General features: G+C 44.8%; 3 protein-coding genes, 1 long non-coding RNA gene, 5 other non-coding genes and 1 pseudogene across 12 annotated transcripts; 2 read left to right on the forward strand and 8 right to left on the reverse strand.

The window, feature by feature from the left end:
• Positions 1–41,662: 41,662 nt before the first annotated feature.
• TRIM66 (tripartite motif containing 66) lies at positions 41,663–785,030 on the reverse strand. 3 transcript variants are annotated; one of them, XM_085648127.1, is made up of 19 exons: positions 784,661–785,030; positions 348,888–348,991; positions 341,331–341,478; positions 289,269–289,401; positions 265,096–265,212; positions 264,337–264,451; positions 254,744–254,890; positions 251,850–251,967; positions 245,250–246,145; positions 229,916–230,086; positions 188,600–188,854; positions 188,219–188,429; positions 159,458–159,521; positions 117,644–117,818; positions 108,543–108,889; positions 106,619–106,751; positions 93,234–93,296; positions 80,143–80,295; positions 41,663–42,597 (listed from the first exon to the last, which is right to left on the reverse strand). In XM_085648127.1, exons 1-19 carry the CDS (start codon positions 784,962–784,964, stop codon positions 42,343–42,345), a joined length of 3,909 nt encoding a protein of 1,302 aa, XP_085504253.1. In that variant the 5' UTR covers positions 784,965–785,030; the 3' UTR covers positions 41,663–42,342. The 3 variants fall into 3 exon arrangements, with proteins under 3 accessions (XP_085504253.1, XP_085504252.1, XP_085504254.1); XM_085648126.1 differs by having other exon boundaries at positions 93,222–93,296; positions 784,661–785,029; XM_085648128.1 differs by lacking the exon at positions 784,661–785,030 and adding an exon at positions 452,555–453,077 and having other exon boundaries at positions 93,222–93,296.
• Positions 416,853–617,335, forward strand: LOC146857574 (uncharacterized). The gene is made up of 3 exons (XR_014979925.1): positions 416,853–416,921; positions 612,775–612,815; positions 617,209–617,335. It is a non-coding gene; the product is annotated as an uncharacterized LOC146857574 (long non-coding RNA).
• Positions 785,031–885,249: 100,219 nt separating the features above from the next.
• On the reverse strand, positions 885,250–896,941 carry RPL27A (ribosomal protein L27a). Of its 2 annotated transcripts, none has more exons than XM_085648130.1 (5): positions 896,629–896,941; positions 893,106–893,169; positions 889,206–889,281; positions 887,138–887,312; positions 885,250–885,426 (listed from the first exon to the last, which is right to left on the reverse strand). In XM_085648130.1, exons 1-5 carry the CDS (start codon positions 896,629–896,631, stop codon positions 885,298–885,300), a joined length of 447 nt encoding a protein of 148 aa, XP_085504256.1. In that variant the 5' UTR covers positions 896,632–896,941; the 3' UTR covers positions 885,250–885,297. The 2 variants fall into 2 exon arrangements, with proteins under 2 accessions (XP_085504256.1, XP_085504255.1); XM_085648129.1 differs by lacking the exon at positions 896,629–896,941 and adding an exon at positions 896,364–896,614.
• On the reverse strand, positions 886,887–887,020 carry LOC146857576 (small nucleolar RNA SNORA3/SNORA45 family). Its single transcript, XR_014980360.1, has one exon. It is a non-coding gene; the product is annotated as a small nucleolar RNA SNORA3/SNORA45 family (small nucleolar RNA).
• Positions 888,231–888,364, reverse strand: LOC146857577 (small nucleolar RNA SNORA3/SNORA45 family). The gene has a single exon (XR_014980361.1). It is a non-coding gene; the product is annotated as a small nucleolar RNA SNORA3/SNORA45 family (small nucleolar RNA).
• LOC146857578 (small nucleolar RNA SNORA3/SNORA45 family) lies at positions 890,420–890,549 on the reverse strand. Its single transcript, XR_014980358.1, has one exon. It is a non-coding gene; the product is annotated as a small nucleolar RNA SNORA3/SNORA45 family (small nucleolar RNA).
• LOC146857579 (small nucleolar RNA SNORA3/SNORA45 family) lies at positions 893,266–893,397 on the reverse strand. The gene has a single exon (XR_014980357.1). It is a non-coding gene; the product is annotated as a small nucleolar RNA SNORA3/SNORA45 family (small nucleolar RNA).
• A 24,425-nt stretch (positions 896,942–921,366) lies between the features above and the next one.
• Positions 921,367–922,266, reverse strand: LOC146857580 (zinc finger MYM-type protein 1-like). Its single transcript, XM_085647054.1, has one exon. The coding sequence runs from the start codon at positions 922,264–922,266 to the stop codon at positions 921,367–921,369; it is 900 nt and encodes a 299-aa protein (XP_085503180.1).
• Positions 922,267–943,822: 21,556 nt separating this feature from the next.
• LOC146857581 (small nucleolar RNA SNORA3/SNORA45 family) lies at positions 943,823–943,952 on the forward strand. Its single transcript, XR_014980362.1, has one exon. It is a non-coding gene; the product is annotated as a small nucleolar RNA SNORA3/SNORA45 family (small nucleolar RNA).
• Positions 943,953–1,033,174: 89,222 nt separating this feature from the next.
• LOC146857582 (general transcription factor II-I repeat domain-containing protein 2 pseudogene) lies at positions 1,033,175–1,034,987 on the reverse strand (annotated as a pseudogene).
• Between the last annotated feature and the right edge of the window lie 83,872 nt (positions 1,034,988–1,118,859).

Genomic DNA, 1,118,859 nt, shown 5'->3' on the forward strand with positions numbered 1-1,118,859 from the left:
AGAAATTACAGGAGGAGCAGAAGGCAAAGGAGAGCTAAGATCAGGAGATGAAGGTTAAGAAGTTGAGACTAATGGTGAAACCGGCAAGGGCGGTAGTACTGGAGGAGGCAAATGCTGAAGAGCCGGAACCGGCGGAGGGACTACCAGCATCTGAGCAGGCTGTAACGGCTGAGGCACATTGGTATTTTGCGCATAAGGCGGAGGCAACCTTAATAAATGAGACATTAGGGATCTTCTTCTATATCTTTCTTATTATCAGAAGGAGAAACAGGCAACACCGGATAGCATTTATCTATCGCCATACGATGTTGTCTTTCTGAGATTTCAGTCGCATTGTCAATTTCATCATTCTTGAACTGTTGGGCAGCTTGTATAATCGTCATACCCTGTGCTTTCCCAGCTCGTTTTGCTTGTTTAATTTCTTTCTGTTTGGCTTCCTTACGCCAAAGGCGAAGAGAGTCAAACATTGCCGGCCGGGCTTTTCTTTTGAACAAAACTGTCTCTAAATTATCTAGCACATCAGGATCAAAACTACCATTTTCTGGCCATCTAAGAACACCATCTTTCTTCGTGTATCGAGTCCATGTCTCGTTAAAGGCAATGGGGCCGATACCATGTTTCGAGTAGAGCTCATATGTGGGAGTTCCAACCGAAGGAATCGGACAAGAGTCCTCAAGTCGGGAGTCCCCATTACAACCAAGACAACAAATTCTTCCAAACTTAGTCAGACCAGGCATTTCACAATGTCTCTGGACTGTTCACAAACTTCAAGGGAGTACAACTCAGTTTACGCAGCACAAATGCACTTACCCTCGGCTTTAGTCTTTGCAAAAACTAAATCTAAGATACCTAAGGACATCAAACAAAGAACCAAGATTTGTGGGCGCGACCCACGAAAATACTTAACTTAACTAAGGACGTCTTCTTCCACCAACAGAGGCCCGTCTATCGTCTCGCTTTACCATACATCACCAAAGGAATGGGCCAAAGCAGGGCAGCAGTCAGGGCAGCGGTCACCAGTAGCCGTCAGGAAGGAGTAACCGCGCTGCAAAAGACCTTCGGACCACTTTCGACATACAGGGGTCGCTTAGTGTGGCTCGCGAACCCTCCGGAATTTTCTTGCGAGGTTCCTCACGACCTTCGAGCAGAACCGGTACCACTGAAGCCGCCCCACGCTGGGCGCCAATTGAAGAACCAGAACCTTTTGGACCTGGCGGCGCAGGGTACGCCCTCCGTCTTCTGGGTTCACCTGCTTCGTTACACAGAGACACGGGACACTCTGTCGGCGTTAGAAGATTGGATTTATTTAGCTGCAGCTAGTACAGTTATCCTAGAAGTACAAAAAGTAGGTTCTCAGGAGACTGCCACTTCACTCTGTGGCGCATCAGATTAAATACTATACAATACAGAATTATTAACAAAACACACGCCCCAAGCAAAGAAGAAAAGAGCCAATAGGGTAAGTGGAAAACAAAGCAGAACCAGTAAGAAGGGTTCGAAAACAAAAAGATCAGATGACTCGAAGAGTCCTCTCCTCCAACTGTGTTTGTTATCCCACCCCCAAACTAATACATTAACAGAATACAACTGACTTGCAGATGGTGAGATACGTTTGTGTGTATTGGAGGACGGGCATGACACAAGAGAATGCTAGAAGGAGACAGTGAAGGCCAGTTGATAAGATATGATCAGGAAAGAATGGTGTGAGCCTACAGATGGTTGGAACAGGGATTAGGAAAGCCAAACACGGATTAGTGTACTCAGCTAGTCCAAACACCAGCCTCGCAAACAAGGCAGAGGACGTATTTTGACACCAAGCTACGGGAAAGGCAGAATAAACTTCGTTCGCCGTGCTGCCTGAGTGATGGCAACACAAAATGGCAGCGGGTTACAAAATGGCGGGTCGATTCGATCGTTATCGAAAATCAAAGTCCCTCAAGTGATGGATAACCACCATATTACTTCTCTACTAAATTTTGTACAGCCTGTGTCCAGCTAACAGGCGTAAGTGTTTATAAAACACATGTGCTCATAATGCATCAAAGGTGTGTAAGGCTACTAAACATGTTATAAATATTTGAATGGAAGAGTAACTCTGTGTGCAGATAACAGTTAACGACTTGTGTCTAGTATGCTCCACACATAATGTTTTGTTCTGCAGAAAAAGTTTCTAACAGCACAAACATTTTACGTGGTCAACACTAAGTATTTTAAGCAGCCTTGAGTTATTAAACAGAATCGTTTCAGCATGACAATTCCTACATAACATAGAAGACTGTGTGCACAGTGTACTAACCTATGTGCTTCTTTTGCTTCAGAAGATGGGCTTCCTGTAAAGTTTTAACCATAGTATGAAAGTTGTAGGTAGTATATTATTTAGCACCTTCAGACCTTGGTTATATTAAGCGAATAATTACTTTTTTGGCAGATGTTGCATAGAGTGTATACTGTTCTTAGAAGATACTTTTCAAGGCTCTGTGGTGTATTTCTCATGGGAGTTTCAATGTTTGCAAACAGTGTGGTACAGAGTAAACTCTCTCCATAAAGTAAACACTGTTAACAGTACCCACTTTTCGACTTATATCAACTTCATTTCTCAATGTAGGTTCGCAGACTGGGAGGGGTGTGATACAGATAAAATCTGTCCGTAGTAGGGCATTCATTTTGGAATAGACATTGAGCATCTTGAGGGACTTGGCTTTCTCTGAGCTGTTGTATACATATTGAACGCCATGTGTAATGAGGGTTCCCCATATGTCTGTGGTTGATTGATAATGTGGACTAGGCTTCGGGTGAAGTGTATAGTATATGGTCAATGCTGCACATAATACATGCCTGCTACACCTAAGGGAGTTGTAGCTGTGATTGCATCAATGATGCTTCATATTACTCTGAGCCTTTGAGGCCATACTAGTTTACAGAGTAATGTGTACAAAAGAAACTTGGATGCTGTCATCAGTGATTTCATAAATGATGTCATAGAACATGTCATATGTGATGTAATATGTAAGGTCATAAGCAGTGCATAGTGGGGGCACAAGTTATATTTAGCTCTGAAAACTATAACTGGTGAATGGCTGGTGTTTTTTTGAGTTCAAAACATTAATGCTGTCACTGATATACTCACCTAACTATAACGTTACTTAAAGTTTTATTTTTTTCAGTGAATATATAAGTTTTTTTTTTTTAAATAAATCTTTTCATGACATCCAACTATAACATTACTTTAACCTTTGTTTTTTTTCAGTGAATTTCCAGAGCTTTTTTAAAGTAAAATAATGTTTGTCACCATACGCAATGCCAACACCCCGCTGCGAACAACCTTCGGCTGTGTGCAGTTGGAGGTTGGCAAGAGGGCCTGGCCTGTGGCAGCTAACCTGACACTGCACACAGCAATGGCATACACAGCATGGAGTTGGCAAAGGTGTTTGGCCTGTGGCCCCAGGGACCCATCGCCTTGGGCCATGTTTTATTTTTAAAGGGGAGAGAGAATGTGGCACCCTTACCCAAGCCTCCTTAGGCACTGGGGGGGATGAGTATTTTCTTTAAAGGGAAGGGGGCCGCATACCCCCCCTCCTCAGCTTCATTAGGCCCTGAGGACCCCATCCCCAAGCTTATTATGGCCCAGGATACCCCATCTCCTAGGATGGGAAACGGGAGGCATGGCCCTTCTCTCCAAGCCATTTTTGGCCACGGAGACCCCATTCCCTAAGGCCCAATCTGTTAATTAAGGGGGGGCAGCTGCACAGACCCCCTCCCGTGCCTTAAAAAGGCACTGGGCATCCCATCCCCCAGGCTGTTTCTTTCATTTTAAAGGGGAAGGGGGCCATGTGCCCCCCCCCTCGAGCTTATTATAGTCCTGTGGACCCCATCCCCCAAGGCCATGTATGTTTATTGAAAGGGAAGGTGGGCAACACACTGCTCCTCTCCCCAAACCATATTTGGCCCCTGGTACCCCCATCTCCGGTGTCCGATTCAATTAAAGGTGGCACTCACCATACACTCATTGAAAGCTGCAGGGGATGCCCAAGGGCCCCCGCATCCCCAGCCGGCGCCCTGCATGCTGTGTGAGCCGGCCTTGCACCCTCCCTCCGGGCAGGAGCAATATCTTGATCTGTTTCCCTGCTCATCTCAAGTCTGTTCCTAGTTGGGGGGAGCATTTTCAAAGCTCCAGCCCTCTGGAGCAGACTTTGCTTTTGCTCCAGTTTGGCAGGAGTTTTGAAAATGCATCCGCCATGCTGGAGCAAGCACAAGTTGCCCTGCCTGCGCCAATGTGGACAGAGAAACTGCTGTGTCCTGGGGATGGGCTCCGCTGGACACAGCATATGAGCCAGCCCCGTGGGATGGGGTCCCCAGGGCTAATAATGACTCAGGGAGAGGGGCTGTCCTCCTGTTTTTGTCACACTTTTGCCCTGGGGTGTGCTCCTTTGGCCTACAATGGCACAGAGAGAGGGGATGCATAGTCCCCTTCCCTTTTTGGCATATTTTGGCCCCGCGGGTGTGTTAAATGGTAGCGGCAGTTTCAGTCGATAACCTTTCAAGTATTTGCCCGGCGGTAATCGCCTCTCATACCACTCGATAATTTACCAATAAAAGAGGCAGGCGCCGGAGACTGGAAGGCAGGAAACAAAGTTTTATTCCGTCGGAGCAGAACACATCAGATCAGACAGCAAGGTATCGTCACGAGGTGCTCTAACTGCATCTCTGAGACCTGGTCTCTTATACACTGGTTTATTGCTTTATTACACACAGTACATTCTTGAGATTCCCTTGATGTATGGGGGAATATCCCCTGAAGCCCTGGTTCAGATCCGATCCCACACATAGATACAGTAGAAGTTCCCACCCCACCCACAGTAGGAGATGGCTATTGCGCAGCAGGGTATTCCGCCAATTCCTGGGGGTGTGTGTGACCGGTCGGGTCTCAGGGAGTAGGGGCTTTGATCTACTGTAATCCCTTTGATGTGGGGTGTTTCCCTTACAGTAGGGGCAATAAACTGCATCCGCAGGGCTAGGTGATGGCCTGGGACCAGTTCAGACAATGGGGCGCAGAGGAAGGGGGTTATCAAAGGAGAGGCATGACCATGTATGGGATGTCGGTCGGATGTGGTTCCGTAGCAGGGTCACGCAGAAGGAGAGGGTTTATGACCCGTGTATGAGAGAGCGGGGGTGGCCGGCGCGCGGGGGGATGTTCGCAGCGCCAGGGGGAAGCGCTGGTGATCGAGAATGAGCGGGGAGAGAGTGGGGTGCCTAAAATGGCGGCCGTGCATTCGCTGTGCGTGGCGCTGGGGAGAGGCAAGATGACGCAGATAATGTTCAGTTTGCAAGCTAAATTTCCACAGTCCTCCCTTTTAACATATCTCGCCAGCTTGCCTAGTTTGGATCTATCCCCATAATACCCCGTACCTCCACCTCATTCAGAGCTTTCATTCGCTCTGTTTTAAAGTCCAAAGTCTTAGGGCAGATGCAGTTCATAAAAAGCGAACATAAAGGTGGCAGACACTGAATCCCCAAGCAACATCCACATAGTATCACGATTGGTATGAGGATAAATGAAAACAGCCTCCATCCCCAACCTTTAATAGTGTCCCAAAACCAACTCCCCAGTGACCATTCTTCTTGCTCTTGATGGACCTCTGTGGACAGTCTGTGGAGGTGTTCAATTGCTTTGTAGACTGAGGGTGAGTTATCCGGTACGTAGGTACAACAGCTGGACCCAATGATGCGGCATGCTCCTCCACGATCAGCCAGAACCACATCTAGAACAAGGCGGTTCTGAAGAGCCACCAGGCGGACGGCCTGAAGCTCAGCGGTGTTGCTGGCGAGGGCGCCAGCTGTAATGTTCATTGCTGTTTCGACTGCCTGGGTTAAGTGGCGGATGGCACGGCTGTTTGCCATCGGACCCCAGAGCGGAACAAGACCTTTTACTGCGTCCATGAACTGTGCTCCGGCGGAGTCGGCTTGTACAATGTCTTTGGCACGTTTCTGTCGGTGATGGTTTGCTGGAGCCACATATGTCGGGGGAAGGACGAAGGCGATGTAGCAGGTGCCTCCCCAACCTTTCGGGAGCCAGGTGTAGGCCTTAGTACCACAGATGAAGTACATATTCGGGGAGGCAACAAAGGAGGGTGGGTCAACTGAGTCCAATGTTCGGGTGATGAGGCAGGAGCTGTGGCCCACCAGCTGTGCCCCCAGGCCTTCGAGGCATACAGATCCAGTGATGTTGATGACGGACAGGGCCACTGTTAGGGTGGCGGCCGCCCGCTTTCGGAGGTAAGAGAAGGTGGGTCTGGCTGGATTGTTGAACACTTGCATTTCAACTCGTTCTTTGGCGGGGATGTCCATGTGAAAGGAAGTGTTCGATCTCAGAGGGCAGAAGAGGGCGGAAGTTCTACCAGTTTTGTTCAGCCAGAACCCATGGTAGAAGTGTGACATGGTTCTGCCGGAAGTGGCATTGTCCTTGTAGCTCTCCTGTAGGAGGATCAGCCAGGCGAGGCAGGAACCATGGACAGAAAAAGGTGAAGGGATGAAAGGGATTGAGTGCCCAGTGGCATGTGGTAGCAATCCACAGATCCAGCAGTTAGTGGCGTTGGTGGCAAGATTGTGTTGGTGGAGCAACTGCACAAAAGAGTTATTCCAGAACTCCTTACGCCTTTCTCGGAGTTGGGGTGAAAGTGAGATCAGATGGTGTTCTTTCGTGGTGGTAGGTTGAACGGTGGTCAGCAATGTCTTATGAGCGGGTGTGCTCTCCTCCATGATCCAGAAGGTGACCACGAGGAGAAGGCAAAAGAGAAGGGTAATAAAAAGTGCTATTGTCTTAAAGCTGTGCGTTCGGTCAGTCTTTGGGTTTTTGTAGTGGATCTTCGGACGTCCGGTTGCTTCCATCATCTTCATGTCGGGCGCTTCCATCACCTTCAAGAGACTCGGTAGCGGGCAGAACCACAGACTTTGTTTTAGTTTCTCTCCTGGTGGCCTTTGAGGTGACTAGGCTACCGCTCTGAGATTTCCACTCAGCCTGTGGTCTGCTTAGCCGAAGTTCTCTCCTTTCGTCGCAAGTTATACCCTTCTTTGGATGGCACAGTGGGATCGGGATATTCAATCAATTCAAGTGTCTCTGTATCCGGGCAGCGGCTCAGGGATGGTCGGTCTTTGTCCAGAAGTTCCTCTTGGGCGGTGATGTTGTCCGTGGTTGTCAGGGTCGGTGATACCTTCTTGCAGTGGTGTGCATGCAGCCAATTGCGTTTCCCCTCCACTCGAAGAGCTGTTCGGGTGGTGATCAGGACTTGCAGGGGGCCCGTCCACCGGGGCTCCAGACTCTTGGTGCGCTGGAAGTTACACACTAAGACGAAGTCACCGGGTTGGATGTCGTGTCCCGGGCCCCTGGAAACATCGGGAATGGCGTGCAGCACCTGCTGATGGATAACAGACAACGTCTTAGTTAGGTTATACAAATAGTCAGACATGAGGACGTCCGGGACGTCGTGGATGGATGTTGGTTTTGGTGCAGTCCAAAGGTTCATGGGCCGCCCAAAGACGACCTCGTAGGGGGTTAAGTGGTGTTTGGTGGGGGTGGAACGCATTGATAGCAATGCTAGTGGGAGAGCGTCTGGCCATCTTAGTCCTGTGGTGGCGACTATTTTTGCTATCTTAAGCTTCAATGTGGCATTGTGTCGCTCAACCAGGCCTGCAGATTGGGGATGGAAGACCGCATGGAATTTCTGTTTTACACCCAACCCCTTTAAGATGAGTTGGATAACTTCGGCTACGAAGTGGGGGCCGTTGTCGCTCCACAAAATTCGACAAAGGCCGTATCGGGGGAAGAATTCCTTCAGTAGTACTTTTGCGGTAGTCATAGCGGTGTTGTCATGGGTTGGGTAGGCTTCCACCCACTTGCTGAAGGCACACACAACGACAAGTACATACTTTAAACCTTGGCACCTTTCTAGCTGGACATAGTCCATTTGTAGGACTTCAAAGGGGTGATTGGGGACCCCAAACCCTCCCCGGGGTACAGCAGTTCCTTTCCCAGGGTTGTGTTGGAGGCATACTAGGCATTGTTGGACCAGACGTTTGGCTGAGTCTGGTATTCTGTCGTTGTGCCAGACTTTGGAGATGAGTTCGATCATGGGGGCAGACCCTATGTGTGCGGGGGAGTGTGCCATGGTCAGCATGGGGATCAAGTATGAGTCGGGTAGCAACCATTTGTTTGAGTCTTTAGTTCGCCAACAACCGTCATCGTCCTTCAATCCCACCCGGGCCCATTCAGTTAATTCGTGTGGTGTGCTGGCTAGTTGGATATCCCTAATCGTTTCCCTAGCATCCTTCCATTTCTCAGTTTGTGACCTGGTCACGTACATGCGGGTCGTGGACCTATTCTCGGCTGTGGTTCGGGCAGTAATGTCAGCTAGTGCATTTCCCTGTCCTATAATGTCTGTCACCTTCTTGTGTGCCTGGCATTTGATCACAGCTAACCGTGTGGGGAGGAGGACTGCTTCGGTCAGGGCAGAGACTAGATCTCCATGCAGGATGGGTGTGCCATGAGAAGTCAAGAATCCCCTCTCTTTCCATAAGAGCCCAAAGTGGTGAACTACCCCAAAGGCGTACTGACTGTCTGTGTAAATGTTTGCGGTTGTCCCTGCTGCCAGGATGCAGGCTCGTGTGAGGGCAATTAGTTCCGCCGCCTGTGCGGATCGCTGTGTGATGCGGGCTGTCTCAACAACTGTTCGAGCTGTGGTGACTGCATAGGCAGCTGAGGTGGTGCCATCGGGGAGCTTGATGCATGAGCCATCCACCCACAGTTCTCCGTCAGGGTCCGGGAAGGCAGTATCCCGGAGGTCAACCCTACTCTTGGTTTGTTCGTCGGTGAGGGTCACGCAATCATGTATAGGGGATGCATTGGGGTCAGCGTCAGGGAGAGGTAGTAGAGTAGCTGGATTCAGAGTGGTGCATCGTTTCAATGTGATGTGGGGTGCAAGCAGAGTCAGTTCATAACCAGTCAGTCGTGCGCTAGTCAGGTGTTGAGTCTTGGTTTGGTTCAAGAGGGTATCAACAGCATGGGGTACCAATACTGTGAGGGGGTTCGAGAGCACGATCCCCTCACTTTGCCGGATAGAGACAGCAGCGGCGGCTACTGCTCGAAGGCAGGCGGGCAAAGCTCTGGCTACGGGGTCAAGAGTGGCAGAGAAGTAGGCACAAGGGCGTTGCTTAGGGCCTATGGACTGGGTTAGGACAGACAACGCACATCCCTCCCTTTCGTGGGTGTAGAGGGAGAAAGGTTTAGTGTAGTCTGGGGTTCCTAGGACTGGGGCCGAGCAGAGGGCGTCTCGTAATTCTTTGAAGGAGGATTGACATTCGGGTGTCCAGGGGAGGGGGAAGGGGGTATCTTTAGCCAGCAGGGAAAGCAGAGGTTTTACGATAAGACTGAAATTTGGCAACCACTGTCGACAAAAGGAGGTGAGGCCCACTAGGGACCGCACTTGCTTCTGAGTTTTGGGAACAGGGGTTTCTAGAATGGTCTGAATTCGGTCAGGGGTAAGTTTCCTCCCGTCCCTGGATAGTAGGTGGCCTAGATACGTTACTTGGGGCTGGCAGAATTGCAATTTCTTTCTGGAGACCTTGTGACCGTTCTCCGCAAGGAAGCGGAGGAGGTGAATGGTGGCTGTGATGGCAAGTGGAGTGGTGTCGGCCGCCAAAAGAATGTCATCGACGTACTGTATCAACACCACTCCATCGGGTAGTTGGACTGCATCTAGCTGTCTCTTGAGGGCTTGGCTATAAATGCTGGGACTCTCAGTGTAGCCTTGGGGTGCCCTACAGAATCTGTATGAACAAGCTTTTAGGGTGAAGCCGAAGAGGTAACGGCTGTCTGGGTGGATGGGGATGGAGAAGAAGGCGTTTTTGAGATCAATAACAGTAAAGGTGGTGGCAGTGGATGGAATCAGGGTGAGGATGGTGGTGATGTCTGAGACCACGGGGTACTGGGGTACAACTACTTTGTTAACCTCTCGTAAATCAACAATGAAACGGTAGGCTTTCTCATCTCCCTCGCCTTGCTTCTTTACAATGGGTAGGATAGGGCTGTTGCAAACATTACTGACTACTTCTTCTACCACTCCTGCCTCGACTAGGGACTCGATGATTTCCACCAATGCCTTCTCGCCTTCGGGTGATATCCGATACTGTGGAAGCTTTGGGAGTACTGCGTCTGGTCGGACGGTTATATGTACTGGGTCAATCACCATGCGCCCTACATCTGAGTCGGTTTTAGCCCATAGATGTGAAGGTAATGTGTCGAGTAGGGACATGTCAGCATCGGTTATAGAGAGCATACGCCGTGTGTGACAGGGTCTGGACAGATCTGGGTTATCGTGTAGGATGACTCGAACTCCGTCTGGGGAGCATCTGATGGTAGCTCGAAAATGTTTTAGCAAATCAAGTCCCATAATAGCATCGGGGGTGTTGGAGGAGAGCAGAAAGGTCGTGTCAGTGGTGTTATCTTCTAAGTCAAAGGAGATTGGTGCTGATAAGGGGTTAGTGGAGGGCGTTCCATCGAAGCCTATTGAGGTTACATGTGAGCCAGACAAGGGTGCCCTAGGGATCAGTCGTTTGGATAACGCACTACGTGTCGCCCCAGTGTCTACCAGGAATGGAGATTTTGTGCCCAAGACCTTAGCAGTGACGTAAGGGCCTTGCTGGTCAACACGGAGTTCGACTGGATCCCTCCCTTGCCCCTGGCGGTCCTATGCGAAGTCATGGGTGCTTTCATAGTCGGACTGCTGACACTGGTTTTGTCGGGGGCGGTCAAAGGTGTTTGGTTTGCCTGGCCTGACGTTGGTTGCGTCGTTCGTGTGCCCTCGTCCCTGTCCTCTGTTTCTGGGGTCATATGCTGTGTCTCTGGGATCCCTATTTTTCTTTAGTTCCAGAAGGACCGGGCACTGGGATTTCCAGTGTCCGAACCCTCTACAGAACGCACATTGGTTCCCATCTAAGTCTCTCCGTCCGTTGTAGGGTGCAGGTGTATGGTCTCTAGGGGGTAGCTTTCTAGGGGCGGTTGGGTGGTAATTCTCTTTCGGGGGTTCCCTTCCTATGGTCACCCCTTGCAACTGTGCTATCATTACCCTCTCCTTCAGTTCCTTTTTCTTCTTCTCTGATGCCCTATCGTTCTCGTTTTTCTGATTTTCGTAGTATTGGGCCATCTGGAGAATTGCTGCGGGTTTGGAGGCTGCCCAACTACTCTCGCTGGTCTGTAGTTTCTGGGAAATTTCTTGTGACAGACCCTTCACATAATTCTGGACAAAGAGGTGATGTCCGGTTGCGGTGGTCATGTCTTGGCCACTGTAATCGGAAAACACAGTCTCGAATCGGGAGAAGTATTCAGACACATCCTCCTGGGGTTTCTGGCGGCAAGCCGTTACTATCGACCAGTCTACCTTTCTTTCTGGGATTAGAGTCTTCAGTTTTAGTACAATCTTGTCTGGGAGCTCTAATATGGCTTTTGGGGGTTTCTGTCCTGGTTCTCGCTGCTTATCTATGGTATCGAGTTGTACCCAGGTATATCCGAACGGCTCAGCGTGGTCAACTTTCCGGATTTGTTTCCACACATCAGCCGGCAGACATAGCCCAAAGAACAAGTCGATATCTGCTAAAGTCATAATCGTAGAACCTAAGGCTGTACCCAGTTCAGTGTAGAAGGCAGTCGGGTTCTTTCTCAAGTCGGGTAGAGTTTTTCTAAAGGTCAAAATATCTTGCCGGTCCCACGGCTGGTAGACCCAGTTATATACAACCCTCCCCTTCGCATCTTGGTGGTTGATGTCGTCATGCGTTCCCTGACCTCGTGGGGGGACCCAGTAGGGGGCAGCTTCTTTGATGGGCATCATGGCCTCAGCCCTTCCTTCCTGGGGCTTAGTCGCTATGGGGGTTTCTGCTTTGGTGGTCTGCCTATGTTCTCTAAGGTGTCGGTAGACCTCGAGTGTACGAGTAAAGAGGTTCGTCACGTCGCCCTCTCTTTCTTCTCCGATGTCTACCTTCCTATATAGGGCCGCTAAGCCTTCGGGACCTTCATCGTGGTATCTATCCTCATATGCATTCAGGGCGTGATAACAGAGCCGTACGACAAAGTGTCGTCTGCGGCTGTCGGCATACGAGTTGTACACGTCTGTTATATACTCCTCACTTTCCTTTCGCTCCACCAGTGTCCCTACTATCTTATCAATTCCTGCTCGTTCATCCTTCGTTAATCGATTCATTCTGGTGGACTCTTTCTTTCTCATCTCTAGGTCGTCTAACGTTATAGCCGACGTTGTGTTCAGCGCAGGAGGCTCGGCCGGCGCGGAGGCCGTGAGGGCCGAGGCCCCTGTACTGCTTTCGCTCGTGTTCGGGGGTTGTGGGTGTTGCACTACTGACTGGGAGGGTGCATATGGAGGGGGCATGTAAATGATCGGGGGACCTAACAGTAATTCGTCATTCGTTCGCTGCTTGGAGGACAACTCAGGGTAGAGCAAAGAAGGGGTCCTAACAGCGTACTGTCCTGATGTTTCGGGCTCCTGTCTTAATTTAGTTTCCCTTCTCTCCTTTATTTCTTCTTCTAACTTTCTAGCGGCAAGGTGAGCTGCCTTTCGTAATTCCTTTTCTGCTTTTACTTCTTCCCTCTTTTTCCGTTGCGTTGCTTCTTTGCGCCACATGCCAATACTGTCAAGCATAGTAGGCGTGGTCTTATTGCTACGCAGGGCTATTTCTAGCACTTCTATCTTATGGTCGTCGAAGGATCCCATCAGTGGCCACTGACTCTCGGGGTCCTTCTTTGTATATTTATGCCATAGCTTGGTATAAGCTACGGCGACTAGTCCATATTTAGTGAACATGTCCTTATTAGGGGTGCCCTCCAGTGGAGCCGGATGGTTCACCTCTAATAAGCGGTCCGGGCAGAACCAACTACCAATCAGTGGGGAGAAGATAGGCATGACGGGTTTCAACGGGGACAAAAGTCAGCACTACCTATCTTTTCACTGCTTGCAAAGACTAGACAGAATATCTCTATTCTTCGTTATTTGTAAGCAGAGAATACCTCCAAAGAACCAATATCGAACAACTAGTGTTCGGACAATCAATCAATCAATCAATCAATGGGAGATAAAGATAGGCATGACGGGTTTCAACGGGGACAAAAGTCAGCATTACCTACCCTTCACTATTTGCAAAGACTAGACAGAATATTTCTATTCTACGTTATTTGCAAACAGAGAATATCTCAAAGAGCACTATTCTTCAAAACAATCAATGTTCGGACAATCAATCAGTGGGGAGATAAAGATAGGCACGACGGGTTTCAACGGGGACAAAAGTCTGCGTTACCTACCCTTCACTATCTGCAAAGGGAGAGAGAGAGAGTATTTCTACTCCTCCCCGTTTGTAGACAGCGAATATCTCAAAGAGAACAATCAATGAGCACAATCAATGAGCAATACTAGTATTCAAAAAGTTTCGGACAATCAATCAATTATTTCGCCATTTGTCGTGTATCACGACCTTACCCGGACCGCGTGGACAGTTTCTCGTCTTCCGCCTCCAGCGCCCGATCGTCCTCTACTCTCCGTATTTGCCGCGGCACTCCTGATGGTTCCCAGTCAGGACCGTAGATCACTCGAGAGAGGTCTGCTCGGAACCAGTGAAGTTCGGATGATCGGCTGCCAGACGAGGGTCTATTGGGCAGGAGCTCTCCCGATCGTTGCAGTCGTTCACTCTGTCGTCGGGACCTCTCCCACTGGATCCACGTGTCGCTGATGGGCCCCACGTTTGGGACGCCAATTGTTAAATGGTAGCGGCAGTTTCAGTCGATAACCTTTCAAGTATTTGCCCGGCGGTAATCGCCTCTCATACCACTCGATAATTTACCAATAAAAGAGGCAGGCGCCGGAGACTGGAAGGCAGGAAACAAAGTTTTATTCCGTCGGAGCAGAACACATCAGATCAGACAGCAAGGTATCGTCACGAGGTGCTCTAACTGCATCTCTGAGACCTGGTCTCTTATACACTGGTTTATTGCTTTATTACACATAGTACATTCTTGAGATTCCCTTGATGTATGGGGGAATATCCCCTGAAGCCCTGGTTCAGATCCGATCCCACACATAGATACAGTAGAAGTTCCCACCCCACCCACAGTAGGAGATGGCTATTGCGCAGCAGGGTATTCCGCCAATTCCTGGGGGTGTGTGTGACCGGTCGGGTCTCAGGGAGTAGGGGCTTTGATCTACTGTAATCCCTTTGATGTGGGGTGTTTCCCTTACAGTAGGGGCAATAAACTGCATCCGCAGGGCTAGGTGATGGCCTGGGACCAGTTCAGACAATGGGGCGCAGAGGAAGGGGGTTATCAAAGGAGAGGCATGACCATGTATGGGATGTCGGTCGGATGTGGTTCCGTAGCAGGGTCGCGCAGAAGGAGAGGGTTTATGACCCGTGTATGAGAGAGCGGGGGTGGCCGGCGCGCGGGGGGATGTTCGCAGCGCCAGGGGGAAGCGCTGGTGATCGAGAATGAGCGGGGAGAGAGTGGGGTGCCTAAAATGGCGGCCGTGCATTCGCTGTGCGTGGCGCTGGGGAGAGGCAAGATGGCGCAGATAATGTTCAGTTTGCAAGCTAAATTTCCACAGGTGGGCTCCCCAGGGCCTCTAATGGATCCTGGAGGAGGCTCACAGCCCCCCTCCCCTGATTTATTAAATTGGGCCCCACGGGATGAGGTCCCCGGGGCTGGAAGCGGTCTGGGGAAGGGCCCTTGCCCCCTCTCATATACTTTGAGTCCCTGGGCATGGGGACCCTAGGGCCCATAATTGCCTGGGGCCTATGATTGAAAAATGCAGCCTGACTGGCAATCGTTTTTTGATCCCTCGGGAGTTCAGTGGGATTGTGGCAAAAATTGCCAATTCTTTATGTATTTTGGCCCTCTGGGTCTCCACATGGGCCTAGGGGAGGAGGGTATCCATACCCTTCCGCCTTTTATCACTATTCACCTTCTATCACTTTTTGTTGACTAAGTCCCTGAGTCCTGTAATGGCTGGCAGCAATATTTTCCTGATGTTGCTGGCAGGCAGGCAGGCAGAGCACTCGCTCCCAATTAACCCAAGGGAAATAAAGCTCCCATGGACAGTCAGAACGCTCTGTTTTCAGATTGGCACTCCTGTGACCCAACTGTCAAGATATACAAATATTTTTTACCCTTAATTTAAAAAAAACTACTGAACGGATTTACACCAAATCACAAAAAGCTCATCTACGGACCAAGATCTAGCTTCCTGCAAAAGTTGGTGTAATTCCATTCAGCAGTTTTTGCTGTAGTACTGCCTAAAAAAGTCTCTGAAAAATGCATGTGGATTTTGCGTTTTGGGACCCCCCCCTTTTTTCTCATCTCCCGCTTGATGGATCACCCTTTCCATGCACAAACTAGTCCAAAAGTAGCACCTTTTTAGAAAGCTTCATGGAGATTCGTCAAACGAGGCTAAAGTTGTTACCAACACAAAAAAGCTTTTCCTGTGGAACAGCTGATCTAACTATAATTACCCAGGGTCAACGCCACTAGGGAATATTCTCAGTGCCCACACAAATGCTACTGAGTCTTTCTCTACAGAAAGTTTAAAGTGTTCTAATGGCTAATCTAATTGATTTCCTACCTGCTCTCTTGCCTTGATCACTTCAGCGTAGCTTAATTGTTCCCATTTTCAGATGTTTTAAAATAATTTTTAAAGTCAAATTTGGAATTCAGACAATTGAATATAATATGGATTCAAAATTTTCTCTAGAAAGGACTCTTGCACAAGAATCCTTACTTGGCAGTGCAGGAGGAGACAGGAACTACATAGGAAGAAGCTCTGGTATAGTGAATGGGATGTTTTAACTGTCTGACCTTTCATAGTCTGATTCACGTTGCAATGTACAAAATAGGATGCATAATAAGAATGAATACAGTGGTTCTTTAATATATTGATGATAGAGATTGCTGATGGTCAAACCACTGTCAGAAGATTGGCAAAAGGCAGATACTTAAAGAACGCATACTATTAACAATATTGCACATAGTTGAGGAATATTATTTTATACTTATGGACCAGAAAGACTGCTTTTAGGTCTGAAATTATCTGATTTTAAATGAATCACTGGAAAACACTAAAAATGTAAGTTCACAAAAGTTTCTTGGTTTACAGATTTGCAGTTTTACATACATTTAATGTAACTCAAGCTAAACAAAGTACGTAAATTGGATGTCAGAAATAAATAAAATGGTTTTGTAAGTGTGAAAGAGGAGTGGCTAAACATAAAGGAGCAGTAAGGGGGCAACTGTCAGTAAATGTAGTCTACCATAGTTTTATTTTTTGAGCTAATAAACTATTGCACTATTTTACCTAAAATATGACAACATGTATCTGTCTTTAGAAATTTAAAATGCACTTTTATCAGGACAAAAAAATGAAATTACATTTAGGAGTCATGATTTGTCAACATGAACAGCTTTATAAAATGGAAAACTCATGAAGTGGGTGACAAAGCATATTGAGATTATGCCTAGGAGCCCATGGAACATGAACAAAACAATGTTTCTCCAAAAGTGATGTTAAATATCAAAAGTGCTTAGCAAGAACGTGATGGTTTCTTCGGGGGAGGTACTCCAACTTGGCTCCAAGTACTAATTCCTCCACCCGCCCCCCCCCCCCGGTTAAAAATACAGTTTACCATGGTTCTCTACACCACTCCAGAAACTCAAGGTTACTGCCTGTCCATGGCGGGTTGTGGGCTTCCTCACAAGACCAGACTCTGAATGATGATTACCGACCTGGTGCAATTAAATTGGTTCTGTCATGCATGCGTGCCCAACTAATTACTTGTAAAGATTTTGTTGTTAAAAGAACTGCTGTAAGTGACCTAAAGGCATACACTGCAAACCATGTAACACTGTTTATTTATGTTACTGCTGAACTAAAATCATAAAATCAATAAAAAGATTTAATAAAAAAAAAAGAACATGATGGTTTCTTTTAAAAGAAATGTGTGTCAATAGACTCGGGAGTTACAATTATCAGCTATTCCTGTTGGTTCAGAAGAGAGTCCTGTTGAAGGAGTGCTATCATAAGCGCAGGCCAGGTTGCTCGAGGGGAGCACTTGAGTGAGTGAAGAAGCCTAAATTTGCTGAAGACAAAGCCACAAAAGGCATGACAAGTTATTGTTGGAGGATAATTAGAGAGTGGGAGGTTCACTAGGTGTTTCACAAATGTCCACTTAAATATTTGAGCAAACTCAAGTAAACAAAGCACGAAAGAGGTGTAAAATAACCACAATTACAATATTAAGGTCTGTTAAGAGGATTTTCAATGTTCCACAGGTTGAGGATTGCATTGAACAGTTAACTAATGTACCAAACAGAATTCATGTACAACGAGAGGAAGTAAATATAACCTTTGGACGGCTGGTAATCACATGAAAGTGAGAAGGTTTATTTTTTTTGATTTTGGAATTGAATAATAATGACTTTGATCAGACACTTCACCTCTTTGTTCAAACAGAAACAAGACAATGTGTTGTATTTAGATCTATTTTGGCAATGGTCTGATGCTGACAAAAAATGTATTGTGTGAGTTTTCTGTAAAAAATGTACACTGGATGGTTTTGTCAAGCTTGACCGGTGAGCATTTGACTGAGGTTTGTTTGTACGAATGTTAATGTGTCAGGTTGAAGATCTTGGATTTTCCGTTGCTGTGGCAAGTACAATTCATAGATTCGTCTCGTTGCATATATGACATGAGTAGTTGTTTAACAGCACTATTAGTACTGTGCCCACAAGTAGTGTCTCCCAACACTGGGCACACAACATGCTACTGTGAAGCCTAACAGACTGAGGTAGGCATAGGAAAGTCACGACCAGAGAGCAGGTGTTTGCAATGAAGATATGTAACCAAAATACAAGAACACCACCTCAGATTTATTGCTTTAGGTTACAACTATTTTAATTTTGACAAATGTAAGAAATAAACCTAAATGGCTCATTAGGAGCATGGGTATCAATTCACTAAAAAGCTAGTAGTAGTGGACGTCAAATCACATACCCTTTGACCCCTAGATGTGGATGAGGAGAGAATGTGGCATAACAGTTAGAACGGTCGACCTCGAAGCTGGTGAACCGGGTTCGAGTCTTGGCAGGGACGCTCAACATCCTGTGATTCTGGGCAAATCACTCAGATGCATATTATCTAGTAATGGCGATAATGATCGCCAACCCCAAGTTTCGGCATTTTTTATATCGCATCCTTTCCAGGATAGTTTTCGCATTGTTTTCGACGTATTATCAACACATTGGTAACATGCGATACTGTCTGGGAAAGGACGCGCAAACGATCGCAAACCGGCGATAAGTATTCCTGTGATACCTTTGCTTCAGCGGAAATGGATGCGTTAGCGGCATTTATATTGCAGCTAATGCATCTTTTGACCCATGGAGTGCATGCAAACCCGGGTGGCCGCGTGACAAAATCATCACGTACTGCTGTCCACATGCACAGGACATATAGTGGGCACTAACTGCAATGTTAGACGAGTACCTCCTGCTGTCACACAGGGAGGTAAACAATCTGTCACAATCATGTCTGTGATTAAGTTGAAGGAATCACGCCAACTCCAGTGACTTGGACACACTGACGTTGTGACTTTGTGCACCTCTTTGATGATTGTGGGTCTCCTGATGGAGATCTTGGCTACTTTGCCTTATGTACCTCCATGTATCAGCACCTTTAGTCAGGTTTCTAGCAGGTGTAAAAATCCTGCGTTCATCGGTGTTTAGCGCAAATTTTCTTATTGCGGGTCCTGTTAGATAATACAGCGAAGTGGTGTTAGCGACTGTTACCGTGAAATTTAGGTGAGTAATGCCTACCTTGCATGTCATTAGCGATAATTATCGCTGGCATGCAAGGCGATAGAAAAACTGTCAGCTGACGCCGAAAACCTTGCGCTAACGCATGTTAGCGCAGGCTTGCTAATGGGGCAATAAAAATATTGCCGCTTTATCGGCAGAAAGTGCAGCTAAAGCGGCGATAATGCCCTTGATAATATGCCCCTTAATCTCCCCGTGCCTAATAAAATGAATGTGTCCGTCTGTAACTCAACTGGTGCTCATGTAAAGCACTCTGATACCTTCGGGTCGAGTGCGGGCTATGTAAAACTCCAGAAAAAACAAACAAAAAAAAACATGAAAGGATTAACTCCATGTCTCCCCTAATATGCCCCTCAACTGCTACACAGAAGACGTTAAAGTCATAGAACAATGGCCAGGAGTAAAGAATACAAAAGAAATGAGCCATCTCCAAAGGAAGTCACTCAGGCATCATACATAATGTCTCAAAATGTCCTGCAAGGCATTAAAAGGATCAATGTGGCCTTGAGTTAGAGGAACATGTCATCAACCTCTCCTGCGAGACCGCCTCCTTCCCCGACGACTGGAATCACGCCGAGATCAACCCTCTCCTAAAAAACCCTCAGCGGACCCCACTGACCTCAAGAATTTCAGACCAATCTTCCTACTTTCTTATCTGGCCAAAGTCATGGAAAAGGCTGTCAACAGCCAACTCGCCCTCTTCATTGAAGCAAACAACATCCTCAACTCCTCCCAATCAGGCTTCAGGAGGAACCACAGCACCAAAACCACACTCCTCACAGCAACAGACGACATCTACGCCCTCCTTGACAGAGGCGAGACCGTGGCCTTCATCCTTGTTGACTTCTCCGCGGCCTTTTAGCCCACACTGCGACTAGGTTTACAGTGCGAGGAGGTTCCCGATGATGAAGCATGCCACCTACGGGTGGGTGAGGGAATTCGTCCTATAAAAGGGACTGCCCTGCACTCCGCTGTTACAATTCTGGCTTGTTTGTGTTGCCATACCTGAAATTACCAGGGGCAAGAAAATGGAGCCCAGTTTTACTGGGGGCAAAACCACATCCAGTAAAACACGACTTCAGGGAGGCAGAGGGCAGAGAAGAAGCCCATTGCCAACTTGACCAGCTCCTACACCATGAGGAGAGCATTCAATGCTACATCCAGCAGTCATTGAGCATGCGCCACTTACCAACCTCACAGCAACTTGCAGTGATCTCTAAAATTCACATTTGCCCACCCACAAACCCCACATTAACATGCAGTGCCCTCTAAAATTCACATTTGCCGACCCACAACCCCATAATAACTCACAGTGCCCTCTAAAATTCACATTTGCCACCTAGTTAGATCAGGTGGTAAATGTGAGTGTAAAAGTCCCCAGAATCTGGAAAACCTGCATTTTTTAACTCAATAATTTCAGGTCTGCCGTGTTATTCCCCATTCTGCTGACTTTAATTTGTGATGGTCAGCATTAGGGGTGAAAACACTGGCTGCAATCGGTATCTCTGTTTACGGTACTTCCACCCTTTACTTCCGGTAATCTTATTTTGAGGGTTTAATAAGCGTATATGAACCGTTATTCACCATGATTTATTAGGCTTATAATCCTCTCAAAGTAAAATATTGGAAAATTGAAAAATTCCCGCCAGATGCAGATTGCATTGCACCTGACAAAAATGCATTATCCCTAGACCAACTCCTATAGAAAACTGATAGGAATGCATTGAAAAGTTTCCAGAATTCAAGCACATCAACATGGAGATCAGAACAAGTAAATTTGCTTAGGCCTCTTGCAACACCCAATTGCTTACAGTCTACCAGTAAATGTAACAACGTCTTGTGTTGCTTTTGTAGTCTGCTTGAAAGGTTCTCAGATATATTTCATTATAAGATCCTATTCCAGGGATATTCAAAGAAGGTACAGGATGGCCAAATCCAAGCCAGCCGTTCAGAATAACCAAAGGACAGGTATATGTTCCATTTAGATTCATTGGAGTCAATTCACAAAAGCATTTATAAGTACAGGAAGTAGCATTTGTGGGCTATTCTTGCATGCCTCCGTGAATCGGCCTTTAAACGTCAGACCCCCTATTTGGAAAAGTACAAAGAGGACAGTGTCCGAATATTCTGTGAATTTTAACATTTTATTTCCATTTTAGATGTTTTGGAGCCAGTTCACAAAGGATGCCGTTGTGAATTGGCGTCCTGGTATGTAAATGTATCCAATGTGGCTAACCCGAGAACCTGACATGATGCAACCTGCCTGGACCTACGCTGGACACCCCTCTCCTAATGGAATCCTGGAATTGATCATAGCTGCTGCCATGGACTAACCCTAGATAAAAATAGTTCTCCTACTCCTAACCTGACATCATATACATTGCAGCATCTATCTTCAAAGGTCAGGAAACTATTGAAACGATTGAAGTTGAAGAATCCTTTGTAGTAATAGGTGGAGTGACAGCTCAGTATCGAAAAAGTTGGTGGGAAATAACTGAACACATGGAGGAGGGTACACCAAGTTCCATGCTGTTCTTCTCAAATCTGTTGAAAAAGAATTCTGAGTGAACAAAATGTACTTTCTGTCTTGGCTGCCTTTGGGGAATGCCATTCACTGAGTGTTACCTCATCTTCTTTGCATAGCTGCTGCTTTGCTCTCCAGTGAGTGGTACTCAGAACCATGTGTTTCTGTTGTGATGGCCTGCACGTTCACTCTATTTACAGCTGCCATGGAAACTTTGGTGTATTTAATCATGGACTGGCAAGTATGCAGTTAAAATGTATCTTATGAAAAAGGTGCACCATTAAAATGCATAATATTTGCAGTTGGATAGATTCTTGTACTAGTCACAGTGTAACTTTAAAAGTGCGTTTTGAAAACATAAGTTTACATTTCCTTCCACTGCCAAACCTTATATTTGTATTGAGAAGGTAGTCCATGTGTGCACAGATCCAGATAAGAACATGAGTAATTTTTTTTTTTATATAACTCTTTTTATTAAAGAAACATCGACTAAAGACCATGAGTAATTTAACCACTAAATGAATTAAGAGCATATGTTTTTGGATGTTGTGTGATATCTTTAATTTAGACCTTTTAAGAAGGTAAAGAAGCATTTGTATGGAACATCCACATTGGATTTGGTATTTATGATATCCATTACAAAATTTGATTTTGTGAAGGGTTAAATTGTAACTTAACTTCATCTAATTAAAGCACACTTTCCCTGTGGCTGAAGAAAATCTAAGCTCAGCAGATGAGGCATCTAGGCGCAATGAACTGCACTTCTCCTCTGCTGCGGACCTACCAACAGGCCACTGGCAGCAAGCACAGTCGGTGGACCCCGCTTTTCTTTAGAATCTTAGCAGAATCTCCCCATGTCCTAACAGAGCAGAAAAGAGAGAACATCCACAGGAAAAAAGTCAACAGCCATTTGTAAACCTTAGAAGCTGTTTTAAATTCGAGGCTTTACAGCCTGAAAATTGATATATTTTGAGACTTAGGGCCTTATTACGACACTGGCAGTCGCGTAGAAGGCAGCTACGCTAGAGCCTCACTGCGAGCCCACCAAAGCTGTCTGCACACCACCCGCCAGATTAGGAGTTTAATCCTGGTCTGGCGTTCCCTCAGCGGTGCGTTTCTAAGGCTCACATCTGAGCCATAGAAAGCCACCACAATGGGAATGTCAAAGAACGTTCCTGCACGGCATGGACTGCACAAAGTTGTGCAGTCCATGCCATGCAGGAAGGGTTAATGCATACAGGGCAAGGGCATAATATGCACCTTGCATGCCCCCTTCATTTCCTCACCACATCCTTTTCATGGCGGGCTCACCGCCATGAAAAGGAGGTCGGTGAGGAAACACGTAATATGCTTGGTGGTGCCGGAGAGGCACCACCAGCATATTGCGGCTTCACACTGCTGAAACACTGCCGAGGGATCACGGATCCCCGGCGGTTGCAGTGGTCCTTTGGCAGTCTGACCTCCAAACTCGTAATAGGATGTTCAGACCACCGGTGCGGTGGTGCCCTCACCGCCATTGCGGCTATGGCGGTTCATAGGACCGCCATAGTTGTAATAAGCCCTTAATCAGATACTGCTCTGAGAATGTCTCCACGAATGGGAACTGGCCTCCAAGAAAACCTCTAAGTGACAATGTAATATTTTACACTGGGTTAAGACATTTTTTTTTCATGAGTTTTCAGTGGTATTTAGTTAACACTTTTGTACCATATTCTTAGACTTGATTTGGACCTTCTCGCACTCCGGGTAACTGCATTTTCCTAAGAGTAAGTCTGCAGTTCAGCCCAAGATATGAAAGGAGGGAGAAAATACTTCAAGAAATGTTTGACTTGTATCTGTAGTGCTTTTCTGGTAAGTGTGTTGTGGGAGCATAGTTGGAGAACTTAAAGAAGTCTCCAGCTGTTTTCCACTCTACCCTATTAAGGGGAATTCTGTCACAGCCTGAGAAGCCAAACAGGGCAGAAGATTTCTCTAGGATAGTGTAAAACAACCTCAACCGTTTTATTAAGACCCTTTTTAAGCACCACTGGGCTCCAAATAAGTCTTTCCAACATCTTAATCAGGCCCTTAGTTTTGTTAGCCTCTTGGCAGCCATCAACACAGATAAGCATGAACGCTGAATTGAATACCTCCAGAGTCCCCGCTATTGTGGACTCCCTGGGTTAGCTCAGATAATTTCTTAGCAGGTGACAACAGTTAGAGGCATTGCAATAATTGCCTTATCATCATTAATCACCTGTGTAGAGCTCCTAGAAACTCTCCTATCCTGGTTATTATTGAAGCTCACACACTGCTCTGCCAACAGACCCAATTCTGATGATCAGTATCCTTTATGAGTCCAGTAGAGAGCACACAGTCCTGCCAGTGTGCCTACAAACATGGCTGCATCTTGCCGTGCTGGAGCACACACACAGCTAGGCCGCTGTGCCTCAATCCTGACCAAGAGAACTTTGTGCTACTCCACATACTTGGGGGTTTGTGTAAACCTCTGTGAAGACACCCCGGTTGCTAACTACAACAACCCTTGCTATTTGAAGAAGGTTAACCTCTCAGAGAGCTCTGTTATATACATGACGAGTACATGTACTCTCTTTACCGCCAGCACTCTTATGAAACATTCTAGCTATTAAAGTACTAGGACATCAAACAAAGTATTATTAGTGCACTTCGGCCCTGGATCGGCAGTACTATTTCAGCACTGGAACATCACATCAGGATCGTCATGGTACCTCAATCCTGAAACAACCTTTGGTTCAGCCAATACCTTTAAATCCTACTATTCCACTATGAAGACCTCTTCTAGCTAAGACAATCACATCTGAACTACAGGGAGTGTGTCTTTGTTCCAGAATTTGGCTCCAGGCACAGCTTTGCCATAGCATGCCAGGTCTAATCTATTTTATCCGCCTGCAATTCCTTCTAGCTGGTGGCTGATGCAAATGCTTTACAGGGTATCTATGTGAAAAGGAGATTCATTACTAGTGGGACAGAAAGGAGATCCTACATTGGGGAATTTAGGGAGGGATTTCCAAAGAAGGAGATAGTCTACTGACAGAGAAATCCTGCACTGAGTGTACCTTGGTTCTGCACTTCCAGAAGGGATTGGAGGGGAAAATCTCTACACTACTGTGTTTAGTGGGACAAAGATCATGCATCATCAGAGCAAACTGAGAGAGAACAATTCACGTTTTGGTGAGTTGGTTTCCATTATTTTTTAAGTTTTTATACAACTTGAAATTTCTGAGATAAACGTTGAAAAATGTTTTTCTGCCATATGAATCATATGACAAAATTAATTAATTTTAACATGGACTTGTTGCACCAAAATGTAAGGCAAAAACATAGAGGAATAAGTGAATGAATTTGATTGACCTTTAAAAAGTTCAAGTGCGTGCTTTTTCAATGGAATATAGCATGATACAAACCATGCAAATACATCGTATGCTATTAAAACGCGATCATTACAATGACCGTGTTGTTAGTACGCAATAGCTTTACATCGCAAGTCATTACAACGACTTGCTGTAGGAGGCACGCTGGATTTAGGAATAGTATTATTTACTATTCCTACTCCAGCTTGCACAACAGCAGGGAAAGTGTTGGATTTTAAATCCAATACCTTTACGCCCCCTACAGCAAGTCATTATAATGACTTGCGATGTAAAGGTATTGCGTACTAACAATGCGGTCGTTGTAACGGCCGCGTTGTAATAGCACTGCGTTGTGGAAACAGCGTTGTAAGCGCTGTTTCCTAACCATTCTTTCATTTTTAGTGAGTGATGTAAAGCTTCCCAACACCATGCAAGCCTATATGCCATGAAGCATCAAACCAGGGCCCCAGTTTTCAGGATCTCTCCACAGCAACTGGTCAGTCTGCTTATCCTGCCTCAATTACTAGAATGTTTTATACCCTTTTTGTTTATTAGACTTTATAGAGCAAGTGGTGGCCTCTTGCACTCAGATCCTCCATTTTTACACAGGACAGAACACAAACAATGGGTTAATTTATTAAGAAACATACAGAGGTACTGTGTTGTGTTTTATTAATTCCATCAGCATGGAACTAGCACAAGGTCAACCTTGAAGCAGATTTTCTAGTTACCGTTAAAGGTTACAGTGGATGGCAAAATCATTCTTTGCTTATTACAATGCAAGCAGCAATAATACTTAAACATGTAGCACAGGCAGGGGGGAGTGGTGGGATGTGCACTTAAGTTTCAAAGTGTGGATATCACTTTGGCCGGCTGTCTTGTGATGGCCAACCAGACATGCACGTTTTAAACCTCTTTAAACCAGCTGTCTTAGACAGCTGTATTAGAGAAAGCCCACGCCTCCAGTGCCCTTGAGAGCGCTGAGAAAGGCCACTCTCTCTAAATTCTGTTGCCTCTCTCATGCTGGTTACTAGCATGAGAGAAGCACCAGGATTGTTTAGGGGAGGCTTGGTTAGGGGAGTTTGCTGGAGCCTGGAGATGACAGAGAAGAAGAACAGAAGAACAACAGACCAAAGCGAGGAGAACGTGTCATGTAGCAAGCAAGGTAGGTGACTATTCCTTTTTTTAAAAAATTCATATATAGTTGCCTTACATGCATGCACCCACACACCACCCATTTGCCCGTTTCACCACTCTCTGTGGTTGCCAGCTGCCACTGCTGAGAAGTCCACATTAATGAAAGTCTTTATTTTAGGACTAGCATTCTGCCATATGCTCAAATCCATTCAGTGTATAAATCAAGAACATATTAACAGCCACCAAGCCTATGACGTAATATTATCAAACACATAGACGGAATGTATCACACACAACCCTAGATCAGAATCTCACAAGGAAGTCATGCAGCAATCACGAAGCACAAGATAACATCTGCAGTCAGAGAACAGATTCTGCCATATTCACTTCACTAAATTGAAGAATCTGCTGAGGCAGCTGCCTAGTTGACTCAGTGTTAGATAATTGTCCGTCTCAGGCTTTCAAGGACATCCCACTCAGCATAAATGCTATCAACCAGACAAGAACCATCATCAACAATCTCAGGCATTTTCCCCTGACAGCTGACATCTATCTCGGCTTTAGAAAGTTAGTCAGGAGATGGCTCTTCCCACATGACAGCTAAAGTCACAATACAGCAGTGTACAACAAATGTATACTCAAACATGACAAACTATGCGTCTCACAGCATGGAGATGAGGTTGTTGTCATACTTGTCATTGTACATTGAAATATACTTCCTATTATCAATGGATACATTTGCATAACAGGAACATTATATAACACAACACACAAGACATATCTATCAGACCATGTCGTAATTGCTGATTCTATGCACATATTGGTGCATATATAAAGAGCTTTATGCCAGCTATTAAAACATTGAGAAATGCCATGTGTATATTTGTATGTATAAGTTATTTTCAGTTTTGTTATATGAAAAATACTCCCTTCAACCTTTGTTTCATCACTTCTCTCTCTCTCACTCATCCAAACCTTTCTGACTACTTTGAACTCCCAAACATCCTTCTCAAACTTCAGCCTCCTTTTTAGCCATGTCACCCAACTAACAGGCACACACGACCAATACTTACAAAACAACTTACTACATCACCTTTTCAAATCCATTCCCATCATTCTATCCCCACTTTAATCTCTACTAAACTCACAAGAAAATGCTAACTATTAACTCTAATCTCAGGTTCCAGAGTACTGTGCTACAGTGCTAAGCTCTTCAATGCCTCGTCAGGGCTAGTAAGTGCTATATAAATACAATTTACAATTACAACTACAACAAACACATAGCCTCAAGCCATTCATAAAGAAGATCCAACAGATGCCGGCAGCTATTATCTGGTCAATAAGGGTAAGTTCTTTTGAAAGCTTATTGTAGGCTCTTTTCTGGAATAAATCAATTTACTTTTCAATCGCTTCTGTCCTTGCAGAGTAGCTACACCCACCATAGTCTTCATCTAGGATGGTCTGCTTGTGCAGCTACAATCCATCACACCTCCCAAGTAGTGAGTCTAGATGATCTTGGCATGCTGAAACCCACCATATCGAGCAGCAAAACTGAAAATTTACAGACGTTTATATGCAAAAATACTGCAAGGTTTTACTTGGTCACATTTCAACAGAAAATGTGTGGAAAATGTATTATCACCTACATTGTTATCTCCTTTTGGGCGCATACTCCTGTTCAGGGGCCGCTTCTCCACTAAAGCGGAGGAGCGTCACCCGACTACTCTCAGAGTAGGAAAAATAAAATGATAATAACCTCATTATTATCATTTTATTTCTCTTAGGTTTGGGGCTGGCATTGGGCGGGGCGGGCGGGCGGGGCTGGTGGCACGGGGTGAGTGGTTTTAGCCAGCCGTCTTGGGCTGGCCAAACAGTCATGCACACTTTGCATGTTCCTCACCAGAATGTAATACACAGTCTGGTGAGGAACATGCACATTACCCATCTGAGCACTGAACCACAGTTCTTTAGTCTTTAACAGCTAGAATATTAGGCTTTGGTGGCAATTGGGTAAAACACCTGTTTGGAGTACAAAGGACAGTAAATAAACAGCCAAGCAGCTCTCTACGAATGGTCACTCCTTATGAAGCCTTTTGACATCCATAAACCTTTGGCTGGTTTACAGGACCTGAACGAAACCAGGGCACAACAGAGTAATGTCAATATAAAGAAGAACGCCACTGGGGAAGTAAAAAGTGTCACGGCAAGACCTGTCTGGATCCCTAAATTTGGGGATCTGGTCAGAAAAAAAATAGCGGACAAAAAAGAATTTGGGCCATCATACAGAAAGCCTGTACTTGTCCCGGCAGTTGAAGGAACAAGAACAGTACTTCTGCCACCTCTTGCCGGTAAAAAGGAGAAAAGATTTGTTTCAATTGACCTAATCAAACCACACTATGTGGCTGATACTGAATAGTAGGCCGTGTGGATTCTGAAGTAACAGACACCCTCCTCTCACAACTCTACAAGAAGTTCAAACAGAAAGACTCATCACGTTTGAAGGGTCACCTACACGGAATAAAGGACTAAGCAAAAATGCAATGAAACTCATTCCTCTTGAAACTGAAGTTGAAAATGAGAACTCAACTGAAAGATAAATTTCAATTTGACCAAACACGGATATGTACGTCAACATGCCCCAACAAGAGCAAGCTACAGTTTCCACAAAACCTACAGAAATCCCGAAAAGTGATCGAACTGCATCTGGCTATTTTATTGACTTTGACACCTTTTCATTAGATACATGCGAACCCGAAACACTCGTCTACAGCGATTTAAAGATTTTCTGAACTTTCTGAAAAAGACTTACCTGGTATCACCTTGGGTGGAGTTCTGGGTATCTACAGGAATATGTTTCTTTCTTTTCTGGATAGGCCTAGTAATTGTTTTAGTATGCTCATTAATGAAACTTATCTACGAGAAAGCTCTGCGGCACAAAAAATGAATGTGATCCTGACACCGCACCTATCATCACATTGTGAAAGAAGAGACCTGTCATCAGTGAACATTACAGCAGTTCCTATACCTGATGGTATAGTATGGGACAATGTTGATTTCCATATATATATATGGTCGAATATATTTGGCCCAACTGAACTTTTAAAAATACCACATTTATTTAAAATATCATTGAGCGATATCATTACCTCAAATACATATTCCAAATGATTGGGATCACGAAACTGTAAACAATATGCTGTCTGATTTAGAGAAATCTCCTGCTTTTTCTCATGATGAAATTGTTAGAAGACACGTCAGACTTTGAAAAAATGTATTGCTATCAACATTATGGTCATAAATCTGCTAACCCTAGGAATGTTTTTACATATCACCAATGGGAACATTGCCCAACACCACCAAAATGCAGTTCTAAAACATTTGTACAAAAATGTCTATATTTCTCAGGGTTTAACACGTCAGACCCAGCCTCATATTACTATAAGGTTGCACCTACACCAGCACAGAAAAATATGTTGACAAACACCAAACAGATCTATTCTGCTTCCTTTATTGCCCAATTGTCAGAACAGGGGTTCGACCTATGGAAAGACACGAAAGACTTAAAATCAGTCTGGGGTACTAGAGACTGGCAGGTCCAGGGAACAGAGGCACTATTTAGAGCATGTCTTATTCCTCAAAAAAATAATGTTCTTGAATGAAACAGTGCAACAAACAACTAGTCTTGGTTTAGACAAGACTAAAGATCTGTATACACCTCAGGTGCCAGCACCATCACACACTGAGGAGAATGCAACATCACAACAATTGGTTACAGTAGATGACATCTTGCAAGGCAATGGAACAGACCCCCATTGAAAGGAATGGTTGGTTTGGCCCATGGACACCAATAACTGTCAAGAAAGATTATTGGGTTAAACTAAAGTATTTAGTATTAATAGGCCAGATTCACATTATGTGCAAAGACAACACCCAGGGGTAGTGACATTGTACACTGTTGGGATGTTATGCCTTGATTGGCTACAGACCTCAACACTCACACATGTGAAACAACACTTATCCTTACTTACAGGGGATGTGGACCTGTGGGATTTTTTATTAGGTCCTAGGAAATCACGTCAAAAACGTTTCTTATGGGGAGGAGCCTAGCGCTTGACCAAGATGGCCGCGTGAGCTTAGAGCTCCCGAGACCCTCGTGCCCTCCGTCGACTATCCTGTCTCTAATCCTGATGGTATGCATGGCATCGTGTTGCTGAGTTGTCAGGGAGGCGATTGATGCTACCCGCGGTCGGATCGCCTATCGAGAACCGGACCTACGCCTGGCGGAAGATCGCGGCCTATCTCCCGGGGATGCCAGGGGCTAGAGTTGGCAGGATGCCCGGCTCCTAGTTGATCAACAGCGGACAGGCGAGGTGTGAACTGTCGGACGGGGGTCCCCGCGCTTTCACTTTCGATCTCGTTCCCTTTGTCTGCCCGGACACTGGAGAGCTCTGGGTGGCTTTATTACCCCAAGGACGCTCGGCGAGCTACTCTGGCAGCTTAAGACAGAACTGCTCACTTCTTATTCCTCTCTCTGAGAGGGACCAGTCTTAACTACACTGGACGGACTGGAGTCCATTATGTCGGGCAAACCAGAAGGGGATCGGCTGAAGATTAAGTCTACCAGGCTGGGAACGTATACCCAAGTCAACAGCATGGACCGCTACGCTCTCCAGAAAGTATCACCGAGTGGATCGAGCCAGGCGCCGGATGCCCAGAAGGAGGACTCGCCTGTGGCACCGGAGCTCTCCCTACAGGATGTCATGGGTGCGCTCGACGGGATGCAGACCTCGATGGGGAGACAGTTCGAGGCCCTGGCGCATAAGGTGGACGCCATCCTGGTGGATGTCAATCTGATCCGCTCGGACCTGGGCAAGACGAACGAACGCGTTAAGAACCTGGACCTCAGGACCACGGGCCTCACTGATGATGTTGCGGAACTGCAGACCGAGGTCCGTAAGCTGAGGGCCGAGAGTGACCTCGTCGCCCGCCGGCTGGAGGACTTCGAGAGCCGGGCCAGGCGCAACAACGTGCGCGTCATCGGGGTCCCGGAGTCCTCGGATGAGGCTTCGGCGGACCTGCTTGTTGAGGATTTGGTCCTTAATCATCTGAAGCCTAGGGGCCTTGGAAAGTTTTTTGCGGTGGAAAGGGCCCATAGGGTGCCGGGCGGGCGGCCCAAGGCGGGTGCCCCGCCGCGGCCGATTGTCGCCCGGCTCTTTCATTTTCGAGATCGGGATGCCATCCTGCAAGCATCGAGGGTGACGGGCCCAGTTCCCTTCCAGAATGCGTCGGTGAATTTTTATCCGGACTTCACCCAGCAGGTGCAGAGACAGAGACAGAGCTTCCTGGGGGTGAAGCGGAGGCTTCGGGAACTGGATCTGAAGTATGCCATGCTTTTCCCTGCCAGACTACGGGTGGTGCACGAAGACCGAACATTCTTTTTTGACTCTCCTGTTATGGCCGACGAATGGCTGGACGCTTTGCCCCGGCGACGGACGGGGGACGACACAGCCGAGCATGGAGACAATGGCCGGGATGGACAGGGCTGATATCTCAGAGACGGCCTGACTTGATCTGACTATACTTGAGAAATTGAACAGAATGCAGTAACTGTGGAGGGTTGCGGGAGGACGAGGGGTGCTCTTTTCCTCCCTTAGGGTACTTTTTGTAGACTTTTGGTTTTTTAGGGCGACAGGCACACTGCAAGTTGGGGGGGCTTTGTAAGCTGCAGCAGGGGTGCAGGGTGGGGGGAGTTTCGGGGATTTGGACTTTGTTGTTGTGGGGTTTATTTCTGCAAGGCATGATGATTATCCTCAGGGCTGTTCCATGGTGGCTCCTCGGGTGTGGGGTGGGCCTCTTTCCGTTTGAGGATGGGGGGTAGAGGCTTAAGTGTTATAAGCTGGAATGTTAATGGTATGGGGGATCGCATCAAGAGGGGGATTGTTCTGCAATTTTTGAAACGCTCAATGCCAGATGTTGCCCTGCTGCAGGAAACGCATCTCATAGGTAATACGTGCTATGCCCTGAATAGGAAGGGGTATAAATTCATTGCACACTCTGGATTCTCTTCTGGGTCCAGGGGTGTGGGCATCCTAGTTAGAGCATCGTTGCCTCTTGAGGTGGACTCCACCATTGTTGACGATAGGGGGAGGTTTGTGGCGGTGGCGGGGCGGTGGGAAGGAAGGACTTTGGTTTTGGTTTCGGTTTATGTCCCGCCGGCCCTGCAGGCCTCCACATTTGCTGATCTGGGCAGGGCTTTGTTGACTCTCCCGGGGGGTATGCTGGTAGTGGGAGGGGATTTCAACGCTGTGGGCTCCGGACTGTTGGATAGATACCCGCCCAGGGACACAGGGGGGGCTCAGAAATGGCTTCCAGATTTCCTAGACACGTTTGGTCTGGTAGACTGCTGGAGACTCCGGCACCCCACACAGAGTCAATACACGTTCCACTCCGGGGCGCATGGTAGCCTCTCTAGGATTGACTACCTGCTCACTCTGGCCGCACATGCCTCGTTGGTATCCGAGGCGAGGCACATGGCACGCGGTATCTCTGACCACTCGCCAGTGTGGATCCGGCTGGATCTAGGTCGGGAGGGAGGGTGGCCCCCATCAACCCATGGTATTTCCGAGACCCCAAGATGCGCAGCGCCCTGGTAAAGAAGGTAGATAATTACTTCGAGGACAATCTGGGAACTGTGGACTCGGCGGTGTCGCTGTGGGAAGCTTTTAAAACCGTGCTTCGGGGGGAAGCCCTCTCCCTGGTGGTGGCTGCCAAGAATCGGAGGGATGGCGAGGTACGGCAGGTAGAGGAGGAGATCGCGGACTTGAGGGGGCTATGGAGGAGGGGGTTACAGAGTCCTCACTGCATGAGCTTTGCTTGAAGCAGACGGAGTATAGGGACCTGGTTACGAACGCCGCTAAGACCCTCAGTAGGGAACAACAGGGCCGCCTGTATGATGTTGGAGATAAGGCAGGGAAACTCCTGGCGTGGTTGGACAGGAAAGAACGGGTCAATAGAGTGGTGCCAGAGTTGACGGGAGAGAGGGGAGAGGCGATTGCGGAACCTGAGGGGATTGTGAAGTGTTTCGCGGAGTATTTTCATAGGGTTTATTCCTCTGTGTCGGACAGGCCGCCCGAGGACTCGTCGGATCTCCTCCGTGATATCGAGTTGCCCTGCCTCTCTGACATAGATAGGGACGATTTGGATGGTGACATAACGGTTGACGAGGTGGCGGGGGCTATTCGCGCGTTAAACTCGGGTAAGGCCTCTGGACCGAACGGATTGCCGATCGATCTGTACAAGTTGTTCCCGGATAGGGTCGCCCCTCACCTGCGCGCCATGTTTTTGGAGGCGCGGGGGGATGGGATCCTTCCGTTGGACCAGCGGCTGGCGTCGATCGTGGTCATACATAAAGAGGGTAAACCCCGAGATAGGTGCGCCTCCTATCGGCCCATTTCACTCCTCAACGCTGAGCCGAAAATTCTGGCTAAACTCCTGGCGACCCGTTTGATTAGGGTACTTGGCGACTTGGTTCACCCGGATCAATCCGGATTCATCCCGCACCGAAACACAGCATTAAACCTTAGGCGTCTTCATGGCGTCATCGCCAGGGCGGGCACGCTGCGTGAACCGGCTATTGTGGCGTCTCTTGATGCCACGATGGCCTTTGACACGGTGGAGTGGGCATACTTATGGGCCGTGCTGGCCAAGTTTGGTTTTGGTCGCGGTTTCGTGAGTTGGGTTAGGTTGCTGTACGAGGGGCCGCTAGCGAATGTTGTGGTGAATGGTCGGGCCTCTACTCCGTTTCGACTTGGTAGGGGTACTCGGCAGGGTTGCCCCCTGTCACCTCTGTTGTTCGCCCTCGCCCTTGAGCCGTTGGCTGCGTGGATACGTTGGCACCCGGATATACGGGGCCTTCGGTGGTCGCCTGATCACGAGGACCATATCTCGCTTTATGCCGATGATATCCTGTTGTATCTTGCCTCACCTAAGAAGTCACTTATAGTGGTCTGTGACGTACTAGCGTCGTTCGGTAGGAACTCGGGGCTCGTTATTAATTGGGGCAAATCGTACTTGTACGTTCTTAGTGGCGAGGTCCCACCGATCCCTAGAACATGTTCGATACAGGTCGCCCGACAGGGGTTCGTGTATTTGGGGATCTTTATATCCATGGACCCTGCTGTGCGCTACGAGAAGAATCTGCTCCCCCCCGGCACGTTTGAGGCGAGATGTTGAAGGTTGGCGGAAGTTGCCGCTCTCCCTTGTTGGGCGTGCGGCCCTGTTCAAAATGATGTCTCTTCCCCGCTTCCTCTACGCCCTCCAGAACACTTTGGACTGGGTCCCGGCCAAATACTTTCGGGAGGTCGAAGGCCTCCAACGGACGTTGCTGTGGGATGGGCGGCCGCGAATAGCTATTGCAAAGTTGGCGCTCCCGTGGTACGATGGGGGCATTGCGCTTCCAGACATCCGACGGTACTATTGGGCCACGCAGCTGAGCGCGATCAACCATGGGTTTTATGGCCCCGCCCTCAGCCCTGGGTATGCCATGGACAGGTGGTTGCTGCGTGGTGGCAACTACTACAGGGCGTTGTATTCGCGGTCTCTAGACTCGTCCCTCACGGGGCCCACAGGTGTGGCGGTGCGTGTGTGGAAGATGGCGACTGACTCGTTGGGCTGGAAGGATAGGCTCACCCTCGCTACCCCATTGTTTGAATCGGAGAGATTGGGAAGGCTCTGGCATACGAAGGGCTTTGATAAGTGGGACCTGATAGGTATATCCAAGGTGGGAGATGTGCTGCATAAGGGGAGAGTGAAGTCCTTCGAGGAGTTGCAGACAGAGTATGAGCTGGGGCCCTCCGAGTATTTCAGGTATATCCAGCTGCGCCACGCCCTCCGATCAGTCCTCGTGGAGGGTGAGAGGGTGCCGGAGTCCTCTCCCCTTGAGGACCGGGTCCTTGATGGTCATATGCCCGAGAGCACGATCTCGCTCATATATAAGAAATTGATTAACGTCCGGGCAGACATGCTTTTGGGGCTGAGAGAACAGTGGACTAGGGATGGCCTTGAGTTGGATAATGAGGACTGGCAGTCTGCGGTTTCTTCTCCTAAGGAGGTTGCGATCCCGTCGCGTCTGAGGCTGGTGCAACTTAAAATACTGCACCGGGTGTATGTGACGGGGCCAAGGCTGGTCCACATGGGATTCTCGGAGGATGGCCTGTGCAGGAGGGGATGTGGTATGATGGGCACTTTCCTGCACATCATTTGGGAATGTGGTGTCATTGTGGAGTTCTGGAGGAGAGTCCATGCAGTTATGGGGGAGGTGACGGGCATTGCTGTGCAGCCGGAGGCGCGGTGTTGCCTCCTGAACGTCTGGGGGCCCACTGACCTTGATGAGGCGCAGACCCAATGGGTGACTCTGGGTAACATGGTCGCTAAAAGGGATATCGCGCGATTGTGGGGCTCCTCGGGACCCCCTACACTGACCGCGTGGAAAGAGAACATGGACTGGAGCATGTTTAGGGAGAAGACGGTCTATTGCTCCAGAGGTCGCCCCCGGAAGTGGCATGCCATCTGGGGGCGGTGGAACCAATACAGGGGGGGAATATGTCTTGCCCCGGATCTGGAACCTCCCGAGGAACAGCTTTCCCCCTGACCTTCTTTCCGGCACAGTTGGGTTTTAGGAACTGTTTTGGGCCTCTGCTGCCCCCCTTCTTCCTCCGTACACCGTCTTGTAACTAGTAGATGAGTGGGGTCCGGCCTCCCCTGGGGGCTCTCACCATGGGCTTTCAATGTTCTTGCCTTGCTGGGGTTTGTTGTGGTTTTTTGTGTTTACCTAAAATTGGACCTTTGCACTACTCTTTGTACTGTACTGGGGACACGTCACTGTATCTAATTCTCAATGCTGCCGAACCTTCGGGCTGTCGGCTGAATAGCTGTGTCCTGATTTTTGAAATAAAGGTTTTCCAAAAAAAAACAAAAAAAAAAAAAAAAAAAAACGTTTCTTATGTGCTGTCTATAATGAAATCTGGAAAATCTCTCAACAAGAGGCTGCGGAAAGATCACGAGAAATTGATCGTCTAAATCTAGAGAAAGCTCTATCAGTGGTAGATAATGGGTTAACAACCTTAACATCCAGGATATATTTTCACTGGGCAACATTGTATCTTCTGCTATTGATATACTAGAACAAGACTTGTCCATGCTACAACACGGGCAATCGCAATTGCGTTCTATTATGTTGTTAAGCTGGACGCTGCAATTTTTGCGTGCAGGCTATATGCCATGGCATTTTATAAACAGCACGTCTCTGTTCTCCTCATAGAATCTAACAGAGCAAACAGACAGAAATGGCTCAGAGGGGAGCAAAGTATACAATGCTGTGCATTAAAAAACTGTACAGATTAATATTTACAGTGGCAGAATCATCGTCCACAGAATGGTTAATCCATGGCCACATAACTGTCCCAGTCACAACTTTTCAATTGCATTATTGCCCAGAACAAATACAGGCAGGCAGTTATGAGGAAATGGGTAAGGAATTCATCAAGGAATCTTGGATATTGCCGTGCAGGTTTTGATGCCGGAGTGGGGAAAAAGTAGTGTTTCTTAGCGGTACTAACTGTGAGAATACATTAAGTGGATCACTTATATGCCAAGATATAATGCTTCATGGGGCCTGTAATGGTTCAGTAGCAAACTTGTCCTGTCACTTAGAAAGGGCTCCAGCTGCCCTGATCACTCCAGTATTCAAATGGGAGTTACTTGATGCTGAACGATCAAGGTTGCTGTGGGATGCATCCTGGAATCGCATATCTGGTATCTGTTACTTCCAGGGTTACTTGCAGTATCCAAGTATTGTTTCCCGAAACACGCAAAGTCAGGGAGGCACCACTATAGCCTTCATTAAATATTTCACTAATACGGTTTGATACTTTGAGGAGAATGAAAGCCATTCTTACACAGAAATCTGTGCCCTTAACCTCCGCTCGAGAGACTTCTGATCTCCAAGTAGCAAGGTCTTCAGCAGAGATACAGGCACTTATACGTACCAACTTCCCTTTCCATACACTCCGTATTGGGAAGCATTTTTGGAGGACTGCCTCTGATCCTGTTTCTAATAGCAGGCATCCTGATTGTCGTGTTTCTGCTGTGCAATGGACGTCCCAGTCACCAAGGAGATGGAAACAGTACTCCTGGAGAGAAAATACCGTGATCGCATGGTACAACTTCTAGGCACACCTCGCCTAAGGGAACTTCTTGGTTCTTATCGTTAAGACCAGTTTGGATAGACTGCATCTTACCTGTCCTCCGATGCCTGTTTTGTGGAGAATAATGCGTGCTGGATCTCTGTCTGACACTCCCATCATGTGTGGGACCGGCCGTTGAAGCTTTACTGGACCAGATAACGGCCCATGTTTTGCATTGTCTCTATCGTATTCCCATGTTGATGTTGGCATTCTTAGAGCCACCGCAGGTAATATCAGCACCTGTTGGTACAGACACCGGCTCCTTCTCTGACACTCAGGCCTTGAATGGTGCACAGGCCACTATACTGTCTAAAGGTTGTTGCCACACATCTATTTTACACCAGAATAACAACTGTTCAATAAATGATTATTGAAAACGCCCAGCTTGTTTTATTAGGTGTATCTCTCTGAGATAGACTAAGTAAGCACGAGTGACTGATCAAAAGGTGGTATATTGTTTCCATGGTCCTGAGGGATCAGGGTTGTCATGTTCTGAGGTTGCCAGAAACTATTCTCTCCTTGGTAAAAGGAGATTATAGTGGCACTGTGAGCTAGCTGTTACAGACAGGCTAACATACCAGGTGGGGGTGCACGGAATCAGTCTGCCACCAGTCCCACAGTTTATGTTATCCAAACTCGCAGATCCTGTATATTTTCTATAGGAACTACACAACAGTGTGTTAACCACAGCATGTATGAATTTTGTGTAGGCACCTTGTTAATCATTGGCGTGCTCTCTGGTAACCTTTCAATTGTCAAGATTATTCACCTAACCTTTTTCTGATGTTGAGTTCCAAACCCCAACCATTGTGTATTATAGTGTGACTTCTGCTTTTGTGTGATGGGAAGCATGTCTTTTGACCCAAAAAGTCTAATTTACAAAAGTAATTATGAGTAACAGATGTACTCTTTTATGTACTCATGCCTTTGGGATTGGCTCCAAAACATCCAAATCGCTATTACAGTCCTTTCTGTCTACGAACTCCATCTGCATTCACTTTATATCAGTATTGCACCTGTATTCCCATTTTAAATGTTTTGGGGTCATTTCACAATGGTTTGTGAGAGTATGTAAAATATTACTACAGAAGCGCTGCTTTATCTAATTCATAAAGTTGTCATGCAAAGGGCTTATATAATTCGGTTATTGGATGCACTCTGTATTCGGCATAACACATTTTCAACCATGCTTGCCCAATGTAAATTTGCCTAAGAGTGCACTATTAAAGGCTTTCCAACATCTGCAGCATATGAGCCTGGACATCCAATTCACTCAGGGGCTCATTTATGAGCCCCATGCACCACCAGAATGTCACTTTTAATGCTTTTCTGTCGGCGTACACTGCATATTTACGAGGCCATGTAAAGTCACCCTGCGTGGCTTTTCATGGCCTCGTAGGTATGGTGTAAGGCAACGCAGAACAAGTCACTGCGTTGCCTCACACTGCGATGGGGGAGACGTGCCATGGGTGTTACAGTGGGTGTTCCCAAGTAACTCCCATAGCATTTGACAGATACCCAAATTTACAATATGCTGTTAACCTGGGAATGCGTCAGAAGCCTCCACAGGGGTAGTGTAAGTTTGGTTTTTGCAAAGGAATATGTCCCTTCCCCCACAAAACCAACCTGATTTCAACGCAGATAGCCTTGCACAATGGTGCAAGGGTACCTGCGTTGGTGCTAGATGCCATTTGTGCATCAGCGCAGTAGAAGAGGACAGGAATGTGCCGTATCTTTGAGCTACATCGCATTTCTGCCCTTTTCTTTTGACGTAGGGCAGTGCAGTAGGAAGGCTTGCGGCGCTGCCCTATGCCATACATTAGTAAATAAGGGCCTCAATTTGTAATGATTTTGACTTTTCACTTCAATATTCAGACTGGTGGCCTTTGAAGAGGAAAGGAAACAAAAAAAAGCACACATCTATGTGGATGCACACAGATGCTCACACAAAGATTACAGAAAACATTTACAAATGCTAAAAGTAACTTACAATATGCCAATAATGGTTAGACTAGGGGCAGCAGGGGCATAACATTAAAAACATATCAAGAAGAACAGCGCTATGAAGTGACATTGGTACCACTTTTGCAACCTGATTCTTTTTAGGTCGACTCTAGGAAGCGCATACGCTGCTCTGCTAGGCATGCTGTATTGAGGTACGGCATAGAAGCTTCGCCCATTTCCTGACCATCTTTTCAAATGGCTCCTGTTACTGTCCCTGAGAAATCGCTGCTTTTATTTGTGAATAGGCTTAGTAGTCCCTCATTGGTACCGCCTTGTCTGCATTTGTAACCTCCCATAACGACTGGACTTTTTACTTGTGTTGTTACACTGTCTGCTTTATAAGTCGGTGAGCACTATTTTCTTTAATGATCTTCCCCTATTCCACCCACGACATCGCAGCAGGCTGCCTTCTTTTATTTTATTTGTTTTTAATTAATAGCGCGGTCAGCTTTAACTATAGCGGCCGCGTCTAATTAATTATTTAACTTACAGCACGGGCCGCTTTTAGTTTAGCGGTCGCGCTAGGGAGCCCTTTAAATGAATACATGTTTTTGTGCTTTGGGTGAAATTGTACCATACGTACTTTAATGTTGGTTGCGCCCCTTACTGTAGACGCTGCTCGTTGTAACCTGAATAGGGCGAGCAGCATCTAAAGAAAGGGGCGCGGCCACCATTAGAGTGGTCTTGCATTTGCGGGAGATTGAGCTATTGGCATTAAAAATGACAATGCCTTTTATATATGTGTTGCTTTAAAAACACATGAATAAAAGGTATTGTCTTGTACAATGCCAATAGCTTAAACTCTTGCAAATGCAAGTCCTATTGCAGTGAAAATGCTTGTTTCATCGGGTCATCGATTCCTGCAGAAGGAGTCCCTCATTTCCTGTCTTCTTTCTAGCCCTCCAAAGAATAAATTGTGCAGTGACTAACTGTCACTTTCTGATTTTGTGATGCAACCTATGTAGTGAAGGTTGTGTCATAAAATCTCTAGTTTCAGAGGTGGCAGAACAACCTGATTAATGAATAATAAATACACAGATTGCTATTTGCAACCCCTGTGAGTGGTTACAAACATAGGGATGGTGGACTGCAAGGAACAGCAGACCACCGTCCCTTGTTTGCACTCCCTTGAAGGAATAATTTTTTTAAGTAGTCAGTGTTCCTTAAAGGCACCAGAGCTACAGTAGAAAAATATGTCTCCTGTTGGAACACTTTGAATGGAGCAGGCAGTGGTCTAGCGGTCACAAACCCTGTTTTGTTTTGTTTTTTAGAGTTTAATATAGCGTGAACTAGACCCGAGACATCGGGTATCAGAGCGCTTTACATAAGCACCAGTTTCGTTACATGAGGACACATTCATTTTTTGTTAGGCACGGGGAGATTAAGCGATTTTCCCAGAATCATAGGATGTTGAGTGTTGTCACTGAGACTCGAACCCGGTTCCCCAGTTTTGAGGTCGACCGCTCTAGCCGTAAGGCTACCTCCTCTCCCAATCACAGGGTGATTTACGAATTAGAGGGTTTGTGACCACAAGATAGTTTTTACATCTGGTCCAAAGTTCTACTCTTATCGAGACACAAAAAAAAACGTGGGTTACAGTTTGGAGGGAAGCAGATAAACACAGAAGTGTTTATGTTTTTGGCTGATTATGATTTGTCCCCTGTGCTGTTTCTAAATGTAATTTTTATGACAATGGAAGATCTCCAACTACTCTGTCCTATTGTGTCCGCTAAGCTGAAACATTCACAACCAAAGACTCTGCAGTCTTAAGTAGAATTCCACATGCGTTGGAAATCTTCAAATCTTTCGACCTTGCGGCAGCGCTAACCCTGGGCTACTTTAAGGGCCCAATTTTTAGTCTGGTGGTCAAAGACTTTCAGACTCGTGGAGGAACATCAGTGGTGGTCCTGTGGCCCTCCTATTATGAGGTGACCATTGTGACCGTCCACCGCTGTGCCGGCTGCGTCAGGGAACCACCATTCTCTGGCAGAAGCACAGTGCATAGGGCTATATAATATGTAAGGCTTGAACATTTTTGCACTTCCAATGCACAATGTCACAATGTAATGCAAACTTCGGTTGGCCTAAGTGGGGATGATAAAGGCACATGAAGTTTTTGACAGATTCCAGGTTTGGCAGACTCTATGTTTGAGGGAGGTTGAAAGCTTTCCCTTTATCACTACTTCTGCCAAACTCCTTGGGCTCCTGTGCTTTGCATCTCAATTCCCCCTTTTATTCCAAATGCTCCTCCAGGTCATTGGGTTCCTATACAGCTTTTTGCAGTCTTTGATGCTGCAGAGAGGGTGCTGCTACCCCACTCCCTAACAGAAGAGATGCATTGAGGGATGCCACAGCAAGCAGCACGGATCTAACTGTACGCTTGTGTGAAGATGTGTGTGACGGCTACATGCACACTTCTTTTCTTATCCGTGCCTTCGCCACATGCATTTGCTTCATCTTAATCAAGGGCTTCTCAAAGTGTTTTATTGGGTCTTTTAATATTTTGATACAGCAAAACAAAGCACATTTTTATATAAATATGAACTTACCCCTGAAATGTCTATGTATGTAAAACATTACCCAATATTACTCCAATTCTTCTGTGTAATCCCTAAGCCTTTTATGTTAAAAGGATGTCCATTGTGTCCTTTGAGGCTTGCATGTCATCTCCTCAGTCCAATGACTTTACAATAATCATATATTAAAAGAAAAACAAAACAACTCCAATTGGGGTCCGTTGTCTATCTACACAAAGTTTGATAACCTTGTGTCCACATAATTTCATCCTGCAGTAATATATTTAAGCAATTACAAAGATACAAAGAGAAGTTGATATTGCATAACTTACTATCAGACTAGATAGTAACATTATACTGACTATTAAGGTAAGGTAACAAAGAATAATCAAACTACTTATATCTATATGCATGAAACCATGTTTGTGTTTCCATAGACAAGTCTTCAATGCTCAGAGTCCGATATATACTGATCGCTTCTCTGACCTAGTATAGGATGCCAAACAGTTCCGAAAAAAAATGTCGTGGTTTGGTTAAAATTACTAAACTGAGATTGCAAATCCTGAATTCTTAGGCTGTCATTTTTGGAGCCCTGAGTCGCCATTTTGTTTTTTAAATTGTCCCAGCGGAGGAGTGCAGCCCATTAGATTGGATCAGGTTCCTTTGTTCTAAAGCTGACAGTGTGACGCCGTCTTCTTTTAGGCTGTGTTCCTTCTTGTTCAAACGGAGGCCAATGAAAGCCTCTGGTGTAGAAGCTGCTTTGACCACCGCCTATTTCTTCTGAGTCTGAATCTTCTTGCAGCGGGAATGAGAATATCTTATCTGGGTACACTTCACTTAGCTTCTCTTCAAAGAACATTTGCAGGTTTCTTCCAGCTTCTGCAACCTCCGAATCTGGCTGTAGTAAAAAGAGTAGCATGTGAGTGAGTTGTATGGGATCAATAAACAACAAAAATATATTTGGACCTCTATTTCATGGTTGCATGTAAGAACCTAACATAAAAGTTAGACCCGAAATTGTTGAGGTTAAAATGTGGTATGTTTCAATTATAAATACAGGAATTATATCTCAGCTCTTAGTAGCAATCCAATTATATCATTGTTTCATTTCCAATCTTAAATTCAATTTATAATTTAATCAGTATTAAAAACATAAAAGCAGATCATAAATTAGATACGAAACAATTCATCAACAGATACATAACATATATAAAACAAGATGCAACATTGCAAACAATCATAACAATAGATACATGTAAGTTCACGGAATTCACATATCCTTCTTGTTCCTGATCTCGCAGCTGACATAATGCTCTTTACACACAAGCACATCGAAGGATTTTCCAGTAGTTATAAAAACTAAAAAGCAGGTCTACACTGAATAAAGGTAGCACATAAAAGCACTGGGATACGAAATGTTATTCTAGGTGCCACACAAAACTTGCAAAAAAAGACAAAGTGCATTAAAGTTTGTAAAGAGATGAAATCTCAGGGATGTGGATTTAGAATATCAGAAGCCGACCTCCCCTTTGTGAATGTAAAAGGAAAATGCAAAATACCAATTCTAAAAAATGTTAGGAGGGAGTTACACCATGAATTCTGGGCATTAATTAAATGTGGTCCATAAAGTCCTGTGCTTAGATCAAAAACAATAATTTTGCAGTAGGCTTCAACATTGTTAAGGGCCTCTCTTTGGAATTTCTTTTTTTTCTATAAAAATATTTGCAGCCCATTTTCTGAACGTTTTGGTAATATTCTTGGGACTAGCAAAAAGAACAAGTCTGCATAAATCTTGACAAAGTGATTTAGCTTAGCCCTTTAGAGTTAAAGTGAAAATCCCGGGCTTCGCAGTTCTTGATTACCCATCTATTTAAGCCTACCCTTGGATTAGACCAGATAGATGACAATACCAAGAGCAGGGCAAACTGAATTCTGTCCTGTAAATAGGAAAGACCCAGCATTATATGAATAATGCGCACTGCTCTGCAGGACTGCAAGTGACCCCCCTGCAAAATCGGTTTCTGTCGGCCTGTAAGACTCAGGAGTCAGCAAAGCCCAATCCACAACATGGGAAGGAGACACACTTAGGTGCCAATTCCGATTTGGTAAAAACCCGGTACGAACCGTCGGACGGAGCCTTTTCTCCGTCCGACTCGTACCCGGTGCGAAATCCATCCGAAAATGCAAGTACGATTCCTACGGAAACACCATTTCCGTACGAATCGAACAAAACACCGACCGAACAGAATCGAAACACAATTCCGATCCTGAAAAGCGCCGACCTGACGTCGGTACGCATCCAGCCTACGTTTCACAAACCAGGAAGTACGATTCGAACCGACGTCATCCCGCACGGAAAATATTTACCGGCTGCCAAAAACTGCCGGGAAATCAGGACGACACACGCAAGGAGCAGCTGGACGCGACGAACAGACATGGACCCGAACCTACGTGCCATCCCTGCCCTCCTAGAAGTCCACCTGGCGTACAGGAACCGACGCAGACGCCGCAGAAGGTCAGCACAACAACCAGGGGCAAAGGGGGGGGCAGGGGCAGGACACACAACACCAACACATGGTACCAAATCACACATGGCCTGGACATACCTGACCATCAGGGCCTGGTCACTTCCAGGGGGTGGGGGCGAGGCCAGCAACGCAAGCGTCCGTCACAACGGAAGTGGATGGTCACGCGAACCGGTACGTACCCTACCCAGGCCGCAAGAGCGTGGGTACGGAACGTACCACGCGTCCCCCTACGTCACTCCATCAATGGCGGTACGGCCCGTACCCACGTCAGAAAGGCCTTGGTACGGCTCGTACCAGCATTGCTGGGGTCATGTAGGGGTACGCGTGGTACGACCCGTAGCCACGCCCCCAAGGCCTGTGTACGGTGCGGACCCCATGGCACCGCAACAATGGGGGGACGCACCGTACCCACCCACCAAAGGCATGGGTACGGGCCGTACCCAGGCACGCAGAGCGTGGGTAGGGGTATGTACGGACCGTACCCCCACCCGTGGAAGTACGGCCCGTACCCCCACCCGTGTATGTACGCCCCGATCCCCCACCCCAGCAGTGTATGTACGCCCCGACCCCCCACCCATGTATGTACGCACCGAACCCCCACCCCAGCAGTGTATGTACGCCCTGAACCCCCACCCGTGTATGTACGCACCGAACCACCACCCGTGTATGTATGCCCCGAACCCCCACCCCAGCAGTGTATGTACGCCCCGACCCCCCACCCGTGTATGTATGCACCGAACCCCCACCCCAGCAGTGTATGTACGCCCCGAACCCCCACCCGTGTATGTACGCACCGAACCACCACCCGTGTATGTACGCCTCGAACCCCCACCCCAGCAGTGTATGTACGCCCCGACCCCCCACCCGTGTATGTACGCACCGAACCCCCACCCCAGCAGTGTATGTACGCCCCGAACCCCCACCCGTGTATGTACGCACTGAACCCCCACCCCAGCAGTGTATGTACGCCCCGAACCCCCACCCGTGTATGTACGCACCGAACCCCCACCCCAGCAGTGTATGTACGCCCCGAACCCCCACCCGTGTATGTACGCACTGAACCCCCACCCCAGCAGTGTATGTACGCCCCGAACCCCCACCCGTGTATGTACGCCCCGAACCCCCACCCGTGTATGTACGCACCGAACCCCCACCCCAGCAGTGTATGTACGCCCCGAACCCCCACCCGTGTATGTACGCACCGAACCACCACCCGTGTATGTACGCCCCGAACCCCCACCCCAGCAGTGTATGTACGCCCCGAACCCCCACCCGTGTATGTACGCACCGAACCCCCACCCCAGCAGTGTATGTACGCCCCGAACCCCCACCCGTGTATGTACGCACCGAACCACCACCCGTGTATGTGCGCCCCGAACCCCCACCCCAGCAGTGTATGTACGCCCCGAACCCCCACCCGTGTATGTACGCACCTAACCTGCAATAAGAATGGTGTGTGCCTAACACCCCATGCAGTGCCCAGACATAGGAGGGGTGGGTGCAGAGTCCTCCCAGCAGTGCCCAGACACAGGAGGGGTGTGAGTAGAGTCCTCCCAGCAGTGGCCAGACGCAGGAGGGGTGGGTGCAGAGTCCTCCCAGCAGTGCCCAGACACAGGAGGGGTGGGTGCAGAGTCCTCCCAGCAGTAACCAGACACATGAGGGGTGTATGCAGAGTCCTCCCAACAGTGGCCAGACACAGGAGGGGTGTGTGTAGAGTCCTCCCAGCAGTGGCCAGACGCAGGAGGGGTGGGGGCAGAGTCCTCCCAGCAGTGCCCAGACACAGGAGGGGTGGGTGCAGAGTCCTCCCAGCAGTGCCCAGAGACAGGAGGGGTGTGTGTAGAGTCCTCCCAGCAGTGCCCAGACACAGGAGGGGTGGGTGCAGAGTCCTCCCAGCAGTGCCCAGAGACAGGAGGGGTGGGTGCCTAACACTCCCAGCAGTGCCCAGAGACAGGAGGGGTGGGTGCAGAGTCCTCCCAGCAGTGCCCTGAGACAGGAGGGGTGGGTGCAGAGTCCTCCCAGCAGTGCCCAGAGACAGGAGGGGTAGGTGCAGAGTCCTCCCAGCAGTGCCCAGACACAGGAGGGGTGGGTGCAGAGTCCTCCCAGCAGTGCCCAGAGACAGGAGGGGTGGGTGCCTAACACTCCCAGCAGTGCCCAGAGACAGGAGGGGTGGGTGCAGAGTCCTCCCAGCAGTGCCCAGACACAGGAGGGGTGGGTGCAGAGTCCTCCCAGCAGTGCCCAGAGACAGGAGGGGTGGGTGCAGAGTCCTCCCAGCAGTGCCCAGACACAGGAGGGGTGGGTGCAGAGTCCTCCCAGCAGTGCCCAGACATAGGACAATATACCCCATCAACAAGTTCAGTGACCAACAAGGGTGATACCCCAGATGCAGGTGGAGCCATCGCTGAGCCAGCATGGCTATATTGAAAGGCAACCCTCACACATCCAGGAAATGTAGACACAGCACAGCACAGCATTTGGGAGACACCCTGCAGGGAAAATGGCCTGCTCCACAGAGGATGGAACACACCTTGGGACAATGTCACCATACAGTGAGAGCAAACATGACCAAATACCATTGGCAGAGACCTTTGTGATGGCACGCAGATGGCAGGGTACACCCCATGAGCAGCACACTCCAACATTTCACAGACCCCTAACACATTATCACCACCCCAACTCAGGGAGCACCAGCACCAACAGCAAGTCCAGGAAAGCATCAGTGTGCAAAACCAAAAGAAAATGCTTTATTCAGCAGGAAAATATCTCTGAGAAAATGTCCACTATGTACAAGGGCCATGGGCCAGGCCAGCAGCAAAGTCCGGGAGGGGTACACATCGGGACGTGTCCCCCCTAGCTTGCCTGCACAGTTCACATGTCCATTTCATCCACAGAAGAGGGGGCATCAGGGGGGAGGGTGGAAACAGGCACCGCAGGGACAGGAGGGGCAAGGGTAGGTGTTGTGGGTGCAGGGAGGGATGATTCTGCCACAGGGGGGGTGCCAGCGCCAAAGGTGGAGGACAGAATGGCGCTGCACACGTCGGCAAGTTCCCCCAGCGACTCCCCCGCACCCAATCGAACCACAGGCCCCAAGGAGGGGGGGGGGCAGAGGGATGGGTCGCAGCGCCACTGGGGGAGGGTGTGGACAGGGTGGGGGACTCAACTCCCCTGGCCGGGTCCCGCCTCCACCGCTTGCGGGGTGGTGTCATCCTGGGGCTGGGGGGCACACTTGCAGTGGATGATGCTGTCACCGACTGTTGGCCAGGAGAGCTAAGGGGAGTGGATTTGGAGGGAGTGGGTTGTGTGGACTGCGGACTCCCACTGTGGCTGCATGTTGTACGTTTCCCCCCCGACCCAGTGGGTGTGCCTTCCTCACCCTGTGTGTGCGTGACAGGAGGTGTGCGCTTCGACTTCCCTGGTGGTGTGGTGCCTGTGTCTGTTGGGGTGCGTGCACGCTGACGTCTGGATGTGCGTGGGACAGGCACGGGAGTGGGAATTGTGGATGGTGCAGGGGTAGGGGGGGTAGGCAGCGCTGCAGGAGATCCAGTGCTGCAGTCAGTGTGGAGTCTATGGACCTCAGCAACTGCCGTTGGTCAGACTGCGCAGCCGACATGCCCTCCATGTATGCCTCCATCTGGGTCAGCACCTGGGTGTGGGCATGGAGGACATTTAGCATCGCAGTCTGACCAACCTGCAACTGCCTCAGGATGTCCACAGACTCCGCACTCACCGCAGCAGTGGTGACAGGGGCAGGGGGTGCGGTGCCTGGCAGGAAGGAGACATGTGGGGACCGAGCACGGAGGGAAGGGCCACGAGCACGTGGGAGGCCGGTGATGGAAACTGAGGTGGCGGGGGGATGTGGAGGGCTGCCTTCAGCTGGGTGGGCAGACTCCGCCACCTCTGGGAGCTCAGCCTCGGACCCGTCTGCGTCATAGTCTGTGTTGGCAGTCAACAGGTCCTCTGCCTCACTCCCCTCGGCCTCCGTGCCACTCCATGTGCCAGACAGGACAGCACTGCTGGCACTGGTGCTCAATCCCTCCTCCCGGTCCGTGCTAGTGTCTCCTTCCGTGTCCCCCGGCGATGCTGTGGGCAAGGTGAAGAGACAGGAGATAATCAGACACCTGTACACATATGTCACATGAGTCAAATATACATAGGTCACATTGCATAGCCTGAAAAGCAACAGGAGTTACACCTACAAAACCATGTACACATGTAGGCCATGGAACACACAGTTTGTCGACCCACCATGCCACTGAGAAACAATGGAGAGCATGACACAACAGCAAATCACTTCACTTCAAATTTTACAGAGGAGCCAGCCTCTGGGGACAAATGTGCACAGCATCTGCACCACACTGCGTCGTCAAAAAGGGATGAGCAGGAATCATATCCATTTACTCTTGGCACATGCTGCAAAGGCAATACATGAAACCATGCCAAACATGACTGGGTCACTGCACCTTGAGCGCATGTCCAGTCAAACATCACACACAGGCCAAACCCAGCAAGGAGGATGGAGCTTTTGACATGTAGGCCTTGTACGCACAAACCACCCACACCTGAGACAATCTCATTGAGACGGAGAAAGTATGTACACCTCTTACTCTGGGATGAAAACACATGGCCTCCACTAATTCATGACTGTACACACACTGCCCCTGGTGCGCCTGTCCACACATCATTGACAAGCAAACATCATCAGATTGTCTTAACAACACACACAGGTAATGCCCACTGTGAGTATGCACAAGCAAAATGGGTCCCCCTGTACAGTGGACACATGTAGCAACCTGTAGGTCATAACAGTTGAGCCCAGGGTACAATGCCACCCTACCCAACCCCTGGCGAAGACACAGTGAATGTCCATATTGTTGGATGACGCACATGATACCTAGGAAGAGGTGCCCCAGGGCACAGTAGTGCCCACACTCCTCCATGGTCCAGGATGGACATGACTGCAAATTAAGCAACCGTCCCTGCACTTAGCAGGCCTCCCACTCAGGCACATCATGTCAGAGGGCACACAATTGGACATGAATGCTGGAAGGCTGTACACTTTGGAGACACACCCCTATGTCGTGATTCACAAACATTGCCAAGTGACATGGACCCCACAATGACTGAAATTGGCCATGGCACACGCAAGGTCCCCAGACCTGTGACACATCACCCCCACACATGATGCGGCTAGCATTGGGCACCAGCATAAACTGCCTGCCTAAATAACCTTGTGCAAGAGTGGCTACACACAGACCAGGGAACACATGGCAAGGAGGGGAAGGGAGGGAGTGAGAACAGCACCGGGCTACTTTGGGGACAAGTTGACGCACTGCACAATCAAACCCTGGCAGTGTATCCATGCAACTGCGCACTTACATTGGCTGGGGACACACAACTGACACACATGTACCTACCCCCTTCCTGCTGCTGCTTCTCCTGTAGGCGCCTGTCCATATCGGGGAAGACCACCGCCAGCACACGCTTCTGGATGTGGGTCAGACGACGGCACCCACGGTTCTTACGGCTCTCAGGTGAGTCCCCCAGCAGGAGCCGTGCAATCCTCCTCGTCCAGCACCGGATGTCCTGCCAGCGTTTCCTCACCTGAGACAGGCTCCGCCTCCGACCCTCTGTACCCCTCACGGCACTGACGGCTTCCCTCCAGATCTCCCCCTTGGCAATGGCGCCTACCTGTGAGGATGCAAAAGTGAGAATACATTAATCCACATGAGCAAAGACACAGAGACACACATATAGAACAATCCTCTTTATGAACAGGCCATGGTATGCATGCAACTAATTGCACCTTTGTCATAGGGACATTATCCACTGTGGAAGGCCAAATGCACTACGTGCCATTGAAAGTACACGGGTGGCATGAGGGGTACCACACACTCACTGACCAGGGATCACACTGTGCCTCACAGGCTACACCAGGATTATGTACAGCACCTCACAGCAGTCACCTGCCCCAGCACACTGATGCTACCTCAGCAGAGTACACAGACACACACAGGTACAGGACAATCACATGGCATTGCCAACTGCGGGTACACACCTCACTCTGCCCATGTGCCAGTAGACGGGGGGTGTCACAGGTGTGGGGCTGGCTCAGCACGGCATGCACACAGCACTGCTCCCTGCTCACATCGGATGGCCAGGCTATATCCATCCCTCATGCTGCTTGTGTGCAACACTCCCCATATGCACTCACCCACATGACAGGGGACTTACACACACACCAATGTGCAGGGGACGAACACGGCCTTTGGACACTCACAGCACAGGTACACTGAACAAACACACATCCATGGGTACTGACACCTGTCACACTGGGGGGAACACAGGATCACATCAGGACTGTGGAAACAACATCCCCAGGAGGAGTATGCAGGCAGAATGTGGCATGCACCATGCATTCATTGTCACAGTAGGCACTATGCAAGTGAGGAGTGCACACAGGAAACACAGCATGCTCTGCATGGGTGACATGAGGCCTTCCACACCCTGGGACCCACTCTAAACAACAGTGCATGTCTGTCACACATGGACACAATGCCAGAAGTCACTGTCACACAAAAGGGGCACAGTCTAAGCTAGTGGAGTCTGCACTCACCTGAACCCCTGGTCGACCATACAGGCTCTGGAACTGTGGGAGGATCACATCTATCAGGGCAAGGTTCTCCTCCTGGGTGAATGGCTGTGACCTCTCCACAGTCCTGGACATGGTGCCAGAGGAATCACTATCAGCAGCAGTGGTCATGGATGAATGGATGTGCAGGCAAGTGCTCTCTCATGGGACCTGGCTGCCTTATATATGCCTGGCTGGCCTGTTCATGTACAGGAGTACAGATTGATTGGTCAGTCACATTTGCATCCTACGTTTCATCCAATCCCTTCAAACCTACCCCAGTGTGTGGCTTTGCATGGTTTCAGTTTTGATGATGATGTCAAGTCAACATCCACTTTGCAACAATGTAGATTCTTTCAAACTGACTTCTGCTGGGCACCTGGTGCTCAAATTCAAAAATCTAACTCAGTCTCCATGGCAACCATCATGCATTTAGGCCCTTATACTTGTCCCTCATGTGTCCCCTATGTGTTTTCATACATTTACACACAGGTACGGTGCGTTCCACGCCCTAGGGCACCCCACAAGCAGTGATATGGACCGTACACGCGCTTGTACGGTCCGGATCACAATATGGGCGCTGGCGTATGCGTACGCCACAGTAGTACGGACTGTACACGCGCTTGTACGGTCCGGATCACAATATGGGCGCTGGCGTATGCGTACGCCACAGTAGTACGGACTGTACACGCGCTTGTACGGTCCGGATCACAACATGGGCGCTGGCGTATGCGTACGCCACAGTAGTACGGACTGTACACGCGCTTGTACGGTCCGGATCACAATATGGGCGCTGGCGTATGCGTACGCCACAGTAGTACGGACTGTACACGCGCTTGTACGGTCCGGATCACAACATGGGCGCTGGCGTATGCGTACGCCACAGTAGTACGGACCGTACAAGCGCTTGTACGGTCCGTACTACTGTGGCGTACGCATACGCCAGCGCCCATGTTGTGATCCGGACCGTACAAGCGCGTGTACAGTCCGTACTACTGTGGCGTACGCATACGCCAGCGCCCATATTGTGATCCGGACCGTACAAGCGCGTGTACAGTCCGTACTACTGTGGCGTACGCATACGCCAGCGCCCAAATTGGCCCAGGGACCCTATACACGCACTCAGAGCGTATGTACGGTGCGTTTCACACCTGTCAGTGGTGACAGGCGGCACACAGACAGGAATGGAGCGGTCAGATTTTGCCATGGGTGGACACCAATGCATTGTCTGTGCAATACCACATGTGTGTGACACAGGTGTGTCAGGATGTGATGTGGCACTTTACCCCTGAGGTGTGGGCAAAGCATATGTACGGTGAGCTGTGTACACATGTCGTGTGTGATGGTGCGCATTGTACCACACATCCCCTGCACTCCTTTGACATGTGTGCATGTCGTACACACTAGTGGAGCCATGAGTCACTTGCATGTCCCAGTCACGGACACCCGCACCTGTCCCCTGATGCCAGGTACACGGAATATTACACATGACATGTGTATGGCTGCGTTGCACGCTGCAACCATGTCATGTGTGTGGCATGTGTTTCCATGATTTTGCTGTAGGTGTGTGGTCCAATGTTGCTGCTACCAACATGTGTCTGTGTATAGATGGCCATGGCACACTGTTCCGCACACCAGCCCACATATGTGATCTGCCATGAGGTGTGTATGTATGCAACTACACGGAGTATCAAAACAAGTACATATCCACATGCTCTCTATGTATGTTCTGTCTCGACATGTACTCCTCCAAGGCAATGTGTGTGGCCTGTCCTTTTCCTATGACATGTGACCAGTGCATATCGCATCCACCAACCTGTCTGTACCATACGCATACTACTTCTGCACATGTGTGGATGTCTGTGAATCCTGTGATGCGTGTGCATGTTCACTTACACTGGCCCACAGCTAGTCTCATGCCATGTCATCGTGAGCTTGCCCCACTCCGTTAGTGGCTGTCCCTTGGTAGGAGTGTCACCTGACTGGCGTACGTGTCCAGGAAATGTGGCACAGACCTGACTCAGAATGTGGCATTTGTGTATTGGCTGTGTAACATGTGCTCAGTGCATTGACAATGTCGTTGTACAGTGCTCACTCTTCGGTGTTCCTTCCATTTCACTGCAGGGCTCCGCCTCTCCCTCGACGTATGCCAGACATGGCTGCCCTGCATGAACGGGACTGTATACGCCGCTACAGATTCAGCCAACGGTTGATTGATGAGTTGACTGGCCGGCTGGAAGCACATCTCCTCCCGCGCCACAGGTATCCCAGTGCACTGACACCCAAGTTGAAGGTGATGGCAGCCCTACATTTCCTTGCCACGGGTACGTTCCAACATACCATTGCTGACGTCGGGGGCATGTCCCAGACGATGTTCAGCCGTGTTCTGCATGATTTCTTAGAGGCCATGTTGGTTCACCTGGATGAGTACATTAAATTCCCAATTCGTGAGCAGTTGACAGATGTCAAGCGTGAGTTCTATGCCCTGGGAGGGATGCCCCATGTCATTGGGTCCATAGATGGGACACATGTTGCGTTGGTACCACCACAGGCACAGGAGGTGGTGTATAGGAATCGCAAACATTATCACTCCATTAATGCCCTTGTGGTGTGTCTGTCCAACATGGTGATTTCACATGTCTGTGTTCGCTTTCCAGGATCAGCATACGATGCCTTCATCATGAGGCGTAGCAGGCTGCCTGAAATGATGCAGCAGCTGCGGAACGAGCGAGCATGTATTGTTGGTGGGTAGACTCTGGCAGTTCAGTGTTTGGCGTCATCTTCCAATCTCACTGCCTGTGCTGACACACTTCTGTCCATGATGTTTCCTTGTAGGGGACGCTGGCTATCCCAACATGCCATGGCTGATGACGCCTGTCCGCAACCCCAGCACGGCTGCCGAGCACCGCTACAACAACGCCCATGGGCGGACCAGGAGAGTCATTGAGAGGACGTTTGGACTTCTGAAGAGCCGATTCCGGTGCCTCCACAAGACCGGCGGAGCACTCCCATATGCCCCGGTGAAGGTGTGCAAGATCATCATCGTCTGCTGCATGCTGCACAACATGGCAGTGGAGGAAGCTGTTCCACTCATACTGGATCAAGATGACCAGGACCATCCACCCGTGGAGGATGAAGGCCTTGGTGACGGGGCAAGTGATGTGGAGGAGGAGGAGGCTGTGAAGGACATGCGGAGCCGGCTCATACGCAACTTCTTTGCTTAGTGGTGAGTTCCAGTGTCTGAGTGTGCACGCATTGGGCTGTGTGTGGCATGTGTTGCAATGTGTGTGTCCATCTGCATGTCTGCCAAGTGAGTCAGTGGTGTGTATTGAAGTGTCACTCGAGTGATGGCGCAATGGAAGGATGTTGTCAGAGAGTCATCATTGTCACCTGTCATGTTGACAACATGATACGTGTTGAGTACATGCTTGCGGATGTGCTCCTTTGGGCTGACTCCTTGTGTGTCTCTCTTCCACAGGTCCATGGGCATGCTGTCTGCTGGTGGCATTGTTGTGCTCCTGCTACTCCTCATGAACACAGCAACATGTGCTGATTCTGCGTCACATGCACGGGCAAGTTTGGAAATCTCCTTAGGGTTAGGGATGCCTCACGGCGTTTTGGGTGTGTAAATTGTTTGTAGTCTGTGTGCACTTCTCCGGTTCATGTGTGGTCAATTTGCATACATGTGGATCCTACATGGGGAACATGACATGGGGCAGGCTTCACCTGGAGCCATGGTCAGACTTGGTGACTGTCATGTGTCAGGGGATTGGGGATTGTGATGAGGCCATCAATGTGTGTAACACTGGCCTCGGAAACATACAGGTTGCACCGGGTTGACATGGTGTGTGATTGCTCCATCAGGGCCTCAATGGTGTATAGCAGCCTCTCCGTGGCAGCAGGGGGTGTTTAGCTGTTATCCGTCACTTGTGTGCCAGTTCAATGGAATACCAGCATCTGTGTTGCAATGGGGGGTGCCAGTGTTGCTCCCACATGTTCATCCACATGACCTGTGTATGTGTTGACAGAGTATCATTGTCATTCCAACACACATGACTAATAAATTTGTCCCTCTGTCTCCAAGGTGCCTCTTCCCTGTCAATGGTGGCCTGTTGCCACTGTGCGTGCGGCATGTCTGGCATAGTTTTCAGAGGTGGTGCATATGTGTCTATGTGTAGAGTGACAAGATGCTAGCGGTTTGTCAGGGAGTGGAAACTGTCTTATGCACAAGATGCACAGTTCCATCCACCTCAAGGCAAGAGAGACCATCCCCCAGGGCAACTACAACATCCGTGTCGAATCCTACCCTGCAGTCTACGGACATGTGCCTTACGACTCCCATGATACTTGTCCATATCCGGAGTGCATCTGCACAGCTCTGCTACTGCATCGGGCAACCAGGCCACATCAACGTCCAAACGGGATGGGGGGAATGATTCACAGCCAGCTGCAGGATGACCTTCTCGATCCACGCCCACACTCATGATGCAGCACACAACCCCAACACAACCATGTGGCACTGTGATCCAAAACTGCATTCTGGCATCTCCATGCATCCAACCTTCGCCTAGCCACCATTCTCAACATCCGCCTGACGCAAGCATGCAGGACATGGTAGGGACACATGTCTAGACATACCTGGGAGCGGCAAGCCAGGTCACTCCACATGATCCCTGACCTCTGCGCATGACTGTTGCTCCCCTGAATGTGTCTGTAGCCACAGTTGTGCGGGAACCACTCAGCTGGTTGGGCCCAGCACAGGTGAGTATGGTACTCCATGTCTGTATCAGATGATACATTGGGACCCATGTGTGTCCTGGGCAAGACTGAGACCCCACGGTTTGGATGGTTGGCGTTAATTCTGAGATCAGGCATGCTTTGACTTTACGACACACACATGTATTGTAATAATGCAGAATCACGGCATCATCTTGTAAGTGTGATTAATTTATTTGTGGTGGGGTACGGGTTTGTGGGGATGACAAGAGGTGCACAGCGGGAGTGTAGAATCCAAAGTTCACTGGGGGAGTTGGTATCCTTGCCGTAGCAAAATGTCAGAGTCCATGCCACAGTCTTCGTCAACATAGGTCAGACAGTGACCAGCAAGTCCATGTGGCAGAGGATGTCATGTGCTGCTATTGGGCCAGAGGGCCAGGTGCCAGGCCAGGTGACCTGGGAGATGGTGATGTTCTGCTGACTCTCACAGTCTTTTTCGTGGACGACCCACCTTCCTGCGGGGACCCTCGGAAGCAGGCCGTGACGATGTCTGTGACGCTCCGTCAGATGAATCCTCCTCCTCCTGATCCCTCCCTGTGTCTGGTAATGGCCTTCGCCTGGTGCCACAGGGAGGGTTGCCCATGTTGTCGGCAATCCGACGGAGTACACCGGTCATTTGGGTTTGCACCGCCACGAGCTCAGCCTGTCTATCCTCCATCCTTCCTTGGTGTTGCAGTTGACAGGCATGTTGCTGGGCTTGCAGGGTCTTCATCTCCTGGAGGGTCCCCTTGATGTCATTGAGGGTGGACGCAATCTGGTCCATGCCCCTGGTGTCACGCCGGTATGTATCCAGGATGTTGCTGACCTGGGACACTACCGGGTCCTGAGCTCCCTGGTCAGGTTCGCGCCTCCGCCGTCCTCCACTCCCGCCACCCCTGCCCACGTGCACCTGGCCTGCCGTTGTGGGCGCATCGGGTCTCCGGGACCCCTGAGGGATGGCATCTGCGTTGCCGCCTGCCTCCTCCTGGGTGCCCGGAGGACCGTGTCCCTCCTGGGCAGACTGGCTGTGTGGTCGTGTGCGGGCAGGGCTCCTGGACGTCTCCTGGGATGTGGCAGGAATGGGGGTGGTGGTTGGCACAGTTGTACCTGACGCAGGTGCTGCAGGTGGTTGGACACCAGAGGGGCCAGGTTGGTCTGGGTCATCCACGGAGTGGTGAGAGTCGTTGCTGGCGGTGGGGTCCTCATCCCGCAGAGCCTGGTCCTGTGAGACTTCCCCCCCAGTGTTGGGGGGTGATCGTCGACGTTGACCTGTGTGTGAGAGAGACAATGTTAACAGTGTTACATGTGGCATCCATGTTTCATGCATTTCTGATTTGGCACTCTTCCTCTGGGTAGTTGGATCTGTCTTGCATTCCTCTCACAGTGCACTTGTGCATGGGTATGTCCCTTGGCCACAGCTGTCAGGGCTTTACGCATGTGTGACACAATCTTAGTTGATGCATCTATTTGGGTACACAGTCAGCAGTGTGGTGTGCGGGCGTAGCGAGCCATGCAGAGGCGCCTTACGTGTTGCACTGTACGTGGCCAAATGGTGTTTTGCCAAGGCAATTTGATGTTGCAGGTAGGTGACTGAAGCATTTGTGACAGGGTTCTTACCGACACAGTGGGTGGGTATACTGGGTGTGTGGTTAGGTCTGTGCCTGCAGCACGGATGGACTCGTGCACAGATTGACACATGGACCGGTCTTCATCTACGGTAGGGGGGGGTTGAGGCACTGCCAGACCTTGTCTGCATGCACACAGTCCACCGGCTGACGAGTGGACATGGCCACACCACCCAAGGGTGATTTGGTCTCCCTGTGTCTCCCTTCCTCCCTCCCTCTGTCACCCTCCTCCCTCTGTCGGTCTCCCTCTGTCACCCTACTCCCTCCCTCTGTCTGTCTCCCTGTGTCCCCCTCTGTCTCCTTCCCTCTCATTCCCCCTCTCCCTCCCTCTATTTGTCACCCTCTGTCACCTCAGGCCAGCTTCCTGGGCACACACGGTTAGCCGGTCTTTGAATGGCCATTGGCTTGTTCATGTGAGTTAGTTCCTGTTCTCCGGGCACCCATTGGGCAGTGTGTCTGAGTGTAGGCTGCTGCTGTGGCGGTGTGTGCTGAGACTCTATCAGAGCGATGCATCTTCATTGTCTGCTGTTATGTGCAAATTGTGCCTTCAGACCCATGTCATCCTGCATGGCAGCCACCATTTGCAGGCAAGACAGTACTGTGTGGGTACACACAGTTTGTATGGCTGTGCCCTGGGCCATATGGGCTGAGGGCATTGTTGTGTGCTTGTGAGTTGCTCAATGTTAGTTTTGATGCCCCCACTCCCAGCATCGGCCACATCCTGTGTTGTGTTGGTGTTTTGTGTGGCCTGTGACTTGGCATGGCCCTGATTGATGCATGGGGCATGGAGGCGCTAGTGGCATGTGTGTGTTTGTGGAGTGTTGTTGTGTCCGGTGGTGGCTTGGGGGGGGTGGCATGCATGATTGATTGTGTATGGCATCCCCCCCATGTGAGGTGAGTTGTTTGTGTACTCACCAGGGTCTGGGAGTCCTGGTAGTCCGTGTAGTCCCTCCACCGCCAGCGTGGACATCACCTTCTCCTCCCAGGGATGGTATTGTACCGGTCTGGGGGGCGGCCCTCCTCCAGTGATGTTCCCCTGGTTGTGATTGTCAGTCATCTTCCTCTTGACCGTCCTCCGCAGATCGTACCACCTGGATTGGCACTCGTGCCTGGTCCTTCTGGTGGTCCCAACAGCATTCACAGAATCGACAATCCTCTGCCACATGGCCGTTTTTTCGGATATGCTGGTCTGTCTGACCAATGTCCCAAAGAGCTGTGGCTCGACTCTGAGGATTTCGTCGACAAGGATCTCCAGCTCCTCCTTTGTGAACTTTGGATTCTTGGTGGTGGACATGGCGTGGGGTGTGGGTGTGGATGGTTGTGGGGGTGTGGGTGTGGATGGTTGTGGGTGTGTGGGTGTGGTAGTGGAGGTGTGTGTGTGAATGTGATGAGGGGGTGTATGTGTAGGTGGTTGTGTGAAGGTATGCAAGTGTGAGGTTCAAGTATGGTGGTGTGGGTCGTCTGTGGGCTCTGGCAGCAGTGGGTCTGTTGCAAAGGCTCATGGTTTGTGTGTGTGGTCCATTTTTATTGGTCCATTTGTGGGTGTGGCTGTGTTTGAAATTTGTGTGGGTGTGTTATGAGGAGTGATTGAGTTTTGGGCCTCTGTTTGGCAGTTTGGCAGTTGCAGGTCAGTGTATGTGATGTTTGTGGGGTTGTTGGGCATGTTTGGTGGTGTGGGGAAACTCTAATTGACTCTCCTTGTGTAAATATGGTTTGTCCTGGTTCAGTACGTGTGTTTTTGGCGTCAGTACGGTACGTACATGCACTGGTGGGGGTACGGTCCGTACATTCCCTGGTGGGGTTTGGGTACGGCCGTACTTCCACGGGTGGTGGTTCGTTGCGTACATACACGGCTGGGGGTTAGGTGCGTACATACACGGCTGGGGGTTAGGTGCGTACATACACGGGTGGGGTGGGGGTTCGGTGCGTACATACACGGGTGGTGGTTGGGTGCGTACATACACGGGTGGGGTGGGGGTTCGGTGCGTACATACACGGCTGGGGGGGGTTCGGTGCGTACATACACGGGTGGGGGTTTGGGGCGTACATACACGGGTGGGGTGGGGGTTCGGTGCGTACATACACGGCTGGGGGGGGTTCGGTGCGTACATACACGGGTGGGGGTTCGGGGTGTACATACACTGCTGGGGTGGGGGTTCGGGGCGTACATACACTGCTGGGGTGGGGGTACGGGCCGTACTTCCACGGGTGTGGGTACGGTCCGTACATACACGGGTGGGGGTTCGGGGCGTACATACATGGCTGGGGGGGGTTCGGGGCGTACATACACGGCTGGGGGGGGGTTCGGTGCGTACATACACGGGTGGTGGTTCGGTGCGTACATACACTGCTGGGGTGGGGGTTCGGTGCGTACATACACGGGTGGGGGTTCGGTGCGTACTTACACGGGTGGGGGTTTGGGGCGTACATACACTGCTGGGGTGGGGGTTCGGGGCGTACATACACTGCTGGGGTGGGGGTACGGGCCATAATTCCACGGGTGTGGGTACGGTCCGTACATACACGGGTGGGGGTTCGGTGCGTACATACACGGGTGGGGGTTCGGTGCGTACATACACGGGTGGGGGTTCGGGGCGTACATACACTGCTGGGGTGGGGGTTCGGGGCGTACATACACTGCTGGGGTGGGGGTACGGGCCGTACTTCCATGGGTGTGGGTACGGTCCGTACATACACGGGTGGTGGTTCGGTGCGTACATACACTGCTGGGGTGGGGGTTCGGTGCGTACATACACGGGTGGTGGTTTGGTGCGTACATACACGGGTGGGGTGGGGGTTCGGTGCGTACATACACGGCTGGGGGGGGTTTGGTGCGTACATACACGGGTGGGGATTCGGGGCGTACATACACTGCTGGGGTGGGGGTTCGGGGCGTACATACACTGCTGGGGTGGGGGTACGGGCCGTACTTCCACGGGTGTGGGTACGGTCCGTACATACACGGGTGGGGGTTCGGTGCGTACATACACTGGTGGTGGTTCGGTGCGTACATACACTGCTGGGGTGGGGGTTCGGTGCGTACATACACGGCTGGGGGGGTACGGTGCGTACAAACACGGGTGGGGGTTCGGGGCATACATACACGGGTGGGGTGGGGGTTCGGTGCGTACATACACGGCTGGGGGGGTTCGGTGCGTACATACACGGGTGGGGGTTCGGGGCGTACATACACGGGTGGGGTGGGGGTTCGGTGCGTACATACACGGCTGGGGGGGTTCGGTGCGTACATACACGGGTGGGGGTTCGGGGCGTACATACACTGCTGGGGTGGGGGTTCGGGGCGTACATACACTGCTGGGGTGGGGGTACGGGCCGTACTTCCACGAGTGTGGGTACGGTCCGTACATACACGGGTGGGGGTTCAGGGCGTACATGCACTGCTGGGGTGGGGGTTCGGTGCGTACATACGCGGGCGGGGGGTGGTGGGGTGTTCGGCGCGTATGCGGGCACATGTCTCCATGGTTGCTATGGGAGTTCGGTTCGGACGGTGTTTTTTGCGTACGGTTGTGAAATGGGGAGGACGGGAGGGATCGTACTTGCGCTGTCGGACTTTATTTTTCCGCACGGTGGGTTTTTCGACCGGGGACGTGTCGGTGACTTTTCCCGACCCGAGGACGTGTGGGGAAATCTTCCCAATGCGATTCGTATGGACTTTTTTCCGTTCGAATCGTACTTGGCAGTTTGTACGCTACTTTGACGATTCGGACGGAAAAAAATCCGGATACGAGTCGGACGGGGAATTTTTTTACCGGATCGGAATTGCCACCTTAATGTTGCATATCATATCCAACTGTGGTTGAGATTTTCTGTGTAGTATAGAGGCAAAATCAAAAAAGTTAGACTGAAGAGAAACAAACTTTCTTCATGAGGACAAGTTTTGGGACAAAAGGGTAATGTTGTCAAAGATGACCCCTTGACACGAGAAGACCTGAACTGTCCCAAAATATGGCTTAGGCAGAAAAGGTGTGTCTTGGTAAGCTTGAGGCCCAATAACATGACACAAGGTTTTGCATAGTTTGAACTCACGTCTTGTCCATCCATAAATGATAGGAAACCTTTAATAAGACTGTTAAGGTTTTCAGACTGCCATCGGAATGATATTGTCTACATACATAGGAATGAGTTTGGATCCCACCTGAGAAATGTCCTGGCTGATGTTTTGGAGGTGGATTCAGGATCATTAATATATATAAACAAACAGGATCAGAGGCATCACACAATCGTGCCAGACACTCAGTAACAACCACTACAACAACAAAACATAAGTGAGTGGTAGAGACAGAAGCAGGCTTGATACCAGGGCATACCCTGGCAGACATGTCACAGTGTAAATGCTGTAGAAAAGTCACAATGCCAGTGTCCGTTTCACTCCTAGCTTAATGTTTGTGCAGGTAAAGAACCTTGGTTTCTTTCACGTACTGAAATTGAAAAATGTATCCGACTATTGCTACACACTTTTGTTCTTATCCTGCTACAATTGCTAATAACTAGAGTTAATAAAACCCAATAAAGTTTGTTTAATCATCACCAGTGTCAACCAACCACCATGTCGACAAGCAGTGCCCAAAGTTTGGGTCTATTAATGCTATGTAAAGCTGATTTTAGGTGGATGAAAGACAGGTGAAAGGAATTTGTTTATCAATTTATGATTATCTATAATGAGTGGTAAAATCCCCTAGGCCAGCCTTAAAGCCATTTAGCACAGAGGACAAATATTGTTCTCCTCTGCCCAGGCTAATAGTCATTCCAGCACCACTGATTGAATTAGGAGGTTGGAGGATAGTGGGGGGGGGGGGGGAGATGGGGTTCATCTATCTCGTTTAAAATACATACAAAAGGTAGTCGGGGGGTCTGAGGGAACGTTTTTGAGACCAGCGCGGATATATTCCCCAAATATAACTTTAAACAAACAAAATATCCACGTGTCTACCAGACATGTGAAAGGTCTGAGACCAAATCGCACAAGTAGAGACCTTTAAATGTATTTAAAGGGAATCCTTTAAAAAGGACGGAAGCCCATCACTCACCGAAGTGACATGCTTCATCATCTGGGATCTCCTCTTGGTTGCTTAGCCTACTGCAACCAAGGACTACAACCCCCTCACTGAGAGGGAAGAGCTCAGGAATGTTTTCAGAGTATATGTTGGTTGGTAGGATCTCCTAAAATCCATCAGGTGTGAAGAGTTTGGAATTAATAAGAGTGATGGGCGCAGTGCATGTGTGTAAACAGTGAAGTGAAAGCTAAGATGGGCTACCAGGAGAAAAATGTTTTATTCATTATCTCCTGATGTCCAGATTAAAAACAGTGCACATGCATTTGTGAAATAATGACTGCATATGTCCAGAAACAAGGTCTACATGTTTCAGCCATTGTGATTCATATGGAATCGCGGACTTCTTCAGGACCTAGATGTAGTTATGCTACTGCGTAATGGTGAATAAGTGGAAAAAAGGAATATTAATCACAAAACAAGGGGTGAAACGAATACAACCTGATCTCTAGATTCTCCTTGGATTCCAGAGTGCTGTTGGCACCCGTAATTCACGAGAAAGCAGCCTCACCTCACCTGGCTACAGCTCACGAAAAGAGGCCACGCTCTGTCCGTCGGTACCTCGAACCTGTTCTGAGCTGAATTTGGAGGTGAGTGATGGGATTCCGTCCTTTTTAAAGGATTCCCTTTAAATACATTTAAAGGTCTCTACTTGTGCGATATTTTCATCTTGTTTACCCTTTTTAAAATGGGAATAACGATACACTGGGGTCAAGAGAAATGGACAGTAAAACTATTTGCAGCTTTAAGTATTCCAGTGACTATGGGGGCCAACAATCAATATTGTTCTTGAAAAGATCTATGGGCACCCCATCAGGGGCAGTGGCTTCGGCTGACAGGCTCTCAGTGATAGCCAGCCTAACCTCAGGATAAGAATAGACAAAACCATGAGGCACAGGCCAGCAAGAAGGAACAGAACTATGAGGACCTAAGACTATGGTAGTCAGCTAATTAAAAATATCTGTAAATTACTAACCTGTTTATCAGGGAGAATAGCTGAATCAAGTGTGGCGCTTAAATTAATGCTGAGAAAGGAGGAACTTATAGTTTTCCTGAAAGGGCCACTGTCTTTATTATGACCAGCCTCAATAATGTCATTCATCCGCAATAAGGTCATCCCAGTCTTTATTCCTGATTAACGTTTGGTGAGTGCTTTCTAATAAAGGAGTCAGCAATGCACCTTCTCTTACTTGTCCCTGGGTCATTTCTACAGGGCCAGACTTAGATTACGAATGATTTGAAAGCATGAATGGACAACAGAACTACTACTAACCTTAAATGCATTATCAATGGGAACACATGAGGGAAAATCCATGCATCGGATTAAACACCAGTTTCAAAACATTATATATAATTTGAACTGACATTCATAAAATGCTTTAGAAAAGTTTCAGGAATAACATGCTCTCCTTTTCATCTAAGAACCCAAGCCCTTGCGGTAAACATCGTTTATACGGCATGCAACACAACGCATGCCATTACAACGCGGTCATTACAGCGACTGCGTTGCTACAACGCATGCCATTATAATGCAAGTCAGAGCAATGACTTGCTGTAGGGGTCAGAAGGTGTTGGATTTCAAATCCATCACCTTCCCTACTGTTGCACAGACTGGAGTTGGAATAGTAAATTACACTATTCCAACATCCAGCGCCCCCCCTAGAGCAGGTCGTTGTTCTGACTTGCGTTGTAATGGAATGCGGTGTAATGACAGCGTTGTAATGGCATACGTTAAAAAAGCATGCGATGTAACGTGGCATATTCGACCTTGCAACTAAATTCTGTTGGATCACCTGAATGGATGTATCAATTAACTGGGGGATAGAAAAAGAAAGACGCAGGCTATTGGGGTCCCTGTAACCCATTGGATTACAGAAAATGGTAGCATGATAAATTAAATTGTAAGAGACTAAAATGTAGTCATTAACATTATAACAACCCCTAACTGTAAAGGTAGGGGATGACAGTTGTCCAGGCAAGATGCCCAATGTACATTTATCATATTCTTGCAGGAGATCAATTTTAGTAAATAAAGTCCTTCAATCTCCTGTTTGCCACTATTAACAGCATTTCGACATCATATCTCTCCGCATTTAAGACAGCTTCTTTGGCTGCCAGTGGCGAAACAGATAGCGTTTAAAGCCCTAACAGTAGCCTTTCGAGCTCTTATGGGAAACTGTCCTAGCTATCTTAAGCGATTCATATGCCCCTACCAACAAAAACGATCACTTAGATCTAACTACCAGAGTCTGCTCTGTGTACCCCGATACGCTAAGGCACGCATCTGTGGTAAAGCATTCACAGCGGTAATGACCAGACTATGGAACTCTTTACCTATCAAACTACGCCTGATTCAATCTGAAATGGAGTTCAGAAAAACACTGAAGACCTGGCTATTTAGCCAGAGCTAGATCCCTGGTAATCCCCTCTAACTCTGCTTACCCTGCTATAGCGCCGGGACACCTCTGTTTGAGGTAGCTGCCTCGCTTTGTAAACTAAATGAAGTAAATTAAAAATTAACAGTGACTTCCATTTAGTTGGCACACACATCCTGGAACAATCATCAAATGTTGTCCCAATTTAACATTGAAATCACCAGCTACAATTATAGAACAAGTTGGGGTAGAAGAATGAATGTAGGATTCCGAAAGGCAGTCCAAATAATTAAACAGACCACAGAAGTGGTTAAAATTGCTTAGGGCAAAATGATAATTCAAAAAGTTAACAAACAAATGTTGTGTAGACCTAGCCCTCATTAATTCAAACTGAAAATTATGAACATGAACATGAGTTGTATTTTAAAAAAGTAGTCACCCAGGTGTATAAGCCCCTATTAGGACTCCCACCAGGGTAAGGGATGGCTGGAACAACAAATAAAGCAATTACAGCCACATCTTCCACTTCAGTGGACCATGTCTAATGTAATAAATGTGGCCAAAAGTCAGTCAAGAAAGTAATACTGTTTATGTACCCCTTAAGAAATAATTTTAAAACTTCATCAAGCTCACAGAATGACACAAATGTGGGGGAGTGTTGGGGAAAGTGGACACACATGCAGGATTGTGTGGAAAATACAAATAAATAAAATCAAAGTATATAATGGTGAAGCCTCGAAATCAGCCATCCATCTGTAAACGTTGTGCGTAGTCTTAGCGCATCATTTAAACCATATTCCTATTGCTGTACGTAGTCTCAGCGTGTCCAAAAAAAAGTGTTCCAATGGAATGTAGAATGACATGTTCAGTTAAGAGTAAATTGAACGAAGCACTGAGACTACGCATGGCGCTTACAGTTGGATGGGCGATTTTGAGGCATCACCATTATATACTTAAGTTTGACATTTGCCCTGAATACGTCTAATGTTTTTGCCGAAACCCGTTGGCTGTTTTCTGCTGCACGTATAGCCTTTATGTGAATGTGACTAAATAAAAGAGTCATGAGTAAGAGGGAGGAGCAGGATTCTTCATTATACTCAGAGAACAGCTGTTTCTGCCACAGCAATCGTGTGATTTTCTCATGTTCTTTAATCAGGACCTGTGGCGACCAGACATTGCCGCTTTGTACACCCCAAAATGTAAAAAATCTTTAGAGTGGAGAAATTAAGGGGGTAGCACAGCATATATTTTAGTGTACATGAGTCAACTGAATGTAGTGTCAAAGCTGTGTTGTATCTAGAGCAATTCAGAAAAATACTTAAGTCGGCCATCCATAATCATGTTATGTATGTATGTTATGTATGATTAAGACATTTTTGTCAACCAAATCCTGCCAGAGAAACTGCCAGTTCCCAATTCTGAAGTTCTGCATTGTTCCTTACTGATGCACCAGCATGCAACAGCCTATACATGTTGAGTTTCCTGTTGGCTGAGGCAGCCCACATGTTCCACGAATAGTATATCACTTGATTGGAAGTTTATAGGGGGGCACTTCATATGCAGTGTAGCAAGATGGAGTGTCTAGTGAGCTGCCCGATGTTCCAGCAGAAGCCTGTGTGGCTGGGACTTTGCAGGAGCCTTTAAGTGCTGCAGTTGTGATATTTGGTTGGTGATGTAGTAAAGTTCCATGTTGAGGTGTCTAAAGCCTCAGGTAAACTTGGTCCCATTCAATATAGTTGCTTTAACACAAGGCTTGTGATCCACCCAGGCAAAAAGCTTTGTAGTCCTTTTAAACTCTTGCAAGAGAGTCTCCAGCATGGGCATGGATGGCATACCAAAGAAATACTTAAAGCAAGGTGCCTTGACCATTTTAACCACTTTTAGTACAAAAAGAATTGGAGCCAGGGCCATCATTCATAATCAGCAATAGATTTTGCTGTAAATGCACCAAAGAAGTCTTTCATTCTGGTTTTTTTTGGTAAATGTTTTAACTAAGTTTTAAAATACAATTACACATAGTATAGTGCAGCTCATTCAAAGGTTACTTCAAAGTGCGACTAGTAAACTCAGCCAGTACCAAAAACAGCAGTGAAAGAAAACACATAGGCTGCAAGGGCAGCAGTATAGTAGAGACACTGTGTGTCATCCTCAAAACAGTATCAGTGTCCTTACAAACAGAGTCTGATCAATATTTTCTCACTGGTCCCCTCTGGCTACCAGGTCATGTTTAGTCTCGCAGGATTCGGGGAAATCTGACCCTTCATCAAAGTTGTCCTCAGCAGTCTGGGCTAGGTAAGTGCGCAAAGGGACACATATGTCTCTTGGGCAGGAAGTGGCAGTTGTAATTCTATATAGACTTCACTTGGCGTATTGCAGAGGGTTAAGTCCGTAAGCCAGACTTGAACATTGGGTGATTGAGTGTTTACCCAATACACAACATTTCTCCTGCGAGCTAGCAGCAGGGCAAGAGCAGTCAGCCTGCGTGACCCCTGTGGCATGTCTTTAACATATCCAAGAAGAGACATGAGAGGGTGGGGTCCCAGGATATGATCTAGTATAACTGATAGTGTGTCTCCCACCTCCTTCCAGAAGGTGTATATTGTCAGGCATGCCCAGGCTTAGAAAATGTGCATAGTCATGACTGCACATGAAGGTCTTGTGTTGTCAATCTTAGCCAGTTGGGCCAGGGTGGAATAGGCACTGTGCAAGTATATAAAGTGTAAGAGTTTGTGCTGATGGTTTAATGACACAGACTTCGTCTGCATGCAGCAGTAGTGCCACTGAGCCTGTGTGATAGAAGCACCAATATCTCTCTCCCAGTCCCAAGCACACCTAGAACATCTGAATGGGATGGTTTAAGTGATGCACAAGTTAGGTAAAGTCTAGAGACCCATCGGGTCACGTCCGAGGTCTGTATCTGGAGTGTCCACTGGTGCCTCAGGAAACTCAGGCATACACTCTCAGACCATCCATCATAACCTGGCATAGAAAAATAGATCGAATGGAATCAGTCTGTGAGTCGATGTTACATGGTTAGTGGATATAAATGTCCCCTGAATGTACATGGTGCCCAATTCATGCATCCCCAGCTCTGCAGGTTAATGGCACACCAATGCTTTCACAGCGAGCGGCAGCAGAGGATTCTGTGGTAATGGCAGGGCCAGAGAATGGAGAAATGAGCCACTGAGGTTCCTGGCTAATTAACTCCAAGACCAGGAGATCGTGGAGACAGACTCTATTTATTTTCCTATGGTCAACAGGGATACCCTTGGGGAGGAGGCCCTGAGTGGGACCCCATCCGTATGTGCGCGCCCGGGTTTAAGAATGGGGAGTCAAGCATCCTGGGTGGAGCCAGTGCCACGTGTATTGAACCTGTGTGACCAAATAGTATAATTCAGTCTGTACTTCCAGTCCCCACTTCCAATTTGGGAGAGTGAGAATGCACCACCTAATCCTAGGGTGTTTACCAGCCCACACCAGTTTGAGCAATGCGTTACTAAGTGTCTCGAAGAGGGGATGCATAAGTGGGATAGGTATATTAACAAAGAGGTACAGAAGGCGAAGGAGCAGCACCATTTTCAGGATTTCAATCCTCCCAGCAAGGGACAAGGGTAGTCTGATCCAGAAATCTATCTCCACCTCCAGCCTCTCTAAAAGTGGGCCATAGTTGATACGGATAGTCGTTTCCCTATCTCTATGGAGCTCCAATCTCAGATATTTAACCAAGTCCATCATCCAACAGATAAGGAATTCCAGGTCCACAGGGGAAGTTTACTCCGTAGAGGGAAATAGTTCAGATTTGGACCACTTGATAAATAATCTGAAGTATCATCCAAATTGAAATATTTCACGGGCTATGAGTTTATGTTCTCTTCCAGGTTTTTGACAAATAGTAGGATATCATCAGCATACATGGATAGCAGAAGGTGACTAGTGGAGAACGTGATCCTACGATGGAGGTGTTGCTTCAGCAAGACACTCACTAGGGGTTCCATTGCAAGGATAAATAATAATAATAAGGAGGAGGGGACATCCCTGCCTGGTGCCATGACATATAGAGAATGGGTCTGATATAAGCCCACTAACCTAAACCCTAGCCACAGTCTGAGAGTATAACAGCTGGACTAATCTGATGAATACCTGAGGCAGCAAAACGTTAGGCAAAACCTCCATGAGCAACGGCCACTCCAGCAAATTGAATGCTTTTCAGCATCCAATAGTACTGCTGTGACTTCTAGAGTGGAGTTGAGCTGGTTCAGAACTGCAAAAACAGAGCGAAGATTAGTGGCCGTCGTTTGATGGGGCATGGAGCCAGACTGAGCCAGGGAAATCAGCTTTTCTAATAATACTAATTGTCTTGTGGCTATTACTTTTGCAAGTAGTTTATTATCGACGTTCATGAGCGACAGGGGCCGATACAAGGAGCAGGTGTGTGGTCTTTGCCTGGTTTAGGCAGCAGCGTGATTACTACTTCTTGAAGGGACTATGGTAAGATCTTGTTGTAAAAACCCTTAAGGTAGACCTCAAGTAAATGGGGGGGATCAACACTTGTCGTTAGGTTTTATAAAATTCCCCATTGAGGCCGTCATCACCAGGGGCTTTATGGACCGACAGGCTTTCAATGGCAACCAGGATCTCTTCCTTAGTTATGGAGCAGGCCAAAAATTGGCAGGGGCCTCCTCGAACCACACAAATGTAATATAATAAAGAAAAGCGCGAATGGCAGGTGCAGCCACCATCAACTGCAAGGTATATAGTTGGGTATAATATAGGACAAATCCAAGGGTGATGTCATCATCAGTAATCAATGTCTCCCCAGTTGGTGTGAGTAACTGGAGTACATGATGTTTATGTCTATTCCCTCTAAGCAGTGAGGCCAATGTCCTCCCATGGCGTTCACCCTTAACATACCGTCGGACTAGGGCGTACCTGCCCAAATATTTTATTTCCCTAACTGCCCAGTCCCTGTAAGTGTTAAGTACACAATGCCACTCCAGGAGGTAAGAGGCTTAATCTAACTGTGGGGTATTATTGTCCAAATGGTTTAGGGCTTTTCCTGTCTGCTCTACCTGGCTCCGGATGGCCTTTAGCACCCCCGCACATTTGGCTATGGCCATACCCTGGATATAAGCCTCCCTGATCTCGGAGCGAAAAGCCATGTCATCCAATGCGTCGCTTGGAAAGTGCTGGCATGGCCTGGACCATTAGGAGGTCAGAAGTGTGAGAGCTAGAAGGACCGGGGAGTGGTCTAAGAGTGTGCACGACAGGAGAGTTATATTAGAGACCTGTGGTGCTGCAATTTACGAGATGAGCCAATAGTCTATACGGGATAACGTTCCATGCAGAGTGGAGTATTAGGTGGATTCCCGTCTATTTCCATTATGGGCGTGCCAAATATACAACAAACTGTATCTGTCCATTACGTCCAGCAGTAGCCACAGGAAGTGGGTGGAGATTCTAGGGCTAGAGCAATCCAGGCTTCTATCAAGGCCAGATTCAAGTCCCAGCTCCTCAGGATGACACCCACTGACGCTTGTGTGAGGATTAATAGTGGGAGTATCAATGTTAGGAGCATAGGTAGTAATGATAGCTACACTGTGGTCTTCTATGCGACCAACTGGGAAAAAATAGTGTCCTTACAAGCTAAAATGTTGATGCTACAGTTTGAAGTGGACCCTTTTATGGACCAGTTTACAGATCCCTCTTGCGTAGGAGCTATAGGAGATAAAGTACGTATGGTGTCTCCATTTGGTAGCATATGTAGTGGCCCCAGTTGGTGGGAAGTGTGTTTCTTGAAGATAAGTGACTTCCAACCCATGTCGGTCAAGATATGTCAATATATGTTTACTTTTACTGGGATTGTTGATGCCTGCACATTTCATGTGAGAAAGTGCAATTGTCTAGATTTATGAGGTGCTGCATGACTCAAAGTGAAACTTAATTTCTAACATGAAAACGTGATCTAAGGTACAATAGCTGGTCATAGCTATGCGGACCGCAATGTGGAACAAAACGCCTTGTGTGTCGGGCATTCCCCCACCCACACTGAAGCCCCCTACATTCATTAGTATCCATCCTCAACTTTTTTAAAGCAATGATTATGGTGGTACATGTCCTAGGGTGGTGGCAACACTCTACTAACCGTTCCGCCGGTAAAGTAACAGTGTAACCAAATCGTGATATTGCATTAGCAACAGATGAGGCCGGCCAGAGCGACATACCCAACACGTGTACAATAGCCTCCAAACCAATGTCCAAATGTGGTAAGGGATCTAGGGGGAGCCAATAGGCAATCATTCAGTTTTCTGCATCAGAGGAAGGCAATACAAATGGTGGGAGGTCCCTCCCAGTTTAAGAAGTTTCTTACAGTATGCTTTGGCATCTGCAGGAGTGGTGAACACATGAGATTTGCCATCAAATTCGCTGGATATAAAATTCCATAATGGACTCCCCATCCCGGTGCTGCTTTTTAACCTCTGAGAATTTTTTGGCATGCCTACTGAACCACTTGGGTATGGTCAGGAAAGATCAATAACTTTGACCCCTGGTAGTGTAGTGGGCCGCGCTCTCAGGCACTCACACGGCAGTCTCATGGTCTAGATAGCTAGGTAGGTGGGTGATCAAGGGCCTCAGCAGAGCCCCGGGGGGGGGGGGGGGTAGCATGGGTGTCAAAGACCTGTGCGCCCTCTCCAGCAGAAAGACGTCCGAGAAACTGGACTGCCTGAAGAGGTCAGACAGCAAGGTTTCAACAAAGGCATCCGGCCTCCCCATGTTCTTGGCTTTGGGCACGCCAGCAATGCTAATGTTGTTGCTCCGTAATCTGGCCTACAATTCTTAATTTTTACCACTGATGCGGCAAGCTGTTTTCCCATTTTGGCAGCCTTATCTGTCACAGTGGTGGCATTGTCCTCAAGGTCAGAAATGAACTGTTCCACGCCGTCCAGCCTTGCAGCATGTCTGTCCAGAATCTTAGTTAACCTCTCCAGCCTAGTGGACTTAGAGTCAATTTTAGCATCAATCACCTGGAGGCCGGTTTTGAGATTAAGCAATATGGTGTCTTTTCCCGAGTGTGCCTCCTAAGGGATATCTGATGTCGCCCCGTGCCAGGTGGCAATGGCGCTCGCCAGGCCGTCTTGTGGGGGTCAATGTAATTTGCTCTATCTCTGGTCCCCCTCCTCTATAGTAGCCAGTAATTGTAACAAGTGGTGCCTAGGCAACCTCCAAGGTGGCAGTCCAGTTCTGCGTGCCCCACAGCCACTCATTGACCCAAGGAAACACCAGACCAGTGGGCACCAAAGCAGAAATAGCAGGAAGAGGGACCCCTAGACACCCAGCAGCAGAGCAATGAAATGGAGGTACAGCTATGGGGAGACCAAGCGGGTAGAAGCGGCGGTGACCGAAGAAGAAGCCTGACAAGGCCCACCTGGGGCCTATTCATGTGCTAGACAGCTGCTGGAGTACAAGGAAGGAGCAGGCCAGACCCAGCTCCAATGCATGGGCTCCGAAGACCCAAGAGGCAAAATCCAGTTCACGTAGAGTGTAGGCGGTGGGGCCGCAATCTGTCTTTGGTGCCCATCACATCATGGCAGGGGGCCAACTGCTGCAGCCACAGGCTCATTAGTGGGCCACAGCACCACACGAGCCGCGCAGAGTTGCAGTCTGAAGCAGGCTCAGCTGCACCAGCAGCCTCTAGGCTTACCCAGAGCCCACCATCTGCTTTCCAGTGACAACGTGGTTCCCCGCTGCAACTGCGGTACAAGTCGCAGAGCTCAATGTTAGGCAGTGATCGTGGTGCTGGCATGGCCACACCCCATCTTCCATTATGTGAATGAGCCCCTGCTAAGCAATATACCCAGTTAGGTGATGTTGCACTGGACCCAGCTGAATTAACCATCAGCTACTGCTGCCCTGGTTGATCAGATCATTATCAACAGGGCTTCACCTCTGGTTCAGTTTGAAAAAAATTCTGTTATGTCCACTAGGCAGGACGCTGATCGTCGAGGTTTTGCCCAGGTCAGCGGGATGTAATTCACATAAAACATTATTTTAAATTTACCACCAGTTTAGTATTACATTGTTAGAGCTGGATTGCCTGATGAAGGCCACCAATGCCTCAAGCACAAAAAGGAAGCGAAGCAAAGAAAGTAAAAAGCATTAAAAACTACAGAAATAGAAGATTTCTCTTCATAGGGTCAGTTTCTGTGTCAGATGTTTAAGTGAGCCCTTATCAGTGGTGTATGGGATAAACATGCCACTTAATCAATACTTCTATCTGCAACCGGAAGCCATTTTAGCATGATGAAAATGTGAGTGAGTTGGTCAAACTGTTCACTCCCTGTGACTAGCCTGGCTGCAGCATGGTGGGTCGCCTTGAGGAATCTATCGTGTACCTCTCAAAAGAGAGGTTTCTTTTGTCTAGTGTGGAAAGATTTCAGACTATACAGTTATTTGAAATCAGATTAAGGTTCATTCTCATTGGCCTCAGATTTCGATGAATTGTTGTGAACATAATCTTCAGAAATATCATATTAGAGAAGTAGCAGTGTTGTGCTTCTCTTCACATATCCATCCCTACCTAATGGTTATGGCTAAGAATTATGCAATCAGCTAATAGCGCTATGACTTAACACTGTTAGATATGTTCCCTAGGTGACAAAGTCTTTTAAGTATATTACTACTGATTTCTATCTTATTGACCTATAAAAGTTATGTCATATGGTTGACATGTAACAAATGTCTCACTATTTTGAAAATACTTTTTATTGGCATTTAAGAATATAAGTATACATACATCATCTTCCGTGAAAATGGGTACGTTACAAGAGTAGGCAATTAGACCAACATCAATATAGAGAGAACGTATATGTTTTGTTCCAGGTGGAAGTGGTCCGTATGGTAGCAGATCATTGCCTGTATAAAGAACTGGGGAGGAGAACCAAACTGGGGGATGCCATGGAGTTCTGAGGGACGAGGTCTAGGCTATGTCCCAATTCTGCCATTGCCTATTCGGCTATATATCTGCCTCCCATCTAGGAGGGGGTGGGCGTGTGCACAGTCCGGGATGAGGAGCCATGGGGTGTATCAAATAAGCAGGGGGGGGAACTCAGCTGGCCCAGGGGTGGTGCGGGGGGACATTGGGGGGATCCCCCGTCGTGGAGATCCGGACCGCGTTAGGCGGTGCGGCGTCGGGGGTATTCCTGTCGGCTACCGGTGCAGTTGGGGTCTGAGATTGTCTGAATTGGTGTAGTAGGAGCGCCCATTCTAAAGATATAGGGGTTTTACGGGTACCTTTGGCCTCCTCCACAAATGTCTCACTAATGTAATAATAAGTTCCATATACTAATTCTCAAATGTTTTTGCCATGTTTGTACTGTTTACCAATGGAAATTGGAATAAAAAGTTTTAAAGAGGTAGCAGAAAAATCTATGCAAGTGAGGTTGTTTGTTCTTGCGTGGTAAGGTGTGAGAAATTGGGTTGTTAGTTGACTAGGGTGTGAGACATGGTCAAACAGTGTAGGAATGTGGATTATTATTAGTTGAAGGTAGGGACCGACCACTTGTAATAAGGTCACAATCCCAATATAAGGTCCAGTCAAGGTCTCAATAAATGGTTCCCTTGCTCATCCCTTGGTAGCTGGCTGCGAGTAGGCAGGCTAAACTTAGGTTGTGTAAAGCATGTAAAAACACCAATACATTAAATAAGTAAGGCACAACACACAATAAAAATCCAAAACCAATTTATACAAATAGGGCATATTTTTATGATTAAAATGACACCAAAACAACAAACATCCAATGTAGAGAACCGGAGATATTAATTTTTAAAGAATACATTCTTTCAAGTGCCTCAAAGCCAAAAGCGCCATTTTTGGGACATCTGGTCGTGCTTGACCGGGACAAAGTCAAAGTTTCAAGTCGATCGCATTTGAGCGCGTGGTGGATCACTTAGCTGTGGGGCCCGGTCAAGTTTTTAACTTCTGACTTAGTCACTTTTTTGGAGCTTTTTCTTCCATCGTCGAGTGAGGCTCATCGTTAGGCCATGTTTTTAGTCGATGACAATGGCTTGGTTCAGCGTGGGACCTCTGTGAAATCCTGGAAGTTTTGAGCTCCAGAGCTTTCAGCGGGACGGATCAGAATTCTCGACCGGGTTGCGGTTCGACGTTGACTCTCATATACAAGTCGGTAACCTTATGGAGCTTTTTACCAAAAATTCTCCAATCTTTTCCAAACTTCTGGATTTTATTCCAGAAGATCCTTTTGGGGTCATTTACAAAACACCAATCCAAGGTTCCCAATGCTCTGAGTTGCTCCTTGAGATGTTGGGACTACATGTCCCACAATGCACCTGACCAAATCCTTTAAAGTCCAACTGAAGGCAGTCAGCTGGTTTCTTCTTGCTGGAGATGATGTTGGAGCTCTTTTAACCTGTTGCTCGTAGGGAGTCTGCTCATTCTCATTTTAAAGCAAGGCCAAGTCCTTGGGGCTGTAGTTCCCAAAGTGTGCAGCAGGTGCAATCATTCAGAGTGCAGGCCTCTTGGTGCAGGCCAGAGTTCTAACAGGACAGTCCTTCTTCTTCTTGTAGTTTCAGTCAAGGATCTGAGTTGCTGTGCTGCTCTCCCATAATTAACCAGTGTCCCTGGGCGACAAGCAGGTGGCACCCCTGACCAACTGGGTACAAGGTGATATCGAGAGTTATCACAACTTCGTCCAAAGTGTGACATATTCTTGTCTCAGAAAGTACTATGCCAAATCCAAAAAGGAGACACTCTCTCCAGGCGGTTAGAATCTGGCTAAGCCAACCAACTGTTTCCCTAACACTCCCCTTCCAGCCCATCTGCTAGTTCAATTACTGGGGCTCCTATCTGGCTGCGGGTGCAGGGATTGGGGATGAGCATGTGTCCTGTTCTAACTGTTACTCCCTCTATGAAGACCAGTTTGGCTACTCTGCTGCCTTTCCTGCCTTGCAGCTCTCCTCCCGCGAGATGTCCTTTGTCTCTATGCAGGCCACTTCACACCTCATCAGAGTAGTTTAGTTCAGCCTGCCAAAGGCTGGCCAATCATGAGAGGCTGCTGGAAGGCTGGATTTTGGCTAATCAAAAAAGCAAGTTCTGTAACTTATTTTCTGTGATAGTTATAATAGATCTAACCTTAGCAAGTTGTTGGATGTATTCTATCATTTTAAGTCTTTGAATTACATTTTTAGCTGGCTCCTGTCAATATGTATACTTTAATAAAGTATTCCCATTGTGCTAAAATGGGGGAAATGTAATTTCCTTTACAAAACATCCTTTACAATGTCCCTGCATATAATGACAATTATAAAATGTAATAAGGTAATTCCAATGTTATCCTATGGGAGAGTGGCATAGTGAAAAACGAATGTAACAGTTTTTCACTAACCAGACATGTAAAACTTAAAAGTACATGTCCAACTATTTAACTACACTGCACCCTGCCCTCTGGGCTGTCCAAGGTCTACCATAGGAGTGACTTATATGTATTAAAAAGGAAGGTTGGAGACTGGCAAGAGGTTTACTTGACCAGGTCGGAATAGCAGTTTAAAGCAGCACACGCACAGGCTGCAGTGACAGGCCAGAGACATGTTTAAAGTGCTACTTTAAGTGGGTGGCACAATCAGTGCTGCAGGCCCACTAATAACATGCAATTGACAGAGCCTGGGCACAAGTAGTGCCACCTTACTAGGGACTTTCAAGTAAATTAAATATGCCAATTGGGTGTAAGTCAATTTCACCATGTTTCTAAGGGAGAGCACAAGCACTTTAGCACTGGTTAGCCTTGGTAAAGTGTGCAGAGTCCTAAGGAAAAACTAAGTCAGTGCAAACAGAAGGTCTGAAGGCAAAATTTTAGGGGAAAACCACGCCAGGCCTCACATAAGGTTTTTAGAAGTAGAGTTTTCTAAGAATTATTTTGATTTCTTTTAGAGTTAGAATTGTAAATGGGGTATAGGGCTTACCTTGGTGAGGGGCGGATTTTTAATCTCTGTAAGGACCAAGGGGCATGTCATCAAGAACGGCGTTAAAATTATTGCCACTTTAGCGGCAGGAAACTGCTGCTAAAGCGGCGATAATGGGCTTGATAATATGCCCTGGAGAATTCCAATAGTAGCCCAGGTTCACATCAGAACATGAGCTTCTATTGGAATTCTCAAGGGCATATTATCAAGCCCATTATTGCCGCTGTAGTGGCAGTTTCCTGCCGCTAAAGCGGCGATGATTTTAACGCCGTTCTTGATAATAGGCCCCCATATAATTTAATTTTAAGACTGGAAACATCCAGGTTAGAGAAAGTTGTGTCAACCGATGATTGGCAATAGGAGAGTATAATTTACGATTGTTGAGGTGGTGTTTTATGAAGGGAAATGTATGCTGAAATTGGGGCAAGAGATGAGGAACATGGTATTCAAGAGATGTTTTGAGTAGTGATTTTTAACTGGGTAATTAGAGTTTAGAGTGCAAGATGGGTATAAGATATTGTCACATTGTTGACAAAGCTGTAAATGTACAGCTGAGGGTCACATGGTTCAGAGTGGAGGATTGTGGTATAGGGTTAGCAGAGTTTGATGATCCAGCTGAGATCGCACATCATGCTACATAAGAAGGAGTGTAAGGAGAGCAGGTTGAATGTACAATAGCATATGAAAGTAGAAATCAAATATGCTCAGACTAATATTCAAAGCCTGAACTATAATTTTTTGCATTATTGTAGAAAGATATACAGTTAGGTCTCAAAGGCAACAGAAGCAGACAAAATATGTTTGTGTCCATACAGAGTTTTTGAGTTGAAAGCAACAGAACAAAAGAAAAAAGAGGAGGCCGTTTTAGATTTCCCTTTCTGTAAACAAAAGTAATTGTCTCATATAATTGTCTCTGAGTGTTCCCAAAGTGTTCTGTGTTACAATTCTTAGCTAAATTCTTGGGTGGGAGGGAAAACTATTCTGAAAGAGTGTGAACACCTTTTCTTAAGGTGGGAGAGGAGAACTGCCATGATAGAAGCAGAGTACCCAGTACAAAATCTTGAAGTGCCAACAAAGGCACAGATACCTGTATCAGGCTGAACATGGAAAACACAACAAAGAGTAGTGTCTGGGTTAAGTGTTTTTCCAGGGTCCTACGACATGACCACATGTAGGATTGTATAATCCGCTGGGGAGACCTTTCACACCTCATTTGTAGAGGTGGTAAAATTGATGAGTGTCCCGTCTGCCTAAGTCTTGGTTTTACATTTAGTGGTGCAGGAACCTCTAGCTCTGCCGGCTGCCAGGGTTTCGGAAGTCCCACCCTATTTAAGGGGCTTCCAAAGCCATACCAGCCATGTTTTTTAACTTCCAGTGATGTTCATATGCAGGAAAAGGCCATATATTTGTTCCACATGCTGGGAGAAAATGAATACAACTTCAAGTAAGGGAGTTTTTGATAAAACATTTGGGAGTTTATTTTTTTTTAAACTCAGACTATCCCAAAATACCACGATGGCATGGCAGGTTGCATTGAGCATTTTAACAGATGCACGGAACAGGAGGGAAATTATAAATTGGAGGAGTCCGTTTACACTATGCCAGCAGATATGGTGCCTCTGCTACCCCAGCAACTTGGCAGCCTGCCCATTAAAATATGAATTGAGGCCTTAGTGCCTGATTGCAAGTTTGGTGCAATGGCGCCGGCTCAACGTCAGCTCCGCTGTGCCAAACCCACGCAAGGACCGCCGAACATATCATGAGTTGTACTTGTGTTACACGAGTTCAACTCGTGATACGGTCAGCAGTCCTTTGCCTTTCCCATGGCGGTGCCTGGAAAATAGGCTCTGCAACCGGAACTGACAAAAAGTTCTAGCACGGCTTGGTCGTGGACGTCAATGCTGTGCTGGAACTTTGTGGGAATAGAGACAGGAGGGCACATGTTGTGCCCCCCTGAATGCATCCCCATGGCGGGTGGCCATGGAGGCCCTGTAAGGCCCCCTTTGTTCCTCTACTCCAGCCATGAAATGCTGGGGGTGGACGAACTTGTAATATGCTGAGTGGGACTGAGCCATTCCCCGCTCAGCATATTGCGTTATGGCGCAGCTGCACCACCGTCAGGGAATGACTGCTCCCTGGCGCAGCTGGTGGTCTACTGCCGGTAGGACTTTAACAGTCATAATATGGCAGATGGTGGACTGCCTGCACGAGTCTGGCAGTTGCAAGACCGCCAGACTCGTAATCGGCCCTTAGTCTGTTGTTATTTAACACAGTTTTTGAGTAGTAAACTATATGCCAATTCTTTGACTTATTGATGCTATTGGAAGACAAAGGAGTAGACTATTGAATAAAAGTTGGGTCTACCCAATTGTGTTCCTCAAAGGGGGAGTCTGGTAATTTGACCTTCTGTCTTAAATGTATTAGTGTGATTGGTCAGTCCTTTTTGGTAGTAAGTTGTCCTACAAAAGATGGCACAAGCAGTGTGATCTGTGAGTTTGGAGTTAGTCCTAAAGGATGGTCCAGAAGAGGTTATGGAATGGCCTTGCAACTTTTCTATGAACCTGTGTGTGCTAGCTAGGATAATCTGTGGTTTAACCATGGTTTCATTACAAACTTGTTTCTAACCAGCATGTGTTATATCTTTACCGCTGTATAGCTTCTAAAGTCTCAGACTACATGTTTTAGTTTCTACAGTGGCGTAGCTATACCTTTGGCCGCCCATAGCGTGGCCCCAGTGTTTGCCGCAAGTGGGAGCGGGGGGAGGGGGTGCTGGTGGATTCACGCGAGCGGCTGTAGATAAGGAGGGCCTGGCGATTCCCGTGCGTCTCACACCCAGCGACGGCTGCAGGTACGAGCGGGGGGCCGGCCGCTGCCCTCAAAACTCATGTCACCTGGGGCGGTCCTCCCCCCTGCCCTCCCTTGCTACACCACTGAGTTTCTACCAGCACACCTAGGTTTATATTTCTTCCCCCTTCTGCAGGTCTCTTTGTCCCAGCCTTTCCATTCAAGTTCCTTCATGCTGTGTGTCATCTGTCCACGATCATGTGGCCATGCCTTTGTACATGTGTTCACTTATCAGACTATTAAGTGGGAAAGGAGTGCACTAGGCTGAGGAGGGCATGAGGAGATAGAGGTAAGAGAGAAAGAATGGGGAAGTGCAAGAGAAGAAGGCAGGTCAGGAGGGATAGAAGGGCTGAAAACAAAGAGCAGGAGACCTATCAACATGCAGGAAGTGAGGATGCAAGACAGAGCAGCAAGTGAACCTTAGAAGAGGGGAGCAGGAGTGGAGGGGGAAAGGGCAGGAAGCAGAGAGGGAGATAGGGGATAGCAGTCTTGTAGTAGAAGCCACAGCAATAATCAGAGTTGTGTTAATTGATCCCATAAAGATGGTGATGTTGTGTAGCAGTAGAAGAAACACATTTCAAAAACGTACCACACAAGAACTGTTAAACAGTAGCATACAACTTGAGGTGAAAATGTAGTTACTCACATAATTGAATTTTGCACAGTTCCAAAACATAAGACGCACATCAAATACCAGCTCCTCAAGTGTTGCATAGTGGGGGTTATTTGTTTTTTGAAGTTTCCCACGAATGATTGACAGATCCATAGGTTTTTTTATAATCTGGTAATAGTGGCGTGCCTGCAATAAAAAAAAGTATCAAAAGAAGAAAATGTTTTTCATTGATTAGAGAATATCGCATGTTAACATGCATTTTAAATGTATTTCCATCATGTATTTCAGTGCTGCACATTGCACATGTAGGCTGGCTGCTCGGGTAAGCGCAGCCTTGTTTTGAATCTGGCATAGGCAATTGAGAAGCTGCAGATTTTTGTGAAGTCATCTTTCTGCCGGACCTCACTGTATCTCCTTCACAAGGACTTGTCGCGTTCTTGCCACAAGTAGAGCTAGGCACCTGCTTGTTGGCAGCTATCTTGAGTTTCTGTTTAATCATTATTTCTGTCCTCTGCATCCTACATTATAGAAATTGGCAAAAAAAAAAGGTGGAAAAATAAAGCAAATGTAGCTTTTCGTCTTCCAACAGCTCAGACGACTTATCGCTGGCTCATTAATATTGCTAATTTGCACTTTGAATATTTTTGCTTCTTGCAATATTTTTGACATTAAACATGTATTAGGCTTCGTGGACTTATCCAAGAGTGTTTTCTTTCATATGTTGGCTGGTACTGTATCTTCTATCTGCTGCCTGACATTGGGGGTCTTGGTTGGGAAGCATTCCTCCACAAATGTGCATCTCTCGTTGAAGTTGATGCATTGGGAGCTGTTGTGCATTTATGCAGTGTTTGATCGTTTTCAAGAGACTCTTTCGACCTATCGGAGGCTCAATTTAGGGAGGAGGTGGAGTATGTAGTCTTGTTTTTCATGATGAACTGTCTGTTGGTGATGAGGAGACCTGACAAAGATAGCAGGTTTTCTGGTAACTTGTACTGATTCCTATTTTTATGTTGCCACTATTGGCACATTGAAGTTGAGGTGCTTGGTATGCTTTGGTGGCACAAAGTGAGGACTGGCTGTCTTTGAGTGACTCGGGTAGCAGGAAGGTTGAGCAGTTACTGTTCGGCTGGAAGTGCCTTCTGGGTGACTTTGCTGCTCTCGCAGCGAAGTTGCTAGATGGACCATGGATGTATTAAGACTTCAAAGGGTACTGATTCAATTCAAATAGACAGAGTAGGATATCGTTTTCAAATTAGAACTAATTATCACTTTGTTTAAAAAGGCAATAAATAAAGAAAATGGGTGTTATGGAACTCGCCTTCAAAATACGTAAATGCAAATGCTCCTCAATGTCATGGTGGGAACCACCAATTTACTGTAGAGTTCAGTGACAACAATTGTGTCACTGGGGCAGCTCTATGGCCTTGGGGGCGATAGGCCTAATCATGAAGGTGGCGGGGATAGAGAATAAAATGCCCTTGAGTATTTTACAGAATGTCAAAAGTGGGGTATGGAACATTGCACAAGCAAAGTCTCACCTAGGTTCCAGTTAGTAGCTGACCTGTAGTTTATGGAGTGTTCCCCTTATGCATAGATTTTCCCTGCTCCCTAGCAATATTTCCTCTAGAGTGCTAGATGGTGATGAAAATGAATGTGTTGTTTTCTTGCAAGTTAATTTTAAAAACATTTTCCTCTCGATTTTGACACTGTGAGTCTCATTATGATGAAACCTGGAAAGTGTCCGACCGTAGGTTGGAGGCTTTCCGGGTCTCATTGCGGGTTTCAGTTTCGACGGCCGCATTACGATGCAGGCGGTTGAAAGTGAAACCGGCCTGTCATTCCAGATGGATTCCGATGGGCTAAAGGAGTCCGTTGGCCAATTCAGAAACCTGCCCGTAATTCCTATGGATGGCATTTCCGCCGTAGGGATTACGCTGTCGGTTTCCGACAGGCTTTCCATGTCAGGCTTTCCAACATGGAAGGCCTGCCGGAAAGCGACATTGGGGGGCCCTAGCAGGGCTCCCTTTAACCTGCGGCCTCCCGTTGGGGAGGCCGCAGGTTGGAGGGAGCAAGGGTCCCCCTGTTCATACCTGCACTCCACGGTGCCTGCCACGCGGTGCAGGAATGAACAGTTCCTCCCATTTGTCTATGAGAGCTTCTGCTACGGCCGGTTTACAGTCGCAGCACAAGGTCCCATAGACAAATGCAATCGCACCATGTGCGGTCGCATTGTAATTCTGCAGTCGGGACCACTGACCGGAGTTCGGTCGGTCCCGATTCCGCAACAGTGTCGCCGCCCGACATCGTAATAATGGCCTAAGTGTGAAAGCTTTTTTTTAGCAAAACACTTCAGAACCTGCAAATCCGCATGCAGAAAACTTCACAAACGAATAGTGAACATAGCATTAGTGAGAAGTAAAGAAAAATTGCAAGACAAAAGAACATAAAAATTGCAATTAACATTAGAAGACTAGAATAACGAAACTGGTAGATCGAAATAATTTATCACAAAATTAATTTCTGCCATTTTCCAAAACTACCTTCCCCTGCAGTTGCTCTCTTGGCTCTGCCCTACCCTTAACCCTTAATACCCTTGGCATTGACTCTTACCCTAACTCATAATTTTATCAATATCCCGCTTGCTAACTCCTGTGCTAATTCTTTTGCCATTTTTACTACTGTATTTTAATGTCTCCCGAGCCTGAACAATATTTCATAAAAATGAACTGCAGCACCTTACTTATAGCTTTATTTACAATGTTTTCTATTGCGGCTTCTTTGCATTGACATGACCCTGTTCCCTGTAATTGGGGCAAAAGGAAATAATGTATAATTTTTGTTTTCTTTTATCCTTGTCTTGGAGATCTGCGGCATCATATGGTTCGTCCTGTAGGTGTTGCAAATGTGGCCCAAGACAGAGATATTTTTGGTCTGGATTCTGAGCTCAAGGGGCGCTCAGTCCACACAGAATAAAGACTGACATGGGTGGAAAGTGCGTTGATGCGCTGGTATGCAAGAAGATCAGAACTTCCCCATGAGTGTACCCCAGTCCTAGCTGGTAACTGCACACTAGGTAAACATCAATGCTGCGGAATGGGTTTTTTCACCAGTTGCATGATTATTACAGCATTCCCGAGTTTTGGACTTCAGAAGGGGAATAACATTAATGTTACAAACTATGCCTATTACGAGGCGTGCCCACTCACAGCCTGCATTGCTTGCATGCACTATTTGCATTCGGTTTTACCTGGCGAGCATCCCTCCTGCGTACACATGCAGGGTCTGCAATTAACACACCAGTTACAAACCTGATTCTGCACAAATGGGAGTTTGTAAAAGAATCAGAATTTGGGGTAACTCGGAATGAGAACCTTATTGGGGTTCAGATGAGCATGAGTTAGGACTAGCGGCTGCTCCATCTATGATGGATGCACCCCACACACAAATGGGTAAACTGTATGACTCATTTTACTGTTTGTTTACCTTTACCCTTGCTACCTCACATCAATCGGTTCCTTTTTATGTGTGATAAAATTAATGTTCTTTAACATACAATGAAACAAATGTGCTTATCTAAAAAGAGCACTCTGAAGCCCATTAGTTCTCGTCGGTGCTATATAAAATTGCTAAATAAATTAGTGTTTCCCACTAGTCAACGTGCTTCATGAACACAAAGTCTAATTCCTCAAACCTATGTATAGTGTGCTACACAACTAGGTCTCTAGATAAGACCTCGTCAGTACACGCGCCCTCGCCTCCACGGACTACATCCTCCTCGGTGACCTGAACTTCCACCTCGAGAACAACAAGACACCAACTCCACCACCCTGATTGAGAACCTAGCCAACCTCAGACTCAGACAACTCGTCACAGCACCCACCCACTCCGCCGGACACACGCTTGATCCCATCTTCTCCGTAAGCCCCCACATCTCTTTCAACCACACCACCGAACTCCACTGGACCGACCATCGCTGCATTCACTTCACCTTCAAGAAGTCCACCACGCACCACCGCACCCAACAGATGCCCCGCCGCTGCTGGAGCAAAGTCACCGAAAGACCAGCTAACCACCTCCCTAGCCCAGAGCCCGCCCGCCGACCCCACTGACCCAGACACCGCCGCCCACAGCCTCAGACAATGGATCGACGACTGCGCCAACTCCCTCGCCCCGCTCAAGAGACCCCCCAACAGTCGCACCAGCAAGAAAGCCAGCTGGTTCACTGAAGACCTCCAGGCCTCCAAGCAAACTTGACGAAAACTGGAAAAGAACTGGCTCCGTGAACAAACACCGGACAGCTACGCAGCCCACAAAAACGCCACCCGCAGACACCATCACCTCATCAGATACGCCAAAAGGGCCTCCTTCAAAGACAGCCTAGACAACAACGCACAAAACAGCAAAGAGCTCTTCAACATCATGAAGAAACTCTCCAACCCCAGCTCCAACACCAATGACGTCCCACCTTCGCAAGACCTGTGCGACTCGCTGGCCACCTTCTTCCACCGCAAGGTCACAGACATTCACAACAGCTTCAACGCCACGACTGCCCTGACAACCACCGAGACCCCCGCCCCCACGACCACCATCCGCACCAGCCGCCTGCTCACCTGGACCAACATCACCGACGATGACACCATCAAGATCATGATCAGATCCATGCCTACACCATATCTTCAACAAAGCCAGCACAGCCATCGCACCCCATCTCCAGAAAGTCATCAACATCTCCTTCGAGACAGCAACCTTCCCGGAGAGCTGGAAGCACGTCGAGATCAACGCCTTACTCAAGAAACCCAAGGCGGACCCCAAGAACTTCTGGCCCATCTCCCTGCTCCCGTTCCCGGCGAAGGTCATCGAGAAGACCGTCAACAAACAACTGACCCACTAACTCGAGGAGAACTGCATCCTGGACCCTTCCCAGTCCGGGTTCCGAAGCAACCAAAGCACCAATGACATCAGGACCCTGCTAGACAACGGAGAAACAGCGGCCCTCATCCTTCTAGACCTGTCAGCCGCCTTCGACACGTTCTGCCACCACACACTACGAACACGCCTCCACGATGCCGGGATCCAAGAGCAGGCCCTGGACTGAACCACCTCCTTCCTCTGCGGCACAACACAGAGCGTCCGCCTTCCACCCTTCCGCTCCGAAGCCACCAAGATCACATGCAGCGTACCCCAGGGCTCATCCCTCAGCCCAACGCTGTTCAACATCTACATGGCACCACTCACCCACGTCGCCCGACTGCACGACCTCAACATCATCTCCTATGCAGACGACACCCAGCTGATCCTCTCCCTCACCAAAGACCCCCACACCGCCAAAACCAACCTCCACGAAGGAATGAAGGCCGTCGCCGAATGGATGAGGAACAGCGGACTGAAGCTGAACTCGGACAAGACGGAGGTCCTCATCTTCGGATCCACCCCCTCGGCCTGGGATGACTCCTGGTGGCCGACCGCACTGGGAACAGCCCCAACACCCACCGACCACACACGCAACCTAGGGGTCATCCTCGACTCCACCCTCTCCATGACTAAACAGGTCAACGCCATCTCTTCCTCATTCTTCAACACCCTCCGCATGCTTCGCAGGATCTACAAGTGGATCCCCACCGAAACGAGAAGAACGGTCACCCAGGCTCTCGTCAGCAGCAGACTGGACTACGGAAACACCCTCTACGCAGGAGCCTCGGCCAAACTCCTGAGACGGCTGCAACGCATCCAGAACACCTCTGCACGCCTGATCTTCGACATCCCTCGCTGCAGCCACATCACACCCCACCTGAAACACCTGCACTGGCTCCCCATCAACAAAAGGATAACCTTCAAGCTCCTCACCCACGCACCCAAAGCACTCCACAACACCGAACCAACGTACCTCAACAGACGACTCAGCTTCTACACCCCCACCCGCCAGCTCCGCTCCGCCGACCTCGCCACAGTCCCCCACATCCGAAGAGCGACCTCCAGTGGCAGATCGTTCTCCCACCTCACCGCCAAGACCTGGAACACCCTCCCCGCCCACCTACGGCAGAAGACTCCTCAAGACCTGGCTATTCGAGCAGTAACGACATCCCCAACCCCCAGCGCCTTGAGACCCTCACGGGTGTGTAGTGCACTTTACAAATGTCATGATTGATTGATTGATAACATAGGTACAAAAAAACACTGTAAACAGATTAACATACGATCATCAAAAATTGTGAACATGTTTCATATAATCAAATGTACTGCTATTACCTTCCGTCTTCAGATCTCCAAAGGAAGGTACATTCCGAAAGGTACAATCTAATTGAGGTTAAAAGCAATGGTGTTTCTGGAAGCTCGCAAGGTCCCTCTGATGGAACCACCTGCACTGTGATTCATGGGTGTTATGCACATAAATTACTCGCCAGTTCGTCCCATTACTGCAGTCAAAAGGTCCATAATCCATCCACAGGGTTATGGTGGAAAGGTGCAATACCTTTTTTGTTGTGTCTTGCACTGGAACTACGCACAAAACACACAGCCTGTCCCAGCAAACCAGCATGGGCCATAGAGAAGACTGCAAGAAATATTACGACACTAGAGTCTGCTTCCTTGATTGAACCCACCACTTACAGATGTCGTCTGCGACCGACAACCCCTACAGCACCAATAGGCCAAGTAATTAGTGGATGCTGCGCTATACAAAAAAATCACATAGCTCAATATGACATGCCTTGGCTGAGTGAAAACAGCGGTGTTGTGGGAGCTAAAAAAAGGAGTTCTGGAAAATGTGTTTCTTCCCCCTACTGTCGCAAATGAGTGTAGTGAGTGGGTCCAACCATCCCTAGTAGGTGTTTGGAGGTGAATTTATGTCTAATGTTTGCTTGAAAATGTATATTTCCTCAGGGGCGTTTGCCAGACTGGTTAGCTGACTATCCTTACACTCATCCAGCCCTAAAAGCAGCCCCCTCCCCAGCCTGCCAAGTAGCCAGCCCTGCGCTGGGTAGACTGAGCATGTTGTAAAATGGAAGGGCTTATTCTCACAAGAACTAGAATGTAGTGCCCTGTAGGACACATCATGCAGCAGCCCCTCCCTAGGGGCCATCCTAATTACTACTCACCCCACACCCATCCCACAAAGGTGTCCCTTGTCAGGTCACCCTGTTAATAAAAGGCCCCAGGTGCATGTGCTCATGGCCAGTTGTGCACACATAGCAATGATGCCCATGTCGTTCCTTCCCTAAACATGTGGGCCTGGAGCCCACAATATTACATCAGTGATGAGGTGGTCTGAGCCCACCTGCCGCAATGCCAGGAGCATAGCATTTCCTTGGAGGGAAGGCGTAGATAGAGACCGGAGCACCTTAGTCATGTTTTCTAGCAGGCGCAGCCCCCGAGATGGTAATGCTGCTGTATGTGGTAGTGAAGCGGGAAGGAAAGCCTCCACTGTTGAAGACTGCAGCAATCATCATTTTCAAACCCGCAGCCACCCACATTTAAGGATCCAACCTGCAGCCTAAAACACTGATCTGGCCAAGACGAACCAAATACTGGCAGTGAAGCCCCTCCAAGAGCATTCAGGTATGGTCCGACACCATCAAGAGAAGGCGCCGGGTGGGGCGGCCATAGGTGAGGCTGAGGGATGTGGCTTAGTGGCTAAAGCGACTGACTTTGAAGCTGGGGAACCAGGTTTGAATGTGGCAGGAGACTCAAACATCCTGTGCTTCTGGTCAAATCACTTAATCTCCCCGTACCTAGAAATGAATGTGTCCATCTGTAATGCAACTGGGGCTCTTGTAAAGCGCTCCGATACCTTGGGGTCGAGTTCACACTATATAAAACTGCAACAAAAAAAGCAAGCATTTGCAATGTAATAGGTCTCTCATTTACAAGAGTTTGAGCTATTGGCATTGTAAATCGCAATGTCTTTTATTTATGTGTTTTGAAAACCTGGATGCGGAGCATAAACACGCACTTTGTACTTATAGTACTTGCTTACGAGAAGCAAGGCTGGCAGCAAAAGCGCTACAGTTACTGCCAGCCTTTCTTCTCTTAAGCAACTACTATAAGTAAGAAGTGCGTTTTTATGCACAGCTTGCAGGTTTTCAAAACACATGAATAAAAGGTTTTGTTATTTACAATGCCAATAGCTCAAACTCTTCCAAATGCGAGAACTATTGCATTGCAAATGCTTGTTGAGCTCTGAGACTGTGGCGGCAGCTGCCATAGGAAGGCAGGGACCTTGATGCCAGGCCGTGCGTTTCGAAAGCAAGACGGAGGGGGAAGCAGCTGCAGCAAAACATCCCTCGGTCTTCGAATGCACAGCAAATGTGGCAGGATAAGAGCAAGATTTACAACCCTGTTTACAACAGAACTCTCTAAACCACGACCATCGGTTTCGACTGCTCCAGCTTAAAGAAAGAAATAGTGCTCATAAGCTCTGAGTAACAACACAAGGAACAGGGGCAGTCAGTCCTTGCAAATGGGTGGAGCTTTTAAAGCCCATATCCTGAATACAGCATATCTCGCAGAGACAGCGCAAGCGCTGCCTAGGCAAAACCTAAAAAAGGAGACACTCCAGGGCAAACCAGACGCTGAAGTACGCCTCTCAGTGAGAAGTGTCCTTTCAACACTGCAGTGCTCCCAAAACGCCAACAGAGGGCACCAGAGCTACACAGCAGCAATGTACTGCACCAACAAGTTTCGCATCTTTATCCGGTTTGGCAAGGTGCCCTGCTCAGTACCCAAGTGCAGTTCACAAGAAACACAAAGGGGCTGATTCACAGAACTAATCTGAGATAAAATCCTAAACTTACTACTTTTGGTATTCACAGAAGGCATTTAGTAGTAGTAAAGTTAGGACTCCTAACTTTAGCACTACTAAACTGAGACAAAATCCTAACTTTACAAATTTCGGTATTCACATAAGGCATTTCGTAGTAGTATAGTTAGGAATCCTGATACGGTACCACAATAAAACTTCCCACCCTGGAAAAGAGAGGGATCCCTATGTCCTGTGTGTGTTGAGTTCGGGGAAGGAGGTCTGCCCGCAGAGCCAGCAATGCCTCAACAGGGTCAGAGGAGCAGGCTATGGCCAACACCAAGGCCTGGATGTGCAGCATGCAACTGGGCACAGAGCCCACTGAGAAAGTGTGGCAGCATAGAAAAAAAACATTGCACAAAACGAGAAGACAAGCCTTGTTGAGGGCAGCACACAATGAAGTAAAGTATACATTGCCAAGGGGCACCAGGGAATAACCTCCTAAATAAAATAGCGACTCAAGGCACCAACACCCACTGGCACAGAAGAACAGGAGATAGAAGGTTGATGTTGTCGCCCATCAGCCCCAGAACTCACAATCACTCAACACTGGACCAGTTTTGTTCATTTGTTTAAAAGGGAAGAAGAGACCATTTTTTCTCCTACAGTTACCTAACTGTGAGACAAAGGAAGCTGAGGCAACTGCAGCTGGGGAATCATCCGAGCATTTCACACTCTTGTGTAGAGACAGCTCAAGCCTGGAAGGGAGTTGCACCACCAAGAAAGAAAAGTTGCAGGACAGCCAGTGCTTGAAGTCCTGACACTGCTACACCTACCCATTGGTGCAGCGGGACTGAATAAGACTCCGCAGGACAGAGGAGCATTCTCAAACACAGAAATCATGTGTGCCCTAAAAAGAAAAAGGTGAAGCCAGTCCTGCTACCCTAGAAATACCCAAGCGGAAGCCTGTTGCAGCCACAGGGAGAAGAAGAGACCATATGATTTCTGTGGCAACCCGGCAAAACAAACCAGCAAGATCAGGGAAGTACAGCACCAAGTGCAATCGGCGCTGCCTCTTGAACACAGCCCATCAAGAAGTAAGAAGCCATGCTTACTCCACCCGAACAACCCCAAGTATATTAGAGGCAGGCAGCAGCCCCCTGCCACCCTCAGTGTCACTGAGACTAAGTGAAGTCATGGTGGGGGTGAGGAGCACTGCGCACCCCTGTGGGCTGCCTGATAACCTCACAGGCACAGCAAAGGCAAATACCCAACACAAGGGGCACAAAGCACCACACAGAGCAGCGCAGGTAACGCCCAGAAAAATAAGACTGCCAACAGCTTAAAGCCCACAAACTTATTAGATTACACAGACCATCAAGGCAAAAAGATGCAGCATCAAATAATACTCCTAATAGCAGTGGCACTGCACCAAGCCACCACCTGCCAACACAGCCAAAGAAAGACAACACAAGCAAATTATGGTGGCAAAGCCTATATGCCACCCCCACCAAGAGCTGACAGCAGCAGTCAGCACCAGCGGTAACCTGGTGCAGTCTGCTGAAACAGGAGAGACTGCTACTGCATTGTGGCATCACCAGAGAGCTGGCTCCAGAGATGAAGCAGACAGGAGCCTGTTGCCGCAGCGAGGACTGGAGGAGACAAGTAGCGAAAGGACAGTGAACCCTCCAACCCAACCCCTGCCCAACGAAGGAGGGGAGGCATCAGAGGAAGACACTTGGATCACGAGGTGCAACCCACCCAGTGCCTTACACCAAAGAGACTATGCCTATGTACCCCGGAGCCACCACCATAGCCATCTGCACCTGCCAGATAGACATGACCCCATGACAAGGAAAAGCCCAAGGAAAGCAGGGCTGGGTGAGCAGAAGCACTCAATGACACAACTGTGGTTCAAATATTAGGACCACATCATCTTGCACCCTCAAGGCACACCGTGCCACACCCCACCAACCATGCTTGATGGCAGCGATGCCTCAAGATGCAAGCCTTGAGCCACCCAGAGAAAGTGGGTCAAAACAACAGTTCCCTATTGCCTGTGGAAGAAGGCCCCAGAGGAGGGAGCACCCCGGAGTAGGAGCTTCAATAAGGTCACTGAGGGGGGAATGTGCGACATGTGGCATGACACCACACTGACTCAGAGAAGAAGAGGGTCTGGCAGCGGGAACAACCTTGAAGCAGAGGTCCAGCCACACATATCGATTACGGAGAAGAAGCTCCAAGAAGGTCCCTGAAAAGGGAACCTCACACACTTAGCCGGACGCCACACCGTACTCAAGAAGAAAAGGAGAACCATATCAGTGACTGCCTTGATGATAATTAAGTCGGAGCTCAACACCCGAGGCCTGTGGCTGGACTAAAAAGACAGTTAACCACTGAGAGGCCATGTTGTCCGGTCTGGAAGAAAATGCATGCCACTACACCCAGAAGGAGAATAGACGCAAGCGACTAGAAGTCCCACCAACATAGTCCTGAAGCTGCTCCCGGAAGAGACACGAGCAATAAAAAGTCCTGCCAGCATAAGTGGCAAAAAGATGCATGTTGAAGCACCAAGGAGTAAGAGCAGAAAGAAGTGTGACCTGCTGCTTCACACTCAGAAAGCCGACAACCAACCGAGCCCACGAGAGAAGATAAAGAGAGGCCCGACGTGAAAGGCACGACTGAGAACACTGGAGCTGTTGACGGACTGCATCTAGACAAATGAGCAGCAAGTCACCGAAGGGGAATGAGGGCGACCTGGTGACAGCACAGCGGGAGAACTGAGAGTAAGCCGCAAGCACACACAAACGTACTCTCTGCCCCACACTTTCCAGCAAATCCATCTAAACACAGTCACCAAAGGCCTGGCCACCATCACTCCTAGTTGTCGATGACCCAAGACAGAAGGCCTGCAATCATCAATGAAAGTTGTCACTACCTTTAGTACAGGTTCAACACATGAGTGGCAGCCCCATCATGTCAGCCACTGTCTAATGAATCATCACTACTATTGATGTAATAAACAAGATCCCAAGTGAAGTCCAACACCTCTATCCCAACAACAGGCAAGAAGAGCCAGTAACACTCGGAAAGTCAGTCAACCAGAGGTTGTCCGCTCACCCTGCTTGCAACCTGATCCCAGTGGCGAGAGCGAGTTTTGACAAAGACCCATCTACCCCTGCTATTGCACAAGTGACTAGGCAGTGGTTCCTCAGCAGTTTTGCAGCGGCCGAAACACAGCACATATGCAGCCACAGCGTAGACCACATGCAGTCCTGTGGCAACCCATTGAAAAGGCCTCCACAAACATGAGAGAAGAACATGACACTGCCACACCATCGGATACCAGGTGGCAAACAGGCTTTGGAGAGGGGACCTAAACTGGTTGCAGCATGACGAGACGGTCTCCAGTAGGCCATTCAATGTCACCAAAGTATGCTTCATGATCGATGTTTTGCGATGGACTCCGACAATGCTCCTGATACACCCTGTTTTGAATTATTACCACCAACCATCCAGAGCGTCAGAAGAGTAGAGCAACTCCACACAATGGACATGACTCCAGCCGGCATGTGGCCAGAAGATTTTGGACTTCTCTGAGTCAGTGTTTGTGCCCTAAATCACTCAGGTTAAATTTTGAATGCGAGAGGTGATGTCCTGTTGCAGCCAGCTTCCCTGCATCCACTGCTGTCCTGCTGATTGGCTCTAGAGACTGATGGACCATGTGGAATCTACTTTATTTGTGTTTGCTTCCACAGTTTGGATTTTTGATTGTTTTTCTTTTGGATTTTGGGAGGAATGTAGTGCCCTGCAGGACATGTCATGCAGCAGTCCCTCCCTAGGGACAGTACTACCACTCACCCCACACCCATCAGGGCCGGATTGGGAACCAAAACCAGCCCTGGCAAAATGCTCGGCCGGCCCCCCCTGTGGGGTTGGGGGTGCCGCCAAGCTCTTTGCCATGGCCGGTTTTCGGCCGATTTCGTTACAGGGCCGATTTTGCAGCAATGCTGCAAAAACTGCCCCCAGGGCACCAAAACCGGCCCTCACCCCGTGCGGCCCACCGAGGTATTGCCCGGTGCCCACTACGGCCAGACCGGCCCTGACACCCATCCAACACAGACGTCAACGGTCATGTGACCCTGTTGATAAAAGTGCCCGAGTGCATATGCTCATGGCCAATTATGCACACATAGCAATGTTGCCCAAGTGATTCCTTCACTAACAATGTGGGCCTCAAGCCCACAACATTATAGAGACCTAAAATCGGCTAATTTAGGAAATAAATAACTAGGGTTCAATTGAAAAAATATTCTGCATAAACTATCCTAGCACAGAATATTAATATTCATTGCTTATTAAACATCTAAATGCTCACCATAGGGCTTACCGGCTCCTGGAACGGAAGACTGAGGCTACTGCAGTAGAGAGACAGCACCAGCTTTTCACACTTCTGTAAAATACAAACATTGCTTATTTCAGGTAGGAACAGAAATAGTTATGCCTAAACGTGTAAATGCTGTTGGAAGCCTATCATTGCTTTGCACAAGTCAATTGCATATGAGGCAGGAAGAGCGCACTGAATACTTGCAACGTGAGACTTTAAAATAAAACCAAATTAGTTGCGACTTGGAAAATCGGGGTGCGGCTGAGGGTTTATACCGCTAATGAACACGTTAACATGTCTTATTAAAATGAACCCTCTCAGACAATTTCTCAGGACCGCCCTGAATTTTATTTTCAGGGCATTTGAAGCAATATTATAAACACAGGATCTTACGTCCATTTATCAACATTTATTCCTGGGAACAATTTTAATGAAAGAATCATAAATATATCAGTACTCCCATACATACTAAGGAGAAATAATAGAAACTCATCGACAGTAGTATGTCAGTAAACCATGACTATGACCGTGAGACCTAGAACAGTCAGTGCATTATTTCACAATCATTGTGATATAGCGCCACATAGTGGACAGGAGTATGTAGTACTCCTACAGCGAACGAAGATTCGAAACACAGGGCATACTAGGAACTTTCCGTGTTCGAAGCATGCCTTTCACAGTAGTGTTTATTTTATTGTTAATATTTAGCACAGACTCGACCGAAGGTATTGGAGCACTTTACATGAGTACCAGTTATTTTGCTTCAAGAGAGCGTTACATAGGTGGTACATGGGTGTTCCCATGCAACCACCCATGCCGTTTGACTCAAACCCCTATCTACTAACATTAGTAGACAGGGTTTTGCGTCAAAAAATTCCTCTGTGGAAGGAGAATGTTACATTTCCCAACTTTGCATGTGTGCTGTAGCACACATTAAAAGTAGGAAAAGTTTTAAACATTGTCTAATCATAGTATTTTGTACTGGAAGGGTACACTCACAATAAAAAACCTATGCTAGACTCAGGCAAACCCCCTCACAATATAGCGCAAAGGTGTGTGTGTTCTCTGCAGCAAAACTCTGCCCTGACACTAGGGAGAGAGGAGGAGAGTGGCATATCTCTGTAGATATGACACTCTCTCCCTGTCGCGCAATGCAGCGCAATACTTTTGGGTGCTGCACTGCGTTGTGTGACACCTTTGTAAACCGAGCCAAAGTGTTGTGGTGGTGTTTGCAATCCAACCCATTGTGTTGGATTGTAACCAAAACTGCACCTTGCCTTTGCATCTGTCTGCCTCAAGGGGGAGTTCCATGGGTGGTACAAGGGTGTTTCCATATCACCACCCATGGGTTTTTACAAAAATACCTCTCCACAAAGAATTGTGGATAGATTTGTACCAAAATCCTGCACACCCTGGAGGCAGGCATAATCATGAGAATTTGTTTTCTTATTTATCCCTCTTTGCATATGAGCTGCATTGTGCAGCACACTTACAAAGTGGGAAACGCCTCAAAGTATAGTTTTTTACTGGAAGGGACACCTTCCAGCTCAAACCCTAAGCTTCCTGCAACACAGATAATCTTACATATGGTGCGATGGTAGCTTCATTCGCACACAGCAACCAAAAGCGTGCCAGTGTATGGACAGAGCACAACAGCTTCATATCTTAGTAGATATGGCGATGTTCTGCTCTCTCCCTTTCATGCAATGCAGTGCAGCAACTTTATAAGCTGTGCTGCGTTGCATTAGTTAAAAGTAAATCTGGGCCCCATGGGCCGCAAGCAGTCCTATATGCTGTTATTTCTCCCCTAGCCATGCACGGTCGTCAGGGTGCGTGTGAAGTGGGGGTCCACTCCTTGCAGGGGCCGAGTGGTTCACTACACATGGCTCATTCCAAAACATAGGAGAGGATAAGTTAAACTAAAGATCAATTGTTTTTGATAAATGTTTACAATTGTTTTTAGTAAATAAAAAGGAACACATAGTATCAAGTTAGTGGATCAATGATTGCAGTGTAGTGTTCTTACCTGGCAGAGAGGACAGCCATAGGCATACAATCATGGGACCCTCCGGGTTACAAGAGTTATGGGTCCCACCAATAACTCATGATAAACGTCGGAGATTTGAGTTTCACATTATTTACTTACTGAATATGTGCGAGGCTTATTCATGTATTGCAAGACACCTGATAGCAACCAAGCACTATAAAGTTCAAGGAAGAATATTTACTTTTCTAGTTGAAAAGCTGCCCTTTTTGAATGCACCAAGCATGTGTAAATCAGGTTTTAAACTTTACATTTTGACTCATTCATAAGGTCAACTTCTGTTGAAAATATGCATGTGAAACACATTAATTGTACTTTTCACATTTATATTTGGGATAATATCTAGGTTATTTTTTATATTGCTCAGTCAGGAGGCCATTTCAGTGCACCACTGAAAACAAACTATGATCATAAACCTCTTAGATCCCTGCATGTGGTATACATATGAAAATATGCATTGTGAACTGATAAATATATGCATGTATTATACGCATTGCTAAGATTTTACCTCACCAAGGAGGGTGCAATAGGGTTATAACGGCTCTTCTTTTTATAAAGAGACAGTGATTCACAATGCCACTTTTGACAAGTACCAATTTCAGATTTTATTTAGAAGCACTGCATAATTTATGACATATTTTTGGAATAGTTTTTATTAACCATGTAATAAAGTTTAGTTGCGTTGACTACTAATTTTTCACCACCTATTTTTATTTGGGTTTGGTCCCTGCTTTCGGGGTTCAAGACGGTAATCGTGGACATTCAGCAGTGGTTGCCTGGTGCCACAAAAAGTGAATAAGCTGTTTACGTAACGCTCTTGAGTAAGGATGAGTTTGTACATTTCATGGTCTTTTCATGAGACTATCATGCATGTAAGGCCTCCTGCGGGGTATGCCCATTATCTTGAGTCTGCTTGGAGCTGCTCATATGCAATGGGCCTCACCAGTAATTTGGTGAACATGGCCTGTATGCACTCCAGGGTGGAGTTGTTCACCAATGGCCCATTTCCGGTTGTGGGAGCTAACTGCACATAGCTTCTCAGCAATACTACATTAATGGTGACCTATCTCTGGTTGCTGATTGTATTCAAACCATCAGTTTCTGGACAAGAGGTAATGTACTTTATCTGAATATGACTCGTTACAACGCAAGTCATCACAACGCGTGCCACAACAATGCGACATTACTACGCAAGTCACTACATCGACTTGCAGCAGATGGCGTGCTGACATTAGAAATGTATAATTTACTATTCCAACTCCAGCCTACGTAACAGTAGGGAGGGTGTTGGAATAGTAAACTATACTATTTCTAATGTTAGCACGCCATCTACTGCAAGTCGATGTAATGACTTGCGTAGTATTGGCAGTGTGTGGTTACAACGCGGTCGTTGTAACAGCCGCGTTGTAAGGGCGATACCAAAGGGGATGATGGGCATCGCGATGTGATGCCCGCGTTGTAGTGGCTGTTTCCCACTTTAACGCAACATTTCAAACCTTAAATTTGGCTTTATATTAAACACCCAGCTGTGTCACACCCCATAGCACCATTCATGTAGTGAAAACTTAACCCTGTAACCACAGTGTACCTTTTGATCGTGACCTCCTCTTAGCACCACAGTTTTCTTGGGACACCTCTTCTTCCACCTCTAATGAAAAATCTCAACGCTTTCCTTAACCCATTCGTGCACCATGCTAGCTGGCTTGGATACTGTAATGGACTGACAAATCCAAAGCCCTCAACAAACGTCAGAATGTACAGAATCTCGAGGGACTCACTCACTCCAGGCTGCTGTTAGCACACATTTGTCAATATTTCCACCAGCGACAGGTACAACTTCATAACCACCTGCTTCATGCATAAGTCACTTCATGGCATCATGAAGAGTACCTAATAAACAAATGGCATGTAAAGCACGCATGCTGCACTTCCTCATCCTCCCTCTCCACCAGGATTTCTTTTTTTTTTTTTTTTGTAAACCTTTATTGGTACATAATGCAGTTACAAACCCGGGCCTGAAACCATCACAGTCGGCCAGTAGTACAGAGTCGATCAAAGCAAATCAGTCAATCCACAAGAGTACAACAACCCGCCTCCCAAATGCCCCGTCGTAACTCAGGATAGTATCGGTACCATATCGGCACCAGGATGAAAGAGGTTTCTTTTAGAGTTTTAAGAAAGAACAGGATCTAATGCCGCACAATCCAATAATACAAAGGACAGGGGTTACCACAGCTCAGGATATTCACAGGCGGACTACTGTAGGCAGGACGTTGGCGGTGACGCACCTTAAACAGGATAGACAATGAGCTATACAATTCGCCCACCAATACAGATTCATGCCCGCTGCAATATAAAAACGTTAAAGAAACATCCACCCCTGTAATCTGTAATACCAGGACGTATAGAGAGGAACCTGTGAGACAGTTCCCAAAAGAAATAAAAAAGAAAGAGGAGAAGTAAGAGAAAGCCAAGAGAGACAAAGAATAAGAAAGAGGCCCTAGGAACATAAAAGGAAAGAACAGTAGTACCCCTCCCCCCTAACCCCCCACCCTGCACCTCTGCCAATGGCTACGGCCTCCCCCTTAACAGCGTGCCTGTCGCCCGGTGTACGGAACCCGAAATATAGAAGAAAGGAGAAATATAAAAGAAGGAAATATAAAAGAGAAAGATATATTGGGGGGTTCACCAGTACAGGCCCCCGGCCCCTCCGCGTAACTTACAGGTATATCCGTTCCGCTGCAGGACAGCCGAGGAACCCATCGACTCAGAATAGCAGTCGCCCCGCCAGCCCCCCCAGTTACCCCCCTGTCAGCATCTGAGGGAAACAATCACTATTTCGTAACCCAGCCCCACCCGGCCATTATCAGAAACATGTCCCAGTCCACACAAAACGTAGCCAACAAAGCACCAAGAGTACAATAGACAAGGATATCCAAAGAAGAGTAGGAGTTCTTCCAATACGCCAGGACACAACACATTTCACAGCCGTTCACAGCCCACAACCGCCTCCCACGCAGCAAGACATAGTCCGGTTCAGGAAGAGTAGGCAGTTCAATTTAAATGGGTTGCGCGACGATGTCTGCCACAAGGGAGAGGGCAATAAAGGAGTCCCCACAGTCTCACATCCGATGGAATCCCCGAACACTCCATTAGTCCATGGACCAAGTTCCATTCCGACGATGCCCTTTGTAGCGATCAAGTAGACCCCAGTCACCAACGTCCACTCATCAGCAACGTATAGGGTCCCGTAGAGATACCCATCCGGGACATACCACAGATCGTAGAGGGAGTCACCAGGCAAAGGCACACAGTAAAAATACCGCATCAGGCTCTCTCATACTTCCACTTATGCCGGGGACTAATCGCCATGCGAACCAAACCCACTCGCTGTGCTTCCAAAACACGGGAAGGGGCTTCCGAACTCCACACTCCTTTTGAAATGCGCATCGCCATCGACTCGGGCGGGCAGGGTTCCATGAGGGTATCACTACCAAATGGGGCGCACAGCATTAAAGCCACCAGAGTTCACACTAGAGCCTCCATCATTTGTGCCATCCGGACGTCTCCCCGGTGGCACCCGTTATGATAGCCATCGCAACTGCCCCCCAGAGGTCTCATCTGCGCCATCCAGTGTGTCCGAACGACTCCAAATCGCCATGCAGCAATCGGCCCCGATCCGCCGAATCGCGGGATACAGGCAGCAGCTAGCGGGTCGTACCAGTCTCCAGCAGAGAGACACAGAGCAGCGTCACACGTCCACATTTAGCGAGGCAGCGTTCGGGTGGGTGGGGGGGGGGGCCCGTCCGGCATAAGGGGACGGCACTCAGCAATGGGCGCTAGGATGTTGTTCAGGGCGGGTTCGAGCGCCCCCGCGGGTGACCGTGTTTTCCCGGCCGTTGTTGTTCCACTCACCACCGGCTACAGTATCACGTGAGGTCCCGGCTCCGGGACCCGCGTAGGCCACACCGACCGGGAAGCATATCTTCGTCCCTGAAGCTCGGAGAGCCGCCGGAGCGACTCTCGGTGAAATCGGTCCTTCTCCAACATCCAGGAGAGTGTCGGCAGAGCTGCCCCGACAGCTAGGTCCAGCAGCAAAAAGAGAGAGTCGACGGAGCCGGGAGCCCGGGCGGCCATCTTGGCCGCCGGCCTGGCTCCGCCCTCCACCAGGATTTCTTGATTTATGGTCTCATGCATTCAGTACTTTCACTCACTTTTCAAACGATTTCCCATGTGACTTTTTCAAATTATAGCCAATCTTTTTACTATCGCTTTCAAGCATCACAATGTGTTGACGCCATTTCCCTTCTTCTCTTTCTTGAAACTTATGAAAGCCCTCTTATATCACTTTCATAAATTAGTTTCCATTTTCACCACTTATAAAACAAACATTAGCAAAACCAATAGGTCTAATTTTTGGGGCCTAATAGATGTGCCAATGGTTTTTAGAAATGCTGTACAGTGTCGCGGTGCTGTGCAGCATGACTAACGAGGAAATAAAAAAAAGGCACTATGACGCGTTCATGTCATTTTTGTAGGCGAATGCACCACACATGCATTTACCTACAAAATGATATGGGCACTTTTTAAAATGTACTGATCTAAGTTGGACCAGTAAATTAAAAAAAGGTAGCACAAAAAAGGTATTTTTTTTAAGCCAGTCCAGGAATCAACACAAAGGTCACAGATAGTGGGATGTGACACAGATTGTGGGGGGAAGCAACAGAGTGGGGTGGAAGCCGCACAGAGTGCATGGGTGAGAAGCACCAACACTGAGGGTGTGGGTGGGGGAAGCAGCATGGAGGTTGGGGGCCCAAAGCAACATGGAGGGTGGTGAGAGAAGTACATGATAAGTGAGAGAGTGCAACATGGAATGCAGGGGAAGAGAAGCACACAGGTAAGAGAGATCAAGGTAGAGCTGGGGGGATAAGCACACTGGGGCAAGTACAACACGGAGGGGGCAGAGGAAGAACACATGGACGAGAGAGACCAACACAGAGCATGGAGGGCTACATGTTGAGTTCTTAACAAAAAGAAAATAATAGTGCCTGATAAGTGATCTGTGGAAGGACACGATTAATGAGGCTGTGCTCTATGGGAGGGACAAACACAAGAGGAGGAAGGAAAGCCCACACAATCCAACAAATACAAAGCAAGCTCATAAGAGTGACAATAAAATACACCAGTGGTAAGCAACAGATTGGATCTAAACCCACTGTAAGCTGATAATAGGTCTAGCACTGTCTCTTATGTGAGACCTAAAAAGGCTGCAGAATTGTGCCACTATACTGCTTGGTTGCATTACTCTTGTAACATTGAATCGCTACTGTACAAATGATCAAAAGGTGTGCTGGCAATTCAATTAACAAGGCAAAAAAAGTTTAACTCATACTGTGATTGTAAAATATTGTGGTTGAGGAGGTGCATGTCCTACTCAAACACAATCCTTGTCAGGGTGAGCCACAAAAAGTCATCAAATTAACCTGTGATGAACCCTAAGGTAGCCTGGCACAAAGTATGTCAGGTTTAACTTAGAGGCAATGTGTTAGAACTGGGGGTCTCTAGTTGGCTAAGGTAGGTACCTTAGTCCAAATAGCAACCCTTGCTTCTAGTCAGGGTAAGGAGGGACACACCTTTAGATAACCCCTGCTCACCCCTTGGTAGCTTGGCATAGGCAGCGAGGCTTATCTCCAAGGCAATGTGTAAAGTATTTGCAACCACACTCCCAGTAACAAAGTGATAACACCACAAATGGACATCACACTGGTTTCATAAAAATAACAGTATCTTTATAAAAAGGAATTCGATGAGACCAAACGATAGAAAACCAACTTATGCGTATTCATAATAATTCACTTGGCCGGTTACTTGGCCAGCAATCACTTGTAGGTTCTTGCGGTAATAATGAGCAATTTACGATCTCCAATGCAGCCCTAATGCAATGCTATGCAGTTCGTAATGTAATAATAGGACAGTCCTTAATGCAAGAATCAGGCAGTTTGTAATGCAATAATAATGCGATTTTTAATGCAAGAATCAGGCAGTTCGTAATGTAATAATAATGCGGTTCGTGATGCACGAATCAGGCAGTTCGTAATGCAATAATAATGCAATTTGCGATGCAAGAATCAGGCAGTTCGCAATGCAATAATAATGCGTTTCGTAATGCAAAAATCAGGTAGTTCGTAATACAATAATAATGCGGTTCGGATGCAATCTGCACGGTCAACTCGGGCCCCCACTAGGCCCCAACAGCAGAGAAAACGGTCATAGACTTACAGGGGCGGCCACGGTCCCGCAGGGCAGGTCCGGGCCGCTCGGGGACTCAGAGCGTCTAATGTGGTGCAGCGGGAGAGAGCTCTGAGCACTACGGTACTCCTCCTGCACGCCTCCCCAGACCATACATGCTTGCGGCACCCGACTGGAGTCCAAGCCTTACCTGGGGGGGTGCACTGCCTCGCTCTCTCTCTCCGCTTGTCAACGTCCTGCTGGGCGATCATGATCACGTTGCGGCTCTGTTGCCAGGCGGCGCTGTAGCTGGACAGGTTACGGAGCTGCCTTCTCCGCCACTGATGATCTTGGGCAGATTCCTTTCGACAAACAACGATGACGATCCCTTTCACCTTGTAGCTTCCTTAAGTTGAAGCAATCCTTTAGCACGTTGCGGCTCGGGCCGGCAGCAGTGATCCTCACTCACAGCCTCAGTTATGATGAAGGCTTGGGCCACAAACAGCAATACAGCAGTGTGGACGATGTTTCACGCTGCGGGGGCAGTGCGATCCTGGGACACCTCGTAAACAGTACCAAGGACCACACTGCAGTCTCAGGCGTGCAAGAGCACCACACACACAGCGTCGCTGAGACACAGTCCTTAGTTCCAAGTACCCCGTTAACACGTTACGGCTCGGGCCGGCGGCGGCGATCTTTACTCGCAGCCTCAGTTATGATGACGGCTTGGGCCACAAACAACAATACAGCAGCGTGGACGATATTTCACGCTGCAGGGGCGATGCGATCCCGGGCACCTCATGACCACGGACCAGACAGCAGTCTCAGTCGTGCAAGAGCACCACGCACACAGCGTCTTAGTTTCAAACAGTCCTTGGGCATGTTGCGGTTCGGGCCGGCTGCGGCGATCTTTACTCACTGCCTCAGGTACGATGACGGCTCGGGCCACAACAGCAAGGCAGCAGCGTGGACGATGTTTCACGCTGCAGGGGCAATGCGATCACGGGGCACCTCGTAAACAGTACCACGGACCACACAGCAGTCTCAGGCGTGCAAGAGCACCACGCACACAGCGTCGATGAGACACGGTTGGAAACTTTTGTGTTCCTGAGTTTCCACAGCAGGGGACCAGCTCTCCTCTGGCCCTTGGAGAGATGCTACTTCAGGACCCAGCGCACAGCAAGGTCCTCACAAGCAGGGGGACACAGCACACAGCAAAGTCCCTTGTCCTCTCCTTAGTCAAACCAGCAAACTGCAGGCCAGCCCCAGAACACACAGCAAGGGCAGTCCTCCTATTCAGTCTCTTCAGCTGTTCTTCCTTGGCAGAGGTTCCTCTTGATCACAAAGTAGGTTCAATCCTTTTCAGTATGGATTGCAGTTTTGAGTTCAGGGGCTTCAGCTCTTACATTTATAACCCTAAATGACTTTGAAGTCTTTGTGTTCAGGGGGCTTAGAGCCCAGTCCAAACCAGTTCTGGGTGTCTTCCTACCAGGGCACACCTTCCTTTGATAGTGGGGGTCTGGGGCCCAAAGGCTCAGCAGGAGGTGGAGCCATCCTTTTGTGGCAGCAACACAGCCCTCTTCACATCCAGGGGGCTACTCCTCCCCCCTACATCAAATGCAGACCCAGGCTTTTGCTGTCTCACCTTCTCCTTCCTGGGGTCAGGACACTTCCCAGACCCTGTCACATCTAAACCCAGGCAGGCAATATACAACCAGGCAGAGGCACACAAGATGGTTTAAAAAAAGAAACCAGCCACTTTTAAAAACGTGTTTTCTAAGCACACAATTTAAAAACCATCTTCACAAAAAGATGTATTAAATTCTGAGTTCAGGCACACTAAACGCCATCTCTCCATCTTATGCCTATGGGAAGATATGCTGGAACCATGGGACACAGTATTCCCCATTCTGTCCTATGGGCAAGAAAGCCTTGCAAAAGTGAAACACGAATTTGGCAGTCTTTCACTGTCAGGACATGGTACACACCTCAGTACATGTCCTACCTTTCACATACACTGTACCCTGCCCAGGGGGGTACCTTGGGCCTATCATAGGGGTGTCTGATGTGCATGAAAAGAGAAGGTAAGGCCTGGCAAGTGGGTGCACTTGCCAGGACAACAAGGCAGTTAACAAACTGCGCGCAGGCACTGCAGTGGCAGGCCTGAGATCTCTCTTTAGGGCTACTTGTGTGGGTGGCACAATTAGTGCTGCAGGCCCACTAGTAGTATTTGCATTACCAGCCCTGGCACACATAGTGCACTTTACTAGGGACTTTACTAGTAAGGCAAACATACCAATTATGGACAATCATTTACCATAACACTTTATACAGGGAACACTTGCACTTTGACACTGATCAGCAGTGCCAAAGTGCCCAAAGCATCTAAGCCAGTAAAAAGAAATCCATCACAGCATCAAAAATAGGGGAGGTAGAGGCAAAAAGTTAGGGGTAACCACGCCAAGAAATGCCAAGTCTAACACAATGTGTAAAGTATTTATGCTGCACACAAACAGTAATACAGTGACAATGCAGCACAGGAAAAAAAAACATACCAATTCAGATACACAGAGTCAGTCTTAATAAATAAAACAATACCAGAATGACAAAAATCCAATTAGTAGAACCAGAGATATGTAGTTTCAAAGGTTTAGTGAAAAATAGTGCCTATAAGCACAAAGCACCATTCGCGGTCATCTGGTTGCACTAGACTGGGGGAAAGTCGCAAGTTAAGGTCGACTGCAATAGAGCCCAGGTCAGAGACCAGGTTAGTCCATTTGAAGAGTTACCTTTTGAATTCAGCGCAAAGTGGTCCACTTGCAGTGGAGGAGGCAGCGAAGAGCAGGGAGAACATCGTAGATGGTTGTCCGTGTAGTGCGTAGAGCAGGCCTGGCGTAGTGTGAAGTTGCGTTTCACGGGCTGTCATTGCTGGACCTTCGTGCTAATGTCCCAGCGGACTGTTGTTGCTGTAGCATGGAGTGCAGAACTCATAATGCTGGTCGTTGCTGGTGGTCACTGTAGCATGAAAAGCAGGTCTCAGCGGAGCTTCACATTGGCGGTCATTGCGGGTGGCAGAGTCTCAGCACGAAGGGTCCTGTTCACGGTTGTGAAGAACCCAAACTTCAGGATTCCATGGTTTATTCTTTGGAGGAGCTCAAACTGATGCCAGTGAAGAGCCCAAGATCTGGGGGCACCTCTTCAGGATCAGGAACTCACTCAGGCAGAGGCCAGCATGGCTCAGGGAGGTCCAGTTGCATGTCTAGGCAGGTCCTGTGCAGCAGGTTCGCGGAGCAGTTGCAGGGAGGCCTCTGAAGCTTATTATGTCCCTGTAGCTCACACAGGAATTCAGTCAACTGACCCTTGGAGTCACTCAGGTTAGCCTGGGGATGAAGGTAAGCAAGTCCAGTCTTCCTTCTCAGACAGCAAGGCTGTCCTCAGCAGCAGGGCAGTCCCCTGGCACTAGGGCAGTCTTTCTTTTTTAATGTATACAGGTCCAGAAGTGTTCTGAAGAGTGGCTATGAAGGTCCAATATTTATACCTGGTGCTAGCATTTGTGTGGGGGGACTCCCCCTCCTACTTCCATATCTGGTTCTAGAAAGTTTGTCCCCTGTCAAGTCTCCAAACTGTCTGGGTGACAAAATACAGGGCAGGCCTGATGTCAGATTCCTTTGTGTTTGCAGGAGGCAAAGCCCTTTGAAATGTGAGTGGAGCTGGGTACAGCTCCTCCTACTCATCTTGCCAGGATCGCCCATCATGTTCACACCTCAGCACCATTTGTGTTACTGTCTGGAAGCAATACACAAATCCCCAAATCAGAGTCATTCACAGTCATGTGACACAGAATACTGGCAGAGGCACACATGGGTAGGGCAAGAAAATACCACATTTCTAAAAATCAAAATACACAGCCGTGGTTCCAGTTAAAAAAGTATCAAGACGTTATTTTGCAAAGTAACAAGTAAAAAATTAAACAACAGAAAACACATTGCGAGTAAAAAAACTAAATAAAGTACCAACACAACAGTATTTAATCAAGGAACACAATATATTAATATTGTTTCAGCAAACAAAAAATCAAAATACTGGTAAAAATACTAAAGTGCTCAGTGCTCAAGTGATCATGCAGTGCGTGCAAATTACAAGGTTCATAATGTGTTAAGAACAGAAACAGACAATGAGATATTTAGCTTTTTGACAAATGTATAAGTGGTTTGTTGTTTCTGTAAAATGGTGAACTCTGGATAACGCCAAGGTACCTGGTTTATCTAAAGTGATATCCCCTATATGGTGATGTCTTGTCTGATAAAGGAAAAGCACTGACAGGACAATCGTTTATTGAGTGTTATTATTGCGTGCCAGCGGATGGTAACTGCTAGCCCATACCACCTCCCCTGAGTAGGCCTTGGACTGATCTGCTACACTACCCTGGGAGAGTCAAGCGCTATAATGGGTGCTTTTTCCAGTAAGGAAAAATTGTGAACCTATTATTTGCCGAAGCCTCACATACTGCACAACCAATTTCATACAGCACACATTTGTGAGCACCTCATGCCCTGGAATAACCCAGAGATTTACTCCCGACAAAGAAAAGAGTAAATTCCTTTTGAGAGAAGGGAGCAAATGAAAGAACAGACAAAACCGGTGGGGTTGTAATGGAAGACATTTCTCCAAAAGGAAAAATATTTTCACTGTGGAGAAGAAAAGCAAAAACGCTAGAAAGTGTGTTTGAACTTGCTTTTTTACATGCAATTTTTTTTGTAAATACACATGTATATTTTTGACAAAAAAATGAATTTTACTAACTTTTCCAGGATTATGCCTGGAAAGCTCTGACTGGCTCAAATTGCCAAGCATACTGTGCAAAGGTCTTGCGAATTACAAAAATTCATAAATTTGCACCTATGCAAGGAAATGTATGTGTGGCAAATGACTCCAACACTGCACTAAATGCATCAGTCTGAAGCAGATTTATCACACTATTGACAGTGGAATGACATCTTCCGCAGCTTCTTTTTTTACTTCACAAATGCACACATTTAAAAATTTACACCCCCTTCCTGTTCTACAAAGACAGAAATCTTATCATTTGAGTGTGAAATAAAAGCTGTGTACGTACCCTCTGGTCATACACATTGAGGCCGGTCTGGTCATCTTCGTTTGTATTCTCTTGGCTATAGCGAACGTTGTCACAGTCATATTCCATCTCTGGAGACATCAGGTTCCGGCAGAGGGTGCACACCCATTCACCCCTGCAATTTAACACATAGCATTTTACTCTTTTCCATACTAGTATTTCAGGGCAGGTATGCATTAAAAACTGCTTGTATGCCTGCCTGTTTTCCGGTCTATTTACTAGGCCTGGGCAGTAAATTCCATTCCGCTTGCTGAATTTGCGGAATTTGGGTAATTTCGCGTTCCACGGAGAACGCGGAATTGGCCAAAATTCCGCGATCTGCGCCATCGCAGAATTTGTTACTTGTTCGCGCTTTCAAAATGCGTGTTCACAGAGCACGCAAACAGCATTCGCGAACAGGAAAAAAGCATCGCGAGCGGACGGAAGAAGCAATTTCGCGTGTTCGTGGAACTCTGCGTGCTCGCAGAGATTTTTCACTGTTTCGCGGAGCTTTGCGTAGCGTGACTACGCAAATTCCACCCACCCCTACTATTTACCTCTGTCTATTTGTCCAATTTCAAGATTCACTTTGCACATAAGTAGTGGATCCGCATGCACCAAATCTTAGACACAGCAGGAAACTGTGGCAATCAGCTATGATTTTAACTCTCTTTAGAAACGGGCATGCTGAGTCGACGATCTAAAAGTAATGCCTTCCCTGCCTCCACATAGGCACCTTGAGCATAGCGTAATTGAAGATATTCAAAAAATTGTGGTTTTTGACATCTCGTGTTTCTCACTTAGCAGGGAGAAGGACAACAAGGAATTTCCTACCAATATCCCCCTTAAACAGGATATACCAATTAGGTGGCAATTTTTAAATCAGGAAAATTTGGTGACCTCTTTTACAATTCCCTACACAAGAAATAGTTTCCCCGAATATTTACCCATTCCATCCTATCTCACTGTGGGCCCTTTTCCCACTCTTTAATACTTCGACTGTCGGAGTCAGAAAATGGACTGTCAAATAAACCTCATACAGATTATGTATATATCCTTTTTAGCCAGTTCTAAATCTGCCCTTTTATACTCTGCCTTAAAGATCCATTAATTAAATACCGCCATTCGCACCACCCAATAATAATCCGCCCGTTGGGTAAGGAGGTACATCCATCATATATTCCTTTATCCAAGGTTTGCATTGAGGCCCTTGGTGTGCCACGTTCCCATATGAAACCTCATAAGATATCATCTGCCATTTTATAGAACGTTTTCAGGGAAACCAGAAGGGGACACTGTGAAAAATAAAAACAAACCAAGGGAGTTCAATCATTTTATATAGTGCTGTCCGTCCTAAAAGGGATAACAGGAGAGTCCCCTAGTAGACCACTTCCATCTAGAAACACTCAAAAAGTGGCTCAAAGTTTTTTTCATAAAACCACGTATCCACAAATATTTAAAGCATGCCACTTATTTATTATAGGATTGACAATTCCCAAGTAATCCTAAAGCCAGATATACTGGACCATTAACAGTCCTTAACAGGAATTGAATTTGATCATTTGCCTCCATCATGTTATTTTCTGAATGCATATATGTTTTGAACTAAGTCTGCAATCCAGGGGTCTGTCCTGTGCTGTGTGGCTTCCACAACTAACAACTAGATATTGTCGAATAGGATAGTTCAAAGGGCAGGAAAGAGTAGAGAGATGAACAGGGGTCTGTGTTGGTATCTAGATGTCATTACCTGTTACCTGTTGGCTGACCTGAAGCGTTAGGAATAGGCTCATTACGGATATAAGCAGATGCCTTTTATTAAACCATGTGATACCTGTACTAACCAGCAGAATAAGTGAGGGCTGAGTGATGTGGTTTAACACCCTGTCGCTGTGCATCAATTAGAGATCACACTGATGGAACCACTTACACTGGAAAGCTATGAAGGGCTGGAACATGGCACGAGAGGTGGAAAACCTTAGGGCAGTGATCGCAGCATAGCATTTCTCCTCCATTCAAACAAACGGCACAAAAATCCTCATTTTCAATGGTGTTGGCTTCGTCGTGGCAGTGAGACTTTTTCAGGCAGGGGACGCTGTTCACTTGTTTGTAGTCTCCAGTGGACGGAAGAGCAGGAGCATGAGGCAACCCAGTGAAGATTCCCTCCTCTTGTGGACTCTCAGGTTTGACATTCAGTAGAGCTGGTACTGGGGATTGCTCTGGTGATGCCGGTGGTAGGAGTGATGGTGACAAAGATGGGTTATTTTCTGGGTGAACCTGTAAATTAGAGATAAGTAAAGTGAAAAACAAAGAGGTCCAAAACTCTCATGACATCAGAGAGCAATTATCTGCCAGAGTCTTAACTTATCTGACACAAGGTACAACTATTGATCTAAGTGCAAAATGGAAAATGGCTGAGCTTTATAAAATATTACTCTATGCCAATGAAGGTAAATATAATGAAGGTAAATATACATCTCCATTTTCTGTCAGCTCTCCCTGACAAAAGATGGGTAAAATTTTCAAATGTATTTGCACATCAGACCTGCAAATAGCTGGGAGCAAGATGGCGGCCGTGTGAGTCGGCCGTAGGTGGCTCCCGAAGGTGGCGGTATCAATCTGAATTGTGGACGATGCGGTGATAAATATGCAAAACTCTCAACAAGTCATTAGATCCCTGGAACCCACTAGGATCTTATCTTGGGTCGCAGTCTTAGTGGAGCAGTCAGAGCGACTGAGCAGACACTTGTTGCTGCATCTGGACAATACGACGTGGATAATTCATTGGCCGTGATGGGGCCGAGGTCGGGCAAGAGAGGGAGAAGAGCTCTACAGAAAGTGGGCGCCCAAGCATCCCCTCAGATGAACACGACGGAGGTAGAAGCGGCTCCAGCGACGGGGCAAGTCGGACGGAATCAAAAGGTCCGGACTGAGAATCTGCCAGACGGGAAGGGGAGGAGTGTAGCTCCCCAGCCCCAGCGGGCCGGTGCTTTTGTACTGGATATGCTCAGAGGAGCTGGGAACAGCTCTACCACACTGGACGCGGAACATGGGATCCAGACTCCGGTACAAGGAAGCGGTCTGTGCTCTTCACAGACCGGTAAGTCTCTGATGGGCTTAGGGGTGTCGGAGGGCCCCGCGGAGGTGGAGTTACTCGGTGGGCGAATGACTGGAAAGCCGGCAGAACAGGAGCAAGGGTCCCAGGAAGCTCCCATTTTGGGACATTTTCAGCTCACACAGCAGACACTGCAGGAAGAGGGGAGAAATCCAATACAGAACACAGAGTTGTAGTTAGGAGTGCAGAATGATAGTGGGGCTGATGGAGGCAGTGGGGCAGATGCAGGATCTGCCGGGCAAGAACAACAGGCTGGCAGGAGTCAGTTCAAAATAACCAAGTGCAAGAGCAAGCTGATCGAACCGTGAAGAATCCAGGAGCAAAGAAAAATGTGTCTGTAGCGGGTCGAGGGAAGAATCCCTCTAAAATAAGTAGCCAAAATCCGGGGGGGAATGCAAGAAACCTCAGAACCCCACATGCTAGGAGCGAACGGGAAATGGACTCAGAGACTAATGACATTGATTTCTTCTCAATGTCAGATGCCACATGGTCAGATGAAGGGTCTGGGACAGGGTCTAATTCCGAGCAGAGTGAGACAGATAGTGTACCTGATACCTGTGGCATAGATTCAATCACTACAGCCAGGAAGAATTCAAGAGCGGGAAGGGTAGATAAACAAAAGCAAAGGGAACTGAGGTGGGATTACTCTATGGGAAGTCAACTGACTGGAAGTACCACTAAAACTTCTGGCAACGACCAACCCTCAATACCCCCTACACTGGAGTCCATTTTGCAATGTGCTGTGGCGCATCGAGAGGAAGCCCGACAAGAAAGTAGACAATCACAGGCAGCAGCGCGTAAATTACAGGGAGCAGTTAGGAAAATTGCTAAAACCTATAATACCATCAGTGACCGGTTGGCGGATTTGGAGACTAGAACAACCTCCCTGGAAATGGACATTGCAGGTTCTAAAGGTCAGGTGGAAGCACATGAAAACCAGCTAGTAGACATCCAATGGAAACTAGAAGAGAGTGAAAATCGTCAGAGACAAAATATTTTACGTTTTCTGGGAATCCCAGAAGGGAAAGAGGGGTCCGACCCACAAATGTACATGGTACAACTTTTGCAAAAATCATTTCCGGAAATGGAAGGCTGGGGCTGGTCCCATGAAATTCAAAGGGCACATCGAGTCCCGTTTACTATCCATCAACCAGTTAGCTCAAACACTGAGCCCCGGGCGTTTCTGAGAGAAATGGTGTTTGGAAAATCTAGACCAGAAGCCCAATGTGCAGCGGAAGGATTTTCATTTTTCACAAGACCGGATTTTTGTCATTTTACAGTCAAGCGCCACTGGTGCCTGCGTCAAATGATCAAACCCTTCCAGGAGAAAGGGGCACAAGTCTTCCTCTTAAATCGAGCACGGCTGAAAGTGATTTGGAATGAGCGTGCTAAATTTTTTACTTCAGAAATTAAAGCCAAAGAGTGCTTAAATGCAGGAGGGGTATGACTCAGAGACTTTGACTTTGAATTAATGATGACCTGGTGTCAAAAGGTCTCAGCTAGAATAATGAACGGTTGTCTTCCTCCTTAACATTTCATTATGGGATTATTTCCGGATTTGGAATCTAAGGGATTTAATTAGAATAAGAGGGTTTGATGGCTTCACTTGGGGGTGTTGTGAGAAAACAAAGTCACCAATACGGAAAATATATGCCACCATTAGGGAGAATCACCATTCATCCAACACAGACCGAGATAGGTCTGTTGCTTCACAGTTCGGGGTGGGGGCGTAGGGAATCGGCGGGGGGCATGCTCAAGTGGGAGTGGGGGAGGGAAGCTTGGGTGGGGTGGGGGTAAGGAGGGGAGAAAACTCAGGAAAGCAACAAACCAGTGTAACTTAAGAAGTAAGACAGGAAGGATTAGGAGGGAATGGTACAACAATCAAGTCGGGTGTTTCAAGAATCTTTGGGATGGGTAGACTGTCTATTTGTTCTATAAATATTGGGGGCCTAAATGACAGGGGGAAAGAGATAGGGCAAATCAGATATTACGTACCTTGGGGGCGGATATCATTTGCCAACAAGAAACGCACATTCCATGGCAAATGAGAGGGTTTAATGTGATCAAAGGATTCACACAGGTGATCTGCTCATCTCAGTCCACCACGACTAGAGGTGTCTCAATTCATGTTTCCAATCGAATGCCACAATTTGAACGACAAATGGGGCCGGTGGGCTATCACTTCAATAGCAAGGGGACTAACACTCTGTACGATCTACGGGTCAAATTTTGATGACCCTGATTTACTGAAAGAGCTTGAGCGAGAACTAGCTTCTTGGCCATCCCCCCTTGTCATCTGCGGAGATTTTAATATCCATTTGGATGTAGATAAGCCATTTACGAAAAAATATCAAGGTTGTAAGCCACAGGTTTTTAAGGCACTAAAAGCCATGGTGGCAAGTCATGGGTTAGTTGATATGTGGTCTCTTAGAAAGCCTGGGGATGTAGGATACACTTATTACTCGTGCCCCCATAAAAAATATGTTAGATTGGACTATTTTTATATTTCCGCCTCTCTTATAGAGGGTACTAATATCAGGAAATTACCTAAAGAATTGTCGGATCATAATCCCTTAATGTTGGAAATACCGATACAAGGATTCAATCGGTTAACCACTAAATGGACATTAGACAGGAAATTTCTGGTTACCAAAGGGTTCATAGAACACATCAGACCCAACAGAACTTTGATATAAACAGGTATAGCACGTCAAGAAAAATGGTATGGGATGCTTTTAAGGCAGGGTTAAGGGGGGAGATTGTTAGTTTTGTAGGTTTCCGTAGGAGGCAGCAGAGGATAGAAATGCAACAATTAATGGAAGAGCTGTCCAAATGCGAGGAAGAGCATACAGTAGCTATCGCGCAAAAACAAGAGGAGCGAATAACCCAATTTAGTAAATCCGTGGCCGAAGTTTATCAAGTTTATCAAACTCATGCTTGAGATATTTATGAGTACGTTGAGGCCACAGGAAAACATCTGGCACTACGTCTTAGACAAAGGGCAGCGGCAAATAATATCGCGAGGCTCAAAGGTAAGAACGGGATCGTGGCTACTGAACCTCAAGAAGTTCTTAAAATCTTTGCATCTATAGGGAGCTGTATCGATCCAGGCATAATATACCGACGGCGACACAGCTGGAAACTGAGGCAAACTCCCCCCTTCTCATGCAGGAACTAGAGGAAGACATGAAAATAGGGGAAGTTAAAGATGCTCTTCAAGGGATGGCTTCAGGAAAGGTAGCAGGTCCAGATGGAATCCCTATGGAAATCTATAAGGTTTTACAGACGGAGCTTGCCCCCCTTCTTTTGGACCTGTTTATCGCTGTTCAGAAGAAGGGAGTCCCGCCTCAGTCTTGGCAAGAGACTAATATCGTCCTCTTTTTAAAGGAAGGGAAAATGACAGATGACCCGTCTTCATATAGACCAATAACCCTGATAAATGCCGATGAAAAGTTATATTCCAAAATTATCACGTGTAGACTGGCTAGAATTATTACCCCTTTGGTAAGTCCGAGGCAGCGCGGCTTTATACCAGGGAGAGGGACCATGGATCACATTCGCCAGGCAACATCATTGTTTGATATAGCGGCAGCTTCAGGGGAGCAGATGTCCTTTATTTTTCTCAATGCACAAAAAGCTTTCGATCAGGTTGAACGAGCATACCTTTGGGACAATCTTCGAAATAAGGGTTTTAATCCATGCATATTAACAGCTATAAAAGCTATGTATATACAATCCTCTGCAAGGATTCAATTGATGGGTAGGGAAATACAAAATATTCCGATAGCCCATGGAACAAGACAGGGCTGTCCTTGCTCCCCAATCCTCTTCGCATTATATATCGACCCCTTTATAAATGCAATCATACAAGATCGAGATATCACACCTTTTGTGGTCAGGGGGTTTAAAACCAAGGTGTTAGCATATGCTGACGATATAGCTGTCATCACCTCTGACCCAAAAGGTGCAGTAGCAAGGATTGAAGAGTTGGCCTTAGAATTTTGCAGAGAGTCTGGGTATGGATTGAATACAAACAAGACTAGGATAGCGTGCACCAAAAATACGGTTTGTTAGGATCCACGTAAGACTGAGGCCGCTACCTACCTCGGGATAGAAATTTCGGCTGAGGTCGGTTCCATCTGGGATATCAATGCGGCACCTCTTATAGAGAAGTTAGGTAGAGCTCTAAGGAGAATAGGTAACTTACATTTATCTATTATAGGAAGAAGCAACGTGATAAAAATGACGATGTTCCCTAAGGTCTTTTACTTACTCCGATGTAACCCACTGGAACCAGCAAATAGTTTTTTAAAGAATATAAATGGGATGTTTTCACAATTTATATAGAACGATAGAAAGATCAGGAGATCCATGACATATATGACATTACCGCAAGATAGGGGTGGGGTTGGCAGTTTCTAACCTTCTATACTATTATTGGGCCATAATGTTGCAGCAAATGGGTATATTGTTTATATACAAGGTAGAAACAACCCTGTGAGGGCAAGATTAAACCCCTCCATCTATCTTCGAATTGCCCATTGGTGGTGCAGCACCAGGGATCCTTTTGAGGCAGCTGGAGGGGAGCTATATAAAAAAAACATGGTTTAAACCTCTTAGAGCGGCCTGGAATGTTTGGCACAAGGTGTGTAAACATTTAGAAATCCCAAAGATACAAAGATACATATCTTTGTGGCGGTCACCAATCTTTCCTGCTCCATTATACAATGTAATGGGGAAAAGATGGGAACAGGCAGGAATCAATAGTATAGGAGACATGCTTGATATGAATGGGGTCATTTCATTCACAGAACTCCAGGAGAGATATGGGGTGGAATCTATATCTCTTTTTAAATATGCCCAAATTAGGGAGACAAACAGACCTGTAGTGCTACAGGTTATAAATAAGGGCAGAATACAGCTGTTAGATCGTCTAGTTTATAAACAGACGACTATTAAGGATTTATATTCCATCATGCTTGGGGCCAATGTGGATGACTTACCTAAAATTGAAACTGCATAGGCAAACAAACTGGGGAACTCGGATATTGACCTAAGTAGATCACTTTTGTTGTCTAAAACGGTGTTTATATTAGCTAATCTAAAAGCACAACACTTTAAAACAGTCTTCAGTTTATATTTTACACCGGCAAAACAATTCGCCTGGGGGAAAAGGGAAAATGACCACTGTCCAAGGTGCGCAAAAGGTCCAGCAGATATGGTGCACATGTTTTCTGAGTGTACCAAACGTAATGAATTAAAATAGGGGGTCGAAACAGTTTTGTTTAAAACTATTTTACGGACAGTCCCATTATCTCCAACTTTGATGTTATTAGGCTGTGATGAAACTTTACAGATGGAACCAAAACAAGTATGTTTTTGTTTTATGGTAACTGCAATACTCCGTATAATGATTGCAACAAAATGAAAGGATGTGGATCCCCCATCATATCAAGCTTGGTATGCCAGATTGTTTTATGTATTTAATTTTGAGATGGGGTTATATAAATGTAAAGGCCAGAGGGCGAAGAAAAGGGGCCTACAAGTGTGGAGCCCGCTTATCGAACAACAGAATAGGTAGATTCTCCTATACCTTGTATTATATGTTTAAACGTCTACGATAATTATTGTCTGTTTTTGGTTTATTGTATTTTATGCTTTCCTGAGAATTAATAAAACATAAAAAAAATAAAAAAATAACTGTACTGAGGTGCACCAAAGCTTTCATTTACGAGTATAAACCCAAGTGTGTTCATAGCATGTGAATTTTTTCAGACATAAAATGAACCCTGTATGGCATAATTGTATGTGTATACAAATCTGCTCACAAGAATAGTGAGTTTGTGTTCCAGGGTGGGGACGCACGGCTAAGTACGTGAACACCCACAAACCTGAGAGAATCTTTAGGTATGTGGGTTTGCTGGCATTGACACACATTTGGTAGGCTTAGTCTCATCCTAGATGCAGTCAGATTTTCTCCTCTTATAAACAGGGTGGCAATAAATGAGAGAACACCCTCAAAAATGTTTAAGTATAGTGCAAAGGGTTTCTCTGGGGAGGAGTGAAGAAATTCCCAGGGGGAAATAAAAATGTTGCCAAGTGCGAGTGCACTTGTGAATTATATTTAATTGTGCGTAAATTACGTGTGAATATTCTTTTCAGTACCTCCTGGAAAGTTGCTTCAGTTACAGAGTCCCAAGTTTCAAAAAGGCAGAAATGTACTCCAAATTGAAGTGAGAGCCTACATGAGTACATTACCATTTTTCTTTGTGAAACCTGACCAATGACCTTAAAGGATTTATGTGAAAATGTAATAAAAAATGCCACACCCAGTTCCCTTTTGATGAGTGAAACAGATAGCAATTTAAATATTCTCTGGAGGTTAAAGTAACAAATGTGTAATCCTCTGAAACATCAAAACTACTAATGGATGTATTTTATTCCTTTGTAACTGGTAACAAATGCAAATTATTTGCAACAGAGGAATCAACCTACTGGCTGCTGATGTTTGTGTGCTTTACTCAGTCACCCTCATTTACCATGCTAATCATCAATTCACTTCAACTCCTTAAGTCCTGTTTAATTAGGATTGTAGGCCGAGTAAGAAAGGTTATGGGTGATGTAAAATATGATAATTACACGTGAGCTCCACATTGTGTGGAGGAGGAAACAAGAGCTAGCAGCCTCCAACAATAAATGTTAACCACAATAAGCTTCTCCTAGTGTAGGGACCACTGTGAAATTATGGTTGAATTGTGAGTGCAGGCATCTCACAAAAAGTGACGGACTGGTCTCACACACCACCTGGTGTCATGCATCATCATTGACCAGTCCTCGCCCTCTAAAACCTTGGTTTGATAGAGGGCGAGCATACACCTGACGACTTCCCTGTCGTCAGGTGTATGCCCGCCCTCTATCAAACCAAGGTTTTAGAGGGGGAGGACTGGTCAATGATGATGCATGACACCAGGTGGTGTGTGAGACCAGTCCGTCACTTTTTGTGAGATGTCTTCACTCACAATATAACCCAAACCCCAGAGTGGTCACTACACTAGGAGCAGCTTATTGTGGTTAACAAAATGTAAATTATGAACATACAGTAGAAAATGTGAAAAAAATAAATCCTAGTGCAACGGCAAATCCAAGCAGAAAGCGCACAGCTGTATGTAGTTAACGGCCAGAGTATGCCAAAATCTTGTGCTAACAAGAGGAAGGTTAGGAGTTCACTTGATGACACAAAGGAATAGGTAACTTGAAAGGATTTCAGTTAAAGGCCAACTCATGTTTAATTAGCTTTGAGCACACGAAGGTCTTAGGCGCACAATGGTAAGATCACACACTCTACTAAAATTGTATTTACTGTGAGTAAACATGCGCTCACGTACAAGAATGGCTTCGCTTGTTAAGACCTGTTAGAAACTAAAATAAAGGATATATATTAAATTAGGCTAAAGTTAAGGGTCACAGGTGATTTCATGTTTCTTACGATGCCCATGTATTAATCTGATACTGATGTAATAATCCACTGCTGAACTTTTGTAACCCTCATTGTCCAGTTTTGTATAAAAGAAGCTGTTTGTGATGTATCAAATTGAGACCAGCTGCCTGCCTGTGTGGGTGGACAGTCTGTCTCCCTGTCACAACAGTAAGGAGCTGTCTTTGTATTGCCAAAAGGAGTCTCTGTCTTTTTAATTTCTTAAAGGTTTCAATCACCCTGCAACAGAATACAGACATAGCACCTCTGCTCGCTTCAGTTTTTAAGATTCTTCAGCGTGTTTTTATAATAGTTTGAAGCATTAACAATGCATCTCTGAATCTGAATTCAAAAACAAACTTAAAAAAGGGAGGTTTGTGCTTAGATGCAGTTATTAAGAATACAAAGTTGGAGTGAAAATGTGGAGTGAGAAGAGATTTACCTTTATTGACATAGACGTCGATTGTGCACCGTACTCGATGAGCAGTGTGAGGGAACCCTCTGGTTCACTGTTCTGCGGCTGCACCTTGAAGACTGGAAGCTCGCCAGTGTCAGGGGCACATATTTTTAAACGTTCTACCCGCACATACGGAATCTTCTGTTCTTTATTTTCTGCTCTACATGAAATAGGAAGAGAAAAGTGTAGAATTGAAGTCATGCACACACTTAAATGTTAGTGGTTCAATGTTCTTACAGTTTTATTTGACCATGCACAATTAAACATTCTGTTCTTGCTAACAGGCCTACTCTTAGTGTGATGCCAAAATGTTATTACGTTTTATTTCAGCATTAATGGCAAGTGTCTCAAAATTATCTGGGTCACACCCATTAGATATTCTTAGCCCTAAAAATAATCTATGATCTTTTTGGCGAAAATTAAACTAGCAGGCAGCCGCGGTCAGTGCAGGTAACAGCGGTGAGGCGGTGGGGCCGGGTAATGGGGGATTTCGGGGGACGATGCCGAGGGAAAATTAAATCAATAAATAATTTTCCCACTGCATCGTCCCTCCGAATGCCCCCTTACCTGGCCCCACTGCTCATACCTGCACGGACCACGGCTGCTAGCAGGTGTCTCTCACCCACCCACTGAATTATTCTCGGAATAGGAGGTAAACAAACATGTCAGGAAAACTTTACTCTGCATGAGATACAGTGGAGCCCCCTAACTCACACCCTGAAATCAACACGCACAAATAAAAGGGTAATTTACTATCATCTAATATTTATTGTGTGCTATTCTTCTACCAATGAAGTGAGTAAAAACATCCTATCCAGCATCCTACAGTTAAAAGCACGAGTTCCATGGGTACCTAGAATTAGCATTAACTTCTCCCAGGGTCATCAGTACAACCCACTGGAAGACATATGGTGCTAATCTGAAAGAGGAATGAGGGCTCCTTTGGGAGAGGACCTATCTTCTGTCCAGCGCCGGATGTTCTACTCAGCCCAGGGTCATCTTTAGCAGCACACCACAACCCTCAAGGCACAGTAGTCTTCCTGCTTCCACTCTCCAGGTCCCACGGCCTCATGCGGCTGCATGCATGGCACTCGTGTTATCAGGAGTCAAGACCTCCCTGTGATGAAGGCTAACCTTCTACAGTCCCCATTCTCATCAGTTTCTGGAGAACCCTTCTCCTCCAGGGTACATAAGGGAGCACATTCATGCTTTAGTAAAAATCACATGATGAGGAAAGATTTCCATCGACAAAAGGTGAAATGCATTAGGTATTGGATTTGGGGATAATTCATCAGAAGGGTTAAAATGTTGGAATCATGTAATACACATTTTAACAGTGCAGATGAGTAGAATATGACTGCAACAATAAAGAAAGCACAAATTACATTTTTTTAATTGAATGAGGACCAACCTATCGTGCATCAAGTTGTGCATCCAAGGGACTATCTTTAAGAGGTAGCAGGTTCTTGATCAATTTTGGCAGCTTGGGACAGAGGGTGTCCATTGTGAACAAGCAAACGGTTGATAATGATCAATTTAGGATAAACAATAGGAGTGCAGCGGAAGAACAATATTATTCTTGTGAATCTATCGAGTACTGTCCAGTCAAGGTTGAGCCAAAACTCTAGAAAAAGGTCCGCTCTCCTTCAGTGTCCTGCAAAATGAATCTTCTCTCTCTCTTCCTTCGTCCTGTGCTGAGGCTTTGAATAGAGAGTGGAATGTTCCAGACGGTAGGCACCTCTCCCCAAATCCTATGATAACACCTTTATCACTCCACCCCTGCCCCAAATCTTCTGCACAGCATTTTGTGACATACCAACATGGCGACTTGAAGTGGTTTGTTAAAATATCTCTCTGAAAACCTGAAACCACAACCTTAGCTTCCACAATTGCCTGATTCCTTCCCTCCAAAACATCGAAGGAGAAGCCTCCCTCGGAGTGGCTCCAGAGGTTTGGTCTTCTCCCAGTTGATCTACTTGGGATGAGCCTCCCAGGCCTGGTACAGTGTATAAAGTAATTAACACATGCATATTCTGTCACCACCCTTTCCACTTGCCAGAAACAGACCCAGTCATTGTCAAATTTACCTATTTTTGGGGAGGCCTTTGATCCTTCTGATGACTAACAGAGTGATTAACTTGGCCCAGAAAGGCGAACAAAAGCCAGAATCTAATTAGGAACTGAGCCAGAGAAATATGATAAATCTTCAAGTGCCAGGAGTGCAGATATGACAAAATTAACCTTAAATGTGTGCTTGTGATCTTTGGCCTAGAGACTAGGGTGATGCACCATAAGGTTGGTGTGTCACCCTAATTACTAGGCTAAAGAATGGCGACTGTCCTTTCATGCAGATTTCACATGTGTTTTCCACAGGATTAATTATCTGCCAAAGCTGGTTAATAGCACACGTCGAAATAATAGATTCCAATACAATTCTTTTTTTTTTTTTTTTTTTTTTTTGAAAAACCTTTATTTACATTTCAAGCAATAACAAGTATGGGCCTACAACCCCCCGGGGCCGGCCGCTAAGCAATCAGAGCAATAAAGATCAAATGTGAACACAGGCGGCACCTCGGAGAGCAGAATCTTCATGCTAACATAGTCCGACCAGTGAGCAGCGCAGGTAGGACACCAGGAGAAAAGAAGGTTTTTCATTTTATAATGGAACAAGACAGTAGGATCAGGTGCCAGACAATTTCCCAACAGCGATAAAAGGCAGGCAGAATAATAGACGTAAGCAATAAACAGCAATCTATTGGATCAATGGCGCTGACACAGGAAATTCAGGATGGGGAAGAATATCATAAACAGTTGCGCCTGCAGGCCCCCGCCCTAACGCCCAGAGAACACCCCGGAAACTGTGGCACACATGAAAAGGCAACGATTCACAACAAAGGAGGTGTACTACGCTGATCCCAGAAAAGAACAAACAAGAAGAAGCGGAGAAGAAAAAGGAGGCCATGGAAAAAGAGATGAGAGACTAAAGAGTCCCCTCCCCCAACCCCCCACCCTGCACCTCTGCAAATGAGTACGGCCCCACCCCCCAGCAGTGTGCCTGTCGCCCTGGAACTAGACCCGAAATATAGAAGAAACAGGGAAAAAGGAGTAAGAAAAGAGCCCCACCAGACGGGGGGGTAGAGAAAGTATAATAAACTGGAGGAGGGCCTTCAAAACATACCCCCGGCTTCTCCCTCCCGCACGGTGAGGTCTCCCCACAGCAAACAATAAGCAGCACAAAATCGACCATATCAAAAAGGGGATGGGGAGCATTATTCACCTAATATGCTAATAGCTATGTCATGAGAGTACGCAACCCCTGAGTCCGCCCGTCCACTAGATGACCACCCCCGAAGGATCAGCCTTATCCTTGACCACTCTTTACAATTCTGCCCATGCCTACCCCTCGACCCAGCGCCATGTCCGATGTTCCAAGGTAAAGGAGTGTCCAAAAACGACCGGGAAGCGACGCACACAGGTGGGGTGGAAGTCTCTGAGTACCAACACAGTCCGCATCATGGAGGGACGTCTTTCCCAGTGCTGCCCCAGGATCTGCACTGCACACAAGGTCCAGGAAGGCGGAATCAGCCAAAGTAGACAACTGTTGCTGGAATTGTCCCTGAGTCGCCAGAGGCCGTGCACGGGACGAGGCCACCACCTTCCACTCAGGTCCAATACCTCCGGAACAGATCAAACCCTCAGCTAGCCGATCACACGGTAGCATACTGTCCGGAGTGTCCAGCTGTGCACTAATCGCAGGGGTGGCCGCGACATTGTCCTCCTGTGTGCAGTGTGGGAAGTCCCTGTGTACCTGTGGACAGGCAGGCCGCCACTGTCCCAACGCTGATGCCACACCATCGAGCTTACTCCCCAAGACCCCGACGCCACGAGCCAAGGAGAAATGAAGGGCACCAAGGGCCTCTAGGAGGTCGCCGTACCCCAGCACAGCTCTCTGCGGTCGCTCCGCCACACTCCCAAAAGTCACACACTCCCAATCCTGCTGCGACCCAGTGGACAGGATGGTAGGCTGCATCGCAACAAGATGGCCGCCGGGGAGGCCCGACCCGTATTGGGGCCGGGACCCAGGGACAAGCGCCTCGAGGTCCACGTCGCTGGAGACAGGGTTCCGGGGGCAGGCAAAAAATGTATCCGTTGCGTGGTCACGGGCAACAGTCGTCCCCACCACGGACCAGCTCCTGCGAAAATCCGGGAGCAGCCCGCAAGGATCAGGGCGAGCCACGGGCGGCGTCCGGGCAGCTCACAGTCAAAGGCAGGGGCAAGCACCGGAGAATCTGAGAATTGCACCCCCGGGCATGCCCTCAGTCCGCTACGCTTAGCAGTGGGAGCGACCACGGCGAAATGCAGGCCGAGGTTAGCACCGCTCCAGTGGACCGACTCCACCCAGTCACCACAGGCCGCTGTTGTTGGACTGCCACCCGGCCAAGGCGTCCACTCGAGGTCCCGGCTCCAGGACTACATGGGCCGCAAAGTTCAAATGCACATTTCTCCGGCGGTACCGCAGCCAGAAACCTCGGAGTCACACGATCGGTTGCCACTCTCATTCACAAACACGATCGCATAGCGCAGACTAAGGATCTCGTGCAGGATATCCGTGCGGGATGCGGAGGTTCACGGAGCCGGGAGTCTACGCTGCCGTCCCGGTCGCCATCTTGGCTCCTCCCCCTCCAATACAATTCTTGATGTTTTTTTTTTAAAGTTTGCGATCACACCCTAATAATTTATAGGATCTTTTATTCACTAGTAAGTACAAGTGCAATTAAATAGCTTAAAATAGCTGTTTATGTTTTGGTGGGTGTAAGCTTTGTCTTTCATTTGAGAGGATTATTTTCTGTATACTGACACTGCTCATACAACAGTCCAAAAGGGGAAATGCAGTTTCACACATTTTTTTTACTAGAGGGCTCTCTCAAGCCAGATACAAGTGGGTGAAATGTCATTCCCAATCCTGTTTGGAGGGGCATAGCTTAAACCTAAAAATATGCATATACACTCCAGCTATTCTAATGATGTGCTCATATTCAGTAGGATAAATAAATATACCAAAGCTGGTTTATAGTGAGGAATGTACATTTTAAAATGTGCAATAAACGTCTTGAGAGTTATGAAAATAGTTGATGTAACCCTACTATACATAGGGACTATCAGCCATTAAGATGTGCAAGTGCTTAACAGTTTCTATTTAAGGAGAACAATCGTCTAGGTGTATTTATACATGTGCAAGTGAAAAATGCAGTCACTCAAAAGTGAAAGCATCCAATGGCTGGAGTGGGATGGTCTATTGAGTTCTACCTTCTCCTGGGGTGAGAGGAAGTATGATTTAAGTGACATATCAAGAGACAAATCTTGAAAGTGTGTTCATTGAGGAGTGCCCCTATAAATGTATGTATTTTTGTATGCCATTTTTTGGAAAGCATGCAGCTAGCAAGACAGCTAAAACTGACCTAAAAAGCACACACTTTCTGGGCCAAGATCTAGCTTTTTGTCAAATTTGGTTTGAATCCGTTTAGCAGTTTTTGTGATATTGCTGTTAAATTTTCCGATGGAAAAGTTAATTAGGAAAACATGTTTTGCCCCCCTTTTTTTGCCTTCCCTTGATGGATCACCCAAAACTTTCCAGGTAGGACTAAGGTGGATGAAACTTTTTTGGGGGAGAGTTTCTTTAAGATTTGTTAAGGGCAAGATGGCGGCCGGTGCCTCGGTCGAGTGAGTCGGACCTGTACTCCCCGCGGTGATCCCCCCCATTGACAGGGCCACGAAGATGCCGTCAGCACAGAAGTCTTGATTGCAAGACGTGATACCGCAACCATCAACCTGTAGCCTGTGACAGAAGAGAGAGGAGGTGTCTGTTTGTAGCTGGGTTTCCCTCCGGTGATGAGCATACTTACGGCGGCGTCCGCAGTGAACTGGGCGCGTGGAGGAGGTTGGCGTTTCTGTCCTCTGTACCGGGGAAGCTGGCGCTCGCTCCTTGCTCTGGCCTTGACAGTCGGTGGGCCCCCTCAGGCTACTGCAGGAATGCCGCCGAAGGTAGCTTCCAAGGTTTTAAATAAGAATCCAAAACCCCGAGGCGGAAAGCAAGCAGTGGATTCTTCAGCCGGTGGTCAGATGAAGGTAACGGCGGTGGCGGGCATCGGGTTAAACGATGGCTTGGGCTCAGGTTCTCCGTCCCGCTTTAAGACCCCTTCGGGTAAATCTTCTTCTCCTATTCCGCCTGCCTCCAGACAAACAGCTCCTTTGTTCAATAAACGAGCAACCAAAGATACGATACAGCCTGTGACTAGATCGGTTGACGGTGGGATACAACAGACTTTGGACGCAGCTCTTCGTGTCATTCCGGAGGGAGATAACTTGGCGGACAAGATGGGAGCAACATCGGTGAGCCTTAGTAATCAGTGTAATCACTCAGCGATAGGAAACGCTCCAGTTGTGGATGTTGAGTTTTCAAATGTGTTGGATGGCTCAACAGGATGCATGCTGGGAGTTGAAGTTCTTTCTTCTAAACCCAAGGATTTATTAAAAACAGTGGCAGCTCAAGATGGTCCAGGTATTGAGCAGGTTGGGTCTAACCCCGATAGTGACCTAGTTGATAACTTTTTCTCTTTATCAGATGGGTCTTCCTCATCGGAGGATGATGTGACCAGCAAGGATTGGGCGGAGTACGAGCAGGGAGAAATAGATGATTGTATATCAGGCGGATATATGAATTTGGGCCCCGGTGGTACCGTTCGGAAAAATAATAACAAGATTTTTAGTGGAGAGGGGAAGGGTCTAGGGACCACTCTACTGGATAACATTCCTAATGCTGCTTCAGGGGAAAACTTGGCTTGGGATTATTCATTCTCCACCGCAAAGCTACCTACTTTAGACCATGACGGTTCTGGGAATCCTCCTATGCTCAACTCATCCGACTCTCCCGAACCTATCACGCTGGAAATGATTCACGAGACGATGATCTCACATAGAGCAGAGACTAGGCTTGAGAATGCCAGAACACAGAGCGCCTGTCGCAAATTACAAAACGCCATCAGACGTATAAGCAAATCAAGCACTGAGATAGGTATTAGAGTTAACGAAACCGAAAACCGTATCTCAGCCCTGGAGGATGAACTATCAACGCAGAAAGATATGGTGTCTACACTAAAAAAGCAAAAAGATGATGTTACATGGAAACTATCCGATCTTGAAAATCAAATGCGACGGAACAATTTACGCGTTTTGGGTATTCCGGAGGGGACAGAGCGAGATGATCCGAGACAATTTATTATTCAATTATTTACAGAGGCCTTTCCTGAGCTTTCCCAGTGGGACTGGGGGATAGAGATTCAGAGAGCCCACCGATTCCCCATCCACAGAAAACAACAAGCTACACACTCAGGATCGGAATCTGTATATCCTCGTGCTATCTTGATCTCAGTCAATAATTTCTTAGCAAGAGAAGCTGTCTATGATCTGGCGCGCCCTAACCGTAAGAGATTGGCTAAAGGGATTCATTTTTTTGTAAGACCAGACTTTGCGCATGAAACTGTGTCCCGCAGATGGCACCTTCGCCAACTAATACCTATGTTTCAAGCGAAAGGTGCACAGGTGTTCTTAATGAACCCCGCAAAGTTAAAGGTTGTGGTTCAGGGCCGAAACAGTTTCTTTTTCTCAGAAGTATCGGCCAAGGAATATTTGCAACAGCTGGCGCCTGTGAGCGGAGCGGAAGATACTAATGTGGCTTAGAGGTGGCAATTGTGTCTTAGTTATGCTTTTTTTTTTTTTTGGGTCTGGGATACCGCGGGTGAGTCGTTCCGCTCCCCATCACCAGGACCTTGGTCCTATTGCCTCACTATTGGGAGGGTGGGGTGGGTGGGGGGCGTGCAGTGGGTGGGGTGGTGGGGGTTGGTTGGGTGTGGTGGGGGAGGGGAGGTACAAAAAGAAAAAATATGTTCCACAATTGTTTGATTTTTTTTCTGTGCTATTTTTTTCTGTGTGATGTACTTATGAGTGGGCTCCGAAATTTTGAATTTAATGGCTAATTTGAATTTAAAAATTGTAACTTACAACGTTTGCGGCCTCAATAATTTTGAGAAACGAAGGAAGATGCAAATGGAACTAAACCTAATTAACCCTGATATTGTTTGTATTCAGGAAACACATATTTCGTGGTCGGTACGCCAGAAGTTAGATGATTTGGGATATGTTACTCTGGTAGCCTCTAAACAATTAGATACAAAGCGGGGGGTGGCCATACTGGCCCGCCCCTCGTTAGTTAAAACTGAGAGGTTTTTGGCAGATATACACGGCCGATGGGCTATTCTTGATTGTTTAGTCAAAGATATACGGTTTACTCTTTGTAATATATACGGATCTAACCTTGATGAGGCTAATGTTTTTGATTTTTTAAATGGTGAGCTTGCTTCATGGCCCGCACCTATTGTGTGTTGTGGAGATCTTAATATCCATTTGGATAGTGATTGTGATTGGACAAGCCCTACTTCCTGGATATATAGGGGTCGTAAACCTAAAGTTTTTCAGGCTTTAAAGAACCTGATGGCTGATCATGGCCTGGTCGATGGGTGGAATTTTTTATACCCACAGACACCTGGCTATACTTTTTTTTCTTCACCACACACCAAATTATTTCGGTTGGATTATTTCATTATTCCTGTTGCCTGGGCTGCCTGTAGCCAAATTCAAATTCATCCTAGGCTTCTATCCGACCATGCTCCTGTTGCTATCTCTTTTTCTAACGTGGCTATTTCAAGACAGAGCAAGACTTTCACCTTTGATAGGAAATTACTACATGATATCTTATTTGTGAAGCATATGAAAAAGTGGATCCCGGACTTTTTCCATCTTAACCGTGGTTCAGCTGAACCCGCGGTAGTCTGGGATTCCTTTAAGGCATGTTTTAGAGGTGAGGTTCTTAGTTATGCCCTACATGCACAAAGACTACGCAAACAAAATTTGATGCAGCTATTTAATCATTTACGGAATGCTGAATTGGATCTTATAGCTCAATTACAGGTAGATGACGATCCTAAGGATAGCCTAGATAGATTAGCTTGCTGTAAAGCTAAGATCAATCTTGTATGGGCCCAGGAGATTTCGCTTAAATATCACCTCTATAGGAAACAGTTATATGAGTTTGGGGAATCTGCAGGGAGATGTTTAGCTCAAAGGATTCGGGCAAAAAAACAAATATCTAAAATAGATTCTATTTACAATGATCAACAGGTATTAGTCTATGAACCCCTGGCCATCATGAAAGTATTTCATCAATTTTACACTGATTTGTATAGCCAATCGGATGATGGTAACCTTCCACCCGATTTGGGACTACCTGTATTAGATTGGGATAGGCTTGATTCTGTGGCGGCAGCAAGACTGGATCTGCCTTTTACCGCTAAAGAAATTGAAGGTGCATTATTTAAACTTTCTTCGGGTAAGGCAGCCGGGCCAGACTCTCTTCCATCAGAGATTTATAAGACCTTTTATCAAGAGCTTCGTGAGGATTTATTGATCACTTTCCAAGCAGCTAGATTGGGATCTCCCCCCCAGTCATGGGATGCTGCCCATGTAGTTATATTTCCAAAGAAGGGGAAACCTCCTGATCAACCAGGGTCATACCGCCCAATATCGCTGGTTAATTGTGACGGTAAATTGTATGCTAAATTATTGGCAAACCGTATGGCTCCGCTAGTTGCGGGCTTGGTATCGCCACAGCAACATGGTTTTGTGCCAGGGCGGGGGACGGTCGATCACATTAACCGGGTCATAGCACTTCTCGACGCCGCGCAGGTTGACTCCAGATTTCTGGGTCTCGTCCTGCTCGACGCCGAGAAGGCTTTTGACCGCGTGTCATGGAGTTTCTTATGGGAGGTTATGGTACGCTCAGGGTTTAACCCAGGCTTTCTTCGGGCTCTTCAAATTTTTTATCGGTCCCCTACCGCAAGGATATGTGCTATGGGTCTTAAATCGGAAGAGGTTCAGATCCATAGAGGGACCCGGCAAGGCTGCCCCTGTTCCCCTATTCTTTTTGCTTTTTATATTAATCCCTTCATTAGAATGCTCGATCTTAATTCACAAATTCCCCCCTATATTGCTCACGGCACGAAGTATAGTGTTCTCGCTTACGCCGATGATATAGCTGTCATCACGTCTGATTTAAATACTGCTATACCTACTATAGAGCAATTAGCGGACTGTTTTGGCAGATATTCTGGATATAAACTTAACAAAGCTAAGACCCAATGCTTATGTACGGACCAAACGGTAGCTTCTGATAGTAGGATCGTGGAAGAAGTGGTTTACTTGGGCATTAAAATCAGGCCTAAGTTGGAGGATCTTATCAATGTTAATTGGATTGATATACTAGATAAAACCAAACATGCACTGGAGTCATGGCAGAGTCTCCATTTAACTCTGGTTGGTAGAGCTAATTTACTTAAAATGATCATACTTCCCAGAGTACTCTATTTTTTTCGTGCTGTTCCCCTTTTGATACCTGGATGTCAGATTCGCCAATTACAATCGGTCTGTGAAAAATACCTCTGGGCCCCAGGGAAAATTCGTAGAGCTTCTCGCTTTATGACACTGCCACCTGCTCGTGGGGGGTGGGGTGTTCCGGATTTTGCTCTTTATCAGATCTCATGTTTACTTCTAAGGATGCGTATCCTCCTGACCGGAGAGGAATTGTCTAATGTGGCAGAAACACCGTCAATTTATCAAATTACGCTGGGCTCAATTGCAAAAAAATGTTTGATCTCTAATATTGATGGTAGCTATTATAAGCGTACCCGGTTTAAAACTATTATTTCGGCTTACAATGTGTGGAGATCTGTTCGTAAAATGTGTAACATACCCAAATTTCTGATATATACTCCCCTTAGGGCACCTTATCTACTACCGTCTATTTTTGGTGATTCAGTCGCACGAGGCTGGTACTCTAAGGGGATTACATGTCTAGGTGATTTTGTTTCTGACGAGGGTGCTCTTCTTTCTTTTGATACATTAAGACAGCAATTTGATTTATCCAATACTCAATTCTTTAAATATTTACAGATACGCGATTTTCTTTCTAAACACACCACGTCCCTGTCTTCAATCCGTATCATAGATGTTATTAGATTGCAAGCACCTATCGGAATTATTTATAAGGAGCTTATAGCACATCGTAAAGATGATATCCACACAACTAACGCGAAATGGTCATCTCGGCTTCTATCCACATCTATTAATATACAAGAATCTATAAAAATGGCCCATATGGTGTTGTACTCTGCGTCATTGAAGGCTCAGTTATATAAAACTATTTTTAATTTATACCGCACTCCTGCGGTGATGATGAAATGGGGTAGCTCTTCTCTATACTCTAACTCCGGCGAATGTTTTCGCTGTAAAGCTAGTAAAGCTGACATAGTACATGTGTTTTATACTTGTCCCTCTTTAACACCTTTTTTTAATCAAATTTCCAGATTTTTGGGGTATGTGCTTGGTAAATCGGTATCACTGTCATCGAATTTAATCTTATTGGGTATTGGGGAAGAAGCTACCCAAGGACACCCCCTGTATGAGTTTCGTTTTTTTCTTTTCATTATAGCCGCTATGATACGTTTATCAATAGCAACAGCATGGTTACAACCACAACCCCCGAGCTTTGATAGATGGCGCTCTAAATTACTTAATATGTATAACCTGGAAACTAGTCTGTATATGTTGAAAAAACCACGTAAGAGACGATTTGGTCTTATTATTTGGCGCCCGCTAAAAGATTATTTTGATTTGTAAATAACGGTGTTTGGCTCCGCTATATATCATAACCATGTGTAACTATTTTTTTTCGGTTTTCATGATTGTTTGTTAATTGTTAATGTATGATTTTTGTGGAACAATAAAATAAAAAAAAAAAAATAAAAAAAAAAAAGATTTGTTAAGCAGTGGCAAAGTTAAAACGAAACAAAAAAATATATTATACAACATAAGTTTTGATCCAAATGACATGGTAGCATGCCTTTGTTAATCATTATCGAAACACCTTTGGTTGTTGCACACTCTTATAAACATTTATAATAGGAACAGACAACCATGCACTATTGACTACATTTGGCAAAAAGTGGTGGCATTCTGATATCAAAAGGATCAGTAGCTGGACACTTTAAATAAAAGAGGCTGCAGTGAAACTATAAGGGAACAAACTGATACCTTAGTTAGGATGCAGATTTTTTCTAAGTTCACCATTCCAGGTAGGAAAACACGAAAGAGTTTGCTGATGTGCAGGAAGAAGCCTCATGGGTTCTGAGGGACATATCATTTTTACAGTACCAGAAAGAAATGCATGCTTGGGGGCAGGGATGGCTTCAGTGCTGGTGGTACCTGGTACAACAATCTTTTTTGCGCCACCCCACCCATGACCTTCTTTACAATGGATTTCCTCCCTACCACCCTCCAACAGTGCTACTCGTTTCTACATTGTCCCTATCTCATATGCAATTCATTTTTTATAGGGTTACTCATACTAGTGTAGGGTGTAAGAGCAGTTTACATCTCACACAATTATAGACAGACAATGAAATATAAATGTGCAAATCAGTCTATGGGAAATATTCTGCAACATAATGAATTATAAGGTGTGGCAGTCAGCATATTTTAAGAGTGCTTGACCTGGAGAAGCTCAAACACAGGATTTAAAATACACCTCAGTGATTGTGGTTGTCTCTACTAAAAAGAATCTATTTCTACCGAAACAAACTCTTTTTTAGCAACATTAGGATCATAAAAGAGAGGGAAAAATCACATAACATCCAACCTTCACCATGCAGTTTGCACGCAGCTCTTTGATGATAGTTGATGCACTGTAAGTACCAAAATGATTTTTGTGACAAAAGCAGTAACCCACTGAGCTATCAATATAAAATGCTGTTCTGAGATCTGCATAATACATGTTCTTTGCAGCAGGCACATTAACCCACTACGCTACTTTATGATGAGTCAAAGTTCCCACTAGACAAACCTCCGACCTCTATCCAGCAGAAACATTAATAACCAGCGTTATCTTGACGTTGTTGTTGCCTGAAAACTGCTGGGCACACAAGGAGCTCTGCAAGAGGTGCTTTTAAACGTATGTTATTTCTAAGCAAACTGCCCACAAGGACAGCGTCAGGTGCAGCTGCACCGGTCGCACCACCCTAACACAGGATTTAAAATACACCTCAGTGATTGTGGTTGTCTCTACTAAAAAAAATCTATTTCTACCGAAACAAACTCTTTTTTAGCAACATTAGGATCATAAAAGAGAGGGAAAAATCACATAACATCCAACCTTCACCATGCAGTTTGCACGCAGCTCTTTGATGATAGTTGATGCACTGTAAGTACCAAAATGATTTTTGTGACAAAAGCAGTAACCCACTGAGCTATCAATATAAAATGCTGTTCTGAGATCTGCATAATACATGTTCTTTGCAGCAGGCACATTAACCCACTACGCTACTTTATGATGAGTCAAAGTTCCCACTAGACAAACCTCCGACCTCTATCCAGCAGAAACATTAATAACCAGCGTTATCTTGACGTTGTTGTTGCCTGAAAACTGCTGGGCACACAAGGAGCAAGAGGTGCTTTTAAACGTATGTTATTTCTAAGCAAACTGCCCACAAGGACAGCGTCAGGTGCAGCTGCACCGGTCGCACCACCCTAACGCTGGCCCTGCCTGGAAGGTTTCTTTCTGCCGAACAGAACGGAACATGCTGAGTGGGCTGCCAGGACACTGCGACCTGCCAGGCATGCAATTTTGCAAAAAGTACACCTGCTTACCAGAACGAGGCCTGTCAAGCTAGAGAGGACGTCCTACCTTGTTGGACAGTTCTGCAACAGGAGGATGAGGCAGGTTCTTTGCCACACATCGGTTGTCTGGTGAGCCATCTGCTGAATGCTAAATGTGCCCGTTAGGAGCACATTTAGAATTTGACCGAACCGGAGAGCCACATCAAATCAGTGATTCTTCTGTTGCCCCGTACAGCAGTTCCTGACCCTCATTCAGAAATGGAGACCCTTAGAATGCCCTCCTGTCAGAAGCCTCTGACCACAAGTCCATCTATTATGGGTCGACCATCTTTGGGACATTTCAAGATTGGCCGTATCTAGGGTGGGCTTTGTCACACATATGTGCCCTTCCATAAACCGTAAATACTTAGGCAGGCATAACCGTGAATGGCGTCCAAAAGCAGGGGCCATCAATTTTTTTGTGTAGGAGAAATAACTCCATACTTTAGGGTGGGTGCTATGTTTCTGCAAAACAAATAAAAAATCCTAGAGGGCTGCCTTAACATGGCAGCCCACACAACATTACATTTTTGGCAACTGTGATCATGTTATGTTAGCAGGAGCACTTTTGTAAATAATAAAATCATCCACAAAGCAGCAGGGAACTATAAACACAGCAGGTGTGCTGCTGGGAGTCAATCTCAGACACCCACGCTGTTTGAGGGCCTAGCAGCCAAACCTTAGCCTGCTCCTTAAACTTTTTCGACTCCATCTCCCTCGTTTCCTCAGCTTCCTCTGCTATCTTCCTATCCACAACCACTGGGTCCATGGCCTGCCGGCAGGACATTTGCAGAGAGAGTATGGAGGATGCGCAGGAAATTAAAAGAAGTTTGACGGGAATCAATTCTCACCGTATCAATGAACTAATTGTGGGAAATGGAGTAGAGGTATCTGGAACGGTACAGGATGGTGGAGGGTGTCTGAGGCGAGATTAAAAAAGACGTCAATGAGAGTTGGGAAAGAGTAGCAGCATCTACCTCGGGTTCACCTGTTTTGCCCCTGAAATTGTCTGTGCTGCACCAGGACACCGGGATAATGATTGCAGTGACAGGAACACAAAAGTAAATGGCGCTCTAAAATGCAAATGAACTTTCTGTAGTTCCCCTCGTTACCCTTCCACTTGCTCCTCGATAGTAATTAGAAGTCTATAGAGGAACCAGAGTAGGGAGAAGGTGTCAATCCTGTGCACTCATTGGCTGCCGAACTTGTGTGATGCCCCTTTTGCTACTGAAGGTGTTTGGAATGGATGAATGGTTTTCATTGGAGACTTACCTGCGTCAAGGACCAGTGGGGAGATGTGGGGGCATTTCAGAACAACAGAAATGTTTTGGGACAACTAGGAGAGAAGGTAACTTAATAGAACATGAAACTATCCAGGGTAAACATTTTGGGAGTCAAGGTTAACCTTCAGCAAATATTGGCTGTGTGAGTTAAGCCCATGTGCAGGCCTGCTTCGGCAAGATTTAATTCCTAATTCTTCCCCACTGCTGACTGTCACTATAAGCACTGTAAATAACGTTGATTATACGTCTGGCATCGTTACTAAGGTCATCAGTTTTTTATTAGGGGGTTTAGTGTAAAACGTTTAGCATTTCGAATATGTTTGGCCACCATTTCCGCACGGAGTTTTAAGTCTGAAACGTATTTTAATACAATAACATTTTTACTTAATTATCTGTTATGTAAATAATCCATTGCAAGTTTCTGACGTTCTGAACAAAAAACTCAAAATGCACATACTTCACTTCGCTCTGTCTGGCAGTCTCGGCGCTGCGGCCTAATGCCATGCCAGCGTCACTAGAGAGGAATATTTTATGTTTCAGTCACAATATTTAAGTAAACAAGGGAAAAAGACAGTATATTTTTTGCCATAGCTGTACTTTCGAAACAGCTCTCATTTAGTACTACAGAAGCCGAATCAAATTCAGGTCATTAATATTCCTTATAGATATTAATGTTGCCCAACAGTGATAGTGTACCTATAGTTTAATTTGTATCTGTGCACACGGTGCACAGCAGAGCGAAACTGGCAATCCCCCGAGGAACAGAGCAAATTAACTGGTAATTGGTTAACTGGGCCAGCTAAATATAGCAGCTGCCCCAGGAAAGGTTAGCATTCGTCTTGTGTTGTTTCTGCTCAAGAGGAAACTCACCTGAGCGCGATTAAAACACGCTGCCCCAGCGACATATGGAACAGCTACATCAACGTGCACCGTTTAACTGCCGATCGATAGTATTTACCACCAATAAACCATCGCCTATGTGTTTAAAATAAACCATATTACACGTTGTATCTGCCCTTTGATCTAGCAAACAGATGCATGCATTTTTTACAGGGCATTTATTTTGTTTTGTCGCTGCAAGCAGTGCCTAGTGTATTGATAGATTTTTCAGATATAATATTCTTGTGGACCGATGTATTTATTTATCTTATTTATCTGCAGTCTTATATAGCGTGATCAAGACACGGGGGTGTCAGAGGGCTTTACAGAGCTTAACAGATCAGTACATGGAGTTACAATGGAATATCAACTAACAATAAATTATTAAAGTCTGAATTAATTGAGAGGCATGCATCATTATATGTAGCAAACACACCAAGATGATAGACAGAATGCTGAAACTTTTCAAACACTCACCCCTAGTCAAGAGATTTGGGTTAAATCCATCATTTTTTTTCATACATGCCACCCTAGTTTGGACTCAGTCATATGCAATCAGTCTTGACCCTGCTTCCGATGGGAACAGTCCGGTCCACTCTGCCAGGCCAGGTCCTCCCTGGACCAGAATCAAGCATCCTGGGACCGGCCTAAGGGTATCACCTCTCATTACTATGTGCAGCATTCCGTCCATCATCTTCTTGTGTTGCTATAGTTGCCCTAAGTGGGAAGAGTGTGCCCAGAGGTTGCTCCCGTGCTCGCTATGCCACTGGATTAAAGCTAATCTGGCAGATGAGGGTTGATACCCCGAAACTGGTCCCTGGATGTTTGTTTTATGGTCCAGGGAGGACCTGGCCTGGCAGTTCGGCTCGGACTGTTCCCATGCTGAGCAGGCTCCAGCCATACTCTCCGGCCGGATGAAGTGTAATCAATGGGCCGGAATTTTTTTTTTACAAAAAGGAACATTAAGGAACGTGTGATAAATGGTAGGGAAGGTCATGAAAATCAGTTTGAGGAGGGAAAAGTGTGTGGCCGGACACTACATCATATTCCAAAAAAGTTTGCTCCTTTACATCATGGCACATGCAGTCCATGATTTGCGCATGTCCTGATGTTTCCTCTTGCTTTCTGTTTACAAAGGGCACACCTGCACTCTTTTTCTGGCTCCTCCAGCATTCATCTATCCGTCTAAAGAAGAGAATAAGGTGCTTATCTGTAATTGTAGTTCTCCAGTATTGGAATCTTTCATAGATTCCCCTGCTTGAAGCATACCCCGTTGTTGAGCTGGGAGTCTCGCAGTATCTTATAATAGCAATACAATGTTAAACATAGACTAGAAAGGCTCTAGGCCCTTCAGCTTTGTAACATATCATAGTAATTAAAAAAAAAAGAGATCAAACTAATTGCCCTGCCCTCTAGAACACTCCTGTGAGAAGCTACAGTCCCTCAGATTTTCAAAGCACGAGCATAGGAGATAGACCCAAAGAGAAAAAGAGAGGGAGAAGGTGAGCTTCCCAGGGGAGGAGGTTGGATCGCATGTGAATCTCTGAAAGATTGCAATATTGGGGAACTACAGTTACAGGTAAGTAATTTATTTTCTTACTCCAGTATTGGAACTTTCAAAGATTCACATGCTTGAATCAGATTACATAGCAGTGATGAAGCACATTTTAACGTAAATGGAATGCATACACTTGTAAACCTGTATATATAGTGAATGTGAGCTACATCCTTCTTCCCACCAATCTCTTACTTGTTACGCACATTTTTAGGTCTCGAAGACCTAGCGCTAGAGCGCACATGCGCTATCGCTCTGCGAGGCTTATTGTCGTTGATACAATTTAGGAAGGGGACTTGAAGCCCCGCCCACCTTTTTGATTCGCTGGTGTCATCCTCCATGCTAAACTCTGGCTCACGATTGAAAAAAAGGGCTTCTTAGTCCCTCCTGGTTACCGCCCTGTCTCCTTCTGGCCCCACTCACCCGGACTGGATAGTTTCTTGGAGTTACACGGTCTCCTTTAAAACTCGGTAAGCACTCTTTCTTTCTTTTCACCGTTTTGGTCCGTTGGCACTCATAGTGACCACACCGTCATCCGCTTCAGTCAACACGCATACACAGACATCACCCAAAGATTGCACTGACACTTTATTTGTGGGTGAAGAACTGCTGCAGGTTTATTTCATACAACACAGTATGATAATAAAATTGGGTTATCTTACGGGCGATCCAGGGCAGGCAGCCCCTTGCTGCCCGCCCGCCTGGTGAGCCAGCACACACGGTGGGTCGATGCCCGGCAGTGTGGCACATAAATATTTGCAGATCATCCACTGGGTCACGTGATCTGCCTCCTACTCCCGCCCCTTCTGACAGGGGCGGAGCGTGTTGTGGCCACCCCCGGTTGGTCAGGCCCCCCAACCGCCCGAAGGACTAACGGGGCGCCGTCGCGGTCTTCCCAGAACCCCCTTCGGCTCCTGGACCTTGGCTCGGGCACCCTTACTGTGCCGGACAGGGGTACCCTTACTGTACCGCCTGTCGCAGAGGTACCCTTACTGTACCAGTCTGCATCCAGATCGCCCTGTAACTCCGCCTGCAACGCAAAAAAGAAAAATTAAACATTCCAATAACGCGCTGAGCCTGACACGCGGGGTAAGAGGAAAGGGTGGGTGAACGCGTGTCCAGGCTGGTGCGGCGCGCAGGAGACAGAGGAGGAACTGGGCGAGGGAGCCCACTAAGTAGGGAGTAAGCCGCACCCCCCGCCCCCCCCCAGCCCGCCTCCAGCTCCACGCGATAGGTGGTTTTTTCCAAGTGGGCGTAGGCCTCGCGCGCGAGGCAGCAAGGGGGGGGAAGGCTCCAACGGGCGGCCACTAGAATGCTGCCCTGCTGATGTCCCACTGCTTGGGACGCGGGCAGCGGCATAGTGACCACACCGTCATCCGCTTCAGTCAACACGCATACACAGACATCACCCAAAGATTGCACTGACACTTTATTTGTGGGTGAAGAACTGCTGCAGGTTTATTTCATACAACACAGTATGATAATAAAATTGGGTTATCTTACGGGCGATCCAGGGCAGGCAGCCCCTTGCTGCCCGCCCGCCTGGTGAGCCAGCACACACGGTGGGTCGATGCCCGGCAGTGTGGCACATAAATATTTGCAGATCATCCACTGGGTCACGTGATCTGCCTCCTACTCCCGCCCCTTCTGACAGGGGCGGAGCGTGTTGTGGCCACCCCCGGTTGGTCAGGCCCCCCAACCGCCCGAAGGACTAACGGGGCGCCGTCGCGGTCTTCCCAGAACCCCCTTCGGCTCCTGGACCTTGGCTCGGGCACCCTTACTGTGCCGGACAGGGGTACCCTTACTGTACCGCCTGTCGCAGAGGTACCCTTACTGTACCAGTCTGCATCCAGATCGCCCTGTAACTCCGCCACAGCTCTGGGGAGGCTACCGTCGCTGCCAGAGCCCCCCTCTCCTACCAAGTGCTAATGATGTCCCTTGCCAGCCAATGCCTCTAGTACGTCCAGGAGGAACATGTCCAAGCCTACCCTAGACAGGTGCACCCCGTCAGCCTCATAATACCCCTCAACCCTTTCTTGGATCAAAGCATGTCTGATGAAGCCCATGCCCCTGCGCTCCAAGAATTTCTGCATGGACCTATTAAGCCTCCTACGGGACCGCTCTACCGCAGCCGGGGACCTGGCCCCTCTCCAAACCCTGCGGGGGACGATTTCAGACCACCAAACCTCACATGACCCCACGGCTTGGCTGATGGCCTGTAAGTCAGATTGCATTGACAGTAGCAGGGCCCTCCTCCCCCTGGCCACCAGGTCATTACCCCCCAAGTGCAAGATGATAACATTGGGCTGGACCCCTGCAACTGCCAGGCGCTGCTCAATCATGCCGCGAGCTTCACTCCATTTCATGCCCGGGGAACCCAACCACACAAGCTGTGTATTGGCAAAGTTCTGCGACCAGTTCCTGTGGGCTGCCCAGCGTTCCATCCTCGAGATGTAGGAATGGCCTACCAACCATACCCGGGAACCTGCCAATAAAGCGATGAAACGGCCTTTAGGTAAGCTTATCTTTATTGCACACACAAAACGATGCTTCATGACAATGGACAGAACAAAAATTTTGAGCGGGAACAACGCTCCGGGTTGTGCCACAGCATTACGGACGGACATACTTCTTGAAACAGTCCGATTCCCAGCGGCCTACCCCTTTTACTCCCGCAGGGCCCAAGCCGGCCTTGGCCGCGGAAGTAGCAGCACCAATCCTAAAGGAGTGCGAGGAAAACCTGTGCCCGCACCCCGCTAGACCGGCTCTTGCCAGTGAAGCTCCCAGCAGACGCTCAAACTGAAATTTAGTGAGGGGGGACCCGTCCGCGTGAATCAGAAAGGGACCCGGGGATTCTGGACGCAAGGCAAGGTATTCCCTGACCCAGTGAACTGGGCAATACCTGTTATCCCCCAAGGTCTGCAACACCACTGTCTTCCCCCTCCCCAACTGGTCTGTTTTGGATCTGCGGATACGTAGCTCCAGTGCTGTGTTGAGGGTCACATCCGCAATCCCCAGGGCGCAATTGGACCGGTCTTCCTTAGATTTGGCCACCAGCTCGCTGACCCTGAAAGCGCCAAAGAATGCCAAGCAAAAGGCTGTGGAAAACAAGCTGGCCTCAAACGGTGAGAAAGTCACCAGGGGCAACACATCTAAGAGGAGTTGGAGGTCGCTGTATTCAATGGGTGCCCTAGTGTCTGGTTGTCTGACCTCCTCCCTGGCCCAGCCCTTCAAGGCCGCCCTGATCTTGGATGATCCCGCGGGGTCGCCCCTACCATCTAGCTTAGCTTCGTGGCGCACCGCCGCCAAGTGACCGCTGACCCAAGAATGCGATCTGCCGGTCTCCCTGGCCCATACCACAAAGGCCTCCACCTGATCTTCCGCCCCTAAGGCTGAGGCACCCAGCGCCTCTCTCACAGCTCTGAAAGTTGCTAGCTGCGCGTCGTATTTCCGCCGTGTCGCCGGCGCCAGGGACCTCTCCCCCATCTTCCTCAGTCTTTCTCCCACTGAAGCAAGCGCCAGAGGTGGTCCGGGAATGGTGTCATCTCCGCCCTCGCCCGCGGCCAGGCCTCCCGGAACCGGAGCCACTGAAAGCGAGAAAGAGCATCAGCTGCCACATTCCGCACCCCCGCGATGTGCCGTGCCCTACACTCGACATTGCTGCGCAGGCCCTCCCTGACTAATTCCCTCAGTAGGCTAAGGACCAGTGGGCAAGAGGCAGTCGAGCCGTTGATGACGTGGACAACCGCCATGTTGTCCGACCAGAAGACAACCTTCCTATTGCTCAGCGCCGCCCGCTAGAGGTGCAGTGCTACCACAATTGGGAAGAGCTCCAACACTGCCACATTCTGCGTCACCTTCTTCTTACGCCAAGCATTGGGCCATCGCATCGCGCACCATTCGTCCCCCAGAATCACACCAAAACCTTCCCTTCCAGACGCATCCGAAAACAAGCAGAGCTCCTGACTGGCTATCCAAGGGGCCCTCCAGATCACCGTCCCGTTAAAGTCCCTAAGAAATTCCGCCCACATGGCGAGATCAGCCTTCACACCTGCGGTCAATCTTACAAAGTGGTGCTTCCTGGTCACCTTAGCCGTGGCCCCTGCCAGTCTCCTTGAAAACACTCTGCCAGCTGGAATCACTCTCGCTGCAAAATTCAACTTGCCGATCAAGCTCTGGACAGCCCCAAGGGTCGCTTTGTCCTTGCCCTGCAGCGCCTGGATGTCCTGTAACAAGCCCAGTACCTTCTCAGCGGGGAGCCTCGATTCGCCCTTTACCGTATCCAGCTCCACTCCGAGGAAGGTCAGTACCTGCGCAGGGCCCTCGGTCTTACCTGGGGCAAGGGGAACACCCAGGAAATCTGCCAGCTCCTCAAACCGACTCAGACCCACTGCACACTCATCCGACCCACTCGCGCCAAAAAATAGGAAGTCATCCAGATAGTGGGTCACCTGCGTGATCCCGTGTAGTTCCCCCAAGGCCCACTGGAGGAACGAGCTGAAGGCTTCGAAGTAGGCGCAGGATACGGCACAGCCCATCGGCATGCAGCGGTCATAAAAGAACTGCCCTGCCCACTTGAAGCCTAGCAGATGTTGACTAGCTGGATGAACCGGCAGCAAGCGGAATGCGGATTCAATGTCCGCCTTCGCCAGCCACGCCCCCTGCCCCACTCTCCTGACCATGTCAATGGCCATGTCCAGGGAGCAGTATACTACAGAACAAAGACCCTCGTCCAGCCAGTGGTTCACCGAATTTCCTTCAGGGTAGGACAAGTGGTGGATCAAACGGTATGAGCCCGGTTGTTTTTTCGGCACCACCCCCAGGGGGGACACTAAAAAGTTGGCGAGGGGCGGGCTGCTGAAAGGACCCGCTATCCTACCCGCCAGCAACTCCTTCTCCACCTTTTGGTCCACCACTCCGGGCAAATCCCTAGCTGATTTAAGGTTCCTAGCATCCCTAGACTCCATCGGCCCCTTGTAGGGAATCCTGAAACCATCGATAAACCCCCCCGCCAGGAGCGGTCTGTCCCTGAGCAGTGGATACCTCCTAATGAGTGGAAGGATATTTTCCAGGATGATGGGTGAAGGACCTTTGACAGGGGCCATGTCGCTCTGTGGTGAGCCTTGGAAAGCGGGGTGCATGACTGGTGTGGGAGGGCGGGGTGCTATCGGGGAGGGGGAGGGCCCGGGTGTGGTCTCAGATGCGGGCGTCATTCCTGGGTGCTGCTGTGGGCTGTGGGGCGCTCTGGCTGGAGGAGCAGGAAGAAGCGGGGTGCTGCGCGCCGCACTTGCTGCAGCTGTGTGTGAACTTACATGACCTGCCCCAGGTGCAATTGCCCCCATTGTAAAGGCGGCACGTCCCAGAATTGAATCTCTTGCCCTGCCGCTGGCCCCGCCCCCTGCCACCCCGAAAAGGCTGCCTAAAGGAGCGCTTGGGGGAGTAGTCTTTCCTTTTGTCAGCTGCCTCACCCTGCCCTTTATATCCCTGGTCCTTCTTCTCCCTGGTGGGGCGGCACATGTGTTCTACCCAAAGCTGAATTTCTTTCTGGTCCCACCCCAAGTCTGGGCATAAGGCCATTCTTTTCCTGAAATCTTGGTCATAGTAGAACCACCCCAACCCCCCCGAGAGCCTCGCCTCCTCTTGTATGGTGCTGGCGTACTGCATTAGGGCCTCACTCTGCTCGGGGAATTTCTGTACTATAACCGCTGCCAATATATTGAATGCAGATGTCCAGTTTTCGATGGTCTTGTCCGGCCACCGCTGGTACCTGACCCTCTCCTCCTCCTTGCGGCCCATCATCCTCGTGTCCGCCCCAGCTGACCCATGCATAATTAATGTTAGGATGTCTATATATTCCCTCCTCCAGATCCCTTCCTTTGCGGCCTGCGGCACCAACCACGCCAGGGAGCAACGGCCTGATGCCAGCGGTGCCTGTGTAACTAGGGGCTTCTGGACTTGGGTTACACCCTCCCCTCCGGAGGCCGCCACAACTGTAGGTGCAACGGGCACAGGCTCCGCGGCAGCGGGGGCGGGTGGTATGGTAACCGCCTGTGCGAGCGGGGGGGGGGGTGCCGCAGCACCTGCCGGGGGGGTGCTTGCCGCCGTGTTTGCGGAAGGGCCGGCCTCCCCTGGTGTTAACAACCCCAACGCTCCCCCCCGCTCACCAATGCTCCGTTCAGTGGTTGAGCTCTGGCCAGCCCAAACCTGTAGTACGGGCGCCTGAGCCGGTGAGGGGGCCGGTGCTGGTGGTGCGGCCAGTGCGTCGAGGCGGCTCTGAAAAACAGCCATGAGGCCAAGCATCTGGTCCATGGCTTTACCCATCTGGGCCAAGTCAGTTAGTCCTGTGGCCGACTCGTGTAGCGGTGTTGGTGCGACCACCGGGGGGCCGGAGCGTGGTGCGGTCGCCTGCCGTTTCCTGGCCGGCTGGGCCTCCGGCATGTCCTTTGATGTGGGCTTGCGCACCCGGGTGGATCTCCAAGGCTCAGACCCGGATAGGCCTGGGGCGCCCTCGGGGGGGGTTACGACAACGCCCGAATCCTCCGCCCTGCGACCCTCCAGAAAACCTTGGGCCCAAGCCGTGCCCTTCTCTCGGGCGAACGCCATAAAGTCCGCCCAAACCCCTTCCTGTGGTGCGCTCGACTGAGTCTCCTCGACCGACGTGTCCTGGGAGAACAGTGGACCCGGTGTCCCGATGTTCTCCATGGCGATGCTCCGACAGTACAGCTACGTGCGTCCTTTTAGCGCCTTTGCCTCGTTCCTAGCCCTACCGCGCGGGCGTTCCCTCACCGATCTGTAATTGGAAAAGGAACGGTGATTAGTACAATGGCCAGCATCAAGCGTACACACAGCAACGTAGCAGCTACCAGCCCTGGAAGGAGGAGAAGTAGTCAAGCCTGGACCCCTTTCGCAAGCACCCAGTGCGCCGGCTTTGCCCTGGCGGGGGCAGCCCTAGCAATTGCGGCAGAGATGGGCCTAGCGCCTCGGCCCTACCACCCAAGAACGAAGGGGGGGGGGGGGGGGCAGATCCCGTTCCTGGGACTCAACGTGGAAGTGCGCCCGTGCGCCCCCGCGCCATCGCTATTTCGTATTCCTTAGTGCATCCCCCGCTGCCCCCCCCGCTGTGCAAGCCCGGCCCTCCATGCCGGACCCCGTGGTACACGAAACCCGCCTCAAGAACGACCACCCGGCCAAGCGATGAGGCAGCCCTTCACTCGCGTGCGCCTCGTTACACCGGAAGCATGAAACAGGGGACACGAGGGCAACCCGGTTTATGAAAATTGCCCCGCTGCCAGGAGGTGCTGCTGGGTGGCTGGACGCGTTACCCGGCCCAGGCACCATGCTATATACTCGCAGCGCTTTACACAGCACTAGTTGCGTTATTTACGTGAGGACACGCTCGATCGGATATGCTTGGGGGGGGGGGGGGAGGGGGGGGTTGCGTGAATTGGCCAGGATCACAGGATGTTAAGCGTCATGGCCGCCTCAGCCGTTGGGCCCACTGCTCTCGCCCGCAAACTGCGGCCCTGCTAAATGGATTCCCCAGCCAGCGCCGGGGGTCGCCTCGAACCCTGCCCCCCAGCTCCAAAGCCGAATACAGCTGCAGTCAGGTTACGCTATCCACGCCGAGAAAGCGGCACAGGAGGGCTTCCGAATCGAACCCGTGCCCGCGTGCCCCACAAGGAACCCTCTTACCCTCGAAGGCAGCAGCTGGTCCTCGCTCCCTAGGCTCTCATCCTACACCCCACCGCGACGCTTGACCCCCAATTCCGCCGCACCTACGCCGATGCGCCGCCCGCTCCCCACATTCGCTCTGCTCGCAATGCTTCTAAACGTGAGGGAACTACACTTTGGCAAAATTACGGAGTTTCATTTAACGCGAACATGACCCGGTGTGGGGTATCAGGGCACTATTAACGCACCAGTAATGTTACATGAGGGCGCATTCCTCCTTTTTGTTCGGCACGGGATGATTAAGTGATTTGCCAAGAATCACAGGATGTTCAGCGCCATTGCCGAGGCTCGAACCCGGTCCCCCAGGTTCGAGCGACCGCCCTAGCCGTTAGGCCAACTCCTCTCCCCAGGTGTTCGTAAAACCCCGACTGCTTGCGCCCAGTAACCAAAAATGGCATGCACCGCAGCGGCACCTACTTATAGCCCAGAGAGGAGCGAGGCAGCGCTCAGCGAACCCCCAGCCGCAGTTGTATCAAGGTGAGTGAGTCTGCTCGGGCAGCACTTGTGCCGCGCGGCCACCTAACACGGTGGTCCACACTACCGCGAACCAACCCATTCGAGGGGGGGGGGGGGGGCACCCGGCGGCCTCAATCACGAAATCCCAACTTTGCTCGCCTGCGTTCTGTGAGCGTTCAACGCGTAGAGGTACGATCATGCGTTTCCCGCCAAGATATCCCGCGCATGCCACGGGGCGGGGGGAGGCGGCACCCACACCATCGCCGGGCGACGCGACGGCACCGGAGCCACGTGTTCAGCCCCGGCGCAACACTCGCAACATTCCGCATGGCCCGGTCCCCGAGTGACCCCCCACTCGCTCTGCCACCCCGCAATCGCACCCTGACACCCAACTCATCCCCGTATTGCCCGCAGGGACACGGGCCACTGCTTGCGCCCCCCACACCCATGGCCATCCGGGCCACAGGGCCCCGTCAACCTGGTCATGCCCAGGGACAGGGCCGGGGTGGGAGAGGTTAGCAAGACTTACCGGCGTAAAGATCTCCCGGAAGGCACGACGACGCGAGGAGGTGGGGGGCCGATCCGAGTACCGACGTGAACGCGTGTCCAGGCTGGTGCGGCGCGCAGGAGACAGAGGAGGAACTGGGCGAGGGAGCCCACTAAGTAGGGAGTAAGCCGCACCCCCCGCCCCCCCCCAGCCCGCCTCCAGCTCCACGCGATAGGTGGTTTTTTCCAAGTGGGCGTAGGCCTCGCGCGCGAGGCAGCAAGGGGGGGGAAGGCTCCGACGGGCGGCCACTAGAATGCTGCCCTGCTGATGTCCCACTGCTTGGGACGCGGGCAGCGGCATTCTTCATTTCACAATTTATTTATCTCCACGTAACTAAAACTGTGAGAATCTGGGCTTCATCTCCCTGGGCTCAAATTAAAATATGTGTAGTGCCATACAATTACGGGTGATGTGTAGATATGAGTGATGCAAAAATGAACGGTGCCATTTAGCTCTGTTCTAATTAAATGTTTCCATCCGACCCCCATCCCGTTCTGGATGCTGTTGTCCGACTCCACGGGAGCACCACAACAACACAGTTCTGTGTACACCGACTCAGTCCGACTCCACGGGAGCACCACGACAACACAGTTCTGTGTACACCGACTCAGTCCGACTCCACGGGAGCACCACGACAACACAGTTCTGTGTACACCGACTCAGTCCGACTCCATGGGAGCACCACAACAAAACAGTTCTGTGTACACCTACTCAATTTTAAATGCTCCAGTTCAAATTAACACAGTCTAGTTAATACGTTCAAAGAGTCAGGGACCTAGGTTCGTGCTGTCGAATAACGCAGAATAAGAAAATATATAAACTAGCGAGAACTATCCGCTACACCAGACCACATCGAGTATATCAAAGTTAATTCGAAGTACTAATCATAACAAATAAAACAATTTAAATTAGAGCAGGTTTATCACAAAACAGCAACCCCGGTCCCCCACAACACATTTCCCCTCCCAAAAAATCTCTCCCCCGCCTGTGTTAGATTGTGTGTGTGGATAGTAAATTAACATCAGCGCAATGTTTTCTTCCTTGCAGATATTTCACTATTTTGATTCTGGTCTTCAGAAGCTGGGTGTTGTAAAGGGTGGGCCTCCTTTCCAGTCACAAGAAACGTACTTTTATGGTGTGTGTTCACATGTGTGTGACTTAGGAACACGGCCTGCATTGTGCATGTCAGGTGCAGTTGTATGTCTGTCCTCGGGCCTTTTACAGCTCACTGGAAGTATGTCGCAGGCAGTGTTGCCAGATTTTTACCCACCAACTCTACATGTTGTTAACCCATCTTCCCCCCCCACCACTCGGTTCTTGCTTGCACATGGACTTGCCCCCGTCCAATGTCTTTTTATTGGTGCTTACCCCGTAGTGAAGACCAGCGGGGTAGCACTGTAGGGCTGTGTGCGAGGAGAACTTTGTGCACAGCCGAAATGCCAGTGCACACACATGATTTGAACACAGAAGCAGAGAAGAGTGCAAGTAAGGGAAGAATATTGCACAAATGCTGTGAAGCATGCACGCATGTGTGAAATTGTGTGTGTTGGAGTAAACGTGTGTTTTAATGGACAAATCGTGCTCACACGCGTGAACACATAACACTGGCAGCCACTTGCACAAGAAGAAAAAAAGAGCATTTAAGGAACTGGGGGCAAAGGTGACAAGCAGAGAAAGGTGCTTTGCACAAAAGTTGGTGCACATTGTAGGGGAAGCTGCACACTTTAGCCCATTTCGTGGGTATAAGGGGAGAACCTGTATCTGATTTGATCATCCACCACCACCAGGATCACCACACAAACTGCCACAACCAGTCCCACTACCAGCTTCCTTGTGCCTTACGCTAATCTTATCACACTCCTTTTTTTTATATCTCATGGTGCTCTTCTCCTTACTCTCTCCACCCATGTGCCTCATACTGTTCTCCTTCACACTCACCATCCTTCTGCCTCACAATGCTCTTCCCCTTCTCACTCTCCTACCATCTCCCTCACACTGTTCTTCCACACCTCTCTACTTCCTTATACCTAATGCTGCTCTCTTCACTCTCCTTCCTTTTGCATCACACTACTCTTCTGCTCATCACTCTCCTTTCATGTCCCTAATCCTACTCTTATCCTTCTCTCTCCTTCCTTATTCCTCATACTGCTCCCCTCACTCTCCTTCCTTCTAGCTCATGCTAATCTCCTCCTCACTCTCTTCCTTCTCCCTCATACTGCTCTCGTCACTCGCCTTTCTTCTGCCTCATGCTACTCTCCTCCTCATATTCCTTCTTTGTCCCTCATGCTGTTCTTCTCCTCCTCACTCTCCTTCCTAAATCATAAACACTGCTCTTATTCTCCTAACTCTATGCTTCATACTGCTACACAGCTAACAATTACAATTCAAAACACATAATGCCACAACACATCACATACATACACTCAATAACACATGGCTAAAATACAATACCATTAGCAAAACCAAACACTCTAAATTAAACAAATGTGAGACCTATTGCATTTCCAATGCTTGTTCCCTTTGTACTAGTGGATAAGAGTAGATATATTTATGTGTGATTACGTACATCGCTGATCAAGTATGTATACGTAGATATGTCTTATACGTCTTAGTACTGCTTGACCCACTGCTGCGTCGCTGTGACCTGCATATTTCAAGCAGCAATGCTTTGTAAAGATGTGCCTATTTTGCCACGTAGCTGCCCGGCAAATTGTCTTGCAGCGACACACCAGCAAACAGCACCGTTGAAGCAGATAACATTCTTGAGGAGTGTTTGTGCACCAACGTCAGCCCGCTGCTTGATGGCAGAAGTGAATTGTGCTGTATATCCACCTAACAATGCTCTGTTTGAGAGAGGATACCCATTTCGTGGCAAGCTCTAATCCACAAACAATTGAGTAGACTTGCGAAAATGTTTTGTTTTGTCTACACAGAATTTCAAACAGCTTTTGATATCTGAAGAATGCAGTACAATTTTGGCGGGCTTTGAAGCATCTGGAAAAAAGTTTTAAGGATGACAGGTTCATTGCGGTGAAAGTCCGAAGAGACTTTAGGAATTAATTTAGGGTTTGTATGAAGCATCACTCTATTATGCCTAAATGGCAAGAAAGGATCCTGTATGGTGAGGGCTTGAATCTCGCTGACACGCCTGGCAGAGGTTAAAGCTATAAGGAGAGCTACCTTCCAGGAAAATAATTTAACATCCGCCCTATGAATGGGTTCAAACGGATGCTTCATAAGCTGTGAGAGCACAACGTTCAGCTGCCAGAGCGGAGTCGGAGGTCTAACTGGTGAACAAATTCTTAATAATCCTGTGAGAAAATGTTTCAATATTCTGGCAGACCATAATGATGGTGACATGGGTGATCGCCTGAAGGTGGGAAATGGCAGCCAAATGAACTGCGATAGATGCATGAGCCAATCCTGAGCGCGCTAAGTGGAGAAGATATGGAAGGACCACATCAGGTGCTGAAGAATGTGGATGTACGCCTGTTGGCACCATATGCAAAAACATTTCCACTTAAGGTGATAGGTTTGGTTTGTACTTTCTGCGCAGGCTCTGGACAGTAGTTCTATGCAATCTGGTGATGTTTAGATGGGTGAAATCATTGTACTCATGAGCCATGCTAATAAGTGAGGAGACCCAGATCTGGATGCAACAATTGACCCTGGTTCATCGTTAGTAGAGAAGGTGTTGTCTTCAACTGGATGTGTGTTTTCCCTGAGAGGAGAAGCAGTTCCATAAACCAAGGCTGGTGTGGCCATCTGGGGGTTATGAGAATTATTCTGCATTATTCAGCCTTCATATTCATTAGGACTCTCATGAGGAGTGGTATAGGAGGAAAGGCGTAAGCATAGATTCCAGGCTATGCCATCGAAAATGCATTCTTCCATGATCCCCAATGATGATGCCAGCTTGCGAAGAACCAGCATTTCTGGTTCTGGGAGGTTGCAAAGAGGTCAAGATCCAGTTTGTCCCACTGGGAGAAGATGTTGTAGAGTATTTCCTGGTTCATCTCCCACTGGTGGCAAGCGGACCTGAGCCTGCTGAGAGTGTCCACTATTGTGTTCTGCTTTCCCGGGACATGATCTTCTCGTACATGCACTCCATGGTGGAAGTACCATCCCCAGATGCTTTATGCCTTCTGTGAGAGGAGATGTGAACTTGTACTGCCCTGCTTGCTGATGTAGTGCATCATGGTCATATTGTTAGTCTACATGAGTAACCCGCAGTTTCTTATCCTTGGAAGGAAAGCCTGCAAGGCTAGGAGCACTACTTTGAGCTCAAACAGATTGATATGGAAATACCGATGAGACATTTGCCAGCTGCCGCTGACCTGTAGATCTTAAAGGTACGCTAACCCATCCGTTTAGTGAGGCATCAGTAGGGATAACTAGTGGAGAAGCTGAACTTAAGAAAGAAAGGCTGACTGACAGATTTGCTTGACGCATCCACCAGGATAGGGCTTTGAACATGGAGGAGTGACTTTGATGAGGTCGTCGAAAGACCCCGTTGCCTGAATCCACTGCCCGTTGAGTTCTTCCTGGGGCCGATGCATTTGTAGACGGCATAATGGAACCAGAGGGAGGCATGATGATATCATCCCTATGAGGGACTTATAAAGGCAAAACAAGAGACCCATTTTTTGGTACCACTTTTGCTAATGACATTAGCTTTAATTGCCTCTCTGACATGAGGTACGCTTTACAAAGAGAGTTGCTCCCAAGAACTTTATGCTTCTTGATGGGTAGAGAACTGACTTAAGTGGATTTAGAATGAGGCCCATCTCGCTGAATAGGGTTGTGCATGCAGTTGTTGATTTCTGTGCAGCATGTTTGGAAGGTGCTTTGACTGACCAATTGTCTAAATAAGGGAATACCTGGGGCTTGTTTTCCTCTAGCCTTCCACAGGAGTCAGTTTGTGAATATTCGAGGGGCAGACATTAGGCAAAAAAGAGGAACCCTGGACTGGTAATGACTGCCAGCTACTTTGAATCTTAGGAATTTACTGTGCAACTGGTGAATGGGGATGTGAAAATACGCATCCTGGAGGTCAAGCGTAGACATATAATCTACCTTGTTTAGTAGCAGAATATAGTCCAATGTTACCATGCGTAACAACTGCTTTTTGAGATAGGTGTTGAGGCTTCTCAGGTCTAGAATTTGTTGCCACTCCTTTAACTTCTTGTGGACCAAGAAAAAACAGGAATAGAATCCCTTTCTCTGTTGTGAAGCAGGAGCTCGTTCAATCTCCCCCTTCTTGAGCAGGGTTTTGACCTCCAACTTGAGAAGGCGTAGATGTTTCGGAATGGAGGTTTTGAATTAGGGTTGGCAACTAAGTCAAAATGTATTGCCGAATTGAACAAAGTATTTTTTTTCCTTACAAAACATTTATTTAAATGTGAACCACAATCATAAAGGTGCCTCGCATCGCACATTGTCATAGCTGAAAAAAAATAGAACAAACCCAAATACGCTCCCAAACTACAAGCACCTCAAATGCCTCCAAAGCGCTGCCTGCTTGCAAGCAGCCAGACAGAAACTATCCAGATAGACCATAGTGATCCCACCATTTCTGCCATACTTTTGTGAATTTTCTAGGACATCCCCATGCCACATATATTAATTCCTCAAGTTTGCCACACCAGTCCATGCCCTTCCTCCATGCCTCGACAGGTGGTGCCAACACGGCATTTGAGTGACAGGCAATGTCTCTCTTGGCTATCTCCGTGCTGAGACCCATCAGTGTTCTGTCCCCTCTGAGTCCACCCATATCCTCCAGAATACTTTAAATAGCTATCTGGGGCTAGGGCTATACATGATCCCCGACCACAGCAGAAAGGATAGAAAAGAGAGTCTCCAGTAAGATTGAAAGGCTGAGCTTGCCCAGATTACATGGAAGAAATTTCCAGGAGAGTATTGGCATCAGGGGCATGGGGGGAGTTGCAGAGGCCATCTCTCCACATCTGCAAAGGTGTCTTGTATGCTTGGTACAAGTATTTAAATTGTATCAGCCGAAGCCTAGCTGAGATTGCCAGAGTCCGAGGAGCTATGCACGCATCATGCCAATCGGCCTTGCCGAGTTCTCCAACCCAAGTCTCCCATTTGGTTCTCAGGGTATCTAGTTTCATAGGGAAATGTAGTACTAGGGATCGATACATTTGTGACACCCCTCCCTTGCCTAAGTGGCCCATAAGAAGCTTACACTCCAGGGGACTCCTTTCGGGACATCAGTCCGGCTGTCCTGATACTGGGAAAGGGTATTGGCGGAGCTCAAGATAGCAAAAGAATTTGCAACAGCACTGTAGGGCCCTGGTTACAGAGGAGGCTAAAACGCGGGTGCAGGCGACCCTCCATAGACTTTATGATGTGGGAGACAAATCTGGCAAGCTCCTGGCATGGTTTAGTCGCAGGGAGGCGGAAGCCCGGTGGGTAGACTATGTGGTGGACCACCAGGGGCGGGAGTATAGAGGGGATGCGCAGATAGTACGGACGTTCGCCGACTATTTTAGAGTTTTTTACGAAGCCCGGGAATTGGGTACATCGGCAGAGGTATCAGCGTACCTAGACACTATCCAGACCCCGAGACTAGATGATATTGAGAGAGAGACGCTGGAAGCGGATATAAAGATGGACGAACTGAAAGACGCAATCACTAAATTGTGCCCAGGAAAAGCCCTAGGTCGGAACGGATTCCCAGCGGAATTTTATAAGAAAGGGGCAGACCTCCTGGCAGTACATTTCTTAGCACTGTTCCGAGACGCGGCGCAGGAGGGCATCCTTCCCCTGGATCTCAGGATGGCCATGATCATTCCCATTCATAAACCGGGAAAACCCCCGGAAGAGTGCACCCACCGCCCAATCTCACTCCTCAACATAGAGACCAAACTCCTGGCGACCATCTTGGCCCTCCGTCTGCGCCAAGTAATTTCTGACTGCGACCAGACGGGTTTCCTGCCAGAGCGGGCGACCAGACAGAACTTGCGGAGGGCCCATAATTGGCTCATGGCGGTGAAGGACCGTGATGATCCCCATATGTTTCTCTCCCTAGACGCTGAAAAAGCATTTGACGCTGTACATTGGCCATTTTTAGAGGCCGCTCTGGTCAAATTTGGGATTGGACCCAAATTCTGAAAGTGGGTCGGACTTCTTTATACGGACCCCCGAGCGCAGGTTAAGGTGAATGGACTGTTGTCGGATGACTTCCCCATCTGACGGGGAACCAGACAGGGATGCCCGTTGTCCCCCCCTACTATTTGACCTCACAATCGAAATAGTGGCATACGAGATCAGACAGAACGGGGAGATACGGGGGTTTCAGATCACACCGTCCGACAGGGGGAGGAAAAAATCTCATTATATGCAGACGATATATTGCTATATGTCACTCGACCGGAGGAAACGGTCCCCGCCCTGTTTGAACTCCTGGACAGATATGGGTCCTTCTCGGGCTACGCCATCAACTGGCACAAATCGGTCATATACAGCCCAAAAGACAGGGAGGCGTGGCCCCCCCTTCCTGGGGCACTGCAGATAGCGCAGATGGGGTTTAAGTATCTGGGGGTATTTTTAACCACAGATAGACACATGTCATACCAAAACAATATTCAACGGGTCGTAGCGAATTTCGCGAATGATGCCCAACGATGGTAGGCCCTCCCCCTTACGATCCTCAGTCGTGCTGCGATGTTCAAAATGATCACCTTACCCCGCTTCCTCTATGGTCTCCAAAATGAGTACTTCCCACTCCCCGGGCGGACGTTCCGCGCGATTGATGCGGAACTACGCTCCCTGTTGTGGTTAGGGAAGCATCTCCGGATCACCCTGAGTACGCTACAGCGGAACCAGTACAACGGATATCGAGGCCTATTATTGGGCGGAGCATTTGACGCCGGTGAATGATTGGATCCATGTACCGGCGTATCATCCTGCCTACAGGCTGAAGAGAAGCACTTTGGCGCACAGTTCATGCCTGTACTTTCTTTATGGAGGGCGTGGGATAGGACGTCTACTCCCGGCCACGCAAATTACATTGGCAGTCTGGGACGGGGCGATGAAGGTACTGGGCTGGGCGCTCAAGCCCACTTAACAGGCCCCAAATTTGGCACTGTACCTGGCTGAAGGAACTCCACAAACTGCGGGGCTTTGGGGGCTGGGATGATATAGGCATTTCCAACTTAGGCGACGTAGTGGTGCGGGTGGACTCAAACCCTTTAGGACACTTGCAACGGAGTTTGGTCTACACACTACTCGATTTCTCAAATATGCGCAATTGAGGCATGCCTGGATGGCCGAGAGTTCCCTCTCCTCTTCCCTGCCAGAATATGCCCCGCTAGAGGGTCGCCTGTTGCAGGAAAGGATACATAATAAAGCAGTCTCTCTAACGTACAGGAATCTGAATAATAATATGCCTGACAGACTAGGGAAACTTAGAGCAGCATGGGAACGGGACCTGGGCATACTAGAAACAGTGGACTGGGAGGTGGCCCTAATGCACCATAGAGAAGTAGCGATAAAATCTCGCCTGCGACTCATCCAATACAAAATATTACACAGGGTGTACTACGATAGGGTACGTCTGCACCGTATGAGCCGAGCCAGCGACCCCCACTGCTTATGCTGCGGACAGCCACAGGGGGACTTCTATCATATTCTCTGGGACTGCCCTGTTATACAAGTATATTGGTCCCACGTATTGGGTGAGTTGAGTAAAGTGCTGGAGGAAACGTTGCCTGTAGATCCCAAATTTGTGTTTCTGGGCATACCGGAGATGTAGACTTGGGGCGCCCGCAACTTATCTTTGCGCTAGCGAAAAGGGATGTGGCCCGTATGCGGGGGGCGTCGCTGCCTCCCCAACTGGGAGACTGGAGGAGAGCAATGGACATGTATATGGCGGCGGAGAGGGTTACATACAAAGCAAGAGGGTGCCTGTGGAAGTTCCGTAAGGTGTGGGGAAAATGGAGAAGATATCATGTGATGGATGGAGGGCTGGGAGTGGCATAGCGCAACACGGCTCTCGGAGCAAACTGTGTTCTAGATGGGGGGACCACTGGGCCTACATCTCCGAACATTGGGGGAGACAAGGTGGTTGGGGAGTATGATGTTAATACAGTGCCTGGTGTGGAGACCACTTATCTCACCGGTCTCTGGGTTGTGGGGAATGAGGTGTTTTTTGATGTGGATAACCTGCAGTTGCTTTGACGCGGTTGTGCTAAACTGTGACACGCTATTTGTTCTGTATTGGTTTAAAAATACAAATAAAAAAATTAAAAAAATAAAAAGATAGCAAAAGAATTGGGAGGATGGTATTTTACATTCTGACGCCAACTCCTGAAAGGACTTCAGCATCCCACCCTTTCAAACGTCTCCAAGTCAGGAAATGCCTATATTATCCCAACCTCTGAATCCCCTAAGGGAGGCCACCTGCACGAGCAATGTACCCTCCCACAACAGAGTCTCCAGAGTGAGCCTATAGTCCCACTAAATCCAGCGGAGTGCCAGCCTCCAAGTGTGAATAACTACTTGGGTGATTTCAGGCAACTGTGGGGGGATAGGGGCACCATATAGGATACCCATTATTCTATCAAGCCCCAGCAGGGCCAGCTGCCTCTGTATGCAGAATCATCCCAACCCTGTGCAACCAATCATTCTGTGGGAGAAGTTGAGTAGGCCAGTAATAGAACTTAATGTCAGCCAATACCCTTTCGTAAGATGCCCATGTGCATTTCCCCCAAGCAACTCGGGAAGGGCCACCCGTTCAAATGAATCGGCTTCCTATGGCCCTAATAGCATCAAACCATGTCCGAGGCACGAGCAAGGGATAATTTTGCAGCACATATAGTAATTTCGGAAGAACCATCATTTTATAAAGGGCGATACAACCCAAGACGTTGACAGGAAGATTGTGCCACCGCTTCAGATCTTCACGGACCCTGCGTGTCACAGGATTCGAATTGAGGCTTCGCGTGGAGTCCAGTTCTATAGAAATATACACTCCCAGGTATGGAAAGCTGAGCCGACGGATCGTAATATGAGATTGCCAGGAATCAGTAACATGGGCACCCTGCAAAGGGACCAACAAGGACTTAGGCTAATTGGCATGCAGCTCGACGCTTCACTGAAAAGTCATAGGATATGAAGAACCCTGGGTCCATTTCTGCTGGCCTGGCTATAAAAAGCAGCATACAAAGCGATGCGGTCGTCCGTGGCGATGCCCCAGTCAAACCCCCATACCTGCGCATCTCATGTTACCCATGTGGCCAGGGGCTCCATAATGAGGGCACAAAGAAGCGGAGACAGGGGGCATTAATGCACACTGAGGCAAAGGGGCTGGTGTATAAAACCTTCATGTACACCCTTAACCAAGGCCCAAGAACAAGGTTTAAGGCCCATTGGTATGTTGTTATACATTGCCAGCATCGAATATAGTTAGATATTCTTCCTCCTAGTCTGAAAAGGGAGAAAAGAGGAGTAGCCTGAGCCTGTAGGTGGTCATTGGCATCGGCCAGTGTCCTTTCCCTGACGTCATGCTCCACCTCTTGGTGCTGGCCTACTGTAGGCTGTTTGTGGTGATTGCCTTTGTGAGAACTGGGGACGAAACTGCTGACAGGCAGATGAATATGAGGGGTAACGATATTGTTGGCAACCCCCTCTGTACGAGACAAGTTCTCTTCCCCTAGCACCTCAAACGCCAATTTCCAATATTGAAGTATGCCCAATGACTTAGTTGTTTCTGTGTATGTTTTATTGGCCTGTAAGGGTTCGTCAATATGCCTGCTGAAAAAGGCTTCGGCATCTAAGGGTAGATCCAAAATCTTGTTTTGGACCTCCAGTCTAAAAGAGGTATCTTTGAGCCAGCCCTGTCTCCTTAACACAGCAGCTCTTGCAAGGTGTCTAAATGCAGTAGTGGTAATGTCCAAGGCACAATCTATCACTTCCGATGATGTGTGCTCACCTACCTGTACAGCTTTTTTTGGCCTCTGCTTTAATGTCCTCTGGGAGCTGGTCCGGATATGGGGCAATACTGGACCACATTTGGAGATCATCTTTCCCAAGAACCACCAGGGAATTCACCATCCTTACAGTAAGTGCTGACATGGATGAAAAATGCTTATCGATATTATCACGGCGCATACCTTCATTGTCCAGAGGTGCTGCAATTGGAGATGAGGAGTTTTTAGATTTGTGCTGGGCTGACTGTGTGATGACTTAAATCAGGCTTAGTTTGACTAGTGAGACATGCAGGAGCATTCTCTGTAGCTTTGTATTTTTTATCCACGTGTGATACAACAGCAGTCACCATGGCTGAATTTTTAATTACTTTTAGGCCCTCATCCCATATGTAACTCACAATGGGCACAGCTCTTACACCCTTCCGAAAAGGCTCCTTGAAATCATCCAGAAAGCAGTCAGTGTGCATAGTGGGCATGAGCAGGTCATACCTCTTTGCTGCTCTTTCTAGCAGGTTATGGATTCTCCCAAAGTCTTCAGGTGAGGAACCCACTGGAGTTGGCGACGGGAATGATGGTGCAGGCAATAGATAACCATCCCTCTCCATGTGGGTGTAGCGGAGCTCCCCTTCTTGTCTGTCGTAATTGGAAGTTGCTGGGTCCTGGAGGAGAGCTGTTTGAGAAGTAAGCCTTACAGACATAGGCAGTAACAATGGTCTGTGCTGTGGAGTATATGGCTGCCCAGATGGAGATTTTACAAGTGAGAAACTTTGTGCAGTAGTAGATTAAGTTGGTGGAAAACGTTTTCTTTAATCTGAGAGCACAAAATTCAGGTTTGTAACTAGTGAGGAAGGCAGACACACCATTTCCTCTTGGCATTGGTGAGGATATTGATCTTGAGGTGCCTAATATCCTTGCTCTTCATAATCACCCTCAGCATAGTTGTCCTCCTGGCACTTGACATGCAGCTCAGATGGGCTATGTGCAACCCCAAACGGCCCCTCCTCATCTGAATCTTCTTCATCCAAGAGATGGACTGGTAACAATGGTGACTCCTTGCATGGAGAAGTATGTGAGGAAGTTAACTGTTTTATTTTTTCTTGTTTTTGCATTTTTTCTCTCGTCAACGGGGTCATCGACGAGGATGGCAGCAACGATGTGGAGAGAGCAGTGTGTTCCATTAATTTGAGTGAAATCATAGTTGTCGGCGGGAAACTGTCATCGTCGATGGAGGAACTATCTTCACTGTCGTCGATGACGAGGTCAGTGTGATCTTCAGCATCAACGGTCTAGGAGTATGAGGCATCAACGAGGAGTTAGTCATCAAGAAACACAATGCCATAGTTAGAGTGAAGACAGTGGTCGGGGTCGCTGTTATAGATGCCGCCGTGCATGTCTTTGTCGTCGGCGAGGATGACAGCAGCGATCTTGAGAGAGCAGTGTGTTCCATTGACAGGAGTGACGTCATCACTGTTATAACGGGGAACCGTCATCGTCAATGGAAGAACCATCTTCACTGTCGTCAACAACGTCAGTGTGATCTTCAGCATTGACGGTCTAAGCATATGAGGCGTCAACGAGGATGTCGTCGTCAAGAAACACAATGCCGTAGTTAGAGTGGAGACAGTGGTAGGGGTCGCTGTTATAGATGCCGCCGTGTATGTCTTTGTCATCGACCACAAGATTTTCATCGATGGAGAGATGCTCGTCAACTTTCTGTCAGCAGATGGTGCAGATGGCGGTTTCTTGAAGGAGTGAGAGACTTAAGGAGGTGCTGTAGGAGGCTCAGACCTAGCTTTTTCAGGTCTTTTTGAAGAGACAGATGATTGTTTTTTTCTCCTTTCAATTGAAAGAAACCTCACCCTCCTGAAGAGAGTTTGAAGGACTGCATCCTCTGTAAGACTCATAAGTGGTCTTTTTTTAGGCTTTTTTAGGCTGCTCCAGAGAAGAGTGAGAATGAGATTATCTCTCCTTCTTCTGCGATTTTCTTGAGGGGGTTGAAGAGTCCTCACAGTGGTCATCAGACATCAGGCTCCTTCCTGACCTTAGATTTTTGGAGCAATATCAGCAACCGCGGTCATCAGAGTCTTAGTAGAAAAGGTATGACATTACATTCTTTGGTGGGTATGTGCTGGGTAAAGGCAATATATACAGTCCTATGAGGGTCATCCGGATAAAGCCTTTACTTTCCATAGGCTGAACAGGCCCTGAAAAGACTCTTCTTTGCTTTATCAGACATTATGAAGCCAGAATCGAAGTTAAGAAATACAGACAAGTTGGTTTTAAGGATAATCTGTATAAATCTGAGAAAAATCAGAAGGTTTGGAATTGTTTAGGATAGTTGAGAACAGGTATAACTGAGCAGAGCTCAGTGGAGACTTCCTCGCAAAACTTGCAGTAGAAAATCTGAGGGACTGGAGCTTCTCAGAGGAGTGTTCTCGAGGGCAGGGCAATATGACTGGTTGAAACCTAAGTTTGGTCTCTTTTTTAAAAATGACTATGATGTATTACAAAGCTGGAGGGACTAGGGCCTTTTTTAGTCTCTCCTTAACATTTTATTGCTATTATAAGGTACCGTGGGACTCCCATGTTGACAACGGGGAATGATTCAAGCATGTGAATATATGAAAGTTCCAGTACTGGAGTAATTCAAATTTTCAAGATTGCCACAGTATTGTGCAACATCATGTTGCATAACTGACACTGCATCATGCAAAGCCGCAAACATTATTTTTAAAATGTCCATATTGTGTCTCTCTATGATGCAGCAGAGAATGTGGCAGTCATCTTGAAAATGATGTAAAACTCAATATACTTTAAAGATGGCTGGTCGTTGGTATTTGTGCTATTGGAGCATTTGAAAAGCATCCAGCATTGGCAAAGCCAAATGCGGGGACCACAATATCATCTGAGAGGAAGGGAGAATACACACTATTCTGTTTTGACAATGATTAAAGCCCACACATTGCAGTACCTTTAACTCTAACCTGTCAGGCAAAAAATAGGACCTTTATATTAAACTCAGTAAGAACCATTAAAATCAATAGGACTGGGGTCAGTCTGGGTACCACTGCATAGTCACTTCCTTCTCACTTCCAACTCTCACCTATCTGAACACATGGCAATTCCTTTCAACTGCTGCATTTAGCTTGGCGAGGTGGCACAATGAAGCCTCTTGGCCTATGTTGTTTAGTTCCCTCTTGATTGTCTGTAGTCTCTACCTCTGTCTCCTAGTCCCTTGACTGCACTCATGGAAGATCAATATTTACCCATCAGCCAAAGTGATTAAGATATTCTTGCAAGATCCTCTAATAATCTTGAGAATGGCCCACCTCAGTCATCACTGTGCCTCTTGTCTCTTTGTCCCCCTTTGTGCGCTTGTTTAACAGCCTACATTCCTTCTCAGAATCACCAATCATCAATATCGATGAGATATGAGCTGAAATTAGCTCTTTATCAAGCATGCACTGGCGATGCGCTTGCATAGGTACACCCTCATCAGAAAGAGATGAGAACCCTTGTACAGATATGCAGGCAATCCTCCAGATTTTGAAATTGGGACAAAAACAAACTGCTTCGCCCTGGCACCTTTTTCTGCCACAGGCATTTTGGAAGCATGTTCCCCTGTGTTTCCATGCCGGAGGCTCCAGCAAGTCTCCTCCTGCTAGATTCATCAGACCAACAGGGCCTATTCTATCCAAAGCCCATGGAGTAGACGATGCTACGTGAGGGACAAGGGTTCCCAGGAGCACAGTGAATCTCTTGGTTTTCATTGCTCACAGTAGCTGCAGGGTACCTTTGTGTCTCCAGGACCACAACATTCTTCTAGGCCATTCTCGGCTCCAACTCCTCCACATCAGACCCCAAAAGATGTAGCCACGCCACATCCTCAAGGCCAGTGGCGGCTGCTACCAGATGGGAGTAGGGGAGGCTGGAGCTAATGAGGGGGAGGAATGAAGAAAAAAAAACCTTACCTGGGCAGGCTGCCGTCTCCTTCCTCCGTCATCTTCTTCCTGTCTACGTCGGCAACAGAAAGCACCTGAGCTCCCAGGCTTCCCATAGCCAATCACAATGCTGCAATGCAGCGTTGTGATTGGTCTGAACACCGTGGATCGGCGCTCAGACGAGGAATGGGAAGTTTTGTATGTTCCTCACCAGGATGTGTAAAGCAAGCCTGGTGGTGAGATGCAAAATGCGCGGACTGTTTGTCCGACCGGAGAGGGTAGGCCAAGCAGTCATGTGCACTTAAATCACTCCACTCCCAGATTTGGCCAGCCCCGCCCTGTCCCAAGGGCCACTGACTCCATAGGAAAAATAAAATAATAATAACGAAATGTTATTATCATTTTATTTTTCCTTTTGAGCAGATCCTCTGCCTTACCGGAGGAGCCACCACTGCTCCCTGCACTCAGTTTACCCTGTCCCCGTGACACTCTCTTTTAAAAAAATATTGCACTTTTGATAACGCATCGAGCTTTCAACATATCTACTAAAGTATATGCATTAAAGTGTAATATATTGTAAATATTTCAGTACTACAATTGACGAGATTTAATTTTCTTACCAGGGAATTTTTACCTGATCATGCTCTCATTGCTTTTTATTTCCATTGTAACTTCTGTTTGTAAACTGTAACTGGAATCTAAAGATAATGCAATACGAACATTTGAAAACAATTGACATCTCATATATTCTACATTTAAATGGCAAAATGCAATGAAATATAAATTATGCCATAGAAAACATTAATTTTGTGCAACAAAATATAGACTATGTCACTGAAAAATGTTAAGTCAATGCAAGAAATGCAGCTATTTTACAGGAAAAGTTAATTCAATGTTATAAAATATAGGGTCAGAACAGACACACATGGATCCAATGTAATGAAGCACATGATAAATCGTAAAAAACACTAGTTCATTGCAATGAAATATACGATATATCAAAGGAAACCACAAATTCACAGCAGTGTAACATGGTCTATATGAATTAAAAGCATTAATCTGATGCAATCATATATAGGCTATATTAAAGAAACACACTGATTAAATGCAATTAAATATTTCATATGACACACTTAAAAACTGATTACAAAATATACAATGTGTCATAGAAAATACTAATTCAATGTCAATAAATATAAGATAAGCCTTATAAGAACACTAGTTTAATGCAATGGAATATAAGCTATGCCACAGTAAAACTCTAGTTGAATGTACTGATATAAACACGTCACAATAAAACACAAATTTAATGCAGTTGAATATAGAAAAGGCCACAGAAAAACACTAACTGAATTTGATAGGATACATAATTTACTGTAGAAAAACATGAATTAAATGCTAATGAATATGATAGATCATAATACAACTCAGATTCATGAACTGAAGTAAACAGTATGCCAACGCTAAACTCAGATTCAATATACTGAAGTAAACAATATACCAAAGAGAATGACTGATTGAGTTCAATGTTATACAGAGTGTATTGTGGAAAACACTAATTAAATGTACTCAAATATGATGTCTGGCTTCGGCAGTCAAGATGGCGGCTGCTATCTAGAGCGGCTCCATCAGACCCCGTGATCATACTCCAACATCAGCCATCCGATACCGCCGTTTTTTGCTTCCCCTACTGCGTTCAGTGGTGGGGAAGATCTGAGGATCCGAGCCAGGCTACTGAGAGCTGTTCTCTGGGACAGAGGTGCAGTGACCGCTAAGATGGCGGGCTGCAACTGAGTAGCGGGTCCAGTGAGAGAAGTCATCACCCGCAGTACCCTGTGGGCTGGGAGAGAGCTTCACCTGGGACTCTGGGGGAGTCTGTTCCGGGGCTGGTAGGGAGTGCCGCTGCTCGAGGCTGCGATGTGGTTGGGTGCGGGTCCCTTGATTTGGAGACCGTGGACCCGCGAGGAAGATTGGAGGTGGTAGATGCTGTGGCAAGCGGTGTGCCTTTGAGTCCGGGTTGGCACAGGAGAGGGTGCCGAGACCCAGTGCTTGGCGCCAAACACACTTAAAGAGGTAGCGGAGGCCGGTCCTGGGGGAGCATCTTTGGGGGGCCCCCCTCTCTCTTGGCTGTGCTCTGGCCTGAGCAAAGCGTTTCATAAACCCAGGCCCTTGTGCTGGGCCCCCCTTGACTCTGCCATTACTTTCTGGAGTGGTGGTGGGAGACCGGTTGATTGCAGGAGCTACTGCCTGTGACCTAAGGAAGGGCTCCCACACCTCTCTGTGACACATTGGTGGGGTACTGGAAGCCTGCTGTGGCCTCTGTTCGGACTGGCAGGGGGGGGAGTGTCTGAGGATTGGGGTCCATCCCCCCTCCTAACCATGGCTGAGACTGCTGAGTGGCAGCTGCAGGAGATATGCCTACTCCTGAAGGGCTGATTCATTGTACACACACACCCTTTCAAGCCTGCACTGCTGGCACCCCCCCTGTTTTTCTCCTCCCTCCTCCTGCTTTGGATTGTTGTCTTGAGGGGCCTGGGGCTGGGCCTGATGATAACTATGCTCTTCTTGGGCCCTGCGTGCCATTGAGGTGGATGCTACAGATAGAGGATGCCCGGCTGATGGTAGACATCCCACCTAGCCCAGTGCCACCCCTGTCAGATTCCTCTGACTCGCTGGTGGATTCTCGGCTATCCTGGCTGCTCATGCTGCCCCACCGGGGTAAGCGAGCCACAGGGGAGTGACCTGCATTCCTCCCAGATACACGTGCAAACTGCCAGAGAGGACAGAACAGGCCTCCCCGCACCAGCACAGATGAAGATTGATCAATACACCAAACCTGCTTCTGGTGCAAACTGGCCTTCCGGGGGCCCTCTTCCTGTGTGTTCGCCCACCATGCAGGCAGACCTAGCGGTCATCCTCAAGGTGATCCAGAACTCAAGAAAGGCGGTCGAAATAAGGTGGGTGAGGTCCGAATAGATGTGGCCCTGCTATAACAGGACCTCTGGAATGTCGCCGGTTGGATAATGTAAAGTTGAGACTAGAGTATCTTCAATGAAGGATGATGTGGCCACCCTCACGCTACAAGTATCCAGGCTCCTTTCTACAACGGCGTCACTGGAGGAGCAAGCCAAAGATGCAGTAAACTGGTTGCGTAGAAAAAATCTCTCATTTGTATGCTTCCCAGAAGGTGTGGAGACATCTGGCGAGGTCGGCTGCTGGAATACTGGCTGAAGTCATGGATCCCCGCTTACAGACTAGCCCAGTGGTTTGTGGTGGAGAGGGCTCACCGGTCTCTGACCCATCGACCTCCTCTGGGCCCCCCAGACCGCTAATAGCAAATATTCTAACCCATCAAGACTGTGACATTATCCTCCATGAGGCCAGGTTACACCAAGACCTGAGCTTCCAGAATGCTATGATTATGATCTTCCCGGAATATACGCAGCAGTTCAACAGCGCAGACATTCCTTTGAGGATGTAAAGCAGAAGCTCTGGGCATTCAACTTGCAATACATGCTCTCCTTGGGGCTGGCACCCCCCTTGTCTTTTCCCCCTGTTAAAGCTGGTTAAGATCCTATCATTGAATGTAAACAGCCTGCTGAATCACATTAAACAGTGGCCCATCCTCAAGAGATTTCAACCTGCAGTGCTCATGCTTCAAGAAACCCATCTGTTGGGCATGCACTGTCCCTTTCTGGGTCGGTTTGGCTATGATAGAGTGTTCTCCCGGAGCTCCCAAAGAGTAGCTATCTTACTGCACAACGGATTCCAGTTGGTAGTTTCAGTCTCCCATGAAGATCCTCAAGGACGATATGTGGGGATTGAGGGTTGACTAGAGGGCAGACATTGCAATTTCTTATCGATCTATGTTCCCCAGCAGCAATTCCAATCCACTCTGCAGACACTCCTGGCTCCTCTGCCAACCCTTCCTCACAGGGTCACACTGATAGGAGGTGATTTGAACTGCTGTTCCTTACCCCTGATATGATATCTCTGACCCTCCTCGACCGGGGCGTCAAGCATGTTTCCGGCAGATTACCCTCTGGGCAGACTGGATGGGGATCTGCAAAGCAGGCAAATGTGGAAACCCCACGATCCTGAATACACCCCCATATCGTTGGCACACAAGACCCTGTCATGCATTGATCAGGTCTGGCTCCCGGCATCGAATATCCTCTAACTCACAGAGATTGGGATCCTTCCCCAGAGCATATGAGATCATGCCTCCCCTACTTAGGACAAGGTCCCCCATAGCGAGCCTGTGACCAAGCGGGCGCATTAATGCCTGGTATCTCACTGACCAAGGAAGCTGCACTGACTGTGAAGCAAGGGGGGTGGCGGGCGGACTGCCGCAGGTGGCATGAGTTTTGGGGGTGGGGGCCTCCACCTCCCTGCTCTTACATGCGGCCACTGAGGGAGGCAATGCAGAAACTGAAAGCACCCCCGCTCTTTCATGCGGCTGCCACAGGAGGCAAAAGCAGTGACCGCTACGGGCGGCACAAGGGCTAGGTATGCCACTGTCCACTCATAAATTGGGATGACTCAGGGCACAGTGGCCTCAGCCAGAACTCTCTTGCTGGCAAGTAAACCTACCCTCAAGGGGCTGCTTAAGGAGTATGTCTGGGGTAAGGAGACACACAAACTAGTGAAAACGATTGCCCTAGAGATGCAGATGCTCTCCCTGGAGCGATGGGTGACCTGGACTATAAATTGGCGCAGGCATGTTCTAACCTATGACAGATTTCCCTGGAAGAGGTCAGACAGTGTTGGAGGGGATTGGTGTAATGTGTGTAGGAGCAGGGGGATAAATCCGAGGAAGCTCCTGTACTGGCTGGCCACTAGGGATGTTTTCTCTAGAGTGGTGCCCTCGATTTGCCATGCAGAGGGCTGCCTCCATGAGCAGGCTCCAGAGGTGACACAGGTCTTTGCGGATTACTATTGTGTGCTATATGTGGAGACCGATGCAAAAACAACAGTTGAGGGACAGAATGCAGAACAATGTCATACATTCACCCCAGTACAGAGATCTGGGCCTAAATCCATCGTTTTTATGCTCACCATGCCGTTCCAGTTTGAACCCAGCCATATGCAAATCAGTCTTGACCCTGTGCCTCATGGGTACAGTCCAGCCCGAACTGCCAAGCCAGGTCCTCCCTGGACTGGAAACAAGCATCCAAGGACCGGTTTCGGGGTTTCACCCCTCTTCAGCCAGGATAGCTTGATTCCAGTGGCATGGAGAGCACGGACCCACGTCTGGGCATATCCTTCCCACTCGGGGTGACAAATTCAAAAACAACAGTTGATGGACAGAATGCAGAACAACGTCATACATTCACCCCAGTGCAGAGATCTGGGCCTAAATCCCTCGTTTATTTGCTCACCATGCCGTTCCAGTTTGAACCCGGCCATATGCAAATCAGTCTTGACCCTGTGCCTCATGAGTACAGTCCAGCCCGAATTGCCAAGCCAGGTCCTCCCTGGACTAGAAACAAGCATCCTAAGACCAGTTTCGGGGTTTCTCCCCTCTTCAGCCAGGATAGCTTGATTCCAGTGGCATGTAGAGCACGGGACCCCCTTCCCACTCGGGTGACAAATGCAAAAACAACAGTTTATGGACAGAATGCAGAACAATGTCATACATTCACCCCAGTACAGAGATCTGGGCCTAAATCCATCGTTTTTTTGCTCACCATGCCATTCCAGTTTGAACCCAGCCATATGCAAATCAGTCTTGACCCTGTGCCTCATGGGTACAGTCCAGCCCGAACTGCCAAGCCAGGTCCTCCCTGGACTGGAAACAAGCATCCTAGGATCGGTTTCGATGTTTCACCCCTCTTCAGCCAGGATAGCTTCATTCCAGTGGCATGGAGAGCACGGGACCCACATCTGGGCATACCCTTCCCACTCAGGGTGACAAATGCAAAAACAACAGTTGATGGACAGAATGCAGAACAATGTCATACATTCACCCCAGTACAGAGATCTGGGCCTAAATCCATCGTTTTTTTGCTCACCATGCCGTTCCAGTTTGATCCCAGCCATATGCAAATCAGTCTTGACCCTGTGCCTCATGGGTACAGTCCAGCTCGAACTGCCAAGCCAGGTCCTCCCTGGACTGTAAACAAGCATCCTAGGACCGGTTTCGGGGTTTCACACCTCTTCAGCCAGTATAGCTTGATTCCAGTGGCATGGAGAGCACAGGACCCACGTCTGGGCATACCCTTCCTACTTGGGGTGACAAATGCAAAAAAAACAGTTGATGGACAGAATGCAGAACAATGTCATACATTCACCCCAGTAAAGATACCGGCCCTAGGATGCTTGATTCCGGTCCAGGGAAGACATGGCTTGGCAGTTCGGGCTGGACTGTTCTCATGAGGCACAGGGTCAAGACTGATTTGCATATGGCCATGTCTGAACTGGGGTGGCGTGGTGAGCAAAATAACGATGGATTAAACCCAGATCTGTGACTGGGGGTGACATTTTGCCAATGTGCAACATTCCGTCCATCATCTAGTGTGTTTTGCTGTTTGCGCTATGTGGGAAGGGTATGCCCAGACGTGGGTCCCGTGCTCACTATGCCACTGGAGTCAAGCTATCCTAGCTGAAGAGGGGTGAAACCCCGAAACCGGTCCTGGGATGCCTGATTCCGGTCCAGGGAAGACATGGCTTGGCAGTTCGGGCTGGACTGTTCCCATGAGGCACAGGGTCAAGACTGATTTGCATATGGCCATGTCTGAACTGGGGTGGTGTGGTGAGCAAAATAACAATGGATTCACCCCCAGTCACAGATCTGTGACTGGGGGTGAATGTTTTGCCAATGTGCAACATTCCGTCCATCATTTTGTGTGTTTTGCTGTTGGCCCTATGTGGGAAGGGTATGCCCAGACGTGGGTCTCGTGCTCACTACACCACTGGAGTCAAGCTATTCAGGCTGAAGAGGGGTGAAACCCCGAAACCGGTCCTAGGATGCTTGATTCCGGTCCAGAGAAGACATGGCTTGGCAGTTCGGGCTGGACTGTTCCCATGAGGCACAGGGTCAAGACTGATTTGCATATGGCCATGTCTGAACTGGGGTGGTGTGGTGAGCAAAATAACGATGGATTAAACCCAGATCTGTGACTGAGGGTGAATGTTTTCCTAATGTGCAACATTCCGTCCATCATCTTGTGTGTTTTGCTGTTGGCCCTATGTGGGAAGGGTATGCCCAGACGTGGGTCCCGTGCTCACTATGCCACTGGAGTCAATCTATCCTGGCTGAAGAGGGGTGAAACCCCGATACCGGTCCTAGGATACTTGATTCCGGTCCAGGGAAGACATAGCTTGGCAGTTCCGGCTGGACTGTTCCCATGAGGCACAGGGTCACGACTGATTTGCATATGGCTATGTCTGAACTGGGGTGGCGTGGTGAGCAAAATAACGAAGGATTAAACCCAAATCTGTGACTGGTGTGAATGTTTTGCCAATGTGCAACATTCCGTCCATCATCTTGTGTGTTTTGCTATATGTGGAGACCCCCCAGGCCTCTGCAAGACGTCGCGCACCTGGTTTTAAAGGATATTCCTTTGCCCTCGATCCCCCATTTCTAGCAGAGGATCTTGATTAACCGATTGCAGTTGATGAGATCAGGGAGGCATTGTCCGCCATGGCCCCGGGGAAAACTCTAGATCCTAAAGGATTATTGATTGCGTTTCTCAAGCGATTTAGACCACTCCTGCTCCCCCACTTTCTGATGCTCTACACCAAGGCGGCAGAACGGGGGTATTTTCCCTGGAGTTGGACATAGCAACAATTGTTGTGATTTCTAAACCTGGTCAGCCACTGGATTGATTTTTTTTGTACAGACCTATCGCTCTCATTAATGCTGACGATAAGGTATTCGCAAAACTCTTGGCTAATTGGCTCAGCTGTACCCTTCCTTACTTGGTTCACCCGGACCAGTGTGGATTTAATGCCACACAGGAGCACTAAACTCTGTATCCGTGGGGTCCAGATGGCCCTCTCTCAGGCCCACTGCCTCCATAGAGACTTCAAGAAGGCCTTCAACAGCGTTGACTGGTCATTCTTAGAGGCGGTGCTATGGAGGGAGGGACTGGGACCTCTTTTCTATAATCTCATTGATCTTCTTTATGCCAGCTCAACCACCAGGTTCGGGTTAATGGGAACCTTTCACAACCCTTTCCGATTTGCAGAGGCACGCGCATGGCAGTCCCCTCTACCCCCTTTTATTTGCTCTAGTGATTGAGCCCTTGGCATACCTCATTCGATGCGAGCTCGGGTGCAGGTGCTGTCCTGAGATGGGGGACCAGAGGAGCATACAGCATTTTATGCTGATGACATCCTGGTGTTCCTGGGGAACCCACTGCCCTCAGGACCATGCTGTCTGGAAATCCTGTGTTTAAACAAGGAGGTCTCTGGAGTCTGTGTTAATTAATCTAAATCCTTTGTGGTACCTATTGGTGGAAATGAGAGTTGCAAGCCGTCTGTCCTTTAAATTTCCAAGCATCTATGCTTCCCACCTCACGGATGAATGGACATTTACACAGGTGGAGCCATCTGCCGCTGAATGCCTTGGGACAAGTGGTCCTTTTTATAACGATGATCCTACTATGCTTTCTATATGTTTTTCTCAAATTTTCCCCACCCGATCCCTAGGAAATAGTTCTAGATGCTAGCTTCGAAAAGTTAGCACCTTTCTTCGAGTTTGTGTCCATCCACGTGTGACTTTTGTTAAGGGTCGTCACTACCCATATGATGGCAACTAGTAAGCTACACAACTGGTTAGGGTTAATGAGGGATGGGATGATCCGACTTCTTGGGTAGAACTGACCTTGCTGGGCCTAGATGGGCTGATCGGCTTGCTTTAAGGGGCCCGATTCCCCCGGGTCCTCCCTGACTGTATGCAAGTAGCACTACTGTGCTGGATGGCAGCAGTCCGATTTATTGGCTGGGAGCACAAGCTCACCGGGCTGACCCCTCTGTGGCAGGAGGAATGGCTACATCACATAGCCGAGCTGCAGGAATTTGCGAGTTGGGACAGGATAGGCATTACCCATTTTGGGGATGTGTGGCATGGTGATGGATTACAGACAAATTAGGAAATACAGAAGCATTACCAGCTCCACTGATGCTGCAATTGAGTTATGCCTTGTTAGCTAATATTCCTCCTGGTACACAAGTCCCAGAATTCAACCCCCTTGAGGCCAAGATCTTGATGGGGAGTCTGGGCAAGGGAGCCATCTTCCAGATCTTTCGATCGCTCATTATTAATGCTCCAGATCATTTCGCTAGTTTGCACGAATGGTGGGAAACCTGGGTGGGCAAACTTGAAGATGACAACTGGCGTGAGGCCAGATTAGCCCTCAGAGAAGTGACTATTTCTGCATGACTCCGAATGGTCCAGATTAACTATTTTCACCTTACGTACATGACTCCTCAGTAGCTCCAACGAGCTGGCAGGGCCTCCCAAGCCTGATGAACCTGTTGTTCTGCTTCAGAGGTGGACTTCTTCCATATGGTCTGGGCATGTCTGAGACTGGTCCCCTTCTGGGAGGAGATTGACGGGGAGCTCTCTGTGATTCTTGGCTGCCAGATTGACCTCACCCCCAAGGTTGCTCTGTTGGGGCTGTTGGAGGGACATACAATGCAGCGCACTTTCGTCTGGGTGGCAACACTGGTGTCCAAGTGTGACATTTTTCACAAGTAGAAATCCCGAAGCCCCCCATCTGTGGCAGAGTGAAGGCGGGAGTGGACTGGTGTGCTCAGCCGGAACGGCCTATTTATGAAGCGAGGGGCTGCCCCCGCAAACAAGAGAAAATCTGTGGCAGGTGGTGGAATTATCATGGACTGGGCGTGGAAATGTAATGATTACACTTACGTAGTGTAGCTATTGTGTCGATGAGCGGATATTGGTCATATTGTACATTGTTGTTGTTGGAAAAAAACAATAAAATTGTTTATCAAAACAATTTACTGACATATAGGAAATATGAAAAAAAAATGTCAATGCAATGTCAACAGGATATATGTGCTAGACAAATACATATTCACGTAATATAAAATAGGGTATGCCACACAAAAAGACAAATTCAATGCAAAAATAACATAGATGATACAGTTAAATGCTATTCATGATATATTTGACAGATCGTGCCATACCCCTAACTCTATGCAATAAAATATAAACTGTGCCCTAGAAACCCTCTAATTCAATGCAACTAAATGAAGTATACGGCATAGAAAAGCACACATTCAGTGCAACTTAACATTGAACAAATCAGAGAGAACACTGATCAAATGCATGGAAAGAAATATCTTTGAAAATACTATTTGAATAGAATGCAGTGCAGACTATACAATAGAAAAAAATGTAATTAAATGTATGTAAAAATGTGGCTCTATCATAGACAAGCACTAGTTCAATGCAATCAAAATCTTGGTATAATATAGCGTCAACGTGACAAAGCTTTGAATAATGTGTGGCTAAGGTTTCCACCTAAACTCAAAAAATTAGGAATGCACGATAAGGGTTTAAAAAATATATAATTTACTGGAGATACATTAGCAGTAAATTTTAAGAAGACGAATGCACTGATAAAGACATCATGCAAAATCTCAGGTGACATCACGTATGATATCACTAGTGATATCTCCGATTACATTAATGAAACAATGTCTAATATAATTATTGATACCTTATCATCAATTAACATACAGCCACTTTAAACTTAGGGCCTTAGTACGAGTTTGGCGGTCTGAGCGACTGAATGTCGCGGACTCTAGAAGACTGCAGTTTCGGCAAGTCTTCAGAACGCCATGTTACGAGTAGGCCTGGCGGTAAATTCCGTTCCGCTCGCGGAATTTGCGGAATTTGGGTAATTTCGTGTTCGCAGAGAATTTAGAATTGCCAACAATTCCGCGATCCGCGGTTTCGCAAAATTTTTGCTTGTTCCCGCTTTCAAAATGTGTGTTCGCAAGATATTTCTCCCCGAGCACGCAAACAGCATTCGCACACAGGAAAAAGCATTGTGAACGGGTAGTTCGCGGAACTTTTGCATGCTCGTGGAGATTTGTTAGCATTTCGCGGAGCTTTGCATAGCGCGACTATGCAAATTCTGACCACCTCTAGTTACGACTTGACCAAGGAGCCCGCAGTGTGGCTGCGTCAGTCTTCCGGAGGTGGAGACTGGATTTCCATATATAACTATGCCTGCACGAGCATCTCAACTACATATGTGTCGAATGTACACATATGCATGATACATATGGAAAAATATCACCTACCCATTGCCGGTCTCTGGCCCAAATGTGGTTCCACATCAAACTCTGCCTGTAAGAACAGGAAGAGGGTGAGTAGGTACCCCAAATCCTTTCTTTCCGCCGACTTAAAGCTGGCAGTCCCACCTCCGTGGTCGGCTTGTCAGAAAGCCAACTCATAATTTGGACGAAAGTGAAACTCCTCTCTACCGCCCTATGGCAGCAGCCTTTCCCCGACCCCGGCGGTCTGCGAATGTTAGCAATCGGCACAACTCGTAATACGGCAGTCGGACTGCTGAGCTCGCTGTAGTCGGACCACGTGTATGGCGGTTCATGGACCGCCAAACTCATAATAAGGCCCTTAATATTGTACTAGCTATTTGTTTATTTTGTGAGGAAGTCAATGACAGAATGGAGGTGAAAGAAAACTTAGAGTCTTACAGACCTCTGATTGAGGTTCCAAAATACATTGATTTTAGTTATTCCAAGATTTTCAGTATTGGTAAATATATTATAATGTTTAGAAACATAAATTATGTTTAAAAAAATTGTTTGTTCAAAATTACTATACAACACATTTAAAATGTTATAATAACAAATAAATTGTTGTTAATAAAAAATATTACAGAAACGTGTAAATATTGTAAAACATAATATACAGTAAAAAAGTACACATTAAAAGAGATGGTTAGAAAATGTACATAAAAATATAACAAATATTGTACTTCACCAAAATATATTATCAAGAAACAATTTATGCTATAATGTACTATAACTTTTTAAGGTGGAATACAAAAAATTAATAACACTTTATGTATATTTATTAATTTGTTATTTTTGCTGAAAACTTAACCACATGGGAGAAAGAACTGCACTTTGGAGAAGGTCTAATCTACCATTCCCACTCCAAATGTTTTTAATTTATATTTTATTTTGTATTTATTGAAGTTTGCAGGAATGAGTTACAACACATTAACACGATAATATGCATTTGCAAATCATGTACATAATAGAGCTGTTCAACTGGATACACCCACATCTCCTACCCAATCTTTAGTACAATGAAGTATCACACCTCACTTGAAGGGAGCAGGAACCACATCCCTCATTGACAGGGCTGCGTAGGCATGCTCTCAGGCAACTGGGAATGTTGGAGAGTTACCACATTTGTGGGCTCAGTGTTGCAAATTCTAAGATAGGTCACCAAATGATCTCCCAATATGCATCCAGCACCTCCAAACAGGAAGCAGTATCACAAAGCCACTCATCCTTGCTGGGTGCCTGCCGCCTAGCTGCCCCAGTGCATTAACACCCTGCATTTAGCCAGCAGCAAGAGTATCAACGTCAGCCGACGGGCGTCTGGGGAACTTCTCTAACATAGCCCAAGAACTCAACAAGTGGAGAGGGTTCAGGGAGGTGGCCAGTGATAGTCGCTATGCCGGTGAACACCTCTGTCCAAAAATCCTATACCTCAATTCAGTCCCAGAAAGAAGGTGCTGAAAGTAGGTCCACAGTGCAGCGCATGAATGTGCATCCGCCACAAGTCCTAATCGCAGCAGCTGGGCTGGCGGGTGGTATATTCTGTATAAGTATTTAAAGTGTATCAGGTGCACCCTGTAGTTTTGGCATAAAACCTTGGAATGGGAGCAGCAAAACGTCAATTGTTCATCGCTAATCACCACATTGAGGTCATCCAATCAGATCTGCTGGGCAGAGGGCATGCAGACCAGGGCAGTCGCCTGCATACCAGCATAAATGTGCATGATAAACTTATGGAGGAAGGGTTAGTAAGCATTTCCTCCAGCACCTCAAATGTGGGGGGTTGCTGCCAGGAAAGTGTCATGAAGCCATCGCAGGGAAGCGTGGAGCTGATAACAGGTCATAGTTTCTAGCACTGTGACAGCAGAGTCCCTAAATCCCTGCTTGGGGGCAACAAAGCTGCTCTCTGGGTATGCCGCGCTAAAGGAAGTCAGCTGCAGCTGGCAGAGTCGCACCCAGATCCCCTCATCAGTTGCAAGCGGCAGCAGCGGGTGTCCCGGAATCAGAACCAATGGTGCAAAGAAGTAGGCACCGCACACCTTTTTCTGCAACTTGTTCTGAGCCCACACTGCACAGGCCAATGTGTCCTCCTTATGCCACACTCACCTGACAGGGCCATAGAGGCCATCTGCAGTGGGCACGGAGCCGCATGGTCACTCTCCGGTGGTATGTGGGGCTGATGTTGGAGCATTTATATACAGCCTCAAAATAAAATATAACATTCTCAAACAATACACACAGTCCTCTGAGGTCAGGGCTCTATTGTTTCAATGGTGGGTCCGTGAGTTCCCCTCTCTTCAAGCTAGTGATAGTGGTTCTTTCCCATTCACTATAGGCAACATTCAGGTTAAGTCCCACTAGTAGTCCAAGTCTCAGGAGTCCTGCTCTGACTCTTTATTAAAGTCAAAAGTGTTCTAGCACCGCAGCTCTATCTGGCAAGCATGTATCCCAAGGGCTGCATAGCCCAAAATGAGTCTTATCCACACCAGCATGATCCAAGGGATCAAAGACTCTAAGCATGCCCCTTTGCGGGTGATGGAGGTGAAACAACTGTCTCTGGTAAGTCTTTCTCATGTAGCCCAGGTTGTCCTAGTTACCTAACATGTCCTACAGCAGCCGTGGTTGGGGGTTCGTGCAGATCCTCCAAGCTGGATAAGTACTGCACTTCTTCACACAGTTAGTTGGGAGATGTGACCATCCTGGTGCTGGTCCTCTGTTACAGCTCAGGCTGCTAGGGTCACCACAGTGGCGTCTCTCCTACGATGATGATGATACTGACCAGACCCACTTTTCGCTAGGTCCTGGTGGCTCCCTCTGGTATACGGGGCCACCATCCCACCACTACACACAAGCTGCAGCCCGGTGGGTACAGTGGCAGTCTTCTCTGTGGCACCCCTGACATACGGGGTTACTGACTTAACACTGCACATGGGTTGCGTCCCGCACAGCAGCACTCTTCACGGTGGCCGCACCTAGCATACCAGGTTGCGGATGTAATACTGCATACAAGCGATGACACATTCAGTGCAACAATAACAGCTCAGTTCATGTGAGGCATGTGGGGATCACTGACTTTCCCTGCACGTGGGCAATGACCAAATTGGTGCAGCAGCAGTTTCCTCGCACCTCACTAAGGGATTCCACTCGCTAGGATTACATACTGGTCTCGCTCCCTCCAAAGCTCTCCTCTCCCTCACAGGGCAGACTGGTCTTGGCAAGCAGGCAAGTTCTTGTGCTCCAGGCTCCAGGGCAGGTGGTCTTGGATTCCCTGGGTGATGTCCCCTCACCCAGCTGGGAGACTGTAGGACTTGGCCTTTTTGGCTAAAGTTCCCTAAACCTTTTGCTTTCCCCCTAGACCGTTTTCCTGACATAAAGTTGCCAATTTAGATGCTTTGGGTACTTTGCCACAGCTGATCAGTGTCAAAGTACAAGTGTTCCCTGTGTAAAGTGTAATTGTAATTGGTTGGCCTTGATTGGTATGTTTGCCTTACTAGTAAAGTCCCTAGTGATGTGCACTGTGTGTGCCAGGGCTAGTTATGCAAAGGTGCGCTGAGAAGGGAACTCAGGCCTGCAGTGTAGGGCCTGCGCGCGCAGTTCGCTAAGTTAGCATGTTGTCCTGACAAGTGCAACTACTTGTCAGGCCTTACTTTCCCTTTTGCGTACACAGTGGGCACCCCTGTGGTAGGTGCAGTGTAAGTAAAAGGAAGGACATATACTGAGGTGTGCTATGTCCTGACAGTGAAAAACACTCCATTTCGTTTTTTACTGGTGAAAGGCCATCTGCCCATAGGACAGAATGGGGAGGCTGGGTAATGTGTTTGTTAGCCTAGTTTCCCATAGGTTTAAAATGGAGAGGTGAAGTTTAGTATGTATGAACTCACAGTGTCATAACACATCTTTCTATGAAAGTGGTTTTGCCACTGTGTGTTTAGAAGCCACTCCTTTAGAAAGTGGGAGAGGAGCTGGGGGAGGTCTTGACCGAGGGAGGGGTTGAGATGGCACCAGGCTGACCGGCATCTGGAGAGTAGGGGGAGGAGAAGCCCAGGAGGTGAAGAGGCCTGGGTTGCTGCTATAAAACAATTGACCTGTCTCCTGCTGAGTGATTAAGGATGCAGACCCCCAGTATCAAAGGGAGAAAGGTGACACTGGGAGGGAGACACCCAGAACTGATTTAGGCAGGGGTCAGGGACCCCAGAGCACAACGAACGTCAAAGACATTTATGGGTATAACTATGAGAGCTGAGACCCCTAAACGTTGGAACAGAAATGGATTGAGACTGAAAAGGCTTGGACCCATTCCATGGTCAAGAGGAACCTCTGCTAAGGAAGGAACAACTGAAGAGACTGCTGGGAAAGACCGACCCTTGCTTCGTGATTTGGGGCTGGTCTGCAGTTTGCTGTTTTAACCAAGGAAGAGGCTGTTGGGACTGTGCTTTGTGCGCTGGGTCCCCCTGCTTGAAGAAGATTGTGCTTTGTGCTGTGTCTTGTTACACCAAGGGTCCGAGGTGAGCTGGCTCCCTGTTTGGAAACACAGGAACTTAAAAGTTTTCGGAGAAGTTTCATGCGACGCGGTGGGTGCGTGTTGTGGCAGCTTGAGACCCTCGGAAGGTGTGCCCTGTGATCTTGGACACACGGAGGAGGAGTGAGACTCGGACGCGCTGGGTGTGTGTCATTGTGCACAGGAGGCATTGGTGAAGAGCGCCTTGTCAACGTGTGCATCAAAGGTGAAGTGAGTCTCGGACGTGCAAGGTGCATGTCGTGGTGCACAGGAGGCATTGGTGAAGAGCGCCTAGTCAACGTGTGCATCGAAGGTGAAGTGAGTCTCGGACGTGCAGGGTGCATGTCGTGGTGCACCGCAGGCGTTGGTGAGGAGCGCCTGGTCAGCGTGTGCATCGGAGGTGAAGTGAGACTCAGATGTGCAGGGTGTGTGTCGTGGTGCACCGCAGGCGCTGGTGAAGAGCGCCTGGTCAGTGTCTGCATCAGAGGTGAAGGGAGTCTCGGATGCGCTGGGTGCGTGTTGTGGTGCCCAGGAGGCATTGGTGAGGAGCGCCTGGTCAACGTGTGCATCGGAAGTGGAGTGAGTCTCGGATGTGCAGGGTGCGTGTTGGGGTGCACCGGAGGCGCTGGTGAAGAGCGCCTGGTCATCAAGTGCACCGGAGGAGAAGTGAGGCTCGGACACGGTGAACGTGCTGTGGCGCCGCTGAAGGCATTGGTGAAGAGTGCCTGGATATCGGGGCACCGGAGTTGGAGTAAGTCTCAGTAAAGCAGTGTGCGTGCTTTCGTACAACCTGGGACTGTGGAGGTGATCGGCTGATCATCGTGTGCACCGGAAGAAAGTGAGTCTCTGCAGCACGGTGTGCATGTCTGGGTGCCAACTGAGACCGCAGGAAGGAGTGCCTGGTGAACGTGCACTCGGAGTCGACGTGAAGTCCCATCAGCGTTTTGTGTGTGGCTTCGTGCCAGAGGAGACCCAGAGGGTACTGTGGCGAGCGTGCACCCAGAGTAACCCAATCTCAAAGGCGTGGAGTACGCTTGCCCTGCGGCCACCTGAGACCTTCCTGACAGTCGCGGTCCGGCAGCCCCGGAGGAGCTGAGCTGCCAGGCCAAGCCGGTGAGGCCCATTGAGAAAGTTCTCCAAGGAAGGTCCAGCTCGCTGAAGGAGGAGAGGAGAGTAGGGTTGCGCCCCCAGGTAACGTGGATCACTACCTGGGCGGGTTGCGGGCTCAGAGGGACACTCTCTCTGCCTCTCAATCCTTCTGGCGACGTGAGCCTTTGCTTTGGCTCAGATTGGGGCCTGTACTGACCAAAGGAGTGGCCGTACTGGGGCCAGAGTGAGAAGCTGTACTTTATATCATCGTTGATACGTGTGGGGGGCAACCCGTGCTTAATTTGTGCCGGTGCTTTCCGGGGCTTAGCCACGGGACTTATTTCTCAGGGCCGGGTCTACATATTGTCTCACTTAATTTCACATGGGTGACCGTCTTCCCGGTGAACCCCGTAAAATATTTCAAATTGAATGCCGCATGGACGCATGCCTTATTATGAGGCACTTTTCCGCCTCTCTGGGGAGGGACTGCCCGAGAGCACTGTAGTATGCGTCTTCCAGAAGTAAAGATCATAAAGGACTCCAGGAACACAGGAAGACGTTAAAATGTTAAGAGGTTTAATCCAAGTACAGCAGACCCACGACGTGCTCTATTCGCAACCAAGTCTTCATCTGGATGTCACACACCGACATTCCAGAATCATACTAAGTCACACAGAACACTCACATGAATTCCACATCTTAAAGCAACAACAACCATTATAAATGAATTACATTAAATACACACTTACTACACATCCTCCCCTTTAACAAAATAGAAACAGATATCAACTAAAAGAACATAACCATAAAAGATAATCCATACAGAGAACAAAAATAACAAAATAAATAAGCTAAGTCATAACATAATCACGGAAACGAAGAGGAGCTGACCTAACCCTTGAACTAACAGAAAAGCCAGGAACTGACCTTACACCACTACCATCACCTTCTCCTTTTTGAGGTGAAGAAGAAGGAGAGATTTGATGAGATAAAGTGAAATTAGAATCACCTCTATCCGATGGACCTGAATCTCCAGATGAAAGAGCCCGTGAACGAGTACCAATATCGTCACAAACACCAAACCAATCAGAATTCAAATTTTCAGTCACCTGAGTGTTAAGCGTATTACTACGAATAATGTCAGCTTGTTTACAGGTTATTTTAATCAGAGCATTTCTATTCCACCAGCCCCGATCTTGCAAAAGAACACACATACGAGAAACTTTTAGAACCTGCACAGGAGATGAAAATTTAGAATTGCCTTTAGAAACTCTAATTGGTTTCCGAATCAAAACCCAATCACCAGGATATAAAGGTTGATCAGTAACATGCATACGTTTATCATAATCATGCTTATAGTTCTCTTGTTTCTTAATTACATTCTCTCTGATTTTGTTTACATCAAGTGGAACATTAGAAGTTTTCTCCAATAACCATGACGGATTAAGTTTAGAGGTAGGTATGCGACCTCTCAACAACATGAATGGTGAAACACCAGTGGTAGTGTGTGGTGTGGTATTATAGTTCCATACTCTCTGAAACAAGAAAGAAGGAATGTTTAAACCATTACTAGCAGCTGTTTGTACAGCATCTTTCAAGACCCTGTTAGCACGCTCAACCAGACCATTAGTAGCTGGGCTGTACAAAGGAGCTAATGTATGCTTAACATCAAAGTTTTTTAAGAACAAGTTAAAATCATTAGCAGTAAAATGAGAACCATTATCCGTAACCACATCATCAGGTGTTCCTTCAGTGTAAAACAATCGTTGCAAAAATAAAATGGCCGTACCAGAATCCGCATTTTTAACAAAAGAAAAATAAATCCACTTCGAAAAATAATCAACAGCGACAATAAGATACTTTTTATCTGAATTGAAAATAGAAAATGGACCAGAATAATCTAACCCAATTTTCTTCCACGCTGCAGAAGGCCATTGAACAGGACACAGGGGAGAATTTGCAGACTTCCAATGTTTGTCAGAACAAAGACATTGAGGACATTGATTAATATGAGTTTTTACTTGATTGTCAATACCAGGCCACCAGTACATTTGCTTAATTTTGTTAACTGTAGCAGTGATACCAGGATGTCCCTCATGTGCAAGCAGAATAATCTTGTCCCGAATACCCCTAGGAGGAACAAATTTATCCTGTCGTAACAAAATATCACTAGAAAAGGACAATTCAGAAGCAATTTGTGAAAAATGTCTTTCCTCCACAGAAAGACTCCTGTCCGAAGGCCAACCCTTAACTAAAAACTTTTTAACATTCTGCAAGCAATCATCACACTCAAAACTTTTTATCCAATCCTCCTGTGTGATTTTGTAACTTTGAATAACATCTTCAACTAAAAAGACACATTCAAGCTCATCCTCAGAATCAATGTTTGTTTGACAGTGAGGAAGAGGAATGCGTGAGAGACAATCGGCCCTAACATTTTTGCCCCCAGGAATATATTTGATCTCAAAGTTAAACTCCTGAAGTTTAGCTAACAACCTCACCAACCGTGAAGATGCTTTGTTGGAAGAACTGTCACCAAGCATGTACATTAACGGTTTATGATCAGTAAAAAGCTGAAACCTAGTTCCCCAAATATACATGCGAAACTTTTCCACTGACCAAGTACAAGCCAATGCCTCACGCTCAATGGTGCTATAGTTGAGTTCAGCAGAGGTCAACGTACGCGAAGCAAAAGCTATCGTGGACTCTTGACCATTCACAATCTGACTCAAAACAGCTCCAAGACCTTTTGCACTAGCATCAACAGTTATGATACTTTGAACTCCATATGTGAATGGTTTAATAGCAGGTGCATTGAGAATTAATCTTTTAACTGATGTGAAGGCTTCATCAACATCTGAAGACCAGTCAAACTTTGCATGTTTTTTTAACAAACTCCTAAGGGGTTGCACAACGAGAGCATACCCTTGTACAAAACGAGCATAATACTCACTTAACCCAAGAAATGCTCGTAAGGAATCCTTATCAGCAGGAGCTGGTGCATTTTTTATAGCATCTAATAATGAATTTTTAGGCTTGATACCCTCACTAGATAGATTGTGACCCAAGTAATCCACATTTTGAGCAAGAAAATTACACTTCTTCATGTTGACAGTCATGCCATGTGTTTGTAACCCCTTAAACACCTTTTCAATTAAAATGTAATGTTGCTCTAAAGACTCAGAATGCACTAATATATCATCCTGGAACGCCTGAATACCAGGACAGTTACCAAAAATTGTATCCATCAACCTCTGGAATATACTAGCAGCTGAAGCTAACCCAAATGGAAGTCTCTTATACATATAAACCCCAAAAGGAGTAACAAAAGTAGTTAAAGGCTGAGATTTAACTGACAACGGAATCTGGTGATACGCGGAGCGCAAATCAATAGTAGAAAAAAATTTACTGCGACCCAACTTTGCAAGCATGTCATGAATTTTAGGTAAAGGATGCGCATCAACCACAATGTTGCGATTGAGAACCCTCAAATCCGCACACAGACGAATATCGCCAGAGGGCTTACGTGCCACAACCGCAGCCGAAACCCACTCAGACGACTCCACAGGACAAATAATATCTTGGGAACACAGCTCATCAAGATGTTTCTTGAGATCATCTCTAACCGAGAGTGGGACAGGACGTACCTTTTGAATGACGGGACAGACCTGCTCCTTCAATTTTATGGTGTGTTCAAAGTTTTTAACTAAGCCAATTTCTGAACTAAACACAGACCTGTATTTTTCAATCAATCCACTCAGAATAGAATCCTGTGTTGTATTATCATCAACAAATAGAACAGGAAAATCACCCAGAACAACAGGTTCAGGATGACCAGGTTTCAAAAATATACCTAACCCTGCTTGGTCACGCCAACCCAAGATGTCCCTTCCATCCAAAGCTACATAAATTTTTGTGTCAATAACCCGTCCTTTAAAATTAATGGTGTCATTAAAGTACCCGCGCATGATGATATCGTATTCACCAAACGCTTTGGGATTCACATCAGTAAAAATCAAATCAGTATTTGGCCACAACCTGTAAAATGTCTTCTCATCTAGAATGGTGATTGGCGAACCCGAATCAGCCATTACATCAATATCAATTTGACCTATCAAAACCTTGCAATTGGGACCTTTAACTTTTTTATCATCTAGTGAATTAATATGTACCAATAAAGAAGAAACATTTAAGGCTTCGCAAATTTCATCCTCTGTGTACACATAATTCACTGTGTTTTTGTCTTTAGGTGCCCTACACATAGTAAAAAAATGACCAATTTTTTTACAATTATTGCATCTTTTGCCTTGAGCTGGGCAATTAGGAAAATTACCCACATGAAATTTTGAACCACACCTGTAACAAAAAATGTTAGGTCTACGCTCATACACTTTTTTATCTTTAAAACGATTTTTTACAGCATTAATCTCCATTTGGTTACTATTGTCAGACGATAAACTCATAACATTGGTGTTATTTGGTGCACAAGCAGTCTCCGATAAAATTCTTTGTGATGTAACAGAGCACTCAATACTTTTTGCAATAACCACAACTTCATCCAAGGTTGGGTTTTTACAAGTCAAAATGCGCTCCTGTATTTTTTTGTTGAAACAGTTAAATACTAATTGATCCCTGAGTGCAGTATCTAAATAGGAGCCAAAATCACATTTTGTAGCCAAAACCCTTAACGTTGCCAAATAATCCCCTATAGATTCTTCTGATGACTGCTTTCGTTTAAAAAAAACATGTCTCTCAACCATTATGGAGGGCTCATCTTTGAATTGATTACCCATGCGAGCTAAAGCTTCCGAATATACATTCCAAGAGTCATCAGAGGTCGGATGTTGAACAGAAGGTAGGCTATCAAATAATTGTTGGCCGGCATCACCAAGATGATTAAATAAAATAGCTCTTTTCCTTGAAGAAGAGTACTCAAGTGCATCAATTGCTTCCAAATAATTAGTGAACACTCTTAACCACTTGTGCCAAGGTGTAGGTGGCTTACCTGCAACCTTCAAAAAAGCTGGTGGAGCCACAATGCTCTCATTGGAATTAGGCATTGTGAAAATTAAAGGTTTCTTTTTTTTTTTTTTTAAACTGTTCTTTCACAGACTGTGTCCGGAAATATGCAGAGAAAGAAAAAAAAACGAGAAGAAAAAAAAAACGATCGAAAAGTATGACGTGGCTCCAATGCTTTCCAATACAAACTATCCCAATCCAACAAAATGGCCGCCCAAACGTGATGATGTAATCACGCGTTGCCGTGTCACTGACGTTCGACGTGAAGCAGGAAAGCAGGCTTTCGAACAATCAGCTGGAATTAGAATACCAGCGCAGACCACGCAGCAGCATGCGCACAGAATCCAGGGAGCAATTCAAATCATGCCCAATCAACCAACCGGCACGAAGTAAGCCGTTGAATTGAAAAGACGGGTGAGTGAAATAATCGTACTCACAAGTGCCAAGTTGCATTAAATGCCAAAACACACAGGATGCATCGGTCGGTGGGTCTTTTTTCCTCTTCTTTGTCAATTTGGGTGTGAAAATCGGTTAAACGCTTCCTTAAATCGACAGCGTTCTTGCCAAATGAATCCCAATCCTAGCGTCGCCAAAATATGTAGTATGCGTCTTCCAGAAGTAAAGATCATAAAGGACTCCAGGAACACAGGAAGACGTTAAAATGTTAAGAGGTTTAATCCAAGTACAGCAGACCCACGACGTGCTCTATTCGCAACCAAGTCTTCATCTGGATGTCACACACCGACATTCCAGAATCATACTAAGTCACACAGAACACTCACATGAATTCCACATCTTAAAGCAACAACAACCATTATAAATGAATTACATTAAATACACACTTACTACAAGCACACAGCGGAGCAGTGCCTGCCCATGATCCTGCCTACGGGTGAAAATGATCGTTCTCCCTGTCTGTAATCACGTCCCTTCCGCCTAAAAAAAAGCAGCGCAGCCTCCAGGGCAGATCAGCCTTCCCGACAGGCACCTTCCCCACTCTCTAACGTCCGTCGCCTCTCCGCTTTCGCTTCCTGTACCTGCCATGGATCTGACGTCACTCGAATAGTTTCAAAAGGCGAGCATTTTCTTTTCTATAGGTAACATTTGAAACTAAATAATACAGTAGCTCATGGCCTGCTCCACCTGAACCTCTCAGGTAATGTGAACTTTCTAATAAATTTAATTTCTGCTCTGGGGCCCTGCTCATGTCGGGTGTAATATGTTTTCTGCCTAACAAACGGTCTTAATACTCATATCAGGCAAATCGGAATTAATCATATTTTACAGGGATATTTTGGTTGTTTATAATTTAAAGATATCTTATTAGAGTGTTATAAATTTGACTTTTACTGGGCTGGGGTTCTGTTTTTGAAACTGTGTATGGGGCTACGAGCCAATGGTGCAGAGCACGCGTAAAGCAAGAAGGGCTATGTACAGCAAGGATGGTTGCAATTGAAGAATAAATACTGGCTCCAGCCTCTGCCCGCAAGACACCTGTTTGGCAAATTTTGTCTGCAACACACTTATCTTAAATTAGAAATCCGGCAGGGCTGACACAGCCCTTCATCCCGCTAATCATAATAAAGGAATCCTATTTAGCTGGTAAGAATGCAGCCTCTTCTGTGTGCCGTACAAATGGTCAGTACCCTGGAGGGCTGTAGAGCTCAACCACCCGTGGTTTTCATAACTCCCAGAGACCCAGCTGCCTTTAGAATACCGCAGATTAGCACTTATGGAAAATGCAGTTCATTTTATATGCTTAAAGTCCACCTCATGCATTGCGGGCTGCCGTGTTCTCATTTGGCGCTCTCACCGTACATCTGTGTTAAAGGCACACACCTGAGAAAAATCAACCAATAAGAAATGTACTCCCCACCCAACTCTGTCCTATATTAGTTTTATAGCACTAAATACACTCGCCACAATTCTGATCTCTCTCAATGTGCACCCGTACAATAATTACATTACTGCTCGCTGTGGGTTATTTTTACAAAAAGCTATAAAATTGTTCTCTACCTAAAGTTTATTTCAATTTTTTTTTTTTTTTACAGTAGTGCACTCCCTCCACAGGTTATTACATACATGCATGCTTGCAGGTACTTCCTTTCATGCGGTGGGAAAACCTTCCACATATTCTGCACTTGCAGTTCTTCTGCGTGGCCCTAAACTATAGGTTTTTTTTTTACAGCAAAAAATAGATCTTCCGTTTTTGGATGCGATATCTGTCCTTCAATTCAAGTGCATGTTTATCACTAATAACATGTTTACTTATAAGCTGCATCTCTAGACATACATCCTTAACTGAGGTCAACCAGTCAATAAATTCAGACTATTAGACCTCACCAATTTTTACCAAATATCGCAAATCTGTAGTCTTCCCACAGTACACGCCTTTTGTGTTTGTCATATTCTCAACACTGACTCGCTTATTTATGCGACTGTTTTGTAAACAGCTGCCTTCTGCCATTTTTAGGCAGTTATTAGTAGGGATGTGGGTGGCAGATGTTTTTGCTTTACCTCCGTCATCCCCGCTCTCTTTGTCAAGCTAGTGTAATCGTTAATCCATTATTGCCCAACATCCTGTGATTCAGGGAAAATCACGCCATCCGCCTGTGCGCATCAAGCAAATGAGTGCTCATATAAACCGCTATAATAATCTGCAAAGAAAAAAGGGCGAAGACGAGATGGAGAGTAAAGGTGCAGTGAGTAGCCTGGGCCTCCCGGGCCATAATCCAGGGAAGAAAATTACCTCCCAAGTAGTCAGCAGAGCCAGTAGAAGATATGGGTGGAGCAACTAGAGTAAGTGGGTGGAGCCACTGGTGGAAGTGGGTGGAGCCGAGGGAAGTGGGTGTGGGCTCCTAAAAATAATTGAGCAACTGCACTTCATATTTTACAAATTAAGCACTGGGGGCAACTGCTATCGAAGAGGCTGATTGTCGTAATACACATTACCAATATTGCTGCTAACGCTCTGCTGGACTGTCTTATGACGCCTGACATTATTTCTGCATAACAAAGTACACAATTGTAGCGCGACGCATTGCATTATTTCTCCATTGCAAAGTACCGGATTGTAGCAGCCCACATTGCATTATTCCTTCATTGCAAAGTACATGATTGTAGCGGTGCGCATTGCATTATTTCTTCATTGCAAAGTCCGTGATTGGGGTGTGAAGCATTGCATTATTCCTTCGTTGTGCAGTACATGATTGTAGCGGTACGCATTGCATTATTTCTCCCATTGCAAGGTACCGGGGTGTATCATTACGTATTGTATTATTTCTCCTTTGCCAAGCACAGGATTGTATCGTTACGCAGTGCACTATTGTTTGTTCATTGCAATGTGTGTGATTCTAGCATTATGACCAGCTTAGCATTTGGAAAGCGGTGGTTGGGATTTGAACCTACCAGCCAGCCGGAACGAATATTACCCTTTATTATATGTTGGCTTTTGTATCATGTGGTCTGATCGTATATCTTTTTATATAAAGTTTATACTCGTTTTATCAAACTCGTGTGGAGTCCATTTGTGATGTCACCAGTGGGTTGCTGTGAGTGTGGTTGCACATACTGTACGCTCGTACCATGGAGATAGGCCTGGCTGCTCGTGCCAAGCTACTAAGGGGGTGAACAGGGCTATCTCAAACGGTGTCCTTACTTGGCCTAACGTTGAGTGAGGAGTACCGGGACTCGCATTCGGTGACAGCGGGCGGGACTGGGACTCCGGCTTCCAACAGAGACTAGCAGGCCTTGGCCTCCAGTCCTGGTCACAGGCAGAGGTCTTGAAGAGCTACCCCTTCTCACACAGCCCGACTGGCTGCTTGATAGTTGACAGTTTTTGAGTTCTCAAGCTTTGCTTCTTATATTCCATTTCCAGACACCATATGTGATTGAGAATCTGAGTCTTTGAAGTTTATGTTAGGGGTCTGCTTCCTTTTGAAGTGCCCACTCCTCTGTTATCTCTTCTTCCAGAAAACAGTCTGTTGCAGCAGGACTGACTCCAAATCTGATAGCCCCACAACACGGGGCATGAAGGGACTAATGGTTCACACTTGGATGTCAGCCACAGTGATATGTGTATCATAAGGTTATCTCAGGGCCTCAGCCCTATTCTTTATGTTTCTCTTATTAGCCCCATCTCCTTCCTGAGGTGTACCCAGCCACTTCCTTGTGACATCCCTCTGAATCAAAGAGCACCCGTTGAAGTGTACTTCAGAGCATGGCTCTCCTTTCCTCCAGTGTATCCCACTCAGCGTACAGGAATGCAACACTACACAAATCTGTCTGGTTGATTCCTCTACCTCCTCTGCTCATGTTTCTCCATCCAGCCCTGGGTCTCCCAAAATGGAATGCATAGTCTTCCTTCACCGGCATTCATACACCCATATAGCATACATGCACTGCACAGCACTACACCTTTCACGTACTGTTCCGTTCAAGGACACACATACACCCAGCACATGCATATAATATACATGCATTGCATAGCACTACATCCTTCATGTTTTGTACCTCTCGCAGGCACACATACAGCGAGCACATGCAGACACTATACATGTACTGTGCAGTACTGCATTATCCCTGTGTTGTACCATTCACTGGCACACATACACCCAGCACATGGATACCACATATGCACAGCACAGCACTAAACACTGAACCGATGTAGGTCAAGGTGAGTTAGGCACACAGCAGCAAAACTTTAAAGGAGTAAGGCTCACTCCAATGACACAGGTAAAAAGGATCTGATCACTCCTACTGATCACTACACGGTATGCTGTCACCACTGCCACTTGACCTAATGGACAACCCTTACCAGAAACTACACAGTGGCAATCATGCAGACCATCCACTTGGGCCACCATAGACCTATGCACCCACTACATCTAAAACCTGGGAACATCACCAACCAGCACCATCCTGACCCACATCATCAACACCTCCATCTTGTCTGCCACTTTTCCGGATGAAAGAAATTTGCATAAATCAACACCACCCTCAAGAAACCCACGGCTGATCCGAATCAGCTGAGCAACTGCCAACCCATCTCCCAGCTCCCCTATCCAGCCAAAGTGATTGAGAAGGCCATCAACAAGTAACTCACAACCCACCTTGAACCTCACCATCTTCTAGACAACACTCAATCAGGATTCAGAAAGAACCACAGCACTGAAACAGCACTCATCGCATCCACTGGTGATATTTGAATAATCCTGGACTGAGAGGAAACAGCAGCCCTCATCCTGCTTGACCTCACCACGGCTTTGACACTGTCTCCCAAAACACCATCATCAGAAGACTCCACAAGATCGGCATATAAGGATCCGCTCTCAAATTGATCTGTTCCTTCCTCACAGGAAGAACCCAAAGGGTCAAGCTGGCACCCTTCACACCAGAGACCAAGAGTTTGATATGTGGAGTCCTAGAGGGATTGTCTCTCAGTGCCACCCTTTTCGAAATATGCATGACACCGCTCATCAACATCATCCGATAACAAAACAACTACCACCAGGACCAACTGCACTAACTGCATGACCATGGTAGCAGACTGGATGCGAACCGACTGCCTGCAGCTCAACTTCGATAAGACAGAAGTGCTTGTCTTTGACAACAAAACCTCCCCATGGAACTCCACCTGGTGGCTATTGGAGCTAGGACAAATACCCACACCCACAGACCACGCAGGAAATCTAGGGATCATCCTAGACGACAAGCTCAACATGACAGTTCAAGTCAACGCAGTGTGCACCTCCTGCTTCCACATTCTATGCATGCTTTGAAAGATCTTCTAATGGTTGTCTCAGAACACCAGATGGATCGTCATGCAAGCACCCATCAAGAACAGGCTGGACTACAGCAACACTCTCAATGATCAAATCTCCAAACAACTCCAACACAGACACCAGACCATCTAGAACATAGCTGCAAGACTCATACTCGACCTCCCACACCGCACCCACATCACACTGCACCTCAAGAAGCTTCACTGGCTCCGCATTCACAAGCGCAGCCAATTCAAACTACTTACACACACATACAAAGCCCTACACAGCACAGGCCCAGAATAGCTGCACAGCTGCATACACTTTCAGCAACCCACCCGACACATTCTGCCCCAATCTCAATCATTCCCTGCATCCGCGAAAACAAAACTGGAGGTCGCTCTTTCTCCTACATCGTACCCAAGACTTGGAACGATCTCCCTCAACACATCAGAGTTTCCTTCTCACTTCTTGAGTTTTGCAAAAAGCGGAAAACCTGGCTCTTCGTTTAAGCACCTTGGGGATCACACACCTACACACTTGCTCAAGCACCTGGATACCCTGTTGGCTGATTAGTGAGCTACACAAATCAATATAACATAACGGTGCATAACACCACACTTGTGCTGCTTAACTCCTGGTAAACGCAGTAGCCTTTCACCACTATCAGAGTCTTTCTTTGGGCGCCCCTACCAGCCCAACAAGACCGCATCCATGAGACAGGCATACTATGGCATAGTGCACATGCATGATCTGTATTTGCCCATGACAAGACAAATCAGCATTAGGGATCCAGACACAATTACAGTAGGGGCAGTTAGGGCAGGGTGCACATCCATCACCATGCGAGGGACTTTTCCATCCCAACAGGCAGAATAATTTGGAATCCATGCTGGATTTTACCTTGACTTCAACATTTCAGAGCAGGGCTATTTGACAGCAATTTGTAATATATTCCAAAGCACAATGGGCTTTCTGCTTGCCTTTGACCATGTTCGGTGCTCTACCAATTTTTGGCTAAGTTAGTTCCATAGAAATACAATATACATACAGAAATACTTCTATTCTTTGTCAGCTGGATTGAAACCACAACCCTCTTTTCCATTGTTACTGAACAGACCAGGCGGTAGTACTGAATATGAGATACCGCTGACATAGATTTGTTAGCAACCAGATATGTGGAGAACAAAGGTTTTGCACCTATCCAAACACACCTATGAGTCATGTATTGTGTTATGAGCATTATAAGTTTACTTACGTGGTTCAATATTATTGAAGATGGATTCTAGGAAGAAGGTTTGACTGTACTACAACAAAGCAACGCATTTATCAAAACAATGTTTTATAGCATCACACAAATGTAACACATAAATAATACACCCCAATAAAGCACCTGCTTGCCTCTGTCTCGTATGCAGATGTAATACCCACGACTCTGCCTACCTGGGTGACAAGCTCACCACCCCTGGTGACTAAAGGCACACCCGCAGCCTGACATCATCAGACTCAAAATGAAGGAGTGCAGAAAAGGAAAAGCAAAGCAACAATTCTTCTCTGTCTCTACGCTTCGGATCTGGAACGAGAACGAGGCCCCAATGCCACATGCATGCGGACACACAAACACACCGCGCTGCAACGACTCAACTGGCCCTGTCTGCCTTCGAAAAAAATGATAAAAAAATAAAAAAAATTAAATGAACAAGCAGATCAATTTTCCATTAGTTATCTATACCTGATTCATCCTTAAGGTCCTTGATAGTAGTGGACTGTATGTAAGATGTGTTTATAGTGGGGGACGAGTCAGGCTGGAGACACTTCCTGACTGACAGGTTGATGGGCTCGTCGAACATGCTTTGCATCGGCAGAACGAGTTCATTAATAGCCTTTACAGTGGCAGCAACTGCCTCATGTCCGAAGGCTTCGTCATAATCCTCATTTTCGATCTAAAAATAAAAAAGCAGTGGTATATTTGCAATTTATCTTCCCAAAGCAGATTCGCCAGTGCACACATGCCAGAGCTGCCAATGTGGGAATGCGTGCCTATCCGACAACAACGCACAGCTGCTCTAACTTGGCTCTCATCGGTGCTCCCCACGGCCCCACCAGATCTTACCTTGCACTTCGCCTCCCCCAGCAGGGCGTCCCCGGTTGCTAGGCTACCACAGGTCCCAGCGTGCAGGCCGTCCATGGCGCTGATTATTGCTGTGCTGCAGCTGGGCGCCGTCTCTGGCAGCGGCTCCGGGGACTGGGCATCTTGTTGGCAGGCACCAGCTTGCATTTCTGGATCGGCCGGCATAGATAACCTTGCTGGCGACAGTTCCACCTCCGACGGGTCTGGGAAGACCACCAGGCTCACCGAAGCTGAACGCTGAAAAACAAACAATTTGATAGTCAGCTTTGGACAAAAAAAAGTTAAACACTGCAGCACTTTCAGAACAGTGAAGAGATGCTGTATCTCATTACAGCTAATGAAGAAGCTATTTCTCTAGGGGCCCGGAGTATCCGCTGAACAGTAACATTAGTAATTTAACCAAATGTTTTCCTAATAGACTGGGATGAAACTGAAGGTTATGAGCCATATTCCACGGTGCCTCGTGCATGACCTAAATGCCTGCTTTTCTTTCCGTTTAATATATGTTTACTGTGAACTATAGATTCCCATTGCATTAACCAGTTTGGAACAACTGGAACCTGATGTTTGCTTTTCATTTTATAAGGGTGTTTCCTATGACCGTAAGTCTTTGTTTTAGGCATTCGGACGAGGTGGTGGCCTTTGCGTTGAAAAATATATTTACGAACACATAAAAAAAAAAAGAAAAATGAAGACGTTTAGAAAGAGGACGAAGAGAAAAAGAAGTGAGTGGTCTGGAGACAACAGGAAAGGCATTTTAAAGGCAGGTGAAAAAAAACGAGTATTGTAGCGTTAAATCATTTTTTTTAGGGCTGTTCAAACCATTCATCTTGAGTGTCTTTGTCTGAGCAATTAGTACTGTTGGTGAGAGTTTTTCCTCTGTTGTGGTCTGGTCAGTGGTGTATTCTTGATCTACAGGTCCTCTTTGCCCCTCATTCTTAATGCTCTCGGTGCCACTGCTGCCCCTTCTGGATCTCGAGCCAGCAAGAGACGAGTCACCTTAGCGTTATTATTTTCAGACCCAAATGAAGAAAGTGGTTTGTGATTGTCCCAGTTTGTAGATGGCTGAGTATTATCACATAAATATTGGATACAAGGATTTACTGGTCTGGTTAGCTACAAAAAAAGACTAGGGCCTAATTAGGATGTTGGTCGAAAAGCCTTGACCTAGATCCTTGGTTTGACTTCCGACTACCGTATTATGATTACAGCGGTAGGAAGTCAAACAGTCCGGTCATTCCGGCTGGCTTTCGAGGGGCTCAAGGAGCCCGTCGGACAGTCGGAAACCGCAACATAATCCCTTGCGGAAGGCGTTTCCGCCGTCGGGGTTATGATGTCAGTTTCAGACAGGCTTTCCATGTTGGGCTTTCCGACTGGAAAGCCTGTAAGAAAGTGACTTAGGGGGCTCCTAGCAGGGCCCCCATCCAGCAGAGGACTCCGGTTGGGTGCCTGTCTGTCTGTCTGTCTATCTATCTATCTATCTTTGCAACTCTGTGTCTGTCTGTCTGTCTGTCTATCTACACAATCCTCTCTTTTTTTCTTTACATGCTTTACTATATACTTATATATGTTTTCAACCTGTCTCTAACTATTTAAAAGAAAGATGTATAAAAACATCACAAAAAAAAGTATTAGCGAAGGTAAGAGGCTGGTAGCCAATACCTAACTGATTGACTTTTTTAGGGCTGGTGTTAACCAGGACCTTTTGACTTTACTAAATGTATGTGTAAAACATAGTTAGTTATAGGGGTTTTCTGTCAGACTTCATCCATTCGTCTGTTTTTGTGCCATTCATGTTTTTCTTTACGTACTCCAGCATGCATCACAGGGCAATGGTAAGCCCACTTCAGCCACTGGCTTACTTCATTGTGAGTTATGGCATGCTGCCCTCTCAGAAGTAGCACTTCCACAAACAAAGGAGTTTACTTGACTACCAGGTTCTAATATGGTAATGTGTGTTTCTGTATAGGCCCAAAAATATTTTCGGCTTTAGCCATTTTTTTTTTATTCAGATCAATGAGGTTCCAGTAGCTTCCCCAACAAAAATAATTTGAAAAAACTATGATGGATAAAAACAAGAATTGCCAAACCCAAGAGTCTGGTGGCCAATGTCAGAACTATTGGCTTTGCCAGTGCTTGTTTTAGACAGAGCTGTGCTTGCAGAATGTATTAGGGATAGGGATTGATACACATTAGATCAAAACCTGCATGCCTCTGAAAAATGGCTTTGCTGCTTTTGCTCTGACAAACTGTGTATTGATGCCTTTTAGATGAAGCAGGATTGCCTTGGCAGCCTGCTTACCATAGATTTTGTGTGTATGGAAAGAACACAAAAAGAATGGGTAAGGAGTTGACAGCCTTCCTTTGAACGATATACAAGGTCAACACTTCTCTGATGCCTATATTGCGTAGAGCCTAGTGTGCCTCTGCATTCATGTGTTCTGGTGAAGTAGTAGAAAGTATGAGGAAATTATAAATACATTTATGTAAAAATAGGTGTGTACTCTGAGCACAAACCTGCTAACAATTGGAACACGAAAATACTTGGAACTTGCAATGAGAGCAGAACTGCTGATAAGTTAAAAACAATCTTTCAGGTGGCCAGAAATAATCCACAAGTTGTCATGTTCCAGGGTCATCTTAAAAAACACAAAGCTTACACAATGTGAAAATCAGCCTGACGGTATGGATAGCATCTCGATGCATACAGATTTGGGGCAACGTCTGAAATGTATCTGGCTACTTACTTTGAGTAAAAAAATCTGGAACCTTTCTGAGGAACACATTAAGGGTGGAAATACATAGAACAGATTTCAAAGTGTTTCTGTATTGAGATACAAAAGCACAATTGTACACAGGCTCGTGTAATTTGTCTGCCTCTTTCTGTTCCTCCAATGTCTGTGCCCCATTTTTTTATGTCCACATATTGAACAGCAAGAATACGATCATAGTCTTAAGACATTTAAACTACAGTCAATACATTAAGCTTTTAATCTTTGGTTTAGTTATTTATTTCTATTTAGTGCTGACCTAACTTAGTTTGGCTTTGGAACATTGTACTTAATATAAGACAGAAGACAACGAATACAAAGTATATAAAATATTGGCACTTGTGTAATTGTAACAGGTTTTCACATTGCTAAAAGAAGACAGTGTTGCAGGAGTGTGCTAACTGCTGAATTTGTGAACAGAATATTGAATGGATTCTTTCTTCAAAACACACATATTATTAGCCAGAGTGTCTATAAATACATTGCAAATAATTCAAAGACACTAACAATAGGAATTCCAATCCTACAACATAAGAGGCATGTTTGTCCTGTGAGCAAACTTTACTTGTAGTTATGGGCATGTAGAGTAGCACAGAAGTTGATCCTATTGTTTGTGAAAAGAACATTCCCTTGAAATTAGCCCATGAACATAGGGCCTATTCACTAACTGCAAGTTTGTATGTTTAGTAGTACTACAATAGTTGTATTTGCATACTGCAAAATGATATTCACTAACCTAGGTTTTTCCCTTCACCTCTTCTGTCTTTTCTGTGTGGAGATCACTGTCTCAAATGTGTACATACATTTTTGTAGGAAATGTGGGAAGGATGGACAAGTGGCTGGGCAATAGGGAATACGTATAACTAAATGGGAGGGGTTTTAGGAGGAGTAAGGAGTGCTTAAGGGAGTGCTGGGGGGGGGGTGCTTAAGGAGGGACATGCACCCACCCACAAAACAATAAGCCCATTTCTACTCACAAACTCCACTACTAAAGTTAGCACACCCAAAAGGGTTGTAACTGTACTCCATCTCAGACCTGAAGTAAGTTCAGTACCACACATTGCCAACCACAGCTACTGCAAGAAGTTCACCATGACAAAAAAAAAATACATTTGCATTTGACTTGAGAAGGATACCAAGTAACAACTAGAGTAACTGCAGTTTCATGAAAGAGTTTCAATGCTTTTGCATTTGACTTAAGAAGGAATTCTAGTAATGTTTTGAGGAACTGCAGCTCTGGGGAAGAAGTTTGAAGATTTAGCATTTGACTCAAGAGGACCTCTAGTAAAGTTATGAAGGGATGCAGTCTTAAAGACTTCACACAGTTTTTCTCACTCAAAAAGGACATCTAGTAATTACTGGAGGTGACTGTAGCTATGAGAAAGGCCAGACAGATTAGCTTTGCCATTGCTTGTTTATTTTGTTCTACATTTAAAATTTAAATTAATATTTAACATAAAATCATTTTTGCTAACGAAAATGTTGAGTTTGTTAAACTTTTTTGTACTTTTCTCTAACCTTTACCATAGGTAGATCTCCACTCCGTCGTGGAGACCTCTGCCAAAGTATGAAAAGTTACTAGCAGGAACTTTACTGTCATAAATTTGGCTCCATATCCTTATTTCAAAGGGGAAGGCACATATAAGTCTACACTGTGTAGTAAATCTGCATTTGTAAATGGTGTATGTTAGAATTGGGGGTCTAGTTGGCAGTGGTAGGTACCTTTGTCCAAATAGGCACCCTTGCTTCTAGTCAGGGTAAGGGGGATACACTCCTAAAATAACCCCTGCTCAGCTCCTTGGTAGCTTGGCACGAGCAGACAGGCTTATCTCAGAGGCAGTGTGCAAAGCATTTGTGAACACATACAGTAATACAGAGAAAACACTACAAATGGACACCACACCAGTTTAGAAAAATAAGTAATCTTTATCTAAACCAAAACAAGATGAATCAACACAAATACACAATACAGTAATAAAAATATGACTTTCAGATGGTATAAATAGTTCATTTCAAACCAAATTGCAGATGCAGCACTTTTCACACAAAATACCTGGGATGAGTCACGCAAACAAACAAAACGGGCCGCAGGGAAGGTGATGCATCGGTTCCTTACACTCAGGGAAGGTGATGTGTCCGTTCCTTGCTTTGGGGGACGTGATGTGTCGGTTCCTTACAGCTGCACAGGGGAGGTGATGCATCTGTTCCTTACCGGAGAGGAGGTGATGCGTCGGTTTCTTTCTGCGTGGGGCGGTGATGTGTTGGTTTCTTACTGCGTCCCTCAACGATGCGACAAACTTGGCACCTCGATGCGATGCGACGATTCAGGATGATGCGTGGATTCTTCCAGCTCCCAGCAAAAAACAGTCTCTAGAGGTCCAAAACAACAGCAGGCACCACTTTGCAGGTCAGAACTCCCAGCAAGGAAGTTCAGGGGAGCTGGCGGTGAAGTCTTTCTGTCCCTGAGACTTCAAAACAGGAGGCAAGTTCAGTTTCAAGCTCTTGGAGATCTTCCTCAAGCAGGGGACACAGCAAACAGCAAATTCCTTTTCTCCTTTCCTTGGCAGCAAGTAGCCACTGCAGACCAACCCCAGACAGCAAACAGCACAGGGGCAGTATTCCTCCCCAGCTTCTCCGACTCTTTTCCTTGGCAAAGGTTCCTTTTGATTTCCCAGAAGTGATCTAAAAGTCTGGGGTCTGGGCCTTTCTTTTTATACCCCAAAATCCTTTGTTCTCTGAAGGCAGAGAGTGTCTGTAACCAGACACAAACCAGTTCTGTGGGACACTTTGCAAATGCACAACAACATCCATTGTCAGTGTGATCCCTGGCTCCAGACACACCACAGGGGGGCATAGCCGTCATTGTGTAAAGCAGGCACAGCCCTATTCTGGTGCAGGTGCTACTCCTCCCATCACTCCAAATGCAGACCAGGCCTATTCAGCTCAGCCCTGACTCATCAGACTTCTGGAGATGCTGCCCCTTTCCAGCCCCTGTCATCCAAAAGCCAGACATGCAATACACAAACCTAGCAGAGGCACACTGGATGGTTAGGCAAGAAAATACCTACTTTCTAAAAGTGGTATTTTCAAACACAGAATGTGAAAATCACCCTCACTAAAAGATGCATTGTAACATTCTGAGTTCAGGCATCCTAAACTTTATTTTTCCACCTTGTTTCCAGGGCAAGTTATGTTTACAAGATGTTTTAAACAAATTCCCCATTCTGTCCTATGGGAACAGGTAGCGTTGCAATAGTGAAAAAACGAAATTGGCAGTATTTCACTATTAGGACATGCCACACACATCAGGACATATCCTACCGTTCATATACAATGCACCCTGCCCACAGGGGTACCTTGGGCCTACCTTAGGGGTGAATAATATGTAGAAAATTGAAGGTTTAGGGACTGGCAAGTGTGTGCACTTGCCAAGTCGACATGTCAGTCCCAGACTGCACACAATATTTGCAATGGCAGGCCTGAGTCACATTTTACAAGCTGCTTCTGAGGGTGGCACAGTCAGTGCTGAAAGTCCACCAGCAGCGTTTGATTTACAGGCCCTGGGCACACATAGTGCACTGTATTAGGATCTGACTATTAAATCAAATATGCCAATAATGGAATCACTAATCCATAACAACAATTTACAGGGAGAGCATATGTACTTCAGCACTGATCAGTAGTAGTAAAGTGCCCAGAGTCAGTAAACCACCAACAACAGGTCAGAAAAAATACAGGAGGAAGGCAAAAAGTCCTTGGATGACCCTGCAAAAAGGGCCAAGTCCAACAGTGAACAGGCTAAAGTGGCACATTTCCTACAAAGTGTAAGTGTAAATTTCCATTTGTAGATTTACCCATGTGTACATTTACATTTGTGAATAGGTCACTTGCTTTGGGAGTGCGGAATCAGTAAATGCTTGACAGCCCTTCAAGTAATATAACATTTCTGGTGTTAGTACTCGAGAATTATCCTATTTAGATCATAATGTTCTCATAATTTATTAATATTTTTTTCATAAAGGTTTTTTTTCATGTGTCTTAAATGGTTTTAAGGTGGATGCTTTCCTAAAGTATGTTACCATTAGTGCATTACCTGAGAAATATCTGGTTAGGGTATGTTTTTCTTGAAGAAAAGAGTATAATGGTAGAGTTTATGTTTGTGCCTGAGTGTCTAGAACCACTTGTGATTATCACTTTTTTTGTGCTATGCATTTTGAAGTGTTTCTGGGAAGGGCTCTCTACATAGGGCACATTGTTTAGAGAGAGCATCAGGCTTCGATGACAGAAAATCAAGAGAGGTGAGGGTCTAAGGCTGGATTTATTAGTGTTCATCAGTAAACAGGCTTTGCATGTAAAACCACTTTCAGTAGCATACTAATTATTAGGGAGGTCAATAATGTTAATAAACCAATCGGGATATGGATAATGTCTCCACTGCCGATTCAAGGTCTTAATAGTAGAAAATGTGCATTAGATTTCCAATTTTATGTAGAAGGCATATTATGCCTTAACAATGGGATGGACATGGCCACTGAGGCAAAGATTTTCATAGAGCATAAATTTGACTGATAGGCTGTCCAGTGAGTACTTTCTACACTGTTGAGCAGTGGTGTTTAAGCTTGTTTACTGAACTTATTTTGTTTAGATGTCAGGAAGAGAAATTCAGTCTTTACAGTTACTTGTTCCTTTAATTCTCAAATATCATTTAGAAGGGTTTGTTGATTAACAGATTCTTGTGAGTCCAATGTAAAATGTTAAGAAACAGCTACATAGCATTTGTGAAGAGGAAGTCAAGATCAATGGGTAATTCACTAATGGGTTACAAGTACAGCAATGATCTCTTGGGTACGCGGCATGCCATTTTATTCTTAAGAATAGGGACAGACAATTTTAATGATTGAGTGAATATGCGAAAGAAATAGAAAATTCTATGTCCATGTTATTTTTTCTCAAAGAAGAATGGAGAAAAACCAGCACATTTTGATTTGTCAGAATCGGTGGATGTTGACATTAGAATTTGGGTTTGATGATTTATAATTTTGAAGAGTTGTTTTATGTGTATTATGTTTATTTTTATTATTGTTAACATGTAAATTGAGACATAATATTATGGCTTTAGGAATGCGGTGTTTGTACTTTTTGCTTCTCAGTTTCTAACAATTGTGAAAGAGGAGGTATTTTAATCTTCTCAAAAGCTCTTTCTGCCCTACTCAGTATTTGCTGTTCATAGCTGCTCAAGTCCAGAGAGAGTTGTTTGATTGATATGTTCATAGTGACCATATTTCTAGCCAGGGGCTATCTCATTGACTGTTTTTTTTAGCATGGAGTTATAATTCCTGACCAAGGTGTATATGAGTCTAGGAGCATAGGGGGATGAAATCTTAAAGATAGTACCTCGTAGTCAATCTCTATTGAGATGAGCTTTTCACAGTGATGAATGATAGGCGATGAAAAAAGGCACAAGACTGTGATCACATCCGTCAATTAAGTTGGGTCCTTGGGTTACACTAGGTCTTGTTTTGCAATTATGAGATCTGAAGTGGATTCTTTAGAGGGAGTGGATTTTTAGCAAAGTTTCATCAGTACATCCGCAGCCAATATGGGGACAAAGACAAAGGTCTTATTTAAATAGGTATTATATTTAATATTGATCTCACTTAGGAAAATGGAATTTGCAGAACACAAAAGGCATGACCATTAAGTTCATAGAGTTTGTTAATGAAAGTGGAGTTATTTACTTGAGTATGATAGATGGTGATGAGTCTCACGTTCCCTAACGGTGAGATGTTGACCTCAATTTGGAAGAGTTAAAAGGACAAAGTGTTGTGCAGAGTTTATGGGTATATGATGTGATTATTATGGAGGATGACTATTCTTCGTCCAGGTTTATTAGGTTGGTCTTCCCTGATGGTGGAATACTAGTGAGAGGTTGAGCAATTGTGAGCTATAGCTGAATGAATTTTCTGTTAAACTGAGCAAATTGGGATTATAATCAACGATAGTGGCTGAAATAATGGTGCAATCAGAGGCTGCATATCTACAACAGCACCTTCTATGCATGTTGGTAGTGAGTGTTGAGGGGACGCGGGAGAGGCATTAGAGATTTACTGAAATTAAGTTTGAGTTGCAGGCCTTCTTCATATTTGATATGTAATCACCATACCTCTTTGTTAAATTATCATCAGTAATTTCATTTGTAAATGCTTATGAGGCACCAGCCTGCCCGACCGCACACTGCTCGCTGCTGTCATGCAGATTATATAAGGGATAGGGCATTCACAGTTACTAATCAAAAATAGTGTATTTTTTCTATTTTAAATATTTTTTTTCTTTCTTTTCCGATAAAGTATTTCCTGATGGTTTCACATTTTGTGTCTTGTTACAGACAATACACGCTTTGTGCAATGCACGTTTTATGCCATGCAATACAACTCTCCAATGGACAATTAAGTGCTGCTGAAATTTTAAAGGGCCGGTTTGTCTCCTCTCAGTGAAACTCAAATTCATATAGGGTGTGGAATATCTAGCCTATTATTTCTTATCCAATTAGGATTTTTTGTTTTCAGCGCCACCAGTGACTTCATGACATGAAGTGGTATGACATGCAATAAATGTCGAGCAGTGGAGGACACCAGTCCAGCTTATCTATCTTTCAGAGTCAGTATTGATGTAATATCCTTGAATCCTGGATGTTGATTTTTGGAGGGATGTTCTTTGCTACGCAGGGGAACTTAAAGGCACAAGAGTGACTTGCTGAATCAGTTTGCATTGGAACAAACTGATTCATTGATTGTCTCTGACCATTGCTTACTGAGGACACTCTAGTGTTACAGATGATGAGTAGGAGAAATGTGGGTCTCACCATCCACTGAGAAGCTAAGTACCTGTTAGCATCATCATAGTTAATATTTTCAGGAGGAAATTATGTGCTAATGGGAAATCAACATAATGGCTGTAAGGTATTCGGTAGACAGTGTATTCCTTGCTCCTCCTGGTGCTAACGAGCACAGCAAAATGTTAAAAATGAAGAACACAGGTGCACGACTACATGAGCAGCCAAGCGTAGCAAAGCAGCAGAGAAATTGGCATGCCCTAAGGAAGCAGAACACGAATAGCTGCACAGTATTACACGTCTGTAAACATTAAATACAATCTTTTAATCCCAAAAAGATACATGTGTGTCTGTGTGGTTTGTTCAGAGAATAATTTTGAATGATCACAACACGCAGTTGTTATAAAAGCACTCAGCCTTAATTTACAAACGTTCAAATCGTTGGGCCTCAATTTTTAATCCACTGGGCATGCTTCATTTTTGTAAACTATGTAATAGCTATTTATAGTTCTTTAATTTTCCCTTTCTAGCCAGTAGACTCCCTCCTTTTACTACACTTCCTGTATTCCTGTGTCCAAAGTGAGGTCGGAGTTTGTGAATAGGTAGGACTCCTTTTTGGAATGTAACTTGTAAATGAGCCGGTGAGTCAAGGTATATTTAGTGTTCTATTGAAAATGGTCATGTTTTGCCTCTTTCTCTAAATTATTAAAGGCTTCCTATTTTAACCTTTCCTTTTATACTTGACCCTGTCTTCTAGTTATATTTATTTATAGGGCAAAGACACTCATCCAGTGATCAAGCGACATTCTAATATAACATAGCATAACATATATCTATCAATCCTACAGGAGGTGAGTACAGAATTGAATTGTATACTGAAGCATGGGCACTTATTCCCCTGAAACCAAGTCAGATGTTGGAATGGTGGACACAATGAATTAAAATATGTACACATAATGAGTAAGAACATTTGATAGACAATCCTGTACTCACCTCCTTCATGATTAATAGATATTTGTAATATTTGTAAGACAAATTGCACTGGGGGGACTGGTGTTAGGAGGACTTTAGGAACAGAATACATGATCTTGTACCCAAAGCCCTTTTCACTGGATTAATAGCATAACATAACCTGGAAATTAACTCCTTGAGATCCCTGGAACTGGACAAGATCTATAATCTCGTTTCTCGTGGCTACTCACCATACTGAAGTAAAGATGTGTCGAGCTTTGAAAACATGCCTTTTGTAATCATTGCACAAGTGTGCACCTTTGAGCACACTTGTGCTATGAAAGCATGGCTTTCCTGCAATGGACAGCTATCGAAGGAATGGTGAACACGTGTTTTTCTATTCCAACACCAGCGCCGGCTGGGTAACCAAAAGCAGGGCTGGCAAAAATGCTCAAACCAGCCCCGGTCTCTTCCTCTCCTTCCGCCAGTTCTCTTTTTCCACCCAACTCCTCTCTCCCTCTCTCTCTCTTATTGTCTCCCTTGAAACCTCTCTTATTGTGATTACCCTGGGGAGCTGGGGAAGGTGACAGAGACACGAGGAGCTGCCTTGGGCTTCAAACCCAGCCTCCAAGGGCTCGGCCCACTCGGGGAATGCCCGATGGAATACTGTCCGGCCTCGTTTGACCTTCTTTCAGAGGGGCCACTAAGTCCTTCGGTACCACCGCAATGTGGCATTACTCAAAATCACTTTGGAAAGCAGAAATGTGTGAGAATCTGATTCACACACATCTACCTTTTCCGGTCATCTCCAACAAAGGCATGCACATTTACACTAATACGATGCGAAATCCTCAGTGTAATAAATATAATAGTCGAATATGTTTTTGTGATTTATTGCTGCCTCTTCTCTCTTTTTACTAATCGCCCAATGGCCCAAAATGTCTTTATTCGACAGCAATTTATAAGGGATTGAAGAAATGTTATATGTGGTTAGATGCTCACTGCGTGAAACCTTACATCAGGGGGCTTTGTAGGTGGAGATAATATATTTTAACGATTCATCTGTCAGATTATGCAGCGTTCTTCTTAAACTGCCCCAAATCCTTCCAGTGCAACAGCAGCGTGAGCGACATGGTTTGAAGTTACCACGGATTGACCTGGTGCGCTCACTCGTGCTCACGTGCCAAAAGTGATAGAAATATAAATAACTCCAAACAGGGGCGTGGCTCGCTCAGTTAGATTGGGGGGTGCGGGCTTCAGAGTACCAACAATCGCGCTGGTTAAAATACATTATATGAGAAACAGGGCAGCAGAGGGTCTTAAGGAGCAGGAGGAAGGGAGTCGAGTGAGGATTTTGAGGGGTACTTAAAACTCAATATTTTGTAAAATAACAATTTTTTAAGACCTTTAAAACAGAGACGAGAGTGTGCGTGCGTTTTAAATCTGAATGTGTATAAATCCCAAGTGAAACTACACAAACACCTCACTATATCCAAATTAAAGCACCTGTACCCAAATATGAACAACAGAATATATTAATTAGGGGGGTGTAACACCGCAAACATCCTCCCTGAAGTTACGACCATTCCTCAAAACATAATAAAACACGTGGTCGCCCAGTGCAGGAAGCCAGGGGTTCACAGAAATCAAGGATGCTCACACAAGGCGTCGGTGGCCTTGTATTCATTTACAGCCTTGCTGAATACCACGTATTCGTCTTCGAGTACTGTATACTTTGTTAAATTAGAACAAGTAGTTTTCTGCTTTTTCAAAAAATTATTTATGGCACCAATGTTGTGATCTATCCAGGAATATTTATTGTTCTTTCGGCTGAGTTTTTCCTTTGTTATCAGTGCTAACAGGTGCAATGGAAATTACTTAGCTAATTTACATTACTAAGATAAGCATGTATTGTATAACCTCCTCCCCCCAGGAAATCCATTTCAATTAGTTAAAATAAAGTAGAAGTTCAATATAGGAGAAAGGCTATGAAGGGCAGAATGTAGAAGTAACATGGACAAACTTAGGAAAGAAAATATGACCTCGCTTGCAACGCCTTCATGTTTACTACGTAACACGTTAAACTGGAACGCTCCATAGATGCTGCAAAGCCCAAATCATTATTATATTTTGAAGACTGTCATAGAGCTCTCATTGCTGGAAGTTGTTTCACAGTGAAGGGAAGATTTGGTGGAACTTTGTGGCTTCAGTAGGGGCAAGTGAAGAGAGAGTAGTGTAGTGGTGCAGGAGCATTGGGAGTGATTGCACGGATAAGGGTTCCTCCAATTAGGGGGTCATGACCTCAGAAGCAACTTTGATAACCCTGAATGTAGAAGTTTCTGGATTTTAAGTCCAAGCTGAAAAACGAAATCGTTTTCACTCAACTTGCATATTGTCTAGTGGTAGTGAAATTTATGTGACAGATGTCACGTATGTGATCTCAACAATGATATTTTGCAGAACTCCAATCAATTTTATAACCAGCATATTGTACAACATCTCTGTGAGAAAGTGGGTTGTTGGTTGAGGGGAATGTGAGCTCCTCTCAAGAAACTGCTGCAATCCTTGTCAGAATGAACTACAAAAGTCCCTAAATTAACCTGGGCATAATCCTCTGGTAGCTTGGCAAAAAAGCAGTCAAGCTTAATTTAGAGGCAAAGGCCCAATGTATCAAGCGTTTTCTTGTTCTCAAATGGGCTGATTCACCGAATCGGCCCGTTTGCCAACAGGAAAAAGCCTTTTGGGATGTATCATCCCAAAAGGCAGTCGCAAAATAGGGAATCGCAATTTTTGCAATTACCTATTTTGCAAAATGCATTTAAGAAATCACAATTTGCGATTCCTTAAATGCAATGCAGGACGAAAAAAAATTTGCGACCTGGCTTTCAGGAATCGCAAATGACCACCAACTTCAAGTTGGTGATAATTTGCGTATTACAAGAAAATGTTACTTTTTGGCATTTTTCTAGGTGCCATGTGGCGTACATACATGCCCTTAGGGCATGTGTTTACGCCACATGTGCACACATGCATATTTCAGGGGTGCAACAGGGTGTCCTTTTGGTACCCTTGAAAGTGCATGCGCAATTTGCGAGTACCAATTGGGTACTCGCAAATTTCACATACAATTCCCATTCATTTCTATGGGCCTATAGGCCCATAGAAATGAATGGGAAGCTGTTCCTTATTTGCGACTCGCAATTTGCTATTATGGAATTGCAAAATCCAATATTGATACATCTGGGCCAAAGTGTAAATTATTTATGCAGCACACAAACAGTAACAAAGTGAAAACACAACACAAGTAAAATACTACACCAACTTAAAAATAGGCTAAAATATAATAAATTATTTGAGCTATATATTCTCTATAGGTCCCTGAGAGAAAATGAAAAGGAAACCAAGACATAAATAAAAAAGACAATCTCTGAGGGGTGTGGCCAACAACATGGCAGAGTAGCAGCTTGGAACGAGAGCTCCGCCAGCTTACCAACATATCCAGCAGAGATCCTCATCTCCCAGACTCATCCAGAGAGTCAGACCAAGGTGGAAACCGGGCACTAATTTATGATGCCCGTTCGTCAAAATAACTGCTTCAAACGGAGCCTGAGGCCTGTGGCCTTAGAGTGAAGGCTGGGCCCAGATGCCTTTGGGGTCATCTCAGTGAGTATGAGAGACAAGACGGGTGACTGACCAAAGTTGTTGAACACCCCAGTCCGGGGGGGGGGGGGGGGAGTACAGGGGTGGCCCAAGGCAGACAGACGATGGGATCTGGATCCCAGAGCACTGAGTGTTTTGTGGACTGAGGCTCCCACCGAAGTCACCAGACAGAGAGCACTTTCTAGGCCCCCTTCCGACTCGGATAAAAGCCGTCATTGCTGCCTACAGGCCACTCCCAGCACACCATTTTGGCTCAAACTTACGCCGACATGGGACCCTGTGGATCGTTCCCCCCTCCCACGTAACTCGGAGTCCTACCCGGACGCAGCCTTTGAGTGTCCGGAGGCCTTGAGCTGGACGTCTTGCCTAGGCGCCACTCTTGGCTCGCCTGCGCCTTCCCCCTGCTTTCTTTCTGAGTCCGCATTTCTCTAACTGGCTGCTGTGTTGGTAATCTCGGTGAAGACAGGACTTCCTTGAAGCCCCCGGATCCTGAAGAGTAAGGCTCGGAGGCAGCAGCGGAGTCAGTTACGATGTGCGGTGCGAGTAGGGGAGCACTGAGGCAGACGGAGGAGGACGGACAAACCTCTGTGTACGGGGATGAGCCTGAGGACAGTAAGGTGAGTGGGCTGTGGGGGGGAGCGAGGCTAGCGCCGCGGTGTCTTCCGTCTGAGCGGTAGCGGCTGGCATTAGGCCGGTGTGGCTAGTGCAGGCAGTGGGAGCCACTCCTGTCCCATGCTCAGCTTGTGGCCCTTGCCTCTCAATTCCTGTTACCCCTCAGGTTCAAGTGGGAAGCAACTGCCCGTTTCTGTGTCCAGTGCTCGAGGGTGTTTCCCTGGGGGCGGCAGCGGGCACTGGGCCGTGATCGGGCCCTGCAGCGCCCGCCCACTCCAGAGGCCAGGGGAAATTGCTGAAGGTCTGAATCTCCTGCCATCCTACCCCGGGATCTGAGTGAGGACCCGGGGCCAAGGCACGCTGAGGTGGTGGCAACCTCGAGACCTGCAACGAGTGACCGGAGCTGAGTGGTAGACGGCTGGGGCACCGATTGGACCGGTGTGGCCCTCCCCTGCCTGACAAACTAACGGACGTCCCCCCCCCCCCCAAAAGGGATAAATGAGCAGCCCTAAGACCAACAGGGGTGGGGAGAGACCCAAGCTGCAATAAGAATCTCACCCCTCCACCTGCATAAACCTGGAAAGTAGAAAGCCTTGGAAGTGACGTAAGCTACATGGAAGGTGAAAGATTGTAGACTTTCCACCTCACAGCCCAGCAGAAACCAAGGTGAGCCAAGTGAAGAGGGGTCAGCAATAACACTATTAATAGGCCCTGTGGGGACAAGACAGAGACCAACAGAGGCGTTAAGTCCCTGGGGAGGCGGAGGAGGCTTGAAGGAGGGCACGCCCTGGTACAACGGCTCTCCCCACAGTGACTCTGACTCGGACCACCGAGCCCCAGGTGCATTAGCCCCTATAGTAAGAAGACAGCTGCCCCCCCCCCCCCCCCCAATGACAAGGAGGACAAAGAAGAACTAAGCAGAACAGGACCCAACTGAATCTAGTGACCAATGCACCCTGGACTGGCTTGAGTGAGAGGAGCAGAAGACGAGAGAAACCCAAGGAAGAGTACTCATTGAAGCTGAAAGAAGACACAGCTACCCATAAACGCTCTGACCTGATAAAGAAAATAGAAGATCCTCCGTGGCCAGCTGGCATCAGACATCGGAGTCCAGGCAACAGCGGATGGATAAGCGGCGCAGAGGATCCCAGGTACTAACGAAGCGATGGAAATCCACACCGCTCCGGGGGGGGAAACTACTTCAAGAACTAGAATGTCTGCAGACACGAGAAGAACTCTCTGCAGCCAAGAACCCAATACACCAAGGTCGGTGCTGAAGATGAAAACAAAACAGAAGATCCACGCTTGGGCAACTCGACGACCTCAGATCTAGAACACCCACTGATGACGACGATAATGAACCTGGAAAACCCATCTGAAGAAATTCTAGCTCAAAATGATAAGCTGGACTCTGCAGACGGAGGACATTGACACTAGCCACGGTAGGCTGGAAAGAGACAAGTAAGACACACAATTCGATTTATATTGTAGAACAGGAACAGTAAGGAGCCAGGACCCCCAATTTTATATTTTGTGTGTGGTTGTTGTTGTTATGTAGAACTGTTTTTGGGTGCACCAATAGTGAGAACAAAAGGGAATTAAGAGGGTGGGGTGGGCGACAGACATAAACCAAATAAAGCGCAAACAGACTGCAGCTCTTATTGCCCCATCTCCCTACTGAAAATAGAGACAAAAATTCTAGCCACAATTCTGGCAAATAGATTAGTACAAGTCGTAACCACTTTAATCAATATGGACCAAATTGGCTTCATGGGAAAAGGTAGACCTGCCTCTATCTTCATCGCCTTAACAACTGGCTAGAGGCCACTCGACGTTGAGATACACCATATGTAATAGTATCCCTAGACGTCAAAAAAGCGTTTGTCGCCATTCATTGGCCCTTCGTGAAACAGGTACTCAAGAGATATGGTTTATGGTCCCACTACTGAGCCTAGATTGAGTTACTATACACAAAACCATGCGCCATAGTATGGGTGAACGGTGCAATTTTGGAGGAATTTCCAATTGGAAGGGGCACAAGACAGGGCTGCCAGCTATCTCCACTATTAGTCATGTTAACACTCGAACCACTCGCAGGCATAGTGCGTGTACATCCTGATATTACAGGTTTCCGTGAGAAGGAGGCGATGTCTGATGAGAAGATATCCCTTTATGCGGATGACATCCTTTTATACGTTACAAACCCGCGGCAAACTCTCCCCTGCATATTTGAAACCTTTGAGACGTAGATGACCCACACGGGATACAGGATAAACTGGGAGAAATCCAGTTTATACACATCAGGACATGAGGTAGATCAGGAAGACATCCCTGGAAACCTGAAAACAACTCAAAACGGTTTTACATACTTGGGCATGTATATTACCCTAGATAAAGAAAGAGGTTTGCAGCATAACATTTACAAGGTAATGGAAGACTACGAAAAACGATATAGACAGTTGGAAATCACTCCCAATGACACTCCTAGGCAGAGCAGCCATGTACAAGATGATAATGCTACCAACACTTATATACACACTCCAAAACGTACCAGAAACCGCCGGATGAGTTCCGCTAGGAGGAAAAAACCCAGAGAGTAGTGCTCCGTATATTGCAAAGAAATCAATACAACAAAGGTATATCCCTTCCCAACATCAGAGCCTAATTCCGGGCAGCACATCTCATTGTCCTTAATGACTGGGAACACGCCCCAAATAACCACCCCACAAATGCTCCAGAACAAACCCAATTTAGTTCCCAATCCTCAGTGGGGGGGAAGGACACTAAAAGACTATTCCTGGCTACACAAGTGGTGATAGAGACCTGGAAAAAAAGCAGAAAGAGAAATGATCTGGGATGCAGTGGTGACACGGGAGACCCCACTATGGGTAGGAACGTGGCTAAAGAAATTGGCAAAACACTGGGATATGCTGGGGATCTCGAAAGTAGGAAACATTATGGAGGAAAGGGCCCTAGCTTCGTTCGACTTTCTACAGAAATAATTCGACCTATCTCAAACACAAGAATACAAATTCAGACGAGTTACTCATGCCTGGAAATCACTGCAGATCGAAATTGAGACATTGCCTGAATACTCGCCGTTAGAGGGAAGACTACTCATGGGAGAAATAGGTGAAAAGGCAATCTCCTGGACATATAAAACACTGATCAATGATCAACCAGACACTCTAGTAACCTAAGGGCAAAATGGGAGAGAGAACTAGGGCCCCTTGATGATATAGACTGGGAGGCAGCGTTGATGCACCCCAGGGAGATAGCAATAAAAGCACGGCTCCGACTGATACAATTTAAAATCCTGCATAGAACATACTATGACAGGGCACAGCTGCATAAATTTGGGAGGGCACCTACACCAAAATGCCTTAGATGCCACACATAAATGGTGATATACCTACACACATTATGGCCATGTAGAAAAATCACTGCATAGTGGGCCACCCTCACCCAAGAACTTAGCTCCATACTAGAGGCACCAATACCAATGGACCCCAAATACCTACTACTGGGAGTATACACAGAAATATATCTACCCAGAATTAAGCTACTAGCTCCAAACCTGGGAATAGTGGTGGGAAAAAGGGACACAGCAAAACACCGGGGGGCCACAACCTCACCCACGTTGCAGGAGTGGAAAAAGGGGATGAATCTGTACATGACAGCAGAAAAAATAACACACAAGGCACAAGGATGTCCAAGGAACTTTGATAAAATATGGTGCTCATGGCAGGAATACTATGGAATTATGACCACGGGAGTAATTCTCAACCTCAAACTAATATAAGTATGACGGCACAAGGGGGAACGCAAGTCATCCATTGACAAGCAGACTACCTATACCAATTAATATATACGGAAACTTGTTTAACAACCTGTAATCAGATGTGATGTATATATAATAATGATATACTTCTGTAAGCTGCACCATCAGTTATGTCTGTGTGAATTGTTCAATGGTTATATAAGAGAAAATAATAAAATATATTAAATAAAAAATAAAAAAAAGACAATCTCTGTTTTTAGGATGAAAACACCCACTCACTCAAAGGTGTCATGCTTCATCATCGGGTTCCTCCTCACACATCTCACAGATGAGTTAGTGGTGTGGCCACAAATTTTGAGATGCGTTCTTGGTAACTGGAGGGATACACCAATATGAGCTGTATGGTGTAGGTAATGGTTGGCAGAGTATCAGAGGGAACATCAATAACTATCTGCCTGTGAGACAAGATCCGACTAAGAAGTAATAGAAGAGGATACATGATTTTGTAGAGGAAGCAAAGGACCCCAAATGGATCACTGTGAGAGAGGCTGAATTCCCCCTTGTGGAGAACCCTTGAATTCCACACTTCTATACATTACCAAAATGTAGCAAACCTCAATACCCTCCTTCTGGCAGACTGATTGTTTTGGGCATTGGGTCTTTCCTTGAGCCTCTGTCTCAATTTACTGACTTTTTCTGAGACCCCTAGTTGTTAAGATACCATCCTAACTCCAGGATACTAAACATATGCTTAAAGTACTTCAGGAGCTTCACTTTGATACAGATCATGCTGATGAGCCTGAATGTAGAATCCCTCTCTACCTGCATTCATTTAGGACTGTTAAGATGTTGTTGAATGAAGATCAACCAGACTCCTGTACCCCATCTCATTCATCATGAAATGTACTCAAATAGCAATGAAGGAGAACCATTTTCAATTTCAGGAATATCTCCAGGTGTCCGGAACGTCTAAGGGCAGTACATTTGCCCCTAGTTTGGCAAATTTATATATGCACCATTATGAACATATTTACATCTACTCCATTTAGAACCCTTATCACAAACATTTGATACTCTGAAAACTGTATATTGATAACATGCTTGTCATCCGGACAGGGTCTGTGGAGGTTATCACTAACTTAATACAGTGGCTTAATGAGAGGAACCATTTTTTAAGATTCACTAGTGAGTACAGCACAGAACAACTACCATTTCTGGAACTCTTACTCCACTCCAAGGATTTACAGATACAATCTGAACTGTATTAAAAACCAATGTCAAGGAATTCCTTATTACATTATGACAGTAACCATCCCAGGTCCATGCGTGACAATCAACCTGTCGGGAAGTTTTTTTGAATCAGGCAAAATTGTTCTGAATTGACCAACCTCAAGAAGCATGCTGCATCTTTAAGAAGCAAACTGATGGACGGACATTATCCTACCCACGTAATGAGAGGGGCTGCCAAGCCGGCACGCAATAATAACGGAGATGCCCTCTTAGAAGACCCTCAAAAGGAATATCTGATCTGTGTGAGTACTTTCAAAGTTTTTCTTTGGCCATCCAAATTGTTTTTTGACAGCATTGGAAAATATTGAACACAGGGCCTTTGGACCTGGCCCCTCGGGTGTTTGCATTTCATTGGGGCCCGAATTTTAAAAACTATTGGGTACACACAAGACCACCCATCAAGAGTCCAAGTGCACAAGAAATCATGTGGTCTCTGCCAAAAGTAAAAGTAATTTTCCTTGTGGGTCCTGTGTTGTTTGCCAGTTCGCCAAAAAAATTAAAGAACTTGATTTGGAGTTGTAGACCTCCTGGAAACTCAAGCATTTATGCAATTGTAACAGTAGAGGCCTGGAGTATATGATTGCATGTGCCTGTGGTCTTTGATACATTGGCATGACGATGCACAAAGTAGGGATCAGGATCTCTGAACATGGGGTACCATCCGTTCTAAATATAATACAAAATGGACTCAACACTATTGAAGCTGGCAATAGCGACAGCGACCTTTTCTGTTGTGTGTTGGATAACTCACAATGATTGGCTGCAGGGTTGAATGGACAGAATTTCTTATATCACAAGGAACAACGGTGGGTGTTCAGGTTGAAGACCCAGGTGATAGGTTTGAATGATGATATACCACAGACATTCTTGACCTGAGTGTTCTATTGCTGTTTATAGTGCCTGGGCCTGTTGGTTTTGGTCCTCCAGTCATCTGTTATTCTTAGCTAAGAGCTTTTCTTTATTCAACTCTTAGGCAATACCTCAAAGGTATGTGACAAGTCGAGCGTACCTTGTCGACCACATTTGCCTGTATGTCACAATGTGGACTGTAGATTATGGAGTCATAATCCACTAATAGTTATTGATCTCGCTGCTAGGCTAGTTAAATCTCTTTTTTCGCTCGCTACCCTCCATGCTTTTATTTTTAAATATCGGTTTCGTCTTGGCTTTTGACGCATGTGCAGATTAATTTTCAGGAGATACAAGTTCAGTTTAAGATTTCTTTAAAACACAATAGATATAAAGTGTTCTTTTAATTTTTTAATAAACTGTGACATGTGCCTGGGAATGTCACTCTCAGTTCAAGTGCCTGATACAAGGTGGTGTGTCTGAAATAAGTTTGTGTTTTGTATGGTTTCCATTAAGAAATCGCTGATATACGCTGGAGACTACGTTTCCCAGCAGTCCAAATGCCGTCCAGTGTAGTTGACGTCATCTGGCGTCTTGGTTTGCCGTGCTTGAAATACAGACGAAATCAGAACGGGGCCACTCTTAGCTGCAGACAGACTGGCTCAGACCAGGGCCGGACTGGGACCCAAAAACGGCCCTGGCAAAGTGCTTGGCCAGTACTCCAGGGATTTGGGGGTGTGGCCGAGCTGTTTACCAGGGCCGGTTTCTGCCGATTTCGTTACAGCGGCCGATATTGCAGCTATGCTGCAAAAACAGCCCTGTAACAAATCAGCCCCCATGGGCCCAAAACCGGCCCCCAACCCTGGCGGCCCACCAGGGAAATGCCCGGTGCCTGCTATGGCCAGTCCGGCCCTGGGTCAGACGGCAGTGGACCCAGAGTGAGTAAATTTACAATCCCATACTCATTACAGAATCTATGCATACTTTCCTCCTGTGTGTAAAAAGCTGCTTGCAGTCTATTGCTGTTTGTGAAAATGCAAGATGAGCGTGCAAATTGTAGGCATGCTAAGTTCTCACTGAATTATTAGGTCACATGCAGAGATGGAGGTGTTTTTGTACACTAGATGTATCTCTGTTTATTGAAATAAATACACACTTACATGGGGTTTTAGGTATTTTAGTTCTGCCCATGTCTGTTTTTTAGATGTAGGCGAGTTGAGACTATTATACAAGGATACTGTGAGTCAGTTTTGGACTCTGTCCATATGTCACAGTGGGGTGTTGCTGGTTCTGGCTTCACTTTTTGGGGTTGTGTGGTAGCACATATGATTTTCTATGATATATATTGTTTAAAAATCATGTGTGCATTGGTTTTTAGGATGAGTCCTTATTATGAATTTTTGTTCTCTGTTTTTTCAGATATTGACTATCTTGGTCAAGTAGCAGATTTTGTAGACGAAGCGTTTGTAACTGTCACATAGTTATTGTTTGCAGAGTGATGAGATTTTCAATATAGGTTCTGACGAATGCCATACACCTTGTTGCAGGGTTATTAGGAAACACGTTGACCCCATTATCACTGCAAGGGTGAAGTGGCATTCCCAGCTCTGCTTTTTAGCTATACTTATCAGGGACAGTGATTTTTTGATAATCAAATTTATTGACGTTTATAATAAATAAAGGCAGTATTAGCTTATACACTGTATCAAAGTCCATCGACAGTAGACATCGGTACATTGGACCCAGGAACAAGGACCCCAAAGGGGCTACCTCATGGATATAGCATACCTGGAGAGAAACTCGCATAATAATCAGAACAACAAATGTAGCCACTTGCCCCACTCCTTTTCGAACTTCTCTGGACATTCACTAGCCTCGATGAGGGGTTACTCTTGGGCCTCACACCAATCCACCCCTCCCCGCCATTTACGCCGAGTAGGAGGTTTGGACTGGGACCAAGCCGCCGTAATGTCCCGTTTAGCCACCGCAATCGCAGTGCCCAAGAAGCGTTTGTCTGCTCTGGAGCCGTGGAGACCATCAAAAACTCGCAGAAGGAGACGCAGGGGGTCATGGGAACCAACCATCCCAGTGTCTGCGTGAGCTCTAACTCAACACCCGCCCAAAATCAGGGACAGTGATTAAAATCGAATAACGTCCACAGTGAGGCATTTTTAATTAACTTTTTAAAAAACTTTATTTATCATTTTGGCAAAAGACAAAATAGTGCTGAGTCACATGGTCACTGTTGGACTTGGCCCTTTTTGGCAGGTTCACCCCTAAACTTTTTGACTTTCCCTGACATGGTATTGGTGGTTTTAGGCCTCTGGGCACTTTAGCACTGTGGTCCAGTGTAAAGTGCGTGCACTCTCTGTGTTACATTTGGTGAAGTTGGCCTGCCCTGCCATAGGAATGCATTGGGGATAAGTGTGTCCATGGTAATTCCTGGTATGAGAGAACGCAGGGTCGAGTTTAGTATGTATGAACTCGTGAGAATACATTCTGCGCAATGGTGTGCACAGATTTATGATGATTGGTGGAGAAGTGCTGTAGGAAGGTGGAATCTGACTATATGGTTGCCCCCACTTTTTGTTTTGGTGTTTTGCTGGTTTATGACTTAGTTGGACTGGGATCCTGCTATTCAGGGCCCCAGTCTATCTGCTTTCTCTGTAAAATGGTTTCTTCCTACATTAGGTACATATCTAATTGGATTCTGGAGTGCCTTATAACCCCTAGTATATGGTATATTATGTACCTAGGGCATAGGTACCTCAGAGGCCTACCAGGGGCTGGAGCATGTATTATGCCACCCCTGGGAAGCACTCCAGAATGACACCACAGGTCTGCTACTGCAGCCTGGGTAAGGTGGTGCTTGCACCCCTTACAGTGGTATAGGCTACCTATATCACTACCATTGCACACACATATAAAACCTATAAGTCACTCCTATGACAGCCCTTAACAATCCTGAAGTGCTTGGTTTTTATGTGAGAGGGTGCCCCTGCATGAGCAGAGCCCCTCTGCAGCGTCCGGAGTACCTCCTCTGATGCTGTTTGTGGTGCAGCCGGACCATATATTCTTAAGTGCATTATAACCTCGCGGTAAATGCTAACTTTGGGATGGCTGCACAGAAACATGTCGTGTTTGGTGTCAAATGCTTTGGAATACTATCCCCCCGCCAGTTCTGGCGGCGGGGGTAGCATTCCACCCTTCTAGAGGGAGAGGCATGTTCACACTGGTCTAACCCAGTAGGACTTTCCAAAGCCCTGGCATCACAAAATGGATGCCTCTGCCACAGACACGGGTCTGGCCTCCTGCTGCTGACTGAAATTCCGGCAGGGGAGGCCTGGACAATAGGTTTCCTGTCGCAGGGAGGTGTAACCACCTCCCCAGGCAGGCAGATGTGTATTGGAGCTGGGCGGGAGCACTCTCTGGTGCTTTGAAATCCTTCACTGGGGGCACACTTGGTGTCCCTGTGCATAGTCCAGTTCAAACCGGTTGCAGGGCCTACCTGCCCCTGCTCCGGTGCAAAACTGGACAAAGGAAATGGGTGTAACCACCCCTCTTTCCAAACCCTCCTATCGGTGGGTCCCTAGAGTATGTCCAACCCCCAAACTTAGTACAAGTATGGGAACTCAGTCCTTGAGACTTTAGATTACCCTGGACGAAACTCTGCAACATATATCATGGATCTTCAACTTTCTATTTCAACTAGAAGATGGAAGAAATCTCCCTGGGGGTCAAGGAGTGACTCCCCTGCTTGGCAAGCACCAAAGAAGCAACTGTCCGGTCTGCAATTCCAAAGCTCCCGCTGAACGCCGATGTCTCTGCATCACCAGAGGGCAATTTCCTGACTTCCCCGAGGCTACCCTGAGTCCACAGCAAAGCTGAGGCCTGTGGCTATCGTGGGTGACGAGGAACCATGACCCCTGTGCACCGCGTACTATTACTGGTACATCAACTTCCTGTTTATCCTTGAAGTTCTGCTTTGGGCTCTGAGTAGCCCCAGCCTTGAGCATTGACTGCACCGAAGATCTCTGGCCTCCACTCCATGAGTGACCCGTGGGCCGGGTTCCAGTGCGACCGCTTGAGGCTCCTTCGCGATTGCTAGCCCGTTGCCTAGTGGGTCCCCAAAAAGGCAACTCCTCTTGTACTTGGGCTTCCCTGGTTGCTCCAGATGTGCCCTGACTTACCCTCACTGGGTGAGTCCCTCAGACCTTGCTGGTCTGCACCGACGTCCTTCTTCTTTTTCCACGAGACTTGCCGTTGCCAAGGCTTGTTGGGTCCAATCTGGTCACCGATACCGCAGCACTCGACAGACTTTGTGGGACAGCTCGAATCTGGCTCATGGACTTCATCGACGCCTCCTGGACCTCGTGGCTGAAGAGTCAAGACACCCATCAACTCACATGAAGCACCCAACATCTGTGGGCATTGGTCCATCCTGCCCTCGGTCACTGGCAAGTGACCCAGGCTCTGTCCCCTCTGCTTTCAGGTTCCTTCTATCCTAGATCCAGGCTTGGATCTCTTCGGACACTTCTCCTCTTCACGGCAGCAGCAGTTCTTCGCCAGCTTCGATTGTAATCGACGACGCGACCCGACACCAAAAGACACCTATGCATCCGGCTTCTCTGGGTGAGGTAACTCGAGTACTCCAGTGCTCCCGTGGGTGCTAGCCCTAGAACTTCTTAAGTCCAAAAGGGTTTGGTCCTAACTCGATTCTAAGTGTCCCTAATCTTTAAATTTCCAACCGCGACATTGTCCGTAGCAGATAATGGGAACCCGCGGTTGTGTTTACACACTGCACATAGTCCCCGTGGATCCCCTGTGTCACTACCTTGGGTGGTTCCTTGGGGTCCCAGCAATTCTACAGGCTCTAGGCCTTGTGTCTAGTTCAGTCGTGGTTCTTATACCACTTTTTTGGTATATGGTTTGGTACACCCCTAGGGCCCAAACTTGTATTAGTGCTATTACTGTTGATTGCTAACTTGCAAATTACGTACTTTAAACTCCAGTCTCATAAAGAGACTAGAGGGGTGTGTTCTATCTTAAATACATATATTTTGAATATATACCTGGTGTGGTTGTCCTTTCATTTGATCATTCAAGAGATTATAGACTGGTAAAACAAGCTGCTTTACATTCCTTCAAGACTTAGCCTGAAGGCTGCTCTCCATAGCTACCACTAGGATAGCTTTCAATAAAGGTTGTCTTTAACCAATCACCATAAGGGGTTATTTGGACTGATACAAGGTGCCCACTAGAATTAGTGGACAGCATATATCAGGCCATCTTCTCACAAGTGCCACTTTTGAAGTTGGCATTTCTGTGTGCTATGTGTCTGCCTGCCTGATGTGGATTGCGTGTCAGGCTTGTGAGTGACAGGGTCTGAGAGGTGTGTGTGGCTCCAGAGGGGCAGGGTGAGTCAGCGCTGGGCTGAATAGGACATCTGAGCGGGGAGTTGTGGGAGGGATAATCCCCAGACTCTGAATAAGTTGGTGTCTTCCCTGGTGAATGCTGGCTACGCCCTCCTGTGGTGTGTCTGATCACATAGCCCCCACCTGACAAAGGAGAAGAGGAGCTTGCAAACCAAAGTGCTCCAAATCCCCCCTGAACCAGTTGCATCTGGTTCCCCCATGCCCTGCACTGCAGACAAAGAATTATGTAGTATAAATATAGGGGTTGTGACCCCATGATGTTGTTCAGTTCCTGTTCCGGTGTGCTGTTCCTGACGGAGGGGGCTTGCTGCTGCTGCTGGGGCCCAGGAGGAACCGCCATGGAGGCTGCCTCCCTGCTGGAGGGCCCTGTGTGCTGGCCTCCCTGGACCCAGCTATGCCCCTGAAACTCTCTTGGACTTTTTGATAAGGAGCTGTGGCTCCTAGCCCCTGTGAGCGCTATCTTTGAGTTTTGCCTCTAGCGCCCGGGAGCGCTATCTTTTAATTGCCCATCTAATAAGGTGCGTGGGCTTCGCTGCGTGTAGCTGCAGCCCTTTTAGAGGGAATCCCCAGCGTAGGGATAACCCCCGCTCACAAGTGTGTTTTTGTGGCGGGTGCCCACCCCGCATCATTTGCCGTCTGTGGAGTTCACCGCCACGGCCCGAGCTGCAAATGGAAGTGAGGCGCGTCCACCTGCCTGTGGGCGGGGCCCCACGGACGGATGGAGGCGGAGGGGGCCCAAGGCACATTGTCGGTGCCTGCCCCCGCCGCACGAGTGGAAGCGCCGCCGAAGCCTCCCCAGCGAGGGGGATGACCAGAGTGTGAGCCCGACGTGGCACCTTGTGGAGCCGGTCCTGCAGCATGAGGAGAGCCTCCCCAGACCGATCTCGGCACCGTGATGGTGTTGGTGCTGAGCGGACTGCTCCAACAATGGGGGCATATGGCTGGTGAGGGCCCAGAGGGGCCCGTGTCCCCCTACATGTCGAGGCACAATATCGGTGCCATTTTCCTGAGCGGCCCCCGCCTGATAGGGGGCCGCTCCAACGTTGGGGGCCATTGGTAGTCAGTATCATCATAGTAAAACAATAGGCATCAATGGAGAAAGCAGTTAGGAAAAGCGTCACATCAGTAACACAATCTGGACATGTTATAGGCTATGTGTTCTCAGCTGGATAATATCATATAGAACAGAACAGACCGTCCTCCAGGCAGACCCACTCCCCAGTGTCCAACCAGCCAACATTGAGCGGCTAAGATCTAAACTCATTCAAATGTCCACCCATGTATCACACCCTGGAGTCTGCATAAGGGACATCCTGTGAGGAGAAAGTAAAACAAAGAATACAGGTGAGGTGTGAGGCCAATCACTTCAGCCTACGCCCTCAGGGACTATGCTGTGTTGTAGCGGCCCCCAAATGTCTTTAGGACGCGAAGTCCCAGGCAGGAGACCGGCCTATACCTCGTAATTCGTATTACAATAAGCCAGGCTGCGCAGCCAGCCTGCCAAGGTGGGAGCGGTTCTGCGACCCCATAATAGAGCAATTTCCCATTAAGCTAAAAGCAAACTGAGGGATGTAAAGTGTCTGACATTTTTGGGAAAGTTCACCGTGTATCCCAGCAGCGCTACTTCCGGTATGGGGGTAAGGGTCAGCTTCATCATGGCTCCTTGTGTGTTGTGTACTTCCTCTCAGTATGTGTGGAGCTTCGGGCAAGTCCATGTAAGGTGGGCAGAATCAGCATGTGGGGCTGCGCACTTGCGGCACGTGTGCGGCCTGCTTGGGTCTATTCTGTGTGCTTTGGCTGGGGTGAAATACATGCGGCGCAGAAACTTGTAATGCAGCAGCTTATGTCTACTGTTTAGTGAGACGTCCAGTGTTATTGCGCAGCACTTAGCCCACTGATTGTCCTTGATGGGATGGCCCAGATCTATCTCCCAATCCATGCGGATCTCATCGTCATGGACGGGACGCAAGGATGTGCAGGCTTTATATAATTTAGAGATGAGTTGTGTCCCAGTAGGGCTTTCTATTATTAGTGTTAGGGGCAGGAATGATTCTGGCTCTAGGGGGAAACCAGGCAGCGCAGCGCAGAGCGGATCCGATTGAGTACAAAGCTGTCCATAAAGGTGACGGCATGGAAGCGGATATCTTCCGATGGGGAGAAAATGTGCCCCTCAGGGTATAGATCCCAAAAGGCAGTGATGTCAAATTTGGCTAAGGTGCGCTGGATCAACTTTTCTCCGGTGATTGGAAGCCAACGAGCATTTGGGACAGGTAGGGCGGAGGAGTACAGTGTGGGAGCAGCAGTGACCCAACGTAGCTTTTCCCTGGCCCAGCAGGTGGTGGAGACTCTGTGCATGTCAGTAGGATCTCTGGGAACTCCCTTGGGCAGTATGGTCGACAACTAGTCGGGAAGGGCAAAATCTGACTCCTGATGAAGATAGGGGATCCGTGCGTCCGGGTGAAACCATGCGTAGGCATAGCAGCATTGGGCTATTAAATAATACAGTTGGAAATCTGGTACGCCGTATCCGCCTAGGGTAAGAATTTGCCAGCGAAAGCGAGCCTGTTTGCCCCCCATACCAGCCTAACAAGAAGCTTACGCAATTGCAGAAAGAACCCATTTGTGAGGGGGATAGGAATATTATTGAAAAAATACAAAAATGTGGGCAGTACTATCATCTTAAGAATTGAGACCCAACCAGCAATGGACAAGGGCAAGTGCAACCATAGCTCAATGTGAGATTCAAGAGTGGTGATTGCTTGACCATAATTGAGGCGAAGTATCTGGTCAGTGTTTAGATGTATATGAATGCCTGAATATTTGACAGATTCAGTGCACCATTCCAGAGGGAATTCACACTCCCAGGGGATTGTACTGGGGGTTAACGGGAAGATCACTGACTTATGCCAGTTGATACCTAAACCGGAGAAGAGACCAAACCAGAGTATTTCTCTGATGAGGGGCTCTAGGTTAACCCGAGGATCCCTCACGTAGAGGATGGTATCATCCGCATATAGGGAAATTAGGAGGGGGCCAGAGTTAAATTGTAAGCCTCTTTGTAGATGCCGTTCCTGAAAGTGACAGACCAGAGGGTCCATGGCCAATATAAATAGCAGGGGCGAAAGAGGACAGCTCTGTCGTGTGCTGCGGGAGAGGGAGATTAGACGGGACAGGGTTCCGTTGATGCGGAGCCAAGCTGTAGGACGGCTGTATAGTAGGGCAATGGTGGCTACAAAGCCAATTGGCATGCCCATGCCATGCATTATCGAGAGAAAGAAGGGCCATTCTAAAGAATCAAAAACCTTCTCTGTGTCCAATAGGATGGCAGCTGCCGGGACCGCAGGACTGATTCTATGGAGGACTGAGAAGAGTGTCCTTAGGTTCAAGGAAATGGAGCGGTGAGAAACGAAGCCAGATTGGGCCGGTGATATGATGAATTCCATCAACTGGGAGACGCGATTTGCAATGATTTTAGCTAATATTTTGTAGTCTAAGTTTAAAAGAGATAGGGGCCTGTAGGAACCACATAACGTTGAATCTTTTCCAGGTTTGGCGAGAAGGATCACCACCACTTCCCTTAGCGTGGGGGCAGTATTTGCTTCTCTAGGGCTTCCGCATAAACCTCAATCAGCTGCGAGGCCAGCAGATCTTTATACGTCTTATAAAAGTCTCCCATGAAGCCATCTAAACCTGGGGCGGAGGAGCATCGGAGGGTGGCTATGGCCCCAAGCACCTCGGTTTCAGTTATTGGTTCAGCGAGGAAGTCTTGCATGTCCTTTTCCAAATATACCAATGCAATTTCCGACAAATAAGCGTCCTGTGCCGAAGGTGGAGTACAAGGCCGTGAAATAATCTAGGAACTCCTCGCAGATCTCTGAAGTGGCAGTGAGTGAGTGAGTGTCTGAGCCGAAGAAGAGTGTACCTCAGTGATGCAAGCTTTACTGTATGGAGGCCACAGCATCTGTGCCAAACCCCTGCCCGGTTGTTCACCCTCTCCGTACCGCCTAGCTGTTTGATATTTACCTAAGTAAAGGATCTCACGGTCCGCGGCGTCACGAAATTCGATCAGAAGAGCTGGTCGACGATCTGTTGGGGTGAAGACTGAGGAGTGCAATATAGCGTCATCCAAGTCAGCGAGTTTGCGTTCAATACGGGAGTTTCGGGTGCGAAGACTTTTCAGCACACCAGAGTGCTTTGCGATACACACGCCCCTTATGTATGCCTTAAAGCCTTCCCAAAGGACCCCCCACGAGTCCACTGACCCAGTGCTTATAGTGAAGTAATCTTCTATTGCTTCGCGCACTTCTTCTTTAAAAAGATCATCCTGGAGCGCACGGCTAGGGACGCGCCATTGGCATTCAAATCTCTCTGGACGGGGGATCTTCAGACGGAGCTGAACCGGAGAGTGGTCAGAGTAAGTTCTGGGAAGCATCTCAAGAGCCTGGAAACAAGTTGGAAATAGCCGGGGAAACTAGCCAAAAGTCAATTCTTGTCCAGGTGTTATGTTGACCCGCATAATGTGTATAGTCAGTGCGTGAGTGATTGCACTGGTGCCAGATGTCTATTAGGGAAAGCTGCTCACAGAGGGCCATGAGAGCGCGTCGAGAACGTGGTTTGGTGTCCGGGGTGGAGGCTGTGCTATCTAATGCAGGATTGAGGAGTAAATTGAAATCCCCCCATCAAGAGCAGGCAGGGATCCAGTTTTAGTAGCTGGGCCTGTAGTGCGTGATAGAATTCAGGTGAATCAGTGTTTGGGGTGTAAACACACACCAATGCCACCCTATGTCCCATGAGAGATCCCGTGACAATAACGTACCTGCCTTCCCTGTCCCTGACAACTGAGCCTAAGCTAAAGGGGACTTGTTTGTGTATGAGTATGGCTGTACCCCTGGCATAGTTGCTAAAGTTGGCAAAGTACCGGTGTGTGCCCAAACTGGCAGCAAATTGGATTGAATTAGTCTGAGGTATGTGCGTTTCTTGTATATAAGCCACATCCACATTATGTCTGATGAAATAATGAAGAGCATGCCTCCTTTTATGGTTGTTGTTTAGGCCCCTGACGTTTCAATCCCGAAGGACTGTCTACATTACCCATCTGTGTCATTGGGAGTGTATTTTAAACATGTAATGTAAATGCAACAATGAAAACAATAATATTGCGACAGTGAGCATGCCTGCATCCAAATATGAATGACTGTGCTAAAGTCCCGGGATCTACCATGTAACAGATCAGCGGTACCCCCTCCACCTCCTACCCAGCCTCTTCTATAAGGGAAAGAGGCATACCCCCAGTCGTCTTAAGACGTATATTAATATACCAATCAACTTTGTACTAAAATGGTAGAAACCCTAACGAGTTATATGCAAGTCCCAAGAGAAAAAAAAAACAAAGGTGTACACCACGGGGGTGGGGTTGGTGGCAACACCACACCAGTTAAGCAGACATTAGAAACATACTGATGAACTGAACATTACTATCCCTATTTATGAATGTTATTAGACAGTCTCCTGCAGGGTGGTGCGATCAGCCAGTGCCCACACTGGAAGAGTTCCATGCTGGCATTGGAGCACTTACCCAAGGGCGAGTGGGCATTATTCTGCTTGTAGGTGCGGCAGAACTCCTGTATCTCCGTCAGAGTGTCGAAAATGTGTGAGCGGCCGTTAATGTCGACCCTCAACCTCGCTGGGTAGAGCATGCCATACCTCATGCCTAAGTTCCGGAGAGTGGCCTTGACCCCGTTGAACTTGCTGCGGGCTTCCTGGACCAAGAGCTTGAAGTCTGGATAGAGCGCAATTATGGAGCCCTGCCAATCGGTGTCACCCTTTTCCTTGGCGAGGCGCAGAGCAGTGTCTCGGTCGCGGAAGTTCATTATGCAGGCAATGATGGGCCGTGGGGTAAGGCCTGGATTTGGCCTGGGGCCCAAAGAGCGGTGGGCACGTTCTATCACGAAACCTGGAGTGAAGGACTGCCTGCCAAACATGTCTGCAAGCAGAGTCTCGACAAAGAGATCTAGGCGGCCCATTGACGCAGATTCTAGGACCCCTAGGATGCGAATGTTATTGCGCTGACTGCGCGCCTCGAGGTCTTCGTTCTTCATGACCATGTCTTTAAGAATGCATTCCATTCGTTCCAGCCGTTTAAGGGATTGCCCCGTTCCGTCCTCGATGTCGGAGATCCGTGCCTCCGCCACGTCAAGGCGCCGATCATGTACTTGGAGTTTGGCCCCCATGTCTTCCAGGCGTTTATCCAGTGCGTTAAAAGGTCCATCAAGCGCAGGGAATCCTGCTTTCATTTCCAGGAGCAGCATAGATGTCTGCGCACTTAGGGCATCTGTTCCGTCTGCACCCAAGCTATTCTCTGCCATGGTGGGTTCATCGCCACGTCCTTGTTCTACAATTTTTTCAAACTGCAGGGTCTTTTGCTTAGGCACCTTATGGCTCATGCCGCCGCAGGGTCCAGTTGTGGAGGCTATAGTGTCACTAGGCGGTCCCTCATGCGTTGATTAGGCTTGAGTGAAAGGGCACCAGTGTGGGATGATATTGAAGTCCGCTGGGCCAGAGGCAAGACCACTTTTAGTGGCTGGCCTGTACCGATGAAGAAGCAAATGGTGGGGGAGTGTTTGCTGACAGAGCGGGCCCAGCGGAGCCGCTGCGGCGCCGATGCGCCTGGAGCAGTAGTGCAGTAGGGAAAGCAGGTTCTACCACCCCCCCCCCTGTGCATCAGCGTCCACAGGCCAAGGAGATATGCAGGCAAGCTGGAGCGGGGCTAGGCCAAGAAAGCAGGCCGCGTCAGCGCTGCTGACCGAGGAACTGGGGCGACGTGCAGGGCGCCGTACTTCAAGGCGCAACGCGGCTGATCCAGTGCGGTGTTACATCACCAGCAGCAGACTTAATGAGGGGAGCACGCTATCAAAGTGGCGCCGCTGCCACTGTCCATCAACTCTTCACCAGTGACACAGCGTAGCAGAAGGCAGTCCGAAGAAGGCAGGTACTGACGGGGAGATTTCAATGGCGGCGCCGGGGGGATGGCAAAGGCCCAGGCTGCTCCCGCAATTGCAAGGCCTCAGGTCGGCCAGCCGCCCTCCTGTGCTGGGGAGTCGCCAGGCAGCAGAAGTGGCCACTCCGCCCGCACCCTCCTAAAGCGCGGTCGTTTCTGCCCAGGCTCACCGCAGGCCCTGACTCCACGGGCTGATTAACATGAGGGTCAGAGGGTGCAGGCCCACTCAGCCGAACCGGCTGGGATGCGGCGGCGGATAGACGGACCCACGAGGGGGGAGGGAGATACCAACCACCCCACGCGCCCAGCGGACTCACCTCCCGCCACAGCAGAAGCACAGCCCAGGCATCCAGCCCCAACGGGCGTCTCTGTTTCGGGCAGGCCGTGATGGGACAGCAGGGTCTCCGGCGTGGGCGCGCTCCTTCTACCGGCACCTGAGTCGATCGGAGCCATGCCGCGCTTGAAGTAAATCACCATCTGCGCATATTTACATGGACCCCGCACGGTAGGGCACCAATCGGAGCCAAGTGTAGCAGCGGATGTGCATTTAAGAGCGGGATATCGTCACCGGTCTGCATGCAACTGGCAGAGCTTCAACACCGCACGGCCATATTGGTCGGCGGCTGGGCCACGCCCCCATTTTTTATTAACTTTTACTCACTTCCTTCATTACACCCTGCTAACCATCACCTAAACCATACAGCTAACACTGAGATATTCCTTCAGTTGCCACCTAAGAGCTCCTCTCAAAAATTTGTGAGAGTTGTAGCCCACACCACTAACTCACCTGTTAATGGTGTAAGGAAGAACCCAATGATGAAGCATGCCTCCTTTGGGTGGGTGAGGGGTTTCGTCCTAAAAACAGATTTTGTTTTTTATTTTTCTCTTTGTATCTTTATTTTCTTTTTATTCTCTCTCAAAGTGGGAAAGTGGGAGAGGTGTGGCGCAGCGAGTGGGAGAGGTGTGGTGCAGTGGCCAGAGCGGCTGACTCCTGGAGCACAGGGTTCACGGTTCGATCCCCGGCACCAGTGGCAGCTCAGCTCAGATTCATGTGACTGAGCAATGTCTCACTTAATCTCCCCGACAGCCCCCAGCTCCATGAAACCCTCAAGGGGGTTATATGTTCGCGTTTTACAAATGGGAATTGTTATTATTATTATTATTATTATCTCAGAGGCATATAGAGTATTGAGGTGTTCTTGTGAAGTATTGCCACATATAGACCCACTGTGTATTTTGTGTGTTGTGTTATTGTTGGGAGTTACACAGTTGGGGTCTTTAAGTGCTCCCTTGTGATCCATTTTGTGAGAGCAAAAGGCTTTTTGACAGGCTGAAATGGCAGTTTAATGCTGCACACACAGGCACGATGGCAGGCCTGAGACATGTTTAAAAGGCTACCTGAGTGGGTGGCCCAATGAGCACTGCAGGCCCACTAGTAGCGTTCAATTTACAGGCCCTGGGTACATGTAGTATCACTTTACCGGGGACTTACCAGTAAATTCTGTGTGCTAATTGGGTGTAAGCCAATTTTAATGTTTAAAGGAGAGAGCACAAGCACTTTAGCACGGGTAAACTGCGCAGAGTCCTGACATCCAACAAAAACGGATTTAGAGAACAAGAGGGGTGAATTCAAAATGTTTGGGGTTGACCCTGCAGAGAGGGCCAAGTCCAACAATCTCCGACGATCAACACCCTAAAAATAACTCCATGGATGGTATGTGTTTTTATTAACTACGTGATAAACGGTGACATATAGAGTAACAGTTAACAAAAAAAGGGGGGAATTAGAGGTTTAGGAGTTTAGGTTCACCCTCCATTTTGTACATAGATCAAAAAACAACCTGAACGAACAGGTAAAAAGAACCTAACCTGAGGGCGTCGGAAAAACAATTGGATTCCGAAAGTCACCAGAACAAGGAAGAAAGGGGCAAAACTTTTCCTTTCTTGAGTCCCCTCACTCACCAGGGTTTCCCCACGGTGACATGCTTCATCATTGGGGTCCTCTCAGTCCTCTACGGGCTGAGGCGTGCTGCAACTTGCGGATTACGTAGGAGCACTTAACTGTTCGTTCAGGTTGTTTTTTGATCTATATAGAGTAACAGCTCATGACATCTGTACATATTAAGCTGGTATCACAGCTCAGTGCAGTAATGTAGGTCATGTGTTGTAATAGAAATGTTGTGGAATTCAACTCTACAAAGGCTGGCTCAACCTCTAAAACATTCAAGATCTGGATAGTGACTACATTCAAGTCTAGAACACCTACTCTCAGCCGCAATTCATTTTGCGCCAATATAATATGCTAAGCAACTGTGCATAAACAATATTATGATGAAGCATTAAGTCATTATAACTCCTCACTTCTGAAAATAAAATATGTTATACTCTATAAATTTGTCTTGAAAGCCGTAGTATGTCTTGCACCGGGTACAAGACAAAGACATCACGGTGAATAAAATGCAATAGAAATAGTGATGCTAATTTTGTACAGTGGTGAGTCGACCCCAGGTATTTGAAGCTACATTTATGGTAATAGCAGCTGGGATATGTTTTAATGTCTATGTCTTTCTATTGGGCTGTCTGTCTGGAGTAGATAAACATTATACAAGCGGGCAAGTTATTGAAAAGAGATGCATTAATGCACACTTTAGTCAAACGGTCTCCTTCAGATTCCTCTGAGCACCAACATATGGTGGGAGAGCAGCTGTCTCAATGCCTGGCGAGATTTCAACCCATCTGTGCTGAGTCTAAAGAAGTTATGTATAGAAACACATTCCCAGGGGGACTTCATGATTAATCAGCAGTGCCTCCTTGGGCGTACTTCAGGAGTGAGGAATGTGAAGCAAAGCTCTCACTTGAGTCCCAAAGGATCACACTTCTCGGCAAAGCTGGACTCAGTGAACAGACTCTGACATTTTACTTTCATATTCGATATGCAGAAAATGTACTTGGAGATGATCATAAAGTATATAAGTGCAACTTTATTTTGAAGTCCTAAAATGGAAGATGCTGAAGACCCTCCACTTCAAGAAACAACTCAGCAAAAGTACCCACATAGATTGCTTCTGCACAAGGACTGAAGTAAACTTAAAAGTGATGGATGGAATGCTTGGATTAATCTCAGCCAATGGTAATTCTCCCGGGCTGCATCCCAGTGCATCGTTTTCTTTGCTGACAATGCCACCCCAAATTAGACCCAGCTATATGTCAATCAGCCTTGACCCTGATCCAAAAGGAAAAGTCCAGCTTGAATTGCCAAGCCAGGTCCTCTTTGCACCAGAACACAAGCAACCCAAACCTGGCTTTGCCCCAGCTGGGACGCTTTAGTCGGGTGCGGCTTGGTTCTAGTGGTAAAGTGAGCACAGGACCCACATCTAGGCGTACCTGTTGCATTTAAGGCATCACACTGAAGTAAACAAAAAAGTAACTGGGGATGCTTGAATTAATCTCAGTCTATGGTAATTACTCAAGGCTGCATGCCAATTCATCGTTTTTTTGCCCACAATGCCACATCAGATTAGACCCAGTTAGATGCTAATCAGCCTTGACTCTGCTTCAATAGGAACAGTCTAGCCTGAACTGCCAAGACAGGTCCTCTCTGAACCGGAACACAAGCACCCCAAGACCGGTTTCCCCCTAGTTGGGGCTCTTCAGGTGAATGTGGCTTGGTTCTAGTGGCAAAGTGAGGACAGGACCTGGACACACCCTGAGATTGGTATGTCTAGACTTGAGTCCTGTGCATGCTGTATCACTGGAAGTAAGCTATACCTGGCTGATGAGCCCTAACTAGGGTGTAACCAGTTCTAGTTTGAATGTGTTCCGGCTAGAGAGAACCTGGCTTCGCAGTCCGGGTTAGAATCTTCCCTTTGGAGCAGGGTCAATACTGATTTGCATGTAGCTGGGTCCAAACTGAGGTGGCATGGTGAGCAAAATAAAGATTGATTGGGAGACGGCCCAAATAACTACCAGTGGCTGAGTTTAATTCAAGCATTCTGTCCATCACTTTTTTAATATATTAATATTATTATTATATTAATATATTGCCACAAGGACGGCAGAGAGGAGAACCCTTATGGTTGTAAGCATTCCTCATTTATCCAGGCATGTAGCTCCTCCCTTTATTTGCACAAGTCTCTGTCGCTCTATTAGGCACTATATAAATACCTATACTTACATACATGGGACAACAAAGCAATGCAAACGTCGACTGAAAAGTGGAGAAAATTAACTACAGAACTCCAGGATAATATATGGAGATTATTAGGTGAAATTATGTGTTATTGATCTGGTTAAAACAATTCAGCAACAAAGATAATCCTTTGATGGTGCTGCTGAACAAAAAGATAGAAAGACCACATCGCTCAAACCGACTGAAATGAAAACTAGTAAGCGTAGGAAAGACAAGCTTATATGGAATCAATAGATTGGTAGCAGATAAATCCCCTTTAGACATATGCAGGGTCTGCATGGGTTAGACCCAGGCAAGGGCAGCAAAAAGAAAAGTGGCACACATTCATGAATTGCAAGGTGGGCCTTTTTGTAATAGTTTTGGTAGTAACTGAGGGCACATTTTAGTGAATATCTGTGGCAAGTTGTGCACTTGAAAGCACATTGGGCCACTGTCATTGTGCAAAAAGCAGGTATGAGTTTAAGACACCTCTACAGAAGCGGTGGAGATTAGTCACTGTTCAGAATTTTGGAGGTGAAACCAGCCCACCTAAGCCAGACATCCGGCACGCATAGACCCAGAAAACCACCCCACACAGGCGTTTGGTCCAGCCCTGCTGGGATTGCCCTATCGTGAAGAAGGCGAACAGGGAAAAGGGAAACCAATTAACTGTACAATTCACATGACAAAAGTCAACTTCGAGTGAAAGCAGTAAAATTGTTATGAACCAGAGAATGTGACAAGCTGCTATAAATTAAGGTTGGTGCTTACATTTTGGAAAGGGGACAAGGAATATGAGTAAGATTTGAAAGGGGCGTTATGAGCTCTTCACAGGGTTCGCCAAGGGGCAATGCACTGCCTGGTAAGTATATTTCTGTGTACAGCATAGCTAATGATGCGACATATTCATAGGATATGCATTAGCAGGTTCGTGCAGTCTTTTACCGAGAGTAACTATGTAGGAAGCACGTGTACTTCCTGTGGCGTTTCATTTGTGATCGAGTGCTGTGCATCACCATAGCGATCATACGCAGGACACCCCTGCCCAACCAGCTGCGAGCAGTGTGAGGCTTCGGTATGGATCCGAAGTGCTATGCAGATGCTGCAGTATTGTCCATTACAATGTGTGCGACTTGCACATTCATGGGATGTACGTGTTTTGCGCTCTCCTATATGTATCATGTCAGAGAATGGTATGACGGTCCATGGCTGCAAGCTATGAAGCCACCATCATGTGAGAAACAGGCCCGGGCCGGCCACAGAGGGCAGTTCTCATGAAGTGCAGTTGTACACCAGGTTCTGCAAGGTGTGAGCTCTGCGGTATGACTCGCACGGTTGCTTCTGACAGATGTGTGTGGTAGGGCGCAGACAGTGGTTTTCGTGATATACCAGCTGCTTCCGCAGGTGCTCTTGCTGAAACAGAAGACAGCCAGTGCACTGCAGGGCGTCGCTGCAAGGTGCTCAGGCCCTAGGAATCAAAGAGCCAGCAGAATCCTGCCGCTGCTTACTCAGACATTAGTGCTTCCATTTCAGGCCCGTGTGAGTTTGGGATGAGCTTACCTCATGTACACAAATAATTCTTTCAAGCAAGCAAGCAAGCTACAGGTGGGAGCCTGGTCAATGCACCAGCACCTCTGAGGGAAGTGCGGGGCCAGCAATGTTTACAGAAGGCAGGCGCCATCCCTACGATATCACCTGGAGCGTGACCCAAGAAAGGTGCCACTTCCTCCTTACCAGTGGTGGCATACGAGTGCCCCCTTTAGGAGATTTTACGCAGTATGTCATCCATCTGGTCACAATTTACTTAAAGATCAGCCCTGCTGGGGAATTATTACTTAATCAGCAGAGAGACACAGGGGATCTTTTCTTCAATACCAGTATGCCTCCTCTAAAAGCACACAGGGCATTAGATGCCATTATTTGTCTGTAACTTTGAAATTGGCAAAGGATGCAATGTTAATGATCATTATTTTTAACAATAGTAAACTTAATAGCAGTGGCGGCTCGCCGAGGGAGTGCTGCAGGGCGGTGAGGAGGGGCGGGGAACGGGCAGGGTCGGTGTAGTGAACTCCGGACTACAGCGGAACGGAGTCAAGTAAATAAATAGATAAATAAAACAATTTACATTGTGCGCGCTGCATCGCCAAGTATTTTTGGTCCATAATCCCCCTAACAGACCTCTGTATTTTCTACCAATAGGTGCAGCTTTGCACCAGCTGCTCTTCAAAATAACATACAAATTCATTAAATGCACAGAACCAAGAATTGAATTGCCTGGCACTCGGCCTTTCCCTCATTATTTTAGCTTTTAACCTGAAAGAACTGCAGCATTGTAAGAAATGGGTTATTTGTGGAAGGGCGGTAGAAGCCCCACTATAGTAACAACAACAATCCTTGTCAGGGTGAACCACAAAAACCACTAACTTAACTTGTGCTTAACCCTCTGGTTAAAAGTCATGTTTAACTTAGAGGCAATATGTAAAGTATTTATGCAGAACACAAATCGTTATAAAGTGAAAAAGCAACACCAGGAAAATTCCAAACCAATTTAGAAAAATAGGGTAAATGCTAATAAATAAAATATCAGAGTGCCAAAAATCAGTAGACCCAGAGATATCAAATTTTAAAGTTTTTAATGAAAATAGTGCCATGAAGCATAGATCACCAATCGTGGTAATCTTGTCATGCTGGACCAGGAAAAAGTCACAACTGAGGCTTACTACGATGGAAAACTGGTCAAATGCAGGGACCATGTTACTCCTAGTGAAGAGTTACCTTCTCAAGTCCGGCATGAAGATTTCCATTCACATTGGACGAGGCCATGAGGAGGAAGTTTTCAGGGCGAAGAGCTGGCAGGTTGAGTGTCATGGGCGGTAATTGCTGTAGTTTGAAGTGCTTGTTACTGCAGCTTCGTGTTGGTGATTGCAGAGGGCTGTAGCTGCTGTAGCGCAAAGTGAAAGTCTTTTGTTGCCAGTCATCCCGGACGGTGTTTGTTGACACAAAGAGTAGGTCCTGCTGGAACTCTGTGCTGACGGTAACCGAAGGTAGTCTATCTGCAGTGCAGAGAGGTCACTTTGTGGGATGGGTGCGATGAGCTCAAACGTCATGATTTTCAACTTTTCTTCTGGACGAGGTCTCACTGATGCCAGCCAAGGGTGAGGGCACCTCTTGGGGATCAGGACTCACTCAGCAGAGCCAGCAGAAGGGATCTGGTCAGTTTGGCAGCTGCATGGAGGCCTCTGAAAGCTTGTTATGTCCTTGTAGCTCAAACGAGAGGTCAGCCAATTGAACCTTTGAGCCACTCTGGGTAACCTGGTATCAAGCCAAATGGGTCCAATCTTCCTTCTTCAGACAGCAAGGCAGTTGTTCCAGCAGCAATGCAGTGCTTTTGGTTGCAGGGCAGTCCATCTGAATCTTACACAGGTCCAGGAGTGTTCTGATGAGTGGTTCTGAGGTTGCACCTTTCATACATGGTGTCATACGTTCTATGAGGGAATCCATGGCCTAACCCCAAAACTGGTCCTGGTCAGTTCTTCCTTTGTTATCAGAGCATGGTACAGCTCCTCCGTAGCCATCCTGCCAGGAAGACCCTCTCCCAGCTACACCCATGTCTCATTATTTAGTGTCTCGGCCCCATAACCATTCTTGATGGGGGAATCATTAGCAGGCAGCCTTGAACTCCCAGATAGGCCTCAGAAACTTTGGAGCAGGAAAATGGCAACTTTCTAAAAGTGCCATTTTCAAAATTATAATCTAAAATTCAACTTTCCCATTAAAGTTGATTTTAAATTGCAATTCATTTAAGTGTAAACATCATATGTCTAACAGCTCTTTTCATAAGCAGATAGGTGCGAGGGACCCCAATGAAGGCAGGTCCTTGACATTATTAAGCAATGGAGCATCTTAATTATGAAGATCCTGTTTGTCAAGGCAGAATGCGCACAAATCCTACCTTTCTCGCTTGATTGGGAGAGAGCAACGGAACGTCTCTGTCCATGGACTCGATCACAGTTGTGTCTCCTTCACCAAAGGTTTGGGAAAGTGAGAGGGAAGAAATCACACTGTTGGTCTCAGGAAGTATGGTAGTCGTTTGGCCTTCAGCCGTAGCAGAGTCCTCAAAAACCTGCAGAGGATAGCAAATTAGAGTTAGGAGACATGAAACATGAGATGGATAACTTAACTGTGAAAACCTAGAGTTTTCCTAAGACAACTGCAGAGTCTGGCCTTGAATCAGCAGTCACTGGTGATAGTGCCCATTGCCATGTATGGTTCAGAAATAAGGAGACGGGCCTGTGTATGGGCCCCTGCAGCCATGTATGGTTAAAAAATAAAATGCCCCCCCTGTTTTTTGCCATTAAGAACATGCACTGGAATAATGTGTTGGCTCTACTCAGCTCCAGTTTATATAAACCGCAGAGTAAAGTATGTTTGTGATTGGGGGTTGGAACGTTATGTTACTGTAAGGATATACACCGCCAAAATCTGAACATTCACATCAACATTATTACAGAAAGTGTGTTATCATTCCACATTAAGCCACTGGTAGTAATTACAATTGGGATTTTCACTAATTTGAATGATGATAGGGGGGACTGTAAAGAGGAAGAAGAAAAGGAGTAAGTGTGAGCTGGACATCACAGCCTGACTCAGAGAGGAGGAGTTATGCTGTTTCACCAGCATATAATGGACCTGACCTAAAAAAATAAACTTAGAAAAACATGTGCATTTACTCCTCACCAAAAATAATAATAATAATTACTGGCAGTACACCTGGCAAGCTTCACCAGGCACAGGTTTCCATAGTACTACTGGGAATGTCAGGTGACGTGTCCCACAGGCTCCTGTCTCACTATGTGGAATTCATGTTTATTATTCTCCATGCCTGTACTACCCGAATGGCCATAAATAATCCAAACGCACACGAATGGGAAATATACAGTAGGTTTCACTGGTGTGGCAACAGGGCTAGTACAGAGTACAGTTCATGCGTGGATGAGTACTGGCTGGCAATCAGTCTAACATATCAGGCAAAGGAGAGAGTCATGAACACATAACATAGGCTTATAAACTGCGGGCTGGAAGGTGGAACATATTCATCAAGAATGCATCCCGCCAGTGCGAGAAGCAGAACTAGTCAAAAAAGCACAGGGCAATGATGCCGTCAGTCTAGACAATTGTGACGGGAGACCTGAAATGTCAAAGGAGACCAAGAACATTACCTGACCCCTACCCGGAAACCAAATTCTCCTACCAGCAGGAAAGGCAAAAGCAATACTGCCATCTCTGCCAGCCCTAACATCAGACATGCCGAATGCATTTGTTTCTCCGTTGCCTCAAATGCTCTCTTTCTTTTGATCCCATTGAAAAGCAATGTGATAAGAATTAGAACCATAACAACTGTCTTGACTATAAAGACTCTTGCCTCAGAAGGCTCCAGTTCGAACTCTGATGCTTTTATTTGGTACAAAATGTTGCAGCTAGTCTATTTGATGAAAAAAATTAGACTAATCACCAGCCGTGGTCCATGCAGGTAACAGCGGTGGGGCTGCTTAAGGGGAGATTTCAAGGGACCATGCCGAAGAAAAATTAAATAAATAATTTTCCCTCGGCATCGTCCCTCGAAATACCCCCATACCTGGCCCCACCTCCCCACCGCTGTTACCTGCACGGACCGCGGCTGCTAATCACCCTTCCCAAAGGTATGACATTGGCTACCTCTGAATGGTCTTCTTTACTATCCACTTCCTCATTCACACATACATTAATTGAAACATAGCTAAATCCCTCAGCATCCGACTCGAGCACTGGGCTGCTAGATGCACCATAAAACTTACCATACATCTGCATACTATGCTGTCACTCTTAAAACGGGCACAATTATTGATTATACTCCACACTGAGATTTGTACTAGGACAAAATGCCGAATTTCCCCCCAAAAAGCATATGTTGTCTAAACTGTGTGTCTGCCCTCCTTGAATTAAGAAGCATTAGGTGCAGTTCATTGTACCAGATATGCTACCCCATCCATTCATCCATCCACCAGTTATTTATTCAACTAATGTATTAATGTATTCAGAGTGTTTTTTAACACAGCACGAGTTGTAAATGCAAGGACACTATTATAATCTCAACTGTGTGTTGTTACTATACACCCTAGTGGCAATCCCAATATTTCATGGCTATGACACATTCATGAACATGCACCGAAATACACAGAGGCGCACAATTCAAGGTGTGTACTTACTCTACTAAATCCAGGTCACCTGGATACTGGTGCATGTTGTTCAGATAAACCTAAACAATTGTGTGCTAACTCATTTCAGAATTATTCAATGTGAGAAATGGGTTCCATCCCATTTAAATCCCCCTGCCAGATTTTTTGCTTTTTGGACTACCTTGTTTGTGCACTTGTGTTGTGAGTGAATCTCACTTCCTGAGTCTCACTATTGGGAATCTCTAAGGGATCAGGAGTACTTATTGTCAGTGTCTTCCTTTTCAAAATAAAGTCCACTGCTGCAGAGCTGGGGTAAGTGTCTCTGTACTGGTTGCATGTGAACATGTGTGCACATGTTTGCTGGCTGATGGTGTGAGACCACTGTCTAACTCAGCCAGGTATCTGCACACAGGTAGTCTGTTGCAGAGGGGAGCCTTCATGGACTGGTGCTGACTTGAGCAGGCCTTGTAATATGAAAAAGCATTAATAGTGTGACTATGTACAACTGTAGTGCTACACTGAAGTATGCAGAATGCTTTCCTGTGTTATACACTATGGTGAATTTTGCACACAATTGTTAGAGCTTGAGACTCTGTTCACACATCTATATTATGGCAAATCAGGATACTGAATGCAGATCCAACATTAATTTCCATATATCTGCATTCCTACAGGCTGCTCAAGATTTGTATTTTTTCTCTTACTCTGATCCAAATTAGATTCAGGCCTTTGAATCATCCAGCTCGCCAGGCCCTGCGACCAACACCTTGCTGGCAGCCAACCCTATGCAGAGCACAGCCTTCAGCAATGAGTGATGTGCGGTTGGCCACGGGCCAGTCTCTGTGCCCACACCTCGCTCGTGCCCAACCCCACCCATTGCGCACAAGTTATGTGCAGCGGGAGGTTGGCTTCAGGTCCTGGCACCCAAACTCTTGCGGACGCACGTGGCTGAATAACAGGGGTCATTTTCGGAAACGCAGAGCTACTGACTTTGTCAAAATCAGAAAACCAAAATATAAAAAGTGGGCATACTGGCTGTATGAAGGAGTCAGAATTTCAGCATATATAAAACACATGTATTGTATTTGTCAGGAAAAGACCAATAATTATAATGAAATGTATATTCCATTAATTCACACAGTTCAATATTTAATAAGTGATTCTCATTTAAAAAAATGAATAACGCTTTGTAAGACTTGGCATCTTTTGGCATCATTTTCCCTAACTTTTTGCTTTCTGAAATTCTGTTTTTGACTTTGTTTTTGCTGGTTTTAGGACTCTGAGCACTTCACCACTGCTCACCAGTGCTAAAGTGCAGGTGCTCTTATCTAAAATGTGATGACAAGTGGTTTAGCCACGATTGGTATATTTGGTTCACTTGTAAGTCCCTAGTAAAGTGGTATACCATATACCAAGGCCTGGAAACCAAATGCTACTAGTGGGCCTGCAGCACTGATTGTGCCACCAACAGAAGTAGCCTTTCAAACCTGAATCAGGCCTGCCACTGCAGTGCCCATGGGCGCAGTTTACTGCCACCTTGACTTGGCATTTCCAACTACTTGCCAAGGTTTATACTCCCTTTTTATTATGTATCAATCACCACTAAGGTAGGCCCTAAGTAGCCTAGGAGCAGGGTGCTGTGTAAGTAAAAGGTAGGCCATGTATCTTTTTGTTTTACATGTCCTGGTAGTGGCAACCACCCAAGTTCGTTTTCACTTCTGTGAGGCTCGCTCCTCTAATAGGTTAACATTGGGAATTCCTTAAATACCCTTTTTATGTGTAATTCCTGATTCCAGAGGAGTAGTTGCTTTATGTTTTATATCATTGGATTGGGAATCTCTGCTCTTAGCTCCCCTGTGTGCCTTACAGCCTGTCTCCAATACACGTCTGGGGTGGGGTGATAGCTACACTTTGTGCATTCCCTCTAGACAGCCACAAGTACAGGACACTCAGCTGCGTCTGCATTCATCTGCATACTGATGGAGGGGAGAAGCCGACACGCATATCTGAATAGGTAGTGGTGTGGCCTCACACAAAACACTGATTTACCCCTCACAGATAGGCTGGCAGATAGAGCTGGGCTGAAAGGCGACTTGTGCACCACAAAGGCTTTGCTTTTTAGTCACCTCCACTTCAAGGACATATTTGGGTATAAGTATTAGGTCTATGACCCCCCCTCCCACTAGTTCACTTTGCTGTCCTAAGGACACTCTGCCAAGAAGAGGAGCTGTGCTACAGGAGGGACTGCTGCTTTGCTATCTGCTTTTCTGTGTTGACCTGCTGCCTCTGACCTGGGTGGTGAATTGGACTGGACCTGTTCTCTACAACCGTTTGCAATCAAAGTAATTTCAAGGGCTTGTAGGCTTGCCTCGTGTGAAGGAAATCTTTGGGCCATCAACGATTTCATTTGTACTAATGACCACTGCTCTTCTAATCTGGAGTCTAACTCTGCCTGACTTGCCCTCAACTAGTCTTGGGCTTTCCCAGAGTGTTGGCAGCTGATTTTGGGCACCCACATGTATCAGCACGGTGCACCGATCAAGTACCTCTCTATCTGCCTGTTTGAGCGCAGACCATTGTGTTTGTCCACTTCGACGAATCCGCAGTGCGCAAATGCAGTCTTGAGTGACCCAGGGCAGTTTGCTTGAATCAAGGAAAGGCGGGTTTCTGCCTTCTATGACTGCAAACACTTCATCGTATCCAGCAAGGGTAGTCTCCAACAATTCGGGTCCGGTTCCCGATAGGAAATGTGCACTCCAAAACTTATGAGGTCCCTGCCACTCACCAGCGCTCTTGTGGGCGGCCTCGAACAGAGTGAGTAGCTCAATCTCCCACAAACATGACATTGCATTTTAACTGTGATAACTTTGGAAGCATTGCTTTGTGCTGACCCTAGGAGAAAGTCTGTTCCCAATCCACAGTATGGATCGCTGTCATTTCCCCAGCATAACCATAAAGAACCTACTGAAAGCGCAAGTGCTCTTTCAGCATTGTACATTCTTGAAGTAGTCATAACTTGAGATTATTTAATTGGATTCTTATCGCTTTTATCTTGTTTTGAAGAGTAAGAGATACTATTTTCATACCTCATTGTGGAGTCTTTTTTGTGATGTTTTTACTGTGTTCCTATATCGATGTATGCACAACTGCTTTACACATCGGTTCTTATGTTAAGCGTGACTGCTCTGTGCCAAGCTACCAGAGGGTCAGCACTCGCTGATTTAGGTGTATGACTTGCTTACCCTGACTAGAATTGTGGTCCCTACTTGGACAGGGTGCACACCACTGCCAAGTACAAACCCGATTTTTAACAAGCTTTATTAAAAGAAATCAACATGTCTCTGAGTCTTTAAAAAAATGTTTTTCAAGTTCCAAAGTACAGCCATAGAACCACCCACAAGAGGGCTCTGCTCTCTAGCTGAAGGACACAGAGCTCAAGTTAGGAATGCTTTAAAAAACATATGGTAAGCTCTCCAGGGGTCATGGATTCAATGACCCAGGAGACTTACTGTTTCATTTTACATTTTACTGGGGGGTGGGGGTATGCTGCTGTACTCTTTACAGCCTCCACCTCCACAATATTTAGAAAATGTTTGGTAGTGCCCTACCCCTTTTACAGGGAACAGAAAGCATGAAAATATATTATGTTAAAATGCCCTAGCTCCTACTGCTCATTTATTATTAATTTCTTTTTTTAAATACACGTGGGTGTCCTGATGCTCACCCGGGACACCACTATGTTTTTTACTGGGGGTGGCAAGGGAAACCCCATGGCTCCCATCCCTCCATCGGCCACCCTGCCTCTGAACCTGCAACCCCGCTACCCAAGCATTTACAGGCTCAGGAACCCCATCCCCTGGGGGCGTATTGTTTTTTTAAGGGCAGAGGACACCAAATACTTATATATATTGAAACGTGGACCCTGTCCCACCCTGGGGTCCTATTAATTAAAAAACATGTGGCCGCAATTTTCTTTTTGCCGTGATCCCATGGGATTGCAGGTATAAATCAATATTGTTTCTCATCACAAGGGCTTGAATGAGCCGTAAAGGGGTAATACATTTCAAGTTGTTCTAAATAAGGGAGCCCTAAATATATATAGCCCCAGGCCCGACAAAAACCTTAAGATGTCTCTGAGGGTGGGAGGAACATTCCAACTACTTCCATCCTCCCTCCAGCACCTACAGAGAAAATGAACCTGAAGCTGGGGATTGGAAGGAGAGCTTGTTTTTAGTACCTCTTCTTCCAATTCCCTGACTCAGTTTCACACAGTTCCTTCATCTTTCCTCGAGAAGCACAGTGAGGTGAATGAGCTGTGTGTCTGTGTTCCAGCAATGAACCAGACACTGTTTGCATATTTTTTTGCCTACGAAAAAATCCAAACATTGTCAGATTACTTTCTGGGGCACAGCAATGAGCGAGACACTGTTTTCATGTTGTTTAGTCTTTGCTCAATTCCTCTCTGGAAAAAGAACAATTGATAGACAGAATGCAGAACAATGTCATACATTCACCCCAGTACAGAGATCTGTGCCGAAATCCATCGTTTTTTTGCTCCCCATGCCATTCCAGTTTGAGCCCAGCCCTATGCAAATCAGCCTTGACCCTGCACCCAGTGGGAACAGTCCAACCTGAACTGCCAGGCCAGGTCCACCCTGGACTGGAAACAAGCATCCTAGGTCTGGTCTCAGGGTTTTACACCTCAACAGCCAGGATAGCTTGATTCCAGTGGCATGGACCCCTGGCAGATTCCTCTCTGCATGCTGTTTAGTCTAATAAATATCTTAATGGTGTCTGCCTCCTTTCTAGGGCACAGCTATGCCATTCTGTGCTCCAGCAAGGAGTCAGAAGGCGGCTTATTTTATTCTATGCCTTAGCAAAAATTGTAATATTGCCTGGTTACTTTCTGGGGTACAAATGTGCGACCCCACTAGGAATTAAACTCACAAGAGAGGGTGGTGTTCTATAAATATATCTTGTATTCCCACACTAAGTAGATCCAAGAGACATTGATATGGGTCAGGCCTTTCCATGAATATGTTCCTCTGCAAATAAACCTGGAAACAATTTTTATAGTTTAGAAACAATCCTAAAAATCAGACAAATGTCATGTTCAGCGCATTCTCCTGGCCAGGCAGTCAGGGCGAGGGAAGTTTGGAATCCAGCAATCGAAAGTTTAGGATGTGTAGACAATGAAAATATATAGTTGTAATAGGTTTTCACAGAAACCATGCATGTTACCTATGACCAAAAGATAGGTACTCTAAACCAACATTTTACTTTTTATTTCCTTCAAAATTTCCCATAATGCAGGGCAACCATTCATCACCTGCTGGCACCTGGAGTCTTAGAAAAACTACACATGTGTAATACCCCCTTGCTCAGAAGAGTACAGGAACACAGATGTTGGTCAAGGTGGGGCAGGGATGATTTCCTGCAGATGGGAAACTGGAGGTAAAACCCATATTTTTTAATAAAATTGCTAAAGTTCTAATATGAACATCATGTTCATCGTGTTCTCCTGACTAGCAAAGAACAGTGTACCATAAACAATGATTTCATTACAAGACCGAAGGCTACCTTATGCAGTAACTTTTATTTGCTGCCTAGACATGCAGCCCTTTAAAGTGTAACCATTACATCATAAATAAAAACATTCCAAGTAACAAAACAAAGCACCATAGCAACCAGCTATCATCCTCTTTTATTCGCTGCTCATGGACAGATAAGTACAACTTCTTCTTAGCTCCTATGATTTTCATGTTATAGACTCTATTTATGCCTTTTTTAAACGCTTTTGGCATTTATATCTCTATTTATATAGTAACATAACAATCTTAGAGTTGTTTTCTTAGTTGTATGTGTTTTAATTTTTGTGACAGTTTCTTGGTTTTAATTCATTTATTTGGCTTAATTAGATCGAGTCCCTTACAGGTAAGTCTTCCTACCTCCTTAGCATCCCCTTCCAATTTATGGTTGGGCCCTCTCGCGCTAGTACCCTTTTTTAGCTCTTGCACTCATAAATTCACACATGTAACGTTTTCTTTATCGAACAAGTAAGTTATGATTCTCTTTACAAAGAATGTGATTCATATATACCGAAGTGAAGCTCCGACATACCCAAAGCTTTTGCCGGTCGGAATCCTCGCCGTTTAACTTCGAACGCGGGAAGCGGGATATAAGCCTCCTTCGCTCGAGGCAAGAACATTGCCGGTCCTTTCCTCGCTGTTTAGCTTCAAACGCGGGATGCAGAATATAAGCCTCCCTTGCTCGACGTAAGAGCATTGTCGGTCCTTTCCCTTCCAGATCGGGACCTCTACAGAAGACCCACCTGGCAAAAATTAGGAGAAAAATGAGATCCTCAGAGCACAATACACGCTCTCAGGGCCCGATCCTGACTTGCGCTGTTGCGTTTCCATGGAGATGCACCGCGCGAACCCAACGGACCAAGTCAGCTGTTTACCCTCGGATCACCGGCTTCTCATTACTAAATACCATTAACAAGTTCCTTTAAAAAAAGAAAAAAGGGAGTCATTTATTTATACTTAAAGATGTCTCAAAGTGAGTCTCAGACCAATGCCTCTATTGAAACTCCCCTCACCGAAAATTCACTAATGAACCTCTTTGAAAGGCAATTAAAAACTTCTTTAAAGGAAGCTGTGGAGGCAGCACACATCAAGAGAAAGAGAATTATTCCTGAGGATGACATCACTTTCTTCTGGTGAGGAGGATCCACTCCCCAGTAAAAGCGGTAAGGACCTAAAAAATACAAAACATATTGAACCTCGGGGTAAACTACGCGCTACAAAGAACAGGATTTTATCGATTGGCAATCCTGTGCGCTACAAATGACCTGGGTGCCCCGAGCGGCAGAAAAAGAACGAGCGCCCCTAATGGCGCAAAAAGCATGGGTGTCCTTCACGGCACAAAGAGACCGGGTGCCCTTTGCGGCACATTAGGCCTCATCGAAGATGACGATGATTACCTGTCCCCAATTGATATTGAAGATGAGGCCGATGAATATATCTTCGACCCCAAAGAATAATTCGATGATGACCTCCTTGATGAGGATTTAGCACAATCTTCTAACAATTCAAACTCTATTAAAGACCCATCAGGGTCTGAGATGTTTAATCCCTCCAAGATTACCCATCCTGTAGGTTCCGACTGGTGGCCTTTAGATCATGTGGCAACATTTATTACGGCTTGGATTCGAAAACCACTCGAACGAGATTCTCGGAACCTCATGAGGTCCGAGTGTCCAAGACCTTTTTTAGACAACAACCTCGACCCCGAACTACTCACCTTCCTATTTAAAACCGGGAGAGACCCTCGCAAGGGCCTGGAACGCTGCCTCAAACAGTCCCAGGATAAGCTTCTTAACATTCTTGGCCCTCTTGTTAGAATCCTGGATGTAGCCGAGAAATCCTCCATGAGCGGTGTTCTGGTAGATACCGAACTCCTTCGTGGTTGGAGCCAACGAGCAATCTGCCTCCTCGGGAACGCAAATGCCAACCTGACCTCCGAGAGACGTAGAGCCATCCTTATGCGCATGAATCCCAAATTGGGGAATCTGGCAAACAAAGACATCCAAGGAGACCCAAATGGCCTTCTCTTTGGAGAGACCTTTATAAAGTCTCTAGGTAAATACGTCTCGACATTCTCAGCCTTTAACAAGGCACAATACAACATGAGGAGAATGTTCGGAGGAAGAATTTTTGGAAGGGCTGACAGGGGAGGACCGGCTGCCAGCCGTGGTTTCAACAGGTCCTCATACCAAAATCAACGCGGTTATTCGAGATTCTACCGGGAAACAATAATTTCTACCCCCAGAGAGGCCGCAACAATCGAACACGAGGCGGAAACAGCCGAGGAGGAAGATTTCAAGGACAAGGACAACAAGGTAAGATCTTCTCTTCCTGGTTCTTCCCCCCCAAAGGAAGGGGGAAGACTTTCTCTTTTCAGACACAATTGGTCATCCATAACAAACGATGCCTGGGTCCTACAGACGGTAAAAGGTTTCAGAATAGAGTTTATTACTACTCCATACCAGACCAAACAACCCAGGGAACTTACCCTAGATCAAGAAAAATCCGAATTGGTAGACGCGGAGGTGAACCAAATGCTAGCCAAAGGAGCGATTCTTATCGTCTCCAACACGGTCCAGGGTTTGTGAGCACAATCTTTCTCGTGAAAAAGAAAGAGAAGGGTTGGCGTCCTGTTATAAATCTAAAGGATTTGAATTCCTTCCTCGTATACAGACACTTCAAAATGGAAGGGATTCATCTTCTGAGAGATATCCTTCAAGAGAAGGACTGGCTCATAAAACTAGACCTGAAGGATGCTTACTTTACACTTCCCATGATCCAGACTCTCAGAAATACCTAAGAATTGTATGGAGAATTATAACCTATCAATTTCGATGTCTTCCCTTCGGACTATCCTCAGCTCCTTGGTGTTTCACCAAGATCCTGAGACCAGTGGTCTCCTCCTTGAGGAGAAGAGGAGTTCGGCTTATTATTACTTAGACTACATTTAACTTATGTCCCAAAGCAAGGAGGAATTACTGATTCACATGAAATGGACTGTAGATCTCCTAGAGAGCCTGTGTTTCATCATCAATGTAGAGAAATCAATTATGACCCCTTCTCAGAACCTGGAGTTCCTTGGTTTCCAGGTGAACACACCTTTAGCTCAGTTACAAGTTCCCCAGAAGAAATTATCAAAGATAAAGAAGGAAGTTTCTTATGTCCTATCCAAGGACTCAGTCAGCCTGAGAGAACTTGCAAGAATAGTAGGTCTTTTATCTTCATCCATTCAGGCAATTTCACCGGGACCCTTACACTAGAGGGCCTTACAGAGACTAAAATTTTCGGGTCTGAAGAAAGGTCTTTGGTATTCAGATGTTGTTCCCCTGTCCCTGGAAGCTCGAGAGGTCCTCCTATGGTGGCACAACAACTTAAGCAGTTGGAATGGAAAAGCAATTTTCGGGAACACGCCAGACCACACAATGGAATCCGACGCGAGCAACCTAGGCTGGGGTGCCAGACTAGGGAAGTTAGAAACCGGGGTGAAATGATCCCAAAAGTAACTCTCCTTACATATAAATTGCCTGGAAATGTTAGCCAGCCTGAACACCCTAATGAGCTTCAAGTCAGTCCTGAAAAACAGTGTAGTTCTTATCAAATTAGACAACTTTATAGCCGTATCCTACATCAACCGCTTAGGGGGAGCAAGGTCAAAGCTTCTAGCAGATCTAGCCAAGAAGATTTGGTATTTCTGGTGGAATCAAAAATAATCCTGAGAGCAGAATTTATCCCAGGACATCTAAACACAATAGCAGATTTGAACTCAAGGTTCCTAAAAGACTCGAGCGACTGGAAACTGAACCCTTTAGTCTTCCAGAGAATTCAAAATCTTTGGGGCCCCTTCGAAATAGATCTTTTTGCCAGCAGGCTGACTTTCCGCTTTTTCAGCTGGAGACCAGACCCTCTAGCAATTGCAGTGGACGCTCTTCTCCAACAATGGGACATTCAAAATTGTTATGCCTTCCCTCCTTTCGCACTAATCCAGAGAGTTCTCTTGAAAGTTCGAATGGAGCGTTGCCGCATTGTTCTAATTACCCCCTTTTGAAGCTCTCAGATATGGTTCCCAAGCGTGATGGAGTTAGCAATAGAAATTCCACGCTTTATCCCAGGGAATTTAGACCTCCTTCATGGCCCAGAGGGAGAGGTACACCATCTTCTCTTAGAAGAAAAAATGAACCTTCTTGCCTGGAAGATTTCAGGGGTTCAAGAAGATACTCTGGCCTTTTGGGAGAGGCTAAAAACCTTTTGGACGAATCTTGGGCTCCAGAAACAAGGAGAAGATACACCGGGGCATGGAAAAAATGGTGTAGTTGGTGCCTGGAACGGAATATGGATCCCGTGGACGCACCTGTAGTTGAAGTGGCAAACTACTTAGCAGATCTTTTTAAATCAGGTCTTTGCTATAGAACTGTTAATTGTTACAGATCTGCAATTTCTGCAGGGCATTCCTTGTTAAATGAATTCTCTATCGGTACTGACCCCTTAATATGTAGAGTGATGAAAGGAATAAGACTCCAAAGTCCACCTAAGGCCAAATATGATTCATTATGGAATGTGAATCTTGTCTTTGAACTTTTTTCTTCTTGGCCTGATAATTCTTCTCTTTCAAGAAAACAACTTTCCATTAAGTTAGCTACCTTACTTTGCCTTATTTCTTTCAGACGGGTGTCTGATGTTAAAGCCTTGGAAATATCTAATAGAATTTATTCTCCTGATGGTGTATTATTTGAAATTTGGAAAAGAACCAAAACCATGTCTGAGAATTTTTTCTACCCTTTCTTTTTTGACTTTCCCAAACTTTGTGTGGCAAGTTGCATGAAGGTATACGAGCTAAAAATGAGTGTTTTAGACCCATGAATGAAAAACAGTTATTGATTTCCTTTGTTAAACCTACAAGGCAGTCTCTTCTGCTACTATCTCCAGATGGGTAAGAATGGTGATGCTGGAAGCAGGGATAGACCTATCCAAATTTGGTGCTCATTCTCCCCGTGGGGCTATGGCCAGCAAGGTTTTCTGGAGTGGAGGTTCACTTTCGGATATATTTAAAGCAGCAGACTGGTCTAATGCTTCCACTTTTGTTAAATTTTATCTCTAGCCTGTAGAACATGTAAGCAATGTAGCATTGCAAAGCTTGCAACTTGCATAATGTAGCCTCCGGTCTTGTAATGAAATGACGATTCTCCAATTATCATACAGAGAGAATCTTGATTTCGTTAAAGACAACGGAGGCTGACATTATCCCTCCCACCACTCCCTGGTGGATGTATGATCTAATGTTCTTTGATTATTCTTTTTTGTACTTGTTTTAACATATGTGAAAAATTGTTCTACCAGTATTCTTTTCCTTTTCAGACTCCACTTCTTTGTAAATTCAGAACGTCGTTTAACATGGAAGAAGTTGTCCTAACCTTTCGCAGCTCTAAGAGGAAGATAGCTGGTTGCTATGGTGCTTTGTTATGTTACTTGGAATGTTTTTATTTATGATGTAATGGTTACACTTTAAAGGGCTGCATGTATAGGCAGCAAATAAAAGTTACTGCATAATGTCAGCCTCCGTTATCTTTAATGAAATCAAGATTCTCTCTGTATGATAATTGGAGAATCGTCATTCTGCCACAATGTTTTGCTTCTATTACATAATTGATTGTACACACTACATTCTGTAGGAAAAACACACATATATTTTGCATAGCCAGACCCTAGGCATGTGAGTCACCATTTTTTGATTAGTGTTCCATGATTTAGATTTGTTAATCTGAGAAATGCAACAAAACAGTGAGCACATTTATTAAAAATGAAAATATATTCACATTTTGCAGTATATCTTCAGGCAACAATAAGATATGGATGGATGTATCTGAGCACCAAAAACCTCAGAGGTCTATTCACAAACTGCATTTTGTAGTATGTTTTGTAGTACTACAAGAGTCCTACTAAAGTACTACAAACTGCTATTCACTAACCCACAAGCAGAGGTCAGCATCTCTGCCTCTTCTGTCTTTTATGTGCTGTGATCTCCTTCCCGACTAAGCGACAGTGGCTGAAAATTGGGGAATATTTATGACTTAATGGGAGGAGTTTAGGAAGGACTAAGGAGGGATTAGGGGAGGGCAAAGGAGGGCTTAAAGGAGGGACATGCACTCACCCACTAAAGAGTATGACCATTAGTATTGTTAAATTGCATTTCTAAAGTTACTACAGCGAAAAAGGACTAAATATAGTAGTACATTTACTCCAGCTCAGACCTGGAGAAAGCCCAACACCAACCTTGACATTTAAAAAAAATAATAATAAAAAAAAAAAAAAATATATATATATATATATATATATATATATATTTATATATATATATATATATATATATATATAATGATGTTAGTGTTAAAAAATAATTATAATTATAAATACATGTATTCTATTTTAAAACTTAAATTACCTATTTCAAGTTTTATAAATAATTTGTCTTAACCATGTATAAATTAAATTCATTTTATGTTATGTTTAGTAAGTTTTATATATGTAATAAATAAATATAAACATTTTTCTTCAAGTTTTTTAAAATCTTAAACAAATAATGTTCTTTTATTTCAAATATCTAAATGTATGTAAAAAGTAATTCAAAATGTTGATATTAGTGCAGTAACAGTTTTGTTAAATTATTGTATATTTAAAATCCATATATAAAATGAATTACCATTAACATACAAAGGTTATAATTGTTTAACTTTAATAAGCTTTTATTAATTTCTCTGTGCTCTACCATAGAGTGATCTCTAGATTAGTAACTTGATGGCAGTATTTGATGTTTGAACTAACTGCAGCCCCTTTTTCGGGGAGGTGGGGGCATTTGGTATACACTTTTACGTAACTGTGCACTTGGTGAATAGCCAAAAGTAGGATAGTTACCCAAAATTGTAAGACTAACTGTACAAGTGTAGACTTACTCATCTGTAAAGTTTCTTTTCTGAACAGCTCCCGTAGCTTATATGGCTGAACAAACGTACAGAAACCCTGAAACTGATTTTTATAAAAAAAATTCAGTACTGTGGTGCGCAAACACCATGCCAGTAAAAAGGGTTAAATACATTCAAATAAAATCTGCCCAAAATAAAAATATTGGGTGCTAGAAGTGTTTGCTTCGTGGCATTGTTGCAAAACTATTAAGCATATTTCCTGCAGCGATTTCCTGAGCAATGATGACCACACAAATTAAAATTGTAAAGTGTTCACATTTTTACCACTGCTCTGTGCAGGAAATGTCTTATTTTACAAATATTTTCTCTGCTGCTCTAAAGAGCACACTGATGGACATGGACACTATAAAGCCCAGATACATCAAAGCAGCACAAGGACTGATGACAGTGAATTGTGTCCTTGGTAGCCCTTGGTTAACCACTCTGCAGTGTGACAAATCCTCTCTCACAAATGAAGATGTATACTGTTAAACCACTACAAATGGCAGGCACCAGTTGTTAATACTTACTTGTTGCACCTCTTCATGGCTTTGTGGCTGAACCGGTGCAGGCTGCCTCACGATGTAGTTTATCTGCCCAACAATAGTCTGTTGAACATGCTGTGGTTGTTTGGACGGGTTCATCTGCAAGCTCTGAGGCTGGCTCTGCAAGAGAAGCTCCAGTCCTTTTTGCATTTGTTCCAATTCAAATTGCTGGTGAATTATGTCCAGACTTTGCTGCATGACTTGCTCATGGCTGTTCTCATTTTGAACAGAAGTTTGCGGTTGTTGTTGCTGCTGTTGCTGCTGTTCGTGGTGTTGTTGCAGTTGCAAATGATTGACATTGAGCTTTTGGAGATGGCCGAGCTCCATCTGCACAGAGGGAGCTTCCAAAGATGACTGCATGTTCATTAGTTGTGAGTGGCCTGTTTGTGTGTGCTGAATGTCTTGTGGTGGGACGATACACACTGGATACGTGTTCTGCTGCATCTGTTGTCTCATCTGTTGCTTACCTATCCAAATTGACGAACGATCATGCTCGGGTGGTGGCTGGTGTGCTGTCCATGGCTGAATCATTCTTAAAGGGTGAGGCATGCACCTCTGTGTTTTCATACCCTGCTGCATGTTGTACTGCATTGCCAGATGCTGTTGCTGAATTGCTGGTGTTTGTCTATAATTTTGATGGTGGTTTATGCCATGGTGCATAAGTGGACTCTTTTTCATTGGAGGTGTGTTGTTGGTATGGCAGTGGGAACAACATACTGGAGTAGGACACTGAACTGGGGGTTGGTACTTTGTCTCTACTGGAGATGTGGCTGGTGGTGGTGGATGTTGTCCTCGATAATAGGATGCCTGCATCTCTTGCATATTACCATAACTAGAGACGTCTGTTTGAGGAACCTGGCCATTGTCTGTCACGATGCAACCTGCAAGGGCAACAGCGGTAATACTTTTAGAATATATGCATCCAGTATCTATCTATCTCATGTATAACATGCATAATGTACCGCACATGCATGTAACCACCGACACTGGCACAGATGACACATACCTGCAAGCATGCAGACAGCAAAATACCTACAGACATCCATGAACAAACAGACTAGCAATAGAGCCAATCACGTACACAGACCAGCACACAAACAGACACTGGTGCCTGAGAGAGAGGACAGACCAGGGAACATGTCAGTTCGACACCCCAGCAGACCGTGCACAAGTCCCAACATGAACTACTGTTATGGTGTTAGGTTATGCCAAGTTTTTGGAGGGAATTTAAAATCGCGCAGTTTTTTCAACCATAGTTTTTCAATTAATATTGAGTGGAATGGTGTCTATCAAAATTAATTCTGCTTTACTTTGCACCTGGCTGCAACAGACTGTCATTTTTTTGTTTGGACTTAATGTGAGCTGCTCATTTTTACTTCCATATGTTTACATAGTGTGAGGTCTGTCCCGTATTACCCTTTCTGAGGCAGGCTTGTATCTCTCCCTCTACACTCATCTCTTTGCTGCAGGACCTCTTATGAACTATATGAGTATTTTTAGACCTATGAACTACACACATTATCAGGTGCCTTCACTCTAACTTTTAACATTTAACCTTCTCCTGCCAAGGCGCCCAGTCCGGGAATCAAGGTAAAAGGTGGATAGGTTAAGGGCTTAAAAGGTGGATAGGTTAAGGGCGACTTCCTTGTGGCTACTTCCCTGTTTGGCCATGGTAAAGACAGGAAGGACCTAGGGCTATGGCAAGAATCTCTACCCTGTTTCACTTCCTTACATCTGTCTTGTCCCCACACATCCTCTGTCCCCGCTTGTTGTTTTACCTAAATGTATTCCATTTACAAAATCTTATGACACCCTTTTCCTTTGGCTGCCTTAATATCGCCCATACCATGTGAATGGCCTACCTCCATTTATGCAAAAATGTAATAACTTGACTGGAAATATGTCCGGCCCTAGGAGTTGCTCCATGCCTCTCTTGCATAGACTCCATATAGCATTCATTGGTTGCTTAACTCTATTCCAGGGGTCATATTTCTCTTTCTCCTTGATGTTCTCCATATATCATTGTCTTCAGGGGTTTAGAAGTCTATTGCTCTTTGGTGGACTGGTCCTCAACCCCTCTACCCCGGACAACAATAGGCTAATCTGTCACGATTATGTGGAAAACTGATTGCAAGAGCTGTCATACCCCCAGACCTTCCAAATTACTGAAAAGAATGATCAGTGTCTTAAACAGGATCTCCTGTGTACATCACACTCCACCACTGATGGAGGAGAGGCGGTTACCAGTGCCACCAACAGGCTGTCCTGCTGTCGCTTCTAGGTGAACACCATTGATTTACAGTTTTTCAGTCCCTTCGACTTGACCCTCTGTCACATCTGGATGCATGCCACACAGCACTCTTTTTGGGAGTTAAGCAAGGCCCCCCGAGGACTGCCCACCTGTCACTTGTGGGTGACATCCAGCACTCCTTTGAGGGGTTCAAAAGGGTCTCCAATAGATTCTGGAGGACTGACATATAACACTTCCTTTGGGGTTAAACAGTGTCCTTAAAGGGTTATCACCTTGTCACTTCTGGATAAATGCTACCTGGCCATCCTTGGTGGATTTAAGGTGTCTCCAAATGGTCTGGATCTTCTGATGCTACTGGAGGAGCTCCACATACCATTAGGTCCATAGATGCATGTGAATAATGGCATTTGAATTGCCCGTGTTTCTCAGCTCAACAGAACGGTAGCAGTCTTGTAGACTGTGATGTCAGCCAGTGGATTTCTGTGCATGTTTGCATGTATGTGCATGCACTCATATACTCATATCCATGCAGGCAAAACCAATGCATGTGTGTACGTCACAACTGAGTAATATGCAGCATGATAAATTCTAATGCTATGTGCACGGCAAAGTGTCTTGTGTTGTAAGCATCTCACAGAGTAGAGTGCCATCCATCCACCAAGCACTTTCGTACGTTCTATATAAACACCACTACAATACAATACAGTACAGAAGTGCACAGACCTACAGGTGCCCATGTCAGAAGATCGCCTGGGAGGAAGTCTCTTATATACACAGCCTAGGAGACATGTTATGTTATGTTGGCTTCTTGCACAGTGGGTTGTGATGTTGTGAGGACCTTCTAAAAGGTGCTGGATTAGATAGTGAGTTGAAAGATGACAACAAGAGATGGAATGAGGACAGAGCCTTGTGTACGGATCATTTTCATTAAAAGGGAATTGTAGTTAGTAGCTGACCTAGGGCATCTGGTAAAGAACCAGGAGAAGAAAATAAGCTGAAGGAGAGTGAAGAAGAGAATGAAAGAGGGTAGCAGATAAGCCAAGTAAGGGGGAAGGAGATGAGAAGAATCAAAGCCTGAAGAAGAGTTAGGAAGGGTAGACTGCGAGGTCATGCCATTGAAAGGCAGGTACCTATGTCTATGAGCCAAGACACAGCGGGTTCATTCACATAGACCATCAAAATACAGACCCATATAAAATCCCAAAATTATAGATATGTTCATGCAGCACAAAACCAAATGCCCATAGAGGAAAAAGAGGAAGAATGAACAGAAAAAAGATAAGGTTGCAGGTTACAAGACTACCTAATACTTTATCTGTTGATGACATCAAATTTGAGGTAGGGGAAAGACTGGTGTCAACACCTAATTAGTCACTCAGTCATTAATCACTCAGTCATTGGCTTCTCCTTAGATCGCTCCCTTTTGAATTGTGATTGAGGCCGAGTGGTTCAGTGGCTTGAATTGTTGCCACTGAAACATGCACTGGTCTTCAGGGCACAAAGTTGAATCAAGGGAAGCCTGATTCTGCCTTCCAACCTTCAAAGGGGGTATATTGAATACCATAAATTGGGCAATAGTATCACCAGGTGTGCACAACACTGAGACATGGCAGAAGTGGAATAAGAAGCACTAAATAAAAAAACAAATCATAATTATTATCTGGTCTCTCTGCCCTTTCAATTACTGGCCTCTTCGAATAAACCAATGTCTGTCAAAATGTAGTGCTCACTACAGGCACAGACAACTCTTTGCCTATTTGTGGTAGCACCGCAATTCAGTACTTTCATTTCTTCAACACATTTTTATTTTACAACATTGCTCAAAACTAGCTAAAATTTACTTTTTTGTATTCCTGACATTAAATGCGGAAGATATTTCACAATATGGCAAACTGCAAGGCAAAACTATGAATTCATTTGAGTTCCATTACTTGGCTAAGCATTTCTTTGATGATATCTTATTTTCATGTTCATGCTGTCACATGAGTTAAATGTTGTTTCCTTTCGCAATTACGTCCTAAAATATTGTTCAGTTTTGTAAAATTCCTAGCTTTCTGCATCTTTTTACTTAACTTGCTGACAACTGCTTGCAAGCAATTAATTACTAATTTCATGATGAAGCGCTGTTCTAAACGAGAAGGCATGTTAGCAGACGCCAGTGTGGCATTCTCCCTTGTGAAGTCTAAATATCATTTTGGGGAATCGTACAAATAAACAAGTTCACCACCCTCTCACATAAAGACTTATTATGGTTTTAAGGCCCGATTTTGATAATTGACGGAAGGAGTAATCTCCGTAGACCGGGTGCAGGACTTTACGTCTGCCCGGCTGAGACAACTCACCTGCCAAATTTAAACATGGCCGCCAGCATTGGCAGGATCCACGATCATGGCGGTTCCTGTCAATGCATTTTCCTGTTTGGTGCAGGACTCCATCAGCGGGACAGAGCAATACACCAAACAGTTTACTTTCTGTATTTTCAAAAAGAAAAAACCGAAACGGGATTTTTGAAAATAAAATGCTCCCTTTGCCATGGGAGTCCGCTCCAGTGGTGAGGGTAGCATTTAGCAGTTTTCCCTGCCCCTTGCCACCAGGGTTTTCTTGGTCGGTGACAGGAAGTGGAAACTGAGCTGTAATTCTACCCATCTAAATTCGGTGGGTGGGATGTCAGGTCAGCCTCCAACGGCCCTTACAATCAGAGGGGATTCATCATGGTCGAGACGGAGTAGTCTCTGCCTTGATTAATCCTAAGGTACACCCGCATTTAAATTTGGCAGGCGGACCACATTCTTGGAGGTAAGGATACTCCGTCACCATTGCGATGGAGTAGCCATACCGCCAAGACATAAATCTGCCCCTTGGTCTGAAAAACTCCATCTTCACTGATTTCAAGATAGGTCTCTCATTTTTCATACAACTTCTCAGGACAACAAATAGGTATTTATCTATACAAAAGAAACGTTTACAATTTATTTCACCCTTTAACATATCTTTGCTCTGCATTATTCATCTAGTCAAAATTAAGTAGAGCCTATTACTAATATCAGCATTAACTCAACAAACAACTCCTGGTACTACTGCAACAAATAGTATAGTGGAAGTTTGGCTTTTTTAACATGATGACTATCATGGGACCTATCCAGGGATTCAACAGCTTCACTGGACCTTTTGTAGATCAGTTCACAAACAGAACGAAGTATGACACCAGGAACGGAAGGACAAACACTAGTATGTCAGAAGATAGCAGGAGCCCGGACTCGGCTCTTTTCAACCTTTACTCGGCAGCAACCAGGCGATCCAGCAGACAAGCGGAGGCTCTAGAATGCCATGATCACCATAACCAGAGCAGAAGACAACAATAAAATGCATCGCTTTCAATGAAATGAACGCCTTCACAGGAAAAACGTTCACTCGCCTTACATTTCCACAGTTTAGTTGTGTGTATTCCTTCCACGCTGGTCACACTGTGGCTTTGTCCAGTGATCCATTGCTATTATTACTTTGTCTGGACATTTGATTACTTACAATTTCAGTATCAAATGTGCTATGCTGTATCTTTCATCCCTTACCATGCCTTGTAGGTTTTCAACAAAATAGTGAGGATGAGGTGTGATATCGATTCGTTCATCCCTTCACATGAACCACTGTACCCGGACACAGTCAGTGTTCAATAACAGAGATATACCTCCTTACTCTCCCACTTCCGCTACACTACACACTGTGACTTTTTCACAGACGGCGATCACAGACCCGGTCCCTTGAACAAACTTGGTCATTACACTGGTTTTACAAAGGATCAACTCAGTTTTAAAGTCCAAGGTAAAGGTAAAATTAAAAATATCCGCATTAATCTGTGGATTTTCTTCTTGATTTCTAACATTTCAGGTATATATGTTTTGCTTTCTTTTGATTTTATAGCGCCTTGGCGTAATTCATTGACACTCATTTAGCATTGAGTGCTTTGGTTAGGATACTAAAGCTATCAAATCACACCTTCTGTAATCAAGCACTAACAAATTATGAGGAGACAAAATACCAAATAAATCTGATAGATTAGACTTTAGGAATTTAGGAAAATATCATTTGAAAATAAATTTATAGGAAATGTTTCAAATGTGGTATCAATGCCTTTGCGTAGCGTTGTTTATAGCTAGCATAAATGTAGTACATTAACAAAGATTATTTCTATGAAGTAATCGTGCTTTAGAAAATAGTTACATTGAAGCAGAACATTTAACACATACAAATACTATAACTTTTCAACTTTATAAAAAATAACATGCCTTTTGCTGTCACTTGATAAAAGTTAATTGGCTGAGGAAACGTTTCCTTACCTAAGTGAGATAGTTGCTTTGTCCAGAGAGAAGGTTCCCAGCTAAACCTAATTTTCGAAGTAGGTGGGACATCAGTGTTGCATCTTGTTTCCAAAAGGCGTTGCATTTGGTACACAATCTTATCAAAGAACAAATGGTAATTAATTAACTAATTAGAGTTCATTGTTTTGCATTGCACTCAACCGAGTCACAAAAGCCCCTTCACAGCAATTGCAACATGCCTAAAATTGATCGTAATGATTAGGAAGGAGGGAGGTAGCAAATGGGTCAGTAGAATATTTCAACTCACTTAAGGTACCTGAATGTGTCAAACCGGCCTGGTGTTAGCACTTAAGGTATGTCTGAACCTGTGCATTGTGATGTTGTTCTTGAAATGTATGCATTTTGTAATATTTTAATGTCTGGTGTAAAGACTGCTATACAGTAGCTTCCAGAAATGGTTTCTTCCCAGTGTCATCTGTTTGATGAATGGAATGTGTCATTGGGGGAGAGTGCCAACATGGCAAAACATGATTAACAATAGTCTATCTTGGCCTGTATTACAAATAGGGCACATCGCCATGGTTTGCACTACAGTGCACCTTTAAATGGCACCGCCTGTAATATGACACTAGTACAAAAGCAAATAATTCCTGCACTTGAATGGAACTACGCCCCCATGCAAATGAGGCGATGCCCCCTTGAGATCTTGCTGTTGTTGATGCACATTTAGTGTCAGTGCAATCTGTCTTATAGAGGGGCCCTGCAAGCTTTGGCTATGGCGTCCTCTGTGATACCAACGTTCCCCATGGGCGCAACAAGCAGATGTACATGCCTGTTGTGCTCCTGGGCACTTTCTACAATATGGACCCAGGTTTTTCTCAGTATATTGTTGTAATTTTCACATGCAGATGAGTTCTTATGAAGGTTTGAGAATTCATCTTTCATTTTTGTGTGGAAAGGATGCGATTCTGTCTTGCTTGAAGGATGATGGAAGTGACACCTATTTCAGGACCTCCTCCTGTGTCAACACACTGAAGCTGGAAGCATGGCTAAACATTTGAATAAATCTTCTAGAGATATTCAGACATTTTAACTGCTCTTTTGAAAGACAAACTGTTCAGCATGGTTCCTTATTGTAGCGCTTTCCAAGGACGTACCATCCCAGGTGTTTATGGATACAATTCTGGAAGGTTCTGCAGAGACGCTGCATAAAGCTTCATGCTATGGCAGTCAGATAACCCAGTGGAGGTTACTCGAGAAAGCAAGGGTGAAACCAAATCCAGCCAGTTTAACTGAGTGATTTTGGACCATGTGGAGATGGCTCAGTAGAAAATCAGTCATGCCTAAAGGGCGTGGCTACAATCAGACAGGATTCCGTCTAAGCTGCCATGCTTTCATCTCCTCAGTTAAATAACGCAACATTTGGCATAGACTTCAATAATGAAAAGAGGATGTTGAAACTACTGAGGAGAGCAGTAGGTAGAATTGCAGAGATCTACACTTTCCTTGCCACTAATAATGCACCTCCCCCCACACTCTGGCCCTCAACTGGCTTTAGCAAATCTCATCAACTGGGACAGCCTTCCTCCCCATTTCCTAAATGAGCTGTGTGCCATCAACACAGGCGCGAAATTCACGGCCACACATAGCAGGATAAACATTAGAAAGCTTCAGACTTCTTGGCACAAATTCCCCTCGCTACCCCTGTTAAAGATGCAGGTGTGCCAGGCTACTGAGAAGGACATGAGACGCGCCAATGTCTGCTCTCTAAAGTATATTTAGATAAGAATCAGATCGGCACAGCGCTCCCCTTCTCCACCCCTACAAGAGGCGAAAGTATCCCCATAACCAATGCACACTGAGGAAAAAACACAATCAACTGAGCTTTACTAGGGTGTACAATACCATCCATATCACACTCATCCCTTGCTCAGAAATAAGAACAAAGTACAACTCCTTATGCCAACCCTACAGCAAGGAACACAGAAGTACATGCCACTGGCCCCTGCAAAATTGTTCGCCTTATTGCCCTACTGCACAGCAGTGGCCATGGAGCTGCCTATCCCTCCCTGTGCCAAGAGACAGCGACGGTCACCAAGCCAAGGTATTTCCCATGGACTACAGTCCTCTTTGGATTATGACAGAATGTCAGCTCAGACTAGCACTCACCACAATTGTCCCACAGTAACCAAAGGGTGGCAAAGTGTGGGTTACAGAACCTATGCACACACATTATAGGTGGCAATTGTTAACATGCAATTGCTACTAGGCTTTGGCTGAATCAGAAAATGAAATGTAGTTAAAACTTACACATACGACTTATGAACACCACTGGGAATTAAAAGATTTATGTGTAGGGGGAGGTTGAGAAAGTGCTTCATGCACTTCACAACACAAAAAAAGGACAATCAAGGCATACGATTTGCCAAGACCTTTTAAAAAGATTGTTTTGTATTGATGCGTTTAACATCTCTCCACTCTTCAACTGTGCTGAGACAGTGCAGCGGCCTCCGTTGCTGTTATAGGTGTTGCTTTAGGTGGTTGTCTTGTTTTGAAATATTTTGAAATGTTATTTCTCAAACTCTAAATGTAGGAATGAGTTTTCTTGTTCTTAAATGCATCTTTTTTATTTGACCTGCATGGGTTTCTTTATCGAGTGGTTACTAATTTAATGAAACGCTGCTGTATTTTGGGCTCTCATTCGGTTTGCATAAACATTTTACAAGTCAAATTATTTACAGGATAATGTTAAGAGGAAAGGTGGTTCCGAGCAAGCTACAGGAATAGTTCTAATGCAGAAGGCACACAGTTGGAAACATTAGAAAGATTCGTGCACATGAAGCATACAATATATCTGTATTCCCAGGGTGCACAGCGCCATGATGCTCTTCGTCTGTCCATTGGCCGCTTACCATCTCCTTGCTGTAGAGGAACGGAAGGCTGTTTTTACTGCACACCGCCCAGCTGATGAAGTTCTGCACATGCTCCAGCTGTCTGTTCAAAACGATGATGGCCTGCAGCTGCTGCTCAAATCTGTGCCTCCTCTCACTGGTTATCCTCTGAAAAGAAAAGGACGTGATGAGGATGTATCTTCAGGCCATGAAACCTCGATTTAAGGGAAAGCCTCGCAGCAAAATACCTGGCAAGTTCAATGCAGTGACAGAACACGGTTAATGGCAACAAACAGGATTGAAATATTGTAGGACAGGGCTGAAGCCCTGGCTGCAGGGAACCTCACTGGAATCCCTTCCTTTCTGATCCCACCTAAAGAGCCACCCTGGTAAGGTGCAGAGTGAGAACCAGCAACAGTGCTAGAAATGATTTCCAGATTCTGGGCGCCCCCCTTCAGAAGACATGGACTCTGAGCGGTGATGTAAAGGCATAGGGCAGGAGGATTGTAGATGAACCTCTGGCCATTAAATTCTGTTCTCGTGATTTATGGAAGGAAGGTCAGCACTATTTGTAACCAGTACCTAAAGAGTGATGCCCCGATTACTTACCGGTAATCTTCATTACTCCGAGTATAGTCTTCCTCGCCACATGACTAACAAAGTGAGCTTCAGCTCCACAACAGAACCCTCCAAAGCAAAGCAAAAAAAAAGTCAGCATCCCATGCCTCCCATCCCTTCCCAATATGGCCGACCCAGTCACCCATGACCCCTATAAGAGGCCGGCCGGCCCAACCCAACAGCCTGAAACTACCAAGCAAAACATGAAGCTGAAAGCCAGACAGGGAGGGAGGGATGGGAAGTCATGTGGCGAGGAAGACTATACTCGGAGTAATGAAGATTACCGGTAAGTAATCGGGGCAATACCTCCTCGTTAGTCTTCCTCGCCACATGACTAACAAAGTGAGCACATACCAAAGCCAAACGGCTTCATGGAAACTCACAAGACCCCAACAGCCCAGAGGGCAAAACCCAACAGGCCCGAACGAGCGGAAGGACCACCCAGGGGAGAGGCCACCACGAGCAGGAAAAACCAGCCCGGGACCTAACGACACCGGGAAAAACAAAAACCCGGACCCCAGAGACACGAGGCGCAGGCAGGAACCAGCCGCAGAAAAGGTCAAAGGGGGACAGAGAAAAGCCCCGGACCAGACGCCACAGAAAACAGAGCCCAGACAGGACGCCGGACCCACACACCAGGAACGGCCAACGGAGATCCCGAAAGGGGGCATCAAACCCCCCTCAGGAAAAAGTAAAACCGAAGGAACAGAGGGCAACCCCGTCACAGCGACACAACAGACAAGGCACATCAGAAAGGGAGACGCAGTGCGACAAACACAGCCACCCCGCAAGGGAGAACACCACCCGCGAGAGAGCCGAAACCACCAGAGGAACGGGGCAGCTGAACCAGTCGGAAGCAACCCGGCAAGAGCCGCATTAAAAGAAGAGAGCGACAGCACGCCAACAAATGACACTGACAGCGCAGGCGAGACTCGAACCCTCAACCTGTGAGAACCATTCCGACCACAGGCACAAGACTCACCACTAAAAGAAGAGTTTGAAAAAAGCCAACTTACGTCACATAGACAGCGTTCGTGGGACTTGAACCCCAGTCCAGCGAGAGCCACGAAAACCAGAGGCACAAGACTCACCATTGAGCTAAAGCCACATGGCAACAAGGAAAAGGGGCGCCGAAGAGAAACAGAAAGGGAAAAAAACCCAGACACACAAAAGACCCCCCGGAAGGGACCGCGACCCCAAGGAGAGAACCCAGGCCGGAACAAGGGAACAAAAAAGACCCAGGAAGGTGCCGGAAACGACACCAAAGAGACCCGGCCACCAAGGGAACTCAACCAGGCCACCGCAGAAAGTGGAGAACCCGAAAGACCACCCAAGCACAGAAGGCAGGGAAAAAAAGGCAGCGCCACGGACCGAACCCGCCCCGCAAAGGAACCAAGCGAGCCGCCGAAGCGAGCACCCACCAAAGGCGAGAGGGACAGGAGGGCAGGGTGAAATCGAACCCGAGCCTCGTCAAAACCCCCAGAGAGCCACCAGAGCCAACAGACCCCGGAACCCCAAACCCAGGAACAAAAGATGAGGAAACAGTCAAACCGGAAGCGCACAGGCCCGCCAGGGAGCAGAGAACCGGGGGCACCAGCACCCCCAGACACCCCTGCAGGAGACGCATTAGGCCAGAAAGCCACCAGAGCTCGATCCCCCCAGCCGAACCAGGACAGAAGCGGGAAGAGCCCGGGCCAAACCGAACCAAGGAAGGACCAGAGTCACCGGCAGAAGAAAAACAGCCAGGCAACAAGACTGCATGGAACGCCACACGAAAGTGCGAGTAACCCCTGCGCCGGGACCATGCCAAACGCCACAGAAACGCACCAGGCGGAGAAAACGTGTAGCCGTAGTGAGCAACACAAAAACGAGGAAGGAGCGGCTAAGCCGCAGACTCGAACAAGACAGGGTGAGTCCAAGAAGGACCCCATAGTCCACAGCACCCGGAAGTCCCAGGTGGCACCCCATCCGGGCACCAACCAGACCCGACCCAGCACAACCGCAGAAAGCAGACTAGGCCAGGTGCAGACAGGGAGGCAATGCCGAAAGCCCCACAGCCCCATGAAAACCCCGGAGGACGGTCAGCAACAGACAGGGACAGACCCTGCACAACAACCGCGGGAATAGTCAAACACAACTCCCAACCTTACCGAAAGAAAGTCCATTGCCTACATGTGAGACAGATCACCCACTGACATTGAAAGACCATGGAATGAACACCCAAACATCAGGGTAAGAGTCTAAGACCCGAACCTTTAAGGCCAGAGTGACACAAACAGAGTGGACACAGTCGGCAAGCCGAAAGGCAAATAAAGGCCGCGAAGGGGCAAGGAGCCACAACAGAGGGGGCTGAGTGACCCACACGCACACCGGTACAGAGAAGCCCACAGCCGCCCCCAAAGAGAGGGGGAGTCAAACAACAAACCCCAAACCCCAGAGCCCGCTAGAGCAGGGCATCAAGCACAAGGCGGCGGGGGAGGGGGGAGCGCAGGGCAGGGCCGCGAGGGCCAGAAGGAGGGGGAACGAGAAAGTGAGCCCGACAAGGCGGGGCCACCACCCGGGACACCCGCAACCAAACGGGGTAGAGTAGAAGGCAACAAACTGCCTGAGCGCAGGAAGATGACAGCGGAACAACACAGAACCGGAGGAGGAAGAGCAAGCACCCAGCCAGCACCCCCAACCACCAGGACAGAACATGCTGACCAGCAAAGAGAAGCAAGCCATGGAAACCGAGAAGTCCCAGAAGCAGGACAAAACAACAACTACAACACCCACAGAGGGACGAAACAAAGTAAGTCCAGGGAGAGCCGCAGCGCGAAAAGGCAAGCAGCGAGGCCAGCACCCAACAAACACCACCCTGAAGCGAAGAGCAAGAAAGGCAGCAAAACAACGACACCCAGCAGCAAATGCGCGAATACAAGATGACAATGAAAGTATTTCAACCAAAGACCCGCTGACAGCAACTGCGGGACTCAAACCCAGCACCGGAGAGTCGAAACAACCCAAGGCACCGGACGTAACAACGAGAAACCGCACCAGGTCGGACCCAGAAGAGTGCGAAGGATGCCAAAAAACGTCAAAGTGCATGTGGGACCTGAAAAACCAGAGGAACAAGACTATGGTAGCAAACCCCCCCCCCCCCCGATTGGGCAGTCAAGGAGCGGGGGAGGCGGGAACCACAGGGACCAGTCGCGAGCACCATGGCAAAACCAACAGTGCGGGCCAGCGCAGCAAGCGCCTAGGCGAAGTGGAGACACGAAGCGCACACTGTACAAGGTGAGGTGTAGCACGACAGGAAACACAAAAACACCGCCATAATGGCAGTCAGCGAGCACAGCAAGCTGGCCCAACAGGACACCCTCGGCGTAGAACACACGGCACTGGAGTGCAACAAACGATATCACAGGTGTCGGCCAAAAAAAAATGGGACACGAACCCCAAAACGAATCACGTCCCGGTTGCGCAGCAGCCAAGGGAGCCGGCTTAGCGGCAGGTGACAGGACGCCACACCCGGGACTGGGGCGGAGAGTAGCGCGCCCGCAGCCCCCACACCCGACTGCGACCCCACGGAACAGGAGCACCACGACAGGGGCAATCGCGCCTGTCACAATAAGGCAGGTCAGTGAACACACACTCGAGTCTCAGAGCCTCGGACATCAACTGCTTCAGAGGTAACTACCAAGGGCATCATACAAGCAGGAGCCGTTTCAAAAAAACAAAATCACAGGACGAACTGCGTATATACCAAGGAGGCCACCAGGGACCGTTACATAGCGTACAGCTACAGAGGAGTTGTAACAACAGCATGCAGCTAGAGGGCCGCATACAAAGTCATACAAGCAGGAGTCTATTTACACCGGTAAATAACAACGCGCGAACCCAGACCCCTGCAGTAAAGCAGCCATTATGTGAAATGAGCAAAATCGATTTATAAAAGCCTGCAGATGCAGGGCTGTCCAAAAATCGCCCAGCAGGGCTGCCCGAGCACGGGGACCCAGCACGAGTACGAGACTGATGCAAAGAATGCACAAGACCCCTGTGTGGAGTCCCCATGCAACGAGAAACACAGGACACAGGTCCGCCGCCGTCCCGGGGGACGAAGGCAGCAGAGAAGAAAACCTCCGGCGTACAAGGAAGGCGGGAGAAACACCCCGCGGAATACAACAACGAAGCCCCGCCCCCGGGACCCCGAGCCGGCCTACAGCCGCGAGGAACAACAGCGCGCACACAGCAACGCCGGCGACCCCGGAGCGAAGCAAGACGGAGGGAGATCCATCAGAAAGGGAGTCGCTGGACGCAGGTATGCAAGCGACTCACAACGCCGACACGGACGAGCCCAACCCCCTTGCACAGCGGCCCTAGACGGACCGAGCTCCGTAGAGCCGCCGCCACCCCCAACGCCAGGAAGGCAGGCGGGCAGGCGAATACGCGGCTCGGGGAAGGGAGACGATCACAGGGCATAATTAAAAAAGCACCCGTTCGCTACCCTCGGGACACAGTCCCAATGAAAGGAGGCATCCAGCAGGGAAACCGGAGACGCACAGCAGCCGCCCGTAGATGAAAACGACGGGCGGTGAAGGGAAACAAAGGAGAGACTGTTCCCAGCGCAAATTCCCCCCCCTTACCTGACAACCCAGGGCTCGCTAAGGCAGAGCCTCAACGGTATCAGCACAGCAACAACGCCACACACCCCGGGGGCAACAAGCAGGGGTACAAACCAGGGCCAGGCTCCAAGGGTCCGCTAGAGCAGGACCTCCAACCCAGGACCCAAGTACCTGCTACAGCAGGCACCACTCACCTGAAGCGCTCTGGAGAGAGTGCAGAACAAAAAAAACAGGCTGTTGGGTTGGGCCGGCCCGCCTCTTATAGGGGTCATGGGTGACTGGGTCGGCCATATTGGGAAGGGATGGGAGGCATGGGATGCTGACTTTTTTTTTGCTTTGCTTTGGAGGGTTCTGTTGTGGAGCTGAAGCTCACTTTGTTAGTCATGTGGCGAGGAAGACTAACGAGGAGGTAATGTTCTATCAAGGGCTTCTGGGATTTCACCTGGACCCTTACATGGAGCGATTACACCGAGGGAAGGGGGAGTGTATGGTGTTGCAACAATTGTTCAAGGACGTTCACTATTTGATGTATCTAGTTATAAGGGTCGTGCAATGCTCATCTACGGGGCAGTTTGCGGTCATTTTAAGGCATGCCCATGAGAAACATGAACAAATCCAGATGGCGCTGCTTCTCTCATCCATTGGATGGACTCAGAAATCCCTGCTCCATCCAACGACTGGACCGATGAGGTTATCATTACACCGGTCAGATACTACATTGACCCAGCAACCATTGCCTCGGTAATTCACTGAACAGACCAGGTTATCATTTCTTAAGTAAAACGACTTCACAGTCTCAGCCATCAGCGCTTCTGTAATCCACTGGACAGACACAGCTATCAGAGCTTCAGTAACTCATTTGACATGAATGAGCAATCACTGCTGCAGCAATCTGCTGGACACAGGGCAAAGGGCAATCAGTGGACAGACAGAGCACCCAGAGCTTCATTAATTGACCAGATAAACAAAACAACCAGAGCTTCAGTGATCCACCTGACGAACCGAGCAATCATAGCTTCAGTAATCCAGTGGACGGACACTGCTACCAGAGATTCCGTAACCCACTCAACAGACATAGCTGCCAGAGATTGAGAAATACACTGAACAGACACAGCTATCAGAGATTCGGTAATCCTTTGGACAGACATAACTACCAGAGCTTCAGTAATCCATTGGACAGACATGGCTATGAGAAATTGAGAAATTCACTGAACAGACATAGCTATCAGAGATTCAGTAATCCACTGAACACACATAGCTATACATTCTGATGGCTGAATTTCAAAATGTGAAACTAGATAACCTGGACTCAATGCCAGCTTCCCTACTTATACAAATTGTGCGAGCCTAGGCAAACATTTAATTTTATATAGCCTCCTTTTCTTTATTATCACATATGAAAGCAAATTTAAATATTTCCTTTCAGAATGTGCACTGTACAAGCACCTCTTTTGTTTGATTTAATAGACTATAATCTTGCTACTTCTATAATGAGAATCTATGGCATGTTTAGGGTTTACATGACCACTGACGTTCTTCTTAGTACACTAATGGCATTGTCATTGGGGAGGGAGAGAGCCATTACAGTTTCTCAGTTAATGTTTAAAAACATCACTTTTAATAAATGTATGTCTATGCAGTGATATCATCTGATGTATTAAGGTGAAAGACATTCACATGTTAAAGAAAAACACTTTTTTAAATTTTGAAGAAACTGTCATATTTTTACATTATGTTTGTTGCACGATATGCTGGGTAACTGTGGATTGGCTAGTGCACAGAGTCTTAGAGCCAAGACAGACCCTCGGCTCAGCTCAGGCTCGACTCTGCCTATTAATTTGCTTGCGCTCCCAGTTCTTTTTTGTGACTCGCGCTTAGTACATGGGGCTGTCAGTCACTTCATAAAATAAATTGTAAAGTGCAAGGAATAGAAACATAGATCCTTTTCTACATGTGATTTGACAACTCTGCTATCAAAGCTTATTGTAGCAACGATGAAGAAGTGTAAGAGTATTTAAATTAAGTGAACCCAGGGCAGGGACTCCAAGGCTGTTGTGTTGTATAAAACTGTAGTCATGAGTTTCCAGGGAGAACTACCAGGCCCAGGTGGGACGGGCAGAGGAGTAGTTTTAGAGAGGTGCCTAGGGTGTGACACCCTCCAAATACATTCTTTGCTTGGTAGTTGGGTCAGGGGACCCTGAGCTGGGTCTGCTATCTGTGTCAGTTTTTCTCATTGTTCTCATTTCACTAAAAGCTTTTAACTTAACATGTTTTTTTTTGGATGGGAAACATAAATATATATAGTGACCAGTTTACCAAAAAAGGAGTAAATCTGCACCCATAGAAGCACTTCTTGAATGGGTGCAAATTCAATACTTTTAATTCACAAACACTGGCAGTAGAAGGCTTGGAAACCTGTGTCAGTCTTAGGCATACTATTTGCAATCAAACACCCAAAAGGTGATGGGATGAAAGTTTGCAAATACTCTAACCAGTGGTAATCGCTGAAGGTAGCATTTCAGTCCATTGTTTTTTGCCCATTGTGCCACTCGAGACATAGGCCTATCTAATGCAAATCAGTATTGACCCTGTTCCTCATGGAAACAGTTAATCCTGAACCTTGGTCATCTCATCCCTGCACCCTGCAGCTCACTGATTTCTTCATTGGGAAATTTGAGAGTCCCTCCCCTCGACTCAATGACTAGGCTACACCCCTGTGTTGAATCACAAAATATGCAAACAAGGTTTTTTATCTCACAAGTGGCTCCCGTCATGTGACACCTTGAGCCAATCCAATATTTCTAGCTAACAGAACTTTTCCTGTTGAAACGCTTAAACCTATATTGGGAAAAGTAAAACAAAAAAACCATAACACAAAATACTGTTAGCTAAATATTCAGAAATAACTGGTGTAACATGGAGCCACTAACAATCGGAGGGTTTACCTTTGGTTTTACATACAGACTGTCACCAATAATTGACATTTTTAGTTTTGGATTTTCTGTTTTTTGTGGGGAATAACAGGTCAAGTTGCAGCGAATGTAGAGGTTATCTTTCGAGAGCATCAATTTTCTTACGGGAAGGCATGCAAGCCTATTTAAAGCAATGGGGCATGCTTATAAGCAGTTTTTCTCTACACAATGAGAGCACCAATAATAGAATCTTCTCTCATTAGAAACACAATTAGAGCCCCGAGGGGTTGGCATCTATGATAATGCCGCATATAATACAAACCCCCCTGCATTCCCACTCGTCCTGTGTTAATGTCAACAACAGATGTATATGTATCAGCAGAGACATGGCCACAACTGATGTGCTTGCATTCCCGTGTTTTCACAGGTTGCAGCAGCAGCACCACTGTGCCTTAAGGGCCGGACTGGCCATAGCGGGCACCGGGTGTTTCCCCTGTAGGCCGCTAGGTTGGAGGCCGCTTTGGGACCCCAGGGGGCCGGTTTTGTAACTGGGCCCACAATATCGGCCCCTGGTAACCAAATCGGGCAAAATCAGGCTTAGCAACCAGCTCAGCCCTCCCCCAGAGGGGCTGACCGAGCTGTTTGCCGGGGCCGGTTTCGGTTCCCAGTCCGGCCCTGTGTGCCTTGCACTCTCCATCAAACAGAGGCAACACAGGTTGAGCTGGTGTCCAAGGGCCGCCTGTGAGTTTAACGTAGGACCTGATTTTGAGGACAGCAATAATGGTGAGTCAGACCAAAAATAGCACAATCTCTGTCTGCACCTCTCACAGCCAAAGTGGCCCATTTGATGTTCTTTCAATGATGGCTGTCCTTCTGACAGAACTTTCCCTGGCTCCGCCTTCAGGCCCGCCTACACACAGTGGGACCCCTGCCAGAAATGATGATGGAAAAGACACCAAACCAATGGTGACTGATGTACGTCAATGTTTGGTGAAATTACATCTTTGAAAGATGGCCATGGAGAATGTAGCATTAAAAGTAAAGTATGGTGTCCCAAACATGCTTGGACCAAGCTCCAGCATGTTAGGGAGAGTAGATATGGGGGACATTTCCAGGTTCCCATAGTCGCTGGCAACAATACCATCATCCACCACTTTACAACAAACAGAGGCTTCTGCAATGGAAAAAAAGAGCCCCTGTGACGAAGAAGCAACACTTCCATGTTGGAGAACTCACAATATGATGACATTTCTAACACTGGTATGATGGGGCACGCCCATCCACCGTATTGGTAGATGAAACGTCTGCAAAAACTCAAAATCATCCGGATAACCATAAGCATTTCATTCTGCTCTATCGAAAATGTGTTATCTAGAACTAGACAATAAAGAAAACCAGTAAGACAGAAGATATAAAAATGGAAGTAACGCTAAAGATCTGATCATAGGAATGAGGCCGTTGCTAGGCCGGGCGCACTTACTTCAAGTTGTTCCAGAAGAGTGTTTGTCCGTTTATTCAGTTCATTAATAAGCACCATCTTCGCCATCTTGATCTGGTTCTCCACTTTTCTGTGGGTGTGCTTCACTTCAAACAACCTGTGCAAAGAGATCATAGCATGAAAGCAGCTTGTCACAAGATGTGTACACGGTGGACACACGGCTACAGTGGCGCCTACTTGGCCAACTTTATCAACACCAGCGGATTCTATGTGATTTTAGTAACCTGCTGTAAGCTTTCCACTTACCAATGCTAGATTGTTCACATCAATACAATTACTTTTCCTCATAAATGGTGCCAACCATTCAGCCCTGTATTGGTTTACCGATGTAATAATTTATATTTTGACTAGTTTCTTGGTGTACTAATACGATGAAAGGCATTTTGAACCTGAGCTCAGGTGCGTTCTACTTTCAGCCATGCATCAGCTTGGCAATTTTTGTCTCTCTCTCACACACACACACCCTCACACTCACGCACACACTCTCTCACACACACTCTCCATCCCCCTCATCCCCGGTGTTTAGAGCTGGGACGCAGCAATGGACAGACAAATAAAGATCTGAGCATCACTTTGATTCGCACCTTTGTAGTGCATTAATTTATTTTTTGTCACTCTATCTGTGTCTTCTGAAACTGGACTCAAACGGTGAGTGTGCAAGGCCCTGAGTGAAGGGTTTGCCATCCTCTTCGTGCAATTGTGTGGTAGTCCACGCAGTGAACATAATGAACAATGACGTACCTCTCCTCCAGCTGTTTCGCCGCTGCCTGCATGCCAATTTTCTTTTCCTGAGCCTTGGATGTTATGGTCTCTAAAACAAGCCTCTGGTTTTGTAACACCTCATCCAGATGTCGAAACCTTAAAAATACATTATTGGTTGAAACACTGGTTTTAGCTTTGCGTTTGAATGAGCTTTATTACTCCATACATTTCATGGCGAGTAAACACGTCATATATTTGATTGGAATTGTCAAGCTACGTGAATAGCAATAGCAATAGCATCATCATCCATTGTGTTTGGCAAATAAAGCAATGAGAATTTTCAATAGATGTGGGACTGCATATTAAATCCTAGAGTCAGGACACATTTAAGAGAATAACTGGTTTATTTTTCACAAATCTTTGACTACATGCATTTTAAGTAGGGTGGTCAGATTTTTAAAACTAAAAACCGTGATATTTTACAAAAAAGGAAGCAAGACTACAATGACATATCCACCCAGGGGCACAGGATGACCTCAAAGAAAGCACTGACCATTGTACCAAACGGACACGAGGAGGCACTAAGGGGAATACATTATAGACAGTCATATTAATTACATTGATTTCAGAAGAGGCTGGCACCTAATTCTGCACTGGAACACGCAAAAACGTGACCCTCTCTAAAAAACCTGGGTTGAATTTGGTGAAATCCGCAGGGGACAAGAGGCCAACAAACGTGAATGTCCCGACATCAACTAATCACTGACTTTGTAAAAATTTACCAAGTGTGAATATTTAGGCTTTAGTGCTTGCATAAAATAAAGTGTGGAAAACAGAAAACATTTTGGGGCTTATTCACAAGAAACCGATGCATCGCTGCGTTAAAGCAACGATAAGCTAGTTTCCCTGCGCATACGAGAGAAACCCTTGAGCCACCATGGACGCGACGTATTTACAATACAGCGCACCATGGTGCAAGGATTGACAGAGGCATTAGAAATTCTAACGTATCTGTCGGAGCAAAACCCACGCATTGCTGGAGTTGTGTCGTAAGCCTGACACAACTCCAGCAATGTATGGGGGAGGCCGATTTTCATTGCACTGCGTCACTCCTTACGCCTTCTCCAAGCAGGCAAAGGTTTTGACGCAGTGGCATCCTAAATGTGGTGCAGTGAAATCTTGTACATTTCCCTGCATTACTTCTACGAGGCTTTCTGGCATGGGAACGCCCACCCTGCATACATTATACCTGATGCAGGTATAATGTGGTGCTGGGGTTTACAAGGCGACGCATCAGCCTAGATGCGTCACTTTGTAAATAGGGCGCAACCTGGCACATTGTTTACGCCGCTGCTGCATCGCAAAAAGTGACACAACGGCAGCGCAAACGTGTTGCAAGGGGCTTGTAAATAAGCCCCATGGAGTGCAAAATATATTTTTGTTCAACTGAAATTACGTTCCACCAAAAATACAAAGAAACCCATGTAGTAAGTAACACTTGTGCAGATTTAATTTACAGAGAGTAACTCCAACCATTTTATTTGCATCAGAATGGATGCCACAGGCTTGGCCAGTAAGAGAAGAAACAAAAACTCTCAATCTCAACAGTTTCCGACCTTTGTAGCAAGTAAACTTTTTAAAATAAATATTGCATTCCATTTCATTCAACTCGGAAAATCATCTTCCACGTCATCTGCAGGATTCATGGGCAGAGTACAGAAGAAAATGCTGGTGTTCTCATCACCTTATCCGTTTGCAAACACAAACATCATTCTCCACAAAGACTTAAGCCTCTCAAGAAACTCATGCAAAAAAAAGCAAAAGACACCTTCCTCAACCTTCTCAATATGCTCAACATGGTACAACATATCACTGAACCATCGCACACCGAAGGCCACATTTTTGTCCTAGATATATCAACCTCATCAACTATCCACTTTAATCCACCCATACCCTGGACTGGACCAACCCCTTGCCATCCTGATCCTCCTTCTACATGCGCAAACCATGTACCAAGGTCATCCTAAGAGACAACAAACCTTCTGCTGCTTTAAAAAAATCTTGATTGACAAGCAACAACATAAACGTATCTGTTTCTCCACCATCATCATCCTAACATCTGATATCAATACACTTCTCAGTAACTTCAACACATTCTTGGAAAACTACATACACAGCCATGTTCCACTGAAAGCACAAAAATGCAAACCAAAACCATCAGCACCCTGGAATTCCACAGACCTCGCTCATAGCAAGTACCTCATTCTTAAACATGGAAATATTTAGAAAAATAATCGATTCCCCTTATGATATCATACTTTCACAATTGTTCTGCTTAACACACAAACCCGTTTTTACATCCCACAAAGCCAAACACTATATCAACACAATCAATGAAGCATCCAACAGAAGCAGAGTGCTCTTCAAGATAATTAAGCACTGTGTCATTTCCTTCTCAAGCCCACCATTACATGCTCAACCGATAAGTGCAAGGGAATCCTTCATCTTAGGCTAATAAAAGATACAGTAAATCTGATAGCATGGAGAGCATCAAGTTGATACTTCTCCCACCGCCTATCCTGCCACGTAACACCCCTCGCTGTTCATCTTTGCACTGCTTCCCACTCACAGATCTCACTGACATCCTCATCTCCCTCTAAGGCCCCAAAACAGATATTCTACCCTCATCCTTCATCAAGGTCCTCTCTCAACCAAGGCACTTTTTTGGAAGCCTTCAAGGCTCGGCAAATTCTCTCACTCTTGAAGAACCCTCTCTTGACCATGATGACTTTGCCAATTACAAGCTATCAACAACCTACTTTCGTCGTCAAAATACCTGAACAAGCTGCCTGCACTGAACTCCAAGAACTCATCAAGGCCAGCAACTTGTCAAGACATGACTCAATGACATGAATTGGATGGCTTTAACCCGTAATGCCAGATTCACTCTCAAAACTAACCTATCCCTGAAGGAACGCAGTGCCAAGAAGACAAAGATGGCATGATACCAACTATCCCCTTAGAAAAATGTGAAACATTCCTCAACCAATGGGATTTCAGAACGGCTGTCCAAGCTTTCATATTCTCACAGCTGCCTCCCAGTAAGCACACTGGTGTCCCTGAAAGGCATCTAGCATGCACGAGTGCACCTCATAAAGGGTAGAGGAAATTGAACCATTATCTTGATAGAACACCCCAACTCGCCGTTCATGTCTGTATCATCTTCAAATCCAGCTGCATCATCTCTAAGGGCAGTATGAAGAGTTCTCCCGCCTATCTGGCCAACCAACTAACCATCTCTGGTGGATCACGACACACACCGAGCCAGTACACCACTAGACTGAAGATTCAAAAGCACAACAAAGGGAAAAATAGGAAACATCCATTCAATGTATGCATCCAAGATCTGAGTCTCCTTAACCAGAATTACCCTACCCTCCTCCATCAGACGAAAGTCGAAGATTCTCCTCTTCAAAAATCATTTCACCTAAACACCTTACTGACGGCTGCAGCCCACACTTAACTTTGTAAATGATCTTGGATTGCATTCTTAGCCTGTGTACAGCAAAAATAACCTTACTGCAATTTTCATCAAATTTAACATTTTATGAAGGACAAATCTTATCTGCCACTAAAAAACATACTAAAGCCTAAAATACTGATTAAAAATTACAAACATGGGGGGGGGGGCGTGGCCAGCAGCCGAACTCACTGGCCGCACTTTAGGGAAGCTCCGAGGAGAGACGCGGGATCCCTGACAAATCCGACCATTAATCTGTACAACTATTGTGCCTCAGAGACTCCACCAACAAGCGCCACGCTGGGAGCACCGATTGCGCCGCTTTGTGTCTGGCAGGGGCACGACTGATACCGAGGGAAAGGCACGGCGGAGTGCGGCCTGGTGGCCCGACGGAAGCCGGGGAGTAGCGTAGGCCGCGAGCGGCCGGAAGTGCCGGTCTTTCAGGAGGCGGCAGAAGGTACAGTGAGCAGCCGCGATACTGGCGAGCGCTGCGGCAGAATTGCGGCTCATATCGGCGCGCGCTCCCGGTGAATGATCCCGTGCCCCCCCCTCCATCCGGGGCCTGCACAAAGTGCTGGCAGTACCGGTGCGTGCCTGGAAAGTGGAGGTGGAGGCGAGGAGTGAACTAAGACCCAGCCGGCACCGACACGGTACAGTTGAGCAGCGAGGAGCAGGAGTGCTCCATTCCATAAACTCCGGGGGCTGTTGGAGCGGGAAGAAGCTCGAGGGGCGTCCTATGCAGCGCTGGATGTCTGTGGCCTGCGGGGCATACTACCACTAACTCTGCACACCTTTGGACGGGGGACTGATAGAGGCATCGGGGCGGCGTGACTGGGCTGAGAGGCCCCCCCGCTTCCCAGGAGTGACTGGGGGGCATTCTGGCCCGGTAGCCCAGACTGAAAGGGAGTACGGCAAGGATTTAAGGCGCCACCTCCCTCATCGGCGAAGTTCACGACTGGCGCACCGGGTGGCTGTCAGAGGGCAAACCAAGGCTGGGTGGTGATGTGCCCCTGATGCCGCGAAGTTTCTTTCCTGGTCCAGTTGAGGTGCTATAGAGCCCCACCTGCACAGGGTAAACGGCAAGGCGGGAAAACCAACAGGCCGCGCGCGGAGGGCACTCCTGCGGCAGGTGGCGGCGACTACCAGTCGGAGCTGCATCCCTGTGGCAGAGATGGGGGGAAGGGGCCAACGCACGAACTCACAGGCCAAATTGGACAAATACGCCTATAATAAGAATGCTCCTGCGGGGCCTGCTCGCGGGGACAGCCCTCATAAAGACCCTGAGCCGCCGGGGGTGACGAAAGTGACGCTGGAAGATATTATGGTGGCCCTCACCAGTGTGCAATCGACGGTGGACACCATCTCCACTGATGTTTCCTTCCTAAGAGCGGACTTCCAGAAAATGACCGCCAGAGTCACCGAGGTGGAGCAGCTGACGAAATCACTATCACAAGATACCGCCGCTCTACTCAGTAGGGTCACCCATCTAGAGGCAGAAAATCGGAATATGGCAGAGAAGCTGGACGACCAGGAAGGGCGCTCACGACGTAACAACATACGAATTACGGGCATTCCTGAAAGTGAAAGACATCCAGCTATGGATCTTTATGTCGAGGAGCTCATAAAAGCCAAACTTCAGCCCAGAGGACTCTCACATTTCTTCTCTGTGGAAAGAGCACACAGGGTGCCAGGGGGCAGGCCCAAGCCCGGAGCTCCCCACAGGCCGGTTCTGGCTCGCATTTTCAACCATCGCGACTGAGATGTAATACTTCAAACGGCGAGGGTGGCCCCTCCACTGCGAGTTCAGAACGCGGTGGTGTCCTTCTTTCCGGACTATACGGCAGCGGTGTCAAAACGACGCAGGAGCTTCCTTGAAGTAAAGAAAGAACTTAGGCGCAGAGATCTATCTTATTCCATGCTGTTTACGGCAAAACTGCGAGTGGTGGTGGATGGCAAAACTTGGTTTTTTGACTCTCCAGAGGAGGCCCACGACTGGCTCGAGGGATGGCGGCGAGCAGAGGGATCCCGGCGGAGGGAGAGGCGACAGCGGCGACGCCGACGGCTCCGTGGAACATAGCCCGGGACGTGAAGAGGCCAGTGAGGAGGCCGGTGCGCACCGGACGGAAGAGGAGGGCTGAAGGGCGGCGGTGTCCTCAGGTCAAGAGATGCAATGCCGGAGCGCGGCTGACCCGACCTAGCCATAAGTGTGAGAGGAATTGAGTTCCTGGCCGCAATGCACATGCTGTACTCACCCTCCCGCTCGGAGGGGCTGGGCTCTGACCCAAGGTGGTGGCCCGACCACGGAAACGTGGCATACTACGACTACCAGACTGTCTCTGAGGAGGGGATGAACTGCAGTATCTCACGGACTTCTCTTCCCCCCCACACGCAAGTACTGTTGACGGGGTTGAAGCACTCTGCTATGTTGGGGTGGCGGATAGTTGGGGATCCGTCTGGCAGGGAGGCAGGGAGGGGGGTGGGTAAGAAGGGTAGTTTAATGTTCTGGATTATGAATGGTTTCTATCTTATTTTGCTGATTATCATAGCTGACAAGAGTGTGCAAGCACAGATACATGGGAAAGAGATTTGTCTCTGCCTAGTACTGGGGGTGCCGTGTGAGAGGCAAGTAACTTCTGTGCATTTTTTTGAATATCTTAGAGTGTATCTAACACCAGACTTTGATGATCTTACAATCATAACTCGTTCTTTGATAAGGAATGATCCGGGGTTAGGGAGGAGGGAGGAACAGGAAACATTGGTATTTGTCGTTCGGCAGGGGGGTAGGGTTTGGGGAGGTAGGGGTGAATATGTTCTGTTGGGTATGGTTATATTTTGTGATTGATTTTAAGGAAGCTTCTAGGCGGAGGGTACTTTTCCACGATATCAAGCAGCGGCAGCGCATGAATGACTCTTTAATCTCACATACACCTAGCATCATATATGGCAGCACAAAGTCAGACTACCTCTGAACCTGAAACATACCCTGTGACACCGGTGACACCACTGTCCCTGATTACCTGGAATGTCCATGGTCTTGGCGATAAAATAAAGAGGGGATTGGTTCTGCAGTGCTTAAAATACTGCTCCCCAACGGTGGCCCTGCTTCAGGAAACGCACTTTACTAGCGTAGCATGTAAGGCAATGGACAGATGGGGGTTTACCATGGTAGCGCATTCTGAATTCTCCACGGGCTCTAGGGGCGTGGGTATCCTAGTTAAAAAACAATCACCACTGATAGTGCACCATACTAAAACGGATGACCACGGCTGTTTTGCGGCCATAATAGGTCAGTGGGAGGGACGGTCTATAAATATAGTATCAGTCTACATTCCCCCTGCGCTCCACACAGTGACACTCCCGGCTCTTAGTGAATTCCTGGTAGGTCTCCCAGAGGGGGAACTCTTGATTGGGGGGGACTTCAATGCCACTGTAAATGACACCCTAGACCGCCATCCGGCGAGAGCACCCGGGTCGAGCACGTCCCGCCTTGGGAGCTTTTTTGGAGGCGATGGGGCTTTCGGATGTATGGAGGTGGCACCATCCCATGACACAGCAATTTACCTTCCACTCTGGTGTGCACCGCAGTTTATCCAGATTAGACTACTTCTTGGCTCCAATGGATTGCATGAAATACGTTGATAATATCGTGATAAGACCCAGAGGGATATCTGACCACTCCCCGGTGCAGATGACGTACACATACCACCATACAGCTAGGCGACGTACCTATCCAATTTATCCTGGATACTTGCAGGTCCCAGAGATCAAGAAAGCTGTGACTGTGGCGACAAAGCACTATTTACGGGAGAATGTTCAGACGGTAGACTCCCCGACAATTCTGTGGGAGGCATACAAGACTGTCCTTCGGGGACAGGCCAAAGTTTCGATCGCTGGGCAAAAACGGGAGAAGCAGCGGGAACTACATGATATAGAGCTGGAGTTGCATGACGCTGAGACCCAGCACACCAGCGACCCGACGCCAGATACAGCCCAGAAATTACATCTTAAACAGCAACAGTACAGGGGATACCTTGAAGGTATGACCCGGTCATGTCTAACGGCCACGCAACATAAGATATATGAAATTGGAGATAAAGCCGGGAAACTTCTGGCGTGGCTGGATGGGCGGGAACGGGGTAGCAAATGGATAGCGAGGATCCGGACGAGGTAGGGACAAATCACAACGGATCCACACACAATAGTGAACACCCTGGCGCACCATTTCCAGCAGGTGTATGAATCATCTTCAGAGATGACGCCAGAAGTAGCGCTGTCGCATATACAGGATATTGACATGCCCAGGCTTACTCCGGAGGCGGCCCTTACGCTGGAGAAGGACCTCACGGTGGAGGAGCTGCAGATGGCGATTGGGTCATTGCAATCCGGCAAAGCAATGGGACCGAATGGCATACCAGTTGAGCTCTATAAAAAGGTAGCGGGGACCATAGCCCCACACTTGCTGCATATGTACACCGACTGCTTGACGAAGGGCGAGCTTCCACTGGACCAGCGAACAGCCACAATAGTGGCCATACCCAAACCAGGCAAACCTACCAAAGATTGCACCTCGTATCGCCCGATTTCATTATTAATGCAGAGGCAACAATTTTGGCAAAGCTATTGGCAACTAGGCTAACGCCGCACCTGGTAACCCTGGTCCACCCGGATCAGTCCGGCTTTATGCCAGGTAGAAGTACGGCATTAAACTTGCTGCGCCTGCACGGAGTAATGGCTCGTATTCCTTTTCTGCAGGAACCGGCGGTAATACTCTCCCTAGACGCCAGGATGGCGTTTGACATGGTCGAGTGGCCATTTCTGTTCGCAGTTCTTCGTCACATGGGCTTCCGCCCTAAATTTTGTGCATGGGTCCGCCTTTTGTACACCAAGCCAGTAGCACACGTGACGGCTAATGGGCACATCTCTAATGACTTTCCTTTAACAAGGGGCACACGTCAAGGCTGCCCCCTGTCCCCGCTGCTCTTTGCCCTGGTATTGGAGCCGTTGGCGGCATGGATCAGGTGGGAGCCAATGATACGAGGACTCAGGTGGACAGAAGGATGGGAGGACCGCATTTCTCTGTATGCGGACGACATCTTAGTATATATGGCCTCCCCTAGGCGTTCCATAATGGTTCTCCTCAATATATGCGAGCTCTTCGGACGGGTGTCTGGGTACACCATTAACTGGTCCAAGTCCACCTTATATGTACTACACGGCCCCCAGCCACAACTGCCTACAGGTTGCCCGCTCCAGATTACGGTCGGTGCGTTTAAGTATCTGGGTATCTATGTCACGGCTGACACTGATGACTTCGTCAAACGAAACCTGATGCCCCCACTGGAGTGCCTAAAAAGGGACGCAGCACACTGGGGGTTGTTGCCGCTGACTCTTCTGGGGAGAGCAGCGCTTTTTAAAATGATGGCGCTTCTTCGATTCCTATATGTGCTTGAAAACGCCCCGTTCCCGGTACATCACTGTTATTTTAAGGCAATTGCAGCCCAGGTCTCCAACTTACTGTGGGGAAACAAACCGGCACGTATAGCACAGGTCAAGCTAGTAAGGGGGTGGTACGATGAGGGGATAGCTCTCCCAAATATACAACTAGATTACTGGGCGGCGCAATTGAAGGTGATTAATCAATGGGTGCACGTACCACAAACGAACCCTGCATTTAAGGCTGACAGATTTTAATTAGGAACAGGAAGTATGCTGTCCCCCCTCTATAATAAGAAGCACACTCGTTCATTAATAGGACCCACGAATCACACAGTTACCATATGGCACGAAGCACAGGCAAAACTGGGCTGGCAAGGGGTCATAACCCAACTCACTCCTCTATGGGCCATGGGGAAACTGGGACGACTTAGGAATAGTAAGGGCTTTGATCGGTGGGATGCCATCGGCATATCCACGGTGGGGAACTTGTGGCATAAGGGGGGAGTGGCCACATTCGAGCGCCTCCAGCAACAGTACAAATTGGCACCCACTGAAATCTACCGGTACACACAGATAAAGCATGCACTGACGACGGCCCTCCTGCCTGGTACTGCAGTCCCGGAGGCCTCCCCTATGGAGGATAGGTTATTAACAGACTACATGCATAAGCGGGCCACGTCCTTTACTTACCGCAAGTTAGTAAACAACCTACCGGACCCTACGACGCCACTCAGGGATCAATGGATCCGCGACGTGGGTGACCTGGACGACACAGCATGGCAGGAGGCGCTGTCCTCCCCAAGGGAAGTGGGTATACCCTCAAGACTCAAATTGGTGCAGCTATAAACTTTGCACCGAACCTACTACACCAGATGCCTCATGTTTAAGATGGGTAGATCATCGCACCATATTGTCTTAGGCGATGTGGGGAGGAGGGCACCTTTTATCATACCATATGGCAATGCCCGAAGATTAGGGTCTATTGGGTGAAAGTGATGAGGACGATTTCGCAGGCAGAGGGAGTGTCCCTCTTGCCGGAGCCAAGGAGCTGTTTACTAAATGTTTGGGAACCAAATGATTTAACACAGTTGGCACAAGAGTCACTGGACGGGGCGGACGCTTGCCTTTCACTTCGTTCTTGGATACTGAATCGGGTATCCCACGATAAGACAAATTTGTTCTTATTATTGGAGGAACTAACGTTTACACCCACCATTCGACTATGGCTTGTGATTGATGACTTTGGAACACCATTTCTGAACATTCATATTCCAATTAGTATTTTCCATTTCCTCTTCCATACAGGACTGTGTTCTCACACTAAGAATATACCGTATCGGACTTGTTTGTGTTAGACTTGTTAATTGAGCCAACCAGAACAATATGTGCTGATTTTTCAACCTACGATTTTAGCCCTGAAGAAGTCCATTGTTGGACGAAACGCGTCGGCTGCGTGTGCTGTTGTCAAAAAATTCACATTTTAAATTGAACAATAAAGAAGAATCCTTTGGAATACGTACTACTTTGAAGATTTGGACTTATTTATATTATATGAATTGAGTGGTGCATTTGGTGCTGTGTTTTTGTCATTTGTATATTCCAAGTATTGGAACGGCATTGTGCTGGCGGGTGCTAACCAATAGTGCACACTCCTGGTGAATAAATAATTTTTTCACCTTATTATTATATTGAGCCACTTTTAAATCCGGTGCTGTCTTAGTGGGATTCCGCTAGCCCTGTGGTTTTTACTTACAGTTGGCACAAGACTGGGTGACATTGGGGGTCATGATGGCTAAGCGCAACGTAGCACAGAAGTGGGGAGCGGAGGCGGTGCCGTCGCTTAGCGCATGGTGTAGCGATATGGACACGGCAATGGTGGCAGAAAGAACAGTGTTCGTTAACCGCGGCTGCCCTCAAAAATGGAACAAGCTATGGGGGAGGTGGAACAAATATAGAGGTAACATCTGTGACCCACCAAAAGAGCAAGCGGATGAGAGCATTGATGGGGACCACTAGAGCGGGTGGAAGATGTTTAGGATATGCTAAGGGGGATGAATTTAATGTACTGCGCTTTGTCGCTGCGAAGTGTTGGAATTGTGAACTGCTGCAGAATATTGTATATATCCAACAGATGGAAAACCTCTGCCTTAACGTTGTTATATTTGACAAAATAAAAAAGAATTAAAAAAAAAAATTACAAACATGGACAGTTTTCCAAAATGCATTGATAAGACACAATCGACATATAAAAATAATCCTCGAGTTTCCTCATAGTAAGATCATTTACAACACTCCCACTTGCAATCTGCACTTTATTACTCACAGAGGCCTGCTATGTTGTCCCTTGTATACTAATCATCTTACAATATAGTAAACATGCGTAATACCCTACAGCCTGGCTCACTGTGCTCCCAAAAGCATGCCCAACTAAGGAAATGCTTGGACCTTTACAGCAATGCACATTCAAGTGAATCTTACTATGAGTACTAAAGTTTGTGATACTTGGAACACATAAAAGACCTTCGTATTTAATGTGATAGAAATTCTTTTCCAGATAGCCTGCTACACACGTTGTTGGTTCTACCAGTAACCTAGGATGAAGTTTCTGTCCCCATTACAGATGAAGAGGGGTATACGTAATTGTAGTAAACACACAAAAGGAGATGGGAGGATGCTTGCAATGAGTCTAACCACTGGCAATAACTCGGGGTAGCAATCCAACCCATCATTCTTTAGCCCACCATGCAAATCACCGTCTTAAACCTGCTCTAATGGGAGCAGCCAAGCACAAACTGCCCGATAGCCATTGGTTAGACTTATTGCAAGCATCCTTCCATCTCCTTCTGTATTTTAAAATAAGTAATTGTAGACTACTTTTAGTGTTTTTGTTTACTTTAAATTGCCATTGGAATATTTGTCGATGGTTTCTAACTTCCTCAGAGCAGTGGCAAGGCTTAAGGAGTATATGGATTAGCTCAAGGAAAGAATAATCAATGACTGGCAAACTTGAAGCCTCTGTTAGAATTATGACATTTTGTAAAAACTATCATTGAATTATGTACTTTTTACATTATTTAAAATGCAGTAGAATCGTTTGTATTGTCTGTTTCAATGATGTTACATGAATGAAATAAATAATTTTGATTAGACTGTAACCTTTATGGTATTTTTTTTTATTGTGTTATATGGTGGTTATCTGTTATTGCACACACAATTTATCACCTCATATTTGCTGGCATTAGGACTCTGCTAACCAGTGCTAAAGTCCTTGTGCTTCCCTAAACATGGTCATATTGGTTCAACCCCAGTTGGAATGTTTTAGTAACGTGGTACCCTTGGTACCATGGCCTGTAAATTAAATGCTACTTGTGGACCTGCAGCGCTGATTGTGCCACCCACTTAGGTTGACGTTTAAGCATGTCTCAGGCCTGCCACTGCAGAGTCTATGTTTGTAGTTTACACTGCCATGTCGACATGGTAAAGCAACCCTTTTGCCAGGCACTAACCATCCCTTTTTATATATATAATTCACCCCTAAGGTACGCCCTTAATAACCTACAGGGAAGGGTGCAGTGGATTTAAAAGGCAGGACATGTACTTTTAAGTTTTAGATGTCTTGGTAGTGGAAAAACTCCCAAGTAGTTTTTCACTATTGGAAGGCCTATCTCTCCCAAAGGATAACATTGGAATGACCACATTATATTTTATAAGCGTAATGTCCGATTGGGAAGAGATAAGACCTCCAAGTATGGTGTCTCTGGAATTAAAATTTAAAATCACAACTTATGGTAAAGTCGTATTTTAAATTGCAATTCTGAAAATGCCACTTTTAGAAAGTTGGCATTTTCTTACTTTAGCCCTTTAGTGTCTGCTGCCTGTCTCTGTTCAGTCTGGGGTGGGTGACAGCTGGGCTTTGTTTTTTTTCCCACAGACAGCTACGTACAATGAGGGCTTAGGTGTGACTTGATGGGAGGAGCTGCAACCAGCCTCACTTACACCTGAACAGGCTATTTCCTGTCCCCACTCAAAGAGCTCAATGCCCCCCTGTAATGAGTCTGGAGCCAGGACAGGAAGGGAGGACCTCTGTGCACTTCAAAGCACTGTCTTTGAAGTCTCCCCCACTTCAAAGCCCAACTGAGTATAAGCACTGGACCTCTAACACCATGACCTCAGTGCACTTTCTGGACCTGTGACCATTCTGCCAGGAAGAAGAACTTCTGTGCTACTGGAAGAACTGCAACTCTGCTGGACTGCTGTTTTGTGGATTCCTACCTTGCTGTGTTGGTCTGCTGCTCACTCTTGCCTGGGTGAGAAGGACTTGATCTGCATCACTTGATCCCAGAATGACTCCAAGGGTTGGAATCCTGATCTGAAGTCTCAGGGACATAAAAGACTCCCAACCATCCTGCTCCTAAACCTGGCCTCTGCAATCTGTCAGTCTACCCTGCCAAATGGTGCCACCCCAGTCCCGGACCCTTGGAAGTGAGCCTAAGGTGTTTGCTCCATTGGAACCAATGCATCCTCTGCTGTGAGAGGAGAATCAAAGTATTGCCACTGTTGCGGAAACAGGACCGCTGCATTGCCTTTAGAACCACTGCATCGCTGTGGACAAGATCAATGCATCACCTCTACTGTGTGGAGAAACCCAGCACATCACATCTGGAACCATCGCATCTTGGAACAGGTGCATCGCCCTCGCAACCGACACATCGCCGCAGTTGCATGAAGAAAATCATCACATCTCCTCTGCTTGGGGAACGACACAGACGCATCACTTGGCTGCACCCCACCATCGACGTAACCAGGATTATGGTACTTTTGTTCAGCGGGCCTCACTGGGTCCCTGTATCCGGCCTGCGCTCCATCACGTTCAGTCAGAACTTTTCACTTTATCCCGGTCCAGCGTGATCTAATATCCCAAGTAAGCTCTGTTAAAAACTGGGTCTCTAGTTGGCAGAGTTTTGCACCATGTCCATGTAGGGACCACAATACGAATCAAGGTAAGTCTGATACACAACCTAATCTACCTCAGGAAGGCCCATGAGCCTGTGGATGGGCCATCAGGATGCAAATGTCACACCCCAGCTCCCTTGGTGTGTGACTGTGTTGAGGGAATGCACAAAGCCCAGCTGTCACCCAACCCAGACGTATATTCAGAGACAGGCAGAGGCACAGAATGGTTAAAGTAAGAAAATGTCAACTTTCTAAAAGTGAAATTTTCAGACTTACAAATTAAAATCCAACTTCACCATAATTTGTGATTTTAAATTTTGAGTCCTGAGACACCACACCCGAAATCTCTATCTTTTGCCAATAGGAAATTACACTAAAAAGCTGTTTTAAGGTAATCGCAATGTTAACCTATGGGGGAGATAGGCCTTATAGTAGTGACAAACAAATTTATCAGTTTTTCACTACCAGGGCATGTAAGACTCCAAAGTGCATGCCCTACCTTTTAAATACAGTGCACCCTGCCAATATGGCTGCCTAGGTCCTACCTTAGGGGTGACTTATATGTAATAAAAGAGAAGGTTTGGGGTGGGCTGGACAGAGAGCTCAAAGCAGCCCTTGCAATTTTGTCAGACTGGCCCTCACACTGGGTGGAGGGGGGCCAGAGTGAAGCACAGCTGCTTAACAAAACTGTCTCCCAGCACTGCTGCTTTTGTTACTGGGGGCCAATATTGCAGTATTGCTGCAAAACCTACCCCCAGTAACAAAAGCAGCCCCCACAGCTCCAAAACTGCCCCCACCCTTCCAGCCTCTCTGGAAAATGCCCGATGCCCACTACAGCCTGGGTTTGGGCCTGGCAAGTAGGTTAACTTGTGAGGTTAAGTTGGCAGTTTAAACTGCACACACAGGCTCTGCAGTGGCAGGCCTGAGACATGTTTAAAGGGCTACGGAGCGGGTGGCACAGTCAGTGCTGAAGGCTCACAGGTGACAGTTAATTTACAGTCCCTGGGCACATATGAGGCACTTTACTAGGGACTTTTAAGTAAATTAAATATGCCAATTGTAGTACGCCAATGTTACCATGTTTTGAGTACAGAACATATGCACTTTAGGACTGGTTAGCAGTGGTGAAGTGCCCAGAATCCTAAATCCAGCAAAAATGAAGTCAGCAAAACAGGAGTCCAGAAGGCAAAAAGTCAGGGGAAACCACGCCAAGGATGCCAGGTCTAACAAGCAATTATTGCTTCTAAGCGCTATTTTACAGTTTATTCTTTGAAAATTCATATCTCAAGTTCTACTTATCGGATTTTTGTCTATTTGGTCTTGTTTTATTTATTAAACTAAGTTCTGTTTTTCTAACCTGGTGTGGTATCTTTTTGAGTGGTGTGTTCACTGTGTTACTATTTTGAGTGTTGCACAAATACTCTACACACTGCCTCTAAATTAAGCCTGACTGCTCTGTGCCCAAGCAACCAGAGGGTGTCTGACCCTTACCCTGACTAGGATTGTGGTTGCTGGTTGACTAAGGTTCCCAAGCCAATCAAACTCAATTTCTGACATTTATGTTATATTAGATTAATTTTCTAAAGGATAACATACAACACTGGTAAAAACCGTATTGTATACATTGGATCCGGGACTGGAGAAAGCCAAAACTTCATACATGCTTAGTGTTATTTAGTAGGAGGATTTTGAATTGAATGAGGAATGCATTCAATTTTTCAAATACCCATGATACCAACAGAGGCAAATAATGGAGCTAAACCCCAGGTGTGCGATCTGAATTTACAACCAATAAATCTATAATCTACTTCTAAGCATGGTCTGTACTGCATAACCTATTTAATGTTAAATAAATGTATAGGGCATAGCTATCACCAGTGAAGCACGCAGTGGCACCTGTTCCCAGGGCTGTGAGCGGCCCACGTCGCCTCAATTAGTAGCTATTTTTGTGTTCCGAGCTTACATGGCGACCTTCCTATGCCACTAATAAGTACCCAATTATTATTAAAACATAACGTCTACTTTTTTTTTTTTTTTTTGAAACCGTTTATTACAGAATCCAAAAAATATACAAGGATGGGCCTACAACCTTCAGGCCGGCCGCTAGCAAACAGAAGGAGCATGTAATACAGACAATAAAACGCACGCTGCGGCAAAAGGGAATTCACAGGAGTTGAAAGAGGCGTTGGCAGCCACCCCATCCGGACCCCACACGACGGTTTCATTTTTATATAAATAACAACAAAAAACAAATCCACAAGGCAACCCACAGTCGGAAACTACAGCATGTGCTCCCCTAGGGGGGGACCTCACCGATTCATAGGAATATCGAGGGGGGGAATAGGTCAGGACGGGGACTAAGTAAACTCATTGCCCAGAACCGGGATGACAAACAGGCTAAGGAGACGGGGCCGGTGACGGATCAGGCAGTAGCGGCGGGGTACAGATTCCCCCACGGTAAGCGTTCCAGGGGCCCCATACTTTCACCCATGTCCCAGGCTTACCTCTCGCAACATACACCACCTTTTCCCGAAACATACACCAATCCATGTTGTCCTTCCACGCCGAGACAGTCGGCGACCTCTGGGAACCCCACAGTTGCGCAATGTCACGTTTGGCCACCATATATCCCAGAGTCGCCCACCACGTCTGCGGCACTGAGTAGTCGGTTGGCTCCCATACATTCAAAAGACATCTCCTCGCCTCAGGCAACAGCGGCACACGCGTAACTACCTGCAAAACCTCATGCACACCACGCCAGAATCGCACCACCTCCGGGCATTCCCACAGAATATGGAGAAAGGTCCCCAAAGAACCACACCCACGCTTACACAACCCGTCCACAGCATAGCCCATACGCATCAGCCTCGGCCCCGTAACATAGACCCTATGGAGTATCTTGAGCTGGACGAAGCGAAGGCGGGCCGGTATTGCCACCTCTTTCGGGGAGGCCACCGCAGACACCCAGTCCTCGTCATCCAGCTCCAATCCATCAGTCCCCCACGCCTCACGAAGGCCGGTCAGCAGTCCCGAACGGTCATTGATGAGCTTTTTGTAAATTAATGAAATCGTGCCGTCCGGGACATGCCCATCTAGCACTCTATCCTCCAGAGGGGAGTACTCCGGGATGGAGGCAACGTCCGGAAATACGGAGCACAACGCATGACGGATTTGCATATAGCGAAAGTACTCCCTGTCCTGCAGCTGGAATTCTGTCTGCAGCACATCGAACGTTTTGAATCCCCCCCTCGTCCAGAGATCGCCCACCCTGCTGATGCCTATCATGTCCCACTTCTCAAAGCCCTTCGAGGTCCACAGGGAGCCCAGCCGCTCAGATGCGTATAGTGGCGTCGCCCGGGTCAAGCGATCCTTCCACCCCATCGCCACGTTAGCCGTGTGCCACACCCGTACCATGACCCTCGTGGGGCCCGTCAGTCGCGTGTCATGCGAGCTAGAATAAAGCGCCCGATTATAGTCACCACCCGGCAGTAACATTTTATCCATCTCAAAGGCCGGGTTTAGGGCGGGCCCGTAAAGGCCGTGATTGATCGCAGCCAGCTGGGAGGCCCAGTAATATCGCTTGATATCTGGGAGGGCAACCCCCCCGTCATACCACGGGAGCGTCAGCTTCGCCAGGGCGATACGCGGCCTACCCTCCCAGAACAGTCGGCGCTGCAAACTCTCCACCTCGCGAAAGTAGCGCGCCGGGACAACGTCCATTGTATTCTGCAAAGCATACAGGAAACGTGGCAGCGACATCATCTTAAACAATGCCGCCCGGCCGAGCGGCGAGAGCGGCAAGCGCCTCCAACGCGCGACGTCCTCCTTCAGGCGCTGGAGGGGGGGAAGCAAGTTCTGGTTATATCGGGCCTCCGCGTCCAGGGTAATGAAGACACCCAGGTACCTAAATCACCGCGGGGCGATCCGGATAGGACAACCCCGCGGAAGGATAGGATCCTCCCCAGAGAGGACATACACACACGATTTAGCCCAGTTGATGACCAGGCCGGAGTTGAGGCCAAATGAGTGCCATACATCAACCAGTACTATCAGTGATTTACGTGGGGAAGCCAGGTACAGAAGAATATCATCAGCGTAAAGAGATACGCGGTCCTCATACTCGGGGGTCCATCGGAGACCACGAATAGAAGGTTCCCACCGCAGCCACTCTGCCAGGGGCTCCAGGGCAAGCGCGAAGAGGAGCGGTGATAATGGGCAGCCCTGCCGCGTGCCCCTGCCCAGCTCAAACGGAGCCGACACTCTACCGTTCACAACCACCTGCGCCAGCGGTCCCGAGTACAACAATTTCACCCAACCGATGAATCCCGGGCCAAACCCAAACTTCGCCAGTGTCGCCCAGATATATGGCCACTCAAGTGTGTCAAACGCCATAGTGGCGTCCAGGGATGCCAAAATGGCCGTTCCCGTATAAACGGGACACGCGCGAGCACCCCATGCAAGCGCCGCAGGTTAAGCGCAGTGTTGCGATGGGGGATAAAGCCGGACTGATCCTGGTGAATCAAATCGCACACCACGCCAACCAGCCGATTGGCCAACACCTTGGCGAGAATTTTGGGCTCCGCATTCAGCAGCGAAATAGGCCGGTAGGACGTGACCCGGTCCCGCGGCCTCCCCTCCTTGTGAATGACCACGATAGTAGCCAGACGCTGGTCTAGCGGGAGGGAACCCGCCGAACGGGCCGCGAGGAACATCGCACGGAGATGCGGCGCCAGCGTATCCGGTCGCAGCTTGTACAATTCGATGGGAAGACCATTAGGACCCATGGCCTTGCCGGAAGCGACCGAGCGTATGGCGAGGGCAATTTCTTCAGAGGTTGGGGCGGCGTCCAACGACACTCTGTCCTCCTCCGAAAGGGAAGGCAGCGCGATATCCCTAAGCAGGGCATGGGAATCCTCTTCCGCGCGGGAGGACACCGGGGAATACACCCCACGGAAATATTCTGCAAAGCAATCGACTATTTCTTCCGGTTCCGTGACACACACACCATCCAGTTTCTCAATCGACGGGACAACTCGACTCGCTCTCTCCTTTTTATCCAGCCACGCAATCAATTTCCCAGCCTTATCACCCACATCATACAGTCTCCCCTGTTGCTCTCTACTGAGGCCCCTAGCCGCCTCCGTGATGAGGGCCTTATAGGCCGCCTGCTTGAGTCCGAGAACATGTAATTTGTCATCCGTCACCCCACATTCGAGGTCGCCCTCCAGCTCAGTTATTTCAGTTTCAACACGGGTCACCTCCTCCCGCTCGCGCCTCCGGGAATGGGAAATAAGGGACAGGGCATCCCCCCGAATCACCGTCTTAAATGCCTCCCATAGCGAGACCGCAGATGACACTGACCCCACATTATCATCAAAATATCGCTTAAGGGACTTAACCAACTCTGCGCGAATGGTGGGGTCACGCAGGTACCAGGGATTAATCGGGGCCACCCTACCCTCTCCCCTCGGGAGAATATCGAAGTGCAATAAGAGCGGGGAATGGTCTGAGATACCCCGCGCCAAATGGCGCACCTCCCCGATCCTCCCCGCATGCGCCGCCGGCACCAGGACATAGTCTAGTCTTGATAGACTGCCGTGGGCCCCGGAATGAAAAGTGTACTGTTTCTGCGTAGGATGTTTCAAACGCCAACAATCCACCAGCCCCAGGGCATCCAATAGGCCAGACAACCACGCCTGGGCACGGGGGAGATCCCTAGGGGGGTGACGGTCCTCAATTCCGGAAACCACAGCGTTAAAATCCCCCCCAACCACCAGGATCCCCTCCGGAAGGCCAAGGAGGAGGCGCCCCAGATCCGCAAAGGTGGTCGTCTGCAACCCTGGCGGGACATAGACAGAAACAAAAATAATCACTCTACCCTCCATTCTACCCACCAGAACCGTGTAACGTCCCCTGTCATCATGGAATAACTCATCAACTTCCAACGGGAGCGAGGTCTTGGCCATGATGCCCACACCCCTTCAACCCGACATGAAGCCCGAATGGGCCAGAAGGCGGTAGCCCCGCCGGTTCATAGCACGAAAGGAGTTGCCAATGAGGTGCGTCTCCTGCAGAAAAACTATGTCAGGGGATATTCGTTTCAGGAACTGCAGGACCACACCTCGTTTTATCCTGTCCCCCAGTCCATTAACGTTCTAGGACAAAAGACTCAGTCCCCTACCCCCCATCATAAACGAAAGCAATCACTCGTCCCCCCGAGGGCACTTTGGGAATAGCACAACAATACTTTTGCCTTGTGGTACAAATGAACAACACCCCACCCCAACCCAACCGCCCCAACAAAACTCCCCCCTCCCTGCACCCCTGCATGAGCCCAAACAGCCCCCCCAACTTGCAGTGTGCCTGTCGCCCCTATATAGATGAAACTAGGTAAACCCCCTAGAGGAGGAAAGAGTACCCCTTCGAGACCCCGCACCACCTACAAAAGAGGGAGAACGAATACAAAAAACCGAGAGACCCTAAGCTTGGCCGAAAGCGGCAGCATCTGCGTCCATAGTGAGTCCCAGTATCAGCACCTCAGTCCCGGTCCAGTGGGCCTTCTCCTCCCGCAGCCCCCCCCCCGCCATCCTGATCCCGACCCCCAGACAAAGTGTCCAGCCAGTCCCCGGCCGCTTCAGGACGGTCAAAAAAGTGAGTGCGACCATCCCCCTCCACCCGCAGCCTGGCCGGGAAGAGCATGGCGTATTTTAAGTTCATGTCCCGAAGCCGCCGCTTGACGCCCAAGAAGCTCAGTCTCTGCTTCTGGACCGCTTGGGTGAAGTCAGGATAGAAGTTCACCTCCATGTTCTCCAACTTAATCGGCCCTTGCAGTCTGGAGGCTTGCAGAATTGCATCCCTGTCCCGAAAATTAAAGATACGGGCAATAAGAGGCCGCGGAGGGGCTCCGACCTTCGGCCGTCCCCCGGGAACTCTATGAGCCCTCTCCACAGCAAAAAATTTACTCAGTCCCCGAGGCTGGAGATGGGTAGTGATCAGGTCCTCCACAAAAAGATCCGCCGCCGACTCCTCCCGTCCCTCAGGTACTCCGATGATGCGGATATTATTCCTCCGGGCCCGGCTTTCGGAATCCTCCAGGCGCCGATCCATGAGCGCACTCGCCTGACGAAGCCGGTGTACCTCCGTCTGAAGGGCCGCCACCTCAGTCGTGAGGCCCGACGCGGTGTGGGCCAAAGAATCGACCCGATCGTTGGTCTTCGAGAGATCAGCTCTCACCAGGTTGACATCAACAAGAACCGCGTCGATTTTATACGCTAACGTGTCAAACCGCTGGCCCACCATGGCCTTCATCTCAGCAATGGCGCCCATGACGTCTTGCAGAGTCAGATCTGTGGGCAAGTCCGGGGCATCCGGGGGGCACTCAGAGGACTTGTGCGGTCCACCGGGAGATCCCTTCGGGAGGGTGTAGCGGTCCATGATGTTGGCCTGATGTGCGGCGCCACGCCGGGTCGACTTGGCCTTCAACCGATCTCCATCTTGTTTAGTGGCCATCGTCGCGGGTCTCACACCCTCACCAGCCACGCAGTAGAAAGCGAGCAATCAAGGCCACGAGCTCCGGGGGGCCACCCCAGGACTGCGGAGCGGGCCACAGCAGGCAGGCAGGCAGGGTCTCCCAGCGAGGCCACCCCAACACCAAGAGCGCCGCGATCCCACTTGCGAAGACAGCAAGGGGCCGCGAAAGTGAAAGTGAAAGTGCGGGGTACGCGACTCGCCAGGCCCAGCCCGCCGTTGTTTTTCACTTTGTCACCGGGTCGCCCCCAAACGCGAATCCGGGGTCAGGAGAGAGGTAGGCCGCAAACTTCAATCAGTGCTCACTCCGGCACCCGAGGTCCGATTCGAAAACGGGAAACGGGTACCACCTCGGCTCAGGCTCACCGACACAGTTCCCTCAACCGATGCAGGATGAAGTCAGGATAGACGTAGGAGGTTGCGGAGGTCCTCGGGAGCCTCGCACCTACGCGGCCATCTTGGTTACGCGCTAGGCTCCTCCTCAACGTCTACTTTTTAATAAAAATCCTAGCTGTCACTTAAATGTCAGCTGACGTTTGCTAGCAGGTCCAGAGTCTGTGCTGTGAAGTGTGAATGACAATTAAAGGAAAATACGATTTATTGAAGTAGTAGGTTCGATGACTGCCTTAACATCACTGCCACACTGCAACCTTCCACCATTTAAATTCTACGTATTAGAACTCAGTTCTTGTGCCACTACTTGCACCTCTTTCTAATTTTTGCTCTACCTTGCTCCACCACTCACACATGCCCCACCTACCTTGCAGTGGCAGCTGCCACCAATTGAAACTGGTAGGGCAGAGAGGGGACGATGTTAAGAAATAAAATTTTAAATCACTTACCTGCTGCTTCGCTCTCGCTGCCGGCTGCCTCATTGCTCTTCTCCTACTCCAGAAGTGGATGGGCCTGAAAGCACTGGCTCCCCACTGAATCCAGATGCTGCTCTCATAGCATGAAAGCAGCGCCAGGATGGGTCTGAGTGGCCTTGTTTGCCACTCAGACAGTGCCTGGGAGCCTGTGACGTTTCTCCAACCCGCAGCCGGGTTGGAGAAACATAAGTGTGCATGTCAGTTTGGCCGGTCTAAGACAGCCAGCCAAACTGACGTGCACTTATAAGTGCACAAAACTCCTCCCTGCCATGGCCCGCCCCTCCCACTACCAAGTAAGCAGCGCAGACAGAGTTAAATAAGCAATAATAACATTTTTTTACTATAATTTTATTTATCATCTGCTGGCAGTGGGGCGATACTCCTCTGTCATTATGGTGGAGAAACCCCTTGGTGCCAGAGGGTGAACTTTCACCCCGGCACAGAAATAAGTCATGGTCATTACCAGGGCAATATAAAGTCAGCTGTCTGACAGCATTGTACTTCAAAGAATGCATAAAAATTGGAATATTGATGAAATGTTGGTTTATTCACAGTCTTTCTGACTTTTAATGGTATTTCCAGCACTGGGGGACACATGTTGTTTTGTGAAGAAAGCCCTTCCTTGCTCAAAGACAGTAAAATAAAGTAAAGCTTATGTGGTGAAATGACTGCGTAAAGGGGCGTCATAGTGTGCTTTTACTGGACTGAATCTTATATGTTGACTACAGAAAACCCTACTACACACTATGTTGGAAGACATTTTTGGAGGGGCAGTGGTTCATGGGTTCAGGGCTCTCTAACGCCCTTCCCAAACACCTTCAGTTTCCTGTTAAAATACTACAGCAGCACTCTCCTTAAATTGATTACTTTAATATAATGTAAGGTGAATGTTGAATAAAGAATGTGAAAAGGAAAGAAATACCCTCCCTCAAGAGCGCATTGTAGGACTCAGATCTCTGGCCACTGCCGAGAAGATAGCCGGACACCTGTCCGTAATAGCAATGTTCTTGCTTGGCTTATGTTATGCTGATAAAGTATTACTTCAGGCCATAGACTTCAAATTAATTTACCTATTACATTCCTTCTAATCCTACCAAAAACTCACTGGTCCTTAGGAGTTGGGGGGCCAAGATGGAAAAGGACCATGGTTGGCCTTGGTACGCTATTAGCCAAACAGGACATAGCCCACAATTGGACCTCTTCTGTGGCCCCTTCGGTCGAGGTCTGGACCAAGGGGATTGACTGGTGTGGTAAACTGGAAGAAATTATCTACATAGCCGGGGAATGCCCGGGTAAATAAGATAAAATCTGGAAAAAGTGTGAGACTACCATGGATTATCAAACTAGATGTCACACAAGGAAACTGTTACAAGTATAGGGGGCTACCATGCTGTACCTGCTCCATATACATGAGCTATTGATGACACCTTGTGTATTGTCCTTCCTCTTGAGCAAGGCAAATGGTTGGATGTTAACCTGTGAAATATCAATAAAATGTTTCTTAAAATAAAAAAAACACTCGCAGGGCCCTACTAGAAAGACTCTTGTGAACGTGGCAAGAACCATGCATACTAGCAGTGAGAAAACAACTCAAGAGTTATCTATTACCCCAAGCAAGTAAAGTACTTGGTTCCACCAATGTGGTTCTGTGCTGTATGAACGAAGTAAACATAATATTCAGAATAATTTATGAAATGCATCAGTGCTGATTTATTTTTCTTCATTTAGTTTAGTTGTTAGACTTTGTTCTAACACTGAAATCTGAGGAACAGAAGAGGGCTGCAGTGCCAGCTTTCACCATGGCATCAAAACATTACGCAATCATTGATACAAAGTGGTAAAAAAATGTTAAACTCCCCCTGCACTCTCATGCATTTTTCAGATATTGGTTTAGATATTTTCAGTACCTGTGTTCCTTGTGCTCTAAAAGAAGGCAGTTCCGGCAAGTTAGGACATCACATGTCTCACAGAACAACTTCATGGCTTCCTGTTGGTGAAGTGGACAGAACACGCAAAAGCCACTGGACATGCTCTCGCTTCCTGTAGGAGACAGTGATAAGGTTGCATTACACAGCCCGTTTTCATTGGAGCTTACAGAATACCATATCAACGTGTAAAGGGCACTACATTCAGACAAAGCAATGCAAATGATTCTGATATGTCCGTGGCCAGTGACTGCAACAAGCGACCAACTTGCCAGGATGTCAGATTTAATACAGTGATTTACCGGAAAAAACACATACTTCTTTTATGAGACCAAAGTGCATAAAAAATGAATTGTTCATTTCACTTACAACTGTCACTGTGTATGTGCCACTCTCCTATTAGTGGGGAGCACTTGTACAATCGGCGGGATTGATGAATCCCAAGCACTTGGTGTCCTTTCCCGCCTCCACTTGCCCCTCGCACCCATAATTGTCAAGGCCCAATTTATCCCAAGGCAACATCTAAGCCACCTCCTTGTCTATGTGCCTGCAGCTGATCACATGAGCTCATGGTCCCTCCCTCACAGGTCAGTTCTTCCAGGACCCTGAGCATCCAGTCATCCTCGGCTCGTCCTTGACTCAGTTGAGACTCTCAAACAGGGTCACAATTGTAGCCAATGACGGCAATCACAGCTCACGTAACTATAAAAAAGGGACATCCCTATTATTCATCTAGAAACCAAGGGTAATCAGCTGTATTAGAACAATGTTTCATAAGAACAGTAAATCAAAATCAAAACAATGACTGTAACAACATACAAAAACAGAAACACAATCATGATAAACATGGTTTCATGCAGACTGGAAAAGAGTGAACAAAACAAGCTCAGTGATCAAGTGATTCACACAATTTGGCAGAGAAGTCTCTTTGGGCCAGAAAGTCTCCAGGTTTTGCTCTCTCCACTCTGGTCCTTCCCAGAACCTCTTCCATACCAGCCAGAGGTTAATTTGCTAAAAAATAAGTGCTGCAGCTCTGATTAGGAGGCAGCTTGCACCAGCCCATTTCTCCTGTTAGCACAGCCTAAAACAGAACCACCTACTATTCATAAAAGCGGGGAGAGGATGTGGCGTAACGGTCAGAGCTGTTGACTTCAATGCTGAGGAACCAGGTTTGAGTCTCAGCGTTGACTCAACAACCTATGATTCCGGGCAAATCACCTAATCTCCCCATGCCTACTACAAATGAATATGTCTTTAACTAGTGCTCCTGAAAAGCGCCGGTGTTAATGATTAAGTGCCGGTGCTGAGCACGGGAAACCACCGGCTCAAATTAAGCACTGATGTCAGTCCTCCTATTTCCACAACTAAACACATTCATCCTGAAGGATTTCAGGCCTTTTTTAGGACGTAGCCTACCAGACAGCGCCTTTCTCTGGTTTGCTAAGGACATCTTGAGGTCATTCAGAAACCTTCTCAGGGAATGCATTCTAACCATGGCTTACCATTGGATTTGTGTTTTGTGCCTCACATTTGTTTGCTTTCTATTTGCTGGTAATATATGTTTAGGCTGTCCAGCCTGAGTTCCTCCCTTCCCTTGCCCAAGCCCTAATTACTGTATTCTTTCACCAGTACTGAATTTCTGTAAACAGGCCCTTAAGTCGTGTTCTTATCTTGTCACATTTGCTGTGCATTCAAAGATAGAGGTCAAATGTCCGGCTCTGTCTTCCAGGGAGCTTGTTGTTTACTTTTCTTTCTCTGACTTAAAAATGAGAGGATTTATATGCCAATCCTGAGGGGTACCCATGTGAGTCAGAACGGCTGTAGGATGTTATTTAGTCTAGGTGGCTATTCGGGGTGTGCTGTATGATGTTATTTATTTTACTGGCACAAAACGAAATTTAAATGTCTGTAAATTAACTATACGTTTATATACGCCCGACTCCAGCACCCTCCACGCACTCAATGACAGACGATCACGAACCTGCTGCCTAGCCGCCGCGAAGCACACCCATGGACCCTGTTCCCCTGCTGGAACTGCAGCTTCACCAGCATCCGGCCCGCCAAACCACCTACCAAAGAACCCAACTACCTCAGATGCATCCTCCTCAACACCCGCTCTGCACGCAAATATGCTGTAGAACTCTGGGACCTACTGGACTCCAACACCCCAGACGTCGCCTTCATGACGGAGACCTGGCTGAACCTCTCCTCGGCACCCGACATCGCCATAGCCATCCTGGAAGGCTACAAGATCACCCGCAAGGACCGCACCAACGGAGTAGGAGGAGGAATTGCCATTGTCCACAGGAACACTCTCAAAGTCTCGACAATCACCGATGACACCCTCAGCACAGCCGAACACCTGCACTTCCAGATTCACACTGATCCCAACACCACCCTCAGAGGAACCCTCGTCTACAGACCCCCCGGACCCCGACCACAGTTCAGCGACCCCATCACCGACTTCATCAGCACACACGCCCTCGCCTCCACGGACTACATCCTCCTCGGGGACCTGAACTTCCACCTTGAGAACAACAACGACAACAACTCCACCACCCTGATCGACAACCTCACCAACCCCGGACTCAGACAACTCATCACAACACCCACCCACTCCGCAGGCCACACGCTTGACTCCATCTTCTCCGCAAGCCCCCACGTCTCCTTCAACCACACCACCGAGCTCCACTGGACCGACCATCGTTGCATCCACTTCACCTTCCAGAAACCCACCACGCACCACCGCACCCAACAGAGGCCGCGCCGCTGCTGGAGCAAAATCACCGAAGACCAGCTTTGCACCTCCCTCGCCCGGAGCCCTCCCGCAGACCCGACCGACCCCGCCGCCGCTCGCAACCTCAGTCAATGGATCAACGACTGCGCCAACACCCTCGCCCCGCTCAAGAAGCCCTCCAAGAGCCACACCTGCAAGAAAGCCAGCTGGTACACCGAAGACCTCCAGGCCTCCAAGCAAACCTGCCTAAAGCTGGAAAAGAACTGGATCCGCGAACGTACACCGGAAAGCTACACAGCCCACAAGAATGCCACCCGCAGACACCACCACCTCATCAGATCCGCCAAAAGGGCTTCCTTCAAAGACCACCTAGACAACAACGCACATAACAGCAAAGAGCTCTTCAACATCGTGAAGGAACTCTCCAACCCCAGCTCCAACACCAACGACATCCCACCCTCGCAAGACCTGTGCGACTCGCTGGCCATCATCTTCCATCGCAAGATCGCAGACATCCATGACAGCTTCAACGCCGTGACCACCCCGGCAACCACTGAGAGCCCCGCTTCCACGACCAGCACCCGTACCAACCGCCTGCTCTCCTGGACCAACATCAACTACGACGACACCATCAAGATTATGAACACCGTCCACTCCGGATCCCTGGCAGACCCCTGCCCACACCACATCTTCAACAAAGCCAGCAGCACCATCGCACCCCATCTTCGGAAAGCCATCAACATCTCCTTCAAGACTGCGACCTTCCCGGAGAGCTGGAAGCACGCAGAGATCAACGCCTTACTCAAGAAACCCAAGGCGGACCCCAAGGACCTCAATAACTTCCGACCCATCTCCCTACTCCCGTTCCCGGCGAAGGTCATCGGAAAGGCCGTCAACAAACAACTGACCAGCTTCCTCGAGAAGAACAGCATCCTGGACCCGTCCCAGTCCGGGTTCCGCAGCAACCACAGGACCGAAACTGCCCTCATCGCCACCACCGATGACATCAGGACCCTGCTAGACAATGGAGAAACCGCGGCCCTCATCCTCCTGGACCTGTCATCCGCCTTCGACACGGTCTGCCACCGCACACTACGAACACGCCTCTACGATGCCGGAATCCGGGGAGAGGAGTTGGCCTAAAGGCTAGGGCGCTCGACCTCGGACCTGGGGAACTGGGTTCGAGTCTCGGTAATGATGCTGAACATCCTGTGATTCTGGGCAAATCACTTAATCTCCCCGTGCCTAACAAAAAATGAATGTGTGTCCTCATGTAACGTAAGTGGTGCTATGTAAAGCGCTCTGATACCTGATTGGATTCGGGTCAAATTCGCGCTATATAAAACTCTGCAAAAAAAAAAGCGTCCGTCTCCCCCCCTTCCGCACCGATACCACCGGGATCATCTGCGGCGTACCCCAAGGCTCATCCCTCAGCCCAACGCTGTTCAACGTCTACATGGCACCGCTCACCCACGTCGCACGACGGCACGACCTCAACATCATCTCCTACGCCGATGACACCCAGCTGATCCTCTCCCTCACCAAGAACCCCCACACCGCCAAAACCAACCTCCACGAAGGAATGAAGGCCGTCGCCAACTGGATGAGGAACAGCCGACTGAAGCTGAACTCGGACAAGATGGAGGTCCTCATCCTCGGATCCACCCCCTTGGCCTGGGACGACTCCTGGTGGCCGACTGCACTAGGAACACCCCCAACACCCACCAACCACGCATGCAACCTAGGGGTCATCCTCGACTCTACCCTCTCCATGACAAAGCAGGTCAACACCGCCTCCTCCTCCTGCTTCAACACCCTCCGTATGCTTTGCAGGATCTTCAAGTGGATCCCCACCGAAACTAGAAGGACGGTCACCCAGGCCCTCGTCAGCAGTAGACTGGACTACGGAAACGCCCTCTAAGCAGGAGCCTCGGCCAAACTGCTGAAACGGCTCCAACGCATCCACAATGCCTCCGCACGTCTGATCCTCGGCATCCCTCGCCGCAGCCACATCACACCCCACCTGAGAGAACTGCACTGGCTCCCTGTCAACAAGAGGAAAACCTTCAAACTCCTCACCCACGCACACAAGGCACTCCAGAATACCGGACCAGCGTAGCTCAACAGCCGACTCAGCCTCTACACCCCCACCCGCCAGCTCCGCTCCGCAGACCGTGCCCTCGGCACCGTCCCCCACATCCGAAGAGTGACCCCCGGAAGCAGAATATTCTCCCACCTCGCCGCCAAGACATGGAACACCCTCCCCATCCGCCTACGGCAGACCGAAGAACTTCTGACCTTCAGAAAACTTCTCAAGACCAGGCTCTTCGAACAGTAGCAGCTTTCCCCCCCCCCTCCCAGCACCTTGAGACCCTCACGGGTATGTAGTGCGCTTTACAAATGCCATGATTAATTGATTGATTTCAGAATATGGATAACATAGATGAAGCACATTTTTAGGTAGTTCTGGAGTGTGGTGGAAACAAATATTTTAATTCGACCAAAACAAATCAATACACTAGGTGATGACATTACCACATTGTAAGGAAAGGCCTCTTTTTGCATGTTCACCCCTGCGTTTTTGGACTGATGCTGCTGGTTTATCGACTCAGAGTGCGCTGAGGCCTGCTAAGCTGACCTCAGTTACAGTGTTCTAACCCATTACACAGTGTATGTCGAACTAGCTATCACCAATTGGCAATGATTGACTTACTTATAAGTCCCAAGTATATGTTTCCAAGGGCATGTAAGGATGAGTGTCCATCCAGGGATGCAGCACTGCTTGTGCCACCCTGTGTGTGTCAATGTACAAAATGGCTCCCAGCCTACCACTGCAGACTGCAAAGGCAGTGGTGACACTGCCATTACGACTTTGTCAATTTAAATTAATGGCAAAGTCCCCACCTCACTCAGCAATATATGTAAGTCTCCCCTTAGAAAGGCATATTGAGACCTAAGGCAGGGAGCTGTATATTATTAAGTAGGACATGTATTTTTGTATATGTATTAACAGCAAAACCCACATTTACAAGACTCACACTGTGCCTGTGACTCCTGGCTCGGGTAAAAGTCATGCCCCAGACCAAAGGAGTGACTCAAAGGAACAATGGACTTACTCCCCTGGAACCCACACCATAAATTGTCGTTTTGCTGGGAAAGGCCTAGTAGCCTCACTGGCTAACACAGGGTTACCAGGTGACTCCTCAGCTCGGCTAACTTCTTAATGGGACTACATAGCTGGGTATTGTGAGATATCAAATTAATCGTGGCATTAAACCTGACGTTATGCTCAGGTCAAATGTAATGTCACTCTTAAAGAAATGCAACTTTTAGAAAGTTACCACTTTGTGACCCAGTTTGCCCAGTGGCCTCACACAGTCACTGGCCACAGACAGCATTCTGCCTTCTTGGCGAGTCATGTGAAGGACTTCTAGGCTTAGATACAATAGCAACCTGCTACAGGACACGGTGTTACCTTCCCTTTGCAGGAAGCCACTCAGTTTGTTAGCTCAAAAGGCGAGCTTCAAAGGCAAAGCCATCTTAGGTGGGCAAAGGGTGTTCATACTCTTGAGGGGCTACCCTTTGTTCAGGTAGAAGACAGGGACTGAGAGGGAAGACCAGTGCCCAAACCGGTAGCCCACAGGTAGCCACACCTCTAGGGTGGGTTACCAGACTCCTGACATCCGAGGAAGGGTCTTAACATCTTGGGAGATGACAGAATAGTGCACTCTGGGATTGCAAGATGCCACACATAGCCAGAAAGTCTTCACCAAGGGGGGGACCTGGTAGCCCATTGGCTAGTAACCGCATCATCTCCCCAGAGCACTTTGCTGGGAATAAACAGAGCACCCCTGACACCCTGCCCCTCAAGATCATGTTGGAACTGAAACAAGGATGACCAAAGAAGGCTGCCCTACTGTCCCTTGGACTGCACAAAGAGAGGCTACCTTGTCTAGTGGACTGCACCTGCTGCACCTTGGCTAGCAAAGAGAGGACTGTGGCTCCTGGCTCGGGGAAAAGCCATGCCCCAAACCAAAGGAGTGAATCAAATGAATAGTGGACTTACCCCCCTGGAACCCACACCAGGGTCAGAACAACCGAAGTAGCCCACATCGGCAAGTTCATAGCCACTAAGGAAGATTCGCTACCAGCTGTGGCTGGCCACCCCAAGAGGTCGATCCTCAATGGCCAAAAGTTGCACCTGAGTCAGACGGATTCGGGTGGGCTGTCTGAGTCCAGATTGGATACCAGCCCCACCAAAGGATACTGCTGAGACCTCTGTGGACCAAGACTGGTAGTACAGCCACTGCTGTACTTCTATGGTCTCAAAAAGAACTTCGTGGGACCCCCAACCTCTGTGTCCAAAGTCGCCTCACGTGACCCGTGGAAAAGGGAATAACTGCAAAGGCATCCCAGCACAGCACAGCACCTGGAGCAAAATTGAGCATCTTCATCTCCTGCATCCACAGCATCAGGACTACTCCATTGAAGTCTGGGGCCGCCGTTCTGTAAAGTTTGGAACTGGACTGAAAAATGCTCTGGTAGTCAGGTAACTGTCAAAATCTACCCCACTGGCCCCTCACACCTTCTCCCTGCCGGATTTGGTCACCCAAGCCAGGCAGGAGTAGCCAAACTAACTTTTACAAACTTTTCAAAAGTTTTCAAACTTTACAGTTCCCAATGCCTCTTTGCTGTTGAATACCTTTAAAAATCTGCATCACTAGAACCTTTTGGTAGAATTTGCCTTTAAATTTTATTTTATTTGTATGACTTTAAAAATTCATACAAATAAAATCTATTTTTGTAAATTGGTGTTGTATTTCTTTCGAGTTGTTTGGCTTTCATATTTCGTTTTCTGGTGCTGCTAAATGCTTTACACTAGTTCCTTTGTTCAAGCCTTGCTGCTCGAAGCCATAGCTATCCAGGGTTGAGCTTAAGGTTATGCAAACAAACCTGACTGGACCCAATACAGTTTTTATACACCCAAATCCTCACACACACATTATAATTTGTACACTGTATACTTTTTTCAGTAAAACTGTATGTTTGTGTAAATGTAATGGCAATTTCAATTGAAGATGTGTTGCCTGAAATGGCAGTGCACTAACACATCATGCATACTCCACTTTACCCCACTCCAATCTGCTTTGCACCCTGCACTCTATGACACTTTACTCTATTCCACTGCACTCTACTGCACTCAACTCTACTCCACTCCTCTCCACTCTGTAACAATTTTCTCTATGCCACTTCACTCCACTCTGTGGTATTCCACTCTACACCACTCCACTCTATGCCACTGCAATCTATCCTGCTCCACTCCACTTCACTTTACTCCACTGCACTCTATGCCACTCTACTCTACGCTGCAGCACTCTGCACCAATGCACTCTATGGTAATGCACTCTACCCTGCTTCACTCAAAAACCAATACAGTTTATGCCACCATAGTCTACTCTACAACACTCTATGCCACTCCACACCATTGCTCTCTACATCACTTTACTCTGCACCACTCTATGCCACTATACTCTACACCAATGCACTTTACGGACTCTACACCAGTGCACTCTATGGCACTCTACTCTGCAACACTGTACTCTCTGCCACTGAACTCTGTGCCACTCTACTAAGAGCAACTCTAAACTGCGCCACTGCACTCTACTGTGCACCACTCTACTCTATGCCACTCTACGTCAATGCACTCTACACCACTATAATCTATATCACTATGCTCTACATCAATCCGTTCTATGCCACTCTAATCTACTGGTCAACACTGCACTCTATGGCACTGCACTCTATGCCTCTCTACTCTACTCTGTACCACTCTACTCTAAGCGAGTGCCATCTACCCCATTCTACTATGCACCACGGTACTCTTCGCCAGTGCACCACTGTACTCTACACCACTCTACTCTATGGCAATGCACTCTATGCCAATGTACTCAACGCCAATTCACTCTATGTCACTGCACTCTATGACACTATACTCTACAAGACTGCACTCTCCGGCACTGAACTCAATGGCACTCTACTCTATGACACTCTATCCTATGCCACTGCACCTTATGCCAGTGCACTCTACTCTGCACCACCCAACTTTATGCCACTCTACACTAATGCACTCTATGCCACTACACTCTACGCCACTCTACTCTGTATCACTAAACTCTACGCAACTCTAATCTTTTCTGCACCACAGCACTCCATCCCACTGTACTCTACACCATTCCACTCTCCGCCTCTCTACCCTAAAGATCTGCATGCTACCACTCCACTCTATGCCACTTCACTTTACTCTGAAACAATCTACTGTACATTCCTGGACTCCAAGCCACAGCACTCTAAGCCACTCTACTCCACTCTGCGCCACTCCACTCTATCCATTTCACTCTACACCACTGCAATCTACTTTGCACCACTCTACTCTACGTGACTGCACTTTATGCCAATAGACTTTACCCCACCTTACTCAAGCCACTGCACTCTACTACAATCTACTCTTCACCACTATACTTTATGCCACTTCACTGCAGTGCACTCTACGACACTCCACGATACTACCAGTATATGATATGCTACTCCATTAAACTTTACTCCACTCTATGACACTCTACTCCAGTCTACAACACTACTCCACTTTAGGAGGCTTTAAAGAAACTTCTCTATGCCACTATACTCCAATCTATTCTACGACACATTACTCCACTCTCCTCCACTCCACTGCTCCATTCTACAGCACTCCAAGCCACTCTATGCCACTCCACTCTACTGTACACCACTCTATTCTATGGCACTCTACTTCACTCTGCCATTTCACTCTCTTACACTACTCCACTCTATGCCACTCCACTCTCCAACGATCTACTCTGCCCTCCTTCATTCCACTCTTCAACCCTCTACTCCACTCTACACAACACCCTCCATGTCACTCCACTTTCCTTTACACTACTCCACAACACTCTATGCCACTCCACTTTACAACACTCTATTCCACTCTCACTCTAAGCCACTCAACTCCAAGCACTCCATGCCACTCCACTTCACTTCACTCCACACCAGTCAACTCTATTCTACAACACTCCGACACTCCAGGACTCTCTACGCCCCTCCTTAACACTCCACTCTTCTAAACTTTACTACGCTCTACTCCACTCTTCCCTGCTAACTTTTAGCCATGAGGAACAGCAACCACACTGTACAACTTGACTAAAACATATTGGCAAAGCCAATAGATCTTGCACAGGAGAGACATATTGCCTTTGCAATACTTGTTGTGTTCTTTGTTGGGAAAACGGCTAATCTGCCAACCTAGCAGATGCCAGCCGGTGTATTTAAAGTTCCTCCCAGTATTGATAGTGAAACTTTGGAAACCTCAAGCCACAATCATGGCAGGCGCGCTTTCGGCAAAAATGTAAACCCTGCCCTGCTGCCAGATCATTGCAGGTATGTCAGCATATGTTTTTTTTGTTCATGAGGTTTCTCTCAGCATGTTGGGGGCATCAGCTTTTGTGGCAGTTGTGAATAGGACAAGCATTGGCATAGCCAATAGGTCTCGCCTTTGGGACCTTATAAGTGTTTAGCCATGCAACAGTTGCATAACTAAATACTTATAAGGTCCCAAAAGCGAGACCTATTGGCTATGCCAATGCTTGTTTCTGTTTATTATTGCTCTGTAGTAATGGTGGCACCAGTGCTTTAGCTTAAACATCTTAGGCTAAAGTCGGGTGCCGAGATTGCTTCAAAAGTAAAGAATTGTCTATTTCTTTACTTTTGAAGCAATCTCAGCATCCGACTTTAGCCTAACATGTTTAAACTAAAGCACGGGTGCCGCCATTCCTACAAAAAAGTAATAATAAACAGAAAAAAAAGCAAGTGCTCGCTTCGAGAAATGACTGCCTTGGCGGGGGAAAAATGCTACCGCCGGCCACAGCTTGCAGTGCATGTGCGCGAGTGGTGCGCGCGCAGCAGTAATCACGCCATATGGCGCCTCTGCTCAAGGGCGAGCCGGCGCACATGCACTGCAAGCTGTGGCCGGCAGTAGCATTTTTTTAAGCCCTTACTTTAAGTCTCGCCAGACCAGCGCAAGCGCTGGGTCGGGCGAGACCTAAAAAACCAGCATTGAAATGCCCACTCATGATATAGAGGAACTGGTTGATGCTCTGCGTGCAGAAACAAAGTGGTTCATCCACCACTAAAATAGACGCAAAAATCACGAGTAGGAGGGTGAGGCATTCACTTGTTTTTGGAACATGATATGTTTCCTTGGGGGGGACAGGGGAGATGTGTGTGTGTGTGTGTGTGTGTGTGTGTGTGTGTGTGTGTGCGTGCGTGCGTGCGTGCGGGCGAGTGTGTGATCTGCGAGTCAGGCGAGAAACTGAAATATCCTTTGGTGCTTTGAATAATGGCTTTTATCGCTGCCCAAGAAAACCGTACATTTTATGAAAAGATTGAGCTGTCACTGCCTCAGTTGAAACCCGAGACTTATCTGTAATTTGTAGGTCACTTTGGTAGCTTTATTAACAAACTGAACTATGTCATCACTGGGCAGGCATAGGAAGAACAGGTCAGGCATATTGACTACTTATATAAAGCGCAACGCCCAAAACTAAGCTATAGAATTAGGTAAAGGTGTGCGAGCCGCTGAAGGCTCGAGCCTAAAGCCACAATCTGGCTAGCTAGAGGTTTTGTTGGAACCTCGAGCCTATGACGAGGCGAGTCTTAACGTGGCTTCCGCCTTCGGTGGGCGGAATTTGCGTAATCGCGTTACGCAAATCTCCGCGAAACAGTAAAAAATCTCCACGAACACGCAGAAATTCCGCGAACACGCGGAATTGCTTGTTCGCGATGCTTTTTTCCTGTTCACAATCGCTGTTTGCGTGCTCGGGGAGAAATATCTCGCGAACACGAATTTTGAGAACACGAACAAGCAAAAATTTCGCGAAGTCGCGGAAAGCGGAATTTTGGGCAATTTTGCGTTCTCCGCAGAACGCGAAATTACCCAAATTCTGCAAATTCCGCGAACGGAACGGAATTTACCGCCCAGGCCTACTCGCTGTTCTACCTTGCCGGAAAGAGGTAAAAACAAAGATTTTTTACATTTGAGGTAAAAAGGAGAGACATAATAGATACAGATTTAATGGATGATTTGTAAAAAGAAAACCTTTATTAATCAGAGCTTCTCTGCTTAACCAAATCGTGTGATCTTAGGCATTTAGAATTTATTTTACCAATACTCCTGTTTCTTCACTATGACAAATGAAACACACCCGTGTTCCGAATACCTGTTGTAAAAAAACATATTGTGTTTAATTTATTACACTATAATGTTGCTCTATCTATAAGAATCTCCTTTATGTACAGGGTTCACGTGACAACTGCTCTGCCTAGTAGATCGATAATGGCCCGGTCATCCCGGTGGGGGTTTTATTAAGTGCTTCCCAGTGCTGTGATTTAATGGACGCATTAATGTGAACGCTTCCACATGTGAAAGAAATACGCTTCTTTTTAAATTGTGATTTAACTTCATCATATTTTATGCGATGTTTGTTGTAAAATTTACATGGCAATCATTTTCAGGGCTCGGCTCGTGCACGGCGTCTCAGAGCCAAATCAGACCCTTGGCTTGCCTCTTGCTAGGCTCGCCCTGTTCAATGGTTGGCTCGCCCTCCTCTAGTATTAGGGTTGACAAACTAGTACAACGGTAGCAGTGGGGTAGGAGTCGCATATCCAGAGAAGGTATGGCTAAATTATTGAACCAGTACAGGTAAGAGGGAATGTCAAACACTACACAACCTATGGGTGTTACATGAATAACAGGACAAAGCCGTCAATCACGAATAATCACAACAAAACATCAAACTGATGGGAGCCCATCAATACAGTAACATTGGGGTAGCTCCTAATTGATGTCCCAAAAATAATGGTAAATGTTCATTACTGGGTGTATTTGCTATTGGTTGCAATGGGCCAGGGATAAGAAACGAATGTCAATAACATCGGAACATGTTTTATCCAGTGAGATCTTAATATTTTGTGGGGCCCCTCGCGCAAAATATAGTTTGGATCCCGGTGTATAGAACATCTCATATTACTCATTTTCGGCTCAATCAAGCCCTCGTGATGGTAAACAACATCCAATTATATGTTAAACTTTCAAAATAGCACCAAAAAGAAGCTTGAACAAGCATTAATAGAGCACTCTTTCTTTGTTTGGATTTAGATTTTATTACTTGGAGAGGGGAAAGGTCATGAGAGAAGTTGGGAGATGCAGTTGAGTGAGGCGTATTAACAAAGGTGAGGTAGAAAGTAGAAAGAGCTGACCGAGAGGATGACGGTGCACAGAGAAGTAGCAATAGAGTGTTTAGGAGAGCGTGTTCAGGTACAAGAGGGTGGGTGAAGCAAGGAGCTGAAATTACACTGAATGATTATTTTTCAATTTCATTGCCACCAACTTTCTGAAAATGTAAAGGTAAAGGCTGGGCAGGCCAGATATGCACACTAAGGGGCAGATGTATTATTTATTTGCACAGGGCAGCAACTAAGCTTGCTGCCCTACCTCTGGGGGGTGGGGGGTGAAAGTAGCACAGATAAATATTTATTGAGAAGACCTTGTTGTTGCTTACTACCCTTATGCTGGAGCACAAACACTCAACTAGTGCCACACACAACCTTTGCTCCATGGGGAAGAGTTCTGTTTGTGCTGTCTAGTGCAGAATATGTATACCCTTCCAGTACAAAATCTACTGCCTAGACACATTCTTAAACATTCCACACATTGAATGTGTGCTGTACAGTGCAGTACACATGCAATGTGTGGAATGTTTGTAGAAACGAGAGCATTTCTTCATATTAGTGCCTACTTCAAGGAGGCAGGGTTTTTTTTTTTACACAAAGCCTGGTTGGACTGTCTTACTCTATCAAGCTTTGCATCAAAATCTGAATACCTGAGCTAATCTGCTCAAGTCACACCTAAGTAAGGCCCATTTGACACCAAGTGTAGTGCAAAGCAGCAGAAGGAGCCATTTGTGCTGAGAAAAGTTTTCTTCCAGGTCAAATACCCTGTACGCGGGGAAATATATAGCTTTGCAATAGTTTGCACAGGATTTTGTGACTTTACCCGGGTGCACTGCAAACCCTTAGTAAATCTGGCCCTAGGGTCCGGTTAAGCATGCCCGGTAGTCAAATAAGAAAAAGAAGCTGGTTTTAACGAGCAACGTTCCTATGGCAGGAATTTTGACTGTCCCACTCACTTTACTAGAGGACCCATTGGAAGATGGGAGCCCTGGCTAATTGCCCACTTTGCCCATGCCTTAAAAGGTCTTTGGTTTCACCTAAAAAATACTTTTTAAATGCAGTAAAATTGGTAACTATAGTATATGCTCATACCACTTTGTTACTAAATAATAGCAAGCATTGGCAAAGCCAACAGGTCTTGGCAATGCCCGAGCTATTGGCCTCGTCAATGTGAATATCTATGAGCCATATTGTCTAGCAGCACATCTACTGTTCTGCATAGCTGAAAGTCACTGAAACTCTAGAATCACAAGATGTTGAGCCAATGATGAGTCTCTTCACCCTCTACGTTGAGTTTATTGTCCAGACTAGCAAAAAGTTCTATGACGTAGCCTGCGCTGGCCACATCAATAGTACTTTTTTCAGTGACTTTCAGCCACTCGCTCTCAGATCAACACTGGACCATGATGGAATAAAAACAAGAGTCCACAATAAGATAACGGATAAAAACAGTCTCCTCATGTTTGAAAGCTTCCACCTTAAGGCACTCAGACAGAACCTCCCCGTAGGCTAGTTCCTTCGCATCAGGAGAAACTGCTTCTCCCTGGACGTCTATGATACACAAGCACAAACTTTGGAGGACAAATTGGTCACACGCTACTACCCTAAAAAACTAGTGACAAGAGCGAGGAAAAGAGCTGCGAATAATAACCGGGATGCCCTGCTTGAGAACCATGAAAAACAAGACAACGACAGAATGGTGTGTGTCACAACATACACCCACATGTCCAACAGGGTCCAAACTATTGTGCGGAAAAATTGGCACATTTTAAATGGAGCAGAGAAACAATGGTCTCAACATTTATTCACGTTCAAAAGGAACACGAATATCCGCGATGAACTGGTCCACGCACAAACACCACCACCACATATCCAGACCCAGGCAACCCTATGGGAACACCAGAGGTCAGTGGGCCACTATCCCTGTGGGGATTGCGTGGCTTGCCAACACACACGACCCACTAAAGAGGTGGACATAAAAACAGGGAAAAAACCATGGATTTTGAAGGACTTCACGATCTGTAATAGTGAAAACGCTGTTTACCTCATTAAGTGCCCGTGTGACCTTTTCTACATAGGCATGACCCCCAGGAAAATAAAAATGAGAATCAATGAGCACCGAAGTACGATTAGGTGTAAAAGAAACAACACCAAACTGACACGTCACTACTTAGAAAAAGGTCATCAGGATGGGGACCTGAAATGGGTGGTCCTTGAAAAAATGAGTACAATTAGCCCAAACATACAAAGAAGACTCCACACCCGTGAAAAACGCTGGCAGTATCCTTTAAGAACATGGGAATCCTGTCTCAACGACGACATCCCATGGCTTCAGATCGGATAATACATTCACAATAGCGCAGACTTTTTGCTATGAATACTCGTTAAATACATCTCCATTAACATACATCATTGCTAATAGATCTACCCTCTGAAATATGCCCCTACGCATCCTCTTCTCTCCCCTAAACAGGCCTCTACTCCTCACCCTGTTCCGCATCATTGATGCTGTGAAATGGTTTCCGGGAATGATATTATTTTGGTTTGGAGAAATATTATAAAAAATTTGATAAAGACATTTGGTCCCGCCTGCACTTTGTTTTATCATGTTACGATTAATAGTGCTGCTCCCCGCATCATTGATGCTGTGAAACAGATACTGAGATTTATATTATTTTGGTTTGGAGATAAATTATGAAGAATAAACAATTTTTGATAAAACATTCTGTCCCCCCCTGCACTTTGTTTTATCATGTTACGATTAATAGTGCCGCGTCCCGCATCATTGATGTTGTGAAACAGATACTGAGATTGATATTATTTAGGTTTGGAGAAAAATTATGAACAATTTTCAATAAGACATTCTGTCCCCTCTGCACTTTGCTTCCCCTTTTTAACTTTGAAATAGTACACAAGGCAGCAATAGTGTACAGCTGCCTCATCTATTTCATACGGGTCGCCAGCTGATGCGGCTGTGTGACTGTACGCACGCATGGCAGAGGCCATGCCCCCACGTTTCCTCAGCACATGCCTGATACAGATGGACCAGACCCGCGTCCACCCGTCAGCTTACCGCAATGACGCGGTCCCCAGGCAACCCAGTTTGGGACACCGGATACTTGGTATCAAAGGTATATTCACCTGGCGGTGACCTCACCCGCTACTGCCGGGTCCCCAACTGGCTAAGCAATTAGACCTCTGGTATTAATTAAACGCAACGTCCAGGCAGCGCGCCCGTACACCGGATCCTGGGCCATCCAATTACTCACCAGGTGCTGCTAATTAACCAATTTAAGTAATTACTTAGTATCTGTTGCGATCCTCAGGCGGAGATGGGATTCGGGGTTGTCTACTCATTCCTCCCCTGGTGGCGCGGGCATGTACAAGCTCCGGGAGAACAAGGCAGCAGGGAACAGAGCACTGGTCACAACAAACTACAAGGCCCAGAATGCCAAGGGGCAGCGACCCGCACGTCTCAGCAGGAGCCACCTGGTCATGTGCAGGCTATAAAGCCCCACCTCTTCCTACATACGGGGTTTGACAAACTTCCCGGTTTTCCCTGTTCATTGGCAAACGCTCAGTGGACGGTATTCCCTGCAGGAGTTTGAGCGTGTTTACATCCACGGAAGCAAAAGCCGTTTTCCTGCAACTTTCAGAACCCTGAGTTTCACGGACCTCGGTTTCTTCGCCTGCGTTACGGCGTTCAGGTATTTAGGTTCGCGTGGAGCGTGGTAGCGTTTCCCGTTTCTCCCGCACATTTTGCCTCATTTCCCCTCCCCTGTCTTCCCGACTCTGAAAGGACCACGAGTCGCGGGAGTTCCTTGGGGTCCTTGGGTTCGCTGTGAAGTAACAGCGATTACGGCAACCGGCAGGAGCGAGTGCCGGCTTTCCCTTTGACTCCTCTCTCTCGCCTGCATTTCCCTGATGCCATCAATAGGAAGGCGCTGTGATAACCAACACGCCTCTCCTTTTCTCCTGAACACTGCAGCAGGGTGTTACTTATTCTGCTCCCCTCCAGTAACCCGGTACTACGTTTAGTACCCAGGGATTCTTCATTCAAGGGACCCTCTGCGGTTGTAACAGTAAGGAAAGGAATCGTTTGGGGTTTATAAGTAAAGGGAGGATTACTGTATAACTAGTGTTGTTGCCATTGTCCACCTTACATGAATGTCCTTGTTGTTTCTTCCCCATATAGCTCTCTCATGAGGGATCCTAACTAGATGCTGGACTGCTCTTACTACTAGTCGCAATCCAGAAGCATTGGCAAACCGCAGTGTTTGTTATTTTCTCCACTTCCCTTTTTTCCCCAGGGTGCTTGCTTACGCAGTGGTATTTGAGTTCCTCTTGGATGGGGAGGAAGAGGGGCTTTCTGCACGGCATCGTCCCTGCTGGCCGTCATTTAAAGTTAGTGGCCTTTCCCATGTTGTGCTGCTAACGTCCTGACAGTACCTATAAAAACAGCAGGCCCTTGCTCATTCCACCACCAGCGGGGAAGAGAAGAGGACACTTTTAGGAGAATGGCGAGGGACCCACCTTGAGGCAGTAAGAGTGTGTATGGGTGTATGTTTGAGAAACCAGAGGCTTCGCACTTCTGAGCCCCTTGTTAGAGAAAGTGTACACATTGCATCCGTTATTATTTACCTTACATTATTTTATTTTAACCTTAGAGTGTGACTACAGGGGTCCCTCAGTCCCTCTTCCCATGGGCAAACTAAGATCCTTACTTGGGGTAAGAATGTGAGCTGGTCTCACAATACTTTGGGATTTCTACTATTTTTGTGCGCTACGTTTGCAGTGACATGTGTTCCACGTCCACATGTGTAATTTTATTAATATGCATGTTGTATTTGTTATTTCTGATTCTTTAAAAACGCCTGACCATCAGCCCCTTTGACACAATGTTAACCTTTATTTTACAGGTTTCAAGAAACCCTGACTTTAGGTAGAGGTTGATACACATCACCCTACAAGGTGGTAGTATCTTAACCGGAAGAGGGTAGATAGGAGCCGTAGCTATTTCGTCCTGATGAATGCCACGGACTCATCAGGCCAATATGGCAGAAACATGTTGATGATACTGGTGGTGATGGAGTACTAGCTCCCCAAATACCCACTCTTGATTTTTAATATCAAGTAAATACCTAACAATTAAATTAATTTTGGTATTTACATTGGTTTTTAACCTTTCACTTTATCACGGGCCCCCACTTAGCCTTTAGAAGTGCCTAACTGTCTCCATGTGTAGGCCCGCTCTCTACCAAATGCAGTTTCTAGAGAGCGAGGGCTGCCAATGATCAAGCATGACACCTGGTGGTGTGTGAGGACAGTCATGCACATTTTTTGAGATGCCCAGCACCCCACTTAATCAAGTGTAGAGTGCTTGCCTTTGTGTATAGAATCAGAGATTTATTCAGGGTAGCTTCTTTTGTGTGTGCATATTAGGTTTGGAGGCCAGCTCACCCTGAAAACCCTGTAGCCTCTAGTTCCCTCTCCTAGAAAGCTCTAGGGGTCTGTGTGTGAATTTGACATCAAGACTTAGCCTAGCTCCTTTGAAAAGAATTCAAGTTAAGCAAAAAAAGCAAAGAAACACTTCACCGATGAATGTGGAAAAAATAAGAAAGGGAGAAATTTGAAGAAATAGAATCTCACCCTATGAAATGGGAAGCAACAGAGTGAAATACAAACAGTTCAGAAATGTGGCTCTGCAATTGCAGCAGAAAAGACAGGTCTGATTTTCCAGCTACAAACATCATTGACAAACGACCACATATAGTGTAAACACACACATACACATAGTGCCCACTCATGCGGCAAATAAACAAACACTACATGTGTGCCAAATAATAGCAGCCGTCCACACATGCTCCAATCAACACATCAGCTATACACTAACAGGACATTTAAAGGCATAAAAACACCACTCACTAGAATGAAACAGACAACAATGGGGGTTTAAAGAAGTGACAGGGTCGGGGAGGGGGTAATTTGCAGATGGGGCATGCACCGAGAGGTGCAAGGAAGCAAGCAGAAATGGGAGGGAGGAGGTGGGGGAAACGGAAAGCAACAACAAAGGGAAAAGCAGTGACGGGGAGGGGGTGATCTATGGACAGGGCATGAGGGAGGGTGGGAGGAGATGGAGCTGGTAAAAGCACTGTGTAGCATACTGAAAAAGAAAGAAAAAAGTAGGTCCTAAATTGATCGTAGAAGGAGAAGCAGAGGATGTTTACAAGTACTTTGTTCATGCTCTGCCGGTGCTAAACATAAGAAGAAACATGACTGTGCATGCCAGGATAGATGGTGACAAAGAACATGAGATAGACGATGAAGCAAGTAAATTGGAAGCCTTTGGGCGAGCTGAAGCCCACAGATTAAATACAACATGTCTCTTCGAAACAGTGCATGTGCTGTCTAGCCGAGACCTAAAAATTACACTAGAAGGAATGATTATTATCTAGAGAGCGGAGACTGAAGCACCAGAAATTGAATTTTCTGTCCTCACACAAATATAACGGTGCGATAAATGAGTTAGTGGTGGACTTTGAGGTTGTGTAAATTGTAAATTACATGCAATATTATGAAAAAGGAAAAATATAAGTGTGACAAGTGAATCATTATTACCCTGAGGTATTCAGAACAGTGAGGAGTGTACCAAAGCAGTCCTAGTATTTGCATTTCACACTCTTGCTATTTGTTTGTATCTAGTATCATCAATGGGAGAACATTTGTATACTCAGGGGATAAGAGGGCATTACAAATTGGCTGACTTTATCTGCTAAAAATGTTCTTCCAGGGAGCAAGAGATACCGGAGTGAATCCAACAGCCCATTCCAGGGAGAAATACCATGCAGTCTCAAAGTTTGCATACTCGATTACTGTAGTTTTTCCTGCATTTTAACATTTTTCACTGTACAAATATTCCCAGATTTTTCGTTGCAAACGCTGTGTTGGGATTAATGATCCATTTGCACCACATTCTAAATTATCCGACAATTTGGAATTAGAGCCTAATTGGGTACTTTTGCTGATATCATTACCAACTGTTCAAATAATCTAACTGGCCTCCTTTCTATTTCTTTAAAATTAGAAACAAGTCCTGGTTAAATTTTGCTTTTATTTTATACAGTGTTTGTTGAATATAATATATTATTTGTGTAACCTCATGAACTGTACATAGTGCCACTGCTTTCCTTGCAGTCCCGTTTTAAGATGGCAATTAACTCACTTCAAGAGCATCACTACAACAATTGTTTTCTTAGTAATTACTTTATACCGATTACATAAAGAGAATTGTGAGCATATGTCTTCTAATTTGAAGTCCTCCAACACAATTTGCCACTGAGCAGATGATGATCCAAGGTCAGGGAGAACTTCTCAAATGGGACGTGCAATCCACTAATAAGGCAAGGTACTTTGCTCGAAACAACTAACGATTTGGAATCTGTTTCTCCAGCTTCTACCTTCAGAAGAAGACTCTTCTCCTACCTGGGTTTTTCTTTACAAAAATCAGTGTTTGCCAAGGACTCTTGTTGAACTTACCTAATTCTGTGGTACCTAGGAATGAGGTACACAACTGTTATCTGGTCACAAGTCCTGTGATCCCAATGCCACAGGCTAATCATCAAGTCCCATTGTACAAGGTACCTTGTGAGTTGTTTTTCTGATTTGCAAAGTACACTTCAGAAGGTCAAGCGAGTGTGAAACGGGTCTCCATCTCCACCTTCTGATTCATTACGCAATGAATCCATGTATCACAACCACAGCTATGGTTGCAAACTGTTGACAGGTGATTGCACTGTCAAAGCAGGTGGTACTGATTTACAGCGTCAAACCTGCATATTATTGGCAATGTGTACTCTGTAAATCAATGTCGGGGACATTGAGAGGCCTGCTGCTCCCTCCTCCTCCATGCCGTTCAGAGAATTTATTTTTTGCTTCCAGATTTTATGGTTTAAATCCTTTTATTGATTTTGAGAAGACAAGCATTACATTAGCTGCCACCTACATCCACTGGCCGGAGGGGAACATTCGTATGAACTAGGAATAAAGGTACAAAAAAGAAAAGAGTAGGAAAAAGAAGAGAGGGTAAAGAGGTCTATCCCCTATACATGTGTGTGAAGCAACAGGCAGGAGTCACCTAGATGTTCTGGGCTGGGTGGCCATCAGCTATCCTTAATCATTTGGAGGGGGCATTAGTGAGATGGAGCACTCTAAAATACTTCGGGCAAGTAAGATCAGTAAACTCGTTGGACAAGAATTCTATAGTGGTACCCCATGTTTTATCGAATTTAGGGAGGGAACGTGTGAGGCCCCCTGTTATCTTTTTCATCCCCAGTATTTCCCATATCTTATATAGCCAATCCAGACGAGTGGGAATTTCCGCTGTGCTCCATCGAACCAGAAGTGCTGCCCCCAATGCCAATGTAATTGCTCTACCCCGGCTAGATCTAAGAGGCTACATCAGGGCATTCGGGAGTCCTAAAAGTATGTATATGGGGAATTTAGGTAAATCAGTGTGATATATATCATCTATATCCTGGAGAATCACCTCCCAGTAGCCCTGTATCTTCGGGCATGACCACAATATATGAGTGAGCGTGCCCTGCAGACTGCACTGCCTCCAGCATTGTCCATTCCCACCCGGTTTCCACTTGATAATTCTCGCTGGTGTATAATACCAATAATATGCAATTTTCAAAAACATCTCCTTGCCTCCTGTGCTTCATGAGGTAGTCCTGGCCCTATGTATGATGTCATGCCATTCCTTGGGAGAGAACTTGCGTTCCAATTCAGATTCTTACCTGTGCTGCGCCGGGGATTTATTAGTCTGTCTGGGTGTGTATAAGAAAGCATAAATGTCGGCCAGCAACCGTTCATCTGACGTTCTGGTAACATACCACTTCTCAAATTTTGTTGAAAAACGACCTGCATGGGGTCTTATCTGTGGTTGGGTGACCCAGTGGCGAAGAGGCAGGTATTGCCAATATGCCTTTCGAGGGACCCCAAAACCTTCGATGAGGCCTGTGAAGTCAATTACACCGTGTTCATCAAAGGTCCCCAATGCGTTGACAGTTGGCCTCTTGCCAATGGAGATATCCCTCCCCTGTGTGGGCCGGTGGGAAGTTGGGGTTGACTATAAATGGGGTCAGAGGGGACACAGGGGTCGAGAGGCCATATGGTACTTGTACCCGATCCCACACAGCCAAGGTGGCCCTTGAGACCAGTAACACATATACCCCACTGGGCCGGTGTTTCCTGGGAAGCCATGGGACCTCCCAAATGTGCATTTCTGCTATAGAGCAGTCTATAAAACACCAGTGCTTCTCTGACTCTAACTTATACCACTCTAGCACGAATCTGCACTGCCTGAAAATAACGTTCCAAACATGGTACACCCAAACCCCCGTCTTTCTACTTCAGATTTGTCAAGTTGCGGGATAGCCTTGCTTTCTTACCTCCCCAAAGTTATTGATAAGGTGTTGCATCTGTGACACCATATTGGGCGGTGGTCTGAGCTGCAACGTCTGCATCACATAGAGGATTCACGGAGAGTAGTCATTTTAACTGGTGCCAGTCTACCCAGCCAGGATAGGAGGTGTCTCTTCCAATTGGAGAGCTCATTCCTAACCCCGGCCAAGAGAGTGGCATAGTTCACTTGGGCCGTCTTGACCAGGCTAGGGAACAGCTGCAAACCCAGGTACTGGACGCCGTCTGTAGCCCACTTAAATGGGAACTGTACCCTTAGGGCCTGTTCTGCTTGGAAGAGAATCAGGCTCATAACTTGAGTTTTATTGATGTTAACCTTAAAGCCCGATGCTCAACTGAAAAGATCCAGTTCCTCCATTAAAGGGGGTATCGAGGTTGCTGGTTGGGTCAAAAATAATATTACATCGTCTGCATACAATTACATTCTATGCTTCCTATCTCCCATTCAGATCCCAGATATTCTCGAGTTCTGGCGAATTTTCTCTGCAAAGGGCTCTATATACAAAGCAAAGAGCAGGGGCGACAGAGGGCAACCCTGTTGCGTACCCCTCTGAGTTCCAAACAGATGAGATGTTACCCTGTTAACCCTAATACGTGCCTGAGGGTCCCTATAGATGCAGTCCACCCATTCATGAAGCGGTCACCAGCACCGAATTTACAGATTGTCTGTTGCAGATACAGTCAGTGACCGGATCGAATGCCTTCTCGGCATTGATCGAAAGAAGCACCGTGGGAGTCTGAGTACGTTGGGTCTTATCGAGCAAGTGGCACATTTAACGGGCTCCATCACTACAGTTGCTTTACGCGATACATCCTGACTGGTTGGGGTCGATCAACCCCTGCATTTGAGGCGCTAACCGGGCAGCCAGGATGCTTGTGAAAATCTTGAGGTCCATGTTCAGTAATGAAATGGGACGATAGGAGGCACAATACCTCGGGTCGTTACCGGGCTTAAGGATCACTACTACTTCAGCCATGGTCATAGTTGGGGTCACTTTACTAGAGTTGCTAAAGGAGTTAAATAAATAAACCAGGATGGGGGCCAAGTCTTGGGCAAAGGATTTGTAAAAATCGGTCGAGAAACCATCCTCCCCGCTATAGCTTTAAGAACCTCCTCCGTCCGAATATCTGCATCTAGATTTGTTGCATCCAGGTGAGAAAGGGGCGCCATCGGGTCTTCTTTCACATATTGTTTGGCCGCTTCCAAATCTAGATTGTCTGCACCGTATAATTCTGTATAAAAGGATTCAAACCTGACTGCTATGTCCCTGTCTGAACGTAAGATCTCACCCTGAGTACGTCTAATATCCTCAATGCGTCTAGCAGTTGTCTGAGCTCGAAGAAGAGATGCCAGGAGTTTCCCTGCCTTGTTGCCACCAGCGTAGTAATGCTGCTTGGTTTGCAGGAGCGAATATTCCGCCCGGTCATAGTCAAGGGCCTTCAGCTGCTGTCTAGCTGCATAAAGTTGCCGCCGAATCTGAACGTTGCCCGTCCTCTGATGAACCCCCTCCAATTACTTTACTTGTGATTCGAGGTGCTCCCTCTTTTCTTTCCTATCCATAATGACCCCTGCTGCCATTGCTATGCAGCGCTTTCGGATGACGGCTTTTAGGGCGTTCAATAGAATGGCGAGTGAGGTCCCTCCAACATCGTTAATTTCAAGATACGTCTTAATGGTGTCCCTTATTTCTTTAATGTTGGCGTCATATTCAAGCAGTTTATGATTAAGCCTCCACTGTTTGTGACCCTGGGGGTCCCCTTGGACTCAATTCAAGCCCAATTAGGGAATCTCAATCATCTGATATTTAGCGGCCCCTATCGAGGCCACCCTCGTGGCCTTAGTAACTCTCGGGATGTTAAGAACCAGTCAATACGGGCATACGGCTGATGTGCCACTGAGAAGCATGTGTATTCCCTAGCTGTAGGGTTTCTTGACTTCCACACGTCAGAGAGTCCTAATCCTAACAATTTCTGTTTCATAGAGTCTGAAAGCAGCCCGGTGTGTCCTTGACTTTGGACTCTGTCATTTTTAAGAAAAGGGGCTGGAATGAAAGTAGGCATAGTGTAAGGGTGATGGTCCGATAGAGGGCTGCTGTACCTTTCAGCCTCCCCCCCTGTATTTGCATACAAGTGATACAGCCTCCGGCTTATTATTGACACTGATCTTTTTTCAATTCTTTGCAAATGGGGATTTTACACTAGGACTGATTTATATATCAGCTCTAGTAGGAGACTGAAGTCGGGTCACAAAGCAGTTGCTGTGTGAACCTAACTATTTGCATCATGATCTTTGTGTATCAGGCCCCTAAAGCGAACCCTATATGTGTCTGACTAGAGTTACCTGTCCTTTATTATAGCACCACCCTCCTTGCAAATTCAGATATGCGCGAAGCTACCAGATATCTGGTACCCAATTGACTTGGGCTCAGGGATCAGGTTCACTGAAACAGAAAATTCTAACAACAGGTTCTCCAAAGCTGATGTTTACTTACAGAAATTCTTACCTTTTTCTTGATGCAAGATAAGGGTGTCCTGTGAACTAATCAAATGACCACTCTGATGTGAAAGGTGTGCATGTGGCACAGGTAAGGAGGTTAACCACTGATTAGGAAAGAGGCTTGAAAATCTCAATCATCAAGTAATTGTATTTCCCTTTATAAAGTCAAACTGCCCCTGTTTCTGTTGAAGTGCTGTCTTGCTTGAAAAGAGTCCCCGCAGTGCTAAGCTGACCTCGTCTGTCAGGTCACCCGAAATCATCCAGTTGTTTGTTTGCCACTGAAGTCATAAGACTGTCGGAAATCGGAGCCACTTCTACCCGAGTAAAGTGAAGAGCTGTGATTGGTTGCCCAGACCCTTTAAGTCACAAAGTAAACAGAAAAATATTGGCTGAACTTCAAGAATTTGTAGAAGAGGGAAGATTAAAATCTTCTAGAAGTCCAAAGCCACGTTAGCATCTAGAAACATCTACAAGATGACACTGACCCCATGCATGCTGTAAAATGTAGTCTACTGGAGTCTGTCACTTAGAGACACTCATTCTCTTGTGTTACATCCTCTGGTGATATCTCACCTAAGAAAGCTTAAGACATAAGTAGGAAAATAAGTGGATATAATAATAAAAGAGGTTCCAGTACACACTACTTGAGATCTTAAGTTTACTCAAAATTATTTTCAGGATAGCTGAAAATGCTCAGGCAACATCGGAGTACATAGGTGTGGTGCATCTCGTTGGTCGAGTTCAGCATTGTATGTGCTCTGTGAGGAATGTAAACACACCTTTGCAGTGAAAAATCAGAAAGAAGCACTTATAGAAGGCAATTCAATGTAATCAACTTATAGAAAGTAATTCAAGGTAATCTAGCACGTCATGAACAACTGATGCTGGGATTTTGTTGCCTGTCTCTTTGGTGTTGTGTTTTGTAATGAACTGCATGCGTACATTAGTCCCTTTCGTACTCTCTAGGTAACTCAGAGAGTCATGAGGAAGTTCCTCGTTCCTCAGTCCTTCGGCTACCTGTCTTGGTGGTCAAGGTCGAATGCCTATCAGTTTTTTTTGGGATGTGGAGGTGGAAGAGATACCAAAGCTATCAGCCATCTTAACAGTAGGAAGCTACTATGAAGGCTTGCTGCCAGGTATAGGCTTCCTTGTGAACTTGTGGAAGTCTAGCCTAGGGCCATCTCAAACCACACGGTGTTAGCCTTCCTAGTGGGAATACTGTTGATCATGTTGGGTCCCACCCTGAAGCAAAAGTGAAAATGTACTCCTCTGTATGCCTGTGAGTGAAGATTTAACTTTGCAAACCAAGTTTCCTACTTTACCTAACTTTGTCACAGGTGAAATTAAATGGGCTCGTTGCAGCTGAAAGACAAGATTTCCTATCACAGGATGTCCCAGTGGGCAGGATATTCTGTGGCAGGAAATTCTGTGGCATTACTCATTGACATCTGAAACCCTCCCTCAGGTCATGTGGTGTGGTGATGAGGGGCAGAAATATGTAGCGCGGAATGTAGAGAGGTGTCATTCAAGGCAACTCGGGCTGTGGGGTGGCAGTGCATCAAAACTGAAAGTGGATGGATGGCCAGGAAGGACTTGGGGCGCAGATGGGGTGTAGCCCGGGAGTGAGGGTTGTGCCAGTGGCAGCCAAGAGGCACAACTCTACTTACTGTCACGTGTAGGCCCTCCGGGGTTCCCACTGCCATAGTTAGCTGCTAAAGCTGAACCCATGTTTTTAAACTTTGCGAGCTTCACAATTTACTATTTATTTACAAAGTTGTAATTCTGCCCATTATTATTTGTCTTGATGTTTGTAGAACATTTCATACGCTTAGGAACTCTCAGAGAAACTGCTGGCGAGTACTAGTAGAAAGCTAAAACATTTATAGCTTCTCAAGAGTAGTCGCAGAATCATTTTAGGAATACAACTTTACTCAAACATCCAATCGTTTTTTGCATGTATTAATTTAACTTAAGCATATGTAAATGTCCTGCCCAAGTACCACGGCGCCTGCTAATGCTTGCATCATTTATCCTCAAGGTAAAATCCATTAATCTGACTTCTGACCTGTTTTGAAGTCGATCCCTCCTACTGCCAGCGTTCATAAAGATTTTCTTCCTATTCGTCACATAAGGAAATCATTGATGATGTCCAGAGAGTTCAAATGCACCTATCATATATGCTTATCACTATCCACAAACGCAAAGGTTTCCAAACATAGAATGCACACAAAAGCTGTTTGGAGAAGACGTGTTCACACTGTGAGCTATTCCAGTTACGACTGTAAATTCTCATTATACTTATTATTGACGATATTGGCATACCCAAGTTCAATTTAAGTCTGCAAATGACTGTTTCAATCAGTCTGAGTAATTTCCAGAGAAAATGATAGCTAATGTAAAGAAAGGATTTAAGGTTCTTTTACTGTATATGGACATCTACAGGATCACTGCAGCATTGTGATTTGTTGTACAGAGTTGTGCAGCATCTGAAGTCCTGGCAAGGGCTGCCAGCCATTTGAGCTTAAGCAACCTGTCAGAGGTGACTCATGCATGAAACCACACGCTCATCTTAAAAGATGCACCAAAGACTGTGAAAGGTGTGGATGCTATATGGTCTGATTAGGCAGTCAAATGCGATTGAGCTGTGACTTGACAGATAGGATTCCAGAAGGAGATGCAGGCACTCCTTTAGTGGTTGCTGGAGCAATTGACAACTTATGGGATTATGAACAGTCCACTTATACCACCAGCCTAAGAACCACCGGCCCACCAGATTTCAGTAGGGAACATTAAAATGCTTGGAGGACTTTTGGCTAAATTGCACAATGTCACCCAGCCTTCCATGTAACAGTGATTTGGCACTTTGGTTGGCATTTTTTGTTTGTTTAACAGATACCAATCCCTAAAATGGGGTTTAATTTTTGAAAAACCAAAACAGAGAGGCTTTTTCAGCAGATCAGGGGCAGTGTTCTCTTTTTTTTCCTGCCTAGACGGTCATGCTTTGCAAGTTGACCCTGGGCCAGAAAGAAACATTAATATCCCCAACCTAGATAGGGTGAACCTTCCAACACTGTGAAGCTGGCAGATCTCTGGTGGCAGGCTCACTGAGAAGGTGTTTTTGATGGCTGAGGCTATGGAATCAAAAACCTAATGCTTTCCACAACTGTAAATGATACAGGAGTCCCAAGAACAAGCTCGATAGGGCAGCCGCTGATTTATAGCAGATGTTTCACTACCACCCTCCTGTGAATAATGCCCAAGTTACATATCAACTGCCTTCTACTGTGAGCAAGCCTTGAACAGAGTCTAATGGCTACTCTCTTGAGGATGGAAAATGAGTAAGCTCTCTGCCACAATAGTCTCCCTGGGGGCAGCAGGACTTCAGAATGAGAAGTCCTAAACAATCCCTCTCTGTCACATCTAATTGTAAAAGCTGTGCACCAATCCTGCTTGATTTGTATGCAGCTTTCAATACAACTGTTTACAAGATAATTTTTTCACATTTTAAGTCCTCCTTTGGGTTAAGAGGTACCATCATCCAAATTTTCGTGTTCTTCTTAGCCAACACCTCCCACTCTGTGAAACACAGGTCGTTCTCATCTATGTACCATGGTAATGGCGTCCTCCAAGGATCTTCCTTCTTTCTTGCTCCCTTCAAAACATACCTGGCCACCCTCATTGGTATAGCCAACAACTACATCAAGTACCGTGTGTACGCTGAAGACATAAGATTCTCTTCAAAATCCCTAGAAATACAGAAAATCTTTAAAAAGTCCCTGACCTCCTCGAAATGTACAAGTTGGATAACAATGGCTCCAAGGGGGAGGAGCCTAGCGCGCAACCAAGATGGCCGCGTAGGTGCGAGGCTCCCGAGGACCTCCACAACCTCCTACGTTTATCCTGTCTTCATCCTGAATTGGTTGAGGGGACTGTGTCGGTGAACCTGAACCGAGGTGGTACCCGTTTTCCGTTTTTGAATCGGACCCCGGGTGCCGGGATGAGCATCGACTGCAGTTTGAGGCCTACTTCTCTCCTGACCCCGGACTCGAGTTTGGGGATGATCCAGTGGAAAAGTGAATAACAACGGCGGGACGAGCCTGGCGAGTCGCGTACCCCACACTTTCACTTTCGCTTTTGAGTCCCCTTGCCGTCATCGCGAGTGGGATTACGGCGCTTCTTTGTGTGGTGGTGGCCTCGCTGGGGGACCCTGCCTGCCTGACTGCGGGGACCTGATCCGCCTTCCTGAGGTGACCTCCGGGGTTCTCGGCCTCGATTGCTTGCTCTCCACTGCGTGTCTAGTGAGGGTGCGAGATACACGACGATGGCCACGAAGCAGGATGGAGATCGGCTGAAGGCCAAATCGACCCGGCGTGGCACCGCACTTCAAGTCAACATTATGGATCGCTACACCCTCCCGAAGGGGTCTCCCGGCGGGTCGCATAAGTCTTCCGAGTGCCCCCCGGATGCCCCGGATTTGCCTACGGATCTGACTTTGCAGGACGTCATGGGCGCCATTGCTGAGATGAAGACCTCGGTGGGCCAACAATTCGACACCTTGGCGCACAAACTCGATGCGGTCCTCATCGATGTCAACCTTGTTAGAGCGGATCTATCTAAGACAAATGACCGGGTTGACTCTTTGGCCCATACCGCCTCGGGCCTCACGACTGAGGTAGCGGCCCTCCAGACGGAGGTGCGCCGGCTCTGGCAGGCAAGTGCGCTCATGGATCGGCGCCTGGAGGACTCCGAAAGCAGGGCCCGGAGGAATAATGTTCGCATTATCGGAGTGCCTGAGGGACTGGAGGATTCGGCGGCGGATCTCTTTGTGGAGGACCTGATTTCTACCCATCTCCAGCCTCGAGGACTGAGTAAATTCTTTGCGGTGGAGAGGGCCCATAGAGTTCCTGGCGGCAGACCGAAGGTCGGAGCTCCCCCGCGGCCTCTTATTGCCCGTATCTTCAACTTTCGGGACAGGGATGCGATTTTACAAGCTTCCAGACTGCGAGGGCCGCTTAAGCTGGAGAACATGGAGGTGAACTTTTATCCTGATTTCACGCAGGCGGTCCAGAAGCAGAGACTGATTTTCATGGGCGTCAAGCGGCGGCTTCGAGACATGAACTTAAAATACGCAATGCTTTTCCCGGCCAGGCTGCGTGTGGAGGCTGATGGTCGCACTCACTTTTTTGACCGTCCTGAGATGGCCGGGGACTGGTTGGACACTTTGTCTGGGGGACATGATCGGGATGGGATGGGGGCAGCGGGAGGAGAGTGCCCACCGGACCGGGTATGAGGTATTGACACTGGGGCTCATTCCTGATGATGCCACCTTTCGGCCAAGCTTAGGGTCTCTTGACTGTTGTGTCTTGTTCCCCCTCCATTGGAGGTTGTGCTGTGTCTCGAGGGGGTTCTCTTTCCTCCTCTAGGGGGTCTTTGTAGTTTAGTTTACACAGGGGCGACAGGCACTGCAAGTTGGGGGGGCTGTCTGGGCTCATGCAGGGGTGCAGGGAGGGGGGAGTTTTGTTTGGGATGTTGGGTTGGGGTTGGGTATTGTTTATTTGTACCACAAGGCAGAAGTATTGTTGTGCCATCTCTAAAGTGCTCTCTGGGGGGGAGACTGATCGGTTTTGGCTATGATGGGGGGTAGGGGACTGAGGCTTTTGTCCTGGAATGTTAATGGACTGGGGGACAGGATAAAACGGGGGGTGGTCCTGCAGTTCTTAAAACGGATTTCACCCCATATAGTATTTCTGCAGGAAACACACCTCATTGGAAATTCCTTTCGTGCCATGAATAGACGGGGCTATCGCCTTGTAGCTCACTCGGGCTTCACATCTGGTTCGAGGGGTGTGGGCATTATGGTTAAAACCTCGCTCCCGTTGGAGGTTGATGAGGTGCTCCATGATGATAGGGGACGGTATACGGCTCTGGTGGGTAGACTGGAGGGTAAAGTGATTGTTTTGGTTTCTGTTTATGTCCCGCCAGGGTTGCAGACGACTACTTTCGCTGATTTGGGGCGCCTTCTTCTTGGCCTGCCGGAGGGGATTTTAGTGGTTGGGGGGGATTTTAACGCTGTAATTTCCGGAACTGAGGATCGTCACCCACCCAGGGATCCCCCCCGAGCCCAAGCTTGGTTATCTGGCCTCTTGGATACCCTGGGGCTGGTGGATTGTTGGCGGCTGAAACACCCTACGCAGATACAATACACCTTTCATTCCGGGGCTCATGGCAGTCTTTCGAGGCTTGACTATGTTCTGATGCCAGCAGCACAGGCGGGGAGGGTTGGGGAGGTGCGACATCTGGCTCGGGGTATTTCAGACCACTCCCCGCTCCTGTTGCACTTCGACATTGTCCCGAGGGGGGAGGGGAGGGTGGTCCCGATCAACCCCTGGTACCTGCGTGACCCCACAATTCGCGCAGATTTGGTTAAATCTCTTGAGCGATATTTTGAAGACAATGTGGGGTCTGTGTCGTCTGCTGTTTCTTTGTGGGAGGCGTTCAAGACGGTACTTCGGGGGGAGGCCCTATCCCTCATTTCCCATTCCCGGAGGCGCGAGCGGGAGGAGGTGACCCGTATCGAATCTGAGATAACTGAGTTGGAGGGTGATCTGGAGTGTGGGGTCACGGACGATAAACTGCATGCTCTCAGACTCAAACAGGCGGACTACAAGGCCCTAGTCACGGAGGCAGCCAGGGGCCTGAGTAGAGAGCAACAGGGGCGACTGTATGATGTGGGTAATAAGGCTGGTAAACTGATTGCGTGGCTGGATAAAAAGGAGAGAGCGAGTCGAGTTGTCCCATCGATCGAGAGACTGGATGGTGTGTGTGTCACGGAGCCGGAGGAAATTGTTGATTGTTTCGCTGAGTATTTCCGTGGGGTGTATTCCCTGGTATCTTCCCGCTCGGAAGAGGATTCCCATGACCTGCTTAAAGACATTGCGCTGCCTTCCCTTTCGGAGGTGGATAAATTGTTGTTGGACGCGGCTCCGACGTCTGAGGAGATTGCCCTCGCCATACGTTCGGTCGCCTCTGGCAAGGCCATGGGTCCTAATGGCCTTCCCATCGAATTGTACAAATTACGGCCGGATACACTGGCTCCGCATCTCCGTGATATGTTCCTCGCGGCCCCGTTGGCGGGTTTCCTCCCGCTGGACCAACGTCTTGCGACTATTGTGGTTATTCATAAGGAGGGGAGGCCGCGGGATCGGGTCACGTCTTACAGGCCCATTTCGCTGCTGAATGCGGAGCCGAAAATTCTCGCCAAGGTGCTGGCTAATCGGCTGGTTAGCATGGTGTGCGATCTGATCCATCAAGACCAGTCCGGCTTTATCCCTCATCGCAACACCGCGCTCAACCTGCGGCGTCTGCATGGGGTGCTCGCGAGGGTCCCATTCATACGAGAGCCAGCCATTTTGGCGTCCTTGGACGCCACTATGGCGTTCGACACGCTTGAGTGGCCATATATTTGGGCGACGCTGGCTAAGTTTGGGTTTGGCCCGGGATTCATTGGCTGGGTGAAATTGTTGTATTCCGGACCGCTGGCGCAGGTGGTGGTGAATGGTAGAGTATCGGCTCCTTTTGAATTGGGCAGGGGCACGCGGCAGGGCTGCCCGCTGTCGCCGCTCCTCTTTGCGCTTGCCTTGGAGCCCCTGGCGGAGTGGCTGCGGTGGCACCCTTCGATTCGTGGTCTCCGATGGACCCCCGAGTATGAGGATCGCGTCTCCCTTTACGCGGACGATATTCTTTTGTACCTTGCTTCCCCGCGTGAATAATTGATTGTGTTAGTGGATGTATTGCGTTCATTTGGCCGCAACTCCGGCTTAGTCAACAACTGGGCTAAATCCTGTGTGTATGTCCTCTCGGGGGAGGCTCCTATCCTTCCGCGGGGTTGTCCTATCCAGGTTGCTCCGCAGGGATTTAAGTACCTGGGTATCTTTATTACCCTGGACGCTGCGGCTCGATATAAACAGAATTTACTCCCCCCCCCCCCCCCCCTCCAGCGCCTGAAGGAGGACGTGGCGCGTTGGAGGCGCTTGCCGCTCTCGCCGCTCGGCCGTGCGGCACTGTTTAAGATGATGTCGTTGCCGCGTTTCTTATACGCTCTACAAAACACGATGGACGTCGTCCCGGCGCGCTATTTTCGGGAGGTGGAGGGTCTGCAGCGCCACCTGTTTTGGGATGGGAGGCCGCGTATCGCCCTCGCGAAGCTGACGCTCCCGTGGTATGACGGGGGGGTTGCCCTCCCAGACATCAAACGGTATTACTGGGCCTCCCAGCTGGCTGCGATAAACCATGGCCTGTATGGGCCCGCCCTTAACCCGGCTTTTGAAATGGACAAATTGTTGCTGCCGGGTGGCGACTATAATCGTGCGCTCTACTCTAGATCGCTCGACGCACGTCTGACGGGTCCTACGCGGGTCGCGGTACAGGTGTGGCACGCGGCAAACTTGGCGATGGGGTGGAAGGATCGGTTGACCCGGGCAACGCCACTGTATGCATCTGAGCGATTGGGCTGCTTGTGGACCTCGAAAGGCTTTGAGAAGTGGGACACGATAGGCATCAGCAGAGTGGGCGATCTCTGGACGAGGGGGGGATTCAAAACGTTCGATGTGCTGCAGACGGAATTCCAGTTGCAGGACAGGGAGTACTTCCGGTATTTACAGGTTGGTCATGCGCTGTGTTCTGTATTCCCGGATGTGGCGTCCATCCCGGAGTGCTCCCCTCTGGAAGATAGAGTGCTAGATGGGCATGTACCGGATGGCACTATCTCATTGATTTATAAAAAGCTCATCAACGATCGCTCGGGACTGCTGACTGGCCTTCGTGAGGCGTGGGTTGCCGATGGATTGGAGCTGGATGACGAGGACTGGGTATCTGCGGTGGCCTCCCCGAAAGAGGTGGCCATACCGGCCCGCCTTCGTTTCGTCCAGCTCAAAATACTCCACAGGGTCTACGTTACGGGGCCGGGTCTGATGCGTATGGGATATGCCGTGGATGGGATGTGTAAGCGTGGGTGTGGTTTGTCGGGGACTTTCTTCCATACTTTGTGGGAATGCCCGGAGGTGGCGCGCTTCTGGCGTGGTGTACATGCGGTGTTGCAAGCGGTCACGCATGTGACGCTGTTTCCCGAGGCTAGGAGATGTCTGCTGAATGTGTGGGAGCCGACTGATTACACGGTGCTGCAAACGTGGTGGGTGACACTGGGATATATGGTGGCCAAGCGTGACATAGCGCAATTGTGGGGCTCCCAGAGGTCACCAACGGTCTTGGTGTGGAAGGACAACATGGATTGGTGTATGTTTCGGGAGAAGGTAGTGTATGTGGCGAGAGGTAAGCCTGGGAAATGGGTGGAAGTGTGGGGCCCCTGGAACTCCTATCGTGGCGGCATTTGTACCCCGCTGCTGACGCCTGATTTGGCAGTGGCCCAGTCTCCCTAGTCTGCTTGTTACCTTGGTTCTGTGTATCGTGTTCACTTTGTTTCTGTCCCGGCCCGTCCCCCCCCCCCCCCCCCTATTCCTGTGGATCGGTAGGGTCCTCCCCAGGGGAGCTCATAATGCTGCTTTGACTTTTGCTGCCTTGTGGATTTGTTTGTACTTTCTCATAAAAAATGGAACCGCCATTTGGGGGGTCCGGACGGTTTGGCCGCCAACGCTTTCTTCGACTCCTGGAACCTTTATCACTTGCCGCTTGTGTTTCATAACTGTGTTTTATGCTCCCACTGCTTGCTAGCGGCCGGCCTGAAGGTTGTAGGCCCATCTTTGTATATCTTTTGCATTCTGTAATAAAGGTTTAAAAAAAAAAAAAAAAACAATGGCTCCAAAACTGAGGTCCTCCTCCTGGCCCAATAAATAGCATACTTTTTTCAGTATCTGGCCTCAAAATCCTTAGCCCTCACTCTAATCCCTCTAAATCTGTAAGTAACTTAAAAATGGTCTTAAACAACGATCTTCCGTTCTCAGGTCAATGCTGTTACCTAGAGTATCTTCTACAAACTCCATCACCAATGCGGGATCCTCCCATTTGTGCAGATCCAGGAGCATGTTTCCCTAATTTTAGCCGATGCTCTTTCTAGTATCAACTATTGCAATGGAATCTACATCTGCCGTCTGACTAAAAACATGATCACATTATAAAGAGCTTAAAACTATGTGACTCATTTTATCTACAACCCGAAGGGCTCTGATGATATTACCCTAGCCCTAAAATCCCTCCATTGGCGGCCTGTCAAATAAAGAATTACATTTAAAACCCATTGCCTGATTCAAAAGGCCTTGCAGTCCGAAGTCTACGTCATTAACATTTTAAACGTAATGCCATGAACCAGAAGCTGAAGGTGATTCTTGCAACATCGTCAGTCAAAGATAGCACCAAAACTGAAATTGGTTGGAGGAATAGCACTGCACCAGCAAGGCTTCCCCCTCCCTCAGCAATGTTCATCTTCACCAGGACACTAACTGTTACCATTTTGCAAACACTTGAAAATCAGCCTCTACACCAACCTAATGAATTTGACTGGATTTCATACCCCGCATTCCAGTATTACCACCGCTCTACAGCTTCCTCTGCTCGCATGTGTGCAGTCATAATGAATCAATAAATTCTGGGTTTGCTGAATGTTGTGGTGGATGAACATGAGATTCACCAACTAGATGTCACTGCCTGGATGGTGTACAATGGCGTTTATATCAGTCAATGAGATGGGATTTTTGCGAGCTGGACCTATTTGTCTCATGCTTAAGGGTTAAACAGTTTAAGTTTTCTATTTCACGTAAACAGTAGGAAGGCAGCAGGGGGGATGTTTATTTCAGGACCAAGGAGGCATCAACCTCTTTTCCCCTTTTACATGCTAACAATCCCTTCTTTATTAAAGGAGCCCTGGATGAAGGCTCATTTAGTTTCGTTAGCACACTCCAGTGAGAACAAGTTAATTTGTAGTGGCTCTGGAATTGCCTAATGAGTTTCCCGTTCTGCTGAGGTTTCCAAATGTGTGGTGAGGCTCTAAGACACTTGCCTGCTTTGGCTATGTTGTGCTTGGGCACTCACTGGTGTTGGGGATTTGCAAGAATCCACAGGCGTAACAGTTTGTTTAGGAGATGTTTGAAACCTTATTGGCAACCTGGGCACCAATTACTAGAGGTGTGCAATCCATTCAAGGCTCCAGCCTGACTTGAGCCAAATGTCGGCTCAGCCTCAGCCCTTGCCCCATGGCTCCAAAAAAGAGAAAGGACAAACATCCCATGCACTACCCCATCCTCTCTCTAGTACTGCTTGATCTAAAAACAGAACATGTAAAATAATGTCTGTTTCCAGCCAAAAGTATAAAGTGTCTTGTATTCCCTTTCCCTTAACTTTGTACTTTTTCTAGAATTTAACTTGATGTTTGCACCAACATAGGGCCAGATGTACGAATAACTGGTCGCAAAATGATGGTGTTGGCTGGTGGTTGTGTTATTTTATGTTCTGCTTTTTATCTTAGTATTAACGTAGTAAAAGATTCATACATAGAAACTTGCTGAAATGATGCAGCCCATACTTTGTGATTCTCCCTACTTTTATTGGATATCTACATGTGCTTATTGTAACGTTTTTCCTATAAATTATGCAATGAATTGAACAACACTGGTCGTACATACAGTTAACAAGACTGACTAACGTATTTTTTTTTTATCTAACTCATGGTAGCGTCGTCATGGCATAGTTTATGCTTATAAAAAAGTATTTTCGATATATGCCACTGGATGCACTGATATAATCGAATCCATTGAACTGAAACACTTGGAACATTTGAAAAAGTTGAAAAAACAGCCATTATTTAAACATTATGTGATCATATTTTTACATGACTTTAGTTGTGTGATACACATGGCAATTTTTATGATGGCTTGGCTCCTGTTTTGTCTCTCAAGGCCAAGCCAGGTTTAAGGATCAGTTCTGGCATGGCTTTCTATGAATTTACTGGCTTATCCACATCTACCAATTACCAGTAGCAGCTTGTCCATAGAGGCATTAGGGCATTGCCTTCTCTCTGCCAGCCACCACATCCTGCACCCATTTAATTGTTGTTTTGTGCTTTTGTTCAATAGAAATAATGCTTCCCACTGATTTTCCCTTTTGTCAAGGACTCTATGTTCTCATATAGGATACGGTAGTGAAGTTAAAGGCATGACCAATCATGATTGGCAGGGAAGTGAAGTGAAGTTTGTTTGGCTGACCGCTTTCTTGATATGCCCAGTCTGAGATGCGTTTTACAGCCTTCAGATACCCACACTGTGTCAGGGAGCTGGAGGAAAAAGACACAACCTAAAAGACTCCCAGTTGCCTGACAACCAATCCTGATGCTGCTATCATGCAATTTATTGCAACAGGAGCATGACAGCAGCGTCAGGATTGGCTGGATTAGGTGGGCTTTGATGATAAACAACTTCTGGGGCCCAGGCACAATGAAAGGCAGCCAGCATAAGGGTGGTAGGATTACCAGAACATGGCACAGAACTGTGGTTTTATTTGAAGCTACATGGGATTTGGCCATGTTTCTGGCCTTCTGTTTGGTGTACTGTCTGCCCCTTTTCACAAAGCGCCTCCGTCAGCACTGGTTGTGAGGTTGCTATGTTTGCCACTTGAAGAGTTTTATACTGGTGAGACCAGTATTTTAATGTCCCTGCCGGTACCAAATTTAGGAAACTCAAGTAAAGCCGGCATTTGTTCCTCTTATCAGAACATACTTTAAACTGAAATGTAAGAAGAAAACACTTTAAACATGTTCTACAGCTGCCTTAATGACCCTTATTAATAAATAAAGACAGAACTACACAGGTGGAGAATGAGTGTTCTTCTCAGAACCTGCAGTAGATAACCATGAGCCCAGTGTGATCTGGTGGGGTTTAGATCTAATTGCAGAGCACTCTGTGCACATGGAGCTCTGTTACATTTTGCTGTTTTGTAGACTCAGAAACTCTATAAGGTCATGCACTGGGTTAGCAACAGTAATCAATGTCTATTTCACTCCGCACAGTATCCTTTTTTAAAAATATTTACTGCTGCAGAAACGAGGGCACTGTGAAGTTTCTTAATATTTCAAGAGATATTTAGAAATGGCTTGTAAACCTATCATTTTTTTTCTTTTTTCTTTTTTTTCTTTTACCAAACTCCTTAATAAGATTTGCTGTAAAATGCACCATTCAGCTCTCTATTTTTCAGAAATGTTTCAGGGACAGAGCCCTGAATCTCCTCTTATGTCAGCTGGGCTCGCTCACTTCACTGGCTCCTGACCTCTTACTCCTCACCACTTTCAAGAAGTCACCAGCTCGCACGTCTGCTACTTCCCTGCTCTTTAAACCTGTTGCTGCTCCTTCATGCCCACATTGTCACTTATTCATATCCTTGTCGTCAGTCTCTTCATATTTTCTCAACAAGGCGTGTGGATGAATAAAATAAACGAGCCCTCCTCTGCTGACCTTCTTTTTTACCTACAGGCTATAACCTCCTGGCTGCAAGGATATTGGGTCAAATACAACCAATTTAAAATTGAGGTTCACCTGTGCCATTTGTTGCAGCTCTGAACCAGAAAAATCCAACGATGTGAAATGGTCTTTTACCTTAATAATGTGATTCCCATCGTAACTTTCACTTCCTGACTCTTTAGCGTCCTTGGTTCTCTCATTGATAATGCTTCCTATCCCTGGAATTAAACTTGGAAGACCTGTGGCTAATCTTTTTTTATCTTTCCCTCACTGATATTCCATCAATGACCGATCACAGGTCAGGGCAGAGCATGCATAGATTTCCACCTGCTTAGAGCAGGTGCTAAATGTATGCATTAACAAGGCACACGTCAAAAAACGACAGGAGTGAGAGGACTAAGGCAGCATGCAAGTGACATCACAGCATGTGACATCACACTGCATGACATCACACGTGGCATCAAAAGGAAGTGGCATCACAACTCATTACCTCATGGGAAGTGACATCACAAGAAGTGAAATCAGATCTTAAGACCTCACATATATGTTTAGTAGGTCTATCATGAATACATTTGAGTGTGCTATGAGATTTAACAATTGAAAGCTATTCAACACTTACTTAAGCCTGTGACTTGAGTTGCCCCTTTGAAGGACTTAAGAGCCCAAATATGCTGGTTTCATCTGGGCCTCTGGAACTGGGAATGCTGGGAAAACTCAAAGGGTGGATGCTCTGCTCTGTGTGTGATCCTTACAGCAGTGTCGGAACTGGAAAAACTTTACTCTGGGAACCCATACATTGGGGGTCTAGGTGTGGCACTGGAAAGGATGTGGAGCCACAAGGGGCGAGGTTGTGAAAAGCAGTCTGCAATTAGGGCCTAGATTTACAAATATTTCACGCAATGCAGTGCAGCAAGTAAAGTAACTGTGCTGCAATGCGTAAAGGGGTGAGGGCAGACCCGTGCCATATATTCAAAGACACAGCACAGTTCTGCTCTTTCCTAACGCTGACGTACTTTTAGCAGCCTAGTGTCAATGCAGGCCCCCTTTGCCATGGTGCAAGGGTGCCTGAGTTGTGGTCAGAATAGTTTTCCTGCACAAAACTATCCTTTGAAGCTATTTCCTCTTTGCATGTGTGCTGGGTGCAGCATACATGCAAAGAGAGTAGAAATAAACATATTTCTCCTTGTTATGCCAACCTGTGATAGGTGAACTATTTTGTCACAAACCCATGTTTACAAGTCTTTGTAAATATGGGTTTGTGTCAAAATACACGAGTCAATGCATGGGGAGGCCCATGCACCACCCATGTAATGCCTACCTGATACAAGGTGGCACAAGGCTACCCTATACACTGTATTACATTACTTTTTTATTTATAAGCCACGCAAATCAGTAATTTGCTTGGCTTAGTAAATCCCAAAATAGATTTTGCAATGATCTATGACAAAAAAGGTTTGCAACCCATATGCAATATCTTAATAAATCTAGGCCTCAATTTTTTAAACTCTGCTACAAATAAATTGGCAACAAGAAGAAATGCGACCGTAAATTTGCTGGGCTTAATTGGTTGCAAAGGCTGCATTTTAAAATATCTTATTGGGTTAAGGCACTTACTGCAGAGATCTTTGTGTGCCCAGTAAATCTTAGGGAATATTAATAATGGTAAGATGACTCTGATGGTTAATGCATTTGCTGGAGAGATCTGTGTTTGTCTAGTCACAGTTTTGACTCAAAGAAGCATAGAGTGTTAATGTGTCTCCTGCAAAGGATTAATGAGTCTCCAGCAAAGCACTTTGGGTAACATCCAGATGACAGATTTTTATTTTATGTAGATAGGTAAGTGGGTTAATGCTTTTAACACGGAGATCCTTTGTTACTTGCAGTTCATAAATTGCAATTATTCTAAAGCGAATTCTAAACTTTATAACCCCTATTGGCTTTTGTTAATTGATTTATACACTTGAAATATTTATTAGCAATGTCTAATGTGTGCATATGATGTATAGCGAGTTGACATCTTGCACTGGGATGAGTAGTGCTATAAAGGAAATAAAAACAATTCTCAGAGACTGATAAAATGTGCAATTCTGACGATCTTACAGTGCATGACTATTTCTTGTATGCAGGGTTTGAATAAAGTCAAAGGCTTCCCCCCAAATCTTAGTTTCTTTTAGGTACCTGCGGAAAGAAAAAGTGATAACAAGCTGTGCTCCTTTGTTTCCCTTCCATTCCATTGGCATCTATGGGGGAGGCACAGATAGCTCCCAGCCAGGATCATGCAGGGACAAACGGAGTGCTGATGGCCCCTTAACTTAGGCCTTTGTTTTGGGCCCAGCCAGCCACACAGCAGGAATCTAAAATGTAAAAGCCTGCCGCCTGCACTTACTGTTCTGAAAGGAAAGCAGACAACATACAGGTGCTGCTGAATATGTCCTGGTGTGGGAAAATGACACCCGGACAAATCCAACTTATTTATTTTATGTCGGCCCAACTTTTTGGCAGGGAGGTCAGCATCCACCTTGTGAAAATAGTGGGTGGCAGTGGCGTATCTAGAGCTTTTGCCACCTGTGAGCGGTCCCTGAGTTTGCTGCCCAGTGACGGCCGGTGCAGGTAAGAATGGGTGCGGGGGTAGAGAGTTGACAAATGACGAATAAAATGGAAAAAAAGAAAACTTACCTTGTGCTCAACGCCGCGAGCTAAAAAGTTCCCGCCCGCGGCAGACCGCCCCTGTTTCCCCTACACCACTGGTGGGTGGACACTGTCTACCTGCGTGTACACCTGACGTGTGCCCTGTGCATTATGCTCTATGGAACTGGGAAATCTATTTGGCCTTAGGACCACAGAAATCGGCCCCACAAAGTAATTTCTAATTTCGCGAAGTTTAACTTGCAATTGGGCAGTCCTGGGGCAGATTTCCCATACAGTAATGTATACAAATATAGTGTTACCATAGTACCGTCTAATTTGTAATCAGGGCCAAGTGTGTGGTATTTTTTTTGAGGTATCAGTTGAGATATTCACATTTGTTAGATTTAACTCAGCCCTTAAAATAAAGTAAAGGCTCTACACAACCTATGTCGCCTTTGTTGTCTAGAAATAAAATTGTTCACTCATATCGGGTGTATTTTTCCTGTAGCTGAAGATCCCTGAACTAGATTCCTGAAAAGAGATCTAAATAATAATCTAATTCATAAAGTTGCCCAAGCAGTTGAATGTAATGTTGCTTATTTTACTAATCCTGGGAACTGGCCAGTATAAAATCGTCTTTAGTTATTTAATGTGTGACACCAACTTTATTTTTCGATGATTAATTTTTTTTAAAGTTCTGTTGATGCAGTGGTCGAAGAGGAGTGGAGCTTGTTTGTGCAAAACATTTTTATTGGAGCAAAATGAAGCAAATAAGACATCTGTCATTAATTTGGCTAACGGCAGCAGTGCCACAGTGACACATCGTTATCAAATCATACTGATGGCAATACCGATTCTGCAGAGAAGGAAGCCTGTGATGGACAAATATAACAGATTGCAAAACTTGACCCATTTTTTCCAACCAATAACCCAACACACTCTCCTCTTCTCCCAATTTTCAAGGGGAGAAACCACAACAACAATATATGAACAGTTCATAAAAAAGCCTCGCTACGTACAGGAGACCATGCACCCAAAATCGTAATCGAATGGTCAGTTCATCTCATCTTCAAAAGAGTGCCCTCTATCTAACCTCTCAGTAAAAAACTCAAAGACTTCCAGCAGGGCGGGAGTACAGTATGGGAGAGGCTGCCACTCATGATGCTATAGAGGTTTCTGTTATATCCACAGTTTCCATTGGGCCTCAAAGTATAGATGAGCACCATTGTGTAATCAGCAGGGCTCGCTGTTCTTCGAATTGGGAGCAATCGTCACTTTAGTGGCGCTCAAGCACTGAAGCACCATGTGCCAATCAGGTTGTCCATTGCAGTTACAGCGCTTAAATCCAGGGAGCATCGTCTCCAGGTTAAAGGGTATCGGATAGCCGAGGCCTCCCCATAGTGTATCAGCTGCCGTTTGCCAAAAAGCCTGACTGCTGGAAGCGCCACCAGATGTGAAGGTCATCACCGACCTCTCTACAGCCTCTCCAACATAGAGGATTTGCGGTGGGATACATACGTTGTTTTAGAGTGTGGGTGTCATGCCAGCCATACCAGGCTTTATAGTGCATTTCCCTCCCTAGTGCTGACATAGATGATGAATGAAATGTCTACTTAGCCTTTCCCACCTCCTTTGTGTAACTGGACCACAGAGCAAACCTTCTCAAGTTTCATTATTTTTGCATGTGGAGGGCAGTAACTGCACCTGTGAGGCATGATAAAGATTTGATATAGTTCCCTTGAAACCCACTAGCTTGGGTAAGAGTAGCTCAAGCAGGGTTTTGTTCTGTGAACGCACAGGGTAATGTGGGATTAGTGACCCAATGCCCGATTTTCCTATAATGTAATGGCTTTCTTTCCGACAGACGAAACTCAGATCGGCACTGCAGGAAGGATTTAGGATTAAAGGCAGTATACATGTCAGAGATTATTCAGCAACCCCCCTCTCTCCAGGAGCGAAAGGCCTGTTCCTCTAGTACTGGAGTAAATTTTTCAATGTGGTGTACTGGAGTCTAGGGGGATGGATATGTCACCAATCGTGCCGCCGTCACAAAGGCATCACAGACCCTCAGCACGGTACTAGCCGGAGTGTTCAGATATGCGTTAAGGGTCTTTGTTGTTTAAGCAGCCAGACCAGATCCCACAGGGATATGCGGACAAAGGCATAGCCCATGTGTCTCAAGTTCTTCTCTGATTCGAGTCCAGACCAGTCCACTGCAATCCCCAATTGGGCGGCTGTGTAGAACTGAGGCATACTGAGGAGAGATGTGCCCCGCCTTTCTGGGCTGCATCAAACGTTTCTGAGGAACTCGGGGTGATCTAGCTCTCAAGACAAATTTCAGGAGGAGCCGATGGATGTGCTTCAGGTAGCGCTTGTCAATCCAGACAGGCAGGGCTTGGAACATATACAGGAGTCTAGGTAATACATTCATTTTCATAGTGTTGATTCTGCCTGTACAGGAGATAAAGAGTTTACCCCAGGCTTTACAGTTGTATTTTATTATTGCTAACAGAGGGGGATAATTTGCGTTGAATATGCTTCTAGGCCCAGCCAAAAGGTAGTGCTTGGCTAAATAGGGCAAACTCTTCTTTCAGAAGGGTTAGATTCAGAGCCTCAGTTTTATCATGATTAAGTTTGTATCTGGAAACAAATGCAAAGGTCTCAAGAAGGACCCTGACTACTATAAAAGAAGAGTGAAGAGAGTCCAATGAAAGCTAAGCGTTGTCTGCATATAGAAACATTTTATATTCCTGGGTCCCGAATTTAATGCTGACTACTGAGTCCATCTGCTAGACCAAACAAGTAAGGAGTTCAATAAATAAGGCAAATAAGAGGAGAGAAGAGGGACAGCCCAGCCTGGTGCCTCTATGCGACTGAAAAGGCTCCGATGTGAGTCTATTGAGGGCGACCCTAGCCATTGGGAGGCATAGCACACAAATGTGATGTTCAAAAATTGCGGACCAAAGCCCATCTAGTAGAGTCCACCAGTTTGAATGACTTCTTTGTATCTTAGGATCAAAGGACTCCGAGAAGCCTTTTTGATCTGACATTATCATGCGCCTGGCGTTCACAGACAAACCCACTCTGGCCAGGGTGAAGAAGAAAAGGAAGTACTTCTTCAAGGCGAGTGGCCAAGATGTTTGTATATCATTTTGAATCAATATTTAGTAGGGCTATTTGACAATAGGAGGCACAAAGATGGACATCATTCCCTGCTATACGAGTAACTGAAATAACCACCCCTCCCATGGATGCTCTGGTAGCACCAGTGCAGGCACAGTAATTAAACAGGAGTGTAAGCAGGGGTGCAATAGTTCAAAAAACAATACATAAAATTGGGATGTAAACCCTTCATATCTGGGACCCTTATTCTGTTTACAAATTGTAATAGTTTACAAAACTACTTATATTTGTATGGGTTATTCTTAGGTTCCTTTATGCAACTTTGCCAGCTTAAGGAGTTGTATCCCATCAAGTAAGGACTCCAGACAAGGAGCAAGCATCCCCCAAGTACAATTTGGCATAAAAGCTGTGAAATTCAACCAGTTTATTCTAATTTTTAATAAGCTTATCAACAGTATGAGCCAGGATTTCTCTAACACAGTGTCGCTCCGGTTGGGGATGCTTCCCATGTGTGTGTCCTCTGCACTTGGTGCCACTTCTCGATCAAATATGCCCTAAGGCACACAACACATGCCGCCAGGTCCACCTCCTCACAGTATCCATCAAGGTCGCAGGCCAGTAGACTGTGTATGCAATGCAGCACCCAGGGGAACCCCATGCATGGGCATCAGTGCACCAAAGAAGATTGCCAGATGAATACCGAGGTTGCGTTCCAGAGGACCTGGATGCCAACAGCCCACCGCAGAGGGCCTCACCCGTGCTGAAGAGGTAGCCCCCTCCACTGCCCAAGTAGTTCCATGCAGCCGTAGGGGCGATCTCTAAGGAACCATCCTCAGGGGCCCGCTGGAACCTGCAGCCACTGTCATCTGTGTCAGGCAGAGCCCCATCTTCCAGTTCAAGCGCCCTGTGCGCCTGCAGGAGTCACTTCTCCTCCCCAGTAGCATAGACTCAAATGCTGCTCCGTCCAGGCCAAGCACACGCTAGTTCCTCTCGGACAACCTCGCAGGACACGCCACTCCAGGACCACCATCGGTGGGAGACTGTCAATGGAGAAGCCTAAAGCAGACATTCAAAAGGCAGCTGTCATCACACCTTCTCCCCATGGCTCCTCAGCTTTTGTCTATAACGAGAAAACACGGTTCCTGTGGAATAGTATATGTATACATCTGGATATACTGATGCGCAATCGTATTGAAAGGGTTATATTGATGTCAGCAAAAGAGGAATCAAAAACACAGAAGGTTGAATGCATATGTATGTATAATTCACAAAGTATACAGATATTATACAAAAGAGAAAAAAGTAATAGTGCAAAGTGTCCCAAGTGTTACATGAACCTAACAGTTGAGTGACAAAGTGTGGCAATATATACAAGGTTTCAATGATTTCTTCCAAGGAAAACAACCATTTCGGAAATAATCACAATTTTTCAGCAACTTTAGACAATAATAAGTGCTGTATCAGTGGTTCGCTTTCATCAATACTGTCAACGGCGTTTCGGCATCAATATAACCCTTTTATTGCGATTGCGCATCAGTATATCCAGACGTATACATATTCTATTCCACAGGAACCGTTGTTTTCTTGTTATAACCAATTACCCTCGTTCCATAGTGAGTAGGGTTCCCTTGTTCTCCCTTTTCGTCCTCAGCTTTTGTCGGCACGCATCCTAGGGTCCAGAGGAGGTCGCCACCCACACCACCCTCAGGGCTCCGCCAGGCCCGGGGGGCACAAACTACCCATTCTCGAAATTGATGTTGAGACCTCCGGGGACATAGATGGGAGCAGATTTACTCTGGTCATGCCGGGAGCATTGGCAGAGATGGACTTACTACTCCAACATATTGGCCACGCCCCATGGTTTTAGTGTATTTTAGTTAAGCATTAATAAGTGTTTTGAGTATAAACTGAATTTTTTTGATTTTATGTTTGGATTTCTGTAGTGTGGTTAATACTTGCTTAAGTCCTTTTTTTGTTTAACTCAATGCAATTATGGATGGTCTGAATACGATTCTGATAAGACATGGTTGCCGCATTTTTGTCACTGGAACTATATAAAGAACTATTTTTTTACTGTGCAGAACAAAGATTTAGAAATGATTTCTGTAATTCTCTGTTTTAGTTGTCTAGAAATCCAGAGGTACGATTGTTGCAAAGAAAGCGAGAGATTCGACCATCGTCAGAAGGTGTGAATAATGCGCTGAAGCACCAGCAGAGCAGCCCTGCGGGTCTATGGCGCGAGAAAACCTCAACTCATCTCGGGCCAAAATGTGTGAAAACGGTGGCAAAGCCTCAGGCTAGCAACTGTTAGTAGCGAGTGTGAATGGTAACCACAACAATCAAGAGTAATTAAAAACACTCCATAAACAAAGAAAATCTGCATCATTATGAACACTTTAATTTATGTTGAGATCTGTTGAGGAATGTTAATTCAGTTCTCTGGCTCAAAAACACCCTAGTCTTCGGCCTAGTTCTAATAAACTAAAACAGGCAACACGAAGACCAGTCACCGCACTGGTGTAATCCCACTGTACGCATGCTGTCTGTTTGCCACTAATGGGAGAAGAAGAATGTGTCCTCACCGGTAGCATGATTTCATGTATTAGATGCTGTTTATTGTTTATTGCACTTGTGGAAGTAGTGATTTGTTCCAGAGCGCTTGTGCAGCAGAGATTTGAAGGGAAGGAAAGAAGTAACATCAAACTCAGAGTGAATTGAGAGTCTATGGCTCACAGAACGGGCAGGTGTTAAGTCATTTACAGTAATTTCAAGTTGCAGTTTAGCTTGTTAATTTCTTTAAGTGCAGACACACGCCAGGATTTAGCTCAGCTTCTAGGTGCCAATCATGGTTAACACACTAACACAGGTGACAGGTATGCCGCAAGGCGCAGAGGATAAGATAGAGGTTAGTGAGAGCATGAGCCATCTCTCAAACTGTGTGTAGATTAATTGGGGTGGATGGTATTTATTTGAGCAACGCTTTCTAAAACCCTGGTTGCTTTTTAGGACCTTGTAGTCAGGGCAGATGAGTCTGGCTTTCTTCCTTTACTTAACGGGTAGGGAGTGAAATTGCACCACTGTTAGAGAGATGTGTTCAGATCCTTTTAGGCTCAAAATAAGGCAAGCATCAATATTCTAAGCTTGTCTTCTTCAGTGTCTTGTCTGGGAGACCCTGAAGACTCCCCAGCAGCATTTGATGCTTGAGTGTACCACTGCTGTGACAAAGGTGATGTGGTGTAAACAAAGACAGTAGAAAATACCCAAATAAATCAGCTATCACTAAGGCAGGGTTGCATAAGGCAGCAAGGGATGGTGAGAAAGCAAGATAGAGAGAGACATCAATGTCCATCGCCATACAAGCTCATGATGACAGAATCCACCCAATGTATTGGTGCATGATTCCCTAAGTGCAGACTCCTGTTCCTTTTAATGGATCCTTCTTAGCATCTCCCAATGGCTCCTTTCTCCAGGCAGCATCTCATACATCCTTGTAGCTATTGCTGCTTGCATCCACAGCATATCCCTACTTGCACCCTTCTGATCTGTAGGCAAAGAATACCACTAATAATCAGTTCAAGTCTCCAAAGTGCAGAAAGATAATCTCAAATGTATATGGTTAGTGTAGAGTCCACGGTTACTAACAAACAATAACCAGTATTTAACTCACGTATTTAAACGGTCAGATTTTTAATTGTTTCCTAAAGACCAGGTATTCTGATATAATTCTCATTTTAATTGGAAGAGAGTGCCAAGCCTTTATCGCCAGGAAGGTAAAAGATCTGCCGCATGGTACATGTTCCGGATCTCTGGAATTTAAAAAAAGAAGGCGAAATAGGCTCCTAAGGTTCTTTTGGGAGAGCACCAAGAGGACTAATGGTGGATGAACATCGTATCAGAGTAGTGCATGGCTTTAAAGCAAAGACACAAAATAAAAATAATAGGTTTGGTATGTCTGGGAAGTGTGAACAGGAACTGTGCTGCCGCATTCTGGACCAAGTGCAGCTGCTGAATGGAATAGGCCAGTAATCCTGAGTAGAAAGCATTGGCATAATCCAATCAAGACCCTATTTTAGCCTGTAAAAATAGCATTAAATGCACTGACAACCACTTTCAACATATATCGCTGGTTTTGTTATAGCTTACCACCTATTCTAACTGACCCTAAAGTTGTATGTCCATGAATGACTAAATACACCAAATATCAGTACATAACTATTCTAAATGTTTCGCAATAATGGCCTATCTATATAAAATAATTGTCCCTTGATAGGTCTGGCTTGAAAGCGCAAATGTCTGTAGGATATATTTTTAGCAATTCTTTAAAATATGTATTGAGTGGCCTTCAGCATGGCTCCAGGAGTATTACTCTCTCAACTCATGCTATCAGCAAGCTCCTATCATTTCACCTTCCAGGAAGTGCTCCCATTAGAGTGCACAAGGAATTACTGAAAATCTGAAAAATAAACTCAACTATGCTGTTTGTCACATTCAGTTCTTTTTCTCTAGATGCATTCTATGAAATGAAATGAAGTAAACCGATAGAAGCGCACGAATACCCAAAGGTGTGAAGGCGCTAAAGACAGTGCTAGACCAGATGATAGGAACAGACTCTCGCAAGATGACATTTAAGGGTCTGCATTTTATAAAGTGAAGAGCGAAGTTTTAAGGGCTTTTCTTAAAGCCCTGTGGCTTCTCAGACTCATAACATAATGGGTGAGGGAATTCAATAATTTGGTAGTGGCCAGCAAGATGAATCGCTTTTTGAACTTTGGGGACCACCACAAGAATCTGAGTCACCGATCGAAGAAGTCTGGTTGGTTCATACCAGTGAAACAGCGCTCTGACTGCCCTAGGCCCAGAGTTATGTAAGATCTTGCGTGCCATGCACAAGGCCTTAAACATGATGCATTTTTTCATTGGAAGCCAGTGAAGCTTAATTACTTCTGACAAGATTGATTGAAGTTTGGGAATATCCAAAATCAATCTCGCTGCTGTATTCTGAACAGTTTGCAGCTTGGTCAAAGATGACCTTTTGATATTCAGATAAAGTGTGTTGTAATAGTCAAGTCGTGAGGAAATCAGAGCCAGAACCACTACTTGCAAGCTGATATTGGGATATAAGGGAAAACTTTCCGGAGGATCCTGATGATCTTAAAACATGTGGAAACTGTACAGTTAACCTGCAGATCAAAAGCAAGATGTTGGTCCACAATACCACCCATATCTTTTGCTGAATTGGTTGGCACAGGCATATCTGGCCACCAGCTATTATTCCATATGAACGGTTGGCTTCCAAAAATAATGACTTCTGTTTTGTTTGCATTTCATTTTAGACAATTAGTTCTCATCCAATTGATAACTGCTTTTATGCAGTTGTTAAAATTGAAGGATATAGAATGTCTGTCATCTGTGACGGACACAATTATTTGTGTGTCATTTGTGTATGAGAGTGTCTGTAACCCAAAAGATTGAATCAGTTTAGCGACCGGGGATACAAATAGATTAAACAGTGTTGGGGTCAGGGAAGATCCCTGAGGCACCCCACATGGCAGAGCAAAAGAGGCAGACTTAAATTGGTTGTGGGTCACAATTTGAGAACTCTCTGTAAGGAAAGATTTTAAGAGTTTCAGGGCTGAGTCTTTTATACCTAGTTGTAATAGTCCATCTGTCAGAAGGGTCAGGGTGTTGAATCAAAAGCTGTGAGAAGATCCAATGGGATCAGTGCCGCAGCCTGACCCACATCAACTAATGTTCTAATGCTGTCTACAGCTGAGACCAAGACAGTTTCCATGCCATGGCGGCTCCTGTATTCAAATTGAGAAGTTTCCAGCAGTTCCTGTTCCTCAATATAGGACATGAGTTGGACATTTAGATGGTTTTCTAACATTTTTGGCAGTATAGGGACCAAAGATATGAGACACTAGTTTTTTAAGTCATCGGGGTCTAGGTTAGGTTTTTATCAACAAACTGCAGCTTCTTTCCATAAGTGTGGAGAGTATGCTGTGATGATGGCCCTGTTCGTGATTGAGGTCAAGGGGGTGGCAATTGTGCTGGCTACTAGTTGGATAACTTTGGGAGGTCATGACTCAAACGGGGACCCAGACTTTATGTTAAGAAGATGGGACTCTGTGGTTAGATGCAGGCTCCCTCTGCCCAGGATAACCCTTCTGTCTACTCAACTGCCTACCCATGTGAAATGCTCATGCACTCCACTTTGTTTTCCCCCTCCAAGTTGAAATTCCCTAAATTTACTAGTGTCTAATAGATGCAATGTGAACCTGACTCAGCAAACTATATGAGACTAAAAGCTTTAGGATAATAGAGGCTCACTATTAGAATATAATCCTCGTTACTTGCATTTAATTACATTGCAATTTATATGCCTATTGAACTGAATTATTGTGTAATGCAACATTGATTAATTGAAAAACCTAATACAAATATTTGAAATGAGGTAGATGGGACTAGTGATCCTGGCAACACTACATCAATCCACAGACCTGCCAACCCAGTCCCTTCAGGCACCTGACATAACAGCCAACACCGCGCATGCGACCCTCACTCATAGACCACATTTCCGCAACCGATCATGCGCCACAAGCTAAACGATACTACTTTGATGCACTTGCGCATTATAACCTTATGGCAATGGCAGTGCTAAGGGGCACCCTCGGAGGCATAAATACAGCATTCTACATACTCCAACCTACGTGAGCATTCCAACCCTACTCCAAGTTCAACACCCCATATACACAGTTATTGCCACATGAACAGCTTAACCAATCTATCTGCATCGAATTGACTATTAAACATAACCTGCTCCGCAACATGTGCAAATACACAAGATGTGTTGGTTGTGGAAAATACTGTACTATAAGCAACCGTATGTTAAAATATTGTGTCGAAAACAGCTATTGAAACCTCACTGTTGTATTAAATGTATATTGAAGTCCAGTGACGCACATCATCTAATGTCGCTACACACTGCAAAAAAGATGAAACAACTGCTCATGTACTTGTTTACTAAATGCCAATAAAAACAGATTTAAATAAATAAATAAATGAAGTAGATGGGACTCTTTGTTCTTCTGTAATGAGAGGTGTGGCACAGCGGTCAGAGTGGCTGACTCTGGAGCACGGAGGTCACGGCTTGAACCCCAGCTCTGGCTGCAGCTCAGCTCAGCATCATATGACTCTGGGCAATAGCTCACTTAATCTCTCCGACAGCCACCAGTGCCTTGAAACCTTTAAGGATGATATGTTTACGCTTTACATATATGGATTATAATTTGTATTACGGAAGAGAGGACGACTTCATGCTCTTTATTCCCATCTCTGCAAGATTTAGATTTCTACACAAAAAGCTATTTTTTTGATACTTTTTTCCCAGCAATGTCTAAGCCAGTTTGGATTCAAAACAACATTTGTGCATACAATGGATGCACACAGCATGTGTGCAGTGGGATAGATGGGGGTTGGGTTCGCTCTGGGAGGCACTCTCCCCAGCCCCGAGAACAAGTCAGTTGTCAGCCGCAATTGGAAGAAGTCATCAGTCAGCCGCCACCTCCCCCCCTGCTCTTACCTGCACAGGGTGGCAAACCTAGGGGCCACCCGAGTGGCAGTACGTCTAGCTACGCCACTGCATGTGTGAATGCCTGTGTTTACATTTGTTGGTACATGAAAGCCATACCTATTGGTTTTGGCAGCACTTATCTTAAAAGATTTTACCTGTATATGGAGGGTGGGGTGTTCTGGGTACAGCCTGTTCTTCTGCACAATGTAGCCTTTTTAAACATTTTACAATATTACATTCTTCCTACCTGAAGATCCCATCTGGGGCACCGACAGGAAGTGGCTGCCAATTTCCTTTCCATGTCTATGCTCTTCGGTACAAGAACAGCATAGCCACCGGTTACAGTTGGTGCACAGAGTATAAGCCGGTTTCTTTTCTTTGCACTCAAAGCAGCTCTGCAAAAGAAAGCACAATTAATATTATGCAAATTTCTTATTAATCGTGGAATGATCATGGAAGATCATGTATGCTAAACATTTGGCAATCCGTGTTTCACAAACAGTACAGTGGGCACAAAATACCTCTCCAAGATGATGATTATTAGAAGGCACCTCCTGATGAGAGGCAATGTTTGGGAGTCAGGCTTCTAAATATCTCTGTGCCATTGGGGCAACAATATTACCACGTCTTGTGACATACACCTCTGATGGAGCAACAGAGAAAGGCAGTCTGAGGTTTAGCCATTTTACTGCCTTCCTGATTTAGAGAGGGCAATAAAATGTCGAGTTTTCACTAACCATCACCACCGGGGGCAGTGAAAACTTGTAAAGATTGGCCTACGCCATGGAAATAAATCTAGCTTTGGGATTTTGTTTTTGAAATTAAATAAAAGGGAATATTTTACCATACAGCTCCATCATGTTGACGTGGCTCATCAAACTTTCAATGCATTGACAGGTGCTGCAGCAGCAGCCAGTTCCTGCATGTGCAAGAGATGTGGCAATCTATAGAGTCAACAGCTGGGTACTCCCTTCAGGTGATGGAGTAATCATGAAGGTGTGCGTACCGGATAAAGATGAGACCAGGTTGGTCCTGCTGGAAAAGTTACCTGTTCAAAGTCCAGATTGAATAGTCTAGTTCCTTGATGATCTTCTCTGTGGTGCGAGGAGTTGCGGATGGCCTTCGCTGTAGCACAAACATCCTATCAGGTGTCCTGGACTGTTGTTCCTGAAGCTTCACGTTGGCAGTCACCGTGGACTGTCGATTCTGTAGAGTGAAGTGCAGATCTCGCGTTGCCAGTCGTCGCTGGCAGTCACGGTGGCGCAAAGAGTCATGTTCACCGGAGCTTTGCTTTGGCGGCCTGCATGGGCAGTGAGATCTTGGTGGGATTGAGCCTGTTCGCAATCACAAAGAGCCCAAAACTTCAGGAGAAGCATAGCTCATGCCAGCCAAGGCCCCACGACCTTGTGAGGTGCCTCTTTAGGATCAAGAACTCACTCCAGCAGGGACCAGCAGGGCTCAGACAGGTACAGTTTCAGGTCCAGTGCAGCAGGTAAGCTGGGCAGTTGCAGGGAGGTCTCTGGAGCTTGTTATGTCCCTATAGCTCAGGCCAGGAAGTCAGTCAGCAGACCCTTGGAGTAACTCAGCCTGGGATGGAGGGAGCAGGTCCAGTCTTCCTTCTCAGCAAGCAGGGTAGGCCTAAAGCAGCAAGGCAGCAGGGCAGCAGGGCATCAGGGCGTCCTCTTTCTGTATTATCCACAGGTCCAGGAGAGTACTAAAGAGTGGGACTGAGGGTCCTTTTTTATACCTGGTGCTCTCTTTGAAGTAGAATACGTTTTTGGAGTTTTCCCTCTTTAGATGTGTCTGAATTTCCTGCCTTTCTGCCCTGGTCCCAGTCTGTCTGGGGGCATAATAGGCTAGTGTGAAGTACTTTGTGAGTGTGCTATGCCAGTGGCATTGAAGTGCAAGTGTAGTAGATAACAGATCTGCACCCGTCAAGCCCGGATGTCCCATCCTGCCAACCCGAGACCCTCTATTGTGATACTGTCTGCGAGTAATACACAATGGCCAACTACACCTAGTCATGTGACCAAGGAACAGACTGCAGGCGCCAAATGGTTATGCCACTTAAATGCCAACTTTCTAAAAGTTACATTTTTCAGAATTGTGACTTCAAATCCAACTTTAAAGAGGGATTTAAATTACAATTCCTCAGACAGCAAAAAATGAACAAACCTGCTCCCTATCAAACGTAATCACCTATTAAATGTAATATGGTGACCCAATGTTATTGTATTGGAGAGGGAGGCCTTACAATAGTGAGAAACAAATGTAAGAGTTTTTCACTACCAGGACAGGTAAAACTTAAAAGTACATTTCCAACTTTTCAAATACAATGCACTCTGCCCTATGGGCATTTTAGGGCTGGGTGACACATTTACTAAAAATAAAGGTCTAGGCCTGGCATAAGGTTTAGTTTACCAGGTCAAAATGGCACTTTAAACCTGCACACACAGGCTGCAATGGCAGGCCTGAGGCATGTTTTAAAGTGCTACTTAAGTGAGTGGTTGTCAGTTCCACCGTCAGAGTGACCGCCTGGCCCGTGGGTGTGCCAAGAAATGGATTTGCAGGGGCATAGAGTGTAATGTGTTTAGTAAAATATAATCTGCAGTGAAAACAACAATATGCCACGCGCAGTAGTATGGGGCGAGGCTGGGGAGTTGTGGTGCATGGAACAGGCAGAACATAGTTGGTTGCCAAGCCACAGGTGCTCCATTAATAATGAGAGGTGGGTCTGATAGGGTAGGAACGAATGAGAATAAGCAGGATATCGCCCAATTCACGTGTAAGCCCGACAGGTATGCAAACTTGTAAAAGATGTGGGGTATCACGTTACGAAAAGAGTGGGTATCTCTGACATCTGCATACAGTGAAATGGCATGTGTCCCATCACTGCTTGTGTTTGCATAGCAAGGGCCAATGGCTCTATTGCAAGTGACAAAAGTAGTGGGGATAGGGGACAGTCCTGTCTAGTACCTCTGCTATCCGTACTAGTTCAGAGATGAAGTTCCCTGTCTTGACCCTCGATGGCAGCCGTTTGTAAAGGAGTTTTACCAAATGAAGAGTACCAGGGCCCGATACCATAGCGTGGGAGGACCTCAAATAGAAAGGCCCATTTAAGGGCGTCAAATGCCTTTTCAAAATCTAGTACTAGGCTTCCCGAACGTGGCCAGGTGGGTAGGGCATAGTGTAGGAGACTAAAGAAACGTTGTAGGTTGAAGGAGGTGGTGCAGGCCGGGACAAACCCATTTTGATCTGCATGTATCAGGGAAGGCACCAAAGGTGCCAATCTCTCCAGCAAGATTTTAGCCAAAATCTTGTAATCTGTGTTTATTAACGCAATAAGTACGTGGCAATGTCGGTGGGAGCCCAGCACCGTCGGGTCCCTTTCGGGTTTTGGGAGGGAGATAAGCATGGTCTCGGAAAGGAATTCGGAAAGGTGGGAGGACATAAGTGCCTCTTCATACCTATGATGTAAGCGAGGAACCAAGAGTTCCACATAGGTCAGATTGGCCTTATAAAATTAGTCCAACAGACCATCCGGTCCTGGCAATTTCCCAGTATCAAGCGCCCAGATGGCTTCTCTAACTTCGGCTGGGGTGATGGGGCTATCTAGATCCGATCACTGTTCCAGGTCCAGGAAGCGAGATGTGAAATTTCACAGGCCAGAAAGAAGATATCTCCAACTATAAAGAGATAGTGGAAGCACCATAGGTACCTTCCAATAGTCGGCCTCTGGTATGGCAGAGGACACACATTCGTATATGTGTCAAGCGCACATCCCGTCAGTGCTAATGTAACTATCAACAGTAGGTCATGCAGCTGCTAAAAAACAAACTAGCATACATATTTAAGGCAGAGTGTAAGCACGTATTAACAGAGAAAGCATTCAATGTTCTGATGTACACATGCATTAGCGAAAGGCACGACTGATCCATAAACAGTGGGTTAGTCATATGTCATTTGATGTCTGAGGGGTAATGGCAGGTGGAGTTATCAAATTAGTCTCAGACAGACACACAACAGAGGAAACGTCGTTATCTGAGGACCATGCAGACTCATCTTCTTGATCAGTGCTCATTGCAGAGTCACAGATCCACACTGCTTCCTGGTTATCTTGTCACCTTTCCGATATAATTTGCTTCAGGTTGGGGGCAGCTGTGGGAATGGGGAAGAGGTGCTTTTGACGCTGGCAATGTTGTCGTCCTGGGTTCTTAGTGGTGCGGAGTTCCTGGTCCACTCCCGTGACAATGGCGGGACGGGTGCCAGATCAGAAGCCTCTAGCCAGTCCCGGGCATCCTGTAGCGTCTGAAAAAATCATGTCTTACCTTCAGCCACCACACAGAGCCTGGCAAGGAGTATTTCAGGTCCAGTTCCCGAAGGTGCCGCTTCACAGCTAGGAAGGAGCTACAATGTTGCTGCATTACTACAGGGCAGTCTAGGAAGGACATTACTCTTGTGTTCTCCACTCTGATGCCCAGAAATTTCCGAGTCTCTTGCAATATTGACTCTCTGCCCCTGTAATATAATAGTCTGAATATGAGTGGTTTGGACCAGCACCAGGAGCAGGTTTATGAGCAGGAATACTGTGTGCTCTCTCAATGGTGAAATATCATGAGAGAGATGACACCGGCAATAGTTCCCTGAGCCATCGCTTGATGTACAAAACAGCGTCTTGGCCCTCCGCTCCCTTAGGAAGACCAATAAGGTGAACATTGTTTCGCCTAGACCGACCTTCTGCATTCTCCACCCTTGACTCCAGAGTCCGGATCCTGGTGCTGTGTTCCTGTAGTTACAGCTCCATTTGACGAGTGATCGCTTGGATCTCTTAAAAGGACTGCTCCGTAGCATTCACACGGTCAACATGTTTGCAGTGATCAGTGTGTAGTAGCGTGAGATCAGCTACTACGATATGCTGGACTTTTCTATGGCTGCTAATACCATATCAAATCAGTCTCCAGTGGGAGGGCGATGTTCAATGAGGTCCAATGGGGTGCCTTTGACTGAAAAAGAGCGTGGTGAGGATCTGGAGTTGATTTTCCGCAGTCGGCTCATTTCAGGCACCTTCGACATCAGAGGGATTGGTACGACAAAGGTGATCAGAGACTGGCAAGGGCCGGCTTGCAGGAGTGGGAGCCTACGTCTCAACACCGTATCACGATCACCCGAAGAGTCATCACTGAGGATCAGTAGCAGACGATGTCCCTTATCCGCATTGGCATAGACACAGGTCAGTGAATCCCCCCTTATAGCTCACACAGACGCTACACAGAGGGGGTCGATGACGTAAGACTGTGATCAAGAGGCCGCCAAAGGTGGGCTCGGTCTCAATGTGATTTGGTAGTGGCCAGTCCCAGGTACAGTCAAGGCTTCACATTCAGGGCATGGTCCCTTTGCTGAGATCGGCTACGGGGTCAGCAACTGAGTGTCTCTAGTCCAAAAGGGAGTTCAGTCCGCTGCCAGGGCACCCAGGCTAACCTGAATGGCCAGGTGCTTCCTGCTGGACTAACACATGACATGTGTCAACCAGGCAGTGCTGCAGCCAGGCGGTATTGGAAGGAATTGAGGGTGTGATCCCCACCCTATGAGCAGATAGTCAGGGAGTGTCCCTAGTACTGGTCGAATTATGCCTCAATGTGCTGTGAGTGAGCTGCAGTGAGCCGAGGAGGGCAGCAGGGTCACCACGGAAAACCACTCAGGCCACACCCTCAGTGCGCTCGGAGCATCTACAGCGTACATGGTTGGCCGAGCGGTCTTACCGTCCACGGCCTATGCTTCCATGTAAGGGGCACCAGGCACCCCCTTTTCTGCCCAGTGCCCTTCTGGTCTATAGGTGCCATGCAGCACATTAGGCCAGTGCAGCACTTGCCCAGCCCGAGTCCAGATAACCACCATCCCCACACACTTTTCCTGCTAGGCTGCGATTCCGTTATGGCGATCCACGGGTGGCTTCGGTTTCAGAGCAGCCTGGCAGGGGAAGCGTCAACATGACAAGACCAATCAGATTCATAGATGCTGCTCAGGGGGCCAGATAATTGCCGGTAAGAGGGATGAATAGCGGAGCCACGTTAGGACGCGTCTGCCATCTTGGCCTCCCAATCCACGTCCCAACTGCTAATTATTCCATAAGGGTAACTTTGTACAATATGCTTAAATGATGTGGGTTTGATTTTAGATATATCAACAATACAATTGAATATTTTATGTATTGACTGTGTTAGTTATCAAATAGCACTCTAAGAAACTTACCTCATGGCTTAACCTATCAAATGGATCTGGGTAAGGGCACATGGTCATATTTACTTAACCTCCTCAATCTAGAATAAGCAGAGTTATTCTTGAGATTATGGATGGGTTTATTTGCCACTCCATACATGAGAGGGATTCAGATAGAGCGTCTATGGCGGGAAAATATATACCAGTGTAACAATCATGCTGTTGCTACTCTGTTGCGTATTGCCCTTGTGTATCTGATATTGTCACTCTTAAGAGCTTACATGATTGTAATAAAAGACTACTTAGAGGATATTAAAATGTTGTATTTTATAAGTCTTGTGGTAATACAATTACATCTATAAAGTGATGTACATCGATTTGTTATTGTGTATAGTGAATTTTGTAAATTTGACTAAGCTATACAATAACTTTATTTCGACAGACAGAGAACAAAGGATTTACAGAAAAAAATGTTATTTGTTTTTCTACATTGTAAATGTATTATAAAGGAAAATGCACAATGCAAACAAAAGTAGCAGCAGCAAAAAAATACAGGCTTTCTAATACCAATGTAGTGACACCTATTAGTCGAAAGTGCCTCTCTGGCTTGTGAGATAGAGCAGCATCACGAATCACGTCTGTCTTTCAACCTATAAGCTGTAAAATATATTCTTCATAAACTACTATGGAATACATTATTTAAAGTATTTCCATAAAGTTATTTAATTCTTCGTACACAATGCCCAATAACTGCAAATTAGTATGCTATGTTACAAAATGTGCAGACATTCGGAATTGTTCTGGGAAGGGCCAGAACCTACCCATACAGGACTTTCCCATTTAGTTGCAGGACCAAATTCTAAAGTGAAATGAGGGACTAACTGACCTCTTTTCCTTTATCACCATGTCACTTTCCCTAAGAGAAGCCAAAGGCAATTGCCTCCAAAACCAATGTGCTTAATTTATACTAAACACAGTTGCCTCCAGAGTCCATAATTCAAACTGAGTAATGTCTTCAATGTAAATTGTTCGAAACATGATTTTTGCACATAATTCATGATCAATGTCTCCTTATTGCCCAGTTGCTCTCAATTGCTTGCTAAACTTTGTGTTGTTGGGACTGTACTTAATGTAAATAGTATGATAAAATCTAGTTCATTACAAAAAAACTTCCCCAGACCCGGAATTAGTAAAAAAAAGACTTTTGAAGAAATAAAATGTTGCTTTCTTTCCTGCTGTATATAAGATGTGGTCTGCGGAAAAGATTATTAAATTGTATGGGTTTGAAATTCGGAGTATTGCCTACTTTCTGGAAGCAATGAAGTCCACCTAAATAATACAATCGACGGTATGTGCATGTCAAGTATGCGTGACACATTAGTTGTATTCTCTGTTTCACCGAGGCTCACAAAGCATTAACTTGCACAGTTATTTTCAACTTTATTCTTTTCTGCAGCTGCACTTTTTAATGTATATGAGAAAGAATTGTATCACAGCCTGAAAATACTGCAGAATTCATATTGAAAGACCTAGCCACAAAATCAATAAATGTTTAATTGTAAAATAGAAGCATTTAGGGCACACTTACCCTAGCCATGGCAGAGTTTACTTTTGCAAAGTCCTTGTGAAAAAAGTTTTCAACAACATCCCTCGTGATGCAGGTTTGTTTGCACACAGGACAGGATATAAGACCTGGGGGGAAATATATGTCAACACAATAGATCAGGAAATGAAGCAACCACAAGTGAGTTTTGAATGTTTGTGGATTTCCTTAGTTTATTAAAAACTAAGCTGAGACATGATATTCAGCGGCGTAGCTTAGTCAGTAAGATTGCGGTTGGGGGGGTGGTACAGATTTTCCAACAATCGCTGCTAAATACATTATATGACAAGCAGGGTGTATGAGAATGGCTTAAGGGGAAGTGGAAAGGGAGAGGAATATAGATTAGTAGAGGAACTATGTAAGAGAAAACACAATATTTTCTAAAATAAATATTTTTGAAGATTTTCAAAACAGAGAAAGAGTGTGTGTATGTTTTTGTTTGTGTGATTAAAATTATGACAGGCACCTCACATACCCGATGTATATCACCTGTACACAATAATTTACCAGAAAATACATTTATTGGGGGGTGTGACACCCCAAGCACCCCCGCTGAAGCTACGCCCCTGATGATATTGGAAAAAGCACATAAATACAAATAGCACATTTTACATAGCTGGATCCAATGTATGGAATCAATGAACACCAGAAGCCTTACTTGAAACTCATTACCCATCTCATAATTGCTATTTTCTTTTTAACAGTGTTTCAATCAAGTAATGGGCTCCTCTTCAGGATAAAGATGTGCACTACTACACTGCCCCCCCGGGATTTTGTGGATTTGGGTGGCAAATTTTGCGGCCCAGAAAAGCAGAATTTGGGACCCAAAACCTCAATATTCGCATTATTTTTGTGGTGGGCAAAAAATGTGCCTGTCACAAAAATACTGCAGACTTGTACCCTGTCACTGGTGGAGACTGTGCAATGTCACAGTCTGTAACGTTGCAGGGTTTCCAGCAGCACAGCACCTGGAATCGGAGGGTTTCTGGGGGAGCCGAGGGAGAGAAGTGCAGTGGAAGGTGGGGGACAGGAGAGCCTTTCAAATGGCCTGCAGGGGGCACACAAAGGTGTGAGGCGGCCTGCAGGCTAATTGCTCAAAAGGGAGCAAGCTGCATTTCAAAGGCAGGCGACAGAGGAATGTATCAACTCTGCTGCCTGCCTGTTGCTCTCCCTCCCTTTACTAATTCAGTGGCAGCACAGAGCCAGTGAAAAGAGGGTGTACGTCAGGTTTTTTTTAAACATATTTTGTGGGCACTTTTGAAAAAAACGTGGCATTTTTACAAAAGTGATGATTTTGCGATTTTTTTTGCAAATCACGAAATCTTGGTGGGTCTGGCTACACAGGGTCACAGGGTTCGGATTTAAATATACTCGACAGAAGACCATTTTTTTGCGTAATGAAAAATCCCTCCTCCACTAACACACTTTTCACAATAACCTATTTAGATTTCACCTGCACAGCGCTTGCACTGTGCTTGTGAAATCTATTGTATTAAATATACCTTAAAAGGGGCTTACAACCGGCCCCTTGCTTTCCTGGCTTTTCATTGGTTCCCGTGTCTGCCACCTACCTTTCCTCCATTTCTATTGGCTATTGCATACTGTTTCCTGTTGTTCCTGTGTCGTTCCTTGTGTGCTTCTCTTATCAGTTTCCCTGCTGGCAAAGTAATGTTTTCAGCGACTTTTGTGGAACGATTTTTTAAAGGTTATGCATGCACAGCACTTGTTCTATTTTGCTTTCTGTTCAGGAACTTTTTTTTAAATTACATCTCTTCACAATTGCAACTGCATGCCTTTATCTTGTGGTATTTTTGTAATGTCCTAATGTCTCTTTGTGCATTAATGCCCTCTGCCTCTCATCTGCCGCCTGGCTGTAATGCCTTGCAGTGCGCATGGCCCCTCACTGTTTGTCCCTCTGTCTCTGTCCATATTTGGGGGCACTGTGGGGCGATCATCGCATGTCCACTGGAGGTGGTGAAGACCAGCCTGCAGGCCTCGTAGCACAGCCTGCGGCCTCTCTGCTTCCATGATTTCACCTCCAAACAGTGGCTGGTGGCAACTTCACCACAACCTGGGTCTACACCTTGGAGTTCTCCAGCTCCTGAGGCAAGTGGTGGGAATGGCAGCTGGGTCCCAGGCCAGCCAGCCTGTTACTGATCCCCGACACCCAGGACCAGCACCAACCCCTGTTTCTTCCATCACAGGAGCTGGTGCCACTGCGTTCCGTGTCCCCCTAACAGCATGCTGGCAGCAGCCAGGCCTACTCCACCAAGGACTCCAGTCTGGCGTCGCCCACCATGTCGGAGGCAGATCTTCCAGTGGATGAAGGAGTCTCGTCAGAATCCCAAACCGAAAATCAGCAGCTCCAGTTCAGGTAACGGCAGCTTATCTCTTCATGAAAAAACTTACACTCTTCTGTCGGCCACTTGTAAGACTTCTCACTAGTGCTCGACGCATGTTTGCTTCCACTCACATGCAGGCTGTGTGAGGTGTGTAACTGTTAGCTGAAGTTTAAAGGTGAGTGTAAGACATATGGATGCATGTCTCTTTGTGATGTGCTTGCATCTCCGTATTTTGAGGGTGTAGGTTATCTGGCCCTCGTAAATGCAGCGCCAGGTTACAGCTTTTGCATATTGTTGCTCACCAAAGAAGTTCCGTACAGGATCTAAAATATGTCAGAACGTTTTATGTGAGGATTAATTTATGCACATCTGTGCATTTCTGTGCAACAGCATAAGTGACAAGCTAATTGCTTGTGGTAAAATTTGCTGTTGGAAACTTTCATGGATACACATTTTAAGTTGTGGCTGTGACTAGTAATAAATATATTATTTCTAGCGGGAGGATTTTCTTGGCATTCTTTTACATTCATCTTTGATAGTTGCATGAATCCTAGGTGTTATTGATAGCTCTATTATGCTATCAGCGCTGCTGTATATTATCCACCTCTCCACTGCAATAGCGGCACAGTATTTTTTCTCACAAACAGATCTTGCAAAATGGTGCCACTAAGGTTTCTAACACTGTTACAGTTACATCCAATTCAAATGTGGTCAAAGATTCCTCACATTCTGTATATTAATGTATGCCACCATCCCTGAATCATATCCAATGCCTGCACTTCTCAGTACAGGTACGATATTTTAATGGCCGAATACAGACACTTCTCAGTAGCAAACAGTATTCTGGGATAGTGAGTACCTAAACTTCTACATTTATATCAAAAGCACTGCAATTGTTTTTGTGCCATTCCCATGAGAAATCTATCAATAGAGGAGTGTACTTTCTGTTAATCCACTGTCATTCACCAAAGTCATTCCAGCGTGCAACAAATGCCCAGTGGGGATTTCTGCACATGGGTAAATCTGATCAGCAATTAAAACATGTGCATTAATGACATGTGGAGCAGAAATCTCACGGTAAACTCTCCTTGCCAAAGTACCATTAACCTCATTTTCCGCTCAAGACGTAGGATCTTTTCCACCGTGTTATGACCAAGAGGACATCTACATAAACATGAGCATATCAAATGCAAATAAATATTTAAGTCAATAATGAGAGTGGCGAGTAGTTTAAAGGGATTTATTTTCCAATCAAAATTTAAGTTTCTCTGACTCATTATTCATCAGTCAGATATCAATCACGTTACAGAATTGATCATAGAAAAATAGGATCAATGCAGAGCATTTCATAAATTTCATACAGCGCTTTCCATAAAGGAAGGAATCCCTATTCTAAGGAAAAATTAGGCATAAATGATGTCAGTCAGAACGCATCAGATCTCTCTCTCTCTCTGTCTCTCCCCCCCCCTCTCTCTCTCTCTCTTTCCCCTGCCCCCCCCCAGATGCTGCCCACAGCACCTCCTCTCTCTGCATAACTCAAAATCCTTCTAAAAAGAACCAAAAAAGCCCCCAACTCTCAACTAGGAACACGTATTTAGTTCAGCAAAAATGTTTCAAAACATGTGACATTAGTCTTCATTCTCCATCCAAATGAAGTGTAGAAAAACATCGACACCCTCGGCTGACTGCTCACGTCATCAATCAGGCGAGTTCGTGTTACAAATTTGAATTTTGCTCTAAATCATTTAATCTCCTAACTTCCTGCTATAGAAACAATTTATTTTTCAACTAAAAAGAAAACTTTTATTCCAACAAGAAATTATTATTTTAGGCCGGAGACAGTAAATACATGTTACAATAATAAGAAGACAAATGTGAGCTTTCCAGTTACTCTAGCTATGAAATGAATGAGGCTTTGTTTAAAACAACTAAATACTGACCAAAAAGCAAGTTACAGTCTGTAAATTAGAAGAAGCTTCTTTCTTTCACAGACAAAAAGGGAGGCAAACATTCAAGTCTCATTGGTGTAGCTTCTCAAAGCAAAATGAGCTGTATTACTACTTTTCTCTACACTTTAAAATGCATGTTAATTCAGTACAAATATATGCTACTTTGATAGTTCAAAACACATTTTGCAAATTAAATCTACATTCTATAGTGAGGTCAAATCTAAACTAAACACATTTAAATCAACCATGAATTAATTGTGCATGGTATTACATTATTCACTAAACTGAAAGCATTTGACCAGGCCTCATGTTTCCATTTTTCCAGCACCAAATGTCTGCGTGCCTCTTTTTAAATGCAGTTTTATGTTTGAAGCTCAAGGCAGCTTTGGTCATTAGAAATGCTTAAATCTATAGGAGATATCTACACGCTCACACATCTAAAACTGCTACTTTTCTGTATTAGAAGACACTGTCAGAGCAATCTCTGCTTTGCAATTTGCGTGCACACATTAACTGACCTGATTTAGACATCTACAATTTTAATATGCAGTGAGCTGTAACCACATAAGCATTTAAATGACCCGCAGGTTTAAGTACGGCTGTTCTCTTCATTGCTGATGTCACTTTCACTTTGTAAGATTCTAGGCTCTCATTACTCGAACGAGAGGATGCTCCAGTGTACGAGTGAAGCTTTACACTGCATGGCAGCCGTCTTAGTGTCAGGCAAAGCACCTTACAGTTTTTAGGTTTCTTCTGCGCAGCGCTTGCGGCCTATCTGCTTCCGCGAGTTTCACTTCCAAACAGTGACTGGCAGCAACTTCACTCCAGCCCGAATCTACACCACCGGGGTCCACCAGCTCCTGAGGTAACGGCTGAGGATGGCAGTACTGTCTCTCATTTTACGTGTATTTATAGACGCAGATATCACATCTATTCTCAGGCTACACAGCTGTTACAAACTCCAGCTTCAGGAAGCAGAGTGATGCCCCAGGGTATACAGCACCTCACTCCCCCATTTCAGCAGAGCTATCCCCCAAGTTGCACAGAGCAAACATGCACAGTTCTCGGATAACTCTACTTTGGGTTTCACAAGCTTAACAGGCTCAGCGGTTATACAGCAGAGCTATCTCTCAGGTTACACAGGCCCCCGGCAGTAAACTATTCGAGTACAGGGAGTTTACATACTGGGATCTGGGCAGGACTATTTTACAGGTTCAAAGGACTTTACAGGCTCAGGACACAGATGGCACAGGCATAGACCAGGCACTGTGCAACATGGTGGGAGGGTGACCCGATGGCACCAAATGGGACATAAAGACCTAAGACACTCCCTCTCTGGTTATCTGTGCAAAAGTTTGACGATGTACCAGTGTGCTGACCGCCTCAGGGGCTCACCTGCCGCACAGCTGCCAGCTGGCTTCATGTCACATGCGTCATCACTTGCCGTTCACCATTAGTGGCATCGGAGCATCCTGGAATTATAGGCCATAGTTGTATGGATACATGTGACACTTCCAATTCCAGAACACACGTGCGCTTTGACTAAAAACCCCCGGGAAAAAAAAAGATCTGTCTAAAGGAGCTACAGACAACGCATTCTTTCTCTCCATGAGTTTCATATAGGGTACCCTAAGATCTCCAATGATTGCTCAGGGAATGGGCTCTCCAGTCACGTGGTTACAGTTGAGGCCTTCTAAACGCTTGGAGGGGCTATTTACCTACAAATGCTTCTGTGAATCATGCACGCCTTTCAATGTATTCTACCTCATTCAGATCCCATCTTTCCCTCAACCTACGCTCAGACACTACTCACCTTGCACACTCACCCACCATTTACTCTGCACAGTTACCCTAACACTGCACTGGCAGTCAAATGCTGCTCACACAGTGCTGACTCTGCACGCACACACCACTGGAATACCACTCACCCTCCACCCACACCTCTCACCTTGAACACAAACCACTCATCCTGCACCCATACTATTGACATACCGCTCACCCTATACTCGCGTACCTCTTACTTTGTACAGGGTAACTTCTCTCACTCTGTACACTCACACAATTCTCATTCTGCATTGAACACACATCAATCATTGAGGCACTTTCACCCTGCACTCAGACACTTATCAACCTTTCATTCATGCACCACTCACCCTGCACAGAGAGCACTCACAGTATTCTCTCTGCAGTCATACTCTGCTCCCACACCTCTTAATTTAGTAATAATCCCTGCAGTCCTCGTAGCCAGCCTCACAGAAGTTGAAAGTAAGCTGGGTGTGCTGGAACAGACAGCAGTAGATGGGGTGACACACGCAGAGGAGCTACATGAAGCACGTATGCGGTACGCGGAATTGCTTGAAGAGCTCAGAGTAGTGGATTACCGCCTGTACACAAAAAAACAACATTCTGAGGCGTATAGGGAAGGCCCACTCCTTGCCAGGATTATTAGAAATGCACCGACGATGACCCCCATATTAGAAGTCAATACACAGGAAGGAAACACGATCCACACACAACTAGAAATTTATAAGGCCTTCAAGTCCTATTATGAGACACTATACGCGGCTCCACCTGAATCGAATGACAATGAATATGAGGTATTTTTTGAGGGGCTACAACTGCCACAATTATTGGCAGATCAAAAAGAAGAGCTAGATAAACCAATAATGGACGCAGAAATTAACGCAGCAATTAAGGCTCTACCCAGAAATAAAACACCGGGGATGGATGGTTTGCCAGTAGAATTTTATGCAAAATATGAGCCATTACTAGTCCCACACCTCAAACAGCTATACTGTGCATCATTGGAATCCGGTTCACTGCCCGACTCTATTCTACAGGCGTTGGTGGTTTCTCTCCTTAAACCAGGTCGGGACAGTACAGAATTGTCGGGTTACAGACCCCTCTCATTACTGAATACGGACTACAAGATATTAAGTAAATTATTGGCTGACCGGATTCAACAGCTTATATCAAAATTGATACATGCTGATCAATGTGGGTTTGTACCAGGCAGGAGCACTGCCCTCAACATCCGTAAACTACATCAACTGATGACACGACCACATCCAAACAAGCTGTATATCGCTGGATCTGAGACAGGCTTTTGATTCACTACAGTGGAGCTACATGCTTTACACTCTACCGGAATTTGGTATTCCAGATACTTACACCAAATGGGTGACTTTATTATATACTAACGCCACGGCACAAAAACGTACAGGCACGCATATATCTGAGCAATATGTAGTGAACAGGGGTACAAGACAGGGGTGCCCACTATCACCCTCAATATTTATTCACACATTGGAACCACTTCTCGCTAAAATACGTACTCAAGCGGGGCAGCATGGCATACATGTGAGGGCGGAATCGCATATTATATCATCTTATGCGGATGATATTATCCTCTATTTTGGAAATTTGGGAATGATCACTCATCAATATCAGACATGTTTTATAGGTTCCAACACTTGTCGGTTCTCGCTATTAATGACTCCAAGTCCAATGCATACTCATTCACAGACCGCACACAACTCGCCCCCCTACAATTTGGGCAGTGGACATTCCAGATGGCGCCAGTTACTTTTAAATATCTCGGGATCCACATATACAGGGAGAAGGAGGACATAGTACATGGCAACATAACGTGGGCAATTAACACACTTAGAAGAACACAGATAAAATTCTGGACATCCCTACCCCTATCAGTGGTGGGCAGGGTCGCTATCTCCAAGATGATGATGCTCCCCAGGCTGCTATATTATTTCACGAATTTGCCGATAGTGCTACCTATGCAGGTTTTTCAAACGCTTGATACGCTTCTGATAGAATTGATCTGGGGAAACGGGAGACGGAGAATTGGATTGGCAAAGCGTCAATTAGATACTAGACATGGCGGGCTGGGCGCCCCAGATTTTAGAACATATTACTATGCAGGACCACTACAGGTTTTGGCCTACTGGATTGCGGGGCGTAATTTATATGAGATAGATATGTCACGACGTACTTGGGAAAGAGGTGCGCTACTTACCCTTTTGCTGACACATAGCAAAATATCCAAAACTGCGCCTCCATTATTATAGTGGCGTTACAATACTGGAAACCGGTGCTGCAATACACTAAGGGCCAGACTCCCTATTCCCCTAATATACCACTTCTGGGTCTGCCTTTGCATCTAGAAACAGTAACACAAAGACATATACATACATGGTTGGAAGCGGGAGTGGACTCAATAGGGATGCTGTTTGCAGATGGTGTGCTAATGAATCATGACACCTTTGTAAGGGAGCAAGGGGTACCGGACACCCAGTTTCTTTCATATGCCAAAATAGTGAGATACATATGCTCTACGTGGACACCAGAAGGTGCAGAACCCCAAACACACAAATTAGTACGTATGCAATATTTAATGGGGAACGGATCCCATTTGACTAAATGGTTGTCACATGGAATCAGAGCACACACGGCAATCCCACTGCAATCACTCAGAGATACATGGAATACAGATATAGGAAGGCAATTAACTGATAAGGAATGGGGTATCATATTTGAACACCCGAGGAAAGTATCACGCAATCCGAAATTTAAATTTATCAAGCTGATGATATTACACTGTGCATACTTGACCCCGCACAGATTAAGTAAGATATTCCCAGACACAACTGATGCATGTCCAAGATGTTAGGAAACCGCAGCAGGATTATTACATATGATATGGACCTGTCCCAGACTGAGACCCTATTGGTCAACAATAACTACCATGCTAAATACAGTGGCCCCAGAACGAAAGGAGATTACGCTAGAACGATACATTCTAGGACTTAGTCCTCAGCCAAAAAGTGAAAATCCCACATATAGATTTGTTAATTTGGCACTGATACTAGCAAAGCGGACAATAACCATGAGATGGAAGGCGAGGACAGCACCAGCAGCGTAAGACTGGTTTAATGAGATGGGTAGATGAGGCAGAGCGACAAGCATAGAGTTACAAAGAGAGGAAAATAGAGGTCTGCGAAAAAAACCTATCTCAATGGAGTGGAATGTGATGTTAGAAGAGCTTATAGCAAATGAGATACCTATAGTTTAAAGTATTGGAAGAATCCAGTGCGAGGCATGGCAATGTATTGGGCAGGTTGCACAACACCAGAGGTTGTGGAAGACATGTAAAGCAGTCAACTCTACCTGTAGACAAAGTGATGGTTGTAAAATAACCAGATAAAGGGAGGACACACAAATAAGGAGTTATGATAATTTTCTCATAGTTTGTCTGAGTGCGCAGGGTGAAGGGAGGGGGGAGTTATGTTTATTGTAATGTTTGATATTAAAACAGAATGGATCAATGTACCATACAGTGAAGTTGCACCAAGATAGCTGTAGTCCAGAAATGAACATGGACATCAGCCAACAGGTCACAAATGTAATGTGGGAAGGTATAACCCTGCACTATTGTATACAAGTTATTGTAATAGGTACTGCAAACCAATAGCTAATGGTAAATAATCAAACTTGGACCTGTATGTATATATACCTGTATGACAGCAACTGTATAGAACAGAAAATTAATCAAATTTGTTATAAAAAAAAAAACTTAGTATGAATCCCTGGCAAAACCTAATGCATTTAACAATGCTTGCTTGCTCATCCCCATAACGGTACATAGGAAAAGGCTCACAAGACGCTATTGTCCCTCTATGTCCACCAATGCCTACTCCCTCTGCTCTCCTTAATACTAACCAGTGGCATCTTCTCCGATAGGAAGTTCCTGTTGCCCAGTTATACATGGTATTTACTGGATTCAGTAATTGGACATGCACTGAACGGCTAGGAAGACAGCCCCAATGACTTTCCGTTGCCTCTTGATACTGGCTACTAATGTCTCATTGTGCCTATCGGTATTTTCATTGAATCATGGAATTCCCATTGGTCTTTCCAGTGGACAGCATGCATCTAATGTTTATAAATCGGTACACTGAAACTGGATGGAGTAGAAACCATTTTTACTTCGTTATCTGTCATTTCAACTAGGTTTGTGATAAAATGTAAGTTTCTCTGCCTACCATCAGAGATTAGTAACAATGTAAAGAGTAAAAGTGATGTAAAATGGAACTTACACATTTTAAAAACATTGGACAGAAAACGTTGTTTTTTACCCATCTTTTACAGTATTTTGACCCTTTAAATTAAACATTTAATTCTGACATTTGTGTATGATCTTGAAAGGCCAACTCAGCCTTTCATCAAATTTCAACAAATTAATATAATTAAATCGGATAATTGTTAACACAGGTTACTTGTAGAGCTTAGAAACTGCAAAACCGTGGTATTAAGTGTTGTATAAAAAACTATTATCATGTATGGCACTGCTATTTACGACCACTACTGAGGGACCATGGCTCACAAGAGGTGAACCGCCTTCTGTCCCCTCACAGAGTTCATTCTGGCTGCATTGGGATTGGACACAAGGCATGGACAAAGAAAGGCCTCTGCACATAACAGCTACACACAGACTTTGGTCATACACTGTGGGCTCTGGAGACATAATAATTGGGTGTGTAATATGGTCAAAGGCCAAGTACTCTTGCCTATACGCACTGTGCATGGCCGAGGGTTGTGTACTGCAGCTTCATGTAGTATCAGGAGATCACTCTCATTGCAAATTGTACATAAAAATCAAAGTGTGTTTCATACCTATCAACTCTTAGGGGTATATTCACAAGAACGTGTGATAACTACCGCAAGAGTAGCGTAACGCAACTTGCAATATCGCAGCCCATTGCAGGAAAATAACCCCGTTTTAGCGTGGAATTCACAACAAGGCAGTACCATGCGATAGTCCACCGACACCGTGGACAATGTCTGCGATACAACCACCCCGACGGAGATAAAAACACAAACCACAAAACCAGAAAACTTGCGATGAGCCCTTCCGCGATGAGGAAAGCAGGGATAAACACCGCCAGGACCGCGCAACACACGGCTGGCGGGAATAAGCACAACAAAAGCCTGAAAAAGTAAGGCAGACCAAACAGAAAACAACAGCCAACCACAATGGAGGCAACCCGAGCCAGCAGACAACCTTACCAAACCCATTGGCAACAAAACATTGTACATGGCAGGCCAACTTGGACAAGATGAATGTGGCCTGAGAGCGGAAGACGACAATGGCACAAAACCAGAACTCCAGCAATGATGCGAAAAGCACAAACAAGCAGAAACACGCCAACAACAAAAAGGCAGCAATGCACACCGAGGTGGGAGTCCAGCACCACGCCAGGAGCTGGATGACATGGAGGAAATGGTCTCCACCACATCAGCCTGGAGATGGTGGCAGGACTCGGGGACGGGAAACTGCACCAAACAACAGACACAAAGCAACAGGGAGAGGAACCAGCAGGGACTGGGGGACGGGGGGAGACATGCACAATGGCACACATGCACAACTAAGCACAGCACAACTGCAGACAAACCATGTCCAAGAGTAACAACACCAACCAGGTGCACAAGTCACACAACTCGGCAATGTCACACCACTGAATAGGCACAGAAGTGAACACAACACCGCCTGAAAGGGAGAAGGGTGAGCCAAATCAGAGCTGAAGGGACATCTCACACACAATGCAGCACACACACATAGGAAGCAGAGCACACCAACATCCAACACAATGTGATACAAACACCAACTTGTGCACAACCAAACACAGGACACAAGTGCACCCGCCTGTGGACGGTAAACGGCCATACGCATCTGGCAAAGCACGAAACAGGGACATGAGAATGCACAAGTACAAGCACACAGTCCTGATGCGGTAGCAATGCACGGATGGCAGGGAGCCAGAGAGTTTGTGACACACATAGGCATACAAATCAAGACACAACACAGTTGGAGACAAGTGAAAGTGCGGAACCTTTATCAGCAAGTGTGAGTCAGTACGGCCAAGAGAAGTGCCAAGATATGCAGACCAATGCAGCAGCATGTCTGAATGAGGAACGTAGGAAAGCGCCCATGTCCACCTCGGGGGAGTCCCTCACCAACACAAGTCAGTGCCAACCCGCGTTGGTTGTCAGCGCCTGGAACATGAGTCCTGGCCAATGCAGCCATGTCCACGGTCGTCTCGGGACTTGTGACCATATCCGCAACATGCAACCATGTGTCGTGACAAGTGCAATGGCTCACATCCAGTTGTGGCTGCAGGTACCTTGTCACTCATCCATGAACGCGAGTGCAGCTGCATAGGCCAACATCTCCAATGAGCGATCGTCGTCCACCACATCTGACATGTCGTCGGCGTAATCCATCAGCTGACCAGAACAGATGTGCTGACTCCAACCAGTGGACCCAATGTGCACCAAAACCCAATCGGGTAGTGGCTCAATGTGCTTACTGCACACGAAGACTTGTGCAATCTCCCAGGTCCAGTTTCCAGCCTGCATGCCGAACATCCATGCATGCCATAAGCGGTCATCCAGGTGACACTCCTTGTCATGGTCCAACAGGGGGCGCACACACACGTCAAAATCCAGGTCAGGTATCGTTACGTTGGAGAGGCAGACATCCATGGACCACTCGAAGATGCACCAGCGACAATGCAACACAGGCTGCACGCAGGTGACGTGCGCAAGGCAGAAGCCCACCTGGTAACTGATCCGCAGCACTGCCAACGGCAGTGCCCCCCAGTACATGCAGTAGACGTGCACGGTACAGCTCCACGTGACTGGAGTAGACCATGTTTCCGGGATGGTCTGCCATTGCATCAGTAGCTCTGCTTGAAGCGGCACTGGCTTGCTCTGAGACAGTCCTGTGGATGAAATGGGACAGCTTGGTGCAATGAGCAGTGTCTGTGTGCAACGGGTGCAGGCCTTGGGTGGGGTAGGAGTATGTGTGAAGGCCATATCATGTACGCCAACTACGACCAAGGACCACTGCATGTGGGATGTGTACACACCGGTCTCACGCCGGGCAGTGTGTAGTGTGGGAGTCGCAAGCAAATGTTCTCGTACCTGTCAGGAGGTGCTGGGCACATGCAAGTTCCTGTTCGGAGCTGCAGATGTTCTACCGCCTGATAGTACAGACAAAGGACCTTTCATCCCTACAGTAACTTCAGCAGCTGCATGCATACAGGAGACATACAGAGGCCGGTCGTGGCTGTGGTGGGATGTCTGCGACCCTGGGAATCATGGATGACATGCCCAGCACGATGCACATGGGCGGACTCACTGAGTGTCACGTCGCCACACAGCTGCGCATCCCTGCCCGGGCACCCATACTTGTGTGCGCTGCATGGTTGCTTCACGTATACTCCTACGGGACACCATTCTAATGCCTGTCCACGCATGTCCAGTGCCATGCCAACGACACGCGATGCTGGCCTGCTAAGGTGTGCGCCCACCTGGTGTAGGCCAATGGTCCGGACAGGGCGGACACAGGTGTCCAGGATCCCGCTGCGAATGAGGCCAGGCAGCCGACTCATGTATCCGCAATACTGATACACATCACACCTGGCATGCATGTGCCAAGACCCCGAGCGTCCTAGCGCTCCTACATGTCCCTGTACCTGCAGGCCCGCCCTCCTGGTACATGCCACATTGCAACATCGGGTGCCACCGCTGCACATCATCGAAATGTAGCTGGGATCTATCATGCCCTGCAGATCTTCATCATGGCATTGCCGCCACGAGGCGTGGCGCTGATGAATGCTGCTGCCCCCACACCATCCACATCTCTGCCCCCTGGTGTGTCAGTGCCTCCCAGTGCGGCAGGCGTATCCACTCAGGCACCTGATGTGTCAGTGGCACACAGTGCTGCAGCCAGTACTGCAACACCCACAGGTGGGGCAGGGCACACATCCAGGGACGAGGATGTGGATGGGTTTGTGATCCGAAGGAGGCACTAGCATTCATTTCTGCCACCTGGCCTGTTTCTGCTTGGTCCCGCACATGGCCTCATGACCTTTCACTGACCCCCGATACACTTCAATGCACTCACCTTGGACAGTGACATGGACTGACACATCCTGTTTGACGACCAATGACACGGCGGACAGACTGCGGACTGTACCCTTCCTCTTCTGGAGTACATGTCATACCCTGATGGCCTCTGGCTGGCCCTCCACGGGCCCATATTGTGTAGTGTGCTTGGCATTCCCCTGTACCGCTCCAGCTGCATAACTGCACTGGATATGCAAATAAACATCCAGTGACGCACTGCTGTGTCATGTCTTACATCATTCAGGTGTGAATGTGTGGTTGAATGTGGGGACAGTGCCTTCCCTTGCGTCAATGACGTTCATCCTGTGGGATGCCAGTCAGAGGGTGCGACATTGCATTTTGTGTACCGGGTCCCGTGGACACTAAAACGGGCACACACATCAGTCAACTCCTTGTCCGGACATGGACTTGACCACGGCCCGAGCCCACGAGTCATTGTTGGCAGACCAGACCACTCTGCTAACACTCCGAGGGGGGGCCCTCATTGCTAACCGTCACCGGCGTACTCACTGGTGGTGTGCAGGTCACTGGTCTAGTTGTCAGCATGTCACAGCCACTCCCTGAGGGCACACACCACACCCATACGGCACAGGCCATGTGACTCCGCCAACATAAGGGGCCGACGACCTCACATTCCCCTCTTCCTGTGGTGACTGGATGACGGCCGCTCCACGCTTCACATTCATAAAGGGCCCATGAGTTGTTGTGCACACGGATGGTTGCATCTGAGCCATGGCTCACGACACGGGCCTACCGCCACATGGCGCTGACTGGGGTTGCAGAGGGTTAGTGGCATCCGAGACCTTGCAGACAGCACAAGCACCCCACCACGGGGCGGTGACTTTGGGTGCACTGAGTCAGTGGCACCTTAAGCTGCTGAGCGGGTGTGCAGCCTGCGATGATGCCCCGTCTCGGGAGTCTGGACAGCTCAGGTTTAGTGTGCCCTTCTGGACCACATTGTAGGCCAGAGCCAGCTGGCAGCGTGGGCCTACCGCCACGTGGCGTCACTTCCGGGACTCTAGAGTTAGTGGCACACATTGGGCTGAGCGAGTGTGCAGCCTGCGATGGTGCCGGGTGCACTGGTATGTCCTCTGCCATGGAGTAATCAAGACCCAGCACCAAACGTGAGACCTGTTGGCCTGCGGAGCGTGGCTGCATGGTGTGGAGGGTGCCATGTCCACAGGCCCCAGGCTTGTGGCTTGCAGTGGCACGTGGTGAGACCACCTGCCTACGCGCCGGTGGTGGAAGGTGAGCAGTGAAGCCTGGGTGTGCATGGGCGGGCATGCTCTGATGGGCGGCGGGAGGGGTTGGGGTGCCTCTGCCTGGGTGTGCATGGGCGGGCAGGCGATGTTGTCTTACAGGTCCTGTGGCACGGGGATGGGGCTTTTTCAGCCGTATTCATTTGGAGCCCCTATGAGCAACAGCAACAACAAACTGAGCACAAGCGAAGGCCGGAGAATTTGCAAAAAATAATAAAAATAAAATTGCCCGACCACCTCACTACTGGTAACAAAACGTTTAATAGATTTACATTGACTTACACTGAACAAGCTATCCCGACTCTCATTCTGCTCTTATTTAGCTGCACTGAAAAGACCTGAGCAGCCCTAAGAATTACTGGTTACTTACTTGTGAGTCATGAGGTCGGGCAGAGTAAGAAAAGCTCTAGTAAAACCAAAATTAAATTCAGGATCACAACTTAAACCAACAGAACGGAAGGGCGAGAGAATCTCCAGGAGAGAACTCAAGGGCAGCAGCCCACAGGACCATGACCTGGGAAGTCTAAAGTTACAACGCGAGAAATTTGATGACATACAATATAGTTTAATTGAAGAAAAGGAAGAAAAGGCAGACAGTCACCTGAGCGGTCTGCATCCCAAAGCTCATAACAGTAGTATCTCAGTGCCCCCGGAAGGCAGCACAACAGAAGAAATAAAAGAAACAAAAGAAACAAGGCTCACAGAAGCCATAGCAAGTATATGTTCGGAAGAGCAGGTCTTAATCAAGGTAGAAAGAACGACCCCAAGGAGAAATCCCTGTTTATTCCAGCCACAAATATACACGAAGTTCTCATTTTTGAAAGATCCTGGAACAGCAATATTTTCTAAGAGTGCCAGCATAGAAGGGCTGCAATCCCCCCTTTTACCACTTGCTTCAAATAGCTTAGACCAAAATCTGCTGGTAGTGAAGGAAACTTCAATACAAACTCATCCTAAAGACTCACTTCAATCAAACGCACAAATTCATACTAAGGACCAACCTGGAGTTAGCCAAGAAATTGAAGACACAATGACTTCACGAACAAACAAGGCAAACAATGCAGATAACTGTGAACAATTAGGCCTTTTGTTTTCCCAACAAAATCACCAAGAGGTTAGTACTTACAACAAATCTAGCCCACCACAACATAGCTCTGAGGGAAGCTTGCTTACAGCTCAAACTGGTACTCCAATTCTTCAACAACCCAGGTCAACAACTGGGGGGCCACAGAAGGCATCTTCAACACCTGACTGGCAATTGGGCATAAGACACCGCTCAGAATTACAGAAAGTTCAACTCCCTAGTCACACTGCTGTGAATACTCCGGGCCGAAGATCTAGCCTTATCGTTCAACAAACGAAGCTAGACACTGGATCAGTTTTAAAGTCTCATCAATATTCACCATCCGTTTCAGACAAACTGGATGATTTAACTTTAAGGACACCATCACAACCAAATTACCACCCTCCACAGACTACACCACCTACATAAATCACCAGTTTGGACGACATACTCCTCCTTGTAGACCTACCCACCTTCTACAAATCAAAGGGATCCACGCAATCAGTGCAAGGACAACAGCCACAAATCAACGTCCACTCTGATAGCAACTGTGACATGTCCTTCCTAGCCTCCCAAGAGTGGGAAGACCTAGTCGCTTCCTATACACATGAGCCTGGCTGCCGTTCAAAAGATCCGCAACCAGTAAGAAGCAGTATAGGCCATAACAATAAAACTTTAATTTTGGATTCACTCTTAAGTACCATGCAATACTCGACTGCGGCCTTGCAATACCAATCCCACAAAATGGACCTTCAGCTAACAGTACTGCAGTCTCTTGCCGATTTCACTTCGGGGATTGATAAAAAGCTGGGTGAGCTGAATGGACTAATAAAGAGAGGCCAGGCAGCGGCCCTGTGCAACAAGAATGCTTATGTGCCCCGATTGTGGACAAATTACAAATACTACCCACAATACTGACCGACAAATTGTCGACTCTGAAACCAATAACAGCATCACAGAAATCAGAAAACAAAGGAACTTCAAGGGACGAAGCGATATCATCGAGCGCACAGACACTAGCACCAACATCATTAAATAGTGGCTCTTTATTAGAAGGTAGCAGTCCCCTCCGACGATCAAATAAAACACACTCTCACGGCAGCAAAAACCTAACAACAAGAATAGGACGCAAGCAAAAAAGGAAAGGCAGAAACAAGAAACCCATAGCCCTGGCTCATTATCCTACCAATTCTATTTCGGCAGGTTCACCTAAAATAGAACTAGAAAATGATAAAATACCACATGAAGAAGAGCTAGGTTTGGTAAACAGCACGAAGATCCTGATTACAAGCCCCAAAACATTAAAGCAACAGCAAAATATGACAAGCTGCCCACCAAAATCCAGCAACATGCAAGCGGATAAGAGCCTACAGACAGGGCCTCCACCCGAAATGATACAGCCTCCAATTACCTCCGTTAAGGAGAAGCACCAAACGAGCATACACACAAGGCAAGAGGCGTTAACAGCCTCACCTCGTAGAAAGGTGCAATTCAAAGGAACACATCAAACAATAATATCACTCGGCCATGCCGCTTGGGAGGATCAAATTAGGCCCCAACAAACTCTGTGTCGTAGCCACGACAATGACATCATAGTGCACGCCACTGATAATGTTTTATCCAATCACACAGAACACTTAAATTGTAGCCACATTTCTGGAGTTCTCAAAGCAAACCACTCGGATCATGGGCTCCTTCATGATAGCATAAATAATAAAACATGGCGGCCATTCCAAAATATAGAAACTTCTAGTCACAGAGTGACTTTTAATAATAGCCCAGAGACACAAGATCAGCCCATAGTAACGGCCGAAGGGTCAAGTATCATAGTATTCCATCCACAATACAAATCTAGAGGTCGTATGGACACACTGAACAGAGGGAATATTCTACGGCTTCTACACTCCATTACACCTCTAGCAAACATTGAATTCCTTGACCTACTGTCAGTGGAATTTCTACCATCTAACAAAAAACAGAATACAGAAGTAACTAGAACAACCTGGCGAACTGCAGAGGTCGCAGGTAGAATCCTACAGGAAAGGGTAAGCTTTATAAATTGGAGGATAGGCCTGAAAACTATCCCCAAACCCTTATACCCAGCTCCTTTCCTTAAAGCAGTAGCAAACAACTCAAGTCTGACGACTTTTTCAGTTTTGAAAGGAGCAAGAAACAGCGCACCAGGTACAACAATCGAAGCTAATCTGGAAATTGCACTGCAATCATCTCAAGGTCCTTCAGTCTCGCAGTCCACTTCAACGTTTAGCAACTGGACTGATACAAATCACCAAATTGCCCACTATGACAGGCAACTGACTTAGCACAGCCTACACAGATAGAACGCGATGGAATCGCCATATGTGTCTGGAATGTAAATGACCTAGCCTCAAAAATGCATGATCAAGAGTTCACAAATTATCTGACTACTTTTGACATTATTTTGCTTCAAGAAACCTGGGAAGATAAGTCTCTAGACCTGCAAGGATATACCACCTACTCATTGCCGGCAGCAAAGATATCAGCCTTTGGTCGTCGCTTGGGGGGCATCCAGCTTTTTGCCTCAATAACTAAAATTGGTGAGCTCCTCCCTGTTGCCATACACTTAACCCCACCTAGCAGCATTCAAGGAATAAAGGCAACTTTTTCGCTAAATCATCTCAAACAGGAAATCATAATAATAAACGTCTATGTTCATCCGAAACAAAAATCAAAGGCAGCAAAAGACCTGTTACTAGAGCTACAGAGAGTAATGGAAGAAGAATCAACGGACCTCATAGTCCTGGATGACGATTTCAATATGCACCACTTAGGGACTACCAAGGAAAAGGATTCAACTCAGGACCTCTCGAGAGCATGGGGAATACCAACACAATGCCAAATACAGCCCACTAAGCCACCAAGTGTAGCAACAAATTTACTTAGGGGCCTAGAACACTTAAATATGAGAGCCCTGAATGGACGGTTTAAAGACGATATTCCACCAGCAGCTACATACCACTCTACTGTTACATCATCACATCTAGACTTCACCTTTATGACATTGTCCCTGTTTAATAAAATAGCCACCTTTAAGATCGGTAACAGTAATTTTAGTGATCATCTTCCACAAGAGTTGAATCTTTTAGCAATAGCTTGCCAAAGCCCAGAAACCAGTAATTCCATCTTGACGGAGGAAACGATCAACTTAAGAAGAATACGATGCAACTCTAATAATATAGACAAAATAGCAGCAGATGCCCAAGCCCTTTATAATCAATGTCAAGCCAACTCAATTCATCCAACAGTAAGCTGGGAATCATTTACCAAATCTATAGGAGAAAAATATTCACAACGTAACAGCCAGAAACAAGGGAAAGTGATAGCTGCTACAATTGACGTATATAACAGTCCTGTCTCAAAAAAACCTAAACAAACTAAACAAACTATAAATCAAACATTTAAGCATTTGCGTAAAACCCCAAACAATCGGACATTGCAAGGCACACTCCGGGAGTTAAGGACAACTCTAAAAAGAAGGAGATGGGTGAACAAGAGAGCAAAAGATAATGATCTCTGGGCAAAACTTATGTTTGACGCAAATCAGAAAAATAGTGCTAAATTCTGGAAAACGGTTAACAACTTGCAGCAACCCTATCATCAAGGTATTAGTTCCAATATCCCCGAAGCTACCTGGGTAGACTACTTAACTAAGCATTTCAATGACCAAGAACCTGAAACAACAGTCCCGCTGGGTATTCTGAGTCACGCCGTCAAAAAAAGAAAAGAACACTCGGGAGGCCAGAAGCCAAAAGCACCTATGTGACGTGGGCACTGGACCACCGATCCTGCCACAGCAGGAGGTAGCTCCTCTGCCAACTCACGACTGTGATAACTGTATAGAAGACCTGCAAAAAGAATCCTTGGTCAAAGACATATGCAAACAAATTTCTAGAGGCAGACGGGCAGGAGCACCGGGCCCAAATGGCATACCACCGATGCTATATAAGCAGGACCCAGACTTCTGGAGCAACGCACTAGTTCCAGTAATAGGACACGCCCTAAGAACAACAGAAATTCCAGAGTCATGGCGAGGCTCTATTATTAGTCCTATATTCAAACAAGGAATGAGATGCGACCCAAATAACTACCGCCTGATAGCCCTGATTGACACTGAAGCTAAATATTATGCAGGCATAGTCCTTAAATATCTGGTCGCTTGGTATACAAGAAACAACATTATACCAATGACCCAAACGGGTTTTCGTCAAGGGCAAGGAACCACTACAAATATTATGGCCTTAACCATGCTCATGGATGCAGCGAAGCAAGGTAAATATCCCCTATACCTTTGCTACTCCGCGGCCTTCGATCACGTAGATCTTTCCAAACTTTGGTTAAAGCTGAAAGAATGGGGGATTCCGCTAACCCTTCTAGATCAACTCGTACAGTTGCACACCGACACATGGCTCAGAATTAAATTAGGCGCTGGAAGGCACCTCTCAAGAAAAATCACTACAGGGAAGGGCTTAAAGCAAGGATGCGTTTTGGCCCCTTTGCTCTTCAGCCTCTTCCTGGCGGACCTGCCAGCAGCACTGGATGCCTGCTCCTCACACTCCCCGAAGTTAGGAGCATCGGCATTGACAAATCTACTTTACGCTGATGACTTAGTGCTGATCAGCAGAACTCCGATAGGACTTCAGCACTTGTTAGATGTCACCCACAGTTTTTCACATCGGAACGTATTAAAAATAAATTTAAAAAAATCAAAAGTTATGAGCGTAAACCACCGCAAGAAGTCAAACTTTAGTTGGTATATGGAAGGCAAACGCCTGGACCAACTAACTACCTACAAATAACTGGGCGTACTCCTAGACAAAACAACTCCTTCAAACCACAACTTGAATCTTTACGAAGGAAGGGAGTAATTACGTGTTTGGCATTAAAGCCCCTAAAGAAATTGTTGCCAGATTTAACACTTGACCCCCTTTTAAAAATTCTACGAGCAAAATTACAACCAGTAATCACCTACGGGATCGAATCCATGAAAGGAAGAGATGCGGCTACCCTGGACTGCATAATCGCAACCTCCTACCGGGTGATATTTCAGCTCCCCAGATATGTTTCACCAGCCCAAATAAGGCTGGAATTTGGAATCCAGAGACAAGAAACAGAAAGGCAGGGAGCTTTCTTAAAGAGTTGGCACAAAATCAGAGCTGGTGAAAGAGGGTCCTTGAACAACCAACTCTGGCTAGAGTTGTGCCGCACTGGAAAACAATCAGTTAATGTCTACCTACAGAACTCTATGCAGGCCCTTGGCCTGGCAGATGCCTGGAGCACCCCAATAGGCCATTTGACTTTTACAAAAATTGTAACAAAAACGACAAGGCTCATATCGGCTATAGAGGACAAGAAATCGGTATCCAAGAGAGCTCACGGTTGGGCCGTGCTTAACAACTATGATGCTCTAAAACCCCAGCCTTACCTTAAGGTCAGAATCAAGCTTGAGACCAAAGAAACATTTCTAAAGTTGCGGCTGGGAGTCGGACCGATCAATCCGTTCCTGCCACCGTGGGAAAGAAGAGGGCCCGATCACTTGTGCCGCCTGTGTGCGAATGATACTGAGACTTTGATCCATATAATATGCACTTGCAAGAAGTTAGACGACATACGGAAAAGCTTGTTAAGACCACTATTCAAGCTGCACGGAGTAAGGTCCTGCAGACAGGCAGTGATGATGTGTTTTAATCCCTCCTTAGTGCAGCTAAACTGTCGCCTTACAAAATATTTTGATCTGACAGCACAGAGACTGAAAAAGCCCGTGCTGCCAACAGTAGAGACATACTAACGACTATAGCAGACTCTGAACTGGTTCGCTCTACAGGTTTAAAAAAAATATATAATGTTTTTAAATGGGCCAGCAATATTGTATCAGCAGTGTTTCTATTTGCGGAACAGTTTTATGTCTTTTAAATTCTAATATAAAGGTTCCTTTTAATTTTGTACTCTCTATTAACAGTTTTTTATAATGTAACCTTTTTTTGATATTAACATACAATGTACTGAATGCAACGATTTTAATTAATCATGCATAATAAAATTTACTTACTTATGCAGGTGTGTGTACTGTGCCAGTCATGTATCTGTACTCTGTTTCAGCTGACGGCTCTGACTCAGATGTGTGACCTGGTGAACTGCAATACATACTGGCACGTGGTTAGAGACACACCGGTTGCAGCAGGTGAGCAGTGTGACCTCTCTCTCTCTTCTTCTCTCTCGCTCTCTCTCTCTCTCTCTCTCTCTCTCTCTCTCTCTCTCTTCTTCTCTCTCTCTCTCTCTCCCTCTCTTCTTCTCTTTCTCCCCCTCTCTTCTTCTCCCCCTCTCTTCTCCTCTCTCTCTCTCTCTCTCTCTCTCCCCCTCTTTTCTTCTCTCTCTCGCTCTCTCTCCCCCTCTCTTCTTCTCTCTCTCTCTCTCCCCCCCTCTCTTCCTCTCTCTCCCCTTTGCTCTCTCTCTGTCCTTTGATGTGCGCAGGATACACCTTCTCATCATGATTTTTGTCTTACAGGCTGGGACCTACGGATTGTCCCAAGGGGAACGGCCATGTGTCTTCATTTCATTTCAGTGTTCATTTTAATACAGTTTCATTTGTTGCTTAGAAAGTGAATGTCTGCTGCTCTTTTCTGCGTTGACTCATGCATGTCACTAGTTGTGATTGTGCGACGTCAGGCGGATTATTTTGTGCATGTTTGGGTGTAGCTGATGTGGCATGTCTTTGGTCGGGGGGTGCCAGGGAGAGGTGCTCCTGGGGGTGGTGTTGGTGGGTGTTGTGGCCCTCATGGTTGTCCAGGCCGCATGATGGGTGGCTCCATGGCTTCTGTTGCCCTTCGGGTGTGGCCCTGGGCTGGTCTCCCTTTTGTGGTGCAGGCTGCTGTCGGACTTTACACCAGGTCAGGGGAGGTGTAGATTTCCTGGTGCTGACGCGCCTTATTGCCTGTTTTGTGTTTTTATCGCCGATGTGGCTGGTCGTTGTGAATGTTGTGGTGTGATGTTGTCATGGCTTTTGGCACGGGAACGCCCACTCTGCATCTCATTAGCGATAGTTGCGCGGGTCCTCTGTGGCGATGTTTTTTGCGGCTGCTATCGCGGGTAAACTGGTGCTGTGAGTTGTTAACACTAGCCTGTGAATGGGGCGATGGATTTATCGCAACTTTGGCTGCGATAAAGTGCCGTTGACTCGGCGATAGTTTCTTGTGAATATGCCCCTTAGTGTAAACCAGTGAATTGACATTAATCTTGCATTACATCAAATACAAGGCCATCTAAAAAGAACGTCTTATTACAAAGAGTATGTTAAACAGCATAGAATCTATGTAGGCAAACTAAGGCATGACTTGCTTTTATAAAAAAAAAAATTACAACTCACTAAATTATTTACCCAGCCCTCAAAAAACTGAATTCCTGTTGCATCATCCACAAATTTCATCAATTCTGAATGTCAAACATTGCTGTCAATTAAATCACTCCCTTGTATTCTCCCTCGCTGAACCACTTCAAGAAGGAACTCAAGACAGAGCAGCACCTGGATAACCCCTGGGGTTATTAGCCACGCTATTCAAATAATTGATTGATTGATTGATTGATTGAACAACCAAACGCAGAAACCCAAACAAAAGAAATATTGCAAATCATTTTTTTACCATTTTGCATTTTTCGCATTACTAATTTGCTGACGTGGGTTTTTCTTAAAACAACAGATCCGTAATTCTTGGAATGATGCACAAATATTCACTTAAGATGATATAATCAGAGTAGGGAAAGAGAAGCTGTGATCCGACCGTCTTCCGGCTAGTCATAGATAATCAAAGGAGGAGGGATCACTAGTTACTGGCACCAGGGTTCAGGTGGTTGTCTCTGGTATAGGTAAAAAACCCTCAATCACGTCAAGAGTATGTTGGGGCGGTATATCTTGATTCTCCGCCGTTAAATACGTGATAGCATCATCATTGGGTTGATTCCATGCATCCTCCGCCCGGAGGGAACCACTGAGTTTTCCAGCAGTGATCAGGGAAAAAAATGATAAAATAAGAAAGTGAGGAGTGCTCAAGTGAGTGATAAAAAGGAGTTGTTCCTCATGCTACCTATAAAAAACTTTATTCTGATAGGTGCTGGGGAGACGTTAAAAAGAGATAAAGTTGCAGGTAGGATGAGTTATGGACCCTCTGCAACTTTAAACGTGGTGATTGGTCGACATGTTTCAGCTCATTCAAAGCCCAAAGGTCAGGGAGCTTTCTTCAGGACCACAGGTGAATAATGTGAATTGAGGAAGTACATCAATTAGAAGTTCCAAGGTAGATTCAGATGGACTTCAACAGGACTAATACCTATATACAGAGAAAAAACCTTAATGAGGGTAGATAAGGTGCCAAAATGGAGTTTTTTTAAAAAAGGGAAGAATATAAAAGCAAATATAAATGGCAAGTCTTTATATACTTATTGGTATACATTTTGATCTGCAAGTGAGGTTGCGAACCATCGCTCTTACTTAAGAGAATAAACAGCAAAGCCCCTAGGAGACAACGACTTGTGAAAGATAATTCAAACATACAACAATTCTTCAGACATACATGTAGAATCAATATATATATAGCGAAGGTGGTGAAGACTGCTCGTAATGTACGTGTGTTCAATTCGCAAGTAAACTGTTTAGCCATATCTATTGGGAGTTCCTTCGGTCTAACATTTGAAGTTGTAAACATGCGAGAGAATTTAGATAGGGCGCGCTATTTGAAGAAATGTATCAATTGTGCCTCTAATATAGAGATAGCGTGCAATATTCACTGAAAAATACCTGAATGTTTCAAAGTACGAACTCCGTACGAAGATACAAGGCTGCGTTAATACTAGACAGTGAAAGAAAAGAAAAACAAACATTACAAGGGGGAAACCCCAGGTTAACGTTACGTGTCTTCCAAAGGCTGCAGAGGTGGAGGTCTCCGTACCGCATGGTCCGCTACGACTTGTGCTGACTCTAGTTTCCTGTATGCGTGCGTAGGCATAGGGGTGTGTCTTAAATAGTTGGTAACATAGAGACAGTGAAAGGACTATAGAGGGCCGGTTTGTAGCCTAGAAAACTTTATTAGGTTGTTGTCTACGGTTGCCGTGACCAGAGTACTAATCAGCGTATCAGCTCGATTTCGTCTGTTGCGTGGTTTAGGGTGAAGTTTCTTGACAGATAAGGGGGCAAGGTTGTTCCAATGCCAAAGTGGTGGTTACTAAGAGCTGGTGTGCCCTACATAGTTAATAATCTAGAAAAGGGACTGGAGCGGGCCATCGCCTGGAAAGATTTTTATTTAGCCATAAATAGAGTGTAAGCACTAAGTAGCGCATACGATTCATTTCGTCTGTTGCTGGCTTATGTGCGAGGTGTCTTGACAGATAAGGAAGGTACAGTTGTTGGCATGCCAAAATGGTGATTGGTAAAAGCTGAGGTGTCAATGAGGAGCTAGATGGTGTCACATTAAGGAGACAAATATGGCTGGTGGAGATTTCTGTCTACACGTTCAACCATGGGACATCATCATTCAGTCCTATGGTGTTGGTCTTGAGGCGATGGACCCATCGCTGTTCTTTCTGGAAGAGTAATTTTTCTGCATTTGATGTTTTTAATACCAGTGTTTCAAGGACTATCCAGCTGAGCTCTTTGACTGTGTGTGGATGTTCAATGTAGTGTGAGCTCAATTTGGTAGTTCCTCTACCACATTTGATGTTACTGCGATGTTCGCATATTCTTTGCTTAATCTTCCGGCAGGTCATTCCAATGTATCGGAGATGACATGGGCAGGTAATCATGTAGATTACATGTGTCGTGTTGCAGTTAGAATGTTGTCTCATCGTCCAGGTCAGTTTGGGTGATAGGATCACACTCTTAGTGATTGCAGTCAGGGAACACACAGAGCAATTGCCACATGGGAAGTGGCCTGTTACTGGGGGTAGGGACCACAGAGTGCTCTGACTTGGATTCAGTTTTACGTCAGGTGGACGTGTGTGTACCAGGATATCTTTGTAGTTTCGAGTTCGTCTATTGGCAAACATGGGTTTTGGCCAAGTGAGATTTCCAGACGTAATGATGCGCCAATTTTTGTTGATAATTTTCTTTACAGAGTTTGTAACAGGACTGTAGGTGGTGACACATGTCAGTTTTTCTGTAGATTTGATTTGTGGTGTTGGTTCCAAGAGGCTTTCTCTAGGCTGGTTCCGGGCTCGTTTCTGACATTTTTTGATAATTTTTTCTGGATAGTTCCTTTTCTTGAGTTTGTTTGAAAGGTCTTGAGCTTGTTGTTTATACTCACTTAGTTCACTACAATTCCTTTTAAGGCGAAGGAATTGGCTGTAGGGCAAATTCTCTCGTAGAGGACGCGGATGGAAGCTATTGAAAGAAAGCAGGCTATTCTTAGCTGTTGTCTTGAAGAAAGTCTTAGTTTTAATGGTGTCATTTTCAACGTAGATGGTAAGGTCTAGGAAGTCCAAATGATCATTATGTGCCTCAAAAGTAAACCTTAGACAGGGGTCTTTGGTGTTCATCCAGTCATGAAATGTTTGTAAATTGGTTTTGGTACCTTCCCAGAGCATGATGACATCATCTATATACCTTTTCCAGAAAAGGATTCTTGGAAGGAAGGGATTGGTATCATTAAGGATGTATGTACTCTCAAAATTGCTCACATAGAGCCCTGCCACACTGGGAGCAAAGGTACTTCCCATGGAAGTACCGTGGCATTGTTGGTATAGAGTATCCTCGTATTCAAAAAAGTTCTCAGTTAGGGCCAGTCTGCAGCATTCTAGGACGAAGTGTCTAGGCGTATGGTATGGCCATTCGTCTCGAAACAGTAGATCTTCTAGAGTGTCTAAGGTGGCTTGTTGAGGTAGGCTCGTATAAAGACTTTCAATATCGAGTCCTACCAACAGCATAGTTTCACTGGAGAAACTTCTGTCCGTGAGATGATTCAGAAGATCGCGTGTATCTTTAAGGTAGGTGGGTGTCTTTTGAACCATAGGTTTGAGAAATTGGTCAGCAAACTGGGAGAGGGGTTCCAGAACATTTTGGCACCTTATCTACCCTCATTAAGGTTTTTTCTCTGTATATAGGTATTAGTCCTGTTGAAGTCCATCTGAATCTACCTTGGAACTTCTAATTGATGTACTTCCTCAATTCACATTATTCACCTGTGGTCCTGAAGAAAGCTCCCTGACCTTTGGGCTTTGAATGAGCTGAAACATGTCGACCAATCACCACGTTTAAAGTTGCAGAGGGTCCATAACTCATCCTACCTGCAACTTTATCTCTTTTTAACGTCTCCCCAGCACCTATCAGAATAAAGTTTTTTATAGGTAGCATGAGGAACAACTCCTTTTTATCACTCACTTGAGCACTCCTCACTTTCTTATTTTATCATTTTTTTCCCTGATCACTGCTGGAAAACTCAGTGGTTCCCTCCGGGCGGAGGATGCATGGAATCAACCCAATGATGATGCTATCACGTATTTAACGGCGGAGAATCAAGATATACCGCCCCAACATACTCTTGACGTGATTGAGGGTTTTTTACCTATACCAGAGACAACCACCTGAACCCTGGTGCCAGTAACTAGTGATCCCTCCTCCTTTGATTATCTACAAATATTCACTTATTCAAAAAACGAAACAATAATGTGTCCTTTATACAGGGTAATTAACTTCCAAATAAATCTACTCGCATACATATAAAGAGATTTAGCCAACTACATATTTAAAAACCTATACATTGTGGTTTGAATGTAGTAAGAGTACACAAACACGGAAGATACTTTAGAAACATGGCATGTGCTGAGGATAACCAGCTTTCTATTATTTGGCTTGACACTAAGAAGGATCTAACTTCTACCTCTTAAGGAACATTTTCCTTTTGAGAATGGTTTATATTCTAGGCAAGAGCATCCAACAAAGAGGCACTCTCAACAGTTTGCTATGTGCAGTATATAAAACCACTAGCAGAGAAATTCTGTGTGTGTGTCTAATCACCTGTAATCAATGGAAAATAATGATTTCTATAAAGAAATGTACAACTAAGGTTCATTTGTTTGTTTTCTTTGCTATACCATGGTAAACATGTTGAGGTTGTGTTATTGCTACACAGTTGATATTTTCAGTACAGACACCTCTTGCTGGCTAGACTTCAGTAAGAGTTGGACTTCTCGAAAGTCTTCTACATCTGACAGTCTGAAACTGATCTTTCCACACCACAGAGAACCTGAAATCAATCAAGCTGCTTGGTTCATTTTATGGTAGAGGTCTCCCAGCCAAATCATGTCCATTGCTCAGCTTATGCATAAATAAGATATCGCAAGTGAAGGCCATGTTGGTGGGAAACAAGACACTCCACCGCAGTGTCCCTGGATAACTTTGCATATTTTTTCAGTCATATCATCCATCAAGACACTCAAGAACATCTCCCCGCATATATCAACTTGCAAAGACTCACACAAGTTTCAGAGAGTACTGGATACTCACATCATCAGTTCTCCTTAGAATTAGAAAATGCACCAGACCACTCTAGCTCTGTCTCTGATACCTCCAATTCAGTGCCACTGCTTAACTTGTTTTGTTAACTTATTACTTTTCTTTCCTCATTCCAGATGGTCGATGCCTATAACTTGTCAGGACTCCTGTATTAATTGTATATTGTGAGAAATGTTTTCCATCATCTTTACACACCTAAGGTGGCCATCTGGGATAATTTCAATGGGACAAGGAAACCTCTCTCATTTCATGTATACTCTAGCAAAGATGCTCAAAAACCATGACAAGGCTGCACCGTTGTGTGTGCCTTGCAACATCTCCTCGTGTGAAGGTCTCCGGGGCAGCCAGCAGTAGCATCTCTACAATAACAATTCAGTAAATAAATAGGAAAATCAGAAGCAATGAGTGAGCGTTCGGAGCTGGGCCCAGGGAAAGCAGGAAACAACTTTGGGACCACTGCCATCTCCGGCATGTCAACTACTGCCTCACGCATACATTGGACATGAATGCCACACCACAACCCACTACCTCGCTACAAACAGTGGACAAGTAGTAACAATCTAATGTTTTGGTCTGTATGAACAGCTTCTCTAGCTGCCAGGAGGGGACTATCGATGTTTTTTTTATTGAAAGAGTCACAATGTTAACACAGAGATTTGCAATTGAATTGTAAGACGCTCCCTCCTTTAGCAAATTGCAAAATACTACTCTTCATTCACAAAAGGCTGCTCAGCTTATGTAGAAATAAGATATCACAAGTGAAGGAGGTCATGTTGGTGGGAAACAACACACTGCACCGCAGTGTCCCTGGATAACTTTGCATATTTTTTCAGTCATATCATCCATCAAGACACTCGAGAACATCTCCCCGCATATATCAACTTGCAAAGACTCACACAAGTTTCAGAGAGTACTGGATACTCACATCATCAGTTCTCCTTAGAATTAGAAAATGCTCCAGACCACTCTAGCTCTGTCTCTGATCCCTCACAATTCAGTGCCACCGCTTAACTTGTTTTGTTAATTTATTACTTTTCTTTCCTCATTCCAGATGTTCGATGCCTATAACTTGTCTGGACTCCTGTATTAATTGTATATTGTGAGAAATGTTTCCATCATCTTTACACACCTAAGGTCGCCATCTGGGATAATTCCAATGGGACAAGGAAACCTCTCTCATTTCATGTATGCTCTATCAAAGATGCTCAAGAACCATGACAAGGCTGCACCGTTGTGTGTGCCTTGCAACATCTCCTCGTGTGAAGGCTTCCGGGGCAGCCAGTAGTAGCATCTCTACAATAACAATTCAGTAAATAAATAGGAAAATCAGAAGCAATGAGTGTGCGTTCGGAGATGGGCCCAGGGAAAGCAGGAAACAACTTTAGGACCACTGCCATCTCCAGGATGTCAACTACTACCTCACACATACATTGGACATGAATGCCACACCACAACCCACTACCTCGCTACAAACAGTGGACAAGTAGTAACAATGTAATGTTTTGGTCTGTATGAACAGCTTCTCTAGTTGCCAGGAGGGGACTATCGATGTTTTATTTATTGAAAGAGTCACAATGTTAACACAGAGATTTGCAATTGAATTTTAAGACGCTCCTTCCTTTAGCAAATTGCAAAATACTACTCTTCATTCACAAAAGGCTGTCAAATTAACGCAGTGCTGGCTTTAAGAAACAAACACGCTTGTACCGCTGAACCATTTTGTTTTGGTTCATCTTTTGTTGCAGTAGAAGCCCCTTTCAAATGGAAAGAATAAGGCATTCAAACGAACAACACGTTTTCAAAGACCTAAAAGTATTTAGATGTGTGGTGAAACTTATTTTGTGGAAACCACCTACCTGCTCTTACTCACTACACTCTTTTGTATCACAATCCACTCTTCCTGAATATTTACAGAATCCCTTTCCAGAACCTAGCATGAGCATGGTCCCAAACCCTTGCTTTAGTATTCCAGTTCCACCCGGAGATGGGGCGGGATGGGAATTGCTTCATTTGTGTTTTGCTTACTGCTTATATATGTAGTTCACCGTTCCCAATAACCTCGCATTTACTGCATTCTCAGTGATGACTCCTGCAGCTGACAATGCTTGTTAAATCTTTGTCTCTCACACTTCTCCTGTTAAATATGTTCTGCTACGTACACGGTATGATACTTCATGGATTGTTTCTGAATGAATTTTGCCATTTCAAACGTGTTTCTTTTCAATATTGGCACCCACTCAATCATTGATAATAACTCATTAATTTTCAATGCACTTACTGATGCACTCAGATATTCCTGCAACAGCTCGTCCATATAACCTTCGGGCCCTTCTCGCATTCACCCACATTCATCCACCCCCCCCCCACACACAGCCATGCACACAAACTCAATCAATGAGGAAGCATTTTCACATATAAAATATCCAGATCTGTTACCATTGCTACATCTTTATTTCCATCCTATTAGGTCTTCCTATATGAATATCACTCACTTTATTATTTTCATGATCTTTTTTTTCCAATTCAAATTGGAACACAGATGGGCTCACATTCTGAACTGAACATGCAGCATTACTTACCGTGGAACAGGCCAACCGAACTAGTTATTTGCACTCAACTTTTTTATGAATTGAGGCTACAAGGGGGTGGGGGATTAAGGACCATGGTAATTCAACTCCATGGTCAGTAATATTAGTAGAAGATTAATGTACCAATGTCCTCATTGCCACTACCTCGCCATCATGCAGTGAGCATCCTCACTGAAAATGGACCGTCACTTCGAATGGCACATTTGTGCCCATTATAACAAGAGGGAAAGAGGAGGCACAGCTCCAGCATAAACATTTAGGGCCTGATTCACAAAGGGCCTCCTCACTCATATCAGGAGCCCTGCAGTCATGGCGGGGGCTCACACTTGTGTCGGGACCTCCACACTGCAGTTACTCATTGAGGAGTTACTGCCACAAGTGTGGGGCCCCGCCACGAATGTGCAGGCCCTTTGTGAATCGACCTCGTAAAGTATAACATTGCTATTTTGTGCTTTCTTTCCATCAGCTTTTATGGGAAAATGAAAACATATTTATTTAATACTATTTACCCACGGGTGATGGTGGTGTGTGTGCACAGTGGTGTTCTCATGGCCTACAGTGATATTGCAACACATGAAAATAAAGGTATTTCTTACAAAAGGTTTTCATTCTGTCTCAAAAGCCTCCATAATACTTATAAACCCGCACAAAAACTGACTGACTTAAAACTTCCAACTCTCGATTCTCTTTTTTCTTTCAAATGACTCTCTCCTTCCTTTCCATCCTCTGAATGCCTCCACTCTCTGAGTACAGCCCACTCTAAATCGCATGCATGTTTGCCTTAACTCTTACTATTGTATCACTGCAAGTTGCTAACTCCTTGTTTCAAAGATCACAACCTCTTCTTTAAAAGTAATTCCCCGAACCCTATCAGTACATAATTTCCAGTAGCACAGTTATTAATACCACAAACCAAAGTATGCAATTCCCACACCCCTTACACTAAAGATCATGCCTAATTCCTACTAATGTAATCTACCACATAGAAACTGGAGTAAATGCATGGAATGGTTCCTTTAGAGCACAAGACTAATCCAAATAACTAACAATAAGTACCCAAACAAAACACTAACCCCATCAGGGGCAGTAAGAGCTATATAATGCAATTACAATACATTACATAACCCACACTGAAATGAATACCAGAACAGTCAGGAGCCAGACTGTCAACTGTAGTTCATACAGGCTGCTTAATTATACCCTTTTACTGCCTGCCACTTTTACACTCACATAAGACAAAACCGCTAATGGTCATATCCATCACTCAGTACTATATCAGTCCACAGCAGTAAACCACCCATCACCAATTGAACACGTACAGAATAACTGAACAGATCTATCATCTACTGCTGGCTAATGAAGGACTTTAATTTAGTCCAATACAGCAGGTCTGGGCTATCAACATACTTTGACCACTTCTTGGCATCTCACACAGACAATAAGATTCAGGATCATACTAACAAAGTCCCATCCCAGCAGATGTCTCCACCACTCCCCCCTTTAACCTATACCTGCTCAGGACCATAAACTTTAAACACAACAACTCCGAATGGACGAACCAGTAGAACTTATATTCTTGGTCCACAGCTATGTGGACAAAGAATATAAGAAATGCCAAAAAAGGGACCTAGTCACAGCTGCCAGCTTACTGAAAACCTTAAACTGGGCGCATATCTCTGACACTCCTCCATCCATCACATTGCTAAGTGCTGAGTCCCATAAGATGATAACCGCACCTCGGTGGTCATCACGCACAACATGGAAGCACTTTCCACATAGGATCAAAATAAAGACAATACTATTTCCACCACACACCCTACACTGTATAGCGAGCCGCCCATGTAGGAAAGTGCATAACAGCCCGCAAAGGGGTAAGTAAGCGTTATATAAATTTTGGGAGGAGAATGATATCACTGTCTTGTGGTAAATAATTTAATTACCGGGACTTAATTTGATACAGAAACATAATAAAATAGCTCAGTAAATAAGAGGCAGAATCCGTGGTATTAGAGGTTCGGAATGGGCTTTATTCCAATGGTCGATTATAATCGGTTGCTCCAAGTTCCGTCACCACGAAGGTTCAGGAAGTGAAGTACATACGTTATTGACAATCAATTACTTTTATACAATAGACATTACAGTGAAGCAAATACAAGAGGCGTAACAATTGATAGCAAAGATAACAATTCACATGCGTAACCGGAAATGGGCGTAATGAGGAGTAAAAAGGAACATAATTGGTTATGACATCATATATAGGTGGATCTATAAGATTATACTTGGCATAGATGCGCGCGCAGCAGCATGACGTGTGATTGGCGTGCAACTAGGGGGTGAAGGGGACTTGACATTTAGCTCTACATGTGGCGACAGAAGTCTGGAGGGTCAAGTCAACCTAATCCCAAATCATATCTAACATCCTATGTTTAAAGAACTAAGTTATCCAAGAGAGAGGTCTCTTCGAGTAGAATCTTATTCTATACTGACTGTACTAACCATTAGTGCGTGTACAAGCGTCTAAGTGTCTACACTAGATGCGAGGGGGTAGGAATATTCCATGGTAACAGGGCTATGAATTACTTGCATAAAGACAGAGAAGCCGAGCCTTTGCTCGGTAGCTGGAAGAATGTTTACTTAAACTGCTAGACAGGAATGCATCGGGCAGGGAACGGAGCAGATAATTTCGAAGGTGAAATACAGTTTTTGGCAAGCAGCAGGCTGATGTCAGGCTTCGTGAGCCGCGCAGAGAATGAGACAAAGTTCATGGTCACAGATGCAGGCTCAGACTGGAGTTTTCAGAGGCAGAAGGCAAGAAGAGTTCGATGACAGAATCAGGGCCTACTTGCCTGGACTGTAAAATGGCATAAGTGAACCATATAAAGCCGGTGGCCTTTCATACTTAGGAATGGAATATCCGGCCTATTCATGGCGGATCTGACAGAGGACATGTTGACGGGGGACGCACATGTACTTGCGTCTTCATAACTGGAACTGGAGGGAACATACATGTACTTATGATTCATACATGAAACCGTTGGGGTCCAAGATAGGGGACATAACTGATCAGAAAAATCCATATTTCCACATTCCCTCCTTGTCCCCTACTTGCCCGTTAAGAGATATCAATCTTCATCAATTCATTGATCTGTTCATATAACATCATTTGTTCTTCTTTCTTCTTCCGTGACGAATGAAATCTTGGTGGTGGAATACACGATGTGGCACACAGACCACAGATCGCTGGTCCACATTGTAGACATAGACAGCAACTGAATAGTATGAGAAAGCCAATACCTAGGAAAGATAGGACCTTCCATCCAAAGGTAGATAATACACTCCAAAACCAACCGGACCAAGTCCAGGTGCCTGGGTTCTGGTGTATCTGGCTTACAATCTTATGAAGGCGAGTTATGGCTTTATATACAGATGGCGAATTTTCTGGTATGAAAATGCAACAGCTTGATCCGATGACCCTACAAGCTCCGCCCCTATCGGCCAGGATGACGTCAAGGACAAGACGATTTTGAAGCACAACAATCCGCATAGCAGACTGCTCTTCTGTTAAATTGCCTAAGGCGGAAATAGTTTCATTCACTACTGCTTCAAGGGTTCTAGTTAATCTACGTATCAGTTTACTATTAGTAACGGTACCTATATAGGGGAAGAGACCTTTATTGAAATCTGTGTATTTTTCCCATGCTGTTTCAGTGTAATCGACTATCGGGAGATCTCTCCTTACTCTATTATTTACTAAATGAGTGTTTCTGTGATAATCAGGAGGAGCTAGAAAAACAGGTGGCAAAAGGAATCCAATATAGCAAGTACCATCCCAATCTAGAGGCAAACGTACATATGCCGTCTGACCACATATGAAATAAGAATGGCGGAAAGCTCTAAATGTAGACTTGCCTTGATCACTAAATTCTACTACAGTGGTGCATTTACTATGGCCCATATGTATGGAACCATTCTTTCTTACACACAATTCACCCTTTACTGGAAATATTGACATAGCGGGCAAAATTGGAGTAGCTTCGGATTCGACATTTAGGATCATAAGATTAAGTGTAAAATTACCTAATCCATACACTTCGTTTTCTAGATCAGTTCCTGTTCTCTGGGGAAGTCCCTCCTTGTTAGGGTAGCAGACCTTAAGCAAAACTAAGTTCAAATTTCCCCATACCCAGTTATCTTGATAAACTGCAGAATTCGAATCTAGAGAATTAATTAAACTAAACCATGCTCCACAGGAGCCGTTGTGTGTGAACGGGTATGGAAAGAGAGGTAGAATTCCTTTATAATTCTGATAGGGAGGGAGTCGGCCACATATCCAGCAATTTGTAGCATTGCTAACCTGATGGGAATGATGTAACATACTTATAAACGTGTTATTGCGCAGCGCAAATCTATAAGACAACTCAAGCGGAGATAATTCACTAAAAGAATGTTCAGCAGTAACATTGTAAACATGTCTAGAAATAGGGTAATATATGTGCAACAATATACTTGCAGTAATTATTAAAAGACTGAAGAAAAACAAGATTAATAATGTCACTATGCAATGACTCCGCAGTGATTTACAGTACGCCTGTCGTTTCAACATTTTCCGGGTGTTTTCTCTACTCAGGTCCAAGGGATACATGTCAGAGACAATTCAACCGCTTCACCTTGGAGAGGACTTAAACAATCAAATTGCTTGACTGATTGGGCCTAAGCTTTAGTTTATAGTGTTCGGAATTACTTTGTTCAACAAAAGGAAGTTTTGAGTCAATGGGTGAAGTCACACAAGGTATGGTATTCACATCTGCTGGTAGTCCATGAAATTTCTTGATATGACTTGAATGAATCCAGCCTTTCCTGCCCTCGATCTTCACGGCTGTCCTTGTGGTGAGCAACACCAGCTGAGGTGACCTCCACCTAGGTTCCAGCTGAGTCTTTCGATCAAAGTTCCTCACGAGGACCAAGTCTCCCGGAACCACGTCATGGGGTTTCACCTCAGTGTTGTCAGGAAAAGCTGCAGCTACCTGTGAACGACAAGATTGTAGTGCAGACATCAAGGAAGCCAAGTAATCTGTCAGCATATTACAGTCAATATCAGTGATTTTGCGTGGTATAGGCGTCCCCCACATATTTGGTGGTCTACCGAAGATCACCTCGTACGGGGATAGCCCTGTTCGAGAATGTGCTACCATTCTCATGTAAAAGAGTGCAACGGGTAACGCTACTACCCAGTCGACACCTTTCTCTCTGCATATTTTGGACAATCTGATTTTCAGTGTTTGATTATGTCTTTCTACGAGACCTGCTGCCTCGGGGTGTCGGACACAGTGGAACTTCCACTGATAGCCTAACAGAAGTGAAACATGTTTCATTAATTCGGATGAGAACGGCTGGCCGTTATCTGAGTGAACAACACGTGGTAAACCGTATCGTGGGAAGAATTCTCGAACCAACTGTTTGGCAGTAGTCGGGGCAGTGTAATCTGAAACCGGGTATGCCTCCGTCCAACGGGAAAGAGCACAAACAACTACGAGAACATATTTGAATCCTCGACATCGTTCCATCTGGATATAATCCATCTGGAGGACTTCAAAAGGGTGATCAGGAGGATGAAATCCACCCTGTTCTACGGGAACGCTTTTTCCTGGGTTGAATTGGCAACAGATCATACAGGTACGAACTTTTTGTTTGGCTGCTGCTCGCAAATGTTTATTGAACCAAATGTGTTGAATGCTGTCTAGCATAGCTTTTTCTCCTAGATGTGCTGGACTATGTATAGTGTTAATTATAACTTGGACCATTGAATCAGGAAGGAACCACACAGACTTTTCCTTCATCATCCATCCTTGGTCCGTTTGGATCCCTCCTAATTCAGTCCATTTCTTTATTTCGTCTGGTGTAGCATGTGTCTGTATGTCAATTACGTCAAGAGTAGGATCTTTAACTGTCATACAATGTGTCAGCGTCGGAACTATTGTCTTTGTCATGTCGGATGTTTGAGTTTGAGCAGTCTGTTTAGCTGTTCTGTCGGCTAAATCATTGCCTTGAGAAATGACATCAGTAACTTTCGTATGAGCCTTACATTTCATAATTGAGATTGCAGTGGGTAGATGTATCGCATCTAATAAGGCATGGATGAGGGGTCCGTGCTGAATGTGGGCACCGTGGGAAGTTAAATAACCTCTCTCTCGCCACAGCACGCCGAAGTCATGTACAACTCCGAATGCATAACGTGAATCAGTGTATATGTTGACTTTTTTATTTGTGGCTTGAATACAGGCTTGTGTCAGAGCGATGAGCTCTGCGGCTTGAGCTGACAAGGTATTTATGCGATTAGTTTCAATGACTTCAGTATCTGTTGTGACTGCGTAAGCGGCCACTAACTCTCCTGTACTAGTTCTCATACATGAACCATCTACATACAATGTCAGGTCTGGGTCTGACAATGGAACATCGGTTAAGTCTTGTCTGGGTTTCGTCGTTATTGTAATAACTTCAATACAGTCATGGGCTAGTGGGTCTGTTCCAATCACAGGTAAAAGTGTGGTAGGATTCAATGTGTTACAACGTCTGATTTCTATATGTGGTTGAAACAATGTTAATTCATACCCAGTGAGTCGCGCAATAGTCAAGTGTTGTGTTTGTGTTCTATTCACAAGAACCTCTGCTGCATGTGGTACTTGAACTGTCAATGGATGTCCTAACACTATGGCATCGCTTTGTCTTATTGCTAAAGCTGTCGCTGCCACTGATTTCAGACACGCAGGCAAAGCCTGAGCTACGGGATCTAATGTACTAGAAAAATAAGCACATGGTTTGTGTGCTCCTGCTTGTTCCTGTGTGAGTACTGACAAGGCAGTACCTTCGCGTTCTGTAACAAAGAGTGTAAACTGTTTACTGTAACATGGTGTTGCTAAAACAGGTGCTTGACATAAAGCTTTCTTTAAGCTTTCAAAAGCTTGTGTATGTTCCTGAGTCCAAGGGAGAACAGTCGATGTGGCTGCCTCCTGTGTTGTCAACTGAATGAGTGGTTTTGCTAGAAATGCATACTGAGGGATCCACTGTCTACAATATGAAGTGAGGCCTATGAAAGCTCGTACCTCCTTTTGTGTCCTGGGTATTGGCATGTTAGCTATTAACTGAATGCGGTCGGGTGTAAGCTGCCTTCCCTCCTTGGACAGCGAGTGTCCAAGATAAACAACTCGCTGGACACAGAATTGCAGCTTAGAAGGGGACACCTTGTGCCCCTTTTCGGCTAGAAATTGTAAAACTGTCAGTGATGCTTTCTCACATTCGGGTTCGCTTCTCGCGGTGATCAGCAGATCATCGACATATTGAAGCAGAGCAGTGTTGACTGGCATGTGGATACTGTCGAGTTCTCGTTTCAGTGCTTGGCTATAGATGCTGGGGCTTTCTGTAAATCCTTGAGGTGCGCGTGAGAATTTAAAGCTACGTCCATTTAAACTAAATCCGAACAAATATTGGCTTTCCGGATCTATTGGGACGCTGAAAAAGGCATTCTTGAGATCAATTACAGTAAAGAATGTTGCTTCGGAATCAATAGCTGTCAGCAATGACGAGATATCTGGGACCACAGGGAATTGTGGCACAATGCATTTGTTTAATTCGCGCAGATCAATAACCAATCGATATACTGGCGGTGCCTTTGGATCTGTTCGTTTAAGAATCGGAATTATCGGTGAATTACATACATTGGAGTCTGTTTCCACAACCACTCCTTGGGCAATGAGCTCGTCAATGATTTGTAGTAAAGCCACTACAGCATCTGGTGGTAACTTGTATTGTCGCATTCGTGGTAGTACCACTCCTGCCTTTAGTGTGACTCGATATGGTGTAATATTCATGCAACCAACATCCGTAGGGCCTTGTGCCCATAGACGTGTAGGTAAAGTCTGCAGTCGGGGATCCATGTCTCTAGACACATAGTGACCTTTAAAATCACGTAAAAACAATCTTACTCCTTCCGGAGAACAACATATTATAGCTCCTAGAGCTTTCAGTGTTTTTATTCCTAACAAGTTTTCTGGACATGATTTAGTAAGCAATAAATCTGTAGTTCTGGTCAAAGGTCCTATCGTAAGTGGAAGAGGCTGTGACACTTCATTAACAATAGGTTTTCCTGAAAAACCAAGGGAAATATTCTGTGAGCCTGAGAGGGGTGCCCCTGGAACTTCACTACGTTTTATGGTTGTTCGACTTGCCCCTGTATCGAGTAAAAATTTTCTGTCTTGGCCTAATAATTCACTATGTACATAAGGTCCTTCTTGATCTACAGGGATCTCGATAAGGGGTAAGTCAACTTCCCTCTCTAGGCTGGTTCATGCGTATCGCTGGTAATCAGGATAGTCGTACTGTGCGGTCTGGTACAGTTGTCGTGTCGTGGTTTGTGTGGCAGCAACGGGCAGCGCTGGTGCAGCCGGCACAAACTGTATAGACTGTGGTGGAGCTGGCATGGACTGTGCATGCTGCGGGGCTCCTTGTTCATTCTGATCCTGTCTAGGTGGCCGCGGTCTTTCTTTTGTATTACCTATGGCGATATTATGTTTCAAAACTGGACAATCGTGTACGTAATGGCCTGGCTTTTTACAATAATTGCATGTCCCTTTAACAGGTCCTGTTGAATCACTGGAATGTGTCGTACCCTTTTTATGTCCTTCAGCTGGAACTGTCTGGGAAACTAGCATTTTCATTTTCGTGTCTTTCATACGTCTATGTTCATGTTCTTGTTCCTCTCTAATTCTATTGTGATGGTACTGTAACATTTGTAACATTTGTGATGGGGTGTTACCTTGCCAGGTACTCTCGAATTTTAATACTCTGTTCTTCACTTGGGGCAGGGCATTTTCTACTAATTTTGTCACAAACAGATGTGGGTATGATTCGCTACTTGCTTTTATGCCACTATTTATACCAAAACATTTTTCAAATCGGGCATAGTAATCACTAGTGTCTTCATCTTGCTTCTGTTTACAGGCTGAAATTGTACCCCAGTCTTCCTTTTTCGTAGTTAATAAACGTGGCAGTACCTGTACTAATAAACCTGGTAGTGCTTTAGTTTTGTCCCCAAGTCCTGCTCCTGCAGTTCGGGCCTTTTCTTCTGCTTCTAATACTGACCATTCTATCTTTTGGTCTCCTACCTCCCACTCTTTTTCCCTGAGTTTCTCATAAATGCCAGCAGGCATTAATACCTTTAATATTGTCATAATGTCGGGATAGGTATACTCTCCTATGAGTAACATGTCTTTAATTTCTCGGTGAAAACCCGCTGGATCTTTGTCATGACTGGGTACCACTTTCTTCATTTCTAACAATTCTATTTTCGATATGGGCGTATATACAAACACGCGTTTAAACTCATTGTCCTCGCCTTTTATTGGGTGCACTTCTCGTAATGGATACTGTCTATCCATGTAATACGTGGTTCTTTCCTTGATGGGCAATGAGACATGTTCTGAACATACAAAAAGAATATACTGCTTTCTTGATTCTAGAATTTCTTTAATTAATTTAGTACCTGAACCTCTCCATCTATTCATGAGCAATTCAGTCAATATGTCAGGCAAGGGACCAGGGTCCGAATGCTGACTCTGATGTAGTATAAGGAGTTGTTGAATCATATAAATCCCAGCTAAACGCTGTTCATCTGGGGTGAGATTCAAAAATGTGCGTGCTACTGTATCATCACTATACTTTCCGGGACTGTCAACCCAATGGACAGCTGACCTGGCTAAATCTTGTTCATCCATAGAATCGAGAAAATGATAACCCCTTCGTTCTCGGAGTAATTTGTCAGCTGCTTGGAATGAATGCTCGTTAGACCTTATATTAATTATAGGTGTTTGGAAATTCCTGTTATTATCTGGACATATCGGACGTATCGGGTCAATAAGACATCTATTACTATTACAAGACCTTCCTCTACCTACATAGGCTATGGTGTCTGACTGGCCTGTGGACAGTCCTGATCCTTCCTCCTCGCTTTGTTCGAACTGGTCTACCGCTAATCTTTCTTCGTGTAGGCGTTCTATTTCTTTACGGATCTTTCGGCACATGGCTATTATACAATTTTGCTTATCATGTCTCCCTTCTGATATATTCTGGCTCCATCTGGTAAGAATTTGCATTGCTTCCGGGTCTACCCCCGGTCGGTCTTGATTTCTGACCACACAATTTATGAGGAAACGTAACAGTTCCCCCTGTATCTCCACTTTCTGGTATTCCATAGCTCTGTTAATACTTTCAGAATCTCGCCCTGTTTGAACAAAATGATATATATTATCTAGATGCGCAGTCATTCCTGGTAACTTCCCTAAATACACTGCGGCTCGTCTGATACGCAATGATGCCATGATCATTTCGTCCTCTTTGCCGGGCACAGGGTCATATCTACAATCTACAAGAAGTTCCTTAAGCGAACGGGCATTTATGAGTTTGGGGGTACGTGAATGTGCTGACTCTTGAAAGGTCAGTTTATTTATTCTGGGTGGCGTTGAAAAAATGTTGCTAGTACCTCCCGTAGCCCCGTCTGGGGCATCGGGTGTGAAAGGGTTCGTTGAACGTGATACAGCAACTATAGGTGTGGACACAGCTATAGAAGTAGCTGTAGGAACAGATGGAGAAACAGATGTGCTTGCCGGAATTTGTTGCTGTAGAGATACGGGTACTGGATCTTGGCGTTGAACCTCCCTGGCAGGCGGTCTATGTGGGGCGGAATTAGCATACTCGGGAGCTGCGTCATCTAAATATGAGGAAAGAAAAACATCTTCTGCGGTTCTAGGATGCCCCTTAGGATGTACCTTTATTGGAAATAATGGGGTTGGCAAGTCTTTTGGTATCTCTGGAGTAGCCTTAGGTAATCCTTCGGCCAGAAGGGGATACATACCATTCATAAGGGCATTTCTTTGTCTGTCTACTTGTTCTGATTTCACTCGGATACCTTCTTCAATTAATAGATTTTCTCGAACTTTATTTGAATTCTCTCTATTTCTCTCTTCCTGTCGGAGTGCTTTTTCTGTACGTCTATGAGATTCTTTACGCCATAACTCAACGGCGTCTTTCTGTGACTGTCTGACTTTCCTTTTCCATAACTCTTCCTCGACTTTCATGATGCACTCTGCATCCCAGGTCCCCGCTGTGGGCCACCTCTGACTTTCTGGTAATTCCTTGGTGTAGTCTACCCATAAATCAAGAAATAATATAGCGTCTAAGCCATGTTTATGATACATGAAGTACCCTGGAGTGTCCCTAGGAGGAATAGGAACGGCTTCTTCGAGTACCCCTTTCCTTGTTGTGATCTGTCTTAATTTTGAAAAGAGCGGCATATTGAGAACTGATCTGATACTTGGTTTTAAACAAACTTAATACAGTAAACACGATAATGAACAGTCATTCACACCACAATATGCAGAACGTACTTAAAACATTTAACATTTAACATTTACCTGAACAATCAATAATGATGACGATCTAGGGAAAACTTAATCACTAAACATAATACTCGACATTAACTGAATCATTCTGAATTATATACTTGATATACTAGATATACTGCTAAACAGTACAGATACACTGCTAAAACAGTGCAGACCGGATTTGTGTACCCAAACCCGTCTTGACCGGCACAAACTATGTGCACGTCAGAAAGCCTCCCCAGTAATGGTACTCACCGGGTAGCTCGGAAACGGAAGGCCTCGGAAACTGAACTGAACTTGAACCGGACTGGACTCGACTCGAACACTGCGGAGACTGGACTCGACTTGGGACTTCGGAAACTGGTGGGCCTCTGTATACCTCGGATCTTGCTCTCTCAGCTAGGCTCTGGTCGGGATACTTCGCACTTCTCACCGCCTCGTCTGGGTGTTGATCGCAGCCTCAGTCGCCCCCGCTTGACCGGAGGGAGATACAGGAAATCCTGCTGGTACGCGTTATTGTCCGTCCAGCTGTGGCAGGAGACCGGGCCTGCAACTCACCGCCGGCGCGTGAGATGAGAAAGTGTCCCTGTTCGGGCGCCATTCATGTGGTAAATAATTTAATTACCGGGACTTAATTTGATACAGAAACATAATAAAATAGCTCAGTAAATAAGAGGCAGAATCCGTGGTATTAGAGGTTCGGAATGGGCTTTATTCCAATGGTCGATTATAATCGGTTGCTCCAAGTTCCGTCACCACGAAGGTTCAGGAAGTGAAGTACATACGTTATTGACAATCAATTACTTTTATACAATAGACATTACAGTGAAGCAAATACAAGAGGCGTAACAATTGATAGCAAAGATAACAATTCACATGCGTAACCGGAAATGGGCGTAATGAGGAGTAAAAAGGAACATAATTGGTTATGACATCATATATAGGTGGATCTATAAGATTATACTTGGCATAGATGCGCGCGCAGCAGCATGACGTGTGATTGACGTGCAACTAGGGGGTGAAGGGGACTTGACATTTAGCTCTACATGTGGCGACAGAAGTCTGGAGGGTCAAGTCAACCTAATCCCAAATCATATCTAACATCCTATGTTTAAAGAACTAAGTTATCCAAGAGAGAGGTCTCTTCGAGTAGAATCTTATTCTATACTGACTATACTAACCATTAGTGCGTGTACAAGCGTCTAAGTGTCTACACTAGATGCGAGGGGGTAGGAATATTCCATGGTAACAGGGCTATGAATTACTTGCATAAAGACAGAGAAGCCGAGCCTTTGCTCGGTAGCTGGAAGAATGTTTACTTAAACTGCTAGACAGGAATGCATCGGGCAGGGAACGGAGCAGATAATTTCGAAGGTGAAATACAGTTTTTGGCAAGCAGCAGGCTGATGTCAGGCTTCGTGAGCCGCGCAGAGAATGAGACAAAGTTCATGGTCACAGATGCAGGCTCAGACTGGAGTTTTCAGAGGCAGAAGGCAAGAAGAGTTCGATGACAGAATCAGGGCCTACTTGCCTGGACTGTAAAATGGCATAAGTGAACCATATAAAGCCGGTGGCCTTTCATACTTAGGAATGGAATATCCGGCCTATTCATGGCGGATCTGACAGAGGACATGTTGACGGGGGACGCACATGTATTTGCGTCTTCATAACTGGAACTGGAGGGAACATACATGTACTTATGATTCATACATGAAACCGTTGGGGTCCAAGATAGGGGACATAACTGATCAGAAAAATCCATATTTCCACAGTCTTTTAAAGTTCTTCTCAATATTATGCCTCTGAAAACATGCCTGTTTGAATTTCTTTTCTTAATTTGGGATATTTTACTTGTTTTAACTTGTGTAAACCTTTATACAATCAGTGCAAAAGAAAGGTGCAGGCATGGAAAGTTAAAAAGAAGGGACCGCTGATCATTCATTACCCAATGCAAGGTAAGAACCTGCTTCACGCAGGCCTAAAAGCGACCATTTTATAACACATTTCGATAGAAGACCTGCGGAAACACTTTGTAAATATTTAACTTAAAATTCGACTATCTGATCTTTTTCACAGTTATCTAAAAAACATGCATCTTCACTTAATCAGCTGAACAGAACTTGAGAAACTGTGTTCAAGATTAACTAAAAATAATGCTTACCATTCATACACAAATTGTGTGTACCACATGCTTATGGTTCGGCATAGGCATTTTGGTGTGTGCATAAACTATGTCCTTGAGTGCATGTACAGTAGAGGTGGGGGGAAGTCTTATTGATACTGTTGATGAATAAGAGAGCCAGGAGCCAGACGCAGGAGCATTCCTATCTGCCACTCATCTCCACTTTGCAGCCCTCACCTGACTGGTATCCCCTTCAGAGAATGGCAGAAAAACAGAAAAGAATACCTTGCAGACTTCAGAGCAAGGGTGTACTATGTCAGTTTGTGAGGGGGAGCTCTTTTCAACTTCCTGGCTTGTAGGCTAAGCCAAATCTCATTTTTTACATCTGGTTAGAGGCCAGAGCTCATGTCAACACAGCAACACCAAACAGAACAACCATCTGGACCTCTCTAAAACAAGCTTTGGCATAGCCAATAGGTCTCGCTTTTGGGACGTTATAAGTATTTACGTATCTAGCACAATATCCTTGGTGCAACAACATCAACTGTTGCATGGCTAAACACTTATAAGATCCCAAAGGAGAGACCTATTGGCTATGCCAATGCTTGTTTCACTTCTAGGGAGGCCCTGGGCTCTTTGCCAAAGCTCAGTACCAGTGCTTGTTGTAGGTGAGTAGGATCTGCACTTATGTTGCCCCCACTTTTTTTCTGATGTATACACTGGTTTCTGGCCTAGTTTGGCTGGGTCCCTGCTAATCAGGGCCCCAGTCTCTCTGTTCTCTCTAAACAACTTGGTGTGCATATTAGATGCACTAGTGATTGGATACTGTGGTACCTTATGAGCCCCTAGTATATGGTACCTTAGGTACCTAGGGCATTGGTACTTCACAGGTCTACCAGGGGCTGCAGCATGTATTATGCCACCCCTGGGAAGCATTCTCAATCTGACACCACAGGCCTGCTACTGCAGCCTGTGTGAGGTAGTGTTAGCACTCCTCACTGAGGTATAGGTTTCTATATCTCACCATACACACACATATAAACCTATCAGCCACCCCTATGGCAGGCCCTATCAATCCTGAGGGCAGGGTGCTTGGTTTACCATGTGAGGGGGTGCCTCTGCATGAGCAGGACCCCTCTGCAGCTACCAGAGTCTATTCTCTATAGCTGTTTGTGGATGCGGTTAAACCATATACTCTTAAGTGCATTATAACCTCCCGGTAAATGCTAACTTTGGAATGACTGCATCAACACATGTCGTGTTTGGTGTCAAACAACTTGGAATCATACCCCCACACCAGTAACTGGTGTGGGAGTATGATCCCACCCTTCTAGAGGGGCTGGCATGTACCCACTGTACTAAACGACAGAAATCCTATAGAGCCCTGGCATCACAAAATGGATGCCACCAGCACAGACACTGGGCTGCCCTCCTGCTGCTGACTGAAACTCGCAGTGTAGGAGGCCCAACAAAAGGTACCCTGTCACAGGGAGGTGTCACCACCTTCCAGACAGGATTTAGTGTATTGGAGCTGAGTGGGTGCACTCCTAGAGTGCTTTGAAGTCCTGCACTGGGGATGCAGTAGGCTTCTCTGTGTGTATGCCAGCTCAAACCGGTTCAGGGGCTACCTGTCCCTGCTCTGGCACGAAACTGGACAAAGGGAGGTGGGTGTAACTACCCCCTCCCCTGACCCTCCTAGAGGAGTGGTCATAGAGCTAGTCCCTCCCCTATCTTCACTATAAGATAGCAAGCATTGCCAATGCAATTCAGATTACCCTGGACGACGCTCTACAAAGAAGAATCCTGGCCCTTCGATGTTCCACTACCTTTGGAAGACAGAAGAATCTCCCTTGGAGTCAAGGAGTGACTCCCCTACTTGGCAGGCACCAAAAACCTTAATCAATGGTTGCAAACGTTCCCGCTCCCGCCGGAGTTCGAAGTCCCTGCTGCCCCAGAAGTAGATTTCCTGACTTCTCGACGACCATTGTGAGTTCCCAGCAGAGCTGTGGCGAGTGGACCCCACGAGTGACGAGGAACAGCAATACCCGGGGACCGTGCACTATTGTCAAGTGCAAACCCTAAACAACGTTCTATGAACTTGTGCATTGGACCATCTGTGGCCGAAGCCTCCAGCAGGTCTTGCACCAAAAATCAGCTGCATACCCCATCCCGAGTGACCGTGGGCTCCTGTGAAGCATTTCCTGAGGCGGCGTCTTTGCGATCAATTGCCCGCTGGCTAGTGGGTCCCCCGAACACTTTCTCATCGGCTCAAAGGGCTCTTCTGGTTGCTCTAGGCCTGCCCTCATTTACCCTTGCTGGGTAAGTCCATCAGACCTTGCTGGTCTGCACCATCGACTTTCTTCAGTCTACACAAGACTTGCAGTTGCCAAGGCTTGTTGCCTCCAATCCGGTTGCTGACACCGCCATCAGCTAAAAACGTTGTGGGACACTCCAAATCCAGCTGCTGGTCATCGTCAATCCCTCCTAGACCTCGTGAGCAAAGAGTCAAAACACCATCGACGACCTGAATCGATGCGACATCTGTGGTCATCCATCTGGCTGCCCACCGGTCACTGGCAAGTGACTTTGAACACTGTCCCTTCAATTTTCAGGTCTTCAGCATCTTGAATCCACCTTCGGATTCCACCGGACACTTTTTCAGTCAACGCAAGCAGCAAGTCTTCTTTGGTCTCCATAGAAAACAGCGACGCGACCCGACACCAAAAGACACCTATGCACCCGGCTTCCCTGGGTGAGGTAACTCGTGCACTCCGGTGCCCTAGTGTGTGCTGGCCCTCAAAGTACTTACCTTGTAAGTGGCTTGCTTGTAGTCCTCCTCGAAGTACCCTAGAACTTTAAAAATTAAACCGCGACTTGCACCATAATAATCAATAGGGAACCCGCGGCTGTGTTCACACACTGCACGCTTCTCCCGTGGGCCTGTTACTTACCTGTTAACACTGCAGTAGTGAAGTCCCAGCGATTCTCCAGGCCCCAGGCCTTGTCATTGTGCAAGTCGACATCCTTATACCACTTTCTTAGTATATGGTCTGGTACGCCCCTAGTACTCCAGCCATATTTGTGCTTAATTTATTGTGAAACGTTGACATTTGAATGTGTACCTGGTCTCTAATCTCATAAAGAGATGAGTAGAGTGTGTCTAGTAATAAATACATATGTATTTGATATATATACCTGTGTGGTGTCCTTTCATTTGGTAATTCAAGAGATTATAAGGTAAAACAAGCTGCTTTACATTCCTCTGAGACTTAGCCTGAAGGCTGCTCTCCACAGCTACCACTAGGATAGCTATCTTTAAAAAGTTGTCTTAAACCTATCTACCATAAGAGTCAAATTGGACTGGTGCAAGGTGGCTACTATAACTAGTGACCTGCATATGCCAGACCAACTTCTCACACTTGTCTTATTGATTCACCTGGTGTACTGGTGGAAGAATACAGTAAATAGGGTTTGAGCAACTAAGGGACGAACTCAAGCTGGACAGCCTAAAACAAGCAGAGCCAGCAAATAGAAAGCAAGCAAATGTAAGTTACAACCCACAAAGCCATTGGTAAGCAATGGGCATAATGCATTCCCTGGGAAGCTTTCGTTAGCAAATCAGACCCCGCCTAAAAAGCATTCGACCTGAGATGAAAGTGTGTGTCCTTGGACAGAAGAATTTTTAAGCCCTTTATCTGGTGTGACCCCAGGCAAATGTCTGGCTCTGCCTGGATATCAGGCCTGCCTGTGCATGGTCAATGTCTTACAAAAGATTCATCAGTGGAAGCGAGATCTGCAAACCCCTCAGGTCCATCTATCCAGAGACCGATACTGCAGCTGGGCCAGACTGACTACACTCAGTCAACAAGGATGTACCTTTTCTCCCATTTCAGTTCTTATTGTCTGTATCTTACGATTTTCTTTCATTGAAAAAGTCTTGCAGAATAAAGAACATCTTTAGCCAGGCTACTGAAAAGTTACAGTGTAGTTCACACTGGAGTCAAACAACAATTTATGCTGATAAAATGCAGAAGACAACTAGCTCTAGTTGGACCCCATTCATCTGTGTGTGTCTGTCTTGTCTGTCTGTCTGTCTGTCTGGGGATGGGTGATAGTGAAATACTGCTGCTGGGCTCCCCGCCCACTGAGATTGCAGGGAGTGCGCAGTGTGTGTAGGGCTGGGCAGCCCTGTGACACCAGCTCTAACAGCTGTGCAGGTTACTGTAGGTATTGTAAACATTTGACTCCTCCTCGTCCCACAGCCAACCACAATACAGCACATTTATGTGCCTCAGCGCACACAGCTCGCACACGTTCGCGTTGGTGCCTGGTTGCTCTGAAGAACACGTTTGATTGATGGACTACAGATGCCTCTTGAAAGGTCAAACTCAGTTGTATTTGCCATGTGTACATTTATTAGCCTGAAAAGTGCACACTATAGATCTAATTTGCTGAGAGGCGCTATTGACATTTATCGCGTTGCACTGGTGAAGAATGTCACTGGTGCAAATAAACTGTTTACGTTAATGCTCTTTCTATAGATCTCCATGTTAGTTATGTAAATAACAAATTCCACTGTTATCCAATTTAACACAAATTCATAAATATATATATATATATATATATATATATATATATATATATATATATATATATATATATATATCTTCCGCCAAACTTTCACAACAAAAGTAATTGACGCCGTGTCTGTGCGCAAAATAAATGTTTAATGCCAGCTGAAAATGCTAATGTAGAAGGATGAGTGTTGCACTGGTCTTCGTATTTGTGAATCAGGTCACCCTATGTGTCAGCTTACTTAATACTACACAGAAGCAAATATTTCAGAGGGGACAGCTAAGGGAGAGAGGGGTTGTACTCTTAAGGAAGGAAGAGGGGAGAGATAAAGAGAGAATGGGGGACTAGATTGCTCGTCAGTTTGGCAAAGGGATAAATAACCTTTCACCCCTAAGCTGTCACATCGTGGTCAACAGTTAAATGCCAAGTGTACTAGAAATCTACACCACTGCACGTGTATAGACACGTCAATAAGAACCATAGAGGCGATGATTTTAGTTCTAACTGAGCGCATTAGCAATGGCGGGGGAGGGGGAGGCGGAATGGCTCGGACAGCGGAGGGCGTGCTTTGGGAAAATGTTTCCCTTGCGGGAGCGAGCATCAACGTGCAATAATTGCTGACACATGGCGCCACTGGTCGCTCCCGCAAGGGGATCGCCAAACGTGCACATGTTGCCATTGAAAGCAATGCAACGCGTGCACGTTTTGGGGCCAAAAGCTAATTGATTTCAAGAAGTCTCATCCTATGCAGCGCATGCGCGCTGCGTAGGCAAGACCTAAAAACACAGAAATGCAGAGCGCCTGTGCCGGGTTTTGTAGTCCCCCATCCCACTCTCTCAGATGCATCAATAGTCAGTACTACTCTTTAACACATCGGCTTAAACACTCACGTCAAGCCCTGTTCCCATCACGGATGAGCGAGCGGGGTAGAACTAAAGATTGGCAGACATCTTTGTGTCTTGTGTGTAGCCATCTTTATTCACTTTCTTCGTCTCTTCTCTAGGGTGAGAAAACCGTGCTTCAGCACACAGTTCGTTTGCAATTAGGCCCCCCTGACCCTCCCACCGAGCTATTCAACGTGTGTTGTTTTCCCCAGTGTTATCATCACTTTGCTGTTCGCTTAAACAGATTAACACAAAAATGCTTCACTTGGCAGTATATTCAGAATGCAACATAAACAAACAATCATAGCACAAAGTACCGTTGTATTGTTAATCCTATGATATTTGGAGATAGACTGTTTGCCCCTACAGGCACTCCCTCACTTGTGCTTCTGTGCACTGCCACTGAGTATGCAGCCTCCTGTACTTCGCCTCCTACTACTCCAGAAGGCAGTGGGCCGGCCCACACCAGAAGGCAGTGGGTCGGCCCACACCTCTAGCTGCTCACTTCTCCCCAGCCACCGGTCCTGCACTGAGACCAGTGCCAAGACTGGCTGGGCACAGTTGCTTCTTCTCCAGCGAGCGGGCACACGGAACACCAAGCCGATCCCCCCTACCCGGCGCCCCTCTGCAGCCCGTCATACCTCATCTCCTCAATTGCCGCAATCATGACCTGTTACTACAAAGATTCACACCATGGGCCCCTGGAGCTACAAAAACGTGTGAATTACGATGTACCCAGATTTCTCCATTGACGTTCAGTGATGCAGGGATTCTTACTTCCAAATTCAAGCGACACCTCCAAGAGTTGGAATTCAAATATGCTCTTCTGTTTCCAGCGAAGCTCAGAGTGATCGATGGCGATAAGAGTCACAAATTTCATTCACCAGACAATGCATGGACCCGGCTTCATGCTAAAGACTCGATGCACAACCCTCCTGAGGAACTGAACACCAGAGGCTGGCTCGTACCCAAACCAAGAAGGCGCAAAACGCCAATCCCTCAAGACAAAACCCACAAAGGATCAGGTAGCAAAGGAGCTTCCCTCCATAGTAACAACCCCTTCACTCCTCTATGCTCTGAGTATCTATCGGAGTTGGGATCAGACTCAAGTGGCTCGCTTTCATTGAATACTGGAGTCCATCGGGGGCCGAAGATTGGCGGATGGCTTGTAACGTGGGTCCTCCAGCCTGTGAGGTGACTGACCTGTTGTGGGTGGAATTCTCTTGAGTTCGCTACCCTCCTGAAGGAAAATGGCACTGTTCAGGGAGCTGGATGGCGTACCACCTGACATGGGCCTACAGCACGGACACAGTGAACACTGGCACTCTCATGCTGGTGTTTGGACAAGTCCTACACCACAGCGCCACGTCCTGCCAGTGCTCCTACGTGGACTTACATGTTGGTTGTTTTGTTTTCTCACATTTTTTTTGTTTCAAAGTTTGAGATTCTTGAACGGGATCTGACAGGGCATCTGTCCCGGGGGGAACAGGTTCTTGTTTGTTGTTATTGTTTATCAAGATGCTCTGACTATGTTTACTGACGGGTCTGTTCTTTTTGCACATGCTCAACAAGTGCACCTGAAATTGAGTTAGGCGGTTGCACTCACAGGTAAATAAGGTTGATCAGGTCGTTTCCGTGTAAATGTTTAGGTGCTGGTGAGACCACCTCCTAATCGAAGAGGTGTGGATAAACTTGAAAAAATACGCGTCTCTGGGAAAGACGTCCTCACAATAGCACTCAATAGCGGACGAGCCGCTGTAAGAAAGTGATGCGAGCGATATTTCTTGATTTTATGCTTTTTAATTCATATTGAGTTCATATGATCATTTTCGTTGTATTTTGTAGTTCATACTGACATTATAGTGGATTCAGACCACAAGAGGATTACAGTATATCCATCAAGTAATGTTGAGCCAATTATTTACAGATATCCCCGATGCATTTCGGGACATGCCCTTCTTCAGGGGGAATTCGGTAAGGTAGTACCGAGGTTATCTGTGCGGTACGGACCGGTCACCCTGACATGCCGTCCAATTTCCGGAAAACAAAAAGTCGCTTCCGCCCTGGCCAGACACCCAATGGCAATGTCTGCCATTGGGTGTCTGGCCAGGGCGGAAGCGACTTTTTGTTTTCCGGAAATTGGACGGCATGTCAGGGTGACCGGTCCGTACCGCACAGATAACCTCGGTACTACCTTACCGAATTCCCCCTGAAGAAGGGCATGTCCCGAAATGCATCGGGGATATCTGTAAATAATTGGCTCAACATTACTTGATGGATATACTGTAATCCTCTTGTGGTCTGAATCCACTATAATGTCAGTATGAACTACAAAATACAACGAAAATGATCATATGAACTCAATATGAATTAAAAAGCATAAAATCAAGAAATATCGCTCGCATCACTTTCTTACAGCGGCTCGTCCGCTATTGAGTGCTATTGTGAGGACGTCTTTCCCAGAGACGCGTATTTTTTCAATTTTAACAAGTGCACCTGACCACACTGGGGAGGGTCTCCCCGAACTTCTTGGGCCAACAGCAGGGTACACAAGGGGGCCTCACATCATTTGCCCTTGACCTAACCACTGAACCCTATGGCAGGAGTGACACTTTCCCCAATATCATATCCTTATCTGGAACATGTGTGGCATGGCTGCTCTGACCAATTGATACTGTATCCAAGTCTATCTTAAACGATGACATGTACACATTTCAATGCTCGAGGAAACACATCTCATTACCTCAGAGTTACACAGGGTTTGCGTGAAATGAAGGGAAGAGGAGTACAGCACATCCCCATCGACCTTCGCTCATGGGGTTCTTATCTGGATCGCCCCGGAGGTGCCTTACGTCATGGACATGCAGAAGGTGGATGCTGAGGCATGCTATGTGCTCCTGGAGGGCCACCTAGACGGAACACCTCTCACATTGACAGCGCTCTATGCTCCAAACACACATCAGGTGTGATTTCTAGACACACTCACACCAGCGCTCTTCAGGGATCCGTCATCCCATGCTACGTACTAGATGTAAGCCTTGATCTCTCCACTCCCCCGTGAACGTGGCTACCAATTATTGCACTGCTCAGCACCTCAGCCAATGGCTCTAATGGCTGCTTCTCCATGATGCATGGTGACTGGAACACCCACTGATGCACGAATATTCTTTTCACTCTCAGGTGCACGATGTGCACACCAGGAACAACCTCTTACTATGCACTGACAGCCTGGTGCCCAGCTGGCCGTGGTGTAATGCCTGGCACGCACCCTGTACTGCACTGGGGACAAACGCTCCCAGTTATACCAACTTGGCGACTGCAGGTCGATCTCAGTCTGACCCTCCATTTTGTGCAGACCTGGTGCAGTGTATTGAATTTTTTTTTTTTTAGATAAATGGTGATACAGCATTACCCTGAGCCATGGAGTGGGATGCACATATGGTGGTGGTGCAGGGCCATAGGCTGTCGGCCTCCAGGGGGATATTCCTGTTTTTGAATGAGGAACTATCAACTATCGAGCGAGATCTCCGAACCTTGGAAACACATGTTACCAATCGGGTGGCTCGAGCTGAGCAGATTCAGCAACTACGCAAACAGCAAAATGAGGCTGGGTCGCTCTTGAGTAGACATGATTATAGGCAGCGGATAGCCCTGCAGCATGCTGAGGGAGACTGCTTGGGAACGCTGCTGGCATGGCTTTTTCATGAAGACCATCAGCGAGCCCCTATAGGTGCGCTCCATCTGGCTGACGGCAGACTGGTTACCTTCCAGTTGATCATCAATGAGGCCTTTCAAGGCTACTACAATGCTCTATGCCTTCCCCTTCCCCCGGCCCCTAAGTGCACGCAGAGTTCTTCAGCGGTCTGCGGCTGGTGCATCTGAACCCACTGCAGCAGACTGAGATGGATAAACGTCTACCACTGGCGGAAATCCAGGCAGCTATCTCCTAGATTTGCTGTAACAAGACCCCGGGCACGGACAGTTTACCAATTGAGGATTACACTACTTTCACTGCTCATACTGCCCACCACTTCCTTGACATGTTCAATGAAGCCAGGGAACGGGGATGACTCCCAGATCTGCTACATGAAGCCCTAATAGTGGTTCTTCACAAACCAGGTAGAGACCCGCTGGACGTTCGCTCCTACCGTCCCTTTCATTGCTTAATTTAGATTGCAAGATTCTGGGCAAAATACTGACAAACTGCCTCCTCCCCATCATACACTCGCTCATCCACACTGATCAATCTGGCTTCATTTCGGGGAGTCGCAGCACATTTCTGAACATAAGCTGTCTCTTTCGCCTACTGCACAACACGCTAGCTGTCGCCCTTACTCACACTGTGGTGTCATTAGATATTAAAGAAGGCGTTTACACCCTGAGCTGGGAATTCCTCATATTAGCCCTCACCAACATAAAGTTTGAACGGGGGTTCCTTGGCTGGGTCCGCACCTGTTACACCAACCTAACGGCGTGGGAAAAAACAGAGCAGCTAAATCTCCAATAGCTTTAGTATCAGTAGAAGCACTGCCCTTTTGGTGCTCACTGCCCCTGTCCCCACTGGGCCGCGTGGCAATTTCCAAAATGCTGGTTGTTCCCCGTACTTCTTCGCAGATCTTCCGACTGTGCTCCCCAGAAGTTTCTTTTGCGAACTCCATGACTTATTACTGGAGCTGATATGGAGATTTGGCCAGCTCCGTGCCTGCTATCAGAGTGAAGGCTCAGGGCACCTAATCTCAAGCTTTACTACTGTGCGGCACAACAGCAGTGGCTGATGGCATGGTTATGCGTGCTGCGCTGCGCTGCCCACAATCATTGTTTGTGCGTGCAGTGCTGAGTGATGAGGGCACCTGCACATGGCCCTCTGATGTGCAGTTCTGAAAGTGATGTGCCAGGTTAATCCAGACTAGATGGGCGAAGGATTGATCTTCTCCAGTGGCGGTGATGTATTGGTTCTGAAGCAGTGGTTCTGAATGTGATGCGGCTGTTTCTAGTGCGATGCACCAGTTCTACTCCCCCAACAGGGTTGATGCGCCGGTTCTGCAACACACAGACTGGAGATGCGTCAATTTCTTTGATGTAAGTATCGGGGTCCACTTCTAGTGAACTTGGCACAGGAGCTGTGATAGAGACTTTGATAGCCCCGAGTCTCAAACAGCAGGAGACAAGCCAACAAGTCCTTGGGGAACACTTTGGTTGCAAGGCAGAGTCCAACTCTCCTCTGTGTGGTTAGAGAGCAGCAGGACAGTACAGCACAGCAGAAAAGCAAGCCTTCCAGGTCAGCAGTTCAGCAGAGTGTCAGTCCTTGATGCAGCACAGCAGTTTTCTGATGGAGTTCATTTGTAGGTCCAGAGTTGTCTGATTCGATGGGGCCAGAGCCCCAGTACGTATACCCAGTTGTGTCTTTGAAGTGGGGGTGACTTCAAAGAAGTGTCTTTGAAGTGAATAGAAGCCCTTCCTTCCTATCACTGTCTCCAGACTATCAGTAAGGGGTAATAAACCCTTTGTGTGGGAACAGGGAACTGCCTATTCAGGTATACGTGTCAGTCTCTTCCTTCCTCCCTCTCAGCCCAGGAAGAGCCATCAGAATGCAAATGAGTACTCAGATGCACTTAACCTTCCTGTGTTTGTGGCTGTCTAGAGGGAATGCACAAAGTAGAGCTATCACCTATCCGAGAGCAGAGAAATCTCCACTTTCTAAAAGTGGTATTTCTAAAATAGTAATGTTAAATCCAACTTACCAGTAAAGAGGATTTATCATTACCATTCCAAAGATATTAAACAACACACAGCTATTCCTCTCTAATCAGGAATTACAGCTTAAAAGTGTATAAAGGAATTCCCAATTTTAATTTATGAGAGGAGTAGGCCTCACTGTAGTGAAAAATGAATTTAAGTGTTTTTCACTACCAGGACATGCAAAACTGAATAGTACGTGTCCTACCTTTTACTTGCACAGCACACTGCATTATGGGCTACCTAGGGCCTACCTTAGGGGTGACTCATGTAATAAAAGGGGAGTTTCAGGCTTAGCATAGGGTTTGAAGTCGAAGTCGAAGTGGCAGCAAACTGCACACACACAGGCACTGCAGTGGCAGGCCTGAAACAGGTTTAAAAGGCTACTTGTGTAAGTGGCGCAATCAGTGTTGCAGGGCCACTAGTAGTATTTAATTTACAGGCCCTGGGTATAGGGTATACTTGTTTACAAGTGACTTATAAGTAAACTAAATATGCCAATTGTGTACACCAATCATACGAGGCATAGGGGAGAAGCACATGCACTTCAGCACTGCTCAGCAGTGGTAAAGTCCTCAGAGTCCTAAGGCTAACACAAAGAATCAGCAAAAAGAGTAGGTAAGCAGGTAAAACGTTTGGGGAAAGACCCCCTAAGGATGACAGGTCTAACACAAGCTCTCCTGCAGTCATAGATTCAATGACCCAAGAGACTTACTGTGATTCTTTTTTATGTTGTTGGGGTCTGCAGCACTCACATTAAGTGTGGCTGGGGCACCGACAACATGTACATTGTTGGCGACCATGGAGGAGACTTTGGCCCCCATGGTGACTGCCAGCTATCCATCATGTGTGCTAGTGGGAGGTGGCTCTGTTGCATTGCTCACATCCAGGCGGGAGCAGCTGTTTCCAATTTTTTTCTGCTCCTGCCAGGCAAAAACAAAGCTGTGTTTTCTACCCAGGAGAGTGTGGGCAGGGATTTATATTTATTTTCCCTGCCCACACTTTCCCGGTTCTGGGACAAGACAATGTCCTGGGGGATGGGGTCCCTGGTACACCTTCTATCTGTGGGCCCTGGGTATGGAGTCCTCGGGGCAACTGGATGGCTCAGGGAGGGGCCCCATTGGTGCCCTAACTGATAACTACAGATTGGCCTCTGGCAATGGGGTACCTGGGGCCGTACTGCAGCTCTGGAAAGAGGCTACATGTTTGCCTCCCCATATAAATTGCTTCACCATGGGGGATGTGGTCCATCAGGGCATTCCTGTGGCTCGGGGAGAGGTCCATATACCTCCATCCCAAAAGATAATCACTCCACCAATACCCGAGCCCTAGCTCACCCACAGGGGACGTTTACTTAAAAAGGACTCCCTTTCTTAAAAAAAATGTTTTACCATGAGTCCACAGATACTCCGTGGATCTACTGTACCATTTTAAAAAAGATTTTTGGGCCCCATGGGTCCTCTTTGAACTCCTGCCATAAAGTAACCATAACTCGTGCCCTCGTCATGCACTGCTTAGGACCTCACATCACTTTTGACATGTTCTCTGACATCACTAATGACATGACTGCACCATATGAAATTGCTAGAAAATATTGGGATGATCCATCAAAAGGGCCCAAGAAAAAGATGGTTCCTAAAGTGTGTTTTAAATAAGGCAGAAAGCTACATAATGATCCACAAAGCATTGTTCATTGGTTTGGTGTAAATCCGTTTAGTCTTTTTTGAGAAATTAAGGTGTACATGTATGTATATGTAGTGGCACAGTACTTTCAGAATACTGCTGTATCACAAGCTGAAAACACACAATCTATTTGGCTGGCTGTAATCTGAAGAAAACGTTGCAGCCGCCACTTTATGACTTGAGGACTCGGTCATGGTGTCATAGGAAATAAGAAAAAAAAGGAAAAATAAGACCCCGGGGGTCAAATTAAAGCCATGCACCCAACCCCATGTTGCTCACATAGCCAAAGGCCGTGCTCGGCACAGAGTTGGCCAGCTGCAGGGGGGTTAGGTGCAGGGCCCTGCCACCATGTGCAGTTGGTATAGTAAGTTATGGTAATCAAATATTACTGTATGTCAAAAAAACAGACATTCAGTAAAAACAAAGGTTGAAGTGAAATTATAGTTTAGTTTAATAATAATAATTATAATCTGATTTGTAAAGCACATGGTTACGCCCAAGGGCATGTCCCCGCACTGGAATAGAATCCAGGACCCTACAGCTCAACAGCCTTCACCTATAAGTAGATACGACAGCAGCGAACTACCTCCATCCAACCTTACCCAACATGACCTTGTTCCAAGGCAAATTGAAACAGGCATGTTTTATGCTTCTTACGAAAGTCCTTTTCCGAAGGTTCCATTGTCAGCTGTAAAGGCAGAGAATTCCCCAACTTCGCCACTCGGAAATCAAAAGAACAACTGCCCATTCTGGTCCCCTTCACCCAAGGGACAACCGCAATATTGGTACCCGATGACCAGAGACTTCGACTTGACATATGGCATTTCATCAATGATGCCAAGTATCGTGACACCTACCATTAAAAATTCTATGGCAGAAGCCCAAAGCTTTAAACGAGGTTCTCTAACTGAGTGGCGGCCAGTGCCAGGTAGGAAGAGCTGGTGCACGTCTAGGAAGAATTAAAACAAGGTGTGCCGTTACATTTTGAATCCTCTGCAATTTCTGCAGTCTCCCCTTTGTTGCCCCCAAATAGAGGACATTATATTTATCTAACTGTGCGGTCACCATTGCATGCACAATGGTTTTCCTAGCAATTAAAGGGAGGAGGTCCATGATCTTTCTTAACATTTTAAGAATATTATAACATTTTCCTGCGACACAGGCTATCTGGTGCTCAAAAGACAAATTAGAGTCAAACCAGACTCCCAGGTTCTTAACCTTTTCCGTAGGAGCTGGGACCGAGCCTAATACATCAGGTAACCAGGCCGTTGTCTATATGGAGGGGGACTTACCGACAATGAGGACCTCGGTTTTGCTGGCATTCAATCTGAGGCAACTGCTGGTCATCCAGTCAGTCACCTCCGCCAGACACAACTTAAACTGGGCAGCCACACCTTCCACCTCCTGGGACAGAGTGACAATCAGTTGAGTGTCATTGGCAGAAGACACATGGTCACATTTTGTGGCTCGATGATCTCTGCTAGGGGGCGCATGCATAGGTTGAAAAGCATAGGGCTCAACATGGAGCCCTGTGCTACCCCCTGTGACAGAGTCAACAGATCTGAGGAGAAAGGCTTTTGTACAACTTGGAAGGTGCAGCCTTGCAGAAAGGATGCCAGCCACCTCAGAGCACGGTCCCCAACAAGGCATTTCCCTGATCTGATCTAAAAGAAGGCCACTAGACATGGTGTTGAATGCCGCGCACAGGTCCAACATTATTAGACTGCCGTCTGTCCTCCATCGGCACAACTTCTAAGGGGTTCAGAGGCCAGCAATAAAGCTGACTCCATGGAATGATATGCTTGGGTGCCTTACTGAGACAGGTGTAACCGGTTCTTGGCCTCTATGAACTTAGTTAATTGGCTGTTTACAAGTGTTTCCGACACTTTAGTGTACCGTCCCCCTGGCCCCTCGAGTGCCTTTTTGAAAAGTCTTGATGAAATCATTGTGCCGCGTGCTCTTCGCTTCCAACACTTCCTTCTGCTGGGTGACTTTAATATTCATCTGGATTGTCCGGGCTCTCAGGGCTCTAATGAACTCAATGACTTGCTCGATCTAGCGCATCTAACTCAGTAGCTGGAAATGCCTACACACTCAGGCGGTCATACAATTGATTTGGTGTGCTCCAACTTTGGACTATCCATAGAGAGCCCCATCCAGGTACCCTGGTCTGACCATTATTTGGTCTATTTTTCTTGGCCACGGGAATCACTAATGCCTCCCAGTACTTTTAACCTTTGTAAACCCCCCCCCGAAAATTGAAATTCCCGCCCTCTCTACTGCTCTTTCACTATCCCGCCCGGCGCTCTTCAACGATCTGGATACGGCAGTTGGCAATTTTACTGCCTGGATCAAGCAAGGGGTTGCCTTTATTTCACACCCTAATCGCAAAAAGCAGTCATCCCTCTCTCCTTCCTGCCCCTGGTATTCTGGCGCTTTAAGAGAGCTCAAACTAGGGTGTAAGAAACTGGAACGCCTTTGGCGTCTTGAGTATTCCCCATCGGCAAAAGCTGCTCTGCAGAAAGCTCAAAACATCTATTATTCAGCAATCAAATTGGCTAAGAGTAGCTTTTTTGCTGAACGTATTGCCAAAGCTAAAAACAATGGCAGAGAGATTTTCTCCATTGTAAGAAGCTTTCTAGCTCCCTGCGCTGAACTTGTAGCTGCCCCCTCTTCATCCCAATGGTGTGAGGAGCTCTCCTATTCTTTCATCGGGAAAATACAAGCTATCCAGGACAGCCTGCCGATGGGTTCTCGGGAATCCGAAAGGCTGTTCCATAGGCTCTACTCTCTCCAGCCGTCTAGACCATCTATCTGCCACAGCTTCTCTCATGCTATGGGCTCAGATATATTGACCATTCTTAACACTCTCAAGTCGGGCTCCCCTTCGGACCCCTGTCCTGCCAGAGTACTGGCCGGAGTAGCCGAGGTTATTTATCCGGAAGTTACCTCAATCATTAATCTGTCTCTGAGCACAGCACGGGTCCCTCTGCACTGGAAACAGGCCAGACTTCTGCCACTCTTAAAGAAGCCTTCTCTGGGTCCACTATCAGTGGCCAGCTATCGACCTATTTCTCTTCTGCCAGCCCTGTCTAAAGTTTGCGAAAAAATCGTCTTCCGACAGTTGGACCTTTTCGTTGAGAACTCCGATGCCCTCCATCCGGCCCAATCCGGATTTAGGAAAAGCTATAGTGCCGAATTGGCTTTAGTGGAAATGGCTGAATCCATTAGAGAGTGGCAGGACGCAGGCGGCAGAGCGGCTCTGGTTTTACTGGATCTCTCTGCTGCCTTTGACACGGTACCTCATCATCTCCTACTTTCTCGTCTGGATGGCATCGGCATCACCGGCTCTGCTTTGGAATGGCTGAAATCCTTTTTGGAAGACCTTTCCCAGCAGGTCTGGTCACCTCCCTTCTCCTCTACTGTTAGGAATGTGGCTACTGGTGTTCCTCAAGGTTCTACCTTGAGTCCATTACTTTTTAACATCTATCTGACACCCCTCATTTACTTGGCAGAGGAGTTGGGGGAGAAAGTAATTGCCTATGCCGATGATACCCAGTTGTTATTCACCTGGAATGATGGGGACCTGTCTACCTTTCAAGCGCAGAACTGCCTCTCCTCTGTGTTTCAGTGGTTGGCACGCGCCCAATTGAAATGTAACGAGGATAAGTCTGAGGTCCTGTTATATGGCTCCTTTCCACCGGGCTTTTATGAAAATCTGTGGCCAAATGACTTCCCTTGTCCAAAGACTGTGGGTGCGTCTGCTAAAAACCTGGGAATATGGTTTGGCACCGATCTCCGTTTTACGGTTCAAATTAGGAAACTCACCGGTGCCTGCTTTGGTATACTTAAATCTCTTAGAAGATTTTTTTCTCTTCTTCCTAGCCAAGCAAAGGAAACAGTTGCCCGGGCACTCATTCTTTCTCGCTTAGTCTATGCTAATACTCTCTATTGTGGCATTCCTGGCTATCCGTTGAGTAAATTGCAAATAATTCAAAACGCCACCGTTAGACTTCTTTTCAACATCTCTAGAAGGTCCAATGTGAGGAAGCATCTACGTGATCTGCATTGGCTTCCTGTGGCGCAAAGAGTGCAATTTAAAGCTCTTATGGTGGCCCATAGAGCACTGCATGGTCTGGGTCCTGCGTATATTAGGAAGAGGTTCAGCTTTTATGTTCCCAATCGAGCCTTAGGTTCAGCCTCCCAACGCTTGATGATCATTCCTCGTTTTCGCAGATCTCGGCTGGGAGGTCAGTCCATTTCAGTCAAAACAGCGTCGCTTTGGAATTCGCTCCCGCTGACTATTCAGAGCATTCAGGAGCTTAGCCCTTTTAAGAAACAACTCAAAACCTTTCTTTTTAATTAACTTACTCAAACTCCCCGTCTCTCAGGTTCTCTGATAACTGCTCGCGCCAGGATACTCTCGAGTAAAACCTTTTATAACATAACATATAACATAACATAACAATTTAGAAAAAAAGGGCAGCAGCCAGATAGGCCTTACATTTTCCAGCTGTGACAGATTTAAAGATGTTTTTTTCAGCAGGGACACAACAATACCATGTTTCCATTTCAAAGGCACTTGGCCCAGACTAAAATACATGGGGATCAGATTGCTCAAATGGAAGGGATCGCTTACATTCCCTGCCTCAAGATTTTAGAGGGGGCCGGGTCCTAAAGAGACCCTGACTTAACTTTACCCAAAAAAAGTCCCACAACTCATCCAGAGAAGGAACAGTAAAACTAAGAGGAGGAGCATCAAACCAAGCTTCAGAAACAAAAACCTCTGACTTCCAGAGGAAAGGAGTCACAGATGTTAGACACTTTATTCGCAAAGAAGTATGCACATTCAGTGCAACTCTCGATTGAAGGACTGCAGACTGCTGCTCACTCCAGGGAGGACAGGGCATTAACTATAGAAAAAAGATTTCTTCGCCGCTTTAAACTTAAAATCACTTTTGGTGCTGTACTGCTTCCGCCATATCCACTCCAGGCATTTACAGGACTTCTTTAGTTGGTAGTGCCCGTGTCGCCCGGATCTGGACAATAGGTGCCAATGTATCCAGGGCTACAGTGATCCAGCTCTCAACATCAGAGTTGACCTCATCCACGTCTTCGCCTGCCTCAGGTTCGGATTGCAAAAGTACATTCCGCAGAGCCTCAGGTGTAATTTGGCCCATTTTCGAGATTCAAAGGATAAAATGCCTAAAGACACAGTAGCAGGCTTTGATAGAAGTACCTGGAAAGGTATGACAGAATGGTCTGACCAAATGACCAGAATGGGATCATTCGCAGTGATTAAGGCTGAGTTTTAGAAAACCAGGTCCAAAGTATGCCCCAATCGATGTGTAGGGCCAAGAACTAGCTGTATCAATTGCAATGTCTCCAAATCCTCAATCAGAGATTTAGCCATACTACACGCTTTATCATCAAAGTGCAAGTTCAAATCACCTAGCACTAATAAGTGTTTATATCGTAGTGAAAAGGACGGTAACAAATTCGCCAGTGCTGAAATAAAATTTGAGGCTGGTCTGAGAGAGTGATATACTAAAAAAAACCTAGTATAAAATTACAAGACTGGGAAATAGTAAAAAAGGCAGTTTCACAGTTGGCTATGGCCATATCCATAAATAAACATTGAAAAGACTATTAAAAATATTTGTGATTCTGTCACCTCTTTGGGAGGCATGGTCACGTCCAACTATCCCATACCCAATGCGAATAGAATCTAAAATATCAGGTGCTGAAGTATTGGAGAGCCAAGTTTCTGTTAAAAATAACACGTCAGGTATCTGATCAGAGGAGATCAAAGATCTCCATCTTGTGTTTAGGCAGCAAGCAGCAATTAATTGCCAAACAATGCAGCGATTGTGCTACCCGCCTGTTTACTCCTTCAATTGAGAGCCCTATAGGTAGTCCCTTCAGACTAAAAATGCATTTACTATCATTGATAGTATGGGAATGATATCTTACTATAGCCTTATAGCCCGCCGTGGCGGGCTATACCAGCTAGTGAAGGCCCGCTCCAGTGTTAAAGGCCCGAGGCGAGGGACTTCAACAAGGGAGCGGGACTTTAATAGCCAGTATAGCCCAGCTACGAAGAGCTATAATGCTATTAGAATATTCTGTCACTAGAGGGCAGAATGTATCAACAAATAAAACAAAGGCCTCTTGGAGTTCGAGGGGTTTAACCCCTTCCCCGCTCATGACGGAACCGTTCCGTCATGAGCCACGGTTGCCGTGTGCTCATGACGGAACGGTTCCGTCATGCCACGACCGTTGGCGGCCGCTCCGCCCATGCGGCGCTGTTTCCCCGCCTGTGCGGGGGGACAACGCAACTGGGCGGAGTCATGACGGAACCGTTCCGTCATGAGCACAGCTCAACCGTGGCTCATGACGGAGCGGCTCCGTCATGAGCACAGCGCCACCGCGCTGCCCCCCCGCAACCCCCAGCGCCGCGGCGGAATTCCCGCCGCGGCGAAGGGGTTAAATTCCCTCGGGCTCCGAGAGGCCTTTGAAAACAACATTGGAATGTTGCTTTGCGGGCCTTTACCGGACCGTAAAAGCATGGAGCACTCCATTGTCTACAATGGAGCTCCCAACATTCCAATGTTCTAATTTACATTAAAAAAGCGTAGCGATTCAGTGCAAAAAAAACAAAGGTTCAATAAACCTAACTTTTTAAACTCTAAAAACCAATGAAATTCCCCAGTTAGAGTAAACTCAAGAAATTATAACATGCGTCCTCTCCATGCACTTGTTATGACCGCACGTATTACATAATTTATGAAATATTCTATGACATCATTGACAACAACACTATTTACATCTGAAATGACATCATTGATGAGACATTGTGCATGGCAGGGACGAAAGTTATAGTTTTTCAGTTAATTATAAGTGATGAACTTCAGTGGTTTTTAGAGTTTAAAACGTTACGTGAATAAACAGAAAGCACTGGAAATGGAGTGCTGGAAAGAAGCAGGGGAGCGAGAACCCAAGGAAACACATCCACTCGCACAGAGTACTGCTAGAAAAAGGAAAAAAAAGATTCCACAGGGTAGTAGTGAAAGAACGCAACTCATACAATCAGAATACTGTGAGACTGAAATGCTCCTAGGTGGGACAATCAAAAGAAAAAGGAGTAAATACATCGAATCAAGAGCAGACATCAGAGAAAGACAACAAAGCCAACCAATCATGACCACGTTGCTGAGCCAAAGCCTACTCTAAGTATACGATATGTACCGGAAACAACAGGTCTGCTACAGACAACTAAAGCGATTTGTAGCTGAGACCTAAAAAGGGAGGGTGTTAAGTGAACAGAGTAAGGGAGGTAATACTTAGGTGGAGAGGCCCTCCTCTAAATTGAGTCTTAAGCCTCACATAATGAGAAAAACAACATCCCCTCCCCCATAAAAATCATCGCATTTTAAATACTTGGTGTTGAAACATCATGTCTCCGCGTCTACTGCGCCCCTGAGCAGAGGCTATTGGAACACTTTTGAGTGTACTCACATCATTTACGATTAAACGCAGGCTCGGAGATAAGTGGTATTATGGCTATTGTTAATTGACACAACCCAGGAGAAAATGAAAACAATCCAATATTGCAATGGTGAGATATCAAGACCATTTGCGTTTTTGATAGTATTTACTGGGCCCTCTAAATGTTGCTGTAGCCAGTGTTATCGAGACACGTCTTTCATCGTGGTACTCATAAAAGAAACAGGCTGTGCAAAAACAGCTCAAAAGCATGCCTGGCGCTGCCGCGGCCGAGTCCAAACCATTGACCGACTTGACAAATTAACTCACCCTTAGCTAACGTGACCCCGCCCCATCTCTATTATTTGCACAGGCGTCTTGTGGATGGGTGAACCACGGTGTTTGTGCAAGCAGTTAAATGCGTGCCACAAATTTTCAAACATCTCTCGGGGGAACACTGCTGTCAGCCTGGTCTGCATTGGGCATGCGAATCTCTCGAAGTTATTCAGAATAAATGGGTCCCATTATACCTCAGTCGAACTAATAAAGTTAATATTCATAGCCATTTTAACATTTGCAGGCACCAATATCCATTTTTATTATGAAATCACATTACTATATATCATCGCGCACAACGACTGCCATTACTGTGGATATTGTATGCCTCGGTCTTTAATGAAATTTATGATTTGGGGGAAGTATGTTGCAGAGAACTAAGTATGCAATGCTCACACATTACTGGCAAGATACATTATCTGCTCATAAAGCCTTCAAGGGATACAGATGCATAGTTTTATGGCATTGATTTCTTAAATATGAGACTAAATAATGCTCCATAAAGTTAGAGCTGTGCCAATGTTCATGTTATTCATGAGAGCCTTATTTTATTGTGAGTTAGTATGGCTTTGCTCCTGCTGTGAGTTAATGGTGGGTCCCAGTATTAATCATGTGCACTCTAAGCTGTAGGACACTTATTCATCGTCCAATCACTTTCACGTATAAATACATGTTTCCCATTTCCATCGGACATTGACTCTGTCTCCGGAGGTTGGGAATGTTTCCCTGATTATATTTACAAATATATGGACAGACTGACCAGGCGTGGCTTATGGGGATGTTTGCACAGGTCAATGGTGATGCTTTGGGTCAGCGTCTCGTTATGTGGGCCTCCATGGGCGTCAGCAGGGGGGCAAAGGGGGTGCTTGCCCCCACCCATGGGATTTTTCACTAGTCCAATAATAGTGACATCTTACCACTACAATTCGGGCATTATGCAAAAGAAACTCGATTGGTTGATCGTGTGCAGAATAGAAGAGAACGCAAAAGATAAGCCCTCCTTATCAGACTGCGGCATCTCCCTCAGTCCTATGCTGCATAATCAGTTTCAGTTCTGCAGTATGTTTCATTTAGGCCTAGGCAGAATTCACAGAGTTCCTCTTTGCGGAACTCAGTGAAGTGCCCAAAAAGCTCTGCTGTGCTCCACGGAGTTCCACCAGCAGCGGAGTCCATCAAGTCACGCTGCTCGCACTGATTTTAAGAGCCTGGAGTTTGTCCTGTGCTGTAAATTCAGTGTGAAAAGCACTTTGTGTCATGTCGAAGGGCGCTACTGCCTTCTGTCGCTCGAGTAGGCATTCTACTTGAGCTGTCCTCAACGGGAGCACCAGATTTCTCAACACGAGCGGTAGCAACCTGCTGCGACCGTTCAAGTTGAGGAATCACGCCGGAATGAGGTATATTGTTCAATTTTAACTCATGAGAGCTCGCCAACTTAATGTTGGTGAGCCACGCGAGAGAAAAAACTCTGCTCCACATCACATCGCGGAGTTATGCGAACTCCACACTCTGTGCTGAGTGGGCATAACTCTGCAAACTCCACCGGCAGAGCGGACTTCTTTGCCCACCCCTAGTTTCATTCACTTGCTGAGAAGCCACGCCTACTCAATCAACCCCCTCTTTATATTGAAACCAACATAAAGATACCAAGGCATCTGGTCCTGCCCATCACTATTGTGCCTCTCCTGAATAACGAATAAGCGTGCAGCGTTGAGCTTTAATGCTTGCCTAGGCGACGGCTTTAGGTAGAGGGTGACAGCCTGGGTGCGCGCTTGAGGTTTGGAGTGCGGGGCATGCGTGGACAGTGCGCGATACTGAGGCACTAGTTGCACCCCTGACAGACGGGCAAGAGACTGGTGGGGTAGTGCAGGCCTTCTGACATGGACCCGCTGAAATTATTGCAGCCGACTCGACCATTTCAAATTAATAATAAAAAACAGCATCATTCAGACTTCAGCTGCCCCGCCGAGCTGCCAAGCTACTGGGGTGTCGGAGGATCTGTCACGCTGACCCTGCAGCCATGTGCCGAATTTAGACTTCATCTATCACGTAAGTACTTCTGTCATACAAATTTCTCTGTGCCCCCAAACTACTGTGCCAGGACGGTCACGATAGAGATTCAGTTGGCTTTTTCACGAGACCCCCAGAGCGAAGGAGGTTTCAGGCAGGGCCTTGTTTAGTTCACGGTATTCAGCCAGTGTTCCAAACACACCGGGACTTTTCTACCAGGGCGTGCTTTCTTTTGCAGTTTATTATAGGGTGCGAACTCGACCCGATGTAATTGGAGCGCTTTACTTGCACCACAGTTACATTACAAAGATACATTCATTTTTTTTTTCCTTGGGCACTGGAAATTAATTAATTTGCCCAGAATCACAGGACATTGCTCAGAGTCGATATCGCCGAGACTCGAACCTGGTTCCCAGTGCACTTTTACACGGCCAGCACCACCAGGTTCTGCATCGTGGATGCAGGAAAAACAACAGCAGATTTGGTTTGTCTTCTTATTTAATGCCATGCCAAGTTGCAGCAGCTGATGCTCCACACCCCTCCTGCAAGGCTTGCTTATATGACAGTGGCGCTACTGTAGATTCAGCATCGAACACACAGAGAGGTACACAGCCTCTGAATGAGGAGGGGTGGGATCGGGCGATGAGAGGTTGGCAGATTACATCCACATCAGTTTTCGGTGGGTGTCCCATTACATGCCACCTCTAAATGACGGCTTTCTGCTGTTGGATTCCAAACAGCAGACAAGCAATCACCGGTCAGTTCATTGGAGCTCCTCACATACCACTTCAGGTTAAAAGGGCGCTAGGATAGTGCCTTTCCATTTCTGGTACTTTGCAGAAGTTAACGTCTTAGAGTTTCTCATTGCTCAAATGGTTGTAATTTAAGATATTTATGTGTCCCTTGTCTTCATTGCTTGATTTTGCTCGCGAGAAAGTGTCACTCACAGTCATTGAAATGTCACACATTATAACACATAAATTATGAAAATGTCACACATAGCAGTCTGAAACCTTGGCAGCTATGCTGCTACATACAAGCATGGCGTGGCCCGGGTCAGTGCGAGGTGCCTACAGCAGCATCATCACCATCATTCAATTTGTGTTGCCACCGGAAAACCAGCCAGCCCGGAGACGCACCTTCCTCAAAGCTCCATGCTCCGGCAGCGGGATGTGACGTCCCCTCTGGCGCCCGCACGTAGCAGATAACCTGACTATGCCCGGCAGTCTAGTCCCTTATTCTCGACGTCCGGCTGCCAGCCGCGCCGCGAGGGAATGATCACAATAATTTTGAATGTTAATACATTTGTAGTACTAGTGCCAGCACTGCCATACCTCACTGTGCGAGCACCAAGCCAGTGGAAGCGCATCGCACCGAGCGCAGCGCATGACACTGACGGCGCGCTGCCAGCTGCCACAATTGGCGCTTTCAGTGACAGTTGAGACTGACACAAGTCTCAACAGATATGCGTGACAATGCATTTCAGTGCGGTAATGTGGATTACCACACGGAAATGCGTTAGTGTCACGCACGATGCATGATGCTTGGCAGAACTGCATTGGGAGCTTTCATACTAGCATGGGTGGCTAGGGAAAATGTCATTAAATGGAAGAAAGCCCTGCAATGTACATTTGGTAGGGCATATCGTATATCTGAAGTAAGTTGCATATATAGGGGAAATTTCCACACAGTTGAAAACAATGCCATTCAGTGGGGTACAGATAAGTACTACATGACGTTAAAATTATTCCCCCCTCTGAAAAAATTTCAGCGTACGCCCATGTGGCCATCTGACATAAACAAACACGACTCGAGTACCATATGAGTTCCCGTATTTAAAGATGACCATTTTGAAAAACAGTGACCTGCTGTGTCAACACTAACTGGTCATGTCATCTCTAATTCAAACGCATCTATCAGGAGGCAGGAATCTTTTTTAATTCTCATCATTATGCCCACCCTAGGGACACGTCCCGATTTGAACAGATTTCAACTCAGCTCTGGACACTGAGTGAAGGAACCCCCTTGTTTTGGAGATTTTCATTCAACCCGTGGGACGTTATGCTCCTTCAAAAATTATCAGAAATGATTGAAGGCACTTTTCTATTAATACGTAATATTGATATGGCTATGACTAAGTACCACTTAGTTTTAACCAGACACAGTATTGTTCCGTTGGGGACAGGAATACAGAGTGTACCTATGAGGGGATTTATGAATGGGCCAGGCCTACCCAATCCATTAGAACACAGACACTTCGGTTGCTGGTACGGTCTCTGAACCACAAGAACCAGGTTCAGGTCCCTTTTATTAATTTCTCAGTTGCCGGCCACTCCCACTTCTGGCCTCTACCACCTCTTACTATGAGAGGGTGCTGACAGTGGCACACCCTTTGTACATCAGCAAAGTGGGGTAGCCCACCAAATATAAAAAGTATGTTTTTTTTCCCAGCCACTGGTCCTCTCATAAATTGTCATATTTGTTTTTAAACCAAATTGGTTTTTAATACCCATTCCACTGACATGCACCATTAAGCAAAAAATGGTTTTCTCGGCTCGTACATCATGACTGGAACCAGCAAGTGATTCCACTCACAGCCGCCATCTTGAAAAGATAAGCGGTCTAGTCTTCCAGCACCAGGATGCGGTGCAACAAGGAGGCACGGCCTGCATTCCTTCTTGCTACTCACAAGGTATTGTAGTTGCACTCGAGAAACAGAACGGTAATATTCAGGCCTCGGTGACATTCCTTAGGTTAACAGGCCAAGGAGACACTCTGGAGTAGTGAGTATGGCCTAGGCGCTACAGTGCCAGCAACTGAACATTTCTCTCCCTGGTTGTGAAACAATAATGTTTACGATGCGATTGGGCACGCTTTCTTTTGCTCCATAGAATGTGACTACAAGCACGCCTTGCCATGGGAGGATTCATAAAGCTAAACTTTGCCATATATGTGTATATTGTGTTTTGTGCCACATGTACTTTTATGTTTATTGTGCTCTGTGTTATGTCTGAAGGGCCATTGCTTCACTAGATGTGTTCACCTCAGTGAGTGCTATTTTGTAGTTCACATGATTAGGTGATGCGTTGAAAGTATAGTATGAGTTCATACAGCACGTGGAAGTAAAATTAATGGCATAAGCGTGTTGGTGTTTTTCACATGTACTACCATAATACATCTCCCATTATATGTTGCAGATATCAAGCAGTAACACCAAGTAGGTGCAATGAAACTATATTATTAATGCATGCAGAGTCATTGGAACCTCTGGCGCAGCAGCTGTGTCAGGAGGCACCGGAGTGGGGAATTCACGTTGGTCCCACAATCCAGGAAATGTCACTCCATGTGGATGATATAATATTATATATTAAAAACCTCCATGACAGTCTGCAATTTGATAGCCCAAATCTTTTCGCTCTTTGAGCACATTTCTGGATTGACAGTAAATGTGGACAAGTAGCATGCTTTCTTTTTAAGAACGACTCACGGATTCAGACAATTGCCTTCGGAGATCAAGTACTCCAGTCGCGCCCAGAACCTTCAAATATTTAGGGACCAGGGATATAGGGCCACCCAAGGTCTGTTAGAAGGAAATCTTCAAAAGGTGATATCTTCATTGGGCTCACAGGTATCCTTCTGGACATCTCTTCCCCTCTCCTTGGCGGGGTGCCTTGCGATATTGAAAATGGTCATGCTCCAGCGAGTATTATATTACTTCACCAACCTACCTATAGTGCTCCTGATGCACTTCTTCCAAGTACTGAACACACTCCTGATGAAACTTCTCTGGGGGAACGGCCGAAGACGGGTGGGACTAGCAAAACTACAGTTACCGTCCGACAGTGGGGGTTTGGGAGCGCCAGATTTTAAATCATATTACCTTGCGGGCCACTTGCAATGGCTGGCATACTGGCTGGCTGGTCACAACCTTCATGAGATTGCCTGTACGCTCCGCATGCTCATCCAAGGTATATCACACAAACTGCTGTGCCCCCAGGAACAGACCCCAGCTACAGCTCCATTACTGCTGAAAATTGTCATCACATACTGGAAACTGGCCCTTAAGTATACTGCTCGGATTGTTCCGTTTGCCACTAGCATACCACTCCTGGGTCTCCCCATTCCAACGGGTACATTGACACGACGCCGACTGCACACTTGGGAGCAGGCAGGAGTGACAACGGTAGGGGTGCTATTTGGAGATGGTATGTTGTTGATGAAATACACAGGCTTTGTACATGAACAGCGCCTTTCAGACTCTCTGTTCCTTACGCATGCAAATATAACACACTACATCAAATTACACTGGGCTCCAGATGGCACAGGGTGGCGGCGGAGTGACCTGGGTAAGGTGATACAGGACAAGGAATGGAATGCTCTTTTAGCATTTCCTAAGAAAGTCTCACAAAATTCCAGATTTAAATCTCATACAATACATAGTACTACACAGGGCCTACCTTACACCACACAGATTATATACTATGTTTTCGGAGGTATCGGCAGCATGCCCCAGATGCTGGAACGGGATGCAGACTTGATCCACATGTTACCGGCTTGCTCCACTCTCTCATCCTACTGGGCACAAATCGCAACAGCGCTCGAGGAGGTAGTGGGAATGACTAACTGGAATACAGCAGAAAGCTGCTTGTTTGGGCTGTACCCTCAACCTAAAAATTACAAGGTACAGGCAAAATTTGCAAACTTGGCGCTCCTTCTTGCGAAATGCCTGATAACTGAAAGATGGTAGTCGGCATCCCCTCCGGGAATATTGACTTGGCAAGAAGATGTTTTACAATGGGGGGAAGGCAGAAAGTGGTGTGCTCTGTAGAGAAGAATACAGGGAATTACAGAAAACACAGATAGAGATGGAGTGTAACACCCTGCTAGAATCCTTTAAAACCCTAGACATACCGAACACCTGAACACCACTAACATTGCCCTTGAGTCAGCTGTGTACTACATGGCCAACAGAAGGACACTGACTGATGATGTAATACCCAAATAACATGTAATAGATGTTGAACGCATATATTGTTTTTACACAAAGGGTACTGCCCTGGATATTTCTATATACTATGCTATATTAAGATTACTGGCCCTGTATGAATCCACCAGGAGGGTACTGTTAATATAACTGAGTTCGCCCATGACCCGACCTTGAAAGTAGGTAATCGACAATGGGGGGAAAGGTGGGTAGGAGTTTGAAGTGTATCACACTTAGGTTTAAAAATATTATGTATACAAGCTTTGCTTGGCACATTTGGAGGCACTTTTCTATTAATACTGAATTCTGTACTGGCTAAATGTTTGCTATAGACCTGCATTCAATGTTACGCAAGATATATGTAAATAATGAAATATGTGGTCCGACTTGATGTGCAGAACTGCAATAATATCGCCTATTGTATTTATTATGAAAACCAATAAAGTTTGTGAAAAAAAATAATAGCATGTGGAGCGTGTGATGTTACTTTGCTTAAGCACTACTGTAGGAGTGGAATCAGGGAGTTAGATCTGTGGTCCTGATGAAAAGACATGAGGATTGGCCTGAAACATGTAGACACTAGGGGGCCGATTCACAGAACTAATCTGAGATAAAATTCTAAACGTACTACTTTTGGTATTCACAGAATGCATTTAGTGGTAGTAAAGTTAGGACTCCTAACTTTACTACTACTAAACTGAGACAAAATTCTAACTTTACGACTTTCGGTATTCACAAGAGGCATTTAGTGGTAGTAAACTAACTGGTCATGCCTTCTCCAATTCAAAGGCATCAATCACGCTATTTACTACAGCCTTCGACAATAAGGCTCATCTGTATCCAGTCCTAAGGAGAGCCTGAATTAGTCGCTGCTCTTTCAGGCAAGCACGGTGGGACGGAGCAGGGGGGGGATATTGACAGACGACAGAATAGGCTTTAATTATTTTTTACTTTTCCCTATTCCGTCGTCTATCGACATCTCCCCACCCCACCGCGCTTACTGGCAGGAGCTGCGAAGGGCCTTAATTGAACTAGGGTTGAAACTTGTAGACACCACTATCCAGGGGTATTAATAGAAATGGTTTCCTGTTTAAGCTATTGGAAAGGACAACTATAATCAAGCACAGCTTCCACCAAAAATATCTCCAGTATCCCCTGTATAACTCTTTTTCCAAAGTAGTGTACTAAATAATCAAACTAGGAAATCGACTGCACCTCCTTTATTGAACTAATAGAACAGCAATTTACTTTTAAGATTTTCTGATTTAGCAGTTTTGTTTTTGCTTGTTATCACTAATTAGTAACAGAGCACAAATATTGTTGCACCTCTATACTTTATATTTTGACAAAACACACTAAATTTGATAATTTTTTTATTGTAATGATGTATGTGATATCAATACTTACGCATGTCTTTCTAGATCATTTTCAAAGAATTGTTGGATGAAATAATATAAGGGAAATAATGGACTGATGAATGGACTACTAGATTTGTTCATTTTCTGAGTCATGATTTTAAGTATTAATCACGTGTGGTATTTTCTTGTTTGTATTTCATCCGCCTAAAGGTAGTCATTTGATATGCAGTCCACTGTTTGCCATGCAGTGAACACCATGACCTCTTGTGCTAAAGATCAGGCCGAGGGCTTCATCATACCCTCTTGTTTCTATAAGGATCACAAGAAAACAAGAATAGTGCCTGGAAAAAGGATCCGAATAGGTGGCTAAGTAGACCAGCCAGGAGTAGAAAGCAGGAGCGTCGTGAACCTGAAGAACCAGTAGTGAAACACATGCCAAGAACAGCATCCAAAGAAGAAAACTGCAGAGTACGAAAAGCTCTTCCTTTCATGGTGCAGCGGCATGAGTTGCTCGTAAGGGAAAAGAAGGCACATTGGATCGGGATATGCCTTGCGATGACAGAGGATATCCATCACTTAGGTGATGTGCACTATGCTTATTCTCATTGCAAAACCTAGATTGAAGGAAGACTCCTATGAGGCGCGCTAAAATGGGGAAAGGAAGAACAGCCTCAGACGGCCTCATGCGGGCTTTAGGGAGTGAAATAAAATGTCAGGCATTGTCAGGAGACAAGAGGGTAACAGGGAAAGCAAAGGCCATAGTCCCATTATGGCATCACACCCCACCCTTACCACAACAGAGTATGCATATATAAATAAATACACAACACAACTTTTGTTTGGGAAAATATTGCTGCAGGTTTATTCTATACAAAAGTATGTAATATGGTGAGTTATCTTACGGGCGATCCAAGGGCAGGCAGCTGTACCAGACGGCGTGTCCGGCGCAAAGAGGACGCCAAGATGGCCGGGGGAAGCATAAATACCTCCCCCTCCTCTACGTGCCGGAAGTGACACGTCTGATAAGGGGACTCCTCCTAGAGTCCCCCATTATTAGTGGGGGTGGGGAAATGCCCAAATGGGACTAAGGGGGGCCGCGGGCAGCCGCAGAAGACTGTCCACCAAACACATGAATCCTCAAGTGCACAGCATCAGAATCACAATGCCCTCCTTCCTCCAGCAGCTCATAACACTCTTCGAGGCCTTAGGGATCAATTCTTCGCAGGGATTATAACATCTTTTTAGATCCGCTCAATAACTGCTCACCCACAAAGGGGCAATTAACATTTCTTTATACACTGAAGCTAATTCACACATACAAAGGCATTTCACGTGCTCATAAATGACTCTGTGAATCGGCCCCATAGTTTATACTACAGACAAGCATGAAAACATTGTTTTTTATATGTGCCAAAAGCATGGAAAGTAAAAAAGAAGTCACCAAAACCGAAATAATAATTTAGGGTAAGTTAAAAGATTATGGATATAATGAGTATGTAAGAGTAATACTTCACAGACAGAAATTCCTTGGTGGATTAACCTCCATAGGATTTAATTAATTGTTATCCAATGTTCTGTTTTTTGTAATTTATCCCACTGGAACAATGTCATAAATTGTTATGTTTACTGTTTTACCGTTTTTCATGATTCTTTGTCAGGACCAGAGGCGAGGATTATGCTTTATAAATTTTACTTCGCTTTTAATAAATTGAAACAGCAGCCATTTCAACATTACCTTCCGTACAAAAAACGAACATTCCCAAAAGTCCATGGGTTACTACAACAATAGCAACCAATCATGTTACAGCAGTCCCAACATAGTCCGTCATCAATGACCATGCTGCCTCATTTCTCCACTGCTCAGCAGCCACAGATATGTGTTTGTCACTTCTCTGATGTTATGTGGCTTTTAAGTTGCTTTTTGCTCTTATTCCTGCATTCTGATGCCTTTAAACGTGTTGCGGGAGTATTCCCTTGATTATATTATCAAATTGTTGCTTTTATTGCAGGGTTTTCGCTTTAAGCTGCAGAAGCCCTCCTGCACTCCTTACACTGCAGTGTACATTGTTTCAGGAGGGCGGGGCCTCGGACGCAGTGCAGCCCTCTGACTGCTAGGTGGCACTGTTGTGCACAACTAGAGTGGCCCCCTCGGCTCCACGATGCACGTCTGTCAGTTTCCTTTGAAATGGGAGGAGCATATTGGAGACCTCCGGTCTCCCCAAAACCTAATGGGCACACTAGTGACACATTAGACAGTCCTCCTGTCACCAATATTGCGCCCCTACCTTGGAGCCTATGCAGTCATCAGAGTGTGTTTATGTAGAGAAGGCGCTGTCCTTCCTTCATTGGGACAATGACTTTTAGGGCAGTTGCAGAAGCTATGGCCCCCATTGAACAATGCCTGTACAGACAGGTGCTAGAAGACTATGCAAATATGGCTCATTCACAGGCTACACCAGAGCTGGGGTCCAAATGCCCAAAATGGAAGCTTACTGAGGTGAATCAGGATGCCTTTGAGCGCCTTAAGGGGGCCTTCCTAGCCCAGGCCCCGCTGAGTCCCTTTCACAGGCTAACATTGGGGAGGGTGACGAGACTCGGATGAGCAGGCAGGCTGCTTCAGGTATTGGTGCCCTCCCGCCGTCACTGACACCTCTGAACAGCCCCCTCCCGAAGCAGCTTCAGACATGCTGGGCCCTGATGAAATTGTCCACCCATGCTCAGCGGCAATGGCTCCAGTGGCCAAATTGATGCAGTATGTCACAGGCTGCCTGTGCAATCCCCTTGAAAAGGAGGTACGCAGTCGCCTGTGTGTAGATGCCCCAGGCCAGAATGGCCACCTGCTTGGCTAAAGTCAGGGGATTGATTGGTTCTAGTGCTCGTGCCACGACAAACTCCTGGATGTGGTGGGTCCGGTGACCAAACTTTTGGACATGGCGGAGAAGGCCAAGGTCTGCTCTGGCTGGGCACAGAGGGCCATCATATTTTTAGGGAACGCTAACTGTGCACTTTCCCCAGAACGTCGCAGCTCTCTGCTAATTAAAGTCAACCCTAAATTGGGGGACCTGGCGTCTTCAGAGGTGGTGACAGCGGCCCAGTGGGACCTCTTCAGCTACCCCTTCATCAAGGAGCTGGTGAAGTTTGTGGTGACCTTCTCATCCCTCAACAAGGCCAAAACTTTTATCAAGAGGATTTTTAATTGGGTTTTCCCTGGGGTCAGCTGTGGCAGGAGCTGCTCGGCCAGCCGCTTCACCTCTCAAAACTCCCCTCCTGGGGAACAGGCCCCAGACACGGGCAGTATTAAGATCAGTCTCGCTTTGTGACCTTAGACCCCACCAGAGGCAAGCAATTCCACAGTATAGGCAGCTCCAGAGGACACACCTCCAATTCCTCCAATAATGGTGAGTGTTTGCCCTTCTTCCCAACTAGGATTAGGGGCCTGCCTACCAAATTGTTTCCACAGGTGAGTGTCTCTCACGAAGGACGCATAGAGTTCAATGGGTCACCACAGCAGGTGGTGCCTGCTCGACCGATAACTTTTTCCCGGATGGAGAACGATCTTCTAGACAAGGAGGTCAAGGCCCTTCTAGAAAAAGGGGCCATCTGCTCGACTATATCAAACCCCAATAGGTTCATAAGCAACATCTTCTTGGTCGACAAACGAGACAGAGGCCAACGACCCTTGAATAACCTCGATGAGTTCAATGAATGGCTGATGTACCGCCACTTCCAGATGGAGGGGATTAATCTCCTGCAGGATGTGCTCCAGCCTTTCGATTGGATAGTGCGTCTCGACCTGAAGGACGCTTACCTGACTGTTCCAATCTTTCCACCCCACCAAAACATCCTCCATTTCTTATGGTGGGACCAGGTGTTAAAATTCACCACGCTTGGGCCGAATCACCATAGCAAAGATGGTGGTACTACCAACATTTCTTTATCTATTTATAAACATTCCCACTCCGATCACACAGGCCTTCTTCAAACGACTCAGGTCCAATCTCAACTCAGGTCCAATCTCATTGCACTGGTCTGCGTAGGACAACAGCCTTGGGTTAAATATGAATTGCTGACCTTGCCGCGAACTCAGGGAGGGTTAGGTGCACCTGATCTACAACTGTTCGTGCTATGCGCTCAGGCACACTTCTTACATTACTGGACACATCCATCACCATTTCAACCGCATGCTGTAGTACAAATAGACGCGGTTTCATCATGGGTGCTCTCGACAGCCCTGTTTACTCCATATAAACAGCCCGTGTCTGAATTAGACACTTCACAATGCATGAGGTGGGCATGGGCTGGGCTGGCGAGACGCGCAGGTGTTCCCCTCCTTTACGCCCCATCAATCCCGATAACAAAACATCCACAAATACCCCCTCGCGGACAGGCTCAATATGCACACCATCGCAGACCTTTTTCCAGGAGATCAATTCCGCCGCCCTCAGACTCCGCAGCATGCATCCAGCGTGCCACTAGACACATTTTTATATTAGGAACTGCGAGCGACATGCCGAGAATTATTCAAAATGTTTCCAGCGCCCTGGCAACCCTTTCCGCCCTAGAATATATATACACCGCCACCTCATCTCAGAAATTTATCATGTCACTGTACCAAAGTATGCAAAGCACCTCGCCCGCAGCGCATACACCAGCCCAAGAAGCCTGGGGGGAGGACCTCGCCCTTCCACTTACAGATGCACAATGGGCATTTTGCTGCGGCCAGCTTCAGGTATTGTCCCCGAACTACAGGTTGCGCCTCATTCACTTTAACTTTTTACATCACACCTACCGCACTCCAGTATTATTACATTGAATGGGTATATCTCCAGATTCTCAATGTATACGATGCCATGCCGCTTCAGCGGATTTCATTCATCTCGCCTGGCAATGCCCTGCAGTTGCAGCATACTGGGTAGAGGTTTTTGAAGTAACAGGGAAAATCATACAACTACAGTTGTTCCCCACTCCCTTAACCGTACTGCTAAGCCACGTGGCAGAGATAACCAGTGGCTCTCGCAAACTCACCACCCTACTGCTCCTCCTTGCCAAACGTAGGGTTGCAATGTGCTGGGGTGGCACTCTGGCGCCCAAAATAGGAGACTGGCTAAAGGACATTGCTTACTGCCATGAACAATTTTCTAATTATTGGGACTTAATGCCTCCGAGATCGCGGCCCGAGACATTTGGAAGCCCTTTATCAGTTATATTCGTCAACAAGAACCAACCTCCAACCCATGAGGCCCTTTGGCTACTTGATCCTGAGAATAAATGTTTTTGTCTATAAGTTCATGATGTTTATTGTGATGTCAAACATAAGGGCACCAATTGTGTAATTGCCAAGCCATTATGAATGATACGTATTAACGCACATGATTGCCAACAATTATAAATAAAGTTTAAAAAAATAAAATAATAATTCACCACACTTCCCTTCAACCTGTCTTCAGCACCTTGGTGTTTCACAAATGTCCTCAAACCGGTGGTGGAGCATCTGCGCGCTCAGGGGATGAGGATCATAACTTACCTGGACAACATGCTCATTATGAGTCAGTGTCCCAGGACATTATCTATGCAACTGCAGACAATGGTAAACCTCTTGAAGGGTCTGGGGTTTGTGATCAATAAGAGCAAGTCCCTCTTGAACCCTTCGCAGACAACAGAGTTCCTGGGGTTTGTGACTCCTCAATGACCACCTTGCGTCTCCTGTCTCTGAAGAAGGCAAAGATTTGGCACAAACTGAAGCATGCCCTCTCCAGACCATACCCTCCCTATGACAACTTGCATGTCTGGTGGGGCTCCTGTCATCTTCCATTCTGGCGATCTTTCCGGGTCCTCTGTATTATTGCACACTGCAACACCTCAGGGCCCACCACTTGTGGAAAGGTCTGACATATTCCCAGTTGGTGTCTTTGTCAGAAAAGGAAAGAGATGAGTTTCAATGGTGGTTCTCCCACATGGCGACCTGGAATGGAAGAGCGATCTTCGGGTCCTGCCCAGACCTGGTCTAGACAACCTCCAAGACTGGTCTCAGGAGAGGTTGTTTGCATTCCCCCTGTTCTCAATGATCACAAGGGTTTCGGGCAAAGTGCAGATGGCACCTAGCGGAATTGGTCTTAGTGACTTCCTATTGAAGGTCGCAAGTTTGGTTCTCAGTTCTGATAGAACGTTCTTAGGATTCCCCAATCCTCTCTCTTTTTCAGATCTCCTCCTTGAACCAAACCAAGTGCCACATCGGCTGGTGATGGACGGTTCTGTCTGTCTACTGGCGTGGCAGGTTATAGGTAAAGGTGGAACATCCCAGGACTTTCGCAACAGGCTGAGATCCCCTTGTCCCAGGCCTGCGTGGGCAGCACAGTCAAAAGATATAGATCGGCCTGGACGAGATAGTTGGACTGGTGTATTCGATGGGAATTGGATCCTGTGGCTGCAGATATAGTCCAGATACTCAACTTCTCATCTGACTTGTCGTCTGAGGGTCTGACCTATCGATCTATTAAAGCCTTTCGCTCTGCCATATCGGCAGGTCATGTGAAGATCAATGGTTCCCCAGTGGGCGAACATCCTTTTGTAAGGAGGTTGTTGCGGGGCATCTGGGTATCCTTGTTACTGGAACCTCGATCAGCCGCGGTCGGTAGTAGGAGTAACTGCAGGGCGGTGACGTGGGGAGGGGGAGGGGCAGGGTGGGGGTAGTAAACTATTAGGTAAGTTAACATATAAATTAATAAAACGAATTTCATTGCGTGCCCTGCATCCCCAAATGCGATGCAGTGCACGCAACGAAATTCATTTTTGAAAACTAGAAATACTATAAATAAACCAGAGGTAAAATTTGGAAAGCATACCAAAGTTACTCATACTCAAATTTCATTAAGATTTTACACCTGAAAATGGACTCAGATTGACTGCCAGCAGCTACATATTATTTTACCTTCCTACGTTCGAGCTGAAAATCTTTGGGTTCATTAAAGTTAGGAAACCGAAGAAGCCCTCAAAAATGTGTTGACCGAATACATTTTAGTTTCTACGATATGTTCATTATTTCTCCCCCAGAAGTGCTAAACGTCCAAGGAAACCGAACAACAGCATGCTTTTATGAAATTTTGATCCCCTGAAAAATATAAAGCAGCCTATTTTATTACATTTCTCTTTATTCAAATAATTAATGTGCTATAAACCTAGCCCAAATGCAGAAGGGCATTTCACAATAACATATTTTTCAGGGGCGGCTGGCAGTGGCAGTCCGTGCAGGTAAGCGAGGTGGGGCAGGGCGAGAGGGGAGTAAATCAACAGACAATGGAATAGGGAACAAATAAAAAAATAAAAAAATTAATAAATCCTATACCCTTGTCTGTTGACATACCCCTGCCCTGCCTCACCGCGCTTACCTACATGGACCGATGCTGGCGGCTGGTAGCCTTAGAAACTGGTTGGGTGAGCGAAATGCCCCACTGCTTCCCAAAAACCCTCCCTCCAAAAGTAAAAAACAACAAAACTCTCCCTCCAAAAGCCCAAATAAAACCAAACCCTCCACCCAAAACCCCTCACAAAACATAACCACTAATTTAATCACTACACTTACATGCATGACAAATTTCTAATAAATAAAATTGTACTTACCCGCGGGATCCACATCCTCCTCTGTGTTCCTCTGCAGTCTGATGCCCTAAGGATGATCCCCTAACCAATCCAGACGCTGCTCTCATGCTGGTAACCAGCATGAGAGAAGTGCCTGGATTGCATGAAGCGGGTGGTTGGATGCTCCTTCAGACCCTGTAGGACTCTGCTTGTTCTGCACTCAGATGTTTAAGACAGCTGGGTGCAGATGTTCAAAGTCCAAATGTAACTTTTTCCTTCACAAGACAGCTGACCAAAGTGATGTGCACTTTGGAGCATCCACTCAAGCCACTGCTCCAGTCCTCTGCTACGAATTAGCAGCAAAGGACACGCCCCCATTTTTTCCTGACTCGGGGGCAGGCTGCGGCGCTTCATAGCGAAAAATAAAATGGCAATGAAATCATTTAATTGGCATTTTATTTTTCGTGTTTATCGAGGCTCACCGTGGGCAGGGGTGACGGCACTAATGAAGAAACTGCTGCTGATATTTTTACAAGAAAAGAGTTACAACAACCCTTAAACCCGACAATTTGTTGTGAAATAAATATAATAGGCAGCACAAGCATAATTCTACTGCAATGGAACATACACAATACAAAACCTAATCCTCAAAGAGAACACCCCCACCAATCTAAAATTAAGAGGTTAAGAGTTTGAATTATAGCAAGGCCGACTTAGCTTCTCATCATTCTAAAGCCAGTAAAATGAGTCCCATTATGTATGATAATGGTAAGACCTGTTATTTACAGCACTAAAACATGGCAACAGTGCAATATAAAACAATGTTTTCTTATTACAATCATTGTTTTCAATGTAATTATTAACAATTGAATAAATATAAACCAACCCGAATGCAAATATCTTTCGTTCAGTCTTGTGTAAAATCTCTCAAAGATTCAAGTACAGTTCCACAATGGTCATATAACCCATAGAACCCATTTATTATTTAGCAGACATGGTCAATTGTTATTTGTCTAGGACACGCCACTATCAAGTTTCCCTTTAACTCCTGTAGGATCCTCGGTGTCAAGTATGTCTGCTAAAGATACACCATAGTGAATTTAATCTATCATCACTTGACTATACTTTCATACACGTCACTCTTAAATCTAGTGCAACCTTTAGGTTCATCTATATTCCTGTTTTAAATAATTTAGTAACTCTCACTTTTCTCCACTATTATTGTATGTGTGCATATGTACACTAATGCAGAAGTTAGGAGACAATACACAATCCTATAGACTGACTTGGTCCTGTACATTGAGAGAGGATTTACACATTTTGAATTACATATTTACATTACACTTTACATTTGCATTACATTTCACGCATTTCAATTTTTAGCCACAGGGAGATTAAGGCATTTGTCCCGAACCACACAATTTACAGTCGAGTGTGCAAGTCAGGATTAGAACTCACAGTTGCAAATACTAACGTCCGCAATTCAGCCACACGTCTCAATGTAGTCATCATATTGTTTTCCTCTTAAACTCTCAGGAAGATATGGTACCAAAATATCATAACCGAAATATCAGCTGATCGAAGTATAGAGTTGTAGCCAGAGACTTCACTACGGACACTACCTGTCCCAGGAATAAACCTGTCTGTAAACAGGGGCGGGAGGAGAAGTCCTGTGACACCAGCGGTGCTAAATAGTGCATTACAAACTACCACTGCGCAGGACCCCAGAGTCTTCACGACGGGGACTACCTGTCCCAGGAATCAACTTGTCTTTAATGAGGGGTGGGTGGAGAAGCCCCATGACACTAGTGTTGCTATATAGCACACTACAAATGTCTGCTGCACGGGATGCGCACGGGGCGCGTCCGGGGCTGTTAGCTCCAGGAAGAGGCAGGGCAGGGCCACCTCCCTTGGCACTGCAATTGGTGCTGTTTGTTGCTTTGCTTGTCAAGGGTTACTTTCTGCCACTTTTTAGGTCTCGCCTAGGCAGCGTTAGCACTGTCTCTTTGAGACATGCTGTATTCAGGTATGGACTTTAAGCTCTGTCCATTTCCACCCATCTTTTCAATTGGCTCCTCTTCCTGTCCTTTGTAAATGCTGACTTTTTATTCGTGAATAGGCTTAGTAGTTCCTCCTTTTAGAATTTTGTATCCTCCCATGACGACTGCCCCGCTACATATGTTCTTACTTTCACTGTTATTTATGGTTCTCTGGGGGCACTCTTTTATTATTAGGTCTCACCTACTTCAGTGGCTTGCTGCTGCTTGTTTTCTTTCATGACAACAACACGCTTCCACTTATTACACAGCATGGCAGTTTCTGCATGGCACCGCTTTCACTTTACATTTAATGAGCAGCATAGCAGTGCTGCTTTCAAATGAAAATGAAATGTAACGACTGCGCTTTATCACACAGCATGGCCTCGCCACTTTATTCATTTGTGAACAGTGCCGCTTTCCCTTTAAGCGCGCTTTTAATTGTTTGTGAACAGTGCGCTTTCACTTTAAGCGCGTTTTTAATTGTTTGCGCCGCCTTCCTCTACAAACCACTACCGCATATTTCTTTTTCTCCTCTCTAACAAGCGACCGTCTTCTCCAGACAATCTTAATTTTAACTCAGTAATTGGTAGTAATAATGTCTTTGTCTCTCTCCTCTCTACACAAGAGGGCAAACTAGCACACACAAGCCACTTTCAATACATAACAAATGGCTCCACGAAGAAAGTGCGTTACAGCCGAAAACATGGCGATCATACAAAATCATACGCAGTAAGTGGGAGAATGTTTGCTGTTTTAAGTAGGGCTTGTTTATCGACAATGAAGTGCTTGTAAAGCTGATAAGATCCCAGCCGCTAGTCTAAAGGCATCAATTCACTTCAAAGTGCTTGTTGACCACTTGTTGCCAATGTTTCCATATCTTGTAAAGCCACAACAAATGTACTTGAAAACAGGGTCCTGTCTCTGTGGGCAGTTTAACATTTACTATTACCACATTTAAGGATGAAGCCTCACATACTCATCCGTGCACCTACCCACTCACCCATTCACTTCACATTTGCTTAAACATTCACTAAAACACATTTATTTACGCAATCACTCTTCAAATATACATCAATAACACCATACAATATTTCCCCCACTCACGCTCTATATACTGAAGGCAGCATGCATTTGATTTATGTCATGCTAACAAACTCACAAATGAAACACATTTCATTTATAAAAGACAAAAACAGTAACAGAAAGTTTACATATAACATTTGAAATTAATTTTTATATGTTACCTTGCAGTATTGTAATTTACAACAATTAGCACATTTTAACCAACAGTGTATTTTCTAAGTGGCAAACATTCAGCTCACTGAGCCACTTTTATTTTTTTAAAGGGGGATGGAAAGGTCTCTTCCCTGTTCATTCATCTAGGGTGTATGGCCCTAGGCTCTACAAGTAAGTCATTGGATACATATCATTTCATACAGGCTTTGTTGAGGCGCTACCGTTCCAAGTGTGTAACAGCGTACAGCGTATAAAGAATACCAAACAAAAAATATAAAATAAACGTAAACACTTGCATAGGTGCGCAAACATGAACGGATAGACACTGGGGTCCCCTCTACAAGCTAATTTGTTGGGAGAAGCAGATATCTTGAGACGCGCATAACACAGAGGGCCTGGGCACGTTAACTCGCTCTTTACGGGTTATTTTGGAAAAGCGCATCTACATATACTTCTGTCACTTCGCAGCTTATATGTGAAGACATAATAGAAATTAATCTGTGCAAAACTTCACCCTGCCTGTAACTGCTTCCCACTTAATCTTTAAAATAATAATATAGCTGCACACTTTTGCAGATCGTTTATCCTTCACATCATGCATAATAGTGCTTCACCCACATTTACATCACTAACAACCTTGTCTGGTATTAGACTATATCACAACTACTATCTTAAGCACATACCTCCTTCTTTTGAAAGTCTCAGAAGGTAATTTACTGTTAGCGTCACTTTAACATATGTTAATTCACAGTACTTTACACTGTTCCCAAGCTATTCTCTGTCCAATCCTTAGTCTCTTTTAGGAAACCTAATAACATCTCTTCACAGAAAAAAACTGGTGACATTGTATCACTTGTAAACAAATGCTTCATTTTCTCAAAATCTTTGTTACGAGCACTGAATTACTTGGGCTCTAACTCTTTGGAGGTTAAAAAACAAAAAGCATTAAATTGATCATTCACATTGGTTCTTAAATACTTATTGTTTGCTTCTATATTTGTGTTATTTGCATAGGCATCTTACTGTTTGCCTATATCTTGTAATTGCCCCCTACATAATTCCACACTAAACAACATATTTCAAAAACATATCAAAATTAAAGAACACACCCTATGCTTACAATACTCAACACATACTTCCACATCATACCACAAATGTTAACACCACACCCCATACATAAAATACACAACATACCACTAGACAACAGACACTACTATTCACCATTGTTACACATAATTAACTACACATAACACACATTTTCACTGTACATAACTCCCATACACTAAATACAATTTAATTAGTATCCACACAATACGTCAACAAACAAATCCAATAAAACACAACTATCGCCAACTCCACCTCTCTTCTCTTACTCTCACACTACCACTACCCAGACCCTCACATTACCTATCTTGCTCTGAATACTACTTACTAACATATACAACCTTCCTATACCATCTCACGCTCTACATTATTCCATCTCTCCCTTCCCCCAATACCTCCATATACCACTTCAACTTATCCCCTATCTCCCTCTTCCACTCTATCCCACTAATCGATCTCCCTCGCTCATACACTATTCACACATCACTATGATTAAATTCACATCTTCACACAATTTCTTTTAAGTCCCTTTTCAAAATTTCTTCTCTCAAACACACGCTAACCTCCTCTTCTTACCATTTCCTCTACATGCACAAAAGCTCCTTCTTTAGGTATCTAGAACATCCTCTCCCCTTCTTTCTCACACAATATTTCTGTTCCTCTTTCGCAATATCAAAAACAACTACATCAAAAAATTAACTTTCCCTATCATTCTTCCTTTCTATGTATTCTCTACAACTTTCGCTGCTATCTATTCACCAAAACACATGATTCTACTACACAAATACAGTAAACAACCCAATTCCACACAACACAAATAAACAACTAATAATTCCAATACAACACACATGTATAAATTACAAACCACACACATCCACTACACCTCAAAACAAAACACATAGGTAAAAAACATTATCATTTACAACGCCAAAAGCTCCAACACTCACAAATGCGAGACCTAGTGCATTGCAAATGCTTGTTAAGGTACTACTTTCATTTACCTATTCGACCATCCTCTTCTTGTGTTTACTGACTTTCTGGGAAGCTTTCCGGCTGTGGCGAGTTTGCCAATGATCTCTTGCTGTGCTTAAGCTCAGCACTGTTTGTACCATTCCACTTTGCACGGCCTTGAGGGCCATGTTAGGTAGTATGCCTTTCTCGTAGCACGGAACTCCAGCCTGTTGTGCTGCGGACGCCTATGATTACCTGTTGTGTTGGTGCCAAAGACTGCAGGAGTTTTTATTTATTGTGGTACTTACAATTTTGCATAATTTATTTTAGTATTATTGTTAATTTTCCCCCTGAACTGTATGCGTTATTCTGTCTCGAATTACCTTTTTTTTTTTTTTACAGAGTTTTATATAGCGCAACCTTGGCCCGAATTGGGTATCAGAGCGCTTTACACAGCGCCAGTTGCATTACATGAGGACACATTCATTTTTGTTAGGCACGGGGAGATGAAGTGATTTGCCCAGAATCACAGGATGTTCAGCTTCATTGCCAAGACTCGAACCCAGCTCCCCAGATTCGAGGTCGACCGCCCTGGCCGTTACCTTAGGGGTTATATTAGTCTGCAAATCGTCCATTGGTGCTCTTGCTAAGATAGCAGGGATTTTAGTTGCGGTACTTGCTTAGCAATATCAGTCATTCCTCTCAGACCTGCAGCTATTAGTCTGCCCTGAGCAGCTTGAGGGCTAATGATATTCTGATGTGTTAGCTCAAGCTGCAGTGGAAGGCTACTTTAGGTAGGCTACTCCCGTTTACAATTATTGCATGCAGCAATTTTATTTTGTTTTAATTCTTGTTGGTGTCCCTTAGGGATTCTACTTAAGGTATTTGTGTGATACTATTGGTTGTTAGAGCAGTAAATATGGGTAAACAGAGCACAGGTGATAATGCAGGGGGCTGCGAAGGCCAAGAAACAAGAGAAGCATGCAGCGTACAACTGTACCCAGATGATATTGAGGAATGAATTGAGGAAGTGGAGGGTCTTCTGAATGGGAAAGATAAGGGGGTTGGTCCTCCATGGACCAAGTTCCACCCTAAAGACATAAAGTCCTACTTATCTCATAGGTCAGCAGCAATTGCTAGGAAACACAAAACATCAGTTAATAAAGCTGTTTCCCCACCGGTTGAGGTAAAAAGAGCGGTGGCTTTGGGTGGTTAACACTAAGGGGCTGAAATCTGGGGCTCAGTGGATTCCTCAAGACTGGAAATCACAGAAAATAAATTTGTAAGAACAATATTTAATGTCCCAGTTATTACATCTGTAATTACCTTACGATGGGACTTGAATCTTAAGGGAATTGACCACATTGCACGTCTCAAAATCCTGAGCTATTGGGCTACAATATGAACAACTCTGGAGTTGGTTCCTTAAAAAGAAGCTTTGCAAGAACAAATGTTTTTTGATAAAACCTGCAATACACCATGACTGAGAGCCGTGAAATCTTTATGTACCCAGTTAAATATGGCTGCCATGTGGGAGAACCAAAATAAGATGGACAAAAATTCAGCCAGTAATATTAAAGGCAATATACTGGGAATATTCCCTGCAGAAGATATGGCATAATGAAAGGCAAGTTGATACATTTTTATCCCATAAATGTACCCCGCATTTTGAAATACACCTTGATAGAGTTCCTCTCCTGAGGCTAAGTCCCTGTATATACGGTTTTCAAATTGCATATTGCTACTGAGGTCCTTCACATCAAAGTGGAAGTAGGATGATACAGGCTCAGGGATTACCCATACTGGCGTAACATGGTGGAAACTGGGTGCATTTTTTGCTGATATGCCAGAGTTGCAAATCCCTGCGCTCAAGATGGATCTTTCCATTATGTCATAACTTAGGGGTTAAATATTGTGCGGTAGTCTTACCTGTATTAAAAAGTGACACAGCTCAACCAAGTGTACTTGCTCTTATGCGATATCTAAAATGGGCACGGCCACTTCGTGCTACTGCAGGGAAGGCCGGACCATGAGACACTATCTAACCTTAAGCCATCTTCTCTCTAATACCATTATGGAGACATAGAAAACTTTCCTTGCCTAGACAGATAGTTCACTTTTATTGATTAGGGAGAAAGAGATACAAACTTTCTATGTCCCTCTACCCAAAGACTCTGTCTTTAGGTCATTGTACACATATAATTGGAAACAATTGTGTAATAGTATTATGTACCTTGAGCATGTCTAATCTTTGGTTGATTTGTAATATGCTTTTTATTTTTTTATTTTTTCCTGAATTTAGGGAATATGCATATTATATTATGTTAAAGTGAAATGGGCACTCAGCACTTTAGTGGTGTATTACTTTGGCATTTCAGGGAATGTGTGTACATGTTGGAAATAATTGTAATAATCTTCGTATATCTGAGTAACAAAGAAGTGAATAACAGTGGAACGTGAACTCTGAATTTATGAAACAAACTTGTGAAAATGGTTGATTCCTATTTTATGCATACTTGGCCAACCTTAAAATGGACAATCTTTGCACAAAGAATCTAAAGGGGATCCTGATTACAATTTGATCTTTTTTGCAGGTGTTACTTTACCTGCAATTGTTATTAAGAGTTATTGAACTGCTTAATCTTTTTTTATCAATGTATTCTTATGTTTTTTTATGATGATGTAGGAATATTATTAATGATGATGCTATGTACTTTTATGTTTGTTACAAATGAAATAAAGTAAATGATGATGAATGTATAGAGTTGCAAATATTATTTAGAAAAATATCACCTCATTGTAGTTAATAATGGAAAATCAATGGCCAATGGAACAATATTTTTGTAAACAATATTAAGGACAAATTGGGCCCGATTCACAGAGGTAAATTTACATGAGTAGGTTTACTCATATGTAAATTTACATTTGCGGGTAACTTTACTAATGTTTGCTATCCACGATTTTCAAGTGTAAAACTACTAGTGGGTGTAGACTTATATAACTCCAACCCCTCGATTTAGTTAGTATAGTTGAATAAACCAAATCTGAAACTGTAAAGTTACTACTAGTAACTGTACAACCGTATTTTACACTGCACACACTTGGCTCTGGAATTAGGCAGGAAACCTCCACAACAAGAGTGGAGACCTTCACATCCAGGAAGGAGATCTCTGCATGGAAGGGTAATAGGGGAATTACTTACACCTGAACCAAATTACACATGCCTGACACACATTCCCTTCCAACATAAATACCGCTCACATCATAGGCTCTGCTTTTTTACACTTTGTCATTTAGCTACTGCACCCACCATATACTTCTGCAATAATGCATACCACTAGTTTGAAGAGGAAAAGAAACTTCACCAATGAGGAGACAATCCTTGTAGTTAAATGTATGGTAAAACACTACAAACAAGTACATGGATCCTCTCCATTCTGTTCCATTCGGTGACAGACTCTGTCAACGTATTGGGGAAGTAGACATGCAGCATGGTAGATATTAAACAGAAGCGGCAAGATAAGAGGGAGGAAGATGAAGAATTTCTCTATTATTCAACTGGCACAGGTTATGATAGAGGAGCACCTAGATCTCGTTCCATTTATGTCTCAGTCCCCTTGAGAAGGCTAACCTCACCACAAAGCACCCACACCTGCTTTATGGACTGTCTCTTTTGGACAACAATATTGTAGTGCAAGGTAATATTCAAAACTACTCTCTCTCTCACTAAAAACAAAATAAAAATTACTAACCCATCTCTGTTCTTCCCCCATACCCACATTGTTAGGCACTCATCTCATACATACCTCTCAAAAACACCCTCTAACACAACCCTATGAATACATGAATGTTCTGATTACATTTCTGTTGTATTCTTTTCATAGAACCACTCTTTCAAGTAGTTTTCTCAACCACTGGTGAGAATCGGGTATCTCCCATTCATCATTCTCACCCCAAAAACCGCTCAGAGGGCACCCCTCTCTATTGTGGTTAACATCCTGGCCATTTCAGGTGGACACACATGCAAGAGAAGGGAGTTGTCATGGTCTAATCATGCTCTTGATGTGCAGTGCTTAATTTGTAAAAGTGCTGGGACCCAAAGTTTTGCCCAGAAGCCCATGGATGGCACTACAGAATGTCGAGGGTGCCAAATACCAAGCTGCCTAGCATTGCATAATTTTACCAAGACATTTCAAAGGTGCAACTTTTAACTTTAGGGCAAGAGAGTGCAAGGCAACATGCTTTGACAGTATAGATGTTAGAGACAATGAGCTAAACATGCCAATATAATCGCCAATGCATGCACAATATTCTCCTGCTAACTTAACACCTCTGTCACTACCTCAACCTTCACCATAACCAGCTCAACCATAAACAAGGCAAGCACATTCTCAAACAATCTCCTCACCAGTATTTAGTAGGCAGAGTAGTAGGATAATACCCATAAAATAAGTTTTGTTTTGTTAAATTGTATACTACTTGTAGGAATCTGGCTCTGTTTATACTATACAAAAGTGAGGTATAGAGTGCACAGAGTTCAGGGAGTCCCCAGAGGTATAGCAGAGGCTAAATTAGGTAAGTACTATTAACATCTCTCTTTGTGGTAGTGTGGGCGAGCAGTTAGGCTTATCCAGAGGGTGTGTTAAGCATTTAATGTATTCACTCAATCAAGGCTGATGGCACACACTCAGAGACAGAATCCAAACAAATTGGGTAAGTATAAAAAAGGTATACTTATATTTTATTTCTAGAACCAAGCAGGACTTGGTACAGGTAGGTAAAATATACTTTCATTTGTAAACCTCTACACAGAAATACAATGTCGGATGGATTTGCAACTGTTAGAGGTTGGTATATTGTCAAAAAGCAGCTTAAATTACAGAGTAATTACTTTTAGAATACTTTTTGATTACTTTTTGATTAATTTGAATACTGGGGGTGGTATGCCTAGATAACACGCCAAGGGATCTCACATTACAAGGTAATTAAGGCGTTTCTTGGTTTAAGTTATACTGGCATTTTTCTCCATACAAAACAACAGTTAAACACAGAACATTTTAGGCCCAAACTCATAACATTTGATTTGATTTGAAGATTTGTAAAGAGCAACTGTCACTCCGGAGAGAGCATCCTGGCGATATGCGGGGAAGGTAAGGGGACACAGGAAGACATAAGAAAGAATGACGTGTCTCAGTTAAATTAGTGAGAGGCAGAATGGATCGGTGGACCCAAAGATCCAGGTCTTCAGGGCTTTCCTAAAATGAGTTTCTGATTCTAGCAGCCTCAGTTGAATTGGCATGAGGTTCCATGCACGGGTTCCTAGAACTGCCAGTGTTTTACCTCCTTTTCTTTTATACCTGTAGGTAGGGGGCTTGAGGAAGTTGACTGAGGAGGATCTAAGAGTCCTGACAGTGTTGTAAGGGGAGAATCTGGCTGATAGGTATTTTGTTCTCGAGTTTCTAAAAGCTCTGAAAGTGATTAATAGTACCTTAAACAGGATCCTTTTATGAACGGGCAGCCAATGTAAGGTTTTAAGGGCTGTAGAGGCCGATGATTTACGAGGCAGTTTTAGCACTAGCCGCGCTGCTGCATGTTGCACAATCTGCAGATTATTTAATACTTGTTTTTGGTTCCTGCAAGTAGGCTGTTGAAGTAGTCTAATCTGGATAGTATAAGAGCTACAGCCACTGTCTTCCTCGCAGAGAACGGAATGTAGTCAAAGAGTTTTCTAAGAGTTTTAATAAGGCTAAAGCACATCCATGCAACTGCGAGAGTTTGAGGCTAAAATGAAATGGAGGTATTACATTTTACCCACAGGTTCTTAGCCACTTCCACTTTGTTAGGAGGGCCTGGTGCGTCATCTTGCCACCACTGGATTGGCTGAAAGTGATCGTCTTTCCCTATTAGCAAGATCTCAGTTTTATCAGTGTTGCATTTAAGATGATTGTCCTTCATCCAACTAATAACCTCTGTGAGGCATAACTTAAAGTTAACCTCAGCTTTATTATAACATGGGTCCCAATGGGAGAAAAATGGTTTTCGGTTTCACAGGTAAGTAAAGATGTCACAAGTGGGAGTTTTGGGGGTTAGGACTAAGGTTCCTCAAGGTCTAGGTAGGCACTCAAACTGTACCACCAGCGGTACTGGGGCGGCCAGGTGCAGAGTGGCGGGAGCCCAATGTTAGCCAATGGGGCTAAGGGGGGCTTTGGTTAGGGACTGCTTACGAGCAGGCCACTCGGATGTGGGAGCAAAGCTCCTGAGGTTAAATCAGCACTGTAGGGGCCAACAATTAGCACAGCAGCTGCACCACTAGCGGCACTGGGGCGGAAGGGTGCAGGGTGCCAAGAAGACATTGGGAACCCAGTGTTTCTCAATGGAGACCTTCGGATCGGCAAAGTTGCTGCAGACTCGAGCAGGGAGACTTCCTGAAGGTGACCACCGGCTGGAGAGGTAAGTTGAGTTCTTGGGGGAGGCCTGGACACCGTCGGTTGGGCCATCCAAGGCCCTGGGGAGTTGGGTGCAGGTTTTTTTTTTAGCATCGGAATCTTTTGGCAGTTCCGGGCGCGGTCAGGGGGACCCTTCAGGTTGAGGCTGCAAGCGTCGTCTTGAAGCTTGCAGGAAGTTGGGGCTCACCAGATCCCAGGTCAGGTTCACTAGGGAGACCTCCTTGTGGTGTTGGGCTACTCGAACTCATGCCCGTGGGAGTCGGGTGCAGAGTGGTGCAGAATCGCGGAGTGGCCGGAATCTGTATTCTGGTCTTGAAGTCTTTGTTGAGCAAATCCTGTGCTCAGTCTGTAAGGTGAGTGCAGGACACTGGGGGGCTGCTGTCTGCTGGACACGCCAGTTTCTTTGCTGTAGGCAGGTCATAGTCTGAACCAGTTGGTAGGGCTGAGGTCAAAGCAGTAGGTGTCCTCTTCATCCTGGGTCAGCACAGCTCTTCGGTCCTTCTTCGTTCTTCCTTGAATCTCAGGAGGCAAGGTTCAGGGTTGCCACTAAATACTAAATTTCTAAAAGGGTTTGCAGGTTGGGACCAATGGGTCCCTTCCTTGGGGTGGGTACACCACCTATTATGCTACCCTCCAGTGGGGGGGACATAAGCCTCTCCCTAATTGGCTGGTCCCCTCATCTTCAGAATGGAGGGGACTGAGATGTGTGTTTCACCTCACCTCCCCCACCTGAGGGGTGGGGTTGGTAAAGATGGGCACAACTCACTACCTAGCTTGATTTTCGTGCTGATTCTCCCACCCAAAGTGGGGACCAGAACCGGTGGGAGACAGTTGCTGGGGGCAGCAATAGGCAGGGACATCTTCCAAAAGGCAGCAGGCCTTTGAAGATGCCCCTTTGTGGGCCCAGCCCATTCTGTGGGAGGACGCCTGGCACCTCTGCCCAGGATGGGCTTTTTTTCTGAGCTCAGAGAGCGGAGGCTTTCTACCCAGCTTTCCAGAAACCTGTCTGGTGGTGGCAAATGGCGGCCACTCATTCAGGAACCACGCCAGGGCTGGTCGATTTTCAGGGGGCATCTTTAAGATGCCCTGTGAGTGCATTTTACATTAAATCCCACACTGGCATCAGTGTGGGTTTAACGTGCTCAGCAGATTGTTACCAAACTTTCCAGTTGTTAGAAAAACCATAATGGTGCTGTGGAGTTCATAATGACCAACGTCCATACTCTTTATGGCTTTACTACACTTACAATGTCTAAGAATGCACTTAGACACTGTAGGGGTACAGGGCTCATGCCACTGTACCCTCTCCTGAGGACTAGTGCACCCTGCTAGAGGGGTGACTTACCTAGGCCTCAGGCAGTTGGTTGCTGGCGTGGCACACAGGGATGTGTGCAATGTCAACTCTTTACTTTTCTCTGCACCAAAACACGCAACTTGAAATGGCAGTGTGTGGGTGTTAAGATACAGGGCCTCCGAGGGTGGGACAATAGATGCTGCAGCCCTTAGAGGTCTTACCTGGTCACAGTGCCCTTGGTACCCATGGTACCTTTTACAAGGGGTGTATCTGTGGCCATTGATATGCCAATTGAGGGTACAAAGCTACAGTCTTGGGGAAAACACAGGCCCTGGTAACTGGATTGGCAGGGACCCAGGGCACATCAAGTTAGGTTGCATCAGATTTCAGGCAAAAAGTGGGGGTAACCACACTAACTGAAAACTTTTTCACAAAAAAAAATACTGCACACTTTTTTTTATAAAACAAAAACCCTCCATCTTCCATCTGTGTTGAATGTTTGATGTAGAAGTTCTTGTTTTGGGGGAAAACGTCCCTTGCCATCCTCTGTCTCACACTTCACCACAAGAGTGTTAAAGTCCTCCTCTGACTCAACTGTGGTAGGACCAGACATCCCACAGGAAGAAGGAAACACAGGGTTGGCGGACGAAACACCTATGACAGACAAACTTGCGGATGGGACAACAGGAGGTGGGACATTAAACTGGTGCACTCTTTTGTTGATTCATCTCAGTGGCTGATGCAAGCATCAAGACTGGCTCGCCTGTGAGATAACAAATTGTCAAAGCTGACCCTCAGGAAAGATCCATTGACCATGAATCAAGTGCAGTCAGTATTTTGACATGGGCAGGGATAGCTTGGGAGAAGATTGTATGTAAATGAAGCTCCTGCTCAAAGTCCACAACCATGTCAAGTATCACAAGTCAGAAACAGTCTCTGGTAATTACTGCTTCCTTGGACATCCCAAAGATTGTGATAACATGCAAGTAAACCAACTCTTTCCTCCTCAAATAAGTATTGATAAAAATGAAGGGGAAAGCAACAAAAACATTCACCAACATAATGAAGACAGAAAATGTTGTTTGGTTTACAAGTTAATTTCCTATATACTCAGCCTAAATGCGATTGGTTGGTGTGGAAATGTGTTTACACACAGAAGCGTGGTGAAGTTCAGAACAATTACTCCTTGCATTACCAGTTGTGTTGCAAGTGTTGTAAACATTGCCTTTAAAATTCAACAGGATTAGATTTAAAGAAAAAAGAATTTTCGATGTAAAAAAAAACTTGTAATATCGTTACTCACATTTACTTAAAAGTTTACTAAATTATTGAATCTGAAAATACAAAATTAATGTTGCTTTATTTTTCAATATATTTAGATTGTTAATTGGTGGCCCCAATGTTTTCAATGGGAGTGTTTCAGTAACTATGGTTGCCCATGTTTGGTTATGATCTTACTCCAAGGCTGAACTTGAGTATATTTACTACCGTTTTGGATCCTTTGTGGCTGTCATAAATTTACAATTGCAGTTTGTGAATAGCAATGGGCTTACTCTCTTGTAGGTGGGTGTTTGTCCCTCCCTAAACCACTTCTTACCCATCACTAAACCCCTCATATTTAAAAGTAAGTATGCCCCATTTCCCAGTCACTTCCCCGTCCCTCTCATATTTACTATACAAATGTATGTGAAATGTGCGGAGAACTAAGCAACTGGGGCGGAGATCTTGGCATAGAAAAGATAGGAGTGGGAGAGGTGGAGGTCTACGCACATAGGTTAGTGAATAGAAGTTTGTAGTTTGTGAGTAGCACTACTAGATGCACTACAAACAGCAGTTTGTGAATAGGATGCAATATTTCTGTCAGGTGATATTTTTACTTGCAATATTCTGGCATAAAACATTCAGACAGTCGTATCTTGCACCCCAGGCTGTATGAAACACCATAATATATGTAAGAAAGGCACTGCTTCCTCAATTCCATTTAGCTGTGACTTTAGGTTACCCCATAAACCCACTCTCCAAGCAAAGATTCCCAATCTCTTACATCCTCTGTACCCATGGTGCTTTTGTTCCTTGTGCTCTATAAAATCAGTTTCCACACAGTGAAATGTCCCACGCGTAGGCACAACTTTATCTTTAGCCCAATAGCACTCCTATTTGTCCTACATGTTTCAGTAATTCTCTTTTTTCCTTCAGCAATGCATGCATCAGAGATGGAGGCTTCACCAATACACATATCAAATTTGTGACTCGATTCCTGTTTTTTTTACCACTCACCCAATTAAATGAATTTTATAAGAGTTAAGCATGATACTATGTTGTAAAGTTAGAGACGTTGAAAAAACCTTATACAAACAGACACTGTATCCCTTCGCTTTTAGCACTTTTCATAGTGTCTAAACATTCCGTTACAGTTACAGCAACCCCCTAACTCATTTTAAAGTAATTTTTCTCAGACCACGAGTCCGGGAAAAACGGTCAGCACCAGAGTGTCCAAGAAAGCATCCGAGGGGCACTCCCAAAAGGGTGGTCAGAGTTCCCACCAGAAGAAGGAGGAGGGAGACAGAGTTCTCTAAATGCCCCCAAACCAACTCACAGGGGAAAGGGCCTGGTTCTCATTTCCAATCTGGCCACCGATAGAAAAATGACTCTGACAAAAGTCGGCAGCCCAAGTCTAATAAGTGCTGTGAGTGCTCCAAATATAAACACTACAACAGGGATTTCAAGTGTACAAGAAGCAAAAAGATTGCGCCGTCTAGAATTAGAACAGTGTCCCCACTAGGCACGTGAAGATCAGTCAAAAATGATTTGAATACTGTGCACGTTGTCTGAAGTATTTATTTAACTCATCATATTGGTATCACCAATTTTTCATGTTCAATAGTTACACATTTTTGGCGTAAATCACAATGAGTCATAAATTAACTCAATCCCAATGCATTTTAGGACCATGCCCTTCGTCAGGGGATTTTTCCTATAAGTTAAAAAGGCATGAGATCAGACATCCAAGCAATACGTAACAGTCAATGAAACGTGTACAGAAAATAAAAGAAAAGAGAAAAGTCCACCAAGGTCTGGTCCATGCTTAAAAGTTCATGCTGCGCAGTAGAGCTGTGTAAAAGTGCTGAAAGTAAAAAAAAACGCGTAGAAAAACGGGTATCACTGAAAATGGTCCATGCTCAAAAGCTCATGCTGTGCAGTGGCGCTGTGTAAAAGTGCTCAAAGTCAACAAAAACACGTAGAAAGACGGGTATCACTGAAAAGGAAAATCCGTAGGAGGAAACGTGCCGCATCTTATAAAAAACACGAGATGCAATACGGGTGTTTTTTGATCAATAGCGTAGTAAAAGTGAGGAGAGAGATCCAATATTATTTGATACGACAGCTCACCCACAGTGCCGGTATGAACTATGTGAACAAACGTGAACAACAATCAATGAATACTACAACAGTGTACGGATAGACCACGTAAGCTCTTACCATTCCTATCTGATCCAGCTGAATTTGTGTGACCCCGTAGTGGCATTCAGACGCGTAACTATCACCGCCGTATTATCGGTGTGAAGTCAGAATAACCCAGAAGTGTATTAGGTGAAACAGGAAGTGAAAATGGACTACAAAGAAAGCTCAATCAAATGTAAACGCTCATGACCGCCATATTAGAGCGGTTAAAAAAACGTGTAGGTGCAAGCTATAGAATGTGTACAAGGAGGAAAGAAAAGTTGAAAAGAGGCGAAAATGTTGACCGCACTATAAACAAACGAGGCGTAAATGTTGACCGCACTATAAACAAAAGAGATAATAAACATACAGGTGCCTCTGTAGATCAAAAGAGAAAAATAAATCAAATGACAAGACCAATGAGCTTATATCAAACTCTAATGAGATACAGTGTAAAGGGAAATACATCATACATGCAAGTTATAAATAGCAGCTTAAATCCAATCTTTCATTTAACCCTTTCGGGTGACATCTGTCAAGTTTCTTAATCCCAAATGCTTCACGTCGGAGTAACAATTTTTGGTTGTTTCTTCCTTCAAGAATAGACACTGATTCAAGGACCATAAAACGTAGATGACTAAAGTTATGTTTCTGATTAGACAACTGTACTGCAACATGTGATTTTCCATAATGGTTCCGAATGTTGCTTTTATGTTCGGTTATACACACTTTAACCTTGCGCTCAGTCTTTCCCACATAGGCTAGGCTACATGGGCATTTGAACATATACACCACGTTTTTGAGTCACATGTTGCTGTAGTGTAAATTTTAATGGGTGTTCCTTGGGTGGGGTGCATAAGAGTATTTCCTTTAATGACGTTGTTGCAGTGTCCACAGTTCAAACATGGTATAGTACCCTTATGGATCGGCAATGTGATTGTGTTCGCTGTGCTTAACCCTTTTACCGCGGCAGAAAATCCGCCGTGGTGTGGCCGAAATAAACAGTGGGCGTGGTTCGGACGGCACCCGGCTGACCTCCGCACACGCCCACCGTGATGTCGGCCGGCCGGGGCCGTCCAAAGCATCGAACGGGTTAAACATTCTTTAAAGATTTTTGGACCTTTGATAGGCAAACAAAGGTGGAAGTTGAAATATTCCTCTGAAGTCAACCTCAGATTGTAACATAGACCAGTGTTTCAATACCATTTTTCTGATAGAATAACTACGGGTTGAAAATTTAGAAACAAAAGCCATTCTTTCGTTTTTTTTACTGTGTTTTGCAGGGATAGTAACTGATTCCTGTCTTTTGTTTTGGCTCTGTTCATAGCTGTTTCAATGGTATTTCTTGGGTATCCTCTTTGTTTGAATTTCTCAGCAATATTTTAACAATTAGTGTTATAATTTTCTTCATTGGTAGAAATCCTTTTAACTCTCAACAGTTGTCAGTATGGCAGATGCTGTTTTTGGCGCCAACTTTGATAGTGTAACAAATTGTTCCGATCTGTTGGCTTAATGAAAACATCGGTGATCAATTTATTTCCATGTATAGTGACAGCTACATCCAAAAATGTTATTTGCCTATTGCTGATGGTATTGGTGAAACTGATGCGTGCATCAATGGTGTTGAGATCATGAATGGCACTTACGAGTTGAGATTCTTTGCCTCTCCATATTAAAAATATATCATCGATATATCTCCAAAAGGCGATTACATTTTGAGACCATTCCTTGTTTTGAAAAATATAATCAATTTCGAATCTGTGCATGAACAGATTCGCGTAGCACGGAGCTGCGCAATTTCTCATAGATGTTCCAGATGAAGTAACTGTGGTAAAGGGTAAAGTGCAGCATCTCTAATATGAAAATGTTCAAATTGTCATCGATGTTGTGTTCTAGCAAAAAAGATTCCACTGCTTGTATGCCTTTGTCATGCGGAATTGACGTGTATAATGAACGTACATCGATGGTACATAAGATCGGAGTAGTGTCAGCATTGAATTGTTTGGAGTTAATCTTGTTAAGGAAGTGAGTGGTATCCTTTAGGTAGGTTGACATGTCTTGAACAATGGGTTGAAGATGTTGGTCCAAAGATTTCCCAATGGGTTCATGGATTGAAGTGCGAGTTGACACAATAGGACGAAATGGTGGCCTTTCCAAACTTTTGTAAATCTTCGGCAACATGTACATGTAAGGAACACAAGGAAAATCTTGAATCAAATATATTTTCTCAACTTCCGTAATCGTTCCTACATTAACTGCCTGGTCTAAAATGGTTACCAAAATCTTGAGAAATAAATCTGTTGGATTTACGCCAAGTTTCATGTGTATGGAGGTATCTTGCACATGTTCATCCACACTTTTAAGAGAATACTCTGAGTTAAGAATAACTATAGCTCCTCCTTTATCAGCTTTGCAACACATGAGGGTTGGATTGTTGGCAACTTGGGTAATCGCAGTGTGTTCTTTTTTTGTTAAATTGGAAACCTTAGAAATAGGTTTTTTGAAAATTCCATGGATGTCTTTAAGAACAACGGCTTCAAAAGAATCCTAAAGTTTATTGCTTGTAGGAGCTAAAAAAGTACTCTTTTTTCTTAGACCCATGAGTGATCTGTCATCTTTTTTGGGACGTGGCTCAGTGATGTTATCGAAAAAATGTCTGAGACGCAATTTTCACATGAATTTAAAGACACTGGCTATGCAAATCTGTTCATGCAAGAGTACTTGGAAGTTTTTTTTAAAAACCTATTACCCAGGGCTGGAAACTTAAATGCTTCTAGTTGGCCTGCAGTACTTATTGTAACACTCATATAAGTAGCCCTTTGAAAATATGTCATGTGCCTGCCATTGCAGCTTGCTTGTGCAGTTTTAAACTGTCATTTCCACCTGACAAAATAAAGCTTTTGCCAGGCCTAAACCTTCATTTTAATACATATGTCACCTCTAGGGAAGGTCCTAGATTGCCCATATGGCAGGGTGCAACATATTTCAATAGTTGGACATGTACTTTTAGGTTTTACATGTCCTTGTGGTGAAGAATTCACATATTTGTTTTCTACTACTGTGAGGCCCACCTCTCCCAAAGGATAACGTTGGGTTACCTTATTACATTTAATAAATGATAACTTTTGCTTGGGAGCAGGTGGGAATATCATGTTTGGTGTTTTAGGAATTGAAATGTAAAACCTTCTTTAATGGTAAATTTGGATTTTAAGTCACAATTCTGAAAATGCCACTGTTAGAAAGTTAACTTTTTCTTGTCCTAAACATTTGGTGCCTGTAACCTGTTTCCAAGGTTACTGACCAGGTGTAGTTGGCAATTGGCCTCTGTGTGTTCCTCCCGGAGAGCTACACAATAGAGGGTCTGGGTTTTGGCATGATGGGCTATCCTGATTTGATGATAGGGGCAGAGTGGTCACCTGCTGTCTGGGAAGGAAGACTGGACCTGCACCCTTCATCCCAGGCTACCTGAGTGACTCCAAGGCTAGTTAGTTGCCTTCCTGTTCTGAGCTACAGGGACACAACAAGCTTCTATGGGAAAGTAAATCTTTCTAGCAAGGTTTAAAGCATACTTACCAGCCTGCAAACCATGAAAATGAGCTAAATCAGAGTGGTACAAATTTTATTTCAAAATAACAGAACTGATCAGATAGTACCTAGTGGGACCAATTCACAAAGGTAAATTTGGTGGTAAGATTTACGACCCGTCGTACCTTGTTTACCTCTGCCAGGAATCCAAAAAGGAATTTCTGGTAAGCATAAATGCGTATGTGCTTTTCTCTGCCATGAGTGTGCAGAAATTGTTACTTGTTAATCCCAACTGAAGAGATGGGAAGTGCAGTTTCCAAAGCGTGGTTTGCTTTGGAAGTTTGGAAACACCCACATTTGTGGGAGTTTCCCAAACGCCTCTCTGACACTGCTTAATTTGAGCCGGTGGTTTCCAGTGCTCGGCACCCGCGCATAACTCTGCCCCATGGTGGTGCTGTTTGAGCAATTTAGACATGGGCACAACAGTTGTTCATGAATTCAATGTACATCAAAAACAACTAATAAATGCCGCTGAAGACAGTCTCGTAGTTGTTGAGGCCTGGAACAGTCTGAATTGTCACAAATGTAGGAGTGTAATGAGTAGTAGTTGTGTTGATAGTCATTGGCAGCGCTGGCAGGGCAATGGGTGGTGCAAGCTTCAATGGCCCACAGACGAGAGCCCTGGCACTTATGATTTTACCAATTAAGCACTGCACTCTGATCTCTTTACAACTTGGAAATAGTCAGAGTTTTACTCCAGCAAAGGGCTGCACTAAGTCACCTTCCAGGGTGGAAAGGGAAAACGGATCACTCCCACATTATGTGAGGCTTAGGTAAGGGCTTTCGCCACCTGGAAAAATCTTTTCCACATGTACGGACTTCTTTGCCATGAAGAACTCTGTAGAGTGGGAATATTAGCTCTTGCGAAGAGTTACGCCACGTGGCATTCTCAGAAGAATGCCTAGAAACCTGCGCTTGGCGAAGGTTTCCACGCGTACTTTAAGTAATATTAGTGAATTAATGTAGTAAATCTTCACCATCAGATAAGATAGATGTTAATGCCTGGGTACTCCAAAATGTGCGTGTCACCACCTCTCACACTCTAAGAGCTATCCCTGCACATGAGTATATCATTGTGAGACAAAAAGCTTTACAGAAACTGCCAGGGTCACTTGCATGGAGAATAGTTAAATGTTCTCTGTATTTTTCATAGTTCACTGGTTTCTCTGGTATTTTTCATAGTCCACTGACTGCACTACAATGCAATAAAGGAGACCTAAATCACACCCAGCTTTCAAGGAAATCGGCGATGCTTCAAAATGCAGCCGCCTCAGAAGGACGGGCCATCGGGACCTCTCCACTTGGGATTTGTACCTCAGCGTCACCTGGCAGGCTAAAGAATAAAAAGGCTAGAGTGTATTCTGTGTACGAAGCGTTGCAGATCGTGGTGATAGTCTTTACCGTGAGAAAGTATGCGTGAACGGTAAAGCGTCCTTCACAGAAAACATTTTAACCGGGTGGTGTCACAGCAACAGTGAAGTGAAAACAGGCAAAGCCAACACCACCGCACTAACTTGTAGAAACTGTTCGAAGAACACTTGACAGACACCTCTAACATGGGTGCATAAAGATCGTGATGCAAAAAAACAAACGGTTACATTTCCAGAGTATACAGTAAGTTGGCATGAAGGGCTAATGATGACAACAACGCAGGCTTACCTTCATCTGGTCGCTGCCTCTAGCGCGAGACAAGCGCTACTCGCAGATTTGAGTGATCGGGCGCTCCAGAGTCACGTGCTTCCTGAAAATCGGCATTGCTGACTGGAACCCGCTGCACGCGCACTCCCAGGACACAGCACCAAACGCAAGTTCGTCGAAGGTTTAGTTATGGACGACGAGTGCAGCGGAGACTGCGCGCGAGTACACGAAACTCTGTCCCCACCTGGCAGGTGCGCTCCTTCTCCCGTCGGGAAACGCGTATCCGCCCCTTTCTTTAGGTCAGGAGCCTCACCTTCGCTCTGCTCTTATCCGGGATACTTTTCCAAACAGGTGTCTGCCACACTTCTCAGGTAGGAACGGACTGCGACAGTCTTCCGCGCACTGAAACGTGGAGTAAAACAAATAAACCCTTCAAACCTGAGGCACGAGTCATCACCTGAGAAGAGCTGTTAGTCTGCGGCAGCCAACAGTGGCTTTCAGGCAGCGCAATTACGTGTATCATAACAATGCTGCTGGCAGGGAAATGAGAGCTTGTCCGTTCCCTGGAGGGGAACTGTTTATACGAACGACTGCGTGATGCAATCACTGTATCTAAATAGCAATCCGACAGGACTCAAACAACAGGGCGTGCACACCTGGGAGCCAGGGGTGTGCAACCGAGAGTTAACGAGCCCTGGCTGCACACCTGGGACTTCCCTAACCCTGGCTGCGCATCCAGGAATCTCGAGGGTACAGGTTTCTATCACCCTCCTCTCATACAATTCAGCCTCTTGTCACAAAGCGAAGTGAGTGGCCTCTGCAGAGTTATTTTTCAACAGAATCCCACGTTAGTGTTTTTAAGGAGCACCCTTGATATCTTTAGACACCCCTTAGGCCGCAACACCCCTAAACATATCACAAGACTCCTAAAAACAGACCCCCCTTCTTATTTGTCACCCAATTGCATTCTTGGGCAAGTGGTTTGAGTCTTTAGTTCAAAGTAAGCTTTTTGACTGCTAGGACTGGCGTGTCCTGGGGCATTGCAGGGTGGGGCAACGGCGAGGAAGTTACAGAAATTGGGAAGTACGATCCGATGAGGAAAAGCGCAACATTTGCATCCATACTTTTTCTTATGTAAAACATTTCAATTAAAAAAAAACATATGTTGTATAAAAATGATTGTTAAATGGACCCAACCGAGCCTGTCATATGCTTCATTGTACTCGAGAAATTCTGCTAATTAATTACCCTGGCATGAGTCACTGGTAACACAATTATTACAAGAAACAAGGAAGGTTATTGTAGAACTAAGAGCTCTCACCAATTTTGGTAGAGCATTCCCTGGTCGTATTCTTGTTACATTGCAAGAATGCCCTCTAACACAGACCCAGGTGGCATTAGAAAGATATGTCTTTACAGATAAAGTAGAAGCTCTCAGTAGAGATGCTTATGTTAATATTGAGAAGAACAGCAAGCCCTATTCCAAACGGTTTTACCATTGCATGCATAAATGGCAACAACTTTTGAACGCAGATGACCCTCTGTGCTTATGCAAAGGAAAATATGCTAGACACATTTGCAACAAAGAAAAGGTTTTTAGTCTCAAGCAGATGCAAATGACCTCAAACCCCCAGAAATTTGGCAAGGAGTCCTTTTCTAGAAAAGCTTTTTTAGGATATTTTCAGGTCCTGTAAAAGTTTGTGGGTTCTGCCCCTTACAAAAATCTGTACTGCTCTTGTTGCATCAAACGTGGTCCTGTTATAACAGACTGCCCTGGGTTTCAAATATGGTGATTGGGTCATTCAACCTGCACCACCCAGTACCAACTACGGATTATCTGGTCAGTTCTTCTGGGGAGACTGAAGATATAGCTAGAGGATCAGTCCATTATGGTGAATGTCATGAACGGATACAACTGTTGCTTGGATACTTGAGAGTCAGGTCTTAACCTTTTCACAACTATTGCAAAATTCCCCATCTGAAAAAAGGACCGATTATTGTCAATATAGACGTATGTAAATCCACTGATACAGTTTGAAATGGAATCCCTGCAAGCATTTGATGATAAGTCTGCTTCCCCTGAACTAGATTTCTTTTTTGAAAATCTTTTTATTTTAACAAATTGATAAACAAGTCAGTTACAGTCTGGATATTATCGCGGCCTCATATTTCCATCCATCACATTTCAATACAGTACATTTTGTTCAACTTTACTTTGAAGTAGTCCCTCGTGTCTAGTTAGTAGGACTTCCCTGAAGATTCCTCCTCATGCCAGTCAACCTGGAGCTCAGGGAGGGGATTGAATAGAGCCCCCCCCTGTAGGTGATCCACCCTCCCACACCTGTTCCCATTTCTTGGGCAATTCCCGCTTTCATATACGGCTCTTTCGGCGATCATGACCCAGTCCATGTCTTCCTTTCACTGTTCGAGGGTTGGGGCAGCATGTGCCCCCCAGTGTCTGGATGCGTTTCGTTTAGCAATCATTATACCCAGCGTTACCCAAATTAGACTTTTCCTACTGAGATCTGTCGCCTTCCATATGTTGAGGAAACACCGTTTAGGCTCGGGCAGTAGGATCATCCCGCTTACTTGTGTTATTGTGCACATAACGTCTTCCCAGCATGGTCTAATCTTTGGCCATTCGCATAAAATATGATAGAACGTGCCTGTTTGCCCACACTGGAGTTGAAATGTTGAGGTATCTATTCTGCACCCCACCTCCCCCAAACAAGATTTGATCCTATTGCTTTAACAAAACATCTAGAATTTGCTGTGAGCCTGGGAGAAAATAGTGATATAGACAAAGAGGAAGGTGATAACATCAGTGCTAGATCCCTGCCTCAGTTTATTCAATTTCTGGGAAATAATTTAACTATATGCCCAGAGAACAAATCATGGATGTCCCATAGAATGCAAAACCTTTATTATTTTGCTAATTGTGAGCACAACAGTTGTGATCTCTATAGCCCCAAAAATATTCCAAAAGCATCGACACTTACTATTGAACCAACCATAAGCTGTAAATTGTCATGCCGATGGGAGGTCTTTGTGATGAGTAAACCCCCGCCCCCACCCCCCTCCCCCAAAGTACAGGCAAAACATGACAGAGCAAGTGTTTAATTAGAAACTAGGTTTGCTTTTCTCTTTCTTGCTAACTGAAAATTTCTAAAATGATTGCTGCAATATTACAACAGGAGAGGGTTATGGTATCCCTTAAAATAAATTTCTTAAGGCACAGTAGGGAAAGTCAAGATATAGTGGCCACAAATCCTGGTAAGTGTCTGAATTGAGGTTTCTAAAATAGACATGTGGGGTCTTTGGACCCAGACTTTCTGAGATATTGTAGGAAGGAATGGAAAAATAACAAAGGTTAGGATTTAGTGGCGTGTCAAGAGTCTGAAGTCTCTTTTCTTATCTAATGCATGTCATCTATCCTTTCCATTACCTCCTGTACTATGAAGTACACAGGTATCGCCCGGGGTACATTTGTGACTCCCTCACTAGGATCCACCACCCATAACTCAGTAGTCTCTAGTCTGCTATGTAATTCGCTGCCATAGTTGAAGTTACAACTTATTTAGGATGCCTGCATGGGAACCAACACAGCAAATCTCTTTAACAATTACTTTGCTTTATGTTTTGCGTCATTACATAGGTAATTAAAAGCATACTTGAATAAGATATTAAAAATGACACTACTATTTTAAAAATATATAAGTATAAAAACACACTTTTATTAAAAAGCGCAAAAGCGCACAATGAAGTGCTACTCGAACTTAGAATAACCGCAATAAAAAGGGCCGAACTATGATAGTAAGCTAATATTTTACGAAAGTGACAGATTCAAGGGATGTTTTTACAAAAATGTAGTGTCATCCATGCTAGGTTAAATATTAAAAATAAAATAAAAAGCCTCACTATAACAAGTTCATTATAAAACGACATTATTAACAGCTTACTTAAATTATAGAGCTAGGAGATACTGGAGACAACCAACAAAATTGTGAAGTGCATTATAAGTAGCTAATCGCTAATCTATATTGTGTTAGAGACCAGAGTCATCTTTTTGTCTACAAGAGCCATGAACTTTACAATCAGCACTGCCAAGGGTAAATGTGTGATCAGAAAACATGTGATTACTGCTTATCTGCAAGAGCGGGGCCCCAGTTTTTTGAGCGGTTTCAAAAAGGATGCGCCTGTCTTGTAGTAGCTCAGGGCATAAAGAAACTATGTGAGCGACAGTTTCCTTACAGCTGTTACAACGACTGGGTGATTTAGACGTAATGTGCTGTAACCTATAGAATGCACTCCAGTATTGGCAATCCTCCTATCCGGAAATACAACCATTTATACCTCAAGATTGTAGAAAGTTCAACTCAGAATTGGGTTGGGGCCCTTCTTCATGTAGTCATTTAAGATCATTCAGGTGTGTGTACATTTTCAAAGCAACTGGTGTCCTCCAACCATGACTTTTGCCGTATACTTTTGGTTTGCATTCTTGTGAAGGTGAGAAAGGACACTGGGGTTGACAAGAAGTTGCCTATCTTCAAGTCAGTGAGAGATCAATTAAGGTAGGAATGAGCAGCCGATGTTCTACTTGAATTTATCATTTCCATCCATAGTTGATGTTCTAATGCATTCTCCTTGGCTGCTCTTAGTTTGAAACAAGTTTTCACAAATCTTCCTTGGCTTTAAATGGATTGTCTTGTTAAACCAAATTCCAATGTTATCTGGGCATGGGAGCTGTACTTCGGGAGCCAAAATATTAATCTATGGCTGATGATGACAAGTTGATCCAAGAGCTTGGCTGCCCTTACTAACAAAGCTTCCGACCAATATCCAATGGTTGGCAATAATTTGGCCCGGATAACTTTTATTATTGAGTCTCATGTTGAGTCCCATCGTTTTTAAGAAGTGTTTTCAATGCGTGAAGCAGGGCGTAAGCTTTTGCTTTTATCAGCTGTTTCTGAGGCAAGAACTTTCCATGACTGTCAAACACCATCTCGAAAAACCTGACTTCTGTTTCTCTTTTAGCTGATGTACAGTAAATATTCCATGCTCCTGGCTTTATATTTTCTTTCAGAGACCATGACTTTGGTTTTCTATATGTTTGTAGCGAATTCATTAAGTTCTGTGTATTTATTAAGCATGTTTAAGAGTCTCTGTAAACTGATCCTCGTGCGTGAAATCAAAAAACAGCATCTGCATAGACTAGACACGGTACTGACTTTCCACCTAGCTTCGGGGCATGTGCATTTATGCTCTGAAGTTCCATGCATAAATCCACAATTTAGATTTTAAACAGTGTCAGTACTAAGACACAGCCCTGCTTCTACCCAACTTTTATGCCAATTTTATGTGTAACCCTGCTACCATCCCGAATTTTGACATGGAGCCTAGTGTCTGCTCGGAGCCGCATAATGTTTTAGGTCGTAGTACAGATGCCATTCCCCATTGTTCAACGTTCTGCCAAAAGCGACCTCTAGGGACTGAGACAAAAACAGATTTAAAATCTACAAAGCAGAGGTAGAGCATGGATTGTTTTGAAACTGCTATGTCCATAAGGGTGCCTAACACCAAAAGGTGCGCTGCGGTTCAAATCCCTTCTCTGTACCACTCTGCTATGGGGGGGGGACAAAAATATGCTGCTCCTTTGCCCATTGTCCAGAACCCCCAGGAGCAGCACAGTAAGATTTTAGGTTTGTTATCTAAAACCAAAAACAGGCTGTAATTTGTTGGATTTTCACTTTTATAGACAGGGTGGATTATTGCCCATCGCCATGAATCTGGAACTTGTTCAGTTACTACACTGTAGTTAAATAGTGGGGTTAGTGCATCTGCCCAAAATTCTGTATTGAATTTAAAGAAAGACTGCGGATGCACCGTGGTTATGCACCTTTCTAATGACCTCAAATGTTCTATTTTCGTTATAAATGGGTTCTTCCACTGTATGCGTAATTTGGTGGAACAGATTGTTTTCATGTATATTGCCAGGGGCCTTTTGGTGCTGTCATGCCTCTTATGATTGACGGTCAAGAGAGTCCCCCATTTGAACTCTGAGATGTTTATATTGTTAAATGCGTTGCACCATTTACCTGATACTGGTAAATTAACATTTTTAAAGGACCCAACTGCAGTGATTTATTCTACAACAGAAAATACCGAGGGCTTGCCAAACCCTCTTACACCCCAAATATTGGACTAGATAATAATCTACTCTGACCATCGCCAAAACCCTAATGCAAAAGAGGGTGTGAATAATAAAAGCCAAGCACCAAGGGATCCACGTGGGGGCAACACTGTTATGATCCAGGCACAGGTCAATGCCCCAAACTGCCAACATTCAATGCCGGGACCAGACCAAAGACCTGCTCTAGTACCCATTGACCTGTCGGGATATAACTCCATCTCGACACAGGTAGGATACGTTCCCCGAACTATCAACACTCAACACCAAGGATATATCAAAGACCAGACCCAAATCACTCCCCCATACATGGAAGTCTCACCTGTAATAGCGCAGGTAATCCAAACGAAGACCTGGAGAATTCCTGGCTCCATTCAACTTCAATAATGAGTAAAACAAAACGTATACAAGCTCCGGGGGTCAAGACCATAAACTTGACTAGTAATTGAGAAATGTGTGCACCTTCACTAACAGAGAACTTAAGGCAATTGGCCCGGTTGCCCCAAGCAGACCCAACCAATACCTCTGAAATGACAAAACACGTCTTAGCTCCTTCAATATTAGACATTTTTATAGTCATTCAGAACTATTGGCTCAAGCTGATTCAACCAACGCCTCCAAAGTAATAAAACACGATTCACTAGGTCTAAGGCAGGACCAGTTCAGTGTGGTAGACCAGAACTCCTGTCACGCTCCCAGAACGCAGCCAAGCAGCAATAATAGAGAAGCATGTGTGGGCCCTCAGTCTACAGAGCACCATGAACATACAAAGTCTGAGAACATTTTGATCTTACATTCCCCTTTATTGAGCATCCTATAGACCTCAATCTCGGAACTTAACATGCAATCAGAAATATTGGACCTTCAGATCAACCTTATAAACATTATCCCATCACATATTGCTGGGATTAACACTAAACTAGACAAGCTAACACATTGCATTACCACTGCACAGACAATAACTCGCCCAGTCCAACAAGAAGCTTTCAGTTGCAGTCCAACCATCGATAAGCTAAGCTCTTCACCAGCTGGTCTGACTGGCATCTTAAATGAGATGAAAGACCGTTAGAAGGCAATAACACCTACCAGGCATACTCCATTGGGAACATTTGTCACCAAGCACAAATAATAGATAACCAGCAAAAAATCGAAGCAAATAACATGCACAATACCCCTTGCATAACACCTGTGAACCAGAAGACAATTGAGCAGGCCCCCTACCCCCAGAACAGCCCTTCCCCAAAGCTACTGAAGTATGTGAAATCAAGACCCTAGTGCAAACCAATAGACAAAAGAAACGTGCTAGGAAGGCAAGAAAGAATCCTCACCGTACAGAGAAGAATGGCGCACACAGTAATAACTTATACCCTATTTTTACTGTCCAGCAGAAACATCAAGATTCTTCGGCAACAAACATCCCAATGATCCCGCTAAGAGACACTGAACTTGAGACATTCGATGAACCAGAGACAAAGTTGATATCTCCAGATTCATTTGATTCATTGCAAGCAACCTCTGGCAGGTCGGGAACAGTGCAGGAGGCCTAGCCAACAAACACTGATCAACCTGCTCAGAGCCCGCAAGCAGACAAGACAAAAATTAACGATTCAAATAGGATTATGCCCACAAACAGGAACCTTGGGCCCGTTCCGAAGATGGCAATGGAAAACGCCCTCCATTCAAGCAAGTGCGACTATAGGAGGCGCCCACTTAGACCTGGCCCTGAAGAACTCCTTCAGGTCAGCCCCACCCTGAGGTCGTGTCCGTATTGGTTGTACCACTTTACCAGGGTGGGAAGAGGTGGCAAATAATGAAGCATGTCACATTACATGAGTGAGCCTATCTCGTCCAATTCTTGGAATTGCCTTGTTTTACCTGGAGGTAGTGTAGTAGTAAGTGGTGAGACTGACTTTAGCAATAGGTGCCCCAGGAAAATTGTTCCACATGCCAGTAAAGGGTGTCATGCCAGTGTTTGTGTTTGGATGATTTCTCTGAGGCAGACGTGAACCCGGTAGTGTCTCTTTCTCTCTCTCTCTGTTAAATGTCTAGGAGAATACCCACAGCTGTCTGCCTTAAACAAGGGTGTGTTCTCACCCCACACTTATTTAACATTTTTATGGCTGACCTAACCCTCAGGCTCTATCAGGTAAACTCACTCCCACCAAGACTAGGACCAATAATCCTGACTCACCTCTCATATGCGGATGACATCGTCCTATTGAGCTACACAAGGGTGGGATTACAAAGATCAATTGCAGAATTTGCTGTGGCCAACAAATTAGAAATAAACACAACGAAGATGAAAACAATGTCTATTTGGAACGGACCCAGCCCCCACTCAAGATCAAGCTAGGAGATGTAAGCCTAGAAGAAGTCAGCAACTACAAATACCTGTGTCACAACATTGATGATAAATTACATTTCCAGGTGCACAAACAGTACATGGTGAAGAAAAGTAAGCTGCTGACATATGCCTTTTGTGTTCTTGCCAAGAAGCTTGTGTGCTTGCCAAGACAGCGCTTCTTTTAAGCCACTATTGGCTGTCAATGCCACAAAACTACTCCCAACGGTGGCCTATGCCAGTACTGTTATTTTTGGAAAAGATGCCCCAATTCTGGACAAACTGAAAACAAAAACGCATAAGCAAGTTTTTGTGCTTCCACTGAGTGCCTCTCCCTCACAAGTTACACTGGAATTTGGTCTAACGCAGCAAATCATAGGGAGCAGATAGCTCACCATTAAAACATGGTACAAAATGCAGATAGATCAAAGCAGCCCACTGGTTATAGTGCTTTATGGCAGTCTTTGGAAAACGAACCCCATTCGATCTACAGCAAATATTTGAGGTCTTCATTGCAAGAAACAGACACAATTGACCTATGGAACTTAAATCTACAGCAGCCTGCTTTCTGCCATTCCATCAACAATGCCACTAAACTGCACTCTCTCATTGATTACAAGCACAAACTTACCGCTCGGTCACTTATCTGGATGGTAATACAATCCAATTGCATTTTTAAGCCAGCAGCATATCTCAGCCAACGTACTTAATGGGAAAGCTGTTGGCCATCCGGCTACAGGTTCTGCCACCTCTGGCTGACCAACCAGCATGGAAACATAAAGGCTCAAGATCATGCAGACTATGTGGTGCCGCACAGGAAGTTATTATACATCTGGTTTGCATATGCCCAGCCCTGAAAAAATCATGTATTTTACTGCTGAAATCCATCTTTAATGAACCGGGGATCCGAACTTGTCAGATGGCCATAATAAAGAGTCTTGATACCGCAGACCCCCAGTTCAAGTGTAAACTGTTGAAATTTATGACACTAAATAGAAAACGACTTAAATAAAGTTTAATCTAAGTTAGAGAAAGATGTCAGTGAATGGAGAGAACTGTGTAGGGAATTGCTCAAACCAACGGACGAGGTAGACATGCATAGTGAAACTAACATAAGTGACACTGAGTCAAATGTTATAGCCTGAGTTGTGCCTGAATACAGTTGTAACTGTGCCTATATGAAATAAGTTGATTGTGCAAGTATACGAATACAGAACCTGTAAACACGTGAACAAAAGTTGATTATGCCGTGTGTCACTGATTTCTCTAATTGGAAAACATATGTATTGATTATTTGTTGAAATTGATTGTGCCAATCCACTCTGTATTTGTTTTACAAAATTGAATAAATCAAGTTCTTAAAAAAAAAGGGGGGCGTGGCCAGACAAGATGGCCGTGTGGACGTGATTCACATCGGCTCCGCCGCCACAGTACCATGCCATTGAGACCCGGAGAGCTAACCAGCAAGGCGCTCAGCGATTCGGAGGGCCACGGTGCCAGGAACGCAGCTGTGACGAAAACGTACCCTGCTCTGGCCGGATTATTGCTGGATCGGAGCATGAGTGAGCGTCCGCCGTCGAGACAAGATGGCGACTGCGACCCTTGCAGCCGCATACACCTGAGCATAGAAGGCGAGAAGAGAACTCCTTTAGCCAAACCTGCGGACAGAACCCCTCAATCACACCGGAAGACTCACCACAAGCAGAGCTGAGACGCAGGTACCCAGCAGCAGCATTGGGAGCGTGGCGCCGGCTGGCAGAGGAAGGCAGAGAAGTGCGAAGGCCTGACCGTGAGGTGCCGACCCAGTGAGACAAGCCGCGGTGGGAACTACGGGCGTAGAGGCCGAGCCTCAACAGGGAAGGGGGGAGCGGCAGCGAAAGAGACCGTGTGTGGGTCCCGCGCAGTGGGCCCCAGAGAAGTGAAATAGCATCAGGGTTGCAGGGCGAGGATGCCTGAGCCTAATATGGTGGCCACAGCAAAATGAAACCAAGCAGCACTAGACACAGCACAAAGCCCGGCAAATTGGAGAATACAGAGGTATCAGTCACAATGAGGAGGCAGAAGCCAGGACATAAGCACTTGCTAAAGAACCGGATGCTCACACTCAACATCAGACCCACCTGACTTTAAAATGGCGGCCAAGGGGACACACTGAGGGAACACAACCATAATAAAGTCCTTAATATAAAGAGACCTGGTTCCAAACAGCACAGAAGAAACCCACGGGAGCGATGAGAAGCCTGTATCCCTGGGCAGCGAAACTAAGATACCTGAAGAGCCTGGGGGGAAGCAGAGGGGCAGCTCTGCACATGGAGGGATGACAAGAGTAGCGCAATATAGTCCCCAAAGAGAAGAGCATCTCAGGCCTTGGCACAATACCCGGAGGAGAGCAGGTGTCCTCTGCTATAATATAACAGGTCACACAATTGCTGTTCAAAGGAGAGGAACAGAAGGCCAACAAACAGGAAAATTGGGCACAGTGACGTCAGTGATCCTACCAGAAACGTAAACCAGGTGATGCGGGAGACAGCCTCTATGACCCCCAAAAAAGCTAGCAATAGAGTGTCCACCTATTTCGCGCCAACAGAGAAAAAACAGACGAAGACACGACCAGATATAGATAGAGAAATGGCGTTCACCAAGGAAGACTTGCTCACCTCCCTCAGGGACTTTAAAACAGAGCTGCGCACGGAACTGAAATTAAACATGGCAGCATCCATGGATCAACTAAAAGCAGACCTCTTGCACCACATGGCATCCTTGCAATGAGATGTGGACTCCATGGGAACCAGGGTCCTCAACGTGGAATCCAAGATGCAAGAACTGGACAAAAGGGCCTCAGAAACCAGAGAATAGCACTGTTGAAAGGGGAAGACCTCAAAAACAGATCCCGAAGGGATAACATAAGGATTCGGGACTTAAAAGGAGCAGAGGGCCCAGACCTGGAGGCCTTTTTTTTAGTGGTCTATTCGCGAAGGGCTGGGGTAGGGGCACACAAAAATAAAAATTAAGCGAGCCCACAGGGTAGGCCAGCTGACAATAGGCGCACGTGGGACGTCCTGGTCAAACTTAATTCCTTCAAAGTTAAAGAAGCAATCATGCAGGTGGCATGAAAAAAAGACAAGGTAACCCTCCAGAATTTCACCTGCTCCCTATACCACGACCTGGCACAGGTTACTCTTCAGCGGCACCAGCAATTCAGGCCAGTAAATGAGAAACTAAATACAGATAACAATCGGTACAGATGGACATACCCAATTTGCCTCGCATTTGAACTCAACAACAAAACACGACATGTCACAGACCTAAAGGAAGCAATGGACCTCCTGGGGATGCCGCTGCTGGACCCAGAGACAAATAGCAATCAAGCAACGAGATCTGGCGCAGACACAAGACAGAAGAATCCATGGCAAACACAACGGAAGGAGCGCAACCTGAAGAATTAGCAGAGGCAAGAACGATGCGAACTCCTGACAGAGACCCTGTAGACACTGGTGAGATCTTGCTGAATTTGTATCTAAGAGGGGCATAGTAGGGGTTGAGAAACTATCACAAGAACCCCTCACTATCTGGACGATGTCTTATTGAACTCAATAATTGAATGCCTTTTAGCTTTAGGGTCTTTCTCGATACTGACATCATAGAAGAGGGGTCAGAAAAGTATTCCGGATGACCTATATCCTTCATAAAGTTACATTTGTTTTTTTATCGAAAACAGGTACACAATATGGTGATGCGAAGCAGGGACTCCAGGACGTAAGCAGTCATGGTCTCTTTAGTATCATGGAATGTGCGAGTATTAAACTCGCCACTTAAACAGCAGAAAGTCTGGAAATATATCTCTGACCAACAATTTGATGTGGTGGCATTACAAGAAACGCATCTGCAAAAGAAGGACACCCATACATTAAAGCACAGGAGTTACCTTTGATCTACCAATCGGCAGCACACACAAAACAAAAGGGATTACCACTACTGTTCCGTGCGGCTATTACATTTCAGCCTGAAGGAGTTGAATCAGATAAGGAGGGGAAAGTAGTCATAGTGAGGGGCAGACTAAAAGGGAAATTATGCACATTCGTAGCAGTATATGCTCCATACACTGGTCAACCCGCCTTTTGAGACACCCTCTTGAACTTAGTTGGGGGTTCTGCAGAAGGCCCGATAATCTTGATAGGAGACTTTAACCCAGGCGTGCAATGCCCATTGGCCTCAAAGGGCTTCAGCCTCCCCCCACCCCCCTCCGTCGTGTGTGTCAGCCCTGTCTGAGACAGCTTTGTGGGTCTGATTCCGTCTTATATCAGACGCACCCGAGTACTTCACAGGTCTTTAAAAGACCATTTACGTGTTAACAAGGCTTTGTTGTGAGGCTTTGTTGTGAGGTTTTGTTGTTTTTTCACCCCTTTATCTACACTCTCCCTATTGCTGGAAGAATAATTAGTCCCCCTCAAAATCTTTAGTAGCCCCTCGAAATTTGGCTCTAGTTGCGCCTCTGCTTTATCCTCACATAGCACTTGGAACTAGATAGCTCACATTTACAGCGAGCCCACACAGGAAACTTTCTGAGACATACCAAAAAGAGGATACACTGCTTAGGCTTGAGAGATGCCTGGAGAATAACACACCCTACTACAGAAGACTATTCCCTTTACTCCCATGTGCACCGCACCTATTCCCGTTTAGATTACATTTTCGTCAGTCAGGAATTGCTGAGCATTCTGCAAGATGCTGAGATCTACTCCATAACGATTTCCAATCATGCGCCCACCTCGATATGCCTTCATTGGGGGACAATTAATGAATTCTTTTGATTGAATCACCCAGAAGACACTTCACCCCTAAATAACTGGGATTCCTTCAAGGTAGTACTTCGAGGCAAATACATCGAACTCAACTCTAGGTTAAACAAGCCAAGAGTTAAAGAGCGAATAGACTTAGAGTCAGACTTAAGAGTAACGGAACAGATACACAAACAAGCCCCAACACGAGATACGCACTGCAAATTAATGGCTCCAAAAGTGAAACTCACAGTTATATATACTAATAGAGCGGAACGCACACTCCTCCGTTTACACGATCTCTCATATGAACACAATAATAAATAGCGTTCCATTTAGCGAGACAACTTAGGGTGAAAAGAAAGAGGGAATACATACGGGGGATCAGCGATGGTGAGGGCACCCTACACGACTATGATGAATCCATGGCGCGCTTCTTCGTGCAATTCTATGGGGGGTTGCACTGAGCATCATCCACAGATACGGCTACCCGGAACGCTTACCTTGATTCGATTACCCTCCCACAGGTGATTCCGGCCCAAAACGAGGCACTAAGTACTCCTATAACTGACGAGGAGGTTCAGACAGCAATATCTGCGCTGAAACCCCGTGGCCGGATGGCCTAACGGCTCATTTCTATAAGGCATATGAGGCAGAGATCAAACCTCAACAGACACAGCTGTTCAACCATATAGCCACGGAAGCAGAGGTGACACCCTCGATGAGAGAGGCTCTGATCACTGTCATGCCAAAAGCTGGGCAGAACCCACAATTTTGCTCCTCCTACAGGCCGATCGCGTTTCAGGGATGCCCAGTGACGGCTGGTGATTGCAAAAAGTGGTGAGGCAGAAGGCCATACACAGCATTGCACCACACAATTGAGCATAGCGAGCAAACCTGATGCCTCATTTTCGCGGAGAGTCAGGCTGGGAAGAGAGGGTGAACACAGATGTTCATGTTTACATAACTCAATAGTTTTCTTTTTAATCAACCTTGAGGATGAAAGGCTGAGTTAAGTGCCGGAGATCAAACCGTGGGGCAAATACAGATCATGCATCAACTTTGTCAGAAGGCTTAGTGGATGCATTAGTCCAATGAGCCTTCGGACCCAGCTAAGAGGCAAGAGGCCTGAGACTTACCAGAATCTCTTCAAACCTTCACCAATATTGCCAGCATATGTTCAGCACAATTTCTCATCAACTCACATATTTCCATCCAGCCATAAACAGTGATTTCCCCACTAAACTATATACTCCCATCCACGCCCTCACCCATTCTGCTGTTTACCCACTAACTCATACTCATTAACACACTCAATTCATACATTCTCAACAAACTATCCTCCCACTCATTCACATTGCCTTACCTGCTCACTGTTGTATTGTATTGTATTGTATTGTATACATTTTTTATATAGCGCAGCTATCACCCAACGGGTATCCTGGCGCTTAGAGACCATGATGACATACAGCATGTAAAACGAGCAGCCACTAACCAGGGATGTTACTACCTATTCCTCGCAAATAGCCAGGTCTTAAGATCTCTCCTAAAGCCCAACAGAGATTCGGCCTGTCTCAGATATTGGGGGATCTTATTCCAGAGGCATGCTGCTGCCGTGCCAAAGGCCCTTCCTCCCATCCTTGTTAGTTTTACTCTGGCAACGGATACCAGGCTTTGGCTGGTGGACCGAAGGAGTCTTTTTGGTTCATACCATGAGAATCGCTCTCGTATAGGTAGCGGGCCTGTATTATGTAGTGCTTTATAGACCATGATCAGGGACTTAAAGCTAATTCTGTCTTTAACAGGCAGCCAATGTAGGTCCCTCAGCGCCAGCGTCACAGAAGAGCCACGCTGTGTCTTGAGTGCCAGTTTAGCCGCCATAGACTGGACTCTTTGCAACCCCTGCACAATGTATTGGGGAGCACCCAAATACAAGGAGTTGCAGTAGTCCAGTCTACTCAGAATTACGCACTGAACCACTAAGGGCCTGGCCTCACTTGGTAGTAGAGGAAGGATTTGACAGAGAGCTCTCATCAGGGAGATACAGGTGCTGATTGTTTTGTAGGTCTGGGTTTGCATCTGAAGGTCCTCATCCATCATGACCCCCAGATTACGAACTGTTTTTGCTGCTGCTATGGGGGCGTCCTCTGGCCTAAGCCTAAACTCGCCCCTAAGATGTTTAGGCATTTTTGCTGCATGGCAGTGCAATAACTCTGTTTTCCCAGCGTTCAGCTGTAAAGAGTTGGCCTTCAACCAGTCTGAGACCCGACCCATACAATCCTGAAAGGAGCACATAGAAACTGCATGCTCTCCTTCAGTGGAAAACAGCAGTTGAATGTCATCCGCATAATTGACCACTTGGATCCCATAGGATTTTATAATAGGGATCAAGGGGCCTAAATAAACATTGAAAAGGATCAGACCAATTGCCGAGCCCTGGGGTACTCCATGGCATACCGGGAACCAAGGGGAGGCAAATGACGTCAAAGTAACCGCCTGTTGTCGATCTGCCAGATAGGATTGTAACCATTTCAGGGCGCGGCCCTTCACCCCCAATCCTTTCAGTCTTGCTAACAGTACAGCATGACTAACCGTGTCGAATGCGGCCGACATAAACAGCAGCACCAATACTGAGGAATTCCCACTGTCGGCTCGCATTCGAAGTTTATCCAACACGGTTGTTAGAGCAGTTTCTGTCCCATGCCCTGGCCGGAATCCAAACTGGTCCCTGTCCAAAAGAAGGTTTCCTTCCAAATAACTTGACAGGGATTTACTAACCATCTTTTCCAAGATTTTGATAGGAAACGGCAAAAGAGATATGGGGCGAAACTTAACTGGCATCGTTGGATCTAAGGATGGCTTTTTCAGCAGGGGGGTGACTATCGCCTGCTTCCAGCAATCTGGTACCACTCCTTCATTCAAGGATTGGCAGCATATTTGCCACAGACCCGGGAATAGGTCGGGCCATGCTCCTTCCAGATTTTATGAGGAAGGGGATCAAGGGGCGAACCAGACGATATCTCCCGAGCTATGCTGCTAAAGAGATTCTCCGTGGGGGGTTGGAAATATTTCAGAGAAGTATCCTTTCTGACATCCTCAGTAATCAGAGGAGTTTCAGTTGCGCTCTGGTCAAACCCACCCACGATTTTGGTGACCTTGTCAATGAAAAAAGTGGCGACTTCGTTGCACAGATTTTGTGATGGCTGGACTCTGTTAGCCACACATCCGGGATTATTGAGATCCCTTACAATGTTGAAGAGGGCCTTTGTACAATTAGGTGCCTGCAAAATGGCGCTCGCATAAAATTGTGGCTTGGCTTCCCTAATAGCCTGCTTATATTGAGTTTGTATTGATTTTAAAGCTTTTTTGTCTGTTTCTAGGTAGGACCTGCGCCACCTTCTCTCGGCTTGCCGGCGAGCTCAGCGTAGCACTCTCAGCTCCTCACTGAACCAGGGGGCCGAAGGCGTTCTCCTGACCTTGAGCTTTTTTCTTGGGATACATCCCTCAAGAACATTGTTGATAAGGTTACTATATCTGTTATAGTTTTCCTCAACTGCCTCCTCTGGATTTAACAGAGTCTGTCTAGGAAAGAGAGGGGCTGGGGCCATTTTAGAGAGTTTCGCCCAGTCTCTCCCCCCGCGGATGGGCGCAGACGGGCTTGCCTCTGGCGCGATTGCTGCGCGCGCACGCTGCGCAATAGCATTCCCCTTTTAAATCGGGCCAGCCACTAGAGCGCTGACAAAGATGGCGCCCGGTGGATGGTACTAATTCAATGGAGTCTCGCTAATAGCGATGTGATTTGTATTTTAAAGTGCAAGTAAGTGGACAGAGCACGATTTGACAGATTTTAAAATATTCTCCCAATACTCAACAGTTAAAACAAGAATAGCAGCAATATCAAGGTAAAATTGCAGCGCTTATGCCTACCCTCGCGTCAGCGAAGGGCGCGGTGCAGCGGTGCGTCAGACCCCAGTATTGTTCCCAGGTCGATAGCAGAACGTTCTAAAGCAGCAATTTAGCTTGCTAAGCGTCTCTATCCGTGGTCAGGCGCGCTAGCATTCCCCTCTTAAATCGGGCCAGCCACTAGAGCGCTGACAAAGATGGCGACCGGTGGATGGCACTAATTCAATGGAGTCTCGCTAATAGCGATGTGATTTGTATTTTAAAGTGCAAGTAAGTGGACAGAGCACGATTTTACAGATTTTAAAATATTCTCCCAATACTCAACAGTTAAAACAAGAATAGCAGCAATATCAAGGTAAAATCGCAGCGCTTGTGCCTACCCTTGCGTCAGACCCCAGTATTGTTCCCAGGTCGATAGCGGAATGTTCTACAGCAGCAATTTAGCTTGCTAAGCGTCTCTATCCGTGGTCAGGCGCGCTAGCATTCCCCTCTTAAATCGGGCCAGCCACTAGAGCGCTGACAAAGATGGCGCCCGGTGGATGGCACTAATTCAATGGAAATAGAAAAAACAGAGTTTGCGCACTCGATTTCAACGGGATAAACTATGTAAAGAATCGGTAGTTGGTGCAGACGAGTAAATCCCCCTGAGTAGGGAATTCAAAGTATGCGAAAAGTCAGCACGCTCCTAGATAGGAAGGTGTCACTCGTATTGCACTCCATATGAGAAACAAGTTCTCTTTGTTGGTAGAACAAATTGAACAGAAACTTGATCCAAGGTCAATTTAATTTATTGAACCCTTTCTTCAAATAATGCTGTAGAATTATATTCATTCTTGTTCAATCAACCATTTATCCAAGTGCCCAATGCATTTCGGGCTATCTTAGCCCTTCTTCAGGGGCAACACTCTAAAAGGATAAGACCAGAAGTCAGTTTTAGTATTCAATGATAAGCTTGAAAATAAACAGGTAGAGAAAGGTGCTTCGAAAGAATCCCAAGTGAAAAAACTGGTGAAATGAGCTGTTGCGGAAAGGTACCTGATGGAAACGTGGACAATACGCTTGCGGTGAATAATAGTGAATCGAGAGCAGGTTAGTAAGTTACCTGGGTGTTCGCGAAAAAATAACGCGATGGTAAGTGACTGAGAGGATTGAGTTATTAATAATCTTAGCAATGATAATCGATTCAACACACAGTAAATTCGTGTGAAAACGGGAAACTTAACGTGTGTTAAAATCTAACAATGGTGTCAGTTTATTTTTTACAAAAACGTGCAGAAACAGGTGGGGTGAAGAAAGTAAATATGGCTGTAAAAATCAAAGAGACAAAGGAAACTCTAGTGGTTCATAAAGTTACCGATGGTAAAAATAAACTTACGGTTGGTAGTGGCAGTTAGAAGATCTCCATGTAGCGAGAAAAACGCTTCTGTACGCTACGGTGAGTGTAAAGTTCAGCGGGTAGCGATCATGTGATAGTGCAACACGTGGGTCTATAAAGGCGTGGATAGTCAAGAACTACGTGAAAAAAAGACTCGTAGTTCCGATACCAAAATGTAGTGTGAAACGGAAAAAAGACTCATGTGTGTTAACGAAATATGGTAGAAGTGTTCTGATAAAAGGGTGAATAATGCGAGGTAAATGTGAAGAAATACGTGGATGTGCATTGAAGGCATATAAAGACATGAAAAGACTTTCGAGAGTCAAACAGAACAGTCAATATAATAAACAATGTGTTGTGGTACATATCATGGAAAGTGAATAAAACGAAAATAAAACCTAGAATGATGCATGACGAATCAAGAGCCAAAATGTAAATAAAACTCGGTGAAATACACAAGTAAAAATCACATTCAATGGGAAAAAATCAAACAATGTTATTCGCAGTAGCACAAGGTCATACGGTGTCCAAAAGTGGACAATTAGCAATTCATAGAATCCATTCATGAGAGGAGACATTAATTACAAAAAGCAGCCCAGGTCGTAACGTTCATTCAGACCTCTTGGATGCGAGGAATTTAGTGTATGTATCCAAAAGATTTCTCTTTGCAACAAATATTTGTTGTTGTCTCGTCCCCTTAAATGTGGGATCTGTTCAAGGATGAGAAATCGCAGTTGGCAAATGTTATGTTGATGGTGATGAAAGTGAGTGGCAATTGGAGATTTAGCCTGTCGAGTTCGTATGTTGCTTTTGTGTTCGTTGATTCTTATACGAATCTTTCTCTCTGTCTTTCCCACATAGACAAGGCCACATGGGCATTTCAACATGTAAATGACATTCTGACTGTTACATGTGGCTGTAACCTTGAGTTTGATCGGGTAACCATGTAGTGGATGTTGGATCGTGGTACCCTTGATAATAGAGTTACAATTGCCGCAGTTAAGGCAAGGTAAGGTCCCTTTAAAGGTACTTGTGGTGGAATCTTTAGGTTTAGATAGAAGTTGTTTGAAATTGAGTGATCTTTGATACGTGAATCTTGGAGGTATTTCAAAGATGTTGTTAAAATCCACTTCGGTGCTTAGCATTGGCCAGTATCTAATAATGGTTTTCTTGATGTTAAAGCTTTGAGTAGAAAATTTGGGCACAAATGTCATTCTCTGGTCTGATGCTTTTGGCGGTCTAGGTCGAAGTAACATCTGTCGAGTGGATTTTTCTGTCTTGAGGATAGCGTTGTCGAGAACATCAGTGGGATACTTCCGTTGTTTGAACTTTAAGATGCAGGTTGACTTGCTGGATTCGTAGAAGTCGTTGGTGCTTGAAATCCTTTTTAGTCTCAAGAGTTGGGAGTAAGGCAGATGATTCTTAAGTGATGGTTGATGGAAACTGTGAAAATGGAGTAGATTGGTACGATCAGTAGGTTTGGTGTATACTTGTGTGGTGAGGTTTCCTTGGTTGATTATGATGCGAGTATCCAGAAATGTTATTGACTTCTTGTTTATGGAATGGGTAAATTGAATGCGTTGATTGACTGTATTGAGAGATTCAATTAATGATACGAGATGTTTAATTGGGCCATTCCATAAAATGAAAATGTCATCAATGTACCTTTTGTAAAGGATAAGGTGTTCGATCCACTCTTGTTTAGATAGAATGTTGTCCAGTTCAAATCGATGCATGTAGAGGTTCGCATATGTTGGAGCAGCACAATTGCCCATGGAAGTGCCAGAGCATTGGATGTAAAAAGTTCCTGACCATTCGAAATAACTGTGGTAGAGGGTGAAGTGGATGAGTTCCATGAGGAACACTTTAAGGTTATCTGGTTTGTCTGTGTTAGTTAGGAATGATTCAATGGCTTCAATGCCTTTGTCATGCAGTATTGAGGTGTAGAGTGATTTCACATCAATGGTACATAGGATGGTATCAGCTGTTATCAAGTCACGAATAGATTCTAGAATGTTGAGAAAATCGGTAGTGTCCTTTATGTATGTTGTCATAGACTGAACTGACGCCTGTAGATGCTTGTCCAAATATTTCCCAACGGGTTCATGTAACGAGTTGACGGTGGAAACAATGGGTCTGAATGGTGGTTTTATGGCATTTTTGTGAATTTTGGGAAGCATGTAGATATAGGGTATTGATGGATTGTCTTTAAGCAAGTATTTTTTGTCCTCATCACTGATAGTTCCTTGTTCTAAAGCAGTGTTGACAATGACCTTAAGCACATCAAGGAATTCGTTGGTAGGATCGAGAGGTATTGGCATATATGTCTGTGAATCTTTAACGTGTTCATTCACATTTTCAACATAAAAGATCGAATCCATAATCACCAATGCTCCTCCTTTGTCAGCTTGCCGTATGGTAATTTCTTGTTTGTTGGCTAGTTCTTTCATAGTGTGTTGTTCTTTTTGAGTTATGTTATTGTTCTTATTTTTGTTATGGTAACCAATTTTTTTGAGATCTTTATTGACAATGGTCTCGAAGGCGTCTAGTACTTTGTGACTTAAAGGTGCTGTATAGGTGCTCTTGTGCGGAGCCCCAGTAAGGTATTATTTCGTGGCACATCTGGAGTGTTAAGGATGTTACGAAAGTAATGATTTAGTCTCAGTAGGCGCATACATTTAAAGAAACTGATTTCAGTCTCAAGTTGGTTAGAGTGATAGGTGGGAACAAAGGAAGTTCCTTTCTGAAGTGTCAAAGTTTCAAACTTTGTAAGGTGGTAAGATGAAATGTTAATCACGAGATTTTCTGGCTGCGTGTGCTCTTCGCCACTGATTTTGTTGGTATTTCTCCTCCTGGATCTCCGGGTGGCCTTGTGCTTGCCCCTAAAAAATGTGGTTGTCTCAATTCGCTAGTTGTTGGACCTTTACTGGCTGTTTGTTGCAAGTCTCCTGTTTCTGCTGATCTTGAATTTGACTTGGAAGTTTGGGGGATTCTAGGTGTCTTATCCCTGATGGAAGAGTCATCGGAAGATGTGGCGTCCGTGTCTGATCTTTGTCCTGTTTGTTTACGTTGTTGACTTTTGTAAGCATAGGCTTCAGCCCATGTGTATACTTCTCCTAATTTATAGTCAACATTGTCACGTTTAAATTTATGTATTTTTCTATCATTAATCTCCTTAGTGTATTCATCCAATTGCTTATTGAGATCTCCAAAAGTAGCATTCCAATCAGTGTCTGTAATTTTAGTAGGAATTTCTTCCCGAAGTTCGTCAATTTCTTTATTAAGATCTTCAAGGAGTTTAGATAATTCTTCCACTATTAGTAATATTAAGTCTAGTGAACATATGTTAAGGATAGCTTCCCATTTTTCGGTAAATCGTGGATTGTTCTTGCAAAGGGTAGTTTTTAGAGCAATCCTCAGCCCTCTTGGAATCCGTTGTGCCTTGTGATACCGGATTAAGGTGCTAGCGTGAAGTTTTTGGTTGATGGCTCGTTTGGAAGTGTATAACAGTTGTCTGATATTTGATTGGATGGATGTGGTGCTGTTACTGGATCCAGTGGTATCCTCATAAAGTGCGTAAATGCGTTGAGTTTCTTCATTGGTATACATAAAAGTTTGTGCTCTCCGTTCGGAGATGTTCTCGGCTTCATCCATTAGTATGGTGGAGCGCTGTTCTGTGTCACTCAGGAAGGGGAATAACGAGAATAGAAAAAACAGAGTTTGCGCACTCGATTTCAACGGGATAAACTATGTAAAGAATCGGTAGTTGGTGCAGACGAGTAAATCCCCCTGAGTAGGGAATTCAAAGTATGCGAAAAGTCAGCACGCTCCTAGATAGGAAGGTGTCACTCGTATTGCACTCCATATGAGAAACAAGTTCTCTTTGTTGGTAGAACAAATTGAACAGAAACTTGTTCCAAGGTCAATTTAATTTATTGAACCCTTTCTTCAAATAATGCTGTAGAATTATATTCATTCTTGTTCAATCAACCATTTATCCAAGTGCCCAATGCATTTCGGGCTATCTTAGCTCTTCTTCAGGGGAAACACTCTAAAAGGATAAGACCAGAAGTCAGTTTTAGTATTCAATGATAAGCTTGAAAATAAACAGGTAGAGAAAGGTGCTTCGAAAGAATCCCAAGTGAAAAAACTGGTGAAATGAGCTGTTGCGGAAAGGTACCTGATGGAAACGTGGACAATACGCTTGCGGTGAATAATAGTGAATCGAGAGCAGGTTAGTCAGTTACCCGGGTGTTCGCGAAAAAATAACGCGATGGTAAGTGACTGAGAGGATTGAGTTATTAATAATCTTAGCAATGATAATCGATTCAACACACAGTAAATTCGTGTGAAAACGGGAAACTTAACGTGTGTTAAAATCTAACAATGGTGTCAGTTTATTTTTTACAAAAACGTGCAGAAACAGGTGGGGTGAAGAAAGTAAATATGGCTGTAAAAATCAAAGAGACAAAGGAAACTCTAGTGGTTCATAAAGTTACCGATGGTAAAAATAAACTTACGGTTGGTAGTGGCAGTTAGAAGATCTCCATGTAGCGAGAAAAACGCTTCTGTACGCTACGGTGAGTGTAAAGTTCAGCGGGTAGCGATCATGTGATAGTGCAACACGTGGGTCTATAAAGGCGTGGATAGTCAAGAACTACGTGAAAAAAAGACTCGTAGTTCCGATACCAAAAGTAGTGTGAAACGGAAAAAAGACTCATGTGTGTTAACGAAATATGGTAGAAGTGTTGTGATAAAAGGGTGAATAATGCGAGGTAAAAGTGAAGAAATACGTGGATGTGCATTGAAGGCATGTAAAGACATGAAAAGACTTTCGAGAGTCAAACAGAACAGTCAATATAATAAACAATGTGTCGTGGTACATATCATGGAAAGTGAATTAAACGAAAATAAAACCTAGAATGATGCATGACGAATCAAGAGCCAAAATGTAAATAAAACTCGGTGAAATACACAAGTAAAAATCACATTCAATGGGAAAAAATCAAACAATGTTATTCGCAGTAGCACAAGGTCATACGGTGTCCAAAAGTGGACAATTAGCAATTCATAGAATCCATTCATGAGAGGAGACATTAATTACAAAAAGCAGCCCAGGTCGTAACGTTCATTCAGACCTCTTGGATGCGAGGAATTTAGTTTATGTATCCAAAAGATTTCTCTTTGCAACAAATATTTGTTGTTGTCTCGTCCCCTTAAATGTGGGATCTGTTCAAGGATGAGAAATCGCCGTTGGCAAATGTTATGTTGATGGTGATGAAAGTGAGTGGCAATTGGAGATTTAGCCTGTCGAGTTCGTATGTTGCTTTTGTGTTCGTTGATTCTTATACAAATCTTTCTCTCTGTCTTTCCCACATAGACAAGGCCACATGGGCATTTCAACATGTAAATGACATTCTGACTGTTACATGTGGCTGTAACCTTGAGTTTGATCGGGTAACCATGTAGTGGATGTTGGATCGTGGTACCCTTGATAATAGAGTTACAATTGCCGCAGTTAAGGCAAGGTAAGGTCCCTTTAAAGGTACTTGTGGTGGAATCTTTAGGTTTAGATAGAAGTTGTTTGAAATTGAGTGATCTTTGATACGTGAATCTTGGAGGTATTTCAAAGATGTTGTTAAAATCCACTTTGGTGCTTAGCATTGGCCAGTATCTAATAATGGTTTTCTTGCTGTTAAAGCTTTGAGTAGAAAATTTGGACACAAATGTCATTCTCTGGTCTGATGCTTTTGGCGGTCTAGGTCGAAGTAACATCTGTCGAGTGGATTTTTCTGTCTTGAGGATAGCGTTGTCGAGAACATCAGTGGGATACTTCCGTTGTTTGAACTTTAAGATGCAGGTTGACTTGCTGGATTCGTAGAAGTCGTTGGTGCTTGAAATCCTTTTTAGTCTCAAGAGTTGGGAGTAAGGCAGATGATTCTTAAGTGATGGTTGATGGAAACTGTGAAAATGGAGTAGATTGGTACGATCAGTAGGTTTGGTGTATACTTGTGTGGTGAGGTTTCCTTGGTTGATTATGATGCGAGTATCCAGAAATGTTATTGACTCCTTGTTTATGGAATGGGTAAATTGAATGCGTTGATTGACTGTATTGAGAGATTCAATTAATGATACGAGATGTTTAATTGGGCCATTCCATAAAATGAAAATGTCATCAATGTACCTTTTGTAAAGGATAAGGTGTTCGATCCACTCTTGTTTAGATAGAATGTTGTCCAGTTCAAATCGATGCATGTAGAGGCTCGCATATGTTGGAGCAGCACAATTGCCCATGGAAGTGCCAGAGCATTGGATGTAAAAAGTTCCTGACCATTCGAAATAACTGTGGTAGAGGGTGAAGTGGATGAGTTCCATGAGGAACACTTTAAGGTTATCTGGTTTGTCTGTGTTAGTTAGGAATGATTCAATGGCTTCAATGCCTTTGTCATGCAGTATTGAGGTGTAGAGTGATTTCACATCAATGGTACATAGGATGGTATCAGCTGTTATCAAGTCACGAATAGATTCTAGAATGTTGAGAAAATCGGTAGTGTCCTTTATGTATGTTGTCATAGACTGAACTGACGCCTGTAGATGCTTGTCCAAATATTTCCCAACGGGTTCATGTAACGAGTTGACGGTGGAAACAATGGGTCTGAATGGTGATTTTATGGCATTTTTGTGAATTTTGGGAAGCATGTAGATATAGGGTATTGATGGATTGTCTTTAAGCAAGTATTTTTTGTCCTCATCACTGATAGTTCCTTGTTCTAAAGCAGTGTTGACAATGACCTTAAGCACATCAAGGAATTCGTTGGTAGGATCGAGAGGTATTGGCATATATGTCTGTGAATCTTTAACGTGTTCATTCACATTTTCAACATAAAAGATCGAATCCATAATCACCAATGCTCCTCCTTTGTCAGCTTGACGTATGGTAATTTCTTGTTTGTTGGCTAGTTCTTTCATAGTGTGTTGTTCTTTTTGAGTTATGTTATTGTTTTTATTTTTGTTATGGTAACCAATTTTTTTGAGATCTTTATTGACAATGGTCTCGAAGGCGTCTAGTACTTTGTGACTTAAAGGTGCTGTATAGGTGCTCTTGTGCGGAGCCCCAGTAAGGTATTATTTCGTGGCACATCTGGAGTGTTAAGGATGTTACGAAAGTAATGATTTAGTCTCAGTAGGCGCATACATTTAAAGAAACTGATTTCAGTCTCAAGTTGGTTAGAGTGATAGGTGGGAACAAAGGAAGTTCCTTTCTGAAGTGTCAAAGTTTCAAACTTTGTAAGGTGGTAAGATGAAATGTTAATCACGAGATTTTCTGGCTGCGTGTGCTCTTCGCCACTGATTTTGTTGGTATTTCTCCTCCTGGATCTCCGGGTGGCCTTGTGCTTGCCCCTAAAAAATGTGGTTGTCTCAATTCGCTAGTTTTTGGACCTTTACTGGCTGTTTGTTGCAAGTCTCCTGTTTCTGCTGATCTTGAATTTGACTTGGAAGTTTGGGGGATTCTAGGTGTCTTATCCCTGATGGAAGAGTCATCGGAAGATGTGGCGTCCGTGTCTGATCTTTGTCCTGTTTGTTTACGTTGTTGACTTTTGTAAGCATAGGCTTCAGCCCATGTGTATACTTCTCCTAATTTATAGTCCACATTGTCACGTTTAAATTTATGTATTTTTCTATCATTAATCTCCTTAGTGTATTCATCCAATTGCTTATTGAGATCTCCAAAAGTAGCATTCCAATCAGTGTCTGTAATTTTAGTAGGAATTTCTTCCCGAAGTTCGTCAATTTCTTTATTAAGATCTTCAAGGAGTTTAGATAATTCTTCCACTATTAGTAATATTAAGTCTAGTGAACATTTGTTAAGGATAGCTTCCCATTTTTCGGTAAATCGTGGATTGTTCTTGCAAAGGGTAGTTTTTAGAGCAATCCTCAGCCCTCTTGGAATCCGTTGTGCCTTGTGATACCAGATTAAGGTGCTAGCGTGAAGTTTTTGGTTGATGGCTCGTTTGGAAGTGTATAACAGTTGTCTGATATTTGATTGGATGGATGTGGTGCTGTTACTGGATCCAGTGGTATCCTCATAAAGTGCGTAAATGCGTTGAGTTTCTTCATTGGTATACATAAAAGTTTGTGCTCTCCGTTCGGAGATGTTCTCGGCTTCATCCATTAGTATGGTGGAGCGCTGTTCTGTGTCACTCAGGAAGGGGAATAACGTGAATAGAAAAAACAGAGTTTGCGCACTCGATTTCAACGGGATAAACTATGTAAAGAATCGGTAGTTGGTGCAGACGAGTAAATCCCCCATAGTAGGGAATTCAAAGTATGCGAAAAGTCAGCACGCTCCTAGATAGGAAGGTGTCACTCGTATTGCACTCCATATGAGAAACAAGTTCTCTTAGTTGGTAGAACAAATTGAACAGAAACTTGTTCCAAGGTCAATTTAATTTATTGAACCCTTTCTTCAAATAATGCTGTAGAATTATATTCATTCTTGTTCAATCAACCATTTATCCAAGTGCCCAATGCATTTCGGGCTATCTTAGCACTTCTTCAGGGGCAACACTCTAAAAGGATAAGACCAGAAGTCAGTTTTAGTATTCGATGATAAGCTTGAAAATAAACAGGTAGATAAAGGTGCTCAAAAGAATCCCAAGTGAAAAAACTGGTGAAATGAGCTGTTGCGGAAAGGTACCTGATGGAAACGTGGACAATAAGCTCGCGGTGAATAATAGTGAATCGAGAGCAGGTTAGTAAGTTACCCGGGTGTTCGCGAAAAAATAACGTGATGGTAAGTGACTGAGAGGATTGAGTTATTAATAATCTTAGCAATGATAATCGATTCAACACACAGTAAATTTGTGTGAAAACGGGAAACTTAACGTGTGTTAAAATCTAACAATGGTGTCAGTTTATTTTTTACAAAAACGTGCAGAAACAGGTGGGGTGAAGAAAGTAAATATGGCTGTAAAAATCAAAGAGACAAAGGAAACTCTAGTGGTTCATAAAGTTACCGATGGTAAAAATAAACTTACGGTTGGTAGTGGCAGTTACAAGATCTCCATGTAGCGAGAAAAAGGCTCCTGTACGCTCCGGTGAGTGTAAAGTTCAGCGGGTAGCGATCATGTGATAGTGCAACACGTGGGTTAATAAAGGCGTGGATAGTCAAGCACTACGTGAAAAAAAGACTCGTAGTTCCATACCAAAACGTAGTGTGAAACGGAAAAAAGACTCATGTGTGTTAACGAAATATGGTAGAAGTGTTCTGATAAAAGGGTGAATAATGCGAGGTAAAAGTGAAGAAATACGTGGATGTGCATTGAAGGCATGTAAAGACATGAAAAGACTTTCGAGAGTCAAACAGAACAGTCAATATAATAAACAATGTGTTGTGGTACATATCATGGAAAGTGAATAAAACGAAAATAAAACCTAGAATTATGCATGACGAATCAAGAGCCAAAATGTAAATAAAACTCGGTGAAATACACAAGTAAAAATCACATTCAATGGGAAAAAATCAAACAATGTTATTCGCAGTAGCACAAGGTCATACGGTGTCCAAAAGTGGACAATTAGCAATTCATAGAATCCATTCATGAGAGGAGACATTAATTTCAAAAAGCAGCCCAGGTCGTAACGTTCATTCAGACCTCTTGGATGCGAGGAATTTAGTTTATGTATCCAAAAGATTTCTCTTTGCAACAAATATTTGTTGTTGTCTCGTCCCCTTAAATGTGGGATCTGTTCAAGGATGAGAAATCGCAGTTGGCAAATGTTATGTTGATGGTGATGAAAGTGAGTGGCAATTGGAGATTTAGCCTGTCGAGTTCGTATGTTGCTTTTGTGTTCGTTGATTCTTATACGAATCTTTCTCTCTGTCTTTCCCACATAGACAAGGCCACATGGGCATTTCAACATGTAAATGACATTCTGACTGTTACATGTGGCTGTAACCTTGAGTTTGATCGGGTAACCATGTAGTGGATGTTGGATCGTGGTACCCTTGATAATAGAGTTACAATTGCCGCAGTTAAGGCAAGGTAAGGTCCCTTTAAAGGTACTTGTGGTGGAATCTTTAGGTTTAGATAGAAGTTGTTTGAAATTGAGTGATCTTTGATACGTGAATCTTGGAGGTATTTCAAAGATGTTGTTAAAATCCACTTCGGTGCTTAGCATTGGCCAGTATCTAATAATGGTTTTCTTGATGTTAAAGCTTTGAGTAGAAAATTTGGGCACAAATGTCATTCTCTGGTCTGATGCTTTTGGCGGTCTAGGTCGAAGTAACATCTGTCGAGTGGATTTTTCTGTCTTGAGGATAGCGTTGTCGAGAACATCAGTGGGATACTTCCGTTGTTTGAACTTTAAGATGCAGGTTGACTTGCTGGATTCGTAGAAGTCGTTGGTGCTTGAAATCCTTTTTAGTCTCAAGAGTTGGGAGTAAGGCAGATGATTCTTAAGTGATGGTTGATGGAAACTGTGAAAATGGAGTAGATTGGTACGATCAGTAGGTTTGGTGTATACTTGTGTGGTGAGGTTTCCTTGGTTGATTATGATGCGAGTATCCAGAAATGTTATTGACTTCTTGTTTATGGAATGGGTAAATTGAATGCGTTGATTGACTGTATTGAGAGATTCAATTAATGATACGAGATGTTTAATTGGGCCATTCCATAAAATGAAAATGTGATCAATGTACCTTTTGTAAAGGATAAGGTGTTCGATCCACTCTTGTTTAGATAGAATGTTGTCCAGTTCAAATCGATGCATGTAGAGGTTCGCATATGTTGGAGCAGCACAATTGCCCATGGAAGTGCCAGAGCATTGGATGTAAAAAGTTCCTGACCATTCGAAATAACTGTGGTAGAGGGTGAAGTGGATGAGTTCCATGAGGAACACTTTAAGGTTATCTGGTTTGTCTGTGTTAGTTAGGAATGATTCAATGGCTTCAATGCCTTTGTCATGCAGTATTGAGGTGTAGAGTGATTTCACATCAATGGTACATAGGATGGTATCAGCTGTTATCAAGTCACGAATAGATTCTAGAATGTTGAGAAAATCGGTAGTGTCCTTTATGTATGTTGTCATAGACTGAACTGATGCCTGTAGATGCTTGTCCAAATATTTCCCAACGGGTTCATGTAACGAGTTGACGGTGGAAACAATGGGTCTGAATGGTGGTTTTATGGCATTTTTGTGAATTTTGGGAAGCATGTAGATATAGGGTATTGATGGATTGTCTTTAAGCAAGTATTTTTTGTCCTCATCACTGATAGTTCCTTGTTCTAAAGCAGTGTTGACAATGACCTTAAGCACATCAAGGAATTCGTTGGTAGGATCGAGAGGTATTGGCATATATGTCTGTGAATCTTTAACGTGTTCATTCACATTTTCAACATAAAAGATCGAATCCATAATCACCAATGCTCCTCCTTTGTCAGCTTGACGTATGGTAATTTCTTGTTTGTTGGCTAGTTCTTTCATAGTGTGTTGTTCTTTTTGAGTTATGTTATTGTTCTTATTTTTGTTATGGTAACCAATTTTTTTGAGATCTTTATTGACAATGGTCTCGAAGGCGTCTAGTACTTTGTGACTTAAAGGTGCTGTATAGGTGCTCTTGTGCGGAGCCCCAGTAAGGTATTATTTCGTGGCACATCTTTGCGGAACCCCCATACCAACCACTGGCCATGGAGGTTCCGCAAGGGTCCTCGCTGAGTCCCACGTTGTTTAATCTTTACGTGAGACCGCTGGCGGATGTCGCTAGGCAGTGGGGCCTTACTTTGGTCTCATATGCTGACGACACTCCGCTGGCGGTTACTCTCAGTGGGGATGCGGAGATTGAGGCCCCCAGGTTTCAGTCCGGACTGAAGGCGGTGGCTAGTTGGCTGACAGGCAACTGCCTTCAGCTAAACGCCACTAAAACAGAGGTGATGGTCGTCGGGAAGGGAGTGGAGCTGTGGGGTGACCACTGGTGGCCCTCAGAGTTGGGACCTACTCCGATCCCGGTATCGGAAGTGAAAAATCTGGGGGTATGGCTGGATGCGGGCCTCTCCTTTGTAGGCCATACTAAAAGAACCGCGGCCTGTTGTTTTGGTCTCCTGAGGGGCTTGAGACCTGTTCTCAAGTTCTTTGACGCCCCGACCAGGCAGCTGGTGATCCAGGCTACCATCATCTCCCGCCTGGATTACGCCAGCTCTCTCCTGGCCGGGGCTAACCAGGCTGAACTAACCCGCTTACAACGGGTTCAGAATGCTGCGGCGAGGGCGATCGTTGGCTTGCCCAGATTCTGCTCAGTTACAGGTGTCCTTCGCTCCCTACACTGGCTTCCGGTTAGGAAGCGCATCCTCTTCAAGGTATTGTGCCTTGCTTTTAAAATCTTGCGTGGTACAGGCCCGGAAATCCTGTCGAGTTGTCTGTCTTTCTATGTCCCTGCCCGTAGCCTTCGCTCTCAGGGTCTGGCCCTCGCGGTGGTTCCCAGATTTAGGCTTAGCCGCATGGGAGGCCGCTCGTTTAGGGTAATGGCTGCGTCAGCATGGAACTCCTTGCCTGTTGAAATCCGCGTGCTGGAGGACCTTCTGACCTTTCGGAGGGCTATAAAAACCTTCTTGTTTTAGCTGTCTTTTAGTATCTGTTTTTAGCCTGTGGTTGTGTTACGTGCTACCTTGTCTCTGCGCCAGGACGCTCCTTGGCTGGAGTATCTGTGCGCACAATAAATAGTCGTAACATAACATAACATAACATCTGGAGTGTTAAGGGTGTTACGAAAGTAATGATTTAGTCTCAGTAGGCGCATACATTTAAAGAAACTGATTTCAGTCTCAAGTTGGTTAGAGTGATAGGTGGGAACAAAGGAAGTTCCTTTCTGAAGTGTCAAAGTTTCAAACTTTGTAAGGTGGTAAGATGAAATGTTAATCACGAGATTTTCTGGCTGCGTGTGCTCTTCGCCACTGATTTTGTTGGTATTTCTCCTCCTGGATCTCCGGGTGGCCTTGTGCTTGCCCCTAAAAAATGTGGTTGTCTCAATTCGCTAGTTGTTGGACCTTTACTGGCTGTTTGTTGCAAGTCTCCTGTTTCTGCTGATCTTGAATTTGACTTGGAAGTTTGGGGGATTCTAGGTGTCTTATCCCTGATGGAAGAGTCATCGGAAGATGTGGCGTCCGTGTCTGATCTTTGTCCTGTTTGTTTACGTTGTTGACTTTTGTAAGCATAGGCTTCAGCCCATGTGTATACTTCTCCTAATTTATAGTCCACATTGTCACGTTTAAATTTATGTATTTTTCTATCATTAATCTCCTTAGTGTATTCATCCAATTGCTTATTGAGATCTCCAAGAGTAGCATTCCAATCAGTGTCTGTAATTTTAGTAGGAATTTCTTCCCGAAGTTCGTCAATTTCTTTATTAAGATCTTCAAGGAGTTTAGATAATTCTTCCACTACTAGTAATATTACGTCTAGTGAACATTTGTTAAGGATAGCTTCCCATTTTTCGGTAAATCGTGGATTGTTCTTGCAAAGGGTAGTTTTTAGAGCAATCCTCAGCCCTCTTGGAATCCGTTGTGCCTTGTGATACCGGATTAAGGTGCTAGCGTGAAGTTTTTGGTTGATGGCTCGTTTGGAAGTGTATAACAGTTGTCTGATATTTGATTGGATGGATGTGGTGCTGTTACTGGATCCAGTGGTATCCTCATAAAGTGCGTAAATGCGTTGAGTTTCTTCATTGGTATACATAAAAGTTTGTGCTCTCCGTTCGGAGATGTTCTCGGCTTCATCCATTAGTATGGTGGAGCGCTGTTCTGTGTCACTCAGGAAGGGGAATAACGTGAATAGAAAAAACAGAGTTTGCGCACTCGATTTCAACGGGATAAACTATGTAAAGAATCGGTAGTTGGTGCAGACGAGTAAATCCCCCTGAGTAGGGAATTCAAAGTATGTGAAAAGTCAGCACGCTCCTAGATAGGAAGGTGTCACTCGTATTGCACTCCATATGAGAAACAAGTTCTCTTAGTTGGTAGAACAAATTGAACAGAAACTTGTTCCAAGGTCAATTTAATTTATTGAACCCTTTCTTCAAATAATGCTGTAGAATTATATTCATTCTTGTTCAATCAACCATTTATCCAAGTGCCCAATGCATTTCGGGCTATCTTAGCACTTCTTCAGGGGCAACACTCTAAAAGGATAAGACCAGAAGTCAGTTTTAGTATTCGATGATAAGCTTGAAAATAAACAGGTAGATAAAGGTGCTCAAAAGAATCCCAAGTGAAAAAACTGGTGAAATGAGCTGTTGCGGAAAGGTACCTGATGGAAACGTGGACAATACGCTCGCGGTGAATAATAGTGAATCGAGAGCAGGTTAGTAAGTTACCCGGGTGTTCGCGAAAAAATAACGTGATGGTAAGTGACTGAGAGGATTGAGTTATTAATAATCTTAGCAATGATAATCGATTCAACACACAGTAAATTTGTGTGAAAACGGGAAACTTAACGTGTGTTAAAATCTAACAATGGTGTCAGTTTATTTTTTACAAAAACGTGCAGAAACAGGTGGGGTGAAGAAAGTAAATATGGCTGTAAAAATCAAAGAGACAAAGGAAACTGTAGTGGTTCATAAAGTTACCGATGGTAAAAATAAACTTACGGTTGGTAGTGGCAGTTACAAGATCTCCATGTAGCGAGAAAAAGGCTCCTGTACGCTCCGGTGAGTGTAAAGTTCAGCGGGTAGCGATCATGTGATAGTGCAACACGTGGGTCTATAAAGGCGTGGATAGTCAAGCACTACGTGAAAAAAAGACTCGTAGTTCCATACCAAAACGTAGTGTGAAACTGAAAAAAGACTCATGTGTGTTAACGAAATATGGTAGAAGTGTTCTGATAAAAGGGTGAATAATGCGAGGTAAAAGTGAAGAAATACGTGGATGTGCATTGAAGGCATGTAAAGACATGAAAAGACTTTCGAGAGTCAAACAGAACAGTCAATATAATAAACAATGTGTTGTGGTACATATCATGGAAAGTGAATAAAACGAAAATAAAACCTAGAATTATGCATGACGAATCAAGAGCCAAAATGTAAATAAAACTCGGTGAAATACACAAGTAAAAATCACATTCAATGGGAAAAAATCAAACAATGTTATTCGCAGTAGCACAAGGTCATACGGTGTCCAAAAGTGGACAATTAGCAATTCATAGAATCCATTCATGAGAGGAGACATTAATTACAAAAAGCAGCCCAGGTCGTAACGTTCATTCAGACCTCTTGGATGCGAGGAATTTAGTTTATGTATCCAAAAGATTTCTCTTTGCAACAAATATTTGTTGTTGTCTCGTCCCCTTAAATGTGGGATCTGTTCAAGGATGAGAAATCGCAGTTGGCAAATGTTATGTTGATGGTGATGAAAGTGAGTGGCAATTGGAGATTTAGCCTGTCGAGTTCGTATGTTGCTTTTGTGTTCGTTGATTCTTATACGAATCTTTCTCTCTGTCTTTCCCACATAGACAAGGCCACATGGGCATTTCAACATGTAAATGATATTCTGACTGTTACATGTGGCTGTAACCTTGAGTTTGATCGGGTAACCATGTAGTGGATGTTGGATCGTGGTACCCTTGATAATAGAGTTACAATTGCCGCAGTTAAGGCAAGGTAAGGTCCCTTTAAAGGTACTTGTGGTGGAATCTTTAGGTTTAGATAGAAGTTGTTTGAAATTGAGTGATCTTTGATACGTTAATCTTGGAGGTATTTCAAAGATGTTGTTAAAATCCACTTCGGTGCTTAGCATTGGCCAGTATCTAATAATGGTTTTCTTGATGTTAAAGCTTTGAGTAGAAAATTTGGACACAAATGTCATTCTCTGGTCTGATGCTTTTGGCGGTCTAGGTCGAAGTAACATTTGTCGAGTGGATTTTTCTGTCTTGAGGATAGCGTTGTCGAGAACATCAGTGGGATACTTCCGTTGTTTGAACTTTAAGATGCAGGTTGACTTGCTGGATTCGTATAAGTCGTTGGTGCTTGAAATCCTTTTTAGTCTCAAGAGTTGGGAGTAAGGCAGATGATTCTTAAGTGATGGTTGATGGAAACTGTGAAAATGGAGTAGATTGGTACGATCAGTAGGTTTGGTGTATACTTGTGTGGTGAGGTTTCCTTGGTTGATTATGATGCGAGTATCCAGAAATGTTATTGACTCCTTGTTTATGGAATGGGTAAATTGAATGCGTTGATTGACTGTATTGAGAGATTCAATTAATGATACGAGATGTTTAATTGGGCCATTCCATAAAATGAAAATGTCATCAATGTACCTTTTGTAAAGGATAAGGTGTTCGATCCACTCTTGTTTAGATAGAATGTTGTCCAGTTCAAATCGATGCATGTAGAGGTTCGCATATGTTGGAGCAGCACAATTGCCCATGGAAGTGCCAGAGCATTGGATGTAAAAAGTTCCTGACCATTCGAAATAACTGTGGTAGAGGGTGAAGTGGATGAGTTCCATGAGGAACACTTTAAGGTTATCTGGTTTGTCTGTGTTAGTTAGGAATGATTCAATGGCTTCAATGCCTTTGTCATGCAGTATTGAGGTGTAGAGTGATTTCACATCAATGGTACATAGGATGGTATCAGCTGTTATCAAGTCACGAATAGATTCTAGAATGTTGAGAAAATCGGTAGTGTCCTTTATGTATGTTGTCATAGACTGAACTGACGCCTGTAGATGCTTGTCCAAATATTTCCCAACGGGTTCATGTAACGAGTTGACGGTGGAAACAATGGGTCTGAATGGTGGTTTATGGCCTTTTTGTGAATTTTGGGAAGCATGTAGATATAGGGTATTGATGGATTGTCTTTAAGCAAGTATTTTTTGTCCTCATCACTGATAGTTCCTTGTTCTAAAGCAGTGTTGACAATGACCTTAAGCACATCAAGGAATTCGTTGGTAGGATCGAGAGGTATTGGCATATATGTCTGTGAATCTTTAACGTGTTCATTCACATTTTCAACATAAAAGATCGAATCCATAATCACCAATGCTCCTCCTTTGTCAGCTTGACGTATGGTAATTTCTTGTTTGTTGGCTAGTTCTTTCATAGTGTGTTGTTCTTTTTGAGTTATGTTATTGTTCTTATTTTTGTTATGGTAACCAATTTTTTTGAGATCTTTATTGACAATGGTCTCGAAGGCATCTAGTACTTTGTGACTTAAAGGTGCTGTATAGGTGCTCTTGTGCGGAGCCCCAGTAAGGTATTATTTCGTGGCACATCTGGAGTGTTAAGGGTGTTACGAAAGTAATGATTTAGTCTCAGTAGGCGCATACATTTAAAGAAACTGATTTCAGTCTCAAGTTGGTTAGAGTGATAGGTGGGAACAAAGGAAGTTCCTTTCTGAAGTGTCAAAGTTTCAAACTTTGTAAGGTGGTAAGATGAAATGTTAATCACGAGATTTTCTGGCTGCGTGTGCTCTTCGCCACTGATTTTGTTGGTATTTCTCCTCCTGGATCTCCGGGTGGCCTTGTGCTTGCCCCTAAAAAATGTGGTTGTCTCAATTCGCTAGTTGTTGGACCTTTACTGGCTGTTTGTTGCAAGTCTCCTGTTTCTGCTGATCTTGAATTTGACTTGGAAGTTTGGGGGATTCTAGGTGTCTTATCCCTGATGGAAGAGTCATCGGAAGATGTGGCGTCCGTGTCTGATCTTTGTCCTGTTTGTTTACGTTGTTGACTTTTGTAAGCATAGGCTTCAGCCCATGTGTATACTTCTCCTAATTTATAGTCCACATTGTCACGTTTAAATTTATGTATTTTTCTATCATTAATCTCCTTAGTGTATTCATCCAATTGCTTATTGAGATCTCCAAGAGTAGCATTCCAATCAGTGTCTGTAATTTTAGTAGGAATTTCTTCCCGAAGTTCGTCAATTTCTTTATTAAGATCTTCAAGGAGTTTAGATAATTCTTCCACTACTAGTAATATTAAGTCTAGTGAACATTTGTTAAGGATAGCTTCCCATTTTTCGGTAAATCGTGGATTGTTCTTGCAAAGGGTAGTTTTTAGAGCAATCCTCAGCCCTCTTGGAATCCGTTGTGCCTTGTGATACCGGATTAAGGTGCTAGCGTGAAGTTTTTGGTTGATGGCTCGTTTGGAAGTGTATAACAGTTGTCTGATATTTGATTGGATGGATGTGGTGCTGTTACTGGATCCAGTGGTATCCTCATAAAGTGCGTAAATGCGTTGAGTTTCTTCATTGGTATACATAAAAGTTTGTGCTCTCCGTTCGGAGATGTTCTCGGCTTCATCCATTAGTATGGTGGAGCGCTGTTCTGTGTCACTCAGGAAGGGGAATAACGTGAATAGAAAAAACAGAGTTTGCGCACTCGATTTCAACGGGATAAACTATGTAAAGAATCGGTAGTTGGTGCAGACGAGTAAATCCCCCTGAGTAGGGAATTCAAAGTATGTGAAAAGTCAGCACGCTCCTAGATAGGAAGGTGTCACTCATATTGCACTCCATATGAGAAACAAGTTCTCTTAGTTGGTAGAACAAATTGAACAGAAACTTGTTCCAAGGTCAATTTAATTTATTGAACCCTTTCTTCAAATAATGCTGTAGAATTATATTCATTCTTGTTCAATCAACCATTTATCCAAGTGCCCAATGCATTTCGGGCTATCTTAGCCCTTCTTCAGGGGCAACACTCTAAAAGGATAAGACCAGAAGTCAGTTTTAGTATTCGATGATAAGCTTGAAAATAAACAGGTAGAGAAAGGTGCTCAAAAGAATCCCAAGTGAAAAAACTGGTGAAATGAGCTGTTGCGGAAAGGTACCTGATGGAAACGTGGACAATACGCTCGCGGTGAATAATAGTGAATCGAGAGCAGGTTAGTAAGTTACCCGGGTGTTCGCGAAAAAATAACGTGATGGTAAGTGACTGAGAGGATTGAGTTATTAATAATCTTAGCAATGATAATCGATTCAACACACAGTAAATTTGTGTGAAAACGGGAAACTTAACGTGTGTTAAAATCTAACAATGGTGTCAGTTTATTTTTTACAAAAACGTGCAGAAACAGGTGGGGTGAAGAAAGTAAATATGGCTGTAAAAATCAAAGAGACAAAGGAAACTGTAGTGGTTCATAAAGTTACCGATGGTAAAAATAAACTTACGGTTGGTAGTGGCAGTTACAAGATCTCCATGTAGCGAGAAAAAGGCTCCTGTACGCTCCGGTGAGTGTAAAGTTCAGCGGGTAGCGATCATGTGATAGTGCAACACGTGGGTCTATAAAGGCGTGGATAGTCAAGCACTACGTGAAAAAAAGACTCGTAGTTCCATACCAAAACGTAGTGTGAAACTGAAAAAAGACTCATGTGTGTTAACGAAATATGGTAGAAGTGTTCTGATAAAAGGGTGAATAATGCGAGGTAAAAGTGAAGAAATACGTGGATGTGCATTGAAGGCATGTAAAGACATGAAAAGACTTTCGAGAGTCAAACAGAACAGTCAATATAATAAACAATGTGTTGTGGTACATATCATGGAAAGTGAATAAAACGAAAATAAAACCTAGAATTATGCATGACGAATCAAGAGCCAAAATGTAAATAAAACTCGGTGAAATACACAAGTAAAAATCACATTCAATGGGAAAAAATCAAACAATGTTATTCGCAGTAGCACAAGGTCATACGGTGTCCAAAAGTGGACAATTAGCAATTCATAGAATCCATTCATGAGAGGAGACATTAATTACAAAAAGCAGCCCAGGTCGTAACGTTCATTCAGACCTCTTGGATGCGAGGAATTTAGTTTATGTATCCAAAAGATTTCTCTTTGCAACAAATATTTGTTGTTGTCTCGTCCCCTTAAATGTGGGATCTGTTCAAGGATGAGAAATCGCAGTTGGCAAATGTTATGTTGATGGTGATGAAAGTGAGTGGCAATTGGAGATTTAGCCTGTCGAGTTCGTATGTTGCTTTTGTGTTCGTTGATTCTTATACGAATCTTTCTCTCTGTCTTTCCCACATAGACAAGGCCACATGGGCATTTCAACATGTAAATGATATTCTGACTGTTACATGTGGCTGTAACCTTGAGTTTGATCGGGTAACCATGTAGTGGATGTTGGATCGTGGTACCCTTGATAATAGAGTTACAATTGCCGCAGTTAAGGCAAGGTAAGGTCCCTTTAAAGGTACTTGTGGTGGAATCTTTAGGTTTAGATAGAAGTTGTTTGAAATTGAGTGATCTTTGATACGTGAATCTTGGAGGTATTTCAAAGATGTTGTTAAAATCCACTTCGGTGCTTAGCATTGGCCAGTATCTAATAATGGTTTTCTTGATGTTAAAGCTTTGAGTAGAAAATTTGGACACAAATGTCATTCTCTGGTCTGATGCTTTTGGCGGTCTAGGTCGAAGTAACATTTGTCGAGTGGATTTTTCTGTCTTGAGGATAGCGTTGTCGAGAACATCAGTGGGATACTTCCGTTGTTTGAACTTTAAGATGCAGGTTGACTTGCTGGATTCGTATAAGTCGTTGGTGCTTGAAATCCTTTTTAGTCTCAAGAGTTGGGAGTAAGGCAGATGATTCTTAAGTGATGGTTGATGGAAACTGTGAAAATGGAGTAGATTGGTACGATCAGTAGGTTTGGTGTATACTTGTGTGGTGAGGTTTCCTTGGTTGATTATGATGCGAGTATCCAGAAATGTTATTGACTCCTTGTTTATGGAATGGGTAAATTGAATGCGTTGATTGACTGTATTGAGAGATTCAATTAATGATACGAGATGTTTAATTGGGCCATTCCATAAAATGAAAATGTCATCAATGTACCTTTTGTAAAGGATAAGGTGTTCGATCCACTCTTGTTTAGATAGAATGTTGTCCAGTTCAAATCGATGCATGTAGAGGTTCGCATATGTTGGAGCAGCACAATTGCCCATGGAAGTGCCAGAGCATTGGATGTAAAAAGTTCCTGACCATTCGAAATAACTGTGGTAGAGGGTGAAGTGGATGAGTTCCATGAGGAACACTTTAAGGTTATCTGGTTTGTCTGTGTTAGTTAGGAATGATTCAATGGCTTCAATGCCTTTGTCATGCAGTATTGAGGTGTAGAGTGATTTCACATCAATGGTACATAGGATGGTATCAGCTGTTATCAAGTCACAAATAGATTCTAGAATGTTGAGAAAATCGGTAGTGTCCTTTATGTATGTTGTCATAGACTGAACTGACGCCTGTAGATGCTTGTCCAAATATTTCCCAACGGGTTCATGTAACGAGTTGACAGTGGAAACAATGGGTCTGAATGGTGGTTTTATGGCATTTTTGTGAATTTTGGGAAGCATGTAGATATAGGGTATTGATGGATTGTCTTTAAGCAAGTATTTTTTGTCCTCATCACTGATAGTTCCTTGTTCTAAAGCAGTGTTGACAATGACCTTAAGCACATCAAGGAATTCGTTGGTAGGATCGAGAGGTATTGGCATATATGTCTGTGAATCTTTAACGTGTTCATTCACATTTTCAACATAAAAGATCGAATCCATAATCACCAATGCTCCTCCTTTGTCAGCTTGACGTATGGTAATTTCTTGTTTGTTGGCTAGTTCTTTCATAGTGTGTTGTTCTTTTTGAGTTATGTTATTGTTCTTATTTTTGTTATGGTAACCAATTTTTTTGAGATCTTTATTGACAATGGTCTCGAAGGCATCTAGTACTTTGTGACTTAAAGGTGCTGTATAGGTGCTCTTGTGCGGAGCCCCAGTAAGGTATTATTTCGTGGCACATCTGGAGTGTTAAGGGTGTTACGAAAGTAATGATTTAGTCTCAGTAGGCGCATACATTTAAAGAAACTGATTTCAGTCTCAAGTTGGTTAGAGTGATAGGTGGGAACAAAGGAAGTTCCTTTCTGAAGTGTCAAAGTTTCAAACTTTGTAAGGTGGTAAGATGAAATGTTAATCACGAGATTTTCTGGCTGCGTGTGCTCTTCGCCACTGATTTTGTTGGTATTTCTCCTCCTGGATCTCCGGGTGGCCTTGTGCTTGCCCCTAAAAAATGTGGTTGTCTCAATTCGCTAGTTGTTGGACCTTTACTGGCTGTTTGTTGCAAGTCTCCTGTTTCTGCTGATCTTGAATTTGACTTGGAAGTTTGGGGGATTCTAGGTGTCTTATCCCTGATGGAAGAGTCATCGGAAGATGTGGCGTCCGTGTCTGATCTTTGTCCTGTTTGTTTACGTTGTTGACTTTTGTAAGCATAGGCTTCAGCCCATGTGTATACTTCTCCTAATTTATAGTCCACATTGTCACCTTTAAATTTATGTATTTTTCTATCATTAATCTCCTTAGTGTATTCATCCAATTGCTTATTGAGATCTCCAAGAGTAGCATTCCAATCAGTGTCTGTAATTTTAGTAGGAATTTCTTCCCGAAGTTCGTCAATTTCTTTATTAAGATCTTCAAGGAGTTTAGATAATTCTTCCACTACTAGTAATATTAAGTCTAGTGAACATTTGTTAAGGATAGCTTCCCATTTTTCGGTAAATCGTGGATTGTTCTTGCAAAGGGTAGTTTTTAGAGCAATCCTCAGCCCTCTTGGAATCCGTTGTGCCTTGTGATACCGGATTAAGGTGCTAGCGTGAAGTTTTTGGTTGATGGCTCGTTTGGAAGTGTATAACAGTTGTCTGATATTTGATTGGATGGATGTGGTGCTGTTACTGGATCCAGTGGTATCCTCATAAAGTGCGTAAATGCGTTGAGTTTCTTCATTGGTATACATAAAAGTTTGTGCTCTCCGTTCGGAGATGTTCTCGGCTTCATCCATTAGTATGGTGGAGCGCTGTTCTGTGTCACTCAGGAAGGGGAATAACGTGAATAGAAAAAACAGAGTTTGCGCACTCGATTTCAACGGGATAAACTATGTAAAGAATCGGTAGTTGGTGCAGACGAGTAAATCCCCCTGAGTAGGGAATTCAAAGTATGTGAAAAGTCAGCACGCTCCTAGATAGGAAGGTGTCACTCATATTGCACTCCATATGAGAAACAAGTTCTCTTAGTTGGTAGAACAAATTGAACAGAAACTTGTTCCAAGGTCAATTTAATTTATTGAACCCTTTCTTCAAATAATGCTGTAGAATTATATTCATTCTTGTTCAATCAACCATTTATCCAAGTGCCCAATGCATTTCGGGCTATCTTAGCCCTTCTTCAGGGGCAACACTCTAAAAGGATAAGACCAGAAGTCAGTTTTAGTATTCGATGATAAGCTTGAAAATAAACAGGTAGAGAAAGGTGCTCAAAAGAATCCCAAGTGAAAAAACTGGTGAAATGAGCTGTTGCGGAAAGGTACCTGATGGAAACGTGGACAATACGCTCGCGGTGAATAATAGTGAATCGAGAGCAGGTTAGTAAGTTACCCGGGTGTTCGCGAAAAAATAACGTGATGGTAAGTGACTGAGAGGATTGAGTTATTAATAATCTTAGCAATGATAATCGATTCAACACACAGTAAATCTGTGTGAAAACGGGAAACTTAACGTGTGTTAAAATCTAACAATGGTGTCACTTTATTTTTTACAAAAACGTGCAGAAACAGGTGGGGTGAAGAAAGTAAATATGGCTGTAAAAATCAAAGAGACAAAGGAAACTGTAGTGGTTCATAAAGTTACCGATGGTAAAAATAAACTTACGGTTGGTAGTGGCAGTTACAAGATCTCCATGCGAGAAAAAGGCTCCTGTACGCTCCGGTGAGTGTAAAGTTCAGCGGGTAGCGATCATGTGATAGTGCAACACGTGGGTCTATAAAGGCGTGGATAGTCAAGCACTACGTGAAAAAAAGACTCGTAGTTCCGATACCAAAACGTAGTGTGAAACGGAAAAAAGACTCATGTGTGTTAACGAAATATGGTAGAAGTGTTCTGATAAAAGGGTGAATAATGCGAGGTAAAAGTGAAGAAATACGTGGATGTGCATTGAAGGCATGTAAAGACATGAAAAGACTTTCGAGAGTCAAACAGAACAGTCAATATAATAAACAATGTGTCGTGGCACATATCATGGAAAGTGAATAAAACGAAAATAAAACCTAGAATGATGCATGACGAATCAAGAGCCAAAATGTAAATAAAACTCGGTGAAATACACAAGTAAAAATCACATTCAATGGGAAAAAATCAAACAATGTTATTCGCAGTAGCACAAGGTCATACAGTGTCCAAAAGTGGACAATTAGCAATTCATAGAATCCATTCATGAGAGGAGACATTAATTACAAAAAGCAGCCCTGGTCGTAACGTTCATTCAGACCTCTTGGATGCGAGGAATTTAGTTTATGTATCCAAAAGATTTCTCTTTGCAACAAATATTTGCTGTTTCTTTTTCGACTCTGAGTTTGTGCTTATCCACACCAAGCACTTCTAAACTATATGGCCTACTAGTATGGATGACATGTGACTCCTACACTTTTAGTCCTTTGGCTTATGTAACATTTCCTATAAGCTGATTTACACACGTATGTTTGATTGTCTCTGTGTAATGTGTGTGTGATGCAAAGCGCTCTGACATCCTTTACTGGTATGAGTGGCGCTATATAACTAATTTAATGCATCTGAGAGAGAGTGGGTATAGAAACTTGGTCACTGTTAAAGGGTGGTAGTGAGAGAATCCGTGGTGGATGTGGTCATTGGGGGGGTGCTAACTAACATTGTCGCACTGGGCGCCACCAGCACTAAAGCCGGCCTTGGTTACAGCAAGAACTGAAATGATGGAAACCTCTGTACGTATCCTGGCTAGGACGAATTCACATGAATAAGATGGCAGTACTCCCAAAATTCCTATATCTTTTTCAAGCCTTCCCTATAAGTTTGTTCAGAGACTTTCTCCCCAAGTTACGCACGCTCATCACACGATAGTTTGCTGTCGGGGGCCCCGTTGCGGGCCCCCAGGGTATTGGAGGAGTGTGGGGTGCACATGGGGGTACCTATGGTACCCCCCAGATTGTCATGGAAAAGGTGGCAGGCGCCGCGCGGTGCCTGTCACCTTGTGCATGACAATGCACTTCCAGCATTCCCAGCATTGTGGCGGGCGGTGCTGTGAGCACCGTCTACCACAATGCTGGGAATAGAGGATGCCACCACCACAGTGGCGGAGGCATCCTAATTGCCGGTGCGGGACCGCCGCACCACTGGCGGCTAGTCCCTGCACCGCTAGGGTGGCGGGTGGACGGATGTCCACCCGCCATCCTAGTCGGCCCCATTAGTGTTTACGTCTCCCTTATCAGAAAGTTGAGCGCTAAAAATGCGGAAATATGTCTGGTTATGTCCCAGATCGAAAGGCAACTGCAATTGTACAATGACTTCAACATGATTAATGGGACAGATGCATTGTAAGATGTTTTTCACCTGATTTTGAAAATGCTCAACAAAAATGAATGTGTCCCTGTGTAACGAAACTGGTGCTATGTAGAGCGCTCTGATACCCGATATCTTTGGGTCTAGTTTGCGCTAAATAAAACTAAAAAAAAAAAAGAAAAAAAAAACTTTGACAAAAAAAAAAGTTTGATCTCTCTAAGGTCAGCAGCAATTATGGATGTTCTGGAGTATTTTAGCAGCACTGTGACATCTTAATGACCAAGAAAATAGATGATCGATATACCTTGGCACTTTAAATACTTCTCAGTGGTTTTACAGCCGATATTGTGTAATGTACAGCACTTTTTATACTACTAGAAGCAAGGATTATGTATTTATTTATAAGTATCTATGTACTTTAAATACTCTTGAGTTGTTCAAGAGCCGATATATTAATGTTCTGCACTTTTTATACCACTAGAAGCAAAGGATATGTATTTATTTGTATGTATCTCAGTTTCTCAGATTGCTAAATCGAACGCAGTTTTAGTGCCTATTACCAATCATTTAAAATGAACATGTATTTTATGATCATTGGTGCAAATGGTAACTTCTTAGGACAACCAGCAATAATGTATTATCAGCTAAGATTTTATATGTTTATGAAATTTTAGGTATACGGTCATATTGTGATGGTTTTTATTAACATAAAACAATAAAACGAATGATGACTTGTTTGATGGGGCATTTACCCGATTGTTTACTATAACCTGGAAAGCCTGGCTTTACTGGCTTGCAGCAATCAAACCCAAAATGTCTAATTTTCTTAACGCCTTGATCCCCAAATCTGCATTTTGTCCTCATTCCTTAACGTTTTCCTCGCAGCACACATGGCAGCATTCTTTGGTGAGCGATTTAAAATTCATAGCGGCCTGCTGAGCTCCTTTTTAATTGATCCCAATTCTTTACTAAACCAGCTAGGTTATTCTTGGTTGCCAGGCCATAAGCCCACTTTGATGTAGACAGAAAGTAATTTACCAATTTTTCAGTTACCACCTCCCACATCTTTATCTGGCAATCCTAGCTTTCGGCCAGGCTGTCCAGCAGTTTATGGCTGGTTTCCAAGATGCCATCCGCTATCCGTCTGTTCACATCAATTTTTTTAAAGTATGAGTATTTTCTGAGGGCTTTGCTTTTTTCGTGCGTGCTTCCTTCAGTATCTAACTCTTTATGTAAAGCGCTCTGATACCTAATTGGATTCGGGTCAAGTTCGCACTATATAAAACTCTGCAAAAAAAAAAGAAAAAAAGAAATAAGTGCTGTGGGTAATGGTCCCTTTCCGGGCAGTGATCTATGTTAAACACATTTATGTGACTAATTAGTGAGAGACTGAGTATCTTACAGTCAATAATGGAATCAGACTTTGATGAGATGCGTGAACTGGTTGGCGGCTTATCCTCTTTTAGTCGCCCATTTATAACATGCAGGCCCGCTTGGCTGCATAGGCTAAAAGTTTTATTTCTTAATAAGTCTCTTCTTTTAAAGGGTGGCTTCTGTTGTTCTGAGATATTCCACAGATCATCCTGTAACATTATCAAAACATTTTTTGTGGGGGGTAAGAAATACATTCATATTGAAGTTACTGGTGAGCAAATATTGGGGCACTAGCGCTTTTTAGGTCTCGCCTGACCCAGTGCATGCGCTGGTCTGGCGAGACATTTTGTGAGGGCTCCAAAAACTGCTACCAGGCCAGCCTAGAGCTACAGTGCATGTGCGCGGGCGCGCGCGTCGCGCTTTACCGTGATTACTTTCACTTTTGCGGCCGCACGGCATAGCCAATAGGTCTTGCTTTTGGGACCTTATAAGTGTTTAGTTATGCAACTGTTGCATGGCTAAACACTTATAAGGTCCCAAAGGCGAGACCTATTGGCTATGCCAATGGTTGTTTGATCTAGGTTTAGGATTACATCTTCCAGCTTCATGATGATCTTGAACTTCTCTCCTGGGCAGGGATTGATATAAATATTTACTATGATCAGTGGTCGCTGGTTACCTGTGACTAATTTGCCAATGTAATTGCTAAGGCCCATAGTTCTTCCAGGTCGATTCTGTTCTGATGCAATATAAGTTACCAGCCCTCCTTTTGACCTGCCTTTTGACTTCACTTTCTGGGCCTGGTTATTGAATTCAATGTAGCCAACCTCCAGGTTTCCTGCAAGGTCATGATACTAAAATCACACCAGTATCTTATTACGTCCGACCAACCAAAGGAGCATATTGTCCATGTGCTTTGCATACTGATCATGGCCCTTCCTGCACACCGCTTACTGGACATGCAGTCCTAGCACCCCTGTGAATGCATGAAACTATCTGCGCTGTTTCCACTACTGGGGGCCCTAGAGTTCCTTTTACTAGATATTGTCCGATGCATCCCAACCCTTCTTTCACTTGGTGTGAATCAGTATTTAATGGTGGCAAATCATGGACATTTAGCCAACAATCTGCTGTTTAGCTCATCAGAGAATACAGGTAGAGATGACGTGTACATTGTCGTTTTCCAGACATGGAAGATGAATAATTAACAAAAACACCACTATTAGCATTTGCTGCAAGCAGTCTCGCACCTAAACTCTACCCAACAATATGGAGGTTTCATCAGACTTTTCTGTGAAAGTTGCATCTTTACAATAGACAGCCACTAGTTTCCTTACTTTGTGACAAGGGACCCATGCCCATGTGAAGCTATGCCCAACCTGTCACTCTTCTACCCATGATTCTTGTTCCATGATTCTCTCAGGATTATTGCTTTGCAGATGCTGGAATCATCTTCAAATATGTTTATCCTTTAGTAGGCCGCACCTAATGTTTTAAGTGGCTTGTGATTAGAGGCAAGATGTTGTCTACTGTTGGGTGTAAACATTGATCGCCACCTTCTGTTCACCCTATGTGTTATGTGGGCATTAAAAATCGTCTTCCCTGGCATATAGCCAATATCTGGTGCTGGCCCACATCCACCTGTAAGGAGCCTCTTCTGGAAGACCATACCTGATACTGATACCATAAGCATACCACCTCAACTTTGCATCTGACTCTTTGCCCTATCACCATATAGACATATAGATAATGCACCAAGAAACGATAAAGATCCACAAACTCGTTATATAAATTGAGAACTAGTGGTTCACCTAGATGTACATCATCAGTAACATTTCTAGTCCCTGGGTAAAAATCTGATTTCAGACATCTGTTAAATTAGCAGTCTACAATACGACGCAACTAAGATCCATGGTCGTAAACAATTTATACGGTATATTTGGCAGGATGAAGTATGATTTTGTAATTCACTTCTTTGCCACTTGTGTAGGATAGGAAAGAATCCAGAAAGTAGAGAGGAAAGAACATCCCGATTGCTTCAATATTTATTCCTCCATCATCGCAACCCTGCTTCTGCAATGTTCTTTGACTTGGCCTTCTCTCATTAGAAATAGTTGGTTGTTTGCCTAGCTGCAAGGCCCTAAGTTTTACTGAACTTTTTGATTTCTCCTACAACATTCGAGGTTCTTTGTGGCATGTTTTCTTTCCTTCTTGCTGCTTTTAAAACTTCCAAAAGGAAATTCGATACCACTGAACATTTCCTGTCTAATGTAGAATTACATTTGTGATTTTGGCAAGTGGCAGTATGCCAATTACATTTTGTAGTAAACTAGTAGATTCAGCTTTCACAAATACAAAGATTCAGAGCACTATAGATGCATGGTTGAATATAACAGGGTGCACAGTGAGACAAAAAAGCATCCCTGGACACCTACCCTTCCTGGTGGAAATGCCATTGATGTCTTTCACAACCTGATATTGGAAGACCTGGATAAATATGAAAAGAAATCTATGACCAAAACCCATAGAATCAAAGACAATCTGACCAGAGGCGAAAGAATGGCTCTCAAAACGCTCAGCAATGAACATGACATCATCATAAGAGAGGCGGACAAAGGTGGGAATGTGATTGTCATGAACGGTTTGGATTATCACAATGAGATAATGGGTCAATTACAAGATGAGACCTGTTATGAACATCTCAGTCCCAACCCTATTGGCCCCCTAACTAGTCTTATTAACAGAAAACTCCAAAACTGGCAAACCATAGGTCTCATTGACGAAGACGAGGCCCTATACCTGAAAGTCGCCAAACCCACCTATCCTTGGCTTTACACCTTGCCCAAAATACATAAACAAGCACCCTTCCCCCCTGGACGCCCAATAATCTAAGGTATAGGGGGTCCAAAACTAGCACAGTATGTGGACCTTTTTCTTAATCCTATGGTCAGGAATCTGACATCTTACATACAAGATACCAAACACATACTAGGTATTCTAGCTGACATACAGTGGCAACCCAATATGATTATGGCCACCCTTGATGTGGTCTCTCTATATACGTCTATTAAACCTGGCTTAGGACTAGAGGTGGTAACTAAGTCGCTACAACACAGATCAGCATCCCTATGGGAACATACCAACATGGTGATCAGTATGATGGAGATCATACTGAACAATAACTATTTCCTGTATGACCACCAATGGTATAGACAGATAAAGTGAGTGGCCATGGGTTCTAGGTTTTCTCCGTCTTTTGCTAACCTGTACATGGGCGCCCTTGAAACAGAATGGCTATGGGGGAGAAAAGCAGCTCAATGGACGGACTATATCATCTACTTTGGACGAAACATTGACGACTGCCTACTCTTTTGGTCAGGTTCACAAGATAATCTGGACTCATTTTGTGAATACTTGAACTCCAATGACATGGATATGAAATTCACATGTGAATCTAGCACGACCTGTGTCTCTTTCCTTGACATTGAACTATATATCAAGGATAACTCTCTACACAGCAAGTTATTCCGTAAAAAAACCTCATGTAATGCGATTCCCCATGCGGACAGAGCGCATCCTATGCACCAGATACAAACAATTCCCTACGGAGAATTCACCGGGGCCAGGAGGAATTGCAGTGAAGATGCAGAATTTGAAAGTTGCATAAACGACATGAAACATAGACTCACCAAACGTGGCTACAAACCGCAGACCATCAAAAATGCAACCAACAGAATACCCAATATAAAAAGAGAAACCACTCTCCAGCCCAAAAACAACACCAAAACAGAAAAACCCTCTGTGAGACTCATCACGGACTACAATGAAATCAGTGTCATAATGCGAAAAAGTTTCAACAAACATTGGGGAACTTTACTAGTTGACAAATCATTGAAAGACAATATAACTGCCCGACCCCAGATCACCTTCAGAAGAGGCAGAACTCTAAGGAACAGACTCTGTCCAACAGTACCACGCTCCATATCTGTCACGTCTTGGCTAACACCACATACTGTGGGTTTTTTCAAGTGTGGATGCTGTGGAGTCTGCAAGTGGGCTATGAATGGAACGAAAGAATTCAGGAGTTGGAATGGTACTAAATACGACATCACCAATAACATTAACTGCAATTCCACATTTGTTGTGTACATCCTTCAATGCACATGCAAACAGCAATATGTAGGGGGTACGATCAGATCCCTTAAAGAACGCATCAGTGAACACATCAGAGCAATGCACAATGAAGATGCTAGATATCCAGTTGCCTCCCACATAGCGACATGCAACACACAGGGAACACGCAAGAACTTATCTTTCTTTGGAATAGACATCACCAAAAACAACGTCAGAGGCAGCAATCGTGAATTGAGACTGAAGAGACAAGAAGCATCATGGATAATGCGTATACAATCGGTGAAACATGGTCTTAACATCGACCATGAGTTACAGTACTTTTTGGGTTCCTAGATGTGTTCCTTTACTGTTGCTGCACATACTGCATCATTGTGTGTTTATCTACAATCTACATGTTAATTATTATCAGTTATTGCTTATAGATCCTCTTTTGTCCTGTCGTGTAATTTGCTTATTTCTTTATCTCATTACTAAGATTTTGATCTCTACCCCTTTTGGTTTAGTATACAGCATACTCCGTATTTATAATTTCTCTTTTCTCTGATTTTTGACGCTATGAACCTGATCAGCTCAGGATTCTCATATTGTTTAGGTCTGTGCATGCTTTCCTGCAATTTAGATACTATGCTTACAAGAAACCCAGCACTAGATGTTATCTCATATGTTTATTGAATGCTCTTTATTCCTTATTCTCCTGTCTCTAGACTTGTTGTCCGTATAATATATCTCCATTAGTCCACTTCCTTTGCAACTCTGTCATTCCTTTACTGTCTTTCCCTGACATTCTTGCTTTCCAATCTCCTCCCATGTGTTTTTCTCATTGTTCTATTAGTATCTTCTTTTTTTACTAGCTTTATTCTGCCTCCTCACGAACTTGGGGTTTTTTCTTACATCGCTCACTGAGAACTTTTTCCGCATACATTTCGGCCCTCACTTCCGCTGTGTTTTTCTCATTGTTCTATTAGTATCTTCTTTTTTTACTAGCTTTATTCTGCCTCCCCACGAACTTGGGGTTTTTTCTTACATCGCTCACTGAGAACTTTTTCCGCATACATTTCGGCCCTCACTTCCGCTTTCCGGCTGATTAGCCTCAACACGTTCTAGTTGCGTGTGCTTTTACAACACGTGACTTACTCGATATACTTCCGGCTTTCACTTTGCTCGTTTCCCTACCACGGAAGACTCCACCGATCTCGCACACGAGATCCTTGCATTGAGGTAAGCCTAGCGCCAGACCCTGCTGGTCACACTTATCACGTATCCTTCACTTAGCCCTGGCACCGAAGGACCGCGGTTGTAATGTATTATTCCCGTTTTTGCCCTCGTTTAGACATTTCTATGCTTAAAGACGCACCCGTCTTTTTGGTTCCCCGTTTGGCTGGGGGACTCATGAGAAGATTCCCTCGCACATCCCGCCCTCTTTCACGCAACATTACCCGTACCAAGACCCGGACAGATTTTACACCGGCTCTTCGGTGAGTTCAGATACCCTTACTACACGTGTGCTTTGCTCATATTAATATCCCGTGCTTGTCACATTTTTAACACTCCTTTTTTTCCTTCTATCTCTGCCCGTGTTGTACAGATTACAGAACCGCCATGCGTTGACTTACAGGTAGCTTTATCCCACCTATCTCTCTTTTTCCTTTGGACTTTCTTTTTCACCGTTCATTTAAGGTGCTTTAGTTTCTTCAATGTTACCTTTCTGCATGTTTTCTGTCTGTTTAACCACCTAATTGGAGTGTGTTACTGCTGACTTGATTGCAAGTCTACTGACGATTGTGTAGTGTGGTTCAGGTGCCTTGATGGTCTTCATGATGACGCGCCTTGTCACTATGACCCTTTTATGTGACCTTTACTTATATAAAAAACGACATTTTTCAAAGGGTTGGCATAAGTGTTTCGTTTTCTATTATTTTGATGTTTTTGAGACTGGCACGCAGCACTTGTATATATTTCTACTGTTTTATCATTCCTCCCTGTATTTTTCATTCCATTCTACCTTCAATTTTAAGTACTTTCCAGGTGGCTCATTAGTAAGTTTACTGATGCGTATTTGTGTGGTTCAGTTTGCTTGATGGTTACTCTAATGATACGTGCTGTTACGATAATTACGTTTCTGTGATTATTACCTTTACAAACACGACATGTGTCGTATGATTGGCATATTGTTTCACCTCCCATCAGCATGATGTTTTTGAAACCGTCACGCCATACATGCTTATATTTGTTCTACAAAATATATATTATTTCTCTCTACTAAAGGCATAGAATGTTATCCATCATGTCACGTAGCGTTCCCACTCTTCACAAATCACCGTCGATTAACTGTAATAATTTTTCTTCTGTCTTCAAAGTCTTATACCCTCTCTTAATTTTGGCCGGGGTTTGTGTGAACACTATGAGTTTATATACTTTTTTTTTTGGTTTTTGATTACTGTGATGGCTCTGTATGTTTTCGCTCTGTATAACTTCTTCTGAATATGGTCCGTTCCTACATCTTCTGCGTTTTCTCCCCTTGTCTCAACTCTCTGTCTACGCGGTTACCTCACCACCTTTTGTTGTTTTCTATAAAGAGCAAAAGTCACTGAATACTTGTACTTTCCACATACACAGGGTCTCCACTGTATTCCTGTGTGCTTCACACTCTCACTTCACGTCACATGGTAGCAGCCTATATCAGCTGTTTGTTTTTTATTTACTCACTCTTATATATTTTTTGTGTCCTTCCCAGCCCTGAAGAGTCACAATTGTAACACTTTGTGACGAAACACGTGTCGGCTGGTCTGTTTTTCACTCTGTATTGATCTGGATGAATATATATAAAAATATCCTTGCATATGATACATCTGATGTGGATCCTCATAATTTCAAAAACAAGAACATTTTGATTTCTGTACCATTACCCATCGGGTACATCTTTAACATTATTCCAATACGTGTGCACAGGACCTCATTTCTTCCAGAGCACTATAGATGCATGGTTGAATATAACAGGGTGCACAGTGAGACAAAAAAGCATCCCTGATTTAGATTTACCATAAAATTCCCCCATAAGATCTCAAATACCATAAACAATATATGAATATATATATTATATATATGCATATATACACACACACACACACACACATATATATATAATATAATGTTTATCATTTGTTAGTAGCCATTGTTATAGGATGTAGGAAACACATCTTTACTGAGAATTCGAAAGTACTGAGAGTGAAAGTGTAATCACGACATTGAGAAGGAAAAGACGCTATAGGGCTCAAAGGTAGTTGAGCCAGAGTATGAGAGAAGCAGCTGGCACTGAATGAATAGACAGTGTATACAGCTGAAAGTCAGGCAAGCCAATCCTGGAAAGAAACATTTGACAAAGGTTTCTATTGTGGAATTAAAAGGGTGCTTATATGATAGCATTCAGGGTTCAACTACAGCCCCTTTTATAAAAAGAGATAGTCATGCTGCCTTCCTAGTGTGATGCACTATGTTAGAGGACAAACAACACAGCAATAGGAGTATATGTGTTTCTGCCCAAGTGCTTGAGTTCTTTTAATTGAGGCAACCAAAATATTGTAGTTCCATCTGCAGTCAAGACATTTGCCATGCCATTAATTTTTGTCGTTTGCACCAAACAATTTACAATCAACCATGTGCCCTACATTGGCGTATGAGGCAGATTAAAACCATTGTGCTTCTTTTACAGGTGAGTGCTTGCCTTTGTATTAATTTGCTAGATGTCTCTGTCACACACATCCACAGTTTTTGATAGTGCCCATCTTGAATAAAAAATTTAAGGTGATCTACAGCTTATTCGTTTAAGCTTGAAACTTTATGTTCATGGGCAAATTATAATAATTTCTGACTTTTTTGGATCATGATAGTCAACTTCCAACCATGAGACAGTAACAGGGAACTTATTACCTTATTTGAGATACAACGGTATGACTGTGATTTATCCAATGGATAACAGCACTAATTGACTATGACAGACATGCCTTGGTATTGCTATGGTGTCGAACAAACACACAATATGACATCCTTGCTGTTCAACTAGGGCAAGAAAAGTGGACAGAGTTTCTACAAGACCTTCCATAAATGTAGGCTTCCAAATAATTTTCCAAGCATTCATAATTTTAGTACTGCCACTACCTCTAGTCATCTGGCCAACTAAAAGTGAAGAAAGACATTCATTAGTGATTCTCAAGAAGGAACACCTGTATAAACCTCCCACATTCATTTTTAAATAGTCTATTATGACAAGCAAACTTAAACTGACCTGGTAAAATTTGCCATATTATCTGCACACTTCTATTGACCAGTCTCAGCTTTAATTTGACAGTCATTCTTGAAGACTTCTACTGATTTTATAGAATATTTTAGAAGCATTTGCAGCAGGGATATCCCTGCAGCCGTGTTTTTGTTAATCCTAATGTTGTGCTGGAGCTGTGAACAAGGTAGATGGATGTTATTTTATTTATTTATTTATTTATTTATTTATCTCATTTATAAAGCGCTCTATCACCTAACAGGCATCCTGGCGCTGACATCAAAAATGCACGTTAAGAGTAATGCTACACGGGAAACTGATAACAGGATCATGCATTGGGGACGAGCCAAGTTTTTAGTCTCTTCCTGAAAGGCAGGAGATCCCTCAGTTGTCTCAGCTCTAGTGGGAGTTTATTCCATAGTCGGGCGGCCGAGACACTGAAGGCTCTGCCACCAGATTGCGTTTTTTTGAATCTTGGTAACTTAACCAATATGGCCGAGGAGGAGCGAAGGCTTCTCTCAGGTACATACCAAGCAAACTTTCTCTGCATAGGTACTGGTCCAAACCCATGCAGGGCCTTGAAGACTATGCAGAGGGATTTGAACTGAATTCTTTGCATTATCGGGAGCCAATGCAGCTCCACCAATGCCGACGAAGTGGAGGAACGTCTGGACCTCCCGAAGGCCAGCTTGGCTGCTGTTGACTGAATCCTCTGGAGCCTATCTATTAGATATCTCGGGGACTCCAGCAACAGCACGTTACAGTAATCCAATCTGCTTAATATAGTACTTTGTACTACCAGCGCTCATGCGTGAGTAGGCAGCAGAGGAAAAATCTTCCGCAAAACTCTAATAATAGCGAAACAGCTTCCCACAGTTTTGTTAACCTGTGACTCCAACGTCAGTTTGTTATAGAACATGATGCCCAGATTTTGTACCTTCTCAACAGGCCACAGTGCAGTGGATGTAACTTGAGGCCAAAAGTTTACGGGCAACGCTGGTGGGACCTTCCCCACTGAGCAGTAGAGAACCTCGGTTTTATCAGCCTTATATTGCAATGAGTTCTCCCTCAGCCACTGAGCTGTGGCTCGCAGGCAATTGTGAAACACTTCCAGAGATATAGACTGTTCTCCCTCTAAGGAGAGAATCAGTTGAGTGTCATCCGCATAATTTAATGTTAATGTTATGCGCCCTTATGACTGCAATCAGAGGTTTCATGTAGATATTAAATAAAATCGGACTAATTGCAGAGCCCTGAGGCACGCCATGCGCAATGTTAATAAAGTCAGACTGGTAGGGGGGAGGGCAACCGCTTGTCTCCTCTCTGCGAGGAAGGATTGAAACCAGCTCAAGGCCATGCCTGCTATTCCCACCTCCCTGAGCCTCCTCAACAGGATAGCATGGTTGACCGTGTCGAATGCGGCAGACAGGGAAAGCAGAATAAGGACTGCTGCTCGACCTCTGTCTGCACGCATCCGAAGCTCATCCATCACGGTCACCAAAGCAGTCTCAGTGCCATGAGCAGGACCAAATCCAAATTGCACATCCTCTAAGATCTTATTGGTTTCCAAATATTTTGAGAGGGATCTGCTAACCACACTTTCTACGATCTTTGCTGGGTAAGGCAACAGGGAGATTGGCCTATAATTCTTTGGGCAGGCTGGGTCCAATGTAGACTTCTTTAAAAGAGGTGTCACCAGTGCCGGTTTCCAACAGGTCGGTACCACTCCGCTAAGAAGGGACTGATTGCAAATAAGCCGGAGTGTAGGGAACAGCCCTGCTCCAAACTCCTTCCAAATGTTCTGTGGCAGAGGGTCCAAAGGGGATCCAGAAGAGATACCTAAGGCCACTTTACCAAAATCCTCCACTGACAGTATCTCAAAATCAGTTAAGGTATTGTTAAGCTGGGTCTCTTTTCCTCTAGTTATTTTATTTATGCCAATCGAGTCGCTGCTACTAAAACCACTGAGCTCTAGGTCTTCTAAATCACCTTGCCAGAAATCCCCACCGAGGTCATCAATGATAGTTTTAATTTTGTCACTGAAAAACCTCGCAAGACTATCACAGAGGTCTTGTGTGGGAGGCGTCTGATTCTTGGCACAGTCAGGACTGATCAAATTATTCATTATTTTAAAAATGCTTCTGGTTTTATTAGGAGTGTTCAGAATAGCGTTGGAAAAGTAATCTGCTTTAGCAATATTTATTTCTTTTTTGTAGCCAAAAATCGCAAATTTCAGGGTATATTTGTCCTTATCATCAAACACCCTTCTACACTTCCTCTCCGCCTGCTTACAGTCTAGTTTCAGTTTTTTAATTTATCATTGAACCAAGGGGCCGATGGTCTGCCCGCTCTCTTATGATTTTTTAATGGGGCAGTTAAATCCAGTGTAGAAGTGATCTGTGAGCATAGGGTCACATAATTTTTCTCCACCTGCTTATCTGTCGAGAAACAACCCTCACGATCAAACACAAGGGAGATACCTCTTTTTCTTAAGAGGGCCTTCCAGTCTCTACAGACATAGGTACTTATAATACTGGCTACTTGATTACTTCAATTAGGATTATGCACTTGAAATTTAATCAGATAGTGATCGGACACACCCGTAGGCAAAATGTCCAAGATATCAAGTACATGCTTCTCCAAGAAAATTAAATCAAGTGTATGTCCTCCCTTATGTGTTGGTTTAACAACCCGCTGGTATAGGTTAAAACCTTCACATGATTGGAGGACATTGTTATAGCCAGAGTCAAGGGTTCCATTAAGCCAAAGATTGAAATCCCCCAAAATCACTAGTCTGGTATGTGTAGCAGCAATATTGCTAATAGTCTCAATCAGAGACTGCTGCTGCTGCACACTAATAGCCCCTAGGGGTCTGTAACAGACAATCCCCGTCAATATATGACCGTTAGCATCTTTAATAGCAAATCCTAACATTTCAAATCCCTCTATTACATCAATATTTATTGTGACAACATTCCATAATTCTTTAAAAATCACACCAACTCCTCCTCCCCTCCCACTCAATCTGGGTTTATGACAAACTTTATACCCAGGCGGACAAGCCAGACCTGGTTCTAAATCACACTCTGAGTGTGTCCAGGTTTCCGTCATAATTAGCACATCCAATTCATGGGATTCCAGCGTCAGCTGAATTTCTACGCTGTGCTTGGGGAGGGATCTTACGTTTAACAATCCACAAGTGAGGTAACCTTGTTTAACAAAAGCTGATGTAGGGAACGCGGTCTCCTCAAATATAAATTCTCCCCTACCCTTTACAGACTCACCAATGTTACAAAGTTCCGCACTGGTATATCTTAAAGGGCGTCAAACTGTATTGTTTCCCAGAAGCGTCCCAAAAAGGGCAGCATGGCTGGCGCTGTGCGCATCTGGTGCGCAGACGGGCGCAGATGGGCTTGCCTTGGGCACGCCACTGGCGCGTCCGCGCCAGTGTGTTCCTTTATAGCAATAGACAACAAAAGACTGTACTGCTAACCTCCCAAAATGGCGGGTCCTCTCTAACGGACGGACACCGCGAGGTTAGAATCAGGGCAGATCAGCGCCTACTGGTAGGTCAGACAGGTCTAAAAGTTTAAAAAGCAAGCATTCAGTTTCTGTGTTTTTTTTAAAAGATTTTAAAAAAAAGATTCTGATGATTAAAGTATTGTACCTATACCAATGTGCAAAAAACGCAAAATGAATTAGCAGCTCCCCAAACAGCACACACGAAATACAATGCTTCAAATAATGTCTCTTTTACCCTTTTATATAGCCTAAATCCACCCAAGGGCATTAGAGCACTTTATGTGAGCACCAGATTACATTACACATTTTTTTAAGCACTGAGATATTAAGTGATTTGGCCAGAATCGCAGGATGTTGAGCTGAGGCTGGGACTCAAGGGTGGTTCCTCAATTCGAAGGTCGGCAGCTCTGGCCTTTAAGCCACATCCCCTAAATTATTTGCATTCCCCCCTGAGTTCCCTCACAGTCCTGACCTAGGAGTTTGTATATGTGTAGGATCAACATTCAGTTTTATAGAGCTTAGAGTCCAGTTAAGTCAGAATGCCCAGTATTTTGAGATCAGAGATGTCGAATACAGAGTACACCAATACTCTACATGAGGAAAGCATCATACCTAACCCACTTTTCCATTGCCATTAGCTGCTAATTTGGCCAGCCTGTTGGCATATATGTATAATGAGATAACATAATAACAGATAATAACCTAGTTTATTGAATGCTGAGGATATCTGATTCATGAATCTTATTTCTTTCAATCCATTATAAGTGCCTCATTATGAGTCTAACAAAACACACAAGATGATGGACGGAAAGTTGTACATTGGCAAAACATTCACCCCAGTCACAGATCTGGGTTTAATCCATCGTTATTTTGCTCACCACGCCACCCCAGTTCAGACATGGCCATATGCAAATCAGTCTTGACCCTGTGCCTCATGGGAACAGTCCAGCCCGAACTGCCAAGCCATGTCTTCCCTGGATCGGAATCAAGCATCCTAGGACCAGTTTCGGGGTTTCACCCCTCTTCAGCCGGGATAGCTTGACTCCAGTGGCGTAGTGAGCACGGGACCCACGTCTGGGCATACCCTTCCCACATAGGGCGAACAGCAAAACACACAAGATGATGGACGGAAAGTTGCACATTGAAAAAACATTCACCCCCAGTCACAGATCTGGGTTTAATCCATCGTTATTTTGCTCACCACGCCACCCCAGTTCAGACATGGTCATATGCAAATCTGTCTTGACCCTGTGCCTCATGGGAACAGTCCAGCCCGAACTGCCAAGCCATGTCTTCCCTGGACCGGAATCAAGCATCCTAGGACCGGTTTCGGTGTGTCACCCCTCTTCAGCCAGGATAGCTTGACTCCAGTGGCGTAGTGAGCACGGGACCCACGTCTGGGCATACCCTTCACACATAGGGCGAACAGCAAAACACACAAGATGACGGACGGAAAGTTGCACATTGGCAAAACATTCACCCCAGTCACAGATCTAGGTTTAATCCATCGTTATTTTGCTCACCACGCCACCCCTGTTCAGACAAGGCCATATGCAAATCAGTCTTGACCCTGTGCCTCATGGGAACAGTCCAGCCCTAACTGCCAAGCCATGTCTTCCCTGGACCGGAATCAAGCTTCCTAGGACCGGTTTCGGGGTTTCACCCCTCTCCAGCCAGGATAGCTTGACTCCAGTGGCGCAGTGAGCACGGGACCTACGTCTGGGCATACCCTTCCCACATAGGCCGAACAGCAAAACACACAAGATGGTGGACAGAAAGTTGCACATTGGCAAAACATTCACCCCCAGTCACAGATCTGGGTTTAATCCATCATTATGAGTCTGGCGGTCAATGGACTGCCAGATTCATGGGGCGCGGCAGAGGGTTCTTCCGACCACTCTATTATGACCAGGGCGGTTGGGCCACCCTGGGACCTCCGCAACCACTAGGGATTAGAGATCCCTAGCGGTTGGGTGGCGGTCTTGAGGCCACAATATTGTTGACAGGACCTGCTGCGCCCCGCCAAACATATTGCGAGTTTTCTCACGGCTACACTTTTAATGGCGGTGCCACCACCATGAAAAGTGTGGCAGTGAGGAAACAAAGGGGGCCCTACAGGTAAGTGTTGTTTAACTGCCGACAATGTTGAGTGGTCTTACCATTGCTGGTATAGTTTGCCCACATCATATGTAGTGACGACCTCCGAATGTAATGGCTTAATATACTAGGGGCCTGGCCTGTTTGCTTTAAACCGAGTTGAAGAATTAAAAAAAACTAGCATTACAGCCGTTGGTATCAACTGGCCATAATAGCCACCAATCTGAACCAGAAAGTGAAAAATTGTACATACATCCCATTCTGCACCATTTAATTAATCTGTTTTTCTGTTAAAATAACAAGCTGTTGCCAGTTATCAAACTGTGCAACAATGGAAATGCTTGAAGTATTACAATTTTTAACACCACCAAATCCAAGACATGTAGTCTGTTGTATTGTTTTGTTTAAAAAGATCATTTGTCAAGGGATTAGACAAGCTCTAAATAAACCATCTGTGTCCTGTAAGTGCCAATTGCGTGTTCTCCAAACAGATTTTAGCTCAAAAATGTCTTTCAGTACTCATAACCCTGTAGGGAAAGTTGTAAAATGTAAAATACCAGAATAAATCAATTTTATTTGCACAACAATGTTCTTCTTTGGTGGAGAAGGTGTAAGGTGATAATAATATATAACGTGGTCTGCAGGAACATGATAAGAAAAATAAGGGAACTCTTTCAACTATGCATGCAAACTACCTACATGTGGTGTCAAACAGTGTTCTCACTGCGTATAATTACAAACAGCATGTGGAGTACTAGCTTTGTGTAAATAGTGATGTACATTACGATAGTAACAAAACATTTCACAATAATTCAAAGAATTCAAATAAAAATCTTCATTTTCAAGCACTGTGTCTGATTCTAATTCAGATAGCATATTAGTAATAGTCACTTTATCCCATTCATCAGAAATGGTACCTGAGGTAACAATGTCATCCATAGCAATTTTAAACACAAATAGAATTTGCAATGTCTCTGTTAAACCAAAAATGTCATAGGAAACCTTATCCCATACAATAACATCATGGACAGGGAAAGCAGCAATGTTCACAAGAATGGGGAGTAAGGACCTTAGCTATCAGTTCTGGAGAAGTACGATCCGGGAGATAGTGTCCATTCAGCAACAGAAAAAAACCTGTGATGAATCCAATCTAAAGAAGGAGAAAAAATAGGGAAAGAAAAATCCAGGAATAGGATCAAGAAGTAATCAGATATGTCTGTTGCAACCAAAGGAGTAGTCTACGCAAACCACACAATGAGACATGTGAGGAGTCTGAAGAAAAATGATCAATATTGACAAAATAACCAGAGAAAGTCTGAGAAAAAAGAGGGGTATCGGCATGTGAAGTACACATGGCAGATGCCTCCAAAGGCGGTTGATAATAAACAACTTCCGTGCAAGGAGCAGCAGTAGAAAACGGTATCCTCCTGTCAGAAACACACTCTGTGTTTTCATCATCAATTGGAAGATTCGAAAGTTCAGCATCAGAAGACCCCAGCCAGGGAGAATCATTATTAGAAATACTTATTTCTAGTAGAGGAAGGTCTTGCAGGGTAGGGAGAGGTGACAAGGAACTACCCAGCAACCCTACTTTGGAGGGCCGGCCACATGTTGTAGCTTGATCAAATCAATTTAAACATGTTGTTTTTGTTTACAACCAGCATGTGGCAGCAAAATCACAGTTCGAGTACCTTGGATGGCAAGGACCGGCACCTGTGCATGATATGATGGGCCAAACTCTTTTTTTTATCTGCAAGTTTCTCTCTAACTAGATCCCCAATTTAGGAATCCAGTCAGAAACCGCTAGTTGCACCTTCACTTCGCCTGTGGCAAACTGTCTATAACTTAAATTTGAGTGTTCATCTAAAAAATCTTGAAATTCCTGTAAGGCAGTAAAGCATTATTTGTTGTCAAAGGACACATCCTCTGTCACTGAGCCAGAGTTATCAAGATCTGAAACAAATATAGAACTAATATAGAAACCTCAAAAAGGACTTCATGTGGAGTCCGATCACCCAACATTCATCTAGGCAGAGTATTTAAGGCTCTATGAACACCATACAGGTGATGGATCCAACTATGACCTCTGAAATCCATGACTTGAACCTTGTACTAATAACAGTTTGAGCATCAGCCAATCACCTTTGCCACACCCAAAGAAATTGAGAACAAGAATCAACAGCCACTAAGATATTTGAAGGCACCATTCTGAATGGAGTGGTCCACAGTGTTATAAATAGGCAAATTGTAATGGCTTATTTGAAACTAAAGGTGGTTTCTGAGGTGGGCAAGCATCAGTGGAACTTTTACATTTGTTGATAAATGTCACAATAAAGTACAAACTGTTTGGTCTGTTTATAAAGAACCCTGCCAACAGTATTGTTTCTGTAATAAAGAAACTGTAGCCGCCACACCTGCATGGGAAGACGGCAATTCCTCATGAGCAGCTGTTAACTCTAACCTGTGGCCCCAGTTGGGGATCACTCGATCACCCACCCCAGGAAAGTGGGAAAAGGGAATATTTTGGGAACTCAATCGATAGGAGGTTTTAGCTGGATAGCCTTTAGGTAAGGGTTCTCCACTACCCGAAGCAGTGACCGCAGCCATTATGCCATCATCTATCCTCGTATGTGAATGAATATTCACAGCCACATATATAGTCTGAACAGCCGCCTGGGCAGCTTCATCAGCCAATGAATTCCTTGAAAAGTGTATATCAACACATTGATGGTTCAATGGTTCAATGTATGAATCATATGAGCCCATGGCAAAACGTCTTTTAGAGCCACCACATTTCCGAAAGAAGTTTATTCTTTATAGAATTTCTATAGAATCTCTGAATCCATTCATGCGCTAATAAGGAAAATTATGATTAAAAGCTTGGACACAGTAATAGGAATCACACACTATATGTGTGGGAAATTATGAAACCGTATTCTGCAGAGCCAAAACTTTCAATTCAGACAGCTGAGCGGTACAGTCACCTAAAGTTTCCGTACATGTTTTTGTGCCTCAAATACTCCATCTTTCATGACACTTTTAACTTCAGCATATGCAACTGAGTACATGTACTTAGTATCAACTGCTGGCTGGGGTGAATCATCAGTATGTATTAAAAGCATACTGATCTAGAGGCAAAATACCGCTAGAAATGGGGTATTCCTGGTCATACTGGAGATATTCTTAGTTCTAAAATAATCAACATGTGTAGCTGTTGAGGAAGTGGCCCACTGGATGCATCTAGGATGCAAGACTTTCTAGTTAGGGACACTGGCCTCTAAGACCGGAGCAGGAGACACCACAATTATATGTCTTCCTTGTGCCAATGGATGTTCCTTCAAGATAGCTGTTTGAATTGCAGTCAGAGTGTTTTCTGTTGATGCAAAACACATTTCCACATTGGAAAATAAATCAGCACTGTTTCTCCTTCATTAAATAAAACATATGTGTAACCACTGGAACCTACAGTAAAGCGGATCACTAAATTATTAGAGTTATCACAAGTATGTGTTTAGAGTCAAGCATGTCTGACAGTAAGCTTTGTAGTGCATTAGTGTGTTCAGAAGTCCAATGTTTCTTAGAAAAGTCTGGACAAATGTAATTGTACAATGGTCTAACCCATTGTGCATAGTCTGGCATGTATGCCCTATCAGAATTTAGAAATCCTAAAAGCATTTAAAGCTTTTTTAAGGTATTCGGTGGTTGCAATATATTACATTTCTGTAAGAAATGTGGTGCTAAATTTTTGCCTTAATTTGATAATTCATATCCCAAGAACAGGACACTGAGAAAGGCAATTTTAGATTTTGGAAAATTACATTTATAGTCATGTTCAGCGAATCCCAATATTGTATGTTGCCCTCTGGTCAACTGTGCTTTCAAATCAGCGTCTGTGATGTAAATGTTATCAACGTAAGACAATGCTTCTGAGTCAGTTTCTTGTATAATTGGTTCTAGTTAATGTGCCTAAATTAAGGAAGGACCAAGAGGAAAATTTTACAACTCTTAAAAACAGAACCCTCCACTGGTTATCTAGAAATTGCCATTTTCCGATGGAAGGTGCAGGGGAGATCATTCATACCCAAAGAGTGGGCTGGGTGGACCCGTTGAGAAAAAAGTTTGAGGGGGACTGTATAATTATAAATTTTAAAAAATCTTTTATCATGTCATGCGGGCCAGGGAAACGGAAGCTCAATACCATACATATAGGGTCAGATAAACTAGACTCTGTAAATTCTTTTCCATATTTAGGGCTGGTTTTCGCTGCAAACGGCTCATGGAGTGGGCCTTTTGCCCATGCAATGGGCAAGTTCTCGAAAGCCACCAATTCAATATTGAGCCTCTCACGCCCAAAGAAATTAGGTGCTACTAGAGCCATTTTAAATTTTTTTAGATTACAGTGCATTCCAGTTGCTACTTATGGGGCTGAGGTTTGGGGTTCAGGAAAAAGTCCCGGTATCCAGCGTGAAGAGAGTCGTTTTTGCAGAAAATTACTGGGCGCCCCAATCTCATCCTCTAAATTTATTTGCCATAAAGAGCTAAACCTCCCCTATGTCTGTGATTTCATTTGATCTAGACCAGCTCTATTCTGGTTGAGGATTTGGAGGAACAATTCAGCTACATTAACACAAGACATAATTAAAGATTGCCTCAAATGTGATCACGGCTTATTAATTCCCTGGCTCGCTGGAGTCCAAAAAACATTGTGTGCCGTGAATAGAGGTGATCTTTTCTCCGACCTACCCAGAATTGAACCTAAAGACAAGGTAGAGGTTAAACAAGCACTATATGCACTTTTTGATACAGAGAGAATGGAAAGGGAAATCTCCAAACCTACCATTGCTAGATATATGGAGAATGATCTGTGTAAGCAACCATTTCCACTTTACCTTACTCTCCCCATGACTAATTGGGAAAGGTCCTTGTTATTCCGATTAAGGGCAGGTTCTGTGAAATTGTTATTGGGTTTTCCGCTGGGTTACCATCACTCAACAGAATATAATCCATGCCCGTGTGATGGTATTAGCACACAGAATGACTTGCACTTTCTATTCTTCTGTAAATTTTCTTTAAAATATATTAACTGGTTTTTAACACCCTATTTTAGGAAACAAAGACCCCTTTCATTGGGGGAGTCTCGTTTAATGTTATTCTCCCTGGATACGGATGAACTAATTTTTCGCACTAGCACTTTCTTGAGACTTATAACACGTGTACGTAAAATGATGGAAAATCCTTGAATGACAGCTGTGCTGCTTTTTAATAATTTTGAAATTGTATTCTGAAATATTGTGATAATGAATTGTTCTTATGTGTGTACTTTTATGGATTTTATGAAATTTGAATAAAGGTCTTTTGATTGATTGACTGTTTAAATGTCTATAGTCTATGACTATACATTAAGAATGATCTGGTTTAATCATAGGAAATAATGGATTATTCATAGGGGAGACACAAGGCTCAATCACATCTTGATATTCTAATTGTGATAGAATCTCCCTAACTGTGCGTTTAGCTTCATGTTTAACAGGATATTGTGCCTGAGGGCTGGACCTTATAGGTAGGTGATTCTTTATCCCAACCCGATTAATTACTATATAAACCTAGAGCCTGCACAAGAGCTTACTCTGCAGCATATGTTGCTATAACCTCTTTGGGAACAAGAACAGAAAAGGAAGGTATGATTACAGCCTCCCCTTGTAAAACATTTCTAAAAGACTCTGGCGGCTAATCAGTCACAGCCAAGATAATGTCATGTCTAGTGGTCCAAGTCTGCCCAAATATTACTTTAATAGTGCGTGGTATGTCAACCTCAATTTGAATGTGCAAATCATACAGTCTACCTGGAGAGCTAGGCTGCTGATCCGGAGTTTCAACATGTACATATTCATCAGTTTGTCTCGCCATCAGAAACTCTTGAAGAGTCTGGTGAACTATTGTGACCTCTGCTGCGCTATTAAGAACAGTTCTGAGTATTCACTCACCCACGTGTTGTTCCGGAGAAGAGTTCTGAGTATTCATGCCATTTTTAGTGGCAATAACTGCCACGTTCTTCTTTTCAAACTGTGCTTTATGCTGTGGTTGTTCTCTTCCTTTTTTATAAAGAAAGCAGAGGAGCACTGTGAGTCCGTCTTTAGTTTCACATAATCCTCCTGTCTGTAATCGTCTCAAACTCCTCCCTCTGATCGCTTCTCTGTGAAATCCTGCAAGGAACGAGAGGGATACTATCAGGCTGTTTAATTTTATAACGGTCTACGGAAGACTCTGGTTGCGGAGATCCAGGCTGTGTTTTTGTTCTAGTCCTGTCTTTAATTTAATCCCAGTAAATTTCAGAGGATTTAGGTGCCTGTTTGGAAGTGTCAGCTTCTGACTTGTCTTTAAGTAGTGGCTTATTAGGCCTGGTTCCCAAACTATCACGACCTATAGAAGTATCTGTATCAGAGATTATTTTAAGTTGTTTGCATTCCTGGTCAACAGTGGGAAGCAGCCTCCCCTTTGACATTACTTAAAATAATTGAGAATACTGTGACAAGGTTGTCAATGAGTGTCATCCCCAAAACTAGGGCAGAGGCTGCTCCATGATCAGTTTGAATCAGTCTAAACTCTTCCAGCAAAACACCAATTAAAGGAGTACCATTTGTAATGATGTAGAGGGATGCAAATACAGCCCCCCACATATTACAATCCTCAACTGGGGTAACCATACCAGGTGGAAGACACATAGTGAGAATTCTAAATTTATCTTGGGGTTCCATATGGGAAAACTCGGCCTCAATCGGATTTCTTTTTTGTACTATCCAAAACGCAATCTCATCACATTTGGCTGAGGTTTTACTCACAATGGTATTAATAGTAATTGAACTAACTGCAGGCACAGCTAATTGCTCCTGTCAGCTTGAAGAGCCTTACTGGGGCAGTAGTTAACGTATGCATAATATACTGCATCAGACTTGGATACAGTCTAATCGCATGGTTCAAGAGAGCAAGCGTCTCTTGCTGCGTTAATCTGTTTGTATGTGGAAATGGCATATAGCCTGCTGAGAATGGCCAGGTTGCCCCTTCATTAATGAGAGGGCCCAGTAGTACATTTTGAAGCGTATGTGGGAGGGCGCCTTGGAACCATTTGTGATGTTCCTGGTAGGTTAATGGTATTCCTAAATACTCATAAGGTCTATATGTTGCTGGAACAGCGCCTTCATTATATGAGTTAAATGTTTGTGAATTCGCGTCAGCTGCAGAAAAAGTAACCCAGGAATAGAAAAGAAATCACATTTATACGTTTAGTAAGTCTCATCCATTATGGTAACGTATCCAACACCAGGTCAACACAACTGCACAATATAGAGACTAAGTCTACTCATATCATCAATAAATGTTGGTCCAGCTAGCTCACAGTACCACATATAAACTCCTAACCTTCCAGAGTTATAGATGATGTAGGTACCCTCAAACATGACCTCTATGATTCCCAAGGAATTTGTGGAAACAGATTCAACTCTTTCATTTGTCACCTTTGCATGCCCGGAGTGTTACAAAGAAAAGAAACAATAATGCAATTTCAAATGTTTATTGGAAAGGTCTAATCCTTGTAAATGAAATGTCAACTGCGATTATCAATCAGATGAAACACATCATTGTGATAAGCATTATTAGCATGGTGAAAAACACAAACAATTCAACCATGTTGATTATTCCTAACGTTATTCCAATCTATAAATAATACTTCTACTCTAATGAGAGCATACTAGAAGTATCCTTCTGCCAGACCTAGTTGGAATGATCTAACCCCATACTTTGGTATGATATCTCAGGAAGCCCGCCTCATTAACAAATGTACACCATCTGAATGCACAAGCCTGCACACATTTCTGCTTGCACAGCTATCTTCCTTCTTAGGATGAAGATTGGGACCTGTTGGGCTGAATCTCATTCACAGCTCTCTGCAGCATTAATGATAACTTCAGTGTGAAGTGCCTCTTAGAATTTCAACATGGGCACAGTTTAAATAATTAAAACCCACGTCTTATCACATTCTGCTAAAAATGCAGAATAACAATGTTACTTAGTCTGAAGGGATGAAGCCATCTTCTACGAGCACATAATAAAAATCAAGGACATTGCAGTCTGATATGTGTGCTCCTGGAACTAATGGGACAGCCTATCCATCAACAATGTATACTAAACACTAAAATATAAACCCAGTAACACTGTCCTGTCTGAGGGTGTTCTGAGAGTCTCTAAGGACAGTGAGATTGCCAACCATATAGGCAGGGGTGCAGGTCTTTATGGCTTTTTAAATGATGCAGATTGTTTTGAAGATGGTGCAGGACTGTGAGGGGAGCCAGAGGAGTGCCATCAGAATGGGTGCGATGTGGTCATATATCTTCAGGCCCTGACGGAAAAGTGCTGCAGCATGCAGGATTCCTTTAAGGGACTGAGTCTGGAAAGTCATGGAGCAGAGTGCAGGAGTACGAGAGCTTCAACAGCATTTGAGGTCAGTTTTCTAGGAATAATGGTTTTACCCTCTTCAGTAGAGGAAACTGATCTGAGGCTGTCTTTGTTTTCTTGGCAATGTGTTCCTTTAGGGTGAGGTTAGTGTCTAGAGGTAATCCAAATGACTTGACATTGGGTGAAAGCTAGGGTTTGAAGCCGTCAAGGTTCATGTTATTGAGCCAGGTATGTACCATTTCATGCAAGTTGTTCTTGGCAAATAATAGAAAATTTGCCTTGGTGGGCAGCTGAGAGGTCGAACAATATCAGGAGGCTGGGGTCATCTTCATCTGTGGTCAGGATGGTTTTGTCTCCATGTTGCAGGGTAGTCTGAAGCAAAATTGGCAGTTGTGTAGGAGATGGTTGTTTTTTAAATTTTATTTATTTAATTTAGGGTTTTATAAAGTGCACAGCTACCCCCAATGGGGGTGTCCCGGCGCTGAGGCAGATGACATATGACAGGCGCAGAGAAGAGAACTAGAGGTTGGTGAACAACCAGGATTTCAAGGCACGTAAAAAAATGAGTTCTGACTCTGATGAGCGGATGGAGAGTGGTGGGGCACTACAGAGTTTAGAGGTTATGACCGCAAAGGCGGTCTTGCGAAAACGGGGGATAGCGAGGAGACGCAGGTGGTTGGATCTAAGGGTCCGGTCGTGATGATAGTGCTGGAGTCAAGCTCTCAGGTACGCTAGACCTTGTCCTTTGAATGCTCTGTATGCCAGTGTAAGAGCCTTGAATTCAATAAGTTTAATCACCGGTAACCAGTGGAGATTCCTCAGATGGGGGAGTAATCAAGTGGCGTAGAGGTATTTTACAAATCACTCTGGCCACAGCGTTTAGTATTATCCGCAGACGCCGAGTCAGATAGACGGGAGCCCCCAGATAGAGACTGTTGGCGTAATCCAAGTGGGATGTGATTAAAGCATAAATCACTGTCCGACAGCACTCCAGGGGAAGGAAGTGGAGGAATTTCTGCAACATGCGGAGCTTTCCAAAGCATGAGGAGGACACTTGTCTGATTTGGGTTTTGCAGGAAAGTTAATTGTCTAATCTGAAGCTGAGATTTCTCACTGAGTCAACAGGCTTGGGAGGGGGGGGTTCATCTTCGACGGCCACCAAAACGCAGGGGGGGGGGCGAAGATTTTTGGTTGAAAAAGAGTACCTCGGTTTTGTCCGATATGATATGATACTCGAGTTCAGCATAGAATGCTTTTTCGATGTTCTTGCCGATGGAGGGTAGGTGAATAATGAACAGGTTTGTGGCCAAGTCATTAGGGCTTAGTTTGTTGGTGATGTAGAGGGGAGGAGACCCAGGAGGTGGCCTTTGGAGTGTGCTGGTTGGTTAACTGGTTGTACCACATTATGTGAGTTGAGTTTGAGGAGGGTTTCTCTTGTATTATGTTTAGCTTCGATTGTCTGGGAAGTTGAAGTCACCCAGGAGAGTAGTGTGAGTGAGTCAGATGGATGAAGGGGTGATAAGATCCATTAATTCATCCATGAAGTCCTTGTTTGGATGGTGAGAGCTGCAAATGAGATGGAAGAAGGCGGATTGAGTTAAGGTGAGTGAGAAGTGGCATGTGAGAAGCTCCATGGATTTGTGTCTCATTTACTAGTTTGAGGTGCAGGACCAGAAGGACTTATGCATGACTGTGAGGTCTCCTCCCTTCTTATCTGCATGTTCTGCATGATGGATCCTGTAACCTGTGAAACCAAGGAGGTTTATAATGTTTCCAGAGTGTAGGTGTGAACCATGTTTTATGAGGAAAAGTGCATTAAGCTAGTGACAGTTGATGAGGTTCTGCAATGTCTGGAACATGAATTAATGAGAATGTGTTGAAATGTGTGTGTTGAATTTGAAGGAATGTGTGTTCAGTAGTTTGAGCGTGTGTGGTGTCTATGGGTAGTATGGCAGTTAAGTGAGTATTTGTGGTCTAGGTCTGGGTGTGATTCTTGGGAACGGCAGTGTAGAGTGCTGGGTGAGACACATGACTAATCATACCTGGTAATTTGCAGAGAAGTCTGAAGCCTTTACTGTCCCTTACAGGTCCAAACAGGTAATGCTCTTGTCATGTTTTGATAGGGAGGCCTGGGTGATGTGAGGTCCTAAAGAGTTGAAGTAGGAAGAAGGCAGTACATGATGTCAATTCCTCTAGAGATGGATCATGGACAATAAATTTTGCGTCTGGCTTCTTCATTTTAAGCTGATTTGGTGGGAAACCAGTGCTGTCACTTCTGGATGCTGGTAAATGTAGAGATGACACTTCATATAGAGAGGGATGCTGGGAAATGAAATGAAATTATGTCCTGCATAGATGGATGCTGGAGAATGAAGTCCAATTGTTTGGCTCCTTCTTTTGAAGATGGTTTGGGTGGGTAACCAGTGATGTCCCTTCCAGAAGAGGTAAATGCTGTGAAATGTAGTGATATCACTTTGAGTAGAAGTAGATGTTGGCACTTCCTATGGAGAATATCACTTCCTGTGGGGATAGACAATGGAGTACCACCACTTCTCTGGGTTCTTTTTTTTAAAACGATGATTTTGGTGGGAAACCAGTTGTGTCACTTCTTGAAGAGGCTGGTGCATGCTTGGTTGCAGTGATGACACTTCCTGTGAAGATGGACGATGGAGAATGAAGCCTGCTTGACTGACTTCTTTTGCTTTTGAAGATGGTTTTGTTGGGAAACCAGTGATGTCACTTCTTGGTGAAGAGGATCCTGGGATATACAAGGATGTCACTTCCTGTGGGTATGGATTATAGAGAATAAAATCTGCTTGCCTGGGTTCTTCTTTTGAAGATTGTTTTGGCAGAAAACTAGTAATATCACTTCATGAAGATGTGAATGATGGGAAATGCAGTGATGTCACTTTATGTTGACTTGAGGTGCTGGGAAATGCAATGCAGTTACTTACTGTAGAGTTGGATGATGGAGAATTGAGTATGCTTTTCTGGTTTCTCCTTTTAAAGATAATTTCGGTGGGAAACTAGTGATTTCACTTCCTGAGGAGGTGAACATTGGGAAATGCAGCAATGTCACTTCCTAAAAATAACAAATGCAAGAAATCTGACACACATGTATTGCTCACCTTTGCAAATAATGAGTTGAAACCAGGTGGTTTGTCCATAAACACAAATATTCATCCAAATCTATGCACATTTTGTTTCTTAACAGCATAGAGAGAAGAATTAAAGCAAGAATGTGTGATTATATATAATTATATATGTCTTTAAAACATGGTCAAATTGTGGCTGCCTAGCAAGCAACAATTTGGAAGAGCATCTCATTGCCACAAACAGCAGTAACTGTTGTTCCTCTAAAGAGGGAGAGTGGGTGGCAATGTGCCACTCTGCATTGGCCACATTTATTCGTGCTCCACAACTACTTTTAATGCATGATCTGTGTCCTAAACTATCAAATTAAAAAAACATGGATTTGGAAAGTTAGCAAAGACAGCTATTCACTACTTTAATAGTATTTATTTGAAGAACTAGCAGAGGAAAGTGTGAAACCGACTGCTTTGATTAAAAGTGTAATGAACAACAGAGTGATGGGTGGAATGCTTGAATTAATCTCAGCTACTGGTAATCGCTCAGGGCTGAACCCCAGTCCATTGTGTTTTTTGCCTACCATGCCACCTCAGAATATACACAGCCATATGCATATCAGCCTTGGTCCTGCGCCAATTGGAACACTCCAGCCCAAACTGCTAAGTCAGGTCGTCCCTCAACTGGAACACAAGCAACCAAAGACATGTTTTGGCCTATTTATGCCTCTTCAGGTGGGCGCAGCAGGGTTCTAGAGGCACAGTGAACAGTGTGCATGGTTAGGACAGTATATGGAGAATAATAGGTATTTCTACAAAATGTAATTGTGAAAAAAATAAGCTTTCTGGAATGCTTGCCTCACACAGATTTTTAGCAAAGTGGCTGGCTAATAATCCAACCAAATATATATATAAAAAAAAATCAACATATTTATACAAGGTTTAGGTTAGCTGCTGGTCCTCATTTTCAAAAGAAGCTGCCACCCATGATGTAGTTTTAATTACAGTCTCAACCATAGCAGAATTATGACGATCATTTATTAAATTACATTTATTTCCCATTGAGCGTTAAAATGCAGAGCTAAACTTGTTTTGTAAGGGACCTTGACTGGCATTGTTACTAGAAATCATCCACATTGATATTAAGTCCTCCAGTGTTATGTTCTATATAGGTACCCTAATATAGGCTCAGGTAGGCACGTAACCCTTCACCTATATCCTCCCTACCATTACACTGCATAACGGTTCTTAATGCTGTAATTTTACCTAGTTACAGTAATGTCCAAAGATGACATGGGGTTTTCTCCGAAAAGCTTAAGCCTCATTCATTATGCATGAGGATTCTTGGAATAACAGCAGGACAGCAGGCCTACCATCTCCTGCATAAAAAACTATGTACAAGGGTCATTCTTTCCGTCATCCCAGTCCGACATGACACCGCAAGGTTTATCCCCAGGGTGTAAACACTTGGGTATATGTACACCATCTCTTGCTAAGGTAGTCAGAGGAGAAAAGGACTTCCATGCCGACACACTGGCGTGAGACGCTGAGGCTCCTGCACGCAGACACTCCAGCTCGCAGTGGTCTAACATTCCTTGCGGGGTGTTCATCTCGAGACCAAGATGGGGTCTCACAGTCTCTCACTTCAGGTAATGGGGTTGACTTTATCCTAGAGGGATTCTTGGCTTCACACCCACATACATTCTGGGTACACTTAGGTACATCTAGTTAGGGACTCATTGTAAGAGTACGCAGTTTACTACTGTCATGTATTTTATATACTTGCCTGTATTCATTGTTTTGGCACGATGGTAGGAATCTACCACCCTTTTACTCTGTTAGTGCTTATAATCATTTATATCTGTTTCTATCTAATGGTTGTTTCAGAACACCTATTTTACACAAGCATGACGCTGGTTCAATAAATACTTATTGAGAAATGTCCTCACTGTTTATTCTGTGTATCTCTCTGAGACGAAGTAAGCACGAGTGAATGAGCGAAAAGTAGTACACTGTTTCCACGTATCTGAGGGATCAGGGTTATCATGTTCGATAGTTGCCAAGAACTATTCTTTCTTTGGTAAGAGGAGTTTCTAGTGGCACTGTGAGCTAGCTGGTATACAGGCTGACATATCCGTTAGGGGAGTCCAGAATCAGTCTGACTCCAATCCTACAGTATATTCACTGGGAAAGAAGATGGCGGACTGAGGCCAACGCCGAGAGCTGCATCCTGAGTGCTCGCCGCTCCGCCACTCTGCACTGCTGCACTCACCTGCACAGGTCTGTTTACATGTGTGAGGGCAGATTCATGAATCCTGCATCCTGCATCCTGCATCGAGACCTGCTGGGCGGTTGCATCCTCGGGATCCCGCTTGGAAGGACACCGCTTATCGCAGAGGGGAAAGTTGAAAGTGGTGAGCGGGGGGCCCCGCTGCCGGCACACGCTCAGAAGGACGTTGGTTTCCGAAAAGGGAGAGCTGAACGTGGTCAGCAGTGAGCTGAAAGCCCCGCTGCCGCTCCTTCCACACGTTTAGAAAGATGCTGTTTTTCCGGAAAGGGAGAGTTGAAGGCGATAGACTGAGAGCCCTACTGCCACTACACGCCAAGCGCAGCCTCCCTTAGTGTCTTGTGGAAACAGGAACACTTCTCCCTAATAGGGAAAGCTCTGCTCCTCGGACTTGTAACTTCCTGATGCTACTCCAGATTGCTGAGAAATCACCGCAGCTCTGGAGCTTTGTTTGGCGCTCTCCCCTCGCTTGGTTTCCCTTTGTGACTTTTTCCTTCAGTTCCTGTACTTCACTGCCCAGAATGACACCACTGAAAACAACAGGCCAGAAAGGGGTCAGAGCTGCCACTCGTGCCCTTGCAGCTGCCTCCAAGCAAGCTGCATTGAGCAGGAAAGAACTACAGTTCCAACCCTCAAAAGGTACTGTGAATCGCTCTACCTCCAAGGTAGTGCATCCTATTCTTAAAATTCTGCACTCAGATAATGTGAATGAGCTTATCTATCCGGGGGGACCGCAAATCCACCTCCAGAGGGGGAAATGGTGGAGGCACTGTTAGAGGCAGTCCTAAATGGTCAAAGGAGTCTAACGCTGTGCCTCCTGTACTCCCTTCTCCACTCTGCGCAGAATATTCCTCGGCGCAGGACTCTTCACAATCTAACTTTCTAAGATCTGATGGGGAACTTCCGTGCTCTGGCTCACATGGCGAAGTGCTGACTGAAGATGTCCCTACTTGTTTGTCTTTGGAAGCTGCAGTAAAAGGGGATGCCTCACTTAAACGCGGTGGTAATGCTAAAAAAGGAGATACGCAAACAGGAGACCGCTACCAGTACTTACCCAACAAGTAAGCCTAGGACACTCCCCTAACACAGATAGCGCTACTCTACCATCTGAACAAGGCACTGGCGAGAACTGGCAGCAAGGCGAAGATATATTAGGAACCATAGCTGACGTACAGATTGTTGATTTTCAGGATGCCTCGCCGGTTAGGCATGAGCAACGTACTACTACCTCCTCAACTATCACCGGTGCTCAGTCATCTCGCAAAGATAGAAATCTTCACCATCACGACACAGCAGCAAATACACCCAGCGATGCAATTCCTGGCGACACACAGATAACAGACCAATCGCTCTGCTTATCCAGTGGGGAGAAGGGAAAGAAAAGATGCAACTTTAACATAAAAAAACTAGAAATTATAAAAAAGGAAGCGATAAGGAAAGCAAACTGCGCGATCTTAACTCTGCATTCACCAAACTGGCCATTACTAGTAGCCCACTTCGTAAATGGTTTACCGCAAAAGGGGAGGTGAAAACCCTGTTTTCAAGACTCTCTGGTTCCGGTTTCGGCTCTGACCCTGGTCCTTCACTGGCCGCACTCTGGGTCCAGGGTTAGGTTCGGGCCCTACCTTGCTACTTCAAGACTCAAGCTCGTCACATGTATCGACCTCAACATTAGGCAGTGATCTCAGACATTCAGCAAGTTCTTCTTCTCCTCTGACTCTTCCAGCTCCTCCCTGGGCTGAAGCTCAACCGAATGTCCCACCTGCTGGCTCACTAGATTCTTCTGCTGTTGCTATCTTACAGGCACGACAGGCCCATAGCGAAGAAGCTCAGGCATATTACTTGCAGGCAAAAACAGACAGCTCAGTGATTAAGCAGGCCCTCGCAGAGGTAAACAACAAATTAGCTGTATTAACAACTGATATTACAGAGCTGCAACAACAAGTATCAGATACTGAGGACCACATGACAAGGGTTGCTAAGACCTCTGATGCACATGAAAATCAGCTTATATCCTTGCAAAGTAAAGTTGAGGATTTAGAGAATAGGCAACGATGTAACAATATCCGTCTGTTTGGTGTACCTAAAAACGAAGAGGCGCTGACCCCAGAGCATTCATTGTACAACTACTCAAGCGTGCATTTCCTGATCTGGACGACTGGGACAGCCAAGTACAACAAGCGCATAGGTTGCCATCTGCTGTCAACAACTCTGCAGGTTGCTTTCCTTGGCCTTTTCTCATCTTTTTTGGAAATCTTCTTTTACGACAAGCAATCTCTATCAAAGCCCGTCCTACTGCCCCTATTACAGTGGGTTATTATTCTATCTTTTGTAGGTCTGATCTTTTCAAGAACACGATGGATAGACGATGGAAACTGCGCTAGTTTATATATCCTTTAAAATCTGCAGGAACATAGGTCTTCCTACAAGAACCGCCTCGTTTGAAAATCATAAAAAATGACCACGTTCAATTGGTGTACACGGAGCATGCCGCTCAACAGGCTTTGGCAAAGCTTCAACAAGAAACTAAATAATACTGTCCTTCTGGTTTGCCCTTTCTTTACTCTAATGATACTACAAAGTACGGTCAGGGAGGGGAACAAATTTATACTCGGGGGTCATACCAATAGTAATTAAGGTATTGACATACTGATACTATTGGCTTCCTGGCAGGTTCTTATTTAGCTTTTGTTCTCACAGGGATCCCCCTAGCGATTTATGAATGACATGATCCTGCTTTTCCCCTCTTTCATTTCACTTTTTGACCTTCTACACTTTTCTTTCTTCATTTGAACAATGAGTCTCACAGTGGCAGGGAGGGGTGGGGCGGTTCTCAGGGTGCTGGTGCTCTCAGTAGCTGTCCTGTCAGTGACAGCAGGGAGGGGGTCATTCTTTTCCTAGGACACAGGGTGGGATCCGGGTGGGCTAGTTCTGGGATGGTGGGAGGGTTTAGGTTCAAGTGGTTGGTTAAAAGCAAAGGGGGTATACGAACATAATGGCAGGGAGTAGTTACTAAGCTGCTCTTATATCGGGGTGGCATTACGAATAAGGTCTGTAAATGCATGTATCATACTAAAGAAACAAGTATTTCTCTACAAGGAACATCTTTATATGGTGTTTGATTTCTTATATTTTATGGCGTTATTTAAATGCTTATGTTCGAATGTCTGTGGTCTGAACGCTGCTCGTAAACGTTGGCTTGTTCGGGAATATCTAAACTTATATAAACTGCATTTGGTATTTTTATCAGAAACACATCTAGCTCATAAAGATAGTAGACTCCTTAATGAACTGAAATGTCATATTATTGTCTGTACTTCACAAAGTCTCTCTATTAGAGGAACTGGAATTCTTGCTAGCAAAGCCCTCCTGTACACAATACTAAGAGTTTTAGCAGACCCAAGAGGGAGGTGGGTAATTGCTCAGATGGCCATCCTTGATGTGAAATACGTTTTGGTTAATCTGTATGGCCCCAATGCCGACAATCCTGAGATTTTCAAAGAGTTAATGCTAACCTTATTGGAATTACAGGGGTGTTGATAATTATGGGGGATTTCAACTGTGTGATGAATTATGCTGTAGATTCTACTAGCCCTCGCACTACTGTTAGAATGCCCAAAGTTAGGGCAGCGATTTGGGAATTAGCACGCCTACATAACCTTAGTGACATATGGAGGACGTTATATCCAGATCTTCCAGGTTTCAATTATTATTCAAGCGCACACAGACAGTACACCAGGATAGATATGGAGTGGGCCCACGATCAGATTCTCCAGACTACGGGGATTGAGCTGTGCCCAAAATCACATCGAATCATAGCCCTTTAATTCTTAGTTTTCAAACTCATCCGACAAGTAAAACTAGACGCTCTTTTTTCTTTTCCTCGATATTTACTGTCAGATAATAAGTATATTGCACACATGGAAGGACTTCTGGTAGAATTTCTTGATAACAATAATACTAATTTTTGAACTCTCTGGGACTCAATAAAAGCTTACATTAGAGGCATCACTCAGAAATGTATCTGGCTTGAGAATAAAGCCAGAGAGGGTGTTAGTAAAGCTGCTTGTGCGGCACTGGAAAGATCTCACACCATTGCTGCTAAAAATAATGAACCGAGGCAATCCCAGATTTACTCTGATCTGATTTCTGCATGAGCTCGAGCTGGTCGGTCTTTAAAGCAGAAGGTTGCTGCGAACTATAACAAACTCCGGTCTTAGCAGTACGAATATGCTGAACAAGTGGGGAAGATACTGGCATATCAACTGGCAGACAAAAAAGACAAAAACTCAATTAAGGCAATTAAGGGAACAGATAACACGCTTCATTCAGAGACTAATATGATTCTTAATCAGTTCATAACATATTATGAAACTTTATACGCTGAATCAGATCCGATAGATCCTGAGTAACTTTCTAAGTATTTAGGAAGAGCTGCTCTTCCCTCCTTGCAGGAGGAGGCTGCTTTCCAATTGACTTCTGAAGTCTCTCAGGAGGAACTACTTATGGCTCTGTCGGCATTGCCATCAGGCAAGGCTGCTGGAGATGACTTGATTGCCGTGGAATTTTATAAACGGTTTAAGAATATCTTGATAACTGTGCTGGCTAAGGTTATACAAGAGATCGGTACTTCCGGAACCACTCCTTCAAACTGGGACATCTCTAACATTGTTTTTTTCTTTAAAAAGGGTAAGCTTCCCGATGAATGTGGCTCGTATCGACCTATTTCCCTTTTTAATGCGGATTCCAAGCTCTATGTCAAAGTGCTGGCTAATCGTCTGGCCGCTTTGATGTCGGGCCTGGTCTCCGGACAGCAACACAGCTTCATAGTGGATCGAGGAACCACAGTACATACCAATACTACGAATATGACCTTTGATTATGCCAATCACACAGGGAGCAACTTAGGCATAATACTTTTAGACGCAGAAAAGGCCTTTGACTGTGTTGTTTGGGGTTGTCCATGGTCTACTCTCACGGCTTTCGTAATTACTGGCTGATTCCTTACGTGGATACAAGCTTTATACTGTACACCGCAGGCCAAATTGAGCTATCTTGGTATTCAATCAATGCCTTTTCGTATATATAGAGGGAGACGGCAGGGATGTCCTCTGTCTCCGCTTTTGTTCGCGCTTTACATTGAGCCCTTAATAAGGACATTGATGATTAATAATAGAATTACACCTTTACGCTCTAGAACATGTGCGCTTAAGGTTACGGCATTGCAATTTTTACAGTCGATCCAGCTGCTTCTTTAGAAATAATTAAGAGACACAAACTCTAGGGTCACTTTATGGTTACAAACTAAACACTAGTAAAACACATGTGATTATTAACTTTAAACATGCTAGACTCATCGCAGGTGTATGCCATGTAGCAACTTATCTCGGCGTGCGTGTCACTTCGGAACTACGAAATGTACTTAATCTGAATTATGAACCTTTGCTACAGAAAGTCACCAAAAAGCTAAAGCAATGGCATAATCTACCCATCAGCATTATTGGCAGATGTAATATAATAAAGATGTCGATATTACCCAACTTTTTATACTTATTCCGCGCTCTCCCTCTAAGAGTTCCTAATTTTTTCTTTAAAAAACTTGACGGCATTATAAGTAGTTTCATTTGGGGCTATAAGCGAGCTCGGCGAGCGATTAAACTTATAAAATATCCTTACACACAAGGGGGCCTTCAATTACCTTCTTTTAAGCTTTATTTCTGGGTCTCTTTCTTGGGGCGTCTTCGTAGCCTTCTCTAAATAAAGACCAAGATTTTTACCATCAGCTTTTACTGGGCCAAGATAGTGGTAGATTTCTATATCGTACACTAGATCCAAACTATTACAAATGAGTCGTTTCAAGGCCATTAGAGACACTGTTACTGTTTGACGGGACATCCTTTCCGGCTACCCGCTCCCAACTTTTCACGATAGGTTCCCTCTTTGGGATAACCCACTTTTGCCTAAGATTTTCAGGGATAGTGTGGCAAAAAGCTGGGCTGTGTACGGGGTGGAGAGACTTGGTCACTTATACATTAACGGTTTCGAGACCTTTCAAAGTCTCCAGAACTCATTTTCCCTTCCTCAACAATTTCACTTTTTCTTGAGATTGCAAAGGCTTGTATCCATTTCTGCGTACGAGATTCTGACACTTATCCATGAAACACCCCGTAAACACTCAATACGTATTGCTTACCAGTATTTTACACAGCTTAGAACAGACCCATGTGTCCAGCTTGCGCTGAAGTGGAGCTGTGCTTTGGGGACAGACATTTCTGCCATACTAATTTATTGTCGCATTTGCTACATTAAAAGAATCTGTAGTGTCGGTCAATCTAAAGCTTCAACATTTTAAGACACTGTGTATGCTATATTATGCCCCCAAGAAGATAGCAAGCTGGCAAGAAAAAAGCGGCAACCAAGCCCACAATGACAAAACTAAATTTCCCAAGTACGGAGCCACTGCAGTCGATATAGTGCACATGTTGGCTACATGACAGCCGATCTAGGAGGACGTTAGTCACACTTGTAGAGACAGACTGGGTCTAGAACTAAGATTTACTGTACAGGAGATAATGATGGGTTTTAAGGTCGACCCTAGCCCAGCCATCGTACACTTTTTGTCATCTTATTAGTTACTGCAAGGCTCACCATCGCCAGGGCTTGGATCTTCCCTAAACCTAGTAGCTCGGTAGAGTGGTGGATCATGTTGGTCGAGATTTGGGAAAGGGAAAAAGCTGTGGCAAAAAACCAGAGGTATACGAGCTATGCGGAAATTTCAAACTGTTTGGTATAAGGGACTTAAGGACTGATAATCTAAATATGATTTTTCTGTTTTATATGTTCCCGATGTACCAATTTTGTTTTAAGAAAATTATGTGATCTGGCTGCTACCCTGTTTTTCCATTAATGTATACTTGTTTACACTGCGATGAACTCCCTTTGCAATATTAATTAAAAAAAAAATTTAAAACAACAATCCTACAGTATATGTTGTCTAAGCGCGCAGATCCTATACGCAGATCCTATATAGGTTTATAGGAACTACACGACATGGCGCCACCAACGACATCGGTTTGGTACTTATAACAGTCAAATCTGAGTAGTTCAGTCATGCTATTCTCAGAGACCCCTACTCACATGTTTCCCAGAGACATCTGGAGTGGGAAGGGGATTATCCGCCACAGCGGAGTAGGCAAAAATATCCTATGTATTGGCTGTAGGATTATCAAGCTTGAAGGACAACTAGTTCCTATCGTGCATAAAACCTTATCTCAGTTTCCTTGAAACTCTTCCTTGAGATTCTTTTTCAACAATGACAGAAGAAGACGCTGTGCCAGCACAGCACGTTTTAGTACAGGGGGAAGAATGGGAAATTAACATTTCAGAAAAAGTCAGAAGTGCCCTTACTCAAAACCTAACATACTACGGAGTCACAGCTAGGGGTGGAACAATAACTTTCGTGATTGAGGCTCACGAATCATATAGAACAGAGGTATTCTATTCATGGGTTAGATTCCAACAAGCAGATGCACAATCAAATACATTTCATTCTTACACTGAAGATGAAATACCAGAGGAATACTGTCCATATGAGGACATTGAAATTCTGCTCTCCTACCAGGAGCACATAAACTGTTTTAAAGGCCCCATACAAGAAAAAGAGCAAGACTAAGTCCGGGGTCACACCGCATCCAGACATTGACACAATGCCAGTAGCAGACTTACGTACACTTCACAAAGAAATAATAAAACTCTACAGGAACATGACACAGTTCGTGATGAGAACACTCACACTTCAGCCAACAAGAGCTACACAAACAAATCAAGTTCAGAGTTTAACAACTAAAATTACTCCACAAACGCTATATGCAGTAATGGGTAGAATGCCCACTAAACGTGAACAAATGACCTTCTGGATAGCTCAAACAAATAACACAACTAGAGGCAGTATTTCCACATACAAGCCCTCAAGAAAAACACAGAATGCTAACAATCTGCTTGCCAATGGGGATAGCTCCCCAGATAGAGGATTACAATACGCCAATGCCTAAGGGATTTCACTCCTTTACAACAGGAAAGTGAACTATCCAAAATTATCACTGACACCTATGCTGAATTAGGCAGAGATAATTTGGGAGCTAGAGCAACAATACCTCAATTCATGGGTGGTCCTGAGAAGGATAACACCAAGCAAGCACCTGATTCTTATAAGAAGAAATGGGATAAGAACAATAAAAACAAAAAAATTAGAGAAAATAGATCTCTATCTAGGAGTGGGTTTCCTCAGCAGGAGAACTCCGACAGAAAATACAGCCTTAGAAATAGGGATAACATTAAAAAAACCTGACAGGATTCAGGATACTGATACACATTCCTTTCAGGGTTCACCAAGAAACTCCGAGAGAGAAGGGTGGTCAGAACAAAGACAAGAAGTCCAGAAACACACAAAGTGCTTCAAGCTACACTTCTAAAAAAAAAAAAGACAAGCAACAATCTAAACCTAAATTCAAAAAGAAGAATGTAGCAGGTCTCAAAGTTAGATATGCCCAGAATTCTGAGGACTCAACTACTGAACGGGAAATGGGCTCTGACGATGCTAGACAGCGCAGCAGAAGTAACAATAGCTCACCAGAACCTGATGGAATTTCTGGTGACAGCAGAGATGAATGAGCACATCACAGTGGAAACACCTGATACGAGGGTAAGTGTCCCACATAGGTTACACAAGATAACACTCCAAATGGAGGGGACAAACCCAGAAAAGTTAAAGGTCTCTTTTGGGAGAACTTGACCCACGGCTATGATATACTTTTAGCTGAACAAGATTGTCCGCCTGCCATTGTTATGGATTGCCCGAAGGGAGAAACTGTAATTTTACCATCTTTTTCAAACCACGTTCCAATTTACTTGAAACACACATACGCGCGGGAGTGGGCGATAGCCCTTGATCCAGCACTTTATCGCAACCATGTTGGGTGGGATGCTGAGTCACCACACCATGTAATACCAGTAAAAACTAGTCCAACTCCCCAGAGACAATACCCAATAAAACAAGAAGCGAAAAAACAGGTTAGGGAGATCTTAGATCAACTTGAATACCAGGGTGTAATAGAACCTTGCACCTTTGCAATGAATAATCCTTCCTTTCCCGTAGTGAAACCTGACAATTCATATCGTCTAGTTTTAGACTATAGACATCTGAACACATGCACAAAAACATTTGCAGTACAGAATGAACACCCCTTCAAAATATCGAGTCGCAAAACCTATTTAGCAAGTCACAAGAAAATTGAGACTCGCTGAATAGGCTATGTATATGGCCCAATATATTTTTGCATGCACAAACGGTTTCGCAAACCTGTTTGTGCATGCTAAAACGGGTCGTACATCTGGCCCAGAATTACTTCAGAATTTGGATGAAGAGGCATTGCCCTATGTAGATGATATTTATCTGACAGATGATGATTTACAGGATCACTTGACCAGGGTGAGCACCATAATTTTGGGGGTTGCCTCTGTGGGCTAGAAATTCAACTTTAAAAAATCAAAAATAGCCCACCTCAATGTCCTATTTTTAGGATACAAGTTATCAAGTGAAGGGAAAAGCCTGGCAGCTAACTTTTTAGAAAAGTGTGGTCTGCTCCAACCTCCTACAGCTTTGAAAAATTGACAATCCATATTGGGAATTTTGAATTTTGGCAGAACATACATTTTGGATTACGCAGAAAGAGTGAAACCTTTCTACAGCTTAATAAGATCTTATTTTTCGGCTAGGCATTGGACACAGGAACACACAGATCTCCTTTGTTCCCTACAAGCTGACATCATAGCTTCAAAACATTTGTAGACACGCGTGAACGTACGTAATCTGGTGATCCACGTTATGGTGGGTCAATCCGAGTACATTTACCTAACCTTCAATGAAGACCAAACAGTACCGATAGCTTACAAATCACATTTGTACACAAACGCTGAAATGCGCTTTGCTTCTACAGAAAGTATACTGACAGCAGTTCAGACCGCCATGGTAAGAGAAAGAGCACTGGCTCAGGGGAAATGAATAATTGTTGTTACTCCAGTACCAGCCTTAGAAGCTGCTACAAAGGCTGGATACAATGGGCTAATTCTCTCACTGCAACAGATGTAGAATACAGATATGATCCAAGATTAAAAACACAAGCATACCTGCAATATGAACAATAATATCCTCTACCAAATGAAATAAGGCCGCTAGATCAGTATGAATATATAATTTACACTGACAGATCTGCTCAGCCGGCCATAGGAAGTAAACAGCAATACAATGAAGCTTGCGCGATTGTAAAAGTTCGTATGCTGGGAGGCAAGTTCCATCCCAGCGATACGAAGACACAGTCTCTAGGTGACTGCACGGCTCAGCTGGCAGAATTAAATGCCCTATGACTGGGACTAATTAATACGGATCAGGGATTCCCCACACTCATAGTGTGCGATTATTTTTATTGTGTCCAGTCATACAACGAATATCTTCACTGCTGGGGTCAAAATGGGTTTAAAGACTCAAAAGGTGGCACAATTAAGCATAAAATGCTATGGGAACGGGTAACTGAGTTGTAAAACGAACTACCAAGAGCTCATGTGATACGCACGCTGAGTCAGCAACGTGATGGCGTTCACGTTGAAGGGAATACATTGGCTGATGAAGCTGCAAAGGGGGCAGTACGAACTGCTGCCGTTGCTGTAATCACTCATTCAAAAAGGAGAATAGATGGACAGATAATGGTAGCTGTCGTTGCTTCATGCAAAAACATCACAGCCCTACCGAAAGGTTTTCCACTCAAATACTCCTACAAATTAGATGCAAACAACATTCCGTACGCTCAGATTCCTCGAGAGGGGGATAGAGTAATACCAAACATGGATCGCAGATTAGGTTTAATTCTAGCTGCACACGAGGTCTAGGTTCTGCACACACAGGGATAACAGCGACAGTTTAATTATTAAAACAACACTATTGGTGGCATGGTTTAACAAAACGGATGAAGAATTTTGTCTTAAAATGGGACATCTGTCAGCAGATTAATGGTTCCACTGTAGCACATCCAGCGCAGACACCTTTACTAATATCAAACAGACCACTAGCGTGTGTCTATCTGGACCACTGCGGCCCACTACATACGGATTGGCCTTACAAGTATATCTTGGTGGCAGTGGATTCATGCTTGAGATTCCTATGGGTATGGCCTCAGCGCTCGGCTGATGCTCGAACTGTTATAAAAGATTTGCGAGTCTTTATAAGGACATACGCAGTAGGCACATTACATTCTGACCGTGGCCCCCGCGTTTAGCTCTCGGGCTTACAAGGAAGCCATTGTAGGTTTGGGTGTAGCATGGCGGTACTCCTCTCCGTACCATCCTGAGGGAAATTCGTGGAGAGGAAAATCTGAGACTCAAGCAGTCTTTAACAGCAAGAGTATTAGGTGAGATGGTAGTTGGGTCAATCACCTATATGGGATACAGCGTGCCCTCAACAACATGCCAAGAAGTTCTCTAGGGAGTGTCACTCCTTATGAAATCCTATTTGGGACGAGAATGTGGGTACCTGATCTCGATTGTGAAGGCACATTGGCGGATGAAAAACCATTTGACATCAATAAACGTTTTGCTGTTTTGCAGGATCTGAATGAATCCAGAGCACTACAAAGTAATGTGCAGGTCAAGCGCACTGCCACTGGGGGACTCAAATCAGTCTCAGCAAGACCTCTCTGGATCCCAAATGTCAGGGATCTGGTCAGAGAAAATATCGAGGACAAGAAAGAATTTGGGCCATCATACAGAAAGCCTGTACCTGTCCTCGCTGTTGAAGGAACAAAAACAGTACTTCTTCCGCCCCTTGCTGGCATTTAAAAAAAAAAGATTTGTCTCCATTGATCTGATCAAACCACACTATGTGGCCGGTACTGAATAGTAGGCCTTGTGGGCTCCTGGGAAGCCGACGTTCTCCTCTCGCTACCATTAAGGAAGTACAGACAGAAAGACTCATAACATTTGAAGAATCACCAATTCGAAGTGGTGGAGTCTCAAGCAATGAAATGGAACTCGTTCCTCTAGAATCAGAACTTCAGAACACAGATGAAAGACAAATATAAATTTGGCCAAACACCGATGTCTACATCAATATGCATCAACAAGAGACACCTGTCAGTTCAACACAACCTGCCGAGTTACCAAAGATTGATCGAACTGCATCTGGCTTCTTCACCGATTTTGATACCTTCTCTCTTGATCCCAGTGAACCTGAGACACCGCCAGCTCCAGTTTCCCGTAAGCAACAAATTCGTGAATTTTACACTTTTCTAAAAGAGACTTCCTTAGCATCACCTTGGCTCCAGCTCTGGATAATATCTGGAAAATAGTTTTTTCTGTTCTGGGTTGGCCTATTGACTGTTTTTTGCTTACTTGTAAAGGGCAAATATCTCCCAGAATGCTCTGCAGTATCAAATGTGAAATTGGTCCTGAAACCTCATACATCATCTCATCGTGAACAGAGAGACTTGTTTTTTTGAGAACATTGCAGTGGTTCCAATTCCTGATGGTATTGTTTGGGACAAGTTGATTATGATGTATTTGGTCCCACTGAACTTTTGAAGATTCCACATTTATTTAAAATTTCTCTTAATGGTATCATTACCTCCATGGCAGGAACGGTTCACTGTGTGTCATTGTATGCAGGTGACCTCCCGCTATATGTACGCGATGTTACTAGCGACCTTAGCACAATCTGAACAACATTAAGGGAATTTGCAGAGGTCTCAGGCCTCAAAGTTAATTGGGAAAAATCACGAGCTACCCGCTGAGCCCACATTTGGCAGTGCCTAGATATCTAGGGGTGAGACTGTACCACTCTCCCAGGGATCTGTACGAAGGAAATCACCGCAAAGCACTAGCGGGAATAAGAACGGCGGTGGGCTACTGAAAAACATTACCCCTAGCCCCTATTGGACGAATGGCCCTAGCCAAAATGATAGTAGTCCCCAGACTATTATATGACGTTGCTAACCTTCCGGTTATACCCCCTCTTCTCTTCTCTTCTCTCTGGAGCTAGACACGTTGCTCGCCTCCCTGATCTGGGGAGTAGGTCATCATAGGGTAGCCCTGGCTACTCTGTACCTGCCAACAGCTATGGGGAGACTGGGAGCACCATCCTTTGAGGCATACTTTTTGGCAGCGCAGCTGCAATGGCTATCGCACTGGACAGCAGAGCGCCACATAGGAGAAACATTTGCTGACGAAGGACGTATGCCTCTCCCAGCAATCCGACGTATGATAATGCCCGGCACCAGACCAATGCACACTTATCCCATACAGGTATCAATAGCCCGCACGTGCATGCTGAAGATACACCGCATGTCAAGAGGGAGACCCCTATATTTCCCGCTACTCCCACTTGTAGGGTTCCCTCGAAAGGACAAATACTATTCTACTCGAGCCCTGCATGTATGGACTGAGCACTCATTAACCGAGATGGACTCCTTATTCGGAGACGGACAGCTGCGGACATATAACCAACTAGTGGAAGAATATGATCTCCCTCTGGGTCTATTCCTCCTACATAGACAACTCTTGGACAGCAGTCGCCAATTTTGGGACTTGACCGAGGGGGAACAATCGACGCATCCGGTAATACACACAATCTTGCATATGGGAGCGGGTAGGCACCTAATTACCTGGCTTGATAAAGCCATCCGGGAACTGATTCTTAAGCCTCTGCACTCGCTAAGACAGACATGGGAGGACAAAGAGGGGAGGTCATTCAATGATAAGGAATGGGAAAAGCCTTAGAATATCCTAAAAAAGTGTCCAGAAAGGCACGATTCAAAAACATACAATTTATCATACCACACAGAGCATATCTCACACCACAACGCCTCCAACGCCTCTATCCAGACACACAGTTTGCATGCCCCCGATGTCAGGCCCCCGAGGTGGGATTCAAGTATATGTTTTGGGATTCCCCACAATACACCAGTACTGGGTTAACATACACAAGGCAATCCGAGCAACGACAAATATTACGGATATCTACACCTGGGAGGCATGTGCACTTGGGATATTCAAAAGGAGAAAGTGAGATAAAGTGCAGAGAGGTATCGCTATGTACTGGCGTGCCCCAAAGGGACCCCCAGAAGAGGCCTGGGTGGGCGCGATGAAGAAGTGGGGTGCGGCTGAAGAAAAGGTACTGAGAGACGAAGAAATGAAGGGAATATGCAAACACTCCATATCTATGGAATGGGCACAGCTACTACACCAATTCAAACAGGAAACCACACGTGCGGAACCACCCGAGACATCCCAGCCCCAGACACCACATCTATCCCCGACTGGATCGTTAGAAGAACATAACAGGACAAGCCAGACACACTGAGGAAGGCCCAACGCAGTAGTCCCGATCGTCAGTACCACACTGTAACCCAGGGACACCCGATGTGATCCCCCCACACATACGCAACCATACTCGGTTGTCACACTATGAATGACCACACGGAAGCCACCACCGGCACATATCCCCGCCGTCCCCTAATAACTACCTCAGTTCACCCCCAAAGTTAGAAGTTAGCGATATCAGCCGGCAGTTCCGAAGCCAGTGCTAGCCAAAAGGGAACACACCCACTCCACAAAACATTGCACTGTACCTATAAACATATGTGGGGACAGACATAACTCTGTAACCAAGGGAATGCTAACCCAGTCATGTTACTGAAAGCATACGGACAAAGCAGATGGAATTAACAAGTATGTAGCAACCAAAATGTAATAACGACAAATGTTCATTATGTACTGTTTGAAAAGCCGTTGCAAATCTGAAAACCTATAGTTGTTAACAAATACACGCTCGTACTCTGTATCAGAAATTTGCCAAATTGTATGTGAAATGTTAAAACCCAATAAACAAATTTAAACAAAAAAAATGATATCATTACCTCCAGTACATTTTATGATGATTGGGATTTTGAAACTGTCAATGATATGTTGTCTGACTTAGAAAAATGAGATGTTGGAAGACACATCTGATTATGATATATGTACTGTTACCATCATTATGGTCATCACTTTTTACACAAATCGAGTATCCCTCGTAATGTTTTCACATACAACCAATGGGAGCATTGCCCGACACCGCCGAAAGTTAATTCAAAAACATTTGCACCGAAATATTAATATTTTTCAGGGTTTAGCACCTCTGACCCAACCTCATTTAAAAATAAGGTTGCATCCAAACCTGCACAGAAAAATATGCTAACACCAGACAGATTTATTCTGCATCCTTTATTGCCCAACTGTCTGAACAGGGTTTCGACTTATGGAAAGATACAATAGATGCAAAATCAGTCTGGGGTTCTAAGGAATGGCAGGTTCAGGGAACAGAAGCACTATTTATTCCACAACAAATATTTCTGAATGAAACTGTGCAACAGACTTCCTGACTTGAACTAGCCAAGAATAAGGATTTGAACACACCTCGGATTCCAACACCATCACACATCAATTTTACATCAAGTAGAGGAGATACAATAGATGACATCATGCAGTACGATACAACAGACCCCAATTGGAAGGGATGGTTAGTTTGGCCCACAGACACAAACAGATGTCAATCAAGATTCAGGAGTACAACCGAAGGGTTTAGTATCCATAGGCCAGACCCACGATATGTACAAAGAGAACATCCGGGGGTAGTGACATCATATAGTGTTGGGAAGTTGTGCCTAGATGGGCTAAAAACGTTGACACTGTCCCAGGTGAAACAGCACTTATCCTTACTCTCAGATGAGGTGGATCTAAGGGATTGTTTTCTAGGTCCCCGAAAGCCACGTCAGAAAAGTTCCTATTACGCTGTCTATGATGAAATCTGGAAAATCTCTCAACAAGAAGTTGCAAAGAGATTTTGTGAAATAGATAAGATTAACCTAGATAAGGCGTTAGCAGTAGTTAACAGCCGTCTGACTACATTAACACCAGGATTTATTCACTGGGCAACATTGTATCTTCTGCTATAGATATAATAGAACAAGACTTGTCGATACTACAACACGGACAATAACAATTACGTTCTATTATGCTATTAAGCTGGACGCTGCAATCAGCTGCAATCATTGCGCGCTGGTTATGTGCCTTGGCGATTTATCAACAGTACGTCTCTATTTTCAGCGTACAATCTAACTGGAAAACAGATTACAGTGGCACAAAGGGGAGCAAAATATACAATGCTGCATATTGAAAAACTGGACAGGTTACCTTTTACTGTGGCAGAGTCACCATTCACGGAATGGTTAATCCATTGCCATATAACACTACCGGTCACACCCTTCCAGATTCAATACTGCCTAGAACAGCACCAGGCAGGCAGAAATGAAGCAATGGGTAGGGAATTCATCTAGGAATCTTGGGAATTGCAGTACAAATTTCGATGTAGGAATGGGAACACGGAAGTGTTTCTTAGCGTACCAAGTGCAAGAATTCCTTAAGTGGATCTCTCATATGCCAGGATATTTTGCTTCACGGGGCCTGCAATGGTTCAGTTGCAAACTTATCATGCCACTTGAAAGGTTCCCCAGGTGCTGTGATTATTCCGGTGTTCGAGTTACTTTCAAATGGGAGTTACTTGATGCTGAATGATCAAGGTTGTTGTGGGATGCTCCCGGGCATCACATATCTTGCCATGGTAAGCTCCAGGGTTACTTGCTGTATGCAAGCATTGTTTCCACCGACCCACACAATCAGGGAGGCACCATTATGGCCTTCATTGAATGTTTCCTTTATACGGTTTGATACTTTGAAGAGAATGAAAGCCATGCCAGCAAACCCTGCCCTTAACCTCCGCCGAGGAACTTATGATTCTCAGGTTGCAAGGTCCTCGGCTGAGATACAGGCACTGATACGAACAAACTGCCCTTTCCATTTCACAGAAATGGTACAACGTATCTTTAACATGTCTGATACGACGGGTATCGTCCACCTATTTAAGACCATAGGTTCTGGACTGTTAAGCACCTTTCAGACAATCCTTGGAGTTGTTTCCAACTTTATACACTCCGTATTCAGAAGCATTTCTAGAGGCTTCCCCTGATCTTGTTTCTAATGGCAGGTATTCTGATTGTCATTTTTCTGCTATGCAATGGACGTCCCAGTCACCCAGGAGATGGAAAAAATTCTCTTGTAGCGCCGATATCGTGATCGTATGGTAATCCATTTGGGCACTCCTCGTCTTCGAGAACTAAGCGAGTCTTGGTTCTTGCCATTTAGACCAGTCTGGATCGACAGTATTCTGCCTGTCCTCCGAAGCCTGCTCTGCGGACAGACTGTGTGTTGGACCTCTGTCTAACACTTCCAACAATTGCGCCACCGGACGTTGATGCTTTACTGGATCCGATAACGGCCCATGTTCTGCAGTGTCCTCAGCGTATTCCAATGTTGATGTCAGCATTCTTAGAACCACCACAGGATGCTTCAGCTCCTCATGGGAAGGATATCGGCTCCTCAACAAATACTCAGGCCTTGGATGACACTAGTACATTCCCAGCAACGGCTGTGGTGAATGCGGAGGAACATCTGGGCGCGATTGACCTGATCTGCGAGGTGTTGCAGGGAACGTCGTCTGCGATTGCAGGCAACAGCAATGACTTCTATCGCATGCACTATTTTTCCTTATTAGCATTTTTTATAAATTTTATATTTTTAAAGTACTATTTTTAATGAACCTATTATAGTTGCGTACCACATTTTAGCAGTACGTAGACCTTTTTGTATGTTGTCCAGTTGAATGAGGAGTGGGTGTTATGTTCCATATAAGTACCCTAATATAGGCTCAGGTGGGCACCTGACACTTCACCTATATTCTCCCTACTATTACACTGCATAACGATTCTTAGTACTGACCTCTTACCTAGTTACGGTAATGTCCAAAGATGACATGGGGTTTTCTCCGAAAAGCTTAAGCCTCATTCATTATGCATGAGGTTTCTTGGAATCACAGCAGGACAGCAGGTCTACTATCTCTTGTATAAAAACTATATTCAAGGGTCATTCCTTCCTTCATCCCAGTCCGACATGACACAGCGAGGTATATCCCCAGGGGGTAAACACTTGGATATATATACAACATCTCTTGCTAACGTAGTCAGAGGAGGAAAGGACTTCCATGGCGACACACTGACGCAATACGCTGAGGCTCCTGCACCCAGACACTCCAGCTCACAGTGGTCTAACATCCCTTTCGGGGTGTTCATCTCGAGACCGAGACAGGGTCCCACAGTTTCTCACTTCAGGTATTAGGGTTGACTTTATCCTAGAGGGATTCTTGGCTTGTAGGAGTACGCAGTTTACTACTGTCATGTATTTTATATACTTGCCTGTATCCATTGTTTTAGCACGATGGTAGAAATCTACCACCCTTTTATTCTGATAGTGCTTATACTCATTTATATCTGTTACTGTCTAATGGTTGTTTCAGCACACCTATTTTACACTAAAATGATGCTGGTTCAAAAAATGCTTATTGAGAAACGTCATATCTACACAAAAAGGTATTGGGGAGTGTCCCCGTACCAGAAGGGTTTGAGAGGTTTCTCAATTGGAGTACGTCCTCCCTGGGCAGAATAACAATCACAAAAAATACCCCAATGGACCAACTCGTGGTCAGTGGTGTTGGCTAACTAACTACACACAAGAAACAAGGAAAAAAATGGAAAAGGGGGAAGGAAAGGGGGGGGGGCTCTCTAGTGAAAGGTTGCACCTAACTCAACCATGAATGTGGGGAAGAAAAGCTTTTTGTTTAATTACCCTCACACACCCTAGTGGTGTCATGCTTCATCATCGGGTCACCCCGACTCCTAAAAGTCGGGGTGGGCTGAACCACAGTGTTGGGAGCTCTTTAGATAAATGAAGATCAGGGGGGTTAAAGATTAAGAAACCTCGGGCAGACCCCTGGTGTCCCTTTATTCTTGGGTCTGTCTGGGTTATTAGAAATTCTTTAAAACGGGTCCGTAGGAGTATTATGGTCCTTAGGACCAGTTCCCAAATAGGTTTGAGGAGCGGGGCGAGATCTCTAATTGAAGACCTCCCACAGTATCCTACCGGTCCTGTGTGGTATTCTCAGCCTCCCCATGTAGATAGTACCCTAAAGATGTTTCCGGGACAAGAAATAATTGGAATAATCACAGCAAAAAAGGATATTACATATTCAGTGAGATTCACAAAAAATGTGGGGGCATATTATCAATGGCCAGCGATAATTATCGCTAAGCTCAAGTTTATTTATCGCCGGCTATCGCTGGATTACATCGCCGAGATAGCGCGTTATTATCAACGCTTATCTCCAAGGCGATAAAAAATCCAGCCATAGCGGCGAAATGCAGGAATATCCCTGAAAATCCAGCAATAATCCTGCAGCCATATGGAAAACCTTGATGATAGGGAGATGTGGATTCAGCCATAGAATCCACCTCACATTATATGTATAGCTAAGTCCGGATTTTTGCAGACGTTAGCTTACGGCGATAATCACGGTTAGCGCAACTTTTTTTATGACAACGCGGGCATTGATAATAGGGAGAACTTGTCTTTGCAACTGTTTCTATTTACTTTAAGTGAGGAATGCCTACTTTGCATGTCATTAGCGAAAAATATTGCTGACATGCAAAGCGACAAAAAAAACGGGTGCTATTGCCAGTAAACTGTCGCTAACAGCTGTTAGCGACAGCTTGCTAATAGGGCGATAAAAATATTGCCGCTTTAGCGGCAAAAAGTGCTGCTAAAGCGGCGATATTGCCCTTGATAATATGCCCAGCTGTTCTTTAAAAAGAGGCTACAATTATCTAATGACTGCATGCAAAATTATTGAATATTGTGGCTTCAATTTCGAGGGGAAACACACTAATAAGCTCTTGTATGCAGCTTTGACAAGTTAGCTAGCACGGCTTCATTATTATTGAGACAGGACATAACAGAGTCCGCAAACGAATATTAAACTTAACCAGTTGCACATAGCACAACACAGATAACAGAGACGTTACAGACAGTTTACCCTTCAATATTCCAATATTTATTGACAGCCCAGAAGCTCTTTTCCATGCTTCAAATAACACAGAATTAGTTTCACATATAAAAGCAGCTGGAAAGGAAATATCTGACGCATACACACATTAGGGTCAGCGTCACAGCCACTGGCCACTGGCCCTGTAGTTTGGAGTGGATCCAGTTGTAATAGTGGGTGGTATTGCTCTTGTCACAATAGCATTGCTGACAGAAGAAATTGGCTCAGTAGGAGGAAGAATGTGCTTAGCATGTGAATCAGGAAACCCTGTATCAAGGAGAACAAGTTTTAAAATTGTCAAAGTTCTATTCTGCATACAAGACAGAGGCGAATGATTGTCGATCCCCATGAACAGAGCACAAGACGCCAGAGTCCTGTTTGGCAGGACTTTCGTATAATTGTGTTTGTTCAATATAAGATTGCATCTAGACATGACTGCATCTAAAATTAAAGAATGTGTCTACAGGCATAGGGCCCGCCATTCTGCGCCGATGCCCTGCAGAAACAGCTGCCAATACTGCTTTTCTCTGAAAAGGGGACATTTCCTTTGGGGCTACGGGACTCTACTAGGTGTTACACCAATAATATTGATAAAGTTGTACCATTTAATCCACATTCACCTGTTAAACTTTAAATTGTCTATCTCTTCGGCCTTTGGCAACAACCCAGCCTGCTCTAATTAGATGCTTATGAGATTTGCACGAAAGTTATATGTATTGTACTCTACCTTTCTTCTCAAAGACAAACCGAAGCAAACTCTTGCGGCTTACTCTCATCGTGGATTTAGGGATGAGATCAAAGATGAGCTGGCAAGAGGTCCAGTTCCTCAGGCATGTGTATCTCTTTTAGTATTTGTCATTCAAATGCTTCAAAGGTTACAGGAAAGAAAACTGGAAATGAAAATAAAACAACAAGCTTGTCCTAATCATACCTTTAGTTCTACCAGAATGTCTTTTATAAGACAAATTCCTAATGAAAATATTGAAAATAATTCTGAACCTATGCAGACTGGCAGTGGTGTAAGAGGCCTTTTGATAAAAGAAAAGCAGAGCAGTGGAAAAGCTCAGTCTCTGTGTTTATACCGCAGTAAGCCATATCCTTTTATCTGCACATGCCAGACAAGATCTAAACAATCCGAAAACTTTAAAGTTCATGCTTAGTTGGGCTACGTCGGTTAAGCAAAGAGAATCTATCAACCATACCTCAAGTTTTTCTTATGGGAACTATAACCCATTTCTATGTACCAATAGTCGTACATATAAAGAAAAGACTGATCAAAGTGTCCAACATTTTGGATTTAGAAGCTGTAAAAATTATATCAATGTTACTTTTTTATTTATTGGGAATTCGACAGACAATAAAGTAATTAACTGAGATATTCAATGCAGTTGTATATGTGACTCCCCATCTGAAGTGGCTCTAAGGAATATTGATCCTACTGAGACTTCTGCATATATATCAGTGGCTAGCAGTCTACTACCTGAATAAAGTGATTTTTAAGATGTTTTTGATGAAAAGGAAGATGATGTCCTTCCGCCTCATCAGCTGTATGAATATCCCATTAACTTGATACCCTATGCAGTCATACATCATAGTAGGATTTATTCTTTACCAGGTCCAGAAGAGAAAGCTCTGAAAGTGTACCTTACAACCAGTCTGCAAAGGGGTTTTTATCACTGTCACTCAATCGCCTGCAGAGGCTACAATATCTTTTTGAATAAACAAGAGGGGGGTCTTCGTGCCTGGATTACCAGCACTTAAATGAATGAACAGATATCCTATGTCATGTATTTGTTAAGTCTTTAAGAAAATCCATGGAGCAATATGGTATAGCATGTTAGATCTCAGGGTAGCATATAATCTTCTTCATATTAAATCACAATATGAATGGAAATCAGCAATCCATACCCAGTTTAGCAATTTAAAACACAGGGCAATGCCTTTTTGCACATACAAATCACCTAGCTCAGTCCAACGATTTATCAATGAGGTCTTACAATGTTTATATCAATGACATCTTAATTTACACAAGAAATATTGCTGAACATCAGCAGCAGTAAAAATAAATTTAGCAAAGGTTGAAAAAAATGGGCTGTACACCAAGTTAGAGAAATTCTCCTTCAACCACAGGGAGATAGAATATGTAGGATATAATATCAGTAAACAATGAATGGCAAAGTCCTTGTGAAAAATTGAAGTTTTTCTACAGTGATTTCCACCAAAGAATATTAAGGATTTATAAAGATTTAGGATTTATTAACTTCTACAGAATGTACATTCCTAATTTCTCATCAAAGACCATCCCATGACTCAGTTAACAAAGCACAATCAAACATACACATGAACACCAGAGATTCAAACCTGTTGCAACGAGAATAAGCAAGCCTTTTTACAAGCTTCAGTTCAGGCCCATATTCGACAAGAAGATCCTGTTGCTGTCAAAGTCGACACTTCAGATGTTGCTCTTGGAGCTATCTTTTTGCAAGAATCTTGCACTGATTAAGGGCTTTAACCTGGAGCATACTATTCCAATAAACTTACATCTACAGACATAATGTACACAACTCTGGAAAAGGAACTACTAGCAATCAGAGCTTCTTACATTGAGTGTCGTCATCAATTGGATGTTTAACCTCATGCTATCACCATTAAGAGAGATCACAAGAATTGGGAATTTCTCCAAATTCAACTTTTAGCAAGGCTGTCCTTGTTTTTCTCTTGTGTTAACTTCTAAATCCCATTTGCAGGCGTCCAACATATCGCTGGCTCCCGAGGTACCGTGGAGTGAAGTGTTGCCTTCCATAGTACAGACCCCTGAACTGAATATTCTGGGAGAAGCACTTGTGGGCAGCATTGCAATTGGTAGTGATGTATCTGGTAGTGATCAATTGTTAACAATGTTATTCCACGGAAGCCTCTAAAAATTTTATCATGGAATGTCGCAGGTCTGACGAATAAATTACACTGCACAGAGTGGGGGGCTCTGGTGGACCAACACGACATTTGTCTTTTCCAGGAGACCTGGGCCAGGGATGAACATTTCTGAGTAGGATTTGCCACTTACCATGTCCCTGCTAGGTGGGGAGGGAAAGGAAGACCCTCGGGCGGTCTCACTATTTGGGTCGCACTCCACTTGGGTTGTACGGCGGAGAATCTGCTTACATACTCTGATGATATTCAGTGCATTATTATCAAATGGCCCAATTCTTTAAAGTTAGCCATTGTGAACGTGTATTCACGCCCTGTAAGTCTGGCCTCTGAGTCGCCTACTATAGATGTATTATCTAATTTTCTTAGTTCATTGTTAGGCGACTGCCACCTCTTGGTAGTTGGTGATGTCAATTGCCACTATGAGCCCCTCTTGGGAATTAACGAAGGGGCTCTCATGGGAGAGGACGACTATTGAGCTATTCCACCTTGCCAATCCCCCCGGCCAAAGATATGGTCTCCGTTGGCGACCCAGATCTTGGCCCTTACTTTAAATAATTCTTTAAGGGCTTGTAACGGGCGTACACCGTCCGACATTCCGTCGATTTGTACCTTTAACAAGAGGGGCCAAGAATCACGCTTGGACTATATCATGGTCGAAACAAGGTTGTGGTCTAGAGTTGTTGACTTCAGGGTAATCCAAAGGTCAAATAGCGATCACAATGCCTTATGCTTGGAAATGAAACCCTTAGGCCCAATTGAAATTTTAAGGTCGTACCCGAATGACCCAGATGATGGGGTGTTGCTCTCTAATAACAGACGTAGGGTAAAATGGGGTAAACTACTGCAATCACGAGATGATTTAGCTAAATTATATGATAGCGTCCTCCTTAGACTAATGGAGGTCGAGGCCTTAATCACCAAAGTCCCTATCCCAGATTATAATGAAAAGCTAAGGTCTATTCATTCGGCCTTAGTTTCAAATCTAGCTGAAGTCCTTAATCCACTGGTTTCAGCAAAGAAGAAGAAGAAAAGAACTCCAGCTGCGTCCTGGTACAACTCCACTTGCAGGAAGGCTAAGTCGAAGTTGATTTTGGCAGTTAAATCGGCAACATGCAAATCCCAGCTCAGGGACTTGCGATTACATTATAGGGGGGAATGGCCAATGCAAGAAAAGACTGGGACATGGATAGGTGGACTAATCTAACCACTGCTCTGGAAGCTAGGGACGCCCGTAGATTCTGGTCACTAGTTAGTACAGGCTCGGGGGAACTTAGATCAGCAATAGAACCTAACATTGCTCCAACGGCATGGGAAGCACACTTTGAAGCCCTATATTCAGTCAATCAGCCAAAGGATGTTGTGTTGGCACCTTTAGTTTCATCTACTTGCCCAGAGGTACTAGAATTCTCCCTGGAGGAGGTAACTCGTGTGATTGGCAAACTTGCTGTGGGTAAGGCTCCGGGGCTGGATAAACTCCCAGGGGACTTATTCAGACACCAACCAGGGATTTGGGGCCCTTATTTTTTCATCCTCTTTAATGCAATCCTTAGAGGCATGCAAGTCCCAGATACTTGGCTGGGAGCAGAGATTGTCCCGATTTTTAAGAAGGGCTCTCCTCTGCTCCCAGCCAATTATAGGCCTATTAGCCTCATAGATGTCCCGCAAAAAATTTTTGCACGGCTGGTTCTGGATCGTTTGCTGGCGTGGATAGAGGAAAATGATATTCTAACTCCTCTTCAAGCAGGGTTCAGGAGGAACACGTCCACCATGGACCAGATCTTTCGCCTGATACTATTATACTGGAAAACGGCAAAGATTGAGGGTGTTAGCCTCTACATGGTGTTCGTGGACCTCCGGTCCGCATTTGACCTAGTCCAACAGGACAAACTTTGGGATGACCTTAATAATCTTGGTGTTCCGCAACATATCCTGCAGGTACTGATGAGACTACACGAGGGGAACTTTGCCCAGGTTAGATGCGGTAGGAATGGGGCATTGTCATCAAGGTTCCAGGTCGGCAGAGGTGTGAGACAGAGTTGTGTCTTGGCACCAACCCTGTTCTCCCTCTATGTCAACGGTGTAATTGCTCATCTGGAAAATGTACCAAACAATGATGCCCCAAGGTTGGCAGGTAGGAGGGTTCCGGCGATCATGTTCGCCGACGATACGCTCCTTCTTTCTAAGTCCCCCATGGGAATCCAACGTATCCTGAATGGCTTTGAAGATTTTTGTCGAATTCGTGGTCTGGACATAAATGTCAATAAAACAAAATTCATGATACTTAATCCTCCGGCTTCCACTCATGCTAGCCCGACCCTGGGAAGTGTAAGGCTGGAAAGGGTCACGACATTTCAATATTTGGGGGTTACTCTTGAAGAGAATCTCTCCTGGGGTCCGCAACAAGTCAAATAATGATTGAAATTGTCACAGCTGGCGGGGGGCATCCTTAAGGTCTCAAACTCATCGACATACAAGCCAGTGAGCCCAGCCCTGGAGATTTATAAGGCCCAAGCAAGGGCTGCAGCCGTCTATGGTGGGGAGTTGTGGGGCCATTTAAGTGGTTCAGCCATTGCGAAAATAGAAACCAAATTTATCAGGCAGCTCCTGACACTTCCTCAGGGCACTCCGCTCCTCCCCCTTAGGTTAGATCTGGGACTAGGACCAATAGAAGATGAGCTAGCACTAAAGCCCTTAAGGTTTTGGTGCAGGCTATGGGTAACACCAGATTTGTCATATTACAGGCAAGAGCTCAAGCAGATATTAACTTATAGTAGCTCTGGGAAAATCCCCTGGCTGGCATTTATTAAACATGAATTCTTAAAATTGGGATTATCGCCCTTATGGGATAGACCGCAAAGCTCCTGTTGCCAAGTCTCGAGTAAGTCCTTTGCTCGGATTTTTAAGGAAAAACATTTGAATTCCATTATTTGTGCTCCTAATAGTGGTACCCTGACTAAATCATTTCTAACTGTCAAAAATGTCTATTTCTTTGAGAATTTCATGGATATTGTTTTTCCACTCCAGGCAAGGAAACTCTTTTTACAATGGAGATATGGCACTTTAGCTTTAAAAGCCTTTACTAAAAACTGGGCAGTTACAGCAATTAAGTCCTGCCCCGGGTGTAGTTGTGATGTAGAGGATGAACTTCATGTTCTCTTCTTTTGCCCTGCATACACTAAATCCAGGAGGCACTGGCTGGTTCCCCTCTGTAAAAACCTTGGTTTCAAAAACTGTTTCCCTGCTTTTAGAATTCTTAAGTCCGACTCATCAAGTCCTATTGTCTTTGCACTTTCCAAGTTTTTGTTAGCTATGTGGTCAAAGCGGCGCCAATTAATTGACATTGAATGTTAATGATCAAATACATTTATTTCTATCTTTTTATAAAGACGTTCAATGTTCCTATGAAATTTATCTTCTAAAATGTTAATGGATTTTAACTATGTTTTTTAAGTTTTATCTTGTACTCTTTTATGGCCATCATGGCCGAAATAAAGAACCTCTGACTGACTGACTGACTTCTAAATCATCCATATTTCAGGATAGAATAATTTCTGTGCAGATGCATTATCCCATGGTCTGGAAAATAATATATCTACTGTAGGTCCACCCTTATTCTTTTCAAAGGAGTCTATTGCTGCTCTTAGTGATACCAATCATCTTAGGAAATGACAAGCAGAACAAGAGAAAGAGCCAGAACTCCAAAGACTAAAGAAGAAAAAAGCACAACTATTTCAAATGATACAAAGATGTCTAGTTTACAAAAGATATTTTTTATTCTTGAGGATCCATCCGAGAGTCAATTAGGAGTTCATATTATGATAGCACTAGTACAGGGCATTTCAGACTGAAGAAAACTTTGGCTGAAATCAAGAGGCATTTATGGTCGTTAAATATGAAGGAAGATGTACATCCGTATTTCATCCACATGTTTTTTGTGCTGAAAATAAATATTAAAGAGATAGAGTTGAGTATCCACAACCCATTCTAGTTCCACATCGACCCCGTCACAAATTTCGGTTGAGTTTATAGGCAAACTTCCTCCTTCAGGAAAGCAGACAACAATGATTCCAGTAATTTATTACACCACCAGATGGCTTGTTATATTTCAACTACTAAACTACCTTCTGCCCAGGAATTCACCAATTTATAAATCAAAGTTTCAAACTACATGATTTACCAGATAATATTATTTCTGACTCATGGCCTCAGTTTTTTCCCAAATTCTGTAAAGAATTATCTTACCTTCTGAGCATCCAACATGCTCTCTCCACTACATTACCATCCTCAAGTAGACTGCTAGACCAAACGTATTAACCAGACTTTGAAACAATATCTCAGATGTTATACTAATGACCAAACAGAATCTTGGGTTGTCTACCTTGCAACTGCAGAATTTTCTTACAATAGTGCTTATGGCTCTATTCGTAAAACCAGTCCTTTTTATGCATCCTATGTTTTCCACCCGACCATTATACCATTACAAAATGTCACTAGTCTCGTCACTTGATATGTTCAACAAATACAAGTGAAGCAAAAAGATATTTATAGACTTCAACAAGCACAAACAAAACACGTTTTGGGCTATTTGTCATTTTATATAAGAAACAAGATAGCAACCAAGAGACAAACAATGGCTTTCTACTTGAAAGTTTCATTTTACCAGGGAAGTTGGGCAAATGTGTTCCTACATACATGGGTCTGTTCTTATCACTTGCATAATAAATTTGGTATAGTTGCATTATCTCTACCTGAAAAATGGAAGCGCCAGAAGGATTTTCATGTCTCACTCCGCAAAGCAGTACAGCCTAATACACAGAACTTACCAGAATGGTCAACTGCTGTTTGCAAATCCTCCAATAGGTATGAAGTATTACATATATGTAGTTCATTGGAAAGAATATTGAATTGAGGCTAGGGACATCAGTTATATTTGTGACGAAGTAACCTGTTCGCAGAACACTAAATCAGGCCCAATATAATTGTAAGAAACAAAGTGAAGGTGTGAAGAATGAATAAAACAAAGGAAGGCATCAGGGAGCACTAGTCCTAATAAGAAATATAATGCAGCTATAATATACTGCCTGTTATAGTGATCTATGTATTACATCAACTAAAGAAGATACAGAATAATATTTGTGAGCAAAAGAGGCCTCCAATAAAAACAACTCTCCACTGGGGGTTATTGGATGTCAAACTTTCTACTACTGCTACTACTACGTTACTACTACTACCACTATTATTAGTAGGTATGGCATTAGCTAAGAGTTTTAGATTTTACTACAGTTATATGTGTGATATACTTACATGTAGGGGCTTTTAGCCAGCCCTCTTGATTTATTTGTCTGATATTGTGTCAATTCACATATCTCTTCCACTCAGTACATCATATACAGCATAGGACTGTAGATCAACCCACTTCAGCCATTGGCTAAGTTTAGTGTGACTGACGGTAATCTGCATTTTCACATGGACAACATACGCATAAAGTAGTTTTCTTAGTGCCACGGTCTACTATGGCAATGTGTTCTTTTTGAGACCAAAAAGATATTAGTTTTAGTCAAGCAAGCATTGAGAAAAGCAAAAGCCTGTCTGCTAATGCCACATCTCCTGACTTTGCCAATATTTATTATTATTAATAGTAGTGGTCGAAGTAGACATTGGATATGCAATTATCACACTGAAATTGTCTTCAAGCAGCTGCATACAATCTCTCAACGCCATATTGTAAGTGCTGAAGTATGCAGTGAGAATTTTGTTTTAGAAATGCATTAAAAAAATAGAGAAAACAATTTGAAAGCATCCCCAGTGTTGAAAAGAATAACACGAGGGAACACAGGTATGAAAAATTATTTCTATGTATGGCAACGGAATTCCGACAACACGGAAACGAATATGCATGTCTAATACAAAGTAAACTATTGCTAACTTAATGCTTAAGTAAAGAAAAAAATGTACGACCCTAAATGGGTCTAAAGTGACAGAAAAAGGCCAATATGCTACGTAATGATAGTATGTGTCACGAGAATGTGCAATTGTGGTGTCATTTTTGTTATTTTAAAATGTTCATCTATGTTTAAATCTTGCTCAATAATAGATATGTGTACATTGGAAGTGGAGGCTATCGTTCACAGCGAATCTGTGCACTTTCATTCTATAGGAGGTCTATTTGAAAAGGGAAATATATTATGTACGTGGGAGGTATTGACGAGCACTCTGCATCTCATCTCGCTGCGAAGCTCTCTAGCCACCTGTGGTCCCTCGCGGGAGCAGGTGCCATTAATTGTTGTTTAACCAGAAGTTGTTTGTGTGGAACATTTACCGGCTGTTCCCTACAGACCCAGTCCTGAGGTAAAGTAAGCTCAGACATTAACATAAGATTCGACGCGGAATCGGTCCTCTAACTATGATTGCTTTATCCAAGGAGGTTCAGCGCTGTGGACGCCTGGATAAAGCAGGGGGCAGATCAAAAGGGGTCCAGGGCTCAATTGCTGGACAACCAGACCCTATTATTGCACTAGGACCCGCACCAGCCTGCCTCCTGTTGCTCTTTATATGCCACTGCCAATACCACTGAAACTGTTTCAATTAATATATCCTATTCTCAGAAGAGAAACCCTGCATACATTTAGATGTTCTTCCTGGTCTGTGGGTTTTGCTAATTACCCAAAGCATTGCCATCTAACATAATATATGATGTCAGATAAAGGTTACCAGACCCATGAAGTGTAACATGAGTTTAACACACATATCCTGTATGGTCTCTAGTTTTGCTTTTACTGTGCCATTGTATCACTGTTGTTTTTTTTTGTGCATTCCAAACCTTCTTGAATTGCTGTTCAGGTGTTGTCCCCATTGATATTCCTGGTGGGCAAAGTGGAGTCGTTTTTTCTTGCCAGGGTGCACATTTCCCACTAGAAGTATGTTTTTTGCATGCTAGGTGAAGGCTGCATGCCGATGTCCACCTCAAAACTGGAACCCCACGGTGCTTTACAGTATGACACCTCATTTTCATCACCTGTTGATTAGCATACAAGTTACTGGTACTTTTCTCCCGAGATGGTCCACTTTCCAGTTTCTCTAAGTCGTGCAATGGACATTACTTGCGCACATGGCACACACCTCGTTTATCAACAGTTCCTGTGACACATTTCTTCTCGAAACGAGTCTCACAATTAATCCACTGATCAGAATATAAAAAAGATTATGCTTGCATAATAAAAATTACGCAGAGGCCTAGGTATGTCATGCATTCATTATCCTTTCCGTCTAAAGGATCTGTAGTGTCACCTCTTCACTCCTCCATCTGGGGCTCACACTGTGCTCCTTAGTTCCAGTATGTGGCCATGATATCTTTAAGTTCCTCTCCGAACCCGCGGCCTCACTGCAGTAATGACGTGAGCCGTGGATTGGAGGAAGACAGCAAGTTTTAATCCAGGCAGAAATTATCCTCATACAGAATGCCCCAACTGTCACTCGCCAACCGCCATCCACACCCCAACTTTCCAATTTCAAACACAGCATGTGCGCAGAGACACAGGGGAGGAAGGGCCAGAGAAGAGCAGTATAATGACATCAGTCACATAAGTGACATACTGAATACTACACCGTCTCCCCATTTTGAATAAGTAATTCCATTAAACTGTCTGTGAATTTGGTAGTCAATCCTACATTTCGGGAGTAACGACCATCCAACCTGTCTCGTTTGAATCCAGGAGTAACGTCACATTTTGTGCTAGCAGTACCTGTTGGCGCTACAGCATGTAAAGGGGTACAAAGGCAGCCGACAATGATAAAGGTCATGAGTCTGGACATGTATAATAACGGATTTTTGAGATTGTATCAGAGCGGGACATCTTTGAGATTCTCACTGAAGACCCCACACCTCGACTATTTATCAGCAACACGGTAAATGAAGCATTGACTTCTGGTTAGATCACCAGGCACAAGACCAAGGTCATAAACTTTGGTTCCCTCCTTCAGGAAGGACTCAACTCCATACTTGAACATTAATCCAAGATTTGTGATCAGTTCCTCAGACCGCTGGTCAGCAAGATGCCCTCTTATCTAAAAGATACCAATGATGTGTTTTTCCTTCTGGGAGGCTTGACCATTAAGTCTGACACAGATACCCTTATTACTATGGACCTTCAAGCGCTGGGTGTAAAGGACATTTACAAACCGCATTAGAGAAAATGTAATTTATATTATCACCAGCCCATGCAGTTTGAACACATAGGGATGACAACACAGAACATTTGTATATGTATGAACAAGCACTGTAGTTCCATCAAGTGCAAACAAATGCCACAATGATGCTGATTCACTTCTTGGATAACCAACACAGAATAATTACCATAAATGTGTGATTCTTGAGAAGGCTGGGTCCTCCCAACAGAACCTCCAGCAAAGATAGTTGAACAAGGAACCAAGAACAAAGATAGTGATACCGCCTTAAGACACATATTTTTGGTCTAATGGCAATATCGCATGGCTACTGGTAGGCAAGACAAAGATTTTAAAAGTACATTGACCTCTTGTTATTGTAAGGATCCTTTATTACACACACCAACAATATATAACATGACCCTTCTTCCACAAGTAAGAAAGAATCCATAAGAAACTGATGACCTATATATACATCTCTCTAAATCCATAAGATGGAAACTCTTTTCTTTACAAATGTGCACACTAATATGTGGACAATACTATAGACCATATTACTGGGAAAAGTTCACAGTTAACAAGATTTCCAAGTTGCTTAAGCTTTAATACTCCCAATATGTGGCCGCAATTCTTTAACAGTTTTGACCAATGTACATAGTAGGCAATCACTTAACTCTCATTCTCCACAATTGTGACTAATAATTACAGGTCTTTTACAAACAGCCTTGCAAGTAGTTTTTACTGCCAGGGTCAATACACAAGTAGCAGCACTCGAATTCAGCCTTAGGAGCTCGCCCGGCAGACAGGACTACCTCTCCCATCAACCAGTCATCTTTGATGACTTCACTGCACCTTTGACGCGTGACGTCAAATTCAGAAGTGGCACAACCAACGAGCGGACCAAACAGTCCTCTCTACTTCTTTGTTTGAATAGTTTTCCCTTATCACAAACGGATAACATCCAGGTGACATGTGGCCAGTTAGGATGACGGCAGAGACCACCCTTTGATGAAGTAAGCAACGGGCTGTAACTGGGGGCCGCTTTACTGTTACCAAACACATTCAATCACTAATCTAGCGTTCCTCTTCAATACAAGGGGATCTCGCGGATGTGCCTCCATGGGTCACTGTAACCCAGAAAACAGGGTAAGAGCGGTTGATGTATGTTGTATGAGTCTGAGCACTGCGAATACAAACTTGCTGGGCTAACTCTGCGTGCTGTTCTCCCCCGCGAATGTGTTTTTTGCAGTGACACTTGAGCATATCCATGTAGTAAAATGTTCCTAAAAAAGTACGCCACGTGCTCATTGTTTTAAGTTTCTATTTTGTGTGTCTGTTTATCTTTGTTTGAATTTTATTTTAAGTTCTAGGATAACAGCTACCAGGAATTCTCAAAATGCAAGTATATATTGACTGGGGTGGCACGGTATCAACGAAATATTGAAGTCTGCCTGTAGTATGAGTGGCAATTAATACAAATTTACACAGAGATCGCAGTACTGATGAAAGCCAATGACCCTGTAGGGGCCAATACATGGCAAAAACATGTTGAGATGTGATGCAGGATGAATTATTCTATGGAGCATTGCAACTTTGATTTTAACCATCTCTTGGGATCTCAACAAATAAAGGAGTTCTCCTAGGAAACCCCTGAGTTTTTAAAACTACATTCCGGATCTCTACACCATCATCACCTCAAAAAGTACTCCCTATATTCACAGGGAGCCAATTTGTCACTATGAAAATCTCCTGAATGAGGCATAACGAAACATGACACCTAGGTTGGTGTGTGAGGACCCACCTAACATTTTGTTCCATGTACTATGATTGCATTTCATTGGGCCGTTTCAATTTGTTGGGATTGCTTTTGTTATATAACCAAACTGGGTACATCCACCGCCCTGCCGTCACTGACAGGGATATTAGCCATTACATCACCATGCACCATATTCTCTCACTCACTTGTCTCTGGGAATAACACAAGGTTTTGAGGCGTCACTCACACAGCACTTAGATGTTCCACCATTGCCCATTCTGCGGCTTTAATGCTAAACCAGAGGTTCTAACCACATTCAAGAGATTGCTAATCTTGAATACCACTCTGCTTTGTAGAGGGGGTGTTTGATCCTGACAATGTCCCCAACTAATACCTTTCTCTTGATCACTGCTCTTCTTCTTTCATAACACTGTTATATTTTCTTCTGCCCTTCTTCAACATTACTTCGAAAGGCATAATTCATACCATGACTGGTGACTGGGGCCTCTGTTTCTCCCACTTAAACCAGCAAATTCAAAAGGGTGCCTGACATTCACATTACTGGGTGTTGTGCGATAAGCCCACACCCAGTGGCAGGCGACCCAAAAAGAAAGTGGGGGAGTGTGAGGGAGCGTGGGAAATTGGTGGATTGAGGCCAAAAATAAAATAAAAATAGAAACGTACCTCTCGCTGCGTCCGACGCTCGCCTCAGTGCTTCACTCCCGGCAGTCTCAGAAAAGGCACATGCTGCCCAGCCAAACTAGACACTGCTCTCATTTTATGAGAGCAGTGACAAGATTGGTCTGAGCTGCCTGATCTGTGACTCAGACACTGCCTCGGAGCCTGCGGCTTTTACAGCCGGGTTGGAGAATTAGAAGTGCACATGTCTGTTTGGCTGGCCTAAAACGGCCAGCTAAACTTACATGCACACTTCTAAGTGTCCACCATTCCTGCCTGTCATGACCCGGCCTGCCCTGCATGCACGCACCATCAGCCAGAGCCCCTCACAGAAAAATAAAATGATGTTATTGTTTTAATATAATTTAATTTTTCTGTGATGGACTTTGACCAGTGGGGCGATGCTCCTCCACCATTACTGAGGAGTCCCCCCTGCCGACCGCTATGTTATAAAGGCAATTATAACAGGTAAGTTCCCCTTAAGTTTAAATTGTATGGCCTTCTTTATTAAACTGCTGGTAATTTCTACTTGTCAATCAATCAATCAAGGAATTTGTAAAGCGCACTACTTACCCGTGAGAGTCTCAAGGCGCTGAAGGGAGGGGGGAACCGCTACTGCTCGAAGAGCCAGGTCTTGAGATGTCGTCTAAAGGTGAGCAGGTCCTGGGTCTGCCGTAGGTGGGTGGGGAGGGGGTTCCAGGTCTTGGCGGCGAAGTAGGAGAATGATCTGCCGCCGGTGGTCTTTCGTTGGATGCGGGGGACAGCCGCGAGGTTTGTTGAGCGGAGCTGGCGGGTGGGGGTGTAGAAGTTGAGTCTGTCGTTCAGGTAGGCTGGTCCGGTGTTGTGGAGTGCTTTGTGTGCGTGGGTGAGGAGTTTGAAGGTGAACCTCTTGTCGACGGGGAGCCAGTGCAGGTCTTTCAGGTGGGGGGTGATGTGGCTGCGTCGGGGTACGTCGAGGATCAGACGTGCGGAGGCGTTTTGGATGCGTTGTAGTCGATGCAGGTGTTTGGCTGCGTAGAGTGCGTTGCCGTAGTCTAGCCTGCTGCTGACGAGGGCCTGTGTAACAGTTCTCCTTGTTTCGGACGGGATCCACTTGTAGATCCTGCGAAGCATGCGGAGGGTGTTGTAGCAGGAGGAGGAGACGGCGTTGATCTGCTTCGACATGGAGAGGGAGGAGTCGAGGACGAATCCGAGGTTGCGTGCGTGGTTGGTAGGTGTGGGTGCCGTTCCCAGCGTTGTAGGCCACCACGAGTCGTCCCAGGCAGAGGGGGTGGATCCGAGGATGAGGACCTCCGTCTTGTCCGAGTTCAGTTTCAGACGGCTGCTCTGCATCCATTCGGCGACGGCCTTCATTCCCTCGTGGAGGTTCGTTTTGGCGGTGTGCGGGTCCTTGGTGAGGGAGAGGATGAGCTGGGTGTCGTCGGCGTAGGAGATGATGTTGAGATTGTGCTGACGGGCTACTTGTGCGAGGGGGGCCATGTAGATGTTGAACAGTGTCGGGCTGAGTGATGATCCCTGGGGTACGCCGCAGATGATGTCGGTGGCTTCGGATAGGAAGGGTGGGAGTTGGACTCTCTGGGTTCTGCCGGAGAGGAAGGATGTGGTCCAGCTGAGGGCTTTCTCATGGAACCCGGCTTTGTGAAGGCGTGTTATTAGGGTGCGATGGCAGGCCGTGTCAAAGGTGGCCGAAAGGTCCAGGAGGATGAGTGCTGAGGTTTCGCCGTTGTTGAGTTGTCGCCTGACGTCATCTGTGGGGGTGATGAGGGCTGTTTCAGTGCTGTGGTTTCGTCTGAACCCGGACTGGGACGGGTCCAGGATGTTGTTGTCTTCGAGGGGGTGGTTTAGTTGCGCGTTGACGATTTTCTCGATGACCTTCGTCGGGAACGGGAGGAGGGAGATGGGTCGGAAGTTCTTGAGGTCCTTGGGGTCCGCCTTGGGGTTCTTGAGGAGGGCGTTGATTTCGGCGTGCTTCCAGCTGTCCGGGAATGTGGCTGTTTTGAAGGAGGCGTTGATGATCTTCCTTAGTTGGGGTGCAATGGTTGCGTTGGCTTTGTTGAACACGTGGTGAGGGCAAGGGTCTGACGGTGATCCAGAGTGGATGGAGTTCATGACCTTGCGTGTTTGTTCGTCGTTGACGTTGGTCCAGGAGGTCAGTTGGTTGGTCCAGGTGGTGTTCGCGGGGGAGGAGTCTGGCGCGGTCGGGTTGACTGGGATGTTGAAGCTGTTGTGGATGTCTGCTATCTTCTGGTGGAAGAAAGTTGCCAGAGCGTTGCACAGTTCTTGTGAAGGCGGGACATCGTTGGCGTTGGGGTTGGAGAGTTCCTTCACGATGCTGAAGAGCTCTTCGCTGTCGTGTGCGTTGTTGTCCAGTCTGTTTTTGAAGGAGGATCTTTTGGCCATTCTGATGAGGTGGTGGTGTCTACGAGTGGCGTCCTTGTGGGCTGCGTGACTGTTAGGTGTGCGATCGTGGAGCCATTTCTTCTCCAGTTTCCGGCAGGCGCGTTTGGAGGTCTGTAGCTCGTCGGTGAACCAGGTGGCTTTCTTGCTGGCGTGGTTGATGGGGGGGTTTCCTGAGTGGTGCGAGGGCGTTGGCGCAGTCTTCAATCCACTGTCGGAGGTTGCGGGCTGCTGTGTCTGGGTCGGGGAAGGCCGCAGGTGGGTTCTGGGCGAGGGTGGAGGTCAGTTGGTCTTCAGTGACTTTGCTCCAGCAGCGACGTGGGAGTTGTTGGGTGCGGTGGTGCGTGGTTGGCTTCTTGAAGGTGAAGTGGATGCAGCGGTGGTCGGTCCAGTGGAGTTCAGTGGTGTGGTCGAAGGTGACGTGGGTGCCTGTGGAGAAGATGGGGTCCAGCGTGTGGCCGGCGGCGTGGGTGGGTGTGGTGACGAGCTGTCTAAGGCCGAGGTTTGCCAGGTTGTCGATCAGGGTCTGTTACGGCTCGCATCGTTGTGGAAGCAACTCGCATCACCAGGGGAACGGATCGACGTCGCAGCAGACGCCGCCGCATCACCGGGAAGCGTGTTGCATCAAGAATAAAGCACCACCTTTCCTGCAACACTTTTGTTGCCCTGCGTGTCACATCTTTAGGTACATTAAACTCTGAGTGTCGCATTTACCATCTTAAGAGAACTAAGCTAAATTCTACCATTTTAAAGTAACAGTATTGTGGATTTTTTTCGTTTATGGTCTCGTGTTAAATCTATATAAAGAACACCTTTTTTTTTTTTTAATAAACTTTTTATTGCATTTGAGCACCAAGCAAACACCGATACATACAAAGTGAAGTAACTGTAAAGAGTACCCCCTCCAGTACATACATTCATTATCATAGTGCCATTCACCCCGTGGTGGAATAGGGGTCCACGCAGAGCAATACTCATTATACAGTTCCCAGGCAGTAATAAGAGACCAGTATATCCATAAAATACAAACAGATAGTAACAGGCAGCTGGGGATGGAAAGAACAAGAGCGCCACCCCTAAGGGGGAGAAGCCAACACCTCCGCCGTCAACTGGACCATGAGCGTTCGTCTTTCTCTCCGAAGCTCCACCGTCGGGGATATGCAGATGTCCCCTCTGTACACATTCCATGTCCCCCACTTCTGATCCCATTTCTTGGGGCAACCTCTTCCTTTGAACACTGACTTTTCAGCGACCATGGCCGTATCCATGTCCTTTGCCCAGTCAACCAGGCGCGGGACCGTTGAAACCCCCCAGTGTCGTGCAATATTGCGCTTCGCTAAAATTAAGCCCATAGAGGCCCATGTCTGTTCAGCGTGTGTGACCCAGATGTTGAGTAAGCATAGTTGGGGAGATAACTCCAGGGGTTTGCCTCCCGCTCTCCCAATTTGCCGAGCAATTGCCACCCAGTAATCCTGAATCGGTGGGCAGTCCCATAAAATGTGTAGAAAAGTATCCTCCTGATTGCAATGTCGGCGACAGAGTGGATCAGGGTGTCTGCCTAGCTTGAACAAAAGTTTGGCGTCAAAGTATGCCCTATGGAGGATCTTGAGCTGGAGAAGTCGCATGCGCATGGGGATAGCTATTTCTCGGGGTGAAGCTAGAGCGTCCCGCCACATATCATCCTCCATCACCCCCAAGTCTCTCTCCCACCCGTCTCTCAATTTCAACCTCGGGTCGGCGCGGTTGTTGACCAGCTTCTTATAGGTGAGCGAGATGGCCTTACGGTCCATGGGATCCAACAGCAGACGGTCTTCCAGAGGGGACGAGTCGGGGAGAAGGCTATCCTTTGGCAGGGCGGAGGACACAGCGTGAGTAATCTGCAAGTACCTAAACGTCTCTGATGGAGACAGTTGGTATTTAGCCTGGAGCTCCGGAAATGATGCTAGCATCCCCTTCACCCAGATGTCTCTAACCGTGGAGATTCTGATTAAATCCCACTTGTCAAACCCCGGACAAGTGCTGAGATGACCTAAAATATCGGGCTCCCACAAGGGGGTCGCCTTCGTCAGGTACCTGTGCCAACCTAACTTTTTGGTAACCTCATGCCAAATCTCGACCGTGCGCACTGTGGGGCCTGTTAAATTAAGTTTGCGGGGGTTGGTGTAGAGTGCTCTGTTGTAACTGCCACGTCCCAAGAGCCAATGATCCGTATGGAAATTAGGCTCATCGTGAGGCTCAAACACCCAGCAATTGACTACACTCAGCTGGGACGCCTGATAATATAGTCTGAGATCCGGTAAACCAATGCCCCCGTCATACCAACCCATGGTGAGCTTGTGCCTTGCGATGCGCGGCGTACAGCCCTCCCATCGCAGTCCCCGCAATACACCGTCGATTTGGGAAAAATAAGAATCTGGGATCGGGATAGGGGTATTCTGTAGGGCGTAAAGAAAACGCGGAAGTGCTAAAATTTAGATTAGGGCTGCACGTCCAAGAAGAGTGAGAGGGAGAGAGCGCCAATGTACCACGTCGGATTTAAAACGCTGGAGCGGTCCGAGTAAGTTGTGTTCGAAAAAGAGATCGGGGTCAGGAGTGACGGAAAGGCCCAAATATCGAAAACCCTGAGGGGCCACCAGAATATTAAAGCCCCGAGGACTCGCCAGGGGGGACCCCCATAGCGCACACATCTGGGATTTAGACCACTTTATCTGATATCCAGAGTGGGCGCCAAAAATGTGAAAAATGTGGAGCACCCGTCGCAGCGACCGCACAGGGTAAGCCAAGTATAGGAGGATATCGTCGGCATACAGCGAGATGCGATCCTCGTGATATGCTGTCCACTTGAGCCCCCGTATCTCTGGATCACCCCGGACCAACACCGCAAGCGGTTCCAAGACTAGGGCGAAAAGTAGCGGTGCCAAAGGACAGCCTTGGCTCGTGCCCCGATGGAGCGAGAAAGTGGCGGAGCGATGGTTATTAACAACGACATGAGCAGTAGGGTGAGTAATCAATAGCCGAATCCAATGGATAAGTTTGGGTCCGAACCCCAGACGAGCCAAAACAGGTAAAAGAAAGTCCAACTCGATGGCATCAAAAGCCATAGAGGCGTCAAATGACAAGAGAATCGCGTCTACCTCTATGGTGTGGAGCCTGCCGAGGACCCCATGTACCCGATGTAAGTTCCGGGCCGTATTCCTCCCCGGCATAAACCCGGATTGGTCCGGATGGACCAGGTCAGCGATATAGGAGAGGAGGCGATTCGCGAGGAGTTTAGCCAGAATCTTGGCCTCAACCGTCAAGAGGGAGATGGAGCGATACGATTTGCACTCCTCGACTTGTTCGGTTTATGGATGACCACAATAGCTGCAGTGCGGATCTCTGCGGGAAGGACACCCGACTCGAAACATTCAGTGTATAAATGTACCAGTTGGGGAGCCAATAGTGTTGACCTGGGCTTAAATAGCTCGACGGGGAGCCCGCTAGGGCCCATAGCCTTCCTGGAACGGACGTCTTGTAAGGCCTTTTGGACCTCTGTCACTGTGATGTCTGCCTCCAAGGTTTCACAGTCTTGCGGAGAAATAGTGGGAATATCGACCATAACCAAAAGGTCAGCAGACAATGAGGCCTGAGACGTGGGAGAACTAGAGTATACCTCCTCGTAATAACTTGCAAATATGTCAGCTATGTGTTGAGGGTCAGTAATAAGGGCACCCTCGAGTTCACTATCGCGCGGACCCATCTAGCAGCCTGTTCCCGTCGTTCAAGCCACGCCAAGAGCTTACCTGTCCGTTCACCCTGCTCATAAATCCTGTGTCGGGAGGCTAACGAGCGTGCCGCAACATCTTCGAAGAGAAGCTGTTGATAGTCCTGTTTCTTGAGTGCAAGGCTGTGGCGTGTAGCAGGGTCAGGATCCCGGGCGACCGACTCCTCCAAACTCGAGACCTCAGCCTCCAATTCCAATACTCTCTTGGTTCGCTCCGCCCTGTGTCCCACCATAAGTGATAGAGCCCTGCCCTTAATGACCACCCCAAAGGCCCCCCACAGCGTCACTGCAGAGTTGACTGAGCCAACATTTTCTTCAAAGTAATATTCAGTGTCCTTGCGGAGAGCGTCCCTGATGTGCAGAATTTTTAATGCCTACGGGTGTATGGAAATGGAGCAGGGGCGTCCCCCACTGCGAGAGCCCAGAGTCGCCAGGACGGGGGAGTGGTCGGAGATCCCATGGGCTAGAATACTTATTTTTTATATAAAACTGGTGTGGTGTCCATCTGTAGTGTTGTCACTTGATTACTGTATGTGTTCACAAATGCTTTACACACTGCCTCTGAGATAAGCCTGTCTGCTTGTGCCAAGCTACCAAGGGAGTGAGCAGGGGTTATTTTAGGAGTGTACCCCGTTACCATGACTAGACGCAAGGGTCCCTATTTGTCACAGGTACCTACCTATGCCAACTAGAGACCCCCAAATCTAACATTGGTGGTCAGCGGTGGGGATTCTGGACTTGCATTTGTGACTCATGTACAGTGATTGGTGAACACCACTAGTGAATGCAGACCAAAACGCAACCACATACTTTTGGTAGATTGTTTTTACCTGGACTTTCTTTTTTTGCAAAGAACTGCCAAGTTTAACAACCATGGAGAAAGCAGCATCCATAGCATCAGTTGATAATGAATGGGAAGAGGAAAAACTAGAATGCTACACCGTTAACCCAGCTCAAGCACTTCTGCAGGAGGTTCAAAGTTTCTATGACCGGTATCTCCAGAAAGGAGGATTTCCAAAAGGTGCTGAGGGCCTGGGTCGCAGCTAGAAATACCTCTGAGGATGAGGAAGAGGTTGAGAATGAAGAGGAGCAGCTGGGTGGGCCAGTGGGTCCAGCGGGGAGGAGAGTAACTTCCCCACTGGGTAGCAGTGTTTCTGCCAAAGGCCTGTCTTCAGAGGAGTTGAAGGACAGGAAAGAGTGTAGGATGCATGAAATGGAGCTGACCAAGCTCAAGTTAAAGGGGCAGTTGGAATTTGAATTGCAAACTAGGAAGTTAGCCCTAGAAGAGAAGAAAATACAGTTTGAACATGAAAAGGTTTTGAGGGAGTTGGAATTGAAGGCAAAGAGCTTAGAGATTACTCCCTCTGGTGGCAGCACACCGTCTATGCCTGTTGAAACTAGAGTGTATATTCCCAAGGATGTGGTAAAAGAATTTTACAAGAATGATGATATTGGGCAGTGGTTCAAGGCCTATGAGGTAGCCATGTCTTCCCACCGGGTCCCTGGGAAGGATTGGGGAGCGGGGTTGTGGGGGTGGTTCCTTAGTGAGGGGCGGGACACACTATTAGACTTGCCTTCTGAAGTCTAAAACTCATATCACTAGAAGAAAATGCAGTTTGAACATGAAAAGGTTTTGAGGGAGTTGGAATTGAAGGCCAAGAGCTTAGAGATTTCTCCCTCTGGTGGCAGCACACCGTCTATGCCTGTTGAAGCTAGAGTGTAAATTCCCAAGGATGTGGTAAAAGAATTTTACAAGAATGATGATACTGGGCAGTGGTTTAAGGCCTATGAGGTAGCCATGTCTTCCCACCGGGTCCCTGAGAAGGATTGGGGAGCAGGGTTGTGGGGGCGGTTCCTTAGTGAGGGGCGGGACACACTATTAGACTTGCCTTCTGAAGTCTATAACTCATATCACTACATGAAAGATGCATGAATGTCCAGGCATGGTTTAACTCCTGAATTATATAGACAGAGGTTCAGGGGTTGCAAGAAGATAGAGAACAGTACCTGGGTGGAATATGTCACTTTTTCTGCAGAGCATTGGATGGTTGGGTGAAGGGTAGCAAAGTTGATGATTTTCAGGGGCTCTTTGATTTGATTGCATGGGGCACCTGTCAAGTAATTGTTTTCCAGAACTACGCCAGCACCTGATTGATAGTAGGCTGACTAATCCTAGGAAGCTTGCTGAGGAGGTGGACCACTGGGTCAGTACCAGGGTCCACAAGGGTCACGTGGGAGATTCAGTCAAGAGTGGGCAGGGTCCCCAGCAGAAGAGTGGGGGGGCAAGGGTAAACAGAGGGAGTTCAAGAGAAGGCCCCAAAGTAATCCTCAAGTGAAAGGTTCCCAGACTCCTCTCCAGAAACTATCAGGGGCCCGACAGGTCCACCTGTTCAAGGGGGACCTCTGAGATGCTACAAATGTGGGGACCTGGTTCATAGAGCGAATGATCCCAAGTGCCACCAGTTTGTGAAGACAGCACCCCCTGGTGCAGCCCCCCGGCAGATGGCTAGTGTAGCCCTGGGTGAGGAGATAGGTGCCCAAGGTGGGTGGGGTTCCGCAGAGATGTCCCTTGTCTCTTTAGGAGACTGTGAGGTGGTCCCCAGGACCCAACTCCCTTATAACACTAAGAAATATAGGCAGTGGGTGACCATCAATGGCCATAGAGGGGAGGCTCTTAGAGATACAGGAGCCAGTGTGACAGCTGTCAAGTGTCACCTGGTATCTCAAGAGCAGGTTGTCCCCAATGCATTCTATCCCGTTGTTGCCTCTGACAACACAGAGAGCCACTGCAAGGTGGCTCAGGTTCCATTTGAGTGGGGGGGTCTCTGGTACTCTTCAGGTAGCTGTGAGGCCCGCCATGCCTGTTGACTGTTTGTTAGGGAATGATCTGGAGAGCTCACCTTGGGCGAAGGTGGAGCGAAGTGCTCATTTGGAAATGTTGGGTCTGCCTGACTGGGCGTGTGTCACCACACGGTCCATGGCAGCCAGTAGGGGTTCTCGAGGGGACCTGGAGCCCGAGAAGGGGACCCAGGTACCTGTCTTAGAGAGAGGAGGCATGGGGTGCGGGAAACCGGCCCCCGAAGTTCCCACGGTCCAGGAGGAAGCAGACCCTGAGGGAGAGCCTACAGGGGAAAAGGTAGCTGAACTAGAGGACCTGCCTGAGCTGACCCATTGGCAGCAAGAAGGAGGACCCTCCAGGGAGGAGTTCTGTGAGGAGCAGAACAAGTGCACTTCTCTCGTGGGTCTGCGGCAGCAGGCTGCAGACCAGGCAGCAGGTGATCAGTCTGGGTCACATTGCGTCTACTGGGAGAATGGTTTCCTGTATTCTGAGCCTAAGGATGCTGAGCCTGGGTCAGCCCGTGTGCTGGTGGTACCCCAGCGCTTCAGAGCCTTCCTACTGGGGCTGGCTCATGATGTGCCGTTGGCAGGACATTTGGGGCAGGACAAGACCTTTGAGAGGCTTGTCACCCACTTTTATTGGCCCCAATTGCGCAGGAGTTAAGACACTCACTGCAGGACATGTCAGACTTGCCAGGCAAGTGGAAAGAGTGGGAAGAAGCGCAAGGCTCTTCTCCAGCAATTCCCTGTGGTCAGCACCCCCTTTGAACGGGTGGGTATTGACATTGTGGGGCCACTGGACCCCAAGACAGCCATGGGCAACAGGTTCATCCTGGTCTTGGTGGACCGTGCCACCCTCTGAGGACAGTGTTGGCCCCCGTGGTGGGACGAGCACTGATGGGAATTTTCTCCACAGTGGGATTACCTCGCGAGGTAGTAGGAGTAATCCTTTTCCCACTCTAACTCCTAAACAACAGAGAGACTGCTACCAAGTATTGGGGCAATACTCTTCTCCATTCTCCCTTATCCCTGGGACTACCGACCTGTGTACCGTTGATGTGGACACAGAGGACAACCTCCCTGTGAAAAATAAATCTTACAGGTTATCAGATAAGGTGAGGTCCATCATTAACGCTGAAGGGCCCAAAATGCTGGAGTTGATTATAGAACCTTCCTGTAGTTCTGGTACCAAAAGCTGACCCACCGGGCACCACACCTGAACTGAGGTTCTGTGTGGATTACAGAGGGCTAAATTCAAGTGACTAAGACAGATGCTCACTCCATCCCCGGACTGAGGAGCCGGTCGACAGGTTAGCGGCTGCCCAGTATCTCAGTACCTTTGAGCTTACATCAGAGTACCGGCAGATTGCCCTAACAGAAGGGGCCAAGAAGAGGTCCGCCTTCTCCACTCCAGAGGGCCATTATCAGTTTAGGGTGATGCCATTTGGATAAAAGAATGCCCCTGCCACCTTCCAGAGTCTGGTGAACCAGGACCTTGCTAGGATGGAGGCCTTCTCTGCTGCTTATCTGGATTACATAGCTGTCTTCAATAGCAGCTGGAAGGACCAACTTTTTCAACTCCATTGAGTGCTTCAGGCACTGCAACAGGCAGGCCTGACTCTCAAGGCAAGTAAGTGCCAGATAAAGCAGGAGTCTGTGGTGTACTTGGGACACCTGGTGGGCAGGGGGGGAGGTGACAACCCTTCAGGCCAGGATAGAAACCATCATGGCCTGGCTGTCTCCAAAGACCCAGACTGAAGTCAGAGCATTCTTGGGCCTCACTGGATACTATACTATACTATACAAGGTGTGTCAAAGGATATGGCACCATTGTTATTGCTGCCCCCTTAACTGAGTTGACTTCCAAGAAGCAGCCCAGAAATATGATTAGTAGAGGAAGAATTATGGAAAAAGAAAGCTAGACAATCACAGAAAGACGCCATTGAATTATGGCGTAAAGAATCGTATAGACGCACGGAAAAAGCACGTAGACAGGAAGAGAAGAGTAAGGAGAATTCAAATAAAGTTCGAGAAAATATATTAATTGAAGAAGGTATTCGAGTAAAATCAGAACAAGTAGACAGACAACGAAATACCCTTATGAATGGTATGTATCCTCTCCTGGCCGAAGGATTACCTAAGGCTACTCCGGAGATACCAAAAGACTTGCCACCCCCATTGTTTCCGATAAAGGTACATCCCAAAGGGCATCCCAGAACCGCAGAAGATGTCTTTCTTTCCTCTTATTTAGACGACGCAGCTCCCGAGTATGCTAATGCTGCGCCACATAGACCGTCTGCAGAGGGGGTTCAACGCCAAGACCCTCTTCCGTCTGTACCTCCGCAACAGCAAACTCCGACACAAGTTCAGGCAAGCACATCTGCTTCGACATCTGTATCCACACCTATAGTTGCTATATCACGTTCGACGAATCTTTTCACATCCAGCACCCCAGGTGGGGCTACCGGAGGTGCATCAAACATTTTTTCCACGCCACCCAGAGTAAATAAACTTTCCTTTCAAGAATTAGCTCACCAACGTACGCCCAAACTAGTAACTCCCAACACGCTCAAGGAACTTCTAATAGATTGTAGATATGACCCGGTGCCCGGAAAAGGGGACGAAATGATGCTAGCATCATTACGTATCCGACGAGCTGCTATATATTTAGGGAAGCTACCAGGAATGACTACGCACTTAGAAAATATATATCACTTTGTCCAGTCAGGACGAGATTCCGAAAGTATTGACAGAGCCATGGAGTACCAAAAAGTGGAAATACAGGGGGAACTGTTACGTTTCCTCATAAATTGTGTGATCAGAAATCAAGACCGACCAGGGGTAAATCCGAAAGAAATGCAAATTCTTACCACATGGAGTCAGAATATATCAGAGGGGAGACATGATAAACGATCATGTATAGTAGCTATGTGCCGAAAGATCCGCAAAGAAATAGAACGAATACACGAAGAAAGAGTAGCAGTAGACGAACCTGAACAAACCGAGGAGGAGGAGGAATTAGAACTGCCCACAGGACAGTTAGAAACCATGGCCTATGTAGGTAGAGGAAGATCTTGCAATAATACTAGATGCTTCACTGATCCGATACGTCCGGTACGTCCAGATAATAGCAGAAATTTCCAAACTCCTATAATAAATATAAGGTCCCCCGAACATTCGTTCCAAGCCGCTGACAACCTACTCCGAGAACGAAGGGGTTATCATATACTCGATTCTATGGACGAACAAGAATTAGCCAGGTCAGCCGTTCATTGGGTTGACAGTCCCGGAAAATATAGTGATGATACACTAGCACACACGTTTTTGAACCTCGCCCCAGATGAACAGCGTTTAGCTGGTACCTATATGATTCAACAACTCCTTATATTATATAAAGGCCAACACTCCGATCCTGGTCCATTACCTGATATATTGACTGAATTACTCACAAATAAATGGAGAGGTTCAGGTACTGAGTTAATTAGAGAAATACTAGAATCCAGAAAGCAGTATATTCTTTTTGTATGTCCCGAACATGTTTCACTGCCCATCAAGGAAAGAACGACGTACTATATGGATAGACAGAATCCCTTACGCGAAGTGCACCCGATAAAAGGTGATGACAATCAGTTTAAACGTGTGTTTGTATACACACCCATATCTAAAATAGAACTATTGGAAATGAAGAAGGTGGTACCCAGTCATGACAAAGACCCAGCGGGTTTCCACCGTGAAATTAAAGACATGTTGCTCATGGGAGAGTATACCTATCCAGACATTATGACGATATTGAAGGTATTAATGCCTGCGGGCATTTATGAAAAACTCAAGGAAAAGGATTGGGAGGTGGGAGACCAAAAGATAGATTGGACAGCATTAGAAAACGAAGAAAAAGCTCGAGGTCCAGGTGCAGGGCTTGGGGAGAAGACCAAAACACTACCAGGTTTACTAGTACAGGTACTGCCACGTTTATTAACTACGAAAAAGGAAGACTGGGGTGCAATCTCAGCCTGTAAACAAAAGCAAGATGAAGACACTAGTGACTTCTACGCCCGATTCGAAAAATGTTTTGGTATAAATAGTGGAATAAAAGCAAGTAGCGAATCGTATCCACATCTGTTTGTGACAAAGTTAGTTGAAAATTCTTTGCCCCAAGTTAAGAATAGAGTATTGAAATTCGAGAGTACCTGGCAAGGTAACACTCCGTCACAAATGTTACAAATGCTACAGTACCACCACAATAGAATTAGAGAGGAACAAGAACATGAACAAAGACGCATGAAAGACACGAAAATGAAAATGCTAGTTTCCCAGACAGTTCCAGCTGACGGTCATAAAAAGGGTATGACACAGTCCAGTGTTTCAACAGGTCCTGTAAAAGGGACATGCAACTATTGTAAACAACCAGGTCATTATGTACACGATTGTCCAGTTTTAAAACATAATATCGCCATAGGTAATACAAAAGAGAGACCACGGCCACCTAGACAGGATCAGAACCAACAAGGAGCCCCGCAGCATGCACAGTCCATGCCAGCTCCGCAACAGTCCATGCCAGCTCCACCACAGCAGCCTATTGCTGCCACACAAACAACGACACGACAGATGTACCAGACCGCACAGTATGACTATCCTGATTATCAACGATACTCATGAAACAGCCTAGAGAGGGAAGTTGGCTTACCCCTTATTGAGGTCCCTGTAGATCAAGAAGGACCTTATGTACACAGTGAACTATTAGGCCAAGATAGAAAATTTTTACTTGATACAGGGGCAAGCCGAACAACAATAAAACGTAGTGAAGTTCCAGGGGCACCCCTCTCAGGCTCACAGAATATTTCCCTTGGGTTTTCAGGAAAACCTATCGTTAACGAAGTATCACAGCCTCTTCCCCTTACGATTGGTCCTTTGACACGAACTACAGATTTATTGCTTACTAAATCATGCCCAGAAAACTTGTTAGGTATAAAAACTTTGAAAGCTCTAGGAGCTATAATATGTTGTTCTCCGGAAGGAGTAAGATTGTTTTTACGTGATTTCAAAGGGCACTATGTGTCCCGAGACATGGATTCCCGACTGCAGACTTTACCCACACATTTATGGGCACAAGGCCCTACAGATGTTGGTTGCATGAACATTACACCATATCGAGTTACACTAAAGGCAGGAGTGGTACTACCACGAATGCGACAATACAAGTTACCACCAGATGCTGTAGTGGCTTTACTACAAATCATTGACGAGCTTATTGGCCAAGGAGTGGTTGTGGAGACCGACTCCAATGTATGTAATTCACCGATAATTCCGATTCTTAAACGAACTGATCCAAAGTCCCCGCCAGTATATCGATTGGTCATTGATCTGCGCGAATTAAATAAATGTATTGTACCACAATACCCCGTAGTTCCAGACATTTCTTCATTACTGACAGCTATTGATTCCGAAGCAACATTCTTTACTGTAATTGATCTCAAGAATGCCTTTTTCAGCGTCCCAATAGATCCGGAAAGCCAATACTTGTTCGGATTTAGTTTAAATGGACGAAGCTTTAAATTCACACGCGCACCTCAAGGATTCACAGAAAGCCCCAGCATCTATAGCCAAGCACTGAAACGAGAACTTGACAGTATACACATGCCAGTCAACACTGCCCTGCTTCAATATGTCGATGATCTGCTGATCACCGCTAGAAGCGAACCTGAATGTGAAAAAGCCTCACTGACGGTTTTACATTTTTTGGCCGAGAAGGGGCACAAGGTGTCCCCTTCTAAGCTGCAATTCTGTGTCCAGCGAGTTGTTTACCTTGGTCACTCGCTGTCCAAGGAGGGAAGGCAGCTTACACCAGATCGCATCCAGTTAATTGCTAACATGCCAATAACCAAGACACAAAAGGAGGTGCGGGCTTTTATAGGTCTCACTTCATATTGTAGGCAGTGGATCCCTCAGTATGCATTTCTAGCAAAACCACTCATTCAGTTGACAACACAGGAGGCAGCCACATCGACTGTCCTCCCTTGGACACAGGAACATACACAAGCTTTTGAAAGCCTAAAGAAAGCTTTATGCCAAGCACCCGTTTTAGCAACACCATGTTACTATAAACATTTTACACTCTTTGTTACAGAACGCGAAGGTACTGCTTTGTCAGTACTCACACAGGAACAAGCAGGATCACACAAACCGTGTGCTTATTTTTCTAGTACATTAGATCCCGTAGCCCAGGCTCTGCCTGCGTGCCTGAAATCAGTGGCAGCAACAGCTTTAGCAATTAGACAAAGCGATGCCATAGTGTTAGGACACCAATTGACAGTACAAGTACCACATGCAGTAGAGGTTCTCTTGAACCGCACACAGACACAACACTTGACTATAGCACGACTCACTGGTTACGAGTTAACATTGTTTCAGCCACATATAGAAATCAGACGTTGTAGTACATTGAATCCTGCCACACTGTTACCAGTAAACGGAACAGACCCACTTGCACATGATTGTATTGAAGTTATCACTATCACGACGAAACCTAGACAAGACTTGACAGACGTCCCATTGTCAGATCCAGACCTGACGTTGTATGTAGATGGTTCATGTATGAGAACAAGCACAGGAGAGTTAGTGGCCGCGTATGCAGTCACAACAGACACTGAAGTCATTGAAACAAATCGTATTAATACCTTGTCCGCTCAAGCAGCAGAGCTCATCGCTCTGACACAAGCCTGTATTCAAGCTACGAATAAGAAAGTCAACATATATACTGATTCACGTTATGCATTCGGAGTTGTACATGACTTCGGCGTGCTGTGGCGAGAGAGAGGTTATTTTACTTCTCACGGTACCCACATCCAGCACGGACCCCTTATTCATGCCTTACTAGATGCAATACATCTACCTACTGCAATATCAATTATGAAATGTAAAGCTCATACGAAAGTTACTGATATCATTTCCCAAGGCAATGATTTAGCTGACAGAACAGCTAAACAGACTGCTCAAACCCACACGTCTGACATGACAAAGACAATAGTTCCGACACCAACACATTGCATGACGGTTAAGGATCCCGCTCTTGACGTAATTGACATACAGACACATGCTACACCAGAAGAAATAAAGAAATGGACTGAATTAGGAGGGACCCAAACGGATCAAGGATGGATGACGAAGGAAAAATCTGTGTGGTTCCTTCCTGATTCAATGGTCCAAGTTATCATTAACACTGTACATAGTCCAGCGCACCTAGGAGAAAAAGCCATGCTAGACAGCATTCAACACATTTGGTTCAACAAACATTTACGAGCAGCAGCTAAACAAAAAGTCCGTACCTGTATGATCTGTTGTCAGTTTAACCCAGGTAAAAGCATTCCCGTAGAACAGGGTGGATTTCAGCCTCCTGATCACTCTTTTGAAGTCCTCCAGATGGATTATATCCAGATGGAACGATGTCGAGGATTCAAATATGTTCTCGTAGTTGTTTGTGCTCTTTCTCGTTGGACAGAGGCATACCCGGTTTCAGATTACACTGCCCCGACTACTGCCAAACAGTTGGTTCGAGAATTCTTCCCACGATACGGTTTACCACGTGCTGTCTACTCAGATAACGGCCAGCCGTTCTCCTCCGAACTAATGAAACACGTTTCACTTTTGTTAGGCTATCAGTGGAGATTCCACTGTGTCCGACACCCCGAGGCAGCAGGTCTCGTGGAACGACATAATCAAACTCTGAAAATTAGATTGTCCAAAATATGTAGAGAGAAAGGTGTCGACTGGGTAGTAGCCCTACCAGTTGCACTCTTTTACATGAGAATGGTAGCACACTCTCGAACAGGGCTATCCCCTTATGAGGTGATCTTCGGTAGACCACCAAATATGTGGGGGACGCCTATACCTCGTAAAATAACTGACATTGACTGTAACATGCTGACAGATTACTTGGCTTCCTTGATGTCTGCACTACAATCTTGTCGTTCACAGGTAGCTGCAGCCTTTCCCGACAACACCGAGGTGAAACCCCATGACGTAATTCCAGGGGATCTGGTGTTAGTGAGGAACTTTGACCGGAAGTCCCAGCTGGATCCTAGGTGGAGATCGCCTCAGCTCGTATTGTTAACAACGAGGACAGCCGTGAAGATCGAAGGTCGAAAAGGCTGGATACATTCAAGTCATATCAAGAAATTTCATGGACTACCATCCGATATAGAGACTAAACCCTGTATTTCCTCAAAGACAGACTCAAAGCTTCCTTTGGTTGAACAAAATAACTCAGAACAATATAGACTAAAACTACGGTCCAACAAGTCAGACAATTTGATTGTTTAAGTCCTCTCCAAGGTGAATCGGTTGAATTTGTCTCTGACATGTATCCTCTGGACCGGAATAGAGAAGGAGATAATCAAACCCAGTTGAAAAAACATGCGTACTGTAAATCACTGCGTAGTCATTGTACAGTGACGTTATTAATTTTGTTTTTCTTATGTCTTTTAATAATAGCTGCAAGTATATTGTTGCACATATATTATCCTATTTCTAAACATGTTTATAATGTTACTGCTGAACATTCTTTTAGTGAATTTCCCCCGCATGAGTTGTCATATAGATTTGCGCTGCGCAATAACACTTTTATTAGTATGTTACATCATTCCCATCAGGTTAGCAATGCTACAAATTGTTGGATATGTGGCCGACTCCCTCCCTATCAGAACTATCAAGGAATTCTGCCTCTCTTTCCATACCCGTTCACACACAATGGCTCCTGTGGAGCATGGTTTAGTTTAATTAATTCCCAAGATTCGAACTCCGCAGTTTATCAAGACAACTGGGTATGGGGAAACCTGCACTTAGTTTTACTTAAAGTCTGCTACCCTGACAAGAAGGGACTTCCCAAAAGAACAGGAACTGATCTAGAAAATGAAGTATATGGATTAGGTAATTTCACGCTTAATCTCATGATCCTGAATGTCGAATCCGAATCTGCACCAATTTTGCCCGCTATGTCAGTATTTCCAGTTAAAGGTGAATTATGTATAAGAAAGAATGGCTCTATACACATGGGCCACAGTAAATGCACCACTGTAATAGAATTCAGTGATCAAGGCAAGTCTACATTTAGAGCTTCTCGCCATTCCTACTTTGTATGTGGTCAGACTGCATATATACGTTTGCCTCTAGATTGGGATGGTACCTGCTACATTGGATTCCTTTTGCCACCTGTTTTTCTAGCTCCTCCTGATTATCATAGAAATACTCATTTAGTACACAATAGAGAACGGAGAGATCTCCCAATAGTCGATTACACTGAGACAGCATGGGAAAAATACACAGATTTCAATAAAGGTCTCTTTCCCTATATAGGTACAGTTACCAATAGTAAGCTGATACGTAGATTAACCAGAACCCTTGAAGCAGTAGTGAACGAAACTATTTCCGCCTTAGGCAATTTAACAGAAGAGCAGTCTGCTATGCGGATTGTTGTGCTTCAAAATCGTCTTGTCCTTGACGTCATCCTGGCCGATAGGGGCGGAGCTTGTAGGGTCATCGGATCAAGCTGTTGCATTTTCATACCAGAAAATTCGCCATCTGTATATAAAGCCATAACTCGCCTTCATAAGATTGTAAGCCAGATACACCAGAATCCAGGCACCTGGACGTGGTCCAGTTGGTTTTGGAGTGTATTATCTACCTTTGGATGGAGGGTCCTATCCTTCCTAGGTATTGGCTTTCTCATACTATTCAGTTGCTGTTTATGCCTACAATGTGGACCAGCGATTTGTGGTCTGTGTGCCACCTCGTGTATCCCACATCCAAGTTTTCATTCATTCCAGAAGAAAAAAGAAGAGCAAATGATGCTATATGAACAGATCAACGGATTGATGAAGATTGATATCTCTTAACGGGCAAGTAGGGGACAAGGAGGGAATGTGGAAATATGGATTTTTATGGTCAGTTATGTCCCCTATCTTGGACCCCAACGGTTTCATGTATAAATCACAAGTACATGTATGTTCCCTCCAGTTCCAGTTATGAAGACGCAAACACATGTGCGTCCACCGTCAACATGTCCTCTTTCAGATCCGCCATGAATGGGCCGGATATTCTATTTCGAAGTATGAAAGGCCACCGGCTTTATATGGTTCACTTATCCCATTTTACAGTTCAGACGAGTAGGCCCTGATTCTGCCATCAAGTCTTTTCTGCCTTCTGCCTCTGAAAGCTCCAGTTTGAGCTCGCATCTGTACCCATGAACTTTGTCCTACTCCCTGCGCGGCTAACGATGCCTGACTCCAGCCTGTTGCCTGCCAAAAACTGTATTTCACCTTCAAGATTATCTGCTTTGCTCCGCTCCCTATCCAATGCATTCCTGTCTAGTAGTTTAAGTAAACATTCTTTCAGCTACCGAGCAAAAGGCCCGGCTTCTCTGTCTTCATGCAAGTAATTAATAGCTCTATTACTATGGAAGATTTCTGCCCTCGCATCTAGTGTAGACACTTAGACGCTTGTACACGCACTAACGGACAGTATAGTCAGTATAGAATAAGATTCTATCCTAAGAAGACCTTTCTTTTTGGATAACACAGTTCTTTAAACATAGGATATTAGATATGATTTGGGATTAGGTTGACATAACCCCAGACTTCTGTCTCCACATGTAGAGCTAAATGTCAAGTTCCCTTCATCCCCTAGTTACACGTCAGTCACACGTCATGCTGCTGCGTGCGCATCTCTACCAAGTATTTCTGCTGACATTGCGAAATTCTTTCATGGAACCACCCATTTATGACGTCATATCCAATGACGTTCTTTAAGCTACGCCCAGTTACACCTACTTTAGTGACGCATGTATGTTCTTATCTTTATTATCAACTGTTACGCCTCCTGCATTTGTTTCACTGTAATGCCTATTGTATATAAATGATTACTTGTCAATAAAGGGGGTCCTTCACTTCCTGAACCTTCGTGGTGATGGAATATGGAGTCCTCGATTCGAATCGATTTTGGAATAAAGCCCGTTCCGAACCTCTAATACCACGGATTCTGCCTCTTATTTTACTGAGCTATTATTATAGATTTTCCGCATCAAATTAAGTCCCGGTAATTAAATTATTTACCACAGGTATGCCAAACTAAATTTGACTCCCAGAAGCAAGCCATGTGCTCAGCTCCTGTGTTCAAGGCTCCTGATTTCTCCCAGGTGTTTGTAGTTCAGACAGTTGCCTCAGAGCAATGCATGGGGGCGGTACAATCCCAACTTAATGAGGTGGCCAAGAGCAACCTGTAGCTTAATCTTAAGGACGTTACTCCTTAGGGAACAGTGGTAGAGTGCTATTGAAAGAGAAACTTTTGCTGTGGTCTAAGCACTGAAGAAGTTGAGGCTATACCTGTTTGGCACTCACTTCCTGATTCAGACAGACCACAGGCCCCTCAGGTGGTTCATGCAAATGAGGGGTGAGAAACCAAAATTGTTGAGGTGGTCCATTTCCCTACATGGTATGGAGTTAAGGGAGGGACACAGACCAGCAATAGACCACACCAATGCTGAAGGTTTTTCTGCTTTAGTGATGAGAACACCTTAGAGGCTGGGTAGATCTCCCCGCCTTCAGACGGGGGGACAAGTGTTAGACCTGTAATCCTTAGGGTGATCTTTGCCCCAAGGTTTTGCCTTTGCCTCTCATTGTTGCTTGTTCTTTTTCTTGGCCTTAGGACTCTGAGCACCTTACCACTGCTAACCAGTGCTAAAGTGCATGTGCTTCTCCCCTGAACATGATGACATTGGTGTATACCTGATTGACGTATTCGTTGCACTGGTAAATCCCTTGTACAGTAGTATACCATATACCCAGGGGCTGCTACTAGTGGTCTGCAGCACTGAATGTGCCACCCACAGAAGTAGCCTTTCAAACCTGTCTCAGGCCTGCCACTACAGTGCCTGTGTGTGTAGTTTACTGCCACTTTGACTTGGCATTTAAAATTACTTGCGAAGCCTAAACTCCCTTTTTATTACATACATGTCACTGCTAAGGTAGACCCTAAGTAATCCTAAGGGTGCTATGCAAGTAAAAGGTAGGACATGTTCCTTATGCTTACATGTCCTAGTAGTAAGAAACAGACTATTTCATTTGTCTCTACTGTGAGGCCTGCCCCTCGCATAGGCCAGAATTTGGGAATTACTTAATATACTATTAAGCTGTAATTCCTGATCAGAGAGGAGCAGCTTTTTCATGTTTGATATGTTTGGAATGGTTATAATAAATCCTCCTAACTGACGAAGTTGGATTTAACGTCACTGTTTTAGAAATGTCACTTTTAGAAGGTAGACATTTCTCTGTCATTACTGTTCTTTATGCCTGACAGACTGTCTCGTATACACCTCTGAGTTGGGTGACAGCTACACTTAGTGGGGAAGTTCGAATTTGGAGACCTGTTATTCAACGAGAGCCTGACTTGCGACGGGGAAAACGGCTGATGTCCTGCCCTCCCTTGCTCACCTCGGAGTCCCGCTGCTGCTTTGCTGTGTCCAACCCTGCCGTTGCTGTTGCCGCTGTGTCATCTTGCGGCCCCGGCGAGAGGAGACTACAGCTCCCAGGCGCCCTAGCGCCCCACCGACGTCATACAAGCGCCCGGAGGCGCTCAAAAGAACGCCGCTCCCTCGGTGGAGCGGGAAGTTCGAATTTGGAGACCTGTTATTCAACGAGAGCCTGACTTGCGACGGGGAAAACGGCTGATGTCCTGCCCTCCCTTGCTCACCTCGGAGTCCCGCTGCTGCTTTGCTGTGTCCAACCCTGCCGTTGCTGTTGCCGCTGTGTCATCTTGCGGCCCCGGCGAGAGGAGACTACAGCTCCCAGGCGCCCTAGCGCCCCACCGACGTCATACAAGCGCCCGGAGGCGCTCAAAAGAACGCCGCTCCCTCGGTGGAGCGGGAAGTTCGAATTTGGAGACCTGTTATTCAACGAGAGCCTGACTTGCGACGGGGAAAACGGCTGATGTCCTGCCCTCCCTTGCTCACCTCGGAGTCCCGCTGCTGCTTTGCTGTGTCCAACCCTGCCGTTGCTGTTGCCGCTGTGTCATCTTGCGGCCCCGGCGAGAGGAGACTACAGCTCCCAGGCGCACTAGCGCCCCACCGACGTCATACAAGCGCCCGGAGGCGCTCAAAAGAACGCTGCTCTCTCCGCGTCGCGGGACGCGCGCGGGCGGGCGCCGGACGAAGCCCGGACAAAGGGCGGGCCGTCTGAGGCCGTCAGGGGCCAAAGGAGGCCGGGCTGGGCTACCCCTCTTGCACCCACAGCATACCCCTGACTGGTACGTTAACCTTGCTGTTGGACATATCTGGAGTAGTGCTTTATAACAGACTGGTTGTTTAGACATCTTGCTGTGATTATTCCTTTTACTTGGTAGCTATGGCTATGTTCACACGCTCGGGCAGGGGAAGCACACTAGGTGGAGGTTCTGTAAGTGGCACTCTTGACCACTTTATAATTCGTGCCTGCTCTGTATTAGAGAAGGAAATTGCAATTACAGAGCGACGCCTTTCCCTGGACGCTATAAAAGATAAGCGTTCCTCAATGGGCGCACTTGCGCTAGCTGCTTCACCCGCACAAGCTAACACCCAAGCGGTCAACATCTTAACAGGGAATTTACCACACTTACTGACGAGTGTAGACACAAATTCTCCTGGTCCTAGTGATCCTGCCCCTGTGTCATTGTTGGATCTTTCATACTCTCCCCTGTTAGTTGCTTCTCAAGTTATACCTAATACTGCTAATACTGCCACTCCATCTTTCGCAATCCCTGCGATTACTGAGCCACCCACTGTTGTGGACCCAAAAATTGTTCCAAACAAGAGGAAAAGAGTGGGTAGCGGTAACAGGGAGGACCAGACAAAAGCTCATAAGAAAAGTAAAGGTAAATCACGCACTGGTACGGGTAAGAAAGTGGGTCACACAGCTTCCCCTATACACCATCCTTCCAGGATAAGATCGTCCCCTGTTCACCGGGCTAATCTAACCACTGATACTGTTGCAGAACAACTCCCTCAACACTCTGCATCCCAAAATGACCCTGATCCTCAGCTTGCACTGATTGGTCAACTTGAAAAAACTATTAAATCCTTCTTACTTCCTATGATGGAAAGAGTAAAGTTATTGTCTGAGAGGCTCGAGAGATTTGAGCAGGCCTCTCTTGACAATTTCTTTTCTCTTAAATCCCTAATCAAGTTGCACTCAAAGATAGGTAAGGATCATGATACTACTACTGATCCATCTTTAATCACCCCTAACGAACCTATACTCCAAGCTGTATTGTCGAAACCAAATGCTGCCTTAATTCTGGGCTCAAAGAATGGAGCTACTTCATCTAACTTAAGGCCTCCATTACCCACGCTATCCTCGGGTAGCTCTCCTCAAAATAACAAATCAGCTTCTGGCTCGACCAATAGTTATCCAACCCCCGGGGAATTGGGAAACATTGTTGAATCTGCTCAGAAACTTCAAAAACCATCTACCAATGAATCTTTACAAATTCACCCTAAAGCCCCCCCTACTGGTTCTGAACAGTCCCTACCTTGTATCGATCTTCCACCGGAGTGCCTACCATTTGTTGCCATTCTGACTGGAGTCCCGCGCCCTAAAGCCGCCAAGCCAGAATCTTACACTGAATTACATAATAAATCAATTCACTGGCTGAATGCCAATAGGCCGCTTCCAAAACACCTAAATGGGCAGGTTCTTCATGTCAGAAGGGTATCCTGGGTGGGCAAAAAACCGAAAAATACGTCTGGTGACTGTGTCATCATAAATTTCAGGGACCCCCGGGTCACAAGATTAATTTGTAACAGCCAACAACCCACTATGAGTGGCATAAGATGTTTAGACTTAAACCACTTTTATTCTGATATTTCTTATCCTCATTACTCATACCCTCCTTTTTTCCAATCATCCTATGACGGTTATCTTAAGGGAGTTGGAAACACCAACGAAAAGGTTCTTCCCATTTTTGCTCCCAGCAGATATTATGATACCTATAGCTGCTATGAGCAATATTGACATGGAATTCCAGCGGTGATAGTTACTCCTTCAGTTGCTGGAATTAATGCCATCTCAAGAGATCTTGAAGTAGTTTTTGATCCTGATAAGGTTCCTTCTCAAATTGGTTCAAGTCCTCACACCCTACAGCACTGCCCCAATCACACCTCAACCTTCCAGGATACTAGCCACCCTCTACGGACTTCTTCTTGTACCCCGATCCTGGTTACTTCTAATTATTCCACCTCACCTGCATTGCAAGACACATCTACTATCTCTCCTTCTCTCAGGATCTTAAACTGGAATGTAGCTGGTCTTGCTCACAAATTAGACCTCCCAGATTGGAACTCCCTCATAACAACTTACAGTATCTGTATTTTCCAGGAGACTTGGGCAATAGAGTCGCACCACATGATTGGCTACACCACTTTTTGCATACCAGCCACTCCTTCCCTGTCGGGAAGAGGACGCCCCTTGGGCGGCCTGCTGATTTGGGTTAGTACTTCACTTGGGTGCACCATTAGGCAGGCCCATATTGCCTCCCCAGACCTATTACGTCTAACCCTCAAGGGAGCCCAGGGGAATAAGTCTCTTGATATATTTAATATTTACGCAAGAGGCCTTAGTGGAGGAGCTTTATCACCCACACTTGTACTCCTAGAGGACGAACTGCGAAAGTGTCATCACGCATCTTACGTCCTGGTAGCAGGAGATTTTAATTGCTCCTTCGAGCCCCTGGCCTCAGTAGATCTTCCTGATCTACTAGAAGATGACGCTAAACGTGGCATTCCGTCATTAACGTTGCCTCCTATCAAGAGATGGACTAAGTCTGTTGTATTCTTGAATACCATGTCCTTGGAATTCGGCCTAAGGGCGGCCAATGGGAGAACACCCTCTGACCCTCAGGGTGCGCACACCTACAACAGGCCTAACCATACTTCAAGGATCGATTATATATTTCTCGACCTTAAACTTTGGGCATTCATGGAGGACATGGAAATAATCCCTTCTTACGATAGTGACCATAATCAGCTATCTCTTTGTATTAAATCACCATGGGTAGATCAACAAGGGTCTTTGATTCTTCGAGCAGCTAGCTCTCTGCAAACCTCTGAGGTTTTCCCTGCCAACTGTGAGAGGCGCTTCAAATGGCACAAAGTCATGTTGAATGATGACAAGGTTGAACTAATAAAGTCAATCTTATATGCTTCACAGGTCGAGTTGGTTCAATTAAATACCCATCAGGTTGCACTCGATAGGGCCCCCTTTGTTTTTCGAGATATTATTTCCAAACTGGGAAATATATTTCGAATACACAATACGGGTGGCCCATCGAAGGGAGGGCTTAAACCTATCCCTAAGAACGGCTGGTATACGCAAAGTTGCAGAATTATGAAATCTGCTTTAATAGTGGCCCTAAAAAGTGGGATTGCATCTGCGATTCAAAAAGCTAGGAAAGATTATAAGACTTCCGTCTCTAATGCCAAAAAGTCCTGGGAGGAGCAGTACTGGCAGACCTTAAGAGAGGCCTCCCTCAAGCGCAATCCCGGTGTCTTTTGGGACGCAATTAGATCAAAGAATAGACCAGCCCACGATCTCTTGACATATAACATTACTGGTATAGCATGGTACGAGCATTTTTATAAACTATACTCCACTGGTTCTGAGAACGTGGCAAAGTCTCCGCCCGAGGACCTATTCCCCCTCGTGGATGCCTTGAATGCTGACCCTTTCACGGAAGGAGAGGTTCATAGCGCTATCAAGTCCATCATCTCGCAGAAAGCAGCTGGCCCGGACGGCATTCCTGGAGATGTCCTCAAGCTTGATCCATCTATCTGGGGGAAGCTACTTTCTACCCTTATCAATGCTATCCTAAATGGCGCCCCGGTCCCCGAATCTTGGAAGGGGGCCGAGGTCGTTCCCATTTTCAAAAAGGGTGCCCGTGACGATCCCGCTAATTACCGGCCGATTAGCCTGATCGACTCCTCCCAGAAGGTCATCGGGAAAGTGATACTGGAGAGGATATTAGCTTGGGTGGATGATAATGGCATCCTCTCCGATTATCAAGCAGGTTTTAGGGCCGGAACAGGCACTATAGAACAGGTCTTCAGGTTGTTTCTTATCTATTGGAAGGTCGTCCTCCTCGGAAAGGGCTGTCTCTATCTAGCCTTCATAGATTTAAAAACAGCATTTGACCTTGTTCCCCGAGATAACCTTTGGCGTGTTCTGGCCTCGATGAACATCCCCTGTTATCTATTGGCCCTGCTAATAAAACTCCATGATGGTAATTACGCCCAAGTACGCTGGGGTCCCCAGGGCCAGAAAACTGAGAGAATCCCAGTAAACAGGGGCGTCCGCCAGGGATGTGTTCTCGCTCCCACCCTCTTCTCACTTTATGTGAATGGGGTGGTGGACCATCTGCGGGAAGTTCCGGCTGATGCACCTTCCCTGGCGGGCGAACGTGTTCCAACTCTCCTGTTTGCTGACGATACCCTCCTTTTGTCTAAGACACCTATGGGCTTGCAAACTCTTCTGGACAGTTTCCAATCTTTCTGCAACGACAGAGGCCTTATTATTAATACCACCAAAACAAAATACCTAATTTTGAATCCTCCGAAGAAATTAGGTCGGCCTCCAGTCTTAAATGCAGTTCCTCTTGAAAGGGTCAAAGAGTTCGATTATTTGGGCATCCGCATTACAGACACCATGCGCTGGGCATCCCATGTACAAAAGATGCTCTTAACCCACAAAAGGGTCACTGGTGCCCTTCTTAGAGAGCACCGTTCCTCCTCAACCAGGCCAATAGCCCCAGCACTAGATATATACAAGGCCAAGGGCGTGAGCTCAGCGCTCTACGGCGCTGAACTATGGGGCTCAAATAATATCGAGGCACTGGCTAAATCCGATTCCAGCTTCTACAAGGAACTGATGGCACTTCCACAGAGTACACCCATAGTGCCTTTATTGTCGGACTTAGGGTGCCATGCACTGTCAGACCTGGCAAAAGTACGCCCCCTACTTCTTTGGGCATGGCTCTGGCGGACTCCGGAGCTAACTAAGTATGCGGAGGGCCTGACTGAAATACTTTCTATGCCTTCCTGGAATAAAATTAAATGGCTGAAAGATGTCAAGACCCTTCTCTACGATCTTGGTCTTAAAGATGCTTGGACAAACAGAACTTCGCCCCCGAAAGCTGTGTTAAAGAAAATCTACTGGAGTTGGGTTATAGGTAAAAGGAATTCTAGCTCCCAACTAGGTAGATGTACCATTGAGTTCCTTCTTCTCAAAGATGTAGTTTGCTTCGAGCCTTACCTTGATATTATTCAGAAGCCATATGACCGTGCCCTCTACTTCAAATTTAGGGTTGGTACCCTCCCGGTGCGTGAGCTGACCGCTCGCTGGAAATTTCCCTCCCAAACTTCACCTTTCTGTCCTTTCTGTGAAACCAAGATTGAATCTATTGCACACGTGCTTTTCGCATGCCCAGAATATAAATTCCCCAGATCATATTGGCTCAAACCTCTATGTAGAACCTTGGGCACACGCGACCACCTTACAGCGCTGCGTATCCTTAAATCAGACACGAGATCTATGTACGCTTGCGCTCTATCAAAATTTCTAAGGTGGGCCTGGCTCCTAAGATCCAAAGCTCTTGCAGTTCCAGGCTAAATAGCCTGGCTGTTTCTTTTATTTGTTTGCGCATGTTTTTATATTGTCCTATTTATAATGTTTGCATGTTTTTATAGAAAACCTCGTAAGATCTTGGGAACATGAAATATGATATGAAGAGTTTATATGTATATGGTTCTTTTATTGGTGTCACATGTTTGTACATTTTTATATTTGTATGTGCTTTTTAAGATATCTTTTATCGAAATAAAGCTTATTTCAAGTCAAGTACACTTAGTGCATTCCCTCTAGACAGCCAGAAACACAGGAAGGTAAGACTCATCTGCCTTCTGAGCATTCATCTGCATTCATCAGCATTCTGATTGGTCTTCCTACAATTCTGCTGGTGCTGCTGGACTCTGCCTTCTGTGACTCCTATCCTTGCCTGAGATTCCCCCTCCAAGCTATCTATTCTAAAGCAAGATGGTAGGTGACTATCTCCTGCAGCAGAACATCTTTCTGGACAATAAATTCACATGCCTGCTTAACAAACACATGTCATATCTCTCTGAGAACAATTTGCACAATTGTGACTGGGGCTAACATAGCTAGTGTGCCTTTTTTCCAGTCTGGACCAAGGGAGTTTCTGTACACACCTTCATGCACCATCCAAGGCCCAGAAATACCCCACAGTCCATTTAATTGTGCTAGAATTCCTTTAGAGTCAGGGATGCAAATTATTCCCCAAAAACGTGAGAGTATTCCTAATGAGTTCAACCCTGCACATGATTTAGACTTTAACCATTCATTTGTAATATTGTGTAATTTTGCAAAAGTAAATTGCGTACATTTGGCACACCAGTACTCCTTCATCATATGGGCAAAATTTAAAAATATATTATAGGAGAGGTTTAGCTACTTGCATAGCACAAAAGGCCAAATGAGAAGGTTACTCTGTAGGGTAAATGTTATGTATATCCCTTCACGAAAACCTAATTATACATATACCCAGACTGGGGTGGCCCAGCACTCCGATAACCTCCGATAACCTGCTTAATGTGTACCGGTAATTAACACTTTCATACCTCCCAGAGTCAGTTTAGTGACCTAACACAATTGCTTGCTATTCCCAGATTAAAAAAGGATTCACTGGGAGAGAAGGGAACACCATTTCAAAAGTAAATAGTGTCTGTGTCTGAGGCCTGACTGCTAGCAATGTTAACTAAGCAGACATAAAAAACAAAAATGACCCAAAAAGATAATATTGGCAATCATTATTGTCAGATTAGATTATTTATGATCACTTCACTTTTTGCTTGTATACAAAACAACAAGTCTGGTAGACACCTTAATGTTTTTCTGGTTGAGAGTGAGGATGTTGTCATGTCACTTTATCACCAGCCCTATATCACAAATACCAACACTCACCCACTTGTGCTCCACCTTCTCCTTCTGCATTTCCTAAAATCATGCCCAAGAAATCAGAGTTAATGGAAGGCAAGGAAAGACATATAAATGTTATGTGTTTCCTCTTGCTGGTGGATGACACCCAGGGGCAGCATTGGTGATACCCAGAAATGATCAGCATCATCAACCCAGCCGACGGATGGGCTATCAGCAAATGATGTGCAAATTGGTACAATGTGTGATGGCATAAAAAAAAACTGCAACGCTAGTGATGACAGTGTGGCACGCACAAGATAATAGGCTGACTCCACAACACCATACTCCTCTTTCAGAGCATGCTTCACTCAACAACATACCTTTCAGGCACTCAGAATCGAAGATGTATGATGCGTGACCCAACTATAATCCAGAGTGTGAGAGAACTTGAAAGAAACTCCTGAAACGTCCAACTCACCCCTTCTTCTAGTGAGGTATGGACAGTGACAGCTCATAGGATGTCCCATTACAGCCCACAGAAGCCCTCATGCTCTTGTTAGAGTGCCGCATGGATGACCTCCTGCCTGTGCAAGAATATCCCGGCATCAGGAATGTCCCTTGTTAGACTGTTGGCATAGTGAATACTAAAGGAGTTTCTAAATATGTTTTTAATACTCAGAAATTCGAAGAAAAATGTGAAACTCTAGAGGAATGTTATAACCCTAATTTGGCTGATGTGAATCAATTTTTAAGTCTGATTGTGTCAAGTGAAGTCAAAGATCTAACGTTAGAAAAGAGTAATTGGCCTCAACTGGTCCCTGGTGATGCAGATGCTCTCATTGCAACAAAAGAAGCACTGGTAATGGTGCTATGGATGTGTGTCTCATCAAGACTGACTGTAATTTGTGAACAAAATATGGATGAAACTGACCATTTGAAAGATATGTTCAAACATTACTCTTGCATTGATCAGGCTTCAGGAAGCAATTGGTGTTACCTTTGAGCAAAGTCTGCTGTCCACAGTGCAAGAACAGCTTTTTATCATTTGATTCAGCTGGCATTCCAAAGGTCTTGCCTTGCTGAATTAGTTCATGATGTTAATCACTGTTTTGTTGTACAACAGAAGAAAAAGGAGTCACATGAATCAACATTAACATTTTACAAATGCAGTTTGTTCAACAAATTTCCAAAAGGAGGGGCCAGGGAGGTTTAGTATGACAAACTGATTGTGAGGGTAGGGAGCATGGAGGTGAGGGTGGTGTCTAGGGAGGGGTTGAGGTGATTCGGCTGCACCAGGTGGGTGTCCATGTTTCAATTGTGGGCAGCTGGGACACTGGAAATGGGACTTCCCTAACTTATACCCTAGCACTCACCACCATCCTGAACAACCAGAATGTACCCATGACTCCCAAAGCTGATACTCTACCTTTTAGGGCATCCAAAGAGGAGCTGAATGCTCTGCAGCTACTTTGGCCATCATTTAAAGTTTGGCAGAGGGTACTTAGCAATGTTCACCAGCCCAACGAACATCTCTCGAATTGGTAGGAACCACTATTAAAGCAGTTCCTGTCAATGCATAGAAAGTTTGACAGACGGATCCATCAACATGACGGAGCTGTAAGGCACACCCTCAGTATTTTTCTATTTTTGAAAACAAACTCCCAAAGCAGGATTTTCTTTGTGAAAATATGAAAAACCATGAACGCCTCGTCATTGCGAAGCTCTCCCATGGCATAGAGGTCTTTGCAAGTTTTAACTTGCCCTTACCAATGCAAACCTGCCATTTGAACACCCACTCTAAATTTATGTTCGAAAAAGCAAATTATATAGGTAACGTTTTAACTGCTGACTCTGTGAAGTATAAAGTAAATCTAATGAAGAAGCTCCCTTGCATTTCTCAGTGCCTGTTACACCCTGAGGAATTCAACGTTGTATTAGTGCTCTCATAAAACCGATGGTCCAAGTGGGCACTGTGAATTTATGTAACACCCCTAAATTTATTAAAACATATAGGTTTGTGCAAACCTGCATGCCATTAATGCGGTTTTAATACTTTATTTTACTGTTGTTCCACACCCTTTCTTTTGCTTGTTTCTCAGTCCCTATAGATCACATAGTAAATACCTCTTTCAATTCTCAGTTTCCAGGTGTCAGGTGATGTAGAACAGATCCACTTGTTCCAAGGCTTTAATAAATCCCCTCCATATTCTCCCAAACACTCAAGAAATATCTGGGTACCCTCCTCTTCAGAGGAGAATCCACTTTAGTTAAATATGTAGATAACCTATTGGTTGCCTCTGCCTCCCAATAGCAATGCTTGTTTGACTCCCTGTATCTTGTCACTGAATTATCAAAGAACAGGCACAATCTTCTAAATAGAAATTACACAATTCTGCATTTCCTGTTTTCACCATTTAGGTCATGACACTTCAGCTAGTAAGAGGCATCTATCCGCAGAGGCATTGAAGTAATTTGTAAGTTGCCTAGGATAGTTACCTTCTCTCAAGTAAGCATGTTGCTGGGGATGTGGGTTAATGCAGAAAGTGAATATTGGAATATGTGAACATTGTTAAGTCTCACCGGAGATTTTATAAAGAAAGAAACTCTTAATCCATTGTATTGGCCCAAGAAGAAAGAACAAGCCTATGTAATTATGAAACAAACATTATTCTCTGCCCTTGCTCTGGGACTGCCTGATTATAACAAACAGCTCCTGCTGAACCTTTTATGAAAAGGGGTTTCGGTGTAGGATCACAGAGATCAAAAGAAGCCCATAGCCCACTATTTCACACCCCTTGATACAGTCACGGCAGGAATTGTAAGCTGTAGCAGTGGCTGCCCACCTCATGGAGGCTTCCAAAAATATATTAATTGGCTCCACTCTTACTGTTGCTGTGCCTCATAGTGTAGTTACCTTTTTGCTAACAACTAAATCTCAACATCTATCAATGGCAAGACTGTTACAGTGCAAAATTATTTTGAGTCCTGTTTCTCGCATCACCTTGACTCAACATTGTTTCTCTGCTCCCCACTACTCAGAACAGAGGACCATTTGACTGCCTCACCATGTCTGCTCACAAGCCCCGTACTGATCTCACTGATGCCCCAATACTCATATTTATCTCAAGTACACTCTGCTCAGGTTGCTGAATTGATTGCTCTCACACATGCCTGTATTCATGCTGCTCAGCAAATTGTGACCATACTGAGAGCCTCAATTACCAAGGTAAACTTACACTTTTGTGTAAGTTTTCTATTTTTTGGTATTCACAAAATACAGGTTTAATTTTACTAATAGTAATTCTACGACTGCGGAGACTCCACACTCTTGGCGGAGACTTCACACATAAAAGGGTAGGCCGGTATTATATTTTTATGTGCAGAGATCTCCAAAAGTTGATACAATGACACTTGCGAAAAAGGCTCATCGGGGATTTCATACCTTGTTGGGGGTCCCCTTTGGATAGGAAGTGACAAGGATAACCACTTAGGGCCTGATTACGAGTTTCCCACTGCCCGCTCCCACAGCACAAAAACCCTAACACTGCCCGCAAGATTACAAGTGAAATTGTGGTCTGGCAGGAGGGCAGCATGGCTGTCCCACAGCAGTGCAATAAAAAGGCTCAAATGTGAACCTTAATGATCCTTCGCCGCGGGACCGCCACATCGTTTTCTAGACCAGCATGGACTGTGTAGTTCGTGCCTTGCTGGAACTGTGGGTGCATGACCACAGGGGGGCCCAACATGTGCACTCCTGCATGCACCAACATGCATGGGGCAAGGGCCACTGCTGGCTGTTTCCTGGCAGCCAGCAGTTTCATGGAGTTAGAACCTCCATGAGACCGCTGGAGATCAGCAAACTCGTAATATGTATGGCGGTGCCGCAGCGGCACCACCAGCATATTGTGAGCCCTGACCGCTGCACCACTGTCAGGAAACGCGGTTCCCTGGTGGTTGCGTCAGTCCAATGGCAGTCAAACGCCAAAGTTCTAATACGGCAGTCAGACTGCTGGTGCGGCGGTGGGAAGACCGCCACTGCTGCGCCACCATGGGTTTGGCGGTCAACGGACCACAAAGCTCATAATAAGGCCCTTAGTGTCCTCTCTAATTCAGGAGCTATGCAAAGCTTTAGGGATTAAACAATACTTCCACTGCACGAGTCACCATACAATCTCTGTAAAGGCTAAGCTTTTCAACTACATCTTGAGAAACAAGATAGCAAAGATTTGTGCAGAAATAGGACTCTAGTGGCCTGATGCACTACCCATTGGCACAGTGAATATTCCAAGCCACTACTAATTAGAAGGCTAAGGTAAGCACTTACAAAATAGTGATAGGGGGCCTGTGCTGCTCCAGTTTAACCCTCCCATTTCTCCAACTTTGCTTGATTTGTACCTGATTGACAGTGTGATCCTGAAATGCTGCAAAGAACTTATTGCTGACTCTATGGTTTCATTCTCAGGTCCAAGCTGCCTTACCTGCCTGTTCAACTGAAGCATGCAATACACTACAGCAAGTAGACTGGGTCCATGTGAAGGACATCAACTAAAGGCTTCTCTCCAGCCTTGCTGGAAAGGCCCTTTACATGTCCTTCTGACCACAAATACTGCTGTGAAGTGCAGTGGAGTGCCAGCCTGGGTATGTGCCTCCCACTGCAAATGAAGCACAGAGACATATTACCAACCCTTCTGCTGTCTCCATGCCTATGAGCCAAGGCCCTCCCACACATCCTACTACTGCGAAAAACTTTGCTTCTTCTGCTCAAGGAGGGACTACTGTTGCCACCACTCACCAGCCTTACTCATACCATGCAAACTCCCTCAAAGCCACAAATACAACTTATGGACTTGGTAGTAGGGAGCCTCCCAGCTACTTGATTCGCAGGTGGATCTGGCTGGCTTACTGTCTGGCAGATTACAACAGGGTGGCAGGCATCAATAAATCAATAGTACGCTGCCTGTCATCCATCTTTGGGATCCACAATCTTAGTACAGTGAAAACATCTTTTTTTTAATTTTCTGAAACAATATTGACAAAGTCTTGACCTCTCATCTTGATGGATCTGTGGCCACTTATCTACTGATGCCTGAAGGGGTGGGTCTGATGTCCCTATTCCCCCTAATGAAGAAAAACAATGTCTTGACTTCTATACATGGGCACTTCCCAAAGAATGTGATAATGCCTCCCTCCTTCTGTCTCTGTAAACTTACAGTTTCCATTTCCCTATCCATCACATAATGTCCTCTGCAGTTCTCCTTGCTGGCACTGACCATACAATGGCCTGTGAAACCAGAAACAGAAGCATCTTTGTGGGTCTCAGCGAATGTGATTTTTCCCTCCCAGCTAGACCTGATTCTGAACTCAGTCCTTATTATTTAGAGTTACTGTCAGGGGTCTTCTATTCTCAGAGCTCACTGTGTGAAGGACCCGGCACCGGACTAAAGCAACTGGATGTACATCTGGGGCCAGATGTATGACCCTTACATTTTGCATCTTGCAAAATGCAATTTACAACAGTGTCTCAGACACTGTTAGCTTTTCCTAAAGGGGTTGCAAATTGTCTGCCTCATTAATATTCATGAGGTAGGTGCTATTTGTGAGCCGATTAGGAATGGCTAGCACTCCCACTCTGTGACTGCTTTTTTTATAAAGCAGTTTTTCTTTTTTTTTTTTAAATGCAGCCAATTTTCCTAAAAGGAAAACGGGATGCATTTAAAAAAGAAAAATGAAACATTTCCGTTTAATTTTTTAAGAGTAGGAAGTGGTCCCTGGGACCACTGCCTGTTCTTAAAAAATATTTTTGCATACACTTACAAAGGAGAAGGGGTCCCCACGGGGCCCCTTCCCGTTTGCGAGTGGCTTACCACCTACTTGAAGTAGGTGGTAAACTGCGAGTCTTTTGCAACCAAAATACGGTCGCAAAACAATCGTACATTGAAGTGCGAGTCACTATTAGGAAGGGATGCCTTTGGCACGCCCCTTCCTAATAGTGAGTCGCAAACGCTATTGTGCAAATCACCAACTCGCAAAATAGTGTTTGTACATGCCAGGACCCTTTTTTGCTGTCGCAAACAGGCCAATTTCCCGTTTGCGACTGCAAAAAATGGTCATACATCTGCCCCCTGGTTACTCAAGGCCTGCTCTGGACTCTGTATCCCTACTTTCATTGTCCCACCACTACAACGCATCCCTACTTAATCTCCGTACTAAAAGTGATTGCCTAGGAAAATAGCCAAAACAGTCCACTTTGTTGTTATTTGGTTTCTCATGCATAGCTAATTATAATAATAAAAGATATTTATAAAGTGCACAGCTACCCCAGATGGGGTGACCCGGCGCTAATGCGGACAGCAGCAGAGAAAGTGGTCAGTAGACATTTAGTCGTTGTGACTAGAAAGCCAGGTTTTCAAGGCCTTTCTAAATTCCTGTTCGGACTGCAATGAGCGTAAGTGAGCAAGTAGGGTATTCCACCATTTTGTGGTCCCCACCTCGAACGTCCTTCCTCCCATTCTGGCCTTTGCGAACCGGGAGGTGGTAAGGTATCGTTTGTGGTTAGACCTAAGGGATCTGTCCTGCTGGTAAGGACGGAGTCTCTTCCTCAAGTAGCTGGGCCCCCTACCTTGATATGCCCGAAAAGCAAACGTTAGGGCCTTGAATTCGATGCGCTTGGCTACAAGTAGCCAATGCAGATGTCTCAGCTGAGGAGAAATACGTTGGCGAAGAGAGACCTTGCAGACCAGTCTAGCTGCTGAATTCTGTATTATCTGGAGCCTATGGATCAATCTGATCGGCAGACCCATGTAGAGACCATTAGCATAGTCAAGATGGGAGGTGATTAAAGCATGGACAACGGTTTTGCGAGCTGACTCAGGCAAGGAGTCAATACATTTTCTAATGGTTTTCATTTTGCCAAAACAGGCCACCGATACCTGTTGAACATGGGTAACAAGGGACAGTTCATTGTCCCACCTGACTCCTAAATTCTTAACTGAGTCCTTAGGTATGCGGGGAGATCCTAATTCAGCTGGCCACCATATCGCGGAGGGGGGTGGTACGGCTTGATTAATGAACAGGACCTCCGTCTTGTCGGCATTAAGTTTTAAGAAGTTAGTGCTCATCCAAGCAGAAATGCTTTTAAGGCAATCTTTCAGTGAGTCAAAGGAGGATGCAGACACTCCACTGAAGGTAAACATCAGTTGAGTGTCATCAGCGTAAGATATCACCTTGATCCCAATATCGGCGATGATCTCTGCGAGCAGTGTCAAATAGATGTTGAAAAGTAGCGGGCTCATGGCCAATCCCTGCGGTACCCCCCATTTTAATGGATTCGCGGGGGTGAAAGGGTGGATCGAGACCTGTTGGTCTCTGCCACGTAGGTAAGACATGATCCAGTGCAGCGCTGTCCCCTGGATGCCAATCCCCTTAAGGGGATCCAGTAAGATGGAATGGGACACCGTATCAAACGCCGCTAACAGGTCGTGAAGCACCAACATGACCGCAGAGCTGCCATTCACCGCCCAGCGAATGGCATCTGCCATCTCAATCAGTGCCGATTCCATACTAAAGCCAGGGCGGAAGCCGGACTGGGACACATCCAATACGCCATTAGACTCAATGAAAGCTGCCAGCTGTTGATGGGCTAGCTTCTCTAAGACTTTAGTGCGGGCAGGAAGCAGAGAAATGGGCCTGTAATTACTGGTGACTTTCTTCAGAATAGGAAGAAGAAAAGCATGTTTCCAGGCCGATGGAAAGATCCCCTGTCTAAGTGAGGAGTTCCAGATAGCATTAAGGGGGGGAATTGAGCCACTCAGCCAGAGCACGATATTGTTTTGCCGGCAAAGGATCACCAAGTGACCCGGATTTACATTTCTAGAGTTCAGACCCAAATTAACACACATTAAAGCAATTTTAAAAATGCATGGAATAGTAGAAATCACACAATGCAGAGAGTAACTAAGAAATAGAGAGATACGGCTATAGCTCTCACAATGTGCACTTGCCACTATCTGAATGTCCGCTTAAGGTTGTCAATACAGGAAATGTGAATATTAGCTAAGGTTCTAGAAGAAGTTGCAAACTCTACAGCTATAGGTTTGGTGCAGATATCTGAACTTGAGGTCTAAACAACTGTAATTTTACACAAAAAGAACAGGTATTGAATTTGTTATGGCTGCCAAGGGTATGGGTCTGCGTAACACTGGGATCAGAATGTTGCTCAGTAATACCAAATGTCTCTTTAAGCACTCATGAACAAATTGGTCATATATGTAAAAGTGTCATGGAGCTACATAAAATTAATGACAGTTCTTGTCCTAAGGGATGGAGTATTTAGTATTGGTAGAAGGAAGTATTTGGAGGGATGGCAATCAAGATAGAGATTGTTTTGGTGGTTTCTGTGATAGCATATAGCTCTATAACCTTGTCAAAGTGTGTATGTGTTCCATTAATCATCTTACTAGAATAGAGACTCCTCTCTCCCTCAAGATGCTTGAAACTTATGATGAATCAGATGAGAAACCTGATTAGGGATCACTAGATTATGTTAGTGATGATGAGTCCTAAGAAGTGAATTGGTTGATGGTAGTCCTGTGTACAAAATTCTACAAATGTATGTTTTGCCTCTGCTTGTACAGGTTATGCTCATTCGAGGGCCTGTAATATTGCCTCATCTCCCATTCCTTTGATCTACAGATATATTTTTATCTTGTTAATAAACATTTTTAAGTTTTTATTGATGTGTGGGACGATTTTCTGTAACATAACTTTCTACCACATACACAACACAAAATAAAAGTAATTCCCTGTCTTTTACTCCCATGAGTTTCCCTTGTCATGATCTGATCACTTTATCATTGCCTGTACTCCTGCAAAGATTAATTTCCTCCCTCCCCCTGCTTAAGATCGTGTTTCCAGCAAAGCTATAAACAATGGTATTTCTACACCAATAAATTAGATCCGGGACTATTTATGAGGTTTGATTCACATATCTTGTCACTTAAGAGCCAAAGTGACTACCTGCTCAAAAACAACAATTATTGCACCCTATATACAGAATCAGTACTATAAAATAGTAAAAACAAAGCTAAAGCAAGTGATACCCTCAGAGTCTTTATGATAATATTGAATGCTAAAACCAAGAAAAGTGTCACTGCTATCTCTTTACGTAAGCAAATAACCCGTTATCAAAATTGTTTTTTGTGTCTCACCATTACTTATTTTTTTGGGGGAAACCCCCTGAGCTCCAGGCTCACCCTTCCACACCATCCTTTCACCTTGTGATTATGTTGTTTTTGGAAATGAGATCATGGCAATGTTTGTTAAATATGTGTGTTAGTCACATAACTGCGCTACACTCAGTAACTAGATATACAAAAAGGAAAAGCAGAGAACTACAGTAAAATTGAAAAATAAACTGTGATATCTACACACAGTGTATCAATGGGGCATCATGAAGTTAAAAAAAGCAATTCTGTACACAAATGTAGGGGGAAACAAAGTAACCGGACAACATATTTAAAACCCTGACTAAGCAAATAATGTCGATATTGTCTCAATCACTGTGATTTTATACCTCAGTTGATGTGGAAAAATGGCAGAACTTCTGTACATCAGAAGATCGCCTAAACAGTACTGATGATGTATTATTTTCAAGTTTTAGGGCCTTAAAAACTGTTTTCAAAATTGGTAGTAATTCTATAACCAGAGTTAAGTCTCTCTTTGAGAATTTGGTTGTAGTCAGTCAGCATGGTTGAGCATCAGCAGATAACAGTGATTGGAAAAAAGGGGTGGTTCTGTATTCTTGTAAAATAAGTTGATTACTTTGGTGATTTCATTGACTGGTGATGGTTGTCATGTTCATCTCCAGAGCAGGCATACAATCCCTGTATTCAAATCAGTATGTGATGGAACATAGTAGGAGAAAATAGGTTAATAAGTGGTTAAGACAGATTAGGCTAGGCAAAAGGGGCTGCATATCGCTTAATATCTTAATGGGTACCTCTAATGCAGCAGTTCACCTTAATCACTGCACAGCTCAGATTTTCTCCATGGTCCTGTGTTCACAGCAGTTATCATCATAGATTCCTGATGGAACACAGCCGCTGACATTGCAAATAGGGCAATACATGAACTGCTGGGGTCAACAATACTATGGAGTCCCACAAGAATGTGAGTGTTGGTTGCCATCTTGAATTTGATTCACTATAAACGTGCAGTTCACACACAGAGCTCCTTGCTTCTCAAAAGGATCATTGGCACTGGAAACAGAAACATGTGAGGAGTGCTTAGGCATCTGTGAATTTCTCTGATTCATTACATTTTGCTGGTGATGTTTCCTAGCATCAGTGAATGCAGCAGCATCAGAAGCAGGTTTGCATCTAGCAAACCGGTTGTTGTATCTGCTATGAAGTAACAGCTGATCCTTCTCAAATCGCTTTTGATGTGCAGCACAAACATAGAATTTATGAGCAACAATGGGTCTCAGGCTGTGGGTGGGACAAACTACATCAATTTCCTGAAGGGTGTGTTCATAGTTAAACCACTGATAGATTGAGCCTATTTTGTTTACCTTTACAGGAGAATACTCATCTGCATAAAAAAAGTTATAGAAAAGCAGTAACTGTAGAGGGTGGCACAGTATTGTCAGGTAACTAATTGCTTAATACTCTACTGAGAGCAGAAGTTAATATATTCCAAATGTGCACTCATGCACACCACTTGATCCTCCTTCTGTGTAAATAAGTAAAAAGCAGCTGACATCTCATTTCAACAACACCGTGTACTGTATCCTGTTTGGAAAACGCAGATAGTTGTCTGACTTCCAAAGACTGCCTCCTACCAGCAACTCTTTCTCCTTCCATTTGTCCTTTTCTCCCTTGAAGATCTATTGGTCCCCTTGTCTCATGGGAAGTCTGTAGAGTCCTTTGTCTATAAGAGGGAATTATCGGATCACTATAATTTCTGAAGGGTCCATTCATAACAATGGTAAGATGAATTCTTTGCAGCACACCTGGATAATATCTAATCAGAGCCAATACCTTATCACAGATGAGTTCTGGCACCACAATGCCTGCTTCCAGAGACAACAAGCCAAGACAGGACAGGGAGAATAATTAAAGCTGCAGTTTAAACAATGAAAAGGAAACTTGGGATCAGAAGGAAGGAGATTTTTATGACAATATGTTTATTTTCTACACGCTTTACATTATTATAGAAAAGAGAGAAACTCCACACATTCTAAGCTAGAGTGTTTGACCTAGATGAAACAGATTATATTATTGTTAGCAACAAATATCGAACTGCTTTTTTGTATTTAATTTGCACCACAGATTCTTCGTGCCTTCATCCTCTCTGTTTCGTATGAAAAATCTGTAAAAACATATGCAGTCTGGTAGAAGATGGGAAGATGGTGTGACTGTATTTTACGGAATAATGTACCCTTATCATACATTACAAGGATATTTCAAGTCAACTCAAAGTACCATAACCCTACAAAAATCATGGGGTCTGCCTCGTTCCTCTATATGGTTAGGGATGTCCTCAATGATTTCCAATATCTTTATACTACGCGGCAGGGGTTACTTTATGTCCTTCTCCAGCATCTTAAAAAGACACATTATCAGCTTAAAACCAGCCTGACAATTATGCAAGTATGTCCCATGTCATAAAAGGCTAATGAAATTGTATAGGACAATTCTGTGTTCCCCTTGTTTAGACACATTACTTTTATGTAAATGCCAAAATAAGAAAACAATTGCCTAGTTTGTGTATAAACATCATGTTTCTTTGAACTATTTGGCAGACATTATATAACAGGTGCTTAGTCCCAGCCTCCTCTTACCTGTCACAGGTCCAGGCCCTTTCTGACCCGGCTCCCCCCTTGCTCCTTCTGATCTCTCTCTCCTCTGCCGTCCACTTTTAATCGGCTCCTTTTGCCGCTGCAAACCTCAAACTCAACCTTCCACACCACACCCACATCTCACCCCACGTTGGAGCGCTCCACTGGTTCCCCACTCACAAATAGAGCCAATTTAAACTCCTCATGCACACATACAAAATCTTACACAGCACTGGGCCAGCATACCTGAACAACCGCACACACTTTCACCAGCCTGATAGACACCTATGCTCAGTCTCACTCTCACTTTCACACATCTACGGTATTCACAAAAGCAGAGCAGGAGATCGCTCATTCTCCTGCATCGCACCCAAAACATGGAAACACCTCCCACAGGAAATTAGGGACTCCTCCTCATTTTCTGGAATTCCGCAAGAAGCTGAAGACCTCTCTCTTTAAATAACTCCACAGGCCAACACGCCTACACATTTGCTTAAGCATCTGGATACTCTGCAGTTTGACATTTTTGTATGTATGGAATGGAGATTGACAGGAGATGTGGCATAAGTAAGATAGGCCATCCTTTCGTAAAAATGACTTCTGATGCTACCTGTCTTATATCATCCTTAACGATGGCTCAATATTGCAAGCGACCCCCTTTCCTTCCAGAGCAATAATTTTTTGTCCAAGATAAAGTAGCCATGCAAAGGAAGACTTAGGCCACTAATGTATCTTAAATAAATGGGCAGTTGGTGGCCAACTGAACATCTGTTCGTGTTTCAATTTGAGATGATCTTCATTTGCAGCTATTTTAACTCCTTCAGGATTCTTGGCAGCAGATGTTCAACTGAGTTAGGAGATGTGGTTTGTACAGAATTACTGTGACTGTTGTCAGCAGTGGCAACCTCGTAGTAGCATGGGTAGAGTAAGTATTTTCAGGATATTCAACCTGCATTTGAAATAGAGTGCGAGAACATCAGTAGAGAAAATCAGCCATGTGCAGGATTTCCCACCGTGCTACCAATTCATTCCATTGAGTAACGGCACAGTTGTGTAGTGCACAGTTCTTCTCTGAGAACCCTCAGCACTAGCAGGGATCCAATGCAGAGAATGTGTATCTTTGATGTAGAGCTTACAACAAAGATCGATAAAGGCTTGATCTATAATTCGAAGCCTCTCAACAATCCAACACAAGCATGAGCAGCAGCAGTCAATTTGCGAGAGCTATTTCCATCTGTCACTAATAATGCACCGGAAGATCACTTTCTTTCATGAATGTACAAGATTAAAAAGAACAGTTATGGTGTCACTAAATGGATGGCACTATCTGATCTCATTAGAAAGCACTACATCAACATTCAGACTGCCCCACTTAGAAGAAAGAAGCTTTTAAAATTATCCTACTGATTACATATGTACTCTTTCTCGCAGATCAGGACTAGAACTGAACCTTTGAACATTCTCTTTATGTCTGCGCATCCCCATTCCTTAACTTGGGATTGGAAGGTCTTTCTGCAGCTGTCGTATTATCCTCTGATCAGCTAGAAGACTTTTGTGCTCCCATGATTGCCAGTTTTTAGGCCGGGCCTAGACAGCACTTACACTGTCTCTTTGAGACATGTTCTATACACTTTGTGGGCTTACTGCCCGCCTATTGCCTTTTTATTTGTACTTCAATTGTCCTTTAAAAAGGCTTTCTTGCTAGTGGTTAATCTTTTCCCTTTGTCCTTCCGTTTTGTGTTTCTTTCCTCCCACGGAGCACTGCCCAATTAGTTGTAGCCTTACACTGTGCTGCTTATCTTTTCATTTTTCGGAACCATTTGCTTCTTTGTTTCCTGCTTGTGTTTGTAGAAGCTTGTTTTGCTTTGCCTTCATTGTTGCTTCCTTCCACCCCTATTGGTGCTTGCAAACTCCGCAACCCCCTCCCACAACACTGCTTGGCCGCCCCATCACCCTCTCTGGTCACTGCTTTCCTGTCTCAAGTACCCCTGCATTGCTGCTTGCCCCATCCCTTTCCCCCGGCACTGTTTGTTTTATGTTCAAAATATTTTATTGAGTTTATGATAAAGCAATAGACCAAACAAAAAAGAGCACTGGTAAAGGACTTTAAACTTGCAATATTACATTTGATAAAATTACATCTATACATTGGGAATTGCAGTGTAAGGGAAACTAAAATTTAAAAATAAAGATTTGGCGTGCGTGGCCAAGATGGCGACCGAGTAGGACGTGCCTGCTCGTCGCTCTGGCTCCGTAACTGGGCCCTGCCTTAGCCTTGAGTAGCTGTGCCATTAATATATGCCTAATGGCCCTGAAGTGAATCCGGACGCCCTGGAGATCTGTCTGACTGGTCCGGACGATGGCTGAGGCTCCTCACTGCTGTGTCGCGAGCCGGAGAAGTGCCGCCGGGGAGTTGACCTGGGCGAGGCCGAAATAGGCCAAGCTGCGACTGAGCTACGTAACAGAGTGCTCCGTTGCCTCGGCGGCTAAGAGAATCTGGGAAGGCCCAAGCAACAGCAAGGGTTCAAAGAGAAACCTGAGGCAGCTCCCACGGATACCTAAATAGCTGCAGCGAGGCAGATGGTGCAGCGGAGGGGCCATTCCCCACCCGGGGCACATCGTTGAGGAGCAGCCGCGCCGAGAACAGCCCGGATGGGTCAGGACTGTGGTGAGAACCAGCGGAGTTAAAGAATACAGGCGGTGGTCCACCCATCCGAGTCCACAGAGAGATCACCGCGACACGAGAAGGTGAGCAAGCGATCCCGGGTGGGGGCACTGCGGGAGATCAGACTGTTGAGCCCTGAGACACACCGGCCAGGATTAGGCAGGGACTGAGCAGCGGCAGTCACCCATGCTGGAGGTCGCTTCACTAGACGCTTCACGTCAACGAAAGAGTGCACAGTCTCTGACGCAGGAGGCTGGCTGCATACAGCCCGCTGGAGTAAGGCAGGCGGTATAAAAGATTGCACCTTAAGCACGGACCCGGAGGGGTGAATCCACCGCGATCGGGCCGGAATAACAACGAGCAGACAGGGAAATTGTTGGCTTCCCCCCTCTGCTTAGCTACTACTGGGTCGGTTCATATCATGAGAGCCTGAGGACAAAGAGATAAGAACCTGGTGCCTGACAGCTAAAGGGGCCAATGTAGAAAGCCTCTGCCCTCGAGAGGGGCAGGTGGCGAAGCAGTAAAAGCAGGCCCCTGGATACAAAAGGGCTGATTGCATAAAGACACCCTGGTCATGGCCCAGCAGTCGCAACCAGTGGAACATATTACGGGGGCCAATTTGGAGATATCGTGAAACATACACCCGGAGGTCACTTTGAATACCCACAAAGAGACGGCGTCCCTAGGTGCCTCAGGAACACGAATATTATCTCAAATAAGCCCCTCAGGATGGGGTACATTCTGTAACGTCAGGTGCTCTCACCCTCCCCTCAGTGTACCAACAACTCTCTGTCCCGGGCATCATCAGGAATCCAGAAAGCAAATTATGGCGGCTGCTAAGGGGGGGAAAAAGGGCAGATCTGTCAAGGAGATGCTACTTAAAACCCCAGCAATAAACACAGCGGAAACTGCTGAAACGACGGACAATGGAGACACAGAGGCCCCACTCACTCGTGCATTTATCGAGACTTTGTTTGCATCTCTAAGGGAAGACTTAAAACAGATGAAGACAGAAATTGTACAGGAAATCAGAGACGTACGGAGAGACGTAGATTCATCATCATCATTAAGTCTTTATTTCGATTAACATAATCATAAAAGACAGCACAAACAGTATTGGGTTAAAATGCATAAGATAAGAACACAGAGCTGTAAATAGCAATCATAAGAAATATCGCTAAAAACATTAATTAGTACTAGAGTTTGTATCATAAAAAAGGCTCAAGAGTACAAAAACCACAATAAAACCATAGAAATACATCGATAAAATGTGTGAGACAAAATAATTCAACACCATTGCAAGTTCATTAACAGGGCCACACTAAAATAACATCACCTACGAGTAGGTATGACTAGACTTGGGTTTCTCTTAGTTTTTTGGAACGGATAAGCCAAGCCCATTTAAAAAATTTCGCCATAGCAATAACTATTGGTTCGTTAGTGGATGTCTGCAGAATCCTTACCACCTCCGTGGCAGATATAGTACCTAGGTTCATACAGATAGGTTTCAACCATTTTGTCCTGGGTAACTGATAGGCCGGACACACAAAGAGAACATGGATTCCATCTGGGCCAAGCAAACAGGACAGTGATCTGGCCCATGCAGAAGCCATTTACTTGTAAAGGTGTTGATCGGAAGAGAGCCAACCCTAAACCGGTGGTATAGTTTCCTATCCATTGGTTTTAGGATGACATCCCAGTAGGCTTCAAGCACAAAGTCCTGTTTGTGCGTCAAAAAGTCCCTCGACAGGGTGGGCCTAATAGTAGAGGAAAAATAATTACTCTTAACCATATCCCAATAGGCAGCCTTAAACTCCCTTTTTGTTGGGAATGGGTTTTCTTCAGGGTGCTCCCATAGACCACTCATCCCCATCCCACACAGGGTGTTTTTTACATTCTGTAGCCATTTGATCATACCCAAACAAACAACCTCTCTGAAATCCAGAAGAGATTTGGCATATTGGGAAAGCTCGGGAGTGACCCAGAGCCGTCTCCAGAATGCTACTGGTCTATATCGGGCTAAATCCTCAATACGTAAGCAACCCAATCCATAAAGAGGGGCAACAGTGGTGAAGATTGTGGAAGACTCGTGATAGCTCGGACAAATTTATTCTGGGCTCGTACCAAGATGGAGATGTTCTCATAACCCCATAATTCGGCACCCTATAGGATTGAAGTGGTGACCTTGGTGGTATATATTTTAAGAACAGGGGCTATGGGCTTGGTAAACGAGCGGCTATGTTCTTTCACAAGAGCTCCTGCCAGCTGTACGTGTTTTAAAGCTAGCAAATCAATGTGAGGTTTCCAGTTAAGCTTCCTGCCTAAGGTAATCCCCAGGTACGCGAACGCATCTGTCTGTTCTAAGAGGGCATTGTTCACGTACACACTGCTCTTAATGGTCTTGTGTTTGTGAAAAACCATGAACTTTGTCTTGTCCACATTTACCACCAGCCCATGATCCTGACAGAACACCTCAAACCTGGATAAAGCGGCCTGCAGCCCCTTCTGTGTCTTAGATAGGATCAAGGTGTCGTCTGCGAACATGAGCAGTGGTATCCTCAGCCCGGCCAAACTCGGGGCATCAGTATCACATGTGGAGTAATAGTGGACCACCCTGTCAATAAACAGGGAAAACAATGTGGGCGCCAGGACGCATCCCTGGCGCACCCCCTTTAGGACAGGGAATTTATCGGTGACCTCACCCTTTGAGCCCCACCTAACCTGTGCATAGTTCGATGTGTGCAATTTGATTAACATGGCTAATAGCTCCTGTGGCATCCCTGCGTCCGAGAGGACGCTCCACATTTTATTACGTGGGACCAAGTCGAATGCAGACTTAAGGTCGATAAAAGCTGCATAAAGGGATCCTCCCCCTATGTTAACTACTTTCCAGTAAATCATAACGAACCTAAAAACTTGGTCGATGGTGCTAGTAAAGGGGCGAAAGTCAGCCTGCAGTGGGGATAAAATCTCATACTCCTCAATCCACGCTTGGATTCTACTGAGGACCAACCTGGCAATTAGTTTCTGCATTGAATCAATAAGGCCTGTAATTGCCAGGTAGCGAACGATCTCCCTTTTTAACCCCTTCAGTGCCCGCCCCTTTCCCCGCCCTGTGCCGGCCGTTTCATTAGCGGGCGGGGTTTATGACGAGCTGGTCTCGTCATGGGCACAGCGCAACCGCGGCCCATGACGAGACCAGCTCGTCACGGGCATTGAAGAGGTTAAAAATCGGAATAATGACTGCTCCAGACCATGTGTCAGGGATGGGTGCACCACTAGCAATGGCGTTGGCTAAAAAGGTGATGTAGGTGACCCAATTCCCTTTGTGGTGCTGAAAAAAGTCCGCCGGTATACAATCCGGACCTGGTGCCCTTCCTTTCGGTATCAATGGGAGAACCATCTCTACCTCAGAGCCGTCAAACGATAAAGTGGTAGAGGTGAAACCAAGTTGGGGGTGAGTCGAGAGATTATTTGAATTAGAAAATTGTGCTTCGAAGTATGCAACCCATGATTCTGGTGCTACATGGTTAACTGGTATGTGTGGTGTTCCATTGCTTCCCCACTTAACTAGCTGCCAGAATTTGACCATATCCCTATCATTACTAGCTTCATACAAGTCAAGCCAATGTTTGTCATCCCATTCCTTCTTTGCTGTTAATTTGGTTGCTTTATACCTGGCCCTGGTCGATCTAATCGTGCCTATATTTTTGGATCTAAGGGCGTTCGTTAGTACCCGGTATGCCACTCTACATGATTTATTGTACCAAGAGGCCATTTTTGCACCAGGCTTTTTCTTCCCTGAAATAGGCTTGATAAAAAACGGTTTTAAACTAGAGAATAGTTCACTATAGACATATGGGACAGTGCGGTTAATGTCCTCCTGGGTAGAACAGTTGTTGAGAATAGCAACCGAATGAGCAACCATAGATTTCATCAGCTCCAGGTCCCCTTCTCTTTCAATGAGCCTTGCCCATCTGACTCTCCTATCATCATTCGAAACTACTGCTTCCAATTGGGTGTGGGCAACATCCTTATTGTCTAGTGGGCGCAGAGCCTTGAGTGATAATATCAATGGGTCATGATCACTTTCGGTCCATTCAACAACCGATTCACCAAGAGACAGAGTAGACACCCTGGAGACTCAAAGTTCTAGCAGGGATGAAGAGATCAAACTCCTACAGCAAGAGGTAATTCGCTGAAAGACCAACACCTAGGCCTTCAGGCCCATGCGGAGGACCTGGAGAACCGTTCTAGACATAATAACATTCGTATTCGCAATATCCCTGGTGGGGCAGAAGGTCAGAACATCGCAGAGTACATGGTGGGTCTGTTTAGGTCAATCCTGGGTGCCTCAGAAGAACTAGAGATTAAATTAGATTGTACACATCGGGTGGGCCCTGGAAGACCCTCTCCCGCACCTCCTCCATATATTTTAACTTGTGTGCATGATTTCCAATTGAAAGAGAGAATACTACAAAACACAGAGACTGCAACCCATGACAATACCAAGGGCATCGACCTCTCCTATTCCAGGATCTGGTAACATCCACCCTTCAAAAGAGAAGAGCTTTGCGGTCCTCACCATGCACCTTCGGGAAACCAAAATCCCATACTCGTGGGGACACCCGTTCCGCCTTATCTTCCGTCTAAATGGGAGGATCCAGCAAGTTTTCAGGATAAAGGACGCATGCCAACTTCTGAACATTTCGGATGACTCGGAGTCAGGCCCACCTTCGCCTATGGGATCCAGCACTAGTAGGGGGGCAAATGCTTGGAAGACAGTGGGAATGCACCCCCAGAAATCACGTCCCGACCCAGATACAATAGCGAAAGAAAGTATCTAGTAAACTTCTCAGGAAGATAGGAACTAAACAAGCTGAGCTAAAAGGACGGTTTCTAGAGTACACATTCTCTATTGGTTCACATGCACTCACTATAGGGACCGTTTATGACCCTAATGAAGGCCAAGAGGAATATCTGTTGAAAGTAGTGCAAGAAATAAGCGCTTCCCAGGATAGGGCGATTCTCGTGGGAGGTGACCTGAATATAGTTTTTAAAGGCGCCCTGGATAGATCAGCCCCGAGACAGGGGCAATCAGGGGCGCTTTCCGAGGAGGGAAAGTGGATGTTTGCGGATGCAGGTCTTGTAGATATGTGGAGGGAGTAGCACCCTATCTCAAGAGAATATTCTTTCTACCCACACTCCCACAAAACATATGCACAAATTGATTATTTCTTAGGCATGGCAAGTCTAACACCTCTTGTCAAGCAAATACATATTCAACCACAAACCCTGTCAGACCATTCTGCGGTCACACTCTAACTGCTGCTGGGCCCTATCGCTCCCCGTTCTTGCGCCTGCAAGACATGCTGCTGCATAGACCAGAGGTGGTTAAACAAATCTCAAAAGCTCTGCAAGATTACTTGGCAGTAAACGATAATCCTGAGACCCAAATAGCGACTCTCTGGGATACCTTGAAGGCTGTGGTAAGGGGGAACTCATCGCAATCACAGCCTCAGATAACAAGATACGTAGGGAAAAGAAAGAGCAATTGACACAACAGACACAGGAGCTTGAGCGCATACACCAGAGGACAGGGGCACCGTGAGTCTGGAGACAATTGGAAGCAATGCATAACCAGTTAGCAGCGCTTGACCTTGATAGAGCAGAATATCTGGCACTTCGACTCATAATGTTTACACGGGAGGAGATAGAGCAGGGAGACTGTTAGCTCACAGGCTACAGATACAAAGGCAGTCATCTACTATTGATTACGTAATGCCCCAACTGGGGAGGAGGTGTTTACTGATCATGACATTGCCGACACCTTTCAACAATTCTATGCAGAACCATATATAGCGCACAAGATCTTTCTCCACAGGCCCAGTATCTCCAGGGTGTCCCCACTTCTACAATTACCTCTGACCAAACAAGGAGATGGAAGCACCGATCAGACTTGAGGAGGTAATTTCTGCTATTGCCAAGCTTGAACCATTAAAATCCCCAGGGCTAGACAGCTTCTCAGCAGAATTTTATAAAACCTTCTGTCCCATTCTAGCCACCATCCTCACTAGAGTATATAATGCTGTTGGCACATCATCTAATCTTCCTCACTCGATGCTGGGAACATCTGTGAGTGTGATCCTCAAAGCCGGGAAAGACAAAAAGCAATTTGCTTCATACAGGCCCATCTCCCTCCTTAATATTGATTTTAAGCTGATCACGGGGGTCCTCGTGTCGAGACTATCACCGCTACTGGCTGGCCGATTGACCCGGATCAAGCAGGTTTTGTACCTGGTCACCAATGCACAGATAACACCATACGCCATATAATTGACAAGGCACAGCACTCTGATACGGAATGCTTGATTCTGTCAATGGACGCAGAGAAAGCGTTCGACAGAGTAAATTGGAGGTACTTAAAGGCCACACTGCAACATTTCGGATTCCCAGAGAGATTCATTGCATGGGTCTTCAGTGGATACACTGAACCTGTGGCCACAATCCGAATAAACGGACGCACTTCACCCCCCTGTTTCCCATACAGAGAGGGACCCACCAAGATTGCCCCCTCTTCCCATTGCTTTTTGTCTTATACATGGAGCCAATGACTCAACGCATTAGAGACAATCCGCTTATCTCAGGTATTCGCTTTGGGGGGGATACACACAAAATCAGTCTATATGCAGACGACGTAATAGTGACACTGGAGAATACCCAGATATCAATCCCAGCAGTACTGTCGGAACTAGAACACTTTTCCCGAGTTTCAGGATTTAAAATAAATATAAATAAATCGCAGGCTCTCAATCTTACCCTAAAATCCCCCACATATAGGGGAATATTATCAAGCCAGGCGATAAACTTATCGCCGCTTAAGTGGCAGAAAACTGCCGCTAAAACGGCGATAATGGGCTTGATAATATGCTCTTTGGAATTCCAATTGAAGCCCACGTTAAATGTGAAGGACGTCTAACATGGGCTTCAATTGGAATTCCATAGAGCATATTATCAAGCCTATTATCGCCGCTTTAGCAGCAGTTTTCTGCCGCTAAAGCGGCGATAATTTTATCGCCTGGCTTGATAATATGCCCCTTAGTTTTTTAAACGACACACTTCCCATACAGTGGGCTACAGTGGCTATTCCCTATCTGGGAATACAACTACAAGATACTATCACACTAAATTACTCTGCCTTGTTTCGCCAAGTCGGAGAAGATTTACACCGCTGGAGACCACATACATTGTCCTGGCTCGGTCGAACAGCATCCATAAAATGACTATTCTGCCAAAGTTTCTATTTTTATTCCAGACCCTCCGGTTAGAACCACCCAAAGGCATGTTGCATACGCTACAGAAAGAGTTAGAATCCTTCATCTGGGCAGGCAAGAGACCTAGAATGCAACGTGATTTGAGTTACAGACCTTCCGGGGAAGGGGGTTTAGGAGTCCCAAATCTGCAGGATTATTATTGGGCGACCCAGATTAAGACATTTGCGGAGTGGTAGCGCCCAGAGTCTGAAAACACTGGCTTTTTATAGATAGAGCTTTAGCTGGGCGACCACTTTGGCAAATACCTTTCTTAGCAAATACATCCAGACTTAGGAATCTTTACTGCTCGTGCGTAACGAGAGTTTCTCTTCAGGCCTCGGACAGAATAGCAGAGAAAAAAATCTCACTTCCTTTCTGTCTCCATTAACACCCATTGTAGATAATATCTCCTTTTCCCCGGGAATGGACGTAAAGGCCTTTACGCGGTGGACTGAAGAGGGGAGTAGATCTATCGGGCACCTCTCTGATGAGTCAGGCCCACTCTCATTCGATGATCTTCACAGTCAGCAGGGTCTCCCCGAATCAGAACGCAATCACTATCAACAGGTAAGGCACTGGGTTATGCATCTGACCATCCGCTCATTGGCGCAGCGCCAACTCACTGCTTTTGAAAAATGGTTACTTTCTAAGACAGAGGCACACAACTCATGTCACAGTTATATGGCTTAATTAGACAAGCCCCAACACCCCATATGACACAGTCAGAAAAGATGGGATCTAGAATTAGAACGGGCCCTCACACAGAAGGAATGAGAGGAAATTTACTACAGGGCAAAGCACACTGCACACAACATGGCTAGCGTTGAAACAGCCACCAACTTAGCATCATACTGGCACTACACGCCTGTTCGTCTTCACAAATACAACCCATCAAAAGACCCTTCATGTTCTCGAGGGTGTGGTATGCAGGGCACCTTGACTCACATACTATGGGATTGTCCTCAGCTGAAGCCCTACTGGGCACAGATACTACGTGACATAGATAATACATTTTGACAACAAACTACCCCGGATCCCAGCATATATCATTTTGGGGTTACCAAACGCCCTCACGTTCCCTCTCAAATCACAAAAGGGCCGACAAATTGCACTAGCTTTGGGGGCGTCGCATCAAAATATTTTCTCACACTGGGGATCCAATCGCTTACCTAGTTATACTGGCTGGCTTTATTGCATGTGGTACACTTTGGGTATGGAAAGGATCTCCCTTTCGCTGGCTGACAAAAGTGCCTCTTTCCCAGCATTGTGGGAACCCTTTCTATCACTGTTATCTTCTGAGTTCAACGAAACTACATTCCCCAAATATTTGAGGTTGTTGCGCCTCACTAGACAGATGCCTTACGGCACTCATGGCGCTACATCATAAGTATGGATATGCTCAGTGGTTGGGATGGGTAGTGGGAGGATAGGGGGGAAGAGGAAGGAGTCTTTTTTGGGCGCGGGGTGCTGATGTTGGGGTTGTTAATCATTGTCCCTGTAGCTGCCCTCGCATTGTGAAGGGTCAAGATGCACTGTTGATATAATGCTGTTTATTTGAGGTATGTGTAAAACTCAATAAAGAAACTTTAAACATAATATAAATATGGAGGAAGCAATTACTACTGGTAATAAGTATTAAATAATTGTGCCATATATTAAAACTGTACTTTATATATAATATAAAACAGTTAATAGTATAATTCTATATAATTATCAATTGGTTTCCAAAACAAAGCGTAATTGGATGTATTATGAACAACACCCAACATAGTCAAATCAGCTCCCTTTCTGGTAAAACGTATCTAAGACCACCAAGCATGTACTGATAATAATGAAGCATCTTTCCAATTGGTAGTCATTGATTTGAGAGCAGCAGATATTAAGAAGTAAAAGAGCTTATTATCTAAATCTGACAGCTTTGTTGAGAGTAATACCGATTTACAAATCAACAAATTATATGAAGGTTTATCTGAAAAAAAATGTTTTTTAAATATCATCCCAAACCTCATTCCAAAACTTAAAGACAATATTACATTAAAAAACCATATGCTTATGTGAACCTGGAGCCAAATGACAGTGCCAACAAGTGGGAGAATTTAGTAGTTTTGCCTTAAACATTTTTAACGGAGTCCATAAACAATTAAATAATATGAAAGAATGAATTTGATATAAGGACACTGATAACCATCCAGAGATACTGTTCATCCAAATTTTCTTCCATAAGTCTTGAGAAAAAGAAAGAGTGACTTCATTATTCCAAAAGGAAGAGTTAAAATGAATGTTATTCTTATCAAAATTATTAAATTTTTGATAAAACATTGACACAGCATGAGATGAAGAAGCAATTGCTTGAATATATGTTTCTAAACCAGACACACTTTCCATTGGAAAATTGTTAGGAAATGAATCCATAATAGAATTACATAAAAATTTGCATTTAGGAATATCTGAGTGCGGCAAGAGAAACTTCTGCTGCGGTTCTTCAAAAGATAAGAAAGAGTTATTATGATATATATCTTTTAAGTAAAAGATACCTGCATTTATCCAAGTCTGCCAAAATTGTATGTTTCCATTAAGCTTTATAACAGGACTATACCATAAGGATCTATTTAAGATGTGAGAAATAGGTGTTTGAAATCGAGAATCTACATCCTGTAATATTAATTTTGTCAATTTCAATATTGTAGATCTTCGTCATAAAGAATTAGAAGCAGACATAGAAAGTAAAGTAAGTAACGGAAAAGGTGATATCATACTTTTTTTTAATGTGAAGCCATGAGTGAGCATTATTAAAATCTGTGTTGGTGAACCAAAAGGTGCTTTGTTTTAAAATAAACTCTTTATGACAATTTAAAAAAATTGGCAAACCAAAACCACAATTACATTTTGAAATTTTCAATATTTTGTAACATATACGAGGTACTTTATTATTCCAAATGAATTTGGAGATTAGCATTTTTGAAGATTTATAAAAACGTAAGTGGAAGTTGGGTAGGTATCATGGATAATAGCTAAAATATTTTTGCTGCAATAACCATTTTAATAGAATAAACTTTTCCCCACCAAGATAAATGTAAAACAGATCACTGATGAATATTGTCTTTAATAGTAATAAGAATAGATTCACAGTTCCAAGTAACTGATTGTTTAATGGTGGGGGCGAAAAGGATCCCAAGATATTCAAGTTTTTGTTTTTGCCTTATTATTTCATTGTTTGGAAGAAAATCAGGGGTACAGTGCATATTTAAGGGAACAAATTCTGTCTTATTTCTGTTTAAAGTGTAACCTGTAATTTGATAATATAGCTGAACCATCTTTAATAGGGGTGGAATATAGGAATCAGGATTACTATTATATAACAATACATCAATGATTGCAAGACTCGCCTCAAGTCTAAACCCCACACGTCAAATCAACAAATGCTTAGACTGTTTCTGTTGAATTGCAGGTCTCTTTCAAGACACTGCACAGAGCTTTCTCTGTTAATCGACGAACAAAAACCTCTCTTTTTAACTGAGACATGGCTAACCCCTCACTCCGATCCTGAGTTGGTTCAAATCCTGGGGCAGGAATACCAAATCATAAGACAGGACCGGGAAGGTGAAAGAGGGGGTGGTTTAGCCATCATCTTCAGAGACTGTTTTACCTGTCACTGCACCCCCAACCCTTTTCCGGAATGCGAAAGCATGTCGTTCACCCTGGAATTCTCCCCCAATATAAGTTTCTCCGGAGCACTTATATACCGCCCACCAGGCACCCCCAAACAGTTGTACGAATCTCTGCCCCCGTTAGTTGCCGATTTGGCCCTATCACCCTCTAACTTCACGTTATTGGGTGATCTCAATATACATTTTGATGACCCCAATAACTCCATTGCCAATAAACTAAGCGGGGACCTATCCGCTCTGCAGCTGTTCCAGCTGGTCTCATCTCCTAGGCACGTGAAAGGCCACTTGCTGGATCCTGTTTTCAGCAACTGCCCACATTTAAAGGCCTGTCCCCCTATAACGTTTCCTTGGACAGACCATGCTCTAGTCCCGTTGCTTTGGACAACTGAAAAATCTACATCCCCTATACCTACTGTCCAAGAAACCCGAAACTGGTCTAAAACACCGCTGGCCCAGTGGACCCTGGAACTGCAAAAAACGATTCCCCTAGTCGGTCAGACCCCCTCACAGGCCAACGAATCCTTCAATGATTGGATACAGAACTCTCTCAACACCACGTTCCCCCTGAAGAAAACAGTTTTCAAAAGATCCAGAATCTCAGCTCCCTGGTACTCCACTGAACTACGGGAGAAAAAGCGCTTTTGCAAGAGACTGGAACGCAAATGGCGACTGGAATATGCGGAAGCGGACAAAACTATCTATAGAGACGCCATCAGGACATACAAAAAAGACATAAAAAGTGCGCAATCTTTATACTATTCAAACCAGATCGCAGAGGCCAACTCCAGCTCGAAAGAGATCTACAAAATAGTAAAAAGCCTCACCACCCTCCCCATACCCCCTCCTACAACTGAGAATCCTCAGCTCCGTTGCGAAGATTTGTCCAACTTTTTTTCCCAGAAAATCAATCTTATTTACTCTTCCTTTCCATCCACAGAACAGACTGCTCTGACTAAAGCAGCTCCATGTCCCCCTCAAGAACATACATCCAACCACCCTTCAGTGCTGGCGGAATTCCCCCAGTTACAGGTGGATCTCCTCACCTCCCTCATGCACCAAGTGAAGTCAGGCTCCCCCAGAGACCCAGCACCCCCACATGTCCTAGTCTCTGCCATTCAAACCATTCTTCCCACACTGCTCAGAGTACTTAATACCTCGATTTCTACCAGCACAGTACCAGTAAAGTGGAAGCAGGCCATGGTAAGGGCTCTGGTCAAAAAACCTAACCTTGACACCAAGAACCTCAACAACTTCCGCCCGATCTCCTTGTTGCCTTGGGCAGCCAAAATCTTGGAGAAACACATAAACAGCATATTAACAACTTTTCTCGAGCAACACCATCTGCTCGATCCCTCCCAGACTAGTTTTCGCCCCAAGCATGGGACTGAGACGGCATTGCTGGCAGTCACAGAGGAGTCCAGGAGAATCTTAGATCGGGGAGGATCGGTGGCAATCATCCTCCTCGATCTGAGCGCGGCGTTTGATACCGTGAACCACGGTATCCTCCTGCAGCGCCTCCTGGACACCGGAATATATGACAAAGCTCTGGAGTGGTTCAGGTCCTACCTGAGTGACAGATCTTTCCAGGTGTATGAAGGTAATGTCACCTCCTCCAGCAAGCCTCTGAGGTGTGGAGTCCCGCAGGGATCATCGTTAAGCCCGACGTTATTTAACGTCTACATGAGGCCACTGGCTGAGATCGTCCGCCCATATGGTATTAAGATCGTTACCTACGCGGACGATACCCAGCTGGTGGTCTCCCTGGCACAGGCAGGCGGACCCTCAGCTAATGTAGATCTCGCTGGCTGTATGGAGATGGTCAAGAGCTGGATGACCAAGTCTTGTCTCAAACTTAATGGAGACAAGACTGAGCTCATGCTCCTAGGTCATACCGTACCATCTACCATAGACACTCTCTGGCCTCCTAGCTTAGGTCCTGCCCCTGTTCCCAAAGACGCCATCAAGAGCTTGGGTGTCTGGCTTGACAGGTCCCTGTCTTTCGATCAACAGGTAACAAAACTTTCTGCCACTTGCTTCGGCATCCTGAGAGTTATCAGGAAGATCTTGCCTCTTCTCCCCTTTGAAGCAAGAAAAACCGTGGTTCTGGGCCTGATTCAATCGCGGCTGGACTATGGAAATGCCTTGTATCTTGGAGCTCCTGACTTCACCTTGCGCAAACTGCAACTAATACAGAACTGCGCCGCCAGAACACTTTTACAAATCCCCCGCAGATCATCAGCAAAACCCGGACTGAGGACACTGCACTGGCTCCCTATAAAGGAAAGAGTAAACTTTAAATCACTCTGCATTGCTCACCAGACCTTCTGGTCTCTAGGCCCGGCAATCAATCTCCCTCTCATCACACCCTATCTCCCCACAAGACAGTTGCGCTCCATCTCTGCAAATCTAGCTATTGTGCCGCCAATAAAGAAATCAAGGTCTGGAGGCCGCTCCTTCTCTTACAATGTAGCTAAGAGGTGGAACGCTCTGCCCCAGCATCTTAGATCTAATCCTGATATTCTCTCCTTCCGCAAACAGCTGAAAACGCTCCTGTTTACTACATAACTGTGGAGCTGAATCTGCCTCTTCCTAACTCAAACCTCAGCTGGTATGCTTAGCGCTTGGACGCCTCAGGGCAGCTACGTGCGCTCTATAAATCTGAGTTCATTCATTCATTCATTCATCATCAGCATAAGCGGAAGTCTTTATAGTAACCTCATGAATAGTAATACCGTTTATTTCTGTGGAGTGTCTGATGGAAATTAGTAAAGGTTCAATGGCAAGGAGAAAAAGAAAAAGTGATAAGGGGCAACCTTGGCGGGTGCCTCTAAGAGGGGAAAATGTATTATTGACCATCAATAAAAAGTGTAGCAGAATGGCCAGAATAAAGGGCTGAAATCATCCGATTAAAGGAACAGATAAAATACTAAATAGATACTGACAATGTACTTTGTCAAACACTTTTTCAGCATCTAATGCCAGGACACCAGCAGTAAGGGGTAAAGATGACACAGCTTCAGTTGCATGATATATTAACCTAGTATTGTTCACTGAATGTCTTTTTTCATTGATCAAGTTTGATCAATGTGAACAATGGTGTCAAGAACAGCAGTCAATCTGGTCGCCAGAATTTACGCATAAAGTTTACAGTCTTGACTAATTAAGGAAATGGGGCGGTAGTTTGATACAATAGTGGGATCTTTATTAGGTTTTGAAAGAAATATGATCAAAGCTTCAGTAAAGGATCCTGAAGTAGATCCTTATAAATTAAAGTGAGTAAATGAGGCATGAGATAAGGATAAAATGCTTTATAAAATTAAGCAGGTAAACCACTGTGAAGGGCGGTATGGAGGGGGAGGTGGTTCTCTTATGATACAAACACAGGAACTCACTAATGAGGTGAAGTATCGGGCTTTATTGGTTCCACAACGCCTTTCTTGTCTTTTACTGTAGTGTTCTGGACGATGTATGGTTCTCGAGGTGTCGAAGTCCGGATCAAGGACTCCTCCGTATAGACCTTCTCTCCGTCCGGCTCCGCCATAGGGACCGTCTCCTCGTCCGTCCGTGACCCAGGGAAGAGATACACAGGGACACAATGGTAAGTAGGGTTGCAGGGACCGAGGGCGCTTTGAGGGGGGGAGGATTGTGAGGGATCACCGGGACTACCACCAACTGCCGTGACTCATGTAACCCACACGAGATAAGGAGGTGTTCCTACTCACAGAAGGCTGGAGGGGGGGTGAGTGTAGTTGACCCAAAGAAAAAGAACCCCCAACACTCAGGCTCCCCGTATTCTCGTGACCTCCCACGTCCTATTCAACCCGTCCCTCCCCGTGCTCGTGAAAGGCTCAAGATACGATCACGTACCTTTCCCAGCCACGCTCCTCCAGGAACGTGGCGGGGCGAGTAGCGTATCCGTTGGCCTCCTGGCTCCGTCGGCGCTGTCTCTCGGACTCCGCACTCTCCTTCAGTCGTCTCTCGTCCTCCACTGCTTCCTCGCTCCTGCTCCGTCTCCTTCGCTCGGCTCTCCTTACTTCCTCCGGCTTTCGCGTTCTCCTCTTCTTCCGGGTTCCTCTTATGAGGGCTCGGGGTCTCTGATTGGACGGCGGCTTCTGACGTGCAGACTGTCGACTCCTCCCCAAGGGATTCACTGGTGGAGTTAAAGGGCCCGTACGAGTCGTGTGGCCAGGGCGGAAAGGAACAATCAGGAATCCCTTCGGCTCGTTTGTCCGTAGCAGTGCCCCCAGTAGTGCCCCCGTGACAATTCCCTCCCCCTGGTGTGCCCCGATCGGGGGAACAAGGGAACCGGGAAAGAAAGTCAGCATTACCCTGGTTAACCCCTTTCCGATGTCGGATGTCTATCTGATAGGGTTGGAGGGCAAGGAACCAGCGGAGGATCATGTCATTGTAACCATGATTCCTTTGTAGCCAGGTGAGGGGAGCATGGTCCGTGTAAAGGACAAAGGATCTGCCTTCCAAATAATACCGGAGTTTCTCAACCCCCCACTTGACCGCAAGGCACTCCTTTTCTATAGTGGAGTAAGCCTGCTCCCTAGGAAACAACTTCCTACTGAGGAAAAGAAGGGGGCGTTCGTGACCGTCGGGGTCTTGTTGAGAGAGAACCGCCCCGATCCCAATACCTGAGGCGTCTGTCTGCAGGATAAAGGTTTTGCTGAAGTCCGGGGTCACTAGTACAGGGGAGGTAGTTATAGCATCTTTCAGGGCTTGAAACGCAGAGGCTTCTTGAGCAGAAGGGGCGTGTAGCCTGGGTGAGGTGTGTGTTTTTCGTAGAAGGTCAGTGAGGGGGCCCGCTATGGTAGCGAACTGGGCTATGAACCTTCTATAATACCCCACTAACCCTAAGAACGCCCTTAAGTCTCTTTTGGTCTTTGGATAAGGAACGGACTGTATGGCGGCCACTTTCTCGGTTTGGGGAGCTATGTGTCCCTCCCCCAAGAGATACCCCAAATACCTCACTTTCTGAAAGGCCACTCGGGTTTTCTTGGCGTTGATGTGTAACCCGGATTGACGAAGGTTGTTCAGTACGTTCCCTAAGTGCCCTAGGTGCTCCTCCCAGGTCTTGCTATAGACTACGATGTCATCTAAATAAGCCCCTGAATATGATAAGTGAGGGGCCAGGAGCACATCCATAGCTCGCTGAAAGGTCGCTGGGGCCCCATGCAACCCAAAGGGAAGGACTGTGAAGTGATAGTGGCCGGAAGGGGTGGAGAACGCTGTTTTTTCCTGATCTGCGGGGGCCAAAGGGATCTGCCAGTAACCTTTGGTGAGGTCGATGGTGGTAATGTATCGGGCCTCACCAAAGCGTTCTATGAGTTCATCCACCCGGGGAAGAGGATAGGCATCTTGCTTGGATACCTTGTTCACAGCACGGAAGTCTATACAAAACCGGATGCTGCCATCCGGTTTGGGTACCAGCACCACGGGGGAACACCAATTACTGTGTGAGGGCACGATAACCCCCGATCCCAACATCCTGGAGACTTCCTCTTGAAAGGCGACTCGTCGAGCCTCAGGGATCCGGTAAGGCTTTTGTTTCACCACAACCCCCGGGGGAGTGGAGATGGAATGCTCGGCTAGTTGGGTCCTGCCTGGTTGATCAGAAAATACGTCTGAGAAGTCCATAAGCAGTGACCGTATCTCTCTGGTTTGTGTGGCGGTGAGGTCAGGATTGACAGGGGTCTCTAGAGCAGTATGAGAGGGAGATGTGATTATGGAGACCGCATGAACCCCGGAAGGAGGGGGTCCCAACCACTTCTTCAGTAAGTTAATGTGGAACATCTGGGTCCTCTTTCCTTTCAGCTGCAGAATATATATTGTTTTCCCTATCTTTCTTGTGATCTTGAAAGGCCCCTGCCATTCTTTTTTTAACTTGTGGGTGGAGGAGGGTAAAAGTATCAGTGCCTAGTCGCCTACATCTAACTCCCTCCACTTCGTACCTCGGTCATAGAATGTTTTCTGTTTGACCTGTGCCGCCGACAACTCTGTGTGGGCCAAGGTTCGCAATTTATTGAGGCGGTTTTGTAACTGTTGTGTATAATCCAGTAAGGATTCGGCCTCTTGTAACCCCTCCCGTTCCCAACTGTCCTTGGTAATCTCGAGTAATGTTCGGGGTTTACGCCCGAACAATAACTCAAAGGAGGAAGTCCCTAAACTGGATTGTTTCCGACTACGGAGTACAAAGAGGGCCAAGGGGAGCAACTGGTCTCAGTGCCGTCCGTCCCCAGACAGAAGCTTCTTCAAGGTAAGCTTAAGACTACCATTGTATCGTTCGACTAGTCCATCTGTCTGGGGGTGATACACAGAGGTGGTGATATGTTTAATGTGCAACTGGTCACAGACCTGCCTCATTAACCGGGACACGAATGGGGTACCTTGATCAGTGATGATCTCTCGCGGAAACCCCATGCGGGAGAAGACTTCCACGAGACGTTGTGCGATGGCACTGGAAGTTGCGGCACGAAGTGGGAATGCCTCTGGGTACCTGGTGGCATAGTCAATCAACACCAGTGCATACTGGTGACCCTTAGCAGACTTGGGCAGGGGTCCTATTAGGTCCATACCTAGGCGATCGAATGGGGTCCCAATGATGGGTAAGGGATTTAAGGGAACTGGAGGGGGAACATAGGGATTGCGTCTCTGGCAGATTTGGCACTCCTAGCAATATTTCTGTATTTGAGCGTACACCCCCGGCCAAAAGAAATGTTGTAGAATGGCCTGACCAGTTTTTTCTGCTCCGCAATGCCCTGCTAAAAGATGAGCGTGGGCAAAAAAGAGAATTTGGTCTCTGAATCCAGCGGGAACCAACAGTTGGGGAACAGCGTCGGGTTTCGCTAGACGGTGGAGGAGTCCGTTTCGTTCTGTGAATGAAGGATAGGTACGACTCCCAGCATCTGATTGATCTCGCGCTTTCTGCCAAGCATGTGTGAGACTGGCATCGTTTAACTGGGCCAGCCGAAAGTGATTGTCTCTAGCCCAGGGTTCAGGGGTGAGACACACGTTATATTTAGTGGGGTTTATCGCAGCTTGTAAGAGGGGGTAAAGGACGGAGTGTCAATCCCTATAATTAGTAACTCGGGGAGATCATCCACCACCCCCACCACTACGTCTGACTGTATACGATTGTCGATCCCTAGGGTGATCCTAGCCAATGGGTACTCCCTTACGTCCCCATGTATGCATCGAATGTGTACTGTCTTCCCTGGTATTAGCCAAGAAGGAGCTATCAGTTCCCGCTTTATGACAGAGTGCCTGCATCCCGAGTCAAGAAGAGCCCTTACCCTCCTGCCATTAAGAGTCACACTTACATAGAATATGGGGCCTGTCTCCTGGGCAAATAGGACAGAGCGGGGTGCATAGCTGATGTCCATGGGTTCGTCGTCCTTCTCCCTTTTCTTACGACAGAACCGTGCTATATGGCCCCACTCTCCACAGTCATAACACTGGGGGGAGGTGAAAGTGGGGTTCTCGGATCGGGGGAGACGGGGTCGGTTTCCCTCTGGAGGGGGTCGTGGGGTCTTCCTTTCAAGTTTCGCCGGAATTGGGGGACGGACGTGTTTCTCTGATTCTTTAAGGGGTGGTCGACCCTGGGCCCTGGAGTAAGCAGTCGCCATTTCAATAGCCTGTTCTAAGGTCAGACCGGCGTGTTGTTTTAACCACCGTTGAGTGGCATATGGGAGTGCCTCCAGGAATTGTTCCAAATAAATTTTATTCATGACCTCGTTCATATTGCCCTCATGAGGTTTGAGCCAGAGATCAGCGGCTCCCTTTAACTTGAAGAACAAGGTTTTTGGCAGATCACCCGTGGCTCCTCGCTCTTGTCTGAACTTCAGGCGGTGTGTCTCGTCGTCCACACCCAAGCGATCTAGCACATATTGTTTCACCGCTGTATAGGTGGATGTCCCATCTTGGTTAATTGTCTGGTAGGCTGCTTGGGCTTCTCCAGTTAGGAGGGGCGCGAGATAAAAGGGCCACCGTTCAGCCGGCCAGGCACTGGCCCTCGCGGCTCTTTCAAAATTCAAGAAGAATGTCAAGGGGTCATCTCCAGGTACGTATTTCTGGAGAGGGACTACGGTTCCAGGGGGGTTGCTCGCTCTTCCCTGTCCCAGCGCGATCAGGAGTTGGGCATGTCCCTCTGCTAGTTTTATTAGACTGTCTGCTTGGTTTTGTATCGCTGATGTAAAGACGGCACGATCCGCCTCCGCCTGACTGGAGGATTTTTCTACTGCCCACTCGAGTTTCGCCTGGCCCTCCTTCATGTGGTGGATGATGGCCTCCATCCTGTTTCGGATGCTGATTCCACAAGGCTCCTATCTGGCTCGCCACTTGTGAAGGGCGGTATGGAGGGGGAGGTGGTTCTCTTATGATACAAACACAGGAACTCACTAATGAGGTGAAGTATCGGGCTTTATTGGTTCAACAACGCCTTTCTTGTCTTTTACTGTAGTGTTCTGGACGATGTATGGTTCTCGAGGTGTCGAAGTCCGGATCAAGGGCTCCTCCGTATAGACCTTCTCTCCGTCCGGCTCCGCCGTAGGGACCGTCTCCTCGTCCGTCCGTGACCCAGGGAAGAGATACACAGGGACACAATGGTAAGTAGGGTTGCAGGGACTGAGGGCGCTTTGAGGGGGGGAGGATTGTGAGGGATCACCGGGACTACCACCAACTGCCGTGACTCATGTAACCCACACGAGATAAGGAGGTGTTCCTAGGCACAGAAGGCTGGAGGGGGGGTGAGTGTAGTTGACCCAAAGAAAAAGAACCCCCAACACTCAGGCTCCCCGTATTCTCGTGACCTCCCACGTCCTATTCAACCCGTCCCTCCCCGTGCTCGTGAAAGGCTCAAGATACGATCACGTACCTTTCCCAGCCACGCTCCTCCAGGAACGTGGCTGGGCGAGTAGCGTATCCGTTGGCCTCCTGGCTCCGTCGGCGCTGTCTTCCGGACTCCGCACTCTCCTTCAGTCGTCTCTCGTCCTCCACTGCTTCCTCGCTCCTGCTCCGTCTCCTTCGCTCGGCTCTCCTTACTTCCTCCGGCTTTCGCGTTCTCCTCTTCTTCCGGGTTCCTCTTACGAGGGCTCGGGGTCTCTGATTGGACGGCGGCTTCTGACGTGCAGACTGTCGACTCCTCCCCAAGGGATTCACTGGTGGAGTTAAAGGGCCCGTACGAGTCGTGTGGCCAGGGCGGAAAGGAACAATCAGGAATCCCTTCGGCTCGTTTGTCCGTAGCAGTGCCCCCAGTAGTGCCCCCGTGACAACCACTTGGCCCTGACAATGAAATCAGTAAATCCAATTTTTCCCTCACTGATTGGGTATTTTTCAGTAGGCCACAGGATTGCAAGAAATTATCAATACTAAATGTATCTACATCTGAGGGATTACTGTATAGATTTGAATGGTAGACCCAAAATTCATTAATAATTTCTTTGTGTGATAATGTTAGTTTACCATTTAAGCCATGAATTGCATCAATTTGGATTTTATCATTTTTAATATTTAAATAATTTGCCAAAAGTCGCCCAGACTGATTGGCTTTGAAATTAAATTTAGCTTTATTATTCAAAATTTGTATACCAATTCTTCTACTTAACAAAGAGTTTTACTCATATCTGAGTTTCTGTAATTACGTTTTGTATTTATTATCATTGGATTAAATAAAGAGCTGTTCATATTTTGCTATTTGGTTATCAAATTCTTTAAGTTTAGTGTTAATAGCTTTGCTATTGTTATGTTATGTTATAATGTATTTATACCGCGCACAAATACTCATGAGTGTCCTGGCGCGAGGAGTGACCATGTTAGAGTGGAGCAGAGGGTTAGATGGGTTGATTAAAAAGAAAAGTTTTAAGTTGTTTTTGAAGAGTCTGGGCTCCTGAATATCCCGCAGTTCCATGGGAAGGGAGTTCCATGCTACTACTGCTTTAACAGAGAGGGATTGACCCCCCAAACGCATCCTGCGAAAGCGGGGATTGCCATCCGTCGTTGAGTGGCTGATCGCAGAGAACTGCTGGGGGCATAGAAAGCAAAGCGCTTCCTGATGTACGTTGGCCCTAAACCATGTAGGGCTCTGTGAGCCAGAGTGAGAGCCTTAAATTGAACTCTATGAGCCACCGGGAGCCAATGCAGATCCCGTAGCTGCTGTCTGACGCTTGATCTTCCTGAGATATTAAGCAGAAGTCTGTCCGCAGCATTTTGAATAGTTTGCAATTTTTTTAGCAGGTATACAGGAATGCCAATGTACAAGGCATTGGCATAATCAATTCAAGATAAAACCAGGGCACGGGCCACCATTTTTTTGGCAGATCTAGGTAGCAAACGGAAGAACTTTCTCAGTGATTTAAGAGTACCAAAGCATACCCCCGTAAATTTCTTAATCTGCGTGGAGAACCTAAGGTCTTCTCCAAACCAGACCCCCAGGTTATTTGCTGGATTACCCACTGAGTTGGGCTGTGGGTAGTCTGGAGGCCACAGGGTTTCTCTAAAAGAAGGAGGAACCTGTCCGTACAGGAGGACCTCCGACTTGTCCTCGTTGCACTTCTGTTGGGCATGTGCAAGGCACTTGAAAACAGTCGAAAGACAGTTCTGGGCAGTTTCTGATGACAAGTCGGTGTCCTTCCAAGTAAATAGGAGCTGGGTATCATCAGCGTACGCTATGATCGTAGCACCCAGCTCCTCCGCCAGATAAATCAGAGGTGTGAGATAGATATTGAAAAGCAAAGGGCTCAATGTAGAGCCCTGTGGTACTCCTGTTGACATATTCCTGGGGGCCGACGAAAAAGGTGGTATCCAGACCTGCTGAGTGCGATCCTCCAATAAGGATTTCAACCAATCCCAAGCTGGACCAATAATGCCAATATTTGAAAGTCAGGCAAGAAGTTGTTGGTGGGGCACCGTATCGAAGGCGGCAGAGAGGTCAAGCAAAATCAAGGCCGCCCTGCCACCCGCGTCCAAGCACTCCCTAATTGCCTCAGCCATTTCCACAAGTGCGGTCTCTGTGCTGTAAGATGCCCTAAAACCGGATTGAGCTGGGTGGAGAGCACCAGATGACTCGACATAGGCCTCAAGCTGTCTGAAGACCACTTTTTCACACACCTTAGTCAGTGCCGGTAGGAGAGAGATAGGGCGATAACTAGTAAGTTTGGAGGGATCTAGAGAAGGCTTTTTTTAAAGAGGCAAACGTTTGGCCTGTTTCCAATTCAGAGGGACAGTGGCAGTCTGTAAGGATAAATTAATAATAGCATTTACCTCTGAGTTAACCACCTCCGCAACCCCAGCCAATACCCTGGCTGGACATGGATCTGTGGGAGAGCCTGACTTGAGCGATTTAAGAATAGCCAGTGTGTCTGACCTAGCAATGGGGAGAAAGTGCGTAAATGGGGTAGCAGACCGAGTAAGGGCTGAAGAAGGCGGAAGCAGGGAATCATCCTGCACAGGGAGACCTATCCCTAAGCTATCCAGGATGTTCTGTATTTTTTCGATAAAAAAAGATGACAGCTCCTCACACCATTGAGATGAAACCGGCAGAACAGTTTGTTCGGCGCAGGGTGATAAAAAGCTCTGGACAATACAGAAAATTTCCTTACTATTGTTGTTAGATTTAGCAATCCGCTCTGCATATAAACTACTTGTTGCCTCCTTAATTGCTTCATAGTAGTCTCTCTGAGCTTTGCGAAGAGCAATTTTAGGCAGGGGACAGTACTCCCGGCGCCAGCACCGTTCCCATTTTTTACATCCCTTCTTGCGCTCTCTAAATGTCCCAGAGTGTGCCATAATTGATATTGTTACTCCTCTGATATAAGCCTGAAGTGAATCCCATCGATTAACAAGTGAAGTAGATCCTTCTGGATTGAAGGAGAAATATTAATGTAATGCTGACAAGAGTTTAGATTTATTATTGTCATTAAGAGCAATATTTGTATTCATACGCCATCGAGAGTAGGATTGTTCAGTTGCGTTAAGTTGTACAACACCTGAAATAAGTGCATGGTCAGAAATATCAATACTATGAATTGTAGGATCAGAAAATGAATGAATTAATGATTGGGAAATTAACAAGTAATCAATACAAGAATAAGAATTGTGAGGGTTAGAGAAAAAAGGTAAACTGCTTCTCTTTTGAGCGATGTAGACACAACATTTCCACCAATTTGGTTGATTTAATAAAAGATTTTAAAATAAAGTAAGCTTTAGGGGGACAATATATGGTTTGAGAATATCTATCCAACAATGAGTCACAGATTAAGTTAAAGTCACCACCAACAGTAAGTGGAACAGTACCTAATATAATCACTTAGGAGGTAAAAAGAGATCAAACTTGGGGATCATCATTTGTTGGACCATAAACATTAATTATATGAAAAAATTAGTATCAATTTTAACTTTCACTATAATATAATGACCTTCTGCATCTGAAAATTTGGATAGTATTTGAATATTATTTTTTTTTGTAAAAAGGATAGCAACACCATTCTTTTTACTAACTGCAGGAGAGGAAATAATGTGACCAACCCAACGTTTATTCATATATGCTAAAACTGTATCATCTATATGAGTTTCTTGAAGTAAACAAATGTCTGCTTTATATCTGGCTAAATAATATAAAACTTTAGTTCTTTTAACAGGATGTCCTAAACCATTGACATTGAGCGAAACAACTTTAATTCAATTATTATTATCCATAATTAGTAGAAAAAAGAGAAAGAACAAAGAGAGTAAAAATGTAGCTTAAAGGAGTAGAGTGTGGCTCCAGATGAAAAAGATAGGAGAAAAAGGAAAGACAAGGACAAACATAAAAAAGACAACATAGAAACAAAAATAATCAGAATCGCTCAGCACATATGCAAGATTGGCCTGCCTAGACCATGCCCCACAAAAGATATTGACAAATAGGTTACAATCAAAGAGCATTCGAATGTATGAATCATGCCGGAGTGTCATTTGTTTCCATGGAGAGCAGAGAATGTTGATCTAAAAACGCAAGAAGATCCATCCTTCCAAATTCTCATAACAGAAGGATCAAAAAGGCCATCTTTAAAACCACAGCTTCTTAGTTGAGGTCTAAGTTCAGTAAATTCTTACAAATTTTAACAGTCTCCTTGGCGAAGACTTGATGTATAAAATTATTATTTCCATTAAACATTAAAGTTGGGATCCCTCTTTCTGCTTTCTGGATCATTACCAAATGATGGCAACGCAAGACTTTAAAAATCACCTGACGGGGCGTGGCTAAGATAGCGGCTGAGCAGTAGCAGGCTTGGTGAGCTTCGCCACCTGCCACTGATATAACATAGCTAGCAGCAGTCCTCGGGTCTACAAACACCAGCGGAATATCCCCGGTGTACTGAGAGACAGTGGGGACCCTCGAAGGTGGAGTTCGCCGGCCATGAACGGCGAGAGACATGCAGCTACCCAGATTGCCATCATCAGCTGAGCTGGAAATGGAGCCCGCCGGCGCTCTCTAGAAGTAGGCGGCCGTACTGGCTAAAAAGACCCGCCGGCTCCCGGGAGCGGAAGGGGATAACATTGGTTGGAGGGAGAGGAAGTCGGTGTGGCCTGTGCACTCTTCCGGACTGGCGGTGAGTGATGACAAAGGTGGGGCTGGTGAGCAAGCCTAACTGTGATGTGTGGGGTCGCAGACCCGCTATTATTGAAAGGAGAGTGAGCTGCGACACATAGGAATCAGCGAGGGACGTTTGGTGGGCTGAACGAACAAGGCAGAGTTTGACTCGGGTGAGCTGGAGGATTGCCGCTTTGGGACAGCTGCTTAGAAATGTTCTAGCTCGGCACTCGGAGACAGCTGAGAGGCACCAGATGTGCCTCGGAGGGTGAAACGGTGAGCAGAGGTGTGCAGGGCCTACGCCTCTGCCTGCCTGGCCTAATTGAAGGCAGGCCTGTGAGTACCCAGGACCCTTGTGGAGCAACTGAAGTGGGTTCCTTGCCAGCGGTTCGCAGGGCACTTCGGAGGTGCCCACACCCCTTTTTTTCTCTCCTCTTCACATTGTGGGGAGTGCAGCGCACAGGGGGGAGAGGTGGAGGAGGGCTGTAGCAGAGAAACCGACCTGTGCCGGTTGAGGAGACGTTGGAATCAGCAATTGGTGCATTTACAGAGTGACCCATGCCAGCTCCTCCCAGAGCAGGGGGAAAGTGAGCGGCCCACAGTAGCAGTTTGACACACCTAAGACTGTACAGAGGACTATAAGTCGGAGTGGACAGCATGTGTCGACCTCTGGCCTGAAGAAAGATATGACGACCTCAAAGCAGCCCACCAAGAAGGAAGGCAGCATTAAGGACCTGCTCGCTAAGCCTACCCCAAAAAACAAACGGGAGGAGATACTAGCCCAGAGAAGCAGATGGAGGGCCAAGAGGAGGTGGAAGCCCCGGTAACTAGAACCTTCCTGGAAACCCTCTTTGGAGCGCTGAGGTCTGACTTTGAGGCTCTCAAGCAAGACATAGCGGCTGAATTTAAAGAGATCAGGAAGAAGGTGGGGGATATTGGCCAGAGGGTTGACTCAATGGAGCATATGGGAGACGCAAGAGTGGAGGTGCTGGACGCTCATCGCAGACACCTCTTAGACCTGCAGGTACGGAACACTGAACTCCAGTACCGGATGGAAGATCTTGAAAATAGGTCCAGGAGAGGTAACACCCGTATAAAAGGAGTTCCATTGCAAGCCACGGCTACAGGACTAGATGAATTCGTCCGCAGACTCTTCCACCATGTGGCCCCTGCCCAGGCACCTCAAGATATTATCCTGGATCGCACGCACAGAGCTGGCCAACCTGCTACCACGCCAGGTATGCCTGCATTATTACACTAAAAAAGAAACCATTATAAAAGCAGCCAGAGATAGTGCCTCCATCGACTTTGAGGGCATCAAGGTATGGCTGTACCAGGATCTATCCCTGCTCACACTGCAGAGAAGGCGCCAGTTGAAACCCCTCACAGAACGCCTACAGAGGAAAGAAATCCGATACACATGGGGCCATCCTTTTTGCCTCACCTTCGTATGGGCCAATGAAACTCGCTCTGTCCGCAGCCTGGATGATGCAAAAGGCCTAATAGATGTGGATGCCCCCGACACCTGTGATGCTCCGGAGGGAGATAAGAAAGGGCCAAATCACCTAGACGCCGGAACCCGCGATCCGTCCGATCACGGGGGAAAAAGGTGAACAAGCCGACGGACTCTGAGAGCCGAACAGATAGAGAAAAGCTCTTGAAACAACTACAGAACCAGGAAGCAAATAGCGATTAAGGAGAAGTGGGACCCTTCTTGATGACGACCATGTGGAGTTACATTCACAGTCCTCCTTAGACAGAAACATTGACCTGGGGACTTCTATGTTTACTATCCAACTGTAACTAATGTAACTATGCATAAACTGTCACTCTTGTTATGTCTGACCGTTGAGACCTGAGCAACATGGCTGATATCCGGTGGAGCTGCTTGACAGCTATAGAGGAGATCGGCCCTGGTTCACCCCCTCGGTCGTCACCTACCCAGCCGGACATTGGGCACAGTTCTTCCTTGTCTTCTCGCGGTGTCTCCTTCCTCCCCCTCCCTTGGATGAATTACCGTAACATTGTTTTTATTTCCATGTGTCTTACTATGCTCTTGTAACGGATGTAATTTGTAACTTGTAACTCAATTATCCTCATGTAAAGCGCTCTGATACCTCCGGGTCTAGCCAGCGCTATACAGAACTCTTCAAATAAATAAACAAATAAATAAATAAGGATGCCATCGCCACTGTGGGACACTGAGTGGATGGTTGGGCGGCGGGGCACAAAGATTGAAAACTTACGGTACCCTGAGCTACACCGCCAGATCCACGTTTCCTGTTTCTTCGTGCAGTGGACAATTCAGTGGGGGAATCGATATACAGTTATTGATGCGTCTAGTTTACGATTTATGTTTCTTTCTTCTCTTTGTTCTTTTTCTGGTATATTTTATTGTTCCCAATTGTTTTTCACCAGGGGCTCCGTATGGCACACGCTTCGAGGGAGAATGCAGGATGGCATCACACTGCCTTCCCTTTAGCTTACCAAGACTGGTGAGACATGGTTAGAATAGTTAGCTATAATGTGAGAGGGCTAAATGCACCAGCCATGTTATCCCTACTCAAAGAATCCAAATGCGATATTTGCCTATTGCAGGAGACGCATTTGCTCCCTACAGACTGGAAGCGATTGCGTTCTCGCTGGTTTGATCGCAATTCTTCTCAGCGGGGGAGGAGAGAAGGCGGGGCGGCCATCCTTCTCGCCACACACTTTGAGGGCAAAGTTATCAGTACACAGGCGGAAATCCCAGGGCGCCTCCTTTCACTTCGTGTCACATGTGGGGCTTACTGTTTGATGGTTGCCTCTGTCAATGCTCCTAATGACCATCAGGAGCCCTTTATTTTAGATGCAATTGGGCGAGCGATGGAAACCGTAGATACACACGTCCTCGTGGGTGGGGACTTTAATCTTGTGATGGATGTGGCGTTAGATCGCTCAGCACAAAGGGTGGGCAACAGAGGCGCGTTATCGCCACATGGTCTGCGCCAGATGGCTACATATAACCTTGTGGATACTTGGTGTAAACAACATCTCACAGAGAGATCCTACTCCCATTATTCAGCAGCACATCGCACACATGCTAGAATGTATCTTTTTCTCACTTCAAGCTCCCTAGAGCCTTTCACCAGAGAAGTAGACATCGGAGTGGCAGCGCTATTGGACCACGCCCCAGTTCACATTGACCTGCACCTACCCACGTCGCTTTACAAACAACACACTTGATGCTTGAACCTCAAGATACTTACATACAAAAATGTCCTCGCTGAGGTACAGAAAGCTTTGAAGGCATCCTTTGAAGTGAATGACCCACCCGAAACCCCGATTGCACTCCTGTGGGATACCCTAAAAGCAGTACTATGGGGACATATTATCAGCATCACAGCCCATTTTAATAGGGAGCAGAGGGAGAAGTGGGGTGCGCTAGAGGGGAGGGTCATGGAACAGGAAGAAGTGTATAAAAGAACAGGGATGCAACAAGTGCGCCACAGACTGAATGTAGCGTGGAAAGAATGTAAGGCTCTGGATATGGATAGAGCTGAGTATGCCCTATTGCTTATAAAGCAAACGTATTACATGGGAGGGAACAGGGCAGATGCCTCCAGGCTCAGCAACTCCGCGCACTGATCAATGGTCAGAGGGTGACCACAATCGTGAATACCCAGAGGGAGAGCCTGGAACAGTATGAGCTGATAGCTCCGGAGTTCCACCTTTTCTATAAGGAATTGTATATGGTGGAAGAGCACTCGAAAGCCGACATAGGATCATACTTGAATCATGCCCCCATTGACAAGCCAGATCACCAACATGCCCACACTGGAGAAAGACATACACCTAACTGAGGTACTTACCGCAATATCCCGCCTACCGAACGGGAAGGCACCAGGACACAATGGCTACCCTCCAGAATTCCCTGACTGATACCCTACGACTTGCCACCATTGCCGTCATACTCCAACAGGGCAAAGATCCAACACATTGCACATCATATAGATCTATCTCACTACTTAATGTAGATGCGAAGATCTTCACCACAATCCCAGCAGCGCACTTGGCACCAATGATGCAAGGTCTCATTGACCCAGGTCAGGCTGGCTTTATTCCAGAAGGTAACTGCAGTGACAATACAAAGAGAATATCTCACCTACTAGACAAGGCCCAGCGATCTAATACGCCAGCACTACTATTCTCCATGGACGCCGAGAAGGCATTTAATAGGGGGCATTGGCCTTATCTGAAAGCTGTCCTACAGTTTGTGTGCCTGGGGCCCCAATTTATAAAATGGGTCTTAGCCGGATATGCAGCGCACAGGCAATGGTGCGACTGACCGGGACAACATCGCAGACTTTCCGTATTGAACGGGGAACTCAACAGGGTTGTCCCTTGTCCCCGCTCCTATTTGCACTATATATGGAGCCATTTGCAGAGCATGTCAGATCAAATACGGAGTTAGTGGGAACGAGGATGGGAGGTAGGGACAACAAGTTGGCGCTTTCTGTTGATGACGTCCTGGTGCTCCTGACCGGTCCCCTTCGGACTCTCCCGAGACTTGCCCAGGAGGTGGAGGCGTTTGGAGCCGGTATCAGGTTTTAAAATCAATGTGCAGAAATCACAACTCCTGAACCTCACGTTCCCAGTCCCGGAGGTCAAGGCGCTGTGGAATCTCTACCCATACCCCAGGGCCTCACAAGGGGTGACCTACTTGGGCCTGCACATAGACCCATCGGTTAGGCAAATGGCAGAGAGCAACTATGGCCGCCTGGTAGCGGATACACGCGCAGAACTGGAAAAATGACACTCCTGCCTAAGATACTCTATGTTATGCAGACCTTGCCTCTTGCCCCCCAGTTCAGGTGCTACCCAAACTACAACATCTGCTAGACCACTACATTTGGGCCGGGAAAAGGGCATGTATAGCCAAGAGACTGACGTATCTGCCACCTACTTGTGGAGGATTCTGCCTCCCGAATCTCAAACACTACTATCAGGCGGCCCAGATAAGGTATATGGTCGAGTGGAATAGACCCACAACAGAGAAGCACTGGTGCTTCATCTATCAGGCTATCACAGGCATTCAGATATGGAAAATTCCATGGCTCCCTAAAGCACACCGGCCTCAGGCAGCATATATCTCCCCGGTACTCCGTAACCACGGTCAGCATCTGGGACGTGGTGGCATCTTGGGAAACCCAGATTTTCCACCAGTACTACACAGTTCAGCATATATGCCATGGCAACAAGCAAATTGTAAGATGGTGGGTGACGTCTTTGATCACTTAGGAAGTATGTCCCTCAGGCAAATACAGGAGGGTTATGGGTTGCCATCGTCGGCACAATGGCAGTATGCTACAATTCGTCACTGGGTCATGCCACCAACACTGAAACCATACGCAAGCAGGCCCCTTTTCTTATTTGAGAAGTGGCTTATCACGAGACACACAGACAAGAAGCTATTATCGGACATATAGGCCTTCCTGAACACATCGCAGTTACAAGTCAAACAAAAGCACAAGCCAGGTGGGAGAGAGAATGTGGGAGGCAGTTCACACAAAAGAAATGGCTGGACATACATAAACGAGCTAATACTTAAGCACGCTCAGCCACAGGCAAGAGAGTGCTGCTGCAGGTAGTGTATTACTGGTATTACACACCAGAGCGTACAGCACACTGGAAAAGGGGAAGTGATCCTAAATGCTGGAGAGAGTGTGGAGACACTGGTACATTGACGCATCTCCTATGGCACTGTCCCAAAATACAGACATATTGGCAGGAGATCGTAAATGCTGTAAATGAAATGTTCTATATTGAGCACCCCAGGTTTCCGAGTTACATCCTCTTGGGTCTCCCCAATCCATTAACATACGCTCTTGGATCTTTGAGTGGGCGTGCAATCACACTAGCCCTGTGCGCGGCAAAACAGGCTTTGTTAGCTCGGTGGGGCACGAATATGGTGCAGCACCATGCAGACTGGCTGCACAGGTTTTGAGAGCTGCTAGGAATGGAAAAGCTCACAGCGGTGGCAGAGAACTAGTTACCGTGCTTTGATAAGATGTGGGGTCCTTGTATTAGCTATCTTAGCAGGGAATTCAGAGAGCTAACTAGCCCGATTTATCTTCGGCTGCTTTGTCTGATACCTGAAGAACCTGCTGATGGGGAAACACTCACAGGAAGCTCCCGTCCTGGGGGCATTCTATAGCAGCCTCAATATATAGATGGGCATTTAGATATTACATTGCTAACCATTCGCTAGATGGCCTGCATGTTACTCCCCCTTCGTAAGAGCCCCCACCCCCTTCTTCCTCTTTTTATTAAGGTAATCTCATGTTTTTCTTGCAGTCGTGTATAATTTAATTTTGTGTAGCTGCTTATCCTTTGCCTCACTGGCCTGTGGTTGTAGGTGAGAGTATTTGTAAAGTATTTTTCTTTGAAATTGTTTATGGAGTTTTCTCATTATTGAACTCTTGAAAATCAATAAAAAGTCTTAAACATAAAAATCACATGACGCGACTTAGCATTGCTTGGATTACGATGAGAAGGAATTCTATGTGCCTTATCAATTTCAAATTTTTCCAAAAACTTGAACTGAAAAAGACCAGTTATTGAGGATTCCAAGTATTGCCTGCAGTCATTGCCTTCAACCCCTTCTGGCAAATTAAAGATGCGCAAATTCTACTGCCTACTACGGTTTTCTAACTCGAGTAATAAGGTATTCATTGGCACAATTTTTGCAAAGAAGGCAATACACTGTCAATTTGAACCTTATTATCCTGGATTTTCATTGCATTGTCAGTGACGTTCATTGAAAGGCCAGCCACATCTTTGCAAATACTTTTAATTTCTAAAACAATATTATCAGTATTAGAAAGTACTGCTTGTAACTCTTCCAATAAAGTTGTTAATGAAGGCTCATTAGAATCCACAATTTTGGATTTCACTGGTGGAGGAGAAATTGTTTGCTTGCATTTGTTAGATGTTGCATTTAAATTCTTACCTACCATATTCAGATTTACCAGGCAAGATATATAAATAGAGTCAAAAGCACTTTTAAAAGCAAAGAAACTGAAAATGCATAAAATATCACCAGAGTAAGCAACTGTGCAGCAGCTATAACCAACTGTGGGTGTGGTTAGGCCTCAGCCACATCCTTTCCTGAAATAGTCTCAGCCCTCCTGACAGGAAGTTCCAGCAGCCCTTCACAGGTCAGCTCAATGTAGGGAGACAGCTCGACAGAAAAGCCCTTAAAAATGGAGCAAGAGCCTCAAAAACCACCTCCCCAAATCACTGGCCACAAAGAGGAAGAAGGGACACTCCAGCACTATGCAGGTAAGCCTAAAGGCGGCAAAAAGCTCGTTGATAATGTGGGTGTTGCTGGAAGACTAATGAGCGGCAGCCATCTTGTAAAACGCGCAAGTCCGTCGCTGCTTGTTTTAATGCACCTTGAACGCTGCTCAGCAGAACATCTCAGGTTCTTAATGGCGATCAAGATGCTCCCATTGCTGAAATGTCCCATGGGCCACTGCGTGAGAAAGCAAAAGAGTTATCTTTTGAACTGAGCAATGATGCCCCTAATTCCTGCAAACGATAAACGTTCCCTGGTATTACGGGCTTCCCACCTCCTTTCCCTAGGCACCCAGTAGGTATGATTAGGTGCATGTTGGACTTCACTGTTGTCATCAGTGGCTCTTCGCCGTTTTAAAAATTGGGGTCTAGCCTACTGAAGCACAAGAGTGATTGATGGTAAGGCACTTTGTGAGCATAACAAGTGACAGCGCCGCCAAGTACAGAGGGTCAACACCACATATGCAGTGCCTATTTCTTTTGTGTGTGCTACACAGTACTTTTGCGGTAGGGACCTCCCCCCTTTAATAAACTGTTGACTATTTGTCCAGTGTGACAGCCTGATCACCTTTTTGATGGCTGCAAAACCACATACAACTCGTGGACATTTGACGGAGGCAAGATGGCGACCGATTGAGACGGAGGCAAGATGGTGACCGATTGACAGCGTCGCGAAGGAGCTCCGCTGTGTCTCTCCTTATGAAGCGGCTCAAAATTTCGTAGATCACGCTTCGCATCGCAATATGTATAAGGAAAGAAATATACGCATTGGCCCCCAACGGTAAAAGGAAAAACTGGAAGGCAAATATGTTACCGGAACCTGAGATCGGGCAAAATTTACCTGTGTTGTTTGTTCTCGCTATTGGCGGCAGCAGCGGCGGCCAGGAAGCTCGGAGCTCATGGATCAGCGCTGGGCTGCGTGAGTTGCTTCCGGTACAGCTGGATGGTGGAAGGCGGGCAGTTAAACGAACAGATTGCAACGTGTGGAGGAGACTGCATTACGCTTTCTGGAATAAAGGCGGCTACGGGCAAAGGAACAAAAGCTGCGTGGAGCTACATTGGTTCATCAAGTATACTAAAAGCATCTTTCGACAATCTACGCAAGCTAGGATGACCGGTAAGGGGGCAAGAGGTGGCAAGGGAAATTCTGGACAGATACCCTCACTGTTAAATTCTGTGCCGGCAAATTCATCATCTGCACTGACACGCATGGGGAAAAAGACGGACTTAACTTGTGCAAGCGCCAAAGAAGGGGGTGAAAAGGGGGAAAAGGGCGATTCTCGGCGTAAAGGCATGCAGGAGAAGGACTCAGCTTCTAGCTCTATGGGGAGGAGAAATAACCCACGTTTACTCAAAGAAGCTGACAACTCACAACCCCTAATCTCAAGTAGCTTTGCAGTAGCAAGTGAAGTTGTGCTAAACGATTCAGGCAGCGCTCTTGGTGATCGGGATATGAAAGAGGTGTTGGCCTCAAAATCTCTCGCACCTGATGATACTAATGTTTTTTTGACCGACAGTCACATTTGCCCCCTTACTTTATCAAATATTTGTAATAGCTTGATTACCACTACCAGTGTTATTAGCGGTGCAAAAGATTGCGATGCTACTCCTACATCTGCAACACTCAATGCCTGTGCACTTATAGATCCGATTAAAAAAACACCAGATAATCAGGATAAGTTTTACTCGCTGACGGATGATTCTGAAATATCCGACATCAGCATTTCACTGTCAAGTGGAGAGGAAGGCAAGAAGTGGTATAGCAGCCCTAACACTGATGTCCCGAGAACTAAAATAGCCGCTAAAAAACTATCTAAAAAGAGAGGTAAAAATCGGGTACAAAGAGATGACAATTTCTCGGAGAATTAGAGTGTGCGAGAGTTGAAATGGGATTATAAAAATACGCCTCTTACATTAGCCGCAAACTCCTCCACAATTACTGGGCTCACTACAACCCACAATAACCTAACCACCTGTGGCAGTGGCAGCAGCAAAATGGGCGATCACGGAGATCATGGGGCTTCTAGTAATGAACCCGCTTTGGCAGTTATTTTGCAGTCGATCTAAGGTTTTCAGGATGAAGTCAAGGCTGATAATCGAAGATCCCGCATGGCTGCCAAAAAACGTCAAGGGGCAGTGAGAAAGGTCGGTAAAACCTGTTCCGATATTGCGGATCGGATGACTATGGTGGAGGGAAGAACCAAACAGCTTGAAAAAGATGTGGAGATATTACAGCAAACAGCATAATGAACAACATGGGGTAGTAAAGGATCTGATGTGGAAGATGGAGGAGCAGGAAAACCGGCAGAGACGTAACAACCTCCGCTTTTTAGGAATTCCGGAGGGAATTGAAAAGGATGACCCCGGAAAATTCATGATCAATCTCCTAAAAGGGGCACTCCCAGAAATACAGTCATGGGACTTGGAGCGGGAAATACAAAGAGCCCATAGATTTCCCCTTTCTCTCGGTAAACACACATCAACGGCACAACACCCACGTGTTATACTCGTATTCTTTGGAAACTTTCTTCTCCGCCAAACCCTTTTTGATCTGGCTAGACCAACCAAGAGACGAACTTTCGAGGGAGTAACTTTTTTTACCAGACCCGATTTCGCTCATGCCACAGTGGAGCGCAGGTGGAGACTCCGGCAACTCTTTGATCCATTTCAGAAGTTGGGGGTTGAGGTGTATTTGCAGAATCCTGCCAGACTGAAGATAATTTTCAAAGGGGCTACCCGTAGCTTCATCTCTGAAATTGAGGCGCAAAAATATCTTGAGGAACTTTCAGAACATAAATAATATAAAGTCAACATGTAAAGCTTATTTCAGGATGAAATAGCTAGGAACGCGGTCAAGGACACCAGTTGGGCTTAACAAGTAGTGGGGGCGTGGTCTCTGTCGGGGTTTCTGATAAATGCTGTGCTGCTTGGGCTTGGGGAGTTGACCTGGGCCTCCCGTCTAGGCTGCACTGACACTATATCTTTTTGCCTTTTTCTTTTTCTAAAATTTTTTATTTTCAGATTTTGCTTTTTGGTTGTTTGATGTATTAGGGCTCACTGCTATTTTGGACTGGGCTAGTTTTCCTTCTTTTTTGGCTTTGCAAAAGTGTGATTATAGTTTAAGGTGGAGAGACCCAGTGGGCGTGCGGGGGTCTGTTCGTTGGATGTCACATCCCTGGCTTGGCCAGGTGACCTCCAGAATTGGTGGGGGGAGGGTGGGAGGGGCACAGGCAGGGTCAGACAAGGTTGCAATAATAAAAAATAAAAGTAAAACAAAAGAGAGGGGCAAGGGGGGAAAAAATGTGTGTTTATGTATCTGTATGGTGCACATTAGTACATTAGGATGGGGCTGTTAAGAATACTATCTATGAATATCTGTGGCCTAAATGATATTAAGAAAAGACAGGCAGTCACGGCTGGACTGCAAGCTTGGGGCACCAAAATTGTTTGTCTACAGGAGACACATATCGAGGGGTCACAAACGCATATTTTAAAAACGCTGGGTTATCGGTTGATATGTGCTAGCTCACTAGGAGCCAGGGTTAGGGGGGTGGCAATCCTAGCTAAGAGAAATGGGCTCAATTTTAGTCATTCTAAGGTAGATAAATTCAGTCCCTGGGCAATCACAGAATGTCAGTATGGGAGTGGACAAAGGATGACCCTATGTGCTATATACGGCAGCAATGGTGGTCGTGTTTGATGAGATCTCTAATGAATTGATGCACTGGCCACTACCTCTATTGATTTGTGGGGATCTTAACATTAATCTCCCAAGTAATTGGTCTTTAAATGAGGAATGGCACTACACTGGCGGTAAGCCCAAAGTGTTTAAAGCACTGCGGCAAATGTGTTGTATTCATGCTCTAGTGGACGGTTGGCAGACATTAAAACCGGATAATTGTGGGTTTACATATTTTTCTAATCCGCATCTCACTCATGCAAGACTGGATTATTCTTTAATTTCCAACATAATTAAATCAAAGTGCCAATTAATGAAATTACCCCGGATCTTTTCGGATCATAATCCTCTTATCTGTACTTTAGAAGTAGACAACCAAAACCGTATACCCAATTCATGGACTTTCGAGAAAGCGCTATTCTTAGATGAGAATTACTGCACCCACATGAGGGAATGGATCCCTAAATTTTTATCTGACAATCTGGGAAGCGCTTCGATTGAAGTAGTATGGGACACCCTAAAAGCAGGGATACGTGGGGAGACCTTGCAATTCTCCCTAAAAACTAATAAACAAGCTAGGGAAAAGATGCAGGGGTTACAAGACAACTTGAGAATCAAGGAGGAGGGATTAATAAGTGCTACAATGGGCGTCAGTTTAGCTAAGGAGATGGTTGAAAAAGCTCAGAATCAAGTGTTGATTGCTAAAGCCCAGATCTTGAATGTTTTTACGGTTAAAGCTATCAATAAAGCGCTGGCCCAGAAGGAGAGAGTTTATGAAGTAAACAAACAAATTGGACACCAGTTAGCAGTTCGTATGAGACAACAAGCTACTGCAAATATAATCCGCAAAATCCAGGGCCCCTTGAGGAACCGTGTAGTGGACCCTATTCTCATAAAAGACGCCTTCTGGCGGTTTTGTCAAGATCTATATTCTGAAACTGGGGAGGGTGATCAGGTTTGTGTAGAGGACTATCTAGTTAGCTCTTGTCTTGGAAAATTCGAGGATATAAATAGCATAGAGGAAACTCCTAGGTTGGATGAAATTATAGGTGTAGTTAAAAATTTACCCCCAGGGAAAGCTACAGGGCTAGACGGTATTCCATCAGAATTTTATGCCCTTTTTATAGACGAAATTCAAGGAATTTGAGTAAACCTCATAATCCATATTTTTACGGGAGGTCACCTCCCAGATTCCTGGTCAAGGGCGAAAATAATTATCTTTCCAGAAAAAAAACAAAAACCCCGAGCAACTCGGGTCCTATCGTCCCATCACACTTATTAATGCAGACTCCAAGATCTACTCGAAAGTCCTGGCTAATAGACTTGCTCCCTTAATTCACAGGGTGGTTTCTCTGAGTCAACATGGCTTCATCCCGGGTAGATCAACTATCAATCATATACACCGAGTAATTACCCTGTTTGATGGTATGGAGGTGTCAGGGGACCCTATGGCACTGGTTCTGCTTGATGCGGAGAAAGCTTTCGATAGGGTCTCCTGGCACTTCCTATGGGCTGCGATGTCTAGAATAGGGATCCAGGCAGGGTTTATTCAGGCAATGCAAAAACTATATGTGAAGCCAAGGGCCATAGTGATGGTAAATGGTAGCCCAACTAAAGAGTTGATAATATCGCGAGGAACACGGCAGGGCTGTCCTTGCTCACCGTTGCTCTTCGGGATCTACATAGATCCGTTTATTAGGCGCTTAGAAAAGGACAGAGCAATTAAACCTATAGTTTCGCAAGGATACCTTACCAAAACATTGGCCTATGCCGACGATATTGCGATTGTGACCGCTGATACAATTGCGGCCATGATCGCAATAGAGAAAGAAGCAAAGCAATTTGGGATAGTGGCCGGGTATGCACTGTATCAAGGGAAAACTCAGATTGTTCTCAACAAAAAGTGCATAATGAGGGATGTCCGGGTGGTGGAACATGCCATTTATTTAGGTGTCTGTATTACAGCTGATTTGGATAAATTGGTAAATTTGAATGTAAAATCAACAACAGCCGTAATGCAGAAAGATCTTAAACGTCTAGACAATTTACACCTCTCTATTATAGGCAGAGTAAATGCGATCAAAATGGTGTTCTTTCCCAAAATCCTGTATTTGTTTAGAGCAATATGCTTAGAATTTTCTGTACCATGGCTTAAATCAATGGAACAGATATTTTCTAGTTTTATTTGGGCATACTCACAGCCGCGTCGGGCTTATAAGCTACTTACCCTCCAGAAAGATCGGGGTGGCTTAGCTCTCCCAAATCTCCCGGCGTATTATTGGGCAACGGTACTTTTGTACAGTAAGGAACTTCTACAGAGTAACTGGGAAGGTATAGCGGGGGAGGCCTATACACCAACTACATTTCAACTATTGTTAGGTAGGGATAGTGGAGGGTATTGGTGGAGACACTTGCATGATAGCCACTACAAAAAGGTAACATTTAAAACAGTACTTAGTGGATATAGGGTTTGGAAAACAGTTAGGAAAATGTTGGAGATAGGGAGATTATCTTTTTATACCCCTATTAAGAATAACCCAAATCTGCCTGAAATTTTTAACGATAATTACATCCATAGATGGTACGAGGCAGGTATTAATCAGATAGGCCACCTTATGTCTTCTAACGGGATTCAATCCTTTGAGGAACTTAAGAATAGTTTTGATTTGCAGTGGCGGGGCTTTTTTAAGTACCTTCAAGTGAGAGATTTTTTGCGACGTAAGTTAGGAGGGAGGGGGGGGGGATTGTTACAGTTAATCTAATAGACATACTATTATTAGACACAAAAAAACTCAATTGGGAATATCTATTCGCATGTCATTGCGATGTTTCCTGATGATATGGAGAAAGTTTCTCAGAAATGGCTAGAGAAAGCAGAGATTTCTAACGATGAGTTCAACTACGCCTACGGAGTGTCACAAACTATACTAATCGTAACCAATGTTCAAGCCCAATTTTTTTAAACTTGTTTTTTTTTTATATTACACTCCGGATAGAATAGCCAAGTGGGGTAGTGGGGTAGTGGGGTGTGCACGTGCTGCCCTAGGTGTAATTTGTATAAGGCTGACTGTATACACGTTTTCTCCACCTGTGAAGGCTTAAAACTGATTAAACTAGCGATTGGGTAATTTTTATCTACTATGTTACACAATTACACAGTACTATCTAGCGGGGTTATCCTACTAGGGGCTGTAGACCCCGGAAATTCTAGTGTAGGACACAAACTTGTTTTTATTGCAATGGCTGTCTTTAGGTTATGCATTGCCTCTGCTTGGAGAGATTCTGTCGCCCCCACCTTCCAACAATGGCTATCCAGATTCCTCGCTATACTTAATATTGAAATTTCAGTTTACAAACGCAAGGGCAGAAGGAGACGTAAAATGGGCTTTAAAATATGGGCCCCATTTATAGAGTGGCGCCAAACTGTAGGCCAGGAATGATCTTTAAGTGTAAATTATAATTGTTTTCTTTCCTCTCCTTATGCTCTGATTGTGTTAAAAAATGTTGTTTTTTCTTTTTTTTTTCTTCTTTTTTGGGGTTTTTGCTTTATCAGTTATATAACCGTATGTATACCTGTCTGTCTGAATGGGAGGTGGGTGGGGGGAACGTGTCTTTATCAAAAAATATGGTTTGAATAAAGATATTTAAAAATATAAAAAGAAATTTAAAAAAATAAAAACTCGTGGTCATTTTACAGTCACCACTTACATATATATAGACTCCAGAGTTCTTCTTTTTCTTAAATAAACAGCATTTAACAAGGCGAACGCATGGGCTCTTAGCAGACTTCACTCTAATTTTAAAGTGTAGTTGATGCAAAAGATTTTTTGATCTGCTGTTTTCGCTGTAATATACCTCATGTTTTTGAATCCTGTGTTCTGCAATCAGACATGACAAATGTACATTTCTTCTAAATTAATTGGCGAAAGGAGGGCCACATTCGTCATGTAAACTCAGCAAACTTGGTGCATTTGTAATGGACTGAATCAGAAAAATTAGAAGATTCACACGCACCAATGACGTTCCCCCCTCCTTCTAAAATCGGACCCTTCTCTTCTTTCACAATTGTTTTGCTTGTGTTTGCTTGACACGCTAGGAAGTTCAAAGCCTTGCTGCACATTCTCATTACCATATTTAGGTTGTGTCTTTGTCACTTCCCTTTGATTGTAATATATTTCAAACTGTTTAATATGAACTGATTTGCACTAATGCTGTTTGTAATCTTTTGGCACAGAGGCACCATACCTTTTCCGAACGTGCTGGAATCTGTAGAAGAGTCAGTCTTTACTACGATTGCTAACCTGTGGTTTGATTTACTTTATTCCTTTGTTTTTTTTAATTGCCAGAGTTGGTCTGGTGTTTAAATGTGTTTAGTGCCCCCACAAACCCTTCCTTTTGCTGTCCTCCAGCTCTGCATTTCTGTGTTGCAATGCCACTGTGGGCCATGAGAACAGCTACATTATGTTTGGTTTGGAAGGTTTCAGGGAAACGCTTCACTGCTGTTTTGTCATGGTAGCCATGAAATACGACGCCCCCCTTTCTGCTTGTGCCCTTAGGACATTACTTTTAAATTACAGCCTCATAGGTTGTGCACGGGATGCATCCTTATAAAGACTGTTACTCTTTTATGGTAGCTCCCCATCGGTCAGATTAGTTGGTAAGCCTAATACCTGTATTTGTTTTCAGTGATCGACCCAATGAATTATAACTGGCATTCAGAAATTAAGATACTTTTTTCTTTTCTTTTTTAGTTGCCAATTGGTTTGTGCAGATGTAGCCATAGACTGTTTTTTTAGAGACTTATGGTGTTTCTCTGTTTACCTAGGTAAAGGTTTCCACAGTGGAAGACGCTGTAAGCACTTCACATTTGGGGGATGGGCATAGTATGACTTCGCAAAACAGATGCTTCAGTTTTGCCATTTACCTGTTGTGCTCTATGTGACTTGTATTTCCAGTAGGAGTGTTGGTATCTTTGATGATCCGTCGTATTGCTGCTATCATCAGATTTAGCAGACTGTGAGCCTGTGAAAGTTTATTGGCCTAATTCTGCACAATTGGTATCATGTGCTAACCGCATAAACAAAACACACTGTGTAAATAGTGTATTGTGTGCTCAGAGCAGCTAGACACAGACTGTAAACAATGCATTATTTATTGGGTTCTCTTAGTGCAGTCAGACATAAGCCACACACAATGGAATAGTGCACCCTAGCACACTCTAAAACAAAGTGTAGTAATTGTATAGTTCTTCAAACCCTGACCGTACAGCACCCAGGAAAATGTGCTGCATGACTACACACTTTTAAGGTCTAAAAGGTGAGACTTATTGGCTATGCCAATGCTTCCTTGACTTAGCACAACATCTTTAAAAGCAATATACTTTTAAACTAAATAGTATTTTTGCTTCATCTGAAATGTTTAGTGTGCATGTCATTATTTTCAACAAAAGGGTTGTTATGTGCCTGTTTTTATACATCTACTTGTCTACTGGTATTGTGTAAACCTTTCTTGGAGGCTTTGGAGTGCTTTACATAGTAACAAAAAGGCAATACACGAATATTGCTTCTTCTTTTTGCTAGTGAACTCAACGACCACTGCTTCACCCTTCTGAAGAACTCTGATGATAAAAAAAATAGTTTAGTTTTGGCTGAACTGCTTGGTACATATTTCATTATTTCAGACAAATTGATTGACATGTAGCAGTCTATTATTATACTATATGCATGTGTGGTTTATGATAAGCCTTTCCTTGAGACATCAAATCAGTTTACATGGAAAGAAAAGGGTAGAGTTTTTTTATTGTTGCATGTTCAACTTGCCTCTTCAAAGCACTGGAATAGGAAGAGAAATAGATGAAGAAGAGGCAGTCTGCTTGTGGGGAGTTAAATGTCCAGCTGCACAAGTAGTTAGAAGAGCCTTGTTTTCCAAGGTTTCCACAATTGAAGGTTACCAGGTTACATTCGAAGTTGGAGGTTAAAGCTGTTCTGCAGTTTTGGAACAGAGTTCCCAATCATATTCTTCCTTACTTTAGTCTTTTATATTGGTGTTGCTAGATCAGAGGACCAGAGAGGCTCACAGTTTTCTGGTAGGAGTGTAGTGCAACATATACCTACCCATGAGCTTAGATATATAGCAGTCATTTCCATTGGAGCTTACCCTGTAAAAAAAAAATTTACTTGTGGGGAGTGTTGGGTATTTAAAGACCCAAACATAAAGAGTCAGACACAAAACTACCAATTGAAACTCTGCAGACAAAGGCAGAACTACTGGGCAAACTAATTGCAGGCAATAATTCTCTAAGAAGTATTGCTTCCAATACAAGTGATCAGATTTCTTTCTGCGTTCTGTCTGGTTGAAGTTACTTCAAGTTCATAGTTGTTTTCAGGTCATGTTGTTCTGAATAAATGGTGGGTAATCTCAGAATGAAATTAATGAAGACAGGTAGCGGGTAAAAGATAATTTCATTTCAGGGGTTGAGTCCATTAGAAATCAAACGAGTGGGACTGGTCCAAAGAGGATCTAACTTTCCCATCAATAGTTATTTCAAAGATGCGTTGTGCTATACACTTTCATCATCTAACTCAGACTCGACCCACCTACAGAACATTTACTTCTCCTTAATTTGATGATGAGGCAGTGCCTGAGACCTAAGCCGGACAGCTTTTTTCATGCTCCACCTATGGCAGCCTGGCACCCCCTGCCATTCCTAAGAACCACAAGTACATTCCAAATGGGTCAGAAAAATTCCCTGAGCAAAGTCTGTGTCACAAGAGCAATGACTTCAATGCTGCTTTATTTCTGCGGTCATGGTGTCCCATTTCCGTGCAAGAAGAACCTGCTATGACTCTGTTTGGGAGGACTACAAAAGTTTTTCTGGCGTTGTTTTCTTTACCCACATAAACATGTCTGAATGAGTTACTCATCGTGAAAGTTTAACCTACAGGCCTTAATTTTGAGTACGGTTGGAGTTCCTGAAATGAGGACATCTTTATGTATAATAAAATAGGCACCTCTGCCTCATGACATTTTCTATCATCAGGTATGAGGAGGAACAGTACTGAATACATTTAATTTGTGAATAGAAAAGAGGGGTAGTGTTGTGATGTAGGACTAGTAGCCAAGGAATATCGCTGAAGATACCTTATTAGTCTTAGTTGCAGGATGGAATTCAAGTACAAGAGCCCCACCAGAAGTAGCCTGTCTGCTGCTCAGCCCATACTCCAACTGTCACACCTTGCCACACAGGCACCCAAGCATTCCATTCATCTCCATCTTACCAACATTCCACTCAGAACACTTACCCGGGCTGAGCAGCTGGGTGCCAATATAACAGGGAATATACATGAATACCTAAGCAGGATATAACATATCCTCCCCTTTTAAACAGAAACTAAAATTAGGAAACTAGGTGGAAACAACTATTCACAAAAATTTACACATGAAGGAAAATAGTTCAGAACCCAGGGATGCAAGAAAAAACAGAACATCTTGGGAGGAGCTGAACAGTAAAGAAAGCAAAGAGGATGAATAAATAGATATACAAGAAATATCACACATTTTCCCCATTATAAAAACAGATTAAAATGTAGAAACAATGTATCAAAAACGTCACAAAAAAACTAGACCGCTGACTAGGAAAAACTTAAAAGCACTAAATGAGAAACAAATACAGAGCAAGACAATTGAAAACACAGCAGAAATGGGTATGAAACACCCAAACATACATCCCAAAACAGGGCAAAAAATTGTAACATGTAGCCACGGGTGACATGCACCCCTAGAATTCTATCCCTAATGCACTGGGAACAAGAGAATAATGTAGACGCAGGAGAATTGCACCCCATCCACAAATCCCTCATGTAAGGAATTGAAATGTAAACTGTGGAAATCGGACAAGAACCCACTTTGACACCCATCATGTAAGGGTCAGTAAATTGCAGAAAAGAGACTATAACCCATAAACACATCCCTCTTGTAAGGGTTTGTAGTGTACATCGTAGAAATGGGACTTGCACCCATTTAGACATCCCACATGTAAGGGTCAGTAAAGTAACCTGTAGAAATGGGACTATAATCCATTTAACCTTCATGTAAAGGTGTGTAACCTATAAGCTGGTATTGGTTAAAAAAACACCCACTCAGACCCTAGGACTTACCTAATGTAAGGGTACATAAAATAACCACAGAAGTGGGCACTACACACCCATAGCACAATCACAAGTAAGAGAAATGTAACGTACCAAAAAGAAAATGTAGTGTAACGTGTAAAGTAAAATTTCAGCATCTCAACATAGCGTAAAATGTGAAAATGCAGACATACAAATATAGCAAAACCACTAACAAATATAGTGTGGCATGAAAAAATTGAGACAAACAACTTGACAAAATCACAAAGAAATTTCCCAGACCCAAAAGAAACTGTCACCACAGCACCACAGTAGTGACCCCTTTGAAAAAGGGACTTATGCACACTAGGAAACCACACCATAAGCACAGCAAGAATGTAAAATATGCTAAAATAATGCACGACTAGTACAATCACACACAAAGAAGTCGCCTCACGTAACACCGTCTGTAGAATATGGAGTTCTCGGCTTGTTGTTCCTCCATATGTTTTGACTTGAAACAAATGTAGTAAATTGACATTATAAAGAAAACAGATACACAAGCAATGAACATTGCTTCAAAATGAACAGTAAATCAGGCAAAGGTAAAGAACAATGACTTTAAACAATGACTTAATGGCCAGAAAACCCTTCACCAGTGAGTGACCTCTCACCTGAGTAATACCACTCTTGGCACATTCTTGTCTTGTGCACTCCAGAAGTGTTTCTCCCAAGTGTATTGACCCCTATAGGAATGTACTGGAGAATTATCAACACCACCTAGCTGGAAACAAGTATGATCCCAAATAAAGAAAGCTTCTCAGACTCAGGAGCTTGAATGAAGTCGAATGAAAAAACCACAGGAATTACAGGCTTTGCTAGTAACCTCAAATGCGTGTTACTAAGCTGTCTGATTATCCACAAGCAAATCCAAAGTCAAATGTTGAAAATATAAAGTGATAAATGGCTGGCCACCAGATACTGGTACATTACCAATCCGTTCCTTTTATCCAGTATGAAACGTGGAGCAGCCATACCCCAGGATGCTGCGACATGCACGGTCGGTTTTTAATTTTTTTACTCCTTTACCCGCACTGCTCGTGGGCCTGCCTATCAGGCTAAGACACATAACACGTAGTCCAGCCAACAACATAACTTCTGGATTTGCGTGCTTCCAAAACTCCAAAATGGCGGCACCATGATTAGATGCCTGACGGGTGGCTTCACGCACGTGCTTGCTGGAAAGCATCCTTGAGCAGCACACATTGCTGCCTAGCAACAGAGATGTTGCAAAAGTCCCTGCAGCACCTCCATGTGACCCCATGGACCAGGTATGGTGCACCCTCTTTGACCAGCTTGTGCTACTGATTTGAAACTGCACAGTTAAAGTTTAACAGTTAAACTGTTAACTGGCAGCCCAGAAGCAGCCTGCCTGCTTCTCAGTGCATACTCTGTCACACCTCGCCACACAGGCACCCAAACATTCCATTCATCTCCATCACACCAACATTCTACTCAAAACACTCTGGCTGAGCAGCTGGGAGCCAATATAACAGGGAAGATACATTAATACCTAAGCAGGATATAACAGGTAAAACCAGCAGAAAGCCCTTTCAAACATTTTCAGTGCATTCACCATGCATCACATGTTAAACTTGCAGTGTTTACTTTAAGAATCACATTGATTTCATCAATGGTGGTGTTCAAAGCAGGGTGATTGGAATGAATGAGAACAGAGATAACCTTCACAATCAAGCGAATCAAAATACCCCATAAAGGTAGGACATCCCTTTAAGAGGCCATATTTATGCATTGTAGGTGCACTCTTAAATCTCTGCCTAATAACCTTTTGCAGAATCCAGCTTGCATACGGATAAGCATGGTGGCCTCCTACATCCAGCTTTGAACACAAGTTATGATTACTTTTTCCGACATACTCCACGAATTGCATCAAATTAATTAATTCAAAAGTCCTGAACAATTCTGTGATCTCTTTGGCAAAGATTGCATTGGTAGACACATTCGACAGCGTAGCAAGTTTCTTTCTAAACTATTTTTCATAACCACAGAATCAAACATTTGTGGAGAACTGAAATAAATTAGTAACAGAGCAGGCAGTCTTTCTGATAATAATCTACTGAACTTACTTGTGCGTTGTCCTCTGTGGTTTCCTTCCTGGAAAATCGAGGTTTATCCTTACCGACCACCCTAATTAAATGGATGGCTAAAAGTTGGCGGACCTGATAGCGACCCTTCACTAACTAGCTTCATAGTTTGCTCCGTGATCAGGAATTACTGATGACACCAAAAACGATTCAGTGTGACTGGGCAGCCACTTTTAAAGCAGCATCAGCGCTAAGAAAGACTGCCATTGCATGGTGCCCTTGGAGGCACTGGTGATCCAGGTACTTTCAACGAATGCCCTCTTTGGGGGTATGTTTCCTGTGCCTACATCTAATGGCTGCAATTCGTCCATGCCACGCAGGCCAGGTGGAATTGCTGCCACAGAGAACTTTCTGTCTAAAATGTGGGAGGCAGAAGCTACCTGCTGTGAAAACACCCACCACAATGTTGCCCATTTGAAAAGAGGGTGGACTTTCCTGTGCCAATATGGCAGATCTTGTACCTCCTCTAGATTGGTGTCTGGAAAGTCCTTCAAAGAATCTATATCTAAGGTGCACATATATATTACAAATATTTACAAATTCAACTCTCATTTATTTGAAATTGGTTGCAGTAATTCCTAATCACTTGTGCGAGATTCAATCCTCAAAAACGTGTTTATTTTTTATTTTTGGAAGCTACATGCATATGATCGTACATCTATGACCGTTGTGAGCTCTGTTTCATGATGGGATTATCAGCCCTCCATCCACCTTGTACTTGCATTGACCTGCACTTACATTTTGAGGTTGTAAGTGGATTTATGATTGAATTTCTTTAGGACAAATAAGATATATAATTGAAAAAAGAATTCTGGATGATTGCACCGTGTTGCATCATTTATTGCCTTAAATGAAGAATCCACCTGTGAATATTTTGTACACAGGCCCTTCGACTAATGCAGCCCAGATCCCACTGCAATAACTGGTGTTTGCTTCATCACCAAGGCAGTGACTGCTCTCCTGGGAAGGCCTGACGTGAAGGCGCATTTCCCAGGGTAATGATGATGTTTTAGTCAGATACAGAACAAGGCTGAAGCAAAAGCTCGAGGTGTTTGGAATGCAAGGGACTTGAATCACATCAGTAAAGTCTTTGGCAGATACTCTCTGCAAGCTGGAAGTTTAATATGATCAATGTGACCCATCAGGGATACTAACAGAAAATGAATACACAGCAAACATGAGAGAAGCATGATGTCAGCGTAGAAAGAAAAGAAGGGCCTACCACTATAAATAAAATTATACGCATCCTGTATTTATTAATTTTCTTTTTTTCAATGAATGGATTTCGCATGCAGAAATTAAAAAAATTAATTAAAAAGTCACACTATATAATACCAAAACCAACTCTGTCAAAGAGATGAAATAAGCCCCAAATTGCAATGTATGGGTGAGTCAAATAAGCAAGCATGTCCCACTACGTTGGGTCTGGGCGAGGCTTCCACTATTCAGACAATTTTTGGAATATTGGGATCCAGTAGTGCAAATCACAACGCAATATTTGAACTATGTGGCTAAGCGCGATCAGAGCTGGAACATGGTGGACTCTCCAGTCTTACAAGCATGCCCCTAGCTTGTAGGCCAACTGAGGAGTTCCAGATTGCCTGAACAGCACTAAAAGTTTATGTATGTCAGACCTTTGGTGAGTAGGTACAATATAAGGGTCCTCAATCAAGGAACGCGTCCAAATTCCTCAGAGAAAAAAAACTCCATTGTGAGTAAGGTATGTGTAATTTAATGTCACTTTCAATCACAACAAGATTATGCATTGCATATCTATAGATGTATACATGGGTATTTATGTTGAGTGAATCAACCTATGTTTCAGCATAAGGATGTAACAATTTTGGGAGGAGATGCTTCACTGTTGCGTGCATAGTCGGTGGGAGGAGTGAAGTGAATCCTTAATTGGCTGGAGGATGAGGGAAGACCATTGTCGCCATATGATAATTAGCTTATTTTAACTCCAAAGTGAAGGCACAAACAGAAGCCGTAAATTTCCATATGTGACACTCATTTTAGGCTTATTTATCTGAACCAAAATCAAGAAGGCAGTGTTTCTTTATAAAAAAAAAAGATGGGCATTCATCACAAACATGTTTCATTTTTATAGTGCACTCTATGTTAGAACAAAGATTCATTAATAAAAACAAAGTAAAACATCACAAATCAATTGATACGTTTGACTATTAATTGATAAGTCTGATTGATATTATTGGCGAGGTGTGTTTGAAAATAGTTTTTCAGCATTTGGATTAATGGATTTTGAGCCAGAACTAGTTCCAACACCGTTTTGCTATAGACCCCTCCACTCTAATCCATTGTATCTCTTTCTGTCTTAGCTTGGAAGTCAATAGAGAAAACTGCAAGTCTATTCCATTTCTTTGTTGACTTCTGTACAGCCTTTAGTTTGGTAGGTGGGCAGACCGTGACTTTGGAATGCGTCGAATGGGACATGTGAGAAAGTGAATATTTAGTTGGGTTGTTGGAGTGCAAATTTTGCACTTTCATTCGTAGGGGTGCATTATAATCATGGATAGTCCGCACCTACATATAATCCTTTATTGTATTAATTTAGGCTATTAGATCGTGAACTGTAATAACGTGAAAGGTGATATGTTAGGGATATTTTCAATGTAAATGTGAAGAAATTAACGTTGCAACTATGTGTGTTTTGTCGCAAACATTAACATGCAGAATTCGTATGATGCTGACAAGTACTCACACAATTGATGTGCTTATGTAACATATTAATTTAGAGACGTGCTCAGTAAATAATGTTAATTTAATATGTGTAATTTGATGAGGCCTTGTACCATTACTTATGTTGACTGATTTCTGTAGACCTGAATTGTATTTTTCCCCTGGAAGCTCTCGCATTAGATTTACTAGTGAATTTCATGTGCATGTTGGATTTGTTCTTTCTCACATTTTTGTTGAAGGTGGAGAATTCATTCTTGCTAGTTAGAATAATGTCTTTATTTTAGGAGTTAGGCTTCAGGAGGAGAGGATACATTGAATGCTGATACTCATAATAAGGAATGGTTGTACTTTCTCATCGGAGCAAGCCTGGGAAACAAGGTCATCTTGGGAAGGCCTGGGAGCATCGCTGCCTTGTGGAAAATCACCTACGAGGAGGTGGCTTGAATGGATGGTGTCATGCTGCAATGCATCTTGGGATACTACCTGTGGGTTTGATGTATACATTTAAGGACAGTGTCGGGGACTTCTGCCTTGCCTTGAGAGAGAAAGCATCTAAGAACGAACTCTGTAGCTTTATTCTTCTTGACCCATCTAACTTGAAGAGACTTCTTCGGAAGGCTTCAGACGCTATCACCTTTATGGATTTTGCCTTGGGAAATGTTTGTATGTCATGGCAGTTGAAGTATAGGGACAGACTAATGCTTTATACCCACAAACTTCCAATGAAGGAGAATCTTGATGTCTCTGCTGTCATTTTCTGTATTTTGGTCCTCGAACTGATTATTCTGTGCATGTTGCACCACCTAAACTTCACCCGTAGGTTTGGCTTTGTGTTAGTTCCAGTGTATTTCTACACCCTCATCTTGAGGTGCCTGTATGTCCAATTGTTCTTGGCTCTGTAATAAACTAACTAAATTGAATTGGGAGTCTGTGATTCTTCTGAGTCATAGTTCATTAGAACTGCAATGACTGATTAGCTAACTATTTTTCTCCCCTCCAGCTTTCATGCTGATAAAAAGAGTAATCGACCTGGGGTTCCAGAGTAGATCTAGAACATGGAACCCGGCTCTTTCTGTTGGTACCACTGTAGGATGGCTATTACATGAAGCAGGGGGAGAATCTAGAAAACTCTAGAAAAGACCTAGAACACTAGAGCCCCAAAATAGAGCCCAATGATCAAGAGCGGAGAACAACGGACTTTGGCGGAGACCAACGGAGATTGATGATGCAGCGAGAACAGCAGCGAACGGAGGAGTGAGTATCAATAGGGATGCGTTGTGTGTTAGATTGCGGGAGTGTGTTGATTGTATGAGGTCTAGCGAAGTTTGTGTTAAAGTCGAGTGAATATGGTTTGTGATTTGAGTTTCAGGCCTCTGAAGTGGAATAAGATCCCGGGATATATTCAATGGTGTAGAAGACACTGATTTGTTACGAAGTTACGAGTACGCATTTATTTTACTATATGCAAAGGTAAGCAATGTAGAAATGTAGCAAAATACAGGTAGACATTTTAGAGTGGAAAATTAGTAAGATCAATGAACTGGCCTTTTATATACATACAAATGTTGCTTTAATGAGCATGTTTGAGCTTGGTATCTTAAAACCTGCCTCTAGAAATGATAATGAACATCGAAGTATCAAATAGAAAGTAGTTAAAATAGAGCGGTGAATTTAACGAAAGTTTTATCATATACTTCTATGATTTAAGAAACAGGATTCGCGATGTAGTCATTCTATGAGAAGCCAGATATACAATAGTTAAATGGGAAGGCTTCATTACCCCTTTATCCCCATGAAACATTAATGAGATATACTAAAGCCAAATGGGAGGGTTTTAACACCCTTATACCCCCGTGTAACGTATATGAGATATGGGTGGCTGGACCACAATATTAACAAAATGGGTTAACCATTAGCAGTTGGGGAAGATACTATTGAAACATTGTTGAAATAAGAAATAGTATGTGTTATTTGGATTAATAATCATACATACATTTGTTTCATTTAGGAATAAGGAAATAAATTTAAAGAAAGTGGGAGACAGTATAATTGTGTCTTGATAAAGATGGTACTATTAATTTGAAGCCATCGAAACGCGTCAACGCTTTTTTGAAAGCACAATCCTATGACCAACACAGACGAATCAAAAATGGATTCAATCAACGTATAATGAGCTGAGATTTTGAGCCTAATGTGATGTGCATCTGTAAAGAATAGAAGCTGTGTCTTACATACGTGTTTGTCTCCATTATGCTGGTCATAATTGTGATTTTTTGTCGAATTGAAATTAGATTTGATTGATATGTACTGTATGAGGTTTTTTAAATAATTCTGTTTTAATTATTTGGGTATGATATGTGATTTTACTGATTTGAAAATTATAGATATATATTTGTCTGAATAAAAGTATTTTTATATTTAATTGGGATAAAGCATCTTATGTCTTATTATTAGTTAGAACATATTGATATTGATATTGAAATTGTAGGATCAAGGGAATTCTTGTTTTACGGTTGCCGGAAGCCCTTATGGTACCAGTCACTATCGGACCTGTAGTCTCATAGTCAACAATAGTCAGGGTTAGAAGAGAGGATCAGTTCAGGGAAAAACGTGGCCATGAGCCGGAATAATCAGTTTCTGGTGCCTATAGAATCTAGTACCCCGCTACCAGTGTTGGGTCTAGTACCATAGGATCTGTGTCATAAGCGAACTTGAATATAGATTTGAAAATGTGGGAAGATCCAGTCAGGGGATCCATGGAAAGGATACCAGAAGTAGACACAGGTCAGGGAACCGCTGGAAATCAGCATACCCTACAAACCTCAACTTCAGAGAATTGGCACAGAAATCGGAGCAGTGATAGAGAACGACAAAGTAGCACATCGAGTCAAGGTACAATCAAAGTTGCGGTACAGGCGAAATTGCTAGATGTAGTGGAATTGAAGACAGAGGTGGATGAAATAATCAGTGGAAATTTGCCTTTGGCGAGGATAGAAATTTATGAGTAGGATGAGCTATTGCTTGTGGCGAAGGATGTCCCCCATAAAGTGAGAAGAGCACATGAGAAATTGACAGAATTGGCCCAAAATTATGATGTAGACCTTTCCAACATGAAAATGTTATAGGGAAATCATAGGTTGGATTACAGTGATCAGGATCTGGAAGAGAAAACGGTAGCAGTTTTGAAAACACACATTCCAGAGTTGATCATAGGGATACGTGCATTGAGCATGCTTAACAAACGGGAGGAAAGATGGTCAAAGAAAAAGAGAGTTAGGAAGGTGATGGGAAAAATGCTGTCTCTAGGAGGAAGAATATCAGGATTTGAGGTTTACTCACTGTGAGAGGTCCCTAGTGGGGGGTATGTGCATGTGCCCTGTAGCAGAGGTGATCTAGCAGCATATACAAATAATTTTCCTTGGCTGAGGGAGAAACCTGCTGAATGGTATAAGCATGTTGATCACCTTTTAAAGATTTAGAAGGTGTTGTGGATTGATTTGAACACATTGTTTGATATTGTGGTTCCTAGTGGCTTATGGTACGCTTGTAAAATTGCTATTGATTGGCCCTCTGCTGAACCAGATAGAGATCCCATTAATCACGGTCCTTCACCTTTGGTGATCAAAAGGTTTTAACAAGTAATTACATGGTTGCAGTCCTAAATAGCTCCACAAGATATCGATTAGTTTAAGATAGATCGGATGACCCAGGAACCCAAAGAATCAGTACATGCTTACTATGAAAGACTATTGGAAACCTTCAAGCAATATAGCGGGTTAGACACTCTTGACCCTAAAGATATGGGACGGTTTGTTTCCAAATTTGTACTGGGACTGGGACCAGAAAGTAGTGTTATGATTCAACAGCATTTAATCTGCTGGCAAAACAAGTCCATGGATGACATCCTTGGTATGCCAGGTGTTGCAGTGATAAGATGGATTCCAAGCACAGGAGAATAAATGACAAGTTGGTGTTGGTCCAAATGAGGAATGCGAGTGGATCAGGTGCAGATGAATGGTGGAACATTTGGTCGGAATCAAGGAAACAATCAAGAAGGGGTTCAAACTGTTACGAGTAACGTTGGACAGGGAAACCACACTAGAGAAAACGACTGCTTTTCATTATTGTCACAAAATTGGGCATTGGAAGCGCGAGTGTCGAGCAAAATCAGCAAATTAGTTGCAAGAGGGAGAGTTTGTACAGGTGCCCTATGTAATAAACACTGTGACAAGACCCAGATCTTTCAATTGGAGAGGCCAGAACCAGCTAGTACAAGTACCCCAACCTCAGAGAGTCCCGCGCTGTAATCAATCATACCACCAAATGGCCTTCATTGAAACTCCAGATGGATTCGATCAGGACCTGTCACAATGACGGTGCCTAAGGGGCAGGAAGACGGATTCCTTTGAGCAGTCTTACAGGTAGACCAGAGTGGATCTATGTGGAAGCGTATGTATGCAGTCATCCCATTACATTCTTGATTGATAATGGTGCTACCCGTTCTACTGTGAGATCTGCAGTAGTTCCAAACCTATCCCTCTCAGGACAATCGATCCAAGTTGTAGGAGTTGCCAACAGGAGAATGACCAATCCATTGAGAGAAGAAATACCCATGAAAATAGGAACTTTTCAGGATTAACACCAATATTTGGTGTGCAATTCCAGTCTAGTCTGTTTGCTGGGACGTGATCTCTTATGCAAGCTGAATTGTCCCATCCATTGCAAACTCAAGGGAGTATAACTACAGACCAATGATGATGACTTTGCATTCAAATTGGCGAACCAGAACCATGGTGTAGACATGCTTCCCGTACTAACAGTGGTGACATGCCATGGTACTCGAGAGACACAGTGTCTCCTGTGGTGTGGGACTTCGCAAGGGAAGAGATAGGATTGATTTGAGGAATTGAGCCAGTTCAGATACAGGACAAGCCAAATGTAGAATTTCCAAGAATGCCCCAATACAACCTAACCCCAGAAACTGGAGCAGGGATTAAACCTGTGATTGATTCCATGATTTCACAGGGCATCTTGAAGGTGATAATAGGAAGCCCATGTAATTCACCCATAATGGGGTTACAGAGGCCGATCAGCAAATATCGCATAGTTCAAGATTTGAGAAAAATCAATGCAATTGTGATTCCATGTTGTCCTGTGGTACCGCATGCATCTGTGATCCTGTTCCAGATTCCTTGTGAGACTGAATGGTTTACTTTGATCAATTTGTGTCAAGTATTTTTCTCCATTCCATTGTATGAGGAAAGTCAGTTTTTATTTGCTTTCCGGCTGGAGAATCATGTTTTAATATGGTCTCGTATTCCACAAGGGTATACTGTTAATGTTAATGGGATTTCTAAAAGCACACTAATACCCGGAGGTGTCTTGGCGCTAAGGACACAGTAAGCCCACGCAACGTCTAGTCCTGGAACAGTCAGGTCTTTAACCTTCTCCTGAAGATGGATAGGGAGCTTGCACTTCTCAGTTCATTTGGAAGAGTGTTTCAGAGCTTGGAGGTGCCATAATGGAAGCTGCGCCCCTCCTTACCCCCCCCCCCCAGTGCAATGTACACATTCTGGGCACTGTCAAGAGTCTGGCCCCTGAAGAATGAAGGTGTCTTGTAGGTTTACACCATCCAAAAAGGAAGGGCCTGTGTGATTCAGTGATTCAGTGCTTTGTAGGCCAGGCACAAAGCCTTGAATTTAATACGCTGTGGTACCGGGAGCCGGTGCAAATTGCGAATCTCATTTGATACCGATTTATGCCGTGGGTTGTTGAGCAATAGCCGTGCTGCTGTGTTTTGGACCATCTGAAGCTTCTTTAGACAATGCTTCTGAATATTCAGATATAGCCTGTTGCAGTAATCCAGCTTGGACTGGATGAGAGATGTTACCATCGTTTTTCTAGTCTCCGTGGGGATGTATGGGAGGATCTTCCTTATTTACTTTATAAGAAAGTGTGAAGCGGAGACATGAAAGTCCATCCATCTTTAACCAGATTTTGAAAAATAATCTCGAGAGCTGGGTACTGCCACAGAATTCAGTGATCGTGCAGTACATTGACGACCTCTTGATTGCATCAGAGACAGAAGAGGCTTGTAGGGATGATACCATCACTCTAATAAACCATTTGGCAGAAAATAGACTGAAGGTGTCACTAAGCAAGCTTCAGTCCTGCTTGACTGAAGTTTAGTATTTGGTTCATCACATTGAAAAAGGCAAGAGAAAGGTGTCACCGGACCGTTTTGTGGCGATCATAAAAATAAATGCGCCTACCACATGAAAGGAAGTCAGGATGTTTTTGGGAATGTCTGGCTACTGCCAACAATGGATTCCAAACTTATCGTTGAAGGTGAAGCTCTTACAGAGACTGACACACAAAGATGTGAGTGATCTGGTACCTTGAGATAACGATTGCTTGGTTGCCTTCTTGTAGCTGAGAGAATGCCTTTGTCGCCCTGATTGCAACAAAGCATCTTTGCTGTTCTGTTGTGGAAAGGAGGGTTGTCCTCTATCTGTACTCACCCAGACATATGGGGGTGTCTGTAGACCAGTGGCCTATTTTTCAGCTACATTAGATCCCTTAGCATCAGCATTGCCCGGATGTCTCAGATCCATTGCTGCAACAGGTGTCAGCATTGAAAGGTGTGAAAGTATTATGATGGGTCATCCTCTTATTCTTTATGTTCCACACTCAGTTGAGCTCCTAATGATGAGAACCAAAACACAGCATTTGACGAATAATAGACTTACCAGATATGAGCACATCTTGTTAGCCGCTGAGAACATTAAATTAAAGAGGTGCCCAGTGTAAAATCCTGCTACCTTGATGCCTATTTCAAATGTTGATGGGGAAGATTGTGAGGACCATGATTGGATGGGACTGAACCTTGTAACAAAGTGAAACCCGACATTGTTAATGAACCTCTGCCTGAGTCTGATCAAGTCCTTTTTGTTGATGGTTCATGCATAAGAGACAATGAGGGTTACCTGAGAGCAGCTTTTTCTGTATGTACCATCTCTGGAGTTAAGAAGCTGCTTGTTTACAAGGAGTATACTCCGCACACATAGCTGAAATCATTGCTTTGACTTGGGCATGTCTTGCTTCCTATCAAATCCGATTCACTATCTATACCGATAGCTAGTACAGTGGTTCATGACTTTGGTCAGCTATTGTCACAGAGGGGGTTCTTTACATCATCAGGGTCTCCCATTAGGAATGGGGGGTATGTGAGACAATGTTGGAAGCCTTGCAGTGACCAAAGGAAGTGGTGTTTGTGAAATGTGCTGCCCATGGGAAAGGGGAAGATTTTCTGACCGTAGGAAACAGCTATGCGGACGAAGTTGCCCACTTTTGTGCAACTCATCCATGCATTTTTAATGGAGAATATTCTGGCGAGAGCACAGAAAGAACTGAGCTCAGCATGATGCTTGTCATAGCAGATATCTGGGATGAGGTTAAGCGTCTGCAGGGAGAAGCGTCAGATCAAGAACAGGCTGGTTGGATCAGAGCAGGATTTGAAAAGAGGGAAGATGGTAATTAGGTCTCAACTGATGGTAAAGCAGTGTTGCCAGATTGTTTACTGAGTCCGGTGGCGAGACAGTTTCATGGATCAGTTCATATTGGAAGAGATGCAATGGTGCGAGTCTTCAGGCAAACGTGGTTTAACCCGAGGTTTCGCATGGTTGCTGATGCAGCGTGCCATTTTTGTGTCACGTGTCAACAGATGAATGCTGGAAAGAAACCTGTGGTTGCCTTGAGTCATATTGGAAGGTCAGGAGGTCCTTTCAACCGAATATGGCTAGATTTCTTGGAGATGCCTAGGTGCAATGGCTTGAGATACATTCTGGTTGTAGTGTGCATCTTTTCACGTCGGGTGGAAGCATATCTGCCTAAGGTGTGGTAGTCTCACTGTAGCTAAGTTATTGCTAATGGAGCTTATCCCACACTTTGGGTTTACAACTACATTGGAGGCGGATAGAGGAATTCACTTCTATAGTGAGATCTTGAAGCTGTTGTGCACTGCCTTGAATGTCAAACAAAGACTACACTGAAGCTACAGGCTAGAAGCATCAGGAATGGTTCAGCAAATAAATAGGACATCAAATATGAGAATAGCAAAGGTGTGCTGTTCGACGTCTCTGAGCTGGCGTGATGCATTGCCTTTGGTGTTGATGAGTTTGTGCAGCATTCCAGACAGGAAGACTGGCCTATCCCCTCATGAGATCCTCATGGGGAAGGCAATGCACTTGCCTGCAGTGCCTTGGTTCTTGACTATTGCATAGGATTGGCTGATGCGGTTTGTTCTGTGTCTCACCGGGTTGAAGCTGCGACTGCACCGTCCTCAAAAGACCTCTGCCATGACCAGGACCCAGGGGACTAGTTCCTAGTCCAGAAGCATGTGAGGAATAACTGTCCTGATGCACATTGGCGAGGTCCATACCAGGTGATTTTGGTGATGAACACTGCTGTTAAGTGTGGAGGTTTGCCAAACTGGATTCATGCCTCACATACACGTAGAGTTTCAGGACCCTCAGAAGAAACAGCTCCTCTCCCTGAAGCGATTCCAGCAGTGGTTGCAAAACCACCGGAGAGGGCAAGTCAAGCTGTGAGGGGTCCTGAAGAGGCTAGATACCCACCAGGCCGAGCTGAGGCGGTCACGCTACACAAGTCCCAGGTAAAGACTCTGAGGGGGACGGTAACGTTGTAAGTGGTATAGAGTCTGACTCAGCTGAAGAGACTGGTGTGGAGAGAGGTCGGGTGCTACGATACAAAACTGGAGTCACAAGAGAATCATTGCCTGTGAGACTGAAAAGGCAGAATCTGAGACTTGTTCCAGAAAGAGACCTTGCTCCCATATCTGAATCATCTGAATCTGATCAAAGTGAGTTCGAAAAAGCTCAGGGGAGTGTGAGGAGGTCGAGGAGAGTGAGAATACTGTGTCAGAGATACGCCTCTCTGGAGTGGAACTACCTTGTTACAAATGCCAGGGAGAGTGAGGTCCGGGACGTCAGTACTGATAATTGAAATTGAACTGCTTGTCCCTGGAGTAGAGACTAATGGAGTTCTGACATTGACTGTACCATATCCACTGAGACTGAGTGACTTACCAAACTTGATTTTGGAAGACCTCACGTTTCCAACCTTTGGGAATCAGCCACCAGCTCAGGAGATTGCAGCATTTCAAATTGAACTTTTGCAGCGTGTCATTGAAGAAGTTGGCTCTGATCTCTTAAGGGATGTAAATTTAACTTTGAACTGTAAATAAAAATCCTTTTGTTCAAAAGAAGATAACCTAGGCCTGAGTAGAAGAAGAAGAAAAATGGGGACTTTTCCGTAGAAGAAGAAAGAGGGCTAGGGAAGTCTTCCAAGCTGTGAATATTGTGCCATGAACTGAAAACTCTTTCACTGATTTCAAGAAACTGTGTATGAAATTCATTGTGCAACAGTGAGAGGCAGAGAAAGAGACTTTGCATTGATCCTCTTACAGCCACCATCTGAAGTTAGTTGAAAATGGAGTCTGGCAATTCGAACCGCAGGCACAAATGTATGATAGGTACACTTATTGTAAGACTAATCATAGTAATAGCTGTAGTCATAGTTATGTCCATTATAAGTTCCCACGTACCAGAGGTTAAGGGAGTGGGAGTACATGGGACATCCACACTTACAACTTCTAGCTCAAAAGAGGGTACATTAGGAGCTGACAGTGCTTTGATAGAACAGACTAGTCGCTTATTGCATATATATTTGCCCAAGGGTGATTATACGTTGAATGCTTATGTGAAGTCATTATGAGTATGTAAATAATATGGATCTGAGAGATTGTTATGTGAGTATGCAATTGCCTGCATCCATAACTTCCCTTAGCCTTGTGAGCCAACTCTTCCTTAGTGCATTTGAAAACCTCCTCACTACTTTCAAACTTAAAAGTAGGGAGGAGGATTTCAATTGGCCTAAGGAAGAGTTGTCTCACAAGGCTAAGGGAAGTTATGGTCCAATACCTTTAGATTGGGAACAGCGAGGGAAGCTTTGCATTCGACAAGTACAGACGTAATATAATATCATCTTTGTAGGACAGAGTGCACGCAAACACAGATTTTTGATTGATGTTTCTTCAAAAGAGTTCTTTCAGTATGCAGTGCAAGTGGTTCCGAATGTGTATTTTGTATGTGAGAAAAATGCGTATGTCCGATTGCTGAATAATTGGTATGGCACATGTTATGTGACTGTTGTGTTTCCTAAGATATACCATGTAGAGGATTTGAATAGTTTGGAAGTGAAATCAGCGCGTAGAGAGAAACGTGGTGCTAGTGCAGGAGAGATTGTAGGAGATGTGTTGGAGCAATGATACCTAGTTTAGAAGTGGTTTTAAATGTTGTCAAGATTAGAAGGTTGTCAACTATAGTAGGTAAGTTTTTGGTCAATACAGCTCAGTCATTGTTACTCGTAGATGGAGAGATGGTCTCAATAAGAGCTAGGGTGATGCTAAATTGTCTTGCTTTAGAGGTGTTATTAGCAAAAGAGGACAGAGTCTGAAAATGCTGAGGGTTCAACAGTGCTGCACTTATTTCCTAGACCTTGGTAAGGATCTGTGGAAGTATATAAGTAACATCACTGAGATACATCATGAGAAATATGATTTGGCAACCAAGGGAATTTGGAATAAAGATGGAAAAGGGTTTGGAAAAGTTGGAAGTTGGTTTGCAAGCCTTGGGAAAGGAATCATTGGTTATATCCTGAAGCCAATAGTAATAGTTGTGTTTTGTGTCATCTTATTGATGGGAACAGTGAAAGCTTACTAGTGGCATCAGTCGAGATGAGCTGAGAATTCTGTTAGAGAGCGGGAGAAGAGACCAGAGAGACTGCAGGACAGTCACTATGAGAATCTTAAGAGCCTATATTTCTACATCCTCATCCTGAGATGTCCAGTTGTTATTGGCTCTGTAATAAACTAACTAAATTGAATTAAGAGTCTGTGATTCTTCGGAGTCACAGTTCATTGGAACTGCAATGATTGATTGGCTAACTATTTTCTCCCCTCCACGCTTTCATGCTGATAAAAAGAGTCATCGAACTGTAGTTGCAGAGTAGATGTAGAACGTGGAACCCAGCTCCTTCAGGGTCGATGGTACCTCCTCAACAAGAATTGATGTCACTATTCTTGTTAGGTCCAGTAAAGATTTCAGTAATTTAAACCACAGCTCTACCTTTGGTAGCTATTCAGGATTACCTTAAGAAAAAGTATAACACATTAAGAAGTACCAAAATAGTCAAATCAAATCAATCTTTATTTGGATGATGCCAAAATCCATAACAGTATAAAATTAATAGCATAAAATACATTGATGTGAGCATATCTCATGTTTAAATCTGTAAAACAATTGTTAGAAAGTAGAGGTTTGGTGCAAATTTGCATATAGATGTTACATTCCAGGCACAGATTGTAACAATTAAATTAATTGTGTAAACTGTCTAAAGTGCGAGCAGAACAATAAAAAAATCTTCTGTGCAAAAATGCACAAAGATATTAGTCCAGTTCTTTTAGTCTTCCTCAAAATGTAATGCTTCCAAATGGTTAAGTGACTTCCATCTCCTAATTGCGGACTTAATCTATGTCAGAATTGCACAGCAACTATTGGCATCATTCAACTTACATAAAAATGTAACAGACTCTTGATGATAGATGAGTTTCTGCGATAAAAATAAAGGATGCAATACCCGTAATCTAATGTCTTTATCATACTTGCTAAACAACATAAAATGTATAGTCAATTTACTAGCTTTCCCATGACATGTGCAGTTAGGTGATTTTTCTGACCTTACCTTTGTGTTAGGGAATGCAACTAATTAATGAAGCATAAAAAAATGTAACCTGGTTAGGTACAATCTGTCCTGAGCTTTTACTATGTTTGTCAGGTAAACTCATATCCTGTGTTGCAAAGCACCAAGGCTATACTTATCCACAGTTGGAAAACAGTCAAAAAGTCAAAAGCACAACACAACAAAAATCTCATTCCAATTTATAAAAATAAATAATATTTCAATGAAGAAAATGACACTCTAACAACAGAAATCCAATATGGGGAACTGGAAATATGCATTTTTAAATAAAAAATAGCACCAAAAAGCGCAAAGAACCAACTGTGAGCAACTGATCTTGCGATACCAGGACAAAGGTAAGGTTTAAGGCCTACCATGGTGAAGGGTGGGTCAGATACGAGGCCCAGGTTGGACCTGGTCAAAGAGTTGCCTTCCAACTTAGAACATTTCTGAGAAGGTACAGCCCTCAGTGGGACAAAGCAGCAGCTTGTATCTGAAGACACGGTTGCCGACAATGGGCTGCCAAAGGATGAGGTCTCAGTAAAGTAGTAATTTCTGAAGACAGGAAAAGCTCCTAGCAGAAGAAGTCAAGGAAGCACCGAGGAAGCCGTCGATCCGATGTATCTAGTCCACTAAAGATTTCTATGTTTGGACTTAGGGCCTTATTACGAGTACTACGGTCTGCCTGCCGTATTATGAGTGTGGCGGTTGGACCGCCACAAGACCGCCAACTACACCGGGATCAAGGATCCCGCTGTGCAAGTGGTCTGGAAATAGGCAGGAAAATGCTGACGGTACCACTGCGGCACCGCCGGGCATATTCCGACTTTCATTTCAACCGCCCTTTTCATGGCGGTGAGCCCGCCATGAAAAGGGTGGTGGATATGGAAGTAAGGAGCCCCTAATAGGACCCCCTTCCACGTCTCGGCCAGGAAGTGCATGTAGGAGGGCACATATTGCGCCCCCCTGGAATTGCACCCCCTGTTCCTGCAAGGTGTGGCATGCCACATGCCAGACAGTGCAGGAATATGCTGCAAGCACTGACACGGCAGAGGTCTCCTATTAATGCTCTCCTATGAGCCTAACAGCCCACTGCTGCAGCACCATCCGCCCGCCATGGATTACACTCATATTCCAGCGGGTGAGCTCGCTGCTGGCTTGGCGGTCCTTCTGGCGGTGGCAGACCGACAGGAGGACCGCCAAACTCATATTAAGGCCCTTAGTCTGTTTTCTGGAAATCAGATTGTTTCAGTGGGGAATGGCTGCAGCTATAGCCGGAGAGGTTTCAACATTGTCGAATGCCTGTTGACTTGAAATCCACAGTATCTGATTTGCTGCTGCAGAGGGGAACGTAGTGGGAGCTGCTGCAAAGTCAGGCCCACTGGTGATAGGCCCACTGGTGATGCACCCTCAATGGATCAAATTGGCCCCGGTCTTCTGTTGTTCTTCAGACAAAAATTCTTGAAAAGGTTTCTTAGTCCCAGGGTTTAGAATTAGGCAGGAGGAGTGCACTCTGACACCTGCCAAGAGTTCCAGTAGTTCAGGAACAGCATATTGGGGTCATAACTCACTTCACAGAAGCCACCAGCAGAGTCCAGGGCAGGTCCAGTTGTAACTGGTCAACTAGGCTCCTTCAGGTAAGTGGGCTTCTTGCAGCTTTTGTGTCTCACTAACTTAACTGGTGGTCAGCCAACTAAACCTTGGAGTCCACATCTTTGTCCTGGGTATAAGTAGGAGCAGGTTGAGCCTCCCAGGGGTCTCCTCACAGGTCTCAACAGCAGTGCAGTCCTTATTCTGTCTTTCACTGGTCCAGTAGTATTCTGAAGAAGGTACCCAGAGTTGCCAGTTTTTTGCCTGATACTAGCATGTTGGTGGGGGTGTCTCTTGACCCATCTCTGACCAATAGGGAAAAAGTTCCCAGGGGTAACCCTACCCACTTTTGCAGTACTTACAGTGTTCCCTACTGCAACCATTCCCAGAATGCGCCCCTCTACCTATACTGCAACCAATCCCAGAGTACCCCTCCCTACCTAAATCCAACATGGCAGAACCTTTTCTCCCTTGTGCAGAGCTCCTGTGTCCACCCTAGAAGTTGTGCCAGGGAAACCCTCCCGTATGGTCATTCAAAACTGGTTCTGAGGTCAGCTACTCTCCCAATGGGATTGGTGCCTGGCTGGTTTGAAGGACAATAGATGGGGCAGGAACAGGTGGGAACTACATCAGCCTATGAAACAGCAGGCCCCTCGGAAGATAATTACATTTCTGGGCACTGCCTAGATGGTCATCGGGGCAGAGGAACGGGACACCTTTCCACATCCCAGCTCTGGGGGCGAATTCACACCTAATGAAGGAGCTTTTCAGCTCCTGGGTGACAGTTGAAAGCTAAAACTGTTGCAGGGATTCTGCTCTGAAATAGAATTATGATTGGAACCATAGAACATAAGTATTGTAGGGACTGAGTCACCATACCACCTCAGTATCATTGAGTTCGAGTCCAACCAGCTATAGTGTCTCACTTGCCCTCCTAACCTTAACAGCTAAACAAGTGAATTGGCACCCCTGAACACAACACTCTCGACCCTCTCAGGGATCATGGTAAAAGTACATACCCTTTCGCTCTCTCACTCATACTTGTCCACAATAAGATAACCAGGAGACATAAAGGAAGTACAGAATATTTATTTAAATTATCATGCTCCGAAATGCAGTACACCTGCCACAATTAGAAAACAAACACATACTACAAATACTGTTAGCATGGTTAATAATCCATTTATCATGAAAAGCCCTGTCATTTTATAGTACAGCGTAACTTAAACCCCCCTCCCTTGCTAACGAAGCAAAATGATTATATATCAAAGATCTCTGGGATTACTGGCAGACCCTGTACCTTAACATACACAGATGGACGCACTACGTCTCAGTAGATGCAGAGCTCCTGTCTCTGAACTCTGGTTCCATGAGTGTGATGAGCCATGCAGGAAATGTATGACAAGACAAACGGGCTTCTAAAGGTTTAGGCGGAATAAATATAACTTCTTAAAAGTACCTTTAGGTATTATGTGTTACAAATCCGACTATAACAATTATTTGGATTTGTGATAAATATTTTTAAAAGTCCAAAAATTAACCTTTTAACTAGTTGCTAGGCAGAGACAACTTTATTACCTTTAATAAAGTATTCCAATGTTTTCCTATGGAACAGCTAACCCTTCCCCAGTGAAAACAGATTTGTAGGCATTTTCACAGTAAGTACATGTTTAACATTAAACTAGTTCATGTCCTACTTTTAAATACCGTACACCCTGCCTTATGGGCATTTAAGGCTTACTTAGGGGTAACATAATAATATTTAAATGGAAGGTTTAGATCTGTCCAAAGATGTTACTTCGACATGTCGAATTTGCAGTTTAAACCTGCATAGCCAAGTCACCGGTGGGAGGCTTGCAGTCATGCTTTGCCTTGTCACTTTAGTGGTGGCACAACATGTGCTGAAGTCTATTCACGGCATTAACTTACTGGTCCTGGGTAAACATTGTACCTTATATTGAGGACTTGTAGGTAAGTTAAATGTGCAAATAATCAGTATAGCCAATTTCAAAGTTTAGAGTTCAGAGCACTTGCGCTGGGGCCTGATTAGTAGAGTTGTAGTGTAGAGTGTCAGAAAAAGCAGAAGTTTCAGTCCAAACGGAAATGGGGATGATCATCCATGAATAGGCATTTTCCTACAGGATAATTCTCCAGTCCTTCTTTCAATTCTACGTGCTCTTTAAATGTCAGATTGGGTGCACGTGGAAGTCGAACTTGCAGCCTAGCGTAACAAATGTGTTACTGTGCTCAGAACACTAAAACAGGGTTGCATGCTTCGGGGTATGGTCACTTTATATTTGCATAGTTACAAATATAGGATAAAATATTAGAAAAAAAGTAAAATTCTTATGATTGGGAAGAAAGACATCAAATATTCCTGGAAGCTCACAGGAAAAGTTATGGAAAAGATACAAACAGTTAGGCATACACTTCTTTAGTTTTTTAGTTTGGGTTGAGAATTTTCATCAGATCTCTATTTGGTTGTAGGTATCCTAGAGAGACTTAGCAACTTCTACCACAGATACAAGGAGCTATCCATCATTCCTCTCTGATTACCTTTTAAAGATAAATTAGTCCATCAATTTCTGTGTGGTGCAGAGCTATTAGCTTGTGATAGTAGTGTTTCTAGGGATAATGTAGAGACCCATTGCTCGAAATGCATAATAAATCTTCTGCCGTATTTAATGAGGCAGGCAATTAGGCACAGGGATTGGCGTTACGTCATGGTTCGATACGGCAAGCAAATTACTATTAAAATGTACATATTCTTTGTCTTCTGCAGAACAAAAAAAATCTGTTTTATGTTGGAATGAGACATATTAATTAGTAAAAGATCCGAGATGAGAGTTATTTTAATAGAAGAATAATGTATTCTCTAAATGTTTGCACAATGACTGTGGCCTAGTATAGCAGTGGGATGATTTCCCTTCTATACATGAATTGAGACAATTTGTTCTGCTGGCGTGTCAAAGAGGGGAATATGATTGTTTAGTATAGAAAACCCCCATTCCCAAAATGCTAAACTCTTTGGGAATAAGCGGCTTGTTCTACAAGGATCCTGGATGACAATTTAAGTCTGAGGTGTATAAATTCTGACAGTTTTTGTCACTCGTTTTTTATTCTCAGTTTGGCATCATTGAGGAGAGAGAGAAATATATTTTCTCATTGAGTAATACAATTAAATTTGAGGGGCATGAAAATCTTAAAGTAATAAATTAACATGTGATCCAGATGAAATTTATCATGTGTTTTTAGAACAGTATCACAATGTCTATACTGTGCATCAAAAGGGAACTGTCATTCTCAGCTATCTCTCAGAACTCGGACTTCAGATGCTTATATTATTTCACCTTATTGTACAAAGGAAATAGAAGAACCTATAGCACAACTCCCAAATGCAAAGGCCTTCAGGGAAGATAGCCTCCGTTCAGAGTTTTATAAGAAATTCTCAAAGGTCGTATCTCTTTTTATTTCACAGTTAATAAATTACTTGCTGTTATGAGCTGGCTCCCCTCTTTCTTTTAATAATGGGATAGGTGTCACTTTTTTAAAATCCGGAAAGCTTCATGATGATTCAAATTCATACAGGTTAGACACCTTCTTGAACCGTGACTACAAGCTAACCACATATGTGGCAGAAGTAAAAATTTCTAGAACAGCAGCTTCATTAATTCATGGCGATCAAACTGGTTTTATTAATGGTAGGCAGCTGTCCACAAACACAAATTATCTAACTGAAGCTTTTGACTTGTTTACTCAAACAAATGACGGCAGCAGTGATTCTGCTAGACGTGGAAGTGCTTTCGACCATGTAAAATGTGAATCACATTTTCTTATTTTGGAGGCCTTTGGGTATTCTTCCAACATTCTGAGGTTAATCGCTAATGTGCACCACATCTCAAATATCCTAATCAGGGTAGAATCATTATCTTGTTCAACTTATTTATAGAGCCATTTGCTATTACTATCTTGAGGTGTTCCCAGGGTTTTGAAAACTTAAGTTATACATGGACAACACTGCTTTGTATTTGAAAGCCAATAAAGACAACATTGAGAGCTTGTTACTTCAATGGCAAAAGTCTCAGCATTAAGGGTGTCATAAAATCAATCACAAAAAATGAAACACTTTTTTTTTCAACAGCGCAGAGAAACTTCCTGACTTTATCAGCCAGGACTACTCCAAGATACTAAAAAGATAGCTAGGTATTTTTGTTAATGAGTAGTTTGGAAATCTCAATAGTCTCAATTACAATCCTCTCCTTGATAAAGTCAGTTCTCTTTTAGAAAGATGAAATTCACTCCCCCGATTAATAATGGGGTGAATAGCCCTGATTAAAATGATTTGTTTTATCTGTTACAAAATTGACTTATATTTCATATGCTATTTTTTAAATGCAAATTAATTTTGCATTGAGTCATTTTATTTGAAATAATAAGTATCCTGGGCACACCCTTGGCAGCATTTGCCTTTCAAAAGACGGCAGAAAATTGGCTTTACCCAACATTTATTTTTAGTATTTTTCAGCATTTGCAGATTACTGTAGTAGATAGATTTCAACTCATAGTCATAATATCTATGATAATACATAAAAAGAAATAGCTGAGGAAGATCTACCAGATATCCATTGTGTTTTAAGATTTCCCAAATGTCCCAAAAACAGTTAGGACCTCATTATAAGTTTGGTGGTGTTGGAGTAGGGCTGTTCACCACCGTCCTGCCTCTGCACTGCCAAATCCAAATGCTACCTGCCCACCAGATTACCATATATCATTGTCTGGCAGGCGGGCAGCATTGGCGGTCCTGCAGTGGTGCAGTAAAAAGGCTCAATAAGCCTTTAATACTGCCTCGGTGAGGGACCTCCACAGTGCCTTCCAGCACGGCATGAACTGTAAAGTCCATACCGTGCTGTAACTGGGGTGGTGCTTGCACACAGGGGGGTACATCATGTGCCTCCCTGCATGCATCTACCTGCTTTGGGTAAGGGGGTCTGATAGGGCAACCCTTGTTTCCCACCGCCAGCTTTTACATGGCGGTGCTGAACGCCATGTAAGGCTGGCGGATGGAAAACTCACACCACTAGCATATTGTGAGCACCTGACTGCCGTGCCAGCACTAGGTGACCGCGGTTCCCAGTTGGTTGCGGTGGTCATATGGCGGTCCGACCACCAAACTTATAATACGGCGGTTGGACCACTGGTGCAACGGTGGCTGGACCACAAACTCAAATGCAGAAGATATATTCTCCCAGAACAACGTTTCTGTTGAATGCATGAATTCCTTAGGGGAATTCAGGCGCATATGTGATTTTTTCAGTTTATTTGAACCTGCACTTCACCACAACAGCGAAGTGATTGCCCTGCATAGCAGTATGATAGACTGAAATACTTTTACATAAAAACTTCACTTGTTACTCATCAATTAAATACTTTGTTTTCGAGTACTCAAAGTATATCTATAAATCACAATGAATTTTCAAATCCTTCATATTTCATTTTAGTGCCTAGAAAGTGCCAAAAAGTGCCCAAATGCATTTTGGGGAAAGAAACTTCATCAGCAGCCAGTTTTAGGTGAAGTGATCAAAGAAGGAAATAATATGTTGTTGGAATACTCAATTTCACAAAATGTTCACCATTTGCGATGTCCAACAAATATTTTTTATGACATTGACCAAGTAGGAAAATAGGGAAAGTATTGGACTCCAATCTAGCCAACAGTAGGGAAAACAGTGGACTTTGGAGAGGTTAGATTTACTATTCCCACTCTAGTCTAACCAACAGTAGGGAAAGCATTGGACTTCAAATAGGTTAGATTCACTAATTGAGACAGATATTGGCATTCAGGGTATCTCTCACTGCACCACTTGAAGTAATTACCAATTTGTCAAACCATGTTTCCCCGCCTCAAAAATGACCAGCTACTAATTAACCATGCATTAAACTCTTTAGAACATAGAATGAGAGGCAACAACAGTCAAAAGTGTAACAAACAACAACTTAAGCACAGTACTAAAATAATCAAGATGAGTCAGTCATTTCTAGTAATTTTTTCATTTTTATTCCATTCCTTTTCAGCAAGCGCAGCCAACGCATTTTGCCTAAACATAGGCTTCCACAGAGCTGCAAACATGTAAATAAATATAATAAACATAAGTGTATTTGTAATCCAAAAACATGAGTGTTAGATAAAAAACACAAATATATACCACGTTATATCACAAGTGTTTACAACTATACAAACATTAAGTACATTAGATGTGACAAACTTTTAAGAAAAACAACTAGAGATTTAAGGAAACCATATCACAGATACTCACACATAACAACCACAGTATTAGAAAATACATCTAAAACCTTTTTTTTATTAAAAAGCATCTAAAAACGCAGATTCAACAAATTATACGGCAACAATAAACACACAACTCATATGGTCAAATAAAAAGGTAAAGGAAAACAAACATTTATATCCACACCCAAACAAAAGGGACCACATCTTCAACTGAAACACGTGAGTAAAAGAAAAAGGAAGGAAAGAGACGGGTGTGAAAGGAAGACACACAGCACACAGGACAATACCCTCATTGGTTACCAAGACATACAAAAAACACAAAACAGATACCTCTACTCATATCAACGAATGTTTTTTTGAATGATTTAATTTGGAAAACTTTATTTACCATCAATACTTGTTAAAAGACAACAGTAAACGCATTGCTGAACAGCAAGTGTTATATTATTTGCTTCAACTAAATGTTTGATTGGTATCATTTGGTATATTATGAGGTGTGAGTTTTAACACCAGGTGAACAGTGCGCAGCTTCCACAAGTTCAGACTTGTTTATAACTCCATGAATTCTCAGCATCAGTGGACAACTCATGCTTAGCTGCAGCACCCTAGGAATAAGTCGTATCTTAACAGTTTTCTGGAAGAACCATATACAAGGAGTGCTCCCTTGACCATATAACTACACTAATCTGATCGGAGGCATGAATATGGATGAGTAAATGTCCGTACATCTTGAAAGCATGTTTTTATAATTAACATCTATTAATTGAAGTTTCCCTCCCATATCATCCTAACAGGGTTTTTAAGTAACTGTAGCTGGTTTTTAAATGAGGACAATTTTGGTATTTTCAAAGTTTTCTTTCTGTTTTTTGTTTATCATATCATTTTCCTTGTTTAAGTGGTTTGTACACACAATTGCCCCCTGCCAGAGGATTGAGAGACAATAATATATATGAAATTGGATTATGGCGTGCTGTTTACAATGGGGATCTTTACATTTATGATGATTAAGTAGAAAGCCTCATTTCCATGATATGACTTGTAAATATGGCTACCACAGACTATTAATTTGCGTATTGCTCTCTCTTTTTAATCAAATGTATGGCATATCCATTCCCCGCACATGAATTCATACGTATCTCAATGAAGAATACATCATTTTGTGACTAATGTGCTGAAACAGAGGATTTTCCCATTTAACACAGCATTAATGAATGAATGATACAAGCACTTATCTATTATTAGTGATTGCTTGTAGGAAGGAGGTGGGATTGATGACTTATGAATTGGGATACTGCAGCCAATGACTGAAGCTTGGTTTATTCTTAATGGTTTGTGAAAAATATATTGATATTCCACTTGATTGTCTTGATATATTTCATCACAAGTGTATAAAGGTGCCCCTCTCCAACTAACACCAACGCACTGGGAAATTGTCAATGTGCTTTTTGGCTTTTGTTACAATAATGACTATTTGTTGCATAATCATGGCAAATTTTCTTTAGGCACAGCAGGGCTTTGATTTCTCACTTTTTACGTTTTGCATTTATCAATTTTCATGTGTATATAAGCAAAAGTCTTTCCTTCATGTCTATAATGTTGGTAGCCCTTTAAAGTTTTGGTGATCGCAACTACATTTTCCATGATCAAGACATATTTTGGTCTAAACACGTTGTGTTTCCCTTTTTCTGCCACGTAAAATTACAAGAAGTAACTTCGTTGGTGTGGCTAATTTTTCCTGACTGGAGTGAGGAGTGGTTGGGAGTGGAGACATGTACACGGTGGTGATGCCCACCGCATGACCGGCCGGAGGCTGGGCACTTTAGTGTCTGTGTTTCATATAAATATATATATATATATGTCTATTGCATTCATGCAGTTAATTGAGAGATTGCAAAAGAGTAAAACATAGATGATATTTTTATATGGTCATATGCCTAGCATCAGGTTTCATGAATTGAGAAGCTTAGATGATTTTAATATGAAATTATTTATAAATATTTATATTTATTTATATGCTATGCTTGCACAGAATATTTTGCATTATTTGCACAATTGCATTTGCACTTTACCTACGCGCATTGCACTTTTTCATGACAAATGACCACCAGTAACACTGTGTCTTTTTTTGCAATCTACTATATAAGCGCATTTATGCGGATATCATGTGCCATTTTCAATGCACACTGACAATAATTGTCTGATATAAAATTTACAAAATATATAGCATGGCAACTCACAATGGAATGTTAACAAAAATTTGGGCAACAAAATGTAAATATTGTAATTATACCTCCCGTTATTCGATTTATATATATCAAATTGTGATTTAGAAAACAGACTATCTATGTTAGCTATATGTAGTGTGTCCTCAGTTTTCAGTTTCTAATCACATGGTGTTGCAAAAAGAAAAAAATCACTAATTAAATTCGTGCAATGTACCCTTTAAAAGGGATGTTCTTTCATTTGCCTGACGATCTGTGACCAAGGGCGGACGCCCGAAACGCGTCAGATTTGGTGAACTTGCCTTTTTAAATAAACTTGCCGAAAGAAGACTGGGACTTGCGTGGTTTTTCCTCGTTGCTGCCTGTCTGGTGGTTCTGTGGTGAAAGACTTCTGTTTGCGCATATATATATATATATATATATATATATATATATATATATATCACAAACAAACCCGACTTCCATAAAATCGGACACCGACACAGGAGATGCTTTTAGCCATCCGGCTAGGGTTTTATTCGTCTTCTTGCTACGCGTTTCGGCACAACTGCCTTGCTCACACACATATATATATATATATTATCTACTGGCGGTCGCCAGTAGATAGTTATGGTTAGGACCGAGTTCCCATAGGAAATCTGAAAATTCTATTTTGAATAACTTTGGCGCCGGTTGACGAATCCTCGCGAAATTTTCAAAACTAATGGGGCGCTCCGCTCAGCTCCTACCCTGAAAGTCTCGGGGTGATTCGTCAAGCGGGGGCTGAGAAAAAAGGGGGGTCCCAAAACGCGTTTTCCCCATGCATTTTCCTATAGGACCTTTAGTCGAAGGTACAGCCCGAACGGCTAAACAGAATTACTTGAAATTTGCCAAAGAGGTAGTCCTCAGGTCAGGCATGTGCCTTTTGCATATATGGTGTCAATCTGTTCAGTAGTTCCTGAGAAAATTGCAGTTAAAAGTACATAAATATCTATATGAGCGCACCGTGCGCGCACCGTGCCGTGCGCGAGCGTAATTCTGATTGGTGGTTAGATGTCAGTCAACATTCGAAATCAGGAAGTGTCGGATGCCATTTTGTGTGTGGCAGTGAAAAAGAAAGGTGGAGAACGTGAAAAGGGGGCAGGGTAGAGAGTTCCTGCCCCTTAGCCTTTGTCAGGGGGTCCCTGAAGGACCACGAAGGGTGACATTTTTTTTTTTTTTAAATTCAAAAAATCGCGGGGTGCGCGCAAGGTGCACGCATGGCGAAAAACCCTTAGAAAAATAAAATAAAATTTTAAACTGTTTATAAGATAAGATATTAACTATGCTGTTCAACTTTATCCAAATTCAAAAAAAACAAAGCTGAGCCATTCCATATTACAGGATACAGTCAATCTATAACTATATACATAGGTAGTTTATTGTAAAATAAATATATAAAAAATATAATAATACATACATAAATTAGCATTTAAAAAAGCTTACAAATTCACCAAAAAAACCATAGGTTTCACACACGTTATAGTTAGAAATTAGCATTTAAAAAACCTTGCAAATTCACTTAAAAAACCATAGGTTTCACACACGTTATAGTTAGGAATTAGCATTTAAAAAACCTTGCAAATTCACTGAAAAAACCATAGGTTTCACACATGTTATAGTTAGCTGGACAGTTCACTCGTAAAAAACCATTGGAATTCCCCCGTTATAGTTATTCAGGTAACTATAACTCGCGCGACCGCAATCCACTGCTGATGACGTCACATATTACATCACTGATGACATCATCCAGTGAATATGTGTCTTTCTGTAAAATATTTTTTTTTTATATATGTATATCTAAAGGTTAATGGAAGAATAAACGGGTAAATAAGTGTCTAAATGGATGGTTTTTTTTGTAAAATTAATTGTATAACTGACTTATTAGCAGTATCTTAGTGAACACAGTGATGTAATATGTGACGTCATCAGCAGTGGATTGCGGTCGCGCGAGTTATAGTTACCTGAACTAACTATAACGGGGGAATTTCAATGGTTTTTTACGAGTGAACTGTCCAGCTAACTATAACATGTGTGAAACCTATGGTTTTTTTCAGTGAATTTGCAAGGTTTTTTAAATGCTAATTCCTAACTATAACGTGTGTGAAACCTATGTTTTTTTTAAGTGAATATATATATATCTTTGTTATCAGCAACTTACAAAGAAATTAGAAACTAATACCAATATAATTGTAAGACAGGCGGACAAGGGGGGCAATGTGGTCCTATGGCCACGTCAGCTTTATATGGAGGAAGCTGAATTACAACTACAGCATGTTACAAAAAGAGTAATATCCACATTGTTAAATCGGCATGGGATGATCATTATCGGAAACTGCTTGCCTGGAAAAGTAGGGGTTTGATAACGAATGATGAATATCGTTTTCTAAAGAAGGAACACCCAGTCATCCCCAAATTTTACTTAATACTTAAAGTACATAAAAACATTGCAAAACCACCTGGTAGGCCCATAATTTCGGCCATCAATAGTGCTATGGAGAACACTTCCAAATAAGTTGACTTTTTTCTTCAGGAGTGGGTTAGGGAACTTAACAAGATATGTACAAGATACATTGGATTTCTTGCGCAAAGTCGAACATATAACTTGGGAGGCAGACATGTTATTAATGACTTTGGACGTGACATCCCTTTATACCTCAATAAGACATTGTGATGGCTTGAAAGCAGTGGCACATTTTTTAAATTTGCGACCAATGAGTTGTGTGTCTCATAACAAAATGTTATTACAAATGGTAACTGCATGTCTTGAGCAGAATTTTTTCCTTTTCAATAACCATCAAGTTAGGGGCGTCGCCATGGGGGCCTGCTTCTCCCCCAGTTACTCATGCCTTCATATGGGACTGTGGGAGGAGCAGGTACTAATGGGCGAGTTTAAGGATACTATGGTGGAACATGTTGTCATTTATTTAAGATTCATAGATGATTTGATTTTTATTTGGAAAGGCTCGAAACAGAGTGCACAGGCATTTGTGGACAAACTCAATAATAATTGCTTAAATTTGCATTTTACATCGGCAACAAGTAAGAATTCTGCATACTTTTTGGATGTGGAGTTATATGTTGACAACAGTAAATTGGTTACAAAACTTTATAGAAAGCCCACTGCAGGGAATACAATCCTTCATGCCTCCAGTCACCATCCACAACACTTAATACGCAGCATCCCATATGGTGAGATGCTGCGCATAAGACGTGTGTGTAGTTTAGATGCGGATTGCATTCAGGCACAAGAGGCTAGTAAACATCGCTTTCTGACAAGGGGCTATTCACATAAGGTCATAGACAGCGCAATCATGAAAACAAGAGGTTTATCTAGATGTGAGATTTTGGCCCCAAAAATTAAGCAAACTCCTTCTAGTGAGATTACTTCTAATGCCCAATCCAGGATTATTCTAACCTATAGCAGGCAACATCGGGAGTTTAGGAAAATTTACTATCGAAACTGGAATTTGGTGCAAGGGGATCCCATTTTTGGCAACCTAGTGGCAAATAAACCAGCTCTGACATTCAGAAAACCAGTATCGATGAGCAACAGGTTAGTCAGTAATTGCCCTGAAATAGCCACTTTGGATGGCACAAATTAAGGGTTTTAAGAAGTGTTTTACTTGTAAGGCTTGCAAATTTGGACAAAACAAGACTCATTACATTAGTCCTTTTAAATCTGAACCCGTCCTGATCAAGAAAAGGATGACTTGTAAAACAGAATTTGCTGTATATGTGCTGGAGTGTCCATGTGGGCTAAAGTATGTGGGGAGCCCCAGGTTACCGGCCCACAAGAGGATACTCCAGCACATTAGAGCAATCACAGGGAGGGATCAGGCATATCCCGTCGCTAGGCATTTTGAGCTGCTTCATGATAGTGACCCTAATCTTCTCCACTATTATGTAATAGACACGGTCCCACCAATGAAACGGGGGGGTAATCGTGAAGGCAAATCACGCCTCTTGGAGACACGTTATATTTTGGAGCTCAATACTAAAAATCCGGCTGGATTAAATGCTGGCGAAGACTTTTTTACCTGTTTATAGTCTCTTTTATACTCTTCTTAATATGGGTCCATACTATGACATATTTGTGATTTAAGACAGTTTTTTTCAATATACAGTGATAAAGATGGGATAAATGAGATCTGAGGAAATCAAATAAGAATCATTAATAGACAGTAATGTTGAATATCAATATAAATCCCATATATCTTTTATACTGTTTTAATGGGGAAACTATCTGGTATTTTTTAAGAAAGGAATATATCCTTTTTCACATTTTACACTATTTGCACAAACTTTTCAAGTGGTTATGTTTTAAGATTTAGGAATGGGGTGAATGGCTCAAAACAATGGCCCACTTGGGCTCTATCTTTTAGTCGATAAAGAAAATGATTGATGAATACATTGTTTATGAAAGTGTTGGCAACATATGTACTTAGAATTTACTGAAATGTATGCGAACAAATTTAGGGAGTTCTACTTAGATACCTAAATAATTTATTGATGTCGCAATACGCCTTTATTTGTTATTACAAAATAGGAATAACATAATTGACAAGCACAGAAAAATCTTTTTTTATATATTCAGGTTTTTATATATTTATATATTTTTTATGTGTATTTATATTTATATATTATATATTTATGTATGAACAGATTTTTCTATGATATAATGTGCATATGACGATATGTTTTCAGTATTTCTTCTATGTTTATGTAGTTGCCATAACACCTGAAGGCCATTTCCTGTTTGTTTCTTTAAATACCACTTCCTCCGTTAGCAATGTGTCATGTGATCAAGACCCGAGTGGGGGTCGAAACGCGTTATGACGGACTGGCTGGGCAACTAAATAAAGCACGTTGATTGGCACAATTCTTCTGGGTCCGCTCTTCGTCTCTATGTCTGAGGAAGGCACTGGCAGTGGCGATTTGCATTCATATATATATGTCCACGAGTGTCCTTTTGCAAACGAGTAAAAAACATGTTTGGACACAATATACGAGTTGTTTTACTGTTGTATAATGGCGCCTACAAAGTACTGTCATTTGTGCAAATATTTACTGTTCCAAAATGGCGCTGAAAAACCTTTGCAAAAGTCCTCTTTCAATGTCGATGTCTATACAAATGACGTATGTATACGATGGTCCGGTAGCATAACGGTGTGTGAGCAAGCCCGTTGAGGGGAAACGCGTCACGTTGGGTTTATGAAGTAATAAACCCCCTTGAAGCAACTTGGATGGTGTGGTGTCTTTTTCCCTGACCTGAGAGCACAGTTGGAACTCCGTTTTTCAAGGATTTAAATTACCGGGTTACTCCACCGGCGCTGTGCCACCCCTCGGAGGGCTACGCTTTCCGACAGGAGTGCATCTTCACAGAATTTTGAATGGGAGAGCGACGGCCGGCCACAATCGAGATACCTTCCGACATACCCCGAGAAGGACCCGACTTCACGCTATCCCTGGAACGGGATACACCGTGAGGTAAGTTTAGCGGGTCGGAGGCGGGAGGATTTGTATTACGTATGCGTGGTAATTTCTGTAGCATTTATCTTGAGTCCCGTAGGAGCGTACCTCCTGTCAGTTTGGTGCAATAACATTGACTGCATTCCGCAGTGTGACATTAACTATTAACAGACAGCACGCTGACAAACTAGTCGATTACCGTGAGAGGACGGACGTCTATCAGGTCCAGGCACACGATCGGTTTTCGTAACAGCTGCCTTCCGCCGGCGCTGCGGGCGCAACGTTTGACCTCACGACGCCAGTGCGGTTCGCACTCACGAGAGGTGGGCAAACTAACTACATACCGGCAAATGAATGTGCGGAAGCGCCGCCCAACCTTAATCGTATGTTAACCCAATCTGAAAAGGAAAGATCTACTAGTCAACGGACTCACGCATATTCCTTTGATGAACTAATAAGGATTTTCCTACAAAGACAGAGCGATATCTGCTTACAACAAATTGTGGCAAGGGGAACCCTGTATTCTTACAGGGGGGTCTCGGATCGACACACACCTTAACCAGGAGCTGTTTCACTGGAGAGCATTAGTTTCCTTGAAATGGAAGAGGATGATGAACGCAGAGCAGCAGCTCAAACGCTGTTTGCAAGAGCACCTGGGAAAGGTTCTAACCCAGCTCTTACCACCACGAGGAACGAACCAACCATTATGGAGAAATTGAGAAAATATGAGAAACTTCACAAACAAGAAATCGCGAAGTGGTGGGAAGCGACATCATTACAGGACTACATAGACAAGGGAATGGTCCCTCGAGGACTAAGGATTTACATAACTCCATCGTATGATTCTCTGAATCCCCATATGTTGGAAGAATGGTCGGCGAATTCTGCTAATAGCTCGACCAACATGCTAAAGATATTGGTGAAGTACGCCTGGACAGATAGAGACAGTATCAAGACAGAGATTAGACGCATCAAAGAGGAACTTGAGTCTAACCCTGACCAAGAACTAATTTGCAAATTTCTGAAAGAAATGAAAAAGAGACTTAAACTGGTGGAAGAGGATATAAAAGCCAGAAAACAAAGGAAACTCCACAGAGACTGTGGCGATTATGAGTCAGGACGTATCCTTACACACAGCAGAAAATACGACCATCTTTATGAGAAAGATACGAAAAATAAAAATAAAAACATATCGACAACCTCAATACCAGCCAATAACAATGATGAAGAGACCATATATTCAAGTGACACAAACACTGAAGGCTCAGACACGACACCTACATCTGAGGGAACAACATCGGAAGGGGAAGCCACTCCACGTCCAACGTCTTTTTTAGACGAATATCGGCTCCTAAGACGGAGTCGCCAAACTCTGAAAACCAATCAGGAGACTCAGAGAGATGCAACACCGACGAGAAGAGGAAGGGGCAGAGGAAGAACAAGAGGCCCAAGAGGAAGAGGAGGAAGAGGATCCTTCAGAGGAGACAGAAAAGACTACGACTCGGAGCCAGTGGGAAGACAACAGACACGCTCCAAGACCAACGCATAATGGATGACAACATGGTAAATTTAACTATTGTGAACCTCTCCAACAGAACCATTAGTCTCAAAGACAAAAGAACCCTATGTTTTGGCCTCTCTTTCTGCCCATCAATCCCCATGAATTATGTCAATGACAGAATTGATATTTTAAAATTCTGTAGAAAACTAAAACTTAAAAAATGGCACTCTCTGAAACCTACAAGAAACAGAACTAGATCCCAAAAAGGAAGTTCCATAACAGATGAGGAATTGACGATAGGGGATATTGATCTGTTGGTTGCGATGCATGAACTACAAAATGACATCAGTGACGGAGATACCAATATTGAGGCACAACAAATTTTAAATGAGATGGAGATAAGGTGCGATGCATCTGCCACTTCTGACTTTAAACCTAAATCCACTTTTTTACCAATAATGAGCCACGACAATATTGACACTTTCCAGGAGCAGGTGAGCCAGAACCTTCTGGAATTTAGGCAACAGCACTGGGCCAAGAAAATGCAAACTTTCAAACATAACCTTACCCTTACACAAAGGAGGGCTATTCAAGAGCTAGCCGAAGATGACAGCATTGTAATTCGACCCGCTGACAAGGGGGGCAACATTGTCATCCTGTCTAGGGAAATGTATGTAGCAGAAGCTACGAGACAACTGAGTGATATCAACACCTACTCTAGATCTAATCGCACAGATTATAACAACAGCATTGCACAGATTTGGGAAAAACTGGGCGAATGGAAGGATAAGGGGTTGATCGAATGGGAAGAATTCTGCTACCTGAAGAAAGATCACCCTATCCTCCCAGTGATGTACCTACTTCCCAAAATACATAAAAATAAGACCAATCCCCCTGGTAGACCCATTATTTCTTCCAGAGGATGTGTTCTGGAAAATCTTTCGCGCTATGCGGATCATTTCCTCAGGGAATTTGTAATCACTCTCCCGTCATATGTCAAGGACACAAAAGACTTCTTGGCTAAAATTCATAATGTTAGATGGGAAGATGACTTTTTATTGATAACCATGGATGTCAATTCCCTCTATACTGTCATCAATCATGAACAAGGAGTAGAATCTTGCGAAAGATTTCTCAAACGCAGACACATTCGATTCAAAGAACATACTCTGATGATACTTGAAATTATCAAATTTTGTCTGAAAAATAACTTTTTTATGTTTGATAATGTAATCTATAAACAATCGCTCGGTACGGCGATGGGGACAAGCTTCGCGCCGAGCTTTGCCAATCTCTTTATGGGAGCATGGGAGGAGGACATAAGGAAGGAACCCAGCCTACAGTTTGATTTCACCAAAGTAAAACTCTGGTTACGTTATATTGACGACCTGTTTGTAATCTGGAAAGGCAGCAAACAGGAAGCCAATAATTTCATTACCAGACTGAACCAGAACAACAACAATCTTACACTCACACATACTACAAGCAATGTGAGGGTAGAATATCTTGACACATGTGTAGAAATTTCGAATAACAAATTAACAACTTTTTTGTTTCGTAAACCTACAGCAGGTAATACGCTGCTACATGCTCTTAGCAGTCACCCCAACACACTCAAATGGAGCATCCCCTATGGGGAACTGCTCCGAGCAAAGAGAAATTGTAGCACAGAGGAGGGTTTCCTAAAAGAACAAACAACCATGACACAGAGATTTAGAGAAAGAGGATATCCCATGTGGGTTCTGAAAAAGGCGATGGACAGGATCAAAACGATTGACAGAGGTGCAATCCTTGAATCCTCCCCTGAGTCCAATTCACCCATAAATGATGAGAATATTGAAACCAGACTGATTCTCACATACAACGGTCACTCAGACAAAATCAAAAAAATGATCTCCCAGAACTGGAAGCTCCTCAAAGGAGATCCAGTTATAGGCAAGATGATACCTTCCCATCCCTCAATAAGTTACAGGAAAGGACGTAGCCTAAAAGACATGCTTGTACACAGTGACTTACCTAGCATGGAAAGAAGCAATACTATTGATCTACAAGGCTTCTACCCCTGTGGACACTGCAAGGCTTGCGGCAATAGCCGCTTACGCAAGGAGTTCTGGAACAGCAGTACAAACAGCATGATTCCTATTAAACAGTTCCTCACTTGCAGCAGCACCAACGTGGTCTATGTGCTTGAATGCCCCTGCCAACTCAGCTACGTAGGAAGCACCACACACATGGCTAAGAAACGGGTCCTCGAGCATATGAGGGCAATTATGAATAAGGACCAACAGTATCCCATTGCCCGACATTTCGAGGCCAAACATTTTTCAGACTATACCAAACTGTCATACTATGCAATAGAAAGAATCCTACCTAATAAGAGAGGAGGCAACAGTACTCTAAAACTGAGACAACGTGAATCACGTCACATAATTGGGATGGGGACTAAATATCCGAATGGCCATAACATGGACGAGGAGATGGCAATACACCTGCATGGAGGTTGACATGTGAGAATAATCTTTTGGACACTAATCTCATTTAAGAACAGAATGAACACTTCTAGGAGGGTGACTCATGAGGGAGGGTATATCGAGGCCCAATTATGACTAACGGGTTAATTAACGAACGCAGTATGTATTGCAACTGTCTTTGTAATGTCTATTGTAGTTAGTGACAACTGACCCTGTGTTTCTCTTTTACAGGAAGAAAGGAAGGGACTATGTCTCGGGCCCGCGACACAGGATCCCTACCCTTCTCTTCCCAAGCTGCTCTCCAGTGAACAGATAAGACCAACTCTATTTTTAAATTTTAAATTTGATTATCGGGACACTTTCGAATTTATTGTTAGTTTGGTTAAGGATGCACCAATGGACCAACTTGTCATATAACAATTGAATGTTTATGTCGTTATTTTCCTGGACTTTATAGAGACAATGCTAGGTAGTCAGACATGCAAGGTAGTCAAAAGGGCAGGCATGACAGGCTGTTGCATTTAACACCAGTTAGACCTTAGACACTAGGGTCAAAGCCAACACCTTAACATACATGTGGTTTGTAGATCAATATAGCCATTTGTCTCGACCACGCGTACATCACTAATATTCTCGGAAGCAAACTGGGGAATAGGGTGCACCAGTAATGAGCAATACAGACAGCGGTCACACACATACTCGCTCCCAATATAACGTACGACACCATCATGCGTGATTAGATGTAAACACAGTGAGCAATTGCGAAAATCTACCATAAAATCTACCATATTGCGTAAATCTAGTCCCTGAGGTGCCCCTTAGGCTCTTTCAATGCTCATTTAACATTGTGTAACCATGCCCTAGAACCAAGCTCACTGGGAGCGATTTACGACATTGTAATATGAAAGGCTCTTAATACACACAGAGCAATCCAGCACACAATTATTCAGCCTCATCTCACGGCACTGTATTATTGTAGGGGACGACGTCTGTTCTAAACCTTATCTCACTAGGAGCGAGGTACAGTCTTCTCCATCTACAAATGAGTTAATTTTCTACAGTATACGTGTGTCTATGTATAAATTTCATAGCATGTCTTGACACAGTCCACGAGTGTCCTTTTGCAAACGAGTAAAAAACATGTTTGGACACAATATACGAGTTGTTTTACTGTTGTATAATGGCGCCTACAAAGTACTGTCATTTGTGCAAATATTTACTGTTCCAAAATGGCGCTGAAAAACCTTTGCAAAAGTCCTCTTTCAATGTCGATGTCTATACAAATTACGTATGTATACGATGGTCCGGTAGCATAACGGTGTGTGAGCAAGCCCGTTGAGGGTGAAACGCGTCACGTTGGGTTTATGAAGTAATAAACCCCCTTGAAGCAACTTGGATGGTGTGGTGTCTTTTTCCCTGACCTGAGAGCACAGTTGGAACTCCGTTTTTCAAGGATTTAAATTACCGGGTTACTCCACCGGCGCTGTGCCACCCCTCGGAGGGCTACGCTTTCCGACAGGAGTGCATCTTCACAGAATATATATATATGTGTGTATATATATATATATATGTATATATATATATATGTATATATATGTGTGTGTATATATATATATATATATATATATATATATATATATATATATATATATATATATATATATATATATATATATATATGGTAAATGCTTATTTAGATTTTATTTATAATGTTTAACAGTTTTGAATATAATGCTATATATATATATATATAAACACCAACTCCAGTTAACCATCCAGTTACTGGACACCAACACAGGGACTCCAATTGCGTATAAAAGAGATTCTCTTTTTATTTAGATCTTCAGGTAACGCGTTTCGTCTGTGTCCACAGGCTTGCTCACACCAAAAACATATATATATAGCATTATATTCAAAACTGTTAAACTACAAATCAAACATTATAAATAAAATCTAAATAAGCATTTACCATTAAATGACATAACTTATAAATAAACTTCTAACAAAGACTAAATTAACCAATAAAATCAAACTATAAACAACCCTAACCCAATAAAATCAGACAAAGATTTAAATCAGCAATATCAAAGGCACACTCATTTTATCAACTAAATACTTCTAAAAACGACAAATGCTGCAAAACCAGGAAACTGTGCGGGATTCTCTCACCAAACCCTTAAAGAAGAAATATATACATCTTGACCCCTACCTAAGCAAGTAAGTGAAACTTATAATTAAACTAAAACTTGCTTTTAAATAAACTTAAAAATGTAAAATTCCAAATAATCTTTTTATATGTACTTCCTAAAGAAAACTCTATGAACTCTATGACTTCAAAAAGTGATATGCTGCCAGGAAGAAGCACACATCTCAAACCAGCAAAAAGATATAACCATGTAAGTATACCAAAAGTATTAAAAACTATAAACTCACCCCACTAACGAGTCAAAATAAACCTAAAGACCTCAACATCTACAAACTACCAACAAATACACATTTAAAATTAAAATGACTTTTTTTTTGTTCCAACACAAAAGAAAGCACCTGCTCCATATCACAACATACCCATGGAAAAGCTGCAAAACAGTGTAAAACATCTAAAAAGAACATGTACGTATAAAAAATAGAAGTAGTTGCATAATTTTATATGTAAATAACACGCGTATCAACGTTAACATTTTTTATTTATTTATATTATTACATTACTTTCAGATACAATGACACAGAGCGCCAAATATACAACATCCCAGAAAGAAAAGCAATGACTAAGTCACATGGGATACACCTACAATTAAGAAACTGCACGACAATAAGAAAATATGATTTCGGAATATACCAAATATTATTCTGGTGCATGCTGTAGGAGGGCCACTAAAGCAGATGATGGTTTAATTCATGTAAGAGTACACAACCCCTCCCCCCCCCAAATATGAAAGAAATTGAAGGAAGGCTTTGCAGGATATAAGGGAGACAAGCACCAGCACCCAGTAACTACAACCAAATCCTAAAAGATATATTGCCTAAAGTCCCTGAGCTCATCACTGGCCAACCACAACCTACATCCACTTTAAAACGTTTAATTGCACAAACTAAAAAAGAGATACTTCTCCTGCCCCTAGAAGATACCAAGACATTGAAATACCTGACATTTAACAATGACACAGTATGGGGAACCTTTCTTTTATATAACAACCTAAACAATGAGAAACAAATCCTAATATTCTCTAAAGCAGATAACTTACTAAAATTAAGCCATTGTTAACCTAGATGTCGGATGGGACCTTCAAAATGTGTCCCAAACCATTCACTCAGATACATAGTGAATATCAAAACACCAAAATTCCTTTTAGATTTGCCCTCTTACCAAAATAAACAAAGCAGCACTTACTACGAACTATTAAACCACTTTAAACATGAAACAAATAACTACTCCCCCAAATGAAATTCATAGACTTTTAACAAGCCATGATTCAAACCATTTAAGAAATTTACCCTGCACAGCCATACAAGGCTCTTGCTATCATTTCAATCAAAGCATATGGAGACACCTCCAACAATCTGTACTAAGGTCCTGATTACGAGTTCGGCGGTATCGAGACCGACGTACCCACAGTGGCAGTCCAACCGCCGTATTACCAGGCATGCAATTACATAGAAGAAGGATCGCAGTGCTTCCGCCGCAAACATCAGCCAAATCTGACCGCGGCAGCCATGGAATAGGTCAATGAGTCTGTGTAAGGCTCGGATAGTCAGTGAAACCGCTGGCCAAATTACGAGTTGCCTTACAGCCGGCGTGAACGTGGCAGTCCAACCTCCACATCAGAGTAGGTTTAAAGAGAGGTATATAAGGCCGAAACTCACCTCTTCATGTCCTGTGCCACCAAGGAGCCGATCATACATGTCCTGCCACTGCTGTACCTGCTTATTCACATCCAAAACCCAAACCGTCGCATACACAAACGGTGGAAAGTCTACTACAACCTGTTTCCATATACTCCTTAGCAATACAAAGTTACGCCATGGACCAGGCAAGGGTGTTGGGGTGGCTTGGTCAAACATATTTACTGGGACCCTGTGTGGTATTATTTTAAATATATAACCCAAATACATTTCTATGAAGCCCCCGTCACTGAGGGGCATAAGTATCAAGCCCTTTTCCCGTTCGCAAACGGGCCGATTCTCAGAATCGGCCCGTTTGCGAATGGGAAAAGGCCTTTTGGGATGTATCATCCCAAAAGGGCATTGCAAATTAGAGAATCGCAAATTTTGCGATTCTCTATTTTGCGATTGCATTTAAGGAATCGCAAATTGCGATTCCTTAAATGCAATGTATGAAGCCTAGAAAAAGTGCAATTTGGCCGTAAGGAATCACAAATTAACACCAACTTCAAGTTGCACTTTTTGGCATTTTTCAAAGTACCATGTGACGCACAGACATGCCCTCAGGGCATGTATGTGCGCCACATGTGCATACATAGATATTTCAGGAGTGCAACAGGGTGTCCTTTTGACACCCTGGCACCCTTGAAATTGCATTCTCATTTTGCGATTCTCAAATTGTGAATCGCAAAATGAGAATGTCTTCCAATTCATTCCTATGGGCCTCCTAGCTCATAGGAATGAATGGGAAGGTATTCCTTAATTGCGATTAGCAATTTGCTAATCGCAATTAAGGAATGCCAAGGAATCGCAAAACATTTGCGCATTTTTTATTGCATCCCGTTTTGGGATTCTCAAATAGCGATTCCCTAAAAATCGCTATTTGAGAATCGCAAAAACGGAATTTGATACATATGCACCCAAATCTCTATTGCTGCACCTGCATATTGTACACAATGGGCGTGTTTACAACTCAATGATAGTGATGTGGGCATTAAATTGTGTCACACAATGGCACCTCCTAATCAATATCACACCTATTAATCTCTGTGATACACTCACTTTTCACACATCCCAAGTCCTGTTTTGATGTCAAAGATACATTTGTATGGATGTGTCATTAAAGTGAAAAACAGTGATGTGGGCATTAAATTGTGTCATACAACAGCACCTCCTAATCAATATCACACCTATTGATCTCTGTGATACACTGTGATAAACTCACATTTCACACGTCCCAAGTCCTGTTTTGATGTCAAAGATACATTTGTATGGATGTGTCATTAAAGTGAAACACACCTTTTCTGCTGCAACTCTGTTTTGGACACTTACACATCACCCACATTAAAAGGCAATGTCAGTGAATGGGATTTCAAAAAATCAGTGTGAGAAGCATTCTAAGGGCACAATGGAAACACACTCTGCAGAATGGGTCTACCTCCATCATGGGGAACACTGAAAGGCTGGGGCTCTGTGGCACAGTAATTTCTCCACATGGCTGAAAAGCTCAATGTGCACAGGACCTGTGAATTGACGTATATCAGGGACAACCAGTAGCATTACCAAGTGCTATGCATGTGTAGGTAATGTGTAAGTGCAAGTCAGGAAAACAAACACAGCACTAACAGCATTTCTCACACATCTAGATAATATGTAAGGTACACACTGGAAAACTGACAAGTTTCCGTACAAAATGCCACAAAGGTATGACAATTTGACACCCTCCATGTGTAGATAAGCAAATATCTAACTGCAACATTTCAAACACATATCCAATCTACATCATAGGAAGAAGTAAGTTCAACCTAAATGATGTTGACAGGGGTCAGGCCAATATGAAATACTTAGCACATGACATGGCACCCAATGCCTGACCCATTTGATTTTCTTCCCACATAGACATCCACCCAACATTTCCCCTTGTACTGTATAACTCCAGGACTGGGTCCAAGGTCACATCATACTAACCACATCAACCAGATCAGCAACCAGGGATGAAACAAACACAACTGTAGTCACACATCCCTAATTATACAATAACATCAAATCATTAGAAAAGTAATGGCAGGACTAATGTCTGCAAAACTCGGAAAAGGTTTAATGAATGCAATTTTGTAAACCATAATGTCAAAGGCCAATGGCTAGTCTATGTAATGAGTCAAGTGCAACAGCACAATGCTGTGCCAATAAACATTCCCTTTCTGACACTGCCAGGGAACCTCCACACGAAGGGCATCCATAGGGCATATAAGGCACCTCAAAGATGGTACTTGGAAGGGGGGGCTGCAGTTTATGGAGGGATGGGTTTAGATTTGGGACTGGGTTTCTTGAATTTTGGGGGTTTGGGCTGGGTTCAATGAGGTGAGGGATCTGGTTTCTCTTGGGTGGAGTAAGATGTGGAAGGGATAATTTGGCCTTTGGAAATGTTTTTTTGCTTGTTTTTTTGTTTTGGGCTGGGTTCAGTTGGGATCTGGTTTCTCTGTGGTTGAGTGGGACATGGAAGGGATGGATTAGGCTTTGGAAGGAGGTCTTTGAGACTTTAGGAGGGGTGGGCTTGGGTGTCACAGGTCTCAGGGAAAGGGCAAACAACACATCTTCTCTTGGAAAATGGGTAGGATGTTCGGGATGGAGTTTGGTTTGGGAGGTAGAAGGAGTGGAAGTGTGAGCTGTGTGTGCTGTCTGAAATGTGTGTCTGGTGGGTGTCTGTTGTGTCGGTGACTGTGAGTATTTGTGTTTTTGCCAGTGTGTGCTGTGGACATGCTGGGTGTTGTGAAGGGTCTGTATCAGTTGCTGAGGTGCCTAGGGGGTATGTTTGTGAGTGTGGAGGGGTCTGTATCTGTTGCTGTGGCGCTTGGGGTATAGTTGTGAGTGTGTATGGGTCTGTGTCTGTTTCTGTGGTGCCTGGGAGTATGGATGCAGATGTGGAGGGGTCGGTGTCTGTTGCTGTTGTGCTTGGGGTATGGTTGTGGGGGTGGAGGGGTATGTGGCTGTGGTGCCTCGGGTATGGTTGTGGGTGAGAAGGGGTCTGAGTCTGTTGATGTGGTACTTGGGGTATGGTTGTGGGTATGGAGGGGTCTGTGTCTGTTGCTGTGGTGCCTAGGGGTATGGGTGTGGGGGTGGAGGGGTCTGTGGCTGTTTCTTTGGTGCCTGTGGGTATGGTGGTGTGGTGGAGGGGTCTGTGTCTGTTGCTGTGGTGCCTGTGTGTCTGCTGGGGGTGGTGGGGGTGGTGAGGCGTGGAGTGTCTGCTGAGTACTTGCTTGTTTCTATTTTGTTGTATGTATTGTGTTTGTGTGCGGTGTTTGTGTCTGTTAAAGTGTCTGCTTGCATAGGCGTGTGCTTGAGACAGGAATGGAACTAGGGAATTTGGATGGGGAAAGAGCAGGAGGTGGAGCGGAAGGTTGGGATGGGTGGAATGCTGCCGTGAGGGAGGAGGCCAGAGCCTGAAAAGATCGCTTTAGGACAGACATTGCAGTGTGAATACCTTCCAGGTAGGCAACCATATGTGACAGCTGGTTGCCTTGCCCCTGGATGGCTTTCAAATCAGGACTGCTTTCTGACCTACAGAAAAGGTCAATACCCTCCTCACTAAGGGCTAACAGGGGCAGGGGCTAAGGTTCCTAGAGTGAAGGGGACTACTCTGCTCTTTTAAAAGCAGTGTAGCTGGTGGTGGAACTGGGGGTGGTGTATAAGGATGAAGGTGGTACTGATCCTGACGGGTCCGCCACTACTTAGGAGTTTCCACCAGAGGATGACTCGGATGATGACGAGCTTGAGCTGCTGTCCTCCGTGGTACTCCTCACACCCTCCTGGTTATTGGGTCTCACGTCCGGATCCATTGTGAACAGCTGTGTCCCCACCAACGTTGGCCCCTTCTTCTCCGCTTGCCCTGGATGTATCTGAAATGACAATTAACATGGGTTTATTGCAACTGACCATCACAAATCAACAGAAAGTATTGATGAAGTGCACATATCATGACAGCTTCATGGTTCACTGTATAGGCTTCACATTTAGCATGAGTACATGCATGTATGCTACATAACCTGCAAACAGTTGGGTCCACTCATGTCATAACCCCAGACAGAACCAAATGCATTGATTGAGTTGGCTACACTCCATCCTTATATCCATACTAGGATAGCGATCACCTTGCATACTTTGGCACATGTATCATACCATAGTGAAACAGATGCAACCAAACAGGATGCATACCATTTGAGAAATACACAATGCTCACACAAGGCCCAAAGTCCAACAGATCAACCTATCCCTCATAACACATCATGATGTCATGAAGACCAAGTAAAACACCAATTTACCATCAATTAGTGTTGTGGCAGACATCATGTCACATGCATATCTCATTGTACATTGATGAGACTTTGGACTTCAAATTACATAATTTGTCCACTTTCTGAAACATCTAATGAAAGCTGTACAGAAGTAGGTTTAGTTATGTATCACATGAAAAATATAAAGTTGCCTGAAAACACTGAGGTCCAATAATTTGGGAGATAGTACTCTGATTTCACACAGCACAAATCTTCATATGGCCATATGAACATCCACAATCCTGCTTCGTATAGGTGATATAACCATCCATAGATTGTACACCTACAAGGCAATACGCCATTGAAGGTTTTGGGTGTCCCTTAATATTTATGAGATGAATATGTATGATCACTAGAGTCCCAATGAGCTGGCACATCATAGCATTCTTTGGTATTGCACACTCATATTGTCTTGTAAGGATTAGTGTAGACATTCACATATTATCTCACTCCCTTATGCATGTCACCAGTCAGTGAATGAGTGTTGTGAAACACTATTGCAGATGAACCATCAACTTGAACATGCACAGTGGTCAACATGTAGCACTAATGCGGATGGCACCAGTGATGTTTGCACATTCACTTCATTGTATTACCAGTACTTACCAATGGGACCTGTTGTACAGTCACTGCATGTACTGTGCAGTCCATGTCATGTCACATGTAATACGGCATCCATTACATGAGAGACAGTAGTTAGGGAACATCACTCCTCACACAAGGATGACAAATTGCCTGTGTGGTATAATTGTCACCCAGAACAACTGACAACATGAGATGATCATTCACTTCACCCACCCAGGTGTCTGCTCCACAAATATAAATTGGATGTGGACAGGACTCTGCTCAGTTCCTAGTCAGAAAGACAATAGGCACAGCACAGCAGCAGGCACCTACTACCGGACCTACACAAACAATAACTCATCTTGTGTGTGGCACATTGGCCACCGCCAATCTTGGTTTGGAAATGCCTGCCTGTAACACATACAATTGACAAAGTAATATGTATGACCTGGCCAGGACTCACCCCCTGTCGCGCCTGTTGGTCCCTCAACTGCCCATCAAGCTCCGGGTAGGCCATCGCTAGTATGCAGGCAATAAGGGAGGTCATGGACCGGCACGTGCCCCTTCCATGTTGGGAGGACTTCCCCAGCTGGACCTCTATGATCTTCCAGGTCCACCTCTTCCTACAGTGGACTCTCCTCCGTTTGCAGACCCCAAGGGTCCACACCTTCTAGGTGATAGCTCTGCAAATGGCTTTCTTCTGATGGGTCCTGGCCTGTATGGATGCACTAGATGTAGAAACAGAATGTAACTAGGAGTTTAAGGATATCTGTATGGTTGATACACATTTTTTACACCTAGCACAAACATTCATCAAGAGTCAACACATGTGTAAATGTCATATGCTAAGCACTACTTAAGCATGAATACACACTTTTGTGGTCATCTGCCGACTCACCTCAACCCTGGTCATGATCTACACTGACTGAGCCAGCCCACTAACATCATGTAGGCAGGGCCATCCTACATGGAATGAGATGTGAACTATCATGACACAACACACCATTTTTACCTTCTGAAGGATGAACTACTTGTGTATGACTGTACAGACACCTTCACTGCCAGGCCCATTGACTTGATGCAGATGGTCCATAGAGCCCAGTCCCATAGTATACACAACATTCTGACACTAAGGTCACATTGAAAGTGCTGGCATGTGTGTCCCTGAGAACCTCTTCTGTGGGGGATGTGTGGACATGTGGACAACATATTGGGATATCTAACTACGTCACAATAAGTTTATGAGGCATGTACTGCCATCACAGGACACACCTTTTACCATAGGTAGCACTGTAACAGGGATGTCATTCAACATACCATTGTATGTGTTGTTTGATTGGATTTAATGTGACAAAGCTGTTGATTTACATTTAAATACCCTATTAAGAATTAACCAACTATCTACACTGTTCAGGTGTCAGATGAGCAATAGGCCTGTACAGTGGAAGTATGACTTCTGGAAAGGTGACAGACATGCTTGAGTAAGGGAAGTGTCATAAGAGAACCTTACACATTGACAATGTGGGTCAATGGAAAGAAGTATTAGGTCAGGGGGGTAATCTCAGTCACCATTCCAAATATGGCCCATATAACAGCTATCTGGTCTACTAGTTGTAAGTAAACAGATTTTGGGAATATCAAAGGGTCTACAGGGTGCCTTGCCACAGTAACTCTGGCCCAGCCTGGGCCGTGGCTGGCTCTGCCCACAACACATTGTCAGGCCTTGCTTTCTGCAGGCTGAGCATACTGATGCCACATGGACCTCACATTTACAGTAAATCAATACATAAAATTGATTCTTCTGCCCATCTAATATGTGACCTTAAGGTTGTGTGGCACTCTAAAGGGGTCTGTGAGGTATAGCTACCTCCCGGACAACAGTTTTTCCAAGACTGATCTGTGCAACTGTACACATGGCTAATATCAACCCCAAATGCTCCTTACAGAATAGAACAAAAGACACACAATTGATGGACGGAATGCAGAACAAATCAAAACATTCACCCCCAGTCAAGAGATCTGGGTTAAATCCATCATCCTTTTGCTCACCATGCCACCCCAGTTTAGACCTGGCCATATGCAAATCAGTCTAGACCCTGTGCCTCATGGGAACAGTCCAGCCCGAACTGCCAAGCCAGGTCCTCCCTGGACCGGAAACAAGCTATCTAGGACCGGTTTCGGGATTTCACCTCTCTTCAGCCAAGATAGCATGATTCCAGTGGCACAGTGAGCCCAGGACCCACGTCTGGGCATACCTGACTCACTTAGGAAGAGAAAGCAAAAGACACACAATTGATGGACGGAATGCAGAACAAATCAAAACATTCACCCCCAGTCAAGAGATCTGGCTGATGACGGCTGATTAGTCAGAAACCGGTCCCAGGATGCTTGTTCCTGGTCCAGGGACGACATGGCTTGGCAGTTCGGGCTGGACTGTTCCCATGAGGCACAGGGTTAGACTGATTTGCATATGGCCATGTCTGAACTGGGGTGGCGGAGTGAGCTAAAGAATGATGATGGATTAAACCCAGATCAGTTGACTGGGGGTGAGTGCTTGCATTGTTCAACACCTCGTTCATCATCCCCTTTGGTTTTGCTTTGTTCGCCCTAAGTTGGCAGGGTATGCCCAGATGTGGGTCCCTTGCTCACTTTGCCATTGGATTCAAGCTAGCCTGGCTGATGACGGCTGATTAGCCAGAAACCGGTCCCAGGATGCTTTTTTCTTGCCCAGGGAAGACATGGCTTGGCAGTTCGGGCTGGACTGTTCCCATGAGGAACAGGGTCAGACTGTTTTGCATATGGCCATGTCTGAACTGGGGTGGCGGAATGAGCTAAAGAATGATAATGGATTAAACCCAGATCAGTTGACTGGGGGTGAGTGCTTGCATTGTTCAACACTCCATCCATCATCCCCTTTGGTTTTGCCTTGTTCGCCCTAAGTTGGCAGGGTATGCCCAGACGTGGGTCCCTAGCTCACTTTGCCACTGGATTCAAGCTAGCCTGGCTGATGACGGCTGATTAGCCAGAAACCGGTCCCAGGATGCTTGTTTCTGGTCCAGGAAAGACATGGCTTGGCAGTTTGGGCTGGACTGTTACCATGAGGCACAGGCACTGATTTGCATATGGCCATGTCTGAACTGGGGTGGCATGATGGATTAAACCCAAATCAGTTGACTGGGGGTGAGTGCTTGCATTGTTCAACACTCCGTCCATCATCCCCTTTGGTTTTGCCTTACAGTATAGAGACACATCTCATGGTGTAAAGCCTATACATATCTTTACACATATAACATGAAGTGATGTGGGAAACCATGATAGGTATCATGAAATGTACACATGCATATATCTATGCATATAACACAAGTGCAATATAGGTATTATCATACATTACCATACTGATGCTCACTCCACAAAGTAGAGTGCCTTATAATCCATTGCATGGTTGTCTTATGTAGGAACCACTCCATTTCATCAAACAACACAACATGGTTACACTCTGGGACTCAAGAAGTTGAGCAGAGTGAAAAACTGTATTTGAGATACTTACCAGATCCTCTGTCGAGGCATGGAGATGGCCATACAGGGGAAGGACCTCTTCAACCAGGGTCTCCAACTCCTCTGGAGAGAAGGGATGAGCCCTCATCTGCTTGGCTTGGTATGATTGCTCCGAGAGGTGGCAAACAGCTGCTAAAATGGAGGAGGTGTTGATAGCAGAAGTGCCAGGAGGCAAGTGAGTCCTTTTTCAAACCACTCCATAAATGCACGCTACCTAGGCAGTCATCAGCGTAGATGCACATTGGATCATGACCATCAACATCACCAACGTTAGCCTATGGCTGTGTTCACTGTGGTGGTAATCGCCCACCGTGTGGCCCACTTCCGCCGGCAGCAGACGTCTCAAATGTCCTATATGTGAGGTCAGGCATCTGCCATTTTAGCGGTAGGAAAGACAGTAATTGTGACTGTTAAGTGTGTCACCACCATTACAAATGAGGCCTGACAGGTTTACATTTGATAGACTTCCTTCACATGTCCTGTACAATACCTCATCTGTGTAGTACATTACTGTTCACATCACAAACTGTGGATCGTGCACTGTACACCACGGTTGGCGGTATTTCCCATGAAATGTCATAGAAAGCTTAATATAGTGCAAATTTAATTTTTTTAAATTGATGATGTGTACAGTTCTATTACAGACATGTGAATGCCACATTGGGGTTTATTGGTGGATGTTTAACAGTGAACAATGATGATGTGGAACGTGTAATGGTTAATGAAGCTGTTATGTTTTGTCACATGACTTTTGCCTTACTTTTCATATATGTTACTCGGGTCATTTACACCAATGTACATTTTTATTTTTGCTCCTCACACAGGTACCCTGGGGCAGGGAGGAGATGCCAACCTCCAGTGGACCCCCCATTTCCAGACCTTCAGACGATGGAAGAGAGACGTGATCCAGAAAGTTTGTTTGAATCATCAAACAACTCTGGATTTATGTCATCAGTTGAGGGCTGGCTTCTTACCTCACATCTCTTATCTTACATCTATCACAACACTTGTGAAACTCATGTCAGTATTGAATTTTCTGGCCACAGGTTCCTTTCAATTCATGTCGCTATTTCTGGTGGTATGTCACAACCGATGTTCAGTCGTGTACTGCAAGAGGTGCTTACACACGGACAGCTACATCCATTTCCCCAGGCATGAGGATTTAGCCACTGTGAAGGCTGATATATGTGGTCTTGGTCACATCCCACATGTGATTGGATCTATTGATGGCACATATATTGCCGTAGTACCACAGCATACCAGGGAACAAATGTACTGCAACAGGAAGCACTACCATTTCATCAACGTGCAAGTTGTCTGCTTACCGAATTTGTATATCTCAGAAGTCTATGCCCAGCTCCCAGGATCTGTGCATGATGCCTTCATACTGCGCCATACATGAGCTGATGTTACAACTACTACCGGAAAGGGCCTGGCTTGTAGGTAAGTGCGATCTGTCCTAACTTTGTGTTCGCATTGTCTTATAGTATATTGTGAAAGTGTGTACTCACTGTTGCACTTCTGTCTGTCTTCCATCTAGGAGACTCAGCGCATCCCAACCAGCCATGGTTGTTGGCAACGCTGAGGAATCCAACAACACCAGGGGAAGTCCCTTTCAATGAGGCCAATGGAAGAACACAGCAGCCAGTGGAGCGGGATTTTGAGCTCCTGAAAGGATGTCTGGACAAGACTGGGGAGCCCTTCTCTACTCACCCAGGAAGGTGAGATCACTGTGTCCTGCTGAATGCTCCACAACATTGCCCTGTGATGGAACATCCCTTACATCGCAGAGAATGCAGGCCATGGAGAACCACCTGGATAAGAAATCTGAAATGCCAAATGATGATGATGATAATAGTGGTGAAGAAGAAGGAATGGACTTGCATCAAATTGTCATCCGAGACTTCTTCTCCTGAGTGGTAAGTATGGTGCGAGATGTGATGACAGACTATTATTGCAACTCTTGTTGTGATGTTGTGAGGAGGATGTTAATGCTACATACTAGCAATATATGGCTCTGATAAGATCTGGGCAATGTTTTTTTGTAAGTGTAGCTTTGCTCAGCTGTAAATTGTGTCTTGGACTGTGTTCTTTAGGAGTTGACAATGTGATTTGTGTCACAAGTATGGTTTCCTTACTAATCCCTCTCGTTGGTCTGTTGTAGATTCCTTCACTATGGCATTTTCATTTGGACTTTTCAGAGTTGAGACACTAGAAGGTATATGATGCTGTTCAGACATACGAAGTGCACATGGATTGGTCCTGGGAATGTCTATTATAGAGTTTGGGTGTACAAAGCCAGTACCAAGACAGCTTGAACAGCAATTAGTTGGAAGTTACATTGTTTCCATTAGACTTGTTCTTTGTGGTGTGTTGGTCCTAATGCAATATGTGTGCTAACATGTGATCCAACACAATGTTGTGTTGGGCCCAAATATTGCTAATCTGTCTTTACATTGGCTAAATCCTCATTGTGTATGAACTGTATGTAGCTGTTGATATGTCTCATCATTGTAGGACAAAGTTCTTGTGGCACATCACTGACATTTGTTTATGAAATTCCACCAAATGCAAGCAACAATACATTGGAATGACCCTGTGGTCAGAAACTGTTGTACTGACATGTGTCTGTTTATTTGTTTATTTGATGTAGGATTACTTTCGTGAAGTAGGCAATATGGCTCCCTCTGACGATGTAGACCTAATTTAATGTTGCCTACCATATAGGATATTGTCAGATGTATCCCCTCCTTCCATGTTGGTAAGGTCTGCAACTTATTATGTGATCAATGACACAGAGGAATTGACTCATGTCTTATTTGCTATGTTTCTGACATCATGTTAGTTTATGAATTGAACAATGGAATAACGTTGTAATCAGATCAAATACTTTTATGTATGTTTTGTTGGGACATCGTAGTGATCCAGAGTTGAACATTGTTGCTTCTAGAAGTACCTAGTTTTGGCATTGCAAAGTTCACATGGAAGCACATTTACATTGGTATATATGAGAGTTCTAACATGAGACAATGATTTGGTGACTTGTGTATTTACTGAAGTGAACAAGGATAAGATCACAAAGTGTCCTAAAAATTAAATAGTGAAAAACAAAAGTGAAGTAGTCAGTCATGGTGAATGTAACCAACGTTGTAGAGTCCCAATTGTCTGGAGTCCAAAGTCCCACATACCTTTCCTATCAGATATGGAAAAGTGGGCAGGAATAGTCCACAGAATGAATGTGTTGCACACACAGGTGGAAATTAGGGTCAAGGTTTCTTACTTGAGGTGGCGGGTGTCTTGCCATCCCCACCTTCTAGATTTTTTCATAGACATCCCTATTTTTGCCAGAGGTCAGATCCGCAGCTTCAGGCGTGTCCTCCTTGAACAGGGTCTCCCTTCCTGTGGCTAAGGCAGATATTGATGGCCTGGATGGACTTTGAACACAGGAAGGGAATGATGCAGGTGGAAATGCCCTGCAGAGGGTAGTATTGATGTCCCGTAGCACCCCAACCCAGGAGGCCATGTTGCTATTGGTGCTGGCTTTCTCAAAGTGGATGCAGCAAACTCCTGGTATGTGTCCCTCTGCAGCTGCTTTATTTTCTGGATTTCGGTAAGTACCTGGCCCATCACACCTTGGAAGTCCTCATAGACTTCTAGGACTTGGGTCCACAGTTAGCCTCCAACAACCCCTACCCCCATGGGAAACCTTGCCCTAGGGCTCGATAGGCCTGCCTTAGGAGTGACATATATATTAAAAAAGGAAGGTCTGGATTTTGTCATTAGTTTAAATGGCAAAGTTGAGTTAGCAGTTTGAGAATGGCTCTGCCAGCCAGCGATGGTAGACTGGGAGTCTTGCTTTGCTTTTTCACACTTGTGGTGGCACAGTAAGTACTACAGTCCAGAAGAGACACTTTAACTTACAGATCCTGGGTACTCTTGGTCAGTGGCGGCTGCGGGAATTTGAAAGTGATGGGGCGTAAAATCAGTGAATGAATTGTAGCGTGAGTGAAACAAGCAAGGCCGATATTTATGGAGAGAGCGTTCGGAGGGGTTCTCCCCCAAGAAAAGTTTTCAATATGTGTGTGTTTTGGTGCAATTTCCAACAATATTTCTGTGATAAAAAGACAAAAAATACAGTTCTTATACTGACTTCAGCCTGCCACCCTTCCTCTACACAGGATGTGGTGTTATGGCCAGAGCTGCCGACTTAGGAACTGGGGAACCAGGTTCAATTCTCAGCCTGAATATCCTGTAATTCTGGGCAAGTCACTTAGGACCTGATTACGAGTACGGCGGATAGGACAGCTGTACTCGCGATGATGGTCCGACCACAGCCACATTGCGGGCCGACCTGCAGTATTACGAGTGTGGTGGTCGGACAGCCACAAGACCACCGGCTCCAGAGGGAACAAGGATCATGATGCACGAATATGCTGGATGTGCCGCTGCGGGTACCACCAAGCATATTCTGGGATGCGTTTTCACCTCCCTTTTCATGCCATTATAAAGGGTGATGGAGACACAACTAACAGGGCCCTAACAGGGCCCCTGCTGGATTTGGGCGTGGGGTGCATGTGGAGGGGGGCACATGTTGTGCTCCCCTGAAATTGCACCCCAGTTCCTGCACGCTGTGGCATGCATGCATGGGCTATTAGGCTGTCCTTTGAGACTAAACAGAACACCCGCCTGACAGGCACACCACAGCTTTGGCATTCCTCCAGCAGACTGCGTGGTGGCGGCACCGCTGGAGGACTGCCAGAGTCGCAATAAGGCCCTTAATCTTGCATGTGACTATAAAGAATTAGTGGGACCTTGTGCAATGTAATTGGTTCTCATGAAAGAGCATCAAGAATTTTGGATCCAGTTTGTGCTAAATAAATACTGCACAACAAGGTTAAAAACAAAGCCTTGGGATGTGGCCTGATCGGGCATGGAGTAAGATGCGTCTTGGTGGAGCTCCTGCAGCAGGCAGGGCCATATATCCTAAATGCTGCTGTGCTCTGATCCTCGGATGGGGTGGGGGCTGTCCCAGAGACACTGAAGGGATTGAATTAGTAAAGGGGAATGCATGGATGTGGCCCCCAGAATGAGACCTTGATCAGGCTCAGCAAAGGAACTAATGGGCTAAGGTGGCAGCCTTCAGTTACCGATGTGATGCCCGAGAGCCGCAAAGAGCAAACAAAGCCACACAAGAGAACCAGCAGGCATCTGAGAAATTCACCACTGTGAGACGCAGCTCACCCGATTCCCCCACTATCAATGCAGAAGCACAGGGAATACAGGGTCTGGCAGGACTACAGTGAGGCACAGAGGCGGCGAGAGAACGCTAGGCCAGAGCCAGGAGTGGAAGGAGCTGGGCCTCGGAGCCACCCCCAAAGACAGGAACTTAACCAGTAGGTAGTTGCGGGCAGCCTCACATTATACTCACAACAGCAACACATAAGACACTGCCCCCCCCAAGTTCACCCACAGGCTGGTGGGACATGCAACTGCAGATGAAAGGTGAAAGTGGTGCTGTATTGGGAAAGGCACACAGACTGCGTACCAGTGGCAACTGGTGATTGCAAACAGTGGTGAGGCAGAAGTCCATACACAGCATTGCACCACACAATTGAGCATAGCGAGCAAACCTGATGCCTTATTTTCTCGGAGTGTCAGGCTGGGAAGAGCGGATCAACACAGATGTTCACTTTTACAGAACTCAATAGTTTTCTTTTTATTCAACCTTGAGGATGAAAGGCTGAGTTAAGTGCCAGAGTTCAAACTGTGGTGTGAAATACAGATCATCCATCAACTTTGTCAGAAGGCTTTGTGGATACATTAGTCCAATGAGCCTTCGGACCCAGCTAAGAGGCAAGAGGCCTGAGACTGACCAGAATCTCTTCAAACCTTCACCAATATTTCCAGCATATGTTCTGCACAATTTCTCATCAACTCACATATTTCGAACCAGCCATACACACTCATATCCCCACTAAACTATATTCTCCTATCCACGCCCTCACCCATTCTGCTGTTTACCACTAACTCATACTCATTAACGCACTCAATTCATACATTCTCAACAAACTATCCTCCCACTCATTCACATTGCCTTACCTGCTCACTGTTGTTTTTCCAATTATTAAAATGTTATTGGAGGCAGCAAGTTGCATTTATTCAATTCATTGTGTTTTACAAGCTTTCTTCTACACCTTATCATTCCTCCAGTCAAACACTCAGTTACTCACTCAGCTACTCACTTAAAATCATTCACCTACCTACAACATTCAACATTTATTTCACTTTCTCCCACTTCACATCATTCACCTACTCACTCATATTCACCCATCAAGCATCAAGATTCACAGTCATTCATCCAAATCATATAACCATTACATCTACCACAGTCAACCCCCACATTCACACAAACACACCAAATATCACTCATTGAGTAACCAGCAATTTAATTAATAAACAGTTGCACCTTGTAACCACTTTTTTTATTCTCCTTGCAGATTACATCTAGTGGACACTCAGCCTGCCCTCGATGGAGGAAGCCAGTCAGACCCATGGCATTCAGAGTCGCCCCAAAAGTATGGGGAAGTCATGTATTATAAAGTGTGGAACCCATGACACACAGGCAGTTATGGAGGGGGGAGCACTAAAGACAGTAGGACAACAACAATCCTGGAGGCTATAAGAGGCACAGGGGTATCACTGAAGACGCAGAACGCTGCAGTGGTAAATGAGGTGTGCATCCTGCGTGAGGATCATAGAAAGCTGGTACACTGAGTGAAGGAGGTAGAGGATCAACTGGGTACTGCCCTACCGAACGTCAAGGAGATCACACTGAAATGCTCAACCATGAAGAGGGAGGTAAAGATGCTGGCTAACCGCCTTGAAGATGCAGAGAGCAGGTCCCATCGGCATAATTTAATAGCAGTAGAGGGTATCAGAAAAACTTGAGGGCCCCAATACGGAGCTGTTCATTTAGGAATGGTGGGCAACAATTGTTCTGAAGGGCTGCCCATCAAAGTTCTTTTCAGTCGAGCAAGCCCATAGGATACCAGTGACTCCCCCGGCACCCAGGTCGGGCCCGTGCCTGATTATAGCCCAGCTGATGAACTTTAGGGCCAGAGATATCATACTACAGCTAGCACAGAAAAATGGACCTTGGCGGATAGAAGGCCAATAGGTTGACTTGTACCCGGACTACTCTAATGTGGTCCAGAGACAGATAGGGGCATTCATACCAGTCAAGAAGTTTAGTCCCATTATGGCAACACACCCCACCCTTACCACAAGAGAGTATGCATGCATAAATAAATACACAACACAACACAACTTTTGTTTGGGAAAAATATTGCTGCAGGTTTATTCCATACAAAAGTATGCAATATGGTAGGTTATCTTACGGGCGATCCAAGGGCAGGCAGCTGTACCAACCTATGCTGCCCTGCCCGCCTGATGAGCCAAGCACTGTGGAGAAACCATTCAGCGCTACCCTTAAGGGGGGGGTGATCCCCTTACTGGATCACGTGACACATTGGTCCCTTATTACTCATGCCCCTTTCAGGGTGGAGTGTAGCAAGGCAAACCCCCGGTTGTTCAGGCCCACAACCGCACGAAGGACTAACGGGGCGCCGACGTAGTTATTCCAGGACCCTCCACACGAGGTTCCTGTGATTTGGCTCTGGCACCCCTATTGTGCTCTTGCAGAGGTAACCTTTCTGTACCCATATGCTTCCAGATCACCCTGTAACTCCGCCTGCAACGACAAAGAAAACATTACAACATCCTATGTACTTCGCTTGCCAACCCCACGCCGGTTAAGCGGTAGGGTGGGAGACGGCGTGTCCGGTGCAAAGAGGACGCCAAGATGGCCGGGGGAAGCATAAATATCTCCCCCTCCTCTACGTGCCGGAAGTGACGCGTCTGGTAAGGGGACTCCTCCTAGAGTCCCCCATTATTAGTGGGGGTGGGGAAATGCCCAAATGGGACTAAAGGGGGCCACCCGTTTAGGGTAGCCCCCTGCGGGGGCCACGGGTAGCCGCATAGTCCCATTATGGCAACACACCCCACCCATACCACAACAGAGTATGCATGCATAAATAAATACACAACACAACTTTTGTTTGGGAAAAATATTGCTGCAGGTTTATTCCATACAAAAGTATGCCATACGGTGGGTTATCTTACGGGCGATCCAAGGGCAGGCCGCTGTACCAACCTATGCTGCCCTGCCCGCCTGATGAGCCAAGCACTGTGGAGAAACCAATCAGCGCTACCCTTAAGGGGGGGGTGATCCCCTTACTGGATCACGTGACACATTGCTCCCTTATTACTCACGCCCCTTTCAGGGCGGAGCGTAGCAAGGCAAACCCCCGGTTGTTCAGGCCCACAACCGCACGAAGGACTAACGGGGCTCCGACGTAGTTGTTCCAGGACCCTCCACACGAGGTTCCTGTGATTTGGCTCTGGCACCCCTATTGTGCTCCTGCAGAGGTAACCTTTCTGTACCCATAGGCTTCCAGATCGCCCTGTAACTCCGCCACAGCTCTGGAGGCGGCCACCATCGCCTAAAGAGCCCCCCACCAAAACAGTTCCTTTCTCACTGCAACTTGCAATTTCCCGGGCCATCTTCATGTCCAGTAGGAACAGATCCAAGCCCACCTGTGCCAAGTGCACCCCAACTTTGTCAAATTAACCATTGGTGTTCGCCTGGCATGGCTCATGCCTGATGAAGCCAAAGCCCCTTGCTCTGCAAACTTGCGCATGGAAAGGTATGTGCTTCTCTGGGAATGTACAAGTGCTTTGCATGCCCTGCAAGAATGTGATGGCCTCCCAGGAGGGAGCTCTACTCTTAAACATCGCTATCTTCCTTCAAGCTGAAGTGGCTCCCACCTCCTGAAACCTGTAGTTGCAGCTCTTCTAGCCTTTTGTGCACCCTATCACCTGCTTCAATGGAACAGCAGAACACTTGTTTATAGGACCGCTTCCACAACCAGCCTATATACTTGGCTATGCGGACGGGACATTTCGTGCATCACTGAAGCGACCCGACCCGGGAGCAGAGTTCACCTACTTAGTTGAGGTTGACCCGACATGTGCACAGACCTTCTCTATTAATAATCCAAGGCGAACAAGACTGTTTTCCGCCTAGCGCACACTATTGCAGTGACAATAACCATTTGGAGAGAACTTGCGCCTACTACCAGACTTGCTTAACTGACGCTCTATCACAGATGTCCTAACTCGAAACCCGTCAATAGCTGATACGGAGCTACCGTTCCGGTGCAGCTTCGTAGGCAGTCAATGCGGCCTAGAAAATGTAAGAGCTGAATACGTGTGCTGTCTGTCGGAAGGGCGAGGTGAAAGGGACGTGTGGGTGAGACGGCGGCTCTCAAACCGCCTTTCAAAGGTGCTGTAATTGTGCCTCCCTGTTATTACACACACGGCCACACCACAAAAGTGTCCCCGCACCAGGTTGCCCCACACGCTCGAGGCGCTCGCTGGCAGGCCCCATGTGGAACGGAGGTGGTGGGGGGGAAGCAGGGTCGCCCATGATACCCTCCCCCCGGGGCAGCGCAGGGCACGAAAAACGACCCCGCAAGGTCTTCGCAAGCCCCGTGCATCACTGCATTTCGTCCCCACTTCATGTAACAGCTGTCCCCTGCACGGGATCGAGCTCACGACCCTGGTGTCACTATCATTCCGCTCACAAAGGAGACTATTGGCCACAGGAGTGGCACGCTAGGTCGCGGCCTGCCCCCCCCCCCCCCAAGTCCCCTCTCTGGGGACACGGCGACCAGCTCCATCTCGAGCAGTGGAACCTGCAAAACCTGGCCAACCATTCTTCTCCTCATTGGGGGTGGGAGGGGGCCGAGAAATGTCTAAGGAGGCAGACTCCACTGACCAACCAAACTGGGCATATGCTCCTCCAACTTGCTTCTGCTACAAAACCAAATCCCCACGCTCTCCCGCCCCAGACCCCCAGGCGGGGCGGTGCCAGAGAACGCACGGTGAAATCTGAGGGGGTGGCAGTCACGGGGAGGACGGGGGGATGAACAAAACCGTGCCAATACATGCAAATCGCCCACAAACCTGCGTTCAAGGTGTAGGGGGATCGCACTTTCTCCCTAAGACAGCACTCCCGCTGCCCGATCGGGTCAAACCATGCCCCCAAACAAACAGTGCCAGGCCCGGGGCCCACGAGGAGCCTGAAGAGGCCCGGGAGGGCGGGAGGTGAAAAGGCACTTCACACATCCCCCGGCCCCAGGTGTCTAGACACAGCCGCGCAGCCACGGCAAAGAAACCATACTGTGGAAAGGCCACTCGATACATACGACAAAAGGGCATACATAAGTGCCCACGAATACCGAGTGCTACCACCATATCGCGTCGGGAGGGGGGCACCGCTGTCTCTGGATCAGCCCCCACCATGCCACCAAACACCAGGGGCAGCCCCGGAGGCCACCTGAACCGGCCCAGCACCGTCCAGCCCCGCACTGCCCCCCGAGGGGCACTCGCGTAGCACAGAGAAAGTGCCCGCATCCCCGCCACATGTGCCTGCCACGAGCTCACACCCCCCCCCATGGCAGCCCGTGCCATGGGCCCTGTACAACCTGGGACAGGCCCGGGGACGGGGAGTGGCGCTGCACTCACCGTGAGCGACGTCGCGCAAGAGCGCACGAGGCACTATGTTATAACCTGTTGTGTTGTGTGCATCTTCCTCATTGCTATTCTGTCCCTTGCTGCTCAGCCATGTGTGATGTCACTTAGAATGTTGGGTGTGAGGGACTGGGGAGTTGGCAGTTGGAAGATATGGGGCTGAGCAGCAGGGAGGCTGCTCCTGGTGGGGCTCTCATGGGGACTTAACAGAGGCTCTACTGGAGATCTGAGGCCTTACTGATGATCTTTATATGGACTTTGTTACCTGTCAAATAAACCTACAACCTGTTCTAAGCGGCCTGTCTACGAGACATCTTTCATTATTACACTGGCGACGATTGGAAAAGGATCTACGTGTGTACTACTTCTATGGATTATGGACTTTGAACTTAAAAGATTCTCAAGTGAAAAGGAAAAATTTCAAGAGAACTTTCAATCTGGTTGCTGATAGAAACTGTACTGAAACTGTGAGTAAAGTGGAATTACAAGCTGCGTATTTGCTGAAGGAAACTGTACTGTAGCTAAAGATGTGTGTAAAGTGATTGTTACTGGAAAAAGAAAAAGGAACTTAAGAGTGATTACGAGTGGAAGCTGACACTCAAGAGCCCCACCAGTGACCTATCCATCGGTCGCCCTAGTATGTGAGTGCCAGTTTTTTTTCTTCGGTTTCAGGTTCCAGTGGAAGCTGCGACGTGTGCTGGGAATTACCTGTAGCGATTTCTGTTCTGAGGATAACTGTCCCCCTAGGAGAGTTGATGAAGAGAGAGAGTCTCGGAACCTGTGGTTCGTGTGAGGTGTGAAGCGCTTTCTAGTATTTGGTGACTTTTAATGGCCTTTCACCCCATCTAGCCGTTAGCTAAGGAAACAGATGAGCACAGCTCACGTTTTACAAGTGGACTCGGATTTTGAGGTGCTCTGTGAACTACTGTAGTGGTAAATCTCTCAAGTTATGGCAGAGTTTGAGCTTCAACGTATATTGGTGATTAACCTTGCGGAAAAGGAAAAAAAAAAAAAAAAGAACCGTCAACTAGCTTGTCACACGCTCTTCAGCATGAAGCATGAAGCATGAAGCCACGTCGCTTACCTTTGTCTGTTGCCACGCTGTGACGGGGCCGTTGGTGCAGGAGGTGTTCGTTGGTGCGAGAGATGTTCCTTCTTCGTTGCCATCCTGGGAATGATGACGCAATGGAATCCTCTTCCTGACTCAGCGACCGGGACGTGATGCGATGCGCACGGTGCGCGCTGCACTGTTCTACTTTCGGCAGCTACATGTTGATCTGCGAGACGTCAGCTCACGCGTCAGCTCTCGCGTACTTTTGGCATCCATTTTGGGTTGGGAGATTTCAGAAGGATCTCTTGCATTCTCGTTGCGTGTTCGTGGAAGCGCATTTGAGACGCGATGTACCCACAGGGTCTACTGATGTGGCACATTCTTCATAAGGAATTATTTATTTTCATTTACTGCACTGTGCACGAGAGTAGTAAAAATGCGGTGATAATGCAAACAGACATTTTTCCTGAATAGATGGATAGCTTTTACGTGCATAACATGGTTCTTTGTTCTTCTCAAGTGAGCATTTGGGTACATAGTGCACAATTGAGGAGAAATTCTTAACATTGACTGGGGTGAACTTGCTGCGCAGCAGCGAATCGGAGGGTGGCAGTTGCATGCAGTTCTTTCCGTGTCAAGACCTCGGGTGAGAGTTCGCTCACCGGTGTTCATTATATCTTCTCTTGCTTTTGTGTTCATTGTTTTTTTTTCTCTCTTTTAGCAGTGTTAATACTTATTTTATGCTCGAAATGTTTAACGTGCGATCTTCTAACATAGTATAGTGTTTCTTATGAAAGGATTTCGAAGTTCAGTTTCTAAAGGAGGTGTATAGGGTGACGTTTTTCCCTATCACAGTGTGTTCTGTGTGTTTTGGGAAGTGTTTTCTTCCTTATTACAGTGGTCAGTGTATCATAGGGAGGTGTATTTTTCCCTATTGCAAGTTCGGAGAGTCTAAGGGAGGTGACGTCTTTCCCCTATTTCAGAGTTTAAGGGAGGTGTTTTTCCCCTATAGGGTGACGTTGTTCCCCTATTTCTGAGTTTAAGGGAGGTGTTTTTCCCCTATAGGGTTCCCCTATTTCTGTGAGTGGTATCATAGGGAGGTTTATTTTCCCTATTTCGGAGTCTTTTGGGAGGTGTTTTTCCCCTATAGGGTGACGTAGTTCCCCTATTTCTAAGTTTAAGGGAGGTGTTTTTTCTCCTATAGGGTTCCCCTATTTCTGTGATTGGTATCATAGGGAGGTTTATTTTCCCTATTTCTGTGTCTAAGGGAGGTGTTTTTCCCCTATAGGGTGACGTTGTTCCCCTATTTCCGAGTTTAAGGGAGGTGTTTTTCCCCTATAGGGTGACGTTGTTCCCCTATTTCTGTAATTTGTATCATAGGGAGGTCTATTTTCCCTATTTCTGTGCCTAGGGAGGTGTTTTTCCCCTATAGGGTGACGTTGTTCCCCTATTTCTGAGTTTAAGGGAGGTGTTTTTCCCCTATAGGGTGTAGTTGTTGCCCTATTTCTGTAATTTGTATCATAGGGAAGTTTATTTTCCCTATTTCTGTGTCTATGGGAGGTATTTTTCCCCTATAGGGTGTAGTTGTTGCCCTATTTCTGTAATTTGTATCATAGGGAAGTTTATTTTCCCTATTTCTGTGTCTATGGGAGGTATTTTTCCCCTATAGGGTGTAGTTGTTGCCCTATTTCTGTAATTTGTATCATAGGGAAGTTTATTTTCCCTATTTCCGAGTTTATGGGAGGTGTTTTCCCCTATGGGGTGGTGTGTTTACCCCATTGCTGTTCGTTTGTTGGTGGTGTTTGCCATCTAATTTTTTTTCCCTAGGGAGGGGGATGGGGTTTGTTATGGATTTTCTTGCAAGTATTTTCTGATCTGTTGTATGTTTACTTGCATAATTAATTTTCTGTTTATGTATGCAATGGTATTTTGGTTATATCTTGATTTTATGCATTTGTATCTTTATGCTTTGTTTTCGTAAGGAAGGGAGATGTGTTATAGCCTGTTGTGTTGTGTGCATCTTCCTCATTGCTATTCTGTCCCTTGCTGCTCAGCCATGTGTGATGTCACTTAGAATGTTGGGTGTGAGGGACTGGGGAGTTGGCAGTTGGAAGATATGGGGCTGAGCAGCAGGGAGGCTGCTCCTGGTGGGGCTCTCATGGGGACTTAACAGAGGCTCTACTGGAGATCTGAGGCCTTACTGATGATCTTTATATGGACTTTGTTACCTGTCAAATAAACCTACAACCTGTTCTAAGCGGCCTGTCTACGAGACATCTTTCATTATTACACACTACCAGGCCTAAGGACGTGCACGACGAGAGGCAGGACGACACCCAGTCAAAACAACAAAGGACAGCGGAACAAGTGAAAACAGTGATTGAGGTCTAGCAGTGCAGTGACATTCTCAGCAATAATAAGTGGAGAGTGCTGGCCTTTGAGTGGGAGGGTAGTGGTTTAGAACAAACGGAAAGGGAGCCAGGCCTGGAAGAGGAGCGGATGCCGAAAATCACACCAATGACAGCTGAGGGGCCTGGGCTGAGAGGTAAACTGCTGCCCCTCGGGGCTGCCCTCGCAGTGACCAGAGCATAAATGTATCCTACCACACATGGACATCTACAGGATGCGGTAAGACTTGTGACACACTCTGGGCCTCAGCTGACGGGGAGGGCGAAGGAGTTAATATAGAATACAGAGTAAGAAGGGGGAGAGGTAACAAACTATAGACTGCTGTGCCTGTGTGGCCTCAGGTGGCGCCCCAGCAAAGAAAGCACAGACAGTTGGTATGTTCTTAATGTGGTGGGAAGGGAGGTCTACAAAGGGTGGGGGTGTCCATGGAAATTTGAGAGGATATGGGGCAGCTGGGGATCGGTGAGCCTTTAGGAAGGTTTAGGGGAAGAATGTACAACAGAGGGATAAGGAAAGCATGGGATTAAGGGGTTTCAGAATTACATGAGAGATGAGCCACAACAGATGGTAGGTGATACACCGCGCAGTTGGAGGATGCCTTGTGTATAACAACTGAACCTAGAATATTCATGTGCATGGGAATGAAGGGCTGATGGGTGAATGGTCTGTTGTGCTATATGACAATTTCTTATGTTTGCCCTGTTTGCATAAAACAATAAATAAATATCTATTAAAATGGGGGGGGGGGGGGGGAACGAATCAATACCCATTTAGTGGCTGATTTGTACAAAGTGAAACTAGAAACTATTGATAAATCATGACTCCCGGACTTAAATTGTGCGATCTTAGACAAATATTTATTTATTTTCATCGCTATCACATATAAAAGCACTTTTAAATACGTGAGCTCAGAATACCAGTGGTACAACAAGCTCTTGTGTTTGATTTATTAGACTGATATGCTGCTCTATAATAATCTGAGCCACGCACAGGGTTTACATACCTTTTGTCTTGTCCCTTAGTTTACAAATGGTTCATGTTTAAAACTATCACTTTTAAAAAGCATTTCTCAATGCAGTGATGCAGTTGGACGTATTAATGTCAAAGATTCCTCATGTTAAAGAGATTTTTTTAAATTTATTTAAAAGAGACAATATAATATTTTTAATGATGTTTGCTGTATGATTTATACAGCAAACATTTTCAGGGCTTCGGTTGTGCACATGCTCTAGGAGCAGGGCCAGACCCTTGGCACTGTTTTCCCTGTTAATTTGTTTCCCTCCTACAATCCTACACTTTTAAATTATTCGCTTCCAGGTGTTTATAGTGGGTCACCGTAGAGAGCTCTGCAGTTCAGGCTGCATGCAGGCCATGCCCTTTTTTCACAGTGCCTGTCAGCGGGTCAAAAGGAAGATTTACCACATTGTCATCCAATTCTTGGCCTCTCAGCACAGCGCACAGAGCAGTTATCACATTAGTAGCCAGGATTCAAAATTGTGCCAAAAGTTAGAAGCAACCATAGTACCCCCAGGGGCACCCCGCTGTCCCCCCTCCCTCATGGTAGGTTACCCAAATGACACACACAAGACAGTTGGTGTTGGGTAACAATGCTGCAGGTTTATTACATAATTCCAGAATATGTAATTGGGTGAGTTATCTTACGGGCGATCCAAGGGCAGGCAACAAACTGGGTCGCCTGCCCGCCTGATGAGTGGGGCAGTGCGGGAGCGATGCCCGCTGATGCTGCCATCCATGTGATTCTTTCTACGATCACGTGCCGTTGGTAACTTCTACTCACGCCCCCCTAGCGGGGCGGAGCGTCGCTTAGCAAGCCCCCGGTTGTTCAGGCCCACAACCGCCCGCAAGACTAGTGGGGCGCCGGCACGGCTTCCGGGACCCTCCCATGAGGCTCCTCGGTTTTGGCTCAGGCACCCCCAATGGTGCCGCGCAGAGGTACCCTTTGTACCGGCCTGCTTCCAGATCACCCTGTAACTCCGCCTGCAACGAAAAAAGAAAACATTTCCACGCTCAGAAACCCCCCCCCACCCAACGCCTACGCCGGGTAAGCAGTAGGGAGGGATGTGGCGAGGTGGGCGACAAAGAGGTCGCCAGGAGGGTGGGGGAAGGCTAAATAGCCTCCCCCTCACACCAGGGCCAGGAAGTGACTTCCGGCCAACCCGAGGAGGGGGGCTCCGGTCGGCGTCCCCGCCCCCTCCCTGTGGGAGGGGGTGGGGAGGGGTGACCGGTGCCCCGGGGGCACTAAGGCGCCGACCGCTGATTGGCCCCCTGCGGGAGCCGCGTTCAGCGTCATAGTACCCCCAGGGGCACCCCGCTGTCCCCCCTCCCCCATGGTAGGTTACCCAAATGACACACACAAGACAGTTGGTGTTGGGTAACAATGCTGCAGGTTTATTACATAATTCCAGAATATGTAATTGGGTGGGTTATCTTACGGGCGATCCAAGGGCAGGCAACCAACTGGGTCGCCTGCCCGCCTGATAAGCCGGGCAGTGCGGGAGCGATGCCCGCTGATGCTGCCATCCATGTGATTCTTTCTACGATCACGTGCCGTTGGTAACTTCTACTCATGCCCCCCTAGCGGAGCGTCGCTTAGCAAGCCCCCGGTTGTTCAGGCCCACAACCGCCCGCAGGACTAGTGGGGTGCCGACACGGCTTCCGGGACCCTCCCATGAGGCTCCTCGGTTTTGGCTCAGGCACCCCCAATGGTGCCGCGCAGAGGTACCCTTTGTACCGGCCTGCTTCCAGATCGCCCTGTAACCCTGCCACAGCCCTGGAGGCGGCTTACCGTCGCAGCCAGGGCCCCCCACCAACCCGCTATAGTCTTACCTGCAACCTCTCCTGACTAGGGCTTCCTGCAACTAGCTAGAAGGGAACCATCCCTGCAGAAAGAAGAGTTTGAAATTTTGCCATCATCTTATGACACTTTGCAGCGCTAGCAGGACTCAGACCCTTGTCCTGTGAAATCCTTTACAACCACAGGCACCAGGCTACCTGTGAGCTATAGCTTCTGGTGTTGTTGATGGCCCCATCTATGTCCCCAAAGCCCTAGACGCTATCCTGGGTCAGATAGAGTCTGCTGAAATAAAGGACCCGTTGGGCCTGTGAAGATGTACCAAGAACTATTCAGCACCTTGCGGGAAAGTTACACCTCTACACAATTCTGGGCCTGCCCGCTTTGGCTATTATGGCGAGAAGGGTGTACTTAACCTTTGGACAGCCCTCTCTGATTGCTAAACGTGGAGCACAGGAGTGCTCCTAGCTGCCAGCGCGTGACCATGGGCAAGGGGCGACTCCTGCCCCTGCCCACCATCCCTTATGGGAATTATGCCCCCACAGATCCCTCAGTGATGAAACCCCCTAGGCATACCAGCTTCGGGAATCTGTCTGGCTTAAGCATTGCGCGCTGTCTGTAAAGTTCGAGCATTGAGGATTGACTAAGTCCTACTTCGCCCCTCCCATCATGCTCGCCAGTAGGAGGGTGGCAGGGGGGTGCCCCCCCCGCAAACCCAGAGCATCCCCAGCGGTGCCAGGTTCCTGCTCCGTTGAAGTAGAGATTTAGTGACACCCTGGGCGTGACAAATGTTCTAGTGACATAATGTCCCCTTGTGTTTGCCCCGCTGACACCCCAGTTATTGGGACGGCAGCATCATATGTCGGCTGGCCGCGTCCCCTAAGCGAGGTAAAAGCAGTACGCGACCAGTGAATTCCGCTGGGGGGGTACCCCCAGCTGCAATGGTCCTCCGGACATTAAGAAATGCCCTATTCTTAACTGGGCCTAACTGTAAATGATGGTGATTTCACACAGCTGTAGGCCCGCGGCCCCCTATGATACCTATTTACTTGCTGTTGCTACTCTGCCCCCTTATGGTTAGGCCTCCGTGATACTTTATCTGTTGCTAAATGCCCTACTCCTGGAAGCTTCCCAAGACCCGTTGATTTCGTGGTCCCACCTGGATTGATCCCATCGCCTGGGGGGGACCCAGTGGTGGACAGGACCTGCATGGTACCTCCACCCCCGCGTAGCTGTCGACTTATTTGGGATGCCGGAGCAGGAATTGCCCCCCGCGCCTCAGGTTTTAACCCATAGTGGATAACCCTGGGGGCAGACAAGTCTGTGGGAGCCAACAGGAAACGTTGGTGCAAGTACCGGCCCTACCTGAATGTTGGGAATGCTGCATGGTCGATAATGCCCTGACGCCGATGAGGCTCTACGTGGTGTTTACCAAACTTTTGGACGACCGCACACTTGCTATATAATACTATACCACCCACAAGCCGCCCTGGCTAAAACGCGGGTGGATCTGGACCAGTTTCTTTATGGTGCCTTCAGCTGATCCTCCTGCAGGCCTAACCCTTGGTTTTGGTGCCCAGCTCAGTGTGCTGCAGGCTGGCGTCTTGCGGCTTCTCACATGGGTTCCAAATGTATATTTCAAGATCACACTACCCCTACAACCCCCAGTGCCGATGGCTCGACGAGGCTTGTGAGTTGGAGAAGATGACCGAAGCCACAGTTCTGGCTTCGCTTCGTAGCATATCAAAAATTGCTTCCATTCTGAAATGGTGGGACTGTCACCTTTCTGTGTTGACTAGCCTAGGTGTCTCCCTTCAGTGAATAGCAAGCTCACCCCTGGCATGTGCCGCGGGCACCGTGTCGCCATTCGGCCAACGTTATGCTAAGTAACGTGGCCTGTGGGTAGTCCCATGCTAATGTTCTCTGCCTGGCACCCCACAGGGCAGTGTGCTTACAGCCTGCCCTGTGCAATGTTGTGCCTTCTAAAATTCTAGGCCGCATAATCTAGTGTTCGTAAAGCTTTTCTTGACTATCAAGTGAGGGGCTGGCGGCCCCATACGCCCGTACCGTCTGCACGGCAAACCCCGCAAGTCCCACCCGCTGAAGAAGAGATGTACCTCTCTGTAGGCCCCTCTTATTCCCACTGACCTGCACGGATGCTGGGGCGGGGGTCCTGGGAACAATGACCAACTGAGTGATCACATGCAACCCGATCGGGTTGATTGCCCAGACAGAAGTTGTATTGCATAATTGCAACCTGCATGGTCCATGATTTGAAACACGGACCGGTGGCCAGCAAGTAATCGGCCTGACAACGAACTATTGGTGGGTTTGAGAATAGTTCTATGAAGAAAAGCCGTGAATGAATCGCTCCTCAAAGTGAAGGGACAAATACCCTGTCCGGTTACCCCCAGGCAGGCGCACTGCAGTGCCAGCTGTAGGCAGAGTGACAAACAACCACCAACCTAGAGCTATTCGCGGCGAAATGTACCTAGAGAACCAGGAACGCAAAACTAGAAATTGGCATACGCGCGCTCTTCCACCGCAAGGCAGTTCTACGGAACCCTGTATACTTATTCGGCTGGCAACAGAGAATTCCATCCTAAACGCATAGATCCAAGCCTGTTGGGTCATCTCTACTATCTACAGGCCGCACCAGCTTGTGGCAGGCTATCCCCAGCGCCAGTTCGCAATTCGCTCGCGAGCAGCGCACCCGAAAACACTTGGTCAAATCACACTGGAACTCTGTGTCGTGATTTAGGCCCTAGTGAGGCGCTATGCGTACTCCAGGCTTCCATCTGCATTAGATACTAAACTGCCATTCTATCTCGGTTGCCTTGCCCACCAAGAACTAGGCACCCACCTGGGTGGCTAGGATTCAGTTAGCTATGTGTGGTTTCTCCCACATCAGTGCAACTCGGAGTGGCAGGTGAAGGACTAAGACTGGCCCCTTATTGCGAGCACCCCCACACCGTGCTCAGGTCAGGGCCCGCATGAGCGCGTTGGGTGGGAGAGGGGGGCTAGAGTTGCGGCTATAGCACACCTCTTTAGCCTGTAGGCAGCGTTCCATGTTTAACGTTACTAGCCCAGCCCAATGACCGTTCTACGTTAGGACTAACCCCCTTTGGTCCGCCCTGCCCAAGGACTACTTCCCTTGGAAGCGCGAGGCCCTAAGCAATGGGGGTTTGGATGTCAATAACAGCCTACCCGTGGCCCTAATCAGCAAAATGTTGGGGCCGCAGGACCCGTGATGCAATCTGTCGCTACAGTTCGAATTCTCTCGATGGCACCAACAGTTAACTCCCTAATTGGTGACGAACTCCCACATGGCATGTGTGGAGGCGTCTGCGAAGCATCATTCATGCCGCCGCTGCTAAAACACATGCAGTAAACTGTGCTGACATCGATATTGTGGGACTGTTGTCAATTTAGACATGCACATCTATGATTAATGTTAGTCAACAGTGCCACCGTTGGCATACCGTTTGCAACATGGGCAAGCCTGTAACTAGTGACTGTCTTTATAGATTAAGACATCAGCAGGTGCGCGGACTCGCCCGAAGGTGTTGGAGCGCAGTGCATGAGCACCGTATTTATATACATATTCAGGCACAGGGGGGGGGGGTAAGTGATTCGCCCCGAATGACGTTTACCTATTCAGGCACAGGGAGATTCCCGCTTCCGGTCTGCGGGGAGGGAAAAGACAGCATGAACCGCTATGCTACTCCCATGAGGCACTCGGAGCCTTGCTCCTAGGACAACGGATGCAGCTCCGATCCCCCCGACTGGCCCATACTTACACCCTAAAACGATGGGAATTGCAAATGGACGTCCATTGTGGTTTGCTGGTCCCTCAGTTAGCCGTGTCCAACTGTAATCCGGCGAGAACGATGATGTAACAACAAACCATAGTAAGACAAGGAACACACATGCCCAGGAACACACATGCCCGGGAGGGGGGGGGGGGGTTCCCTACTCCCCCGCAATGTTTAGCCGTGGCACGTACAGGACTGCTGCGGCGTTGAGGGGTGAATTTGCGCTGCTCGCGCACTCCTCCGCCCCACTTCCCTGCCGACCGCTACCCAGCTGTCGGGTCTAGACCTCCACCTGGATGCGCGCTCTTGACCACAATGCTTAGCCTCCCTGCTGACCGCTGCTCCGTTGCCTGATCTATACCTCCACCTCGATACGCGTTCCTAATTGTTACTCTGTACAGTAAACACTCGGGGACGGGGTGACAGGCGCAATATGCGCAACATTACGCAGTACGCCCCGTGGCATTTATTTACACTGGTTCGATTGGCACCATGCACCCCTACAAGTCTGTTGTCTATCAGAATCAATTCAAACCGTTTTGGGTGATTAGGCATGACTGACAGGGTTCCACTTCTCGTGATACCCATGCACGGGACCTTAAGCGTGACACCAATAGACACGCCGTACACTTTATGGTACCTATACTGCATTACCTTACCTTTGTGGTATTGGTGGGTAGATTGACATAGTACTGACCAATCCTAAGTCAGGAAGCCATGCACTAGGACAGTCGCAGCAGAGCATGCAGCCAGTTCAAACCGGCAATAAAACACATATCTCACAGGCAAGTTAGGGAGAGCGCGCCTAGGGTTCCCGCCTAGCTCCAACCCGTGAAGACACATAGTTCAACTCCTTCCCTTTCCTGTGACGAGCTAACAGAAGGGTTCTTATTGTGCATGTTTATATAGCGCGAACTTGACCCGAAGGTATTGGAGCGCTTTGCATAGTACCGTATTTACATTTAGATTGAAGCACGGGGAGATTAAGTACTTTGCCCAGAATCACGGACTGTGGACGCGACCTAGAGACTCGAACCCTGTTTTCCTGCAATCCGTAAACACGTATGCAGCAAACCAAGGATTGTGGAGAGTGCGGGCATCGATCCCGCTACCTCTCGCCTGCTAAGGTAAGCAATGCTCTGCCGTTTGGAGCTACGTCCCCTGCACCCGGACCCAGCTTGAGGCACTGGGCAATATATACTTTGCCCAGACTGACAGGATGGTGGCGCGACACCAAGGCTTGCAGCCCGCGTTCTCGCCATATGGCGGCAATATTAATGTTGCGCCGCCGCTGAGACCATTGCGCCACTGCCAAGCCCCGAACCCTGGTCCCCCAGGCCAATGTCGCACATTATACATTTTTTTTTTTTTTTTTTAGTATTGACCTGACTCCTTCCGGCCCAGGGAGAGAGAATTAATTAGACCCTATGGGCCCGACCTTTGCTCGAACTCGAGCTCCGGCGCTGTGATATGAACTAATGCCTGCCATCTGTGTGCTAATACGCAAGCGCTGAGCTCCCATTATGGTGACCAGGCGCCGGGGCTCATGCACTAATACAGCCGCCCGCTCCCTTCAGCACCTTCGAAGACAACGCACGCAATGCCTCTGAGCGCGCGGCCCGCTGAATCCCCCCCCCCACGCCCTCAGCGGCAGCGTAGCCGACGGGGGGGGCGATAACCTTTTCATCTAGGCAGCGACCACGAGGCTGGCACCGTCCGCGACCCCCGGGGACCCAGGCAGCCTAGTTACCAATCTCTGCAATGCTTGTGGGGGGGGGGGGGGCCGTATGCACACGCTAATTCAATAGACACCGTCGCAGGGAATGCGGTATATGCACCGACGGGCCTCGCGCGGCCGCTCCTCCATTCAGTTTTTGGTCCCGTGGTGCGCCGCAATGAGCCCACGCCAGAGGCCTAGTTTGCGCCGCTAACCCACTTATTAAATTATATATTTACAAGCCCGGACCCAACGCGAGTCACGGGGCTTAATGGAATCGCCCCAGATGAAGACGCGACCGCGAGGCGCGCAACCTGCTGTTCTGCAGGACCACCAACCCGTCCCCGAGCTTACTTGATAGCATAATCGGAAATGGAGCTGACTGTCGCTTTGCAGATTAAGTCAGCTCTTTGGGGTGTGAAGCGGTGATTGGGATGTGAAGCGGTGATTAGACAGCTCCGTGGCGCTCAACCAGCTGAGCTAGCCTGGCGAGCGCAAATTTTCACGGGCAGCGGAGGATTAAACGTTCCGATTTGCCAACCTCCTTCGAGCGGATTAGAACCAGCTCTCCCTTTCCAAGTCATCACCCTGTGACGACTTGGGAAAGGGAAGAGTGGTGAGAGGCAGCTGCTAATTGATAAGCAGCCCCGGGAGTACAGGGCTGATACTGAACACGCCCGGGACTGCTTCAGAATGTGATGCTTTATCGTGCCATTTGTGGGCGGTACCAGAGGACCCCAATTATTGCAGAACCGGGCTGGCACCATCTGAACCTGTACTCTGCTTAAATTTGACTGCTGCCAACTGGCACATGCGCACTAGCACATGTGCCCGATTAAAACTGCCTGACATCCGTTTTGGAGAACAGACTAGGCAGGCCAAGGCAGTGGATGCTTTTAGCATAGTTTAAATAGAATGGTAATTGCTTTATGCAATTACCATCCATATCACATATAATTGGATGGGCGTAGTCCCTCTACCTACCCCCAGAAACTGCCTCTGCCCCTGGTACCATATACTAGGGCCTTATAAGTAAGTTACATTATGACAATTGGGGGTGAGCCAATTAGACATACATGTTTTAAGGCTCAACGCACTGGCATTGAGGACTGTTTGGCAGGGCTCAGTGCACTCTCAAAGTCAAAAACCAGCAGCATCAGTCCAAAACTTTGAGGGTGATCAAACGAAGTGAAACTTTGTTGTTTTTAGATCAAGCAAAGAGAGGCATTGACTTACAGTGGTTAAGGTAAGATTGTGCCAGATGTACTAACATTGTCAATAGAGCAGTGGTGGCCACTCCATTAGGGCGTTGGGGCACCGCCCTACTGCTTTTTCGCGGCGCCAGAAGCAGAAAATAAAATGGTATTTAAAATACCATTTTATTTCCTTCTTCTCCCGCTGCGAGAAAGCAGACGTCAGGGGTATGCCTGGTAGGGGGCGGGTGGGAGGGATTGCCTGGTTGGGGGCGGGCGTGTGGGTGGGTCAGGGAGGAGTGGCTTGCACCACTCTAAGTGCCCAGACTGCTTGGTCGGCCCTGGGGGCCGACCAAAGCAGTCATGCGTACTGTACATTTTCTCGATGAAGGCTGCATGCACCCTACTGGTGCCCGGCTGGGCGCTGCCCGGGGCTCAGCACCAATCACAATGCTGCCATTGCAGTGTTGTGATTGGCTTTACAGGAGGGGAGGGAGCAGCATGCCTGTTCCTGTGTTCTGAAGCAGCAGATTCGGCGCGGGACCCGGCCGAGCAGCAGAGGCAGACCCGGTCAGGTAAGTTACTTTTCACATCCTCCCCCCCGCCAACACCCGCGCGATCCCCTCCCCCACCCCCCCCGAATATTAAGTGGCGCGACTGCTTCTTTGAATGGATACCGTAGACTGTAAATCTAGTTATGCCGCATTTCCTCATATCGAGGACTGTGGGCAAGACGTTGTCCTGTGCTGCTCTCATGTGTAGGCAGACGAATGGCCTCCTTCTGTCGCTGGAAGATTTTCATAGTTTAGCACTCAGGGCACGTGCTTTCTACAAACCCAACTGCCCCTTTCTGGTGCAGCAAAGCACATCTTTGCTGCACTTATTTAATTTTTGCAGTTTTACATTGCGAGAAGGTATTGGAGCACTTTACAAGAGCGCCGGTTACAATACACAAGGACGCATTCCTTTTTATACGGCACGGAGACATTAAGTGATTTGCCTCATAATCACAGGATGTTGAACCGAAACCGAGACTTGGTTCCATAGCTCAAAAGTCGTCAGGTCCGCCCCATCCTCTCTCTTGCAACAAAGTGAGAAAGAAAGTGATTTGGGAAGGAATGTTTCTCCTTCCTGAGGAATTAGTGGTAGGAGGTCAAAGTTAAGATACTTCATAGCAGAAGTGCATACATGTGTGGGGAATGCCTGCTGAGTTGAATGTCTAATGCATGTCTTAATGGTGAGGTAGTCCTCTAATTCGCCTTCCATGCTCAGTAATTCTCTTTGGAGCCTCAGGAGGTTAATCAAGCACGATGCTCGGTGCCACATGACTAAAGTCAACAGACACCTGCGACCTAAGCATACTGTAAAACCACCTTGCTAAAGAAATTGAAGTACAGTCATGTGAGTTTCAGTCAGATATAACAATAGAAGCCGTCAGCTCTCATAAGGCAACTGCAGGTTATGCACAGCAGGCATTTCCGGGCAAAATGGAAGCAATGTTGGACAAAGCACAATGCCTGGCCTATAAATGCATTTTCAAACTGCCCAAATCTACTCGCAACAGCCTAATTCGTTAGGTATTCGCCCTGAAGCAACAAAGTAAAGAATGTTTGGGAATGCACGCGAAATATTACTATCAAGTATTAACAGCCCCAGCCGGAAGCTTAAAGAGCATGCTGAAGCCAATCTATGGAGGGTCAACCAACCCGTGGCAATGTTACATGGAGAAAGCAGTGGAAATGTTGAGTTTGGCAATTGAAAATTGGGACGAAGGGTCGATAGACTATCTGGTCATTAAAAACTCAATTAATAAACAATGTTAACAACTGTCGCATATAAATGACCTAGCCGAATATGTAACAGGAAGAGGTCCACCAGGGCTGTTAAAATCATATCCAGGGCACAAAATCCAGCCCTATCTTAATCAAGCTCTGGGAAGGAAAGCACTCAAAAACATTGTATGGGCCAGATTAGTGCCCCTCCCAATTAAAGAATTAAACCCAGGGTGGAAGTCCCTTGAACAAGAGGGGCCAGGCAATACGAAAGACAATCTGGTTTATTAAATAATTAGTCTCCAGTAACCAGCTGGTGAAGACGTCATTTTTACTACTAAACCTTAGAATCCATATCAAATTTGCAAAAAGTTTGAACTGGCAATCTCTCGTTTTACTAATGTATATAACATATCTTTTTATCACGTTCTGATAGTGCTGCATGTAAACTAATTTTTTACTAATTTGTTTTTTTTTAAACAATGGTTGTTCCAACTCTCTTTTTAATTGTATGTAAGTCATATTGCAAATGGTTTTAAGTAACTGTGCAATATAAATAAAATTCATTCATTCACTCATGGGGTTTGCCGGCACCCTGCTGAGCGTTTCCCCTTAAACTGTTGGTTGATGTATTTCCGTGCTCCCGTGTCAACTGATATCTGGCTGTATTTTGGACTCACGTATTTCATTTACACGTTCACTGAGGAACACTTTTGTACTGTAGTATGGTGCATTTTCTTAAAGACAGAAAATAGTGAAAATGAGTCCTTTGCACCACATTGTGTGCTAACACCAAGTTGTAGAGTCGTAGGTGACCAGGACATGAGTAGTTTGTTTGGAAAAAAAGGTAAAATTTCATTTTCTACCGATGTGCGCTACAAACGACACTAAGCATCATGTTCGGTCTCTGGAGAGGTAGCGTGCATACCCATTCGACACACTACAGGGTAGTAGGGTGGCTGTCTGCGCTCCTGATAACAGCTTCTGGGCGCCTTTTCCACGCCAAATATCTCAACAAAAACTTCTCCTACAGTCCAAAAGCAGTGGCCAAACTAACATTAGTACTGTGAAGATAAGTCCACAAAAGTTTAGGTTGCAAACCACATAGATGAACACCTTGATGTCTCTGCGAAGTGAATCTAGCGTTTGTAATCAAGCATATAAAAAAGCAGTGACCTAAAAGTTCTCTACTAACATTCCCACGTCATATTTCACGTCCAGGCCGCCTCCAGATTTATAAACAGGAAGATTCATGTTAAAATAAGCAAACCCTCAACACACCCTGACAGCATTTATGTATGTTTCCCCTTTGGCTCGCTGCTAGTCATACCTCATTTGTTATTTATGTTCTATGTTGACTTGTGTGGAAGACACTTTTTATGAATTGTATAGCCCACAATTCAAACGTAAATAACAATCTATTTGTATATACGCCAGCTGCCCTGCTTAGCACGGGAGTCGTGCAAGAATTACATCAAACAAGCAGGCTGCAGCCAGCTGATTTCATATTATTAGTTATTTTGCTTCAATGATTGACTGATAAAGATCCCAGGGAGTTTGTAGCCAGTTATTAAAACGAATAGACAATTTTAATCCCCATTGTTTAAACAGTAATACACAATAGTGAAATTTAAATTTAAATGGTCTCTGGAAATTTTAATTTAAAATATTTAGACATCCTTCCTTTTGAGCGGCTGTTCTGGAGTGGGTAACTCAGGTTGTGCGGCCTGTGCTGCTGTCCGGTCTACCTAAAGTCAGCATTGCTTGGCACCTTGCGGTTGATGGTCCGGGGAGGGGCCGGTTATGAGGCGGCCTCCTGACGCAGGCCCTGCTAAAGGATTCATTCAGCTCTGGCGGTGGCTCAGCCTCCCCCCCCCCCCCGGTTGGCAGGTGGCTGTTTGCTGTGTGCGTGTGGTGGTGATTTGCCTGCAGGTGGCTCCTGGGCTGTCCTTACTCCAGCGCCACAGTCTTTGATAAATACACAGCACAACTCTTAAGTCCCTTTGGTAAAGAGACTGCACAGTTCTTACATTTCTATGGCAAACAGACAGCTCTTCCTACCTCTCTGAAGAAAAACTGCCCATGTAAACAAACACCCTGGCATCCGGTTGTGCCACAGGAACACTGCACTCACTGTTGTGTGTGAAATCCAATTTGTTGAAACATTAAAGTATTGCAGAAGTGTCACATTCTCAGCAGGGATATCATAGATACGGACCGCAGCTGATTTTCGTAGGTTTTTGAAAACACACTTAGCGGTCTTCAGGGAGCCGAGGAGCGGTTGTGTTTCTGTGTTGCTGCCGAAGCGTGCAGAACCCTCTCTTTAGGTCTGGCGGGCACTACCCTGGACCGGAGGGGCCTAGTCAGAGCACTGTCACAGCACTAGAGTGCACAAAATACTGTAAAGTATTTTATTTGTCATGTTTCTAGTGGTACAACTTCCCACTCTATCACATTTTGAAGTGCAAAGTGTTTATCGAGTGAGAACGCAGACTGGTGCAGAAAATGTTTCTCACTCTGTAGCTACAGGCCCTGCCACGCGTGATGCACCTCTGAGAAGCATACACACTGAGTGCCAGCACTGGGCCAAGCTTCAAAAACATAACGATAGAAATGTTTCTGACGCTAAGCCCTGCTGGCACACCACGTGTATATTGCTCAGAGGTGCATGGCACTGGCAGGGCCTAGCTTCAGAAACCTTTCTATCTACATGTTATATGACATCCCTTTATTAATGTAATAGCTGCACTTTCATAATTGCTTTATTAACCTTCTTGCTTCTCAAATTTACTTGAAAATGCACCATTTACCTACTCTGTTTTCAAACTTTTTGTGGGTGAAAACCCCCCGAACTCCCCTTAAGTTGTTTGGGCTCACTCGCTGCGCTCGCTCGCCACGGTGCACTCCGACAGAAAGTTTACGTCCCACCACTTTCAAAAGGTCACCAGCCACCACTGCAATAGAGATTTCCTAATTGCGAATTTCTGCAAATCGCAATTAGGAAATTGCTATTCCTAATATATGATTCTTTTGTTTTTGAATTAATGATTCTAAGTTGGTCGCAAATCGACCTACCTCATGAGTATTATTGAGGTAGGTCATAGTTTGCAACCTATTAGGAATGCTAGCCTTTGCAGGAATGGTGGCCTGCTGGGGTAAGCAGCCCACCATGTCTGTGAATGCTTTTAAATAAAGCAATATTTTGGTGCTTTGAAATGCAGCTCTTTTTCCTCAAAGGAAAACGGGATGTGTTTCAAAAGAAAAAAATGAAATGTTGACTTTGAAGAGTAGGCAGTGGTCAATTTTTAGCATTAAAATGGACAGGGGTTCCATCAGACCTTTTCTGAGTTGCAAGTGAATACTGATACCTTTCAGTAGTCTGGAAAAAGATAATGTTTTGCCACCATAATTTGGTGGCAAAACGTTAATACATACTACTGCGAATCGATATTTGGACAGGACGCCCTAAACACGCCCCTTCCAAGTATCAATGTGCAATCCAAACTGCAATTCTGTAGAATTGTCATTTGTTGTGTGTACATACCAAAAAGCATTTTTGAGGTTGCAAACAGGCAGATTCTGTGACTCAGGCCACTTGTGACCTCTAACATGTTTTGTACTTCTGACCCTAGGTTCTTTCTTTGGCAGGGTGATTTGCCCTGATAAGGGTGCTGGCACTTTCAGTGTTGAAGGTGTGTGTGTGTGGTATCACTAGGGGTATCGTTTGTTCAGTTTACATTGGTTCAATGTGTAAATGAACACTGTGTGTTGTTCTTTGTACGTGTAGTTACTTTCTGACCAGCTGTGTCCCTATTACTGCACCAATATCCATGTGTGGTGTGGATGAGCCTGCTGTTCAGTAATGTATCACTGATCTGTACATGATGTGTCTCTTTGTGGTTGTGTGATCTTCAAACAGACTTTGTCGTTAGGTTGTAAGCTCCACAGTAGAAAGCATGCTTATCAGTTTGAGACTCCAGCAAAGATCAACTTTACGATTCCCAGATGATTTTCCACATTGTCTTCACTTGTAAAAACATTCATTTTAACCTAAGGAGGCACCTCCTTGAACTTTGGAAGCTATAAAGTTCCCAGATGCTACTCTCTTCAGCAAATAGGGAGCTTACGGAAGTGGATTGGTAAATGTATTTGCAAAGGGTAGCTTGAGAGGATACTACGTTGTTATGATAAACCAACCAACTCCCTTGTGTAGAAATACACTTTCTACAACATTGGACAAATACAAATGGCAATCATAAACTGTTCACTTTCCCATATACAGAGGAGGAACTTTAAATGAATTTCTGAAACAAATGATGAAGTTTAGCATTTCTTCCCCCTTCTTTAGTAATATCTAGGCTGTCCGGTTTTAGGTTTAAACCTATAATAACTGATAAAACCCCACTGAAAGGGAAATAGCCTTCACCAGTGTAAACATATAAACACTGAAAAAACACCTGCAGAACCACAAACTAAATGCCATTTAAAGAAAAGAAAAGGAGGATGAAAGAGTCATTTTTTTTCTTCCTGAAGGCACCAATACAATGTAACTTTGTTATACAAGCTAGCAGCAAGAAAGACTGGGCTAACTATTCTGCTTGTGTTTTGTTGTTTAAAGATATCACTATAATACTATTTCTTCTTCCTTATGCATTTTGCCTGCGTTTGATTCTTTCACTAATAGGTGGATTCATAACAATCTTTCCAAATATGTGCCAACACATTAACCTACAGAGAATGGGTAAAAGCCCTTGATACATCAGCCCCCTGTTTCTAGTGAGTCAGTATTGATAGTAGGTGAATTGCCAACACCACAGGCTTTAAACATTCGATGCAAGGTATAGTGACAACTATATGTGAAAAGAGTGCTATCACCAAGCATCTGGGATAGTGGTGAAAACATGACACCAGACTTTTGAAAAACATGGAATGCAGTGTCATTTGGAATGCTGCTGCAAAAAGGTTATCCAAGTTCAACAAAGATTGGAGTGATATTTTTGTATTTTCAGTGATTCAGCTATGTATATGAAAAAGTTGTGTGATGACCTGTCAAAATGGATACCTGAGCTGACGTGCTTCCCTGTAAGAGATTCTTGCCACTTGGTAGATGATATGCTGAAATCATCTTCACAATCTTCAGAGTTATTGAAGAGTGCTATTGACTTTTTAGTTCATTCTGTTGCACTGTTTTGTTATGCGCGGGAACTAAAATTCCTCAAATATTTCTCGTTATGTGTGGCATCAAAGAAAGAGTCATCCCAACTGTGTCACTTTCCTGATGGTTCTCAGTCCAAGGGGCTGTGAATGCTATATTATCCATGTGGCAACCATTTACAGAATTGATGATGCCAAAGGCAAAAAATGTGGGGATCTACGGTCGCATATTGATAGTGATGTGAAAAAAAAGTGCACTCTACTGCATTCTAAGATTTTTACAGGAAAACATAACTGCTGTAGTGGACATAGTAAAAAAAAAAACTAGAGTCTGAAAACTCCCTTGTCTGCCAAGTGTTCAGAATAATTGGTGTAGATGTGAAACATCTCATTGAGAGTAGGCTGGGCGACATCATTAGTGACTTTGGCACTGCAACATGTTCCATGTTAGAGTGCTTGCCACTTGGTAAGAAAAGCAATGTTGACAAGCAATTCAGGAACTTTGATTTTACAATGTATGAGAAATGGCTTGCAATAATGCATAGAAGTGTCCCTTCACCAACCAAGGCATTTGAAGTCAATAAAACCTCACTGGGGGGAGTTTTCTCCGTAGTTTCAAAAGTGTTGCTTCTTTTTTGACCGCTTCAATAACTCTGAAGGCATAAGAGCCCAGTTCAACACAAATGTTCCCGAACCTGCCCAAAGAATCGCAATCTTCAAGTGCACCACTATTAGCATGGAAAGCTATGTCAGTGGCTAGAGTTAGCAAATTGTGCACTGGCTGTTTTGGCGTTGCCCATCTCAAGTGCCAATGTTGAGAGGGCCTTTTCCCCTTACATTGGAAGGAAAATGTGAGCACACATGACCAAAGACTCACTAAAGAAGTACTGTATGGTGTACTACAATGAGTTTGATTTGCAAAAATGTATTTGGACCTCATATTCACTGTACATACACTGTCTATAACCATTGATCAACACTGTAGAAAGCAAACAATAATAAAAGCAAAACATTCCATAAACATCGGAAAAACACTGTTTTTTAATGGCGCAAAAATGTATAAACACTGAAAAACACTGTTTCTTTAAGGTATTGAAATCACTTGAAAACACTGAAAAAAAACACCAGAATTTACCAAAAATAGAAACTGAAAACAGGAAAGCCTAAATATACCTAAACGTTCTGATTCCAGAGGCTAATTGGCAGCCTTTATGCTAGCTCTCTTGGCAGTCACTCAGTTCATCTCTACAGTGGTTACCCGAACACAGTGGACACTCCTTTAACTGTTTACATGAGACATCAAATAAGAGCCTCAAGTCTACAGGGCATATACAGTTATTCACCTTTGCCAGAATCTCTTTTTCCAGAAGGTGCTACAGTAAGTTTTACAAAGGCTTATAAATACCATCTCTTGGATCAAAGCTAAGACACCCATCACTCCTAACAAAGAGTATAATGTGAATGTCACATTGAAAAAGAAGTCTTCCAAATTAAATGCAAAAGAAAAACCATTAAAAGAATTTTGGTGCTGGAGATCCAAATCTCTAACCATTGGTAGACTGGAGTGTTAAGGGATTTTCCAGCATAAACCACCTCTGCCTAAATAGAAAGTTTATCAGTGATGTCCACTCAATTGGCATCACGTGTAACCCTGGGCGGAAAAATCTGCTCCGCTCGCGGAGTTTGCAGATTTTTGGCAACTCCGCGTTCCGCGGAGAACGCGGAGTTACCGAAAACTCCACGCTCCGCAATAGAGCAGAGTTTTGTTTTTGTTCACGCGTTCAAAATGCATTTTTGCGCACACAAGAGCGACTTACCGGAATGCCTGCGTTCACCGACGAGATTTCCCATCCGTTCACATGCGCCATAAGATTTGGTAGCCGACCGCACGGTCCCGCGAGAGTCTGCAATCAAGAACACGTCATTCGGATGTGCCATCGGACTTCCAGCGGACATTTCGTGAAGATCGCGATGCCGAACGCGCAGGAATTGCCAGCTGGAGAAGAATATCTCTCGAGCAGCATAAAACCTTCTCGAAATGATGATTTGGATGAAAAAAAATCCTCAGATTGACATTTGTGCAAGGAGTCCTTTTTCTTTTTTTACTTATTTTTCTAAGAGGAAGGAAGTGCTCCGGTGTCTTCAACTTCCTGTTCCTGTTCAGCAGGCTCCTCCCAGTGCTTTTTACATCTCCTGTTCACTTTTCATTTGGATTTGAGCTGGAAGGATCCCTTTTTTTGTCTGCTGCATCATATATCATTGGATTTGAGGACTTTTGGATTTGAGATTTCACAAGTAAGTTGGAAAATTGGTGTTGTTTGTTTGACTGGGGCATTGCACCTACGTTTTTTTGTACCTTTCATAGTTTTTTTTTCAATGAATGGGGTGGGTGGCCTGTAGTTTCAGTAGGGGCCTAGTTGTTTCTTTGTATGTAATTTTTCTTCTAGTTTTCTTTTATAAAGGAAACATGTTGCAAATTTCACTACATTTTCTCCAACTTTTGCAATCAATTTACAACATGTATTAAATTTACTAGCCCAGCAGTCTGCCAATAGGCCCTTTTGAGCCAGTAGGCACAGAGCTACTCATGTGTGCATGAAAGAACTGTTTCTGTGGTGCCTGTTGAATTTAAACATCATTTAGGGTATAGATGACATTGGATTGAATTACAAAATGTGATTTTTGGGGGGTATTTCACTTTTTTAGTGTGTGTTAAATAAATGCCTTTGTTGGATGTGTGTGGTGTGGTTGTTGTGTAACTTGCAAACCTTTTTTAGCCCTGTGGTTCTTCATTTTTTCATTGTTGCATCAAAGCTGTGTTGTTTAGCATGCCTCCTTTGTCTGGCCATATAGGCCTGCTTGAGTTAATTGTTTTACAAGCCTCCTGCTTGTTGTTGTGTGAGTGACCAACCATGTGACTGGTGGCCATTTTGTGGTGGCAGTTAGTGTGCTGTTTTTGCCATAGGCCTGCATGCATGTCTTTCCTTTGTTCCTCTTGGCTTACTGCTTCTTGTTGTTTTGGCCTGGCCATGTGGCTGGCGGCCATTTTGTGAAGCCAGCCAGTGTGCTTTTACCATAGGCCTGCATTGTCTGTCTTCCCTTTCTTGTTGTTGTGGTGGCCTGGCCATGTGGCTGGCAGCCATTTTGTGAAGCCAGCCAATGTGCTTTTGCCATAGGCCTGCATTCTCTGTCTTTCCTTTCTTGTTGTTGTGGTGGCCTGGCCATGTGATTGGTGGCCATTTTTAAAGCCAGCCAGTGTGCTTTTGCCATAGGCCTGCAAGCTTTCTTTGTGGTGGCCATGCCTTGCCCTTGTTGTTTTGCATGCAATTTTTTTTTTTTTACCCAGTAAAATAAATGCAGGTCAGTTCACTACATTTTTTAATACATTTTCAATATAATTGATTTGAATTGCTTCACTATTTGGCATAGTTTGCAAATATGCCTTTTTCAGCCAGTAGGCCCAGAACTACTCATGTGTGCATGAAACAACTGTTTCTATGGTGTCTGTTGAAGTTAAACATCATTTAGGGCATGGGTGGCATAGGATTGAATTGCAAAATGGTTTTTTTTGGGTTATTTCACCTTTTTGTTAAATAAACGCCTTTCTCGTCCGTATAGCCAAAGAGCTCAGACACGAGTATGGCGCCCGTGTTTGGTGAAGAGAAGTTGGATGACACTCTTCATCAAACACGGGCGCCGCCAGGACGCGTACACTGCTGCTTAGATTATGCAGTCCTTGGACACATACTCGTGTCTGAGCTGTTTGGCTATACGGATGATCTTTTGTTGAATACCGTACTGATATTTACTTAAGATTATTTTCTCAGGATTCTCGTATTTTTACTGGCGGCATAACTTTTTGTTATGTGGTAAACAAGATTTTCTTTCAACTTGCATACCTTGACTGATTTTTTCATTTTCTACTGGCAATTCGCACACCCAGCCGGGTTGGAATTATCACCGGCTGTGGGCATTTACTACGTTCATGCGACTTTTTTCAGCCCTGAAGAGTCGTGGGTTTATCTTTCCCCGACGAAACACGTGTCGGCTGGTCATGCTTCTCTAAGGATTAAAAGAAAACTTGTCTTCATTGTATTAACTTCGTTTCTCTCATTGTTTGTACTCTTGTCACCAATGACTATTTAGCTATATGTGTGCACAGGATTTTTTGTCAATTGTTTTGTTGTAGGGCTTCTTCCTACACACATAAAGTGGTTGCATGGGTTTCCCCTTCCTGTTTAGCACCATAAATATCTGTATATTTCATCACTTCACACGTAAATTTGCTGAGCGCCAATAACTTCCTATATCTTAATACCCTTTTCCAGTAGTCTGTGTATGCGTTTCTTTGTATATGATGGCTATTACGCCTCCTACTTTTTCCATTCTGTCCTGTCTACATATGTTGTATCCAGCTGGCAGGGCCATAAGTAATTCGGGGTTGGACGATTACTTGAGCCATGTCTCAGTTACAAAAAGGGCGCCCAGCTGCTCTTCCTCAATTAGACCTCTTATCTCAATTTTGTGTGCTGGAATGGACCTGCAATTTATTAATCCCATTTTGCACCTATCCTTTACCTTTAGGTTCATCATGGGTTAATACAATTTATTAATATTAATAATAACACTAACAAGTGTGACCACACACTAAGTTATATATTATATTTATTTGTTTGTAAACGGTAGTCAATTGAACCACAACAATAAATGCGACATTTCACTGTTGTTCTTCTTGCTTCTTTGCATTTAGGTGCACAAAAGAGGAGGAGGTGGCATCACCCATTGTACTGCCAGACAGAAGTCCTGCTGCGCACGACGTCAAGTGATGTGTGACCACAGATATCTCTTCAACTTGTGCCACTGCGTGCTGCTGACATCTGAAGAAGATGACCCAAAGGTACCAGGTCCTCCAGTACCAAGAAAGTTGCCAGTGAGAAGAAGACGGAAGTGCCACTCACCACCACTTCTGGTGTGCCGACCAAGATCTTTTTTGGGAAACTAAAAATTGCGCCTGCAGCAGCGGTGTCTGGGGATCAAGCTGGGAGCAGCATCCCCGCATCAGTGGACCCACCTCACCAACCTAGGCCCAAGCTCATGTCTGTTGCCGAGGTAGCCAGTCTCATCACAACAACGCCAACGAGCAGCGATGTTGAAATTGACATATCGTTATCGCAAAGTACACCCAATCAACACAGGAAACTCAGATAAGTGGACAACAACAGCCGCAACCACCACCCACAATAGTAGTTGTTCCTCCCGAAGTAGTGGTAGTTCAGGAAATCGAGCTTCCTGCAGAGGAAGAAGAGCAAGCCACTCTTTCAGAAGATCTATTATTTTCCAGATCCCCAGCAAGGAAAAGAGGGGTTACTCCATCAAGTTCTTCTGTAAGCCCCCCTTCTGATGATCTAGATGTCGCTTGGAAGCCACCACCTCAGTCTGAGAGTGAGAGACGCCATGAGACAAGGCTAGGGAAAAGGAAGGGTCCAGAAAGCCTCAGAGTTATGGAGGTAGATGTAGAAGACGAGGATGATGACGAGCTAGTTATCATGGACATCAGTCCCCCCCAGTGGAGACCGACATTACCCTATCCCAAATTGCTGTGAGGGATGTGGCACGGATACCAACAACACCGGTAACAACAACACCACCTCCAGCTTTCATATTTGCATTTAAAAAGGCCCGGCAGTGACCTCCATCCAGCACATCCACCTCATTAGAAGAAGGTAGTGGTAGTGCACAGAGTCAAATTCCACGCCCACCCTCCAGTTTATGCGGCATTGCAAGTGGCACCTCCAGCAGCTCCAGAAAGTTCACCTCCCCAGTTTGGGACTTTTTAGCAGTTGCTATATGCTCCATTTGTAAACAAGGTGTTAGTCGAGGTAAGCTTGGTACAAACTATTGTACCGAAGGCCAAACAATCCATCTGAAAACACACCACTTGATCCAGTGGGAGGAACACCTTAAAGGCCAAAAAAGTAAAACTGCACCCATTTCTGTTGGTGGTGATGAAGAAGTAGAAGATACGATGGCGGTGGAAGGTGAACAAGAGGGAGACATTTTCTCTGGAACACAAAGTAGCCCTGTCTAAAGCTGTGCAGTGGTACCGCCCACATCCTCATCAGCCTCAGCAACATCTCAGTGGCACAAGAGTAAGAGTCAGGCTAAGAGTGAGACACCAAGGCAACAGAGTACCGCAACGAAAAAAAGTGCGGCCGTGAGCCTAACAACATCTGACGTCAAGAAGTCACCTGCATCAGTGGCACTAGAAAGGAAAAAAATCTAGCCTACCATTATCAGCATGTTGAGGTCGGGGGGGCAGTACGAACACAACCACCCAATGGCACGTTTGTATAATGCGAAGCTGGCTAAAATGTTAGTGCTGGACCTTCTCCCTTTTTCTTTTGCGGAAGGGGTGGGTTTTCTTGAATTCCCAGCCGGTCCTATATTGCCAGAATTGCTGTTCCAGCACTACATCCCGACATGCTGGAATTGCTTAGACAAGCTTTGCGGCAGAGTGTTGTTCACAGTATCCACACGACAACAGACATGTGGACCAGTCGCCAAGCCACTGATTACATGTGCATCACTGCACACTGGATCTCTTTTGTGGGGGTTAGAGAAAAGATATCTGCAGGTGTTGACACTGCTGGAGTTTTTAATGCCACTCAGAAACATGCAACTGTAGCCATGTTCGCCATGGAGAAATCTCATACTGCTGCAAACATTTTGAAAGAGTTTAACAGCAAGGTCTTTGAATGGCTGCACCCAGGGGGCTTAACATTGGTTTTGTAGCCACGGACAATGGCAGTAATATAGTTAAGGCCATGGACAATGGTGGCTATTTCAGGGTCCTGTGTTTTGTGCACTGCCTTAACATCATTTTTCAAGACTTTCTGAAAAAAGATTACCGAGTCAGAAACTTACTGACCACCTGCAGAAGAATATGCACACATTTCAGCCATTCTTTTAAAGCCCGGAAGCAGCTGAGGATCATTCAACGTGAGTATAGAGTGCCAGTTAAAGCACTCATCCTGGAGATGCCAACATGTTGGAACTCAACTTGTTACATGCTTGACCATCTGTTTGAGCAGTACAGACCAATCAATGAATATGTCATGCAAAGACTAGGGGATGCTAGTGTAAAAGGCATGACCGTAGAGATGGACTAATGGGGCCTAGTTAAATGCCTGACAGAGATGCTACTTCCTTTCGAGCTCTTCACACGTGAAGTCAGCAAGGAGAACTGTACTATGGGGCAAGCTATCCCATTATTGCACATGCTCCAGGAGCAGCTGAAGGGGGTGTCTGCAATGTACGCAGGTGTGGAGGAAAAAAAGGAGCATATGAGTTGGTGGAGAGCTTATCCCTTCGCTCAGTTGAAAATTCAAGGGTGCAAACTGAGATTGTGTCATCCAACCATTACATTTCTGCCACAATTCTTCATCCACTGTACAAATCAGTACTGAAAACTAACACATTAAAACCTTTTTCACAAGTGAATGTTGCCAAGTATAAAAATGGATAGCTGTGGTAGCCAGTGACTTTTGAAAAAGACCGGCTGGAAATTAGAGGCCCGCTACTCCAACCCAAAGTACTGCAGGGCAGCCTGCGTCAAGTTCAACTGCAAAGCCTGAGGGCAGTGCGGTTGTCTCACAGCAGTCAAAACCACCAACATCAACAACAGCAAGAACAGGATCATCAACAGCCGCCTGCTGCCAGGGTTAAGGGGAGGTGGTGCTGGATAAAAAAAAACAGCGCGGCCACCTCCGCCTCACTAAATAAGGTTCGGCAAGGAAGGCGGTCGTGGCTCTCACTGCGAGCCCTCCCAGTCTTCTTCCCCAGGTCCTTTACCATGGTTTTGGGTAGGCGGGCGGAAAAGAAAAGGTAGGAACTAAGAAAGTAAGTAAACGAAATGAAAAAAGCAAGTAATAGAAAAAAAGTGAAAAACGCAAGAAAAAACACAAAATATAAAGTCAGGAATAGACAGGGATAGATAATAAAAAAGAAAAGATCAAAAAAAGTTTCTAGAAGCAAAGAATTGAAAAGATATAGTGAGGATAGGAAAAGAGGCCCAGAACCATACCAAAAAGTGAAAAACAAAATGGCCACGCCCATTGGCGACCGCGTGGTTAAGTTTGCGCGATATTTCCCCCAAGCATGCAAAAAGCGTCCCGAACACGTAATACGCGTTCCCGAACAGGAAAACGTATCGTGAAAGGGCAGAACAAGCAACTCCGTGTGCTTGCGGAAATTTGCGTAGCTCGCTGAGGTTTTCTGCGGCTTCGCAGAATTCTGCGTAGCGCGACTACGCAAACTTCTCCCTGGGTTAATCACAGGCTCCTCACAGGGGCTATCAGTACATAACCATTATTATTAAGAATTTACATTTTAGAATACAAAAAATAATTATCAGTAATATCATCTCAGCCAATGGGTTGTATTTTAGAAATACCCCTTCCACAATTTCAGACTCCATGATTTTTTTTATTTTAGACAACCCTATCTTTGGCCTGGTAAATAGATGCACCATTAGTTTAGCTTTTTAATGTAACTTTAATAATTTTTTTTATTAGTTACATGTATTATTTTAATGTCTAAGAAAGATCCCAAATCTTATGTTACATTTTTTCCCCTTTCACTTTATGAACAGTATCCCGCTACAGTTTGGTTTGTTACATAGTAGCCGACAAGCCGTCCCCCACTACTGACCTCAGCGTTATGTTCTATTCTGAACAAGATAGGTGAATCAATGGTTCCAAAATAGCGGGTATCGTAGGATGCAACTTTCTGGACATGCTCTCGGATAAGATGATTTAGGTAAGAAATGGCAAAGAGATTTGAAGAAAGAGACGAGTCAATAAAATTAGGAATACACAAAGATTCCAAAGAGATAAGGGAAACTATGAGAATTGACATGTAGAATGGGAGCTTGGGGATCAGGGTGTACCTACCCTCCCCCTTATATACCATTTGAATTTTATTTTCAGGACTTGGCAACTGAGTCCCTACATCTATAATGGAAGCTAAGACATTTTTTCTCAAATTTGTGGCCAGGCAATCAGAGGGTCTCCATTCCCACAAACCCAGCCCTGGCTTCACAGTACTGAAAGCAACAATAGGAATAAAGCTCTCCCGCCCACAGTTATTCAACACAACATACCTGGGTTCTGGGAACTCTACTAATTAATGGTCCAGATATCTGTAAAACTTAAATACTTCATGCCCAACCAGAGATATTTTTTAAAGCCAATTTGCTCAAAAACTACTGAATGGATTTACACCAAATGTAGCAAAGTCACTTCACCAAATAAAGTTCTACTTTCATGTTAAGTTTAGAGTATTTAATTTCAGCATTTCTTTCTGTATTGCTAATCAGAGAATCCTGTGGGAGTTAAATTGGAAATGTCACTTTTTGGATCTCCTGCTTTTTTTGGCCAGTGCTCCATTCCTAATGAAAATGATGCAATTTCAAATGTAAATCATTTTACAGATGAGATTACATACCACATTACCCTTACCACTTTGACAGAGACCACGATATATACTATATCATTAATTGGTTTAAGTGTCATTGTTTTATTACATTTCACTTGTTTAGGTGTTTTTATTTATTTGTATAAATATTGTGAGGTCAAAAGCATGCAATATGCTGTGCGAATTATGGTGGGCGTTGAAGTTGTTGGAGTTATGGATTGTGTTCCTAACCATAATTTGTTCAATTCAGATTCCTCTAATGATGCCAACGTTAGTAAGAGAACATAAAATGCTTTTCCTATGAAATCTCTGGCCTAGCCCTAACTACACTGGCACTATAACCACAGGTGTGCGAAATATATATAGATTTAACTACACAGAAGCTGTGTAGCTATGATTAGGTCAGAGTTTTCATAGGAAAGACATTTTGGTTTATTTACCAACTTTTGAGTCTTTTGACAAATACAATTCTTCTCAAAAAAGGACATCCACTTTGGTCCCTTCACGAATAGCTTGTGTCGATCTATAAAGTGGGGGCCAAGAAAAAGAAGGGATCCCAAAAGTGTGATTTTTTATGTTAATTCCCATAGGAATCTCTGCTCACCAAAGTTGACAAAATGTTGTTTGTACTTAGTCAGTTTCGAGATAGACATTAGCATTTAAAAAGGGGGCCAGGTTGGTAATAAAGTGGTTAAACCTCAGGAAAATTTTGAGATATCTGGACTGTTGGGAGAGCGGTGCTCCCATGGTAGTAAAAAATGTTTTAAAAAAATAGGATATTCTGATTGGCTGCGAGAGCTAGGATATTCTGATTGGCTGAGAGAGTTTTTGCTCCTGTCTGTTATTTTGTACCACAGTACAGGTACAGGTATCATGGTGCTAAAATGATCTGATTGGCTGGCCACAACACTGAATAAAATGATGTGGCTGCCATTAAAGGACTTGAGGACATGGACCCTGAGTCCTGAAGAAAACAATTAAAGGTCGCATAAGGGGGCAAGGTGGACACACCCTGATCCCCAGGGTCAGGGTCATGTGGGTTGGGCCCAAAGGACCCTACGTTAAGGCAAAAACATTTTTTAAACATTTCAGGTCATTGGGCCTGCAGTACCAGCACCTGGTAGTGGGATACCCAGAGGGGTCTCACCTAGGGTACCAGTACCACAATTGAGCTACCCCAATACTGCCATCCTGAATTGTTTATTTTTTTAAATAAAAATTAGATGGGTCTGGCCGTAGACCAGACCCTGTGTCAGACTGAATACTGTGTACAGTAGAGTTGAACACCTGCTGGTGGTTGGGCATCTGTGGGCCTGGCCCTGTGGTCAACTCCCCGGTGTGCACAGTCAAAGGCTGCGCTCAGCAGAGAATTGGGTACCTTCAGGGAATTGGACGCAGGTCCTGGAGGAGGTCAGGGTGGCTGTGTGAAGTGGGGCTTGGGCATCCGTGGGGGAGTTGGGCACAGTGTCTGAGGCCACCCTGCGCAGCCAGCCCTCACTGCACATGGCCATTACCACTTGATTGGTGATACAAAATTGAACACAGGTGTAGCTTGTTAAATCACTTGAAGCCTATGGCACTCTGTCACAATCACTGGATGATGTCATCAGTGATGTCATGAATTATGTCATTTGAGATGCGATCAATGATATCATCAATTGTATCACTTTATATGGAATGAGTGAGGTAATGTGTGAGATCATAAGCAGTGCATGACTCGGCACCAATTATATTTACTTAACTAAACTATAATTGGTGAATTTCATTTATTTTTTTATTTTTTAAATGTTAGTTCATATCTCATTTCAATACCTAACTATATCATGACTTTAACTTTTGTTTTTGCAGTGAATATATATCCATATCTATAGCTAGATAGATAGAAAAAAAATCAATGGTTTAAAGTGAAGCTATGGTCAGCATTGGTTTTAACACCCCAATTTATGTCTAAAAAACCTCAAGAAAAAAACTTTTTTTAAAACACAGTTGAATTGCTGTTATGGTTAAAAATTAAGGGCCTTATTTATGAGGCCTTGCGACAGTTTTGCGCTTCCGTTGCGTCACTTTTTGTGACGCATTGGCGGCGTAAAACATGCCTCCTGTTGCACCTTATTTACAAAGTGACGCATCTAAGCAGATGCGTCACTTTGTAATCCCCTGCGCTACATTATACCTGCGTCAAGTATAATGTATGCAGGGTGGGCGTTCCCACGTATTTAAGCCTCGTAGAAGTGACGCAGTGAAATCTACGAGATTTCACTGCGCCACTTCTAGGGTGCAAATGCGTCAATATCTTACGCCTGCCTCACAGCAGGGATAAGACTGACACAGGCCCTTTCACATGGGGCTTGCCCCATGTGAAAGGACACATTGCTGGAGTTGCGTCACTTTTGTGACACACTCCAGCAATGCGTCACTTTTGCGCCTACAGATACGTCAGAAATACTGACGTATCTGTAACTCCTTGCGACATGATGCGTCATACAGTAAATATGATGCATCAATCATGTCGCAAGGGGGGCACACTGAGAAGTGACGCATCGCTGCTTTCACGCAGTGATGCGTCACTTCTCATAAATGAGGCCCTAAGATTGAAAAGCCAATAAAATGTGCGTGTGATATGGTAGGGTCAACAAACCATAACGCTCACAATAGCCAACCAAACAATACCTCACAGAAACCATGCATTATTCATGACTAGTGTACCTTTTATGATTGCTAAATCTCAGCTACATATTATCACATGTACCCACTGATTTTCTTCCTCCACTTTTTAAGGTGTATCCTGAAAAAAAGCAGTGATTAGTCCTGTTAATTCCAAATATTGAAATATATTATCACACTTGCATGAACTCAGCATGCCCTTGATACTGCAGCTATCTAATATTAGATATCATCTATTTTTCAAATGCACTGCTTTGTTTTCATTGGATTCGCAGAATCCTTGCTTTGAACTCATTTTTGTTTATCCTTTTTCTTTCTCTGCATGTGCCTAAACTCTCACACAACTCCTCATCTTCTTGCGCCATCCACTCTCCCCTTCCCGGGACAATTACTTTACACTGCTATAAGATCTTTCTTGCATTTCTATTTCAGGTTAAAAAAAATACCTCACTCACTATTCAAAGCTTAACTTTTGACTTCCCTCTCCCTTGTCGCCCTTTACACACTCACCACTTATACTCATCAATTTTCCCTAACCAATACTGAAGTCTCTCCTTTCTACATACCAACCCTAAAAAGCCTCACACAACTCTTCCAAACCCACCAATTAATTGTTTTATCACACCGACATAGGTAGGTGCTTGAAAAAATGTAAAGTAGAAAAAGACAAGCCCCCTCATTGGTGCGGTTCTATTTTTTTAAAATAGAAATTCAAGTTCAAGTGCTCCACATTTGATCCTTCAAAATTATCTTCCGTTTCAGGGGATCTTGGAGATGAATAACTGCACCTCCTTTCTCAAAAGGTTTAGAGGACTTTTTTTTATCAGATTCACTGCTTATGAAAGGCTGTTAAATTCCGATGTGCAGCCGAGCTATTTGTGAAGGCCGGTTTCGGCTGATTTTGTTACAGCGGACCGATATTGCCGACCCCTGGTAACAAAAACGCCACCCAGGGGCCCAAAACCAGCCCCCACCCTGGCGGCCCATCAGGGAAATGCCCGGTGCCCGCTACAGCCAGTCCGTCCCTGAGTGAGGGGTTCTGAGGATACCGTGGGTCTGGACTGGGGTGCACTGGCTGAGCGGCGAGGGAGCCTCAGTAGGGGAACAGCTGGGGTGATGAGGAGCAGTGAGGGGTTCTGAGGATGATGAGGGTCTAGACTGAGGTGCACTGGCTGAGCTGTGAGGGCGCCTCGGTAGTGGAACAGCTGGGATGATATAGAGCAGTGGGTGTTTCTGAGAATACTACGGGTCTGGACTGAGGAGCACTGGCTGAGCTGTGAGGGAACCTCAGGAGTGGAACAGCTGGGGCGATGTAGAGCAGTAAGGGGTTTGAGGATGATGAGGATCTGGACTTAGGTGAACTGGCTGAACTGCGAGTGGGCCTCAGTAGTGGAACAATTGTGGTGCTGCACATTGGGACTGGGGTGTACTGAGAGAGAGTGGGCCTCTATGCATGAAAAGAAGGGACATTTGTGGGTCAGGATTGAGCAGTCCTGGTAGAGCTATGAGGGGGTTCTATTACATGAAGAGCAAGCAAGCCTACATGTCATGATTGCAGGGCACTCTCAGAGTTATCTGTGGGTTCCACTTCATGAATAGGAAGTAGTCAATCAATCAATCACAATATTTGTAAAGCGCGCTACTCACCCGTGAGGGTCTCAAGGCGCTGGGGGTAGGGGGAAAGAGCAGCTACTGATCGAACAGCGTGGTCTTGAGAAGTTTCCTGAAGGTCAGCAGGTCCTGGGTTTGTCGCAGGTGGGTGGGGAGGGTGTTCCATGTCTTGGCGGCGAGGTGGGAGAATGTTCTGCTGCCGATGGTCGTTCGGCAGATGCGTGGGACGGTGGTGAGGGCGAGGTCCGTGGAGCGAAGCTGGCGGTTCGGGGTGTAGAAGGTGAGTCGTTCGTTGAGGTATGCTGGTCTGGCGTTGTGGAGTGCTTTGTGAGCATGGTGAGGAGCTTGAAGGTGATCCTCTTGTTGACCGGGAGCCAGTGCAGGTCTCTCAGGTGGGTGGAGATGTGGCTTTGGCGAGGGATTCCGAGGATGAGGCGTGCGGAGGCGTTTTGTATGCGTTGAAGTCTTTTATGGAGTTTGGCCGTGGTTCCCGCTAGAGGGCGTTGCTGTAGTCCAGCCTGCTGCTGACGAGGGCCTGGGTGACCCTCCTTCTGGTTTCGATGGGGATCCATCTGTAGATCTTGCGGAGTATGCGGAGAATGTTGAAGCAGGTGGAGGAGACCGCGTTGACTTGCTTGGTCATAGAGAGCTTTTGAGTCCAGGATGAACCCCAGGTTGCGAGCGTGGTTGGTGGGTGTCGGGGCAGTTCCCAGCTTGGCCGGCCACCAGGAGTCATCCCATGTGGAGGGGGTGGAACCGAGGATGAGGTCCTCCGTCTTGTCAGAGTTCAGTTTGATGCGGCTGGTCTTCATCCACTCTGCGACGGCTTTCATTCCCTCGTGGAGGTTGGATTTGGCGGTGGCCGGGACCTAGGTGAGGGAGATGATCAGCTTGGTGTCGTCGGCGTACGACATGATGTTGAGGTGGTGTGCTCGGACGATGTTGGCGAGAGGTGCCATGTAGATGTTGAAAAGGGTCGGGATGATCCTTGGGGTACGCCGCAGGTGATCGTGGTGGCTTTGGATTGGAACGGGGGAGGCGGACTCTCTGGGTTCTGCTGGTGAGGAAGGAGGTGATCCAGTTCAGGGTTTTGTCGCGGATCCCTGCGTTGTGGAGGCGTGTTCGCATGATGTAGTGGCAGATGGTGTCGAAGGTGGCTGAGAGGTCCAGGAGGATGAGAGCCGCGGTCTCGCCGTTGTCCAGCAGGGCACTTATGTCGTCGGTGGCGGCGATAAGGGCAGTTTCTGTGCTGTGATTGCTTCAGAAGCCGGATTGGGAGGAGTCCAGGATGTTGTTCTCCTCAAGGAAGTGGGTCAGTTGTCTGTTGGCGGTCTTTTCAATGACTTTCACCGGGAACGGAGCAGGGAGATGGTTTGAAAGTTCTTGAGGTCCTTTGGGTCCGCCTTGGGTTTCTTGAGTAGGGCGTTGATCTCGGCGTGTTTCCAGCTCCCCGGGAAGGTGGCGGTCTCGAAGGAGATGATGATGATCTTCCGGAGTTGGGGTGCGATGATGGTGCTTGCTTTGTTTAAGATGTGGTGGGGGCAGGGGTCTGAAGGTGAGCCGGAGTGGATGGTGTTCATTATTTTGATGGTCTCTTTGTCGTTGACGTTGTTCCAGGAGAGCAGGAGGTCGGTGTGTTTGGTGGGCATTGAGTCGGGGGTGTCGGCATCTGTCGTCGGTGTCTGTGTGTCGAAGCTGTCATGGATGTCTGAGATCTTGCGGTGGAAGAAGGTGGCCAGGGAGTCGCAGAGTTCTTACGACGGCAGGAGTGGCGCTGGAGCTGGGGGTGGCGAGTTCTTTCACGATGTTGAAGAGCTCTTTGCTGTTGTGTGCATTGTTATCAATGCACTCCTTGAAGGAGGTCCTTTTGGCGGATCGGATGAGTTGGTAATGCTTGCGTCTGGCATTCTTGAGGGTTGCGTGATTGTCTGGTGTCTGGTCGTGGAGCCACTGCTTCTCGAGTCTTCTGCAGGTTTGATTGGAGGTCTGGAGGTCGGCGTTGAACCAGATGGCTCTCATGTCGGTGCGCCTGTTAGAGGGTTTCCTGATCGGGGCGAGGTTGTCGGCGCAGTCGTCGATCCATTGTCTGAAGTTGTGGGCCGCTGTGTTGATGTCTGAGGGCTCGGATGGAGGGCCTCTGGCGAGGGTGGTGATGAGCTGGTCTTCGGTGACATTGTTCCAGCTGTGGTGTGGGATTCGATGCGGTTGGTTGTGCGCGGTGTGTTTCTCGAAGGAGAAGTGGATGCAGTGGTGGTCGGATAGGATAATGGTGCACTGGCATAGCTGTGAGTGGGTTTCAGTACGGAATAGCAGGAGGTGCAGTTCAGTACCGAGGGGTATGGTCAGTGCTATGATACTGTCAAGTACTAGGATAGCTGGAGATATTGAAACTCAAGATTGCAGGGACTGGCCGAGCTGTTAACGAGCTGCAGTATAGGAATACCAGTGATTGGTCCTGGTCGAGGATGAAGAATGGCCGATGGGTCCCTGCAAGGGTAGAGTCTCTTGAGGCTTGGGCCATGGTGGGGCCTTGGACTTGTGTCCTCCTTGTTTGGTCTAGGAGGTGGGCTTCAACAGAGCTGCATTTTATGCCTATTTGCATTTTTGTCACAAGACCTAAATATTCATTGTTTCAGTGCTGTTTTTAAGAATGGTCCCACCTTAACATGAACTGCAGCAGTTGCTGCCCCTGCTCTCAAATGTTGCTAATACTGAAAGTAAAATTCAGGAACATTTGAGTAGCAGAGTCTACACTGTTGTATGTGGTACTATAGAAATAGTCTATAACGTTGCTTGCACATGTTATGTTTTTAATCACGATTTTGGGGGCATTCTTAATTTGATCGCATCTCCGTTTTTTGCCCTCACTTCCGGTGTGCCAGAGAGAGGTGCCATTTTGTTTTGGCCGGCGCGCTCTAGTTCTCTGGCCACCGGAGCTATTTGAATGCACGCTGCGCGTTACGCCGGTGCTTAAGGGCTGACATTAATTTTAGCTGTTCCTTCCTGAAAACGCTGCTCTTCCTTGCTGCTATTTGTGTTTTACTGTGTAGGGGTCTTTTTAAAAAATCGTCTATAGCGTTGCTTGCACATGTTATTTTTTTAATCACGATTTTGAGGGCATTCTTAATTTGATCGCATCTCGGTTTTTTTGCCCTCACTTCCAGTGTGCCAGAGAGAGGCGCCATTTTGTTTTGGCGGGCGCGCTCTAGTTCTCTGGCCACCGGAGCTATTTGAATGCACGCTGCGTGCTTGCGCCGCTGGCGCGCCTAAGGCAAGCCCGTCTGCGCTCGACAGCGTCTCGTCGGCGGCCGGGGCCAGTTATGCTGCTCCGCAAATGGGGGGTGATGTTGGCCGTCGATGCTTCTCGAGTGAGTTTCTGAAAGGTTTGCGGGGAGTATGCTGTGACAATCAGAGTTACCCCAACCTTTGGGGGATGCAAAACTATGTGTGTGGGGTCTGTGGGTTTCATTTCTGTTTGGATTCTACCCCGGCGTTTAGAGCTCCTTCCATTTCAGCAGCATTGTTAAACGTGCGCTCACTGAAGAAGCACTACTTGGAGGTGTTTGATTTATTGGAGGACAACTCTTTGGACCTTCTATTTATCACTGAGACTTGACTGGATAGCTCATCTGACCCTATAGTGTCGATGGCTATCCCTGCAGGTTATAAAATTTGCAGATTAGATCGCACTGTGGGGAGAGGAGGTGGGGTGGCTGTTATTTTTAAGGATAAGTGGCAGCTCGGCAAAAGTGAGCTTTGCAATTGGGGCGGTTGCGAAGCCCTGGATTTTAGTATTCGTTTCTCAGCTCATTTCACGCTGGGCGGGTCTTTGATTTACCGCCCTCCAGGCATGGCTAAATCCTTCCTTCAGGCTTGCGATGAGGCTGTCTCATTGCGGGCACTTCGGTTTTCCCACTATTTAATTCTTGGAGACCTCAATATCCATCTGGATCAAGGGGATTTAAGGGATACGTGTGGTGTCTTGTGGAATCTAGAATCTGGAACACTGCCCGTGTTTCAGATTCTAGAGAAGACGGTTTGACCCAGGTTTACTTGCTTGAACGTTTCTTGTGAAGCTCTGTGCTAATAAAGCATACTTTACAGCTGTGGCGTGCGTGGAGACTACTTTATTACATTGGCGACGATCGGAGAACATTTGGTATAAAAATTGGAAAGTAAACCTGGAGTCCTGTGAGCGGCAGATCAAGTGACCGTCAATCTTTGAAGTGAGGGAGCCGGCACCGCGTCTGATGCGAATCGAGCATAGCGGAAGGCTGTTGTCGAAAATCCGGTATCCACAAGAGCTTCGGTGAGGCACATAGTTATTTTCAACTATTTTGGTCGAGTTCAAGGCTGGAGTGAAGCTTTGCGCAAGCGCGCGTTCTTGCGCGATGACGTCATAGACTGGCGGCCATACTTTGGGACACTTTCACGTTACGTGTCGGCCATTTTAAAGGCTTTTTACGAGTGAATTTGTTCGTGCATATCGCTGATGTGCACAGCATCTGTTTTAAGCAACAAGATTGTGTGAAGATTTATACGGAACATAATTTGTACATAATTGATGTACACAGCAAGTGGTTTTTAATTTATTTAAGGTGCAAAACATTTACACTATTTATACGTTGTTAGTGATAAAGCACCAGGGAGGTTTTGAACTAAAACATTCACTTAATAAGTCATAAATGGAGGGTTTTAGTACTCCCACTCCATTTTTGACATCACCTGGTGAACCAGCGCTAGAATGGAAACGTTGGAAAGAAGGTTTTGAGGCGTATCTTGAAGCCATAGGCGGTGAAGCCTATACTGATAAAAGGAAACTGGCTATATTAAAGCATTGTTTAGGTGCTGAGGGAAGATATGTGTTGAGTCATCTTCCACCTTGTTCAAATAGCATTTCATCATCAGAAGAAGATGCTGATGTTTATGAAGAAGCCATTTCGAAGTTGGATAAACGTTACATAAAGAAAATTAACGAAGTAGTTTCACGCCATAAATTTCTTAGCAGAGGTCAGCTGGTAAATGAATCTATAGACACATTTGTAAATGACTTAAGAATTTTAGCATCCAAATGTAACTATTTGTCATTTCATGATCAAATGCTGCGAGATCAAATGGTGCATAAAGTTGCCAATATGAAACTTCAAGAAAAATTACTGGCTGCAGAAGAGTTGACTTTGGATAAGGCTTTGGATATCGCTCATCGTTTTGAAGATATGGAGTTGGGTTTGAAAGAACTTGCTGAACAAAAAGCATCACAAGTTAATGCGGTCAAAGCCATGAACACTGCCGATTTGACAGCTAGCAAAGATAAAGTTAAACCTCAAGTTACACAAGAGAAGAAAGAATATATATGTTTTAAATGTGGTATACCAGGTCATTTGGCTAACGACAAAAGGTGTCCTGCTATAGGTCAAGTGTGTAGATACTGTAAATTAAAAGGGCATTATACTAGGATGTGCAGAAACAAAAATAGGTTACGAAGTAAGAGTTTTGAACATAGGTCGCAGAAGGATGAGCATATAAAAGAAGTTGAGGATGCCAATAATGATGATGAATTTGTGTTAGTGGTATATGAAATTAATAGCAATTTGAAAGATGCTCCATTTTGTACGGTGTCTATTGGAGGAAAAGATGTGAGGGTTATGGCTGATTCGGGTGCTAGACATACACTCATAGGAGATGAATGGATTAAAGAATTCCCTGATGTGTGTCTATCACCTCCAGATATCAAATTGGTTGGCTATGGTAAGCAACCCATTGATGTTATCGGTTATTTTATGTCCACTCTTACGTTCAAAGGTAAGACCATTACATCAAAAATCTATGTGGCCAAGGAAGGCTCGTGTCTGTTGGGGTGGCCTCAACAAAGAGATCTGATGATTAGGTTAGACCCTAATCATCCGGATCAGGTTCAGGGTTATTCGGATTTAATTGGGCAAATTGACATGGATCTGGCGTCTGAGTGGGAGAAAAGATTTCCTAGTGTGTTTTCTACAACAAAGTTGGGGCTATTAAAAAATTTTGTGCATAAAATATTGTTAAAGCATGATGCTGTACCTAAGGTACATAAAGTTAGGAATGTGCCATTACATTTAAGAGAGGCTGTTAAGCTGGAGCTTAAAAGACTCTGTGATTTGGATATTATAGAAGAGATTGAATCTTCTTTGTGGTTAAGTCCAGTGGTTGTCGTGCACAAACCTAATGGCAAAGTTAGATTATGTGTGGACTTGAGGGATCTAAATGACAGTGTTTGGGTGGATAGACATCCGTTACCAAATATCGGTGAGATGTTTACCAAATTGAAGGGTGCAACAATATTTTCTACCTTGGATTTGTCTAATGCTTACCATCAGATTGCATTACATGAGGAAAGTAAACATTTAACGTCTTTCATTACATCTGAAGGTGCGTTTAGATACAAGAGAATGCCTTTCGGGCTAATTTCGGCATCCTCTGTATTTCAAAGATTGATGCACAAATTGTTTAAGGACATGGATAATGTGTTGTATTTCCAAGATGACATTTTAATTTTTGCTGCCAATTCCACTGAACACACAGAGATATTACATAAGGCTTTGTGCATTCTCCAAGATAATGGGTTAACCTTAACCAAAGAAAAGTGCAAATTTGGTGTAGAGTCTGTTGAGTATTTGGGGCATTCAATTGACAAACGTGGGGTGTCGCCCAAACAAAATTTAATTAGAGCCATTGAACAAGCTCCTGATCCACAGAACAAAGATCAGTTGAGGTCTTTTTTAGGGTTAGCTGAGTACTATGCTAAATTTATACCTTTGTTTGCTGATAAGACGGAGCACATGAGAAATTTATTAAAAAAAAATGTTTTTTTTGTTTGGGATGACAATTGTAAAAATGAATTTAATATGTTAAAAAGGGATATTTCATCTGCACCTGCGTTGGCCACTTTCAATACTGAGTTTGACTCAATAATTGTTTCTGATGCTAGCAATGTTGGGTTAGGCGCAGTGTTGATGCAAGATCAGAATGGGCGTTTAGTCAACATTGGGTTTGCATCGAGACCATTGAAGGGTGCAGAATGCAAGTATTCCACTTTAGAGAAAGAAACACTTGCTTGTTGGTGGGGAATTGAGTATTTCCGGAAGTATGTGTATGGGACCACATTTAAAGTCAGATCTGATCATCGTCCGTTGGTAGATCTTTTCACAACGAAAGGTTGTGGTAAAGCCACTTCTAGGATTGCCAGATGGCAGTATAAATTACAAGATTTTCATTTTCATGTTGAATATATTCCAGGCGTGAGGAATATTTTGGCAGATTGTTTGTCAAGGTTGCCAGTTGGGGATGACAATGTTGTAGGAGAGGATGATGATCTGGAGAAGGTGGTTTCCATTTGTGAGGTGTCTAATGGTGTCTTCAAGAGAAGGAGTGGAAAGTTGCGTGTGAGAAAGATGTTGTTCTTGGGGAAGTGTTTAGATACGTCAAATCCAGGTGGCCTAAGAAAGCCGAAGTGTCGGAAGGGGCACGTCCATTTTGGCAAGTTTCACATGAGTTGTCTCTTAAAGAGGATATTTTAATGAGGGGTTTACAGTTTGTGGTTCCAGTTGAGTTACAACAAACAGTGTTAGACATGGCCCATGAGGGTCATCCGGGAATGACAAGCATGAAACGAAGAATCAGATGTGAATTTTGGTGGCCAGCCATGGACAAAGCCATTGAGCGTAAGGTTAGGGATTGTGTAGAATGCAGTGTAAGTGATAAGTCACAAAAAAGTTTGTCTTATGTTCATCAACCAGTGTCTAGGCCAACTAGGGTTTGGCAGTGTGTGTCTTTGGATATTGCTGGTCCAATTAGTTTAGGTCACAATCCAGTGTTTGCTATTGTTTTAATTGATCAGTTATCACAGTGGCCAGAAATTAAAATTGTGCCCCAGGTAACTTCTAGTGTGGTGATTAAATTTTTGAATGAAGTATTTGAGAGAGAGAGTTTTCCGGAAATTTTGGTGACAGATAATGGGGTTCAGTTGATTTCTTTGGAAATGAAGAATTTTCTGGAGAGACATGGTATTAGTCACAAACGTGCTTCTGTTTATTATCCCCAAAGTAATGGGATTGTTGAAAGGTGGATCAAAGTTTTTAAGGAAGGTTTACAATTGGCAATTTCTAATGGGAAAAATTGTAGTCAAGCTATCAGTGAAGTCTTGTGGAGTTATAGGCATACTCCTAGGAGTGCGGGTGATGTGTCACCGTTTGAGAAGATGAGGGGGAGGAAGTGCATATCTAATTTGAGTCAAGGTTGGATGAGAGATATAGGTTCATACAAGGATGACAGGGTTGGAATGGATAAAAGTGGTTTGAGTGAAGGTGTTAGTGTGCCAGTTAAAATTAACGATTGGGTTCGTGTGAAGAAAGGGAGGTTGGTTAGAGCTGGTGAGTCGCGTTATTCTCAGCCATTAAGAGTACTTCGAGTGGGTCGTCAGGTGGTTGAGTTGTCTGATGGAAATGTGTGGAGTTTATCCAAAGTGATTAAGGTACCAAAATTCTTGTGGCCGGATAAAGAGGCATCTCGATCAGATGATATTGTATTACCCAAATTGTCTGATAATATTTCCAATTGGAGAAGTGGTGTTTCACCGGAAGTCAGGGGTTTGATAAAAGATCGTGCGCTCAGGACAAGGCAAATGCCTGTTAGATATAGGGATTATTTTGTAAGTAGGAAATGATCAGTTTCATGTTATGGCACTAATTGTGGTTGGTCATTCTGATACAGTATAAACATTGTTCATTTGTTAGGTGTGTAATATGTATATATATCAAAATGTTTTGTTTTAAAAATGTTTTTTTTTATTGTATTTTGTTTTGTAAGGAGGGAAATGTGTGGTGTCTTGTGGAATCTAGAATCTGGAACACTGCCCGTGTTTCAGATTCTAGAGAAGACGGTTTGACCCAGGTTTACTTGCTTGAACGTTTCTTGTGAAGCTCTGTGCTAATAAAGCATACTTTACAGCTGTGGCGTGCGTGGAGACTACTTTATTACAATACGCCAGGTTGCGCAGCTTTCGCAATGGGTCTGCCAGCCGACCCACCAAGGTGGCCACATTCTTGATCCCATCTTTTTGACTTTTCCCATCAAAATTAAGGCTCCACTTCCGGACCCGTGGTCTGACCATTACTTAATTTACTTTACATGGGAACTAGCCTCACCGAGCCTAAGGCCTGCTGTTTTTCATAAACCTTCTTTTAAGAAAATTGACCCTGTCAATTTTGCCAGAGTTTTGGAGGTTAACAGACCGGCCCTGCCACAGGATTTGGATGGGAGTCTCGCTGCCTTTCATAACTGGTTGCAGGACTCTATGGCTGAGATAGCCACTCCAACTTCTTCTAGACGGTCTAGGGATTCTCCCTCTAAACCCTGGTTTAGAGTGGAGCTGCTCCACCTGAAGCAGGACTGTAAGAAACTGGAGCGATCTTGGCGCCTCAGCAACTACTGTTTTGAGGCCAAGGGCCGGCTTAGGCAGAGCCAGAAAATTTATTATAAGGCCATTTCTTTAGCTAAAAGGCAGTTTTTTGCCACTCGCATAGATCAGGCTCAAAATAATTCTAAAGAGATTTTCGCCATCGTTCAGAGCTTTATGTCTCCATTAGCTCAAAGCAGCACGATGCCTGCGAAGGCTGCTTGGTGCGAGTCCCTATTCAAATTTTTTTGGGATAAAATTCAAGGGATAAAAGATAGCTTTTTAAGTCCTGCCGTGCAAGACTGCATGTCTCCATCTGTGGTCTCTCATGCTCCCAGCCGGGTGGTTATTTCTTCCAACCATTCTTTGGCTAATTTTTCCCCGGTTCACCTGTCCTGCTCGTTGAGAGTACTGAAGGGCTTGAAGTCCGGATCCCCGGCTGACCCGTGCTCGGCAAGACTTCTGGCTTCCGTGGCTGAGACTGTGAATGCCGAAGTCAATTACATCATTAATATGTCCTTGCAAGTCACTAGGGTTCCGAGTGTTTGGAAGCAGGCTAAAATCCTCCCCTCTTGAAGAAAGCTACTCTTAATCCCTCGACTCCGGGGAATTATAGACCGATCTCTCTTCTCCCTAGCCTTACTAAGGTGTGCGAGAAGATAGTAAACAGGCAGCTATCAGAGTATGTGGAGGGGGCGGGCCTATACATCCTGCTCAGTCGGGCTTCCGCCCCTCCTTTAGCACGGAAGGTGCTCTAGTGGAAGTATCGGAAGCTATTCGGGAGTGTCTCGATGCCGGCGGGAGAGCAGCCTTAGTGCTGCTCGACCTGTCAACTGCTTTTGATACGGTCCCCCATTCCTTACTACTAGACAGACTGACAGAGATTGGTGTGGCTGGCTCAGTCTGGCGCTGGATTAAGTCCTTTTTGGAGGGTCGGTCTCAGCAGGTTTGGCTTCCCCCGGCGGCTTCTTCACCTCAGCGGGTCTGCACAGGGGTGCCTCAGGGTTCATCCCTTAGCCCCCTTCTGTTTAACATCTATCTTACCCCTCTCGTCATGCTGGCGGAGGGTTTGGGGGCTAAGGTGATTGCTTACACCAGCGGTGTCAAACACAAGGCCCGCGGGTCGAATCCGGCCCGCCAGACCTCGTCATGTGGCCCGTGTAGCCGCCGCCAGCCTTCTTCGTTTATTCTAGCTTTTATTTTGACACAAGAAAGCCTTCACCTTATTCTCGAAAGCCGCCTCTTCAGCGCATGCGCGGCCGCCTCTTCAGCGCATTGCGCGCCAGCCTACAAGCCAGGGAACGTCTGCCTTCTAGCGCCGCCGGCCGTTCTACAGGAAACCTCCACATTACATGCATTGAGGAAACCTCCACTTGTTTTTATATTGAGCGCATGCCATCCTGTGACAGATCCAACGGCTGCCTGAACCCTTCTCTCCTGTACTGTAAGTACATATGATGTATGTGGGGGGAGGGGGGGTCTGCTTATTAGGGGGGGGTCTGCTTATTATTCTGCTTCAAAAAACTTTGTATATACTGACCACTTCCGTGTCACTTTACAGTGGTATAGGGACCATAAACTACAATCAAATTAATAACCCAAAAATGTCCAAGAAAAGAAAAGTTGATGCAGAGGGAAGGCAATTTCAGGAGAGATGGGAAAGTGAATACATGTTTGTGATTAATGGAGACAAGCCGGTATGTCTTATTTGCTATGAGGCAGTGGCAGTGATGAAGGAATACAATTTACGCCGGCACTTTGAGACCAAACATGGAGCCAAATTTGCTAACCTTAGCCACCAGGAAAAGCAACAAAAGGTCCAAGAATTAAAAGGTAGCCTGCATTCTCAACGGAATATTTTTGCAAAAATGACAGCAAAAAATGATGCAGCAGTGAAAGCCAGCTATCTTGTGGCTATAGAAATTGCGCGAGCTTCAAAGTGCTTTTCAGAAGGTGCATTTGTAAAGCAGTGTATGCTGAAGGTATGTGAACAGGTGTGCCCTGAGCAGAGACAGGCTGTTAGCAATGTCAGCTTGTCAAGAAACACCATCACAGACCGAGTCAGGGACCTAGCCTGTAATTTTAAAACAAAGTTGGCTGAAGAGGCATGCAGTTATCTGTCATTTTCATTAGCTGTTGATGAAAGCACTGACAATACTGATACAGCTCATCTAGCTATTTTTGTAAGAGGTGTGAAGGAAGACTAGTCTGTCAGTGAGGAGCTCTTGGATGTGGTCGCCAAGTATCGGACAACAACTGGGAGGGACATCTTCAATGCAGTGGAGGAATCCGTAAATAAAATGAAATTACCGTGGGAAAAGTTGGTGGGACTTACTACTGATGGCGCTCCAGCAATGTGTGGAGAGAGAAATGGCTTGGTTTGACTGTTAAAAGAGAAAATGAAAAAAAGTAATTGCCACACGCCACTGATAACTTATCACTGCATTATCCACCAAGGAGCTCTGTATGGCAAGGTTCTGCAACTGGATAACATAATGTCCACAGTCACGAAAACAGTGAATTTTCTGCGTGCACGGGGTCTGAATCATCGTCAGTTCCAACATTTTTTGAAGGAGGTGGGCATGGAACATACAGATGTGCCATACCATACAGAAGTAAGGTGGCTGAGTAGGAGCTCCGTTCTCAAGAGATTTTTTGAGCTTTTGGAAGAAATTACTCTTTTTATGCAAAGTAAAGGGAAGCCCTTGTCAGAACTGTCAGATCCAAACTGGCTGTGCGATTTTGCCATGTTGTGTGACATAACAGAGCATCTCGCCCAACTGAATCTGAAGCTGCATGGCCGCAGACAAGTCATAACCTCAATGTATGAGGCAATAACAGCTTTCCAGGAGAAACTGCGCCTATGGAAGTCACAGCTTGAAAAAGACAGTCTTGCCCACTTTCCTACCTGCCAGAGCATCTCAACCTCATTCCCAGGTACTTTTTCATGTGCTCGATTGGGTACCAAAGTGAATCCGCTGATTGATGAATTCAATCGACGCTTTTCTGACTTTAAAGGACAAAACTTAACCTTTACCAGCTTTGCCAATCCCTTCAACATCGATGTTGACAGTGCACCACATCACCTTCAAATGGAATTAATAGAACTTCAGTGCAACAGCAGCCTGAAAGCGAAGTTCCAGGATGCGACAGTCGACGACTTTTACCGTCTCCTCCCCCCTGCTTTGATGCCACAGCTCCGACTTCAAGCTGCACGTGTTCTGTCCATGTTTGGGAGCACCTATCTATGTGAACAGATGTTTTCAGTCATGAATCTGAACAAGACCAAGCTCAGATCACGCATCACTGATGATAACCTCCATGCTGTTTTGCGGATTGCTACAGCACAAGACCTAACGCCAGACATCGATGGACTGACCTCAGGAAAACGATGTCAGCCATCTAGTCAGAAAAGTTAAAAAAAAGTTAATGCCTTGTGTTTGCCATATATGTGTAATAAACAGTGTTTGGCAATATTTGTATGTTTAAAAAAAAAAATTACTGTCTGTTACCAAAAATCATTTTTCAATAAATTGTACAATAATTGTACATTTGAATATCTACTTGCCATTATTCTGACTATGTTTCTGCTTTCAGAGCTAGTTATTATTACAAAAAACAGTAATAATTGAATGCAGTGACAATAATTTATGATAATAAATAGTGGACACATAGTCCTACAGATACAACCGGCCCTTTGAGGGTGACCAAACTGCTGATGCGGCCCCTGATGAATTTGAGTTTGACACCCCTGGCTTACGCTGATGACACGCAACTATTGTTCACTTGGAACTAGAACACGGCTGCGGTGGCCCCTGTGCAATCGTGCCTCGCTGCAGTTTTCAAATGGTTGGCTAACGCCCAGTTGAAATGCAACGAAGACAAGTCAGAGGTTCTGCTGTTTGGAGATTTTCCACCTGGGTTCAGAGATTTGATCTGGCCAGCAGGGTTCCCGCCCCCCCTGTCCAGTAGCCAGATAGCCAAGAACCTGGGTGTTTGGTTCGATGGGAATCTTTCCTTCTCCAGCCAGGTGAATCGACTGGCGGGTTGCTGTTTTGGGCTCCTTAGAGTTCTGAGAAGATTTTTTCCGCTTCTTCCGCAGTCGGCTCGCGAGTCGGTGGTGCGTGCGCTTATCTTGTCTCGTCTGGATTACGCTAACGCACTCTATGTGGGGATTCCAGCCTACTCCCTTAATAGACTCCAGGTGATCCAGAATGCGGCCGCCTGCCTCCTGGGAGAGATCCCGCCCAGGGAGAGTGTGCGGGGTTACCTGCGCTCCCTGCACTGGCTTCTGGTCAAGGCACGGGTGGTGTTTAAATCCCTCACCATAGCCCATCGGGCACTCAACGGCCTAGGGCCGGGCTATTTCCAGAAACGATTCTCTTTTTACGTTCCAGGGAGGCTTCTGCGCTCCGCTTCCCTCAAACTGGCAAGGATCCCTGGTTTCCAGCGGCATTGCTTGGGGGGTGCTGCCCTGTCCGTTCTTGCGGCCCGCGCCTGGTATGCACTTCCCTTCGCTCTTCGCTGTGTTGAAGACATTGCTGTTTTAAAAAAATTGTTAAAATCTCATCTCTTTATTTAAAGGTCAGGCTATGTTTTGTTTCCCCTTGCTCGCGCCGGGACACTCCTTGGAGTAGCCTTGCGCACTATAAATTTAAATAACAAAACATAACCTTTAGGAAGTCTGACTTTGAATTCAAGGGTCTGTGTAAAAAGTAAAAATACAAATCCCAGAGTGCAATATGTTGTAGCTAAAAAAAACTATAACTGGCAAGAGGTATCGCCCATGGTGAGATTAGTTTTGGCAAAAATGGAAGAAAACGGGTCACCTACCTTGCAGGGGCTGCTCCTCCAAGTGGGCGGAGGAGCATCGCCCTACTGCTTTCTCGCAGTGCAAGAAGCAGAAACATAAAATGGTATTTATTATACCATTTTATGTTTCCGCTTCTCACAATGAGAGAAAGCAGAAGTGTTTGGTTGGGGGTAGGCGAAGGCGGTCCTGCTCTATGGCAGGGGAGGAGTGGCTTGCCCACTCTGAGCGCGCTGGTCGGCCCTGGTCATACACACTCTCCCTTTTCTTCATGTAGGTTGCATGCAGCCTATATGGAGAAAATTACTTCCCCGTAGACCCCTGTGTGGTCGGTGTCCCAGCCAATCACAACGCTGCCATTGCAGCGTTGTGATTGGCTTAGGGGAGGGAAGGGGAGGGGAAGGAGGCAGCTTGCTTCCTGAGAGGAGCAGACGCGACGTGTGCCCGGAGCCGGCCAGCAAAGGTAAGTTAAACTTTCTTTTTTTTTATTAATCCTTCCCCCATTCCCCATCCCCCAATGCAACCCTCCCCCATGCTACCTCGTCATTACAATGCTACTGGACAGGCAGAGGCCAAGATTGCAGAACTTTTAATCCCTTTGCAGTACAAGAGAATCATACTTGGTATGACATGTGGTGAGATTCTGCTACAATAAGAACTCTAATTTGACAGGAGTACAAGAAATGTCACAAAAATAATTAAATAGCAAAAAATCACATTTGAAGTTCCTTTTTCCTGTGGATGGAGAATATCGTTCCTTTGGATTATTTGTTTATAAATAATGCATTGTCTGGGGTGGGGGTGAGGAGCTGTTGTTATAAGCCTATGGGATGGCTGCTAAGTGGCTGTCATCTGTGACTAAAACATGTGGCCAGCCCCGCTTTTCCAGCCGAGATCAATTTGCATTCTGCCAGTTGCTTACACCGCTTCTGTTCACTCACTTTTATAAAACTAGCATTGGCAAAGCCAGTAGGTATGGCTTAAGTTGCCAACCTTTTAGCAATGTTAAATGTTTGTTTTATTATTATAGATTTTGTAAAATGTTATTGTTGGCTAAACACCTTGGCCCTCATCAATATTTGATAGAAACACTAGCTAAAAGGAAAACAATGTATTGGTCTTCAAAAGCACACATTATCTATGGCAACATCTTCATGGTGTTAACCCCTTCGCTGCGGCGCGAATTCCGCTGCAGCGCTGGGGGGGTGTGAGGGGTGAGCGCGGCGCCGCCATGCTCATGACGGAACCACGCCGTCATGAGTCACGGGCGAGCTGTGCTCATGACTCCGCCCACTCTCTATTTCGCCCGCACAGGCGGGGAATTAGAGCCGCGTGGGAGGAGCGGCTGCCAACAGCCGCAGCATGACGGAACCACGTCGTCATGAGCACACGCCGCCCATGGCTCATGACGGCGTGGTTCCGTCATGAGCGCACAAGGGGTTAAAGGGGAGAGGAGCTGGCCTAACGGCTAGGGCGGTCGACCTCGAATCTGGGGAACTGGGTTCGACTCTCGGCAATGACGCTGAATATCCTGTGTTTCTGGGCAAATCACTTAATCTGCCCGTGCATGACTAAAATGAATGTGTGTTCTCATGTAACGTAACTTGTGCTATGTAAAGCGATACCCGATTTGGGTCGTTTGCGCTATATAAAAATGTACTCTTTCTGAAAGAGCAGAATGATGGCAGTTACTGCGAAGGTAGCCGAGGGCTGACTCATTGTCCTACACTGAACACAGCAGTGGGAGAAAGAAAAGCGTGCATGACGCAACAACAGATCAATGGAGTGACCAATAAGTGAATGAAAAACCCTTTAATGAAATCAAAGTTCTTGGCTAGCAGAAGCCATAAATAAAATATAGGACCAAAGTTCCAGAGGGATGATCGTGTTATTAAGGGGATGTAGGTAATTGACCGTTTATAAATAAACAAGGAGCAATGCTGCTGTTTTACTGCAGATAAGATGGTAATTTCTGACATGTATATCATTACTTTTACATCACTGCTGTTCTGAACCGTGATAAAGCGTCACACAAAAGAAAAGATGTAAATGTCGCACATAAGGAAACTGAAAACGTAGCAGCTATGAGTCTTCTGAGATGCCAGTGCAGCTGTTACTGCCAATAATTCGGTAGATGTATATCTCATGTCCTCTTTAGGTTTTTATGAGTCCCTATACGTGGCAGCCAGCTCTCAGACCAGATCCAATCAAGCCCTGGCTCCCTCTGAGGTAGTCAGTTATCCCTTTGTCACTCCCATGCTTACTGCTCTGTGCTCTTCAGAGGCAGGTCTCAGTGTCCTTTTGTGTGCATCTGAAGGCGAGGATGCTTATTTCCTTTAAGGCTTTCAGTGTTCGTGGTTCCTGTCATCTTCTTCAGGATGTTTCTTCCTGTGGTGTGGACGTTGCTACTCACTAATTCTGGCAAGATCAATTCTTGATTTACGTTTGATTGCTTGCTTGTGCATCTTCCTGCAAATTAGGGGTGTGTTACTTATCTCACTGAGAATATTTGTACACATCATTGCTCACACTGTTGGCAGATACTAAGGGCCTTATTACGACTTTGGCGGTCCTACTGCAAAGGATGCAATGCGCCCTTCTGCCGTAGGACCACCAAAGTCAGATCCTGGTCTGGGGGGTGATCCTGTGGCGGTCTGACAGCAGCAGTCTGTGAAGCTCATAGAAGAGCCTCACATACAGACCGCCGCGGCCACAACGTCAACTACACCTTCCTACACGGTGTGGCATACATGCCACACCATGCAGGAAACGACGGTGCAAATACAAGGGTGTACTACACCCCCAAGCCCAAATCCTGTTAGGGTCTCCTTTGTTGCCATTCTGCCATCCTTTTCATGGTGGGTTCGCCGTTGTGAAAAGGGCAGTAAAATGGCAATTTGGAATATGCTTGGCTGTGCCAGCTGCAGCACAGTGAGCATATTCCTGCCAGTGAAAGACCGTCGGCCCAATGGGATCCTTCATCCCAGCGGTGCCGGCGGTCTTGAGCAATCCAACTGCCGTAATCGTAATACTGCGGGTGGTCCCACAGTTTGGCTGCCACCACGGGTTCGGCGGTCCTTCTTACTGTTCCCCTTAGTACATGAATGAAATTAAGGAACAACATGTTTTTCAAAAGTGGCTTCCAAATGGCAACAGTCTAGCATAAGGGTGTTTGGAGCCTACTGCACAATGCTTAGTTCACCTTTACTGGCTCAGCTTTCTTCATAAAGCGATAAATAGCTTTGGAAATATTTCCAACGAGGTCTCACAGCCTGGTGAGTCGCACAAACTTCACAGTCCATTTAGATTTCCCCAAGACTTTCATGCAGTGGCACAGGTGACTTCTCACCTGACAGCTCAAGATCTCTGTGCATTGCCCTTGGCAATACTGCCAGACCAGTCATGTCCTCCAGGACTGTACTTACCTGCCTCCTGTCTCCTGCAGCTGTCAGAATTGGTTGGTCAGTGCAGGGATTCTCATCACGCTTTACGCTGGTTTTAACAGCTTGGTCACTAGTACTGCTTCTACTCCAAACTCTCCAATCCTTTTTGAGTTCTACAGTCTCACCCTGTCTTCTAGTAGACAGACACCTTCATAGCGACCCACCTAACAGCAGTTGGCCTCTCTGTCACTGTCTGACCTTAAGGGAAACTTTGCAGGTGCCCATTCACACTTTTAATGCAAATAATGCAGAATAAACAACAAGCTACAGGAATGTTCAGTATGTATTCATAAAAATATTTCTGAAGCCGTAAACAAAGATATATTAAGTTGTATATTTCTATTGTTTAGGTGGCCATGGGAGCACAGTGAGAATCCATAGCACTGCTGGGATTACATGACGCCGCGCAGATATCATTTTAGATTATATTTATGGCATAGGATTTTACATTCTTGCTATCACTGCTGAAGAATGTACAATTTACGATGTTTCTTGATGCGTCCAGTCTAACCAATAAAGGGACAAACGTATGTTCAGGTAGCAAGGATACAGTGCTATCAACCAATCACGAAAAAACAGTGGCACACCTGAACATGCATCTAGACTTTGCCTCCCTATTTCAGCTGTGGCCGTAAATGAACTCAGAGGTGCCAGCCATCTGCTGGAAGGTCTGATGCAAGAGCAGCCAGCTCAAGGGGCCTCTGGGAATGAATTTTGCACGCTGAGCAAACTCATTAATGACAATCAAGAGGGACCAAGGGAGACTGGTGCAAGGTAAGGACATGTTGCCGAGGTCTGTGGAGATGCCAGGTAGCCAAGCCAAGGCCTTGGAAGACACAGAAAAGAAAGCAAAAAGACAGATGTTTCATCAAGCAGCTTGAGAAATTCTAATTTTACTGGAGCGGTTCCTCCGTTGGAGCAGAGGAGCATCGCCCCACTTAGGTTACCCACCAAAGATGAAAAATACATCACCATTTTATTTTTTAGCCTCAGGCCGCTGCTGAATGACTTTTTACAGTGCGCTTGTCTTTTTGACTGGCCATCTTGCGATGGCTAGTCACACATGTGCACTTTGAAGCCTCTAACCCAGCTGTCTCTCAAGACAACTGGGTCAGAGTAAGCTCAGGGCTTCAGTCTCCTTGGGAGCAGCAAGTGAGGCCGCTCCCTCCAATCAGTCCGCTGCTCTCACAGCATGAGAGCAGTGCCAGGATTGGTGTCGCACTGCAGCATCCGGTTCAGAAGAGGTCAGGAGTTGAAGAAGTCAGAGGACGTCGGTTAAGGTACGTTTCTTTTTAATTAAAATGTGTGCTCGCGCACGCCCAGCTGCCCTCCACTCCCTATAGATGTCAGCCGCCACTGTCTAAAAATGAATTTGTTTCGACGGTAGTCTGCTGACCGACCCTTATGGAGCCATTGGAAGAACACTCTTTACGTTTACAGCAAAAGCATTACTTTGGCTTCAACCTGATGATCCAAAGGAAGATTAATATTCAAATCTGTTTAACTGGTGCCCTTTGGAAGACAATCATTTGCAGATTCATTTAACAGCACTAGCTCCAGTTTTGAGCACAATGTTTCATGTGGGACGGAAGATGAAACTTAAGCAGGCCATCCAGTGGAGAGAATAATCTGTTCTCTCTGCCTGGTCCTGCATTGCTCATAATCACCAACAATACGCAGATTATTCCTTTGATGATGTCTGCTTGGGTTTTGAGGCTTACTGTGACATCATTTAAAGGATGGCACCCTTGACTTGAGCGTGCTATCCCTGGATGACATGTCAAAGGTACCTCTTTAAAATAGTGCTCTCCAGCGTCTAGATCTGTGGAGCAAGAATACTGCAGATTCTGTGTTGTTAACTCACAATTAGAAGCAAACTACTCACCTAATAGAAGCAAACTACTTCTCACTGGCAGCACATCACTACCATACCAAATCAGACTTCGATCTGTGATATAGAAAAGTATTGAAAGTGCAGTAAAGCCATATTTAATGCAGACCATGACCTATGCAAAAGTTGAATAACAAGGCCAGGAAACCCAACCCTATTTAACATGCTCTATATCATCTGGGAATGGAAAGGAGTCCCCTTTCACCTAAGACAAGCCATTATAAAATAAGGAATGGCCATAGGTAGAATCAGTGACAACATGTATTTCTGCTTCAAAGGATAGAACACTATTTCGAGAATAATCCGCTTGGAAACTCACAACACACAACAAAAAAGGGAAATGGATGTCATCATGGATGAATGGCCATATAAAAAGGATAAAAGCATAACTGTGTACCCTTCAAATCCAATGTTACCAACTGAAAATCAATAAATACAAAGAAAAACACACTCAAAGATACAACAGGTTTAATAAATCGTCCATCAAAAAAGCAAAAAGAGCCAATCACTTAAACAGTATTTCTGACAACAAGTCCCTCAAAAATGAACTTCACAAAATGGGTAAAGCATGCACATCTGTTACATCATCTTAATCACAAATATTCTGTAACATAAATGGCTGATCACTTCATTACCAAATTAAAAACATCAGAGCAATACCCACTAAACAAACCAACCAGCTCCCAATGGGAAATCCAGGATACTGAGAACACTCCAAAAAGAGTTACTCTAAATTCTTTTCAGGAACTGCTTGGCAGGGAATTCCATGATATGATAAAAGCCAGTAGACCTGTCAGCTTGCCGTCACACCCTCATCTGACTCAGCTTTTAAAGACAATACTACTACTCACTTTGGCTCCAATTCCAACAACCAATATACTCAACAACTCCTTAAGAACAAGTACATTTTCAGTAGAACTCAAAATATGTTGTATACAACAATTCATTAGGGAAAATACCCTGGCCCTAACAACTGCAATTCCATTCTCAAACAGTCTGCTCTTTGAAAACGAATCGAAAAGCAGATCTCTTGCTGCTGTCACACCCAGAAGCAAATTTCCTACCTTTTGACCAACAAACAGGCTTCCATCCAGGCAGGTATATTTAATCGGCCTTGATTAGGGATGGCCTGAAAATGATGGCAAATAGAAATAGGGTAGCAGCACTATGACTCCTTGACCTATCAGCAGCCTTTGACACTGTGGGCCAAGAAAGATTCTCAGATGGATGTAAAGAAATTTGCATTGAAGGAAACATCAATGGATCTTCTCCTACCCTTTGGGCAGAACAAGCATCATATCTATACCTCGTTCACCTCTACACCATTCAGCATCGAGGTAGATGTACCTCTACGATCAATAATTTCACCACTATTTTTCAGAATTTACATTGGTCCACTTCTTGAACTCATGAAATCATTTCGCCCCACATTCTATAACTACACTGATGATACCCAGATAATCCTCACATTCCAAAAAACCTAATGACCTTGAATTTTCTAAAATATGTTATTGCCTCACTGCTGTTGACCAATGGAGGACAGAGACTGACCTTAAACATCAAGGACTGAGATGCTGAGAGTGGAGTCTGGCCCAAAGAATTTGAAAAAACACTAATAACCTCAAAATAAGTAAGCAACCTCTAAGCCAGGGGTCTTCAAACTGTGGGACGTGACCCCCAGGGGGGCCGTGGAGCGATGCAAAGGGGGTTGCGCCTTCCCAGTCACACTTCTTCCCAGGCCCAAGGGCTTCAGCCCCCCCTCTTCCCCCGTCCTGTGTCTCAGCCCGGGCTGCTGCAATGCAACTCGAGCTGCTGTGGGCTGGGGGCAGTGTCTGGAGTCTTATCTCCGGCAAGTTTTCACAGGTCTTTAAAGACCATTTGCATTTTTACATGCCTTTGTAAACTAGTTACAGAGGTTTATTTTTTTTCCTGATTCCAGTACCCTCTGGGTCCCCACTCGGCCTATTCCTTGCATTTGTATTTTACATTTACTGCTGTAGTGTAAGAATGCATTTAATGAAAATGAATATAAAGTAGGGTTGCTAAAAGAAAAATGCCTGCCCTGTTTTGTTTAAAGAGCCTGTAAAGATCTCCTCTTGACACTAAATAGACTTATAAATAAATAAGTATGTATGCATTCGTTATGTGACTTTTCTGTCTTTGTTCTCTTTAATTATCAGTATCATTGAGGCAGCCCTAGAACACAATTAAAAGTGCTTTCTATTTATATTTGCAGTTCGAAGTATGCACAGATAAGTGCTGAAAATACAGCTTTAGGTGACTGCTTATTTTTGTACCGACTGGGCCTTCAAAATAATCTGCTGGCAACCCTAACCATAGGACTGTAAGTTTGTTGCAGGATCAGCACATTATTTATTTCCTTCACCCTCGATCTCCGATTAATGCCGCAATAGTTTAACTTAGATCTTAAACTCTACACCGCCGTCAATAACATGCTGAGTTACTTCATGGGTCTGGGAATGCACCCTGCATTCAGACAACTCATTCCTCATTCTCGCCCTCCACTTTTACGCTCACCCTGCACTCACAGCGATCACAATGCACTCACACTGATCACCATGCACTCACACCATTCACCCGCTCACCCTGCACTCACAGTGATCACTCTGCACTCACAATGCATTTGCGCTGTCCACCCTATACCTCACCCTGCAGTCACACGAGTACACTACTCATCCTGCACTCATGTGACACTTCACTCACCTGTCCCCCTCACTGCTCAATATGCAACTCACTCAAACAAGCCCATCAGTAATCATACATTCATTCATCCCATTCTGAACTTGCATGCGCACGTAAATTCATACGCCACCTCACTCACCCTGCAGTCACTCCTCTTGCCCTACTCTCACACTGTTGCATCACTCACCGTGCACTCACATGGGCACTCTTGTCACCCACACAGTGCACCGAGTTAATGTGCCTGCTACAAAGAATATGTACCATGCAGATCACAGAAACGAGTGTGAGTAAACTATGAGTAGCGCTATCAAAATATTAAATGTTTGTCAGAAAGGTGCTATAGAGAGATGAGGTGCATTGTTGGTGAGTGGCAGTGTAGGAATTCATGGAAAAGGAGGAAACGGGGGTGGGGCATCAAAAAAGAATGTTGCGCCGGGTGCAACCAGTGTAAGGACCAGGCCTGGCTGGGAGTGTTAGCCCCCCCCCCCCGAAGTTTTGGTCTAGTGACTCCCCTGCTTCTGCCTATTATTATTATTATATACATTTGTAGTGCGCTACTGTTACCAAAAGATGTCCTAGGGCTAATAACCATCTGCTGCCTGAAGGCAAATGAGAAACACACAGACGGAGAACCAGCCAAATGGGGTAACCTACAGAGCATAGAGCAAGGTTTTCATATTGTCCTAAATGATAATAGATTCTTGGTGGAGCAAAGCAAAGGAGGGTGCACGTTCCATAACTGCGCGGCCTGCATCAAAACAGCGAGACAGACAACTCATGCCTTCTTGAATTAGGGAACAATAGGCAGAGTGGCACAGGCCGAGATGAGCATACGGGTCTGACCCGTATGCTTGGTGAGGAGAGATGAGAGGATGAGAGAGGACAGCAAGGGAGTGAGAGAATTTGACTGAAGAGGTCAGGGATGAGGAGAAATGTGAATTGCCGAAGAGAAGTGTGGACACCCAAGAAGTGAGTGTGAGCCAAAGGGGAGGGATTCTGTTAGAACAAAGGGGAGATGTGAAAGATGAATGGGGGGACTGGAGAGGTGTAAGATAGAAATAGACAAAAATTTGAATGGAGAGACGAGGTGAATGAGAAGAGCTGAGGGGCACCGAAGGTGACCGGGCCAGAGAGGCCATAAGATAAATGCGAGACTGTTAGAGATGAGGGCAGTGAAAAGACAGAATGGCAAGAGGTGATTAAAGGTAAAGTGAGAGGTTGAATGGGGAGAGTTCAGAAGTTGTAAAAAGGGGTGAAAGAAAATGGCCTGCAAAGTGAGAGAGGGATCCGGGGTTAGGAGAGGAGAGAGGGATGGATGGGAGGGGGTGAAAGGAAAGCTGCATGGGTAAACTGCTTAACTCAGCACAAAACCGGCAGGGTTTTAAGGGACCCCTGCTTCTCCCGGCCAGGGCCAGGTGAGCTTCTAATGTGGCAACACGTATTCCTGCAGAGTGGAAGGACCTTCACAAAGGTTGACTAGAAATCTTTCTGATGATAATTGTTGTATTTCGGTTATAAACGGGTACTGATTGGGTGAAATCTTTCCTCAGTGTTACTGTATGTAAAAAATGTTAAAATAATGAAGCAATGCTATCCCAAAATACGCGGCATCACAAACTTTTGTCAGGAGGGGTTCCTTACGCCTCAAAAAGTTGACATGGGGGTCTCGGCATCCAAAGATCTCTGCTCTAAGCTATCGTGGACATAGCCCTCACTATGAACCTTCAAGTTAATCAAGTAACAAAATCTCCATTTTGTACCATGTGGATACTACAGCACATTTTTCTGCATCTGGTATTCCCTTAGAGGTTCCAAGCAATTATATCCCTCATCATATAGAGACTTGATTATGTAAATGACTTGTACAATAGAATACCACCATCACTTATGAGATGCCTCCAAATAATCCATAATGCAGTGACAAAACAACTCCTATATGTAAAGCTACAAAACCACATCTCTCCTGTGTTAAAGACCCTTCACTAGTTCTCTATTGCTAGAGGAATTATTTTAAAAATACTCTTCATTACATATACGGCATACATGCAAAGTGCCCTTTTCATACTTATGAAGCTACATAGATACTATCAGAAAAGACATTACATTGCAGACTAGCACTCCAAATAATATGTCTACCCTACAGGAAAAGTACAATTGATGGCACATGCTTTTCCACCCACACAGCTAAATTATGAAACACACTTGAATCAAGAATAAGAGCCATCAATAATCACATAGAATTCAGGATGATGGGAAAGAACTAGATTGGCTTTTTACACATAGATTTACTGAAGGCAATAGACCAGTACTAATCTTCTTCCCATCTGAAAGATAGGAAATATAGTTTTCGGGTTTAGAACAAGGAAAATACCAAACACACTAAACTAAGTGAAAATGATAACTTTCCAGCTTCAATCAGAAGAGATGGAAAGACTATAAGAAACTAATTTTCAACTGCAACACCAACATAAGCAGAAATAAATGAAAATAATCTAATTATTCGATAGGCACAAGTAAATAACAAAATAATATCAAATTACGATTCCGGAGCATACTACTGTTTGATACCACTAAAGATTTCTTAAAGCAATCCAAGAAATTAAATAAGTCATTATTACATAATTTTATATCTTGTATGGCCCCTCAATGTCAGTTATAAATGAGGTTCTGCTAGAATAGGCTTGAACTACAAATGTAATTTTGCTGTCCAATCAAACACAATTCTGTACTACTGTTTTGAGCTTTCATTCTCAAACTAAAAAGCACCTTGTTTTACTCCATAATAACTTATTAAAATGATATATACAAATGGCATAACTATGTATCAGCCATATACTTGACTACAAACAGCGTGACAAACCTTATCCATAGCTATGACAATTGTAACGAATAGTGTGAACCTGCAAAATGTCAAACTAATCTGTATGAGAAGAATAAAAAAACTGCCTGGCACCAAATAAAACTGCACAACTAGTCACAACCCTTAAAATTCCCTAATCACTAACAATTGGCTCCCATAGAACTGCATGCTACCTAATCTCCAAAGCACTTCACCGCCTCATCAGGGGTAGAAAGCACTATATAGATATTCATACCACACCTTCCTTCAGGTTGTGTGGATCCAACAATATCTTACGATAACCTCAAGGCAGGTGTTATGGACACCCAGGTGAACCATACTGGGAGCATTACATTTTACACCATTGACATTCGCCAATCAGTAACAAAATCCTGATAATTGGGGGATACATTAAGACAATGGTTGTATGTTACTACTTCTACTTCTCTAAATAGACCAACAACTGCATTGAGGGAACTACACTGAGGAGCATTATATTGTCAAGGTAAATTTTTAATTGCAACTTCAAATCTTTTTTTTTTTTTTATTCATATTTAACTTTATTGGTCACGGTCACAATACAAAACAACAAAAAAAAAAGCAAAGTGCATATCATTTTGTCATTCACAAACAAATGAATACAATTCAAAAAGACATTCTTCTGTTACATTAAATACATTTACAAATAAGTAAATAAATACATACAGATGGATATATGGACTGAACACTTGTATAGATGTTATATCAACTCATATAATGTCAAGTTTCAAAAATAGTTGCAATAATACTTTTAATCCCACTAAAGGCAAGACCAGAGCCGTCCAAATTTAACCAATGTTCTCAATCCCCTTGCTTTCGCCAATGCTAATTCCATTTCGTAGATCCCCCTCAATAGCAACCAAAACTCAATAATAGTAGGGCTGGATTTTTCTATCCATACCCTAGCAATAGTCAAACGAGCACAAGCCATAAATATTGACACAAAAGAATTTGAAACATTACCAGTATCCAATAGTAGCCCTAGTAGGATTTCCTTCTCTGATAAGGACGTTACTTTACCAGTTAATTTACTCAATTCCTGGGCAATCTTGCACCAGAATTCAGCTAGCTTAGGACATGTCACAAACATATGTCGTAAATCTGCAGCGAATTCATTGCATTTGGGGCAGTAACATTTAATAGAATTACTTGAAGTGGCCAATTTAGGAATCAAATTTGGAGTGTAGTACAACATAAAAAGGATTCGATGATGTTGTAATTTCAAATTAATTGAAGTGACAGAAGAGCTTATTCTACTAAGTGAATCTGTAACTTCATCGGGAGTCACCTCTATACCAAACATAATATTCAATTTAGCTGTAATCTGTGACATGTCATCGTCAAGCTCCTCCATAAAACAGCCATAAGCTCTCCCTATAAGACCACATTTACCTTTCTTAAAAATTACACAAAGAACTTCTGTTGTTAATGGGAGAGCCAACAATCCTTTCTCTTGCATAAAGAAATTCCTGATTTGTAAATATTTGAAAAATTAGTTATGTTTGAGCCCATATTCAGCGCCAAGATACCCGTAGTGGTGAACGTGCGCTTTACAAATACACGGGTTATGTTATGTTATGAAAAGACTTAAATCCGTATTCATCATAAAACTGCCCCAAATTTATAATTCCCTGTTGTTGCCAAATGTGCGTGGTTGAATCAGAAAAGATATCAGAGAGCTTCGGATTACCCCAGAGATAAGTAAATTCGTGCCAATCAGGAAGATTGAACTTTTTACAGATGTCTTGCCAAATTAAGTAAGTATGTCGAAGAGTCTTAAATCGGACTCTTTTGTAGTAGTTGGGATCTGACATAGACTGTAGCAAGAAGCCAGTGTTTGGACCGTGTGCCAATTGATACGATACCCAAAATTCCCTTCCCGCAGGTCCCTTTATTAAAGACTGAATTCGGCTAATGAAGGCGGCCCAAAAGTAGAATCTGAAGTCAGGTAATTTGAAACCTCCCTGCTTAAAGGAAAGTTTAATGTATCTAAGTGCCCGTCTTGCTCTTCGATAGTTCCAAATAAAACTTCCAATGACGCTATCTATACGCTTAAAAAAAGACACTGGAATTCTGAGGGGAATGGCGCGAAAAAAGTAAAGGAATCTAGGCAATAAATTCATCTTTACTATATTACACCTTCCAATAATTGTCAACGGAAGCTTTTGCCACCTACGCAGATCATTAGTGACCTTTTTCAAGAGCGGTGTATAATTTAGGTCAAATATGTCATCAATACAGGCGCTAAGGCATACCCCTAAATACCTAGCCGAGGTTGTAATACCTAATGAAGGTGTGGCAAGTACTGGTGTGAAATTTAAAATGGACTGTGTCTTATTCAAGTTCAATTTATATCCAGAAAAGGACCCAAATCGCTGCGCTTCATGAGTTAGTTCTAAAATAGTTTCTACTGGCCTAGTGGAAAAGACAGCAATATCATCCGCATATGCGGTGACTTTCAGGGAAATGCCATTAAAGACAACTGGTGATATGGACATATTATGAAGCAGGTGTTTAATAAAGGGCTCAATATATAAGGCGAATAACAGGGGAGAGAGCGGACACCCTTGCCGTGTACCACGAGCAATACTGACCATGGACGAGGTAAAGCCATTATACTTAATCATGGCCGTAGGTTTATAGTATAATTTTTTAATAGCAGAGATAAACCTCCGCCCGAGGCCAAAGGAGCCCATCGTACACCACAAGGAGCCCCAGGCCACCCGGTCGAAGGCCTTCTCGGCATCTAACATAATCATCCCAATCTGCTGCTCCAGTTGATTTGCAACATCAAATACAGCTATAGCGGTGTTAATATGTGCTACAGTGTCCCTACCAGGTATAAAACCATGTTGCTCTTCAGACACTAAATAATGCATCATAGGAGCAAGGCGGGATGCTAAAAGTTTAGAAAATATTTTGGCATCTGAATTAATTAGAGATATTGGTCTGTATGAGCCGAGATTGTCCGGTGGCTTATCTTTTTTAAGAAATACAACAATATTTGTCTTATTCCAAGATGGGGGAGAATCCCCACCCATAAGTATCCCATTAATCAGATCTAACAAAATTGGGGTCTAGGAGATCTTTAAATGTTTTGTAGAATTCGAGTGGTAGAGTATCCTCCTCAACAGCCTTACCCATAGGCAGTGCCCCAATTGCAAGATGGAGCTCTGCCAAATCAGCATTTTTTTGCAAACTTGAACTCTGAGCTGAATCCAATAGAGGCAGTTCACTCTCTTGTGTATAATTAGTGGCTGACTGTATATTAAAGCTCGTCGCTTCTCTATACAAGTCAGTATAGAATAAGCAGAACTGTTCCACAATCTCCTGCGGTTTTGAGAAGACATTGCCATTTACCCCAATAACTTTTTTTATATATACCTTAACCTTATGATCTGCTACCTGATGAGCCAGTACTCGTCCTACCCGTTCACCATACTCATATTGTCGGTTTCTATACTTAGGTGGCGATCACGATCCGGTAAAAAAATTGCCCGTCCGACTCGTATCCGGTCTTTTTACCGTACGAATCGTACAAGTGCCGTACAAACTGGCAATCACGATTCGCATGGTAAAAAGCCCATACGAGTCGCATTGGGAATTATTCCCCACACGTCCTCGGGTCGGAAAATGTGTCCGACACCTCCCCGGACGATTCACTGTACAAACGGGAAAAGTGAAGTCCGACCGCGCAATTACGATCCATCCCGTGCGTCCGATGTCACAACCGTATGGAAAAAACACCGTCCGCACTGAACTCCCATTGCAACCATGGAGACATGTGCCCGCATACGCGCCGTACCCCCCCCCCCAGCCCCCGTGAGTACGTGGCGACCCCCCCCAGCCCCCGTGAGTACGGTGCGTACCCCCCGTGTATGTACGGTGCGTACCCCCCCATGTATGTACGGTGCGTACCCCCCCCGTGTATGTACAGTGCGTACCCCCCGTGTATGTACGGTGCGTACCCCCCGTGTATGTACGGTGCGTACCCCCCGTGTATGTACGGTGCGTACCCCCCGTGTATGTACACCCCTGTACGTGTCGAACCCCCCCGTGTATGTACGGTGCGTACCCCCCGTGTATGTACGGTGCGAAACCCCAGCGCGTAGCGCTGGGGGTTCGCACCGTACATACACGGGGGGTACGCACCGTACATACACGGGGGGTACGCACCGTACATACACGGGGGTACGCACCGTACATACACGGGGGGTACGCACCGTACTCACGGGGGCTGGGGGGGGTCGGCGCATACTCACGGGGGCTGGGGGGGGTACGGCGCGTACCGGGCCCCCAATTCCACTCGCATCGCGGCGTACTTTGCTTTTGCGGCACTTTTCGGGTGCCGTAAAAATATTGCCGTCCGGAGCGCTGTCGGTTCGAATCGTACTTCCTGGTTCGTGAAACGCTGCCTGAGAGCGTCCCGACGTCACGTCGGCGCTTTCCCCGGATCACATTTGTATGTATCTTTTCGTCGGTCGGTGTTTTGTACGACTCGTATGGAAATGGTGTTTCCGTGCGAATCGTACTTGCATGTTTGTAAAGTTTTACAACCGGGTACGAGTCGGACGGAAAAAAGCCTCCGTCCGACGGTTCGTACCCGGTTTTTCCAGGATCGTAATCGGCACCCAAATATAGTTAGTTGCCACTTTATCTTTAAGCCTTCTCCCAAGCTTTGCTCTCAACTCGACGACCTGCAGATATATACGATGTTCTTCCGCATTTTTTAGAGCTATAGATTGAGCATGAAGCTGTTCTAGCTCCATATATTTTTTATATTCGCTGTCCATTAGATTAAAATTGAGCCGATTTTGTTTAATTATATATTGGAGTGTAATCCCCCTTACATATGCCTTCAAACAATCCCAAACAAGTGCTAACGAAGTAGAATGTAAGTTATTGGCAATATATTCCTTAAGGGCGTCTTGCATAAATGTAATCAAATCTAGAATAGTAACTTCAAATCTAAGAAGTCATTGTTTACCATGTGCTGCTCAAGCTGTTGAGTGGGAAATGCATCTATTCATTTTGTCACAAATGTGATGTTTGGAATTGGCCAATAATCTACCAATTCACGTTTATCCTAGTTATTACCATTTCTTACAGCAAAGTCAAGCTGCCTTTTTAATCCAATGTACAAGGTGAATGCCTCGCTCAAAATAGGATTTTTTCTTCTTTAAGATTGTATTAAGGCCTGGTTAATGCAACAAATAAAAACCATTTACAACATAAACAGATTTGTTGCATCCAAAAATATATTTGAAAAAAACGTACTCGGAAGCATTGGTTCAGGTGATGACAGCCAAACAACACTATAACCTAACCACCTAAAATCGTAAGGTTTTTTTTTGTAACAACAAATGGAAAAATCTGAATTCTAATTCGTTGGCATAATACATTCACAGTTTTAAATTGTTCTTGCATATTATTTCGATCAGGGATTATGCCACACAATCAATGTGAATTAGGAACAGGGAGCTCTGTTTAGAGACAGTCTCATGCAGGACGGTATCAGGAATCAGAGTGCACCCTTCCTCTCGGACAAGTCAGCAAGTCATATTTGTAATTACTGATAAAGAGACTGCATTGCAGATGTCGATCAACCTGAGTAAACTTCAGCATCAAAGCATCTCTAAATGAAAGATGTTGATTGTTTACGAAGATGGTCAGAACTTACCACTTGCACCCCTCACCTTAAAAAGCTTCAGAATAATTAAACCTACAACATCTGGGGATGACTAAGCAGAGACTAGATGGCATCAATTCTTTCAAGTATGAAATGAATGGCCGCCCATACACGTGCATCTCTTAGATGGTAAATCAAAAGAGAAATGTATCTAGCAGACTGCCTGTCTGACTGCCTGTCTGAGCCACTGCCTATTGATTAATGATGGAAAAAAATCCCTATTTCAAATTCCAAACAGTGTCTGTCATTTATCATCATCATCATCCCGGCGGAGTAACTGCCCGCCAAATTTAGAGATGTCTACTGGCCAGGCAGACATCTCTTGTCACTACAATTCCTGTCAGTGCATTAAAGGTTTGGCAGATGGCTCTGTCAACATGTTGTAGCCATATGGCAAACCTTCAATAATTTTTTATTTTCAAAAGCAAAATAAAAAAAAGCAATGACCTCTTCACAATTGGAGATTTCTCCCATGGCGTTGGGGTCATTTACATGTTTTCACTGCCCCTTGCTGCCAGGTTTTACCAAGAAGAGACAGACAGTGAAATCTGCCACTTGACTACCCATTGTTAATCGGGTGGGTGGGCGGTCAAATGGCCAAACCTTCAACAGCTCACTCCATCAGGCCGTTGGAGGGGTATGTCAGCGGCAGAGACAGTGCAGCCTCTCCTGCTGACATACTGAAGGTCCACCCGTCTCTAAATGAGACGAAGGGATCTTGAGGATGCCAGAAAGGATACTTTGCATCAGAGTATCTTTTTCTTTGCACTCGAAATCAGGCCCTAAGTCAAAAGGTAAAATACTTTACCAGGGTGACAACTTGGTGTGTCCGACCACTTCACCATTGCAGTCAGCCTCAAATTGGCCCTACGTACCATGATGCCACTAACAGTGATCTCTGATTGTCTCTTTTTGTTTTCTTGGAGCTTTTTGTCTTCATCTTTAAACATTCATATCTATAATCTGGTCCCCTTATTCAATTTTAGTCAATTTAGTGTCATTCTTCTTATTCGTTTTTAATTAACAGTTTCTTAATTTTTATACATTGGCTGTGGGATTTATATTGTGTTCTAATTTGAGTTTGTGTCTGTTTTAGTTTTGAAAAATACTTAGCACATGCTCCTAGGATAAGCCTGTCAGCTCTGTGCTATAGCTACCAGGGAATGAGTCCACGTTGAAATTATTGTAACTCTGTGTTAGGCCTGATATTATTATGGGACTTCTTACTTGGGTAGGACTCAAATCCTCCCCAACTAATAATACATGACCCTTTTTCCTAGAGTAGCAGAGCAATCTGACACATAACTTTGTTCTGTGTGTAAAATGTAAATCAATTGAGACTTTCACACGTGATGCTACTTTAATCATGTTTAGCACATTCACAATAACTTGGTTCAAAATTCCAAAGTAATGTATGCATTTCAGTTTACAAATTCTTTTTAAGAAAAGGTTAAAGCATTCCTGCAAACCATTTCAAAATAATTCACTGTTTGGAATGTCCTCTTGTAAGCAACTTTTATTAGTTATTACTTGAGGGAGGTGAGAGTCCCACTCAAGTAATAAAAACAAACTTTGTCTTGGTGAATGACAAAAGTCACTAAATAAACCTGTGCTTAACCTCGGGAAGCTTGTAACAGAAGGAGTCAGACAATATGGAAATGTGTAGAGTATTTATACAGCTCTCAAACAGTAATAAAATAAAATCACTACACAAGGAAAATCCTAATCCAATTTAGGAAAATAGAATTAAACCTAATAAATAAAATTACACAAAAACAACAGACATCCAATCGGTGGAACTGGAATTATAAATTTTTAAAGTTGCAGGTAAAAACAGCACCAAGAAGCACAATGTGCCACTCACAGTTATCTGGTCACATTGGACCAGTTCAGGCAGACCGCAATGGAGCGTGGGTCGGATACAGGGACCAGGTTTCTCCCCCTATAGAATTTACCTTCTCAAAGTCCAAGTCCATAGCTGCACACTCAGGGGACCCGAGAGGTCGATGGTGTGAGGAGAGGTCATCGCTGGAGCTTTATCTTGGGAGTTGATGTTCCTGTTTCACACGAAGAGCATGTCGCTTTCGAAGCTTTGCATTGGCGGGAGACATGGTGACTGTTGCTGATGGGAGGAGCCTGCTTGTGGTTGCAAAGATCCCCATCACGTGGAGTGTATATTTGTGTAGATTTGAGGCAGGAGGAGTACACTATGAAGCCGCCCAATAGTCCAGGATGTGGGGGCACCTCTTGGGGATCAGGACTCACTTCAGAAGAGACCAGCAGCAGGGCTCAGGCAGGTCCAGGTGGTGCTTATCAGCTGGGCAGATGCAGGAAGTCCTGTGGAAGCTGATTGTGTCCCTGTAGCTCAAATAGGAGGTCGGCCAACTATCTCTTGGAGTCACTTCTGGGAATCCTGGGTTCAAGGCAAGCAGGTCCGGTCTTCCTTCTTCCAACAGCAGGGCAGTCCTTCTTCTGAATCTTTCACAGGGCCAGGAGTCCAAGAGTGTTCTAGTAAGAGGTTCTGATGGTGCCACATTTGTGCCTAGTGCCAGCCTTTGTGTGTGGGGGGTGGGAGGGTCGTCACTGGCCTGCTCCCAAAACAGGTTCTGGTCAGTTCTTCCCCTTTCTCTGGTTTTGGCTCAAAACTGTCTAGGGTGACAAAGGCAGGACTTGTGTCAGGTTCCTTTGTGTATTGCGCAGGCCGGGTCCTTTGAAGCGTAATCAAAGCAGAGCATAACTCCTCCACGGCAATTCTGTCAGGAAGACCCACGCCATCTACACACAGCCACAACTTTGTCCCCATGTCAGGAACGAATACACAACACACCTCAGGGGGGCCATTCACAGTCATGTGACCCTGGACACTGACAGAAAGGCACATTTGATTTAGGCAGAAAAATGTCACATTTCTAAAAGTGGTATTTACAGAATGGTAATTTACAATCAGACTTTACCAATAAAAAGGATTTAAAATTACAATTAAAATGAATGGGAGAAGCATTTCTCCATCTGTTCCCAAACTGAAGTTTATCACTTATTAAGTGTAATAAGATAACCCAGTGTTAGTCTATGGGAGTGATAGTCTTTCCATAATGAAAAACGATTTTATGAGTTTTTCACTGTCAAGACATGTAAAACTTGAGTACACATGTCCTACTTTTTAAATATCATGCACCCTACACTATGAGTCTTTAGGGCCTACCTTAGAGGTGACTTGTGAGTATTGAAAAGGAAGGCTTAGGCACGGTAAAGGTTTGGCTAGGTTGAAATGGCAGTTTAAACTGCACCAAGGGCTGCAGTGGCAGGCCTGGGACATGTTTTACAGTGCTACTTTAGTGGGTAGCACAATTGGTACTGCAGCCCACTTGCAGCATTTTATTTACATGCCTTGGGTACATGTAGTAGCATTTACTAGGGACTTATGAGTATACAAATTCAAATTCAGCTCTATTCGGTTTAAAAAGTACAAACATAAAAGTATTCTAAAAATAACAATTTAACACATAAAGAAAAGAGTCATATAGTTGATTCCATTAGGTAACATATACAGATATTTAGGAGAAAATTTTAAAAAATCTAATCATAATTTGATAAGCATAATATTTGATTACACTGTACACAAGGTAAAAACGATTCATAATTACATAAAAGTCTTGAAGGAGATCATTTAAAAATTATTCAGATATTTTACAAATATTTTAAAAAAAAGATTTTAAAAAAATTATTGACATAAGAATAAAATTATTATTTTCTTATAAACAATACATCAATCTGTGCTAAAAGATCTATATTTTTTCATACGTTATGGCCTCCAAGTGTGAGGTATCTTTTCTTCTTTTAATTGCCATTTGCATGACATTACAAACTTTTTCGTTTTCTAGACTACAGATATAATTAAAAGCAGGTTTATAAAAATACAATTTGCTGTCAATAAATAGAGATTGTAAAACACGTTTCCTAATATCTCTATAAAAAATACAAAAAAGGATAAAGGGCAATGTTGACTGTGGTGACTTTCCATCACAAGGGAAATTTGGAAGGTTTCGGTTCCACTTGCCCACTGTAGGGAATGCAATCAAATAATGGAGGGTACCCAGCCACAAACTAGTTAGATAAAACCTGTGTTGTAAATTTGTTATCCACAGTAAGTAATGGTGGGTGCCGAGTGTAAGTGGTCCTTCGCAATGTGTTTTGTTCGTCTGTTTTGAGCTGCTACTATGTCTCTTAAAGATGCTCTTATTCCTCCAAGCCTCAATTTTTAGGTCCCTTTAACTATAATTTTGGAAATGTATGGGGTCTTTAAAATCGACATTCATCTTACTCAGTTAAAAGTTTATAAATGTACTGCAACCAAGGGATCTTTTTTCAATGGTCATGGGCAAGCCAGTCCATTATAATTTCCTGGGTAAATTTAATCCCCTCCTTGCTCCAAATCCCATGCCAAAGCGTGAGGGCTGCTGTACTAATATAGTCACTAATATAGGAGACTGACTGTTCCTTGTGGGCTATAGATGAGGAGGTTGAATTGGGGACTGCTAAAAGCTTCCTTTAAAATGCATTTTTCCTGGGTCTGCAGTAAAGTATGATTTGCCATCCTCCATAGTGCCGCACCATAACAGGTTCCGGAAAAGGAACTTACTCCTATATAGGGTGAGGATTTCCCTGATTGGTTTGTTCCCCATTGTCTTAGAAAATCTGAAGGTGGCTTCAATTAATCGTGTGAATTTCAGTTTACAAAGATCAATATGTCACCCAAGTGTCCATTCCATGTAAAAAGAAGTCAAAAGTATGAAAAAGAGTGTTTTTGCAATAGACACACCTTCAACATGATGATTTCTGCTTTTTATTTTCCTGTTTCCACATCTCAATGTAAAGGTTTTATTAAGGTTAAGTATTAGATCTTTATCATTCATGAATTGTGCAAAGTTTTCAATTAGACATTGGAGCCCATTTGCTATTCTGGATAACATAACTGAGTCGTCTGCACACAAAAGGACTGGTGTGACACGATTGCCAACTCTAGGGGAGTCAGCGTTGAAGTTTTGCAAGGTCATATCGACATTATCAAGTCAAGTTAAGGAAAACTTTATTTGATTGCTTTTTTTAACAATCATAGAAGCACATTAAAAGAATACACACAACTCAATACAAAAAATTCCCCATAATAAGTATACAAAAAAGCAGAAAATACTGCATAAAGTTTGATGTACAATTCAGGGTAAATAATATAAAACATTATTTAAAAAAAAGACAATGCAAACGGTCAATCTCACTCCTTAGATTACAATACATTTCCTTTGATAGAATGCTTTCTTCAGAAACATAGCTATACCTCCAGGCTATATGCTAGTTCGCCACAAACTGGAGTTTAATTAATGCCGGACGACATTGACTCAACCCCTGATTTTTTAAAAGTGGAACTATCCACACATTCCTTAACTCCCTGTAAAATTGAAAAAATAAAACTAAATGGATGGTGGATTGGGCCGAGTTGTTATCACAAGGGCATAGTTGCAGGTCTCGGGCCCAGTCATTCATTCTTGGGAAGGTTACAAGCCTATGAACAGTCCCCAGCCTGAACCTGGTTTATAACATCCTATCATATCCACCAGGGACAAATGATAAGTATGGTTGCATACTGTAAGTAGTTAAAATCATCTGGTGTTGCTGGACCCTGGGCTTTAGGATCTCCAAAGATATTCTTAACGTATCCAATAGATGGAGACAATCCTTTTTTAATTGCTTTCTTGTAATCAGCTGGATGGTACTCGGATCCGTAAAGTATTCTAAATGCCCTAAATCACTCATAAAATCTCAAACAAACCTTACCCATGGGATCTTTAAGGCCCCTTCCAGGTTAAGGCTAGCCAGTAGGATGTCCCTATTTAACTTGGTCTGTTCTTTTGACCATATCCTGTGCCAATTTTATTAGGTCAGAAATATATGGGAGACCCAGCTAGACGTGCTAGCTGGTACTGACAAGCTATATCTTTAAAAAGTGTCTTCCACTAATTGTACCAAATGTGTATTAACAAAACCTCAGACCCCCGCTCCATACATCGCAGTAGAGATACATTTAGCTTTTGTAGATTTGAATAAGCTCCCCTGGCGGTTTCCTACTAAAGAAATTTCGAGAAGGTGGCAAGGGCAGTTGTTGTCCTTATAAGCGCCATTTTTTTCGCTGACTGCTTGGATCCAACAGTCATTCTGATTAAATAGGATACCAAGATATGAAAAACTCTTTGTGGGAGCTATCTTCTGCCCATCCACAAATATATCCTTGGTCCTCTGGGTCCCACGGCCACATCTCATTATAAGAGTCTTCGAGGTATTAATGCTGAGACCAAGATCCTTCATAAAATTAGAAAAACTGTCTAAAACCCTCTCAATGCCAATTTGCATACGTGACATCAATACTGCGTCATCCGCATAGAGGAGAGCAGATATAGGACGTCTACCTATTTAGGGAAAGTTTTGGCCGTCTCTGAGTAATGCCTGACCCAACCCATTAATATAGAGATTATAAAGGAAGGGGGCCAGAACACAACCTTGCCTGACCCCCCTCCTAACAGGAAATGAAGCAATGCGCTCGCCACCCAGGCCAAAACGCACTCGTGCCTTCGCACCACTATAAAGGCGTCTAAGGAAAAATAATATGGGGGTCAACCCCCGCAGTCTTGAGAACCTGCAAGAGTTGATTCTGCCTCACAGAATCAAAGGCCGCAGTGAGGTCCACAAAGGCTAAAAACAATCTGCCCTTTTTCACCCTGGTGTACATCCCCACAAAAATGGCTAAATTGAGGCTCTGCTAAGTTGTCCCTAACCCCTCACGAAAACCGTATTGTAAATCGGATAGGACCTGACTTTCCTCGGCCCAGTCATGTAGACGTTCCAAAATTAAATGACCGACTACTTTTGCCAACAAATCCAATAATGAAATGGGCATATACCACCCGGGATCCTGGCGGTCCCCTTTTTAAAAGATAGGAACTATAATAGATTCCATCCAGGTCATTGGAAACGAAGCCTGGCAGCTTGCATTGATTAGCTGGGTGATAATTGGTCCCCAAAGAATAATATTTGACTTGAACAGATCTACTGGGACCCCTTCAGGGCCACCTAAACTAGCTTAGAGTGCTCTATTCACCTCCTCCAGAGTAAACTGGAAGTCCAAGTTATGATTAGTTTCCTCTTGGGGAATACCAGTTTGTATGTTAAGGTTTTCTAGCCCATTATATACCTTGGAGAAGTGTTCAATCTATTGTTCCTCAGATATTGCATTTTCTATGGAATGTCCACCTCCAGGTGATAATATCGGCACTTTAACTGCTCTCCAAAAAGCAGCGCTATCTTTCATTTATGAAGCTTTATGGAGGGTATCCCAAGCTTCTTTTCTCAGGGCTTTCTTTCTTTCTTTTAGGGCTGTGCTATAGTCCCTTCTTTCCTGCCTAATATTGTTTGGAATTCTTGGTGACTTGTGTAGCTCGTGTTTCAGGTTTGAGTAAGCTTGAGTACACTTTGAGTCAAACCAGCCCTGAGGCTTGTCTTTTTTTCGATTGTGAACGTATAATGCTTCCCTTACCATACCTGATATTTCTTGGAAGAAGGATAGAATACTAACCGGGGTGGCAGCCTCACTCAGGCAGGTGTCAAAAGCCAATTTACATTTGGTTACCAATTGTTTTGTGACCGCTATGGGATCCACTATTGACCAACTTAGTGTATATCCATTAGTTTTATCAATTTTTAAATATGTTAATGCCTGATCGACTTTATCATCCCTTCCAGATTTACTTGTCGGCAAAAGAACCGATATACACAAGGGGAAATGGTCACTCAATGAGTTGTCATCAACAATAAAAGAATGCAACCTAGATGCATGTCTATTTGACAATAATGTGTAGTCTATTTTCGAACTTAAACCTCTTCCATTAAAAGTGTAGGGCATAGAAACGGGTATATCACATAGTTAATTTGCAAACCCCAAGTCTAGACTGAAAACCAATTCATTGAACAGCTCCCCTGTCACAAAAGTGAGTATTACTTATGCCTTCTTCAGCATTAAAACCGCAAATCTTTCCATCCTCATGTGAGCACAAGCACAGTCAAAATCGCCGGCCAGGATTAACATCATGTCATTGGAACTATAATCACACAAAGATATTTACCCAGTTTTGAAACCACATTGACAATTTTATCTAATGGAATATTATTGTAAAGAATAACTACCACAATGCAATGGGTTACACTTAGATGCAATTTGATCAATTGATAATGACTTTCCCCTAGATCTGATTCGATCTTTTTTATTACTAGCTTGTTAGATAAAAAAGTACAGAGCCCACCCTTTGTTCTGCCACTTAGCCCCCCCGACTGCATGTGTTTTAAATGTTTTGAACCCATTTAAATGAATTGGTTCCTTGAGCACGTTTCCTGGAAACATAATATATCATAGTTCAATATAAAATCGCACCATATTGGGTTATTCACCTTGGAGCGTAATCGGCTATGTTCCAGGAAGTGACACTACAGTGAGAACTCTCAGAGTTACATGGAGGGGCTAGCTATTACAGGATTAGGGGGCATAAGGTCACCATCATAAATAGATACTTCATCTAGGCTTAGATGATCGTATGAGTCGGGAAAGGGAGCCGGGATCTGTAGGGTAATACACATGCCTTGTGCTTTCTCCTCCTTAGGAACCGAGTACATCATATAATTTCCTCGCGATATATCAACTTGATCTAAGTTACTATCTTGCCTCGAAAACCTATCACCATAATTCTCACATAAGCCCCCGTCAGGGTTTAGGAACTGACTTGGGAGAGTCAGTCAGTCAATATCTTCTAGTGTGTTCAGAATGTCAAAATGATTACTGACTGGAACTGCATACTTTGGCTGCCTGTAGATTTCTCATCCTCAGCAATATACCATGGGGGTCAAGGTGGTTGATAGAAAACCCCCAGAGGTACAATGTTTATCCCCTTTGACCTTACTGGCCAATTTTCTACCTTATTGAGTATTGGCTGGACCAAACCTGGGGACCTGAATGTTAAGACTACACAGTCTCCAGTTAAATTCTTGATAGACTTTCCTACCCAGCCAAACCATCGTACTATTTTAAATTCTGAAAACAGCATATTAGATATGCCCGTCCTTGCACTCAACAAGTATAGTGATTTATTCCTTGATGTTGACCAGTCCTCTAAATCACCGGGGAACAAAAGGGGAACATTAGCCAGTACCACTGTGTATGAAGTTACCTCTGGGGGAAGATTCAAGTTCGTTATTGGGCTGAGGAAGTCTCTCTGATCATAGTCTGGCGTCTTTGGGAGCTTCTAGTCTGGCCTCCCTCATCTTGGATATTGCTTTCCCTGACAAGGACTGTTGAATAATTTGTGGACTAAGCATGCCTGACGGTCGAACCTTCTTTAGAATATGGGGTCTCTGAGTAATTTAAAGTACTGAGCGCTGCTCTTGGACATGATGGACCAGCCAGAACCGTATTTTTAGATTTAAGTATGGGATTGTAGGATTTAGAAAGATGCGCACTCCCATTCACAGAATTACTTACAGGTTGACTATGCAATGGACCCATAGTCCTGCTAGAGGGAGTAACCTCAGCTCTGCATTAGCAGGTACATTATTAATATAAAGAGATAATAAAAGTGGTGCAAAAACACAACCTCGCCTTATGCCACAGGTAACTCTAAAACTGGGGGTACATTCACCTTTAGGACCGTATCGAACTCTTGGGGGCATATATTTGTGATGGGTACCCATCTCCATTAAGGTCCGCCATAGTTTTGCATGATTGACTAGATAAAATGCACTTGTGAGATCTACAAAACAAAGGTGTAATTGCCCACACACGCAGGACAAGTGAGCACAACACGAATGTAGGAAGGTAGGATCTGACTGCATGGTTACCCCGACTTTTTGCCTGGTGTTTTGCTGGTTTTTGACTAGTCTGACTGGGATCCTGCTAATCAGGACCCCAGTCTATCTGCTCTCTCCCTAAAATGTTATGCCATGTACTTAGGTACACTCCAAATTGTATACTGAGGTACCCTTGTCAGTCCATAGTATATGGTACGCCTGTACCTAGGGCAAAGGTACCCCAGAGGCCTCCCATGGGCTGAAGCATGTATTATGCCACCCATGAAAGGCCATGCAAAATGGAACTACAGGCCTGCCATTGCAGCCTGTGTAAGATAGTGCATGCCCTACTTACTTTAGATATAGGTTTACTATAGCTATAGGTCACTACACTTAAAACCTATAGGTCACCCCTATAGCAGGCCTTGACAATCCTGAAGGCAGGGTGCTGGGTTTTACGTGAGAGGGTGCCCCTGCATGAGCAGAGCATCTCTGCAGCCTGCGGAGACCATTCTCCCAGGTTGTCGGTGACACAGCCAGACATATAGGTAGAGGTGCATTATTTGCTTGCGTAAAATGCTATAAAGCATGTCGTGTTTGGTATCAAACACCTTGGAATCATACCACCGGTTACTGGTGTGGGAGGAATGATTCCAACCTTCTGAAGTGAGCTTCATGGGGTCCCTGGCTTCCCGGTACTAGCCTGCTCGACACGGACAGCACAAAATGGTTGCTGCCAACCAAAGATACATTTCTGCCCTCCTGCTGCTGAGCCAAGCTCGAGCAGGGAAGGCAGCACAATAGGCATCCTGTCACAGGGAAGTGTGACCAGCTCGCAAGCAGGATTTAGTGTGTTGGGGCTGGGTGGGTGCACTTCCAAAGTTCCGGAAAGTCTGCACGAGGGGCACATTTGGTGTGCCTGTGCATAGTCCAGTTCAAACCAGTCCTGGGAGCCGTTGGCTCCTGCTCTGGCATGAAACTGGGCAAAGGACAGAGGAGTATACTCTCCACTGTCCTGACCCTCCTCTGGGAGGGTCCCCTGAATCTGTCCAACCCTCTCCCGTGAGTACCAAAGGCTATAGGACCCTAGATTCGACATGGACAAGATTCTGAACAAGAAACCACTGACCTTCGACCGTCTGGACACTCTGGACTTTGACTGGGCCCGACTTAATCTCCCTCTACGTCCAAAGCATTGTCTGTGCACGTGCACCATACAGGCTCCATGCAGGACCCCTGTGGAGCATCAAGGACAACTGAAGTATCTCTCTTGGGGTGAAGGAGTCACTCCCCTGCATTTGCAGGCACCATAACACAACTGTCTGGTCTGCTGATCCTAAGCTCCTGTGGACTCCAAAGGCTCCAGCAACACAGGAGGTAGGTTCCTACATTCCTTGCGGTTGAGCTCCCCTCTCACCAAGTTTGAGGCCAGTCTCCCTTGTGGGGACCACATAAACCAAACTCCTGTGCACTGCATACTTTTGCAAGTGCATATGCTTGTTGGTGTTCACCAACTAAGTGCATAGGGCTATCGATAGCCCTAACCTCTGCGCACATTTGGTACAAAGGACTTTGACCTCTTTTCACTCTGTGCCCTGCAAGCTGTTACTGTGTGAAATTGCTAGAGGTCCCCTTGCGACACCTGTGCCTTCGGCCTGTGGGTCCATTTGAGGGACAACACTGATTTTCTTGGGCTCCCCTGGTTGCTCTAGGCCAGCCCTGACTTCCCTTGCTGTGGTGAGTCCCCGGGTCCTTGCTGGGCCAGACCGTATCCTTCTTTGACCTTCGTTGTGGGTTGCCGCTGCCAAGGCTTGTTGGTGCTCCCGCCGGACACCGACCCCTCAGCACTCCACATCCTTCATGGGACAGCTTGTATCAGGCTCCTGGTTGTCCTCGACGTCTCCTGGTCCCTGCAGCTGTAGAGTCAAGGTCTCCATCTTGACACCTGAAGCACCCGACATCGGTGGACATTTGTCTACTGAGCTCCTGGTCACTCCTGAGTGACCCAGACTCTGTCCCCTCTGCTTTCAGGTTCCTTCCATCAAGAATCCACCTGTGGGTTCCACCGGACACTGTTCTTCTTTCCAGCAGTGGCATTCCTTTGAAGATTCCCATTGAGAACGACGGCGGTTTCCGACGCCACTTCAGCCCTATGCACCTGGCTTCCATGGGATAGGTAACTCTGGTACTTCGGTATCCATGGCTCTCCAACCTTCTATGTTCTAAAGGGTTTGTTCATAATCCACAGGAAAGGGTCCTTAAAATTTAAAACTGCAGCTGAATTGTACGTAGCACGCGGTCGTGTTCTGACACTGCTTCCGTCCTCCGTGGTGTCCCTACTTACTCACCATGGGTGGTTCCTTGGGGTCTCAGCGATTCTACATCCTCTAGATACTTGACTTGAGTCATGGTTCTTATACCACTATTTTAGTATATGGTTTGGTCTCCCCCTGGAGCCCACTGTGTATTAGTGCTACTTACGTTTGTTTCTGTGCTACAGTAGTGCTACAGTATTGTGTGCTGTGTGTTTATCTGTGTGTAACAGATACTGTGAGGTGGGTTATAATAATAAATACATATTTTTATAATTACTGTGTGGTTCTTCTTTCAATTAACCAATAACTTAAGGTTGAATTCTGGTAAACCAAGCTGGTTAACAATCCTTCAAGACTAAGCCTGAAGGCTGCTCTCCACAGCTACCACTTGGATAGCTTTCTAAGGAAATCTTTGACATCGCAAATCACTATAAGGGTTATTTGGACTGGTGTAAGGTGCCCACTTTAATTAGTGGACAGCATAAACCAGGTCAACTTCTCACAATGAACAACAATCTTGCTAGATGGGGCATCAGATTGCAGCACTAACAATCACATATACACGGAACAGGAGAGAACAACTATATCAATGACCACATTCGTGGCATTAAACGGAACATAAGATTACTACCCAGAAACCCTTTCAGTTTGGAATTATCACCGAATATAAGAAACCTCTAAAAAAAGAACATAGCCCTGAAGAAGTCGCAGGGTAATCCCATGTAAAACACCAAAACACGCGTTGGCTAGGAATCAGAAAAGAATGAAATGTAAAACGGCCTTTGCCTACAGAAGAAAAAGAAATAAAGAACCTTGACATTAATGACAAACACCAATGTGATTTATAAATATACCATTTATGTCTGTAATTACCATATGTGTGCAGAGGATTAGTATTTACTGTATCTGTGGCCATTTTAACCGCATATTTGGGGATCCAGTGGTTTTTCTCTACCTTAATGCACCGTACGAGATTACATGCTATAACCGGAATTTCTATGTAATAAGACCTTGGAGCACCTTAATCCTATTTCCTACCACTGATTTCTGTGTATTACACACCCTTCCCTTGTACACCAAGGCATGGTGATCCAACAGCTTATCAAACACACAAAACATGAGGCAAGCAATGCTTGCAGTATGTCTAAGCGCTGGCAATTGCTCAGGTAGCATTCCAATCCGTTTTTCTTTTGCCCACTATTTAAGCCATATGCAAACCAATCGTGATCTTGCTCCAGGAACAGCCCAGTCCAAACTACCAGGTCCTCCCTGAACCAGAACTCAAGCAACCCAAAATCTGTTTCAACCTGATTGGGGCTTATCAGTTGTGTACAGTGGGGTTCTAGTGGCACAGTGAGCATGGGACCCCCCGTTTGGGCATACCCTTGTCACCTAGGATGGTACATCAAGCATTCCATTCACCTCCTTGTTGCTGTTGCTCTTAACACCCTAAGTGTTATGGGTATGCCCAAAAGTGGGATCCATGCTTACTGTACCATAGGCTTCAATCCATACATGACTGACGAGACCTAAGTAGCGTGAAACCAGTCTGGGGGTTGATTGTGGTCCTTCTGGAGGGTATACCTAGCAGTTCAGGATGAACTGGTCCCAGGAGGAGGAGGATCGGTACTGATTTACAAACGGTGCCCATTTGTCTAGAGTGGCATGGTGGGCGAAAAACAATTGACTGGAATGCAGCCCAAAGCGATTGCCAGTGGCTGAGATTAATTCAAGCATTCCATTCACCACCTTGTTGTTGACGAAACAGCTTATACGCTTTGAATAAAGTTACTTAAAAGATCAGCTTTGACTGTAGTTTGTATGATTTAATGTGTAAACATCACTACCATTTTAAAACGTCGTAAATCTTTATATCACTTGAGTAGTTTTCTAGATATTGGTGTTCACAAACATCCCTAGGTCTACTCATGGAAATATAGTGCTGCAGACTAAGTTTTGCATAACTGCACATTAACGCAATTTATCTGCCCAAAAAAATATTTTCTTGGTGTTTAAATCTCTTTCTCTAGTAATCCCTTTTACATATTTGTTTTTGGGTGAATTGCTCCATGCCATTCCTTCCTAACACAGTATACTTTTACACAAATTAATGCTGAGAAAATATGAAATCACCTGCAAACAATTACAATTCTGGCTACTACAACATGATTCATATTGGATCCAACCCAAACATTTTGACAAATGTAGACGCGACGGCCAGAGTCAACCTATTACAGCAAATAATGCTTTGTTTCTGATTTGCACCATACCTTCCTGGGGGACGTCTCGCTCCAGCGGGAGGCACTGGTGTCCCTGGACCAGCCCCAGCAGACACTGCTTGCAGAACGAGTGAAGGCAGGGCAGCAGTCTTGGCTCCCTCCCCCTCATCTTCTGGCTGCATACGAAACACGTGTGCAAGAAATCAAAATCCTCTCCGCCAAGCGGTGCAAACATCTTCAGCGAGGCGCTAACCGGAGCTTTGCCGCCTGGACTGTGACGTTCGTGCGTGCGGTGCTGCGTCAGCACTTGGTTCTTCTGCCCTTCGACTGTGACAAGAGCAGGGCAGTATCTCATGAAGAAGAAAGTAAGGCCAAACTGGCAGTCGCCACTTACAAAAGCTAACTCGTTTTGCTCAGTCAAATTGTGGCAACACAACACGCCTACACAGTGGTGAGCCGAAGTGTAAATGAGAAAATCCGGAAGCAGCACTTTGCTTTTTTTTAAACTATATATGGCGCATCTGCACAGTCTGGACGCAGCAACACGATGCTTGGTAAGTTAACAGCTGCATACTGACACTTGCTAACACCACTTCCTGTCAGGGGAAGAAAATGAGTGAGTTTGCATGTTCGGGAAAGCACCTCTTCAGAGCTAAAGCATTACCCTGGAGAAAAGGCACCTGCGTGTCCTAGAATGCTGCACTGTATGTAGTCAGGTGTGTGATTTGATTGTAATGTGTTGCTTCTTACCTGGCAAATTGAGCCCTTTGGTGTGAGCAGCAACACCACAAACCCAGCATCATTCAGCCCTAAACAACCAATTCTATGCTCATTAACACTGTACTGCTTGCCACCTGATGTGCAGGTCCCACATCTTCTGCTCACATTTCCAAACATGCTATATGAATGTATACTTCTGGGAGAATCCCAAAACAACTTTCAGGTTAAGGCTGTGAAATGAATACATCTGAAGACCCCTTGGAGAGGGTTGTAACCCAACACAACTAAACTATTTTGCACCAAATTTGGGGAAAGAAATTGGTTTGCCGACTCAGCATTAGCTTACAATAGAGCAGTCGTTCATAATTATGAAAGCACAGAAGAATTACTCCAGTGAGGACAAGGAAGTACCAAGGTCCATTAATGGCTGGTATATACCTTCTGCTCCAACATTTCAAAGTTTAATTTAGAAAAAGCTTACTCTCAGTTGGTGGACTATTCTTAAAGCAATATCTTCAGCCAAAGGTACAACAGTTGCTGAAGGCTCTCTGCCTCACTATAAGACCACTGCACGCAGCGTGGGCCTTGTAACGAGAGTAGATTCATTTTATCGCGACCCATGTCGCCCTTGACAGCTGGCTAGAATGGTGACGGTGCTTTTGCCAGAGAGAAGCCATTCCCTCTTTTCCCACGAGCCTTCCACAAAGAGCTCGCAGCACACAGACATACACTGTGCAGCTAAATCTTGACTGATCGAATCAGAAGGACTCCACAACCACAGAGGGACAGACTGACATTTGATGTTCTGATCCTGATTGGCTGGGGTGATGACAAATACTGCCTGACCTCCACTTATAAAGAACGGAGTCAGACAATGTTGTGGAAGAAATAATCGAACGTTCGTGGTAGAATTGCTATTGTGATACCATTCACCTGTGGACTTGCCAATGTGCAAACGATTCTGCAATGTAATAGTAACAAATCTCACACAAATTCTTCTAATTTCCAAACACCTTTGTAGTCCTTTGATATTCTGTCAACCCCTTATTATTGGGAACAAAACCTCAGAGGTGTCCAGTTTGCTGACTTTAGGAGGAGAAAATGTTGTTTTGCCACCAGCTGGCTCAATATACTAGTTGTGCGGATTTATAAAAAGTTATTAAGAAGCTGGAGATTAGTTTACTATATCAGCCATTTCGAAATAAAATATGCTTTTTTCTACATCATTTGTACATTGATTCACGCTCACAAACATCATTAACTACAACAAAATTGAATCCTCAAAATTCCAGTGTGCTCCAAGCATGTTACATGTTCTAAGAAGCACTGATAACATAACAAGTCTCACCCATGACAAAAACTGTAAAATGTGAAGGTGAACATTTCCAGTTGTGGGGCCGATGGCCAGATGCGGGTGATGTGCTACACTGGGATGCTTTTGGCTCAGCTTCCTTTACATATTGCATCGAACCAGAACTGGGTCAGTTGGCAAGTCAGGCTGGCACAGACACCACATCCCTTTGTAGCCATGAGCCAGATGGACTGGTCTATCAAAAATGGACAGCACATTTGCCAGCCTTCTGCTTGCCATGCCCACCTTTAAACAGGAGGATAGAGAGGATACAGGAGACACACCTTCTTCAATGCAAGAAATTAAATTGTGAAACATATCTACCTTACACTAGTTTGCTTAACTCCACCCCTTCTAAAAAGCCAATATCTTGAGCAATCATAACTTAACAAAGTGGCATGAGGTAGAAAACAGTAACGATGGAGTGATCTAACAAAAGAGCATCCAGTTAAAAACTAGCTTGATGTAACAAACAAGCTTGATTTAACTGGAAAGAACAAAAAGACATGATATAAACAGTGAGCAATGTATCTGGACCATGTTACATTTGTAGTGTAAATGTGCAGTTTGTGTTCTATGTGGCATGAATTAGAAGTATCTCTTAAGCGTGTCTACTTCACAACTGGTTTGTTTCTAAAACTCCCATGTGCAATCACATTTCAAACACATGAGCCAATGTATAGTCACTTTAACTCATCCAGTGGATCAATCAGGTATCTGAGATAAGTATGTAGAGACAATGGTTCAATAGTCTACAAATTATGAACTGTCCGAAATTGCATTATTAATTTACGTGAGTAGTAACCGTTCCTACTTAAAAAACATAATCTGAATAGGCTAAAACACAATTCCTAGATATCCTCTGCTCATCCGCCTGGTAGCTATAGCACAGGTAGTTGGCAATTACCCAGAGAAACATGTATGTTCAAGCAGTATCAACAATTTTAAAGTCAAGAATACAAGATATTCCTGTTCCTAAACCAATGTCGGAAAATAGGGATAAATGAATAAGCATATAGACACCAAAAAATGGGATAAGAAGAACCGGAGATATGAATTTTTAAATTGGCAAGTCAAACAGAAAAAGAAAAGGTAAACCATCATCAGACCGAGACGAGATTTGAGTCTGACCACAATGGAACTGAGGTTGAATCACAAAGTGGGATCACTTCAAACTTAGGGTCTAATTTACAGTTTGGTGGACGCCCAATTGCCCATCAGGAGGGCATTTCTTCCACGCCTTGATAAACCATCACCAGCCATATCTTGAGCTCACCACCGACCTGGCAATGATCTCTGTGCCTTCAGAGGTACCGCTGGTATGGCCGTTACTCTGAACGCACCGTATATTTGGTGGGTGGCTGTCATTTTTCAAGTGGACACACAACAAACATTTTTGTCTTTTAAAAGAAAAACACCCAAAGCTGGAGGTTGTTATTTGAAAAACAGAAAACTAACACTGTCTACACCCTGGGAGTTTTCTCCCAGAATGTGGGAGTCATTTTTCTTTGATTTCTGTTCAAGAAGCCAGCTTTTAACTAGTAGTGACGGACAGAAAAAAAGGTGGATTGATGTCTGTACCGAGACGGCCCCTTTTCTGACAACCCATCAGAGTAAGCTTTCAAACGGAAGTGCCAAAGGGGATACCAATATTTGGAGCTCAAAATTTCCCAGGATGTCGGAGGTAAAAGGATGAATTCAGTGAGGGTCCCATGAAATCATATAAATGATCGTCGAGCTATTTTGGTGCCAAAAGCTCTGAGTGGGACAAAGCTGGATTTTGTAGCCACCTAGGTCACTTTGCATGGGGAGTGGATCTGCCACCATATTCAGGTACACGGATTAACCTTCAGACTTAGCGGCATATTTACAACAAAGTGGCGGAGCGTGGCATAAGCTTCCTTGGCTTAACGCCACGCTCCGCCACCTCTGAAACGCAGGACTGCACCATATTTACAACAGTATGGTGCAACCTTGTGTTTCCCCCTGCGCTGGCGCTAAATTTAGCAGCCTCGCCCCCACACCCAGGCACCCAGGGTGTCTGCGTTGAGAGGAAGATTGTTTATCTTATCCTTTCTTGCACACAAATAATCTTTAAATGGCGTTTTGTCACTTCTATGTGTGCTGCTTAATGCACGCATAGAAGTTACAAAATGTCTTTTTTTAAAAATATTGTTTATGTGCAGGAAGGGTCACCTTCCGGCACATAAACAATCAATGGCAATTTGCTGTTTCTATGTGTGCTACACAACGCAACACACATGGAAACAGCAAAAGCGAGGAGAAATAAAGCATTTCTCCTCGTTTCACCTGTTTAAGACCAGGCATTCCCTGGTCTTCATTTTGGCGCTTCCTCCTATTTACTCTGCCCTTGTAAATAGGGGGCAGCGTCAAAATCAATGGGTGTTACGGTGGAACACCTACCGCAACATCCATTGGCGAAGCACACATCACAACAGTAAAGTCACTAAAAGTGACGTTCCTGTGGCAATAGGGGCTTGTAAATATGCCCCTAAGGGTCTTATTTAATGTTTGGCAGACATGGTACTCTGCCACAAAGGTGGCGCCGCGTAATACCATGCCCACCAAACTCTAAGTCCATCCAGTCCTTTCTAAAGTCAGCTGAACTTTCTGGCTCAGCTGGCGGAGGCCTAAGATCCACTGCTGCATGGGTATCAGGCCATCAGTCTAAGTGCTTGACACCATTCGTCCTCTTTAGGGAGAATGTTCTAACACACATTTTCACTCTGCTCAGGACTGTCAGGAAAAACCTAAAGATCTTGAACAGGAAAAAAATCCAAACGGTCCCCACTGTCTGAGAGAACATTCACAGGGTGTCAAGGCAATCGGGTGTTTCATTTTCAAAAACACAGTCCTGCTTTGGGATTTAGTTTAAAAAAAATAAAAAGTTGCTAAGCTAACACATTAAACATGGTGGTAGTGCAGCAAAATTAAAATGCCTTAAAAGGAGCAGTCAGACATGCAGAAATCTCTAAATATGGCCGATGGTCATCTGCCAAAGTGGGGGAGGTTATGACCTACGCCATCCTAACTCTAAATAAAACCCTTGGTCGCAATTTCAGTGCTTCAAATCGTTTGTGTGGGCAAAACTAGAAGCTGCAGTGAAGTAAGGCTCTGTAAGGCCAGGTATCTTTATGACAATCCATTTTCAGCACCTCAAAAAGCTCACAGTGGGAGAAACTTGATGTTTCTACTCGCCTACAGTGTGCCTTCCCTAGGGATGTATTAGCATCCTGTCCTAGTCCTCTGGCGATTTAGGAAAAAAACAAGGCCCCCTTTTTCATCCTAGCCATTCCTACAGGCCTTAGGAAGGGGTTTTGGAACCAGGTTTTACCGATTCAGGGCTTTTCAAGTATCTAGTTTAGTGTGGTCAGCTGGGTCTTGTTCAAGTCAATAGTCCTTGTGCCCCTAGAACAGGTAAGCAAGAGGTCAACCACTGACCCCAGGAAGAAGTTTAAGTTCCTGGGTGGCAGGAGTCAGGAATCCCGAAATAATTTTCTTCAAGCAGGGCCTCTTTCTTCATATGTTTGCTTCCCAGTTCTAGGGGTCTTCCAGTCTTCCAAGGAGGTGGTCTGCCAGTCTTATCCTGTGCTCCAATGATTAAATAATGTTATACACTGAGTCATGCCTACTCTCTCCTTCCTTCTGCTTGCTTTTGCAACACTTCCTTTTTGCTTTACTGTACAAATTCCTAGAAGCCATAAATCCAGGGTGTCTATCCTCTTCTTCCATCAGAAGAGGCTCTGCTTTCCCATAGCTGTTTCTCTATTTACATGAAGTGCCTTCCCTCCAGAGAGGGTCAAAAAAGTTTTCCTCCTGCTGGGACTGGAGCCTGTAATCAGGCTTTGTCAGTCCCATTTGGCATCTCCAAGTCCTTTATTTTGCCATCTGTTCCTGTACCCCCTTCTCATTAAGGTAGAGATGTAGAATAAACATTTGAACCAAACCTAGACCTGTTCATGGAAAACCCAGCATCAAAAGGTTTCCACTGGGGTGGCAAGGGCACTTACAGTGAAGATTAACTATGGGAAAATAAGAGTTTTTTCTGCATTCCAGAATAGCGGTTATGGCTTTTAGATACAGTGAGAAGGCATTCCAGCTATCCAGCCAAGATGTGAAAAGGAACGACCACCCAATGTGCATTTATAGATTCTTGGTACTTTTAGCGAAAGCTTATTTGCAGAATAGAGTGTTCTGGTGCGTGTGTGATGCTGGATTAAATAAGATAAAAAATGAGGGATGGGCGGGTGGATAGACCAATGGATAAAACAGTGGGCCTTGAACTGGAATCTGTCACACATAGGAAACTAATGAAACTGCTAAAGAAGAGAAAGGTTCTGGTAAAGTGGTGGGGAAGGGCAGTAAAGATCTGTTGGTTTGGTTCTCAGTGCAATTGACCTTTGCCAAGACCAAGGTAAACTGAGTTGCAGTAATGCAATCTAGAGACAATAACGGCAGTGAAAGGGGCTTGGCATCCTTCCTGAGAGTTGGGCAGGTTTTTTTTTCGTAACTTAAGTAGTTAGAAATTACAGACAGATGCCACTGCAGACACCGAAGCAGGCATGATCAATTGCTCATCTAATGAGACACCTAAGGGTTTTACATTGCTGAACTAGTAGGAACTGGGCCATGTTCAGTGGGGCAAAAGTGGGTGGTCCAGGGTATATGAGTGTTATCTACCACCAACGTTTCCATCTTTTCAGAGTTCAGTTTCAGCTAATTTTAGGATGATGACAAATTGATCTCACTGGGGCAGATTTGAAAGTCACATTCTGCTTGACAGGGGTCATTTAGGCATCAGAGCGGCTGGGCCTCCACTTCATAGGTATAGAATTTCAGCCTAAAGGATTGAATCAAGGAAGCTAGTGGTTGAACGTAAACATTGAACAAGAAAGGGGACAAAGCAGAGCCATTTTGGACTCCACAGTCAGTATTGTAAATTTTAGAAGTGTATTTGCCAAACAGAACTCACTAAGTATAGTTATGTAGGAAGAAGATATTCCAGGAAACTACTTGCCCACTTATGCTGTTAAATTAAAATATTTTAATAGGATGTCAAATACCACTGACAGCTTTCAGGTATTTATTCACCTTGAGAGAACACTATCTCCATTATGTAGTGTTCCACTTATTTATATATTAAGCACCTACCTCTTTGGGTTTTGAAGGCATACTTTAGGTGAGACTTAAAAATATATAAAAATAGGTTTTCCTACATGGGAAAAGTACTTTTCCCTTTCATGTGCTTTTAAAAGGTGGTACTTCTGGTAGCCACATATTTTTGTCATATGTGTGGCTGGTATATATACACATGTAGCTCAAATATGAAACATATCTTCCAAGCTATTGGTTCATTTTTTATGCCATCTACCATGGCATTATAAGACAATTAAATATCTGTATGTGGTATTTCTATAGAGCAAACCTAGCCAAAACGCAGTGGAATGCTGTACAGTGTCAAAGATAAGCATGAAGTCGAGTTGTGATGGGAGAGGTAGCTGGTGTCTGGACTGAAAGGTGCATCTGCAACTCTTTCCTAAATTGGAGAGCCATTAAAAAATTCAATGCATATTACATGTTTTATGGAATAAACATAGGCGATATAGCACTATTTGGTAGAAGCATACCATACGGAACCCTAAATTTAAAAAAAACAGACAGAAAAAAATGGGGGGACCACAATATAAATAATATTGTTTCTTACAATAAACAATTTTACTTACATGTAATATCAATCGGCAAATTAATTCCTGCTCAAACTATTGTTTTTCAGTAATAAGACTGGTATCTTCACCTGTGCATAACAATGTATTCCTTGATCATCTGTCTGCGAATGTATGTGGCAGGGAAATGGAACCTCAGCATGGAAGAAGGGAGAGCTATTCCAGACCCAGTCATTCAGTCTCTATGAGCAATCAATCTGCATGAAAATTAAACAGTACCTTCTGCCAGTGTACTGTTTAAGATGGCCTGAGATGGAACACTGTTTTTGTGGTGGGATAGCTGAGTAAAATTATGTTATGTAATGCAGATTTGTAGAGTGCACTATCACCCGGGAGTGAATCCGGGTGCTGAGCAGATGTGAGTCTAGCCATATTTAGGGCCTAGTGGGAATACTTGAAATCCCTATTTCTATTTAGTATACTTTCAGATTACCCTGCTTTAGGTAAACATGCAGCTCTCTTGCTTAACTAAGCAATCACTGTTGGGCAGAAAGGCCTTCTGAGGGAATGGAAGGCTAAATAGAAACTGAATATAGAGGGGTGGCTCATTGGGATGTCCAAGCTAGGAACATTATATTGTGTGCCATTCGAGAAATGTGCTAAGGACAGAGATCGATTTTTATATCTTTAGAAATTGTCTATCATCAAGCATACTGTGAATTTGTGTTTTTTTACAGCACATTTTACTCTAAATATTTGGTTTTAGCCTCTGCTGTTGCCATGGACGTTGGTTTGCCTAAATGCTATAGGTAGCAGAAGTGACATCACACAGCCTTTGACTTCAGTGACTTCACAGGAAGTGACAACATGAATCCCACAAAGTGATGCCACAAGACCTTGATTCTGATATCACAATATTTGGCATCATGGAAGCCTAGTTTATCACTTTTAAAAGGAAATATATTAATAAATCACAAGGAGACGCCCAAAAAAAAGATGTAAAAAAAACAAAAAACCACCTGGATCATATTTGAATATGACTTTTGTTATTGGCTTGAATTATTCCTTATCAATGCTAGATTTGTTTTGAGATCACTTGTAAAGCACTTTCACTTGTGGGAATCACAGAGATGACGGTTTTTCATGGATTCACAGTAATCAAACAGAGAAACAAGTTGAGAATGTTTATATATGTGCAACCTTATTTCATTTAATGTTGTATTCTAAAAAGTGTGCATTTTACCCCTAGTGTATTTATTTTATAGAATTGAAAGTGTAATGTGCTATAGGGAGCTGCAGAAATGAAAATGCTCTCATAAACACAGTGTTTTCTTTCTGCTCTTGTCGCCACCTAAGGGCCAGGGGTGGCAAAAGCAGCGATGGGTCGGAAGGTGAAGCCAGGTGTCGCAGCTGCCACCACTGGCGACCTTTAAATGACATGTGGATGTTGCTCATTGTGATCTAATCAATTTTAAAATGATGCATGCCTTGTTACTAAAATGTCTTTTTTATTGTTTAGGGTATACTTTCATAAGACATGAAATTAAAATGTTAAATAGGAAATAAAAATATTAATATCACTGTGCATATCACCTACAATTCTATTCCATGTTTGTCTGACTTCATACCTAAATAGTTCCTTTGCTTTCCCTTTAATTATATCATCATATGGGAAAGTACTATGCTTCAGGTTTTAGAAATTTACATATCATCTTTAATATTGTTTCAAATTAAATGTTTTTAATTGAATTTATCATTTCAAGCATCGGTGAGCTAATTCATTAAAATTAACTCATGAGGATTGAAAGGTATTAACAAAATAATGTTTGCATAGTACTGCTGTGAATATATCCCTTTCTGAAAATCTAACTTGGCTTTGAATTATTTTATGCTTCTGAGAGGTAGCTGAAATTGTTAATCTCTATTCATATTATTTAAGTCAAAATCTAAGTGCAGCTCACTATCCAACGTGAAACCAGTAACAGTAATATTCCCACTGGTATAAATGCCTATCAAGATCTATGTGGAATGGGAATGAGTTGAATTTCCATTTTCAATTAGAGAAACAGCAGAAGATTTGATGTCATCCAATTTGGTATTTTTTAAATTCCTTTTTCACTTTTCTTCATTGGTTTTGCAACATCTCACTTGCATTATATAAAAACCTAATCAACATACCTATTATTCATGTTCTATCTTGAAGCATTTGAGCAAAATCATATAAGAAGGAATGGAACCCAGCAAGTTTCAAGAAATCAGCGGAGGGAGCAGAAGCTGGCCAATTTCATAACTCTCATGGGGGCATTCGCATTTTTGAGAATGACGTCTGGGTTTCAGTGACCTGTTTCTTCAAGAGAGTGATGATATCACTGTTAGGGAATATGGAAGGTGATCGCTGTTTTCAGGTTGATGTGTTGATTTCTGGAAGACCCTGGGAGAAACACATTGGGAGAATATGCTCTGTCTTAGAGAAATGTACAAAAGCTGGTCTCACTCTGAATGTGGATAAATGTGTATTTGGTAAGAGTGAGATCTTGTACTTGGATCACACTTTGACACCTTGTGAAGTCAAACCCAAGACAGAATTAGTAGATACCATCTGTAATCTCAGGCATTCAAAGAATAAGGAAAAACTAAGTTCTTGGGATGGTTGTATTGTATGGTAAGTTCATAACCAATCATTCAAGAATTACTAGAGAAAGCTTGATTGTGTAGAAGGGGTGTAGGGTTCCTAAGGAATGCCAACTGTCAAAGTGAATTTAAAAGGTTAAACATGATTTAAGAAAAGGATCCTGGGAGACACCATAAAGTAATAACTGACACAAACAACAAAGGGTTGGATGCAATGCTTCTTCAGGTTGACATTGGAGTAGGAAAACACTATTGCTTGTACATCATGCGCACTGAGAGAAACAGGACATAACTATTCTGTGATTGAAAAGAAAACATTGGCTGTTTGTTGCGCTATACAAAAGTATAAATGTTTTCTAAGAATTTGCAAATGAGTTGCAGAGTTAAAACAGTACACTTTCTTTCTAGAATACGTTCTTGGAATACAAAATTGAACAACTGATTGCCTTTCATGATGAGTTTCAGAGAACAAAGCTGAAGATGAGTGTTTTAATGATGTTGTCTGGGGAGATGAGATGAGTGTGTGTGTGTGTGTGTGTGTATTGTACTGGAAGTTGCAATTTCGGAGGAAGAACACATTGGATGAGAGGATCTGCCCAATCTGGATGGTCAGGGAAGACCTTTAGGTTCATGCTGAATTTCTGTTTAAAGAAGACTGTCTTGTAGTTCCAATACAACATGCAGAACCAACTAATTGATACTGCCCATGAAGGTCACTTGGGAATTGTCCAAACTAAAGAGAGACTTAGATTTGATTTCTGGTGGCCAGGTCTTGATCTAAAAACAGAATGAAAGATAGATACAGAGAATGATACAATTCATAAAGGTAGGTGCGTAACAATGAGCTACAAGAAACTTCCCAATGGTCCTAGGCAGAAAATTGCCCTTGACTTAGTTGGTCCTCTGAAAGTTAAATGATCGCCATCCTATTTATTGGTGGTAATAGATTAATTCGCCAGATGACCAGAAGTAGTGTTTGAGGGGTATATAACAACTGGAGCAGTTGCTTGATTTCTAATTAACCTTTTCAGAAAAGATGGTGTATCTACCAGTATACTAACAGACAACTGGATACATTTTTACTCCAAAGAGTTTGAAGATTTTAATTCACAATTTGATATAAAATACAAAAGATCTGCATTATATCATCCCGAATTGAACAGCATGCTAGAAGGGTTAAACAGAACACTCAAAGAAGGTTACCAACTTGCCAGTAACAGTTCCTTAGATCAGAAAAAGAGTTACAGAAATGGTTAGTTTCTTATTGTCTGTCACCTCATATGCATACTGGAAAATCAGTAAGAAAACCCAGTTCTAAATTGTTTCCTGTATAAATGTGGAACATTGGTTGGGTAAATGTTTCTGTAAAAGACGTTTAGAGGAAAACAGAACATGAGAAAATGATAGAAAGAAAAAAACTTTGATGAAAAATGTTGTGAGAGAACCTGAGGTAAAAGTAAAAGACTTGATAAGGATCAAAACTCCCATGAGCCCTCTACTAGGATCTAAGTTCACTGACCCTACAAAAGTCTCTAAATTGTTCCAGAATGCTGTCAAAAAGACGATGACCTAAGTGGAACCTGAGTGGAGTAGTTCTTTAAAAAAAAAGTCACATTTTAACTTCTTTGAATGAAAGTGAGAATTTGCCTAAATGTATGAGGAAAAAAAGATTCTGCAAAGTACCCACCTCTCTAGGGGCCATATGTAGGTAGCCTCACATTTACCGATTCATAAATACCGAATTTTACCGATTCGGTATTTATGAATCGGTACATGTGATGTAGGTAATGATTCAGTAAAGTTTACCGAATCAGAAAAATTCGGTAATAATGAATCGGTATTTACCGATTCGGTAATGAGGCATACCTTCCCATTGATTCCTATGTGCCTGGAGGCCCATCTGAATCAATGGGAAGGTATGCCTCATTACCGATTCGGTAAATACCGATTCGGTAATGGGGGAGCATATTCAAGGGTGGCAGGGTGTCACATTGACACCCTGTTGCACCCCTGAATCTTGCATGTGTGCACATGTGGTGCACATACATGCCCTAAGGGCATGTATGTCTGCCACATGGCACTCTTAAATCTGAAAATATTGCTTTTTGCAAGGTATTCGTTATTTATCACCAACCTGTATTTGGTGGTAAATAACGAATTACTAATACTAATTTTCACTCTTTAGAGTGCTCCCTACATCTGATTTCTGGATTCGGTATTTACCGAATCGTTTTATTTTACCGATTTCTTAATTTCCGATTCGGTAAATACCGAATCCAGAAATCAGCCCCCTACATAGCAAATGCCTAAATACCGGTCGGTAACGGGATATTTACCGAATTTCGGCTGTTACCGACCGGTATTTGGCTTCCTACATGAGGCCCTAGGTAACTATATTCGGTTGAAAATTTACACTTTCTCATATTCTTTAGTTGTCCAAACAAATGTATTTTAATTCCTGTGAATAATTACAAGGTTATATTAGAAATGATTTTCACCATTTTCATTATATCATAATTTCAACAGAGGAAGATGTGTGATGTCTCTTGAATAATATTTATCTAATATATTCCATTAGACCTGTGCAGCTGTTGTTTGTTCCATCTCACTACATCATTCTAGAATGTGAAGCCTGTGTTGACGCAAAAGTGGCAGCTGGCACCGGAGTAATGGCTGTGGCATAATACAGAACCAATGCTCCTAGTACTTTTTTCTGTGGTTTTCTACAGCTTTTCATCACTCCTGTGCTACTACAGGGAGATCATTTCATTTGGTGGTTATAGTGATTTAGGGCCATACTTAGAGTTTGATGGACAGGGCACTCTGCCACAAACATCATGAGTAGCCTATCCAGCAAATTCCAAGACAGACCTTCTGACATACGCTTTTCTTGTTCAGCACACCCCAGGGAAAACATAATGGTCCCAATAGAAAAATAGTCATGACACACACACACCCTGAAATAAAAAACCCAGTGCATCAGGGACATTTGTTTTTTGTTTTGCAAAAACAAATTCCTGCTTTGGGGGATTTTGTTTGAAAAACAAAAACGTTGCTGTGCTGGCACATTGAACATAGCAGCCACATAGCAAAGCTACTTTGCCGTGAGCAAATTTGCCACAATAATGACTCCTCTGAAGGTACAGACATCTCTCCCAGTCAAGTGGAGATTTCTATATATGGTGAGCTGTAGCCTGCAAGGGCATCTGAGTACATCCCTCCACTGCCCTGATCGAATGGAGTACAGACAGCCAAGGTATAAATAAGGTCCTTTATCTCAGAAGAATCAATCTTCTAAGAAGTAAAATAATTATTCTCTGTTATTTCCTCTATGTGCTCATTTATGCGTGACTAGATGTAAGAGGCATGCCGTTTTTTCGAATTAAAAAGCACTATCAATACACTGGTACTAAATAAGGACAGAATGCGATATATATTGCCACTACACGATATAGCACACAAATTCATCACAAGAGTGTGATATTGATACCAGATAACAGTAAGAACTGTGTGGTTGACATGTACGAAGGTTTATGGCTTTTTGTCATCTACACAAACGGACAAGCATGGGTGAACTTTGAAAGCAAATCACCTCGGGATTTTGATGCAAAAACGCAATGAAGTTGATATGTGTGTTTTCTCGTCTGTTCTCCTTTTTTCTTTTTTGTAGATGGAGAAGAAGGAATAACATCCTTAAACATTAAAGATAAGTGTATCTTCAATTTTACAAAAGGAGCAGCTTTCTGCCCTTTTTTCAGCAGGGTGATAAATTATCTTCTACTCATACCAGGGAGGGAACCCCAGCATCCATACAGCCCTGAAGAAAGTCTAGGACCTTTTATAGGCCAATAGAAAGGCTGAAAGGCTGAAACATGTCGGCACTAGGGTCATAGGACCAATAATACATCCAACTGACCCTGGTATACGCTTAATTGTTTTTAATACCCCATGCTGTTCCAAGAATAAAGGGATACTGGGAACACCCTGAGGATTTTTATTCTTTAAAGACCCCCTGGCTTTTTTCTTTCAAGCGCTCCCTGAGATACGGTTGAGCCCACCCAGTCTTTTAGGGGACTGGGTGACCCGATGATGAAGCATGACACCACTAGGGTGTGTGAGGGTAATTAAAACAAAAAGGAATTTTTGCCTTCCCCACTCCCGGTGGAGAATATCTAGGTCGCTTCACAAATTAATTTCCCCAGGGTTACTACGTGTTATCTCAAAACAGAGTGGGGTACCGATTGTGATTCAGTGTTAAAACAGGGAGGACGTACTCCCACGATAGAGTTCCTCTCAGCCCTTTTGACACAAGAGGAGGATCCCTACTCGGATTTTTGTGCATTAGAGTAACCATATTTTTCTCAACATTATCAACAAGCTCCTGCATACATGTCTGAATCTTAGAAATTTACTTTTCTCGTCCTTCTTCCTACTCACGTGACACTACTACATCCCCTACTATATTGGACACTTCAGGGGACTCAGTAAAATAATGGTGTTCAATCTTGAAACTTTACTCAACACTAGGGGATTCATAAATTCCTCGAATCCTGTCATTTTGAAGAGATATATTTACTTAACTCTGTTCCTCCATCTGCTGCCATGTCATCACCTTCCAAGTTAAAAGCAAGAAGTGAAAGTATTTTATCCCCAACACCTTTTTTATAAACAGCATAGGGAGTGGAGTCTCACTTCTTACTCTGTCTATGGTTCTCTGATTCACTTCCAGACCTATCCGGAAGAGCCATGTAATATGTAGGCTAACAAATATACATTTCATTGAGTGTACTGTATAGCACTGTATTTAATGTCGGTTCAGCTAATTTTATTGAGTGATTACATTGAATGAAAATAATAATAATTTCCCCTACTCCTATGGCCATTGGACAGATCTCTAGCAGTTTTAAGTCAAACTGGTACTTGTTGTATGTTACTGTATACATTGTTTCAGAACCAGTACACCTTTAATATTCTCAATATGGTACCACACCTTCATTCGCCTCTACAAAAAAAGGACTAGATTTCATTATCCTTGTACTCCATTTTCCAGTCAGTAAGATGAATGTAAGAACCAATTGCCTATGTTTACTCAGTGAGGTTTACCTGCTGGCATTCTATGCATCCACACATCATGTTTCACAGTCAACTGTGAGAGGCGAGCAAACATAGAAAATCAAACTCAATTGGATGCTATTATATTACTAATATATACAGAGTAAATTGCTAAGTTTCTGAGAAACCCCACCTCAGGATATCTAGAACCTTTGCCAGTTTACAATTCAGTATGAATGAATGTATGAGAGGGATTTCTAAAGCGCACAGCTACTACGAGAAGTGACCTGACTCTATAAGCTTAGAGTAAGGATGGCAGAAAGGTGTGCTACTGTGCTGAAAAGAGATGGGTTTTTAGAGGTTTATTAAAAGATGGTTCATGTGAAATATACCGGAGAGAAAAAGGAAGCCAGTTCCTTTTGCCACCTGCCAAAACCATAGAAGAACCACCACCAAGTTTTACCCTGCTAAAACTCGGGATGGCGACCAGCAAAGTTGAAGCCGAATACAGAGATCTGGAAGGCTGATAATGCCCGGTTCGACTAATCAAATACTGGGGTCCCCACCAATAGAAGGCCCACTGTGAAATGGTGGGAGCTTTGAAGAGAATCCTATTTTTAAGTGGTAGCCAGTGTAGCTCTCAAAGATGATGAGAAATAAGTATTCTCTGAGAAATATCCAAGATGAAACCTGCAACTTCATTTTGGACCCTGGATTTCCTTAGTCAGCTTGTCAGGAAGACCAAAATACATGCTTTTAGTGTAGTCCAGTTTCTAAGTTATAAGGGCATGAGCCACTGTCTTGCACGTCTTCGAGGGCAGGAGATCTAGGAACTTACTGAGGGATCGGAGTAAAGAAACACAAATGGAAGCAACGGTAGTTATTTGAGGTGAAAAAGACAGCTTGTCATCTATTTTTACTCACAGATTCCTGGCCATTGATTAAGGGCCTGGGGGTGGGGGAAAGCAGGTTCTTAGGCCAGTAGTTAAGCAGACATTGCTCTCTAATATGTCCAAACAGAATTTCAGTCTTATTAGTAGTACATGATAGGTGGCTTTCTTCCAACCAATGCAGAGTAGAAGAGAGGAAGGCTTTGAATGCCTCCACTGTAATGGATGAAGAGTGAACAACTTTAAGGAGGAGCTAAGGATGTCAGCATAAGAGATAGTCTTAAAGCTGTAAGATTCTATTCATTTAGCCTGGGGAACTAAGTAGATGTTAAGTAATGTGGAGCTCAGGGAAGAGCCCACGAACACTTCGTAGACAAGCTTCTTTGCTGATGACAAACAGGGAGCAAACCATTCCCATGCAGTCCCACCTATGCCAGCTTCAGAAAGACAGAATATGAGATGAGAAATGGTATCAAATGCGACTGATACATCAAGTAAAATAAGGGCAGCAACATGATTTTACTAGCATCTATGATCTCCAAAAGAGCTGTTTCCATGTTGTGACATTGACAGAAGCCTGACTGAGTGTGATGCAAAAGGGAATCATCTTCCAGATAAGAAGACAGCCGAGGGTTAACTAATTTTCGTTTGAATTCTGCAGGCAGAAGAGATATAGGATGAACATTGGACAAGATCTCAGGGTTGGTGGACAGCTTTTTTAAAAGGGGAACCACTTTAGTGAGAGCCTTGCTGGCCATTCCAAAAATATCTGGAGGGCACATATTACTAGGTGACTGGCTTACAATGCAAGAGAGCCTGAAAAATGTATTTCAGGAAAAAGGCCCAAATTTAGTTAGAGTACAAGCAGTAGTATTGGTTGGCTGAACCACACTGCAACTGGACTCAGTCTACAAGGGGCACGAACTGTAGATGGTTGGCCTTAGTTCATGTCGGAAAGGATGTCCAGATTCAGAAGTAAGATGTGAATGCAGTTGGATAAGGAAACTCCTGTACTGCCTGAGCGACATCCAAACACTGCAGACTAAGCCGTTCGGTTTCCATGATGAAAGTTTCACGGAGAATCATCAGAACAGACATCATCCCAATTACTTGAGAGCAGAGAAGACTCCACACCCATTTACGAAAGCAGATGAAACAACAAAGACATTCAAGACAAGTGTGGTTTTCTCACAGCTAACAGGGACCCCTCCTGCTTTATACTCAGTAATGTCCTGGAAATTAGAGTAAATGGAGGGAAAGCCTATGGGTGTTCCTGTGGCTTTTACAGGGACATATGATCAGTCATAGCATAAGTATTTCTATGAACTACCATCAACAAAGGTTCAGGGGGAATGCAGAAAAATTAATCCAGTTCCAGAAAATGTGGCAACTAATGTCATACTGTGTGACTGACCAGTGGCTTCACATTCATGCCATATTAATCATGGCTAAATGCGTGTAGCTTTGCAAATGAAAACACTTCTGGCTGTCATTGCCATTCATGACAACAAGGCTGTCAAATGTCTCCTGAACTTAAGAGCATGCGCATCAACAAGGAACTCCTCTCCCATGGCTCTTCATAATATTGCCCCTACAACCTCCAAGGTAAATGAAGGAAATAGTTGTGTATTATTATGACTGATTAGCAATAAATGATTCCACAATCTATTACAGATTTTCTGTACAGTAATTAAACACAGAGAGGCAGATCCCATATATACTAACCAATCTTCCTGGTATGTGAGGTGGTGGATGCCTGTCACAAAGGTGACTGCCAAACTTAAGCTAGGAGCTGGCTAAAAAAACACTTTGGTGGCAATGGCCTTTGGTACACCAATAAAATATAAAAGATATAGCATATAAGACACAGTTGAATTGTTACACAGATGTCTTAAAAATCAAAAATGGGTAGAGTCTGTAAACATCTTCGTCAGATACCGATAAAGTCCCTTAAAAGTGGAAGAAAACGAAAAGGAAGAGAACATATAGAGTGGGAGCAGCGAAATAGCATGGGTAAATTCTCCAGAATATTGAGAAAAAATAGCACAACAGATTGTCCCACATGCTTTGACAATAAACTAATCTTATTAGTTATTAGGAAGATATAGGAGGGTAAGTGGATGTTCCAATTTTCAATTCTTAGGCCAAATCCGTATGTTTAAAGATGTTCTTATTAAATCATGATGTTCCTTTATTGTTTCTAGGAGGTATACTCTCCCAAAACCAAATAATACAGTCACTCATTACTCGTGACTTCTCTATTCAAGACCATTTTTGAGATGTATAGGTTGTGCAGTCTCATTTGCCCATTATCAATTTTTCATCTTTGGCCCGGATTCTGAGTTCATCAGAATCAAGGTGTTATGTATCGCACCTCATAAATAACGATACAACAAGGTTTTTATTCAATGGGTGCGATAAATAACACCTATCCTGAATTTTTGGGGAATAACGTGGATTTTGGTGCTTAGAGCACGAAAAGCCACGTAGGATGGTAAATACTGTAAACTTTTCCCCTGTTAAATTATGGATGAAATTTAACAAAGGGTGGGGTGTTTAGCATACACAGTGAATAATAAGTGTGTTAAATAACACCCAACTTGTAATTCCGATCCATGCACAAAATCCTGTTTGAGCAAGGGTCAATCTGAGCCTTTCATATACGAAATCATCTTCATGTGCCAACAATGCAATAGAATACCTGGATGAACATCCAGAAACATACAACAGTCCCTTTGCAATCTAAATGACTCACTTATGTTGCTTCCATTTGGTCAAAGTCTTTAAAATGCTTTAGTATTGAGCAGATACAATTCCACAAACACTGTTACGACAAAGTATTGGAGTATGGAGGTATTTAAAGCATGGCAGACTGTCATGTTGGCAGAGGCATCACGTACGTCTTCCAATGGCAGACCGCCCATTATAGTTAGTAACCACTGTTAACTCAGCAGGAATAGTTTTGTAGGAAGTGCCTCCACTGGAGCAGTGGGAGCCCTTTCAGCAAAACTAAAATGTTGGCTGCATGGCATGTATGGCGGATTTATTGTTGTTTGTCATAAACAAATCCCCAAAGCAGAGGTTTATTTCTGAAAAACAAATCATCAATGGCCTGACATGCTGTGAGTTTTCTTTCAGAGCATGGGAGTCATTTATATTGTTTCATGTTTGGGACCGCCAAGCCATGTAGTCCTGAACAGGAAAAAGGTTCATCAGAAGGTCTGCCCTAAATAAGAAAAATTGCTATTTTCATAGACCTGCAAGGGACAATTCTCTGTTATGTGTATCTGGAGCATGTGCATTTAATGGCCTAACCCAATATTTACTAGAGCAAAATTTGTTTTTCTTGGATGCGTGTTCCAATTCAGCCTACTTGGTCCTGAAACGTCTTTTTTTTTTTTTTTAAGTTTCAAAAGTAAGTTTATTAAAAGAAATTGAACAAACATCAATACTTCATACAATTAAACATCAAGGATTGCATAGAAACTAGCATTAGTATTATGTATTCTGTCTGGGGGAGAGAAATAAAACGCTTTAAGAAATACAAAGAGCTGGTTCATGAAAGCAGTAATAAAGGGAAAAAAAGAAGAAAGCCTTAATATACTATAAATATGCAATTGCATGTATAATCCAGAAATAACATACTAAACATTGTTATTATCCATAGAAGGGAAGTCAGGGAGGATGAACAACTTCTTGTGCTAGGGGGATAGGAGCGAAGGATTTTTTTGCGCTATTATCTAAAAACTGTGTGACAGGAGACCATAGCTGTAAACACTTCTTAGCAAGAGATAGTGGATATACAAATGTTGTATCCAATCTGCAGTTATGACAGACAGCGTACCACCAGGTTAAATAAGATAGTTTAGATGTATCCTTCCAATTCTTTGTTATCTGTTGAAAAGCGACTGCTAGCAACAAGTCTATGATTTGCAGTTGTGATTGACCCATATTCCAATCAACAGATAGGCTCCCCCAAATATGTTATTGGGTGAAAAGGGGGCTGTAGTTGAAAGATAGTGTTGTCCTGAGTCCAGATTTGTTTCCAAAATTGGAGTACAGATGGACATGTAAAAAGTAAATGGTTTTGATCATCGTGCTCAAGGGAGCACAACTAGCAAGTGTCAGGAATTTCGACGTGCATTTTGTGTAAGGTCATGGGTGTTAATAAGAGCCTGTTATAAATGAAGAAAAGAGTTTGTGTGGTGTTTGCTGCTCTAGATGATTTCCTAATTCTTGTCCAATTCTTATTCCACAGGGTGATGGACCATTTTGGGTTAAATCAGCTCCTCAAGAAATCTCTATTTTTGTTTTGTCCCTATCAATGGAAGAGTGTGTCAGGTGAGAATAATTATTAGAGGCTCTGGGATTTTTGCAGAGAAGGTTATACCATGTAGAGCCGGTCAGGGAGGAGGAAGGGCCTAGAGATTGAAAGTAAGTGTGTGCTTTAAGTATTGCAGTTTGTAAAACTGAAAACTTGTGTTTAAAGGAAGGGGGTAGTTGAAAAAAAGAGCGTACCCTCGAGAATGTAAGAAATGTGTCTTGTTCAGATAGTTGATGTACCCAAAGTAGTCCTTTATTTCTCCATGTTTTCCAGTAAATGGGCATATTTTGGACAAGTATATATTTGTTGTGCCAAATGGTGGAGGCGAGAAAGGTGTCAAGATTGTTCGGGGTAGAATGAAGGACAGTGTTTCATACCTTACAGAAGTGTTTAATAACTGGTGTGGATATCTTTTGCGGTTTACGAGTGAAAGATAGGTATTCGTGAAATGAGAAGGGTGAAAGGAATTATTTCTCAAGGTCAACCCATAGCAGGGAGTCTAATGAGGAATCAGACATCCACTTGGATAATTGTCTTAATAGGAAGGCTTTATGATATTTAGGAAAATCAGGGAAGTTTACACCTCCTTCTGATTTTTGCACCGACATTCTAGATTTTTTGTTGTTCCATAAAAAAGATAAGAGGATGGAGTTCATTTTATGAAAACACTTAGCAGGTATGGATATTGGAATATTGGATAAAATGTAGAGCAGGGGTACTCACAATCATTTCCCCGGGGGCCGCAAAGTACTGCCTGTCGTATGTCCGAGGGCTACACTGATGCCAGCATAGCGATGAAAGGTGGACATAGGGAAACGTGAAGCAGATGCATGGTGTCCTCCAATAACGCTCTATTCTCATGCACCATGAATTAGAAACAAAGCATAACTTCTAATGTAAAATATGAGAGGGAAAGAGACGGTCATCTGGTGGCTGAATTGAAAAATGTGAAACCAGAACACCTGAGATCAATCCTGGCTTCTCCACCTGAGGAAATTGTATGATCCAAGGCAATGAGTTAATTTCACTTTGCCTCCTATTTCTTCATTACCACATATGAAAGCCCCATAAAATATGAGACTTCAGGATGTGTGCTGTACAAAACCTTCTCTTGTGTTTTATTTAATAAGCTATAATGTTGTTCCAATTATATAACAACCGAAGCTACACACAAGGTGCACCTGACAAACGACTTGCCTCTTGGTTCACTAATGGCATTGTTTTCAGAATGGTGGCAGCAGGAATGTTTCCAAGATCATGTTTGAAAACTATCACTGCTAATAAATGCATCTCAATGTAGTGATATAATCTGATCTACGAAGGTAACGCTCATGTATGTTCATAAAATACACTTTTTTGAAGTTTGCAGAGAGTTTATGGTGTTTTTACATGTTTAATGCAAGATGTCTTGGCTAAAGGTGTTCCTAAAGATAAGCTGTCTAGGTAAATATCCCAGGTTGTTTCACAGCTTATTGAATGTTCCTGCTGTTCAAGTGAACAGCTGCCCAGTGTTGCTGTTCACCAGGGGACCGCAATTAAAGGTCAGGAGGGCTGCATGCGGCCCCCAGGCCGTACTTTGATGTAGAGTATGATAGGGGCCAACATCATTTTGATAGTGTCTAGGCGACCTCACCAGGACAGGTAGAGAGGGTGCCATTTCGTAGTGAGTGTAGTTAATTTATCTAAGCATTTATCAGAGTTTAGGAAAATGTATGTTTTAATATATGAGGTGAACCATAGACCGAGGTATTTGATATGTTGGGTGCTTCATGTACAGTTAGAGATTGAGAATTCCTCTGTATTTGGCCAAAGGCAGTATTTCACATTTCTCATTGTTTAGTTTGTAACCAGATACCATCTTATAGGAGTCAACCTCTTTCAAGAAAGCTGGGAGTGTGTTTTGTGGTTGAGAAAGGAACATTAGTACATTGTCTGCATAAGCCACTAGCTTGATCTGTTAGGTGTCAGAAGTGAATCGAGTTATTATTTTTTTTTTGTTTTATTTTTTACAGAGTTTTATATAGCGCGAACTTGACCTGAATCGGGTATCAGAGCACTTTACATAGCACCAGTTGCATTACATGAGGACACTTTCATTTTTGTTAGGCACGGGGAGATTACGTGATTTGCCCAGAATCACAGGATGATCAGTGTCATTGCCGAGACTCGAACCCAGTTCCCCAGATTAGAGGTTGACCGCCCTAGCCGTTAGGCCAACTCCTCTCCCCATGTATTGGTTTTGTCATAATCTAAATAAGAATGGCTCCAGTGCCAAATTAAAAAGAAAAGGGGATAAAGGACAACCTTGATGCACTCCTCTATGTAAAGTAAAATAGGGGGAAGTAAGGTCATTAGCGAAAATAGCGGCTTTGGTTTCAGAGTAAAGTAAAGAAACTAGGGAAATGATTTTTGGGCCAAATCCAAACCATTTAAGTGTGTGAAATATAAAAGGCCATTACACTCTATCAAAGGCCTTTTTTGCATCTAAGGCAATCGCTGCGAGGGGTTCCGAATGATGTGATGTTTTGGATAAAATATTAAAAAATAAACGTGTGATGTCAGTGATATAACGCCCTTTGACAAAGCCCGATTGTTCCTTGCCGAGTAGTTGAGGGAGATATGATTCGAGTCGGAGGGCTAAAGCTTTGGAGAAAATTTTGAAGTCAATATTGACCAGGGAAATGGGTCTGTAGCTTTTGAAGCAGCACAAATCTTTGCCCTCTTTTGGGATGAGACAAATTAGGGCTTCTAAAAAGGAGCCTGATGAATTACGTGAATTGATAAAAGAGGATATAAGGGTGTGGAAGTGAGGAAGGAGTATTTGGGCAAAATAAGAGTAAATTCAACTGTTAATCCATCTGGACCTGGGGCTTTAACTTTTCTGAGAATTTCCGTTTGTGTTATATCGGATTCCAAAAGGTCTACGTTTGTTGGGGGATCTGCATGCTGGTGGATAGTAGAAAGATAATGGAATATATCTGCATCTGTAGGCGTGTTCTCTGGTGTGTATAGTGATTTATAGAATTGTTCGAACTCTTGTAAAATTTCGGAGTCTTTATGTTTTGATGTTTGATTTGCATCGATAATGAATTCGATTTGAAGTTTGTTCTGCTTATCTTGAGATAATTAGCTAACAATTTACCTGATTTGTTCTGGTCCCCATAACATTTCGCACTAGTTTTCAGTAGGTACAAAGAAGCGCTCTCCGTAGAATCCCTATTAAACTAAATTTTAGCATTTATAAGTTCTGACATACATTCCTTGGACTTAGAGGTGTAAAAGGAGTGCTCCAGTCTCTTTATCTTAGTTAGAAGTTCAGCATTGAGTATTCAGGATTGTTTTCATTTGGTGGAAACATATCTGATGATAAAATCACGTGCGGACGCTTTAAAAGCATCCCAAATTGTATGAAAGGGAATATTGTCGGTTTGGTTAATTTGAAAATATTCATGAAAAAAGAGTTAAAATTGGATTCCAAAAGTAGGGAATTGTTGAAACGCCATCTTTTGGGAAACGCAGGTCGAGGTAAAATATCCAGCTGAATCCAAACAGGAGCATGATCAGATATGAGTATGGGGCCTATGTCAGCTGAACGCAAAGACTGAGAGACATTATGTGAAATGAAGATATGATCAATTCTGGACTAGGTTTGATGGGGTGGGTAGAAATAGGTGTACTCTTGTGAAGAGGGATTGCAGAGTCTCCATGCGTCTGTTAGGTTTTTTTGTTTTATGGTTTGTAAAAAAACCTTTTGTGTTTTATTTGGGGTGAAAAAAACCTTAGATTTTCAGAAAGGGATCAACCACCTGATTGCAGTCGCCTCCAAAAAATAAAGTTCTCTGCAGGGTGTTTTGCAAGTAACCGGGAAGTTTGGGGCCAAAAAGGAGCATCTCCATTAGTAGGGGCATATATATTGAACAAAGAGACTGGAGGCCTCCAGATCAGTAAGTTGATGAACTGCCATCTGCCCTGATTATCGGATTCTTGAGATATAAGCTTAGCATTTCGTGCCTTGTGACATAAGGTTATAACACTGTTTCTTTTGCCATCGCCAGGTGAGAAGAAGACTTCGCCTACCCAATTCCTTTTAAGTTTTTGTTTTAATGGGGGAATTTAATCCATCTGACATTCCATGTAACAATTTTTAAAGACATAAAATGCTTATATGAATAATTAAATAAACCAGCGCTGATGTATGGGGTATCAAACATGGACCATAATACAAGTACGAATATAATGACATTGAGAACCAATGGGTTGAGGAAAGGGAGAGGAAAGAGGATAAGAGATATAAAAGTGATAGTAAAAGATATTATAGAAAGAAGATTTGAAGGAAGAAAACAAGGTAGACTTAGAAAAGAGGAAGATTGATGTTAGAATTGCTAGAAGAAAAAAGATCATACCTACATAAATTCCGGAACACATAGGGGTTAGGGGGGCAGAGGCCACATGGAATAGATGACAAGTCCAGACTCCATGAGGGAAGGCGGGAGGGGCCGCAGCACAAACAACATGCAAAAGGGTAGGTCATACAACAAGGAGATGAAACCTGTAAGGAGAAATAAAAATTGTTATCACCTAATAACTTTTGTTGAACAAAAACAGTTTCCATATTCTTATACAAGAAATCATCAATAAATATCAGATATAACTCTAAGATATACAGTAGGACTGAGCAGGCTACTTAGTACGTGCTATAGAAGTGTCCATAGTTTCTGTCCTGTGAGAATTGAGGAAGCATTTCAGTCTAACCGGATCTTTGTAAATAGTTGTGTTGTTGTTGTAGGTTACTTTGAATAAGCAAGGATGGAAGAAGCCAAAACGTGCACCAATAGAGCGAAGATCTGGTCTCATAGCTAGGAATTCTCTGCGTCCATCAGCGGTATCCTTTGCATAATCCTGTGAGAAGAATAGAGGATTGCCCGATCATAAAACTCGCTTGAGGAATCTGACTGCTGACAAAACCTTAAGAAGATCAGTATATTCTAAACAATACATTATGACCCCTCTCGGTTTTCTCATGTTAGAAGTAGCTGTATGTGGAGGATCCAATCTGTGGGCTCGCTGAATATTAAGAAGAGTGCCTTTGGTAAATTTAGAACTGTTGGGAGGAATGACTTGAAAAAGGCAATGGGGTCAGAATCGTCTGAGCCTTCTGGTAAACCATATAGTCGAATATTGTTCCTTCTGTTCCTGTTTTCAAGGTTCTTGACCTGCTTCTGAAGAGACGAAACCTGGGACTAAAGAGCGCTTACCTTAAGACTGGTTGACCGTAGAGATTCAATGTTTTGTTCAGATGTAGTGATTCTTTCTTCGATCCGTTTCCATCCATCCATGATAATTTGTAATTTAGAGTTTGTCTCTTCTACAAATGGGCGTAGAGCGCGAATCTCTTCTAAAAGAAGATCCATAGAGACGGTCGAGATCTGTTTTGGAGGGGGAAGAGGGTCTTTTTCAGATGTTTAGTTGGTGCTTTGCTAACTGCAGAAGGTGCATTAATATTGGATGAGGAGGCATCTTTAGATACGGAGGTCATAGAGTCTTCCATTGAGGCAAAGTGTGTGAAAAATGTGATTGATTTATAAGCTTGTGAGTTGAAGGCGTCAGCAAAGTTTTTTTTTTTTCAGTCTGCCGATATGAGGAGGCAGTAGGAAGCAGGTTGAAATACTTTTAGTATAAATATCCTCTTGTAGTAATTTTATGTAGTAGCTTGTTTGAAGTAACACTACATATACATATATAAATGGCATGAGGGAAGTTAGTGAAGCCCCTTATTCAGAAAGAAAAAAAAATGAATAAAAAAGTGGTTTAAAGGGCATAGATGAGGCAAAACGCCATGGCTGCACTTAAATTGATGAGAAGTGCCACAAACAAATGATGGACGGAATGCTGACAATGCATACATTCTCCCCCAGTCAAGAGATCTGGGTTAAATCCATCGTTCTTTTGCCCACTACGCCACCCCAGTTCAGACATGGCCACTGGAGTCAAGCTATCCTGGCTGATGACGGCTGATAGCCAGAAAACGGTCCTAGGATGCTTGATTCCGGTCCAGGGAAGACATGGCTTGGCAGTTCGGGCTGGACTGTTCTCATGAGGCACAGGGTCAAGACTGATTTGCATATGGCCATGTCTAAACTGGGGTGGTGTAGTGGGCAAAAGAACGATGGATTTAACCCAGATCTCTTGACTGGGGGAGAATGTATGCATTGTCAGCATTCCGTCCATCATTTGTTTGTTGTAACGCTTTTTGCCCTAAGTGGGATGGGTATTCCCAGACGTGGGACCCGTGCTCACTACGCCACTGGAGTCAAGCTATCCTGGCTGATGATGGCTGATAGCCAGAAACCGGTCCTAGTATGCTTGATTCCGGTCCAGGGAAGACATGGCTTGGCAGTTCGGGCTGGACTGTTCCCATGAGGCACAGGGTCAAGACTGATTTGCATATGGCCATGTCTGAACTGGGGTGGCGTAGTGGGCAAAAGAACGATGGATTTAACCCAGATCTCTTGACTGGGGGAGAATGTCTGCATTGTCAGCATTCCGTCCATCATTTGTTTGTTGTAACACTATTTCATGAAAGAGCAGGAAGTTAGAGCAGTTTAGGTTCAAGCCGCTTATTTAACCCTCTAATGTTTCCTCAAAAAGTGCAGCATTTGAAGAGATGCGCTGGAAATGAATGCTACATTCCTCTCAGGTATTGGGAAGAGACATGTAAGAGGATAATCTCCGTTTTAACTACTCAAGACTGCTTGCAATTTCTAAGATTTCTGAGGAAAGTGCTGCTACCTTCTCATTCAGTGCGTAGTTCCTCAAGATGGCGGTTGGCATGCTGAGGGAGCCGCTAGCGGTAAAGAAAACAAAGTTGAAGGCTTGCAGAGAACTGAAGCGTAAAACACCCACTTCCTCATCATCTCCACTGTTTATGAAGCTTGCGACCCAATTTTCAGCAGTTCGCAAGCATTGTGTATGCCGTCAGTGCCACTGGCCTCCGCACCGTCCCGAGGAGAGTTACTGGAATGCAGCCATCTTCCTTGGGCGCTAGCCACGCTCCCCGGTCCTGAAACGTTTAATATACATTTACATCCAAACATATTTGTGCGATCTCTGTCTTTAGTAGAAGTACGAATGTCACATTGGACACATTTTATACAGGTATCCGTGTCTTTGAATCGCTGAAATTTTGCACTCTGAAATGCTGAGGTCATCGAGGCAAGGTCAAATGGCATTGACTTATATCTGAACAAACCATGCATAGTGGTGAAGGATGTTACTAAGCATGGCTCTGGTCAAAGTTCTACTTTGTGGTAAGAAGGACTTCGGTCAAATATGGAAAACACAGGTGCCCCTTCAAACATTTACACCATCTGGGAAGGGGCTGATTATCCATGATAATTTTGGTATTTAAAGTCCATGCATAAATTCAACTTTGATTCCCTTTATTTGACAACACAATGGGAAAAAAACATGCAAAAAAATGTACTTCCTAAAAATGAAACCTGATTTTATTACAAGACTGGAGGCTCATATTATGCTTCTTTTTCTTGCTTTCTTTGAATCAGTAGCCAGAGACATTAAAAAAAGAGAATGGAATAAACACTACACTACACTGCCCAGTAATCCTGGACACCTGAACTATACCAGATACTACAGATAAACAATTAGCACCCTATAAATCTATGCACGTCATCTCCTCTTTCTTTGCTGCTATTGTACAGCCGGAGATGAGACATTTTGTTTCAATCATTTTCAAGTCACTTTGACTTACACATGTCTATACGTTTCTTTTTTCTGTATTTACCAAATGTGTAATTCTCGCCAGTCACATCTGCTTTTTCCCCTGACCAAAGCATTCTTTTCAGTAATGCGCCCAGTCTGCAGAGGTTGCCGTGGGTGTTGCATGCTGTCAGAGCTTGTGCACGTGTACCTGGACATACATGCGTTCCTTTCCTCACATTCACTGACACAGGGTCTCCCTTTGGGAGATGTGAAGAGAATTATCAATAATTTGCTATGCATGCTTTCTAGAGTTGGTTACTCTGTTTTATAATTGGGTAAATATCATATTATTTTCCAAAATGCAAAGGTCTTTCAGTTTCTTTGGCTCTGACTTTCAAGCATTTGTGTGGCACGCTTGATGTTGTGGGTTCAAGTGTCTTATCCGGACAAAAACAATGTTATTTTTCATGTGGAATTACTTATTAGTCATTATTGTTTTAACCTATTTGTAATATTCATACATTTATTTTAATTCCCTGCTAGCAGAGGATAGATATTTTTCTGTTAAAATGTTCCACAAAAGATTTAATAATATAGATTCTGAGCTGGATTACAGGTTTGACGGTCCACAGGGCCGCTGAACCCATGTTGGTGGTCTGACCACTGCCGCACTGCAGGACTGCCTGCAGTATTTTGACTGCGGCAGTCAGACTGCCAAAAGACCACCAGGATCAAGGATTCCGTTGGTCCGGTGGTCTTCAAATGGGCAGTAATATGCTGGCAGTGCCGCAGCCGGCACACCGGGCATATTACATGTTGCCATTTCACTGCCCTTTTCAAGGCAGTGAACCGGCCACGAAAAGGGTGGCAGTATTGGGCCTGGGTGTGCACTACATGTGCCCCCGTGGATTTGCAACCCCCCCCCCCTTCCTGCACGGTGTGGCATTTATGCCTCACCGTTCAGGAAGGAGCAGTCAGCGCTCTGACTTCGGCGGTCTGCATGATAGGCTCTTCCATGAGGCAAGCAGATTGCCGCAGTCAGACCGTCGCAGGACCGCCCGCCAGACCAGGATTTTACTCCTAATCTGGTGGGCACTCGCACCACAAGTTTGGCAATCCCAAAGTGAACGGTGCGTTGCACCATCTGCTGTGAGACTGCCAAACTTGTAATCTCCCCTAACTCTTTAAATGTGTAATGGACGGAAGACTTTCCTAATGTGAAAGTGTTTTGTTTTTTGTAGTAGAACTGATCGCAACTTCTACTGCGAAAAGAACACTGGAATATAACAATAATACTGTGGGGGCAACTTCAAAATCTGCTCTACTGAGTTCCGACATCATTGGTGATATTAGTGGGGTTGTTCTACCTTTTTCAGGATCTGACTGTCAGTTTTTTTTATATACTCTAGCACTGAGGTAGGTAAACCGTTAAAAGATTTAGATTTACATTATACCGATGATGATTCTGATGCTCTCTCCTGTACCCCGAACAAAGACTCTGACTCTGGTGCTGCCCTGAATAGGTTTGGTCCCAAAAAAAAACTGAAGAAGAATTTCAAGTTTAGTCATCAAAATACTTCTGAAGGAATTTCTGAAATATTAGATGGTGCTGCCAAACTTTTAATTGGCCACAGTTTACTTTTTAAGCCTTTTTTTCGTCTGGTTGGTCTACCCTCCCTCATGCTGTCACCTATATTAAAGCTAGGATAAGGAAACCCCTCGACAAACCAGTCAGGAATAAAGTTAAACTCTGACATCCTTTGCCCTTTGCTTACTGACCTGCTACTTGGTGCTGTGTTCATTGACGCAACGCCCCTTGTGTTCAGCACCACGTATGGCAAAAAGACCCTAGAAGAGGTATAGATAGAGACTGGTCTTCACAGCCAGGACAAAATTACTTGACATCATGGGACCAGTAGTGAAAATAGCAAGACAAGCCAAAGAGAGCACAATTTCCATTGAATCAGCAGAGTTATCTTCTGGATTCAGAGGGTGACATGTTTTATTGGCAATGCCAATGTGACAATATGCCCAGAACACTGAAAGGGTCTCTTAATCAACATAGATCCTAAGCTCATAGACTTCGCTTTTACAGAACCTAATCCATCTGTTGAAAGCCTCTTGTTTGGAAGGAATTTTCTTTAAGGGCTATTCAAGTTGTTTGTCAACACATTTACATCAACTGACTAAGTCCAGATTTCTGTGTGAAGAGGATTTGGGCATTGTGTTTTTGGCAGGACCGGTAGAAGAGGCATCCTCTGCTCTACCGGTTACTTCACATTCGGCAACAGGGCCCAATTTGTCAAACAATCTCTCCTGTTTGGGTTATCTTGAGCTTCTTTGGGCTTCATCAAGGTTCTCAAACCGGTGATAGTTCATCTTAGGTTGTTAGGTATTCGGTCTTGTCGTCTACTGAGATATTCCCAATTTAGCCCAGGACAAGGCTATCGTACAAAAACTCCAGTTTTCAATTTCCCTGCTAAAAGATTTGGGCTTTATTATCAACGAGGAGAAAGCTCTTCTTCCTATTCATGCATTGAGGTTTCTGGGTTTCCAAGTCAATTCAGTCTCTTCCACTGTCTAATTATGGGAAGAAAAACTGAAGACAATTCAAAAAGATTTATTCCAGCTCGCCAGAATAGTTTGCTTATGAGCATAATTTATTCAAGCTGATTTCCCAGTCACACTCTATTACTGAGCCCTTTAATGCCTAAAGAAATGCCATCTCCAATAATGTCTTTCTTATTCATATGCAGTTCCTTTGGAATTAGAAACAAAGAAGGCAGCAGTTGGCAGCTGGATAATCTGCACTCCTGGAATTGCAAAAGCCATCTTCAATTATGCCTGGATCTTCTCTTTGCTTCCAACGCAATTTGCCTGAGTGGGGGCATGTTGTAGAAAATACTCGACTGGATGTGCAGTGGCTTGGAAGGAGTCCTCTATGTATAGCAATTGTTTAGAGTTATTTGCTGGCTCCTTTAAAATCCAAACAGTTCCAAAACACGACTCCTGTTGCTTGGTTCTTACTTAAATGAGCAACCTTTTGGCAATAAGGGATATAAATAATCTAGAGGGCACTCGCTCGAAAGTTCTCAGGGAACTGGCCATATAGTTCTGAGAGTGTATTCTTTAACACCATGTCTTAGTCACAGCAAAGTACATTCCAGGATTTATTAATTCCGTAGAAGATCTGTATCCTCAGCTTTCCAAATACACCAGTGACTGACAATTGCAAATTTCCTATATTCTAATTTCTCCAAACCCTTTGGGGTCCAAACTCAATGGATCTACTTGCATCCAGGGATCAATGGCCAACTCAGTCACATTTACAGCCGGGGACCAACTCCAATGGTTTAGGATACTGGCATGTTTCTTCACCCATGGAATCAGGGTTTTCCTAAAGTGTTTCTACCTTTCCTAATGATCTCATGTTGTCTCTCCAAACTCAGGAAGGAGTCAGGGTCTTTGACATTATAACTACACTTTAGCCCTCACCAGAGGGTTTTCCGGATCTCCTACAGGTATCCGTAGACATTTCTGTTCTTCGTCCCCTCATTGATCATCTTCTTGTCAATCTAACAGCCTATTTTATGACCTAGTTGTATCAAGCAACCTAAGATTAGTAGCATGGAAGGTCTCATGCCATCTTGAAATATCCACTGCTTTTATTCAATTAAATTAGTCAAAGGTTCTTGGGTCACTGGTACAAGAAACGTCCTCGGATCACTGAGGAATGGAATTACATAACAATACCATTATGGCACATGTCCCTGTCATGCCAAATTTCATATGTTCCCTGCCACTTGCAGGTAAATCTTATAGAACAGTGAATACTCGCAGACTGGCAATACCCTTTCAATATGACTTTGTAGGGAAAAATCCTATGATTTGACACCTATTAAAAGACATTAAAACAAATAATCTCCCTTTACCTGAATACGGGGTTTTGTGAGATAACAATTTAGTGTTAAAAATATTTTGTACTTGGCCTGACAATATTTCTCTTTATTGAAGTGCTTGTTTGCAAAGTTAACAATGTGTTTGTGTTTCATATCCTTCAATATATTTCCCAATGTTAAAGCTCTGAATCTGTCTGCTAGGTAGTTTACAATGCACTGTAGTCTTTTGTTTCCATTTCTAGAAGAACAAAAAAATGCTTATTTTCTCTGTCCACTATCTTTCTTTTTCAGATCATCTACAGCTTTGCGTAGTTCATTGTCTTAGAGAATACGAGGACCCTATGGCAGCTCTCAGAAAGTTCACTCCCTAAATCTCAATCTCTTAGAAAACCTAATTTACCTGTCTCTTTTGCAACTCTTCCCAAATGGGTCAAATAGACCATGCAACAGGCTGGAATTATATTTAAGTCCTCAGTGCTCATTCTTTTAGAGGAGACTGGGCTTCGAAGATTTTGCATTTAGGATTAAGATTTTGAGTAACTGACTGGTCTTTGGCTTCAACATTTAAAAAAATTATTATAAATCTGTGAAGCAGGCACCTACTTCAGTAATAAGTAGGATTCAAAATAGCAAAATCGCAGAATATGAGCATCTGGTGTTGTATTAAAATCTGATGTGTCCAAGTTTTTATGTAGTCCTAATTTTATTAAAGACATAGAGGTCAGTATTATCCCACACTATGTTTTATGTCATCAAAAGCTTTTCCTATGGTTTTCTTCCCTCAATTTTTTTTCCATGTTATGTTCCAATGTAATCCCAGGCACTACAGTCTACATAATTCTTCTGTGAGAGAAGGGGAACGAGTGGTGTACTTTATCCTAAACTTCAGTTGTTTTTTCATTTTAAAATTGCCGGCTTTCCATAAGGTAACCTAAGCCTCTCTGTATCATGAAAGATAAGGAAATTAGGTGCCACAGACTTATTTAGCACTAATTGATCACCTGTAATAGCTGCCGCAGTTCAGGCACCTAGGGTTGCTGGGAAGTGTAGTTTTGATTCCATGATGAATGCTTCTTTATTGTCCTTTCTCTATTTTTATGGATCTGGCTGATGTTTCCAATAAAGCAAGAAAGTGAGGCATAATACTTGACTTTTAATCTTTAACAAAATCAGGACTTAAAAATGTGGAAAATCGAGATATCTTACCATGGATTGTACTTCTTTTCTCACAGTGATAGACAGCCATTGATAATATGTCTCATAAGAACAGCTCCTATCAGCAGGCATATCTTGTTATATAAACACCTTTAATTTTTACTGACCATCACATAAAAATCTGACAAAGAACCAATTGCTTGAGGCCGCAAATTGTCTTCTATCATAGGTTGCACAGAGAATAAGGATCATTTTGATTTGTCTTTTATCATTCCCACCTATCACACGCACACAACATATACATGGTGAAACAACTTTATTTTTGCACCTACAAATAATAAATACTGCTGCTTTAATGTATCCCCTAAAACTAATTGTTTGTCATTCAGAAGCAACACATGTACGACAGGCTTTCCCAAACATTCCAATTTTCCACTCAACGCCTTGTCAAAAATGTCTCGAGCAATAATGATATAGGGCGAATTGAAGTTCGCCATAACCTTCCCATCTAAACCCAAACACCCTAAACAAACAGATGAATTTCCATTATCCAAATCTCCATCTTCTTCAAACATTTAAACAATATTGTTATGTTATACTGTGTTCTTGGGGCAGCATGCCTCCGGCTGCCGGGCTCATGGCATGTGACGTCGTGCGTGTTCCATGCCCCGTGCTCGAGGTTCTGTTTAGTGACAGTTGGGGGTTGTCAGTTTGCCTGGCCGTGCTGGTCGGGTGTTTGCGCTGCCTCCGAAAAATAAACTACATTTCCACTACACAAGAACTGCTTCCGTTTTATTTACTACACATATCCTGTCTTTTGTTTGATCCTACATGCACTTCATTCACAGCAACTTTGATTGGTTATATTTATGAGTACATTAAAGAGACTAACACATGCTGCATTTACCACAATGAATTTGAGAATAAAGTGTACTGCAGTGCCAGGCAGTTCCCTTTGAAAAGTTCTTTCTTGGATTTACTGACTGACTACCCCGTGGATACACCTGTACTCTGGAAGAAGACATTGAGCAGCATTTCCAAGCACACACGCCCAAAAAACAATGTGCAACTCTGTTGAAGAAGGATAATTATCCAGAAACTTGTCATAGAGACACACAGCACCAGCTGCATCAACAAATGGCAAACACCACTATTTGTGAGTTAGCAAAAATGTCTCTAAGTACTGAATCTACCATAGACATCAGGGATAAATGTGGGCTGGTATGCCAGGCAGAATATTCTCCTCCCCCGTTATACTTGCAAACTATACAATGAAATGTAGATACGCCACAGGAACAGAGTTTTAAAATGTGGATCGAGTACACACAAAAAAGGTTATTTTCCAAAAAGAGGTGCACACCACAGAAACCTAACATTGGGTTTAGCAGAAATATATTTTTCAAGACATTTTCTAAAGTTTTATAGTACATTTATGCAATGAAGGGGTATCCTTCATTCTGTGCAAACAAAACACCATGGTACTTTGGAATAAAACAACTTCTGCGATGTGCGCTTTAATGATTTTCCCTTTTCAAGTCTTAAATACTAATATTTTATAGTACATTTCTGCAGAAGCCGATGTTTTGCATTCTGCAATACACTTGTAAAGAGGAATGCAGCCACATAGAAAGAGGAATGCAGCCACATAGAAAGAGGAAAAAGCGTCTCTGAAAGGTGTGTGCTTCAAACGCCGGATCTAGGGCTGGCAGAATTATCACAGGAGTTTCAATGGGACCTTTGTACCAGGAGGCACCACTAGTGGAAGGACAGACAACACGCTCTCGCATAGGAGGCATGCAGGAGGTGGGGGTGACGGGGCTGGGCAGACAGGCAATCAGGCAGGCCCTGCTGGCATATAAGTGGCCACAAATGAAATGCGCACACAAGTGATTCGATTATATAGTCTTGCACTGCTGCATGCAGGAGTGGCATTTTATTTACATATACAGTGACGACATACTTGGGGAGACCCAAGTGTGTTGGCTGAGCAGGGGTAATGTTGCCCAGAGAACACTTCATTTGTTTTAATTTTTTGGGAACGTTATTTGTTATGGTTAAAGCCTAGCATGCCTAACACAAGGACACTTACTTCCTGTTAAATGAATGAATACTTTATTGTGAGATTAATTAAAATCATTGCAAGTTTGTAACCAGTAAAATTGTAGTATAACTTTTCACAACATGCGGCCATAAGTCAAAAGTTTAATACTTCTTATAAAAAATACTTCTTTAAGAAAATCAGTCAATCGTAAACGCCCCTTTTAAAGTGCCGGAATTTCAACTACAGATCATTCATGCCCTAGTGCCTAAAACATGTGCGAAAATCAGAGTAAAGTGCTAGGTCAATTATATAGATTATTCATTAATAAAACACAGCAAAAAAAATTTTTTAAAACAACTTCTGCAAAAAACCATGTCCTGTTGCTTGAAGCATGTGCAAATGAGCGGAGTAAAATCCAAAGACTTCAATGTGCAAAAGATCAAGATAAAATACAAAGTATAGATTGATCGTGTATTTATTTTTGTCCCTATTGAGTCTCTGCGGAACGCCTTCTTTCTGTTTCATTTATGCCCTTCTCCTTGAAACTGTTAAGGCATGAAAATCTTGACAGACATGCATGCACAAAAAAAAATGTTTTCAAGAAAAAACATTTGAAATCTTTTTCTAAGGTTTGTTATAGGTATATTTCTAGCGAGTCAAGAACGTCAGTGAGCGTGAGAGACGGTTAGAGAACTTTGTTGACAAAGATTGACCTCTAGTGGTAGGATGTGAAAAAGTAAATCCAATCCGCACAGTTCATGAACAATTATATTGTGAAAGTGTTTAGTAAACGTTTCTATTACATGTGCACTAAGTAAGACACATGAACAAGGCCAAAGATGGAGAAAGCAAAGAGATGGCAGAATGTGGGGAAGTTTTGATTTATGAGTGCGCCACATGGTCCCGATCAGGCAAAGGCAAAATTGTGATTATGAAAACCTTTAGAATTGAGATTCCAAATAAAATGTGAAAATCATAGTTTGGAAATGATCTCATGAGGCAACAGAGTGGGGGAAAGTGGCTAGAGGACAAATGCTAGCATAAAAGGAAAGGTGACCAAGGTTATAACCACCTTATGTGCATTCCTCTCCCAGAACTCCTTCCTGGGTACTAAAATAATGGAAAAGTAAAATACTTGAGGGCAATGGCAAGTACTTGAATCGCATGAACAAGCTTGCAGTGAACAAACACTGACATCTGTGGCGAGGGCCAATGGGAGCTATGGGGAAGGCATATATTTATCGGCAGTCTACTCTGTGGTGACGACAACCACAAGCGGTTGTCGGCTCCTTTATTTATGGCCTCCGGTGGGCGCCCGGGCCGGGAGGCCGAAGATGATACAGTGTATTGCAGTGGCCAGATGGCTCACTACATCCCTCATAACCTTTAATAAAGAAAGGTCATTAACATGTTAAACAAAATAATCAAAGAGTCCACTTTGCAGCCCTCGCATCTAGCATACATAGTCTTTCAGCTTCTGGCTCGGTTGAGGATTTGCTCTTAGCCGATAAGGGTGTCCAAGCTGTGACACCCCCTCATTCTCTCTCGTGTGCTTCTCCTTCTTGCTCCCACTCCCGTTCTTCGGCTTCCGTCGACCTTCTTTCCACATCCTCTCTTGGCATCATGTTGATCTCTCCGCACCCAGTGTTGATCCCAGGCTCCTCTGGTGGTGCTCTTGATTCTTCATCTTCCCTCTCTCTATCCTGAGGCCAAACTTTCTTGAACCATGACACATTTCTTGCCAGTTGTCGACTCCCTCTTCGGGCAGTGACCATGGTTCTCTTCACCCCTACAAATGTCACGTTGAAATGATGGTTGGAACTTCGACCCCTGATGGCGGTTCTTCACCACTACACGGTCTCCCACCTCCAAACCCATCCTTCGTATTCTCCTGCGACGGTTGGCTCTCTCATTGTTCAATCTCCTCTTGGCTTGAACTATGTCAGTGTCAATAGATCCTGTGGTGCTGTGAGGCTTCTGACGGTATGCCCTTAGAAATTGGTGCAGACACACCTCCATTTCCACTTGCCGATTCACCCCAATTCTCCGCGTCTTAATGAGGGTCCTCATAAAGCGTTCCACCTCCCCATTGGCTTGCAGCCATTGAGGAGTCACTTTCCTGTGCCTGATGTTGCGATGGTGTAAGAACTCTCTGAACTCCTCTCCTTGGAAGGGAGGTCCATTGTCCATTCGAATTTCCTCTAGTAGCCCTAACATCGCAAATGTTTTCTCCAGGACAGGTTTGATATTTTCAAATGCTGTTGATGGCACCACTTCTACTATCGGGAATTTTGAGTATTGGTCCATCATCACCAGCATAGCATGCCCATCCGGGAATTTGCCAAAATCCATACTGATTGCTGTCCATGGCCGGATACTGGCTTCCTCCGGTATGATCGGGTGCAGGGGCGGTTCACCTCCCGTTATGAGACACGAGTGGTACCCTCTCACGATCTCCTCGATCATTCTGTTCACACCAGGGAACCACACCATGGCCCTCAGCCGGGCCTTAGTTTTGGCCATTCCTTGGTGAGCTAATTCCGCTGTTCTTCTCCACAACTATCAGCAGTCCCCTTAGCACAAGCCCCTCCTCGTTCTCACTCAATTCATCCAGGCATTACCATAGACCAGTTCTCGTCTCTCTTTCTTCATCCAGTCAGTCTTCTGACTCCGTCAAGGAAATTCCTCCAACTGTGTCCTCTCAGGGCCTCTTTGATATCTTTCAAACAGCCATCCTCCTTGGTGGCCTCCACCAGCTCTTCCTTCGATAGAGCACAGGGGCATGCAAATTCAGTTATCAGTTTTATGAAGCTCTCCGCTCCTCCATCGACTTCCTTCTGCCTTTGAGGATCCACACCCACTGGGTGCCTTGACAGGTTATCTGCCGGATTGTTTACTCCTGGCTGGTATAGCACCTCCAAGCCTTATTGCTGTACCTGTACGGCCCATCGTTTAATCCTCGGGGACCCATTCCTCGTGGTTCTCCAATGAGTGGCATTAAAGGCTTGTGGTCGGTGATTATTCTGAACTTGTGTCTGCACAGATATATATCAAAGTGCTGGCACGCCCATCTAATCACTAATGCCTCTCTCTTTATAACGAGTTTCGACAGCCTTTAGTGCTTTGCTGGCGTATGCGATAGATACCCACTCATGTCGGTCTGTTTGTTGGAGTAGCACCGCTCCTAGCCCCACCGGGCTGGCATCAACTATGAGTTCCGTCGGACTTTCTGGTTTGAAATATGCCACCGTTACCCCTTTTAGAAGAGCCCCTTTTACAGCCTGAAATGCTTGTGCCACTGCACTTGTCCAGATGCACTTGGTATCCTTTTTTGTGAGTGTACTCATTAGCTCCGCAAGGGTTGCCTGATGCGAGATAAATCGGCTGCAAAAGTTCGCCATTCCGAGGAAGCTTTTCATTTCTGTTGGGGTTTGAGGAATGGCCGCTGCCCTGATTGCCTCTACTTTAGTGGGGTTCACCAGCAGTCCATCTTTCGAGAACTTATAACCAAAGAACTCTATCTCCATTGAGTAGAACTTGCACTTGTCTTTGTGGTGTTCTTCCAGCGTCTGCGAATATATCAATACCTCATCACTGACATTGATTACTCCAAGTAACTGGGACAGGAACTCACGAACTGCATCCTAAAAATCTTCGGCCACCGAGGACACTCCGACACTCAGCCATTTGAACTTGCGTAGCCCCACGTGGGTAGAAAACGTAGTGATGTACCAGCTGGCCTCATCTAATACCAACTGGAGGTAGTCGGAGTTAAGTTCCTCCTTCGAGAACCATTTCGCACCGTTGATTTCTGCTACAATCTCATCGATAGTTGGTGTTATGTGTCTCTCCTTCTTGATGGCCTTGTTGGGGAGATGCATGTCCACACACAACCTGATCGCTCCTGGCTGGTTTGGTTTGGGAGCGATGACCAATGGGGACACATAAGGCGTCGGCCCGACACCTTCTCGATGACTCCTGCCTTTTCGAGTTTGTCCAACTGTGTTTTAACCAATGGTCACAGATGAAATAGCACCCTCCGGTGGCACAGGGCCACAGGTCCGACAGCCCTGTTGATGTACAGCTTTATCTTGACTCCTTTTAAGCACCCCAATCCTTCAAATAGCGTTGAGAGTTCCGCCATGATGTCTGCTGCGTGCGACTGGTGAATTTGGCGCGCAAACATGACCAGCCCTAGATCCTCTGCCGCATGGCAGACAAGCAATGTTCCCGCACTGTCTTTCGTCACATGAAACTTGGTTTGTGCCGCGATCTCACCATGTCTGACCTCTACCTCTATAACTCCTTGCAGTGGAATCGGGATGTCACCTCCGTATGTAAAGATTTACACCTTTGTGGGCATTAGTTGTGGTCAAGGGTTGAGTATGTTCACCGATGCCCCCGTGTCGATGAGCGCCTTCACTTGGATGTCGCAGACTGTGACTTGGCACATTGGTGGTGGTTGCTTCTTCTTGTTCCTCCTGCTTGTGAAGGGAACCACCCACACTTCATCTTCCATGACCTGGAATCGTTGGCATAGGGTGTCTAATTCGTCCACCTCCTCTGTTGCCCCTGTTACTTGTTTGACTTTTTTGGGCCATCTTCCTCGACTTCCTGCGCCTGCTGTCGACCTCGTGCTCATGCACACTTTGGCGAAGTGGTCCATTTTCCCGCATTTTAGGGACGCCTTCCCAAATGCCAGACTGCCCATTGGTGGGTGGTTCTCCATCCCACAGTTGTTGCAGCCTTGTCTTCCTTGGCGTGTGCTTGGTTGGCCTCAGCCTCGTCCTCCTCCTTTCTGTATGGTGTCAACACATTCCTCCTCGATTGTCACTGGATGTACTTGGCTGGTATCTGCCGATCTTCGTGCTAGCGCCGACTCCATTTCCCCTGCTCTGATGTCCGCCAGCTCATGTGATCGTCCTAGGATTAGTATCTCATCCAGGGAGATGCCAGGTTGTTGTAAAATCAGTTTTCTCAGGTCAGATGACCTACACCCCTGTATGAGTTGTGCTCTTATTTCTAGTTGCTTATCTATTCCAGTGCAGGAGCTCGTGAGTCGTCTCAGCCTGGCACAGAACATGTCCACTGCCTCGCCTGACGCAGCTTGAAGTGCTCGAAGTCGGGGTTAAGTTGTGTGTTAAAGTGTCAGTTGAGCGCGGCTACGGGCGCCTCATAATCATTCCGGTCCCCCGTGTTGGGCAGGTCTTGAAACAACTCGTAAAGTTCATCACTTCCCATGTGGAGCATTGTCGACCTCTTAACTGCTCCGTCAGTTTCCCTTGCCACTTGAAAGTAGTTTTCTAAGCAACCTATTCATTACCTCCACCGGGGTGCTGCCGTAGCCGGGTCCGCCAGTTGACTGAATGGGGGTAACGCTGCTAAGGTGGGGTGCGAGTGATGGTCTGCCCCTCCCCCACCTGCAGTGCCTGCTCCTTCTCCTGCCTGCACCGACATGTTTTTTCTCTCGCAGTGCCCTCCTCCTTGGGCCTACTGGCTTCACCACTGGCTGTTGGGTGTAGCTGTCTCTCCCAGTCCACCTCACTCTGTGGTCCACTGTGTTGTCTCTCCTTGTCCTTTTCCACTCTGTAGGTTTTTTTTCCATTTATTATCACCCCTTTCACTGTTCTTCCTTTTTCTTGTTAAACCAGATTGGTCGCACACTGCTACACCTACCAGGCGTGTTCCCCCAATGAAAATGGTCCCTGAAGGTCAGCGTCGGCGGATACACCTATGCTCGAGTGTGAATGCAAGTATGCGTGGCGTGTGCCATCCCTGGACACGTGTTTCGAGGTAGTTGCCTCTCGTCAGCAGGGAGTAGGAAAATGTGTGGGGTTGCTGTGTAAGCTGCTAAAATCGTTATCAGGTCTAGTACCTCTCGTAGCGCGCAGGTGCGTAACCATGAGTCCGTCGACTCCACCGGCTCAAGGGAGCCTGAATATAAAGTTAAACCAGATTGGTCGCACACTGCTACACCTACCAGGCGTGTTCCCCCAATGAAAATGGTCCCTGAAGGTCAGCGTCAGCGGATACACCTATGCTCGAGTGTGAATGCAAGTATGCGTGGCGTGTGCCATCCCTGGACACGTGTTTCGAGGTAGTTGCCTCTCGTCAGCAGGGAGTAGGAAAATGTGTGGGGTTGCTGTGTAAGCTGCTAAAATCGTTATCAGGTCTAGTACCTCTCGTAGCGCGCAGGTGCGTAACCATGAGTCCGTCGACTCCACCGGCTCAAGGGAGCCTGAATATAAAGTTAAACCAGATTGGTCGCACACTGCTACACCTACCAGGCGTGTTCCCCCAATGAAAATGGTCCCTGAAGGTCAGCGTCGGCGGATACACCTATGCTCGAGTGTGAATGCAAGTATGCGTGGCGTGTGCCATCCCTGGACACGTGTTTCGAGGTAGTTGCCTCTCGTCAGCAGGGAGTAGGAAAATGTGTGGGGTTGCTGTGTAAGCTGCTAAAATCGTTATCAGGTCTAGTATCTCTCGTAGCGCGCAGGTGCGTAACCATGAGTCCGTCGACTCCACCGGCTCAAGGGAGCCTGAATATAAAGTTAAACCAGATTGGTCGCACACTGCTACACCTACCAGGCGTATTCCCCCAATGAAAATGGTCCCTGAAGGTCAGCGTCGGCGGATACACCTATGCTCGAGTGTGAATGCAAGTATGCGTGGCGTGTGCCATCCCTGGACACGTGTTTCGAGGTAGTTGCCTCTCGTCAGCAGGGAGTAGGAAAATGTGTGGGGTTGCTGTGTAAGCTGCTAAAATCGTTATCAGGTCTAGTACCTCTCGTAGCGCACAGGTGCGTAACCATGAGTCCGTTGACTCCACCGGCTCAAGGGAGCCTGAATATAAAGTTAAACCAGATTGGTCGCACACTGCTACACCTACCAGGCGTGTTCCCCCAATGAAAATGGTCCCTGAAGGTCAGCGTCGGCGGATACACCTATGCTCGAGTGTGAATGCAAGTATGCGTGGCGTGTGCCATCCCTGGACACGTGTTTCGAGGTAGTTGCCTCTCGTCAGCAGGGAGTAGGAAAATGTGTGGGGTTGCTGTGTAAGCTGCTAAAATCGTTATCAGGTCTAGTACCTCTCGTAGCGCGCAGGTGCGTAACCATGAGTCCGTCGACTCCACCGGCTCAAGGGAGCCTGAATATAAAGTTAAACCAGATTGGTCGCACACTGCTACACCTACCAGGCGTGTTCCCCCAATGAAAATGGTCCCTGAAGGTCAGCGTCGGCGGATACACCTATGCTCGAGTGTGAATGCAAGTATGCGTGGCGTGTGCCATCCCTGGACACGTGTTTCGGGGTAGTTGCCTCTCGTCAGCAGGGAGTAGGAAAATGTGTGGGGTTGCTGTGTAAGCTGCTAAAATCGTTATCAGGTCTAGTACCTCTCGTAGCGCGCAGGTGCGTAACCATGAGTCCGTCGACTCCACCGGCTCAAGGGAGCCTGAATATAAAGTTAAACCAGATTGGTCGCACACTGCTACACCTACCAGGCGTGTTCCTCCAATGAAAATGGTCCCTGAAGGTCAGCGTCGGCGGATACACCTATGCTCGAGTGTGAATGCAAGTATGCGTGGCGTGTGCCATCCCTGGACACGTGTTTCGAGGTAGTTGCCTCTCGTCAGCAGGGAGTAGGAAAATGTGTGGGGTTGCTGTGTAAGCTGCTAAAATCGTTATCAGGTCTAGTACCTCTCGTAGCGCGCAGGTGCGTAACCATGAGTCCGTCGACTCCACCGGCTCAAGGGAGCCTGAATATAAAGTTAAACCAGATTGGTCGCACACTGCTACACCTACCAGGCGTGTTCCCCCAATGAAAATGGTCCCTGAAGGTCAGCGTCGGCGGATACACCTATGCTCGAGTGTGAATGCAAGTATGCGTGGCGTGTGCCATCCCTGGACACGTGTTTCGAGGTAGTTGCCTCTCGTCAGCAGGGAGTAGGAAAATGTGTGGGGTTGCTGTGTAAGCTGCTAAAATCGTTATCAGGTCTAGTACCTCTCGTAGCGCGCAGGTGCGTAACCATGAGTCCGTCGACTCCACCGGCTCAAGGGAGCCTGAATATAAAAATAAACCAGATTGGTCGCACACTGCTACACCTACCAGGCGTGTTCCCCCAATGAAAATGGTCCCTGAAGGTCAGCGTCGGCGGATACACCTATGCTCGAGTGTGAATGCAAGTATGCGTGGCGTGTGCCATCCCTGGACACGTGTTTCGAGGTAGTTGCCTCTCGTCAGCAGGGAGTAGGAAAATGTGTCCGTCGACTCCACCGGCTCAAGGGAGCCTGAATATAAAGTTAAACCAGATTGGTCGCACACTGCTACACCTACCAGGCGTGTTCCCCCAATGAAAATGGTCCCTGAAGGTCAGCGTCGGCGGATACACCTATGCTCGAGTGTGAATGCAAGTATGCGTGGCGTGTGCCATCCCTGGACACGTGTTTCGAGGTAGTTGCCTCTCGTCAGCAGGGAGTAGGAAAATGTGTGGGGTTGCTGTGTAAGCTGCTAAAATCGTTATCAGGTCTAGTACCTCTAGTAGCGCACAGGTGCGTAACCATGAGTCCGTCGACTCCACCGGCTCAAGGGAGCCTGAATATGAAGTTAAACCAGATTGGTCGCACACTGCTACACCTACCAGGCGTGTTCCCCCAATGAAAATGGTCCCTGAAGGTCAGCGTCGGCGGATACACCTATGCTCGAGTGTGAATGCAAGTATGCGTGGCGTGTGCCATCCCTGGACACGTGTTTCGAGGTAGTTGCCTCTCGTCAGCAGGGAGTAGGAAAATGTGTGGGGTTGCTGTGTAAGCTGCTAAAATCGTTATCAGGTCTAGTACCTCTCGTAGCGCGCAGGTGCGTAACCATGAGTCCGTCGACTCCACTTGCTCAAGGGAGCCTGAATATAAAGTTAAACCAGATTGGTCGCACACTGCTACACCTACCAGGCGTGTTCCCCCAATGAAAATGGTCCCTGAAGGTCAGCGTCGGCGGATACACCTATGCTCGAGTGTGAATGCAAGTATGCGTGGCGTGTGCCATCCCTGGACACGTGTTTCGAGGTAGTTGCCTCTCGTCAGCAGGGAGTAGGAAAATGTGTGGGGTTGCTGTGTAAGCTGCTAAAATCGTTATCAGGTCTAGTATCTCTCGTAGCGCGCAGGTGCGTAACCATGAGTCCGTCGACTCCACCGGCTCAAGGGAGCCTGAATATAAAGTTAAACCAGATTGGTCGCACACTGCTACACCTACCAGGCGTATTCCCCCAATGAAAATGGTCCCTGAAGGTCAGCGTCGGCGGATACACCTATGCTCGAGTGTGAATGCAAGTATGCGTGGCGTGTGCCATCCCTGGACACGTGTTTCGAGGTAGTTGCCTCTCGTCAGCAGGGAGTAGGAAAATGTGTGGGGTTGCTGTGTAAGCTGCTAAAATCGTTATCAGGTCTAGTACCTCTCGTAGCGCACAGGTGCGTAACCATGAGTCCGTTGACTCCACCGGCTCAAGGGAGCCTGAATATAAAGTTAAACCAGATTGGTCGCACACTGCTACACCTACCAGGCGTGTTCCCCCAATGAAAATGGTCCCTGAAGGTCAGCGTCGGCGGATACACCTATGCTCGAGTGTGAATGCAAGTATGCGTGGCGTGTGCCATCCCTGGACACGTGTTTCGAGGTAGTTGCCTCTCGTCAGCAGGGAGTAGGAAAATGTGTGGGGTTGCTGTGTAAGCTGCTAAAATCGTTATCAGGTCTAGTACCTCTCGTAGCGCGCAGGTGCGTAACCATGAGTCCGTCGACTCCACCGGCTCAAGGGAGCCTGAATATAAAGTTAAACCAGATTGGTCGCACACTGCTACACCTACCAGGCGTGTTCCCCCAATGAAAATGGTCCCTGAAGGTCAGCGTCGGCGGATACACCTATGCTCGAGTGTGAATGCAAGTATGCGTGGCGTGTGCCATCCCTGGACACGTGTTTCGAGGTAGTTGCCTCTCGTCAGCAGGGAGTAGGAAAATGTGTGGGGTTGCTGTGTAAGCTGCTAAAATCGTTATCAGGTCTAGTATCTCTCGTAGCGCGCAGGTGCGTAACCATGAGTCCGTCGACTCCACCGGCTCAAGGGAGCCTGAATATAAAGTTAAACCAGATTGGTCGCACACTGCTACACCTACCAGGCGTATTCCCCCAATGAAAATGGTCCCTGAAGGTCAGCGTCGGCGGATACACCTATGCTCGAGTGTGAATGCAAGTATGCGTGGCGTGTGCCATCCCTGGACACGTGTTTCGAGGTAGTTGCCTCTCGTCAGGAGGGAGTAGGAAAATGTGTGGGGTTGCTGTGTAAGCTGCTAAAATCGTTATCAGGTCTAGTACCTCTCGTAGCGCACAGGTGCGTAACCATGAGTCCGTTGACTCCACCGGCTCAAGGGAGCCTGAATATAAAGTTAAACCAGATTGGTCGCACACTGCTACACCTACCAGGCGTGTTCCCCCAATGAAAATGGTCCCTGAAGGTCAGCGTCGGCGGATACACCTATGCTCGAGTGTGAATGCAAGTATGCGTGGCGTGTGCCATCCCTGGACACGTGTTTCGGGGTAGTTGCCTCTCGTCAGCAGGGAGTAGGAAAATGTGTGGGGTTGCTGTGTAAGCTGCTAAAATCGTTATCAGGTCTAGTACCTCTCGTAGCGCGCAGGTGCGTAACCATGAGTCCGTCGACTCCACCGGCTCAAGGGAGCCTGAATATAAAGTTAAACCAGATTGGTCGCACACTGCTACACCTACCAGGCGTGTTCCTCCAATGAAAATGGTCCCTGAAGGTCAGCGTCGGCGGATACACCTATGCTCGAGTGTGAATGCAAGTATGCGTGGCGTGTGCCATCCCTGGACACGTGTTTCGAGGTAGTTGCCTCTCGTCAGCAGGGAGTAGGAAAATGTGTGGGGTTGCTGTGTAAGCTGCTAAAATCGTTATCAGGTCTAGTACCTCTCGTAGCGCGCAGGTGCGTAACCATGAGTCCGTCGACTCCACCGGCTCAAGGGAGCCTGAATATAAAGTTAAACCAGATTGGTCGCACACTGCTACACCTACCAGGCGTGTTCCCCCAATGAAAATTTGGCAGTGCACACGGCACCCCCTTACACTGACCTGCTCCCTGCTGACGAGAGGCAACTACCTCGAAACACGTGTCCAGGGATGGCTAACGCAACACATACTGTTCTTTTTACACATCGTGGCATAGGCGTACCCGCCGTCGCCACTACATTTGCCACAGTCCTTTGGGGCAACTTGCTGGTGTGACGAGCAGTGTGCGACCTACTTTTGCACAATTTATTACGGCTCCCTTGAGCCAACGGGCTGACGAGCCTTGGATCTGCACCTGCGCGCCATGAGAGGTACGTGACCTGTTTTTAATTACATTTTGGCAGTCCACACGGCACGCCCTTACACTGACCTGCTCCCTGCTGACGAGAGGCAACTACCTCGAAACACGTGTCCAGGGATGGCTAACGCAACACATACTGTTCTTTTTACACATCGTGGCATAGGCGTACCCGCCGTCGCCACTACATTTCCCACAGTCCTTTGGGGCAACTTGCTGGTGCGACGAGCAGTGTGCGACCTACTTTTGCACAATTTATTACGGCTCCCTTGAGCCAACGGGCTGACGAGCCTTGGATCTGCACCTGCGCGCCATGAGAGGTACTTGACCTGTTTTTAATTACATTTTGGCAGTCCACACGGCACCCCCTTACACTGACCTGCTCCCTGCTGACGAGAGGCAACTACCTCGAAACACGTGTCCAGGGATGGCTAACGCAACACATACTGTTCTTTTTACACATCGTGGCATAGGCGTACCCGCCGTCGCCACTACATTTCCCACAGTCCTTTGGGGCAACTTGCTGGTGTGACGAGCAGTGTGCGACCTACTTTTGCACAATTTATTACGGCTCCCTTGAGCCAACGGGCTGACGAGCCTTGGATCTGCACCTGCGCGCCATGAGAGGTACTTGACCTGTTTTTAATTACATTTTGGCAGTCCACACAGCACCCCCTTACACTGACCTGCTCCCTGCTGACGAGAGGCAACTACCTCGAAACACGTGTCCAGGGACGGCTAACGCAACACATACTGTTCTTTTTACACATCGTGGCATAGGCGTACCCGCCGTCGCCACTACATTTCCCACAGTCCTTTGGGGCAACTTGCTGGTGTGACGAGCAGTGTGCGACCTACTTTTGCACAATTTATTACGGCTCCCTTGAGCCAACGGGCTGACGAGCCTTGGATCTGCACCTGCGCGCCATGAGAGGTACTTGACCTGTTTTTAATTACATTTTGGCAGTCCACACGGCACCCCCTTACACTGACCTGCTCCCTGCTGACGAGAGGCAACTACCTCGAAACACGTGTCCAGGGATGGCTAACGCAACACATACTGTTCTTTTTACACATCGTGGCATAGGCGTACCCGCCGTCGCCACTACATTTCCCACAGTCCTTTGGGGCAACGTGCTGGTGTGACGAGCAGTGTGCGACCTACTTTTGCACAATTTATTACGGCTCCCTTGAGCCAACGGGCTGACGAGCCTTGGATCTGCACCTGCGCGCCATGAGAGGTACTTGACCTGTTTTTAATTACATTTTGGCAGTCCACACGGCACCCCCTTACACTGACCTGCTCCCTGCTGACGAGAGGCAACTACCTCGAAACACGTGTCCAGGGATGGCTAACGCAACACATACTGTTCTTTTTACACATCGTGGCATAGGCGTACCCGCCGTCGCCACTACATTTCCCACAGTCCTTTGGGGCAACTTGCTGGTGTGACGAGCAGTGTGCGACCTACTTTTGCACAATTTATTACGGCTCCCTTGAGCCAACGGGCTGACGAGCCTTGGATCTGCACCTGCGCGCCATGAGAGGTACTTGACCTGTTTTTAATTACATTTTGGCAGTCCACACGGCACCCCCTTACACTGACCTGCTCCCTGCTGACGAGAGGCAACTACCTCGAAACACGTGTCCAGGGATGGCTAACACAACACATACTGTTCTTTTTACACATCGTGGCATAGGCGTACCCGCCGTCGCCACTACATTTCCCACAGTCCTTTGGGGCAACTTGCTGGTGTGACGAGCAGTGTGCGACCTACTTTTGCACACTTCCTTTTTCTTGTGTCTGTGTGCATGTGCCCTCACTCTTCTTCTCCTTTAAGCAGCACCTTAGCTACTCAGGCGATTTCTTCAGTTCCTCCAGTTTCCTCTTCTGCGCGGTCGCGCGCACCTCCTTAAAGTGCTTTAACCGTAACCTTATATTGTTGAAAAACAAGTATTCTAGAGCAAGGGGAGAGTTGATCCACTTGGCCTTCAAGGACCTCAGTTCAGCCTTCAATTGTGTCAACAGAGCTAAGTTGTGGGCTGTACTTGCATCCATGGGGGTCGAACCGGCCTTGCTTTCTTTCTCGCAAGCCCTCCATGAGGGCCTTTCTGCCACAGTTAGATTTGGAACGGAGGGGGAGTGCACATTGTCCCTGGAATTGAAGAGAGGGTGCGTGAGGGGTGTATTTTGGCCCCCTTTCTCTTCACTCTGTGTATTATGATTTGGAGGCGACCTTGTTGGAACACCTATTTCGTTCCTTGTCGACACTGGTGCTACCCGTTCCATAGTTAAAAAACAGCGCGAGTTCCAAACCTACCCTTGCGGGAGAAAGAATCCAAGTTGTAGGAGTGTCAAACCGATTAATGTCAACACCTGCAACTGAACCTGTTACAGTACAAATTGGATCATTTGAGCATTTGCACAAATTTGTGATATGTGATTCCAGTCCAGTGAATCTTTTAGTTTGAGACCTATTGTGCAAATTGAATTGCTCTATCTATTGTACTCTGAAAGGAATCAAATTCAATACCAATGATGAGGATATTGTATTCATTATGTCAAAACAAAGGACAGGAGTTGAGGGCTTATTTACTTTATCAACAAGTAATGATTTACCCCTGGAATTGAGAGACACCGTGTTCCCAGAGGTATGGGATTACACAGGCAAGGATTTAGAGCTGATCAAAGGAGTAGCTCCAATTCAAATCCCTTTGAAACCAAATGCGGAATTTCCTTGAACTCCATCATATAATCTGAGTCCTGAGACCATCGCAGGTATAACCCCTTTGATCGAGTCACTGATTGCACAGGGAACCTTAAAAGAAATCATGGCAATCCCATGTAATTTACCTATCATGGGAATTCAGAAACCAAACGGAAAGTATGGGATCATGCAGGATTTGCACAACATTATCCAGATTGTGATACCATGTTGTCCAATCGTGCCAAATCCAGCCATGATATTGTATCAGATTCCTTGTGAAGCTGAGTAGTTTTCTGTCAAGCCTTCTTTTCCATCCCTTTGCACCCAGATAGCCAATTTTTATTTGCATTCGGGTTCGGAAACCAAGTCCCACAAGGGTATACAGAGAGTCCTTCCATTTTCAATCAAATAATGGAAAGGAATTTGGAATCATTGGTAATGCCTAGGCTTTTCCTGTTTTCAGTTTCTATTTTTGTACATTCTGGTGGTGTTTTTTCAGTGTTTTCCAGTGATTTCAATACCTCAAAAAAACAGTGCTTTTCAGTGGTTACTAATTTTCGCGCCATAAAAAACAACTGAAATGGTGTTTTACCGGTGTTTATGGGACGCTTTGCTTTTATTATTGTTTGCTTTCTTAATTGGTGCATGTGCTCAGGTGTGGCTGCAGTAAGACAGACGCCAGAACACAATAGCTCCTCTCCCCCCACGTGGCGCATCTTTTATATGAACTCTAGCAAGGTCACTCCTAAGCCCTCAGTGCAACCTTGACGTTAGGGTGTTGTAGAATGTCCCTTCTTACTTGGTTTTTAAATATATATATTCTTATGGGAATGTCTATATACTGGAATTACGTAATTGAGAATATGCTTGGGACAACTGCAGTCAGATCAGTGTTGCATTGTGCGATCCTGCCTGTCATCTCATGCTACTGTGGCCATCCCCATAATAACATTGGCCAATTGACTATCTACAATAAAAAAAAAATCCCATCCATTTTATGGCAGCGTTCTTGGTTACGATCTGGAGTGAATACTGGGAAACCTTAAGGACAAGACACTTCTAGTTTTCATCACTGATCACCAAGTTAACTGCTCTATTAACATCATTTCAAGTTTCAACTGTGCAAAACTGACTCTGTCCGGTGGCACTAAGCTCCCCACTGTAAAAAGGGGTGAAAAACAAGACAGCCTCGTTAACTAAAATGGTCTTTTACAGACCTTGGAAGTACTCAGGTGCGGCTGTAGTAAGACAGACGCCAGAACACAATAGCTCCTCTCCCCCCCATGTGAGCCAGGCAGGGGGCCTGGTGTTGCTCTGGCCCTTTGGCCATTCACAACTCGGCTCCTTATTCTCTTGTCTGTCTTCGCGCCCTGCACTCTGTGTTGCACTAAACAATGTCAGGAGAGGTTGTACCACAACTGGTGCTCATGTAAAACACTCTGATACCTCTGGGTTTTTGTGTGCGCTATATAAAACCCTCCCCCCTGAAAAAATAGGCCCAGGAATGCCTGCAAAGATTTTACACTTCCTGCCCAGAAACTTATAAATTCTATTTTTAAACGTACGACAAATGTTCTCAACAAGACTTCACCAAATTTAGAAAAGCACACGGAAGACAGCGGCCTCTGTGTACAACGTTTGATGACATACTGTTCAGGCAGTTTTATATCATGCTATCCAAACAATTAACATACACATTTCATAAACACCCATCCGGAATAGGCACTTCTTCCCTATAACTTTTGAACGCTTTCATCAATTGGTTGAAAACCTTTTGTGGTCAAGCAAAAGTGGATTACATTTTATGGCAAAGTAACGTGCATGTTCGTCGAATTAATAAAAAAGTTTTTTTAGCAAAACCCAAAATACTTTTCCTACGGATTAAATGTTCTAACCTTTACTACAGAAAAGCTGCAACCACTATGTAATGAATTTACATGGAGATTTTATTGATAAACACGCACGCACACAAAAACATACTATTTAGAGGCTTTACTGGCGCCTCTGTAGTTATGGTTAAATCTAACTTTGCACAGGAGAAGCGTTTTGGTTTTGCTACTTACTATCAGTCAGCTTTTTTGTTTTGCACGTTTCCTTTATAAAAAAACAGCACTCCAAAAACAAGTTACTCTTCAATCTACAAAATCAGCATATTTATTTACATGTGCACAATAACTAGTGTGTGCAGAATACAAGTTAACCTTCTTCATCAAACACAACGCCTAATAAATATAAATTGTCAACTTTGTAAGAAAGAAAGAGATGTAGAGCAGGGTCTTGGTGAGAACATCCATGCCATCTCAACAAACGTTTCAGTCTTTGCCCTTCCTCAGGAAATCAGTATGGTAGCAAGTTGTGTTTTATGTCCGTAAATACTAATCTTAAATCATGAGAGCACAGTATATGTTTCTACATGAGAGGTTATCATGCCGTAGATTCATGACTGATAAGAAGAATCTGCCGTAACGAGACAAAACAAAGTGTGTCATGTTTCAATGTGCTGGCCAGATGCTAAGAGAGTCTCTATGGCAACAAAGCTCTTGTTTTTTCAAAATCAATATCAAGGTCATAAGCCAATGGAGGTATCCTCTCCACTGTGTTGATCATCCTAGGAAATCAACAATGGCATCATTAGCGGCTAGTGCGCCGGAGGATTGCATGCAGGCAATCAGAATCGTAATAAATGCACCCCAAAATGCGTGATCTGAGGCCCTCGGAGTTGTATAAGGGGATACTTCGGCATCGGCGCGTGGTTTGGTATGCTGAAGCAGCGGACCGGCACCGTGTGGTGAGAGGGGCGGCAAGGCCCTGCTGATCCGAAAAAATAACGAAAACGAGGCGGTGCGCCGGAGCATTGCAGTTAGTTAACTCCTTGCCCTCCACACACTACGACAAATAGGCCAACCCTGTCATCCCTCCGCTCTTCAACCCCTGCTCGCAAGGCATGGGGACATGAACACACACACCTTCCACTTACCTGCTGGGCCTTGGAGCACTTGGAGCACTGGAGGTCGTCGTCTCGTCGTCGTCTCGTCGTCGTGGGGGTCTGAAGTGCGCTGCGGTGTGGTGTGTGGGGCCAGACAAAGTCCGGACAGCATTTTCAATGGGACCTGGCCCCACCCACCAACCTTGCCAACCAATGTGTCTCCCCGAATTTAATGGGGGTGACACACGTTCCAAACTGCTCTGTTCTCGGGCCTAAATTGGGGCTTTTCATCTAACGCTTTGGCTCCATCAAGTGGCCAAGTGGTGCAACAGCAATGAAAATCAGTGACACTCGGTTTAAACCGAGTCAGCTGATTTTCACCTGGTAGTGTACTGTCGGGGAGAGTCGGTTTTAACCGAATTCCGGACAGCCTAGTAACGCCACACCACTCTGTTCTAGTGCAGTATACTGACAACTTGGTAGCGTCGGGATTTCAGGAGGCTTGCATATGTGACACTATTGCTATTACTGAATCATCTGGCAGTGAGTGGGCATAAGGTGTCACCCACAAAGATACAGTTTTGCAGGAGGGAGGTCCTTTACCTAGGACATCATATTGAGAATGGAGTCAGAAAGGAGTCACAAGATTGGATTACTGCCATTCTACAGATGATCCTGCCAAGAACTCAAAAATATGTTTGCATGTTTCTGGGAATTGTTGGCTATTGATTTCTCATTAACTGCTAAGCCACTTCAGAGGCTTATGCACAAGAATGTGCCAGATCTAGTTGCATGGAGTGTTGGATGCATGTGTTCTTTTAATGAACTGCAAGAGAGTTTGTGTTGAGCTCCAGCATTGGGAATGCCTGACTTTAACAGAAGCTTCACTCTATTCTGCAGTGAGCACGAAGGCTGTGCATTGTCAGTTCTAACGCAGATGCATGGAACTGTGCGCAGACATGTTGCATACTTCTTAGCTACATTAGATCCTGTAGCTGCAGCATTGCCTGGATGTCTAAAGGCAGTTGCCGCCACATGTGCGAGTTTGGAGCAGTGTGAGAGCATTGTGATGGGTCATCCGCTGAAAGTGTATGTACCACACTCTGTTGCGATTTTGCTTACTCGTCCTCGAACGCAACATCTCACAAGCAGCTGGTTAACAAAGGTGATATTGGGTGCTGAGAATGTATCATTGGTGAGATGCACGAGTCTAAACCCAGCTACCTTGATGCCCTTACCAGGAAACAAAGCTGTGATTGATGAAGCAGATCATGATTGTTTGGATGTGACTGAGCTGTGTACGAAACCTTGCCCGGATATCATGGATGTTCCATTGCCTGAGTCAGATCATGTGCTATTTATGGATGGATCATGTTTGAGAGATGCTGAAGGAAACTTGAGAACTGTGTATGCCATCTGTACGGTTGTGGGAGTGGTGGAAGCATTGTGGTTGCAATGAGTATATTCTGCTGAGGTAGCCGAGCTAATCGCCATGACCAGGACCTAAAGCATTACTGAACAATTGAGAGTTACCATCTTCACGGACAGCCAATATGGATTTGGAGTTGTCCATGATTTTGGGCAGTGGTCTTATCAGCAGGGGTTCATGATCTCTTTGGGTTCACCTACCCGAAACAGAGAGAATGTGAAAAACGTACTGCTGTCAATTCAATTGCCAGCCCAAATTGCAGTGGTAAAGTGCCCAGCCCACTGGCAAGGAAATGATTATGCGACGGTCGGCAACCGCTATGCAAATGAGACCGTGCGCTATTACACCTTAAATTATTACATTTTCAATGGGGATCTATTAAAAGAACAACCTGATGTCGCAGAATGCAGGCTGATGTTTTCAGGTGTGGAAACGTGGGAGGAAATTAAAGCATTACAAAACGAAGTTTCAGAAACAGAACAACAGGGGTGGATCAAAGCAGGTTGTGCACAAAGACAAGAGGATGAGGTGTGGGTGTACACAGATGGGAGACCAGTCTTGCCTGATAATTTGTTGTTTACAATGGCAAGAAACTACCATGGACCTGCACATGTTGGGAGGGATGCTATGATGCGTCTTTTCCTACAAATGTGGTTCAACCCCCGATTTCAAGCTGTTGCAGAGGTGTTGTGCCAGAGGTGTATAATATGCCAACATCAAAACATGGGAAAAAAACACTAGTTACAATGAGTCATGTAAGGAGATCTGGAGGACCCTTTAATAGAATGCAGCTCTATTTCATCGAGATGCCTCCTTCCCATGGATTAAAATATGTTTTAGTGATTGTGTGTCTGTTCTCTTGTTGGGTGGAAGCCTATCCAACCAGGCATACTGACAGTCTAAGTGTAGCAAAACTACTCCTTAGAGAGCATATACCACGGTTTGGATTTCCGACCTCTTTGGAGTCAGAGGGACACATTTCATTAATGAGGTGATACGAATGCTTTGTGCAGCATACAAATTGAACAGAAGTTACACTGTGCATATCGATCAGAGGCATCTTGAATGGTCGAGCAAGTGAATTGAACACTAAAGTCCCGGTTGGCAAAGGTGTGTGCGTCCACGTCTCTGAAATGGCCAGGTGCTTTACCCTTGCTGTTGATGAGTTTGAGAAGTATCCCAGACAGAAGAACTGGACCGTCCACATACAAGATCATAATGGGAAGGGCTATGAGATAGCCTACAGTCCCAGCCAATCAGCTAGTGAATATAACTGATGATTTGATACTCGATTAATGTAAAGGATTGGCTGAAGTGGTTCGTTCTATGTCTCACTAGGTTGGGGAAGCTGCCAATTCACCACAACAAGAGCAGTGCCATGACCTGTGCCCCGGAGACTGGGTACTAGTCACTAAATCAATTAATCTTTATTCGGGTATAGAAATATCCATAAAAGAGCATGACATAAAAAACCGATAACACATTACATGTTATAATCAATATACACATTATTAAAAACAATAAAATTTTCGCGGCTGCTATAAATAAGCAAATGGCATCACTGAACCATCTGAGGCTTGAAAGTTAGGTAGGACCACTTAAGAAGAATGGGGCTCAACAGCATTAAAAAAAAAAAAAAAATTTAACAAGTTAAAACGGGGTAATATATGCTGACCCAGGCCAGTCTAAACAGCGTGAGACTCCCTAATATCAGTGGACCTGCCATTCAGCAGTATTAAGCGGGTGCCAAAAAACTGCTACCGGGACTAACTAAAAATTAAAAAAACATTCATCATACACTTAGCTGATAAGAACTATAAACCTAGACTATATAGTCGCATCATACACTTATGTGCCCCATAAGACAAGGGTGACTAGTCCTCCCTTCTAGTATTCCTTAGTTTTACAGCCGATCTTAGGAAATTTACAGTGCTGAACAGCGTAAATGGGTCAGAGGAGAGTTTAAAAAATAAGAGTGCCACCTTTGCCTGGTTAATTTTGGAACATCTTAAAATAGTTTTCAAAAACAATGACCTAGGGTGCGCATAAAAGGGACAAAGTAAAACAGAATGGAGAGTGTCTTGCGGAGATCTCTGATCGCAGCCGCAGGGTCCCTTTGTGTCAATGTCTGCTGCGAACCCAGCCGGAACTGATAAAATATGATGCAGAAGATTCAGTCTAAATCTAGTCATTAAAAATCTATCATGTCTGTTATATGTATTAGAAAGATAAAATTCCATTCCCGGCGATGAGTTTGTTAGCAGATGAGCTCTTACTGAAACTTTCAACAGTTCTCTGTCCTCCCTTTCACAAGCTAAGCGCCGTAAAAATTCAGACTTTATAACGCCCTTGTCATTGGAGGTGAGTGTGGAAGGCTCATCAAAATAATTGGCATAACCCAACCGACTCAGGGTGTCCCTTACATGTTTGAGCCGAGGTATCCGATGACCTTTATCACCCGCGATGCAGTCCTCAAGTATTTGTCTACTTAGACTTGCCTCCGGGTTCGTCCATATTTTTATCCAGCAAGTGATGGGTTTAAAACTTAACTTCTCACTAATATAGGTGAGGCCAAGCTCCTCATGAACTATATGGGAAGGCATACTTTGGGGTACTTGCAAAAGCCTTCTGAGGAACTTGTTTTCTTCTGTTTGAATTAGTGATGTATCTCTAAAGCCCCATACCTCACTCCCATACATAGTCTTGGCGCAACAAACCGAACTGTACAGGTGCAGAATTTCATTTGGTGAACAGCGACCTAATCTTGTGGCAGAGTTCATAACTGAACCCATCGTGCTAATTTGTTGGCTGCATTTATCCAAAATCAGTGTTTTAAAATTAAGATGCTTATCGAATAAAATCCCTAAATAATTAAAAACCTTTACTTTTTCTAATTTATGAACCCCAATTGTAAAGATAAATTTCTTTGTTGGTCTTTTCCCTGTTTCCATGATGTATGATTTGGTGAGATTGGGTAATAAATCTAAGTCCGCCATGAAACTAAGAAATCCATCAATGAGGGACTGTAGTCCCCTTCCTGTGCGTGACAGGAGGACCGCATCGTCCGCATATAAGAGGTCGGGTATACTTCTCCTCCCAATGCGTGGACAGTCTACCCCCAAATCTCTGAGCGCCTTATCTAAGCCATTTATATATAACCTGAATAGAAAGGGCGCCAGGATGCATCCTTGCCTCACCACCCCAGAGCACGGGAAGTCTTCAGTTAGATCCCCCTCGTCGCTAAATCTGACCTGTGCTGTTGTGTTCTGGTGAAGCATTCTTAAAATATATATCAGACCTGGGTAAACGCCCATGAGCCCTAGAATTTCCCACAATTTCCTTCGGTTTACTCGGTCGAATGCTGCTGACAGGTCCATAAAAGCCAAGCACACCGTCCCCTCCCTTGCCAGGGTATATTTGGCACCAGGTGGTAGAGGTTAAGGCACTGGTCTGTCGTGGAGCGGCCAATTCTAAACCCATACTGGGTATCTGTGATAATCACGTTTTCATCTGCCCAGACCGTCAGACGATTAAGTATGATCCTTCCCAGAACTTACGCAGTCACGTCAATAAGTGATATCGGGCGGTAGCATTGCGGGTCACTCCTATTTCCCTTTTTGAACAAAGGTACAATAACAGCCGTGGACCATGACCTGGGCATTCCTACTTCTACAGCTGTGTTAAAAACTCTAGTGAGTATGGGGGCCCATAGGTCTACCTGGTTTTTTAATAGGTCTGGTGGAATCCCGTCCGGGCCTGGAGCCTTGTTTACTGTCAGACCGTCTATTCCTAGCTTGATCTCACCTACCGTAAAACACATCCACCTGCGATGTAAAAATCCTGTGACTGGGGTTAGTGAGTCCTCCGAGCCACCATAGTTGTATAAGCTTTTAAAATGGGACACCCAGGCTTCAGGCAGGATATGACAAGCCACCTTCGGTTTATTCGGTGCCTGAAAGCAGGGGTCATTGATTACCCTCCAGAAGCTATTCATGTCCCTACGCTCGGCAGCCTCTCTCAAGGTCTCCCAAGCCTGAATTTGTAGGGAGGTTTTTCTCTGTTTTGTGGCCGATTTATATTGAGTCAACTTACCCCTATCCTTAGTGACCATTTTGAGTGCTAGCTTCAAATCCCTTTGTGCCCTTGAGCAATCTTGGTCAAACCATCTTGGATATGGGTGGTCCTGCTTCTTCTTTTTGCCCCTCAATAATCTATCGATGTGCTGTACAGTGCCCTCAAAAGCTCTAATCAAATTTCTCCCCTCCACTGTTGGATCTAGGCACCTCCAGATCTGGCTTTCAGAATTAGCGAGAAGCGATCTATAAAATGCTTCCCGTCTATATTACTCCATCTAATTCTCCTGCCCTGGTCAGTGGCTTTGAATAGGCCACTGGTAATCCTGTTACCCGGCTTTGAGGATGGGTTAACATCCCTCATGGACAATACCAGTGGATTATGATCGCTGAAGGCACTGACCTTTATGCTAAAATTTATGACCCTACATTTAAGCATATTTGTAACAAAGATAAAATCAATGATCGTATCTCTGCCCCTACCCTTAAAGGAAGGGTTGATTGTATTAAACTTCCCGCTTTGAATCAAATCCATCGTATGAGTTAAGTCATAAGTGCCCAGAATCTTGCTTAGTTCCCTACCCTCTCTGGAGTGCTCTAGGTGCCAATCCTTGGTGGAAGGACATGATGCCCATTTTCCCCTACCCCATTTCAAATAAGGGCACTGATGACAATTAAAATCCCCCATTAATACCAACTGGGTGCTTATATCCCCTACATCTTGTAATCGAGCCAATCTATCATCTAGCTCGCCCAATCTGTGCATGGATTGTCCCGCATTGTAAAAATTAATAAAAGTGAGTTATTTTTTTGTTTTTTTATTATTTTTTTTTTTTTAAAGATTTTATTGTGCATAAAAGGGTTACAAACACAGGCCTACAACCACCAGGGCCGGCCGCTAGTAGTCAAAGTGTTCCAGCATATCAGAAAACAATGGCTAGCCCACAGGGGCTCCGCACTATCACAGTAAATCAGACTGCACATAAAGGAAATCAGAATACACACTTTTAGTATAAATAACAACAAAAAAGGAAAAATACAAAAATACAACAAACAAGGCGAAACGACTTATGAAGGGCGGCGAACACCAGCCGGGGGAGTCAACACCCAACCACCCGAGGGCGGTCAATAAAAGAAGACCTGAGAGGGAGGGGGGGGGGCAACGAGAGAACCAAATCTGTACTCCGAAGTACGAGATGCACAAGGAACCCTCAAGGATCAGGGGGACGAGGCAACCCCGGATGTATCTACCAAAGGGGGAGCACAGATAGACCCACGATACGCGTTCCACTGCCCCCAAATTTTACCCCAAGCCCCCGGTTTACCACGGGCCACATACACCGTTTTCTCCCTGAACATGCACCAGTCCATGTTTTCCTTCCAGACGGACACGGTGGGAGGCCGCTGGGAACTCCAAAGCTGCGCAATATCTCTCTTTGCAATCATGTTCCCCAAGGCCGCTCACCGAGCCTGAGCCGCATTGCAGTCATTGGGCTCCCATACATTCAGCACACAACGACGCACCTCCGGCAGCAGAGCGACCCCGGTGACTCGTCTCATAATATCATGCACCCGGCGCCAGTATTCCGCCACCTCGCGGCATTCCCATAGGATATGGAGAAAAGTAGCACTGAGCCCGCAGCCACGCTTACAGTGTCCGTCGTTTGAAAACCCCATCGAAACCAGGCGGGGGCCCGTCACATATACACGATGGAGAATCTTAAGCTGGACCAGGCGGAGACGGGCCGGGATGGCCACCTCCTTAGGGGATGACAGTGCAGTCTGCCAGTCCTCATCGTCCAGCTCCACCCCATCTCCCGTCCATGCCTCCCGAAGACGCACCAAGAGGTCAGCCCGATTGTTTATCAGTTTTTTGTAAATCAGGGAAATAGTACTGTCGGGGACGTGACCGTCGAGTATGCGGTCCTCGAGAGGCGAAGAAGAAGGGACCGTGGTCCCCTCCCCAAAGACCGAAAGCAGGGCGTGCCGAACCTGTGCATAACGGAAGAACTCTCTGTCACTAAGCTCATACTCGCGCTGAAGCGCCGCGAAGGATTTAACCGCACCTTTAACCCACAGGTCCCCCACTCTGCTGATGCCGATTGTATCCCAGCGCTCGAAGCCTTTCGTTGTCCAGAGGTTTCCCAAGTGGTCTGAGTCGAATAGGGGAGTGGCGCACGTTAAACGCTCACCCAAGCCCATCGCAACGTTAGCCGCCTTCCATACACGGACTGCAATCCTGGTAGGGCCCGTAAGGGCCCTACCAGCAGACCGCGAGTAAAGCGCTCTGTTATAGTTACCGCCGGGGAGCAGGAACTTATCCATCTCATATGCCGGGTTCGAACCAGGAGCGTACGTAGCATGGTTAATGGCAGACAGCTGGGAGGCCCAATAGTACCGTCTAATATCAGGAAGCGCGATGCCCCCGTCATACCAGGAAAGAGTCAGCTTGGCCAACGCGATACGCGATCGCCCGTCCCAAACCAGTCTCCTCTGCAAACTCTCCACCTCCCTAAAGTTGGCCGCAGGAATGACATCGAAGAAGTTCTGGAGTGCATAAAGGAATCTGGGAAGGGACATCATTTTAAACAGCGCCGCGCGACCAAGCGGAGACAAGGGCAGCTTACACCACCGAGCCGTATCTGCCCTCAAACGCCGGAGTGGAGACAGGAGATTCTGCTCATAGCGGACCGCCGGATCCAACGAAACGTACACCCCCAGGTATTTAAAGCCGGACTGAGATATTTGGAGCGGAAGCCGAAGCGGCAAGAGAGGAGAACCACCAGAGATAGGATACACACAAGATTTGGACCAGTTGATTATCAGACCCGAGTTTTTCCCGAAGGAAGTAAGGACATCAAAGAGAACATTGAGCGACTTCCTCGGTGAGGTGAGATACAAGAGAATATCATCCGCGTACAATGAAACCCGATCCTCGAAGCCCGGGGCCCACCGGAGCCCTCTAATCGAGGGCTCCCAACGGAGCCAGGCAGCGAGCGGCTCCAGGGCGAGAGCGAAGAGCAGCGGGGACAACGGGCACCCCTGCCTAGTTCCCCTCCCGAGAGCGAAAGGCCGAGAAACCCGCCCATTGACAACCACCTGAGCCATTGGTCCAGCATAAAGGAGCTTCACCCAGCCAAGGAACCCCTCCCCAAACCCAAACTTCGCCAAGACGGCCCAAAGAAATGGCCATTCAATGGTATCAAAGGCCATCGTGGCGTCTAGGGAAACCAATATGGCCGGTTCAGCCAAGTACTCAGCCCTAGCAAGGACGCCGTGCAGACGCCGTAAGTTAAGAGCGGTATTACGATGTGGGATGAAGCCACATTGATCCGGATGTATCAAGTCACATATAACGCTCAGCAAGCGATTAGCGAGAACCTTAGCAAGTATTTTGGGTTCGGCATTCAGCAGGGAAATAGGCCTATAGGAGGCACAGCGGTCACGTGGCTTACCCTCCTTGGGAATCACTACTATAGTAGCCAGACGCTGGTCGTCAGGAAGGGAACCCCTCTCGAGCGATTCCTGAAACATATGACGGAGGAAAGGCGCGATTTTATCCGGGCGCAACTTATATAGTTCAATCGGCAGGCCGTTGGGGCCCATAGCCTTGCCCGAGCGGAGGGAGCGAATCGCAGTAGCAATCTCTTCGACAGACAAAGGGGCATCCATCAGCTCGCGGTCATCGACGGATAAGCCGGGCAGGGCAATATCCCGAAGCAGAAGACGAGAGTCGTCCTCATCTCTATCGGACACCGGGGAGTACACTGCACGGAGGTGGTCAGCAAAACACTCAACAATCTCACCAGGCTCAGTCACACACACTCCATCCGACACCCGAAGCTCCGGGACCACACGATTCACTTTCTCCTTCTTATCCAACCAGGCAATCAGCTTACCCGCCTTGTCTCCGGCGTCATACAACCTGCCCTGCTGCTCCCTATATATAGTCTTGGCAGCATCAGTGACGAGAGACTTATATTCAAACTGCTTCAGGCTGAGGGCATGCAGCCCATCCGGGGTGACACCCGCCTCCAAGGCTGCCTCCAGCCCCGATATTTCAGTCTCCAGCGTCACAACCGCCTCTCTCTTGACCCTCTTGGCCTCCACTATCTGGGACAGGGCATGCCCGCGGAGCACTGCTTTGAAAGCTTCCCACAGGGACACCGAGGACAATACCGACCCCTCATTCTCAGAAAAATATTAATCAATCGACTTAATCAGGCTATCACGGATCTTGGGGTCTCGCAGGTACCAAGGGTTAATAGGAGCGATCCGCCCAGCGGACCGCGACCCGGTGTCAAAAAGCAACCACAGTGGGGAATGATCAGAAATACCCCTGGCCAGGTGTTTGACCTCTTGAATCCGAGTAGCCTGGGCCGCGGGCATAAGGAAATAATCCAGTCTGGAGAGACTCCCATGGGCCCCAGAGTGAAAGGTGTACTGACACTGCGCCGGATGCATTAACCTCCAACAGTCCACTAGACCGAAGGTCTCCAGGAGCCCGCCCAGCCACGCCTGGGCAGCAGGGAGGGCCCTGGGCGGATGACGGTCCAGGTCACCCGAGACAACCGAATTAAAATCCCCACCCATAAGCAAAAGACTGTCAGGAAGCCCAAGAAACATACGACCCAAGTCTGAGAAGGTGGAGTTCTGGAGGCCCGGGGGAACATAGACTGAGATCAAGGAAAGGGACTGCCCCTCCCACCTCCCAGTCAGAGCCACATAGCGCCCTCTATCGTCTGGGACCACCCTGGTGATCTCCAACGGAAGTGAAGCTCGCAGGAGAATGCCCACCCCTCTCGAACCAGTGGTGAAACCAGAGTGGGCCACAAGTCGATATCCCCCCCTGTTCATAGCCCGACAAACGTTGCCAACCAGATGCGTCTCCTGTAAGAACACCACATCAGGAGTCAAACGACGCAGATATTGCAGCTCAACACCCCGTTTGATACGGTCCCCCAATCCATTGACGTTCCAAGACATCAATCTCAACCCGTCCCCCCCCATCCCATCCAGTAGAGCAAGGGCCCCCTAGCAAAGAGCTCAACACCCAAGGATGAACCATAGCCAATACTTCGCCTTGAAAACAAAAAACACAAATGCAAACAACCCCACCCACCCCCCAACCCCCCCCCCCAACTCCAACACCCCCCACCCTGCACCCCTGCGGTTCAAAAAACCACCCCAACTTGCAGTGTGCCTGTCGCCCTACAAACCCCATTCTACGAAAAGACCCCGGAGGAGGGAGGGGACCCGTCCCCGCCCGCTCCCCACACACAACATAGTGAAACAAAATGCACAAAAGAAGTAGAACCCAGCCGAACAGTACAACCTGGCAGAGTCCGGGACCATAAGTCACTCCAAAGGAGACCCACCACCCTCGGTACCGGCAGAGGGCCCAGTCCGGTCACCCCGGTCTGGCAGCGAATCCAGCCAGTCACTCACAGTCACAGGAGAGTCAAAAAAGGTAGTCCGATCTTCATGTTCCACTCGGAGCCTTGCAGGATAAAGCATGGAGTACTTGAGACCGAGGTCCCGGAGACGCCGCTTCACCCCCTGGAAGCCCATCCGCTGTTTCTGGACAAGTTGGGTGAAGTCCGGGAAAAAGTTAATGGACGAGTTCTCATGTCGGACCGGGCTATGAACCCGTGAGGCCTGCAGAATCGCGTCTCGGTCTCTGTAGTGGAAAAGTCTCGCAACGATAGGCCTCGGGGGGGCACCCGGTCGCGGCCGGCCACCTGGGACTCGATGGGCCCGCTCCACAGCAAAAAACTTACTCAGGCCAGCGGGAGCAAGATGTTCGAGGATGAGCTCCTCGACCAGAAGATCAACCAGGCGGTTATCGGAGGTCGCCGGAAAGCCTATGAGGCGGTTGTTATTGTGGCGGGCCCGTCCCTCGAAGTCTTCCAGCCGCCGGGCCATCAGATCATTGGCCGACTTGAGATCGCCGAGAGTGGCCTTCAGGTCCGACACGTCCGTCCCAAGGGAGGACGTCCGCACATCCAGCGATTGAACCCTCTCGTTGGTCTTAGAGAGATCCGCCCGGATTAGGGTAATGTCAATGGCCACCGTGTCGATTTTACGGGCCAAGGCCTCGTACTGTGTAGCGATGGTCTCTCTGATGCCCGTAATGGCGCCCATGATGTCCTGCAGGGACAGATCCGGAGAAACGGACGGGCCACCACTGGTGTCATCCGGGGGGAGATTGGCTGTCCCGGGGGATCCTTTACCCTGAGTGTAGCGGTCCATGTTGTTCGTCTGGACCGGTCCCCCGCGTAGGGATGTCTTGGTCTTACGCCTCTCGGGGTCTCCCCTGCCTCCCATGAGAACCTCGATCGCCGAAGGGGACCACCGAGGAAGCGTCGAGGTGGCACAGACCAGGCAGACGTGTATCGCACCACAGGCCGCAATAGGGCGGAGCGAAGGGACCACCGTCAATGAGCACACTGGCAGCAGACGAAGCCACCGGCATCAAGCGAAGGCAAAATGGAAGCCCAGTCGCACCAGGCAAGTCCACAGTCCAGCCCCTCAAAGACCAAAAGTGAAACCGAAAGTGATGTGACGGCCACTGGCACCGCTCCGCTGCCGTTGTTGTTCAACTACGCCCCGGCTCCACAGATCACCCTCGCATCGGGCACTGCCGTAGGGTGGGCCTCAAAAGTTCAAACCACCATAACTCCGGATTGCCAGGTCCGATTTGATTTCCGAAAGGAGTTTAGTGTTCAGCCAGCATTCGTCTCCCAGATTCCATCAACCGGGTCAGGATAGATTCAGGATAAATTCCGAGGAGCAGCGAGGGTCCGGGGAGCCCTATGCTCACGCGACCATCTTGGATGCGCGCTAGGCTCCTCCCCCCTCAATAAAAGTGAGTTTTAAGCCCTTCTTGCGATACCTGATCCCCTGAATACAGTCTGAGCCCCACCCCAAATCCTCCCATGTCCCTTGAGTTGTCAGGGCCACGTAGGTTATTAAGCCTCCCTTAGCGTGGCCCATATTAGTTTTGCAGGCCGGGACGAAAAACATTTTATAGCCCTCTAGATGTGGGGCACTAATGTTAGTTTCCCAGGTTTCCTGGAGACAGATGATATGGTGTTGTCTAATGAAATCTAGCCATTCCTTGTTTTGTATTTTAACAAACAAATGATGGACGGAATGCTGACAATGCAGACATTCTCCCCCAGTCAAGAGATCTGGGTTAAATCCATCGTTCTTTTGCCCACTACGCCACCCCAGTTCAGACATGGCCATATGCAAATCAGTCTTGACCCTGTGCCTCATGGGAACAGTCCAGCCCGAACTGCCAAGCCATGTCTTCCCTGGACCGGAATCAAGCATCCTAGGACCGGTTTCTGGCTATCAGCCGTCATCAGCCAGGATAGCTTGACTCCAGTGGCGTAGTGAGCACGGGTCCCACGTCTGGGAATACCCATCCCACTTAGGACCAAACTGGAATGGCATGGTGAGCAAAAAAACGATGGATTTAGGCCCAGATCTCTGTACTGGGGTGAATGTATGACATTGTTCTGCATTCTGTCCATCAATTGTTGTTTTTGCATTTGTCACCCCGAGTGGGAAGGGTATGCTCAGACGTGAGTCCCTTGCTCTCCATGCCACTGGAATCAAGCTATCCTGGCTGACGAGGGCTGAAAGCCCGAAACCGGTCCTAGGATGCTTGTTTCCAGTCCAGAGAGGACCTGGCTTGGCAGTTCGGGCTGGACTGTTCCCATGGGGCACAGGGTCAAGACTGATTTGCATATGGCTGGGTTCAAACTGGAATGGCATGGTGAGCAAAAAAACGATGGATTTAGGCCCAGATCTCTGTACTGGGGTGAATGTATGACATTGTTCTGCATTCTGTCCATCAATTGTTGTTTTTGCATTTGTCACCCAGAGTGGGAAGGGTATGCTCAGACGTGAGTCCCTTGCTCTCCATGCCACTGGAATCAAGCTATCCTGGCTGACGAGGGCTGAAAGCCCGAAACCGGTCCTAGGATGCTTGTTTCCAGTCCAGAGAGGACCTGGCTTGGCAGTTCGGGCTGGACTGTTCCCATGGGGCACAGGGTCAAGACTGATTTGCATATGGCTGGGTTCAAACTGGAATGGCATGGTGAGCAAAAAAACGATGGATTTAGGCCCAGATCTCTGTACTGGGGTGAATGTATGACATTGTTCTGCATTCTGTCCATCAATTGTTGTTTTTGCATTTGTCACCCCGAGTGGGAAGGGTATGCTCAGACGTGAGTCCCTTGCTCTCCATGCCACTGGAATCAAGCTATCCTGGCTGACGAGGGCTGAAAGCCCGAAACCGGTCCTAGGATGCTTGTTTCCAGTCCAGAGAGGACCTGGCTTGGCAGTTCGGGCTGGACTGTTCCCATGGGGCACAGGGTCAAGACTGATTTGCATATGGCTGGGTTCAAACTGGAATGGCATGGTGAGCAAAAAAACGATGGATTTAGGCCCAGATCTCTGTACTGGGGTGAATGTATGACATTGTTCTGCATTCTGTCCATCAATTGTTGTTTTTGCATTTGTCACCCCGAGTGGGAAGGGTATGCTCAGACGTGAGTCCCTTGCTCTCCATGCCACTGGAATCAAGCTATCCTGGCTGACGAGGGCTGAAAGCCCGAAACCGGTCCTAGGATGCTTGTTTCCAGTCCAGAGAGGACCTGGCTTGGCAGTTCGGGCTGGACTGTTCCCATGGGGCACAGGGTCAAGACTGATTTGCATATGGCTGGGTTCAAACTGGAATGGCATGGTGAGCAAAAAAACGATGGATTTAGGCCCAGATCTCTGTACTGGGGTGAATGTATGACATTGTTCTGCATTCTGTCCATCAATTGTTGTTTTTGCATTTGTCACCCCGAGTGGGAAGGGTATGCTCAGACGTGAGTCCCTTGCTCTCCATGCCACTGGAATCAAGCTATCCTGGCTGACGAGGGCTGAAAGCCCGAAACCGGTCCTAGGATGCTTGTTTCCAGTCCAGAGAGGACCTGGCTTGGCAGTTCGGGCTGGACTGTTCCCATGGGGCACAGGGTCAAGACTGATTTGCATATGGCTGGGTTCAAACTGGAATGGCATGGTGAGCAAAAAAACGATGGATTTAGGCCCAGATCTCTGTACTGGGGTGAATGTATGACATTGTTCTGCATTCTGTCCATCAATTGTTGTTTTTGCATTTGTTTTGTATTTTGGCTGAGATCCCTGCAATATTCCAAGAGACCACTCTAATCTCCTTGGTAGCTGGGGCGGCCACACTTCTTTCTCCGCTAACCTTCCCTGGGGGAGATGACGTTTCTGATCTACTTGATGCTATTATCATACCTTTCCCCCACCTCTCTCGCTGAACTACCATGTGGGGGGCAATACAAAGTTCTGATTCCCCTGGAGAGCCTGTGGCGTCAATCTTAGAACAACTCTCCTGTTTTCTGTCATTCTCCATTCTCCCTCCCCTGCCCAGTCAGTCCAGTTCGTCCAATGTGGCTGTGCTGGAGAGCGGGGCAAATCTGTTTGTTGCTGGTCCGGGCCTATCCTCCCAGTCTTGTGCATTTGCCCGACGCCTATGGGCATCAAAGCCTACCTCATTCGCTTTATCCCTATAAAAGAAATACAGAGGCAGCATTCTTATGCAAGTCCCACTTTCATTGTCCCCATGACGGGTGTCAAGCAAGTCTCTTGCCAGCTCTGGGTGCCTAAGATTAACAATTACACAGTCTCCAGCAAACTTTTTCTTGCTGTCGCCAATCCATGCTACCCTCCTGGCGATGAGGATGTGTCTGTGCTGGAAACTGTTCACATTCGTGTTATTATGTATCCAGTGTGAGGCCTTATTAATCAGGGTTCGTGTTGTTTCTTCTCTATCATGACTAAGTGCTGGAACCCCTACTAATACTACCGTGTAAGGACAAGATGCAGGTGGTAAATCCAATGTCTGAAGGCCCGGAGTACTCCGTGCACAATCAGCAATGTTGCTAATACGGGCATTCACAGACTCCTTTCTTCCTACGCAGTGTGCCGAGAGAAAGGTGGGGGCTGAAGTAGTGCTTGGGCCCTTGCTACTCGGACTCCTGATGGTGCCTCTTGATCCCTCAATAGCTATCACCTTTGTAACCATGGGCTTAAGGCCTCTAAACCCATTCTTAGCACATACTGAATCCAGGCCTTGGGCGGGCTCTATCCCCTCCTCCATCCCCTCTCGTATGGGCACAGGTAACTGCCCCCTATCTTGTTCTAACAACCTGCTTATTTTCCCTTGCAGTCTATTAATTTCTTCCATTACCGGCCCCAAATATTTGGTTAGGAGCAATTCCATTTTTACCTCTAGCGCCTTGATGATTCCCTGGGACCAGTCCTCCCCACTCCCGTTTGGGCAATTATGACATACTGTACTGTCAACTCTCTTCCCTGCTACTTTATTAGTTTTAGCGACCCCTCTTCGTTTGGGTTTAGTTTCGGAATTTGTTGTGTGCAACCCACGGATGACTGGGTGCCCCCTGTCCCTATTACCTTCAGATGGTACAGCTATGGGAGGGGTGACTAAGGCCAGTAGGGACTTTTTGGAGCGTGTAACTACTTCCCTAGCCGTTATCCGTGAGGGGTCTCATTCGAGCTCTTCTATTGGGGCACTGCGCCCAACGCCCAGACCGTCCATCGCCACAGTTCCGTGCATAGTGACCTCAGACCCTTCTTCTCTAGTTAAAAGTTGCTGGTCGGAGTTTAGATTGGTAGTGGCCAGCCCGATTGTGTTGACTGACTCAGTGTCCCCATGTGCTAGCGTGTTAACTAGAGCTTGTACTTTGGTGAGGCGGGGCATTATAGTGTGTACTGGGTTGCCCTGAACTGATAGAATTTCAACTCGAGGCGTGGGGCACGTAGCTATTTTGCCCAAAGATGAACGTTTCTGCGCTATAAGGGAGTCTAGTGACAATCTCTCCTCGGTCAGCTGTATCTCGTGCGTTAGCAAGGACTCCGCTCTTGTTATGAAGGCGTCCAGGGTGCCCTTTACCCCACCCCCCACCCTAGTCTGGGTATTTTTAGATTTAACCATATTAGGTCAGGGTTACTAAAAACGGCGCAACAGTAACTACTCCCGTTTTAGACCCCTCTATGCTGTGGGGCCTTAGTGGTTAATATCTCAATCAGAGTGGAGCTAAATGTAATAGGGAACGTCACAATTAGGCAAAGAGCAGAGTCTTTATATATTTATTTCTTATATCCTTTTGTGTCGTTTTTTCCTTTTTCTTTACAGGAGCTGCAAGTCAATCTGCGATTGTTCCAGGATCAAACCTGTTCAGCTTAACCGCACTATTTTCTGGGGCGTGGCAGCCCAGCGACGAATCCGATGACCTGGCCAAGAGAGGTGGCCCAGCCCGACCTCTTTCGGCCCCTGGCGGCCACAAACGGCCCGCCCTTTGCCCGGGCTTAGCCCGCGACGCGGTGGCTCTCCTCCAATTTTGAGCGCCTCCTGGCGCGAAATGGGCAGAGGCGGCTTCCTGCCGCTAGGGCTCCTGGGACTTGTGGTCCCCCCTTCACTGAGGACGTGGGAGGCTGCGGCGGCGAGGGGAGACCAGCGGGGATACCAGCGGCTATGCGTTGCCTCAGGTAGGATCAGGGTAATGTTCAACAAATGGCCCCACGAGTCAGATTTAGCAGAGCGCCAAACAGTCCAATAACAGTCCGGGCGATGTTTTCCTCAGGGAAGGAAACCTCTTCTCATTAACGATGTCGGGCTGGGCTTCTCTCGCGTCAGTGTTGAGGCAAGGGATGGAAAACAAAACAAACAACACAAAAGGCACTGGTTAGTGCTCACGTAATCTGGAGCCAAAAACAATGCAGGGGTGAAAGACCTGTGCTGGGAATCACAGTGCAGCGTGTGTAGTTTATGCAGGAGCGGAAGGAAAACACCATCACCGGAGAAGGCGGGAATCAGGCAGGCAGCCCTATGCCGACTTTGTGCTTACAAGTGCCTACGGCGATATTTGGTGAGCCTTACCCGTCTGCCCGGCCGGTTTACGAGCTCTCACCCCGCTCCCGAGCCCCCGTACCTGAGCACGCACCTGTTCAAGCCACAGCCCTCCGGGGCCGTGGCTGGGCGAAGCGTCCTCTGGTTGGCCTCTCGGCTCCTCAAGCGAAGGTTCTGTGTCTCTTCTCAGCTGCTCCAGGATCCACGGCGTCTACTCACACGGCTTCCAACTCTCTGCTTCCACCTTCTGGCTTCCCCGCCCCAGCAGTTTCTCCTGGGTACTAGTCAAGAAGCAGTACGCAAAACGTGTTTGGAGCCTTGTCGGCATGGGCCATAGAAAGAGATTCTTGTTGTCACAACTGCTGTCAAATGTGGTGGTCTGCCTAACTAGGTGCACGCTGCCCATACACGCCGAGTCCCATGTCCCCTTGAAAATGCGGTACCTGTAATGGATGTGCCGGTGGTCACAGTGAGATGTCCAACTCAGATCAATCACAGAGTAGAGGGGGACGCAAGGTACTGGGTCTCAAAGCACTGGTTCAGTAGAGGGTTCGAGAGTAATTCCCTGTAGGTAACGAGGGTCAGGTGGAGAGGGATCTAACTAAGCAAAGTAATGACTCAGCTATTGTGAACAGTGCCAGCGAAAAGCGAGTGATAAGTGGAGACCATTGGCCCAGAAGATTGAGGCAAGTCTTGTCAGAAGGCAAAATACCTCTAACTGTAATTGAAGTCTCAAGTGAAACTGAACAAAGCGATACAAACGATGATGAGACTACAGTGAGAACATCTAAAAGAGCTAACGTACCAAGTCAGAGACATGCTGCACCAGAGTGGACTTATTTAGCACCAGTAAATGACAGAGAGAGCATATCATGCTTTTTGCTTCAAGAATCTCAACTCACAAAAACCACCTTGAGGATGTGTTATAAGAGACATTTTTGCAAAGCAGAGGAATACAAGGAAATGGCTTATGAATAACTGAAGAGACAAAATACAACGGATTTTGCCAATAACTTGAAACTTGTGAACTACAACAGTGGGAGACGCAAGGAAAAATTTGATTTCCCAAGCTCGAATATATACTTGCTGCAAAATCCTACGTTATAAAGCATTTCCAAAACTCAGCGGGAAATGTGAGTTCCTTTTCTGGAGATATGGGAAATCCAAACTCGGTATCGCTAAAACGTAAATGTATATGTGCTTGCTTTTTAGCTACTTTTTCTACAGTTATCGTATTGTTACTTATTGTTCTTAACCTTCCTCACCATGTATATGTGAAGCATGACATTAACCCTACCCCCGTTACTAAACCATTGAAAGAAAAGAATGCTGGAATTGTAACTAATTACCTAACTGATAAGACTTTTCACCATCATCAATCCATTAATGACTTTTCTTTAACTAAACTTCTCCACGAGTAGGTGGACACTATGGTTGCTAGAGATTGTTATGTATGCATGCAACTACCTACTGCAGTGACTTTCCATCACTTACCTCTTACTTATGGCATTTCTTGTAGTGTACTAACCAGTTTACTCTATTGCAAAGGGCAATTTCAATATTATTACTCAAATTATGATTTGATCTTTTCATAAAATACCTATTAAGAAAAATCTAAATATTGTACCAGATACACGAATGGCTGAAATAATGGGTGAATTTTTCCAACCTACACAAACATAGATACAGTATATGCGCATAGACATAATTTAACTTGCTCTTTACATAATATAGAGAAAGATTTTATAAATTCAATTGAGTACAGACGTGGAGAAAATTAAGAAAAAGGCTGAAACAATCACAAATCCCACCTTGGGCACACCGTAAGGGTGAAGTTAAAAAGAGTGATGCACACTCTGCTTTGGCACTGGATTGCAACATAAAGGAAGCTTAGCATATTGAGACGCAAAACTGAATTTGACAATAAATTTGTTGGTTCCAGTGAATGTGGTCACACATTCCAAACTGTGAGAGGTTGGGCTTTATAATTTGGAGGATTTGATTCTGTTTTCCCAGTTGTGTACTATATTTGTGGGAGAAATGCCTATTATAGGTTGCCAAAACATTGGTAAGTATACTGCTATATGGAAATAGTATTTCTAAAAATGTATCATGTGGGCTAAGCTAGTGGTACTAATAAATGTAAACACACGTTTAAGAAGGGGAATAAGCGCTGCTGAAATAATTGGGGATATTTTTGGTGCAATAATACCATCAGTTGGGGTGATTCTAAATTCTCACAAAATACGAAAAATCTCTACTGTGGTTGATCGTTTATAAACTGATAAAGGAGGAGGTTTCCTTGTCAATTATACTGAAATAGTTGCTATCAGATCTATGATATTACAAAAACAGACTTGCATTGGATGTCCTACTCGCAAATGAGGAAAGAGTCTGTCACATGCCGAAAGTCCAACAGTGCTGTACTTATATCCCTAGGAAGCTTGTTTCCGGTCCAGGGAAGGCATGGCTTGGCAGTTCGGGCTGGACTGTTCCCATGAGGCACAGGGTCAGACTGATTTGCATATGGCCATGTCTGAACTGGGGTGGCAGAGTGGGCTAAAGAACGGTGATGGATCAAACCCAGATCTTTTGACTGGGTGTGAGTTTTTGATTGGTTCTGATGCTCCGTCCATCACCACCCCCTTTTGTACCGCTTTGTTCGCCATAAGTTGGCAGGGTATGCTCAGACGTGAGTCCCTTGCTCACTTTGCCACTGGATTCAAGCAAGTCTGGCTGAAGACGGCTGAAATGCCAGAAACCGGTCCTAGGAAGCTTGTTTCCGGTCCAGGGAAGGCATGGCTTGGCAGTTTGGGCTGGACTGTTCCCATGAGGCACAGGGTCAGACTGATTTGCATATGGCCATGTCTGAACTGGGGTGGCAGAGTGGGCTAAAGAACGGTGATGGATCAAACCCAGATCTGTTGACTGGGTGTGAGTGTTTGATTGGTTCTGATGCTCCGTCCATCACCACCCCCTTTTGTACCGCTTTGTTCGCCATACGTTGGCAGGGTATGCTCAGACGTGAGTCCCTTGCTCACTTTGCCACTGGATTCAAGCAAGCCTGGCTGAAGACGGCTGAAATGCCAGAAACCGGTCCTAGGAAGCTTGTTTCCGGTCCAGGGAAGGCATGGCTTGGCAGTTCGGGCTGGACTGTTCCCATGAGGCACAGGGTCAGACTGATTTGCATATGGCCATGTCTGAACTGGGGTGGCAGAGTGGGCTAAAGAACGGTGATGGATCAAACCCAGATCTTTTGACTGGGTGTGAGTTTTTGATTGGTTCTGATGCTCCGTTCATCACCACCCCCTTTTGTACCGCTTTGTTTGCCATAAGTTGGCAGGGTATGCTCAGACGTGAGTCCCTTGCTCACTTTGCCACTGGATTCAAGCAAGCCTGGCTGGTGATGGCTGAAATGCCAGAAACCGGTCCTAGGAAGTTCGTTTCCGGTCCAGGGAAGGCATGGCTTGGCAGTTCGGGCTGGACTGTTCCTATGAGGCACAGGTTCAGACTGATTTGCATATGGCCATGTCTGAACTGGGGTGGCAGAGTGGGCTAAAGAACGGTGATGGATCAAACCCAGATATTTTGACTGGGTGTGAGTGTTTGATTGGTTCTGATGCTCCGTTCATCACCACCCCCTTTTGTACCGCTTAGTACTTATATCCCTGGAAAAAGTAAAGATTTGCAGGGATATATCATATACTAAATTGGGAACAAATTTGACTGAATTGAAAGCTGATGGTGCATGGAAATCTATTGAAAAGGGATTCACCTCTGTGGGGGAAATGGTTTGCAACATTGGGAGGTAGTTTAGTAGGAAAAATCTTAACACCTATACTAACTATTGCTATTGGCATACTAATAATAATAATAATGATTTTTAGATTTTGCAAATGTACAAAATTTGAGAAAGAAACCAGAGGAATAAAGTGAAAGAAAGCAGAAATTGAATTAGAAGATAGACAATGTGGATACTATGATGAATTAAAAGCCTTAGAACAAACTTGACTAAAACTAATGGTGACATCCGCCTTATACATGTAACGTCAGAAAAAGATAAGAGTGTGATGTCTCAATTCACCATCAAAGGGGGAATTGATAGAGCATAGGCATTATCTTTCATCTATCTCTATGAATTCACCCTGGAAAAAGGATTTGCGACAATAACTTACGGACATGAAAAATGTGTGCTAAGTTAACAAGAAAAACGCACAAATAAAGTTTGATTTAGATACTGCATCATAAAAGCATGCAGAATGTAAGACGTAGGTTTATGATGGCATTTAACCACAAATAAGCTATTGAAAAGTTTAACAAATATATTTATATATTTTTTCCTTACGCATAAGAATAAACTCGTTTTATGTGTTAGGGAAATGGTCATTAACAATAGAATCTGTAATGTGAGCACTTACCTTGATGAGAAAACAGATGCTATAATAATGTGTGCTATGTAAAGGTTTATTTTAAGTGTGCTATTAACCTACAACGTGAGAAGAGACTTACAAATGAATATGCAAAATATAATATGTTATGGGTACTCTATCCTTACATGATTGTGATGTAAATCATTTACCTGCTTGATTGGAGAACTAATGCATTGTACTCAATAATATGATATTTATATTTTAATCACAAATTCGTTGTGCACAAGCTGTGTTTCATGAAGGCCTCAAAACGTGCTTTTCTTTCCTAGCATGAACTGAACAGTCTGAAGCCTATGGGAACCTTTCGTAAAGTTTCTACTTGTGAACCAACACTCAATAATTTCTTTCATGTTTTTAATTTACTTGACTAGACTTGCAACAAAATTGTTACTTCCTAGAGCACATGCTTGGGAAAGAACTGACAAAGGATGAGAACATGAACTTGCCTATTTCCTAAATGTCACAACCAATCATATAATAAAGTATAGTGGTCCTAAGAAAAACACAAAGTAATGGATTACTTAATTCTTCCAGAGTTGTATAATTTTGCCTACTACATCATCTCATCCTACTGAATCTGACCAATGGGACAGAGTAGTCCGACAAAGTCGGAAGTCAAGGGGTGTAAGCCAGAAAACGATGGAGTATAATTGCCTAAACTCTGGACAGGGGTGGTTCCTATTCCTGTCTATCTCACCTCTATCCATCTGTGGCACGGAGACTGACAATTTGGACTTCAAGAAACAACGCAAACTGTGACAAAATACTCCCTTTGCTGTTGGCTGGTATTGCTTGCGTAATGGAATCTCTCCGGCTGGAAGGTTTCCGACAACAGCTGGGGCATTGACGCTGCAGTACGCACAGGGACAATCCTGTCCATGAACTGGAGCTGGTCATTTGGTGATTTACTGAACTTTCATCATAAGGGTTTGTATGAGAGATAATTGGTACCTATATACGCACTTCCTTCATAATAAAATCTCCCTCGGTTGAGGAAGATAACTCCCTTCAGATTGATTTTCACAGTTTGTTACTGCTTATTAAATCTTACCGATTCTTAAGAGTAGATTCGTATGCTAATCATTTGAAATTTGATAAAGACACAATTTGAGATATGTTACTCTGCTGATTCTGTTTCATTATTTGTTGTGGCCAATTTAATCTGCTATCAAGAATAAACTGACCTAAAGGTAACATTTTATCTAGAAAATTCCATCAGTAATAAATTAAAGTAAACAATAATCTCACCCAGGTCCTCATATGATCATTGTTCATCCCCCAAGTATTCTGATCCCTCTCAGCACAGAACAAGATCCATCAGAGGACCTAAGAGATTTAGTAAGGTAGCTGAGGTTATTCTCAGATAAGAATTTGATCAACTAAAATAATTCATGAGGCCAAACACGTTTCTGCTACAAGATGTATATATTGTATTGAATGTTGGGAGATTTGGGATACTGATTTTTTACATTGCATGATGGATTTTCTATGTACCTTTATGATTTGAAAGAAAACACCCCAGGACATGGCATCAGCCTCAGCAAGTTTTTGGGGTGTAGGGGATTTGGGGGGTTCAAAATTGCCTTGTATGTACTTCTCTGCACAAAGCCCCACCCCCTTCGAGAACCCACCCCCTCCTTAGACAGTGAGATTGTTCTTTAAGTTGGCAGGTATGCGGGTGCATACGCACAAATAGTTTGTAGACAATGTAAATTGAGGTTTAGTCATATCAAAAGATAACATGAATATTTAAACCAGGAATAAAAGCAGAAAACCAGTTTAATGTGGGACAATTATTCAGATGTGCTCTAGAGATAACCAAGCTTGACAGAGCCAGGAATGAGACAATGCAAACTTTGTGTGGAGCTGAATCTCTGCATTCTGCATCGTTAATGTTACTGATTGTCATCATGCACCACAGCCAGAGGGCGATGCATGTGGGCGATGGAGCAGGCAACAAAAACAGGCCATGAGGCCCAGTGCGGCTTGTCCATGGCTAGCAGTATAGTAGAACTTTCTCCACCCTAACTGAACCTGAATTGCTCTTGACCCTGTGCTGAGGCCCATGTTAAGTGCATCTGCTTTGCACTGTTAATACTGCTTCTCACAGTTGCACTTCCTTCCTTTTAGTTATGCTCTCAGCACGTGAGGAGACCTGATATTCTGTGGCCCAAAAGGAGGGGCAAAGTCTTATGTTTCTTTGCCATTTTTTATCCTGCAATGTATCTTTATATTTTAAAACCATCAGCCTTGCAGCATACATTTAAGGTTCTGGGTTTCTCCTAGCGCCTGAGGGTGGGTTGATCAGCATCTGAAAACTCCTGCCTTCTTTCCTTCCAGGAAATTGGTCACTTCCAGCCCTTCTAGGCCTATCCCGGCCAGGAAATTGGTCATTTTCTGCACCAGTAAATACTCTTTGCAACAAATGAGTTATTCCCAGCCCCTCTAACCTTTTACTGGGCAACTGTTCATTTCCAACCCCTGCAGTTTTCATCTTTTGCAAGATGATTGATTACGTCCAGGACCTCTACTTACACCCAGTATCCAATTAATACACACATCCAGTGCCCTAAACCATCCTTGCTGGTAACTGTTCAATTAAAGTCACGTTGGGTCTCACAGGTTGGATGATAATTCACGTCCTGTCTATCCCTTGCTTTCATTCCCCCGTACCTTAGTATTTACGGGTGGGCAGTCCCGTCCTGAGCCAATGCGCAACGTATGCTGGATGGCCATTCACTTCTGAATCTAAAACACTATTACAGGTATGCCTGTCATTACTAGATTATCTAGATTCTAATCACCTATGGGGTCAACACACCACATCTGAATTAAATTAATCCAGATTACAGGCTTAATTATTCGTCGCGTTTCCTTCTAGATCAGAGTTCACTGTAGTTTTGTGACATGCCTGGATGCCTTTGGCTCGGTTTTCAACTCTCGCCGCATATCCATATACTGTAGCTGCTCTTGATTAGTTAGGATTGTGTTGCACGTTTTTCCATGCCTGCTGGTGGATCTCCACCGCCAGCAAAGCTCACTACCCGTTCTTTACCCCAGTCTTTCCAGTCTAGACATAGTAGCCCTTGTCGGGAAGAGCTGCTCCTATACTGGCCGAGTGCTTCAGGTCACGTAAGCCAAGCTTAACTGAAACAAACACTGATGCCAGCTGGACTTTTCACCATCAGGCTGATTAGTCTCGGTCAATATGATCCCACTGACACTACCACCATGGAATTTTAATCAGTTACAGAAGGCGTCCCGTATCCAGGGTAATGTAAACAGCCAAGCAACTAGCTGGAGGATAACAACGTTCCTAATGCTTTACAAAAGGTCAACAGATTACTGATATGCTGAAGGTAGGAGAGAATTGCAGGTTCGGCCGAGAAACCTCTGTCACCAATGCGAGACCAGCATCTGATGGGCATGGCCAACAAAATGTTTCATAAGAACTTCACTTTCTAGCTGGATGATAGTGAATAATGTTTCCGGCAAACAAATGGGACCAAAACGATAAGCTCTAAAAACAATACACCTGGCTTTGGGAATAATCCTTCTAGATACCAGTAGCCAGTGTATTACTCTCAAGGATAAGAAAACAGATGAACCTGAAGGACACTGCAGAGCAAGGCGAGCCGTTTGATTTGGAAAACCCTGGAGAAGATTCAAAATTGAAACAAGCAAGCGAGGCAAGAAAAAGGGAATTACATTAGGGGTAAGATTCTGCAGAGCTGCTCCGTCAAGAACAAGTAGAAGAGCGTCTGCGGACCTGATCAACCAGAGAAAGATCTTTGTGAAAATGGAAACCAAGATTCAAACCAAGAATGCCGGAGTAGGAGCCACGCTCAATTTAGATAACAAGAAGCCCACAGGTGTGACAGATGGAGAATTTCATCCAGAAGTCACCAGTACTTCAGTCTTCTCTGTACTTAATTTGAGAGAGCTAGAGATCATCGAGCCTATGGCTGGCAATATGCAGTCAGTGAAAGAAGAAGCATCATCTGCAGGATCATCAGAGTAAATCAAGACCTGTGTGTCATCAGCATAACTCATACATTTCAGGTCAGCAGAGTGAATAGGCACCATCGAACATAAAATTAAAAGAGTAATGATGAGCGACAAGCCCTGAAGAATGCAGAGTCATGGGTTAAGCGAATTTCAAAGGGCCAAGCAACACAAGTATGACTTGAACCACACTTCAATCTCATGTAAGTGAAACCAGAGATAATGTTAATATGATTTCTGAAATAATTCCCACCTAGTTGAATCACCATGATGTATGTATGGGTTGGGTGCCTGAGGCTGGCATGGTTTAGTCAACCACCCGATGAAAAACTGACCTTCCAACACAACAAACTTGCTAGAATCAGGTTTGAATGCATTAGTATCCCATTCATAAATGTTCAGTTTTCCACCCTGGGCATTAAGTTTTGGATGGCCTGCTCCGTTTTGCACTTTGAAGGAGAAAAAACAGCTGATGAAATGCACTTTATTAATGTTGTTTCCTTTCTACATAATAAACTTCAAGCCTGATAACAACATGACATCTTTCTACAGGACGAAAGAGTTCAATCCAAGATGCTTTGTGACGAGCCTTCTTTGAAAGCTTGTGTGGTGGCCCCAATGTAGGAAGGGTGTGTTTGCAGGAAAATTCCCATTTCTTTCATGGTCACCCACTTATTGCCACTGGTATAGGTGTGTTTTTTGACTGATATGCACTGGGCCCCTGCTAATCTGGCCCCAGTGCCAGCGCTCTTTCCCCCAAACAAGTTTAAATGGTCTAATTGTAACACAATTAGCACACACTTTGATACCCTTGTAAGTCCCTAGTAAGTGGCACCCCTAGTACCTAGGGCATGGGTACCAAAGAGGGATCCTAAGGGCTGCATCAAGCATCATGCCACTCTAGGGGATCCCCCATACAAATTGCATGCAGCCTGCCATTGCAGACTGCATGACATAGAGCAAACCATGAGTGAAGACACGGCATGGCACACTCACTGTGTTCCATGCCAAAGCCACTGCGTGTAATATATGCAAGTCACCCCTAGAGCAGGCCTTGTATCCCTAAGGCAGAGTGCATTATATTACATGTCAGGGCATATTGCATAAGCCCCTGTGCTGTCTAGTTCAATTACTAGATGGTACAAGTGAACAGGGAAGCCATCTTAAGCATATGTACTTGGGCATTAGTCATCAAACGTTCTCCAAGTACATGATGGCTTTCCTGAAACCTATGGTGTTTGGAATCAAACACCTTGTCTTAATAAATCTGTACTGTTGCCAGTAAAAGATTTATAATAACATGCACCTACCACTGTCTAGAGTGCTGGCTGACTAGTATCATCCATTCTGCCACCACAGACAGGTTTCTGATCCCCTGCAGGTGAGAACCCACACTTTGAGGCCAGAAACAATGCCTTCCCTGGAGGAAGGTGTTCACACCTCCTCTAGCAGGGTGGCAGGTGATTTGGCATATCAAGGCCAGGGGCTTCAAAGCCTTTGATATGTGACCCCAGCTCCGCCCCCTCAGCCCCCACCCCCCAACAAATGCAAAGACCTGACTCGTCCTGCAGCTGTGCATCCTCCAAAAGCCTCAGACTGCTGCCAGCACCTCACCAACAAGCCAGCATCACCGTTGAAGTAGAGGATCCACTTACCTGCAGCCACCAACTGCATTGACCCGGTACACCGTTCTGCTGACCCGCAGGTCCACCGAGGAAGCAACGTTCCAGGATGAGGTCTCCATGCTCCAGGAGATCAGACCAGTCTCTTTACCAAGTTTGGAGATGCCAGGACCCCCAGGAGCCACCCTGCGCCAATCCCAGGGAGTACCGGAACCCATACAGCAGCCCAAAGCCTGTTTAATGTCCAGCCCAGGCACCAACACCGTCAAGACAGACCTACTGACGCGGGACGTCCGCCCCAGAGGCCAACACCAAGAGAGGTCCTGTTGTCCGATTTGGTCCCCATCTCAAGGTCGACCTAAAAAGTGAGAGCCTCCAACACAAGAGACCCGCCGGACAAAACACCTCTGCACCCGATCCCCCACAACACGAGTTAGAGCCTACCGACAGTGTACCCTTGCACTAGAGACCCTCAAGAGAAGAGCCCCCCCCCTTTGGGTTCTGCCATACTGGTACCCCAGGCCCCACTTGCAGCCTTTTTCTTGTTAAAAGGTTTTCCCATTGACTTCAGCTGTAGCATTCAACGTTACCCATGTGACCAGCACCTCTGCACCTAGACACAACACAGCAGGTAAACCAAAACTGCTGTTGGTTCTAAGGACCATGTCCCCTATTTACCTTAAGTCCAGACGAACAACCCTGTTCACTCAACTGATGCAGTGTATGTTTTTCAGATAGGATAACATTATTGCCTCTGCCAGCTGTATTTCCTGTGTTTCTGAAAAACGCTAACTTGAAAAGTACTTACCTAATCTGGAAGAGCTTTGTGTCTAAATTAATATAAAAATTATGCAGTTTTTCTAAATTTGTTGGATTTCCTAATTGAGTGTGTGTTTCATTTATTGACTGTGTGCAACAAATGCCTAACAGTCCCCTCTGATAGGCCTAAGGCTGCTCCACCACTCTACTACAAATAAAGCACCTTGAAAGTGTTAAAGCAAGCCCCTGTAACACTAGTAAGGGGTACCTGGACTCTACATAGTGCACCTCATTTTGGCACACTATATAAAGACCCAGCTTCCTACAAAGTTGTCAAGTGAAATCCATACAACTCGGCCTACTTCATAGTCCATAACACCATTCTGATGTCCCATCCTTATGAGTAAATAGGGAGAGCTACCTCACTGATCATGCCTGTTCTCTAGAGAGACAGGAGAATGCCTGATAAGTATCTGTTACTCCCCTATACAGCTTAACAAGCTAATCCCTACCTCTGAGATCAGTCTTCACCTGTCCGATGAGTAGTGTACCTGCCTTGTCACAGGTGCGTTTCTGGTAGACGGATGTCCGTGCAACTCTTATCTTTGACTCATTCAAAGTAAATCACCAAGACCAGCAACAAGACTGTGCTACAGAGGTTTGTTTAACCCCTTCAATGCGCAGGATGGCCGGGAGCCATCCTGGACCACGGTGCTCAAGTGCGCAGGATTGTTCCCGGCCGTTCTCGCACAGGGCACTGGAAATCCCTCCGGTGCAGGCACCAGAGGGATTTTCTTTCCCCCAAGAGCTTCCCCAGCTGCCGAGTCTGTATCTTTGGTTTCTGTTAAATGATGATCAGAGCACACGCCGCGCTGACGTCATTTCAATGAAACCGATACTGAATTGAGCCGATCCGCTCATTCCAGTTTCACTTTCTACATGCTTGTGAGGCTATCTCAGCCTTTCTAGCACGTAGAAAGTAAGGAGAGGTATCATTGGAAAGGGGAGAATCACACCTTTCCAATGGTACTCTAGTAGACCCCTGCTTGAGGATCGCCCCAGGAACAGGGATCCACCCACTAGACACCAGGGAGGGGGAGAGGCCCCTTGGGCAAATACCTTGCTTCCCCCCAATTACTTATTGGCATAATCAATCTTTCTGCCCCCCAGGGGCAGATAGGGACAATAGCCCCCAATCTGTCCCCCGGGGAGGGGGGGGGTGGGGGGGAAAGAGAAAGAGCACTAGGCACCAGGGATTTTAGTTTTTTAGAACATTTTGGGGTGGGGGCTACCCAAGATGTGCATGCCAATGCCCCCATCACCACCTGCCAACATTTCACAGTCTTTATGCCCCTCCAACCCACAGGGGCAGAAGGCACACTAGGCACCAGGGATTTGTTTTAGCACATTTTGGGGTGGGGGCTACCGGAGATAGGCATGCCAATGCTTCCACCCCTGCAAAATTCCAGTGTCTTTCTGCCCCCGCACCTGGAGGCAGATGGGGGCAATAGCCTCCAATTTTCCCACAAGGGAGGGCAGCAAGTTCCCTACGCACCAGGGATTTTTGTTTTTTAGAGCATTTTGGAGTGGAGGCTACCCAAGATGGGCATGCCCATGCCCCCACCACCGCCCTGCCAAAATTCCAGTCTCTGCCCCCCCCAAGAGGCAGATGGGGGAATAGCCCCCAATCTGCATCCCCGGGGGCCTGAAAGCACACTAGATGTCTGGGATTTTTTAATGGAAATGTAGGGGTGGGGGCTGCCCAAAATGGGCATGCTTATGCCCCCATTCCCCCCAAAGAAATTGCCACAGCCTTTCTGCACCCAAGTGGGGCAGAAAACCACTGGAAACCAGAGAAACTTTGTGTGTGACCTGGAGTTTGATTGACGATGTGCATGTACTGGCATTTTGCTGGCAGTGTGTGTGGACTTGCACTTGCATAATGGTGTGTGTGGAATCGTGCTTGATGAGGGTGTGTGTAGATTGGAGCTTGCCTAGTGGTGTATGTGGACTGGTGCTTGGCTGACGGTGTGCATGCATGGTGTTTGGCTGCAGGCCAAACTGGCCGTAGGGGGCACTGGGTGTTTCCCAGGTGAGCCGGAGGCTGGGCTTCTAGCTGTGGGGATCGGTTTTGTCACTGGGGGCCGGTTTTGCAGCAGTGCTGCAATATCAGCCCCCAGTAACAGTAGCGGTGCTTTTTACTAGCACCAATGACCCCCCCACCGCCTCCCAGGGCCTATTGAGCAGCAGTGTGCCAGGGCTGGTTGCTGTTCCCTGTCTGGCTCTGCTTGACTGGGGGTGTGAGGTGATGGCGTCTGGCTGAAGGTGTGCATGGGTGGTGCTTGGCTGGCGGTGTGCATGGATAGTGCCTGGCTGACTGTGTGCATGGATGGTGCTAGGCTGGTGGTGTGTGTGGATGGTGGCATGCTTTTACGGAATATTGGCTGATGGTGTGGCTTGCATGGATCCCCCAGCATTTTCTTACCCAGAATCCCATGCAAACATCAAAATGACTTACAAAGTCACATTCTCCCCACATTTCTGTGAGGGTAAGTTGTAGGATCACCCTCAGGCTCCCCTGGTACTCCTGTTGTCCCGGGGCCTCTGAGGATCACGTCAGGCCCAGGGGAGCGCAGGCCGCAGCTTCATGGTTTTCAAGCTGATCATGCCCACGACTGCTTTGTTCCATAGCTGCATGTCTAGTGTGCAAGTAGCAGAAGCATGGCCGCCAGTTTCCTGTTTTCGGATGGCACATTGCGCTCATAACCAAGGAGGGCGACTAGCGGGGGATCGCTCACATCTGTGCCCTATCACCTACTCCAATACATTGAAAATGTTGCCCCAATACTCCATGATACCTGGGCATTCGCACGCCAAATCCAAAAAGTAGGCATCTGGCACCCTACAGCATGCATCATCACTCAAGCCCGCTTTATGCATCCACACAGGGGTTCTGTATAGCTTATTAATGAATTTTAAGTGAATCAATCGCAGTCTGGAATTGAGGTGACAGCTTCCTGGCCTGCGCACAGCAGTATTCCCATACTCTCTCCTCAAAGGGGGCTCCCAGGCATTCCTCCCATTTAGGCTGTGCCAGCAGGGTGCACATCAGCTATTCACGCTGCATACCAGAGTATAAGTGGGTGATAAGTTTGTGAGGTGACTGGTTGGTAAGAAATTCCTCCAGGACTCTGATTGTCAGTGGTGCTATCGGGAATGATTCATAGGTCATGCGCAACGCGGCTTTACGCAAGAAATATGTCAATCTATCCATCAGTCCTGTGTGGTCGTCCCCTAGTGCCTCACCCATGCTTAAAAAAAGCACCGTCAGGAAATGCATTCCCCAACGTATGTAGCTGTGGCCTCCGCAGTAGTTGACAAACTCCTTCTTCAGCCGTGAAGGGGAATGCAAGATGTCTGGTGAGCGGCACGGAGGGTGCGAACAGTGTTCAGCTGTGCCCTGTGTATAAGCTCATGCAATGCCCAGACTGTACAGTTGACCGGATCGATTCTGGCCCAGGAGCGGTTTTGTCGCCGGAACAATGCCATATGCAGTGGGACCTGGTCCACCTGATCGCTTTCAAGAGGGGTGTGCGCCATAATCTGAGTAGGGTAGATCCAGTGAAATCCAAACTGTGCCTGGGTGCAGTTGTAGTTCAGTTCCATGTCCGGAGCGCCCATTCCCCCTTGCTCAAACAGAAGCGTGAGGGTCTGCCACGCAATACACGGCTGTCCACCCGCCCAGACAAGGCATACCAGATTCGATCGAAGTCTCTTCTTGAATTTACAGTGAGGGGCAGCTGGAGGTTGATAAAAACATAAGAACTTGGGCAGCACCACCATCTTAGCAATGGCAATCCAGCCTGCTAGAGACAGCGGGGTGGCCTCCACCTATGCAGCCGGCTCTCAAGCCATTCCATCAGTTTGCCATAATTGTACCGTCAGTTCTCCAGAGTCTCAACTTATCCATATGCCCAAATATTTCACTGGGGAGCATGCCCATTTGAGTGGGAACTCCGACTGGAACTCGTCGGTGGCTGCAGTCAGCGGGAAGATCACAGACTTCCCCCAGTTGAACAGGACGCCCTAGAGGCCGCCGAACGGTGATTTCACAGCTGAGTGGGTCCAGGTTTGTTGCTGGGCTGTTGCCATATAGTCACGTCATCCGCATATAGTGATACCAGGATCACCAGTGGTGTGAAATTAAGACCACCTTGCGCACGATGTTGCTGTAATCTGGCTGCAAGTGGCTCCATAGTCACAGCAAATAGGAGAAATGACAACAGGCAGCCCTGCCTCGTTCCCCACACCACTCTAATGGGAAGTGAGACCACTCCATTTATCCGCAATCGCGTAGTCTGAGAAGTGTACGAGAGCAATTTGTTTTTAAAAGAACAGGCTCAGGCCGATACAGACGAGAAGTTTAAAAAGGTGTCAAATGCCTTGGTGGCATCTAAAAAGATGGCAGCCGCTGGGAGAGAGGGATCGATCTTTTGCATGGTGGCGAAAAGGGTGCAAAAGTTATGGGACGTGCTCCTACCAGGAACAAAGCCACACTGGTCAGGTCTGAGCACCATAGGGAGCAGGGGGAGTAACCAGGAGGCAAGCAACTTTGCGAGGATTTTATTATCAAGATTGATCATGGATAGCGGCCTATAACAGTTTCGCCGCAGGGGGTCCTTCCCCGGCTTAAGGGCAGTCACGATCAATGCTGCTCAGGGGGAGGGGACAAATGCAGGCTCCAGTGCCTCTTCATACATGTTGAGGAGATGGGGCATAAGGAGAGGCGCGTACTCCTTGCAAAATGCAATGCGTCCAGATCAGGAGCTTTGTCCCCAGGCATCGCCCGGGTCACACCTATCACCTCCTCAGAAAATCACCACCACGGTTAACTTGCGCACACTTTTTGCGGTCATTAATCTTAATCAACTGGAACCCACCCTCCCTGCCGCAGCAAACTTATTAGATGTCGAAAAGGCATTAGATTCTTTAGAATGGTCCTTCTTATACGCAGTATTGCAGAAACTGGAAATTCCGGTTTATTTTTCCAGCCTAATTTGACTACTATATATTAACCCTGTGTACCACCTCAAAATGAATGGTGAAATATTTACCCAATTCAATCTCACGTGGGGCACCAGGCAAGGTTGCCCACTCTCACCCCTGCTGTTTATTCTTGCTATGGACCCCATGGCATGTCATATCCAGGAGGCATATTCTCCACAGGTTGAAATTCCACCAGGGGCTGCTTGTGGCCTCATTTTGTGCTGACGTGATGCCATTTGTAAGGGAACCGAGTGTTAACCTCTCCCCACTGATGCATGAAGTGGTGCGGATTGGAGCATACTCAGGAATATCAATTGGACAACATCAGAAGTCTTTCTATTGGCTCCAGCCACCATCCAAGTCAATTTAGAATTCCATTGCGTTGGTGCACTGATATCCCCCCCCCCCCACCAGATATTTGGGCATCTTTCTACATTGCAGTGTTCTGGAAGTAATTCGCCTCAAATACGGGCCGGCGATTGACACCCTCAACACCACAAGTTGAGCGGTGGATCAAACGCCCACTCTCGATCGCTGGCAGAATAGCCATCATGAAAATGGTCGTGCTCCCACGTTTTTTTATATGTTTTAAAATATCACAATTGGACACACCGCAAAGTGTTTTGACACAACGTTCCCTGCTCGTCCGGCTTATATGGGCAGGAAATCAGCCATGGATAAGGTGTAACACACTAGTCATGCCATGTCAATATGGGGGATTTGGGGTCCCAGATTTCTACCTATACTATTTAATTGCCGAAACACTTTACATACTATTTGTATCATATGGATGCCCAACTGCAATATCTGAAACCAGAAAGTTCCCAGATGCACCCAAACTCGCTCTGTCATACTGCCGCAGGGGCTACCTAGGAACCCAGCCGAAATCCAGACTCTGCCTACCGCATGCTGGGCATGGTCCAGGTTACAGAAGTATTTGCTTGCAGAGTATACTGTTAGCCGACAACCCTTGGCTGTCCCAAACATCTGAAACTCACTACACACTCTGGCTCGGTATGGGTTGCATACTGTGGGTGACTTTAAGGACTCACAGCTACTCACTGTAGAACACCGAACCTTAAATAGGGATGCGTCATATATGGACAAATGTCTCCTGCACAAGGTGTGCTGCTCCCTGAATGTAAGACTTCCCACCACGGGGGCGGCAGATTTCCCACCGCTTACATTGACCATTACAGCACCAAATGAGGTACATTTCTTGTCACAACGTTCCCACAGGTCCATAGGCCTCCGTCTGGCTGCTGGACCAAAAGCGTGTAAGACCCGGGAACAAGACCTGGGATTCCCATTGACAGACCAAATAATGCTATATTGCTGCTAGCAAACACAATGCGTGTCAGATAACCAGTCATAAATTAGACTTTGAATACATGCACCAAGCATACATCCATCTTCTGGCCAAACCGAATCCCAGCACACCACACACGCCAGATGTGCAGTAAATCAAGTGGGCTTTTCCACACTTGGCTTGGAACTGTGGGCCCAAGTTGAATTACAGGGTGGGGAGGTGTTTCCACTGCTGTCTTTGATAGTAGAACATATGATACAGCTTACACCGGTAATGGCCTTTCTGAGTTTCATTAAGTCCTTACAGAAAGGAGTACAACAGTTCACTGCCATCGACTTGCTCATTGCGAAAGACAGGTCTCATTACACTGGGATAGTTCTCAAGTGCAGACTGCGAAGGCCTGGATTCGTGACTTGATAAATTGTGATCCTATCCGTGACATATGCTAGACTGCAACCACCTGCCGCGCGTACGAAGGATATTTGGCAAGTGCTGAAGACCTACCTACTGGCATATCCACTGGAGATTGAGTAAAAATCAGGTGTAGACTTTGATCTCTTGAGCTATCCTCCGGAGGGCACGAGGAGTATTGAATGATACCTCTTGGTACAGCAGATGTAACATACCCACCGGGGTGAGGGTGGTTTCGGGCATACAGGCTGAAGCATGTTCATGGACCTGTAGTGATTCCTGAAGCAGGACGGTTATAGAACAGTGCACATCCCATATTGCTCTTCTTAAAGAGCTATTGATGCACTAGGCGACTATACACAGGATATACAATTATTCAATATTGATAGCTATAGACAAGATGTTTAACACTGCAAATAATTGCGATGTCCATTTCTTACACTGAAGATAAATCTGTATCGAGCTTGTTGTTTCATCTACTTTGCTACACATTCTGAGATGTAAGACTGGATCTCCCACTGGATGATAACATTGTACCTTTGTATGCCAAAAAAATCTCAAATAAAAAGTCAAATAAAAAAAATGGTACCTCACTTGTGTAGGTGGGCCAAGTACACCCTACAAGCAAGGAACCAAAACATTGTGGAGACATCAAGAATACCCATCACAAAACAAACAGGTTTCGGGAGGGGTGGGGGCACCAGAGTCTTTGGCCTAGAGCTCAGTGGCCCTCTAGGGAAACCTACCAAATTATTATTATTTTTTTAATTAAAAAAACAAAACAATCCGCAAAATCTGTCAAATGTGGCTGGGGGGGGAAAATAAAAAAAATCGAATTCTTCTCAAATGTGTGGGAAAGTTGTGGGATTACCGGGCCGACAAATTTCCAACCACTGTGTTCCCCCAGGTCTCCTGATAAAAATGGTTCCTCACTCGTGTGGGTGGGCCAAGTGACGAGGGGCAAGGGCCCAAAACGTATTGTGGAGACATCAAAATTACCTATCACAAAAGGACCTAATTTTGCAAAGGGGGCACCTGGGTTTTTGGCCCTGGGCTCGGCAGCAATCTAGGGAAACCTACACATTTGGGGAGTCCAGGGAGGTATGGCTTCAATGTTTTCCTACCAAGAATCCCCTGCAAACCTCAAATTTAGCTGGAAAAAAAACCCAAAACCACTCTTAACACATTTTTGTGTGGGATCACCGTGCCGGCACAAATGTCTTACCACCCAGCCTTCTCCTTGGTCTATGAGTAAAATGATACCTCACTTGTGTGGCTGTCCAAAGCAGAATAGGCTAAAAACTTTTTTTTTATGTAGTGCTTAAAATTTGCTGTGCTATACCCTTAATCTCTAGGTTTTTGGCCTTTCCAAGTCGCAGGCCCTTGGCCCACCCACACAAGTGAAGTACCATTTTTATCGGGAGACTTTGGAGAGTGTGGGATGGGTGAAGGTATGTGGCCCCTTGTGGATTCCAGATTTTATCAGAAGACTGGGAACATAGAATTGTACAGCAAGTGTTCTTTAATTCACATGCTAGTATGGGTACACACCTCATGTTCCCAAGATGCGACACTCGCATGCGTTACTTTTTTTTTTTTGTTATCCAAAATTAATTCTCCACTTGTGTAGCGAGTCCGGGCTTTACCAGCCCTCGATCCAATGACTTCTGGCTTTAAAATCCTGAAATGCTTAGTCTCTTGACCAAATGAAAATCTAGTTGACCCTCAGATCCGGGCTGGCCTCAATCCTCAGCCTAGGAGCTGGCATGTTCACCCATGTACTTAGCCAGGTTTTAAACTCCATCCTCTCAGCATTACCAGATAGCTTGAAATTAGGTAATGTTACTCCAGTAAGATAATTTCTAGTCTATAGTCGTATTTTCTTCAGTCCATTATTCTTTTGGGTCTTAACATACTTACGAAAATTCTTTCAAATAGTGTCTCGAGGAACTTAAGAATTACTAGACAACTAAGACCTTTATATAATAGCCTGATCTCAGAAGTTCAAAACAAAATTAGCCAGCAAAAGTTTTTTTTCACTTTGAATATTTACTTAATATTCTTTATTCCAGTTCTCCAAAATAGCGGAACTAAATCAGTCAAGCAGTTGTGGAAGTATTTTTCCAGGAGACACTGTGCACACAGTTCAAGTAGTTATCTGACGAGAATTTCTTCAGCACAAGACAGCAATGAGGAATTACCCGACGGGTCACGAAGAGATGCTATTTGGGAAATTAACATGACGGGCAAGGGTCAATGACAGATTTGATGTTCTTTTCTTCAGAAGGATGCAGCTCTAGTGAAGTGCTGTGTCTTCAGGCTTGCTCGCAGTTGTGTAAATTGCATAGGATTATCGCAAGAGTTCCTACTCAGAATACCTGAGGTACATCAACAAAACGTAGCAGCCATCTTGGAGTCTCATTTCTGGCACAAGGTGCACAAACTGACTTGATCTGCACGTGCCAATTGTTTTTGCTGAAATTAGTTCCCAATCAATCAGGAAGTCCACTGTCTTTCTTGAGACCTGAAAACTCCCCTTGGCCCAACGTAAAAGGCAGGGTGGGGGCATTGGGCATTCCTGCGACACTACATTGTCAAATCCTGCCTGCCAGGTCTGTTGGGCCACATGTAATACATAGGCACATTTGAAAGGGAGACAACAAGAAAATTCTAGTATATTCTCCAATTGGCTGTTGAAGGCCCTTTAGTGTTAGATGTGGGAAGACACTAGTGATTATTATAGTGCACTCCTCTACGCACCCACACACCACAATTAGAGTGGGCTAGGAAGTTAGCCATCTTGAAAATATCACATGGCATTTTGGGTCTGTTTGCAGTGAAGCAAACGGGAACTACTGAAAACCCAGGAATGTTCGCCCCACTGGCTAGGGAGTGCCCAAGTCACCCCACCCACTAGCTGCTTCCAGTCATATGTGGCACCTGGAGCTGCAGAAGAGTAGAGGACTGAAGTTCAAGTAGGCAGTCCCATGATCCATTCCCATAATCCTAACCCCGAACCTCAAATAGACTCAGTCGCCAACAAGGGTTGTGGTCAGTAACTGTATTAAAATCTCCAAGTACCAAATAAAGCCCTTCATCCAGCTTGCAGACAGGCATGCTTCCATGGATAAAGTTTGGGTTTATACGGGGCGCAAATTATACAAGTTAATAACGGCCCGCCACAATTTTCCTTTACAGGGTGAATAAAATGCCTGAAACAGGTTACTGTTGGCAGATATAGGGCTTACAAAAGCATCCAGAGTTCATTTAAACCACGAAGATAAACCAGCCAGCCGTTAAAAGAATCGCGGTGTGTAAAATAAGAAAGTCATCTCATAAGACTCACACTGATTCCTGGAGTAATACAATGGCTTAATAAATTTGATCCAACTTTCTTTGCTCAGATTACTGGAGATAGGCAATGTTCCAGCTCAGAATTTTGACTGTGAGGGTACTCCAGCTAGCTTGGTTCACTTGTCCCGGGTTTGACACTGCCCCTCGTAAAGTAAAACACCACCAGCCTTGCTAGAATCCGGGTTCTCTGGTTGGCACAGGTAGGTACTTGTGACAAGCAGGGAACCTTTCCTCTAGTCAGGGTAAGGGGTTACACTCCTAAAATAACCCCTGCTCACCCTCTAGGTAGCTTGGCGCGAGCAGACAAGGCTTTTCTCAGAGCGTTATAGGTTAAGCATTTGTGAAAACATACAGTAACCAAGTGACAACACTACAAATGGACACCACAGGTTTTATATTAAAAATAAAGATTCTTTATATAGAGTTACCACAAGACCATTAAACGACAAAAATATACAATACTGTTACTTTAGATGGTAGAAGTTGGCTTAGTTCTCTTAAGTTCTTAAATGCGACACTAAGTCAATGTACCTTAGATGCGACATGCAGGGCAACGAAAGTGTTGCAACGATGCTGATGCGATGAAGTTTTTGGTGCAAAGAAATATCTTCCAGATGCGTTATGCTTCTCCGATGTTGCGAGAAGACTCGACGCGTCAGCTGCGTCACCCTTTACGCGATGCGACGACAGCGGCACTCTTCGACGTTTGCGAGACGCTTCCGCTCGATGTGATGTTGCAGCAGCGACACCCCTTTACGCGATGTGACTACAGCAGCTCCAACCGCAGCACGCTTCTCCGTGGATGTGAGGCGCTTTTCTTGATGTGGTGCAAAGCGTCAACTACGATGGCGACCCGCTTCTTCGGCGTTGCGAGACACTCCCTGGACGATGCGAGACGCTTCCGCTCGATGCGATGCTGCAGCGGCGACACCCTTTACGTGAAGCGACAACAGCAGTTCGACGGCGGCACGCTTCTTGAGTCGCGCTTCCAGCTCCTTGCGACGCGCAGTCCCTCAGAAGGCCCAACAGCAGCAGCAGGCACTTCCAAAATACTTTGGGGAGCTGGGGGTGATGTCCACTGGTCCTGGTACTTCGTTCAGGGGGCAAGCTCAGCACAAGCCCTTAGAGATCTTTTAAGCACAAGTTGAAATACAGTCTTAGTAGTCTTTCTCCTCTCCTTTCAGCAGCAAGGCAACCACTGCAGGCCAATCCCCCAGGTCAGGGACAGAACTCCTCCTTACAGCTTTCCCGGTTCCTTCTCCTCAGGCAGAGGTTCTTCTCGTCAAGCAGGATCTAATTTCTTGGGAGCAGGGTCCCAATACTTATACCCCTAATTCCTTTGTTCCTCTGGGGTAGAGGGGCCTTTGCACAGTCCAAACCAGTTCTTGAGCACTTTGACATGACTGCCTTTCTATTCAGGGTTCAGGGCAGAGACATCAGCCGCTCCACAGGAGGTGGAGCCAGCATTGTGGTGGCAGAGCACAGCCCTATTCAGAGTGCAGGTGCACTCCTCCCACACATCTGGATGTCAATCTCTATTCACCACCAGGCTACCTAGCCCTGCCCCTCTGGGTTTCCCCAACCCTGTCACTCACACAAACCGCAGAGACGGGCTGAAATGGTTAGGCAAGCAAATACCAACTTTCTAAAAGTGGTATTTGCAAACACAGAATATTAAAATAAACTTTACTAAAAGATGTATTTTATTATTCTGAGTTCAGGTATACTAAACTCGAATTTCTACCATGTTCCCTGGGTCCGTTAGGCTCATAGGATGTAACAATTCTAACAGCCCATTCTGGCCTATGGGAACAGGTAGCCTTGCAATAGTGAAAAACGAAAATGGCTGTAATTCACTATTAGGACATGCCACACACATCAGCGCTTGTCCTACCTTATGCTTACAATGCACCCTGGCCTTGGGCCTACCATAGGGGTGACTAATACGAAGTTAATGGAAGGTTTAGGGACTGGTAAGTGGGTGCACTTGCCCAGTCAGCATGACAGTACCAGACTGCACCCAGGTTCTGCAATGGCAGACGTTGGACACATTTTACTAGTGGGTGGCACAACCAGTGCTGCAAGCCCACCAGCAGCATTTGTTTTTACAAGCCCTGGGCACTCCTGGTGCACTTTACTGGGGTCTGACAGTAAACCAAATAAGCTAAACATATACTTTTTAAATAGGGAGCACTTGCACTGTGGCACTGGTTGGCAGTGGCACAGTGCTCTGAGCAGCTAACACCAGCAAAACAAGAGGCACAGCAACAAAAAAGTGGAAGTGAGACTCACGCCAAGGTGCCAGGTCTAACACGTGTCCCCTCCAGCTGAGAAGTAGGGAGAACTACCCTACCCCAGGGAGTTCCTAATCACTAAGGCGGAAAAATCTGGACAGACTGTCAGCATTGGCGTGATCTGTACCAGGGCGATGTTCCACCGTGAAATCCATCCCCTGTAGGGAAATGGACCACCTCAACAGCTTTGGATTGTCACCCCTCATATGCATCAACCATCCGAGGGGCCTGTGGTCTGTCTGAACCCGGAAGTGAGACCCAAACAGGTAGGGTCTTAGCTTCTTCAGCGCCCAGACCACAGCAAATGCCTCACGCTCAGTAGCACTCCATCTCTGTTCCCGTGGAAGTAACCTCCTGCTAAGGAAGGCTACAGGTTGATCTAGGCCCTCCTCATTAATCTGTGAAAGAACAGCCCACACACCATGCTCTGAAGCGTCTGTCTGAACGATAAACTCTTTGGAGAAGTTGGGAGCCAAGAGCACGGGCGCCGTGCACATAGCAGCTTCCAGGGCCTCAAAAGCTTTCTGACAGGTGTCAGTCCAAATCACTTTCATGGGCTGCTTCCTAGAAGTCCGCGCTTTCAAGGGGGCAACAATGTTGCCATACCCCTTGACAAACCTCCTGTAGTACACGGTGAGACCTAGGAAGGCTCTCACCTCTGTCTGGGTTTTGGGCGACTCCCAATTCAGGATGGTTTCTATCTTGGGTTGAAGGGGCGCCACCTGGCCGCTCCCAACCTGGTGCCCCAAGTACACCACTGAACCCTGCCCGATCTGGCACTTACTCGCCTTGATCGTGAGGCCTGCCCTCCGCAGCGCCATCAACACTTCCCGGAGGTGGCGCAGGTGTTCCTCCTACGTGGAGCTGAACACTGCAATGTCATCCAGGTAGGCGGCACTGAACGAGTCCAGTCCAACCAACACCTGGTTGACCAACCTCTGGAAGGTGGCAGGGGCATTCATCCCAAAGGGCATAACCCGGAACTGGTAGTGCCCATCTGGGATGGAAAATGCTGACCTCTTTGGCCCCCTAGGTCAAAGCGATCTGCCAGTACCCAGACGTTAAATCAAACGTGCTAAGGTAGTGGGCAGCCCCTAGCCGATCGATTAGCTCATCAGCTCTGGGGATGGGGTGTGCGTCAGTCCTGGTGACTGAATTGAGTCCTCTGTAGTCCACACAGAACCGGAGTTCGGGTGTGGCTCCCGGCACTGCAGCCTTTGGGACCAAGACCACTGGGCTGGCCCAAGGACTGTTGGAGGACTCAATTACCCCGAGTGCAAACATCTTGGAGACCTCCTCCTTGATGCAGGCCCTCACCCTGTCAGTCACCCTGTAGGCCTTGTGCCTCACAGGTGGACTATCCCCAGTGTCCACATCATGGACACACCAATCAGTGACACCGGCAACCAGGGAAAACAGATCAGAAAATTGTCCCAGCAGCAGGCGACAATCATTCGGTTGCTCAGGGGTCAGGGCGGAAGAGAGGATGACACCATCCACTGACCCATCTTGCTCCTGGGCTGACAGGAGGTCCGGAAGAGGCTCTGCCTCCTCTTCCATCCCAGCATCTGTTGCCAAGAGCATGCCCACTTGGGACCTCTCCAAGTGGGGCTTGAGGCGGTTGACATGAAGGACCCTTAAGGGGTTCCTTGGAGACCGCAAGTCCACCAAATAGGTAACTGGACTCTTGCGCTCCAGCACCTCAAAGGGACCGGTCCACTTATCCTGGAGCGCACAAGGCTCCACGGGGGCCAAGACCCACACCTTTTGTCCAGGCTGAAGCTCTACCAGAGTGGCATTCTGGTCGTACCACCGCTTCATCTCCTCCTGGCTAGCTTCCAGATTTTCCTCAGCAAGTTGCCTGAATCGCCTAGTCTGATTTCTGAAGGCCAGCAAGTAGCTATATACACTCTGGGGAGGTTTCCTGGGAGATTGCTCCCAGCCTTCCTTGACCAGACTTAGAGGTCCTCTCACTGGGTGGCGATAGAGGAGCTCAAAGGGGCTGAACCCTAGAGACTTCTGTGGCACCTCACGGTACGCAAAGAGAAGGCATGGCAAGAGGACGTCCCACTTACACCTCATGGGTTCTTCCAGACCCATTATCATGCCCTTGAGGGTACGGTTGAATCTCTCAACCAACCCGTATCCTTGGGGGTGGTAAGGTGTGGTGAACTTGTAGGTTACACCACACTCTTGCCAAAGGGATTTCATATACTTGGATATGAAATTGGTACCCCGGTCAGACACCACCTCGAGGGAATCCCCACTCTGGAGAAAATTCCCATCAGTGCACGTCCCACCACGGGGGCCGTCACTGTCCTCAGAGGGATGGTTCCGGGTGGCATGGTCCACCAGGACCAGGATTAACCTATTGCCCATCGCTGTCCTGGGGTCCACTGGCCCTACAATGTCAATCCCCACTCACTGGAATGGGGTACCGACCACAGGGAATGGTTGGAGTGGAGCCTTCTGCTTCCTTCCACGCTTTCCACTTGCCTGGCAAGTCTGACAGGTCCTGCAGTGTCTGAACTCCTGCGCATTTGAGGCAGATAAAAGTGGGTGACAAGCCTTTCAACGGTCTTGTCCTGCCAATTTCACATCGTGAGCTAGCCCCAGTAGGAAGGCTCTGAAGTCCTGGGGTACCACCAGCGCACGGGCTGACCCAGGCTCAGCAACCTTAGGCTCTGTATATAGGAGGTCGTTCTCCCAGTAAATGAAATGTGACCCAGACTGATCACCTGCGGCTTGGTCTGCAGCCTGCTGCCGCATACCCACGAGAGAAGGGAATTCTTTCTGTGCCTTACAAAAGTCCTCCCTGGAGGGCCCTCCTTCCTGCTGCCAAGGTCAGCTCAGGCAGGTCCCCCAGTTCAGCTATCTGTTCCCTGGTAGGCTCCAGAGCATCCCCCTCAAGGTCTGCTCCCTCCTGAGCTGTGGGAACTTCAGGGGACGGTTTCCCGCGCCCCCTGCCTCTTCTCTCTAAGGCCGGTCCCTGGGCCTCCCTCTCAGGCTCCAGGACCTCTTGAGCACTTCTACTTGCTGCCATGGATCGTGTGGTGACATGCCCAATCCAGCATACCCAACATCTCCAGGTGAGCACTCCGCTCCACCTTAGCCCAAGGTGAGCTCTCCAAGTCGTTCCCTAACAGACAGTCTACAGGCATGGCGGGCCTCACAGCTACCTGAAGAGTACCAGAGACACCCCCCCCTCCGCAGCAAGCTTCCTAGGGTTAGTCAGCCTACTATCAAACAGGTGCTGGCGTAGCTCAGGAAATCAATTACTGGACAAGTGCTCCCATGCCATTAAATCAAGAAGCCCCTGAAAATCATTAACCTTACTACCTTTCACCCAACCATCCAGTGCTCTGCAAAAAAAGTCACATACTCAACATACGTACTGTTTGTAATCTTGGTGCATCCCCTAAACCTTTGCCTATACAACTCAGGGGTCAACCCATACCTAGCCATCAAAGCTGCCTTCATATGGGGATAATAATTATAATCATCTGAAAGTCTAGCAGTGTGTCCCGCCCCTCACTAAGGAACCGTCCCCACAACCCCACTCCCCAATCCTTCTCAGGGACCCGGTGGGAAGACATGGCTACTTCATAGGCTTTGAACCACTGCCCTATGTCATCATTTAAAAAAAATTATTTTACCACATCTTTGGGTATGTACACCCTTGATTCTACTTGCACTGACGGTGTGCTGCCACCAGAGGGAGCAATTTCTAAACTCTGGGCCTTCAGCTCCAACTCCCTCAAAACCTTTTCATGTTCATACTGTAGCTTTTTTTCTTTTAGGGCTAACTTTCTACTTTGCATTTCAAATTCTAACTGCCCACTTAACTTGAGCTTGGTCAGCTCCAATTCATGCATCCTACCCTCTTTTCTATCTACCAGCTCCTCTGGAGATAGACTTACTGGAAACACTGCTACCGGCAGGGGAAGGGGTTCTCCTTCCTCTTGGACCTACTGGCCCATCCAGCTGCTCCTCTGCATTATTATTATCAGTGGCATTCCTTGCTTCTACCCAGGCCCTCAGCGCCTCGTAGAACTCTGCCTTATGTTTGCATCCAGTTGTAGAAACATTAAATTTCTTGCAGAAGAATTTCAGCTGCTTGGCAGTGTAGCTATCCAATTTCTCTTCTTCCCATTCAAATTCAGTATTCAGAGACTATGGATGCTGCTTTCTCCACCATGGTTAAGTTTGGCAGTACTCAAAAATAAAGTCCCAAAAAGAATCTACCAACAAGTATTGATTGCGTTAAGGTCTGCACTCACTAAGTAGTGTTCACCAATTACTGTACATGAGTCACAAATGCAAGTCCAGAATCCTCACTGCTGACCACCAATGTTAGAATCCGGGTTCTCTGGTTGGCACAGGTAGGTACTTGTGACAAGTCAGGGTAAGGAGTTACACTCCTAAAATAACCCCTGCCCACCCTCTAGGTAGCTTGGCGCGAGCAGACAAGGCTCATCTCAGAGCGTTATAGGTTAAGCATTTGTGAACACATACAGTAACCAAGTGACAACACTACAAATGGACACCACAGGTTTTATATTAAAAATAAGGATTCTTTATATAGTTACCACAAGACCATTAAACGACAAAAATACACAATAGTGTTACTTTAGATGGTAGAAGTTTGCTTAGTTCTCTTAAGTTCTTAAATGCGACACTTTAAGTCAATGTACCTTAGATGAGACATGCAGGGCAACGAAAGTGTTGCAACGATGCTGATGCGATGAAGTTTTTGGTGCAAAGAAATAAAGTCGTGAAGATCTTCCAGACGAGTTGCGCTTCTCCGATGTTGCGAGAAGACTCGACGTGTCAGCTGCAGCGGCGTCACCCTTTAAGCGATGCGACAGCAGCCTTGGCAGCGGCACTCTCCGACGTTTGCGAGACGCTTCCGCTCGATGCGATGTTGCAGCGGCGACAGCCCTTTACGCAATGCGACGACAGCAGCTCCGACAGCAGCACGCTTCTTCCTCGATGCGAGGCGCTTTTCTTGATGCAGTGCAATCCGACAGCTGAGATGGCGACACGCTTCTTCCTCGATGCGAGACTCTACTCTTGATGAGGTGCGTCAGCTACGATGGAGACACGTTTCTTCGGCGTTGCGAGACACTTCCTGGACGATGCAAGACGCTTCCGCTCGATGAGATGCTGCAGCGGTGACACCCTTAACGTGATGCGACGACAACAGTTCCGACGGCGGCACGCATCTCCTTGAGTCGCGCTTCCAGCTCCTTGCGACAAGCAGTCCCTCAGAAGGCCCAACAACAGCAGCAGGCACTTCCAAAATACTTTGGGGAGCTGGGGGGTGAAGTCCACCGGTCCTGGGACTTCGTTCAGGGGGCAAGCTCCGCACAAGCCCTTGGAGATATTTCAAGTACAAGTTGAAATAAAGTCTTTGTAGTCTTTCTCCTCTGCTTTCAGCAGCAAGGCAACCACTGCAGGCCAATCCCCCAGGTCAGGGACAGTACTCCTCCTTACAGCTTTCCCGGTTCCTTCTCCTCAGGCAAAGGTTCTTGTCAAGCCGGATCTAATTTCTTGAGAGCAGGGTCCCAATACTTATATCCCCAATTCCTTTGTTCCTCTGGGGTAGAGGGGCCTTTGCCCAGTCCAAACCAGTTCTTGAGCACTTTGTTGACATGACTGCCTTTCTATTCAGGGTGCAGGGCAGAGACATCAGCCGCTCCACAGGAAGTGGAGCCAGCATTGTTGTGGCAGAGCACAGCCCAGGTGCACTCCTCCCACCCATCTGGATGTCAATCTTCCTATTCACCACCAGGCTACCTAGCCCTGCCCCTCTGGGTTTCCCCAACCCCGTCACTCACACAAACCAGACAGGCAGATACACATCATAGCAGAGGCGTGCTGAAATGGTTAGGCAAGCAAATACCAACTTTCTAAAAGTGGTATTCGCAAACACAGAATATTAAAATAAACTATTTTATTATTCTGAGTTCAGGCATACTAAACTCGAATTTCTACCATGTTCCCTGGGTCTGTTAGGATCATAGGATGTAACAATTCTAACAGCCCATTCTGGCCTATGGGAACAGGTAGCCTTGCAATAGTGAAAAACGAAAATGGCTGTAATTCACTATTAGGACATTCCACACACATCAGGGCTTGTCCTACCTTATGCTTACAATGCACCCTGCCCTTGGGCCTACCATAGGGGTGACTAATACGAAGTTAATGGAAGGTTTAGGGACTGGTAAAGTGGGTGCACTTGCCCAGTCAGCATGACAGTACCAGACTGCATGCAGGTTCTGCAATGGCAGACCTTAGACACATCTTACTAGGCCGCTTCTGTGGGTGGCACAACCAGTGCTGCAAGCCCACCAGCAACATTTGTATTTACAAGCCCTGGGCACTCCTGGTGCACTTTACTGGGGTCTGACAGTAAACCAAATAAGCCAATCATGGAATCCAACCAACATATACTTTTAAAATAGGGAGCACTTGCACTGTGGCACTGGTTGGCAGTGGCACAGTGCTCTGAGCAGCTAACACCGGCAAAACAGGAGGCACAGCGACAAAAAAGTGGAAGGGAGACTCACGCCAAGGTGCCAGGTCTAACAAGCCTCCAAATTCTGTAGTGCCCAATGCAGATTAGGGGTTGAACCAGGGGTGTCCATAAGGGGAAGATATAGATGGAAGCACATAATGTACTAAAGCTCCTAGGGCCCTCCTCAGGCCACTGAAGAAACCCACTGGTAACACCTATATGGGTCCTGCACATTCCAGGCTGCAATTGGATGTGTATTAGATCGCCAGCAGCACGTGGGTTCCCCCTTGGCCATGGGTCCCATTTATTTCACCCTACAAATAAAAAGGATGCCATTAAACAGCTGTGTAACACTGGAAGTTTCTGTGCAGCCAATGGGTAACTTTATTGATGACTAATTTGTGGTTTAAACTACCTGTGCTCTTAGTCTCAGCGCATTCACTAACTAGAACATATGGGAAGGAGAAGGTGACAGATGGGTTATCAGGCCTACGCAACTTGGCATTGGCATGAGATGTGGGAAATGAAAGTGCAGAGCGGTGGTTGTCCTGAACGACTCTTTTCCCCCGAACTTTCCTCACACAAGAAGTTTGTTGCTCCCGTCTAGGCCATCTCCCCATTTCTGCCCCTTTCCCAACCTCAATGATAGTAGGGTTACTAATTGTCCCAAACACACCTAAATTACACAGTTTAGACAACTGAGGAGCATCATAGCAACTGGAAGCCTGTCAGCTCGTCCCCAGCTTGCGGCGCACACAGGAAATACTCATTTAACTTAGGTCATCATATACTAACTTGCTTGGTGGCAAACATGTACCTGACCAGTGCTGATCATGTCCTTAATCTTCACACATTGTTAACATAAAATGGCTTGGATACTTTTGAATATACTTACCTTTGCGGGACTAGAGTGCTATGTTCTTCATGTATAGCAAAGTGTAACAAAACATAAGGCAAACAATTTATACAGAACCTCTCTTTATTCAGACCCAATTCAAGTAGCCAACACCTATGCCATGAGAACACAAGCTCCCCCAACACCCTTAATCTTCTCTTCTGCCCTTCTGCTGAAAAACTTGGCTTTTACAATTACAGGCTGTTTTGGTAGCTTGCCTTTCCCCAAGACTTTGTAGTAGCCCTAGAAAAAAGAATTAAAAAAGTTAGCTGAAAATACAAAGACTCCAGTAGCAGGACAGTCAAATGTAACAGTTCAGTCGGGTCTACAGTTTTTACGTAGAGAATTAGGAATGCCTAAACTCTAGAAGACCACTGACTTCAGAGCATTTTATAATGCGGCATTATAGAGTTGACTTTAGCCTTCCTAACAGCCAGCACTCACAGGATTAAACAGGTCAGAGTAAGCTGGGTGTGACAAGCAAATTACAAGTTTTAATTCAGATAATGTCGACCCCATCCCTCTTTTAGATCAAAGTACCATTGGGTGCCAGGAAAAATTTATTTTCGGTGGGCGATCAGTGCCAAGACCAAGGAAAGATAGCAACCAACTACCGCAACAGACAGAACATTTATTGTAGTCAATCACATTATATTTTATGGGGCATTACAAAGGAACAGCGGGTACAGAACTGTTGCTTTGCCAATTTAAGGAGGCTGTGGTAATGCTACAGTGCTTTTCAAAATGGTGGTGGGAGAACTTTAAAGTTTGTTCAACATGTAAAAATAATGCCGCCAGGCATTTCATGCCTTATCTTTTAAAGAAATCAGTTCTATGTTGAAAACTCTTATGAACAGTGCCAAGAAGGTCAAAGTAAAGGTACACGCTGTTCTCACAAATACCTTATTCAGCCTTTGATTTCAAAAAGCTGTATTTTAGTCTCACCAAAATATTCTAGAACCAGAGTATTAATATTCTATATGGATCACGCAATAAAGGAAGGTAATACTAGACTAGTGCTATTAAAAAAAAAGAATGCTGAGCAGTTCAAAATATATTTCAAATGCAACGGGGTGGAGAATATAAGCTCACTGAGGGAGTTAAGCGCAACACTTAGTGATGCAATATAAAGTTGGTATGATCACTAAGGAGATTATAAATTAATGCAAATTTCCAGGAATAAACATGAAGATATTCAAATGCATTTGTGGCATGAATAATGTCATTGTCTCTTTAAAGAGGTCCAGGGATAGCCGCCTTGAGCTTAAGATTAATATTTCTTCCACTGGACTGTGGAGACTGGCGGAAATAAGCCCAAGAGGTTTTTAGGTATGAAAGAATTTGCTTCACTAGACCGACAATAAGCCATTGCTTCTTTATTTGTACTCCTAGAAGTAGCCTAATCTAAAGCATCAAACCATCCACAATGACTCTAAACGGCCATACCAATAAAACAGTTTCGGGGAAGGTGTTAGAGGCGGTAAAAAGTGTAAATATGAGTCAGTTTAAAGTCATGGGGCATTAAATTAAAATCCATCTCAGTGGCTCCTAGTGCTCAGTAGTCTAGACGAATAAAAGCCTTCTCCCGTAAAATGCTTATTTGTAATAGCCCGTAGGCCAAGTACAATGTATTCCATGAATTCAGCAAAGTCAAAACTACTGAAAGAAAAGAAAAAAAAACATTTGAAATCCAATTACAATATACCTGTGACTGAACCGGTGACTGGCTGGATTACAATAAACCGCAGCCAGTGAATAAAGATCAGCAGTTAATTTTCGAGACCGTTAGCACACCAAGACAATGAACAGTGCCAGGATGCGACTCTATAGTCTCGGTATTAGTGTGAAAAACATGATTGCTAATTATAACAGATGCGAAACTAAGACCTTATCTGCTGGTACAATCCATACAGACAAAAAAAACTGCATTTGAATGACCCTCAAAGAAACGTACCGAGTGTACTACATCGATGATAGGGGCTGGTCCTTCAGGATTCTTCGCATAGTTAAGCCTTGTCTGCTCACTCACTAGAGTCCAGAGTTTATCCAGGTTGATTGTGGGACAGAACTGCTGATTTTTCTTCAGATGGAAAAATCTCATACCGACTTTGCCAAAATACCCTGGATGACTTGAAATTTAAAAAAATAAAGGAGTTAAAAAGAAAACAAACATGAAGCAGCAGAATACATACCAAAAATACAGCTCTGCTTTGAAAGTTATGAACAACAAAGAGGATTCTACGTATTAAAGCTGCTAACTACAATTAATCTACTTTACATTCTCACACAATTTGCAAACAGATATTTTATTCAATACTCAGATTGCGCCAACCGCTTGCAAACATGGCAGCACCTTCATAGGAAGGTTGTGCACACAGAGGTACTTGCCACATTGAATTGCAGGGGATAAGAGAGGCCCCCAAGTGTCGCCAACGAAATCTGGAGGGGACACTCCATGCAGGCGCCGAATACCGAGCCAACCCTGCAAATTAGCCGAGGTGGCAACTGCAACTAATCATTAAGGATACCAACGGTGTTAGGCCATTTTCAGAGACACCCGTCTTTTCTGCCATTCAGTCCTCCTTGTTTTCCAATACTTAAGGCATTTCAGTTTATACTCAACTTTCGGCCACTGTTTAACCTGTAGGGCAGATTGATGGAACCAACTTTGGAATGGTCTTTACTTCAGTTTGTCGCAAAATTATATCATTGACACACACATTTGTACTCCTGGGAGTTGCCTCATCCAAAGAGGCATCAAACCACCGACAATGACTCTGCAGGACTACACCAATAAAACAGTATCTGGGAAGAGGTGTTAGATGCGGTACTGGAAATAACTGGAGTTAAGTTCTGGGGGACATTAAATTAAAAACCATCCCGGCTGCTCCTAGTGCTAAGAGTAGTTTAGATGAATAAAAGCCTTTTCTCATAAAATGCTTATTTGTAATACTGCATTGGCTAAGTACAATGTATTCCGTGATGCAGCAAAGTCCAAAGAACTAAAAAAAAAATAAAAAAACACCTTTGACATCCAATTACAATATACCTGTGACTGACCCGGTGACTGGCTGGATTACAATAAACCGCAGCCAGTGAATAAAGATCAGCAGTTGATTTTCGAGACCGTTAGCACACCAAGACAGTGAACAGTGCCAGGATGCGACTCTATAGTCTCGGTGTTAGCGTGAAAAACATGATTGCTAATTATAACAGATGCGAACCTAAGACCTTAATTGCAGGTAGAATCCCTAAAGACAAAAAAAACTGCATAGCAATGACTCAAACGTAAAAAGTGTACTAACTACATCGATGCTAGGTGCTGGCCCTTCAGGATTCTTCGCATAGTTAAGCCGTCGGCTCACTAGAGTCCAGAGTTTATACAGGCTGATTGTATGACAGTATATCTCATCAAGATACATAGAGGAGTTAATAGTAAATCTATACACTCCTTCTAGCAACCTTCATAATATGGTCGATATTTTGGCCACGATATTCTGTAGGATCTTTCTCCTTCAGACACACAAGTCTGTCTGCCTACCCAGCGATTTTTACCACAACACAAAGCAGCCTACAACACTTTGGAGCACTAATGGGGCTGGTAGAGGATACAATGGTGGAAGGGAATGTCTACCCCAAATGCAAACATAAATGGCTGAATTCAGAACAACACTTTAAAGAAATCTTTTGCGAGATGCAACTCCTCTCAGGTCATTAATACATAGGTAGCCTCGCAGGATACCACGAACCAAGCAGTCATCTATACAAATCTTAATGTACCGAGTTTGACATTACGCTTTGAATATTCAAAATAATTCACCTTAAACACAACTATGAAAATAGATGCATTCACAAATAGTGCTTCTAGAATATACTGCAAATATGGTGCACGGTAATAGGATAGACTTTTTCCTGCAGAGTTCCTACTCAACCTGTGCCTTTGTGAATTTGCAAGTTATCCTTAAGTAGAGCCAGGCATTTCCATAATTAAGACTACTAAGGTTAGTACATCAGAAACTTACTATTTGTCAAAGTTGATTCTATGATGATGCATGCCACCAGCATTTCCTCGGCCTCCAGGGTGCTTTCTGTGTTTACCTGAAATGAAGAAAAACGAACATTAACCGACAAGCCATTACCACACAAACTGCTTTCTTGAAAAGCAATCGCACCCTGGCTCATCAGATGACGACATTATAATAACATTTTTATCTTGTAGACACTTTCACAACACCATAAACATGCGGGCAACTAAGATGACTAAACACCAGATGCAGGTTTTCAGTATGTCTATAGTACGACCCTTACCTGCCCTAAAACTATGGCTGCAGTAGGAAATTATTTGTCGATGTACCTGCTATGTGCTGAACACATGGTTTAGCTATTTACATTTATTACGGTTTAGACAAGATTCTTAAATGTGGTTTTGCAGACGTGCATATGTAGCATAGCAGGTTACACACAAGTAGACAAATGTGTAGAAAGTATATAACATTAGCTAGAAAAAAAGCTCAGAAAGCTCCCAATTATGAATTTGAGATAGTATTTAGTATTGTGCACAATTTCTGGACCAATGCTTAATTTTCCAACAGCTCATGGTAGTCCACACGTTTCGCCCTTAGTGGTCTGCTGGCCCTGGGCTTTTTCAAGGTTTAATGGCACAGTACAGTAAAAAGTACTGCTCAAAACGTCAGAGGATGGCCTTATTTTGAGTCCATGATAGATGGTCACATCAGGGAAGTCTGTGTGGTCTGTTTAAAGCGCCTCATTTATTTGTTCTCTGCTATCGTTTTAAGCTGTACTGCTGATAAAGTCGTGGAACTTGAATGACACATTCGCAACGTGGAGTTGTGCACACAACACATTTAGGAAAGGTACCACAGATGTACAAGTGGGCATGTTTTTTTCTCCGTGGGAAAACGTTTTTTTCATATGGATAATAATTTCTTTACATCCGCACCGTTTTTTGGCGGGCGGAAGGATAAGGAGAGCAGATTTGAGTTCCACTTCCCAACCAAAGATATTTCATCCAGAATGTACATGTTCACCGTAAAAGAGTAATGAGGAGAATGCACATCACATTCATTCACTGTGATGTGAATAGCTTGCAAAGAAAAAAAAACAGCCATGGATTTGATAAGCCACCACAACAATGGAATGCAGAACAAAGCACTACTGAAAAGTACTAAACATCAAAAATACATAGCATTCAGAGAGATTATGAAAAATACAGCGGCCATGTTACTGAACTGGTGACTGGCTGGGGTACAAAACAGCAGCCAGTGAATAAAGATCAGTCATTGTTGTTCGAGAACTCTAGCACACCAGGACAACAAAAAAATGTCAGATGTGACTCTAGTCTCGGCACTAAAAGCTCAGCAGTAATATAGACTACTATCATAAAGCTCATAAGAACCAGTCCGTGAAGACCACTGGCAACTCTAAATCACTGGCAAACAACCACAATCCCGTAAGCACCCACAAATGCTCCCTACTTGAACCAGGAGGATGAAAATATCTATTAAAGTTAATGTAACCAAACACTGTCAAAGTCTTATAAACAAACCTGCTTTATATAAAATTATCTTGGGTGTGCTCAACAAAATAAATAAAACGAGGCTCAGCAGCTTTGCTCACTCAAGTGGCTGAAATAAAAAGTACTGGCAAAGCCAAAAGGTTTCGCCTAAACAAGCCAGTGCTTTTTATTTCACCCGTACAACATGGTTATCTACCCTATTGGAAAGGCAAGGTAAAAAGTCAAAAATGGACACTGCATGCACCACAATGCAAGTGTATGCTTGTGACCACAACACCAATTTTGCAATGTTTTAGGTTAGTGACCTTGCAGGATGGCTGCATGAGCGTTTAAGGCCACTTCCACGCCATTACACGGAGGAAAAATTGCTAATTTCTGTATAATGCATTGCATTGATTGAACTGTTTTGGGCTACCTGAAACACTAACTCAATTGTTATAATGGACTGAAACGTCATTCACCTACAGAAACTTGGCAATGTCACAATATCAAACTAAAATCTTGGCAGCTTTGATGCTGAAGGGCCACAATGCAGCAGGAGAAAAGTTAAAGCAATGTCTTGCACATGCTGTAAAACTAGCTGGCAATGCAAGGATTGAACAGGGCTGCTGATGGGTGTCGCAAAAGCATATCAATTTGATTTCAGCCCTCAGATGTAGGTACGGCGAATTGAGAGGCTAGGACCAAGATGACAGTGAACGCTGCAAATCAGATGCGTCACCTTGCAAGTTGGTTTTGTGGGGTTGGGCTGTTTTGTAAACTGCGGCCCAAAACAAATCCCGGTTTACGGTATGGTGTTATTACACAGGCCTCGAAAAATCTACTTGCCCGCTCGCAAATTTCAAGCAAGATGTTATCAAGTAGAGCTATTTTTAGCGCTTAATCACACCTGGAGGGAACATTTAGGCTGAAAAGTAACAGGTGTTCCGTTTATTCAGAAATTAAATGAGCAATAAAGATACTATTAAATCTTCCTTTTATCTTGACACGTTTGATGTCTGTTCAAAAAAAGGTCAAATGTCAGTTTGCCTTTTAACTGATTTCTCCTTGGAAAAGTAGGTTTATTTTTCTCTCTAGGTAGAGTAAGAGGTTTTTGTGAAGTGAGCTGTCTGAAGATTTCTTATTTTTCTCTAACACAACATTTAGATAAATGCTAGTAAATATTTCAAATATATCAGGAATTACAAAAGCAATTTTTTTTGTAATTAAGTAGGATGCTAACAACGATAATAGGAGCAAAACCAACCAGAACACTATACTTGATGTACAAATTACATTTGCAGGAACTATTTCTAAACATTAATGTTTGTATATGTTTCATCAGTAAACCTGCATGTCAGTGGGAAGGTTTGTGGCCATTTCTATGTAAAATAAGCTGATTACAACTGACAGCGCGCTACGACTTCATGCTTTAGCTATGCATTTATTAAAAATTGTTTTAAACAAGATTTGAGAAACATTCCTGCCCCCGCCCTGATGAAAATGCTGGCAATGAACTATGCTGGCAATGAACTAAGAGGCAAGTCAGGGGTTGTGTGTATCCAATGCTGGCAATGAACTAAGAGGCAAGACAGGGGTCATGTGTATCCTATATGCGGCTAGATTACTATTGCATATGTATGGGAAAAAGTTTAGTCTATTAAATCAAACAAGTTTTTTGTACAGCAGACATGCTGAACTGGCATATTTGAAGGTGCTCTTATATTTGATAATGAAGAAAATGACTAAATTAAACTAGTTGGTCAGGATCACGTCATTTGAAACCAGTTCATCAGTCAAAAGCATTACAATTAGGTTGAGTAGATTATTTAAGTCACTAGACCTGCCGGTCAAGTAAAAGTGTTTTAATTTTTCGAGGCCTGCTGACTATGATGCCCAAACCCCTTCACTGTGCTGCTCAAATGCTGCCTGATTATTTGGGGCCAGGCCTGAAATGCATCACTGCACCTTTCGTTGCTCTTTTTCTCTTAAATCTTTTCAAATTTCTCCCGTTGGATTTTTGCTGTCCTTTATTATTATAACTTGGAATGGGATATTTAACATGCTGTATTTTACTTTTCAACTGTTATGGTACATGCTTATTTCGAACATTTTCTTCAAGCATGCGTCTTCTCTCACATTGCTACCAGGGGTTGAGCTCACATTCAAATTGAAACCTTGTGTTGGACCTAACAAGATGGTGACTATTACTTGTGGTAAACTACTGTTTAACTCAAATAGTTGTTCATGTTTATACATAACCACCCCAGCACCTGGATACCAAGAAGGGCAGAGTGAGGTGCCAAACCACCATATTACAACAATTCTCTTTAATTGTCACAAGTAGGGTCGCTACTGCCAGACGTCATGTCAATGTGCACCCAGACAAAATAATTACATTACTCACCTATGCGGCCATGACCATGGCTCACGTGGCCTCTAAGCTTTCTGGTCTTACTAGTTCGTGCTGGCTGGCGAAAAAAAGAAAAATCATGGTTATAGAAAATTAACATTCAACTACTGATCTTTCATGTGATCAAAGACAAACAAGCATTTTAAAGCACAGCAAATGTCACTGACCAGGTGACTGGCTTGGTCCAAAGAAACAGAAGCCAGTGAATAAAGATCAGTAGTTATTCTACGAATGCTCTAGCACACCAAGACAATAGACAGTGTCAAGATGAGACTCTAGCTTCGCTTTAACATATGAAACAGTACAACTACTTAGAGAAACAGGGGGCGGGGCTCCTTGTGTAGGAAAATAATTGGTTCCGAAAGACAGGGTCGGGCTAAACTACGGACAGCTCATTTTAATTCCCAATACCTGAACCTCCTCCTAAGCCATCAATGAAAGGAACATCAAGAACCTTCAGACAACATAGATCACGGTCACAAAAGTTAAGTGGAAGGCCCTTCTCCCAGCAAAGCACACACCCAAGTCTACTGCTAGCAGGCGCTCGAACCCCCAAGTCTCTTTAGGAAGTAGGAACCTATCCAAGATTCTACAACCAACAAGTGTTCTAAAACATAGTCTAATCAGTCCAAACATTCCAGGATATTTACTTTCATTTTAGGCACTTCAATTTGCATTCACCCATTTTTAGGTCTTGCCTGACCCAGCGCATGCCCTGGTCTGGCGAGACTTTGAGAAGGCTCCAAAAAGTGCTACCAGGCCAGCCTAGAGCTACAGTGCATGTGCGCGGGCCGCACTTTCCTGCCATTACTTTCACGGCCGCTTTTGATTAGGGGTGGGCGGATTTTGCGAAATCCACTCGCATATTATCACGAAAATGTTACAAATTATCGCAAACACATGGAAATAGCGCGAAGATGCGGAAGTTTTTCCCTGCATGTTCGCGGCTCGCCAACTTACCCATGTGGTTGCTCGCGGACGCGAGCATCTTGTTTTCAGCTGTCGCACGGTGCGTGACCGCAAGAAGAAAGACGTGATCGCGAGAAGAAAGACGTGATCGCGAGAAGAAAGACGTAACTGCGGGCGCGAACGGTCGCGAGACAGCGCAAATGGCTAAAAACAATACAACATCTCATGGAGAACGCGACCGGATCAAGAAAACTTGTCGACGAACGCAGGGATTCAGGTAAGGAGATGGCGCGCGAGAATGTATTTTACAGCGCGAGCAAGAAACAAATTATCGCCAAGCTGCGGAAATTGACATTTTCACGCTTTCCGCGGAAATGTCAAATTATCGCAATTTCCGCGAACGGAACGAAATTTTAGCCCAGGCCTACTTTTGATGTTTGATCGCGATCACTTTCGCGGCCGCATGGCACAGCCAATAGGTCTCGCTTTTGGAACCGTACAAGTATTTAGTTATGCAACTATTGCATGGCTAAACACAATGTCCCAAAGGCGAGACCTATTGGCTATGCCAATGCTTGTTATTTTTTTTGCTACTCGTGGTGTTTTCACATATTAATTCAATAAAAACATACGGCTGCAACTAATTTCTACATTTGCTTAGTTGATAAAAGAACACTCACTTCAATAGCTGATTGCCATCAGCACGTATACAAATCACACTTGAAAATATCAGCGCTGCTGTACAAGCACATGCAAAGTTTTTCAAATTAGCTGATCTGGTCTTTCACTTAACTCAAATATCAAAAGTCTGAGTCTTGGTTGACAACACTGAGAATCAGTCAACCAATCTTCAGATTTTTTAAGGTTTCTAAATAGGGAAACAGTTGATTTTAAGTCTGTCCCAATCTTTAAAACAAGTAAAATCAGGGTCTTCGTTTTAATGCACGCCACTTGCTAAATTATTTTAATGTAAGCCTAGGGCAGTGCATTCATCAGGAAAATAGTAAAGGGAGGTGAGACCTAGCCCTGCAGAACTCAACATGTAAAGCATTTAGAGGTTGGCTGTACAACCGCCAATTAAGAGCTTGTTTTTTGGTAAAAAATGAGTCCTGAAATGGAGTAGCTCCCACTGGTGAACAGCAGCACAAGCGGCTGTTTAGCTGTTGAGCAATAATATTCAGGAAAAAAAATGTTAAACTGGAAAGCATTAATTAACCTGCCAATAAATGCTTGCATGTTAATGTAATTTTGTTTAGACCTTACACAATCCACTACCCAACCAGACCCCCTACGCCACCCTGCTGGCATCAATGTGGCCCTCATTCGCACCGCAGACTGTATTTTGTGGCACCATGGCAAATGTTTGCTAAAAGCTAAATAGCACCCCACACAACATATTTGCAGTCTGTTCAAGGACACAGGTCGAATGTCAGTCTTTTCACTAATTGATGCTTCTCTTGGAAAACTGAGTTTACTTTTCTCTTGTTGGTTAAGAGGATGTCAAGTGATCCAACAATCATTATGAAACAAATGGCGACAATATATGTTAGAAAAAACTGACATTTAAACAGCTTGCAAATAATATAAGTATTTCATAAGTGTTGTGTACAGCCGACAAGCCGAATTCACGCATTTGAAAGTGCTCTTATTTGTGATGAAAAAAATGGTGGCTCAGTGAATTAAAATATTTGCTCAGGATTGCATAAACCAATTAATGGGTCAAGAGCATTACAATCGGGCGGAGTAGATCGTTTAAGTCACTACACCTGCAGGTTCAATAACTTATTTTTTAAGGCCCAAGATACTGGCCATTTCAGTTACACACAAGCAGCCAATAACCAGGCACTTATTTTATCTTCCAATATCGAATCTGCTGGAAGATACTCCAGTTAGAAATCCGAGATACATCTCGCTCTAAAACCTTTAGACCATTAAGTAAACAGCATGTCAATGTTGCCTCTCGACACAATAAAAGACATACAGAACTGAGCAAATAATACACGAAAATGTCATTTGGTGCTATGCGTTAGTGAGAAACGTACCCTCGCATACATTTTCGATCAAGGCGCATTTGCTCTTAAACAAAATAGCGCGAAAAAAAACACAAGTGACAAACAAAAAGCAGTCGTGTTCTAGTCATTCGCAGTCTCCCCCTACCCCGGTGCTAAAACGTTGCGAGAAAAGCAACACAGGATTAGACCTGGTCAACAAGACGTGTTTTTTAGCGTAAACGTTTTGGCCACAAACGGGCTGCGATCCACGCTTTACGTCCCGTTCGCCTTTCAATTCCATTTGAAAGCACACGCAGTGTATGTGTAAAGAAAGATCCAATGAATAAACCACCTCAATTTGAAGCAAGACTGCAGGAACCCGCAAAATACGAACATCTTCAGTTGCCCGTGACTTTAAACCATTCTCAAAATCCCAACTACAAAACGTGTAAGAATCCTCCCCGACTCGAGCAATAAGACTAGCTTTCCCAAACAGCATGTTCGAATTGTGTTTGGGCACTTGGGGAAAAATGAATACTGATCTCCATAACAAAAAACCCCACGCAAACCTTATTAAATAAACTAAAAAGAACAGCACTCCGTAATCCCACACCTACCATCTCGGCAGCCGCAGGAAAAAGAGAAAACCTCGATCTGAATCTCGCGATAGCAAGAAGACAGGAAGTGCTACAATCCCCGCCCAGTGATCAAGGCCGTTGCCACGTGCTTTCATTAATTTATAATATTAGGCTTGGTTTTACCGGATGATTCTATTACGTGTAAATGTCGCTTTCTCGCCTTCAAGAAACAAAGACTCTGTTCCAATTAGATTTTTAAAAAGCCATTTCATCGGTAAAATATTGCTCCGGTAGATAACGGAGGAAGGGAGGTAGAGTTTGAGAGAGGGGCATCAACCAATAGGACGGAAGGACTGCCTAGCAAACAAGCACCAACGTTATTCGAGAGTAAGGCCGAAGCTGTTAACAAAAAGAACGGACAAGAATCATGACTAACGTGGTGGGCATCTTTGAATAGGAATCTTTTTTGGGAAGTTCATAATAGTGCCGCCATTAAAGTGTATAATACAGAAAGATGTTGGTATTGTTTCCATTAATCTTAAGAAGCAGGTCAATTATTTATTTTGATGCATACAATATTAGCAGTAAAAATGATTTGATAAAATGTTTAATTTAACGTATGATAGCCAGAAACTAAATATACGTAAAGAAAACATTATAAGCGGTAGATGATTAAGATAAATCTTTGTCGCTCATAGTCAGCTAACTTTGCTGGTCAAAGACTGGAACGTTGAGGCTCGGACACTTCTAGTGTGCGAAGACAAGCCGGCTGACATCTCGCTTTTCTATTTCCGGTGCTCGGAGACAAGTGCTCTAACCCCGGTAGCGTTTCTGTTTTTGGTTTTAGTTATCGCGAGATTTCATTTAGCCCTTTCTCCTGCCGCCACTCAGATGGTAGTCCTCCTTGGAGTGGTTAGGTCAGAGTGTTTAGTGAAGGTTTTTTTTATTTTATTTTATTTTATTTAATGCATTTTTATATAGCGCGGACTAGTTACGTTACATGTGAGAGATGTGCAAAATAGAACTGTTCCAAAAATAAACAGGAGAGGTAGAGTAAAACCATATAGGCAATAACACAATATCTGACACAATAATCAAGGGTGGGGAATGAACAAGGAGATTTACAATTTACATTGATGAACTAACTTCCTGGAGGGGTGTGAGAATGAGGGTATTAGTTCTGAAAGTGTCTTTGGAAGAGAAGAGATTTGAGGTCAGCTTTGAAAATCTGGATGGGTGTGGTGGTGCGGAGCAATGGCGGAAGCGAGTTCCAGATTCTCACCGCATTATCTGAGAACGATTGAGCCATCGATCTTTAGTTTTTGAGGGGGGGGGGGGGGGTGGCTCTAGCAGAAACGTTTCCGCATTCCGAGAGTGTCTCGAACCTCCTGACATTTTCAGTTTATTCGCCAGGTAGCGAGGGGAAGAAGTGTGCAAGGCTTTATGTGTGATGCAGGCAGTTTTCTAAATGGATCTTGCCTCAATGGTAAGCCATCAAAGAGAATACAGGATAGGAGTAATGTGGTCACTTCGTATGGACTCTGAAATGAAGCGAGCTGCTGAATGGAGGACAAATTTGAGGGGGGAAAGGTGATCTTTGGGTAGGCCAGTCAGAAGAGAATTACAGTAATCCAGTCTAGAGAGAACTAGCGATTGGACCAGTGTTTTTAGGTCTTTCTCCGGGAAGAACCGACGGATCCCCCACAGAAGTCGCAGCTGGTAACATGCGTTCTTAGCAATGGAGTTGATGTGGGAGATTAGGTGGAGTCTTTTGTCAAGTATGACACCTAGGGATTTAGCGCTGTCGACAATGATGGGTTTATTGTTGAGTAAATTCAGCTGATCCATCCAGGATTGAACCGGAGGAGGGGAGAGAGAGGTAGATAGGAGTAGGAATTCAGTTTTGGTGGTAATGAGAATGAGTTGGTGAGCTAACATCCAGTTGTGAATAGAGTTGAGTAGTGAAAGATCGTGTGCGGAAGACACCTTGAGGTAGATTTGGGTGTCATCCGCATAGAGATGGTAGTGTATCCCAGATTTACTTAGGAGGTTCCCTAATGGTTCAAGATAGAGATTGAACAGAGTGGGTGCAAGAATAGAACCATGAGGAACGCCTTGACCTACCGCCAATGGAGACGAAAGACTGTTCGCTATCTTGATCATTTGGGATCTGTCCGAGAGGAATGAGGCAAACCATTTAAGCACTGTGCCTTCCACGCCCATTCTCTGTTGAAGAGTGTTAAGGAGGGTATTGTGATTAACAGTGTCAAAGGCTGCAGAGAGGTCAAGAAGAATCAGAAGGCACGATTCCCCAGAATCGAGTTTAGGTGAGGTAACGTACTCAGGTCTAGTCATGTTGGCTGCGCGTGCTTTACGGTCACTAAAACCAAGAGTACGATCCACCATGAGTATGTGACGTAGATTTTGCGCCTTTTTTTGCTTTTGGTGGAGGAAGCAGTATTGCAAGAGTCAAGTGTTTGAAAGGGGGAAATTAAGAGGCGACAATTTGGTCAATGTCCATCAGTTTTAGCCGCCAGACGATAACCACGTTTTATCTTATGTGAAACAATTCAGGGACGAAAAGGCACATTACCACGCTTGCCTTGTACTTAATATATAAATAAGCTTTACGTTATTTTTTTTTGTGGCTATTGACTGGAAATGCGAAACTCACAGTCGTTGCAAAAACTGTTGATTTATTTTACGCAAAAACACTTTAGTGAGGCTTTCCGTTATCGTGCTGGAAGGATACAATACATGGAGGCTCTTAACTTGCACATGGCCGTCAGTAGACGTTTATTTGATGCAAGACATAATATGGAATGTCTTCGCCTACACCTGTGCACCAGGTCACCTTATTTATGTTTGATAGGCATTCAATGTTCTGGGTGGAATGAAATTTTTTCTAGCTGACGCGTCAAGATTTTTCAATTTTATTAAAGAAGGAGGTGAGGATTATGCTTCTCATTTCTTTACTACCACAATTTTAGCAGCCAATCGCAATAAAGTAAACAAAAAACAACATTACCATGTTTCCCTGGACTCCCAAACAAATCACATGTTCCGATAATATACGAGCCACCCATATACATCTAGATGTCACCATTCGTTGTTAGATAAGCCCTTAAATACAGATTATTCCCAAGGGAAACAGGGTAATGGTAACTAAAGTTCCATTCAGCCCAAATGTAGACTTAAAGCTTCCAGGAGGTCTAACGGGGATGTACACCAAGCAATCGGGGCCTGCGACTGAATTCCGAATTGGGCCTTCAAGATTGAAGCAGAACAACAAGTCATACACAACTCCTCTCAAGAGAATATAATCCACCAAATCAGAGTGATTATCTTAACTCTTCTGGTCGTTTCCTGAAATAGAAAGATGACCCTTGTAAATTCTGGCATCATAAATATATATATATAGCAGAGTACTGCCAACAATTATCGGGGGGGGGGAGAGAAGAACAAAGAACACAATTGTATATCAACATATTATAACATTACTTTTTAAAATGTATCAATGCATTACAGACAATTGCATCTAATGGGTGGGGATAATCCTCGCCTAAATATACAATAGGCATATGGCAATATGCTTTAAATGTAGATTCTGAAGACCAGTCTGCTGCTCTCATAATATCCTCTATGCGAGAGCCCAGAGCGTACGACTTGGATGCCATGGCTCCTCTGGCAGAATGCATACCAAATACACAAATGTCAATGCCTGCTTCTGCCATCATTCATTTCATCCACCTGGCTAAAGTATCTGAAGATACTGGTCTAAAGGGTTTTTGTAAGGCAATGAGTAGTTGTCCCCCAGTTTCCTGTCTCACATCACAAGTAGCAACTTCATAATATTTTAAACATTGAACCACACTTAATTGGCTATTATCTGAGAAACGTGTGTAGGTTATCAACCTGGAATTAGATTTTGTCCGCTGCATGATAGTGAATGGAACACCTTCTGGAGAGAAAACTCTACCTGCCAAATCCAAAGCTTGTGCATCTGATACTCTCTAATAGGAGATCAGGCATAATAACGTGAGCTTGGCTGAAAGTTGTTTGCGTGACAAGTATCTGTTCGCCCGCTATTCCTCCAAGAATTTGAGAACAACATTCACATCCCAAATGGTTGTATACTTGGGTCTCGGAGGTTTGATCATACTGATACTCTTCATCAATTTGCAGACTAAAGGGTGCTCACCCAGTAGTTTTATCTCTATTGGGAGATGCCCTGCGGAAATAGCTGATCTGAAGTTATTTACTGTTCGGCATGCTAAACTGGAAGCCGCCAGTGCTGAAAGAAAGTTTATTATCCTACACTGCTGTGTCCCCACGGGATCAGCACTCCGTGCGTTGCATCAAGCCCACCATCTCCTCCAAGCTGAAGAATATCGTTTATGGCTGCTCTCTGCCCAGGCCTGCCTGATATAAGTTGCAGCTTGTTGCGAAATGGGTATACCATCTTTCCCTGAACCCATCCAAGCCTTCAGCTTCAGTTGACCTGATAGTATCAAAGGATGAGGAAGACCCTCCGATTCTAGAAGGAGATCTGATCGAACTGGAAGTTGAACTGGAGGCGTACTCACTAGAGCGAGGGCTACTGGGAATCAAGGTTGTGCCCTCCAGTAAGGGATCACCAGAATGATTACTGCTTTTTGACGCCTGATTTGCGAAAGTACTCGGGGAATCATCAGGAACGAGGGAAAGGCAAAACCCTGGAACTGAGATCTGTGCTGGAGAAACGCATCTGTCGCTTGGGCCTCCGGATCCGGATGCCGGCTGAAAAAATGTCAGCTTTCGATTGAGTTGTATGCAAACAGATCCATTCCGCACAGGCGCCACAATCTGTTCAGTTGCTGGAATACCAAATTATTTAGTCTACAGTCGCTGAAATCCCGCAAATGACAGGAGTTCCAGCCAACTATCGTGTTTTTCTTGCCCAGGAGATATTCCGCTGTGTGGGAGATGTGATGATCAAGGCAGAAGAGCTAGAAATCCTTGGCAATCTCTGCTTGTAGATGGGATTTCTCCCCCACCCAACTCGTTGACGTATTGAACCGCTTAGATGTTCTCCATCCTCAGCAAGATAGAACAGTCCGGCTTTATCAGGGAGAGACTCTTGATGGCGAAAGCACCCACCAGGAGTTGCAGGCAATTTATATGGAGACCCAGTTCTGCCTCTGACCATCGACCCCCTGTCGACACTGTACCGCAGCTCGTGCCCCCCCCAACAGCTGGCATCTAATTCGATCACTTTCTGGGGAGGTGCCGAAAATGGCTCGGCCATTCCAGGATTCCATGCTTTCCAACCACCATGCTATCTCCGTCTTGGCTTTGCCCAACAGTGGGACTTTGTTCTGCATAAGAGACCCTTCCTCAAATGTTGAATTTTTAATCTCTGAAGGGTAATGTGGTGGGGGGGGCAGGGGGGAGGGGCTGGAAAAAATGCCTTGTATCAAGGAAGCCAGAAGGCCCACGATTCTGGCCTTTGACCTCAATTATACAGTCTGTCTGCACAAAGCAGACCTCAATTCCCTCTTGATAGTACACATTTCTTGGGTTGAAAGGAGCAATTGTGCTCAAACTGAATCTATCTGGAAACCCAGAAATTCCATTTGTTGAGGTGGAGACAGGACAGACTTCTGCAAGTTGATTAGAAATCCCAAACTCTGAAGATGCTTAATAGTCCATGACAGGTGGGTCCCGAGTGTCTGAGGTTTCTGGGCCATTAAGAGGAGATCGTCTAAATACACAATTAGACACACTACTGGAGCCCTCATTGATTCTACCAATGGTCTCATCAGTTTATAGAAGTACCACGGGGCCGATGAGAGTGTGAATGGAAGGGATTTGAATTCCATGCACTGCCCTCACCATATGAACTGCAAAAACAGTCGTTGAGGTGGGATAATAGGGACAGAGAGGTAGGCATCCTTCAGGTCCAGACGGACCATCCAGTCACCTTCCTGTAGAATCTCTCTTAGCAAATGAATGCCTTCCAATTTGAAATGTCTGTACTTTATCCAGACATTGAAATCTTTGAGGTGTAGGACTAGGCAGTGACCTCCACCCTCCTTTTTGATCAGAAAGATGGGACTTATGAACCCCTTGGGATGTTTAAATGACAGACATATTGCTCCTTTGTCCAATAGTGTTTGAATTTCTGAGTCTATAAAATATTGTTCTGTTTGGGAAAAATACATTTGTCTTGGGGGACCAGACTGAATTGAGGATTCGTAAAATTTCAGTTTGAAGCCCTGAATGATCTCTAGTACCCATGGGTCCAGGGAGATGCTTTTCCAGTTGTCGTGAACAACGCCACTCTTGCCTCAATATCACTTCAGAAAAAGGAATAACTCTTACCAGAATATCCTGTGTCTTGGATTGCATTCTGTTGACCGTGTAGTATCCTTGTTGAGAGCCTTGTTAGATTCCTCGGCCTGGCGCACATCCTCCATAGCGCCCGGCGCTCAGAAAAAGGCCTCTGCATAACACCGTCTTAGTGACATTTGAATCTTGTCAATCGTTGAGAAAGTGGCACGAAATATGGAAATTTCTTTAACACAGAAATCCCCGAACAATAAACCATCAGCCACTGTGCCGGCTTCCGAGGTGGATAAAGCATTCAGTTTTGGGTCTATCCTCATAAGGATAGATCTCCGGCATTCCGTGGATATGGCGCAGTTGGTGTTGCCTAGCATGCAAACGGCTCGCTGTGCCCAGCCAATCAGATCATCCGTATTAACTAGGGAGTTGGACTCTTTGGCATAGCATGCTAACTCCAGGATCTTTGTCGAGGGTTTTGTCATGTCAAGTAGTTTGTCTTGGCAATTCCGACATGAGTGGTTAATGCCCTTTCTGGGTCCTTAGCATATTTTTTCAGAAAAGTGATCATGGTAGGGTCCACCCTTGGTGTGTCCGTTACCTTACCCACTAGGTCTGGGTGGGGACACTCAGTGCAGAGGCGAGCACAGACCTCCCTATCAAAATTCCACCGTAGGTGGGTTTGAACATATTCTGCAACCTCTGGAGGGGGGACCCAATTGGACGCCCTATGGTGAATTATTTCTGTGGGCTCGAACTGGAGCACCTGAGGGGTCTTGGCTTGGGCACGTTTCCTTTAACTGGGTCCTGCCAACTCACCCTCATTGCTGTCATCAGTGTGGGAAGAAGAGTCAGATCCTATGGTATCTGCAAAAGACGAGCTGCGTGAGTGAGAGGACTCTCCCCGGGGGGGAAGACCCTATAATGATGTTCAGTCTCTGTCATGCCTTAGCTTTTCAAAAGCCTCCCCATGTATCTCTGCCTGCGATTAATTTGTGGCTTTGATCGATTTTTGAAGGAGCCGCATCATTGCTAGCTGGATGGCTCAAGGGTTGCCAGCCCTGTTGGTGTGTATAATCTCGAAATGCAGTAACAACAAAACAAAGTAGGGGGAGGTCCAAGGGAAAAAAACTTTTATAGACCTGCAGGTTGTGTATCCCTCAATTTTAAACACTATAAACACTGAATCAACCTGGGTCTAATGCTGTGTCAACAAAAAGAAGAAAGCATACCTAACTATTCCGACATCTCTTGTTAATAGAGAACCCTTCTAGGAACAGAACCCATCAATCACAAAGGAGTAATGTATTTGTCATCATTTGGGTCTGTATATCTCGATACAACGCCCCAGGTCCTGATGGAACGACCTGGTGACGAGTAAAGAGAAATGGCATACAAGGGTTGCTGTCAGATCTCCAATAATAACAGAAATATGATAAGCCCTCACATTTGTGAAAGGGGTCCTAAAAGTGCAGCACTAAATCATAAAGGTGACGATAAAAATGGCTAGTGGAACTCAAAAGTGCTTTAATCAGTAGAGTGCCTCTGCCATCGTTAAAAAGCAAAATGGCAATTTAGCATGAATAGTTTGTCATTATGCTCAATGTCCATAGTAATCTGGTCGACATGTTTCTGCCCATTTAGATCTATACAGTATCAGGGGCATTCCTCAGGACCTTAAATGCTGCTACTATGTGAAAAAGTGTATTAAATTATAATAAAAATTCACAGACAATCCTACCACACCGGTCAACTCTACAGATGTCGAAACCGGATACCCCAATATTATGGGTGATACCCTCACCTCAACCTGGTCTCTGCTCAGGGAAATGGGCCTCGCTCTATCCGTCGGTACCCCGGGGCGGTCTTTGAGTAAAGACCTATCAAAATTCCACCGTAGGTGGGTTTGAACATATTCTGCAACCTCTGGAGGGGGGACCCAATTGGACGCCCTATGGTGAATTATTTCTGTGGGCTCAAACTGGAGCACCTGAGGGGTCTTGGCTTGGGCACGTTTCCTTTAACTGGGTCCTGCCAACTCACCCTCATTGCTGTCATCAGTGTGGGAAGAAGAGTCAGATCCTATGGTATCTGCAAAAGACGAGCTGCGTGAGTGAGAGGACTCTCCCCGGGGGGGAAGACCCTATAATGATGTTCAGTCTCTGTCATGCCTTAGCTTTTCAAAAGCCTCCCCATGTATCTCTGCCTGCGATTAATTTGTGGCTTATATCGATTTTTGAAGGAGCTGCATCATTGCTAGCTGGATGGCTCAAGGGTTGCCAGCCCTGTTGGTGTGTATAATCTCGAAATGCCCCGTAAAGGGAGCTAGCGCCTGCACAAGGGCCTTATTAACAGATTGCTGTACACTGCAGTCCAGTGCATCTGCCAAATCCAGCTCCGGTTGGTCATCAATATCCTCATGGTAGTATTCTACATCTGCCTTATAAGGCTCCCATTGTGCCGTTCTCGAGTTATATCATCTGAATTTACTGGGGGTTGAGAGAGTAATGGCGGAGTGGAAAAACCCCTTCCTGGCCAGAGAGTGTGCCTCAAATTAAATGTGGAGGGAGCTAGCGCCTGCACAAGGGCCTTATTAACAGATTGCTGTACACTGCAGTCCAGTGCATCTGCCAAATCCAGCTCCGGTTGGTCATCAATATCCTCATGGTAGTATTCTACATCTGCCTTATAAGGCTCCCATTGTGCCATTCTCGAGTTATACCATCTGAATTTACTGGGAGTTGAGAGAGTAATTGCGGAGTGGAAAAACCCCTTCCTGGCCAGAGAGTGTGCCTCAAATTAAATGTGGAGGGAGCTGCCTGGATAAAACTGCTCTAGGTAGAGCCTATAACAATTTTTTTACAACCCTGTACACTTTTATATACAAGGCGTAGGGGGAACCCTCATTGCCTGCCACCACACTATACTGCTGTGTTACGCTATGTGCAGAAATACCCGCGAACGCTGAGATCAGTTTCTTAGAGCATTGCGTTTAAATTCTGCACATGCGTGCCGTGTGGTCCTGTCAGCAGAGAAATAGGACTGCGCGTATCAGTGAGACGCACGCTGTCCGCTCCCGCTCCACAGAGGCTCAATTCAGCATTTGAAACCGACCGCTGTCAACGTTGGTTTTGAAAATTAAGGCTAGCTCTCATGTGGTAGCGCGTATTCATTCCTTGACTGTCGTCATCAGAGCAGCGCACAGTCAAACGTCGACTAAATAATTACACACAATCAACAGGCTCGCCACAAAAGAACAACAATCTTCGTTAAGGTAACATAAACACAGGTACACAACATCATAAGCATATATTATTAGAAGTACTTATCTGGCTGCAAAGTAGTAAAGAAAGAGGACTCAAAATGGAGACATCTATATTTATTTATTAAATTATAGACTTATATAGCCTCTGAATCACCCCTGAACGGGTATCTCTGCACTGCAGAGCATGCAAGAGAAAGCTGAGGTGTAAGAAAATTAGAATAGAACTGTTTTAAGGAGTCTTCTGAATTGAAGATCATCTGGACATTGTCTCAACGTGATGGGGAGCTCATTCCAGTGCCGAGGTGCAAGATGCGAAAAGGCTTTCCCCCATCCTAGACTTCTTGACCCGGGGAACTACAAGAGGAGATTTAGTTCCTAATGAGGGCATAGTGGTTGAATTTCTCAGCAAGGTTAGCAGGGCCCTTGCCAAACACAGCTTTATGGACGGTGCAGCAAATTTTAAACTTGATACGTTTGCGCACCGGCAGCCAGTGGAGCTGTTGAAGCAACGGGGCAGAGGCAGTTCTAGAAGACGTGCCGCGGTGTTCTAGACTACCTGCAGCCGATCCAGAGAAGATTAATTAGCTGATACGAGCAGAGCGTTGCAGTAATCCAGTCTGTTTAGTACCAATGTCTGGATGAGGGTTTTCCTTGAGGAGTCTGGAAGAAAAGGAAAGACACGTCTCTGCAGACTCAGCGCATGGAAACTGGAGCGACAGAGTGGGCCACATGTTTCTTCAAGGTTAGCGCCTGATCTAGGCAAAAACCAAGATTTTTTACAACTGTCTTAGGTGCAGGGGGAGAACCGAGATCCGGTGGCCACCAATTTGGTGACCATAACAATAAGGCCCCACCAAAAAGCATGGTCTCGGTCTTCCCTATGTTGAGTTGGAGAAAGTTACTCCTCATCCAATTAGATATCGCTATCATGCCCGAAGAGAAGGTAGCCTGGGCCGAGAGGGTAGATTTATTGAAAGAGAAGATAAGCTGTGTATCATCAGCGTATGAAATTGGCGTGTGGCGTATGGGTGGCTTGTATATTACTAAAGCATGTGATATGAGAGGTACAGGGAAACATGGGTAATGTAGTTTTTTTGTTTACTTTATTGTGATAAGCTGCTGGAATTTTGGTAGTAAAGAAAAAAGCATAATCAGAGCCTCCTGTACTGACATGGAATGGCATCTGCGAGGTCGATTGCAACGTTAGTTACTGACCGACCTTGCAGATGCCGGACACTCCTGTTTGTGGGTACTATACAATAAATTAAACTTACCTTAATACTTACCTGGCTCCGGAGTCCATCACTACAACTTGGCGATGAGGATGGGACTCTCATGCCATACACCCACCAACTGTGGTTCTGTTTTTCCTTATCATTGGTGCTTCCGTGACGTTCTGGCAAGTTCCTTGTTTGTGACGTCCTGGCCAGTTCATGAGAGGTGGCCCATTCTTTATTAGTCTCACATTAATTAAGACCGTGGCTTCTTTAAAAAAATATAGAACTGACTGGTCCTTGAGTTGCCGGGCTGTGCCATACTGCATCTGGGTTACTGCTCCAGTACCATCCCCTAGAGCGCGCTTCTCCAATGAGTAGCTTGTGAGTTAACAGTAAATGTATAATTACCTATAATTAGGTAGTTGTGGAGTTCTACTGTCGCATAAACCACAATAGAAGATGTCCTGTGAAACTGCAGGTCTTATTTGAAATAAGATACAAGCACCCACGAAGAGCAGGCAGGAGCCTTTGGAAATACTGCTGTCCGGACCGATAATCCAGTTGGAATGTCGGCTGGTCAACCGTAGCAACCAGGGCAACAGAACACACACATATACAATATTGAAAATAAACATACTGACTTTACCAGAAAGTACATAGTGTGTGTATGGAATGTACAGATGTACATGCGCTTTACAAGAAGTTCATAGAGCTTGTATGGAATGTGCACAGACTTTACAAGAAGTACATAGCACGTGCATGAAATATACATGCGCAACAATACAACATCTCCCTTTCCAAAAAAAAACCAGAAGGGAAACTTAATACAACCTAAGATAAAAATTCACTAACAACCCATAAATGCATAAGCAATTAAACACATGAGTAGAAACCAAAATGAAAGTAAATATAACTGATAATCTTTCTATTTTACAGGCCACATGATTTTCCTCCTAGTGTCATTGCCTGTGGAAAGTGAAGCAAAAGAATCAACAACAGTAGACTTTTGATTACTAACGGTTACCGACCCACTCGAGATAAGAGAATCACACACATTTGTATCGAGATTACTTGCAGTTACTGAGTCTCCCATTTCACCATTCTCTTCCAGATCACTCAAATGTGCACAAAATTCATACTGGTTAGGGATACTTAAAATAGAACATTATGGAATGGATGAAGTAGAGTCGTTCTTAACATGACCTACCTCCCACATAATACAACGGTCTCAAGATTATGATGGACCTCCTTTCTCTCAGTGAACTTCTGGAGCGGTTTGATGCACACAACAGCACTCTTATTCCATCACCCACGGTCTTTAAGTAAAACAGCGGACCGCGTGACTTATACAATTTGTGTGGGACCTGAAAAGTTAGATTCACCTTTAGCCACTTTTTTGTGGTGTTTCAACTAACACGCAGTCCCCTCAAACCTTTTGGCCCAATTTCCGCATCACTCATTTTGTATCTGTGAATACAATTTTCCTTAACACAACTATCCACATTAGAATGTGTCTTGAACCCTTTTTCAATCAATTGTTGACCCGAAACAGCAACCCAACTGGGAGCATGGCTAGTCCTTGCCTCTCTTCCTCTTACTAGAAAGAATGGTGAAAATCCCGTTACCGAATGGAAATATGGGCGTACATCTAACCTGGATGCTAATGCGGTTTGTATGTCTTTGAAAAAAGTGTTGTATCTCTCCAATAATCCATTTTCCGCTGGAAAGTAAAGAGGTGTTTTCTCATGTTTAATATTATACTTCTCTAAAAATGACACCATTCTTTTAGAAAAAAAATGAGTGTCATTGTAACAAACAAGTATTTTGGGAAACCCTTCACTTGTAAATACTCTTTCTAAGAAATCAATACCAGTTTCAGTAGTAGACATGGAAACAAATTATTCATGTAGAATAGTAATCAGTAAGCACAAGCAAGCATTTCATGTCATGTGGCAGCACTTGAAGTGGTCCGAAAAATTAGTTGTGACTTTGAACCAAGGTTGTTCTGGTAAAAGATTAGTACTAGCCTTCTGCCACTAAACATTCTGAACATGCCAGGCCATCAATAATACTTTCAAAGTAATTTTTTTGTGCCAGGCATTGCAGGGTGCCCTTCATGCGCCGCACATATTAACTTATCTCTCAAACTTTCAGGTGGTATAAATAGATTTTGTCTGGTTAGTAAACCATTTTCGAATGATAGCTCAGCAGAAACCTGTTCATAAGGTAACAATAATGTCTGCAAATTTCGCACAGGTGGACAACTATTTTGTATATGTTTTTGACTACAGAAAGCAAAACATCCTTGTAACATTCTAACATCCACTAGACTTCAGTGATAAATCCCATAGAGTGTACAGACGCATGAATAAAAGACATAACACATTCTTTTTCTCGGTCAAGCTCACCATTCACTGAACTCTGAAGTGGCATGCGAGAAAGGCAACCCACCTTATCATTTTTACCACCAGGAATACAGCTCACAATAAAGTTATATTCTTGTAGTTTAGATAGGAACATTACAAGTCTGGCAGAAGCAGTTCCTGACCCATTTCCATTCATAAGATAACAGTTTGTGATAAGTTAGTAAATCAAAACAATTACCCCAACGATAGGTCTTCAATTTTTCCACCACCCAAGCACAAGCTAATGCCTACCTCCCGACGGTGCTGTAACTTGATTCAGATTTACTCAGGGTACGTGAAATGAAAGCTATAGTACGTTCTTTACCAAAGCGTGATTGCTTAAGTACTACACCAAGCCCAAACGAAGTGGGATCGACAAAAACAACACACTTGGGTGTGGTTAGGAACTCCACGAGGTGGTTGGGAGAACATGGCGGCCATGAGTTAGCGGCCGCTCGCTCTCTGCGACACCCGCTCCCACCTTCTGCCCTGATGCGGGTTGCTGGCGCATAACCTTCCAGCCCTGCTAATACGGTCCCCCAGGAGTCTTCCTGAGCCTTTCTTTTTCTTTTTCCTCACCCCCTTGGCGGCCGTGGCCGCGGTTCGTCAGATCACAGGACGTGGTGTTTTCTCCGGCGGAGAAGCTGCCGGATTAGTTGCAGTTTTTTTCGCCCGGGCGATGTGTAGTGGAGAGGCGGGGCAGCTCCAGCAGTAAGGATCTGGCGGAGGGCGGCCGTGGCGGGTTGCGGTTGACGAGAGGGGTCGGGGTGAAGAGGAAGGCCCCCAGGAGATCAAGACACCCCAAGAGGTAGACCACAAGCCATTGGGATCACCGGGAGAACATTTGCATTGATATTGCAAGGGAGTTCAATGGGAGACGTTTGGTGCGAATTACGTTTCATATGTAGTTGTGGTGTTTAGAAGTTGTTTTTTCCCCACATGAACACACTGGAAAAAACGATTTTGGAGGGGGCCGCTTGCTTTCAGCAACATTCGCTCCCATAACGTATAACCCTCCAGGATTCCCGGGAGCCTTCTTGTGCCTTTCTTTCTCTTCACCCCCTCGGCGGCCGCGGTCACAGCTTGTTGGATTGCGGGATTTAGTTTTTGGGGGTTTTTTTTCGGTGGAGGAGCTGCCGGATTAGCCGCATTTTCTTTTTCTTTCCGGCCGGGGATGTGTAGTGGAGAAGCGGGGCACCTCTCCCTCCTCCCTCGTGTGTCCCTGGCCGCCCTGGAGCTCCGCAAGGGATGCAGAGCGGCTGCTCGGAGTCAGCTACGGGGGAGTAGCTGCAGAAACAGCGGCGGTAGTCCCCCACAGGTTTGTGTTGCTGGGGACCAGCAGCAGGAGAATTGTGGCAAGACATCGGAAGCCTCGGTATCATCAGGTAGAGGGGCTGCTGGCGCTGCAGAAAGGGGGAGCGGCAGCTCGGAACTGAGACATGTTGGAGCTGTTTCTGCTGTTGGTGTTCCGCAACCCACCCTTGTGATTAAAAAGTGTTTTAAGAGGAATAAGAAGGTTGCTAAGGGCATTGGGGGGGACTTTAAGTGCTGCTAAAGTTTCGCAAACTCAATTAAAAAGTGACCCTAAAATAGGCACTAGGAGCAATCAAAACCTCCTTGTGTCACGTCAAGACCCCGTTTTGAATGTAGATAGTGCCAAATCCACAAGTAAGTTATTAGGTTTCGCATCGGGCGCTTCTATATTCGTGCAGGCTTCAACTAGCACCTCTGCTTTTCAGACCCACCAAGTTAAGGCCAGATGTGTTAAACCTAGGAGGTCTAAGCATACCCCTGTTTGTGCTACTGGTAAGATTACTCCCTCACTGCGCTCGTATTTTAGGGTGTTTCCTATGGTATTGCATATTACCACACAGGGGGGGTGCCATAGAGAGAGTTCTGACGTATTAAGTGTTAAATCAATCTTAGAAAGAGATATGGAGTCAGAACAAGAGTTAGCGGCAGCTATGAGCTCGCAGGTGAACCCCAGTTTGGTCCCCGACCCTCAGGCAACCATGATAAATCCTTCTAGCCCTCCTCCTAGTCCTCTTACTCCAGCTATCCTGACTGGCAGTCCATCATCACAGTCCCAGTCGACGCTCTCGGCCAGTCTTATCTGTGGGTCTGGAGATGTATCTTCTCCTTCACCCTTGGAGGCCCTCTTTGTCACTTTATTGGAGGACATAAAGAAGGGTTTTGCTGTCTCCGCGGCCAACCAGGGGGAAATAGGAAGTTTTTGTGAATCCCTTGAGAAAAAAATAGACCTCTTGAGTTCCAGAACGGTTACCCTTGAAAACAACGTGGGTGAATTGAAAGAAGATCTTGGGATGGTAAAATCAGACATTAAAGGACTTAAAAAAGAAGAGGCCGATTTGCTGGATCGATTGGAGGTTTTGGAAGACAATGCACGTAGAAATAATCTACGCATTTTGAATGTTCCCGGAGGAAGCGAAGGTTCTGACTTAAAGTCATATATCATTTCATTGCTTAAATCTTCCCTTCAGCTTGAAGCCTCTGAAGCTGTAATAAATCTTGATATAAAGAAGGTGCATAGTGATCCTTTTCGTAAGAATCCAAATAGAGGGAAACCTAGAAAGATCTTGGTTACCTTCCTTACCTATGCATTAAAAGAAAAGATTTTGAATCTGGCATTGACAACGAAATCTGTGAAGACCAAAGACTTTCCCTTCGAAGTGCGCTCTGACCTTTCTAGTCAGACTCTGGACAGACAGTGGGAACTGGGAAAAAAGCTTGAGGAGTTTAAAAAGCTAGGTGCAGTTGCCCAGTTGAGATTTCCCGCCTCCTTGAGGGTTATGTACAACAACAAAATGTATAATTTAAGATCTATCCAGGAGGCGTACGAGTTGTTGGATTCTATCAGTAAGAGGGTTTAACAGGGTCTTATAGGGTTTCAGAACGTAGGATTCGGATCAGGGTTTCTAGTTCAGATTGGGCCATGGTAATTATGTGAAAGGAAACTCGGGGTGGGGGGGAGGGGGAAGGAGAAAAGGAGGAGTGGGAAAAAAGAAAACCAAATATATAAATAAATACATTTATAATCAAAATAAATAAAATAATAGATATCATTTTGGAAGGGTGAAGAAGAAAAAAAAAAAAGAAAGAGCATAGAATTGTTTCAGGCTAGAAGCCTTTCTTTCTCTCATTAGTTTTTTTCGTCACTGTATCAGGTGGTGGGGGCGGGAGGCATCCGAGAGCAGCTTCTGTACTCCGCCCAGATTTCTAGGGTAAGGGTTCTCCACGGGGGGAGGGTGGGGGTACGGGTGGGAGGTTGGGAGGTGTTGCAAGGTAAAACATTTAATACAAATTTCCTCATTTGCCCCTTTGTTACAGTGCTAATCTCATTATTCAGAGCAATCGTGGAACTTTTAGGGAGCTTTGCAGGTTGTAGGGCTGGATTTCGGTGCTGGTGCTGGTCTCTGTCGGTGTACCGGTTTGATCCACCATGAGTGTTTTCCAGATTTTGTCCTGGAATGTCAATGGTCTGCGTATAAGGCCAAGGAGAGATAAGATTTTGCAATATCTCGGGAACTCCCCTGCGCAGGTCATTGTCCTCCAGGAGACTCATCTTCGTAATGACGAGGTTACCGCCCTTTTAATAAATAAAAAATGGGTTGGACCATATGCCTGTACTAACCAGACTGCTAATATTAGAGGGGTATTTTGTTCCAGCTAGCTGACCCAGGTGGTAGGTGGATTATTGTGAAAGCTGTTATTATGGGGTTCCAGCTCACCCTGGTTGGTTACTACGGGCCAAATCAAGACAACCCTTCTTTTTTGACGACTATCTTTCTCCATTTGGTCAATTTACCTGACCCAGTGGTACTAGCCTGCGATTTTAATATTGTTTTGAATCCCCTGCTAGATAAGACGCCTAATAACAGAGCTAGGGTTCCATCTAAATCACGGGAATTTTTATTGGGTGCCATGAAGCAATTTGCCCTCTCAGATATATGGAGAGAAAAATCAGGTCACCAGATTGGAGTCTCGTTTAGGAATTTTAAGTATCGGCATACATCTAGAATAGACTATATATTGAATAGTCAGACACTAAGAGGAAGAGTAAAAGAGATTTCTTACTTGGCTTCACATCCGTCAGATCACTCCGGTATTTTGCTGGGGTATGAGCCGCCAAAAGCTAGCCTTACTCGGTCATGGTCTTTCGACCGTACCCTTTTATTGGAAGAAGAGGAGATCTTTTTATCTCAGGAAATAGATTTTTTTGGGGGGGTTAATGTTGATTCGGCCCCTATAGCAGTAGTTTGGGACTACCTGCGGGGTCAAATTACAAGCAGGTCAAAGATGAGGTTTTATCGTTAGAAGCCAAGCTCAAGGTAGCAGAGGGTGATCTAATTGGCCAAACTTCCCCCTTAATCCAACAAGAGCCCCAGGTTAAATGTGACAACTTAAAGGGACAGCTGAAGTCTGTCCTTCACACTAGACTCACTCGAAGATGGGAAGCTAGCAAGATCGCCCATTTCGAGTATGGGGAAGGGATTGGTAAACTCGCCTGGAAGGCTAAATCTGATCGGGCAAAGAACCATATTAAAGATATCGTCAGGGGAAACACAACTCTTTCCACAGATGAGGATATAGACGATGTCTTTCAGACTTTTTTTCAAAACATCTATTGCGAGGATAAAAGCGTGGCGAACTCTAGTGTTCAGAGCTGGCTTGAGGATATCACTCTTCCTTCCCTAAACCCTGGACAGCAGCAACAGTTACATTGGGAAGTCACCCAAGAGGAGGTCAGGGGAGTCATATTGTCCTGTAAGAATGGGAAAGCCGCAGGTCCCGATGGGCTCCCAGCGGAGTTCTATCGAGCAGTGAGTGATAAGATTGTCCCTACCCTGACATTGCTCTTCAGCCAGATCCTACAGCAAGGGCTGGCGCTCCCTGCTTCGTGGAACGATGCCACAATCATCTTGATTTTGAAACCTGGGAAAATCCCTTCCTGCTGCGGGTCATATAGGCAAATTTTGCTTTTGAATGCAGACTATAAGATCTTTGCTTCAATCTTGGCAGCTAGGTTGGGACATCTGGCAGGTGATATTCTCCATCTAGACCAGAAGGGTTTTGTCAGGGGACGGCAGCTATCAGATCTCACTTATGATCTCATCGGGGCCATTGATGTGGCATCTGCATATTCCCTCCCTTTAACAGCAATGACGCTAGACGCTACTAAAGCGTTTGATAGGGTGAATTGGACATATTTGACCCAAGTTCTGGGGAAATTCAATCTAGGGCCTAGATTTATCCGATCAGTGCAGCTGATTTATCAGAAACCTACGGCCAGACTTTTTGTGAACGGGATCACTACGGAGCCCTTTAAAATCTCAAGGGGGACAAGACAGGGCTGCCCCCTCTCCCCTCTCCTTTTTGATTTATATATTTAGCCTTTTGCTCAACGGCTTAGGGATGATCCCAATATTCAGCCATTCAAATTTGGAGAGTGGGAGAGGAAGGTAGCCTTGTACACTGATGATATTTTAATCACGTCAGCCTATTTGTCAACAGCCTTCCCCGCAGTGATAAGACAGGCTCAGGAGTTTGGCCTCGGGTTATGAGATCAACGCTGCAAAAACCGAAATTATGGCGTGGAACCTTGAGGGGACATCGCAGCAGCACCAGTATCAGATCAGCCCTAAAATGAGATACTTGGGGATTAATATAGTTCAGGACATCACTAAGATTATTGAGACCAATCTAGTTGGGGTGGCCAAGGAGTGTCGGAGGTTGTTGAAATCGTGGGCCCTGCTTCCATTATCCATCTTAGGCAGGGCCAATTTAGTTAAGATGTCAATACTCCCCTTTCTTTTTAATTGTATCCCCTTATATTTTGAAAAATCCGCGATTGACAAGCTTCAGCGTGATATAAACTCATTTGTTTGGGTATATAAATCCCCAAGAATAGCCTGGAAAAAGTTGAGGCGGAGGAGAGAGAAGGGTGGCCTCGCTTTGCCAGATTTTCAGCTCTATGCCTGGGCTTTCCAACATGCTCATGCACGCATGTTGTTGAAAATGCCGGTTCAGACAGGTGCAGGGGTTATGTTTTTGGCCATGCTCAGAGGTGCCAGCTTAGCTGAGGAGGGTTTTTTGTTTAAATTCGGGGACCCGAAATTTTTCAAAAAGATCAAGCTGAAGGTCTTACAAGGATTTGCTAAAACCTGGACCAAACTTAGGGGAGCAATTGCACTCAGCTATTTTTCTAGTCTATCGCCTTTGTGGGATTCTCCTGGCACTCCAGAGTGTTTAAGGGACAGGCTGGCAATCCCTTTGAGAGATGCTGGCCTAGTGGTTTGGGGGGATCTGGCTCCCGACGGTATTTTCATTTCATGGGATCAACTTAAAGCTAAAGTCGGTGAGGGTCTCTCCAGGTTTAAATATCTCCAGTTGGAAGCTGGACCCAATCTAAGCTTGATCATAGGAATTTTGAGGGGGAAAGTTCTTTTCTAGAACAACAGTTGGTGTCTAAGCCATGTGGGAGAAGGGAGGTCTCATTTTGGTATTACGCCATTGTACATTCGGTAGACGGCAAATTTAAGCTTGCGGAGGAACTGTGGAGAGGATCCTTACCTGCACAAAATTGGGATCATCTGTGGCAGAGTTCGCGTAAGCTTTTATCAGACCCTCCAGGATATCGCGATTTCGCGATTTCGCGGTTTGCCGCGAAATCGGCACTTTTGCAAAAATGCCGCGATTTTTACTAAAGTGCCCGCGAAATCGGCACTTTTGCAAAAATGCCGCGATTTTCGCAAAATCGGCACTTTTGCAAGTGATAATGCAGTTTTACAGTATCAGGTAAAATATTTCTCTGCACTAGTAAGCACTGTCAACCCTGTCAGTCAGAGGAAATAAAGTTGTGCACTTATCAGGAAGTAAAATGCCACTCTAATCCCATCAAGGTATGCAAGTTCCGACATAGCAGGGGTCTCCGTCACCCAGCCCAATATTACGAATTTTAGTGGACGTGGAATGATGAAAGGCTGAGTCGAGAGTACAGGAATTCTAACCTATCGTGTGGAGGATATGTAAATATATTGAGCAGATGCACAACAAAAGAGTTATGCAAACGGCACAAAGAGCCCTCCTTTACACACCACCACTAGAAAAATTGCGATTTTGGAAAGTAAACATCACAAGCTCAGAAGAGCTTCTTTGTTTGCTTGGCAGGTGTGTACACTTTCCACAGCCGCAACGACCCTTTGATTCCGACAATGATTTGCCTGCATGTGAAATTTGATTTACAAAGCAGGCCGAGGCAAAGAGACACTGGCTAGTGTCTGCCAATGGAGAGAATCAAGTACGCTCGGTTGGTAGGGCAGAAAGATTCACTATTCTTCTAAAAGAATGAGAATGATGTAAAATTAAATAATATTAATTTCAGTTCAGTTACAACATATGATTTTTGTGGCCAAATTGGGCTATTTTAATCTTTGACTCCCTTGAATCCTCACCTCACTGCGGTAGCAGATGGCACTCATGTCACGGGTTCTACTCTCACCTGTCACAGGTTGGCTGGAGGGGGCTGTCAGACCTGAGCTAGCCTGTCCTCCATGGCCGTCGACTCACCAAAATGCAATTAGTAGCAGTAGTGGCACTTTGCACCCTATGATCCTTAATGACATCCAGGATTGGGCTGGAGCCGAAACAAGATTAAAAGTGGCCCCCATTAGTGAAAAAACGGCCCAGCAGACTGTAGAACAGGCCCACAAACAGACAAATAAAGGACCCACACACGGGCCCGTCGGGCAATGCCTGATTGCCCTAGCGGCTAGCACGACTCTGATGACATCACAGGGTTGATCTCTTGTAACATCATTAAATACTTCTCCGTCTTCTCTTTGCTGCTGGTGGCTAGGTGATGTTAAGAATGTTAGGTATAGAAATTAAACATCTCTTTTACAGCCCTTATAACTTTCTTTTGCTGCCACTGTCTTCATGGCCACCCGTTCCACAGCCATTCCCCTCATGAATGTCATCACCCTAAGGGCAGGAGAATCAGGGCAAAAGTTAAAAAAACATTGTGGAGGTGGGGAGACTTCAGGGCCAGACAGGCCTTTTATTCCACCGTGCATTTTACCAATGGGCCAGGGGTCTTGGAGGCTGGCTTTGAAAACCCATTGCCACTGCTGGTGCGCCTGACACTTTCCCCAGCTCCCTGAGGTTAACTGCAGCAGGCCTGCGCTTCAAGACAGAGAGTGAGAGAGGGAGGGAGGAAGGTAGAAAAGAAAGGATCTGAGAGGGAGATAAGAGAGAATACAGAAGAGAGAGAGAAAGAGTGTGGATGGATGAAATGGGAGACATTATTCAAGGACATGAAGGGAGACCATTAGTTTTAGGGCATTTTTGCCAAGGCTGCTTTGGTTCTGCAGTCTGGCCCTGGGCGGCTCATGAACACACGCAATATCACATCACATGCAGTGGCATCCCAGGAAGAGGGTGCTGAGCCCCAATAATTTACTGAACCCCAATAATCATGATACCCCCAATTTTACTCAGGTGGTCAGATTCCATGATTCCTTCCTTGATCTAGCAGTAAGAGACACCATCCTCTACAGACATCAATATTTAATGACTAGAGTACAAATCAGGTAACAACTAAGAACAAAAAATGAATGTGTGTCCTCATGTAACGTAACTGGTGCAATGTAAAGTGCTCTGATACCCGAGGTGATTCGGATATAAAACTCTGCAAAAAAAAACCAAAAAAACTGAGTTCTAGATCATGGAAAAGTTTAAATGGATTGTGATAGAATTCTTTATAAGTGATGCAAGTAAATTCAATACTGGTGCTTCTATGCGGGACCCGGCTGGGGAGCCTTAGTGTGGTTTGTGCTGGTTTGTTATTACGTTTCAGCTGATTAAAGAATCTCAGAACGACAATGTAGAATTGATAATTTGAGTTTCTAAGCTTCTGAACATTTCTGATAAGCTATCATCATTTCGTTATTCACATAGAGACATTGACATGGAATTTGGACAAAGACACCATTTTAACTTAATCCGATCGCAGGATCGTGTCACCTGTAAGTGTGTAGGTTGCTTTCTTTTTGGGCACACGAGGCACGCGGCGGGCTCTGGGGGGCATAATTTTTTTTGTAATCACATATATGTAGCCTTGAAGCCAAACACAGTCTCTACATTGTAAATAAACCAAATATACATAGCTTCATGTTGTTAAATACTTCAAAAAACTAAGATATCTGTGTTTGTTGTAGGAAAAACTGCAAACTAAAATGCCGCAAAATTGCCGCTAAATTTCCATATTTGTGCCGCTAAATTTCCATATTTGTGCAGCTAAATTTGCTAATCCATGCCGCTATATCCTGGGGGGTCTGTTTTATATGAGATGGTAAAACCTGCATGGCTGAAGAGAAACCACTTGTATACTATTCATCGGGCCTACTTCTCTCCTCTGAAGTTTTCAAAAATCTCTTCGGGTCCTCCGGTGTGTTGCAAGAAATGTGGGTTGCCCTCAGCCTCGGACATCCACATGTTTCAAGAATGCCCCGCTCTGGAGACCTTTTGGGATGAAGTTGGTCGCTTTTTGTCAAGGATCTTGAGTTCCCCTATCTATATTGATTAGTCCCTTATCATTTTTGGACTTTCAGATAAAGTAATGGGCCCTCCTAAATCATTGCTTTTTTATCTCATCTTGTTGGCCAGGAGAGAAATCTGCAAAAAGTGGGCAGATCCTTCCCCTCCTATTTTCTCTGACTGGTTGTCATCAGCTGTTGCAGTTTCTAAACTAGATCTTGCAGCAAGAAGAAGTTGGCATTCTGGGACCTGTTACTTCTTGGTTTGAGCCCAGGAAGTGCGTGAGGGGAGTTTTTTTTCTCCCCTCGAGTCCTATGATTATGCTACCTCAACACTCTCCGGGCTATGCTGTGTGCTCCCTACCTTATAATGGGAGTCCCCCAGTTCTTGGTGCTTGGCATGAGAGTTATCTCTGTTGATTTATCACTAGCATCCTAGCAGACGTTTAGTACCTGTAAGTGGGCTTTTATACATATTTGTCCACTTTTTTCCAGCTTGCTGAGTTTGGTGCAGAGCTCATGGATGCGTAGTGAAGTAAGATTGGTGGCGAATGAGGACAAAAAAAAAAAAACAACACACTTGACTACAGTAAGGTTGCAACGCAGGAGCAGAAACAATCATGCCCTAATCATTCAAAATGCTTATCTTGCTCCTCTGCCCAAATACATTTCTTCTTTCTAACAAGACATCTTAATGGTTCAACTTGGAGAGCATAGCATTCCACAAAAAGATTATAATACTCACTGAGGCTAAAAAAAACCTAATTGAGTCAGTAGGCAGAATGGGCGTCCACAGAAAGTTTTCCAGGGGGGGGGGGACAAAATGTTAATGTCATCACCATCCTCCGACATGATGTGTGCCAGGTGGGGCACAAGAAACACTGGGGCGCAGGAGGAGCCATGGGGGGCAGGAAGCAGGCCGCATATGATCTCATACACCATAGCGTTATTATGCCACAGCCATCTCTTGTTTTGTGGCCTTTGGTAGATATCATTCACACCTTCCAGCAGTTGGCAAAGAAAAAAGCAGAGCTCAGCTGCAGACAGGAGCGGCTCTTGGCCAAAAGTGAAAAAGCACAGGCATGCAAAGGGTTTAGAAACCTGATGCAAAGGCTTAATGGAAGGATCAAGCTGCCATTGTCTGATTAGCAATTTCTAATCTGTTTTTATGTCAGCACTATTGAATACACCACATTATTCATACACACATGATCAAGGCAGTGAAGGCACTATAACTACATTATTTAAAACAAATGCAGTCAGTATGCATTTGGTGTTAACGTGCAAACAAATGAGAATTGCAATGTATGACAAATGTATTTATTTTGGAAATGTATTAACTTAAATATATTAAAATAAATAAAATCAAATATATTCCCATAAATAAAATAACAGCTGTTCTCTTCCAAATTGGAAAATAAAACATATAAACTTAACCTGGATAACTGTTGCAGAAACTGCAAACATGTACAGTCTTGCTGAATAGTAGTTTTATACAGTTTTTGTTCACTGCTTAGTGCACTGCTCTTGAAAAAGGAACTGTAAACGTCTGTAGTCTTGTGCAAATGTATCAATTACTTCGTCAATTAGCTGTTGTTTGTTTTTATCACTTTTTGCTCGATGTATGCTCATCATGCACAAACCCGATAAGCGATCATCTGCCATTGTGGACCTCAACCAGGTTTTCCCCCTTCTCATTGTGCTGGAAGACCTTTCCACTGTGCAAGTGGTCACTGGTAATGTGAGAGCAATGAGAATTGCTTGCTGGACTGATAGAAATAAATCTGTGTGGTTTAGCAAATCCAGAAATCCATTGTCAAACTGCTCATCCTTCATTGACCAGATCATCTGAAACCATGTGACTGCTTCGGCTTCCAGGTTTTCAATTTCGTAATTTCTCTGATGTTTGCAATATGGCATTTGTATTGCTCAAGTGTCATTTTTGCCATATGTCTTGGGTAAAGTGAGAACAAACTCAAATTTTTCTTGTTTTCATTGCCAAACCGGCTTTCTCATGATGCGATGATAGAGTCCATGTATGGCACATTGATAGACTGGCGATAGTATTCTTCCACAGAAGAGGAACCAAATTTAGAACAAAATACTTGCCGGTCAAACTGTCTGGGAACACAAAGTTCAATGTTCAGTTTTTCTGCCAGTATTTGAACGTTTGTAAAAATGTCCTTAAATTGCTCTTCTGCTTTTTGTCTGTGATCGCGGAACACAGTCAAGAGGACTTGCACGTGATTACACACCTTGAGGATATCAAGCTGAACAGCTTGGAGAGCCTGGCTTACAAATTCCAATCTTGATGAGTAATCTGAAATTATGGACAAGCAAAAGAGAAAGCTCACTGTGCTGGACGAGCATTGCAATTGATCTGCATCCTGACGTGTTTTCCCTGATGCTGTAGTGCCCAATAAGCTTAATTGCTTAAAAATCTCTTCAAAGTGTGAGCTAAATATTTGAATGCTCTTGTATTTTGCTGTCCATTGTGTTTCACTCAGCAATGGCAGATTAGGAATAAGAGATCTTCTTTTTGGACTCTCACTGAAAAACTTGATGATGGCTTTCAATGTGCCAATAGAACTCCTTATATCAGGAACAGCATTCAGGTCATTAACAACCAAATTAAGTTTATGTGCAGCACAGTGAGCAAAAGCAGCTTTAGGATATTTTCTCTTTATTATGGCTTGAACGCCACCTTCCTTTCCTGCCATTGTAGAGCATCCATCATATCCTTGGCCTTGGAGTTTTTCTAAGTTTAATGCAAATTTAGAACATGTATCCATAATCATATTTGCAATTGAGATAGCATCCATTTCTTTTAAGGTTACAAATCCAAGGAATTCTTCTCTGATGACAGCTACGGTGCTACTTGTCGTGTCTACAAAACGTACTCCAAGTGACATCTGTTCTTTTCCGGATATGTCAGCACTTTCATCAGCAATGATTGAAACACATTTGACCTATTGACTAAGGATACTAGAACTTCTCTTAATGTTTCTTCACATAATGTAATCCGTTCATGTTCAACTCGAACAGATGTATAACGTGCATTAACTGGTGCATTTTCCAGATGGTTCTTTAGGGTGACATCTGCTTCAATGCGAAATTGGTACAGACTTTGCACGTTTCCGGATGTACTTTTTTCCCACGTAAAGCAATGTCATGTGTGCCACAAAATAAGATAGTAGACAAAACTGGAAATCATTTTTTCCGATTTTCTTCAACATGCTTTTTCACTGCGTTGTCTATTTGGCAAACAATACTTGTTTCCGGTTGTTTTCTGATCGCCAAAAAGTGAGTTGCATCCACTTATGCGTTTTTATGCCAAGACGATAAAACATGCTAGCGTGCACTTTCATGGAAGTCTTTATATTTAGTGAAAGGCATAGTTATGAATGCTCCTTGTATCCCACGATGAACTGGCTGTGGAAAAACCGTGCAGAACTTGCAAATTGCACCTTTCAGTTGTGGAGAGTAGCTAAGTCTTGGTGAATATTGATTAATCCACACATGACGGAATCAGCGTGTTCCACCTGAATCTTTCTTGAAGTCATACATTTCTGGTGGAGTATACGTATTTATTAGAAGATTGTATTTTACATCGTTTGTTAGAGGATCATCAACATCATGGCTAGATTCTGTTGGAGCTGAAAGTGGACCTGCAGAACTGCTTGCGCTTGGCTCTTCTGCCTCCTCCTGGTCATCATGTCTAGATTCTTTTCTTGCTTCCGTAATATCAGATTCTACATAATCCAATTTTCGTTTTGAATTTTTTTTTCGGATGTCCATTTCTAAAAAGAAATGGAGATCATTAAATACTCTGCTCATCACAAGGCTGGCTGTATTGAATAAACTGAGTTGTATATGAGCTACAGGGAGTTGAACATTCCCTTTGAATTTCTCCGGCAAGGGGAACCAAGTTTCCTTGCATAATGCATAATTATATAGGTAAGATGAGATTTGTGAACGTTAAATAACTCACATAAAATGCACTATTTATTGAATACATACAGCCCTGTATAAAGAAACAAAGTTGAAAAACTAAAGTGTGTGTAGATATATGTACACACACTGATGCACACACACATTATATAGACAATGGCAGCAGATTTTAAGAGATGCACACACAAAGATTCAGGTGTTTTTACAGGAATCTGACATTTGCGATGCACACAAATATATGTCCATACATGCTTGGACATGTATCGTTATGTATGCCGGCCTCCTTCTGCACACACTTACACAACCCAAATGCATGTATTAACTTATTTATGCAAACTTAAAACAGCCGCTTCTAAATTGTACATATATTTCCCATTTTCCTAGACTTTACTCAGCCAGGTCGGACTTCTTTGTAGATATTGCTAGCTGTGTGCCACTGAAAAAGACTGTACCACAATGCACACTAAAGTGCATTCTAATAAAGAGAGTTAAAAAATGGGAGCTTGAGGGAGGAAGCACATGACTCGTGTCTGCCCCCACCACAAAGCGCGCAGGCAGTCCTATACCGTACAGACAAATGCGGCAAAAGAAAAACATCACTCCAGAAATTTTCCTGTCAGATAACAGCTCTATTTGCTTCCTGTGTAAGCATTTTGTATTGTGCTGTAGAACGTACCCAGAGACTGACAATACGAGTGTCAGAGGGTATGATAAATCTACTGTTCATGACCTGTTACTCCTCGTCCATAGAGTCTTTCCTATTCCAACACCCATGCTATATGTAACTGACACTAAGGTCTTTGTGGTATGACCATTAACACACTGTTCTATATATTAGAGACAGAAACTGCTAGACTGCATTGCGCACACACACAAAATGTGGTTGCACAAACCTAAATCACAGCCAAAGCTCAACTCTTACCCCAAGAAATTCCCATAGAAGGTTCAGTTTGAACCACAGCTTCACTTAGTTTCACAAAGCACAGAAAGAAGCCTGCAGGATTCTGTACCCCGGCAGCAGACAAGCTCCAGTTTTCTCAGTCCAACACCCTTTGCAAGCATGGCTGACCTAGCTCCTTGAGGCGATCCACATTAAAAGTGTATGACACACAAGAGTGCACCCTGCCACTTTGTGCAGCTGCGTCCCTGCATAGAGAACCACTAGCTGCTAAATAACCGCACATATAATAAAAATAATAACCCTTGAAGTTCTCTTGGCTGAAGGACACTGCATCCCACACTGCACTGGGAAGTAAGGCATTCGGGACATGTATGTCACTGCAGCAGTGTCCAGACGATTACCCAGTATCTACTACAGATGAGGTACCTACATCTGGCTATTTATGGAGCACTGCACCTCCCTGACTCTTCTTGGCACTAGCTGCAGAAACAACAAAAACACAATACGATCAGGCTCTACACTCTGTCGAACGAAGAGTGTTCTCAGTGGTCGAAGTGGGGGGGGGGGTGGAGTAGGGGAACTGTCGGCACAGAATCAGAGGACATAAATAAGCAGAGGATTGGGTCAGTGGGCGTAGTCAGAAGTGTGGCTATGAAAAGCAAAACATCCCAATTATTAGTATTTGGCATTTCACTGACCAGTTACAGCTTATTACGTTATTTGACTCAACCAATGGATACACATGTTTATTTAAGGTTTAATATGAGTTCTTGACATTACAATACTTTCACAATGTGGGATACTTTTCCAATCACAGAATGTCTCAAATATGCTTAAAAGTGGAATCACAAGCCATTTGTCATCAACACTTCTTCCTTTTTCCACAAGAGCAGTTCAAACATGAATGGCAAAATATTGTAGTTTGTAAATGTTTTCCACATAATTTTGGCTCTGCCATATTTGCCCCATAATACATCATCTGTTGCATAATCTGACAATTCTAACTAAAAATTGTAGCTCAAATGCATCAAAAATTACTAAAAAATGTGACTTTGTTTACAGGATCAGTAGTACAGCCAGTGTAAATCCAGAGTTAAGACAGTGAAGAGCCAGAGAAGAGCCCTTAAAGAGCCCCACCAGGAGCAGCCAGCCAGGCGCTCAGCCCATATCCAACTGTGTGTTTCACAGATCAACATTCCACATGACATCATCACCCAGTGTTCCACTGATGGAGAAGTAAATAGGAAGAAACACACTGTACCAAGATATAACAGACTTGTGTTGCAGGAAAGTGGAGACCCTTTGCAAAGGTTGAATGGTTACCTTTCTCACTGCTGCATTTGTATGTTACACTGGTACGGAGGCTAAATCTTGCAAAGACTGTTAGTATGTGTAAGAATGTCAAACTAATAAAGCATCAGAAAATGTACCGCATTACGCTGCAACCCTTTTTTTGCAGCATAATTTAGTTAACACTGCGACATAATTTTGTCCTCCGTTGCTGCATAATTCTGTGGCCCCAAAGCAGACAGCACATGTTAAAAGTGCTTGTGACCCTAAAGCTTGCAAACTTAGTTTGGCGTGCAAATCCTGCATTGCCGATCTCTTGTGAGTTGCACTACTTCTGCAGAAACAAGGCCAACGGAGGTACCAATGGGTGAGGCGGACTTGCCTCAGGGTCCTGTGACCTCTGTGACAGAGTCACTATTGCTCTAGGGTGTGCTCATTCGTAGGCCTGCCGGCAAGACTGAAGGTGGACTTCGGTATGGATTATGGTGAACAGGCCTTCAAGGTTAACCCACACTTGACACCGCTAGGGTCCACCTGCTGGTGCTAAGCCAACAGGGCTTCTAAGGTCTAGCGGGCCTTCAAATGTTTAGCATGGGAATGTGCTCCCTTAGGAGAGAAGGCTGAACTTGGTCCCCAGTTCCAAATTCGGCAGCTCTGGCCATAGTGCCACATCTTTTCCCCTACTGAACACCATACTCTTCCACTAAAAGAAACTTGCACTGCCTTTAGATGCAATCCAATTGTGTCCCGCTATAAACGCCTGGAAGCAACTCAATTCAAATTATGCACTAGACAAGAGTAATTTTCTGTCTGAAAAAACAGTAACAACCTCCTGGAAAAATCAAACACTCACTGGGAATGCAAGACTAAGTAAAGTATGTGAAATGTAAGCAGGAACAACATGCTTACCTTAATGCTTGTGCACTCGTTATTCAGAAATCAATGAGTGTTTTTGCCTCAAAAACTAAGGACATGACTACAGGGCCAGGAAGGGACCCGTTTCAATGTCTATTGCTTAAATCCTTACAAAACATAATGAGTATGGTTTTAAAAGACCACATTCATGAACATAAAGCTGCAGTACACTACACATTTCATAAACTAATAAAAGGAAAATAGCTGATAAGGATCACATGTAACACGCATCAACCAGATATCGCAGTACCTCCAAGAATGGTGAACTTCCTCACCTGAGGAAAAAAATGCTATTCAAAGACGAGAAAAAATGAAAGTACTTTCAAAGTAGTGCTTCACGGGTAAAGTCTGTTGGCGCTAATGTGTTTGGGTGTGAATAAAACAAATCTGGCAACTTTGTGACCACTCTGTCTTGCTTTAAATTTTTTAATTATTTATTCTTCGTATTTTGAATATTTTTTTCTCTCCATTCCGAGGCTGCACTTTGGATTAGAAAATTTCAGAAAAAGACATTTCGAGCAAAAGTATTACTTCCTTTTTAGATCGATTTCACAGGGGAACGAATTAAGCAAAGGAGAGGAGTGAGGAGCCGAGCTAGACAAGAGACAGAAAACAGGAGAGGTTATGACTTACTTCAAGCTGTGGGAGCAGGCAGGCCCGTACCTTCTCTTTTGATCTTGCCAATCAGCAGCAGTTTTCCCGCTCTTAATATTGACGGCCCTGCAAACAAACACCATTGTGGGGGCTGTCCTTACATGCGGTTCTTTACAGCGTAAGATGGGTGGCGCAGCACTCGTCATGATAGGGATTTGGTGCTGCCGGCCTAAAATATATAATGAAGAGGCCTGCTCACAAAATTAAAAGATCCATCCATTCTTACAATGGAAATAAAAATGCCACACAATTACATTTTAAAACACACCACGGCACCAGTACGGCGGGCTGGGTGATCTGGGTGGGGGGGGGGGGGCAGCGCCCCTCCTCCCCCCCTGTGGACGCCTATCATAGGCGGGGAGCTTTGGAAATAGCATCAGTGAGATCTGTCATGGGTTTTATGCCATCCACTGTAATGAAGTGCCCAGGGGACTCAAGTTCCTTAACAAGGAACTTGCATTTCTCCTTAGATACAGTCATTCCTCTCTCATTCAAAATTCTCAGAACACTCTGATGTAGAATTATGTGCAGCTGTATCTTTAAATCAGGATTTCACCCTGAAACACTTGTATATCCTTGACACCTTTAAATAACCAGTCCATTATCCTTTGAAATATACTAGGAGCTGATGCTAGTCTAAATGGTAAACTCAGAAATGTAAAGGCGCCAAAACGTGTAACAAACATCAAATCCTGTGAGCGTGGTGATTGTGGCAATCCACCCCCAGTGTTCCTGTTAAGAGAGCGCAAGTCTGCGCATAGACATCATTTTCCATTTTTCTTCTTAGCTAAAACAATAGCCGAAACTCATTCTGATGAGTCATTAGGTTGTATAATACCCTCCCCACACAATTCAATTCAATAAGTCTTTAAATGATCCCTCACATTAAGAGGAACTGACCTGACTTTATGCTTGACAGGTAAAGCATCCATTTTAAGTTTGATATCATGTACTACCCCTTTAATACACCCAACTTTGGTTTCAAAAACACCTGGGAATTTATCAATTATGCTAATAATTTCTTCAAACGAGTTATCAGTATGCACTTCAATGGATGCATCTGGCATGTCGCACAAAACTATAGGTTGATCGCTGCCAGGTTTGAGGATAATACCCAATTTCCCAAGATCCCACCAACCAACTATATCATGTCCTTTCCTAGCAACGTATATCTTGGTTAGAATCTCTCTTCCAAGTAAGTAAAAAAAAATCCTGAAAGTAACCCAACATTTCTTCGTCTTCGGGTGCACATCTGAGTTTTCCTGCTCATAATTACATTGTTTTCCAAAGAACGTGACATCAGACAAAATAGTAATGGGTGTACCTGAATCCGCCATTACTTCTATTTCCATCTTACCAATTTGTGCAGTTCCAAGAGGTGCCCTGATGGAAGAAAACATGTTGTTATCATGAATGTTTAACACCAAATTAATAATAATGTCATCCTGTAACCATCAACTGCATTAACTCTTACAGGTGTTTGATTAGATCTCCCAGCAGATCGACAAACACTTAAGAAATGACCTTTTTGTTTGTTTTGTTACACTTATTACATCTATGGTCAACTGCTGGACAATTAGTATTGTTCCCCAAATGCTGTTTGGATCCACATCTATAGTAGTACAGTTTCTTTGGATTGCCTGTTGTATTCCTTTCTTTAGATATAGCCTGATGCGTACCTTTACTTTAAAGCATCATGATTGAGTTCAGTGACAGTAATAGCTTTAGAAGAGATGTATGCACGCTCAATACTCTTAGCAATATCCAACACTTCATTTGAAGTAGGATTCCTACATGCAAGTAGATGTTCTTGTACTTTTTCCGCTGTAACAACTGAAGATGGACTGATCCTGCAAGCATGTATCAAGGTAATCCCCCAATTCATACTTGGCCGCTATTATACGTAGGTTGGAAATATATTCCTCAACACTCTCATCAACAAGTTGTTTCCTCTGATGAAAACTGTGTCTCTCAATCATTATGTTAGGTTGTTCAGAAAACCTTTTCTCTAACCTCTTTCTTGCTTCTGGAAACACAGTCCAAGATATAAACTGCCCTGAAGGAGGGTCACATTCCAGTAAATTATTAAAAATCTCTTGTTCTGAATCCCCAAATATTCCAAACAGTAAGACTTTTCTTTTTCATTAGAGTAGTTCTTGGCATCAATAGCCACCATATCATTTTCAAAAGCCCTTTACCATTGCTGCCACTTGACTAAAGCAGTATATGTACACAGGGAAGCCCAAAGATCGTAAGGGACCAACGGTACTTGAGTAATTCTAGAGACAACGGCCCCTTAACATAAAATAAAATACAGTAATTCTGGATACAAAAATTGGTTCCATAAACAGATTCAGTGATCAGAGTTTTCTATTTTATTACTACAATTCGAACAAAATTTTGAATTAACCCAGCCAGAATAATTTCAAAAACCAAAGATCAAGAGAGCAAACAAGCAATGAACTGAAATAAACATTGAGCAAAAAAACAATAATGCACAGAAAACCAGGTGATAAATACTGACAACAAAAAACATATAGACATATTCAGGCAAGCAAACAGTGATCAACATTAATATAACACCTTTAGGCTACTTCTTATTATAAACAAAAAACTACTGCTCCCACAAGAATAATACTACAAAGCATAGTGTAACGGGTCAGAGTGTATGTCGACGTTTCGATCCCGTAAAAATATGGGATCATCATTAGGACTGAGGATCAGTTGTCTGGCACGGTATCAATTGATATATTACATGAAGCACCTGATTTTTCAACAGTCTGTTCTTCAGCAAACAACAGGCTTTTTCAACACTATTTTTGCCTGTTCATGAGTATCAGACGAAGTACTTTAAATAAAGAAGCATAGAAAAGGAAGTAATGGGGATGAGAATTAGGAGAATGCAGAAATCATTTTTATTTTTAAGATATGTATATTAGGGCTATGCACCTTAAGAGATGTGTACTGCGAACATTTCTCTTGAAGTAGTGAAAGCAAAGGACCAAAAAACAATCATGCGTGAACCGTGAGACAAGGGCAACATTCTATCTTGTGCCATGGCAACAAGTGATTACTAATAATGGTATTGGACATAGATACTGCCATTGAACATTCTAAAAAATTGTTAGAAGAAATTATAGAATTAGAAAAACATATTTCAGTCAGGCAAGATGGCCGCTGACCGGTTGTAGGGAGTAGTCGCTCCTTCTCCACTCTCTTTCCCATTACAGAAGAAGTATAATCGACGAGATGCTGCCTTTATGAACATGGAGTGGTTTGTCTTTATCTTCAGAGCGGATTATAGAATGCCTACGGAATTAGCTGAAATATGACCACGCTTTTTCACCTATATGGCTCAGAGAGGAGATTACGGAAAACTCTACAGGCAATAACTTCAACGGCGCTGACAGCTAGGAAACGTTGGGGCTCCCTACTACAATATATACGAATTATGGCACCAAAAATACAGAAAACGCAGAAATCTTTAAAAGAGCAGAAGGGGAAGATAGAAATGGGTAAAGTTGCACCCCAGAATCCTGATGTGCTAAGTAAGAGAGTGAAGCCCCCAACAAAGGCTCAAACTAAGAGAGCGCTGCAGAGAGCAACAGAGAAAGACATCGAACTACAAGCCAATGGTGAAAATACGGAGGCGAGTGCAAGGAAAAGTGGAGAGAGGGGAAAGAGTAAAGATAATGGACTGCCTGCAAGAAGCAATACTCAAGCACGACATGGAGACGAACGTCCAGCGAGGGAGCCATCCCTGCGACAACCTACTTTAATGGAATCTTTCTCTTCCTTCCCTGCTACACCGATGATGACGCTGGGGTTACAGAGGCCCTCCTCAGCTGCCTCAGATATGGTTGGAGATGTACGACCGCAGGCGCCAGTTTCAATCGGGAGCTCGGAACGACTGGTGACGCGGGGAGCGCAGGACTGCATGCAGAGCAAAGAGCTTGATTGGGAAACAAGGAAACCCTACCCACAAGGAGCCTGGGTATTACGTGCTATAAGGAGACAATGGCTCATGCGGATTAATACTTATCAATATAGTATATAATCTCAAAATAATAATCAAAAAAAGAAATGGGGAATATAAAAGATGTCAGAAGAAAAGGCAAGACCATACACGCTGGTTCTTATTTTGTGAAGAATGATCTTCGTTTATATTACTAGAATTTCGACACAAGAGGTGTACATAGATATACAATACAATTTTGACATTAGACAAACAAATTACAAAATTAGTGTCCCAATAAAGAAAACCTAAACAAACAATTAACATACCATATAACATACAAACAAGGTTTTGATTTCACTTTACAAAGGCAATCACATATAATTAATAATTCAAATTGACAACACTTAATTAATGTAGGTGTTGATTAGTGATTTGCCTATCGCGTCAACGGCGTTTCGACCCTGTTCCAACTTAGAGGGTCTCGTCAGGACTGTCTAATATAGGGACACCTGAAAGGAAAATAATAAATGTGTGTCAAAATAAGGGGGGCCAAGGAGTGGGAAAGGAAGAAAGAAGGGGAGGGGTACTCCTCTCTACCTTAACGTCCAGGACTGGTGTGTATACAGTGACACCGTGTTCGAGGTGAAAAGGTTAAAATATACTCACAGGTACCCGGCCGGGTGCTGTGTTAGAATCAAGAGAAAATGATTATTATCCATACCAAAATCTGATCCTTAATGTATCAGGTAGATACCAGAATTTCTACTCACCCCTGTGAGAGGAAGCTCACACGGAGGCAGTAGCCCACTGTGACTCGATGTGCTCGTGATTGTGCGTGAAGTGAGGATACTTCTATATTCCACACTGGGCAAGGTTCCAAACTTTGGTATAGCTGTCACCTCGTGGAGGCGAGTCCGATCAACTGTAGTGAAAAAATACACAAGCGCGGGGGACGGTCGTATTACAAAATCTGAAATGGGAATGAGTCTAAGTGCTATGCAACTCTATGGAAAAATGCTCATACCTCTCTCTCTTCTAGCGGGTGTCCGAATATCCCGCGAAGTGTTGCAGCAGGCAAACCAAGGTCCTGTCTGCGAGGTACGATCACAGCGATAGAGCCGTGAGTAGAGAATTTGAGCTTGATTCGCTGAAGCACGTCCAATCGGGAGCGTCGAACAGTGGGAGTGTTACAGACGCGAACGTGCCGTTGCTAGGTGACCCAGACCTGCAGACTCATAGTCGGGTTTAATTACGAGGCTTTTCAGTGAAATCAATCTAGCCGTATTTAAGAAGTGAAAAACAGGCCACCCTTCGCTGCTAGCTTAATGATGGTGGAGGAACCATGAGCGAAATACCTATCGGGGGCGTCGAACAGTGGGAGTGTTTCAGACGCGAAAGTGCCGTTGCTAAGTAACCAAGACCTGCAGACTCATAGTCGGGTTTAATTAGGAGGCTTGTAATTGAAATCAGTCTAGCCATGTGTAAGAAGTGAAAGTGATCCGCTCTCCGAAGCTGCCAGCTTAATAATGGAGGCACTCATGAGAATTCTTTACTAGTGTGTACAGTCACTAAATTCGTCGAAAGTGGTCCCGCATCCTACGGTAGTGATCATTCATTTGGAACTTGAAGAGGATAATGGTATTGGCAAAAAAATTATTATTATCATAACAATGGTAATGTTACACGAGGAAACAGTGGTTGCCAATATCAGACTTAAAAGTATGGACATCGGTTCTAGAATTAGCAATAACTCTGATTATCTAAACACTGTGCAGTGAATGTTGCAATGCAAACAAAATGTTTAAATTATCAATTGGTTTGAAACAATCAATGATAAATGCACATATATGACAGACACTACAGCAAGGTTTAGAGGGATTATCTTATCCAAGACAATATGCTTCAATCAATAATTAACTTTTCAGTCAACAGGATTCATATTTAATACATGTGGAAGTGGATCCCTACCTTCCGTTATATACATCACCAATCGTCACACATGTACAGATCAGGTTAATTATGGAAATGCATCTCATGGACTCTGTGAATTTTCAGTTAGAATCATATACAGGCAAATGTGTTAAGAGAAATGCTGGGTACATAAGCAACAATGATCAAGAAAGGGTAGTAATAAACCCTCGCCATTCCTCAGCTGAATTCAGTCCCTGTAGTATGGAGTTGGTACGTTCAATCCAACGACACTCTAGTCGCTGCAATATCTGTGTCACATCTCCACCTCTTTTTGGAGCAATCACTTTATCTATTACCTGCCAGCGAATATCATTGGCACTGTGCCCTTTCTCTTCAAAGTGATTGACCAATGGGGCATTGGGAACAGAATTCCTGATTTTGCTTCGGTGCTGTCCTATGCGTGCCTTAACAATTTGTTGGGTTTGTCCAATATATGGTAGTCCACAGGGACACAGTATGCAATATACTACATTTTTTGTATTACAATTGGCAAAGAAATCAAGTATTTGATCAACTTTTCCATGAGTGAATTTTTTGGTGTTCACTGTAAATTCACAGGCGACACAATTACCACATTTGTAGTGACCTTTGACACTCGGTAAGCCCCAGGTTGATTCTAATGATCTTACATTTTGGCATGGACTCTCCAGCGATGATCTTACAAGATGATCTTTAATATTTTTGCCTCTTTTAAAGGCAAACATTGGTACGTCAATGCTAGAGTCTATATTTTGAATGATGTGCCAATTTTTTGTGACCAATTTACGAATATCATTCGTGTGGATACCAAACGTGGTGACACAGATCAATTTGTCAACCTTGGTTTTCTCTTTAGGAGTGAGTAATGTCTCTCTAGGGCAAAACCAGGCTCTTTTCAAAGAATTCTTTACTAGCCTTTTTGGATATCCCCGAGTCAACAATTTGTCCTGTAGAATACACGCCTCTCTCATGTAGTCCTCTTTCTTGGTGCAATTGCGACGTATTCGCAAGAATTGTCCATGAGGCAATCCATCTCTCAGGGCCCGAGAATGGTGACTATTATAAGCGAGTAGTGTATTACGCTCAGTGGGTTTTCTGTGCAATGAAGTATAGAGTTTACCCTCGTCATGTGAAATGTTAAGGTCAAGAAAGGCAATACAGGACTCATGTATGGTGGATGTAAACTTAAGATGTGGTTGAACTGAATTTAAATAAGAGACAAAATTATTAAACTCAGGGATTGTGTCAGACCAAATCAAAAAAATGTCGTCAATATATCTTTTCCAACAATTGATTTTCGAGTGGTAGATGTTGGCGGTGGTGAGGACAAATTTGTGTTCTAGATTATCCATAAAGATATTCGCCAAATTTGGCGCAAAAATTGCGCCCATACTGGTTCCGGAGCACTGTTGGTAGTACTTGCCTTCCGAAACAAAGTAATTATGTGTTAATGCGATTTGCAAAAGTGTGACAATAAAGGAAGTAGGTACCTGATGGGGTGCAGGTCTAGTATCAAGTAAATCCTGGATCACCTGTATGCATTCCTGCTGAGGTATGTTTGTGTATAATGAGGTGATGTCCAGTGTAGCTAAGCGGTCTTTGTTGGTGTCATAGGGTCGATTTTCCAATAAATTAATCATGTGCATTGAATCTCTTACATAGGTCTCCTGAAGGGGAACATAGTCTTTTATAAAAAAGTCTATAAAATGACCAATGGGTTCAAGAACTGAACCACACCCTGATAGTATAGGACGCCCTGGAGGGTGGGTAATACTCTTGTGTATTTTTGGGAGGGTGTACAGAACCGGAGTTCTAGGACAATCGATATTTAAGAATTCAAACTCTTTCTTACTCAGAAAACCTTCTTCAAAGCCTTCTGTCGTTATTTTAAGTATTTCTTTTTTAATATTCCCTAAGGGATTCATATCTAGTTTTTTATAGTGTCTTTCTTCTCCTATTTGTTTTCTGATCTCGATGTCATAGTCGTCCCTGTTCTGTACAACAATCCCGCCGCCTTTATCAGCAGGTTTCAGGACAATTGTCTTGTCATTTTTTAAGGAACATAATGCTTTGCGCTCATCCAGACTGATGTTGTATGGAATAAATTTGGTATTTTCTTTCAGTTTGTCGATTCCTGTTAGAATTACTTTTTCAAAAGTCAATAACTCAGGTGGCATCATCCCATTACTAGGATAGAAAGTCGATGGTGGTTTGAGGTTTGTGTTCGAATACTTCAGAGGGATATCTTTATCTGCAAAGAATAATTTTAAACGAATCTTTCTAAAAAACTGATAGAACTCTGTTTTTAGATTGAAGAAATTGGTGCGTTCTGTAGTTACAAAGGATAGTCCCTTTGCAAAGAGCAAAGAGAGCACCGCGGTAGGTGTCATAGATGAGGAGTTAATCTATCCGGAAAAACACGCCTTGAGAAATGTATCTCAGCCAGTAGACTTAGATCTACAGGAGCTACGGGAGTGCCAGGATCCGCAGCAGTCGGTAACAAACGGCAAGGTAGGGGGAATTATTGGACATGTGGGAGAGCACATACACGCATTTGATAGTGAACACGCTATGAACAGCGGCAGTGGTACCACGGAGAATACTAGCAGGCTGATTTTTGATACGCTGGGAGACAGCCTCACGCTCTCAAATTTTCAATTGAAGGGGAAAGGTGCTGCAATGGCAGAGATGCCTATAATAAGGGATCCCCAAGCTGAAGGAAGTCTGGAACTAAACTGCAACAACACAGTATTAGTTTCAAAACGAGTTAATGCAGTAGGAATAGATATTAACACCCTTGTTCCTGGTTCTCCGGGCGATGATGTCTTTTTCTCAGTAAATGATGAGGAGGACGAAGAGGGAGAGGACGATGATGAAGATAATTCAATTTCAGACCCTCGGTCCGATACAAGTCTTCCCTCTCTACCCTCAGAGAGCTTTCCAGAAGACACAGGGTCCGGGTCTGATACTTCAGAGTTAGATGACAATATAAATATAAAGGATAGGGCTGCCCCGCAAAGACGTTTAAAAAGTGTGAAGAAAGGGACGCATTGCAAGGTAAAACAATTGCAAAGCCTTCCACAAGCACAAGCTCAAGTACAAGCAGAGGTTGCCAAGAAATTGGATTGGGACTATTCTGCTACCTCCCAGATATATTATGAGCGGGAAGGAAATAACACTCAATGCCTGCCACAGTTAAATCTGCCCAAGCAGCAAGATCAAGTTCAAGTTCAAGTTCCAGTCCAGCCGCAGAACCCTAGCCTGGAACTTTTATTCTCAACACTGAAACAGATGCAGGGCGAGGCGAGGGTTGAAAGTCGAAGGGCTAGACAAGCAAATAAAAAGATACAGGGATCACTTTGAAAAGTGAATAAACTATATGCAGATATGGTTGGTAGGGTTGCGGAGGTGGAGGAAAGAACAGGAAAACTAGAAGAAGAGGTTGCTAAATGGAGAGACACTAATCTTGAACGGGAAAAAACCACAACGGACATGGTATGGAAGCTTGAAGCGTTTGAAAACAGACAAAGGCGGAACAATATTAGACTGCTGGGTGTGGGGGAAGGGAGAGAAGGACAAGATATTCGATCTTTCGTCATTAAATTGTTCAGAGAGGGACTCCCTGAGATAAATAATTGGGATTGGGAGAAAGAAATCCAGCGTGTTCATCGTTTCCCCATAACTCAGAAACAGGGAAACACAATAACTAAACCTAGAGCGATTCTGATATATGTGGGGAATTTTTTATTAAGAGAGGAAATCATGAGCAAAGCAAAACCTGTGGCTAAACGCTCTTATCAGGATATAAGTTTTTTTGTTCAGCCTGACTTTTGCCACATCACTGTGGAAAGGAGGTGGCGGATGAGACAGTTAATTGCGCCATTTCAGAATGCTGGGTGCGAAGCTTATTTGATGTTCCCATCCCGATTGAAAATAGGGCGTAATGGCCAATTTAAGATATTCCACTCTGAAATACAAGCCCAGGAGTATCTCAATGAAATTAAATTCTCTAAGGGACAAGAAGCTCAGGCAGCTAGCAGGACTAAATAAGGAAATTCTCTTTCCCTATTGATAAATCATGGGAGCATGAAACGGGCAAGGGAAACAGAGTGGGGGGGAGGCTGCAAAACTGCGAGCCAGCGGACACACATAGGTCAGGATTGACCTATTTGCCAGTAAGGGGGGGCGGGACCTTGGGCTGGGCTCCTTGGGTAGGGGTAGGGGTTGGAGGGTTTTGGGCACAGGGCAGGACACATTGAGAGAATATATGACCACAACAGGTAGGGAAGAAGAAGAAGATATGCTAGAGTTAAATGGCGTCAAGATATGTATGAGTAAAAAAAGAATGAAGACAAGTACTAAAGTACTGAAGTTGAGGAAGGACCAGAGGAGAATAGCAGGACTTACTGGTTGAGACAAATAGTAGAAATAAGTTAATGGGTATTCGGTTTGTTACTTGGAATGTATGTGGCTTAAATGATCCTCGGAAGAGGCGGGCAATTGCACAAGTACTAAAAAAAATGAATGTGGACTTTGTCCTATTACAAGAGACACATATATTGGGGACACAAGGCTATCTCTTGGGACAGTTAGGCTTTCACGTATTAGCATACTCTAAACAAGGAGTTAAAAAGAGAGGTGTGGCTATTTTATCCAGAAAAAAGGATATAATTATAAGAAAAAAATTGGAAGATCAGTGGGGGAGATGGGTACTGATTGAATGTTTACTTACTGATAAATGGGTTACACTAGGGACGGTCTACGGCTCAACTGATGATGACCCAGAGATATTCGAATACCTGGATTTGGAATTAGCCACATGGGCGCCATCCGTTATTTTAGCTGGGGATTTCAATATTAATGGATCAAAAGGATTGGACCCCCGGTTATATAGGGGTTGGAAAAAGAGAGTATGCCAGGCGCTATCTAGTCTTGCGCAAAATAATGCTTTAACAGATGTATGGGCGAGCTTAAGATCGGATGATTTTGGGTTTACATATTTTTCAGCCCCGCACAAGATCTGTGCAAGGTTGGATTACTATTTTGTTACTAATTCACTGATTCCTAGTTTAGAAATTGAAAGATTTCCTAGAGTATTCTCTGATCACAGCCCGCTGATTTTAAATTGGGCCGCAACAACTGTAACTCGGAAGGAAAGGGCATGGACGTTTGAAAGAGGGTTATTAGGCGATGAGCAGTATATTCAGCACATGAAACAATGGATAAAGACCTTCTTTGAGATTAATAGGGGGACGGCCGCTACAGGAATAGTATGGGATGACTTTAAGGCTGGAGCCCGGGGGGAGACTCTAAGTTACAGTATCTATAAAAGAAAACAAGAGCGGTTGAGAAATTTAGAACTAACTAGAGCACTCTTGGATGCTGAGAAGGAGCTGGAACAATGTACTTTGTTAGGGGTTCCGCTTGAGCAGGCCCTTATTAAGGTCGCCAGGGCAAAGTCGCAAGCAGAAGAGAGTGAGGCAGATAGAGCTGCTAAGATATATTTGGCAAATTAAGAGAGATGCCATGAGTTTAGTGAGAGAGTCGGACGTACACTTGCCATCCGAACTAGGCAGAAGGCGGCTACAGGGGAAGTTAGAGAAATTAGAGATAACATGGGTATCCTGCATATAGAAACAGAGGAGATTCGTGAGGTATTTAGGGAGTTTTATGCGAACCTATATGATGAACAAATCGAGAAAGAAGAACAGGCAATGGTTACATATCTACAGGAGATACCATTAACAATATTAGGGGAGGATGATGCTGAGATGCTGGACATACTTATAGATAAATCGGAAATTACAGTTGCTATTCAGAATTTACCCTCTGGTAAAGCAGCAGGCCCGGATAAAATTCCAATAGAATTTTATAAACTATTCTGGACTGAGATAATAAGCGACTTTATGGTTACACTGCAGCAGGCGCAGGCAGGAATATCTATACCGGTCTCATGGGGAGGAGCAGATATTGTTATTATTTTAAAGAAAGGAAAGCTACCCACTGAGCCAGGCTCATATAGACCGATAACCTTAATGAACGCAGACACGAAGATATATTCAAAGGTATTGGCCACGAGATTTGCCAAAGTAATACACACCCTTGTCAGCAATAATCAGCATGGATTTATACCCGGTAGGGGTACTACCCACCATACGCGGAAGGTTATTACACTATTTGACCTTGGAGAAGTTACAGGAGATCCGATCGCGGTTATGCTTTTAGACGCTGAAAAGGCCTTTGACCGGGTCTCCTGGCACTATTTGTGGCATACCTTAAAGAGAGCAGGGTTTAGGGAAGGGTATGTTAGGGCATTGCAGGCTCTATATATAGCCCCGACAGCTTCGATCAGAGTAAATGCTGGCTCTACTGCCCCAGTGAAAATAAAACGGGGAACACGACAGGGATGCCCCTGCTCGCCGCTATTGTTTGCGATGTATATGGATCCGTTAATACGCAGGTTGGAGATGAACGAAAGAATAGCGCCATTAAATACACGTTTGGGACAGTGTAAGATACTAGCATATGCCGATGACGTTGCGGTTATAACACCAAACCCAACAGAGGCAGTAGAACAGATTGAGATTGAGGCTAATAAATTTGGTCAGATATCGGGGTACGCTTTGAATAGCTCTAAAACGCAAATAATTAAAAATCAGTATGTGCATTGCCTGGATTGCAGAGTGGTGGACTCAGGGGTGTATCTGGGTGTAACTAACACATCTGCATTAGAGACCCTGGTGGAAAAAAATATAGCTCCAATAATCTCTAACGTGAGGGGAGATCTAGACAGGCTACACAACTTACATCTTTCCATTATGGGTCGTACAAATATTATCAAAATGATGGTCCTTCCGAAATTTTTATACATATTTAGGGCAATCCCCCTAATGTTTGAGGATAAGTGGTTTAAAATCTTAGAGAACCTGATAAATAGATTTGTTTGGGCTAAGGGTAAGACAAGGAGGGCATTGAGATTCATGGCACTCCCACGACATAGGGGCGGATGGGCGCTACCCGATTTAAAATTTTACTACTGGGCAGCTGCATTACAATATATGGCAGGCTTAATCGGTGGGGCAGAATTTGAAGGACAAGGGGTTTTCGGTACAACTGCCATATATGGGTTAGTACTAGGAATAGAAGCAGAAAACATTTTTTTGAAACAGATGGATTCGAGTTATTTTAAAAGGACCAGATTTAAGACAGTCATGGCAGCATTCCGTATTTGGAAGGCATTTACCAAGAAATTTGGTCTTAGGCGGTTTAACTGGTATACAAGAATGGGACAGAATCCTTTCCTACCTCAGGATATCTTTTCTGATTCTGTGTTTAAAGACTGGGGAAGGAAGGGAATAAATAGGATTGGCGATATTTTGGCTGGACAGGGGTTAATGCAGTTTGTGGAGATACAATGTAAATATGGGGTGGACTCAAGACAGTTCTTCAAATATTTACAGGTCAGAAGTTTTCTGGCAACAAAGAAGGGTGGGCAGGCAGGATTTAAGAAAAATTCAATCCTGGAGATTATACAGCGAGGAATTGATTGTACAATTAAAAGACTTTATTCGGAACTGATAGAATCTAAACAGGATGATTTAGAAAAAGGAGCTGATAACTGGATACATAAGTTGGATGTAGGGAGAGATTTTTTTTTTCTTTCATTAGAATTGGGGCAGACTATATTATGCTCCGCCGCCCTCCAGGCACAACATTACAAAACACTGTATAGACTATATTATACCCCTGCTAGAATAGCGCAATGGGGTGGGACATCAGGTATTAACTGCCCAAAATGCGGAAGCCTCGAGGCTGATATAGTTCACATCTTTGCTACATGTCCACATATGAAAACAATACAGAAAGATATCGAGACTTTTTTTACTAGATCACTAGGACTTGACATTTATTTTTTCACCGGTGACTACATTGCTAGGAGTTAATAATTGCGACAGGCAATCTGAATTTAATCAATTTATTTTACTCGCCATGGCAGTACTGAGACTGTGTATTGCTTTGGAATGGCTTGCACCCCCGCCCCCGCCTTTTCATCGGTGGTTAGCTAGATTATTAGAGATTTATAATTTGGAGATGGCAATTTATGCAAGGAAGGGGAAAAGGGGTAGACAATTAGGTAGGCAAATTTGGGAGCCCATAATTAAATGGAAAGAATGCCATGTGAGCTAATGTGTTTTGGTAATATGTCTTTAGTTGATATTATGTCCTATATATAATATATGATTTTGTATGAAATGTTTATTGTCCAAGAATAACGGTATTATTGAGTACTTTATGTAAACTGCTGTTGATCACTTAATGTAATGTGTCCTGTTTTGTGCTTAATTTATGGGAAAAAATTCTTAAATAAACTTTAAAAAAAAAAAAAACATATTTCAGAATCCAGTGTAATACCTGATGCTAAAAGTCTCTTGGAAAAAATTGGGAAGACTATAACAGAATTAACCCAAATAGAAGAGGAGAAAAAATCCAATAAAGTTAAAAAAGACATACAGAATTACATGATTGAGAAGAATTACCCGTATCTCAACGAGGAATTCTACAATAACAGAAGCTGGGAATGTATCTCCGTGGTAATAAAAGATCGTGCTGTTCAATATGCATTAGCCATTGACAGGCTGTCATTGCACCGGACAGAGAGACAGACACTCTTCTGTTCCTATTTACTTGTGGGGATCTGACAGTATCATCGCCGGGCTAAAGCGCATCTGCGACCACATACGAAGTAAGAGCCGCTATCTGGCCTACTTGGTTTCTCCAAAATAAACCCCCAGCCTCCCCGCCTCCTGAGCGCCATCGCACGCTCAATGGCTAATGCGTATTGAACAGCACGATCGTTTATTACCACGGAGATCCATTCTGAGCCTCCTGTTTGGCTGCCTTTCACCACCCTCACATGGGAACCCGGCTGGGTACCCTGTGAGTCTATTTCTTTCACTATTCACACGGTGTCACTTTTCTACATGTTAGGCAGCGCAACCAATCGTTCAGGTGTCTCGACATTCTAAGGTCCTGAAGAGACCCTTTATCCTAAATAGGGTCGAAACGCCATCGACAGTAAACAAAGGCGAATCATCATTCAACACTTATAACCAAAAAGTGCCATGAATTGTATTGTTTTATTCCTTATGGTCGCCTTTCTTGTTTGGTAATTGAAACCTTGTACACATGTCACATGTTGTGTCACTTTTAGCTTAGGTTTAATCACTTTGTTCACTGGGACACCTTTTATGACTGTTATTTCCTTGACTGTACTAAATTCCATTGTGTATTTTTACACTGCTTATTTGTTGAATACAAAAAACATTATTATATACTAACTCTTCGATGTGTATAGACAATTTTCTTTCTGACTCCATTTTAAACCCTATATACTGCCATTGTGCTTTTCTCTACCATACAGTTGTTTATTATTTCGCAGGAGCCATTGTTTCCTAGTTAAATGTAATCAGGTGTTGTAGCACACCCGGGGCACACTCGGTGCCACCGGGTAGGGCCCGATGATAAAGCATGCCACCAACTAGGTTGGTGAGTGAGGGCTTTCATAAGAAACAGACGTTGCATCTACTAGAGCAAACACACACACTGCTTTCATTCACAGGCTAGTTCTTGTTGATTACCTACATTTCTTCAGGGGAAGTGAACTAGCACTCACGGTCCTCTCTCTCTTCTTGATACTTACAATTATGATGGTTAGTGCCCTTCCATTAATGGTGCTTTGCAAAATTTGTAAGATCTGCTTAGTGTTTCTCGTTGCTCAAATGGATGTTATTTATATGTTTCCCTCCTGTTAATTGCTTGATTTTTGCTCCAGAGGAAGTGTCCCTCATAGTTGTTGAATGTCACTCATAATTACACTGAAATAGTAAAATGTCACATATAAGCAATCTGAAACATTGGCAGCTATGAGAACAGTCTGTGGAAGACACTGATAAGTAGGCTCGCTTAGGCAGAACATGGCTCCTTCACATATGTTGGGTTTTCTCATTTAATTGTGTTGGAGCTAGGTTGTATGTAGATCCTCGTGGCTCTTGAACATATTCTACTTGAGTGGCTCTCCATGAAGATCTCGGTCAGCTGATAACTGTTTTGGGTGCCTTGATCTGAGTTACAGGTAAACACTTCCTCTGCTTACTAATTTGTAAGCCTCCGCCTCAAGTCTTCCCATTACTTGGAGACTGACAGTAATCACTGTCCACTGTATGAAATTATGACCTTTGGGCCATAATCTTTATTGCAGTCTTAATTCTGTGCTTGGTGAACAGAAAATGTTTAGAGCATCTAGTGTTCAGTTACTTTGGCCTTGCGGTTTCCGGTTTATCTCATCTTATAGTATTCCCTACTTGTGGTAGGTGCAGACAATATTTTAACAGTACCATTAACAGTACCATTCAGCAGTTGGATGATATTCTTCACTGAACCTCTACGAACCACATCATAAAGATGCTGTGGTTGCCGTGATATGGGGAAGGTTGTTAGTATTGCATTTGGTTATTTTACAGAGTATTTGTATAGCATTTAATTTGCCAATTCCTTGTTTCTGTTGGTAGTCTGAGTGCAAACTGGGGGTCAATGGTTTTCCAAGTGGAGCTACCCTGACAGGAAGGGTGACTCTGAGGGAAACGAAAGCCTGTAGGAATAATGGTTTGGGTCCTCAAGTTTGTGATCTGTGGATTTTCTGTATACTGATTTCTGGCTACGGGCTTGGCATTGTGATCTTACTTATTTGTATGTGTACACACTTTACCTATCCTTCCCTGTAATTCCCCCTCTGCCAGGTCTCAAGCCTCCCTGCCACTTGTGCTATGTAGATTTACACTGGTATATTTGATACAAGGGTAGAGTCTCATATTGACACTGTTCATTGTTTTGGTGTGCTAGAGCTTTCGGAGAATACTTACTGATCTTTATTCACTGGCTCTTGGTTCTTAAAACACTCAGTCACTGGATCAGTAACATGTAATTTTTGCCACCTTAAAAACACCAAGTGGTTTTCAGGCACTGTCTTAAAACGAATGACACTCTACCTCATCAACCATACCAGCTTGCACAAATAGGTTCCACTAGACCATACACTGCGTCTATTTCAGAATACGCATTCGTTCATCTTCTCCTCCATGAACTTGAACCTCTACATGAGCCCCTCAGATCCTTTCTTGCAGGCAGTAGGATCAATATGCTGATGATTCCTAACTCTTTCTAAAAAAATATCCTCAACCAGTGATATCCAAGCACTCAAATCCTGCCTAAAACTCTCACAATCTTTTATGTCAGCTAACTTCCTGAAGCTAAACTCCTCCAGAACTGACTTCCTCCTGTTGGCCAAACGCATCAAATAACCCCAGATAGAAGCTTGATTTCCAACTTAAACCTATCATAATTCACACCCCAGCTAACAGACCATGCAAAATCCCTGGGATTCACCTTCGACACACACCTCTCATTCAAGCATCACATGGAAGACCAAGACTGTGGTTACAACTTTCCCACTTTTAGACATTGAAGCTGTATATCCCAGAAGATGACTTCGGAATAGCCATACAAGATTTGGGCTCCATTTAGACTGAGGCAACACACTGCTTTGAGGTTTCCTCAGTACTATCCTAGTACTCTTGAAAGGTATCCTACACACGGCCCAACTAGGGAACATCCATTGCAACAACAGTAAACTAAAGTAGGGGATAGTTTAGATAAATCTGTCTTAAACGCCAAAAGATGTCAAGTCTAACAAGTCATTATCAGAGTCCACCATCTCATTTCATTTTTTGAACTATTAACTAAAGTACTTGGAGTGTCCGTAGTCTACAAAAAAAATTCTAGTACTACAGATTTGTTAAACTTGAACTCCTATCTGCTTTTGCAATGAGTTTCAACCTGGACAAAAAGTGTGGGTTATGGCCCCAGTGGAACCTTGTGCCTTGCAGGACCAGTGGACTTGGGCCTTTGATGTGGTGGAGCGCAAAAGTGAAGTCACCTACCTGGTGGATTTGCAGGCTCCCCGGAACCCTTTACGGGTCCTCCACGTGAACCGCCTCAAGCCCCACTTCGAGAGGTCCGAAGTGAGCATGCTCTTGGTGACGGACGACGGGGAGGAAGCGGAGAGTGAGCCTCTCCCGGACCTCCTGTCTGCCCAAGAGGGGGATGGGTCGGTCGATGGTGTGATCCTCTCTCCGACCCTGACCGCTGAGCAACAGAGCGAGTTTCGCCAGTTGCTGGGGCAGTTTGCCCCGCTGTTCTCCTTGACCCCAGGTGTTACTCACTGGTGTATCCACGATGTGGACACCGGTGACAGCCCCCCTGTGAAACATAAGATTTACAGGTTGGCTGACCGGGTCAAAGCCAGCATGAAAGAGGGGGTCTCGAAGATGTTGGCGTTAGAGGTGGTTGAGCCGTCCAGCAGTCCATGGGCCAGACCCATGGTCTTGGTCCCGAAGGCTACATCACCCGGTGCCACACCAGACCTGCGGTTCTGTGTGGACTACTGGGGGCTCAATGCCGTCACTCGGACGGACACACACCCCATCCCCCGAGCTGATGAGCTCATCGATCGGTTGATAGCTGCCAAATTCCTTAGTACTTTTGATTTAACGTCGGGGTACTGTCAGATTGCTCTAACCAAGGGGGCGAAGGAAAGATCTGCATTCTCAACCCCGGAAGGACATTACCAGTTCTGTGTGATGCCCTTCGGGTTGAAGAATGCCCCTTCCACCTTTCAGAGGTTGGTCAACCAGGTGTTGGCCGGGCTGGAGGAATTCAGCGCCGCATACCTGGACAACATTGCGGTGTTCAGTTCCAGTTGGGACGAACACCTGCAGCACCTCGGGGAAGTGTTGAAGGCACTGCAGAAAGCAGGCCTCACGATTAAGGCCAGTAAGTGCCAGATCAGGCAGGGTTCGGTCGTGTACTTGGGACACCAGGTAGGTAGCTGCCAGGTGGCGCCCCTACAGCCCAAGATTGACACCATCCTGGCTTGGGAGCCCCCCCAAGACCCAGACAGAGGTGAGAGCCTCCTTAGGACTCACCGGTAACTACAGGAGGTTTGTTAAGGGATATGACACCATTGTTGCCCCCTTAACGGAACTGACTTCCAAGAAGCAGCCAAAAAAGGTGATCTGGACTGAGTTCTGCCAGAAGGCATTTGATACCCTGAAGGCCGCCATGTGCACAGCCCCCGACTTCTCCAAAGAATTTGTCGTGCAGACCGACGCGTCAGAGCTTGGAGTGGGAGCGGTGCTCTCACAACTAAACGAAGAGGGCCTAGATCAGCCGGTAGTCTTCCTTAGCAGGAGACTACTCCCCAGGGAGCAAAGGTGGAGTGCCATAGAAATGGAAGCTTTCGCTGTGGGCTGGGCACTGAAGAAGCTGAGGCCATACCTGTTTGGGACTCACTTCCGGGTTCAGATCGACCACAGGCCCCTCAGGTGGTTAATGCAGATGAGAGGGGAGAATCCAAAACTGCTGAGGTGGTGCATCTCCCTACAGGGAATGGACTTCACGGTGGAACACCGTCCTGGGACAGAACACGCCAACGCAGATGGCCTGTCCCGGTTCTTCCGCATCAGTGAGGAGAACTCCCAGGCGTGTGGGTAGTTCCCCCTACTTCCAGCTGGAGGGGACGTGTGTTAGACTTGGCATCTTTTGGCGTGTTTCCCCCGAGTTTTTGCTTTCTGCCCTCCCGGTTTTGACTGGTGGAACGTTTCGGCGCGCATTTCGTACTGCTGATCAGTGGTAAGGTGCTGGTGCTCCTGTGGTAAATGGTGTTATGATTGGATGTTTGACTTACTTGTCAGTCCCCAGTAAAGGGCACTGCGGGTGCCGGGGCTTGTGAGTTAACCGCTACCCGTGGGCCTGCAGCACGGATTGTGCCACCCATGTACGTTGCCCGAAAAAGGTATAAGCTATGAATAAAGATATTTCTCTACAAGTGACTTTGCTGTGTTTCTCCTGGCATGAGCATTTTCTGAATAATTCCCCAATAGAAAACCAAGTTGTTCAAGTAGAGCACAAACAATAAATAAATCAAAAATCTTGTTTTATTAATACTTTTGTATGCAGTTCTGAGTCAAGCTTTGAACTCTGCTTTGCGTTGAGAGCATTATGAAGAACGTTAATACTTAATTGAAGTATTAGTACTTGTCATTGTCGTATAAAAACCAAGCATTTAGTAAATATTTGTTTTTTGTGTGTAACGAATCCTCGTTCACCAAATCTCCCTTGGTATTCTTGAAAACTTGGTGTGGGTTATGTTCCTGACAGTGGTGGAAGATTAAAACCACAAATCTGAAACACTTTGTCACAGTTTTATACACCATTTATACTCCTACTTTACTTTCATAGGCAGATTTGTGAGACTAAGATAGTCCAATGTTTGTCCTCCCAAGTTCTGTTGCAAAACGCAATAACTATTTTGCACAAAACGGAATAGTAGAAGACGGCTTCTGTGGGCGTTATGGATCATTTTTTAAAGTAGTATTAATGGGTTATTTTTCTGCAGTAATATTCAGACCATTTAATGTAAGCCATTAAATAAGCAAGCAGAATATATTAGAAGGTTACAAAATGATTTCACTGCTGCTCTGGTATTAGCTTCTCTTTTGGTAGAAGATATTTTTCTGTTTTTTTTAAATTTCATTTTACACTTGCTATTTTCATGCTCTGAATGATTTTCTTTTTTCCTTTATTTATTTATTTTGTTTCTGGGCATTGTGTTATGTTTTGATTGTGGTTTTGCTCGCATGGAAACTGATGGTACCACCAACCAGCAGTGAAGGCTCTCATCACATTGGTTAGCAGAGGATGTTACTGATGTTGGGGGCTTGGTTCTCTGGAGAACCTGCTGCAAAAATGCATGCAATTACTATTCTGATTTATTTACCACTCCACAATATTTAATGCCTACTTGCTGTTATGTTCAATAATTATGTAATGGTTTATTTTCTGAGCATCATCATGAGTTTGTAGTGCTTTCAGGTAGGAATACAGCCACCAACTAATAAATCCCTGACGTGGCCCCAAATAATAAGGTGCTGTCAGTAATTTCTGCAGTGTAAAAGACACACAAATTCCTCTTGTGTGCAGTTACCGTCATAAGGGATGGGCATTAAAAAGACCATCTCAGTAGAAAAACGTTACTGAAGGCTGTTGGAGCCCTTTCATCAATCTTAAAAATGGAAGTGTGGAATGAAATTCGTGTCTCACTTAGCTTGCATGCCTAGCTCTGTCCAAGGTTCCTTCCTAATCCAACACGCTTGCACAGACTTAAGACTTGAACTGCATTATGTAACTCCAGACCACATATTACATGCGATATTCAGCATTCACACCTGTCATTTGTTTTCTGTGTGCCAAGCAATGTAAAAAAGAATGGATGGAATGCTTGAATTAATCTCAGCACACTGGTTATTTACTCAGGATCGCATCCAGTTCCATTGGGGTAGGGGCTGTTGCCCATCATGCCATTTCAGTCACATCTCAGCCATGCACAGCATCTCTTTGTCTTAATCCAATAGGAATGGTCCAGCCTGAACTGCCAGGCAAAGTCCGTTCTTAACTGGAACACAAGCAACCCCCGATCAGTGTCATCCTTTTTGGACCTCTTCGGTAGAATGCATCTTGGTTTCAGTGGCACATTGAGCATAGGACCTGTCAGACATAGGGTATCTCTACAGCAGTGGTCACAAGTAACCTTGAACGTAACAAAACCCTCTGTACACCAAGCTCACCAAGTAACACCTTGCCCAACCACAGTTAAGTAAATTAAAAATACCAAGATGTGGAGAGAATAAAAATGTATTTGTTCATCTTGCAGACAACGCATACCAACTGTCCAAGTGGACTAGGATTACAAAAATCAATATTCTAAGCAAGTATACACTTAGTAGTGACTGGTAATTGCTTTCTAAATGTATAAAGTTAATGGATAGGGAATAAAGTGGAGGACTTAGTAGGAGAGAAAAGGGAAAAACTGAAAATTACACATTTCCATTTAGTTTTCTATTCACATAGAAAAACAAGAACGATAAGAGGATACATAGATTAAATTGAAGAGCATACCAAGATAGAAACTCTTGAGTAGTTCACCACAATGGACTATATACCATCCCAAAGTAGAGCTTTCTCATTGTACCATATTGCGCTGTACCTGTCTCGTTCTCTGATGTGCTCATTCCCATCCGTAATCACATTTTGACCTTAACGTCTGTTCATCTCAATTTTTATACAGCTATAAATCTTGGTACCACACCTGCTTATCTTATTACGAGTACCCTTCCAAGCACACACACTCGTTTCAGTCCCCAACACAACTCTAATTCATCCTCTTCTACCTCAGTTCCTCTGCCCATATACTTACCCATTTGCATTACGTTCCACACTTGTCAAACCCCTTTGGGGGTATTCACTTGCACCACCTTATTCGGCTTGTTGGAAAACCCTGTCTTGCTTGCCAATATCCAGCTTCTTGTTAACCACCAGGGACCATATGTATAATCCTGTACAGCCATACCTTTTCATGTAAAGATTTCTTTCATTCTAGTCTGTTAGCATGTGCCCATACAATAATTTCCTAATGACTGATGAGCCCCTCATTATTTTGTGGGTCATTCACAGTTGTGCTGATGTAGGTGATTACACATGCTTTCACATCTCAAGCCTCATGGTAGAGGTAAGTTGAGCCCCAATATCAGTAACCAACTTCTCTGGATACCTTTTCCTTGCAAATGTCTATAAAGAAAAGTGACTGTATTATTGAAATTATGACTCTAAAATTTCAACTCTGGCTACTTAGAGTGGTACTCTTCTATGACTAATCTCTATCTCGATTTGCAAAGTAATTTATTAATCAGTCCAGAAATATCTTGGAGTGGACTCTTCACAGGAGTGAGAGTGGCTGTCAGATAGTTCAGGCTTCTATCTCCTGGACAGTCTGAGCATTCCTGACCGACCTCTTATCAGCAAGGGCATCAAGGCCAGTCCATCAAAACAGCATCCTCAGAAGTTTGTTCATAGATGACCTGCAGGGTTGTCCTTCATGAGCAATCTCAAATTCTTTTCAGAGTACCTTCCGGAGGAACATACTTGCCAGCTTACAGCAATAACTTCCCTTACATGTCTAGTTCTTCAACCACTTGATGAAAAGCTTGAGATTCACAATCAACATATTTCAGGCTAGGCCATTCTTACATAACCTATTCCTTTACCAACAACAGTTTGTCTTCCTTTTCAGTTGCCCCTGACTCACTTTCACAAATTTCTGGGATGTATCTTCAGCTACTTTACAAATCATTGCTACAACATCAAGTTCATTATTCTCATTTCTAGGGCTACCTTCACCCACTTTTTTGGGGAGGCGAGACCAGCAGTCTGCTACCACATAGCTATTACATGGGGCATAAAACATGTCTTAATTGGATTCCTGTAACCTAGAGAGCAATCTGTGCAGTGGAATTCTATCCACCCCATTGAAACAACATATTAACCAGCACCTTGTGGTCTGTCAATTAAAACTGATAACCCCAGATGTACTTCCTGTATGCTTTATAGACTAGACACTTGCCAAAGCTGGCAAGGCATATTTTCTCCTCTCTCTTTAGAATTCAGGGTGCATGACATGAACATCACATTCTATTCTTCCCTACCTGCATTCTGAATTAATAGTCCCTAGTACATACATACTGACATTCATTGCAATTATTCACTTTCATCCCACACAAAATTGATTTAGTCTTTGGCAATTACATATACTCTGCATCCTTCCTCTCTAAGGCTTCCATTTTGTCCGCAAAAGTATATTCAAATATATTATACTATTTGTAAATCCAAAGAACAACTTTTCTTTGCTGTCACAAGATGGAGCATTACGAATGGTATTCCTTAGAGATTTCTTGGACTATGTATCTTCACCAGAACTAGCATGCTCCAGCCACTCCTTCTGAAACAGTTTACACTTTTCCTTGTTCATAGTCAAACCATTCTTTTACACTCACATTTCCTTGATAACACTAAGATGTTGTCCTAAAATATTTCACAAACCTCTCAACATCTTTGAAGGAATGTCATGCCAAACAACATCTTTCTAAACTGGAATTTTCAGTGTGGGGTTAAAAATGCTGTAAGTGGTTTGGATTTCTGGCATTACTCAAATCCTAGATGGACCTAAGTTCCAAAGTGGAAAATACTGAAGCATCCTCCAGTGTGGCTATAAGTTTGATAATGTTTGGCAATGAGTGGCTGTTAACTACAATGTCACAGCTGTAGTAGTAAACAGCCACTCGTTGCCAAACATTAACACATTTCTAGCCATCCTAGAAGGTGCTTCCGTATTTTCCACCTCAGACTTTAGGTCCATCTTGGATTTGAGTGATGCCAGGAATCTAAACCACTTACAACATTTTTGACCCTACATGGACAATTCCAGTTTAGAAAATTGCTGTTTGGCTTTGAGTCAGCGGCATCTGTTGTCTGCCGTTCTAGTTGAAACCTAAGGGAAGACACCAACTCTGAAGATTCTACCTCTATGATGTTTTTCTTCTATTAACTCCCTTCTGACATTTATGGCTATATTGCAGTAAGGGGAGTCAACAATAAACAAAATGTTCACTCTATGTAAGGTTCATTTATAGCGTACGAAAACATCAGTGGAAGCTTTATATACTTGAGTCATTGAAGACAAAACATGTATTTATAAATGAAAAATGAAAATAGATGGCAGTAAAACAAGACAACAGCCAACGTGTTTTGCTCTCACATCGAAGAGCTTCTTTAGGGTTGCAAATCAAAAATGAGACAAATAAAAAACTTAATATTTATATACACCTTAAAATACTAAAAAGATATCAACTGTCCTGTTGATGTCTCAAAACAAGCCTTCCAAAACGGGATGTTGGACAATGACCAATCAGAACATCAACATGTAAAATTTGTAAACGTGTATGCAGACTGCAGTGTCACATGTGATTGAGAGGCATACATTATAACAGTCTCTGCTCCAGCTGTAAGTCTCGTGGACATGAGAAGGAAACAATGCTAACGATAAGACTGTTTCCACAGGAACTTATTGTAAAATGTTGAGTCACCAGGTACAAAACCCTGTTCAGACAAGTCATCTACTTATGAATTCATTTCTGATCCAGGGCAACTTCATTTGAAAACAATGAAAACGTTACCATAGATACTTATTGTTAAATGTGCAAGCCCCTGTTAGGTTAAGTAATCTTCTAAGTTCATATTTAAACCAGGGCAGCTTCAATTGCAACTGTAAGAATGTTTCTAAGGCACAGTGTTCACCGCCAATGTCCATGGAAGAATAAAGGAAGCAATGTACCTCAATATTCTCAAACATGTACATTAGGATTTAATTTAGACTAAAAGGAGGTCCGTGTTGAAAGATATTGGGTTATTGGTTGACAACTCATTTCAAGTAATAATCGCATTCCTTGTCAGAGTAAACCACAAAAGTCGCGAAATAAATGCCAAGAGTACGAAGTTCAGAGATAGTATCTCTCGGGATGACACAATGCTGTAAGTGGCCAACCTCCTAGCACCCCCCCCAGACCTGTGTTATATAGACAGGAGTCTGTTCTGGCCAGGTGAGTGGATTTGGAAAGGAAGCCTGTGAAAATAGAAATGATAAATGTTACTCAAAACCACAGAATTAGCTTTTTTCAACGTAACTCTGGTATTTGATGGGTTACATCTTGGTAAATCATACCTGTGAACTAGAATCGTTCTACCTCTTAGAGACTCACAGCATTGGAATTCTGGAAAAAAAACCTCTGCTAATGATGTGATTCTGCTTTCTATGGGAGGTTGGCTTTCACTGATAAAGACACTATTAACAATTAGTGGTAGATAAATTCTTTATTGTACAATTACTTAATATCATTACTGTTGTGTGCAGATTTAGATTCCGTATATAGGTTTCCCATTTTATGCCCTTATATAGGCACAATTCACATTGCCCTTATTTAGACATAGAAATCCGGCCCTTATTTAGACATTGTCCGTACAAACCAAATATAGGCATGGCCACCTACATCCGTCCATCCACGTCACAACAAATTCTTGGAAAACCAGACCCGTAAGCCTTTAGGAATTTCCCTCAGCTTGAATATTGATTTCTCCAAGAACTCATTAAGTATGCATGAACATCTATTCCTTAGGGGTTCATTCATGACATTCCTCTGCCTGACTTTTACATCAATGCTGGCATTCCTAAACACCTTCAAGGTATAAATATACCAGCACTTGCCCTGGCAAATTGCGGTTCCCGGAGGATTCGATCCGACCCAGACTACGCGGTTCGCCACGGCAGGTTTGGAAGGAGATCGAGTTCCAGCCTAATACACTGACCTGACGCTGCCATCCTCCTCGCAGAGAATCCAGCTCCAGTGCTCTCTGACTTCCCTTGCGGGGGGTTTGACTATCGCGTCCAGAAAAGAGATTCCGACCTCTCTCAGGTATGGAGCTGACTAGAACTTGGAGAAACGTTTGGCAACTCTTGGCTAAACTAAAATATAGCTAGCTATACTTTAGCAACGGCACCTGCTTCAAACCATGTACTACACTTAGGTTAGGTACACTGGTGTAGAACAATTTAGAAGCATCAAATGAGTATCACATTTTAGCTTGTGTTATTTATGTATGTATTTTGATTAATATATGCCATAGCTACAAACCATGCAATTGCAGTATTATTTTATCTTACTGTTAACGTTGTACATATTGTACTTCGCAGCCTGTCTTACGATTGTAGCAGTTCATATCTCTTGCATGAGAAATAAGACTGTTCAATAAACCCTTTTATTGAAACGCCTGTATCTATATTTCTGTGCAACTCTGTAGAAACTAAGCATGCACGATTGAATGAGTGAAACTGTTATCTATTGTTTCCACGATTCTGAGACTGTTCCGATTCTAAAGGGAAACAATGTTGTCATGTTGTCATGTTTATGCGGTTGTGAGAGACTAATCCCTTCTTGTATATTCAAGAAGTTTCTAGAGACCTCGGAGTTACCTGGCACACACAAGTAATTAAGTTTAATATACTCGATAGAGACATACTGACCGTAGTCCTATGTCAAATCTATAGTGTATGTTATTCCAATGTGCAGAGCCTATCAGGGATATAGGAACTACACTACATTACATTATCGCTTCCAAGATCATGGCATGCACAATGGATAATAGGCTGCTGACAAAATACATGTTAAAAAAAAGACATGCATCATAGTAACAATTAAAACAGCAGTTGAAAGAAGGAGAAAGGCTCTCTCCCCACAGTATCTGAGTTGCTAGCTTTGCCCTTAGTGAACAGACAAATACCGAGGCCTGGACCCATTGCCTTAAATTAAGGGGCATTTCATATCCTGAAGCACTGGCTTTTGCCTTCAGTCTGGGTTCCACGCTAGGCCCACGATAATAGGGCCTGGGTTAAGTGTATTAAAATAAGAAGCTTTTATAGCCTAATATACTGGTTTTGCCTCCAGTATGTGTTGTAAGTCTAGGTCCATGGCAACTAATATGTATTTACCAATGCAATATTTTCCCATGCAATATTTTGGGTGCAGGATCTCTGTGGACTGTATTGTTCTGTGTACTACTATTTGGAGGATCAAGGCTCAGGCCTAAACAATGTGCAATTTTTTTTATATACCCTTAATTTAAAAGAAAGAGGGAGCTATTGAGTCTAATAATTAAAAAAGTATGCAGGTCCTGAGATACTTGATTCACCTGTGCCCCTAGGGCAGAGTCCTTCAATCTGTGGGGCGCGACCCCCGGGGGGGCAATGGAGTCCTGGGAAGGGGATCACACATTTCCCAGCCTCACTTGAGCTTGGAATCCAAAACGTTTGCTTTTGTTTTGGAAAAAGGCAATTGTGTCTCCTGTGCTGTGAAAAGCTTTTTTGTGCCAGGCTACCGCTTGCCTGAATGAAATGCAAATGTGCGCTATAAGTTCATCTGCAAGAGTAATGGATGCTTTGGTGCCGTAATTGATCGTATCACTTCAAGCTTTGTGATGACAAAGATTTGTTTTTTTTGAGTGATATTGCAAAGAGCTAACAACTGGGCTGTGAAGGGCGCTCTTTTAATCATAACTATATTTACACAGCCCTTAGTACCCCTAAGGAGGTGTGGAAAGGACAGTTATGTAAAAAAAGACATTGCACAACATATGCTCTAGTATTACTAAAATCTACATTTAGGAAGCACCAGTTTATCTTAAAACTATTTTCACATTTTGTAGCAGTCTATCTTATACTATGTGTAATTCAAGTATAAAATAATGACTTACATATTCACAGTGCTTTCTGTCAAAGGATGTGACCTCGAAGCGCTAAAAATACACAAGTCACTATTCTCCACTGCACCAACCAAGATTTAGTTCTGTGGCTCTTTGGTTCCACACAGACCTCTGCAGTGCATTAGCTAACAGAGGTTTCATAATGTACTTGTGCCTTTACCACTGAGTAACAATTTTAAAAAATGTGTCAAATAAAAAGAAAGTATCATCTGCATACCCGAGTGATTGGATTCTGCTGCCCGGCGTTCTTTGTTGGAAATGCCCTCTCCTTCTCGAGGTGTTCTGTTAGATCAGCCAAATACAGAGAAAAATTATAGAGGCGCCAGTATGCAGCTTTGCTTTAGGCCCTTATTTGTTTAAATTTTGCCATGATGGCCCATTCCACGCTGACTTCTATTTTTAACTCAAGTGTTGGAATATAGAGCTAGAATGACTTTCAGTAAGTTGGGTGGGATGCCCCATGTGCTCAGCTTTGCCCATAGCCTTGTCCTTGAGACACTGTCGAAGGCAGTTTGAAACACGATAAAGCCGGCATAGAGGGCCTTGCCCTTGGAGGACATTGTTACATTGCTCATATAGAAGATGCAAATGAGGTTCCCACGCACCTCCGGACCATCACTTCTGGAATTCCAAATGGCCCTCAAAACATGACTGTTAGAATAAGCCTCCGGGACCTGCAAGTGCCTGGATACCTTAGCCGGTGATTAGCCATGCTTTATCAATCCTGATTGATTGATCAAGGTTGTCTTCAGTGTGGCAGCCCTTTAGAAAGACTGTTTGGCTTGGAGAGATCCGTTTTTTTCTGCTGCCCAAGATTGCTGCTCCCTATTTAAAATGCTGGCATAACACTTTCCTTCCATGTAAAGTAGTGCGAACAGGCAGTAATTCCCTGGGCATGTTCGAGAACCTTTGTTAGGTAAGGGAACCAATAGTAAGCTTCTCCATGACTCTGGGATGGTTTCCCCAGTAAGTATTCTTCAAATAAGTGATGGCCATTACCAAAGCAAATAGAGTTGGGACCCATTAGTATATTGCGGCCAGGAGGACATTTGGGCCTGGTGCTCCACCAGGGTGCATTGATTTGATGGTTGTCACCACCTGGTCCGGGCTAAATGATGTCATGTCAGCCTAATTTGGGCTTGCTGATAGCATTAACACATTGGGCCCTGTCGGGGTGCTTTGGTCTCGATGTGATCTGCTGCCTAATCAAGGTATAAGCTTTTAATATAGGATTTCCATTCGGGAGGGGTGATGTTAGCTGTGATCACCTGGATGTTTGGGGTTGAGCTGTTGTTGATCCCTAGCCAGAATTTCTTCTGATCTTTATATTTTATTATCAAGTGTGATGCCAGCCACCTTCTAGTTTCCTGCTCCCTTTTTTGGGTGTATAGAGATTTCCTGTATTTATCCCCTTATCGTGGCAACCTAATACTGCAACCACCTATTTGCCACTTTATCATGGCTGAGATTTTTCAGAGCTTTCTTAAGTTGTTGCTTTAGGGTAGCTGTTACCTTTCTGTTATGGTTTCTATGCATAGTGGGAGTTTTACTCTGACCGTATACCCTCACCGCTAGCCTGCTTTTGGGGGGCTCCCACATTCTCCTTTAGATAGGCAGCCAGAGACCCCCAAAGATTTTGATTGGGGTTTCCCATGGTTGTTTTCACGGTCTCGTCTAAAAACTAGACTACTCGAATCCCTTGCCCCACTTGATCCTCCAAATTCTATTTTATTCTATAAATGAGTTCAAGGTCTTCTTACCTTCCAATTAGACTTATTTTAGGTCGCTTGAGTCTTATAACCAGGGCTTCACATTTGGAAATGACATGATCACTTTCCATGGATGAGATAAATTCATATTTGCCTATATGCTGAAAGTGGGCTAGAGACACCCACATGTAATCCAGGTTTGCCAGCCTAAAGCATGAAGCGTGTGTATAGGCGCAGGACTGCAAAGTACCACTCATCAGGGGTTAAACTAACGCATTTTAATCCTGGTGTTCGCATCACCGCATTAATATGCATTAGTCACGTAAAAGAGCACCCTTAGGATGACCTTACAAAGAGGCATGCTAATGCCAGCTCAGCTGGGTTTATAATAAAGAAGCCTGCCAGCACATTAGAACAGGCTTGCTCTGCGGCCTGTCTCTGGAAGAAATTAGTTGTGTTCCACAAATCATTACTGGCTGCAGTGTTTACATTCAAGGCGTGGGTGCCCTGGGCTCCCAATCAAACATGGAACTCAGCCTCTCAGTGTACTGGGCGGACCTAGCCCACATGGTCTCACTCTCAGTCGAATGAAACATACAGTCATCAGCTGTCAGACAGATTGCAGCACGTCTGGTGCCATTCGTTTTTGTTTTCCGGCACATGCACCATCGTTTGTGACCGCATGCTGCAGGAGATGATTGGTTCAACTGCCAGGCATACAGAGGCTACGGGTGGCAGCTTTGTTTTTACCTTGTTATGCCCACCTCCAATCATAAGCCCTTGAGCAGACCTGGCACCTTTCTGTCGAGTAGGCTCCCCCCTCTGAAAGGAGCTTGGTCGCTGACTGCAGGATGTGTTGTTTTTATGGGGGTTTGGGCCAAAGGGGGGCACAGCACAGACCACAAAAGCTCTATATGTGTGGAAAAGGCCGCTTTATTGAAGACAGGTGCACCTTACAAAAACATTTCCCTTGGCCTTTGCCGTACAAAACTAAACTTCACTAAACACTTTCCTTCTACCTTGCCTCTTACCCCCAACCCTAATGTTTCCCCTTTTTTCTTCCCTTGCAACTAATTATAACCCCCAACTTGGTCATTCAATGCTGACACATTAACCCTGTAACCTCTTACTACTGCCTAAAATATCTATCTAACTAAGCCTTTCCTATGCTAACTTCCCCTTCTTGCCTGCTCCCGGAGTAATTTTTCCCAACCATAAACTTAACCTGTAAACAATATAAACAACTAGTTACCAAGAAAAGCCACTCAGAAAATTCTCTGCCTTTCTTTGACTTTTCTGCCCCCCCAACCTAGGACATTTTAGGATACCTTTTAATGTCCTATGCTCTGTCTAGAACCTCCTTAATCTGGATGAGATATAATTCCATGCCGAAACGTGACAAATGCACCCCATCCTCTCTGAAAAAATATATTGCTGCATACCTAAGCTTGGAGTGATCCACTCTCCCGCTGCCCTCCTTTTCACAAAAAGCCTCATGTCTCTGTTGATTTTCTTCCTATTGCTGCAAGTCGCTCAGCCCCCCTCCAATGTCTCCACGGAATGAACTCTGACAATATCACATAACACCCAGTCCATTGCTGCTTAATCTGCAATAAGTCCCTTTACATTTGTTTCAACAGGGCCAGGCCCTTACACTCCACTAACTCATTCTCCCCCAAGTGAATAATCAAAACATCAGGGCAAATGTTGCCTCTGATTAGCTTGTTTAGAACTGGAAACAACTCGTGCCATCTCATGCCGCCCTTCCCCTTCCAGGAACAATTATACAATGTTGGGTCCAGACCAACATCAAACCTTTCCCTTGGTTCAACTCGTGACGCTCAGCCCATTTAACGAAAGAATGGCCAACTATCCAGATAGAAAACTCCGCCGTTGCTGGTTCTGCCACTGCACCTGAAAAGACACATATGTGAGAAAACACGGCAGACTATGCCTCCCCCACCTTGATTCCCGCAACTGAATGTGTGTATTAAAGCAATCAGACTTCCATCTTCCCAAGCGCATAATCCTGTCCTTCCCCCATCCCTGCTTCGCTGCATCTGTTGTTACCCCGATGCGAAAAGAGTGAGTACCAAAATGTTTTTAGGTGCTTCACCTAAAAACAATAGTGTTCTCCTCATTATCCACAGCGGCTGCGCCGCCGACACCAGGTTGCCTGTTCCCCTTCAAATAACCACCCCTTTGCCAGGGCCGTGCCACCTACTCACTGCACCCCCCAAAATACTGGACATACCCCTTTATCATCTGTGGCTCCCATCACCACCCACTTCCCTACTCCCCTTTGGTCTGTTTTGGATTGTTTAATCTTCACTGCCACCTTCTCTTCCCTTAGGTCCACTTCGCTCCATTGCACTCCCTACACGCCCTTCTTACCCAGTAGTTCTAAAACCCGAAAAGCCCCGAAATACATCCAAGACATTAGTGTGGAAAACAAAATGTTCGCCTCCTGATTCCTAGAGATCCTTATAACTTGTAGCAAGCCAGACCACAAAACCTTAGACACCGGTCTCCTAACTCACGGCCTAACGCTCATCTCCCTCACCCAACCCTCTAGAATGCGGCTGCCCAACACCCCTGCTAAAGGCACGTATCCCCACCACAGCTTTCCCATGAAAGCGATCCCTGCCAGCTTGCCTGCAATAGTGACATTTGACAACCCTCTGGCAATCATTTACAAAATAAACTGTACAACCTCCTCCTCCCTTGCCCACCGTTCTGCTCTTCTGTAGGCCCCCCTTCAAGGAATTACCTCCAGGCCTGAGTATATGCCCTCTGCGTGGATGCGGCCAAAGACCCTTCCATCAGTTGGAGCATCCTTTGTCTCCTATGGACCACATACCAGCTGGAACTGTCGTCTTGCATTAGTCCGCCTCCATGGAACCTCTCCCACTCTGAACGAGACAAAGCATCCGCAATGTCATTGTCCACACCCGGCACATGCCTGGCTTGAAACAAAATATTGTGTTTCAAACAGCTGAGTACAACAAATCTCATCAACTTGAGTACCTGTGCATCCTTTGTTGATTGCCTGTTCACCACTTGCACTACTGACTTGTTGTCCACCATAAAAATTACCTTCCTGTGTGCCAAGTCCTGCACCCACACTGTAACTGCAACCACCAGAGGAAAAAGTTCCAGAAAGGCAATGCTCCTCCCCCTTTCTTACATTGTCGAGGCCACTCTTCTGCGTACCATCTACCTTGCCAATACAGACCAAAACCGCTAGCTCCTGCAGCATCAGAGTATATGGTGACATCCCACTCACACTCTTTTGGCGTCGCCATTGGGATGCCATTGATATCTTCCAGGAATTTACGCCACATGCGTAAGTCTTCTTTAGTCCCTGCGTGTGAATGTGTGGCATTGTAAGGCCAGCCAAAGACCTTCCCAATCTCCTGCAAAAAGTCCATCCTGCCCGCACTACCCTACAAGCAAAGTTTAGATGTCCTAGCAGTACCTCCGTGACCGTCACTTTTTTTCTAGCCAGTATATTGTCAATCAGCATAAACAAATGCAGCTTCTGTTCGTTCGGTACGCGCGCTTCCATTGCCCCTGAGTCCAACTCAATGCCAATAAATGAAAACACCGTACCTGGACCTTGTGTCTTCTCTGGTGCCAGGGGCACTCCTAATTGGCCCATGAGCTCTTGAAAACTTGTCAGCTGTTCCTGACAGTCCGTTGAACCAGGCTGGCCCACCAGGAAGAAGTCGTCAAGGTACTGTGTCAGAGTCTCTTTACCTGTCTGCCATGAGAAAACCCATTGCTAAAAGGAACTGAAACGCTCAAATAAGGTGCATGATATCGAGCAGCCCATTAGTAATGCTTTGTCCACAAATATGTGCCCATTAAACTGTAAACTGAACAGCTGGTAATCCTCGGGGTGTATCTGCAATAAGCGGAAAGCAGACTTAATGTCACATTTTGCCATCATGGGTCCAGTTCCTACTTTCGCTACTAGCTCTCTGGCTACGTCTACTGATGAATATGATACTGATGTCAAGTCGCCATCAATGAAGTCGTTCACCGACACCCCTCCCGGTCATGAAAGGTGCTGTATCAGCCTAAATTGTCCCGGATCTTTCTTTGGCACTACCCCTATTGGTGAAATAATCAAGAGGCAGATGTAGGTAAAAACTAATTTGCGAATTCTTAATAGCGATTTTTACCGAATCGCTATTAAGAACTTGCAAACCGCAATGTAGCAAAAAAATCACAAAATGTCTGTGATTCGGTAAAAATCGCAAACCCCTGTCCGAATCGGTAATTAGCAAAATCGCAATTTTAAAAAATCGCAAATTTGGGAATCTGCCATTCAGGTGCACCCTGATGACATCACACACAGGAAGTGTCCACACCCGTGCTGTTTCTCAGTTCCTGAGGCTGTGGGAGAGGCAGAGAGCAGGCCACGGACCTAGGAGCTGCACAGGAGTTACCAGGCAGACACCAAATACCAGGATGGAGACACAGGAGAAGGGAAAGGAGCCTGCAGAGATGAAGAGGAAGCAGAAGAAGTTGGAGATGTTAATTGAAGAGGTTGTGAAGACTCACGACCAACTGTTTGGGAAGAAATCTCTGCATGTTCCAGAATCCCAGACAAGGAAGATCTGGCTTGAAATCCAGGGACAAATAAATGCCATTGGTGTCACACAGCGCTCCATCGATGAGCTGAAGAAGCGCTGGTATGATCTGCGCTCCCGTGTGAAGAAGAGGGTGGCTGACATGCTTAAACAAGCCAAGAAGACAGGGGGCGGACCATCCACAGCGCCTGCAAGCACACCCCTGGATGAATTGGTGGAGTCCACCCTCCAGCCTGAGACCATCAGTGGCATAGGAGATGTGGACAGCTCAGCCAGAGACAACAAAAGACAAGGTAAGATGCATGCACAGCATGGCCTGACCCCCTTTCCAATTCCCCATGCGCAAGTCAGAATTCCACTCCAGTCCATATTTTGTAAACAAACAGCAATGCATCATGGGAGATGTAATCCTGAAACCCATATAGCATATCAGTGAGTTAACTGAACACGAGTGCAGGGGCCAAACATCAGTCAATAAGCAAGCGGAGGACTGTTAGTGTGAATAGCAACACATGTAATTTAATGTAACACAAATGCTGTTAGGCAAGTCAGTAAATGGATATTCTGTATCTACAGGCAAACCTGCGCCCCAGACTGCTGAGAGGGAGACACAAGAGGCACCTGGGGAACACCATGCTCAGGAGAAGGAGACCCTGTCACCCACAGATGTCACACCACCACCACCACCACCCCCCAGACCCAGGAGGTACACAGTGGGTAGCCTGCAGGAGATGGAGGGCTCAGAAGAGGAGAGCACGGGAGCTCCACAGACCCTGCACGAAGAACAAGCACAGTCTCCGGAGACACAGTCACCCATGCAGCATAGCCACACCAGTGGTCCCCGACACAGAGCAAGGGCACACAGTCCAGATGCGCAGGGTGGAGGATCCAGTGTCTTCGCAGGTCTGGAGGGCACCATGGTGAAGATGCAGCGGCTGCAAGGGAAGACAATGCGGTCAATGCAACGACATGGTGTCCATGAACAGGAACCTTAGGGACATTAAGGAGGGCATCAATGGCTTGAACAGTACTGTTGCAGAGGGCATGCAGGACATGGCTGAGGCAGTGAGGCTGTTGTGCACAAAACTGGACAGTGAACGTGGCGCAAGGCGCAGGAAAAAAAACAGCGCCAGTAGGGTTTCACCAAGGCGGTGAACCACCTAGCCAATGCCACTTCTGTCCTCAGCAGACGCACAGTGGCCATGCAATTGGAAATGGCCCACTGCAGCCAGGATGATGCTAGGGGATTGGTGCAGGTCACCACTGCGGTCGAACTGCTCCAGACAACCAACGTTGCTGCCACAGGGTCTGGGGATGGTGGAGACAATGAGGAGGTCACCAGCCGCAGCAGCATTACTCCACCCATTGCTGAGCCCAAATGGTGTAACGGCAGGCAGCGGCCAGCAGCAGAACAGGCCTCTAGGGAGGGCAGTGTGCAAACCGAGCGGGGCACTGCTGTGCGTGGCCACAGGAAATGAGTCCATGCTGCCGCTGATATTTGCAGATGGGTGAGGTAACCCATGGGACCCACTGATAGTGGAATGCAAGGTGCATGCAGTGTGTTAACGCCACGCTGGGCTACTCAGGCCAATATGGAGAGGCGGTGTGCATTTCTATTGCCTGATGTAAGGACAATTAAACACCGTTACACAATTGTCATTAATCGCTTTGTCTCATTACTTACTTAGAAATAGTTGCGTGTGATCTCAGAACAGCTGTGTCTCCCATCTGCCGCTTCCACGACACCTGCTGCGCTGTGCACTGGCTGTGGGCATTCCTCATCCTCATCCTCTGAGTCAGTGATTTCAACTGGTGTCCCCTTCTTCGTGGCCAGGTTGTGCAGCATGGCGCAGGTGGCAATGATTTTGCAGCATATCTCGGGCGGTACTGCCTGCACCCTCACTCTTGTGGAGGCAGCGGAACCTACTCTTCAGGAGTCCAAATGTCCGCTCCACCACATTCCGCGTGGACTTATGGGCAGCATTGTATCTCCTCTCACTTGGGGTAGACGGGTTGAGGAATGGGGTAAATATGAATGCACACACCGCATATGCGCTGTCACCTAAGTGGGAAAGGATGAGACGTCAATCACAGGCAGCAACAGATACAACCAAGGTATACATCAAGGTGTGTCACATACATTTACCTAGCAGGTATCCTTCACCAAATTCACCCCCAGCCAGACATGTATAGATTCTGCTGTGCCTGAAGATGTAGGAGTCATGCATGCTCCCAGGTAATTTCGCAACTATATCAGTTATGATGTGTGATGCATCACAAATTACCTGAACTTTGATCGAATGATATGACTTCCCGTTCCGATATATGTACTCAGTGGCAGGGGGGGGGGCAGATTGCGATATGTATCTTATCGATGCACCCTATAACATGTGGGAACTGGGCCATCTGATAAAAATCCATCTTGGTCTTATGCAGTTCCATTTGCGTTGAGGGACACCTCCAGCCACAACTATCACACCCTGGTAACTACCTGATGCAATTAGGTGCAGGGAACAAAGGACCTGCACATGTGGTGAAATTGCGTGCGACCTTCGTGTCTGCTGCTCCAAGATGGGGTGCAAGTCACGTATGAGGTCTAGGATGGTTGCGGGGTGAAGCCTGTACCTGTCATGTATTTCCTCTTCTGTGAGTTGGAAAAGGGTGATGCGCACTGTGTATGTGCGTTCCTGGCGCCTCCTCATCCTCTGTGTTGCTGCTTGGATCTGCATCCGCCTTGCAATGACATAGAGGGCCGCCACTGTGTTTGAACTGATGCATTCCGAGGCTGTTTTATGCAGTGCACCTGGTTACCACCTGCTTTGAGTTGGTGGTAATTTGCAACTCGCAAATAGCGGTTTTCTGAGAAATCGCTATTTGCGATTTTTCTTACACTGGTCTGCACATTTTTTTTGCGATTTCGCAGTTTGTGAGGCACTATTTTAGAGGCGGTGGGTCTGATTTGCAAAATAAGGAATTGCTAACTGACTTCGCTTTTTTTAGCGATTCCTTATTTTGCGCTTGCATTTACATTTCACATGTGTCTTTTACAATCGGAAACATAGACATTCTGTGAATTTCGGCGTTTGCGATCGGTATTTTGCTTCCTACATCTGGCCCCGAGTCTCTTATGGGGAAAACTGTGAATGGGCCTACCATGCGTCCTGCGATTTCTTTCAACAATTTGTCCCACACGATTGTCTTTTGCAAATTTGCTGATTTCAAATTCTCTGCCCACCTGACAGACTGTGGCCCCACATACCCTAGTCTAAAACCTTCTTTGAAAATTACTCTCAATAAAGTTGCTTCCTCTTTGAGAGGATAGCACGCCAACCACTGCTACAAGCATGTCTGTCTAATGGGTGTACAAGCCATTCCCCATATTTCCATGTGCTCCTCTCCCACCACTGCATTTTTCTGTGCACCTTGGCTAAACTGCTGCCCTGTCTGTTGAATCCTGCCCCGTAGCACTGCACCAATGGGTGTCTGCCTGCACACTTCGAGCACTCATGTCTGAATTTACAGTACTCCCTGGAGCATGCCCCTTTGTTAAAATCCCAGCATGCCCCTTGTACAGCCCCTGTGCCATTTGCTGTGTATCCCACCCCCCCTCGGGTGGGGTGGTTCTGAAAGGGGCGGTAAACCAGAGGTAGCCCACTGGCTGTATATGTTGTCTTCCCAAACTTTACAGCTCCTATTGTCTTTTGGTACAAATCTGCATCTATCTCGCCTCACTTTGCCTCTGTGTCCCAAGCGCTGTTCGCCCTGAATTCCTCATCGTAATGTGACCACGCTTATCCCCCGCATTGATCTTGGGCTCTCCTGATGCCGTCCATGTATTTAAAAAGTGCAACGGATCTGTCTGGGTATTTTTCGCAGTATACGCTTGCGAATATCAAGAATGCCGTCGACCAATTTTCAATGGTCATGGCTACTCTAGGACTTTTGGCCAGCTCTAGCTCTTCTTCCTTCAACCCTTCCTTTGCCCTCAGCTCCCTATGTAGCAATTTCAGCATGTCCACATACTCCCCTTTCCAAATCTTTTCTTTAGTGGACAACATAAGGTGTGCTCCCAGTGGCTTCGTCATCCCCATGTATGGCAGCCTCTTGAGCTTAATTTTGTGGCTCTCCTTTGGATTTGGATTTGGATGTGGATTTATAGAGCGCATAGCTACCCTTGGGCATCCCAGCGCTAAGAGGACTTAGTTTATTCCCAGTGGGGTCGGTGCAGGAAAATGTTTAGGGGAAGAGCCAGGTTTTTAATTTTTTTCGGAATGCTAGTAAATTCTGCTCACTCCTCATGGGTAATGGGAGGGAGTTCCATAGTTTAGGCGCGTTATAGGCGAACCTGCGGCCACCCGATCTTGCCTTTTTTATTCTCGGGATGGATGCCAGTACAAGTGAATCAGATCTCAGATGACGGCTAGCTTTGTGAGGTTTCATCAAGGATCTGAGTATTGGGGGGCCTTTATCTTGCAGAATTTTGTGCGCTATGCAGAGCGTTTTGAACGTAATGCGCTCTTTTACTGGGAGCCAATGTAGGCTCTTGAGGGCAGGTTTCGCCGAATTCCGTGCTTTAGTTCCCGTGAGGACTCTAGCTGCGGCGTTTTGGGCCACCTGGAGTTTTTGAGTGACTGATGCAGGGGCTCCCAAGTATAGGATGTTACCATAATCAAGTCTTGAGTTGACCAGTCCCTGCATCAGTAGTTTCCTGGAATGGAAAGGGATCAGGTGGAGGATCTTACGGGCCATACGGATTAGGCCGAAGCAGGTCCCTGATGTTTTCCTAGCCTGGGTTTTGAAGTTAAGGTTCTGGTCAAGCCAGATGCCTAGACTTTTGACTTCTGTTTTGGGAGTAGGGTAGGTGCCCATGCAGGCTGGCCAGGAAAGGTTTACGGGTAATTTGTGTTGATTGCCCAGTAGGAGGATTTCGGATTTGTCGCCGTTGAGCTTGAGTCTAGAGTCCGACATCCATTGTGAGATCCCTTCTAGACAACTGGCCAGGTTTCTTAAGCTAGAGTCGGAGTGGTTAATGGACACAACCAACTGGGTGTCGTCAGCGTACATCACTGACTTGACACCGAAGGGAGTGATGATGTCTTCGAGGGGGGCCATATAGACATTAAAAAGTGTGGGGCTAAGGGAGGAGCCCTGAGGGACCCCACACTGCATAGGTAGGGGTTTGGACGTGGAGAAGCCGTCTGAAACCTGGAATGATCTTCCCTCGAGGAAGGATTTAATCCATGCGAGGGCCGAGTCAGTGATTCCCAGTTGGCTCAGCCGGTGGACCAGGATGGAATGGTCCACCGTGTCGAAGGCGGCACTTAGATCGAGGAGGATCACTGCCACTGATCCTCCTGCGTCTATGATGGCTCTCGCCTCTTCGACAACTGCGAGCAAGGCGGTGTCGGTGCCTTGGCCCGGTCTAAAGCCAGTCTGGGAGTCGCGTAGTAAGTGATTGGACTCCAAAAAGGAGGATAGCTTTGTCTCCTCTGCCTGTACCCCCCTACCGCCCTTCTCTTCTGTGGTCGAAACCTTGCTTGACGCTGTCTCCTGCCCTACACCCTGTCCACTTGCTATTACCCCCTCTCTCTTCTTATCCCGGACCAACTCTAATGACTCTGGACCCACTCCTGTATCCTTGACGTATAAACCTCTCAGCAGGCGAACCTCCCCTTCAGCGCTACTTTCCTGCGCATCCGTCCCCACTGACGCTTTACCTGTTATGTGACTGAACATGTTTCCCTTTTTTGCGCCCTTACCGGGTGTCAAGGTCGGCGTCCTCACTGGATCCCGCCGCCTAACCAGTAATGTAGGAGGTGGCACCATGCTATCTGTGACCGTACGCATTTTTTCCCTTTCCATCTGGTACCTTTGATACCCGTTGCCTGCTGCTGCCCCCCGCCCCTTCGGCTCGCTCCCACCCGCTTCCCCAAACAGATTACCCCTTCACTCCTCATACCCTTCACGTCGCATGCTGCCCCTGCGGCCGCCGCAACCTCTATTTTCCATTTTCTGGCCCTGCCTGCTCCTATCATAAAGGACAGAGCGGGACGCCGCAATGCACCCTGCCACCTTCCAGGCTGTGTCTTGCCCCGTGCGGCTGCACTCTCAAAGCGGCTGCACTCATTCACAGGCAGCTTAATTCTGCTCTTCCAGTCCCGCAGCGGCAAACATGCCCATAACGCCGCGGTGACCCCGTCAGAAGCACGCTGTGGAGGCCGCAGCTCGGGGTCCGCCCACACCAGATCCAGGCGACCTGCTTCAGTGAGCAGGCGCTTGGCTTCCACCACCCTGGGGTCATCCGCTAACATTACGGACGCCATTTCTGCAACGCCTAAACTTTACTGCCTGAAAAACTTTCCTGCCCACGCTCCACTGACCTAGCCCCAACCAGCTGCCGTGTCACCTTACTGAAATGGTGACACGGAGCCCAAAATGGCCGATTTTATCGGCCCCAGCCCAAATGAAGCCCAAGAAGCCCAATTGGGCTCTGGGCTGCACCATGGCCCAAAAAAACCCAGAGGGGCAAACCTCCCGTTGGTCGGCCGTCCCCCCAAAGCCCTATTGCGTCTCGATAGTTCATTTTGGAAGAATGAAAAAGTAATCCTTCATGGAAACAAGTGTGTTTTCGAAGGTGAGCAACATGTATTTTTTTTCTTCATACAAAAGCACAGGTGCACCACATAACATGATTTAATCAATGAGGGTAGATATAAAGTTCATTTCCAAAGATAAAAGTTCTTTCATCTAGCGTAGATAAAAGACCGAGTCCAGTTCTAATGACTCAACACACAGTACAGCCGACGCGTTTCGTCCCAGTACAGGACTTCTTCAGGGCTGTTAGATACAAACAAATACAAATACATAAATAAAAACAAACTTAACACAAATATAAGACATCCTATGCACAAACAACAATGGGCTAAAATCTAACCCATAGTCACAATACAATGATTCGACATACTTGCACATTGTGCACATCAAAGACAGACCAACAAGCTATTAAACAGTTATAGAATTTTCTATTTACATTTTAAGAACAATACATAAGTCCTTAATATTGGTTAACATATATTAGGGGCCAAGGGTCGACACACTTATCAAGAGTATTGTCGTTTTTGTTTGCCTCAGATGACATCATGTTTTTCACACTTCATCACATGAGAGAGAAACATTTTCATTCATTTATGATAATTACAAATACAAAGATATCAAAGAAACAGGGAAGAGGAAAGTATGTATAGAATTAACCATCGGGGCTTGGAGACAAGAAAAGGAAACTCAAACAAAGGACCTAAAGTAACTGTGTCGTAAAGGGAACCAGCATACATAAGGTACACCATTAATTGGGTATCCTAAAAGAGAAACTATGTTATCACAACTTAGTCTAAACTGTCAATCCCTCAGTGGCACAAATCGGCAATGGAGGAAATGGGGCATCAAAAAATCAATAACACTCTAAAATGATACAAGGGAGGTTTTTTACCCACCACTAGATGGAGGTGGAGTCAAATACTTCCATGAACTGCAAGGACATTGGAGTCTCTCCTAGTAATCTGTTTCCCTTTTCCGGTACGTTCTATAATACAGACAATGGCAAACAGTGTGAAATACAATTTAGGTAGTAAATAACACAAAAAGGGCTATACTAGCATAACAAAAGGGAAACAGATTACTAGGAGAGACTCCGATGTCCTTGCAGTTCATGGAAGTATTTGACTCCACCTCCATCTAGTGGTGGGTACAAAACCTCCCTTATATAATTTTATTGTGTTATTGATTTTTTGATGCCCCATTTCCTCCATTGGCGATTTGTGCCACTGAGGGATTGACAGTTTAGACTAAGTTGTGATAACATAGTTTCTCTTTTAGGATACCCACATAATGGTGTACCTTATGTATGCTGGTTCCCTTTACGACACAGTTACTTTAGGTCCTTTGTATGAGTTTCTTTTTCTTGTCCCCAAGCTCCGATGGTTAATTCTATACATACTTTCCTCTTCCCTGTTTCTTTGATATCTTTGTATTTGTAATTATCATAAATGAATGAAAATGTTTCTCTCTCGTGATGAAGTGTGAAAAACATGATGTCATCTGAGGCAAACAAAAACGACAATACTCTTGATAAGTGTGTCGACCCTTGGCCCCTAATATATGTTAACCAATATTAAGGACTTATGTATTGTTCTTAAAATGTAAGTTGAAACATTTCTAACTGTTTAATAGCTTGTTGGTCTTCTTTGATGTGCACAATGTGCAAGTATGTCAAATCATTGTATTGTGACTATGGGTTAGATTTTAGCCCATTGTTGTTTGTGCATAGGATTTCTTATATATATATTTTTTATATATTTTTATTATCCACAGTATCAAAAACATCAATGAAATACATACAAAATCAAATAACATTTAAAAAAAAAAACATCAATTGATTTCATTCCATTATACCACAAAACAAGAAATAATTTAATTTGGATTAGTTATCTTTCAACATTTCATATGATCAGCTATTGCCCCCCATATGTATAAACCTAATTTACATTTCCTTGATCATTTCACAGAATAAAAACTGTGCTCCAAGTTATATATATTATAGAACCGGGGGCTTGCCACATTTCAAAAGATGGTACTTCTGACTGGAGCCAAAAAGGGGCTAGACATAGTCGAGCAACCGCCAAAGCGATAAAAAGCAAAAATCGATATTTATGCATGGGTCTCCCTTGCTCGAGATCCTCACCAACCCCCAGCAACATCATAGAGGCAGAGATTTTGACCCTGACCCCACAATTTCTGTCATGAATTTCTCTATGTGTTGTATATATGGCCCTAGTTTAACACAATCCTAAAAAATATGGAGACTATCAGCGTTGTCCGTGCTGAATGGGAAGCATTTGCCATCATTGCCCCTCCCCCATTTCATCATCTTGACCGGAGTATGATCAAGATTGAATGCAGTTTTAAAACACTAAGCTTTAAGATTCGCCGATAAACAAATTTCCCCGGCAATGGCAATAGCCTTCTCCATAGACACACCAGGCTCTCCAACTTTTGCTGCCCACTTACAATTATGTTTTTCCAAATCATCCCTCCTTGAAGCTAATAGGATTTTATAAAGAACCCCTATTTTTTCTTGACCCCTAATAGCTTCAACTATTTTGAGTGGTACCAACGTCATTGGTACTTTACTCAAGAAATCACGTATTGGTAAGAATTTAAAAAAACTGATTTTTGTGGCGAGAGAATTTTTGTGCCAAAGCTGAAAAAGTAGTATAAAGCCCTCTGGCCTCATAAAAATCCCCGATTTGAGAGATGCCATTCCGCCTCCAACTACTAGCAACTTGATCATGAAATATTGATGGCACAATACCTATGGCCGTGGTTGGAGTATAGAAGTTTAATCTCTGAATTTGTAACAATTTTCGGACTACATTCCAGACTTTGAATGCAGCCCCTAGAATTTTAAAACGTGTTCTTTTATAATAGCTTCTATCCAGTTTCTTAAACAGACAGTTCTTGACTTCTGAACCCAAAATCATCTGATAAATTGAAGGCGCCTCGGCCAAATTGCTGACGTCTTCTCCAGTCAGCATTATCTGCATATTCAATAGAAGGCAAGAATAATAATTGAGTGTAAAGTCGGGGACTGACCACCCACCCTCTCTCTGGGAAGAGTCATGAGATGCATTGCTCTTCCGGGGTCTCCCTGGAGCCCACAGGAACTTAGCACAGAGTGCTTGCAGATGTTGTAACTGGGCACGGGATACCTCCAACGGTACAGATCTAAAGAAATACAACACCTTCGGGAGTATATTAATTTTAAGAATGTTAGCTCTACCCACCAAAGTGAGATGTAGGCATTCCCAACTATCTAACGCTTGCTTCACTTTGCGAGTGATATCCCCCCAGTTAATATCGACCAGATATTTCAGGTTTTCTCGGATCTTAACTCCCAGATAAGTAACCTCCTTAACCACTCTGGGGTCGCTGGCCATGATCTGTTTAGTGCACAGAATCTGGGTTTTAGATGTATTCAATTTATAGCCCGACACCACGCCAAACTCAGATGCTAGGCGTTCTACTTCAGATACAGCAACATGAGGGTCATATGTTATAATGGCAATATCGTCCGCGTATGCGAATACACGGAACTGGTTTTCCAGTACGCAAAAAGGTTTAATCTGAGTACTTCTCTCTAACATTGTTAAAAAAGGGTTAATATAAAGGGCAAACAGCAGGGGAGAGCAAGGACAACCCTGCCGTGTGCCTCTTAACATTTTTATGGGGTCTGATACCAGACCCATAAAACAGATCCTAGCCATGGGCGATCAATATAATACTTTTACAGCTTGGATAAAACCCTGACCAAACCCCATCCGCTGCATAAACCCCCAGAGGAAATCTCACGCCACACGATCAAACGCCTTCTCGGCGTCTAAGAGGATCAGCCCTAAATCCCTAGCCTCAACCTGTGCAATGTCAAAGAGCGTAACAATTCTGTTAATGTGATTCACAGTCCCCCGGCCGGGAATAAATCCATGTTGTCTTTGGGAGACTAAAGGTGAGATAACCTTTGCTAACCTATTCACCAGGATTTTAGCATAAATCTTCCCATCACAATTGATGAGGGAGATCGGGTGAAATGACCCTGGCAAATCCGGTGGCTTATCTTTTTTCCTAAAAATAACAATGGTGGCCTCGTCCCAAGATTGCGGTGCATTTCCCATTTGAGCGTCTTGGAGGACGGCCAATAGATCTATTTTAATCAAAGAAAGCCCTATACACCTCCGAAAGGGAGCCTATCAGGGCCCGCTGCCTTACCAATCGCCATACTATTTATGGCTAGTTCTAACTCTGCCATAGTAATAGGGCTTTCCAAAATCTCTGCCTCCTCCTGACCGATTCGTTCCACCAGGTGTTGTATTGCTGAGTCCCCTGTAAATACCCCTGTCTGTTTTCCCGAATAGAGATTTTCATAAAATTCAAAAAAGATCTGAACAATTTCCTGGGGATCATAGATCATGTCACCTAACGAGTTCTTCATACCAGCTATTCTATGGGTGGCTTCCTTAGAGCATAATCTATTAGCCAGGCAGCGCCCGACCCCTTCTCCATACTCATAACATTCCTTTTTATATACTAGATATTTAGCAGCGATTTCCTTGCTCCAGGATAAATTACTGTTAGCCGTACATCTCACCACCTTAGTCTGTAGAGCAATAATATCATTCTTGGCCCAAATCCCCTGTGTTAAATTTTCTTCCGCAGCCTTAAGCTTGATATACAATTCCTGCATTACAAGCTTAGCTTGCTTTTGCTGGTACAATCCATAACTCAGGACCTCCCCTCTAAGACAGGCCTTAAAGGCATCCCATAAGACTCCAGCGGAGGTTGAATGCCGATTATCTTGATCCAGTTTTTAATATGATCTATAAAAAGATTTTCCAGAAGCAATTTCCTATTAAAAGTAAAAGTTCGTAGATTTACATAAAAGCCTAATGCGGGTATATCGAGGACTACTGGTGCATGGTCAGATGTAATTCTTGGAAAAACTAGGATTTTAGCTTCTGTGAATAACGTCGGCGAAGCAAAAAAATAATCTAGTCGTACTAGCTTTTGATGGGGATGGGAATAGAATGTAAAGCCAGGATCAAGTGGACAAAGATAATCCCATACATCAACCAAACCATGATCCATAAGTAAATGAGATAGTGCCTGGAAAACTCTGGGTTTCCAACCATTATAATTTTGCGTGTCCGACTGAAGTTCCTTATTAGTCAGGCTGATATTAAAATCTCCACATAGCACCAAAGGGGTGGGCCATAAAGCGAGCTCCACATTAAGTTTTTGCAACACCAAGGCTTCATCAAAATTGGAGCCGTAAACAGTACAAAGCGTAAATACTTTTCCCCCTATTGAGCATTCTACGATAAGCCACCGCCCCAGCTTGTCAGCCAATACCTGTCCCGTACTTTGTATAGCAGGTTTAGCTAATACCGCCACTCCCCGGGTGAATATAGATTGCCGAGAAGCTGCTAGAAGCACAAAACCCATTTCCGCTAGAATTTTACGTTTACCCCACGGTACATGGGTTTCTTGTAAGCAAACCATATCTGGTTGAATCACTCGAAGTTCAGCGGCTACTCTTTGTCTTTTATTATAGCTATTTAAACCACATACATTCAGTGAACATATTCGGAACCCAAATCTAGCCATTAGATAAATAGAGGGGCAATCCAATATTAAATTCTCTGTAAACAGACATTAAATCAATTAAGCTTAGACTTAAGCTCAAACTTAAAGTTATATCGATACTGTGGATTTTTTTTTTTATTTTACCCCACCCAGACCCCCCAACCCTCCATTGCTCATTCCCAAATCCTCCCCACCCCGCCCTACCCCTACCCTTCCATGAGGCTTTGGGACCAATAGTCCCTGTGATGTCAAGCTACCAACACCCAGGTGAGCGCCCCCACACCATACCCATCACCCTATGAACCAGACAAGACATCATATAGATCATGTAAATTTAAAACATCCTTAGACCATAAACCTATTGCTGATGTCAACTACACCTTGATTATAGCACCAGATTTCGACATAGGGTGAAACAGCACACGAAAGAGAGAAAAGAGAGAAAGGAGAGAGAGAAAAAGGGAAGGAAAAAAAAAAATTAAATAAAAATAATTAACCAGAAAAACAATAGATATAGTTACAAATTGGGACCTGAATTCCTGCCCAGCTTTTCAATCTACCAACTTCATGCTAAGATCCCCCATTTAAGCACGTTTCACAAAGATTGTAAGAATTCCTTTGCTACTATCTCGGAGGAAAAGAACCGGGTTTGATCCTTAACAATAACTTAAAGCTTGGCTGGGTTTAACAAAAAGACTTGCGCTCCTTTGGCCTGAAATGGTGCAATAAGCTGACATAAGTGCCAGCGCCTTTCCACCGTTAAATGGCAAAAGTCAGGCCTTACAAAAAATTCTAGCCCTTTCCCTGCCCTTTTTCTATCAGGGCATGCCAAAGAATACACATCTTCCCTAGCCAAGAAACTGTTAAGAGAGATCAGAATCACTCTAGGTCTATCCAAAGATCGGCCAGGTCTTGGGCGAAGATTAAATGGGAATCGATGCGCTCTCTCTACTTCTCTTGACCAATCCAATTTGTTCAGCTCTGGAAAAGCTTCCGTAAATAAATCGATGATAAATTTGCGAGTGTCTTGACATTCGACCCCCTCTGGAATTTGCAAAACTCTAAGATTGTTCCTTCGAGAGCGATTTTCAATGTCTGCCAACTTCCATTGTGTATCATCTTTTAGGGATCGTAAAGATTCGGTTAAAGCCTTCTGTGCAACCAGTTCGTCTTCGAGAGAGGATATTCTTGCTTCTGCTTCACTAAATCTTGTTGTGAACTCAGTGCAGGTCTTGGCTATACGTCGTACCGAGTTCTGTAATTTGCGACATGAGCCCTGTACTCTCTGGTTCTCTACTCGGGCTTCCTCTCTGTGAGTGACCATAGTTTGATAGATCAATGTTAAAGATACATCCTCGGGCGTCTTGATAGATGGTTCTGTAGCGGTTCCCATGGCTCGCTCCCTCTCAATGCTTAAGTCAGTTGAGCAGGAATAGTCCCACTGTAGAACATCCCTTCCATTGCCGCCATTCCTTGATTTGGCACCGCTTTCCAGATCTATTTTTTTGCGCACTGTGCGGGGGCTGCTATCTGATATATCCCCAGAGTCCTCCAGTTGTACACTACCATCACTACGTTCATCATCCTGCAGGCCAACACTAGCTGAAGCCCCTAACATAGACTCAAGGTCGTCATTCGAGGAGTTTGACTGGTCAGATAATGAGAAAAAATAGTCCCCAGTATCTATATCCTGCATTGTAGATTTGTGACTGGTAGCGTCACCTATTGTGTCCTGAATTGCAGCCGAGCCGGTGGCATTGTCCCTAATCAATCTGGATTTAGAGCCGGGACCAACAAGAGGTACCAGAGTAGGGGGTTCACCTGAATTGCTGGGAAACCTCCCCTCCCTGTTAATATCCTCATCGTGTTCTCTGACTTGGACAGCCCTAGATATAGGGGTGATCCCACGCTGATGTTATCCATATCAACAGCGTCAACATCTCTCAAATTGCAGGCACTTTCAATCCTCTCTAATCCTGAGGTGAGTCCTAATGCCATAGCAGAAGATATGCATTTAGGAGGTTGGATAACTTCCCCCTTATCCTTTGGTTTACCAGCAGAGAATAATAGCGGTATAGTGCGCTTTACAATGTTCTCTGTCAATTTCCCTCCTTTTCCTCCCTTTAACACAGTGTCTTTGTCTTTATTTGGCGATTTAGAGCCACTCACTGTGTTAGATGTATTTTTAGTTGAAATTCCAGCATTGTCCACCAGAGGGCGAGTCCTCCCTCTTGCTGCCTTGGGAGGCATCGTTAACGCGGCTCTGTCCAGCCCTCTGCGGCTGCCGTAGTATGCAGGCGCCGGAGGAAAACACCAGCTCCGACTCCGGACACACAGCCACCAACAGCGACACTGCAAGCGGCACAATTTAGATGAAAATGCGGCCGCGGCAATCAGCATCGCGCAGAGCCCTTCCCTTCAACTCCTCTCTCAAAGGTATTCATATAATATGAGCATGGCGTGGGGGGTTTTGGTCACCTGAGAGCAGCCGGCTTACGCGTCCAACGCAGTGGACGCCATCTTGCCTAGGATGTCTTATATTTGTATTAAGTTTGTTCTTATATATTTATTTTTATTTGTTTGTGTCTAACAGCCCTGAAGAAGTCCTGTACAGGGACGAAACGCGTCGGCTGTACTGTGTGTTGAGTCATTAGAACTGGACTTGGTCTTTTATCTACGCTAAATGAAATTGGAATAAAGAAAAAAAATTTGAAGAACTTTTATCTTTGGAAATGAACTTTATATCTACCCTCATTGATTAAATCATGTTATGTGGTGCACCTGTGCTTTTGTATGAAATTGTTAGGTTCCTGTTGGAACAAACACTGTGACGGTGGGTGCTATTCGGTGTGCACACAGACCCTTAGAAGTATAGAAGGGACAATATTGATGGAGTGATATTAGGTTAGGTGCTGTTAGTTAGAAGGTCCCACTGTTAGATCTCATTGTTTATGGTGCGCAAAATGTTTTTCATATACAAAGATATGGCCTCAAGTGCTTTTGAGATTCTCTCCAAATGTCAGTGGTTTGTTATTACCTCCAAAGGTCAGTGATCTTTTGTTCGAGGTATGAGTACATTTCTACAGCTTAGTTTGATCTTAATTATAGATAGGCTGTCCGGCAATCGGTTAAAACCGATTGTGCCCGACAGTACCCTACCGACTGAAAATCAGCCGGTTTAAACTGAGTGTTACTGATTTTTCAGAATTTGTTGCACTGCGTGGCCACTTGAGGGAGCCAAAGCAGTACAAACATACTGAAACTGTACTGAAAACTGCAATTTAGAAACTAGACGCAATGTGAGTTACCCCCATTAAATTAGGGGAGACACATTGGTTTGGCAAGGTTGGTGGGCGGGTTAGGTCCTCTTTAAATTGCTTTCCGGACTATGGCCCCACACCCCTTGCCACACTGTAGAAGACGACGACCTCCAGTGCACCAAGACACAGCAGGCAAGTTCTGCAAGAGAGCTGAATTCTTACACTTTTCACCACTCTCCCTCTGCGCGTTCCCCCTGCCAGCAGATCTGGGGAGCACCACCCAGACTGCCAGATAGTGAGCCAGTTCATTCAACTCGACTTTAAGGCAGGCCTAGCATGGTCAAACGCTGAATAGTTTGTGTAGTTTTATATAGCGTGATATCGGCCCAAAGGCATTGGAGTGATTGACATGTGTGCCAATGACATAACATAAAATCAAATGTATTTTTTATATAAGGCCTGGGGAGGCGAGCAGTGAAATGCGTACTCCAGGAGTGAGCAGAAAGTACGGAACCGGAATACAGAGGAGATAGTAATCAGATGCACGAAAGGTACATCTAGCGAGGACCACACCATTTAAAAAAGAAGGAATATGGAATACATTTATCTACGTTAGGAGATGCTCAGGATTGAAGTATGATGCAAAGAAAAAATGAAAGCCTTAGCACCTCTGGCGGAGCCGTGACCCTAGATCTTAAACGAGTTTATAGCCATTATGAAGAAAGGACATATAGTAGAATGAACAATGGGGCTCACAGGCAAGGTTTTCCTTAGGGGGTGTTGGTTACTAGTCTTGTTCAATGAAACCTGGATGCCAGGTGTATCTCACTTATAACCTGTCTGCCTTTATCCTTATCTGCTCTAGGTAGGGGGCTCTGTCAAAGCTAACAGGGTGGGTTCAATGATGCTGCAGCCCCCAAACACAATTTAACCACACCACGTAAATGTTTATCTGCGATCCCAAACTAAAGAATGGTTCTTACTTGTTACTGAACACAAGAGGAAACAGTCCTCTCTATTTTTCTTTCTAGGAAAGGTGACGTCACAGCGAGGCCTTAGCAAAGGCACACCCACCCCCTCCACCTAAGAAGACACTGGGGCCGAGGTAACAATACCTGCCCCCCAGCGAGGCTCATGCATATTTCTTCCTCCTCACCCACTATGGCCTGAATGTGGTGGCCTGCCAGGGAGGCATCAGGGGCAAAACACTGCTGATGGCCCGGTCCGACAATTGTGGGCCGAGGTGTGAATGGCCCAAGGGCTAGAGCAACACCTGGCCACCACAGCCTGGTTCAGGTGGGGGTTGGATGTGACTGAGGTGAAGATGTCTTAAAGCACATCTCATCGGCCCCCTGCCCCCACCCCCCGGGATGCTGCTGTACTCTCCCTGCGCCCCCCCCCCACTTCCTCATTTTGACATCACTGTGCACAGTAAAAAAGGTGATTCCATTTGATAGCAGGTGGATTAACAATGCATTAAAGTGTTTTAAGAGATCCTTTATTCATTCTGCAAGTTTCTTTTCCATCCTTTGTGCAGTGGGAGTCTCTTTTTGTGTTCAACTTCACTTATAAATCCATACCACTTTACTAATTCCTATTTAAGTCCCTGGGTAAGCTGATTGATAAACAGGGCAGCCTGGGCTGGGGTGCATGGATTGCCTGTGTGCGGGAGCTCAGGCTGGTGCTTTGAGAGCTGTTTGCATGCCGAGTTCTGGAGGGGCCCCTTTATATCTTGGGAGAAGAGCTACTGTCTGAATCTTCACCCGGAGCGTTCCCCACTCTCTTGTTGAGAATTGCTCCCCAATTGTTATCCACACCAGAGCCGGCTTTAGTATTGGTGGTGCCTGGTGTGAAAATGTTTGTTGGCGCCCCCGTGACCCCTCCTTCTGCACGGATTCCCACATCACCACGCTCCAAGAGTGCCATCATATCTTCATAGCTCCTTCTTACAATTATTCTTTAATTTCTTTTATGGTGCTACTCGTCCCAAGTGGGGTGTCAGCATAATACATGTATATATCATGTAATGTGCTCTGAGACAATGATCCATATGTGTGTAAATCAATGTATAAGAAAGGTTGCATAAGACAATAAGAGATGCTAGGTGTTGTAGTCACATGTAGTCCATACTGGTGGGCTTTGTATGCTATGAATGCTTAGTGTGGAAAAAGTCAAAGTCAGTTTTCAGAACGTAACAAAGTGGTTGAGGTTGTGTATACTAATAGGAATGTATCACTACCCAAAGGAACAGTATTTAGTACCTTAGAATGAGGAAAGATTGAGGGAAAAAATAACTTTCTAAACTCGCGCCTTGGAGTTTGCATGCAGTGGTTCATAACTCACAGTGTTATATTCAAAGGCTTGTAACTTATGAACTGCTTGTGATTTAATTAAGTAAAGCCAGTAAACACATCGGGTTCTTCCTCGACTTACAGGAGCTCACTCATGGTTGGGATGCACCACAATAGGTTTGTGCAGCTAATTCTGTGATGGCCTGGGTCAGGTCGCAGGTGGTGGCCATTGCAGCCCCTAGTGGCGTTGGATGACAGGCTGTCGTGTGTGAGAACCATAATGTAACCTAGTAGCTCAAACTTTCATCCTTCTAATGTTAGTAAAACAAAGACTGCTGGTTTATAAATGACCCTACTTTTAAATCTATGAGTTGCAGTTTTATAGTATCAGCTATAAACCCATTAATCATCATATACATAATGGTAATAATAAGAGTAGCTGGTAGCTTAGCTATTTCTCAATGCTCTCCAAGTTCTCAGATCATGAGGGTGCAAAATCTCACTCATTTCACACTCATAAAGCAGAAAATTGAGGGAGTCCGACCAAATGATACAGCAAAACCAAAAGAGTGAACTGAAGGGCCTCATGTGGTTGCTATTGTCGTTATACACCTAGCCTGGTAAAAATAATTAAATAGCTCTTTTTATTCAAGTGAAATGCTCAAAGTGCAAGTTTATGTAAACTTTTCACGTGTGCAAAACACTGCTTTTAGCTAAATGCTTACTACATGTGTGCCGGGGCATTGCTCAAACAAGCTTTGCTTCAGTGAGTTTGAAATTTATATCTTTAAACCAGTTACAAGAAAAATTAGAAAACAGACTTTTTCCAATATTTTCTCTTTTTTCCATTGGAAATAACATCAATAGCGCAAAACTCATTTAAACATATTTAAACAATAGTTACATAGAGGGCTACGACCTTATTGCTCTGAAAATATTTCAAATCAATAATTAGTTCATATAGTTTTAACTGTCTCTATATCTCTTCCCTCCTTGACATCCTGTTACAAAAGTCTTTAATATCAATCGGATCAAAATCACTTTTCGCTAGACTTTAATACTCAAGCACCAAGAATACGAAAAATGGGAAAATCCCTCCATATTTTAACAAGGGCAAAATGTTGTAGATGGACACCTTACTAGAGAAATGTGCATATTGCGGTGTCCAAACAAGGTGGAAAGGAAGTGCAATGGAGCAGCCTATGAGGGGGGGGGGGGGGAAGGGGGATTCGTCTCTGCGGAGGGAGGGGGGGGGGAATATTTAAATGTGCTTCAAAACCGGTGGGAAAGATTTGCCACACCACCGCTCAGTAACTGTTTTCCAATTACAACTGGGTCGAGGGGATATTGAAAATGGTTCACCACAGCAAGGGCACTTGTCACATTGTGTTGTAGTCGGGTACCTGGAGACGTAATCGCTTATAAACCTGAAATTCAATGAGCATGTTATTTCACCAGAGGCAAAAATAATCTATAGTATGTTAGTATAGAGACTATGCCGCTTCTTATTTTCAAATCCTGGCACCACCCCCTCAGGCTAAACCCCACAATGTTATATAACACGTGTTCTCTTTTGAGGCACTTTCTTGCATCAGTTAACCACAGCCCGTGCGTTTCTTTTAAATTTTGTCCGTTTTCATGTGATGTTTAGCCTGACAATCACGAGGCATATAAATGGATTTGTTTAAGACACTCTTCCTTTGTTTTTAGTATCCCACAATTTATTCTGTCATCCAGATTTTATGATGAGCATGTGTTCTTAAATATTGACAAAAAATGAACGTGGTTATTTGTAGGTTGTTACCTGATTTTTGTTGTTGATTTTTTTAACTTCGATCCCTTTAATTTTCACATCTCCTTGTAGAGGAACGTGGAATGATTAGCTACCTATATTGACTGTGTTTCCAAATCAAAATCTTATTCTTCATAGAATGTCCCTACATGCTTTCTTGATGTTAACAAAAGCAAAACTTATCTTGCCTTAGAGCATTGTTTGTAGGGCATTTCTTAGTACAAGAGTGTCCAACGATCAAATTCATAGCATATTTTCAGGACTACTATTCAGTAGGTGAATACGTTTCATTTATTTTATGTAACTTTATGTGGATGTCCTGAAGAGCTGACTGTGATTTGGGCCTTCTCAACCTATGGTGGACACTCCTGTTTTAGCAGATGCTGACTGTCAATCATTATCGAATCTGGAGCATTACTGAGTCTTTGCTTCCATATTTGATACTGGATTGACATTGCTGCTCGCAGTGGGAGGCATTTTGACCCCAGTAACTGTCCGTTTTTCTGCACAGACAGTTCTGCACTCACTCTAATTTCTAAACTAAATAGTATGCCTAATCTTGTAGCCCCAGCCTCTCTGTGCCCTACAGAGCCCAGTGAACAAACGGTTGCTGCTTAGTTGAATGATTAAACACACAGAAGTAAATGAGCCCTGGCTGTCCCTCTTTTTCTATGTGGACAACATTTCAGAGGAGAAGATTGTGGTGAAATATATAAATAAAAATATATATATAATATATAAATATACACATATACATGTACATACATACACCTTCAATACACATATCTATCTTCATATGTATTTCTTTACTCCTAATTCAGCATCTCCAATGCACTACCCTGTATCTCACACTATACCTCTCTGATTATATCCTCTACCTCCACTCTCTGACTCTCCCATATCTCATTCTAGCACATGCAATTGCTCCTGCCCTCCGCCTTTACATTAAATACATAGATAATTTATGTTGTTTGCTATTCTCTGACAGCAGCATAGATGGGAGGAGGGCAGATATGAGGAATATGTAGATTGTATAATTGTAGATCGTCATATAAAGTCACATTCCGTTGTGGAAATTTTATTTGGCATTGAACTAAAACAAGCTTTGGTAAAATCATGAAGACCGTGAAACTCCAGAGATGCGTGGCGACCCAGCGGTGGCGGTGCTAATCACATTGTGCGATGCAAAAAATGGATGGTTCTGACACACCATGATGGCAGATCTAGATGTAGTGGAAGCATGCAACACAGTGTCTCTTGGAATGCTGCTTCAAAAAGTTCTTACCAAGTTCAAGAAAGATTGGAGTGATATTGTTTGTTTTTGCAATGATTCGGCTACATGTATTAAAATGTTGTGTGATGACCTGTCAAAATTGATACCTGAGCTAAAGTGCTTCTATGTAAAAGATCCTTGCCACTTGCTAGATGGTATGCTAAAAGCATATTTACAATCTTCAGAGTTAATGAAGAATGCTATTGACTTTGTAGTCCATTCTGGTGCACTGTTTTGTCATGCGCTGGAACTAAAACGCAAATGTTTCTCCTTTTTTGGGTTGCCTGTCTTAAGTGCCAATGTTGAGAGGGCCTTTTCACAAATAGAAGTTTACATTAGAAGGAAAGAGTGGGCATGCATGACCAAAGACTAACTAAAGAAGTAGTGTGTGGTGTACTACAATAAGTTAGATTTTTTTTAAATATATTTGGACCGCATAGACACTGTACATACACTGTGTATATGCTATGCACTATCAGTGCAGAAAGCAAGCCATAATAAAATGAAAATGTTCCATAAACAGCGGAAAAACATTGTCTCTGTTGTTTTTAAGGGCACGAAAATATGTAACCACTGATAATCACTGTTTTCTTAAAGTATTGAAGTCACTGGAAAACACTGAAAAAACCCCACCAGAATTTACCAAAAATACAAACTGAAAACAGGAAAGCCTAATTATAGATATTGCAGCAGCACTTTCAGCTTTACCATAATCAAGTACTTAGTTATACATTGCCTGGGTAGTTACCTTTTAGGTACAAAAAGACTCCAGTTCTTTGAATTGGATGGCCTAGAATCACAAAGTTTTTTTAATGGGCAAGTTTGACTTGCTTACGGTAAAGGTCATAACTGATTTGTGATCAACATATGATTCAGAAAGCCAGAAGTATTAAGTGCCACAGGCATAGTTGTCACATATATGTGTGGCGGTTAAACAAGGTCAGTTTACATCCCCAGTCGTAGGTTCCCCATGAATTTGACAATTTCTGAGGAAAAGGAAGTGGCCAGAGAAATTCAGTGCAAATGAGGAGAACATTAATAAGTTTGCAACTTTTGAGTATTAGCAAACATTCGAATTGTCAATTCTTATTTAAAGCTGTGGCTGAATTACAGTGAAGGCCATAAAAGAAACCAGTGTTTGAACAATTTCTTTTTGCCTTTGCTTTGAGGAAAGTTAGTATTAACTCTGTTTACAGTATATAGTTGTACCTGCTGTTAGCAGCTTCAAAGATGTCGCCCTTCTCAGTTTGCGCTACTCAACTATTATGGTAAGCTGTCATTGACCCGTATTCTTGTTCTTTCTAAGGTGCCACAGCTAATTAAAACTTGTTGCTTCCGCCTCCATTCATAAGCTCCTGAACAGAGCTGCCACCTTTCTGCCCCTGCACTAGCCCCACACAGTAGTGCTTACTGTAGAGGATGGCCGTCTGGCTGCAGGATGTGCTTTTTTAGGGACCTGGCAGCCAGCCAGCCAGGCTTCTGCCAGCCTGTGTCTCGAGTCCTGACAATGAGCAATGTCCCCATCTACTCAGCCCACCAGATGCCTTGCCATAGAGACATTGCTGTTGTGAAGAATATGGAGAATAGGTGTGGAATATTTCATAGCAGCATTAACTGCAACATGTGCTGAATAGGATGACAGGTAAGGTACTAAATCTAAATACAATAGAGAATTACAATGTGAGATGTGCAGAATGGCTAAGTTTATGGCTATACACGTAGAAATGCCCGAATTGTGAGTGTGCAAATGCGGACCTAATTCATTTGATTAAAAAAAGCCTGCTTGTTTTGAATTTTGGGACAAGATGATTGATGTATGAGATAACTGCACTAAAAATCACCTGTTCCCTTGCTAAATAGGACTGCCAAGTGGCATGCATCAGAGGTTTGACTTATGCATTTTAGTGCTGATGTCCACATCACTGCATTAAAATGGATTAGTCATGCATTATGGCTCCTTTGGGACCACCCCAGGGGGGAGTTGTCACGGCGGACCGCTGGCCCATATTATCATGGTGCTGCTCGCTAGCACTACAATAAGTGTCACTACCAGTAGTACTGGTATTTTTTTCCAATGAATCTAATTTAGAGTGCGTCATCATGAGTCTAAGTAAAGTTAAGTCTTATGAAACAATTGCAGCGGGGCAGTAGGTTACTGCCCTTCCATTTCTGGTGCTTTGTTGTAGTTTTAAGATCTTAGAGTTCTCATATGGGTGTCATTCCTGATATTTATATGTTTCCCTCATCTTCATTGCCTGATTTTGCTCGCGAGGAAGTGTTACTCATAGTCGTTGAATATCACTCATAATTACACTGAAATTATGAAAATGTCACACAAGCAATCTGAAATCTTGGCAGCTATGTAGGTGGCTGCGGTGTCCAAAACAAACCTGCATTTTAATATGCGGAAACTTAGCTGATGAATGGAGGCTGCTAGTGCTTTGTGTTGCTTGTCACACCTTTGATATTGCATTTTGATTGGGGATATGGCCCAGATTTCATCGTCAAGGTCTGTCAGGGTATTATTTGAATCTGCACACATTACATTGGCGTTGAAATCACCTATGATGACCCAAATTGCCTCTGAATGCAATGTTGTTAAATTTCTCATTATTGATGCAGACCTGTTAAGGTTGCCTCCCTTCTTGACTTGACAGGGTGAAGGTAGATGTTCTCTATGATAAAGGAGAGTCTGGTCATCGTTCTTCTGCTGGTGTGCAGGGCTATCCTGAGGATAATATAATCACCATTCCCTGCATTAAGCACAGTTTTGTTGCCATTAGTTTGTTTTTCATGTAGATTGACATGCCTTCAGACGCATGGCCCCCTGCCTGTGATGGTGTTGCCTGAGCTTCCTATGCTGTGAAGTCATGCCAGGGGGATCAGTGAAGTGCCCATGTTTCTTGGAGTGCTGTGATGTCATAACTTCTAAGCTCTTTAATCTCAGCATTCTTTATATTAGACTCGGTTAGACCTCTTATGTTCCAGGGTGGTCCTAGTTGTCTGAGTTTGATTGTCTGAGTTGCAGGTGCTAGGACCGGGTACACAGTGCTCTTGGTAGCCAAGCCGAGTCCATGGTTTTTGTTTGCCGTGCTGTGCAGCGGGGGCCATCCCCTGTTCTGCTTGTTGTAAATATTAGCTCCCCTTCTGAGACATCCGGAGGTCGGCTTCCCCTTTTAATGCCCCTCAGTACTGAATCACTGTTCTACTTTGTCCTTCTGGTTCAAGGCTAGTGCTTTGTTGACATTTACTTCTGGCTCTGTTAGAAAAACCGGGAGGCAGATTTACAAGCCCCCTGCCTCACCAGTATGTCACCTTTTGTGACGTACTGGAGGCGCATTTCACTTTGCGTGGAAGGGGCGTTCCATGGGTTTTCCTGTGGGTGTTCCCACGCAACACCCATGGAATGAGACACAGTTCCAGATTTACTAGTAATCGTAAATCTGGAAATGCGTGTCAATGCTACGCCTCCCTAGGGGAGGCGTAGCGAGGCGCAATGAGGAGAAATGTTTTCATTTCTCCTTGTTTTTTCCTCTTTCAAAGTGTTCTGTACTCTACAGCATGCATTGAAAGAGGACAATGCCTGTAGGGATTGGTTTTGTGCAGGAAGGAGCCCCTTCCTGCACAAAAACAATCTCCCCATGACGCAGGCATCCTTGCACCATGGTGCAAGGGTGCCTGCGCCGGCGTATGGCTGCAGTTTGTGCGCCAGCGCAGGGGGAGCACAGGAATGGGACATATTGTAAATATGTCGCATTCCTGTGCTTCAGAGGTGCCGCAGCGTGGGCAGCCAAAGGGCTTGCTTTGCCGCGCTGTGGCACTTCCTTGTAGATCTGACCGAGGGTATTTAGTCACTGTGCGGTTTATCACTTTTATTTCCCATTTTTCTGGATGCATCTTATTCTTCCTCAGGACCTTGGCTGGCATGGGGCTGACGAATGTGATTTCTTTGCGTTCATTTGTCTCTCCGCTCTCCAGGGGGAGGAAGGCTAGGCCCTCCATATCGGAAGAGCTGATTTTTTCCAAGCCTGGTGAGTCGCACAAAATGTCATGATATTTCTCCTGTTGAGGACATCCCACTGTCCTCTGGAGACGTAGTCTGGGTAGAGGACAATTTTTGGGTCAGTTTCAGTCTCGCAGATCTAACCATTAGTTTGTGCTTTACTCATGTCACTCTTTGAACTGGGGGACTTCTTGCTGTTGCCCTCTCCACATTCCCGTTTTGGATTGTTTTGCTTGTTTGTATTTCAAGCTGCTTCTTTTTTGGTTCCACATTGTTTCATAGATATTAAGGGATTTTCTGGCTCCCTTATGGCGGTGCCCTCGACTTGTGCTTTTCTCCCATGTGCCTTATGCTGAATGGACATTTTGACAACTTCTCCACATCCTTTGGGCTTTGTTGTTGATTGCGTCCTGACTGTAGATTTATTTAGGGGTATTGATCTGTTATCATTCTGTTGGATTTCATATTCTGTGGAGAGTTATGGATCCATTTGTAGGGAGCATTCTAGTACTGTCACAATTTCCTGGGTTGACACTCCTTTTGCGATGGCTTTCACAGCTTCCTTGGATATTTCTTTTTAAATTGGCACATGGTCCCCCTTGGCTTCGGTGTCCCCATTGGCTTCGGGACTGGGTGGACCAGTGTTTCCCTCTAACTGGTTATAGCCAATGCAGAAGATTCGATCTTCTGTTTTTATTGCCTTTGTTCAGTTTTTTAAGTCTTTTTTTATTTTTCCTCAACAATGGTGCTCCAACTTTTTCCGGTACATTTGGGTCACTGTTTGGTGGCCTATTTTGTGCTTAGAGCACTTTAAAGGTCCTCTGATCTGTGCCCTGAAGAAGAGGGTTGCTGTCTTTGATGGGTTGCATCGCTGGATGAGTAAGAACACTAAAGTCTGTTGTTGTGTTAGCTGCCCCCCTTTCATTCAATGACAAGTCCGCCGGTCTTGATTCTGCTGCAGGAGTTAAAACACCTTCTGCAGTACCTGCTGCTCCTTGGACTTGATGACTTTGCTGTTGGGTTGGAGCATCTAAAGTATCTGATCCAATAGGTTCACTTTTTAGGTCCTCGATGAAGGTGGTCATTATTTCTGGGAGACTTGATAGCTTTTATAATAAGGGACCACATGCACACGGGCTTTGCTTTAACTCCATTAGTACTGAGTCTTGAGCTCTAATGATTATGGTATTCAAACGGTCCAATTTACCATAAATTCTTGTAATTAAAGGGGCGATTGTCTGTAAGATGGAGATTTGTGGTTCTGATTTATCTGCATGCAGCAGTAAGGCATTGGCCATGGTGTATAATGTTTTATTAATTTTTTCCAACACCTTCATTTGCGGCCATGTGACGGCCCTCCTATCCACAGATTCTGAGGTCCGATCTAGTTGTTCATTGAATCGTAGACTTGAGAAATATGCGCACCAGCTAGACAAAGAGCACCTTTTGCCTCATTGATCTGTGTCGATGACATATGCCTTGGTGTAGACCGGGTCTTTGACCCGTCCCCCTCTTGAGCCAGATCTTGAGCTCCTTCTATAACTTGTGGAGATCTGCTGGCCATTGACTTTCTTGAGAGATCACTGTTGCATCAGCTGCGGTGGCCATCCCTTTCTCCGCTACTATTATCTTCAGGGTGAGCGGGATAACATTACAGTTTGAATGATTGGGGGTTACCTCGACAACTTAAAACTTGGAGTTTAATATTTAGTGTTTAAGGTTTTGGTGGGTTTTATCAGGGCTAGTTGGGGTCCCTGGATCTTCTCACCAGGGGCATGAGCACCCTTAACCACCCACATACGCCTCCCTGTCTGGTCTCGCAGTGAGACAATGGTGACGTGGTTATACTTGGTCTTGGTTATACTAGGTCTCGATCACCTCTGCACATAGTGTTACGAGGCATTAGGTATCCTGTTTGTCTTTGTGACCCTTTTGGGTCTTTTTTTGGGCTCCAAGCAACTGCCCACAAGCTGCACACAGGCCACAGCAGAACTCAGCCACCAGCCTCCTCGTGCAGCCATGTGCTGCCTGCTACTGGGCGTGCTGCTTGCCCGGCTACGCTCAGCTGTACTCTAACACCCCACAGTACATCCTCCAAATTACCTCGCCTCCATGACGAGAGAGGAGGATGCCGTAAATGAGCTAGCTGGTGGGTGAGCACAGTGCAGCACTGGCCGCTAGAGGGAGGAGGTGAAGACACTGCACTGATCGCAGAATGCACACCTGGGCCGCTTCCGCAGGCTCGCTGGCAGTGGCACCACCCGCTGCTACTGATGCCCATGTAAACCTTCAATTGAGCGGGTAAGCAGTGCTTTGCAGGTTTCAGCCTCTCACACAGTAGGTGGCAACTGTCTTCTCCTGCCTTTGCGTCCCAATGCTCTGCTACTCATTCTGAGTGTGAGCCGCACACACCAATGACGTTGCTGCTTTACTTTATTAACAATTTGTAATAACAAACATTTACAGTTAAAAGGGAATTGCTAGACTCTCGATCTATGCTGCAGAGTGTACATTCACAGTTTTACCATGCTTGTATAGCCTTTTCTGGAAGGAGATGAAGTTCATTAATTGTTAAGGTGCACAAATAAATTAGTAGGCACTTGCCTACTGTTCCGGGAAGTCTCCCCGGCTTCCTAATGCAAGGCAGTCCGAAATGCCTCGTATTTGTTTTGTCTTGTTTATCTTTGAGTTGTTTGCCAGAGTTCTCTATGCACCTGTGAGCAAAGTTCAGTATCTAAAATGCTTCTGCATCCTCTTCCACTGTTAAATGGTTCCATAAATCTAAGGCGCTTGAGGGGATAGCAACTGTAATGGTCTTGTGCAAAGTGCGCCTATCTGAAGCCTGGATCTGTATGAGCAACGAACCAGATGAGATAGATAGTTTCCTATCTTGAAATACAGATGTTACTGAGCATGTGTGTGTGTGTGTGTGTGGTCTCTAAAGAGAGGCCACCCCCAAGATGGCTGCCGTATAGGACTTCTGGGTGTTAAAGTACTAAGAGTTGTACACAGCACAGAAGCTTGTCCGATGGGCCAGTACTTATAAATATGGGTCCTGCAACATTATTTAAAGGTCGCCAAGTTGCCACAGGGTTGTGGACTTGGTTTATGAAGTGACAAATATCTATAGGCTTGAGGATTTCATAGGATGAAAAGTGGCTGGCCAGAGCTTCAGTAACTTGCAGGTGCCATCTTGTCCTGCGACCCAGAAGATTTTTTCCATGCAAAACGTACACATCGGAATTCCTCCTAACATGACCAAGAGTCTGATGATGGAAGAAGATTTTGCATGAGTTAGTTATCCAACGGGAATTTGTTGGACGCGGTTAAACTGTGCACCTTGGACCACTTTTCAAGATGGTGTGCTTTTTGACTTGCGTTGAAATGTGACCTGCTTATTTAGAACGTTGTTTCTGATTACACTCTGTCCCAGAAGTCATGTTGGTGGTGCATGGTTCATGTCTTTCCATAATTCCCAAATATTATTTTTAATTGACAATATATGTCTGGCTTCCATTTTCTTTGTAATGAAAGCTATTTACATTCTGTTCACTTTATACTTCGTGTTTTCTCATAAGTCATTAATATGACCATATCTCTGTACTGGCAGAAACATTCACATATTCTTTGATTAGTTTGCTAAAACACGAAAATATGTTGCACACTCTTGCAGTTGGTGATTGGTGATCGCATAGTTTTATGCCACTACGATATGGCGTGCTATTTTATATCTCGAAGTAGGGTGGGTGACAAATTTTCATGGTCCCTTGATGGGTAGCTCTGGTATAAATACTGCCTACAAGATGGTGCCATCTTGTGAACACCACTGCATCCTGTACAGGTAAGCTACTCTCACTTGTGGCCTTTAAGTTGATATCATTTTAGTATGTGTTTGTTGGTTTAGTGTTATGTTTTAACTGGTTGCACCTTTATTGCCATTTTTTCTGGAATGGATTGTTTACTGTGTCATTGCACGGTTCTGGGTGGCAGTTAGAGGAGACTGCGGAGACCGATGGACTGTTTGGTGTTGCTTCTACGATATTACTTAATAAATCCACTATTTTCACCTCAAGAAGCTATGGAAGTGATTCTTTTTAGTGAAGAGGACAGAGCATGAGAAAGTGGCGACAAGCCAACCTTTGTAGGGGCCAGGTTTTATTGGCAACACCTGTACTTAAGAGGGTCAGTGCTGGAATCACATTTGAAGTGGGTACTAAACCTTGTTCACTGGGCTACCAATGTATTCATTTTCCAGCATAATGTTTAGTGGCAAGTGCCATGTGCCTGTTACAGTTGTTGGACCCATGAACTCATTGAATTTCAAATCTAGTCAGCGATTGATCAGCAATGCTCTTGAGGCAGTGCAGAGAAGTATGCTCGACATTGCAGTATGCCGTTGCCTGACAAGTCATCTGCATTGTGTCAGCAGATGCAAGAATTTGCAGAAGCAGGGAATGAAAAATTTCCTAGTTAACATGAAGGAAAGTTTCAATTCTATTGAGGACGCGGAAGCGAGGATTATTCACAACTTTCTTCACCTTTATTAAACAGCATGTTCAAAGATAAAAAGTAAAAACACCACTAAACAGTACTACAACTCCCATGAACCACAGGGAGTAACCGTGGCGCCCATCAGCCAAACCAGTAACAGTTTGTGAGTCCATATAACACACTTCATGCCACAGTCCTTCCTCTTCTTAACTGAATGAAGTTAAGCATGATGGACCTCATTCCGCCTTCGAAACCGAACCTAAGAGGATATGGAAATCATTAAGAACTTTCGAAATGAACATACCATCTCCTGTTAACGACATGTAAAGTCATAAATTCATCAATCTACCATAAGACGAGTGAAAAACATATCGACCATATACTTAATTCTTTAACTTTAGGCGCAATCATTGCCACCATAAGGTATCATTTTATAACTTATAAACATGCCTGCAAGGTTAAGAAACAAAAAGCGCTGAACAACAATACAGAATACAGTCTGTTTCTGAGTAGATACCACAGTACTTCCCCGTTAGTCACGGAATCCATCTCTCCTGTAATTACCCCTTGGGCGGGGCAACATAGAGAAAGCATGATGGGGGGATAATCCTCACCTCCGTGTCCTTAATAGAATTGAAACTTTCCTTTATGTTAACTAGGACATTTTTTATTATATGTCAGGACTGGAGGCGAGGATTATGCATTTTTAATCTTACCACCAAGGTGGCTGCATTGTAGATTGGTTTAAAATAGAACCTTTTGGAAGTGGAGTCCGAGGACCAATCTGCCGCATTCATGATATCTTCAAGCCTGCCACCTACCTGGACAGCTTTAGAAGCCATAGCCCCCCTAGTCGAATGAGCCCCAAAATCAGTGGTATCAATGCTGGCCTCTGCTCTCACCTCCTGGCAATGGTCAGAGAGGACACTGCCAGGTTTTTTGATGGCAAGCAACAGCTGCTGTTCTCTTGGATGTCGAACATCCATTGTCATGTCCTTGTATGCCTTCAGGCACCTGACCACAAATAGCTTGGGAGCCTGCGGAAAAGCTGGGTAAGATACCTATTAATCGTCTTTGTTCTCCTGGAAATGTTGAAGGTAACCCTCTCCAGGGTAAATATCCTACCTGACAGGTCTAGAGCTCCCACATCGGAAGCTCTCTTACAAGAGATGAGACAGAGCAACATAGCCTGTTTCAACAAAGTCTCCTTCCTAGAAAGGTTTTGGTTATATTGCCAGGAGAATAACAAACGCAAGACCAAATTGGCATCCCAAAGGCCAGCGTACCAGGGCTTGGGGGGACGGAATATCCTGATGCCTTTGAGGAGTTTGCCTACCCAAGGATGTTCACCTATGGTACATTGTTCACTGGCGCATGGTCCGCTGAGATAGCTGACCTGAAGGAGTTGATGATGCAATATGCCAGCCCCTCCTGGAAAAGCTTGGCCAAGAAGTTCACAATGATCTGTACCACTTGGTAGTCCCTGGAGCTCACGCCTGTTGGATGAGGGATTGAGCTCCCTGCGAAAGTCTGACACCTTGCAAACGTCGCCTGAAATCTTCGATTTCATGAGATGAAGATGACCCTGGCGAACCAGAGGATGTGGATGGCCCAGGGGATCCGTCAGGATTTCAGAAAACAATGACAGGAGTACCGGAGCAGCCCACGTTAGCTTCAGGAGAGAAGGGAACCATGTTTGTGATCGCCATACCGGAGTGATCAGTACTAGAGATGCCTCTGACTCCTGACCTGTGCCGCCACTCGCTGAATAAAGAGAAAGGGAGGGAAGGCTTAAGCTTGATCCATTGACCAGTCCTGGAGAAAGGCATCCACCCCCCTTGGATCCGGTCTCCAGGTGACATAGCGAGGAAGCAGAGTGTTCCATCTAGAGGCAAATAGATCCACCTGACAAGGGCCCCATTGCATCATCAAAGCCTGAAATATCCTTGTGTTGAGCCTCCAGTCGCTGGCATCCTTGAGGTGCCTGGAGTTCCAGTCTGCTACTGAGTTCCGCGATCCTGGAAGATATTCCGCTGCCACTGAAATCTGTGGCTGGAGGCAGCCATTCCAGAACTCCTTGGCTAGTTCGCTCAGATCTCGTGAGCGGGTCCCACCCAGTCGGTTGATATATTGGACTGCTGTTGTGTTGTCCATCCTCAGGAGTACACAGCATGATACTTTGTCCCTCATAAGGTACCAAATAGCAAACAATCAAATAGCATATAGGTACGAAATAGTAACTGGAGACAATTGATGTGATGGGTCAATTCTTCCTCTGTCCATCTGCCTCCCATGGAGATCGAGCCGCAGCTGGCTCCCCAGCCGAGGCGACTGGCATCTGATATAATCACAAGGTCCAGGCGGGACTCAAAAAGCGCCCGTCCGTTCCATGCTTCCATGTGGTCTATCACCCACTGCATCTGCATCTTGGCCTACGACGTCAGTGACACCAGCTCTTAATATGTATGGCCGCTCCAAAGATGAGCCGCCTTCAGCCTCTGCAGGGCTCTGTTGTCGAGTAATCCTAGGAAAATGGCCTGTATCGAAGAAGATAACAAACCAACAATCCTGGCCAGCTGCCGCAAGGAGATTCTGTCCCTTCTGAGGACCTTCAGTTCTTTCTTGATCTAGGTTATCTTCTGGTCCTGTAAGCTCAGCGTCGCAGCCCTGGTGTCTATGTGGAAGCCCAGAAAAGTCATGGTCTGCTGTGGATGCAGATCCAACTTTTGTTTCTTTGATGACAAACCCCAAGTCCTGGAGCAAGGATATGGTGGTGTTCAGGTGAGCTACCAGAAGATCGCATGATTGGTCCATCAGCAGTATATCGTCTAGGTAGATGGTTAACCTGATGCCCAGTGTCCGGAGGTGTTCTACCACAGGGTTGAGGAGCTTTGTAAGGCACCAAGGTGATGATGACAAGCCGAACGAGAGACTCCAAAACTCAAAGATCTGCCCTCTCCTTTTGAATTGGAGAAAGCTGCATTGTGGAAGAAAGATGGGGACCGTCAGGTAGGCATCCTTAAGGTCTAGATGCGATAACCAATCATCCTGGAGCAGCAGGTCCCTGAGGAGATGGATCCCCTCCATCTTGAAGTGGCGATAAACCAGCCACTGGTTGAAGGATTTGAGGGTGATCACAGGACAGAAGCCTTTGTCTTTTTTCTCCACAAGAAACAGATTGCTGAGGAAACCTCTGGGATGAAGAGCGGAAGTGCATACCACGCCCTTGACCTGATGGTTTTGTACCTCTTGGTCGATAAGAAACATGTCCTGTGTGGAAAGAAACAGTGGGCAGGGTTTTACTGACTGCACTGGAGTTCTGTAAAACTCTATATGGTACACTTGCACAGTCTCCAGCAACCACAGGTCTGCCATGATCTCCGCCCATTTTTGTGTGAATAACCGCAGTCTACCCCCCAAACGACGCACTTCCCCAACTCCTTTACGAATGGTTCTCCGAACAGGGTGCCCTGCACTATATGCCCCGCCTCTAATGATGAAAGCTCCCCCAGTTTGGGGTCTATTTTGATTAGCAGGGAGCGACAATGTTCCGCAGTGAGGGCGCATTTGGCATTGCCAAGGAGGCAGACTTCCCTCTGTGCCCAGCCCGCTACATCGTCTGTGGGGAGGGGCTTCCCCGACTTCTTTGCCTGTTCAGCCAGCTCAATAATCTTTGTTATGGGCTCCACTACGTCCAGAAGTTTGTCCTGGCACGTCCTCAGGACCAGTCAGTCCCCTTCTTGGGGTCCTTCTTGTATTTGGCAAAAAAGGTACACAGCTTGAGATCAATATCAGATCCCCTAGGGATGGTCTGGGGCACTCCACCCAGAGGCTGACTCTCACCTCTTTGCTAAGTGGTTGGTGGATCTTACTTTCCACATATTCCGCTACCTTTCTTTTCAGGGATTCACTCTGCGGAGCGCGGTAGATATATGCTCTCAGGGTCAAACATATCACTGGGGGTGGAGCCCTCTCATATGGCTCTGAATTGGCCAAATGAGGATGCCAGAATCTGCACAAGTCCTTGGCCTCCTCGGATGAAATGTCGCCATCCTCCAGATCACCCTCCCTCTGACCGGGGAAACCCTCCTCTGGTATTTTATCCCTCCTCTTATGGAAGACCTCGGCCAATAGGCCGAAGCGCTCCAGGTGCCCTGCCTCACGCTTGCCGGCCATAGGCGTGGAAATCGAGGTCCTCCCACTCAGCCCAGCCCCCGTCCCCTAGGATCCCTGTGCCTCTGGAAAACTGGGCTGACAGCCTTGTGACACTCTCCTGCAGGGGGGCAAGTGCCTGGGAAATGGCTTAGGTGAGGAGCTTGTCCACCTCTGAAGGAAGGCGCCGCTGGTGGGGGCATTCCTCCACTGAGGTGTATGAGTGTGAATAGTCTGCAATACTTAATAAGAGCAGGCCCCTCGCTGGTGCTCTGAACTTTGTACAATGAGATCTGAACCATTAAACCAAACAGCCTATGACCTTTCTATCTTACCACTCATGTGGTGTCAAGCGAGGGTTGGAAGGGGAAATCAGGCACAGAGCATTATAAAACCGCTCTAATCCCCTCAGCGTGACTCGATCGTAAGAGCATTGAAAGAGCTGCTCTGCTGCGTTTAGGAATGCGATCGGGAGCGCGAAAGGGCGCCACCAAGCGCACCCATGCGGTATAAGAAAGACGCGCTTGGGCAGCTGCCTACCGTGTGTTGGGAAATTCTGTCACCTGAGCGTTGCTGCCACAAGATAAAGCGCTCATATGCAAACAGTTAGAAATAGCTAACCAATACCACGTCAATAAGTCCAATATCCCTCTCAACGAACTAAGTCAAGAAAAGGAATCAAAGGCGACTTAACTGACGTGAAGCAGTGAAGAAAGAGGAAGGACTACGGCATGGAGTGTGTTATATGGACTCAAAGACTGTTACTGGATTGTCTGATGGTCACCATGGTCAGTCCCTGTGGTCATGGGAGTTGTAGTACTGTTTAGTGGTGTTTTTACTTTTTATCTTTGAACGTGCTGTTTAATAAAGGTGAAGAAAGTTATGCATAATCCTCGCATATGACCAGACATAGAATTTGTATATGCTGCTGGGAAGTTGCGCAGCGGTACTTGTCACTACATCACGTTGTGTGACGTTCATGGCAACCATCTTAAGTTGGGCTCATTTTTGGAGTATCGATCATCGAGGAGACGAATCACATCATGCAACGTAGAGAGTGAGGGCCATTAATCTGAACATAGTTCATCAAGGGATGAGGATAATGTAATAGCAGTCATTAAACATCGTACAAAGGATAATACGGAGGAAGTAACAATGTTCATTGAAGGGAGCTGTACCAAGAAGGGCGTGCTTGGAATATACACAGTTATTAATGCACAGGAAGTGAAGTGTTACAAACAAGCTTGTGCTAGTCGCCTCCATGACAAGCTAAATAGGTTTTTGTTTTCATTTATTCAGTTAGTCGTTTGTGTTAATTTATTATTTTGTTTATCATTCTAGCTTATGTTGTGTGGAAATGGCAGCAATGGGATTACACAACCACCATCATTGTTAGATGAATTTGTTTGATTTATATGATGTGACAAGTGGGGTGAAAAACGTTCTGCATCTAGGAAATGGGGCATTTATCTGCATTACCTTGGGGTGGAAGGCAGAAATATTTATGAAAGTTTTGATGATTTTTTGGCACTGCTGAGAGGGTATTTGAACAAAATATCGAGTTTTAAATATCGAGTTACAGAAATATTGGAAACAAATATTGTGATACAAAAATATTGTGATGCAGAAATGTCGTTATAAAGAATATCTATTTTTTGGGGCGTGGCCAGGATGGCTGCGATGGCGGTCATGCCTTGCTGAGGCTCCACAATCGGGCAGGCATCTCGCCCGCTTCATTATGTCAAACCCGGCTGGGACACCGATATTCGGGAATCGGAGCATGAGGAGCACCGGGCGGTGATCTCTACGACCGGTGGATGAGTGGCTTTGACATACAATCAGACTTTATCGGATCCGGCGCCCCAAATCAAAATGGCGCCTACCCGTCTCTAACCCTATCTCTGGATAGACCAGGCCAGCACCACACGTCGGGCTTCCACAGCTCGGCCCACGACGCGAGAGACACAGAGCAGAGGATTGAGGGAGCAACGACCTGCACATAACATTGTGCAGGAGTCCACCGCAAGCCCAAGGGAAGCACCGGGGACCGGAGAATCGAAGCTGCCCCCGACTTCCCCCCCATAGCGACACCGTTTAGGGACAGATCGTGTGCCTACAAGTCGGCCATTTACACCACAGACAATTGGCGATTACTCGTGGTGGCGCCCTGCACCTGAGAGCGGGGAGCGCAATTTCACCCCCCTCCACCCGGCCACAGCATCAATTTGGGCACGGACTGTCACCGGGGCTGCCTGGACTTAAAATGGCGCCCGAGAGCCTTCGCTGCTAAAACGGACCAAGAAGGGGGATGCGGATCACCACGGGGACTTGCAGCAGAGCACGTGAGGTAGGCTGTGAGGCCCCTTGAGTTACCTGCAGTTCCCCTCCCTATACATACCTGGGCTGGTCGGAGGCACTACAGGAGGCCATTGCCTGACCTTAAGAGGGCCGTCTGCCAGGACAGCACCCATTTTGATCCAGCCTCCTTTCCCCCCACTGATATCTTTGGAGTGAGGCCTCCCAGCACCCATCATTTGGACTGAGCTTCCGAGGCGCACCGCAACATGCGCACATTGAGTACCCACGGGGAGGTGGGGTGCGGACTAGGCTGGTCCGAAGGTGACTACCAAAGGGTAGACCACGCACGGTTTCCTGAGCTGGGGGACCGGGCAAACGACGGACAGTGCACAGCACCGGAACCTCAGGTGACATCAGCTCCACGCAGCATAATGGGGAAGCCAAGGTTCTTGCAGAACACGACGGTACCAGAAACCGCGCCGGACAACCTACCGAACACCCGCGCCTCATCTAAGACGCCAGCGACCCCCTCGGATCACTCCATTTCAAACAAGCTCGACCAAGTCCTGGCAGCTATTGAGCTCTCGAGGGTGTCCATGGAGGAACGTCTCGGCACCCTGACCACTGACATTAGCCTCCTCCGGGACGACCAACGCAAATTAGCCGACAGAGTAGCAGACGGAGAAAAAACCCTGGCCGAAGTGCGGCCCACCATCAGCATACAACAAAAAACCCTCCAAACCATCATGGGACGCCTGACCACCATGGAGGAGCGTGTGGACGACTTGGATGGGAGATCGAGGCGCTGTAACATCTGGGTGCTGGGACTCCCGGAGGGAATTGAGGGTATGGACCCGGTGGAGTACATTGAAGCATGGGTGAAATCCTTCACTCCAAACGCGGACCTCACAGCCTTCTTCTCCGTCGAACGTGTCCATCGAGTCCCGGGCCCGCAGACCTCCGCCAGGAGCACCACCCTGACCACTGCTAGCGAAATTCCTGCACTTCAGGGATCGAGATGCGGTTCTCCGGGCCACCAGACAATCGGGCACCATACGGGTTGAAAACAAGCAGGTCATGATCTTTCCAGATTATGCACGAGCGGTGCAAAGGCAGAGGTCATCGTTCCTAGAGGTGAAACGCATGCTACGAGTGAATAATTATACAATACTCCCTGCTATTCCCAGCCTGACTCAAAGTCATCCACAAAGACTTCACCATTTTTTTCGCGACCGCTGAAGAGGCCCACGATTGGGCGGATCTGTACTGCACACAGCACTCCAGGGAAGAGACCACACAAGATCGGAAACCAGGTGCACCGCGGATCAGGAGGCGCAGAGTGAAGCTGCGACGTAGCGAAAGAGACAGTACAACATCACCTCACACCCTGGAATCTCCGGACCTGGAGCAAATCATGCAGGAGCGACGAAGGGCTCTACAGGCAGTCACTGAACTACAGGCCTCCCAGCCTGCCGATGACATAGACCGGGCCCCACATCTCTTCTCCTCGGATGGGGATGGAGACAGTGAAGGGACATCTCCTAGAGAGGACTCAATCACCCAACCCTTAGTCACTCCCCAGACTGCTGACGACATAATTTGAGAAACCCCCTAATGGCATTTGGGGACAAAACTACCCGCTAATATCCCAGCGCTGCCCTCCGCAGCCGAAGCCCACTCATCCCACACATGCAGCATTTCCACGAAGGTGCCTAGACCAGATGACGTCTATTGATCCTACAAAAGCCTGTTCGGGGAACCACCTCGCAAGCATGCACTGCCAACCCCAAGTTACGTTTTTGCACTCTCCCTCTCTATGAAAGTCAGTTTGGACGTATCGCTCCCAGCGATAGGTCCTCAGTATTGGGACTGTTCCCTTCTCCCAGCTTTTCTCACGTTAAATGCAAGGGGGATACACACGGCTAGGAAGCGCTATGCGATATATGAATACATTAAACGCCAGCAGGCGCAGATCATCCTACTGCAAGAGACTCATCTCACACGAGGGGAACTGGGCAAACTTCAGAAGAAGTGTTGGGGCACATTCTGTGCCACGACCTACTCTGCATATGCACGGGGAGCCCAAATCTGGATTCGACCGGGCGTCCCCTTCCGAGAAACCGGCAGGAAGATAGATCCAGAGGAAAGATACGCACTACTGGAGGGGTTACTAGATGGTCAGCCCATTCTCATGGGCAGCATATATGCTCCCAACGCAGACCAGGCGCCATTTTGGGGGACTCTGTCGAGCAACCTGGCCAATTTTACATCCTCAACGTGGATATTAGGGGGGGGATTACAACTGCTCTCTAGATCTCACACTGGACAGATCTCACCCCCCAGCCAGACACTCACACGCCCACACCCACACTGCCGGACTGCGAGCTTGGGCCACCCATTGGTCATTAACAGACCCGTGGCGACACACACATCCGACCAATAAAATCTACTCATTCCACTCTTTCCCTCACAACTTACTAGTCCACCTGGACTGCTTCATGTGCACGCAGACAATCCCCCCACTTATCTGACATTCTGACTACTTGGATAGGGTTATATCGGACCACGATGCACATATCGTGACTCTCCGGTGGCGTCCACCCACACCCCCAATTCCCATGTGGCGACTTCCCAAGTACTGACTCACAGACCCGTGTTCCAACATGAGCAGTAAGAAACCATTCAACACTATTTTTCAGAAAACAAAGGCACCACACAAGCTAGAGCAATTGAGTGGGACGCCTTCATGGTGGTCTTACAGGGAGCATGCATCCGGCAAATCACAGGGGTACAGCAAACATTATAGAGGGCGGTGCAAACCACAGAACAACAAGTGGCACGTCTGTCTAAAGCAGCAGACCAACAGGAGATCCCCTCCGCGCACTTAGCCGAAGCCAAAACCAAATACGAGGAGGCGTGTGTAGACCTACGTCGAGATAATTTTTGCACGTACGCTGCCAGAGCCCACAACAAAGGAAACCGCGCCGGCACCGTACTAGCCTGGCTCATTAGACAGGACACGCAAACGCAACTGATCACCGGCATTAGGAATACTGCGGGGGAGGTGGTATATGCGCAGGTGGACATAATATCAGCCTTTCACGGCTACTACACCACACTCTACAGGGAACCGATCCAGAACAGGGAGGAACATATTCGTATTATACTGGCCACAGACACCATAACCCAGATAACAGATGAAGAACGGGAGTCCCTGGACGACCCACTCACGGCGACAGAGATCAAACACGCCATCCATCACCTGGCCAAAAACAAGGCCCCAGGGCCCGACGGCTTCCCCATAGAGCTATATGCCACATTCGTCAGATATCAGGTCCCACAGCAAGACACAGTCTATCACGAGGCGTTGGAGGTAGGGCAACTCCCCCAGTCTATGCGGGAATCTATATTGGTGACGTTCCCCAAGCCAGACTGAGACCCTCTACTCCGGACCTCATACCGCCCCATCACTCTCCTGACCGCGGATTGCAAAATACTCGGGAGGATCCTTGCGGACAGGATTACAGAGGTCTCTTGAGACTAATACACACCGACCAGTGCAGATTCGTCCCTGGGAGGAGTACTTCCCAAAATATACGCCGGGGACAGAGCCAGGACAGTGTGCGGGGCAGGTTCCCAAATGCGGCATGCCTTGTACTGGATCTCGAGAAAGCCTTCGATACCCTGTCATGGCAGTATTTATTTAAGGTGCTACAGCGGGTGGGCCTAGGTCCCCAATTCATAGCGTACACTCGGCTCCTATATACCATACTCACCACCCAGGTCAGAAGAGGCCGGCACATCTCACCCTCCATTTCGATCACGCGCGGAACACGCCAGTGATGCCCTCTGCCCCCCGTTATATTTGCCATAGCCATGGAACCGACGGCGATACAACTGCGAGAGAAGGGCGAGCAATGGGGTATACCGCTGGGAGGCCGTATACATAGCATATCCCTGTATGCAGATGATCTCCTCATCTATGTCAAGGATATCACTGCAGACCTCACTACTCTCTGGTCCACGCTAGCAGACATCGAGAACGCCGCAGGGTTGGAGGTAAACTGGAATAAATCCTCCATCTACCCCTTACACCCGAATGCACCTCACAGGGAAATTAGGTTCGGAGACGTCACACTAGCATGGACGGGGATGCCCCACGATACTTGGGGGTCAGACACAGGACCTCTTAGAGGGCAACCACTACCGAGTCCTCCGAGGACTAAAAGGCCAAATCAACTTCTGGCGAACTTTGCCCCTAGCATAGGAATGGTAGCACTGTCAAAAATTATCATGGCACCCCGGCTCCTGTACTATTTTGCCAACGTCCCTGTCATTCCACCACGCTCCTTTTTTCAGGAGCTAAACTCATTACTAATTTCTTTAATATGGGGAAAGGGCAAGCGTAGAGTAGCTCTATCAACTGTACAACTGCCACGAGATAAGGGAGGGCAAGACGCCCCGTCCTTCGAAGCGTATTTTCTCGCAGCTCAGCTGCAGTGGCTGTCGCGCTGGACAGCGCACCGTAACCTCTAGGAAACGGACACCAGATGGGACAAGTGGCAATCCAGGAGTTAAGCCGGATGCTTCTCCCAGGGACCAAGCCCAATCCTACGTATTCCCTGTTGGTTAAAGTAGCCAGACCCTGCATTCTACGCATTCCCCGCCTGTCCAGGACCACACCCATGTATTCCCCACGGCTGCCACTGGTAGGCCTCCCCTAGGGACAAGGGCACTATACTTCGGGAGAACTACAAATCTGGACAGAGCATACGCTCACAGAGATTGAAGCCCTGTTCACTGACGGTCAGCTAACATTGTTCGCAGCATTGACCGAAGAGAGTGGGCTCCCGGTAGGACAATTCCTGCTACACCGACAGCTGGTGGCAGACTGCAGAAGGACGTTGGACATCACAGAGGGAGAACCCAAGCCGCACTCAGTACTACACACACTCCTACACATGGGGGCGGGGAGGCATCATATCACGTGGATCTATAAATCCATTATGGAACTCACACGCACACCACTAACACGACTTAGCCTCGGCTGGGGGGAGGAGTTTGACCGAGCCCTCCACGACAAAGAGTGGCTCACAGCCCTAGAACACCACAAAAAAGTGTCCCGCAACCAAAGATTCAAAAACGTCCAGTTTAACGTCCTACACCGCACATACCCCACGCCGGCGCGGCTTAAGCACTTCTTTCCGGCATTATGCCCCCGCTGCCACACTCCTGATGCCCCATTTCTCCACATGTTCTGGACATGCCCCACACTACGAGATTTCTGGGCCACAGTGCACAATACAATACAATACAAGAGGTCACGGGCCTGACAGAACTTCATACATGGGAAGTATGCGCTCTCGGCATCTTCAGACGACATAAACAAAAAAAGGTAGAGACCAAATTTGCAACACTAGCCATACTCCTCGCTAAACGCAGCATATGGCGACTGCACTGGCGATCACCGGGAGGCCCCCGATAGCCACATGGTGGGGGGTGGTCAAGAAATGGGGAGCGGCCGAAGAAGATATAATCAGGCAGGAAGAAGCACGCGGTATACGTCGGAACCCCATATCAAAGGAATGGGCGATGATCCTCCACAACTTCACACAAATACGGGCTACACATGGGGAGACCCCGCAGGCCACCCAAGGGGAACCAGGACCCAACACACATTGACACACACGGACCCCCCCGCACTGGCCCACCCCACCGACCACCCACAGTAGATCACTCCACCACTATGACAGGACCCACTGCCCGTAGATAATGAACCATAGTGGAGCGACGCCCCCCTTGAACCCACCCGCCCCCCCCTTACCTCCCCCCCTCACCTCCTCCCGAGTTACGTTCCCAGTTTGGTTATGAATATGGATTACCCCTTCACATTACCACTTACAGACAAGCAAGGTCTAACAATACACACCAATCAAATAGAAGCAGCCCAAGACTCCACCAAGAGCCTCTTTCAGGTAGTCCTCAAACTATCAGGATCCACAGCAAACCCCCCACCTGCCCCTACCCAGGACCTATGCAACGGCTTGGCCAATACCTTTCAAGACAAAGTCAACAAAATTTACGACATCTTCACCACGCAAACAAAAACCGATCATCAAACCCCTCCCGAAAATAACGATAATTCTCCATCATTATCGCATTTTCATCAAGTCTCACCCGAACAAATAAAAGACCACATCCTAACTATAAAATCAGGGTCTCCAACTGACCCTTGTCCACCCGCGGTATTAAAACTCATTCCTGACCTACTAGCCCCTAACCTTACAGACATCTGCAACGCCATGTTTGACACAGGCATCTACCCCACTGCCTGGAAAAGGGCAACCATCAAACCCCTGCTAAAGAAACAGCATCTGGACCCACTAGACACCAAAAACTATCGACCCATCACAAACCTTCCTTTCCCAGTAAAAAGTTTTCAAAAAATTATGAACACACAACTAACTAATTATATTGAAGAAAACAGTCTCTTGGATGAGACACAATTTGGCTTTAGAAAGGGCCACGGGACAGAAACCGCCCTCATTAAAGCTGCTGATGAAATCAGAGCCACCCGAGACCTAGGCGGATCAGCAGTCTTGATACTGCTGGATCTGTCAGCGGCCTTTGACACAGTCGACCATACTACTCTGATCGACCGTGTCTCAAGCATAGGCGTCAAACTTAAAGCAAAGGATCTATTGGCCTCCTTCTTATCCAACCGCACTCAGCTGGTGAGTCTCGGCGAATTCAACTTTCCCCCATTTACCCTCCCGTGTGGAGTGCCACAAGGGTCATCCTTGAGTCCGACACTTTTTAATATCTATGTGTCGGACCTGGCCAAGGTAATTAAAGCTCACGGGATGAGGTTGACATCCTACGCCGACGACACACAGCTCGTACTTACAATTAACAACGACGGAGAAGCAATTGCAGCCAACTTTCAGACTGGCATGCTTGCCATCAGCTCCTGCATGGCTAACAATTGTTTAAAGTTAAACTCCGACAAAACGGAGGTCGTGATCTTCGGCAACCTACATCCAGCATGGTCCCCCACTTGGTGGCCGACCACCTTGGGACCTCCACCCCTCCCTGTATCCAAAGCTAGAAACCTAGGGGTCATATTTGATGACAAACTATCCTTCTCAGCCCACACAAACGCCATCGTCTCATCATCATTCTACACTCTCAAAATGATCAAAAAACTTCTACCGTTCCTCCCCCCAATGCAGGAAAAACTCTGGTCAGCACGCTTGTGATGTCGAAAATTGACTACTGCAATGGGCTGCTCATCAATGCCCAACAAAAGATTACCAACAAATTACAGATGGTGCAAAACGCCGCTGCCAGATTAATAACAGGCACCCCCAAACGCAACTCAATTTCCCCAGTGGTCCGGAGTCTGCACTGGCTACCAATAACAAGCCGCATCAAGTTTAAAGCCCTCTGCATTGCCTTCAAGGCCATCCACAACACTGGACCAGACTTTCTAAAAAAAGCCTTCTGTACCCATGTGCCTAATCGAACCCTACGCTCCTCCACCGCCAACATGCTGAGGGTTCCCCGCACTTACAAGGCATCCTGGGGTGACAAGATATTCACCATTGCCACTTCCAAACTGTGGAATTCCCTTCCCCTTTGCATTAAAACTTGTCCAACGCTACCTGCCTTCAGGAAACTGATAAAAACCTGGCTTTTCAACCAATGAGCACCACACTAAACCTCTACTGTCTGCAGTCCGTAGCGCCGAGACACCCTCGGGTATTTGCGCGCTCTATAAATCGCTCAAATAAATTAATAAATAAACAACTGTCTTGAGGGACTGGGTGTCACAGTAGCCCTTTTGACCTCACATACAAACAGTTCCAATATACCATACATAAGCTGAGAGACACACCCCCCCCCCCGCCGCAGCGGACACACAATCATTACCTGTTGAAATGTTGATACCACATGTAAGTGATTGAAAAATGTACCTGATTGCTGTACACCATGTATGATGACGTAAAAATCCAATAAAAGGTTTTTCGAAAATCAAGAATATCTATTTTTTCAGGTAAGTAATATTGTTATCAAGCATATTGTTATTGTTAATATTGTTTCCAATAATATATGTTATTATTGTTTGTATATTAATATTTTGGAATACAAATCATAATTTTAAGTGATTCATAATTTTTTCTTTACTTGCTAATAGTAATTTTTACTGTTGTAGCTGGCTGCTAGGTTTGAAAAGGTTACAGGGCAGGAAGTTAATAAAGTGTAATTATTGAATTGATTATCATGTAAATTGTGTAATGATATTTTTAAAGTTATATATTAGTTTTGGGCTGCTAGGTTTGTAGGGGTATGGGCAGAAAGTCAGTTGATTGTTAATTATGTATATTGTGTAATAATTATATTTTTGGGTATATATTAGGTGCGACTGCTAAGTTTGTAGGGGTGTAGGGTGGGAGGTTAAATAATAGTTAATTAACAATTAATTATTAATTAATGTATTATTTAATTGAGTATTAGCTATGCAAATTGTGTAGTAATTATATTTTTGAAGTTGTATATTAAGTGTGGGCTGCTAGGTTTGTAGGGGTGGAAAGTTAATGAAGTAATAATTAATTATTCATTTATTAATTATTGAATTGCTTATTAATTATATAAGTTGTGTTATGCTTATTTATTTTAGTTATATTTTAAGTGTGGGCTGCTAGGTTTGTGGTTACTTTTTATATATAATTATTTTTGGCTAAATAATAATGTTCATATTAAGAGTTTTATATTTGTTGTTAATTATTAGGGTTATTCAAATATGTTATGTGTTAGAAGTGAAGTACTTTCCCTACTGTTACACAGACAGGAGTGGGAATAGTAAATCTTACCTCTCAGAAGTACAATGTTTACCCTACTGCTGCACAGGCTGGAATAGTAAATATTAACCCTCCAAAGTCTAACTCTTTTCCTACTGTTGCACAGACTGGAGTGGGAATAGAAAATGTTACCCCTCCCAAGCCCAACGGTTTTCCGACTAATGCACAGACTGGAGTGGTAATAGTAAATTTAACCCCCTATGAAAGCCTATGCTTTCACTTCTGTTGCATAAACTGCAGTGAGACTGATATAGCTATTATTTTTAGACTTCGATACCTTTCTTAATGTTGTTTAAATATATCCATTATTGTTTGTTTTATTTTATATTATTTTTGTACATATATACATATACATATATATTTAAGTTTCAAAATATTTTTAGAAAATGTCTTTTTTAGATATTATAGTTTTTTATGTTTAATTAATTTGGTCATTTATTTACTGTTTTGCAGTTGATTTGTTAATATTTTTTATGTTTCACACACAAACACACATATATATATTCACTAAAAGACCAAAGGTTACAAAGATATTATAATTAGGTTCAGAGTTTACACACACAAAACCATAGAAGCAAGTTATATTTATCTGAAGAAACTATAACGCATGCCCTAGTGTAACTATAATTCGTGCCCCCGCCATGCACAGTTTTCTTATCAAAAATGTTATTGGAAATGTTGCAGTGATATTTTCAATGATGTCATAGAAAATGTCAGGACTGATGTAATATTTGGGGTATTTAGCAGTGCATGGCAAGGGCGGGAGTTATAGTTTCCTTAGAGCACGAGTTAGTTTCTTCAGATAAGTATATGTGCCAGTAACCAAGCCCTAAATCGCCCCAGAGGGGGGCCCCGCAGCACCCCTCCCCTTTTTATTTATTGGTCGGGTCCAGGGAATGGCAGTCCCTAAGGCCAAAATCGACTTGTGTGCCCCATCCCTTTGTAATTATTGGCCATGCCCTGGGAGTGGCAGTCTAAGGGGCCAAAAAATGCCTGACGAGGGGGGCCGCATCCACCCCTCCTAATTATCATTACATATATAATCATATTACCCCGGGACCATGCACATCTGGGGGGCTTTAGAAAAAAGTGTGGGCTGCTAGGTTTGTACCCACAGTACGTAGTGTCGTTGTGTCTGCTAGGTGTACATGTTGTTTGTCATGTTGTATGTGATTATATAAGGTAGCACGTTTATTCACGGGCAGTGGTTTCTCCCATTTACATATCGCTGTCTTAAAGACGATACAGAAGTTTTCTCACAGGTGAAAAGTGAGACCACAATGGCACTGATTCATTACTATGCAAGAATGTCAAAACTGCACGACGCTTCTAAGCTTACAGCCCCAAATCTTGTGTGCTTTCTTAAAAGCACGCCAACTCCCACAATCAGACCAACTTTCACACAGCTTTCTAACGGCAGTTATCTGCTTCTTAATAACATGGACTGCTACGGAATGTGAGCTGGCATACCGTATGTCCTTACTGTTTCAAACCGAGTAACTTCCTGTGGCAATCTCTATTCCCAACCACACAAAGTAACTCCCAAAGTTCAACTTGGCTTTCAATACCTACTTTGAAAACAGATTTCATTAAACTGAGCTAACTGAAAGCGCTTTTGTTTCAAACAGAAGTGTCCCTCACTTCTGCAAAAGAAATTTATCGACTGCAGATAGCACAAACTTCAAGTATAATACAGTCCCTTTTAAATACGAACCTCCCATTACACTTTGTGAATTGTTACACAATTTTCAACACATCTGACACTGAAGCTCTGGCACACTTTTTTAACACTGTCTCTTCCTGCCTTGTCACAGGCTTTCAAACTGTTTTTGGTATAATACAAGACTTCATTCATTTGAACATCTCTGGAATAACAGGAATAGTGTCCATAATTCTCGCTCTGTTTGCGGCCATCCTACTACTATTTTTGCTTGTAAAAAATGGCTGCGCTCCCTGTGGTACCAAGCATGTCCGACAGAATCCGCCTCTACGCGAAGCTACATCAATACCGTGAAAAAATTGAACAACTTTTCGGCTGCCTGCCTCTATCTATTATCTGAGCCAGCTACAACATGACATTTATTTACACATATACAGTCTGCGTACAACTATCTTTTTATTGCAAAAATTGCCCATTCGACTGGCGAATGGATCTATTCCTTGCCAACATCCCAACACTCGCTCCCGATATCCAGCAGATAATGGAGTATCTTGAAAACCATGAATTTGATTGTTCGGGCAGTGGAGCAATGGCGGATGCAACGCAAAAAGGTATCCTGGCGGAATGGGATTTCTGCACAGCCGCGAAAGATCTCCTGCAAACATTCAAGGAACATTACTGTCCCATCGAGGATATGAATTGGATCGTTTTGCTTTTCTCACACGATAGCAACAATCTCGTCTTGGAACATTACGCATCTCAAGCCGCTGAAGAGCTTCCGGACTGCAATCTCCAAGACTTGTAAGAAATTCACGTTATTCTTGTATTGATTTTTTCCAACTTTTTTGACTTTTTCCTATAAATTGTTTTAATAGACTTCAATTGAACTATTTTCATATAATAACTTTCTTAGTATGCTCAGGCATTTGAACTCTGTTTTCATTATTGTCCCTTATGTCTACAGCCTAACCAGGGATGGGTGATGTATGGCCTATGCAAATACGCTATTTACTTGCTAAATTAACCTAAACCCGACATCCATTTTGAAACCATGTCTATTCTTTGTGCGCACGTCTCTCTGCCTGCCTGTTATCCACAAAGCCCTTTCACACAAATTAGCTCATCCTCAGCCTCTGCTCACGAACTGGCGATCAACATCAAAAAACACGACATTGTTTAGGAACTGGTTGGCACAGTGTGGTAATCATATCCTACCTTTATTTTCATTATAAAATGTAGTCATTCCTGTCTAATAGCTATTATTTATGTCACATGGAACTGTAACATGTAATGTGGAATTCACTGATGCAAGAGCTTAGGTTTGAATACAGCAGAAGCGGTTGGAGTTTGCCTCAGCTCGATGCATTAGCTCTTGCACAAGAATGTTTTTTGGAAAGGGCTGAAGACAATAATGTATGGTTTGACGAGAAGGGTACCGAATGTGCTTCTGAGAAGCGCAATGTTTGTGTTCCTCCTCAAAGTTCCGATGTGGGTAGAACTATTACCAATTCTGACACGCACCAGATTGAATCCACTGTATGGCACTTAAATAAAGACACTTTTTATATAACTTCCAGACTCCATCGCTTTATTACACACAGCCACTTTCTTAGACACACCTGATTTCGCCATTTGTCTTCTGTGGCATTGCAACATTCTGCATTATATTCTTCACGATGATTTCTTTATTCCTGCTTGCTAAAACACTGCATTCGAGTCTTCAGACCGGTAGGGGTGAGTACTTCACTTCCCACTCCCTGTATAGTATAAACGCATACTAACACTACTTACATAGGTATGCTACAGCGGCCAGTATCCTACAGTGCCCACAGCACATCACTTTACAACAATGAAGCTATCTCCTCCTGAGGCACAGCCGGGAGTGTTGTCTAAGTAACTGCTGATTGTTTTAAACCTGCATTTTTGCTAATTTTAATACTCACTCACCCCTTACTTGTCACACGACTGCTGTGTGCAGGCACTTGTTCTCACGCTGAAACGAGCGTTAGGAAGGGCGAAAATCGCCGCTGTTGACAAACGCCATTCTCCTCACACGGAGTAGGACACACCCACTACGAGGCCACGCCCCCCCTGTACAAACTCTATTTAAAGCGCGCTGAATCGCGAGGGTGCTGATGAAGCTATCTCCTCCTGAGGCACAGCTGGGAGTGTTGTCTAAGTAACTGCTGATTGTTTTAAACCTGTATTTTTGCTAATTTTAATACTCACTCACCCCTTACCTGTCACACGACTGCTGTGTGCAGGCACTTGTTCTCACGCTGAAACGAGCGTTGGGAAGGGCGAAAATCGCCGCTGTTGACAAACGCCATTCTCCTCCCACGGAGTAGGACACGCCCACTACGAGGCCACGCCCCCTCTGCACTCCCTATCTATAAAGATGTGCATGTTAAGAAGCGCAGCGGACGAGCGCAGTGGGTGCGACGATTGCGCGCCGAAGGCGCGCATAAGGCAAGCTCGTCTGCGCTCGTCCGCGCTGAGTCCGGGCCCAGGGCCTCCCCCCCTACACTGCAAGCGTCAGAGCACAGATACTATAGTGCCGAATTCCTCTATAGCCTTAGGCCCGTTGCCAATATCTGTCCTCGGCATATCTATCACGCCGACGCCCTGCCACTTGTATGTCCTACATGCCATATCCCCCTTAACATTAAACCTAGCCGGAAACTTACCCATGACTACCGCATGTTCCTTCTGCCGCTCCCTGCCGAAACACAGCGCCGAAATGGCACTGTTAATAGAGGAACACAATCCAGATATTCTGTTTTTGACGGAAACTTGGCTGACTTCTGAGTCCGACCCTGTGGTTGTAGACGCTCTCCCGCCAGGCTTCCAACTCAGTCGACTAGACCGACCCAAAGGGAGAGGAGGAGGTCTGGCAATTATCTACAAAGAACAATATCACTGTAGAGTTATGCCGGAAAATATCCCGGACTGTGAGAGTCTTGCTTTTAATATCGAACTCTCATCCAACAGTTGCTTCTCAGGCACCCTTGTCTACCGCCCCCCAGGCCCCTCAAAGCAGTTCCACGCTAATCTACCATTAAATATGGCCGAACGAATCAACACCACGTCCAATCTCACTCTGCTTGGAGATCTCAATTTGCATTTTGACTCTTCACTGGACCACATAGCCGCTACCTTAGCAGATGATCTAGCAGCCCTGCAACTTACTCAGCGTGTTACCACCCCCACCCACGTAAAGGGTCACCTGCTGGACCCCATCTTCAGCAACTGCTCTGACCTCCAAGCCGGCCCATCTATCCCTTTGCCATGGACTGACCACTTCCTGGTTCCATTTAGCTGGACCACGGTCAAACCTCCATTGACCATACCCACTATCAAGGTCATGCGAGCTTGGTCCCGCCTTGCAGTGGATAACTGGGCTACCGAACTTGCTAGTACCCTACCCTGTGATCACGAGGATCCTGGCCTAGCCAACCAGGCCTATGTCAACTGGATCACGCAAACCCTAGATACCACACTCCCTATAAGGAAGACCACACAAAAAACGGCCCCTTGGTATACGAACTCTCTTAGGGACAAGAAACATCTATGTAGAAGACTGGAAAGACGTTGGCGCTTGGACTATGCGGCGGACAATAAATCCCACTACCGCAAATCCCTCAGTGAATACAAAATGCAAGTAAAAACAGCCCAAGCCACATATTTCTCCAATAGTATAGTGATGGCCAAATCGAAACCAAAGGAGATTTTTCACATTATAAAACAACTAACGAAGCCTCCCCCCGCCGTGCAGGTCGATAAGTCCACCACCCACTGCAACAACGTTGCTGAATTATTTTACCAAAAAGTAAATACCATCTACTCAGCCTTTCCCCCCCCTATCAAAAACAGTACCTTTCCGACCTATCCCGATAAAGCCATAGCATCTTACCCCCCCCCCACTTCCCCAATCCACTTTGACTCACTTCCCCCTACTGGACCTCACAACTCTTGAATCCTTAGCAAAGAGAGTCAAATCCGGGTCCCCGGATGACCCAGCTCCCCCTGATATAATTTTGGCCGCCTCCCAGGTGACCCTACCTATAATTAGGGAGGTACTAAATGCTTCAATCATCTCTGGCATGGTCCCGGCCGTCTGGAAGCAGGCCATGGTCAGAGCTCTACTAAAAAAAAACACTTTAGACCCTTCTGACCTGGCCAATTATCGTCCCATCTCCCTATTACCCTGGGTGAGTAAAATCTTAGAGACTCATGTAAACCATCACCTAGTAAATTTTTTGGAGAGTTTTCACCTGCTAGACCCCACACAGACGGGCTTCAGACCAAAACATGGGACTGAGACCGCTCTCCTCATGGTCAACGAGGAAGCAAGAACAATCCTGGATCAAGGAGGATCAGTGGCAGTGATCCTCCTTGACCTAAGTGCAGCGTTCGATACGGTCAGCCATGACACTCTGCTGTACCGTATGTCCTGTGCTGGGATTAAGGACAAAGCCTGGTCATGGTTTAAGTCCTTTCTAGAGGACAGATCCTTTAGAGTCTTCGAGGGGGAGTCCATGTCTTCCAGTAGACCTCTGAAGTGTGGAGTCCCCCAGGGTTCCTCTCTGAGCCCCGCACTTTTCAATCTATACATGAGGCCACTGGCTGAGGTCGTCCGCCCTTTCGGGATTAAGATCATCTCGTATGCGGATGACACGCAGCTGGTGGTCTCACTGACGCAGGATGATAACCTTCCTGCGTCAGGCGGGCTCAGAGAGTGCCTTGAAGAGGTGAAGACTTGGATGTCCTCCTCATGCCTCAAGTTGAACGGGGGCAAGTCGGAGCTGATGCTCCTAGGTCCCCCGGATCTTCGTCTCCCCGATGCCCTATGGCCCCCGTGTCTGGGTCCTCTACCATCTCCCAAAGAAAACATCAAGAGCCTCGGAGTTTGGCTGGACAGATCCCTATCATTCAATACACAGGCCACGAAGCTGTCAGCTACCTGTTTTGGCATCATGAGGATGTTAAAGAAAATCTTCCCCCTCCTCCCCATGGAAGCCAAACAGGTGGCTATACAAGGGCTTATACAATCACGTCTTGATTTTAATAATGTGCTCTATCTCGGCGCCCCAGACTACGTTTTGCGCAGGCTGCAGACAGTGCAGAATTGCGCAGCCCGTTTATTGCTGGAGATTCCTCGTAGACACTCTGTAAGGGCCGGACTGGCTAGCCTTCACTGGCTACCAGTTCGCCAAAGAGTTCTTTTTAAGGCAATGTGCATTGCCCATCAAGCCTTCTGGGACACTGGTCCAATTATCACTCGAAACCTAGTCACTCACTACACGCCCAATAGAAGTCTTCGCTCCAGCCAGACCTTTCTAGCTGTGACACCTAGAATAAAACGATCCAGGTGTGGCGGCAGGACCTTTGCCCACAATGCCTCCAGGACATGGAATGCCCTTCCACTTCACCTCAGAGCTGATTCTAACCTTACCTCATTCCGTAAACAGCTTAAAACCTTCCTTTTTAATTCACCCCTCTAACCTCGTTCCCCCCCTGTGTTTTCCGGCTGGTTCTGGCTATCATCAGCGCTTGACGCCTCAGGGCAGCAATTTGTGCTCTACAAATATAAATACAATACAATACAATCAGCTCACGGCTTAGGCTCACGGTTTGACCCCCGAGTGTACCGGCACCTCACCTCAGCACCATCTCACTCTGGGCAAAACAGCACTTTCACACCGCTAGGGGTGAATACTTCGCTTCACACTCCCTGTATAGCACATCCTAACCACCCCACAGAGCTCACAGCACTCCTACCCTCCTCTTTCCTACTTTTTTTGCTCTTTTTTCCCCTTACTCGCTTCAACTGAATCACAAAATGGCTGCCAACACTTCCTAGTTGCAACCGTTCGCAGCCAATACCCAGCAAGCTCGTGATGGTAACGCCTCAGCCAATCAGATGGCAGAATTCCCAAATATCGATATCTGTAAATTTCAATATTTCTCCAAAACTACTGAACGGATTTACACCAAATAAACAAAAACGTGCTTTCTAGACCAAGACCCTTCTCCCTGCCAAATTTGGGGTAATTCCGTTTACCCGTTCGAACTGTAGCCTTGTCTAAAGTTTCCTATAGAAATTGCATGGAGAAAACACGTTTTGGGACCCCCTTTTTTCTCGGCTGTCCCTTGACGAATCACCCCCAAACTTTCAACATAGGATCTGATATGAACAAATAATTAGTTTGGAAAATTTCATGAAGATTCATCAAACAACACCAAAGTTATAACCAAAACAAAAAATGCTCTTCCTATGGAAACTTCCAGACTGCCGGTAGGTTGTGTATATATATATATATATATATATATATATATATTCACTGAAAAAACCATAGGTTTCCCACAAGTTATAGTTAGCTGTACATTTCACTCGTAAAAAACCAATGAAATTCCACGTTATAGTTAGTGCAGGCAACTATAACTCACGCGACCGCAATCCTCTGCTAATGACATATGTGTCTTTATGAAAAAAAAATATTTGTAATATATGTATAGCTAAAATTTAATGGAAGAAGACATGGGCAAATAAGTGTCTAAATACAGTATTAGCATCAGCAGAGGATTGCGGTCGCGTGAGTTATAGTTGCCTGCACTAACTATAACGTGGAATTTCATTGGTTTTTTACGAGTGAAATGTACAGCTAACTATAACTTGTGTGAAACCTATGGTTTTTTCAGTGAATTTGTACGGTTTTTTAAATGCTAAGTTACTTTACGCTGTTCGTGCCGTGCGCGCCCACTTCACGCAGTTCGTTCCGTGCGCGCACGGTGCGCTTCGCGCACCGCGCGCCCACTTAACGCAGTTAGTGCCGTGCACGCACGGTGGGCACGCGGTGCGCTACGCGCACCGCGTGCCCACGTTACGCTGGATGGGCCATGTACGTACAATGCCCTTCGCGCACCGTCCGCACACGGAGGACATATTATGCGCTTCGTTGTGAAAGGTTTTCTATTACATTTTTGGGAAGTTATATGCCATGCACAAAAGGCGCCCTGCGGGCAGCTTTGCACACGGGGGGGGGGGGGGGGAAAAATGGATTTTTTTTTTTTTAAATTAAATTTTTACCGTACGCGTATGGTAAGCGTATTCGGCGTTTTTTCAAAAAAAATAAAATAACTTTTTTGGCCTTGGATGGCCTTCTGGCACACCATAACGAAGGCTAGGTGGTTAGGGGCTGTCTAGCCTGCCCCCTTTTTATGATATCCAACTTTGTTTTTCCTCCACCCCTCAGAGTGCGAGAGAGAAAATGGCGGCCGACACTTCCTGGTTTCGACTGATTCGAATGTTTACTAAGATCTAACAGCCAATCAGAATCGCGCTCGCGCACGGCACCGTACGCATACGGTAAGCTTACGGTGCGTGCTCGGAGCGCGCTTACAGATATATATTGATTTAAATGCTATTTTCTCAGGAACTACTGAACAGATTTACACCAGACCTACAAAAGGCACTTCCTTGACCTGAGGACTACCTCTCTGCCAAATTACAAGTAATTCTGTTCAGCCGTTCGGGCTGTAGCTGTGTCTAAAGGTCCTATGGAAAAATGCATGGGGAAAACGTGTTTTGGGACCCCCCTTTTTTCTCAGCCCCCGCTTGACGAATCCCCCCGAGACTTTCAGGGTAGGAGCGGAGCGTAGCGCCCCATTAGTTTTGAAAATTTCGCGAGGATTCGTCGACCGGCTCCAAAGTTATTCCAAATAGAATGTTGCGGATTTCCTATGGAAAGAGGGTCCTAACTATAACTACCTACTGGCGACCGTAGGTAGTTAGGTAGGAAGTAGGTAATATATATATATATATATATATATATATATATATATACAGTATTAAATATTATTTAAATATATTTAATTTACATTATATTGATGTTATATAGTACAATATTTAAGATATACAATTTTAAACTATGTATATATTAAAAAACAATATTTTTGTATGCTTTTTAGCAATATTAGTGTGAAATATATATTTTTTCCTATATGTATATACTTAACACGATAAGTATAGGGAAACAATATTTTTTTATGTTTTTTTAGCAATATTAGTGTGAAATGTTTTTGCCCCTATATGTATATACTTAACATGATAAGTATAGGGAAACAATATTTTTTTCATCAACATTTTTCTAATTGATATTTCTGTATCTCGATATTTTTGTTTTCGGCATTGTGTCAGTGATCTTCTGAGAGTGAGCATAGGGATGTGTATGACATTTATGTAGGTAAGGGTGTTAGAACTACACTTCGGGACCCAAATAAATGTAGTTCTTGAACAACAGAACGTTTTTGCACACAGCAGGGCAATTTGAGATGTATTGGTAAATGTGTGCATGTTTGGGAAATTTGGGAAATTTGGCAAGGACATGTGAACTTGGAGAATTTACAGATTCTTTAATAAAACATCAGTAAGAGCATTGCATGAACAATATTAAAGTTCAAGAGAACCTATTCCCAAGAACCTGAACCTCAAAGAAGCTATTGCCATTATAGAAGGCATTGTACACACTGCTTGTTTGGTTAAGGAGATGAGGAAAGAAGATTGAAGTGATGTAGAAGCAGCTAGAGTCAATGCCATAAAGAAAGAAGACAAGAAGAAGAGATTTTCGAAGGAACAAGTGTTCAAAGAAGATGCTAATAAATTCAAATGTTATTGCTGTGGTAGTGGTCAGTGGTCAGCATTCAGCAAATTACCCAAACTGTTTTGCAAGGAATGCACTATGTAGGAAATGTGGGTTGAAAAGGACTTTTTGCTAGAGTATGCAAAGACCCTTCTGATGTGAATAGTAATGAGAAGATTGCACATCAAGTAGAAGAAGTGAGAGATGGAGTGAGAAATATGGTATTGACAGTTACGGAAGAGGCAACCTAAAAACGAATTGAGTGTGAAACGGATAAGGTGAGTATGACAGAGTGTAAAGTTTTGATTGGAGGTAAAGAGCTGATTGGATTGGCAGACTCTGGATCACCGTACACCCTGGTTGGTGATTGCATTTGGGAGGATGTGTATGGCAAGGAAGGAACAGAAAGTAGATATCCTGATATCACACTATTTGGCTATGAGTGTACGACTATTAATGTTATTGGATATGTGCCCATGTTGACTAATTTTAAAGGAAGGAAAACATGGGGGAAGATTTATGTAGCAAAAAGAAGTGACTGTTTGTTAGGATGGAGACACCAAAGGGATTTGCGTGTCCCCCTCAACCCCAATGAGCATGGACAAGTCATGCTGTTGAATGATGCATGTGAGAATGATGACATGGAAAAGAAATTTCCAGTCGTCTTTATGAAGAGGTTGGGAAGGCCCCAGGCATTTGATAGCCATATTATGCTTAAGGAAGGGGTGAAACTGGTGGTACACAGTGTGAGCACTTTAAAGAAAGCACTCAGTCAGTTGTTGTAGATAAGAGTGATAGAGGAGATTGAATAATCAGAGTGGTTAGCTTCAGTGCTTTTGGCACCAAAAGAGAATGCAAAAGTTTAGGATGTGAATAGATTTGTGTAATATGAACAAAAACACATGGGTTGACAGACAGCCTCTACCTAATACTGGGCATGAATTGTCTTTGTTGAAAGATATGTGTTTCTTCAGAGTGATGGATCTCTCAGTTGTGTATTAGGAAGTGCCACTGAGTCAAGAGTCCAAGCATTTAACTTCAATTATTATGCCTTTAGGTGCTTGCCAATTTCCCCGTATTTCGCCTTAAGGTATTTCAAGATGATTTTCTGGTGCATGGTAAGAACAGGGAAGATCATGATGACATATTATATAAAGTACTTAAAAAATGACTAGAGTGTGGGTTGACTGCAAAGAGAGGAACCTGTTGGTTAAGAGTGACAACAGTGTCTTATCTTGTTCACACAATTTTCAGTGATGGATTTAGCCCAAAGACTGATTTTGGCCAGCGCCATAGTAGATGTGCCAGAGCCTTCTAATAAAGATGAGGTGCATTCCTTTTTGGGTTTGGTTGAATATCACAACAAATTTGTCCAGAATTTTGTGAGTGAGGTGCAGCTGATAAGGATGTTATTGAGGAAGAGTGAGAATGTTGTTTGGTTGAATGAGTGCAAACATTCTTTGGGGTTATTAAACAAAATATCAGAAATGTACCCACATTGGGACATTTTGATGTTTTCACAAAAGCCATTTTCACTATAGATGCCAGTTTGAAGGGCCCCAGAGCTGTTTTGTCTCCGGTTGAGGATGGCGAGGAAAATATTGTGGATTTTGCTCTAGGGCTCTAAAAGTTGCAGAAGAGAATTATTTGGATATTGAAAGGGAGGCTTTAGCGTGCACTTGGGAAATCCTGCATCTTAAGTTTTATTTATGGGGCCTACCTTTTGGGATGAGGTCGGATCATAGACCTTTGGTGATTGTTTTTACTTGCAAGGGTAGTGAGAGAGCTACTTCTCGCATTAGCGAATGGATGGGGAGTGTTAGAGACTATAATTTCAAGTAGAGTATTTGAAGGGGTCTCAAACCTGACAGCAGATTGTCTATCACGGTTACCAGTAGAAGGCAAACCCTCGAAAAAGCCAGCCATGGTGAGAGAACACTGGTGGGCACTGTCTAAAGTGCTACCTGGGTACATGCTGGTTAAACCTCAACACCACCATTGTGATAGGGGTTAAAAAGGAAATTGACAGTTCCATAATGGAAACTGGACATCTGAGGACGTCCAGTGTCCAGTGTCCAGTGTCCAGCCCAAGTTATCCAATGGAGGGTCGGTCACTTGTAGTAGAATTACGTTTAGAATGCTACGAAAGCCCAATATATGTTTGCACGCATATTCCTTCACATAATGCACCCTGCCTCCTGGGCTATAGGAGGCTTACCTTAGGAGTTACTGACATTAAATGCAGTGTAGTGACCCTGTCACACATGGCAAGCTGCTCGTGCAGGGTTGACATGGCAGACCTGCAGCCTTTGGTTTCACTCGGGTCACTCATGGTGGCACAAAAAATGCTGCAGACCTGGTGCCCATTTTACATCCCTGCCCTGGGTACCACTTGTACCGTATACTAGGGCCTAACAGGGGTGTAACAGTACTTGCCAATTGGGTGTACCAATTCACATTTACAGTTTAAGGGAAAGAGCACTAGTCCTGCGGCCTGGTTAGCAGGACCCAGGACACTTTCAGATCAATTACCACAGCACCCGACTAAGAGATTTGTCATATTACTTGTAGATTACAAATCCAAGTGGGTTTCCGCTTGGTGTACTGAGATGGTCACTACTCAGACTTTATTCAAGTTCTTGAGAGATGAGTTTGCAAGGGAAGTGGTACCTGGGAGCATAGTTACTGATAATGGGGTAAATCAAATCCAAGTAAGCTTTATTCAAAATCACAAAGTGAATCATAAAAGCTACATATTTCATCCATGAAAATAGAAACTTTAAAAAGACCAAGATACAATTTAAAACATAGTGCAAAATTCTTCCATATAAAAAGCAAGAAGCTCAATTTTTTTTTGAAAAAGACTGACATCACAGCACAATCAAATGTTTACTATTTACAGCTGCTTCCTATAGGTGATGACAGCCAACAAAAAACGTGACATTACTATACAAGTAAAAATATTTGGTTACATTTGCCGATAAATATACGCCGGGCGACAAAGTCTAAAACTCAACTCTAATAGCAAGGGTTTAATGAATTTCTGTCTCAACCTTGAGAAGTGTTTACAGAAAAGCAAGGTATGCATGGTGTTCTGAGGTGAAATGTCATCACATGTGCAATTCCCCAGGTTAAGTGACCAGTTGTTAACAGTAGGAACGCTGATTAAATGACGGTAAATATTCAGCCGGAAACGGGTAAGCACAAACCTATGACGATAGATGTTGGCTAGATAAGGTTGCATTTGAAAATTAGTCAGTATCATTTGATTCCTTAGGACGGTTGATTTACAGATTTCCGATGCTAATCTGATTTCTTCCAGTAATGAAATACATTTTAATTTCAAGGATTTTCTCTGTACATTGGCCAGGCTCTCGGGGCAAGTAAAATATTCAGGATGACCAAGATTTATTGAAAAGTTGCGCACATATTTGATCCACGGGATATTAAAAACATTTGGGGATTTTTGGCAATCGGCGATTATGGCTCGATTAAAAGTAGTATGTACAGATGACCATATTTTATGCCATAACAGGACTAGCTGGATTCTAATCAGGTCTGCTATGTAGGGGGCACCTAGTTCGGAATGACACACATACGTTGGGCTGCTTTTCGGGAGAGCAAGGAGAGACCTGAGAAAAACATTTTCTTCAAGCTGTAAGACATCAGTCTTTCCATGCCCCCATAGCTCAGCCTCGTACATAGCGGAGGATCTGCGCTTAGCATTGTAAATTGTCATCATCTCCTTTGGATGATTAAAGCCAAGCTTTCTGGCAAAACTTAAAAGTGCCAATGTAGTGTTCATGAAATGGAGTCGCCTTGATTTAATTGCCCCTTGCCAGTACCCTGATTGATTAAAAACAATGCCCAAATATGAAAACGACTGTGTAAACTGTATGGTGGAACCCTCAAAAATGTCACGGCAACGAGTGGCCTTCTTCCCAATCTTCATGGCGAAGGTTTTGCTTATGTTGATTTTTAGCCTAAGGTTTAGCATATACAGAGCAAATTCATCCACCAGGCGCTGCAGGGCAATGGGGGTACGGGGCATTAACACCGCATCTTCGGCATAAAATAATGCTGGTATAGGCCGGTGTCCTACCTGGGGTAAATCCGCACATTTACTTGCCAAAGTGTGCCCTACGCTGTTAATGTAGAGGTTAAGTAAGAAGGGGGCCATTACGCACCCCTGACGCATACCCTCTTCCTATTTTAAAAGGCTCGGTACAAGTTCCATTGAGGCCATAACGTACTCTGCCTCTGCAATGGGTGTACAGATCTCTAAGGAAGTTCACAAATGTGTCATCCACACCCATGTTGGCCATAATTGCCCATAACTTATCGTGCTATACCAAATCAAATGCGGAAGATAAATCAACAAAAACTAAAAACAAATTGCCGCTTTTCATGTGTACATATTTACCGATTAGTAAATCTAAATTAATTGCCTGCTCTACAGTTCCCAGCCCCCCCTAAACCCATACTGTTGGTCAGAGAGGATATTATTTGTTTCTGCCCAATCCTGTAGGCGTCCTAAAAGCATGCGGCCAGCAACCTTAACCAGATAATCCAAAAGAGAAATGGGCCTGTAATGTGCTGGGTTGTTGCGGTCACCCTTCTTAAAAATCGGGATAATAAGCGACTCGGGCCAGGTAGTTAAAAAGCCCTGGGCTTGGCAAGCTTTAAAAAGCAAAGTGAGGATAGGGCCCCAGAGCTCGTTCTTAGATTTAAACAGATCAATAGGGCTCCCGTCGGGCCCTGGGGCTTTTACCCCCTTACTTTCTTTTAGTGCCAAAACTATTTTGTCCAAGGAAAACTCTGGATATCTGGCAGCCTTTAAAGGACTAGTGGGCTTAGGTGCGTTAACAGAACACATGAGCCCATAATGGGCCAAGGCACTGGTGGTGGAAGTATCAGAATCTTCACTAGGGGAGTACAGATTAGTAAAGTGAGCTATCCTGACTTTCTCAGCGATCGCTATCTCTGCACGTGGAGAGAATGGGAGAGAGTGGGAAGGTGAATTAATAACACGCCAAAAAGTGGTATTGTCATTGGCTAGACTAGCCTCCAATAATCGGTTCCATGTCTCCTCCTTCAAGGTTCTTTTCCGTTGTTTAATGGCTGCTTTGTAGGCCAATCTACACTCCTGGACTTTCCTTACGGATCTAGGTTGTTCCACTAGAGCTAATTTCAAGTTTCTATGAGGTTTTGTACATGCTGAGTCAAACCAGCCACACATGCCCACCTTTGGTGTTTTCTGTTTAGCAAAAAGTCCCTCCCCCACGTCCTTTTTTATTTGATTAAATGCTCAAATAAAATTATGCGACTCTGTGGTTTCATCTAAGCAGACTTCAAAAGCCTCCCTCTCTTTTCGAATCAATTTTTCGAGGAAGTTAGATGGATTCACTAGCGACCACCTCAACGCATACCCATTGCGGCGAGAGATCACAATTTCCTCTAATGCAGTAACTTTGGATGGGCGGCGTACGTGTCCGACAAGATCAAAATTCAATGAGACACTTTGGGAAAAATTATCACTGAGCGCTATGTCATGCACAGTAAATTTTAAAATCAGAGTGGAGTAACGCTGGGGGAACAGTAGGAAATCTATCACGCTATTGTCCCCCCTTCCATTGTAAGTACACCTCACCGGTGTGCAAATTAAATCATTACAAAACCCCAAATTATGTTTAAAGCATAACTCGTTTAGAGTATCCCCGTATTCTGAATGGATAAAACAGGTTGTCTCACAAACGTCAGGAGATGTCATACCACAAGCCTTATTAGTTGTCACAGGGCCAATGCGTGTGTTAAAATCCCCGCCCCACAGGATAATGGGATCACAACAGTTAGGAGAAAAGGCCTTCTCTAGATCTTGATCAAGTAGGTGGAGAACTGTAATAATGTTCGATGCACAGGCGTTGTTGTAAAAATTGACAATAACTAGAGTAACATGTGCGGAAATTACCAAAGACACAATTTGATAAAAAAAGTCTTGTTACAATCACTGTGACACTTAAAGGAGCCAACATGTTCGAGACATAAATACACAAACCCCCTTTCAGATGCCAATGCTTGGACTCTATCGCTGGACTGTGAAATGTTTTAAAACCATTGAGATGTATAGGCCCAACTGTCCACGTCTCCTGTACACAAAGAATATTACATTTGGACATGAAGTCTACCCACTCGTTCAGGTGTATTTGTGGCGTAAACCGGTGACATTCCAATGAAGTACATTAAGGGCTGAGACAGGAGTACTAACCTTGGTATCTACTAACAGCAAAGGTGGTGGATAATCCACAGGACCACACGCCGAGATTTCTAAATGCACCGTCGCCTCGTTTGTCTCTGCTTGTGACCCCTTCTCGTGCAGTATGGCAATCTCGGGGCCAAATTGATTCTCCCTGTATATTTCCACAGTTTTCTTTAGTCAATCAACATCATTTAATGTGGAGAGGCAATCAAATCTGTTTTGGGTTTCAATTGGGTGTTGGAGCTCCAGCCAAAACCTCTGGATGTGTGGGCCTACTGGGAGTGACAGCTGTTCCTGATGGGCTGGGGATGGATAGAAAATGCCAAGTGGTAAAACCATAATCTGCTTAAGTGCGAGAGAGGGGAGACTGGCTCTCTCAAGAATAAGATTCACCAAGTTGGGAGAAGTGAATGAAAGCACAACACAGTCACCCTCTAACGTTTTTCTTCCTGTTCCCACCCATCTAACCCTCCTAACCATTTTCAAGTCAGCAAAGAGTGCCCCCTTGAGCCCTACCCTTGCGTTCAACCAATTTAGGGATTTGTTCCTAAGAGATTCCCATGACTCAGGTGTGTTGTTAGTACGAGTCGGGACATTTGCTAAAATTACTACATAGGGTGTGGCTGCAGGTGGGAGCTCTAAACAATCCATTTTTGTTACCGGAAAAGTGCGCCTGGAGTCAGCGATAGATGGGAGTGTGTGGTTGCTTGTATGAAATGATGGGGCCATTGCGAGACCCGAGTTGAGAAGATGAGGGTTTAGGAGGGAGAAGGGGACCACCCTGTGACAGGTTGGTATTTGAGTCAGCATTAATCATGTCCCCTGGCCTGCCACCCAGGGTTCGATAGAGTTGATTTGTACCTCGGGTGTTAGTGATGGAATTAGTACAAGAAGAGGATTGCGCGCTGACACTATTAACTGTGCTTTGTTGGGGGTGATGGTGGTTAGCCGGCATTGGCTGATTATTTACCCGCAAGTCTAATTGGGAGAGGATGTTCTTCTCTATCCCTTTTAGTTGCTCAGTTAGCAAACTAAAAGCGACCCTTACTGATTCAGATAAGGATTGAACTAGGGCAAACAGGCCTACATAATCTGCATGCTGCTGTTCTACCCCCGATTTCTTAGTTTTTTTTCGGTAAAGGTTTGCTTATGAATGTTCTTAGAGCATTGATTACTCCCACCTGCTCTACCTACTCTTCCATCTTCGCTAGGTGCAGATAGCGTTACTGACGGGGCAGTAGACGGGGTTTTAAATTGTTTGCTAGGGGGTTGGTTAGCTATTTGAATATCTGGAAGAACAGTACTAAACGATTTTTCAGGGCGCTTTCTATCTAGAGACGATCACTGATATTTGTAGCGATGTCAGTAGGGGCTAAGCCTCCACACTCATAATTTGTTTCGCCAAAGCCCCCATTGCACCTGTGATATAATTTAGAATGGAAGAAGGAAGGGGGTGCTGAACTCTGTGTTTTAGCAGCCCCGCTTGGATGTTTCCTCTTACCCATGCCCAGGAATAAAGACAGAGCCAAGTTGGATGTAATCACAACAATTAGGCTACAAAAGAGCAACACAAACCCCCAAATGTTCCCCCATGTCAATATATCAAAGTCATTGACGAATAGTCCCAAGTAAATCTTCAAAAAATTAAAGTGAAATAGAATAGCCAAGCAAACCTTATTGCTGGGTGGGATAGTCACAGTTTGCTTCAGTTCCACATATCCTGTCAAGTACAAGAGCCAAGGGGGGTGGCCCTGCCCTGTCTATTCCTGTCCCTGACGGGCGCGGGACGGCCTGCCCTTGGCCCGGGCTTAGCCTGGGCACGGCCCGCGCTGCAGGTGCCCTCGGGCACTTTTAAAGCGCCTCCTGGCACGGGATGGTGTTGCTGGTGGTGATGTCCGCAGGGGAGGCTGGGGGTGGTGGTTCAGGCTCCCCTCCACTCCCCTCCATGAAAGGCAAACAGGCAAACTGGAAAGGGTTTCCAGCGCTGCGGGAGCCCTCAGGCACTTTTAAACTGCATCCTGGCATGGGATGGTGTTGCTGGTGGCGACGGCCGCATGGGAGGCTGGAGGCGGTAGTTCAGGGCCCGCTCCGCTCCCCTCCATGACAGGCAAACAGGGCAGCAGTGGCAGGCAAACTGGAAAGGGCTTCCCGCGCTGCGGGAGCCCTCTGGCACTTTTAAAGCGCCTCCTGGCGTGAAATGGTGTTGATGGTGGCGACGGCTGCATGGGAGGCTGGGGACGGTAGTTCAGGCTCCTCTCTGTGACAGGCAAACAAGGCAGCAGTGGCCGGCAAACTGGAAAGGGCTTCCCGCGCTGCGGGAGTACTCGGGCACTTTTAAAACGCCTCCTGGCGCAGGATGGCGTTGCTGGCGGCGGCGGCCGCACGGGAGTCTGGGGGCGGTAGTTCAGGCTCCCCTCCGTGACAGGCAAACAAGGCAGCAGTGACAGGCAAACTGGAACTGGAAAGAGCTAATGGGGTACACTTTATATTCTCTTTGTTGGTGGCTTTCTTGATGGACATGTGAGTTGAACATTGGTAGACAGCAATTTATTTGTCCTCAAGCCAATGGGCTTGTGAAAAGCATGTATAGGATGATCAAAGGTTGTAGTCAGCCGGCAATAATTTGTGATAGTTCCTTGAGGAAATTACTCAGGATAAAACTGTGGGCATATAGAATAATACCTAATGAGTGCACTGATCTTACGCCTTTTAATGTTTTAAGAGGGAGAATGGCTGCCACCAAAATGAATCCCAGATTTTTAGGGGTGAAATGAAGGAGAACATGAAATAGTAAGATGATATGCGAGAGAGAATTATTAAACATCAATTGAAATATGAGGAAAGGTTTGATAAAAAAGAGAAGTGAATGGTGTGTGGGTGATAAAGTGTGGATCAAGAAATCAAGTTTTCGTGCCAAAGGGAAGAGAACATTTCTTGGACATTTTCAAATCACAGAAGTGAAGCTCAATTTTGTACGGGTACAAACGGGAAAATGGTGGAGTATGACGACTAGCCAGATATGAGGGGAGGAATTATATTAAATGGATTAAATAGTATGCTGCAATTCTCAGGAATTAACCGGTGCTTTACCATGTCAGAAAAGATCTGTTGTGTAGTTCCTAGGAATCCCCAGGACCTCCGCATTTTGGATGACCTAAACTAAGGGCTTGCTGTTCCAACCGCTTCTGGACACCGCTACAGGATTTGTCAGCTGTTAGACCAGCAAGCTCTACAGTACCACTACCACCCCCCCTATATCTTACAGTGGTGTGGGTAGTTTCTGGCAACCACTGAACATGACAACCCTGATTCCTCAGGTATCATGGAAAACAGTACAGTACTTTTCGCTCAGTCACTCATGCTCACTTATTCTCAGAAAATACACAGGAGGGCGATTAGGACATTTCAATAAGTATTTATTAGTCAAGCGTCTGTCTTGTGTAAAACATATTTGGTGCGACAATCAGAAGACAGAAGCATACGAAAGAGATTTCTAGTACCAGTATAGTAAATAGTAGATACATTTCTACCATTGGCTAATAAGATGAACATAAGTAGTTCAGATAAAAACAGTAGCACTTGCATATCCCTAAAATGTACCTTATCTAGATCTGTATGTGTAGTATGTATATGCGAGTAGCTCTAGATATATATATATGTGTAGCCAAAAACCTCTAGGGAAGAACCTTCCCCCTCACCTGATGGTTGAGAACAAAGGGCCCCATCTCTGCTTGGAGGATGACACCCCGCAAGGGATGTCAGACCGCTGCGTGTCGAAGATTCAGCATGCAGGACCCCGTGTCAGCTTAGAAGGAATTCTCTAATTTGCAGGGGGGAATAAGGGTCCTATGTACTAGAATGGTCACTCCAGGGTTTCTTCTAGAATCAATATGTTTTGAAAACAGTTATAAATGTTTTGAAAACAGTCATAGATGTTTTGAAAACAATCATAAATGTTTTTCCAAACAAATGCGATCATGCACAGCTGGCTGTTGGCCAAGGATGAAAAAAGTGGTGACCCTTATACAGAATAATTATACCGTGCCTGAGGACATGTTTATGTACGTCAGATACAGGGATTATGATAGAATACTGATAGCCTGGTGTCGAGGAGACAGGAGCAAGATACTATGTAAAAGGTCACCTGTTTAGAATTGTTATTGTCGTGTGAATGGGACAAATGTATGTAATAGGGGTATACATAACAGGACTAGCATAAAAGACATGACCGATCTATTCATTCACTTGGTGGATGATGGATTATTATTGTGATTTGCGTTCTGTTTTCTCCGGAAGTAACATGTACTTTGTTGTGCCACAAAAAAAACAAAAATACCTTTGTCCACCTACAAGGATGAAAAATTGTTATTCTTATTTAGTTCTGTTATTCTATTTGGAATTATTATTATTTAGTTCTGTTATTGTATTTGGAACTATTGTCAATATGTTATGTATTATACATTGGGTATGGGACTTTGAAAGTTCTTCTTATGTTTTTTTGTTCCACTGCTCAGCAAATATTATTTTTTAGTTTTGTCAACCTTGGTGGAAGGGGATGTGCTATGTTTTAACTGGTTGTACCTTGCTTTCCATTAGTTCTGGAATGGATTGTTTACTAGGATATCGTTTTGGATAGAATGCTTCTTGGGATGGTGGCAGCTAGAGGAGACTGCGGAGAGCGAAGGTATGTTTGGCGTTGCTCTTATGCTGTTACTTAATAATGCTGCAATTTTCCCCTCCTGAAGCTATGGAAGGAATTATTTTCAGTGAAGAAGAAGCAGCACTTAGGTCCTCTATTTGTGTAACTCTTGTTTTTGTTTAGATGCTATGCCACCTCTTATCTTTAAGTCAGGTTAGACTCCTGGGCATCACTAATTATGAGATCCTGGAATAAAGCCCTTCTCAAACTTGTTTGAATTCTCTTCGATGTAATGGTGTTTGATATATCCCATTCTGTTACTAGATATACAATCTCTTTTTAAGATTGTGTCTAATATCAGATTTGCTTTTTACACATTCCCATTCTAGGATTGCGCCTTCTGCCGCACTAATAAATTGTTGTTTTAGTTATCTAGCTTGATAGCTTCCTAATTTGGTTATAAGGTGTTCCTTGCTGTGTTCCAGCACTATTTCATTTACAATTACTTCTAGACCCACCCCTTATTCATTCATGTTCCAAGATGGCGTCAATGGACGCTCTAATTGGACTCCTCGCAAAAAACCTCATTAGATATAGAACTGATTAATTTCACTACAATTAGGTGGTGGTATAATGCTTGTTGTCTTGAGGTATTCCTCTCTTACATTCAATGTCAATGAAGATGTCTACTGATGTGCAAATGAGGTCCTAACTAATTACCTGTTTATTAGACTTTCATTCATGTTTCAAGATGGGACCTAAGGGCACTGTAATCAGACTTTTCACAACAAGCTTCATTACATATATATAACGGAATAATTCTGCTATAATTAGGTGGTGGTATCATGTTTGTTGGTAGAATCATGTTTGTTGTCTTCATTTGGGGCCTACCGCTCTTAAAAAGTCATTTTCTAAGACAATGTCTACTGATGCACAAATAAGGACCTAATGAATGAACTGTTTATTAGATTTCCTGCTTCTCAAGGTGCGTGCTGACACATATACCAGACTAGAGAAGCATATATTAGTGACATCATCACAAGTCTTACCCTATAATCATTCGACTAACTTCGACACTATGTGTCAGTTGGAACACTATTTACCTTAACCTCTTCCGTGCCCATGACGAGATAGTCTCGTCATGGAGCACGGTTGCGCTGTGCCCATGACGAGACTATCTCGTCATGAACCCCACCCACTAGTGCAACGCCCGGCACAGGAGGGGGAAAGGGCGTGGCACTGAAGGGGTTAAATTGATTACCTCCTTCTACAGAATTGTGTCTTAGAAATACATTTTTTGACTTGCAAGTCAACGTTTCTTGCATTAAAGTAAACAATGTATATGCCAGGCTGTTTCTACAATAGGCCTTTACCAAGCTTAATTGCTTTCATTGGTGTCCTTCCCTACACCATCCAAACTAGTTATGTTGTATAGTTGGGGGATCACTGAGCTTAGCAATTCTTTAGCCTACTATCACTATAAGTCCCTCCTCTATTTGTGTGATAAACATGGGCATTGAATTATCTTCTCTTTTAGTGGCTACTAACACCCCTATCATCACACCAGTCTGACTAAACATGTATTTTTCCCTTAGCATATTTGACTCCACTGCTCGCTCAGAATATATGTATGATGTGCTGCCATTCTAACTACTTTGCAGATTGAATATTGTGAATTCACCTGATCCAACAACGCACCCACGTTACTGTACTTACATTTTAGGTAAGATATTGATGGCATACACCTATCTCCTTTTAGTCTAAACTAAATACTACTGCACAAATGGTAAATAGTGTAATGCTGATTTGCTTCTTTTAGAATATTGAGGTGAATTAGGACATTGGGTGTGAACACTGTGCCTTATAGGTAGGCTTTCCTATGGTTTCAATTGAAGTTGCCCTGGTGGAGATACACATTAAAAACCCAGATTACTTTTCCAAACAGTGACTTGGCCCATTGTTTTCATTTGAAGTTGCCATGGTTCAGAAATTAATTCGGAAGTAGATTACTTGTCTGAACAGGGACTTGTGCCTGGTGATTGTGCATTTTGGAGAAAGTACCTGTGGAAGCATAGTCATAACTTTTATCATAGTTATCTTCTTATTTCTAAATGGGACTTAATATGTAGCTACTGAGCCTGCTGTAATTTTTGACTGTTAATCACAAAATGTATTAAATAAAACTATGCATAACCATTTGCAAATTTTATTTGTTGATTTTCTGATTTGTCATTGTTCAACCATCCATTTTGGATGACCTATAGTCTTACAACCTGGACAGTTTAGGGGCCTGATTTATATATCCCGTCCACCAAAATATAAATCCCATTATATCCTATGGAATTTATATTTTAGTGGATGGGATATCCGTCACCGTTGAGAGGGAGTAACCCGTCCACCTAGATCTAAATCAGGCGCTAAGTCCTTTTAGTATTTTTATTGTGTATATAAATATTGTCTGACTCACAAAATTATTGATTTAGATAAAGATTTTAAAACTTTTGAGTTTGTGGTTATTTCAAACTAAGTTATTTCAAGTTAAATGTCATTTTCTACCTTAAACTATCTCAGCAACCTGATTCATTGAGTAAAGGAATTATTAAGGAGATCAAGTTGGTAAGACTTGGTAAAGGTGATTATCAAATTACAGATAACACTCAAAATTAATGACAGCGGGGTTTACTAGCTTATCTGTGTGAATGTTTGGGCCCAGGTGAATATTAGGTATGTGTGTGTGTAACCCGAGCTGGTAACCCCCGTGCTCCATCAGTTTTGCTTGGTAGCAGAGGATGGTTAGGTTCTAGTTAGGTGGAGAATATTGTGGATTGAATTATTTGATTTATGCATTAACAACCGCTATTCGTTAATTGTTTATGTATTGTTTCATGTTGTCTGGAATTTTCCGGGAATATTGAATAGCGGGTGGCGAATGGAAGCCATACTGCAGTGAGGTTACTTGTCTGGATCAGGAAAGTGCTGAAAGTTACGCAGGACTAGAAGCACTGATTTAGGGATTATTTTTCTTTCGTATAAAAGTGAGAGTAATTGGCAGCAAAGGAGTTCGCTGGTGAAACTTTGGTCTTATATCACCTAGAAAGGGTAATACTGAAGGAGTAGCAGGTTCTCTGATGCTTGTGTGAAGAGTAAGCGGAAAAGTTTTACTCGTAGTGTGTGAAGAGTAAGCGGAAGGGTTTTACTCGTAGTGTGTGAAGAGTACGCGGAAAAGGTTTGCTAGCAGTAAAAGGTTGACTATTCTTTGAATTTAGAGGATCAGACTTAGTAGCAAATGTTTCTATGTTGTTGATTAATGAAGATTACATGTAAAATTGTGAGAAAATAAGTTTTCGTATTACCTTGTAAAGGAGGGGTCAGTTGCAGGTGCTGCACTGACGTCACAAAGAGCCGCACTGGGATTAGTTGAAACAGCGGGTGTGTGACTGACGCCAGAATTGTGAAGGAGGGGTCAGTGGTGAGGAGTGATACTGACGTCACTGAGAGCCGCGCTAGTACTGGCAAAACGCACAGTGAAAAACGAACCTTGATTGGTTGCAAGACTAGAAGACGCTATACTATTGGAGGAGTGTATTAGGAAAAAGCGGACATTTGAATAGCTGTAAACATAGAAATCCTAAGAATAATAATAGATAGTGGATTTTGTATGTACAATCCGACATTAAAAGGTACTCTCCCAGACAGAAGATATTTAGGCTTTGCCCACGAACAGTACATAAAAGGGAGATCACGCAAAATGTATGGAGAGAAAAGAAAAATGTCATTTATGCAGAAAATTAAGAATTATTTTAAAAAGGTTAAGCCCATTAAAACTAGAGAAGGAATTCTCATTCCTCCTCCGAAAACTCCCGCATCCTATATGATGGTAGAAAGAGGTTATCATACTTTCGTATGGTTAGAGAATTGGGTAGAATATACAAAAGATGATGGAATACTGGCGTTCCCAGAGTACGGATCATTTAATGGAAGAATATTACATCATTTACGCACTAGAATGAATGAGTTAGAGCTAAGACCCAGATTAACTCAATATGAAGCACTAGAAGAATGGGAGACTGAGGTATTTGAGCGGGATAGACCCAGGAGTGACGGAAATTTTAGTAGATTTTATCCAACATTTCGACGTGAAACTCGAGATAAGCAGATGAAACAGTGGAGGCAGGCCATGTTAACTGAAGGGTTATATCCTGTATTGATGGCTGAGGAACAGACAGGAGGAAAGTGCACAGAAAAGAAAAAGCATTGAACATTAACTGGTTGCGGAGACTCAGAAGATGATTATTTAGAAGATATTTTAATGAAAAATCCTCTGCCTTATCAAGAAGGACCTAATAGAACTACCCCGAGTGCTCTGATTTTTGATACACCCTTAGTACCACAAATAGTACATGAGAGAACAATGAAAAGGGTACTTCAGGAAAAAGAAAGAGAAGCAATAAATAAGAATAGAGACAAATTAATACAGAAGATAACACAGTTAAACGCACATCCCAAAACTCTGACTATACCAGCGACTATAGGTCCTGTTGTCCCACTGTACAGGGATAAATCAAATTGTCCTAAAACACCTGTCATGACTACACCCATTATTGAGCCAAGAATAGAGAAGATAGTAGTTGATGACCAAACTAGTGATTGCGAGTATGTAATTTCATTAATGGACTTGCCGATAAGAGGGCACATAAATGACACACCCAGAAGAGTCCCACCAGGTTGCTCAAAAGAGCTACTAATTGAGACATCCACCGGATCAAAAAGTGCCACCATTGTAACTCCAGAAGATATAGAAAGATGGGCACAGGAAATAGAGAAACCAAATCCACCACCGAAAATATTAGACATATTTAAATGAAGAGTTGAATTAGAAGAAATGATAACTGGAAATGTAGGATTAGATAGGTTAAATATCTATTATGAGGAAGAATTGCTGTTTATTTGCAGAAGCATAACCCGAAACACAAAAGCATTTCATGAAAAATTGGTAAATTTGGCTTCTGAAATGGGAATAGAAATAGGGCGATCCAAAGTATTGCAAAAACCTTATAGAGCAGAATCTTCTGATAAAGATTTGGAAAATATGAACGTGTCAGGAAGAAAATTGCAGGTTAAAGAATTAATGACTATATTGCAGAAATGGGGAGACTTAGACAGGTGGAAAGTTCGGTGGTCAAAGAAAAAGGAGGAAGCCCAAACAAATCGATTAACATCTGAATATTTAATGAAAGAAACAGAGAAGGCGGAAAGGTTGTATCCAATGAGAGAAGTTCCAGGAGGGGTTTATGTACATGTCCCATGGACCCGACAGGATATTTTATCATTTACAAATGATTTCCCTAAGTTGAGAGAAAAACCAGTGGAATGGTACAGGCAAGTTGAAAGGTTTGTGAAAGTATCGAAAGTTTTGTCGAAGGATCTAGATCAGGGGTGTCAAACTCAAATTCATCAGGGGCCGCATCAGCAGTTTGGTCACCCTCAAAGGGCCGGTTGTATCTGTAGGACTATGTGTCCACTCTTTATTATCATAAATTATTGTCACTGCATTCAATTATTACTGTTTTTTGTAATAATAACTTGCTCAGCAAGCAGAAACATAGTCAGAATAATGGCAAGTAGATATTCAAATGTACAATTATTGTACAATTTATTGAAAAATGATTTTTGGTAACAGACAGTAATTTTTTTTTTTTAAACATACAAATATTGCCAAACACTGTTTATTACACATATATGGCAAACACAAGGCATTAACTTTTTTTTAACTTTTCTGACTAGATGGCTGACATCGTTTTCCTGAGGTCAGTCCATCGATGTCTGGCGTTAGGTCTTGTGCTGTAGCAATCCGCAAAACAGCATGGAGGTTATCATCAGTGATGCGTGATCTGAGCTTGGTCTTGTTCAGATTCATGACTGAAAACATCTGTTCACATAGATAGGTGCTCCCAAATATGGACAGAACACGTGCAGCTTGAAGTCGGAGCTGTGGCATCAAAGCAGGGGGGAGGAGACGGTAAAAGTCGTCGACTGTCGCATCCTGGAACTTCGCTTTCAGGCTGCTGTTGCACTGAAGTTCTATTAATTCCATTTGAAGGTGATGTGGTGCACTGTCAACATCGATGTTGAAGGGATTGGCAAAGCTGGTAAAGGTTAAGTTTTGTCCTTTAAAGTCAGAAAAGCCTCGATTGAATTCATCAATCAGCCGATTCACTTTGGTACCCAATCGAGCACATGAAAAAGTACCTGGGAATGAGGTTGAGATGCTCTGGCAGGTAGGAAAGTGGGCAAGACTGTCTTTTTCAAGCTGTGACTTCCATAGGCGCAGTTTCTCCTGGAAAGCTGTTATTGCCTCATACATTGAGGTTATGACTTGTTTGCGGCCCTGCAGCTTCAGATTCAGTTGGGCGAGATGCTCTGTTATGTCACACAACATGGCAAAATCGCACAGCCAGTTTGGATCTGACAGTTCTGACAAGGGCTTCCCTTTACTTTGCATAAAAAGAGTAATTTCTTCCAAAAGCTCAAAAAATCTCTTGAGAACGGAGCTCCTACTCAGCCACCTTACTTCTGTATGGTATGGCACATCTGTATGTTCCATGCCCACTTCCTTCAAAAAATGTTGGAACTGACGATGATTCAGACCCCGTGCACGCAGAAAATTCACTGTTTTCGTGACTGTGGACATTGTTATCCAGTTGCAGAACCTTGCCACACAGAGCTCCTTTGTGGATAATGCAGTGATAAGTTATCAGCGGCGTGTGGCAATTACTTTTTTTCATTTTCTCTTTTAACAGTCCAACCAAGCCATTTCTCTCTCCACACATTGCTGGAGCGCCATCAGTAGTAAGTCCCACCAACTTTTCCCACGGTAATTTCATTTTATTTACGGATTCCTCCACTGCATTGAAGATGTCCCTCCCAGTTGTTGTCCCATACATGGCAACCACATCCAAGAGCTCCTCACTGACAGACTAGTCTTCCTTCACACCTCTTACAAAAATAGCTAGATGAGCTGTATCAGTATTGTCAGTGCTTTCATCAACAGCTAATGAAAATGCCAGATAACTGCATGCCTCTTCAGTCAACTTTGTTTTAAAATTACAGGCTAGGTCCCTGACTCGGTTTGTGATGGTGTTTCTTGACAAGCTGACATTGCTAACAGCCTGTCTCTGCTCAGGGCACACCTGTTCACATACCTTCAGCATACACTGCTTTACAAATGCACCTTCTGAAAAGCACTTTGAAGCTCGCGCAATTTCTATAGCCACAAGATAGCTGGCTTTCACTGCTGCATCATTTTTTGCTGTCATTTTTGCAAAAATATTCCGTTGAGAATGCAGGCTACCTTTTAATTCTTGGACCTTTTGTTGCTTTTCCTGGTGGCTAAGGTTAGCAAATTTGGCTCCATGTTTGGTCTCAAAGTGCCGGCGTAAATTGTATTCCTTCATCACTGCCACTGCCTCATAGCAAATAAGACATACCGGCTTGTCTCCATTAATCACAAACATGTATTCACTTTCCCATCTCTCCTGAAATTGCCTTCCCTCTGCATCAACTTTTCTTTTCTTGGACATTTTTGGGTTATTAATTTGATTGTAGTTTATGGTCCCTATACCACTGTAAAGTGACACGGAAGTGGTCAGTATATCCAAAGTTTTCTGAAGCAGAATAATAAGCAGACCCCCCCTAATAAGCAGACCCCCCTCCCCCCCACATACATCATATGTACTTACAGTACAGGAGAGAAGGGTTCAGGCAGCCGTTGGATCTGTCACAGGATGGCATGCGCTCAATATAAAAACAAGTGGAGGTTTCCTCAATGCATGTAATGTGGAGGTTTCCTGTAGAACGGCCGGCGGCGCTAGAAGGCAGACGTTCCCTGGCTTGTAGGCTGGCGCGCAATGCGCTGAAGAGGCGGCCGCGCATGCGCTGAAGAGGCGGCTTTCGAGAATAAGGTGAAGGCTTTCTTGTGTCAAAATAAAAGCTAGAATAAACGAAGAAGGCTGGCGGCCGGCGGCGGCTACACGGGCCACATGACGAGGTCTGGCGGGCCGGATTCGGCCCGCGGGCCTTGTGTTTGACACCGCTGATCTAGATGGTCTGACATAGTGGTGCCTGCTGATTTGTGGACTGAATGTAAAATTACAGTCGATTGGCCTAATGATGAGTACCCGAGAAATGAGAAAACAGGAGCTCCATCAGAGGAGGTTATGAAGAAATATAACCAAGTAATCACTTTCTTAAAAGGGAAAATTCACCCAAAAGAAACAGATTGGATAAAAATAGATAGAACAACTCAGGAAAAGGATAAGTCTGTACATGCGTACTATGAGCGCCTCCCACAGGTGTTCAAACAGTACAGTGGATTTGAGAGTATTGGGGATAAGGACATGACTAATTTTGTGTATTGGTTTGTGTCAGGGTTACGAAAAGAAATATCTGAAATGATTAAGCAGCATATTTTGTGCTGGCAAGCAAAACCAATAGATGAGATTTTAAAATATGCAAAACATTGTGGAGATGAAATTTACAAGAGACAAAAGAATTTAGAAGAAAAAGTGATGTGGCTCAAGTGAAATTAGCAGAACAGCAAGAACTCCAAATCAGGCAGGAAATACAGGAAGGGGGCGAGGTCAGAGTGAAAATAATGGGGGTAAACCGAAAGGGCGGTTGAGCAGAGAAGAGACCAAGAAAAAGTTCCCTTGTCATGGGTGCGGAAAATTGGGGCATTGGAAAAATGAGTGTAAAAGCATACAGCATAGTAACGGCCCAAATCAAAATTTAAATCCACAGACGCAGAATGAGGTGCTAATGAATCGACCGCAGCAGGTTGTAAACCTACAGAGTCAATTGCCACCTGCCCCTTTGCCAAATTTTGTGAGTCAAGCCAAGTACAGTGCGGACATCGGATTCCAAGAAGGAAGAGGTAAGAAAAATTATGTAACAACCCAGTTTCTTTTGCAGGATACATATTTCGGAGATCAAGATCAATGACGGGGCCTGAGAGGGGAGGAGAAGGAGTGCGTACTTGGTGCATCCTTACTGGTAGATCAGTCAGGTCCGTATATTGATGGAAAGGTAGAAGGAAATGACATTACCTTTTTATTGGACACTGGTGCTACCCGTTCTACTGTGAAAACAGCAGACATCCCAAACCTACCCCTCTCGGGAGAAGCGATCCAAGTAGTGGGCGTTTCTAATAAACAAATTAGGACCCCTATTACAAAACCAATGGAAGTGTGCATTGGAAATTTTAAAGAAATGAACAAGTTTGTGGTGTGCGATTCCAGTCCTGTAAATTTATTGGGAAGAGACTTGTTGTGCAAAATGAATTGCACCATATTTTGCACGCTGGACGGTGTTGCCATTCAAACCCCTGACGAAGATGGAATATATAAGATAATGTTAGCCAAACAAGGAACAGAAGTAGATGAATTGTATTCAGTGGTGACCAAAGATGACTTACCCGATGAGGTCAAAACGACAGTGAATCCTGAAGTGTGGAATTTTACAGGAAAATAAGTAGGGTTGATGACAGATGTAGACCCTGTTAAAGTGACTGTGAAAGAAGTTGCATTTATCCAAATTCTCGACAATACAAGATGAGTCCTGAAGTAAAGGCTGGTGTTGCAGCAGAAATTGATCAAATGGTCGAGCAAGGCATACTAAAGGAAATCATGAATAGTCCCTGTAATTCACCTATAATTGGCCTTAAGAAACCAAACGGAAAATATAGGGTAGTTCAAGATTTAAGAAAGATAAACAAGATTGTTGTGCCATGTTGCCCTATAGTATCCAACCCTGCAGTGACTTTGTACCAAATACCATGGAATGCAAGATGGTTTACCATAATTGATTTATGCCATGCTTTTTTCTCCATCCCACTACATCCTGATAGTCAGTTTGTATTTTCCTTTAAATTTGAGGATCGTATCTACGTTTGGAATGGCGTTCTTCAAGGGTAAACAGAAAGTCCTTCGATCTTTGACCAAATTTTGAAAAAATGTCTTGAGACATTGGTACTACCTCGAGAGTCAGTCCTGGTGCAGTATATTGATGACCTATTGGTCGCGTCTAAAACAAGGAGTGACTGTGTAACTGATTCCATTGCCCTACTGAACCATCTAGCAAAAGGTGGACATAAAGTGTCCCCTGAAAAATTACAATTCTGCAGAAACGAAGTTAAATATTTGGGACACCAAATAGAACGAGGATTAAGTAGAGTGACCACTGAGAGAATAAAAATAATAAAGCAAATGATACTACCGCAGTCACAAAAATAAATAAGAATGTTTCTTGGTGTTGTGGGATATTGGGCAAACTGTTTAGAAGAGAAGACGAGTGCAGAAGGGCTGACAAGGGGGCAGGAATAATACATTTTGAGGAAGGAGAGCAGATCGAAGGACCGGCCTGGACAGGACTGATTGACTATGTAGAAGGAGAGAGAGAAGTAGGACTGCCCTAAGCAGGACGATAATGTATGTGGAGAGACGAATGAACCAGAAATGGCTTGGACACCATTCACAAACTCTATAGAAAAGATTAGCAGGAGTGTCCTTGGCAGGACTGGTAATCTCTGTGGAAGAGAAGAGCAAAACCGGACTGGTTTAGTTAGGACTGAATCATTCTCTGGCTCAAACGAGAAACAGGACTGATATTCTGTTTTTCCTTCCCTCTATTAGGTCTTTATCGCCTCTTCCCTACTCCGTTTATCATTGTTTACTATAATAAATATTTGTTTTTTTTATATAGCATTAGACACCAAGCTCATTGTGTTTCTAAGCACTGTAAATAAGAGATGCCATTAGCCTATTTAAGGTACTCGCATTGCCTTTGAGGGGCTGCTCCTTTTATAATGGGGCGATGCTCTCAACTTTATTAGTGATGCTGAAGGCAGTAGGGGCACTCTTTGTTATGTACCTACCCTTCAGCTGCAATCTGTGTTATGTTTGTGGAATGAGCATCAGTCATAGTAGGCTGTAAGGAGTGTGAGAAAGAGCATTCTTTAACCCCTTCCATGCTCATGACGGAACGGTTCCGTCATGAGCATCGGTTGAGCTGTGCTCATGACGGAACCGTTCCGTCATGGCCCCGCCCGCGCTCGAACCCTTCAGCACCGCGGGGGAATCCGCGCAGCGCTGAAGGGGTTAATATATTAAATAGTCTGATTATCCCCAGGAGGCAACCAAAATATTCTTCACCCTCTACAAAAACACCCAGAAGTGCAGGAGGAAAGCACTACTACACCCAACTTAAACATAGCAAAAGGAATGTTTCTTTGCTGTTATCCTCCCACTATCTCACCTTTTTCTAGGCCCTTTCATCCCTCTCTCCCACAGTTTCCTACCCTCTCTCTTTAGCTCCCTCTCACTCTGTGCTTTAAATTGGCAACCACTGCCTCTGTAGCTTGCTTGACTTCCAGGGTGGTTACACTGAGGAGTGTTCAAAATTTGTATAGTTTGGTCTTGCATAATTCTATGAAATGTTGGCAGAATTATGAATAGTTAAATGAAATACAAATCTTTCATTTCATGCTATATTTTAGCACAAAATGTGTACTTATGTAAATTTTGACCCGAGGACACATTTAACAAAAGCACTGTGAGCAGCTGCTCACGTTCTGTAGTCTGCAGTAAATTTATACTATGAATGGCACATTCACTGTAAATCAGTACAGCAGAAGTCATGTAATTACTTGAAGTGGAGTAACTGCTGGAATTTCACGTAGCAGGCGTGTTAGACCAGGCATCCTTAGGGGGGTGGTCCCTAGATTTTTTGCCTTTTACCTCCTGTTTTTGCTGATTCTTTTTGTTGCCTTTGGACTCTGAGCACTTTGCCATTGCTAACCAGCGTTAAAGTGCATGTGCTTTCCCCCTAAACATGATGACATTGGTGTATAGCTGATTGCCATATTCTATATACTGGTAAGTCCCTTGTGAAGTGATATTCCATATACCCAGGGCCTGTACTTCATATGCTGCTAGTGGGCCTGCAGCACTAATTGAGCCCCCTCTATAAGTAGCCTTTCAAACCTGCCTCAGGCCTGCCACTTCAGTACCTGCGTGTGCAGTTTACTGCCACTTCGACTTGGCATTTAAAAATACTTGCCAAGCCTCAAACTTCCCTCATATTACATATGTCACCCCTAAAGTAGGCCCTAAGTATCCCCAAGGGCAGGGTGCTACGTAAGTAAAAGGTAGGGCATGTATGTTTTACATGTCCCGGTAGTGACAAACAGCCTACTTTGTTTTTCACTACTGTGAGGCTTAGATTGGGAATTCCTTAATACACTTTTATGGTGTAATTCCTGATCAGAGAGGAGTAGCTTTTTCATGTTTCATTTGTTTGGAATGGTAAGGGTAAATCCTCCTCACTGGTGAAGTTTGACTTAACATTACTGTTTTAGAAATGCCACTTTTAGAAAGTGGACATTTCTCTGCACCTAATGGTCTATGTGCCTTTACAGCCTGTCTCCAATACACATTTGGGGTGGATGACAGCTACACTTTGCTCATTTTCCTCTAGACAGCTATGCACAAAGCACTGATTTACCCTCCACATATAGCCTGGAAGATATGACTGGGTTGAAAGGGATACTTGTGCACTTCAGAGAGCTGTTTTGAAGTCACCCCTTACAAAAAAAGGCACTTTTAGGAAGAAGTTCAGGGTCTCTGATCCCCTAAAATTCCACACTTCTGGATTTCGAACTGAACGTCTGTCAGAAGGACTGCTGTGCTGCTTAAAGGAATCAACAGGACTGCTTTCCTGGAAGGACTGCTTTTCTGCCTGTTGCCCTGATGCTCCCTGACTCTGCTGGAGGAGAGCTGGACTCTGCCTTCCCTCCAAGTGATCTCCAAGAGCTTGCTGGCGTGCCACCTGTTTTCTGAAGTCTCAGGGACTTCCTAAAATTCTGCAGGTGCTGCTGGACTCTGCCATCTGTTCTGGGCCTCAGATGTGGGTTCTGCAGCTGTTTGGCAACACGGATTTTGACGCATCTCCTGTCTATGGGCAACAGAACTGGCGCATTGACCCGGTTGCAGGAGTAAAATCGGCGCATCATATCAGAACCAGTGCATTGCCTCCAAAGATCGACACATCTGGAAGCGTATTGCCGTAGGTGCAGCTTGATGAGATTGACGCATCCCCTAGACTGCAAGGCAGAATTCGGCGCATCGCTCAATGCCTTTTGACTCCAGCACCCGTCTTCAAAACTGACGCATCACCCTCCCTGCGTGGAGAAAATCAAAGCATTGTGCGCCTGCGGGACTCGACATCGATGCATCTCATTGTTTGAGACCAGGAAAGGTACTTTGTTCACCGGTAACTGCGTGGGTCATGTAGAAGGTGGGCGCTCCATCGCGGTCGGCCCAAACTTTGACTTTGCCCCTATCCGGAGCGATCTAAAGTAACCTTGTCAGTGTTGCTTGCTTCTAAGCACTTTACCGCATTTATTCCATTAAAATTCAATATTTCAACTTCTGTACATTGGATTTTTGTCGTTATGGTCTTGTTTTATTTATAATATCATAATCTCTTTATATAAACCAGTGTGGAGACTTTTTGTGGTGTATTCATTGTGTTATTGTGTATGTGTGTTGCACAAATACTGTATATCAACAAAATAGGGTGTCTGTTCCTATAAATAGAAAGGGATGGTAAAAAATTGAAGTATGCTACTTTGAGGGGGTCTTCCTTACTAGGAAGTGTTGCCCTCACATGCCCATATGAATGGCATGCTTCATCATCGGGTTTTTGCTGCTCGTGGTGCCGGCGCTGCAATGCCCCACGGGCCCCGTGAGAGGGCTCTTTAATGAAGATCTTTTTATTTCAGCCATGATGATGCATGCGGGTGTGTGGAGACAGTGGAAAATTGTGGTGAAATGTAAAAGTGGTCTAAAACTACCTAGAGGGTACCCAGGGATATGTTTATTCAAGGGTCCCTTAGGTAGGGTTAAAAACAATGAAGTGTAGATGGTCAGTATGAAGTTATGAAGCGTGACTATTTGATATGTGATATATAAACAACTTCAGGTCCAGGATGCTTGTTTCCGGTTCAGGGAAGACCTGGCCTGGCAGTTCAAGCTGGATCGTTCCCATGGGGAGCAGGGTCAATTGATTTGCATATGGCTGGGTCCAAACTGGAATGGCATGGTTAGTAAAAAAGCAATGGATTTACGCCATGATCTCTGTACTGGGGTTGAATGTTTGACATTGTTCAGCATTCCGTCCATCAATTGTTGTTTTTGCATCTGCTCGGTCTTTGGCAGGGGGAGGTGGGATAGATTCAATCTGGACCTCAAAGAGAAAAACACTTCCATGTAAAGGCTTAATTGAATTATTAGTGTATGCAGGCTTCTGGAATGTAACTGTGCTGTAATGGGAGGAGCTACGCGACCACTCAGGCACACACTTTAGAGGGAACATAGCTGATACATTTCTAGTGTATGGTACTTCATGTACTTAGGGCCAGTAAATTAAGTGCGCTACTAAGAGGCGTGCAGCACTCATTGTGCTACCCACTTAAGTAGCCTTTTTTAAACATGTCTCAGGCCTGCCTTTAGCCTGTAGTGCAGTTTTAAAACTGACACGTCAACTTGCCAAAATAACCCTTTTGTCAGGCCTAACCCGTTTAAAAAAAAACAAACATATGTCACCCTAAGGTAGGCCCTAAACAACCCTCTAGGGCAGGGTGCATTGTATTTAAAAAGTAGGACATGTATTTTAAGTTTTACATGTCCTGGGCTATCTCTCCCATTGGATAACATCTGGATACCTTATTAAATTTCATAAGTGCTAACCTTTGATTGAGAGTAGATAGGAATGTCACATTTGGACTCAAATGAATTGTATTTTGAAATCCTCTTTAATGGTAAAGTCACAATTCTTAAAATGCCACTTTTAGAAAGTTAGTATTTTGTTGTTCTAACCATTGGTGCCTGTGTCCTGGGTCACATGACTGTGAATAGCTTGGTAGCTGGCCATTGTGTATTCCTCCCAAACAGTGAGACAAATGGTGATTAGGTGTTGGCAGGATGGTTGGGGCGGGGCTGTTCCATTCATCACTTAAAATTTCAAAGGGCTGCCTCAAGGACACACACAAAGAAACCTTACACCGGTCTTTTGTCACCCCAGACTACTTGGAGCCTTGGCAGAACCAGGTATAGGGGAAGCCATGATGTCACCCCCACTTCAAAGGCTGGCACCAGATATAAGTATTGGACCTCCTGAACCAAATCCTCAGTACACCCTCGGACCTGTGTATATTACAGAGGGGGACTGCCGTGCTGTTTGAGGCATGCCTTGTTTCTCTGAGGAGTGCCTTGCTGCTTGATGCCTGGCCTGCTCCTTGAGAAGGAAGACTAGACCTGTTCCCTTCATCTCATTCAAACCTGAGTCACTCCAAGGGTCAGTTGGCTGATCCCCTGTTCTGAGGTACAGGGGCACAACAAGCTCCAGAGGGCTCCCTGCAAGTGCCTAGCCGACCTGCTGCAACGAACCTGCCTAAGACCTGCTGGCCTCTGCTAGAGTGTGTCCCTGACCCCCAAGAGGTGCCTTCCCAGTTCCTGAACCCTTGGTTGGCATCAGAGTGCATTCATATGTGAAGAAAGTAAAACTCTTGAAATTTTGGCCTCTTTGTGACAGCGAACAGGCCTTTTCGCACCAAGACTCTCCTGTGACAACTGTCAACGCAAAGCTCCAATGAACCCATCTCTTTGCTCTACAGCGACCGCCTGCGATTACTGGCAGCATAAGATTTTCACTTCGCGCTACAGCAACAACAGAATGCAGTGATTGCCGATGCGAATCTCCAGCAATGACCATCTGCAATGCCCAACTGGAACTTTGCGCTTCAGTGAAGTCCGTCCACAATGCCAGGCCCACTCTTCATGCTAGAGCAACAACGATCCACAGTGCTCTCTCTGCTTTTCGTGGTCTCCTCCACTCTGAACTGGACTCTTTGTGACAGACTTTGAGAAGGTAACATTTTCAGTGGGACTAACCTGGTCCCTGTATCTGGCACACGGTCCATCACGGTTGGACTGAACTTGTGATTTTGCACCTGTCTAGCACAACCCGATGACCAAGAGTGACGCTTTGTGCTTTTAGGCTTTATACACATCTGAAACCTTAAAAATACATATCTCCAGTTCTACTTATTGGGTTTTTGTTGTTCTGATATTATTTAATTTATTCCAATTTACTCTATTGTTTTCTAAATTGGGTTGGTATTTTTTTATCATGTTGTGTCTCCACATTATTGGTTGAGAGCTCATAAATGCATAACACATTGATCAGCCTGACTGATTTTGTGCCAAGCTACCAAAAAGTTAAACACAGGTTCATTTAGTGACTTTTGTGGTTCACACTGACAAGGAATGTGAGTGTTGCTTCCCCTCAATTAAAACCCTGTTAAAAAAGGGTATAGTGCATATAATATGCATCCGCCAGTCTGGTACTTCACATTACTAAGCGACAACCTGCATCCACCCATATAGCTCATCTTCATTGGCTGCCGATTGGTCAGCACAATACGTTTAAAGCTCTCTGTTTCACCTTTCGATCCTTTCATAACACAGGACATATGTATGTGAGGCATCTGGTCAAGCTGTGTCTTCTTACTAGACCTCTAAGATCTTCCCAAGGCATTTTGGGGTACATACTTTAGATAATAAGAGTTAAGAGGACACTCTTTTTCCTACTTGGCATCCAAGCTGTGGAACTCATTCTTCTCCCTATGAAACCATCTTCAGGAAAAACTTGAAACATTGACTGTTCTCACTAACTGATCATTTCTGTGATGTCCTTAGTGCTGGGAAGCCCGTTCTGGCCTGCAATGCACTATATAAATCATATAAACTCAAACAGCTATTGTAATCCATTATCACAGTGACTTAGTGAGTGATATGCAGCCATCATTCCTTAATAATTGCGCGCAAGTCACAGTTAATTTCACACAATGTCACAATTACTACAATGTGCAGTGTCCAGGCATAGCCAGCTTAAGCATTTGTGAACTGTAATGTAGTTTCTTTAAGTAAACTTGAAAAGAAAGCATTTAGAACATACTGTTAAAGATTTCTCTTAATGTAGGTGGTTCAACAAAACCGAATTGGCTTCTCACTGATGGGTGTTATGAGTGCATCTTTTTCTTTACACGGAAAGCTTAGTAGGCTGGCTCAGACCGGGTTTTCCTGGTCACCATGGCATATTAAGCTTCCTCTGGCTGTACTGTGCACTCAAAAAGTCACGCTGGAGAATCCACAGGTGCAGATGCAATTTCTCAGTCACATGCGGAGTACAAACTGTGGTCCTAGATGATGGTGAGAAGGGTTTGCAGCAACAGGAACAATGAAATCGAAGCAACAACAAGCAATGGCAAAGCCAATGGGTCTAGCCTTTGCAAGAGGTTCTTTTTTGTTTTCTTTATTCTACAGTATTTGTGTGGATAGTCAATGTAGATTGTTTGTGTTAATAAAATACTTTTTAATGTTTTGCTGATTAAGTGATGTATGTTGGATATTTGTCTGCCAGAGTAGACCTATTGGCTTTGCGAATTTCTCTGGGCGATGTTAGCTAGCTGAAGCATTAATGCCCTGCACTACCTCAAAGGCATTGGAAGCCGTTACTGCGGGTTACTTAAGCTCTTTTTGGCATGTGTTCAAGGAGGTATAGCAGATGCTTTTGTCAAGCCATTTTAGCACAGCACACAGAGGCTTGGTTCATTCAGTAGGAGAGGGGGCCTTATTTTAGCCTCCATTCAGTTCAAAAGTTGTATGTATTAGGTATTTATATATAAACCTAATTAAAAAGGCAGCAGAGCTCTGTGTATTGTCAAGGCTGAGTCATCACAACGTATAATGGTAGCTGGTTTGTGAAATATTGCTTATGCAGTTGGATGTAAAAGTGTGAATCTCAATGTCTGTAAATCAATCACCTCGTGAACCTCCATTTAAAAATGCAGATGTTTTGATAAGATTAGCTTGTTTAATTTGCTATCTCCAACAGTGGCACAGCCAAAACTTCTCTTGTATATATTTCACAATTTCTGAACCAGAAGGCTTACAATGGAATTGTCACTGTACGGGTAAAAAACAATAAAGCATAACACTTGTAGCAAAACAAACCAACCTGCTACAAGTAAACAATATCCGGCATAAAACCCTAACAAGTAACAAAGTACTGTGGAGAGGTGCCTCTATCGGTGCTGCTGAACATTACAGTGCTTCATATGTAGGATACCCCAGCAATGCCACAAACAGGAAGCTATATATATATGTATATATTATCTACTGGCGGTCGCCAGTAGATAGTTATAGTTAGGACCGTGTTTCCATTGGAAATCTCAAAATTCTATTTTGAATAACTTTGGCGCCGGTTGACGAATCTTCGCGAAATTTTCAAAACTAATGGTGCGCTCCGCTCAGCTCCTACCCTGAAAGTCTCGGGGTGATTCGTCAAGCGGGGGCCGAGAAAAAAGGGGGGTCCCAAAACGCGTTTTCCCCATGCATTTTTCCATAGGACCTTTAGTCGAAGGTACAGCCCGAACGGCTGAACAGAATTACTTGAAATTTGGCAGAGAAGTAGTCCTCAGGTCAGGGAAGTGCCTTTTGCAGGTCTGGTGTCAATCTGTTCAGTATTTCCTGAGAAAATAGCATTTAAAAGCATATAAATATCTATACGCGCGCACGGTGCCGTGCGCGAGCGAAATTCTGATTGGTTGTTAGATGTCAGTAAACATTCGAATCGGTCGAAATCAGGAAGTGTCGGCCGCCATTTTGTCTCTCGCACTGAAAAGGAAAGGTGGAAAACGTGAAAAGGGGGCAGGGAAGAGAGTTCCTGACCCCCTAGCCTTTGTCAGGGGGTCACAGAAGGACCCCCAAGGGTGAAATAAACATTTTATATATTTTTATAAAAACCGCGGGGTGCGCGCACGGTGCACGGTGAAATACATAAAAAAAATATATATATATTAATAAATACATAACCTAGCATTTAAAAAACCGTACAAATTCACTGAAAAAACCATAGGTTTCACACACGTTATAGTTAGGAATTAGCATTTAAAAAACCTTGCAAATTCACTTAAAAAACCATAGGTTTCACACAGGTTATAGTTAGGTGGACATTTCACTCGTAAAAAACCAATGAAATTCCCCCGTTATAGTTAGTTCAGATAACTATAACTCGCGCGACCGCCACTCTATCACAAGGATGATGTCATCAGTGATGTCATGAGTGATGCCACTGACCATGTCATGAGTGATGTAATATGTGACGTCATGAGCAGTGGATTGCGGGCGAGCGAGTTATAGTAATCTGAACTAACTATAACGGGGGAATTTCATTGGTTTTTTACGAGTGAAATGTCCACCTAACTATAACCTGTGTGAAACCTATGGTTTTTTAAGTGAATATATATATATATATTATCTTCTGGCGGTCGCCAGTAGATAGTTATAGTTAGGACCTATTTTCCATAGGATATCCGCAACATTCTATTTGGAATAACGTTGGCGCCGGTTGACGAATCCTAGCGAAACTTTTGGCCAGCTGCGCTCCGCTCCTACCCTGAAAGTTTTGCGGTGATCTGTCAAGCGAGAGCCGAGAAAAAAGGGGGGTCCCAAAACGCGTTTTCCCCATGCAATTTCCCATAGGATCTGTTGTCGCAGCTACAGCCCGAACCGCTGAACGGAATGACACCAAATTTGGCAAAGAGGTAGTCCTCAGTTCGGACTCGTGCCTTTTGCATATATGGTGTGAATCTGTTCAGTAGTTCCAGAGAAAATTAGGGTAAAAAAGTTAGTGATATCTATGGCCGCGGAGGATCCGCGGACCGTACCCGCACCGAGCGCGCACCCTCACCGAACCGAGCGCGCACCCTCATGATCGTGCGCTGAATGCTAATTGGCTGTCGAGTGTCTCTCTACATTCGAAACCAGGAACTGTTGGCGGCCATTTTCTGCCTCGGTAGAAGCGAGGCTGAAGATGCAAGGGGAATAAGTGTGTAAAACATATAAAGGGGGCAGAGTGGAAATACTCTGACCCTCTAGAGGTGCTTAGGGGGTCCCAGAAGGACCCCCTGGGGCCCCCCTTTTTTTTTTTAAACGGGGAAATGCGCGCACGGTGCGCGTATGCTTTCGCGTTGGATGCACAGATTCTCTTGCGGTGGGTGCGCGGATCCATGGCAACGTTTTTTGAAAAACAACAAGAAATCATTGGTTATATGACAACTTTCTACACTGAAAGGTAGGGTGTATATTTCTGTTTTTTAAAGGTATGATTGTTATTGGTTAACAAAAACAGATTGTAAGGAATATTATATATGATAAGCTGATATGTTGAAAAGTCAAGCACACTTCCTGTCTTGTGTAGGAACATTGTGTGCTGAACTTGTGACCTGTGAGCTCAGTGCAGTGTTCCATGACCTGTTTCTATGGTAACAGGCAGAAGGCAGGTTGGGGGAAGGGTTGAAATGTATTTCAGTTGGAAAGGGTTGAAATGTTTAACCAATAGAAATGTGTGTTTGTTTTTGAATTTATGTGCGAAGGATTGTGATTTGATGTTTACATGTATATGTGTGGAAAATGAAAGGGAAACTTTTCCATTCTTTGCTTTTGCTGAGAGGTGCACAGTGCATAGATTCTGTAAAAGAAAATATGGTGAGTGATTGATATACTTCTTAATCTACAAAATAACTTGAATGATGAGTTATTTAATTGTGAGGGGATGTGTGTAGACTATTTTGATTTTAATCAGACTAATGTATTTCTCCTGCTAAAGTGTAGGGAGTACTTTTTTTCTCAACAATGTGTGTGCATGTAGAAACCATTCTGTGATAAGCATTTGTGTTTTTCATGTGTTTGTAGACAGATAACTGTGCTGTTTTTATATTTTGGTAGAATTAGAAACCAGTCATTGTTTATGAATTTGTGAAATGAGTTATGTTATGTTCCTATACTAAAATGTAGTACTACTTCTAGATGAAGAAATGTGTTTTGGTATAGTGCAAGGGATAGTGTTGTTTGTCTAGAATCACACAGTGAGTCTGTGTCCATTTGGGAACCACTGTGATAGAAGCATTTGGTAACATCGTGTATTTGCTGACAGATAACTGTTTTAACTTGTCATGTTGTGAAGTTTTAGTAGCATTAGAAGACAGTTATGGCTTATGATTTGATTAAATGAGTCAGGCTTTGACAGAAAAGTGCAGTCCTGAAATATGTAGATTGTGTGCAGTTCCCTTACCAGTTGCACTGTAGTGAATGAGTTTTGGTAAACTCCTAGGGATAGTGGTGCATGTCTAGAATCACAGTGTGAGTTAGTGTGTATTTGGGATCAGTGTGAGAGAAGCATTTGGTGATATCATGTATTTGCTTACAGATAACTTTTTTAAAACCTGTCGTTGTGAAGTTTTAGTAGCATTAGAATCGAGTCTTTGCTTATGCGTTGATTAAATGAGTCATGCTTTGACACTGATGTGCTGTACTTAAATATGTAGATTGTGTTCAGTACCATTAACTCTTCCAGACTAGTGAATGAGTTTTGGTAAACTCCTAGGATAGTGTTGATTGTCTAAAATCACACTGTGAGTCTGTGTGCATTTGGGTAAGGATTGTGAGAGAAGCATTTGGTAACATCGTGTATTTGCTGACAGATAACTGTTTTAAAACCAGTCATTTTGTCAAGTTTTAGTAGCATTAGAAGACAGTTATGGCTTATGCTTTCATTAAATGAGTCAGGCATTGACAGTAAATTGCAGTCGTGAAATATGTAGATTGTGTGCAGTTCCCTTACCACTTGCACTGTAGTGAATGAGTTTTGGTAAACTCAGAGGGATAGTGGTGGTTGTCTAAAATCACACTGTGAGTTAGTGCGTATTTGGGATCAGTGTGAGAGAATCATTTGGTAACATCATGTATTTGCTGAAAGATAACTGTTTTAAAACCTGTCATGTTGTGAAGTTTTAGTAGCATTAGAATCCAGTCTTTGCTTATATGTTGATTAAATGAGTCATGCTTTGACACTGATGTGCTGTACTTAAATGTGTAGATTGTGTGCAGTCCCCTTACCCCTTCCACAGTAGTGAATGAGTTTTGGTAAAGTTCTAGGATAGTGTTGATTGTCTAAAATCACACTGTGAGTCTGTGTGCATTTGGGTAAGGATTGTGAGAGAAGCATTTGGTAACATCGTGTATTTACTGACAGATAACTGTTTTAAAACCTATCATGTTGTGAAGTTTTAGTAGCATTAGAATCCAGTCTTTGCTTATATGTTGATTAAATGAGTCATGCTTTGACACTGATGTGCTGTACTTAAATGTGTAGATTGTGTGCAGTTCCTTTACCACTTCCACTGTAGTGAATGAGTTTTGATAAACTCCTAGGGATAGTGTTGTTTGTCTAGAATCAAACTGTGAGTCTGTGTGCATTTGGGAACCACTGTGAGAGAAGTGTTTGGTAACATCGTGTATTTGCTGACAGATAAGTGTTGTAAAACATGTCATGTTGTCAAGTTTTAGTAGCATTAGAAGACATTTATGGCTTATGCTTTCATTATATGAGTCAGGCATTGACAGTAAATTGCAGTTGTGAAATATGTAGATTGTGTGCAGTTCCCTTACCACTTGCACTGTAGTGAATGAGTTTTGGTAAACTCATAGGGATAGTGGTGCTTGTCTAGAATCACACTGTGAGTTAGTGTGTATTTGGGATCACTGTGAGAGAAGAATTTGGTAACATCATGTATTTGCTGACAGATAACTGTTTTAAAACCTGTCATGTTGTGAAGTTTTAGTAGGATTAGAATCCAGTCTTTGCTTATGCGTTGATTAAATGAGTCATGCTTTGACACTGATGTGGTGTACTTAAATATGTAGATTGTGTGCAGTTTCCTTACCAGTTCCAGAGTAGTGAATGATTTTTGCTAAACTCCTAGGTATAGTGGTTGTTGTCTAGAATCACACTGTGAGTCTGTGTGCATTTGAGAACCACTGTGAGAGAAGCATTTGGTAACATCGTGTATTTGCTGACAGATAACTAATTTAAAACCTCTCATGTTGTCAAGTTTTAGTAGCATTAGAAGCTAGTCTTTGCTTATGCATTGATAAAATGAGTCAGGGTTTGACACTAAGGTACTGTACCATGTACTATTCTGTTCACTGTGGCAGAACTGAAAATGTAAAAGTTTTACCTAAGCACTGTCAAAGAAGTAGTCTGATTATTTAGTCAGTTTCTAAGTACCAAATAGATTGCTTCAAATGTCTATGCAGTATGCATGTAGTGTTCTAACATACTATACACTTGTCTTTTACACCTTCAATTCCCTAGTCAGTATCCATACATTTCCAGGAAACACCCTGTCACTCCCCTTGCACTCTTCTAGTGACCCATTCAACAGCATGTACTAATTCATTCACTGTGCTAAAAGCCAAACACTTATAAATTCACCAAGACACTCTCTTTCCAGTACTCTAATGATTCAGTCACTGCCTAAGTATTCATGCACTGAGCCAGGTCTTGGCACATGGACTTCTTCAAACCCCTATCCACTATGCATGCAGTCCTCTAACCATCTACACACTTGTCTTTCACACCTTCAATTCCCCAGCAAGTATCCGTTCACTTCCAGCAAACACCCTGTCACTCCCCTTGCACTCCTCTAGTGACCCATTCAGCATCATGTACTAATCCATTCACTGCGCCAAACCCTAATAAATTCACACAGGCACTCTCCTTGCAGTACTCTAATCAATCAGTCAGTACCCAAGTACTCATCCAGTGACCCAGGCCTTAGTATATGGACTGCTTCAAACCCCTATGCACTATGCATTCAGTCTTCTGTCCACCTAGACACTTGTCTTTCACACTTTCAATTTCCTAGTCAGTATCCATACAGTCCAGCACTTGTGACTGCCTTTGCACTCCTCTAGTGACCCATTCAGTACCAAGTACTAATCCATTCCCTGTGCGAAAAGCCTAGCACTTATAAATTCACCTAGACACTCTCCTTGCTGTACTCTAATCATTCAGTCAGTACTCAAGTAGTCATGCAGTGAGCCAGGCCTTATACATGGACTGCTTTAAATGCCTATGCAGTATGGATGCAGTCCTCTAATCACCTACACAGTTGTGTTTCACACCTTCAATTCCCTAGTTAGTATTCATACTCTTCTAGCAAACACCCTGTCACTCACCCAGTGTGTCTCCTTATAGTACTGTAATCATTTAGTCAGTTAGCATGTAGAGTTTTAGTGAGGTAGGCTTTAGGGCATGAACTGCTTCAAAGTAGTATGCACTATGCATGTAGTGTTTTAATGATCGTCACACTTGTGGATCAGGGCTATAGTTTCTTAGTCAGTTTTTATATAAAATGTGTTTGTACAGTAATGGAATAGTGTAAATTTGAAAGTTATTAATATACATTTATTTGTGATTCTTTTTTACAGATACAGAACAGGAGTGTTTCTCATCTGTTTGCACTCTTCTCGTGCAAGATTGTTTGGATGAAGGGTCCTTAGGTGTTTCATCATACTTGCTGTGCCGCATGAGTATTTTTGTTAGGATCCCCTCGTAACAGAACTCTTTGGCAAATCTTGCGAATGAAGAAGGTGGCATTGGTCTTTGTTTGCCCCTTGGAAAAAGTTACAAATTTCTTCACCACTGAAGAAAAACGTTGTGTGCGTGGTGCCTTCTGCAAAAAAAATTCCTCAGATTCGGTAAATATTTTAAGGCGGCAACATTTACAGTTTTTGTAAGTTAAACTTATAAAATTTTGTTAGCTGTATACATTTTATATATCTGTGATTTGTTTCTTGTGGTATTTTGTTGAGAATACCATGTTGGTTTTTTTTAAGAATCTTTCTGATTCTCTAGGTCTGTCGTCGACATCCGTGGTTCCCACAGGAGTGTTCCGTCTTGTTGTCTTGTATTATTGTTGTTACATTTTGTTTATTAGTTTATTGTTTATATTTATGTTAATAAAAAAATAAAGTTTGAAAATAGTTTATCGTTTATATATTTATTATTATAAAAAATAAAATTTGAACAAAAATTAATAATGTTTTTGGTTGTTCTCTTAACTGCTGTGTGACTCTTTCTTGTTCTCATTACTGTTATTTGATGGAGTCCACCATGGTGTTAAATTTTGGGGCACTTATCGCTGGAATACTGGTGATGTCTTCAGTTTGCACCAACTTCTGAATAGTGTGTTAGATTTATGTCAACTTTACTTCGGTTAAAGTGCTGATAATGAAATGGAGACTAGCCGTTCCCGTGCAAAAAGACACGAGGTGCATCTTTCCGATTTATTCTAAATACTAAAATCCTGCATTGAATTGCACTGAGGTATTGGCTGCACTTACAGTGTACACACAAAATCTATTAAGGAATCTCATTGTATTTATATTGATTGGGAATAGTGCGTCAGGTGCTGGATCTTGACGAGATACACTGCTCAGTTCGTATATTGTTCTGCACACGAAAAAAATCACATCACAACTTTCACACCAATTGCAATGCGAAACAAATTCCGGCGATAAGACACGTTAGCACCAGGGATTTTACACCTGCTTTCTGCTGGTGTTAAGCAGGACAACTACCTGCACCATGAAAGGGAACACAGCCAAGAGCCACACCAGAACACCCACAGGTGCCATAGAGTCAATGAGCATGATACAGGGATACCCATGAGGGCCAGAAGACTTATCTCAACAACTCCAGGACCGCCAATGCCCCCCAAACCCACATCTTAGCAAGTGTGTCCCTGTGGTCATTGTCTTAGCATGATAGGCACGAGCCCTGCAACATCACAGTGTGCTGTCACCTCAGCGTTGGCAGTGAGCCTGGATGTGTAGCTACGCACGCATCCTCCTGCATGCACAACTGGCGTGTGCTGGTCTGGGGTTCACAGGTCAGTGGAGGGGTGTGCCTATCCGGCAAGGGGAACAGGGTGTCTCGGACATGTCCGTGTACAGGAAGTGCGGTAAGTGTGTCTCTGTGTTCTGGTGTGGCCTGTTTCAAGAGCCGCAGCAGTCGATGTTGTAAAGTGGCATGCACCACCTCCAAACGGCACTGTGATGTTGTAGTTGGAATGTAGCAGGACATGCGCAAATAGGCATTACAATGGTGTGCCGTATGAGTGCATGAGATACAACAGCGCACTGTACAAAAGTGTGGGGGCTCGTGGGAGGGAGAAGCAGCCGTTTGGCAGCATAACACACAGTGAACTCGACCATGTGCCACATGCTGGGCGTCTCATCCATGATGACCACGGTCGCAGACATCCCACAACACCAACGACTGGCCTTTGTACACATCCTGTATGAATACAGCGTGGTTTTCACTTCTATGCTCGTTCAGTGGTGTGATGATGGCGGGTTGTGTGACTTGTGCTCCTTGTTAGTGTGTTTCATTTTGGCCATTGTTTGTCTATACTTGTGCTGTACTTAATTTTGCATGTGTGACATTCTGCCTATCTCCCCCCGTCCCCCACTCCCTGCTCCTTCCTCTTCCTAGTGCTGTTGTGTCTATAATTTTGTTGCTGCACACATAAATACATGTTAAGAATAAATTAGAATAGTTCCTTGATTCTTTTAGGTTTCAAAACTTCTCTATTGGTTTCTTTTTAATTTTCCATATGAACCATTTTTTAAAATATTCAACAACACATAGAAGTCAGAAGTGTAACGTATTCTATCAACACACTTTCTAAAACATTCTACAATACGTACAGGTTAAAAGTTCATCAATTTTTTAAAACTTTACGATATTTTTTTGTAACATTTTCTTGAACATTTAACGACACTTGCAGGTTAAAAGTTGACGATTGTTTTAAGTTTGAACAGCGCCTTCCAAATGCAAGTAGCAGGTGTGGTTGAGCTGAGCAAATTTTATCCTATGATATGTACTCCACGTTGAAACTGCTTTTTCTTAACCAATCACAAAGAGGCTTTTCCACAAAACTAATGTGCACCCTACTTTTAAAAAAGAATGCTTTACATGATATCTTTAGAGATAAGTTATAGATAGAAATTAGCATTTAAAAAACCTCTGAAATTCACTGAAAAAAACATAGGTTTCATGCACGTTATAGTTAGGAATTGGCATTTAAAAAACCTTAGAAATTCTCTGAAAAAAAACATAGGTTTCAGGGGTGTTATAGTTAGCTGGACATTTCCCTCGTACAAAACCCTAGAAATTCCCCTGTTATAGTTAGTTCAGCTAACTATAACTCGCGCCCCCGCAATGCACTGCTGATGACGTCACATATTACATCACTCATGACATGGTCAGTGACATCACTGATGACATCTCAAATGACATCACTGATGACTTCACTGATGACATCATCCATTGAGTATTTGTTTCTGAACAGTTTTAATATGTTTAATATATATAGGGAAAGGCCTGTTGAAAAATAAGTGGGTGTACAAGTGTGTGAATGGATGATTTTCTAGGTGCGTAACTGACTCTATAAGTGAGTCATTAAATGTATCTTACTGCAGACTAGTGACTAAACTGTGTGAATGTCTGTATGTGTCTGTGTGTTGGTGTATAAGTGGCTGCATGGTTTTGTGAATAGCTATATGAGTGTCTATATGGGCTACTGATTGGTTGTCTGAGTATCTGTATGGGTGCCTGAGTGTTTGTGTGGGTAGGGTGTGTGTGACTCTGTGACTAGATTTGTGAGTGGGTGATTCAGTGGGTGCATGGTTTTAATAGTGCATCTGTGATGGACTGTATGGTTGGGTGAGTGTATGTATGGGTGTGTTAGTGATTGAATGTATATCTCAGTTTTACATGTGTCAGTAACTACATATGTGAAACGCAGTGTATATGTGTGTAAGAGTATATAACTATCTATATGTGAGAGTGTGTGATTTTGGGAGTGGCTGTATGCGCCATAGTGCAAGGATATCTGTGTCATGTGCTGTTTGTTTTTCTGTAGGAAGACATAGAATGTGTTAGTATTTTTATGAGTAAGTGAACTTGAGTGTGTTTAACTGTATAGGTGAGTAAATTGGACTGTGATTAATTATTTGCATGACTGACTAGATGTGTCAGTACCTCAATGGATGATTGGCGGTGTGTGATTGTCTATATAGGTGTATAAATGCACAGAGTGACTGAAAGTATGAGTGACTGTACAGGTGAGTGAGTGGAGATGTATGTAGATCTAAGAGTCAATGAGTGGGTGTGTAGTTATTGGTATTGGAGTATCTATGGTTTTCAAAATGGCCGTCTGAAATTTTGAGTCGGTGTATCAAAGGTTATATTAGGGTGTGAGAAGATGCACTTATTTATCACATGGATGACATCATCAGTGATGTCATCAGTGATGTCATCAGTGATGTCATCAGTGATGTCACTGACCATGTCATGAGTGATGTAATATGTGACGTCATCAGCAGTGCATTGCGGGGGCGCGAGTTATAGTTAGCTGAACTAACTATAACAGGGGAATTTCTAGGGTTTTGTACGAGGGAAATGTCCAGCTAACTATAACACCCCTGAAACCTATGGTTTTTTCAGTGAATTTCTAAGGTTTTTTAAATGCCAATTCCTAACTAGAACGCCCCTGAAACCTTTGGTTTTTTCAGTGAATATATATATATAGGAAACAATGGTTCTTGTGGACAATGTGAGAATACTTAATAATAAACGAGCACAATGGCAAATAACACTGGAAAAGAAGATGTTGAAAGAGAAACAGAACGCAATCAGGAGACCAAATACTGTTTGCACAAAATATCATCTGTATTGAAAAAACATGTAGAATGTGCTCAGTGTCCCAACTGAAAATAGAACCAACACAATATACGTGACAAAATATAACATACAGCAAGGCTTCTTAATACATAAAAATGACCCTTTATAAACAATGTTCTACAAAAGCGTTCTTATTAATTTAGAGAGTCCAAAAATGGTTGCTTTATGATGGGAGCCATTGATGTTTCGACCCCGCAAACAGTAGGGGGTCTCACCAGGACCCAAAAATGGGAGACACCTGATGAATCACAACGATCTTAAGCCAGAGTTGGTGAAGTGCATAACAATAAAGTGAAGACAAATGGGGTATTATACTCACATAGGGTAAATGAGCAAATTCCAAAACCCTAACAAACCAGCAACCCTGACAACCTTACGAGCCTTTGGAGTCCTGCAAAACAATGTTAAGTCACCAAGGGATATTTCTGTCCCCAAGAAAGTGATTCTAAGGCACTCAGTGCTTGGTCTGACCCAATATTAATTATGGTAGACACTTTGAATTGATCTTCTGGAATGACCCAAGAACTATGTAATAATTTGTCCAAGGAAATTGAGGATGTATACAGTATTTTCTAGACTCAGCATAATCCTTCCTTAACTGATTCGTCTGATCGAGTGGCAATATCTTCACAGGAATGCTCCTTAAAAGTGTTCAAGCTATTATTGGAATCTGACACACTATCAGTCCCACGCTTCTATGAAATTTGGCTCACCACCTGAACCATGTTGCCAAGGCCTTTTTCATGTGAATTTTTGTATACTACCCCCCCCCCCCCCTCTGCCCGGCCCACCCACTTGACCATGAAAACACTCGAAAGTAGCACTGCTTTGCATTACTTAGCACCAAGGGGTCATACTATGGGTGGTGCATGGGCGTTCCAAAGCAACCACCCAAGGTTTAGCATCAGAAAATAGTGCCCAGTTCAACCAGGCACTATCACAGATAAATGCTTTAATTTTTCCTTTCTTTTCCGACTCAGCACACATGCAAGGTGTGAAAAGATTTAAAGTGAGTCTTAGCATAGTATTTTGTACTGGAAAAGAATCCTTTCAGTACAAAACCTATACTAGACTCACAGAGACACCCTTGCACTATGGTGCAAAGGGGTGTCGGTAGATCACTACAGCACATTTCTGCGCCAGTGCTAGGGAGCGGGGAGGAGAGTGTCATATTTCCGTAAATGTGGTGCTATCCTGCTCTCCTTCTCATGCATGGCAGCTCATAATTTGCAGATGCTGCACTGCGCTGCACGAGAAACTAGAAAATCAGGCCCTTGGAATCTAATCTGTCTGATTTTTAGACCAAAGCATAGTACGTAGTCAGCTTTAGCTGCGGCCATTGATGATGTGAGAATGATATTGGACTAGGGGGCTCTGCCACCTTGGTCCTATTGGATGTATCAGCTGTTTTAATACTGTAGCTCATGAGATTCTATTAGTAGGTCCTCAGGGAGTTGGCATTAATAGTTCGGCCCTTAAATGGATTGATTCATTCTACACAGGCCGCTCCTCTGCTGTGTCCTTCCAATCTTTTCATGAATCTTTCAATTTCAAAAAATAATCTGTAGGGTACTGCAGGGCTCACCCCTGAGCCCTACACTTTTCACTGTGTAAATGTCTCTCTTGCAATTCTTATTCGGTCTTTTTGTTTCAGTGTCGGTTTGCAGGCAGAGGATGCACAAATCATCGTCTCTATTTCAAAATAATTTTCTGACACCAAACATAACTTTGTTATTTTGCATGAAAGAAATATCTATGTACATGAATGAAAAATGTCAAGTTAAGTTACGATAAAGCAGAAATACTGCTGTTTGGCAAGTTTTGCTATAGTATGAACTCTTCTTGGTGGCCTTAAGAGCTGAGATCTATATTTATCTGGTTGCCTTCCATTGGAATTTTGGTTTCCTGAAAGAACAGGATCTCTTCACGATTTTCCAAGCTATGCAATTGGCATCCACATGCTTTACTCTCTTGAGGAGAAAAAGGACATTTTTTGAGTACCTGCCTTTGGACTGTCACAAATATAATATTTTGCACCTAGACTATAGCAACACCCTGTGTCTCAATAATTCCAAACATAGATCGAATAAGTTAAAGGCAGTGCAAACCTCTGTGGCCCATTTAATTCTCAGTCTCTCCAGATCAGTTCACATCTATGTTATTGACTTGCATTGGTGTGCCTCTTAAGATGCTCTGCTGGCCTTTTAATGCGCTTCATCGGGAAGGTCCGGTTTATTAGAGAAATAAGATAGTGTTTTACCATCGTTACAGATCTACACACGGTAGCGGCTCCTCTGCTAAGGCAGAGGAGCATTGCCCTTCTGTCTTCAAGTAGGAAAAGAAAGGAAAAAATAAAATGATAACGTAATGTAATTATCAAATGTATTTTCTACTCCTGCTGCGGCAGCTTGCGTGAGGGGGTGGGGCTGAAGAGCAGGGGAGGAGGGTAAAACCCTCCTGAGTGCGCAATGACTGTTTGGTCGGCCCTCTCGGGCTGCCCAAAACAGTCATGCACACTTTCCGTGTTCTCCATACAGGCTACATTACAGCCTGCTTGGAGAACATGCCCACCCGTACAGTCCCTTGCTGAGCGCTGTGTCACGGGTTTCTTCTGAGTCCAACTTCTTTTTCATTTTGATAATACCAGTGAGTTTTAACAATGAAATGTAAAATCACATAGAAAGATTGGTGGTTTGTACTATTTGGGCTAAGTACTTTTTGTAGGTTATCCACTTTTGCATCTAGCATTGTGATTGATATGGGGAGCCTGTGTGCCGGGTGCTTCCTGTTCCTGGAAGACGAGAGCAGGAGCAGAGACGCGCAGGACCTGGCAGGAAGGTAAGTGTTTTAAAAAAAAAAATTATTACATATTTTTATTAAACTGAGTGACAGCCATATACAATCACCGTTTGACAATATCCAACTGGTTTTCCACAACATGGTACAATATACAGAGGTCAGCAAAGCAATTACATTAATGAGTCACATCTCCGTCCACACTTCTGCATAATTCAAACTCCACCACTGGGGATACACATATATCACCTCTATAGACATTCCATTTGGTCCATTTTCTATCCCATTTTTTCGGGCACCCCCTGGATATAAAGACTTCTTTCTCCACAATCATGCATCTGTCTAATTCTTTCACCCATAGAGATGTGGAAGGCGGTACCGCCCCCCCGCCAGTTCCCTCTCCACCAGCGTGTATCCCGGCGTCACTAGCTGTTGTTCGATTTCAGTTAGGTCAGTGGCTGCCCAGATGTTTAATAAGCCTAGTTGTGATGTCAGTCCCACCTTCTTTCCCAGTGCAGTCTGCATATGATTTGTGGCGTCCTCCCAGAAGCGATGGACAGCTGGGCACTCCCAAAAGGTATGGTAGAAGGTAGCCGGCTGTCGGCATCCCCTCAAACAAAGGTCGTCTTTTCTTGCGCCTATTTTAGCTAAGGTTATCCCTGTCATATAGGACCGATGTAAAATCCTGAGCTGTATCAGTCTAAATCTAGGCGTGATGGCCGCTTCCCTAGGTGACATAAGGGCCAACCGCCAATCTTCTTCATCTATCGATCCCAAGTCTCTCTCCCATTGCTCCTTGAGCTTGCCAAAGCTATCAGGTAGATTGTTACTAAGTTTCTTGTACGTTAAAGATATGGCTTTGGAGTGTAGTGGCCCATCGAGCAAGCGGTCTTCCATTGCTGATGAGTCCGGTATGTCCTCACAGCTTGGAAAAGCTGCCTGTAAGTCATGCCTTATTTGCAGGTACCTGAATACCTCCCCTGGAGCCATCTTATAAGTCTTCCGGAGGTCCTCAAATTTAAGTATCGAGCCCTTTTTAACCAAATCTTTCACCACTGAGATTCCGATCATGTCCCACATATCAAATCCTGGTTGATAACACAGCATGACCACTTTTTGAGCATACCACAGTGGTGTCATCTTGGTGAGGGTATTCGCCCAACCCAACCCAACCGTGAATTCGCCTGACGCCAAATCTTTATCGTATGTAGCGTTGGGCCGATATACCTCTTTTCCTTAGTGTAAGAGTATAGGGCCCCCAAGTAGCCCGAGCAATCAGTCTGGTACTTAGCCAGGGCGTAGGCCGGGTCAGTAGGTGGGAAATATATCCAATGATTCACAGCCAACAGATGCGAGGCCCAGTAGTACAGCTTGAGGTCCGGCAGCGCAATTCCTACATCATACCAACTTTTCGTTAGTTTTTTTAATGCCACCCTAGGGGCCCTGCCATCCCACAGCAGCGTGCATATCTCCCCCTCCACTGCTACAAAGTACGTATCTGGGACTCGGTTTGGACAGTTTTGAAGGATATACAAAAAACGCGGGAGCACCAGCATTTTAAAGAGAGCGTCTCGGCCCGCTAGAGATAAAGGTAGTGACCTCCAGTGCTTCACATCTGCTTCTAGCCTAGCCAACGGGGGTGCCAAATTACGACTATAGAAAAGAGCTGGGTCTGGTGTAACAAAAACTCCCAAATAACTAAAACCTTCTCCAGCAACTTCTATTTTGCAGTTTTTGGGGAGACGGGGAGTTTGCCCCTGAAGCACGAAAAGCACTGACTTGCCCCAGTTTATTGCATATCTCGACTACTTCCCGAAGTTTGTAAATATATTCAGAACAGCGTGTATGGATTTATAGGGGGAGGCAAGGTATAATAGTATGTCGTCAGCATACAAGGATATTCGATCCTTCTGCCCCACCGCCCACCGCAAGCCTCTTATCATCGTGTCTCGACCTATCCAGTCTGCCAAGGGTTCTAGCATAAGGGAGACTATCAATGGGGATAGCGGGCATCCCTGTCTGGTGCCTCTCTGCAACATAAACGCTCGGGACGTATAGTTGTTAACTCTCACCTGTCCCTGTATGTCAGTATACAACAGTTTCACCCAACCTATAAATTTGGGGCCTAGCCCCACTCTGGCGAGGACTTCAAATAAATACTGCCGTTCTATGGAGTAGAATGCCATAGAGGCATCCAAGGACAATATTACTGCATCCTCTTCCAGAAACTCTCTGCGCGCCAGTACGTTATGTAGACGGCGTATGTTAAGAGCCGTATTTCTCCCTGGCATAAAACCAGACTGATCTGGGTGTACTAAAATGGATATCACTGTCCCGAGTCGTGTAGCAAGAACCTTCATTAGAATTTTTGCTTCTACATTGATCAATGAGATTGGCCTGAATGAGCCACAGTTATCTACCGGTTTTCCAGTCTTGTGGATAACAGCAATAGTAGCTAGGCGTTGATCTGTTGGCAGCTGTTCCCTCTCATAGCTTTCCTCATAGATGGCACACAGGTGCGGGCCCCACCTGAGAGGACATGACTTTTAGGAACTCAATGAGGGTACCATTCGGCCCCATCGCCTTCCCGGACTTAATTTGACCAATGGCCTTCTCGATCTCTTCACTCGTTAAGTCTTCATCTATCGCGTCCCTATCTAATTCTGATAGGGTCGGCACGTCGCTATCCAATAGGAGTTTACATGAATCTTCTTCCGTGTACGTAGTGGAAGGGGAGTATATCCTTTCTAAGTGGTCTGCGAATGCCTCCGCGATGTCTCTGGGGTGATTAAGTATCTCACCATTTGGCAGCGTCAGTCTGGGCACCCATCTTGTGCCCTGTTCCCGTCTCTCCAACCACGCTAGGGTTTTACCTGCCCTATCTCCAAGTTCGTACAGCCTATGTTGGGTACTACGATGTTTGGCCATCATGTGTTCTCGTGCCTTGATTTTGTACTCATCTTGTTTCAAGGTCAGTCTATGGTGCGTATCGCTTGAGGGGTTATTCGCTTGGTCTGCCTCTAGTTTTTGGAGGTCCTCCTCCATCTGAACCAATGTTCGGCGCCTTTTTGTAATATACCCCATTTTTAGGTACAGGGCTTGCCCCTTTAAAACCACTTTATATGCTTCCCGTATGGTTTGAGCAGAGTCTACCGAACCTAAGTTTTCTTGAAAGTAGTTCCCCCGTCTGCACACACAGTTCTTCTTTTATGTCAGGTACTGTCAACAGCCACGGGTTAAGAACAATAGTGGTACGCGCCTGTCATTCCCAATGCGTGAACTCAATCCCAAATGGGGAGTGGTCCAAGATATCCCTGGGTAAGATCTGAGGGTGCCTAAAACTACCTATCGAGGCCGTATACGTTAGAAAGTAGTCTATATGGGAAAGACTTTTGTGGACACTAGAGAAATATGTGTATTGCGGGCCTGCCGTGTGTAATTCTTGCCCCACGTCCGAGAGCCCCATTGCCGTGGTGAATTCTGCTATCAACTCATTCGGTCTAGCTACCGGCCTCTGTGGGTGCCTGTCAGTCGTGTCATTCATCGTCATGTTGTAGTCTCCTCCCATAATTAAGGTACTGTCAGGGAGTCCGGTCAGCACGTTACTGAGGTCTGCCAAGGCCGCCTTACCCAATGCTGGCAGCAGGTAAAGTAAGATGACACTAAGTGCTCTCCCCTCCCACTGGGCTTCTACCACAGCCAATCGCCCCATGGGGTCTGCCCATGTCTTATGCACAATTAGAAGTGTATTTCTTTTCACCAGGATACCCGTACCTCTAGAACCAGTGGTGTCGTTCGCATGAACTAGAAGTTTGTATCCCCATCTATTGAGGGGCTTGCTTTTGTTTATGACCAGGTGGGTTTCTTGCAACAGCACTAGCTCTGGGGAGTGCCTATTCAGATATTGTTGAACGATTCCCCTTTTTATTTTATCCCCCATCCCGTTAACGTTCCAAGACAGGACAGAGAGTGCTAGGTCCCTATTAACCCCCATCCCATAGCATTTTGAAATCCGCAATACAGTAGATCAATGATAAGGAATACATGTCATGGAACAACAATTCAGTGTGAGCAACTCCTGTTTGCGTGTGACCTCCGGTACCAAAACCAGCGTGAAAATCGGCATATAACAAGATACAACAACACAAGTCACAATAGCTACAGTTCAAGTCAACATGACTCCGAACCGATGAACGCCCCTCCCTCCTCCCGTCTCCCCCCTCCCTGCCTCCCTGCCAGTGGATGTTAAACTACCCACTCCCCAACTAGGCAGAGTGCCTCTCTCCCCCCCCAAAATGCTGAAAGAGCACGGGCTTAGCCAGTCCCCATCCCTGCTGGTTTCATGTTACATCTTACATATTACAAATTGTCCATTGTCCGTATCCTAGGAGTGTCTCGAAAGGATCAGTGACCATGAGGTGCGAACTACCTAGACATTGTTGACAATCAGAGCTATAGGCAGTCACAAATGTGCATCTGCTGCAGCGTGGAGTGCAAAATCCCTCCCTCCGTCACAGACCAAAGATCTCACATACACACACTATCCATACGTTCGCTGGTGGGGCCCATAACACCAACATTCACTCACCATCAATCTGTGTTTCTTAGGAGGCGATTATCTTCCAATCGCTGGCATGAAAGGTAATACCTCTTTTTACCCTAATGAGTGACGAATCTACACAACCTTCTGATACTCATTAGGCCCTGAACTTCACTTTTAGTATTCCTCTCATAAATCTGGATGGATCAGTTAGTTGCAGGTTTAGATTGATTTTCTAATTCTCTAATTAACCTTTTCGTTAACACATTTTCAATGAATAAACAAACCCAACTCATTTCTGTAGTTATTCAATTTCAATCTTTATCTAAATAATGCAAATTAAATCGTTCATTTAATCAGATTGCCATTCATATTTACCTATTCTGGCTAATTGTCGTCCTCTATGTCAAATCTGGCCCATCTCGCAAATCTATGCCCATCAAATTTAGTAAATTCAGTTCATCAGGAGTTTGGGCATTAATTCAGTCCGTCAAAGATTCAGGGAAACAGCTGTCCTATAGTAAAAATCATTGACAAATTGTATCAAAAACGGGTCTTCAAATGTTCTGATTGGTCAATCGAAATCGTCTGACAGGATTCCCACCAAAATAATGTCTCTGAGGTCATTATTCTTGCTTGTTCCGGTTTTTAGAAGCACATTATTGTTCTTTCTGAAAAGCTGGCTTGTTTCCCAGGATAACCTTGAAGGGTACAGTCTGGTTAGGGTCATGACGAGGCCACTGTAGCTGGCGTTAGCGCAGGCGCACTTCACCCAAGCCTCGTTCAGCGTCGACAGTCGGATTAGGTACCAGAGGCAGCCATTTTGTGGCAGGCCCAAATGGTCAACTTAAGCAAAAGAAACACAAAACGTAATTAATACATAGAAATGACTGAAAAAATGTTATTCCCTCACTAACACCCATATGTGTGTGTATTTATCTAGCAATAAGCAACACTCAAGCGGGTTTATACTTACAAAATAAAGCACAAATCACAAACACATCACAAAAGCGACATATATCATGCAATATTCTAATTGTCTATCATTAGTAGGCGTACATAATTTAGTTTACGATTTAATAAAGTCATGCAAAGCAATCCCACGTGTATTTCAATCATTAATAAGGTTGATTAATTATTACCACTTCAATCCATTAGTTCGATTATAATTAATCAATTAATCTAATTAGTAAACATGCAAAATGGGGTGGGTATACAACATTTTTGCATTACCCGCTCCAGCAATCCCCCCTTTGGTGATTTTATCACCATACCACCCAAATATTTTGTCCGGTCTTTACGGAATCTTTCAAATGTTTTCTTGCTCTTAATCATAATTCAGTTTCACCTACGTCTTCTCTTTTTGCTGATTCGTACATACTATCTTTCCACTCCTCCAATTCTATCTCCTCAATTTCCCTTTCTTGTTTCTTATCCTTTCTTTTTGATTTTTCACTTTTTACTCTTTTCTTGTTTTTATTATTTTTACAACAAATGCAACCTAATCTTATCACTAATATTATGCAAATTACACATGTTAATGGAAACAATATTTTGCCTACAAATGTACTACCAAGCTTAACTAAGAAATTTTTAATAGCAGCTATTTTCTTTCCAATCTTTTCCCAAACACCTTCAACCTCCAGTGGTACAATTTCATCATGCAATTCAGTAATATTCCTAATATAAATTTTCAGATCTTTGCTTTCGTCAGGAATGTAAGTACAACAATGTTGAACTTTCAGCATTCCACAGACTCCACCCTCTTTTGCCAATAATATATCAAGGGCAAGTCGATTTAGCATTACCATAGCACGCATGGCAACCATTTCAGTGTCTACCAATAAGAATCCTCCAGCGGTGCTTGTTGACAAGCGATCCACTACTGTTGAAAGTCTTCTAATTTTGTTTGCATTCAGAGTTTTCCCACTGCTGGTATCAATGCTCCAAAAATGTCACCTACAATTTCTGCCCAAGATTCTCTCTTGATCCTCCCGAAATGATTACTTAAACTATGTACACCATTTTCTCCTCTATCCATATGAAAAAGTTTCGGAAAAACCAGGCCTACATAGCATGTGCCATACCAATGGTCTGGCAAACGATAATATGCCCTGTTCCCACATATAAAATATAATCCAGGAAAGACTGGATCTTTTCCACCTTTAAATCCCCATCCACCCATGATTCGGTATGTATCATGGCACTCATTATTACCTAAAAAATAATTATCATACACAGTTTGATTCCTTCGAATGCAAAATTTTCCTTTCTGAGTCCAATCTAAAGCTATAGTTGGACTAGCTTCTCCATTCAAGTGTTTTTCTCTTTCTACATCCCAGACTGTGTGCTCCACTTTCCCTTCTGCTGCCTTTCTTTGCATTTTCAGTCTTCTCTCTTCAACCATATCTAAGAACGTCCTTTCCTCTTTCTTCAAACTGCATGTCAGATTGTTTCTAAAAACATATTCTAATGTTAGTTCTTTAGTTTCTAAGAAAAATTCACCTAATACCCTAGCAGGTTTTACTTTGTTTAATTTATTAAAAGAAGGCACTTGCGCAAAAATGTTATCTACATCTGAAAAATAATATTCTAATTTCCCTGTCTGATAAAATAAACTAGCTATTACACTACATGTTATTCCATACGTTGCTGGAAGATGATGATAAGTCACTCCTTCAGAAACAGATGCAGGTAATACGTAGCATGCATACGTAGCAGTCCCGTACGTCCATTGTTTTTACATATTCATACAATAATTTTGAAAACACATTATTAGAAAAATCTGTAATTGACCTGTCTTTATGCAAATAATTATTATCTATTCTAGTTGGAACTACCTTTGGAATCTTCCCTATATTAGTTTTGTTCTCATTATGTCCCTCTAATGTATCTATAGTGACCTTAAAAGAAATGACAAGAGCAAGGATGCTCCATAGAAGCATTAATAATCCTGTACAACAACAACACATTTTACACCATCTTTTCATGAATGTACATCTACCTTTGCTACTATACATGTGAGCCATCTTTGTTAAAATGGACCGTGTCTTTTGACTTAGCCTCTTTTCACTTCACAACCAGTTTTCTAATCTAAGGCTCTAACACCTATTTGGTTCTACCAGCATCTATCTTTTGATTTAATTTCTTGTTCTCTTCATCAACAGTTTTCTTGATTTATTCAGTTTGGCATCTCATCATTCTTCACTTTCCTCTCATCATCCAAATACCGAATTTCCTGAACTTCCGTTTCTTCTTCTCCAATGTCGGACAAGAGAACTCTCAGGATTTCCAATTCTACTTCTTCTATAACCACTTTCAGTAAAACCTCCTCTGGATTTCCTTGACTATCTGCCTCTTCTCCCTTTTCAGGCAGAGCCACGTACGTCCATTCCGGTGACTTATACTTCTGGTTAGGTTTCCTTGTTCTTTTACTCTCTTTATCCTCAGTTATTTCGTCTTCTTTTGATTTTTCTTGACTTGTTACTTCATTCACCTATTCAGCTCTTGGTGAATTCAGTTTATTGGGCCAGACGTCATCTTTTGCAACTCTTTTTACTTTACTTCCTTTGTCGTTCTTTTCATTCCTCCATGCGCTCTTTCTTAGAACTCGACCTTCAGGTATTTCATTTTCACTTTCTTCAGACTCTGTCTCAACTTGCTTTGTCTTTTCAACGATTTCTTCTTCCACCACTTGTTTTGTTTTCCCTACTTCTGTCCCTCCTCGGATCTCCGACACGCAATCTTCCTGCTGGCTACTTGTCCCTTCATCTAACTGGATGTTGCAGTTCCCTACACCTCCTCAGGGGTCTTCCGCAGAAATCTGTCCCTCTCTCACTATACCTGTCCCTTGTTCACTTAAATTTGTTATTTCAGGTGGAATTTCTCTCAGTCTCTCATCTGGTACTTCCTTTTCACGAATTTCTTTTATTATTTCTTCAGTACTCTTTCCTCTTTTCTTTCTGTGTTCTTTTTTAGAACCCTGCGCTTCTTGCTCGTTTCCAGAGTCACTGGATTCAGAAATCTGTAATCTTCTTCTCAGAGAGCTACTTCTGGGGACCAAAGCTAGACTTGGTTCTGTTTCCCCCCTTTCAGAGTTTTATCGTGTCTTCGACCCTTCTTCATCTGACTCGGTACTTGATTCTGATTCATCAAAATATTCCTTTCCTGTGCTGTCCACCGGATTCGGAATTCTCAATGTGTGACTTGCATGTATCCAGTTTTTCAGTCCAGCACACTTCACAGCTGTTGTCGTGGTCAGAATGACTTGTCTTGGTTTTCCCCACCTTGGAACCAAACAATTTCTTCTTCTGTGGACCTTTATTCTTACCCAGTCACCTGGGCTCAGATCATGGGCTGGCTTCTTTTCAAGTGTGGTGGTATCCGCTCCAACCTGATGAAACACAGAATGAACTGCGTCAGCCAGGCCTTTATAGTATTCCAACACCATGTCATCAGTTATAGTCATCAGCTTGTTGACTGGTATAAACACGTGTCACATTGCACGTCCCATGATTATTTCATGAGGACTCAATCCTGTAGTTCTGTCTGGAATTTATCTAATAGTCATGAGTACCAGAGGCAAGACATCAGGCCATTTCATACCTGTGGCCAAACACATTTTCCCTATTCTATTTTTGATAGTACCATTCATCTGTTCAACCACACCAGAAGCCTCTGGTCGGTAGGCACAATGTAGTTTTTGTTGTACATTCAATGCTTCACAAATTAATCCTACAATCTCATTATGGAAATGTCCTCCTCGGTCTGACTCAATTGTCACTGGGAACCTGAACCTAGGGATGAACTCTCTCAGTAGTAGCTTGGCTACTGTCATCCCATCATTTCTCCTTGTTGGGAATGCTTCCACCCACCTAGAGAATGAGCAGACCACAACCAAAACATACCTCAGTCTGTTACAGGGAGGTATTTCAATGAAATCTACTTGCATTCTGGTGAAAGGTCCTCCTTCTCTACCTATTGTTCCCAGACTCACTACTGTCTTCCTTCCAGGATTGTATTGCTGACATATTAGGCATCTTTCAGAAAGACTTTCTGCTACAAGTCTGAATTTTGCATTGTACCAGGTCTGCTTAAATGACCTGATCATGGCATCTCTCCCTATATGTCCCTGATCATGATACATCCGTGCCATGGTAGACATCATGCTATCAGGCATAACTGGTCTTCCATCTCGATAGACCCACACATGATCCTTTTCCCTTGGGGCACACCCTGCTTTTACCCACTGTCTCATTTCCTCATCTCCTGCCTCTTCTTGCAACTGTCTTACTTCTTCCCAAATTCCTACAATGTTAGTAAACATCAATGAGCAAGAAGACATTTCTCTTTCCTTAGCCAGATTGACCGAATTCTGATTTCGTGCACAATACTGTGCCATGTCATTAGCGTATCTATTTCCTGTGGCGATATAATCACCACCTTGTCTATGAGCAGCACATTTTACAACAGCCAGGTGTCTGGGCAGCTGTATCGCCTCAAGCAATTTTCCAACCACTTCAGCATTCTTAATAGGAGTTCCACTCGAGGTCAGGAAACCTCTTTGTAGCCATAGTTGGCCAAAGTCATGGACCACTCCAAAGCCATACTGGCTGTCAGTTATCACAGTCACTCTCACACTCTTCCCAATCTTGCATGCTCTAGTCAAAGCCACGAGTTCTGCTACTTGGGCCGATTTCACACCTTTCAGATAGGACGCTTCTATTACTGCTGCGACTGTGCATACTGCATAAGCTGCACTCAGCACTCTTTCATCTGTTCTCAAACATGGCCCATCAACGACCATCACAAAATCACTTTCAGGTAAAGGTACATCTTTTATATCTGGTCGTGGTTTTGTACAAAAACCAAGTACATCCAAACAATCATGATGTACTTCATCTCTTACTTCCACAATCTCAGCATCAGGCAAAAGGGTCGCAGGATTTACATTCAAACATCTTGCAAGACTCACATTAGTTGCACCCAATATGACCTTTTCATACTTAGTCAGCCGACTGTGTGTCATATACTGAGTACGACTCCTTGTTAACAGGATCGCTACATCATGAGGTACAAACACTTTCAATGGATATCCCATCCCAATTCCTTCACTCTGCTCCAAACACCGACATGTTGCAGCCACCGCTTTCAAACATCCAGGTAAAGCTACAGCTACTGGATTAAGCATTGATGAAAAATATGCAATTGGTCTTCTCAGTTTTCCATGCTTCTGAATCAACACAGAAAGTGCACATCCATTTCTCTCACTGCAATACAACTCGAATTCTTTCTCATAGTCAGGCATACCTAATGCAGGTGCTTCACACAAACCATCTCTCAATTTTCTGAACGCTGCCAATTCCTCTTTGTTCAATTCAATGGGATCTTTCACATCACTTCTCGTTAATCGCACCAAAGGTTTTGCGAGCAAGGAGAAGTTGCTGATCCACTGACGACAGTATCCAACCATTCCCAAAAACATTCTCACCTCTTTTTGAGTCATAGGAGGTCTCATCCCTTTGATTATTCTGATTCTGTCTGCGGTTATTTTCCTTAGTCCTTTCTCAATGTTATGTCCCAAATACTGTACTTCCTTCTTACAAAACTGTCATTTCGATGGTGACACTTTAAGTCCTCCATCTGCCAAATGATTCAGCAAGGCTATCGTGTCTACCTCACAAGCTTCACGTGTTTTTGACGCCACCAAAAGGTTGTCAATGTACTGAACTAATATAGAGCTTTCAGGCATTTCTAGACTCTCCAAAGACTTCTTTAATAGCTGATTGAATATTGAGGGGCTTTCTGTATACCCCTGTGGGATTCGGCACCATGCCAAAATATGCTCACCAAAACGAAATGCAAAAATTTGCTGACTGTCGTGGTGCAATGGGATGGAAAGGAAAGCATGACACTGATCAATCACTGTATACCATTCTGCATCATGGGGAATCTGATATAAAATCACTGAAGGATGTGGTACTATGGGGCAACATGATACCACAATTTTATTCACCTTTCTCAGATCTTGCACTATCCTGAATTTCCCATTAGGCTTTTTCAGTCCCATTATCGGTGAATTACATGGACTACTCATTATTTCTCTCAAAATTCCTTGCCTGATCATTTTCTTTATTACAGGAGTTACTCCTTCAATTATTTCAGGTGTCAATTTGTATTGCGGAACATTTGGATATGTTAATCCTTCCTTTACTGTTATTTTAATTGGATCTACATTTCTCATTAGCCCTACATCTTCTCCAGTGAAATCCCAAACTTCTGCTTTTACAGATTGTCTCAATTCTTTAGGTAATTCATCAGGGTTGAATACAGCATATGTTTCAGTAACTTCATTTTCTCTGTTAGCTATGGTCATTTTATACAATACATCATCATCTGGTGTTTCAAAAGCTATTCCATCCGGAGTACAAAATATAGTGCAATTCATTTTGCACAATAGGTCCCTACCTAATAAGTTCACAGGACTGATGTCACACACCACAAAGCGGTGCATTTCTGAAAATTTCCCTATGCTAACTTTGACTGATTCTGTAAGGTATGTTTTAATCTGTCTGTTGGACACACCAACTACTTGGATCGTTTCATCCGAGAGAGGAAGATTCTTAACATCAGCTGATCTAACAGTTGACCGAGTAGCACCAGTATCCACTAGGAAAGTAATATTTTCATCATTGACCTTCCCATCCACAAAAGGTCCTGTCTGGTCTACTTCTAGAGTTGCGCCAAGTACGCACTCTCCTTCCTCCCTTCGGCACTGTCAATAGCTCTCTTCTAAGTCACTCTCATCGCGTTGCAGCCAATACTGCGAGATAGCGCTAGCGCGTGGCAGCTTATTTACCTGTTCTTCATTGGAGAATCCCGATTCACTACTATACTTCTGTGTGTTTCTGCTCTGTGGAAAAGGCGTTTTTGGCACCTGATTCTGTGGGGGAACGACTTGCTGCTGTTGCTGCAGTTGACCACTCACCTCATGCTGCACCTGTGGGTTCAATGATGGATTTTCATTGTTAGTACTCGTGGGGAAACTTACACTCGGATTTCCAATGCCCTATCCTGCCACAATTATGACACGGAAATTTCTTTTTAGCGTCTTCAATAATCCCTTTATACTTCCCAGGATTACATTTCGGCTTCGACCCTGCTTGTTCCACTAATTGTGCTTCTTGTCTCTCCGCTACCTTTACCTGTGCCCACATTGCCTTCTCTTTTAGTTTCCGCTGTTTTGCTTCATTTTCATCACTGAAGTATTTAGCATGTCTCAATACTTCATCTATTTTCTTGTTTTGCCAATCTACCGTATGCTGTTTAATCATTTCACCAATTTCTGGACGTAACACATATACAAATCTGTATACAAAATGACTCAAATCCTTTTCACTCAGTTTCTCATCTCCGCTAAACTGCTTAAAAGCTAGTATTAGCCTCTCATAGTATGCATGTACTGATTCTTTACTTTCCTGGTGTGTTCGATCAATCTTTACCCAATCTGTCTCTTTAGGGGGCACTTTGTTTTTCAAAAATACCATAACCTGCTCATATTTCTTCATTACCTCGGGATCTGGAGCTCCTGTTTTAGGATCCCTACGATATTCCTGGGTTGGCCAATTAATCATAAGTTTGCACTCTGTCCATAGATCTGCTGGTACAATTATGTCAAACAGACTATTCAAATCCATCCATAACACTTTAGACAATTTCACAAATCTGTCCACCTGCCTGTACCACTCAACGGGCTTCTCACGCAGTCGAGGGAAATCATTCGTAAAAGACAAAATATCCTGTCTTGTCCATGGTACATGTACATATCCTCCTCCTGGAATCTCTCTCATAGGGCATTCTGTCACTACCTTCTCCTTTTCTCTTACAGGAAATGCTGAAAATGTCTTATCTGAGGCATCATCGCGTTTTCTATACCACCTGCTTCTCCATTTATCCACGTCTCCCCATTTTCTCAGCAAAATGATTATGTCCTTAATTTGACCTATTCGTCCTGTGGTGTTCATATTCTCAATATCCTTTTCGGTGAAATCTACTCAATATGGTTTCTGTAAGGCTTTTACTTTTTCAATATCAATGCCCATCTCATGTGCCACTTCTTCTAACCTTTCATGTTAATTTTTTGCTCTCCAGGTCACACTTTTGAACAAAAATAATAATTCTTCATCCTGATAGGTTTTCAATTTTTCTGTTGGGATAGTCCCTACTATTAATTCTTCCAATACCATTCGTAACTTAGCCACATCAATTGATTGGGATTCTTTGTCTTTCCTCTGCAAGCTTCTTAACCACTCACTTAACTCTTCTGTCGATAGTCCTACTGGTTTTTCTACACTTCCGTGTCCAAAATCTTTTAGTGTTTCTGACACTGTCTCTATCATTGTCATACGTCTCTCTGCACAATTCTGATCTACAAATGGATTTGGTTCCATTACACTCATAGTCTGCCTCCATGGATTCTCATTCTGACTCACTCTTGGTTGTTCTACTCGTTTATTACTTCTGTAAGGGACTGTCAAACAATGCTCACTGTCCTTCTGTTTGTCAAAAATAGGCATTACTGGACCTATTGTTACTGGAACAGTTACCGCTTCTAGATTCTTAGTCAATTCTCTTATTTTCTCAGTTAATTCCAGGGTCGTTTTCGCCAATTCTACAGAATTTTCTCCATCTGATTTTTCTTCCGACCTCTTTTCTACTTCTCTAGTAGCACTGTTTTTACTCAAACTTAGGGATTCTGGTTCCGATTTTATAATTCACATTGTTTCTCTCATTGGGGCACTTGGAGTTAATATTTCTGGTTCTGGTCGATACGGTGGTGGATTTTTATAGAACATATCATCAAGAACATCATCCACAGACTCATTCACTCCATACCCTCTCGACTCCACATTGGGCCTCTTTTCTACACACTTTTGTCCTTCATTCTCCCCTACAGTTCTTACAGGGAACACACCCTCAGTCATGCTCGCATCCCGCCATCTTCTCATTCGATCATTATGCGTTTCATGTCCGTATGGTCTTCCAAACAGGTACCTATATCCTCTACCATTTCTTTGTCTCTCTCGTTCATGCATTGCATCTTCCCATTCTGTCAAAGCCTCAAACTGCGTCGGTCTAGGTCTTGGTTCTAAATTCATCATTTTCTCTCTCAAGTTTCTCAAAACAGCCACATTAAATGAACCATGCTCTGGAAAAGCTAATACTCCTTCTTCCTTCGTGTATCTCACCCAGTTATCTAACCAAATACAAGTATGATACCCATATTTTGCAACCATAAAGGATGCAGGGGTTTTCGGTGGAGGAAGTAACTGTCCTTCCCTAGTTTTAACTGGTTTGTCCTTTTTAAACCACTTCTTGATTCTTCCTAACCTCGTTCTTTTCTCTTTTTCTGGTGGCTCATAATACATTTTCTTGCCTTTCGCGTATCGCTAGTCTATCCAATCACAGCGCGACTCACACTAACGCACCAATTGAGAGCGTCTACGTCTACGTCACTGTCACAATCCTCAAATCCCAGCGCGACTCACACTAACGCACCAATAAGGAGCGTCTACGTCACCCTTTATTTCTCCACTCCTAGCGCGACGTACACTAACGCACCAATCCGGAGCATTTCACAGTTCTGACCGACTGTCCAATCCCAGCGCGGTCGTTCTGACGTCAGCAGCCGCTGCGGCAGCTCCTGCTCCTGTCTACCCCTCCTTTACAAATCTGCTCCATAAGTTTTTGTTTCAATTTCTACACTTCTGTTTGTAACAACATAGAAACATCTCCATTGTCTGCTTCGCTAACCAAAGAACAGCAAAAGACCTTTCTCACGAGAATTCCGTCTTTCCCGAGAGCAGCGCTTACCTCTGCCCTACTACGGAATCATTACTCCCGTTGATAAAGTAGCACATCCCTCTACTTCACCCTTCTATCAAGCATTAGCTAATTGTTTCTCTAGTATTTAAGACACATAGTTGGAGACCCAATGCTCCTGAGAAATAAACCCAGAGTTTCGCAATTAACCCGAATGCCTTTACATTCATGCACGTTCACACAAGAAAAATGTAGTATATTCGCACAGAATCCTGTCTATCCCGAGAACAGCGAACAGTCTGTTCTACTACAGAATTATGACATACGTTAACAAAGCAGCTCTTACCTCTCCTTTATCCTTCTAACAAGCTCAGAGAGTACCTATTACCTTTCCAGTGATAAGCGTTATCGGAATGCCAGTTGGATCCCTGGTACCTGAGACCAGAACTTCACAGGTAACCTTCGCTATCATACACTCTTCTCTCACACAGAAAATGTCTCTAATGGTAGCACACGACGATGCTACCGAATCAAACCCAGACAATGCGTTGTGCAACTTCAATTGTCACACGTTTCCCCTGTGTACCTACAGGGCAACAACAATTCCGTCTTTCCCGAGAGCAGCGCTTACCTCTGCTCTACTGCGGAACCGTTACAAACTTCCGACTTCCTACATCCCAGAAGCTGTGCAAACCACATATAACTCAACGCAACTCAACATAGAGTGTTAGTACATAAATCAATACCAATCAATAACCACAAAAAAACTCAATAAGCCATGTACAAGCAATAATCACCAAACCAAAACAATAAAAACCATCATCCTGCTACCAGAAAAACTGCTGCAGCGTGGAGTGCAAAATCCCTCCCTTCGTCACAGACCAAAGATCTCACATACACACACTATCCATACGTTCGTTGGTGGGGCCCTTAACACCAACATTCACTCACCATCAATCTGTGTTTCTTAGGAGGCGATTATCTTCCAATCGCTGGCATGAAAGGTAATACCACTTTTTACCCTAATGAGTGACAAATCTACACAACCTTCTGATACTCATTAGGCCCTGAACTTCACCTTTAGTATTCCTCTCATAAATCGGGATGGATCAGTTAGTTGCAGGTTTAGATTGATTTTCTAATTCTCTAATTAACCTCTTCGTTAACACATTTTCAATGAATAAACAACCCAACTCATTTCTGTAGTTATTCAATTTCTATCTTTATCTAAATAATGCAAATTAAATCATTCATTTAATCAGATTGCCATTCATATTTACCTATTCTGGCTAATTGTCGTCCTCTATGTCAAATCTGGCAGTCTCGCAAATCTATGCCCATCAAATTTAGTAAATTCAGTTCATCAGGAGTTTGGGCATTAATTCAGTCCGTCAAAGATTCAGGGAAACAGCTGTCCTGCAGTGTCACCGTCCTCTCCATCAGCATAACGTCAGGAAATCGAGAAAGGCCAGAAACGAACCCGCACCAACCTCTCTATTCTACCATAATTTATAGTAAAAATCATTGACAAATTGTATCAAAAACTGGTCTTCAAATGTTCTGATTGGTCAATCGAAATCGTCTGACAGGATTCCCACCAAAATAATGTCTCTGAGGTCATTATTCTTGCTTGTTCTGTTTTTTAGAAGCTCATTATTGTTCTTTCTGAAAAGCTGGCTTGTTTCCCAGGATAACCTTGAAGGGTACAGTCTGGTTAGGGTCATGACGAGGCCACTGTAGCTGGCGTCAGCGCAGGCGCATTTCACCCAAGCCTCGTTCAGCGTCAACAGTCGGATTAGGTACCAGAGGCAGCCATTTTGTGGCAGGCCCAAATGGTCAACTTAAGCAAAAGAAACACAAAACGTAATTAATACATTGAAATGACTGAATAAATGTTATTCCCTCACTAATACCCATATGTGTGTGTATTCATCTAGCAATAAGCAACACTCAAGCGGGTTTATACTTACAAAATAAAGCACAAATCACGAATACATCACAAAAGCGACATATATCATGCAATATTCTAATTGTCTATCATTAGTAGGCGTACATAATTTAGTTTACGATTTAATAAAGTCATGCAAAGCAATCCCACGTGTATTTCAATCATTAATAAGGTTTTTTTAAAAAATTCTTTTTATTGGCATTTAATAATATGAGCATACATACATCACTTGTCGTGAAAATGGGTACTTTACATTAGCGGGCAAATAGACCAACATCAATATAGAGAGTACGTACGTGTCTTGTTCCGTGTGGAAGTGGTCTGTATGATTACCGAGCATTGCCTGTATAGAAAAACTGGGGAGGAGAACCAAACTGGGGGATGCCATGGAGTTCTGAGTGACTAGTTCTAGGCTGTGTACCAAGTCTGCCATTACCCGTTCGGCTATATAGCTGCCAACCATCTAGGGGGGGGTGGGTGTGTGCACAGTCCGGGAAGAGGAGCCGTGGGGTGTATCAGGTGAGTAGAGGGGGGAACCCAGCCGGCCCGGGGGTGCTGCGGGGGGACGCGGGGGGGGGATCCCTCGCCGCGAAGACTCGGATCACGGGGGGCGGTGTGGCGTTGGGGGTATTCATGTCGGCTACCAGTGTTGTTGGGGTCTGGGATTGTCGGAATTGGTGTAGTAGGAGCGCCCACTCTAAAGAGATTGGGGTTTTACGGGTACCCTTAGCCTCCTCCTCTCGTATTGCGTCCTCCTCCGCAGCAGCCCATTTAAGAACTGCCCCTACCCAAGCTGCAAGCGGGGGACAAGTAGGGGACCGCCAGTGCATTGCTATACAGCGTTTAGCCAATAAGTGGGCCAGGAAGACGAAGCGCATCGATACCTTGTGTCGTTTTCTCCGCCCTAGGATACCCAGCGCGCATCCCTCCCAGGTAGTCAAATGAGTCAGCCCAGTGAGGTCTCTGAGTGTTGAGTGGATAGAGGTCCAATAGTTCTGGATGCCCGGACAGGTCCAGAACATGTGGAAGAAGGCAGCATCCTGCGCCTGACAACGAGGGCATAGAAATGTAGTGTCGGGATAAAAACGTTGAAGGCGCGCTGGCGTCAAATAGGCCCTATGGAGAATGTGAAACTGTATATTCTTAAAGCGGGCATTCCTGGATACTTTTTTAGGGAATTCGATCGCTCTGTCCCATTCGCTGTCGTGAAATGGTCGTCCCGTCTCCTCCTCCCATAAGGCTCGGAGATGCACCAGCAGTGGGGGTGTTAGGTTCCCGATTGATTTATACAACCATGTAATAAGGTGTCGACCCCTTCCCAGTTGTAAGAGTGTGTGTAGGACTGGGTGTGTGGGAGGTTCCCCTTGCGTGAGGTCAGCATATGGCCGAAAGTGGCTGAGGAGTTGGTGGTGAAGCAGGAACTGGCCTGGGGGTAAATCGTATTCCTCCATGAGCTGTCGGTATGGCCTGAGCTGTCCCTCATCAAATAGCATTTCCGCTTCGACAATGTCCCTCGCCGTCCATTCCCGAAGCATGGCGGGCGTGAAGAATCCGTTATTTCTGGGCCAGCCGACCAGCGGTAACGATGGCGTGTATGGAGGGCAGCGCGGTGCCATGCGATGGATACGTTGCACGCATTTCCGGGCAACGTCCACCTGCAGGGGGTAGGTTCGCGTGGGACGGGAACCCGGCAGAAGCAGGCGTCGCAATTCGGGCAGAGGCACAAGTTCCGTGGTAGTGCATGTCTCAAGTAGGCATCGCTCCGCCGTCCAATATGAGAGCCATTGGAGCTGCGACGCCAGGAAGTAGGCTTCGAATGAGGGCGCCCCAAGCCCCCCCTGCGTCGTGGGCAGTCTTAGCTTGGCCAACGCGATTCTGTGCCGTCCTTGCCCCCATATCAGAGAGCTGAGGAGCGTATCTAAATCTTTGAAAAAGGAGCGGGGGGGAATCACTGGGAGATTGGTGAAGTAGTACAAAAGCCGCAGGACCAATATCATCTTTGCCAGGGCTACCCGGCCAATCGGGGCCAGCGGTAGACTCCGCCAGAACCCAATGGAGGATCGTATCCCTGCTAGTGCCCTCCGATGATTCCCCTCGAAAATGTCGATTGGGGAGTGATATAGTCGGATCCCAAGGTATCGGGGACCCTCCGTCGCCCAGTGCAGTTTCCGGTCACCGATCCAGACCTCCCGAGAGGGGGATTCAATCATTAATAAGGTTGATTAATTATTACCACTTCAATCCATTATTTCGATTACAATTAATCAATGAATCTAATTAGTAAACATGCAAAATGGGGTGGGTATACAACATTTTTGCATTACCCGCTCCTGCACATCAACCTTAGAAATATTTACCCCCCCCGCAATACTTGCACTTCCGTAGAGCCATGGGCCATCATCCCGTATCGCCAGGCATTATTCAGTCTCCGTCTGCTTCTCACTTTCCAGAGTGGAGGGGCCCCCATGCAGTCCGTCCAAGTTCCCCCTCTGCTGTCTGGGTCCACCAGTGCGGTCTCTTCTTTGGCACCCCACCCTCTGCCATCCCTCCAGCCAATCCCACACCTCTTCTGGCGATGTGAAGAACCATGTTTTGCCGTCTGACTCCACTCTGAGCTTTGCTGGAAAGAGCATGGCATATTTAACTTCCCTGTCCCGAAGCTCCCTTTTCACTGCCTGAAAGCTGCGACGCTGAGCCTGGACTTTAGCCGTGAAGTCCGAAAAAAATGTAATCTCACTGTTGTCGATCTTTAGCGGCGGGCTAGATCTCGCCGTCTGCAGTATGATGTCTCTGTCACGATAGTTAAAGACGCAAGCTATAAGGGGTCTTGGGGGGGCCCCAGGTTTTGGCCTGCCTCCCGGCACTCTGTGCGCCCTTTCTATTGAGAAATCGCGTGATATAATCTTGGGTTGCAAATGTGTCGTTATCAGATCCTCCACATATATCACAGCTGCTGGCCCCTCAGCTTGCTCAGGAACACCTAAAATTCTTATATTATTTTGACGTGCTCGGCCTTCATAATCGTTTAGTTGTTGCGCCATTTGCTCCTGTTTAGTCTGTAAGTCGGCCACCTGCTTTTGGAGCTGGGTTGTATCTGTTTGCAACGCCGTAGTGACAATTTTAAGTTCCTTAACTCGATCATCCATTTTACAAAAATCCGCTCCAATTAATGAAACCTCCACGGTCACCGAGTCCAACGAGGTGCGCACTCCATTTATTGCCGCCATAACATGAAGCTTCGGCTCCGATCCAGATTTAGGGCTCTTTGGTGTCTCGGCCTTCTCCATTTGATGCGTGGCTTTGTTGTCCGCCGTCTTGCCCCAGGCCGTCGCCATGTGTGCACTTCGGAGTCCAGCGGATCTATGGCATGATAGCTCAGGGTAATGCCTGCCGCCTACCCGACGAGCCAAGTAGTCCCGCTGGTGGCGTGTCAGGGTTCCACCCGGTACTGCTCTCCTAACTTTGTCACCCCAAGACCCCTTTCTGTCCGAGGGTCTGTAATGCGCACAGGCAATAGACAACAACAGGGTGTAGGGGTACCTCAGTAGTTTAACATGGTACATGCCAGCTCCTCCAACTGGTTTTAAAGTTCAGGGTTGCACACCTCGGCTATCAGTGCTGACTCACTCGCCCCACTTGCGGTGCACACCCCTCTTGGCGACCACACCGGCGTCCAAAGGGGGCAAGGGGTTTCTCTCTACGTCCAATGCGAGTGCAGACGCCCCACCTCTACCAAGGCCTCCCAGCCGGCGTGAGTATCACAATCGCACTACCATCGGCGCATATATACACGCTGAGTGACCACCAGAGCCTCCGCCCCGCGTGTTCAGACTTCAGCCGGCTGTCCAGTGCCCAGGGAATCTGGTTGACCCCCTCTCTGCGTGCCGGCTGCCTACAATCACTGTCAAGCCAGTCAAGTGCCCCCAATCGCCTGCGCAGGAGCCAGGAATTAAGTCCAGCCGAGATCCAGAGAGAGGGGGGCGCAATACGCACGGGGGCGAAAACCGCCCTCTGCCTCCGGGGTCTTGCCTCCTGTGCCCCTTGATCTGTGCTCCAGTCCCCATCGAATGCCAGGCTCTCCTAGCACCATCTGTCTCTGTCTGCTCAGGAGCCTCGTTGCCCTCTAAAGTTTAGGTGGGGCCTTGCCATCTCTCAAAAGCCGGGACCTCGATTAATAAATGAATCCCCGGGGTGCCCGCCTCTGTACCTTTATGCCTTCGCCGCTGTGCTCCACGGTGGGGGGGGGGAAGCAGGCCTCTGCCTCTGGGGTCTTGCCACCTGTGTCCCTTAATCAGCGCTTCTGTCCCTATCGAATGTCAGGCTCTCCCTGCACTGTCTGCCTCCATCCATTCAGGGGCCTCGTTGCCCTCCAGAGTTCAGGTAGGGCCTTGCCGTCCCTCAGAAGCCAGGACCTCAATTAATAAATGTCTCCCCGGGGCGCCCTCCTCGGTACCTTTATGTCATCGCTGCTATGCTCCAGGTGCCTCAGCCTGCCTCCGTGCCACCACCAGCCCGTATTTAAGGCCCCGATCCGTCACGGGCCGTTTTTTGTGCCCTTCGTCTCCTTTCCAGGCTCCTCAGACACCCGAGCTCGGGCGGAGCCCAACAGACCTTCAGAAGCCTGGGCCTCAATTTTGGAAGGTCACCGCCGGCCATCCGCCTCCTCACCGCCGAGCCGTCTCACCTTCAGCCTGGACCTCTTCCTGCACTCCCGCCAGGTCCACCTCGTACCGCAGATCAGCGCCACTCTCCGAGTCCCGTATCTGCCGGAAAGCAGCGTGGCAGTACCTCAAGGCACTGAACTCTGTCTAGAGGCCTCCGATAGCCGCCATTATCAGAGCCGCCGTCTTTCGTTCTTCACTTGTTCTGGGGCGCCGTCACCGCTGCAACTACGATTTTTCCACCCTCTACTGTGTCCTCATCTCCGCGACACTCTAGGACCGGGCTTGTCAAAGGCTGATGCTGTAGGATCATGAAGGATAGATGGCAGGGATACGGGAGCTCACTTAGGCTGCTGCCATGTTCGTAGGCTGCTAGCCAAGTGTTTTTATTTTTAAATTGGTGTGACCCGCGCGCCCCCTAACTGCGCCCGCCTACATTACCCTGCCCCACCACCCGTGAGCTGTGCCGGCTGCCACTGTTCATACATTCTTCAAACGCCGCTTTGGCAAACATTTCACATAGTCAGTTTGCAAGATCTGGAGAACAATCCTTTTTTCTATCTTGCTGTGTTTCGGTCAAGCACTCACCTAAGTTTCCCACAGGAGTGAACTGAAGTGTGCATGGCAAGGTCCCAACTCCCACACTAGGCACCAGCCACCAGACTATCTTACATTTAGGCAACCTCTGCCCCGTGGGGGAAAGGAGAATGGATTAAAGAAAAAGACACTGCACCATGTCGGAATTTTGTAATAGCCTAAGGTCTGCGCTCCTGCCTCCTGCAAAGGAAAATGAGAAATCTGGGTTAACCCTATGTGAGTTAAGGTGTTCCCTCTAATTACTCCCATGGTATCACCTGCTTATTCCCTCTTCCCCACCTATATGGAGATTTCTAGAGAATGCTCAGCAAAAAACGTCTGGAACTGGCAAGCCTGGAGTTAATCAGATTCAACAAAAATAAATGTGGTCACAAATCTGGGTAGACGTATATGTTAGAGTCCATAGCTAAATACATTCCATAAGGCTATGGTGAAGTATTCTGGAATCTGTAGACCAAACACTTACAAAATTGTAGAAATACAACAAACAACTTTCATAGATAAAGACTCAGAGCAGTTTCAAAACACTTACAAGTTTTTGCTTATAATAAACACATGTGCACTCACTCAGCAATCAAAGTTTAAGCACCCAAAAACATTTCAGGTTATAAACAATATTTAACATGAAGAAGTGAATTGTAGGCACAACTTTACAATATTATAATTCTGGTCCCGGTTTTATAGTATTTATTTTTTGAACATTTCCATCTGTATTTATCCACATTTATTTTTGTCGCAAGCAAAGGACGATGTAGCTAGTATTTTTTCACTTTTATTTAAATAGACAATGCACACTTACACTTGTTATAGATTTAGATATATTTATATATACACCAAATTAAGTAAACAATACATTCATCTGAAAACTTTTTTATTGTAGTACAAACACGTGCATTTCAAGAGAATTTGAGGACATTGAGGCTCTTACTGATTTGTTAATTAAAAGAAGACCAATGAAAACCCGTTCAATATTTGCCGATGATACTGAAATGGCCATAAGATTCAAGGAAAGATTACAGGCACAGCCGGCACAGGTAACAGCGGTGGGGTGGGGCAGGTGGGGGGAAGTCGAAAGATGACGGGATAGGGAAAGTAAAATAAAATAAATTATAAAACCACTTACCTTACGCTGGCGAGCGCAAGGTATGTGGTTTTATTTATTTTTTATTTTACTTTTCCTATCCCGTCATCTGTCCACTTCCCCCCCCCCCTACCACTCGCCCCACCCCACCACTGTTACGTGTGCTGGCCGCGCCTGAAAGATTACACAGTTTTCGTCATTCTTGCTTCTGATAACGCCAGTATGTCATTGCACTGATCTCTTTTTGTGGAATATTTTGCATTAAACATTTGGTGAATCCTTCTTCAACAACATTCCCTATGTCACCAGAAGCTGCAACCAACATGGATAAATCTTTGCAATCATTAAAATCTTGACAAAACTGAATTTTCTTGAATGGATCTAGGAGTGAAACCCGTTTCCAAAAAGAGCTGTATCTCATTTGCCCTGTTAGATTCCTAGCTCGGACAGCATCCCACTTGCTTTTCAGCGTTTCTTTAAAAGTAATCATCTCTTTTTAAAAGGGCATTTGCTTTTTTGTTGTAACATTTACAATAAAGTGGCTATCATTCAGTCATGGTTACAGTCTTGCTCCAATGCCAAAGCCATGTCAACATCTATGGCTGAATATATTTGGTGAATGTGTTTCTTCTGACTCCAACTTTTTCATTTTGATGATACCAGTGAGTTTTAACAATGAAATGTAACTTCACATAGAAAAATTGGTGGTTTTTACTTTTGGGCCAAGTACTTTTTGTTGGTGATCTATTTTTGCATACAGTGGTTTCTTCATTATTTACAAAAGCAAGGAAATGGTGCCATATTTCCAAACATCTTACTGAACCCTCATACCAGCTGAACTATCGATCACAACAACCAGCCTTTAAATATTTCATTCTCCCATCAGCTTTTCCATAAAAATAAATGTGTTTTAAGTTTCATGCATACTTAAATACTGCTCCAGCTTTTATTACAAAATCATACATGTCCTGATTCTCAGACTGAGGAAGAGCAGCATGAGATGACATGGATATTTTACGTGAATAAAATTAACCCTCTGAGCAGCGCGCAAATCATTTACTGCCTTTGACGTGTAGGATGCAAAATCAGAACAAATAGCAGCAAGGTAATGCAATTAAGGCAATTGTAGCGGAATTACACTCATCAGATACGGTGATGTCAACTAAGGCTGAGCAAAGACCCTTTTCTTCATCATCAGTGTAATATATGACCAATGTTCCAATGACTGGGTCACCATGCACCGCTGTGGTTTAGTCAATTGTTAAAGAGATATGGACATTTGCTACAGCCTTATGTATGTTTCCAAGTTGTGCTCCAGGCACTTTGGAAAGATATTTCTCATACATTTGGCTGGATCTGCACATTGTCTTATTTGCAGGGCACTGCAGCTTAATCAGCTCTCAAATGAAACCGTCAGTCTGGTGAAGTGGAACACCACTGTCACACAGAGCTTTCACCACCGTGAGTGGGATATCCGCAGCCTCTTCAATATTTTGACGTACACTAGTTTGCATTGCTCCATGGTCATTTGCTCCATATGGGTCTTCTTTACGATTGGAGACGAACTTCTCTTATGGGCGTTACTTCTCAGGTGTGCTTGGACATTATCCCCTGCCCTGTGTTCACTGTCAAGAGTTTTTCGACATGACTTGCAGGTGAACATTTGTATTTCTTTAAGGTACACTGCTTCAAATTCTGTGTACTCCAGTGCATAGTCATCAACGTCCTTGCGTTTGTGGCCCATCGCTATAATTGTAAGGATTCAATGATCAAGCACCTATCAAGATGTTTTAAAATACTGCATGTGATCAGGACGAAACACTTAGGGGCTGATTACGATGTTGGGCGTATTTTCCTCCACTGGACATTGTCTCGGTCATGGGACCAACTGACACCCAGTCGGCGGTCCCGACCAACTAATTAGTTTGGTCGCATTCCTATACTTTACAATGGGAGCATGTATTCCGGCTGTAAACCGGACGGAATGCATGCTCCCATTGTAAAATAGGAGGTGCAGTTCATCCCTGCAACCCTTGGCAGGAACCTCAAGGTGCCTGCCACGGGGTGCAGGGATCAACATGGGGGCACCATAGGTGCCCCCTTGTCCTCCAAATGGAGGCCGTGCACCCAAGAGGGCCCCGAAAGTCGAGTTCCGACAGCCTTTCTGTGTCTGAGAGGCCGGCACAGAAAGGCGGCCGAAACCAGCCATCGTAATTCCAGGGGCAGAAAGAGCCACCCTTGGGATTACTGGATGCATTCCGACTGGGGGGCGGGCTTTCTGAGCCCGTTGGAAGCCAGTCGGGATGACCATTCGGATTCCTTTCCAACTGCCTCCATCGTAATGAGACGGTCGGAAATGAATCCGACTGGCATATTACGATGCAGACGGAAAGGAACCGACAGATGGTAGGAACTGTTTCCGACCGCATCGTACTCAGGCCCTTAGTCATGATCTGCACTGCAGAATTGGCTACGGATATGTAGACATTTTAATTGAAAGAAATTCAAATCTATCAATGTTTCTTGGTAATTTTAGTTAGTTTGTACATTTTTAGTTGTGAGTAATTTATTTTTATCTTCTGTGTGTATTTCATGAGATCTGAACGCAAATACATAGTTTTTTGCTATTTATTGGGTAAATATGATGCAGCGTGGAATGCAAAATCCCTCCCTTCGTCACAGATCATAGACCATACACATTACTACCTACATTCACTTGTGGGGCCCATAACACCAACATACACTCATCTAATAACCTGTTTTCAAAGAGGTGATTGTTCCACTCGCTGTAATGGAAGAGAGTACCCACATAACCCTATTCATAAAGATCTAAGCTTCACCTTTAGTACTCCTCCCATGCATAGGTCATGGATCTACTAGCTGCAGGTTGAAATGATAACAAAATCTATAACATTATTTACATAAACACATTTGCTCAAATAATAATGACCTAACACAATTCTTGTAATGATTATTGAATTTTATCTAAATAATTGAAATTCGAGTCTCTGGGTTTAATCAAGCAAAATAGATCATCATAGTTACCTATTCTGGCTAAAAGTCGCCCTCTAAGTCAAAATCGTGGTCATCAGTTCATACTGTCAGAGTCTTTGGAAACAGCTGTCCTGCAGTGTCACCGTCCTCCCTGTCAGCATAACGTCAGGAAATCGGAAATCTTCTGAAGGGTCTCGCCGTCGAGCAAAGGGAGATGAGAGCTGCAACCTCTCTATTCTATCCTAATTTATAGTAAAATTACATTCCAAAGTGTAGCAAATGATATTTTGAACAAATCTCATTGGTCCATTGGGGAAAGTTCGACTTCTTTCCCATACATATAATGTGTCTTTAGATATAGTTCCAATTCACGCAATAGTATCTTTTCATTGTTTCTTTCAGAGCAGCTGGCCGAAAGCCCGGGGTATAGCCTTGGTTGTCACAGTTGAGTCGGGGTCGTGTAAAGGCCACGGCAGCTGATGGCGACGCATGCGCACTTCACCCAGAGATGCTCCAAATGGAGTTGTTCTCGTCTAACAGGACGTCGGCCATTTTGTGGCCACCAAATGGTAAACTTAAACAAAGAAACACAAAATGTAATTAATACATAGAAATGACTATTAATCTGTTATTCCTTACTAATACCCATATATGTATGTATTTATCTAGCCAAAGCAACACTTAATGCAAATTATATTCTTATTAATAAAGCACAAATCACGAATACTTCACAAAAGCAACATATAATCATGCAATTTCTGATTGTATATTATTAATATGCATCCGAATTTTAGTTTACGTCATTGATTAGGCCATGCAAATGCAATTCCCACGTGTATTTCTTATATTAGTAATGTTGATCAGTTCACACAACAAACAATTAATATAATTACTATTAATTAATTAATCTTATTAATCTAAACATGCAAAATGAAAAGGGTATATGATTTTTAAAGAAAACCCCACTCCCACAAAAATGTATATTTGAGTGTGTGTAAGACCCAAGGGCACTTAGGTATTACAGGAGGGGCCGCGGACGTGCAGCCCCTACTGTAATACAGATGCCGCTGCTGGGCATGTAGTGCCAGCTCTATCTCAAGAGGCACATGTGATGATTAGTTTATGTTTTGTCAGATGAAAAAGAAATTGAAAGCCACTACAGTGCACCTCACATTTGAAATAGATGCCAAAAACCGCACTAGAAAACATTTGTTGAAAGCAAGTAAATTAAACCAGATATTGTCCATTTAGGATGCAATATTTTCGGTTTATTGTGAATATCTGGCATATTTCTTTCATGATAAGATATTCAATATCACAAATAAAATCATTCTCTCTAATATCCTCGACCCTTCTGCCCCAGTGATTGAGAAACTTTAGCCAAATTATTTCACCACAATCATGATAGAAGAGCTGATCAAAATCTTTCTTGACCTGAATCCCCCTTTGACCGCTTCTGGCCAGTCTAGTTGAAAAACTTGAGGGCAGCATTGACCACTGTGGCTCAACATCATCTATCCGTCCCTATGTAGTCCGCAGTGGGACATTTATCAGTTCTAATAAAACCTGCCCTAGACCTGGGGGGATGGCTGGGTAATCCTCTAGTGCAATCCTGCCACATCCTTGCTGCGCCACACAGCTGACCACAAACATCCTCCCCCCACCCATCTGTGACTTCCGCTCTTTCCACTGACTTACGTATGCTGTCCCCCTAACAGCCCTTCCTGCTCTTCTTCGCTGGGTAACAGGGGATGCTGCATGGAGCTGTGGTTTCGCAGTGGTAGGAGTGTGAGTAATTGAAGTTGTTGGAGCCCAGACTGTGTGGGAGATTACTGCTTGCCCTACACCATCTCTTGTCAGCGGCACTCAGTCTGCTGACTTCTTTCCAGCTCTCTCCGACAGCCAGGGTCGGATTGGGAAGGCGGGCAGTCAGGCATTGGCATTGGTTTTTAAAGGACCTCTGCTTCATACCTGCCCTCCCAGGCCATCACACTTCAGGCTATGGTGGGCGGGGCCAAGGTGTTAAGTGCGACAATCTGCCTTAATGGTGGTCAGGTGTTGTTCTAATCGTTGGGTCATTTTTACCTCGGCCCCCCAGTGGGGCAGTGAAGCAGTGCCTTGCCCCTGATCCCACCCCTGCCAGGCCATCACAATCAGGCAATGGTGGGTGGGGGCGGGTGATAGTATGCAGGGGCCTCACGGGGACCAGGACTTTTGTATATGGGCCATCTACATCTCAGGCCCCACTGCAGCAGCAGTAGCTGTGTCCTTTTTCTTGGCCCCTCCCCTGCAAGGCCATCTCCCAGAGGCTATTGAGGGTTGGGGAGGGAGTGAACTAAGAGAAGCTTTCCTGGAGGGTGTGTCTGTATTTGCATAGGCCTTCCTGTGAGGTAACCTTTATTAGGCTTTTAATAAACTAGAGAGAATGTGGCGGTGTGGCCAAAGCTGCCGACTTTGGCAGTCGGAGACCAGGTTCCAGACCCAGCCTCAGCTCAACAGCCTATGATTCTAGGCTAATCACCTAATCTCCCAACGCCTAAAGTAAACATTAATTTGATCTTGTGTAGTGTAACTATTGCTCATGTAAATCGCTCCAATGCCCTAGCGCCCAGTTCATCTTATGTAAAACTATAAATAAGCAATTAGAAAATAAAACAGCAACTTATTTGTTATAAGATTCTACAAGGGCCAGAACATGATAAATAGAGAGCACTCTTTATGTAAAAATATCCATATTCATTTTTAACATGAACATGGATTTTCTGTCTTTTTTTAGTTTAACTATTAATCACGGTTGAGTAAAGCAGCTTTAGAACATATTTTAAAGTGCGTTCAAATTACGTTGACTGTTTAGATACTGATCAGAGGAAACAAATAAAAACTTTCACATTTCTCTTCATTTTCGCACCATCCAGGATATTAAAATACAGGTCATGTCGGCAAAAAGACAGCCAAGTGGGATCCTAGCCAGATCCGGTATTGTAGACCTTGGGCCATTTTATTTCAACTTGCCCAACTGGTCAAAATGCAGTGCTTCTCGTTTTCACCAATCTTACTAATTCTATTGGCTTTAAAATGTTTAGGTTACTGAACAATTCTCTAAAAAAGGAGTCCAATGCGACTAACTAAATGATGTTTCGTGAAAGTGCCTAATGCGCAAATGTGGGCCACTTTTCTGGGACTGCCCGGGCCTAAATGCAATCCCAATCCGACCCTGCCGACAGCTGCTCCTGTGCAATATGTGCTCTCTCCAGTGGCTTTAATACGGTGTGACTGTTACAAGGTGTCATTCTGTGGGGAGCGCAGGTCTGAACTTCCACACAAAAATTGCTCAACTGTTCCTTTCTTGGCACCATTGCAAATATACAGAGACTTGCAGAGTCTCTCTGAGATATGGTATAGATAGCTGGGGAAGGGGGCCGGTGGGATGGGGTACAGAGCTAGAGGGCACTGCCCCCCGATGTTGAGGGGCCATACAACTATGGTCTACGTCCAGCCTTCCTACTGAAAGCCCTAATTAGCAAGTATTGATTCCATCCTGCAGTCGGAGAATCCACACAACTCTTAGAGTCATACTGGCGTTATAGTAGGTTGTTAGAAATGGGATTTCTGGTTGGCTAGGGCTTGCGCCTAAGCCAGGCAGAAACCACCACTCTAGTCAGGGCAATGGAGTTACACGCTGAAGATAACCCCTTCTCACCCCCTTGGTAGCTTGGCATGAGCAGTCAGGCTTATCCCAGAGGCAATGTGTAAAGCGTTTGCTCAACACACACACACACACAAACACACACAGCAGCAACACACTAGGCACACTACAAAAGAAACTCCACACAAGGTTATATAAAAAATAGCCTTTGTATTATCCAAAATACATTAGAATTATTATCACACATATACACTGTGCCAACTGGCACTAGGCAATATTTACAGGGGATTATATACACATGAAAGGGCCAATCGGGCCACTGTCAGAGCCATCAGAATCACACAAGTCACAAGTAGTAAATAACGCAACCAGTAACTACTGGTATAATAATGACCTCGGCATTATATCGTATTAGCATTTGGCATAGAACTCATAAGCATCAATCACAAGCATAAACACATTATGCATAAGCACTATAGCATAACATTAGGCATCACATTATAGGCATAAACACCTTATGCATTTAGCATCACATTAGGGCCTTGTGCCCTACCAACATAAAACTGACCCCCGGCCAACTGGCCTTCCACTGGGGCCCAATGCCCTTTGTCCCAAATGTCAGGGCGTAAATGGGTCCTCTCACTGGCCCTGTGGCTGCCAAAGCAGCCAAAGCAATGTGCACAATGCACTGGGGGCTGGGGTGCACGTCAGACCTTTCTCTCCACTCAAAAGGGAAAGCCCCCACATTGCAGCTGCCACGCTCTTGCAGTGCAGCTGGAGAAATCACCCTGGGCACCGCAGTGCCTCCTGAACCCAACTCCAGGACTCTGAGAACCAAAGTGCCCCCTTTTCGGGGCTCTTCTGGTGCCACTCCGAGGCACTGACAAGCCTGATTCTAGCCCCCCTAACCGAGGCTTCTAGGCTGTGCCCAGAAATTGTCACCACCAAGGTTCTCTGAGAGCCCCCCTCACCTTGGGGGCTGGGCATGCTGCACGTCACCGATGGCGCCAGCTCCTGTCTTGGGGTCTGAAGCACAAGCCTGCTTCGCCCACCTGCAACCAGGCCCCGCCTGGCTGCTGTCTGCTTGCTCTCGCAGAGGGGCCAATGAGTGATAGGCTCCCGCCGGGATGCAGACCCAGTGGCGTCTCTCCCACCGCTAGGCAACATTTATAGGCCATTTTCATTGTCTGCCCTGGCACAGGGCTTGGGGGAATCCAGCCTCAACTGGTTCTGGGGGGTGTGTAGCACGTTGTTTACAGGGCTCCCACCCTCCTTTGTTAGGTTGAGGCTCTGTCATCAGACACACCACAGGGGGGCGGAGCCAGCATTCACCTAGGCAGGCACAGACCTATTCAGGGTCAGGGGATTACTCCTCCCACTACTCCAAAAGCAGATCTCCCATTCAACCTAGCGCTGACTCACCCTGCCCTACCTGGAGCCACACACACCTCACCAGCCCCTGTCACTCCAAAGTCAGACATGCAATCCACATCAGGCAGGCAGACACTTAGCACACAGAAATGCCAACTTCTAAAAGTGGAACTTCTAAAATAGGTATAATAAATCTGCGCACACCATTGCGTAGCATTTATTATCACTCTTCCAAACATACCAAACTTGACCACGCTGCTCCTCTCATATCAGGAATTACCACTGAAACACTTATCAGGGAATCCCCAATGCATTCCTATGAGAGGGCAGCCTCACAGCAGTGAGAAACCAAAATGGGGGTTTGTCACTATCAGGACATGTCACACACTTAAGGTACATCTTCTACCTACAATGCACCCTCCCCATAGGGCTAGCTAGGGCCTACCTTAGGGGTGACTGACATGTAGTAAAAAGGGGTGTCACAGACATGGCACACACTTTAGGTGCCACGTCACAGCGGTAGTAACACCGCGCACACAGGCCCTGCCATGGCAGAGGCCTGGGACAGGTTTGAAAGGCTACTTTGGTGGGTGGCGTAATCAGCGCTGTAAGCCCACCAGTAGCATTTAATTTACCGGCCCGGGTGTCTGAGATACCACTTTACAAGGGACTGACAGGTAAATTAAATATGCCAAACAGGTGTAGACCAATCTTACCATGTTTACCATAGAGAGCACACACAATTTACACTGAACAGCAGTGCTAAAGTGCCCAGAGTACTACAACCACCAACACCATGTCAGAAAAAAGGCCAGGAGAAAGGCAAAAAGTTCAGGGATGACCCTGGAAAAAAGGGCCAAGTCCAACATAGGTATTTTCACAAAAGTAAATATAAATACTTAAAGCTTCATCGCATTTCCGAATTTGGGTGGTTCCAGTGGACTAATAGCTTGCAACCTTGTGTGCAGAATTTGAGGGGTGTCACGGAGAATCTAGTCTCGTTGGAGAATGTCTCTTTCCTTCAACAACAGGGATTGTGCAAAAAGGCAGCAGATGTAGCTTTTGTCAGTTCGGTTCGACCCATAGTTGAACGTTACAATCATATCCTTCCAGCCATCATTGGCTCTATGCTAACCTCCGCTCCTCCAGTGAATCAAAATTCAAAACAGATATACCAAACCTCAAGTTCATACCCATTGTTTTAAGGAGAAACATAGGAAAGATGAGACTACTGAAAGGAATGAAATTAGTGAACCTACCTTGGATAAAACACCAAAGAAACCAATGCAAAATCTTTTTCTGCTGAATCCAATTTCAATACCATCAAAAAGCTACCTACTTGACAAGGTAATGGCCACCTGGAGCAATTGTCACTTCCTAGATGTGAGCAGTAAAAAATGTATTCCAAATCACTTCTCATTTTTGGGGTACCACAGTGTTAGAGTGTACACTCAAAGAGCTACTTGGCAGTATTATACAAGAAATTTCCGATAAAAAATCCACAAAGCTTCCATTTAGAGTCTGAAGGGCTCCTTGGATACTGAATAATAAGATGGATTATGTATCCTCTAGCTTAGACCTAATTGAGCAAACACTTTCACACATGGAAGATCTACAAGCATTATTCCAGAAAGACACAAGGGCACATATTTACTAATAGTTCACACAACGCAGCGCATCAAGGCAGGTTCCTGCGTTGCTTTGAATGGAAGAGAGTGAGTTGAACAGCGCTATATGTACCAAGAAATGAAACTATTCAGCTTCCTCTATGTGCTGGGTCACTTGTGGCTGCATAGCACTAATACAGGCAGTCTTGCTCCATGGTGCAAGGCTGCATGAGCCTAAGGGCAGGATTGTTTACATACAGGAAGGGATACCTTCCAACACAAAAACAACACTTTGATGCGCATTCCTCTTTCCATGTGTGCTGCAGAATCCCACTTTGGATTCTCCACCCAATAACCTACTCATTGGCAGGATGTGTGCCTTATGTCCCAATCAAGTTGCACTCAATAGAAAAAAAGAACAATTCTTTTTTCTCCCTTGCATCATGCAGGATGTCTCAAGAATTCTCTAGCTTTCACTTCTGGTTAAATTATATTTTAAATCTGGCTTGGCAAATCCAAGTTTATAACTCTTTGTAAATCTGGGTTTGCCACAAAATTCATGGTTGGGTACACCGGAATGCACATACTGCACCAATATAACGTTTACCCAACACAAAGTAACACAAGGCAGAGTTATGCTCTGCATTGTGTTAGTTTGTATTTGCTAAACCGTTTAATGCCACGCAAATCGACTTTGATCGGCTTAGTAATACCAAAATGGTGCACCTACCTGATGGAGGCGTAATGAGGAGAAATAGCTTCTCGTCTACTCATTAGTTACTCTCTCCATGTGTGCTGCATTCTGCAGTCATCTTTTTCACATTTCTCACTCATCTGAATGTCAAGCATCAGAAAAGCACATCTCTCTGGCTACAGGCGAATGGTGTTGTCAAGAGATTTATGAGCATCCTCGAGAAGACCGTTCAATGCGCTGCACTAGAAAAAAATGACCTCAAATCAGTTCCTCAGTCTATACTTCATGCATATAGGTCACCACCCCATTCCACCACGGGTGAAGGCCCTGCCACCCTAATGTTTGGGAGAGCAATAGGGACCAAGTTTCCACAATGGACCATTGAAAGATCTATCACATTGATAAACTTTGTGCTACTGATTTAGCGCACAAACGAAGAATGAAGACCTACGCGGATAGGTGATGGGACACCTTCCTGCTCATAAACAATCATTCCCAGCAATGCAGGCACTCATGCACTATAGTGCAAGGGTGCCAGCGTTGGCATTAGGCAGTTAATTTAAGTGCTAGCGCTAGGGAAAACACAGGGGTGTGCTGTATTGTTGTAAATACGGCGCATCCCTGCGTTTTTGAAATGTCAAGAGCGCGGCTCTGCCAAATTTGGCACAGCTCTGCTCTCCGACATTTCATTGTAAATATGCCCCACAGTCTTTTATATCTAAACAACTCAACATGAGTCAAAAAAATAGCAATGTCCCTGCAATTTTCTTCTATTTTGAGTTAGTGATATCACTTGTTCAAATCGAGGCGAGAAAAGACTTTGGCTCCATTCACCTGCGCGATCATGTCAGCAATGTGCTGACCTGAATGTCATTCTCTTTCAATCGCCTTGTTTGATTGGCGCATACCAACACAGATGCGCCCAGTGCCTCCACTATCCTTCTTTGGCACTACCACTATGGTGGACACCGATGGCGTCAGATCAGCAGATCGCTCAATGATCTCATGTTTCAATAATGTCTCAGTTTCTTTCTCAACAACCTCTTGTGAATGAAATGCAATTCTACGATGTCGTTCAGCAACTAGACGGATGACCTCATTTATGGGAAGTTGCACTTTCATTGTCTTAAGTTGTCTTAGACCATGAAATAATCATGGAAACTGATTCACTATATCGAGAAAGGCATTGACATTGTAGTTTACAGAAATCAGCCCCATGCCAGCAGCAGTGATGAAACTGAGTAAACATGCACTCAATGAATTGCCTGGCAGGACATGAATTGGTGCTTGTACTTTTGTCTTTTTATGTTTAACAGTTGCTATAAATGAACCTTGACTTTGCAGGGGCATCGAAGCAGCCCATGTATACACTTTCGTTTTCGACAAAGTTATACAGAGCACTGGAGGCAGTTCATTGTACTTTTCTACTGGCATAATATTTATCAGCTCGCCACTCTCTATGATAAACAATATGGAGCACCCCTTTACTTTCAGTGTGATTTTGGGGCGTGTGATTTTGGGGCAGTGTCCAAATGAATTCCGCACTTTAACTTGTCGATCTAGCTTTGATTGCCTTTTTTCCCTGCAAGATTCTAATCCTGCATGCGCACATTGTTCAATGGTCAACATTGACATTGCACACCTATCTTCCTCACTTTGGCTCGACAACGACAGTGGCAACATTCCAGACGAGGAATCGGATGACAATCGACGTCTTTCAGTTTCTACTGGTCTCAACTGGTGTTGCCACTTGGCCTTGTGAGTGTTAGTAGAACGTTTCTGAAACTTTCTTTGATACATTTTGTTTCTCGAAGGGACGCACTTGGGGGGGGGAGATTTACAAAAACTCCATTCAACACTGCGCAGCCCCCAACGAGGCTGCGCTGCACGACAGGGAGGGAGCAGGAAAGCATCATATCTTCAAAGATATGGCTCTTTCCTCCCCTTTCCCTTACGCCGCTGCTGATAATAGCTGCCATGTGCCACACACTCACCCTAGCGCCGTAGCACTCGAAAAAGGAAGGAGAAATTAAATGATTTCTCCTTTCTTGCGCCTACTTTAAAAGGGTGCAGTTTTCTCAAGCTAAACCCAATCTACTTTATTTAGTAAATTGGGTTTAGTGTGAGAATCCTTGGGTGGTAGCACGGGAACGCCCATGCTCCACCCTTCGTACGCCCCCATGGCGATTAGTAATATAAAGCAGCGCCATGCACTGCTTTGTATTACTTTTCCGTTATTTCCAGCGCTAAACAAGCTTAGCGCTGAAAAGTACATTGGAAAAAAAGATTTGGCACCTATTTGCGTCACAACATGCCACAAAATCTTCGTAAATCTCCCCCTTGGTCTTTCCACCATTTTGTTTTCTCGACGTGATGCAGTTGATCTTTCGCCTGCTTTGCAAACTGTTATAAAATTATACTCCTTCCCACAGCCTTTGCATTACTGTCCAATGGTGGAACGTTTACCTTCATGTGGAAAGAAAAATCCATATCGAAAACTCAACTTCTTTTTCTTTGGAGACATGGCTGTCTGGCCTTCTACGTTGTATTTCACCTTGCTTTTCACACTCATCATTCTGGCTTCCATGTTAGCTGCTTGTCTGTCATCTCTTTCTTCCACTCTAGCAGCCATGAGTACTTGCTCCAAGCTGAGTGTCTCTTTCAGCATTCATCATCTGAAGACCACCATGTATTACTCTGAGATGCTTGGCCTCTTCATTATTGCACTCGTTGAACTGGCAATGCTTGTTGAACGAATCAAGTCTTTCTACAATCTCATCCATCGTTTCGCCAGTTCTCTGCCTTTCCTGACTGAAAATGTAAATTTTTTAGTTAACATTTGCCATTGGATTGAACTTGGTTTTTAACGTTTCTTTGATTAGACAGTAGTACTTCGCTTCAACATTGTGTAGTATTTTCTTTATCACTTCTTTGACTCCTTCACCCGCCAGATTCTTTAGATACTTAATGATCGTTTTGTCATTTGCTTCTTGAGGTGCATCAATAAACTCAGCAAAGGTTTTAATCTAGGCAGTCCATCTGTCACCAATATTCTGCTTTTTGGGGGTATCGAAGGGTGGCGGTGATTTCAAGAAGGCAGTGCATCATACTCAGTTATGGCCTTTACTGATGAGAGTATATGCTGTGCACCTGGACTTGCACCATTCATACCATCTGTAACTCCTTGCAACATGCTTGCTTCAGGGTCATTATGGCTAATTTGAACTTGTATGGCTTCTTTTCGTGCTATCATTGGAGCACTTCAACTTCTTACAGATTTTCAAGTCGTGCGGAACGCACCCAGCACTTTCTCTCGTGCCCTTTTCAAGGATCAATGGCTCCGTATTCACACATTCCCAGGACTTCTACTTGGGTGGCTTTACCCAAATGTTGTGATATGATGACTCTCTTTACTCAGGTTCTGGTAAGCATGATTGTATTCTCTTGCAGGCACATGCATCAACGGTTTTTACGAGCGCAAACAGTGCGATTCGCAAAAATCGTCCGTTTGCGCTCGCAAATTGGCCTTTAGCAATGCATGAAAGTGTTTGCCAAGCGCAATTTAAGAATTCACAATTTTTTGCGAGTTCCTAAATTGCGATTGCATTTAAGGAATCGCAATTTGTAATTCTTTAAATGCAATCCAAGAAGTTCTTTGATATAGCGATTTCGCAAATTACAGTGAAGTCAAACTGGTCTGCAATTTGCTAAAACTTTGAAACATGCAATAAAATGCATTTTTCAAAGTTTCAGGTTACACACACACATGCCCTTGGGGCATGTGTGTGCGCAACATGGGTACAAATCACAATTTCAGGGGTGCAACAGGGTGTCCTTTTGACACCTTTGCACCCTTGAAATTGCAAGCGCAATTTGCGAGCACATATTGATACTCGAAAATTGCGCATGCAATTTGCTATTCATTCTTACGGGCCTGTAGGCCCATAGGTATGAATGGGAAGCCATTTCTTAATTGCGACTCACAATTAAGGAATGTTTAGAAATCGCTATTTTAATAGCGATTTCTACATGCATAGGCTTTTGAGAGTCCCTAATTGCGATTCCTTAATAAACGCAATTAAGGACTCGCAAAAGCATTTCTTGATACATGTACCCCTAAATCTTGTTGTTGCCACCTCTAATGTTTTTCTGCATTCATCTGCTTCTACTCATAGCATGCTTTGCACCTGGGTGTCGCCGCTCGTTGCACTTTCCATACCTGGTTGTCACTGCCTATAGCATTTCTTGGTGTTAGAAATGTTTTCTGCTTTTAGTGCTTCCTTGCACTCGGCGATCACTGCCTTTGGCGCTTCTCTACCAGGGTGTTGCTACTTTAAGCGCTGTTGTACTGTATACATGACGGCTGTGTGTTATGCTGTGGCGCAGTATTTCTTGTCTCGACTTTACCAGCAAATTTCTAGCCAACGACAAACACATTTTCTGGAAGGCATTTACAGCCTCATGCATCAACGCAAAATCCAGTCGGTAAAATACCGAATCGCTAATAGCTCCCGGTATTAAGTTAAAAATACCCAATCCCAATGCATCAACCCAAAAGCAAAAATCGCTATTTAAGGAATCCTTAAATAGCGATTCTTTAAATAGGGATTCCTTAAATACCGATTCCTTAAATAGCGATTGCATTTAAGGAATCCCAAAGTGAGATTCCTTAAATGCAATGCATCAAAGTTAAAAAATTAGCGATTTCGCTAATAGGGGGAGCAAATTACCATGAAGATGAACTGCATGGTAATTTGCAAAAACTTAGAAAAATGCACTTTTGTGCATTTTTCAAAGTTTCACGTTGCGCACACACATGCCCTTAAGCATTTGTGTGTGCAACATATGTGCACATATCATTTTCAGGGGTGCTATAGGGTGTCATTTTGACACCCTTGCACCCTTGAAATTGCATGAGCAATTTGCGAGAACCTACTGGTACTCGCTATTTGCTCATGCAATCTCCGAATCATTCCTATGGGCCTGGAGGCCCATAGGAATGATTGGGACGGCATTCCTTAATTGCTACTCGCTATTTGCTAGTAGCAATTAAGGAAAGTTAAGGAATCGCTATTTGAATAGCGATTCCTACATGCATAGCCTTTTGCTATTCCTTATTAGCGAATCCTTATTTTTCGCTAATAAGGAATCGCAAATGCTAATGTTGATGCATATGCCCCTTACTTTCTTCAACAGCCTTGCACTGGCTAGAGTGGTGCTTTGACTCCATGTATGCCAACTGTTGATTTCCCACTTCGACTGAGACACGTAGGGAATGCATGAACAGTTTGCTGGACCACGGCAAACTCACAGGAAGAGCACTCTTGGTTCTTAAGGTTGCAAGGTTTATGTAATCCTCTATCTCATCGCCAGTTTTAGGGTCCTGCCCAGCCTGGGTACATGTAAATGACCACACCAAACACGGAGTTTGGTATTACATGTCTTTATTCCTCAACATGTAACCTTTAACTGAACATTCTACAGTATGAATTCTATCCATAAACCCAAACACTTATGCTATCAGTGACCAAAAAGGTTACCGTCATCGCTAACTCACAAAACACTACAAGCCACATTATTCTGGAGCAATGAACTTCCTAGCACTTTCGTACAAGGCAATTCTGCCAGTTACAATACTGGAAAACAACAGACAACATTTTTTGGAACATAACATCTTGCATGCTGCCCATTCTGGCGTCAGGTCATCTCATAGTACCAAATGTATTTTGATCTTTTTTCTAGATGATCTTCAGATAAAAGCAGACAAGCTGGTAGACCTGTCCACAGCATTACATTTTATCTCCCATGAATGTCTGAGTCTTAAGGAAGTTGGGGTCCAGCACCAGGCATTGGCCTGCATTGACTCCAACTCGACTGATAGAGTGCAAGCTGTATATTTGTCTCCCTATTGCTCTAAATATAAACCACTTGCTCACAAGTTTCTGCATGGCTCACAATTGATTTAATTCATGTTTATGTGTATCCTACGGCTCAATTGATACGTTCATTTGGTTTAAAATTTATGAATTACACGGGCAACACTCACATCTTGATCTCAGTGGAAAACAACTGTTCCATATTTTTCCAAACCTTTTCAAATTTTCATTTATACCTGCATGCGTTCTGTTTCTGACTGATGACAAACAATGCTGTCAAGTTAAACTCTGATAAAACTGAGATATTATTAGTTTCAGGTGAAGGAGTGTTCATATTAAATGTTTTTTGTTGTATTAGATTGACATACAAATGTACACATGCAAATGTTCTTGGGTTGCCATCTTGCTTCATGACACATTAAGTTTTATTTTTAAGTAAGCTAAATTTCAATGCTGGTGAACACAGAGTTCTATTTTTTACTTTCTCATGAGAAGAAATATTTTCGTTTTGTTTTAATCATTGCGAAAAGTTATAATTGGTGTAGAATCCAAAAGACACTTGCAGAGTACAGGCTGGTCCAATGTATCTTGTTTTGTTGCAAATATATGTAAGTTTGAAGGATGCTGAAAAAAGCAGTACTGTGGAGGATCCTAAGAAGCTAATGAGCGCATTAATGCGACCCAGATTTACTGAGGGCTTGTGTTGCCCTTGCGTTAATCAAGGTGATACAAGGTCAATGCAAGCCCTTAAGTTATATTTCCTATGCCATGCAGATCCACCTTGCGTGGCACTGCATGGCATAATAAATCTGGAGTCACACAGGGCAGCGCAAGTTGCTGCCTTGCGTTACTCTACCCTGTGAAGGCGTTCTATGGGTGGAGCATGGGTGTTCCATGTATCCACACATGGTTTTTGGCGCATCCCTTGATTTACTAGCAATGGTAAGCCTGGGAATGTGTCAAAATGATACGGCTTTCCAGGGGAGGCGTAACAAGGAGAAATATGTTTACTTCTCCTTGTTTTTTCCTCTTTCTATGACTCCTGCATTCTGCAGCAGACATGGATAGACAGAGGATTGTTTTTGTGCAGGAAAGTGTTCCTTCCAGCTCAAAAACAATCCTGTCTGCATTGCAGGCTGCCTCGTACCATGGTGCAAGGGTGCCTGTGTTGACGCTTGGCAGCCACTAGTGCACCAGCACAGAGAGAGAGCAGGTATGTGCCATATCCTAGTAGATATGGCGCAATTCTGCCCTCTCTATTTGATGCAACGCAGCAAGTTGTCTTGTTGCATTGCGCTTGCTCTAAGCTGCATATAAGCATTTCTCTTTGCGCATTCTGAACTGCCATCTACTCTGTACTAGCTTAAATCACACAATTCTAACAATTGCTACACTTACACATAGTTCCCATAAAATGATCCAATCAGGTTTTAGTGAAAAGCTCCAGGGGCAGATCTACTATGTATGAGTGTAGCAATTGTGTGATTTAAGCTAGTACAGAGTAGATGGCAGTTCAGAATGCGCAAAGAGAAATGCTTATATGCAGCTTAGAGCAAGTAGGATTTTTAGGGTACTCTCTTTAAGGGATACTGATTTTCTAAGCCTTTCCCTTTGAGGTGACTCTATACTAGTTTGTCCCCTTGTTTTTCAGCCTTGATTTGAACTCCATATTAATCGATGCATTCATATATTGTCAATTGATTATGTTAACCTTTAATAAACCTTTATGGTTTAAAAATGTAATCATATTCAGTCTTATTTGTGTGATTCATGTTATTTAAATGTATTGATTTGTTGTACAACCTCCTTTTTGGACATCGATCCATCAGATAACGCTTTATAGGCCTCAAAGTTTGCATAAGGTAAAGCGCTAACAAATTCTGGTAGCAGAGTATGGTTTCAAACTGAGGCTTGGAGGATTTAAAATGTTTCCACAAATCCAAATTTGCCATTGATCCGATCTTCTATGGTGCCATTTGAATTAAGTGGTTATAATATTCTCGTGAGTGTAAGTATAAGGAGTGGTATGTGGTTTTGATGTTGAGTTGCCAAGAGTTGTGGTGTTTTGGGGTTTTGATGATTTGTTATGCTTTGAGTAGTAGTTTCAATTAGGGTCCAAGAGGGAATTGTGTTGAAGTTGAACATTTGAAGTGCCTTTCCCTGTTTATCACTTGTGCTTATAGGGATTAATGTGCTCAGTACTCAAGAGTTGAAGTTTGGTCATCAGATTCATCGTAATCCAAAATCCTGAGACAGATATGGATATATGTAAGTGGTATTAGACTTGTCAGTTAAGGTTGAGATGTGGGACTGTGGGACAGAGCCGCACCAAGATAGAGACTTATTAAACTTCTATTGCGATACTGTACTAACTGAGATGTGTGTTCTGTTGATCCTTCGTGTGCAGCAGTAGACTGCCCCAGTGTGAGTGAGTTATGTAATTAGGTGTCATGCTGACATTGGTAGCTGCGTCATTGGGTGCTACACTGTGATTGGTCAGTTCAAAGGTGTTGCAAGAGGATTGGTGTTTGTGTCATTGAATATTGCAGTGTGGTTTGTTGGAAACTGCTGTTAATTTTAATTTGAGGTTCACAAGTCCTGTGTTGTTTTGTGTAAGAAGCAAAGATGAAATTCTTTAAGAAAAAAAGAGCTATGCTGAGAAATGATGGGAGTGTATCTGTCTATGATGGTAAGGAGGCTCCTCCAGAGGGCACACTCTCATGAGACATGTCTACCAAGCTCAGATTACGCACTTGTGTTTTGATCAAACAGTGGAATGGGTGTTTTCAATTTCCCCCATATGGCACATTAGGTGTCAGAAAAAATGAGAATCTGAGGCAAGTGATATATGATATGAATCCCCAGCCAAATGCATGGGAACATGCCACTCATGAGGAGGAGAAATATACAGTCCAAACAAGAGATAAAGTCAGTTGTTGGATGGAGGTGAGATGAAATGCGAATCATACGGGCTGGAGAGAAAATGTGCTTGAGAGCATTATTATTATTATTATTTGGGATCTTGTAAAGCGCGAACTGTCGCCAATTACAGGCATCCTGGCGCTGACAGAGTCTGAGGAAGAAAGAAGACCACAGAAGACGAAAGGCTAGCCAGGGAACAGCCACGTTTTTACCTTTTTTCTAAAAGGAAAAAGTTCATCAATGTGTCTGATCTCATTGGGAAGGGTGTTCCAGAGTCTAGCAGCGGTGACCTCAAAAGATCTGCCTCCGGATCTGACCTTCTTGAAACTGGGAATGACCACCAGTTTGGCATCCGAAGATCGGAGAAGTCTAGTAGGGACGTACCACGTAAATTTAGATTGAAGAGGGACAGGGCCAGAGCCATGGAGGGCCCTAAACACAATACAGAGGGCCTTAAATTGCACTCTCTGTCTAAGAGGGAGCCAGTGCAGTTGTGCCAAGGCGGATAGTCCATGGGATCTCCTCGGAAGCCCCAGGGCTAGTTTTGCAGCCGCAGATTGGACTCTTTGGAGCCTGTCTAATAGGTACTCCGGGGCCCCTAACAGGAGGGCATTGCAGTAGTCCAACCTGCTCAAGATGGTACATCTAACTATTTGGGCGCGCGCCTGGGTGGGCAAGAGGGGGAGAACTTTCCTTAGCGAGCGCAGGATGGCAAAGCAGCAGGCAGAGGTTTTCTGGACATGTGTCTCCATGCTGAGCTTGTGATCAAGCATGACCCCCAAGTTACGGACCGAGTCTACAGGTTGTACATTAGAGGCTGTTTCCGGGGGCCAGAAGTTGCTAGGAAACGAACAGGGAATCCTCGAGCCACTATTAAAAAGCACCTCAGTTTTCCCTGCATTAAACTGGAGAGAATTGTTCTTCAACCATCTTGAGGTCTCCCGCAGGCAGTTGTGAAAGGTCTCTATGGAGATGGAGTCTTCTTCTTCCAGAGAGAGAATCATCTGCGTGTCATCTGCGTAGTTGATGGTTTTAATGCCGAAGCTTTTGATCAAAAGAATTAGTGGCCTAAGGTAGACATTAAAAAGTATTGGGCTGATAGCAGAGCCCTGTGGGACACCGTGCGCCACCGGAGAGAAAGCAGATTGAAAAGGAGGTAGAGATACTGCTTGTTGCCTGTCCTGCAGAAAAGAGTGGAACCACTGCAGAGCCGTATCCCTCACTCCTGCCTCCCATAAGCGTCTCAGTAAAATCCCATGATTCACCGTGTCAAAGGCGGCAGACATATCGAGCAGTATCAGAAATGATGCCTGACTTCTGTCTGCTCGCCTTTGTAGTTCGTTCATGGCGATAACCAGGGCTGTTTCGGTTCCGTGCGCAGGCCGGAATCCAAATTGGTCTCTGTCTAGTAATAGATGATGCTCCAGATGGTGGGAGAGGGTGTTACTGACCACCCGTTCCACTATCTTAGCAGGGAACGGCAGTAGTGAGATGGGCCTGTAATTTTTCGAACAGTCAGGGTCAAGGGAGGGTTTTTTCAGCAACGGGGAGACTAAAGCTTGTTTCCAGAGGGCAGGGACACTGCCAGTCAGCAGAGATTGCTGACAGATTAAATGGAGCGGGGGGAAAAGTTCTGCTTCACACTCTTTCCAGATTTTAGGGGGTATTGGGTCCAATGGGGACCCAGACACAATCCCTCTAGCTATCTTGGTAAAGATTTCAAAAGTTAGCGGTGGAAACCTGCAAAGGAGTTCTTCTGGGGACCGATGCATGATTAGTGCTTGATTCTCCAGAGTACCGGTGTTCATAGAAAAGGGATTACCTGCAATAGGAGAAATATCCAGTTCGTTAAGGATAAGTTCAATTTTCTCCTTGAAGAAGAAGGCCAAATTGTCACAGAGGTTCTGGGAAGGGACGATCAGGTTTTTACAAGACTCCGGGTTGGTGACGCTATTTAAGATGCTGAAGATACTCCTGGAATTTTTAGTAGTATTACAGATCAAGGAGGAGTAGTAGTCGGCTTTCGACTTTTTAATGAGAGTTTTGTACGCGTGGACCTTGGTTTTCCACGTGTCTTTACAAGTTATATTATACTCACGTCTCCAACTTCTCTCAGCTTGTTTACATTCAAGCTTTAATTGTTTTAGGTCAGAGTTAAACCAGGGAGCAGAGTCTTTGCCCCTACAGGTCCGGGTTTTGAGGGGGGCGTGGGTGTAGCATAGGTATGTATCATATGATAGCACAGGAAGGAACAGAAGTCAATAAGTCACGAGAAGGAGGTGGAAAGGATAAGAGGGGGTATGAGAGTGACAGTGAAATGGATGATGAACTTTTGGATGATTTGCTAAGTTCCCAACCCCCTTCATACAGTGTTGTCCATCATCCGTCAAGGAACCACCAGCCCCAATTTGAAGCTTGTACAGGAGGAACAAACATGGGTGTGAGAGGGAGTGAACTTGTTCACCAGAGTTTCCCCAAAGGGAGGTGTATACCATGCTATGACAGAGCCATCATTAAGTGTTTGCAGTACATCTGTTGTCATTACCGCCCTAGTGCATCCGTTATCACAATAACAGTTAGTGTATCTACTGATGCTACCACGCTAGATTTGGGAGTACGGCTCCATGAGAAAGGGCTCCCCCTAGAGAGACACCTGTTGTTGACGTGGTTGCAGAGGCAGAATCACTACCTCAGAAAGAAGAGACCCCAGATAAAGAATTGAAGGTCATGCACTTGAAAGCAGAATTTCAGGAGCTTGTAAAGGGAACTCAAGCTTAGTTATATAAATGCATACAATGAGACTGAACTTAGGTTCTTGATCAGGGAATCTATATCAAATGTCCATTTGACATATGATAGAATAAAAAAGCTGGCTGACGTGTTTGGGGTTGATCCGACTAAAAGCCAGAAACTAAAGAAGAATTTTAGGATGTACATGACTGAGCATGCATTACAGAAAATGAGATCATCAAGTTTGAGGACACATCATAGAATTGGTGGAAGACATTAGAAAGTTGAGGGAAACAGAAATATAAGGATAGATGGTCAAAGTGCAATGAGGAAAAAAAAGAAAGACAATACAGGTGAGACAAAAGTGAGAAGTAGTGTGAGTGATGTAGAGGCTGGAGAGTACCCTTGGTGAGAGGTGCTTGCAGGTGGATATGTTCATATGCGCTGGAGCCTCGGTAATCTTTTTACATTCACAAATAATTTTCAATTTTGTGGGAGAATCTCGACCAATGGTATACTGTAGTGGTTTGGGAGACTTGAACACTTATTTTTGACAAGTGGTCTCAAAGGATTTGTGGGCAGAGTACAAGGTGGTAGTAGATTGGCTAAATGCTGAGCCGCAGAGAGATGCTAGAATGAGCACACCTTTGCCTACTGTTATGGATAAGTATAACCAGGTGATTGCTCATGTAAAAACAAAGGTCCCGCATAGAGAGCCGATCAGCTCAAGATAACCAGAACTGTCCAAGATTCCAAAGAGTCTGTGCTTGCTTATTATGAGAGGTTGATGCAGGGTTTAAGACAGCACAGTGGTGTTGACAGTCTGAAAGGGAGAATCTTAAGGGGTTCTTGTCTCAGTTCATTCTTGGTTTTCATTCAGAAATTAGCTCTCATATGCAGCAGAATTTGATTTATATTCACAGTCGAAATCTCTAGATGATATTATCCATTATAAAAAATATTGCAGTGAAAATTTGGAAATAAAGCAGAAGAAGATTAAGGAGAAATTAATGTTGGCGCGGAGAGGATGTCAGAAAGGCCAGTATGTGGCAAATTCAGGCTATAACACTGTTCCATGTGTCGGTACAGGAATGCAGGGACATGGGTTTCAACGTGGCGGTCAGATGGCAATACACAAATATGTGAACCGAACAGCACTAAATATTCCACTTGATAACTCACTTAAAGGCATGTACACTCAGTCACAACAATTAAACTAATTTGATACCTCTGGAGTTTTGAAAAAACACATAGATCATTTAATTGTATAATAATTAAAAATTCATACATTAAAAATCGTTACATAGCACAATCAATGTACCAGTATGGCAACAACATAAAAGACAAATATGAAAAACAACATAAAGGGGGAGAATTTAAAAGACACTCCAGTAGTACCGTTGCGAACTCAGGGCACATATACACGTCCATTACCATGCAGAGGGCTTTTCCTTCCCAACAACGCTCTACTTCAAGAACAGTGGACGTTCCAAGCCTACCCCTCTTGGGAAAACATTCCAACTGTAAGTATTTCTAATCAGCAGAGTACGAACACAGTTTCGGCTAATGTCACTGTATGAATAGGGTCTCTCGAAGAAGACCATTAGTTTTTATTATGCAACTAAAGTCCAGTCTATCTGTTAGGCAGGGATTTACTCTGCAAGTTAATTGTGTGATCTTTTACACATGGGATGGCATGGAACATCAGACACATGATGAGGATCTACACATTGAATTAAAATCATGAGACATAGTAGTTGGGTTGTTTTCAGTCCTAACAAAAGAAGGCTTACCACCTGACTCAAGATGTGCTGTGAAAGAGGAAGTCGAGAATTTTAAAGGCAAACCTAATTAAAAATCTCAAATCAGTGAGAATCACAGAGAAACCTAATGCTGAGTATCCCTGAATGCCCCAGTACAACCTCACACTTGAGGCGGTGGCAGTAATTACATCACTCATTGAATCTATGATAGAACAGGGCAGCTTCAAAGAAGAATTAGGGAGTCTCTGTACCTTGCTTGTGATGGGGTTTGCAGAAACCAAAGCAGAAATGGAGGATTGTTCAAGAACTGAGAAAGGTTCATCAAATTGTAATCCCATGTTGTCTTGTGGTACCGAATCCTTCTGTGATACTTTTCCAAATTCCATGTGATGCCGAGTGGTTCTCTGTCATTTATCTGTGTCAAGCTTTCTTTTCTATTCCCTTACATGAGGATAGTCAGTTTCTTTTTGCGTTTCAACTTTTAGGGAAAACTCTCGAGTAGTGCCAAGTTCCACAAAGGTTTGCAAAGAGCCCCTCAATGCTCAATCAGATACTGAAGAAGAATCTAGAGACCGTACTGTTGCCATGCAACTCAGTTCTGTCCAATATATTGACAACCTACTAGTGGCATCAATAATGCAAGAAGCTTGCAAGCAAGACACAGTTGCATTACTGAATCGCTTGGCAGAGAACAGACACAAGGTGTCCCGAGCAAAATCACATCACTGTCGGAGGGAGGTTCTGTATTTGGGACATCACATTGAGAAAGGAGCTAGGAAAGTCTCCCATGAATGTATCCCTACAATCCTGAGAATGAACAGCACTGCCACAGAGGGAAATCAGGATGTTCCTTGGAATGGAAGGCAACTAAAGGTGAATTCCCAACTATTTCCTAGTGGCTAGGCCTCTTCAGAGGATTGCGCATATTGATGTGTCTGATCCACTACCCTGGGACAACAAAATCATGAGTGCCTTTCTAGACTTCAGAGAGAAACTCTGTCATGCACCAGCACTATGAATGACCGATTACGATAAAAAGATTTGCCGCAGGCGTGATGGGTGCACACTGTCTTTTTTTGACACAGAATTATGGTGAAGCAAAACAGGCAGAGAAGTAAGCCATTGGCTCACTGAAGCAAGTGGTTGCAACTTTTCCTGGGTGCACTAAAGCAGTTGCTGCAGTGGGTGTTATTATCCAGCAATGAGAGGCCATTGTTATGGGCTACTTGCTTATTGAGATGGTTTCCCATTCAGTTGAAATTTTGCTGACCTGCACTGCAACTTAGCACATGACAAACAGCATATTCACTAAATAGGAACAAGTGATTTTGGCAGCAGAACATGTAAATGTCTCTTTTAAGAGATGTCATATTTTCAACCCAGCTACTCTTTTGCCTCTTCCAGCAAAAGACGCAGAGGATGATGGGGTCGACTATGAATGTCTAGATGTTACTCAAATTGTGCACCAAGCTAAGTCCTGATGTTCAACATGTCCCTTTGGAAGAGCCTGATTTTACGTCGTTTGTGGTCAGCTCTTGTTTAAGAGATTGACTCGGAATTCTTAGAGCAGCTTATGCTGTGTGCACCCTAGAAGGCGATGTGGAAGCCTCCTATTTGTGCAATGCAACTTCTGCACAGGTGGCTGAATCGATTGCTCACACTGAGCATGTTGTGTTTTCAACAGTCTCAATGTCACCATTTATAATTATGATAGCTGTGGTCACAGAGGGGTTTCTTGACCTCCTCTGATTCCCCTATAAGAAATGGGAAATATGTCAGGGATTTACAAGAAGATTTGCAGCTGCCCAAAGAAGTATCTTTTGTAAAATGAGCAGCATACAGGAGTGGATGAGATTTTGGTACAACTGGAAACCGTTATGTGGATGAAATGGCAAGGTATTTCGCGGAGTCCTGTACACTGAATGAAGAAGAGCCATGTAAATCTGACAATGACTCTGTTCCCAACATGTTATTGAGTACAATAAACACTTGAGAAGACTTAAAAGAATTACAGGATGAAGTTTCCGAGACAGAAAAAGAAAAGTGGGTGAGGTCAGGATGTTTATAGAGTCAGAGTGAGCTTTGGATTTCGAAAGATGCGAGACCTGTTTTACTCAATGCTATGCTTTTGCCTTTGGCCAGTCATTTCCATTAACCTACTCAAACGATATGTTGTGATCCTCACCTTCAGAAACTACTGGTCTAATCCGCATTTCCATTTCCACTTCATTACTGAGAGCTTGTGTCACAGGTGTGCAACTTGCCAGCGGTTAAATGCAGGCAGGAGGACAGTTGTAAGCTTGAGTCAAATTGGAAGATTAGGTAGCCCTTTAACAGTATGCAGTTGGACTTCATAGCGATGCCCATCTGCAGCAGACTCCGCTAAACTCTTGATGTAGTCTGTCTGTTCTTTTGCAGGATTGAATCATACCTTGGGACGGCATCATTGAGCACAGTTATTGCTGAGGGCATTGGTTCCCAGGTTCAGAATAAAGCTTTCTCTGGAGTAAGTGGAGAAGTTATTGTGCACAATACACACTTCAGAGATTTCACTGAAGTTACAGGCCAAATGCTTCTATTGTTTTGGAAAAGATCAACTGCACACTAAAATCCAGATTGGCCAAGGTGTGCGCATGTACTGTTTTTGAAATAGCCTGATGTTCTTACCCTGGTTTAGATGAGTCTCCGACGCACTCCAGACTCGAAGATTGAACTCTACTGTGAAATCTTGACATGCAGAGAGATGAGAATTCTGTTATTGTCTGCAGCTGCGCTTGTGAATATAATGGATGATATGGTTCTTGACTACCGCTAAGGTTTGGCTGATGTGGTGCATTTTGTCTTTAATCAGGTTGACTTGGTGACCCCACTTGCAAAACAAGAACAATGTCATGACTGAAGTCCAAGACACTGGGTCTAGGTGAAGAAACAAGTCTGAAAGTCCTGTCTCGAACACCGCTGGCAAAGACATTTCCAGGCCATACTTATGACTGAGACTGCTGTGAAGTGCGTTTTCTGCTGAACTGGATTCATGCCTCCCACACCAAGAGAGTGAGACAAGCCGGTGAAGAAGTGATGACAACAACCACCGATTCACAAAGTCAAACTCAAGCAAAGAACAAACTTTCAGAGGGAGAATAAGACCACACACTGGGGTCTCAAAGTCAAGCCGTGACAGGTACACAGCCTGTGGTGAACAAGCAGAGAAATCCCAGCAGCTGAAAATGAGTGTGCACAAGCACTTCAGTCAATAGAGAGCAGAGGAATGAGAAATGGCCGAAAAGTGGTGAGACACCGAGACCTGTTGTGTCAGAAGAACGCACCCCAGAAATGAGAAATGATCACAGAAGAAATAGAGGCAATTGAACAAAGTACTAAACAACCAGAAGTCAGAAGAACAAAAAGATCAGGCCCCAGATTTATTAAGGACTTGCACTGTCCTTGTGTGACGCAATTCCCGCATGTCAACACAAGTCCTTCAATCGGATTTACAAAGCCACACAAGGGGCTATCTGTACCAACTTGCGCTGCTTACAGTTCATTGTGGTTGGCATTCCATGGGTAGAGCATGGGTGTTTCCATGCATCCATCCATGGAATTTGATGTAATCTCAGATTTACTAAAAGTAGTAAACCTGAGATTGCACAAAAATAGTGCGCCTTTGACAGAGAGGTGTAACAAGGAGAAATATGTTCTGTTCTGCATCATGCATAGAAAGAGGAAATTTCCTCTTAGAATTGTTTTTGTGCAGGAAGGTGTACTGCCTATAATCCAGGCACTTTTGCAGCATGGCACAAGGGTGCCTGCACTGGCACTAGGCAGCCTCAAGTATGCCAGTGCAGGTAGAGTGACGAGCAAGGGAGATACGTTGCGCAGACGAGTCATTCCACCTTGACTGGGACAAGGGGAACTTGAAAGGGACATAGGGTAGGCATGGGCCAATGATGGATTTCCTGGAAGCGCGTGGGCTGGCTGATTTATGGCAGGCACACAATCCCGTGTTAAAGCAATATACATTTCACTCAGGCGCTCACAGAAGTTTATCACATATAAATTATCCTCTAATACGGTTATTGCAAATGGGCCGGTTTGTCAGAGCTATACATCAGGTAAGAGGAATTTCGGATCAACCTCGGGTGTGGGTGCAAATAAAGGGTTAAGTGGTCCATTGACCCCAGGTATCTTGAAACTAAGGAGATATTAGCAAAGCTCAAGACCAGAATTGACCAATACTTTAAAGAAAGTAATGGAACAGTTGAATCAGCGGTCAGACTATGGGAAGCATATAAGACGGTAGCAAGGGGTGATGTGATTTTAATGATAGTGGGAGAGAAAAAGAAAAAGAGGGCTCAAACTGCTGAGCTGGAAGCAGAGATTCCTAGCATAGAACCACAACTTGTCTCGCACAGGGATGAGGAGCTCATCCATAGGCTTGGCTTGAACCAGTAGGAATATAGAGATCTTGCTTGCACCTGAGCCACTTTTATAGCATCTCAGCGTAGAGTAAATGAAGTAGGAAATAAGTCAGGAAAATTATTAGCCTGGTTGGAGTGAAGAGACCAAAATAGGAACTGGATCCTAGAGATCAAAAACACTGAGGGGTTAAGGGAACCTCAGAAATTGCAGAGATATTTGCCAGCTATTATTCAAGGACACATTCATCTTCAGTCACAAACTCCCTGGGAGGAATATAAGACTTCCTCAAGGTTATACAACTCCCCAGGCTTTCAACGGAAGATGGACTATTCCTAGAGATGGATATTGAAACCAATGAGATTGCCACAGCAATTAGAGAATTGCAATCCGGCAAAGACATTGGACCAAATGGGTTACCCATCGAATTATACAAAAGCATTGCCGCTACATTATCCAAACCTGTGTTTCACATGCTGATAGAGGTCAAGAAACAGGATAGACCCCCACTGGATCATAGACTAGCCACTATATTTGTCATACTTAAAGAGGAGAAGTGTGGGTCAATGGGAGAAGTGTGGCTCAATGGTTAGAGCGGCAGACCTCGATGCAGAGCACTGGTCCGGGACCAGGGTTCGATTCCCGTCGCGGCAGGGTCTCGGGCTATAAATTCCGCGGACCAGTTATTCTCGCCTCAGTGCCTATTCTAATCATGGGTGCCACGCTGCAACTCTGGGCAATAGCTTGCTTAATCTCCACAACGGCCCCACAGCACTGGGGATGCCTGGCTTCACCCTGGGGATGCCCAGGAGTGGACATTTCACAGGGAAAGCCAGGAAGGGTTCCCTATCGGTATGAATACAGCGCTGGGAGACCCCGGTCCGGGGTAGCTGTGCGCTATATAAGTACTAGCACATTTACATTTACATTAGGATAAGCCACCCAAAAAATGTGCCTCAGATAGGCCGATCTCTTTGTTAAATGAACAGGTAAAAATACTAACCAAAGAAAAAGAGACCAAGTTACAGCGAGGACGACCAACACTGGTCCACCCAGATCAATCTGGCTTTATGCCAAAAGGGGACTAAACTAAACTTCCTTCACCAATATGGAGACTTGGGACTGCTGATCGCATACAGTGGCAAACACTGGGGATCTCCCTTGATACCATAATGGCACTTGACACTCTTGAGTTGTCCTGAACAAATTAGGCTTCAGCCCATAATACAGCCAATGGATAGGGCTTCTTTACCAGCAACCAATGACCAGGGTGAAGGTTAATTACTCAAAATCCAGCTTATTGGAATTTAGGAGTGGAAGCAGACTGGGCTGCCAGATTTTGCCGATGATGTCTACTTTGGTGCTGGAACCCCTGGCTGCCTGCATCCAAAAGGATCCATTCATTAAGGGGCTAATATGGCATGATTCATGGGAGGTACAAATAGCCCTATATGCAGATGATGTACTGCTTTACATAGCAGAACCAGAAATGACAGTGTCAAGGATAATACAGATACTCATAAACTGTGGGAAAACACAACTATACCCTCTCACAGGGGAACACCTAAGTTACCCTAGATTGCTTGATGCTGATTGCAAAGGAGGGTTTCAGATATTTAGGCATCTATGTAACCAGAGTGAAAGATATGTTCCTTGAGAGGAATCTCTACCATTTGCTAGACCAATTTAAAAGGGTTGTAAGATTTTGGCAATAATTACCACTGTTGCTGTTGGGTCAAGCAGTCCTGTTTAAGATGATGGCCTGCTCAGGTTTCTATATGCCCTCCAGAATACTCCAGTTTAAGTACCAGCAGACTTCTTTAAAAAGTTGGAAGCAGAATTAAGACTATTACTATGGGACAGAGGTCCTCCCTACACAAACTGATAAACGGAGTATAGAATGAGGTGTAGCTTTGCCGGACAACAAGAAGTATAACTGGGCCACCCAACTGGCAACAATAAATGACTTGGTATATTGGATATTATTTGCCTTCTACGTTTTCCCTGATAGAATAGTAAACTGTAGAAATATTTCAGTTGGGAACAGCCTCAAATGCCACAAACCAAACAAACAGGAGCCACATTTCTGCTAACTACCAGCCCTAATCAAATACCTTCAGCACACTCAGAGAGGTTCCAATTAAAGCACTGATTCCTAAAACAAAAGTCATATTCATTGACCATTTCCAAGAGAAATTAGTCCTCAATGCCATGGTCTTAGCTCCACATGCTTATAAAGAAAAAAGCTAGGGATCTTCCTTCTAAATGGAAGTGAAGGCTGCAACTTTTTTTAGGCATATTCACTAGGATTCCTAATTGCTTGGGGGAAGGAGGCACTTTCCAGTTTCAGTAAGTGTGGGTCAATCTAAAAAGGACAGCTACAATATTTGTGCAAATGTCCAACACAGTTAATGAATGCCCCATTCTTTTTTGTTTTGCTGTTATACTTTGCTCTAGCTATAACAAATGCATTTGTCAGCCTATGAAGCTAGTACTATGATAATCCAAGTGTCCTCCCACATCTAACACTAAAATCCAGCTTCAGGCAGTCTCTGTACCCTCAACAAATTTACAGACAGAAGTCTGGTAAGACAAAGCTGACCTTTCAGCAACCAGACAGTGGGTACACACAAATTGGTTTGGCCTTCTGTTCCCCTCCTTTAAAGTGGGCCCCCAATGTAATATGAAACCCCCCAGCAGATCTGTTAAACAAGTATTGACACACCAGGAGGATTTGACACTGTGATGTCAACAAGAGGCTCATTGTAATGGAGGCTACAGCTGCTTACGAGATGGTAGACCTCTTTGAAGTTAATCAAGTCCTTGGGCCCAGCCTACAGGCCATCCTGTCCATGACACAACACCGCCTCACACTCAAGGCCTTTTGTCCCTGTCCTGGAAGAAAATTCAAATCTCATTCAAGGCAATTGAAATGCAGATTTAGCTTCCAGGGACTTTAGGCAGGGCAAAAGTGACTTTTTAAAAGTAAACTTTTCATTATTATAAATCCGATTTCACCAGTGCACCAGCAAATTGGGTTTGTAATAAATATTTCAGAAAGTCAAAAAATGTAATTTGTAGCTGTTTCTCATGCGGAGATAACATTTATTAAACTTAATATTGTATCCCAATGCTTTCGGAACAGCCAACCCTGTTACAGTGAAAATAGCTTTTGAGTTCCTAGTCACTGTAAGGACATGTTTACCATTGACCTTTGCATTTCCTACTTTTAAATACCATGCTCCATCCCTTAAAGGGCAGTGAGGCTTACTTTGAAGTTACTTATAAATATATAAGAGAAGGGTTTAAGGCCTGCCAAGAGGTGTTATTCTGAAAGCTCAACTTTGCAGTTAAGCCCTGCAATATTGTGCTACACATGGCAGGCCTGCAGTCGTGTTTGTCCTGTCACTGCATTAGGTGGCACAATGTGTGTTGTAGCCCACCTGTGACATTTAACTTACAGGCCCTGTGTACACTTTGGGTACCATATACTAAGAACTTATAGGTAAGTTAAAGATGCAAGTTAGGGGCATACCAATTTCATCATTTTAAAAGAAGGAGAACAAGCACTTTACCTCTGGTTAGCCGGGGTAAAATGCACAGAGTTCTATAGCAAGCAAAAGTAAGGTTCAGGTTAAATGTCCAAAAATGTGGTATGACCCTGCAGAAGGGATGCATTTCTAACAATGGCCATCCATGGGATCAACTGTTGGAGTGAAAGACATCACTCATGGATCCCTTAAACAGGGCTGCAGCGAAATGTGTGGCAAAAATACAGAGGGGGAGGTGCAAAATCTGCAACTCACTTTGTGCATCAAAATATCTTCTTGACCACTACCCTGCCTATCACAAATCATGCTGCAGCTTAAATCACGTGAATTTAGGAGTGATTTTTGAGTTTGGAGGACCTTTTGAATGAATTAGCGATTCTGATTAATCAAGTTCCACCCATCTAGGTTTGCCCAATGTATGCAAACATATTAGAGCCTTGCTCAAATTCTGAAGTATTTTTCTCAAATAACTCATCTTGTCTCCCTGTGGTTTAAGGAACAAGAGGAACCACAGACAAAGCAAGCACTCACCTGAACCCCCCCCAAATATTCAGTCAGCCTAATTATTCCTGAGCAAATACCCTAGTTACTGGTTATGTAAACGTAGGGGAAAGGAGGAGGAGTCGGAAGAGACCAGACACTTCATGTTCATATTTGCCTTGCCAATCACCTCTAGTAACTGGCAGCTTTAGGCTGTGTTCTTCAACAAACTGCTCCAACCATATCCATGTGTGATTATCCTCAGTACATCATGCAAGCTATAATGTTTTGCACTGAGAAACAAACATTTCCCTAACGGAAAACTATTGCCTTTTTTTCAGAGTACTAGTCCTCTGACATAGTGTGCACAGCACCCACATCAGGGCATGTGCATCTCACTTAATGCAATTACACCCAAGATCCGTTAGGAAAACATGGTCGACCTGTCCATACATAGATAGAGCTCAATTTGCACCTCACTGTTGAGGCCCAACAAGACTGAAACTGGTTGAGAGTTGTTTGCATTTTCATATTGAGGGACCTGGTCTGACAGTTCTTACTGAATCAGGACCAAGTCTAAATTGTGTATGGCTGGTCTCTGTTTAGAGTCACATAGTGTTCGGTCATTATTATTATACATTTATGAAACAGAATGGAATGTGATAACATGCGGACGTAGAAACAACAGATTTGGTGGTGTCATTTTACAGACGATATTGTCTTACTCTGGCAAGCAAAGTGTTAGAACTTGATAAAAAATCATACAGGTTTTAATAATAATGGATGCAGTGGTGGCTGGCATCTACGGGGTGCGGTCGTGCACGCAAATTATTTTTAAAAAGCGAGAAAATATATATAAAAAAGAAACTTAATGTGCACGAACACAACGTCTTCCGTTCCTGAACTCTTCTTTGGAACTGGAACCGGAAGCAGCAACTCCCTTGGCCAATCCTAGGGCTGCATGAGAGCAGCCCTAGAATTGGTGGGAGCGGCCTCACTTGGCGCTCAACAGCACAGTGGAGGCTTTGGCTCTAACCCAGCTGTCTTAAGAGAGCTGGGTTAGAGCTGTTTAAAGCGAGCACCTGTGGCCAGCCGGCCAAAAAGTCATGCGCACATTAAACAGTGCTTTGCAAGTCCACCCTCCTCCCTGCTAAGTAACATGCTGCTGTCACTCTGCAGCAGCCCTTCCCAATCTTGGCGCTCTGTTTGGGACAGGGCATGAAAAATAAAATGGTAAAAAATTAAGTGAGGTGACGCTCCTCTGCTCCAATGGAGGAGCCGCCCCTGGGTGGATGCAACATACAATATAGAAAAGGAAAATGCTACTTACCAGTATGCATCTGTTCTTGGCATGTAGAGCTGTAGAGTTGTATACTTTAGAACAGATTGCCATCTGGTGTTGGGCTCGGATGTTTGCAGTTTGTTTTTGTCGAAGAAGTCTTTGTAGTCACGAGATAGTTGACTCCTCCTTCTGGTGGTAGTGCGCATGGGCATCGACTCCATCTTAGATTGTTTTTCGCCATAAAAGGTGATGATGGAGTTAGTAAGAGAAGAGAAAAAGATGTCCATGTAATGTATCCAAGTAAGATAATACTGCAACAGATAAAGGTGTCCGGGGAGGTGGGTGGGCGTAAACAACTCTACAGCTCTACATGCCAAGAACAGATGCATACTGGTAAGTAGCATTTTCCGTTCGAAGCATATGAGCTGTAGATTGTATACTTTAGCATAGACTATACAGCAGTTTTTCTCCCTAGCAGGGGCAACACGTATCTGTTGCAGTGGTTTGAAAAAGTGTTCTTAGTACAGCCTGGCCTTCAGTAGCCTGTTTTGCTTGCACATCTACACAATAGTGTTTAGTGAAAGTATGTGGTGTAGACCAAGTTGCTGCTTTGCAGATGTCATCTAGGGGAATGTTCCCTAAGAAAGCCATATAAGCCCCTAGTTTGCGTGTGGAATGAGCTCTAGGGGGAATAGTTAATGTACGTTTACCTTTAAGATAGCATATCTGGATGCATTTAACAATCCACCTTGCAATTCCTGTTTTTGAAATGGGATTGCCTTTGTGAGGTGGGGAGAAAACCACAAAGAGTTGTTTTGTGTTTCTAAATGACTTAGTTTTTTCGATGTAATAGAGTATCGCTCTTTTAACGTCCAAGGTGTGGATAGCACGTTCTGCCACAGAGTCTGGTTGAGGGAAAAATACTGGAAGTTTAACCGAATGATTAAGGTGGAAGGCAGATACTACCTTAGGTAGAAATTTTGGGTTGGGTCTCAGAACCACTTTACTATGGTGTATTTGTAAAAATGGTTCTTGTATGGTTAATGCCTGGAGTTCACTAACTCTCCATAGGGATGTGATAGCTACTAGGAAGGCCACTTTCAAAGTAAGAAACTGTATCTCGCATTTGTGCAGAGGTTCAAATGGAGGACCCATGAGTCTGGTAAGGACTATATTGAGATTCCATACAGGAGCAGGTGGAACTCTAGGTGGAATTATTCTTTTATGCCCTTCCATAAATGCTTTGATAGCTGGGAGAGACAAATGTTGTCTGTTTTGGAGGTAAGCAGCAATTGTAGCTAGATGTAGCCGTGGAGATGTGTATGCTAGGTTACATTGGTGTAGATGCAAAAGATAACAGATAATGTTCTGGATGGAAGCATCTAATGGATCGAATTTGTTGTTTGTACAGTAGATGACAAATCCTTTCCATTTTGCTGCATAGCATGCTCTAGTGATAGGACGTCTAGCTACTTTATTATTGTTCATGCAGTCTGACGGGAGATTGAAGTAGCCAAATTCTAGAACTTCAGGAGCCAGATCGTAAGATTTAGTTGATTGGGATCTGGATGCCTTATCTCGCCATGGTTCTGAGTGACAAACTTGGGGGAGAGGTGTAGCTTTTGATGAAGTACTTTTGAGAGTTCCAACAGGGTTGTGAACCGTGGTTGGCATGCCTTTGGATAATGGGTGTGGATACCTGGAGGCGAAGCTTGGGCATTTTGCGTTTTGGTGTGTGGCGAACAGGTCTATTTTTGGGTAGCCCCACATGTGAAAGAATGGAAGAAGAACTTGAGGATGAAGTTCCCATTTGTGAATCTGCTGTGTTTGACGACTGAGCAGATCCGCTATCTGATTGTGTACTCCCCGGAGATGTTGCGCAAGGAGGTATATGTTTTGAGGAATAGCCCACCTCCATATGCTTTGCGCTAGTCGTGAAAGCTGGAGAGAATGTGCCCCCCCTGTTTTTGTATGTAGTACATTGCTGTCATATTGTCTGTACGTACCAAGACAGCTTTGCCTACTAGCAAGAGTTGAAAAGCCTTTAGTGCTAGAAAGATTGCTAGTAACTCCAAGTGATTTATGTGGAGTTGTTTTTGTTAATGGGTCCACATGCCCTGAATGGTTTGGTTTTGTAGATGAGCTCCCCAGCCGGTGAGCGATGCATCTGTTGTTAGCACTATCTGTGGAACCGGATCGAGGAACGGCTGCCCTTTGAAAAAGGATTTTTGTGTTCCACCACTGCAGAGAGCGATGTGAGCGGCTGTCTACCAACACCAGATCTGTCAATTGACCTTGAGCCTGGTTCCACTGATGTGCCAAACATTCCTGTAATGGTCGCATCTGGAGTCTTGCATAAGGGACGATGAGGATGCAAGATGACATCATTCCGATTAGCTGCATAAAGACTCAAGCTGGCAATGAGTGTTGAGGCTGAAATTGGGATATTAGAGCCTGCATGGTAGAGATCCTGACTGGACTGGGGTATGGTAGGGCCTTTGAAATGTCTAGAGTGGCTCCTAGATACTGTTGTATTTTGGATGGTTGAAGGTGAGACTTGGTGAGGGTTACTGTGAACCCCAAGTCGTGAAGTAATTGAATGGTTTTGTGTGTGTGTTGTACACAAGAGCTGTGAGACTTGGTTTTTATGAGCCGGTCGTCCAAATAAGGGAACACGTGAATGTGTTGCCTTCGTAAGTGAGCTGCCACCACTGCAAGGCGTTTGGTGAAGACTCTGGGTGCTGTGGTCACTCCGAATAGGAGGACTTTGAATTGATAGTGTTGACCGTCTACTATGAATCTGAGGTATTTTTTGTGAGAGGGATGAATAGGAATATGAAAGTAGGCGTCCTTTAAATCCAAAGTGGAGAGGAAGTCGCCTTGTTGAAGTAGTGGGAGCACCTGTT

Source organism: Triturus cristatus, chromosome 3_2 (genome assembly GCF_964204655.1).
Source record: "Triturus cristatus chromosome 3_2, aTriCri1.1, whole genome shotgun sequence".
NCBI classification, from domain to species: Eukaryota; Metazoa; Chordata; class Amphibia; order Caudata; family Salamandridae; genus Triturus; species Triturus cristatus.

Excerpts from the sequence above, each read along its gene's own strand:
- TRIM66 (XM_085648126.1), bottom strand. The coding sequence starts at position 784,964 with ATGAGATACTGCCCTGCTCTTGTCACAGTCGAAGGGCAGAAGAACCAA. Across the intron at positions 264,452-265,095 it reads GCGAAACAGCTGGAGGAGAG|GTTGTTTGAAGTGAAGCACA; the intron begins GTACGTCATTGT and ends CTCTTTGCACAG. Across the intron at positions 106,752-108,542 it reads GCCCTTCATAGCTTTCCAGT|GGGTGAATGGGTGTGCACCC; the intron begins GTAAGTGGTTCC and ends GTTAAATTGCAG.
- RPL27A (XM_085648129.1), bottom strand. The coding sequence starts at position 896,510 with ATGCTGTTTGGGAAAGCTAGTCTTATTGCTCGAGTCGGGGAGGATTCT. Across the intron at positions 893,170-896,363 it reads CAGTCTTGCTTCAAATTGAG|CCAGCACGAACTAGTAAGAC; the intron begins GTGGTTTATTCA and ends TTTTTTCGCCAG. Across the intron at positions 889,282-893,105 it reads CCATGGTCATGGCCGCATAG|GTAAACACAGAAAGCACCCT; the intron begins GTGAGTAATGTA and ends TCTTCATTTCAG.
- LOC146857580 (XM_085647054.1), bottom strand. The coding sequence starts at position 922,266 with ATGTCACTTGGAGTACGTTTTGTAGACACGACAAGTAGCACCGTAGCT.